The sequence below is a fragment of the Mauremys reevesii genome, linkage group 7, assembly GCF_016161935.1.
Source record: "Mauremys reevesii isolate NIE-2019 linkage group 7, ASM1616193v1, whole genome shotgun sequence".
Lineage (NCBI taxonomy): Eukaryota > Metazoa > Chordata > Testudines > Geoemydidae > Mauremys > Mauremys reevesii.
Window position 1 is genome coordinate 7525627 of NC_052629.1, and position 1024823 is coordinate 8550449.

A 1024823-nucleotide genomic window follows, 5' to 3' on the forward strand; every position below is an offset into this window, starting at 1 on the left:
TACTGTCAAGAGAAGTCTTAAATCCATTTGCTGGCTCCAAAGAGGTGCTAAATGGATTTGATCACTGCAAAACAGCCTGAGCCCACCCTCCTGCACAGCCCTGGTCTCAGGAACAGAGCAAACGAATTCCTGTTTGGTTGGTGACTCGCCAATTGCAGACTCATCACAAGGAAATGGTGGTTGTCTTTTCTGAATCACCTTCTCCTCATACATTCTGCTCCTGTAAATGAATTAATTGGCCTTTGCCCTCTCTGCCTGTGCAATAGCTGAAATGTACCCTGGGTTCCTTTTGTTGTTGTTCCGTCCATGTTTAGCCTGGTGAAGCCAGTGTATGTAGGTAGAGTGGAGGAGAGAACCACAGTGGAAAGACTGAAGGTTCAGCTAGATGCTTGTCCTCCTTAGGTTATGGCCCTATCCCTGAAAGTCTGAGATTTCTTCTCCATTAGCAAACAGGGGAGTGCTGTCGGTCAGCATGGCATCCAAGCATCTTGGAAGCAGGTCTGAGCAACCCGCAAGAAGAGAGCAAGTCAGTGTAGCCCAGAGCAACCTAGCCAGGTGGAATGGAGGATAAGGAAGCATTTCTTGTTAGCTCTGCAAGAGTATTTGTGGGTGATTTGAGGGGGTAGGGAAGTAGGATATAAACTCCCAAGGAATCAGGAGTCAGTAGAAGCTCAGAGGTGTGAGAGGGAGACAAATAGGTAACTAGAGTAAATAATGCAAAAGGCCAACACAAAGTCCACCCAACGATGTGACTTTAAGAAAGAGGTGAACAAATTGGAGAGATATTGCAGAGGAGATAAAATAAAAGGTTTAGAAAACATGATCTATGAGGAAAGTTTAAAAGAATTGGGCCTGTTTAGTCTAGAGGAGATGGCTGGGGGAGCATGTTAACAGTCTTCAAATATGTAAACTTGTTATAAAGAGGACAGTTATCAATTATTCTCCATGACTACTGAATAAGAAGTAACAGGTTTAATCTGCAGCAAGGGAGCTTTAGGTTAGATATTAGTAAAAAAAAATTCAAATCATAAGGATAGTTACATTCTGCAGTAGGTTACCAAGGAAGGTTGTGGAGTCCCCTGCATTGGAGGTTTTTAAGAACAGGTTAGACAAAGACCTGTCAGAGATGATCTGGGTATACATGGTTCAATCTCAGCGCAGGGGGCTGGATTACACGACTTCTTCCAGCCCTACATTTTTATGGTTTCTACGATAAGCGCAACAAAGGAAAATATGGAAGCCTCAGGTGTTTACCATCTTGTTGATATTACCCTGAACCCAGCTGGAAGATCTCCCATATTCTCACATGTGCTCCCTAAACTGACTTTTTTTTATGGGGCTATTTGAACTTATTAATTCTCACCAGTGAGAGTTAGACTCATATCAAAACTGTTTTTTAACACAAAGTTGTGTTTTTGATAAAATAAAGTTTGTCACAAAAAACGTCAGCTCTTTTTTTCATGGAAAAATCAGACACTACAAAATTCAGATGTTTCAATTTGGCTATCGTGCCTCATAGAAATTGTAGTTTCGTTGCCTTGTGTCCTCATTGTCTTCAATGGAGCAGCTCCTCAGCCAAACTTCATTTCCCATGATGCACTGTGGTCATGGACTCATGTATCAGCAGAGACGTAGTCTCACCCGGGAGCCCAGCCTACAGAGAGGACATGAAGCATGAGGCATCTGAACTAGAACTGCTATGAGACAATAGCATTTCCAAATGGAAACTTTTCCGTTTTAAGTCAAACAATTTTGATATTTGAATTTTGACTGAAAAATCTAAGTTTTCCTTGGAGAGTATCTCAGTATTCCAACAAGCTCTAGTTATAGTCCCCCTGTTGCCACTCAGGAGGCATAAAGGGCCCACAAACCCCAGATGTCGAGCACAGAATCCCCTGCTGAAGGGGAACCCTTGTTCATCTGAGCTGCAGCTGAGCCTTGAGCCTCCATTTCCCACCTCTCTTCCTTGCATAGGAGGCACGTAAGAGGTGGGGGCAAGGTATGATGGAGTCCCTCTCCGCTGCTCTAGGGTCCATTAAAAACCTGATGAGAGCTGTCTTGACAATCAGAGAGCCAGAGCGCTGTGGAGTGGCTGCCGTTGTTGCATAAGGATATGGCTGCAGAGACCACAGAAAACAGACCACAACAACCTGCATCCTGCAGCAGATTCTCGTTGCTGTGTCGTGTAACGTTTAAACCGAGAGACTCTGAGTTGCTAAGTACAAGCTATCTGCCCCCTTATAAGAACAGCACGTGGTACCAGGAGTGGATGGATTTAAGAGCAACCAGGAAGAATTTTCACAGCAATTTCACTTGCCTGCATTCTGATCACCCTCACCCCTGTTAAGTGTACTGTATGATCAATATGCTGGCAGTGTCCCTTTAAAACTTGTTGATCCCACTTCACAGCTGTTTGATAAGGCTGTTCAGTTGCAAAATAGTATTCTCTATCCACCAGGATTTTCAGGTTAGAAAATACACTGGAAGAAAAAAAAATAACTCCTGGTGTTGGATTGTACCTTTAATGAGGTTTACAAACCCCATGTTGAGCAGAGGCTGACAGGAGAGGAGAGGAGAGTCTTCCCTGCTTACAAGCAATCAGGGTGATTACACCACCTGCCAGAATGGCTGGTGCAGTGCAGCCATGCATCCACAGCTGTGCGCAATGAAGAGAACAAGCCCAGCTATAAAGGACAGAGAAGAGAGTGGGAAAGGAAGGCAGAAATATGTGGGAAGTAGAGGGGGTAGCAGCACAATGCCAGTCTTCGTCTGAGAAACCAGCAAGGAGACTACAAGCCCTAGAGGCTAAGGGCTGATAGACTCAATATAAGTCAAGGGTTTATGGGCTGGTCTAATGGCAGATGAATTGAAGGGGAGTATTTAGGAAAAAGCTGGGACCCATAGAGGGACTGCACCAAGAGTAAGTGACTGTACCTATTAATGTTTGCATTCCTTCAGTCACTCTGGGACCAGCAAACCTGATGTGCCATTTCTTATAAGCATATACGAGATAGATGTAGTCAGTATGCATGGTGTCTGAAACAGCCATAAATGGGCCTGCTGGGGGGGAGTATGATCTTAATGATATGTGATGAGATTTGTGTTACAAAACAACTTCACTTACCTCATGTGTTAAAGCACCTTGCTGCTGCTCTGGAAAGTTGCAGGTAGATTTAAAGTGAAAACAGACGGGGGTTTATTTTTGAGATGAGGTCTGACTAATCTTAATCCTAAAGGCCCTGACTTCAGCTGGAAATCCTACAGAATTCCAGTAGGTCACAGGGTGTAGAAAGGTTAAGTATTATTGCTACTTGGTGTAACTTAAACTGAAGATGGGGGATTCTAAGAGTGAGAGTTGCTACAGTAGATCAGTGGTTCTCAACCCCTGGGCTGCTTGTGGCCCAATCAGCACACAGCTGTGGCCCATGTGACATCTTGCTTTTTTTAAAAAAAAAAAAAAATGTGATTGCTGCACAGATTGCCTCACTCCTAGGTCCGGGCAGGGCTGTGGCTGGCTGAGGGGTAGGCAGTGCCATGGAGCCTTGCTCGGGCGCTCCCTGCCCTGCCTGGGGGGATGAACAGGCTGCAGTGCCCCCTGTATCTGCCCTGGCTGGCCATGTCCGGGCCCAGCGCTCACAGCCAGAGCAGGAGGCTGCTCTGTAAATCCCGTCTCTGGGGGAAGAGCTAGTGCAGCATGGAAATTTGTCCTCTGGTTCCCCAGCAAGGGTCCCCCACAGTTCAGTGGGTGGGATATGAGTATAACGGGGCAGCCACAGAAGGCAGGGTGAGGAGGAGCCCTCCCCCATCCCATGCGATCTCTGCTCCAGGGCTCTGGTGCCCCCCGCCTGAATTATGCCCCAGAGTTGAGCCCCACGTGGGGCTGAGTGCATGCTTCTGGTGCCCACTGCACTGAATGGGGCTCAGAGCAGCCCCCTCAATCCCAGCTGCCCCCCCCCCCCGGAGTCTCTACAGCAGCTGGAGGTCAGTGCCTGCTCACCCACGCATAGAGACAGCAGCTGGCCAGCCTGCTGCAGGCTCTGCCCCCACCTCCGATGAGCTCAAGGGGAGAGGTGCCCAGAACTGCCGTGTGCCACATGCCATGCAAGCTGACCCCTGAACTGCAGCCCGGAGGGGGGGACACTGCTGACACCGCAGCTGTTTGTGGGCCCAGCTCAGGCCAAGCTTAAAGCAGGCAGAGTCACAAGCAGCCTCAGTCCCAGGTCACTGAGGGATGCACTTTAAGCACTGCCCTACCAAGTGCATGAACGTTTATTTCGGGTGGGATTATCATAGACACCCGCCCCGCTCACTCACACACGCTTTTTCCTGGCCACTTTCAGCACTGAGCTCAGGGATTCACAATTATCTCGCAGGATCAACACCCCAGAATAATGCTGACTATTGTACAGAATCCGGTTGATTCACAAACACCCTGCCCCAAGTATTGTATATCAGGGACACTGGTCTTGTCTGTTTCCCATGACTCTCACACTACCTCTCACACACCCACGTTTGCCTCACCCAACTTTCACCTACATACACTCATTCATTCCCACTGCTGTCAGATAACAAATACTAAACCATATTTATTTATTTATTTTTGTAGATGTACATGTAGTATATATATTTTATGGATGCGGCTCACATAACACACAGGGTTGCATATATGACCCACAATAGTAAATAGGTTGAGCACCAATGCAGTAGAGAAAAGGAGACAAGGTGAGTGAGGCAATAGTTTAAGAGCTCTGTGTAGCTCGAAATCCTGTCTCTTGCACCAGCAGAAACTGGGCCAGTAAAAGATGTTACCTCACCCACCTCCTCCCTCTAATAGCGTGGAACCAGCATGACTACCACAACACTGCAACTGCTAGTGAATAGTCTCCCAAGGAAAGCGGTAGAAACACGGCTTTTAACTATAAAATTAATCTCAAAATCATTACATGTCCTTGAGCTGTTTTGCTTTCAGAAGTTTAAATGTTTAATAACCTTTGATATATAGCCCCCTGGTTAGTCAGCTGTTTTAAGTAGTTGTAAATTTTTAGTTTATAAGTTGGCTAAAGGTATTTTTTCAGAGATTTCTCATGCAGACTTAAGATGAGCCCTGGGAGTTGTCTTATTAGTGATGACGCATCATCTCACTGTAGGTCATATAAGCAAAAAGCAAGATCAAGGCTTAACTGTTATGGTTCAGATTAGTTTAAGGAATAAATAGTAAATTTTCAGAATGGAGAGGGGTAACTAGTGGTGTTCCCCAAGAGTCAGTCCTAGGACCAATTGTATTCAACTTATTCATAAATGATCTGGAGAAAGGGGTAAAAAGTGAGGTGGCAAAGTTTGCAGATGATACTAAACTGCTCAAGATAGTTAAGATCAAAGCAGACTGTGAAGAATTTCAAAAAGATCTCACAAAACTAAGTGATTGGGCAACAAAATGGCAAATGAAATTTAATGTGGATAAATGTAAAGTAATGCACACTGGAAAAAATAACCCCAATTATACATACAATATGATGGGGGGCTAATTTGGCTTCAGCTAATCAGGAAAAAGATCTTTGAGTCATTGTGGATAGTTCTCTGAAGACGTCCACGCAGTGTGCAGCAGCAGTAAAAAAAGCAAACAGGATGTTAAGAATCGTTCAAAAAGAGAGAGAGAATAAGATGGAGAATGTCTTGCCCTTATATAAATCCATGGTACGCCAACATCTTGAATACTGCATACAGATGTGGTCTCCTCAGCTCAAAAAAGATATACTGGCACTAGAAAAGATTCAGAGAAGGGCAATTAAAATGATTAAGGGTTTGGAATGGGTCCCATATGAGGAGAGATTAAAGAGGCTAGGATTCTTCAGCTTGGAAAAGAGGAGACTAAGGGGGGATATGATAGAGGTATATAAAATCATGAGTGATGTGGAGGAAGTGAATAAGGAAAAGTTATTTACTTGTTCCCATAATATAAGAACTAGGGGCCACCAAATGAAATTAATAGTCAGCAGGTTTAAAACAAATAAGGAAGTTCTTCTTCACGCAGCGCACAGTCAACTTGTGGAACTCCTTGCCTGAGGAGGTTGTGAAGGCTAGGACTATAACAGGGTTTAAAAGAGAACAGGATAAATTCATGAAGGTTAAGTCCATTAATGGCTATTAGCCAGGATGGGTAAGGAATGGTGTCCCTAGCCTCTCTTTGTCAGAGGGTAGAGATGGATGGCAGGAGAGAGATCACTTGATCATTACCTGTTAGGTTCACTCCCTCTGGGGCACCTGGCATTGGCCGCTGTCGGTAGACAGGATACTGGGCTGGATGGACCTTTGGTCTGACACAGTACGGCCGTTCTTATGTTCTTAACATAAGGATCACATGAAATAGGAAACAACAGTAGGAAATTTTATTGTAGGGAATAATCTTGCACTGACATAGGAATACACTAGGTCAGTAGTTCTCAACCTTATCCATGCCAGGGCCCAGTTAGCGCTGCGGGAAAGGAGGAGTAGTCATGACCTATGGACATCTGTTATTGATTTTCCTGGAGGACATGATCCTGGGTTTGAGAACTCATAAACCGGTTTATAGTCATAGGCCTTTGCCATTTGTAACTTCTGATTCTGTATCTGCTGAAGTACGTTTCATGTACCCCATAGAGACCAGAGGCTTTTATTTACCTTCAGTGTCTCTTCTCCCATCACCATTCTATTTAATCCTGCCTCAGTTTGGGGGATGGACCTCTGAAGGTCCCTTCCAGCCCTACAGCTCTGTGATGAGGCATGTAGACCGCATCTGTTACACAGTTCATATGGCACAAGAAACCTCCAGGATACGGGATCATGCAAAGACAGCAGACACATGTGTAATAGGTTTGTCTGTCCACAGAATTTCTCACCAGCTCCCTCCCTGCAACACCCCGTTCCCCAACCTCTTATTTTACAGCAGTTGTAGGAATAGTGCAAGTTTTAATAAAATATCAGTTTAATATTCAGACAAAAAATGATGAGATCCTAGTGAGGCCCTGAGCATATGTGAGCATTTAAAAAAAAAATCCATTGCACTTTTCCTAAGAGTAGGGATGTTAACCCGGGTGTGTAATTATATTGTCTCCTCCTGAATTTCCCCTTCTCTTTCAGTTGAGTGCTCAGTAGGCAGTAGGGCTGCTAATGCTGAACGGTTGGCATGTTCCTCTCCAGAGGTTGCTGTATTACAATGTTGAGTGAATGATTCCTGTGCGCATACGGCCAGATCAGCTCACTCAAGGAAAATACTTAGACTAAACACTCTTTGGGGCGGGCATTGTCTCTTTGTTCTATTTGTACAGCGCCTAGCACAATGGGGTCCTGCTCCATGCCTAGGGCCCTGGGCCCTACAGTAATGCCAATAGTAAATAAGGGTGGGTGTATAGGTGACTCTCCTCAGCCTTTCTGCTGCTTGACCCTGGGGGTTGTTTTCAGAGATTTCAAGGCCAGAAAGAACCATTGGCTCATCTAATCTGACCTGTATAACGCAGGCTGGAGAATTTCACCCAGCTGTTCCTGTGTGAAGCTCACAACTTCTGGCCAAGCTAGAGCATCTCTCTTTGAAAAATACCCAGTCTTGTCTTGAAGATGTCAAGTGACTTATTGTTCTCCTGGTCCAGGATTTCTGGAGCCCAGTGCACTCCAGCCAGACACCCCTGAACCAAGCCGGAGCTCAGAGCAGATGGCATAGAACCAGTTTTGTCTGTTTTCTGTTACCTGGCGATTACCCTAAGCTAGTGCGACCCTGCAGCTGGTTCTGCAAGCCACTCCTCCATACCCTGCCAGGACAGCCCATGGGGGACAGAGGACAAACCAGCTCAGGCTCAGTCAGCCACCGACTAACTCTTTGGCAGCCCGCTTCTACAGTGGCAAAAAACTGGGAACACGGTGTTCTGCTGATGTTCTTAATTCTGCCACTTTTGCTGCCTGAATAGCAGCTGCTGCTCTCGCATCCTTGGCTGTTGGTGCCACCCCTAACCCCATCAGAGACCTTGCTAGGAGGAAGCCTGCAAGGTGACACTGGGATTGCTGATCCTCCTTAGTAATGACGGGCTGCAGAGTAGTGCTGAAAGAGCAGTCCAGGGAAGATGTAGGAGTATATTTTGGGTATAAGGAGGCTGGTGAATTGTATCATTATCAGCCCATGATTGCTAGAGTGCTATCTCCACTTAATTAAAAGTAGCACTCCAAAGGGCTCTGGTTTCCAGTGGACTGAAGCTGAGCTGTTCTGATTTTACTTAATGTGTTAATGAAATCATCAAACTATGGAGGCATTGCTCCCCCCAGTGGCCTGCAAACAGGAGAGCCGTGAGAGCACAGCTTAAGTAGATGCATGTCTGCATTTGCACCTCAGCGTCTCCTCACTGGTTCAAATCCTACCTAGGAGAGGATTCTTTACAGACTGAAAAGATGCTTACTAGAGCACAGGGTTATTCTTAGGTTGACCACCAGATTGCTGGTGTGCTGCAGAAAGTCTCCCTAGGAATTCCTTGCTGGTGCTCCACCAGCAATGGGTTTCTTTGGGACACTGACTTGTGCTGCTGCATTAACATGAGCAGAACTGGCTCTGCTTCAGTTGTTTATACAGGAGCTGATTAAAGGCCAAATGGGGGCAGGACCCATTTTGGAGTGGGAACAGGAGGGGGTGCACAGCCCTGGGAACCCATAAAGAAAATCCGACGTGGTGGGAAAACAGCACTACCACCTTTTCAAGTCCATGCTGTCTCCTGCAACACGTCGACTCTGCTGGCCAAAGCAGGGGGGGAAAGCTGTGTGAGACCATAACCCTATATTCTCTCACCTGTCCCTGCTTTGAGGATGCTGGTGGTGCTAGATCGGACAGTGCTGCTGCTCTCCAACTGCATTGTGACTGCCCCCAGCACAGGAGTATACGGGAGAATGGGAGAAAGGATCACTGCACCATCTGCCTGTATAATTGTGCAGGGCAAGCTACAGTGTGGCCGAAGTGGTGTTCTCTTGTGAGCACTGTGGCCTGACCCAACTGGGATGGAAAACTCATGGGAACAGGCTGTTTGGTAGCATTCATGGGTTCCTGGTCTCTGAATTAAAATGTAAAATATAGAGATTTTAAGGCCAAATGGGGCTATTCTGGTCATGTAGCGTAATTTCCTGCCTAACGCAGCCCAGAAAACTTCACTAGTAATTCTTCCACTGAGCTGAATAACTTTTGGTTGAGCCAGAACATCTCTTCTAGAAAGACATCAAGTCTCGATTTAAAGACTCCAAAGGATGGAGAATCCACCACAACCTTTAAGATGCTCTTTCCATTAGAATTTCCATGCCCATTTTTCAGAGGGAAAAACTGAGGCACAGGGAAGATTGAGTGACTTGCCCATGGTGACATGGAGTCTATGGCAGAGCTAGGAGTTGAACCTAGATTTCTGGATTGTATAAAACAATCCTGGGATATGAAGAAGTGTTTTCTAAATTTATCTGGGGTTAGTTTGAGAGTGAGGCAAAAATTCAGGTATCAACGGCTTTTCTGTGTCAGCTGATTCTTCCATCATTAGTAGTGTAACATGCAGAATGTCCCTTTTCTCACAATATCTAGAAACCTTATCCAGCAAAGTTTAGTCTGTGCATTTGTAGGACTCCTTTAAGTTTTCCCCAATCCCTTTGGCTCAGCCGGAGCTGAAGGAGCGGATAGCTCCTGCCAAGCATCAGAGACACAGAAGTTAGTCACCCAATGTCATTTTAAATAAATCAAGAGAAGCCTTGAAAAGGTGGCAGGTGAAGTTGGGCTTCCTTTCAGGCCAAAGTAAAGTGTAATTTGGGAGAGAAACCACTAAAATGAATAGTTCGTGTTCTGGAGATAACATGTATTTACAGAAAATGAAATCTCCGTTGAAACACTTTTGAATCATGTCGAAGTATTCATTGTAAACTCGAAAGGTCCTTCTTGATTTACTCGGCTCAATTTCTGGGCTTTATTTTTTTTTTTGTGCTAATGGCAAGCCATAAATCACCGGGGCGGTAATCAGATTTTGCAGACAGCCATGGGCATCATTTTCAAGCACTTAAACTTTGCCAGTATACCTCCATTTCTTATGAATCATGGAGATTAATGCCAAAGGATATTTTTCTCCTTTAAATTTTTTTTTGCAAATGTTGATTGCTACTTTCTTCTTCTTGCACCCGACCCTCTCACTAACTTTTATCCACTAGTTTGAGTAACCATTTTTGCTACCTTGCAGGTGCAATTATACCACATCATCCATGAGGAACAGTAGCACTGTTGTATCAATTTAGATGCAATGTATGGGATGGAGGGTTAACGTAACCCAGTCACTATGCAATATTAAACAGGGTTAAACACGGTTCGAGTTTGGTACTAAGCAGGCTGAAGTCTCTGTTTACCATGGAGCAAACACCATTAAAAATCCTTCTATTAAAGATATAGGAAGAAGGGGGAAAAACAATTAAACATTTTGAAATATTAAGTATTGATATGAATATCCCATTTCCCCTTTAGAGAGTGCTAGAAGAAAGAGCCCCCTTGTTAGACAGTCTTTTAGATTATATGAAATATGGTAATAACTGCTCTTTTGGGGGAAAGAGGAGAAATTAGTTGAGATGGGCTGGAGATGATGTTAGTCCAACCCCATTTCAACCTAGGTGGTGTCTGGGATTCAGCTGGAGCCAGCAGAGGTAGCAGTGTCATCTGGATCCTTCTCTCTGGCCTGAGCTGTTCACGACACCTCTCAGGGTTAAGACAAAGAAGGTCTGGGGGCCCAGGAGGTGGGGTGGGGGTGGTAGCCATGATGGGGAAGCTCTCTCCAGTAGCCAATTTTTCTCCCCAAGTCTTTCTTTATGGACCCTGTGGCACAGAGGCCCATTTGTGGTTCACTACTCCGGGCTTGTCACCGTAGCATTTCCACTGTAGACACAGCTGCAGCGCTTCAATGGAGACTCTACCAATGCTGCGGGGGGAGTTCTCCCATCAGCATAGGTAAGTCAACTTCCCGAGACGCAGTAGCTAGGTCAATGGAAAGATTCTTCCATCAATTCAGCCCAGTCTCTGCTGGGGGTCGGGTCAGCTTAACTATGTCACTCAGGGGGGTAGATTTTTCACACCCCTGAACAATGTAGCTGGGTTGAACTAACTTTTTAGGATAGGCCAGGCCTCTGTGTCAGCAAGTCTTCTGAGTCCTGACATACTCACTGCACCTAACACACTGTTGTCCTAACCAGTATTGGAAAGATGGCATGTAAGTTAACACTGGAAGGCATCAATAATATTCGGGTGGGTGATGTGTGCACAGGGTGTGTACAATGAGTTATGAATATGTGCTAGAATTTTGTTCTTAAAATGTGTTGTGCAAGCCATCCATAAGCCCAGTCTGCCCTAAGCAAAGGCATGTGTAGTTGTTGGTCAGCCAGAGACAATGAAGGCCCATTTACGTATAAAGTAAACAAAGCTACCCCGCCAGGGAGTAGACAGCATGGTGTCTACACCCCAGCAGGAGAGAGAAACTTTATCTGGGCTGTAAAGTCGGGGTCTGAACCTCAAATAGGTCACATTGAATCAACTGATTTTATACTTTTATAATGCAATAATATTGTATATCAAGTGAGGTCTTGCCTGAAAGCTAGTGACACGCTGGTGAATAATATCATTGTGAAATGTGTGTTATTTACGCTATATAAGGAAATGTGGATACTTAGTGCTATTATGCTTTAAACTCTGCAGCCAAAGGGGGGGAAAACAGGTTCTCTACCAGACAGGAGAGAAGGCAGCTATTTACCTGTCTCTGATTAAATTAAACCAGGTCTGACTAAAACCAATGGAATCCTCGTTTACACATGAATCAGCATGGGGATGGGAAGTCCACAGGAAGGGGAGAACAGCATGAGGTCATCCTGGGTCTGGGGACAAAACTGAGTTTGGGAAGTTATAAGGAGACAGAAGATGCGATCTTGGCACCTGTCACTGGGCAGACAGAAGGGGATGGAGCTCTTGCAAGCATCAGAGGGGTAACCGTGTTTGTCGCTTTTTACAGATCGAGACTGAGTCCTGTGGCACCTTATAGACTAACAGACTTATTGGAGCATAAGCTTTCGTGGGTGAATACCCATGTCATCAGATGCTCTTGCAAGCAGACATGCCAAACCCATGAGAAAAAATGCAGAAATTGGGCTTGTTTTTGGCTCAATAGGCTTGTGAGTTGCTTTTTGGCTAGTTTGTGGCTTGTAGCTTGTTGCTGCTGATTTTTGATCAGCTCGAGGCAAGGGGGGTCAAGCAGGGGCAAAGCGGGGAGAGAGTGTCAGGGTTCACAGTGGATCCACCACAGTCCCAGACTGCTCGCAGGGGGGATCTAGTCACATAGAGTATTGGGGTTCTTAGGAATTGGCTTGTTTTGGCCTTGTTTTGAAATGGGATTCATTTGATTTTTGGCTTATTGTGAAAGCCGGGGTGCTTATTTACCACGTGAAAGTTGGCAACTGTGCCTGGAAGCTGAAAGAGATGAGTACTGTATCCAAGGGGGCTAAAGACTCTGGGAATGGTAGATTGGTAAGGAAACTACCTTACATAGACTGCAGCTTAAGTTAGGTCTTAGTCATGAGAGAGCATAGCTTTACTTTTGTTTGTAACTCTTTCTAACTTTATTCCTTCTACTTGGTATCACTTAATTTATGTCCTTATGGCCAACACTGTGGCCAAAAGGGCTACATGTATTTTTTGAATATATAAACAGGAGAACCTTGGGTAAGAGTATAAAGGTTATTTAACTTCTGTATTTGGCAGTGGTGTGAGCACTGCTGGAATAGTGTCCAGTTCTGATCATAATCATTCAAGAAGGATGTTGATGATGAATTGGGGGAGGGTTCAGAGATGAGCCAGGAGAATGATTAAAGGATTAGAAAACCTATAGTGAGAGCCTCACAAAGCTCATTTATCTATCTTAGCAAAGAAGGTTGAGGGGTGACTTGAGCACAGTCCATATGTATTTACATAAGGAACAGCTATTTGATGATGGACTCTTCAGCCTAGCAGAGAAATATAACACAATCCAATGGCTGGAAGTTGAAGCTAGAAAAATTCAGACTGGGAGAAAGGTGTAAATTTTTAACTGGGCAGGTAATTTAACCATTAGAACAATTGACTAACGGTTGTGGTGGATTCTCCCTCACTGGCTGTTTTAAAATCAAGATAGCATGGCTTTCGAAACGAGCTGCTCTAGGAATTATTCTGGGGGAGTTCTGTGGCCTGTGTTATCCAGGAGGTCAGACTAGATGAACACAACAGTCTCTTCTGGCCTTGGAACCCATCAAAGCATTGTGCATTACTTTTTCTTTCTACCTTTTGCACCTGCAACTAGCTCCAACACAAGTCAGATGGTTGAAATAGCCCCCATCTAATGAAGCCATCAGTCAGCCTCCGTCTGGGATAGCAGCAATTATTCATGGTGTAGCTGATGACCTTTCTCCTAGCCTGTCTTAGTGAATGATCTATTCCTACTGAGTCTCTTTCCCCACTGGGAGAAGCATGTGAGCAATATTTAATAACTGCTAAATGGTAATGATCCCGGTGCATCACTATTTCCTTTTATTTTCACTGCCCTTTAGATTCAGGTGCCACTGTGGATGAAAGGCCTCCTGGCAACAATGTGCGCTGGAGCAGGCACAGGGCCAAGGGACTGGCATTGGATGTGACTAGCTAGTGCACCGGGGCTTGAGCATGTCACTTGCCGTAAAGAACCTTCCATTGCCAAACAAATTTGCAGAACACTGCTGAGCACCTTAGTCTAAGTCCTACTGGAATGTTGCCAGCTCTCTGGATGCATTATCGTGCGTGGTATTTCCTCCCTGGCGTTTGTCCTGTCTCTCAAATGTCCCCCCCCCCTTTTTTTTTCTTTACTGGGAGACACTCTGGATACTTACATCATTTGAAGCAAGACCCTGCCTATGCCCTGAACCTATTCTGTGTGCCTGCTTGTATTCAGCAACATTGTAAAGTGATATTAGCATGCTGAAAGTTTCTGGGCAGATAACCTGGTGGAATTTAATCTTCCATTTATTCAGAGAACAAGCAGGGGAAGGTGGCACTATATTTGCACTGCTAAAGCATTTCCACCCTGCTACTGGAGGGACTACTTGTGGGGCTAATAGTAATTCAGTCTCTCTGGCCCATACCATCCTTGGCTTCTCAGATGAAACTGTCAAAGCAGTGTTCATTAGTACCAGCTGTGATGGATATTTTTTTAAGGACGTCTCAATTAAGGACACTGTACTGTCTTGGCAAAAGCCAGCAGAACTAGTCAATTGCAAGGAACTTAAGACAATGAAATTAAAATGCCTCTTTTCAGGGTGGCTGACTTAAGAGCAGTCAAGTTAAAAATCCCATAACAATTAGCGAAGAAACAGATTTTTTTTTTCCCACCATGCAGTCCAGCATGTGATCTCTGATTGTAAATGATGCTTCACAGGAAGACCAAGTGTCTTCAGAAGGCAGCTCACTGAATTTCCAGTCCTGCCATCTGATCCATCAAGGTGGACTCTTATATCTGTGTGAAGCCCCATTGATTTCAGTAGGACTCTCTGTGAGGGGCTGTACACACGCATATGACTGTAGAACGGAGGCTCATCTGTGCACTGTTCTACCAGGGGAGATAGGCAAATTCCTTTCTAAAATTCCACTTCAGTGAGGTATTCAAGAATATGTGTAATTTTAAGTACATGCCTAAACTCTATAAACATCACTGAGACTTAAGCATGTGCTCTGCTGAACCGAGAGAGACTGCTGAACTGGGGCCTAAACTCCTGTTCTGCTGCAGATGATCTACTATGCCTTGATGCATAAGCTTTTATTTCTCTTCTGTCTGGTTGCTTCAGGGTTTTTTTCCAATATTAATTAAGATGGACTTCCATACTCAAATAATCTGAAACATTTGTACTAGACCTAAACTCCCAGACCTTGTAGTCTGTGTAGTCACATTCCATGTGTGGTGGTTTTTCAGAGTGATGCTATCAATGCAGTCTAGAAATGAAAGACACCATTAAAAAGAAGCAGCTGATGTATTAAAGGATATGTAGTAGATGGCCTTAGCAACAGTTGAAAAATAGAAATGGGACATCTGGGACATGTATAGTTTTTTTTGTTGTGGTGGTGGTGTTTTTTGCTACCTGTAGAATTATAATGGCACAGGTAGACTATCAAGTGTATGTTTCAGAGTGACCAGTCGCAGAGTCATTCATTACCATAACTGCATTAGAGGAAAATAAGTCAAAATGATTTTGGCTTTCAACAGCATAGCGGGCTGAGCTCTATTCATAACCAATCAGTTCATGCTTCGAATGGACAACAAATCAGACGGGAAGCATTATTCATAGGCTTGTCCTTTGCATCCATTCACGGAAAACCTAGTTTGAATTCTCGTGGTTTTCCCTCTCCCCCTTTTGCTGTTAGGCTAACAAAGCCAGTGTGGGGAGGAAAGGCCGAAGGAATCTCTGTTAGAAGGATGGCTTGTAGCTTTCCCATAAGCTGACATTTGTGTTTTGCTTATCAGGCCAAGCAAGCTTTGGAACATAATAGATTATGCTGTTCAGGTTTTATTACATTCATTGTGATTTAATTGTAAATCCCTGATTTCCATAATTGGAAACACATAATTACTGTCCTTGTTACATTGTCTATATTATGGTGGTGCCTACAGCTACCAACCAGGATCAGGGCCCCATTGTGCTAAGGGCTGTACAATACGTAGTAAACAAACTTGCAAAACAAATATTTATTCAGAGTGCCAGCTGGAGCTAGAAGTGCCCATCCTGTGCTCTGGGTGGATATGCCCTGAATTAAAAGACTAGCCAGATATACACACCCTCACTCCTCAGCTTTAGGTAACCACAGAAAAGAAGTATTAATATCCCCATCTTACAGTGCTGAGAGAGAGAGTGACATCTGTGCTGTGCTTCTAAGATAGGGGCCATTTTAAGCCATTTTGGCACCCTCCTGATCCTCAGCTGCTCCAGGGACAAGAGGCCCTGGCATACCTTCAACAGCTCTGGGCACCTGTCTAAGTTACAGCAGCCTCCCAGGCTATAGACTGCCTGGCATTGTTAGTGTTGGGTGCTGCAGCCAGTGCACCTCCCCAACCCCCCATCATGCCTCCTGCCCCAGGGATTCTGAAACAACCTGACAGCTGCCTTCTGCAACGTCTGCAGCAAAAAATCTCCCTCCTTAGAGTCTCTCTACAGCGCTCACCCAGGGGAGGTTAAGTCACTTCCCCAAGATCCTCTGGAGAGTCTGTGGCAGAGCTGGGAATTGTGTACCAGCCCTGAGTTGCAGTCCAGTGCATCAACCACCAGGCTATCCTTCCTTTCACATCAAGTAGCCCCAGCAGGGAAGATCATTACAATCTGGGTTAATGATTGCATCTGAAGAAGTGGGGTTTTTATGCATGAAAGCTTATGCCCAAATAAGTCTTTAAGGTGCCACCGGACTCCTTGTTGTTTTTGTGGGTTAATGATGTGATGCAACAAGTGGATGAAACCAATAAATCAATTGGCTTGGACAAAGAAGGTCTGAGGATCTGGTTCATAAAGCTAGATGCCATCTGCAGAGTGAGTGCCTTTACAGCCCTATCGTCTCACTAATTCTCCTACACATTGAATATGATGGCTGAAAGAGCAGAGACACTGGTGTCTTCTTCTGTCTCCATCACTATTGCCTACCCTTACCCTCTGTGAAAAGAATGGTGCCGTTAAATATCAATTCTTTTTGCTCCTGCTGGGGCCACAGGTATGTTGACAGCCCCTCATGCTCCATAGTGTCGACTGTGGCCGATGGCTCTAATAATAATGTTGTGGTTAGATCCATCTGTTTGTTCTGTGTTGGGACAGCATCTAGTCCAGGGGATCTCAAACTGGGGGTCGGGACCCCTCAGGGGGTCACAGGGTTATTACATGGGGAGTCACAAGCTGTCAACCTCCACTCCAAACCCCGCTTTGCTTCCAGCATTTATAATGGTGTTAAATATATAAACATGTTTTTAATTTATAAGGAGGGGTCACACTCAGAGGCTTGCTGTGTGAAAGGGGTCACCAGTACAAAAGTCTGAGAACCCCTGATCTAGTCCAGTGGGATCCTGGCCTGTGACTAGATTTCTGAGGCACTGCAGCAATACAAACAATAATAATATCAGCGTGGGCATGTGGTCTTTGTCTACAGCCAGGCAACGATCATCATCCAACACAGCTTCTATTTGGTTCCCAGATTGGAGCCGATGGAAGTGGGGAAAAGGGGACATCAAGAACCCAAATTAAAACTCCAATGAGGCAATGTGCCACAGTAGAATAATGCAGTTCAATGTCGAACTCACTCAAAACAAAACACTCTGGGCCAGTTCAACAAACCAAATTGGAAAAAAAAATTGTATCCAGAATATCAGAATGTTTTGATCAAAAGTGAAATGTTTCATTGTTTCTGATTCAAAAAAACTTTTGTTGTATGTATTGTATGAAAAACTTTAGTATTTCAGGTTTCAGAGTGATAGCCGTGTTAGTCTGTATCAGCAAAAACAAAAAGGAGTCCCTGTGGCACCTTAGAGACTAACAAAAGTGGGTTTTAGCCCACAAAAGCTTATGCCCAAATAAATGTGTTAGTCCTTAAGGTGCCACAAGGACTCCTCATTGTTTTAATATTTCAACTTTTCATCCTGTTTCAAGATGGAAACAATGTCGAAATACTGGAATTTTCCTGGGGATGCAAATTCCAATTTTCACTCAGCTCTTGCCTAAAGCGTGCTTCGATTGCCCCCTGCTCTCCGCAAAGGAAGTGTTGGCGGTGTATGTGTACGTCTCCACAAGGGCACCAATGATACTGCTAAGAATAACCTTGAGTGGATCACTGCAGACTACGGGGCTCTGGGAAGAAAGATAAAGGAATTTGAGGCACAAGTGGTGTTCTCATCCATCCTCCCTGTGGAAGGAAAAGGCCCAGGTAGAGACTGTCAAATCGTGGAAGTCAACGAATGGCTTCACAGATGGGGTCAGAGAGAAGGCTTTGGACTTTGACCATGGGATGGTATTCCAAGAAGGAGGAGTGCTAGGCAGAGACAGGCTCCACCTAACGAAGAGAGGAAGAGCATCTTTGCAAGCAGGCTGGCTAACCTAGTGAGGAGGGCTTTAAACTAGGTTCACCAGGGGAAGGAGACCAAAGCCCTGAGGTAAGTGGGATACCGGGAGGAAGCACGAGCAGGAGAGTGCAAGAAGGGGGGATACCTGCCTCATACTGAGAAAGCAGGACAATCAGCGAATTATCTTAAGTGCCTGTACACAAATGAAACAAGCAGGGAGAACTGGAAGTCCTGGCACAGTCAAGGAATTATGATGTGATTGGAATAACAGAGACTTGGTGGGATAACTCACATGACTAGAGTACTGTCATGGATGGATATAAACTAGTCAGGAAGGACAGGCAGGGCAGAAAAGGTGGGGGAGTTGCATTGTATGTAAGAGAACAGTATGACCGCTCAGAGCTCCAGAATGAAACTGCAGAAAAACCTGAGAGTCTCTGGGTTAAGTTTAGAAGAGTGAGCAACAAGGGTGATGTCATGGTGGGAGTCTGCTATAGACCACCAGACCAGGGGGATGAGGTGAACAAGGCTTTCTTCCAGGAACTAACAGAAGTTACTAGATCACAGGCCCTGGTTCTCATGGGGGACTTCAATCACCCTGATATCTGCTGGGAGAGCAATACAGCGGTGCACAGACAATCCAGGAAGTTTTTGGAAAGTGTAGGGGACAATTTCCTGGTGCAAGTGCTGGAGGAACCAACTAGGGGCAGAGCTCTTCTTGACCTCCTGTTCACAAACAGGGAAGAATTAGTAGGGGAAGCAAAAGTGGATGGGAACCTGGGAGGCAGTGACCATGAGATGGTCGAGTTCAGGATCCTGACACAAGGAAGAAAGGAGAGCGGCAGAATATGGACCCTGTACTTCAGAAAAGCAGACTTTGACTCCCTCAGGGAACTGATGGGAAGGAACCCCTGGGAGAATAACATGGGGGGGAAAGGACTCCAGGAGAGCTGGCTGTATTTTAAAGAATCCTTATTGAGGTTGCAGGAACAAACCATCCTAATGTGTAGAAAGAATAGTAAATATAGCAGGCAACCAGCTTGGCTTAACAGTAAAATGGTTGTTGATCTTAAACACAAAAAAGAAGTTTACAAGAAGTGAAAGATTGGACAAATGACCACAGAGGAGTAAAAAAAAAATATTGCTCAGGCATGCAGGAGTGAAATCAGGAAGGCCAAATCACACTTGGAGTTGCAGCTAGCAAGGGATGTTAAGAATAACAAGAGTTTTTTCAGGTATTTTAGCAACAAGGAGAAAGTCAAGGAAAGTGTGGGCCCCTTACTGAATGAGGGAGGCAACCTAGTGACAGAGGATGTGGAAAAAGCTAATATACTCAATGCGTTTTGTTTTTTGGGTTTTTTTTTGTTTGTTTGTTCTCCTCTGTCTTCATGAACAAGGTCAGCTCCCAGACTACTACACTGGGCAGCACAGCATAGGGAGGAGGTGACCAGCCCTCTGTGGAGAAAGAAGTGGTTCAGGACAAATTAGAAAAGCTGGATGAGCACAAGTCCATGGGGCCGGATGCACTGCATCCAAGGGCACTAAAGGAGTTGGTGGATGTGATTTCAGAGCCACTGGCCGTTATCTCTGAAAACCCATAGCGATCGGGGGAGGTCCTGGGTGACTGGAAAAAGGCTAATGTAGTGCCCATCTTTTAAAAAGGGAAGGAGGAGGATCTGGGAAACTACAGACCAGTCAGCCTTGCCTCAGTCCCTGGAAAAATCATGGAGCAGGTCCTCAAGGAATCAATTCTGAAGGGTTTAGAGGAGAGGAAAGTGATCAGGAACAGTCAGAATGGATTCACCAAGGGCAAGTCATGCCTGACTAACCTAATTGCCTTCTATGATGAGATAACTGGCTCTGTGCATGAGGGGAAAGCAGTGGACGTGTTATTCCTTAACATTAGCAAAGCTTTTGATATGGTCTCCCACAGTATTCTTGCCAGCGAGTTAAAGAAGTATGGGCTGGATGAATGGACTATAAGGTGGATAGAAAGCTGGCGAGATCGTCAGGCTCAACGGGTAGTGATCAATGGCTCCATGTCTAGTTGGCAGCCGGTATCAAGCGGAGTGCCCCAAGGGTCGGTCCTGGGGTCAGTTTTGTTCAATATCTTTAATTATCTGGAGGATGGCATGGACTGCACCCTCAGGAAGTTTTCAGATGACACTAAACTGGTAGGAGTGGTAGATACGCTGGAGGGTAGGGATAGGATACAGAGGGACCTAGACAAATTAGAGGATTGGGCCAAAAGATATCTGATGAGGTTCAACGAGGACAAGTGCAGAGTCCTGCACTTAAGAGGGGGATGGAGCACATGACTTATGAGGAGAGTCTGACGGAACTGGGATTGTTTAGACTGCAAAAGAGAAGAATAAGGGGGGATTTAATAGCTACTTTTAACTACCTGAAGGGGGTTCCAAAGAGGATGGATCTAGACTGTTCTCAGTGGTACCAGATGACAGATCAAGGAGCAATGGTCTCAAGTTGCAGTGGGAGAGCTTTAGTTTGGATATTAGGAAACACTGTTTCACTTGGAGGGTGGTGAAGCACTGGAATGGGTTACCTAGGGAGGTGGTGGAATCTCCTTCCTTAGAGGTTTTTACGGTCAGGTTTGACAAAGCCCTGGCTGGGATGATTTAGTTGGGGATTGGTCCTGCTTTGAGCAGGGGTTTGGACTGGATGACCCAAGGTCCCTTCCAACCCAGAGATTCTATGATTCTAACTGAGGGCCTCATATTTCCCAGTTGGCCTTCCCCAGCCAGGAAGGACCAGGGTGCAAAGCTCAAGTTGTGATTCGATGTTTTCCCAACATATTCAGATACTTTGTGACCAGCACTGTCCAAAACCCAAATGAACTGGAAGATAATTTTGCTGCAACGGAGAGCCTCTGATGCAAATAAACTAGTAGGGAACCCCTCATCATGTGACACAAGTGCTCAGATACCATGGTGAGATATGTGATAGAAATACCTAGCTAGATAAATTAGATTGACGGAGGCAGAATTGTTTCTCAGTTGAATATTTCTCTTATTTCTACAAAGCATCAGCGTCTTAGAATAAACTTCAAAGTATATTGAAGGGAAACCGATCTCTCTCCATTCTAGCAGAACAGACCTGCTTTCTGTTCGTGCCAGAATGAGTTAAACATCTTTTAGAGGAAGGAGATGGAGCTAAGAGTAACTTGAAAGGATTGTGTCATCTATAGTAGTAATGCAGACTATCTCTATGGTGCCTAATTGAATTCTGCATGAAGCAGGTTGTAACCTTTCTTCCAGCAGCTGATTGGAAATATATTGTATCATTGTCCTACCTTCAAGATCAAGACTCTTTCCTTCAGCTCTCATGACAGAACAGTGAGTAACAAGGGGAATGAATTATCAAGTCACAGAAGCCTAGCCTGGGTAATGAATTCTATTGTTGCCATTCAAAGTGCTTCTTGGGGAATGTAGAATGGGGGTGGAGGGGAATACTTTTGTGGATGAGAAATGAAGATTGTCTCATCTCCCATGTGACAGTCACTTATGAGCAATGCTGTATGGAGTAATATAGTCCTAGTTTGTAGCTGAACAAAGGAAAATATGAGAGGATTTTATTTATTAAGCTCCACTATAATAAGACTGTAGTGGAAAAATGGGAAACGAATGATATTCACCCATACTACTAGGAATGAGAGATGTATTTGTAGCCAGTGAAATTCTGGTTGTAAAGGTCATTCAGCTGTGTAACATTTTTAGACAGGTGTACGCAGCTAGTTACTCAGTAGAATGACTTTTCTTCCCCAGTGCTAGAGGGTGCTGCTGTGTGATACTAAAAGCACAGAGCACCATTGTTCCATGCATGGATGGGACAGCCTATGAGTAGATCTGGTCCTGAGCACATGGAAGAGGAAGTCAGCCACACCTGAGACACTAAACCCTCTCTTCCCCAGATCCTGAGGGTGGCTCTTTATGTGGTTCCCACCCCTGTTCGAGGCCTCAGTGGAAAGTTCTGCCCAGGGTGCGATAGCCACATATGAAGAAAAGGCTGTTCCTACCTCCACGGTAACCCACTCAGGAAGTTGGAGCTTAACCTTGTATTAACTCCTGAACAGAGGCATTCCATGCAGTGGAAACCCCTTAAAGAAGGCTCCCGGGGTCACTCCATTGGAGGGAAAGCACTGATCTGCCAGAGCAGGAGAGATCTGTGAGTGTCTGATAATCAATATAGGGCATCTGTGAAGCATGGTCCTGAGGGCATTGCACTGCAGCTCAAGAGACCTAGGTTCTATCCTCAGGTCTGCTGTGGGACTATGGCTGTCTCATTCACCTTTCTGTTCCCCTCCCATTCTTTGCCTGAAAAAGGAGATGTAACCAGAAGTAACAGAATAAACTAATTACAAGGAAATCGTGGTTGGAAATCAGGAAGCATTTCCTATGGCCAGATAGATGGATTGCTCTGACTGCTAATTATGAATGCTTCATGGTTACCTCTTCCTCCTTCTACAATTTATTTTGTTTATCCACCAGTCGTGCCTTGCCATATGCCAAGATCTTTGGTGGGCAGGGCTCATCTTTTTTTTTTAAGTTGTTATTATATGAGGTGTACCATGTGTCATGGTGTGGGCCTGATCCCTAATTGGGAGGACTAGGTACTAAGGCAACTTAATTCAGCTGGAGGTCTACTGTGCCATAAAATAGTTTATCTGGAAAGACGGTGGAAGCCTCATTACTTGGATTACTTAAAACTAGACTGGAGAAGGCACTAGAGAATACCTTGTAAATAGAGCTGAGCACATTTTTTGGGGAGGTTCAGTGGCTGGCAAAAAAAAAAAAAAAAAATATTTTCTTTTGCAGAAAAATTCTTTGGGTCACCCAACATGTTATGACTATTGATTCAAAATGATATGCAGTGTCCATTTGGAAACCACACTTTCTAAATGTAAATTAGAATCAAAGTTTTTTGTTTTGAAAATGTCTTTTCAAAACAAAATGTTTAGAAGGTTCATTTTGAAAATGTTGAAATGCAGCATTACATTTTCATTTTTTGGCCGTGACTGTTCGTTGAGAACTTGAACCAAACCTGCAAATAGCTTTCGGTGCCTGCCAAAAGAGCATTTTTGGTGAATTTACTAGATTCATCTGGGATAGGGTGTTCACCCCACACCAGCCCTGAAAGGAGTTAAGAAGTTAGGCCTCACATGGGGGGATGGGGATTAGGCTGAAGAAGCAACCCCTGATTGGAGGATGAAGCTCAGTTGAACAGTTGTGGACTGGGCTAGTATAAAGCCAGGAGTCTGGCAACAGAAATGGCTACCGTGTGCAAATTTGCAGCCACCCTCTGTGCATTAAAGAGGGAAGGAGGGAGCCTGTACCCAGAAGAGAAGAGTACACTTTAAAGACTGCCTGAGGTGGTTTGTGTAGAGAGACTCATAACCCAGAAGGGGGAAAACAACAGTGACCTGGACTAAGGGCCAAGCCACAGAAGAAGCGTTGCAACTTGTGGAGCATGAGAGAGGCCACCGAGAGAGAGACATCACAAGAGGAGCTGTCAAAGCAGTGGTGAGCTAGTTCCCAGGTGAACCAGGAGGAGGTGCCTCTCCACAATGAGTGAGTACCCTGTGGCCTGGCCAAAAGAATTCACACAACTGTCGCCGTAAGTCAAGGGACAATTCTGAAGTTAGCAGGTGGTGGAGGAGCACCTGACGGTGTCTCTTCTAGCTCTAATCTCAGAGGAGCCAGATTCTGAAGATGTTTGAGTGCAAGCGCCCATTAAAGCCAATGGCAGTTTTACCCAAGGTTAGACTGGGTGAAAACTGACTCAGGACTTCAAGTTTCTGCCCAGTGATTTTGCATGTCATAGATGTCTAGCTTTGGGGTGCTCAAAGGGTTCCTTTGTCCAATATGTACATAGCGTGGAAGTTACAAAATCATCCGAGCATACCGGCTTCCTTTAATGTTTCCTCCAAAGGCCATTTCACACTTTTGTTTATAAGATGAACAAATACTTTCTTGTGGCTTTACCTGAAGGTAGATATCTGCAGCAGCTGCTCTTTTGATTCCAGGTATAATGTGGAGCAGGTGGGAAAATCATCCACCTATGTGAATATAGATCTCTTCACCGGAAAAGCCTTTCTTCTATCTGTGCAGGACTGTAGAGAACGTAGGGGTTATCAGCTAGAATTAAAAAGTGATGGTTAATGTATTCTGCTCACTGGGAGAGCGAGAGCATTTGAAAGAGCACTTCATAACTATCACTGGGGAAATGGCAATTCATGTCTGCTGTGATCGCCTGGCTAAATGACATCCAGGTAGTTAGGATGATGGAGCTGATCCTATTTTATTAGGTAGGATAACCATTGGGGACCAAAGGACTGGCAGAATTCCCCAGTGTGTTTGCTGTGGATAGAGGTTGACGTGACTTTAAATAAAGCTGCCCTGCTTTGTACGTACTTTGCCCTCTGTGTGACTCGGGACTCAGTTATGATGAATATAAAGGGAATCCTTTATTGAGGTCTCTGGATACAGACCAACCATATAGCTCTCCCTGGCTTTCTAGCTCCCAGAGTAATCTGAATAGCCTTTGTTGCCTACAGGGGCGGATCTATGAATTCCGCCGCCCCAAGCAGGGTGGCGCGCTGCACTGCTCGCGCTGCTGGGCGCCGGTCCTGCGCCTCCGCGGGACCTCCCGCAGACGTGCCGCTGGTCCCGCACCAACGGTGGAGCTTCCGCAGGCACTCCTGCAGGAGGTCCACACGAGCCACGGGACCAGCGCACCCGCTGCAGTCATGACTGCGGAAGGTCCCCCGGACCCTCCTGCCGCCCTCCCGTTAAAATGCCGCCCCACGCGCGCGCTTGGCGCGCTGGGGTCTGGAGCCGGCCCTGGTTGCCTAAATCCTAACCTGGACTGAGTGGACTTGGAAGAAACTCCTGAGTCCACTGCACTACTGAGGAATATGTGGGTCAGGTGTTTGATAGCCAGGGGTGGCTCCAGGCACCAGCGCAGCAAGCGGGTGAGCTGCCACTCCTGCGGCTTCGGCAGCAATTTGGTGGCAGGGACCACCAGATCACCCGCAGAAACGCTGCTGAATCCGCGTGACCAGCGGACCATCCACAGGCATGCTGTCGAAGGCCGCCTGACTGCTGTGCTTGGGGTGGCAAAAAACATAGAGCCGCCCCTGTTGATAGCAAAGCTTAACAGGTGGTTGGGCTTCTTTAGGGCTTCCTTTCCTGTAATACATAGTATAGGAAAAAATACATGGTCATCTTCATTAAAGGGCAGATCCTGCTAGGATGAGGGCACTCAATACTCTGCAGGAGGTGGTGAATACCATGCAAGTCCAGTCCTATGATTCCACATTGCAGTCAATTCTCCAAGTGTCACTAGACACAAAACCAACATGTCTCCAGATATTAAATCGGTGGGCCTGATTCATGGCTGCATTACTCCATTTTCCCTGCCAGCACAACTCTGCTGGCAGTAATGGAATGATTAATCAGTCCCTGTGTGCTGAGAAGATGCTATTAGAGCTCTTCCACAACAGAAAAGGTTACTATAGTGACTAACAATCAGTTAGTATCCATGATACATATGTACTGATATATTAAGAAACCCAGGTTCTGCACCACAAAGAGCATTTGTAACTCATACAAAGAATCGTAGGAATGGAAGGCACCTCGAGGTCATCTAGTCCAGTCCCCTGCAGTCATGGCAGGACTAAGTATTATGTAGACATCCCTGACAGGTCTAACCTGCTCTTAAAAATCTCCAGTGGGTAATTTATTCCAGTGCTCACCTACCCTAACAGTTAAGAAGCTTTTCTTTAATGTCCAACCTAAACCGCCCTTGCTGCAATTTAAGCCCATTGCTTCTTGTCCTATTCTCAGAGGTTAAGGACAATAATTTTTCTCCCTCCTCTTTGTAACAATCTTTTATGAAGGAGAGATGGTTGTCCGGCTTCTCCATAAGGACTGAGCTAAGGTCACTTGGATGCCTTGTTTGAGAAGTGCAGCCTTAACTCTATCTCCTGGATATTTTAGATTTCTCTACATTCAAATACTCTTGAACAGTGCTATGCACTCCATTCGCTGATGTGCATCTCAACCTTCACTTCATCTTAACCATATGGCTTGCATGGTAAATACCTAGGATCATTGGATGATCCCCTCCTTGCATCCTCAAAATCCCAACGAAGGCAGTAGGGTGATTAGACCTAAGTAGATCAGAGCAGAAGTAATGCATTGTTTGCCCACACCTCCCGACCAGCATGTGCTCACTCTTCAATACCACTCCAATCCGGGCCCTTCTGTGGTGATGTGGATTTACAGTTGTGGTGGGTGTTTTTAGAAAAACTCCTGTCTGCTAGGATATGGTCTGAAACCCCCAATGTGTGGGGTACCAAACAGCCATCAGATGGAGTTATGGGGGGGGAATGAGCCCTTTAAGAGGGAACTGCTCCAGCCCACCTGTGCCTGCCTCACTAGCAGCCTTGTTGTAGCCTGATAGAGGACAGGTGTCCCTTAGAAAAAGCCACAGGGGATCTGGGAGGAGGAAGCTGCAGCAGAAGCGAACAGATGGTTCCTGCAGGGGACTCTGTCTAGGAGAAGGATTGGAACCTGGAAGCCAGAGCAAGAAGGCTGGGCTCCAGCCAGGAAGGGCTGGGAGTGGTGGCTTCAGGAAGAGAGGACTGAGAGAGAAGAACTGCAGGTAGGGTAAGAGACACCAGAGCTGAGTGTGAACTTTCAAACTGTGGAGACAGACTTTGTGGGGCCCTTGAGGACTGCTTTGAACTTTATTAAATAAACCCCAGGCATGGGGTGTGGTAGCCATGTGAGTTCTCAAGGGGCCCTGAAGAGGTGAAACAGAGGCAGGGTGCCACAGTCACCCCTGGCTGCAGGGCAGGCAAGGGGCACTCAGGAGGCAGCTGAGCCTCCAACATACAGTAATGAGTTTTTCCTATTTAATAAGCTGCGATTTTTATGCTGACCTACTTGCAAAAGGCTCTGTACACGATTACAACTTCCCTGAGCTATGCAGGTCCCCGCTCTGTCTCTCTCTCTTTCTGAGAGTGCACAGTAGTGACACTTAGAACATGTCTTCTCTTTGGAGAGAGAGAGGTTACTGGTTCCAGAGAGATCCCCCATTTTAAATATAGGGAATCCTCTCATGACCGTTTACCCAGTATATTTCAACAAAAGCAACGTATTGTCATGCGTATAGCTTGAGAAGTGTTGCTGTGAGGAGCAATATTGTACCAGTGATATGTAGCAAATTGAGAGATAACAGGTGACCTTGTGAAGATGGGAGAGCAGATTTGTTGTTTCATTCTGTAACTATTTTGTTTGTTCAGTGTCAGATTCCTCATGCAGTATCGGACCATCAGGTCCCTGAATTGCTTGCATCAGCTTATCAAATGACAGCGTCTTTCCTCCCAAATCCTCTCTAATCCCCCAAATCCTCTGGCAATTGTCCTCTTCCCTGCTTTCTCATATGTTTTCCCTACTGCAGAAGGCTAGGCAATAAGTAACAGCGGCTTTTCTGCTTGTTGCTACCTGCCACAAGGTAAAAGGCTCAAGGCTGCAGGATTTCCCTGTGCCCTGACCTTGTTTCAGAGGAGAGTGGGGTGTTTTTTTGTTGTTGTGGTGGTGGTCACGATGTTAGCTTCTCTGATGCAGTAGTGGTGTGTTTTTAAACCAGTCTCAAGCGGAACAAGTCCCCCAATTTAAAACAATGACTCAGACCCTCAGCTGATGGGAACTGACCACTACACTACACCAATTTACACCAGCTGAGAATCTGTCTGAAAGTTCACTCCCAGCCCCTAGCCAGTGGAGAATTGTTCCTTATGGTACATTTTTTTTCCAGTGTTCTAACTGGGTCTCATCTTCAGTGCGGCTTTGTTAAAGGGTCAGTTCTTTCCCCTGCCCCCCCCCCAGCATGCTGTGATCAGACAAAAGATTGCATTCAATTAACCCTTTACTTTCCATAGGAATGCAGTAGTGTTCTTAATCTTTCCCAGTGTGGGGCTAAATGGGGTGATTTACACACAGCCCCATGTACGGCATAGTGAGGGGCTGCACTCAGCCAGGGGGGAGTCCCAGAACATACAGGAGGTAATACATACTCTGAGCCATCCATTGGTGCAGAGTGGGGAGGGGATAGTGGCCCTGTGTCTCTATTGAAACCCCCCTCAGATGACTTGTTCCTGGGGAAAAGGAGATAGCGAGGACTCGCTACCCACAGGGTCTGCTGTGTCAATGACCATGCAAAGCCAGGGGCTAACGTAAAGGAAAAGTGAGAACATAACACACCCTCCTCTTCTTGGCCTGGCTGAACAATATCTATGTACGACCCTGCTGGCAATACCCAGAGCAGAGCTCTGCTAGAGATTAGACTGTGTGTCAGCTCCCTGCTACACCAGCCTGTCTCTCCCAGCCCAAACACTGCGTAGCAGGTAACAATCAGGGAACTCTAGCTCCCCAGAGATGTGGTTTTGCCTTGCCCAGACCCTACCTATGTGCATACACAAAAGAGATTGTTTGCTGCTCTGTTTAAAGAGTCAGTACCTTGCAGTTTATCAATGTAACTGGGGTAAATACACCCTACCCTTCAAATCCAGCACCAAATTGGCTTATAGTAAAAAAAAAAAAGAGCACATTTATTAACAAAAGGGTTATGTGATCCTAAGTAAAAGGGATATGGGCAGAGATGGTTACAAGCAAATAAAAGTGAAATCACACATCTAAAACTTATTCTAGCAAGATACAGTCTTGGTTCAAGATGGTTTCTCTCACCCTCAGTCTCCTTTCCAGCTTCTGTCTGGCCAGGACCCATCACAGAGATCAGATCAGATCTTGATTTCTGTGTCTCCTTAATGTAAAGAATAACGGTGGAGTCTCTCTCTCTGGCCATGGCTACACTTGCAAATTTGCAGCGCTGCAGCAGGGTGTGAAAACACACCCTCTCCAGCGCTGCAAATTGCGGCGCTGCAAAGCGCCAGTGTGGTCAAAGCCCCAGCGCTGGGAGCGCGGCTCCCAGCGCTGTACGTTATTCCCCACAGGGAGGTGGAGTACGGACAGCGCTGGGAGAGATCTCTCCCAGTGCTGGCGCTTTGACTACACTTAGCGCTTCAAAGCAAGTGTAGCCATATACTCTCAAAGGGATGTCTTTGTCTGACAAGTCAAGAAGGCCTCCTGGGGATTCAGTCCCCTGTGTCTCTCCGGGGAGACATGTTAATTCTCCTGTCTCTTGAGTTCAGGATTAGGCTTAGCTTGATAGCCTTGTTTACTGCTAATATGTAAGCAGAGATTAAACCCCCATTCCTTTGTCTAGGGCTGACTGTTAGCCAGGCAGTCTGGTCTTAAACATCTTCTGGTAACATCACAAGATATTCATGATGTCACAGATAAGGTTAATGAGAGTATTTAACAATACTGTTGATAACCAGTGTGGTGTTAGCTTTCACATGATGCCTCGCAGGGCATATTTTGTACAAATATTATTTCAGTAGTGGGCCAGGTGTGAATACAGGGTGTCACTTCCCCAAAAGCTTCCCTACCACCTTAATAAGTGCAGTGCAAATTGGCGCCTCCACTCCACCCCACCATTTTCCACCCCCCCCCCCAGTCTTCTTTAACCACTGGCAAGGGCTGATTGATGAGCTGGTCCTTTCATAGCACTTCATCACCCAGACACTTGTTTGTAATGGCAGGTTCCCTTGCAATTGAACTGAGAGCCCGGAGCCATCGAGAGCAGTTGACATGGGGTCCTGAAAAAACAGAAATGACCCAGGAGGGATAGCTCAGTGGTTTGAGCATTGGCCTGCTAAACCCAGGGTTGTGAGTTCAATCCTTGAGGAGGCCACTTAGGGATCTGGGGCAAAAATTGGTCCTGCTAGTGAAGGCAGGGGGCTGGACTCGATGACCTTTCAAGGTCCCTTCCAGTTCTAGGAGATGGATATATCTCCAATTATTACCTATTACCTTAACACAGATACCAAGAGAACCTGATTTGCCTGCAGCTCTGTGGAGGACTACTGGTGGTACTTAGTAATTCAAACACCAGCTTGCATACCTCAGGCCAAATCTATCAGTTTTACAGCTGAAAACTGCTGTTTGCTTGTGTGGGTCCCTCTCTCCCTCCCCCCAATGATCCTGGCATTCATTCAGTTTGGAGCACAGGGCTGGAATAGCTCTTATTCTAATGCACCACTTATTCCAGTAGCGTCTGTATGTGAACCTCAGAGGTTTCTTATCTGGGTTTTTATTTTGGGTCTTGACGTTTTTCTTCATTAAAAGCCACATTGATCTTCTGAATGTAATTAACTCTGCCTTCCTGTAATTATTAATTTCTTAATAGCTTTATAGAGGGCTTCTTACTCCATCTCAAGTGCAATTTTGATGCCCTTTTTCCTTGTGCATTGAGTCAATGAGTAATAAGGGCTTGCATTTTTATAGAGCCCATGATCCCAAAGGTTCCCGAAGTGCTTTACAAACATTACATACTGTGATCACTTAATTCACCAGCGACATGCAGCCACCCCTGGAGTGGAATGCAGCTGCTACTTTAAGAGGTTCCCAGCAATACTACATGATACGTTTGGTCCTGTTATGACAAGAAGATTATTGCATACAAGGGAAACTGCAGGGGGAGTTTAGAAAGAAAGAATGTAGCTAGCCACCTGAGCAGTGATTGAGCAAGATTGTTGACTCCTGCCCCCCAAGCCCATTCAGGGAAGTAAGAGGTGCCCCTTAACTCCCCTGCACCAGCAATCCATATTGTGAGTCGCAGTGTGGAGGTGCAGAGGGAAGAGCAGTTTATGTAGGGCCACTCTTCCTCTGATGCATGGGTGGGGGGAGGAAATGGGTGGGGGCAGGGGCCAGAGCAGAGGGGGAAGCAATCTGTGCTAGGGTTAGTGCTGACACAGATTGTTTTCCTTCTTGATCAAACAATATGGCCCCTGGCTTGTTCCGGGGGCAGTGCAGGGATCTGCTACCCCTTGCCTGGGGCTTGTGGTGGCCGCAACTGAAGCTATAAAGGGGAGCTGAGATTGAGCATTGTGAACCCCTAACTTTGTTGGACCTTCTCGAAGACACGCTTGAGGAAAATAGATGCAGGACTCCAGATAACCATGAATCATTCCAACTGCTCTGTTACTTTATTCACTTGGCAAACCCAGACTGGTGCAGAAAAATAAGAACCTGCTTACCCTTCAAACAAAAATAAATAAGGGACAATGTAAACTAAATAGTGGGCAAAACATCACAACTTTTGTAAGCTCTCCAGGGCCAGGCTTGCCACATGTTTTATTCCAGTTCCAAGGTTGTTCTGTAGCCAAGTCACTCTACCGGCTGGATCTCTGTGTGTGGCTTATCCAAGGACAGCCGTGGAAGGGTGTGACTCCTCCCAGATGGAAAGGACCCCTGTCCAGGGTATTAACTGGGACAGAAAGCTGTAGAGCATTTTCTGCCTCCGCCAGGAGAAGGAAACTGTACCGGAAGCTGGAGGGAGCTGCCTTGGTGTCCTCTTCCACTAATAAGCTCAGTTTAATCACCTCTGTTTATGTCATTGTCCCTACTCCTGGGACTCAGCATGGCTATGCTAACCTACGCATCAGGAGGCCACATAGCAGTTCTTTAGGGTGCCCACGGTGTTGGTGAAAAGGTCAAACATTTTTTGACAGAAAAACATTTAGTTTTGTGTAACAATTTAACAGGTCTCTTGATCTTCCATTTGCATCTTTGAGTGCCCCTCTCTTTCTCACGCCTCCAAATGCTCCATACCAGTTTTCACTCTGACTGCTGCCTCCCAAGAGATGAAAGCAGCTAAAAAATCTTGTGGAGTTTTCTCCCCCATCTTCCTTAGATACAAGTCTCCAATCACCAAGAAGGCTCCAGTTGTGGCTGTTTCTGTTCTCCTGGGATAAAACATCTCCTCCCCCACATCAGCAAAGAAAACAATTATAGTCACTGGCAGGCACAGCTACGAGTGGCAAATTCACTGTGGTACATCCCCAAAAATCTTCCCTCGGGTAGCAGAGAAGACAGGAACCTCACACCCTGTCAGCAGTCTGGCTGAGTGGTTTAATCAAACTGACAGTTTCTCCAGTACTGCCCTCCCTTTGCAGAACATTGTCCCTTATCACCAGGAGATCATTTCATATGGGCTTGTATCATAGAATCTCAGGGATGGAAGGGACCTCAGGAGGTCATCTAGTCCAACCCCCTGCTCAAAGCAGGACCAATCCCCAACTAGATGATCCTAGCCAGGGCTTTGTCAAGCCTGACCTTAAAAACTTCTAAGGAAGGAGATTCCACCACCTCCTTAGGTAACCCATTCCAGTGCTTCACCCTCCTAGTGAAATAGCGTTTCCTAATATCCAACCTAAACCTCCCCCACTGCAACTTGAGACCATTATTCCTTGTTCTGTCATCTGGTACCACTGAGAACAGTCTAGATCCATCCTCTTTGAAACCCCCTCAGGTAGTTAAAAGCAGCTATCAAATCCCCCCTCATTCTTCTCTTCTGCAGACTAAACAATCCCAGTTCCCTCAGCCTCTCCTCATAAGTCATGTGCTCCAGCTGCCTAATCATTTTTGTTGCCCTCTGCTGGACTCTTTCCAATTTGTCCACATCTTGTAGTGTGGGGCCCAAAACTGGACACAGTACTCCAGATGAGGCCTCACCAATGCCGAATAGAGGGGAATGATCATGTCCCTCGATCTGCTGGCAATGCTCCTACTTATATAGTGCAAAATGTCGTTAGCCTTCTTGGCAACAAGGGTACACTGTTGACTCATACTCATATAACAGCCATCCAGAGACCATGACACAGAAGGAAGCGGCTGGAAAGCAGAAAGCAGGAATTGGACATTGGGACTGATACAAAGGTTGTTTAGATAGGAGCCCCAGTCATGGACTGGAACCCCATTGTCCTAGGTGCTGTACCAACACAGAACAAAGAGACAGACCCTGCCCTGAAGTTCTTCTGTAACTTGCTGTCTTTAAATCAAGACCTGTGGACTTCAGTAACTCAGCCAGAGGTTACTGGTTTAGTCCAGGAGTGGGTGGGCGAGGTTTTGTGGCCTACAATGTGCAGGTCAAGCTATATGATCACGATGGTCCCTTCTGACCTTCAAGTCTGAGTCTATAATCTTCATTTACTGCTTTTTCTCAAGTGAGGACAGGTGAGTGAGTTATAGCCAATTCGTTTGAATGTTGCTTCCTTTTCTGCTCCCAAATTGTCCACTGAGTGCAAAAGTTTCACCTTTATGCATGATCGACTAATTGCTTCCTCATGGTTTGCAGATAATTAACAAATCGATGATTGTGAATATTTTAAACTTGAAATTCAGGCACTCTGTTGATGAGTTACGTACACCATGCTACATTATTTCTGTTCCCTTGCTGGATGATGTATGCAAATCATAAACAAGCAAGTTTCACATGGCATTTGGAAGAGAAGAACTCTAAACTATTGTTGTTGTGCAACTCACAGTTCACTTTTGGGAAATAGTCCACACTAAAATTTTCTTTTTCATAGATTTTTATCGGGTATTTTCCTCCCCTGTTCAGAAGGAACCATTATTAATTATCACCTAAGCTGACCTCCCTGCATAATGCAGGCCACCAGATTTTAACCAGTAATTCCAACATCAGTCAAGCCAATAATTCGTTTGACCTAGGGAATGCTTTTTTGGACAAATGGCTCCTTTAAAACTTGTTCACTAGAATATTGTCTCATTCTTTCTTTGTGCTCTCCCATCTCTGTACTGACCTGTTGTCTCTCATCTTGTACTTAGATTGTAAAACTTTGGGGGCAGGGACTGTTTTTCTTCCTGCTCCCCTTCTGCATTTGTACAGCACCTGGCACAATGGGGCACAGATCCATGATTAGTAATTCTCCCAGGGGCTACTGCAGTAGTCCTAATAAATTGTCACAGAAGACAAATACTGTACTAAAAGGAGCACAAAGTGAGGACTGGTCTTCACTATGGGGAGATAATCAATGCAGCAGGGGGCGATTTAGTGGGTCTAGTGAAGACCTACTAAATTGACCACAGAGTGCACTCCAGCTCCCTGAAAAGATTAAGGTAAGTCGATGGGAGTGCATCTCCCATTGACGCAGTGCACAGAAGACACCGACGTAAGTCGACCAAAGCTATGTTGATTCCAGCTATGTGAATAACGTAGCTGAACTTAGGTCGACTTACCCCTGTAGTGAAGACAAGCCCTGAAAGTGATTTAAGAAAAATGCAAATGGATATTGGAGGACAATTTTTTACACTAATCCCCCCACCTCTATTGTAGGATAATAATTATTTTGGGTAGGTGGTGGTTGTTTTGGCCGCTCAGATTGCAGCATTTTATTTTAGCAGAGAGGCACTCAACATTAATCAGACAAGGCTTAATTTACAACCACTTCAGAAGCTTGCATATACTCTCACTGGTGTGGTGTTGCTTCATTGACCCAGTGGAGTTACTCCTGATTTATGCCAGTGTCTGACAAGAATCATACAGTGTTGCCAACACCTGGAATTTTGAGTTTAGCAATACCATCCCCCCCTCCCCTTTTTTAAAGGAGCTCTAACTCCTGGAGTCAAGTGATTAAAGGAAATTCTCCTTTTAACCTTTAAAAATTAAAATTCTAACACTCATGTTTGTGGAGAAACTTGAAAATGTGAAATCCCGAGGGCTCAAAAACCAATAAATTCAAAATGTATTTTTATTCTTAGAATTTTTAAGCTGATCTCTTTATTTCAGTGTGCTTGAATCATGATCTTTGAATGCTGTGGCTGTCAATACTAAATCAAGTCCTATATTTATAAAGCAGAGAAGATTACAGCCATTCCCTTCAGTAATATGTCGGAGCAGTTTGGTGAATTGAAAAGCCCTGGAATTCAATGAACTGAGAGACCAATCTCTTCAATTAAGTTGGAGCATTGCATACTGGGACTTGTAGTCTCCATGGGTCATACCTTTGCATTATAGACAATTGAGGTCACAGACTGTTATAGAATCCCACAGATTGCACTTACCTCATGGGTTCTATTTTGGTCTGGATGCTGCCTGCTTAGTAGAACAGAGAGGTGTTTGAGAGCTCATGTATGTAGATGTTTATAAAAACTTTTTTGGTTCAATTTTGTATTCCCCGTCTCAGAGGTAATGAAGTGCAAAGTGCAGTTTCCTACCAATATATTTCTCATTATCTCTAGAATGATGTTGATGAGGACAACAAGAGTAATAAATAAATAAAAACATGGCAAGAAAATAATTAAGCGGACAAAAGTTTGGGTTTTTTCATTGAAATTCTTTGCTGTCGTCTTCTAGCTTCTATCAAAGGACGTTCTAAAGATAAAACTGCATTACATTCCTGGGAGATAGGTATATGGTGATCTAGAGAGTCTATGTACAACTTACCATTTCATAACATCAACTGGAATTCATATCATGGAATGCCTCTCTGTAGATGTGAGATCCACCATTTGCTGAGAGGGACTGTGGCACGTCTCTGTCAGACTAGAAACAACGGTTGTTTTTTTTTTACTTTAAATGGTCACCTTTTCAGGTAGAAACACCTTGAGATAAAAGGCTGGCTTCTACCCAGGAGAACTGGTTAACCAGGGGAGAGGTCACCTAGCAACCAAGCCACTTGGTAAGAGTCTGTGCTCACCTGTTGAGGCAGCTGACACAGGGGGCTGGAGAACATAAAAGAGAGGGTTTCTTGTCTGCTATTCTGGAGAGAGAGAGAACGAATGAATGAACAAAAGCAGAGATTCCACATTCTGGTTGAGAAGCTATATATGGTAGGGAAGAGCAAAGAAGACCTATGCCCATGGAGCTCTCCAGATTAGTGAGGAAGCTGGGGTAGGGAACTGTGTGTAGGAGGACATATTATTTTGTCTAGATCAGTGTATTTCTCATGCTCTCAGTAAAAAACAATGTTGTCTTTTAGAATCCTGTGCAAATTGCATGTCTGGTTTTCATTATCACATGCCTCTGAGAGAAATTGTAACCCAGAAGACTTACACCTTTGGTGGGATTCTGGGGAACATGCAGGTGCTGCTGGGGAGGCTTGGATAAGATGGCAGCTGTTTCAGGGCCTTGGTAATTGGACCACGATGTGCATGCCAGGAGGGGAGTCAAACATGACATCTGCACCTGTAGTGTGTGCCTAGATGTTCAAAGCCAGTGGCAGTGTCTAAACTCTACCCAGCCCCAGCAAAAGACAAAATAAGACACTTACCTGGGAGATAGGAGATCTAGGTTCAAATCTCTCCTCTGAATCGGGTAGAGAGTTTATTTGAATCCCCATTTCCTGTATCCCAAGTGAGTGACTCTATACTGTGGTTACTGAGGTAGTCTCTGTCTTTGGCCTAGTGAATATTCAAGAATTTATACAAAGTGGAGCAGTTTCACCAGGAGAGACTGAGAGTAACTCACACCAGAATTCAGAGTAGCAGCCGTGTTAGTCTGTATCCGCAAAAAGAACAGGAGTACTTGTGGCACCTTAAAGACTAACAAATTTATTGTAGCATGAGCTTTCGTGAGCTACAGCTCACTTCTTCGGATAGCATCCAGCCTGGGGGTTAGGCTGCTCGCCTACGGGGAAGAGCTGAGTTCACTTCCCCGCTCCAGAATGGAGATTCAAACCTGAGTCTCCTACAACCCAGGCAAGTGCTTTCACCACAGGGGGTTAAAACACTTAGTTTGTTGGCCCCAAAATGAACTTATCAATTTGCTGACCAATTCCAAATGTTTATCAAACCAAATATCTCCCCTGACTTTTCAGTCATGTCTGAATAAGAATATTCATACCGGCAGTACTCCTACAGATCTTTGGAGAAGCTCTTAATTATCCACAGGCTGGTATTCATTGAACTATTCCAAATGCTCACAAACAATTTGCAGACAGAAAAAAGGAATCCTCCTCTTTACCAGCTTTATCCTTTGGATAAACTAATCATTAGTATCACCTCTCCAAAGCAAGCATGGCTTGAAGCAGCCTGGCTAGTGGATAGATCCTGGAATGGGAGTCAGGAGATCCAGATTAAATTCCTAGATCGACCACTGACCTGCTGTGTGAATTTGGGCAAGTCATTTCACCTCTGTATCCCCATCTGTCTTGTTTTAATTCTCCAAGAGAGGGACTGTCTCTCCTATTAGAACTGTGTGGAGAATGGAAATTCCATTTTGTGGAGGATTTCAAGACTTCACATTTTTGTCCCAATTAGCACCAAAATCAAAAAACTTCAAAATTCTCAGCAAAAGTGAAATTTTGGGGGTTGAAAAAGGGAATAGTTTGGGATCAATCAACATATTTCATTTTGACAATCTTTATAATATTGGTTTGATTGTTTTACTTGATTTTTGGTCTAATATATATGAGGCAAAAGTTTAAAAGACGTCTTTTTGAAACAGAACTCAATGTTTCATTCCAGAAGTGTTGAAATGTGTCAGCCTGTTGCTCTTTTTTTTATTTTCCACAATGAAAATTTGGCAAAACAGACAAGATTTTGCAAAGCATTCTGATGGAACTACATGTCCCTGTTCCGTCAAAGCTTTTCTGATCAGCTCTGTTTCTGCACAGCATCTAGCACAACGGAGTCTGTAAACATTTCTGTAATCGAAATATAAATAATAGTGCAAGCAAGTGTCTGTGCTTGTTTATCCTCATGACTCTTTCAATGCACTTGAATTCTACCACTGCTGTTCCAGTCCTGAACAGTGTTTGTTAGAAATCAGTAACCCGAACAAAGCACTTCTTTCCTTTCCCATCCCAAAAATAAACTTCACTAAATGAGACAATAATTCTCGAATTACTAGCAGAAAGCATTCTTTGCAGCTCTGTAATTATTTCAGTATGATGCTTTTCATATTTTCTACTAATATTAAGTAGATTTATTTTCTGGCGATTACTGTTCATATTCCAACTTTTCTTTTCTTTTGGCATGCTTTTCTTGGGAATATAATCCATGAGTGTGTGTGCAGGTTTTTACAAATGTAATTTATTTTTAATTGGTTTATCAAAAACAAATGCCATCGACCTGGATTAAACAGACTCATTGTGAAATTAAAACTTTTAGCTGCTTCATAACACATCTTGTATTGTTTCCAATTAACTCTTTTCATTTTCTTCCAAGTCAAATTCTTTGGTTTGTAATGTAACAAATTATGCGCACAGACAAAGGAAATGAGACAAGATGTTCTTTTCCCCAGAGTAAATTAAATTTTCTGTGTGCTCTCCCCTGTCTGTTCTCACATTGATGTATTGTGGTGATAAGAGGAAAATGTATGTGATGGACCTATTGAAAGGACTAATGGAAGTTAGATACATTTCCCTATCTTCCTGGGTGCTGAGGGGAACGAAGTGCAAAAGCTGAAAAGCACAACCTGCTAGAGCGAGTGGGCATATTGTTGGCAAATTCCCAAGTATTTCCAACCAAAGGGTCATCTACTCACTGGTGGAAGTTCCACTGATTTTAATGAATGGCTTAAACCAGCTGCTTCAATCACTGTTCGTAAGTGAGTCACACACAGGATGTACCCAAAATTTGGATAAGAGGGAGTTTGGGATCATTATGAAAAGAATTCCCATGGCTAGAAATTAACCAGTGTGCTTAGCCCATCTCTTTCTCTCTCTCATTTATATACCCTGCATGATAGTATCTGAGAATTTTTGTAAGAGTTACTGACCTCTCTTTATTCTGCTAAATTGCTTCAGTGCACAGATAAACCTTGAGAAAACAATGGAGCATATCAGGGAGGTGTAATGCTGCAGAGCTTTGCTAAAATGGCTCATGTTTCTCCTCCTAAAAGTTTGTACATCCTTTCATTTAAAAAAAGAAAAAAGTCAACTCTATCCTATCTTCCCAATCTAAGTGAGATTCAGCATTTACTGGTGCGGTTATGGCTCCTATCACTCTTTGACTATTAACGTGTTTCAGACCAGTAATCTGAAAAGCAATTTCACCTTGGCTATCTTTATAGACCAACAGTCCAGACTGCTGTCTACACAGATGATGACAGTCGGGGATGAGTTTGAAAACTAAGAAGTGGAAGGGTTTTTTTTATGGCTGGTTCAGAAGCATGGGGAAAATAATGATGATTTAGATCTGTAGCAAAACTGCAGCAACCAGACATGAGACCTTGTCTGGGGCCCAGAGCCTAATGCCGAGACCCACTGCCCAGGACCAAAGCTGAAGACTGAGCCCCACTGCTCAGGACTGAGGTCTTTCAGCCCTGGGTGGCAAAGCTCAGGTTACATGCCCCCCACCTGGGACTGAAGGCCTTGGGCTTCAGCTTTGGCTCCCCTGCCTGCAGTGGTGGGGCTCAGGCTTTGGTCTCCCCTCCTGGGGTTATGTAGTGATTTTTGTTATCAGAAGGGGGTCGCAGTGCAATGAAGTTCGGGAACCCCTGAGCTAGACTGATCTACACCCATTGAATATTGGGGCCTTGGAGTTTCTGGATTTATAGATATTTTATTTTAGAGTCAATGGGGACTATTAAATCATCTAGTCTGACCTCCTATATAACACAGGCCATAGAATTTAACCCGGTTACTCCTGCATCAAGTGCAAAAGCTTGCGTTGGCTAAAGCATACCTTCCAGAAAGGCATCTGGTCTTGACTTGAAGTCACCAAAAGATGATGAATTCACCACTTCCCTTGGTAGTTTGTTCCAGTGGTCAGTGCAGTGAAACTTTTTTTGTTACTTGCACAGTCAAATAACAAAACAACCTTGAAATATGCAGCTGTTTAACAAAAGATGAGCGATCTGGTTCAGATAAAATAAGAATTATCTTGGTCCTTCACCTAAACCTCAAACGAAATACATTTTCAGGTTCAAAAAAGTGCTTGCAGAGCTTTATTTCCCATTATCTTTCAGGTGTGTGCTCTTCTGCTCCGTGCCAGAAATGCCAGAACACCGCTATTTTTAAAATGTTTGTGGCCTGATCAGAAAAAAAGAAATCCCAAGAGAACAATTCTTGGAAGGTTTCCACCATAGCTTTTCCAGAACCAAGAGTGTGTGCAGTTCAGATCTGAACTTTTGGGTGGTTGCCTGAACCTGCCATTCCTTTGAGGTTCATCTACAAAGCCAGGTTCACAACCATCCACCCCGCACCCCGATTTCTGCTTGGCCTGCCTGGGGGGAGGAGAGGAGCTCTGTCTTTTTCCCACTGTGCCTTCCCCCCGGCATGGTTGGCCCCTGTCCCTGGCAGCCAGGGCTGGGTGGGGAGCGGAAGGGGCAGGACCAGCCACTTCTCACTCCAGCCGCTCAGGCTCGCTGCTCTGTGCAGTATGGCGGCTGGCTGCGAGAGCCTGGCTAGGGAGGCAGCAGGCCACCCTCTGCCCAGGCCAAGCTGCTGGGCACAGTGGCCAACCATGCTGGGGGGGGAAGGCCAAGCAAGCCAGAGTCCCCTCCCCTACCCATCACATTTCTGATTCACTCAGCAACTGTCCCTGGCAGCTGGGCCCGGGCAGGGAGAGGGGCACTGCTGTCAGCTCTCCAGCCACGTGCTCTCTCAGGCAGCTGCTGCGCCGCACAGAGCAGCAACCCAGAGTGGCCAGTTTCAGCCATGTGAGAAGCGGCTCCGTCCCACTCCCCGCCTGGGCCCAGTTGCCAGGGAAAGCAGCCGAATGTGCCAGGGAAGAAGCACAGTGGAAGAAGGGCAGATTCCCCGCTGTCCCCGCAGCTAACTCTGTTGTGACAGGGAGAGCGTGATGGTCCCGGGCTAGGAGGAGTCGTCACCAGGCAGAGGAGACACGGGGGGCTGTCATGTGTCCCTTCACTTTAAATTGTCCCCTCCCCCAAGTATGAAGAGGCACAAGTCGTCTATGGGGACTTGAATTCTGTTGCCTGTTCTGCCACTGACTTCTTGTGTGACCTTCGGTAAGTCGCTTAGGGGCAGATTTTCAAAGATGCAGCTAGGTACTTAGTGGGATTTCCAAAAGCACCTATCTGCATCTTTAGACACTTAAAGACCTATGAAAATCTGGCCCTAGCCTCTCTGTACTTCAGTTCTCCTTCCATATAAAAATGGGGATAAGAGCACTTCCCTGCCTCACGGTGTTGTGAGGATAAATACATTAAAGACTGCAAGGTACTAGATTCAAGGTACAGACACGGTTCCCGTTACTGTTGTAAGACTGTAATTAGCAGAACCTTAACTCCATTCCTGCTCTGCAGATCAGTTAAGTATGTGCTTAACTTTAAAGTGCCTTGCTGGCCAAGGATGAATTTAAGTGTGTTCTTAAAATTAAGCACATGCTTAAGTGATTTATTTCAGATAGGATCCCTTTTAATTACAGGCCCTGATTCAGCAGACTATGCTTCCGAATTTTTATTCTCCTTCATTTCTCCCTGCTCTGAGTTACATGCACTTTAATTGTACAAAAACTATTGAGTGTTGTCATTTAGCTCACTGTAGGGTTGCTAATTTGGGTTGGATGTGTTCTTGGAGGCGTCATCAAATGACATAATCTTTAATTAGAGAAACATCTTTAATTCCTGGAGACTCCAGGACAATCCTGGAGGGTTGGCAACCCTAGCTCACTGATGCACAATAGGTGAGATTTCACAGCCCTGTTGAGGGCTGCCCACTTCCAATTAGCAAGGCAGCTTGGAACGAGCCCACCTGTAAGTCTAAATAGAGAATCCATGGCTAATTGTGTGCTCAGAAGTGGAGAAAGGGGTTCCAAACAGATAGTTGGCAACCCACACGTAGCTGCAATATCAGTGTCCCAATTTTTCAAACCAGGGGCCTGAAGATAGGCCCCCTACCCCTCTGTTTAGGCACTTGCATAAAAGTGGTGTGATGCTCAGAAGTGCTGAGTGAACTATCTCCCAAATCCTACTAGAGCGAATGGGAAAAGCAGGGGCAGAAAATTAGACCGGTTTTTATTTAGGGGCCTGAATCTGGGGTTGGGTGCCTACCGTAAGGAATTGTTGGCCTATGTTAATAGGATGTTAACATTATGAAGGTAAGAACAATAAGGAATAAATAGGGCCCTAGGTTCATTCTTACCCATATGTAGGAGGTTTGATTACTTGTTAGAAAGCTCAATGTATTCTGGGAATTGGATCCTCAGCTGGATTAGGTTTTCCTATTGGTGCTGCTGTGGCAGGGAGGCAAAGATGTCTTTAAGCCACAGGCTACTCTAACTGAAGCTGGTGGTGGGAAAGATCCCCTAGTTAAGTACAAGCAGGATCAGGTAGGAATGAGACATGCCAGATTGGTGTAGGGCACAGCAGAGTCAGGGAGGAGGAAGACCAGGTGACAGTAACAAAAATACAAGTTTGCATGTTAGTTCCAGCTGAGATGTTTTAAAGCTTACAAGTGCATTTAGATACCTGATTCTCATTCATTTTACTGGGAACTGCACTTCCAAATCTCCTAAGCAACTTTGGAAATCTCAGGCCACACAATTCAGAGGCTTCCTAAATTCTGGGTCTCAGACTTACTCTAGGAACATCTCTAATTCCCTTAGAATGTGCAGTTTGATTCAACTTCCTTCGAGGAAAAAGGATATTATTAAACTGCTTTGAAACTGAAGTTATATTGCAGGGACTCTTGGGAGGTCAACCAAGCTGTGTGTACAACGCCTAACACAAGGAGGCCACACATAGAAATTGACAGTCCCAGCCCTCAAAGAACTTGAGATCAAACAGAACTACTTCACTAGAGATTTCAGTCATAGGGCTAGAAGGGACCTCGAGAGGTCATCTAGTCCTGTTCCCTGAACTCATGGCAGGACTAAGTATTATCTAGACCACCCTTGAAGAGCTGTTTGTCTAACTTGGTCTTAAAAGTCCAATATTAAACATTCCAAAGAACAGACAGATATTGTTTTACCTTCAGGCTAACTAGAAGGTGCTGGATGCACGACAAAGGCCTTTTGAAAATGAGGTTTAGAAGCTGCAGTTTTATCCTAACCTAACGATGGCTGTTGAAGAATGCAAATTGGCTTCCCCTGATAAGCTAAATCAAGTTTTGATGAAACACACACAACTGCTGATTTGTATATTTAAGATTTCCCAAGTAAGCAATGTCAGACAAGACAATGCATCCAAGCATATTGCTCTCTTCGTCATGAGACACTAATCCATTTAAAATGAACCTAGTTAGGGGTATGCATTATGTGAGAATTGACAATTTTGAGGTAGGTTCATCATTCATTTCACCACAAAGAAAAACATAGGGGTAATGTGATTAAAATGGTAACTACAGACACTCAAGACATGTTTAACGCACATGATTACTGTTTTTCTTCAGTCTTGTAATATAAAGTGAATGATGCTTTACATCTGGGTAGCGGCACCTTACCTAGATTACAGTAGCACACAAATGCTTTAAAAAGGCGGTAGGTGGGGGGGGGTTCCCTCTTACTCTGTGGATTCAGTATGTTTTGATATGCCGCAATATACTTAAAAGGTGTGTAGGTTCTTTCTTTAAGATGAAATATACTGAGATGGGGTACAGACTCCACTTTGGCACTAGAAGGATAAATATGGGCCTGGGAGCCAAAGAATGCTACCTTGCTGCAGCTGGAGGATGGGCCAGGCTTAATTAAAGATGAAGCCCATGTGGGGAAGGAGCTGGGTGATTAGTGAGGGAAGCACATATTAGGAGGAGGACTCAGAGAGAGAGGAAGAAAGGTGGGGGGGGACACACTCTGCAATCCCTCCTTGAGTAGATTAGTCTAGGAAAGAAACCCTTGACAGAGGAGGTAGGGAGTTCCTTCTCTCAGGGAAGAGCCTGTAGAAGACAGGCTGAAGAAGACCACAGAGATGGACTTAATCCCTGTGTGGGTCCTGGGAAAGGGTTGGGCACAAGGAGGTAGGCCTGAGGGATCCGTGCTCCAGCACAGAAAGGAGGAGCTAGGAGGACCTAGGGAGAAATCAGAGGCCTCGGAACCAGAGAAGAAGCTGCATGATCAGTGGTATGAAGTGGCCCAGTGAAATGCAGCCCTAGCTATTTTGGTTTGGGAACTTCTAGTTGTACTTTGGTACCCTGGAAGGGGAGAGGCTTTAAAGTGACCTGGGCAGAGCGACGAGTCACAAGATGAGGAAGGCCCCCAGTGAGTCAGAGCAGCCATCAGCACAGGGCGCTAGATGAGGAGTATGTGTTATGCCCCATCCAGCCACGAGGAAGCCTTGCAGGGGTGAGTTCACCCTTCTATGTATGCGCACATGACCCCACAGTCTGGTGTGTGTGTGTGTCTCTCCCTCACACACACACACACAGCTCAGATGCCCACATGCCTCTCCACAGACAAACACGCTATTCCAATCTCAGTGGTTTTGCACTCTGCCCTTTTTGGTCCTGATCCAAAGTCCATTGATGTTCGTGGAAAGACTCCCGTTGACCTTAATGGGCTGTGGGACAGGCCCTTTGTTCTGAGGCACCACTGCTCTATGGCACAAGATCAAATGGCTATAAACTGGCCGTGAACATAATCAGGCAGGAAACTAGAAGGCTTCTAACCATCAGAGGAGTGAGGTTCTGGAAGGCCTCCCAGTAGGAGTTGTGGTGGGAGGGAGGCAAACACTTTCATTAGTATTAAGAGAACTGGACAAATTTAAGTGCAAATGATGGGGTTGATTGTGATGGTAGGGGACAGGGCTCCGCAGTCCTGGGGCTCACTTCCAGTTTCTTATGTTTGTGCTTCAGGGTTTTAGCTGGGCACCTGCAGGTGTCAGGAAGGGCTATCTTCCCGCCACCCCATGTATTCTGAGATTGAGGGTTTGCTGTGGTTTCTACACCACCTTTTTTGTCTCCTATCAGTCACTAGCTCTAGGTAGCCTGTGGATCTGAGTCCATCTGAGTCCAAAAGATGGATGTAATCTGTTTTTGCATCCATAAGGGAAACTCAGATAAATAAGTGAAAGGAAGTGATGGCATGAGAAATAATTTATTTGCATAACAATAATGAGTGGTCGATGAGGTGTGAGTTACTATCAACTCTTGTCTGTTCTCTTGTATTTAAGACTTTGCAGTTTTCTGTGATGACCCTCTGTCTTCTGGCACCAGTGTTTGTTTAGGTCTGTTCTAACTGGTTACATCAGACTCCTCTGGGACAAGGTGTTTCAGCATTTGATAGCATCTGGAGTTTCTGAGCAAGTTTCTCAGGCTGCAAAGTGACTAAGATGAATTAAATATAACCAGACAACACTTGTGTTCCTGCTTCACCTATGTTGCCTTCACGCAATGAAGGGTTTATTTTTGGTTTTGTTTTTTTCCCTAAATTGGTCATTATTTTCATTGCCAATGTTGTTGTGGGGGTCTGAAGTGTTTCAGAAAACATGTTAACTCCTGTCCAGATCCACCAGACCCTCCAAAATTTACCTCTCTGCTCTAATTGAGATGCTGGGTTAATCTCTCGGGAGGATGTGCATGTAACATAGTCATTAGGCTGGTGTTACACTGGACTTCTTCCTATTCTATTGCTGGGCAACAGTCCTGGTGTGTGTTGTGGATTGCCTTTCTTTTGTGCCACTTCCAACGAATTTTACATCTCAGAGATGACATTGCAGCAAGGAGAAAAAGAAGCTTGTGATGGCGATGGGATTTCTATGGAGAGAGCGTATTTTTTTACCACTTAATGAAATCCCAGCTGAAATGATATACTGGTGTAAAGTGAACCCTTTGGTCACTCCGGATTTGTGAGCTGGGAATCTGCCCCATTGCAACTTCGGCTTTAATAGTGAGTTGAATAACTGAAATGTGAATGCAGCAGCAGCAAGTAGGGCCGGTCTTCCTTTCCAGTCTGGAACTGCCAGTTTCTCTGAACTATTTTCTATGGGTATGGGAGTTTTTGGCTTTTAACTGATGGCTTGAGATAAGTCTAGATTTAATTCCAAGACACTTCCTGATTTATTTCATGTGCTTTTGTACTATAGCCCTCAATCCCTTAATTGAAAGGAGACATCTGAACTAATGGGGGACTCTCTTCTGGCTCCTTCATCAAGGACACAATGGAGACGTTATTTTGTCTATTAATTTTTTTCCTCCTGGACTTCTCCATTTATCTCCACCCTCTCCGTGCCAACAGTGAGATTTGAGAGATTCCTTCAATACAAGTCCTGCTGTCAGAGTCAGCAAGGAAATGACAAGTCTTTGCATGATCTCCAGCCCACGTGTCAGCTCGATAACATGTGTGGACCCTAAGTAGTTCTGGAAACACAGGAGGTCCAGTGTTCTGTCTCTGACAAGTAGCAATGGTGCCATGTGGGTGGTGACAGTTCCGTTAAAACCCAGTAATGTATATGGGTAACTCAATTTCTTCCTCACAATGGCCATTACCTTTCCATTGTCCACGTTGCCCAATAGTTTAGGTGTCAGGAGCTTGTGAAGTTCCATATAATTCTGTCCAGTCCTGCCCAACCTCAATAATTTGGTGTTATCTACAAATGTTGCCACCTCACAGTTTTACTTCTGCGTAGAGAATCATAGATTTTTATGGCCAGGTGGGATCATTATGATGATCTTGTCTGCATAACACAGGGAATGGAATTTTGCCTAGTGCTCCTTGCATAAAGCCCAATTAACCTTGAGCTTGAAGTAGAGCAACATCCACAGGTACCAACTTTCCAAAGTGCCTGGAGGTGCCCTGGCACTGTTCCAGACTCCGCCCACACTCCACCCCTTCCCCCTATGCCCCCGCTCCGCCTCTTTCTGCCCAGTTCTGTCTCCTCCCCCAAGAGCACCATGTCCTTGCTCTGACCCCCAACCTCCCAGCCTCCTGCACGCTGTGAAATACCTGTTTGCAGTGGGCGGGATGCACAGGGAAGAGGGGGAGGTGCTGATCTGCGGGGCCTGCTGGCGGGTGGGATGCACTGCGGGGGAGCTGATAGTGGGGGCTGCTGGTGGGTGCTCCGCATCCACCATTTTTCCCTGTGGTTGTTCCAGCCACAAAGCGCCCATGGAGCCGGGGCCTATGGCAACATAATTTAGGACATCTAATCTTGATTTACAGATTTCCACCACAACCATTGATAAGCTGTGTGGATGGCTAATATATTTACTGTTCAGAATTTGCACCTTAAATATATTTATCCTTCTATTAACTTCCTTCCATGTTGAAAATGTTATTCCTACTCTTTATTTTCTACCTTCCGTTTGTATTCCAAGATCTCGCATCTTGTTACTACAGAGTTTCCTTAACAGCCTTTTGTCAGGGGCTTTATCCAAGGCTTTATGGAAGTCTAAATCAAGCTTAACGACTTTCTCCTCTATTCTGTTGAGTGCCTCACGAAGTCTTTAGCTTTCATCTTTCCTGACTGTCACAACTTGTGTCCTGTCTCAGAGCTTGAGAGAGGATCAGCTTCTCAGCACCTCTGGATTATTTCTCTCAGCCATGTTTGTTTAGTGCCTGCTGCACTGTGCATCCAGACTCTATACTACAATGTTGAAGGCTGTTTTTTAGTGAAAATCAAGTTGATGGATTAATAGATCTCAAGTCCAGAAGGGACCATATGAGTTTCTAGTCTACTGTCTGGCATAATACAGACCACAGAATTTACCTCAATATTTCCTGAATCAAGCCTGTAACTTCTGACTGAGTTGGTTGGTGATAGGTGTCAGGATTACAGCCTTAAGAAACAAAATCATGGTGTATCCATACTATAGAGAGGAACACTAGCGGCACAAGCTTTCCCACCCTACTTGGTTTAATAAAGTATTTTTATCATTGTTCATAGGGCTTCTAACCTATCATGTCTGCTAGAGGGTGGCACAGTTACACATATGGAGCAGTATTGTGAGAATAGGCTTTCTGGAAAGATTTCAGATTTTTTCCAGCCAGGTTGGCAACCTTAAAAGAACAGACAGATTTATGGGATTTGGGGAACCTCTTCTTTCACTCCCATAGAGGACTCAGAAGGCTCTGGATTATGATGAGGAAGGGTTTTAAAAAAATAAGCTGACTAGTATGCAAATTTATAGACTTAGTTTGGCTTTTGGACAAATGATCTGAGCTGGAGGCTTGGGGTTTGTCTCTTTATGTGAACGTGTTCACCCTTGTCAGTTGATGATCACACTTCTCTGCCTCTCGAGAGAGAAAACCACTCTGTTGAATGGTGTGCTTGGATGAACATCTTAGATGCTTTACAATAAACAATTACGAGAGAGTCAATAGGAACTAAAGCAGGTAACAGACCGTTTCCTAGCATTGTTAGCAAACAGTGGATTCTTGCTTTGCACAAGCTATACTTGTGCTGTTCCTCTGGACAGGAATCCAAAGCAACCAGGCTTTCCTCTCTGAATTCCTCCCTGGGTTATAATGATGCATGCTCCCAACCTGTACACAACACATTTAAGACTCTGTTTTTAATCTTGTTGTCACTAGAATGTTTCAACCTGCCCAAGCTTCGTCCTCATGGGTTTTAGCCTGTCAAAAAAAATACTTGTTGTTCAGAACTGAAAATTCTAGCTCTGTATCATGTAGACAGGTGCCTATTATGCTCCTCTGGTTGATACAAATGGGAAAAACTACATGAACAGGCACTTTGTTGTTGTTTGTTTTTTATAACTTGGCTAAAGGTCTCACTGGAGCCATGTTTATGCAGGGTGGGGAAGTCTCCCTTCATGGTGAGAGAGACAATTGCATCATGGGAGTCCCTGGCTGTGGTGCATTTGGGGGGTTGTAGTCCTGCTGGGGAACTCTACCCATAGAGGAGACTGGGGAGATGAGGAAACTGAACTACAGCTCCCATGAGGCACTGCAGCGGGATATCCGAATATAAGGTGCTTGTGTATGGGTGAGGAGTATGTCACAGGCCCCTTTTGATGTGGTGTGACATTTCTTGAGCGCTTTCCTCAAAATCAAAGATTTGAGTAGCTCTCCTCAAAATCTTTGGGAACTTGGCAGCATCTAGGAGTAGACCCTTAGGCAGAGTACGGGTCAATGACCTACTGGATTGAGAGAGGCACTGGACTGATCTGACCATATGCACAGGGGCTTCATCCATCAGCGATGATGCACTGGATGAGTGCTCTCTGTTTTTGCTTTTCTCCTCTGACAGATGAAGATTAGTTCCTGCTGTAGAACCAAGGATCATAATGTGAGGGACATAAATTAGCATTTCCTAACCAGGGTCGGCTCCAGGGTTTTTGCTACCCCAAGCGGCGAGGGGGGAAAAAAATCGCGATCAGCGGCAGCTCCACCGCGCCACTTTCTTCTTCGGCGGCAATTTGGCGGCAGGTCCTTCCCTCCGAGAGGGATCGAGGGACCCGCCACCAAAGAGCCCGATGTGCCGCCCCTTCCCCTTGGCCACTCCGAGCACCTGCTTGCTCAGCTGGTGCCTGGAGCGGCCCTGTTCCTAATGTGTGCCTGCCACCTCCCACCTCATGAAATCTCCATTTATTCATTGTGTTCACCCCCCTCCCCCCCTTTTTGGTGGCACTCTTCCATCTAACAGCTGCAGTATTTTCCATTGCAATATTGCATCTTATTCCCTAAAGCGTTTATTGTGTGTGTCACAGGTTTAATAGATTGGGAGTGCAATTATTCTTATCCTATTAAAACTTTGAGTGACAGCCTTGGCTGTGAGGTTTTTTTTTAAATGGTGAATTGCAAGAACACCTCTGAAATCTTTGAAAACTTGACAGGCTGGACTCCTCCTGTCAGACTCCACTGAAGTTTCCCTTGAGATTCTGGCTGATAGAAAGATGCCTGGAAGGAGATTGGAATGATCAAGGCAGAGAGAGGCTAACTTCCTGCTGAGCCGTGTCATCTGGTTTTGGTGTTAATCTAATGCTGTGTAATCTTACCATCGGGGTGCATGTGTAACAGGGGAAAAGCACTGAGCACTGGGAAAAGCTTCCTGCTATACTTTAAACAAAGACGGGACTAATGTAAGCACTCCTAAACTTTGGTTTTAATTTTTGTAAGGCAAGCCAAGCCCTTCTGACCTTTCCTATTTTGCTGCAGGGACCGTGACTGTGAATGTGGGGGAATGCATTACACAAGCCAAGAGGCATTAATTCTGATGGGTTGGTTTAATGACGCAAAGTATATTAATGAGCTCAAAGAGACAAGAAGGAAAAGAATGAGGAATTGGAAGAAAGAAGCTCCCTCCACCCACCTACCTAGCCGCAGCATGTTTTCCTGGTATGGCTTTCTCATTTCACTTTCCCGATTTATTTGTTTAGGAATGAACCTAGGTCTTTAGCACAAGGTTACGCTGTAGTGAGTTTCTTTTGTGTCTCTTAATGTTTTTAAAGTACTTTTATTCTTCCTCAGCAATCTACAAGCAGCGAGGGCCTGTAAGGGGATTTGAACTACTGTGAACCTCGCAATAAACTTCCCCGCCCAGAGGGAGTGTATAGCCCATGCTTGTGAGTGTGTAGGTCTTTGTATCCCCTCTAGTGGCTGGACAATGTAAGATGTTTGTCTGTTGCTGCCGTCCATTTAGTGGAGTTGATCTTTTGTTTCAAACAGATGACACTCATGCTTTTTAGATCCAGAGGTCCTGGGTCTAATTCTATTGGATGACTCAATCGTGGGGAGTTACTAGTATCCTACAAAAGGAGAATAAAGTCCTATTCAGTGCTGCTGGACTGTACCAGAGGAACAATTCTGCACAAACATGGTGCTCTCTTTCGCCACAGCATCAGCAGAGCACTGGCCACAGCATTACAAGTAGTGCTGGTAGGAAAATGGGCTTGCTCCCCAGGGAAAACCTAGACAAAAACATATTTTGTTTTTTGGAAAAATCCAACTTTGCATTGAAAAATCAAATACTGGAATATATCTATCCAGAAATGCTGTTACGGTGCCTTAGGGGAGTTGTAGTTTGCTTCCTTCTCCCAGATTCTGTTTCTATCTTATTGAAACATTTCATTTTGATAAGATCAAAATGTTTTGTTTCAACTGTCATTTTTACTCTCTTTTTGTGGCGAACTGCGGGAATCTGTCTGCATACAATTTACAAAGTCTGTTTTGACGCTATGAACTGTTTGTATCTTTATAAAGCTGCAAACTCCATTTTGATGGTAAGGTTGATTTTTTGCCTTCTCAGTTGTCCATTCATCTCCATGTTGGACTGAAGTCTCAAGTGGTGGTGACCTAGGTGAGCAGAGCCAATATGTCTTTCTTTGAAATAGACAGTCATTATGGCCTATTGCTAGTCTAGAATAGAACAAGAACATTAGAATGATGCATCAAATTATCTTCTTTGCAGGGGGTTGGGGTTTGAAGAATGCAAAATCCCCAGCAGTAGAACACAGGAACTGGATTTTGGGTGGGGGGGACATGTAAACGCAAGGGACCCACAAAGCAAGCAACAGGAAGCTTTAAGAAGGAGAGAGTATCAGAGGGACATGCTTTCATAGGAGAGGGTTTTGTACCTGCAGTCCTGTGAGGAAGACTCAGGAATCTCGATAACAGCAAAGTTAAGAAACTCTTCACAGAGCTCACACTTTCTTTTTTTTTCCTTCTCTTCTTTCCTCTTCCTTTTTTCCCCCACCTTCCCTGTGTATGGGGAGACTTTGGCAAACCAGTAAAGTGCCTAAAACCACTATGGCTTATTGTTAAAAGCAAGCTATTAAACAGTCTCAGCTTGACCAAGGCAGGAGGGGGACGGGGAATTTTGGGTGTCACAAAAAGGGCAGCTTGACCCCGTGTCCTTCCTGATAAGAATTGTGTTGAAGTTGCTGATACATGCATTTTAAAAGAGCAGGATATGCCCCAGGAATGTCTATTGGGGTCTCAAGGCTGCAAATTCTGGAAAAACCCACACCTGGTTAATCAATAATCAGAAGGAACCTCTTGCTTGATCATTGAAACTGTTTACTTAACAAGGTTTCTTTAAGGGACATGTCATTCTATTACTAACGTATAAATAAGGGGAAAAAGCTTGAGATAGTTGGACTTGTCTGGGGACTCTTCTGGACTCTTTTTGGACTCTCCCTCTGGATACATCTTGCGGTCCCCACTGGCAGACGGAAGATTTGGCCACCAGAAGCCTGACACTGTGTCATTCGAAAGCCACGCTCAGCTTTGGTAATTATCAAAGGTTGGGAGTGTTTTTACTAATCTTGTTGCGGACGTGTGTAAGTGCTTGAGACTAATAAAGTTTAGCTTTAAGTGAATGCACTCTAGTGTTGTCCTGTTTGTGCCGGCCGTCTATCAGTCGGACGGCCGTGTCTCCCCTGATTTATTTCCTGACACCACCTCACACAGAGTAAAAGTTACCAAGAGCTTTGGGTTGAAAGAACCCCAGGTAACACCTGTGGTGCATCCTGGGAATTGTAGTTCCTGAACCCAAGGTTACAGGAACCAAATTACAAACCCAAACTAGTGTAGTAACAAAATTACAAACCAAAACTAGTGTAGCTATCTGCATCTAACTAGATGCAATGCACCCTTCACCTGTAGGATAACTGTTGTACAACTTTAAACAGTCACTTTCAAACTGTCGCTGGCATCTGGTAACAAAGTTCTCCCATCTCTTAAGCAGTTTCCCTTATCTCACACTTCTCCTAACACCTGGAGAGGCACGAATGAAACTTCTCTGTGGAGCCTTTCCCCCTACCATAGATTGTTCATCATCACTATCAAAGTAATCCTTCTCTGGTCCATGCTGGAAATCAGCATTCGCTTCTTCAGCTGCTGGCTGATGAGCTGCGGACAATCTTGAAATGATCAGTTTCTTTCCATGTCTCAATACAGCAGAATCTCCTTGGATTTCTGTTCTCTGTAAAGGACATGAATATCTTGAACCATCCATTTTCGACTCTGTATAGCAACTTCAAATGAACAAAATCTCCAGTTTGGATCTTGAGGTTTACTACCTTTTCTTACGATCTACATGCTGTCCGGGTTTCCCCTGTTTGTTCTTAACACCTTCTTCAATAGTTTCATCAGAAGTTTTGGTTGAAAAAGGGAAAAATGTAAGCGGGGGGCCCAAGGGGCCATGGCCCTCCTCTGTGTCTCTCTCCCCTACCTCCCCACCCCCGACTCCACCCCCTGATCAGGTCGGAAGCAGGAGCCCAGCCCGGGGAGCCTGAGCAGCTGTGGGATCTGCGGACACTCCACCTGCTTGGGGGTGGAGGGGCTGGGGCCTGAGTGCAGCCCCAGCCCATGACCTCACCCCCCAGGACTCCCACCCAGGGTAGGTGGAGTGTCTGTAGCTCCCCACAGCTGCCTGGGCTGCTCTTATCATGGCCCAGCTGCATCTCTTTGAACCTGTCCCCAGGCCAGGTCAGAAGCCAGAACCAAGTCAGGGTAAGAGTGGCACCGGCAGCTAGCTGAGGACCCTCCACCTGCCCTGGGCAGGGGGGCCTGAGAGCAGGTCCCAGCCTGGTTCTGGCTAGGGAGGAAGAGAAGGGGCAGGGCCTTGTGCCCCCCCACTTTTAGGCAGACTCTGTCTCCCCGATGTAAGACCTTGACAGGTAGTAAGTCATATATTGGCTGTGTGCATCTTAACGATTCAAAGGATGATACTCCTGTTGGGTGTAGTGTGTAGTGTAGGCAAACAGTGTTTCATATAATGCTACTTTCCATGGTCTCGCTTGCAAACTGGTCAGCTGCAAACTTTCTTTTCATCAGTCTGTTCGTTCTCCCGACTAAAGCATTAGCTCTCTGTATGAAGAAACCATTTTGTGATTTCTTACAACTGAAGTATTGCTGCATTTCAGTGGAGATCAATTTTATTCCAGTGACAGTTACCTGTTCCCAGGGAAATCCTTCTGTGGTGAAGACTGATGACATGAATTTAATCATTATTTCAGAGGTAACCTTTCCACTGAAGGTAATTTCTGACTACTTTGAATGATAGTCTGCCATTACTATGGCAAATCTTTGTTTAACAGGATGAATCTCAAATGGTCCCATTCTGTCAAGAGCCTGTTTCTCCCATGGTCAGCTGGGATAGTCAAATGGAGTGAGAGGGATACTGAAGGTTTTCTGTGATTTATTACTACTAGCATAAGCCATGAAATTCTTGATTACTTCCTGAACTTGCTTGTCCATTCCTGGCCACCAGAAGTCTTGTCACAATCGTATTTCCGTTAGACACATCCCCAGATGTTCTTCATGTGCCAAGTGACTCAATTGTTCTCTCAAAGGTAAGCACAACAAGACCATCAGTTCTCACAAGCCTTTCCTTTTCACGGGACAGATCATGTGACACACGTCTATACTGTTACAAGTGTCCTCATGTCATTGTCTTGTAAGGCCACCTATTGACTATGTCAGACTTTGGGTCCTGAAGTACTATGTATTCTCTTCTAGCTGTTTCCCACTCTGAGACTGTGATCACTCCTTGAGTTGTAGCAGTGATTTGTGCAATGATAATATCTTCTTCATCTTTCTCTATTGCATCCTCATGATGAGGTATGGTCAGGTGAGAGGGACACATCTCCACTGGTGTTTTTGGCAGCTGGAAAAGACATTGTCTGGAAATCCTTAGGGCCTTGTGTTGTACAGGACCCACCTCGTGGGTCGAGAGAAAATTCTGTAGGCCAATGAACCGCTCTTTGCTGTGATTACCAGTAAGTAGGCCAGTTATGATGCACATACCATTTGAACACAAACTGAATTTAAACCATTTCATATGGGTCTCTGGACATAGCAGTGATCATGGCAACCTGGGCCAGATATAATCTGATAACCCATTGACGCAAATATTATAGCTTGTATCTCCCAAGAACCATCCAACCTTCTATGACCGCATAGTCTCTTGTAATCTATCCCAGGTGCTTTCTGCTACATTAAGAAATTTCTAGTTGAATGTTAGTGTCGGGCTGTCTGGAGTAGCTCATGAGCCCAAGTTCCAACCTCAGGGTAGACTGTCCAGAAGCAGCACATAAACCCCAAACTGGTTGTGTGCTCTATACTTGGGTTTCACCAACCAAGTAACAAGTGTGAACTCCTCAGATGCACTATAACAACCTAACCGTGGAGTCAGACAGTCCACTTGGGTACTGCGGTCTATCTTGCCACCAAAGCAAACTTGCCTTGGGGATAGATGGTCCCTTACACCAACAAAATCGGAACCATATTCAGGTTACTCCCAGTCCCAAAGGACCAGTCACTTACACCAAGTCAATTGCACCTTAGACCTCCCATCAAAGACGACACTTATAGCCAGTCCCTATAATGAACTAACTAAACATTTATTAACTAAAAGAAGAAATGAGAGTTGTTTACAAGGTTAAAGCAGCTAAACAAACACATGCAAATGAGTTACCTTTAGGTTCCAAAAGGTAACAAACAGCTGCAATATACAAGTTTTCTGTGTCCTTTAGAGGATCTTTAGAGGACACAGAAAGCTAAGCAGCTTGGGGATCCCTTGCTTATGCTTAGAAATATTGCCCTCTCCAAATTCCAAGCAGCATAGAGGAGTTACAGTTCCTTCTGGTCAGCGATTGTTGTTCCCTTCCACCAGAGTTCAAACTGATGGGACAAGTAACTGCTCCCACCTTCTATTCTGGGGGCTGAGGGCAATCAACAGTCTTTTTGTCCTTTGTTTCACAGTGGCTCATTTGGGTTCAGTGGGCCTTCTTGTGTGCAGAACCAGCACTTTACATTACTTAATGCTTTTTTCCTGTTTGGTGAGTTGCACAGCTGCAGAGGTTTACAATGCAGACACAAAGTATGACTTTAGTCCACAGATTACAGATGTTATAAGTCAGAGCAGTACATGCAGCATCCCTCAAGCGTTTCATCAAGTCTATATACATTTTTATAAACCTAATACCTATTTTAATAATAACAACACATAGGTTAGCCAGACTGGTCTCCAGCTTTGTGTTTGTCCGCGTTCAGTGAGGCCTAGGGGCTTTGGTATGAGCTGGTACCTGGTCTGGCAGTATCAGTTATACTCTTTCCTAATAAATGATAAAAATTATACATTATGCTTTAATTTACCTGTTATTGGATGATGCATGAATCTGTCTCTCTAAATCAATTTTAACAAGCCGCTTCTTAAATTGAAAAGTAGCAATTAACACCATGAAGTCACTCCTTTTCCAGTAAGAACAAGGTGGAGTCTTAGTCTTTTCTCATAGGTTTTAATCTTTTAGTATTGTCATCATTATTGATACAGTTATTCCTCAAGGGGTATAAAATTTAGTTGGCAAAAAATCCATCAGGTAGCTCCGTAAGAATAGTGCAGTTGTAATGAAGTACTCTGTGTGTGTGCACGCGCACACCCATTGTCTTCTAATGGATAGAATATATCAGACAATTAGCTCTGGCTGAACGTCGCCAGGGCAGCCTACAGAACCAGTTTGACCAGGGAGGGCCACCGACACTTCAAGACAACTCCTGGAGAGTACAGAACCCTGGTATGATTAAAAGAATGTTCTAGGGAATTCAGGAGAGAGAAACCAATCAGAGACACACTTGGAGAACAGAACCCATTGCCAGTGTCTGAAGAGGACAGTCCTTCCTAGGCTGTTGTAATGGGATGGTACTGTAGGTAAGACAGAAATGCATACAGGTTATTTCAAAATCGTGTTCGAATTGCCAAATATAACTATTTTGTTTTAAAGAGGCTGTTGGTCAATATATCAGTGGTTACAGGTTCCCAAAGGGGAAAAAAACAGTCAGATCTGCAGGGTGCTAAGCAGCCGGCATGTTGAGTAACATGCTTGGGTCCCAATCTAGGAGTGGAAGACTCAAGATTCTATCCCGAGGGGTAAAGGCAAGAGGCCCCAAACCTGAGGTGAGCCCTCTCAGAGAGCACAACAAGGACCGAGGGGCAGCGAGCCCCATAACCATGATAGTTAGTTATTAAAATGTCAAATCGTCTAAAGAGGTTGTTGCAGAGGAGACCCAAGGCACCAATAGTGCCGGGAGGGGACAGAGTGAAGGCAGCTGGCTTCAGCAATGTTACTGAGCATGCTCAGTCCACATGAGCATGATCCGTACAAGCCAAGCAGAAAACGGGGGGGAGGGGTGATTCCACATGCACACACACACTGTCTCTTGGATAATTTTCAAATGACTTGAAATATTCTTCCTACCCCCCTCCCCACAAAAAAGAGCCAGATTTTCAGACATGTTAGGACAGGAGGGGTTGGGACCCCTCAGGGGGTTGTGAGGTTATTACATGGGGGTTCGCGAGCTGTCAGCCTCCACCCCAAACCCCGCTTTGCCTCAAGCATTTATAATGGTGATAAATATCTAAAAGAGTGGTTTTAATTTATAAGGGGGGGTCGCACTCAGAGGCTTGGTATGTGAAAGGGGTCACCAGTACAAAAGTTTGAGAACCACTGTGTTAGGGGCAGTCATGTTTACAATTATGCATCTAATTGGTGTGCTTAGTCGACACCACATTGTGCAAATGGAGCTCTGCTTCAGAGGGAGCAAGATCAGGCTCTAGGCCCTTTGGGCATGATTTTCGGATGTGCCCAGCACCTGGAGTTCCCCTGAGAGTCAGTGGGCCATTAGCCTTTGTGTGATCTGCTCCTGTTTTTGGCAATTGCTCTAAAATATGGCAGCCTTTTGTCTATGGGATTGATGTCCGCTATACCTTTGTGTCTCTGAAAGATTTTCCTACATTGCAGTGTTTTGCCATCCTGGCCTTTTTACCGCATTGTCTCATCAATTAGCACTTGTCCTCTATCTTCTGATACTTTGATTCCTGTCTCATTACAATAGGCTGATCTGCATCTTGCTGAATCTACCACCTTTTAGACCACCTGCTGAAAGAATCAAAATCCCTCTGTATCCCAAAAGCCTTTTGCCTTTCCATTTCTGTTTTAGTATTTGTGTGTGCGCGTGCACGGGGACGTGTGGTTCCCAGATTAGAAGGGGTTGAAATTTCAAGGTCTGTGCCACCCAGTAGTCAGACGACGGGTAATATTATACCTCTGAACAGAACTGCATAAAATTACCGAGTACTTGTGCATGAAAACTGCTTTTTAATGAAGTATTTGTGAATACGATCCAGAGTGAACATTTGTGCCAATTTGGGCAAAATCTTGTGGAAATGGTTAAAGTTGACTGTGAGCAAAATCAAAAGTTTTCATGGACTTGGGTGAAAATTCAGCATAGTCCGTGAAATAAATATCAAGCTTTAATAAAAAGCTTAAATAAACACCTCCTTAAAGGACTCCAATATTGTCACTCTGCCACTTGCATATTTTTATTAGTAGACATTATTAATTGTAACAATAGTAGGAACGTTTGCAGTAGCATACGGCCAGACACCATGTGTTGGGCATTCTTCAGATGTGCAAGAAGAAAGAATCCTGGCCCTTAGGAGCTCACGGTCAAAGGACAGACAGACTAGTAAAGAGAGGTCAGGGAAGGGGAAAAATAAAGGAAATTTTCTGTGCAAAGCATTAAGATTCAGTATAGGCAGCCCAGCAGAATAAAGAGGCTTTGTACAAAGGGTCTTCTAAGGGCTGCATTGGAAGGGATCCCGTATCACTCTCCCATCAAAACAGGTGGGCAGTATGAAAAGCAGCTGTGCTGCCAATACTTCAGCTCCTCAACTGTAGCAGTGGGTGGGGCTCCTGCACCGCTCTCATTGCTGCCCCCGGCCCGCTCTCAAAACTATTGCAGGAAGCGGGTCAGTATTCCTGCTGTCCCTCCAGCTGTTCCCGAGTTCTGGGCATCTTCCTGTGACGGGGCAGGCAGCATGCTGCCCAATAAGTGCAGGCACTGTTGTTCACTCAGTGCCCCATTGCCCGTTCACTGCCTCTCTAGGGTTAGAGCCAAGTTGCAAGGAACGAATGTCCCAGTGTGGGCTTCTAAACCTGATGTAACTGCTCGACTGCTGCCAAGACTACAGGCTGAAGCCATGTTGTTGGGCTGCTCAGTGTATCAAGTGCAGCCTGGAGTTGTATTGATTTCCACGGAATGTCAGTCAAATGCCACGGCACAGCAGGTGGGGCCAGCAGCACAGATTTGGCCACAGGTGAGCATAAATTGCCTGGTGTCATTGTGGTTCCTTTTTGCTGTGCACTGCAGAACAATGTAATGTTTCACCACAATTCATCAGTCCTCCTCAGTCTCTACTCATGAGGGGCTCGGAGCAGCAACAGCCGGGGGTACTCCGCTCAGAAGATTTTAACCTGGGCAGAAGTAGGTGAGGTTCATGGGGTGGAACTTGAGTGCCTCAAATCAGCAGTCAGACAGTAGAGCAGGCTAGGAATCTGATTTCTGGTTTCACAGGAAATTCCAGGATTAATATTTGTTTCTGTTCCTGAAGGGAGGGGGAATGAAAATTTCCCATGAAATTCCATAAAAAGTTGTTGTTTTGGGTCAGTCAGAGCATTTGGTTTCCACAAAATCAAAACATTTTGATCTGATTCAATCTTTTTGAACATCTTCCTTTTAATTTTTTTTATTTTAAAATGAATATCCTTTCAAACAATTTAAAAAAATAGTTGCAGAATAAACAAAAAATATCAAAATGTTCCATTATGAAAATATCAAAACAGGACATTTTGACATTCTCAAAATGCTTTGTTTCATTTCTTTCAAAATGAAATATCATGAAAATCACATTTTTCAAATGTTGATTTAGATGAAAACAGCATTTTTCATCAAAACCAAAAAGGTATCAGTGAAAAAGTCTGACCTGATTTAATGGACAGAACTGTTGGTAGCCTTGGCTGGAACACCAGGCAGTGTTGCAGCTCAAAATTGGGGTGGACGGGGAAGCTTGCTTAGACTCTGATTGTGCAATACCTCAAAACATCACTCTTGACCTCAGTGGCACTGAAGTTGTGACTACTAAGTCCACTGTTATGACTAAGTTATGCATGTGCACTGGTCTCCACTGTTACTTCATTGTCTTCCTTTTTCTGTCCCCATTTGTCTGGTATTCTTCTGGTGTGTTTTGTCAAAATCTTAAATTGTGAGCTGGCTGAATCAGTGACTTTCTGGGTGTTACTTTAGAGCTGGTTGGGAATTTTCTGTTGATGATTTTTCAGTGGAAAATGCAGTCTCTAAAGAATCAAAAGTCTCAGAGGGGAAATTTTGATTTTTGGTGAAATTTGTCAGTGTTAGGATAACAAATAAATGAATAAAAATCCCTACAATTTCATTTTAGGTCAGTTCAATATTCAACTGCAACTACTTTGGTGCCACAAGGGAGCTGTATAGGGTGACCAGATGTCCCAATTGTATAGGGACAGTGCCGATTTTTGGGTCTTTCTTTTTCTGATATATGCTCCTATTAGTCCCCACCCCAGTCCCGATTTTTCACGTTCGTTGCCTCGTCACCCTAGAGCTGTAGAATGCCCTCTATTTTCCCCTAACAGGCCATACTCCTATGGACTACATCTCCCATGATGCACCACAATTTCCACTTTGACTAAGTATGTAGTGCATCATGGGAGTCGCATGATTGCATGGGCATGATGGGAAATGTAGTCCAGCTGGGAAGCTTGGCTTGTATGAGAGAATGGGGGCAAAATGTGTTCAAACTACAATTCTCATGAGGCACCCCACCATCATCAAATGCCACTTAGCACTGAACTGGCTCACAACAAAATGTTTCAGCTCAGAAATAGCAAAACATTGTGTATGGACATTTTTAATTAAAAAATTTCAGATCTTTTCTATGGAAAAATTTGGGCAATTCAGCTTTTTAGATGAAAACAAATGATGAAATATCAGAATTTCCTGCAGGATGGAAACTAATTTTCACTCAACTCTAGTTCTGTGCGTACTGCTCCCAGAAAAATGTGGGCTGGAATTCCTGATTGTTGTCCTTAGACATAAAAGTAATTGCAGTGTCTGATCGGTTTGGTGGGCAGCTTGAAAACATGTTACAAAGATTTATAAGCAAGGCCTCATTCCCATCTATCTTTTTTTCCACTTATGCCTAGTAACAACTTGAATGAAGAAAGATAGATATTCTTTAAACATATAGTGAGTCTGGCAGCGTCTAGAGAATCAATAATCTGCCTTAACTAAAGTTTTGAAGCTTAAAGAGAGTTAAAGACTTTCATTGGGGAAGCATCTCTGTTGTTCAAAAGTACAAAGCTGCTATCCTGATTTAAAAAAAAAAGTTTGTTTTACTTAATGCTCCTCTGAGCTGAAAAGGCATCCTGAAGGTGCCTTTCCCCCCTATTTTTCTTATTTCATGGTTGATGTGTTCCCTTTCTATTATTATTATTTTAAAGGAATGGTCATGAGTCATTTGAAAAAGTAGAAACATTCAGCTGTGAACTATGTGGGGATAGTAGAAGGCAGGGGAATGAGCCAACCCTTCCCATCCCCTTCTGTCCCCCTACCCTCCATATATATGCTGCCCTGAGGGCCTATTGCCCTGATCACAAAAAGTAGATGTGAGAGCTAGGTGCCAAACAGCTGTCCCTGGTGTCACTACACTGCTGAGAATCAGAGTGCCCTGGACACACCCATCAGGCTTGGGAGTCTACCCTTCAACCCACCATTATCGAGCCAGTTCTAATTGCCCCGTCCTTGAGCCAGATAGTCATGCATTTCTGAAGATGATTGAGTCCATACTATGTTGTGATGGATCTGCTGAGCAGCAAATTCATTATTCTTTTCCTTTGATCTTTGGAGGGTCACTGGTTACCAGGAGCTGGGAAAACAGACCCGTTCTGTTCTCCTGGCCAAGGAGGGCAAGGGGGTGGAAACACTTTTTAAAAGGGGTGCTGATTCTGAAACGTAATGATGACTGTTTAAATTCCAACATTGTTAAATGTAATTTTGTTTGTGTGCCAGGTTGTAAATACTGTTTGCAACAGCTCTAAACATAATAATTTACTCCAAACATTAAAGTTCAGGAAAGGCACAGACTATTACTGATGATATTCTTAGCTTCCAGAAAGAAACTATCCCAGCCAACAACAAGCATTTCTCCAAGATCCACCTTCCTATACATTCAGTTAAAGTAAACTCGAAAGATGTATAATGGCACTGTCTGGCGACACTCAGTAATGTTACCTTAACTACTTTGCTATTTATCACTTCAGCAAAAACATCAAGCCACTCTGGAATGTTGAGCAGACTTTTAGATTGGAACAGAGTTTGAGTCGAAAAACACTACTTTTTCTTTCCTCCATGTTTAACTCCTGCCTTGGATACTGGTACCAAGTTCATGAAATCATAGAATATCAGAGTTGGAAGGGACCTCAGAGGTCATCTAGTCCAACCCCCTGCTCAAAGCAGGACCAATCCCCAACTAAATCATACCAGCCAGGGCTTTGTGAAGGCTGACCTTAAAAACCTCTAAGGAAGGAGATTCCACCATCTCCCTAGGTAACCCATTCCAGTGTTTCACTGGAATGGGTTACCTAGTTCAGTTAAGAGGCAAAACTTTAATACCGACAGTCTCTGTGATGCGTTCCTAACTCGCAGTTTTGATCACTGAGCATTGTCATTTGTTTACCATTACCTTGAATCTTGGCTTACTCCTTGGCTTTGTTTTAATCAAATGGTTAATCTCAGGGCTCTTGCAATACAGAGCAGCAGAAATGCACAGCAAAGACAGGGCTGAGGACGGGTCACCATTTCCTGCTCTCCTCCAACCTGCCTATGAAATCTACTTGTCATATATATAAAAATAAAAGATCTGGGCAGGTTTTTCGACCAAAACATTTTTTCAGCAAAAAATGCAGATTTGGTGACACATTTAATACATTTGTGTCAATTCCAGTCAATTGTTTTGGCCAAAATAATAAAGTAAATTAAACCCATAAATGTTGAATTTTCAAAATGATTTTTTTATTTGATTTGAAATGAATTTTTATTGTGAAAATTCTTTTTTGAAAAGTTTAAATATTTTGTTTTCATTATGATCATTTTTGTTTGATCCAAAACACTTTTTTCAGTTTTAATTTCCCAAGTTTTTTTAACTTTTTTCAAATTTTGTGAAATTATCAGCAAACTAAAAATCCATTATTTGTACACCTCTCTCTATTTGTAATCCCTGAGGCAAATTTTCAAAGAAGTCTCAATTTTGTGTGCCCAGTGTTGCATACACAATGCTGTGTGCATACAGTTCACCGGGTACCATCACTAGAATTACAAGCACAACCACCAAGAGGCCACATCTTGAAAGCTTCTCTTTTCATGCCCCAAAATAAGGGAATGTGCCACTTTTCATTGTGAGCACTTTCAGACTCTCCCATTGGTCTCTTTCACGTATTGCACTTATTTGGTAGCAGATGGTACAGAACCACTTAGCTGTGTATGTTTTAGCCCTGCTATGTTTCCTGTTTTGAAGCTATTTTGCCTAGTGGTCAGAGAAGGAGACATGGAGCCAGAACGCCTGGGTTCTATTCCTGGCATTTACACTGAGATGCTGTGTGATCTTTAGCAAATCACTTAACTCCTCTGTGCCTCAGTTTACCCAACTGTAAATTGATAAAACAATGTTCCTGCCACCTTGGGTTAGGTAGATATTAATCAGTTAAAACTTGTAAAGTGCCTTGAGATGCTCATGTATTATTTCTGTTATCCCAAGGAACGCAGGGAAAAAATCAAGCTTGCGGCAATGTGATTATTTTGTGCTGAGATGCTGTAAACACTTACCTCAATCCAATGCCATGGGAACTGAATGAGTCATCCCTTTGAAATCACAGGTTAGGACTCTAAACCAGGATTATTTATCTTCCCTTTTATTAAAAGAGAGATGCTTTTGTAGCCCCACATCTAACCTGATACTGAGCTGTGCAGAGTTCCCAGATCCCTATGAATGTCAACAGGAATTGGGGGGGGACGGACACTCAGCACTTCTCAGGATTGGGCCTTGTATCAAGGCATGAATCAACTTTCTCCCCTCTTTACCACATTATTGCCAAATTGTCTTCAAAATGACTCATGCTTCAGAAAGAGACCCCATAATACCTGGTGGTGAAGTTGTCAACAAATGTCTCTTCAAAGTTGCTGCAAAATTTCTCTTACAATGGGCAATTTCTGTCTCTGGGAATGATACAGTCGAGAGGGGAAGAGGAAATCCAAATGAACTCTGAGCCAGCTCAACGCCTGCTAAACAAAACTGCATTTTAGTCTAGGGAATCAGACAAAGGAAGTTAATTATAAAATCATTTCTGCCCTGATTATCAGCTCTGCTTGCCTAAAAACACAGCACACTTGCATTGAAGCAAGCGGAATGTAACTTTAGTACACTTGTGTTGTCAATTACCTACCTAATAGGCTTATAATTGAAATTATTATCATGTAGTTTTCATAATAAGCAATAAACACTGTACAGTAACTTACGGAGCTGCTGTGAGTCTACAGAGACAATTTCTAAATCATGTAATCAAATAGAGTCTACTTTGTGAATCCTGAAAACCTGTTATTTCTAACAATGGGCCCCATGGAACCCTGCATATAAGCATCCCCCAAAATCAGGGAAGTTTGGATGAGAATCTGGTTAAAATAATGGAATTAGCTTTGGTGTTTTAGGGAGTGATCCCAAGGTCCTATGGGGAGAGGGATAGCTCAGTGGTTTGAGCACTGGCCTGCTAAACCCAGGGTTGTGAGTTGAATCCTTGAGGGGACCATTTAGGGAACTGGTGTAAAAATCTGTCTGAGGATTGGTTCTGCTTCAAGCAGAGGGTTGGACTAGATATCTCCCGAGGTCCCTTCCAACCCTGATATTCTATGATTCTAAGTCAATGAAAAGGCTGTATTGGTTTCACTGAGCTTTGGATCAGGGCCCTTAAAGAACATAACATAAGAACGTACCGGGTCAGACCAAAGGTCCATCTAGCCCAGTATCTGTCTACTGACAGTGGCCAATGCCAGGTGCCCCAGAGGGAGTGAACCTAACAGGCAATGATCAAGTGATCTCTCTCCTGCCATCCATTTCCATCCTCTGACAAACAGAGGCTAGGGACACCATTCCTTACCCATCCTGGCTAATAGCCATTTATGGACTTAACCACTATGAATTTATCCAGTCCCCTTTTAAACATTGTTATTGTCCTAGCCTTCAAGAAGACAGCATGCCTAGTTGTTGCCCAGCGTTTATCATCCCTAGATCTCAAAGCATTTTACAAAGGAGCTAAGGGTCACCATCCCCATATTTCAGAGGGCAAAAATTAGGCAAAATAACTTGCCGAAGGTCACCCATTAGGTCAGTGGCAGAGCTGAGAATAAATACAGGTCTCTGAAGTCCCAGTGCGGCGGGGGGGTGGGTGCAGCTTTGATGGGCTTTGGCCGGGAAATGATGTAATTCCTCCTCCAGGAGCCATGTGGGCCACCGCCTAGCCCTGGGCACTGGCCCTGTTGCTGCTCCCCCGACCCCTGGCCCTGGGGCTCCTGCTGCTGCCTGGTGGGGCCCCGGCAGCTCTGCTGGGCCTGGGCTGCGTCCTGCTGCTTGGGCTGCTCCGAGCTGCTCTCCCAGTGAGTACCTGCCACCCTGCTTGCAGCCAGCTTCACCTGCTTCAATGAGGGGGGCAGGGAGCAGCTGGGACCCACACATGTGCACACCCTAGGGTGACCAGACAGCAAGTGTGAAAAATCGGGACAGGGGGTGGAGGGTAATAGGAGCCTATATAAGAAAAAGACCCAGAAATTGGGACTATCCAGTGATGAGCTGCCAAAATATTAACAACCGATTCCCTCCTCCTCACCCCATGAGGGGGTCATGCCCCCCTCGGGGACTCCTGCCCCATCCAACCCCCCCATGTTCCTTGACAGCCACCCCCCTTCCCTGTCCCCTGACTGCCCCTTGCCGCCCCATCCAACCCCTTCTCTCATTCCTGATGGCACCCCGGGACCCCTACCCCATCTAACCACCCCTTCTCTCTGTCCCCTGACTGTCCCTGGAATCCCTACCCCTAACTGCCCCCCACCGCCCCATCCAACCCCTGCTCCTTTCTGACTGCCCCCCCAGGACCCTTGCCCCCGTTCAATCCCCCTGTTCCCTGTCCTCTGACCGCTCCAACACTAATCCACCCCCCCAACTCCCCTGCCCTCTATCCAACATGCCCTCATAGAATCATAGAATCTCAGGGTTGGAAGGGACCTCAGGAGGTCATCTAGTCCAGCCCCCAACCCTCCCTGCTCCCTTACCGTGCTGCCTGGAGGTGGGGGCCCAGCTGGGCTGGGGCTGGCACTGGAGCCACCCGGCCGACGTCGGGGCCGGACCCGGGGGCCGGGCAGGAGCCGCGCCGCCCGGCCGAAGTCGCGGCCGGACCCGGGGGCTGGGCAGGAGCCGCGCCGCCCGGCCGAGGTCGCGGCCGGACTCAGGGGCCGTGCAGGAGCCGCGCCGCCCGGCCGGACCTGGGGGCCGGACCCGGAGGCTGGGCAGGAGCCGCGCCGCCTGGCCGGACCCGGGGGCCGGGCAGGAGCTTCCCAGGAAGCTGGGAAGGGGGAGGAGAAGCCGGAGGAGCTTCAGAAGAGGAGGCAGAGGCAGAGTGAGGTGAGCTGGGGCCGGGGGAAGGGTAGGGAGCTGCTAGAGCTTTTGTTAAATTTAAAAGCCCTTTTGGAACTAGTTGTCCCTCCAGGAACAACCGGTTCTAAACGGGCTTCTAAATTTAACAACTGGTTCTCGCGAACCGGTGCGAACCGGCTGCAGCTCACCACTGCGACTATCCCTATAAAATCGGGACATCTGGTCACCCTAGCACACCCCCAGGGGAAACGGAGCTAATTTCTAGCTCAGGCCCATCTTTTTAAAAAGGAACTTTAGGTGGGGTTCCCATACTTCCGTATTTCCCTGGACATGTCAGGATTTTGGTTCTTAAATTGCGGACATATGGTAACCCTATTGGTACAAAAAATACATACTGTGGCACATCCCTTAAATCAGAACTTTTTATAGGGAACTGGTTGTTAAGATTTTGGCAGCTCATCACTGCTCCCGCTGCATGTTGGAGGTGAGAAAACTACCCTCAAGGAGGGAGCAGGAAAATGGGGGAGCTTCTGAGGGACATGGACTCCTTGTCAGACACGCTTCTAACTAAGGACTGGGCCACACTCACAGTGATGTCTATGGGAGTTTGGCTGCTGATTGCAATCAGAGCAGGAAGTCCCCTGTGGGAAATAATATTGCAAATGCCTCGTTCTCAGGCTTGAGTTAGTCTGGGTGGTAACGGCTTCCATTCAGGGATTTTCCCTGATCACGCTAGCTGCGCTTCCAGACTAGGATTCAAAGTGGGGGCTGTGCATCAGCCCTTGTTTCCAAAAGACCTATCATGGAGGAGGCTTATGGGGCACCTAAGCAGGTTGTGGATCACTATTCTCTGGCCCTGGCCTGATAGTTTTTAGCAATTTGCCCCAGGTAACTGCTCCGCTACACCAATCAGCCTTTAACTTAGTCACACACGACCATCCAGTTTTGCTTTGTCAATTTACCCGCTGGAGCTATTTGGGTCCTATCATCCTCCTTTACTTTTCCTCACTATTACCTATCCCATCTCACTACCCTACCCTTAGCCCTTCCTACTAGTGGAGTCTTTTCTTCTAGTTTAAAAAAAAATCAAGGCTTTTTTTGTTTTTATCAGTAGACACTAGGGTTGCCAATTTTGGTTGGATGTATTCCTGGAGGTTTCATCGCATGACAATCTTTAATTAAAAAGATTCATCTTTAATTCCTGGAGACTCCAGGACAATCCTGGAGACTCGGCAAACCTAGTACCAGATGCATTCTCTGCTTCCTGAGCAGAGCGTTGCCGGCGTAATGGGAGTTCTCTCTAATGTGGACCAGTGGGTGCGAGCAGCGCTCATTGGAACTATTGCCACTATCTTTAAAAACCTACTGAAATAATACTTTTCGGGAGCAGGGGGAAAGAAACATTCCGACCAGTCAGGCAGCTGAGTGTTGCTAAGAAATCGAGCCCTTGATGTTTTAGATAAGGTAGGAAAAGGAGCTGATTACTCATTTCATCTTCCACATGGGGAAACTTGACTAGTTAAGAGCCCTTGATAATTCTGATTCTAAAGTGCATTTGTTTAGAGGCAAACTCTCTTCAGAAATAGGCTTGGTAAACCATTGTGCCCTCTCTCTTTCTTTCTCTGTTCTGTTTTAGGGCATTCATTTCAGAGCTGAGCTTTGGCTTCATACAATATTCTTTCTTGCTTAAAAAGCCTGGGCAAAAAAAAAATCCATATGATTAAACAGAATATATTATTCTGCCTTGGTCTAATTTGGATAATAAATCAGAAATCTCACTGTAGGTTCTCGAATGCCAGTTGAGCCATCTAACAAGTTTCTCCTTTCGTTGCTCTATTAATTCTTTTCTTCAAAGAACTCCTGGTTGTCTACTAGACTTTGATTTATGGAAAACTGCAATAATGAATGAATATGTTCATAAATTAAGGTTTGTTTTCAGATGACCTGGCCTTCTGCGTAGTTTGTTTTTCTTTTAAGTTCGAACAGAAGCGTGTTCATTAAACACACCATTATATCATCATTGTAGCTCTGTAAACAGAGTTAATAGATGGGAATTAGAGTAGGAAGAATTTTTTTTGTGACAACCTCTTTCTTGTGACAGTGGCCTTACTTCTATCACAGAAGTCCATAGGCATTAAAGACAGACAAGAACAATTACATCATCCATAGTATCTGCTGAACACGATGTGCATTATTTGGATAGGATGGATGGTCTTGTGGTTAGGGCAATAGAGTGGGACAAATGAGAGCTGGGTATAATTCCTGGCTCTTCCACTGCCGTTCTACATGACCTTGGGCAAAATCTCTCTGTGCCTCTATCTCCAAAACAGAGAGAATGATGTTTCCTTTCTCCTGTCCTATGTCTTTTTGTATAGTCCCTACCTTGAAGAGAGTACAATCTCAGCACAGCACCTAGCACACTGGGGTTTGGATTTCAGTTGGGTCTCCTGGGCCTGCCATAATTCAAATGATAACAATAATTAATTCCAGGCCATTTTTTAAATTCTGATTTAAAAGAGAGATGTCTTGGCTTCGGTGTAAAGTAGCTAATACTACACAGAAGGCAGGTATCCTGAGGTGACAGATGCCATAAGCATGTTGCAGTATCACAGAAGGAGCCTTAAAGTTTCCCAAGTGTACTCTGCTGATGCAGACTGGTCATTTGGGAATAGCCACACACAGTGATGTGAATCGCCACAGTTCCATTGACTTCCTTTGCCATTCGTATTTGTAAATGTCACAATGACCCCTTTGTCGTCGTGATCAAACCAAGCTGAGGGCTCCTTTGTGCTGGCTTACTCTCTTGCATGGGGCTTGCCCAGCTCCAGGAGATACTGCTCCGCTTCTCTGGCACGTGGGTGGGGAAGGGAATGAGCCTTGGTTCTGCCACTCTTTCACAACACCAAGCCGGCACAGCTGATCTGGTGCACCAGGGGATGTAACCTGTGCATCCCCTCTCCCCCCACACAAGCTGTGTGTTTTGGGTGTGGGAACCAGGTACAATATGTGGATTAGAAACAATTTTCCATTGGGTAAATGTCATTTTGACATTTATTCATTTATTTATGCATGCATGCAAAATCTTCTAATTTTAGTCCCATCTCTATGAACCTCCCTAATGCATAGGTTGGTTGTGCACATGATACGGGATTTGTCCCCAAGACACACCCAGATGTATGCCTTCTTCACCCTCTCCGTTCCCCCCCCCCCCCCCCGCCAAACACTCATGCAACTGTGACAGCTGTCCTGCGACAGCATTCTTTTAGAAATTTCTGTGGTGCTTTTCCCCTTCCAGGAGAAATCCATGAGGTGATTCATGTTGACCTTTGTGATGTGGTTTGTTTTTTTTCCCCCATCATTACCATGATGAAACTGGCAGCAGAGGCAAAATTGTAGCTGTTGTGAAGATGTTCTGTTCGGTCCCATTTCTGCACCTGTTAATACGCTATTACAGTAACTGCCAGAGCCTTGTCATTTGCAATAGAAAATTGTCTCGTCCAGGATAATCGTTCTGTGGTTTTCTAGCTAATGTCAAATCCAACCAGCTTGTCAAAAGGGTTCAAAGATGTCCCACTCTGATTAAATGCATAAAAAACCAACCAAACCTATTGTTTTATTGCAAAGAAATTATAAGACAGTGTTTTTATATGACTGACACATAACTAAATGCTTGCATTGTTTTTGCAAATGGGTGTTAACAATCTGAGTCAATGGGCTTGTCTACTGAGCATCGCAGTGCACACCAGTGGGGTGAGCATTCGAATACACATCATGCTAGGCACTAACTAGCCCCTGTAAATCCTGCTGGCACACACTAAAGGTTTCCTAGTGCATGTTGGCATAAAGGATTTCAAATGGTATTCATGTGCACTAAGTAACTACAAGAATTAGTTAGTGCACAACACATTGGTGTTCATTAGAATTCACATGGCTGTGCTGTACAATGATGCATTGTGTAGCCAATCCCCATGAATTTGGGGTACAAAGAAGGCACATTGGGCCTCTAGTTAGAATCTACATTCAAATACAGCAGGGAAAAACATAAGAATGGCCATACTGGGTCAGACCAATGCTCCATCTAGCCAAGTATCCTGTCTTCCACCAGTGGCAGATAGTTCACAGGGAATTAACAGAATAGGGCAATTATCAAGTGATCCATCCCCCGTTCTCCAGTCCCAGCATCTGGCAGTCAGAGGTTTAGGGACACTCAGAGCATGGGGTTGCATCACTGACCATTTTGTCTAATAGCTGTTGATGGACCTGTCCTCCATGAACTTATTTAATTATTTTTGAACCCAGTTATACTTTGTCTTCACAACATGCCATGGCAGCAAGTTCCACAGGTTTCATTGTGGAAGTACAACCTTGTGTTTGTTTCAAACCTGCTGCATTTCAGTTTCGTTGGGGTGACCCCTGGTTCCTCTGTTATGTGAAGGAGTAAATAACACTTTCTTTTTCACCACCTCCGCACCATTCATCACTTTATAAACCTCTGTCATATCTCCCCTTGGTTGTCTCTCTTCCAAGCTGAACAGTCCCAGTCCCTTTAATATGTCCTCTTATGGACCTCGCCCCATACCCCTAATCATTTTTGTTGCCATTCTCCATATCTTTTCTACTTCTAATGTATCTTTTGACTAGATCTGCACACAGTGTTCAAAGTGTGGGTGTGCCATGGTATTAGATAGAGGCAATATATTTTCTGTCTTATTATCTCTCCCTTTCTTAATGATTCCTAATACCGTTCGCTTTTTTGACTGCTGCTGCACATTGAGCAGATAGTTGTCTGAAAACATCCACAATGATTTCAAGGTCTTTCTTGAGTGATAACAGCTAATTTAGACTCCATCATTTTGTATGGCAAAAAATAATCTCAAATATACAATATGCATTACTTTGCAATTATCAACATTAAATTTAATCTGCCATTTTGTGCCCAGTCATCCAGTTTTGTGAGATCCTTTTGTAACGCTTCACAGTCAGTGTCTTGATTAATTTTCATATAATTTATAAACTTTGCCACCTTACTGTTTACCCCTTTTCCGGACTGTTTATGAATATGTCGAACAGCACTGGTTCCAGTACAGATTTTTGGGGGACCCCATTGTTTACAATATTCCAATGTGAAAAGTTGACCATTTATTCTTAAACTTTGTTTCCTATCTTTTAACCAGTTACTGATCCTTGAAAGGACCTTCCCTCTTATCCCATGACTGCTTGCTTTGCTTAAGAGCTTTGGGTTTGGGATCGTGTCAAAGATTTTCTGAAAGTCCAAGCATACTATATCAACTGGATCACCCTTGTCCACATGCTGGTTGACCCCCTCAAAGGATTCTAATAGACTGGTGAGGCACGATTTCCCTTTGCAACAGCTGTATTGACTCTTCCCGAATCTATCGTGCTCATCTATGCATCTGATAATTCTGTTTGTTAATATAGTTTCAACCAGTTTGCCTGGGACCTTAGACTTATTAGCCTGTAATTGATTTCACCCAGTTGATTTCGCATTGATTTCACCCTGGCTTTCACTTTGCTCAGGGTCACCAGCACTTCCAGTACAGTGCATCCGACGAAGTGGGTATTCACCCACGAAAGCTCATGCTGCAATACATCTGTTAGCCTATAAGGTGCCACAGGATTCTTTGCTGCCCTTCCAGTCCTGAATCCGTGCAAAACCATCTCTTTTGCAGTGCTCAGCCCCTCTCACTGTAGCACTCACAAGGCCTTATCAAGTTCACTGCTCCTTTAAAGAATCCATACACAGCACCAGCCTATTAGTTCAGCTGACGGTTTTACTCTGCAGTTTGAAACACCACACTGAGATGGTTGTGTAATAAAGCAAGGATTAAGTTTGTTGGATATGTCAGTGATAACAAGTAGACATAATCGGGACAGAAATGGTTACAACCAAACAAAAGTAAAAATACATTTCTAAGAGTAAAACTAACATAAGAAACCAGAGTCTTTTCTTCACAGTAGACTTCTTACTATACTCATTCTTCCAGCATGGCTGGCCAGGAATCTATTAGCCAGGTTCCAACACAGAGCCCAAAGCCCTTGGTTTCTTTGTCTCCTCTGGTGAAGGATGACTAAAATATCTCTGCTCCCCTTATAGTACCCCAAAGTTCATTGTCTTTGCCTCAAGAGTGAGGAGATGAATGCCTGCTGTTCAGACTCTTCCTGTTTTTCCCATCCCCCGTTGACTTGTACGGAAATGGGGCTTCCATTGTTTTGGTGCCACAATGTTTAATTTACATTGGAGACAGGTAGACAGCTACCTTCCTTCCTGTCTACGGGAGAGCTTGTTTCTCCCTTTGTTTGGTGACAGACTTTAAAACGTAATATCAGTGAGTATCCATAATTCCTCATATAATGTTGATATATACAATTCATGACTATATTAATCACCGGTGTCACCTGCTTTCATAAAAGACCTTACTCAATACACTTCTATAGTACGCTAATATTATATGCAACCAGTTGATTCAACTGCTTGTTCTTTGGGGTTCACCACCTCCCCCGGGCTGGCTGAAGGCTAATCGTCACAACCTAGGCATAGGTGATTTTGTTCAAAGCATTTTATCAATGAAAAAATGACCTTTTCATCAAAATAGAAATTTCCATGGGAAATGTCAGATTTCAACAATTTTTTTTTTCAGTTTTTCTTTGAAAATCTGGCCAAAATGTTCACATTTCATGTTTTTTTGAGGCAAACTAGAAAAATTCTGAAGAACAATTTCAAGTGTGTGTGTTAAAAAAAAATTCTTACAGGAACAAAAAACATCTCCGATTCACCTCTGATAATCATGAAACGTAGGATTCCCCCAAAATTCCACATCTGGATTTTCACTCCATGCAATCTAAGTGACTACTTAAGAGAATAACAATGAGGAGTCCTTGTGGCACCTTAGAGACTAACAAATTTATTTGGGCATAAACTTTCGTGGGCTAAAACCCACTTCATCAGATGCATGAAGTGAAAAATACAGGAGCAGGTATAAATACATGAAAGGATGGGGGTTGCTTTACCAAGTGTGAGGTCAGTTTAACGAGAACTCAATTAACAGCAGGATACCAAGAGAGGAAAAATCTCTTTTTAAAGTAGTAAGAGAGTTGCCCTTTATAGACAGTTGACAAGAAGGTGTGATTAACAGTAGGGAGAAATTAGTATTGGGGAAATTAAGTTTAGGTTTTGAAATTACATAATCTGCTCAAGAAACTCCCTAAAGAAGCACAGGAACAAATATACACTGACACACCCCTAGAGCGCTGACCAGGGGTATTCTACATGCTACCCCAAATCCATAAACCTGGGAATCCTGGATGCCCCATCATCTCAGGCATTGGCACCCTGATAGCAGGATTATCTGGCTGTGTAGACTCTCTCCTCAGGCCCTACGCTATCAGCATTCCCAGCTATCTCTGAGACACAACTGACTTCCTGAGGAAACTACAATCCTTTGGTGATCTTCCAGAAAACACCATCCTAGCCACTGTGGATGCAGAAGCCCTCTACACCAACATTTCACACAAAGATGGACTACAAGCCATCAGGAATAGCATCCCTGATACCATCATGGCAAACCTGGTGGCTGAACTTTGTGACTTTGTCCTCACCCACAACTATTTCAGATTTGGGGACAATTTATACCTTCAAGTCAGCAGGACAGCTATGGGTACCCACATGGCCCCTCAGTATGCCAGCATTTTTATGGCTGACTTAGAACAACGCTTCCTCAGCTCTCGTCCCCTTATGCCCCTACTGTACTTCTTCATCTGGACCCATGGGAAGGAGGCCCTTGAGTAATTCCACCAAGATTTCAACGATTTCCACCCTACCATCAACCTCAGCCTAGACCAGTCCACACAAGAGGTCCACTTCCTAGATACTACAGCGCTAATAAGCGATGGTCACGTAAACACAATCCTATATCAGAAACCTACTGACCGCTATACTTACCTACACACCTCCAGCTTTCTAACCAGACCACATCACACGATCCATTGTCTACAGCCAATGTCTAAGATACAACATCATTTGCTCTGATCCCTCAGACAGAGACAAACACCTACAGAATCTCTAACAAGCATTCTTAAAACTGCAATACCCACCTGGTGAAGTGAAGAAACAGATTGACAGAGCCAGAAGGGTACTGAGAAGTCACCTACTACAAGACAGGCCCAACAAAGAAAGTAACAGAACGCCACAAGCCGTCCCTATAGCCCCCAACTAAAACCTCTCCAGCGCATCATCAAGGATATACAACCTATCCTGAAGGACGATCCCTCACTCTCACAGACCTTGGGAGACAGGCCAGTCCTCACCTGAAGCAAATACTTACCAGCAACTACACACCACACAACAAAAACACCAACCCAGGAACCAAACCCTGCTACAAACCCCGTTGCCAACTCTGTCCACATGTCTATTCAAGGGACACCATCATAGGACCTAACCACGTCAGCCACACCATCTGGGGCTTGTTCACCTGCACATCTACCAATGTGATATATGCCATCATGTGCTAGCAATGCCCCTCTGCCATGTACACTATATGGGTATCATCAGATAGGGCTTGAACCAGAGTCTTTCCACTGACTCAGCACGAGCTTTGAATCTGGCCCAAATCCATCAGTAGAGCTGGGAATAGAAACCAGACCTAATGCCCAACCCCAGTTTGTAACCATGGTATTAAATTCCCTATAAAACTGGGTTAGGGATATAACATGATAGAGGTTGATTCTATAGGCCCTTAGTAACTTCAATATACCCCTGAAGTAATCATGGACCAGAAAAGTGTTATGAGTTCTCATAAATGACTTTTTCCTCTGATAAAAATTCTTCTGATACTTTATGGAAGGTGCCAAAGCACTTGTACCTGAGATCAAATACAGCACAGTGCTGCACCTTTTTCTCCAAGCGCTTCAGATCTGTGCTAAATAATGGATCTGAAGAATCCAAAATGTCTCATGCAAGGCTGTTGAAATTAGACTTGGTCCCTTATGGTTCATGTTCAAAGAAAGCTTAATGGAAGCATAAAGGAAATATTGAAATAAGCCTAAATGAGACTATTTTAATCTATATATTTATATCTGCTAGGTTGGTTTCCTGAACAGCAATAGGAACCTGCCTCGATGCTAATGCCTTTCTCACTTTTCTAGTCTTTCTATCCAAATGTCAATATGCAATGTTGCAAGATGGATATTTATAATTATGCTGGATTTCATTAGCTTAAAAAGCCAGAATTAGATGGTAAAAATTAGATTTTAATGAACAATTCAACAGGAGGAAGTTATGAATCCGTGTCTTGAGGATATCATCATGACTTAGAAATGAGGCAAATTAGATGAGTCCAGGAGAGGGGAAGCGGGGGAGGGAAAGGATGGTGTGTAGATTAAAATAACTTCAAAAGCAGGAGAAATGAGGGGGAGAGAATTTGGAATTAGTCTTAAAATCTTAATACACATGTTAATATTGCAGAATAATTCCCAATGCCATTGTCAGCCATTGTGATGCAAGGTGCCAAGGCAAGCACTTCAGTAGCTGTCACACACAGGGTCATGATGACAGGGGAATAAAGGCATCCAGCAGAGAGACACATCCATTACTGCACCCTTCAGTGATTTGAAGACAGTGGAGCTGTGTGGATACAAGTGAGAGCAGATTTTGAACCTCCCCATACCTCAGCCATCGATTCGTCCGGGTGTACTCCTTACTAGCTTGTCATTTCAGCCTGTAAATTTGTTAGCTCTCATAAGCTAGGCAGACTTGTGCCTGGCCAGTATCTGGATTGGAGGCCCTCTACCAAGGAAAATAGTAAATAGAACAGGAACCAGTGCCTCCACATCCAGAGCTGAAAAGCTGCTATTTATATTCTCGTGTCTCCTACTGGCTCCAACTCGGATCATGGGCCCATCGTGCTGGGTGAGGTACATGCCCATACTAAGGGTCTGTCTACGCTGGAACTGGAGGTGTGACTTCCAGCCTGGCAGACACCCCCCTGCTAAATACCCCAAATACAGTCCTAGCCGAAACCCTCAGTACGTACTCTGGGTGGCCAGTCTGTCCTGCTGCCCGTGCAGACATGACTATACTGCTATGTGTAGTGTACTGGCTTGATCAAAGCTAGTGGGAGTGTGTCTCCCCGAGCTGGAAATTACACTCCCAGCTCCAATGTAGATATACCTTAAGAGACAGCCATTGCCCTGAAGATCTTACAATCTAAGTTGACATGACAGATGAAGGACAAGAAGGAAAACAGGCACACAGGGGTGAATTTACTTGCTGAAGGTCAGCCAGCCAATCAGCAGGGGATAGAGGCCAGGTGTCCTGGTTCCCCATCTACTCCCTAACCACTACACCATTCAGTGTATCTAAGACTATTGCTCTGAATAACGAATCATACCATGCAGCCTGGCTGTTGTGAGAGGACAGCTATTTTGACATCTGCCTGTCTCCGCTTGTTATATATAGCCACACAAGCCATGCAGCTCATGGCTGCTGATACCTTCTCTCCAACTCAACTATTAACTAAACTCAGCAATGAGTTACCTTAAAAATATCTCTAGCAATGTTGTGCTGATCATTCAACCAAAATATTTCACCCTGGAGTCTTGTGCTAGTAAGGAGCCTTGAAATTACTTAGATCAATTAACTGCATTATCCTTTATATAGATTATAGAAATGCTTCTGTTGCTACTGTAGGGAAATATAAATAATGAAAACAAGGCAGCTCTCCAGCAAACCCCTCTCCTCTTGCTGTGTTTCCTCTTTTGATTGCTTTTCCCTTGGCTGGAATTGCTTTATCTTTCCTTGGTCATGCTCTGGTACGCCTCCAGCAACTGAGAATCTGTTCTGATCTAAAAGTAGATCAGAAACTTTAAAAGCCTGAGTCCCCCACTTCTCTTGCAGCCTTCTTGTTCTTTCATGCACCTCTCTGGAGCTACAGAAGGGGAAAGCCCTGAGAGGCTACATTTTTGGCTTATTATAATATTACTTCTTGGAGAATAAGGATGTTCTTGAGGTTGCGGCACATCACTACAGCTCCTCTTACACTTTCTTGTCAACAGAAAACACATCCTAAGACAAGACTTTTCAAGCTTGCATTTTTTGGAGTCATCAGTTCTCAGTTGGAAAAAGGAAAAAAAAAGCCACGTATTAAGGAGATACCTTAATATGAACAAAATATAGACACGTGCTAATGAGGGGGAGAGGTTATAAACCGTTGTCATTATTTATATTCCAACTGTTGTTGATGAGAAATCCCAGGACCCAATTTGTATTAGGCACTGCAGAGCCACAGAACAAGAAGGACCCTGCCCTGACTAGCTTACAATCTAAATAGAGAAGACAGACAAAGAATGGGAGGGAAAGTAGGCACCAAGAAGTGAAGTGACTTCCCCAAGGTCACCCAGCAGGTTAGTAGCAGAGTCGGGAATAGAGCCCAGGATTCCATAGTGCTAGGCCGATACCCTGTCCGCTGGACAGCATTAAAAAAAGAAACAACCTTTTGAATTAAGAATTAGCACGTTAGGAAGATAAGTTTAGCTCAGGCTACAAGGAGCCAGATGTTTTCTCAGTGGCTCTTAATGAGGAAGTAATTACATTGATTGATCATGAATTATTGATTGGTATACTAATATATTCATTTTATTTTTATTTATAAACTGTGTTTACAATGCCAACAATATTACTCTGTACTGCTGCTAGTTACCAGTTTGGGAGAGTGTTCGCAGCCACCGCTGTTATCTTGGGACCTGACCTGGCGAGCAAGGTCATTGGTCATTAGTTGCTGGTGACAATTAGTATCCAACTAGGATGTTTAGTAGGCCAAACAGAATGTGAGGCCAGCTGCAGAGAAAACATTATGCTCTGAAAAGAAGTGGGGCTAAAAGGTAGTTTTCTAGCTTAGGAGAAAGCCGACTGAGAGCCCATGTAATTAAATTCATTGTGGGCTGCGTCCATGCCGCAGAACATAATAGGACTAAACCAGAAATTGGAAGTGATGGCTCGGCTTTCCATTGCCATGTTAATTGTCATGCCGCTGTGCTACCCAGCCACCAAATTATATTTATGCGGGATTAATTAGTACAATTCTCCATAAAACTAATATTCAAAGTAAATGAAGCAGATTAGCATGGCATTATATGGTGGCTTATGAGAAAGGCAACACATTTTTAAAGAGGATCTGTTATAGAGTATGAATTAAGAACCTGGGGATTGAAATGCAAATGTCAATCGCTCGCTGCAGTGGTGACCGGGTTTCTGCTGCGATGGTGCTGAACTGTGTTTGCAGAGATAGGGCCCTGCTCCTGTATGTCCTGCTGAGCATCCTCTTGTCCTGCTGGAGTTCATCTCACTTAGTTCTGTTTGACTTACAGCTACATTAGCTGCAACTGCACTGATTTCATTAGGAGCGGAAGGCACTTACAACCATGCAGGATCAGCTCCATAAACTGAAAGGGCTTGATTCTGACACAGGCTGTGCATCTGCATGGGGCGGGGTGTCAGAAAACCCGAATGTGGGCTACCTTGGGCAGGCACACATGACTAAGCCCAGCTGATCACCTGCTTAATCCTCTCCAGAGCAGATGGCTGGGGAGTGTCACAATGTTACTCCTAGGGCACTCCTAGAGTTCCCCCCTGCCCACCTTTCTAAAGCTGTGCCTAGGGTCACAATCGAGTCCTGTATAACTCACTGCCTTGTTGAAGAATACACACGTGTGTGTACCCAGCAGGCTCTATAGCTGGTGGCTGGAAGAGACTTATTCTCTGGATCTGGAATATGAGGGGGACATAATCTCTACCAACCAGGGAGTTAACACATATAAGCACATGTATGCCCGTTAAACCCAGTTCACTTTAGAGTCTGGAGGATACATTTTCCCTTCTGTGTAGTATTTGCTTCAGGTTGTAGATCTACAACCTATCCTGAAGGATGATCCCTCACTTTCTCAGATCTTGGGAGACAGGCCTGTCCTTGCTTACAGACAGCCTCCCAACCTGAAGCAAATACTCACCAGCAACCGCACACGACACAACAAAAACACTAGCCCAGGAACCTATCCTTGCAACAAAGCCAATTGCCAACTCTGTCCACATATCTATTCAAGGGACACCATAATAGGACCTAATCACATCAGCCACACCATCAGGGGCTCGTTCACCTGCACATCTACCAATGTGATATATGCCATCGTGTGCCAGCAATGCCCCTCTGCCCGGTACATTGGCCAAACTGGACAGTCTCTACGCAAAAGAATAAATGGACACAAATCAGACGTCAAGAATTATAACATTCAAAAACCAGTCAGAGAACACTTCAACCACCCTGATCACTCGATTACAGACCTAAGAGTCTCAATACTCCAACAAAAAAACTTCAAAAACAGACTCCAGTGAGAAACTGCAGAATTGGAATTAATTTGCAAACTTGACACCTTTAAATTAGGCTTGAATAAAGACTGGGAGTGGATGGATCATTACACAACGTAAAACCTATTTCCCCATGGTAATTTTTCCCTACTGTTACTCACACCTTCTTGTCAACTGTTGGAAATGAGCCATCCTGATTATCACAACAAAGGTGGGTTTTTCCCCCCTCCTTCTGATAATAGCCCACCTTAACTGATTACCCTCATTATAGTTAGTATGGCAATACCCATTTTTTGGTGTCCTCTGCATATATATATATATATCTTCCTACTGTATTTTCCACTGCATGCATCCGATGAAGTGGGTTTTAGCCCACAAAAGCTTATGCTCAAAGAAATTTGTCTCTAAGGTTCCACAAGTACTCCTCGTTCTTTTTACCAAATAAGAAATTATCAAGTTAAGCTATTTTTCTAATAGATGTAATTGCTGTTGTATTTCTTAATATAGTTAGGATATATATTAAATGTTTTATGAATATAAAATTTTACCCTCCCAGGGCATGTCTGCAAATGGATGTGGTTTGGGATTTAATGCAACTTATCAATCATTTGTTCATGAGCAAATGGTTTTCATATTAAAAGGAAAGAAACATTCTAATGTATTCATGCTATTATTGTTCCTTGGAAAAGCTCCAGAACTGCAATAAACCAGTGATTGGAAATGCACAAAGTATTTTAATATCCTAATTATTGTGGTTTAACTTCCTCTAATAGTTTAAGCCGATACTGAATTTATTTAGAAGCCATTAAAGAAGTGTGTTTGTGGGGTCAGGGGGGAGAGTTGTTGGTTTGGGGTCCCCCCCCAAACAGATCATAAACACAGAGTGAACTTAATCTCTTAAGTATTCATGTTCCACATGCCAGTGAATGTTTTAGGAGGGAAATAAACAGAAAACAAATCATCACTCACAGTCAGTGCTCATTTTAATTTCAGCCCCATTTTCGGAAACTCATTAGGATGTCGATTCTTCTGTCTTTCACAGATGATGATCAGACACCCGCAAGCATCCTACACTTCTGGCATGAAAGCAGGTTTGTCAAAGTGTAAGGATCTATTCAAAATCCCCCCCATACACCCCCACGCTTATATCGCCTCCTCTTCCCTTGGTTCGACTGAGAGTGTTAGTGTTGTTTCTTTGTTCTTCTCGGTTATTATAACCGCACTTGTGCGTCTTTAGCATCTTTCATCAAGGGATCTGTAGATTCTTCCAGGCCTTTGTTTATTATTGGCATTACGCGTAGGTTCAGATCCTGACTGGTATTTAGGTACCTCACTCCCACTGAAATCAGTTGAAGTGAAGCGCCTAAATACCTTTCAGGATCTGGGCCTCTGAGACTCCAGATGAGACTGGGATCCATTGTGCCAAGTTGCATAGAAACACATAGGAAGACCTTGTCCCTGCCTTGAAGATCGTACCGTCCAAGGGCATAGTCGTGACCCTGCCTACAAGCCAATGCAGAGGACCACAGGTGTATAAACATCCCCTTCGTGGGCTACCTGTATTGCTAGTAGCAGTGCAGAGGAGTGAAGGGGAGACTACCCTCTGTGGTGGTGCTAGTCTCTCCAGCCGCACTATGCAGGTGGGCGAGGAGTGGGGTCGTTAGGGGCAGGAAGTGGGTGCAGCCAAGTCTTCTCCCAACAACATTCTGGCTAGCACCCTTGAGCTGGCATAAATGATTGGCCATGCATCAGGCTGATGCAGATTCTTTTTTCTGCTGGAGCAAGGGAGGGCGTCACAAGGGAATGTTTTAGGAAGGAAATAAAGGTGTCACAAATAGAGCTGGGCAACATTATTTTTTCACACACCCCTCCCCCCGCCAAAAAAAAATTTTTAAAAAAAAGTTTGGGATCAAATTCAGCAAATAGTTTCTACCCGGGGAGGAAAAAGAGAGACAGAAAAATGAGAAAAAGTCCAAACATTCCATTTTGACATTTTCCAAGTGAAACAATTCAGCATTTTATCTTGAAAGGTTTAGTCTAGAAATTTAGCTAGATTTATTAAATAAAGACAAACACCTGAAAACTAAACATAATAATGTTTTGGGTGGAATGAAATGTTTTGTTCAACCTTGAATGGAAGGGTTTTGCATTTTTTTGTTTGTTTTTTTGGAAAGGAAAAAACAAAACAAACTCATTTTGGTTCAACTCAAAGCGAATATATTATATCTATATTGTTCAATTTGGCCACTGAACCAAAAAAAAAATCCATTATTGGCTCTGATCTTGTCCTAATCTTCTCCCCATCTGCTCCTGTCATAACCCCGCTACCCAGCCCCTCACTTAGGGCTGTGACAATGTCACAGTTAAGCCCATAGTGGCTGACATAGATCGAGGACGGGAGAAAAGAACCCATTTAAGAGCTCGCTTTGAGGCACAGAGAGATTGAGCCTATCTACACCACCCCGCAGTTTGGACTAGGGGTGTGTGAATATTCGTGCATTTCAAAGTGCTGCACTGTAACTCCCCAGTGTGGACACTTGTGGTGAGAACTACAAAATTTCAAGTTCGTATTAATGTAGTCCTCTGAAACAGGACTATATCAATGCGATGCAGCAACCTTTTAGCTTGCACCTGTAGCAGCCACAGGGAGGAGTTACTGACCACACAGTACTTCAGTGCACACTGCTGTTCACACCCCTGTAATCCAAACTATGGGACAGTGTATACAAGCCCCAAGTGACTTGCCCAAGATCACACAGGAAGTTAGGGAGGTGGTGGAATCTCCATCCTTAGAGGTTTTTAAGGCCCTGCTTGACAAAGTCCTGGCTGGGATGATATAGTGGATGTTAGTCCTGCTTTGAGCGAGGGATTAGACTAGATGACCTTCTGAGATCTCTTCCAACCCTAATATTCTATGATTCTAAGCTTGTGTCAGATTTCATAATTAAAGCCAGATCGCCCAAGTCCCAGTCCAACCCCTGAACCACAAGACCAGCCTCTCACAAAAGGTCTATTATGAGGTCTGGTTTGTGTTGTGTTAGCCAAGCTATTAATTTATTTATTTGTACTGTGGTAGCAGCTGGGAGCCTGAGTCCTGGACCAGAACCTCACTGCGCTAGGCTCTGCACAAACGAGATTTAAAAGCCAATCCCTTCCTCAAAGAGCTTACAGTCTAATTTAGTTTTCTTACCCCTTGTAGTTGTAGAGAACATTCCCTCATGGAGCCTGATTCACCACACTCTTACTCCAGTTTTACACTGGTTCAACTCCAGCAAAATCATTGGACTGAAACTGGCATAAAACTGCACTAACAGAAAATCGAATAGCATCCCACATGAGTAGAGTATCAGGAATTAATGGAGAATTTCTGTCCTAGAGTCATTTCCCAAATACTACGGCTTGAAAAACATCTGCCTTTCGGACATGAGCACCCACAAACACTGTGTTACATTATCATTTTCTGATTAGGTTTCCAAGCAGCTTGGCAGAACCCTGCTCATAAAATTAATTTTGAAGTGCTAATTTGGCACCATTTTGTATGCATAACGTTAATTCATTACATTAATTTTGACATGTCCATTATTTTTTAAGATTTCCTACTAGCATTGTAAAGTGACTTTGAGAAATAGACTGGACAGATAAATATAATTAGAATCCCGAGGTTTTGCTTAGTTGTGACTGAAGGAGGCAAGCATTTCGAGTCATGCTGGGGGTGAAGCACTTTCTTAAAGCCATTGAACCAGGCAGACCATGTTTCAACGTTCTGGCATCTGATTTTTTATTGTCTCCTTGTGTAACCATTTACACCACACTAAAATGAGTGCAAGTATGTAAGATGCTACTGGCACTGGGAAATACTTTTTGTGTCAATGGTTGTGACACTGTGAGGGAATGGAGTCTAGTGGTTGCAGTTAGAGCCAGCTGACCAATGAAACTTTCCTCTCATGGACAATTCTGATTTTTGGAAAATAATGAATCCCGAATCAGGATGCAATGTCAAAAACTATTTTTTTTTCTGGAAGAAAATTCCAATATGGGAGAACTGGAACAGAATTTTTCACCTTACTCCCAGCTGTTCAACTCTTCAGGGAGATGCTTTCCTGGGTGCTGGACTCCACAGGAAGTGGGCAGCCCCTGGAAACCTCTACCCAGTAAGGCAGGGTGCCCAGGCTGGCAGGAAACCACCAGGCAGAGAGGCTGGCCAGTTTTGATGGAATGGATTTGTTACTGCAGAACATTTCAATTCCATGTAATCACTATTTTCTGAAACTTTATTTACCTGAAAACGTTCAACTGGTCTAATTACAACACAAGCTTGAGAATCAGGATTCCTTATCTATCTACTCTCAGCTAAAGAGATATAACATTATCTATAATTATTGACACAGTCTCTGATCTAAAGTGTTCCATCTGTCTAATCATCTTCTCTGTTCTTGACAGAGACAAGGTGGGTGAGATGATATATTTTATTGGACCTATAGGGCTACAAGAACACTGGAAACATTCTCTGATCTAAAGTCATCTAACATTATCTAGCTGTCTCTGGTCTTTATAAAGCTCCAAACAACTTGGTAACCAAGCAGGAAATTTCCAGTTGGGCCAATGATCAGAGAAGTCAGTTCATGTCCTATGCGTCTGTTTACTCAGCTGGAGCGTTTCCTTCCAATTACCAGCTCTCACAGCCCTAAACAATGCCATTTCAGCAAACCACTGGCACAAGTGATGGCATCTCTCTCTCACCTGTCTCCTTTGGCTCTTTTGCATACTCAGCTGGATTTCAAGACCCACCTAAATCATCCATGGAGGGAGCATAACAAACACTAAGTGTGGTGCTTGAGATCATGGCGAGTTACTGATAAGATTGTTACAGGAACCGGGCCCCATTGACGTTAAAGGGAGTTTTGCCATTGACTTCAATAGAGCAACAATTTCCCCTTTCTTTCCCAGTCTTGTAAAAGAATCCAAGAACTCACCCTCACTGAACTAAATGTCACTCTCTATCTTGTCCTTTTTGCACTAATGATGAAACCAATCTGCCTCACAAACTAAACAGAGTTTAATTTTCCTGCCCCTGGTAACAAAGAAATAATGTTACAAACTGCATAAAGCAAACGAATGGTGCATGAACTGCTGCCCTCTTTTGGTTCTATTCATCAGCTATTTTAGGATATATTCATATAAATTAGGAATATTCATGAGTTTTCTAGTGGTCTTTTCCCATTCAGCTCACATCTAAACTTACAAACTCTAAGCAAAAGGCTATTTTAGATTCATTTTTGCTGGCACTGCTGAAGTTGTCAGTTAGTCCCATAAATGTATTATTTAAAGGACTGTTTCTCTTAGACTAGATTTGTTTGTTTGATTTTTTTTCTCTTTACCATTTTTTAAACTCTTATGCACACTCAAACAGTATGTTCCATTGTAATTTTGCAAAGAGTGTGAACTTTATCATCTTGACATTTCGATAGCAAAGCAAAAATAAATCAAGGCGGGAAACATATTCTGCATAAATGAAATAGAAAATAATTATGCCAGAATCTCTAGTGTTCCAAAGAATAACCAGTAACTAACCCTACTAGTCTTTAATTGGACACGAGGCCTGATTTACAGCTTATTGAAATTAATGGAAAGACTCACATTGACTTCAATAGGCTTCAGATCAGAGCCATAGGGCCAGATCCTCAGTTGGAATAAATTTGCAGATCTCCAATGAAGTTTGCAGTCACATATATCAATGGAGTTATGCTGATTTGCATCAGCGGAGATCTGGCCCGTAGTGCATAGAACCCTTAACGTATGTATGCACAGCTCCTGCTATGTCATTGAGAACTGTGCACATCAATTGGAGGGTGGCCATGGCTCTCAGAGCACATTCTCTGGTCACCTTTGACTGACGTTTTTTAGAGAGACTCTCTGGCAAAGGTCTGTCAGTGCAGCTCCCTCATGACATTCCCGAAGAACAGTCCATCCAATGTGCTAATTGCATAAGATTAGCTCTAAAGACACAGGATAAAACAGTGAGCAGAGAAAAGGGATTAATCCTAATTTTCAAATTAAGGAGGCAGCAGCGACACGGACTGTTTTTGCAAGATGCATTATTTTTCTGACCCCTCTTACTTTGTTTTCGTTTTGGAGCCTGAGTCTTATCAGGGTCTGAAAGTTCTGGTCTGAATGTTCATCAAACACGGTGATTCATGATGATAAGAAAAAGAAATGGAAGGAAAGAAAAGGAAGGAGGGCGGGTGGTTAGGCCACTGGCTTGGGAAAACCAGGGTTCAATTCTGTCCTCTGCCATAGATATCTTTATAAACGACAGTGTGGGCTAGTTTTCCAGCCTAGGAATGGGTGTCAAGGTGACTGGATTCCATCTTTTGGGAAATGCTCATATAAAATGCTTTTGTAAAGATCAAGTTGACTTGAGAGAGAGAGAGAGAGAGAGAGAGAGTGTGTGTGTGTGTGTGTGGTGGAGGTTGAGGGGGGGAGCTGAGAGATTGTGTCCTCATGATATTTGGTTGTAGGCCTGAATGTCTCAGAATTCAAGAGAGGGTTCAGTCTGCCTGGAGTCTTACAGCCAAATTCCACCTTGAGGAGCACCTGGCTGGTTATTTATATTAATGAGAGCGTGGCATGTGCATCCGGCTGGAGTTTCAGCTTTTGTAAGCTGATTGTCTTGGCCCCCGTGTGTCTTAAGCAGGGTGCAGGTCTCCCGCCCTATGTTGAGCCCGACTTGACAGCTCTTACATCCAGGAGTGCGAGAGGAGAGTCAGTGGGGCTGGGCAGAGTTGTGTGGTCTGGATGCATTTAATTGAGATGTGCAGCTGCTACAGTGCTACAAACCTCACTCCGCAGTGTAGGGGAGTGCTCAGCAGCAAGCCTTAGGCATTCTGAAAAGCACAGTGCAAAACCTAGCACAGTTTGCCTGGAGAGCTTTGGCCCTGGCCTGAGAATTGTTTCTGCAGCTTACTAAATGTGCATCTTTTTGGCAGTCTCGCTGTTTGTTTGCAGTATGTTGGCTTGGTGCAGGTGATCATATCTCCCTCTGGTGTCTGCTCCCAGAGAGCCTGCTGACAGCTAATGGAATTACTCTTATCTCAGGGGGTAAAGACCTGGTATAAAATCCTAGCCCAGGGGTAGGCAACCTATGGCACATGTGCCGAAGGCGGCACGCGAGCTGATTTTCAGTGGCACTCACACTGCCCGGGTCCTGGCCACCGGTCTGGTGGGCTCTGCATTTTAATTTAATTTTAAATGAAGCTTCTTAAACATTTTAAAAGCCTTATTTACTTTACATACAACAATAGGTTCGTTATATATTATAGACTTACAGAAAGAGACCTTGTTAAAATGTATGACTGGCCCGCGAAACCTTAAATTAGAGTGAATAAATGAAGACTCGGCACAGCACTTCTGAAAGGTTGCCGACCCCTGTCCTAACCCATCTGAAGTCAGTGAGAAAACTCCCATTGACTTTGGCAGGGTCTGGATTTCACCATTGTATTTTTGGTGTTCGGTCGCTGCTGATGACACGGTCCATGGATTTGTTCCACATAACTGTCGTCTAAAACGCAACATGGCTTTCTTTATACATACCTCACTGGGAATGCAGAGATACTGCAGAAGCATCTCACTTCAAACACGGAAGCCATAAGGATTGGCTGTTTGTGCAGAGCAAGTCCCGCCTAAGCATGCATAGGGCATGGAGGGTAAACTAATAAAGGACCCTCTGAGTTAGACTGATGGCCACTTTAGCAGCCCTACTATAATTTAGCAGAACCTCATGGTTTGCCGAGCAAGAAGGATTATCCATCTTGCTGAAGCAGGAGCAAGCAGGGACCATCCTGAATATGATTGGCAGCTTCTATACCCAAGCCTTCTCTGTATCCCTGCAGGGCTGAATCCTTCCAGGGAGATTTCTTTATATAATTTCTAACCTTTCATGTTGACTTGCTGCAGATCACTCAATATATTATAACATATGAAAATCTCCCTTCTTCTTTCCCATGGGGCAATGCATGATTCAACACGCCTGGGCCAGTGACTCATTTACTTCCCATTTAGTTGTCGTGACTGAGTAGCCTAATTAGATGCAAACTTTGAAAAACTAGGCGTTAGATTAGAAAAGTTCTTGCATAAAGGAGCAGTATCTTCCCCTGTACTAAGTTTTGCTTCACTGGTTTTTACTCTTGAGCTGCTGATATGACAACTTACTGCAGCATGATTTTCTTACTCAGTGAAGTGATTAAAGCAATATCACTCTGGAGACTTACTGTTTGTCTGCACACATCACCATGACCGTCATGACTGCCCCCAAAGCAAGTACAGAACTCTGGTGCATAGCAAAATCAACAGGGAGAGATTTATTCCTCTTTGGATGCAGGAGACTTGTCTTCTCTCTCAGGCACACTGAGTTTTCTTTCTGCAAGATGCTGACTTGTGCCATAGGCAAAGGATAAAGGAAGTGAATTATGGTCTAGAAGCTTACCATTCACTCACCACCCAAAATAATGAAGCGCAAGCAATGCAGGATTCTATTTGAAGGGTGTAGGTATGGTCTAAGGAACTGGTTCTCAGATGTAATATTCAGTTATCCCAGAGGAAGGAAGAAAGAGAAATGTGCAAACTGTGTTAATTTTAGGAAAAGCCTCAAAAACAACAAACTGCATTTCATGAATCATTGATGACCCATCCACTGATGGTCCATGGGAGAGTTGCAGATGACCAAAACACTGTTCAAGGCACGTCTATGGTTTCCCAAAGGCTTTCATGATCAGTCAACCTAAGATAAAGCTGCTGTCCTCTCTGCACCCTGCCTGGCTGCTCCCTGTCGGGTGTCTCCCGATCATAAGTTCAACTCTGATCAGGTGACACCAACATTCGACAATGGTAGCAAACACACAGGAGGACAGAACAAGAATTGTCAAGAGAAGTGAAAGCTGTGGTGGCTGCAGGCATCCAGGAGACCGTATGACCTAGCTCTATAGCCAGATTCTCAGCTAATGTAAATTGATATAGCCCTTTTGAAGTCAGTGTAGTTCTGCCAATTTACACCAGCTGAAGATTTGGCTTGTAGAATTCTATAGACACCAAATAAGGGAGATGGAACTAAGTAGCCACATACATCACAATAAAATGAGTTTATGGTCATCTTGCCTCCCTTAATAGTGCCCTGATTGTTCCTTTTTCATACACTGCCATATATTACAGTCATAGCAAGAGAGCAGATGGGGAAGATGGAAGAGGTCCACAACCACATTGCTGTCTTTGAACGTATGGAGCCCCACTCCACATGGCAGGCATGTGAAACAGCCAGCTCTGCTTCCCACAAGCACTGATTGATTAGGGGGCAGAGAGGAGGAGCTGGCTTCTCCATCCCTACAGCCTTGGCAGGCCAGGAATATGGCAGGAAATCCCACACCTCTCCCCCAGCTGCCCACCCATCTCCCACTGGAGGATGTAGTGCAGCACCGGAGGCAGAGCTCAGCCTGGTTTCACTTGATATTTGGACCTAGTAGAAAGCAAGTGGGTTCTCCACACTGAGGCATGTGGGTAGGAATTTGAGGATAGCTCCATATACATTGTCCACAACATGAGAAAATTTGGAGAGCCGCTGGTCTGGGGGTCTAATCGAGAGCCTTGGATTCTAATTCCATCTCTGACACTTATTTCCACTGTGACATTGGGCACTTTCCCTCTCAGTGCCTCACAGTTTCGCCATCTTTACACCTTTTGGAGGAGGAAGATGCTATGTACACTCAGTACTTGGTAACCATGTGGCAAATAGAGGGGAGCCTACATCCGTACCTTGGTTCAAACACCCCCAAGGCTGGGGTAGTTTAGCTCTAGATCTATATCTCAACTTTCGTGGTCTGGGGTCTCTACAATGGGCTGACCCTGAACTTCAGATCTGAACGCTCCAAAACAGTGTGAGAGATTTGCTCCAGGAGCTGAGCTCTTGTGGTGAACTGCTCTCTGGGGCTGATCAGGACTGGGATCACTTATGATAGCAGTATAACTTCATTGGCGTGGGTTGAGGGACTTACTGGCCGCCGCTTCCAGCAGCCCCCAGTGGCCTGCAGTGGCGAACCGTGGCCAGTGGGAGCCGCGATCAGCCAGACCTGCAGACGGGGCAGGTAAACAAACCGGCCCGGCCCGCCAGGGGCTTTCCCTACACAAGCGGTGACCCCAGTTTGAGAAACACTGGACTAGATGATCATAACGGGCCCTTCTGCCTTGAAAAGCTATGAATCTATAATAGGCTATAGAAAATTCCCGCTCTAGGTCATCATTTTGAAGATGGATTCTAGCTGCTAGTGCACCATATGAACTGCTTGGCTGATCTTTGCAAAATAAGTGGTCTCAAAATAGTTTCAGCCAGTTTCCTGTTGACCTCTGTGTGGATTCCCAGATCACCATTGGCTTCCATGAATGATGTCACTGCAGGAAGTGAGCGACTGAATGAACCATGGACTCTGACCTTCCAAGGCAGGGTCCAGGTATATTGCTTTGATGATGTGGAATAAAGTGGCACTGCTTGGGTTTCTATCGTGCAGATAAATGGAGGATGCCATGTTCCAAGACTTTCAAGCCAGCAACTTTCCCTTAAAGGAATGTTACTTTGCCAGCCGGGAGGGTCAGAAACATTTCCCCAGAGGATACTGTAATACCATTCAATTACGACTCCCTCGGGAGGAAGAATGCTTTCAAATCCTGAATAAGATATTTAATTTAAAATTAGTTGAGTGGTTATTTGGCTGAAAGGGATTTGACAAACAAGATCTACATCTGAGTCTTCAGGTGAAGGAAATATTCAGTCAAATTTAATTAGCAAGGGAATTTTACACTGGCTTCCATCCAGTGCTAACCTGCAGGTATCTCAAATGCTAATTAAAATGTCTGCACATTAATAATGATCCTCCTCATAAAGTTTGTAAAAATTCACATTTCTAAACAAAAGTGTTTCATGCTCAATATTCCCAGAGCTCTTTTTTAGAGACTCCCAGCAACACGGTGCGTGTACTCATGCACTTTAGTACTCGTGCTAGTCTTGACCAGTTTGTTTTAAAATCGAAATATGTTCATGCACTGTGGTTTTATAGTTAGTAAAATGGTGGACCAGAAGAGAACTGGCCTGGAAAAGATTTTTTTCCTGTAAAATCACCACGATCAGTCGGTCCATCAGCCCTCACAGAGAGAGAGCACCGATTGCAAAACGTCATTTCTGTCGTTCTAGCCACTCCTTCAGCCACCCGCTGGCCTGGTCAGTGGCACCAGACACCCGATTGGCAAAGTGCACTGCAGCTCAGAACCCCTTAGTGATCCGCCACCCTCACCCTCAGCCTCCCAAGTATCTGGGATTCTAGGTGCATGCCACCGCGCTCAACTTCTGTAAAATATTTGCGTGAAAAGGATTTTTTTTTTCATTTTCCGGGAAGATTTTCATGAAATAGTTCAGGATTTTATAAAAGCAAAAAACAAAAGAAATTCAATTGCCAAAAAGAAACAAAACAAATGGTTCATATATATATATATATATGAACCATTTGTTTTTCAACAAAAAAAGTTGTCTGGCATTAATCCGGAACAAATTCAATTATTCCATATGAGCATGAATGGCTATGTACAATGTAGGTGAAAGAGATTTCACAGCTGTGAGACATACTTCACAATAGCACCCTTCTTATGTCATCTGCAAAAGGGTATTGGAGATGGGAGAGGTAATATATTTTATTGGACAAAGTTCTGTTGGTGAAAGAGACAAGGTTTCAATCTTACACAGCTCTTCTTCAGGTCTACAAGGTATGGTATGTCACATCTCAAAGGCTAAACATGGTGTGGCCTGGTAAGTTTGTAGAGGGAAGACCTCCCAGGGTAGCCTGCACATGGGTCAGCTCTTTAACTGAGGCTCCACTGAGGTATTAGAGGGACTCTTGCTAAATGTTTTGGATAGTTTGGAGTTATTAAAGATTCCCATTGCACTTTTGTCATGAGTGGCATGTAAACTGCAGTGTCCTGCTCAAATTATATGCTGCCTGGGTGCCACTGAGTATTATTATTTAGTATTGTTCCATTTTTACTACATTGTCCATTGGCTACGGCATTCTTCTTTGTACATGGTAAAGACTCAGCTGGTGCATTGGTTTCACTATATTATTCCAGCCAAGACTCTGGACTAAGCACCTGGCCTGTGGAATTTGTAATCTATACTGCGTAGGACAAAAACATCCGGCCGGTGGAAATACCACCTGGCAAGTCAGAGGAAGGAGGGGTTGCTACATTTGTGGGGTTGCTGGTGGAAAGGTGGATTCCGGGAAAGTGCCTTTAACTGTAGCCTCTCCATGCAACTTCTCATTCAACATGATCCAAACAGCAGAGACCCAAAGTTTCAATTACTGAGTGCAGAGACCCAAAGCCTGGTTGTAGCTAATGGAATTGCTCAGGTCTGACAAGTGAGAACAGAATCTGGCACACGATCACTGTTATTGGGTAAACGGGCCTCATCTTTCAGTTCTGCTGCTGAGTTCAATAAGACAACATTTCCCTACAACTTCACTGGATTATTTCTGCAGTCCATTGGTGCCCATCTTCGCCCATCTTTTTAGATCCATGTGCCCTGGGAGAATGGAACCTTTCCATGTCTTTGTAGGGATGATGCAAAGCCTCACAATTCTCTCCAGGGCACCTTGTACTAGTCTAAAACTCTTCTTTTAACCATGCAGTTTTCTGTCCAGCATGAAAGTACAAAAACATTCAAAGTCGAAGGCTAGTTAAGAGTCTTGTTAATCCCACTGGCAGGTGTCTGGAGATAGCTGGAGAGGTTCTTATAATAGGCTTGATGGTAATGCTATTTCATGCATTATCTGATAGAATAAGAGGTTTTTTCTAGTGCTCAAGTGCTAACTTCTCTGTCACCTCAACTTGTGCATGATTTTCAGGAGCATTGGGGGGAAAACAGTAAAATCTTAAAGGGGAATTTAGTTTCAGAGCCAGAAATATTCACTGTTTGACTTCTTCTGTTCTGTATTCGCTTATCAGAAGCAGAGCCTTTCTCTTTATTTTGTAAAGGCCTGGAAGAATCTGCCCTGGTACCTTGGCATGCACAATGTGGAAATGGGAATTTGAAAGGTGAGCCAATATGACTGTGTCTAATTTAGGAACCCGGCACACTGTCAAGCGAGTCAACAAAATAAGACTTGTTTTCCTTTCCACAGCCAACCCAATTAAAAATAAGAATGACTAGTGGGGGGATAAATGATACAGACAGATGTACAGCTGCATGTAGAATAACCGAGTCTAAAGACCCCAAAATCCTTCAAATTTTGTGAAGCTTGAAATAGTGCAGTAATTAAGAAAAAAAAAAGTTATAGGCTTGTTTATTTAATTAACTGCAGTGGGATAGTACCAATGCAAAACTGGTGTCAACAAGATGAGAATCTGGTTTAAAATACAGACAAGCCCCTGCATGGCCCTAAAACACAAGGAGCGCACCCCGCACCTCACCCCTATTCCTTCTTCTCAGCGCACAAACCGAGGGGCTGCGAATCAGGCTCACTACCCTGCCAGGCAGGTGTGCAGACAGCTGGAGAGTTGCCAGGGCATGACATTGAAACGCTTGTCTGCATCCCCTGATTCAGGGCCGGCTCCAGGCACCAGCCGACCAAGCACGTCCTTGGGGTGGGGCGGGGCGGCGCTCGGGTTTTTTTTGTTTTGTTTTTTTGGTTCGGCCAGGCAGCACTGGAGGGGGTTTTTTTGGTTTGTTTGTTTTTGTTTTGGTCGGGCAGCGCTTGGAGGGGGAGCGGGGGGCTTGGGCGGCGCGGTGCTCGGGTGGCACGGGGGGGCTTTGGCAGCATGGCGCTCGGGGGGGCAGGGACTTGGGCGGCACGGCACTTGGGGGTGCGGGGCTTGGCGGCGCTCGGGAGGGGCAGGGACTTGGGCAGTGTGGCACTTGGGGGGGCAGGGGCTTGGGCAGCGTGGCACAGTGCTCGGGGGTGGGGGCTTCAGCGGTGTGGCTATCGGGGCGGGGTCTTGGACGGTGCTGGGGAGGGCTTGGGTGGTGCGGCACAGCACTCGGGGCGGGGGCTTCAGCGGTGTGGCTATTGGGGCGGGGCTTGGGCGGTGCGGTGCTGGGGGGGGCAGGGGCTGTGGTGGCACAGCGTTCGCGGGAGGGGGGGTGTTACGGCAGGGCAGCGCTCTTTTTTTTTTTTTTGCTTGGGGCAGCAAAAAAGTTAGAGCCGGCCCTTCCCTGCTTGTGTCCACAAGCTCCGCGGGCTGAATTCACTGAATCCGGGCTCTGCCAATCACAGGCACCTCCACCCTGTGAAGGGCCAGTCGGGAGGTGAGAATGGAGGAGGGCTAGATCTGGGCTGGAGACGCAGGTGCTGGCGTTTCTGCCCTTTGAAACCTTTCCTAAAATCTAACATAGGGACAAGGAATTATTGTGCATTAGGTTGGCCCTTAAATGGCAGTAGCTGCATTTCCCGCTTCCCTCCATTCTGGGAAGCAAAGGGAGGCAGAGTGGTGAAGTGGCTAAAGGCCTGGACTAGGACTCAAACAGACCTGGCCTCAAGGCTTAGTTCACCCAGAGATCTTGGGTTGACTCCCTTAATGTAATCTAGGCCTTAGTTCCTATCCATGAAGTAGGACTAATCCTCCCCTCCCTGTGAGCAAAAGCCTTGTAGGAATAAAACTCCCTTAATGAATAAAGGTGATGACGGCTAACAAAGTGCCTAGGGCGAGTCTGCGCTACCTTGGCGCAGTTGCGCTGATGTGGCACGTCTGGTGAAGACGCACGATGGTGATGGGGGAGCGTCGCCTGTTGAGATCGCGCCAGTGCGGACAGCACAAATCTTGTATCGTTCAGGGGTGTGTGTGTGTGTGTGGGCAGGGGGTCCACACCCCTGAGCTACATAAGTTAGATCAACATAAGCAGTAGCGTAGATCTGCCCCTAGATAGCGCATCGGGGAGTAATCAGAATCTTTCCAAAGCAGAGGGGTTGGAGTCCACTGAGCTGCACTAAAGCTGGGGCAGTTCCGGTTCCTCTGCCCTGCACATTGCTTTCCTATTAATAAATAGTGCTTTGTTACAAATATGTTCCTAGTGCCGTGCATCAAAGAAGCATCCTACAGCTCTTTACAAATGTGAGTGCTCCCTCACCTGGAGCATTAACAGTCTACCCATCCCGCAAGAAGGGCGGATGTCACTGTCGTTCAGTGCAGTGCCTTCTGAAAGGAAGGGAGTGCCCTGGACCCCTTTCCCCGCTGATACACAAACGCAAATCCATTGATGCGAAGAGCTCAGCGGTTCAGGAGCCCAATTAGCGCTCAACGTTACCCAACAGAGCCACAGTCGTACGAAAGCATTGTCTCAGTTACTATAGTGCTAGCTACTTTATATATATTCTTCTCACAGCAAATAAGTTAATGACTCGGTGCAGGGCGATGAATTAATTGATTAATAACATCATAAAAGCAGCCTGATGGGTTAATAACAGATTGGTTAATAATCAAATCTCATGGGGTTTTAAGAGCACGTGCTGCAAAGAGCCACAGGTGACACAGTAAAGAGCTACTTGTGGCTCGCAAGCCTCTGAGTATCACTGCTCTCCTCCATTTGTTTGGGTCGGGGTAGGCAACCTATGCGCACGTGAGCTGATTTTCAGTGGCACTCACACTGCCCGGGTCCTGGCCACCGGTCCGGGGGACTCTGCATTTTAATTTAATTTTAAATGAAGCTTCTTAAACATTTTAAAAACCTTATTTACTTTACATACAACAATAGTTTAGTTCTATATTAGAGACTTATAGAAAGAGACCATCTAAAAACGTTTAAATGTATGACTGGCCCGCAAAACCTTAAATTAGAGTGAATGAATGAAGACCCCGGCACACCACTTCCGAACGGTGGCCAGCCCCTGGTTTAGGTATTGGCAAAACATCTTACACTGGTATATGTGTGGCAAGCTAGAACTCCCTTTGCCACTGCTGAAATGCAGCAACGTCTGGGCTGGAACACACGCATTCTGTAACAACCATGGGCCGGCGCCCCAGCTGAACTGCACTTCTTCCAGGCAGACGCCTTTGCAGAGTGTCTGTTTCCTAGGAAGTTGCTTTCGTGCCAAGGCATTGATAAAGGCACACCAATTGCCAGCAGCCTGTGTGCTGTCAGTAAAAATAAAATAAACTATATAGAGCTATACCGGACCCCAAAAGGTCCTCAACTTCAGCCCCCTGCCTTCACTAGCAGGACCAAGTGCTGATTTTGCCCCAGATCCCTAAGTGTCCCCCTCAAGGATTGAACTCACAGGCCTGGATTTACTAGGTCAGTGCTCAAACCACTGAGCTCTCCCTCTGAAACAATAAAGTAATTATTGCCTATGAGAGGAGGCGCTGGGATGGGCCGGTCACCACCAAGATCGCTGGCCCAAGCCATGTGGCAAGTGTGTGGCTGCACACAAGGTCTCAGAAAACTTAGAGGCTCACAGGAGAAATAAAGCCCAGGGTGGCCAGATAGAAGCAGCGTCCAGTGCTCTGGTTGGAGCCTTAGGGCCTGTGCTCAGCAATGCAGCTGTACGTTGCCCCTTCCTGAAGACTAGGGCTCTTGAGTTACTCGGCACTCAGATCAATGCCTAGTATCGCTGGCCGGGCTTTCCCTGCCTAAGAGCAGAAAGGGATGAGGCAGCACAACTGCTACTGCTGCATAAAGAACTGCTGGTGTCCGTTAGCTAGTGGGACCACCCCAAAGCTCGGTGAGAGCTCACATCCAGGGCTCCTTTTCATTCCAGTGGGGTCAGAGTCAGCACTCACCCCTGCCTGTGGCTCAGCACGTTGGGCGCTGGGGTTTTGGTTCAGCACCATTTCAAACATTAGGATCAAAAAGCGCTAAGCCTCAGGCAGGAAGGATGGCTTAGCTTGTGGCTAAGGCACTGGTTGCAATGCAGAAAATCTGTGTTGAATTCCTGACTCTGTCACCACCATCCTGGTTGTCCTTTGGCAGGGCTGGCTCTAGGCACCAGGGCTCCAAGCATGTGCTTTGGGCAGTACTTGCTAAGGGGTGGTCCTCCAGCTAAATTTTTTTTCGCTTGGGGCAGAAAAAGCTGGGAGCCAGCCCTGAGCAGAGCTGAGCTGCAGCAGAGTGTGTGTGTGGTGGGGGGCACGGAGAGGGCTGCAGGAAGTAACCCGGGGAAGGGGGGGGGCAGAGGACTCACCCTCACCCCAGTTCATGTCCACTCCACTGCCGCCTGCCCCCCCCCCCCGAGCGCACCACCCGCTCCGCTTCTCCTCCCTCCCAGGCTTGCTGTGTGAATCAGATGTTTTGTGGCAATCCTGGGAGGGAGGGAGGGGGGGAGAAGCGGAGCGGAGCCAGTTCGCTCAGGGGAGGGAGGCGGAGCGGAGGTGAGCTGCGGCGGTGGGGAGTGCCGCAGGAAGTAACACTGGAGGGAGGGGCAGAGAAACCGCTTCCCCTCACACCAGCTCACCTCCGTCTCCTCCCCCGAGCGCGCCGCCGCTCCCCTTCTCCCGCCTCCCTCCCAGACAAGCCTGGGGGAATGTGGCAAGGCTGGTGATAGGGGGCAGGGGGAGGAAGGGGGCCGGGAGGGGGCAACGTTGGGGCAGGGGCGGGGGCATGGGGAAATTTTTTGCTTGTGGCCGGGGAGGGCAAAAACTTGGAGCTGGCCCCGTCCTTCGGCATGTCACTTCTTAGGCCCAGCTGCTCAACGTTACTTACTGCTGAAGCTGCAGTGTCTAGGTACCTAAGTTTCAGAACCACTTTGATTTAGGATTCCAGGCCTCTAAAGCGAGTTAGGAACTAAGACTTTTTTTGACTTTGAGCCTCAGGGCCTGATTTTATTTCATTTTTTTAAGGTGGCTAGGGCTCTAAAGATGCAGCTAGCTGCCAGTGGGCTTGTCAATGGCACCTATGTAGCTAGCTGTCTGCATACTTAGGTGCCAAGATACCTTTACTAATTTGGCCTTTAGGCATCTAAATCACATAGTTGGGTTGTAAGACTGAGGAGTACTTGGCACGTTAGAGACTAACAAATGTATTTGGGCATAAGCTTTCGTGGGCTAAAACCTACTTTATTGGCTGCATGTTACCCGTAATCTTGCTGTACCGGCATGCCCAGAGTGGAAAATGGAGCTAAGAAGTGCTCTCATCCACTGGTTGGTTGTTTTTGCCTAGTTAGCCTGCATGCTCATTGGGCCAGAGCCTGGGGCGTGCCTAGCACAGTGGTGCCCAGCTCGCTGGTGGGGCCTATAGCCTGCACCACAATACAGCTAAAGGTTTGAATTCTAGCAATGCAAACACATGGCTCAAATCATTCCGCTAGGTCTTGCTGACAGGCACTGGATACCTGCGTTGTCCCAACAGAAAAGGAAACACTCGCGTGAGAGCGGCCCGTGAAATATGTGGCGACGGTTGTGGGCTTGGGGTGTGAGAACACTTTGATCTTACCAAGCAGAAAACAATTTGCCGGACGTCTTTTCTTATGGGTCTCAGGGCAGGATTTGGCCCAGCACTGGAATCTCAAGGGATCTATGAAGTGTTATTCATTCAGATGCTTTGTTAGTCCGTTTCACGAGGCAAAGCAGCACCAGCGTCTCATTAGCTGAAGAAAGGGAACCCATTCTTTGTGTGTGTGTGTTTTACACCATGTGGCTTGTAACCGTGGGCAATGTTCTAAACACCAAATGGCATGAGAGCTACTCATAATGAAGGGATGATATTCCACCCATTCACTTAGTGACAGCAGCACGCTGATTAAAATGCTAATCGCTAATTATGATCGGTGGGGAGCAGCCTGACTGCAACGCTCAGCAATTCTCGGCATGTGAACTGAGAGGTTTGTTTGCGGGGTCATTGGATGGTCTTGTCACACATCCCCAAAGCACTTAAGCAAGTACTTAAGACCATTCCTGTCCACCAAAGCATTTAAGTCAATCAGATGTAGGCATAGCCAAAGTTAAGCAAGTGTGAAATTCCCAGATCCTCCAAGGTGCCTAACTCCCATAGATTTAATTAATTTCAGTAGGCGCCTAAGTATCTATGAGGATCTGGGCCCAAGTGCATTATTGACTAGGGATGGAGAGGCTGAATTAAGGGCAACTCCACAGTCATTGTATCCATCCCCATAGGACTCTGGGTGTGGGAGTTTGGAAGGCTCAAGACCATCCTTAGAAAATATTTTCTCCTACGGTTTAAGTGCATCTTTCCCTCCCTGCTTTTTTTGACCTACGAATGTTTACTTCCCTCATTCCCACAAGATGCAATAATATCCTCATACGGTCAAAGAATTCGCACTGATGATTGTTTGTACTGACGCAGCCTCTAGGAGCTCCATTGCTGGACTGGGACCTCTTTGTGCTGGGCCCGGGGCAAACACCGAAGAGTTTACATCAGAGAGCTCTGAAGTGGATCTTAAGAGACTTTCCATGCCCCGGGCTTGATCCTGCTGCCCCTATTCAGCTAAAACATCTGTCCAGTTCAGTAGGTGTCAGATCACACTTGAGCTAGGCCAGGGGTGGGCAAACCCTTTGGCCTGAGGGCCACATTGGGGTTCTGAAACTGTACGAAGAGCTGGGTAGGGAAAGCTGTGGCCCCCCATTAGCCGGGCCCCCACCCCCATCCACCTGCTCCCACTTCCTGCCACCTGACTACCCGTCTCAGAACCGCCGACCCATCCAACCCCCCCTGCTCCTTGTCCCCTGGCTGCCCCCAAGCCCCCCTTTAACTGCCCCCCCAGACTTCACCACCCCTATCAAACCGCCCTGCTCCCTGTCTCCTGACTGCTCTGACCCCTATCCACACCCCCACCCCCGGCAGGCCCCCTGGGACTCCCACGCCTATCCGACCACCCCAATCCCTATCCACACCCCCATCCCCAGGAGGCCCCCCAGAGACTCCCACACCTTTGCAACCCTCCCCATCCCCTGACCACCACCCCCAAACCTCCACCCCCTGTCCCCTGACTGCCCCTCGGAATCCCTTGCCCCTTATCCAACCCCCCGCCCCCCACTCCCCGCCCATGCTGCTCAGAGCAGCAGGACTGGCAGCCGCCCGGCTGGAGCCAGCCATGCCGCCAGACTGCCTGGCAGGACCTTGCAGCCCTGCTGCCCAGAGCGCTGGTGGCACGGCGCGCTGAGGCTGCGGGGAGGGGGGACAGCAGGGGAGGGGCCAGGGGCTAGCCTCCCCAGCTGGGAGCTCAAGGGCTGAGCAGGAAGGTCCCATGGGCTGGATGTGGACCACGGGCCATAGTTTGCTCACCTCTGATCTAGGCACACAAGAATCACATTGCCCGGTGCTGTGTCGGTGGGGGAGTACAGCAGCTGTTTAACAGCTCGGCAACATTCCACACAAGTTCAGTAGCGGAAGGACACTGTGGCCAATTGAAGCTGGATTTTCGGTAGGCAGAATGTAATTAGCCAAATTGCAATTTGTCCAGGAAGTTAAAGTTAAAACACCCCTCTACAAAGGACATGAATATCAAACTGTTGTTAATGTAACAGTGTGCCCCCTGGGTGGGTTATTGGCAGTGGGGATGAAACCTGGGCCATTTGGGATGTAAAATCTAATCCACTGATGCCTGAGCTAAAAGGCCCACCTTTCGTAGCACAAAGGCTGTACATATTCCCGTAGTTCTGCGGCCCAGCCACTAGAAGGAGACAGCTAGCCAGACAAAGCATGAGCTACTAGAGGACGGATGGTCTAGTGGTTACATCATAGCGTGGCAATTAACTTCTTGTACCTCAGGCAGGATTCTGTGCCCAATGTAGCGACAGACTTCCTTGATGATCTGGCAGTCATCTCAACCTCAGCGCCTCTGTTTTTTCATATTTAAAATGGGGACAATCACAATTCACTTACCTTTCAGGCATATTGCCAGTCTTAATAGATTATTTTTTTGTAAACTGCTTTGAGATCCTCCCCATATAAGATGCTGCGATTGTAAGCAGCGTCCAATAGCAGAAGCCAGCGTGGTTGCGGAGAGGGCATTGGGCTGGGACTCAAGAGACCTATTCACAGCTCTGCCACTGGCCTACTTGGAGACCTTGGGCAGATTACTTCACCTCTGTGTGCCTCAGTGTCTCTGCCAAATGAGGATAGTTGTGCTTGTCTCACTTGTAAAGTGCTTTGCCATCTATGGCTGACAAGAGCTAGGAAGAAGTGGTGTCACGTCGGGGACAGGTTTTCCAACAAAATTCAGCCCTCCCTTGAGATAGGGCCTGTGAGTTAAATGAGCAACAAACACACACAGGCATTCCCTTAGAGACAATCTGTTTAATAAATATGACTGTAAAAGCAATAAACAATAGCAATTGTACAGAACACTACATTATCTTTAACCAAGAAAAAAAATACATCAAAAAAGTCATTTTAAAATCAGCAGTAGTTCCAAGACTATAAGAAAACTTTTTAAGTGGCTTACTATAAAAATAAGTTGGCTAATGCCAGACTTCAAGGGCCAGTTAGAATCCTGGGGGCTATTATACAGTGGCTGCAAAAACAAAACAAAACAAAACACCTTTCCCATCTTGCTTAAAGCGGTAGTTGCAAATATAATAGTGAGTGATGTCAATGCCTGTGGCTAATGGAATTATGTACCTCCACAGAAAGGATAACTAGGCAGAGAGGGTGCCCAGTGGGTGAGGGTGGGACTGACCTTTTCCCTGTTGGCATCACCTTTTTTTCAGAGCCATGATCTGTACCCGACTTTTACTCTCTGGTGTCTGCTGTATCTGCATGCCCTTCCCGCCCCCTGCTCTTCTGAGGGCTGTGCTTAAAAGCAGCACTGTTCCTTCGGATCATTTGCATTTCAGCAGACTTTGAACCCAGCTCCCTATGGGTCTGAGACTGCACTGGTCTCTCATAGGGATCACCAGGGGCCCAGGCCTGAAATCTTTCCTCAGGCTGAGCAGATATGGCAGGTTTTACAAACGTCCCTGCTGGAAGTGGTGAGCAGACTTACTGTGTCCAGCCAATTACCATACGGAGGGCCAAGAGCCAGGCTAATGGACATATATGGCCAAGCCCTTAACACCCCAGTTAAATATTTGGAATGTGCTTGGTCTAGCTACATGCCGCGGAGTGAGGAATTGCCGCCATGGCACTGGGAGTACTGCATACGGAGAGGAAGTGGGGGTAGGCCACTCACCCAGACGTACTGCAGCGATGCACCTGAGGAAGGAGAGGGCCCTGACAGGTTGCCTGAGGCTGGGGTGGAGGATGGGCTATGGGCTAGAGCCAAGCCCTTGACCCAGAAGCAGGAAATTCACGCCGGTGAGCGGCAGGGAGTAGGGGTGGGGGTCTGATCCACTGGTGCTGGGTGCCATCTTGTGCAGTGATTTAGACCATCCAAAGTGGGCATGAAACCATTATCAGGGTGAGCTGGCAGCATTCCCCCCCCCTTTGCACGGGTCTAAATGACTGCACACACGATGGAGAATGAAGTCCAGAAGGGGTAGTGGGAGGCAGCTGGGGTCATGATATTTGCAGGGCAGGACTACGGGCCGTAGAAGCTCATCCCGGATCGTGCCATGCTGTGAGATCGGGTGGCCTGCATGGGGGCTGCCTCTGGATCATGCCACTTGGGCAGGTGCCTCAGTGTGACCGGGCGAAGAAAGCATCTGGCTTTGCAGCTTAAGGGCTGGTTTCCTGGCTTCGCTGCAGGGAGCTACGAGCACTCTCAGGCGGCAGAACAAAGGACGGAGAAAGTGAAGGTCCAAACGAAGACAAAACCCAAACTGGCCCAGAAACGGTGCAGTGTCGACTCCTGTGTATTTCTGTGTGGCTCGTGAAAGTTGGCTGGGGGTAGCTACCCCACCCACAGCCTGCAGTGCTAAAAAAGCAGTTAACTCTAAAGCCAAATACCCTTATTCCCCCACCCCCAACCCTTCAAAAAGACCCCATGCACATTGCTGGCCACTATCATTATGAACGTTCTACAAATAAGAGATTGATCAGAAAAGAGAGGAAAGTGAGCTGTAGGGGAGGGGAAGGGCTATGGAGGCATTTCCTTTCCCCCTATTAAAATAGAGCACCTGTACACTGCAATTCCAACCACGGTCTGGGTATAATGTCCACATGCACAGGATTAAAGCTAGAAACCTTTTGTCGTCTGAAGAATTAAAAAGTCCGAATGCCGTGAGTTTTTCTTTTTTATATATATATATCTATATCTATATACAGATGTACGGGTGTCCTTGGTTCAAACATTTACATAGGTAGGGATTTCTTTTGTGCTTTGAGTCTCAGCAGCTATGGAAATACTTCCTGTGGCAAAGAAAAAAACAACAAAACAAAAGCAAGAGTTAGCTGAATAATACAAGTGTTTCCGGAGAATGAAAGATTTTAAGGTGTCTCGCCCTTTGGTGTGAGGATTTCATTGGCCGAGCCTGACACATTCTTCCCAGGAATGTTCTCATGCCACTTAGAAGGTTGAATGGAACGTCTTGTTCTTCTTTCTGATGAAGATGATTCACTCATGTCGAAGAAAAGAGATAGCGGGAAGGGAGGATGGGGGAAAACTGTTTCTACGAGATAATGTATAACACTGACTCATGTACTGGCATCTGCTGTGAAAAGGTGTCAGAGACTTGACAACCCACTGTCTGATTTGCCTTTGCAAAAGAAGGGTTTTCTGCGACAAGGAGCTACTGTGCGTTGGGCTGTGGAGGCGTGAGTGGGACCCAATGCCCCCAGCCTTTGGATTTCCAAAATATACAAGGCATGAATGTTAGTCTCTGTTTACAGAGGGGAAAAAAACTGCTCCGAAACAAACCCCACACTGATGCAAAACATCCCATTATGTCTATTGCTTTGGTTCCCCAAAAGAAAATGCCCTGAAAAAAAATGCTGATCTCCAGAAGGACCTAAGGTTATCACACAGGACTAGTATGGGTGAAAATGAGATTCGCCACCCAAGCTCCCTATATGCTCAGGGAGACAGGTGCCCAAGAACGGGATTCACAAAAGCCAGCGCCCACTGAGCCTCCCAAGCTAGCCAATAGGAAATGCTGAGGAGAGGGATGTGATCTAAACCTGCGCATCTAATTCAAGGCCGGAGGCAGGCACCAGTCTCAGCCATGAACCCTCTCCTGGAGTTAGGCGCCTATGGCAGATTAGTCCTTTTTTCAAGGAAACCCAAGGAGGCGGTGCCCCCATAGGCGCTCTAGCCCGTTGATTACAGCATCCCCCCAGGATGTGGGAGAGCCAGGTTCAGTTCCCCCCCTCTGCCTGGTGTGGAACACGGGTCTCCCACCTTCCTGGAGAGCACCCTAACTTTCCGGCAATGAGGTATTCTGGGGCAAGGTGCTCTCAGTCTCCCCTGTCGGAGCTGTCTGGGGCCAGGGCATTGTGGTGGAAGACCCAAGTTCAAAACCCTGCTACACATCTGGCCCAGGGGATGGGGGACGGGAGGAATTGAACCTGGGTCACTCATGTGAGGGCTGCTCTAACCACTAGGCTAAACGTTATGGGGGAAGGGGTGCAACACCACCTCCTCCAGCCATTTTGTGTAGGTTTAGGTGTGCTCAGAGCACATCTACTGGACTGGGCCTCAAAGGCAAGATAGGTGGGGGAACGCCGTGTCTGTGAATCCTGCTGGGGCTGAGGAGTGTTAGGCTCTGAGCTGCTGGACAGTTGTCAGGACTGTGTGCACGCCTGGCCACTGAGAATTAGGTGCCCGAGAGACTTTTAATGGCAGAAACCGAGGTGCTTAAGGATTTTAGGAGCCCACAGTTGGGCGTAGTGGTTTTGTGAATGCCAGTGGCAGCTAAAGTGGCACTCGTGTGGCCACTGTTGCCTTCCCAGAATACCAGACATTCCACTACTTCACAACGTGCGCTCTTCAAAATGGCAGCCCCCGTCTGATACCGGCCAAAACCACGTCCGGTTTTATCTCCATACCGGGGGGAACAAACCAAGAAGAGGACAGTCTGGTTTAAAACCGGACAAAGTGCCTGCCTATACCTAAGTCTCCCTTGTGAATCCCACCCTATGAATCTTTGTGCTTTCTGGTCCCCTCGCACGCAACTCCAGGCCTATTCCTGTCACCAGCGAGCGCCCCTCTGGCTTGCTTGCTCTTCTTGCTGACAGGATTTTAGGGTATGTCTCCACTGCAGCTGGGAGGTGAGAGTCCCAGCTGGGCAGACAGCCTTGCTTTTGTTCTGCTCCAGCTAGCACACTACAAATAGCCGCGCAGCTACTGTGCCGCTGGAAATGGCTCAGGCTAGCTGCTCGCATCCAAGCCCACCTGATCCCTTGGGTTTGAGCTCGAGCTGCTGCCTGGATCACAGTGACCACACGGCTGTTTGTTAGCATGTTAGCTCGAGCGGTTTGTCTACCTGGGCTGGGAGGCACAGCTCCTGATTGGGAGCGTAGACATATCTAGAGGGGCTTATTGGGTCATTTCTTTATGATAATGCATTAATCCTTCCCCTTCTGCAACCCCATTGACCTCCACAGGGTTCCACAAAGTCTCAGTCAGGGCAATATTTAAAATGCATCTGTGGTGCATTAGTTACACAGCAGCCAACAGCACACGATGGACCTGGGAAATACCACGGCAAAATTCTGACTCACGTAAGAGACACAAGCTGCTCTAGCTAGACCTAGTAACGCTGGATGGTTACATCCCCAGCTGCTCCCCAGCACACCTGTAGAGGAAACGCATAGGTGGCCTGTTGCTGCCTGTCCTCCTCCTTGATCCTGGGGGGTCAAACTGGCCCCCAGCACAAGACAGAGCAGCCTAGGTGCTGCCCTGAATTGAGTCAGCTCCCAGGTCACTCCACTGGCCAGAATCACATTCCCTCTCCCCTTAATCGCTGTGGGGTGCCCCCTATGTGAGGCCGCTTCCAAATAAAGGTTCCCATTCACTAGGGGAAGCCTCAGTTGGTGCCTCAAATCAGTTTTAAATTCCCTTTTGCCCACAGGTCCGTGCTCTGTTAAAACATAACTCGTCTGTGCTCAAGGCCAGGCAGCTACAAATGGATGCTCCTCTAAAACTGGGGCCCATTCTCTAGCCCTTAGTCACAAGAGTCATTCTTAGTCACGCAAGGCCTCTCAGGGACCTCTGGATCCACTCTTAAGGCCAAGGATTGCAGGAGTGTCGCTTTACAAGCCACAGACAACAATGCTCAGAATATCTGGAGACACCTGCTTTAGCAGAAACTGTCAACCTCACCCGATCAGCTAAGGGAAGAGTTCAATTTAAATTCTTCCCACATTCATCTAGGCCCCCAGTTCAGCAAAGTACTTAAGCATGGCCCGATGTCCTTTTGGCCTCAGTGAGACTTACGCATGTAAGCTAAGCACTTGCACAAGTACTTTGCTGAACGGGAATGGATTTGAGCACATCCTGAGTCACGGCCATAAATCTTTCCCTTAATGTTGTGGAACACAGGGGGTATTTTCTATAGGTGCCGATTTCGAGTCTTATTCTTATATCCCATTACACCGGTGCTACTGCATTGAAGTTAATAGGGATTGCACCAGAGTAACTGAGAGATGGATAGTCCTCCTGTGTTTATTATGGTTCTAACTAAAGCCTGTTTGTACATTCCCAACATCACCAGTCAACAATCACTGCTGTTTATTCCCTCTCTGAGAGAAGTCTGCTTGACGGCGAACCCTGCTGTCCAATACTGAGATCCATATTTTGCTCTGCTCCCCAAGATGCCGGCTGTGGTGATTTCATGGTTTGCCCGCCGTTAGGAGTAGCTCATGTGCCATGGCACCAGACATGTCATTTCAGGTTGAGCTTTTAAGCTGTACTTACCGAGTCGCTCTTCTGCCCCCATGTACCGGAAAAAGGGGACCTCCTTTTATGTGTTCAATCTAGTGCTTACCCCAAAATTACATAGGTGCCAGAAACGCGATGACATTTCTCTGACAGCACATGTTAGTGATGACATGATTACAGAGTTTTTCGGGAGGACAGAGGACTACACAGAACACTACATGGCCAAAGACTCAGGTTGTTAAATTTCTTTTTCATCATAGGGAGGTGGAGGGGAGGAGGAGTTAGCTTGGTGGCTTTGAGAGATGTTAACACAGCAGTAGAGGGGAAGGGTGGTGGGAAGGTTCAGAATAAGTCTAGCCAATTAGAACTCAGAATCTAACCAGCGGTTGGCTGCTGGAAGTTATTTACCTATGGGCCGGGTATCCAACTTCTCATCTACTAGTTGCTCAGGGCTCATCAGTTCACTTTGAGGGACATTAGGCATGCTTTCCCTTTGACTGACTGGACTGACCATCTCTTGATCTTTCTCATTCTGCATCTGTGCATAAACATTAATGCCCGGAATCTTCCTAAAACATTAACAGAAACCATCATTGCTGTGTACGCTATGGATCACGTCATGTCATATTTGTTAGACCTGAGTCTGTAGACAACGGGGGGCGGGGTGGGGGAGGTCGTACCTTTTGAACTTGTAAATTACAAAAACGGCTAATCCCACAAACACCACAGATAGCAGCATCAGCATGGCCGAACCACTGTGACTAGGCGTGAGGTCCACCAGGGGAACTACAAGAGAGGAGATCTTTAGAATAGCCACACAGCATGGACTGGAAATAACGCTTTAAACAGATACTGTGCGTCCACCACCCCTAGCCATGTACCTTTGTAGTGATATCTGTCTACCCACCGCTCCATGGTCTCTCCAGGGCATATCCCCACCAGGTGTAAGGATCACCTTCTAGAGGCAATCGGTTGTTGGTTGTGTAGCTATTCCTATGGCTTCCTACAGAGCAGTGGCTCAAACTGTTTTCACTGGTGACCCCTTTCACATAGCAAGTCTCTGAGTGCAACTCCCCTTATAAATTAAAAACACTTTTTAATATATTTAACACCATTATAAATGCTGGAGGCAAAACGGGGTTTGGGGTGGAGGTTGACAGCTTGCGACCCCCCGACGTAATAACCTTGCGACCCCCTGAGGGGTTCCAACCCCCAGTTTGAGAACCCCTGCTATAGAGTTCTGGTCAGCCGTGACATACAGATCCACACGAATAGGCTGCTGATTTGTATTGGACACCAGAGTGATTGAAGAGGGAAGTGCCAGCTGTATTCTATAGGAGTAAAAAATATCTGCAGCCAAAATAATGTGTTGATCTGGTGCTATGTGCTCAGTTGTGTTCATTATTTGGATGGATCCTGGCTTTCCCACTCTGATGGAGCCTTGGCATCTCTGCTCTTTGATGGTGGTCATTCCTTCCACACCCTATGCTCTAAGAAGGGCGGTGGGAGTGATGTAGGACACCTTTCCCCATTCCTAACCTCTGCCTTCCTCCCTTTCCCCCTTTGTACACTCTCCTCTCCATTCTCTCTCTCCCCACTGTCTAACATCCCCCATCCGGTGAGTTTTCCATGGGATGGAAGCATATAGGTACAAGAAAATAAAGGCACGTACTCTCAGTGCTTCTCCCTCAAGCCTCAGGCAACTCTTGATAACACCCCTGACATGATGTGGGTGTAAGACAACACACAGCATCCTGACACTGATGTGATGGCTACCCCGAGAATAAATGACAAATTACACCAAATCAGAGCGACGGACACACACAGTCACTCATACATGCACACACGTGCATGGGCGGGCACGCACGCACGCACAGACACAGAGTCGTGCAGACACGCAATCACATGCACACTGTTACATAAATAAAGCAGTCACACTGTAGTCAGACCAGACACACAACATACACAAATGATTACATACAACAGCTACAGAAAGTCGTGTGCTCATTTGCATCCAGCAGACACATACACAATAAACAGAGGCGACAAACACATGTGCGGCAGTTGCTTAAATACACACAACTATGCTAGCACATGCTTATGCACATACTCTGAAACACAACTTGTGCGCACACACGCACACACAGACACAGAGCAGTCACACACAGCCAGATAAAAGACAGAGAAATCTCTGTTTCGGCTGCTATCTAAATAAGGCTAAGTGAAACATTCCGCTTTGATGTTCTGGCTTCAGGAAAATCACTCTCATGAAGGATAAGCATCATTATTAAATAATACTTAATTATAAACACATTTTGTCTTCTGAGCTTGTCTCATTCCTTTGTGGATCTGCAGCTCTGGGTGATGACAAAGTGGCTCTCTGACTAGTTAAGTTCAGTGTCGCTCAACGTTCTTGTTAGAATGCTGGGATTAGAGCCGGGTTACCAACAGCCCTTCTACTGCTGGGCACAGAATATTGGTATATTTTAGTTTGCCTCACGTGTGGGTTGTTTTGTTTTGTTTTTGGCTGAGACGTAGGAATGAATGTGATGAATGGGTTGCAGCCTGTTGTCCAGAATCACCACAAATTAATCCTTCTCCTGGTTAGGCCTAAGCAACAGAGCCACAGGTGCAAAAATGCTGAGACCTCCAGTGGTCATTATTCATCTGCATGAGGAGCAATGTGTGGGCAAGGCAGAGCTGAACATTCAGGCCCAGTGAGTGTTGACAATACCACTGAGGCTCTGATACAAGCACGAAGGAGCCGCTGTGTGGGCGTACACGTACGCCACCAATCCAAAGCATCGTTACAGATGATTTACAGTACTGCAGATGGGTGACTGGTATTACAGAGGACTAGCTGGTGCAGTTGCGGGAGCACCCTGAGGCTTTCACTTGTGGCTATCAGCCTTCAGACCTGGCTCAGGTCACAAGTGTGAATGATTTTGGTGGTACTGTCCTCATCTCAGGGTCATCCAGCCAAGGGACAAAAGCCCACCAGAATTGCTAGAGTGCTATTGCTACAGGGCTGTATGTATATATGCCCAGCGCCCTATCGATAGATCACAGTCCTACTCTAGGTGGCTTTTAAAGGTCTAAAATAAAATTCAAAATAGCAAGAATAGTGCACATTTGGATGAACGTCTATTGGGAAAGCTGTGTGGAGAGGATAGGTTTCCAGGGGCCTACCAGCATGACACCTCCCTGGATCTCTTCAGTTTGAGGTTTTGACTCTGGTGCTAGATTCCCTGAATCAATTCCAGACTTCCCACCCTTCTCTAACTCTGGCTTTTTCTGATCAACATCTCATCTGGCCACCAGAATTATTTCCCTGCTTCCTTTTCAACCCAGTCAGCACTGTCCATTTGCTGGTCCTGTTCATGTTCTGGATCAGAAAGAAGGCCCTGAGTCAGTTTAAACACAGCCTTTGTTGGTCTTCGGGAAATCCAGTTTCAGCCAGCATATGCAAGTCTCCCCAGTGGATGGTACCTCTCTGGAAGTGTTTATAAGTGGAGTGATTCTCCTGAATCACCCCCAAGGTGTTCTTAGTTCCTGGCCGAACTGTGGCAACCTTCATCCGCCCCAGAGTTGCACACAGTCCCTGGCATACAGTGATGCATCAATCATTCATACACTTAATACAACACGGTCCACAGAGATATTGCATGCAGTTGCACTAGCTGTCACTAATCACTAATAAAACTTGGGGGTATGATGAATAAATGTAGGCTTGTGTGGCACTGTAATGTATGCGCCTTCACCGGAGTTATGAATGCTCACTACAAATATAAAGTATTTCAAGTACGATGGCTGGTAGATCCCACTGTGCTGCTACCAAGGAACTTACAGTAGATTTTGCTACTCAACAATGGGCAAGACTTTGAGGGGGTGAACACTGACCTGCTGATAAATGGGCTGCATGGACCAGGACTCGAACCCCAGGCTTCAACTCAAACTGTACCAAGTTTTGGTTCAGTTTGTGGATCAATACTTCTGAAATCTGGAAGAAACAGGGGAAAAAAAGTTAGTCAATTGTATGTGGTCATGGCTATAGAGAAATCATAGCCATCTACAAAGCAGCAATTTTACAGAGAAAAAGAATGTTCAATGTGTGAGTCAACAGAGATTCACTGTACCTTCTAAAGAAAAAAGGAACAGCAGATGGGTACAGCTGTCAGTACAGTACAGATATTTATGTGCTACTAGTAGCTGCTGATACCAACTAGTTACATGAGTATCCTTACTCATAGAGGTAATCCCATTGACATCAAAGAGACTGCTCACATGAGTAATAGTACTCATGTACTTAAGTGTTTGCAGTACCAACCCAAGAATAGCAAATGAATGCCCTGCAGTATCCGCACATGCAAAGCTAAAAAAAAAAGGAAAAGATAAAAATCAGTGGGTCAAATGTAATGGTCTATGCAGGAGGTCAGACTAGAGCTTCATGATAGTCCCTTTTAACTTCAGCAGTTATGAATCAACCTGGAGATCCACCAGATACGGGTTCCTCGCACTTCAGGAACAAGGCAGAGAACAGATGCTACTTCAGGATTTGAGCACCACTCTGCTGGCATGGAGCCCATCCAGGATCAATGCCTGTACAGCAGGGGAATCAGGCTTTGGCGTGAACTCTATTTGAAGATTGCTTTCCTGAACCACAGCGAGGCAGGTTTTCCTTTTCATGATGCTCTTGATGATGTACACAGTAACTCTTTTCCTAGAATATATTATTACTGTTTGTATTCCAGTAGTTCCTAGAACATAACACAAGAACATAAGAAAGGCCGTACCGGGTCAGACCAAAGGTCCATCTAGCCCAGTATCTGTCTACGGACAGTGGCCAATGTCAGGTGCCCCTGAGGGACTGAACCTAACAGGCAATGATCAAGTGATCTTTCTCCTGCCATCCATCTCCATCCTCTGACGAACAGAGGCTAGGGACACCATTCTTACCCATCCTGGCTAATAGCCATTTATGGACTTAGCCACCATGAATTTGTCAGTCCTTTCCTTTTAATTATTTTATAGTCCTAGCCTTCACAACCTCCTCAGGTAAGGAGTTCCACAAGTTGACTGTGCGCTGCGTGAAGAAGAACTTCCTTTTATTTGTTTTAAACCTGCTGCCTATTCCTGAAGGCTCTCAACTGAGATCAGGGCCACATCTTGTTAGGCGCTAACCCATAATAAGTGATTAGACACTGCCACAAAGAGTTTACTGTCTAAACAAACAGGGCAGAGAGGATGAAAGTGTCAAACATGTAAATCAGGGTTAGGCAAATGCATGCCAAAGGCGGCACGTGAGCTGATTTTCAGTGGTACTCACACTGCCCGTGTCCTGGCCACCGGTCCAGGGGGCTCTGCATTTTAATTTAATTTTAAATGAAGCTTCTTAAACATTTTAAAAAACTTATTTACTTTACATACAACAATAGTTTAGTTATATATTATAGACTTATAGAAAGAGACCTTCTAAAAACATTAAAATGTATGACTGGCACACAAAACCTTAAATTAGAGTGAATAAATGAAGACTCGGCACACCACTTCTGAAAGGTTGCTGACCCCTGATGTAAATGATGTATAGACTTTTGCAGCATGTTCTGTTTGGATACTTACAGCCTCAGTTTCTCCAGTTATTTCATCCATCCTATCAGTTCTCAGGGTAATGAACAATTTTCCACTTTATTAACATGCACAAGATTAGTGGAGGATGGGGTGTTTTGGGGGAGAGGTGGTTGGAAAACTTGAAAATAACCCAACAGGACAGTGTTGGGTTTTTACAGCCAAGTGAAATTCGGGAAGGGCTATACACTTGTGCCCACTATTTAATCTAATTTGGTTTAAATAAATCTTTATTCCTTTTCAAAGACTAACAAAAAATTGTCAGGGAAACATACATGCCCATCATTTTTAGACCATCTTTGTGGCGTTCCTGATTTTTCTCAAGTTAGGCTATTTCAGTAAAGCTACGGAGATGCGGTTAGGTGTTCTTTGACTATCACTCATCATGGTCAGAGATTGATCAGTTTTGGGTTTTTTTTTAACATTCTTCATGATTTTTGTCAATACCATTGGATCCTTCATTTCATTTTGGCCACTGCTCACTTGAATCGGTGCCCTTGATCCAATATATATTTGGCAACAACTGACGATGGGCCTTTTATTTTTAAAAATCTATCTCATTTATGCTTTTTAAATCTTGTTAGTGGTACCAGAACGTGTCGTAAATATATTTCTCTCGAGAGGAAGAATAAATAACATTAGCTTGTCAAGATTCAGCTGCCGATGCTGTGGATGTGATTGAATTGCTTAGCTCTGAACAGCGTGGTTAGAGAGGAGATGCACCCCGGTACACGAATGGAGCACAAGCTACACCGGTCTTTAAGCACTCAAGCAGGCCTAGCACTCAGAGCCTGGCAGCTACAAGGGACACCACATCCCCCAGGGACAGATATTGATGGAAATGATCTAAAATCATGGGCCTTAATGGCTTGTGGCAGTAACAGACATAGCATCAGCCAAGCTCCAACTAGCCCCAGGTGTGACCTAGTAGCCCTCTTCATATCCTTGTAAGGGTATTCTTTGTCCTTTGCAATTTGAGCCCAGGCCCTAGGCAGAGATTGACTATGGTGTCGTTTTCATGCAAGCCGCAGCAAATAGCATAACAAGCCTGTTACGTTATTTCTGGTGCAGCGCACCCAGCAGCGCTGAGTGGGAAGGGAAGTGGTGGAGGTGGGAATTGTGCAAGTCTCAATCCAGCTAAAGACACATGTAATGTGCAACCACTATGGCTGATCAGCACGGATCAGCTCAGGTATGAGAATGCCCCAGATATGAGAGTGCCCCAGAGTGTTTGCCCGGCACAAGCACAGTCCAGAAGCATTAAAATCCCATTTGTCCTGCTGCGCACACTGGATAACACTGAATTCCTGTATAAAAGCAGCCCTCTTCCTGCAGAACAAGCAAAGCATTATGAGTCCAGGGCTGTTGTGAAAGCCTCACGGCACACAAGGGATGTGAGTAGTCAAGCACAACCTCTTTTCCTGGACTTACAACCACAGTGATGATAATTGCTTCCATGGGCATCCAGAGGTCACCGGAACAGAGGCTTTCTTAGCCAGACTTTTGATTTGTGGATCCTGCAGGTGTTGGCTTTGATTCCTCAACTATTGCTGCCTGCCCTGGTTTTTGTTCTTGCCCATCCCGCAGTGCAGATCGGAGCTGGAGGCTGCTAGAGCATTGCCTAGGGCAGTGTGATCTTACGGAACATCTTTGTTGTCCACCTTCCAAACACAGAGGGGGAAGGGGAGCACGGAGACCCGGCATCTGTCCCAAGAACATCCCTCTTTTTTGAAGCAGGCACGGCTCTGTTTTTGGTTTCAGTGCATAACAAGTCCACTGTACTCACTGAGGCAGCTTGAAAGCACCCGGGGTCTGAATTCAGGTGGTTAGCCTGAGCCTCTTCCCGTGCTACAACATCCGCATTGGTATTGTTAGTGCACTAGCTTGAATCTGTGTGTCCGTGCTGGGAACCACGCCTCCCAGATGCAGTGCAGACACACTCAGAGACATACTCAGAAGACAATCCCTATCCACCGCGCTGCTTTCTTCTTCGGCGCAATTTGGCGGCAGGTCCTTCCCTCCAAGAGGGACCGAGGGACCCGCCGCCGAATTGCCGCTGAAGAGCCCAACATGCCGCCCCTTCCCCTTGGCTGCCCCAAGCACCTGTTTGCTGAGCTGGTGCCTGGAGCCGGCCCTGGAGATAGGATGGACAGGGATGGCAGGAATGAGGGAGTTAGCAGGAGTAAAGAGGAGAGGAAGGGAGGAGAAAAGGGACAGTCACAGCTCATCACCCCCCTTAGCCCTCAACAGCAGGCTGGGCTTTGTAGGCATTGCAGCAAAGGTGAGTCTTAAGAAATCATCTATGTTCCAGGAATGCTGGGTAAATGAGAGATGTCCATATGTAAACAGTTAGTTAATAGGGAAAATGCCAGTTGGTGGCACTGAAGAATATGTAACCCAGCTCCTGGGTTTTGCAGGACCAATAAAACTTGCTTTTATGCTCTGCAAAAGGTTTCCTGTTCGTAGCTCTTTCCAGGGAGCGCTGAACAATCTGGAGAAGGATAAGGAGATCTGATACACTCCGAGGAATTCAAAGCCATCTGAGCAATATGGAGGCTCGGTTCTCATCGGCATTAGACATCCGAGTCCATTACCCAGCTTGCTCATAATTGAGGATGAGGGGAACTCATTTAGAAATATTTTAGAAAGTTTTTGGTTTTTTTATTGCCACAGTTTTTCATGTATGTAAAACCAGGCTCCCTAAGTAATTCCACCTGCACAGGGGTCAGAGGAAGGGAGAAATGATACCCAATACATTTTAGAAGCTTCTACAAATGACTAAAATAATTAAGGTAATGGAAATATCCAGATTTTAAGAGCCAGTATTTGGGGCCTAATGCAAGGCTAGAAGCAAGAGATTCATAAAGTAAGAAAGAACATAAGGTCAGACAGCAATACCCAAGCCAGCCCGCTGCCAGTCTCCAGGGAGGAAGTGAAAGTGCCCCACATGCCCTGAGGGTTCTCCTGCCATCACTCATCCTCTCTGATCCTCAGAGGCTACTCCTGCCATCCATCTCCATCCTGGCTACCAGCCATTCCTGGACACTGCCACCACCAATTTATTATTCCCTTTTATCAATACTTTTTTCCTATTTATTTACACACTCCTCAGGTGGGGTGTTCACCAGGACCTCCACACAGCCACCAAGAAAACTTGACCCTTTTGTGCTTAAATTCTTTTTTTTTTATTTATTTTTTTTACCTATGCCTATTATTTTCATGTGGTTAATATAACTTCTTTCTCTATGTAACTTATTAATTAACTTTTTTTTATTATATACCTTCTTTATCATTCCTCCTTTTTCTCCCTCTTCCATGTCCCCCTCTGTCTTTCCTCTTTAATCTTTCCTCAACTGGTCCTCTCTCTTTCCTTTCCTCTTTTTCTCTTGGGACCCTCTCTAATTCTTGCCTAGTTTTTCTGTGATCCTTTCTGTGCTAGAATATCTTTTTGAGGTGATGACACAGTATTCGAGATGATTTGCGCGAGATGGATTTATTATATATAATTCTTTATATATATATATTATATTATTCCTCTAATTATTTTTTTATTTTTCCTAACATTCTGTTTGCTTCTGCACACTCTCGCTGCAACAGCATCTTGACATCTCAGAGAACTATCTCTCACTCTCCTATCTTTTTCATTAGCCATTTAGTAGCCCCATCACATTGTATTGTATGTATAGTTTTTTTTTTTTTTGCATTATTACACATTTTATTTATTATCCATTCATTTTATTTTTCATTTGCCCAATCACTTAGTTTTTTGAAGATCTTCTTTTCTTCTTGACAATCTGCTTTTCTATTTTAGTCTTAGTAGTCTTAGTATCATCTGTAAACTACCACCTCACTGTTTACTTCTCTCCAGATCATTTATGAATATAAATAAAATAGGATTGAATGTGGACTGTCCTAGGGAACACACCACTGAACCCCCCTTCATCCTGAGAAATTTACCATTAATTCTACCCTTTGTTCCCTGTCCTTTAACCAGTTCTCAATCCATGAAAGGACCTTCTCTACCCATGACAGCTTAATTTACACAGAGAGCTTTTGGTGAGGACTTTGTCAAGGCTTTCTGGAAAATCTCTTCACTATGTCTACCTATCCCCTGTGTCCACACCCTTGTTGACCTCTTCAAAGAACTCTAATAGATTAGTTAGTAACGATTTCCCTTTCAAACTACCACCATTAGATATGTGTTAAGAGTTTTTTTTTTTTTTATGTTTCACAATTTTCTATTAATTTTATTCTTTTCATTGTTTTTGCAGTACCGATGTTAGACTCTACCGGTCTGTAATTGCTAGATCCACTTTAAATATTTTTTAAATATTGGCGTTACATTAGTTCTAACTTCCAGTCATTCATTTATTTAAAGGAAGGACAACCTTGGTTAACATTAGTTTAATAGTTCCTTTCACATTTGAGTTCTTTCAGAACTCTTGGGTGAATGCCATCTGGTCCTGGTGACTTGTTAATGTTGAGTTTATCAATCATAGCATGAAGCAACAGCAATAACCTCAATTAAAACTGGGCACCTCTTCATAGATTCTGGAAGCCCTACTCAGAGGGCTCCGAGTAGTACTTTACTCCTTGTATAGACTCAGTGGGACTTCTGGAGTACACTATTGCTCTGTGGGAGCAAAGGTATCCAAAGCTGGCCCTGGGTTTGGCAAATGGGGGTTTCTTGCTTTTGTACAGAATAAAGCACTAACATCTTGTCCTGATGGGTCAGATGGGCGTAGCTAAACTGGGCGTAGCTCCAGACTCAAGCAGTGGTTGACCTGGATTGCAACCCATTGTGGTTTCAAGGAAATTCCACATTTGAGGTTTAAGCCAATTCCCAATGAAGTCAATGGCAAGACTCTTTTGATTTCAGTGGGAATCACATCGGGGGTCTTGTGTCCTCCTTTGTATCTCCTGGGTGGAACAGTGCTAGGGATGTGTTTTGCTGGAAAGGTAGGTGAGGCAACTTCAAAGCGACTGTGCTAGTTCAGAGAGGCCTACTCTTTTCTGACCAGTTTAACATACATATCCTTATTAGGGGAAATGATAGGCCTAAAAAAAATCCTTCTACATCCGTTGCCCTTAGGATACACAGCAAACTAAACTGAAGGTGAAGCGTCTCAAAATAACGAACTTCTAATTCATCTTCAGGAATCTCCCCTCCGAAAATAATTAGCATTCAGAATTCATTTGGGTTCTTAACTGAGCCTCACTGACTTTATCTGCTTCATTTGCAGAATTAAGCATGATGGGCAAAGATAATTCCGTAAAAGAAATCATTCTTTCATCAAAGACCATAAAATGAATAATAATAAAAAGGCAGGTGGTGAAAAAAGAGATTCCAATTTAGTCACAGAAAAAAAAAATAATAATTTGGCTTCTCTTGGACTTTCCTAGAGTGAGGCCTGGGTGAGAACTCTGTGCAGCAGCAAACTGCACCACGAGACTCTAAAAGGGCATGTTTCTACACATAGATCATAGAATCTGTAGTTACATCCTCAACTGGTGTAAACTGGCACAGCCCCTTTAATGTCAGTGGAGCTTACACCAATTTACATGAGCCGAGGAGCTGAACGTTTACATAGATTTTGTGCAGGATTTGCAACTAGTACATAGCATGTGACTTGTTCCCACTTTTCCAGTTCAATGGATGAATCAGTAAACAACTAAAGAAAGAATTAAATATAAACGTTGGTGGGAAGGGATTTGGTTTAGTGCTTAGTAGAGTGGTGTGGGAGTTAAGACAACAGGGATCTGCTTTCAGCTCTGCTACAGACTTTCTGCAACTTGGGCTGGGTCGCGTTGTGTTTCTGGATCTCACTTTCCCCATCACTGACATGAGAGTAATCATACGGGGCTAATTTACGTGGGGTGTTATGAGGCTTTGAAAATTGCTTTGAGATTCCTTAATGAAAGATGTGATGTAAGTGCCAGGTATTATTAATATCAATTGCTGTCTTGACAACACAACAGAGATGATCCCAAGAGATACTGTACTGTTGCACTGGGACAACGCAGGCCATCAGTGGTCCTAGGTGAACGTGAGTGGTCCTGAACACTAATACAACAGCTGAACCTCGGATGGAAAAATACACTAGGACAAGAGGCGAACTTGAGAATCATAGGATGTTCTTGACACAGGGGCAAAAGATGAGCCTGGGAAAAAGAGAGAGGCTGGTGTTCACAGGGGCAGTAGGTGATCTTGAGAGATGTCTGGGCATTATGGCAAGAGGGTAAAGTTGAGATTCATCTCTAGGGCACACAAGTCTCCTTTCACCCAGGCTGAAAAACAACTTGTCATCATTTTGCACAGACAAGTGACCCTGAAGAGAAGAGAAAAAAAACCCACCTCTCTGCAACAGTAGCTGCTCAAGGAGCATGGAAGGATAAAGTCATTTTAAAGGCACTTCTGGTGCATTGCATGGCCATATATTTCAAAAAGTGAGTGCAAACATCTCTGAGTGTCCTCAGGGCTGCCAGCACAGATGTGTGTGCAAGCGAGTCCCTGACAAGCATCTGTGTAGACTGCAGTTAATGTGGATCTTTAGTTCTGTGTGTGGGGACTGATTTTGATTTGCCAATGATCAGCGCCTCTGAAAATCAAGCCCTTGCTGCCTGGACACTTTCAGGATGGGCACGTTTGGAATATGATTAATGTGTAAGCAGGCACATATTGCAAATAGCACCTGATATTGTGCTGAGAAATCTATTAGGAGGAGATGGAAAATTAGGAGGCAGATAAAGAATAGTCACAGATGGAAAAGGGCCCTCTGCCATGGAGATGAGGTAGAACTGGAAATGGATTAGCGGGAAGGAGCACAGGAAACACAGACATGGTAAGAGCTGGCTGTCGGCACCCCCCTCACTCTCCTTTGTTTCCCAGGTGGAGCGTGCAGCATTGGCCAATTCATTATTGCACATTGGCTATTCTGTCATCCATCCCATCTTCCATCTCTTTAGCTGTATGAGACCAGACACAGCTGCAACATGTTGATCCGGCTTGGCTGCAGATTGTACGCTGGCATTGTCATTGTCAGGGAGAAGCACCTTTCCCCCAGCCCCAGAGATGCCGTGGCTGGCGAGACGCGCCTCTCCCCTGGCTCCGGAGCTGCTGCGGCCGGCGAGAAGTGCTTCTCCCCCGGCTCCGGAGCTGCTGCGGCCAGGGAGAGGTGCCTCTCCCCCAGACCCAACTCCAAAGCTACTGCAGCTGGCGAGAAGGGCCTCCCCCCCGGCCCCAACTCCAGAGCTGCCGTGGCTGGTGAAATGTGCCTCTCCCCCGGCTCCGGAGCTGCTGCAGCTTGGGTGAGGCGCCTCTCCCCTCAGACTCGGCTCCAGAGCTGCTGCGGCTGGCGAGAAGGGCCTCTCCCCGGCCCCAGCCCCACAGCTGCCATGGCCAGTGAGAGGCGCCTCTCCCCCAGCCCTGGGCTGCTGCGGCGAGAGAAGAATGGGGGGAATCCTCTCTCCCCGCTGCAGCCCTGGGGCAGACTGCACCCCAACACTCTCATCCCCAGCCCTACCCCAGAGCCCGCATCCCCAGCCAGTGCCCTCACCCTCCCACCCCTCTATCCCAGCCCTGAGCCCCCTCCCACACTCCGAACCCCTCAGCCTCACCCCCACCACACGTCACCTCCATAACAAAATTCATTCTGCACCTGGATGTAAAAAATTAGGGGGAACATTGGTGGTGACTGGTGCTCATGTCATGGAATATCTGTACCCAGCTCACGACAAGGGCTCATTTTAGATTCTGATTTTGTACCATAATTTGACGAGCTCTGCAGCCCAAATGCAAGTGGAGAAACAAAAGAGGTTGTGGCAAATACTAAAACCCTTGCTAGGTATGCAAACATCTCTCCAGCGCTGCCCAGTGCCCCTAAAACGTCTGCCCCCAATTCACTTGACTAAGTACCAGGAATCATTCCTGTGTTTGACTCCAAGTTCCATGATAACACAATGTGAAGATAACCAAAACTGCAAAAAACCTTACCCATTTAGAGACCATCTACTGTAATAGGCCATATGCTGTGTCTGTCACTACCCTCTGCTAAACCGAATCAGAACTGCTCACCAGTGTCTTACTTTCAATGGGACTTGTGCTCCTAAATTACTCTGCCCGTCTGAAACAGTTAATTAGTGATTCTCCCTCAGCGCAAGTGCTTTTGAAGCAGGTGGGTCTGAATTTTACACCCGCCGCCTCTATGACATATGTCCACGGTATGTGACATAATGACACGCACGGCATGCTAAGAGTCCCAGGGCATTTTTTTCCTTTTGTTGTGATTTGCAGAAACAGTAGAGCCTTACTAGTGGTGGCCTGAAAAATTGTAAATCACACAGCAACGCTCCGGGAGTGTAAATTATTCCTGGTAGTTCATACTGGGTAGGCTGTCACCCAACACAATTATAGAAGTCAGCCGAGTGTCCACGGAGGAGCAGCTGCATTTCAGTGGTGAATGATGTGACCACATGTAAAGTGCTTTGGGGATCCTGTGGGATGAAAAGGTGTCAATTCTCAGAATTATTATGCTGAAGGACACAATCCTGTACTGATTAGTGTTAGGATATAGATATTCAGACCTGTCTGCAAAGGCCTATACTTAAAGAATTTAGGTGTATTCTTATCACTTAGCTAGTAATAGAGGTATAAAAGAAAGAATCAAAATCACTGTCTGCCAGTGTAAGGGCCTTCTCTTACTGTGACAGTCTGAGGCCTGGTTCTTAGGCTAAGGCCTTCTGCTAAGCAGCAAAGGCAGCCATAAGCTGGGAAGTGTATGGTCACATCCTCACATTCCAAACTAGTCACATTGAAATAAGGTGCTATTGGGCTGTTAGGAATACAATCCTGTCCTGATATTTCTGTCACCTCCAGAGAAAGAGAAGAGCCTAGAAGATGTAAAAGGAAACTTAGTTTGATAGCATCCTGTCTGGCAAGAACTCACTTATCAATAGCTGGGATGTGAAATCCTCATTTCTGTATTGTTCTATCCCTGTAGTCTCCACTTCCCTATTGTTTGTCTGTATAATCTCTGTCTGGTTCTGTGATTGTTTCTGTCTGCTGTATAATTAATTTTGTTGGGTGTAAACCAATTAAGGTGGTGGGATATAATTGGTTAAATAATCATGTTACAATATGTTAGGATTGGTTAGTTACATTTCAGTAAAATGATTGGCTACGGTATAGCTAAGCAGAACTCAAGTTTTACTATATAGTCTGCAGTCAATCAGGAAGAAAGGAGGGAATGGGAACAGGGACTGGGGATGGGGGAATTGGAATCATGTTTTGCTAAGGGAGGGGAATGGGAACAGGAACAGGCAGGGAGGGGGATAGGAAGAAGGAAACTGGAATCATGCTTTGCTGGAAGTTCACCCCAATAAACATTGAATTGTTTGCACCTTTGGACTGCCCCTAACAATTAGAGCTAGCAGAAATGGCCTAAATAACTTGAGATCCTTGAAAGCATCATTCATTGACTATTAAGATTTTAATCTAGAGAACTACATATTGAGAAACAGCCCCTAGCCCCTTTTTTTAGCTGTCATGAGCAATCAGACTGATTTAAAGAGAAATTCTCCTCCTCAGGGAATATAATGAATGCAGTTCATGTCAATAAATGCTGGATGTTGGGGGGGGGGATCAGGGCCTGAGGCTTGACAGGTGTGAATGTATGCTGTTTGCTTGTTGCATTTCATTCTCACTGTCCTGTACAGCACCTAACACAATGGGACCCTGATCTTGACTGGAGCCTCTGGGTGCTAACATAACAACAAAATAGTTAATAAATGAATGCATTTAAATCCTCCCTTTAGAAACTTTTTTTATTAAATTATTTTGTTTTAAATATTATTTATTTGATTGATTATACATTAGTTCAGAGAGAGCTCCTTTGAAGAAACAAATAGAAAGTGCTGTCTCTCTCTCTCTCTCTCTCTCTCACACACACACACACACACACACACCCAGGCTTTACAAGATTCACAGAATCGTAGATAGGTAGGACTGGAAAGGACCTGCTCATTCAGTCCAGTGCCTGATGAGAATGCCACGGCTTCCCTTGAAAGCCTATTCCAGTGCTTAATCCTCGGTCTTCTTTTCTCCAGAAGATGCCCAGTTTTATTAACCTTTCCACAGAGGATTATTCCTTGTGAGCTGATGATTATAAACATATTATGTCATATATAATCACTGTATGCTAAATAGAGTTTAAATTGTAGGATTATAGAAGTATAAGATTGATCAGTAGTTACCAGGGATAATTAGGTATTAGGTATCTAAGTAAGTAGGGATGACATGCAAAGCCTCCAGGCTGAGGCCTGTAAGATTTTAGCTTAGCCATACTAGAACATAGACTTAATGCTTGACATAAGTGAACAAAGAATGACCCTATGCCACAAGATTACGGGAAAAGATGTACCATTGGGGGATACTGCTAATTTTTCACAGTAAGAGTAATTTTCTGCTTACAAGATACCCAGTACAGGTTTTCTAAACCTTTCATAAATTTTGTTGCTCTCCTCTGGACTCGCTCCAATTTCTCCACATCTTTCTTAAAGGCTGGCACCCAGAACTGGACACAGTACTCCAGCTGAGGCCTCCGCCTCATATTCAATTTTTATCCACTATAAACCCCAGATCCTTTCCAGCAGTACTGCTTCTGGGGCAGGTTCCCCCGGCAGCCAAGCTTCCTCCCCCCTCTCTTCCCCAGCGCGGCGGCGTGCCTGCCTCTCTCCTCCCTCGCCTGCGATGGCCCTTGCGAGGATGGGCCTCGCTGCTCAGACCGGGAAGGAGGTGGAGAAGAGGCAGGAGTGGGGCCTAGGGGAAGGGGGGTGAAATCAGGGCATATCCCTCCAGCCCCCTGCCGTGAGCTGCTCAGGGCAGGGGGCTGGGAGAACCCCCCGATCCCAGCCCACCCCCCAGCCCTCTGCCCTGACCCCTGCACCCCCCTCACACCCCAGCCCCCTGCACCTCCCATGACCCCAGTCCTGACTATGGCACCTCCTACATATACCCAGCCCCCCCCAATACCCTGACTCCTGCACCCTCTTCACACACACGCTGCCCTGACTCCTGCACTCCTCACACATACCCAGCCCCCCCCCACCCTGCCCTGACTCCTGCACTCCCCACACATAACCAGCCCCCTCACACGCCCTGCCCTGACCCCTCCACTCCCCCCACACACCCCGCCCCCTCCACGCCCCGCCCTGACTCCTGTACGCCCCACACATACCCCGCCCCCCCACACGCCCTGCCCTGCCTCCTGCACTCCCCACACATACCCAGCCCCTGACACCCCTGCCCTGACTCCTGCACTCCCCACCTACCCACCCCCCTACACGCCCTGCCCTGACTCCTGCACTCCGCACACATACCCAGCCCCCACCCCCTGCCCTGACTCCTGCACTCCCCACACATACCCAGCCCCCCCACACGCCCTGCCCTGACTCCTGCACTCCCCACACATACCCAGCCACCCCACACGCCCTGCCCTGACTCCTGCACTCCTCACACATACCCAGCCCCCCCACGCCCTGCCCTGACTCCTGCACTCCTCACACATACCCAGCCCCCCCACACACCCTGCCCTGACTCCTGCACTCCCCACACCCTGCCCTGACTCCTGCACTCCCCACACATACCCAGCCCCCCCACCGGACGGAACCCCAGAGCAGCAGCGGGCTCAGCCCGCTGCTGGTCTCCGGTCCCAGCTGCTGGCTCCACTCAGCCCGCTGCTGGTCTGGGGTCCCAGCCCCCTGCCCCACTCAGCCCGCTGCCAGTCTGAGGTTCTGGCTGCCGGCCCCTTGCCAGCTGGGGTCCCGGCCGCTGGCCCGCTCAGCCCGCTGCCAACCTGGGGTTCTGGCTGCAGGCCCCTTGCCAGCCGGAGTCCTGGCCACCGGCCCCGCTCAGCCCGCTGCCGGCCTAGGTGAACAGAACCCCAGGCTGGCAGCAGGCTGAGCAGGCCGGCAGTGTAAGATCAGCATTTTAATTTAATTTTAAATGAAACTTCTTAAACATTTTGAAAACCTTGTTTACTTTACATACAACAGTCATTTAGTTATATAATATATAGACTTATAGAGAGAGACCTTCTAAAAAACGTTAAAATGTATTACCGGCACGCGAACCTTAAATTCGAGTGAATCAATGAAGACTTGGCACCCCACTTATGAAAGGCTGCCAACCCCTGGCCTAGCCAGTTATCCCCCGTTTTGTAGCAGTGCATTTGAGTTTTAAGTTCATAAGCCTCCTGTAAATGAAAAGCAGAAGACCTGTAGTAGAAAGAGAACGAAGCATATAAAGTACTAAGGGAGTAAATTAGGCCGTCATCAGTAAACATCAGCATAAAATGTTCAGAAATGAACTCAGGGACAATCCAAATGCTACTGCAGGGGTTTAGCTGCAGGTTGACCTAGTGCCGGCCCTCATAACAACCAGGGGCAGTGGAGGACCTGTGATTCTGTACAGTATTAGAGCAAGTCTCAGGAGCTCTGAATGCCGAGTGAGCCATACTAAGCCTGCGTCAAACATTTCCCACTGCAAACAATACCAGTTGTATGACCAACTAGGGAAGGGGAGTTGTAGCTCCCCCCTGCAAAACAAAATACACGTTTTATCATCCAGGTGGGAAGCAGCGAAGATGCAGCTCCACAGGAAATGGTTGGCTATGAATTGGCAATAATTTCTATAACAGGAAAGGTTACAATTTGACCCCCACAGGATGAATAGCAGAGATGCTGCTGGAGTCCCACTGAAAGCAGTAGCTCTCCTCTCCCCTGAAAAGGCTTATGACAGCATGCCAATGTTTCCTTTCTTTATGACCATGGAGATTTTGGCATTACCAGGGAAAAATATAGATATAGAGATAGATATACAATAATTTGCAGAATACAATAAGCAGCAGAGTGACAGAGGGGAGCTGGGTCAGCGGTAAATTAGATAGTCTATACACTGCCTTCCTTTCCAACTTAGAGTGGAAAAGGGGAGGGTGGGGGTTGCAGGGTAGTAAATCTCCTTCCCGGGTGTTTATTACTTGCACAGGGAGAAAATTACAGATATGAGTAGTTTGTTAAGGAAGATGGAGGCTGAGCAAGGGTAAGCATGAGAATGGAGGTGACCAGATAGTTCTGAGCCTGGGTAACAGGGTGTAGTTAACAGAGGTTTTTCAAAGCATTGCAAGAGACTGACACTGGTGGGAATAAGTTCCAGGCCACACTGGGTAAAGACCTCAAATTAACAGAAAGGGAGGAGGGAAATAAGGTTGATTTAGCTGCCAGGAGAAGAATTAGTTTATTCATTCCCTGGAGCAGTCAGCAAATCCTGAGGGGTGCTGGGCCCCGTTTGCCATCCAGGAGCTCAACAATGCCGGGGACTTGACCCTAAAGCAGGGGATGAGGCACTTTCACGTCCTGTTCAGGCCAGACTTGGCACCCACTCCTGCGCACACAGACACGGCGATGACACCTCGCAGGCCAGCCACATGTCACATTTTAAATGAAAATCCATAGCAAGTTATGCCTCCGATTGGTTTTAACCTATTCTAGCCCCACAGAGACGGAATGTTCCACACGATCGAATTCTCTGGCCTCTGTTACGCAATACATGATCTGATGGTCCCTTCCAACCTTAAAAATCGATGCACCTATGAACTATCAAGTTCCACCAGCTGCTTCTGTTTTCCACTGCCTGGCCGGGCTCTCTCCAGGCCTCACCAACTGTGCTCCTCCCAGGGCTGCTCTAAGTCATGTCAGCAGGAACAGTTCTCTAGGGATCCCAGTCATGCCTGCTCCCATCCCCACCCACCTTGGAATGCCATCTAGGAGGTGATGTGGATTTATGCCAACTTTACATCACTGGGGGATTTCCTGCTGCATGGGAGTCCCAAGCTGCACCATTAGGGCAGCTTCATCTCCCCTTTAGGGCAAAGCAACAAGCACTTGGCCTGGACCAAGACGATGGCTTTGATCCCAATGGACCGAAGGTAACGGCACCTTAGTTATTTTTTCAGGCCTGCGTTGGAAATCTTTTCCCTGCTGCCCTTCCCACCGCCGACATGCACACTTCTGCAAAGAACAGAAACAATACCTGGTCTAGGTCTTCTGCTGGTCTTTTGTTTTCTCCCGTGGCCTCTTGATACGGTAAAATGAAGAGCTCAGCGGATGTGGGCAAACCAGGCAGGACTGCGACCAGGACATGTTTGCTTGAAATACTTGTTGCCTGGTTATGTAGACAAACAGCGACAGGTGAATTGTAGTGATAGCCTGGAATGCTGAAGATTTCTGTGTTAAAGCACCGCAGTACGTACATTCAGGTATCTGCTGGTGATGGTGAAAGTCAGCGGGGCCTATTGGCATTCTATTGTATTCTTGTTCTGTCTGAGCTTTCAGACCATGCTCTTCAATATGGTACACGAGCCCCCAAAGGCACTGATTATAACCACACGTACTAAAGGCAGGTGCTGAGTAACTTTGCACACACTCTGCAGTTCTGACCCAGAGCATCTCCTAATGTGCCTGTCCTGGGTCAGTCCAGTGCAGCATGTTCCAGAGATGCTGAAATAATTGGAGCTTTGGTAATGAGGCAGAGTGCAAACAAACTCAGTTTTCCTTATTGTTCCCTCTGGCAGGTTGACTGTCTAGGTCTCCCGACGTGGGCGGGTGAGAAACATAATTGTGCATTTATTATTGCAATTCCATTGGACACCATTATTTTCTCTCTCAACCAATCAGAGGTGTAAGGAAAAGCTCTAGTGTCTCATTTGGATCTCACACTGGTGTGAATCAGCAGCAACTCCACTAATGCCAGTGGATCAAAACCAGGTCCTTTAACTTGAGTCAGCAAATTGAATTACCTGCCCAGAGTAATTCATTATCCTCTGGATTTGTGGCTATACCTTGCCAAACAAGATCAACCAAAGTGTAACGAAACAGCAGGGATCCATGTACAGTGACGGTCTTGATATTTAATCAATATTGGCAATTCGATAAACACAAGTTGCTTTGGGAAGTAAGCCAGAGACCTTGCTTTGACACTGTGGGGTACATTTTCAGAAGGACAATCTCCCTTCCTCTGACGCACGCTGTGCTCAAAAGTTAGTGCCTGCACTTTGATGCATGCAGTTGTCAGGGTAAGCCTGAGTATCTGCACCCCTATCTAGCTGATCGCGGTGGGTGTGCCTCAGGCAGTCACAGACACAAATACCCAGTTTGGCGGTCCCTTTCATGCTATGGGTACGATTTATGGGGGCAAAAAGGGGAAGGACGTAGGGTTTGCCATGCCAGATCAGACAATTGGGCTATGACGTCTGGTTTCCTGCTTCTGGCAGTATCAACAACTGATGCTTCAAAGGAAGGTGAAAATAACCTATAGCGTACCTTCTTAGTTGCTCAGTAATGCACAGTGAGGGATTGAGGGATGGAGGGATGAAGAGAATTCCCTCCCAGCACTCAGAGGTGATATGTGCACATGGGACTACCCTTCCTCTAAGCACAATTATTACCTTCAAATATTGCCCTTAACTTTATTGTTGAGTGCCTGTAAAATACAGCTGTGTGTTTACTCTGTCCTGACGGAATGTAGTGTTGGCTGGGGGGAGGGAGTCTTGGGGGGGGGCATCACCTTGGAAAGTGGAGCTGGCCCAGGAGTGGGTGCATAATCACCTAAGAGGCTTAGACAAGGACTATCAGTGCTCATGCTCCAGGGTATAAAGTGATCACCTGCAGTGAACAGGAAGGAATTTCCCCCATGTAACCTATCAGATAATTAGCTAGATGCATTTTCACCTTCCTCTGCAGCATCAGGTACTAGACATTGCTAGAAGGGATGGGACTAATGGTCGAGGGACTAATGGTGTGAATAATCATGATAAAGTTATATTGGGATAATCCCAAATTAGGAACATCATAATCCAACATAGAGAAAAGACCGGGAGCACGTAGTAGAGAATCAAAACATTTCTACAGAATATTTACACTAGCATATGGAACTCTATAGTAAGGATATAATCATCTATTGACATTTCTAGATTGGTATAAATATGTAAAACAAGGAAATCATTTTCTATTGAACTAGTTTGGTTTTTAGAGTAATTGTGTAGAACCCTATTCAATTTCTATAGCCCACTCTTGGTTTTATCCCTAAATTCTATAGGACTTTTCCATCAAGGTTTTTTAAAGTGTGTCATACAGCCATGTGATCAGCTGTCAAAGCGTTCCTTCTTTTCAAGTCAACACTGATACAAACAAAAACCCTAGCGGTATTGTATCACTCTGGTTGTGATAAGTAGCCTTGACATCCCAGGTTTATAATCTATTTTTAGTGAATTGATTTTGTTTTATTGCATTGTTGATGTTGTGAAAAGCAATTTAGAAGCTGAATGGGCCATCAGATACTTGATATAGACACACAAAGGTCTAAAGGTTACAAACCAAAGCCCATAGGAAGATTATTCTTCCTCCTCCTCCTCCATGTTTTGATGAGGTTAGAAAAAGAAATTGCATTGCGTGTTGTTCATTGAAAATAACTTTAAAGATAAAAACAAGACGGGGACAGATTTTTAGAAATACAGCCCCTAGAATGGACTTTCACAATTGGTGTGTGCCTTCAGCATGACAGTCCAATCGTTTGTGGCACCAGCTGTGCAAATGGCTGGTGTGGCAGTCAGAGATTTGTGTATGCAGTTACTATAATCACACACAGGAACACAATATCTGTGGGTACACATTCCATGCATGTACTCTCTCTCTCTCTCTCTCACACACACACACCTACAAATCAGTTGCACAGACCCTTTTCCGTTGCTTCAATCTGTTTCACAGTGTAACATCGACACACCCTAGTCGTCAGCAGGCAGGATTGAATCTACGATCTCTGGAGCTTAGTGCACGAGCCTCTACTGCGTGAGTTAAAAGCCATATGACTGTTAGCTAAGGCTGTAGAGCAGATTCATTCATTTCTAAGTGATCTCGGTGCCACCAGATGGGACACCCCACCACACCCAGGAGGTGTGTGTGGGTTACAACAGCAGCACTTGCAATCTCCACTAACTGGTGTAACATTTGTCAGCCTTTTATAAACCCCAATCTCCAGCCCCAAATACTATTTCTTTAGGCCACAGCTCTTGACAGTTTCTAGTACACCAAGTATGTAGAGGAAAATGCATCTCCAGCACTGGCCCATGTCTCCAGAATGATGTATGTGGAGTAAAATGCACTTGCACGGCTGGACCATGTAGCTAAGGTTATATGTTGGACACAAAGCACTTACAATCCTGCCTTTTGTATATGAAGAAACACACTTTCGCTGCTGCTCCATAAATCTGGAACATCCTTTTTGTGCGTTCACGTGGGGCAGCTCTGCATTCTGCTGCTGTATACAGACAGCAGCCAAGGGCAGTAATCATTATTACGCAGTGTTAAAACTGCTCTCATTGTTATTGCGTAGGGGCAACTTGGGTCTTATATAAACTTTTTTCTGAAGTATTCTGCTTTGGCCCCTATAATAAAAAAGTAGTGATACTTCCCAGAGGCAAGACCTATGCTCATTAGGCCCACCCACATTACGCTCAACCACACAAAAAACGGGGCTTGTAGAGCATAGTATTTCAACAGAGCTCATCATATGTCTCCCTCCCTCTCTCTCTCTCTCTCTCTCCAAGATCTGTTGGCTCCTTGAAGACTTTGGGCAGATCAATCTGCTCCTCAAATCAAGGCCAGGATAGACACAATGATGATGGAGGAATAAAAAAAACGTATCCCATTGCTTACCTCCACTAGAGCTCTCTTGATCACTCTACTGACGTCCCGTCTCCATTCAGGGATATCTGGGTTGTACTCATCCAGGTTTGGCGAGAACGACAAGCGGAGAGATTGAAATCGCTCTGGGGATACAATGGCACACTTGCTGTGAATAAACTCATTGACAGACCGTGGAGTTTCAGCGTCGGGTTGTCAATCAAATACAATACTGCAGTGGATTTTAGCCATTGTAACTAGATAACACAGTTATCTCAACTGAGTGAGAATCAGATGCGAGGAAGAGCCTCAGCTGGTGTACATTGACATATCTTCAGGGAAGCCACTGGAGGAGCTATGCTGATCGCTGTCGAATATGCCTACAGTTGAAGGATCCACCCAAAGGCTATGGGCACCTGGGCATCACATACAAAAGTGTACAAGGCAGGAAAATGTCCTCGTCATCCTCTCCCCATATCATTCTCTAACCAAACTCCAATATTGATTTGTTTACATTTGTACTACTCTGCCGTAAAAGGGCACTCGTCCAAAGGCTTGACCACTTTTCACAAAGATACTAATACACGAACTGGCCTGTCAATTACCCTCAAAAAAGGACCCCAGCAACTTCTTAGACACAACAAAATGTAACTAGCTCCCCTTGCCCACAGCATCCCCATCAGGTACTACGCACTCTGCTATCCCATCTCCTTGCGCAGGAGGGATAGATGGGCATTGTCATGGACCTGCTGGTTAACAAATTTGGGCTGCTACAGACCAAGGGAGGGGGAAGTGAGTTCCAAAACCATGTCTCAAACTCCACTCCATGACATTCCCAACGTTTCCATTGAATTGCTGTTCCCCTCCCGCCACAGTATTGTGAGAGTACATCATTCTAACACCAGTGCAGTTGGCCGGGATCCACCCTTGTTTAGCAAAGCACTTAAGCACATGCTTAAATGCACATCCTCCTTCCATATTTTTACCTATTATGCTTAAGGTCATTTACATTGAGTAGTGCCTTTCAACTTCTGCACTTTATAACCAGTCCTATATTCAGGGCCGGCTCCAGACCCCAGCGCGCCAAGTGCGCGCTTGGGGCGGCATTTTCCCGGGAGGGCGGCAGGCAGCTCCGGCGGACCTCCCGCAGGCATGACTGCGGAGGGTCCGCCGGTCCCGCGGCTCCGGTGGAGCATCCGCAGGCGTGCCTGCGGGAGGTCTACCAGAGCCGCGGGACCAGCGGACCCTCCGCAGGCACGTCTGCTGGACGTCCCCCGGAGCCGGGGGACCGGTGACCGCCAGAGCGCCCCCTGCGGCGTGCCGCCCTGCTTGGGGTGGCGGAATTCCTAGAGCCGCCCCTGCCTATATTGATAGACTGGGCACATGTGGCTCTAAAACTTTCAGGGTCAGATCCTCAGCTGCTGTACACTGAGGTAGCTCCATTGAAGCCACAGGCTCTATGTCCATTTACAAGGATCTGGTCGTTGTTTCATGCAATTTGTGTGTGTGAACTTTGCATTGGAGAAAGAATCGCATCGAGTGGACCAGAGATGGAAGTTCATGGTTCATCTAAGAATAGGCACAGCACAGGTGGTAGCAATGCAAGTGTCTTCACGTTGCCTTGACGATGGACCTGAAGCCTGACTTGTAGTAACCATTTCCAGGGATGCTAGGGTAACTCAGACTGGCCTATTCAGTCCTTGGAATTTCAGCTGAAATTTCCCAGAAGGATGTCAATACTGATTATTTTCTTTTTGCCATGTGGATACTTGTCCACTGGGACTTGGACTGAAACCTACAAAGCAATTTAAAATTTGTGCTATTCACAGACTGACTATTATATATGCCACTGGTCACTTCCACTAATTTCAGCATGTCATTCCCAACAAAGACTAATGAATGATCAACTCATCAAAGGTTTATCAAAATGGAACAGCGCACAGAGCCGGGAAGACCCTCACGTAGCTTGCTGTGTTGTTTTTTTCCTTTCCTTTCCAAAATGCAGGTGACTTATCTAGCAATTAGGATGTTTACCTTATGAAAGAATGCAAATGAAACACTCAAAAGCATCAATTGAAAGAAGTGAGGCAGTGTCATCATTACTTTACCCTATTGAGCAGCAGGGGGCTGGAACGGGGAATTTAACTAAAATGTTACACTAAAACTTGACTCCTGAAATATGGCAGAAGGCTGCTGCATGGTATTTGGATGGGATTTTAACAGATGCTCTGATAGAGAGACGCTGCACATTTATATTTGCAACTTGAGAGAGAAGCTTCTGTGCTAAAACCACTTTGGAATAATAAATAAAAAAGAACTTGGATATCTTCCACCCCCCAGCCCAGCCTGTGGGTCTAGATAGGTCACTTCATGGAAAGAGGCACCGCCAATATTTTAAAGAAGAGTTGCCCCAAATCATTTCCCCTTTAATCTGTGATGAATCCCATTTCCCAGGGCTGGAGCTAAGGGTTGGGGAATCTCTCATGAGCAAAGTGGGAGGCAGTTAGCCAACCAACTGATAGTATATGCACTTCACTGGACCCATACGTACCTTGCACTAGAAAACGACACTGTGCCAGCATCTCAGCCGCAATGCAACCTCTTTGCCATGCTCAAGCAGCATGAAGGGGTTATAACGCTGACTTAACTAGTTTCCTGGGAATTTCCCCAGCATAGAGATATTCTACCCACACAGCCGGCTCCTTCCAATTCCCAGGGCAGGGACTGTCAGAATTACCACCTATTCCCAACCTCCAGCAGACACGTGGTGGGGGGTTGATGCCGTCACCACCACCTCACCTTATGGCCCTCAGAGAAAAGTTGTGTTGAGGATGGGGCAGGGAAAGGGGGTGTGATCACAGCACTGACTTGGCTGCTGGAATAACCCCGGGGGGGGCAGGGGGAAGGAGGTGCTGCCATCAGGTGCAACTGAAAGCAGCTCTAAGGCTGCCCTAAGTTTACACAAGGGCCCAAGCTGAGAATCCAGCCCATGCAGAGTGTTGGTAACACAGCCCGGTTCTTAACAGACATAATCGTCTGAATGGAGAGTGAGTGTGGAAATGTCTGGGAAAATACCAGACACATGGCATAATCTGCTCCACTCCACAGGGGAAACAAAACATTTAGTTTCAGGAGTATTTTCGTGAGGCCCAGGAATAAAAGCCTGATTGAATGGTACACCCCTACCCCGATATAACGCGACCCGATATAACACAAATTCGGATATAATGCGGTAAAGCAGCACTCCGGGGGGGTGGGGCTGCGCATTCCGGCGGATCAAAGCAAGTTCACTATAACACGGTTTCACCTATAACGTGGTAAGATTTTTTGGCTCCCGAGGACAGCGTTATATCAGGGTAGAGGTGTATCTAGAGAGGGGGTAATTCCATTGGAGGCATGAAATAGCCCAAACCTGGGAGATCCTCCCGCATATCACTGCGATCTATGCTTGCAATACAGGGGAAAAGACAAGAGTCAATTGTGCACCACTAAGATGTATGTTTTAATGGACACAGATCCATGCAGGTTTTGCACATACTGGGACAAAACATCTGCTCATCAATGGAGTTAAGCCAGTCAGTAACATAACCCACTTTTCCAATGGCCACGTTTGAAAATATTACAGAAAAACTTCAGAGTTAGGAACACCTCAGGAATGGAGGTTGTTCGTATCTCTGAAATGTTCTTAACTCTGAACAAAATGTTGTGGTTGTTCTTGCAAAAGTTTACAACTGAACATTGCTTAATACAGCTTTGAAACTTCAGTATGCAGAAGAAAAATGCTGTATTCCTTTTATTTTTTTAGTAGTTTACATTTAACATAGTACTGTATTGTATTTGCTTTTCATTTTTTTGGTCGCTGCTGCTACCTGATTGCATATTTCTGGTTCCAAAGGAGGTGTGTGGTTGACTGGGTCAGTTCATAACTCTGATGTTCACTAATCTGAGGTTCTACTGTGCAATAATCATCTAGAAGTGGCTCTACTGTAAGATTCTAACTTCTTGAGACCGGTGTAAATCTGGATTAACTCCAATTGCCTTCAGAGAAATTACTCTGGATTTACATCAGTGTAATTGAGAGCAGAATCTGCCCTAATGCATTTTGGAGCAATACTGCTAGGCTTCTCGTTTTAATAAGAGTTGGGTCCAGAATGTTGCTGTAGGAACTACTGATGTGTCACAAACACAGCACACTGCAGCTATATTCTCATCCTGTGCTGAGCGACGCCACCACTGCTTTGCTGGAGGGAATCAACAAAGGGGTAAGGGCTCACCATACACTGCAATAGTCTTTGTGTCCTGCAGAATGGTGTTCCCTGCCGAGACCTGTACCGTGATCGTGTTCATCCCTTCCACAGAGAACGTGAATGTGATGCTCCCCTCCAGGGTGACCAGGGGCTGCAAACACAGGAGAAAAGGGGGAATTAGGCTCCCATCTGATCTTCCTGATTCCAGAAGTCCTACCTCTGCTACTCCAAACAGGAGGGAGGTTAGGCATATGGTGTATTGGATCTACAGGGGAGGATGACTGAGAGACTCTTTACTCCTTGACTGGTTTCTCCATCCTAGGTTTATAACCAGAGATCTTAACGGGTTTTTTTGGATGGAAATAAAAAAAATCCGTCATTTAGAACTCTCTTCTATTAGTTGTATTACGGTAGCACCAAGAGGCTACAAACAAGACCAGGGCCCAACTGCGGTAGGTGCTGTGTAAAAATAAGGTGCCATCAAAGGGCTTACAGTCTGAACAAGCCAATGGGAAGGAAAGATCATTATCCCCATTGTACAGCTGAGGAGCCATCACAGAGAAGAACAAAACGGCCCGCCCCAGATCACACAGAGTCAGTACCAGAGGTGGGGACAGACCCAGATTTCTCCCTCAATAGCCTAAGGTGTCCTCCAAGACACCATTGTTACTAGAATGAAGGGTTTAGGGCAGATATGGGCCTCCGACACAGTTGCCATTTCTTTGAAGGGGATGCTCATGGTTACACAAAGTCTCCATTCCAGGAACCCTAGGCTGCCATTTATGTTTGTTAAGACACTACACTAGTGCTTGCAGTACTGGCCTTTCTGACCTCGTCCAGCAGCTGCTGCCATAACCTCCCATATTCCTCTACTAGTCTGGATTTTCAAAAGCACCCATAGTTAGTCGAACTCTGCGCCCACTGCGGTCAACGGTAAAACTCCTCTTCAATGGGAGCCGTTCGGCCAGCACTAGTCACTAATGAGCTTAATTTCTCAGACAGGAGAGTAAGAGGTGACAATCACGGTCTGTAAATATCTACAGGGGAAGAAGATTTGATACTACAGGGTTCTTCAGTCTAGCAGACAAAGGCATGGCAAGAGCCAATGGCTGGAAGCTGAAGCTAGATAAATCCAAGCTAGAAATAAGATGCAATTTTAAACAGGGTAATTAACCATTGGAACAACTTGCCTAAGGATGTTGTAGATTCTCCATCACTTGATGAGTTGGAAGGAATTCCTGTTAAAGACATGAGGCTCCCTTTGAAATGAATGGTTCCATTCGTGTGTATGGGAGTTCTGCATTAGATTTTCAACACCCATCCCAGTTTATAGGCATGCATACTAAGGCTCTGACTTCATAAGGAATCTCTTTCCTTAGAGATTTTTAAGGTCAGGTTTGATAAAGCCCTGGCTGAGATGATTTAGCTGGGGATTGGTCCTGCCTTGAGCAGGGGGTTGGACTAGATGACCTCTTGAGGTCCCTTCCAACCTTGATATTCTATGGTTCTATGGTTCTGTGTTTTTAAATCAAGATCGGATGGCTACCTAAAGCTATGCTCCAGCTCAGTCACAAGACACAGGCTAATGTAGGGATTACAGAGTAAAATTATATGGCTTTGCTATGCAGGAGGTCACACGAGATAAACTAATGGTCCCTTCTGACCTTACCATCTACAGATCTATGAATCTAATTGGGGCCTTTGGGTACTTCTGTAATACAGATAAATAACAGTTACAAAGCACCTGGTAAGATTTGCAAGCATCCTAACTAAAGAGACAGAAGAACATTGTACGTGCTCTATTTCTGGTAAGTAGCGTCCGTAGGCAGATAGATGTACTGTGTATCATTTTGCATCCCCCAGAGTGTGGTAATGAAGAATTCTTGCATACATAGTTTAACAGACAAAATGAGAACTTTGCATTGGTTTAGAGGGTAAGCGTTGGAGTTATTAATAAAAAGTTTTCTTTCTTGTTAGTCACGCACTACACATAGACTAGGGAACAGGGTTTAAGTCTTGGGGCTACACAGAGGCAGCTCCAGATGAACAGAAAACTTCAGCGCAGATAGTTAGTTTTGTAAAAATTGTCAAATTTGTATTTTAGTTAAAGAAAGAAAAGAACAAAAACTTTTTAGCCTACTTTGCAATCAGATCCCCATAGCATTATTCAATGGGGGGTTAGGAATTTGCATAAAATTCAAACAATCCTTACACAGAGATAGTTAAGTAGTTAAAAAAAATGCTGATTTGCATAGATAGGGGAGGGGAGTTTATCCCACATCTCCCTACTGTGGGGTAGTTTACACCTTCCTCTGAAGCACCTGGTGCTGGCCACCGTCAGAGACAAGGCACTGGACTAGATGGAGCTGATCCAGACTGGCAACGCCAAAGTTCCTATTGTTTTAGAGCAACGTGCCGAATCCTGACGGCTCTGCTTTGTAATGGGTTCATTCAATATTCAAGAGTATTCACAGGCCCCGCCCACTCCCGGACACATCATTCCCCCTGGGATGGTTTGCTATGGTTCTGTCGGGGCATACAAACCTCGGTGTTGTTCCCGAACCACCAAATGTAAGTCAGCGTGCCCACATGGCTGGGCCACAGTACCGCCGTAGCATTGACCTCTTTGTTCTTGGTAGTAACGAACGGGAGAGACAAATGAACATGTTCCAGGGGGCCTGCGGAGATAGAAGCAGCGGCAACTGGGGTGAGCGCCCTCTCTTAGGCATCGAAATGTGGGTCTGACACTGGATCCTCCAGCTTTTCAAATGAGACAATAAAGAGGCCAGTCCTGGGGGGCACCACATGTAAAAGCGTTCTGTCTTCGTACGGTTGCTGGGGAAAGACATCTGGGACCCATGCATCTAAAACCAGGAATTGCTATTACCTGAACTAAAGAACTCCACCTCTACAGCTCAAAGGCTGGAGCAAACTCATACATCTATATACATGGACTACCCACTAGAGGGAGACAGAGTCACACTGGGTGGGCTACCCTGGGAAGACACTAGTATTTTCACGAGTAAGCACTAACAGAAGTATAATAATATTACAAATACTTGGATCCATTCCTAAAGAGCCAGATATCAGGTGCTGTAAATTGATATCACTTTGTGACCTTCAATGGAGCTACATGGATTTATACCAGTTTAGGGCCTCCACCAAAGCGTCTATCCCATGTATCCCTTCTTTTTAACTCTCACTTTTCCTTTCCCCTGTGGTCCTTTTCTCTCATCTACACTGTGCCTTTTATTTCGTTAACGTAGCCAAGTTTTGTAGTTTAATGGACAAATAACATTTACTTTGAAACACACCCTGGCTGTTCCTTTCTCTCACTTGGGATGGGGAACTGGGGAGGCGTGGGTCTCTAATCACAACTTGTTTTATGGCTTGTTTTCTGTGTGTGTCACCATCGTTCTTCTGGAGAACAGAAGTGTGGTCCTTAAAGAGATGGAGCCAGAGACAGAACAACAGAACCACAAGATAATTTGGGGGCACAGTTCTCCAATACAGGCTCAGTTCAAATTCCGTACCCAGGGGCGCCAAACACTGAAATGGGCACTTCTGGACTGATTTCAATATCCACGCATGATCTGGCTGCTCTACTAAAGGAGTCGATATCTGACACCAGGACTTCCCAAATGACTTCACACATATATATAGCATATTTTATAGAGCGTTATTCACCCACAAGGATCACCAGAGGATTCCCCACTTTTTACACCTGTGCAGAGAGGGTGTAAGAAGCTACCAGCTCAGAAGGTGTCAATGACTGTGCATAAGGTGGAGCATGTGGCTCCGTAACACACCCCTGAAATGCAGTCTTCTCTGGGGTAGAAACACGGCAACTATTTAACACCACACACCACTACCGTACGATCCAGGGGCATTCAGGGTCAGACTACCACCGGCTTCTTGTAGGCCAGGATTATGGGTAATCTTTATTCTGATGGCTGCTGATGAACCCCCTGCCACACCTCCAGGAGTGGCTAAATGCTCCTGTTCTTCTCACGCTTCGGAAGTGCTGCAGGATTTTGTCCTACACCTCTGTATATTGTCAAAAGTATTCCCCTCCCAGAATCCACAGCCACAGGGGAAATCACTGATTATGTCTAGTCTCAGGTAGGGGGTGAGAACTGAAGTTAATCATTATCCAGCCCTATGTGCATTTCAAATGAGGTGGCCTTGTTCTGTACTCACTAAGTGTCCAGGGGCAGCAGAAGGAGCAAAGGAGGCAGAATGTCAAGCATCCAAAGTGGCAGTGGTAGAGACAGGAGCAGGACCATGCACTGTGTCAGCTCCAACACCTAGTTCACACCGATGCCAGCTTATCTCGTGCACTGTTGGATGTAGTAGTGCTGAGAAGGCCTCTCAAAGGACCCGGCACTGCATCGAGTCTTTAATGCCCTTTCAGGCCTTCACTGCTTCCTTGTTATGATAGAAAAAGAAAGGCTCATCCACACGAGCCCATATTACTTTTAAAATCTGCATTCCAATATGCAACGGGAGAAAAGGGACGTGCTGTTTGGAGTGCATTGGTTGATCAGCAGGTGGTGCTGTATCACTCCATATAGGTGTATGGGATAGGAAGAGAACTCTTGTCCAATTACAAGAGAATTGCACTGCCAAGTTTTACATGCGGTCTATGAGCCATTTCATTACTACAACTCTGCATCTTGCCCCAAAACACCATCTGTGCCCCTAGAAGCCTCTTTGGGTGCACAGAATTGGTACTGAGAACATAACCTGTGCAGGGCTGGCCTGTACTTAAAGAATCGCTTTAACCAGCTACATCGTTTTAAAGAGTTAAAGCAACAGGCAGGGAGACTGAATAAGTTTGCTGCTGACCTTAAATGCCTGCTGAGATGACTCGGAGATGGCCTTGATGCTAGAGAAATGGCTTACAATCAGAGCCTGCTGTATGAGCATGCCCCTACAGGCATCAGGCTCACCTTTGCTCTCTCTCCTGATCCTTGGTTTCTCACTGCTGGTGTAATCTGGGCCTCAGGCCAGTTTAAACAGCCCATAGGTCTCACTCTGGTGCAAAAGTGATGCTCTAGTGGTGCAGAGTAGGTGGAAGGATTCTTATGCCATGCCAATTCCCTGCAGCTGGCATAGCAGGGAACTGGGGCCTATAGGAAAATGTGTGGCGAAAATGTCCCCCCCCCACCCTTGAATGATCTTTGTTTCCAGCCCTCTGTGGCTCTCTGCAGCTGGTAATAGCTAGAGAAAATTAATGCTATTCCACCTTGGCCCAAGGGGACCAGGTCTGCACAGAGACTGCTGCAGGGTCAGGGAACTGCCAAGGGTAATGGGTGGTGAGTGAAATAGATTAGATATAACATGTATATTATACTGGTGAATTTAATGTGGTGTGGGCACGCTACAATGAATGGCCCATCAGAAAACCCTTATTGCATGGAGACTTTTAACGACATTTCAGAATATCTAAGTGATTCTGGTGAATGTCGGGCTTATTTCTATCACAAAATAATATTTTTTTGCTAAATTGCTTACATGACTTAGGCCCCTAAATCACTTAGGCCATTTTGAAAATTGTATCTAGTCTCACAGAAAAGATACAAAGGCCACCTTTTAAAGTATCATTTTCTAGTGTCCAAAGACTACAGGCTCCTTAGATCAGCTGGCCAGACAGCTAATTAGTGCAGGTGGCTGAGTTAGACATCTGCTTTCTCTTTTCCACTTGTGGCCTGCATAAGAAAAGAGCTATTGTATCATGTGGCCTCATTAGTTTGCAAACAACAAGAGCACAATGATGATCATCCCTTTGAAAACTCCTCTTGTTAAGCTGCAGCTGATTACAAAGCCTGTGTGCGGGAAGCTGTCAGAACCTCCCTGGAAATATTACCACCGAAAATTCTCCATGTGTTTCCAGGGATCTCCACAAGCTATTAGAAATAACCCCTGCCTTGCAATCCGCTGAGCTATCCATAAACAGGAGCAGGCAGGGGAGGCTCAGAGGGAGCAAAGCACGGCTTTTCCTCAGAGAACAAGGTGTAGCCAGCTGTTTGTCCTGAGAGCCAAACCCACACCACGACTGATCAGTCAATGCTGCATAGGAGGGTTAAGCAAAACTCGAACACAGCATCTTTTGCCTTCACAGAGGCCTCCGTCTGTCCAATTGCAATAGGGGTCATTGGCTCTACGCCAGGGCAAATATTCTGCCAGCTAAGGAAAAAAAACCTCAGCATTGTCCCCAAGACTGAGAAATTCCCTCAAACTGCCAAGGCCTCAGCATAAAGAACCACATGGCTTAAGTCCCAAAATGTGAACCCCAAGTTATAGAGTAGTTTAAGAGGAAAAGAGTTTCATTCCTCTAAGGCATTATTTTTGGATTCAATGTCCCAGGATGATGCTAGGAAGCGCTGTGCTGCAGAGGCATAAAACTGGGTTCCTGACCACCTGTGATCATTAAGAGGGGAGGTCTTCCAAAGACCTTCAGTGAGACTTAGATTCCTAAGTCCCTCAGGTGGCTTTTGAAAAAGCTCACCTGAAATCTACCATGGCACCTTTCACAAGCGAAAAGCTGTAAGCCCCAGTGTTCCAGCTAAGTTCCCCCTGCAGTTTTCTGTGACGATAGGATTGTACTTCACTCTGCCCTGTTTGGAGTGTTGCTGGGCACTGTTAAACAGCTGCTGGCTTGCACCCCAGGGACAGCTGCATTCCTGGTGAATAAAGTAACCTCAAAGTTGCAATCTGTGTATAGGACTTCTTGAATGCTTTGGGATCCTCCGGAGGAAGTAGGCTATAGAAGTGTCAGGTATTAATTCAAGAACAATTACTGTAGCCATATTTCCAGGGTTTAACACTTCCTTTCTAAATAACATGCATGTACAATAAAAAAAAACAACCACAACTCCTTTCCCCCCCACCTCCCCACTGAATTCTGGAGCTAAACCTTCGGGAAAACTCTGAGAAAGTTCAGTCATGAGTCAGAACTTTGTGGCTTGGACAATTCTTAACCAGAATAAAAGGGAAATAAACTCTATCTAGGGGCAGAGGAAAATGTGGGTTTTAAATTGGCAGATATAAGGTGGTTAGAAAAAAAAAGCGGTGGAAGATATTATTTTTCTCGTAACTTTCTCCACATTTGGGAATTTGGTTTCCATCATGATAGAAAGGGTGATTTCCACCCCAGAAGTGGCAGCATTTCAGCAGTGGGCATGTGATCCCTATGTATCCATACAGACCAAACTTTTTAGAAGTGGCCAGCGATTCTGGATGCCTCCATTTTCGGCTGCCCGATTTGAGACATCTTAAAGGAGCCTAATTTTCAGAAAGCACTGAGCACCCACCCTTTGCAAATCAGATCCCTTTCTTTAAGGCATCTCAAGCTGGGGACCTGAAATTTGAGGCACTAAAAATTAGGAGTCTTTTTTTTTTTTTTTTAATCTTGGCCATTATCTGTGAATAGTTTTTGGATTCTCTGGCTCTCCGTTTGGGGAAGGACAAAAGTTCATTCTCTCTGACTCTGCACATGTTTCAGAAGGTCTCCTCTCAGACAGGGAGCCTCCTGAATCGTCTCTAAAGAATGTAATGTTTCTTTAAGATATTTTGTAAACCAAACACAGTAATAACATACAAGTTACATGTAAGTACAGGACAGCGCTGTCCAATCCCAGGCTGTTTTCCACCTGCACGGTCACTCGGAATATGCCCACGTTCTGGTAGACGTGTTTGATCCCATCCTCCATCGAGCTGAGATTGGCGTAGGACACGGCGATGCCGTCTCCAAAATCCACCTGAATGATCATCCTTTGGACGTCGCCCTATGACAATAGGGAAGGAGTCAATAAGGAAAAACTACTCTTCTCTGACTGGACCTCACTAGTGGCCTGAACCTACTCCCACGGACTTTAGAGCGGGGTGAAGATTACCCTGTACAGCTACAGGAAGTGATTTCAGAGAGCAGCTCAGGATGGTTCAGAGGTTTTGCAACAGCCTGTGATCCCTTTCACTTGTCGGGCTGGAGGAACCCAGCCCTGGCTCGTAATGACTCTTACTTGGCTGAGAGCTGTTCAGTGGCCTGTTTGAAATGAGCTGCAAGCTCTCTACTACACAGGAGTCCACCTCATAAAAACCACCATCAGTAATTGGTCCCCGAGTTGGCTGGGTCAGCAGGGGCAGGCTGAGGACTGAACAGGCATGGTGACTAATCTCCCCTCCTCCTGCCTAGAGACGATCCCAGCAGTGCAGGTGTAGGGTATGCCTTGTGCAGCTGTTCTGTGGGTAAAGCTGAGGATATTCATCCCCTGGGCTGCCTAGCTGGCACTTTTGGTGATCATTAAAAATAAAAAAGGAAGCACAGCAGCAAAAAACACAGCAAGGAGCTCCATGTTCCATGCAAGAGCGGAGACCCTGGAGAACGCCTGTTATGGGGGTTGATATTCCACACTAATGAATGAACTTGCTCTTTGTGTAAGAACATGCAGAGGAAATGAACAAACCTAAAACCCAAAGGACCCACACCGATGTGTGTCTTCACACACGGCTTTACCAACCCAATAGCATTTTTGATAAGCCGGTGCTCTCTGAAAAGGACAGGGGCAGAAACGTGACACAAACACATGCTTGCGGGGAGACCCTGGTTCTCGTGCTCTGGAAACATGAATGGAATTCTCTCATCTTACTGCTATGGTGTTGTATCCAGTATGGTCCATTTTCAACAGGCTGACAATACATACAGAAACAGTTAGTGGCTGTTGTAGGCCAGCCTTCATAAGAATATAAGAATGGCCATACTGGGTCAGACCAAAGGTCCATCAATCCTGCCCTCTGTCCTACACCATCTCATACTCAAAGGTGAACTGTCAGGCTGGAGGGAGGTTACTAGTGGAGTTCCTCAGGGATCAGTCTTGGGACCAATCTTATTTAACATTTTATTACTGACCTTGGTACAAAAAGTGAGTGTGCGCTACTAAAATTTGCAGATGACACAAAGTTGGGAGGTACTGGCAATATGGAGGAGGACCAGAATATCATACAAGAAGATCTAGATGACCTTGTGAACTGGAGTTCTAAAAATGGGATGAAATTTAATAGTGCAAAGTGAAAGGTCAGACATTTAGGGACTAACAACAAGAATTTTTGCTATAAGATGGGGATTTATCAGTTGGAAGTGACAGAGAAGGAGAGAGATCTGGGTGTATTGGTTGATCACAGGAGGACTATTAGCCATCAATGTGATGCGGCCATGAAAAAGGCTAATGTAATCCTAGGATGCATCAGGCGAGGTATTTCCAGTAGAGACATGGAAGTGTTAGTACCATTATACAAGGCACTGGTGAGACCTCATCTGGAATATTGTGTGCAATTCTGGTCTTCCATATTTAAGAAAGATGAATTCAAACTGGAACAGGTGCAGAGAAGGGCTACTAGGACGATCTGAGGAGAATCAAAGAGCTTGGCTCGGTTTAGCCTAACCAAAAGAAGGCTGAGTGGAGATTTGATTGCTCTCTATAAATACATCAGAGGGATAAATACAAGGGACATAGAGGATTATTTAAGGTAAGCACCAATGGGGACACAAGAACAAATGGCTTTAACCTGGTCATCGACAGGTTTAGACTCAAAATTAGGCAAAGGTTTCTAGCCATCCGAGGAGTGAAGTTCTGGAAGGGAAGCAGTCAGGGCAAAAACTTAACTAGCTTCGACTGAGCTTGATAAGTTTATGGAAGGTATGGTATGATAAGATTGCCTAAGATGCCATCTGACCCATTGGTGATTGCCAGTAGCAAAAATCCCCAACTGCTGGAGACAGGACACTAGACAGGAGGGCTCTGAGTTACTACAGAGAATTCTTTCCCAGGTGTCTGCCTGGCAGGTCTTGCCCACATGCTCAGGATCTAACTGAATGCCTTATTTGGGGTCGGAAAGGAAGTCCCCCCACTCCAGCTCAGACTGGCAGAGACCCTGGGGCTTTTTTGAATTCCTCTGCAACATTCGGCATGGGTCATTTGCAGTTTAAACTAGTGTAAATGGTGGATTCTCTGTAACTTGAAGTCTTTAAACCATGATTTGAGGACCTCAGTAACTCAGATAGAGGTTAAGGGTCTATTTCAGGAGCAGGTGAGGTTCTGTGGCCTGTGATGTGCAGGAGGTCAGACAAGATGATCACGATGGTCCCTTCTGACCTTAAAGTCTATGAGTTCCTCCTAGATGTAGGAATTACTGGGTGAGATACAGGAATTAGGTGCGGTTCTCTGGCCTGTGTTATGCAGGATGATCACAATGGTCCCAACTGACTTTCAAAATCTATGAAGATCCATTAATACCAATGTGACTTAAGCAGATGTTTGAAGTTAATCACTTGTGTAAGGTCTTTGTTGAACTGAGGACAGGGGAGACCTACAGCAAATCCATACTGCTGTGTACAAACAGCTCTCAAGAGTAGTTTGCAAACGGTGGTATTATCAAGAGAGATTTTTGCAACAATATGACATTTCTTTATGTCAGTGACTGGGATGTGTGTGGTCAGGCCTACTGGCTAGAGCAAACATCATGTCTAGAGATTAGAGCAGGCATCAGTAGCCAGGAATCAGAGCCCAAGATGAGAGACTGAGTCAGAGGCCAGATGCCAGAGCCAATGGTCAGAGATAAAGTAAAAAAATCAGAGCCAAGGGTCAGAGCTGAAGTCAGAAATCAGAGCCCAGAGTCAGAACCTGGCTAAGTGGAATGAAGCAGGGCATGGACAAGGCTGGAACAAGGCAGGCTGCTGAACAGTTGCTGCTGCTGGGTTTAAAAGCCAGTCTGCTGACTCTTCCAACCAATCAGGCGGACCGCGGTGTAATAAATCAGGCAGTCTAAGAGCCAGCGGTGCTTATTAGGTTGCCCAGAACGTGGCTCTGCTGCAAGATCTCATCCCTGACACTTGGCACCAAAAATAAAACACCCAACTCCCCCAACCCTTCTTGCTATCGCCTTGCCTGCTGCCTTTCCAGAGTGTACTCGGCATGTTGACAAGCGTAGTGGTAGATTATATGGATCCACAGAACCCAGGTAAAGCAGACAGTAAGCCCAGTACATTTCTCCTGTGGCTTCGCAAATGGGCATCAACGCAATGAGCATTAACCCAAGTCCAACTTCTTGAATGAGCAGCATCTTCCAACGCCATCTCTAGAGATCTGTAATGCAAACTCTCTTAGGAAGTATGGCCACAATTTGCAAAGGTGGTCGGCTAAGGTTGGGTCCCCTAAATTCAGTCCCTGTATATTAGTCACGCTGGGGTAGGCAGCCACCTGTTATGATAGCCAGGGAAAGAGCAATCCTTTGGGTTGGCACTGCTAACCTTATTTAATGAATGTATTACCTACAAGGTGTGGTTTAACCTTCAGATGGTACATTGCAATCCTAATATAGACTGTGATCTAGCAAAGCCCTTAAGCACCTGCTTAGCTTTAAGCACATGAGTAGATCTATTGATCTCAATGAAACCTGTGGCAGAGCTAACAGTTGAATCCAGATTTTCCAAGGCCAAGACCCATGTCTTGAGAACCAGACCATTAAAAAAACAAAAGCACTTTGACATAATAATTAAGTTTTCAAAGACATTCTATTGACTAACAAAAACCGACCTTTTGGGATTTAAACACACATATAATAGCACCTTTTATATCCACACCAAACTTACCTATTTCTTGCAGAAAATCTAGAACAAACACAGGACCTAAATGCTTTCAGCAAGCTCTCTGAATCTTTTCACTTCAGTGTTTGTTAACAACATGCCGTTTGCAAAATATGATTACATTTTGATTACTTTTATACTGCCATTAGAATTTTGGTATATGGGAGATTATGGCCCATCCCAATCAATCTAATAAGGATGAAGCCTTCCATTTTTCCATTTACATTTCACCCAGAAGGTTGTAATCATGAATTTTCCGTATTAAGTGCTAGTCTTTGTATGTAAATTGAAGTATTAAAACAATGAGATACAGCTCAAAGTTTTTAATTTTAGTCCCATGCCTCAGATTTAATTTAAAAGTCTTCAATTATGCATTGGTTTGCATCTCTTTTTCCTTAAAGATGTTTAAAACGGATTTAATTATCCACTGCAACAGGCAGACACTGCTTCTGTCAGGATGTCTTCCTGAATGAATGTTTTTAAAAATGTGCTTTACACAGTCTTTATGCAGATTCACCCATTTTCCCCCATGGCACTTTTCCACTTGCATCCAAAAATGTGTCCTTGAAGACATTTCTTTATGGAAGATGTTCCACTGAATTCCTGTGCATGTCTGTCTGTAGAATGCTCCTTAATAAGACTCGCAGTTCAGCAAATCATTAAGCATATGCTTAACTTTAAACAAGTTAAGTCCGTCCTGATTCAGCAAAGCACATGCTTATCTTTAAGTGCATGCTTAAGCACTTTGCTGAATTAGGGCCTAAGGCCAGCAATTAATAATGATGCTTATTGATGGCTTCTTGCCGTTTTTCTCCAAGAAGAATATTTGGATGACTACATGTAAAGTCAAATAAACTCAACCATAATCAAGTTCAAGGATGCTGGTTTCAAGTTGATTTTATTAACATTTATTAACAAGTTGTACACAAGTTGATTCTTGGAATATTTCAAAGTAGCAAGTAACAAGTAACAGGAGAACTGGTGTTTAGGTATGCGTGGAAACATTTACATTTGTTTTAGAAAGCACAGGTCAGTTGAGACCAGTCATTAAAATATGTGTACACGAAAAATGTGGCCACCTCAGAGTCACCTCCAGGAAAATGGCATTGTGACTGGGTTGCCTCTGCAGCACCCCTTAGTGGCCCATCAGGGCCTGACTCCCCCCAGGTCTCCACTGGTAGGCTGCTATGAGGTCCAAGGTAGAGTGCTTTGGCCCTCCAGTCAAGGCAAACTTCAGTCCTACCCCATCTGGGGTGATAAGGACCAAAGGAAATGAGGAACAACCCCCCCCCCAACTCATAATGGAATCATCCAGCGAACCTTCAATGGGGCCCCGCCTCTCTATTCAGGGCTTGTCTCCAAACAGTCTGCTTCTGCTGATCCCCTAGGGTCTGGTTGTCTATTCTAGCAGGGACTCATCCAGCCAGCAGGCTAGTTCAGTCTCTCACACCAGGAGAAGCAGAATCCCGCCCTTGGCAGCCCTTTACTGAGCTAGGTCTCCTCCTTTTAACTCTCCTCTTGATGCCTGACATTTGCTGCAGGAGTGATGGGGCCAACTGGATCCAGAGACCCTTATTAACCTTCTTGTTGCCAGTGTGGTGCCATCTGCCCCATCACAGGCACACGAGTTTCAGTGTAAAAAACAAATGGGGCCAGATTCTTGCCTAGTGGAAATCAGCATTGCTCTAATGACATCAATAGAGCTACAACGATTTATATCAGCTGATGGACTAGAAGCACTTGCTCCCAGATCTTGGGAAGAAGAGGCAGACCTTTTGGGGTTCTCCTACCTCTTCACTAGCTTAGTGCTTAACCAGAGATTCACCAATATCCCTCTCTCCGAGCCCCATATGATCGCAGGCTGCTTTTGAATCGTTTTTCCTTGTTCCTCCCAGTGACATTGTTACAGCATCAGAAAGTCATATTCCACTTTGCTGAGTTTGATCATCTCTGTGAGGATAACAAGACCCAGCGCTATGAGACCTTTTCCGGATTCTCATCATGTGCTTCTGTGGAGACATCATACACTTCACTGATAGCATTTGCTCTTTCCTTCCTCTTGTTCTGCTGCTGTGTTGACCTATGAGACTAACTGATTTTTCAGGGATAACCATGAGTTCTCCTCTCTTCTACTCAGTCTCAGCTTGTTCCTTAGAGAGGGCAACTAGACTTAGAAAGTTAACAGCTGTGCAGGTGTCAGCATATCTTTTCTTTGCTCATCAACTTCATAGCTTTCTTGTCCTCACTATTAGCCCTCTTGTGTCAAGTGGAACTGGAGTATGGACACAGAGTTGGAAAGCTACAGGATGTAGGGTAACTATCTGCATCTCAGAGGTGGGGAAGCGCTAAAGCAGCGGTGTTCTGAAGGGCCGAAGCCATGAGAAAATGTCTCTGTCTGTGTTTTACCTCACAAGAGTTGAAAATGTGGCACATGTGAAGAAACTGGTCCATCTTGGATAGCTTAGTCATTAAAATCATTGGCCATCACTTCCAGAACTGAGGGACTGGCCTGTCTTTGTCTCTGGGTGCACTAATTCACATGTCCTCAAGCAAAATCACACATGCACGTCCATATTATCCAGCCCATTTTGACGTGCCTGATGTCCTCCTCTGACGTGAAGCGTTAACCAGAGAACACTCTTGTTTTTGATACCTACCTCTCATCTGCATTGGAAGGAAATGCCTCTGGACAGCTTTAGTAACCTATTTAACTATTTGCATTAGGGATGTGACTTTTACAGAAATAGTTAAATGGGTACAATCCCTACTATACCTATGCTGCCTTATAGGTGCCATATAGCAGTATACTCGATTCACCTAAACGAAGGATATAAGCTATACCAGTATAAAAACCTTTATACCAGCATAACTGCATCCACACTAGGAAGGTTGTACTGAGTCCATTATCCCAATATACTTACAGCTGTACAATGTGCATGTCTAGACAAGGCCTAAGATTAAAAGGCTCCTCTCACACAAGGCCAGACCTACTGAAAGCAGCTTGACTTTTCAGGATGCTTTCAAGTAACTCTCTTATCCCCTTTTGATAGCTCCACCATGTGCATCAGTGGTGAGCAACTGAAAACAGGTTCACAGGTGACAGGAGCTCCCATGTCCCAGCGCAAGAAGCATTTCATTGTTTCTTTCTGCATCAGTAAAACCAAAGTGGCTGTAGCTGGCCAGTTTTTTCCTACCACTTTGGCGGCCAAACAATTAAGGCTCGTTGTGCAGCTCGTGTGTCTAGCATTTTTAGAGAGAACATCAGTGGTAGCTAGCACTGGCTGAAATTTTCCACACAATTTTTTTTGACCAAAATGCCAGTTTTTTAAAAAAAAAAGTGTTTTTTTTTAATTTCCCATATTTCAATGAATAAAACTGAAAACTGTGAATGTTTTGGTTTTGGTTGTTTAGTTAATGTTTTTGCCTACTTTCTCTCCTTTCTTTTACTTTAATTCTCCTTATCAGTGGCAAAATGGACAAAAAGGAGGGGGAGTGAGTTTTTGTTGTTTTATCAAAGTTTTGAATAGTTTTGTAATTTTTTTTTCAGAGAATGAACATTTAGATGCACCAAAGCACATCAGATTGTTATATGCTGCTTCCTTTGCAAATCACCAATGCCAACAGTATTGGATTTTCCTCATTATATCTGCTAGGATTTCGCTATACAAAAATCAGAAACCACCACCATGGAGATCCAAGTTAGTCCCTGTAAGCCGCCATGCATTTTGTGTTTTCATGCAAACACATATCAGTGTTTAGGATTTACTTGCCAAACCACAAAGGAAACCAAATGAGGCAAGGGAAGGGGGAGGACAAGGCAATCTGGACAGTGAGAAAATCTTACTTAGGAGCAGAGAAAACAGGGTGGGAGATTTCATGAATTCTCTCCAATGACTTAATAAACTACTTTAGATACAAGAGGAGCCAGGCTGGGAGGAAATGTACTTGCAGATTAGAAATGTGCTGAGGATACAGGTGGGTTTTTTTTTATGAGGATACAGATGTTTGTTTTTTTAATCACCTTTCATCCATGGGTCTCAGAGCTTTTCAAACCCATTAATTAAACTTTGGATCACTACAATGAGGTATGCTTGGTATAATTAGACCTATTTTACATATAGGTAAGCTATCTTATCAAGAAGTCACAGAGTGAGTCAGTGGCAGAGCCAGGATTAGAATCCAAGAGCCCAGATTCATAGTTCTCTGTTCTACCACTAGGCCACTTTGTAAAGTTCTAGAATCTGAGCTATAACTGCACACAGCTCAGGAGGAGGAGGAGGGGTGTGTGTGAGTGTGGGTGTGATTTTAAGACCACCCTTGTTCTGGTGGAAGCTGAATGAGTCTAAGGTTCATATTCACCATTGGATTCCATCGTGATGAAATCTTGAGATCTTTTCTTGAGAGATTTTAGCCCTAAACACCTAAATGGTGGGAAAACTCAGCCATCTCAAAGCGGGGAAATCTCATAAGATCAGACCTGTATGTGAGATTTCCACCATCTTTGGCTGAACTGCAGCAACATCTAATTGGAACCATTTACATCTAAATGGAGTCCATTTTGCACTTTCAGATCCTGTTGGGAATCCAAACCAAAGGAGACAGGCTGGTGTCGAGATTCTAACCTGCACCATCTTTGAAATTTGAAGTGGTTTGGATGTGAAATTCTGGTTCTGATCCGTGGTTGATGCCTGGAAACAAACTTTGTGTCCCATCATCACCTTATATCACTTATTGCCTTACATGCACATTCAGACTGAGATGCATTGTTAAATGGATTTCATCCCCTACTCCAGTGTCTCAACTCGTAATGTCTTTGCAAGCTTGCATGATTCAGATTAACGTTTGCCCAAGGGGCCCCATAAAAATAGACCGTACCTCCTCCAGCTGCACCATGAGAGTAACGTTGTGCCCTTGTTCTGCGGTCAGTTTCCCATCCGAGGTGATAATACGCAGTCCGCGGGGGGCCTTGCCAGGACACCGCTGGGGTTTAGCTGTGTACTGTTCTCTCACGCCATCGGTGCAGTTATTAGACACAACCTTTCTGTACCTGCAAAGAGAGAGATCGCTGTGTAAGGAGGGGATGCAGGGAATCACAAGTTCAAACCAGGCATGGGAAGTTTTCAAATTTGCTTCAGGTTGGTGAGGCTGGGAGCAAACTGGCTTCTAAGTACTTTGTAGCTAAGTGGTCCAGTCACACTTTCCACAGGTCTCTACCGTGCACAAGCAGCCCATAATGTTGCATTTTCAACTGGATACAATATTCTCATACATTGCTCCCCTAAAGAGTTGCATAGTTTTGCTGGACACTATTAAACCGCTGCCGTCCTGCACTGCAGAGCTTTCTGCTTCTCAGTGGGGGCATGAGCCAATTCTCCCTAACAATCCAACCTTGCACTTTTTTAACCACCTTTCACCCGAGGATCCCAGAGCTTTTGAAACACATGAATTAAGCTTAGGATCACTGCAGTGAGCTACGTTCAATATTATTAGACCCATTTTACAGAGAGGCGAGCTAGATCATCAAGAAGTCACAGAGTGAGTCAGTGACAGAGCCAGGATTAGAATCCAAGAGCCCAGACTCCTAGTTCTACCACTAGGCCACTTTGCAAATGTCATGGCCTTGAACCTGAGCTAGAGCGGAACACAGCTCAGGAGAGTGTGTGCGCAGATGACTTTAAGACCATGTATTTTATTACAGCAATTTGGGGCCCATCAGGGTTACAGTTTGGACCAAGACCCAAGATAGAGCAGCCTGAAGGTTGCTCTGTCGTGCACTGGCTGCTGAGACTATGGCAGCTGGAGATCAGCAGAATTTAGAAGTTGTGTAAAGGTGCTAGAGGGCAGGATCTGTCCCCATGCATTTGAAAAGTGCTTTGGGATTTTTTTGGACACAGACAGCTATAGAAAGATATCAGTTATATTTATATTCTAATGTTAATCTGTTGAGTGCAGCACAGTTGTGTTTATCTAATGCATAATACACTGTAAACCTCTTGAGAAAATTTTCCTCCTTTCCCTTGTAAGATGCCACTGTGAACCCCCACGTGCCTTTATTTCATTTTTCTCTTTCAAGTGGATTTTTGGTATTGCCACCGCATTCCAGGGAGAGACATTGCTCTTCTAAGGCAGATTGTGTTTATGGAGTCACAAACGTGGCTACACTATATTGATCAGTACTGAAGGTAATGGGCTAGATCCTTGGACTCAGGTGTGCAGCTTGTGAGCTTATAAGAAGTTGAGGTATAGTTGTCAGCTCTTTGTGCATGTTTTATGCACCTTATATTTAGCAAATGCACTTAGAACTTGACACCTTCAACTCCTGTTGACCTCACCTGCAACTGCCACTGATTTTAATGGGGCTGTGGAGCGTCATGGAGTACTCAGAACTTCTCAAGTGTCATCTAGTTATTATTCCCTTTCTTCAAATTTAAACCCAATTCTTATTGCCTTCCTCTAGCATGTATCCCACTCTCAGCTTTGATCACTTGGATTTTCTTCATGATTTAGGGCATGATCCAAAGTCTACTGAAGGCAACGGCCGTCTTTGCACTGACTTCAATGGATGTTGGATAAGCCCATAGATCACATTTGTCCCTTACTCTGCAGTTTGCTTGTAGCATCATTTTTCCGGAGCAGGTTTAAATAAGAAAATAAAACCAAAACCAAAAAATAGAGAATTATGGGCCTGATCCAAAGCCCATCGAAGAAGTCAATGGAAAAACTCCTATAGACTGATCAGTTTTGAATTGGACCCTGTGTCTCAGGAAATATAGGCTTTAAATAACTCTGGGATGACAGCTTGCAGATGCCATGTGGCTGAAGGCTGCAGGGTTGGATTTGCTAAAATCATCTTCTGTAAATCCACTTACCCGGTGCTGTTGAGATAACTCTGTCCAAAGCTACAGTCTTTTGACAAGGATGACGGGTTATACCAAAACGCCGGCAGACACTGGCCATTGGTGTGACGCTCATATCCATAATCACTGATTTACCATAAAAAGAAAGAAAATGCATTGACAAGGACATCAGACGTTAACTCGTCCTCACTAATATGAATGCAATGACTCTGGCTCCCTTTCCTGCATTTTCAGCTTGAAATGATAGACTAAATACAGCACCTGGGCCTGATTCTGCTTTTGATTTCACTGGCGTTAACCTAGATTTAGGACAGCGTACGCAAGAGCAGAACAAGCCCTTTTGTTTCTAGTCCTGGTGGTTTATGAAATCATCGATTGTAAAATGTCAGGTCTAGACTGGTTTCTTGGTCTGGCATTGCTTCTTGGCTACAGACAGATCCAGAGGCAAATGTAGCAAATCCCAGAACTCACAGCCATTCTCAATTGCTGCTGACTCAGTGAAGCTTTAGAAACTGAATAGTTTAATTCAAACTGACGTTATTTGGACATAACGTCACCTGAGGCCTAAAGCAAATCGAGAAAGCTTTCAGGAGGGACAAACGCCCATGCAGGATTTTTGGTATGGAACAGAAAAGGCTGTTGTGTTTTTTTTTTTTTTAATTTCTGTATTAGTTTGGAAAAGGAGAAGTTATCAATGTCAAAAGGAGGAAGAGGATTGAGCTGGTGGAAAATGGTAATTATTTCTTTCTTTTAATTTTCCCCTTGGAACGTAACTGGAATGCTGTTGAGACACTGGCTCTGTGCACTGTCCTGTACATATGCATCCAGTTAGATCATGGCTTTACAATGGGGAATATTAATTACACAATGCTCTTGTTTGCCTTTTAAAAAAAATTGGAATATGGTCTTCTTAGCAGATTTCCTGTTCTAAAATGCCACTCTCCTTTGTAGAAAGTGACCTGATAATTACAACCGCAAGGAGCAGAAACTGATTGGAGGAGGCTTGGATGGGAGTTAAGACCTCGAAGCACTGGAGACAAAGGAAGTGGAAGGAGCCAGGCTGCCGGGATTGTATATAGAGAGAGCCAGGTTGTTCTTCCTGTAGCTGGAGCAGAGATGGTGTTCCAGGAAAGTGACTGCTTTGTTTTGAATTCCAATGAAGAGATGGTCAAACAAGAGTAAAAATTGTGAAAACGTTTTCCCTGCTTTGATGTCAAAATGCTGACTTTCAAAGTTTGAACTATAAGCAACATTGCAAAGGAAAATGTCATGAACAATTTACAATATTTTTTGTTGGAATTCCAGCAAGATTTGACATCAAAATTTAAAAACTTGAAACGTTTCAACCAGCTCTATTCCTGAAGGCCTAGAAAAGAAATGGTGCAAGGTGGTCTAAAAGGATACAACTGAGAGTAAAGGAATGAAATTGGCCAAAAGAAAACTTAGGCTGAATATAAAAAATGGCATCTTAGTGAGGTCTAGTTGACTAAATGACCTAAAATGGACTAAATGACCTAAAATGATTTTAGTTTTTATGATGCAATTTTCAGGAGCCTAGTTCCTACCACACCAGTGACTGACCATTGCTCAATGGCTTTAAAAGTTCAAGACAGGCTTGCCAGGTGCTCCTATAATCATCCTTATCAGAAGGAGGACACCAGGGCTATGGAAATATTCTATAATGAGAAGTAAAACCATTTTCATTTGCCTAGAGAGAACAAATATTTATGTACAAACAGGACCTCATTCCTTTGTAATTCAATTGTCGCCATGTTGAAATGCTATATTCCTGAGTTATCATGTATCAATATAATTAAAAAGCTGTAACACTCTACACATAGCATGTTCCTAATCAGTTTTGTTTTTCACCTAACAGTGAAATCTGCCCAGAGGGGATCAGCATCCAAAGTCCAATTTAATCCAACAATATTGGTCTGTAACTTCATATTTTACATACACACACACACGCATGCTATAAGTTTGATTACATTGAAATCATTTGGGTACTGTATTCAGGCTTCTGGATAGACCAGATCTGAATTAACTAGGGTTGGCTGTGTTTGGATCATATTCCTCAAAGTCGCAGAATGAAATTATATGTTCCAGAGCAGAAATAGTTTTCCTAAGTATAGAAGTTCTCCTGTGACCTTTTTAGCTTTGCAAGTCTGTGCTGCTTTGATACGGACATACAGAAATATCATACTAGTAAATGACATAAACTGCTCTTCCATATCTCTCTAGGGATGCACCAGCACCTCTTTCCCCTCTGCAGACTCGGAAACTAATGAGTTTCTTGGCTACTGTCTGGTGCACACAGAGCACTGGGGATGGCAACAAATTGCTGCCTACGGTTTGGCACAACAGGAGTTGTTGCAATTGACAAGCAATAGCATCAGTTGGATCACCGTAGCATAATCTAGACTGCTGAAATCTGAATGCATCAGGGATGGACCGCAATCAACTCGCCGCCTCATTGCCAGACATCTGGTGTTCAGACTAGCTACATTTTGTGCCAGACTCAGAACAGCATAGGCAAGAGAGCTCGTCAATGACAGGGCAGCATATATTAAAAGGGATTATTTTAATGAATATTAGAGATCTGATTCTGCTCTCAATTATACTGGTTTTACAGTGCTCGCCTCCACAAGCTTAACTCGAACCACACCTAATTGGCAGTGTAAATAGAAGCAGAATTATAGATCACCACAATCAAGATTTTATGTATTTATGGTCAAAGACTAGTAGTAAACCTAAAAATATTGTAGATTCCCCCCACAAAGAAACAACTTTGCAAATTGGTGTTAAGATTATAAATACCATTTAAGGGAAAAGAAAATCTTAGAAGAACTTCTTAGTTTACACTGTCCTATCTCAGCATAGAAGGATGGACTAGATAATCTCTTGAGATCCCTTCCAGCCAACTTCTGTGATTCTCCCTCTCTTGCTATATATATATATGGGGTCGGGAAGGAATTTTCCTCCAGGGTAGATTGGCAGTGGCCCTGGAGGTTTTTCGCCTTCCTCCGCAGCATGGGGCAGGGGTCGCTTGCTGGAGGATTATCTGCTACTTGAAGTCTTTAAATCAGGATTTGGGGACTTCAACATCTGAGTCAAGGGAGAGAATTATTTCAGGAGTGGGTGGGTCAGCTTTTGTGGCCTGCATCTTGCAGGGGGTCAGACTAGATGATCATAATGGTCCCTTCTGATCTTAAGTTCTATGATTCTATGAGATATATATATATATATATATATATATACACACACACACATCCCACACACATGCACACGTACACAAAAGGAAAGTTTTAAGTTAAAGTTAAACTATTAAAAGTCAGATCTGAAAAAAGGAAGATTTGATTTGCAGGGCACATTTTAAGAGGTTCAGTGGGTGATGCAGGTTCATGGGCACTGGAAGGCAAAGTTGGTGGCAGAAGAACACGATGAAGAAAAAGAAAACCTTGGGTCAATGATGTGATATTCTGGTGGTTCAAAAGGACTATTCATCCACAGAGATTAGTGGAGGATCATACAGAATGGGATACCATAGTTGCAAACCTCCAGTAACGTAGATGCCACATAAGAAGAAACTATTAACAAATCCATCACTGCAAAGGATAGAAATGTCCAACTAGGGTCTCACTCAGACAACAATAACCCTGTCCACGGACCACTCTGCTCACCTCATCCAAAATCAGGAGACATCTTAATGCCTGAACCCAAGATCTCCTCTATACTAACCAGCTCATCTTAACAATACAGGTCAGTGCTGTCAGAAATGGAAAATGCCACCTGCCTTTTGACCTTACATCCATTAAGTGACACAGGTCAAGGTACCTGAGGATACTGGCATCTTTAAGGTAATAATTGGAGATATACCACTCTCCTAGAGCTGGAAGGGACCTTGAAAGGTCATTGAGTCCAGCCCCCTGCCTTCACTAGCAGAACCAATTTTTGCCCTAGATCCCTAAGTGGCCTCCTCAAGGATTGAACTCACAACCCTTGGCTTAGCAGGCCAATGCTCAAACCACTAAGCTATCCCTCCCCCATACCGGCTAGCCCTTCCCTGCTCCCTTTAATTCCATATGGCCATGTGGCTCACCTAGCTAAACCCCTTGTGGAAAAGGCCTACAGACTTTAATAGAAATTGGTAACCTTTCGATAGAATTTTTAAAGCAGCCTTTAGAATAGGGATCTAACTCTATGTTAAGAGTTTTATACTGCTACTCCTCACTCTAGCATCCAAGAGGCAGATCTTTAAAGGCATTTAGGCACCTTTTGAAAATCCCACCAGGTGTCTATCTGTATCTTTCAGGGTCCCTTCCAGTCCTATGAGATAGGTATATCTCCATATATTATTATATTTATGTAACATTAGGCAACAAAACACCTTTCAAAATCTGTCCCCAAGTGCCTAAATAATATATCTGCTAATAAACCATTATTTAATGGTTGAAAAATTCTACAAAAAAGAGATCGTTCTCTATTTAGTTCTACAGATGTTCAGAGTAATTTCTATACATACACACTCTTTAACATCTATAGAGTCCTATCAGTTTCATACCTATCAGTTAATTAGGACTTATTTGGTTCCTCTAAATGTGGTGCACCTCACCTCAGATACTAGAGTTGCTGCCACACGGACAAGCCTTCTTAAAGGCCCCAGGCAAACTCCAGAAATATACGTGTTTTAAAGTAACTAGAGACAGTTTAACCCCCTCAGTGTGAATGAGAATCAGGCCCAATGGGAGTACTGATGGAATGAGGCTCTAGAAAATGGCCCCAAGTTAGCTGACCAAAGAATTGACCCAAACAAGGATTTCTTTCTGTGGCTACAGGTGTTGCTACAGGAGAGATACTGCTATGAGAGCATTCAGGCTGTAGAAAGGAGTAAAATGTCAGGAACACTGGTAAGTTAGTGCTTTAATAACATGCGAGTAGCCGTGTAATCCATTTACCCAAATGAATAAGTACAATCTGGTTTCTAGGCAGTTGCTAGGAAGGATTTGCCTTAGGAAGGAAGCTAAGCTGAGGCTTACTTCATTTTTGAAGCACCGCTGCCCTCTGGCTGTGAGCCACAGACCATGCAAGTACCTGCAGCTTTTCCTTTCTCCCCTGATGTTTTCTACTTTAGCTAATTACAGGTGAGGTTCCCTAGCAGGGGAGCGCACAAAAGCTGGAAGTTACTCCCAAGGTTCTTCAGCTGAGGGGGAAACAACCAACCCAGCCCCACCCAGTAGTTCTGTGTTCTTGGTTATATAAAGATTGTAAATGTCCCCCAAATTCTATGAGATTCCTAGGAGAGAAGCTTTACAAAATCTTTATTTATTTTATGAGGGCATATTTGTTGCTCTGGTTGGGGGAGACACACACACAACACACACACAATTTTAGATCCTAAGTCAATATTGACCTGTGTTAGCATAACAAAAAAGAGTCACAACATCAATGGAACCATAGAATATAAGGGTTGGAAGAGACCTCAGGAGCTCATAAAGGTAATAATTGGAGATATACCAATCTCCTAGAACTGGAAGGGACCTTGAAAGGTCATCAAGTCCAGCCCCCTGCCTTCACTAGCAGGATCAATTTTTGCCCCAGATCCCTAGGTGGCCCCCTCAGGGTTTGAACTCACAACCCTGGATTTAGCAGGCCAATGCTCAGACCACTGAGCTAGCCCTCCCCCCATCTCATCCAGTCCAACCCCCTTCTCAAAGCAGGACCAAATCCAACTAAATCATCCCAGCCAGGGCTTTGTCAAGCTGGGTCTTAAAAACCTCTAAGGAAGGAGATTCCACCACCTCCCTAGGTAACCCATTCCAGTGCTTCACCACCCTCCCAGGGAAATAAAAACCAGCAGAATTGCTGTCCTGATGCCACCTCCTTCCTCCAAATCAAGCCTTGCCTTTAGTCACTAAACTCATTTCTTTCTGTTTGGCTTCCCAAGCTTCTCTGGGAAATCTAGGTAAAACTAAGTGACTTTTTATATTAAAAGGAAAGCAAATCAAGTGGCCTATTTTAGTTATTGCTGCTGAGCTGGGCTTTTCCCCAGGACAATACAGTGGGCTGTGTGAACAAAATCAAAATCCAATTCCAGAAAGTGAATGACTCAAAAAAGGAGAGAGAAAGAAAAAGAGGAGAAGAGGAGGTATTTGCCCCAGCGACAGTACATTTGTATCATCTGTGCTACAACAAAATCATAGTCAGAAGAGTGAGGGAAGTCTCACAGTTGAGCTAGACCTATCGCCAGTCAGCACAGCATTGTTTTAATAGTGTTTTCTCCAGCCTACTTTTAAATGTCTACCGGGATCCTGGCCTGATTTTCAAATGGTACCGAGCATCATTGATGCCCACTGATTTCAGTGGGATTTGGGGGTGCTGATCAACTCGGAAAACAAAGCTGCAGGTTCCAATGCTGCAACATTTCCTTGGGAGACTACACCAAATCTAGCAGATCTCTCTCTCTCTCTCTTCCCAGGAAGTTTTCTCAGTATTTTTTTTAAGTAAATATAGAAGAAATGAGATTTTTTTTCCTCTTGTAAATTTCTTCACAGTGCTCCTAGTCCTACAATGCAGTGCCGTGCCTGGAGCCCCCGATTTTCAGTTTAAGTGAAAGACAACTAATAAAACCCACGGATTCAGTTTTAAGGAAATAAACAACTAAAAGAGAAAACACCAGGGGAGGGGGGTGGATTTTCAACAGAACTGACTCCATGTGACCACAGTAAATTACAGCTTGTAAACCCCAGGGGCAGTTCTGACTTAAACCTTGGCTGTTATGGTCCCCACAGACATTCAGCAATCCAGAGTAGCTGGAGACCTGACCACACCTCAGTCATCCCCTAAACTGTTCCTGGCCCATTCCTATGATAGAAAGGGGGCAGGTTATGATAAGGCCATTCCACTGGTCCTACCCCACCCAGGCAATGCCCCTTAGACCCATGATATTCCCCAGTGGGAAGATCTGGCTGGTTCCTGTCTTCTTTACACTGTCAGGGTGATGTAAAGGGGCTGGGATGCTGCTAGAATCAGGACCATTATATGCATGAAATGCCAAGCGATGCAAGGAACCATATGATGCGGAAATATACTTAACATCAGCTGACACTCAGTGGGATGTGAGGGAGTCACAATCCCAATCCTTGGGAAGACACATCCAGACAAGAATAGCTAACGACAGTGCCCAGCTGCACTGAATGCATCTTTTCGTGTTTACACAGGGAGCCCCTCCCCCCATTCTATCACACTGCCCTGTATTCCAGAATCCCGGCACTCCTGCCACAAGTCGATTTGGGGGGACAATGCTCTTTGAGGATGAGATCATTAAAGCAGCTTATCAGGGTTTGAGTTACACTGGTGGAGCTAATTTATGGCACCAGTTGTTTTTTATGCATGTTCGGCTTGGCTTTTACTGATTGTTTTATACCGAAAACCCCTCTAATAAAAATACCATTGTAAGAGAGAACAAAAACAAGTGAAAATCATCATATCCTTGGAGCAACATATCCAACAAGGCTGCAAATAGCAAATGAGCTGAACCTCTTAGGATCCATGTTGCAGCTTATGGGTTGAATTCACAACACACCACAGATCCTGGCGGAGGGCCTCTGGCAATGGAAAGGGCACTTGGAGGTGAGCTGGGGGCAGCACAAACTAACCACAATGCCTCTCCGCTCAGGAGTTCACACCTAGACAATTCAGCCCCCAAAGTGTGCAGACTGCACAGGATAGGGACAGGAGCTAGACAGCGGGTGGATATGTCAATTCAGGCTGTTGGAGCCTTTGCAAATGGTGATCCTGACAATTTCTTAGGGGAGGTTAATGCTGCCTGTTCCAGCAGATCTCTCTGAGTCACTCTTTTCCTGAGTTGTTGCTTTATCCCTGCACCAGCAGGGGGTGATCGATCTACATATCGGCCCAAACATGCTCCTCTAGATATCTGCCAGCCTAACCCTTTGTATGCAGATCAAGTGAGTATCATGTTGGCATGGGCAGACGCACATCTCTCAGGTGTATCCCATCCCCATTTCTCACCAATCAAAGTCTGCCTCTGTGCAAACACATGGTTCTGATGCCATGGCCCCAGCGTATTTTCCCTGCATGCACTTCTTCTCCGATTTGCGTTTCCTGTAGATCCGTTTTGCTCCCATAATGCACGCTTCTCCCTGAAAACAAAACCAGAACAGTCTATTCTTACACCATCGTTATTATTTTTAGCACCCCCAATTTGGTACGTTTTTAGCAGTTGTTGTAACTGCATTATGGGATGATTTTTTGGGCCAAATTCTCTGTTGGTGCAGTGGAGCAGCAACCACAGCTGAAGCCAAAGGGGCTGCATAATGTATACTGGCAGACAATCTGGCCCTATCGGCTAATATGTGTATCCAGATGTGGACCAGACTTTCCCCAAAGTTCAGGGGTATTTGAATCCAGAGTTTTGATTCGAGGGTCACATCTGATTTATACCTTAGGTACCGTAACAACTGACAGCACAGACTGATCCCTCTGATCTCTGAGATACTGAAGAGACAGAGCTAGTCCATTCTTTTAGTCGTATTTTTTAGCTAACCAGCTCTACTGAATTCTGTCATTTGTTTGTACATAAAGCTACTCCATACATTTTGAGTACAGGATGAGCATATTGTCTGTTACGCACTGAACTCAAACACTTGTTATATAACTGACTAAAGAACCCTGCAAAATATTTTTTCTCTAGGGAAATCAGAGAAGAGAAGGCTCAGATTTCCACTCTCTACAGGAACCGAATCTAGAGGCAAGAATATGGGGCAGTCTTCCATGAATAGTTTCCCATGCTCAGAAGCAGACGTTATCGAAGATGGACTGTGCAGTCCTTGGCTTTTTAGCTTATGCAAAACAAAACACAAAATACATTTGGCTGGCTGATAGTGTACTCCTGTTTGAACTGCTGGATGAAAATGGAGCTTTTTCACAGCTTTGCCTGGCTCATGTAAACAAAGGGCAGAACAGTGGCCAGTGTAAAATAGTGTTGCTGCACTGACTTCAAAGGAGATGTACATCAGCTGACAATCTGACCCATAGCTGGGACTTCAGTGTTGCGTTTGTGTCTCACTGGAACAGTCAATCTAAGCCCAGTCCACTTTAATTTTCTATTACCTCTCAAACCCTTTCCCAAGAAGTTACAACTGGAGACGCCCTATTCTCTGACAGCGTAAATGAGTTCAGCTCTATTGACTTCAATAAACCACTAGACCATTTGGCCATAATTTATTCTAACCCTACAGAATATAAAACATCAGGTAGAAAGTGTTATGAGCTAGGAATTATATTCTAGGGCCCAGATTCCCAAAGGTATTTAGGTGCCTAACTCCCATTGACTGTATTGGCACTTAGATGCCTATGCACTTTTGAGGATCTGGGCCTATATGACTATCTGAACCACGATTGCGGGTGTCCAGGTAAAACTTGGAACACCTGCTTCTTTCTAAGCCCTGTCTTGTATCCATTAGAGACGGAAGCAGCCCGTAGGCTGCAGCTTGAAGCCAGTGTATAATTGAAATGAAATATTACGGGCCAGTAATAGTTTCATCCGGTGACTCTGAGCCACCAAGTTAGCAGGAAAGGACCTTGGTCTTCACCAGTGTTCAGCTGCAGAACCATCAAGACCTCAACTCATATCCAGCTTTCATGCTTCATACCTGGCTATGGAGCTGCCATGGCCGGTAGTCCTCTTCTGCACATCTCCTGTCGAAAATTGACTTGTAGTCCACTTTCACCAGCTGCCATTCCGAGCGATGGCTGAAGTGTCCGAACACTCTACAGAGCACAGCAAGGAAGGGTTTATACATTCAAAGGCATCGCCAATGCAGCCTCCTAGGTATGGAATTTACCCAGGGTCAAATTTTCAGAAGCGTCAGAGGGTATATCCACACTGTAGCTGGGAGAAGTGACTTCCCAGTTCTGGGACACACACACACACACACACACACACACTGGGAATTACACCTTCCAGCTGCAGTGCAGAAATAACCTAAGTGACTTAGGATCCTAAATTCCACTGATTTCAATGAGATTGTGGGTAACATTTTCAAAAGTCCTTAGGCGACATAGAAGCCTAAGTCTAAATGAAAGCCAATGGGACACTGGCTTCTAAATACCTAAGTCACTTTTGCAAATGTCACCCCTAAACTATTAAGACTGTTTATTTCAGGACAAGGCTACAGTTGTTGAGCTATGACTGACACTAACAAGGGTCTTTTGGGGGCAACATAATACAAAAAATGAAGAATGATCTTCTAAATATCTACTAGAGATGGGACAAATCTAGGCCTTAGGAATCGGAATCACTGGATATTTTATGGAGTGGGGATGCATGAGGTGGGGAGTGGCCCCTATCTGAATGAACTTGCCTGTAGGATTCTGGTCCTAGAGCGGATCCAAAACAAGAAGGAAAATTTGGTTTTCAATTCTGGGTTGGCTTTGGCTGAAACCTGATCAGGAGAAGAAATCTTAGAGGCCCAGCTGTTGGCTTGCCAAAGGTTTGCCATTTGAGGCTGATATTGTCCAAGAACAACCCACAGGATTTTAGTATCACTGAATCCAAACTGAAATCCTATCCCTGGTTCTACCACAAATCTGAGCCCTGGGCTCCAGTTTAATCAAAATCCAGAATCAGATCAGGATCTGAATGGCACCTTCTTAGTGCACCTTTATTTTCAGCAGCTGATTTCTAAACCGCAAGTTCTGTCGATTACAGCGTGATTCGTTTTCACAAGCAGAAACTGAAATTCTCTCACGTTTTTGCAAATTTGAGCCCAAGCAAAATGTCAGGGTGAGTACAGATCTCTGTGCTACGCAGAACTCAGAATCCCACACGGAAACTAAATCACAATTCCCAGGCCACATTTTGTCATTCACGCTTACCATTTTGCAGCATCCCAGTTAAAAATACAAAAGCATGGCTTAAAAAAACCCAACCCCCCACCCGTTTTTTTTCATTCCAACATTCACCTGCAACGAGTAGCTCTGCTTAAAGTCTCACACAGCTTGAAGAGCCAAATATTCACATTGATGAGCCACATGGCCACATTTTTGAAGCTTAGGTGGATCCCACCGTATGACCCTCCATATTCCATGCAAATGTTGCTGACTTTTGGCATCACAAGCATGACTGCATAATCCCATCCCCTGCCTCCCCCATACCCCAGGTTCAGTCTCCACACACAGCCTGGCCAGAGGTGTCTTTACACGAGGATCTGGCCCAAGTACGTGTTTATGGTGCAGTTCTCATCAGAGTTAACTTGATGTTGGCTGTTTTCCCTTTCCACGCTCACTTACGTCATGATCAGAGTCTCCTCCCCAGGCTCACCCAATACCCCGTCCACAAAGAGTGGGGTGGACGTGAAGCTGTACTTGCTCCAGGATCTCCCTTCGTCGAAACTCAACCTAGTGGGAAAAGCAGAAGCGTCACCATCTCTCAGACACAGCTGCAGGAAACGGAGCTGCTCGACATAAAGAGACAAAAGGTAGGAACTGCCTCAACAGCTAGGCAGGCCACGTTTAAAAAAAATATGACTAAGGATTTGGGGTGCCTACTCCGAGTTGCTTTAAAGGTGCTAGACTTGCAGCACATTCTGAGCACCCACCCTCTGAAAATCAGCCCCTTTTAAGGTGTCACAAGGTGAGCGTCATAATGCTGAGGCTTCCAAAACCAGTAGTCAGCTTTTGATAATCTTGGTTTTAATGCCCCACACAAAGGTTTCTTCTGGTTTGGCTAAAAGGTCTCCATCCCACTACTGCTGAATCCTTTTAGCCTGCCAGGGCAAACAAACAGCTGTCTCTGCTCTTGGGCCACTGCAGTCTAAGTCCTAGAAAGAACGACTTGTTTTGGGCATCATAAATCAGAGCATTGATCAAGCTACTCTGGCACGATACTGCTAATCAGCGGGCAGTACTTAAGGGGTGGTAGGTAACTCATCAAGTCTTGTGTGAGACTGTAATTTTAAGGGCAAGCTGGACTCGGCAGCCAAGATTTTTAAAAAGTGACTCATGATCTTTCAGCTGGAGATACCTTAAAAGGAGCTATTTTCAGAGTGCAGGAGCTCGGCACTTTCTGAAAACCGGGTCCCTTTAAGGTGTCTCAAGATGAAAACCCAGAACCACTCGTTGCTTTCTAAAATCTTGATCTGTGTGTGTTAGATATTGGCAAGATGCTGACTGTAGCGCTGGCTACATAAGGTTAAACAGCACAAAGCGATGCTCTGTCCAGGCAGCTCAACAGCGGCTCCTAGTGGTGACAATGCTGCTTTCTTTGGTGGGTAGCCCTGATGCTATCTAATAAAGTTGTGGCGTAACTGCTGCCCTGCACCTAGGAGATAATTTCATCCACGGTTTTGCAAATAAAGCACATTTGGAACTCATTAGGAGACTGATCCTACTCCAAACTCCAACTTAATGGGCAGGCTCTAGGGGCCAAACCTTCACCTGGGATAGATCAGCGTAGTTCCAGAGATTTTAATGGAATGACACTCATTTACCATCGCGGAGGGTCTGGCGCCAGAACTGTAACCTGTTTCCCCACTTGCACTGATGTGTGAAATCGCCGGCACTGCTTTAGCCTTATCAGAGTGAATGCACGTAAATTTCTTAATTGACATATTCCGGCTTTTAGCTAAAAGAAATTAGTCACAGCTTAACTGCCAGCAGCACGTAATCTGGAATGAAGGATTCCCTGACAAATGAGATCAGCACAGTCACAGGCATTACCATAGATGTCTGATAGGCAAAGATGTGTGTTTCATGGCAACCAGGACTCCACCTTGATCCAGGTATAAAACGCTGTGCTCCTCTTCAAAGATCTGCAAAACATACATATACCCAGATCCGTTTTCCTTAGCCTGGATAACAGGCCACACACTTATTCCGGGAGAGGCACTGGATGGGGATATGTTTACCAAACTACGGAACAAGGAGAAGACACGTTATTACCCAGACAGTTGCAATTTTTTTATGTTGCTATCTTGCTGCCCCCTTGTCAAATGAATTTCATCCTGCCAGCTGGCAGGGAGAATCTATGTGAAATGTGATACTTTTAGATCACTCATCCCCACCCTGCAGATCAGGGAGCTCTGTTTGAGGTGCAGGAAGCTTCACTTTGCAGGTAACTTACGAAGACCATATGGGAGGGTTTTGAGAGAACAAAGAGAGCTGGGCAAACAATGCAAAAATTAATTTCTCTCAGTATTTGTTCACATATTAAAACAGGTTTCCTTTGGTCGGGTCCCTTTTATATTCTCCTGCAAACACCCATGCAGTCCAGTTCGGTAGTAGTCCTTGGATAGCACATTTTAATATCACTGCTTGGCTAATTTAGGAATTCAGATCTTAGGGGTCTAATCTCATGTCCATTGAACTTGACGGAAAAGCTTCCATCCACGTCAGTGACACAAGACCAGGTTCTAAATGTACACACCTAATGATAAGAGTTACACTCCTCCAATCAGAGAGAAGATAGGCTACTCTGTGACCGATCACAACAGAGCTCGAATTTCAGATTTCGAATAGCGAGCCACGGGACGAAAAGAGTTTGTGTAAAATGTTCTCGAATAGCAAATAAACCATGGAGAGCCAGGATCTGTTTGCAGCCATTTCCCCAACCAAAAGGTGAGACGATCCATCGAACAAATTATTCATTTTATTAACTAGTCACTCAGCTCCAGCAACAATAAAGGCACATTTCAGGTAGAGAGGAAAGTCAGTCCAGTGGTTCATGCTTGCCTGGACTTGAGAGACCGAGGGTCATTTCCCTAGTCTGCCCTAGACTCCCTGTGTGACCTTGGACAAGTCAGAGTCTCTCTGTGACTCAGTTCCCCATCAGTTCCTGTAGAATGGAAATAACAGCACTGCCCTACCTCGCAGGGTGTGGTGAGGATGAACACACTAACAAACTGAGCGCTCAGATACTACAGAGATGGGGGCCAGGTAAGTACCACAGAGAAATAGTTTTGTGAGCGTCCCTGGAAATCCCTGCCATTCCCTCCCTTTATTCACCTCCGGAACGCCTCTGCACCACTCCCAGCGGCTTGACTCATCCATCCAGACTCCATAAATGCTGCTCCGTGGGGGCAGGGGACGCTGTATAGCAACATGAAGGACTCTGCTCTCCACTTCCCCACTGCTTCCCGCCCATGCTAACACTGGAACGCTGGAATGTCCAGACTGAGTCAGACCAGTGTCCCGTGAATCCAACACCCTCTAATCATCAGTGGCCAGTATCAGACACTTCAGAGTCAGGCCCCAAGCAATGACGCTCCCCACCCCCAAACTCATCTCTCCTGCAAGGCAGAGCAACCGCCGATCCAAGACTGACTATTTGCATTGTTAAAAGCACTTAACTATACACTTAATTTCAATGTTTGAGAATTATTGCATGTTAAATAAATGGCAGCTAATTATTAAAACATATTTAATGATGCTCAGCAGCCATGCATTAGATTATCCAGCCTTCTACCTGATTGCTAAGGCTCATTAGTTATGTGCTCTCAAAGCAAGGGATATTTAATTAACATGCAGAACAGTGGGGAGGGAAGGGGGCAAACACATTTGTTTCGGTAATCACAGTGTCTCACTCGTGTGGCATGAGGCTTCGCTTTCCGTGCGTGAGATTTATAATCTGAGCAGAACAGGAGATATTTTTCATTCTCCATCCATCTTCTTTCAGGTTAAGTCCTTGGCTTGATGTGCTCCATCAAGAGGAAAATATGCTCATGATTCTGCTGTGCTGTCCTTGTAAGAGAGGACCTTGTATTTTGGAGACTAAGTTTGTATTTGCAGTGGTTGTGCCGGTGACCAAGGACTGGATGGGGGATCCTTGATAATTGTATTGAGGGTGTAATCATCAGAAGGGAGAGGAACTGTTGAGGTTCACACAAGGGGTATAACTAAGAGTAATATGAAAGGTATAAGAAACAGCACTTCCCCTCTCTCACAATAAATGAAAAAAGGTGACTGCCAATGAAATCATAAGGCAGAAAACTTAATAATAAAAAGGAAGGTGTTTTGTTTTGTTTTTTTAACTAAACACACGTTAACCTGTAGAGCTCAGTGCCATAGGATATTACTGAGGGCAAAAACATAATCATATTGGGAAAAAAATTAGACATTTATATGGATACTAAGAATATACACAGTTATGTTAGACAGGATACAAAACGTAAGCGCCCCAAACATTCATGCGTAGGAACACAGGAATGAAAACAACAGCATATTGGATCAAGTCGTGTAGTTCAATATCCTGTCTCAGACAGTGGCCAGCACCAGATGCTTCAGAGAAGAAACGCTGGAGCCGGCAGTTATGGGATAATGTGTCCACAGGGAAAGTTTCCTCCTAACCAAGTTTATTAGAAGTGGGCTATTGTAAGTGTCTCGACTCACTGCCGCGGCGCCTCCTGCTGGTGACTTCTGGGAATTAGCTCGTTCCAGCTCCGGAGCGCCCTCTGCAGGCTGGTGATCCACCTTACCTGTGGCCCCGTGTCCCGCCCAGGACCCCGGTGCCCTGGCAGTAACCCCTCACAGCCTCAGGTTCTCCCCCTCCCAGGGGAACCCCCACCCACTATCCCCACTTCGCCTCAGTGTTTGGCTACTGCCAGTCCCCATCTAGCCCCCCCGCTTGCTGGGGCGGGCTGCAGTGTAAGCCACTCATCATAGGCAAAGGGGGGTCAGACCTGCTGCCTCTGCCTACCCATGGGCTGCCCCCTGCAACCCAGTACCTAATGGGCCTTACCAGGCCTTCAGCCTGGGGCTTTCCTAGGCCGGAGCTCCCCAGCTCCCTAGGCCTTTCCCCAGCCCTGCTCCATTCTAGGTTCCCTCCTTGGCACCTTGCAGCCAGGCCCTTCTCCCTCTACAGGCAGAGGGAGACTGTCTGGGCCGCTGGCTCACAGCCTTTTATAGGGGCCAGCGGGGCCTGATTGGGGCATGGTCCCAGCTGAGCCTACTTTCCTCCAATCAGCCCAGGCTTCTTGCCCCAGCCATAGCCCTCTCCTGGGCTGTTTCAAGCCCCGCAGGGCAGGAGTGGGTAATCACTCTGCTACAGCTAGTAATCTAAGGCCCTGATCCAAAGCCAATAAAAAAGTCAATGGAAAGGCTCCCATTGATTTCAACAGGCTTTGGATCAGGTCCTAAAGCATGAGGGTTTATATCCCCTTCATGGAACAAGCCAACTACTGACAGGGGCTTTGTAGAAATTTCCCCTTTTGGATGCATCCATGGACACGTGTCCATTTCCAAGGTTAACTCCTTCCTTAGAAGCAGTTGGTCCAACAAGGACACTGGCCTGATCCACTGTGGTAATTTCTAGGTCCTTAATGAGATTAATTAAACAAAGGGTAACATGGGCAGAATATCAGGGGAAACTGTCCAACAGTGAGATCAGTAAGAGGGTGGAATAACCTCCCAGGGAAGAGGAGAAAGTGACACCCCTTGAGCAATGGAAAGCTACGGTAGATTGATTTAAGTGACTCTTCTGTGCTGACGCTCTGGTCCACCAGGGAATAGACTAGAAGACGGTGACGCTACCTCAGGGAGCACAGGACAGTGAATTACCTTGTTCCCTCCGCCTCCGGTGAGAGAAAGTCAGCTCCCTAACACTGACAACCCTGCAGCCACTCAAGTACTCCTCAGAGCTCTGCCAGCCCTTCTTTGCCTTGCAGGATCAAAAGGTATACCCTCGCCCCCAGGTCCCTCTACATGTGTCACCTGAAGTCATGCACGGTTCATAGGGTGACCAGAAGTCCTGATTTTATAGGGACAGTCCCGATTTTTGGGTCTTTTTCTTATACAGGCTTCTATTACCCCTCACACCCCCATCCCGATTTTTCACATTTGCTGTCTGGTCACCCTAACTGTTCAGCCCATCACTGGACACGCAGAAATTACCAAGTTCGCTGTTCCCAAAGGGAACAAGACATACTTCAGCTTGTTTGATTCAGCTGAGTCACAATTTGCTTAATACCACAGCACTGAGAGGTACAGTACACTCTCCATCAGGGGCACCGGAACAGGGGGGCCTGGGTGAGTGACAGGGGAGAGGAGGTGGATAGGAGCGAGTTGGGGTGGGCCCTGCTCACTCACTCCCGTCACAGTGGGGCAGCAGGTGGCTTCCCCTGTGGCCAGGGGTCTCTGCTCTATTCTCCAAAGCTCTGCACCATTTGAATCCCTTGGGACAGGGAAGGGATTCAGATAACACAAAGTTTTGGATAATAGGGTTTTGGGAAATCAGGAGTATGCTGTCTACTGTAAAAGGAGAATAAGTTTGTTCACAAAGAACAGAGATCTAAATTAGAACTGAGTGAGACTACTGGACACAGAATGGTTACGCAAAAAATGAACCATAAACCGAAATCCTAGGTCCACCCTTCTCAATGGTTTACCTGTCCTATTTAATAAAATAGATTTTCTTCCAAGGATTCAGTCTTTGACAGAAGTGCTGGTTTTCAGTCAAAGCCAGGATCCAAGTCTTCATGAATACCCAGACCTTTCCAGGGGTGTTCCACAGTATTGGATCCCCAAATGGCTCTCTCAAAACTCATTGTGTTGTCCCCATAGTCAGGAGGACCCCTGCTGTTCTTCTCTGCCTGTCAAGGGATAGCTCAGTGGTTTGAGCATTGGCCTGCTAAACCCAGGGTTGTGAGTTAAATTCTTGAGGGGGCTATTTAGGGAACTGGGGTAAAAATCCGTCTGGGGATTGGTCCTGCTTTGAGCAGGGGGTTGGACTAGATGACCTTCTGAGGTCCCTTCCAACCCTGATATTCTATGATGACTCCCCATCCCCCAGTCAACTCCTATTTCAATGGGGCTTCCATTGCTTTGGTTTACAATGCTTAATCTACATATGAACCTATGTAATATATGTGAATATGCTTCCCTTTGTCTGGCAAAACCAGTTTTTCACCTCTGCTAGGGATTAATACCTCAATAAAAACTATAAGGACATATTTTCCGTATATACACCTACTTTTTAAATATAATCAGTACATACACATTGATACCTTACAAAACACTGTTTATGGATGGCTACTACAAAAGCAGTGTGTTAGTTGCAGTGAGTTTGCCAGGCTTGATAGGAATTGCTGTTATAGGACAACGAACCGTTTCCCAGTTGGCAATAACGGCTCCCTAGGGTCATAGTGACCTAAGAAGGCGTTCCCATTTCTGATTTCTTTGATTCTCTGTCAAGACAGTATTTGCTTCATCAAACTGGGCAGTATTTTACTTGTAAGAAAGGACATGTGCAACCCATCTAAGCAGCTCTCAAGCAGTAGTTGCCAAGCTGAGGGTTGGTGAGGAGCCAGTCACAAGTGTGGCGGTATCTTTTTGTTAGAGCTGGGCTCAAACTAAAAGTTTTATCTATTGCTGGTGCTTACTGGCCTCTGTTGCCATAGTACCTCACAATGTTTAATTTATCTTCACACCACCTCCCTGAGGCTGGGCAGTTCTATTATCCCCATTTTACAGATGGGAAACCGAGGCACAGAGAAACTAAGTAATTTGCACACACTCACACAGGAAGCGTATGGCAAGGATTGAACCTGGCTCTCCCAAATCCTATGCAAGTGCCCTACCACTGGGCCTTCCTTCTCTAGCCACCCAAAACTCTAGTGCAGCTAAACTCCCATGGAAATCAACAACCAAACTCCCTTAAGCTGTATTTGAAAATACCAGCCTTGGTGACTTGGGCACATTTCCACTTTTTAACAGGAAATAGTGTAAGGAAAAACCAGTAGGGATTACCCTTCGCTTGGGTTAGTATAAATTATTTTGCCACCAAAAAGAAAAAAAAAAGAAAGAAAAACAGATCACCTTTTTAAAGCAACTCACCTTCCCTTCATTTGACACTCAAGGCTGTGATTCATGTTATTTACCTGTCTCCATGTGTTCCCAGCGTCCGATGAAACAAACATGCTGATGTCGTTGTCTGACAATTCGGTACCTATGTTACCTATAAGGAGAACATTATTCAGTGCAACAATATTTTAAGACATAGGAAAGTGAGCTGCCTCAGTGGTGTAAATGATTTTTACCTTTTCCTAAGCAAAGGATTTCAGCGTTGGGGAGGGGGAAGAATTGTCATTTTAGTTTGGCAGGGAAACGTCATTACAAGATCAAAGTCCAAATACTTCTATTTCCATGCACAGAGGAAATGCAATAGGCGGAATCTGATGTATACAACACTTTATGTACAATAGATAGTAACTGAATGTTTCATACCAGAAGCCACGATGATGCTAGGGGCAGTATCTCGGCTGGCGATGTTTCCTGAAGTGTACGGGTTCTCGGAAACCTTTAGGTGAAGGTGCAGCGAGCAATAGGGCTGGAGAGAAAGGGGGCGGGGAGGAAAAGAGAAGTCATAAAGGGCATCCCATTCAGTCTCCCTTCCCAACGGGCATTCGTACATCAGAGTGATGGCCATGGAACATCACAACAGAGGACTGGAAGGGGTCCCCTGCTATTGTGGACAATCCGTGAGAACCCAGCTTTCCTTACTCCATTCCTGAAGGCTCCAAAAAAGCTCATTGCAAAATAGAAAAAAAACACACCAAAAGCTGGAAGCAAATGGAACACCAGCCCGAGGGAAATGTGCCAGCCAGTCTGTGAACAACAGTGCAACAAGGTCTGCTGATACCATTAGCACAGCTCTGTGAGCGAAGCACTGCAAGCTGCTACGTACTGACACGGGCGGTCTAATGAAAAGACAAACCCCGAACTGTCTCTCAAACCCTGGCAGTGACAAGCTGGCTCTCTCTCCCACTCTTTTGATTCCTTTTATTTAAAGAGATCTGTTCCATGCCACAGTAACACGGCAAAATTGTAAGGTTAATAACAAAGAAGAGAATATTAGATGCCTCAGCTGCATAGTGCATGCATCTGCTGGTATTATTCATTATTATTATTATTATTTAAAAAAGCACAGAACATATATCCTGAGCCAAGGAGATTGCAGTCTCAGGGTCCGATCTTGCAAACAGATCCACACTCAAGATCCCTCACTCCCATGAAGTTTCCAGTTGGAGACAATGAGCCTCTGTGAGCATGGATCTCTTTGGAGGATTTTACACAGGATGCAAAAAGCCAGAGCACCAAACCCAGAGGGGATGAGAGTGCTGAATAGGGAAAGGGCAGAGGAGGGGTAGAACAGCAAGACTGCGAATCTGGGTGGTTTGGATGAGGGGAGAGAGAGTGTTTGGTGGACTGGAACTAGGGGAGAGCTCCATGCACATGGAAGAAGGCACGAAGATCTGAGGCTGGGAGAAGGACGTAGGGGGCAGGGGCTGGATCTTCTGTGTTTGCAGAGTGCCTGGCACACAGACAAACTAGAGAGGTGAGAGCGCATGAAGCCTCCACTGAAATGAACAGGAGCTGGAGTTGCTCAGCTCTTTTCTCAGGATTTGGTCCAATGATAACACAACACTACCACAGAGTGCATGTAAGTACGATCTCTACCACGTGCATCTGCAAAGACTGGAGGAACCACCCAGAGCATAAGTGGGAAACAAGGGTACACCCACCTCCCTCCAACACCCTTCAAGGAGTGGGAGGAAGATCGTGATTAACCAGAGAATGGGCACCATGCCCCAAAACGATTCATAGAAGTTAGATATGGATGAGACCAACAGTGAACACTAGAAAGGTTGTGATTTACTGAGTGAAAGGAAATATCTTCAGTGCTGTACAGTAGCAAGCTATTGTCAAATGCCAACCTGTTAATGGTAAGCACTGTTTTAGGCCTTCCTTTGGCTAGTTCAGGATGGTCACTTGGAGCATAATATTGTCCCTGTCGTGGACACAGTTGTGCCTCTCAGAGTTTGAAATGTGAGTCCCTCAATGCGGACGTCAACCACCAAAGTCAGCAAGTACCACTCCCGCAAAGGCGAGCCCAGTGGCCGAGTGGGGAGGAGGGAGGTGAACTCTTCCTGATGTGACACAAAGGAAAAGGCCAGGGTGGCATAGGTGGGAGCATCGCTAGACAAGCAGAATATGCCAAACACCATAACCACAGCTGACAGTCTTGTAGGGTCAGACTCCACAGCAATCCAGAGGAGGGTTCTGGGGAGAGAACCCAGTTCGGCTAAGCAGAAAGGCAGAAAGAGATTCCTCCTTTTACATTTCTATCCGTTCTGAAGGGCTAAAGGGGGAACATGTTTTTCAAACCAAAATAATTAATGTCGCCCTCTGGCATTTTGCAGACAGGAGCTAATGGAAGTAATTCACCCAATCCCCCACTCCAACAGAGATTAGCTCGCGTCTCAGACTTCAATCCTTTTAGATTGTGCTGCTTGAGGTTCCTTTTATCTTGTATCTGTATCACTGCATAGATACATATTGTATAGGTGTAAGCTCTACTGATGGAAAGTGATATATAAAAGCCAGCTATTATTACCATCATTATTACATAGATACAGGGTACATACAACAAGACCCAGTGCAAGAGCTGACATGCTGCCTATCAAGTGCATAACCACAGGGCCGGCTCCAGACCCCAGCGCGCCAAGCGCGCGTGTGGGGCGGCATTTTGCCTGCAGGGCGGCCGGCGGGTCCGGCGGACCTTCCGCAGTCATGACTGCGGAGGGCGCGCTCGTCCCGCGGCTCGGGTAGACCTCCCGCAGGCATGACTGCGGACGGTTCGCTGGTCCCGCGGCTCGGGTGGACCGGAGCCGCGGGACCAGCGAACCCTCCGCAGCTGCGGGAGGGTTCGCTGGAGCCGTGGGATGAGCGCACCCTCCGCAGTCATGCCTGCGGGAGGTCTACCCGAGCCGCGGGACCAGCACCTCCCGCAGGCATGACTGCTTGGAGCGGCCAAATTCCTAGAGCCGCCCCTGCATAACCATTTATTCATCATAATGCAGTAATGCCTAGAGGCCCCAACTGAGACCAGAGCACCACCTAAACTCTGACCTTTCCTCTCCACCCACACAGCTAAAACTATTGCTCAGCTTCTCATCATCTTGCCTACTGTAACCTTCTCCTCTTCGGCTTTGACAAATGCATTCTTGTCCCATGTACATCCATGCAAAGGTGTCCTGGCTTGTCACTTTAACTCCCTCTTTGCTTCCCTCCACTGGCTCCCCCTTCCCCACCGCATTAAACACCAGCTTCTTGTCTCTGCATTTAGCCTATCCCTGCACAGCCAATCATCTCTCCTATGATCCTGAGACATCCTGCTCTTGTTTCCTTCAGTCTGCCAGCCCTTCCTATAGCTCTCCGATTCCTCCATTACTTTGAAGACGCTGGTGCAGGACTGCTGCTCATTTCAAATTTGGCTCTCTGGGGAGAGGGAGGCAAGGAGCGTAGGTGGAATGGGGAAACGTGGGGCTCTGTCCACTAGCTTCCCACCTCTTATGTGCCACAATTAGGGGCTGGCTACATGCTGTGGATAAAATAAGAACCTGCCTCGTTCTGTGCTCCGAACTCAAATATCAACTTTTCTGAAGGTCTATAAAATCCACTTATTTTTCCTTATGTTTCATTTCCACTCCCCACCCCGCCCCGCATACAGTTCTTGCCAGTTTTGCAGAAACAGAAGTACTAAAACACAATAATAATAATAATTACCACCTAACTCTAATACAGCACTTTTCATCAGTAGATCTCAAAGCGGTTTGCAAAGGATGGCAGTAGCATGATCCCCATTCATAGATGGGGAAACTGAGGCACCAAGAGGGGAAAGTGACTTGTCCAGTAAGAGCTTTGGGTTGCTGTATATATTTTTTAAAATATTTTTTGCCTTGACTAGAAGTAGCAAGCCCTGAAAATCTTGCAGGAGAAATTGTTCTCATGAGATGCCCTGCTCAGTTCTGCACACCCAAGAGGCTCAGATAACCGTTGGCGAAGTATCTGCATTTTGTTGTGCTGATCTAATTTGCCCCTTGAGGGACGTCCTGCCGCCCTAGTAACCTTCTCTTAACATCTCAGTCATTTCTGTGCAAAAGTCCCACCGTCCTGTAAATAGGCTAGTAAACTCCTAGGTACCCTGTTGAGAAAGTACATAACCCGCCCCCCACCACCACCACCACTGCAAATGAGCTGGGCTACTTCAGCTGGGGTACATAAAAAAAAAATGAGGAGCATCATTACCACATGGGACTTGTGTTACAGGAGATGGGCCCAAACCAAAGCCCTGACCCATTATATTCATAACAGGCTGAGCCAGAACCCTTGGCTCTAAATGCACTTGGATCTGACAGTGAGCACTTCCAGACAGACACAATGCACCTATCACAGGTATTTATTATATACTGTTGCCGTAGCACTTTGGGGCCCTGGTCAGGGATCGGGGCCCCACTGTGCTACAGGCTGGACACACACACGGAGAAGATGGTCCCTGCCCCAAAGGGTTTACCATCAAAGCTGATGATGAGAGACAGCAGGTGGCTACAGCAAAGAGACAAGAACAGCGAGACCGTTATGGAAAGTGCTTCCTGATCCTGACTGGCCCCCCAACAATCAGAGCTGTGGGGGTGTCCAGATTACTATCCCAATGTCTGCATGGGCATGCCGATGGAGGTGAGACTATGTGACGTTACTGATATAATCTGGGACCATATAGAACACAGTGGCACCAAATCTTGTGTAAAGGGGGTCATATAAGGTGTCTAAGACCAGGTTATGGGTTGCTGGTTATAAATATGCTATCTATATGTATGTATCATTTTGTAGTTGAAGTTATGAGTATTGGCTCTATACTGTCTGTATTTTAAACTTATGTTGTGCTTCTGGGAAACATCCCAGACAAGTTGGTGTTAGCTCTGACTAGCCTGCTTGATGGCCCATTAAGGACCATCAGCTACACAATTGACCCAGGGAGAGAAGGCGATACGCCTTGTAACTCAGCAAAGTGCAGGGACTTGTCCCTGTGACTCCAGACTCCATTTTACTGTAATTTTCCACAGTAAGAACAAAGAGGTTCTTACACCTGGAAAAGAGACTATAAAAGGCTGATGCTGCATCTCCATCTTGTCTTCAGTCCTGCTTCTTACCTCTGGAGGGACTTTGCTACAAACTGAAGCTCTGAACAAAGGACTGACTGACCCATCCCAGTGGGGGATGTCCCAGAGACTTGATTTGGACCTGCAGTCGCAGGCAGGAGGGAGGGCCACAGGGGGCAGGCCCCCGGGGCCCCCCCCCAGCCCCAGGCCAGGGGCCCCGGGGGGCCTGGGGTTTGGGGGCCGGGCCAGGGGCCCAGGGGACTCGGGGCCTCCGCCCCCCCCGCTTCTGGCCCTTGGCTTCTTTCGCTCTGGGAGGTCCTTCCTCTCTGGGGACAGAGGATCCCAGGGACAGCCACACGCCAGCAGGACCACGCCCCCAGCAGCACCACCCAGCCGGTAATTCGCGGGCGGGCGCAGCGGGGCGGCAGTCCAGGACCCACCCACCCCCGCCCCCGCCGCCCCCGGGCGGCGGGGGGGGGCGCGGCGGGCGCGTCCGCGGCGGGCGGCGGAGGGGTCCCCGCCGTGGGTCTTGGGGGCACTTTCGGCGCGGGTCCAGACGGGGAGGACCCCCACTGCTGACTACCGCCGAAGACCTGCCCGGAGTCCTCTTACTCCATCACTGCTACAAGCCTGAACCAAGAACTTTGCCATTACTGTATGTAATTGATTCCATTTAACCAATTCTAGCTCTCATCTCTATCTTTTTCCTTTTATGAATAAACCTTTAGATTTTAGATTCTAAAGGATTGGCAACAGCATGATTTGTGGGTAAGATCTGATTTGTATATTGACCTGGGTTTGGGGCTTGATTCTTTGGGATCGAGAGAACCGTTTTCTTTTATTGGGGTGTTGGTTTTCATAACCATTCATCCCCAGGAGGAGTGGCACTGGTGGGGATGCTGGGAGACTGGAGTGTCTAAGAAATTTGCTTGTGTGACTTGTGGTTAGCCAGTGGGGTGAAACCAAAGTCCTCTTTGTCAGGCTGGTTTGGTTTGCCTTAGAGGTGGAAAAACCCCAGCCTGGGGCTGTAACTGCCCTGTTTGAAGCGATTTGTCCTGAATTGGCACTCTCAGTTGGGTCCCGCCAGAACCGCATCGTCACAGACTATGACATTTATTTTGAAACAGTTGCAAAATTCCATAGAAACCCCTCTGAGTTCTGTTTTGCTAAGTTATAGGGGAAGGTGTATATATATATACACACACACACACAGATTTTTGTAATGTGTTGACTGCCCTAGTCTCTGGCTACGTAACATAAATGAAAAACAAGCAACCTATAATAATAAATTACCTACAACGGACACTACAAAGCCCCCGTCCCCCTTTTAATTCTGCAGCCTGTGCCCATCTCCAGCGACTGGACTGCCCAGTCTCCAGAAGACCCTTCCTGAAAACTCCACTGGTCCCCTGCTGGCATCTACAAATAGTTCGCTCACCCCACCTAGTGTGCAGAATTTCAACTGCACTGTGACAGAGTCCGTATCTTCACCTGCTGCCTAAGAGGAGATCATCAGCTCTGCAGAAAGAAGCCTCATTAAACAATGTTTCCTTCCTTAAAGATACATAAATAAATAAATAAGTAAAATAGCCAGCTCTTCCTATAATGTCTGGCTGCTCAAGCCTAGCATCACTGTGCCCTTGTAATGAAGATTCCTGTCCATGCCATTACAGCATAGCCATGAAGACCAGTCCTGTTTTTTTTTAAAGCCAGTATCATCTTTGTGTTGTTACCTGAGGGAATGTTGTTGTTGTTTTTTAAAGCAGCACTTACTAGGAGGCAACGAACAGGGTTTCCTCTCAGATCAGTGTCTGGAGCCTGTAGCAAGCGCCAGTCTCTTCCTTTGTTGTAGGTGATGAAAGTTTTCACTTGGTTGTCAATCTTCTTGTTAGCCAAGAACATTCCCTTTATCCCTGCTACCTAGGAAAAATTGACATGGCTGAAAAAAATACATCAATTGGACTCTGACCTTTGGTGTGCACCTGTCAAATCCAGCAGGGACTCAGTCACAGCATCCGTGTGATGGAGTCAAGGGGGAGAATTGCCAATGGGTATTAAAAGGAGGAAAGGTATGGGCTTTGTTAGAATAACACAGAGAAGCGCTGCAGATGGGAGAGAAAGCTTGTGCTTTCGAAGGAGCGTGGAAACCTGAAATGATGTAGGTAACACTCAGTACAAGGTGACAACCCCTCTCTTTGGTCAGAGGAAATACACAAGGAACAGTCACTCATTTCTCTCTGCTGAGTCAACCAGAGCAACTGCTCCCTTGCAAACAAAATGATAATAATTAATACCTCGCATTTCTACAGTGCCCTACACCCAAGGATCTTAAAGTGCTTCATTAATCACTGGCATATTAACCTTACAATCCCCTGAGTGTATTTTTATCCCAATTTTGCATGTGGGGGAAACTGAGGCACAAAGCAGTTATAGTGACTTGCCCAAGGTTGTGCTAGAGTCAGAAATAAGAACCAGATCTTCTGACTCCCTGTCCAATATTTTATCCACAAGGCCATGCTGCCATACCCCAAATCCCGTGGGGGTTGTGAAAAGATGCTACGTGCTTTGTTAAAAGGTGGATTACATATAGAGTCCTGTGAGAATCAAGCAGGAAAATATCTTCGTTTTGCTCAACGCACCTTGCAAAACATTCCCAGGTTGTTCAACACGCTGAAAATCAATAGTGCAATATCCACTGTAGCTTGAGAGCGAGTCTGTTAGGCTGTTGCTTTATAAACAATGAGAACTATGATGGGATTGGAGAGGAGAGGGAACCTTTTATCTGCCATCGGGATGGTTCAAGTATCCCCTTCACCCCTGCTCTGATGGCAGGGAAGTGAAGGAATCGATACATAGTGTCAGCTGTCAGGCCATTTTATTCACAGCAGTTATTACTTAATTGGCACCAAACTGCAAACGCCTGCAGCAGAATCAAGGGCTGTTTTGGCCTCAACTTACTTCACGACGAGCTTGGAGGAGAAGTTCCACACAGGGAGGCTGGCTCTTTTCATAGCAGTGGAGAGTAGCAAGACACGCAGGAGAAGTTATGCGGTACCTGACAGTGAGGGGACTGGCTTCCCTCCATGCCTCTCCTAGAGGCCCCATCCTTTCCAGAGAAGCCACCTCCCGCGCTCTCTGCATAAGATTTACCTGCCATATATGCTGATCTTCCCCATGCCAATTCCATTAATCTCCACCATGCATTCCCCCCTTCCCTCTGTGATACACAAACTGGTTGCCCTGCTGCAGACAACCTCCAAGCATGTGCTCCCAGCTTACTTTTGAGACACGTGGTCCCACATTTAGGCTTCCCCTGCCATGATGGAGCTTGCCCCTTCCAGTCCCACAATAATATTGCATCATGTGACTCCTCCACCATTCCTGAGGCACCTACTTTTCCCTTAGGCTCTCCTGCTCTGGGACATCCCAGCTTCACATGGACCTTTCCCTGTCCTGGGAGACAGAGGGGTAGCCCCTCCACAGAGGATCAAAGGTGGAGGTGACCTATCATGGTCTCATCCCTCCCAAGATGTATGAGAACTGTGGTCCTCAATCAGACCCCGGTCTTCAGTCCTTCTCCCACCTCATGAAGAAGAGAGATGAGTCGATGGGGTGGTGGCCTTTCCTGGGCTCACCTTGACCCCAACACCTGCGCTGAGAAGATCGGCACCTTCCCCTGCCCAATGACTTGCTGAGAGGGGAGGGCCCTGCTTCCTTTCTGACTTCTCCCCAAAGAAAGGAACCTTCCACACTCAGTTCTCCTTCCAGTGGAGCAGGGGCCTAGCACCAGGGGAGAACTCACTGGGCCCAGTCCTCCTCCCCACTCATAGAGAAGGGAGAACTGGCAAGCTCTTGTTTCTCTCTGCTCAGAGACAGCATTATGATTTGTGACACCTCAAGCAAAAACTGGGCCTCAAAGTAGGGTTGCCAGCCCTCCAGGATTGTCCTGGAGTCTCCAGGAATCAAAGAGTATGTTTTCATTAAAGATGATGTCATGTGATGAAACCTCCAGGAATACATCCAAGCAAAATTGGCAACCCTACCTTGAAGTGTTGGTAGATGGGAAATCGGTCCTTGGGTTACCTCCTCCCAGTCTTGTTGCTGAAGGAAGGAGTGGGGTGGAAAGGGACCTAGAGTTTGCAGTGGAGTGCAAGGCATCCAAAATATCAGGGCCGCTAGCACCCTTTTCTGTTTGTGCATAAGACCAGCCTCCCCTCTGCTGCAAGAAATGGAACTATTCCCTTTGGAACAGGGTCTAGCCCCTTTACTCACATCCAGCAATGTCTTATGCCACAAACCGTCCCATCCGTTTCAGGGGCACTACTCATGGAGTGAGGTACTACTCAGCGTGAGTAAAGGAGGCAGCGTCTCGCCCTTTGTGACACGTGAGCCTCACACAGGGCCAGACTCTGTTGCACTTGCTGACAATGACTCACACTGAACAACACTGTACTCCTCAGGTGGTGCCACTGAATTCAGTTGGGGGTTGAGGCCTAACGCGTCAACGGTATTTCGTCACCTAGCTCCCATTGATTTCAAGGGGGATTAGATGCCTAAATATCTTTGAGGACCTGAGCCTAAGGTCCTGCTCACCAGGAACATGGAGATCAAAATATCGTCCTTATAATGGAGCCAAACTAACTAGAAAATTAATATTTGCTATAAATACAGCCGGGATAATACATTTTTAAAAATGTAATCCTTACATCTGATGTGGGTTTTTCCCCCAGGTTATTTCTGGTTTCTTTGAAGAAATGGAAAGATACCAAAACAGAAAAGGAGTCTACCTGTGTCACTGTGTAAATAGCGATGACTGAGACTGTAACAATAGCTTTGCCTCTGCTATCACAGCCAGGGCCAATAACTCCATTTGTATTTTCCTTTGTTGTTCTCTCAAAATGGTTGTACTATAGTCCCTGTGAGATGTTGGCCATGAATGATTAAGGAGCATTTTATATATATCAGGGTGATAAATGTGTTCTGAAGTCCTATGAATTTTTCTTTTATGATTCCAGTCTTGGGCTGGGACTCTGAGTCTTTTCCAAAGCAAGCAAAGCATAAATTGTATTGTCATTTTCAGATGGGTTTATCTTGGGAAAGACCTCACTGAGTATATATGCACCCACAGCAGGGAGACACACACATTGTGTACATGTACAACACTGTATATACCCCCACTGCATACACCCCCACAGCAAAGACAGATACACACAAGACTGCATGAAAGAGACACACTGCTTACATGCCCACACCAGATGCATCGCCACTTGAAAGACACAAACACACACTATACCAAATAGACAAACTCTGTGCACAATGCAGACTGATATACACTGTGCGCACAACACACACAGTCCACATATTCAGGCATGCCAAAAAGATATCTGCACTACACATACCATTTACACACTGCTTACACACTCACATCAGGCAGACACACACTCTGTGCACATCTCAAACTGACAGGCACAAACATATTTCACATACCCTACCCGATCACAAATACTGCATACGATTCACACACACAAGGCAAATACAACACCCACCCACTTCCGCAAGCTATGCACATACTACACACTATGTGTGCTTCTACATGCTGCATATTAGACAACGTACGTCACACTAGAGACACACTACAGGCATCCCCCACCACGCAAATACTGCAGATGGACACACACGCTGCACTGGGCACCATTAAAAACCAACACAGTATTTGGCTTTAAGGTTTTCATTATTATTTTTTTAACCAGTAGGTCACTTATTATGACTTTGAGCAGCTATTTACAAAGGGGCGGATTGTAACCCTACTACCCAGCCTGAGTTGGGACAGTGTGTAGCTGCAGTGTTCCAGAAACAGTGGATCTTCACTGGTCCCTGTCTCTCCCTTGCTCTAGGAGGAAAATAACCCCTGCTATCCCTTTGCTGGTGCAGACTACTTCCCTCGCTGCGCTGAACCCAATATCCTCACTGGGTGCACTGGGGCTGGAGCAAGGTTCCATCCACTCTCCTCCCAGCACATCCCCACTCCACATGTGCAGGAGAGGGAGTAGCAGCAGACAGACAGATGCTGTCTTTGGCTCCAGTGATGCAGGTAGCCCATGCATGGAAATATGTCCCCATACTTTCCAGTGTGGGTGTAATGCAGGGTTCATAACGGACTCATATACTCTTCAGGCCTGATCCATATCCGACTGAACTGGAGAGATTCCTGCTGATTTCAATGGGAGCTGAATTAGAGCCACAATGGGGAATAGGGCCACAACCAGTAATGTCTCACCTGCCTACATCAAAAGGTAACTGCACATGTTATTCACAACACACACTGTCCAAGCATCAGTACAGACTGGCAGGGAAAAGATATGGAGGGGGAAAAAGCACTATAAGGGAAAATAAATCTATTAATAAAGACAGAAGGGGGTGAAATGAATGATGACGACTCAGAAACAGCTGGTACACCAAATATTTTTCTATAAATCAGTCTTTAGCAGAAAAAATACAACTCTAGACCATTAGGAAATTAAAAAAAAAAACGTAGATGTGCTTTTTTGCAACTTCCTTGCATTTCTCCAGAAAGGGGGGATAGTTCAGTGGTTTGAGCATTGGCCTGTTATACCCAGGCTTGTGAGTTCAATCCCTGAGGGGACCATTTAGGAATCTAGGGCAAAAATCTGTCAGGGGAGGGAGGTGGATTAGATGACCTCCTGAGGTGTCTTCCAACCCTCATATTCTATAATTCTAGTCAAGTCCAATAGAGAGGTAGCTGGGTGAAATGTAAGGGCTCGTGTTAGGCAGGAGATCAGACCAGATGCTCTAATTGTCCCTTCTGGCCTCAGACTCTGTGAATCTATGCTGTATTAAGAAAGCTCTGAAAAGCAATTCCTTTGACAATATGAATATATACTGGTGGAACTGACCAAACATATCCTAGCTGCATGATTTTGATGAAATGTTTTGTCAACATTTTAAATTTTGACTAAAAAACCAAAGAGATGAAATTTTAAGTGAAAATTACATCGTGTTTTCCGCATGGCTCTATATACTAGTGAGCTAGCCTGGATGATATGGATCCTTGGGCATTTAAGGGAATGAGCAAAACAAGCTCACTGTTTCACTAAGAGCAAATAAAAAAAAAGTGTCCCAAAATTGGTTCTCTTTTGTTGGGAAATTTTGAAATTTGAACATTTCCCGTCATCTCTACAATAGTAGTACTCATCGGGCTCAGTCCAACTCCCGTTTGAGTAATGCAAAGCAGACGTACCCAGGCGGAGGATCTCGCCTAATTATTCTATACACACTGCCACCCTCACACACTCCACTGAAGCCAGACAATCTTACACATGACAAACACCCCCGCCCCAAACACACCAACTTGACCCCATCCCAGCACCAGTACATATGCTGCAAACACACCGCAGACACTCTTTTCTAGATGCAGCTGTCCTCACACCAGCACAGAGTTTACAGGATTTCTACTTGTTTTTAATTTGCCTTTGGAGTTTCTTTCTTTCTGTTCTTCATCTCCATTTACCCCCAAACACTTATCGTTTGCAGCAGTTCTACTAGGAGATTCACGCTGGATGGGTTCCAGCTCTCCTCCAGCCAGAACATCAGATTTCAAGGGAGGTTTGTGCCAGGCTCAGTGTCAGCCAATATTCTTTCTATCTAGGTAATCAGCAGACCCAACGCTATCAGTCTGATCACATTAATTTCAATCCCAGTTCCTATCATCTGTCAGCCTAATAAAACAAAGACTTTTCTTTCCCCCCTGGGATGTAGGACACCTTTATGTAATGCAGTGAAACCACTCCTTGAACTGACAGTAATAAGAGGCAACAGCCGTTTCCACGGGCTGCCAAAGTTGCAAATAGATTAATAGTGAAGACCTCACAAGGATGAGGAAATGGCCTGCCTGTTCCCCTGCAATTCGTCTACATTTATTCGTCAGCACCCGTTCAGGCTTTCTACATGGACATCTCAAGGTGGTTTCCAGTTAAAGGATATTCAAAGTCAGTCCAGCTCCTGGAGTTAATACTCAGGTAAAAGTGCCTTCCCTTTCACAGGGACTCAATATTATTCAATGGATTTCCTCCTGCAGGGTGAGAAACCACCTGTAGGACACCTAGGGTGAGAACCTCGCCCTGCTCCGGCCCCTTTGTGCCATGCAACTGAGCCAGAGTGCCACAAAGGGGCCTTAAAAGCCCAGGTTCCATCCAGGGGAGGATTCCCACCCTGCAGGCACTGCAGAAGACAGCTACTAATCTGCCTTCCAAAGACACCTTTGCAAGGTCTGGCATAGGGAACTGCTAGGGGAGGGGAGGGGTGGGGCTTCAGCACACAGCTCTGTGGAGATTCTGGGCCGCTCAGGGAGGTAGTCATAACCTAGATAGATGCTCAGGGGAGTCTAAGTAACACCAGGGGCCATTCCAGTCCCCAGAGCATCCCAGGGTCAGGAGGGTGCTACAGGTGGCTTAAAGCTGCCTCCCTCACCCCTTGACTGTGCGTTCTGGGCTGTGACTCTTAGAGGTGCAGCACAAAACCCCTCAGCCTTGGGACTCTGTGGCCCTGGGACTGCACCTAGGCAGGATGTTGTGTGTTCTATGGGATCACTAGATTATGGCTTTTACAGTTCCCACTGCAGGAATTCTGGCTGAGCCAGCTAAAATTTCTCCTGAGGGTTCCCAGGTCGTGAATGTTGTAGCAACTGCAAGTTGCCATAGAGCTGCTGAGTTTGGCATGGGCTCCCCTGAGTGTATGGTAATGTTGAGGCCAGATCTTACATGGAGGTACCTCCTTCACCCTTGAACCTACTTGTACCTTCACTTTATGCCTACCTTGTGCAACACTACAAAATCCGGGCTCTTTGAGGTCCTTGGATAAAAGGCATTGCACCCGTCCAAAGTTATTTGATGGTGTTCAGCCACATGGCGTCTCCACTAATCACATTTAGGGTACAAGGATGTGTGCGTTCATCACAAAAACAATGTTACTGGAACAGTGCAAACTCCCAGGATGGGATTGCGTCATTAGCACTTGTGACATACCTCATAGAGGTCGATCATCACATTACCCTCCAGCCCTCGGCTACTTTTGACATTCTCCAAAGCAAGCGTGAAGTAGACTCCTCTGGTGTCAGATATATAAAGGTTGTAAGTATCATTCTGGTTCCACTCCTGAACGGCTGCAAACACCTGATTCTCATCCGTGCTGATAACGTGCATATCCTGGGGAAAGGACAGAGAGGCATGTTATTGTAGGACAACTCAGTTGTATCAATTCCAAGGTCAACACAGGTTAAATCCTGGAAGATCAAGGGCTGTATTCATTCTAGAATCTAATCAAAAATTGTAGACAACATTCTTGCAAGTAGCATATTCCCTCGTCTGCATATTTTGCATGTTCTCTCTTCTGCCTGTATGCAAAGTAGTAATTAACCACAGAGGTATTAACTGAACATTCACATGGGCAACACTTTTAAGCACATTATTGTACAGTCGCAGTTTGTGAGGAGGGGTGGTGTATAATATCAGGTGGGTTTTTTCCCCCTTGCTACATCTTAAACATGAAATGTGATTGAAAAGGAAATCACTGTACATTACTGAGCTAAGATGAGACAACAGCCACGTCTTATGCATTTTGTGGGAGTTAGCGTCCCTCAAAAATGTACAGATGCCAGAATTGCTAGTAAAATTCTGTGGCCTCTGATGTTACTGATTAATTAATTATATTGCCATAGCACCTAGGAATCCCAGTCAAGGATCAGACCCCAGGGTGCCACATACTGTGCAAACGTATAACACACAGATGACCTCTGCCCCCCAGATGGAATCGATCAGGGGCTCTCAAACTTCATTGCACCGCGACCCCCTTGTGACACCAAAAATTACTACACGACCCCAGGAGGGTGGAACCAAGGCCTGAGCCCACCCACGGGCTTCAGCCCCAGGCAGGGGGCCTGTAACCTGAGCCCCACTGTCCAGGGCTGAAGCCCTCCGGCTTTGGTTTTGGCCCTAGGCCGTGGGGCTCAGGCTTCGGCTTCTACCCCAGGCCCCAGCAAGTCTAAGCCAGCCCTGGTGACCCCATTAAAACAGGGTTGGGACCCACTTTGGGGTCCCAACCCACAGTTTGAGAACCGCTGGAATAGATAATCAAAAGGCTCCCTTCTGGCCTTAAAAATCTATGGAGAAAAAAAAATCTAGGTTTTCTTGGCACTGGCTAACCCTCAAAAGGTGGGGACGTTCCCTTTTGCTCTGGACCGACATCCCAAAGGTTGGTTGCTTATTTGAAACTCAGCCAAACTTTTTGGTCTGCAAAACTGGGAACTTTATCAGAGATGGATTTCTTTGGCTATGTATTTCCTCTTGCTTTGGCTAATGCTATTAACAGCACACAAATAAAATGTCCTGATGGGTTTTCACACTTCTTGCTGCAACATGGAAGTGTGAAAAACAATCGGGAGAAAAATTCCAGTTAAAACCATTTTTTTAGTATATTCACAGCAAATGTCAAGTAAAGGTTAAGCTCAGTTCAGCTCAGCTGGGTCCTTCACCCCTAGATTTTATATCTGAGGGATGAATATCAACTTTGACTTGCTTAATTACATCGCAGTAATGAACATCTCAAAATAATCTGGTATTTCAGGCAAACAGACTAGGTTACATTCTGAGATGATGTAGAAGATTGGATAAATCACACTGGCGTGCAACGATTTAGGGTGTATCTCTTCGGCAAAAAAGGTGTGTTTGTAACTGGGGTTAGCTAACTTGGGTTAAAACAGCAGTGAAGATGCAGCAGCTCAGTTTTTAACTCGGGTTAGCAACTCAAATTTTAACTTCGAACCTGGAGTTAAACTCTAGCTGCTCACCCAAAGTTATAAACCATGTCCTCACTGCTATTTTAATCTGAGTTAACTATTGTGGGGTAGCTAACCCAAGTTTTTCCCCAGTGTAGACATATACTAAGAGTCCCTTATGTGTATACACACAGACACTCGCACTAGGAGTCTCTCAGCCGAATTCAGAGATAATGTATTACTGAGGTTGTGAGTAGAGCTGCTCAAATACTATTTGGCAAATATACTCTTTCAGAAATGTCACCATTTTTGATTAAATAGTTTATTCACCCAATACTGATTTTTTCCCCTTTATCTGGCCAACTTTAGGGAATGCTGAAGGCCATTTCATGAATGCCAGTGAAATAATCAGGTTACTTATTCGCTAAAAATTTTTCTTTCTAAACTGGTGTGAGTCTAGGTAAGTAAGAAAATCCAATGAAGGCTACGGGAATCTAAGGATATGTCTAGTCTGCAAGCACAGGGTGCGATTGCATTTTTAGTAGACACACGTGAGCTAGGTTTAATCTAGCTGTAGACAAGCTGTGGCAGCTCATGCATTAGTCGGGGCTGTCCAAGCCTGCCCAGAACACCGGGTAAGTACTTGTGGTGCTAACCCGCTCCGAAGCTTCACCACTCTGGTGCCCAAGCAAGATAGATTAAATCTAGCTTGGGTATTTCTGCTAAAGCTGCATCACACCCGGTGATTACAGTCCAGATGTTCCAATAGTCCAAAGGAGTGTAAATAAAGTGAGTCTAAATTGGTATAACATACACATTACAGAGGCTAGAAGGAGGTATACACTATGTCAGGTTACATTTGCCTCTGCTTGTGTCTGTTGTCCTATATATGCCTGCACAGTGTAAGCACATGATGGACAGGGGCTGACATACATATATCAACTTTGTGCTGCGTTATGCCAAACCCTTCTTGGGACTCAGTCAGAGAGTTTCCCTAGAGGCAGCACAGCATGGTGGATTGGACATTAACATGCCGTTCCAGTGCCCACCCTTCTTGTCTTTTCAAAGACAAGAGAAAGAACAATGATTGGGTGTCTAGGAAAGGCTAAAAGCCAAAGCTTTGTGAACTGTTAACACAACGTGACTGCCCTTTTTCGCTTGGTCGGGGATCTTTGCCTCTTGGCAAGTTCAGTAGCAGGAACGCAATACCTGATTTATCCAGTCAATTGTGGCCACTGTCAGCTGTTTTTAATGTTCTGTATTTTCGGATTTTTGTGGCTATTGCTTCCTCCACAGGGCTACAGAGACTCAGCACTGATATAAAATGGATGAACAGCACTGATCCTTTCCGTCATTATTAAACTTGGAATGATATACACAACTTGACTTTATGACAATCACATTGCTTTCTCTGCCTTCATGTTTACAGCTGGTGAGTAAGCTACTCCAGATCCAGCACAAGCTGGTGGCTGGAGATTTAGGTATGTCTAGAAATGGGGTGAGTTTAAGCGGACTGCACCAATGAAATGTTGTTAGGTGTACCTGTGCTATTCTGTGATGAACTCTGATAGAGAGATCATGAGCCACCTATTACAGGCCATGATGCCATAGTACAGAATGGGAAGGGCAACCCAAGGTTTCCTCTCACTGTACCAATTAATGTGCCTTAACCCAGTCCCAGAGGTACCATCTCCAAGAGTAAGACAAACGTATTAGGTAAGAGCCAAGTAAGAATTGACAGCCTATTCAGCCCTTTGCTCAGACAGGTAACCAAAGCGTTAATTATTGGCAGCAGTGATTGTGGGTTTTATGGCATAAACTCTGCCCACAGGAGCTGGACTGCAACCCGTCAACTCATGTCATCAAAGCCACCAGCCGTCAGGTGGCAACTTTCTTCCCAGGCCCAAATTCGAAAGAGGTGACAGATGCAGAGGTGAAAAAGTCTGTATTCCATTCCTCAATCCCACGAGCCATTTGAGAGCCTGGCATTGGCAGCACTGTTTACCACGTTGGGCCCAATTTCTCAGTTGAGAGAGATTAAAGAGAATCTAGGCACAGAAGGAGCTGTTTGTTTCAATTCCTTTAGCTAGCACAGCGCTTTGTACATTTTTAATAAAGGCAGCTCTCCTGCTTTGATAGCAGCATCGCAAATATATGCATTTTTTTCCATTAGCTCCTCCACACCAAGTGTAGCTCTTCATCTTTTGAAGATGTTATGAGATTCTAAGGAAGCACTTTTTCTCCTTAAATATCACACTCGCACTTGGATGAAACAACAGCATTTACTGTTCCAATTCCTATTTCATTTACAATAGGCTAAAATTAATTATAACTTACTTTCTCCAGCTTTCCGTAGATCTCAGAGAAGACAGACAGATGGAGAACTAAACATGTAGTGGGAACACGACTCAAACCAAATATCTCATCACAGATGGTCTCAGCTAGTTGCAAGTGGGAATTCTAAGGGTCATTTTGCATGGGCATTACAATCACTTGTCTGAAAAGATTCCAATTATTTTTTTAAACATCTGTTTCAAATAAGCACTTATTTCATAGAATCATAGAATATCAGGGTTGGAAGAGACCTCAGGAGGTCATCTAGTCCAACCCCCTGTTCAAAGCAGGACCAATCCCCAACTAAATCATCAATGATTTAGTCAACATCTGCTCTGCCTTGATAGGATAATTCCTCCTGGTTCTTTAGAATGCCTGGAGTTTCATTCTATGTAAGAATACTTGGGCCAAGATTTGCAAAAGCGACTAGAGATTTTGGGTGCAGCACAGGCTTAGGGAAAAAGGACTTACTGTGGGATGGGAAGAGACATTGCTGGGGATGTCATCCCCCAATCCACACACCCAAATCTGCAAGTCCTTTGTGGGTAAATTAATGCTGACCAGGTAAGTTGTAACTAACATCGATCCGCTTACACATGTTGGGATCTCCCTGTTTTGGGGCAGTTCAGGAGGATTCCATGGCATGGCAGCCCTTGAGGTCACCACAGCAGACAGCCTTGTACCTTCATGGATCCCTTTAAAGACCCACCCACATCTCAGGGGGAATCTACAGGTTGAGGAGATGGGATCCAGAGAGAACGCCAAACACCACCCAACCACAATGGAAGAGTTCCAGGAAGCTTGTGAATTTAGATTGTCACTGCCCCATGTAGCAGTAACCCACATCTGGCCCTAAACATCTGATTCCAGATATAACTTGGAACGCCATACTCATTGATAGCCACTTAGCAGGCCACGCAATTGAATGCTAGTAAGGCAGATGACATTGTTCTGAGAAAGAAATAAAACTCTTAAGAATGAGGTTCCCTTTTGTTTAAGAAGATGTTTGAAGTCCGGCTGCAAAGCACTGACCTCTTCTGAATGGAACTTTTTCCCCCCCCAGACTGACACTTTTTAGATAGGACTCTCAAAAACCCAGCTCCATAAGGCAATCATATCCTTTCAGACTCCATTGCTAATTTGCCATTGTTCTTAATTAGGTAAGATACGGAGCAGAGACAAAAAACATCTCTTTGCTTGCCTCCCATTAAATCTGCTAACAAGGCAAAGCATAAAAAGTGACCCACACAGGGGCGGGGGGGAGGGGGAGAGATTTTAAGGCAAACTACCCCCAATGGTGTTAATTGATTAAAATTAAATAGCAATTTACGCAGACCTGAGCACAAATCTACATTTCATACTGATGTCCTTGACTGACTGAAATGCTGACACAGCCATAGGCTCTTTTCCGCTTTCAAATATTCTTTAAAAGCAAGTTTTGTTAATTAAAGCTCATTCTGAAGTTACCGCTTGGCAGCAGTCACCTCTGAACTGATTGGGATCTGTGTGTGTGAGTGTGAATATATCAGCAATAATAACATACCTTGGGCAAAGAATACTTTGGCAGCTTCATCTGTGCAAACGCGCTTCTCCTATAGGACACGTAATAGTGCGGCCGTCCTCCCGATGTTAACTGCAATATAAAAGGGAATTTTATAACCAGGGTTACCATCATCATCCTTCATTTTTCTTTGGGGTGGGAGGAAAATATTAGGCAGGTTGCAAAGGTGAATGAAACTGTGATAGCGAGGGTTTAACAGGAGGTGACAAAATATCTGTCAATCAAACTGTCAATGACTGAAATTGACAGTCAGTGCCACAACCTGTCCCTCTTGTTTGTAAGTAAAGTCAGAGGGTGAAATTCTGAGTGAAATCCTGGCTAGAGGAAAACTTCCATTGATTTCAATGGGGGCATGATTTCACCCTCTGATTTTATATCCATATTGCAGATTACTATGGCACATTCAGGTCCTCGCTACCTGCGGAGGTATCAGGTGGTCACGTGGTTAGATCAGCAGATTGCAAGGTAGGACCTGCTGGTTCCATTTCTAGCTCTGGCACTGACTTCCTGTATGACTTTGCACGTCACCATACTTCTGCATCTAAATAAGTGGCCTGACATTCAGACTAGCAAAGCACCCACAGATCCCAAAGTCAATCGGACTTTGAAAATCAGGCCATTTACATAGGTCCTGAGCATGGATTGAGGTGCCTGACTTTTGCAACCCAGCTTTGAAAATGCTGGAGTTCAACTGCATGTGTTCCATTTTTCCCCACCCGTAAAAAGAATCTGGTGATGTTACCTGACTCACAGGGATGTCATGAGGATTAATCAGTCTTCAAAAAAGACTTTGAAATCCTTGGATGGAAGGTCAAAGAACCAGTATGTTCAGAACTCCTCAGAGCAGAACTTAATGTTAAGGATGGTCTTACAAAGACTTTTTGCAATCAGGGGTGTTTTAAAAGGCATTATCGCTAGTGATTCAAAAAGAGAGGTCATGATTCACAACAGATAAAAGAAATGAAATGATGACTATCTTTCATAATATCCATCTCGAATTCATTGATTGACAGCGAGTATTGACAGCAAAAATTGTCCACAAGCACATGGTTTTGGTTTGTTTGTTTTTTTCCTTTCTGCAAATGTAAGTTATCAAGGATGGGGAATTTTTTCTTCAGTTTTTTAGGCAGCTGGAAAAGTCAACCATTTACTGATTAAAATGAAATCCTTTAAAAACTAAATATAACATACTTCTTTTCTGTCTTTCCCCAACTGATCTCACAGCACAGTACAAACAGCAACAAATTAATCTTCACAATACCCCTGGCTGCTGTGGGTTTTTATAGGTTGTGTCTTCACACAATCATTGAAATGCCGCCAGCTCTAGGGTGGAATGCAGCATATATTAAAAGCACAGAGTAACGCCGCACAACTGCTGAAAACAGGAAATTGAAATCCACTGTATCCTACTTAAAGAGAAGGATGATTTGAGAAGGTAGAATGTAACTAGCCAGCATGGAATTAACACGCCTATTGTCACCCTGTGCACCCTGGGATCTGGCAAGAAGCCACCTCCAGCAGCACAGCACCAATACAATGATACCAGAGCAATGATTCAGTTATGACACTGAAGAAAGATTCCCACCGACTGAGCCGCCCCTGCCACTAGCACCAGTACCTGATTTGCAATCAAAGGGTATGTCTACACTACACTTTGTGGACCTGCTTTAATTTGCATTACCTAACACATAAATGCTAGTATAGACACCTCCCCTGTGTTAGTTAAATCCTAGTGTAAACCACAAATGCTTGTATTCTGGACCAGACCATCTAAACAAGCATTTATGGCTGTGTTAGTTACCTTGAGTCAACTAGCAATCAATTAACTCAAGTTAAAACAGCAGCACAGACTCCAGTCCAGACCAACCCCAAAAGGATCAGGTATCCACTCCAACAAGTCAGAACTATTGAAGGTCTCAGAAGGCATTCTGAGACCAGATTATTTCCAGTTCACGTACACTGTCCCTGCACCTTTTTTTGCCAACTCTCTTGTTAAATAGACAGAGGCAGCAGGATAATGAAACCCATGGCTGTTCAGATGCATTCTCCGGCTCTCACCTACAACAGAGATTGGCTGAATACATCTCATCTCCATCCTTGTCTCAATAATCATAGTCCATGCATGACAATAATGGCTGATTAGTCTCCCCAGTCCTTCCTCCTATCACCTCCTCCCCTCTTCTATTCCTTTCTCTCACTTAATAAAAGCCTTGATTGGTCTACTGCACTTGTGATATCAAGTGACTGGCACACCAACTTAAAGCCGAGTGGTACAGGGTCTACTCCTGGAATGCATAATGAGGCTGGTTGATTGGCAATGAGGATTATTCCAGTACGCATCCTGAACGCTCCAGGCAGCACCTCCATGACCTCATGTTGATAAGATACTTGAAACAGAGTCAGAAGGAACCAATTAGCATTCTGATGGGCTGATGCACTCTGTGAAGCTCCCTTATGAGGCACTCCGGGCTGGTCGCTTGGTTGTGTGTGCGCGTGCGTATGTGCAGGGAGGAGAATTACTTAGAATCAATCAGAGAACGCATGTTCCACACCTGAACAAACACATAGTCGTCCTGCACAATCAGGGAGTCAGGGTCAATGTAGCCTGGAAACGGTTTGCTCCGGGTGGCTTCGGTGCAGTTCTGCATCCTGCAGGTGATGTACTGAGCATCTGAAATCGTAAGGACAAAACAAAATAATGGTCAGTTATAGGGCACAGACCTCTCCCAATGCTGCAGTATCAGTGGCAGGCTCTTGCTTTCCTCTCCATTCACCTGGCCTGTTCCTTCATTACTGATGCTGCTTTATTTTAAAATATGCCCCTGCAGAGCTCTGGGTGCTGTACATTATTTATTTATAATGTGGTAGCGCCTAGGAACCCTAATCATGGACCAGGACCCCACAGTGCTAGGTGCTGTACAAACGCAGAACAAAAAAAGGCCCTGCCCCAAAAAGCTTATACTCTAATTAAATCAAATCTAATGTCAACTAATGAATCAAACATAGACCTGAGGTGCAGACAGGGCCAGATCCTCAGCAGTGCATGAGGAGCACACAGTGCATCTGAGCTCTATGCGCATCAAGATGGCTACAAGTAATCCCCATGCCCCCAAACTACCCTCCTGGGGACATCTCTGTGCCAGTGCCAGAGCTGTGCATTTACCCTCTGGCTGCCTACAGGCCACAAGGTGCTACTCCAGTCTTCTAGCACTGCTCATAGACTCAGACTTTAAGGTCAGAAGGGACCATTATGATCTTCTAGTCTGACCTCCTGCACAAACCAGGCCACAGAATCTCACCAACCCACTCCTGTAACAACCCCCCTCTCCTGTGTCTGAGCTACTGAAGTCCTCAACTTGTGGTTTAAAGAATTCAAGGTGCAGAGAATCCTCCAGCAAGTGACCCGTGCCCCACGCTGCAGAGGAAGGCAAAAAACCCCCAGGGCCTCTGCCATTCTACCCTGGAGGAAAATTCCTTCCCAACCCTAAATATGGTGATCAGCTAAACCCTGAGCATGTGGGCAAGACTCACCAGCCAGCACCCAGGAAAGAATTCTCTGTAGTAACTCAGATCCCATCTGTGATGTTATTGACATAAACTGGGACCATATAGAACATGGTTTGCAACCAAGGTCCTGTAGTGGCACCAAATCTGATGTAAAGGGGGTCATATAAGGTGTCTAAGACCAGGTTATGGGTTGCTGGTTATGATTATGCTGTCTGTATGTCTGTGTATCATTTTGTAGTTAAAATTATAAGTATTGGCTCTGTATTGTCTGTATTTTGTATTGTGCTCTGCTTCTGGGTGACACCGCAGACAAGTTGGTGTTAGCCCTGCCTAGCCTGCTTGATGGCCCATTAAGGACCATCAGCTACACAACTGACCCATGGAGAGAAGGCAGACATGCCTTGTGACTCAGCAAAGTATGCAGGGACTGGCCCATGTGACTCCAGACTCCATTTTGCTGTAATTTTCCACAGTAAGGACAAAGAGGTTCTTACACCTGGAAAAGCCTATATAAGGCTGATGCCTCATCTCCATCTTGTCTTCAATCCTGCTTCTGACCTCTGGAGGGACTTTGCTACAAACTGAAGCTTTACACAAGGGACTGAACGACCCATCCCAGTGGGGGATGTATTCCAGAGACTCAATTTGAACCTGCAGTTTACTCCATCACTGCTGCAAGCCTGAACTAAGAACTTTGCCATTACTGTATGTAATTGATTCCATTTAACCAATTCTACCTCTCTTCTCTACCTTTTTCCCTTTGTAAATAAACCTTTAGATTTTAGATTCTAAAGGATTGGCAACAGCGTGATTTGTGGGTAAGATCTGATGTGTATATTGACCTGGGTCTGGGGCTTGGTCCTTTGGGATCGAGGGAACCTTTTTCTTTTATTGGGGTGTTGGTTTTCATAACCATTCATCCCCAGGACGAGTGCACTGGTGGTGATGCTGGGAGACTGGAGTGTCTAAGGAAATTGCTTGTGTGACTTGTGGTTAGCCAGTGGGGTGAGACCAAAGTCCTTTTTGTCTGGCTGGTTCGGTTTGCCTTAGAGGTGGAAAAACCCCAGCCTAGGGCTGTGACTGCCCTGTTTGAGCAATTGGTCCTGATTTGGCACTCTCAGTTGGGTCCCGCCAGAATCGCTCCGTCACACCATCTCATCCAACATCCCATCACAGGCCATTGGGCATATTTACCACTAATAGTCAAAGATCAATTAATTGCCAAAATTAGGCTATCCCATCATACCATCCCCTCCATAAACTTATCAAGCTTAATCTTGAAGCCAGATATATCTTTTGCCCCCACTGCTCCCCTTGGAAGGCTATTCCAGAACTTCACTCCTCTGATGGTTAGAAACCGTCTAATTTCAAGTCTAAACTTCCTGATGGCCAGTTTATATCCATTTGTTCTTGTGTCCACATTGGTACTAAGCTTAAATAATTCCTCTCCCTCCCTGGTATTTATTCCTCTGATATATTTATAGAGCACAATCATATCTCCCCTCAGCCTTCTTTTGGTTAGGCTAAACAAGCCAAGCTCTATGAGTCTTCTTTCATAAGACAGGTTTTCCATTCCTCGGATCATCCTAGTAGCCCTTCTCTGTACCTTTTCCAGTTTGAATTCATCCTTCTTAAACATGGGCGACCAGAACGGCGCACAGTATTTCAGATGAGGTCTCACTAGTGCCTTGTATAATGGTACTAAGACCTCCTTATCTCTACTGGAAATACCTCGCCTGAGGCATCCCAAGACCATATTAGCTTTTTTCACAGCCATATCACAATGCCCCCTCTTTCCTGGGCATAACAGCTATTGTATTCCCCCTATGTCTCTGGCATGGTGGCTCTAGGGTGGGTAAACTGGCTTTGGCTAGTCTAAACATGGACTGTAAAGTGCAAAGCCCTGACATTAACTTCCACCCCTCTACTCCTCGGTTCCTTATCCCCAGCTTGTGGCAGCATTGCTCAGCATTATAGCTCATTTGCCTTCAGGGCCGGCTGTCAAAGCGATCTTGATCTCACTTCATAACACTCATCCATTCTAAGGTGTTTAGGATGGAGGCCGCCTCTGAGGACAGTGGTGTATAATGCCTACAGCCCTGACCGTGTAAGCTTAGCCCCATGCTTAACTTTAAGCCCATGCCTAGATCTGCAGAGTTCTAGAGGACTACCCACATACACCTACGCACTATAACGCAGTCGTGGGGAGCCAAAAATCCCTACCGCGTTATAGCTGAAACCCTGTTATATCAGTGTAGGGGCAGCAAGGCTCCGGCAGTGATTTAAAGAGCTCCAGGCTCCAGCCGCTGCGGGGAGCCCCAGGCCCTTTAAATCGCCGGCAAGCCCCACTGCTGCAGCCCCGGGGTAGCGGAGGCAGGGATCCAGCGGTGATTTAAAGGGCCCTGGGCTCCCCACAGCAGCTGGAGCCCTGGACCCTTTAAAGCACCGCCGGAGCCCCGCTGCTACCGCGCTATAAGCAAACCCGTGTTATATCGGGTCGCGTTATAGCGGGGTAGAGGTGTATTTGAAATTAAGCACATGCCTGAGTCTTTTTAAGAATCAGGAGCCTTTTGCAATAGAGAAGAGTCAGGACTCAGTTGTAATGACTAATAGGCAGCAGGTTTAAAACAAACATATAGAAGTACTTCTTCACACAACACACAGTCAACCTGTGGAACTCATTGCCAGGAGATATTGTGAAGGCCAAAATTATAACTGCATTTAAAAAATAATTAGTTACATTCATGGAGGATAGGTCCATTAATAGGTATTCGCCAAGATAGTCAGGGATGCAACCCCATGCTCTGGGTGTTACTAAAAACCTCCAACTGCCAGATGCTGAGACTGGACAACAGGCAATTGATCACTCAAAACTGCCCTGTTCTGGTCATTCCTTCTGAAGCATCAGGCACTGGCCACTGTAAGAAGACAGGAGACTGGGCTTGATGGACCATTGGTTTGACCCAGTATGGCCGTTCTTATGACTACAGAGGGGATTCTTTATTGAGGCTGCTGGAGAAGAGAAACCCTGTGGTTCTTCTGGACGCTCTAGCTCCCAGACTGACTAACCCAGCCTGTGCCATGTAGTGTCACACAGTCTCACAAATTCATGAGAACTTCTGGCCACATCTCAGGAGGCTTGCCAGCTATACATTGTGTCAAGTAAAGTACCAGGTAGGAGTCCCCTAAATTAAAAGCTTTAACCAGAGTGGAGAATCAGGGCCTCAGTCATACATTTCGGCTTTTCCAGCTCAATTAAGCAGTTGCAGTTTGTATGAGGACAAAGCTCATTTACAGAAAGAAGGATTTTAGCATTAGCACTGGCTTGACAAACTCTAAATGGCATTTAATCTTGAAAGTACTTCTAATCATCTTCTTCTTTGGAGAGTATAGTCCCTAGCTTGGTATAATTACGTCCCTCTGAACAGAGAAACAACATTTTTTCCATTGAAATTGAAACCGCCAGCTTTTCATCATTTTCTATTTAATCATTAAAAAAAAAATCCATCATTTAAAAGTTTTTTTTTCTTATTTCTAAGGATGTTGTCTTCTGTTTAAAACAGACACACAGAGTACAAATCCATGGGCTTTAGTAAAGTTAGATTGTGGATGATTTGGGGTCTATGTTTGCAGAGCACATTGGATATTTAAAGAGCTAAATATTATTAGTCCATACAGTATAGAATTCTTTGCATTTTCAAAGTTCATTACAAAAGACTAATTGATATAATCCAGATATCATGATCAGAATACCTTTCCATTCTCTGCAATATGATTTTCTTTAGACCAGCCACTTGGGGGCAATAGTAGATATGCACACTAGCCAGCATGTCAAATGAAATCAAGAAATCTCCCTTTTCAGGGTCATTTCTCCATTGTCCCTGTTAGCAGGAAACCACAGAAGGAAGAGAAAAAGAATGGGAGGCGACAGAAGGTTGAGGTCTTTCCTCCTTACAATTACTGAGCATGTGAAATAAATCCACCTGATCATAAAAGATGGCCTCAACTGAAAGCCCCAGAGGAAGACAACACATCAAAAGGGCAACATGCCCCGGGGAAAATTCTTTCCCAATCCTAAATTTAGCCATTGGCTTAGCCCTACCCATGTGATCAAGGATCATGCTACCCAGAACTGCTGATCCTACGAATGCTTACTCCTTTGAGTAGCCCTTTTCTCTCCCACTCTCCTTCTGCCATGGTCTGGATGACTTTCTGGAGTGAGGACAACTTATTTTCCAGACCCACTCCTTCCCTTCTACTTCTGCTTTGCTCCCAGAGTCACAAGCTCTCTCACGTGCAGGGGGAGACCATTCTTAAGTGTTCTTAGCTCCAGCTGAACGGGCTCTCTGCTGCAGCATGTGCACGTATTGACCACTGTTCTAAGACAATCCAGTCTGTAGCTGGCTTGGCTATAGGCACATATATCAGATCTGACAGGGAAGGACTGCAGGCTATCATTGCAAAATGCTCCTAACTACTAATAATCAGCTAATCCCCTGAAGTCATCATTCAGACTAAATAACTCTGGCGGTCAATGGACCAAAGCATGAGATGCATATTCTTTTACTCCAGCCAAACTTGCTTTGTCTTGGAGCCCAGAAATAGAGGGAACCAGACTTCACAATAAAGGGTCAATCATTCTTGTTTACATTGTGTCAACATTAAACACAATCTCTTTTGGCATTCTGTTCATGGGGACTTTTTATGCAATTCCATAGGAAGCGCCTTGTAATTTAGCATTAATTAATGCCATTTAATGTATTCAGTTGCTAAGCTCTGGAATTAATTTAATTACTTTTCCTGCACAGATGTTTTCCCTGCCATAGGTAATTAGGACATTATGCTTCTCATTTCCAGCATCCTCACCTCTAACAACAGCTGCTGCTTTTAATATACATCCACCACAACAAAGCCATACTGTGCCTAGAGAGAAGAACACAGCAATTGCCATCTTTGATCAGAGCAGAACCCAGAGTACTGTGAATTAGACCATGATCCTTGGTATTGGCCAATACTAGATACTTCTAACTAAGGTGCAAAAAACCTTGTGAAAAACAATGAGAAAATAGGCTTCCCGTTTCCATAGGAGAAACACCAGGAACTAAATCTGCTCTTGTCAAGGAGTAGCATGAAACACAACTGGAGTTTGACAGCTGTGAAGGCAGCATACTGAGATGTCTCAATCCCTTCTGGCTCGATGAAAAAGCTGAACTGATAAGCTCTTCAGGGAGCTTGTGTCCAGCCCTTCTTGATGATGTGGGTGTGTCATTGGCAAACCCCGTGCCAGCTCTCGCCAAGTCTGTAGCTATCAGCTGATAAATTCATAGCTGGAAACCAGACCAGCTCACCTGTATGTTAATATTGTTCAAGGTAGGTGTTAGACTTGTAAGAATGTGTTTAGACTCTATAAAATGCTTGCAAGTTGCTACATGCATTAATCTTCCTTGTAATGTCTGGATCTCACGCAATAACGTAATATGTAAGTTTTGCTTTATAATGGTAAAAATGCCTGCTATGAACTTGTGAACCTAGACAGGAAGAGTAGCTCCCCTGCCCATGAAGAAGACCCATCAAGACTAAATGGGCCGTTGTAGGACAAAGACTTTGTTGATTGCTCCATCCACCCATGAAGAAGTTACAGGAGCTCTCATCCCGTGGGCTTGAACTCTAGGGGAAGGCCACGTAAAGATGCTCACAAAAAGAAATGGTTTGTTGTTTGGATTCTTTGAAGGGCTGGAGCTAAGAAACAAAAAGCAGAGATTCCCCAGAGGCAGCCTGAGTTAGCCAGCCTGAAAAGACATTCAGTGGACAAATTACTACATCTCCGTCACCTTTTGGAACCAGAGACTGTGCTTATATGTTGCCTGCTTTAACCGGTAATAACTCTCTCATTTATTTTTCCTAATGAATAAATACTTAATTAGTTTATTATAGGATTGACTACCAGCGTTGTCTTTGGTGTGACATCTATAGTACAAACTGATGTGGGATAAGCGACTGGTCTCTAGGAACTGGGAGCAAGCTGAATATTTTGCGATTTTAGGTGTAAGTGACTATGACTAAGGCTAAGATTTTGTCATGATGATTTTTAGTAAAAGTCACGGACATGTCACGGTCAATAAACAAAAATTCACAGAAGCCATGACCCGTCTGTGACTTTTGCTGCAGCAGCTCTGTAGTTTCCCCTGCCACCATGGTGGCTGGGAGCTGTGGGGTTCCCCCTCTGCTCACAGCAGCTGGGAGCTGCAGGGTGACCATATTTCCTCTCCTTTCTCCTTCTCTGTGCGAGGCTGTCACCGGTTGCTGGATTCCTGAGGAGGGCCCCCACAGGAGTCTGTCGCCTGTCACTGGAACCGTGCCGGGGCCCTGTTGGCTGCCAGCTCCAGAGTCCCACAGCCCCTGGGACTGAGGCAGAGAATATCATGGAGGTCTCTGGAAGTCACAGATTCTGTGACTTCCATGACCTCCATGACATAAACGTAGCCTTCACTATGGCTAATTCTGGCTTGTCTGGGTGGCAAGATAGAAAGGTGTGCCCACAGGGACTGTCTGTAACTCCATGGTAAGATTGTTACTGTCATCTAGGAGTTCACACTTGTTACTGGCTTGGTGAAATCTAGTTATAGAACATAGAGCCAGTTTGGGGTGTCTGGCCTGCTTTATGACAGTCTGAGGTCATGAACCCTCCAGACACTGTGACAGTGGACATGGGTTAATAGAGGGTGGAGGGGGAGTTTTGGGGGCTTTGAAGGACCCCTGCCGACATGAAGGGTCAAATCCCTTTTATAAAATGGATTCAGAAGCCCTGTGGGACACCCTGCTACAAGGTATTATTTGGGCTAATAACTCCAGGTTCTGCCCCACCACTGAAGACAACAGAAAGGCTTCCATGGATTTCATTGGTGGTTGGATCCGGTGGCTGGATAGTAAAGTGAGATGGACAATTTATTTGTAACAAATAATATTCATTGTGAATTTATCCCATTTGTTTCTGCTTGTAATTCGTTCAGGAATCAGTTCTGATTTCTGCAATTATATCTAGTAACCGTAAGGATTAGCCAAACAGTTTGGACAACCAGTGTCCAGCAAACAAGTTGTCTATAAACTGTTCATTTTGTCTATTTGCTATGCATTGTTCAGGAGTGTGATTGGCCATCTAAGTCATAAGGCATTGTTTCTGCTCCTGGACTGGAATATTGAAACTTTTAAAATAAGAGAATAGTAAATAATGAATAACTCACTTCCTAGTGCGAAGGTTCAGATGAATAATTATTCATGGAACATTCAGGATTCACAAGCATTTTCACAAGCAGCCAGCAGCATACTCACAGATAACAAATGTTAAAGAACATTGAAATGAAGCCAGTTCATTTCTGAGGGATATACTAACAAATCTGGTTTCATTCCTATTATTCCACCTGCTGCACTACACATCAAAACCAGGATTTAATATTTAAATGAATGAGGGCGCCATCTGCATTTCCAATAGCTAGGCTACAATTAGAAGAACTAACAATCCTCATTTTTAGGGCATATTCTGATAATCAGCTATGGTTGGGAAGAAATTACTTATCCCCAGGACACATTTTTGCCCAGTCATAGGGCATTCTGGGGATTCTTTGAAAGAAATGGCCATTGTCAGAGGCAGAATATCAGATTAGATGGAATATTTATCTGCTCCAGGGTTGTAATTCTTATGTTTTTCTTTGCAATACCTACACAGGAAGAAGAAAGGAACACAGTCTTGTAGTTCAGAACTATGGGTCAGATTCTTGGCTGCTGAAAATCACCATAGCATGTTGATTAACACCAGCTGAGGATCTGGCCCTACCTGTGATTACAAAACAGCACAAGTCAAATTTAAATTAAAAATCAGCAAACAGATCAATGTAGCAGAAAAACAGTAAAATAGACAGAGATACTTATTAAACATCAACAAAACCCAGAATTTCTCCTACCACTTCATACTACTTCTTTGCTTTTTTTCATCCCTTCCTTTAAAATAATAAATCTGTGATATCCAGTTTATCAACATCTATCCAAATAAATGCAAGTCCCTCTCACATACTCATTTAAGGACCTGATCCTCCAACCTGTATTTTTAAAAAGTAGTTATTGTACTATTGTGAGTAAGATTGCAGCAGCAGCAGAACTGTTCAGGAATTAATCAATTAATTTTTTTGTTGGAAAATACTGATTTGTCTAGATCAAATTTTTCCAGGAAACATAACAAAAGAACAGCCATACTGGGTCAAATCAATGGTCCATCTAGCCCAGTATTCTGTCTTCCAACAGTGGCCAGTGTCAGATACTTCAAAGGGAATGAACAGAACAGAGCAATTATCAAGTGATCCATCCCATTGTCCACTCCCAGCTTCTGGCAGTGGAAAGTTTAGGGACACCTAGAGCATGGGGTTGCATCCCTGATGATCTTGGGTAATAGCCATTGATGGACCAAGCCTCCATGAACTTATCTCACTCTTTTTTGAACCCTGTTATTCTTTTGGCCTTCACAACATCTCCTAGCAATGAATTCCACAGGTTGACTATGAGTTGTATGAAGTAGTACTTCCTTATGTTAGTTTTAAACCTGTTGGATGACCCCTAGTTATGTGACATGGTAAGTAACATTTCCCTATTCACTTTCTCCACGCTATTCATTGATTTTATAGACCTCTATCATATACCCTCTTACTCATCTCTTCCAAGCTGAACAGTCCCAGTCTTTTTTCTCTCTCATAAAATGGAAGTTGTTCCATACACCTAATCATTTTTGTTGCCCTGCTCTGTATCTAATATATCTTTTTTAAGATGGGGCAAGCAGAATGGCTTGCAGTATACAAGGGGGGGCGTACCCTGGGTTTATATAATGGCATTATGATATTTTCTGTCTTATTATCTATCTCTTTTCTAATGGTTCCCAACATTCTGTTAGATTTTCTGACTGTTGCTGCACATTGAGCAGATGTTTTCAGGAAATCAACCACAATGACTCCAAGATCTCTTTCTTGACTGGTAACAGCTAATTTAGACCCCATCATTTTATATGTATAATTGGGATTATGTTTCCCAATGTGCATTACTTTGCATTTATCAACATTGAATTTCATCTGCCATTTTGTTGCTCAGTCACACAGTTTTGTGAGATCCCTTTGTAACTTTTCAAAGTCAATTTTGGACTTAACTATCTTGAGTCATTATGTATCATCTGCAAATTTTACCACCTCACTGTTTACCTCCTTGTCCAGATCAAATTTATCAATTTGTTCTAAAACCTCCTCTATTGACACTTTAATCTGGGACATTTTCCTCAGATTTGGCACCTAAAAAGAAGGGCTCAGGTTTGGGAAACTCTCTCACATCCTCTGGAGTGAAGACTGATTCAAAGAATTCATTTAGCTTCTCTGCAAGGGCCTTGTCTTCCCTTAATGCTCCTTTAGCAACTTGATCGTCTAGTGTCCCCACTTATTGCTTGGCAGGCGTTCTGCTTCTGATGTAGTTAAAACAATTTTTGCTATTAGTTTTTGTGTCTTTTGCTATTCAAATTCCCCTTTGGCCTACTTAATTGTACTTTTACACTTGACTTACCTGAGTTTATGCTCCTTTTTTATTTTACTCAGTAGCATTTGACTTCCAATTTTTAAAGGGCACCTTTTAGCCTCCAATCACCTCTTTTACTCTGTTCTTTAGCCAGGGTGGCTTATTTTTGGTCCTCTCACTGGTTGTTTTGTTTTTTGGGGGGGGGAGAGGTGAGAGAGGAATACATTTAATTTGAGCCTTATTATGATGTTTGTAAATAGTTTCCAGGAAAGAGTGGGTTTTGACAATTATTTTTTTTTGACTCAAACATTTTTTTGGAAAAAAGTTTCAAAACTGTTGAAACTTGTTGACATTTAAGATAAATAATAAAATCGAAATCAACATTTCAGATTTGTTGGCTTGTTTGCTTGCTTGCCTCCATAAAAAAATTAAAGATTTCAACTTTTCATCCCAGTTCAGGACGGGACTTTTCTTTAAATCTGGTGAATGTGTGTGTGATGGGAAATCCATTTCCTGCCCAGCTCTGAGCAGAAGACTCATATTCTAGATGTCCCATTTATTCAATTGCCTGCAGGTGCTGGGGTAGTTTCCAAATGTAATGTGGGCATTCATCTTTTGAACTACCTACCAGTCGACAATATGTTGTTACAGGAGTTACGCTATCTGAATTAACTAGAGTTGAGACTGCAGGAGTTCAGCATCTTTCATTTGCTTTTGTGTGGGTGCCTAGCCACACACCCATGATTGAAAATGTTGCCCTCACTGACTTGCCCAAGTTCAGGCAGCAAATCGGTGTAGGATCAGGAGATAGAAACCAGGTCTCCTGACTCACAGCTATTTAGCTCTCATCAAAAGCAAAACAAACAAATAGTATGTATCAAGATGTTTATATTAAAAGCCCTGGAGGGATTAAAACTGCAGATTTTGGGTGTGAATCCCGATCTGAACTGTGCAGCGTGTTTACATGCAAACATTAGATTTGGCCCCAGCCTCCAATGAACCATTCTTAACTTAAAGAACCCTCAAAACTTTATTTTGTTCATAAACTTTTCTTTTCATAAATGTAATGCCCAGCGAAGTTTCTCAAAAATGTACAGAACTGTCAAGGGGATTTTGGTTAAGTTTCAATCTAATTTGGCTCTAGCTTCTAACAGGATACTCTCTGCCCTCTGGCTACAGAAAATAACTTATGGTGTTGTTCAGATCTACATGAAATTAACTGTTTCTCAACAGCATTGACCTGAAACCAGGCAAAAAATCTGTAGCTTCTGCTGACCTTTTTTTGTCAATGAGTTTCAGATTTTATTCCAAACTCAAAGTGGAACCCTAGGGACACAAAGTCATATGAATGGAAATGTAAGATAAGGCTCAGATGAATTTCTTCCAACTGAAAACATGACAATTGCCATTTGGCGCTTACTTAGAATCTGGCCCAGATTGGACTTTAAGAGAAACCACTAAATATAAACATCACTTTCTATGTACTTGGATTTTATACTGGAGATCAAAATCCACTACACTTGGCACTCTAACAGAAATTAACCAAGAATATTAAAAACTTAAATCACATCAATTAACACTGTATAATAATCAAAGTGCCATATAACTCCCATACCAAATTAATCACATACCCAGCCACTTTTTGGGGACGCCAGTTCAAGCACTAGCATTGATCGTAAAATTTAACGTAAGACCAGATCCTCAGCTGGTGTAATTGTGAATAGCTCCACTGAAATCAGTGAAGTTATATAGATTTATACTAGCTGAGGGACTGTTCTTTTTTCCTTGTAAATTTTTTAACATTATGTATAGAAATACAATAAATAAATATATGAAGGCAGACCATGATCAGGGATCAGAAGGCACAGACACAGTCAGGAAAAAGTTATTAGTATTCTGGCTGGGAATGCCCAGGACTAAGTCAGATGATGATAAATGCTCTCACAACCCTACCAGCCAGATTTTCTAATACCTTACTGCGGTGACATCTCTATCCTCTCTCATCTGAAGCCATGGTTAATGTACTGCTGAGGTCTGCTGGGAAAGATACAAGGCGCAAAAATAAAAGTATCTTGTTATTTGCATTGAGGTCAGGCGCTTTTGCTTAGATCCTGAGTTTCAATTGCTGGGTGATTTTTTTTCTACTTTGTTTCGATAGGGATACCTTTTCAAATTAAATCCCTTTATTGAATTTTCACCCTTGGTTAGCTCCCAAACATGTGGCCCTTGCCAAAGATTAGAGAAATAGTTCACAAATTGTAGCTCTGAGCCTGAAAAAAAGCATCTTATTAACAACCCTTTCCCTGCTCCAGTTACATGCTACTCTCCTCCATTGCAGAAAGGTTTGCTCATTAATCAGAGGGGTGGAAATTATCTTCAGGGAAGGCAAGTTTGTCTAGTGGCTAAAATCGGACAGCTGAGCAACCTGGGTTCTATTCTCAACTATGGTAATGACTCACCATGTGACTTTGAGCAAGTCACTTTACCTACCTGTACCCCAGTTTCCCCATCTGTAAAATGGAAATAATAATGTTTATTACTTTTGTCTCTACATTCATATAGGCCTTTTCTTCTAAAGTCTTCTTCTTCTTATGGCACAAGAACTAGAATTGGACCAGAAGAGAGAAGAGGAGAAAAGAGGAATTGGAGTTTTGAGCATGGAGCATACCATGAAGTCAATAAACCTTCGAGTGTCACTACAAGAGAATAGCCCTTAATAAACACTCACTACAGTAACTGTTCAAAACACAGTTCAACAGTGTAACTACTCCATTAGAGGGTGTCATAGTAGAATATTTTATTACTATTTAGTACTTCCATAGGAGCAGAAAGGACAGATCAGCCTCCTTTCTGTGTCCGGGGAATGTGAAAGTTAAAAAAAAGGAAAGAAAAGACACAAATGGTAAAAAGCACTGAGATATTTAAAATTCTTTCAGTTTTAATAATCTAATGTGTTATTAAAAGGAAAGGACATTAAAAATAAATACAATTTCTATTCCAATGGTGTCTTTTAAAATTCATCCTCTGAAGAATAATTTCTTATCCATAACGCTAGGCAAGTTAAAAAAAAAATTGTCTTGAGACAGTTCTCTCCCTGACAGCTTCTGGGCTAAATCCTGCCATCATAAATCTGGAGGAACACCACTGACTTTGCTGTGTAATTGAGAACAGAGTTTGATCCACTGGGATTTTTCAGAAGTTAATATACTATGTCATAAAAACAAAAAAATAAAAAATCCTGCAAATGGTGCAAATCTATTATTTACATTACAGCAAAGCTGACATTTGCAGGAGAACCATCATGGAATTAAAAATGAGAACATCCAGGACAGTCGGGTGGCTTTTGTGAGGTACACAACCGCCTGAGGCAATTGAAAGCTGCAGGAAAAAAGCCACAGGGAAAGACCTGCAGAAGCGGGAAAGCAGAAAGATTAAACAGCAGGCAACAGGGGAGTGGCAAAAAGACCAGCAGAGGTATCAGCGGACCTGAGAAAACTTCTGTCCAACAAGGAAAGCCTGAGAAAGGAGTTTGGAGTTGTAAGCAGAAGGAATATTGGCCACAAGAGCAAAGAAAGGTTGAAGGGGTAAACACAATGGAGGAGCAGGTAGCGATAAACTGGAGAATAGAGTCTCCTTTTACCAACTGCCTTAAAAGGCTGCATATCCCATGGGAATCCTCCATCCTGCAGGTAAGCTCCTTCCACAGCCTGTTAATACCACCCTTTCAGCCAGCTGGAGGAGCTGCTGCTCTGCCTTGAACTGAGGGAGCTGCTCTAAGGCCCTGCCCGTGAGAGACTGAACAGAGAAGAAAAGTAAGATCTCCTCTACTTTAGCGTGTTGTCGTCAGAATGGCAGGCCAACCCAGAGCACAACAGAGCTGGTAACGACAATACAGTCTGGAAACTAATGTACTTACGGCCATCCACTGTCTTCGCCTCCAGGTGCACAAGGTCTGGCTCTTTACTGGAACCCATCACAGACCTGCAAAGGACAGACTGAAGTTAAAGCATTAAAATGAACAAAGTCCAGGCAGATGCTGTCCACTGCATTTATTCCACAGTAGAAGACCTCATTTAGGTGGAATTAAATTTGTATCAGTAACTAAAAGCTAAAGAACTTTGAAAGACCATACTAAAATAACAAGCCTTGGAAATTCTAGCCATGCTGACCTTCTATAAAACCAGAGTTAAAATCCCTCCAACAGCCTTAACTCTGCCTCACACTGCATCCCCACCACCTTCAGAGTGGGGAATGTTGGTGTGTCCTTTGCTTTGATTCCTGGGGTGTGTTTCAGTGTGTGGCATACTCTGATTGGTGGGGTATGCCTTGATGTTCAATGCTAAAATCAAGCTTCTCTATTATGAGATGTGTTATGAGATTGGTAAAACAATCAATTTGTAAGCACCTGGAGGATACTGGAGTTATAAGAAATAGCCAGCATGGATTTGTCAAGAACAAATCAAGCCAAACCAATGTAATTTTCTTCTTTGATGGGGTTATTGGCCTAGGGAATAGGGGGGAAGCAGTAGATATGGTATATCTTGATTTTAGTAAGGCTTTTGACACAATCCCACATGACGTTCTCATGAGCAAACTGGGGAAATGTGCACTAGATGAAATTATTATAAGGTGGATGCACAATTGGCTGTAAGACTATATTCAGAAAGCAGTTACCAATAGTTTGTTTTTCAACTTGGACAGCATATCTAGGAAGGTCTTGCAGGCATCATTCCTGGGTCTGCTACTATTCAATATTTTCATTTATGATTTGGATAATGGAGTGGAGAGTATGCTTATAGAATTTAAAGATGACACCATGCTGGGACACCATGATATCATTGGTCTGAATTCAGCAATATGAAATTCAGTAAAGACCAGTGCAAAGTATTTCACTTAGGAAGGAAAATCAAATGCACACCTACAGAACGGAGAATAATTGGCTAGGTGGTAGTGATGCTGAAAAGGATCTCGTGGCTATAGTGGATCACAAATTGAATATAACTCAACAATGTGATTCAGCTGCAAAAAAGGTTAATATTCTGGGGTGTGCTAACAGGAGTCTCATAGATAAGACATAAGAGATAAGTATCCCACTCTCCTCAGCGCTGGTAAGCACAGCTGGAGCACTGTGTCCAATCGCCTAGGGCACTAACATTTGCGGGGCGGCGACCGCAGTGGCCGGATCTTCAGCCGCCCCGGTTGTCGGCGGTATTTCGGGGGCAGGACCTTCCGCCGCCTAGGGTGCCAAAACAGCTGGCGGCGCTCCTGTCCAGGTGCCACACATTAGGGAAACTGTGGACAAATTAGAGAGTCCAGAGAAGAGCAACAAAAATGATAAAAAGTTGAGAAAATCTGACTTATGAAGAAAGGTTAAAATAACTGGACCTGTTTAATTTTGAGTAAAGAAGACTGAGAGGGAACCCGATAACAGACTTCAAATATATTAAGATCTATTACAAAGAGGGTGGTGACTAGTTGTTCTCCGTATCCACTGAAGGTAGGACAAGAAGTAAAGGGCTTAATTTGTAACAAGGGAGATTTAGGTTAGATAGTAGGAAAAACTTTCTAACTATAAGGTTAGTTAATATCTGGAACAGGCTTCCAAGAGAGGTTGTGGAATCGCCATCACTGGAGATCTTTAAAAAGAGGTAGGACCTGTTAGGGATAGTCTAGGTCTACTTTGTCCTGCCACAGAGCAGAGGCTGCACTTGATGACTCGAGGTCCCTTCCAGCATTAGATTTCTCTGATTCTATGTAGAATCCTAGTCATTCCTCTATATCAGACTCTGCATGCACATTAGTTTAATTCACATCCATAATGACCAATATTCTCTCATTAATTAACAAACATAAAAAGAAAATTCCCTGTCCTGTCAGACATTTCATTGGCTCAAATCTAATTAAAACTGTGTTAAGTTAATAAACCAGATGGCAGTCTGGCTAAGAAAATGCTTGTTTGTTCACTGGATAAGAAATATCAGTGTAAGGCACTGCATGCGGCACGTAAGGGATTATGGAGTAAAGTACACCTTTGGTAAAAAGTCCCTTTTAATTGTTAACATCTATTTGGAGAACACCCTGGAACAGACCAAAGGGCCATTAGTTTGATGTCCTCTCTGAATTATAGCACTGCTAAATCAGCATAAATTCTGAGGGCACAGTCCTGTTATTGGTTTTGAACTTATCACCTCTTTCCCGGAGGCAAGAGTGAGAGCAGATGGGACATCCTCATGTGTCTCCATTAAGGATTTGCCTGCCTCAAGGTGGACCATTTTCTTGACAGTAGCCTGAACTATGGGTTAATACTCTATTAAAGCAAGAACATTCATTTCCAGTGATGGACAAGTCAGATGCTATTCTGTCCAATGCCTCATTATTTTCAGGCAATCAAAACTGAGGTTGTAATTCAACTCCCACTTGTACTGCAATCCGAGTTCGATCCAGCCCTTAATCAACACTAGTATTAACTACGTAACTAGCAGTAACCATTTTAAAGATGTTATCAAAAATGGGACTATTTGTTTTGATTATCTCTAGCTTCACTTAAAGAATCCTATTGCAATTCATCAGCTAAAGAAGCTTCTTTTTCTTTGCCGGACAGTGTGAAACATTTCCAGAGAGGCTCAAAACCTCTTTCCTGACTCAGAGCTAGTTTGCTTGTTCTGCACCAGCACATTTGGTGTCTATTTTTTAGCAACGGTCAAGCTACACTGATAGAAGCAATGGTTTAAGTGCTAGTGCAGAAAGAGGTCTGTAATGAGCCAGGTTAAATTTTTCAGGTGAACAGTTTATTCACCAAAACACAGTTTTGGATGGACAAACACTTTGTGAATTCAGTGAATAGTTGCAGCCAAAACCCTCATTTTTGGGTTTGTTTTTTTAATAAGATGAAACATTTTGTTTCAATATTTCAGAAGCAAAATGTGTCGATATCTCTTGTTCTGAAATTAATAAACTTTGTTTCAAAATTTAGCTAGATTTTATTTTTTTAAAGGTAAAAACCACCCCAAACCAAAATGAAACAAACATTCAACCCAAAACAGGATTATTTCAAGATTTTTTGAATATTCATAATTTTCAATATTTGGCTTCATTTTATTTTTTTTTTAATCAAAAACATTAAAAAAATGGTCAACGTCAAAACAAGGTGTTTTGCCTCAATAAAATGTTTCATTTAAGCCAAAATGATCACTTTTTCAATTTTTTGATTCAGCAAAAAAATGGAAAACATTCATTTGTGGTCCAACAGGAAGCAAATTCCCCCTTCCACCTCCAAATTTTCAAAATTGCCAATGTACCAAAACAATTCCAATATTTACTCAGCTCTACTTGCATCATCATCATCATTTATTAATCATTTTTAAGGGTACTTCTAACAAAGTGTGACCCAAATTAATAAAGAATGATTAATTCTTATAACGGTAGAAAGGGATTACCAATCCTTACTGGAAACCTGTAGAATTATATGGATCAGAGCAGCAGAATATATGTTGGACTGCCTTTAAACCAAATTACTTTTGAGAGAGACAAAGTGGGGAATATCTTTTATTGGCCCAACATCTGCTGGTGAGAGAAACAAGCTTTTGAGCTTACAAAGAACTCATCTTCAGAGTCTACAGACTCAGGGGGCTACAGAAGCACTTTTCACTTTTGAAAGATCTTACTCTAGGGTTTATTTGCATCCTGTCCCCACATTATAATTTGGTTACACGTTTCTTTCCTAGAGCTATTAATAATGAAACTTTTAAAAGAAGTTTTATGGTGAGATGTTTTGCTCAAAGAATAAATGACCCCGGGCCTCCAACACCCATTTTTAATAAATTCTTCATCTGGATTACCCAGATTATAGAAAAGAGTGCAGCCATTTTTAATGGCACTTTCTTCCAGTTACCATCCATCGGAGAAAAGGGATTTAGGGCTTATTTTGCCAAGGATAAATCAGTTAACCTCTGCCTCCCATGTTCAACTACCTTGCAACTTTCAGATGTTGTCAATGGGAATTTGACAATTCCGTTCAACAAGAACAAGATTTAGCTCTTAATGACAAAGGACATGAAAACCAGAGTCCATTCACTAAACAGACCAAAAATGTATTCTGGGATATCATTCCTTTGCTGTTATTTATTACACCGACTTCAAGTGTATATGGAAGTGGGTGGTTTCATCATAGTGCTACTATATACATCCATGGCATGATCACACCCTGAATACTGTGTAAAGTTCTTATTGCCCCATCTCAAAAATTATAGATTAGAATTGAGAAAAGCACAGAGAAAGGCAACAAAAATTATTAGGGGTATGGAACAGCTTCTATATGAGGACAGATAAGAACGAATAGGCCTATTCAGTTTAGAAAAGAGACGACTAAGGGGTGAAACGATAGAAGGCTATAAAATCTGAATGGTGTGGAGAAAGTGAATAAGGAAGTGTTATTTACCACTCCACATAACACAGGAACCAGGGATTAACCGGTGTAATAAATAGGCAGCTTTAAAACAAAGAAAAGGAAGTACTTTTTCACACAACACACAGTCAACCTGGAACTCATTGCCAGCGGATGTTGTGAAAGCCAAAAGTATAACTGGATTCAAAAAAGAATTAGATAAGTTCACGGAGGATAGGTCCATCAATGGCTTTTAGCCAAGATGTTCAGGGATGCAACCCCATGCTCTGAGCTGAGTGATCCTAAACCTCCAATTGCCAGACTAGGACTAGACAACAGGGAATGGATCACCTGATAATTGCCCAGTTCTGTTCATTCCCTCTGAAGCATCTGAACAAAGATAGATAATCTAGATTGAGTGGACAACAAGCAACTGATTGATACGATAATCATTTTTATTTATAATCTAATTAAGCCAAGATTTGCACCTAAGCCTTGAGTGTCTTGAGACCAGTGTATCAATACGCTGCTTCACCAAGCCCCTAAAATTTAAAGGCCATCTTCCATGATAACTGACACACACTGCAACTTCATGGGTGTGACTCAGGGCAGAATTTGACTTATGATTTGTCCCAAATATAGACAGAGCAGAGCTACGTAGGCATAGATTGGAATTGCCTTTGTAAAATCCTTTGCCACTTGAGGCGTTAATTATATCCACTGACTAGGGGATCTGAAGACAAGGGGCTTAGCATCGTGCAGTTTATAAACTGAAAGCCATGAAGCTAGATAGGAATGGCTGAACTCCAGAGCAGTATCCAGCCTCCTGCCACCTTTGTCCCTACGGAGTGGGAATGTAGGAAACTGTTCTCTAAAACAAATGTCAGTCAAATACTTCTAACTCCCCATTATCAGCTGTGTTAGACAGCGATGGCTGTCATCAATCTATTTTGCCCACTAGGCTCATGTTGCCTTATCTTCCAGTTTCCCTCTGTTCCCTCTGTTCTCAAAGCCTGAGTGCTGATACTTCCATTGGCCTTGTATTGCCCGCAGCTGACTTTCTCTCTGCCTTGGCTTATCATTTTAACTTCCTGGTGAAAACCCACCCTGCTGATTGTGATTCATCCTTTTAATCACAGGCCTTCTGGAATACACAAATTCCCCCTGGACTTCAATCCCCCTGGTATTGATAAGCATACATATCAAACTGCACCTATGATATTTTTCCAAAGAGCTTTTTATGTTTAATTGGTGTAATTGTCCTGATGCATTTTAAAGCAAAAGCACAAAATATAAAACTTACAAACTTTTGGGGTAAGCTAAAGTGGAAATGCCAATGGGACCACAATCTAATGTTCCCTGCTGCCTTTACAAAAAATGGTTGTGTTATGAAATATGTAAGACCACGAACCTACCGTCTCAAAGCGGCTTCCTAAAATATTCATCAACTCCAAGCCTGCTGTGTAGTCATCTGGGCTTGACAGCTTAAAAAACCTAGACTGAGAGCCGTGGAATTACAGCCCAACAATGGTTTTGGCTGCAGACTATATATGTAGGAAGCAGGATCAGAAACTGACTAAAAGCGACCCCCTTTTCAGAAAGAGGCAATGGCAAACAAAAGAATTGGACACGCTACATTGAACAACAAAGGTTATCTGACCAAGTGTTTCTGCAGTCCCCGCCCCGCCTGTGCCATCACTCTGACTGCTGGGTTTCTAAAAACCTGTCTCCCCGTGCACTTCCAGGAAATCCAGTAAAGACCATGTCATGCAGGGTCTTTCACCAGCGTGAAAAAGCCTAAAATTCACAGCTGCTGGGAGTAAATGAGATGAATGACTGAGTCTGGCTTCTCAGCTGCACAGAGACCCCATCACTAGGGTAATACAAAACCTCCACACTTGATATTTCATAATTTCAAACACAGTGTTTTTAAGCAAAGGTCATTATGAGCCGCAAGTGCTGATCAATAATTTCAAATATGGGTAGCTGGGCTAACATTTTCAAATGTACATATGGATTAAGGCCAACATTTTCAAAGGAAGTTTCTGGTCTTGGATGCCTTCATGATCAGTTCCCCAGTTTGACGCACCTTGGATCTCATTTTCAGAGTCAACTGGAGTTTTCAGTAGGCAGCACTTTCTGGAAGTCAGGCTCCTTTCAGGACCCTCCAGGTGGGCATCAAGAAATTGAGGCGCCCCCCCCCCAAAATCAGAGGCTGCTTATGAAATTGTTGCCCTTAATGCCCAAGCTGAGGCAACCAAGTTTGAAAATGTCACCATTTATGCTTTCCACTGAGCGTGCCCAGAAGGCTGTGGGCTCCTAGATGCGTGTATGTTGGTTAACACCTGATTTTTTCCCATTCTGAATACCAAATAAATCAGACAAACTATCAGATAAAGCATAAAAGTGAGGTTCTGACCATGTTTGGTCATTAGTACCTTGGGAACTGGTTAGTTCACAGGGTGTTTTCTCAGGGATGCCATGCATAGCAGGAAAGGAAGCAAAATTTCTGTTAACTGACAGGTAAGTCTGGATCAAGACTTTGGTTCTAACAGGCTCTACATTGACTCTGTCACAAACCCCTTCCTGCCCTGGCATGGCCTCTTCATATGACCTGCCTCCCAAATGCCAGTTCTCTAGGCTCCATTTAGGCTCAGAACCAACAGTAGGGGCTGCATTGAGAAGTGAGCACTGGGGCGGGGAATATGCAGTACAGAGCCAGTAACTCATTGGTCAGGGAGATGTGGCTGAAAACAGGAGAAAAGGATGGAGGAACTCGAGTCTTTCTCTCCACTTGGAAAAGACATGTTCTGGTGCTTTTGTGTGTCACAAGGGGTTTAGATGGGAGGAAAAGCTATTACTCTTCTGAGGGGGGGAGAGTAAGGCATAGGAAGAGAAGAACTGGCAAGTGGAAACTAGTTTCCTTTCATTAATTTTTTTTAAATAAATGCTTCTTTTTTCTTCTTCATTAAACCAACTTTGTAACCAGTTGAAAGAAAGGAATACTTCCCCCCTCTTCAAAAAAAATCATTCACATTTTAATTTAAAAAAACTAAACTTGAAATTTTGCAAATTTCACCAACTCTTCCCTACATTTGCACCAAAACACAGGCAGTTGATAGAAAATTTGCAAGTAAATGATTAACTATTACTTGTGTGTTCCAATAGTCTCTAGAAGCCCTCGCCAAGATCAAGGCAGTGTGGTACTAGACATGATGTACCTAGTAAGAGACAGTGAGTGCCTTGGAAAGCTTACAATCTCAATAGGCAAGAGAGACAAAGGAATTACTGTTATCCCCATTTTACAGGTGGGGAACTGAGGCACAGATGGTGAAATCCTTGCCCCACTGAAACCACTGGGAGTTTTGCCATTGACTTTAGTGGGACCTAGATTTCATCTAGAGAGATTAAGTGACTTTCCCAAGGATAGACAGTGTCGGAGCCAGGGGGGAGACGGTTGGGAGGGAGGGGGGAGGGAGAGGGTTGGGAGGACAAAGGAGAGAGTTGGGAGGATGAGGGGGGATGGGAGAACAGAGGGGACAGGAAGAGAGAGGCAACATGGGAGGGGGGGGGAAACTAGGGAAACAAGTGGATACAGAAGTAGAGTGTAAGGGAGGAGTTGGGTAGGAAAGAGGGGTGGAAGAGGACAGAGAAGAAAAGGAAAAAAGAAGGAAAAATGGAGATGGAGAGGAACCAGAAAACAAAGTGGAGAGAAAAAAGGGGAAAGGGAGAGAAGTGCCGAGATGTGGAGTGGAAATAGGAACATAATAACCGCCAGTAGCATGGACTGGTATAGAAGTGAGGAAGAGTATGTGCAAAGGGGGGGGTAATGAGGTAGGTGTGTAATGAAATAAGGAGTTGAATAATAAATAAAATAATAAAATAATGAAATGTAAAGCAAATGCATGGCAAAATAAAATGGTATAATGGTCTGTCACATTGGGGAAATGTAGAGAAGGGGGAAATGGATAATAATGGAGGGTGTCTGGCTAAGTGCCACATAGAGAGATCTAGTATTGGATAATTTTAGAGGAGCTCTATAGTTTTTCTTTAACTTTTATGTTATATAGGAAACTTCTTGGAATGGGGGATAAAAACAAATGATAATAATAATATATAAATAGCTAATAATAATAATCAGCTTTTCCTAAACTAAATAGCTAATAAAAGGAATTCATCAATTGCTTGACCCGAGGGGTAATGGATTTTGAGATGATTTGTTTTTGTTGTAGATGATTGTTTGTTGATTGTTTTTTTTGATTGACAACCTGTGCTCAGTGATGTTGAAAAAATGAAGTAAAATAAAAAAGTGGGAATAAAAAAAAATGCATCGATTCTGAAGGTTCACGGTTTTAAAAGGGCTAAATTTAACAAACTAGGCAAACTTGGAGGAAGTGGACTGGACTAACATATTTAGGGATCTAAAGGCAGAGGGCGCCTGAGGTTACTTCAGAGGGTTCAGAGAGTTGTCAGAGGAGGCAAGTATCCAGTGAAAGAATGGTATAGGAAGCAGTTTTTTATTAGAAGCAGTGGGAGGAAAGAGTTAAGAGCAGAAGAAAAGAAAGAGAAAAAAGAACAGGAAAAAATGGAAGGAGAGAGAAAAAAAGGGGGATCAGAAAGAGAGGAGAGAGGTGAGGGAAGCAAGGAGGAAGCAAAGAGAAAGGCAAAAGATGGAAGCAGAGGGCAAATTAAAACTAATAAAAAAAAAAACCAAGAAGAAAGAGAAGAATACAAATATAAGAAAAAAAAGAAAGAAAAAGTTTTAAGAGGAGTGGATTTTGGGAATAATTGGAGATTATCAACATCTGGGATGAAAATTTAATCTGGCTTGATTTAAATAAGAAGGCTAATAATGGCTGTAAATGAGGGCTAAGGAATGATGGGGGAAAAATATGGGGTAGACATTATAGGCTAAAAGGGTAAAAGAACGGTAGAGCTTTAATGATGTGAATAAAAATGGGTAAATATAATCTCGATAAATATATATTTAAGGGAATGATAAGAATACCCGTTAAGAATTGCAATAAATTAAATTTTAAAAATAAGCGATAAATTATTGTGGGTTGATTTAGAGATTTGTAGTTCCTATATTCAAGAAGGGGAAGAAAAAAAAAAAGAAAAAGGGAAAAAACAAAGAAGTTGTAGTAAACAAAGTAAAAATAAAAAGTCAAAAAAGAGAAAAAAAAAAAGTGGTTGAGGCATGAGCAGTGGGGATGGGGATGGATTGAGATTATGGATTGACGAAGGATAGATTAACCAACCAACTCTTGACTTTGAACTTTCTTTTAGTAGACAAGATTTTGGAGTGATGGATCTAATATATCTGGATTTCAGTTTGGCGTGTAAAGTACCGTTGAACGAGATTACTGGTTTAATTTGAAAAGATGAAGGAAAAGAAAAAAAAGAGAAGGATAAGGAGCTGGTTAAGGGGGAGACTGAGAGAGGTTGTATTGAAGGGAAGGGTGTCAGGTGGAGGGGTTACAGGTGGAGGGAGTCAAGGTTTTGGTTTGGTTTTTTTATTTTATTTATATTTATCTATTTATTGCTGACCTGACCACCAAGGGAGGAGTGAGCTGAGTAATGATATGAGGATGGATGACAGGAGGTATTGGAAATCGAAAAGGGATCAAGGATGAAAGGATCGGGATATCCCCCAGGGGACCTTTAGTAATATAAAGTGTGAAGTATAAAATGAGTGTGAGAAGTGTATTAAGTTAGGTTATGCATTTAGGATGACTATATAGAATGGGTGCTGGGCTGGGAAGTAAGTAGGAGGAGGGGGGGAGGAGGAGGGAGGAGAGAGGAGTCCTGGGATGGATAGGATGTGATATGATGTAAAAGATGTATGCTAAAAAAAAATGTCTGCGGTCTTGGGATGCATTAGTAGAGTAGGGATAAGGAGGGTAGTAGTAGGTTATATAAGGGTACTGTAAAGACCTCATTTGAGTATTGTTCTCAGTTTTGGTTTCCTTAAGAAGGATGAAATGAAACTGAAAACAAAAAGGGGTACAAAGAATCCGAGAAGAGAAGGGGAATGGAGGAATGGAAAGGAAGGGAAGGAGAGGGGTTTGTTTTCCTTAACCAAAAGGAAAAGAAGAGAAAAGAAAGATAGGATAAGATATTTTAAATATTATAAAATAAAAATAGGATAGGAGGAATAGGGAGGAGGAAGGGCAGGAATTAAGCTGAGTGGACATGGGGATACGGGAATAAAAAATCGGTCAAAAAAATTGAAAAATAATTTCTAGAAATTAACCATCAGTTTCTAACAGAGTGGGGGGAATAACAATAGGGGAAACAGGGGAGAGGGAAGAAGTAAGATTAATAATTTTAAGAGATTTAAGAGAGGAGAGGGTATGAGGATGAGATGATATGATCAATAGGCTTATTCAAGGTCAATTAAATGAAGCACTGAGTACAGTAGGTACAGTAGGTATATAATGATAGATAATTTTTCTGGAGAGAGAGCTTGGAGTCTTGCCCGTGATGCTCGGGTTCAGCTGGACCGCCATATTTGGGGGTCGGGGAGGAATTTCAGAAGGATGATTGGCCCTGAGGTGGAGGTTTTTCGCCTCTCCATGGGGGGGGGGGGGGCTGGCTAAAGGAGGGGGGGTGGCTTCTCTGTGGCCTGCATCTAGCAGGAGGTCAGACTAGATGATCATAATGGTCCCTTCTGATCTTGAATTCTATGATTCTATGATTCTATGATTCTAATTGAGCCCAACTCTCCTGAATCCAGCACTTTAAGCCCAAGACCATCCTCTCTTTAAAAATGCTCAGGCAACAAAGGCCTGATCCAAAGTCCATTGAAGTCAATGGGTAAAATCTTGGGCCATTTGAAATCAATGGGAGTTGTGCCATTTCAGGCCAAGATTTCAGCCACTGAGAAGACTCACATAGACGCCAATTGGGCTTTGGATCAGGCCCCATGTGGGTGAAGAGCTACAGCTAGCAGTAAAAATGCAGCTGAAGATGCAAATGGACAGCTTGGAAAAGTCAGATCCAAATTTGATGCTTGAAAACAACATCTGCATACCTGCCCCATCCCCGTTTCCAGGCATGAGACTCCAGCAGCTGTCAGTATGTATCCCTTGGCTGGCTCTGTGCTTAGTAATATTTATTTTGGTTCAGTGCAACATTCCTTCAGTTCCTCATTTTCCATTTCTAATGCTTCTCCGTCTCCTCATTCCTTGCATTACCCAGAAAGACTAATTAGCCATAACAGACAGGTGGAAAAGCATGCTTGGTTTTTTGAGAGCCTTACGCTGAAATCATCCTATGAGCATAAATATTCTAACAAGCTTTATCCTGTCACAACAGAGTCATAAAGTTGCTCTGTTCAGCACACGATAATGGCTTTGTAATTCAATTATTGGGAGTATTTGTCTATGGGGATTTATCTTCTTTTAGCCTCAGCACTTGTGTGAATCCCTTATCATAAATCTCACAAACGCTAAGTCAGCTCCCCCACTCCTCCGGGGCATGTCTTGTCACTTCTCGTTAAAAAAGTTGACAGCTTCTTCCAAATTACTCAATGGCAGGAGCTTGTTTTTGTTTTAAAGGCCAGAAGCACAACAAACAAGAGATGACGAAGGTAGATCCCTAGACGCGACCATTTCCCCCCCGCTGATGGTCTTGCAGTGCCTTAAATCCTATCTCTGAATAAGAATTGTAATGCTTTGCACTTATTACAGTCCCTTTTGTGCCAGGTTCTCAAAGCATCTTGTAAACAACAGATAAGTAAGTTTCCCAACACTGCATTGAGGGATCTAGGTATTACTGCACAATGCCTGTTTTACAAATTGGGAAAATGAGTTGGAGAGAGCAGTTAAGGGCCAAATTATGCTCTCAGCTGTACAGTTGTAAATCCAGAGTGACTCCACTGATTACACAAGAGTAAATGGCTCTAATTGACTTGGCCAAGGTCACACCGTAATTAGGTGGCAAAGCCAGAAATAGAGTCCAAGAATCCTGGCAGCTAGCCCTGAAGCCACTAAACCAAACCCCTTTGCAAGGATGGTGGGTACCGTTAGAAATAATGCTGTAGAGTGCAACTTCGTGAAGATGCAGAAAATGGTCATTAACAATAAAATACATGGGCCAGATTCTCTGCTATGATCACTTCCCACCCCCCATCAGCCTCCAGCAACCACCCCCATTCATTAAAAGACTTCCTGATTTCTCTATCTGCCCCTAACTCTAGGCACAGATTCAAACAGTCTGGGGGCAGCTGGAACATGCCACCTGGCAAGAATCACTCAGATGACCATCCAGCCAACTGGGGATTCTAGAAGGGAATGGTAGTCCACCCATATCCCTGCCCTGCCATGCCCCTTGTCTCAGGGTTGTGGGGAAGGTAACATAAACTGCCCTCCAGATTATACAGATAGCTCCATAAGGCTATGTCTACATTAGAGCTGGGGTGTTAATCCCGTCCATCTACACATACTCACTCTAGCTCAATGAGAGTATTGGCAGTATAGCCAAGTGACATCAAAGGCCCAGTTTCCCCATGCTGAGTACATACTCACCAGTTTCAGGCAGGTTTGTACTTGGCTCAGCTGAGTCACACCTCTGCTGCTGCTACCGCGGCGACGCTGCTATTTGTACTCACAGCAACTCGATCAGAGCTGGCGCGATTACGCGTACGCAAGCAGTGGAATCACGCCTTTGGCTCATAGCATGGACATAGTCACGGTCAAGGTTAGGCTATCTCCAGTGATGGGGCTCCCCCAATTCCTCCCTTGGCAGCTTGCGCTACTTACTAATTCTTCTTAGCAGCAGAAGGCCACCTCCTCAGCTGGTGTAAGCTACCCCCATTTACACTAGCTGTGAATCCGGCCAAAAAAAGTTTCCCCTAACAATCATCCCCATAGATTTTCTCTACTACAGCCTTGAGTTGTGCTTCCTGCTCGGCCCTCACTCACTAACGGGAATGATTTGTTCCCTGTCTTCTTTATCTATAAGATTTCCTGGTTGTATTCACTCACTCACTGCATCCCTTTTTCGCGTGTTACAAGTAGAACCCAGGAGCCTCAGGCATCTTCTATTGAGAGCTATTTAAAAGGGGGGAAAGTCCTCTGGGTTTAATGCTTCTGAACGTAGTGCAGTAATACAATGAATTGACTTATGTTACAAGGACTGAGCCTACCTTTTGGCTTCAAGGTTCAATCCTTCTGACAACTAAGGGAAGCAGTCCAGCCAGTGCTTTCCACCCCAACAATCTTAGCTGGTCTGGGTTCCTCTAACTTTACACTCTCGCCACAGGCTGCCTGGGGACAGTATGGAAGTGCCATGAAACTTATATAGCTTATTAGAACATTTTCAAATATAGGGATATATTTTACATGAAACTATTGATCAAAAATTGTCCTTTTTATAGCCTGTTATAAGCATTCTTTTATTTGCTTTTGTTTGGGCAGGAATGGTAGCCCTAGCCTGTTTGCCAGAAGCTGGGAATGGGTGACAGGATGGATCACTTGACGATTACCCGCTCTGTTCATTCCCTCTGGGGCACCTGACACTGGCCACTGTCGGAAGACAGGATACTGGGCTAGATGGACCCTTCGTCTGACCCAGTAGGGCCATTCTTATGTTCTTATGCTTCTCTTCTTTTTCTATTATTTTTTCTCTCAAACAAATTCTCCTTTGGGTCAAATATAATGTGTCCACAGAGGTATGTAAAATAACTGAGAAAATCCCTTGAGCTCTCTTGGCCTAAACTACGCCTTCCATATTTGCACTCCCAACCATTCAGCTAGATCTGCTTTTTCACAATTACACTCATGTGACTCAGATCACTTCAGGAAGGCATTAATTGGCACTGACGTAAATGAGATCAGAATCAGATGGCTGTATGCAGACACTGGCTAGGAACTCAGGATATCTTAGGCTCTGACCTAAGCACTTTGTGCAAGACAAAAAAGGCCATATTTTTAGTGCTGAGCACCCACAACCTGGGCCAGATTTTCAGAAGTGTGCAGCTACCATGGTCACACCCATGTCTAGATTTTCAAGATTCTGGCACCTCACATGCTGAGGTCTTTTGAAAATCTCACCACTGCTTTTAGCTCTTAAGTGACTCCTTTGAATGTATGTCCCCAGTTGTCAGTGCCGAGTTCTTTTGCAAATCTAGTTCTCGGTCTCTCTAGCTCAGCTCCCCCTGTGAAAAACAGAGATACCCACCTTTCCTTTGTCTGTCTTGTCCATTGAAACTGTAAGCTCTTGTGGGGGAGGGACGGTCCCTCACTATGGGTTTGTATAGTGCCTAGCACAAGGGGGCGATGTGTTGGGTTCTTTCTACTGGCCATCTTATCAGAGGAGAACAGTCTACTACTGCTGTCTTCTAATGAAGACAGCCCTGGAGCTCAAGTGACCGAGGTCTGTGCTGAAGGTCCCTATAGCGGGGTGGTCACCCGCTCCACCCCTGAGAGGTTTAAAGACTGCCCTGGGAGAGGGCTAGAGGGCTGTGGCAGGGGAAAAGCTACTAGGCTGATTGGGAGGCAACCTCAGCTGTGGCCACGCCCTAATTGGCCTCAGCTGGCCCTATAAAAAAACTTTGAGGCAGGAGCACAGACAGACTCCCTCTAGCTTCTGAGAGGGAGGGACCTGAGTGGAGCAGGGCTGGGGAAAGACAAAGAAGCTGGGGAGGCTCCAGCCTGGAAAGCCCCAGGCTGCGGCCTAGCACAAGGCCAACGGGTACTGGGGGTTGCAGAGGGCAGCCCAGGGGTAGGCCAAGGCAGCAGGTCCAAACCCAACCTTGCCAGTGATGAGTAGGCTGATACTGCAGTCTGCCCCAGGGCGCAGGGGCTAGACGATGACTGGCAGTAGCCCTATACTGAGGCGAGGTGGGGATAGTGGGTGGGGGCTCCTCGGAGAGAGAAGACCCTGAGACAAAGGGGTTACTGCCAAGGGGTAGCACCCCAGATAATGGGGCACTGGGTCCAGGAGGGACACGGGGGCCAAGCGGCAGCGGGACACCAGCCTGCAGAGGGTGCTCCAGAGGCTGGAAAAGAGCTAATTCCCTGGACAGCCAGCAGGAGGTGCTGCAGGGGTGAGTCCCACACCCCTACAGACCCATGCGAGAGTTTACTCTGCAGCACCCTGCCTCTGTTTTCCCCTTTTGCAGAGCGATCTCAGCACAATCCAAAGGGAATTAAAACATTTCCCACCTGAGGTCCAATTCATTTCAGTCCTCAAGGACACAGTGGCATTCCAGGTCCCAGCCCACACCTCTTAATTGGGGGATTTCCAGCCCTCTTTTTCAGAGCCGGGTCGCCATTCACTGTTCAAAGTCACTGCATGGGCCTAACTTACAGCTGCTTCTTCAAGCCGGCTACATCTCCTCAGGCTTCTTGAGCACCTGCTGCTGTCAGCTACTTTCACACAGGTATTCCTTCTTTAGTTATCAGGGTTGGCTAGCCCCAGGCCCTCCAGCCATTAAGGGGCAAGCCACCCTGTTACACCAGGAATAACAGATGGGTGGAGAAGACAACTTATTTTCTGAGACCTTTATGATTACATTGACTATGATACATGATCACATACTGAGCTAGATCCTCTGGCCAGGAAGCTGGTGCAAACATCCAGAGGGAACTACAAATTGTGGAGGGTGATTCCAGAGGAAAAAGGTGCATGGCTGGGATGTCTCTGAACCATCTTGATCCTTCCCCTTTGGGGACATTTGCATCTGGCGTAAGTGAAAGCAACCCCCGGGCTGCTCTAATCTAGCACCAGAGGCTCAAGCCTGGACAAGGGCTGGGTGTATCCAGACAGTTAAGTTCACAGCCAAGTTAGCTGTGTAGCTAATGGCCCCATTTAATGAAATACAGCTATGGAGGTTTACCCCATGCATGTGTGTGAAGGCAAATTAGCTTCTTACTCAAATACCTGTAGAAGATAAGCACATTCTTGGGCCCTGGCTAGCAACACCCTGCTCTTCTGCTGAATCGCCTTAACATCAAGCTCTTGTATCCTACCTAAAGATGTACGCATATTTCTGTTGATGTGTGAATCCCATTAGCTCCAGTCCAGGATATAGGCATGAATTGGAACGAATAGGATTCTGCCCTCATTTAGCCAGTATCACTGCAAGCCTTCCCTTGAGATGAATCCGCTGGCATGGGTAGAGTAAAGTACCCTCTACACCAGGTACAAGGATTACCCACAAATAGAGTATGACTCTCCTCCCCGTCCCTCACCTCACCACTCCGGTCCGACTCCGAGAAGGGTCAGTTACATGAATAAGAAGAACACGTGCAATGACCCAGCTGAGGATACCATTCCAAGCATTATTACTTCAGGGCCAACCCAGTCATCAGCTGGGCTCCCGAAGTTCCCTGCCCATGTTAGAATACAGCAAAAGTAGGGGCAACACTAGGTGACTGATGCCCTGAAGCATCTTGACTTAGCTCCTGCCAAAGACAGGCTTCCTGCATACACAGCTATTGGGGATTCAGTGGGATCCAGTGATTAGTGCACTGGACCCAGTCAGGAAACCTGGGTTCATGTCCTGAGTCTGTCAGACCTAGGACCTGGAGACAGGGCCTGCCTAAAACTATCAGCAGTGGGACAACAGCTTCTGTCTCAGGGCTCTGACCTTTCAAATGATTTTCTTCCAAATCCAAGATCCACTTGGGAACAAACACGTGTCGGTCGCCTTAGAAAACCACTAGCCGTTACCTACCAGCCAGTGATTTCATTCAGTGCCCCACGAGCCTTCATCTGGCATGTGCATGTTTGCTTTATGTCTGAGTTATTAAATGTGTCTCTTTTTAATTAAATTTTCTGTACAGCTCAGCTCATCTGCTGTGGCTTTTAAGTCACATCAAGCAGATGATTTTCTGGACACACTGTTGTGCTGCACTTTGATTGGCATCCTCTGCATCAGCCTCCAGCAGTCGCCCCACAGTGACTGAAAGGTTTTGTCTGGCGATGCCCAGCCGCTTTTGGAAATAACCCAGACATGACGCTATTCAAACCGGCTCAGCCCACCTGATTTCAGCCAGGCAAAAAGCTGACAGGAGCCATTGGCACGGTTTGCCAGACGAGCTCCGACCGCTTGGGTACAATAGAATTTTTAAAAGCTGTTAGCAGGCTTTTGATGCTGCTTTTCAGCTCCTCCAGAGGCTTCTTTAGTGAACAGAATCCTGGCTTTTTAAATAATTTGCAGTTTCTTTCCTTCTGAAATAACTCACGCAAGAAATGTACTTTTAAAGATGATCTCCATTTGCTTTTTCCCCAGAAGAGGTAAGTTTTCCATCATCTCAAACACACTCCATCTTCCTTCCACCCACCCACTCACCTCTCAGTCTGTCTCTCTCTCCCTCTCCCTATTCATACATCCATATAAACAGAACTCTCTCACCCTCTGTCTATCTACTGGTCTCTCTTTTTCATAATCTGGGTAAAGTTGCAGCTATATGCAGCAGTCAAATTGGAGTCAAACCAATGTCCATTTCCAAACTGATCGATACATAGGATTCTCCTCCAGATGACAGGGAGTTCATCAAATTATGGCCATACTATTCCCTCGCTGCAAAAAGCAGGACCATATCAATCCACCATCACCTGCTTTGGCTTCTAATCCATCTCCGAATCCAGTTTAAAAAGTCCTTTTATTGTCAAAAGTCTCCACGGACTCCCCCACCTATGTCCGCTTGTTTTTCTGTTGACTTCTCCTCTTGCAGTCTCCTTCTACTCCACTCAGCCCCTCACAGGGGCTCTCCTTATTAGGGATGGGGGTGGGGGGGTTCTATCACTCTGGTGCTGTATTACCTATATGAAACTATCTGCCACCTCTGCACCATCCAATTGAATGAGTCACTTTCCCTGTTACAGAACCCCGACTTGTGATTACTTTCCTCTCCCCCTCACCCATGACTGACTCTTTCTGTGAAACATTTGATGACAATATGTCTTAACTAGAGATGAGCTCGAGCTGCAATTTTAAAAAATGGATCTGGATTTCAAACACCCAGAATTCAAGTAAACTCTGGATCTATTCTAAAGATAGGGGATATTTGTGAAATTTCGAATATGGATCTGGAGTCAGATTTGGAACCCCTCCTCCAAAGTCTAAGGGTGTCTTCATCTAGCTCCTTCCCATAGTGCTAAGGATGTTGTATAAAAATGAACAGGATTGTATTGTAGGACAATGTTAGAAGACGTGTATAACTTACCAAAAAGGGGATATTCAATCTGCTTGGAGATACAACAGTCATGTCCATCCAGCAGATTAATTGTTTGAATTTATTTTCTCTCTAATTAAGTCTAATCTCCTTGAAGCAGTGACGGTTTCCTTCTCTGTGTTGCACCCTGCCATGGTTTCAAGACTTCTTTCCCCTTGATACCACGTCAGTAAATATTGCAGCTCTCTCCAGAAAACTGCCAATGCAGCATTGCTCTGATGAACTAGTCCTGAACCTGATGGCTTTTCAGCAAAATGTTGAAAATGGAAATACTTCATCCAAAACCTGCAATATTTTGAATCAAAATGGCGCTGCGGTGCCTCCTGGTAGTTGTACTTGGGTGTGTTATGCTCCCATTCAATGGGCTGGGCTCTCCGATGCACTACTTTCTCCCCTCTTGTTGAGGGACTTCATCAGACTGTGGTGATCATGGGAGATGTCAGTTCTTAGCACATCACCAAAGTTAGAGCACATCACACGTATTAATGAAGTTTTCCTCAAAACACCCTTATGAGAGAGGGAAGTGTCAATCTCATCCCTCTTTTTTCCAGATGAGAAAGCCCCAGGCCTCTGTTTTTTGTAAAGGTTTGAGTTCATCTGCACACCCCACACCTGATATTTCCCACCCTGAGGTAGCATCATAATCCCTTCCACAGCAACCAGTCTGGATGTCAGAGAATGACTTTTAGCTGCAGGTGAAGGGATAAACAGGGGGGACGATAAGCCCTGAAGAATCAAAGATTCTGTTTTTATGGAAATCCCTCTTTCATTAGAAGGGAGTCAACACAGGAATACAACACAGGAATACAACCGTATCTGCTCTAACCCCGCAGACAGAGACCAACACCTAGAAAATCTCCACCAAGCATTCTCAAGACTACAGTACCCACACGAGGAAATAAGGAAACAGATTCAACAGAGCCAGATGTGTACCCAGAAACCTCCTTCTGCAAGACAAACCCAAGAAAGAAACCAACAGGACTCCACTGGCCATCACATACAGTCCCCAGCTCAAACCCCTCCAACGCATCATCAGGGATCTACAACCCATCCTGGACAATGATCCCACACTTTCACAGGCCTTGGGTGGCAGGCCAGTCCTCGCCCACAGACAACCTGCCAACCTGAAGCATATTCTCACCAACAACTGCACACCGCACCATAGTAACTCTAGCTCAGGAACCAACCCATGCAACAAACCTCGATGCCAACTCTGCCCACATATCTACACCAGCAACACCATCACAGGACCTAACCAGATCAGCCACACCATCACCGGTTCATTCACCTGCACGTCCACCAATGTAATATATGCCATCATATGCCAGCAATGCCCCTCTGCTATGTACATCGGCCAAACTGGACAGTCTCTAAGGAAAAGGATAAATGGACACAAATCAGACATTAGGAATGGCAATATACAAAAACCTGTAGGAGAACACTTCAACCTCCCTGGCCACACAATAGCAGATCTTAAGGTGGCCATCCTACAACAAAAAAACTTTAGGACCAGACTTCAAAGAGAAACTGCTGAGCTCCAGTTCATCTGCAAATTTAACACCATCAGCTTAGGACTAAACAAAGACTGTGAATGGCTTGCCAATTACAGAACCAGTTTCTCCTCCCTTGGCTTTCACACCTCAGCTGCTGGAACAGGGCCCCATCCTCCCTGATTGATCTAACCTCGTTATCTCTAGCTTGCTTCTTGCTTGCTTATATATACACACCTGTCCCTGGAAATTTCCACTGCTTGCATCCGAAGAAATGGGTATTCACCCACGAAAGCTCATGCTGCAAAACTTCTGTTAGTCTATAAGGTGCCACAGGATTCTTTGCTGCTTCTACAGAACCAGACTAACACGGCTACCCCTCTGATACTTAACACAGGAATACAGAGTTCATATGATCCACAAGCAGCTGAATTCTCTCTAAATAGAATGTTTTCTCAAAGTTTTGCAGGAGGTGTCAGCAGATTACTTTAATGTTGTTTTTCTGTGGTTTAAATTCCTCTGGGGACTTTCACGTAGCAGCCAAAAATAAGAAAAAGAAAATTATCTTGCAAACATATATAAAAAAGGCAGCGGGAAAGATGGCAGTGGTTTCTCTGGTAACATTTACAGTCAGATCTTTTTCTACGGGAGCATTAGCAGCCCCCGGTGAATTCATTCATAAGACTTAAAGTGCCCCAGGACTATTTATGTTGAGGGCCATAGCAGGGTCATATGGCAATTAAAATATAATAGTGAGCAATTAGGAATTTCAGCTTTGATCTGATTAGCAATAGAGTGTGTTTTAAAAGCCTGTTAAGCCTCCTGAAAATTTCTTTCCTGTCCAATAAAACATAAATGCATGGTGTATCTAAATGCAACCATGAGAGGGCCCAGGGTTAAACTCAATGCTTTGCCTCACAGCCCAGCCTGGTGGCTTTAAGCTGCTTTTGTGGCCTCCTGATCCTGGACCATTCCAAGGGCTGGAGAGATCCTGGAGTAATTTACCATCCCCAGGGACCAGTCTGAATTACACCATCTCCCCAGGATGCTCCACAATCTCTGTAGCACTGTGTGATGTGGCTCCACCCCTGATATGTTCCTCCCACTCCCAGCCCAGTCCCTGGCTCACCTCCTACCCCTGGGCTGCAATGGGATCCTCGGAACATAGGCTTACCACAGTCTTCTGTGGTTCCTGCTCAAAGGGAATCCTCCTTCAACCTGAACCAGTGCTTTTAAGGGTGCCTTGCATTTCTCGAGCCCTTTTGCTCAGTGTAAAGGGGCTAGAGCAGGGTGAGGATCTCACCCAATATTTTCTCTGTTGAAGAAACTCTGCAATGTTATCTCTCAAAGTGCACTTCTGCTTTGAAGAGCAATTGTAAAAGTAGCATCATGGGTTTTGAGCTGATCATGTCCCAGTGATTTCCAGGTCATATCTGCTCAGTTTAAAACAATTAAAAATTAAAGATAGGTTCTCACTAGCTGTCAGCCCCATAAACACAGACTGGGATCTGAGAGTCAAGCTGGATTCTTTCTGGTTTGCACGTCAGCACCAACAATAAAGATTCTGCAGAACTGGTTCTGCTCTGGGTTACACATGTGCAAAACCCCATGGGCTTGATTCTCTGTTGCCTTCCTCCTTGTGGAGTCATTTACACTAAACTGATTCAGCAGAGTTTTGCACTGGCAGAAATGATTGAATCAGAAAGCAGGCCAATGGAGAATCAGGTTCAGTGTTGTCATATACTGTCGTCTGTAATCCCAGTTTTTTTCTAGTGGGGATGCAGAACTCTGGGGGTAGACTTTGGCCATTCAATGGAAATTAGTGAGCAATTCTCGTTAGAATGCATGAGCCAGAATAAAATCTAACTCCCCTTTCTATAACCGTGTTAGTTTCTCAGAAAGCAGAATTGCAGTTTAACATGCATCGATGACCAAAATATATCAAAGTCATCCCGTTCTAGGTGAAACTAACTGCTTTTGGTTTCTTGTTTAGTTTGTGTTTGTGGGAAGACTGGCAGGTGATTGGAGCAGTTTTTAATCGTATTTGTTATTCTTTGCTTTGCAGTGCTTTTGAAATTCCTGGTTTTACTTCTCTTTTTGCTAGACCCTCAGAGGACTTCAAGGGTTTCTCTCTGTGGAAAGGAACATTAATCATTATCATCATTATTCTCATTGCTGGCGTCCATCAGTTCAATATATGATAAATCTCTCTTGTGCCTAATGACAGGCAGACTTCAAAACACTTGGGTTTTAGTATGGATAATAAACATTCAAGAGTGTGGATGCTCATTCAAGCAATATAGATGGACAGCTCAAAAAACATGCTTTCTTACAAGGTTCTCAGCTCTTTCTGCTTTTGTCAGGCCAGAAATACCATGGGAAACATGGGAAAAGATGTTCTTATGATATCGTGGAAGCTTCTGGTCCTGTCTGGAAGCCAGAAGGGCAGAGATGAGTGAACAATTTTTTTAAAAAATGGGGAAAAAATTTCCAGATTGCAAGAGTTTCAGCAAAGTCCAGGTTAAAGGGAAAGAGAAAGGTTTGGAACAGAGACAGGTTCAAACCAAAATCCTGCATCTAAACTTTGGGGAGGCGTTGAAAAAATTCAAATATGGATCTGGATCTAAATTTTGGCCCATGTCCTTTACTTCTACTGTGATTCGAACCAAAACAGTGGACCCAAACACCCTTGAAGTGTTCAAAATGGCATAGGATCATCTCTAATTTGGGGGTAAAAGAGGAGTCCTATTTTTGCTGACCCAATTCAGTTGCTATACTATTTATTAATGTATCTATCTGTAACAGGGTTCATGACCTGCCCCTTTTCCTGGGGCCCGCTTGGCCTCCCCAATAAGGCTCAGAGAGGCTTCAGGGTTGTGCAACACCCGTGTCTTTATTAACTTAACTTTGTCCCACCACAAGTGTCCATCTATATATAAGTTTTAAAGGATTACTCTCCTCCTTTCCAGGCAGAGCCAGCCTTCCGCTAGGAGACCTCCAGTTCCCTCACTGACTGACTGACTTCTCTCCCTGGCTGCCCCCTGCCTTCTGGCTTTCTCCCAGCCTTTATAACCCTTGGCTTGTCAGGCCAGCAGGTGTTGCCAATACTCAGGCAGGCATCAGGCCTTTTCCATCAGCCCCAATCTGCTTCCCCTGATTGGAGATGACTGGGCAGGGCTAATTAGGTGCTTTTGCACCAGCACCCTGCTACACTATCCCACAAAGAATCTTCTTCTAAGGGCCAGATTCAAAAGTGATATGTAAAGTGATGTAAACCAGACCCCAGAGATTCTGCTCTCAGTTAAACTACTACCTCCATCTGAAACGGATGGGAGTGACTCCAGTTGTATAGGAGTGTAATTGAGAGCAGGGTCCAGCCTCCATACAATAACTTAGACCTACCTCTGAATTTGGCTTTTAGTACCATCTGTGCTGAAAAATAGGCCAGCGCAACTTATTGTGCTCAGTCCAATGTGCTCATGCTTTCCTTTTCACGCGGGTTTGGGTTACACTAATTGCTTGTTGCCTGAAGGTGAGGAGATATTTAGTGACAAGCACTTTAGTGTCAGTGCAACAACAGTGCATTATTTTGGGTATGCACTGTAGAGAGACCTGCCTGCTGTCAAAATGATATTAAAATATTAGTGTATCAATACTGATGTATAAAGCAATGATGGATACAACTAAAAAGGCTCTGGTTTGAAACTGCAGCGAACAAAACAACGGGAGCTGAACAATCTCAAATGTTAGGCAAGTTTGGCCCCAGATCCAGATATGACCCTTGAGGATGGCTGCTGTCTCTGTAATAAGCTGATTCTAAAGCCTCAGCTGAAACATCCATTGAAGACATTCAGTACATGAAGACTGTGAGATGAACCGATACTATGGCAAGGAGGACCATACTAGTACCACAGAGAGGTAAGACCTGTTAAATTAGGGCAGGGGTGGCCAACCTGAGCCTGAGACGGAACCAGAATTTACCAATGTACATTGCCAAAGAGCCACAGTAATATGTCAGTAGCCTCCCATCAGATCCCCCACCCCACTCCCAGCACCTCCCGCCCACGGGCAGCCCTCCCAATCAGTGCCTCCCTCTCCCTCCCTGCACCTCCCGATCAGCTGTTTTGTGGTGTGCAGGAGGCTCTGGGGGGGAGAGGGAGGAGCAAGGGCACGGCAGGCTCAGGGGAGGGGGCAGGAAGGTGTGGAGTGGGGGCAGGGCCCGTGGCAGAGCCACGGGTTGAGCAGTGAGCACCCCCTGGCACTTTGGAAAGTTGGTGCCTGTAGCTCCAGCCCAGAGTAGCATATTAACTTGTGAAGAGCATCATGTGGCTCTGGAGCCACAGGTTGGCCACCCCTGAATTAAGGGATGGGTGGACCCAATTCTGAATTCAAACTCTGGGGCACAGGCACCTGCCTACTTCACAGTTTTGCAGTAGACTAGTATTCCGAGAAGTGGTGAAATGTTTATGCAGCATGACTGATCCCACATGTATGCATATATCTTTGGTCTTGAAATTGGACTAGAAATCTTGGAACACTTGTCACCTGTTTAGTAGAACATGGCAACAATGCACAATGATTTAAGATTGGAAGTGAAGAAAAATACTATATGGCATAGTGTAATGATGTCCAACATGATTGAACTAGTGATAACCTGAGCTAAAAGCATGAGCCTACACAGCTTGAGCTAAAGGACAATGAGTGAAAGCCTGGTTCCGCTTAAGTCAGTGGGAAAACTACCACTGACTTCAACAATCCCAGGATTTTCCAGCTGGGAGCTGAAGTACATTCATATTCTCTGTGGATTGGGTGCCGAGGGGAACGTATACATGAGTGACAATTGCACTGCACGTGTAAGTAATGCACATGTAATAGCACGGCAGAAAGCAATGGTCAGCACTAAGAAGATGACGGCAACTACTTCTCAAATTGTTGTTATTTGTGCTAGTGAGGTGACTAGGAGCCCTAATCATTCACCAGGACACCCTTGTGCAAGACCCTGTACAAGCACAGAACAAAAAGACAGTCTCCGCCCCAATGGCAGAAAATTAACCTCAACACTGAGATGGAAGAGCAAAAGGTCTGAGTGATGACAACGTTCGTCTCCTTCGGCAACGCCTCCTCAGCCTCAGAGCCTTCATTCTAAAGCACCACCACCTCCACATACACCTGGTGGAGCTGTGTTTGTGAAACAACAACCAAAAAATGCTTTGTTTCTTACCAGTAGAACCTGTTTGGTGCGACACCCTCCTGGAGAAGCTGCCATCTTCTGCCAAACTCAATTGAACTGTATAACTGGAGACAAAACAGAGTACAATCACTGTACCTTCCTTACCATTTTTTTTTAACTGCAAGAATCACATTAAAGTATGAGATAAACACAGTCAACAAAGGAACAGAACTGCAACCCGTACGGCTTTGGAAGTGTTCTCTGGCATCCATTGCTCCCGCGGCAGTGCCTCCAAAGTCAAAGGGCCAGGAGACTCTGACTATAATGGAAATGAACAGCACGCCCGATGGAAGAGAGCGTGACATTCCCCAGGCTCGTTCATGGCTTTGGAAAGGCTATGGGAAGTGAGGGGCTTTATGCGGCACTGGGGGCTGGGTAGTGGAGGGGATACACCCCGGATTATGAATTTATTCCTCTTGTGTGCTACAGATCCACGTTCTCCAGTGGCCCGCTCCACCAGAGAGCATAGGCAGGGGCTGTAAGAGTTCTGGGAAATGCCAGAGGTGGTTCCCAGGAGCTCTGTAAACTGTGAGCTTGCACTTGTCACAAACTCCTCATTAATGGGGTACAGCCTGTCGTGGCCACTACTACAGCCCAGGGGTTGCAGCTCAACTGCACAAGTGCCCTGCCTCCTGGATGGGGAGGAGAAACCTGACTTCTGTTTGCCCCCTGTGCAAATCCTATTTTACTTGCTCTTTGCACAGGGAAACTGAATTTTGCGCACGGGGGGAGCCATCTTTCTATAGACCTGTCCCATATTTCATGATACTTTATTTACTCTCATTTATCTTACAATGATGCTCTTGGGGATTTCAGGCACAGGTCATTCTCTGCATGCACTGTTGCCCACTACTGAATAGAGTATCTCTGAAATGCTGGAACTAAAAGATGCCCGTGTACCATTTGCTGTTCTGTTGCCCTTTGGTACCTGACTGAAAGGAAGCAGAAATAACCCTTGCTACCACTGACAGCTCCTGGAGATTCAACCAGAGTTCCAATAGCAGAGGCCAGTGGTATTCAGAGGGGAAAAAATACTGGCATGGACTGTTGCAAATGATGCATATGAGCAGTTAGCTGCTAAACATAGTGATTGTGTCTGCGTGCAGCTGCAAACAGTTATCTACAGTTGACTGAGACGTGTAACTCAGAGTCTAGCTCTTTTAGGTGCTATCAGATAATAAAGGTTTGGGGGTATTTGCATTTTTTACTTTCATCCTGAATTTATGCTTGCAAAGGATACTGAGCTTACAGCCAGGTGTAATGGAGAAATGAAAGTTACTTACCTGTAAGTGAGGTTCTTTGAGATGGACTCTGCATATTTCCACTCTTGGGAGAGTTTAGAAAATAGTATGCATATTGAGTTGGCGGGTGGGTAAGGAGCACTAGCTAAACAAGGACTGTAGCATCAATCTTCCAATCTGTGCCTCTGAGCTAGTTGCGATATCTAACAAATAATGGCTTGGAAACAAACGTGTGTATTGAATGCCATGTGGCTGCTCTAAAAATTTCTATTATTGGAACCTGTTTCAAACATGCCACCAAGGCTGCAATCTCGCTAGTGGAGTCTACAGTCAGATGTGGGGGAGGGGGAATTGTGAAGCATGCTTATAAATTTCTATTATAAACTGTCTCACCCATCTTGATAATGTTTGTATGGAAATAGGATTTCCTTTACAGTTACCAGCATATGAAACAAACAATTTAACTGAAAATCTAAAGTCTTTAGTCCTAACCAAATAGAAGGATAAAACTCTTTTTGTATCCAGATAATATAGCTCTGATTCGCCCCTTATTCGAATGAGGTCGGTGGGTGGGGGAGGGGAACACTGGCAATGTGATGGACTGATTGATAAAGAAATTTGAGGTGACTTTTGGTATGAATCTAGGATGTAGATGAAGAAATTCTTTGTCCTTATAAAATGAAGGGTCAACCATTAAAGCATGAAGTTCACTAATCCTCCTAGCTGATGTTATTGCTATAATAAAGGCAGTCTTAATTGATAGATGAAATAAGGAACAAGATGATAAGGACTCAAATGGTGGAGACATAAGCCGTGACAGTGCTAAATTTACGTGCCATGGTGCCACAGGATCTCTCATTGGGGTGGGGTGCAAATTTAGTAACTCTCTAAAAACTTAATAACCTCAAGCAAGAATACTGATTTACCATCTATTTGTATATGAGAAGCTGCTATTGCATGTAAGATGTTCCTTCAGCAAAGCAACATATAAACCTTGACGCTTTAAATATAACAAATACTCTAAAATAGATTGAATAGGGGCTGACACAGGATCTATCTTCTATCAGATAGCCATAGTGAAAATAATTTCCATTTTAATTCATAATATTTTCTAGTTGATTTTCTTCTGGCATTAAGAAGAACGTGTTGAATATCCATAGAGAAAGACCTCTCCAACTCTGTTAGAGACTGATTGCCCATGCTGTCAGATGCAATGATAATGGATCAGGATGGTAAACTGTCCCTTATTTTTGTGTCAGAAGGTCTGTTGACACTGGAAAGAATCTCTAGTTCCTTTTGGAAAGCAGGAGCAAACCCGTGAACTATTGCTGTCACAGCCATGCTGGGGCAATCGGTATCATTCTGGCCAAGACCAGTCCTATTTTTCTCACAACCTTCACATGAGAGGAAATGGTGAGAATGCATACATTAGTTCTGCATCCCATCCAAGGAGGAACACATCTGACAGAGTGTGACAGGGTTCACTCACCACTGCGGCACCTTCTGCTGGCTGTTCTGTGAATTAGCTCTCCTAGCCAGTGCACCCTCTTCTGGTGGCATCTCGCCGCCATCACTTCAGTTCCCGGACTCACGTCGCTTCAAGGAACGCAGTGTCCCCTTCATGATACAGCCCTCCGGCTATGCCACACACTGTGCTCCCCCCTTCCAGGGGACAGTATCGCCATTCCTCAGTCCAGCCACTTCCTCAGTGGCGAGTGGGGGAGGGAGGAATCCAGGCCTGCCCAATACTCTGGGTCCCAGCCCAGGGACCCTGTAGATGGCCACCACTTGCTGCTTCCCCTCTGACTCCTCAGTTCATTTCCCTGGTGCACTTCCCCACATCTCCATCACCTTCTTCGCTCTTACGTCAGGGCTTCAGCCTGCCAGTCTTAGTATCTAGCCAGGAGTCCTCTCTAGCTTCCCCGGTCCCTACTGGTACTCCTTCCTCCTGCTAGGAGCCTGATCCTTCCTCCTGCTAGGAGCCTGATATTCCCTCCTCAACCTCCAGGCAGCTACTGAACCTGCTCTCTCCTGCAGCTCTTCCTATATGGGCCTGCCTGGCCCTGATTGGCTGCTCCTCTCAGCCCTTCTCTGATTGGCTACCTCCTGTGCAGCCTCCCTAGGACTCTATTAACTCCTTAGAGCCCAGTGTGGGACAGGCGGCCCATTGCACAGAGATTGAGTATCCACTCCCACTCTGGAACAAAAATAACAGTATTTCCTGTTGAATCTTATTGCAGATAGATCTATCTTTGGCATACCCCAAAGAGCAAAGATGTCTCTGATTACAGAGTCTTTGAAAGACCATTTATGCATCTGTGTGGATTCCCTGCTTAGTTCTGGTTGAGGGATCCAGCCTGCTGTAAAGCTATCAGACTCATTGTTTGGGCCATACACCAGTCCCAAAGTTTCATTGCCTCCTTGCAAAGCTGTGGTGATCGGGCTTCCCCTTATCTGTTTACATAGTACATTGCTGTCATATTGTCTGTGGCCACTTGAACCACCGACCCTTGAATCTGGGGGAGAAAAGACCTGAGTGCCAAACAAACTGCTCTTGATTCCAGAATGCTGCTATGGAGACAACCTTCCTGTCAACCCCAGAGTCCCCTTGTTACAAACTTCTCGATATATGCACCCTAGCCTGCTTTTGCAGAGCCTGTTGTGATTATCATAGACAGGACTGGATAACACCCCTCTCAGAACATTTCCCCAATCCATCCACCACCAGATGGATCTTTGGATTTGCCTGGGAACTGTAATGATCATATCCCTACTGTGTACTGACAGTCTGATGTTTATGATAACCAGTGCTGGAGTGGTTTCATCCTAAACCTTGCATAAGCTGTGACGTATGTACCATCATACCCATTAGTGGTAGGAAAAAAAAAAACCAACCCGTTACCCTCTGACATGGATTCAGCAGCAAAGATTGAAAGGTACACTTTATCTTCAGGGAATCCTCCCTCAGAATGTATGCCTTTGCTCTTTGGGAATCGAGAAGAGCTCCTGTGAAATGGAATTTTCTGTGATGGGTCAGTAATTATTTCTTTCAATTTATTAAAGAAACCTACATTTCAGAATAGAAGGCATGCAAATTTTGTGATCTCTTCCAGCTCATCCTCTGAGGTTGCTATTGGGAGCCAGTCATCAAAATATGGAAAGACAGAAACCCCTCATCTCTTGAAGAACACTGCTACTCCAGATAGAGACTTTGTAAAGACTTTGGGTGCCATGGAGAGGACAAAGGGGAGGACTCTGTATTGGAAATGGTCCTGCCTTACAGCAAAAGGAAGGTACTTCCTGTATGATGGTCTTATTGAAATATGAAAGTTAGCTTCTTTGAGATCAAGAGTAAACCAGTCTAGAAAGGATAGGGAAGGAATAAAGGATCCTAGGGTTAATATTCCGAAATGCATCTTTCAGATGTACTTGTTTAGCTTCCTTAGATCTAAGGCTGGATGAAGATCTCCATCTTTCTTTGGAATTAGAAGATAGCAGGAGCAGAACTCTTGATTCCTGAGATTTATTAGAACCTTCTCTATTGCTCTCTCAATTAGCAGAGAGCTGATCTCTGATCTTAACAATGTCCCATGAGTGGGGTTCCTGAAAAGAGAGAAAGAGGAAGGTTGATTTGGAGGAAGTGTATCAGACTGGATGGTATAACCATTCTTTATAGTATCCAACACCTATCTGTCTGTGGCGATCTTTAGCCACTCACTCTAACATTGATTAAAAGGTCTCCAAATTTAAGGAAAACAGGATCCAACATTGCTTTGCTGCTCTCAAACACCACTGAAAACCTGCGGTCTCACTGAAAGCAAAGAAGCAGTGGTAGGCCAATTATTTTGCTTCATTTTGGGCTTGAATGACCATCTCTTGTATGACTGAGAAGCAAAAGATTGTTGTTGTTGGTATTGGTAGTGATGTCTTCTTCTGTTGAATGAAGAAGAATAAGGTGGGTTATACTGTCTTTGGAATCTGAAGAGATCTAGAAAATCTCCTTTTGAAAGTCTGCAAGAGACCCAGGGATCTAGGTGTAGATCTTGTCTCTTTCATTTTTTCCCAATAATTCATTGGTTTTTGAACTACACAGGAAATTGCCTCCAAATGGAAAGTCCTCAACTTTAGATTTTGTTTCCTGTGGAAGAGAAGAGGAACGTAGCCAGGCATCTCTTCTGAGAGTTCTTACTGTTGCCACTGGGCTTGAGGCAGCAAAGAACAGCGTTTATGCTTGCTTACCAATGTTTTGACCCTCCTTAAAGAGGGAATTAGTGACTCTGGGAAAGGAGAAGAGCATAGCACTGCTTCTGCCAGGGAAGAGAAGGGAGAATTTGAGAAGGACAGGAGATGAATTAGGGAAATATAACCTAGATGGAGCTACTATAAGGTGGATGAATAACTGGTTCTTATGTTCTTATGGTTGGAAAACAGTTCCCAGAGAGTAGTTATCAGTGGTTACAGTCAAGTTGGAAGGGCATATTGAGTGGAGTCCCACAGGGATCAGTTCTGGTCTGGTTCTGTTCAATATCTTCATCAATGATTTAGATAATGGCATAGAGAGTACACACTTATAATGTTCATGGACAATACTGAGCTGAGAAGGGTTGCAAGTGCTTTGGAGGATAGGATTAAAATTCAAAATGATCTAGACAAACTGGAGAAATGGTCTGAAGCAAATAGGATGAAATTCAATAAGGACAAATGCAAAGTACTCCACTTAGGAAGGAACAATCAGTTGCACACATACAAAATGGGAAATGACTGCTTAGGAAGGAGTACTGCGGAAAGGGATCTGGGGGTGATAGTGGACCACAAGTTAAATATGAGTCAACAGTGTTACATGGTTCCAAAAAAAGCAAACACTATTCTGGGATGTATTAGCAGGAGTGTTGTAAGCAAGACATGAGACGTAATTCTGTTCTATACCATGCTGATTAGGCTTCAACTGGAGTATTGTGTCCTCTTCTGGGTGCCACATTTCAGGAAAGATCTGGACAAATTGGAGAAAGTCCAGAACAGAGCAACAAAAATGATAAAGGTCTAGAAAACATGACCTACAAGGGAAGTCTGAAAAAAATGGGTGTGTTTAATCTGGAGAAGAGGAAACAGAGGGAACAAAACAGTTTTCACGTATGTAAAAGGTTGTTACAAGGAGGAGGGAGAAACATTACTGTCCTTAACCTCTGAGGATAGGGCAAGAAGCAATGGGCTTAAATTGCAGCAAGGGCAATTTAGGGTGGATATTAGGAAAAGCTTCCTAAATGTCAGGGTGGTTAAGCACTGGAATAAATTGCTTAGGGAGGCTGTGGAATCTCCATCACTGGAGATTTAAGAGCAGGTTAGACAAACACCTGTCAAGGATATTCTAGATAATACTTAGTCCTGCCATGAGAGCAGGGGACTGGGCTAGATGACCTCTCGAGATCCCTTACAGTCCTATGATTCTATCATTTTAAATCTTCCAGTTGAACAGAAGGAGTATTGTTACAGTATAGAACAGGGAATAAACAGACCTGGCTTCTATTTTCAGCTTGTATGACCTTGGGCAACTCATTTAATAGCTCTCTGCCTCAGTTTCCCCAGTTTACAGACAGGTATAATACCTAACAGGGATGTTTAGAAGATACCTACATTAACTAGAGCTGGTTCCAAAATGGTAAGTTCTTTTAAACATTTTGAAATATCAGTTGAAAATAGATAAAAGCCAAAAAAAAAGGCATTTCACCCCTTCTCTCCCTTTTTCCTTTCCCCTTCCTTTCTCAGTTGCAAAATAGAAAAAAGAGGGGAAAGAAAGGATGAAGAGAATGGGGAAATAAAAGAAAAATATTATGACAAGGGAAAGGAAGGAGGAAAACATTTTGGTTTTGATTTGAAAACTGAAATATTTTCAATTTTCCATTTTCAGGATTTTGTGTTTAAAAAGTGGAAAATTTTAGATGCATGTGAAAAAAAATCAGATAAGTTTCCTTTTTTTAAGAAGGAAATAATGGAGGCCCCTTAACCAACTTCTTTATTCAGTCACTAGTGAAAAAGGGGTGTAGGCTTTCCATGGATAAACAGATGGTTGTCTAATACAATTAAGAGAGCTGGAATCACCAAGTAAGACTTTTCTCCACTCTTGTCTGCGCCTCATTCTACAGCTTCTCTAGATTGTCACAATGAAACATTGAGCACTATTATTATTTTCACATCTCAGAAATCTCCAGTTGTGGTAACAGTGCACCAGCAACAGGGCATTTGAACTGAGAAGAATAAAAAGAAAAGCTTGATGGAATTGTTCTAAATGGAGGAAATACGCATCACTCTTCATTGGATCTGGTCTTTCACTAAATTCACATCACAACTTCTAGCTATACCTGCACAAAATGCAGGGAATGTTTTGTGTTCTTAGGGCCTGTTCTTGGTTCCCTGGAAGCCAATGGCAAAAGCTCCCATTGTGTTTGGTGGGATTGACTGGGATTAGGCCCACAGAGAGTTGCATCTACATAGGCATTGAGATCCTCCTTATTTGCCAGCACCTGAGCTTCTATAATATTCATTTATTCATCTTGGTTTCCAATGTGAAAAATGGTGACATGGTAACTGGAGAGTTATTACAGATTCTTCTGACATTGGTTGTGGAACATCTCACTAGTGTTCAAGGTAATTCCATTTCAGCCAATGGCACAAAATAAATGGTTTTACCATGAAGTAGCTTGAGATGTTGAGTTAAATGTGGTAGGACCTTGAGCAGCATTAATGACCTTCAGTGAACAGGCCAAAAAAAAATTAAACAAAATGTTTTCCCTGAAGGGTGCTTTGTCAAATGTATTCTACTGAGATGCCATTTTGGAGTGGAATGGTGGACCAAAAGGAAGAGAAGAATACCTGGGGGCTAGGCTTGATTTTTATCCAGACAGGACACAGGGCTATTTTTCCCCATTTATCATGTATGGTGCTTTCATGAAAAAAATTGCACAGCATCTTACTGCCATGTTGTAATATAAGCTTTTCCTCTCCCAGGGCTGTTATGACAGGCTCATCCATGTAGTCTCTTAGGAGATGACATTTTCTTTGGCAAGCATTTCAGTCCGATTACAGGCAATTTTCGTTATTAGATCGAAATGATATAATGTTCTTCAATTTTTCAAGCCACAAATAGAAAAAGAATCTTCAGTCAGTTTTGATCTAAATTTCCATCTAAGGGGCAGATGTTGATTTGTCACTGTTTTTATATTTTGCTCAGGAAAAATTTCTATTGAGTATAAACTGAATTAAAAAAAAAACCCTCTGAATTGTATTCTTTTTGATGAGGCAATAACCTCATTCTTACTTTTTCTCTACTGTTTCACATTCTTCTTTCATTTGTCTATCTAGGTACATCTATGGCCCTCAGTACTGTAATATTTGATAACCTCACAATCCATATATTTTTCCTTCACCTTTACCCTTATGAGGTAAAGAAAGGTTGAGGTGGCTTCTCCATCACTGACAAATTTTAAGTCAAGCCTGGATGTTTTTCTAAAAGATATGCTCTAGGAATTATTTTGGGGATGTTTTCTGGCCTGTGCTATCCCACCCACCTTGTCCCTCTTATATAAACAGTCTGACTAGAAGACCACAATGGTCCCCTCTGGCCTTGGAATCTATTACCTCCATTTTCTAGATAGGGAACTGAAGTGCTGGATAGGCTAAGACTCAAATTTTGGGACTCAGCGTTGCAACACCTAGCTGATTTAGGAGCCTTAGGATATGTTTACACTACACAGTTAAGTCGACTTAAGTTACAGCGACGATCATAAACCATTGTAATTACATCGCTTGTGCATCTTCACGCAACGCTCCCTGTGTCAGTGGAGCATGTCCACAGCTGGTACTCTAGCGCCAACAGAAAGAGCAGTGCACTGTGGGTAGCTATCTCACTGTGAAAATCACCACGTTCTCCTGCTAGCAGTTCTGGGAATGGATCACAGTGCATCATGGGGGCGGGGTCATCACCCCATGATGTGGCTTTCTCCATTCCATAATTCCAAAGGCTTCCAACTACATTTTGCACCATTTTCCAACTGCTCCAGTAAATTCTGCCTGAAAGCATGGATCTTGCCACTGCTCACCAGTCCTGTGATAAGCATTATGAGCACAATGCAGCTGATCCTGCAGTACTTCATGAGTTGCGAATCTGAACAGGAAGTCATGGTGACTGCCCTGCTGTGTGCACGGAAAGAAACAATTCAAGATTGATGTTGGCATTCATGGAGCAGCAGTACATGGTAGACTGCTGCTAATGGGCTTGGGAAACAAGCACTGAGTGGTGGGATCGCGTTGTGATGCAGGTATGGGATGATGAGGAGTGGCTGCAGAAATTCCTTGAACTCTGTGCGACCCTCACGTCTGCCCTGTGGCACCAGGACACCAAAATGAGAGCTGCCCTAACAGTGGGAAAGTGCGTGTTGATTGCTGTATGGAAGCTGGCAACTCCAGACTGTTACCGGTCAGTCATGTGCGGGTTGCAGTCATACAAGTGTGCAGGGCCATTTATCACCTCCTGCTACAAAAGACTGTGACTTTGCGCAATGTGCAGAAAATAGTGGATGGCTTTGTGGTAAAGGGATTCCCTAACTGTAGCAGGGTGATAGATGGCATGCATATCCCAATTTTGGCCCCAGACCCTCTTGCGATGGAGTACGTCAACAGAAAGGGCTACTTTCACTGACATCAGTGCAGGGTGCACATATCCTTAGGAACAGTGGCCTGCATAGAAAGCTACAAGCAGGGACTTTCTTTCCAGACCAGACGGTTTCAACAGGGGATGTGGAAATGCCATAGTGATCCTGGGAGACCCAGCATATCCCTTCTTTCCATGGCTCATAAAGCCATACACCAGAAACCTTGACTGCAGCAAGGAGCGCTTCAACAACAGGCTCAGCAGGTGCAGAATGACTACAGGATGTACATTTGGCAGATTAAAGGGTTGCTGGTGCTGCCTTTTTGGCAGGTTAAACCTCAATGAGGAAAATATTTCCATGGTCACAGCAGCTTGCAATGCTCTGCATAACATCTGTGAAGCCAAGGGGGAAAACTTTCCCCAGGGGTAGAGCACAGAGGTGGATCACCTGGCAGCTGATTTTGGAGCAGCCAGACACCAGGGCTATTAGAAGGGTTTAATGCGGGGGGGGGGGTGCTATTCAAATAAGGGAAGGTTTGAAACAGTATTTTGAGTATAAGCCCCACTAATGTGTTTTCTATAATGAATTGCACCAGGAATTGTTTACCTGCCATCATAAATGACCCCTGTAATGATTCCTGACTGAGCATTAATTGTAGTCTGCAAATGTGCCGATGGCCACTGTGTTTGAATTTCTGTTGCAACCCTCCAGTTGCAGGGCAGCGGAGTAGAAACTGCTCATCAGAGTGGTCATGATGGGCATTGTGGGACACCTCCTGGAGGGCGCTTAGAGGGACATAAGCAAGTGCAGTGTCTACACTGACACTGCGTCGCTCTAACGTTGTCACCAAAAGCTCAATGCTGCTCATTGATGTAGTTTTATTATGTTGGCGTGGCAGGAGAGTTAAAGTGGCAGGAGGAGTATTATGTGTAAACCTCCATTGTTTTGTCGATGAAAGCGGACTTTTATTGACAAAACCGTGTAGTGTAAACAAGGCCTAAATCTCATTTTCATAAGGGAGCTAGGCACCGAATCTAAATCCTATCAACTGTTGACATGAATAAATGGATTTTGCTTATTTTAAATCTAAGCCAATTTATACCTCCTGAGCCCATACCTTGCCACCATCTACAACTAGAGATGGTTGAAATGTTCCTTGACATTTGAATGTGATTTAATATATTATATGAAGACCTTAAATACCTCTTTCCACATGGATTCAATGAGAAAGATTCTCAAGTGGTGTAAATTGACATATCGTCATTGATTTCATTGGAGCTAAACCAAATTACACCATCTGAGGATCTGGGCCTATATTTAATTTATCTGTTATCTCATTTGGTTTTGTTTATTGGTCTGCGCGTTTTAAAATCTCAATAATAAATACTACCTAGAAGAGATTGAAGGGTTTAATGTTCTCTGAGCATCAGACAAGTTTAATGCCTGTAGTTGTAATCACCTGCAGTAAGAGATTATGCCCAATAGGTCACTGCCTTCCTATCCAGATTTGACTGAATTACAACATTGAAATCTCCCATCATTATCTTCTGTCCTCAGGTTAAATGAGATGAGCTCTGAGCAGTTTCATAAAGAATTCCACCTTAGGGAATTTGGGGTAGATACATTAATAAAATTGAACTGTGAGCCGCCCGTCTCCCGTAAGAACACTGAATTTACCCTGTGGTTCAGAAAGTTCAGCTCTCATAACAAAAGGCACAGATTAATGTCTTGGATAAATTACAGCTTTTGGATGTTGAATCTTGCAGTGCACCAAAGGCGAAGAAGCCTAGCTCACAATTTTGCTGATGAACACAAGGTATGTCTTAAAGAAACCAGTTGTCATCCATGACCTGTGTCACGCTGCCTGGAGTGGCTCACAACCGAGAGTGCTTTCCTCAGGGCAGACTGTCAAAAACAGGGCAGATATCTCAAACTAATGGTATGGTCTATAATTAGATTTTTGCCAAGCCAGTAACAAATGTGAAGTCCTGAATCACTACAACAGTCTTACCATGGAGTCACAGACAGTCCTGTTAAGACTCTCCAGTGTATCGTGCCACCCAGACAAACTGGACTTAGTGATAAATGGTCACTTACATGAAAAAAATCACACAATATGCAGGTTGCTTCCAGTCCCAAGAGACCAGTCACTTACCCCAGATCAATTGATACCCTAGATTTTAAACCAAGGACGAGGCCTGTAGCCAATCCTGTAATACACTATCTAAAGGTTTATTAACTAGGAAAGAGAAATGAGAGTTATTTACAGATTAAAGCAAACAGACATACGCACAAATGAGCTGCAATCTAAATCCTAAGAGTGGCACAGCTGTAATGATCGGTCAATTCAAAGTGTTTTCAGGGTGGACCCAGCAGGCAACCGTTGGGGATCCCTGGCTTCAGTTTGGTATCTCTAGCCCTGTGAGAGTTCAAACAGCAAAAGAGATGGAAAACGTTCTTGTGACTTTGTTTTAGTTCCTTCCTTCAGCTTCCAAATCCATAGGACGAGCTTCCTTGAACATAGCATGTCCAAGGTGCAATAGGGTCATTCACCCATCCTTTGTATTGCAATGTTCCTTGATGGCCCATCTGATTTGAAAGCTCTTCTTGATGGGTGGGGGGGGATGACATTCTTCCCATCTGGGTTCACATTTCATTCATTCACACCCCACCACCCCAACCGGGCCGCCAACAACAAATCTCTCTCTCTTCTATCCTGGGCCATTCGCTCTAGCTAGCTTGGGTCCAGGTATTTTTTTTTTTTTTATCAACCTGAAGGTCGCGTCGCCAGGTATTCTTTTGGGGCCTCTTTTCCGCTTGCCTTGGGGTTCCACTGCAGTGCCTGTCGTGTGTTGTTTGTGGCTGCTTGCGTGTGTGTATGGTCTCCAGCCCCCCCTTTCTCCTTTCTATTCTTTTCTCTCTGGGAGTTGATGGGTCCTCTCCAAGAGGTGGATGTTACTGATGGTTGGGTTCACAAGTTTAGAGCAAATATTTTCAAAGCAAAACTTGCATATTTTCTTATAGCATGGAATATAGACATTGCAAGTGAGATTAATGCAGGCAGCAATTTACAAGCATTTCACAGAGTCTAAACACTAACTACATTCTTATAAGACTAATTGCTATTTTGAGCAACACAGGTGAACTGGTCTGGTCTCCAGCTATGAGCTTGTCAGTTCTTCGCTAATGTCGGCAGTCTTGGCAACAGCGGGCACCTGGTTTGCCGACATCGCAACCTGATTCATACAAAATGTTTGACGTCCTCTGTGATCCTGAAAGCTGGCTGGGGAGTCTGTCAACTCCATATTCATCCAGCTTGTCCAAACAAGGTACTCAGCTCCTGATAGTCTAAGCACCATCCAGCAAGGTAGAGGGACAGCTGCAGTCTTTGCAGCTGTCCTCAGAAACAAGGGAGGTAACCCTGCCAAGTCCAAAGCATTTGAAAGGCCTGCTCAAACTGGGCAAAATGTGTTTACCTTTTTTTTCTCCCCCGGTAGAAAATGCACATTTGGGTTAATGGAAACATTTTGCAAATTCATGTCTAATTCACTGAATTGTTTCGGCTGGGAACAAGGTACAATCAAAAAAGTTTGGAAAAAGTCAAAATGTTTCTATTTGAAATGACTTTTTTTTCCTAAATTTCCTTCAATTTTATATTTAAAAAAAAACGGAAGGAAAAAAAGCTTGAAATTGAAACATGATTTTTGTTCAGCCCCAAATAACTTTTTTTTTCTCCCCAGAACTGTCACTGAACCCCAAAATTGGGTTTTTGCACAGCTCTGGTCCTGGGACTTCATCTTGGGGGATCACAGTCCTAGGCAGGCCTCCTAAAGGTAGCCTACCACTCCATCAGTCTTGAGAGGCTTCTTCTCCAAGAGCCCCTGTGATGTGGAAACCTGTCACTGTTCCTTTTTAATATCCACAGACAATCCTTAGGGATTACAATGAGATGACATGGGCTGCAAGGCCTCATGCTTCAGTATTTAAATCAATCAAATCAGTCTCTTGAGTATTAAGGATTAGATTGAGGACTCCATTGGGGGAAACTATCCCACATCCCACAAATTTTCCCACTGGTGTGGGGGGTTCTGACGCCTTCTGCTGAAGCATCTGGTGTTGACCCTGTCAGAGACAGGATACTGGATTAGATGAACCATGGATCTGATCCAGTCTGGAAGACTTTGTTTGCTAATGAGGACACACAGCTCTGTACATTGATTTCATCCTATGGATGTGGGAGATGGGAGTTTAGAGAAAGAAGAGCTGGCTTAAACTGAATCCAGGAAGTGACATGATACTAACTGGAAGAGATGAATATTTGGAGGAGCTGATAGGCACCACCATTTTGCCTCTACTGAGGACATTTCTCCTAAAAAAGTTATACCAATGCACAGTCTCAAGTTGAACTGACCTCGGAGAATCAAATAACTGCAGTCACACAAAGCAACTTCTCTCACCTCCAGCTTCCAGGAAGTCTCCTCTCATTCCTCTCAGATATAGGCCTGACCACAATAATCCAGACATTCATAATGTCATCCCGAATTTACCAATAAAAAAAAAAATCCCTCTATCTTGACCTAGCCAAAAATACCTTGCTCAGATCTGGATCAGAACTTCCCCAAAAGAACTGAGATATGTGGTCCCAGGGTTGGGTCAAACCCACCTCTAATTCCTTCATGGAAATCCTATAGAATGTTAATCTCCATGCCCATTTCTTCAGATTGCTCTAATTCTTTCTCCTTTGTGTGTGAGCTGCTTAAAGCTATTCGCGTTCCAAGTGCCTTCCCCACTCCCAAGAGAATCTATTCAGAAAACGGTCATTGCATTTATACCGCAGATTTCTCATTGTGTCTCTCTATGTGAGTCTATAAAGAGCTTTTACAGTTACTTTCCTCTCCATATGTGGCACAATGTTCCACAAGGCACCATACAGACACATGTAACAATCTCTGAAGCATTGTTAAGCTTAAAGTGTAAACATAACAAAGTCAAACTGAACACAGAAGCAGTTGCCTCAAGCTGGAACGGTATAATTCAAATAAAATCAGCCCATTCCTGCCACTAACCCCCATTCATTTATACTGAATAAGTTTATTACTGGTATATTGCACATTATGAGCACCACAGGTGTATTTGAAGGAATTCAGCTCCTTCCATTAATGTTTTAATCATTATTCTTAGTGTCCATCTGGGTACTATTCAAATATTGTTCATGCGTGAAGGAGTCTCCCTGGGAGTGATCCAATACCTCCAGGAAGGCAGAGGATAGCAGGACAGATTTCACATTTGTCTCTCTTGATCCGTTCCTCTCGTCTATGGTGCCGTCCTTCTATTCAAAGCTGCTGAAGAGCAATCAAGGGAAAACAAGGTTCTCCGCCCTGCAATCTGGATTTCTTTATCTTTCTATGCCTCTGGGAAAACAGGTCGCTGTTGACTTCCTGTTGTGTGAATGGGTCAAATTGAGGGCCACCTTGTGGCTCAGCTTGTACAGTGCGTGTGGGGACATGAAGCATTCCTTGATAATCTGGTGCTGGCAACATGTACTGCAGGTTGAAGCATGATGGGGAAACCAGGCTATGCAGAGAGGATATATGCCCCTTACACGGAGAAGGGGTGGGAGTGGGTGGAGTTTTGGAGCCACACCTCCTTCCAGCACACTAGCTAGTGTGGTTACACAAATGTGCCAAAGGAAATTAGCTGCACGTGGTATAGGCCTGGAAAAGGGTGTTCCTGCTGCAGAGCAGCTAGAGACGGGGAGCTAGACTGGGGCTTGTGGCAAAGCCAAGTCTCCACCCCAAGTGAGGGGATGTATGCAATCAGGTCAGTGTCTATTGCAAAATGAACACCATTAAATTAGACTTGAATAAAGACTGGGAGTGGATTGGTCATTATACAAAGTAAAACTATTTCCCCAGGTTTATTTCCCCCTACCCCGCTGTTCCTCACAACTTCTTGTCAATTGCTGCAAATGGACCATTTTGATTACCACTACAAAAAGTTTTTTTTTTCTCCTGCTGGTAATAGCTCACCTTAACTGATCACTCTCCTTAGAGTGTGTGTGGTAACACCCATTGTTTCATGTTCTCTGTGTATATATATATCTTCCTACTGCATTTTCCACTGCATGCATCCGATGAAGTGGGCTGTAGCCCACAAAAGTTTATGCTCAAATAAATGTGTTAGTCTCTAAGGTGCCACAAGTACTCCTGTTCTTTTTGCGGATACAGACTAATATGGCTACTACTCTGAAACCTGTCTGTTGTCTGGCTCCCAGCGTCCTGACAGGCTACCTGGGATGCAAGCAATTTTCTCTGAGAAGTTCCTCCCAGCAGGAGGTGCAAGATTCTGGAGTAGAGAAGAATCCTTTCAGGTTAACAAGATCATTCTTGGTCCACAATTGTTCAGCAGGGCATCACTTAGCAGTTGCATTGCTGGAGCCTGTGTGAAGTTTCCTCCCTGTACTGAATATAGTACAAAGGTACATCTGGAGCAAACAGTGAAACTGAAGCAGAATTTGGCACTTTCCTGCTTGCACAGCAAGGACTGAGGAGCCACTATAAAGGCACTGGCTTCTGGGCTGACATTTAATTCTTTCCCCCGTTGTTCACAATCTAATTGCCTGTGCCATACGTGGAGACGTAAATAATTTAAAGAGTCATGAGAGGAGAAACTAAATACAGCGTTGCAAAATATCAAGCATTTTGATCAAGCATCAGTTACACTGAACATAAGGCATCCATATATTTAGCAAATAGCTGGGTGTTTGTTTATTTAACGCCGATGGGAACAAGTGGAAGTGATAACGCCTTCAGGTATCTATCTTGCAGTCATTCCAAAAGCCACTGAGATTTGCATATCAGTTACTGACTTTCCTTTCCATTTCATTCCGTTTCTGATTCTTCCCCAGTATCATGAGGAACCTTGTCCTGGGAGAGTCTCATATTATTCAGGGCTAGGCGTGAAGAGATTCCCTTTGTGTTTGTGTGCTGGAGGTGGAGTGCTGGGGATAGTATGTACAGGCAGTTTTACTCTTTTTTTTCCCATCCTTCGTCCCTACTTCTTTCTGGTTCTCCCTTAGTATTCGCCACACGTTCTCCTAAGAGGCACATTGGCTGGTTTTCCAACTCCAGCCCAGTTTGAATGGAAGTCTATTAGAAAGATTTGACTCATGCTTGAAATCCAAAAGCAAATGACTTATAGTTACCACGTTTTTACCAGCACACCTTTAAAGCTTATCTGCATAACACACGCCGTACAATTTCAGATAACACTTCCTGCAGTGGGGGGAATTATTCTTCCCTATATGTAAAGGAACACTACTCAGCCCAGCAACCTGTAGCTGAAATAGATCGTATCTTTTGGAAAGACGTCCAATCTCAATTTTAAGGTTCCAAGTGATGACGAACTTAACACTCCTCTTGGTAAGCCATTCCAATGTGTTGTAAATTGTGTAGCTACTTGCTTAGCAGCCAGGAGAGCTATTTGAAAAAAATAAATTGCACTGCCAGCAAAAAAACAAAACAAAACCCTGCATTCCAGCCAGGGTGCTTTTGTTTTGGGTTATTTTATGAAAAATCAATTATTTTGGAGGTGGAAGGGAAAGTCTGTCTTTCAATTTTTGTATTTTCCCCCATAAAAATTACCATTTGCAGGACAAGAAAACGGCTAATTATCACACAATTCAGTGCAAAAGTTCACTAGTTTCACATACACCCAGTTTTTCATTTTAAAAAAACCCAATTATTATTTATCATTTGCATAATGGTAGTACTGGAGGCTCCAGCTGATCTCAGGGTTCCATTGTGACACTGTGTACATAGTAAGAAATAGATGCTCTGAAAAGCTTATAATATAATAGACAAGATACAAAAGAAAGTGGAGGGAAACAGAGGCACAGATAGTTGAAGTGACTTGCTCAAGGTCACACACAGGCGATCAGTGACAGAGCCGGGATTAAAACCCAGGTTAAAACCCACCCACGGGAGTACACTGCTTCTCAGATGGAAAATTAGTATGTTTTCATGGAAATGTGTGAAAATCTCTAGACATCCGTAGGACAGTAAAACTTTATGGGAGAAAGGCTATTCCCTCACTGGTTGCATCCAAGGATCTCAAAGCAGCGAACAAACAACTCCCTTATGCTCACACAAGCAGGCTTAAGGGCGACAAGCATTATTGTGTGTACAGACTGTACACTTGAGCAAAGTGAGGCATATAGATTTGCCTAAAGACATGCACATCAGTGGCAAAATCAGTGATGAATATTACTCAAGAGTCCTATCTTACAGCCCCTTGACCACACTCCTATGAAGCAGAGCACCTATGGGGACAGGTTGATAGAAGCGGATGTGTTTAGTCTACAGAAGAAAAGGCTCGTAGCCGGGGGAAAGGATAACAGGCATCAAATATTTAAATAGTTGTTTTAAAAAAAGATGACGATCAATTGCGCATGTCCATAGAGGGTAGGACAAGTAGCAATAGGCTTAGTTTGCAGCAAGGGAAATTTAGATTAGATATTAGGAAAACCTTTCTAACATTAAGGATAGTTAAGCAATGGAACAAGTTATGAAGGGAGGTTGTGGAATCCCGGGATATTTTTAAGATCAGGTTAGACCAACACCTGTCAGGGATGATCTAGCTGTATTTAATCCTGCCTCAGCACAGGGTGGATGAACTAGATCAGTGCTTTTCAATACCAGGGACTGGCTTACTGCCTTCCTAAACTGCGTCAGGGAGATCTCAGGGACTGGTGCCCAGTCCATGACTGGCCATTGAAAAACACTGAACTAGATGACCTCCTGAGGCCCCTTCCAGCCCTACATTGCTATGGTTCTATCTTCCTGTTTGGACAGACTGTGCCATCTGCCTGTTACTGGATCAGCTGTTGTTTTTTTTTCTTATGTTCATTGTTTATTCTTTTATTTCCATCCGCTGTTTATTTCCTTTATTTTAAGTTGTTTCCTAACACATTATGCTTAGTGAGGTGTGTAAGAGACTGATGGATGCTCTTGGAGGGCATGTTTTATCACAGTTTGTACACCAGTTTATAGCCAAATTAAAAGGAAAATACAATCTGACAGCTTTACCCCTGTTACTGAATTAATGCTGGGCCGCTGACTGTATAACCAAGAAAGAAAAGAAAACAAAGCAACTGCAAGATGAAGGATCTTCATAGCTTTCACCTGTTCATCCTCAGAACAGCATAAGGACTGGCTATCCAATTGCTGCTCAATTTGCCCCATAGATTTCAACCCACATTCGAAAAGAATTGTGTGCAAAGGTACGTTAGCCAAATGTCCGGTGCATGGATATAACTTAAGGATACATACACCTGCATCTTTTTTGCACACACACACACACACAGACACACACACACACACACACACACAGACACACACACACACACAGACACACACACCATGCATAAATACACACAGGCTTTTAAAAATATGGGTCTGAGTTCACATATTTTTTACAACCTTTCATTTAGCTGGAATAAATTCTTGTGGTCCTCCAAGAATTTCCAAGGCCTTCTGAAACATTCCACATATTTTGGTACCAGGGCAGAACTCCTTCTGCTTTGCAAATACACTATTACCTTTCATGTTTTGCCACCACAGAGATCATCAGAAATATGCAGGCCTAATGAATAATTTGTTTTGTTGATTGAGCTAGGGACTTCATTAAACGTTAGCACACAAGCTATATGTTATTTTGTCTTTTCACACCTAATATTGCCAGTGGATCCTCAAAACCCAATGAAACTTTATTCTATATAACTATGTATCTTAATCTTAACTGGAAAAAATATTGCATTATAACAGAGATGCAGGGCTTGATTCTGGTGTAAAGCAGGAGTAACTCCCTGCTGTCAATGGAATTAGAGCAGTGTTTAAGCAGCATAACTGAGAGCAAACTTAATCTCCTTGTTTTTGAATGAGACACTGAGCCCAATCACATCACAAGTCAGCCGCAAAAATTCAGTACATCTCATTTAAGACTGGATGCCTTTCAGAATGATGCGCCTTAGTCAAAACATAAGCTACTGGGCTAAATACAGGATTAACTGGGTGAAATTATATGGCTTGTGTTACACATAAAGTCAGATTAGATGATCCTTCTGACTTTAAAATCTATTAATCTCAAAGCTATTAAAAGAGCGTGATCAGGCTCACCGCTAGGTTTGATTTAAACACAGGGCCGGATTCTCCTTTTACTCCAGTTGTACACTAAGGCAATTCCATTCATTTCTTTCTGTTCCAGTCTGGTTCTTATACTGCCACAGTACATGAGGTCAGTGGAGTTGCTCTGGATTTACACTGGTGTGGCAGGAGAATCAGGCCCCAGAGAAGCCAGTAAAGCTCAGTTTAAAATAATAGGAGAACACAGATTATACCCTCTTTTCCTGACAATGGGGGACATCCCTTGTGCTGAGCATCATCACCAGACATGTGAGCCACTGATGTTCTATTAGGAGGTTATAGGAACTTAAGTGATGTCTGGGCCTTGTTCTGCCCCCACTCCTCACAGGGGTGAATTAGACCCAAAGAGACCACAATCCACTGTTTTCCTTAATACTTTAACAACTGGCCTGTTCTCTGTGCACACCCTTGCTTCTCTGACATATGTCAGTTTACACAGGCGAGCGATTCTTCTGTCACCCCTGACCATGAACTCCACTGTTCCCACTTGAATGCCTGATGGAGTCACATCGATAAATCCACTCTCCATTACTGTCAGTGGGTGCGACCTGAGCAAATCCCGCTTGCTCCTTGACCAAACGGCTTCCCTTCCTCATGGGCCCTGCAAGAGTTTACCAACCCTTATTTTGTGTTCTCTCTGCACTGTGGATTATTTTCCCCTTTGAATGAACAAATAAACACAAGTTTAACACATGGAAATGCAGCCTACGTAAAATGTGTCCCCTTCCAGCTCCTGATGGAAAGATGACTGGTGATTTCAGTGGGCTTCGGATCAGGACCTGGAGGACCTCAAAAAGTCCACTGTCACAATTGGTGCTAATTAGCAGTCTCACCTATACAGTGATAAGCCTCTCTGCTGACAAGACAGAGATACTGCTCATCTTTCAAAGCAAACCATTCAGGCAATGGGTTAAGGCACATGGCTGGGGCAATGTGTGGGAAGCTTGGTTCACATTGTTCTATAAATAGAGAGTTATATACTTAAACAGCACCCATCACCTTCCTATCGGAGCACTTCTTTCATTAAGGAATTTATCTTCAGCACCCTAGCAGGGAGGTAAGTGTTACTATCCCAGTTTTACACATAGGGAACAAAGGAAGAGAGAGAGATTAAGTGATTTGCCCAAGGTTACAGAGGAAGTTTGTTGTCCACTAGAAAGAGAACCCTGATCTCCTGAATCTAAGTCCAGTGCCTTTAAACATGACCAAATTTCCATCTCCAAGGCTCTCAATTTGGTTCTTTCCCCCAGGAACTAAACTCGTTTTTAAAAGAACAGACAGCTGAAATCAAATATTAAGGAAATTAAAAAAATGTATTTTCATTTAGAGATGCCTCGTTGGCAGAGACTGTCCCCTTTAACCTGGCTGTCTTGATTTCACGATCCCATTTAGAACATCAAAGGAACAAGAGGGAATCTAGGAGGACCATTTTAAAACAGCTTCTCCACCACTGCTGGTGTTGCTCAACACTTGAGTGCATTTAGACATTTCTTCTGAGCTGTGCAATTAGGATTCTACATTTCCCCCACATCACTTCCACCTTCCGTTCCCACCTGCATTTCATCACTCCAAAGTGCTCAGCAATTCAGGGATGAGTATTAGTCATAGTCTCTGTATGGCTGACCCATCTGAACAGGGGAAGGAGACTCTGCAGGAAGTGGAGGCTCTTATTTTCCAGCCCCTAATTACACCGCAAACCACTGTTTAAGACTATATAGCAAAAAGAAACAGGTAACGCCCACAAAACAGGCCCTTACCATATGAGCCAGCTGATTAAACCCACCACAATTAAAAGGTACAGGACCTCCAACAAGCTTGTGTGTCCTTAGCAATGTTTTACTGTGTCTGGAGTTTTCTTCTGATAGGTAACTTTTCTTATTCAGAAAACGAAGAATCACACACTGGATTGCGATTATGTGGTGGGGGTTCACCGCGGAGTGACAGTACTTTCAGCTGGAAAAATGAATGCAATCATAGAGCAGTTGGAGCAGGCAGCAGCTGGTTTTCTGATACTCTCTCTAAAATCTGTCAATTTAATTTAATGTGTGTAAAAGACACTGGATTGTCAGCTCTGGAAACTAAAGTCCTCTGCCTAGAGAAGAGTCACAGCATGAGCGGTGTAAGCTCCCCCACAGTGCCCAGGCAGTCTACCTAAGTCTTCAATGATTCAGTCTCCATGTTAATTCATCTCCTTTCCTATTCATTTTCCATGTTCCTTGAAGCCTTGGTCTCTCTTCTGCAGCCAGGGGGAAAATGAATGTGACTAGCGATGGGGTTTTATGATGCCGGGAACTTGCCTACTAGGAAACAAACTAGGACGGCAAATTCAGTTCAAGTTGGCCACCATGAAGCTGTCTACATCTTGGGTTGCTAGGGGAGCTCCTGGTCAATAATAACCCTATGCTGGATTACAACTAATGACTATTGGGTTCCCTCGTCATTACTACAGCCTTAGCACAAGGTCTCAAAAGAGCAAGTGATAGTCATGTGTTGTGAACTACTCCGTGACTTCCATAGTAACAAATATAAAAACCTGCAGGATCACCCAGTTACGCCAGGCCAAATTCTGCCTGGAGAAATGAAACCACCAGGGACCATTTCTGCTCAGCTACAGGGAGAACCTGACCATTACGTTTTATTTATTCCAAGTTGATTTATACTTTGTGCTTATCAGTTACCCTCAAAGGGGCTGATCCAAAGCCCACCGAGGTCAAGGAAAACACTCCAATAGGGTTAGGATCAGGACCCAAGGCCGTAGTTCACCTCTATGCAGGGCATAGGACACTGCTAAGTCCCACATAAGCTCCATTTCTGAGGGCTTTAAGTGGGACCTAAGTGGCTTTGTGCCAGCCCTCTGCATAGGGGCATAGCTCATCCTAAGTAACATAATATTCTAATCACCAGTAATGATCACATTTACTACTCTCTGAACTATTGTTTAGATACAGCTCCTTCAAGCACCCTCCCACATAAAACCCAGATAAACTTGGCCATCCTGACCAACTCCATCACCCCATTTAACCCCCCAGGGCCCTCCAAAAAGCCTGAGTTCATATTTGCAGGCAGTTTTGTGGCCCTGTGAAATAAAGCAACAGCAATTACTCACGTAATAACTGAGTAGAGATAATTTGCCTGCTGAAACCAGGAAATTATGTCTCCAGCTCTCTGGCTTTGTCCCCTTACGGGGCTGCGCACCATAAATCCAGTGAAACTTAGTTATACATTGTCTAACTTGGGATCTTCACTCACCTTGGCAGGCTGGCTAAAGCACCAACAGAAATGTATATTCCACCCGTCCCCTATTTCAAAATGGGAAATTTACTACTACAAGCAGCATTGACCTTCATCAATTACTAGTGTATTACAATGATGCAATTCCTTTCAGCTCAAAGGGCCCAAAATGCTTAACATGCTAGAGGCCAAATCCTGTCCTCATTTGCACCTGTGCAATGACTTCAGTGGTGTTTCTTTGCCATAAATATGGGTAGAATTTTGGCTCTTCCTATTTTACATATACAGTATCCAGGAAGCATTTCAGCTACCACTAGAATGAAACCTTGGATGGAACACGGCTACAGCACACACTATAACAACCGTTTAAGACAGGAGTCAAGTGGGGAACGCCGTATCTGATTGAGACTACAGAGGAAATGTAGGTAGGCAGAATAGATTTACTCAAATTTTAATTTTGTATGGACATTAGGCTACAACCTTGGAAGGACGTTGGTTTCCTGGTTAAGCCCAGATCTTAACTTCTATTCCCGATGTTTCCTTAAGCTTCGTTAGTGACCTTAGGCAAGTCATTTAGCAACCCTAAGGACTCGTCTACATGTGAAATGCTACAGCGGTAGGTAAGTAGACACTACCTACACTGATGGGAGGGGCTCTTCTGTCAGTGTAAGTAATCCACTTCCACCTTGACGCAGCTCTGTCTACACAGGGACTTAGGTCGGCTTCACTACATCGCTCAAGGAGATGGATTTTTCACACCCCTGAGCAATGTAGCTAGGTCCAGTGTAAACCAGCCCCAAGACACCATTTCCTCAAGCTCACAATAATAATATATACCTACATACATCATACAAGTATTGGGAGGATTAATTCTTTTATGTTTGTAAACCACATTGAAAAAGTCTTGAATGGAAGGTGCTTATGATGGGCTGTGTACCCCACACAATCCCTGAATGGGTTAATGTGGACTTGAGAAACCAGTTCTGTTCCCTGGGTGCATCTGGAGGGAAAGCCAGGCTTGACTGATCATGAAGCCCAAGTGAGCAGGAGCAGGCTGGTGGTTATAACGAGAGGAAGTTTGCAGCAGAAGGGGGCTGCAGGTCGGGAGTCTGCAGTCACTCCTTGGAAATGGAGAAGTGGTGAGGAGGAAATCCAGGGTGGAGAATAAGCGCTGGGATTCCAGCCCTGAAAGAAGGATCAACCCAGAGAAGTTGCATGGAAGAAAGCCTGAGAGAGGCTGGGTCGGAAGAAGCCCGGGGAAATAGCAGCAAGGGATGGGACACTGCAAACCTAGGCTGACAGTAAGGGTCCCTGGGCTGAACCCAGTGTAAGGAGGGCCTGGGTTCCCCTACCAGTCACTGGCAAAGTGGCATGAGCCCAGAGTCAGGGGCCAGAGACCTGACACAAGGTCTCGGAATTAACCGTTGGACTTTTGTTTGTTGAACTTTGTTACCCCCAAAGGGGCAGACATTAATATCATGACCGGGGTGGAGGCCCAAGGTACAGAGCAGAGACCACCACAGCGAAGTCGTGACTGTCAGCAGGGGGTTGCCAGAGTGAAAGTCAGCTGCTGTGCCACACCTGGCCACAAGGAGGTGCTCCTGTGGTGAGTGAACCCCCGTACAGGACTGAGATTTAGATTGGCACACCAAGCACTGTCTGTCAAGATGTCCAATTTTAAATATTTATCAGGCCCAAGATTAGCAATTATTGAAGCTTTTTTTTTCCAGAAATTACTGGGGGAATCAGGACCCTTTAAGGGGTCTCAAGTTGATCCAAAAATTGAGGTACCCAAAAGCACTAGATGCTTTTGAAATGCTAGGGCATGTTTCTGTAGCCATGACATGATCTGCACCAACAAAAGCAGACTCCAAAAGGAATTCAATTCACTTATTTTCTTCCTTGGACAATCAACATCTGGTTTATAATGTGCCAAGCAGGCAGGAGCAAGAAGAACTGTATGTTATTCTGAAGCAAGGAGGGTACCACCATTTGTTTTGAGTGTCAAGAAATACATCCATATTGTGTACCATTATCCAAGTACTTATACTGAACAGCTTCACACATTATTAAGGCTACAGTCCTGGCAACATTAGTTAAAAAGAAGAGAACACAATGAAGGGTCTAATCTGGAGCCAACCACTAAACCCACTTTCCTTGTTTGTGGGCACAACCCTGTTCCCCTCAAACAACTCCCCGCAATTAATGATCATTGAGGGTGCAAATGTTACCAATCTTGACATCTGCCGGTAAATATCTGATTTATAGTCACAGACCTTGCAGGTCTGTAAATGAAGTCGTAATTATGGTGCGTGCAGAAACAGAGGCCGTCTAGAAAAAGCAAGCACTAAATGTTTGTCTAGGCCCCTGGGAGGGAAAACGCCACATCATTGGTAAAGAAAGTCACAAAATCTTTTCTTACTTTCTGATCGAGACTGTATGCCAGAATCCAGTCCTCCTGTTTGGGGTGGAACAGCAGGCTCTGGATGTAGAAGTTCAGACGGTACTTTTGATACGTGGCCCCTTCGTCAGAGCTAATCAGTAAACTGCTCTCAATCTCTGGGTCAGTCAGCAACATAATCTGTATGGATGGAATAGTCACAGTTAGTTAGAGAGGAGTCAAACGGAAGGATGAGGAAACAGCCAGGACTTGTAGGTAAACACAGTGAAAACTGATGCATTTTAGTGACAGTATAAAAACCAGACTACACAAATCAAGTGTAGCAAATCTGTTAGAACAAACCAATGGTGACCAACCTTCTGGAAAGAAAAGCCATATATAATAACTGTGAACATGTATCTGAAGTATGTAGCAATCAAATAGACAGTGGGATCACTTAGAACAGGGGTGGCCAACCTGAGCCTGAGAAGGAGTCAGAATTGACCAATGTACATTGCCAAAGAGCCACAGTAATATGTCAGCAGCCTCCCATCAGCTCCCGGCCTCCCGCTCTCAGGGCCTCCCACCCACCAGCGGCCCTGCCAATCTGCGCCTCCCCCTCCCTCCCTAAACCTCCCAATCAGCTGTTTCATGGTGTGGAGGTGGCTCTGGGTGGGGAGGAGGTGTGAGGGCATGGCAGGCTCAGGGAGGGGACGGGAAGGGGTGGAGTGGGGGCAGGGCCAGTGGCAGAGCCAGGGGTTAAGCAGTGAGCACCCCCTGGCACATTGGAAAGTTGGCACCTATAGCTTCAGCCCCAGAGTTGGTGCCTATACAAGGAGCCGCATATTAACTTCCGAAGAGCCGCATGTGGCTCCGGAGCCACAGGTTGGTCACCCCTGACTTAGAATGAGCATAACTAATTACAAAAGGTTAAAAGTTAAGTCCAACAACCCCTTTGTGATCATCAACAAGATCTGAACCCGGGACAGCCAACCCCAAAGCTTTGCTAAGGTTAACAGCAACAGCTGGTTGTTATCCTTTTTGAGACCTAGTCATCAGAGGAGGCAGACAACACACGGTGTGCACGCATGTTGCAACAGCAAAGGAAAATGTAGACTGCAAAAAAAAAAAAAAAGGAAATTGAAAATAATTCCCAGCAGCGGAATCTGTTAGATTGCAGAATAGTCTGAAGATAGAAGGTGGCAGGAAGTTTCATTGCTTGAGATTTTAGAACCTGGCTGTCTGCAGGGAGTAATCTTGCTTTAGCTGGGGGATGTTTGGTAACCCACTGGGTTCTTTCCATCTCTAATTTCCAATATACTGTGAATTATGGCTTCAGTAAGATATGAGAAACAGTCTCTGCTCAGTGAAGTTGCTCCTTTAGCTTAGTCCAAGGGTGCTAGCTCTGGAAATACAATAGATATCTGGCTTGTAGTTCTACTAATGGCCACTCGCCACCAATTAACTTATTAATTGGTCTGTATTGCTGATGAATCAGAGAGAAGTGTGAGAATCTCTGCATGAAGGAAATAGGTTTGAGAACTACAAAGAGAATGACTTTCGTCTTCCCGCAAGAGAAAAAAGCGATGTCACAAAGGAATAGAGTAGGAGGCACCACAAATGGTGAACACACAAAGCTTTGAAAGCCGCTTGCCTGTAACGGGATTAAAGATCTGTATCATTAGTGCCATTTTTAAATACACAGTTTACTGTCTCTGAAAATGCCAGGCACGAATCAGCTCCTAGACAAGGCCAAACTGAAAGGAACAGCATCTAGCATTTCACAGTGGGAATTTTAATCTGTGTTCAGGCATATCAGAATTTCTCTCTCTTCCCCCACCCACCATTCAGTGATAAAAGGCAGGCAGAGTCACAAAGAAGGGGTGGGAGTGGGGGCCCCACGAGACATTGTGTAACACAAAGATCACTAACAATAAATTAGGAGACACCATAAAGATCTAGACGGATACGGCAGATATAGATATTTTAGTCCAGCTATGCATATCCGTGTGTATACGTATGTAATATACATAGACGATGTTCTGCATTTCTAGATGGATGACAGGTAATCCTCTAAATATGCAATACTGCATGGCAGTGTTGCTTAGCGGATAGCTCATTGGAGTGGGATTCTGCCATTGTCCCGCTTGTGACCTTGGACGAATGACATCAGCTCCCTGTTTCAGCGCCCCATTTGTAAAATGGGGGGAAATGATAGCTCCTTTTGTAACGTGCACTGAGATCTACTAATGAAAAGGACTAGATATGAACTAAGTTTTATTATATTTATTAGAAACAATCACGTTCATTATCCTAAGGTAGAGACTTCATAATGGCTGGCATACAAAAAGAATTACTATTAAAATGGAAATTCACAGATCATCCGCTATCTTTGTTTCTCAGACCAAACTACCCAGACTGTCTCCTTCATTCTCCCAACGTCATTTCTGTGATAATACAACTACGGTTAAGCGTATCAACAGGCACGATGGATTCTCTATTCTTGTGTGAGTTTATGCACTGAAAAAGAAACATTGTTTATGCTGGTATTTGGAAAGATCACACAGCAGAACACTAATTGTACTAGAGCAACTAGAGCATAAATAAATGCAAATCAGTGGCTTGATCCAAAGCTCATTGGAGTTAATGAGTTTTTCCATCAACTTCAATGGGCTTTGGATTGTGACTCTCAGGAACATTTGTTCGCCCCGTTCACTGGCCCCAGTATGAGGCTGTTCCACATAGGGGAAGCCTGCCTTGCAACTATTTACACAGCTTTGGGGAACTGGGCCTGAGGCTCCTTTGTGTGCTCTGCGTTGTGTGTTCACCTCAGACCAGACCCACTCAGACAAACCACCAGGAACAAGGCTTCATTCTGTAAAGAACATAGAACAGGATTACAGGCCAGCAGCCTCCTCTCTGCTTGCCCGCTACGTGCTCCCAGCTCAGCCAGTGCTGAGACCTCCTGCTGGCGGGGGGCAGAGGTTACATCCTGGCAGGAATCTGGAAGTTCTCCCAACATGCCCCATTTTGTAGTCCACAACTTGTAGTTCCCAGGGCCGCTTTTGAGGCACACTGGACCTTGGGCTACACATTGATAGCCAAGCTCAGTTCCAGTTTCACATTCTTCTATCTTAGATACTTATATGACCTCCATTCCCATAGTATCTGTGCACCTGACCTCACAATCTTTAATATATTTATCTTCAGAACACCTCCATGAGGCAGGGTATTGCTATTACCCCATTCTACAGATGGGAAACTGAGACACAGAGAAGCTAAGTAATTTAGCCAATGTCACACCGGGAAATCTCTGGTGGAGCAGAGAGTTGAACATAGCTTTCCCAAGGCTAGTGCTCTAACCACCAGATCATCTTTCCTTGATTTATATTGTTCTGTCCTTGCTTTCTACATCATCACCCCCTGTACAAGACCTCTGTGATGGGGTGCGTGCCCCACACTGGGCTATAAGGGGTTAATAGAGCCCTAGGGAGGCTGCGCAGGAGACAGCCAGTCAGAGAAGGGCTGAAGGGATCTGCAGGGCAGAGGAAGGCAGTTCTCTGCTGGGAGCTCAGGGAGAAAGAACTGTGTCTCTGGAGGCTGAGAGAACTGCCAGCACCCTGGACAGAGCACTGCTGCTAACAGGGACCGGGGGAGCGAGAGACAGCTCCTGGCTGGCTGCTGGGGTGTTGCAGGCGGAGACCCTGAGGCAAGGGCAAAGAGGATGCTGGAACCAGGAGGAAGTGGCCAGACAATTCGCTGCAATAGCCACTAAGGGAAGTGGCTGAACAGCGAACTCCAGGTCCCCCAGAAAGGGGGAGCACAGTGTGCGGCACAGCCGGAGGGCTGTGTCGCTGAAGAGGACGCTGCGATCCTTGGAGAGATATGCATCTTAGAGCAGGAGTGATGGCAGCAAGGCATCACCAGAGAAGGGTGCAGTGGTGAACAGAGCTAATCCCTAGGACAGTCAGCAGGAGGTGCCACAGTGGTGAGTGAACCCTGTTACAACCTCATTTTAAGAAGACAAAACAAATTAGAATCCCCTAAGGTGACATCTTCAACACAGTCACCATGCACAGTGGAATCAGAACCCCAAGCTGCTTACACAGAAATTTGAAAGCAAACTTGGTTACAACATTTTTGCATGTAAATAGTCAGAGCTAGGAGCCCAAAGACAGCAGCTAAAGCATGAGAACTAGAAAGTGAAACTGACTGGAAACCAGGAGGGGGGGGGGGGTTAGGAAGGCAGGGGTGGGACAGGGGAGAGACAGAGAGATTGGTCTAGTTTTATTTTCCAAAGTGACAGAAATGTGAATGGTTAACAAATGTAGGCAAGTACACTTGATTTTTAAAATTCTTGTCTGGATAATCTAAGGTGTTTTTAGTAACACAAATTGGACTTTTTTTTGACGTACAGAAGGCCAAATTCTGCTCTCAGGCACAGTATGACCCCACTCACCTGAGAATAGACATTATGAAGGCATCCACACTTTCATTGGGCAGCATTAAACACACACAAAACTGAAGAAAACCCACCAACGATAATAAAACAAGTCATAATTTGAATGGAGTGTAAAACCTAATGGTCCAGGGAGTAAAGCTAACCTCTCCCTGAGGAAGTGAGGAAGAAACTGCCTGTATGGCCATGTTATTTCATAACTGCCCCCTTCATGATTTCTTGTATCTTCTTTTGAAGCATTTGGAGAAAGGATCCTGGAGTGCTTAGATTGCAAAGTCCTCAGAGCAGGGACTACCTTTGGGTTATGTGTTTGCACAGCACCTTGTAGAGTGAGAATATGGTCTGTGATGGGGAGCCTCCATCCTTACCTCAAAGCAAGAACAATAATCAGAATGGAACACATGGTCACATCCAGTTGGCCAATTCTGATGTGATGACTTTGGCCATAGTTTTTAAATCTTCAAAATTTCCTTTTACATAATCGACTATCCCATCTTCCCATCTAGTTGAGCTACTAAAAATGATTACAAAAAAGTGAAAGCCATATCCAAAAATATTCCCATTTCCAGAGGGAGACCTTTGTTAAATGGGTCTTGGCATTGCTGTTTTTTCTATCTACGTCCATGTGGAACGAAGAGCCAGCATATGTGAGGACTCAGCTTCCCTAAGCAAAGGTAATTACTTTCTGCTCAGATCAGTGCCCAGAAGCACTCAGAACCCGTTTACTCATACCAGGCACAGTGAGCATAGGCAGCACTTGCTGATGCTTCAGATGAATTGTAGTTTTTTTCGCAGAAAGTCAATAGAGTCGACACAAGCTCCAACAACCAAACACAAGGCACCCATTTATCACCCCCTCCCTGAAAAGGCAGAAACTTTATTTGCTTTTCCTAAAGGTGACAAATGAACATGAAATGCAACTTATAGATTTTAAAACACTTCACACAAATCATTTTTTTTCTCTTCCTTCTTTGGTATTAGCTAGTGACACCAGACTGACTTCAAAAATTAAATGGACCCTTGCTCTCCCGCTGATGCAGCTTGGAATGCCCTGTAAGATGATTCTTTATCTACTTCCAGGGATGGTATTCTGATCCTTAGATGGCAAAAAATGGTCTGAATGATTGGAGATGTGAGGCTTCTGTGACTTTATCAAACCAAGGGCTGGTGTCTTCTGCCAACCCCTTCCAGTCAGATTCTTCTCCCACATTGCTAAAGACAAGAAGTCCATTGACATGAACAGAATGACCCCAGTGAAATATAGGTGTAAAGGAGAGAAGAAAGAGGTCCTTAGACACAACTGGACTCCCATTCACTTAGCAATGTGTAACATTCCCCCTACAGACCCCATTACTCAGCAGCTCTGAGTTAGGCCTACTGAACATAAGTGAGTCTAAGGGGATCTAAGTTGTTGTAAATCTCATAGGGTCAAATTCATCCCTGTGAAGAGGGCCAGCAGAAGTCCCATGTATCACTTCAATGCTCAAAATAAGGCTGTAGCATGGACTCAAGTGGTGCATAGCCCTTACGTTGGCAATCCACACAAGGATGAGTTTCAGCCATGGTGTGAGACTAGAAGAGAGGAACATAGCAAGAGAGGAAACTAATAGGAAGATGCAAGAATGAGTTTAGTTAAAGTAGGGTACTCCCTACTTCCGCTTATACAGCCTTGTGTTTTCTAATGGCTCCTCAGCATGTAAATTACATCAATTTAGAGTCTCTAACACTGCAACCGAGTCCAAGAGAACTGGAAGATAGAGGAGTCCCAGTGTAATTACACCTAACTGATGCCATTTTGAAACTTTGTCTCTGAATTTGGCCCACAGGTTTCCAAGAGCAGTATTGAATTCAGGGGTAACCGGGATCTGCTCATTCTGTAATTCACATGTGAATTTCAAAGTGATGCCTCTTGCCTTTAAATAGTCCAACTAACTCATTATTTGTGCCCTTTTGGGACCTTTAATGAAAAGGAGATGAAACAAATCAGGCACGTGTAACCCATTGGTGAATGTAAGTTATAGCCCCCCTGTCCATGATGATCCCTGGATATGAGTTGTTAGGAACAAAAAAATGTAGGCCATACTTGCAGGAGAGGGGGGGGATTCTACCTGGGAAGTAGTGACTCTGCAAAATATGTGGGGGTCGTGGTGGATAATCAGCTGAACATGAGTTCCCAATATGATGCTGTGACCAAAAGAGTTAATGCAATCCTGGGATGCATAAACAGAGGACTCTCGAGTAGGAATATAGAGGATATTTTTACCTCTGTTTTTGGCAGTGGTATGACTGGAATTCTGCATCCAGTTCTGGTGCCCACGACTCAAGAAGGATGCTGATAAATTGGAGAGGGGTCAGAGATGAACCATGAGACTGATTAAAGGATTAGAACACATGCCTGATAATGATAGACTCAAAGAGCTCAATCTGTTTAATTTAAAGAGAAAGTGAAGGGGAGATTTGATTACAGTCTATAAGGATCTACATGGGGAACTTCAATATAGCAGAGGCTGGTATAATACAATCCAGTGGCTGGAAGTTAAAGCTAGACAAATTCAGACTGGAAATAAGGGAAATTTTTAACAGTGAAATTAATTCATATTTGAACAACTTACCAAGGCTCGTGGTGGATTCTCCATGACTGACGATTTTTAAATCAAGACTGGATGTTTTTCTAAAAGATCTGCTCTAGGAATTATTTGTGGGGAGTTCCATGGCCTGTCAGAGGTCAGACTAGATGATCACAATGGCCCCTTCTGACCTTGGAATTTAAGAATCTTACAGCCCCAAGCTAACCCTCAGCTCAAATTGTAGCAGCTGATTCAGCTCTGGAGGTTCCCAGTTCAATCCCCAGTTTGACAGCACACAAGCAGATACTTTGGTGATGAAATCTAGACAGAAGTCCACCAGCACTGTTGTTTGGGTTAGACCAATAACACTTACCAACCAAGTTGTTGTTGAAGGCACTAAGTTGTGTCAATGGCAACCAAAAAAATCTCTTCCATCACCCTTAGCTACATCTTATATATAATATAATATAATATAATATAATATAATATAATATATGGAGATATACCTATCTCATAGAACTAGAAGGGACCCTGAAAGGTCATCGAGTCCAGCCCCCTGCCTTCACTAGCAGGGCCAACTACTGATTTTGCCCCAGATCCCTAAGTGGCCCCCTCAAGGATTGAACTCACAACCCTGGGTTTAGCAGGTCAATCTTAGAATTAGTCTGGAAACTATTTTACTTAGTTGATTTATTTGTACCCACTTGCCTAATTACAATGCAAGCTCTGTAAAAAGAATAATCTGTTCCAACCCTGTATTTACCAGAACAGAAGCATATTAAAAAAACACTAAAAAACAGTTCCCTTGACTTATGTGACATTCTTGTTTGTTTGTCTTCTATAAGAGCGTCTTATACCTTCCTTCTGCCTGGCCTCTCAGACAAAATGATTCATTCAACAATGCCCAGTCTTCCCGCCCCCACTTTTGCTTTCCATTCCTGGACTGGCACTAGCTATTCCATATGCTAAAACAGTGAAGAGATTGAAAACTCTAAACTTGAATAATGGGCTGTACCCTGGAGATTTAAGAGACAGAAAAGCCATCATAGTCCGTCAACACTGACTTGTGCATAAATCCAGGGAAGACAGAACCCTGCTTTGTCAAGCACTGAAAGAAATGGTACCCAGTATTCCTTCTGATAGTGGCTAACTGGATTTCATAACAACACTGTTCAATATCTTATTATTATGGGTATTATAGCAGCGTTAAGAGACACTGAGATCAGAGCCCCCTTGTGGTGAGCGCTGTGTAATGGCATCTTAAGAGACAGTCCCTAACCTGAAGAACTGAGACCGTGTCTACATTAGAGATCTTACAGTGGCACGGCTCTACCGATGCAGATGCGCCGCAGTAAGCTCTCCCATGCAGCCGTTCTATGCTGATGGGAGGGAGCTCTCCCGTCAACATCGTTAAATCATCTCAATGAGCGGCGGTAGCTCTGTTGGCAGGAGAGTGTCTCCTGCCAACATAGAGCTGTCCACACTGGTGCGTCTGTCAGTGTAACTTGTGTCAGCTGGGGGGGTGTTTTTTCACACCCCTGAGCGACATAACTTAGACTGACAAAAGTGCCAGTGTAGACACAGCCTTAGTCTAAATAGACAAGACAGGAGAAAGGAAGTCTTATATCCCCATTTTACAGATAGAAAAAGATCACAGATCACTTGTGAGGTTCTGAGAGATCAAGTGGGGGAGCTGAGCACTTTTGAAAATCTGGCCCTAAATGACTTCCCCAAGGCCCCCCAGGGAATCTGTGGCAGAGCAGGGAATTGACCCCCAGACCTCCTGAGTTGCCATCTAGTTACTTTAACAACAAGACCAGCCTTCTCTTCACTTTCAATCAGGAGCGCTGTTTAAAAACTGATGGCACAACGGGGCCCACATAACTAACATGACTACTCATGGAACAAGGAACTACTTACTCCATGTCAGTGAGGAAGGAAGACCATTGTGAAAGACCTTAATTAAGGATCATCTATGATGTTGGTAGGTATTTGTATTCCCATGTTACGGGTGGGTAAAACTGATGACACAGGCACATGTTAACACTGGGCAAAATTCAGCCCTACGCTTAGGGCCGGCACAAAGAACTTTACAGCGCTTAAGCCCCAGTGCAGGCGTTAGGGATATTTAGGTTGTGCTGAGATGTGGTACAAGCTTTAAGCACACAGCTGAATTCTATCCGCAATGATTCAGTGGCTGGGCTGGAAATAGAATTCAGCAGTCTTAGCCCTCCAATCACATGATGTAAACATTAGCTCCCGGATCAATCAGTTCCCAGCTAAGGAACAAGGAATGATAAAGCTTCCCACTTGTTGAAACTCTTGTAAATCAAATTCTAGATCCTTATCCCTTTATTCGACATACATTTAGCGTTCCATTCAGTAGCTCGGCAGTGAATCAAACGCTGCTACTGCTTTTTCCCATTATTACATACCAGCCTTTTTTCCTTATATACTCTGATAATAGACCCCATAACTTGAAACAGTTTAGAAAATGGTTGTGACAATTCAAGTGCAGTACCATACAACATTGCCAATTTGGACTAACTCAACCCTTTACAGACTATTATATGTTTTGAATAAGTAAATGAATAAACAATAAAAATACCAGGGAATCTATACCATATAACGTACTGTGCCATTTTGGAGAGTGTAGTTTAGTTTCAATTATGTATAATCTCTAGTGTACCAGCAAATGTACTGCACCATATTTAGTAAGAGTAATTAAATCTTCGATATCTGAGACCTCGCTAGAGTGCTCTGCTATGAATTCTTTGCTGAGACACTGGTTTAGCTTGGTTCTACCATTTGACCTTGTGTAAGTGAACAGTTCATGGGCAGTCTTGCCTAATGGTTGGAGCAAGAGTCCAGCCTACTAGTTAGAGCTAGATCCAGATGGGGTGGGTGCAGAAACAAAGCCAATGGTCAGAGTCAGGATTCAGGAGCCAACGCCTAACACGTCATGAGTGGCAGTGGACTTACTCCTTAAACTACACAGGCAAGAGGAGTTTGACATTGATCTCATAGAATCATAGAATATCATGGTTGGAAGGGGCCTCAGGAGGTATCTAGTCCAACCCCTGCTCAAAGCAGGACCAATTCCCAACTAAATCATCCCAGCCAGGGCTTTGTCGAGCCTGACCTCAAAAACCTCTAAGGATGGAGATTCCACCACCTCCCTAGGTAACCTATTCCAGTGCTTCACCACTCTCTGAGTGAAAAAGTTTTTCCTAATATCCAACCTAAACCTCCCCCACTGCAACTTGAGACCATTACTCCTTGTTCTGTCATCAGGTACCACTGAGAACAGTCTAGATCCATCCTCTTTGGAACCCCCTTTCAGGTAGTTGAAAGCAGCTATCAAATCCCCCCTCATTCTTCTCTTCTGCAGACTAAACAATCCCAGTTCCCTCGGCCTCTCCTCATAAGTCATGTGCACAGTACTAGCTATGACATGAGATTGCTTGTGGCATTCACGGAAGTGCTGACCACAGTGGAACACCGCTTTTGGACTCGGGAAACAAGCACTGAGTGGTGGGATCGCATCGTCATGCATGTCTGGGATGATGAGCGGTGGCTGCAGAACTTTCGGATGAGGAAAGCCACATTCATGGGACTGTGTGATGAACTCGCCCCAGCCCTGTGGCACAAGGACATGAGAATGAGAGCTACCCTGCCCCTGGAGAAGTGAGTGGCGACTGCACTGTGGAAGCTGTCTACTCCAGACTGCTACCAATCGGTCGCTAACCAGTTCAGAGTGGAAAAGTCAACCGTTGGACTCGTGTTGATGGAAGTGTGCAGGACCATTAATCACATCCTGCTCCAAAAGACCATGACTCTTGGCAATGTGCGTGACATTGTGCATGGCTTTGCACAAATAGGCTTCCCTAATTGCGGAGGGGGGAAAGATGGCATGCATATTCCAATTCTGGCACCAGACCACCTAGCCACAGAGTACATTAATCAGAAGGGATATTTCTCAATGGTTCTCCGGGTGCTTGTGGATCACTGTGGGCATTTCACAGACATTAATGCAGGATGGTCCGGAAAGGTGCATGATGAATGCATCTTTCGGAACACTGGCCTGTTCAGGAAGCTGCAAGCAGGGATTTTCTTCCCAGACAAGAAGATCACTGTAGTCAAAATGCCGATTGTAATCCTGGGAGACCCAACCTACCCTTTAATGACATGGCTTATGAAGCCATACACAGGGTAACTTGACAGCAGCAAGGAGTGGTTCAACAGGCTGAGCAAGTGCAGAATGACTGTTGAGTATGCTTTTGGCCGGTTAAAGGTCCACTGGCGCTGCCTATATGGGAAGCTGGACCTGGCCGATGACAATATTCATGTGCTGTATGCTCCATAATATTTGTGAAGGGAAGAGTGAAAGCTTCACTCAGGGCTGGACTGCTGAGGCTCAGCACCTGGGTGCTAAATTTGAACAGCCAGAGACCAGGGCTATTAGAGGGGCGCAGCGCAGGGCCATCAGGATCAGGGATGCCTTGAGGCAGCAATTTGAAGCTGAAAGCCACCAATATTTGTTGCTATGCTTGGGAGTGCAGTGCCTGTAATGCTAGGAGGTGATTGTGATTGGTGCACACGATGCAATACGAAAGTTTAAGATAATTGTCTGTTGCTTTGCGGGCCTCTGTTTGCTTTCAATTAATAGAATAAAGATTGCTTTCAAACCAATGCAATTATTTTATTAAAGATCAACAACCGGAGGAGAGAGTCAAACAAAAAAACACATCAGCACTCAGAGATGGTGGTGGAAGGGAAGGTCCCAGGAGGAGGCGGGGTCCCAGCACGGCTAAAAAATTGTGTATGTCCAGGGATCATATCCAACCTTCTCCTTTGGAGTACAGTGCAGTGGGTACTGTATTTCAGCGGGGCCAAACTGCAGAGGGATGGATGTTGAGTGCAGTGGGTAATTGGAGTCTGCAGTGCTAGACTGTGACGGGGCAGGAGTGGAATGCCGCAGGCACAGACTAGATCCAGGAGGTTGATAAGAGTGTGTTGGCGGTGTTTGGGGGGAGCATGGGAAAGAGTTTTGCAACAACAGCTGCAGGGAAGGTCGGGCACAGAGCTGCTCGGTTTGCAGTGCCAGTATCGGTTGCAGCATGTCCGCTTGGCGCTCCATAATGTTTAAGAGCCGCACCGTGGCTTCATTCTGGCGTGCCGCGTTCTCCTCTTGGTCCCTCTTCTCGCTGTCCCGCCACTCCTTCAATTCCTGTTTTTCAGCCGCGGAGTGCATCATAATGTCATACAGAAAGTCCTCCTTAATTCTTCATGGCCGCTTTCTAATTCTGAGCAGCCGTTCAGCTGGCAATAACAAAGAGGGAGGCTGGGCTCTCAGCGTTATCTCTGTGAAGCCAAAACGCAACATTTTACAGAAGCAGTGTTGTTTGCAACACACAGAACACTGATTCAGTGATTTAAAACACAGCCCGTATTCACACACCTGTCACTAACTGGCTGGCCCCCAGCAAGCACACATGAGCCACAAGCCTCCCAAAATGGTGAGTAGACACAGAGAAGTCAGTGTTCCTGGACCCCACTGTACACTAGTTTTGGTGATTTCCAGACTGTATTTAAGCTCCTGAAAGTGTTCCTGGCTTTATTGATTTTGTTCTGGGTGTCCTGGCTTGTTCCACTGTCCTGGCTGATGGTGCCGCCCAGGCATCTGAATGTTTCTACGTTGGTGAGAACATAATCCTCTATCCATACTGGTGATGGGGAGGCAATATTAAAGGTCATGATATTTGTCTTATTGTGGTTGATTTTCAGTCCATTTTGCTGGCTGAATACATTGAGTCAAGTTGTTTTTTCTTGTGTATGGTGTTGGGTATGTGCACCCTTATGGACTAGGATCATGTTTCAGGCAGCCTGCCTCAGTTTCCCCTCTTGGACTGTTCAAATACAACTTCCCTTCAGGCTTTTACATGGTCAGAAATACTCCTCATTGGCAACTACATTTATTAGTATAAAAGTCAATGCAAATAAAACTCAGCTACCCCAAACAATGTCCATTCCGAAGTCCACGGAATACAAGGTTTCTCTTCCTTTTCCCAGGCCTTTCTGCCTGGGGTCTTTGCAGTCTCTCCACAGCTTGGACACAGTCTCTCCCAGGCCTCCCTGTTCTTATGTTAAATGTCCGTAGAAATGGTAGTTGATAACGTTTGTCAGAGAAACTTTGACAGAACTATATTACATCTGAATATGAAATTGAAACGCTGCATGACATTGAGTAGATTTTGCTGGAATTTATTTTCAAAAGTTGAAAAAAGTTCCAACAATGGGGCACTGACCCTTTTCAACTTTGTTGGAATGACATTTCATTTTTTCATTTTGAAGTGACTTTTCATTTTGTTTTGTTTTTTTTTATTTGGTACGATATACTATCATATACATTTTTAAAAGTAAAAATTGAAACAATTCTGTCAAAATGAAACGTTTCCAATGACCCAAAACAATGTTTTGTTTTCAGAATTTTCATTCATGGAAAATTTGAAAATTGCTGGTTTCTGCTCTGATCCAGAATGAAGCCAAATTTAAAAAAAAAAATTAAAAACCTTCACAAACTGGAACTTCTCTCCTCTTTACGCTTTACTGGTTAGGCAGATTGCTAGCTCTTTTCATGCACATTTATCTGATTTGCTTCCCCTAGTGTTGCTGGTTGTGTGTGTGTGTGTGTGTGTGTGTGTATGTATGTGTGTGGGCATGCACAAAAATTTTATACTCCATCCACATTTGGTTCCTTTGATCACATTTGCATGCACAACTGGGAAATTAGCATCTGCTTGGGGCTTTTGATGCTGTTGCTGATGATGTAATCAGATTAAATACATTGAATGTGCCTAACCGGAGTCTTATAAACCCTAATAACAATAAAATGTCTCCTCCATTTCCATATTAATTTTGCACTAAGGAGATGCACTGCAGTCTCCAAAGCAAGAACAGAAAATGCTTCTTTGCTTTTTGACAAAAATGTGTGGGTGTTTCACTATCAAGGCAACTTTTGATGTAATAGTTCAACAGGCATGTCGACACTGTATGCAACATACACCTAATTTCATAAATGTATCTATTTAGAATGTGTCTAAAGTATTTCTACGACTCTTCTTACCATCCAGATATCATGGTGATAGGCACCATGTGAGACCATAGACAGACAGGCCATGGTATGTAAGCATCTTTAGTGTGAGGATTCATGCAGAGATCCTCAACGGAGCAATGTTCCATGGAATTTGGGGGTTGGACAAAGGTAGTTTTAAGATCTTGGGGCTATTAAGTCCAATCCCTAGTGTTAATTAGAGCAACCTGTAGGCAGTTATAATTCACAGCAGCTATCAACAGCCGCAGGAGCTCAAAGAGCAGAGAGGATAACATGTGCTTAAGGGAGCCCTGTGCCATGCCCTCTTCACCTGCCAGCAGATCCTATATGGTGAGTGGAAGGAGTGGTGATACAGGAGCCACTGCAGAAGCTATGAGTAGGGCCCTACCAAATTCACGGCCATGAAAAACGCATCACAGACTGTGAAGTCTGGCCTCCCCCACCCCCTGTGAAATCTGTAGAGTATTTCATGGGGGAGACCAGCATTTATCAAATTGGGGGTGCTGATCCAAAAGGGAGTTGCAGGGGGGTCACAAGGTTATTTTTAGGGGTCGCAGTATTGCCACCCTTACTTCTGCGCTGCTTTCAGAGCTGGGCGGCTGGAGGGCGACACTGGTTAGCTGGGCGCCTAGCTCTGAAGGCATCACCCCACCAGCAGCAGTGCAGAAGTAAGGGTAGCAGTACCATGCCCCCCCCCCCCACAATAACCTTGTGACCCTCCCCCAATTCCTTTTCGAGTCAGGACCGCTACAATTACAACACCGTGAAGTTCGGATTTAAATAGCTGAAATCATAAAATTTACTATTTTATAAATCCTATGACCCTGAAATTGACCAAAATGGACCGTGAATTTGGTAGGGCCCTAGCTATGAGCCATGTGAGCATCCTCTTATGCAGAGGGAAGTGTCCAAATGTTTATTGACTAACCTGGATGTATCCGAGCCTAAAGATGTGTGTCTACATGTTTGTGTGTTTGTACGCAGACAGTGACAGAGCCAAATCCTCTGGCAGATCCTCAGCTGGTGCAAATCGTGCTAACTCCACTGACCTCAATGGAGCGATGACAATTTGCACCAGCTGAGGATCTGCCTCTCAGACATTATTTCACCTTGCACAACCCCATCCACTTGAATAGGGTTGTGCAGGGTGTGAATCAGTGCAGAATTAGGCTCGTTTGTGTTAAGGATATCACTGATTCAGCAGACCCGCAGCTGCAAGTTTAGTGCAACAGTATAATTCAGTGCAATATATTTCTGTATAACAGCCTGAACAGGTACAAAAAACAAGAACAAAAACCAGCCCATCCGTCAGAACCTGTAATTAAAGTGTGTCAGTTTAAGGTGGCAATATGCTCCAGGGTACACGCAGCAGATGTGATAAGGCACTTGTGGAAATAGTACACTAAACACATTTCAGGGGGAGCGAATGGACACTGGAAAAGCAGAAAGTTGAGGGAACAGGACTTGATTGATTCATTACAGAGAGGGTTAGGTGAGTCATAGGCCAGAGGGAAGGGCTGGGTCTGAAAATGGGATTTGAATAAGAATCTGAGAGTCAATTATGCAGAGTTTATAAAGGCTGTATGGGGGAAGAAGTCCTTTTTCACGGGATGTGTGTGTGGTGGGGGAGAGAGTGGGACTGAAGACAAACAATACACTGCCATCCTCGCTATACTGGGCAGTTTGCTGTCAGATTCAACTTGGATCATAACAATCATGATCGTATTTTACACTGAGTATATAGACTGAAGAGCTCAAAGCGTTTTACAAAAATGCATTACTTAAGCCTCACACTACTTCTGCAGGTAAGTAGATAGGTTGTAGGTATGAGGCAAACTGGTGTTACTTCCCTGCTGCTGCCCCCATCTTACAAATGAGTAAACTGAGGTACAAAATTATGAAGTTACTGTCCAAAGGGGACACAGGCAGTAGTAAAGCGAGAACAGAAATCTAGAGTCTTGGCTCCTAGCATCCCACTCTGACCACTAGCCACTCTCCCACAAAAGCCGACTAAGCCCAGATGTTGTAGATTAATGGAATGCTAAAATCGTTTTTCTCTTCTCTCAGGGGAGCACAGTAAAATCCCATGCAGCGGAGTAAACCTGTGAAAGGAATACATTTGCTGTGAACAAAACCAAAAAGTCTGCACAGAAACACAGTCAGAACTGTTTAGATGAATATGATGCAGTGCTGGATTTTTATTTTTATTTCCCCATCTTTAGTAGCAGGAGAACACGTCTCCTGTGACAATGCTCTATCCTGCAGGAAAATAGGAACTACCATCTAGCAGAGAGCTACAGGCCACCTACTCTGATATACTGTGCAATTCTAGATGCCTTGCAGAGATGTGTCATCAAAACCCCCCTGTGCTCATAATAGAGTGAAGAAAGTTCTTCCTGACCCCAGCTAGTGATCCGTTTATGCCCTGAAACCTGACAATAAATCACCTTTGTAATTTTGCCTTAGCTAGTGCAAGTGCTGAAGATATTTTTTTCATATAACTGTTTAATCTTCTTACTGAGATATTTGTCATCCTCATCCACTGCACTGTCATCGTAATAATTAGAGCTAGCTAAATACTAATTGAGAAATTTGTCAATCAGCAAACGTTGCTGTTTTTTCACTGAATAATTTATGTGATGAGTATTTTCTTCCTAGCATTCAAACAGTTCTAATGATAATACAGTATTTGTGCCTAATTCATCAAAGTAATAACAGGGTTGTCTTTTCCATTTCCTCCAACTTTTTATAAATGTATGATGTTATCATTTGTTCAAATTTAAAAGCAGGAAAATGGTGAACAGTTTTACTGCTAATTAGCAAATATAATTAAAAAGAAACAGCATCACATTTTGGTGCTTACAGAAAAATTACAGAGATAATTATATCTGTCTGCCTATGTGTTTACACAGTATCCATTGCCATGGTATTTGATCACCTCACATTTATTAAATAGTGTAGTTTCAAAACACTGCTGTGAGTCAGGCAAGCATTGCTACTTCTATTTTGTGGATGGGGAGCTGAGTCACAAAAAGACTAAATGATTTCCCCAGCATCACACAGTGAGTCGGTGCAGAGCCAGGAATTGATCCCAGACCTTCCGAGTCCTACACTATTGTATTTGATACAAGACCGCTATGTTATATTCATATCCTTCTGTTTTATAGCCATGAACTGCATCTCTTCTTCTCAGGCTAAGGACAATTCATTGCTGATAAATAAGAATCTACCTTAGCCTCCATGCAGGATTCAAGTCCAACCCCAATCTCCGTGCAGCTATGAAAAGTTTTGATATGCATTTTTGTAACTTTCTTTTTAAATTCCACATCCTTGGCCACCTTGTTGGAGTAAGGACCAGAAGCAGTAATCACAGGCTTGTAGAAGTTAGAGCTGGAAAAATCATCTACTTTATAGTCCTGTCAATTTCCCAGTGGTTCGTCCAGTCAGGTTTTAATTGGCCCAAACAATAAGTGTGTCCATCACATCCCTCAAGAGACTTCCATAGCCAGAACATGACTTGCACAAAGCCTCTCTGAAATACTGCAGAAGAGCACATTTTGCAGTACTTCTAAACTTTCTCTGGGGCCTTCTCCAAAACCCAAAGTCAATGAAAGTCATTTTGATTACTTCACTGGATCTGGCTCAAGCACCCGGAGATGAAAGTAATCTGTTCATTCACAGAACAGGTACACTGCCACTGCATGCTGTCATCTCCACACCAACCCTACACATGTACCTCCCCCTGCATCGAAGCTGACCACTTCTGGGGAAAGAGGGAAATTACTATTCATCTCCATGGCTCATTCAGGCCTGAGCCTCTCTGCTTTGACCAGGGTGCCACTATTTAGTGCCAGTTGTGATGGTGCTTTTGAGGTGGACAACTGCCAAACAAGATCACCAACTAAATTCACATAAGCCACTCAGCTGACATCAGACAGTAACATTGTTCAGTCACTCTTGAGCCGGGCTGGCTTCCTACAGCAGCCTAGATGTGAAAGGCTGTGTATCCCATTTCAGGTTCTTCAAGCCAATCAGTCCCCCAATCAACTCTTTCTTTAGGGCCTGATTCAAAGCTCACTGAAACCGGCGAGAATCTTTCCATTCACTTGAAGGGGCTTCAGATCAGGCCCTCAGTAAACAGCTAGTATTTTGCTTCACATACCTCAACTGGTCTAGTAAGTCTAAGTGAAAGGTACATCTGAGAAATTTTATCAAGGGGGGGGAGAGGAGGTTAATCAATGAACTAGGTTTTAGACAAGAAGCCACTAAAGAGAATAACTTGACCCAGAGTACAATGTTTCGGCTTTGGTTTCTGGCTAGGTTTATGGGTCATCATGACTCTTGTAGCATTTGCAAATCTGTTCTGACAGGAATGTTAGGCTGCTATAGAGCTATAGCAGATAATTCTCCTTAGATTTTAAACTCCAGTGAACATTCAACATTTGCATGAGCCCTGGACGAGTTAGCTTTTATGTCGGCGCTTGGCTGATTCTGAAAGCTCAACCGGCTTCTCTCACCCATTAAAATTAATTTTAAAAGCCTTTTAAAAAGTTTTGCTCTGTGCTAACCAACTTTCTAGAAACTTTGCCATCTGATTTTTTATTAAATAAATGAGTTTATGTTATAAGCATCTATGTTTAACTAAGCAAAAATAAATTGCAAGCCTAGGTAAATAATACACAGCTGGGTGACAAACTCGGCTTTTCATCCTATTTCTGTCTTGGGATTCCATCTATGAGTCATGCCTAAATCTAAGGACAGCTTCCTTCTAATCAGCTCCCTTGCTGGAACGCTAGACCAAAGACCAATGAGCCATGCTAGGGACGGAACTACTGCTTTCTCAACCTTGGATGCAGTCCAGCCAAATGAAGGTTGAGGCGCATTTGTGAGGCACTGCTGCTACCTCTAAAAGCTAGAGGATTTCGCTTGTGAATAATGGATTTTTCTGTTCATTGGCAATTTTGAAAAAGAAAAAGATCAATCAATAAAATCATTTTAAGTTGGACTGAATCGAACATTTTCAAAAATGTTGGCTAATCGAAAGAAGTTTCATTTGACAAAATGAAAATGTTTTGTTTAAATTTTGAACATTTTTTAATATTTTTGAACTTTTAAAATAAAACTAAAGGAACAATTGAAATTAAAAGTTGTTTCAAACCAAAAAAAAAATGTTTCTGTTTGCCAGAAGCTGGGAATGGGTGATGGGGATGGATCACTTGATGATTCCCTGTTCTGTTCATTCCCTCTGGGGCACCTAGCATTGGCCACTGTCGGAAGACAGGATACTAGGCTAGATGGACCTTTGGTCCGACACAGTATGGCTGTTCTTACGTTCTTAGAAAATGTTAAAACAAAACATTTTTTTAAATGAACAACTCAGCAAAACTGACAGAAATTTACAAACCATTTCACTATTGCCAAATCTGCAGTTTTCAACAACAACAAAGTATTGATAGTCAAAAACTTTTGCATAGCTCTACGTTTCAGTTTTACCAATCTGGCATCTTTCCTGGCCTTAAGTTCAATCTGAAAAGCCTCAATATTCCTTCCTAATTTATCCTCATAATTACATTTTCCATTTAATGCCTTAGCAAACTCAATTCAAAGGATATTAGGGCAAAACATTTCTACTCTCTTCAGAACATAACACATATATAAAGAGAACATAAAACAAGCACAAGGTCATAAAGGTCCCCAGTATGTGCCCACCGTCAGTGGCCAGCTCCCAGTGCTACCAGGTGCCCAGCCAGCCAATGCCCAGTGCCCCATCTCTCAGCGATCATCTCTCCTGCCATCCATCTCCATCTCTCACACCTCCAGGCTACAGGACACCATCATACCATTCCTGGCTAAAAAGCCATTTAGAATTTTTTTTCCCATTTTTTTTCCCAGTTATTTTTTAAACATTGTTATAGTCCCCCTCCTAGCCTCCCCCACAACCTCAGGTAAAACAAGGAAGAAGCCATTGCTTTGAAGAAGAACCTCCTTTTATTTGTTTTTTTTTTGTTTTATACCCATTTTATATTAATTATTTGATTAAAGTATTTTTCTTATTTACTTTCTCCCTTATAACTTTTCTTTACATCTTTCAACATCATCTATATTTTTCCCCTATACCTCCATAACCTCTTCCTCCTTTCTCCTCTTTTCCAACCCTCTTTCCTCAATCCTTCCTCTCTCCCTCTCTAAAACCCTCTCTTTTTTTTTTTTTTTTTTTTTTTTTTTTTTTTATTTATATATTTTTGAGTTTTTTTTTGATCTAGGACACCTGTAGACACTGTAGATGTAGATGTGGATTTATATGGATTAATATATATATATTCTATATCTTATTCTCTATCCTTTATTCCCCTTTTAACATTTCTTTTTTTTTTTTTTTTTTTTTGCACGCACACTGGACATCTTCAGAGATCTTATCCAAACTAACTCCAAGATCTTTTTCCTGCTTCGTTGTAGCTAAATTAGCCCCCATCATGTTGTATGTATTTGTATGTTTTTTTTTCCAATGTGCATTACTTACATTTTATCACATTAAATTTCATTTTTTTTTTTTTTTGCAATCCTCACTTTTTTTTTTTTTTTTTTTTTTTTTTTCACAATCTGCTTTAGTCTTAACTATCTTGTAGTAGTTAGTATCATGCAAAACTTTGCCACCTCACTGTTTACCCTTGCTCCAGATCATTTATGAATAAATTTCCCAGGGGGACTGACTTGGGAACACCACTAGTTACCCTCTCCATTCTGAGATTTACCATAAAATCCTACCCCTTTGTTCCTGTCCTTTAACCACCTTTCTTTTATCCCCATGACAGCAATAATACGTAAGAGCTTTTGGTGAGGACCTTGTCAAAGGCTTTCTGGAAATCTACGCTTATTTTTGAGGTCAGAGGCAGCGGTTGTGATTCTCTCTCTGGTTCCAAGGTTTCTAGCTAAACATAACCCTGATAAATTTCCACATTGTAACTTTAGTGCCACATTTAACTCTCTTGTAGCCATAGATCTCAGCTAATTACACAATCTGTTGGATGAGTGGAGCAAAATGGGCATCAAATGACAAAATACTTCTGTGATTCAAATGCAGATTTGGCTCTGCTCATTGATACACTTTGATCTTCCTTCTCTGTATTCTCCAGCAATAGAGTAAATGGGACACGTTCAGATCCAACATAAGCAGGAGCAACTGCCAGTGAGGGTAATGGATGTCTAGCTACTTACATCAAAGCATTCAGAGAGCACTAGCAAGATCCAGGAGCCAAGTGCATGACAGAGCCAATTTCAACATTTGCATTTCCTCTGCTTCAAAGTTCTGGACCCTATTGAGGGTTACACTGACCTCTGTGAATTTGGTTTAATTTGTGGTTTTGCTAGGAACTCTTCTATCCACCATGTGCCTTCAGGAAGTCACGGGAATTGAAGTGACAAAGACTCATGCTCAGTGTATCTGATACGATCTGTATTCTTCTAGAGCCAGCTAAAAAGAATGGAGTCTGGAAGGAAAATGCAAAAGGTCTCTGATTGTGAGTAGAGCTGGATGGGAAATGAAACTTCAGAAATGCCAAAAACATTCCCATTCCACATGGGGACAAAACAGAGACCTTCTGAAGATTTTCAGTCAAAAACCAGAGAGAGACCTATCATGATAATTGGGGCCCGGTAGCCCCACCCCACGTGTGAACCTGACTGTGGGGAAAGTGGATACAAGTTTATAAAGTGTCACAAAAGTCCATATGTGATGTTAGCAGACCAGGTGCCTGCTCATGACAAGGCCCTTAGATCTCAACTGAACACTGAAACACACATCTGGAGACCAGGCTGGCTCACCTTTGTGTTAGCGTTGCTAAGGTAGGTATCAGAGTTATAAAAATGTGTTTAGACTTTCTGAAATGCTTGTAGTGCGCTGCGTGTATTAATCCCACGTATAACATCTGTACCCCATGCTATAAGGTGATATTAAGTGTTTCCATTATAATCCTCTGAAATTGTGTAAATCATCAATCAGGAAAGAAGTCTTAACTAATGTAAAATGCTGGCTTCCTACAGAAGGTTTCGGTCCTGCCCACCAAGAAGGCCCAGTAAAACCAAATAAGCCATTGTGACACATCAAAGAACAAAGACTTTGTCAACTGCACTCCTCCCACGCCTCTCACCCACTAATTGGAGACAGGCACGTGAACTTATCTCATCATCTTGATCTCTGAGGGGATGGGGAAAAAATCCCTAACAAGAAGAAACTAGAGCTCTATACTGGTTGGACTTTGGGAGGGCAAGATTTCTAAGCACAAGCAAGGGATCCCCAGCTGCTTAGCCCTAAAACACATATAGCGATTGCCTATTACAGCAGCTTCTGTCACTCTTTGAAACCTATGACTGTAACTCATTTGTGTGTTTATATTTATCTGCTCAAACCTTGTAAATAACTTGCATTTCTTTTTCTTAGTTAATAAATCTTTAGTTAGTTTATTATAGGATTGGTGTAGCGGGGAGGTCTCCTGCTCCTGCCCTGACGGTATAAAGACTCCCCTGGGAGAGGGCTGTTGCAGGGGAAAGCAGCTACTAGGCTGATTGGGGAAGCAGCCGCAGCTGGGCCATGTCCCAATCAGGCTACAGCTGGCCCTATATAAGAGGCTGGGAGTCAGGAGCTCAACAGTCTCTCTCTAGCTGTAACAAGAGATGGACCTGGCTGCAGGGACCTGAGTGGAGCAGGGCTGGGGAAAGGCAGAGGAGCTGGGGAGGCTCCAGCCTGGAAAGCCCCAGGCTGTGGCCTAGCAGAAGGCCAATGGGTACTGGGGGTTGCAGAGGGCAGCCCAGGGGTAGGTAAAGGCAGCAGGTCCAAACCCATGTCTGGTGACTGGTGATGAGTAGGCTGATACTGCAGTCTGCCCCAGGGTGTGGGGGCTAGACAATGACTGGCAGTAGGTGAGATAGGGATAGTGGGTGAGGTTCCCTGGGAGGGAGAGACCCACACTGGGGGGGTACTGTCAGGGGCAGCACCCAGTTAAAGGGGCACCGGGGTCCTGGGAGGGACATGGGGGGCCAGCAGCAGCGGGACACTGGCCTGCAGTGGGTGCTCTAGAGGCTGGATGAGCCAATTCCCCGAGACAGCCAGCAGGAGGCGCCGCAGGAGTGAGTCCCACATCACCACAATTGGCTACATGTATTGTCTTTGGTAAAAGATCTAAAGTGCCATTGATCTGGGATATGTGACCGGTCCTTTGGGATTAGGAGTAACCTGAATATTGTTGTGGGGGTTTCTTTTGATGTAAGGGATGATCTATCACAAAGGCAAGCTTGCTTGGGCAGTAAGATAGACCAGAGTACCCAAGGGGACTGTCTGTGGCTCCATAGTAGGCTGTTATAATGCCTGAGGAGTTTACACTAGATACATGGCAGCTGAAATCTAAGTATAGAACTCACAGCCCATTTGGGGTTTGTTCCCAGCTTCTTAACAGTCTGCCCTAAGGTCGGTACTCACGCTTTTGAGCCACTGCAGGACAGTTTGCCACTATAACCATAAATGTAGATGAGAAGAGGTACAAAAGAGAGAGAGACTGAGTTGGTCCAAACAAAGGCCTCCTGATATAACTTAAGGACCGGGTTAAGGTTGTGTCTCGTAAACAAGAGCAGGGTGGGATTGGAAATCAGTGACCCAAAATTGGCATGTCAGAAACTAGACTTGAGTGGTGGACAAAATTATGAGAGGATGAGCTATTCCACCCATCACTCTCTTTTGGGATCCTTAAAATAAAAGACTTTTTGATGGAAAATCAAGGACGGATGGATGTAAACACTGGCTGACCAAAAGATGAGAAGGGGAAAAAAGCAAGCTTCACCATCATGGCTGCCACCCCCACGGCCTCCTGAGATCCCGGCATGCAGCCCTGAAACCATTGTGCTTTCTTCATCCTAATTTTGAGAGAGGTCCTGACCAGACTGGGCCAGAAAGAAGAAACCAGATAATACCACTAGCTCCACCCACCCCAGCTAAATCCCAAATACCAACTGGGAGAGAGAATATCACACCTTGTGTGTTATTTTCCTTCCCCATTTTATCTCCTCTTTCCTGTCCCTCTTCTTCTCACTTCTGCTTAATAAGAGTCTTGCTCAGTTAGCCCAGACTGCATATTCTGCAATACTGTTGTAAGCCTGGGAACAGAAAAGTAGATAAAAGCAATGCCCTTTAAGATCCCGACGCTGCTGCAATTTTGCCAGGTCTTGGAATGGCTAGGGAGATTGTGTGCCTTGTCTGTCTTTTTCCACCACTGTGATTGGACATGAAAGCCAACACCAGAGACAAAAGCTATTGTTGCTGATCTCTTGTGTGTGTGTTGTCTTATTTTATCTTCTAGGCAATGGGATCAGACATTAACCACAACAGTAATAACAACTGCTGCCCATTTCAACTAACTTTTTCTCTTTTCCTCAGAAAGAACAGTGATCACCATCTTTAATGCTATCTAAAGCACTGTCAAATAAGAGTTACCCCTCTTCTAAAGATTCTCAACAGCTAGAGAAAAAGGGAACAAGAGAGGTTGTTAAAATGAAAGCCTTAATTAATACTTTGTTTCAAATGCTTTAACTCTTTTTCTCTCTTCCTTTTTCCTGTATCTCTAATAAAACATTAAAAAGGACTTTTTAATGGTGTGTTTGCCATAGTACTAACCAGGCTGAAATCTCTGTATACAAATCCCTGAACCTTGTTTAACACTGTTTAAAATTGGACAGTAACAGGGTCATGTTAATACCTTTGACTCTTTGGACCATTTATTCCATATAAATTAAATGCAACAGATCCCAGAATAGAATCATAGAAGATATGGGTTGGAGGAGACCTCAGGAGGTCATCTAGTCCGACCCCCTGCTCAAAGCAGGACTAGCCCCAACTAAAATCATCCCAGCCAGGAATTTGTCAAGCCAGGCCTTCAAAACCTCTAAGGAAGGAGATTCCACCAACTCCCTAGGTAACCCATTCCAGTTGCGTCACCATCCTCCTAGTGAAATAGTTTATTCCTAATATCTAACCTAGAACTCCTGCACTGCAACTTGAGACCATTGCTCCTTGTTCTGTCGTCTGCCACCACTGAGAACAGACAAGCTCCATTCTCTTTGGAACCCCCCTTCAGGAAAGCTGCTATGATGCAAATTGTCTGGTGATTAGGACATTCATCAGGAAGGTGAGAAACTCAGGTACATGACCCAAGAGCAGGGACTTGAATCTGTCTCCCCCACATCCTAGGAGTGAGCCCAAATCCCCAGGCTAAGGGGTCTCTCTGTGTCTCACACTCTGACCAGAAATTCCATCCTGGATCTGAGAAATCTTTCCCCAGAAAGTTTCATCTACACTTTTATGTTCCCATGAAAAGATTCAGTTTTGACAAATCGCCATTTTCTGGCACCAAAAAAAGTCAAACAACCATTTAGTTGAAAAATTCCTGACCAACTCCAATCATGAGCTTGGTTTGTTTAGGTTGTTTAGCTTCTGAGGGGAGACAATAGGACTATTGCATCCCTCACTTTGGAGAGCTAATTCTTGGTTATTTACCAAGCTGAGATAAATTTTATATGGAGGCCTGTCACCCTCTTGGCCTGTCACCATTGTCAATATCTGCTTAATCTAAAAACATGCCTTTTCAGTCACTGAAGAATCAGCGGCTAGTGGGATCTGAACTAAAATTCTTGGCTCCAACAACACTAGCTTTTTTATACCATGGACAAAACATTTAAGAGGTATACAGCTCAGGACTCGATACATTAAGCTCTGGATCAGAAAACAGAGCTACTCTGAGGAATAGGGATAGATTTAGTGTCTACTGTCTCTAGAAGTGCCATGTCTGGAAGTAATTGTTGTATACATATGGAACCTTTATTCCCGGCCTTTCAATTATATTATTATTTATACAGTTTCATAGGCACTCTCCCTACACATAAAATAATGGTTCCTTGTCCCAAAGAGTTTACACAGTGTAAATTAGACTCTACACTGAGGGACTGCAAAAAAGCAAAAGAACGGGGTGGTTATGGAAGGGACAGGATAACAGTTGTGAAAGATTGTTAGATATCCTTAAAGTTATGTTCATAACTTGTTAGTTGCTGTTTCTTATGCAACATTTGTTTCCATCCCTGGCATTGTAAGTTGTGAAATACAAGATCTTAAAAACGTGCCATCCTAAAGGGGAAAATCATGTTCCCATGGCATTAATTTTAACCTGATTTTAGGGGCCAATTGTCAAGAACAACTAGTGGTATACTAAAAACCAACGCTTCGTACATTTGAATCCCAGCCTTCATGATGGTTTAAAGCACCATGCTGTGATTCTGATCTCAGTTACACTGGTGTAAATTAGGAGAAATTCCTCTGGAGTCTCTGGAGCGTAAACCTTGTTTAAGAAAGATCAAAATCAGCAAGGATCTGACCCTTAGGGGCTGTAGTTCCATGGAAGTCAACTGATGTACGTCAGCTGAGGATCTGACCCTAAATCCCTATTTCTATTCATTTGCAGTGTTGCTGAAGCTGGTTATGAGAGAGACCAGGTGGATGAGGTAATATCTTTTATTGGACCAATTTCTGTTGGTGAAGGGAGAGGAGTTCAAGCTTGAAAGAGCCCTTCCTCAGGTCACCAACGAAAGCTCATGCTCCAAAACGTCTGTTAGTCTATAAGGTGCCACAAGACCCTTTGCTGCTTCCTCAGGTCTGGAGAAGATACAGAATGTCCAAACTAAAGAGAAGGTGGGACAGAGTGTTAAGCATAAATCACTTAAGCTGAAGTAGGCAATTACGTGTCAGATTGTTTAGTACAAGGAGTTGACACATGCTATAGAAGGCCATTTAAAATGAAGTTGGCAACTAAAATTTGGCGGGGAGTGGAGTGAGTTACAAATTGTTGTAATGAGCCATAAAACCAGCGTCCTCGTTGAGCCCATGGTTTTTGGTGTCAAGCAAAGCTACGAATTTAAAATCCCTGGCTCGCTGACCTTGCCTATTCTGGTCAGTGGTTTATGAGATTTTGTTGAGTAAAATCATGCCTCAGAATAAAGCTAGGACTAAGAAGCATGAAGGTAATTCAATGGATCTAATTTTCAAGCATTTTTTTCCTTTAAAAATTAAAAGTCAACAGCACAACAAATGACTAAAAACATCTTTGAATACACTGTAATATTTACATAACATTATTTTACAACCACCATCCTCCTTTTATAATGTGGAGCAGATCTGAAGGTGACATGCCAAGGCTAAGAATATTTGTCAGTCAAGTACAAACAGCCACAGGACCAGTAAATATTTTTCAGGAAGAAAAACGTACGGCCCTTGCACTTTAACTAAAAGAGACTCTCAAATTGCTGCCAGAACTCGCAGCACCAATCCATAGCTACTGGAACTAGGGACGGTAGGGGGGCTGCCACACCCCTTTTCTTGAAGTGGTTTCCATCACATAGAGGGTTCACAGTTTGGTTCAATGGCTCTCAGTACCCCCACACTGCAAATTGTTCCAGCATTCCTGTACCAATCCCTCCTTTCTAAGCATATAACCACTAAAATATGAGATCACCACAAGTCATGTGGTTGAGCAACCTTTAGAGACAAGAAATTTAATTCCACCGAGAAATCTTTCCAGCACTATTTAAAAATAAGTGACGACAGCACTTTAGAAATCCCAGGAATAGTCATGTGGCATTTTAGCAGCTTTTTTCCCTCCCTCACCACACCTTCATCATATTCCAGAGTCAGCCTTAACCATCCTCTACTGGTTTAGCAGCACATGCCCAGAAGTACTAATGAGGTAAGCGACAAGCTGTACTGCCCAGACCCTTTAATAGATTATTTAATAAACAGCAGACACAAGAATCCAAACTTTGTTCGAAACAGGGAGACCTCTGAATGCTTGGCTGCACCACAGAGAATTAAAACTGATTCAATACTGCAAAAAGTGTTTGTGAAATTCCTATGGAATCACAGGAGATGCTTGATCTGACAATGCCCATATCCCGTTTTATTGGGTGATCAGAGAATTTGAGTGAATGGGTTTTTGTTTGTATGAATGGCTGTTTCTTTACACAAATACCCATACTCGTGTGTAAAATAGATTGCACAGCTCCATAAAGAATCTGTCAGAACCATGAGTGTAAAATCTGTGGGTCTGGAAATTTTATGCACATGATTTAATACATGGATGTTCATAGACTCATAGAATATCAGGGTTGGAAGAGACCTCAGGAGGTCATCTAATCCAACCCCTGCTCAAAGCAGGACCAATCCCCAACTAAATCATACCAGCCAGGGCTTTGTCAAGCCTGACCTTAAAAACCTCTAAGGAAGGAGATTCCACCACCTCCCTAGGTAACGCATTCCAGTTCTTCACCACCCTCCTAATGAAAAAGATTTTCCTAATATCCAACCTAAACCTCTCCCACTGCAACTTGAGACCATCACTCCTTGTTCTGTCATCTGGTACCACTGAGAACAGTCTAGAACCATCCTCTTTGGAACCCCCTTTCAGGTAGTTGAAAGCAGCTATCAAATCCCCCCCTCATTCTTCTCTTCCGCAGACTAAACAATTCCAGTTCCCTCAGCCTCTTCTCATATATCATGTGCTCCAGCTCCCTAATCATTTTTGTTGCCCTCCGCTGGACTCTTTCCAATTTTTCCACATCCTTCTTGTAGTGTGGGACCCAAAACTGGACACAGTATTCCAGTATTATATTTGATAATTATGCATTAGCTCATTTGTATAAACCCCTAACAAAATCCATGACTCCCCCATGTAGCCTTTTAAAAAATAAATAAATAGAATTTAGTCATTTTGTATTTAAGCACCATGTGTGCAGCTCCTGTTGCTACAGTTTCAAGCTCCACAGAGAGAAAATCACCTCTGGTGCTTTTTTTCAAATTTGGAGACTTCAGGAACACACAAAGATCAAGGATAGTGACCACAACCATAATCACAGGTACAAAGTCTTACCTCTACTACAGGTTTTATTAAAGCAATAAATAAAGTTGCAGGATGCATGGGTAATTGCATGCATAAAGAAATCCTACAAATACCCATACAATGACTAATACTGTAGACATACTCACATCCCCGACAATATTCTAGGGTCTGAGGGGTCTCTCAACAGATGATCATTGCTAGAAAGGTGGTTCCTGATGAGGTTTCCTGTGGATCTTCCCTTGGGGGATTCCCACTTTTTCCCAACCAGAGAACCTTTCATATTGTTGTTCTGACCACACCTAACAACTTATGCTTGAGGGTTTCAACTCTATTGTCCTTATCTACTTTTCCACACTCTATGAATAGTCGGGTGCCTCATTTTTCATAGGTTGTTGTCTTAGTTCCCCTTATTCGTATTAGCATCTACATACAACATGTGTCCATGGTAACCTACAGAACAGAACCTTCCATGATGTTACAATCAGGTGTTTTGTGGTCTAGGACAGTACACTGCGGGCTATTTTTCCATAACGTCACCTATTGGCACATCCTTTCCAGTAATTTTGTAACCTTACTGGCATAGGGTTATTCCTAGGTCTCCCACTCACGCAAGGGTTCTAAAGCGTACGGCCTGGTATGGTTGAGCTAAAATCTTACAGGACTCAGCCTGCAGGCCTTGCATTACAACCATGCCTCACTTATCTACCTCATACACATTCACCAGTCTTAAACACTTGTCAATCTTATACTTCTATAATCTTACAACTGAAATCTATTTAGCATACAATGATTAGATATGAAATATCACATGATATGCCTGTAACACTAAATAACACAATGATAAATGGATGATAAAAGGAACGAATTGGCTACCAACCCCCTACTGTTCTATCAGTCAATTTCCCCCCACTGCTGCCCCTATACTTCCCTCTCTCTGGCTCTGTCCTTGGATTCACCCTGTCTTCCTTGTCTTCTCTCTCTCTGGTTCCCTCCTTTCCTTTAACTTTCACCTGTCCTCTCCCCCTCTGAGTCCCTCCTTCCTCCAGCTACCTCCACTTCCTTATTATCATTTGTATTGTGGCAGTGCCTAAGAGCCCTAGTCACAGACCAGGACCTCATTGTGCTAGGTGCTGTACAAGCACAGAACAAAAAGATGGCCCCTGCCCCAAAGAGCTTCCAATCTGAGTATAAGATGACAGAAAACAGACAGATACAGACAGATGGAAGAGTACAAGGCAACTATGAGACAATATTGACAGTGTATTGGCAGCCTCACCGCCATCAAGTTTATTGTAGGCCCCCCTGCAAAGGAGGGATTTGAAGGCGGATACTGAGGTAGTTTTGCGAGTGGTTATGGTACGGGGAGCTCCTCCCAGGCGTGAGGGGCAGCATGGAAGAATGCATGGTGGTGCTTGTATGAATATTTAACAAGTGGGTAGCGGGCTGATCAGAGGCAGGAGTCAACATTTCACTAGTGAATGACAGATGATAGGTAGCATGGGGATAGCCCACGGAGGGTCTTGAAAGGGGAGACAAGTAGCTTATGTTCGATGTGATAGCGAAGAGGCCAGAGGAGGGATGCAAAGAGAGGGGTCACATCAATGTGATGGATAAGAGAATGATCCCTGCAGCAACATTCTGCATGGATATGAGTGGGGCGAGGCCAGAGAAAAGGATGTTGCAGTAACTGAGATGCGAGACTATGAGATTTTGGAGGAGAGTTTTAGCAGGATGGACGGACGAGCCATAGCTTAGAGATGTTATGCGGAAATGTTTAGACAAAGCCGTGATGTGAGGCCCTTGCTCCCACCACAGCCTGATGTACAGGGCTCCATGCCTCCCACCTGCTCTGGGCTGAGCCTCTGCCTCCTCCACTCCCACGCTGGCAACTGTCTGGATTGTTGGCTGCCTATGCTACTCTGCAGGGGGAATGAGGTGGAGGTCCTTGCTAGAGGGCGAATTTCAGGCCCCCTCTCCAAGTCCTGAGTCTTTCAAACGTGAGCTTTGGACCAGGGCTGCCCAGAGTGGGGGGAAGAGGGGCAATTTGCCCTGGGCTCCGGGCCCCACAGGGGCCCCTGGAGTGGGGTCCTTCACTCTTGCAGGGAAAACTCTTACAGGGCCTGGGCCCCCAGAGTTTCTTCCGCTCTAGGTCATCATCGGCAATTCGGCGGCGGGGGTTCCTTCCACTCCGGGACCCACTGCCGAAGTGCCCCAAAGACGCACGGCGGGGGGTCCTTCTGCCCCGGGACCCGCCGCCGAAGTGCCAGGTCTTCGGCGGAAATTCGGCAGCGGGGGCCCCACCGCCACTGAAGACCCCAGACCCCTGAATCCTCTGGGCAGCCCTGCTTTGGACAGCCACTCAGGTGCTTACAAAAGGGCACCAAAAATTGGGAACCTCTGGAGAAACTTAACAGGTTTGGAGAATTGCGCAAACAAACAGGAAGGTCACCTGACACTGCTCCTTCCACTCCAGCACCCAACTAACATTAGCACCTCTCTAGCATAAAGTGGGTCCTTCTCAGCTCCTCGGCAGTTCCTTTTAACTAATGGTATTAGCAGCAACACCCTTTAAGTTTACACATGGGCTAGAAAAGACATTTTTCCAAAATGCTGCCAGTTCAAAAAAAAAAAAAAAAAAGCCCCAAATACACAAAAAAGGCCTGATTTTCTCCATTCCCTTGCACCTTGTGTGACTCACTCAGAGCTGGCCCAAGTGGGCGTGAAATGCGGCCAACTCAGAATAGGCATGTGTTTCACCAGCTTTGTAAGTGAAGATCCAGGGTTCATGGCAGCGGAGAGTCAGGCTCACTGAGTTCACCTAGGTATATATGAGAACTCTATTACAACTCATGTGTGCATCTATCTAAGGCCATGTCTACACTGCATAGCCCCCTAGCATGAGTAGAAGTCGCAGTTTAGATGGTGAGGCACTGCTTAGGCAAGTAGGGTAAAGACACGCCAGAATCTTAGGGCATGTACCCTGCACGGCTCTCTATGTGCCCAAGCAGTGCATCCCACGTCTACTCTGCTATTTTTTAGCAGTGTAGTGTCCCTCTGCTTCCCCACTGTTGGAGCCTTTCCCTGCAGCAAGGAGAGACTCTGGCAGCGGGGAGGAAAAGCTCCTGCAACTCCCCAGATACCTGTGGGTTCCTTTCCCCTCTGCCTCCCCCTGCCAGAACCTTTCACTGCCTCATGTAGCTAAACATCCCAGTGTGGACACAGACTGCTTTTAACTGCATCTCCATCACTACAGTATCAGAGGAGTAGCCGTGTTAGTCTGGATCTGTAGCAAAAAAAGAATCTTATCTATTATAGACTAACAAGCGTTTTGCAGCATGTGCTTCGTGAATTCGATGCAAGTCTCATGCAAAGAAGAAGTATTCACCCCACGAAGCTGCTCATGCAAAAAACGTCTGTTAGTCTATAAGGTGCCACAGGATTCTTTGTTGCTCCATCACTACAGTTAATCCACCTTCCCGAGAGGCAGTAGTTAGGTTGACGGAAGAATTATTCCATCAACCTAGCACTGTCTACAACAGAAGTTAGTTTGGATAACTACATCACTCAGGGGTGTGGATTTTTCACACCCAAGAGCGACGTAGCTGGGTTGACTGAACATTTTAGTGTAGCTATGACCTAAGAGATTTGCTCAAGGTTACAAAGGAAGTCTGTGGCAGAGTAGGGAACTAAATATGGGTCTTCTGAGTCCCAGCCTAGCACTGGAGCATTTTTCCATGCTGTATCTATGTACTGTACCTATTAGGTTTCTATTTATGTTTTAATAAATGGTTACCAGGTGTTTTATTAATGGTTAATCTATTGATAGTTTACAGTTAACTTATAACCATCTACAGCATCTTCTTCTATTGATTTGCTTATAACCATTTGTGACATGTATTACTTGTATCTGAAATATGCTTATAACATCCATTAATCGTTTATAAACAGAATCTTAATGCAAAGTGTAACCAGCATCAGTGTATACATGTATACCAGATTTGATATAGAATATATACTCCATCATGGTATAGCAGCCACTCTGGTGTCTCATTGCTAAAGGTGGATTAGGAGCAGAAAGCACATGGGATGCCTTGATCTGAACTGTAAGAGCTGTTTGTTTTGATGACTGTCCCCAAGGGAGATGATGAAAATAGTGACAAAACAGAGACATCCTGGAGTTGTCTGAGGCTGCCACATCAGGGCTTGGCATCAGACAGCAGCCAGACTGCAGAGCAAGCTTTGTTCTCTCGCTGCCAGCATATGTTGCTAAGGGGAAGTGATGCACAGCAGATACAACCAAGCAGCAGGGAGTGGAGGGAATAATATCCCATTATGGGGGTTTCTTCCCCCCCCATTCCACATGCTCAAGCTTTTGGAGACACTGGAGCTGTTGAGTGCAACTTGGCAAATTAAGAACTTTTATTTATTGTAATTTGTTGCTGTTGTTCTGAAAGTCCTATTTAGCAGTGACAGCTAGAGCTGGTCAGAAATTTTCCAGCAGTCCAGTTCTCTGTTGGAAAATGCCAGTCCGTCTAAATTGAAAAGTTCCAGGGGAACGTGTAGATTTTGATGCAGTTCCAACAGAAACCTGGCAGAAAATCCAGGTTTCCTGCCAGCTTGCCTGTCTGGCTGCTCAGCAATCCACCTGGCAGGCTGCCGAGAGCCTGGAAGCACAAATAACCCTGGCTCCCAGGCTTGTAGCTCCTCAGTAGTCTGGGCTCCAAGGATACCTGGCTCTGGGGCAGACTACCAGGTAAAGCCCTAGCCTACTAGGCAGCTTGCCTGCTGGGCTTCTGGGGAGACACAGCTCTCATGGTTTCCCGCAGAGGAGGGCAGCCATGTCCCCCCTACCCCCACGGCCCAGCTGCCTCCTTGGGCTGCCCTCTTGGTGGACAGCTGGATGGATGAGCTACCTGGCTCTCTCACTTCCGACTGCCCAGCTGTTCTATGACAATTTCTCAGATTGGCTTTTTTGTTTTGGTTTTAGTTGGTTTTGGTTTTTTTCATTTCACAAAGGAACTATTTCACAAAGGGTTACCTAGGGAGGTGGTGGAATCTCCTTCCTTAGAGGTTTTTAAGGTCAGGCTTGACAAAGCCCTGGCTGGGATGATTTAGTTGGGTTTGGTCCTGCTTTGAGCAGGGGGTTGGACTAGATGACCTCCTGAGGTCCCTTCCAACCCTGAGATTCTATGATTCTATGATTTTTTTCCCCAAAAAACTCAGAATTTTATCACTCACGTCTGATGCTAGCACCTTACGATTATAGGACCTTGCATCCCAAAAGATCCGAAAGCCTTTCCCTTCACTCACAACTTGAAATGTTGTTTAACGTTGGCCAGAATAACACAACTAACCTGTCTCTGTCCTTATGCAAAACGTAATGGGGTCTTTGGGGATAATAGATCAACATCTCCTTCAAAATATGTCACTTCTAGCAGTATATTGCCGGGGCACTGTTTCAGTACTGACTTGGAGGGAAAATTTGCTGCCATCTGGATTACCACCACCAATCTCTGCAGTACTTGGCAGTCAGGATCAGGGCTCCATCATGCTAGACACGATACAAACACAAAGGAAGATGCATTCCTTTCCCCAAAGAGCTTATAATCTAAATACAGACAAAAGGTGGTGGAAAGGGATACATACCGTACATACGCAGATTGATCAGAATGATGGACACATGGCTTGCTAGTTCCAATTTTTTGTTCAGCATTAGATGTTTTTGGGAGCCTACCTCCTGAGTACAGATCAGGCCCAAGCTTGCTGAAGTTGTTAGATAAGATTAGTACAAAACCTAAGATGGTTGGTATGACTGCATTCGTTTTTACAGGCCATAGGTGTTTGTTACACTGTGTTTTATGTGCACCCCTTTTTTTTTTCTGGTGGGGTAAATATTTTTCATTTTTTAAGAAGTGGCAACTTGGTGAAAAAGTTCAGTCCAAAAAAGGCTAAAGATGATGCAAAGAACTGTGAAGCAGTGCCCTGCCCTCCGATCCCTCCCTGCATGCCTCCTGCACCACAGGCAAAATCTCTGGGGAGGACAGAAACCAGCACAGTCTCTGTTCCAGTCAAGGCATCCCCTTCATCTGGGTGGACACTACTGCCAGACAGCCATATTGTGTGCAGTGAATTGCAGTTGATGATTGCGCAAGTCAATTCACCCTCCACAGCGGTGGGACCAAGATTTCATCCAATCCGTGTAGCAATATATGGCTCTGGTTTGTGGAGCCGATTTTGTTGAATTAAACTTCCTTTATCCTCCCTCTCCCCTATTCCAGCTTGAAAGGCCTGGTATGTTGGCTCACCTTCCTCTCGGCCATCTGGGCCACTCTTCTCTGCTCTGACCTGATCCTTTAGCTGGGAGTTGACACTGTTCCTATCCACAGGCTAATTTCCTTCAAAACCAGCTAGCCTGTTAGCCTCTCCTCTACAGATCCTTCCATGGAGGCTGCATCTCCTCTAGGCTTGGCCTACTGCCACAGACTGCTCTCCTTTAGGCCCATCTTACACCCGATTCCCAGCCTCAGCATTCTTTTACTGCCCATTCATCCCACTCTTTGTTTCACCTCTCACGGGACAATAGACACTTGACCTAATTTACAACTTTTTTCTAGGCAGGGAATTGCTTGCATGACTGATATTCAGGGGCAGTTAAGGAGCTACACTGGAGTTCATGTGAATAGCTAGTAGTAAAAATCTGCATCGTTCCTCCTTTTTTAACTGGTTGGATGATATTAACTAGTTATACGGTTCATAGGAAACAGGCATTTAGCTCCCCTTATAAATATATACCACAACATTTTGCAGCAGTAGCCCATAGCACTAACCGCTGTGTTGTCCGCTGTAGTTTTTCCCGTACTAGAATACAGCAGGGCTTTGTGAGAAGGGCAGTGATGTCCCCGAGGATATGTCTACATGGCAATAAAAAACGCACAGCACCAAGTTTCAGCGTCCAGGTCAGCTGACTCGGGCGCATGGGGCTCTGGCTGTGGGACTATAAAACTGCAGTGTAGACATTTGAGCTTCAGCTGGAGCCCAGGCTCCGAAACCCAATAAGGAGGGAGTATCTCAGAGCCCAAATATATACACAGCATTTTATAGCCCCACAGCCCAAGCCCGTGTCAGCTGAGCTAGGCTGGCCATGGCTGTGCTGTGGGTCTTTTATCACAGTGTAGCGGTACCCTCTGTGATTAAAACATGTGGTCTAAATGTCAGCATGGAGGCCTGGGGATGTGGGCTATTAGAGTATGTCTACACTGCACACTAAGCCCAGGCTCTGACTCAGGTTTGACTCCAAGCACCCACTTCTGTCGGACTTGGACTATCAAAATCAATCTGACTTGGTTCAGCCAGCACTCAGGACCTGAGTCCGAGGATCCTAATAGGGGGCTGGGTCAGAGCCCCAGTCCCACCGTGACTTGGCCCCAAGCCTTGTCATTTTGCAGTCTGGATGCAACTCAAGCTGTGGACCCAAGTCGGAAGGTCTGCATCGTATAGTATGGACGCGTTAGCATGGCTGTGGGCTCCGAGTCCAGCAAGTCCACAAGCCTGGGTCCCACCAGCCGAGGTTTGCAACACAGCGTAGACGTAGCCTTCGGGTCTATTCAAGGCTCTGCCATTTCCTTGGCATGCAATTGTGGGAAGGTCACCTAATCTCTTTGTGCCTCAGAGTCCCCATCTGAAAAAGGGGGGTGATGGTATCAGTCTGACACAAAAGTTCTGATCTTTCATCAGTCAATGCCTGAATAAAGCTTCAAGATCCTTGGATGAAACTGACAAAGTGCAAAGTATTCTGTGATTGTTTTTATCTAAGAATCCGGTTACCTTCCCAAGTAAAATGAATTTAGCAGCACTGGATTCAGTGCCTAATTAACTGTAGTTTTCACTAGAAACTTCACACTTATATTTTGGCATGAGCTCATGTCACTGGCAGTCTCTAGGGAGAGAAAGAACCAAAGCAGAGTGGGCCATTCCTGCTGCATAAGCTAGAGTAATACTTGCACTTCTTTGCTCTCACCATACTCTCCAGTATCAGGATGAAGTCATTAGCAAAGCAATGACTCAGGGCTCTTCCTTTGACCTGTGTAACCAGCAGACCAGAAAAAAGACCCAGGTTACAAGGCAACGCCAGTGACTGAAATGTCAAGACTAAGCATCCACTCGACTTTCTAAAAAAACCAAGAGCAAAGCCACAAAAGAAGCTGAAATGATTTCCCCTGGGATTCAGATGGTGATGAAATTCTCACCTCCTTAGGAGGATATGCATGATGGGAAGGGAGGAAGGAAGACGCTTCCTTAAGAGTGAGCCGCCTACTTGCAGGACTTTTCTTGCTAACAGTGGAATCGAGATCAGAGTCTGGCTCACAGTTTATGAAGCATTTTGATAACCTTTGCACAGAGAAGCAATCCATAAATGCTAAACATTTCAGATACGCAATTGTCTTCATTTCAGTTCAACTCACGTATTAGTTTTCTACAACATACCACGCACCCTTCATTTTAATTTACAAGGGGCCTTATTCTCATTTGCACTAAGGCAGTGTAAAGTGGGCCTGAATTGGTTGTTAAATGTGATCTAAGCAAGTGTAAATGACAATCAGGCGCGTGTTCTTTAAGAGAGTCCAGCTACAACCACAACAAATAAAAAGCAACAAACATGAATTATTCTGCTTATCTGCACCACTCAGTCTAATGAGGTTAAATTCTAATACTAAGCTTATATCACATAAATAGCTTTAAGTTTTCTTCATTCCTAGTTCCTTCTCCCCTCTTTCCTGTCCTTTTCTTCACTCCAGCCATGCTATCTAGCACGGTAATGGCATTTAATGATACAGCACAGAAAAGCTATAGAGTAGCACAACAAGCAGCTTTTAAAAAGGAAAACTCTTGATGTTGCTAGAAGCGATATAGCTGAGATGAGATGGTGGTAGGAAGGCTAAAATGTCTCTCCCTTTATGGTCCTGGATCGAAACCAAGCAATGGCATGTTAATCTACTGCGGTCTCACTCATATATGCAAAGTTCTGTTTAAATGACGCTTTTAAGACTTGATATAATAAATCGTTCAGTTGACTGAGCACAGAATTACAAACCAATGTGCCTCTGAGTGATTGGAAAATGTATTCATCCTCCATGGGTCTCCTAATCAGAGTTTGCATATTCATGAAATAAAATATCTTCTCGTGGCTAACACTTCTTACCCTATGGCTGGTTTCAACTACTTCTGTATCAAACATGAAGCCAAAACCTTGACCACTCATGGCTAGCACTGGGTGAAATTTTTAGAAGAGTTTATTCACTGAAAAATTCAAGATCAATTGATCCCAAAGTGCAATTATGACGCATAGTTTCAGCCAGTTGCCAAATGGCCATAAGGAGAAGCTGGTGATCATAAGCATGCCCCGCCCCCTCTTTAGCCCAGTGGTTAGGGCACTCAAATGATATGTAAATGACCAACTTCAAATCCCTTCTCTGGAACAAACCCACATTAGAATTTTTCAATTCACTAGAAATTCTGAAAAAATTCAGATTTGGTTCATCCTAAACCAAACCATTTTTTCAATGTTTTTGAACAGCCAGAGAACCAAAATACCAGTTATTCAATCAGTTCTATCTGTAACTCTTGAAGATCCCACAGCACTTTGCTCAAGGGTGGAACTGGCAACTCAATTACCCTACACATATTTGAACTTAGGTAACTGCATTCTCACCACCTACATCGCCCCAGATGCTTCAGCTGGATATGATTTTCTTCATTTCCTCCCATAAACAGTTGTGTAGTGTTGCTGCAGGCTGTGACTAGTCCCTTGTTACACTTCACCCCAGAGGTGGATGTATTTCAGGAATGAGTGAAGTCATTCTGGTATAGAGAGAGCTATTTTAGTTTGTAAAGTGCTTTACAATCTTTTGGGATGAAAAAAGTCTAAATAAATGTAATGTATTATGGGTAAATTTCCTTCCCTCCCAGTTATCCTTTTCCCTGGTGTCTTCCTTCTCTGTATCTCTACTTATACTGTATACAGAAAACACTATGACTCCAGTTTTTGACATCCATTTTCTATTATAGTAACTGTTGCCCAAGAGACAGACAGACAGACACCCCCATCATCAGCTGGTATAATTTTGCTTTGCTCCATTGACTTATTTTTATTTGTGGTAGTGGCCACTTATTTTTATTTGTGGTAGTGGCCACTATATGTTACTAACTTTCCAAACATGCAAGAAAGATGGTCCCTGCTGACTATCTAAGGAATGGAATTATGATGCCACTTTACACCAGCTGAGGATCTGGATTTTAGGGCTGAGATTTCCAAATCCACATAGGGTATTCAGATCATTAAAGTAACAGGAACCAAATATCAAACATAGCTTTGAAAACCACAGTTTAGATTTTTAGATCTATTTTTCTTCCATCCATAACTATGTTGTTAGTGTTGGGCTACACAAATCCATGTAAACCTACACACTCAGTGTTTTCACCAGCATACCTACCCCAGAGCACCTCCTCCCACTAGCCAGTAGATGTCTAGTTCCAAATCATGGAACAATTCACTTCTGTCTGACGTGAGATACCGAAAACTCAGCTTGCCTCTTGGGAGGCCAGCATGATCTGTTGCGTGCCAAGCTTGACAGCACCAAGCCCCATTTCAATGCACTTGTTGTTTGGGGATTTTAAAAGACAACAGTCAAAACGATTAAGCAGAGATGAGTGATAGCCAGCCCATTGACTGCTGGGTTTTTGGCAACACTTGGAAGACAGGAGCAATTAGACATTACGAATGAGACAAGTCAGTCAGCTGTACAAAACACCCCGCCATTCTTTGCTCCATTCCCTGAAGGATGCCAGCATCCCTCCTCGCTTACAAGGGAAAGGGCCCAAGACACCTCAGAGGGAACCAGGCAGGCGTGCAACTGGCTGGGCAGGCACTGTGGGACCAGTGCCTAGCTCTGACCGTCTGTGTGTGGAAAATAAAAGCTGCAGGGCTCTGTTTGCAAATGGGCTTAAGGAAGTCATGGAGCTAGAGGCAGAAGGAAGAGCTGGTGGGAAAGGGGCCTGCTGTTGCTGCTCCCAGTTTAGCCTTCTTCTGCTCACTGAAGCTCTTACCCATTTCACTAGGTCAATTTAAACCGAGCTAATTAAAAGCTTGAGGGGCTTTGATAATGCACTGGTTTCGTAAATTAGCTTTGGGAACAATGGAGCAGGATACACTTTTTTCAAGGAGCGTTGATCAGAGCCTCTGGAAAGGGAAGATGGATGTTTTGAGGTGAATGTGAAGATGGATGGCCCAGCCAATCGGTAAGGGAATATGGAGCTTCCAAGTTACATGTTTCCCAGATCGGTATTGACTGAAAACCACCATTTCCCATCACTGTTTGGTGGGCTAAGTCTAATAACTTGGTGAGTCTCCTTTCAACTCCCAATGCCCAGGTGTTTACATCACAAAACCCACCGCACTTGTCTTAACTGACCTCCTGGTTGACAAGTCTTAGCAGAGGGCTCAAGAACCAAATGGATCATGGAGATTGTACTACCCCACCTCCTTAAAGATGACACTTCCAGGACAGGGTTGGCAGAAGGAAGCTTACCCTGCTGCCTTCTCCCCGTATTGCTTCTGTAGATACAGCAGGATCCACAGCTGTCAGTTCAACACCCTTTCACCTGAACTAAACATACATAACTTCTGTGTAACGTCCAAGAATTAGGGTGGACTTCAACTTAAAGCCTCTTTCAGCTTGTCCAGACAAGTAGAAAGGAAAAATCCTATGAAATAGGTTTAAATATGAACAAAGATTCTTTTCTCTAATTAGGGTGGGTTAGGCTTTGTCCATGCATTGTTGTGCAGGCCCTCTGGGGAAGGCAAATGGCTCTTAACAATGGAAGACTAAACTTCTGCAAGGTTGGTAATGAATTTTGGACCAGAATCTGCAGAAGCTATTGCACACCTAACGTATGGGTCTCCAGAGTCTTCCTGCTTTCCTCCTTGTGACCAACGGAAACTACATATCTTCAAGGGATTTTGAGATCTGTGGGCAGGTCTCACAGGGAGCATGGTTACAAAGAGCAGATGCAAGAAGGAGGCAGTCTAGAAGCAGCTCAGCACAGTGCCCTTGACACAGATAACTTGATGTCTGTTCATTAACGGGTTACTCAAAGGATTCCCCAACTTCCTAAAAACTGGTCCCATTCTCAATGGGCCTGCACTGCCAAAACCAATGTGGGAGTCATAGTCATACACACAAACCACCCAGAAGAGGGGAGTCAGAGAGATGGAAGCTGCACTCATATTGGGTTACCTCTTCATGGCTATGGCACTGGTAACCCCATGGGGCTGGCCAATCTATAAGGGAGCTTTTTTTCAAGCTTCCTGCTAATGCCCCATTGCTGACACCTTCTCTATGTGGCCAGGCCTCCCTGTCCTGGGGGAAATCAGGACAACTTCAGAATAAGCAACCTAACATGGTGTCTGCCAAATTCAAACTATCAGAGTGAAATCTTGGTCCAAGTGGAGTCAATGAAAGTTTTCCCATTGAGTTCAATAAGGCCAAGATTTCACTCATAGAGTTGAGAGGCGTCCAGTCTTGAACACAAGTGATCTGCACCAGTTCCTGCTATTTCCCAGGCCAGGGTTGTGCTATTACTCCAGTGGCTGTGGCATGAGATATTCATGAGATCTGGATCAGGACAGAGAGATGTTTGTGTACATCTGGCTGGAAGAAAGTGTCATTCCATCCTAGTGTGATCCTTTGTGCTCCCTGCTCCTTGAACAGCCAGGATTCAGTACAGACATTCAAGAGACCTGAGCTCATTTGGTTTTGATTGGGAATGTTACAAACTTTCCAGAAGACAAAGTGGCCTCTCAGACCTGCTTATATCAAAGAGGGGAATAACTTCATTCTTGCCGCTTCCCATGGATCAATGTGTATGTGATAATTGACCTGGTTTTAGGCACAACATGGGAGAGATTTTCAAAGCCACAAATGAGATGTAGATATTCAACTCCCATTGATGGTCAATGGGGCTTACGGGCCTAAATGTCCTTTGTGCCTGTGAAAATCTCCCCCACTGTATTGGACTTTAAACACCATCATGACCTCCCCAGGAGAGCCCAAAGGAAAGATGCCCAACGAGAGGACAATCTGTGCACTGAAAATGTAGGGGGAGACCCTACATAGTGCAGAGCTGCCATCAGGATGGGATTCAGGCAAACTGAACCCCAAGGCAAAAACTGCCACATGGTCCTAAATGTTACAGCAGGAAGGACGCGTGGACTAATTTCACTTTGCATTAAACTCAACCTGGGTCCCAGCAGCCTGCAGTGTGAATTGTCCAATGGATTGCTGAGTGATAGTTTGGGATGGATTCATCAAAGGGATGAGGCACATTTTTTGTTTCAGCGTTTGCATTTTAAAGTGTGAATGGCTTTCCTGTTACTTAGAATTTGAAAGTAGCTAACCTAGAGAGATTTTTTTTTAAATATTCCTCCCCCACACCAAAAATAAAAGAATTATTTGCTCATTATCCTTTGGATGAATCTTCCGTATTTCCTCCTGTATTCATGCTGTGTCTTCCTTTAGGAAATGTCTTTAAACTATAATAAATGTTTTCCCATGTCAAGTACTAAAGGCACTATCTCTCCCACAGCAATAATGTACAAGACTATATACTGAATAGGAGCTACATTACAGATAATTCCAAATGGAATCTATATATGCAGCTTTACTACAGCTGTAATTTAGATATATTGCATAATATAACCATTTTTATAGTATGTACCTTTTTTATTATGCACATGAATTGACTATTAATACTAAAAATTGTTTGCACTTACATGGCACCTACTCTCTAGGGATATTAAAGCTCTTTACAAGCATAAATACATTAAGCCTCGCAAAACATTGGTGAGGTAGGGAAGCAGCTGTATAGGAGGGGAAACTGAGGCACAGAGCAGTTGAGTGACTTCCCCAAAGGCATGGTAGCACAATGAGTTGCAGAGCCAGGAAACTCTTGAATTTTAATCCAGAGTTTTACCCTCAAAGTCATTCTTATTAACCTTTCAGTGTCTTTAGATTAGGAACATAATCTAAAGAAAATGATGTGTATAGATATTATCTCCAGGAATTTTAAATGATCTCCTTTTTATATACATACACACACAAACTGAATAGGCATTTCATAGGGTTTAACATTATGGATACAGGAAATGACTGGTGAATAAGTACTGCTATTTGGAATGTGCACACACATTATTTATTTGTCTTCTTGGACAGATTTTGGGCACTTGTCTTATTAAAATCCTGTTAGTGCTGTGCAGTAAATTTTTTCAGACTCCATGCATAACATATGTATCCACTAGTCTCCCTCTGAGCAGCTGAAGGCATGATCCTAATTATGGGGCCAAGTAAACAGGCTGGTTGACACAGCTAATAAAACAATGATACATACAGCATTATTAGTTTATTGCCGCTGGGTCTGTAGGTCTCTGCTGTGACAAGGGGAGAACATGCTGCTAGCCTGTTACCACATAATGTTTGATAATAATTACCCATTAGGAAAGAAATAAATGCTTCTGTGCACCTTACTTTCCTGTTTATTAGCGGTTTGGACGGTAGAGTGCACAAGTACAGTGGGGAGGAAAGTTGCTATAGAAATTTACAATGATCATAGTTAGAGCTTTAACCTATGTGGCATTCTCCGAGATCTTCCATTTGCATTCTAACCTCTGCTCAAAGACACCTATTCCTATTCTGATGTTAGCGGGAAAGTTTATTATGATGTTTGATCTGCTCAACAGATATGAATACACACACCACCAGCTGGGGAAACCATGTTTTCAGTTGCAATGCCCTTCACACTAGCCCTGGCCACGTTAAGGGGCTGATGCTGCCCTAAGGAATTTCCTTGGCAAAGGGGGAGACCCTACATAGTGCAGAGCTGGCATTAGGACTGGATTCAGGCAAACCAAACCCCAAGGCCAAAACTGCCACAGGGTCTTTGTAGCAACTTTCCCGTATGGAAAGCCCACCCCCTATTAGAAGTGTTAGTGGCAACAGCCAGAGTTCTGCCCTCCAAGAGAGGCAGTAGCATGCAGCCCCTTTCGCTCCCTCTGGATTCTCCGTAGAGGCCCCTTTCTCCTCATAAGCAACAGGGATCCCCTCTCCCCTGGGGTGGTAGCAGGAGGGTCTTGCAGCACTTACTGCAACAGGCCTGGTGAGTCTGCCTGGTGGATAGGTCAGTTCCACGGCATTCTTTGGCTACGTATACGGGAGTGGCATTGACGAGGAACCCGCAGGAATGGGTTTCGAAGGTCACACCTTATTGAGTTGCATAGGGAAGTTTGCACCTCTCAGAGCTATTGTTTCAGACCATTTGCAGACTCAGGTGGACATCGCTGAATCTGTTTCAATCGGGTTTACATTCCCAAGCTTCTCTTTGCCACAATTTAAAAAAAAATGTGTATTTTTATTTTGATGCAACTCCAGGGCTCCTAAAGCAGGGTCCTCTGGCACCTATGTCTTAATCAAGCTCTGTCTAGCATAAACTCTCTTGACTCTCTATAGTCGTTCCTGGTGCAGGGGGCATCCTGAAATGAAAGTGATAGTTTCCAGAACACTTGTACTCTGGCTATTCCTGGCTGCTACTGCAGCCTCTTGGGGCCATAGATAACTGCTGCCTAACTTGCACTAGGCTGAGGCCAGAGACAAAACCAGCTCCTGGCTAGGCCCACACTAAATGAAGATACCCCTATCCTCCCATCTCAGGTCCTGTGCCAGACTCCAAGGTGAAATCAGGCCTTCTGAGCACATTCAGCTTCTGCTGAAGTCAGCAGGACTTAGCTCGTCACAGAACCAGACCTTTGGCCGATTTGGTTCAATTAATGTTAATTAGAAATGGGAGCCCACCACCATCTACAGAGCTTATTTAAACTACAAAGGGAATAGTTTAGCCTGTGAAGAGGAATAGCGGGGTTCTATTCCCTTCACTTGTAGGGAAGACCTCAACATTTCACATCTCCCCGTGGGGTCTGTGCCGAGTTAGGAGTTTTCTTCCACATGAAAGGAATTTTATAATCAACTGGTACTGCTTTGGATTTGTAATATCAAAGCACACAACTGCACTGATGATAAACCATCCCTCTTTATCATGCAAACTCAACTGGCTCCTGCTGGCATGCGATGGAAGAGTTGCATGGATCCCTGGAGGATGCCTTCTAACTTACAATCTTTTACCTCCCAGAAAAGGGGAAGTGTGTGGGGAGTTTAGTTGCCCTCCAGGGAAATTTCAAACCCTTCATTAAAATCTTTTTCTTCTCTTCCCCGGACATGTGAAATAGTGCCTAGCCGGGTTTGATAAATCCACTCACCAAATGGTAAGTAGGTGAATTTCTTTGCTTCTGGGGTGAGAAGAGAAGGGGCTATTCAGCCTCTGGCTCCTTCAGAAATTAGGTTTTATTACAAATAAAAATAACCAATAGAGAATCCAATTTTCGTTTTGCACCAAGGACTCTTAAAGTGGAAAAAAGGCCTTAAAGTGAGTGTAAATTACACCCATTTTCAGGTCTCTTTACACTGCCAGAGCTGTATAATGGGGCCTAAGCGAAATGAGACTCAGACCCAAAGTTTCTAAGCCTTAACCATTGCAAAGTAAGCCTCTGATCTGTGAACTGAACACAGCTGGTACCACATCGTTCTCCTGAGTCTGCAATCAGCTGGAAACAGCAGAGAGGTATGAACCCAGCACAGTGCCTGAGCAGCCACAAGATTATACGCCAGTGTTCATTCGATCCCGGACAACCAAGCTTTATCTTCCTCCACTCCCCAGCAATGGAGCCACTCCGTAGCCATGATTCCAACCAACTACATGGCTGGACTAGCATCGGCACTGCCTGTGCCCATTGCTTTAAAGGAGATCAGAACAGGAGGAAGTAGAGCAGGCCAGTTTTGTGGCAGGTCAGGCAATGTGATGCTTCATCAAACTGTAGTAACGGGGAGGAGAAAGTATGGACAAGAGAAGCAATATGTGCATGTTCCCATGCAGGCTCATAGCAGGGTGCTGTCTTTGAGTGTGTGCTTAATAACAGGGAACTCCTGGCCCTCCCTACTCTCATTTATATATATACACATGTAAGCAGAGTCAGGATGAGCCCCACCCTGACATCTGGTGGTAAATTATGGGGAGTGCGGAAAGAAGTTTCGGTTATTTGCATTGGCACTCCCACCCCACTTAGCATACCACAAAGCAGCATGGGATGATTATTTTCACAGCTGTGGGACCCCCAATTTCGTTGTTATTGGGGCAGGAGCAATGAAATGTTGTCACCCTGATTGGGTAAATGGGGAACTACAAAATTGTCTTGTGATGGGGGGTTTCATTGTCAGCAGGATAGCGCTTGCTAGACGGGGGACATGGGTTCCAAAACCCATTGGGGAGAGAGGCTGGGGACAGGTATCTGTACTTGGCGGTGCAGGCTCCTTGTGTGAGCCAGAAGCACCAGTTCCACCTATGCTTCTCTCCACTGTGGAATGTCAGAGTTAATTTTTGATTCCCTTAAGAATCTAGATGCAGGTTACTGAGCTGAATTCACTGGTACTGGGGCTCCCCTACTATGAGCTGAAATCACTGAAGAGCTGGACTTGCTGAGCTGGACTTGCTGAGCTGGACTTGCTGAGCTGAGAGCACTGTGCTAATGAGTGGGGGAGCCTGAAGCAATACTGGCAGAGTGGAGTGGAGCAGTTTGTGCAGCCACTGGGTGAGTGGAGCTGAGCAGCTCGTGAGGACGGCTGGAGCGGATCACAGGACAGCTGGTGGACCAGAGCAGCTGGCAGAATGGAGCAGCCCACAGAGTAAGCGGAGCTGAGCTGTTTGCGGGGACGACTAGTGGAAGCAGAACCCCACGAAGAGGCAGGGCAGTTGGCCCCGAACCACGTAAGGTGCCCCTTTCTACCTAGGCTGGGGAGGGGGACCTCTGCAAAGAGACTCTTGAACTCTGGGCTGCCTGACCCGGGACAGAGACTTTTGAATTGTGGGACTTTTGGGACTGTGGGTGATTTGGGGGGTTGCTGGACTCAAGGGCCCAGAGAGAAGGACACAGCCCAAGTTGCTGGGGTGGGTCTTTGCTCACGGTTAGACCTATGAACTCTAGCTGAGGTATTTTCCAAATTTCATGCTTGTTGTTTATCTTATGTAATTAAACCTTTTCCGCTACACCAAGAGTCTGTGCTTGCGAGAGGGGAAGTATTGCCTCCTTGAGGCGCCCAGGGGTGTGTGTAAGATTTTCCCAGGTCACTGGGTGGGGGCTCGAGCTGGTTTGCATTACGTTGTGGGGAAGGGACCCCTAGGTATTGACCCTGGCCCTTGCTGCTATCGTTTCAGCCTGGCAGAGGGGTTACATACACATCATTATTTAGACCTTTGTTGTTTGCAGCGTTCTAGCTGTGTTGGTCTCAGGATATGAGAGAGACAAGGTGGGTGAGGTAATGTCTTTTATTGGGCCAACTTCTGTTGGTGGGAGGGATAAGAATTCAAGCTTCAGAGTTGTTCCTGATGACTGGAGGAAGTAACTAGAGTGTCCAAGCTAAATACAAGCAGAAGGGTTCACACATGTTATAAGAGACCACTTAACATGGGCAATTCACACCTCTGCAGTCCTAGGACAGATGGAGGGTTAGTAGATAGCAGGGTGTTACAACAATTTGTAATGAGTCATAAAACCAGAGTCTCTGTTAAGTTGTCGGTTTTCAGTATCCAGCAGAGTTATGAATTCAAGTTCCCAGGCTGGTGTTTGAAGAGGTTGTACAGGTTTCCTTTGAGGATGAGGACTGAGAGGTCAGATATGAAGTGATCACTTTGTGAAGCAAGCTTCCCACAGACCAGAACACACCAACTCAAAGTGGTACCAGCCCGTGCTAGAACAACAGATGCAAAACCTGCAGACATATCTCCACTGCTATGATAATCAACAGCATCTACAACACAGTTTCAAGATCCCTGGGTCCCACACAGGCCTGTCACAACATGTCGTATACCTCATCCAGTGCATCAAATGCCCCAACAACTATGTGGGTGAAACCAGTCAATCACTAAACTCTCGAATGAACTCCCGCAGAAAAATGGTAAAACCCCAAAACATCCCATCAACAATGGGTGAACACTTTTCACAAAGTGAGCCTTCTATATCTGACCTCATACAATACGTGTGAAACCTTCTTGCTTAACAATCTGTTCCATCTTCTATTTAGCTTGGACACTGGTTACCTCCTCTGGACCTTAGGAAGAGCTCTGTGGAGCTCAAAAGCTTGTCCCTTCCACCAACAGAAGTTGGTTCAATAAGATATTGGCTCGCCCACCTTGACTGTCTCATTATTTAGACCTGACCAGAATATAGAATTGTTCTTACAACAGTTTAAAATGCAACATCCAGGAAGGGGTGAAGGAGGCAAACAGCAAAGGAAAATAAAAATGGCTGCCTAATTGCTAAATATATTCCCCAGGGGTCTGTTGGCCTGTGGCTCACTCAAAGAAAACTGCAGATAAACCAGACAGACACCATGGTCATTATCCAAATCAAAACCCTGTATTAACAGACTTGGATAAACTGATATATGGTAACATTTTGAAAAGAACCTAAATGACTAAGGAGTCAAGTCTCATTGGAATTTAAGTGGTTTTGAAAAAAATGCCCATATATTTTTACACTCTACATCCATATGGATAACCTAATACTTCCTTTAGCAATGACACAGAGATGGAGAGCTGGTCAGAAAACAGTGTTATGTGTAATGGAAATTGTCAATATAAATGAAAAAAAATATTTTTGTCAAAACCTTTTGGTAAAAAAATCAAAAACTTAATATCTTTGGCCAAAAATTGAAATATTTTGTGCAAAAACCAAAAAAAATTATTTGGAAATTATGCTGTAGTGCCTTATCAGATCTATAGTTTGGTTGCCTCATTTCCCTATTCTCCTCTGATGACTGGGCTTCCAAGACAGACTACATCTTCCATAGATATAGGTTTCCTCTCTTCCTATGACAATTTCAGTGCATTATGGGAGTCCATGGACATGGTGAAGCACGTGAAATGTAGTCTGCTGGGGACCCACACCCACAGAGAAGAATGGTGACAGGAGGCACATACGCCACAACTCTCATGAGCCACCACATCGGCATTTCTGTATGCAAATTTTCCAATTTTAAGCTGAAATTTTTTGATTTTCAGACAAAACCCCAAACTTTTCCATATCTGATTGTTTCATTTTAGGGCGACAACAAAAAACAACATTTTTCGCAGAAATCTGATGCATTTTATGAAAAATTAATTTAGTCAAGAACCTACTTTTCCCTCAAAAAAACTTTTGATGTCCCCAAAGGGGCATGCAGCTCTAATGTCAGTCAGAAGCCTTCCCAGCTTTTCACATGTTCGATTGACAGAGTGAGTGTAAATTGGTGTAAAGGATAAAAAAAATCTTAGACTAATTTTAGAGCCTTGTGTATAGCAAGGAATTTTACCAAAACATTCAGCACTGGAGTTACCAGCAATCAACTCCAGTATTATTAGCATCTAGAGGGGAGTCCAGTGGCATCCAACACGAGAGTAACTGATAGACAGATCTTCTGCCAGAGTTTGCAACCAGTCTGAGACAGTTGTGAAGCACCTCATTCAACTTTTTGGGATGTTAACTTGGATGGCAATGACGACACTTTAGGTGTCAACGTTGTTAACCGTTTCAAAGCTCAAAGCATGGAAAAATGAAGAAGGATCATATCACAAGGAAGGACGGTCCAGTGGTTAGGATGCTAGACTGGGGCTTGCGGAACCTACTCTACTGAGACCCTATGTACCAAGAGCAGGGTCATATTTTTGCATATTGAGTGGGTGGGGTTTATTTTGTGGCTGGAGCTTGGAAAAGCACCACTACCTTTTGTTCCACCCTCCTCCAATTAGATTCATCCATGGCCTCAGGGTCCTAGAAACCAGCCAGGTACATATCCCCATGCAACTGCCCCTCAGCTCTGGGATCTCATCACCTGAATCAGCCTGACAGTAAAGCAATCATTGCAAAGCCTGCAGTTCATTCTGTCCTGCAATTATCAAGCACATCCCTGTCACAGAATTGGGGCACTTTAGCAGGAAGAGAAAAACAAAGACAGATAAAAGGGAAGTAAGCCGCCTTGCCTGCAGAATGTAGCACATTATTTTCCTTCTTTTTTTTTCCCTAACCCTGCTGACAAGCAAAAAGATTTGTTTAATTAAAAATCTTTGTTAAAAATTATGTTCTCCCTTCCCCGCCCCCCGCAAAAAAAAAAGAATTGTAATTTACACTTTATTGTCTTTTCAGTAATAAAGAAAAGGAGGGGGGAACCCACAAGTTATACCTGGCAAGGATCCAAGATTCCAATTACAGCAAGCACTGTAGGAGTAAAAGCAATAGATTTTAATTGGTGCCCAAGGGTAAAGGTCAGCTCGCTCGGAACAATGGGTGTTTTTGGTGGTAATTGACTGAATCGTCTAGTGGGAGTTTGTAAATGTCAGTAACACACTTGAAATGGGAGCAAAGAGAAAGGTCTGGTACCAGGGAATGACAGAAGAGCTTTGCCAGTGGAAAAATTAGGAAGAGAGATTGGTTAAACAACACCTGAATGAGAAGCAAGATCTCGGACATAGCCCTCAACCCGCCGAGGTTCAAAATGTGGGAGGCAATGGGTGACAGAGACTCTAAAGGGAGGATTTTGAAAAGTTAATCATGCTGGAGACTTGAAATGCCACAGGATTCCTTCTTTTAGCAGAAATAAGAGGAGGCTATTTATCTGTAACTGGAGGTGCTTTGAGACGCGTGGTCCCTATTTATATTCCAAACATGGGTGCGCATGTGCGCCATGCACCGGAGCTGGAAGTTTTCAGCAGCAGTGTCCGTTGGCCCACATGGGCGTCTTACATTGCCATGTGCTCCAGGCGAGGTTATAAAAAGCCGTGTGGGGCAACGTGCCCTCAGTCACCCTCTTACCGCTCAATTGACAGTCTGCAGCAGAGGGGATGGCAGGCAGTATTGGAATATAAACAGGTACCACACATCTCAAGGAACCTCCAGTTACAGGTAAATAACTGCCTCTTCTTCTTCAACTGATGGTCCCTACATGTATTCCAAATGCGGGTGAGTACGGAGCCGTGATCATCTTGGAGGCAGGTGCAAGGGTGCGATAGGGACGACACGTCCCTTGATCACGTTTGTGGCTGCCCACTGGTCAATGGCATAGTGCACTGCGAGGGCGTGGAGAGAGCGCAAGTAGCCACAGAGCAGATCATCTTCCAGGGGAGATCCACTAGGGAGGCAGAGGGGTTGCATGCACCCTTGTGGAGTGGGCCGTGATCCTGCTGGACAGTGCGGCATTGGAGTGCACATAGCATTTGGCAAGGCCTGGTGAGGGCAGATAACACAAGATTAAGGTCCCTGGGGGTGGGGGCAGGGATAAAAACCAACAGGAAGCAGTAACTGGATAGTGATAGGGTGGGTAAATACAGATCGTCAATGCAGCAGGAGAGGAAGGCGCTGAGTGATGCGAGGTCGACACGAATTGAACCAAGTGCAAAGCATGAGTTCAAGCTCCTGGAGGTAGTCTAGGATGATGGGCACAGAGACTGCCAGAGGGGAAGGCGGTGGCGTTGCGCCCAGGAGGTGAAGCGCCTCCATTTTGTGGTACAGCACAGCCGTGTGGAGCCCCAACTGCTGTGCATAAGTATATGGCAGACAGGTGTCCAATAGGCATTGTCTATGTGGGAGCCCCATCCAAAAACCAGGCCATCAGCTCAAGCAGGCCTGAGTTGAGGTGTCAAACCCTGTTGGGTTCATGGGTGAGGAGGCCCGTCAGGGTGGGGAGGCTGGTCGGTGGGTGGGTGGACAGTCTGAGTAGATCAGTAAAACAAAACTGTCGGGGACAGCATGGGGCTACCAGGATGACTGTTGCCCGGTCTTGGCGGATTTTGCGCAGGACTTGGGGGAGGAGAGGAAATGGGGGGAAGGCATACCAGAGCCCATCATGCCAAGGAAGGAAAAGGGCATCGCCCTTGGAATCTCGACCCCTGACCGCCTGGAGCAGTAGACAGGAATTTGCAGTTCTTGTGAGGGACAAAGTGGTCCTGAGAAGGGGAGCCCCAGGCAGAGCAGATGGAGTGGAGTTGTTGAGGTGCTGAGTGTGTCCGCCGGGGAGTTCTATGTCCGCAGAAGGTACGCCTCATGGGGCATGATGTTGTGGTGGAGATACCAGTTCCAGAGGCAGATGGCCTCCGTGCAAAGCGTCTGGGACCTGGTGTTGCATTGTCTATGTACACCACTGCAGCGGTGTCATCCAAGAGTATCTGGATGTGCTGATCGTGGAGAAGAGGCAGAAAGGCGTGGCTAGCCAGGCAGACTGCGTGCAGCTCCGAGATGTTGCTGTGCATGCACGCTTCTCGAGAAGTCCACGTCCCTTGCGTGGCATGGCTGTCTAGGTGTGCACCCCAGTGCACTTGGGAGGCGTACATGGTAAGGGTGGCTGTAAGGACAGGGGTGGCTAATAGGGTGAGATTGGTCCACCAGGTGAGAGAGGCGTGGACGCAACTCAGGACTGTCAAGGTTGAATACAAGTGGGTGATGTGAGGCCTGCAGACTGAGAGGAGCCACAGTTGTACATAATGCATGTGTAGGTGAGCATGTGCTGTCACACGGGTGCAGGCCACCATGTGGCTTAGGAGGCAGAGACAGCGGCATACTGTCGTGTGCAAGTTGCGGTGCAGGGTTGCCATAAGAGCGGCAAAGCGGTTTGCTGGGAGGAGGGGTCACATTGCTACAGACTCCAGGCGCGTGCCGATGAAGTGGATCGTCTGCACTGGGAGAAGCACGGGTTCCTCCTCGTTGACACAGACACCCAGTGAAGCGAAAAGCGAGTGGTTGGTGCCACCAGCAGCCAGTTGTCCAGGTAAGGAAACACAGAGTGCCCCGTCTGGTGAAGGTGGGTCGCAACTACCGCAAAGGCCTTGGTGAAGACTCTGGGGGCTGTGGCAATGCCAAAGGGAAGGATTCTGAACTAGTAGCACTTGTCACCCATGCGGACGCGGAGTAATTTGCCATGGGCCAGGTGGATATTGATATGGAAGCAAATATCTTTCATGTTGAGGGCTGCGAACCACACCCCATGGGGGAGGGAGGGAATGCAAGCAACATGATATGGAACTTGGTCTTTCTGATGAGTGTTAAGTAAGTGGAGATTAAGAATAGGGCAGAGGACCCCAACCTTCTTGAGATAAGACAGTAGGGGGAGTACAAGCCACTGTCGACAAAGGTGGTGGGCACGGGTTCATTAGAAAGACAACCACCTCATGTTGGAGGAGGGTGTGGTGAGCGAGGATCCTTGGAGGCAACTGGGGGGCAGGGAGGCAGTGTGCAGGAATGGTGAGGAACTCTATAAAGTAGCCATGTCATGATCTCCAGGATCCAATGAGATCTAGTGATCTTGCCCCAGTGGTGGGCGAAAAGGGAAGGTGGCCCCTGGGAGCTGGGGAGGAGAGGGCAGAGGCAATGACACAGGGGGTTCGCAGTTCTCAACTGATGCATCAAAATTGGGCCTTCGTATGGTCCCGGGACACAGCAAAAAAGGTGGTGGTGGCCGACAGACATAGGTGCCGGGGAGTCATCAGGGTGGTTCCTGGTACCGGGTGTAGGTGGGCTGGTACGGGGGGGGTGGGGGCATAGGTGGAATGGCAGCTTTGGTTGCTGGCATGGCCTCTTATAACCTCACCTGGAGATCACGGCAACATAAGATGCCTGTGCTGGTCAATGGACACTTCTGCTGAAAATTTCTGGCTCCAGAGCATGGTGCGCAGGTGTAGCCACATTTGGAATACATATAGGGACCATCATTTGAAGAAAAACTCCTCTGTTTTATGATTATTTCTGATATAAATAGTTTTTCAGTAATAAAAGCGAGGGATGCCAAATTTGTGTGGAACGTATATAACTTTGGGATTCAACTGAGGGACATTTGAGAGGTATGATCTGGAAAGTGATAGTGGGGAAATGTACCACTGGGCTTTCCACCGGACCTCAGGCAACTATCTCCAAGGCTTTTCTTCACTAGACAGTTACATTGGCTAAGAATGTACCTTTGAGGAGTCACGTTCACTTACGCAGGGCTGACCACAACTTTGCAGTCAGAGTACACACGTCATGTTCAGGATCATGCCTGCTGGCCCTGGGTAAATCCTCCCGCCCTACACCAACTGCAAAGTCAAGGGCATGTTCTAACTTCAGAGAACTTTCTAGTTCAAGCAATCACTCAGGGTGAGAGGGGAGGCTAGTCTACATGCCCATTCCACCCTTGACATCTCTCCGACCACTGCCAACAAAACAAGATGCTAAACAGGACGACAGCGTATATCATCTTCTGTGCGGTTTGACCGGTGAGGGTATAGGTTCCATTTTCAGGCATCTGTCCCCATCCATAACCTAACAATTCCATGCACTCACTTGAATAAGCCACTCACTCCCCATACACTTAGTTTATGCAAGCCACTCAGAGTTTGACATAAACCCATTGTTCTGCAGCCCCCGATCACCAGCCAGCAGAAGAGGTGACACAGCCGGGAAGACTCACTTGATGACTTGTAAATATGGCAAGGTTACAGCTGTCATGTGTGCTTCTCCAGGAAGGATTCCTGCTTCTTTCTGGGGGCTCCCTGCTACAGCAGGGCCCTGTCTCATCCATTCAGTGGGGCTGTGACTTAAATTACTATCTAGCTCTATAGTTGGAGATAATTGCTCCTAAAAGTCCTTGCATTTTGTGGGGCTTTGGTACAGGTTTGCTGTTTTAATCTTTTTCTTTCTTTGCTTTTTTTTACACCAGAATTTCTCTCCTGGTCTCCAGGGCTGCCTTGTAATTTTGCTTCTCTTCACCACTTTGATAGAGAAACCAGGAGTTTGGTCCTAGAGACTTTGAAGGATTTTGTTCTCTTTTGATACCTGTGAATTCAGTGCCTTTTACTACATTTAAGATGCTCAGCTTGGATTTTCTGTCCCCCATTCAGCAAAGTACTTAAGCATGTGCTTTAAGCACTATTATTAAAGTCCTTTGACTCCACTGGGACTTAAACATGTGAAATATCACTTAGCAATTACTATTCTTTGGCAGATAATTTATTTGATTAACTCCCCCCCTCCCCCACACACACACACTATTCCACCAACTCTAGTTTTAATTGCACTCATGGTAAATAAAAAGCCACTAAAATATAAAGCTTAAGGTCTTGATTCAAAGTCTATTGGAGTCAATAGCAAGGACTTCATTGGGAATTGGGATCTGAGACTGAACTGGTTACCTAGTTAAAATGCAACCTCTCAACACAACGCACACTCTACCTCAAACTATTTCCACTCTCACTAGTACCTTTGGCCTTCACTCCCTAGGTGGCTCTTTCTCCACTCACGTAGTTTGCCTCGATGCAATATTACCTCTAAAAATTTTCTGCTGTGCTTTTTGATGGAATCAACGGGGACAAGTGCTAGGTCTGGATGAATGGAATGGTACACAGAGGAAATGCTGCACTTCTGGACCTAGTTCTTCTGTTAATCCACCTCTAAAAGTCAGGACTCTATTTTCCATCAAAGCGTGATATATCTCCCTAGGATTCAGCAACGCCTATGATCAACAAGCACAGTATTTTATGCAGAACCCATATTTAAATATATATGGTACATAGTTTTCCAGTTCTTCCCTAAGGCAAGCACAACATTCAGGACTAGCCTTACATGGAAGTAACACATGTCTGTGCCCAGTTTTGCAACTCACAAAGTGGCTTTGGGACCCAAAAGGCAAAATGCATGGCCCAAGCCCCCCACCCCTTCTCTAGCCTATGGTAGTATTAGCATGTCTCTCCTAACTCATTGGATTCCTTTTTTTGCCAAAGGTGGGGGAAGCAGTGGCAAGGAAGGGATCAAAAGATTTAGGAGAGACATAAACATGATTTGGAGCAAATGGAGAAAACGCTGGGGCATGGTCTGGTACCACTGCCTTATCATTCTCAATAGCTTCAATTCTTTTATCCCGTGTTCCATGTTCCGATGAACACTTTCAAGATCCCCACACACACCCCTCCCACAAAAATATATTTCTGCTGATGTAGCAGGAGCACCTGTTCCCCCTCACTTGTAAGCATTAAGGGGAAAGAGTTCATTTCCATTTCCTGCAGGGTCCATCACCTGGCACCAAATTCCCCCTGCTCTATTCAAGAGGCCTGGTTGTGTCTTGCAGTGGCCTCTTGCTGCTTATGCCGTATACATGAGTCATTCCTCATGGTCTCTAATTCTCATACTTAAGTTTCCAGTTCTAGCTTTTCTCAGCATTCAGACACATTTTCAAATCCCATCCATTAATCTTCACCGTCTTCCCTCTCCCCTTCAGCTTCCAGCCTTTAGAAAGTCAGATGGTGCTTTCCTGTTTTAGGATGTTTTTCCACACCTTTGTCCATCTGCTTTGCTCCTCCTTCCCCCCCCCCCACACCCCCGTATTCTGTATATTGCTAGACAGAAGGCATAACACTTGAATATACACCATTTAGGCATTCAGATCACATACTAATACACATTCACGCTAGTGAGTGTGTTACAGGGTTTCCTCTATGCTGATCTGCAGAAGATACGAGTCTGTTAGAAACCAATTTACTGAGATTTAGCTCAAGTTGTAGCAGATCATATTTTCAGCTCCTGAGGTCCCTGGGTCAATTCCCACTATGATGAATATCACACAGCATTGTTATCTCCCCCAGTTTTATTGCGAGTCTCATGATTATTTGGTATTTCTCTTAGAGCCCTCACTCCTGGAGTCATGAGATTATGTGAAAATCTCAGCTTTCATTTCCTTGTGATTTGTGGGTCTTTGACTCAGGATTGTGTTGAATGCTTGAAGTTGGTAATACCAGAGGAGGGAATTCACTACTGTGGAGCCTGTTCTTTGTACCAACATAAACTGTCTCTTTGCTGAGCTAACAATCTTTTTCAGGGGAATGAGTGCATTCAGGGCTTGGCCATGATATATACAACTTTTGTCTGTAGGGCCCATCTCCTATAGGTTCTGGACAGCAGGGCCATTGCAAGGATGTTTCGCACCCTAGGCGAAGCTTCCACCTTGCGCCCTCCCCGCCCCTGCCCTGAGGCACCCCCCCTTGCGGCAGCTCACCCCTGCTCCACGCACGAGCACAAGCACCCCGAGCACGCCGTCACTGCTTCACTTCTCCCGCCTCCCAAGCTTGTGGCACCTAAGCTGATTGGCGCCGCAAGCCTGGGAGGCAGGAGAAGTGAAGCAGCCACGGCGTGCTCGGGGAGGAGGCAGGGCAGGGGTGAGCTGGGGCGGGGAGTTCCCCTGCATGCCGCCCCCCCCTTACTTGCTGCAGGCGGCCCTCCCCGTGCTCCCCTGCCCAGCTCCCTCTGCCTAAATACCAGCGGCGACCGGGGCGGCCGAAGATCTGGCCGCCGCGGTCGCTGCCAAAGAAAATGGCGCCCCCCAAATGCCAGTGTGGTCACCTAAATGGTTGCACCAGCCCTGCTGGACAGACCCCAGCACCAGCACAGGGCCCCACTGACTTCAGTGGCGTGGCAGGTGAGCGCAGGGGGCCACTCTGATAGAGCAACATAGGGCCCAGGTTTCCAATTTCAATATGGCCCAGGTTGGTGAAGACCAAAAAGTCTTACAGAAAATGGGCTGGGACTGTATGAAACAAAGGGGCTGATCCTAGTCCAGTTTCTAGTGGAAAACCACCACCACATAGAAGAGATGGGCTATAAACCAACTTCTCATCCACCAGCAGGTCTCCATAGAATAGAGAAGTAGGCCATTGGTGAATGGCATCGCTTGCGCCAATGAGATCATGTTTTGGAGATGTGACTATAAGAATGCAGCGTTTGATGTTGTCAGACACCATTCATAAATCAAGAAATATGACCCCAAAGGGTCGCTGGCAGACTGCCAACACTTTTTAGAAGGTGGATCAAGTTGCTTGGGGTGCGTACACGAATTCTTGGTTTTCCACAGATGCAATAAAAATGACTGGAGAGATAGGGCCAGACCTTCAGCCAGGGTAAATTAGCTAAGCTTGATTGATTTCAGTGAAGCTGCACTGATTTACATTAGCTGAGGATGGGGCCCAAGATGTGATACAGCATTCCAAAATTCAAAAATATTGAAAACTCAATGCTGCCTTCATTTTCATGAACACTTTCACGTCGGTGGGTACAGTTGCATCTGTCAGATATCTTAAAGGTTTGAAGAAGTCTATCAAAAAGCAACCACACAATCTATGTAGTGGAAAAGAAAGACAGACCTAACTTCTGAAATGTAAATAAAGTCCATTCTCTGTCTGTAAGGGGTACTCGATGCATGGCTGGAAACATTGGGTTTGAACTTACTGCAGTCAAAGGCAAAAGTAAGAATCTCAGATTCAGTCAATGTAATATCTGTTGAAAAATATGTCCAGTGATTACAAATTAATATGGGATCTTAGAATCATAGACTATCAGGGTTGGAAGGGACCTCAGGAGGTATCTAGTCCAACCCCCTGCTCAAAGCAGGACCAATCCCCAATTTTTGCCCTAGATCCCTAAATGGCCCCTCAGGGATTGTTATCTTTAACTAAATTAGATCCTCAGCTGATGTCAATGGCATAGCCCCGAAGGCCACAGAGATACAGTGATTTACACCGGCTGTGTACCTAGCCCATCATCTTCATCTAATTCCCCAAACTGCTGAAAATTGCATTGTCCCTGAGACAGTTTTGGGGGCCGAGAACATCTGCTGTTCTGGAGAGACAGCCTGTCCCACGGAGTTGCCTGCTATGGCCCCGATTCTGTTTTGGGATCTGTTCACACAGAACCCTGTATCCAGGTGGCATCCCCTTGACTGTAGTGGGCACAAGGTTCCATGCTAGCCAATTCTGATACAGAATCGAGGCCTGTATCATTAGCAGGGAGTGAAGGAAGCAGCAGAGGCTGCCTGGATAGGAAAGCTTCAGGCTCCTGTACCCTCAGGGCTCATCTACATGGTGCCAAGAAAGTGCACCAGAGGGGTGTGATTTGTAAAGTGGTCTGATGTGTTGTGTTCTAGCTGCTCTAGGTAGACCCTTTCTGGTGTTCTCTAAAAGGTACCTTGTTTGTGTGAACTAGGCACCATTTAGAGCACACCAGAAGGGTGTTAGAGCACAGCACATTAGCGCACTTTACAAACCACACCCCTCTGGCATGCCATACCATGCCATGCCGACAAGCCCTCAGAAATTGTACAAGAGGCATCAACCCCCTACCCCGACTGCCAACATGGGAAACAATTCTCAGTGCAGTGTGGGTTTCAACTTGGAGAGGAAGAGGTTGACACCCCTGGAAGATCACCCAAAATCTCCTTGGGGTTTGAGTGTCAACAAAAATACACACATCCATGGGGCAGTGCTATCTCCTGGCCCTAAACAGCCTCCTGAACTAGCGCCCCGCCCAGAGTCCACTACCAGCTGGGCCTTGCCCTGCGTCTCCCACGAGAGAAAGCAACAGCAACGGGGCAGGGTATTTTGTCAGAGACGAGACATAAGTAGATTGCATGAGAATCCTGGGCTTTTTGGTGTAACCACTGCTGAGTGCGTATTACAGAGCCTCATCTGTGACCAATCCCCGGGAGAGATGAGTCTGCTAAAGCATCACTCACGTTTAGCTCAAGATGTATCAGCGCCTGCTTTTAGCTATGGAGATCTCTGGTTCAATTCCTTAGACAGACACAGGAAGAAAAAACCTGTGGCTGGATTGCGGAAAAGCCATTCGTGCAGAGGGAAAAAGTAACTGTCATTTACCCATACATTGGTATGTGATGCACACCTCCACTTCATTAACTACAACCCTTTGGTTTCTTCCAAAGGAGAGAAATAGCTTCTCCCGGTGATTTATTTCTGTTTGTTCTGGATATTTGATAAGATCCAAATTAACATTAGAGCAGGGCAAAGCAGGCCCAGGGTATCAGAGTGAAACAGCTTCTCCCTAGAAAGACAGAAAACTTGACTGAAGTGGTTTCCTATCAGCTATACCAGAGTTCACTGGACTTAATGATGGATGGCCAGCATGAAGCGTTCTCTAGAAACAAATCAGGCAGGGAAATCTGCAGCTAAGATGACACAAAAACATCGGAGAGGCTCCAAGATGATACAGCTCAGACTCTGGCATCTGGATAGCACTGCAATGACCTCAGGTCTCATTTCTGTGACCAGCGTCAGGACTGGGAGAAACCAATTTCTGAAGTACTGGGAATAGGGTCTGGAAACAGTCACCTCTAGGTAAGTGGTTGCCACAAGGATGAGATTCAGAGGGTCAGAACAAGGCATTACGCCCTTAGGGTACATCTGCACTGCGGCTGGAGATGCAATTCCCAGCTTGAGTTACCCACGCCAGCTTTGCTCAAACTAGTGTGCTAAATAATGACAGTGCAACCACAGCAGAGCAGGAGGCACATGGGTTACCTCGTGCCTCCGACGAGATAGTACTCGGACAGCTAGCCTAAGCTGCCATCCACCCCACCGCAGCTACACTGCTATTTTTAGCATGGTAGCTCAATCGAAGCTAATATGGGTATGTCTACCCATGCTGGAAATTACACATCTATAATGCAGTGTAGACATACCCACAGCCCTCATGCTGGGCCTCTGCACTGGTGAGCAGTTCACCTTCAGGAGAAAATCAGACACACACTGTGCAAACTATTAACTCTTCCCTCACCAGTGCAGCATGGAAATGGCACTTCCACTCACCAATGAGGATTAATCTCAGTCTGCCTTGATTAAAGGATAGAAACATTAATGTTCATGCTAGAAAGAAGAAAAAGCCAGGCCACATTATTCTATTTCGCTTTCATGTTTAAAATGCATCTAGTTAATAGAAATAAATGTGAAGGAATGATGTATCTTGCCAGCCTCGAAACCGATGCAATTATAGTCACAATAAACACTCCTTATCTTGAAAATGCACACACAACAGGACAGCACATAACATGCCAGGATAAAGGTGTTAATCATGCCCGCTAAATATAAAGGGGCAAAAAAAGGCAGCTGTAATCCATTTATCTCTAAGGAGGGAAAGGCATTTTATAGTGCAGCAATTAAAATCCAAACTGTTTGGAGGGGGGAGGGGGAAGCAAAGTTTAATGCAGACATGCAAAAAAGAGAGGGGAAAAAACCCAAACTCAAACCCACAGGAAATAATCAATATCTGATGAGATGCCGCAGCACTATTAATAGCATGAAAGTGCTGGCAGACACTATCAACCCGAGTTTTATTAATTAACGGGAGATACACAGATACAAGGATTTCTGAAAGTACAAAGAACAAATGTGGTGCAGAGCTGGCTCCTCCCGAAGAACACAGTGTGCAATTTACAAGGATACAGGGTCTAAATTAGCCAGCAGCGCTTTGACTCAAAGAAATAGGCTCTCAAACCAATTGTAAATCCCCCCTTCCCCCTTTCGTTTCCATATCTCTATGATTTTCCATGCAATGCTGAAAGGTAACCTACTTGGAGCCTTTTTGAGCTAAAGCCCATAGAACTTATTTTCTGTGATGCTGAATGTAAATTGCCTCCAGAAGGGATTTGGAGATCTCAATCTAGGGTTGTTTTTTTTTTAAACCCACCATTGTATTATTCCCAAACACTCCCACTCCTCAGATGCCTGCTAAATCACTTTATTTTCCTCACAACAGACTGTACGCATGTAACAAATAAACCACTGTTTTCACAAACAAGGCCAGGGATTGATTGCACATCAGGGATTCTCTCTTCTGCAGACTTGTTGACAAATAACGAACCAGGCTTGATTTGTTTGGCAGGATCCATGTGTTCAGATTCCCTCCCCTCCCCCAACCCCGGCCTGTGTCATCAATCACAGGACCAGGTGGTATGGTGTTTCAGTGAGATGAGAGATATTCCCCAGGAGCAGGTTTTTCACAGCTCTTCTATACCCAAAAAGTTTACACACACCTGTTATTGGATTATAGTTTTTTTTTATTACAGATTGATCCTAAGGAAGATGCTGTCGTTTATAGTAGCAAAACCCAATGGCGACTGATCAACAGTGTAAATGGTAAATAATGGCTGGCTTTGTTCTCATCTTTATTTCCAATAAAACCCCTCATAAAGTGACATTGTCTGGAACCTCTTGTTACAAGAATTTGTTTTGTTGAATAAAATGAGATACAAGCACTGGAATATAAACCCTTTAAGGAGAAAATTGGCATTCATAGACAGTAGGGAGCTCGGCAAATCTTGGAGTGTCTGTTTATAGCTATATAAATATATATATGCTAGATAGAGCTGACAACATAAATTGTAACAAAGCATCTGCTTGATGCATTTTACTCTTCAGTAGAATGTTTGTGAACCTATGATGATTTTCACAAATGTATTCATTATCTGAACAAATCCAATGACATGTCTTCTACAGTTTATGATTCAAACCATGTTGCTTAGTTGTGAGTGGCCAGATCTTTCACTTTTTACAATGAGAACATGAGCTCCAATTTTGTGTTTCATCTACATCAGCTACTGATGGGGGCACCACATGAAGGTAGGAGACTTGCTCAGCTGCCTTGTGTTCAGCTGGATTCAGGAGAATATAAGAATAACCATACTGGGTCAGACTAATGGTTTATCTAGCCCAGTATCCTGTCTTCTGACGTTGCCCGCTCCCAAATGCTTCACATTGAATGAACAGAACAGTGCACTTCTCAAGTGATCCATCCTCTATCATCCACTCCCAGTGTCTGGCAGTCAGAAGTTTATGGATGGGGTTGCATCCCTGACTATCTTGGCTATAACCATTGATGGACCTATCGTCCATGAACATTTCTAATTCTTTTTTGAACCCCATCATAGTTTTGGTCTTCACAACATCCCCTTGCAATGAGTTCTACAAGTTGACTGTGTGTTGTGTGGAAAAAAGTACTTCCTTTTGTTTGTTTTAAACCTGCTGCCTATTAATTTCATTGGGCAACCCCTGGTTCGTGTGTTATAAGAAGGGGTAATTAACCCTTCATTATTCACTTTCTCCACACCATTCATGATTGTATTGACCTCTATCATAGCCTCCTTTAGTTGCCTCTTTTCCAAACTGAACAGTCCCAGTCTTTTTAATCTTTCCTCCTTTGGAAGCTGTTCCATGGTCTTTGATCATTTTTGTTGCCCTTTTCTGTTTCTTTTCTAATAGATTTTTTGACGTGGGGTGACCAGAACTGCACACAGTTTTCAAGGTATAGGCATACCATGGATTGAAATAGAGGTGTTATGATATTTCTGTTTTGTAATATAGCCTTTTCCTAATGTTTCTGAACATACTGTTAGCTTTTTTGACTGCCGCTGCACATCAAGTGGACGTTTTCAGAGAACTATCCACAATGACTCCAAGATCTCTTTCTTGAGTAGTAACAGCTAATTTAGATCCCATCATTTCATATGTACAGTTGGAATTATGTTTTCCAGTATGCATTAGTTTGCATTTATCAGCCTTGAGTTCCATCTGCCATTTTGTTACCCAGTCACCCAGTTTTGTGAGATCCCTTTGTAACTCTTCACAGTCTGCTTTGGACTTGGCTATTTTGAGTACTTTTGTACTGTCTGCAAGCTGTGCCACCTCACGGTTTACTCTTTTTTCTAAACGATTTATGAGTATGTTGAACAGCACTGGTCCCAGTACAGATCTCTGGGCGACACCATTATTTACCTCTCCCCAGTCTGAAAACTGACCACTTATTCCTACCCTTTGTTTCCTATCCTTTAACCAGTTACTGATCCAGGAGAGGACTTTCCCTTTTATCCCGTGACTGTTTACTTTAGAGTCTCTGGAGTCTAGAAACTTTATCTCTGCATCCTGTTCTGAGGTGACATGTATCCAGTCAATATAGGGATAGTTGAAATCCCGCATTATTACCTGGTTTTCTATTTTTGCAACCTCTCTAATCTCCCTGAGAATTTCACAATCACCATCACTGTCCTGGTCAGGTGGTCTGTAGTATATTCCTACTGCTATACTCTTATTATTCAAGCATGGAATTTCTACCCATGGAGATTCTATGGCAGTGGTTCTCAAACTGTGGGTCGTGACTCCAAAGTGGGTCATAACCCCGTTTTAATGGGGTCACCAGGGCTGGCTTAGACTTGCTGGGGCCAAAGCCCAAGCCCGAGGGTTTCAGCCCTGGGCAGCAGGGCTCAGGTTACAGGCCCCCTGCCTGTGGTTGAAGCCCTTGGGTTTCAGCTTCGGCCCCCTGGCCTGGGGAGGTGGGGTTTGGCTTTGACCCTCTTCCCCCCATCCACCCAGCTGGTGGGGTGTGGCTGGGCTCAGGCTTCGGTCCCCCTCCTGGGGGTCCTGTAGTAATTTTTGCTGTCAGAAGGAGGCTGCAGTGCAATGAAGTTTGGAAAGCCCTGTTCTGTGGTACAGTTTGATTCATTTAACATTGTTAGTATACTTGACTCTGTTTTCTTTCACATATAGAGCCACTCTCCCACTAGCATGACCCATTCTGTCATTCCTATATATTTTGTACCCTGGTACTACCGCGTCCCATTGATTGTCATCATTTCACTAGTTTCTGTGATGCCTGTTCTATCAATATCCCCATTTAATACCAGGCACTGAAGTTCTCCCAGCTTAGTATGTAGACGGGAATGATGACCCAAGATCAGGTACTTTGTCTGACTCATGACATAAAAAGCCCATTTGAGTCTGGAAAGAAAGTTGGTGCAGTCCTTACAGATTTGATGGCAACCTACAATACTGTGGTAAGCCAGGCTGACTGCCAAGATGCTAAAAGTTATTCTTTGTAGGCTGATGGTGAGGTGTATCCAGGAAATGATTAAGAACTACAGCATCCTCCTTCAACTCTGGGAGAAAATTAGTTGCCTTAAATATCTCCACAATGGCCTTCCACAAAGGTCAGTTTTGGTCCCTCGTTTGTTCAATATATATATATACAATCTTTCTGAAATGCAGGCTGAGAAGTATGTATATGCTGATGACATCTGTATTGCTGGCACTGGAAACAACGTTCATATTTTTTAAGGGAATCTCAGCCAAGAAATAAGTATTTTGATAACTTACTTCCAGCAGTGCAGACTAATTCTTAGTGAAAGCAAGACAGTGGCAACTACTTTCATTTAAAACAATTTCCTGCCAATTGGCCCATCCATGAACAAGGATGGTTCCTGCCATTCTGACCAGTTGTCACATATTTGGAAGTAAAATTTGACCATTCCTTTACACACCAGCTTCACCTGGAACATCTGAAAATGAAGATATCTTCCTGTACCGCCTTGATACAAAAACTATTGAGATCCTCCTCAGGAGCAGATCCTTTGTTCATCTGACCTGCCCTCATGTTTGCTCCAGCTGAATCCTGCACTGCAATCTGGGGGCTCAGCCACCTCGCTCAGCTTTGTCAACATGGAGCTGAATCTGGCCACTCATATTATTAGTGGCTGCTTGAATTATACACCAACCTCCAGTCTGTATGTGCTAGTGACATAGCTCCATTAGATTTTTGATGAGATGCCATTATTGTTAAGACTGCCTGGAGAGTTTCGACAGACCAAACTAACCTATTACATCTCTGGTGAGCTAATGCTCCATTTTCAGACAGGAAACAACATGCAGCACCAACTCAAAGGTCTCATAATATTCAGGGGAGGAATCCCTCTTCTGGGGACCAGGGTGTGACACTAAAGCTGATCTCTTGATACCTTTTTTGCAATGGTAGCTCACATACTCCTGGAAAAAGAGTGCTACTGGCCTTTCACAATGCACCGATGATCAGTGCTTCCAGGGAGCAGAAACCTATGCTCTCACAGAGTGGACGCATCAGTGGGAAAGAGTCTAATACAGTGAGTAAATTCAGGACTCCAGCACTCCGCCTGCCTCCTAAGTCTATTTGATTGTAGAGCTTGGTCTAGGCTTACCCGGAGTTGCCACAACTGTGCACTGCTGTGATTGTGGGGCAACATTCCAGACAATAACTCAAGTGGTGGAAGAGGGCCCAACTTGACACCTGTATTATCTGGTTACAGAGCCTGGACATTGCACTCTGATGCTGTATACGAGAAGAAGTGGCCAGATTAAGTACAGGTTATATGTTCATTTTCCTGATTGGATGATAGCAACAGCAATAGGCCCTGTTATCAGCAAAGCACCTGCTTAACTTCAGCTTTAAGGAGACTACTCATGTAGTTAAACTTAAGGAAGTGCTTAAGTGATTATTTAATAGGGATAGGCTTAAGCATGGGTTTACAGTTAAACCCGTGCTTGATTGCTTTGCTGAATCATTGCCTTAACCAGGTTTCTTATGCAAATACTCACAGGAAAAAATATAATTTGCTTTCCATGATTAGGCAAGAGTACAAGCTTAAAATTTATTTTCCATTAAACCGTACTAGAGAAATGTTTGTGGAACAGAGAACATTAAAGGTTGAGAGTGCAACCAAAGAGAATTCATTTGAAATGTCAAGCAAATATTCATGGGGAAATATTTGCAGTATTTACCTAGTAATAATAGACAGACAATCTACTCACCCTCCATCTGGTGTGTGTGTGTGTATAAAATATATCTTTAGAGAAGTTGAGATTTCTAGTGAAAAACTAAGGCCCTCTGGCTTAAAAAGGTGACTAACAATCTTTCAGGTCAGGGTGTTATTTCTAAAGTAAACAGGACTTCTCTCAACATTTCATCATTTTGGGGGAGAATTTCTGCCACCTTAATCAAAGAGTTTTCAGTGGAAACATTCTTGAGTGAAAAATTCACAAATATTCCCCGCCCTTTCACAAAATTAAGGCAATTTCCATTCCACATGGAAATGCAAAACCTGTCCAGTTTCAAGGGTTTGTGCATTTCACTACAACTTTCACATAGCTTTAAACTATTGCTCTCTTTCTCTTGCTCTCTTAGTCAATGAGACTACTCCATATGCTTAACTTGACACATATGATTAAGTCGTTTGCTGGATCAGGGCTTTATAGTATAAGGATACAGCTTTTGATAAGTCAACCCTATCCTTTAAAAATGCCCTTTTGCCCTAACATGCTGCATCTTCCGTTACTCTCTGCTGATGCTTCCCTATAAACTAGTAATTCAGAGGTCATGCAATCCTGTCACCCAATAGCCAAGCTTTAGCAAAGGAATAACAATGGGAAATAAATGTATGTCCAGCACATATCAGATACAATTACTACATAAATCTCCTCCATGGGAGCTGGGACCAGAACTCTAGTCTTTCCACCATAAAATGAGAAGGCCCTTGTTACTTGATGTGAAGGAGAACTTCTCCACCTTCTAACAGAAGCTACCATATCTTCTCTGTGGGCCAGCCAGAATGACACATCACTCGTTCATTCACACACAGATGTGAAAAGTTATTAATATGCCACCAGTTAACTTTTGCTTCCAGTGGCACCCAAAATCCAAGCAGTACTGAGGCTCTTGAGAACTTTAAAAAGAAAACAAAAATTGTCAGGCTCAGTTTGAATTTTGGAGAAGAACGTGGTGGTCAATTTGGTATTTGATCTGAATTGATCTGAACCAGTTCACCAGTCCTTAGTATTGACTAACAAGTAGGACAACTAATTTAGATCACACAAACTTGCAACAAACCATCAGCCTGTGTTTGGTATTCCTGGGATGCTGTGGATCTACACAGCCTGGTCCAAATCTTGTAAGCTTTGCACACATGTTACAAAGCAATGGGAATTTTGGATGCTTAAGAGCTGCAGGAATGGGCCAACCCACACCCCACTAGCTTGTGAAGGAATCAAGAGCAACTGATGCCACTCCTGACAAAAACAGCCAACATATTGTCCACAGAAGGAATCTTCCTTTCCTCCTTCAAACAAACAATAGTCCAACCAACACTGAAAAAAACCCCTACCCCGATACATCAGTTCTAGCCAACTACTGCCCAGTGTCAAATATCCCATTCCTGAGCAATCTCTCCGAGAGGTTAGTCCAAGCGCAACTACAAATACATCAAGATTTTCAGACGTGACTAGTGATTGTAGGTGCCTCCATCCTGAGATGTTTTAGAGGGGCCCTGTCAGTGCTTAATTTGTGCCAGGGCTTTGCAGTTCACAGCCCCAGCACTTCTAAGCTTGGCAATTCATAGCCCCAGCACCTCTGGACTTGGCAGTTCATAGCCCCGGCACCTCGGGGATTGTCACATCAATTATGAAAATTTAAAAAAAAAATTGCTAGAGCCCCGGCAACTATCTGCTTGAGCCCCTGCACCTCTTTCATGACAACTTAAGCACTGGCTCCTGTAGGAATAAAGGAAAGTAGATGTGTTTTGTAGTTTAAGTAAAATAAAGAGGTTTTTGTCAGCCATGGAAAGGCTTTGAATATAAAGGGCGGAAATGTAACAAGGCCTTGAAAATGATTGCTTCTAATTTTTGAATCTATGTGGCATCTGGCAAGATTAGTTTTAGATGCTGAGCTCAAAGTTTGGTTGATAAGAAAAGAGAAGCCTCTCATTATCAGGAATAGTTCTAACTAGTTTAACAATAAAGAAGAGCTGATCTGTGATGAACTGGTAGTAACCTTTGACATACCAATGTTGTCAAAGAAGGAGCCCATTCATAAAATCATGTCTACTCAAGGCCAGGAAAGGCGTCAACCCCAAGCTGCCCCAAACTGGTTCTTAACTAAAGCTAGCCATTGGCAATGACATCACTTGTTTGTTAAAGAGTATCAAAAGATAACCTCTTAAAAGTATTCATTACTGGTTCCTGCCTATCCAGTTGGAGCTAGTCAGCAACCCTGGGTCTAGGCCTTTTGTATTTTAATCAAGTGCTTATGAATTTGTTACTGCATGGGTAATAACTGCTTATTATTTAGGCTTTTTAGACATGTTTAGAATAAATTGTATAACTATAATTTGGCCTTTGGATTTAAGAAAGGAATTTATGGCTGATTTGGTGTCATGGTGGCACCCTGTGTTAATAAGTCAATAATAATTCCAATGGGCCCTGATTTTCAGAATTCATCTTAAGCACCTACCTTCTGAAAAGCAGGTCCTTTTAAAGGCATCTCAAGTTGAACGTACCAAAGTAGAGATGCCCAAAATCTCTAGAAACTTTTGAAAATCTTGGCTTAAGTTTCCAAGGGAGAATCAGCAACAGACCCACTTTGAGACCACCAGGGGACTTTCATGATACCAGTGCAAAGTATTAGTATTTTATTATTCAATGGGATTTTTATTTCTCAGCGATAACTGATTTGGGGAAAAATATATCACAAAAGAACTTTTCAATGGGCCTAGATCCAGGTTTTATTCAAGCACATCCCTTTCTACATATATCAAATGCCTATTTCATTGGAAAATATCACGATGCAAGGAAAGAAATTGTACACAAATATACTGCTGTGTCAACGTTATTGATTTTCTCACCATTTGTAAAGACCTTCATTGTCCTACCATGTTTCTTAAATCTATCAGCATTTCAAAAGGCGACCCTGAGAGCCCCATTTATCTACAGCTGAACATTCTTTTCATTTCCATTTAACAATCAAAATCGTGATTTAAATGGCTAGGACCCCCCTCTCTGCTTCCATTACGTTAAATGTCTGAGAACAGTCAGTCATCATCCTCTCTCCAAGTACTGCACTCAGTTTCAATAATTTGTGTTGAACTCCTTTGATAGACTAGGAAAGCTACAAGCCTGTGCTTTTTTTTTTAAATCAAGATCTCATTATCCAGCCTGATTTTTTGAAATCTTAGCAATTTAGTTAAGTATGCTACATTAATCAGGTAGCTCTGCAGCAGCCAGGGTAGACCAGTCTTCTTTTTGGGTCTTCCAGCAATCACTCAAACAATGCAAAAACTCAATCCATTGGAGTGGGGAAGGAGAGATGCTCTACATCCTAAATGCCCTGTTGTGCATCCATGCACAGCTCAAAGGTCAGCATCCAAGTAGCAATTTTGCTTTCATACAATTTGCAAGAGAGAGACCACCCGCAGCACTAACAGAACAGCTGTCAAAATCCCAAGCTCCATGCATCTCTCCTCCCCAAAGCCGCCTTGTCCTTCCCCATTCTTCTTAAAGCAACCATGTCCCAATGTCAAAATGGACAGAATCATAGACTCATAAGAAAACAGGGCTGGATGGGACTGCAAAAGGTCACCTAGTCCACCCACCTCCCATCCATGCTAAGGCAGGACCAGGTATACTTAGACCACCTCAACAGGTGTTTGTCTAGCCTGTTCCTAAAAACCTCCAGTGGCAGGGATTCCACAGCCTCCCTAGGTAACCTGTTCCAGTGATTACCTAGCCTGAGAGTTAGAAAGTTTTCCCTAATATCTAACTCAAACGTCTCTTGCTGCAAACATACAGAACAAAGGCTAGGCCTACATTTGGAGTTGGGGATGTGATTCCCCACTCACGTAGCCATACTTGTGCTAACTCTCATTGAGTTAGCATGCTAAAAATAGTAGGGTAGCCATGGTAGCGTAGAATCATAGAACTGGAAGGGACCTTGAGAGGTCATCTAGTCCAGTCCCCTGCACTCAGGGCAGGACTAAGTATTATCTAGACCATCCCTGACAGGTGTTTGTCTAACCTGCTCTTAAAAATCCCCAATGGTAGAGATTCCACAAACTCCCTAGGCAATTTATTCCAGTGCTTAACCACTCTGACAGTTAGGAAGTTTTTCCTAATGTCCAACCTAAACCGCCCTTGCTGCAATTTAAGCCCATTGCTTCTTGTCCTATTCTCGGAGGTTAAGAAGAACAAATTTTCTCCCTCCTCCTTGTAACAACCTTTTATGTACTTGAAAACTGCATGTCCCCTCTCAGTCTTCTCTTCTCCAGACTAAACAAACCCAGTTTATTCACTCTTCCCTCATAGGTCATGTTTTCTAGACCTTTAATCATTTTTCTTGCTCTTCTCTGGACTTTCTCCAATTTGTTCACATCTTTCCTGAAATGTGGCACCCAGAACTGGACACAATACTCCAGTTGAGGCCTAATCAGCGTGGAGTAGAGCGGAAGAATTACTTCTCGTGTCTTGCTTACAATACTCCTGCTAATACATCCCAGAATGAGGTTTGCTTTTTTTGCAATAGTGTTACACTGTTGACTCATATTTAGCTTGTAATCCACTATGACCCCCAGATCCCTTTCCGCAGTACTCCTTCCTAGGCAGTCATTTCCCATTTTGTATGTGAACAGTGAGGTGAGTGGCAGCCTGGGCTAGCCACCCCAAGTACAAACCTGCCTGGATCCCAGGGGTATGTACTCAGGGAGGGTAGCCCGTTAGGGTTGCCAACTTTCTAATTGCAGCAAATCAAACACCCTTGCCTCATCCCTTCCCTGAGGACTCGCCCCCCGCCCACTCACTCCATCCCCCCTCCTGTCACTTGCTTTCCCCCACCCTCGCTCATTTTCACCAGGCTGGGGAAGGGGGTTGGGGTATAGGAGCAGGTACAGGCTCTGGGGCTGGCAGTGCGGGCTCTGGGGTAGGGCAGAGTTGTGGGATAGGGTTCAGGATGTGGGCGCCAGGTGGCGCTGACATCTGGTTGCTCCCAGGAAGCGCCGACATGTCCCTCCAGCTCCTAGGCAGAAGCACAACCAGGGAAGCTCTGTGTGCTGTGTGTGCTGTGGTTCTCAGCCAATGGGAGCTACGGAGCCAGCGTCAGGGGTGGCACCTGTGGACGGGGGCAGTGCATGAACCCTCCCTGGTTACCCCTCTGCCTAAAAGCTGGACAAGCCGGCTATTTCCTAGGAGCCATGAAGATGTGGGCAGGGAGCCTGCTTTCCTGTCTGCATCACCAGTCAGACTTTTAATAGCCCAGTCAGCAGTGCTGACCAGAACCACCAGGGTCCCTTTTTCATTGGGTGTTCCAGTCGAAAACCAAACACCTGGCAACTGTGTAGCCCAAGTCACTGCTCACATCTGCCCATGCTTCCAAAGCTATACGACTATTTTGAGCATGCCAGCTCAAAGACAGCTAGAGTGATTATGTCTGCTTGAGCTGGGAATCACACCGCCACCTTCATGTGTAGATGTAGTCTAAAAGTACTGCTAATGGTACACTTGTCAAGCTTGTCCATGAGGCATAGAAACTAGGATCATTTAAACTAAAATAACCTGAAATAGGCCCCAGTTCTGCAAACATGTCTTCACATGAGTAATTTTACTTGCATGTGTAATCTCGTTAAAATCCATGGGGTGACACAGTGCATAAAGTTACTCATGTATGGACGTGTTTGCAGGATTGAGACCTTAATTTGCAAATTCCATTTTAGTTGGGGGATGAAAAGTTACCTGAGTAAGAGCTACCAGAGTATCAATGGCACATTGTACAAAAACTGGTGTCTATGGAGGTTCTATTCAGACTACATGGACATCCGGGGTAAGTATGGGTTTCAAGTCAACTAAATGACTTCATATCCATCATTCTTTTCTGTTTATTTGGAAGTGGTGTTTACCCCCTGTGCTCAAGTCACAGACGGACAATTCAATGTATAATGTGAAAAACCAGAATGTGGTTAATGAATGCAAAACATGGATGAGTCAGACCTCAAACGAGCACGCTAGAGCTATTCATAGACTTAAAACTCTGAATATTTTCAAAAGACGGAAACGTATGCTGCCTCAAGGGAACTTAGCTGGTGCCAATGGTAACTTCTCTATGGCACATAATAGGTCACAGAAGTCATTTGTGGGAAAGGCAGTTATATAAAATGCAGGGAATCAAACCAGATCACCCAAGTGATCATTTCTGCCACTACTACATACAACCTTTCAGTCCCTCATTACAGCACAAGTACGTAATAAAGGGGAAATTTGCTACTTTGCAAAGGGCCAGCAAGAAGCCTATGCAATATTTAAATCCCAGTTAAGCCCTACAGACAGGATCCCACCCTAATTTATCACCCATGCTGTGGGAGGAAGAAGTCCTAAGGGATTAAATAGTTCTTGGTACCTAGCCTTGTACTGGCATTCTGCACAAGGGGCAAAATTTCACTCCAAATGAACAATCCCTGAACAACTGTTTCCAGACTTTAAGATCGAGAATGCTGGTGTTCCTGGTCTTTTTTCTTATGCAGGCATATATCCTGTGTATACTGCATGGAAATTCCCAATCCATATGCATTGTCTCAGTTTCATGCCTTTCAAGTACAGAGGAAAATGAAGTCCTTGACTCAAAAAGCAAGAAGTCTAAAAGGTCACATGCAACAGGCTGAGACGGGGCAGCAGGGTCTGCAGAGAGGGGATGAACGGTACCACGGAGACAGCTGAAACCTTTCTTAATATAGAATTTGAGGGAGACTCTGCCTGGGGGGTCCCCTTTAATCAGGGGTCTGTGTGGGACAATCCAGAACATTATTCCCAATAATCACCCTACTTCTTCATATCCTGTGCCCTGTACTTCCATACAGCAAGAGACCATGTCAGAAATGTACAGAAGAGAAGGTAGCCTCTGCCTTTTACAAGCATGCCGGCATTACAAACTCTCACTAAATTGTAACTCAGGGGGATGCTTGCCTAATTAAAACCTTTTGGGCTTTGGGAGCATTTTCTCTTCAGGATTTTGTCAGATCCTGTTCAGCTGGCTAGTGGGAGAACTTTCAAGGCAAATAACCTTACATGCAATCTGGCGTCCGGAGATCCTAACATCTTAACAAGTCTCTCCCCTTCTAAACAATGAAATCATCCCCAGCCAGAAGGTATAAATATGATTGGATGCTCGATACCTTTTATGCCCAGCCATGTCTTGTAGACAATCACAGCCCCAGATCCTAAGCTGTTGTAAACCGGCATTTACTTCAATAGAGCTACGCCAATTTACACAAACACAGGCTCAGGTCCATAGTACTTACATTAGCAGTAATGAATATTTAGGGAATGGATGAAGATTAATCAGCCAAGGCAGAAGTCATATCATAAACTAACAAGACGCCAAACGTATTCTCACTTACCTTGCGCTTGTTGGTTGGGCAGACGTACAGGTAGCTCAAAATAGTCTTCAGGCCAACCTTCTCGTTCAGTTTCTCATATGTTGTCCCGTAATCTGTTGACCTATAAATCAAAGGAGAGCTTTAATAAGTACAAATACTTAATCAAAAAAGGCACAAGCCACTTGGCTGCTTTTCAGTGTGAAGCCTATGTTTTACATGGTGGAATGGCTCTCTGGAGCTTTTTGAATGATTCATGTAGTATATAATGATGCTTAATTATGTACACACAGCATCATGTGAGTGGTTAACATTTGCATTTAAATTGGATTAGGAAACATTAAAACAGCATCTTCCCACTGCACTTTAAAATAAACATGTTCAATAAGAAACATTAATTCTCGATAGAAGAGGAGATGATGATAATTATTGTAAATGCCAAATAACTGAGAGCGAGGGGCTAAGTTATCACTTCAGTAAATTATAAGCTCACTCAAGTTCTTTTTTTTTACATAAGATACAGCATCCTTTCCAGGCGCGGCCAAGTGCTGTTGCTTAGTAAAAACAATGTGTTCTCAGAGTGAAAGCCACTGATTTCCTTTATGAAAGCCCAACAACATGAGTATTACAGTTCTTGTTGGGCTTGTTGTGTTAAAAGAAAAAGACAGAGGATGGTTAAAAAAAAAGCTTAACAACCCTACAAATTGATGTGCTTCTTTTGAAAGTATCTCTGGTAGCAATGTTGCCAACAGAGACATCAGCTATCTGTTCTTAAAGAGGACAAATAAAGAAAACATTTAAGGCTGTTTAATGTAGCCAAGAACTCTATTCTGACGCTTGACTGGAACAGAGATCAATTATTAGCAAAAGATTCAATTCATTATGTGGATCCTGTTTAAAAGAATTATCTTCTAGTATCTAGAAGAATGTGGTAGCTGATGGAACAACACTGAGTACTGGCTGGGACTATATACCACAGAAGAATGCAACGTGTTTCTGGACAAGCATAAGTATTTTAAAAGAAGAGCGTGCGCCTTTAAAACAAACACACTACTGTCACAAATGTTGTCATTGTAAGGCATGGATGTATCACTAAAAACTTCTACTTCCATTTGCAGAGGGCCAGAAGATCGCTTCCCATCATTCCGATGCCTGGCTACCAACATCCATGATCTCCAGGTTTGGCTATTACATCTCATTATATCTAGGAATTAAACCTAGGGCTGACCAGAAGATGGCAATTCCATTTCATAGCAACCTTCAAGGTTTCAAAATTTGTTTTAATTCCACATTTTAATGAAAACAAAACCTTTCAAATATTTTTTTTTGCAAAAAACGGAATTGTATCAAAGTGTCTGTTTGGGGATCAAAACACAAGCTTTTTAATTAGGCAATTATATTTTTATGGTTAGAACACTGTCCTGGGATGTGGAAGAACCAGGTTCCAAGTCTTTGCTCTGCCTGATTCATAGCAGAGTTTTTCATCCTAATTAGTGTCCTAACCCCCAGGCTACATAGCAAGTAGGCATAAGTGTTTTCTCTCTCTCTCTCTCTGTTTTTGTCAAAATTGATACCGCTCTGAAAAACATTTCAGTTCAGTATATTTTGGCAAAACTGTTCCCACCAGCTCCAACTAAACAACACACCCAGAAAAAAGCTCCAACTGGTACAAAATGCAGCCTCTTCACTGCTTAGCAACCCAGGTCAAGATAAGCATGTTACCCTAGTGCTCCACTCTCTACACTGGTCCCCCACAGAATCCAGATGAAGCTTGCTGGATTCAAACCCTTTCACGGGATTGGCCAAAGACTCCCCCATCCTCCGTCACTGTGCGCTCCCAAGACAGCAACATTCCACCAGAACAATGACGCCATCGGCAAGTCGGAGGTGGCTTGTGACAACAGGAGATAACTGGGCCTAAACTAGCACTCCCACAAAGAGATAAGCATGACCATGACCTCGTGTTAGTGACTAAACTTATATATCTATGATCTTCTCTCACACATGCACACCCCCACACAAACGATTTCGCCTATGGGCTGAGAAGGAAGAAAGAGGGGTATCATTACTGTTCGTTCTACTTCTGAACGTATGGGAGATGCTGTAATGCTATGGTGCTGGGAGCCATACACAGTAGGTAGAATACAACAGAATCCTGAACTCCTGGCTTCCATCTGTTACACTAGCCATTTCTTAACACTGCGTCCCTGTGGCCAAGATTTGCATATGCTCTTTATTGCTATTTCTGTCGCACTGTGTGTGGCACCACATTCTGCCTCTATTTAAACTGAGATTATCAGTAAAGATGAAAGAGTATAAGTTACCAAAGGGCAGAATTTGGCTCAGAGTGTTAGGAATCTGTATATTGATTAATGGGTTAATGTCTCCCTTTAATTGCACTAATGTAATCTCATTTATTTTGATAAAGTGGCACCAGGAAAATTGCCAGGAGAATTCACCGCATACATTTTATTATGAAAATATTAAAAACAAAAAGCCACACAGCAAAACAAGACAAAACAAAAAAACAACCATGAAACAGATGTTTCAAGTCTATTGTAAGTAATAATCTTATATTCAGAATTACTAGCCATTTTTTCTGACTCTCCAGGCAATTATTTTGCGTTCATGGCTTTATTTATAAGGTAACATTATCTACAGATGGAAGAGAGTGCTTCTGTCAACATCTATAACAGCACTAGAAATAGTAGAAAGCTTGGGGAAAAAAACAAGATGTTTTGCAGATGAACAAATACGCAAGTGATCAAAGGAGCTAGCATCTGATTTCAATCTTATCCATAATCCACGCTTTTCGTGATTCTGCCCTAAGTGACTAATAATCACACACTCCAAAAAACATAACTAGATGTATCTTATTTGCATCTCTTTTTTCCTGTTCCTCTCATGCCATTTGAATGCTGCCCTTCTTTTTTATACATGTACTAAATAGTACACCTCTACCTTGATATAACACTGTCCTCAGGAGCTGAAAAATCTTACCGTGTTATAGGTGAAACCGCATTATATCAAACATGATTTGAGCCGCTGGAGTGCGCAGCCCCGCCCCCACCCACAGAGCACTGCTTTACCGCATTATATCCAAATTCGTGTTATATCGAGTTGCGTTATATCGGGGTAGAGGTGTATATACAGAGCTGGTCAGAACCTAGAATTCTGTTTTGCTGGAAATCCTGATTTTTTTCTTCATTCCCAAGTCAACATGAAATTTCATGTGGAACAAAAATTGTATATCAGAAAAACTGAAACTTTTTTTGACTTTGTTTAAATGTTTCTTGTTTATATGGACAGAACTTTTCCTGTTGACTGTATTGTTTCCCCTTGTTACATTATAACAGAAGCAAAATGATAAAGTCAAAACAAGATGCTTCAACCTTATCAAAATAAATTTTTTCAATAATTTTCTATAAAAAATTTCAACAACATCGATATATCCCCATGGGATGTTTTGATTTAGTTGAATCAGCATTTTCTGATCAAAAACTGTTCTGATGGAAAAAATGGACCAACTGCAATTATAGAGAATTAGCCATGGGCAGAAAACAAGGCTTGCTTTCTTTACTGCAATATTTAAATTATATACCAACCACGGTTCCAAGTGAACATTGTATTTAAACACATGTATAAATTTAAGCGCAACAGTAGACTCACTGACTAAAGCTGGTCAGAAAAAAATATGATTTTCTGCAAAAAGCTTAGAAGAAAACATGTTTTCTGCAAGAGTTTTCAAGTTTTCAGTGGAAAACAAAAAGGGTTTTGTTTGGGGCGTTTGTGGTTGAAATTATGCCAAATTTTGACAAAAAAACATTAATTGTCACAAAACTTTCTGTTTCGTTAAAAAGCCATTTTGTTGACTGGGAGGAAAATGGTAAATAATATTTGATTAACTCTATCTGGACAACTCATATGCTTAACAGGCCACATGCGTAAATAACAGACTGAACTGGAGCATATTTTGACCTCTGCAGCAGTGAATGGAGGTCAAGACTGCCACCTGCATCCCGGGAAGGCAGTGCTTTATTCCATGTGTGAAGTGTTAAGCGGGCCTGGATAAACTCTTGGGATGCGGCTGCTCTATCCCTGCCCAGAGGAGGCCACTATTGTCAAGGCTCCATATTCCCCTTACAATGTAGGTGGGCAGGAGAGCTGGACTGGTAGCCATGGAGAATAAAATCTTCCGTTTGCTTACCGGACAGATAGAATGGAGGCACTGCAAGCAGTTCAAGACTCCCACAGACTTCTACAGAAGGGGCATTGTGGTTTTTGAGGGGGTCAGCAGGATTAGGGTTGCCGATTTGCTACTCACACAAAACCAAACACCCTTGCCCCACCCCCAGTCCCGCTCCTCCTCCAAGGCCTCCCTGCTCACTCCGTCCCCCCCTCTGTAACTCATACTCCTCACCCTCACTCAATTGTTCACTTTCACTGGGCTAGCTCAGGGGGGTTGGGGTGCGGGAGGGGGTGAGGGCTCTGGCTGGGGGTGCAGGCTCCTGGCTGGGGTCAGAAATGAGGAGTTCAGGGTACAGGAGGGGGCTTGGGCCTGAGGCAGTGGGTTGGGGTGTGAGGGCTCCGGCAGGGGTGCAGGCTCTGGGGTGGTGCTGGGGCTGAGCAGTTTGGGGTGCAGGAGGGGGCTCTGGGCTGGGAGTGAGGGGTTCAGGGGGTGGGAGGGGGATCAGGGCTGGGGCAGGAGGTCGGAGTGTGGGAGGGGGTCAGGGGTGCAGGCTCAGGGCAGCCCTTACCTCAGGCGACTCCCGGAAGCAGCGGCACGTCCTCCCTCTGGCTTCTATGCAGAGGCACGGCCAGGTGGCTCTGCGCGCTGCCCCATCCACAAGCACCACCCCCACAGCTCCCATTGGCCACACTTCCCGGCCAATAGGAGCTGTGTGGGTGGTGCTTGGGATGGAGCAGCACATAGAGCCCCCTGCCTGCCCCTACGCCTGGGAGCTGGAGGGGGCACAAGCCGCTGCTTCCGGGAGCTGCACAGAGCCATGACAGGCAGGGAGCCTGCCTTAGCCCTGCTGTGCCGCTGACTGAACTTTTAACGGCCCGGTCAGCGGTGCTGGCCAGAGCTGCCAGGGTCCCTTTTCGACCAGGCAACCGTAGGCTGGATGGAGACTTAGCCCATTAAGTAAAGCAGTGCAACTTTCCCATGCAGACAAGCCCTTACTGCAGATTACACTAACACATAGTAGGTGCAACTGGAATTCAGATACTCAATAGTAAAAGTTTAATATTCAGAGACAGAGTCTTTGGCTTGTTCCTGATCTGACAGACACCCATTTTGCACCATACTAATTTCATTAGCTTCAGGGGAGTCAATCCTGATTTGTACCAATGTATATTTAGAATGAGACTCTAATGTTTATCTGAAATCAAACTTATTTTTTGCATGTGGCCAGCAAGACAAACACTTTTAATTTTTACCCAGCCAAATGACCCGACAATAATTAAATAGCACCAAACATCCGAAGGGGTCTGAATCTGACTTCTGTGTAAATTAAGACCAAACTAGCTAAAAACATCTAGAATAATTTATATTTTGTAAAATGTTTGTGAGAAAGTTGGCATTTAAATAACTTCATTATTATTCATTGACAGCTTCCCCCCCCGTCCCTTCCTACTCCCATCAGGGCAAGTGACATTTCTATTACAGTATTATAACAAACTCCTGCACATTTTAAATAGTCACAGAATTCCATTAGTCCACCTACTGTCATGAATATCTCAATCCATTCCTCGCACTATTTCAGAATAGGCAATCAGCATCAGCCGGTGACATGAACCCTAAGGAAATTATCTGCTGCTGCCTTAAATATTGTGCATTGAAATCCAGAAGCCTGTCATTGTAAAAGTATAGTTTAAATATATTGCTTGATAAGTTGTTATTTACTTGCCTCTGTAGGGGCTGCCTGTATTTCTCTATTTTGCCTTAGTTGCTGCAGACTTGAAAGTTAGCCAATCATAACACAGCCATGCAGGGAGGTCTGTCTGGGGCACTTGAACAAGAGAAATAAACTGTACTTGATTCTGGCCCATATAAATATTGTCAATTTCTCCTCTGACAGCCTAGCAGTTTGTCCAGAGTCCTGAAAATGGACACCATCAGAATAGAATAAAATGAAGCTCATATTAAGACACACAAAAGTCCTTGCTAACAACTCAAAGTATCGAATAAAAAGATTTTTTTTAAACATTTAATGTACTTGGTACCATTTATGCTGGGGGGTTTCCCCCGCTTCACTTCACTTGAGTGATGAAACAGATTTAATTTTCTGGTTCTTGTGCATTAATACAATGCTGTTTTATTTTCCTGCTTGATTTCTTTTTAAAATCATGAAACGATTCATATTTCTATTTGGTTTTGTAATTTATTTATTGTTCTAGTTGCTGCTTTGACTCCTTTCAAAGTTGTGCTCACGGCAGGCTACATTCATAGATTTTAAGCAGGGGCATCATTTCAGAAAAAGTCTTGGGAGGGAGTCTCCTTGCATCAGCATCATAGTATCTGCCTCCCCACCCATGACTGTTCATGGGTGGGATTAGCAGGCCAGTCCCATCCCAAAGTGGGGGAGGGGGGCGTGTGCCAGTCCTAACCTAGGGAGTATGGGGGGGTGGGGCAGCCTAGGACAGGGATCAGGGCCCGGTTTGCTCCAGGCTAAGCTGCACCATTGCTGCCTGTCCAGCTGCTGAGGAAAGGGGGCAGCGCTGACAATACAGTGATTTGGGGCCACACAGTGACCCCCTCAAGCCCAGGGTAGACACCACAGCAAGAGCTGACAAGGAGCTAGGGAAAGTCAGAAGAGGGGGCCAACTGCTCCCTTTGTCCCATAACAAATCATGCTCCTGATTTTAAGGCCTAAAGAGACTATTAGATCATCTGGTTTGACCTCCTGTATGACACAGGCCATAGCATTTCACCCGGTTACTATGGAGCTTACACAGATTTACACCAGCTCAGGAGCGAATCTAAAACCCTTTTCAGCAGCAATGTGGCTGGCATTGGGAAGACAGGGCACTTCTCTGCCGGGGCAGAACAGGGTGTGGCAGGCACAGCAGGCTCTCATAGCTATGTTTGTAATGGCTGAATAAAGGAATCGTGACATTGTTATGAACCAGCTGTCGGTGCCTTGTGACAAAGAACACTGGAGCTGGCAGAGGAGACGGCCCGGATTTTAAGAGCCCCCCCTCCTCCTTGTGCAGTCTCAGACCCCAGGCTCTGGCCCAAGCCTGAACATCTACAGTGCAGTTTCATAACCCTGCAGTTCAAGCCCAAGTCGGCTGACCTGGGCCAGCCACAAGTCTTTCATCACAGTGTAGACATGCCCTGAGGGATCCTTTTAGGTACAGTACTGGTCCCCCATCCCTTCGGCTGAATCGGTCTTTCCTGTATTGTTTATAGCCCGGTATCCCAGTATCCCACTGATTTATTTTGTCATTCAACCCATTTCACAAAAGCTTATCATCTCAAGGTCCTCTTCCACTGCTAGGCATTTTCGTTCACCGCGTTTTGCTATTAAGCGTCTCACACTGCTGTCTGACCATTTACAGCTTTTCTTTTTGGCCTTGTGCCTACTTCGATTTAACTCCTTCGTCCGTAACCCTGTTACTTGTCCAGGATCTCAGCCTCTTCTGATCTTAATTTCCTCCTCAGACTTCAACTGCAATTTCTCGCCTATCCTTTATTAGCTACTTTTGCCTGACTGACACCCCCAGCACATGGTCTTGTCTAACCTCAATGCTCCTCTGCACCCAAGCTTTTCCCAAGCTTCTTTAAATAAAATCCCCTGTCCTGGCATGCTTTCAGAGACAATGGCTTCAATTTGATTTAGATGGAGTCAAGTCTTTCTGTATAACCACTCTCCCCTACCTGCTTCTTTACACCATCGTCCAACTATTCAAACCCTTAAATTCGCCCCGGCCCTGCTCATGGAGACAAAAGCATCTCCAGAAAAGCTTCCATAGGCCCTAGATCCCATCCCCTCTCCTAGCAATCAGTTTAGCTTCCAGGAAATCTCTGATGTAGTCCTGTGGGTTTGATCCTGCAAAAGACTAAGCACTCTAGTCCATGAGATGTCCCATGGAAGTCAATGGGCGCGCACATACACCACTTGGCTGGAAGTCAACTCCCATTGGGAAGCACCGTGCTCTGGTGGAGAAAGCACTCATCTGTGCTTCGGGCTCTATTCGTGGGTCCGCCACTGGCCTGCTGGGTGACCCTGGGCAAGCTACTTGGCCTCTCTCTGGCTCGGTGTCCTCATCTATGACATGGAGAGAATGATACCGACCTCCTTTGTACAGAGCGTTGAGATTTAAGAGCTGGGAATTATTACTGATGGCAGTGGGAGCTGAATTAGGCCAGGGTTGAGCACTTTGGGAATTTTACCCCATTGTCTTTAAGACAGAAGCTAAGTCGTTTTACTTTTGTTTATATGAATAACTGATATTTGTTTTATTCCACTGAACATCCTGGCCCCCTCAGTACTGAACTCATTCTGTCAGTGCCTTCTTCACTCTGCCCTAAGCCTCTCCGTTTGGGATTAGCCTGGCTTTGTGTTTATGTCTTCATGGCTCACAGCACAGGCCCTTTGCCCTTCCCACACACTCCAGCACCGTCTCTCGGCTGGCTTTCTCCGTGGTCATTCATTCAAACATGGGCTAACTTGCAGGCTACAGAGAAACCAGTTCAAAGTTTTATCACCTTCAAAGAGACTCGCTCAAGAGGGCGGTTTTATTATCCGCCCTGACAGCTCTAACAATTAGATAGCACCATTTAAATGTCTATTTTTGAACGGCATGGCTTAAATTCCACCATTAAAACATCGCAAATTTAGTCTGAAAGGTTGAAATTAACTTTTAACAGGCTCGAGTTAAAGGGGGGAGGCGGGCAGGGGCAGAGACTTGCTCACTAGGACCTGAGCACCTCACACTCTTGAATGCATTTATCTTCCCAACACATGCCCGTGAGGCAGGCCAGTGCTATTATTCCCATTTTACAGATGAGGAACTGAGGCACAGAGAAGCTAAGTGATTGGTCACAGAAGGTCTGTCTACACTGCAGCTGGCAGCAAGCTTCCCAGCCTGCATAGACTGGCACTGGATCGGCTTGAGCTACTGCACCACAGATAGTGATGCGGATGCTGCAGCACTGGCGGCGGCTCAGGCTGGCCACCCAAGCTTGGATCCACACTGGGTCCAAGCCACCATCAGTGCCGCAGTGTCCACGCTGCTATTGTTAATGAGCTAGTTTGAGCACTTCTACCCAGGCTAGGCAGCGAACTCCCAGCTGCAGTGTTGACAGGGACAATGGCAGAGCAGTAAACTGATCGTGTCTCCCCAGTCCCTAGCTAGTACCCCTAAGCTATCCTTGCTCTCCTTAGCTGTGTGCATGAATACAGGCTCTTACAAACCACGTTTAAGCAACTACTTTTGACATTCTTGATCCCAGGTTCCAATTCCATTTCCAGTTGATAGCAGCTTTCTTTCAGTTAAAGTGCTGAAATGACAACTCCAGGCAAAGTTGTGAATTTACTTGTTTTTCCCCTTAGGAAAACTGCCTTTTCTCCAGCATAAAATAAAGCTTCCCCACCTACAAAAACTTCCTTGAATGCTTTATAGCGGGGGGGGGGGGAGAGAGACAATGTAAAATGTTTGGCTTTTTCCATAAAACTGTAGAAACTAGCCATTGTTAGGGCTGAGAATAACTTTTCCCCACACTGATTTCCTCTTTTTATTATTTTTTTAAATCAACTTTTATTTGAAGCAGTTTCAAGGAATAAAAATGCTGCCGCCCACCTCTCTCAAAATCCTTCTCCATTTTTGGTTTAAGCAGGCAGCAGGTGGGAAAAAGGATACATTATAGCAGAATACTCCTGCCCAAGGGCTGGGCTGTAGGTTATCTCGACTGGCAGATTTTGGGAGCAGGGACCATATTTTTGTTGTGTGCTTGTACAGCACCTAGCACAATGGGGTCCTGGTCTGCGATTGGTGCTTCTGCAATAGCAATTAATAATAAGAGGACGTGGAGTTTCCCTGCCTGCAGTGTGAGGAAAAGAAATCCTCCCAGTCAGGCTGCACTTGGCTCTGCTGATCCACCCGTGTCATGAGAAGCCACAGAGCAGTTCACTCTTCAGCCCTCACCCTGACCCTTCTCCAGCCCGGCCTTCTTGCAGCTGCTCTGTGGTGGCTTGAACAGAGCCGAGCACCATGTGGGATATACACGCCCCAAACGCTGTCTGTCCCCCGCATGGGTAACAGAACTGCACCAGTTTCACTGCCAGTTTGTGACTGCAGAAGTGGCAGGGTTGCCAACGCCGACTGAAGCTATTCCGGGAGATTTTTTTTTTCCAACATGACCTAAGGTCATTAATTGTACTGTACATGTTAAAATCTCCCGGATTGCTTGCAATAGTTACTGGTGATTGATGCCGTTTCCGGTAGACTCCTGGCCAATCTAGGGGGGCTGGCAACCCTAAAAAATGGTGGCTATCTGAGACTGAGTCATTCGTGCGTAAGTATCTCTTTATCTTCCAGCCATGCCAAGGAGCCTGGATGGGGTTTGCTGAGTTGCCTGCGTATCTCTGTTCATACGGCACCGAGATGTGCTGAAGTATCACCATTGCACTGATGTCCTCTTGGGAAAATGAAACATGCAAAATAAATGCACATCTCTGTGCGCAACCAGGGCGATAAAACCTCAGAACTATCTTACTTATCGCTCTGAATCACATGCTTCAGAGGATGCTGCCAGGAAAGCATGTGGGGTTTAGTGGCATGTACGTAGCCCTTCTCATGATGGGGCCTTGGCAATGCTCTTTTCTCCTCATGCAAACACAGCCCCAATAGGCTTCTGAGACAGTATTACCTGAGCACGCAGTAAGAAATGCTGAATAGAACCTTATGGATTCATCTGGGTGCGACAGCCAACGCCCTGTATCGAGGGTAAATTCAGGGGGAGATTATAGAAACACAAGCCGTGCTAGAGTTCCCAAGTACACAGAGCTAGTGCACATGCTGACCCATCCCTTCCAAAGGTGCAGCATGCTCCTAGCTCTGCCGGCCAGTGTGGGTGCATTGCCCTGGCTAGACTTAAGCCCCAGGGCTTTTGCTCGGAGTAATCCCTGCGGTTGAGAAAAGTGTAGGGATTGATACTTTAACAACGACAGTGGTGGTGGTGGGGTGGGGGGTGCGATAGGTTATACCTGTCTGGTGCCCCCTTGGGGCAAGGCTGGGTACCTCTCTTATCCTGGACATCCTTCCCTGGTTGACAGGGTTACCGTAGATTGGTTCAACCCCACCAGCACGGCCGTTCCAGAAGTGCGGTCCAGCCCTTCTTCCCAGAAGGCTTCCAGGAGTCCAAAAAAAAAAAACAAATGCAAAGAGGCAGAGGCCAGTCAGCCCAGTCCCCAGTCAGTCCCAGGGTCCCCAGGGTCCCCAGTAGGCACCCCCAGGGCTGGGCACCCACCATGTATTCAAACCAACAGGGTTGAGTCCTAGGGCTCTCAAAAGATAAAAAAAAAGAAAAGAAAAAAAAAGACCTTTGTCTGCTTGCTCAGCTTAGGGAGGTCAGAGAGGCTCTCATGGTTCCCCCAAAAAACCCCCCTGGGCTGGGGGGGGAGACAGAGCAGCTCGCTGCGCTCTGCTGGCTTGCTCCCCCTAAGCTGCTATCTTCCCTTTTTTTCATCTCCCCTCCCCAAGCTTGACAACCCCCACAGTTGCACCGTGACCAGAGGAGCTCTTTAACCCCTTCCTAGTTTTTTGCACACCCCACCTCCTCCACCCACCACCACACCCTATGCAGAGGCTGGGCACCATCTGGTCCAACCATCGTGGAGGAGAAACTCGACCGATGAAGCCTGAGAGTAGCGTGGGTGAAAAGAACCCACATGGGAACGGCCTATTGTCAGCTAAGAACAGAGAGCAAAAAATCTTAGCCACATTGGGGGTGGGCAAATGAAACTGAGTCAGCCACAAAGAGGGCTAGAGTGGTCCCACCACAGAAAACCAGGGTAGCTCGGGGACAGGAGGGTTAATACATGGAGGAGCGCACCGCACGGATATCCCACAAAGAAGCAGACTGCTGCACCGGCCCCTAATCAAAGCTGCTAGCCACAACACATGCAGTAAAAGCACCAGGGGTCTGACCACACTCACAAGCCAATACCCTGGTGGCAACCCTGGGCAGTAGGTCTCCACCTACTACTCTGCTGAATGCTAGAGTCACAGCCCTGCCTTATAGAGAGGGGAAGAGGTTCTCCGCTCTGCAATCTCGTCCCCGTGCCAGAGCAGGATAGAGAGGTGGAAGCACTGTCTTCAGTTACTCAGGCAGTGCTGGTAGCTTTGATGAAACATGTGCATCCCTCTATCAGGTCACTTCAAGTCCCCCTCGCATCTCATCAAATTGGCCACAAGGCAGCAGAGCTCATTTAAAGCCTCCGTGTTTAACAATCCGTCCGTCTATTGTACGAGCCTCGCAAGCCGTGATTTAATGGGCTCTTACACCTGGCTCTGATGTCCTTGTCTTTTTCAATAGAAATAACATTTCATCACATTGCAAAGACAGGCTTTCTTCTCGCCTGGCTCCAAGGATTTGCAAATTAAAAGTTGGGAAAAAATGGAAAATTTCGCACAGAAAATGTCAAACCTAGATTTGGTGGGAGTGAATCACTTTTCATTCCCTTTAATTCTGCTGAATATCTGTCCTGTGTCATTGAACAAAGATTTTCCTTCATCCGTTGTACAATGACTTATCTTGCCTGTAGGCTAGAGCTGGTGAACACAAGACACCAGTAGTTCATAAAATTGGTATTCAAATACCGTACCCCCAACTCCCCTTGTGATCTGGGGTCAGATTCTGATCTCACGTCCGCTGGTGTAAATCTGGAGTATCTCCAATTAATTCAGTGGTGTTACGCCCGTGTGAAAATGGAGTGAGACAAAACGACTAGGTGACATAGCTCAGAGCTTTCTCTGACTCTCAAGCAGCTGCTTCCACAAAGATCCCTGCTGTCAGTGTGCAAGACTCAGGGTAGCTGTTCTTTTAGACATACCTTGCTCACCTTCTGAATGAGAAGTTCTACCCCTATTCTAATCACTCAGTCACAAAAGAGGCTACACACCACTCTTTGTAATTCCATTTCAAATTCCATTCTGGGGTACGTTTCCACCTTGCTAAATCCCTCTTTTTCAGGAGGAAAATTATCCTTCACTTTCTGTTTTAACGTTCTGCTGTGCACTGGGAGGGCTGGTTCAGCCAGTACTTCCAAGTGTGTAGCTAAAGGCCTGCGCCAACCCACCCCGCTATGAACAGGCTGAAATGCTAATGTGTTTGTTTCTGCATCTTCTGCAACCAGGCTGACAGAGCTCAGCAGCACTGCATCAAGTCCCCCGAGGGATCAGCGTGCCTCCTCGTTCGCATGAGGCTGGAAACATGATCCTCAAAACTAAAGAAAATGCAGCTACAAAATGCTTGGAAATTATGTTAAAAATGGAAAGGAAAAAAAAGTTGTGAATTTTATTAAACTGGCTCTAACCATTTTCTCCATCCCATGGGTTCTTCCTATTCGCTGTCAAGGTCTAGTGGATTTCCTTACCCATCTTCCTGGCTTTGTTTCTGTCCACTTGTGCATGAGGGCAACTACCACTTGTGTATTCTAACTATACATTGGTACAATCCCCTTCCGAGCACATCCGGTGCTGTTCTTTAATCACATGCATGGATGGCTACCGAATGATATAACCTTATAATGCATTCCTTCAAGGAAAGGAAGCCAATGCCATGTAGGTCCTTGCCACTCCTGCTGGGATCTATGGAGCCAATTCTCCACCATCCATCCGTCACCATTCTAGCACACTGTCATTGTAGGATTTGTGTTACCATTGCAACATCGAAAGATAACACAGCTTCTGGGCCAGCCGATTCTATCTTTCTATGGAGGTCAACACAAAGACTCCCACTGACTTCAATGGACTTTGGATCAGGTCCCTTATTCCTCTTCTTTAAAATTGCATTTAAACAGGCTTCAGGAGCCCAGTAGGCTACATGCTTCCAAGAAAACACAGATTAATGATTTCACATGACCATATTGTTCACCCTGGGAATGTCTATATCATTGCAGTCAGGTTGCTAAGCACTTGCGCATTAAAGGAGTTCCTTTTCGCGTTTTGCCTCCCCACTTCAACCCAGTCCAGCTATAAATCACATTAATAGCTAGGTTTGGGGGACAATAATAACCAAAGTATTTGCTTTCTAATTGATGGCAATGGCCAGAATAATTTCAAGCAACCCTTGTGGCCGGTTAATGGGTTTTGCAGCGTGGGGGCAGAACAGCACATCCATCAATGAGCTGTGACATAGTTTGATATCCCCATTTACCCACAAAGATTGTAACCTTGTGTCAGAGCAGTCCCATTGAGAAGGTGAGAAATGGAAGGTCAAAAACCACACTGCAGTTGGCTCAATGAAAATGGGTGCTGTGCCCACCTGGTGGAATTCTATTTCCACCTGTATTAGTGCTACAAACCAGAGCAACTGCTTTAGCAGTCAGGGGCAGGAAGGAATTTTGTTGCATGGCAAAGAGCTGTAACTATGCTACCATAGGGTGACCAGACAGCAAATGTAAAAAATTGGGAAAGGGAGTGGGGGGTAAGAGGAGGCTATATAAAGGCCCAAAAAATCGGGACTGTTCCTATAAAATCGGGACATCTGGTCACCCTATGCTACCACTTTTAGCAGCACGCCTGCAAGAGAAGCTTGTTCGATATTTTTATGTCCAGATATTTGCATCACGACTTTGTTATGCTAGGCTGAAATAATTTCATGATGTTTTAAGGGTCCTGAAAGCTGCAGAAAAGTCCTTTCAAAGCCATGGGCCAGATCCTCAGCTGGTGTAAATCGAACACAGGAATGCCATTTTATAACTAGTTAAGGATGAGTCTACTATACAAAATTGGGAGTGATAGAAAGCTGGTAGAGCTGGTGAGTAAACAACATCCACCCCACTGTAAATTTTAACATTTTGAAATTGTTTTCATCGCAAATTGGTAATTCAAAGATTTTGGGGTAATACAAAATTCCCCCCCCAAAATCTATTCAGAAACATCAAAACCTTATTGACTCATTTCATTTTAGTAATTTCAAAACATAAATTGCAAAATACCAAATTATAATTTTAATATATGGGAAATTTGGAATGAAATACTCCATTTCGATTTTCAGTCATTTCAAAAATTTCCCATTGGAAATGTCATCAGAATTGACACATTCCCATGAAATATTTCAATTCTGGAAAGCCATTCAGCTGAAAATGTTTGAACCAGCTCTTGAAGCTATAGTTGGAGATAGGACAGGATATTAGATAGAGCATTCATCGCTTTAACTGAAAATAGCAGTAGATATAAACCTAAAAAAATAAAATGTATAGTAGCTCAAATCTGTATTCCTTGTGAACTCAGGACTCTTGGGGTATGTCTACATAGCATTTTGGAGTGAGCTCCCAGCCCGGGTCCACGGACTCGGGCTAGAAGAGCTCATGCTAGTGCTTTAAAAATATCTGTACAGACACTGCTTAGAAGCAAGCCCACCTCAGTCTCTAGATTTCAGAGACCGAGCTCCAGCCTGAGCCACGATGCCAGAGCAGTGTCTACACAGCTATTTTTAAGAGCATTAGCGGAAGCCCTATTACACTGAGTCTGTTGACTGGGACCAGGAAGCTCACAGCCACTCAGTCCAAAAGCCTGGGCAGACACACTCTTAATGACTTTCATATGCCAGAAATCAAAGATTTCACCCAAGAAGAAGGAGTTGTTGCTTTAATACCTACAAACGCACCCTGGTTGTTGTTTACTGAATGAATAACTCAGCCTATAATTTCTCTGCCTCTTTTAAATATTATGCATCAACTAGAGTTACAGAGAGGCAAGTCAGCTTGGTCTTTTTCTTTTCTTTCTCTTTTTTTTTTTTGGCAGAAGTATATTTATCACTATGTATCTGAAGGATCAACTGGGATATAAAGCATGCTATTTATAGCTACTCTTGGGATATGGAGCAAGAGCCAGTAATTTGTTCCCTTGACATCTAACCTTAGGTCAACTGCAGTAGCAGAAGATGGATTTTTACAGGAAATGAAATGAAAGCATAGAGCAGAAGATTAATACAGTTTTCCAAGCCCGAGAATAAAGCATGTTGCGAGCCACTCTGGAGAAAAATGGCCAGTGGCATACATCATGTTTTGAGAACACAACAAGAGGTGGTCAAGGTGAGGTGTTCAAGCAGTCTATTAGCGAATTGAGAGACTGGTGTTTCTGTGTCAGGCAATTATAGTCTAATATTCTAGAGATGAGCTTCACTCCTCCCGCGCCATGTTTCTGAAAATGATCTTTATAAGTCAATGCCTGCTACAGATAAAATGGTATCTTAGCCTTATGTCATTGGTAAATGATGGAGCACAGCTGAAGCCGCAGCATAGATCTTGTCTTCTACAATATCTAATAACCATTTTGCTCTAGGTTATGAGAGTATATGTTTTTAGTGCTGAAGGGAATTTTTTTTCGGGGGCGGGGGGAAGGGGAGGCAGCGTGCAGGAAAGCCTATGAATTGAAGCACTATAAATATTCCTCTTTACTAATATTCTCACTGATGGGCTGTATTCCTCTGTTACTTGTACCTTGTATCTCAAATTCTTTACTAACTTAATCAAAGAAATTGCATGGGGGGGTTTCAAAGCAATCTATTTTTATTTAGTTAGATTTAAAAGGATAAAGAGAAGCATATCCAAGGCTCCAGGTGTACCCAACACATTATACATACAATGAAATGCCATCAGCATTACAATAATGATTCCAAAGGCATCTCAGCCAGCCACAAGCCTTCTGAGATTCCTACCCACCCCTTCATCACTATAGGATGCAAAGCCTCAGCCCTGTCAAGCTAACCTCTTATGCAGCGTGCCTGGAAGGTCAGCAAATTCAGGATATTTTGGACCAACCGGAGGAGCAACTTCCAGAGTCTCATCCGAAGGGATCTGGATGTTCAAGTCTCACTAGTTAGTAAACAAAATTAATAATACTTGTAATGCCAAGGGGAAAATGGGCACCCAAATCACTTATGCAGGCTCAGCCGGAAACCCTATCTTTTAAAATTATACAACATGAGACCTTTTTGTAACATCCCTAATGGTCTTTTGGAAAGATCCAACAGGACACATTTTTATCTAATTAACATTGGTGTAAGCCTGGAGTAGCTTCACTAACCTCAGTGGAGTTGCACCAGACCGGAGGAAGACAATTCCATTTCACGGTAACTTTCAAGGTTTCTAAATTTGTTTTCCTTCCACATCGCAATGAAAACAAAACCTTTCAAACGTTTTTATGGAAACAGAATTTTGTTGAAATGCCTGTATTTGGACCAAAACCTGATAAATGGGTGGGGAGCCACTGGCTTTAGATGTGGGAGACCTAGATTAGGAGTCCTAGGTCTGCCTCATTCTGAATAGATCCCTCTGAATCAGACAGAACCAGGGCCCTCTATCCACCAGGTTAAAGAGAGTCACTCTGTCTCTCCAACCCTATCCTGCATGAAATCTTTGTCAAAAAGCATATTTCAGTGAAACTTCATGGCTGAAAATGGTCCAACCAGTTCTACTCCAGGTTCACATATGTGAGCTGAAATATGAACCTAGCACCATATCTATGCTATGCAAAGGGAAGAAATATTCCTTTCCCATATAACACTGAGGGAAATTGACTTATACTGTGCCTAGTGAGCAGATCACATCGATTTATCTACACAGTACCTTCCAATACAGCAGAGAGCTGCAATGTGCCCCAAACCAGATTGGCTAAAGACAAGCTAAGGTGAACTATCTAGAAGACAGCCCTGCTAACCTGAACTGTTAACAGTTGTAGATTCAAGATTACTTCATGAAGGACACACAGATACATGAAGATACTGTAAAAGAAAAGAACCTTCATAGCCTCCCAATGCTTTTTCAGGAGACATTTGCCAACTGCAGTTCGCCTGTTTGACGAAGTCACTGATAAATGTCAGTAAAGTGGAAGGCATTCAATTTAGACGTGATTTAATAAGACCTGCCTGGATCAGCTACATTAGTGACTGTCATCAGAATAACCAAGCATTGTAACTGCCACACTGGGATGCGGGGGCTGAAAGAAGTGTAGAGTATGACCCAGTTGGAGAATGCAGCTCTATTTCTGCATCCCCCCAGCAATTCCAGTCATTCCCCCGCCTCTCCCACATAGAGTTTCTCCATCTATTATACCTGCACGGTGTTTGCTCCCATCATCAATCAAAGGGGCTGTCAGAACTCTGAGATGAGGTCTGATCGTTCGCTTCTCACGAAGGTCCAGAAACAGGTGAGAAGATCAGGCAACTGTGACCAACCCTTTCAACCTGCCCTGCACCAAATCCTGTGGGGAAATTAACTGAATTCCCTTTCCTCAGTGGAGCACTGAGATAGGAAGGGGATCAGAGAATTAGGCCACGGTAAATATACAGAAGACAATCTATGCTATTTCATGGCTCTGGAATAATGTATCCAGTGCCGCATGCAGAATCTTTGGGTGTATAAGGCACCTTAACCTTCAGATCATGCTTTCCCCCCTTCCTTTAAAATTTATGGTTACCATTTAGGCTGATTTCAATTTCCATTAATAATACATGTAACTGATGTACATTTAAGTGATTTTAATCATGTCTTGGTGACAGGTTTAGCTTAAAGCGGGGCTCCACTTAGAACTATCAAGTAAATTTCCTTTGAAAAGGTCAGTTTAACATTTAACAGGATGGTCCATTCCAGACAAATTAGATTTCGCTCCGCTTGTCTGGAATGCACACACTTTTCACGTCGGAGCCAACAGAGGGCTGTCACTGAAGAGCAAAAAGCAACCAGTGCTTGTGGAGGAGGCTGGCTGCCAACTTCTTCCCATGAAGACTGGTCCTCTGCTACATAACGTGCTCACTATAGTTCTTCTGTTTATTGAAGAGCTCCACTGTAGAGCTAACACAAGCCCTGAGTAAGGAGTAACACAGAGTTATGTTACCCTGGGAGCAGGCCTGGGACTGAATTCATTCCTAGCTTCCCTCCATGATTCAGGAGACGTGAGAATACAGGTATCAAGCGTTTATCTTCTGCAACTGACTACCCTCCTTAAGCTGGACAGCATGTGTTGGGTGGAGTCAATCCACTAACTATCAGAACCAGAGGGGAGATGAGCAGCCTCCTCCCCCTGCACTGAAATCTGTGAGAGGTTACAGTTGCTTGGTGGTAGGGTGTTCATTGAGGGGAAGCACTGGTAATTCAGTATAAGGGACTGACCCAAGAAAACCCCTTGAATTACAGTGAGTTGTAGCACTGTAACCAATCTACATGCTCAAGACAAATGGTAGATAAAACGCATATCATGCCTGAGAAACTGGCTATTCCTTCACCTCCCAAGACAGGCCTCTATCATTGACGCTTGTGAAGAGCTTCCTTAGTCGTCATTGGAGATAGTACTAGTAGGTCACCTATAGGGTGACCAGATAGCAAGTGTGAAAAATCAGGACATGGGTGGGTGGAGGGGGGAAGGAGTTAATAGGTGCCTATATAAGACAAAGCCCCAAATATCTGGACTGCCCCTATAAAATCAGGACATCTGGTCACTCTAATCCCTTATCCCCTCTGATGCAACATTACCACACATTACAGCACCACCGCAAATGTAGACACTGGTGATTGAGACAGATTGTCAGTCTTTTGTGTTCTGAAGGCCCAGTCCTATGAGGTGCTGAACCGCACTTAGGAGAAGAAGTGGGGACAAAGCCAGCACCTCAACGTCTTACAGGAGGAGCTTGGAACTTCATGGGACCAGCAACTCAGAACAAAAGAACCTGAATTTAAGGCACCATTAATTACAGCCAGTCGAGTAGTGGTGATTCTGCTGCTGATGGAGAGGATCTAGAGTTGTGGTTGGAAGATTTCCTCCCAAGTTTCACCAGAAACCACCCCCATGAGGATCTGCCCAGCCCTTTTTCACTTTATATCTTGCTCGACATCATAGAAACAGAGAGACTAAAAGATGCTTCCTATTCCATCCCCTCCTTTGCTCCTCTTCCTTCTCGCAGACAGAAGCAAACCATTTCTACAGCTCATGCCATCCAGATGAAGCTACACTGCGACACCGAGTAGGGAGAACATGTTAGTCTCCCTTTAAAGTTCCATCCCCAACAGCTTCAGCCAAGAACCATTTGATGGAAATTGCTCCGTGCTGAGGAGAAGTGGTGGGGGTGACCATTTCTTGTCTCTGCATTGATCACCCAGGCATTCCCAGAGTAGCCTCTGTGACAAAGCTCTGTCCTTGTCTCCGTGGGTCCTGCGTTTCCTGACGGATTTCGCTAGCCTCAGAGGCTCACTGTGACCCTCCCTTTAACCCTTCTCTCGCTAGAGACAAGGGTCACAGTCTATTGAGCCATTTTCATCATAAGCCAGCGAGGGAGGAGGAGAAGCAACCCTCCCTCGCACAGTCTCTGTTGTCTCCCAGTCTCAGTGATTAATCAGGGGGCAAATGGGTGGGAGGGACCCCGGGCCCGCCCTCTACTCCGGGCTCCAGCCCAGGGACCCTAAGAGTATCAGCTATGGTAGCTGACCTTTTAGGAACAGGACACGTACAATTCCCTGGGCTACTTCCCCACAGCAGCCCTCACTTCCTCAAACTCCACTTCACCCTTACCTCAGGGCCTCCTTCCTTGTACCTAGTATGGTGTGTACAGCTCAGTCTCTCCAACAGCGCAATTTCTCACTGGTCCTGATATGCGCACCCACCTGACTAACTGGGAGGCTTTTTAACTAGTTTCAGCCAGCCCCTGATTGGCTTCAAGTGCCCCAATCAACCTAGCAATCTCCACTGCCTTCTGGAAAGATCTTAATTGGCCCCAGGTGTCTTAATTGACCTGGAGCAGCTGCCATTTACTTATCCCGGTACCAGGGATTTGTTTAACCTGGGGCTAATATATCTGTCTCCCACTACTTTTCTATAGCCATCTGGCCTTGCCCCGTCACACCTCCCACTGATTTTCTCTATGGAATATTGAAGGTGGTATTTAATATACAAGGTCTTAGTGATCTCTATATGGGTAGAGTAATAACAGGCCAGCAGACCTTTGGGGGTTTACCAGAAGCCACTTGTCTTTGCTTTTAAGGACCTTCATGGCTTGTCCTCACCCTACCCGTCTTCTCTTGTATGGCATGGAACTATCAACACCCACCTTCACTTCAGCCTTTACTGTCTGTTGGTCAAACTTCCCACAGGCCCCTTTGTGCCTTGGCTCATGCCACCTCTTATACCAGAATCAGCTGCCTGTAAGAAACTGAAAAGCCACTACATTATCCTCCTTCAAAACTTTCCTTAGAACTCGCCTCCACTATCATTCCTAGAACACACTTAACAATGGTGAGGCAGCTGATGTGCTGTGATCACTGCTCATTGCACTGATCTGAATCATCTCATTGTTACATTGCGCCCACCTGTCTGAGGTATCTGCCTGTTCTCCTATACACTTAAACGTGCACACACATAAAAAAGCCTAGCAAAACGAAACCCAGTCTCTGACTGGGGACTCTAGGTCCCGACAAACAAACAGCACAAGCTCAGTTTCTAAATCATACATGCTTATAAGAAAGAAACCACCACCACCACTCTGTTCTTTTGATAGGAAACTCCATATACGGCCTACTACAAAGCCTGTTGAATTTAATAGAAGTCTTTCGATTGAGGAATTCAGAGCAAACTCTAACGCTCATATAAAGTTAAATGAAATTCTGTCAGAGGCTTATGGGGTGAGGAAACAGATGCTGATGACCCCTCTGCATGCAGCACAGTCCTGTGCTAAGAACATGATCTCACATAAGAGTACATAAAATGTTTATGGGCTTTACAGAGCAAGAACAATGAAGACTCATCAAGTTTACAGGGGAGAGGCAGAAAGGGAGAAAACGGATAAGCAGAATGCTGGGAAGAGGAGGAGGACACCAGGCTTCGAAGGCGGATGAGTTGACAATGCAAAGCTATAGAGAATAGGTTTTTAGGCATGGACATGATCATTCTAAGTGTATATCAAATACATACATAAAGTAATACCTGGATTCCATTCTGGGATTCTGATTATCTCAACAAGCTACTCATGCATCATCATCTCCCTCCCTTCATGGAATGTGGGCTCATTCGGTGCAGTTGGAGGAAATTGAATCCTTATGTGCTAGACAGCAGTTGCCAAAGCAAATTTAATTATCCAGCCAGATTTTAGGTCAGGGACCTCGAACCTACCCATCCACACATCAGGCACTGTTGTGACTTTGTGTAAAACGTACAGAACTCCCAATGAAATATAAACTTCCTTTCTGAGCTACGGACACAGAACCTGATGGAGTGAGTCACTTACGCACGGTTTTATGGGGTTTGCTGGATTGGAGTCAGAGGTGTTATTTCACACCTGATGTACATTATAGCAAAACTGCACAATCCAGGCAAGATTAGTACATGTCCCTTTCCTTGCTTTTTCCTTCTTGCTGTTATGAAATGCTTTGCAAACCAGCAAGGTTGACCTCAGAAATTAAGGACCAAACCCAAAATCCACTTGAAACCAACAGGATTCTTTCCGTTGATTTCAATAAACTTTGGATTGACTCCAAAGTGCTACCAATGTGCCTGGAGCTGATCAAATCACAAAATGCAGACAGCCCCTACTCTGAATAGCTAGCATTGTAGACAAGACAGTGAAGACAGGACACAACTGCAGCAGCTTTAACTCTCTCTCCCATTCCCTTTCTGCCAAAGATTTACCCACATGTCCCATTTTTTTTCCACCATGAGACCTATATTGTTGCTCTATCCTGTTCCACAGCCAGGCAGCCACTGTCTGGTTCCCCAAGCATGACACGCAGCCCTTTTGGGTTCACAACAATGTCTTAACTCATGCTCTTTGTAAATGAAAGTGAGATTGGAGAAATGAGAGAGAGAGGGATGAAGTGTCCTCCCAACATAAAACTAATTTAAAATAGAAAGGAGGGGGGAAAAGCTAACAACTCCCCTGGATGTTAAAGCTGAGTAATGGCCCAACAAAGTCCCATTGCAAATTCAAGCACACCAAATTACATAATACACATGCTGCTTTGAATTGTGGGTCCCAAGGATCAGAGTCCTCCAAGCCAAGATCTCTGCCTTATGTATGCAGACAAACATATAGTGGACGGGGTTGGTGGGAGGATACAACAAACCAGTTTAGGACTAACGCAGTACTGCATACCATCCAAAACCATAGCGGCTTTAGTCTTCCATTCCCCATGGCATCTTCCAACCAGCAGCATAGTACTGAATTTTAGATCACAGCAACAGCCTTGCACTACAGCCCAGCAGCTTGTTAGTAAACAGGAAAATTGTCTTATCGATATTAATTGGGGCTTTCAAAATTCTATCTTTAATTTCTTTACTAACAGCAGCAATGGAAGGCTTAAAAGCAAATAATTCAGACATGAGGCAGCTCACCTCTCTGACTGACATATGGAACTGCCTGCCTTAAAGGCCATACACAAGTGTAACTTTCAGTAAATTAAAAACTTTTTAGCATCCTGAGGGCACCCAATCAGAAGTGGCATGTGGCACATGTATTTTCCCCACCAATAGAAAGAGATGCTCTCCCCACACATCAACCTTGAATTTATGGAAGAGGTTCAAGCATGTCAGTATGAGATATGACATCCTCCCTGCTGCTTCCCACAGATACCAGTGCCTGCCTTAGCAGCACAAATGAGCAACTGAAAAACAATTTCTACTACCATGTACTTTTCAAATGTCTTTTTGTTTTAATCCCTAGGTATGTACCTGTTGGGCAATTAGAAGGGCTAATTCATTCCTATGGACTCCAAATCAGAATTCAACATATATATTTTATACTAATATACATTTTATACACTGTTTGAAGTACTAATTGTATGTTACTTGTTAACCTGAAACCATGGGTGGAGACATTATGTAATCTTTCACTATTGGCTACTGTGCTTATCTTGTCTTGCTGCTAGACCGATCCAGGGGTTTGGGACTACCTACCCCGTCACTTTCCTCTACCCATGAAAAATCCATTTAATCTACTGTAATCAATTGACTGGCAGTGTCTCAGAGCCTAAAACAAGGTGACACTCCACCAGCGCTGTGCATAATAAACGCACCTGCTTGATTCTCCATGGTGTCCATTTTGTGTTCCTTCAGTTGTAAAACTAGCGCCTTTCACCAATGCTAAATTCACTTTTAAACAGGAGGAGGAAAGATGTAGCAGTGATTGAGGCAGAACGTGCTTTCTAGAGATAACTTCAAGACCTTCTAAGGTCTTGATCTTGCTGCTATTTAAGTCAAGGGTAAAACTCTCAATGACTACAATGGTGCAGAATCAGGCCCTTCTATTGCTGTGTATTACAAGTATAGGTCACTTTGCTGGCCTTCTATAAGATGGTTCCCATTTTGCGCTGCAGCCAGCTGCACATGGTGTAAGGCAGGTATTCCTCTATGCAGGATAAAGCTGTGTAAACACTGGAAGGTTGAGCTTTCTACACTTTGATAATATCATATTAGAGGTGGCAAGGCCTTGGTGTTTTTACTCAGGTAGAACTTCCAGCAAAGATACTGAGCCTTTTGCCTGAATAGGGGACTCAAGGATTTGGCCACGGTGCCTGACAAACTGGCCAGACACTTAGAGAGATATGGGCTGCATCATGTTTCATTTTTCTTGATTTTCCATTGAAAACAGAGAGTTTCTTTACCACCCACCCACAAGCAACATCCTACCGTGTGCTGGGTGAATTCAAAGAAAGTGAGATGAGCACAAACCCTTCTCCATAAACCACCCATCCAGTGCATTTAGTGGATACACTCAAAGCTCCTTGGAGCGCAGTATGGGAGGCCTTGTTAATGTGCCTACATGCTGGATTTCTACATCTCCAAGGGATACACAGGGAGGAGAAGTGACTTGTCATAGCTCACCCAGCTATTCAGTGGCAGAGCTGAGAATAGGAGCCGGGTCCCCGAGTCACAGTCCAGTACTCTCAATATTATTCAACAGCTCAGGTGAATTGGAATCAGATTTTCCATTTCAGGGGAAATTACAGCATTTCAAAATTTTTCCCATTCTGAAACAGAACAAAAACAAATATTCAAATTTTCTGTAAAATGGAACTTCAAAAAATGTGTTTCGGGCTGATCAAAACATTCTGTTCCAATTTTGACCTATAATTTTTTATTTTTGATACAGAAAATAATGAATTTCATTTTGAAAAGTCACTCAGAAACAAAAAGTCAAAACATTCCACTCCAGAAGTGTCCAGACAGGACATTTCAACATTATCAAAACGCTTCCTCTTGAAACTAAATTTCATCAAAATCCACCCACTGATTGATGGAAATTGATTTTTTTTAATCGAAAAACAGTTCTAAGAAAAATCTCCAGCCCACTCTATGCAGTATCATTCATTCACTCTGCAAGGTAGGCAATCTTCTAAAGGACAGGTGGAACCTTAAAGTCCCAGGGCCATCCTACAGCGATGGGCAGGCTATAAAAACCTTGATAAAGAGAGATGTGTCTGCCACTACACAGATTTGAATATTTTTTGAGAGCAGTCTTTATTTGAATCAACACAGGCTGGGCAATACATCTCGTGAGAACACACATCCCAGAGTAGGAACAAATGAATTGCATTGTGATTGCCAATTGCCTGTTGGCATCCCACAAGTTACTGTACACTGCGAAGACAATTAACACATACAGAGCTTAGCTATTATGTCTCTGCACAATTTCTTCTCTAAGCAATTTCCATAGAAATCTTGCAAATTAACAAGCATTGTTTTGGGGTTTTTTGCTTGACTCAGCAAGATTTTCTGAAATAACAAAAAGCTTTTGAACTTAAAAGATGGCAACTGCCCAACCCAATGACTGTTTAATTATTTTTAAATTACATTAATAGAGTGGCTGCAGGATGAAATTATATTTGTTTATAAAACTGAGCATTATTTTGTATTAGTGCACTTGGCTGAATGGACTTTATAAATTGACTATTATATATTCCTCCACCCGCTCTGTTTATTTTGCATTTTGGTGCATGGAATTGCTAAGCAGTAGTAGCCAGTAAAAAAACCCAACATAATTACTGAAAAAATCCATATCTACAGTGGGGCCATTGTGATCTTATGTCAATGGCCAGAATTTATTTTCAGATTAGGTCTCCACCTAGTGTAAGTGGTGTAGCTTCACTGGCTTTAGTCAAATCATGGCAGTGTGCACCAGCTGAGGATCTCTCCCTTCATTCATACTCTTATTCTGTTGTCTATCAAGTCCAAGCTTCTTTCCCTCAAAGGTCTATCATAAGGGACTCAATGATTTGCCCTTTTACACATTTCTGCTTGCTGCTTCTTGCTCTGTGCATTCTGCCCAAGTTTGTCATCTCACTGCCCCATTCGCCAAATCTCATCTCTCTGCCTTCCACATAGGCATGGAATGACATTCCCAGTAACCCAGACTCACTTCAGCTTCAAGAAGCTATTTGGGCACACCCCATTTAAAGAAGCGTTCAGGCTTTAATGATTAAGTCTCCCATAGTCTGTAATGGGGAAATGATTCTAAAGCCAGAGGGAGATCCTCTACGTCTGACCTCCTGTTTATCATAGGCCATTAAATTTAATCCAGTTACTCCTGTACTACGCTCAGTAGGTTGGGTTTGACTGAATCATTGTGTTTGGTTCAAGCAGATCTTTCAGAAAGGTGCCCAGTCTTGATCTGAAGACATCAAGAGACGGAGTATCCACCACTTCCCTTGGTAGTTTGTTCCAATGGTCAATCAGCCTCACTGCTAAAAATGTGATCCCAAGTTTCAGTTTGAATTTGTTTGGCGTCAGCTTCCTGTTATGCCTTTCTCCAGTATCTTCTCCCCATGAAGATACTAATACACCATAAAAAAGTCCCCTCTCGATCTTATTTTTGATAAGCTAAACAGGTCGAGCTCTTTAAGTTGCTCACTCTAAAGCATTTTCTTTAGCCCACAAATCATTTTTGTGGCTCTTTTCTGGACCCTCTCCAATTTTTGCAACATCCTTCTTAAAATGTCAACACCAGAGACATGCACAGCACTCTAGTATCAGTCTCACCAGTGCCATACAAAACACCCTAGTATCAGTCTTACCAGTGCAGTACAGAAAATTAAAATTCACCTCCCTTGTCCTACTCACTAGTGTTATTTATACTAGTGATCCAAGATCACCTGGGTCCTTTGTTGCCAGAGTATGGCACCGGGAGTTCATGTTGAGTTGCTTGTCCACTGTGACCCCTAAACCCTTTTAAGAAATCACTGCTTTCCATGATACAGTCCACAATTCTGTAGGTCTGTCCTGCATTGCTTGCTTGTAGGTGCATAATTCTGCATTTAGCCCAGTTTACCCACCTATCCAGATTGCTCTGTACAACTGCCCTGTCCTCACTGTTTACCATTCTGCTAAACTTTGATCATTCACAAGCTTTATAAGCAGGGATTTTATATTTACGGCCAGATCATTGAGGAAAATGTTGAATATCCTCAGGTCTCATACCGATTCCTGCAGAAGCATTCCCATTCAATGACAATGTCCCATTGAGGACTCCTTTTTGAGATCTCTCTCTTAGCCAGTTCTTAAATCAGCTATGCCAAACCGCAACCCCAATAATAGCCCTATCCACTAAACCATCCTAGAGCCAGGAACCGATCTCAGGTCTGCCGATTCCCAGCTCTGTAGTCATGTCCACTGGACCAACCAGCTATTGCAGCTATAACGTTCTCCTACACGATCATGTGAAAACTGGGCTGATTAACTCTCACAGATAACATCAAATAAAGGATGAGATCCCTGTTGTGCATTCAGGTCCACAAATTACTATGTTAGAAGAAAAACTCGGTGGAAGGATAATGAGTAGTCCAAGTGTCTCCCAAGTCTACTATTGGCTTCAAAACACTGTCATTGATCATCCTAATAAGCACTTAAGAAAGTAAATCAAAGGCTATTAAATCACATCTGACATCTAGCTCGCTTCCCCAAGTAACGCATAAATGTTGGAAATTTACAGTATGTGTGCACTGGGGGGAAAATGCTGGGTTTTAATACAAAATTTATCAGCTCGCTTTTTGTTTTCCTTGACCAGAGATGAAATGTGGTGTATTGTAATGTGCTTTTCACATACAAATAGCTAAGACCCATCACAGCATTAACCTATCATAGAGACTACAAAGAATAGGATTATTTAGCCTGGAAGAAACGAACATTTTAGAGGGGGGATTTACTGAAGTTCTTAAGATTCTGACAAGCACAATGAGAAATAATTGATCTCTCCATTTTATGCTGCCCCATAACAAAAGAACGTGTCATCACTCGAGGCAGCGGCAGAATATTTTCTTCATTGAATCTGGCCAGTTCGATGCAACAAGAGGTCAGAGACTTACATGCTGCAGATGGCTTTATAGGGAATTTTAGAACATGTACGCTAATCTGCTGAATGAGCAATTAAACCTTATGCTTAGGGAAGACATTGATTTCCCAGAGGTGTCAGGAAGAAATTGACCTAGTGACACCAGGTTAGTAATTGGGAGGGAAGTTTGATGCGACTTATGAATGTTAGTCACTCCTGGAGGCCGGAAAATAATAATAGCAGGCCAGATCTTGAGGCCTTTACTCGGTCAAGCCCACTTTGACTGAGAAAGCACCATGTAAAACCGTTATGCTTCCATCCACTTCCTTGCATGGAGGGGAGTCTGGCCCCAGGTTCACTGCTACTGGAGAGCTGGGGAATGATGCTGCCCCATAGCCCCCATCCTGCAGAAGTCCCTCTGTGAAACTGCCACAAATATAGAGGGTTTGTGGGGCAGGGCCAGCCCTCAGTCTTTTGCCACCCAGAACAGCATATGTCTTCAGCACCTCCCCGAGCTAAGCAAAACCAAGGCCAAGCAATGTGGGGCACCCCTTACCCCAGATGATGATTTGGCCCTCCCGAGAAGTTGGCACCCAGGGAGACTGGCCCCTAAGGCCAGCCCTATTGAGGGGATACTCTCTTGTTATGTTACTCCCCTCCGAGTCTGCAGGCTAAAGCAGAGTAGCTTCCTGAAAACAGGGACAGAAAAGATTTCTGTGGCTGCCGCCTGCATTCACAGGAGCCTTTTACCCTCTATCCCTCTCTGGGGGAGTGTTCCAGGAGCAGCCAGCCACTGGGGGAGACCCTGATATCACAGCTCTCTCTGAAGCCACGCTATCCATTTATACTCACTAGCGGGGTTTTAAGGGGAAGGTACTGTTTGTTTCTGGACCTCAACAAGCAAGACAATCTATACGCTGGAACTGTGCTGCTGGTGGCCATGCTCCTAAAGGAGCAGAACCAACTCAGTGGATCAAATTATGTGGTTATCACGTCTCTTTTGTTTACTTATCCCCCTCACCCGCCCCCAAATAAAAGATGCTTATGATTCCCTGTCCCCACAAGTGCTTGCAACTGGGGAAGCATCACCTACCATGGTGACTAGGGAGGTTGTGTTTTAATTTCCTAGGGCCAAAAGCTAGGAGCATGGCTGTGGGCTCGAGCCATAAATTTCTTTATTTTACAGAAGGACCCCTAGACAGATTGAATCCAACCCTTGTTGTTGCCATTTGCAATCTACTTACATTTGTCTCCATGACTCAAATAATTGTGTGTACTAAATGGAGACAAGTTGTATATCAGCATGTGCAGCACGTCTCAGAATTCCCATTGTGCAGAGGGGTGAAGGGATTAGCCTAAAGCTGCACAAGGCGGGGGCAGAGTAAGGATTAGAACCCATGACTTCTGGCTTTCAACCCCCAGCTCTAACAAATAGACATAGGACCTCCCATAAGCAGGAGTAAAAATAACCTGAGAAGAGCTGAAAGCAGGGGCGGCTCCAGGCACCAGCACGCCAAGCGCGTGCCTGGGGCGGCAAGCCAAGGGGGGCGCTCTGCCGGTTGCCGTGAGGGCGGCAGACAGGTTGCCTTTGGCGGCGTGCCTGCAGAGGGTCCGCTGGTCCCGCGACTTCGGTGGACCTCCCGCAGGCGTGCCGCCGAATCCGCGGTACCGGGGACCTCCCGCAGGCAAGCCACCGAAGGCAGCCTGCCTGCCATGCTTGGGGCGGCAGAATACCTAGAGCCGCCCCTGGCTGAATGTGTGTTTTTCAGCCTCATCATAGATCTCCTAGGTATTAAAATATCCTGGGAAAATGTACACATCCATACCTGGGCCATCAGTCTGAATACAGTGACTCATTGCCGAAACACACATACCCTTGGTTCCTCCAGCTGCTTTTTATTCTTCTGTCACACCGAAGGAGTTTTAACGCACAGCTCCCCGGAAAGTCTCCGGCATCCGTTTTTTATTTAAAAGCTAAGAGATGATTCGGGTCTGATTTCTATGGCTATGCCACTCAACAATTAATGGCTCTATCAAACTGGCAGTTGAGCATTATGCTCATTTTAAAGCCTGCAGCTTAACAAAAAACTCCCAGAAACACAGCTCTCTGCCAGCCACTGTGTGCTGGGGAAGCCTGATGGTTTGTAATTAATGACAAGAAGCCTACAATCTGATCAGACTATTAGCAACATCACTTTGTCCTTTCCATCATACTGTGTTTCACTTTGTAACATGAAGATGACTGGCAGGATAAATCACTAGCTACTTGTTTCATTCTTGATGTTCTGTTTTATTTCTGCCCCCTGCTATACCAGGCATTTGGGGCTAAAACCTGTCAGGGAAAACTTTGCAATAGTAACAAGAGGGCTGGCTGGAAAACAACAATTCTGTCTGGTGAAAGAGATCTGCTTGATTCAGAGGAGTGACCTGTCAGGTGAACACCTTAACCACCATGGCTATAGACTGTTCGTGTGTCTCTTTCTCTCTCTATCAGAAATTACATCCTAGACCAGAGAGCTCTTCCCTGCAAAATTGTTGTCAAATGTGTTACATTTCTGCAACACATTTTGGTTTCTTCAGAAAAAAAGTTTTGTAGAAACTTCTTTGACCCCTTTTAATTTACCAACCCCATGCATTCACCTATGATGGAGTAGAACCCTCCCACCCCTTCTGAAAAACAAATATCAAGAGATTTTTTTTTAAAACAAAGATATACATTTGGGGTTCTCTTTATTTGCCTGTTGGTTTGAGACTTTCAAGCTTTCCTCCTCCCCCCCCCCCCCACAAACCTTGAAGGCTATAAAGTTATTTTATTTGGGGAAAGAAAAAGTCAGATTCTGACGCAACCCTGACTCCAAGAGCTGCTACTTTAAGGGGAAACACACATCACACACACACAAAGTATCACAATACACAAAATAAAAAAAAAATCTCTAGATTGGCTCCACTGGCTTTGTCTATGTGAGGATTTTGCCTTTGATGACAAATGGAGGACATCTAAACCTCTCTGTACCTTTCCCCACAAAGTCATGTAAAACACAAGATGTGGGGGAAATGCTTCCTTGTGCATGTCTCATGTCGTACCACTAGTCAGAGTGCAAGATAATCAGAGCACTGATACAGTTTTCACACCTAGCTATACAGCACCGCACACACTGTTAGCAAAATACACAGAAAAGGCTTATAGAATAAACCCCTTGGGACAAGGAACACGGCTGACACCACATTCGTAAAGCACTGTATCAGTTCACAGTGCGATATAAGTGACTTTTATAATAAACTTACCACCCCTTAAATAAGTTCTCCCAGGTAAGCTGGGGAAATTACTCGGCAGAATAAAAAAAAAAAATGCAATCAGCCAGAGAGGCCGATTTCTCAAAGAAAGAAAGGAAATAAATTGCCAGAAGCAAAACTGCCTCCAATCTTGGGTGGAGTTCAGTTCAATCCTGTGGCACCTGGTGCCACATCTCCTCCTTCTACAACACAGCCAACCAATTTACAGCCCTAAACGCCTGTGCTGAACTGCCGTTAACCCCTTGCTCCCCAGGTATATCCTTTGACAATGCTTTAGCTCTTCTAGCTGGCCTGCATCTTGGCCCTCCAGACTTGCTGGCCAGTACGGGTGTGCCGCCAGCTGACTGGCACAAAGCATTAGAGATGTATTAAACCCAAGATAGCCTAATTGTGCTGGCTTCCTGCAAAGTGCAAAATTGACTTGAAATACTGCTGCTCATAAACAGATCTATTAGCTGCCACAGCCTGGAGCTCAGTTATTCCTGGGGCTTGCTGTCTGTCAGTGCCCCCAGGGTGTGCACTATGGGCCTTTTTGCTGAGCAATGGGTGGTCTTGCTTCCCCACACACACCCCTGCTAAGCTTCCGAGATGAGAAAAATTGCTGCCAAGAAACATTTTATGTTCTGAGCCTATAAGCTACCAGCAGCACAGCACTCAAACAACAGCGTTTCTGTTAACATGTCGAACGTTAGAACTTCTGACTCATGGGGTTTATTACTGTCCATTCAGTTTGTGTTTCTTTTCCACTAGCAGGGCAATCTGAGCTGATTCTACCTATAACTAACAGACAAGGTGATGGACCCCTGAGCCTGCACAAAGGACTCACTGATTTCCAGTTGGAAGACGGGGGCCATAATGATAACCACATTTGGCTAATATCAGCTAGAGAACCAGTTTAATATCGGATATGTTCTCTATCTGGAGAATCCATCCTGACTTTGCATGAGATGGACTTGATGTCCTCTCACCCACCTTGTCTCTTGCTGTCCTAATAGTTATTTTCCCATCCTCTGTGACTAGTTGTCCTCCATCAGTCACACTGAAAGCCATTTAAGATGACAAATGATCCTCAAGATAAAGGATGGCCTTGTGACTAGGGCACTGGTCTGGTACTCAGGAGAACGTGGGTCAACTCCAAGGAATTGAACAAGTCACTTCAGACCCCGTCCCTCCTCATGCCTCAGTTCCTCACTTGTAAGAGCTGGGATAACACTCCTGTCCCTCGCCTATTTAGACTGCAAACACTTCAAGGCAGGGAGTGCCTCTCACTGTGTTTTTGTACACCATTGTGTATTAGCAAAATGGGATCCTCAATGTTGATTGGAGCCTCTAGATACTACCACAATACAAATAGTAATAAATGCTTTTGCTGACACCTCCCCTCTTACTAGGATGCTGTTATGGAGGCAAGCCAAGAAGAAATGTGCTGAGCCCTATGCAGTTCAACTGGGCTGCTTATTTAAGGGATGAAGCAATGTTCTGCTTGCACAGAGCCACTTGCTCAGTAAGGACCCAATTTTTCATTTAACAAGGTTCATCAAAAGCAGTGATTTCATGCATACCAAACAGAGATCCAGACTACAGAAATTCCCTTAATACCAGGACTCCTGATCAATTAGTCTATGTGTTACTGGGTTTTTTTGTTTTGTTTTGTTTTAATTTTAATGTTTACCTTCTTGCATTTTTCTTCTTTGCCTTATTTTTTTCCAATACCATATTTACTGTTGTATGCGGATGTTATATTAGAAAAGATAATACTACATTAATGGTGACCAGTGGGCAAACAAGTTTGGATAAAGTAAAAAACAATCCACCATCCAAAACCTCATTCCCATTATTTTTCATTGGCATGGGCATCTCAGCATTTCCCAGGGCTGACTGGGATTGGAAGCAGCATATGACAAGTATGGGAAGCAAGTAATAATAAAATCTCCTATGGAAACATCTTCTCAAAAGATTTCCTGCCAGTTTCTACAAAGATAGAGCTGGTAGGCAAATGTGCTCTTTTTCCATAGTTTCAAAGAAAAATAAAGTGTCCATGGAAAATTTGACTTTTCAGTGAAGTCTTCTCTGTCCAGGCTCTTTACCAGAAAGACGCTCTTGTCCAACAGCCCACCACCTGAGTCGGGCCCCTTACCATCACCCAGGGAAGGATTCCCTCTCTGGAATCAGTATCCCTGTAACTGTCACATCCCTGCCGCTGACCTGTGGGGTGGCATGTTGTAACCTCTGCAATGCAGAATGTCCGCCACTGCCTTCTAAGTCCTTTCACTGGGATCAGATTCCCTAGGGGTTTGGCACTCATAGACTTTAAGGTCAGAAGGGACTATCATGATCATCTAGTCTGACCTCCTGCACATTGCAGGCCACAGACGCTCACCCACCTACTCCAGCAACAGACCCCCTAACCTTTGGCTGAGTTACTGACACCAGGCCAGCCAGCAGGCCAGCCGGCCGGGGCGGGGGGCATCCTGGGGCGCCATTTGCTCCGCTCCCCGTGAGCTCGGCCCGGCATGGGGGCGGGGACACCGGAGCGGACCGAGCGATCTGCCGTGCAGTGTCCCCCGCGCGGGTCCCGCCCCCGGCTCCCGGCGAGCTCCCGCAGGCAGGACTGCGGCGCAGGTCTCCGGTCGGCCCTGGACCTGCCTGCCGGCAGGGCGGCGAGCTCAGCCGACAAATACCCGCCTCCCCAGAGGATGCTGGAGCCGAAGAGAGGGGACCCCCGACGACTGGGGGCGGGCGCGCGCGCTCCGCGCTGCTTGGGGCAGCCTACTTTGTAGAGCCGCCCCTGGTTACTGAAGTCCTCAAATCATGGTTTAAAGACCTCAAGTTACAGAGCACTCAAAGCTCTCCCCTTTTGGAACCACTTCCCTCCAGGAGATATCTTTGCTGTTGAGTTCCCTAACCAGCTCCCCTCAGAAGTCCCTCTCAGAAGCTTTCTGTGTTCTGGGGCTTCCTAAGTGAGCCCTCAGAACCCTTGATTAGGCCCTGGGGTTTCTTAGCTAATTAACTGCACTCAGCCATCTAGGCACCTAACGCCTCACAGGTGGCCTGGGGTTGCCTCATTCTCCTCAGCAGATCCTGTCACAAGCAGGCTGAGTGAGTGCCTGACTCCTCAGGAGCCAGCTACTCTTTGACAGCAGCACCGTCCAGTTCTGCAGGAAGAATCTGATTTGGACTGACAAAGGCTTTCGTCTGTTGTTATTATTTAGCATTCATATTGTGGTAATACCTAATGGCCAATGGATTAGTATATGGTAAATGACTCTCCCTTGCCCCAAAGACCTTACAATCTAACAGGCCAGGTACAAACACGTAGAGGAGACAAGTGCAGCAGGGTGAGAAGGTGGGATAACAAACACAACAGGACGTGCACAATTCTTAGCCGGGCAGCAGTGGCAATCACAGCTCTCGAGCTGCCTAAAGTAGGTTGTACCTTACTCTACGAACAACAGGAGAGGTGTGGTTTGAGGAAGGACTTGAAGGAGACCAAGGTGGTGGCAATGGGTGGCATGTGAACCACCGTTCGGGGAGGCTAGCTCCTGTCCCCACTCCTTCTGCCCTCGTCTCCCCCTGCTGGAGTCCCAAGCCCCACACTGTGCCCACCAGACCCTCGTCACAGCCCTGGACCACCCCAGCCAGCCCACCAAAGCGCCCCCAGCCCCAGAGTGCCAGGCAGCGCAGCCCCAGTGCCGCCAGTCCCAGAATGCCAAGTGGCACAGCCCCAGCGCCTCCAGTCCTGGAGCACTGAGTGGCCCCCGCACTGGCCCCAGCTGCCCCAAATCCCAGGCCGCAGCCCAGCCTGCTCTAGCCTGCTTCAGGGAAGAGGAGCAGTCTGGGTTGGGGCCACTGGGGAAGAGCGGGAAGCAGGAGGGGGCCTCGGGGCAGAGCGTGGACAGGGACATGCCTGGCTGTTTGGAGCGTTTCAGCATCCCCTGGCCTGCCATACCTGCAGCCCAGGGGGGTGGCTTTATGGATTTGGACAAGGACCTTTTCCACCTGTAAGGGGCAGCAGGGGACAGAGTGTGAGAGTGCCTGTTGGTGAAATGGAGAATTGCATGTCCAAAGCTGCTCTCATAGGCAGAGAGACAGTGGAATTGGCAGAGACTCCACAACAACCGGTACTCTTGCCAGCACAGCCAGGATAGGCAAAGCGGTGATTTGAAATTTCCCTTCACTTGCAAACAGGGTAAGCTTGACCAATGCAAACCACAGCTTTGCTTGGGATTTGTTTGCATGGCTTGAATATACCAGTTGCTGGTCCAGTGATTCTTAATCTGGAACTATTCCCAAATACAAGCCAGCTGTGATAGGCTCCTATATAACATCTGGCATATTACCAATGAGGCACCAGTTTGGAGCAGTATATAGCATGACAACAGGGCCAGCTCTAGGCACCAGCATTCCAAGCATGTGCTTGGGGCAGCCCTTTGCAAGGGGCGGCATTCCGACCTTTTTTTTGGTTTTTGTTTTGGTTTTTTGAGCTTGGGGCGGCAAAAAAAACCTGGATGACAAGCGTGAAGAAAGCCAAATGGCATCCCTGATAGTCCATTAGCCACCACTTTCCTGGCAGAGCTTCAAATCCAGACAGCAAGTTTCCCATGCAAGCCCAGCACTCAGACAACGAGATGGCAGCAAGATGGATGTGAATAAATTGCATGTGGTCATTAAAATTCTTCAACTAATAATTTTGAGAGCGGGGAAGAAATGAGCCATTGCTGGAGAAAGACTTTGGGTGCTTTCAGGAAATTAATGAATAAAAGGGTTCAGACTGGATGGTTAGAAAATCATGAGAAAAAGGTCAGTTTGAACAGAGCTATTATGCTTTAGAGTAAACATTCATCAGCTTGCACTGCAAAATATGTGGCAGAGCCGCTGAATGTTTGAATACAGGTTATTTGCAGCACCCAATCTTCAGCTTTCTCTCCATCCCCTCCTCGAAGAGCACAGGAGCAGTGTACACATGTTCAGTTTTAATAATGGCTTTAGTAGCAGGCCTTTATAACTGAATACAAGTCACTCTGCAACAGGTCGTAGCATTCTGCCCATTCACATGCTGTCCCTACGTGCAGCTATCTCCCCACAAGTTCATTAGTGAGTGAGCAGAGTTGTGCAAAACCTCTCTGGTTTTATGTTTGCAATAAGGATTGGTGGCACATCCAACCGGCAGCTCCCAGGACAGATCCAGCACACGGGATGATTTTGTCCAGCCCCTGCACACATCTGCCCTCTCAGCCCAGTAGACCTGCTCTACAAAATGGCATCATCCATGTGGCGTGACTTCACACACACCATATGCGTGAGGTCACATTGTGTGGTGCATGCCATTTTATAGAGTAAAATGGTGTCCTCCGCACATGACCTTGCACACACTGTAGGTGTGAGGTCACACTGCATGGAGGATGCCATTTTGTATGGCATGTATTGCATCCGACGAAGTGGGTATTCACCCACAAAAGCTCATGCTCCAATACTTCTGCTAGTCTGTAAGGTGCCACAGGACTCTCTGCTGCTTTTACAGATCCAGACTGACATGGCTGCCCCTCTTATACTTGATGTATTTCTGCATGAGGGTGGTGGAGATGCTCCAATACTAACATCTGTACCACAGCAGTGAAAGGTTGGCGCACCCATCAGATGACAGGTCGGGAAGGAACTTTTACCAAGACCAGATTGAGGAACCAGGGTTATTTTTTTCCATCATCCCTTAGTCATGGATCTCCTAGTGGGACCATCTGGGCACATCTCACCTAACCAATTCCCTGCCATCACCTGGGTCTCGGGCATTGGTGGCACTCGAATTTCTCCATTCTCTGCCCATGGGACACAAGAGTTCAGTCTTCTGAGGAGTGAAGTATTTTAGTCCAGTTATAATCATTAGGTTCAACATAGGGGTATTTTGGTGAAATTTAGTGGCTTGAGTTATACAGGAGATCAGACTAGATAATCCAATGATCCTTTCTGGCCTTAAACTCTATGAAATTATGAAAGCTCCAAAATCTGGATCAAGATTTCAGGATCATTTTGAATCTGAGGTTTTGTCCCATTACAAAGACAGGAACCACGGGCAAACTTAAGATCCAGGATAATGCCTGTATTTCAAACACTCCCAAAGTGTTTTTCATTGTTATTTTGGGTGTTGGTGGGGGGAAAGTTAGATCCAAGACTTTGGTGTGGGCCTGTGTTTTATGTAGCTAAAAAAAAAATTTTGTTCTGTTTTATGTGTGCTATACCTTTAAATTTTAAGGAGTGTCCCTGCTAGCTGCAAGGACAGTTGCCATTTTGTGTTTGGTACTGAGGCTTGATCCTGTTTACAATTAAATCAACAGCAAGACTCCCATTAGCATAAATAGAACAGGATGAAAAATGTTAGAGTGACTGTCTCTCTTTCTGGGAGACTTTACAAGACAGATAAGAACATAACAATGGCCATACTGGGTCAGACCAAATGTCCATCCAGCCCAGTATCCTGTCTACCAACAGTGACCAATGCCAGGTGTCCCAGGGGGAGTGAAACTAACAGGTAATAATCAAGTGATCTCTCTCCTGCCATCCATCTCCACCCTCTGACAAACAGAGACTATGGACACCATTCCTTACCCATCCTGGCTAATAGCCATTTATGGACTTAACCTCCATGAATTTATCTAGTTCTCTTTTAAACATTGTTATAGTCCTAGCCTTCACAACCTCCTCAGGCAAGGAGTTCCACTGGTTGACTGTACACCTTGCGAAGAACTTCCTTTTATTTGTTTTAAACCTGCTGCCCATTAATTTCATTTGGTGGCCCCTAGTTCTTATATTATGGGAATACGTAAATAACTTTTCCTTATTCACTTTCTCCACACCACTTATGATTTTATATGCCTCTATCATATCCCCCCTTAGTCTCCTCTTTCCCAAGCTGAGAAGTCCTAGCTTCTTTAATCTCTCCTCATATGGGACCCTCTCCAAACCCCTAATCATTTTAGTTTCCCTTCTCTGAACCTTGTCTAATGCCAGTATATCTTTTTTGAGATGAGGAGACCACATCTGTACGCAGTATTCAAGATGTGGGTGTACCATGGATTGATATAAGGGCAATAAGATATTCTCCATCTTATTCTCTATCCCTTTTTGAATGATTCCTAACATCTTGTTTGCTTTTTTGACTGCCGCTGCATACTGCGTGGACGTCTTCAGAGAACTATCCACAATGACTCCAAGATCTCTTTCCTGATTAGTTGTAGCTAAATTAGCCCCCACCATATTCTATGCATAGTTGGGGTTATTTTTTCCTATGTGCATTACTTCACATTTATCCACATTAAATTTCATTTGCCATTTTGTTGCCCAATCACTTAGTTTTGTGAGATCTTTTTGAAGCTCTTCACAGTCTGCTTTGGTCTTAACTATCTTGAGCAGTTTAGTATTATCTGCAAACGTTGCCACCTCACTGTTCACCCCTTTCTCCAGATAATTTATGAACAAGTTGTATAGAATTGGTCCTAGGACTGACCCTTGGGAAACACCACTAGTTACCCTTCTCCATTCTGAAAATTTACCACTTATTCCTACCCTTTGTTCCCTGTTTTTTAACCAGTTCTCAATCCATGAAAGGATCTTCCCTCTTATCCCATGACAACTTAATTTACACAAGAGCTTTTGGGGACCTTGTCAAAGGCTTTTTGGAAATCTAAGTACACTATGTCCACTGGATCTCCCTTGTCCACGTTTGTTCACCCCTTCAAAGAACTCTAATAGATTAGTAAGACATGATTTCCCTTTACAGAAACCATGTTGACTTTTGCCCAACAATTTATGTTCTTCTATGTGTCTGACAATTTTATTGCTTACTATTGTTACCACTAATTTGCCCGGTACTGACGTTAGATTTACCGGTCTGTAATTGCTGGGATCACCTCTAGAGCCCTTTTTAAATATTGGCGTTACATTAGCTATCTTCCAGTCATTGGGTACAGAAGCTGATTCAAAGGACAGGTTACAAACCATAGTTAATATTCTGCAATTTCATACTTGAGTTCTTTCAGAACTCTTGGGTGAATGCCATCTGGTCCCGGTGACTTGTTACTATTAAGTTTAAATCAATTAATTCCAAAACCTCTTCTAGTGACACTTCAGTTTGTGACAATTCCTCAGATTTGTCACCTACAAAGAATGGCTCAGGTTTGGGAATCTCCCTAACATCCTCAGCCCTGAAGACTGAAGCAAAGAATCCATTTAGTTTCTCTGCAATGATTTTATTGTCTTTAAGTGCTCCTTTTGTATCTCGATCGCCAGGGGCCCCACTGGTTGTTTAGCAGGCTTCCTGCTTCTGATGTACTTAAAAAACATTTTGTTATTATCTTTTGAGTTTTTGGCTAGCCGTTCTTCAAACTCCTCTTTGGCTTTTCTTATTACATTTTTACACTTAATTAGGCAGTGTTTATGCTCCTTTCTATTTACTTCACTAGGATTTGACTTCCACTTTTTAAAAGTAGGAAAAGGAAAGAACACCTGCAGGGCTCGATCCTCAGCTGGCATAAATCAGGGCAGCTCCATTAACTTCAGTGGAGCGATGCCGATTTACACCGGCTGAGGATCCAGCCCTGTATGTGTTCTTTCCTTTTTTGGATCTGTGCAAAACAAGTACAAAAGGAGTGTAACACACACACACACACACACACACACACAAAGAAGGAGGATAGTAAAGTTTTACATCCCCTTTGCCTGGGTGTAAATGACATCGCAAGGTGCAAAGCAGTGGAGAACCAGGACCTCAGGGATAACAACCTGCATGGATCATGGAGGGAGCAGCTCAGGTTGCAGGATCCTTATGCACATGAACTGAGTCCCTGGTGCCTCCTATAAACTCTTCCCTCCCACAACCTGTGCCTCTCAGTCCATGTTCCATGCAGGTTGCTACACAAGGTGTACCTATGACAAGTATGGCCATTTCCTGCAATATACTGGACAAACTTTACTAAATTAAGTTAAACCTCATTAAATTAAATTTAAGAATCTTAAGAGCTCATTGTATTAAAATGCAAGTATGTGTGCGTTATTTTGGGATTTTAAGTAACTTGTCTAGGAAACATGACTAATGTAAACCTGGGGAACAGTTACGCACTTCAAAGGACTCTTTTTAACAATGGGCTAAGACAAGAATGAACTGTTAGTTGTGCGGGTTTCCTAGGAAATACTTGGGAGGAGGAGAATGCAAATACTCACCTCTGGGCCCAATAACTTTTGAAGCTTCACCTTGGGGAGGGGACCTTCGTCTGGAATTACCTAATCCCAGGATCAAAAGGGCCAAATGCCATTTGGGATTAACTCACAGATTCGTGGGTATTCCAGTTCTGAGCAAGAGGAGTCATGAACTTGTATCCACAGAAAAGCCTGTGGGTGGTGTTCACTGGCCAGAGCCCAGGTTGGAATCAGGGGGTGATCTCCAGTAAGCGTCTTAGCACGTATGTAGGTTCTTCTGTTGTTCTTAAAGTTTTCTCTGTAATGCTTTTAGGTTGAGAAGAAATGTCCTTGCTTAGAAAGTGCTGTGTGGGGTAACTTAGAACCGTGGGCAATTGCAACTGTTTATAGGCTTTGAAGACTAAGCAAAGCATAGACACAGGCCTCTCTAGGTGGTCTCTTTTGCTGGGGAATAACACAGTGTTGGCAGGGAACTGAATGAAACCTGGAAAAACCCCAGAAAGCAGGGCATGAGACGTGAAGGCTGGGGAGCCGGAAGCCTGAGAGTGGGGGCCCTCACTGAACTGTTGCCCTGAACTGTGGCAGTACATTACTCCAACTTTAGGCTCCCTGAGAACCACTAACCATTGTGCACCTTATACCTTATGCATCATCTCTGAATCTGGCCCAGTGTGTGAATGTGTCTAAAATAATACTGACGTCAACTGAGTTATGCCAAGGAACATTTTGCCCAATTGGGCCTGTACTATGTGCCTCCACAACGCCATGGCATGCAGTTGAACAGGACCCCAGCATTGATTGGATACCACATGGCCAGATTCCTCCTTTTATTAGCCCTTTTATAAAGCAGAACAACCACTGACAAACCCCATTTAAAGTATTATAGATATTTGCGAAGCAGCATGAACATCGTACATCTGTTATTTACAGTATATTGATAATATATGTCTACATTAATATTCATAATCATGATTTACATATTGGCTTTCACACTGCAATGGGATCAGGGGGGTTTTGATTTACATGGTTGCACTACCACATTTCATGACTGGATGCAACAGAGAACGCACTTTTAATGTGCATAATAAATTTGCATCTTCATTAATGCTGAATATTTTATCCATGCAAACCAGGCGATGCAGAAGGCGCTAGATGAAATTCTAAACCAAGTCACACCTCAAAGGTTGCGGGCTCGATTCTCCTCTGACTCACCCCATGGTGTAAATCCATTGGTTTAAATGTAAGTGAGGTCAGAATCAGGACCAGAGAATTCAGTTGTGGAAGAGGCCTGTGTTTATATGGCCCTGATTCAGCAAAGTGCTTAAGCAGTGAAGTCATTGAGACTTCAACACATGCTTTCATAGGCTGTGATTCAGCAAAGCACTTAAGCATCTGCTGGAAGTTATAGGTGGGCTTGGCAGAATTCAATTTTTATTGTTTTGTAATTCCAATGGCTAATATCAATATTTATTATATTGTGGTCAGACAGTAATTATTATTAGATATCCTTAAATCAAACTCTAATACATTCTTAAGCAGCATTTTTCTTATTTTGACTATCTGTAAATTTCAGTTATTATTGATGGAAATATGCTTTTCATCATTTTGAGTGTGTATGGTGACATTGACATTTACTGACATTTACCAATACAAATCTAGTCCTTCCAAGCCTAGTTACATACCAATGTCCATAAGACTTTGCTAACATCATTGGAATTCACATTGGTAGCATGCAAAGTACCCCAGGAAGCCCCTTACTAATATCAGCTAGCGTTGGGAGAAACTGACTAGGTTTCTATTGCAAGGTTTTATTCTGCTGCCCATCACCCTGGTATCTGATCACCTTCCATGTAAAATCCCTAGTGGACTTGGGTGCTGAACACAAAGCATCCAATCCTGAGATGGGTGGAGGGCACTCAGCTCCCACTGAAGTCAGGAAACCAAATCCTGAGGTCCTTATTGAGGCCCCACTCAGGCAAGGAACCCACTAGGATCAAATTGTAAAATATACCGCTTCCTGTGTGCAAAACTGAGCATGTGAACTCAAACCCCAGGACCCTTAGGCATTCATGAGAGCGACAGCCAAGGGTTTGAATGTTCACAGGAGGGAAAAACAAAATGGAGGCACATGCAAAATTCATTTTTAAATTCAAGTGAATTCCCACAGGATAATGGTTTTCAGACCACTGGGGTCCACAGATTATGTCTCAGATTTCCAAGAGGTCCGCACCTTCCATTTGAAATCTTTTAGGGAAAAATGTTGAAAACCACTAGGAGATATGTGTCAGCATTTCCCCGGCTCTGATATTCAGGTAAGGAAACTAACTTAGTCACACAGTGTAATTGAAGTACTGAATTTAGTGATAAAAAATATTTCAAATAGCTCTTTCAAGTCCCTTTTCCCCAAAACTGCCAGTTAGAATGTATTCAATAAAAGGTCTTTCTCTGTCACTTTTCTGAATTGATTTGTTTCTCCTGCTTTCTCCAGCTAAGACACCCTAATCCTCTGCAGCTGCAACTTGTGGCATGTCTCTAAACCATAGGTTATGACCTTATTAATGCAGCTCAGCAGGTGGAAAATAAAAGTGCATTGAACCAGCCTGAGAAACACAGGAGATTGATTTATGGAATAATGGGGTATCTGGGAAGTTTCATTCAAAACAGGCAAGTGTATATCACAAAGCTTTAAAGTGCTCTGATATAACATAATTCTCATTTGTAGCAAGTATACTCCATACAGCCAAACACAGGTAGAGGATATTTAACATAACCTATAACTGGACAACATCATGTGATTCAAAAGGGGGAAGGGAAGGTGAAATTGATCATGGTCAATTTTGGTCCTTCCTCTCTCTGCTGACTCACAAAAGCAAACTGAGGAGAGAGCAAAGGGGTGATGCTGGGGTGATGGTGATGACCATACACATGCCTCTACAAACACAACACCCTGGATGAGCTGAGCTGTAAACTGCTTTCCACTTCTACTACCTTTTATCCACGGAACACAGGGTGCTTTGCAAACATGAATTCATTGAGACTTCTAACAAACTCCATGAGGAAGGTAAATATTGTTTTTTTTCTGTTTCACAGCTGAGTAAACTGACAGAGAGGTTAAGAGACTCTTGCTCAAGATCACACAAGAAGTTCATGACAAAGCTGGAAACAGAAGCGGGGAATTCTGAAACTCTCTCTATTGCTTTCACCGCTGTAACAATTCTAGTTATTCTGTACATATTATTTTAGATTTTCAAACCATAGCAAACATGAATCATCTCGCCCTCAAAACATGCCTAGGAAATATGGTGATTAATATCCCCATTTTACATTTGCCTGAAGCGACACAGCAAGGCAGAGGCAGAGGCAGAGCTGGGATTTCAATAAAGGAGTTCCCAAGTTCAATGCATCTGGCCATGCTGCTTGCATCCCTTCCAAGTTAGAAGCTCAAGAGCCTGGTTTCATTTGCACCCATTTTACACAGGTGTAGCCCTAAGTACTTCAATGACTTGTACTCTTTGTTGACCAAACATTGGTGTAGGTAAGAGCTGAGATATTGAGACTTTTGCAGCCCTTGTTTTGCAGGACTAATCGATTTTTGGGGGATAAGGCAGGTGAAGACGGGGGTACTATCTTGGGGACAATTTAAAGCAGAAAATTTAATTTGTTGGAGAAGTGAGTGGGATAAATTGGATGCCTGCCATGTATGACAGCATGCCTTAATCTTGCAACCGTTTATACGTGTGCTTAAACAGAGGCAGCACGGGTTAGCGGACAGAGCACTGACTAGGATTCAGGATACCTGAGTTCTGATCCTACCTGTGTCACTGGTCCCCTGGATGACCTTGGGCAAGTCACTTTCCCGCTCTGTGCTGTCTGTAAAATGGGGATAATGGCACTGAGCTCCTTTGTCAAGCCCTTTGAGTTCTACTGATGAAAGGCACTATACAAAAGCTAGGGCTTCTTATCAGAAGTCGTCCCACTGATTTCAATGGGACGGCTCAAGGGAATAAAGTAAAGCACATGCCTAAATGTCTGCAGGGCTGAGGCTAACAGCATGCAATGAGCTGCTTTTCCTCTTCAGGCCCTGAATGAAGAGTTCAGTGCAGGGCTCCCCAGAACTCTGATCACATCAAAAAAAAGAAAAGGGAGAAGATTATTTCCCCCACTCCCCACAGACTCTATATCTGTTATTCTGACATTTTATTTATCTCAGACCTAAGCTTATCTTGCTCCTGTAGTGAAAACCACCATCTTCTCCCAAGTCTCAAAGTGTAATCCTCTTTGTGATCCAAGAGATAACTGGGAGAGGAAGAAAAATAAAACCTCGAATAATTGCTCGGTGTGAGATAATCTTTGCTTTGCCCTCTTTTCTCTTTCTTGACTGAATTAAATAAATAAATAAAACCCAAGGATGGGGGGGGGGAAATGTATCAAGAGGATTATGGTGTAATTAATGCCAGGTCCAGCCAACAAGAAATCTCATTCGCTCGCTTCAGAGGCAGCATCTCACTCGCCACCAAGAGTCTATTGATCACTAAGAGTATGTCTTCACTACAGCCGCTAGAATGGCACAGCTATGGCACTGAAGCTGTATTGTAGACACTTCCTACACTGACAGAGGGGATTTGCCATCAATGTAGCCAATCCATGTCTTTGAGAGGTTGAAAGAAAGAATTCTTCCATCAATCTAGCTGCATCTACAACCAGGCTTTAGGCTGACTTTACTACTGCACTCAGGAAGCAGCATTTATCACAGCCCTGAGCGACATAGCCTAGGTAGATCTAATTATTACGTGTAGATCAGGCCTGAAGCTCAACTTTCAAGAAGATCGTCACCCTCTTTCCTTGCTTCTCCCTTTTGCTGTTTTTATCACATACACAAGTCAGCTGCCAATAGCCTTTTTACTCACTGGATTTGTGGCGAGCTCCATACATCATCACTGCAGGAGGACAGGACAGAAGTTAAATCGGCTGAGGAATTCAAAAGAAATGTCATCCTGGCAAATATTAGTATATTTATAAAAAAATAAATCCGCATGCTATGGTCAGTAGGCGGTGTGTGTTATAGATAGCTATAGAGCCCAACTGGTCAACAGACTGCTTATGACCATCAATAACTCCTTCGACTATCGAGTTTATAACTAGAACTGGGCAAATTTTTTCAGCCAAAGCTTTTTTTAACATAAAAACACATTTTGAAAATTCATGTCCATTTCTCTGAATTGTTTTGGTTGAAAAAAATACTTTAAAAATCTGAAAAAAAAACCCTAATGTTTTGTTTTGACATTTTTTACGTTTCAGTTTTTTTAATTCAAAATTACTTTTGTTTTGAAATTTCTTTGCATCTTATTAATGAAAATCTTTCACTTTGTTTGACCCATAATAATCTTTTGACTTTTTATGTAAGTGAATATCCCCCAAAAAAATGGTTTCAGGTCAAGCCAACCCAATTTTTATTCAGTTTTTCAGAACTGTGAGTGAACCAAAAAATCAGTAATCCACATAGCTCTACTTTTAACCACGTATAACACAAACTACTCTACTTATAAACAATTGCTAATCATTTTCCAGCCCTTTATTAATGTACCCTTCATAGGATCTCAGGGTTGGAAGGGAACTCAGGAGATCATCTAGTCCAACCCCCTGCTCAAAGCAGGACCAATCCCCAGACAGATTTTTGCCCCAGATCCCTAAATGGCCCCCTCAAGGATTAAACTCACAACGCTGGGTTTAGCAGGCCAATGCTCAAACCACTGAGCTATCCCTCTCCCCTTAATATGAAGTGTGTTATATGTATACCACGTATCACAGACAAGACACTTTTCCTAGGTTGTGTGTAGATACAGAAAGACGTGCTTTTCTCTTCTATCTTTTGGACAGAGTCACCGATGTGCAAGAGCAAAGTAAACCAGGGATAGTGTGTTCTTTCACTGGCCAACATCATCTCTCAAGAAATAAAACAAAATCAGAGAAATGAAGGATATTTTTTCCGCCCTCTTATTTCTATTTTCCTTGATTTTTTTATATACAAGTGTATCAGGTGCTTTAAATAATAAGTGCCCTTCCATCATTTTCTCCCGCTACACCAAAAACGGGAACCCTCCAATGGGACCGTCACAAGGATCCTCACTCACGGCCCCTGGTGAAGCTAAAAAAAACGAACAGATTTCGCCAGGAAAGCAGGGGGAAGAAAATAGCAACAAAACATACTTAACACTCACATGAACATTCTTCCTCTGAGGCTCTCGAAGCAATTGACAAACTCAAGGTTCAAGCCGAAGCCCACGGAAGTCAATGTGAAGTGGTGATCAGTCACCCATCCTAACAACAATGGATGTGGGCCAGGAAACCCTTACTATTCACTTGAACAGTCCTCAAACACACAAGCACCCCTACAGGCACTACACGAGTTATAATAGAACCTCAGAGTTATGAACACCAGAGTTATGAATTGACCAGTCAACCACACACCTCATTTGGAACCAGAAGTATGCAATCAGGCAGCAGCAGCAGCCGCAGCAGCAGTGCACACACACACACACACACACAAAGCAAATACCTTACAGTACTGTGTTAAACGTAAACGACTAAAAAAATAAAGGGAAAGTTTAAAAAAAGATTTGACAAAGTAAGGAAACTGTTTCTGTGCTTGTTTCATTTAAATTAAGACGGTTAAAAGCAGCATTTTTCTATGCATAGTAAGGTTTCAAAGCTGTATTAAGTCAATGTTCAGTTGTAAACTTTTGAAAGAACCACCGTAGCATTTTGTTCAGCATTACGAACATTTCAGAGTGACAAACAACCTCCGTTCCCGAGGCGTCCATAACTGTGGTTCTACTCTAGGATCACTGGGGCAGCTTTGTGGGATGGAGCTCTTGTCATTGCAAACTGAAATAAAGTGTTACAGATCAAAACAGGGGGGTTGTTGGTGGGGTTTCGATCAATTGGTTTATTAATTCTGAACAGGATTGTGTGTAAAACAAAAAAAACAAAAAAAACCCAACCACACCTAAGTGACAGTTACATGAAATGCATTATCTAGCTAGCTGAACAAGACAATCAGACCTCAGTCCCATCATCCCCAAGAATGAGAGAACAAAGGACTAAAAGAGAGAGAGAGAGAGCGCTTATCCGTGAACCTTCCAGCATGTAAAAAATCCAATTAAATTCAATAAAAGAACTGTACCAGACTGTTCATGTTTAAGTAAGACGGTAATTATTAGCTCAATTTATCTACGTACCTCCAAAGCGAGCTCTCGGTGATGCTCCCCAGGTTGTAGTCATACAGCTTTGTCAAAATTAGAATCACCTGGAGGCAAAAGAAGAAATCATGGTTAGTCAGAAACAATTACAATCTCCTAGAACTGAAATGACCCAAGGGAGGGTTTAGGATTCCTTTAATGGGTGCTTAACATAATTGAATGAATTGTTAAAGCATTTGCCTAAATTGACATGGGAAGTGCTTGCAGATGCTGTATGTTGAACTGAGCGGACCTTTCCCTGTTCAATGCCACTGTACCATTATACGGTGCGTTCTTCCCCCAGGAGGCAAAGCGGGTGACAAAATACGCCAGGCAAAATACTTGCGGATACAGGAGGATATCTGCAGTATGTGGCAGAAAGAGTGATTGCCTTCCACTGGGATTCCTGAGCATGAGAACCACCAGCCTGTAATGGAGCAGAGGTCCTTCTGGGCCAGAATCTTGTCTGTCATGGTGGTCAGTACCAGAAGATGTAAGAACCCTGAAGAAGGCCACTGTGGGCTAATCTGTCCCCCATGAAGGCCTCATTCTAACCCCTAAAAAGTAGAGAGAGGCTTAAATTCCAAAGCATGAGGTTTTGGATCCCTTCCAACATTTTTCTTAGGGATCCAAAACCTCTGTCAGGCAACCTAATCAGACCATATGGTTCCTTTAACTATGCTGGGTTTTGCTTTAAATTAAGGATTTCTGGGCCAGATCCTTCACCTCTTACTGACACGAGTGCAAATTGGGCATTCATACAAGACTTCCTCCTGGTTTGGCCAATTGTTCCATCCTGTGCTCCAGCTTTTGGCCTTTCCTGAAACTAGGAAGTGCTAGTACATCTGCATGGATCCATTGCAGGGGAAGAATAGTTGTGATTGAAAGCTAGAGTAGCCAATGGGCTGCAGCAGCAGCTGCACCATGGTCATAGGAGAGGATTGCAAACCAAACAAACATTTCCTTGGGCTATGCACAGGGACCAAGATTTAGCCTTGCATCACTGCTCTGCGGGGTAGATATTGTTATAACCACATCACAGACATACAAGCTGAGCCATAGGGAAGTTAAGACCAGAATTTTTTAAAATGGGTGCCCAGAGTTAGGAATCTAAAGCTGAATTTAGACATCTAAATACGTCATTGGATTCTCAAACTCCTATAAGACTGTCAATATTACTTGTGTGTATGTATTTGCTGGTCTTAGTTACTTTTGTGAGCCTTTCACACAGCAAGAGTGGAAAGAAAAGACACTTAACAATATGTAAACATGATTGTAAAGGCGCAAAAAACTGGTGGAGGACTTTGGGGCAACGGCCAGGCCTGAGACGATGTCTAGCTAAAGCTGATCAGGAAATGGGCTTTGCTCCTGCAAAACGTTTTGATTAAACATGAATAAAAGGTTTTGTTTTCATCAACATTTTTTCTTCACAAGTTTTCGTGTTTTTGTCAATCCCCCCACCCTGCCCCCAAAACAAAGCAAAACCCCCACTGATTTGGGTGGGGAGGGGTCTGGATTAAGAGTTGCGGGTTTCAGTTGCTGAAAACTGAAAAGGTCAGAGTTTGGCTTGGTCTACACTACCAACTTATGGCGATATCACGACATCGCTCAGGGGTGTGGAAAATCCACACCTGAGAAACGAAGTTATACTGACCTAACCCCCACTGTTAACAGTATCGACGGGAGCGCTTGTCCTGTTGAAAAGGCTAGCGCCTCTCAGAGAGGTGAAGTACCCATGCTGACGGGAGAAGCACTCCTGTTGGCGTAGGCAGCCTCTTCATTAAGCGCTACAGCGGCACAGCTGCAAGTGTAGACAATCACTTAATGAAAAGTGTTCACCCACAGGTGATATGGTGTTTTTGTCTTTTTCATCTTTGTCCTGTGAGAGTCCATTTCGAGTGACTTTCTAGTTTCACCCATTTAGTTAATATTGGGGCATTTAGTGCATTGAAGAGGTACGCCACATGTAGGACCCATGGATCTAGAAAGCTGTGTTGCGGGCGGTGTTGATCATTGTTACAGTGGAGACATGTGTGCCAGATTTTGCATTTGTTGATCTGGCAGTGTCCGGTGCCTCTTTGAGTTGATGTCCTGGTCCGTGTGGAGCTTGCTTCTGATGATGAGCTTGGAGAGACAGCGGGGAGGGTTGTTTGAAGGCTAGAAGAAGGGTTTCAGGAATGATTTCTTTCAGAATCAAGTCTCCATTGAGTATGGGTTGTAGTTGTTTGATGTTACCCCCCATGGGTTCCAGTGTGGAGTGGCAGGTGAGAACTAGGGGTGTGTGGTTGGAGGTCATTTTATTTCTATAGTGAAGCAAGTTTTCTTGGGATATTTGGGGTGGCCTGTTCCATGATACAATCTGTTTGTCTGGTGGAGTGTCCTTGTTTGGTGAAGGCTGTTTTGAGTGTGTAAAGGTGTATATCTTGGACTTTCTCTTCAGAGCATATTCTGTGGTATCTGTGTGCCTATCTGTAGATAACTGATTTCTTGGTGTGTTTGGGGTGGTTACTGGATCTATGAAGGTAAATGATCAGTGGGTTTCTTGTACATAGTTGTCTGTAGGGTTCCATTGTAGAAACTGATCGTGGTGTCCAGGAAACTGATGCTAGTGTGGGAGTGTTCTAGAGAGAGTCTGATGGATGGATGATGGCTGTTGAAGTTGTGGTGGAAATCTATGAGGGAGGTTAAGTCATCTGTTCAGAGGATCAAAATATCATCAATGTATCTCAGGTATTCCACTGGCTTCATGGTGCATTTATCCAGAAATTCTTCTTTAAGATGGCCCATGAAGAGGATGGCATATTGGGAAGCCATCCCAGGCTGTTCCCATCGTTTGGACAAAGTATGTGTCATTGAATGTAAAATTGTTATGGGTGAGGATGAAATGGATGAGTTTGGCAATGGGTTTGGGGTGGATATCTGAGGGCCATCCATTGTCATGTAAATATTTGTGGCAGGCAGCTATGCCGTCATTTTGAGGGATGTACTGTATAGGAAAGTGACATACATGGTGGCAAGGATGGTGTTTTAAGGTTGAGAAGTTTGTGGAGGAAGTCAGTTATGTCCTGGGGGAAGCTGGCCCTCAGTGTGGCAAATGATTGAGGATGGTTTCTATGAGTCCCAATATTCCTTCAGTAGGAGTGCTGTGGCCCACAGCACACCTCTCAAGATCACAGCACGTGGTGTACCTCATCCAGTGCACTAAATGCCCTAACAACAACTATGTGGGTGAAACCAGACCATCACCACACTCTCAAATGAACTCACAGGAAAATGATCAAAGACAAAAACACTATTGCCTGTGGGTGAACACTTTTCACAAAGCAATCACTCTATATCTAACCTATCAGTCCTCATCCTCAAAGGAAACCTACATAACACTTTAAAAAGACGAGCCTGGGAGCTTAAATTCATATCTTTGCTAGATATGACATCAGGAAGTTTCTGCTTTGCTGTAACCTTTGTTCCCTCCAAAACAAAATTTCAGCAACACTGACAACATTTCACAAAGTATTTCGGTTTCAACAGAACTGCATTTGCTGATGACAAACTATTGTGTCAAAATTTTTCAAACCTGTTCTAGGAATTGCTCTGCATTCTACAATTCTGATGCAAAGCTCAAGGGAGTACAATCCCATTTAGGGAAGTGCTTCTTTGCTCCTTAATAATATTGTGCTGGCACACGATGGCTCCCAGTGGTGGATGGTAATCTCAATACAAATTGTATAAATTCTCTTTGTCCTACTCCCACCTATGGCAATCGGAATGTATCCACTGATTCCAATGACAACAGGATCTGTTAGTTGCAGGCTTGGCAGAATTATTTTTTTCCCTTCTTTTTTCTAATAATTTCAACAGCTAATATTGATGTTTATTTTGAAACTTTTTTCAATTTTTAGCAATGTAAGTGTTCACAACTGTTTAAAACCCATGATTGCATGCATTTTTTTTTTACATTTTCATCTGTTTAAATTTTCAAAGTCACAGGAAATTGGGAGAGTCAGACAATTATTTAATTATAGTAGACATTGAGATTCAAAAAGTTAAAGCTTTACAATAATTGAAACACAAATTGTCTGCAGCACATGTCAAAATATACAAAGTAAATATCCTTAAATCAAACTCTAATGAGTTCTCAAGCAGAATTTTTCTGACTTTGCCTGTACGTAAATTTCTAATGTTATATATGGATTTTTTTTTTTTCAGTTTGTGGGTGTACGGTGAAATCAACCTTTACCGACTTTTACCAATAAAAGTCTAATCCCTCCCAAGCCTAGTTATCTGTGAAACACTTTCACATCTGGATCATTATGAGGAGAGCACTTTCAAATCCTTCTTGGGAAGGGACACCATATAAATAGAAGGCATTTTTGTTATTTCATTACTTGATGTCTATCTAGGTTCTTAGTCTATGCCCATCACTGTGGTATCTGGTCACGTTATAATAGTCAAGCACATCTTATTCTAGAATCATATAGACAACCCCCTCCCATCATAGTAGATGAGAGATTAAAGGATTTATCCAAGGTCACAGTGAATCTGTAGCAGAGCCAAGAAGTGAGGTCAGCGTTCCAAATTCCCAGTCCAGAGCCTTGACCACAAAACTACTTTTCTGCCATCTCTCTGTGTAGGGATTCTGACTTCAACACACTTCTGCACAGGATGCTGCACATATAACATATACCTTAGGTTTCATCAGAGAACATTTCCACAATAGTCTCTCTCTTCCATTCATTTTACCTCAAGAAGCAGCAATACGGTTACTCCAAACCAAGACACGCAGGCAACGTGAACAAATCACGGCTGGACAGCAAAATTGCTTATTTCTGCCAAATTCCCATATGCACTTTTTGTTAAACTGTTATTTCACTAACCTGTGCAAGACCATCTTTTTTTTTTTTAAAGTATTATTTCTCCTTTTCATTTCATGATTTCTCCTTTCTCCTGTTTTCATTTCTTTGTTATTCAGACTGCAAAAGGTTAGTTTGTGTTTAATATCGTGGTGGGGTTTGTTGTTGTAGTGGTTGGTCTTTTGCTTTGTTTTCCCAGGCTGTCGCCAGATAGCTTAGAGGAACTAATGATCAAAGACATGCATATTATGTTGTTCTAAATGTCAAAATATAGGCTGTAATGGAACGCTGTAATGAAATGAAACAGGATGTCTCACCCTTCACATGTGTTTGGTTTTTTTCCCTTTCCTGCTCCCCACATTTACCAATCAACACAAACTAACAAGGGCAAGAAGAAAAGAACAGCCAAAATAGTGGTGTGTGCAACATACACACACAGGAGCTGAAAATCTGATTTTATGCCTGTGAGCTCTTTTAAAAACTGAGATAAAAAGAGAAACGTTCTTTTCAGGGATATAAACTCTGCTATTACAGCCAAAGATACAGCTTTGCTTTCATGCCCCTGAAGTAAAGTGGTTTCGAAATGGGTCCCTCACCTTTCCCTGTTTAAGGGAAGTGGCACAGGATGGGATGGCCCTTTGGAAGAGGGGGGCTTCGCTCCACCCATGACTAATTAGCTGCACACCAGCTGATGTTTTTGAGGCCCAAACACAGGTGATGGCCTGCAGCTCATCTGGTCCTCAAATGACAGGACAGCAAGCAACTCAGTTAGAAAACTTCCATTTTGCCTGAAAAGCCATTGTGCCTCACAACCCAAAGTGTTTTCATGAACAACATTTCAACCAACTCTACATTTTTCAAACTTGGGAGCCTACAGTGAATTGCCAACACTTTCTAAAGAACCTAGTTGAGTTGGACACCTTGGATTTTGGGTCCTCAACCAGACATACACCTTAAAAGGGCCTGATTTTCAAAGGCTGAGCGCTCAGCACTTTCTGAAAATCAGGCCTTTAAAATGTCCCCAGTTTGGGAGCACAAAATCACTAATAACTTTGGAAAATCTTGGCCTAAATCTACTCACCCAAATAACAGTGGCTGGCAGTGGTGGCTAATGACTTTTTTGAGAGGTGACGGACCTAGCACAAAGTCTCATAAATTCCGTATATGCCCATCTCCTTGCAGTCTTGGCCAGGGGAGGCGTGTGTGGGGAGGGACTCTGCTTTGCCCTGCCAGGGCCCCAGCTTCCCCTTGCACCTTGTGACTGCAGGGATCCAGCATCACTGGCCCTGCAGCAGTGCAAGCTTCCCTGTGCAGCTTAGCCGTCATGGCCTCCCTCACCAGTCAGGAGTGTAGGAAGCATCCCTGTGCCAGAAATGTTCAGCCATGGACAGGGGTGAAAGTAAGTTAAAGGACTTACCAGTATGCCAGGTCCTGAGCAGGGGCGTGGCCTCAACCAGAAGAAGCGGGGCCTTTAAATCAAGATGTAAAAGGTCCTGGAGCTCCAGCTGTGGCTTTAAATCACCCCCGGAGCTACCAGCTGCAGAGGCGGCTGGGAGCCCCGGGGCTCAGGGGCTATTTAAAGGGCCCGGGGCTCTGGCCGCCGCTACTGCAGCGGAGCTCCAGGCCCTTTAAATCGCCAATGGGTTCCAGCAGCCGGGCGCAGATGGCGATTTAAAGGGCCCAGGGTAGCGGTGGCAGGGCTCCTGTGAGGATTTAAAGGGCCAGAGCTCCCCGCAGCAGCAGGAGCCCCCGGCCCTTTAAAGCACCGCCCGAGGCCCACTGCTGGAGCCCCGCTACCCCAGAGGAGCCCCATGCCCTTTAAAGTGCTGCCCGAGCCCTCCTGCCAGAGCCCCAGGGTAGTGGCAGCCGGGCTCCAGCGGTGGTTTAAAGGGCCCGGGGCTCCCCACAGCGGCTGGAGCCCCAGGCCCTTTAAATCACTGCCCGAGCCCTGCCGCTGCTACCCCAGGGCTCCAGCAGCGGGACTCAGAAGGCAATTTAAAGGGCCCTGGGGTCTGGCCGCTGCAGGGAACCCCAGGCCCTTTAAATCGCCAGCCTGGGGAAGCTAGTCCAGTCCGGCATGCCGGACCGGACCGGACCAGCTCACTTTCCCCTCTGGCCGCCGGGCGGCCTATCCCGCGGCCGGGGGCTTGTCCTTCTCCTTGCAGTCTTGGCCAGGGGTCTCAGTTCCACTGGGCCAGGAAGACTGCAGGCTCCCCCCATGCCTTGAATTCTGGTGTCTTTGGCCCCTGGGATGTGCAGGGAGCCCCTTCCAGTCCCACTCTGTCAGTGCTGAGAAGGAGCCCCCTCCAGGCCTGCTGTCAGAACCGGCCATAGCTATTTCAACACTGCCGCAGCCTCACCAAGCCATGTCTACCACGGCAACACCCTCATACAGTGACTCCTGGGCATGGGAGATTGCCATGGTAACAAGACAGCATCCCAAGGCACTATGACCTGTACTGGGATTTGAGCCTCATCCGCAGCAGTACACTTTCTGGCTCTGCATTGCACTATGGAGATGGGAGAGAGAGGTAGTAACATGACAGATTTAAAATTTGTGTGGGCTTGTGTTGCTTATTGAATAGGTGCCCGCTTAACTGTATCTCTATTTTACTCACCTAAGCAGTGCCTCACAGTCTACACGGATATTTATACATGTGGTGGCTGGGTATGCAGTGTCTGTACTGTAAACCTACTCTATATCACCACCACTAAGGACCCACTGTGCAAAAAAGCCCCTTCATCCTCACACTTAACCTTATTTAGAAAAAAAAGTTCCCTCCGGCTGGAGACATTTGATCATCTATATTCTCACAAATCCCTCAGTTCCTGACTGCAAATGTCTTCCACTTATACAGCACAACAGGGTTTCATAGCAACTTTTATAGCTCTGTGGTGGGAAGGCTTCTTCAAACAGAAGAAACCAATCAAACAAAGTCTGTTATAACTTCCAGGGGATTGGTTGTTACAAGCTATTGTAACTAGACTGACCTAAAACTGTGAATCAGGAAGAGGCACCCTACAGGATCCAAATGCTGACTCCAAAAGGCACAACAGGCCCCCTATTTGGGGAGGTATAAACAGAAACTTTTCCTTAAACTTATCAGCCTTCTATACACTAATACAGGGGTCAGCAACCTTTCAGAAGTGATAACGAGGTGAAGCTCACCATAACAACTCTTCGGAACCAATCCATGCAACAAACCTCGATGCCAACTCTGCCCACATATCTACACCAGCGACACCATCACAGGACCTAACCAGATCAGCTACAACATCACTGGTTCATTCACCTGCATGTCCACCAATGTTATATACGCCATCATGTGTCAGCAATGCCCCTCTGCTATGTACATCGGCCAAACTGGACAGTCCCCACATAAAAGGATTAACGGACACAAGTCAGATATTAGGAATGGCAATACACAAAAACCCGTAGGAGAACACTTCAACCTCCCTAGCCACACAATAGCAGATGTAAAGGTAGCCATCTTACAGCAAAAAAACTTCAGGACCAGACTTCAAAGAGAAACTGCTGAGCTTCAGTTCATTTGCAAATTTGACACCATCAGCTCAGGATTAAACAAAGACTGTGAATGGCTAGCCAACTACAAAAGCAGTTTCTCCTCCCTTGGTGTTCACACCTCAACTGCTAGAAGAGGGCCTCATTCTCCCTGATTGAACTAACCTCATTATCTCCAGACTGATTCTTGCCTGCATATTTATACCTGCCTCTGGACATTTCCATTACAGGCGTCTGACAAAAAAAGCTTATGCGCCAATACATCTGTTAGTCTTTAAGGTGCCACAGGACTCTTTAATTCAACCAAGAATTTCATATTCTGCTCATCAATAGCAAAAAAAGACATAACCCAAAGAACTCAGCATTTGGGAAAAATAATTGGTGCAAACCTTGTCCAACACAATATTCTTATTTAATATTTTTAGAACAGTCAGAAAGTCAGGATCAGGAACCCACGGTGGTAGATGCTGTACAAACACCTAAAAAGACCACAGTGCCTGCTTTAAAGATCCTTCCATCTGATTTTTTCCCCCACATTTATAACTGCTCAGCAGGCCTTCTATCCCTTAACAGACAAACATCACCCACCAGGAGAAGAGAGAGAAAGAACAGCAGTCAATGCTGCGCTTTAACCACAAGAGCATCCTTCTTCTCTTTGGGTATGTCTACACTTCAAGCTGGGTATGTAATTCTCAGATCAAAGACACTTAGTCCTGGTCTACACTGGGGGGGGGGGGCCGGATCGATCTAAGTTACGCAACTTCAGCTATGTGAATAATGTAGCTGAAGTCGACGTCCTTAGATCTACTCACCATGGTGTCTTCACTACAGTGAGTCAACTGCTGCCACTACCCTGTTGACTCTGCCTGCGCCTCTCGCGGCACTGGAGTACAGGAGTCGACGGGAGAGGGCTCGGGGGTTGATTTATCGTGTCTAAACTAGACGCGATGAATCGATCCCCACTGGATCAATTGCTTGCCGCCGATCCGGCGGGTAGTGTAGACATACCCTTATTTGCACTTGTTGTGATAGAGCTTGTATACTGAAAATAGAATGTAGCCACTGCAAGCGGTGGGAGGAGCTAGCTCCTGGAGTATATTCCCAGCATCTCAGAAAGGTATGTATTTGGAGTGGCTAGCTCCTCCCACTGCAGCTCCCCTGCTGTTTTTAGCATGCTAGCTTGATTGTAGATAGAGCACGTAATATCTCCTCAAGATGGGAATTACATACCCAACTCAAAGTGTACACATACCCAAAGAGAAGGAGGATGGCCGTTTAGTTAAAGCACTGGACTGACTCGGAAAAACTGAGTTTAATTCTTGGTTCTGCTACAGCCTTCTTTGGGTGAGTATCTTCATCTCTCTGCTTCTGAGTTCCATATAACAATACTTCTATTAATGGATGTATATACAATGCTTAGCACAAAGGGATCCCAAGCTTGGGTGGGGCTTCTATGTACAACTGAGTGGGAAAAATTTCACAGGACAAGAAAGCTGTTTGAGATTCCACATATTTTTCCTTTCCGTTCTGCAGCAGGACAAATCAGAGAGCTTTTCAAGTTTTTAAATGGGAAATAAACAAAAACAAACAAACAGAGAAGCTGACACTAGAATAGCCAATAACTGAGTTGCTCGGGCCCTCACTTAAGATGTAGGAGACCCAGTTTCAAGTCCCTGGTTTGAATTAGGCAGAACAGAGATTTGAATTTAGGTCATCCACATTCCCCACTGAGTGTCCGAACCACCAGATTATTTATGTCATGCTCTCTCTCTCTCTCTCTCTGGTTCTGACCAGACATTCCATCTTGGACCTGGAAAACCTCGACTAAACTTTTGGTGAATTTGGTACATGCCAGCAAAAAGTTTCAGTTTCGATGAATCAGCATTTTCCAACAAAAAACAGTTTTGTTGAAAAACTCCCAACCAGCACTAGTTCTGTGTGCTTCCATACTACAAATAATTAAGATCATCATGAGTATGAGGAAAGAAGTTAAAAGGAAGGAGCCAGAAAATTAGTTGCCATGAGGGCCAGAAGCAGAGACCCTCGGATTCCCAAAGTAAAGGTACAATAGCTTTCGTTTCACTGGCAGAATATCACATCTGGGATGATGGAGACAGAAATTGTAGATGCCTGTCTGTCTTCTTGAAGCATATTAACGCAATAGAATGCACTGAAGAATGTAGCAGGCTGCTTTTCAAAGACAAAGTCTCAATGGGTAGAATCTATCACAAACTGTCTATGATTTTCTTGATGCTTAATGTCTGTTAGCATAAGAGTTAAATGTATGCATCAAGAGGAGAATATACCCTTCTGTTTATTCATTTCATTGTATATCAACATGGGACTTTGGGGGATTATTTCCAAATTAAAATCAGAGCAGGCTGAACCCAGAAAGAATTTTGAACAAAATTTCGGTGTCAATCAACAACTTTAACTTAACGTACAATTACTGGGGGTGCTTTAGTGTGGATACACAGCAAGGGTGAAAGGTTCAATTAGAGAAAAACACCAGGCTGATATGTCCCCTAACTGCTCTGTAATGCAACTGGAGCCTTGACAGCAATTCAGTGAACTTTGTGCTTTGCTGGGGAGTGACCATTTTATACGCTGAGTAGAAAATTTTGAAGTGAAATTGGAAGGTCTGCATTCTCATGTGAAAATACACCTACGAGGAGCAATTCAAGCACCATATTATGAGCAAACCAGACTGGCCCTCTAGCCACCAGCAGCTAAAAGAAAACAGCACACAAATCTCCAAAGAAAATGTAATAAAGAGACATTTTGAAAATGTACATGCTGTTTGTGAGCATCATACTTTGCAGGGTGTATTAGTAGTTGTGCCTCGCAGTGAGACCCAGAGTATTTATTGAAGGGGTTAGTAACACCCATAAACTCCAAACACACAGCATCTCCCCTGCCGGCAATCAAACCCCCAACCACGAGTGCCAGACATAATTCACCCTATCCTTTCTGCAGAAGAAAATATCGCAAAGCCAGTTGCATGGATAAAGGTTGAAGCGAAAGACCTTCCTTGGGAAAGGGACGAGCAGTGAAAAATCACCCCGGATTAATGTGAGATATATAATGCCTCACAGACTGCTTATTCTGAAACTTACTACAGCACATAAAAGTGAAAAATTAGCATGCAATGAATAATTTATTTAGCGCTTTACTGTTGTTTAAACAAATCGCTTTCATGAAAGCGATGTGTACTCAAGCAATACATCACTGTTTAGCACTCTGTCACAAGGCAAAGATACCACTTGACAGAATTACTGAATAGCATTGCATCGCCATGAGGCAAGTACAACCAAGATAAGGGTGATGTCCTTGAGTAATAGACTTTGCGGGGGGGGGAGAGTATGGGGGAAGGGAATTGCATCCTTGAAGTGAGACTTTCATACTGGGACAGCCGGAGAGAGTGGTACTTATGAATGTAAGTGCCTTTCATCCGCATAGCCCAAAAGAACAGTAAAAACAGTAACTGATCAAGCTTAAGAACAGCTCTGTGAGGTAGGTATTATTATATATATGGTAGAGAAGAGGTACAGAGAGTTTATGGGACTTTGTTGTGCACACAGAGCCAGGAATGAAAATCAGGATTCTGACTGATTTCTGAGTGTTAACCCCTAGATCTCATGCTCCTCCTCCTCTCACATAGGGGCAGATGAACTGCAGAAGGTTCAGGTCTGTTGGTGATTGAAAGTCAGAATTCACCCTCTTTAGCAATAAAGGGACCAGGTCAAAATCCATCTTCCCACAGTGCAATTCTATTGCATATCCCGCCTTGATTGCATGAGTGACTTCAGTGGAAGTGCCGTGCATGAAACCTGCCGCAAGGGAGTCGTGGTGCAGGTAAGAGGACAGAATTTTGCCCGCAGTCCTCAACAGTCTGTTTTCCCCAGCAAACTAAAGAACTCTAAGGCATGTCCCAGTATGCATGAAAAAGTATAATATTATTCCTCACAATGGTGTGTTCCACTGTGTAGGGATAAACGTGGTCTTCTGACTAAAAATAGGTCCCTGTAACAATCCCCGTTTACTACACTAACACTCAACAATATAATGTACCGCATTATAGATAAATGAATATATTGGACCAGGCCCACCTATAGTGTAACTCCATTAACATCAATGGAGTTAAATCAAGTATGAACTTGGCTCAGTCATATGATCAGGAAAGTTTTTTGTGAGCTGTATGGATGCCAGAACTACTCTGTCTATTATTGCCCCTACAGTAGTTGAGAGACAATGAGCCAAGCTGAGCCTTCGTGTACTCAGGTGCAAAAGCATTCAAGTCAATGGCATTCTACCAGGGTTGAATCTGGCTCCATATTCTTATTCTGTCTCATAAGGCATGACCTAGTATAGCACATGAATAATAATAGGACTGGAATTTAGGTCATTCATTTTTCCATAAACACCCATGACTAAAGGAGCCAATCAGTCTCCCTTGCTGATCTCTGCAAGGTTGTAAGAGGAACTGGAGTAACTTTCCGCTCTTCTGCTTTTTCTACATGCAGTGTTTCTGCCTGCTTTAAACAAAAAACAAACAAACAAACACATGCTAAATCAACTAAGTCCAGCTAATTGAGTGCAAATCAATTACAACCCAAAACTTCTACCAGTTTCACCTCATCTCAACAGTAGCTGCACCACCCACAATCCATTAGATCTCCTAGATCTTGCAGAGATTTGCCTGAATATATAATGAAGTTCTTCAGTTATTCACATTCATTCAATCAGCAACAAAATACGCCAGTTGCAGCTGTTATTACAAGCTACAAGGCATCTCGAGACCAATTGTAATGCAAAGGTCGTATTTTCCGAGCTGTTTATAGATTGTAACCCTAAGGTTGTAATGTCACATGTGGTCAATAATTCAAGGTGGGAAATTGCAACTGTTAATAACTCATCAATTCTTCATTCTTCCTCCTTAACTTATCCCCCAAGTGTTGTCATTTAAGGTTTTTCCTTGAACCTTGGATGCAAAGGTTTTATTTGTTTATGGAAAAAGATTTAGGATGGTAATCCCTTAACAAGTACCCAGGAATAACCACCAATATACAGTGCACATTTCAGACTTGGGATATAAATTCCTGTTAAAGGTCTGTTCTCACTGGGCCCACATATTACACAGAATGTGTTGATGCTGTCAATACAAAAACTATTTCATTTCAGGGAAGAGAGGCGGGCTCGGATGAAAATCCCTAGCAGTTGCTAAAAACACATCTGATTGTTAAAGGAAGAGGGAAATAATCTCATTGTTATTAGGACAAAAGTGAGATTCCCCCCTCCTTTAGAAAAAAGTTAATATCTCAGTCAAACACAAATTATTTTACTAAAGCTCTTGTCACCAGGTAGCCGAAAATCAGTTCCACTTGTTCACAGCAAGTTTGTACAGGTCAAAGGGATCTTACAGTAATGAGCACTGAAGTACAAGGGTCAGTTGGGTTACAACAATGCATTACAGTAATTCCTACAAAAGCTGTCCCTTTCATTTGAAAATATACTTAGACTGTGTCTATAGAGTTCACTTTTGGAGTCCATGAATCTCCAAGGCTTATTTCAGACTTGTACCAAAATCAATAGTTTTTTGGTTTTTTTTGGACTGGCAGCCTCCCTGAAATAAAACAAGAAACATCCAAAGCCAAAGAGCAGTTGAAAATTCATGGAGACGTTTCTTAGGGTATATGTCTCAACCTACACACTGCATGATAGGACAGCATTGGAATTTTCCTTTAACGCTTCACCCTGCCTGTGCTTTGCCTGCTTTGGAGCACGGGATTTAAAAGAATGAGCAGAAAAGACTCAAGGATTCTGGCTCTTTGACATTAAACTCTGTCCACCCTTCTTGGGGGCAGGTAAATGCCACCCAACAGGTAGAAAAGCATCCAGCTACCATTACCAAGCCTCGGTACAAATCCTGTAACGGAAGGAATCATTCCAACCCTGGAGTGGAAGTGTTTTAGTAGTTCCCATAAATGTCAGCCTTTGAGACGCACTGTAGGCCTTGGCTTTAAACTTACTGAAAGTAACGATGTGGCAATGCGGACAGAACCCTTAAAACCAAAACAACTCTCAGCTATTTTACTGCCTTGGGGGGGAATATCCATGTTTAATGCACCTAGTCATCCCTGGCAGGGCCCAGATATAAAATAGGAGGTGAGATAGGGTGTAGAGAAATTACATTATCCTCAGGGAACACGGGATTAACCCCCCCCTGCCCCCCGGTTCTTCTACTGATGCTGAAGGGAAAGACAATAAAGGTTCCACTTGGGAAGCACTGAGAATGCCTAATAGTGCCCCACACCCAGGAACATAAGCTAGGGCCAAATCCAAAGCTGAGTAGCTTTCATCTTCCCCAACAGCTGTTGTTACTCATCAGATGGGGAAATCGAGGCACGGAGAAGTAAAGTGACTTGCCCAAGGTCACCCAGTAGGCCAGTATCAAAGCCAGGGACAGAACCCAGGTCTCCTGAGACGCAGCTCTTTCCACTAGCCACTTGCAGAGGGGCTGGATGTAATCAATCCTGTAGTCAAAACAGGAGGTGGCAAGAGATTAATACAGTAATAAAAACAATGGGCAGCGCTAGGAAGGGAAAAAGCCAGGATTTGCAATAACCGAGCTGGTTCTAAATGGAAGCTCTATATGGTGAATAGGGGTTGAACATAACCCCCCCTACTCTTCTTTTATTTATTTCCTTTTATAAATAATCCACACCTGTAACCACTCCGTGTGGATCATCCCTTAAAATTAAAGGGCAGGATGGTGACAAGAACTGCACGTCAATTACATCTTCTGTTTCCCCGAGTGCACTTTTCACCACCAAACCGCCTGACTCAAAGGGATCTACATGTCAAAGTATGTTATAATGAAAGGCACAATGATTCCTATCTTCTCAGCCCGCTAAGATGTGTGAATAAGATCCCATTATCTGAAGGATAACAGATCAAGGCTGTCTTCTGTCTATGCCTTCGAGGTTTCGGCTGAAAGCACAGCACAGAGGCTATCATCCCATCTGGTTGGTGATCTTACCATGCAAATGAAATCAGCTTTTGTCCTCTTGCTTCTGCTTTAAGGTCACATGACGTGTGTTGCTGGGGGCATGTTTTGGGGTCCTTTTCTATCAGGAGGGCCAAGCTCCTATTGCCTGCCATGTCCTCTCCCACAGCTGGGAGAGCAGAAGAAAGAGACATGCTCCTGAAGATTCCTGGAAAGCATCAGTTGTGATATAGGGACCTCCCTGATGTAAAGAGGTCACCACCCTCATTTTACTGTTACAACATCTTCAGCTAACTCTAGGGACAGATCATCAGCCTCAGCCAAAATACATCAAATCAGCAGGTGGGGTGCAAAGGGCAATGGACGCTCTCCTTTGCACTGCTCTGATCCTGGAGCTCCATGTGCCGTGTTACAGGAGGCTGCAATGGCCACAGGAGGCTAAAAACACTGGAAGGGTTGGCATCCTGTCCATGCCCCCTTTCTCTAACCACACCCACTCTCCCATGCTATGTTGGCAGCAGGTTGGTTGTATTTCATTAGCAGTAAAGGATGTGGCTGGCAGAGTTGTCGGAAAGGTCTTGATCAAGGATGCTGATGTTCCAGTGTTACATGCTGAGGTTCCACCCGCTTAAATCCCAGAGCCCCTGGTGCTACTCCAAACTATGTCCCTGTATAACAGAACAGAACCTTCCTGAATTATTTCTAAAGGAGACTTGCAGTCTTGTCACCAGTTCAGTGCCCCGTGTACTACAATCATTTGATTTATACATATGGTCAGCCGTTTGTCAAGCTGCAGGTAGGAAACGGAGCTTTATATTCCATTCCCTTTGACTTATGTTTTACTTTTGACATGTGCGCCTCCAGGGAAACACATAGCATACATCCGTCCCCCCTCGCATACCTGTTCAGCACCTGTTGCAGGAGAGAATGGTGTTATTTCTGTTTTCATGGCTTCAGGCTATTGGCAACAAAAAGCCCATAATGTCAATCACCATCATCGTCCGCAGCTTCTTGCAGAATGAAACTCAATTTGAAAAGTACTAAGAGACTACATGCAAATAAAGACATTATATTCCCTAAAGTGATTAGAGTCTGAGGTCCTTTCTGTCCTGCTCAAAGGTGTGACTGCAGCGTGTGTAGACATACCTAAGCTGGTTTTGATCTAGACCAGGGATCTCAAACTCAAATCACCACGGGGGACATGAGGACTGGTACATTGGCCCAAGGGCCGCATCACTGACACTTTGTCATACAAAGATACAAAAGCCTCCTCCTCTGCCCCCGGCCCCACGCCCACTCCACCCCTTCCAGGAGGCCCCGCCCTTGCCCCACCTCTTCCCTGCCCCCATTCCAACCCCTTCCCCAAAGTCCCTGCCCCAACTTTGCCCCTATTCCAACCCCTTCCCCAAATCCCCACCCTGGCCCCGCCTCTTCGCCGCATCCTCCTCTGAGCACACTGCGTCCCTGTTCCTCCCCCTCCCTCCTGGAAAGTCCTAAGCACCACCAAACAGCTGTTTGGCATCGGGAAGCGCTGGGAGGTAGGCGGAGGAGCGGGGACACAGCATGCTCAGGAGGGCGGAGGCGGGGGGTGAGGGGAGCTATGGCGGGCTGCAGGAAATAACTCTGCAGGCCACATGTTTGAAACCCCTGATCTAGACAGTGTGAATATCAGGAGTCATGAAATCATGGCTGCAGGAGCTAGCCTCTTGAGTACAAACCCAGGGTCCCAACTGAGGGCATACTAGGAAATTCTCAGAAGCACAGGTGTAGTGGAGCCAGAGCTGGGCACTTTTGCAAGGTCAGGCTGTGCAGAGGATGCCATTGTGCTCTTCAAAATGGCGTAATCTGTGTGAGGTCACAAAACGAGGTCCTCTGCACAGCATGATTTTATGCACACCATGCATGCAAGGTCACAACAAAGGGAACACAGTCACACCATTCCGGTGGTACCAGTGCTTACACATTCCCTTTATTGGCAGGAGTGTTGTAAGCAAAACACGAGAAGTAATTCTTTCGCTCTACTCCATACTGATTAGGCCTCAGCTGGAGTATTGTGTCCAGTTCTGGGTGCCACATTTCAGGAAAGATGTGGACAAATTGGAGAGAGTCCAGAGAAGAGCAATAAAAATGATTAAAGGTCTAGGAAACATGATGTATGAGGGAAGATTGAAAAAATTGGGTTTGTTTAGTGTGGAAAAGTGAAGACTAAAAGGGGACATGATAACAGTTTTCAAGTACATGATAACAGTTTTCAAGTACATGACCAGGGAGGAGTATAAAAATATTGCTCAGGCATGCAGGAGTGAAATCAGGAAGGCCAAATCACACTTGGAGTTGCAGCTAGCAAGAGATGTTAAGAGTAACAAGAAGGGTTTCTTCAGGTATGTTAGCAACAAGAAGAAAGTCAAGGAAAGTGTGGGCCCCTTACTGAATGAGGGAGGTAACGTAGTGATAGAGGATGTGGAAAAAGCTAATGTACTCAATGATATTTTTGCCTCTGTCTTCACAAACAAGGTCAGCTCCCAGACTCCTGCACTGGGCAGTACAGTAGGGGGAGAAGGTGACCAGCCCTCTGTGGAGAGAGGAAAGTGATTTGGGACTATTTAGAAAAACTGAACGAGCACAAGTCTATGGGGCCGGATGCGCTGCATCCGAGGGTGCTAAAGGAGTTGGCGGATGTGATTGAAGAGCCATTGGCCATTATCTTTGAAAACTCATGGTGAACGGGGGAGGTCCCGGATGACTGGGAAAAAGCTACTGTAGGGCCCATCTTTAAAAAAGGGAAGAAGGAGGATCCGGGGAACTACAGGCCAGTCAGCCTCACCTCAGTCTCTGGAAAAATCATGGAGCAGGTCCTAATCAATTAGCTGAAGCAAGGAGTCTAGCTAATAATTAGTCCTGCTTGAGTGATCTGTCAGGAGTGGTTTTTAAGGACAGGTTTTCCAAGCTAGATTCTGAGAACCTTTAAACTGACACTTCTCTGAAAGCAGGGGATGTGTTAGATGACTTCCTGAGATCAGATTTTCAGATGGTAAATATCATCATGGACCTGGAGCATGGTAAGCCAAAGTTACACCAGTTGTTGTTTTGGCCTGAAAGAAGAAAGAAGGCTACCAGAAAATCCTCAGAGGAGAGAACTTGGATTTTTTGTAGCCCAGATTTGCATTTGGTGGAAGTCAGCATAACTCCATTGACTTGAGGTGTGTAATTGTGTATCTTATATCGATTTTCCCCCGTAGTGTAGACCTGCCCATAGTCCAACTAGGGAACCGGCACATAGAGCAAAATGGAATTGCAATTCTCATAAGGCATCACAGCAGCATTTCCAAATCAAACTATTCTGGGTTTTGGCCATAATATTTTGGTTTTCAATTTTTTGCTGAGAAGTGGAAATTTTCTCAGGGTGGTGTGTGGGGGAGAAAATATTTTCTGAGGTGCTCTTGAATTAGGCATTAATTTATTTCAATTTTATAAACTAGAGTGTTATTAGTAACCAAGGTAAAGAAAGAAAACCTGATTCTATAGAACTTAGATACAGTACAAGTCCTTTGAAATGGAAATAGAATAAAAATTGCAAACTGCAAAGAAAATTCTGCTTACAGCAACATCCAACTTATAGTGAAACTGTTCCTTGAAAAATAGCACTTGTTCCACTACATAAAACTTCAGTGTATTGCTTGCTCTTGCAATTTTATTGCCAGTCTTGCAATATTTGGTGTTCTTCTTAAAGCCCCAGCTTCTGGAGTTCTGTGATTTCATGAAAAAAATCAACTCATTTTAAAAAAGTTTCTGACCTGCTAGTTGCTGAGAAAAGCAGGAAAACATGACTCCTGAAAGCTCCCAGAAGAAAAACAGACCCAACCTTTATTAGTTAAACATCTTTTATGATTTTGAAGCTTCATGATTTGTGAGTATCTGGAATTGGCAAGATTGACTTTCATCTTGGCAGTGCCCCACTCCCTTTAACATTCTCAGTGAAAGCCAATTTCTGTACTGGAGACTTTACGTGGAACAACCCAAAATAAAATTTAGCTCTGAATGATATCAGCGTGATATTCTTCAGAAGGGATTGCCCTGCATAAACTGCAGTTTATGATTAAAGACCTCTCAGCTGTTACGGCGACTGACATGTTAAACCAATAAATGGTTCCACTGAAAGATTCCTAGCCTTTCTTTTTTGAAACTAGCCTATTTTTTTTGAAGGGCCTCGAATTTTAAACAAATGATTAAAGCAATTTCAGGTAGAAAAAAAAAAGTCATGTATTTACCCCTAAGAAGGAACACAGACCCTTTGCTTTAATTCGCTTTTTGTAAGGAAACATATTATTTAGTGTTCATGCCATGTTAAAATTCCAAGCAGAACTTTGCAAAGGCAAAGAAAATATCACTATGAAATGAACCAGAACATTTTGCTGGAGAAGAACTAGATGAAGAGGCAATAACTCTGGCTCCTTGATCGCAATCTCACTAAGAAGAGACAAACACACTGGAGTCAAACACAGAGCTGGGGATTTTTTTTCTCTATTCTTTTTCTCTTTCTTTCTCCCTCTGTGCATAAAAAGTAAAGCAATTGCTCACGTCAAACCGGCAAGTGACAGGGGATTCCATACCTGACAGAGAGAAAGGCACAAATTAAAGAGGATGTTTGTCAGTGGCCACATATGTCGTTAGCTCAACCGATTGCAGCAACGTGTGAAACACCGGATGGCAAGAAAGTTGCATTGGCATTGATCATATTAGCAATAAAACTCGGGGCCTGTCAATCAGTTCAGTCCCAGTGCATCAGGAGGCCTTCTGCATCATTTAAGCCAGGGGCGGGCAAACTTTTTGGCCTGAGGGCCACATCGGATTTCGGAAATTGTATGGAGGGCCGGTTAGGGGAGGCTGTGCCTCCCTAAACAGCCAGGTGTGGCGTGGTACAGCCCCGCCCCCTATCTGAACCCCCTGCTTCTTGCCCCTTGACGCCCCCCCCAGACTTCTGCCGCATCCAACCCCCCCTATTCCCTGACAGCCCCCCCCGGGACCTCTGCCCCATCCCCTGCTCCCTGTCCTGACCACACCTGACTGCCCCCCGCTGTCCCATCCAACCCCTCCTCTCATTCCTGACTCCCCCTCCAGGGACCCCTGCCCCATCCAACCACCCCTTCTCCCTATCCCCTGACTGCCCCCAGAACCCCTGCCCCTGACTGCTTCCCACCCCCCTCTCCTTCCTGACTGCCCCCTCGGGACCCCTGCCCACATGCAACCCATTCCCCACCCCCTATCCACAGGTCAGGCTGGGCTCTGCAGCTGCGCTGCCCCAGAAGCTTGCAGCCCGCTGCCCAGAGCATTGCGCCAGCGGCACAGTGAGCTGAGGCTGCAGGGGAGGGGGAACAGGGGCGAGCCTCGCGGGCCAGGAGCTCAGGGGCCTGGCAGGAGGGGCCTGTGGGACATAGTTTGCCCACCTCTGATTTAAGCCCACAGGACAGGACAGATGGATTGGAGGGGGATCTGATCTGATCTGGCCCAGGAAGAGGGGAAACTTTGGGTACAGGCCAGTACCTCCATCTCTGGACCTGCAGATACATGTGGAGCTGAGCAAATAGTAATTGACTTTTGGGTTCAGAGGCTGAATCAACTAATCCCAAAAAAGTCAGATTGGTTCAATTCCAACTGAAACTGATTTTTTTTTCCTCGCCAAAACACCCCCCACCCGCTGCCAAAGCTAAAAGCGAAGACCTTTTGTTCTGAAATGGTCAAAACTAACTGTTTTGACTTCTTTGACCCCCTCCCCATGTTTTCAGTCAAAACTATTCACCGAATTCAACCTGATATAAGTCAACAGTTTCAGTGTCCTGAAATGTGCATGTGTCAGTGAATATTTTATTAGTTCAGCTCCTCTCACTGTCCCCTAAAAAATCAACCAGCTCCGCTGACATGGGTCTGGTACTTAGAAAACCTGCGTGGCAGATTCTTGGCCATATTCTGTGAGTTGACTGGTGTGTGGATTCAATCCCTCTACATAACCTGTGCAAAGTCTGGTGAACCGGGGAGCACTGATCCGGCAAACCCCCACACGATGCAGAGCAGGGAGAACAGTGCTGTTGTGCTTCATGACAAGTATGAGCAGCATCTAAGTACAGGGGCACTGGAACAATTTTTACAGTGGGGGTGCTGAAAGGGAGTGCACTAGGTCACATCATCAATCAAATTTGGCCCATCCGCTGATCTATCTTCATCTACAGGGTGACAGATAGGCCAAACCTTAGCAGCACTGCATACCTGTGTACCAGGTCGCAACACATGAAGCGGGGAGCCAGGCAGGTGCACAGCACCCCTGTACTTTAAACCAGATACATACTGCAGCACTCCTTCTTCCTGAGCCTTTGCCTACACATCAATAGTCTCAAACCCTGTGCAGCCCATTCTGTCAAGCTCAACTACTACTAATCGAAAGCTGGATTATTTCCTCTGGCAGAAAATTCCAATATTTTGACATTTGTTCTGGTCTCCAATCAACACACACACACACACAAATCAACATCATTCACAGAGTGAAAAGTCGAAATGGGGGAAAATTTTGACAAAGCTTTTGTTGTTGTTGGAAAATGCCAAGTCATCAAAACCAAAACTTTTCACAAGAAAAAGTCAGTTTTAACAAATTTCAACTTGAAAAATTTGTTTGAAAAAAATTAAAATTGCCAAATTGTTTCATTTTGATATTTTGAAAGGAAAAAAACATTTTTTTTCTGGTTCAGAATGACTCTTTTGCTTTGAAATTTAAGAAAGTTATAAGCAAGAACATAATTTCTGAAAAAAATAAAAATGGTCAACATCAAAATGAAGTGTTTCAAAATTATCAAATGTTTTCATTGACCGGAGATTTATTAAAAAAAAAATGAGATTTTTGACTTTTCAGGACAAGAAAAGTTTTCAAGATCGCTTAAATTTTTACCCAGGAAAACTGTTTTCCATCCAGCACTAATTTAAAGTTCAAAGAAATTGATTCAGAAACATCAAAACATTTCATTTCAGTTCAGTGTTAAACTCAGTCTTCCTCAGCTACCAGAGTGCCTCATGGGAGTTGTAGTTTGGGTGCCTCATGCCAGCTTATTTCTCCTTACTGCCCAGGCTCCCCAGCTGAACTACATCTTCCATGATATACCAAACGTATGGTATTATTCCCAAAAGGCACCACAGTAGCTTAAGCAGACAGGGGCAGCTCCAGACCCCAGCACGCCAAACGCTGTGCTGGTCGCCGGGAGGGCGGCAGGCAGGCAGCCTTCAGCGGCATGCCTGTGGAGCGTCCGCTGGTCCGGCACGCCTGCGGAGGGTCCACCGGATCCGCGGGACTGGTGACCGGCAGAGTGCCCCCCGTGGCATGCCGCCATGCTTGGGGCGGCGAAATGTCTAGAGCCGCCCCTGCAAGCAGACACAGATTAATGTCGACTCAACATGAAACAAAACATTTAATTTAGATTTTCCTTGATGGAGAATTTTAAACATTTCAACTGTATCAACATTTTCCTATGAAAACTGGCAATTTTGTGAAAACCACACTTTCCATTAAAAAAACATTTTGATAGAAGATTCCTCACGAGCTCTACTCTCATGGGACAAGGTGAATAAGGTACATTGTGTAGGCAAGGGCTGGAAGTGCATGAGGATATGTAGGCTTGAGTATCCTCCTCATATTATCGAGGTACTTAGCTATGCTTCTAGAGTGAGTAATTTGGCTGCCATTCAACCACACTCCCATTAATGCAAGTTCACTTTCCCCTGCACATCACTTTTTACTGTGCACTTATCCAAACAATATCACACTTGCTGTGGACAACATTAAGCTTCAGATGTCTGTCGTCAACTTTCTCCAATGCAGAAAAGTTAATCAGGGAGGACAATGCTGCTGTGCTTTATTTCCGATTTTTTAATCTGGTCCCAAAGTTCCAGTGTTTCAGATTGGCAGAGAAGACAGTGTCCTCTAATGATTAGAGCACTGGACTGGGAGAATCGGGAGATGTGAGTTCCATTCTCAGCTCTGCCATTGTCTTTTGGGTAACCTTGGGCAAGTCACTTGCCTTCCTATGCCTCAGTTTCCCCATCTGTAACATGGGGGTAATGATACTGAGCTCCTTTGTTAAGTGCTTTGAGAGCTAGTGATGAAAAGTGGTCTAAAGAGCTAGTTATTATTATTACCTGAAACTCTCCATTGTGAGCCTGATCCTGTGATTAATGGGAGCTTTGTGTGAGTACAGAGTGTGGGATAGGACCCTATGTCCAGTCTTGGGTAGACAGTGGAGCTGATAAAAAAAACTAAATTCTTTCTCGCTAAGTAAACAAAATGAAATGTTTGTTATCAAATTTCTACTGAAAATTTTTGATTTTTCAACAAAGCCATCGGAAGCAAAACATTTTTCATCTTATTTCAAATTGCAATTTTTTTAATGGGAAAAAATCAAAAGTCTTGATTATCAGGATTATTTTCCTTCTCTTTTTCTCCCCTTTTAAATTCCGACACATGCCCATTTCCCAGAGGAGTTTTTGCAAATCTTTTCAAATTCTGATGAATTGAAAATTGATTGAAATTGATCAATGGGAAAAAAAATTTCAGTCAAAACATTTCTCTACAAGCTAGCAACAAGTGCTGCTTCTTTTCTTCTCCAACTTGGCTACACTGAAGTTGTATTAATGTCCCATTGATATTCTAGATTTTTAAAAGGTTTGCTTTGCAATTAGGCAAAATGTTCTGTTCTATTTAATTAATAGAACATATTTCAGTTTTTTTATCTCTCCTTTTTTTTTAAAGGAAGCACTCTGTACTATGATTGCAGGTTTTAAAACTGCATTTAAATGCTGATGACTTGACCTAGAATAAAAATAAGCAGCATAAACTGCCTTCAAACTATCCTTAGCTGTTAAAGCTAAACTGCAGATCTCTCTTTTACAGTAAGAAAAAAGCTCAATGCCATTCTCTTTCATTTCTATAGTAAATCAAATTGAATTATTCATCAGCACTAAATGTCTCCCAAGCTGCTTTTTTCTCCCATTACTTTTTAAATTTTCTTTACAAACCCCTACGCTTCCCACCCAAAAATATAAACAGACAAACAAACCCAAACCCATCAGTTTCAGATGCAATTCGCATATAAACTATGATTCTTGGCACTTCAAAAGTTATGACTTCCATCTCAGCCTACAAAACAGACAAAGGGCTTATAATAGCCCTGAAATCAGATATCATCAAAATAACATCTTGTATTGTTCCTGTGGTCTAATCTTGCTGAGATTGAAGCTATGTGGCTGTCAACAGTAAGCGCAAAGCCCCCTAGCTTTTAGTTTTAAAAAAGCAAGGTTTTGCAGAAACCAAGCCATCTTCAGACCTACAGGATCCTTCACCAGGCTCCTGGGGCTGCACAGCAATGCAATATGAAAACACTAGTCATCTCCCCTTCCCTTTGCCTATTTAAAGTATTTAAATAAAAGCCATCGGTCCAAGATCAACGGTCAAAGAGTCATAGAACCATAGAGTTTAAGGCCAGAAGGGACCACCAGATTTGTTAGTCTGACCACCTGAAAATCCCAGACCACCAATGCCACCTAGCACCTGCACACAAAACCCAACGACAAAATTTGACCAAAGCATTAGAGCCCACAGGAGACTAAATTATTCTGTGCCACAGGTAGAGATTAGCAGGGACCGAGGTGCACCAGGACCCGAGAGCCCTGCACTGGCAAGCAAATGATTAAGTAAGCTACACCCAGAAAATCCAGGGAAGAGACCCACATCCACACACTGCGGAGGAAGGCAAAAACCTCCCAAGTTCACTGCCAATCTCACCGGGGGGAAATGCCTTCCCGACTCCACATGGTGATCAGTTAGATCCTCAGCATGTGAGCAAAAACCATCCAGCAAAGCACCTGAGAGAGAGAATACTCAGTGCCACCTCGGCACACTGGCCCACCCCTTCCAATGTCCCAGCTCCAGCCATGGCCATCCCTGATGCTTCAGATGACAGATTTTTTTAAAAAAATCCCAGAGTACATTGTCCACGAACTTTTATGAGTGTACTCTCTATGCCGTTATCTGAATCACTGTTGGGAGGGGAAGCGATGTGTCCTAGAATAGGTAGGGAAACCCTGCACCGAAATTTGAGAGTCTGATGAGTCCTCTTCCACATACTCCAAGGGGGGAAGATAGCTGTTTGGCTTGCAGAGTAGATGCGGGTGAGTGTGATACTCTAGGTGATAAAGGGGTCAGCGAGCGACAGAGTCTTGACAAACTCCCAGCACTCGTTAACAGAGGAGACTCTGGCTCTGAAGATATCATCAGATCCTTAGGGCATCTAAACTCCAGTGGTACTGACAGTATCAAAGACTGGGCCGAGTGTGAACCTGTGGAGAATGGCTCTAGTACAGAGATTCAGCTGTTACCATGCGCTTGGTTTGGAATTCCCGCAGTACCGTAGGTAAGGGAGTTGTCTTTGGTACCACTGATTTTCTTGCTCTTGGTACCGAGTGTTGTTTAGAGATGGGCTTGTTCTTTTTAACCCCGTCTCTGCCACTTTGGGTACAGGTATCCAAACTTTGGGTACAGGGTCTGTCTTAGATGACAGACTTCCCTTCACCTTTGCACTATTGCCCTCACTCAGAAACTGCATGGAACTCCCCTTGGGACCTGAGGTCTCGGTAGCCTTCTTGTGAGATGGTGACCAACAGCTTCTCAGAGATTTACTCCTTACTGCCTTTTGCTTAGAACAGATGTAGATGAGGACTTCAGCACCACAGAGGTACCCGGTGCTGCAGTACCGCCTACCACTCTACCAGTCTCCTGTGACCAAGATCTCAGTGTGGATGGGGCATTAGATGTACTGGGAGGTTTATGCGCAGGAGGGTCTTCCACCCTGGGTCAGACGCTGAACATAAATTCAATTTAAACTCCAAATGATGCAATAAGTTTTATCTATTGTTTTGGGATCTACCCTTGAAGGAAGTGCGGATTTTGCACTTCTTGGGGGTATCACCCAGACAGTGGAAGTCCTGGGAGTGCCCATCACTTTTTGGAACAGCCTCATGACAGGAGAGGCACCATTTGAACCTCGGGGAGCCCAGAATTCCCAAGATAAGCTAATGAAAATGTAGCCCCTAGAAGGGGAAGTCTCCTGAAAATATAACTACCTCTATAAACAAACAAGTGGGCTTTTTAGAGAAAGAAAAGAAAAAACAGAGGGAACAATTGTTTCAACTATAACACTATAAGGTAAGTAACTGCATGAGAAAAAGCTAAATATAGGAGAACAGGCACACATTGCAGACTCCGTCTCGGGGTAAAGGAGATTGAGAAAGAATTGAGCATGGTTCACCTGCACAGCCCCATATAGCCTCGAAATGGGGCACAAGGATGAATGGGCCACATGCGCAAACCCAACGGGCACTGCCAGGGGCGGCTCCAGGCACCAGCGCTCCAAGCGCATGCCTGGGGTGGCAAGCCGCGGGGGGAGCTCTGCTGGTCACTGCGAGGGCGGCAGGCAAGGTGCCTTTGGCGGCTTGCCTGTGGAGGGTCCGCTGGTCCCGGGGCTTCGGTGGACCCTCCTTGCTTGGGGCGGCAAAATGTCTAGAGCCGCCCCTGGGCACTGCTACCACAAATCTTTGATCAAAGGCACAGGCATACCTGAAGTTGAGTCATGTCCCTGTGGGTGCTCCAAGAATGCTTTTCCTTGCATTTGAGTCATTGATTTTTTGTCAAATGATGGGAGAAGTCAGTCAACTGTTATTCAGCAACTTAAACTGATACTTTAAACAAAAGTTGTTTTGATTTTGGAACTTAAATAATCCCCAATGAATGAGCACAAATCCATCTGGAAACTCAGACGAAAGAAGCAACCGTGTATGGAGCAACCAAGCCCTGACCATAATTTTAGGAAACCACAGAAAGAACCGATTTCCAATGCATACAAGCAGGCAGGCTACAAATTTGGAAACAAAGAGACACTACATCATAATAAAATAAAAATAAAATAATAATTGGAGATATACCAATCTCCTCGAACTGGAAGGGACCTTGAAAGGTCATCAAGTCCAGCCCCCTGCCTTCACTAGCAGGACCAATTTTTGCCCCAGATCCCTAAGTGGCCCCCTCAAGGATTGAACTCACAATGCTGGGTTTAGCAGGCCAATGCTCAAACCACTGAGCTATCCCTCCCCTGCATCAGTGTGGGAGATCACACTAGCCCAACAAACATCCAGGTGAAGGTCAGATATGTCAAACATAGAAAAGGAATTCACTAAGCAGAGATGAGCAAATCCAGAAGAATACACTGGGTGGGCCATCAGCTACAGATAATATTTTAATGAAAGGAGCCAACCACACAAGGACAAAAGTAACAATTATATCAGCTACACCAGCCCAGCCAGACAAAGCATTCATAAAGGACACCACTTGGGGAAAATGTTCCCAGATCTCAGCTCAACTGATTTCTGGTGCACACGTCAATGCAATACCCAGAAAACCATATGAACTGCTGAAGTTCTCAGATCTCATTATATCCATCATCCAGAAATTATTTGGTTATGGAGATCAGCAGCTGGATGTGAAAGGTACCTGTATTGCAACATATAAGCACACAGAGAACAAATCGTCTACATGGGTACACCGCAAACCCAGAGGCACTACCAATGTTTGATCTCAGAGCATGTCTGCACCTTAATTTGATCGAGTTGGCAATGGCAGTAGGAGACGTTCCATTTCAGTGCCACTGGCATCTGTCAAGCCAGATATTCTAATGAAAGAATACACAGATGTTATTTCATGGAGAGGAGCGGACAGTTTCTGAGGAGCCCAAGATTAAAATGGAAAGCATTATTGAGCTTATGGTACACACTGCATACAAATAATCCCAGTTGTATTATAAGGCTGATGGCCTAAAGAGATTGGAAAATTTAAGGATAATTGTTAAGGTGGATGATCCAACAGTGCTGATAAACACATTCAGGGTACAACAAAACCACATACAGAAGAGCTGCCATTGTGTCTTGATCCATTATGAGACCCGAACAAGGCATTGACATTAGTAGGAGCTGCTGGGTGCCAAGCAATTTGGAAAATCAGGCCCCTCACTTCAGTGGCTATGGGACAGATTCCAACTTCCTTAATCATCTTGACTAGAACCTCATTCCACAAGTGGTTCTACTGAAGTCCATGGAAGCTTCCTTGGAGTAAAGGGCTACTGTACAGGAGTTAAGGGATCCGAAGCTGGCCCTACATATGGATTTAGGAGCCAAACTTCATGCACTCAAGTTTGAAAATCTTGTTTGTAAAGCAGTTCAGGACCCTCTGGGAAGAAAGGTGCTGTATAAGTGGAGAGTTGTTGATTTATTTAACAATGACTCAATTGCAACCATACAGGCTGCTAGATAAAATGTTACACGGGGCACATTTTACGCTGGAGTTAGTACCTCTGACTTCTGTGTAGTTTGACTTTAGGGCGTGTTGGAGGCAAACTGACTGAGACAAAGAGAGGGAACTTGGCAACTTCCCTCAGCTCTGACACGGACAGGCCTGGCTTGCTGCAATTTTAGCAAGAAGGTCACATAATCAAAAGTAAATGGCATGTAAAGGTATTTGATCATCTCAGAAATACAATAAAGACATCACACTAATGGAGCACTGCTCTGCCAAAAGTAATTAGTGCTGTGTGTGTATCTGGAAGATGTATATTTACCAGCAGCAGATCTATGATTACTTTAGCTAGACTAATGAAAGACCAGTGCTTATCCATACTGCAGTTCATTTCCATTCTCCCCCATCCTGCCTTATCAGCTTTGGGATTAACATCTATAATAGGGCTGTGTGCATATTTACACATTGTAATTAAGTGTTGGGTGAAGAATAAAGAGAGCTCTTTACGAATATTTATTGGAAAGGAGAAACACTTCTATGCAGGGACTAAATTCAGGCTGCAGTTATTAAAAAACAAAAATCCACGTGACGATTAGAACACCACTAGGAATTCCCTGGTGGCCTTCCTTGTTCAAACGACTTCCAGCAATATTCACTCTCTGAGCCCCGGGGGATCCCAGAGAAAAGGCTGGACTGGTCACACTGCTGTTTTTAAGAAGTCTATTGGAAATAGAATTTGCACAAGAAATTGTCAGATGCACTAATCCATACTGTGGACTAGATGATCCTCAGATGTTGTAAATCACCGTAACTTCAACTGAGCTATGCTGATTTACACCAGCTGAGGATGTGGCCCAGGGTAACCCTGATTTAGCAAAACACTTAAGAGCATGCTTAAGTTCATCCTTATTAGCACAGCACTTGAGCATACGCTTAACTTTAAGCACATTTAACTCTCATTGATATCAATGGGAGTTAAGCTGTTATGTAACTTTAAGCACCAGTTAGATGCACTGATATACTCAGTATATTTGTTGATAGGTGTCTCTTACCACCTTTTCCCTGACTTTTTTTTGACATTGTAAAAGCAGGTAAAATTCATATGTACTGTATATTTTGGGATTCCTTCAGTCTTTAGCACAAATTAAATTTCAAGCTAACATGCCCAAGGCTGAGTTTTATTAGGTTCCCCTGAATTCAGATAATTGCTAAAAAAAATGGTTTGGCACCGAATGCACAAATCCAGCTAAAAATACTTCTATAGCCATTAGAGTCTGTTTTACACTATGATTTGTGTTAATTATTTATTCCTTATTAATTGAACTGATTTGTAAGAAATCCATCATTGTAGCAGCTACTGTAGTGTAAACACACATTCTGGGCTCAACTTGGATTTCAATTACTTCCATGGAGTTGCTCCAGATATGCATCACTGTAACGAAGACCACGTTCGCTCATTTCTCTGTGTGTGTGCACATGCATATGTATGAAACTCTATCGCTCTATTTTTTTCCTGTGAGAGCCATATACTATCCTTCCCCTATTACATACTTATTGGTAGCTCTAAGTATCAGCATAAAAAAATCTTTTTAGTCAAAATGATAAAAACCTGTTTTTAGGAAGCAATCACTGAAATAGGACACAAATAAATTGTTTCAATTTTTAAGGCAATAAAAAGGAGCCAACTAAATAGATTTCTGATTCGCCAGACGCAACTAACGCACCTTTAATGCTGTTTTATTCTCAATTACCTCATCCCTCCCCCCATTGTAAAGGAACATAAGATAATAAACCAAACTCATTCTGTGGCCAAATTCTTATCTGAGTCTTATGGGAGTGAATCTGGAGTAACAAAGACAGATAAACAGACTTTAAAGACCAAGATCCTAAAGATCCCATGGAACTTTCTGTATGGGTTTGTTTTTTCCCCTACCATCACACAGTACTGGGCACTCTGCTGTCAACTTCTTTGGCTCATTACCCTCAGCCTAACCATGGCTGCATTTCACTGTCAAAGTGATTCCTGGATGAGCTTGTGCTTTGGGATCTTTTGTGAAAAATCCCATTTATATAACTAGATTTAATCTGCCATACACAGTTTTTATTCTTCAGATTGCGTGTTCCTTCCATTTCCATTGGAGCTAACTTTTCATGCCCTGGATAAACTACAATACTTAGTACTTCTGCAGCTTTGTCTGGGGATCTCAATATAATATACACGTTAATTAATTTTGGCTACACCTCTGTGGAGTTGGTAATTAATATCTCCACTTAGCAAATGAGGAAAAACTAAAGGGGATTTATGCAGTGTTGTGGTAGCCCTGATGGTCCCAGGATATTAGAGGGACAAGGTAGGTGAGGTAGTATCTTTTATTGGACGAACTTCTGTTGGGGAGAGAGACCAGCTTTCAAGCTCAGTATAAGCTCCAAAGCTCGTCTTTCTCCCCTACAGAAGCTGGTCCAATAAAAGACATTACCTCCGCCATCTTGTCTCTCTGAAGAGAATTTTGTGATTTGCCCAAGGTCACACAGACAGTATAAAACAAAACCAAGCTCTAGTCTACAAAAGCACCTTACTTTTCATGGACAGGACAATGTACCTACTTCAGTACAGTATCAGAGGGGGAGCCGTGTTAGTCTGGATCTGTAAAAGCGGCAGAGTCCTGTGGCACCTTATAGACTAACAGATGTATTGAAGCATGAGCTTTCGGGGGTGAATACCCACTTCATCGGATGCATGTAGTGGAAATTTCCAGAGGCAGGTATAAATATGCAAGCAAGAATCAGGCTAGGGATAATGAGGTTAGTTCAATCAGGGAGGATGAGGCCCTCCTCTAGCAGTTGAGGGTGAACACCAAGGGAGGAGAAACTGCTTTTGCAGTTGTATTTGCATACTGTGCTACTTCAATACAGTATGCAAATAGCAGGGCAGCATCCAATGGGATGAAAGGCAGGGGATGATTTCTTCCTCAAACATAAATAACTGATCCCAGTTTTTGTTCAGATACTTTTAACACTCACATGTGCATTCAGATCAGAGTCCAGCTCCTACCATGCTCTGCAAACAAAAGTAAATAAAATCCAGTGACCTACCGCAGCCCTTATTCACTTTTATGTGATTACCTGCATGTGTAAGTACATTTGCATATATATTTGGATGGGTTTTAAAAATTAAAAAGAACTCCACCTTCCTGGATCAAGGGAGAGAAACGGTTAGTTGATTTCATCATCAATGAAACCCTGCAGCTGATCAGTTCTCTCTTCATCCTATGGTTACAGGAACTAATTACGGCTGATGGGTTGATTCAATACAAGGATAATGTGATCTTAAATAACGTATAAACAAACATCACCCAGGCATCCACAGAAGCATTAGAGAGGAACAGCAGAGTTAGGCTCCGCTGGAACCAGTCTCTGTAGGCTCTGTACATCTGTATCAAAGATGAGAGCATAATAGGCTACAGGGTGGAAGGGAGTTAGAGGATCTTGGTTCTATTCCCAGGTCTGCCACTGACTCACTATCTTAATGAAGTCACCTCACCATTCTGTGCCTCAGTTTCCTCATCTGTAAAACTGGAGATGACGATTCGTACCCACCTTTGTTAACACTTTGGTCATTGATGGATGAAAAGAACTGCATGTGGTTTTAATTATAATTATCATTGGGATACAGGAGACCCGAGTTCTACTTCTGGCTCTGCCACTGATTTCCTGTGTGACCCTGAGCAAGTTGCTTCATCTCTCTGTGCCTCCTTTTGCTCTCCCATTTTTGGTCTACTTAGATCACAACCCGCTCAGGACAGAAACTCTCTCTTACTATGGGTTTGTACAGCACCTTGCACGAGGGGGCCTTTTCCTCACGTGAAACCTGTCAGCGATACCATAATAAATATGAATAATTTGTATTGCAGATATAAAGATGATGGCCAATAGCTGCATTTGAGGAGGTCTTTCGACCCTGGGGGCTGCATTTGGGGAGTGACCCAATTTACAAAACACCTCGTCATAATAGTGCTTTCAATACATTGGCAGACTCCACCTCAGACTGGGCAAACACCAAGGTCTAGCTACACATGTGCACTTCCCACTGAAACCAACGGTGTCAACTACTGACTTAGCCCGATCTCTAAACCAATGGAACAGACACAGCGATCTAACTCAAGGGGATTTCCAGGCATCTCGGTGGATGAGTGCAGTGGTGTATATTACAGCAACGGTACTGTCAGCGACTGATTGAGGACCTTGGCTGTGTGATCCTGCTCTTCAGGTCCCTGCTAATGTCTTCATCTCTACAGCCATTTTTTATTTACAGTATCCTTGATCCCACTTCTATTTACATTGAAGCAGAATTAACCAGCCAGGAGTTTGCAGCGGCAATCCATGTAACTCAGCGTGGCAGCATGACATTATCACTAGCAAAGCAATATTAGTTTTGTATGATTATCATCTCCAGGGAGCTTGCAGTGTGATAGGACTTCAGGTGATGGAGTCATAAACCATTATATTCATTCCTAAGCATCTGTATGACAGCCGCGCTCAAGGACGGCACCAGAAACTAGAACAGTGGCTCCAACCTGATTTATTAGCAGGAACATCTAGGGCGTGAGAGTTTTTAAATCACAATCTCATCCTCCTGAAGGAAACCTTGTCCCAGGTTAACCCTTTTGTTAGACAGTTCAGTGCTTTCATTAGGAGACTCAGTTGCATCTATGAGTCACGCTCATTAGTGCTTCACAGCTACATCTGTTACATGCCCGAGGTCAGACGCGGTATAAGGGACATTGCTAAGGTATTTTTCATAGTTGTTTATATTTTTTTCTTTGCAAATGCAAAGGAAATATCACTTTGTTTTCTGATACTTTCTGTCCTTCCATATTATGCCCACGCTAGCTTGTTGTTGTGAGGCCAAGCGTTGAGCTGCATACATGGTGTTATGGTCGGGTTGTTTGTGAGTGAGGGGCAGTGGATACTAGTTTGTAATTGCAGTGTGGCTTGCAAGCCAGTTTGTCACTGCACAGCTGCCAATGACCCAGGTGAGCCGGGGCAGTCTTGGATTTTGGACACCAGCCCTGGAACTTTCCAGCGCTGACCTGCATTCTGGACCCCTCAATCTCTGCCAACGTTGGCCGGGAATTTTTTGACATCACGTTGGAAAAATGCCATTTGACAAAATCAAAACTTTTCACAGTTTTTTCTTTTCTTTTTTTTAATTTAAATTGTTTCTTGGGGGGGGGAATGGAAATTTCAAAAAACATTTCAATTCCATACTTTTAAATAAAAAATAGAGCAGGAAACAACAGCCCAGTGACCATATTCCTGGCCTAGCCATAGGCTGCTGTCCTGCAACAGTAACTCCCCCAGCCCTTGCCACTTGCTTCCCAGCAGTGAAGGGAGTGTGGGCACAATCTCTGCTTGCGAGAGAGCAGCTCATCATCTCGCTGGAACCTGAAGACTCCTCCCCTTTCCTACCAGACCCGTCTCCAACGCCCAACCCAGATATTCCCCAGCTGTCTCCCCAACCCAGTCAGCCCCATTCCTTTCATCAACCCAAATGCCCTCTCTACCCAGTCCCCAAACTACCCCAGAACCACTGAGCCCCCTACCCCATCCTCTCTACTAACTGAGAGCCACCTGCCGCCCCATGACTCCAGCCACCTGTTCCCAAACTTTGTCTGGCTCCAAGGGCCCAGGCTTCCCTCCCAAAGACCTCATTATCTTAAGGTCCCTGTCACCCTAGCATCAACCCCACCATCAGCTGCATCCCCACTTCAGTTCTCAACCCCACACTCCACCAAGCTCCCCAGCCCTAACAGTCCTTGTCTGTGGCTGTCACCACCCCTTCTCCCCAATTCCCAGCTTCCCTCCCAAATCTAAGAGTCCAGATCCCCCAAACCCACTCCCAGATACCACCCCATCCGCTCCCTCAATCATTCCCATATGTCTCGACTCGGCCTCAGCTGTCTCATTTCATCTTGGAATCTTCAAAGGGTGTGGGACAATGACCTTTCCCCCTGCTGTCACTCATCGTCGGGGGATCACCAACTAGTCCAACCCCCTCATTTTCCCTATGAGGTGCTAGTGCCCATCCTTAATGGAAGGACATAGGCGCCAGTCTCTTCAGAAGAAGGGCCTACAGCTTTTCCATCACCTCACTTGACTGCAATCCAACTGGCATGCTCATCTGGCTATTCCCCGACTCCTCTCCCTAGGTTCAGTAGCAACCTCCCTAACTGATCCCAAGAAATTAAATGTTGGCAAGTTAGTTATTACAGGGTTGTTCAAAAATGCTGGGTCACTGATGCTGCAGTTCTGTTTTGGGTGAGGGGAGGAAGTGCCAAAGAAAGAAAAATCCAAAGAATGACATTCACTTTGCTAAAAAGACACTAACCGAAAGATGGTGGATAGAAAGCTGGCTAGATCATCGGGCTCAACGGGTAATGATCAATGGCTCCATGTCTAGCTGGCAGCCAGTATCAAGTGGAGTGCCCCAAGGGTCGGCCCTGGGGCTGGTTTTGTTCAATATCTTCATTAATGATTTGGAGGATGGCGTGGACTGCACCCTCAGCAAGTTTGCAGATGACACTAAACTATGAGGAGTGGTAGATATGCTGGAGGGTAGGGATAGGATACAGAGGGACCTAGACAAATTAGAGGATTGTGCCAAAAGAAATCTGAAGAGGTTCAACAAGGACAAGTGCAGAGTCCTGCGCTTACGACGGAAGAATCCCATGCACTGCTACAGACTAGGGACCAAGCAGCTAGGCAGCAGTTTTGCAGAAAAGGACCTAGGGGTTACAGTTGACAAGAAGCTGGATATGAGTCAACAGTGTGCCCTTGTTGCCAAGAAGGCTAACCGCATTTTGGGCTGTATAAGTAGGAGAATTGCCAGCAGATCAAGAAATGTGATCATTCCTCTCTATTCAGCATTGGTGAGGCCTCATCTGGAGTACTGTGTCCAGTTTTGGGCCCCACACTACAAGAAGGATGTGGAAAAATTGGAAAGAGTCCAGTGGCAGGCAACAAAAATGATTAGGGGGCTGGAGCACATGACTTATGGGAGAAGCTGAGGGAACTGGGATTATTTAGCCTGCAGAAGAGAAGAATGAGGGGGGATTTGATAGCTGCTTTCAACTACCTGAAAGGGGGTTCCAAAGAGAATGGATCTAGACTGTTCTCAGTGGTACCTGATGACAGAACAAGGAGCAATGGTCTCAAGTTGCAGTGGGGGTGGTTTAGGTTGGATATTAGGAAAAACTTTTTCACTAAGAGGGTGGCGAAGCACTGGAATGGGTTACCTAGGGAGATGGTGGAATCTCCTTCCTTAGAGGTTTTTAAGGTCAAGCTTGACAAAGCCCTGGCTGGGATGATTTAGTTGAGAATTGGTCCTGCTTTGAGCAGGTGGTTGGACTAGATACCTCCTGAGGTCCCTTCCAACCCTGATATTCTATGATTCTATGCAGGGCACATTTAGGGCCAACTAACCTTGACAATGCCTTCTTCACTGTATTCTTTCCTCTGCCTACGGAGCTGATTTGTACTTACCTTGGAAAGCTATCAAGAGCACAGCAAGTGGAACATTGCACAGAGCTAGGAAGGATGCATGGTTCTGATCTAGACCAAGTCATTGGATCTTTGGGGTACAAAACATTACACAAGGGATGAATTTGGTCCACCTTGTCACATCCAACAGCAAATCACACCACTTTTGTTACAGACGGTGACACTTTTTAAAGTCACATGGTGTTTATTCACCAAGATAATAGGCATCTTCCAATTAATAGTGATAGATACACAGATAAGAGTCACATGGAAGTTTGGTGCTATAGTCAAAGCCCTGTGGAACACTGGACAAAAGAGGCAGGATGCTCTAATGAGAGCAACCGGATAACCAGATGTTCTGAACATCCTGGGTAGCTAGCACAATACTACACCACCTCTCTCCAAAGCAAGTCCAAGAGCTTGTGGTGCAGGGGAATGTTAGTACCCGCTCCAGCAAGCAACCCAAGAGAGATGTTTAAGGTGGCATCAAAATCCCCAGGGCACTGCTGACTACAGGTTGTACATTATAAACTAGGACAAGCTGCTTGTCTCAGCAATTGGGAGGCTGCTTTAAGGTGTGTTTCTGCCCGACTGGAGAAATGTCCCTGTCACACAGTAAATAGAGCCAGACTCAGACACCCAAAGCCATTAGGCTGCAGCTTACTGACAGCTTTTCCCCTGAAGCTAAAAGGCAGCCTTGGCTTTGTTTATGTTATGTGCAGTCTAGGTAGACTCAACTGGAAAGAGACAACGTGCAAGGAAAATATTCATTTCTTAGTGCTAATTTCAGTGTTTTCAGAAATAACAGCACAGCCCATCTATCTCTGGGAAACTCTTTGTGATGGATGTGCAAGACCCCTGATCTGTAGAACCACTAGATTCTCTGGACACAGGTCATAGTTACCAGGCCTGATTCTGAGCTTATTTACACTGGTGTAAATCAGGCATCATTCCTGTCAAATCAATTGAAGTCAAACCAGCCCAAAACCAGGGTAGCAAAAAAACAGGATCCGGCCTCTGGCCTGCTCAAGATGATGCCTGCTCACACAAGGGAATCAGATCCAGCCACATTCTTGGGACTTCTCATCACATCAGGAGGCACGTAAATGCATGGGAGTTATCCCAGGGTCCCCCTTGTAAGGACAGGATGCTGGATTCAGATCACTACAGATGCCCTGTATCTGCTTTTGGATTTCAGACTATTCAGCATTTGCTCTAGGTTTCAAATGGGAATGGGATTTGTTTTCTTTTCTGTACTCCTCCTCCTGATACAAGCTTGTGTATGAGGTGTCTGTATCTTTGCTAAGCCAGTGATGTGATCTAATCTAAGACAGGTTGCCTTAGAGCCTTTAGAAGTTTCAGCTGGCGCCAAAGATCGGCTCTCTCAGTGAGGTTGGCTGATATGGTAATAGAACACTATGTTCCATGTCCTATGCTGGTGGGAGTAATCTTTAAAATGTGTTATTGTCTAGGACACAGCACCACAGCCGCCCACTGGTTTCCAGCCTCAATCATGGGTGGAAGCTTTGACCAGGAGAACTACTGGCCTGTGCATTTTAGGTGAATCTCTGTAACAACTTTCCATCTCTGCCCCAAACCACATCTCACAGCAGTCTGCACAGAGCTGGCTTGAGGATTCTGGGGGAAGGTCAGTAAACTTTTCGGGGGGGGGTACACCCCAAACTTAAATTGATTTATTGTAGGTAAGAGGAGAGGTGTGCATGGACGTTTAGGCCCCCTGAGCCTCCTGCTGCAGATGTGGAACCTGGCAGCTTGGCCCTTTCCGTGCAATCTTTCAATTGTCACCAGTTTGTGTTTTCAAGGCTCTATGCAAAGCAGAGAGCTGGAAACATACCTTTTAAAAAATGCAAATGAAAGATTCCCCTAAAAGCTGCTCTATTGGCAAGTGATTCATGCCAGCCCCCTCCAGCACAGCACTGGCTTGGAGGTCCTATCTTTCGCTGGCTTTGCGTTATGCATCTGCAACATTTCTGAGTGGAACACACAGGGAGGAAAGCATTTCTCTTCCTCGCTCAGACATAAAAAAAAAAAAATTGTGCTAGTGATTGCATGTTGGAACTCAGCCTAAACTAGAGCAGTCACTGACACGCCCACTGTGAGATCAGTGTCTTTTGCTCGGCAGCTATTTGGGGCATAAACTGTCATTTACTATATGCTTGTACGGAGCCTAGCCCAGAGGAGCTCCAAACTACTTGAAACCTCTACATGCTACAGCCGCTGCATCGCGCTGCCCTGCGCGGCGCGCGTGTGCGCGTCCTGCGCGGTTCCCTCTCCCGCGCCCTCTTCCTGAGCTTCGGCATGCAGGTCGTGCCGAGAGCGGGGACGCCGGACGCGGCCCGCGAAACTGCGCGGCGCGTGGGTCCCGCCGCCCCCTTGACCTCGCGCCGCAGTCATGCCCTGCCGTCGTCCAGCAGCCGCCCGAGGCCGCCGCCAGCCCCCCGCCCCGCCAGGTCCAGGTCGCCCCGCCCCGTCTCCCGCCGACCTCCCCTCCCCTCCCCGGCTACAGGAGACGCCCCCTACATTTTGCCGCCCTAGGCACCAGCTTGTTTTGCTGGTGCCTAGAGCCGCCCCTGGCTACAGCAATACCAATGATAATAATATAGTGTCATGAAAATTTTGTCTTGGCAAGTGGATAACTTTATTGAGGTATTTCCCTTAACTAGAAGAATCAAGGCCTTTTATCTCATTGTTCCTTCCAGATCATATTCATGTGGATTTGACTGGAATACATTGTCTTATATTTTGAGTTATCTATGAAGAGATGTTATTGGCTCCTTTTACTTGAAGATTATCTGCCTAGATTTGCCATGTTCCTTTCCGCTAGCCCAGAGCCCACTGACAATGAGCAGTGACTGAGTCAGCGGTGGGTGGGTGTGCATACTAAGATAATGATTTACAGAGCAAAGCATGCAAACCAAACATTGGGCATAAATCACTCTGCTTGTCTCGGGGAACAGGAGGCACAATTATAAAGCAGTTAACCTTCTCTCCTTTTGCTGTGGGGGAGGGAAAAAAAAATAAACCCAGTCAGCGTTACCACTGGACAGATTTCCAAAGAGCGCTTGGGGAAAACTGAAATGTACGGCTCAAACAGGGACATCTTTTAGTCCCACCTACTGGAAGTGCCACTGAAAATTTTTAACTGATGCCTATCATAACGGATGGTCTTTTAAAACAAAAGAAAAACACCCTTAAATTTGAGCTGTGTTAATGCTTAATGGAATTTCAGTCACAGACTCAGAAATACAGGGCTGGAAGGGCCTGGCTTGACCTCAAGAGGTCACCTAGTCCACGCCCCGCAAACTGAGGAAGGATTAAAACTCTCCTTAGAGTTGAAAGCTTTTCCTAATATCTAATATATACCAAAAGGTAGTAAATGTGGTTCTGCCTCCGTCTCCAGTGTAAGCAAGGTGTGACTAAAGACAAAGAAAAGCACATTTACACGCAAGGTAAAGAAAGCCATAAGGGGAGCAAGTGAGGAAACATGACTACTTAACCAGCTCAAAGGGGGGATGCAGACTGCACCCACAGGAAGCCTTCTGCCTCTTAAAGCAAGGTTAAAGAACTTTGGGAAGATATAAGGACAGAGAAAAAGCATCCATCATGTGGTGGACTAAAGGGGCCAGAGCTCTTGAAATCACAGAAAAATGGATCCTTTATCCAAGAGGGTTGAAGTCTCTGGGAACCTGGTTAGGCAAAGATTGTAATTTACTGAAATTAAGTTTTAGTCTTAGAAGTGTATTTGTACCTTGTAACTGTGTTTGCTTGTAGCCTTCTCTGTCTTTATTCTTGATACTTGGCATCACTTAAATCTATGCCTTTTTGATTAATAAACTTGTTTCACTTTTACTATAAACCAATTCAGTGCTTTGATTAAAATAGAGCAGGAATCAGCAACCTTTGGCACGTGGCTCTCCAGGGTAAGCCCCCTGGCGGGCCGGGCCAGTTTACCTGCCACATCCACATGTTTGGCCAATCGTGGCTCCCACTGGCCGCGGTTCGCCGCTCTGGGCCAATGGGGGCTGCAGGAAGTAGTGGCCAATACTTCCCTTGCCCACACCGCTTCCCGCAGGCCCCATTGGCCCGGAGCAGCAAACCACGGCCAGTGGGAGCCGTGATTGGCCGAACCTGCGGACGCGGCAGGTAAACAAACTGGCCCGGCCCGCCAGGGGGCTTACCCTGGACAGCCGCATGCCAAAGGTTGCCGATCCCTGAAACAGAGTGTTTGTTAACCCCAGTTAAGCTAATGGGCTGCTAGGTGCTGTCTCTTTAAGGGAGCAGCAAACTTATCGTAATAACTTCTGTAAGTGTTCAGTGAGGGGTTGGACACTAGAGGGCAGATGGTGTCAGGGAAATTTAGGACTGGGGGATGTTAGGGTTGCCCTGCAAAAAGTAGCTGGGCAGTGGAAGCCAGCACATGACCCACATGCTTGTGTAGGCTGACTGTTGGTGTCAGAACTGTGATTGGAAGAGGGGTGGGATCTGAGTTACTACAGAGAATTCTTTCCTGGGTGCTGGCTGGTGAGTCTTGCCCACATGCTCAGGGTTTAACTGATCACCATATTTGGGGTCAGGAAGGAATTTTCCTCCAGGGCAGATTGGCAGAGGCCCTGGAGGTTTTTCGCCTTCCTCTGCAGCATGGGGCCCGGGTCACTTGCTGGAGGATTCTCTGCACCTTGAGGTCTTTAAACCACAATTTGAGGACTTCAGTAATTCAGACATAGGTTAGGGGTTTGTTACAGCAGTGGGTGGGTGAGATTCTGTGGCCTGCATTGTGCAGGAGGTCAGACTAGATGATCACAACAGTCCCTTCTGACCTTAAAGTCTATGAGTCTATGAGGATGGAGAAAGTCATTCACGTTTATCATTAACACTGGGGGGGGAGGGGAATCATCAGTGGATAGCATCCTTAGCAACATGTTTCATCAGCTCTGTCTCCATTTCAAATAAGATTAGTACAGCTGAGGCAGGATTTATTGCTGGCTGATTGAAAGCATCACCTGGATTTCGAGCTCCTCCGCCCCGCCCCAAAAGAAAAGGCTCAATGCTCATTAGGTATTTATTGCACAGACCAGCTTTTCAGGGCGTTGAAGTGTTGCAGAGCAGGCTAATCATGGTGCTACATTTATATTCAGGCTTAGAGAGCTTGCAAATGAATTGATCCAGTCGAGGTGCTTTGCAGTACCATGCCCAGAGAAGTTTCAGCTCTCCTATGCTTTACCTACTTATGTATATTAAATGGGAACTTCCCCAAGATGAGAATAAGCTGTTCACAATTGTCCTTGACAGATGAAAGAAAGGATAATGAGTTCACTGAGATTCTCACAGTGGGCCTGGATCCTCATCCCTGCACCGCTCCCACACATTCTCAGCCTCAACACATTTTACACCTAGATTGCAGGGTAATGAAAACTCAGTCCCAGGAAGTACGATACCGGCAGCCGTACTTTGGCTGTGAACGCATCAGAGCTCAGAAGCAATACAGGGTTGAGTATTGCTAGTACTTGGTTGACAGTCCTAGGAAGTCTTCCCAAACAGCTGGCAGTGATTTTAGAGATAGAATAGGCAGCACTCTTCCTTCTAAATGAATACTGAACCAATGCCCCATCATGCTGTTAGGGAACACTGCACTGCTGGAGTTATCTTTTAGGTGAGATATAAAGCCAGCGTCCTGACCACAGAGAGTCATTAAAGATCAATCCCACAGCACTTTTTGCAAGGGAAGGGTTATGCTAAGCTCAGCATCTCCTGGCCACATTCCAACTCAGGTAATTACATTCTGCCTTTGAAAAATCCCCCTTAAGTCACAAAAGGACCCAATTCATCCTCATGTAACTCCACTGAAGCTTGGGGGTTACCGTGGCGATGACTCTGGCCCAATATTCTTCTTTGTTTCCCATCCTAAACTGTTAGGGGGTGTAGCTGTGGAGTATTTAACAGCTACCAAAGTCCACTCCAGAGGTGGCCGCATTTCAACAGTGGGTGGTGAAGTGATTCATGTACATATACTATGCAATATACAGCTTAAAAAAGCCTTTTGTGTTCACTTGGAATGAATATTTCCCATATAAGTGGCAGGACAGAAAATTCCCTAAGCGAAGCCCCAATATCTGAAGTTATTCAATATCCTTCTCCAATTCAGAAAACGGATGTGATACTGTAGCTTCATTATAGAGCAGAGAAAGATTGAAAAGTCCTGCTGGACTCAGCAAATAAGTCAGGGATATAATTTTTTTTTTCCCCCATTGAATCATTCTGTTTCAAAAGTCAAAATATTCCTCAGGTCCAAGATGGAATTTCTGCTCAGAGAGAGAGAGAGAAAGACTCTGCCTGAGTTGGAGAAGTTGCACCTGGTTCTCCTACATCCCAAGTAGGTGCCCTAGTCACTGGGTTAATCTCTCTCATAAAACATTTTGAAGGGCCTCATTTTCTTTCCGCATCAGAACAAAAATAAACGTAAACCTCACATTTTTTCGTGAAAACTAACTGTTGTTTTCCAGCGAGCCCTGCAGCTGACTATTGTATTGCACTGCATCGATCCCCTTCCAGGAATTATAATCCTTGCCCGACTCCTACAGTTTTCAAAGATCTAGGCAAAGTGTGACACTTACAATCCTGTTAAGAGTTGCCTGAATCCAGAAAAAAAAAAGGGGGGGGGGGAGAATTGTGAAAATGTGAAAAGTCATTCACATTTTGCCCAGGCTCATGTTCCTTGTTTGTTCATTATTAGTGAATATTCATGAAAACTGGATTTAGGGTGCATAGATAGTTGGAGAATGGTTGCTCCTTGTACCAATATCCATATGTGCTTTCACACAAGAGGTATGTGTGTGAGAATAAGGGCATTTGCTATTAATTTTTCACTATTAATTCTCACTGTTCATTCTCATGTTTAAAAAGTTTCTGTCCTCCAACCAGGCAGTAGAAACAAACAAACAAAAAACACCACACACTATGACTAGGGTGACCAGATGTCCCGATTTTATAGGGACAATCCTGATATTTGGGGCTGTTTCTTATATAGACTTATATTGTCCCCTACCCCGTCCCAATTTTTCACACTTGCTGTCTGGTCACCCTAACCATGACTTAGATGACCAATCACTTACCAGGGATAACAAACAGAAAATGAATAGTTAAAGTGAGGAACTTACAAATATTCCATAAGCTGAAAATTGTTCATGCAAACTATTTGGCAAATACCTGAAAATAGCAAATCCAGATGCAGAAATCAGAATCAGTTCATGATTCACAGGGCAGGTCTACTCTACGGAATTAAGTCAACCTAAGTTACACAACTCCAGCTACGTGAATAACATAGCTGGAGTCAACGTAGCTTAGGGTGACTTATGGCGGTGTCTACATCGCACTGGGTTGATGGGAGAAACTCTCCCGTTGATTTATCTTATGCTTCTCGTTCCGGTGGAGTACCGGAGTTGACGGGAGAGCGAGTCTCCACTAGAACCACTAAATCGAGCCCTGGTGGATTGATCGCCACATGTCGATCCCCCAGTAAGGGGAGACAGGCCCACAGACAGAAAAAAAGAAAAAACAAACAAACAAACAAAAACCACACACATGCTAAATTCATTGGATTTGATTTGCAAAGAATAACTTGACCAGAACATTTTCCAGTTTCCATTGTCACGTGTGTTCCCCACAGCAAAACTGGGAAGGTTCAGACAAAATGAAAAATTTCTGCCAACAATTTCCTTTGGAAAAAAAGGCCATTTTTCATGGGTGGGGTGGAAATGGCTTCAGCTGTATATTTTCAACCAACTCTGGGTGGTGGCCTCTGCAAGTTTAGATGAGCTTAGAATAAACCTCCAAACAACTGAAGTCTTGAGTTAACTGGGCCTTTAGAGGCTTAGCGATTTGCCCGCTGCTGCTGCATAAGATACTGTTGGTTGTGCTTTCTATTGTGCCAAAAAGGACTGGAAAAGCAGAGTCAACTGTCCATTTGGTAGGTTTATTGGTAGCTGACAGATAAGGGCAAGAGGCCACACACCTGCTGGGGTGCTCTGAGAGGGACCAGAAAGGGGGCAGAGTTGAAGCTAGCCTGGGAGTAACCTTGTCTACCGTAAATTCAGAAGTGTGGAGGGGAACAGAGTTACTTCGCTTTTTTTATTTCTGCTTCAAATTGGGGATGGGGAGGGGAGAATTATGGATCAAGCCCTTTAAGGGGTAAATTAAGAGGTACTGGAGAATTCATACATGGCCCTTCTACAGCAGAACAAATTTCTTCACTGTGCTTCACGCAACACTGACGGCATATCCCCCAAAGGAAATAAATGACCATGCTGACTTCTAACTGGCAGGGTTTCTCAGTAAGCCGTTTTCAAACTATCCACCAGGCAACAGGACACAAAATCCTCCTCAAAAGCCAGACGGGTTAGAGAATTGCCAACCATCTAGTGAGTGGCCTATGATTTGAAGGATGGTCCAAAGGTTAGTGGGTTGTGGACACAGGGGACCAATGTTCAGTTCCCTGCTCTGCCACAAGCTTCCCATTTGGCAAGCCACTTAGCCTCTTTGTGCCTCAGTTTCCCATCTGTACAATGGGGACAATAGCACTGCTCTGCCGCAGAGCAATGTTGGGAGAATGATCACATCAAAGATTGTGAGGTGTTTGGATATTACGGTTATGGAGGCCACATAGAACCCAAACTGGTAAAGACCATTTGATGGTGGTTGATTCATATCCCAGGCTGACCAGTGTCTATAAAACCACTATCATAGTCAGCAGCTGGTTTTAACAGAGAAGCCAAAAAGATGAAATGCAGGTGAACTGCCCTCTGGTCTGCCGAAAGTGGTGGGAAATCCTTGCCCACCACCCACATTGTACCTGCTCTAGAAGGGTCAGATTCTGATCCCTTTACTCACCAGGGAGCCACGAGTGGAGGAGGCTGCTATTATTCAACATCAGGTATCAGAATCTGGCTCTACATGAAAAGATCACTCCGCTGTCAATCCAGCACTTCCCAGGAGCACTGCAGAAATGTTAAGATTATTTAAAGAAGCCCTAAGTGCTCATCGCCAGCTGCAGGGAGTTCGTTGCATTGAGCAATATTCGCTCAGCTCAGAAATGCAACATTACTGGAGCGAACAAATCAGATGTGGGCTTTTTTTTTTTTAATTACTGAAATGATCCCTCTCCGTTTTCCAAGCTCTCTCTTGCCATATTAATTTTCTCCAACTGCTTGTGCTTGGTCAGTCAGGACCTCAGTAGCAATTTGTTTTTATTGACTTTTTGTTTTACTCAACATTTAATTATGCCAGATGACAACTGTGGAAATACTATATGGAATCCCAAAGTCCTAAGCGGAGAGTAGGGGGAAAAAACCTGCATGCACTGACCAGCTAATAGGCTCTTGGGTAATTTTCAGGCCCCACATACAAATACACAGAGGTTGTGCTCTTTTCCACTGGAAGCTGGAATGGTCTAAGAAACCTACATTTTCACTTCCTGTTCACCGGACTGGAAGTGCCAAAAGCTTTTCAGTTTCTGGGCCAATGGCAGTGCTGTTTTGGTTTAAATATGGAGATAAACTTATCTCATAGAATTGGAAAGGACCTTGAAAGGTCATCGAGTCCAGCCCCCTGCCTTCACTAGCAGGACCAAGTACTGATTTTGCCCCAGATCCCTAAGTGGCCCCCTGAAGGGCTGAACTCACAACCCTGGGTTTAGCAGGCCAATGCTCAAACCACTGAGCTATCCCTCCTTCCACACACAGTGTACATGAATTGCTTAATGCAAAACATAACATGCTCTTTCCACAACCTCATGTGTCAATGAAAGAATGACCACAAAGTAAACAGGGTTACCCTCTAAAGAGATGCATTGCTCACTGTTTTCTTTCCCCTCGTACCCAGCGAGATTCTGGCACCGTTGATGAATCACTGGGGCTTTCCTTTGCTCAGTCATGATTAAAATCTCTGCTCGGGTTCCCAATTGTAATTTGGGAACAAAGACAAAAAACAAAAGAAAACAAACCACCCACAACCCTTCAAGCCACTTGATTTCGCCTTTTCGTCTCCAGACAACAGCACACAAACACAAAAGAAAACGCTGTTCACCCATTAGTCTGAAACGGGCCAAGTGTGTAACTGCCAGATGCCCAATATTAAAAATGTAACAACCAAAATGAGAGATTAACAAGAGAGCAAAGGACTTGTGCATTGTACAACAGGGGTACCCAACCCTTGCCATAACATCACAGGGATGGCAGCATTTCTGCTTATTACCTGCTAGGTGGGGCGTGTTGCGGTGTCGTCGTTTTGAAGGGTTCGCATCTGACCATTAACATTCCCTCTCAGCTAAAACACAACAGTCGTATTTCCTACAGAATGCATGAGCACGTCCAAGCCACTCAACGTACATCGTATCTTTCGCTCTGGAGGATCCCAAAGCACCTTACAGACTGGATAGTGCAGAGATCAGCCAGGAACTCGTCTATACAGAGACGTAGTGCCCGGGAAGCTGGGCCGGGTCTCTACAGTGTGTTAGTGTGCCACACGTTAACTGGCTGCATGGACCCTGCTCCTGCCTACTATGAGTTCTGTAGTGAGCTCAAAGCAGAGTCCACTTGGCCAGCCAGCTTGCAGCAAGCTAGTGAACTGAGCTTCACACCCCAGCTTGTCACACACTGGCGTGCAGACCCGCCCTCGGTTACCAGAGAAATTCAGACTCATCTCGAGTGGACGGTGGCAGACAGAACTTTGGGAAGACAATGGGAATAATTTCTCTAATGGGAGTCATACAGTGAATCCCCAGCCCATGGTGTTTGAAACTCATGAATAATCAGAGACAAACACAATGAGCCAGAACATTTGAAAATTCACTCTTGTGCGTCGGCCGATTCCCAAGCAGGGTCCCATTGACGTCAGTGGGCTTACAGTACACATCAGGAGCACGGGCTTGAGGGAGTAAATGCGTGCAGGATTGGTCGCAGAGCGTTGCATGTGTCCAAAAGCAGGTTTAATGTCAACCTCAGAAGAGAATGTGCAGGGAGTCAGTAGAGATCAGGAGTAATAGGTTGGCACAAGCCTCTAAACTTCAGGGATGTGTAAAAACCCAGGACCTGATTCTCTTCTCACATACACTGGTTTTACAAACTGTGTAGATCCACTCTCTCCCATGAACTTAAATCCACTTTATCCTGGTGTAAGTGGGGTCAGAATCCTGCCCCCATGGTTCCTGGTTTTCCGTGTTTTATTGTTCCTTTCTAAACTGAAAATTTAAAAAAAAAAAAAAGTGGGGGGGGAGAGACACTCTTCCCAGCCACCCACTCATTCACGCTGACCCTCGATTCAGTCTCCCATCATGGGAGAAAATTGAGCAAGGGGAAATTTACGTTAAATATCAAGTGAGATTCCCTCACCATGAAGTCCCAAGGTGATGGAAGCTCCACCATTTAGGTCATTTAAAATTGAAGGGACAAAGTGACCTTAAAAGACTTTTCCAGCCTCTGTTGGATTGCCTGAAAACGTGACTTCTTGGACTCATGACTAAGTACCAAGTAGTGGAGACCCGAGGTCTGCATGCTTCAAGTTTTATCCCACAAGGAGTTACCTGAATGTTCACAGGGAAGACGCTGCAAAATAATTGTGGGTTGAGCACAGATGGCTAATTGGATTTTTTTGGGCTAATGTTAGCAAAATTACAGCACCTGGAACTTTTCTTATTTTCCCCTTTAGTTCAGAAGCCAACAGCAGGGCTGCTTTAGTGATTCTGCTGCCCCAGGCATTCCAGCACGTCTGCCCCTTCCCAACCCAGAGCCACCCAAAAAACCAGTGTCGTTGATGATGTACTTTTTTGCTGCTTTTAGCACTTTTCTGTCCTAGAGGATCCACTTATTTGATGGTAAAGTCAACCCCATTCTTTTCCTGCTTTACCCCATTATGTCCCTTGCTTCCCTGGATAGCGAGGTGAGCTAAGAAAAGAAAAAGGCCCACACGAAGCTTTCCAACTAGAGATGCAGCATGGGCCAGTGGATAGGGCCTTGGGCTTCAACTCAGGAAAGCTGAGTTCTAGTCTCAGCTCCATGATTGCTTTTCTGTATGACCTTGGGGAAGCCACCTCCCAGCTCTGTGCCTCAGTTTCCCTCCCAAACCTTGCATATTTAATGAGTAAGCGCTTCTATGCAGGGACTCTCTTTTATAATGCATCTGTACCACGTGGCCACACTACAAATGATAATGAAGCTCCCTTTGAAGCCTGTAAGAAGTTTGCTTCCATCGTCACTAGAGTTAAATTTAGCAGAGGAGGCAAAGCCTATTTTCCTCTCTCATAGAAGGTTCTAGAGTCTCTCTCTTCTGCTTGTAATACCTTGTCAGAAACCTGACTCTGATAAAAACAACAAGGACTCCTTGTGGCACTTTAGAGACTAACAAATTTATTTGGGACTAAGGTGCCACAAGAACTCATTGTTTTTGCTGCTACAGACTAACATGGCCACCACTCCAAAACCTGACTCTTTAATGGCTCTGCTTAGCTGGTTTCTAGTTATCAGTGTACAGTCCTCTTTATGGCCACATTACATCTTAACAAATCAAGACCAGTACATCAAGGAAATGTCTCAGCATGGCAGCCATTTGTATTTTAGGCACTATGCCCCCCCCCCCCCCACACACACGCTTGGAAGGACAAGATGCTTTATCAGTAAACGTCAATTTCACCATACACACACAAACCAACAGAAATATTTCCTTTAATAATCAACATTTACAGATAGACACAGTAAGAAAAATGCTGCTTGAGAACATCCTAGGGTTTGATTTGAGGACATTTTACTTTATATATTTTGACAATATATGTGTTTTAATGGTTATAAAGCTTTAACTTTTAAAATCTCAATGTCTAGTGTTATTAATTAATTATTTCCTGGCTCTCTCCCTTCCCTCATTATTTCCTGCAACTGTGAACACTTAAATAGGTCAAAATGGGGGAAAAAAGTGCTTAAAACCCATAATTTTTCCACAACTGTGAATATTTAAAATAGATTTAAAAATTTTTAAAGCTTGAAAAAACATCAATATTATCTGTCAAAATTACACACACACAAAAAGTCAAATTCTGCCAAGCCTATATATATTTAATATTATGAGAAGCCACCATCCCGAACCAGATAAATTCTTTGAAAGAAAATGATGCATGTTCTCTATCTGTGGGAGGAAGTCAGGAGCGCTGTCCTGTCTGGTGTACAGCAGTGGAGATAAGGCTGTAATATGCTCTGTATGCATGTGGTTACTTGAACCAGGATTACATTGTAACTGACAAGCCTGCAGTGAGGACCTCCAGCTGCCCAGGTTTACTAAACTGCAAAAGGTCAGAGAAATAAAACTGACCTTTTCCCACTGGCCTGCTCTGCAAACATGAGATGCTGCTAGGTTTGAAAATGGAGATTCAAAAAAAGAAAAAGCCGTTGCAAAAGCCTCAACTGGACTGCTCTGGCAATAGCACCATAGAGGAACCTGGTTAGATCTCACCAGGCAGCCCTGTTCGTGCAGGCTCGACCTGCTGGCTTTCAATACAGAGCCTTTTCAATGAGTGCACAGACATTGCAAATGATATCAAGGTAGGAGCTACTGTACTGTACTGGTATTTCTATAATGCCCTCATCGTCCATGGTGTGAGACATCTATGGAGTGAGGGCACTCAGGACCCTGCAAGATTGGGGATCTGGATCATAGAATATCAGGGTTGGAAGGGACCTCAGGAGGCTCATCTAGTCCAACCCCCTGCTCAAAGCAGGACCAATCCCCAACTAAATCATCCCAGCCAGGGCTTTGTCAAGCCGGGCCTTAAAGACCTCTAAAGAAGGAGATTCCACCACCTCCCTAGGTAACCCCATTCCAGTGTTTCACTACCCTCTCAGTGAAAAAGTTTTTCTTAATATCCAACCTAAACCTCCCCCACTGCAACTTGAGACCATTACTCCATATTCTGTTAAATGGATAAATGGACAAGTGGGATCCCAGCACCTTACAACCTCTGCAAAGGGGCTCCCACACCCAGCTGGTCATAGTGACCAGAATTTTCAAGAGTTCAGCTCTCATCTGGGCACTAAGGATGGTATTGCAGCTTTTTCTCCTTACATACAAAAACCAGATGATGACACCACATCAGCACAGTTGGATCCCAAATAACCATATTTACTAAATATACACAAACATGTGAGGCCTGTCTCCATAATTACTGCTGCTCTGAGTGGTGAACACAATAAGTGGGACGTGGGGTCCCGGGAGGGGGTGGTCAGGGGGAGAAGGAGCAGGGGGAATTGGGTGGGTCGGGTGTTCTGAGGGGGGCAGTCGGGGGAAGGAGGCCAGGCTGTTTGGGGAGGCACAGCCTTCCCTACCAGGCCTTCCATATGGTTTCACACCCCGATGTGGCCCTCGGGCCAACACATTTGCCCACCCCTGCCCTAGAGGGACCACACACTATTTAAAGGGATACAGCCCTACACTACAAATGGGACTTTCAGCAGCACTCACTGTTACCATAACTTCTGCCGTTGAATTCAATGGGAATTTTGCCACTGAATTCAATGAGAGCCACCAAAGTGACCAGATTTTAAAGAGTCAGCACCCAATGTGATGAGTTCTTTTGAAAAATCTGTGTGTGTGTATATAACAGGAGCTGCTGACTGATGTACACTTCGGGAAATCCCAACCTTAATTTGGTGCTCAAATGATAGCGCCTAAAATCTGGCCACCCTCTGGCGGAAACGAGGAGTCCTTGGGGCACCTTAGAGATTAACAAATTTATTTGGGCATAAGCTTTCGTGGGCTACACACCTGAAGATACAGCGCCAAAGTCTTTTGAAAACCCTGGCTTATTGTGTGAGAATTTCCTGTTTTTTCTGGTCTCCAAAGAACAGAGAAACATGTACAGTAGCTACCTCAGGTTGTATTTTACAACCATTTATTATTTTCTTAATAGACCTATTTGTTGACTCAAAGGTTTATTACTCACCACTGTGTCAGCCTCTCGCTTTGTTGTATTAAAGGATCACAACCCTCAGTGACTTAAGCAGCCTGCTGCTGTGGAAATGACTATCACCAAACCTAATGCACAGGAACCTCTTTGTGCAAACAAACGGCAAGAGAGAGATGGGGATGCAAAGAACTTCTTTACCTTTACAACTCTCTAACCACTTGGGGACCACGTCCTTTCAGTGATAAGAGCAACATTCCCCTTTTGTTTTGCACCGAGCATTCTAGTTTATCTTTAATGTATTATTCAAGCACAAATAATGATTAATTAATCAGAATTCAGTTGTATTGGGAGAGCAGAACTGGGCTCAGTGCAACCCCCATCCAGATGCTCCAAGTTAAAGAGAGTCATAAGGGAGAATGTGTCAGCAAGAGTTGTTAATTATGCAATAACAATTACGGGATTCCAGAGGCAGCTTTCATATTGTTGTGGCAGATCCTTTCATTGTTTTTCTTTGCTGTATATAGGTTATATATCTCCTCTCACGTCCTGTCTGTTGGAATTATTGCAGTCAGAGAAGAGATTACTCTCAAAACTCATTCCAACAGGCTTGGATAGCAGCATGGACACATGGACTGAAAGGCCTATTAAAAATAAAATAAAGGGGTTGTGATAAATGGCTGAGGCCCCCGCTATACCAGTATTGTATCTATTAAGGAGGCGGAGTTGTCTAGTGGATCAGGCCCTAGACTGAGAGTCAGGAGACCTGAACTCTATTTTTGACTCTGCCAACTTTTGGGGCCTCTGTCCCCTCCCACCCATTGTCTGTTTAGATTGCAAGCTCTTTGGGGCAGGGACGGTCTCTCACAATGTGTTTGTCCGTGGTCATGTTAGGTCAATGGAAGTCTGGCCACACACACACACACACACACACTAACTAGCTGCAAAGGGTCCAGCCCTATACATTGTTGAGGGTCCATTTATTAGACCACTGCATTTGTGCAATGGGGACCCAACATTGGTTGGCACCTGTAGCACTGTTATAATACAAATATTATCCCCATTTTACTGATGGGTAAGCTGAGGCACAGAAGGCTTATAAGACCAGACTCCCATTAACTTAATTGGCCTTTGTATCAGGTGCTAAGTAACTTGCCCCGTCAGATGCAGGACTGTGAATGGACCTCGGGAATCCTTATTCTCAACACAAGCCCCTGTTTAAATACTCATTCACTGACATCTCAGGGGAGGACTCGGAGGAGAATTTGATCTGTTAAGAGCCATGTCCATTCACCAGAAGGATAAAAGAACACAAATCCAGCTGAATTTCTTTCCAGTGCAAGAGGGGAAGTGTAGAGGCTTCGGAAGTTGTAATCTTTCCAAAACATTCTACATGCTTTGCAATCTCCATTCATGGCAGCATCTATACTCTGGCATGGATAAAAAGTCAAGAAACAAGACTGAAAAGCAAACATGTGTTTCCATCAATTTAGGAACCTCTCACTGCCCAAGAGATTATTTTTCTTCTATTACACCTCTACCTCGATATAACGCTGTCCTCGGGAGCCAAAAAAAAAAATCTTACCCTGTTATAGGTAAAACCATGTTATATCAAACTGGCTTTGATCCATCGGAGTGCGCAGCCCCCCTTCCCCCCGGAGCACTGCTTTACCATGTTGTATCCAAATTTGTGTTATATCAGGGTAGAGATGTATTTCAATGTACAGGTAATTTGAATAGACTCAAACCTTTTCATTTCAAATCAAGTATTTGTGTCAGTAAAAATACCAAAGAAACCAAAAGCTAGTAGCAGCAAAGCAACTGCCAAATAGTCCTTGAATTCTAGAATTAAGGACTATCAATCAGTTCTGAATGTCATGCTCTTAGTTACGCCCATAACCTTTATTTGCAGCAACAACAACAAAAAAAAAACACACAACCCACACGCCAACCTCCCCCGCGTTAAAAGGGCCCAACCATCCTACTTCTAACTTGCGTTAAGACACAGTCAAACTCTGGGAAAGAAAAATCTTTTCTACATTTTATATTTTATTAAAATCCTATTAAACTCCCACCACATTCTGCTGATTGCGAGTTCACTGTGCTGTCAGGGTGATGATGGCCTGTGATGTCAGAAAGATTGGCTTGTCATGTCAAATTGCTAGAACTCAGTAAAATCAACGAAGAGGCTGGTTAGCAAAGGGAGTTTCTGTGCATCAGAAACAGGCAGCCATAAGAACAGCGGAGGAAGAATGCAAGAGTTTAATACGATGCCAGCAAAATATTTGGCAAGAGCAATATACAAGAGAAAAGGAACCAGAGGGAAACCAAAAAGGCTTATATATCCAAAATAAAATAATGGACTAGAGAATACACTGTTCCATAAAGACCTCAGCGTCCTCTCCCCATGAACTGAGGTTCAGAGTGCTGAGCACTCAGATATGATGGCGGTAGCAGACCAGAAGTCTCCACCTACACATTCACACTGTACTGGCTGTTTTCTGAGATTATCTCCTGTCTCATTCTGTAGTCCCTCTCTTTCCTTAAAGTTTTTTGTTTTTAAATCCTCCTGAGATGGAGCTAATGAGACCCACACCTGGTCTGTTTGCCAAGACGGGTCAGCAGAATAGCCCTTCATCTCCATTCAGGGTCCTAGAATCTGACTATTCTCCCTGTAGTATATTTGGTGATTATATGGAAAAAGTAAAAATACCCTTTTTAAATTTGTCTCAACATTGCACCTGTTGAATAGCACTGCATCTACCTACGGCTGCAGGAGGGGATAACATGGCGCCCACAGTGGTATCATTTTTAGTTCTCTGTACTATTATCTATAGAGAAACGGGATTGTACTCTTACTTTTGCTATGAGGTCAGACAAAGGCAGAAGCCATTCTATATTTTAAAGCATTTTATTGCCTTTCCATCACCAGAGGAGTATGCATGGAATTAAATGCATGCTGCTTTAACCCCCCCAAATTATCCACCCCTGTGAAACTTAATGGCAACATTTTATGCATGGCCTGTTACGGCACATGGGCATGTTCTGGCCATACACTATCCAACTAGAAGCAGGCAGAGAAAACTGGAGGCGTGGAAGCAATGTTGCTGGAGTTTCCTAGTACCTTTCACTAGCTCAATGGTGCATAAAGATATTGAGGAGCCTCACGGAGCTGAAGAACAGCTTTGACTGCCAGAAGCAGCACCCCGAAGAAGCGTTTATCAAACCACCCTCATTTTGTTATTTACCCTTTTGCCCTCACTTCCAGCGTATCCTACTGCAGCATCCTTTCAGCGCTTAATTATCCCATTCCCCCACCCCCGCTGAAGGGCTGAGCCTTGACCTCGGACCTCTCTCCTGCTCCATCGCAGCTCATTTAAAACATGGTGTGAACCAAGTGTCAGGGGCAGGAGGAGGAAGACAAAAATTGCCACCTAGGGCTGAACAAAAGATCAAGATGAGGTGAAAATGAAAGCCCAAGTCATGAATGCCGTTTTGGACGCCAGTCCTTACGTGCGCACAGAGAGACAGCGGTGTTTATTTCTAACTAACCTTTCTGGCCCTTCTTTTTCTCCACTAGCTTGAGAACGTGAACTCCTGAACTACGTCCAAGGAAATAACAGTATTCTACAAGTGTAGGGCATTTCATAGGAGCTCTCTGCCTACCTGGCTGCAAGAGATAGCAAAGGTTTAAAGTCCCCAGAAAAGGCAGAAGTTGGGAGCATTTTTGAAAACTCATCTAAAGCACCCTTCTTATTTAGAGTTCCCTTCATCTTTTTTCATGCCTCTTCCAAAATGGCAGCAGGGAAGGTCATTCACAGATGCCCCTAAAAGAACCTACAAATGTACATCCATACAATATAGCTTAGGGGAGCATAGACTCATCTTTCACCCCAAAACAGGGGCACACGAATAGGGATGGGATGAGCTCAAGCGGTTTGGATCACTAAGGCTCAGATCCTGAAAGGTATTTAGGCTCCTAACTTACATTGATTTCAAGCAATTACTCAGAGTACTTTGTGCCTAAAAGTTTTTGGCTGGGAGTTTCAAAACAAACTGAAGGGAGTTAGATGCCCAAATCCCATTTAAACTTAACTCACTTAGGACATTTGAAAAAATTCACAGCCTAATTGCACATCTGAACCTTAGTGATCTGAAGAATTGGGTTGGCTGGCTTGGGAAGTTTCTGGTACTTCTTGATTCCACTGAAGTATCTTGAGTTGTGTGCCCAAAATCACGAGTTATTTTGGAAAATATTGGCCATAGTTCTTTTTGCAAGACAGAAAACAGGCAGCATCCTCCTCCTTCTGCCCTGGTGGGTGGGTGGGTCGGTCTGGAAAACCAGCCCACCCTGGAATCATCCCGCAGTGGCGGCTCTCTCCAGCACCCTGCTCTGGGCATTGTGAGCTGGCATGCAGGGTCACAGCATTGCTCAGGTTTCCCCCATCCCTACCCTCCGCCCCTCCCACCCCGTCATGACAAAAGGATCAGGTGGGTCAAACCTGAACAGTGCTGCAACCTGCTCCAGAAGGTTGCGAAGATCAGAGCAGGGAGCTGGGCCCCGCCCTGTGGGACAGGAGCTGTCACTGCGGGGAGAGTCATGAGCACAGAAAAAAAAAGTCACGGACAAATAGGAAAAATCACAGAATTATAGGGACCACAAGCGTCATCTACGTTAACCCTTGATTTGTTGTGCAGGATTTGGTGTGTTTAAACCATCCAAGGCAGACAGCTATCCAGCCTCTTCTCGATACCCATCTGATTTTTCCCCCCCTCCATCATAACAAACCTGCCGCCCCTACCCTTAATGCAGATTTCCGATGCAAAAGCTGTGGCTCTGTGTTGCAGAAAGAATAATGTAACTACAGGCATTTTAATTTACAGCAACTCTTTCACATCTGTTGGTCCCAGAGGACGGACGCAAACGCTTCAGATTTTTATTGATTAGAGCCCAGGCTTTTTACACTCACTGTATGCAATGAAATACTTCTCACATAGTCCAAGTCATCTCTAACCTAGCAGATAAAACTTTTGTTTCCTCTCTGCCTGTCAGCTTACTGTCACATCACCAAACAGGGCTTTGGAGGGGAGCTCTGGGTTTGGAGCAGTGGCTTTGTACAAGTCTCTGCTAAAATGAGGTTGAAAACAAATCCCATTAGCAAATTATAAAGAAGCCCTTTCAGCCACAAATGACAAAGATGGGTTTCTGTTTTCAATGACACCATGAAAGAAGACAGCTACAATTTCCCAGCACAAAGCCCCGTTTTTCAAAACATTTTCCATGCATTCAAGAGAGCCTCCTAACAAAAGTAATTACTCGGGGTACTTTGTACATTGCTTAATGGTATTAGCCATGGTCAGAGGGAGGTTGGCATGGAAGCCAGCAGCAGTTCAAGTGAGAGAAAAAGGCATTGATGAGTGCAATGAAAAGAGGACTGGGTTCGGCGTAATAATTTATTTGAATGCTGGTGGGGGAGGGGAGGGGATGCCACTTATCACATGTGTTAGAAACAATTAATCTCATCACAGGTGAAGTAAAGATTAAAAGGGAATTCTGCAGAAGGACAGACAAGCCATGAGGATGAACCTGTATGATTCAGTGGGTAATCCAATCAGTTTTGAGGACAAAGGTTACATTAAGAGGTTGGGAGTGAGAATCACAAGATGGTCCAATGGGTTCTTTCTTAAACATCTAATATTAAAGTAGAATTTGTATAGAAGATTATTTTTTTTGCAATTAAAAAAAGCAAATACATCCTGTGGATGTAGCATATGACTTCACCAGTGATGAACTTCATTTGCTATTAAAGCGGAGTGTGTTTGGAATATTCACAGTAAGTTACATCTGGCATTTTGGGCCAAAGGTACCATGCTGCTCATGAACGGTTCTCTTCTGCAGCTGTCAAGCACTCCTGTATAGTGCTAATGCACATGAGCTCTGGAGAGAAGTGCCTCGCACAGTGCTGGAGTAGTAAGCACCTTGTGGGACTGAATCCAGAATACCCACTAGAGTTAACACGTTTTAGATAAATCATTTGTAACAAACTCACTGAATGGCTTTCACCCACTGTTCTGTACACACTTCGGCCATGAGCAGATTACAGTTCTCATGTATAACTGTTCTTCAGAATTATTCAATGATTAGTGAATGGTTCTGGTCTATAACTTGTTAGCATGTGATTCATTCAAAATATTCAAATTATTTTGATTGGGCAGATATATCACATGCACAGTCTCTATGAGTTTGGATAAGCATAACTCTTTTTGCCTAGTCTATGCACAATTTATATACTGCTATAACTGTATTGATTTAGAAGTCAATATAGTTAAAGTATACAACTCCGAAGTGCGGATGTAGTTATACCTGTATAAAGGTATGTGCCACTATAGCTGATCACTGTACATTGATGAAAATAAGCTATGCCCTGGTCTATACTGGGGCAAGGGGGAGGGGTGAGAGAATCGATCTAAGTTATGCAACTTCAACTACATCAATAACGTAGCTGAAGTCGACGTACTTAGATCGACTTAGACACCGCGGTAAGCCAACTGCTGCCGCTCCCCCGTCGACTTTGCCTGTGCCTCTCACTGAGCTGGAGTACAGGAGTCGACGGGAGAGGGCTCGGGGGGGAAGGGAGTCGATTTATTGCATCTAGACTAGACGCGATAAATTGATCCCCGCTGGATCGATTGCTGCCCGCCAATCCGGCGGGTAGTGTAGACATACCTTATGTCACCACCTTTTCACTGCTATAACCACAATGAAAAGACTTTACATTCTGAATATGCAGAATGAATCACATCCCCAACAATTTACAGACCAAGAACTAACTAATCCTGAACAGCCATGACACATTTAAGGAAACTCATCTGCTCATGAACAAAATGTAGTGGTATAAAACTTGGGTGGATAAATTCTTAGAATCAGGTTTCTAGTCTGAATACTCATGACTACAAAATTGAGATTTGATCCAGCAAACACTTCTGCTCCTGACTGGAGATGCTTACAAAATGGGGGGGAGGAGGGTTTGCAGGAAATTTTGAAATTTCTCATCTGTTTCCACATCACAGGGTTCAAAATGGACTCACTTTTTGAAAATTTCCAGGACATTTCTATCAATATTTTCTAAATTGAAATTACTACATACATAGTCTTCAAAAAATCATTGAGCATTTTCCATCTACCAATAAAGAAGCAAGTAAAACATGTTTTCTGGGAAGAATGATTTAAAACACAATTTTGATTAATAAAAAAAAATTTAAAATTACAACAATGCAAAAAAGAGGAAAATTTTGAAGGTGGTGACAATTCTTCATGAAAAGTTCCATTTTCTAAAAAGTGTCATTTTTTGATCAGCTCTAATCGGGAGTAACTTTACGTATATGAGTAGTCCCATCAGCTCAGTGCATATAAATGTTGGCTGGACTGGAGCTGTAAAATTCACTTTGTGAATATTTTGTCATCTTACTGGGACCGTTCCAGCCCCAAAACTTATTGGCTACAATATTTGCAGACACAAAAGGGAATGAACCCATTGAAAGTGAAATTCATTTGAAAAAGTCTGAACGTATACTCATGGATAATTCTTCGCAGTTTGCCCGTCATTTTAGAATTCACTGTGTCTAAATGCAACATATTTTAAAAATAAACAAAAGCAAGCACATGGCTGTGTAAAAACCACTTGCAACAGACTAACTGCTGTCATTGACGTTCCATTTTCCTAGGGGACACTGCAAAAGAAAAACAGATGATAGGATGCCAAAGGAAATACTGCAAACATACCCAGGATCAGTCGGACATAGAGGTCAACCACTGACTAGATGGTGGGACATTGTACACAGACATATGAATGGGCATAAAAGAGGAACAAGCCCAAGGATAGGAACGTATGGTCATTCTGTACCGCTCCTTGTGTCTGCAAAAATACTCTGGAAGGAGACAGATCTTCACTGGAATTCACACAGTTTCCCTTTGAAAATTAAAAAGCACATTTTGTTTAAAATATAAACAGACCAAAACAAAAGAAAAGTCTCACTTCAGTAGCCTTTATTTCTGCTACTAGTGCCAGTTCAGCTTGTTTACAGAGCTTATCTACTGTACCTACTTTAGGGACAAGGTGGGTGAGGCAATCTCTTTTACTGAATCAACTTCTGTTAAAGAGACAGGGTTTTGCACTCCTACTATACTCTCACAGAAGCTAAGCAGGTTCAAGTTTAGTCAAAATTTGGAGGGGAGACCTCAAAAGGAAGTCTTGGTAACCTCTGGAAGTGCGGTTGGTAATTCAGGAGGCAAAACCATTTACAATAAAATGTCATTTTGATTCACAGAGAAGACTCCAGCCATTAAAAACAAAACAAAAAAAACAAAAAAAAAAGAAGAGTATTGCTTCAAGATGTTCACACTGTTTGCTGCGGATAGTCCTTAAAACTTCTGGTTTTGCAACCAAGTTCCCTTAAAACACTAAGATTAGCATCACATTTCAGATTACCCGCTGTTCGCTTTTATTGAGCGGGCATATCTAAAACTGAGGAAAAGGGGTATTTATGCAGCCGAGCTATGCTTTTCTAAGTATTTGACACTTTGACAAGCTCTGTGACAGCCTCCGTTTCTAAACTGCAAGTCTTTTCTATTCAGTACACAGGTCAGCTCAGGCACAGATTTACAATTAAAAAATGAACAGCGCTGCTTATTCAGGACCAGTGGTGACACATATTTCAAATATGCCAAATGTTTGCTGTTACATGACAGCGTTCTGTTACACGGACGAGAATCCCAGTCTGTTGCCAGTCTGCAGCCGAGCAACTTCATCTACTGAATCGCCGAGCCCTGCAAAACTAACTGGGAATAGAGAAGACCAGTAGCTGGATGGGAGACCTCCCAGAACAGCTAGTGGCTGCAGGAAGTGATGGCTGTCCTTCTGGTTAAGTAATAAGTGAATGCCCTTCCCGGAGGTGCTGATTATCCTCAAGTTGCCATTGAGGTTAATGAGGGAGCTTGGATGTTTGCATGATTATTGCATACGTATAACTGCTGGGGTAAAATCATTTCAATAATCCAACCCAGTGATTGTTAAAGACACCCATACATATACAGTTTGTCAAGCACTTAGGGACCTATGGATATAGGCAGTAAATTTATCACTCATAGGCAGTAAATGTAATTTGTTAATTGACGTTATCATTTAGTATATTGGTATTAATAATGAATTGGAAAGCATTTTAAAAAATGTAAGTGGTTTAAGATCTCAGATCAGTTATAAGTATTTATATGCAGCAGTCACACTTCAAAAGGTTTCCAGCTCTTTGAGAGAGATTACTGGTTGTACCAGTATTCCCCATTTCAAGGGAATCTTGCTCAAAACCAACAGGACCTGCCAAAATGGAGCTTCAACGAATTTTTAAATAAGCCTTGCAAACATGCCGTGAAGATAGACAAACTCGGGCTCAGTCAGACACACATGGAATGTGGGCTTAGCATGTGATTGGGACATAGGCTCTCGAAATTCAAATTCCAGATTGGGGAGGGATAGCTCAGTGGTTTGAGCACTGGCCTGCTAAACCCAGGTGAGTTCAATCCTTGAGGGGGCCATTTAGGGATCTGGGGCAAAAATCTGTCAGGGACAGTAGTTGGTCCAGCTGTGAAGGCAGGGGACTGGACTCAATGACCTTTCAAGGTCCATTCTGGTTCTAGGAGATAGGTATATCTCCATATTAGATCTCAGCCTAACTTTCTGCATGGCCTTGGACGAGTCACTGAGGTCAATATTCTTAAAATGTGGAAGCCTGAAGTTAAGCTCCTAAATAAGAAGCCTAATTCCCACGGAAGTCAAGAAGTGCTCAGCACCTCTGAAAACAGGTTACTTTTATTTTGGTTCCTAACTATGCATTGAGGTGCCCGTCTTTAGGCACCCAAGATTGGATGTTTTGACCTTCACTTAGGCCACTCTACACTACAAATGTACATTGGTATAATTACATCGCTCAGGAGCGTGAAAAATCCACACCCCTGAGCGATGCAGTTACACCAACCTAACCCTGGTGTAGACAGCACTACGCTGACAGGAGGGCTTTTCCCCTCGACATAGCTACCACCTCTTGCGAAGGCAGGTTAACTATGCCAATGGGAGAAGCGCTTCTGTCAGCATAGTAGCATCTTCACTGAAGTGCCACAGTGGTGCAGTGTTTTAAGTGTAGATCTGCCCTGAGCAGGGGCGGCTCTAGGTATTTTACCGCCCCAAGCACGGCAGGCAGGCTGCCTTCGGCGGCTTGCCTGCGGGAGGTCCCCGGTCCTGCAGATTCAGCGGCATGCCTGCGGGAGGTCCGCCAAAGCCACGGGACCAGTGGAGCCCCCGCAGGCATGCTGCCAAAGAGGGGCAGAGGGATAGCTCAGTGGTTTGAGCAGTGGCATGCTAAACTCAGGGTTGAGAGTTCAATCCTTGAGGGGGCCACTTAGGGATCTGGGGCAAAAATTGGTCCTTCTAGTGAAGGCAGGGGGCTAGACTCGATGACCTTTCAAGGTCCCTTCCAGTTCTAGGAGATATACCAATCTCCTATTATTATTATTTATGCCTGCCGCCCTCGCAGCAACCAGCAGAGCACCCCAGGCACACGCTTGGCATGCTGGTGCCTGGAGCCACCCCGGCCCTGAGACTCAAACCCTTTAAAGCAAAATGGGACCACCATGTTCAATCGAGGCTAGTCTCTCACACATTGCAGGCCACAGAACATCACCTGCTCGCTACTGTGTTAGATCCATAGCCTCTGACTGAGGCCATGTCTATACTACAAAATTAAGCCAACCTAACTTATGTTGGCATACAGCCGCCCCAGTAATTAAATCACTTGTGTGGGTCTACACTTTGCTCTTCATGCCAGTGGTGCACGTCCTCACCCAGGAGTGCTTGTATCGATTGTACTGTCAGTGTCACACATTGGGGGAAGGCTCCTGAAAGCCACTAACAGTCGACATAAGCAACATAGTGTCTACGCTGACACTACATTGACCTCACTACACTAAACCTGACTCTACGCTGCTCTTGGAGGTGGAGTTATTAAGTCAGCTAGTGGGGCAGTTACGTTGACAGTAGCAAAAATTTAAATGTAGACACTTCCATAGTTAGATGTAAGCTGCCTTGCATTGACCTATCTAACTGTGTAGTGTAGACCAGGTAGGAGTTACTGAAATCCTTGAATGTCTCTCTCAGTTTCTCTATCTTTTTAATAGAGTAAACATACTGAAAAGGGTGTTGTGAGGATTAGTTAGTTATTATTAACAATATACTTTGAAGATTGAAATGACTACATAACTGCCAAGTAGCATCATCATCCTAAGTCTGGGGAGGGCCAGTAACTGATCAGACTTGACGTTTAAAAAAAAAAAAAACAAGCCCCCATTGAGATGTGAATAATTAAAGCAGGGTGCAATGTATGCAGACTTTTTCAGAGGAGATATTCAAAAGATGAGAACACAGAGGTCCATGGAGAGAAGAAATCTGGTCTTGTTAAGTCAGGGACTTTGGAGATCTTGGTTCATTTCCCAGCTCTGCCCCAGAGTTATTTTTCTGACCTTGGCCAAGTCATTTAATTGCCTTGTGCCTCAGTCGTCCCATCTGCAAAATGGAGAGATGACAATACTGTCTTTGCCTGTTTAGAATGCAACGTCATTGGGGCAGAGACTGGGTCTGGGCTGTACAGAACCTAGCACAATGTAGCCTCAGTTTCGTTTGGGACCTCTATCTATGACCATAATTCAAGTTCTTTGTGTAGCAGGATTTGCAAAGTTCCTTTACATCCCCATCAATATTTCATTTGAATAATCCTATTTAGTCTTGCAGTAGCTGAATGTGTAGTAAATTTAATACTTAAAAAAAAAGTCTAAAATGTTTTTATATTTAAAATCACAAAATTAAATTTCTCCCTTTGCCACCATCAGTATTGCTGCATATCAGCCCAAATCCTCTAGGACTGTTTCTCGTGAAATGTATTAATGTCTCTAAAGTAATTTCTTAGGGGAATAATTATTAAGGAAGTGCTATCACCTATATTTAATTAAAGATGGAGATCTGGCTGTAATTAAAGATAACTGAGACCTCACAGCAAAAAGGAACTGAACACATGTTTGGCAAGGATAAGTTACAGAAAGCAACACAATGCTACCTCATCAAATATGACCTTGGCTAATGTGAGAGGGTAGGAAACTGGCCTCAGTGTGTCAAAAGCTAAACTTCGATTGAGAAACTCTTACCTTAAAGGCCTCATCCAATTTTCATTTGGAGTCCATGGGATTTCTTTCCGTTAACTTCAGTGGGCTTTGGATCAGGCTCTTAGACGAGGAACTACAAGGAGTGAAATCTTGGAGCCATTGAAGTCAATGGCAAGAATCTCATTCATTTCAGGGAGGCCAAATTTTCCCTAAGGATGTTTGTTCTCACTCAGAATTAGGGGTAACTTCTATGGAGAGTAGAATCTTGCTAACACACACACTGCACTGTGATCCCTCCATCCTGTAATTGGCACAAACATGGGCTCGTACGCCTGGCCTACAAAACACACGTCATTGGAAGGCTTCTTATGTCAGGGTCTACTCCTGTCAATGTAAATGCCTTACTACAATGACATCATAACCTCACCTCCGCGAGAGGAGTAAGGTTTATGTCGGTGTAGTTAGGGCGACAGTGTCTGTCTGTGTAGACACTGCGTTCCTTACATTGGCTGTTGGCCATCTTGTCAATTTCACGGCTCTCGCCCCCTTCTGGAGAGTTGGGTGGCTGGATTCCTCTCCAGGCTGGGAGCCAGGGTGAGGCTGGACTGTGAAATTGACAAGGCTAGAAGCAGGCAGTGGGGGCAGAGAAGCCCCAGGCAGCTTCCCCTCCACGCTTCTGGCAGAGAATAGGGAGGTGAGAAGCCCTGAGTGGCTTCCTCCCGCTCCCGGCAGGGAACAGGGAGTAGAGGGGAGCGGCAGCCCACTAGGAGCCTGGGAATTGGTGGGCCAGCCGGGGTCCCAGCAGGGAGCTGCCAGCGGGAGTGTCTCATAGCCCCCCACATTGCCCCTTTTAGGGTGGTGGTGGAAGAGCTCCTAGTGAGGACGCGCACCAACGATCCAATGAGGTAGTGCGGACATGCGCCATCGCAGAAATCACTGCCGTGGCTGTCAGTCGACCTAATATAGGCCCTTACTGAAGGCAGCACAGTGGAGTAGACAGACCGACCACTGGTCTGACCCAGTATGATAATTTCTGCATTCTTATTGTGACAATGTAAAGGGTTAAACTGTCCCTGGGGCGAAGCGGAAGGTATATAAAAGGCAGGCAAAGCAGAACGAAGAAGCATCCCAGCTGGCTGGTACAGAGAGAGAGAGAGCGCGCGCGCGAGCACACCTGGCCTGTGGGAATCATTATCCTGTTTGGTGACTGCAGATAACAGAACAAGGCCTGAGGAAAGAGCTTTAAAAGGAATGATGCTTGGAGCTTTCTTTCGCTGTCCTGGCTGGTGAAGCAACCCACCAGTTTACGCCTTTGTTTGCTGCATGTGGGTCATCACCAATGAGGGGATTACTCACATGTTTAAGCTGGGCAAGTGCTCCTCAAGTAACTTGCTGAATCAGCGTCTAGAGCAGTGGTTCTCAAAGTCGGGCCGCCGCTTGTGCAGGGAAAGCCCCTGGCGGGCCGGGCTGGTTTGTTTACCTGCTGCGTCTGCAGGTTCAGCCGATCGCGGCTCCCACTGGCTGCGCTTCGCCGCTCCAGGCCAACGGGGGCTGCGGGAAGCGGCGCGGGCTGAGGGATGTGCTGGAAGAAGTGGGAAGTGTCACAGCCCAGATACACAAATCTTGAGCCTCCTCTAAGCATCTTCTGTTAGTTTGTTTTTCATACACCCTCACTGCACTGAAGATGTTACAGCTGCAGCATTAAACTAGTGTTTACAGGGCACATGGGGTTCCTTTTTATTTCTTTGAGTGACTGGCAGGGGAAGAGCCTCTGTGGAAGAAAATGATTAACTTGCAATGACTAGACCTCCCCCCGGAACAAACGAACGCACACATGCACACACACGAAAAATGGAGAAGGTGGGAGAGGGAACAGGAGAACAAGTGTCATTCTTCGGTTTCCTCCTCCCTTTCTTCTCTGCCTCCGACACCCCAGCAGAGCATGTGGTAGCACCTGATGGTTGTTCAAGGATAACAAGCTGCTCCTGCTGCATGATTATTAAACTACAGTACTCATTTAGCACAGGTGGTGGTGGACTGTGCCATAGTGAGGAAAATTCAGGATTCAAATTCCACTGATGACCCATGAAGGGAATTGCTTCCTTTTCCTGTTGCCTTCTGTTTTCCATTTCCCCTTACCTGCTCTCTCATCCTTTGTCTTTCTCCTTGCTTCCTTCCCCCCCTTTCTTCCACAGAAGTCTTTCCCTTCTATTCTCCATTCACCTTTCTGCCCCCTCTTTCCTCCCCTCTTACACCGCCAGCCCCTTCTTTTCCTTCTCCTTCCCATATCTCCAGTCTTCTCCTCTTTAGCTCTCACTCCCCTACTGTGCCTACCTTCTCCCTCGCTGCCAGCTCACTGTGAACTGTGCCAAATTGCCCCTAAGGAACAGCGACTCTTCTTGGTGGGTCCATGTAGGCAAAGGAGGTGGCATTTATAACCAGCATGCTGAGAGCCCGTCAGAGCCTGCCCACGAGGATCTGGACTTGCTTGTGCTAAGTAGCTTGGTCATATTTTATTGCCAACCCTAGCTTCCTTTTAAACGGCTCCAGCAGATAACCAAGGCAAGCGAAAATGCCATCTCAGATAAGAGCAGCACATGTGCTGCAGACAGTATCTCAAGGCTTTTGTCATGTTCAATATGTGATATTTAGAGGCTAATTTTCTGTGTACTTGTTTTGTTGGTAACATTTTGTGAAGCAGGTTGTACTTGTTGGATTAAAAAAAAGTCACTGATGTAGCTCAGCGTGTTCTTCGGATTCAGGATGCAAAAGTTGGTTTAAATATGAACTTCAGCTCTGACCCCATTTCACCGATTCCTGCTATAAAGGATCGGTTCTCTGCACACGCTCTCACGGGGAGCTGACATCAAGCCCCCTTGCACTGGAACGCAAAAGCTTCGTTGCACTGGTGCAGTTTGCACCAACTGAGGGTTTGGCCCTTGGTATTTCTGGTTTTCATTTGGCAGAATTAACATGTCTGAGCAAATTAGTGCTGACAAAAGGAGCCAAGGGACCATCAGCCCCAGGAGACTTGTGTCATAGATCCAAAGGACAGATACAGTGCAAGTGGGTGTACACCACGCCCCTCAAGCCTGCCCTGGAAAGACCACCTCCATGGGTGAAAGTCTTCCTGGGCCATTGATTCCTTAGACTAGGCGTCTGATCACACATGTGCTGGTATAAGGCCACAGGAACACTCATTCAGGCCAATGAGAATCTAACCTTGGGTCTCCTTGCTGGGACTGTCAATTGCGATGGCGGTTTGCGTGTAAAAATACCCTGTTTGAGCCCACAGATCAATATACAGTATATTTTGAAGTTCACATGTTGTAGAAGAAAGCACTTGAAAAGGATGTCATCCTTTGCTCACACACAGAATGTGAGTTCAGAAGCCTGAGGCTTCTTTGATGGGGTTTGAACTCTGATTCAATTCGAGGTCCGAAACTGCATAGTAGGAGCATTATCAGCAGATCGAGGGAAGTGATTATTCCCCTCTATTTGGCACTGGTGAGGCCACACCCGGAGTACTGTGTCCAGCTTTGGGCCCCCTGCTACAGGAAGGACATGGACAAATTGGAGAGAGTCCAGCAGAGGGCAATGAAAGTGATTAGAAGTCTGGGGCACATGACTTATGAGGAGAGGCTGAGGGAACTGGGGTTATTTAGCCTGCAGAAGAGAAGAGTGAAGGGGGATTTGACAGCAGCCTTCAACTAACAGAAGGGGGGTTCCAAAGAGGATGGAGCTTGGCTGTTCTCAGTGGTGGCAGATGACAGAACAAGGAGCAATGGTCTGAAGTTGCAGTGGGGGAGGTCTAGGTTGGATATTAGGGAAAACTATTTCACTAGGAGGGTGGTGAAGCACTGGAATGGATTACCTAGGATGGTGGCGGAATATCCATCCTTAGAAGTTTTTAAAGCCCGGCTTGATGTAGTTGAGGTTGGCCCTGCTTTGAGCAGGGGGCTGGACTAGATGACCTCCTGAGGTCTCGTCCAACCCGAATCTTCTATGATTTTTCTATGATTCACAATCCCATCTCTCGGAGTGAACAAAAGTCATTACCATTTGAAAGCTGCTACATGAAATGAGATTGGTGGGTCTCAGTCTAGCTCCCATTGGACAGGTGTCCCCGTCACAGAAACCATAAGTGGCATTATTTCTCCCAATGGAAAAAGCCCACAGAGAATGGGAACCTTTTAATTTCATTATAAAACCAACATAAAGAATTCTATAGCCAGAATATATTTCCCTGTTAAATTCTATAAGATGTTTCAGTTATATCCCTATGTAATTTACTGTTCTTAAAGTAATTTCTATAGTCTCATTATATTTCTTCCATTGGATTCATCCCTTTTAAATTCGATAGGACATTTTCATAATAAATATTAGTAGTATCTAGCTTTTTATATAGCACTTTTCATGAGTAGGTTTCCAATAACTTTACCAAGAAGGTCAGCAGCATCATTCCAATTTTACATATGGGGAAACTGAGGCACAGGGAGGTGACGTGACTTGCTCAAGGTCACCCAGGAGGCCAGTGGCATAGCTGGAAATAGCCAAGTCCCAATCCTAAACGCCATCCTCTAGGGAGCACTTCCTGGGAGAACAGTCTTGATCTGGTACCAACTGGCTTCATTTTTCCATCAGTACATGGGTGAATAATCAGTGGGGTCTTTTTTTAATCTAACTAACTGGTTGGGTTTTTAATTATCCTATTCTTCATGCCTAGAATCGCCCTGTTTGTCCAAAGCGTTGTTCTCCCTCAATTTGTCAGGAAGACGCATCATTTCAACAATGAAACAGAATGTTTCACTCCTCTATCTCCCAAAAGAGAAAGATCAGGGTAACTCTCTGCTCCTCTCTCCCGCCTCCCCCATCCTCTGCATCTAGAGTAACAAAGGACAGGAACTAAATGAAAATTAAGCAGATTAATGCCCTTTAATAAGTTATGCTGGATACATATTGCTGGTGATTGTGCTTCTGACAATACCAAGACATGCAGCTTACTTCATCCTGTGCCATCAGCCTTCCTCAGAAGGAGGATGAGGTCCGCTAGTGGCATCAAACAAAATAAACCAATGGTACGAATGGTCAGTTAGGGTTTGTCTTCACTAGAGAGCTACTGAGAATGATCTATACTTGAATCAAGTCCCCTTGAGCTACACTAGCATGAATGAGAGCAGCTGCACTATGAAATAAACACTTGAGCTACATATAAGCCTTGTCATCACAGTGTTGTTGTTTTTCTACTTCTGGTTAACTAACACGCGTGAGTTTATCCCCACATATCATGAGACCTGCCATAAAATCATGAGGATCCACAATGCTAAGAGTGTAAATACAAATCAACAGAGCTCTGGAGAGAGACATTTTTATAAAATGAAAGAAATAGAGAGGAGGAAAATACAAGGTGAGGCCAAAGCTAAAATCACATGGCTTTGTACAGCCACCTCCCTGCCCTCTCCCAAACTCTTCTTCCTCCGTCAATGAAGATATGCCTACACTCAGGTCTCATGAGTCTATCCGTCTATTTGGGATTAGTGACGTAGGTTTATATGCAATTTAAGTGCAATCTAGGTGTTCTTAGCATGCTGCCAACTTGGCCCTTGGTGTTGCGAATTCTGAGTGCTCCTGCTTTAATCTGAGAGTAGGGAAACCGTGCTCACGGGTTCTGCTAACGCAATCAGTCAGCCAAGGCTCTGATCCAAAGTCCATCCAAGTCAGCAGAGAGATTCCCATTGATTTCACTGGGCTTGGCATCAGGCAACCCAATGACAATGCAAACAGCATTAACTCCCACTAACTCAAAGGAGTGGAGGGGAAAGGGTTTCTGCCAACATATTACGTGTTTGGCTTCACAAGCAAAACCCTTTTTTCCCCCCTATTAGGGTGTGCAATTTGGCACTATGTGGCACAGCTGTTGGGTCCACTCAGCAGTGAGATGACAAATGGATTTAATCACTACAAGGAGGCTCTTTTTTCAAATAAGAGCTTGCCCCTTAGATAGCTTGAGACTTTTTCCTGTGCTGCTCCAATCCAGGAAATTATTCAAAAACTACAGACAAAAAGCGATTCAGTTTCCAAATGGTAATACAAATTTACATAGGCAATCCAAATAATTCTTGCTACTTTAATTCCTTGGAGATGCAACTGCATATATTACAAAAGGCTTGGATATTAAAAGTTCAGGTTTCCAAGCAATGAAATTGCTGCTGTAAACATCCCAGGTTCTTTTCCATTTTTAGATCTATTCCAAACAGCCCGCCTCCGCCTCACTGTTTCGGCTGCCTTCAAGTATTTGAGAGCTCCTCAGTGCTTTATCCAGCTCTCCACTGATCCTGCTTAGCTTACCAGTGGGAAGGAAACAACAGCTCAGCAGACCTGGGTTGTATTCCCACCTCTGCCACGGACCTGCTTTGTGACCTTGAACAAGTCACTTCAACTCTCGGTACCTTTGATAGTCTGGTCTATTTAAAATTGTACGCTTTTCCAAGCAGGGACTGTTACTATATGTATGCACCATACTTCGCGTAACGGGGCCCTGTTTTCAGCTGCAGCATATCAGCACTACAGCAATATAAATCATAACACACACAAAAATCTACCGACTGTTCCTATGGCATTTCTGAAGTGTCAGTCACCATCATCTCTCGCCACTAAGCTGTCAATAGGAAGCAGTCCTAGCCCTTTTCCACATGTTCCTTGTCCCACCCAGAAAAAGGGTGGTGAACCTCACTAAAATAAAACTCTCTCCTGGACACATCTTCTCTGACAGACTGATTCAGATATTAGAGTCAAATCAGTACAAATTCTATCAGAATGATTTTCCACTGGAAAATGCCCTTTTTTGGGGAGGAAAAAAAATCTAAGTTTTCCAGGGAAAAATGTCAACTTTGTCCCAACAATTCAATTTTATGTCTGGGGGGTGGGAGAAGAAAAATACCATCAGCTCCCCACCTAGAAGGCTTTTGTCAATTTCACTTTCTGCCTGAGAGAAACTCAAAATGTGTCATTTTGGTTCTCCTGGAATGCAAAAAACAAAATCTCTGTTTTTGACTTTGTCCTGATCTGGGATGACATTTATTTTTAAAAATGTGAATTTTTACATAGGAAAGAATTTCCATTTTCCATCCCGCTCTACTAATTATATGAACCCAAATACTTCCTCTGTTTGAAATGATTATGAGACTTTCAGCACTGTGAGCACACACTAACAGAGCTATCTGCTTGGTAATCATATTACAACATTTGTTTATATAGAGCTTTTGATGTCATAGGTTGTCAGCAATCCTATAAGCAAAATATTAAAGTTTTATTACATTGTCTTCTATTATCTCACCTGCGGGAGGCAATTTCCCCATCTCAATGAAACACTTTCCTGTGTCTATAGTTTGAGAAAGGACAATAGTAACCAGGAGGGTAATTAAGCTCTGGAACAACGTACTGACAGTCATAGTGGATTCTCCATCACTGACAATTTTAAAAATCAAGATTGGAAGTTTGTCTAGAAGATCTGTGCTAGGAATTATTGTGGGGAAGTTCCACGGCTTATTTTATAGGGGAGGTCAGAGTAGATGATCACAATGATCCCTTCTGGCCTTGGAATTTATGATTAAAAAAATAGAATGTAACCCAACCAAAGTGCTTACTATCATTAACAGGATCAGACATTCATACTGTGCATTTTAACCCTGATCCAGCATGCGTGCAGCTTTAATTACGTGAGTGGCTCCATTCCTGCCAAGGGCACTACACACGTGTAAGTGCTTTACTGGATCAGGGCCTTTATTCCAAAATATTCAGAAAGGGGAGGAGGAATAGCTCAGTGGTTTGAGCATTGGCCCACTAAACCCATGGTTGTGAGCTCAATCCTCAAGGGGGCCATTTAGGGATGGGGGGAAATAGTTGGAGATTGGCCCTGCTTTGAGAGGGGGGTTGGAGTAGATGAACTCCTGAGGTCCCTTCCAACTCTAATATTCTATGAAAAAGAGTTTTACAAATGACTCTTGCCCAACCTTGCAAACCCTCCTTCATGTGAGTATCCCTCCTCGCTTCATCCTTCTCGGGAGTAACGGCCATTTGGTGAGGAAGAGTTTTTGCAGAACCATACTCTGTATATGCAGGAATCAGTTCGCTCCACCACTGAATTCTGATATGGCAGCAGTATAATAGCAACACCACAAAACAAGCTTAGGAACGGAGACATACGAACCAGCGTTCCCTCCTCATTCAGGAATGAAACATAGGCCGGTAGAACAGAAGCTTCGGCTGAGGCCGATGAAATCCAGCTCGAAGGAGTTTCTCTCTCACTGCTTCACCAGAAATGGTGACTGTAACAGAGCGAGAAACCCTGAATCGACCAGATATCAAGCTTAACTACACTGGAAGTGCTGCCCAGAGGGTGAGGACGTAGTGATGTGTGAAGACCATTTGACTGAACTTCAAGAATGAGAGGAGCATATTTGGTGGCCTCTGAGAACAAGAAGTTCCGAGCGCTCTCCTCAGTTGCCCCTCTGCGAAGTAAACGCGTCCCACAGATCTGACGCCAGGGCCATGACTAATTTACAGGGGTTATGCCAAGGTACAGCTGCCACCCTGCATTATCCCCCATCTGTTCTGTTCCTAGGAGTCCCAGAGGCTCGCAAAAGCTTGGACTGCTGAAAATCCTGCTGAGCCCTTAACAGTACACAGGTGTGCTGTCAGCAGTCGGAAATTACAGCCAGGTGAGCCTCAGCAGAGCCATCCATGCAAGGGACCTGGAATGCAGATAAGTGATTCTGACAGGCGCCTCTTGACTTTAAACATTTACCGAGGGACGTGTGTAGAGTGCTGCGTGTCCTCTAGTTGCATCTGAGGTTGAAGGAAGACATTAAATAAAGAGACATCTGACAGCACCAGGAGTGTTTCATGCTGAACAGCTGCACGCAAAAAGCTCTGGGGCCAAGTTTTCAAGCACACCTACTTGGCAACTGTAATCCCATTGACTTTCAGTGAGATTTAGGCTCCTAAATCCCTTCTGAAAATGGGACAGGCACATTTGAAAGTCACACACACCCCTTTCCCTCCCCCTCCCCCATGCTGCTTTGCATTTTTCTAAAGCACTTTTCACCTGAAGAGCTCAGATATTTTATTGAGAAATAGCCCTTGGAAGAGGGCAAGTATCAGGATGCATGTGTTACGGATGCTTACGCAGAAGCAATGAATGGTTATGAGGTTTACTCAAGGCTGCAGCCAGGAATGGGAGCCAGGAGTCCTGACTTCTTTCTCCAACATAGCAACACTGAACCGGATTTATTGTAAAGCCCTGTGAAGCCACTCTTGCAGCATAAAAAGCTGGAAAGGGGCACTTGAGAATACTCTGCGCACAGGGCCCTCCTGGCCAGTGCCAAGCTCTGTACTGGCTTTGCTCCCAGCTTCTGGAATAGGGGATAGATCTGGGCCGTGCTGGGAACATGCTCCGAGTGCACAGCATTATGGCTATTCTCTAATTCGCACTGCTCACACAGGGCCAAGGGAAACACAGCATAAGGTAGAGCAGTCCAAAGGCTGCTCTGATTATACCAGGAGCCAATTAGACACTGATCTTTCCCTATTCTGAGGTCATACAAACGATTGCTTAAGTATAACGTCTGGCCCAGCCCCAAGCACTGGGACATAGTAATAAGTAGGCGGCCCCCTGTCTCCTTTTCCCTCCAGCCTTGCTTGAATGAGTCTTTGAACTGATAAGGCAGCGTTAAACTAAATTGAATTAGTCTCATTCATTGCCATGGGGGGTGGGTAAATTTCTGTTACATCCACTTTCTTCCTTAGCTCCAAGCAAAGATATACCTAGAGTTACAGCATTGTTCTCCAGCTACTGGAAATAGGGGTTTATCACCTTTGAGGCCACCAGTACAAATATAAAATAAATACAAAAATAAAATAGATCCTACAATTCCTAAGCTTACATCTCTCAGTGATAGAACAGACATTAAATGCTAGTTACAATCTGCCTCTCCCAGCAGCTAGAAAGTTTGATTGTGTATAATTAAATAAGATGTTGAATCTGCCCTGCATGGAATAATTTCATTCTGGAAGATCGGAGTTATAAAAAAATGCACCCTACCCATGAATCTTACCATTCATTAAAATGTCATTTATTATAATGATGTTATGACTAAATAACTGTGGGGAGGGGACAGACTAGCTTACAAATATCCAGGGGATGCAAACACAAGTGAGAGAGAAAGGAATTTCTGTCTGGTGGCCCAAAGCGGTGTAACAAATGATGAAGATAAACTGAGGAACAGAACACTTAAGCAGAGTGTCTTGGAATGCCTCCTATGGTTTCTCCAAGGAAGAGGTGGAAATCCCAGTTTGTGTCATTTAAAATCTGGAGAGGGTAAAGTAGGGGAGAGCTCACAGGCCTTGGTTGAGCTAAGCGTTCGTTATTTGCAATGATGCATCTAGCTGCATCCATCCATGGGACTTGAACCCCATGCCTCTGGATCTGAAAGCACGAGCCACCGCTTGAGCTAATGGGACAACTCTAGCAACCGGGAGGTGGTAGCAGACTTGTAGACTTCAGTACATGGTTCGACCACTGGAGGGGGACAAAGAGCAATATCAATTACTAATATTATTTTCCATGGGATGCAGATGTTGCTAGGGTGCCTTTTTCATAACTATTCACTATGTGCCATGGATAATAAGACAGAATTCTCCATGGCTTTCAGTGGGCTTATTTGTGGCAAAATATAGCCACCGTGAAGCTCTGAAATTTAGTATGCCGGCAGCACTAGTTGCTGCTGAGGGCAGAAGTGCAGTAATTCTGTCTCAGGTGGACAACTAGCTGGAAGGCAACCACAGGACAGCAGAGTAAGGTAAGACCGGGTGATTAGCTCACTCTTACAGCTCATTTTGTGGCCTGTTGCCCACTTGGTTGCTCCGCTGAACAAGTGGGCAGAGGTTGGCATGTGGGGAACACATTGTAGGATGTGAAAACTAACTTGACGACTGTAAATATTTTACTGAGGAAACTTCTGGCACAGACCAAAAACTGCACAATCAAAAATTCCAATGGTTTTGCTTAGAGCACAGAACTTCCATTCTGCCCTGAGCTGGACAGTCCCCTTTGGCTATTGAGGTCCCTACATCTCAGGGATGGGAGGTTCCTAAAACTTTCTGTTCTAACATGACATCACAATACGGAAAGGGGAGGGAGGGATAAATTATGATTCCTAGTTGTGACAAAGAGTGGCCCTAAATTCTCTCCGCTCAAGCCACCAGGTGCAAGTGGGTGCACGACTAGGAGCATGGGCAGTCAGGTCTAGTGGAGTCAAGCAGAGGGTCCAAGCTGGAGTCAGGGGCAAGCAGGGCTGGGGTGGACCCGAACAGGACAGGAGTAAGGCAGGAATGAGGATGGGGCAAGGGAGACACCAGGAATGATTGCAACTCCAGGCACATGTGTTGAGCAACCAGCAACCGGCTGCTGCTGAGCTTAAAAGCAAGCCTGCTGGTTCCCTTCAGCCAATTAGGCAGTCCTACCGCAATCCAGCTGGGTCCATTAATGTGCCTGGAGTCTGGGCTGACTAGTCCTCAGGCTCAGCTGAAGGAGCTCCCTCCCACCAGCCTGGCCGTATGCCACCCCCATTTGCAGCCCTGAACATTGCCAACAGCAAGAGACAGCTCTCCATGCACAGAGAGGGCACAAGCAGAAGCAGTTTTGATGTCTATTTTTCGATGTTCTCTGATGCTCTTGCAAACAGACAACCACAAACTGGCCCTAAATATCAACTCTGTGCTCAGGTTTATGCTCTTATTAAAATACGAATAAGTAATTACAGAAAAATAAAACCTTAATTGGACATTGCACCCATGGAGCTGTAACACTACTAGAGTGAAATTTGCTCAATTGTCGTTTCAATGAAACTTAAGGAAGCTGGCTTCTCTTTAGCTCATACTTGTCCAGTTCAGTCGAACAAGGGATACTTTAGGGAAATGATTGTTTCTTACCCCAGAATCTAGGATTGAGTTTGAAGAGTCTTTGAGAAAGCTGAAGAAACCAAAATAATGCCACTTTCAAACAGCATCTGGGTGAGATGTTGGATACAAAAGGAGCCCCTCATATTGTATTGGGTCAATTCTATTACATCCATGGAGTAGTAGTTGAATATCTATCCAATTATCAAATGTGTCTGCTCTGTTCAAGAGGAATCATAGAATATCAGGGTTGGAAGGGACCTCAGGAGGTCATCTAATCCAACCCCCTGCTCAAAGCAGGACCAATTCTGAACTAAATGATCCCAGCCAGGGCTTTGTCAAGCCTGACCTTAAAAACCTCTAAGGAAGGAGATTCCACCACCTCCATAGGTAGCCCATTCCAGTGCTTCATCACCCTCCTAGTGAAATAGTGTTTCCTAATATCCAACCTAAACCTCCCCCACTGCAACTTGAGACCATTACTCCTTGTTCTGTCATCTGGTACCACTGAGAACAGTCTAGAACCATCCTCTTTGGAACCCCCTTTCAGGTAGTTGAAAGCAGCTATCAAATCCCCCCTCATTCTTCTCTTCTGCAGACTAAACAATCCCAGTTCCCTCAGCCTCTCTTCATAAGTCATGTGCTCTGGCCCCCTAATCAGGGCTGGCTCCAGGCACCAGTGCAGCAAGCAGGTGCTTGGGGTGGCCAACGGAAAGGGGAGGCATGTGCGGCTCTTCGGCGGCAGGTCCCCCAGTCCCTCTCAGAAGGAGAGGCCTGCGGCTGAACTGCCGCCAAAGAATGAAGCGGCCGCTGATCATGGCTTCCCCCGCCCCGCCACCCCTTGGGGCAGCAAAAACGCTGGAGCCAGCCCTGCCCCTAATCGTTTTTGTTGCCCTCCGCTGGACTCCTTCCAATTTTTCCACATCCTTCTTGTAGCGTGGGGCCCAAAATGGGACACAGTACTCCAGATGAGGCCTCACCAATGCTGAATAGAGGGGAATGATCATGTCCCTCGATCTGCTGGCAATGCCCCTACTTATACAGGAGAAAGACGTTGCATACTAGACCGGGTATAACTGAATATAGAACATTTCCAGCGCAAAGATTATTTCCCCACCCCACCCCTTCCACACACACTTGTTTTCACACAGCATCAAGTTGCTGAGTTGGAGAAGAGCTGACTAATCTGCTGTAAGCACAGCAGCTAGAGGGCCCATTGCTTTCTAGAGACATATAATCATTTAGTGGTTCAGCAGACCACACAGCATTCACAATCCATCTCATATTACATGAATGCCAACAGAGACCACAAACCGGGATAAGTTATGTATGCAGTGCAGGAACGCTATAGCGCAGGAGGAAACCTGGAGCAATCAGATATTCCCCGAGGCCAAGTTCAGACGTGGTGCAGATGAGCACAATTCCATTGTGCATACCTGCATTGCACCTGCTTACAGAAGGTCCCCTCATAAGACCCAGGTCCACTAACAGAATTGTTTCCCTCGAATTTATTTTCCAGTGCATCTCAGAATTCTGATTGATCGTAAATCAAAACTTCATCATCAGACGTGCACCCAAACTGGAACCTAAAATCTAAAACCTTTGATCCCAACCCAATCCTATGATTTCAGTTCCACACTGGGTCTGAAGCTAGAAGGGTTCTGATTATCCAGTTCTGGTTCAGACGAAGCAGAAATCTTAGATAATTTCAGCCTAAGAGGACAGATATCTTGAGATCTTTCAGCCATTGTATGTTGAAATCTCATGACCTCATTACATTTTTTGTACACCTTCATGTCTGACTTCATACCTTAGGCCAGCCTACCTCTCTTTTGCTGGAACACATTTTGAAATGAAAATGAAACATGGAAAACTTCCAGAGATGATTTTGGAAAACAACCAGATTCACAAAAGGGAAGTTAAGATTTAAAATGTAAAGGACTGACCAGCCTGTGGAATTTTCAACTATCTCATATTTACCAATTTTGCTGAGAGACAATGATACTTCTTAGCACTTCTGTTACACCATTCACCTTAGGATGAAACTACAACTCTACAAACAGTAGCTAGTTATGCTGTCAATATTAATTCTCAGCGCATAACGAGTATTAAATGCTGTACAAATGTTAATCCTCTCAGTTTCCCCGGAAGGTAGGTAACAATTTATCATACCTTCATTTCTGTGTGATTGGAAGGGGGCCTGAGGCTCAAACCTGAGTTAGAGGCCACGTTTATAATGCAATGTAGACAGCGCCTGCATGGCCAGAATGTAATTATCCATACTGAAGTTTGGTCAGAATATGATGGTTAGCATCCCTATTCAGATGAGCAGTATTAATAACCACAAATTGTCAGAGGCTTGGTGTTCATGTCTCACCAGAATGACAGCAGCACCGTGTCCAATGGCACATGAAAGAATGTCGTCTACTAAAACACCACTTTCTTCAGCCTCAAACTCAAGAACTGACCCACTCAACCCTACCGAGCTTACGGAAGTGCTTTCAGACTCTGAATGTTAACAAGATAGACTGAAAGCCTGCAGACGAGTCACACTGGATACTGTTAATCTGAATTTATTTCATTTCAAAATGGGACCTGCAGTGTAAAAGTTGGTCAATCAAATGCAGGTGAAGGAAGCAAGGCTGGTTAAAATGGATCAGGAGGTCTATCATCTCTGGAGGGGGGCATACAAGTAACCACCTCCTGTGGTTTCCCAATGCTGCTCTTAACAGCTCTTTAGAGGAAGTTCAAGAGTATTTGAAGGGGCATTGATAACTTCAGGTCTACCTCCTCCTTCACCACCTCCCATCTCATCATTGGGAGGTTCCTTCTGTTCCACTCCTACACAAGGTTCCTGCCCCTCTCGTGTCTTCCACCTTTTTGTTATAAAGAGAAGAGTCTACTGTGCTTTATTGCTGCTGATTCTGGCTCCAGTATTTCAGCTCTTGAAGGGACACCACAGTGTATGGAAGGAACACATGCAGCCATCTTGTTGTTGTTCTGCTACTAGACTAGGCTGTTTCCAGAGGCAGTAGTCTACCTCTGCACCTCCCTGCAGAATCACGTTATCTCCTGGAGATGGGGATCAAACCAAGAGCATCCTTCTGAGATTCTGCTGTCTCAGATGCGCTGGCCTCCCAGGAAGAGCTCAGCTGCTCCAGAGACTGGCAGCACATACCATTTTATGATTATCTTGTTTTGACAGAGTTAGCCTCCCCAGAGTTTTGCAAACATTTTTATGCACCAAGGGTTGGTCATTCCAACTACCTCCAATAAATCTTACCTGCCCTCCACAGTCTGAGTAGTACCAAGATGAATGATATGCTAAGAGCTGGTATAAACCTGGAGAGAAATATCTGCCATTCCTTTTAATTCCACCCCCTTTTTTAAAAAAATGGCATCACCATTCTAAACGGGGCAACTCCTTGTTTCATTTTTTAATGCAGCTGTTACAAAATGGCCTGAGGAATAGCTACAGCTAAGATGGAGCGTTAATCTTCACTTGTCGGGGGACAAATTTGGACAACTCACTCCAACCCAGGCCTCCTTCTCTTTAAGATGTTGCCCCCTACAGATCAAGGATGGAATGCCATTTTTACAGCTATATGGTTGGTACCATAAAAGTAGCACCTACAGGCTCCCACTAAAAGAGGGGCTGAACTTTTTTGGCAAAGAACAAATTCATAGTACAAGTCCCTGCCTCTTACAAAATAGACAGACAAGAAGCAACTGCCCAAGGTCACAAAGCAGGTCAGTGGCCAACCCAGTAATAGAATCCAGGTCTTCTGATGCCCAGTCTGCTGTCCTATTCATTCGGCCACGCTGCCTCCTCTTGGCGCAGGTAACCAGCAAAGACCTACATTTGCCTTCAGTAGCTGAGCTCTTCCCTGGAGTTGCTTGTCAGGCTCCAATTTCAGACCCCAACATACTTTTCAGCTCTTTATCTAATGGTAGCACAGAAACCCTTACAGCCTAAAATGAAAAGCTTAGCTCTGATATTTTACTACCCAGAGTTCATTTTAAGAACTACCTATAAATACACAAGGTAATTTCTGGCATCCTTTCCCAGGGTTGATTGTGTATTTTGTTCCGCTCTGTGCATCTTGGCAGCAGAAAGATGTTGATAAATTGGAGGGAATTCAGGGGGGAAAAAAAAAAAAGGCACGTTAAGGGGCCATAAGGACTGGCTTATGAAGAGAGATCAAAGAGCTAAATATTAATATTTGGCAAGCTGACTGAAGTGCAACCTTTCTAGCAGCTCTTCAGTAGCAGCTAGAGACCCCAACCAAAATCAGACCCCATTGTGCTCAGCACCAGATTTACAGTAAGAAACCATCCCTGCCAAAAAGATTGGCTTATCCAAGTTCACCTGGGAAGGGCTGGACAGAGCAGGAACAGAAGAGATGTCTCCTGTGTGCCACTCCAGTATCTGAATCACAAGATCATCCTTCCTCTCAAAAAAAGCTAACAAGCAACAGAGAATGGAAATTAAATGTGGTGGTTAAATTGCTTCCTGCGTTGACAGCGTACTTTGTTATTAGTAATTACAGGTAGCAACAAGGGGACAGTGCCCATGCTAGAGCCAAAAAAAGTAGAGTCTTGTACTCATTAGGATGATGATTTATATTGTGCTATGAAGATAAGCAACAAGATTAAAATTGTGTGTGTCCCCTAAAGACAGATCTGTTTACTACGCTAACAAAAATACCTTTTACTTCTTTTATCACTGAAGTGCTATGAGTTCTTTCCTGCTTCATTTACTGCTAGTAAAATGGGTTCAGAATCTTTAGCATTAATGATGCAAGAGGCAACAGAAGGAACACACCTTGTTTTCTTACCTATCAGTCAGATTTGTGAAACACCACTTATCTAAGTACCTAGGTGTTAATAATGAGAGCTGATTTGTTTGAAATTTCTCATTGGAAAAAAAAAATTAAACATGGCTTTTTAACCAAAATGTCACACCCTCCCTGCCTCTCCAGTTTTGTTTTTTGTATTTTTCAGTGAAAACTTGGAAATCAAAATACTCGAAAATTTGGGAGCGTACAAATTTGGCATTCAGTAAATATGTCCTGTTTTTGAACGAACATACACAAACAAATGTTTTTCAAAAGACCTTTTTTTCCCAGTTTGGGGATTTTGTTGGAAAACTGAAATAAGAACAGCCATGCTTGGTCAGATCAAAGGTCCATCTAGCCCAGTATACTGTCTTCTGACAGTGGCCAATGCCAGGTGCTTCAAAGGGAATTAACACAACAGGTAATTGTTAAGTGATCCATCCCCTGTCGCCCATTCCCAGCTTCTGGCAAACAGATGCTAGAGATACCATCCCTGCCCATCCTTGATAATAGCCATTGATGAACATGGGAAGTGAAAATAAAATTGAAAATAGGCATTTTGCCAAACAGCTCTATTACTGATTTCTGTAGTGACTTCCAGCCAACATTCTCAAAAAGGCTTTACAAATGTTAGCCTGCTTTAGGCTGACTAAAGTCATTGGGCTCAGAGGGACATCTATCTGGGTGAAATTTCCTAGCCTCTGCCACACAGGAAGTCAGATTAAATGATCTAATGGTCCCCTCTGACCTTAAACTCTATGAAACCTAACAAAGATGAAGCTTTATAAACTGACTATGAAATATTATATTAATAAGTATTACAATGAACTGACTAGTGTGTATGTGTACTGCTGCCCTCTACTAGACGGACTAAGAAGTGTTATAGATCCTCTCCTGTAAATAGTGATCCTACTGCAGTTAGGTTGGCCAGGGGATGTAGTTCTGAATTCCAAGCCTCCTGAACCAAACCACCTTTTTCCACTGTTAAGATCCAAATGGCCGTGTGTATAGCAAATTCAGTGACTGGGAAGTTCTAAATGGCCAGAGATTTGTATTATCCCCAGGGGTAGAGATGAGAATGAAACCTAGATAAGCACTCTCAGACTGTGGTGATGAGCTCAGTGTTATAATAATTTATCTGTCTACCTTTTTTATCTGCTGACTCCCATTATTGTGCCTTGTCCGCGAGACCATCCCAGGTTCACTGTATAGCCCTGGCAAACAGTGAAATCATCTTTTGGCTTGTGAATTGAGCACACTGAGCCTCAGTGAGCAAACATGCCGCCTCCTAATGCCACTGAGGAAAAATACTTAAATGCCACACTCGGTACCTAGTATAAATTCCTGGGTAGAGAGCAACTTCTTTATATTGTGTTCTGTGGATGAAGCAGTTTCAACACACAGGTGCCTGGCCTTATTGCTACCTGGTCAGCTCAGCTGGTGGAAGGGAAAAGTGAACTAGTGTGTGATGTTGAGAGAGAGAGAGAGAGAATGTAAATTAGTGTTTTGGTAATAATCCTCCAGAACATGTGTAATCAGACACCAAAGCCACTGATCGCACAATCCTACTCTGTGTGGGTCGAATCCAGAGCGACGCTGAGTACGTACAGCTCCCATCCACTTCAGTGGATGCTTGGATTTGGGCCAGTCCTTGGAAGGGTCTTGGGAGCAGTAAAACCAGCAACCGTTTGTTTTATTATTCTTGGCTCCACGTCATCTCTAAATTAAACTAATGATCACATGGAGGGAGGCGTACAAGTGCACAACAATCCCTTGTTGCTCAACAAACATCTGAACATTCGCGTGGTGCGGCTCAGCAATCCCATTAGGAGATGTGCGATTAGGGGGGTTGAAATGGCACAATCCTGCAAACACAGGAGGAAGGATCTTCAAAAAGGTCAAGTGATTGCCTAGGGTTACACTGAAAGTGAGTTGCACAGCTGGGAATAAAACCCAAGTCGTTCCACTCTGGCTATTTTGTGCCATTTGGGGTCATAGAGTCTGTATCAGTGCAGGAGGGGTTGGGCCTGAGACACGGTGAAGTTCACCAGCATGCCACCAGTTCCCTACCGGGGTCTGGTCACAGAGACCACAGCCAGCTGTTGTAAATTGGAGGACACTAACGGAGCTCCTCTAACTTCAGCCAGGCCCAGGACAGTCAGTCTATCAGGGAGGTGAACTGGCCCCCTAGTGCCTGCTTCCTGTGCTGAGTGTATCTCGGTGGGATACTGAATCTGGTCCCAATTGTCTGAGCTCATGATAGAGCCCAAGTGTCCCAGTTCCCAGTTCCATGCTCTTAATATTACTGCCAATCACAAGGTGCAAGCACCGTGAGGCCAGTGATGGAATCCCAGGAGGTTTAATCAACCTCTCACTGAATGAGCGGTGACTATTGGCTAGGCGAGATAAAACCCCAACCGTCAGAGTGGAACAAAAAGATTTTTTTTTTTTTTTAAAGGGCAGCATAAAAGATTCAGAACCTCAGTCTTTCCTGTCCATGGCCAGCTCCATAACAGTGAGGAGAAAGCACTTAAACTGTCACCTCTGATGTGACACATTAGGCACCCCCTCCACACACACACACACACATAGATGTGCACACATTAGGAGCAATGGATGAGCTAAAAGAGATTGTGCCTTGTGAAGACCCTGGCGGCTCGGAGGTCATTTCATCAAAGGTGCTGTAGGTTTGCTTTGGTAGCAAAAATAGAGAACTTGCAAAAAACACACCCTCGCTAAAAATAATCATCCACTATTATACCCCAAAGTTAAATAGTTTACTAGTGCAGTTTAACATAGGGTTTTAATCTATTAGCAGAAAGCTAGATGCTTTCTTAGATTATAAAAAAATTACACACACGTGCGCACATATATTATATATATATAAAATAAAAGTGTTCCATTTTATGAGTGGTACAGCAGTTCTGTGGTCTAGCAGCCTGTATTATTTTATTAACTTTAAGCTTGTCCACCTGGGAATCTATACAAATCACTGTAATTTTACCTTGCTAATGCTGGTTATCAATCTTCTCTCCTCAAGGAAATGGCGGCAAAATATTGCCTAAGTCTCTTTCACCGAATGTATTATTTTTTCCTCTCTCCCCCATCTGGGCTTCTGTCCAAAGTCAGAACAAGCTGAGAAGGGGATGTTCAGAAAGTATTTTTTAATTCTTTAATCACCATGACTTGACACAATTTAGTAATTTATGCTGGGGCATCCGGATTTAAACAGATCACGAGCAGAGACAGAATCAGGTCTGCAGTGCAATTAATCATTTCTATATTACATTTTCTACCAAACAATACCAGAAACAAAAGAACAGAAAGAGCAGGGGGTCATCATAACTTAGCCTTGATGGGCAAATAATTGCTTGGCTTTGCTTCTGCAGTCACCACGGAGAAGCACACAACTCAAGTTTATTAATACACTCACATCGCTGGCCTCTGATCTGTGGGTAGCTCACCCTGAGCCCACTACAATTCCTACAGCTGCAGCAATTTTCAGAGTTTATTATTTCTCTTCCCCACAGCTGGCTTTGCATAGACAGGGGCTTTGAGTCCTAAAATACAGAGTCTGATCCTTACACTTTTCAAATACGGTGTGTTGCCTTGTACTTTTCAAGCTGTAGTTTTGTGCTGGTAGCTCAATATGCTCAGCGGGAGAAATAATTTGTTGTAGGAGAGTTTGCTATTCTGGCAGAAGAGAGATATCTTTCCCCACCCTCCACCCTGACACACACAGATCTGTTATTTAAGAGGAGAACTGCAGCACCAATTTTATTTTTTTAAATAATAATAAAAAAAACCCTCCATAATTTTGTTTATCTGCATTGCTAAGACTGGACTGAATGGGGATCTCTTATACAGCAGGTAGTTCAGAACAGCTTGTAAAAATTCTTCAATTAAATCTCACAAAAAAAAAACAAAAAAAAAAAACCACCTCTCTGGAAAGTAGGTAGGTATCATGACAGCCATGTTAGGATGAGTAAAGGGAGGCATACAGAAGTTATGATTTGCAAGAGATCACACATTTCAGAGGTGGAAAATGAATCCAGGCATCAATGCTCAATCCCCTGCTCTAACCAGCAGACGACACTGTCTCCCCAATAACAGTCACTTCTTGTAGATGCTCCATAACACTCTTGCAATCTGATGGAGCACCACTCCCCATTTTCCACCACCGACAGTCCCCCGCATCTGGCATCCTTCCAGACCGCCAGAGCCACGTAGCCCAGGGATTTCAAAAGCAACCTCTGGTTTTGGCTGCTCGGCTTGACACCCATTTCCACTGATTTTCAGGGGTTCCGAGCACCCACAGTTCCCATTAGGCTAACAAATCAAGTCCAAGATACACACCTAAGAGCTGAGGTACTCCAGCTGAAAAAGTCCATTTTTAAAGTATCATTCCTCCTGGTGCCACACAGGAGCTACAGCCAGGGTTCCTTTCCCCGCTCTCTCTTATAGCCGCAGCCAGATGCAGGGATTCGAGCCAGAGACCAAGAAACCAGCTTGCATCTCTGGAGAAAGATGTCGGTGATATTACTCAGCTGGCACCAAGACAAGCAAGTTAATACAATATTTCTCAGGCGAGTTAACAGCCAGCCATGTAAAGCTACCGTGAGGCAGGAATGGCTTATGCAGATTCAAGGGGGTATAACTAGGAGTGATGGGATGAAATTAAGCAAAGGAAAATTTTGGCTGAATAGCAAGGAGAATTTGCTTTGCTAATGAGGAGATCAGTTAGACTGTGCGCTAGTCTCCCAGGGGAAGTGTTGTCACTAGGATCATTTAAAACTGGACTGGGCAAAGCACTGGAGAATGTAATTTTGTGAACAATTCTGCGTGTGCATTCCTGGAGTCTTACAATTCCACGTGGCCTACAGTAATTCGATGGCAATTAGCCCACAGAGCTGTCAGACATCCACCCACAGGGGTCTGGGTATTTGCACTGAGGCCCTGTACCAATCCCTATTCTCCATGGCAGCATGGCTCCTGCGGTCTCCCTTTATAACACCTAGCCCAGGACATCAAATCCGGTCTCCTGGTGGTGACCGGCCCCCACACACTGCAGGAGGTCAGACTAAATGGTCCCTTCTGACCTTAAAGTCTAAGAGACTACGACAGCGTGATGCTTCCCTAAAGCTTAAAGCTCTCCTCTAGATCAAGAAACGTGTGTGTTTGCTGCTGGAAAACCCATGTTCAATCCCTGCTCACAACCATGGTGTTACTCCATTCACCGCCATGGAGTGTCTTGTATGGCAAATGGTCAAGCCGTTACTCACAGCAGGAAGGGAAAAGCAAAGGGGAAAGCAGACGACACTGTCTCCCCAATAACTAAGGAACAATGGGGGGGGGAGAAGATGAGTAAGAGAGACAGGGAGGATCTGATAATATTACAGAGCAGATGATAACTAGTTAAGGGTTAATTTTACACAAGAGACCTTCACACCCATTGTACAGACCATGAATTTATCTAAGGCAGACTTGCCTCAAGACAGCTCCTGCCTAGTCCCACTTCTTTCAGGACATTTAATTGTCATGCCATTTCACTATGGCCATTCTTACCCTGTCACCGTGTTACATGAGAGAACCCACTATGGTTCCAGAGTAACTGACTGACTTTTGAATCACCCCATCTTCTTGCACACTTTAAGTTATGGTGATTATTATTCACCTCATTAATTCAATTTGATTTGGAAAGAAGATAAATCCCCCAAAATACAAACTCCCGGGAACAGCCAAAAAAAAGGAACTGATATAGGAACATTTTAATGAAAAGTTATACTAATTACACTTTAAAAAACAACACCCAACAATATGTTGCATATGCAAGTTAATAATATTCAATTTCTCTTTTTTCCCCTGTAGGTGGTGCTGATATCTTCATCCCTATAAGGGTTTTTTTTTCCTCCAGTAATGCTGCAGTGTGGGACTGAGCTGTGAAATGGAACATAGCTGGGAAAGCACAGAGACTACTAGGATACAGGATAGCCCTGAGCTGGGGAGCAGACTCTCCGGAAGAGAGATGTGCCCTACATATCCTCAAACTTCCTTTCAGTCACATTTTGTTTCCTTGAAACTTTTTTCAACCTTTGCTGCATTTTCTCCTTTGAGTGACACAGTACAATGCTTTTTGTTCTTTGGGGTTCCCCTTTTCACACCCTGAAGGGGGAAAAAAAAAGTGTGGAACTCACACTGATAAGCAGGATCGATAGCTCCCATCTCCTATTACTCTCCTTGAGCCAAGTTACTGGTGGCAACTGAGTAGAACCAAAACTTAAGATTTTTTTTTTTTTTAAATCTTGACAGGTTCTCAATTACATTTATCCCAGCAAACTGCCTCCCATCCTTGGCTCAAATTATCATCCAGATACTGCTGGATGATCTGTCCTGACTTCCCTTCCCAACAGGCTGCTTTAATACCCTCTTAGTTTCCTGCTGTACTTTCTGACACTGAAGGAGTATTCAGTTGTTTCAGATACTGTAAGCAGAGAATGAAGCAAACATGTTAAGAGTGTGATAGGGTCAAGTCATTCTTAGGCACAGTATAGTTTACTCCACTGCTCTTGTTTATTCATTAGGACTAGGAAACTAATGGGAAACCCAGGCTGCCACACAGACCAGGTTTTTGCAACAGAATTGCTAAGTCCGAACAGAACGCTTTCTTTTGAGAAGATGCTAGCATGAGTCAGACAGAACACACTCCTAAGAAGAGCAAAGCAAAATGGAGATTGCATTATTGACCGTTCCATTTCTCAGAAGTGGATCGGTGCTGATGGAGGGTACCAAGGTGATAACTCTGGAGACCAAGAATGGTTAGGGTGTGGATAGCCGTGAGAGCTACCACAAGCCATTCCCCCACTGGGCCTCAATCCTGCTCAGGAGAGATAGGTGGCCATTGGCAGTTCAAGTCTTCAGGAGCAGCAGTCTCTCTGCAGAGGCTGTCCTCTGTCTGCTTGTTGGTGGACAGTTGATTGCCAACTCATTTCATGTGGGCCTAGAGTGACCATACGGCCCGTTTCGTCCGGGACAATCCCTTTTTTTAAGCCCTGCCCCAGACATCCCGACTTTTTTTGGCAAAACTGGGCATTTGTCCCCTCAGCTCTTGACAACTTGACAGGATGGGGAGGGACATTTGGGGGGGAGGCGCAAGTGGCAATGCCAGCCTTGTATGGCAGGGCTTAGGCGAGCAGAAACCCCAGGGAGCTTTGGGTGGGGGGGTCCTCAGGCGAGTAGCTCAGCTAGGGCTAGCCCCAGGCAGGTTTGGGTGAGCAGCTCAGGCCTTCCCTGCATAGAGTGGGGCTCGACAATGCCAGCCCCACATGGCGGGTGAGGGGGCTTGGGCAAGCAGCAATACCAGCCCCACAAAGCATTTCATTCTAGAGTTTGTGTACTGGACACTGAATCAAATTTGCACTGTGACGCAGTCAGCACAGCTGGCATAGACCAGACAGTTTAATTCGGCACATGACGGCATGCTAGCGAGACGTGAACCTCAAAAGGGGGAAGAGGCTTGGTTTCATTGATGGATTCTCATGCAACTCCCACTGAAACAACTGAAACATCCCCATTTACTTCTAATGGAGTTGGATCAGGGACCTAGATCTGGGCCCTGAAGCACATTCAGCCTATAGAGTCGTAGAATTTAAGGTCAGAAGGGACCACCAGATCAATCCAGTGTGTGACCTCCTACCTATCACAGGCACCACCACCACCCTCACACTGAACCCAACAATAGAAATTAGACCAAAGTATCACAGCTCACAGGAGACTAGACTGTTACGTGCCACAGGCAGAGAGTGGGAGGGACCGAGGTGCACCAGTGCCCGAGGCCCCTGCATTGGCAGGCAAATGATTAGTGATAATCCTGGCATGTGACCCACACACTACAGAGGAAGGCAACCTCCACCCCCACCCCGGTCACTGCCACTCTGACCTGAGGAAAAATTCCTTCCCAACCCCACATATGACGACAGGTTAGGCCCTTAGCACGTGAGAAAGAACCAGCCAGCCAAGCACCTGGGATAGAGACTGCTCAGTGCCACCTCAGAGCACTGATCCTCCCAGTCCAGTGTCCCATCTCTGGCCAAGGCCATCCCTGATGTGTCAAAGGTAGGACAACTGGGCTGAGCAGCTTGTGACTTCAGATCTTCTTGTTAGATTTGCCCTTCTTCCTGCATGTGCCCCACCTATCAGATACCACAGATACCATGATGTGCTGGGCACTTCCTGAACATGCAAGAAGCAAAGACTCTGCTCTGAAGAGCTCACAGTCTTAGGACACAGGTAGGCAGAGGAACAGCAGCAGGCAAATTATTCACAAGTCAGCTCAGTTCACTGGGACCACCGCAGTGGAAGCAGGTCTTTAAGAGGGACATAGATATGGGCAGGGCCAGGGCATTGCAGGTGGGCTCAGAAAGGTCTCACCATCTATCTTAGGTCCTCAAATGGCTCCCATTAGCATTGCATCTGGGCCCCTCAAAATCTTTACCATCTTTATCACCACAGCCCTCTCTCCCCAGTGCTGCTATCCTCATTTTACAGGTGGAGAAAAAAGAAAAAGTGAGTTGCCCAAAGTTGGACAAGTCTGTGGCAGAGTAGAGAATTGAACCTAACTCTCCTACATACCAAGAAAGTCTCCTAGCCAGCATACCGTCCTTCCTCTCTTCTGCCCAGATGTAAGGGCCACATGGAAGAGGTTACAGAGGTGATAGCACATATGCCTGGGGATAAATTACCACCCTAAGCCTGTGTTTTACATAAAAGACGAACAGGCCCTGTGAATTCAGCATGGGGGAAAAAAAGCATTAAGTGCAGTTGAGCTTGAACTGGATACAAAGCAGGCTAATGTGCAGCAGACATTGCTGATTTTCACATGCCCGCATCCAAGCTGTGATCCAAAGTGAAAATGGCTCTAAAATATTAACAGTAGCCATTACGGGAGGCTCACTTTTGGCAGAATGTCTTATGGTTCATTTACCAAGAGAAAATGGAAGCAACGTTAGCCAGTGTTAAAATTAATCTGCCTTTATCAGGGAAAGAAAATGAATCCCCCTCCCAAACCCCCCGCTCCTCTGCTGGTGTTTCAATGGAGCCTCGCACAGATTTGGTGGTTTTAAATAACAGCTTTGCAGGGAATTTCAGTTTTCACAGTCTAATAAGCGAGAAATGGAAAAGCCCCTCTGATTTCTTGTCCAGATTCCTACTGAGGCAGGTGTACTCCCTACAGGGCACTAGCGTTTTGCCCAGTCTCATTTCAAGCATGCCAAGCAATGGGGCTTTCAGCTCTCCCCTTTGAGATTGTTCCCCAGCCTAATCCATCCCACTCCTCTGAAATCCCTCTGCCACGCCCAGTATCCTTAATTCCACTCCATTATCCATCCATCCCCTTGTGCTACCGTACATAATTCTTCTGGGTGGGGCACTTATGCACAGCCACAAAGCCTCTGTGGGCCCTGCAGCGCAGCTTGCGCCTGCAGATCAAGCCCCGCCTTGCAGGACTCTCTGGAGCATGCCTCCTTGCAGAGCAAGGCAGCCTGCACCCTTCCCTGCAGCCTGCCACTGCCGCAGGCTGGTGTGACATGGGGGGAGCGGATATGGTTGCCTTCCTCCTCTCCCCCAGTGGGGCAGTTTGCAGCCCTAGCAGCGAATAGAGGACATGCTCCTTGCTCTCTCCCCCAAGCTCAGGAATGGAGAATGGCTCTGGCCCTCGTATGGAGCATGCAGTGGGTCTGTCTCTGCCGCCCGCACGGAGCTAGGAATAACCTGGTCCTTCTTGGGGCTTATACCTTTTGGATACCTAGAGATGGCTCTCGCCGTGGCCCACCACCTCTTTAGCCAAGCAACCTATTAGCAACTCCATGGCCCACACTCAGGGCCAAATTCCCTCCTGCTAGCAGTAGGACTCTGGCAGGGGACTGCTGGAAGTGGAACCTTTTCTCTGCCAGGGTGGTGGGGGGGCGGGGAATCTGCAACCATCTCAGTGGCTGAGGACAAAGCATGGGTGTGAATGGCCAGGACGTGCCCTGAATCAGTGCAGCCCCAAGGCATGTGCTGCCATGTTGCTTACTGTCCCCTGGGAGGCAGCAGCCCAGGTTGGTGAAGGGAGGTTAAATTTGCCCTCCTGGCACCCAGCAACAGGGATTTTGCCCCAGCAAAGGAAAAAAGGTGGCAAAGGGGTGGGGGGGCAGAATAAGGCAATCCAGGGATATAGGCATTCCATGCCATGTGCCCCCCCGTAGCTCCATCCCTCACTTGGTATGGCAGTAACACCCCCTATGCCAGACAGATAGGAACAGAGACATTATTTATCTCTATTCTGGTGGCATCCCACCATGGGCTAGGCACTGTCTGCACACACCCCTCCACCCAAAAGGCACAGGTCCTGTTCTAAAGAGTTTGCAATTTAAGGAGCAAAATCTTAGACCTAGTAAGAGTTTGCTGGTTAAATTTCCTCTCCTTCTAAAGCTGTCACTGTTACTAATCTAGGCCTCAGTCCTGGAGCTGGAGCCACAAAGCTAGATCCCAGCACGAGGAGGGGCCCCAGCTAGATGGAAACGAGGAGAGTCCATTCGAGCACACAGATTTATGCTAGCACGTCAGTGCCCTCAACACCTAGGGCCATATCCTCAGCTTGTGTAAGTCAATGGAACGACACCAGTTTATGCCAACAGAGGATGTGGTCCTTAATGACTGAATGGATCCCTGTAGTCCCTTCTTCACACTCTCATACATTTTCTGCGTAGCCTCTTTTTGCATCTTGAAGTGTAGAGAACTCCCCGCCCCCCTACTCTGTTGCAATGTCGCCCTTTGCTCATGCTTTAAAAGAAAAATCTAATTCTCCACAAGTTGCTAAGGTGCAAACACAGGTAAATCATGGTCAGGATGAAATATTTTGCTAATTAAAAAAGTTACACAATCTCCAGCCACTTTTCCCTAATTAACAATGCAATTGAATCATCATTAGAGCTGGAATGGAACCTTTTGATAACAATGGAATGATTTGTATTGAATTCAACTACATTTTGTTATTCCACTGAGACCCATCATTTTGTTTCTCGTTCTTGGACTCCATCAGCAGCTTGTCCTCAGCCCCACCCTATCTGCTTGATTTATTTCACACTCCACACACAGTTCCTAGACTGTAGTTATATTTGTTTCTAACCTGACAGAGATTCTCTTTCATTTAAAGATGCCAGGCACTTCTTATGATTCCATTCATCGGCTTGTATCTAGTTACTGTACCTAGAGAGCTATCATCATGTATGCAGTTCTGGAAAATACTACTACTAAATCTGTCCAAGAGTCTTCTGTCAGTAGCCACAGTCAATAGAGAACCGAGGCAGGGAAAGCTACTGATGACATCTTTAGCAGTGTTGCCAACTCCCATGATTTTACCAAAAGTCTTGGGACATTTGGTGGTTTTCATAATGCCTGGAGTCAGATGGTTACAAGATTCATTCACAAATTACAAAACCACAATCGACCAGTGCGATAATCTAATCTGACCTAAAAATATGGTCCAGAATCTCATCTTTTCTTTAAAAAGTTTTAGCCCTCATGGTTGCAGAGATAAACTTGAAAATGTGAATCCCAGAATCTCAGATACCAGGAGGCAAATAAAAGAGATCCCAGAGTGGATTACTTTTTATAATCATGATTGTTTGTAGGCAACCTGACTCTCGTTTAAGCGTTGGGGTTGGCAAACCCAAGGCATTGACTTCCATCCGAATGACACTGGGGTAAGACGTGAGAGGTCAGATGATTGTGATGAGATCACCTGTCTACTAATAATTGGAGTGAGATTGCCTCCTCCATCACCGCAACACACACACACACACACACACACACACGTCAACACCTTGCAAATAGGCAGAGAACCAGATTAGACTAAAAAGCACGATGAACCAAATTCATCCCTGGTTAAAGTTATCCCACTAAAGTCAATGGGATATCAATTTCTTTTTGTGGGACACACACACACACACACACACACACACACACACACGGTCCCATATGGCCTTAAAATCTCTAGATGAAAATCCGCAACATGGAAGTAGCCAGTGATGATACTGTCCCACCTGACTACCCAACTCTCTTGCAGGGGATAAGCAGTATGAAAATGATGGATTTTCTTCCATGAATCTTGGCCAGGATGGTGTTTGTGGCTTATGAAACACAGGGGATAAGGTTTCCCTCAGAGCATCTTTGGAATGAAGAGGCTGGGCTTCTGGATGGCTGAAGACAATCTGATAGTGTCAGAAAGTCGGTGACACATTCTCAGGAAGACAATGGGACGAGCCATTTGAGAGGTGTCATCGGGCTGTGCTCTTGGAAAAATGATCTTCACTAAGATCCACCAGGACTCCAAGAGCAATGAAGTTACTCAATATTGCTCCATGTAACCTCTGATGCCCCTGAGCCTCTGGGCTGCTATCTGCCTACATGTCTCCTTTCTTACTGCTTTACTCATATGAGCAAAGGAACAAAATCTCTTTGTGTTCTCTTCAATCCCAGACAGCAGTCTCGGGTGTAGAGTGCTGGGGCTCTTCTATAACAGAAAGCCATGCCCTGCCAAATTCAAGAAGGTAAACAAAATACATCTCCTCTGGCAACGTTTCTCCAATATAATTTGCTTAATTACCTAGCTCCCTTATGATGTGCTTGTTTACAGATTAAAGCTATGAGTCTAAGCACGGAAATGCAGTTAAAGCAGATGAATCAGATGGACACATCAGATGTGCTGGCTGGCTTTAGAAGCTCCATTGGTGCTGGCTAGGTGACAAGATGTCTGATTCTTTTCCATTTTGAGATCAAGTATGCATAACAGGGTGTATGTCGGGGGAAATCATAGCATGAAGAATTCAGTTCAGAGCTGCTCTTCTCTTAATGCCCTGCCCTGAGACACTTATCTGCCCTCATGGTATCTCCCAGCTGATGATGCACAAATCTCCCTCTGTCAATCCTGCAACTCTGCCACTCTCTGACATCTCTTCCTGGATGTCTCACCAATAACCCAAGATTAACATGGCTAAACCAGAGCTCCTCAGTTTTCCATCCAAATTTTCCCCTCTTTGTTTCTGCTAACAGCAGTATCTTCCCTGTTCCCCAGGATCAAAACAATGGAAGTCATGTTGACTGTTACCTCTTGTTCTCTCCTCATATCCAGTGTTTTTCCCTCTGAACATTTACAAGATCGAAGCTGTCTCCTCAATCTCAAGAACTAAAAACTTGTCACCTTCCATCTCAATTCATGCAACAGCTTTTCGCTCTGGTCTTGCCTGTCGCCACATCACCCCTCTACAGTCCATTCCAGATGTGGCTGCTAAAACCACCACCCTACCCACCCAATGGGCCTCTCCACTGCCTCCTCCTCCTCCACCACAACAGATTTAAACTTTTCATCCTCACTTTCAAAGTCACATACTGTAATATGCCCCCACATACTCGTCCCTGATCACACTGTCCCCATTGCTCCCTGTTTCACCAGTAACACCAGCTTTGGTACCCCATTCACCCACATCCCCCATAAGCATGATTGCACTTTCTTTCACGGTGCTGCCCTACAAGCAGGGCTCTTTCCTAGCTCTGGTTTGCCAGGCCACCAGCTTCTCCCCATGGAAAACTCTCAGTAGCAGGGACTTACCTTGTCTGGGTTTAGGCCCATGCACACCAAAGCTTTGCCGGAGAGTACTGCCTCAGTTTCCCCCCCCCCCCGTCAGATGGTCAACCACCAGCTTCCAGTGCTTTTCAGTTACAAAAGTCCACCCCTTCCAGAGTTAATCAGAGTCCAGTAGAAGCCATAAATATCAATCTCCTCCCTTCCCCCAGATTGCCAGGCACAGCTCTTCCTCCACGGGCTATGCTGTTCCCAAGCAGGTTTAAGCCTCTGTTGTTCCAATGTCCAGCCCTCCCATCAGACCCTTCTTCCCCTTGCTGACAGTAAGAGGCTATATCCCCTCTTAGGGGGAACCCACACCCACGCTCTGCTATGGACCTCCAGCCTTACCACATTTGGGTTTGTCTGCTCTGTCACTTTCCTTCCCAAGATCTCTCCCTACACACTGAGCATAGGCCCTTCCTGGCTGCTCTCCCACGCTTTAACGGCACATTGTGAAGGGGAGCCCTCACCGGCAGTGCTGCCTACTGGTCAGGTCTGGGTATGGTAAGTTGTCTTCCCCCACACAGCTGATCAATAGTGAGAAAAGAGAACGCCTGTGAGAGTCTGTCCTGTTAGCGAGTCAGCCCTCCGTCCTGCTCACACATTTCAAGGTTGCCCCTTTTGAAGGTACGCATAAAGAGATGCGGAAATCTTCAGAAGCCAGCAAGGACTTCAGGGCTTCCCCCTTGGGTTGAAGTCCTAGGACCTGGACCCTTGCACTTCCAGGATTTTCCACAACTAGGTTCCCTGCGGAGGGACCGACTTCTCTCATTGTCCCTTCTTTAGGGGCCAGTGGGGGAGCCCGGGCCCACCCTCTCCACTGGGTTCTGACAGGTAGGCAGCTAAGACCTGCACCTTGGGGTTCTATAGGGTCACCTCTCTGTATCACTGGCTACCAGTGCCTTTCTTCCCACCTCTCACCCCCATACTGGTACATCTCTTCTCCCTAGACCCTCTCCTCTGCCACTCTATAGGTTGCCTTCATCTCCCCCAGCAGGCCTCATTCTTAGTCTCAAGCTGCCCTTGCCATGCTCTACATTCATTCCCTTCACCTGGCACAGATGAGGCTAAGCCCCAACCCCCTTAAGGGCATGTCTACACAACGAGTGGCAGCCCATGGCAGTCAGGCTCTTAGCCTGGGTCGACAGACTCGGGCTTGCGCCATCACGCCACACACAGCTGTTGCGGCTCGGGCTGCTCTGAAGCCTAGGAAGCGGGTGGGCTTCAGAGCCCACACTCCATCCCAAGCTGAAATGTCTACGCAGCTATTTTTAGCATGGCAGAGAAAGGCCCACAAGCCGGAGTATGTTCACCCTGGCTCAGAGGGTTGCGGGCTGTATATACTTCTGTGACGCCTACAACAAGGGACTACGTAGTGTTCTCCATCTCATCTCTTCATTGTCTTTTTTTTTTTTTTTTGAAAACACCACACACCATTAACTAAACCACTAAAATGTTTACATGGTAACCACAGGATCATAGTGATATAAGCCTCACTCATCCACTCTTTACTGCCTGTAGCAGATTCCTGAATATGCCGAAAGGGAGTCCCTCTGTCACCATCTAGTCTGACTTCCTTCTCATGGTCCTTTCCAGCCCTACATTTCTATGAGAACGCTGGCCATAGAATTTCTCCCAGGAGTTCCTGCAGTGGCTGGAATTACCACTACTTGTTACCTCCTGTCTAAACATAGGTCTGCCAACTGTTTGAGATGGATTGTGTGGGGAGCTGGGCAGGAAATGTTTGACGGAATTTTTTTGTTGAAAAATGCAAATTTGCCAAGACTGAATCTTTCTGCAGGAAGGGATCACTTCTGATGAATTTCTCAGCTTGACAACTTTTCAAAAAAAAAAAAAAAGTTTCAAGTTGTCAAAACTTTGAATTGTGATATTTTGTAAGCAAAAAAAAAAAAAAAGATGGTTTTCCAGTTCAAAACAATTTTTCCTTTAGGAGGTGAAGCCCATTTTAGTATACTTTTTCAAATATGGTCAGGCTGTAAACAGCGTTTCCATTGACTGGAATTCATTTTTCTCATATTCTGTTGTGAAAATTTTCAAACTTTTGTTTTAAATTTGGAATGGGAACATTTTTCAAAATCTCAAAATTTTTCATGAGATGGGAAGACTGTTTCCCACCATGCTCTAAGCGAGTGTTTCTTTGACTTCTGAGAAATGCCTGGTATACTTTTCAGTGCGTCAAAATACTAAAGAATACTACTTTGGAGGAGTGAATAACATTGTTAAAGTTGTTTGGGGATTTGTAGTTGTAAGGGGATTAAATCCATTTATTACGTATGGAAAAATACTGAACATCAGTAATAACGTACAATACTTATTCTCAAGGAAGAGATTTACATTCAACTTTCCAGAATATACAATCTGCTCAGTAGTTCAGGGTTAGAAGCAGTGAATAATACCTCCCTTTTGAAAGTTAGCCTTGCAATCTAGCATTCTTCTGTGCTCTCTCTAGCATTAAATGGCTGAATTGCAACAATTCTAACCTTCCATGTAGCGCTTGACTAAAACTCAGATAGTTTTAGAAAAGAAAAAGAACGTTGTTTCTCAGCTCATTATCAGAATTGCTAGGGAGCCAGCAAAGAAGTGCATCTTTGTAAACCAGCCATCTTAAAAATTGCCTAAAGGAGTTTTGGATTTTCAAATAAGCCTGTTTGCACACTTGTTAGAGCTGGCCAGAAACCACAGTTTTGGTTCCCTGAGAAAGTACAGCAACATTTTGAAAACAAAAAGCAGAAAAAGAGTCAGTTTCTCACAAAATAAAAATTCTGACTTTTTTTATTCTGAACTATTGAAATATTTAATTTTGTTTTGACATTTGAACCTAGCAATAATTAAATTATGCTAAACAAATTGCATCAATATTTTCATGTAATATAAAAGTTAAAACTAAATCATAGAGTAAAATAAAACATGTCCTCATTTTGTTTTGATAACAACAACAAAATGATTTTTCAACTTTTCTCCTTCAAATACAGACACAGTCCTGCAAAACCTTTCAATTCCAGCTTACCTGCATTTTCCAATGGAAAACTCTTCCGACAAATTTTCTTCAACCAGCTAAAATGCCTATGTTTGAATATTCAAATATGCTTCCTAGGAGAGTTTTGGCTTTAATGACAGTGCATGTTCTTTGTCTGTAAACACAACACATGGGAGGCAAATATCTGAAAACATTTGTCACTCGTTGTGTCCTTATGTGATGGATTAATTTTTCCATTACAGCTGTTTCCTACACCCTATTACAGCATGTTTTTTTTTTCCCTCCTATTAGGAAATGTTTTCATCTTCCAGCAGTAAGCAAATAAAATCCAAATCGGCTAACTATACATGGACCATATTTTTGATCAGCTGAGTCACTTATAGTTAAGTCTAACAAAATTACGAATGGGTCATCGTCTAATTCACATCTCATTAGCAAGTTTCACTAATGTCAGTGAGAGGAGGCTCAGCCCTCTCACCTGTCATAGTATCATAGAAATATAGGGCTGGAGGAGACCTCAGGTCATCATCTAGTCCATTCCCCTGTGCTGAGGCTGGACCAAGAAACCATCCCTGGCCTGTTTGTCTAACCTGTTCTTAAAACCCTCCAATGATGGGAATTCCACAACCTCCCTTAGAAGCCTATTCCAGGCATATGCTTGGGCCGCTTGAAATTATACGCTGGCCCTTGACCTCTTAGCTTTTCAGCTCAGCTCCCAGGGTCCTCAACTCCTCGTCACGTCCCTCATAGGCTTGGCAGATGCAGGACTCCAGGGAGTCCAGTCTTTCTCCTGGAGAATAAGTGAAGGGAACTTTACTTAGGCTGGTAGGGTCTCCCCCGGGAGTCTGACCCTAATCCTCAGGGGATCTCTCCTGCTCCTTGAGCAGCTTCCAGCCATCTGCAACTCACTCTACATAGTCCTCAGCCTCTCTGGCAGCCACTCCCTTCTGCTTCTTATCCCATCTCCTGTTGGTCAAGCAATTAGCAGCTACTCTGACACTTAACCCCTTCATTGCCAGAGTAGAAGGGGATGCATACACCCCCCATCATAAACAAACCGGTCTATATATTTGACCATGACCACCAAATATGGAGATTTTGTCCTCTTTCCAAATTCCCTCCAACACAGCCAATCATCTGTTTAATCATTTCTTTAGCCTTCCTGGAGTCAAGTACTATTTACACAAGAGCTTAAAATAAATTTCCTTTGTAACATTTCATATGGCGCTGGCAAGTCCTTTGGGCCACATTGTTTGCTGCTCGTTTATGGAAATTTCTCAATTTATGTCTCTTGCCAAGTTTCTCATAAAGGGGCATTTCTTACTGAGATCTGCCATTGTCAGAATCTCATCTATTTCAGAAAGGATTCCTTTTCTGCCTGGTCTTTCAATAGCTAAGAGTCAGAAGAAAATAAAGAGATTGAGTTGCACTGAATTACTCCTGATTTACACCAGTAAAAGGAGTGGAGAATCAGGCCCAAAATTCTCATTCTGATTGGAGCACTGGTTAATTTTAAGCCATATATATGAGAGAGAGAGATACACACACAGGTCTGATTGATCAGAACTTTTCAAAAAGTTATTTTCCTCTGTAAAAACTCATCACTGAGACACCATGGTGATGGGCATGTCATAAGAACCTGAACAGTAGTGACAAAAAATTCACTGATGCTACATTAGGCATGGGTCTTGGCAACTGTTTTAAACACCCCTTAGGAGAGGCCAAGCACATCCAGGTTGTACTGGGCTATCACATTTCCTAGAAGTCCTGACTACAGTTGACATTGCTGAAAAGGTCAAAGAACCCTGAGCAAAATGTCTCTTGTTAACTCTCAGTTTCAAATGATGGGTGAAATTTACCTGTGCATCATATAGACCCCTGCAGCAAATCCTTGTCATGGATGGACACAGTGGACCTGCTATGTCAGGGTCCCTCTGCAACCCCCAAATTACAGGAAGGGAGCTCAGAGAGACCAATACACAGAGGAGAGCTGAGCACATGATGGGGCAGGTGAGAGGAAGCAGTCTCATATCATTCATTCGCCACAGGGAGGAGATTTTTCAAAAGCACCTTGAACTGAGTAGCCGGAGTCCCATTGTTTTGTACCCCCTAAATCTCCACACAGAGGGTGCAGAATGCTTTGCGCATGGGGGAGGAATCCCACACTGCAGAAAGGGCCTGCAATGATGCTGTTTATTGATCGGGAGAGCCCATCTGGCTCTCTTGTGCATTTACTGCCATTTACAGGAAAAATAAGATAAACCAAACCAACAATTTCTTGTAAGTGACAGCATTCAAGTCCCTTGGAGCCTACCTGATGTTATAGGTCCTGCATGAAACGAGCTGTTGTGAGTCTTGGCTTGGCTTAATCATGAATATAGACAGTGCTAACTTTGTGACAAGGACTTTGGGGACCTCCCAGCTTAATGGCCTCCTGGTAATGGAACTGTCCTCTAGGCTCTCATTTAGCGGCAGCGGGTCAAGAAAATACTCTGAAACCATCACTAGGCAGAACAGTTTGAATCCAACATGGACCACATGCAAATATCTTTGGGAAAACAGCAGCACAAAGCGAAAAGGACACAGGATTTCCCCTCCTCACGGCTTTATAGAAAATTCCTTGAAAGTTCCAACCTGAAATATATTTCTTAGCAGATTTTTTCCCTCCTTTGCTCACATACTGGTTTGTTATTGTAGGGCCACTCATGAATGTTGGGGTTCCCCTGAGACTGCTTCCATGGGGCTCCCCAAAAATTCAGTTTGACTTTAGTCTCATCCTCAGGTTCCTTTATTTGATATGCAGCAAAGCTATGCTGAGTTGATTAGAGTCAAACAAAGGTTTGGACGGCTGGTAAACCTTATACCCAAGTTCCACAGCAAACCTCTTCTTTTATATACATTACATCACACGTTTTGGGTTTGGCTTGGTCACTTTGCGGGAACCAATCCCTGTAGACTACGCACTGTCCATGCACGACTTACTCTTTAGCTATGTTCCAGGCTTCTCTTTATTCACTGTTATCTTCTCCATTGTAAATGGCTCTTGAGCGTTCCCCCTTATCTTAGCTAGCACAGACATTCTGTTCCCAGCCTGCTCATCTATTTACCTCCCTAATCTTATCTCCCAAGAGATGAGGCCTCACCCACATCCAATTACTCATGTCAAGCCAGGCCTACAGTGAGCACACACTGGTTTGCGCCTCGGCGCTGGGCTTGTTATTGCAAGATTGCGCATGAACACCGGTGGCTTGTCAGCAATAGGTTTTTTTTAATTAGGGTTGTTCATAGGTAGTAGGCAACGCATGCCTTACTGCTGTAGGGCTGTTCGTGGCCACTGAGCAATGCATTCTGGTTTGCCATTGCAGGATTTCTCATGGGAGCTTGTGAATATTTCAGTGTTATTGTAGGATTCTCCAGAAGAACACGCTGAGTAATTATTTTAGTGTTACCAGTGTGTGTGGAGCAGGGACCTCAATCCCAGTCTTCTGTATCCCACCAGAGTGCCCTGATCACCAGACTTATTCAAATCTCTCATTTGGCATGAAATTTTTCAAGAGGTCTCAGTTTTGTCCTGATGTGGAATGGGAAGTTTTAGTTAATCTTGGAAATGTTCACAGGATGAGCATTGCCTAGTCCTTACTACAGAGTTGATTGTGAGCAGTGGGCACTGCAGAGTTACTTATGCCTCCCTTTATATGAGAAATCAAAGGCCTGGTCTACACTGGGTGGTGGTGGATGGGGGAGGAAATTGATTTAAGATACGCAACTTCAGCTACGAGAATAGCATAGCTGAAGTTGATGTATCTTAGATCGACTTACTTCGCGTCCTCACGGCACGGGATCGATGGCCGCCGCTCCCCCGTCGACTCCGCTTCTGCCTCTCGCCCTGGTGGAGTTCCAGAGTCAACGGGGAGCGTGTTCGGGGATTGATGTATCGCATCTCGTCTAGACACGATACATCGATCCGCGATAGATCACTACCCACCGATCCGGTGAGTAGTGTAGACATACCCAAAGCAAGATCTCTTGCCTCGTTCTGGCACTTGTTAAAATAGACATTGAATAACCCATTTGACTTTTCAAAAGAAGCAGGTAATCCTCGTATCATGAATAACCTTCTCTCTCTCTCAATAAAATGATTTCTAAAGTCAAGATTGGGTCATCTCTTGCTGAGTCAAAGCAAGCTTGTATATCAATGGCTATTAGCCAGGATGGTGTCCCTAGCCTCTGTGTGCCAGAAACTGGGAAATGGGTGACAGGGGATGGATCACTTGATAATTACCTGTTCCATTCATTCCCTCTGAAGCACCTGGCATTGGCCATTATCAGAAGACAGTAGGGTGACCAGACAGCAAGTGTGAAAAATCAGGACGGGGTGGGGGGCAATAGAAGCCTACATAAGAAAAAGCCCCAAATATCGGGACTGTCCCTATACAAATCGGGACATCTGGTCACCCTATAAGTCAGGATACTGGGCTAGATGGACATTTGGTCTGACTCATTATGGCCCTTCTTATGTTCATCTGCTTATTCCGGTAGGTCAGATTCTCAGCTGGTATAAGTCAGTGTACCACCATTGATTTTGATGGAGCCAGACTGATTTACACCAGCTAAGCATCGGCACATAATTGTCAACATTTTGTTCAATTTTCTGCTTTAGTTGGGTTTTTTCCTATTAAACAAAACCAAGCAAATGCACACACACAAAAAGGGTGGGGGTAGATTCGGAAAGCAGGATTCAAAAAGGGATTGGCAGATTATATGGATAACAATATCATCCAGAGTTATCATTAACAACAAAAATTTTGGAAGGGATACTAAACCTCATGCTTCAGGGAGCTAATCTCTAATGATCAGAGATCAGCATGAGACCGCTGTCTGATTGTCCCACAGATGCCTGCTGTAGGGTTCTTACACATTCCTCAGAACCATCTGGTTTTTGCAGCATCAACCACCTCATGCTATCAAATAAAATAAAATAAATAAGGCTTAAAAATCAGGAGTCATGCCCCTCAAAAATAATGAAATTGGCTTAAAACTATGATTTTTAAAAAATAATAAATGTGGGATTCATTTTATTTGTCTTCTGGTTTAAGAGTCTTCAGTGTGTGCTCAGATCATGTTTTCAAGACTCTTTTCTTTTCCCTTTTCCTTAAGAAGAGAAGCTGAGATTCTCAGGCAGGCACCCGACTCCTGAAGGTGGGGTTTGAAAGACAAAACATTAAATATCACAAGACTGGTGATAAAATCGTGCAAGTTTGCCACACTGGGCTTGCTCATTATAATGCTAGGCCACATCTGTCGCAGCTTCAGATTTCCAATCCACCATTTGGCAGTACTTGGATCTGAGGTTTTGGTTCAGACCCCTCTCCACTCACATTTGTTTTACTATAGCACCGAGGAGCCGTAGTCATGGACCAGGACCCCATTGTGCTAGGTGCCGTACAAACACAAAACAAAAAAAAGACCCTTCTTTCCCAATCTCTGTACAGCCAGCTTGATCTTAGATTTGAATGCTTTTCACCCACACGAGTCCCAAGCAACTCACAGATTGTACAGACTGTATATATAAGAATCACTTCACCAGCCAGAGAAAGACAACCACCTCTGGGATGTAACATGGCAGCTCATTAACAGAACACAGCAATGCTAAGGAATAGCTTAGGACAGAAAATGAAAAGCAACTTGGCTCAAATTCACACCTGATGTATTCTCACTGACATCAGGGATAAATTTGGCCTTCACTTTTTGGTGCAATGCAAACAATGAATAATTTAACTGAAAATGACAAGGGGATTTTCAGGTAAGCAGAATGGAACCACTATATTCAAATTTGGACTTGCATTCACTGTTCTTGCAAAAACTGCCGTGGGAATTTTCCTACTCACAATTGTCTAGCACTTCATTCTACAACATCTCATTTGAAAGGCAGCAACACCAGTAGCACAATGCCATTGCTCAGAATTAATTCAGAGTGAAGAGTGCCATCTGCTGAATAACCAGCACCACTTACTCCATCCAGCAACTGGAGCTCCCCCTAGCCAATTGCTGACATGGCTCAGCTCAGGCAAATTACAGGATCACAATCCAAGGTACATTATTGGATTGTTTTTTCAGTATGATAATTACTCAGCTGGTTGTGGATGGAGACATTGTCTCACCCATTAGTAGTAACATGTGCCTTCTACATCCCAGAGGTGTAGCGGGAACATGACAACTTTTACACCTACCCTTACAGGTATACAGCATTATTTAATGAGTCAAGCCCTAACTTGCTGTCTTAGCTGTTGCCGCTTGTCACATTATGGTGATGATCTCAGCTTTAAGATGACAATTCAGATTGTGTAACTCATCATTTCTATTGCAGTCTGTCCATTGCCCAGTAGCATCCAGGTAACAGTGTCAACATTTCATGGCTGTGGGTGGCACAAGGAGAGGTGATCAGAAGAGCAATGAACAGAAACAGAATATTTCGTATCAAGGGCACAGAGAAGGAAAAAAAGTAATATTCCACCGGGGGAAAGAAATATAGAACTGCCAAGTCCATCAGATGAAATTGCTGTCTTTAGCATGAAGAAAATGACTAAGGCATTTCAATGCTCTCCGAATGAAACTCTGGAGGAAGGAAAGAAAAGATAAGCACTCGCCGGAGATTCTAAAGATCTTTTTGAATGATAAATAGCACAAAAGTCTCCCCAGATTTTTCCGTGGTCTAAATTCAATGTCTGTCACTATTTAAAGTGACACCGTCAATCTAAACAAGCGATTAAACATGTAACCAGGGATATTTGGAGCCGGGTAGATATTTTCCCAGGGAAAAAAAAAATGATAAATAAAAAAAACTAAGCTAAAATGAAAAATTTGGGGTGAGGAGTTAAATTTTTTTTTGTCCCCAAAAATCTAAGAAAGGCCTAAAACTTCAGTTATTATAAACCAAAAATCATCATAAAAACAAACATTTTTCAACATTCTCTCTCAGGTTTGGGGTTTTTCCATCAAAGAAACAAAATCTGGAAAAATTAACTTTGTTAATTGTTAAAAAAAGGCCATTTTTCATTCAACACACAAAACCAAAACAAAGCCAACTCTCTCTACCTGCAACAAGGACCCAGAACTGCTAGCCTCTCAGGCCACTCTTTTGGCTTGCGGGCTGAAATAGCAGCCCCTCAATGCCTCCTCTGCAGGGCTTTTAGGCCATTGGGTCAAAGTTAAGCACAGATCCTGTGTTTCCTACCCTAGCCCAGCTCCCCCTCCACTTCAGTGTCTTCTGAGCCAGTGTAGAGATCCCCTTTGCCACATATGGGAGTCAGACAAGGCTCAGACCACCACCACACCACCACTCTGCTCACCATATTCAAAATGAATGTTGCATGCTCTTTGGCCATGCGTGTCTCCAGGATGGATAAAGACACCCCAGCACACCATGTTCTCAAACAATACATCAACTCTCAGGGGCGCACCTGGCACAATTTGGATTTTTTCCAAAAAAAATTTGAAAAAAATATTTTTCCTATAACCCCAGTAAATCAGCAAAATCAAATTTCCAGGTCAAATCCCTATGCAAACATCACATGATCTTGACAATAATCATCACTTCTAGCATTAAATACCTCTGTTTAAATGAGAACTGGATTTTTTTTTAAATGTCCCATGAATGTTCACTTGAGCATAGAACAACATTAGTTTCACTCATGTTCATGCCTCTTTTTTGTTTGTTTTCTGAGAAAACTCTGGCAAAGGAATTTACTGGCAAGATTATTGGTGGAGACAAGGACCTTAATCCAGTGTTAGAGAATTACACTGATCCAATCAGGAAACTGAAAACTGATCTATTCACCCAATTAAAATACAGCTCTGATGACAAAAGTCTACAGAGCAAAAATTATTCATAGTGATTAGCTGGGGTATTCCAAAGCCCATTGAAGTCATTGGGAAACTTTCCACTGACTTCAGATGGGTTTTGGATCAGGAACTTTGTGATTAATTATGAACAAAAACATCTGAGAAAGCCATGGGATGATCATGGACAATTTGTCAACAGAAAAGGAGGCTAAGTTTGTTGAATAAATTATTTCCTTTGAATTATTCACTCAGTTCTAGTTTAAATGCACTTCAGGAAATACAATTTGGAAAAAGACAAGAGATTCCTTTCTTGCTCACCCTTGAAACTTACAATTTTCTGAAATGCCTACTGCCTAATGCCAAAGCATCTCAAAATTACAGGCAACACTGATTGCATTGATGGTTATAAGTTATCACTGGCCAAAATGACATTGAATTTTTATGCCTACATCACATCTACATTAAGTTCAATCAGGATCGTATCTTGTAAGGTGCTAAGAGCCTCGTGAGTGTTGCTAAATGCCCTCCACCCCCTATTGCTGCATCAGACCCATAGCTTGCTGGAAGAGGTCTGCATCCAAAATAACGACTGAGAATTATCTTCCAACCACCGACCACTTCCCATCCCCTTCTTTCTTGCTCTTGATTAGGTTGATCTGTGCATAGCAGGAAAATGCCTGCACATGTGCTCTTAGGTTATAAGGAACAACAGAAAGTGATCAGTCAGACACTAGCTGATAAGCAATGAACTGCCTACCCCTGACGGCAATCGGCAAATCTCCTTGATGAATGAGCTTCAGCCACACTCTTTAAACACCAGCAGTATATTTTCAGTATTAGGTGCGCTGTGGTACTTATGCCAGCCCAGCCAGTCCAATGGTTTCTGCTGTACCCAGCTGCTTCACTATTAAAGAATGTAATGCTACAGAAAGCACCTGGCTGTAGGAACGTATCCTGTGGTTTTGGTTATCCTGCACCTCACTTTGTCATGCATTCTCTAATGTCTCCTAATCTTGTGAAGTCCCGCAGCTCTGCTGGGAGGAAGAAAAGGTGGCAGTTCAGTTCACCTCCTCTGAAATAGCAGCAAGACACACAGCCCTGTAGCAGCTTTCAGTCCCACCCAGACATTCTGTTCCCACAGAGAGAGACATAAGCCTTTGTATAACTTACATATTCATCAGCCAGAGTCAGAGCAAAGTAATAGCGGCGTGAAGAATTTAGAGGACAGGGAGAAGCAGTCAGTTTGGGATTGTTTCGCATACCTAGGGCCTTTCCCGAGCTTGTCTCTCTGGGGATTCCCCTCCTCTATTTAGCTCCCTTTCCTTCCAGAGAACCACTCCCATCTCCCTTATATTTCAAGCAGAGATAACAAGCACACTTGCCACAAAGTCAGCAAAACTTCAGCAAGGTTCTAACGCCTTCTGACAGGGGAATCAACAGAAATGCTCTGGTTCCTTATTATAGGGGAAATGTACCTCAAAGGGTTGATGGGAGGTTTAATTGCTTCTAAAGTGCTTGGAGATCGTCAGAGGAAAGGAAGTGTAGTACCAACAAACATGTTACAGACCCTGAGCATTATGGATTAAAGGATCTTATTCCAACTGTGGTTTGATTTCAGAAGAGAGACTGCAAAATATGCAGATTGGATGAAAGTCATTTTACAATTTCAGGATTTATATATGCAATTAAAGATCCCAAATAGTTAAAGTCTAACACCCAGAACTCCCACTGGGAACTGGAATCTAGGCCCATTTTCATTTAACAACATAGAAATGTAGATCCCTATTGCATGGCTACTCAACTTGAGGGTCATGACCAATCTAGCCTCCAGGATGGCAGTAGGGGTGGCAAAATTCTTTTCTTTGGGAATGTAGAACACAGTATGGAAAACTGGAAGCCACTGGCCATGTCTAGCTGATCTGGATGGGAGCTCCTCAGTTTGTCAAGACCTCCCACAGACTTCCTCGGAGACTAGATATTCTCTAAGCCAATCCTTTCTTCCAATCACATAAATCTTCTTTGCTGCTTTACTTTCTGTCATCACATGGCCACTCTTGAAAAATATTCTGTGTGTGTTTTATAGGTGCTGTGTATCGAAAGCTTTTGTTTTATCCCACAAGGAAAATATAGCTATAGGTGGATCACAGTAAAGACAGAAAAAAAATGTTCTAGCTATTTGATTTGTTTGGAAAGATGAAAAAAGTGTGCATTTATTGGGGAAATAATTTCCTAATTGAAGGTTTGATTGGAGATGTTGATGTTTTCCGTGGGAGAAAACTTGATATATAGGATATTGTTTGGTTCTATAGTGCAAATAAAAGGATTTTATGAAGCATAAAGAGTAGCAGGTCTGAGCCAACAGAACAGAAGATGAAACAGGGATTTTATATCTGTTTTGCGTGTGGCATTAATGTTGTTGAGCTAAACTCCCCGTTTTCACTCAGTCTTTATACAGACATTCCCACTGACATCAATGAGAACTTTGCCTGAGTAAATAACTTCAGGATCTGGCTCATCATTACTACTGTCTGTTAGCGAACATTACATTTCAGTGTATTTTAATGCCGACATCCTGCTTAGATGAATTCACCTCTAGCTTCAGCTCTATTTCCTGTATTCCAACCACTATAGAAAAGACAACAGGACCTGACCCAATTACAGAACCAGTTTCTCCTCCCTTGGTTTTCACACCTCAGCTGCTGGAACAGGGCCCCATCCTCCCTGATTGATCTAACCTCGTTATCTCTAGCTTGCTTCTTGCTTGCTTATATATACACACCTGCCCCTGGAAATTTCCACTGCTTGCATCCGAAGAAGTGGGTGTTCACCCACGAAAGCTCATGCTACAAAACATCTGTTAGTCTATAAGGTGCCACAGGATTCTTTGCTGCTTCTACAGTTAGGTAGGCGCTTCCAGAGACAGAGGTATCCATATAAACCCAGACACAGCTGCTGTCTTGAAACCATAACTTGCTGTGGGTTCCATGGCTATCATCAGGTTCACCTCAGTGAAATTTCCATTCTGGGAATAAAGCCCCTGAGTGAAAGGAGAGTGATGGGTAATCAGCAAGTCATCAGAAGAAATATGGCAGTCAGCCGCCATTCAGTGTGCCCAAAGACAGGATGTTTTTTGAGGAATACCCACCAAGAGCGGGCACTTTCATGTTGAATCATCTAGTTGTGTCACAATTATGATCCTCTTTCATTTGTTTTCTGAGCATTTGATTCTTCCGGTGGCCCATTTGTCCATGAAATGTGATGGAATGACACTTTGTCAACATTTCTCGGTTTCTCTTCTGAAGAGGCTCATCGGCAATTTAAGGTGATTTTACCATGTGACTGATGCATTATATTCTTTTATATTCATTTGTATGTAAAATGGAATACATTACAATACCCAGAGTGTTCCAAGTCAAAGGCAAAGCTGTATTCCAGTTCAAGCTATTGGCAATCTGAATCCCAAGAATTCAAGGTTCTACTTATACTTGAGAATGTATGAAATTGGCTTTAGCACACATGTTAAATTCCAAGGATAGTTAATGCAGAAGTTCTCTACCCAGGTCACTTATACAATAAAAATCACACTATTGTTCTACCTCTCAGTTGGAAAGGCCAAGCTGAACATCAAATAAAGTCTGCTGTGGAGTCTCACAACAATCTCACTACACACTCGCCTATAAAAAGAGACCTTGCTTTTCTCCTCCTACCTAATTTTTTTTCACCTGACCACAGAGATGACAATCCTCACAGGCTGCATCCACTGCAGATTCCACCTGCATCATGGATTTTATCCAACAGATGGAATCAAAAAGCAGCCCAGTCAGACTACTTTGTGTTTGACCTAGAATCCATGTCCAGCAGTCTCGGGATGACTGTTCTCAATGATGACCTCAGAGAAATTCACCTCTGCCTTTCCAGTATTTCTGAAGAGAAGCAGTATGGCCCAGTGGATGGACTACTGTAATGGGACCCACACTCTATAGGTTCTGTTCCCATCTCTGGTGCTGGTTGGTTGACTATGAACAAGTCAATTTCTCATCTGTAAAACGGGGACCAAATTTATTTTCTTTGAGGTTTATCACTAAGTACTGGGTATCATCATCAACTCTTCACCTGTTCCAGCTGCAGGAAAGCAGTGGCAGATCCTCTCCAGTTCAGGACCACTTACTACTGCATTACTAGGGACATGCGCTGCATTCCTTTACAGGAGGATCCTCTAGCATGATATTAAGCCTTTTCTTCCCATGGACCTCCACTTTATCTCCTCAGCTCTTCCTGTGCTTTGCTCTCTGGCTGTCTTTCCAGCAAGCAATAGATTCACAAGACTCACTCACAGCAAATCTAGGGCAGAGGCAGATTTGAGGCTTTAGAAACTCTATGCAATCTCCTGCAGACCAGGTGGTTGGAACCACCCATAACCTAACACTCCTGAACCCCACAGTAGAACTATCCTTGAGGTTCTCCTCTGCAAGGTGACACCCTATCCTGTGATAATAACCACCTGCAGCCTACTGTAGCTCCACCGTCAAACTCTACCCGTCTTCTACAGCTGTGTGACAGCAGCCTGAGAAGAGGCTGAAGGGAGCTGTGGGGACACCAAATCTACACTGACTTGATACCCCAAATCTGGAAGATAATTGCAAAATAATACAAGAGGTCACACTCGGTAGCAGGTTCCAAACGGGTGATGAAAATCCCCTGTGGGGCAGAGGACAGCACAAAGCCTTCAGCCCCACTTATGGAATCTGTGTGTATATGGTGATTTGGTGTGGAGGGGGGAGAACACTGATGACATGGTCATACTGAAATGCATGCACAGCCCCTACCATGCTATGGAAAGAGTGTCGGTGCCAACCATTCATTGGTTGATTGCAGATGGCTTCAGTAGGGATGGGCCACGTTTCGGAATGGTTGTCAAACAATGGTCCTGCATGCCAGACCCAGGATAGGGGCATGGATTTCAGCTCCTCAACCTCTCTGCACTCCGCCTGCATCAAGCATGAATTCTCCTGTGTTTTATCAATATGCAGTTACTAAAGAGGAGTCTCTTTATTCTTAAAGAACATTTGTTCCCATTGGGAGCATTAAAGTTTGCTATATTTCCAGGAATCCTAGATTTCCATGTGCCTGGTTCAAAATCACCTCTGACAGCAAGACAATCCCCATCTATATTGGAGTTTGACTGAAAGCTTTTGGAGGAAGGCTTTGCAGAGAAATCTCATCTCACCAGGGCCCAATCCTCCAGTCCCAACTGAGGCCAATGGAAAGACACCCATTGACTTCAATTGGAGACATGGATCAGGTCCTTAGAGGACACAGTGAACAGTACAACTACAGGTCAATACCGTGCCAGATTAGCCCCTGATGTAAAACTACTGACTTCAATGGAGTTACACCATGGATTAATTTGGTCACTATTATTTATTTATTTGTACTGTGTTAGTCCCTAAGAAGAGCCCTGGTCCTGGTCCATTACTAGGTACTGGACACAAGAAAAAAAGGCAGCCTCTATCCTAAAGGACTTACCATCTTGTGCCTTTATTCCCTTCAAATAAACAGGCCCATCAGTCCTTGAAATCAAAGCTATATACGTGGGTCCCTTCTCCTGCCTCAGACTGAATAAAGTATTTGTTTTGTACATATTATACCTTGAGGTAATAGTGTCCTAAGTAAAAAAGCCAACTCCTGAAACTTACTCCAAAACACTGAATCAGTCTGGGGTCAGTAGTAATAGGTGTTATTTACTATAGCAGCTTTACAGCAACAGGGTTACATTTATTAGAATATCTTTCATCTAAACGGATCCCATGGTGCTTTCCCAATATACGAATGACACACACTCCAACCAGCACTGAGGTGTAGCCATGTCTGGGTGAAGCGTGAAGGCTCTGTAACAGCGGCACTTACACAACTGTTCAGGACAAAACATGAGGAATTATATTGCATCCCACTAAAAGTGCAGTAGGAAAAATAATTACCCAAATTGGAATTTGGCCAGGACAATAGGGGTTAACAGCCACTTTTGCAAAAAAAAAAAAAAAAAATTGGAGATGGGAGGTGATCATAGCACCAGATGGGTTGGCATCTTCCTGTACAACAGAAGAAAGGTGTCTGCATGACCCTGTCTGACAGACAATTATTTGGGAAGAATGTAACTAATTAGCCAAAGCACTTCCCCACTCCATCCCAAAACACACCCTTCGGTTATAAAGCCGGAAGGGACGCTTGTAGTCATCTAGTCTCACCTCCTGTAAACCAAAACTATCATACAGTAAATTGTTTCGTGTTGTTTTACAATTCACGCTGGAGTAATGGACCAAAATCTTTTTTCTTTAAATGTAAAAAGACTAAATATCTAATTCCATGTACCACAAGGCTAGAATGCTTGATGGCTTTTTAGACTCACAAGCCCTTGCTCCACAAATGAATCCCTTTAAAAAGGTGACAAACTCAATCAGTTTTAGAAGACTGGAGCTCAAACTAGAGGATTAATCTTAGTAGTACCTGTGACAGATCTAATAGTTAAGCAGGGTGGAAAAGTCCTGAAAACCTGGATGGTGAGAATTTCTGCTTCAATGGTTTGATTAAAAAGTTCCTGGTAAGACTATAAAAATACAGGTCCAGTCAATGAAGGCTGAATCACATACATGTGCTTTGACATCTACATTAATACTAAATGGGCTCATGATGATTTACCTTAATACCAAAAGGAATTCATAGTGATCAAGCCATTATTTTAAAATGATACCAGAAGCTGAAGATAAGCACATACATATTCATGAACCATAGCCAGAAACTGTATTCCAGAGTAGCACAAGAACTGAAAACACCTTGGAACCTATCAGCCTGAGTCACTGATCTCCATAAATAAGAAAAACATGTCCCTGCTATTACTGCATCTCATCTTCACTCTTATTAACATTCTCTCTGCTTCTTTTAAGTGAAGAACCACAGAACTTCGAACATTTAATCACCCAGATATGTCCACGCTTCTGCCTTAGCAGGACTAGATTTAAAAACACAAGAAAGCAAGCCAAGGAGCTTTTCTCACTGGTATAAGATCCCAGACCGGTTCACATTTAGACAAGGCTCAGAGGGAGCAGAGCTCAAGTTAACTTGATAAAAAAAACCTTCCGCACCGTGTGGCATGAATGTTCCTTTACTCTTTGTTGTTGCTATTCACAAGGTAGCGATCTGGGTTACTTGTAGATACAGGAACAGGGACAAATTAAACAACCGCTGCTTTGTTCCTCTGTTGGAACCCTGGTTCTGCTGCGCACACAGCTTCACATTTGGGTTTGATTTATTTCCCTGGGCCCCTGTCCGCCCCTAGGGAGCGGGTGGCACAGACTGGACTGCAGACCTGCCCTAGTGTAGGGAAGGGGGAGGGATGGACCGAAGGCAGCTCCGACTCTGCAATGTAACTTGCATCTTCGCTCTCCCGCCGTTGCTCGCGACCCGAGAGTATGCGCCGCATGCAAGCTGGGGAGAGTTTGGAGATCTGAAGACTACCACGGATCGCTCCACGTACCCACGATGCTACGGCTCTCTCCTCTCCTGTCCCACCCCTGCCCTCTCCCCAAACCTCCCGGTGGCCTCACCCACTGAAGAGCAACGAGAGTGCAATGCGGGTGGCTGGTGGGGGAGGAGAAAACTTTTGCCGCCGCAGAAAGGCACTTTTGCCCGGCTGCAAACTGCCGAGTGACACCCGCTGCGAAGGGCCAGAGCCCGGCCAGATCCAGCGGCCCGGCCCCGCTTTCTGCACCTTGCCCAAGACCCTTGCATCGCCCCCGCCCCGGTCTGCATCCCGCCCCCCACCGCGGCGCTGGGGCTACTCACGCTGCTGTTGTGGCCCGACCAGTGCACCATGGCTTGGTTGTGGGCCGAGTCCCCGGTCAGGGCGCAGGTGCTGCTGCTCAGCTTCAGCTCCTCCAGCCGGAAGCGGGTGGCTTTGCCCTGCGGCGGCTCGGGGGGTGCCCCGGCCGCCTCCCTGCCCTGCTGGCCCCGCTCCGCCGGGACCCCCCTGGCTCGCCTCCGCTCCGCCGGGCTCCGGCTCAGCCGGCCGCCGCGGGGCGCAGCCCCCCGCGGGGGAGCTCGGGGCAGGCCGGGGCCAGCGGAGCGCGCCGGGGATGCGCTGCGGTCGGGCTGGCCGGTCGGTGTCTCCTGGCTGGGAGCAGCCGGGGAGGTCCCTTCCCCCCCGGCCGCCGGGAACCGCCTCGCCTCTTCCCCGCGGCCCGGCCCCCCGGGCACGAAGAATAATCCCCGCTGCGGCCGAGGCGGCTTCCCCGGGGCCAGGCAGCCGCGGCACGTTATCTCGGCCCCGCTGGTGCCGAAGGTGCAGAGGAGCTGGACAAGCCAGGTCCCGGCGAGCAGAGCCACGCGCCGGCCCGCCGGGGACCGGCCCGCAACTTTTCCCATGGCTGCGGCTGCGGGCGAGAGGCTGGGAGAGAGACACCAGATTCACCCGGAGCAGAGGGAGGAGGGCACCAACTCCATGCAAGTTTCAGGCAGGGCTGGATACGCTGCAGGCAGGGGAAAGGGAAGGAGAAAAACGGTGTCTTCTCTCTCTCTTTCCTTATCCCCCCGGGGCTGGCTGGGCTGGGCTGATCAGGCTTTTGGATGGAAGGAAAAGCCACAACCACCCGGGGGGAGGAGCTGGATTGAAGTCAGAGCGAGAGCACCCCGGCTGGTGATTGCCTCTGCTTGTGCAGTCAGTCACCGATCGCCTCTCTCGGCTCGCGTTCGCCTCAGCAGGTTTACAGCGGTGGATCAGGGCCGGCTTTATGACAGTTGGGTGAGGGCTGAACAGTTTTGTCAAAAAAAAAAAAAAAAAAAAAAAAAAAAAAAACTAAAAACATGCAGGGGGTGGGCAGTGTGGAGTCTCTTGGCGGCGCAGGCAGTGGGTCTTTCAGGTCTTCAGGTCTTCAGCCAGCCACAAGGACCCACCTCCAAAGTGCGCAAGACCCAGAGTGAGAGAAGAGGAACCACTGTTGAAGCCCATGAACCGAGCCAGGTGAGAGTAAAAAGTGAAGCGCCTAGCGCCAGGGGAGGATTCTCACTGGCGCGGCCCTCTCCTCTTGGGGGGGGGCCGGGGGGGGGTGGTGGAATAGGCCTAAAGCCGGCCCTGCGGTGGATGATCTGTTACTCTCCAGCGCACGCAGCACTAGGCACTCGCCTTAACTTTTATAGCCTCCCCCCCCCACACACACACGATCTCTGCCTCTGCTCCCGCCCCCACGCCTGGCTTTCCCATGATCATATGCCACCTCCCCAGACCTGCGTCCTGTTCAAAGTTCCGATCTCCCCCGCAACTCCTCTGAAAATACAGAGCCGCAAACATGTCCCCCGGGAATGAAGGAACAAACGCCCCCAGCCGCTTCAGTAGCCTCCTGCTCCTTTCCCCCCCCCCTAAAAAGGATTGGGCGTCTAATTTGCAACACCTGCCTCTTCTCCCAGGCTGATGCGGGGGTAACTTCAGGAGAGTTAGATACTCCTGAGTCACAGCAGGGTAAGTCGAGAAGCAGCCCCACCGCCTTTAAAGGACACAGGGTGCATCTGCATAGAGGGAAGTCATGGGTCCCCTCCGTCTCTGTTAGATACAGTAACTGCCGCTGTGTATTGAGATCAATCACTCAGGCATTGCAAAGATTTGCTCAGATTAATACTGTCAGGAAAAGGAACATGATTTTGGAAATGAAATGACAACGGAGGGGAGGAGGAGGTTCCCACCAGTGATTTAATAGAAACCAGAGCTAGTAGCCCTGCCTCTAAGCGAGCTGTCCCTGAGTTCTAAATAATCAAGTTCTCAGGGAGGGGACTGTTCCTTTCCCCTCCTCTCTCTATTTTTTTTCTGCATTTTTCATTATCACTTACCAGAACATTACTTACTGAGGTTATTTTTACCTTCTCTTTTAACAATTCCATGTTAACATTTATTCCCTACTTCAGACGTGTATTAGTAAATACAACTTAGATAATGTTTTCACCCCATTACACACCCACATTATCCATTTAGCTATGGGTCTAGGCACAGGTGCAGATAGAGGGATTCTCTAAGCTTGTTGAGAAGTGCGTAAATTAAGTCTACTCCAGTAAACAATTCCTATCTGTTTATTCTCCCTTTTCCCAGTTTCATTTTAAAGGGAATTTGTTTATTTTTAAGTATCTCGTTCTCGTGGAGGAGGAGTGTTGCAGTGTATTTCAATAAGACATTTACAGTTACCTGCATTTATTTCAGAAATCTAACTCAACTGTTTGCTGCTTGGAAGCCTTGGGAATTTTGCAAGTGGTCGCACTAAAGTAAAACTTGGATTAATAGAGGTTTGGCATGACTCTCTGTGATACTTATACAATGATGAATTGTCTGTAATCTAACCAGCAGACCCCAGCTAAATCTACTGTTAATCAATTAACTTTATACCGGCTTGCATTTCTCCCAAATAAATGGTTACTATTAAGCAGATATGCTGGCAGTAATAATTAATACAGTGCATTTATACTATACAGCTCCTTCCAGCTGTTGATCTCAAAACACTTAAAAGTTGGCTATTTCCCCTGTTGTACACATAGAGAAACTGAGGCACAGAAGGCTAAATCATTTGCCCAGGGTCACACAGCAGGCCCGAATCCAGGCTATTCAGTCTTTCAGATCCCAGCTGTCCTGATGGTTCCTTGGTTGTGTAACAAGATCCAAGGGGGAAAGTCTCCTAAGTAGTGGTGGGAGGGCTTAGTAGTTGTACACAGAGCTGTGCAGAGATAGGTATTTCCTCTGGTAATTAGGACAGTTCAAGAGGGATTTCTCCAAAGATGACTCTAGCCTGCAATGGAAATGTCAATGCAACCCCCATGAGGAGGATTAGTTTATGCTAAACAGGAAAAAAAAGAGAGAGAGAGGCAATAAATAAGCTCCCTGTAGTTAGATATTTACCTTATGACTGTTGGTGAATAGTACTTGTGCAATTTATGGAAACAATTTATGTTTATGCAAACAGTTTATGAGAAAAGACTGAAAAAAAACCAGGCTTTGTTTAGGCTGGAGAAGAGAAGACTGAGAGGGGACATGATAACAGTTTTCAAGTACATAAAAGGTTGTTACAAGGAGGAGAATGAAAAATTGTTCTTTACCTCTGAGGATAGGACAAGAAGCAATGGGCTTAAATTGCAGCCAGGGAGATTTAAGGTGGACATTAGGAAAAACTTCCCAACTGTCAGTGTAGTTAAGCACTGGAATAAATTGCCAAGAGAGTTGTGGAATCGCCATCATTGGAGGTTTTTTTAAGAACAGGTTAGACAGTCCAATTATCACCTAGTCCCTTTAACACAGAGCTTGTATGATGATCCTCTGCCTGGGCCATCAGTGGGCTTTGGACCCAGACTCTTCAGCATAAAAAGAACCTTCTACTGCATGAGCTAAGGAGTAGCTCTCCAAGTTGGTAGCTATAGTAGGCTCTTATCCTGTTAGGCAGACCAGTCACTATAGGGGGATAAAGATGTGCACTCAGCCCAGGTGGCTTACACTTAGGAGCACCTGAGTAGTGATTGTGTAGAGAAAGGATTCTCAGGCGTGCTGCTCTCCAAAAGCCATGCTTTAAAAAGGGAAGTAGCAGCACTCAAGAAAACTATCATTTTCCCATGGGTTCCCAAATACTACCTGGTTTGACAACACACAGAGTGTACCATGGGAGCGGAGTAGATTGTATCACTTATCCAACTCCACCCCTGCAGGATATAACTGGGTCAATAGTTTGCTCTTTCATTTCACACAACTGTGGCTAACATTCGCAGGACTCATGGAGCTGGGCTGATCCCTTAGCTGTGACAGGCGGCATCGGAGCTGAAGGTGGTGATTCGCACCACAAAGCATTTTACTACAAGAGTGAAAACAAAACAAGTCCCCCATTGCCCCCTTGTCTCTGCTTCTGGCTAAGCACACTCAGGCAGACCTGGACAAGGAGATCTCCTTCTAGTGCTGTACTGCCAGAGAGGAATTGGTGGTAGCAGGGGCAACCTACAGGGTGGGGTATTCACTCAGGCTGCCTGCAGCGTTCCTGGGTTCAGAAGTCCCCCCTACTCCACAACACCTCGAGCTCAGAGGCTCATTGTGAAAATGTGGGCCTAAAATGCTTGTGATGTTTGGATTATCACAATCCAGCCTGCTAGGGTCCCAGTCTAAACTGAATTGCATGAGCAGAGCCCTACTTTATTTAAGTGCTGGGGTCCAACTGCAGGGTTCTCAGCACGGGACCAGGGTGTAGGATAGCTAACTAACCTGACCATGCCCAGAGTTTTTATCCTGAGATGCAGCAAGTTCCCTTTTCAGACTTGTCAGATAACTCTTCCACAGACGATCTAAGTCATAATTTTAATATTTGCAAGTCACAATTTAGGAAATAGTGGTTTGGGGGAGGGGGGGATTGATTTGGCTTCTTTTAGTGTAAAAAAAGTTTTTAATCCTAGTTATGAACAGATCTTTCCATTCTCTAAATAAAACAGGCAATAATTATTATACATCAAAACAACCATTTTCAGGCGCTTCTTATTCTATTAAGCTAATGGAAATGTACCCACCCCAATTGTTTTTCCAGAGGATTAATATGTACACAAGTATTATCCAGATCAGGTCCCATGACTTCAGATAGGATTAATACATCTGGTACACAAGAATGTTAAATTCCCAGGACTTGTTTCAAATCAATCTACAGTTGGTATCTCCTTGCCACTGGATTTAATTTACCTACTTCCAAAAAGGTGATTGCAGTTTTTAAACTATTAACTTTAATAACTCATCCAAAATTAATTTACATGAAAACTCCCTTGCTATTCCAAATAATCAAATCTAACGTCAGTGCCTTTCCAAAAATAATCTGCACTGGTTTTAACAGTGGCTTCCTCTAGCCTGAAAGTGTATGAAGTAGCTTTAGTTCCTATAAATATCAACAGCAAGGGCTTTCTGTTCTTTTACCCCCATCCCCTCCACCGTCTGTTGGAAAGGCTGGGGTTTAAGATAATCTCAACATAGCGTGGAAGTGTTAATTTGTAATTCAACTAGACATTTTACTTTGCTAAGACCTCAAATACAGAGAGGTGCAATTTAGCATCAGATGGCAGGTAAAGCCCGAGGTTTGGGTGTTAGGTGCATTAAATAAAAGTCCTTGCTTATAGGGCCAGATAAGCACCCCACACCCACAATTGGTGCTCGGTGTTTAAGAGCACCCAGCTTCCATTTAGGCACTTAATAGTGCCCGCCATCCAGTAGGACTCTCTGAGAACTATGGGAGGTGCCTAAAAGGGAACTGTTGGGTGTTGGGCTCTATTGAAATTCTAGTCGGTGCTATTTCTGCTGATTCACCTTCACATCTGAATTCAAAGTGCTTTTTCTCACCTAAAGGCTCACATTTATTTCCTCTTTGATCCCAGTCTCTCCTCTCACCCTCACAACTGCTGAGTCTTCATCATGCCTACATTAAAGGTCCTAGGATTCTGCCTTTACTCACACTGCCCCTTTACCGGTCACTTCTGCCTATCCATTCCACCTTGGCACATCACTTGTCCATAGAATTTCACTCCTGATCTCCTCCCATGACTGTTTAGAGTCCGGTTGACTTGAGAGTCTCCCAGCTGAAATTCATGGTTAACAATTTCCCTTTCTAGTTGTTGGCAGTCTAGGAAACTTTGAAAACCACCTTGAAAATGTGGTATTTGTGTTGCAGCAGTGTTTGGAGCACATTGTGCCAGGCGTTCCAAATACTCCTAGCAAGACAATCCCTGACACATGCCACTTACAATCTAAACAAAGAAGACAGATAAAAGGTAGGAGGAAACAGAGGCACAGACTGAAGAACAGATTTGCCTATGGTCATATAGCAGGCCAGTGGCAGATGTGACACAGCACTGGCCCTGGACTATCTACTATACCATGGTATCTCCTAGTATTGGCCTTCCTTTGCAGGTGTCCCTGTTTTTCTTCCATGCTTTCTCCAAAGGTTTATTCATTGTTATGGAGTTTGCCTGCTGTAAAGCCAACTTCCCACATAGCTCGTCTCTCTGCTGCATGGCCCATGCACAAACTCATTCTTAGTTTTGTTTACGTGGATAAGAACTATTATTTTCAGCCAACTCAATTCCTTCAGCAGTTGCTTGGTGTTCTCCAGTGAGGTTTTGTCACCGCATTGTGTTTCTTTCCATTCTGGACCCACTGCCTTTCCCATCTCTTAAAAGGGCAACGGGGACTGTACCCTTATTGCCTTCAACAGGCAGCATCAAGTTCTTCTTTCCATTACAACCTTGCAAATCTGCATTTTGAAACATGCAAGTCAAAAGTAGGCGATAGCTTTCTGTGAATACTAAATATCATTCAAGCCACTTTCAGTAGTCAGACTACTCGAGTAACGTAAATCTTCCAAAGAGCCTAAGATGCATACATTTATTTCTGTTTTATTTTAATCCCCCTGCCTTTTTTTTTCCCCAGAGATCACTGAATTTTAGTCATCCTTGAAAAAGTAGCCTGACTTATCAGCTCTGGGTTTATTTGTATTGACAAGACAATAAAAATTCTTGTCTATCACTGTCACCTTTAGCTCTTCACTTGACGCTGGAAGAATTTAATAGAGGCCCGAGAATAATGATGAAGAAAAAAGATTAAAAATTTAATGGTCTGTGAATGCTATTTGCAGTTTGTCATCGTTACAGAGGCTATTTTTTTCTCCCCTGTGTTTTCCATTGAAATTCTCACTGCCAGGAATGGGCATCAACTAAAGGTTCTAGGTGCAAGATGAAGTTTCAGCTAAAGAGAAAGAGCAAAAACTTTTCATTCTCATTTGATTGAGAGCGAGGGGAGGGGAGAGGGGAAGATAAGAGAGACACGCACCTGAGGCTGATTGAAGACATGAGCCTGCTTTTGCTGAGTGTTCTTTATTCTTGGACCAGACTAATAGATGGACAAACATTTTGCACAGTGAGAAAGATTAATCCTAAAATAACCCTGTTTTACTCTGCTGTGGTATCCTATGTAGCAAGAGAGATAGCAGGATGAAAGGGGCGGGGAGGAAGGCTGCTTCTGAGCCCACTCCTCCAAGCAATACTGGCATGATAGCTTTATTTTACTCCCAGTAATATTTCTGGTCCCCTTGTATTCATGATGAGATGGAAAGTTTGGGGCCATCTTCACATTCTCCACGAATCCATTTTTTAAGAAACCCACCCACTTATGTCACCCCAAAGTCTTCATTTAATGCATGAGACCTATTAAGTGAAACTGACTGGAAACTGGTAAGCTAGGCAGGCAAAATGCAAACAAATAGCACAGAGTGTGAAAGGAACTCAGAACTAATGCAGTTATCCCAAATGCAAACCTTTATATCACCCCAACCTACCATCCTCTCCCCACACACTGTAGAGATAGGGTGAAATCTTGGCCCCATTGAAGTCAGTGGAAAAACTCCAATTGATTTCATTGGGGTCAGGATTTCACCAATAATCTCCTTTTAAATTTATACATACTACACAGTATAATTCCAGTTACCCAAATTACCTTTATCCAAACAGCCTAATTATCCAAATCCATAGTGCCCCCCCCAACCCCAGCATGTGAAATTGCAGCTCAAAATAGCACTCCATATAGCTGGTTATCCAAAACTTTTGGATGTCCCATCCCCCATCCCGGCCATTCACGTGAACAGAATGTACTGTAAATATGCCAGATGACACTTGCAGTCCCTTTTAAACCTATGATTCTAATATATAAACGTAGGAGATCATTTGGATACAAAAAAAACAGGAGTACTTGTGGCACCTTAGAGACTAACAAATTTATTTCAGCATGAGCTTTCGTGAGCTAAAGCTCACTTCTTCGGATGCATAGAATGGAACACACAGACAGGCAGTTTCATTAAATTTAAAATAATTCGGTTTGTGCTTTTCTTTTACCCAGATTTCACTCCCCAAATTTTGTCAATATTCAAACTAACTTTCTTTAGTGCTCTCCTAAAAGTTGTACAGCTACTAGACGAGTAACATTTTATCGCCTGAATTTGTAAATGCTTATTCAAGTCCAAATCCAAGTGTAGGCTTTCTCTACAGGATGAAATTTAATAGTGAAAAATGCAAAGTCCTGCATTTAGGGATTAACAAGAAGAATTCTGGTTATAAACTGGGGACGCATCAGTTGGAAGTAACAGAGGAGGAGAAGAACCTTAGAGTATTGGTTGATCACAGGATGACTATGAGCCGCCAATGTGATGTGGCTGTGAAAAAAGCTAATGCGGTCTTGGGATGCAGGCAAGGTATTTCCAGTAGAGATAAGGAGGTGTTAGTACCATTATACAAGGCACTGGTGAGACCTCATCTGGAATGCTGTGTGCAGTTCTGGTCTCCCATGTTTAAGAAGGATGAATTCTAACTGGAACAGGTACAGAGACGGGTTACTAGGATGATCCGAGGAATGGAAAACCTGTCTTATGAAAGGAGACTCAAAGAGCTTGGCTTGTTTAGCCTAACCAATAGAAGGCTGAGGGGAGATATGATTGCTCTCTATGAATACATCAGAGGGATAAATACCAGGGAGGGAGAGGAATGATTTAAGCTCAGTACCAATGTGGACACAAGAACAAATGGATATAAACTGGCCATCAGGAAGTTTAGACTTGAACTTAGACAAAGGTTTCTAATCATCAGAGGAGTGAAGTTCTGGAACACCCTTCCAAGGGGAGCAGTGGAGGCAAAAGACATATCTGGCTTCAAGACTAAGCTTGATAAGTTTATGGAGGGGATGGTATGATGGGATAGCCTAATTTTGGCAATTAACTGGTCTTTGACTATTAGCAGTAAATATGCCCAATGGCCTGTGATGGGATGTTAGATGGGGTGAGATCTGAGTTACTACAGAAAATCCTTTCCTGGGTGTCTGGCTGGTGAGACTTGTCCACATGCTCAGGGTTTAGCTGATCGCCATAATTTGGGTTGGGAAGGAATCTTCCTCCAGGGCAGATTGGCAGAGGACCTGGGGGGGGTTTCGCCTTCCTCTGCAGCGTGGGGCACGGGTCACTTGCTGGAAGATTCTCCGCACCTTGAAGTCTTTAAACCATGATCTGAGGACTTCAGTGGCTCAGACATAAGTTTGATATAGGAGTGGGTAGGTGAGATTCTGTGGCCTGTGTTGTACAGAAGGTCAGACTAGATGATCATAATGGTCCCTTCTGACCTTAAAGTCCATGATTCTATGATACACTTTAAAATTGAATTCTATTCAAACGTGTGTTAACTCGCAGGATGTTAAACAAGATTTGCACTTGGGTGCACTTAGTTCAAAGTCATTTTAAACTCCTGAGAGTTAACACAACTCCTAACGGTCATGTTTCAAGATTACCTAATTTTCCCAGTTTGGACAAAAGCTAGAATTTCAGCTCATTTATGGCCTATTGACTTCAACAGGCTTTGGATCAGGTCCTTCCAAAACATAATGCAGCATAACCAGCCATGAACCCCACCACTTTCCCCAACATTGACAGTGTTATCTTGAGCTACAGAAGTTCCCCACATCTACATACAGAAAAGAACACAGAATCTCATATACCACCAGTAGGTAACTCACAGCAAATGCTGATTTCTTTATAGCAACCACTGCATTATAACTTATTTCCGGTGTGTCTCCCTTCATCATAGGAAGAGCTGCAGTCCAGATTCAAACTCTGAGCAGTCAGTCAGTTAGCGCATGTCAATTGATATGGCTCCTTTCTCTCCAGGAAGATTTCCTTATCAGGATTTCAAATCCTCACCAGTTATTTTTCAGAAAAATATTGACAGGCACAGGACATTCTGCCTCCCCTTAACATCTGTGCGACTGAACTCTTAGCACGAACAAGCTATCATACTTTCTTATCTAATTTGTTCCTTTGCAGCTTCCAAGAGGAAGCGAAAAAATAAAATGGAGTGGAGAGATCATACCTTTTTACCAGGTAGGTGATATCTCTGCACAACTTTTTTTGCCCTTTATTACAGTACACTCTTTACAATGGAGCAACCAACACAATTATTATGGTTGGTGGGTGGTCAACAAACTTAATTAGGTCTGGTGGGGATTTGGACAGGACTGTGAGATACTATGTTACTAGAATTATTGCCTGTTTGCCATGGAGTCCTCTCTAAAAATATGACGCCATTTGCCTGTATTCTCAATTTTTGTACCATCTTTCCTTTCCTTTCCTCCCTCATCTGGCTTCTTTGGGCCAGGGAGTCTGCAGTGACACCTGCTTATGGAGGCATCATTGCAAAGCTGTCACTGTTGCTATGAGCCTGGCAATATAGCGCCAAACTGGACTATTGATCCACCAGCCTGTGCCAATTCAAAAGCATGCAATGAGGTTTATTCCTTTTCCTTTATGGGGCAGCGGCTCTGGAAGCCGCTGCTGGTCTGGAGCACTCAGCAAATGTGGAAGGGGGAAGGAATGCAGCTTTGTCACCTCGCCTACTGATTCTGAGGTTTTAAGTGGGAAGGTGGAGCTGTCAAGAGCCACATTCATTCACGTGTCCAAAAACACCCTCATAATGGATTCCCCCTGAAAAAGGTGGGGAGGGAGGAAGGCATACTGATTTTCTAAAAGGATGGAATGCTGTTATTTTCCAATTAATGCTCCACATTAGAGAGCAATCCAGCTGGAAAGCTAAGCAGGCTGAAAAGCTGCTTTCTGCACTTTTCCTGACAGTGATTTGCTTTCCCTCAACTTCTTTCAAAAACCCACCACAACTACTCAGGCCAGATCCTCAGCTGGCATAAATTGCTCTGGCATTAGCATCAATAGGGCTATGCAGGCTTGTACCAGCTAGGGATCTGGCCTATCAGGCTTAAGCAAAAAGTGCAGTCTAGTGAGGACTGGTTTATTGTCAGACCAATTATGATAATACCATCTAGCTCTTACATGCACTTTTCATTAGAAGCTCTCAGTGCATATTATGATGGAGGTTAGGATAATGATCTGCATTTTTACAGATAGGGAAATAGGCATAGAGAGAAGAGGAGACTTGGCCAAGGTCACCCTGCAGGCTAGTGGCATAGCTTGGAATTAATCCCACGGCTCCTGAGTTCGAGTTCTAGCTCTGTGTGCTATCCACTAGGCTATCCTAGCACACAGATAATTATTGGCATTTATATGCTGCCTTTTATCCCAGCTCTCAGAGCACTTTAGAAGGGCGGGTAAGCATTATTAACCTGCGAAGGAAACTGAGTCACAGCGGTGGTGAAGGGACTTGCTGTCTAAGGTCAGCAGCAGAGTCAAACAAAACTGCCAGTACTTTGGGGCGATATGAGCAGCGAGGGTTTGGGGCCTGATGAATCCGCATCTTTGGATCTGTAGGGAGCAGCCACCCACCACATGGTATGTGAGGGGAGTCAAAGGAAGACATCAGCCATGGAGGATACAGCAGCTCTGACAGGCTGTGGGGTAGTGTGTGGCAGAGAGATCCTTCTCCGCTGAATTCTGCAGAACACATCTGGGCACACACAATTTACTCCAGCTCTGGGTAGGTTCCAGGAGCTGCACCACTCTTGGATAAATCTTCATTTCTCCCTAAAACATTCCATCTTTGGGGGCTCAGGCAGGACACCCCCTCTTGTGAAAACACAGCCCAAAGGGGTGTGTTGCAGTGCAAGGTACCACCCGCAAGTCCTGCTCCATGGTGAGACCCAACGTGGAGAGCAGCCAGAAGATTAACTGATTCCAGCCATGGCCTGGGCTCAGGGGCCTCGGCTGCTCTTCCTTGGAGGATGATGGTGGAGAGCAATAATCTACGCATAGCCTCGCCTCCTGCAGTGAAGAATCTTCCTTTGGGCACAGCAATCTTCTCCTTGATGCAACTTGCATGAACAGCTGGAGGGGGTGGGGAAATCAAGCCTTTGATCTTTAAAGCAGCTAACAAAATAAGAGTGACAAGATTGTCTACTCAGCCTCTGCATATGGGAATAACAGACAAGGGCAAACAGTTCATGTAAGGGAGCAAGGTTACAGAGCGTGGTGGTGAAGACGGATCATATTTGTTGCACTGGCCACAACATACCACTATGTAACAGAATAATACATCCAGAGTTTGGTTTCCGCACTCCTAAAATCCTGTAGTATCTTTCCCAGGCTCTCTTTCTTCCACATCTGCCACTGCAGCATCACCCTTTGGTGTTCCTGACAGCAATACAATACATCACCGGTTCAGCACGTACAGCTGAGGATTCTAGAACAGGACTGCAAGAGGGGAGAACAAGGAAATAATGTACTGTAGGACCCAACTCTGTAAAGAGAGGGGCAGACAAATGAAAGCTATGGGAGGGATATCTAGCTTTTTGGTTCCATATATAGCATGAGGAAGGCATCCCACCAGCCGCCCCATAGTATGTTTCTAATGAACTTTAGTGGTGGGGCAAAGGAGTGGATTGTCAGCCCTAGACACTGAACTCATCTATTCCTTGAACAAGTAAAGTTCTACAAGCTACATTACCCCACCAACAGACCTCAGTCCTGACCTGAAGGAACCACTTCTAGGGATCATGAGAGCTATTCAGTCTCTATTCCCAGTAAGCCTTAGCCTTTCAGCGGAGGCTGCCATCAGTGCTAAGTTGCAGCGAGGGGGGCATTTCTTCTCTATGCACGAGACAATGTTGTGTGGGGGACACAGCACTGGACTGGGATTCTGGAGATCTGCCATGACCTGCAGTGTGACCTCGGGTAGGTCCCAGTCCCTCTGCTTCCTTCCCACCCATTGTCTGCCTCCTCTATTTTATAATATAATATAATATATGGAGATATACCTATCTCACAGAGCGGGAAGGGGCCTTGGAAGGTCATCAAGTCCAGCCCCCTGCCTTCACTAGCAGGACCAAGTACCATCCCTGACAGATTTTTGCCCCAGATCCCTAAATGCCCCCTTAAGGGCTGAACTCACAACCCTGGGTTTAGCAGGCCAGTGATCAAACCACTGAGCTATCCCTCCCCCATCTATTAAGACTGTAATGTCTTTGGGGAAGGGGCTGTCTCTTACTGGGTGCAGCCATGAACTGGACTGGGTCCTCTAAGCTATTCTGCAATATAAATATATAAATATTGCATCTCAGATCACATAACTCTTGTCAAGACTCATGGGAGGTGGTTGTCACATTCTGCTCAGCACTGATGAGGCACCAGGTGGAACACTGTGTCCAGTTTTGCATGCCACACTTTAGGAAAGTTGTGGACAAATTGGAGAGAGCGTTCAGAGACCAACAAAAATGATGAAAGGTTTAGAAAACCTGACCAAGGAGGAAAGACTGGGCATGTTTAGTCTTGAGAAAAGACAGACGGGGGGACCCAATAACAGTCTTCAAATATGTTTAGGGCTGTTATAAAGATGGGGCTCAATTGTTCTCCACGTCCACTGAAGGTTGGTCAAGAAATAATGGTCTTAAATCTGCAGCAAGAGAGATTTAGGTTCAATAGTAGGAAAAGCTTTCTAACTATAAGGAGAGTTAAGCACTGAACAGGCTTACAAGGGAGGTTGTGGAAACCCTACGGTTGGAGGTTTTGAAGAAAAATGTAGACAAAACACCTTTTGAGAATGGGTTAGGTTTCTTGGTCCAGCCTCGGTGCAGGGTCATGGATGAGATGACCTCTCAACATCTCTTCCAGCCCTACATTTCTACGACACTATGTATGTGTGACTTGATATACAGCTATAATAGGTGATCAGAGATCTGGGCTGGATTAGAACAGGAGATCTGTGACCATGCACTGCACACTTACAAATTGACCACCTTATGTGCCTGTGATGAGCTCTACTGTGCAAACCACTAGCAGAGCTTATTTTTCTGCCTGGGATGCTGTTTTCATGTTTCTCAGAGAAGTCTGACTGAGGAAATTCCACTTTGGTATCTTCCATGTGCATTAATTTCGGGAAGTGAAGAGCACATCACTCACAGGATCAGGCTCTGATCAATTTATGGCCTTTGTATCAGAGACAGAGAATAGTGAATTGCCCCTCTGACAGACAAACCATGGCAAAGATATGATTGGTTGTCAAATTACTTAATCAGTGGCAATACCAGGATCAAAGGCCAAGAGTCATTGTACTCTGACCAGATAGTTGCCTAATGGAAATACATTTTAATTTTATGCAATCCATTATAAGATTTAAGTGTAGCATTCAATCTTAACTTCCACATTGCCTGACTTTTGAGTCAAGTCCTGCAGCATTAATGTTACAATAACTAATCTAGCTGAGTTAGGTATGTAGATAGCCCCTTCTGCCATAGTGTTTGAGGAGCTTCACTTGGGGCTGGTCTATACTGGGGGGGTGGATCGATCTAAGATATGCAACTTCAGCTATGGTATTCACGTAGCTGAAGTCAAAGTATCTTAGTTCGACTTACCTTGCTGTCCTCACAGCAGCAAGTCGACCGCCACAGCTCCCCCGTCGATTCCGCTTACTCCTCCTGCCGAGGTGGAGTATGGGCATCAATTCGGGGATCAATTTATCGCATCTAGACGAGACGCGATAAATTGATCCCCGATAGATCGATTACTACCCGCAGATCAGGCAGGTAGTATAGATGTGGCCTAAGTCTTTAATGTACAACATTCCTGTGAGGAAGAGAAGTGCTGCTAACCCTATTTCACAGATGGGATTATGAGCCATAGAGAGATTAAGGCCCAATCGGAGTTATGTACCTCATACCTTCAAAGACCTGTGCCTAAGTGATTTGTGCCACATCACATAGCACATCTGTGGCAGAGCTAGGAATTGAAGCTGGGTTTCCCTCATCTGTGGTTACTACTCTAACCACTGGACCAACCTTCCCCAACAGACTGTTCTTCGTTTAATAGTCTGAGATTAGTTAAATGAATCTGAACCCTAAAATAAAACAAACAATTAGGCAGAGGTGAAGAAAAGATACCAGCACCCTTTAGAGTTATGCAATTACTGAAACTGAGCCAGCTGTCTCTAAATGCTGTTTTCCATTTATTTCAATATATATGTTCTTATTTAGCAAATGTTTATTTAGCTATCGCTGCAGTTTTCCTTTAGGGGCTATACCAAGGGCCTGGGGAGAATGGCAGAAACATGAGTTTCTGCTGAGAAATGATATGCCCTGAAGTCATTCAGCAGATTTGGAGTCTGGAGACAAATTTTAGGACCTGGGTTTATTTATGGGACCTAATAGATGCCTTGATAATTATGTGCATGGGAAGGGAAAACAAATTTTTTAGATTAAAAGCATAAAGAAGACTTGTTTGGATTAACATGATCTGAAAGCATCAATTTGATTCTTACTATATCTATAATTTACTGAACTGCAGAATAAACATACTGTACCATTCTGCTGCTGAGGGCTCCAGGCAGTAAATATTTCATTACTTTAAAGAAGCATTGCTATTAGGTATGTGTTTTAGTATTCAGCAGAATAAAGTTTAAAGTAGTAAAATAAAATTGTTTTCTCCTCTAGGACCACATTATTACAATTGAGTGAAAAAAATATGCTGCCACCTATTGGACACTAGTGAACTGTATCAGGAACAAGTGATTTTTGCCCCATTAGCAAGGGGAAAATCATCCCCAACATCCATGAACTCTTAGCCAAATTCATACACGTTGCATGCATCTTTTCCCCCACGCATGTGCAATTAGACTGTGGAACTCATTGCCACAGGAGGTTGGTGAGGCCAAGGATCAAAAAGGGATCAGGTATTTCTATGGACAAAATAAAGAATATCTGGAGTTATAATGGTTATTGCCAACACAAATTTTGGCAGGGATATTAGATTTCATGCCTCGTCCAATCTCTAATGATTAGATATCCACATGAGGATTAACATAGGGGGCAGATTATCCCACATCTGCTTACTGAAGAGGAGAAGAGCTCTTACACCTTCCTCTGAGGCATCTGCTGCTGGCCACTCTTAGAGCCAGGACACTGATCCACTCTGGCAGTTCCTGTTTGTGCTGATACACAGCTGCCTCCATGGCACTGACCAGCCTGACCCCCAGGCTCTATGGGTCTGAGGAGCTGTATGGTGGGGAGGGAGTGAAGACTAGGTGGCCGCTGAAAGGAGTGGCTGGGCTGGGATTGAGGTTAGCAAGATGAACCTTATCCCCCTCTGCCAGCTACCTGGCAAAGTAACAGTCTAGAGAGGCAGGTATTTCAGGGCACTATACATCTGTGAGAATACATAGATGGCTAATATACAGAACACCATCTACGGGCACATAATATAATATTGTTCAATTTGTAAGACTAATACAGTTAGTGTCCCCTTCAAATGACTTCTGGATAACACCGCTCTTAATAGGGGTTGGGGTCTGAGAGCAGCAAGGGAGGGTTGGTGCCTTCCCGCAGCTCCCTCAAGATTTGTGAGGCTGTGGGTGGGTTCACTGCTGAGCAAACTGGACCCAGCCTGACAGATCTCCTCAGCCAGCTCCTTGAGTATTCTAGGTTGCATTTCATGAGGCCCTGGTGATTTGAAGACATCTAACTTGTCTAAGTACTTTTTGACTTGTTCTTTCCCTATTTTAGACTCTGATCCTACGTCATTCTCACTGGCATTCACTATGTTAAACATCCAATCGCCACCAACCTTCTTGGTGAAAACTGAATCTGCCATTTCCACATTTTCTGTTATTGTCTTTCCCCCCTCATTGAGTAACAGGCCTAATCTGTCCTTGGTCTTCCTCTTGCTTCTAATGTATTTGTAGAATGTTTTCTTGTTCTCTTTTTATGTCCCTAGCTAGTTTGATCTTGTTTTGTGCCTTGGCCTTTCTAACTTTGGCCCTACATACTTGTGTTATTTGTTTATATTCATCCTTTGCAATTTGACCGAGTTTCCACTTTTTGTAGGACTCTTTTTTGAGTTTTAGATCATTTATGATCCCCTGGTTAAGCCAGGGTGGTCTCTTGTCAGCAGGGGTGGCTCTAGGCACCAGCAAAACAAGCTGGTGCCTAGGGCAGCAAAATCTAGGGGGCGGCAAAAGGCTGGGGCCCCAGCTCATCCTGCCGCTGCGAGCCCGGGGTGGGGGGGGCGGCAGGGTGGGCCAGCGGACCTGCCGCAGTCATGCCTGCGGGAGGTCCACCGGAGCCCCGGGACAACCGGACCTGCCGCAGGCATGACTGCGGAGGGGGCGCTCGTCCCGCGGCTCGCCTGGACCTCCCGCAGGCATGACTGCGGTAGCTCAAGCGGAGCCGCCGGAGCCGCGAACCGTCCGCAGCCACGGGGGTCCAGCCGAGCCACGCGGGACCAGCGGTCCCTCTGCAGTCATGCCCGCGGGAGGTCCGCTGCTCCCGTGGCTCTGGGGCGCCTCCCCCGCATGACTGCTTGGGGCGGCCAAAAACGTAGAGCCGCCCCTGCTTGTCAGACTTCCTATCTTTCCTACGCAGTGGGATAATTTGCTCTTGTGCCCTTAATAATGTCTCTTTGAAAAACTGCCAACACCTTCAATTGTTTTTCCCCTTAGACTTCCTTCCCATGGGATTTTACCTACCAACTCCCTGAGTTTGCTAAAGTCTGCCTGCTTGAAATCCAGTGTATTTATTGTGCTGTCCTCACTCCTACCCTTCCTTAGAATCATGAACTCTACCGTTTCATGATCACTTTCACCCAAACTGTCTTCCACATTCAAATTCTCAACCAGTTCCTCCCTAGTTGTCAAAATCAAACCTAGAACAGCCTCCCCCCAGTAACTTTCTGCACCTTCTGAAATAAAACATTATCTCCAATACATTCCAAGAACTTGTTGGATAATCTGTGCCCTGCTGTGGTATTTTCCTAACAGATGTCTGAGTAGTTGAAGTCCCCCATCATAACCAAGTCCTGTGCTTTGGATGATTTTGTTAGTTGTTTAAAAATTCAACTCAAACTGTGGGCCACGGAGCATTTACTGACTGGTCTTACAGGGCTGGCTGGCCTCTGTTTCCAGCCAGCCCCCCTGTATACAATAGAGGGGCAGGTAAAATACGCAAGCTGATCCTTGAAATAATCCTGTCAGGTGCCCTCAGCACTGGCTCCTGGACCTTCAACTCAGCTACTGCTACTAAGATCCCAACACAGCTCCGCAGCCTGGATTTGACCAGTAGCAATCATGTGCAATGCTTAGAAAGCAATAATCGATTGCACAAATATGAAATGGCTGCCTAAGAAGGAGTATTGCATGAAATGGCTGCCTAAGAAGGAGTATTGCAGAAAACTGAATATTTATAGTTTATAGTGGATCACAAACTACATACAAGTCAATGTAACTGTTGCAAAAACAAAACCCCAAACATCATTCTGGTATGTATTAGCAGAAGTGTTTAAGCAAGATACAAAATGTAATTCTTCTGCTCTACTCAGCACTGATCAGGCCTCAACTGGAGTACTATGTCCAGTTCTGGGCACCGTGTTTCAGGAAAGTTGTGGATAAATTGGAGAAAGTCCAAAGGAGAACAACCAAAATGATCAGAAGTCTAGAAAATGTGACCAATGAAAGATTGAAAAAACTGGGTTTGTTTAGACTGGAGAAGGCTGGGGGTGACATGATACTTAGTCCTGCTTTGAGTGCACTGGTCTGGACCAGATGACCTCTTGTTCCCTCTAATTTTTTACATCCATGTGTGGAATGAATTTTGTTATGTGCACCAATATGGAGGTGATATGTGACACATCACCTTCATATTGGTGCACATAACAAAATTCAGGGGGTGGAGGTGGGACTGAGGGGTTCTGAGTGTGGGAGGGGGCTCAGGGCTGGGGCAGAGGTGCAGGCTCTGGGATGGGTCTGGGGATGAGGGGTTTGGGGGTGCAGGCTGCCCCAGGGCTGTAGTGGGGAAAGAGGACTCCCCCCAGCCCTCTCTCACCACAGCAGCTCAGGGCAGGGGGGAGTGGCACCTTTTCCCAACTGCGGCAGCTCCGGTGGGCCTGGGCCAGGCTGAGGGAGGGGCTCCTCTCCCCTGGCCTCGGCAAGTCCAGGGCAGGTCTGTGTTGGGGCGCCTCCCCTCAGGCTGCAGCAGGTCCACACTGGGGCCAGAGGAGAGACGTCTCTCCCGCTGCGATAGGTCCGCTTTGGGGAACAGGCATCTCTCCCTGCTAGCCCTGAGCCCCTGCATGGGGCTTAATAGGCAGCTGCATGGCTGTGCAGCTTAGAGGGAACTTGGCTCTTGGGGTCCCTTCCAGTCCTACAATTTGATGATTCTATAACAGTCTTCAAGTACGTAAAAGGTTGTTATACAGAGGAGGATGATCAATTGTTCACCAAGGATAGGACAAGACGTCACGGGCTTAAACTGCAGCAAGGGAGATTTAGGTTAGGAAGTTTTTCCTAATGTCTAACTGTCAGGGTAGTTAAGCACTGGAACAAGTTATCTAGGGAGGTGGTGGAATCTTCATCATTGGTGGTTTTTAAGAGCAGGTTAGACAGACAACTATCAGGGAGATAATATTTAGTCCAATCCCCTGCACTCAGGCAGGACTAACCCTACTAAGGTCCCTTCCAGTCCTGAATTTCTATGATTCTATGTTAATGCTCTGCCCTATGGAAGAATGTCCCTAAATTTAGTGGGGGGAGGGGGGAGATACAACTAGGTAGAGACACATCCCTGTGTAACGAGGCATACAAATGCTTTATTAAAGTATTTGGGTATGTGAGAAGCATGGGGCAAATCCTTCCCTGGAGCAACAGATCATACCACCACCTACATCTCAACCACCAGCCTAAGCTCCCTGCTTCAAATAGCCCCCAAGCTTTGCTGGCAGTGCAAGCACCAGTTCTTTCGGTTTAATGCCTCAGCTGCTCAGATTACCTTGGCAACCATCCCTCTCCATTTCAGCCCCAGTCTCCTCTGTGGCTTACAGCTGCATCATCTCCTCTCTCAGTCATGGCACTGAGTCACTCCACACACTGGCATGGGTTCAAGCTTCTGAAGGAGGGACTCTGCGAGGACGCTGTCTGACAGACAGACTCTCTTGGAATAACGAATTAGCCACTACAGTGACTTGATTTATGATCAAGACATTAGAGAGAACAGCTTCATGAGGGGAGGAGAAGCAACAGTTTAAGGAAAGGAACAATGGAACCCAAACACCTCTGCTAATTATATACCCAAGAACATTAACAAAGGGCTGAATAGTCAGACAATCGCTAATGGCCAAGTTCAGGGCCCTTGGCTAGGAGGCCACATAAGAAGACAGACAAATCTAGGTATCGTACTTACGTGGCCCAGCCATTTAATATTATCTGACATCTTCACACTCTTGAATGTATCATTAGCGCTGGTTGGAGGACAACAGTTATTCATGACTTATTTCTAAATTTGGCTTCATTTTTGATCGGCATGAACCCCCAAAATGAAGTTCTCTGTGAAGGATTTTTTTTTATTTCCATTTTGGATCAACTGAGACATTTTCAACAACAAAAAGAGCCAAAACATTGTTTCAATTTTCTCATTTTTCATATTCTAGGAAATTTAAAAAACACAAAGTGAGAAGTCATTTCAAAATGAAAAACCCAACAATATTGAAAAAATGAGCTCAGACAAACAAGTTTGGTTACAATTTGCAGGAGATAATGCTGCCCACATCTTGTTTACAATGTCACTTGAAAGTGAGAACAGGCATTCGCATGGCACTGTTGTAGCCAGTGTCACAAGATATTTATGTGCCAGATGGGCTAAAGATTCATATGTCCTTTCATGGTTCAACCACCATTCCAGAAGACATGCATCCATGCTGATGATGGGTTATGCTCGATAACGATCCAAAGCAGAGGGGACTGATGCAAGTTCATTTTCATCATCTGAGTCAGATGCCACCAGCAGAAGGTTGATTTTCTTTTTTGATAGTTCAGGTTCTGTAGTTTCTGCATCGGAGTGTTGCTCTTTTAAGATATCTGAAAGCAGGCTCCACACCTTCTCCCTCTGATTTTGGAAGGCACTTCAGATTCTTAAACCTTGGATCGAGTGCTGTATCTATCCTTAGAAATCTCACATTGGTACCTTCTTTACGTTTTGTCAAATCTGCTGTGAAAATGTTCTTAAAACGAACAACATGTGCTGGGTCATCATCCAAGACTGCTGTAACATGAAATATATGGCAGAAAGCTGGTAAAACAGAACAGGAGACGTACAATTCTCCCCCAAGGAGTTCAGTCACAAATTTAATTAACACTTTTTTTTTAAATGAGCATCAGGAGCATGGAAGCATGTCCTCTGGAATGGTGGCCAAAGCATGAAGGGGCACATGAATGTTTAGTGTATCTGGCACGTAAATACCTTGCAACGCTGGCTACAAAAGTGCCATGCGAACACCTGTTCTCACTTTCAGGTGACATTGTAAATAAGAAGCAGGCAGCAGTATCTCCCGTAAATGTAAACAAACTTGTTTGTCTTAGCGACTGGCTGAACAAGAAGTAGGACTGAGTGAACTTGTAGGCTCTAAAGTTTTATATTGTTTTGTTTTTGAATGCAGTTTTTTTGTACATAATTCTACATTTTTAAGTTCAACTTTCATTATAAAGAGGTTGCACTATAGTACTTGTATTAGGTGAATTGAAATATACTATTTCTTTTAAAAATCAACAAAGAGTCCTGTGGCACCTCATAGACTAACAGATGTATTGGAGCATAAGCTTTTGTGGGTGAATACCCACTTCATCAGATGCATATTCACCCACGAAAGCTTATGCTCCAATACATCTATTAGTCTATAAGGTGCCACAGGACTCCTTGTTGCTTTCTACAGATCCAGACTAACACGGCTACCCCTCTGATACTATTTCTTTTGTTTTTTACAGTGCAAATATTTGTAATAAAAATAAATATAAAGTGAGCACTGTACACTTTGTATTTTGTGTTGTAGTTAAAATCAGTATATACAAAAATGTAGAAAACATCCACAAATATTTAAATAAATGGTATTCTATTATTGTTTAACAGTGCGATTAATCGCACAATTAATTTTTTTAAATTGCTTGACAGCCCTAATATGTACAGAAAATTTGTCAGGTCAGATCACAAATATATATTTTCCAAGTGCCCAAAAGTTTACACTGAAAAGTGTGTGTCAGATTAGATAAAATATTTGGAGCCCATATATTTTCAAAGTGATGCATATTAAAAGTGAGCTAGCACAGACTTTGCAGATTGTCCAATTATCACCTCACTTTCTTGATTACTTTATCAAGCAGTTAGTGACCCTGGTGCCATCTTACAAATAAGGCCTGAAAATTAAGCAACCACTATTAGCCTCAGGTCCCTGATCAAATACCAGTTTGGGTACTCACACTCTGCTGCCCCTCCCTCAGTTTCACTTTGGATGCAATGTTCATTACTTCCTGTCTTCATTTGACTAGATAAAGTGTTCCAAAAGTCTCTACCACTTGTTGCAATGTTTGATGATGCAGACTGGATGAAGAAAGCACTTCAACAGCACAAGCACTCAATTAACCACACTGCTATATCCACATTATATTTACATATATACACACACACATACACACACTATAATCTATGAATCCATCTGGAAAATATGAGGTCCTTCTAGTGAAAGGCAATATGGGTAGATCTTCAGCTCATGTAAATCAGGGTCAATGGAGCTACCCTGATTTAAAGAGCCAGATCCTGAGCTGGTGTAAATGTGTCACTACCATTATTATGGCCTCATTCAGTTTAGCACTTAAGCAAGTTTTATTTTAAGCATGTGGGCAGATCCAATGGGACTATTTACTTGCTTAAAGTGAAGCACCTGCATAAGTGCTTTGCTAGAATAGAGCCCTCCTACTGTGCAAATGTGACAAGTATTTATGCAAAGTATTTGCAGTTTCCTTCTGGGCCATTTCAGGAGCCAGCATTTCACATATTTTAGTGTAAAAACCAGTCCTCTTGGAATGACATTTAATGAAAATGGATGGATTTTTACTTCAAAAACACCAATTTTGAATGCTTTTTATGTCCTGAATGTATATACATGACATTGTTTCATCAGTTTGCACACAAGCCTTCAGGTCTCTAACTGAATAAGCCAAAACCCTATCCTCACCTGAATCAGACTATTTATTTTCTTCAGTGCTAAAGCTTAAAATTGATTTATTGCCCCCAAACCCTCTTCAGATGCTATGCTGTTTCACGGCCCTTTTAAACTCTTCTGAGGAGAGTTTAAAACAGTGCTCCTATAGAAGCACTGTTCAGGCCCTGATGTCTAGCAGCATTTGATTCCTCCCCTTATTTGTATTCTCGTCAGTGTCACATTTAATGCCACAGAGCGCACTCTTAAGGTAATAACAGGCCTGAAGTTTATGAAATAAAAGATTGATATCAGCTTCATAAAACTCCGGGGAAGCAATATCTTTCCTACATCTTGCCATTCCTTTAACTGCAGGCACCTTCATACACTGTGGATGGAGAGAAGTATTTAAAAAAAAAAAGGAGATATCTCCAGACAGCCATGGGATTTTAGAACCTAGTGTGGCATTAATTTCTTTATCGCTTTAACAGCAAGGAAGTTACAGTTACTGCTTTCTGTATTTCACAGGTGGATTTCTTTCAAAAGCCGGAGAATACTTTATTTAAATGCCACTAGATTCTTAAATGTTCATGCTGTGCAACCAGTGGTTCACTGTCATCACCTCTTAAGAGGCCAGGCCATGAAGTCATCATCCATCACTGCAGACGATGAAAGAGGAGGCTGCACAAGACAACGGGCAGCCCTATATGTCTGAGTTTTCATGGGCATGCCCATCACAATGGCATCTGAACACCTTTTGCAAAATATAAGTGATGAGAACTTTCTAGACACGGGTCAGAGTTGATCAATATGGAACCAGGTCCAGATATTCAGGCACAGGCACAGGCACAGGGGGTGTTTTGACGCATTAATAGACCTAGATCTATCTCTAGATTTCACAACCAACTCTGAGGGCCGATCCCAAATCTCCCCCAGGATGGAGGGAGATGTTTAGATCTAGGATTTTGGGTGGGGTCCACCATTAGTCTATTCTAGTTCTACTAGGCCATAGAAATTCACCCACTAAGATTCGCAGCTGCATCCAAACTCCCCTGGGTGTGGCTGTGGAGTGTGGGAGGATACAGGCATTGCTTTCCTAACCCACTTTTCTGCCCCCGAATGCTGTACAGGCCAGGGTCTCCTTCTCACTCCTGCCAGCTGTAACAGCTCCCTAGGGAATGTTACCAACCAAGAACTGGAACAGCGCTGAATATTCGTGTGTGTGTGTGTGTGTGTAAAACTTTACAGAAATTATGTCACCTGAGGAGTCTCCCACCTCAGAGAAGTCTCCAGGTGCCTTATTAGGGCATCTTTAGAGTCCCTTTGCACCACCACAGCAGTGCAATAAGGACTATGCTGAGGCCAAGGATCTGTCCCTAAAGATTCTTATTGTAGCTGGGCCATTTCGTCCTTCATCATCTGTCACCACACCATCATTTTAGAAAGCTAGAGGACTGACATAGGCACATTAAATCTGAGGGAAATCTTTTTCATAAACATGGTTAGTGTGTGCCTTACCTTTGGTAAGATCTTAAATTGGAAAAAAAAAAAGCTATTGTATTTCAGCCCTCTGATTCGCTGTCTGAAAATAGTGGGAGTTTCCTTATTTTTTTAAATGCTGGCAATTTTGATAAAGTTGCTGAAATGAACAGATGGAGTGAGGGGAGGATCCTGGGGATGGATTTTACAGCACCAGAACATACAGGTAATTCCACCAATTTGTCAGTGTTTCACAAAATCAACTTGGAAGTAACAGACATTTCATAAAGGACTGGTTGACAATAAAAAGGCCCTAATCTCTCTGCCCATATTTTCAAAACAAGGTGTAGTCAACTTTTGTGAGCACATCATGCCCAGTACAGGCCAAAGCCATAGGCTAATGAGGTCAAAGGGAGTTTCTCCATAGACTTCATAGGGCTGTGGATCAGAAATGTTCACTTAACGTTGAGTTTCTACACAGGCATATTCAGAGTAGAGCCCACCAGCAATTTCTTTACAAAATGTTTCTGTATTTAAAAATGCCAATCTGTTGAAGTTGAAACTTCTTGCAGGAAAGGGGTGGTGCTGATGAGTTTTTCAACTAAACAAAGTTTTGAAGTTGTTGAAATGGAACATTTCAGATACACCAACTTTTTGAGGGGAGAGGGGTTGGTTCACCAAAATTTGGTATTTCAACTTTTCATCTCCTTTGTGATGGGAAAGTTTGTTGATATCTCAAAAATGTTCATGGGATAGGAAAAACAGTTCCCACCCATCTCTAATTCAGATACTGGCACACAAATATTACAGTGGCGGGTGACAGTACAACAGCAACCTAAGATGGTGCAGAAATGTATGTCTTGCACATCAAGTGTTGTATATGCACAGTGCAATGAGTGCAAATGAACATGCTTTTGTGCTTTTTGAATTCTGGAATTCACATACGACAGTGGGAGATTTACCAAAGTAAAAGTTCATACCTTCACAGATATTAGAGCACAGTAATCTAGTCTGAACTCTTGGCCATAGAATTGCACCCATTAATTCCCATACTGAACCCACTAACCTGCAATATTTGCTACAGATACCAAGGAACAATGAACTAATGAGAATTACTAACAAGCAGTGTATGAAAGCCTTTCATCCCAAAGGATCCCATAGCACTTTGCAAAGAAGAATCACCACATCCACCACTGACCTCTATCCATCTGTGGGGTGTCATGATGTGGTTTATGGACCCCTGCCTAAGGCTGAAGGAGTAATGAAGCAGCATTGGGCCAAGAAGGCCCCGCCCGCTAGCAGCTGCAGAGTATATTGCAAACCAAGGGCCTGCTTAAAAAGGAGACTGACAGGCAAGCAGGGGGAGAGTGATGGTGAAACTAGCTGCAGGGAGCAGCTTCTAGTACAGAAGGATCTACAGGGAGAGGGTCTGGCCTAGGGAGGGGGACCCAGCTGGGAGGCCAAGGGCCAGACCTCCTTTTCTCTCCCCAACAAGGGGGGAAAACAAGTGGACACTGGAAAGTGAGGGAAGACCCAAGGGAATGTTTGAATTCTTGAGACTGTGGGAGCAACACTCTGCTGAGAGAAAAGCTGAGCACACAGACAACACCCCAAACTGGGGACAGAACAGTGGGAGGAAGCCAGGCTGTTGTACCAGCTAGAGGGGTCTCCTCGTCCCTGGCTAAGACCTAGTGGATAGGGAGGGCCCATCTCCCTCTACAGCAGATGGGGAGAACCCAGGGAACAGTGGAGTGTAACTCAGCCACCAGGCCTTCTGGCAGCCTGGCAAGGCCATCCCAAGACTCTCAGACTATTGAGCCACAGCCTGCTGGCCCCCCATGAACCCCACTACAGGTGTTAAGGAGAAGTTCTTTAGCAGCAGCAGAGGTTTTAGGACTTGGAGTGTACAATGGGGTGCTCCTGTCACCCCTGGACTGGTATCTCCGCCTAGTCACTCTGGGGATTAGCTCTTGAAGTAGGCACCTCCTTCCATAGGTGCTACATTTCTAATCTACCAGGGGGTGCTCCCCCACAGCCCCATCTCTTCCCCCAAGGCCCCACCCGCATCCTGCTTCTTTCCACCCCAACCCTGCTTCTTCCCAACACTCCCGCTGCACCTTCCGTGGATTACTTTCTGCACCCTGGCTCCCTTTCTTTCTCTCAGTGCATGCGTGCAACTGCTGTCTAGCTTCCTGCTACCCTTCTCCACAGCTCAGTTTGCAGCCCACTACCTGACTTTATAGGCCCTGCCTGTTCCTGCACAGGTGAGCCTCTCTCTAATTAGCTGCCTCCAGCCTAAGGTTCCCCTGTTTGCAGCCTCATTAGCTGATTGGGCCCAGCTGGCCCAACTCAGCTCTTGTGGTGCTAGTGTGAGGAGCTCACTCCATCACAGAGTGAAAAAAAATTCCTTACCGAAATTAAACTGCCGGTGAAATTTTGTCAGACAGAATTAAGTGACCAAACGTTATGCTTTAAATGTGACTTGTTTGCAAAATCTTCCAAGACGAAAGGTACTTATTCTGCACTCAATAAACAGGACCTTGCGAGTGTATCCAAGAGCATAGTTTGGCCCTATGGAAATAAATCTGCTGTGTGATAATAACGGGCACGTTACAAAAAATTAGAGACCAGTGCAAACCAAAACCCAGTTCCAAACTTTGGGAAACTTCATACCTAGATCTGGATCCAAGTTGTCTCCTGGATACATAACTCCATAAGGGCTTGTATGAGTGAATAATAGCGCCCAGCTCACATAAGAGATGTGTGACTTTTTACTATTCCCTTTTTAAGGACTTACCATATAGCTCAGGTTACAAAGCCCTGTGTTTTGAACCTGAAGAATGAGAGTTCTTACCCCCCGCCATCTCCCTGTCTTTGTATCATTTATTTAGTAATTGTGTTTGGGGTCTAGAGAATACAGGCTCCAGACCCAAACTTTGCATCAGCAGCCAATGCAGGATATGTACCTGTAAATGGGCCAGTGAACTCACACACAGAGGAAAGGGCTAGAATCTGGTGCTCCCCTGTCAGCGCTTTGTTACTGGTTGGTCTTCATTCTGCCAGGCTTGCCTCACTTTATTTTGCATGGTGTGAGAAGCAAACACTACGCACTAAGGAGAATAGTGAAGCGTAAAGGGATATTACACATTTTATTGCATAATGATGCCAAAATTTAATCCTCTGGAGGCTTGTGCTTTAATCAGCCAGTGGACTGGCAAAAACAAGCAGCAGCACTTCACCTGCTCTGCGCTCATTACAGATGTGAATGAGGACATTCGGGAAGTACAAATATAATGTCCAGGGAGAGGAAGCAAACCAGTATTGAAATCCTTATTTAGCTGTGTACTTCTAGATACATTTCTGTCCTCATCCTGAATCACCTTCCTTCATCTGATAGCTAGGGTGATGGAAAACCATCAGCGTACCAGATGTTTGATAGATCACTAGTTCTCAATCTCAGGTTTGTGACAAGATGTCAGGGGACTGGAATCCTCCTGCCTTTCCCATATTGGTAAATGAGAGGTGGGTCCCTGCTATATGGGAGAAGGTTCCAGGGCAAGGCCTGGCATTCATAGATTATAACATTAGAAGGGGACCACTATGATCATCTAGTCTGACCACTGGAATATCACAGGCCACAGAATCTCGCCCACTCACTACTGTAATAATGACCATAACCTTTAACTGAGTTACTGAAGTCCTCAAATCTTGACCTAAAGATTTCAACTTACACCATTTACTTTAGTTCAAACCAACAAGGGTCCTGTGCCCCGTGCTGCACAGGAAGGCAAAAAAAAAAACCCCATTCCTTCCCAACCCCAAATATCATGCTCAGTGAGACTCTGAGCGTGTGGGGGAAACCCACCGCCAAGACACCTGGGAAAGAATTCTCTGTAATAACAGAGAGCTCAGCCCATCTAGTGTCCCATCTCTGGCCACTGGAGATATTTGCTAACAGCCGTTTGGCCCTTAACAAAAATAACTCCTCTCTCTCCCCGATGTTTATCCCTCAGATGTATTTATAGAGAGCAATTGTACCTCCCTTCATTTTGTTAGGCTAAACAAGGCCAGCTCCTTAAGTCTCCTCTCATAAAGTAGGTTTGCCAATCCTCTGATCACCCTAATAGCCCTTCTCTGTACCTGTTCCTGTTTGATTTCATCTTTCGTAAACATGGGAGACTTGAACTGCACACAGTATTCCAGATGAGGTCTCACCAGTGCCTCTCTCTACTGGAAATACCTCATTTAATGCATGCTACAATTTCATTAGCTTTTTTCATGACCTCATCACATTGGTGGTCATAGTCATCCTGTGATCGACCAATCCAGGTCTTCCTCCTCCTCTGTAGCTGCCAACTGAAACATCTCCCTTGTTGTTAGTCTCTAAGTGCATGACCGTGCACTATTACATTTCATCCCATTTCTACTGCTCCAGTTTTCAAGGTCCTCCTGCAGATCTTCTTATATGATATTATGGTCCCCCTGCGTATTGGCAATACTTCCCAATTTTGTGTCATCCAAATTTTATTAGCATAACCTTTGTGCTAGGTGTTCTTTCTCCTAAAGAGAATAATTCCAGGGAGACCATGACTATCCTAAACTGATACAAACTGGTACATCTAAATCCAACCCAATATTTCTACCAAAGGAACCCAAATCCTGTGGAAATCATAGACCCAAACAAGGTGCTTGTATGAACTGGCAAATAATAGTGAGTTGAGAGAGAGTATACAGGAACAAGTCTGGGGTGCATCTGTCTTAGTGGTCTTCAGTGAAGAACTTTCCCAGAAATTGCAGGTAGGATGGAGCTTGACTTTGGAGACAGCTATGCAGGCAGGTTCTAATGCTGCCCTTAACTGACTGGCCTTGTCTATGGTTTTATTCCCAACACACTGAAGATTTTTGGACTTTTTAAAATGTTTACAAGGAAGCTTGACAAACTGAATGATTTTTCTACGCTGGGCTCAGTGAGGAGGTTTCAGACTGAAATCAGAGAATGACTATCTGTGTGTCAAGAAACAGGCCATCCATAATGGCATTTCAAAATAATCTTCTGTTGCCTTGTGCTCTCTCATCATCTGGATCCTCCCAATCCAGATGCTTCAACTCTCATCCAAGACATAATTCTTAGCAAATATTTCTCGTCTCTCTTTTATTTTGGTTGGAACATCCACATTTTTCAGATTTCACTTCTCACTCAACTCATGTTTGAGATGTGTTGTGAGAATTTTTTGAAGTGTTTCTGGTTTTTCCCCATGCAGAGAGAACAAATACTTCAGCAGAAAACAAATTGTGAATGAATTCTTTGGCTTCATGTCCTTCCATCGTACAATACAGGTACCAACACCAGTTCTCCTAAGAACAACAGTAGAGAGCTGTTGGAAGTAGCTAGATTTGCCACTCTTCCTTTTGACATTTTGGGGGTTAATTAAGTGATGAAGTAACTCACACTCTGAGCATGTGGATCTTTGTTGGTCACTGGTGGTCAGGCTCTATAAGAGGTGTGCGTTTGCCACAACTTCCATTTTAACCGCTGTCAATCTTTAGCTCATGTGATACGAGCTCATGTTTTTAGAGATAAAGGTCCTGAGTTCCAATCTCACAGATGACCCAAAAAGGGAAGATTACAATCAGTTAGGAGTGATAATTGTGTGCATTTCTCCATCCTTCATAATGCTATCTAGCTTTTATATAGCATGTTTCAGCGGTAGATCTCAAAGCACTTTACAAAGATCAGGCCCATTATCCCCAATTTACACATAGGTAAACTGAGGCCTAGAGATGACGTGACTTGCCCAAGATCACCCAGCAGGCCAGGAATAGAATCCAGGGCTTCTGAATCCCATTCCAGAGCTCTGTCTCCTAGGTGGCACTGTTACTTGTCACCATGGGAAAGAGAAGAGGGACAATAGTAGAAACATGGTGTGAGAGTTTACTGATTTATTTTTTGACCCTGCCCAGAGCATATCTAGAAGACACAATGGTTAAAATATTGGTTACCTGTCCATGTTAACAATCCCACAATTATCAGAGGGGTAGCCGTGTTAGTCTGGATCTGTAAAAGCAGCAAAGAGTCTTGTGGTACTTTATAGGCTAACAGTCTGTTAATCTATAAGGTGCCACAGGGCTCTTTGCTGCTATCCCACAATTGTTACTCTGGTGGTAGTGTAATAGCATGCAGTTTTCCCAGAAATACCAGTGCAGACAAGGGACACACTACTTGTATTATCTTGGACTAAGGTGGTCATCTTTAGTTTAAGGCCAGCTTTATGGATATGAAGAACCAGGATTTTAGTTCTGACCCTGTAGATGTGTGTGATTAATAACAATGATCATATTGGTTCCTTTTGGCCTGGAATCTATGAATCTACAATTGACTTAGTGATTGCATCAGCAAGCTGATTCATTGCCAAATGATGGCACAGCTGGTTGGCGAAGGTGTTTTAAGTGAGGTGCCACATGGCAGCGAGGAGACGTCCATGAAAATGCTGGAAACTGGTACCCATATGTAACTGGAGACTGGTCAGTAAACAAAGACAACTTCACTTCATGCTGATGGTCTACTTTTATTCTACCACTAAAAAAAAAGACAAAAGTTGTCTAAATCCATCGTGCTGTTGAGTTATTGATATTTATTTATTGCTGGAGGATGGCTGAAAAGACACCAGTATTGTGAGAGGATAGGAAATTGTCTCTTGGTAAAGATTAGAACTGTGATTTGGGATATTGCATCTGTTCCTGGAACTGGTCTAATTAAAAAAATTCAATTAAAGATCTACAAAAAAGATCTATGTGTCTAGTCATCAGTCATACATTATTAAAATAGTTCAATAGGCTGTTTGCAATACTTCTGTCCTTGTGCTGATTACTTTAAAGAGGACAAAGTCAAGGACCTTAGGCATTTTGTAAAGGAAAGTTTGTCAAACCTAATATTGACAGATTTGTTTTCATGGCAATTTCTGTTGTTCATTAACATTTTTTTAAAAAATTGTCGTAACTAGCAAACGAACCAAACCCCTGAATTTGAACTCCTTGAATTTCAAAATTTCTGGATCCTAAAGTTTAGATTCTGTATTGCATCAAGAATTGAAAGGAGCCTAATTTTTCAGGTTCATATGTGGCAAAATCTCACTGAAGCACCACCTTTCACTAGATTTTGACTCAATGTGGCAGAAGTCACATGAGATCAAGTTGCTCCTACAAATATCTGCCATACAACATTTCCAGGCAAGATTTCCACTATGGGTGGGGGAGAGGAGTTTGCATCCTGAAACCTAATCTTGATTTGGCCCCAATCCCGAACCTTCTAGCCAGCCAGCACCAAATCTGGTTCTGATGCATCTTCCTCAGTTCACTTTTAGTTTAAATATTTCATGCACTGTGTCTAACCAAAATGTAAAAGGTCAAATACTATGGCGATGAGCACCATAGAAATGCATACATATAAAATAATTCCTTAAGCAACAGTCCTATAGAATGTATTCAAAAGTGATTTAAAAAAAAAGGAGAAAAGTTCAGATCATCCTATGGGATTTAATGACTATTTATGTCTCAGCCACAGAATTTTCTATCGGATAGTATGGAAGCATTAACATGTTCTATTACATTCTTTAGGTTTTAAAAGTAACTTCTACAGAATGCCATTTGTTTCATCGCTATTAAGTTCTATAAGATTTTTCCATAAAGATAAAAAAAAATCACATGTGCTAGAGCCAGAAAGTGAAAGTAATTAAAAAGGCCAAGATGATTGACATTCAAAAAGTAAAGCTGCAGCACAAATGCTGAAGTGTAAGTTGGATTTTAAAGATCCTTCCAGCTTTGCTAATCTACAGAATTATATGGAACATGACAGAATGTTTCTTTAAAAAAAAAAATTTTTAATCTGCCAGTTCCTTTTTCTCTGATCCCACTCTCTGATCCCATCTGTTGCCTGTTTTAGGGAACCTGAAGCCCTTTAAAATGATCTTCTCTGAGATTCTGAATTCTGAAAGCATCTGTTGAGTAGGGGAAGTAAGCAGGGCCAGTTGCAAAATGCTAACTTTTCATGGGAAAATAGTTTTAAAAAGAAATGTCCTGTGAACATTTTTCAGTTTTTCAATGAAAATAAAAATAAAATAATAATAATTTAAAAAAAAATGAAGCCAAAAGCCAAAAACAAAATCAGTTTTTGAAAACCATTTTTGCCAAAGCTTTTCAGGTATTGGTTTCTGGGAACTGGAAACTTTCAACTAAAATTAATATTTATGTTCTGGTAAACTAAAAAAGCTGTTTTTCATAGAAAAAATATTTTGACCAAAAAATTCAGACAACTGCAGACTGAAGTACATTAGAGCTGTTTGTCTCTGAACTAGAGAAATGTTTATGGACTGTCCTGATTATTTATTTAGGGTTATATTATTATATTTGCACCAAAGGCCTCAGTCAGGAACAGGTTCCTTTGTGCTAGGTGCTGTACATTGGGTAAGTCGCAGCCTTGCTGTTTGTGGTGAGCACATCACTCTTCACATTAACGCTGGGAGAGCTTGTGTGAAACAAGTACCGGTAGTTTCTCTTGTTTTTATCTTTACATCCACTTCACAGCACGCACGCTGGAGCCTGCTCTAAGTTGCAGCAGCATCTCTCTGCTCCGATCAGGATTCATAACCCGGCTCTGCTGTGTGAGGAGTGACTCTTTCAACTCTCCAGCCACCTCCCACATCTTAACATAAACAACAACCATCAGGAGAAACATGTGGATCCTAGCACACTACAGCCAGACACTGGGGATCTGGAGAACTGGAACAGCTACACCTTCAAAGGGTTTGCAGTTACCCTATATCCTCCCCAGTCCTGATTTTCACTGGGTTGAGGAAGTAGACCACCATGCATTAGGACAGATCCAAAAGCCAGGCACCTGAAGCCAGTGAGTTCACACTTAAGGACACAAGCCCTTGCAAGATCAAAGCTGAATGGCTGCTCCATCTAGCCCATAGAGACCATCTTTGCTCTGAAACGCTTGCACTCTAGGTACAGGATGGAATGAGTTTGGGAGAGGAAGAGAGACGAGGATGGCAGGCTCATTTCCGGATTTTGCTTCCATTATTTACACTGTGGTGTATAAAGAAGATAACTCGAGCAAATCTGAGATCTCCTTTGGACCATAGAAACTGGAGGTATGGTGAGGAGAGGGGAGAAAGATCTGAGCTGTGGACTGTAATACCATGCTTTGCTCTATTAAAAAAAATTATAGATTAAAACAAGGATTATTTTTTTTGTAGCAGTAAAGAGACTCACCGTCTATTACTGTCATCTTGTAGAAGCCAGAAGCCATCATGCCAGATGTCTTTTCTTTTACAGTATTTAGATAAATTAAACTGTCAGTCTTCATTTCACCTGATGACTCCACCATGTATCATGCTGCGCTTAACAGAGTTTGAATTCAAAGTAATTCTCTTGGCATTGCAGTCTCATTTTGGATTGGAATCTTTTGATGAAACCTAGGATACCGCATGTGAAACATCAGGGCAAATGAAGGCTGGCAAGTGACACGGGGCTATTTTTTGGCCAAGAAATACTCCCATTAGAAAGATGGAAAATCATCCAGCCCCTAAAGTTCTGCTTTCTCATTATAGAAGAGAGAGAGCCAGACTACTCAAAGATTAAGCCTCAGCCAAAAAGGAGAGACAACTTTACATTGGGGCAAATTCATCCCTGGTGTCTCTCCATAAAACTCAGCAGAGTAATGCCCATGATAACTTTGGTCCGTTGTGTCTTCTTAAAAAAGGCAACAGAAAATAAGAGTTTAGATTGTCAGAGCGTATAAACTCCCTTCCCTAAATCCACTAGACATTTAGCTACACTGATGCAGTAGGGTAATAGTGATGCAAAATGTTACTTAATTCTCTGATCCAGGAACAGGATGACTCAAGCGACTGGTAACTGGATATGGATCTTACTGTCTGGAGATAGGATTTAGACAAGTGTATCCCCACAGTCCAAGTTAGGGAGATCTTTAATTGGGATGGTTTGCAATTTACTCAGGAAGAAATAAAACACTTAAACCAAACATTGTGGGGAAAAAGGTATTCTGTGTTCAACTCCCAGTCGGTATAGAACTCATCACACTAAAACAGACACTATTACTCTTAGCTCAGGATTGGCCATAGCTTCCATTGCTACACTCCACGTTCCACGCACCTTATGAAAGCCCCTTTGAAGGGCATTAAGATTGGTAGGTTGGTGGTTCAAATCCTATACAGGTAAATACTGACTATTAATCATTACTGTCTAATGGCTTCTTGGCAAATCACAAAATGTATTAGTCAAAAATTCATTCCACATCATTCCAAGGGTAGAACAGTGGACTCACCACTGGAGTGTCCCCTTGTGGCAGTGCATGGCACAGCTGGCTCTCCTCCTCCAGCACAGCTTGCCAGGGGTTTCCCTGGTCCTGCCTCTTCTCATTATTTCACCCTCCAGCCGGGTCACTGACAGTCCCCCCCACCACACCCTTCTGGGGTAACAAAGTCCAACAAATAACTGTCCAATATCCGCACAAAAGATCTTCAGCCCCATGGTCTTCACACCCTTCTCTGAGTCATCCTTATCCCCTTCTCATGAGCTTCACCCTAGAGCCCTCCAGCGGGTCTGGGATCCTGTGGGTCCTGCAGGACCTGCTGCCATAATAGCGACAACAGGTAAAATCTTTGTTGCGGGTGGCCAAAAAAACCAGGCTGTGATCATTTGTGGAAAAACACTAAATCTCTTGTCAATTTGTCATAAATAGAATTCCAGCAATGTAAAGCAAGCTTTTCTTCTTTTTTAAATAAAGGTTTTAATACTTAAATTTAAGTGAGGGATAGAAAGAGATTTGATGTCTATTATAACAGGAGTTAAAAAAAGTTCATGGTTTAAGCAAGATTTGTTTTATTCTCTTAGTGGTAAAAATGGAGTCAGAATTTCATATATATATTTTAACTGGCTTTTTTTTCAGTAGCTTGGGAGAATCTGTTTCTCTTGCAGGTTTTCCAGGATCGACAGTTTTTGCAGGTCGGAGTGGGACAAAAATGCAAGAAAGAATGCGGGAGCGGGTGGGAGTGGATTTTGCGGGGCAGGATGGAAGCGGGGCTAAAACAATAGTCCCACACAGGGCTCCACTTCACACCACCTTACCAGAGCCTAGTAAAGGAACCCAGGGCTGTCATCGACAGTGGATTTCAGCCCAGGGACTTTAGGACAGGCCGTCAGTGTTCACTCCGCCAGACTCCTTGCTGCTGCCGCCCTAGACCTGTTCCTGTCAGCATGCCTCAGGGCCAGGACTCACAGGGCTCCTCCCAATAAGTCCCAAACCAAAATCAGGCTTCACTTTTCATCCCTTCTCCACTTCAGGGGTCTCTCCCTGAAAGTCCAGATCCTGCCCTATAACCAGGTCTTTTGCATCTCTGACTTCTACAGTCTCTTATGTTTATTGGTTCACTTTCCTGACTGCACAGTAATACTTAACGCTGACATGGCCCCTTTCATCCACAGATTTCAAAGCACTTCACAAAGGAAGATAAATAGCATCATCCTCGTATAGATGGGAAAATGGAGGCACAGACATGGGACACACAAAGGTCACACAAAAGACGCAGGAGAGTGAGGAAGAAAAGCCAGATCATGTGACTTCCCATCCACTGTCCACCACGTTGCCTTCCCACGCTGGTTGCTTAATACTGCCTTTAACATTGACCCTCACTATCTTTTCCTCTTGTATATCGATGGCACAGTGTTATTTGCTGCATCCCATTCACATTAATGGAAGTTACACTCGCCTCAGGAGAAAACATCTAAATCTAAACAATGTTGGTGGCACCAGATTTGTTTGTATGGCTGGGAGTTCATATAAATGAGTGTTGTGACAGGGAGAAGGGAGTTAGCAGATGAGCCTGCACTCTGATCACTCAGACACCATTAGTTCCCCTGGAGAACGTTGATTGGGGTCACTTAAGTTAATTAGCTAATCAGGATACAAGGATATTGACCTTTCACTCATGACCTGAGCTCGGGTAAATAATCATGTATATCTTAGAAAGAGTTAAAGTACTTGCTAAATTAGTGCAAATGAACTTAAAAGCTATAATGCAAGTAGGAATAAGCAAAGAAACTTAAAGATTGTTTTAAAATGAGCTTTTCAGTGAGCCTGTAGCCTAGTATTTGGCTTGAGGCCTGGTGTTAGCGAGCATAAGGCCACAATAAGCATAATAAAACTTAGCATTGGTAAGTAATCTTGCCTCAGAAGATTCACTGCATATATCTTGTGCTAAACTGTCTAGATTGGAAAAGCTTTATTAGGCCAGACCCCTTTACTGCATTGTATGGAGAATCTTCTATCTGTGCCAATGGGTAGCAGGAATGGCCGATATGAACAAGAGGCCGAGACTTAAACAAACAGAGTCTCAGAAATAGGTGGCTGTAAGTAATACAAGCATAAAAGGCAATCAAACCTGACCCGCTGCGGGATCTCCAGATCCTTAACACTTAATCACACCTTAAGCATGAGCATATAGGATGCAGATTCTGCTGTTATTCTTACCTTGTTTTTTTCTAGTTCTGTGACTTTTGCTTATATGGAGTGTGGTATTAATAAAACTCTGTGTGTGTGTGTGTCTCATTAATCATCTTAATTAATCTCTAAGTAGCTAGAACGAACCTGTTATTAGTGATAAGCGCATTTTGCACCCCAAATTAATCTTAAAGCTACAAGGAGCTGGAATATTCATGCAAAGCCACCAGTATCCATCTACCTCACGAGGTGCTTCTTTGCCTCTCTTTGCCGTAAGGGACATAGACACAGTCAAAACCAATTAGTATAAATATGCCAGTGAATGTGTGCAATTTGCTTTCTGCAGTGTTCTAGCCAGGAGGCACCTCAGTGCATCTAACAGGAAAGCTTCTACTGCTGTTGTCTGTGGGGTCTGATTGCCACACAGCCCTGCCTCAGCCTTTTAGTCCCCTGCTGATCCCTGTTTAGATTGGGTGCGTCTACACAGCAATTAAACACCCACAGCTGGCCCATGTCAGCTGACTCGGACCTGCAGGGCTGTAAAATTGCTGTGTAGACACTCAGGCTGGAGCCTGGGCTCTGGGACCCTCCCTCCCACCCAACAGATCCCAGAGCCCAGGCACCAGCCCAAGCCCGGACTTGTACATAGCAACAGGGCCGCCCAGAGGATTCAGGGGCCTGGGGCAAAGCAATTTTGGGGGGCCCTTTCATAAAAAAAAGTTGCAAAACTATAGAATATTATATTTTCGTGGGGGCCCCTGCAGGCGGCCCTGCATAGCAGATTGTAGCCCCATGACCCCGAGTTAGCTGATGCAGGCCAGCCGCGCCGTGGGTCTTTCATTCCATTGTAGACATACCCATTATGACTTCCGCCCAATAGGGTTGGGAGAGAGGGCCTGGTACACCCCTCTGTTGGCAAGTGGGAGGCAGTGCTTAAAGCATGTATGTGCGGGAGGAGATCCAGACCCAGCTAAATCAATAAAAATCAAGCCAGGTCACTGAGAGGTGCACTTAAACTCTCTTTTACCAGCACTGTTACTCCCAGATTACGCCAGACAGCCTTACTATTTTCAGACCCGGGGTGGGAGGGGAAGGAAGATGGTGGTGAGGAGTGGGAAGTGTTATGACTCCACCACCTACCTTACTCTGACTTACTGTCTCGAGGAGGTTGCCATAATAAAGGGGGAAGTAATTTACTCCCCACCAGAGCAATGGGGGAATAGGGAATTGTGACTCTGAATCATGGCTAATTGTCTAGTGCTGGTACAGTGTAGCTACACACCACACCTTACTCAGCGCAGGCAGCAATTCTACAGTTGGCCCTGTATGAAGAGCAGTGCCTCTTCTGCGTATCAACAAACACGGCAGACAACTGCAGTTTGCCATGTTGTTAATCCAGCAATATTCAGAATTAAATTGACTTTTGGTGGGGAAAAAAAACCCAGAAAGCGTTGTTAGAAAACAGGTCACCAAAAAAAAGAGGAGCCCATCCTCCAATTTATCATTTCAGATCCATCCAGTACCCGAGACTGTAAGGCGCTGGGTGCTCCCAAGAGACCTAGATTTTGCTATTGGATATCCCCATTTTTGGTGCCCAATTTGAGACACTTTAAAGGGGGCTGATGGCCAGAGGTTAGGTGTTCAGCCCTTTCTGAAAATAATGCTGCCTTAAGGTGTCTTTCTTTGGGCACCCAAAAATGGAGACAATGCGTCACTTTAAAAAATCTGGTCCGATGGGAGTTAAAGACGCCCAGGACGTTTCAGAAGCATTGAACAGGGCATAAGATGAGGCAATGGTGAAGCGATCTGGTCAAAAACCACCGTTGCCTCTTTGGCCCAACCACTATTTGGGACCTTGAAGTGTTGTTTTCACTGAGATAAGAAATTAATGATATAAGTCAGATATATTCTTGGTGTCATTTTGTTTGACTTACAAAAAATGCCCACAAAGTCCTGCTTCCCTGAACATAGTAGTAACAAGCAACAGCTGGTATGCTTCTTCAGAAATCCCCAACTCTGCCACTCCAGCAAGCTCTGTGCCCAAGAAGCTATGGCCCTCTGTTTCCTCCTCTTAAGGTCACGCTCAACAGATCCTTCTCCTGGCTTTCCCACAAAGCCTGCAGCCACTGTCTCTGCAACCAGGGAAAGCCTTCACAGAATATCAGGATTGGAAAGGACCTCAGGAGGTCATCCAGTAGGGAGGTTGTGGAATCTCCATCTCTGGAGATATTTAAGAGTAGGTTAGATAAATGTCTATCAGGGATGGGCTAGACAGTATTTAGTCCTGCCATGAGGGCAGGGGACTGGACTCAATGACCTTGCAAGGTCCCTTCCAGTCCTAGAGTCTATGAATAAACCCCTTACTCAAAACAGGATCAATCCCCAAATGCATTTTTGTCCCAGATGCCTAAATGGCCCCCAGAAGGGCTGAACTCACAGCCCTGGATTTAGCAGAGCAATGCTCAAACCACTGAGCTATCCCTCCACATGCCTCAGCTCTGACTTCCCATGCAACCAAGTAGCCCGCACTGTCCACAGTGTCTGTATTACATAGAGGGACTTAATTGCTCCTGCTGTTGAGCGCGAAAAGGAGTGCATGGCACCTCCACTGGTTTAACAATTCTGGCACCTCCAACCTTTATTTATCCAATTAACACTGCACTGACACTGACTTCTCACCGTTACAAGGAGCGGCCTGTTTTATGCAGACTTGCTCCCCGTTCTTGTGAGTGAGAGAGTGACATTAAGAGTGAGGGAGAGAGAAATTTGTCCAGAGAGAGAAATGAATTGGCGGTCGTGGAGAGGAGTGTTGGCATTAAAAGGGCAGGTAGCACTGCAGCTGTTTACCAAATAAATAATAAGTAATAAACAAGTGACTGGGGAGTTAAAAGAGGTTTCGGTCTGAACGAATTGCCACACTAAAATCGTTATTTATGAATTAATTTTAACTAACCCGATCTGCTGTGGCATATGTGTTTATAAATGACTCTTGGCTCGTTTTCCAAGCCACAGCACAAACATTTTCACATGCTCCAATTAAGCATCTGCATTCATTTGTATTTTTTTCCCCAGGAACAAAAAGTGGGGAGATGAAACACAATTCCTCAGCTCAGTCAATCAGTGCTGACAGTCAACAATAAAAAAAAAAAGACACCGTCTCGAAGTTTGGATTGAATTAGTACCTATCAATGAAAGGCATTCGATTAGCTGTGAGCCATTGTTAATATCACCATTATCATACCACTGTAGCAGCTTACTGTTGCACAAGAAGTTTCCTTCTGTTCACCCTAAATTGTCCTATTTGCCTTCATTCTGTTGGCCAAGAGTTTTAAAAGTCACTTTAAGCCGCCCTGGGTACGTGTCAGCACTTTCCAAAAATCTGGCCCCTTTAAGACATCTCAAGTGTGGCACCCCAAATCACAAATTGTTGACCAGTACTTTCAGTTACATTCCTTGACATAACACAAAAAGCAGGGGTCACCCAACGGAATTAATAGGCAGCAGGTTTAAAACAGCCATAAGGAAGTACTTCACACAGGGCATACTTCGGCAAAATGGTCAACAACCCCATGCTCTAGGTGTCCCTAAATCTCTGACTGCCAGAAGCTGGGACTGGATGACAGGGGATGGATCACTCAATAATTGCCCTGTTCTGTTCATTCCCTCTGAAGCATCTGGCACTGGCCAGTGTCAGAGACAGGAAACTGGGCTAGATAGACCATTCGTCTGACCCAGTATGATTGTTCTTATGTTCCATACCACATTCCAAACTCTTCTTGCCCCTTCTGCACCCTTTAGCTGCTGGTGACTGCATTCAGACATAGCCTATTGCTCCATGGCCAAACATCTGATTTACTTATACACGGACCATCTCTATTCAGGCATGTATTTCCTGTTGAAATGTAAACGTAAGCATTAAGACTCTTACCCCTAATGAATTACAGTAACTGGCTTTTCTCCATGGGGCTGTACATACAGAACAGTCTCTTGTGATCTGACTGCTCTTTGAGTAGAAAGTTAAGCTAGTGGCAGATTTAGATTTGCTTCCGGCCTGAGGCCCTGATTCAGAAAAGCAGCTAGATTCAGGCAAACAGAAGCACATGTGTAAGTCCCATTGATTATGAATGGGCTAAAGCATAAATGCTTGTCTGCATCTGTAGAGGTAAAAATCCTAAGGCCATCTTGGATCCTCTAAAGGACAACTAGGCGTCCATGTTTTTGAGCCTTCTTGTTCCCTCCCCATTCCAGTTTGGCGCCTTTTCCTGTTTAGGCGGGAAAGACAGTGGCTGTCAAACATCTAATCTGCCTAGTAACCAGAAGTCTATATAAGGCAGTGTTCAGATCAGATCAGAGCTGCCCCTCTGAGTGGCAGAGTGCAGAACAGACAATTAAGGGTTGGCCATTCACCCCACACGGGCTACTTTAAGTAGGGGATTACTCACTTACACACATTTAATCCATTGTCTATAAGATTCGCTCACTGTACACATGATGACGCAGGTAGAAGGAGGGGGAGTTCAACAACTTACCTGAAAGAAGCTCATCCAGCCCTGCTTTAAGATCCTGGGTCCCATCCAGGGGATCCAGTGGTCCTGGCGCGCCGTACCAACCTAAGGAGAAAAGGACATCAGTACTTCAAGCTGCTGAAGATGGTATTGTAATCATTGCGTGTTTGGCCCTACAGTTCCCTATTGTTACAGCCTGCCTCGTTTTGTTATCTGCTCGTTGTCATCTTGCTTATTTTGGGGGTCCTTGCCATTACCTCCCTTTAACAAACTCTGTTGTACCTTTATTTCATAAAGTCTTCTGTAAAAATACAAACCGCCGGTGATAGATACGAGTAGGGGATGAACCTAAGACCAAAAAATCTGGGCCGCTTTAATCTTAGCCTCTGTTTCGGTCAACACATCAGGGTTTAAGCCCTAATGGTACCTCTGTATGAAGGGTTTGATCCTGCAAGCCACCGAAGTTGATGGCAATTTTGCCATCAACTTCAGTGGCAGCAGATTCCATTCCCAACTGTACACTCCATACCATACCCCTCAAGTCCTTCCTGTTTTGTGATGGGCAGCGCCAGCCCTTTAACAGATGCTGAAAATGATAGGGGCAAAGGCTCTGCAAACTTACACGGATGAACTCCCCTAGTATATTTCTCGTATTGTTTGAAACATCTGTGCTCGCAGTAATTATTGCTTGACACCTTGCACGTACACTCAGACACCCCAATAAACTAGTTGTTTCTAAAATGATAAACAGATGAATAAACTGCAGAGAGAATATTTGCTGTTAATTATTTACTTTTGGGGGGTGTTTTTTTAGTAATTTGTCTTCTGATTGCTAATGCAATAGCAGCAAGCAATCACATACTCCAGACAAGCCTTAAGCACGGCTCGATGCAAGTTTGTAATTAGCAAAGGCCATATGTGCCCCAGATTATGCAGCTATATAATGGCATGTCTTGCCTTTTTGGTTGTTTTTTTTTAAGATGCACTTTGAGATTCTGTGCTAATCCTTTCCAGTCAGTGCTCCCGAACTCAGAACTTCCTTTAGTGAAAGGGGCAGGGAAGATGTTCATCTTGACCGCAGTATTTGAAAGAGTCCATTTGGGATGACAGCTAAAGAAATGATAGAGGTTGTTAAATCAGACTGCAGGCTTTCCCCCTCGAATAGAAAAAGACATAGCAACAATCCCAGGAAGGTAGTATTATTAAGGACACAGGTACAAGTTTGAATGACCATTTCAAGGTTGTGCCGCTCCAGCTTCTCTTGCGACATGGGCATGCCTCAGAAAGGAAGATATAGGAGCTCCCATTCTACCCAGGGCACATTCTGATTTCCTGTGAATTCACATTTTTAGAAGCTTCTGGCTGAGTTTTAATGATTTCTTAAATGGGTGGAGTTTATAACCACAGGGACAAAAAAATGTCCATATTTGATCAGAGGCATTTGTCATGAATGAAAACAACAGCCTATGTAATCACAGCACTTATTGGTGTCCCGATATTTAAACCACAGGGCATGACTTCTGGTTGTTGTTAAACAGAGGGTGAAATTCATAGCTATACCAAAGGGCCAGCACTAGATCTATTCATTACTTAACTCCATTTCAGACCTGTTTTGAGAACTGGAGTGAGACCCGTCTGCACAGGCCTTGTTCTGGCCCTCTACACAGGGTGCTTTCCACCTAGAGTGAATTAAACCCAGTCAAGGCAAAGACAGACTGAGCTGCCTTCAGCTCCCTGGGAAGAGTTTTTGCAGGCTGTCAAGGAAGGCAAAGATTGCTCTGCTGCTGCCCATGTGTTCTGTGGATTAACAGAGGTACTCCGGTCTTCAGCGCTGTCAGTCCAACTAGTTCACTAAATCTAAGGACCGCCTCGGGAATCTCCTCCTAGCATTAGCCAAAGTGGACTTTGATTAGCCTGGAGGAGGAAGAGGCTCTCTGTGACTGTAGGGAAAATCTTGCTAGACCTCAAACATGCACACATCCTGCCTGAGTTTCACTGGGTAGCATCCACCCTCTCCCTTGCCCCTTTTTTTGGCGTGTGAGGGGGAACTGTGGAAGGTTCTCTGCTGGGTGTCTCCCTTTGCCATGCTGCTGTTATATCTCATCCCCTCCATTCCTGCTTTCTTCAGTTGCCTTCCATAATCAGGGGACTCCTGTTTTCTTTGGGGTCGTTCACGCTCCCCAGAAGGAGACCATTGTTGCTCTGTGTTATGACCCATTCGGGGGTCCTACCTCTTTCAACTAGTGGTCAAAAAGATCTGAGGCTGCACTAGTTGCAGAGATCTTCTTGGGAACCTCCAAAATGGCCTTTTGTAAATCCAGGAGGAGGAAGCTCAGTCCTGGGGAGGCTGTCTGTGACTGTGGGGCCATTTTCCTTGAACTCATCTGAGCAGAATGCCATTAGGACTGACTCCCTTGATTGCTTCTCAGAGCAGTGGCCACCCATGATCCAGGGCTCTCTGGTCAGCATCCCTCTCTAGAACCCTAGTAGTGACCATTTGATCTCACTATTTTCTCTGCATTTTTTGATTTTTAAGTTAAACTCAGTTACTTTTAGGCCTCTCCTCCGTCCTGGGTGCGAGCCAATGTCATCCTTTGGGTGGTCCCCTCACCAATGACTGGTGGTCAAGTAGGCCAATCGCTTCCATGAGCACTACCTAGCCATTTAAATATAACACACATACATGCATACATTACATACAGAGAGCGTACCATTCTATATTTATGACACCCAAATGATAAAGCAATAGGTGCATTAGATATAGTTCATGATAAATATCATGACAATTTTATCGTTCAGAATCTTCCAAAAGTTTCACCCATGCTCCTACTGCCACATGTTTTTAGTAGATTTAGGAAAACTTATCACAAGTCTATGGGAAAAAAATCTGTTAATGCCCCAAGGCCTTTTCCCAAATATCCAGTGTAGCATGACATTAATACATCCTCTATTGGGAGAATACATCTTTTCCTTGTCAGGGGATTAACTCAATGATCTAATAGTTCTGGTCAATCACAACATTATTTGTATTACAGTTGTGCATAGAGTTCCGGACTCAATTTCAGTCCCCACTGTGGTAGGTGCTGTACAAACACAATGAGAAACAGCCCCTGCCCAAAACGCCTTGTAAACTAAACTGACGAAACAGACAAAGAACAGGAAGGGAAACAGTTGTGCGGAGACTTGCCGAAGGCCACATTGGGTATGGCTACACTTGCAGCTGTACAGCGCTCCCGCGGCAGCGCTTTGAAGTGCAAGTGTGGTCGCGGTGCCAGCGCTGGGAGAGAGCTCTCTCAGCGCTGCAGGTACTCCACCTCCCCATGGGGATTAGCTTACAGCGCTGGAAGCGCAGCTGTTTTCACATCCCTGGGCGAGAAAGTTGCAGCGCTGTAAAGCGCCAGTGTAGCCAAGCCCACAGAGAACAGATCAGTGGAGGAGCTAGGAACAGAACACTGGTTTCCTGACTATCCGGTCAATGCTGACAATGCTGCCTCTCCATCTGTAAGCATCTGCAACTGCTACTAGGATCCCTGACTACTCGCACTGTGTCATTTGTTGTAGGTGCACTCCTCACATGCTTGAGTTCTGATTTCCCTCCACTTACACCAATGTAAGTCTAGTGACTTCAGTTGAATTATTCCTATTTTACACGAGTGTGAGAGCCGAATCAGATCCTTGGTGTGTCTGCTCTCTACGGCAGGGGACGTGCTCACACATTATGCATCCTGAGCCCCGAGTTTGTCTAACAAGGATTTTCTCCTCCTGAATGGAAATAATTTTAATGTCATCTTGGAAAATGATCCTTTTTACAGCCTGCTGGCACATTCTTGTGAAGAGAAATGTATCCCCAGCTTCATGAAAGTATAAATTAGGGACATTAACTCCCTGCCTTATGAGCCAGCCCTGCATCTAGGCAGCAAAGCATGTCAGTGCTATAAAATACCAATGGAGAGAACAAGTCCTGCCTTAAAATAACAGCCAGGATCTGACTTAGACTGAGAGGAGGAAATTTCATGTCTAGGCAGGGCACTGTCCTGAATTCACACCCCTGCATTGTGACAGCTGGGGTCTCAGAGCAGTGTGTGGTCTTAACTATACTACGCTGCCATGGTTAAAAAAAAATAGGGCAAGTTAGTCAGTCTGCAGCAGGGAAGCTCTTCTAGGGGCCAGACCTCCTCTTGTGCAAAGCCTAAATCAGGGTTTTTCAAACAGGGGTCACCGCTTGTTGGGGAAAGCCCCTGGCGGGCCAGGCCAGTGTGTTTACCTGCCCCATCCACAGATGCGGCTGATTGCGGCTCCCCCTGGCTGCGGATCACTGCTCTGGGCCAATGGGGGCTGCTGGAAGTGGCGACCAGTAAGTCCCTCGGCCCATGCCGCTTCCAGCGGCTCCCATTGGCCCGGTGCCCCGTTTACCCGGTGCTGCCCCCTGGCAGTAACCCCTCACAGCCTCAGGGTCTCCCCTCCCAGGGGAACCCCCTCCCACTATCTCCACTTCACCTCAGTGTTCGGCTACTGCCAGTCCCCATCTAGCCCCGCCGCTCGCTGGGGCGGACTGCAGTGTAAGCCACTCATCATAGGCAAAGGGGGTTCGGACCTGCTGCCTCTGCCTACCCATGGGCTGCCCCCTGCAACCCAGTACCTAATGGGTCTTACCAGGCCTTCAGCCTGGGACTTTCCTAGGCCGGAGCTCCCCGGCTCCCTAGGCCTTTCCCCAGCCCTGCTCCACTCTAGGTTCCCTTCTTGGCACCTTGCAGCCAGGCCCTTCTCCCTCTACAGGCAGAGGGAGACTGCCTGGGCCGCTGGCTCACAGACTTTTATAGGGGCCAGTGTGGGGCCTGATTGGGGCATAGTCCCAGCTAAGCCTACCTTCCCCAATCAGCCCAGGCTTCTTGCCCCAGCCACAGCTCTCTCCTGGGCTGTTTCAAGCCCCACAGGGCAGGAGCGGGTAATCACTCCGTTACAGGGTGTTTGAAATCTAAATCAAGATTCAGATTGATTTATTTTTCTCTTGGCCATGGAATGGACTGAGATATGGCAAAGCATTTCATCTCAGGAGATGTCTGGCAGGGAGGTGACAACACAAGAGAAAAGAGGTCAACCTTAAAAGGCCTAGGTTTCAATCAGCAATCAAGTTTGCCATATCTTCTAGAATGTTAGGGGCATGCCTCAAGAAGCACATGCATTACGTTAACTCCATAGCATTTGGAAAAGTAAAAGAACTCTGCTGCAATTTTAAAAGCTCTCTCTCTCTCTGCGGTAACAGTACCTATATGCTCTATGGAAATTCTAGATGCAGGTGTTTTCCTGTTCACCACCTTATCCAGGGTGTGGAATAGACATTTTACAAAAGAATCCCGGTACCTAAACGCTGGAGAGCCAATACAAAAGTTTCGTAAGGCTTAATATGAGTTTGTTTTTCAAACAGGAAATGTAGGTTAGTGGTTAGAGCGGGGGCAGGAGGCCAGGACTCCTGGATTTTCTCAGGGCTCTTCTATTGACTCACTGTTACATCACTTAACCTCCATGTGCCTGTTTACTCCTCTGTTAAATGGATATAATAACCACAACCTTCACAGAGACGGAGGGTGGGGAAGAAATCAGAGATAGGCTATGTCTACACTACAGCTTATATCGGCATAACTTGTGTCCCACAAGGGTGTGAATAAACCACCCCCTCGAGCAACATAAGCACAGCAGTATGTCAGACCCTCTCCCGCCGACACAGCTTCTGCCGTTTGCAGAGGTAGTTTTCGCTGCATTGGTACAGCTGCCACTGCAGCACTGTATGTGTAGACATGCCCTGAAAAATTAATGCTTGAAAACTGCAACGAGGCCCGGAGGCTTGTCTACATTTACAGTGCTTAGTGAAGAATCTACCGAAGCCAACAAGAGAGCTTCTCCCATCAGTGTAGGTAATCCAGCTCCCGAGAGATGGTAGCTATCTCAACAGGAGAAGCCCTCCCGTTGGCATAGTGCTGTCTAGATCTGGGGTTAAGTCAGTATAACTACATCGCTTGGGGGGTGTAGTTATGCCACATAAGTTGGTAGTGTAGACCAAGCCTTAGTTGTATCATGCTACAGAAGAAACTAAATTATGAATGGCTTAACCACCATTTAGCCAGCAGACATGGGAGTCCTCTCAGATGTAGGGTACTAACTAAAACAACGCCTATTTTAATGATGCCTACAGGCGCATTTAAAGAAAAAGGGGAACTGCAGGAATCAAAATTCTGCACTATGTCTCTTTGTGAGGCTGAAACTTTTATCAACACAAACCTAGAATCAGAAAGGCGGCACAGATCCCTGGCTGAAGAAATGTACGTAAGCACATCAAAGATACGGAAGCTACCTATACACAGTGACTTTGGAAGATTACAAAGAGACAGAGACCTGCCTGCTGCAGAGACACCGGGGGTGAATGTAGAGCATTTTGCCCTTAGAAGGCAATTGACTAAGGAATTTGTTAAGATCCTTGATGAGAGCAAAAGGGGAAAAAATTAAGCACATTTTCCTCTTGAGATATGTTCAGTATTGGTCTGTTTTGTTTGTTCATTTGTAAAGGCCGTGTTTTCTGGCTTGAGATTGAACCCCAGCTGGCATCAGAATGCAGTGCAGTCAACTGTGGCATCTACTGTGCTTACGCATAAAACACTATGATAACGCATGCATGCTCTATGCTTTCAATTATACCTAATCAACAGCAAGTTACTGTTGTAGCCGCAGCCAATTATCCACAGAACTAAATACACCACAGAGCACATGCCAACACAGAGCTCAGCAAGGGCCAGAGACTGAGAATATCTGCTACCTATGCAATATCAAGGCTTGACACATGGGAGGTGGCAAAATAATAATAATGAAAATATTAGTTGGCAATTCTTTAGTACTTTACATCCAAACATCTCAAACACTGGGCAAAATCCTGAAGCCCTTACTCCTGCAAATTTCCCATTGACTTTAATGGGAGCTATAGACACTCAGCACTTCTAAAATTCAATCTATTTATTTATGTGTGTAAACATGCATTTATGTGGCTAGTAGATCTGATTGACTATTTTCCATCAAGCCTTTTTTTTCAGTGAAAAATGGCCTTTTCTTCAAAAGAAAAATTTTGGACAGAAGCATTCCTGTTTTTCAAGAAAAGGACCTAAAAAAATATTTTGGGGTTTTGAAAACTAATTTTTTTTTTGGTTTTAAAAAATGAAAAAAATTGCATTAAAATAATATCTGCCATTTTCCAACCACTTCTAGACACCTAGGTTTGGAATTTTTTGCCGGTAGGTACATGGCAACTCTAGGAGAGCCGTAAGTAGAACTTATGTCATCTGGCTCTTTGTCCTGTGCAAAAGATTGTTACGCTGCTCCTGGACAATTATGAGCATGCATGACTCCCAGTAGTGTCCTTAGATGTTATGAACAAATATGGGGGAGAAGTGCTTATATACCACAGTGATGATGAGAGCAGCAATTGCCCAGACAAAGAAATATGACAGACAGCAGTAGACCGATAGATACTATTATATAAGTAGAAGAGTGCCTTTAGTGCCAACAGTTATATTGAACCTGAGAAATGTGTATCTACATCTCTGTTTCACCTTCCTGGGAGATACATCTCTGCACCACCGAGCCATGACACATGATTAGATGTGATCCTAAGTCTGACAAGGTTTGGGGTTAAACCAAAGGCACTGCATTGTCTAGTTTTTTTCTACACTGTGGAATAGTTTGTTGCACAGGCAGGCGTAGAGTCATAGAAATCAGAGGAGAAGATTCTTTACCTCATCTCTCTCATCCCAGTGCTGGGCTATTCCTTCCAGTATATTTTCCGGAATACTATTAAATGAGTCAGCAGGGCTCCCACCACTTCTGCTCTTGGGAGATCACTGTACAGAATAATGGATGTCATTGCTGGAAGGTTTTGCTTGATATTCAGTTCAATTTCTTTTGGCTCAATTTCATCCCACTAAGGAGTCAACAAGAAAAAGAAAAGAAAAGAAAAGAGTGGGTGTGGGGAGGAAGAGACATTGTACAAAAAGGAGAGCAGTGTGAGGTTATCACAAGTCTTTGAGCAATAATGGGACTGCCTCAGTGACAGTCCAGGATCAATAGCAAATTTCCCTCTTAATTCTGAGTGCTATCGGTAGTGAAATGTGTCTTTCGATGCGTGTTTCATTAATCTCTATGGATTTGATCAATTCTTAGGTTGTTAATTTCAAACTGATATTTAATCCATTTTAAAATCCATTTCTACCCATGTTAACTTACTTGGCAATGCTTCAGTTTCAAACAGGCTCTACTAAAGAAAGAAAGAGACCCAAACACACACACAAAATACTAATGATGCCTTCTACCAAAGCCACATCCTTTCTCTTGCTGTTGTTGTTTTTGGATACTCCAACTTTACTGTGTTTTCTGGTGTTGCTTCCTCTAGAGATCTGAGATTGTTGGACAGAATTTTTAAAACCACCAGTGGGTAAGTAATAGTGAGTGGTGTGAAGATTTTTTTTCCAGTGAATACATTAGCAATTAGAATATTTATATATGTATGTATTTCTACATGTATATATGTGTGTGTGCACCCACATGCACATGTATATGCATAGATACATGACTGTATTCTGTGTATATAGAAATATATGCATGTTTGAATAAATGCATATACAGATAGAGCTGTGTGATGGGTACCATCTTAGCCAAGACTGGAGAGTGAATGATTAGGTTCTTTCTGGGGGTGCCTGGCTTTGGTTGGGAAATGGTGGGTGATAAGAGTTTTATGTTGATAGAGGATGGTGATTTTTAAAGGTCCATCATGCTTTTGGTTCACATCACTTTTGCTGCTTCAGTCGCTTACTTTTTAACTTTAACTCTTTTCCATTGTCTGTCCCACTTACTATATATTGACAAGAACATAAGAACATAAGAACGGCCGTACCGGGTCAGACCAAAGGTCCATCTAGCCCAGTATCTGTCTATCGACAGTGGCCAAAATCAGGATTCCACACAAGGGTCCTAATTCAGCAAACTACTTAAGCACATGCTTAAGCCCATTCCTATTCAGCAAAGAAATCAAGCATGTGCTTAACTTTAAGTGTATGCTTAAGTCCCAGTTAAGGACATATCTAACAGTAAGCACTTACTTACGTATTTTACAGAATCAGGGCCTAAGGTCAGTCGTGTTGACTGGGAAATTGACCAAAGATCTCCACAGGAAAAGATTGTAAACCAGCAGAAAACCCAGACAAATTTACCGTTCCTATGAAAATTATTGGATCATTTTGATAGTGCTTTAGACCCTTGGAAATCAGTGGAAAGATTCACATTGCTACTGCTTCAGTGGATTCTGGATTGAGTCCTTTAAATGTAAAAGGAAAGAAATAGGTTTAAAAAAAGCAACCGCTAAGTCTCTGGAGAATAGGTCAGGTGAAGACAGATGAGGAGCAATGAAAGATTGCCCACACTGCTCAACGTCTCCTTGGATGGCTTCCCCATGCATATGTCCTCTTTTCTGACTTACTCTTTCAGTCTTGATCTTTCTGCTGAGACTACCACCAAAGCTGTTAATTAGTGCCGTCTGTGTTTGCGGAGATGTGGGCCTTTTTGACACTGGGATCTGACAGAGACTCGCCAACTCATTTCACAAAGGTGAGACAAAGGAGGGAATGACTCCTGGTTACTACAGACACATGTATTACTTGCTCTCTGGGGCTGCAAGGCGGGGCGCTCTGGGAATCTTGGCTTTATTCTTTTCATGTTGTCTGAGATGCTTAGTGTTCCATCCATGCTGTTGTTGTTGGCTGAGTGTGCTTGGTTATAATGGAACATGCAGGATCTTCCTTTTGGATGTTATTAGAAAGTACAAAAGGCCACAGTGCATAGAGGTAAGTGTGTTTCTCCAAAAGACACAAGAATACATACTACAACACTGAACATGCATGCACCAGATTACTTGATAGTTACCACTTACTATCACTCACTTTTATGATCAAATCCTTGCCTCCCACATGGCCTTAAGAGAAATCAGTGAAGTCATTTCCTGCACATGGACCGGAGATAGATCTGAGATGCAAAATCCAAATCAGGGTGTCTTCAACATTTGGGAAGTTTATGGATCTGAAGGTTTGGCTTCAGTCCCATTATAAAGACATGGCCTGTCTATGACATTCAGATCCAAATTCTAATTTTTGCATTACAGTAGAAGCTAGAGGCCCATTAACACGCATAAACACAGTATGTAGAAGACAGTCCCATCCCCAGAGAGCTTACAGCCTAACAAAGGCAGACAAAGAAGCCCCATTTTACAAAGTGGAAACTGAGGCATATAGGTTAAACGATTTGCACAAGGAGTCTGTGGCAGAGCTAGGAATTGAATCCAGATCTCCCAGGTGCCTTAACCAGAAATTTGTATTTCCTCATATTGAGAGGGGAGACTGAACTCCCCAAGCTCAGACTCCTACTAACTCTTCAGGCCTGTTCGGTCCCCCAGGGTCTCTTTTAACCCTTTGTTAGCCCAGTCTCTTTATCCCTTTGCTAGCTTTTGTTTACGTTTCAGAAAAGAAGACTGTCAGCGTCTGTTCAACTGCTGGTATATTTCTGCAGGTGCTTGGAATTTTAGATGAGAATTTAGGCTTTTAACCCAAAGTCAGAACCAGATGAAATTTCAAGAAGGTATCACCAACAAAACAGATGTTATCAAGAGAAAGAGAAGGGATTGCTCTAAGGGTCGATTGCCTCTTAGCGTGGGAAGTCTGTCTTTAGGGATTGCTATTATGCCACATGCAGCATATCAGTAGCAGGGTGGTTTGAGCAGTAGTGGGTGAGCAGAAAGGTCAGCAGTACCAATATGCTTCCATGGAATAATGAGATAATGTTGAAGCAGCATTGCAACCCTCTGGGCGGGGATGGGAAGAAGGCATGCTAAGAGACAGGCAGAGGAGCTACAGAATTATTTACTGTCCAGGGAATAAGAAGCCTTTTCTTAAACAGGCAGTGGAGCAGAACAAGCGGACTAAATTACAACCTTAGCCCCCAGCTGCAATCAAAGAACAAAAGAGGAAAAAAGGAAATGGAAAAAAATAGAGAGAGAAATTTATGAAAAGCAGCTAACAACATGGGAAAGACAGCCAGGAACTCAAGAAGAGAAAATCGGAAGACAAACAAATTTAAAGGGAACCGAGAACAAGATAAAAAAGGACAAGCCCTGCATACATACAAATGAAGGGTCTTTTTATAAAAATCATGAGACTGTTCTTAAAGTGTAAAATATGGGGCCTGTGTAGCTGGAGGAAATGGAATTATGGAGGAAAATTCCCACCGATAGCTTTTGATTTAAATTCAGCTTGTATTCAAACAAAAGCATCTTCAAACCCTTCTGACCTCAGGGGACATGCCAATGCATTCCAGATCTAGGATCTGGCTGGGGATTTGCGTTGTGGTGGCTAAAAAAGAAAAACAGCATATGGAGAAGTGCATACAACAGGGATAAGACCAGTACAAAGTTCCTTTCTTAACTAACTTCAATGTTTCCATAAAAGTTTGCTTCAACATTTAGTTAAAGTGCATCTCTATTAGGTGGCCATGTGTCATTGATATATGGTCTCTTAAGAAATCTTTGGATCTAATCCAAATCTTGAGCTCCTTACTCAGTTTTTATCCAACCCTGGGTTGCTATTGTAATTATATTACTACAGCTGCTTCTAATAACATCTAATAATCAGCAGCTGTCCCAAATCTTTCTAAAAGAGATGCTATAACTCAAACAGAAATTATGGGTTTGAGGTACGAATTACTGGATACAATTGTTTGTCATGCAGGAGATGAGTCTGGATGATCAGATGGTCCCTTCTGGCCTTAGAAATCTATGAGAATTCTTTCAATGTGTAGATGCACTTGACCTTCTATTGAACAGGCTTCGGAAGTCTAGGGGAGTGTGGCTGGATGGCTCTGGACACTTTGATTCTACTGTCATTACTTAGTTTCATCCCCAGCACTGAATCTGTTGAGACCTGATGTCTATAGTTAGTGGCTCCAGGGGAAAAAAGGTACCAAAAATGACAGTAAACACAGAGGGCCGTAAAATTGTCACCACCACCTAAGAGAATTTCCAAATACTGCTAGATTCATGGTCAACTCAGTTCCCTTCTACCCATCAACCATCTTTGTAAGAAAGAGGAAGCAACTAGATGTTACCATATTTTGTCCCGTTGGATGCCAGTCCCCAATGAGAAGCCTTGAAAAGGCTCCAAGCCACTTCCAATAAAGAAAATCCTTTGAATATTTCCCATATCTTTATTTCTGTGTATTTAGATTTAGCAGAAATTGGGAATGAAAAGCACACCAGCAAAAACTAACAGAATGTATTCCCTACAGTTGTTAGCATCCGCTCAGTTTGAAGAAGAAAGATCCCTCTGCTTTCCAGACCAGAACTTTGGAACAATCAATCTCTGAAGAATCCATACCGATTTTTACATGCAATGCCATTCACACTGGGACTGAACACTCAGTTGGGGGTTGTTCATGTTGTTTTATTTATTCTTCACATGATTAAAAATACATTCCAGCACAGCCCCACTCTGGGCACGTGTACAAAAATGATAAAACATGAATTAACAAGGCACAACATTGACTAAGAATCAATTCAAATAAATTCCTTCACATCTGCAAATGAAACTCAACCTTCTCAAGTGACCAGCATCCAGCAAAAGCCTGAGTGAACAGATAAGGTTTGCAACATGCCCTGAAAGTTAAAAAAACGAACAAACAAATGAGCTTTGTCAGACAGAGAGAGAAAACTCCATCACGGAAGGCCCTCTGATTGGAAGGATTAGCGTAATGAACTGAACCATTAAAGAGGAAAGATGGCCTTGTGGTTCTATTCCATCCTATATATGCTCTTATGAGAGGAGACCATGCATCATGCCAGTCATATGACTAGGGTGCATGTTGGGAGCTGAAGTCAGCTGGGGAGCACAGCCTAAAGAACTGTATCTCATTTGTCATTTAAGATTGTAAGCTTTTCAGGGCAGGGTCTGTCTCTCCCTCGGTCTGCGTACAGCACCCTGACCAATATTGATCAGGGCCTCTAGGAGCTACAGTCATATCAGTACTAACAGACAATCTATCACATACAAATGAATTTGAACCAGCTTTGTATGCACTCTTCCTCATAACTTTAGCCATAAATCACACAACCACGTCAGGACATTAGTATTTCCAAGTAACCTCTGAAGCTGCTAACCCAAACCCCAATGTCAGGTTACCTTTCCTAAGACTCTTCAGGTCTGGGCAAAGGCCCAGTGGCTTACTTTAACATGTGGGATGCATTTCCTAGTGATTGATTGCTTCCTCAATAAATTAGGAAAATGCTTCTCCACTGGAACCAATGACTTAGTGAGAAGCCCCCGAAGCAGTAAATCCACTCCTCTGTCGTTTTCTGGACAGTAATGGTATTGCTGCAGTCATGAAGATATATGGGGCTGCTTTTTGCATAGGTGACATCCTCCTTTAACGCAGAAGTTGCAATTGCTAAAGCAGCAGTTTGTGATGTGATGGGGAAAGAGTTTCTCATTCATGATTATCCATGATTACACCCGTCTGGGACTCGAGCGCTGCCAGCATTCCAGAGCTTGGGAAACTACAGAGGTAACGCTGCCTGGGTTGCACCGAGATTCATTAGGAGATTCACAACCCCTTTCAGCTTTTTTGGAAATCTGAGGTGCTAGTAGCAAGTGTTTCTGAAACCCTCTGTTCTTCCCATGCTAAGATCACTAGAAACAAATGTGGTTAGGATGATGCAGCTACTATTGTATGTGGAGAGCAAGGTACCACTTAGATTGGAGCAGGAATTTTCTTTTTGTTCTATTTGCACAGCATCTGGAACAACAGGGTCCTGGTACCTGACTAGGGCTCAGGCACGACAGTCAAACCATTCATAAATAATAATGTAGGGCAGTGGTCCCCAACCTTTTTCATCTGGTGGGCGCCAGACGACGAGTCACAGAGGACCGTGGTGGCAGACGAGCATCTGCCGAAATTCCGCCAAGCGGCAACGTCAATAGGCATCGCCACCGAAATGCCGCTGACAAGTAGCGTCATCCAGAGGTGTCGCCGCAGAAATACCACCGAAAATCGGCAGCATTTCGGCGGATGCTCGTCCACCGGGCAGTACGTGGGCGCACTTAGATGCTCCGGTGGGTGCCATGGCACCCGTGGGCACCACGTTGGGGACCCCGATGTAGGGCATCAGATGGATACCAAATGCAGGGTTTGAGGACACCTAAAAAATTATCACCCTATCAGCAAAAGGGATGGGAAAAAAACCCAACCCAACACATTGGCAACAAAATTGGAAAGCAGAAAAAAAAAAACCCAACCACCATGAATTTTGTAGAATTTTGGGTGTCTCGTGAGTAGATCTATAATGAATAAATCCTCAGTCATACACTAGTATCATGCACTAATGTGTCTTGTGCTGCTTTTGTGACCAGTGTAATAAAGGAAACAAAATACTCTGATACTGCATGTAGAGTGATGTCACTCATAGATCTCATGCCAGGGGTTTTGTTTTGTTTGATCCTTTGAACCCATTATGTTATTTTCTGCCAGCCCCTTTTTCTTTTGCCTAAGTGAATAGCCCAAATCAATACCTAGGTCTGAATCCCCCACGAAATTTAAAGGATTTCTGATCCAAACTTCAATAGGACCTAAATCTCAGATTTCATTTTTATTTTATTTTTAAAGTAAGTTCCTTGTCCCTCGTGGTTGCAGGGAAGAGTTTGAAAATGTGAACTCTAACGGTTCATGAGGCAGAAGGCAAATAAAAATAACTCTAAATAAACTTTTTTAACATTTCAGATTTTTAAGCCAGTCTCGTTATTTTGGGGGGCCAGACATCTTATTTTTGAACAGTTGGCGTTGGCAATACTGAAAACTGTGGTTCCAAACACCCATAAACTTCGGGGAAGTTTCACCAGCTCTAGTCTGTAGCAATATGTTTATGAAAGATTGTGATTTGGAGACACTCGCTCATAAGTAGGGTGACCAGATGTCCCGATTTTATAGGGACAGTCCCAATATTATGGCTTTGTCTTTTATAGGGGTCTGTTACCTCCCATCCCGTCCCAATTTTTCACACTTGCTATCTGGTCACCCTGCTCATAAGGGACAGAGTTGTGAGTGTGGGAATTTGGAGAGGTGCCCTGGAGGCAGGAGTTGGGAACACACATCGCTATGTGCAGCAGCTCACTACAGAAGCTCTCCAGTTGGTTTTATTAAAGTTTTATGCCTTTCTCATTCACTGGTTTGTTATTTGAGGAACCGCAAGATTGTTACATGGGTCAGGCATTTGTACCTTGGGTTCATCTCTTTAATGGGCTGAGCAAAAATGTTGGATGCTAATCAGGAGTGGCGGAAGCGCCCTAAAAGTAGGGAGGCCCCAGGCTCCTGAACCGTTCTCCCACCCCCTGAGGCCCCGGCCCTCACGCTGCCCATTCACCACCGAGGCCCTGCCCTTGCCCCGCCCCTTCCACTGAGGCACCGCCCCCATGCCACCCTTCCCTCCCAAAACCTGCCCCCCTGTTCACTTCTCTTCACCCCTCCCCCCTGTCACTCGCCAGTAAAAAGTGTTCCCCCTCCCCCGTTCCGACGCCCCTGATGCAAAGGATCCAGCTCCTCAGACTTTGGTCAGCTCCCACCTCCAATCAGCCCATGCTGCCAGTCTCCATTGCCCACTTGTTCCATTTTCAAACAAGCTTCTCCATGCTTCCTCCCATGCCCCTCTTTATGCTTGGGAGGAGCTCCCTGTAAACACCTGCAAAGTCATCTCATGGTCCATCTTCAAATCCCTCCTTAAAACTCTCCTGTGCCATAACGCCTAAGAAAACTTGATGATGGCGAGGCTGCTGGTGTCCTGAGACCCCGCTGACCAATACTGTCTCATTGTGTCCTTGTGCTCCCCCATCTGGCTGTATCCATCTGTTATCTCTTGTCTTATACTTAGAGTGCAAGCTTTTGGGGGCAGGGACTGTCTTTTTATTCTGTATTTGAACAACACCTAGCACAACGGAGCCCAGGTCCATGACTGGGGCTCCTAGGCACTACAGTAATATCAATAAACAGTGATTATTTTTATTATTTATGCCTACAATCTTTGTTGTGGAGAAGCAAAAAGATGCATGTGGAACTGACCCTAAGAAGAAACAATGGAAACACCTTTGTTTCTGTATTGATGTGTCAATTTAACTTAGAGTTTACCTGGAAGCAGATATATTAAAAAAAAGAGAAAGAGAGAGAAATCTGTCCACAGTTGCCAAAGGGAACCCAGGAAAACATCAGCTCAACCAGAAGTCCAACCAAGTGTGTCCCAGTGTGATGGATTATAATGCAAGTCTATCCTGCAGAGCAAATTCATTTGCCCATTGATTGCTTTTCACTCCCTTCTGCACACATTCTGCTTCCCCCCCGGAACAATCACTAACAATAATAACGTGCAGCAACAGAAGCAAATACACTCACCCCCCAGTAATATGTGAGTTATAAGTGCAGTTGGGATTCCTTATGTATCCATCATACACCAATATCACCACCAGGCTCCTCCAGCTGCAAACAGACTGGTGCACTAGCATCTGTTCATGTTACAGTCAGTGTGATCTGTAGTCAGTTTCATCATTGCTAAGGCTGATTTGTTTTTCCTCTAGCATAAAATCAAACACCCTTTCCCTATAAACTCTTGGAGAATCTTTGGTCTCATTCAGAATGATAATTCCTGTATAACTCACTGTCTACAATTCAGTGTAGTACAGATGAGATACCAGTGGTAAAGAGATCCACAAGGCCCTAGAACTCTGTCTGATGGCACTTGGATACCACCCAATGCACACTAGAGCTGGTTGAAACTCAAACTTTCCATTCTGGGGAAAATTCAAAAATTTTGTTCTGCTTTGGGATGAAAGAAAATTTTGAGAAACTGAAATTTTGAAATTTCCCAGAAAACAAAAATTGTAGGGGAAAAATATGAAATTTCAAAATGCCCTTGTCAAAGAACTTCACTTTGATAAGGCTAAAATGTGTCATTTTATAGTACCCTGCAATGCTATAGATACAGTGACGGCGTTGAAATGAAGCAGTCTGATAACTTTTCATCAAAAATGTTGCTGATCAATATGTTCTTGTGAACCATTTCCATTTAGTTGGAACAGCATTTTCCAATGGTAAATGGTTCCACTGGAAAATCTTCAGCCAGCTGTCACACATACACACGTGTAGGCCTCCAAGAATTGAATGTAGTTCTGACGACGGACAGGTCACATACCTGGCCCAACTTCAGAGCTAGAGCCATAGTGGGAAGGAACAGGAGACATATTTTTGTTCTGTCTTGGTGCTTGCAGTGGAAGTCCAAAGTAGGGCAAATGTCTCAGATAAGTAACTGTTTCAGGCCTTAAGAGAGTCAAGAGCTGAAATGGAAGAGGAATGCCTGGCCAGACACACACGCTTTTTAGGGATTGATCTTGTGTTGTACACTGCTCCAGAAAAAAAAACAGGAAGCCTAACAAACATTGCCTTCATCCCAGCGTTGGCTTTCGCACTTAGAAGCCTTCATGGGTAGCAACTTGGTAAGCCTATGGTAGAAGGCTTAACTCATCACTGATGTGCCCCCTCGTGGCTGGGCATGGAATAGCAGGCTCTTCCTGCTGATAGTTGCTCTGGTCCCTACTGTTGTTTGCTTCTCCTCATGACTCAGCCCTCTGGCCTGGTCACTTATAGTCTTCCTCCACCTTCCTGGGGTAACATAAAGCCCAACAAATAACTGTCCAATGTCCTCAGAAAAGGTCTTCAGCCCCAACACTGTGCCCCATGGTCCACACCCTTCTCTCAGGGCTTTCAATCATAGATTCATAGATTACAAGGCCAGAAGGGACCATTGTGATCATCTAGTCTGATGTCCTGTATAACACATAGAACTTCCCCCAACATAATTCCTAGAGCAGATCATTTAGAAAAAACATTCAATCTTGATTGAAAAATTGTCAGTGATGGAGAATCCACCACAACCCTTGGTAATTTGTTCCAATGGTTTATTACTTTTGCTTTAAAAAATTTATAGCTTATTTCCACTCTGAATTTATCTAGCTTCAGCCCATCAGATCATGTTACATCTTTTTCTGTTAGTTTGAAGAGCCAATTATTAAATATTTGTTCCGTATGTAGATACTTACAGGCCCCTTAACCTTCTCTTTGTTAAGGTAAATAGATTGAGCTGTTTGAGTCTATCATTATCAGGTATGTTTTCTAATTCTTTAATCATTCTCATGGCTCTTCTGTGAACCCCCTCCGATTTATCAACAACTTTCTTGAATTGTGAGCACCAGAACTGGACACAGTATTCCAGCAGCAGTCGCACCAGTGCCAAATACAGAGGTAAAATAACTTCTTTAATCCTACTTGAGATTATCCTGTTCTTGCAACCCAGGATCACATTAACTCTTTTGGCCACAGTGTCACACCAGAAGCTCATAGTAAGCTGATTATCCACACAATCCCCAAATCTTTTTTAGCATCACTGCTTCCTGGGATAGAGTCCCCAATCCTATAATTATGGCCTACTTTCTTTGTTTCTGATGTTTACATTTACATTTAGCTATATTAAAACATCTATTGTTTGATTGCACCCAGTCTACCAAGTATTCCAGATCGCTCTGAATCAGTGTCCTAGCCTCTTCATTATTTAACACTTCCTGAATTTTTGGGTCATCTGCATACTTTATCAGTGATGATTCAATGTTTTCTTCCAGGTCACTGATAAAAATTTTAAATAGCATAGGGCCAAGAACTAACCCCCACGGGACCCCACTGGAAATACACCCACTCAATGATGGTACCCCATTTACAATTACATTTTGAGACCTATCAGTTAGCCAGTTTTTAATCCATTTTATGTGTCCCATGTTAACTTTAAGTAATTCTAGCTTTTTAATCAAAATCCTGTGTGGTACCAAGTCAAATGCCTTAGAGAAGTCTAAATATATTATGTCAACACTTTAACCTTTATTAACCAAAGTTGTATTCTCATCAAAAAAAGATATTGTTACTTTGGCAGAATCTATTTTCCATAAACCTATGTTGATTTGCATTAATTATATTACCCTCCTTTAATTCATTATTGAGTCCCGTATCAGCTTCTCCATTATCTTGCCCTGGACCAAGGCCAGGCTGACAGACCTATAATTACCTCGGTCATCCTGTTTACCATTTTTTAAAATTGGCACATTAGCTTTCTTACAAACTTCGGGAACTTCCTCACTGCTCCAAGGCTTATTGAAAATCAAGATTCATGGTCCAGTGAGCTCCTCAGTTAGTTCTTTCAAAGCTCTTGGATGCAAATTATGTGGACCTGCTGATTTAAAAATGCCCAACTTCAGTAGCTTCTGTTTAACATTCTCCAGAGACACTAGTGCCCTTCTCGACCCCTTATCCACTTCTCAGGGGCTTGATAGGGGACACCAGGCCCACCCTCTACCCTGGGTGCAGTTTAGTGACCCTGTAACCATCAGCCAAGGTCTGCTCTGTCAGACTTCTTGCTGTTACCTCCCTGGACTTCTTCCTGCCAAGCGTGTCAGCTGACCTCTCTCACAAATCTCTCTTGGTTCAACCTTCTCTCAGAGCCTGGGTTCCCCATGGAATACCCCAATAAATCCCAACTCAAAGGTATAAACTTAAATCCTCTCCTGTGTTCCACAGGTTTGACCTTTCATCCCTCTTACGTTTCCCTTATTCAGTTTCTCAACTGAACAGCTCCCAGGGCTCTCTGCCTGGAAGTCCCAATCCTGCCCTTTTATCAGGGCTTCTTACTGGGCTTTGCTCCACCCCACTGTGTCACCTGGCCTCCTGACAGACTTTGCAACTCAGGAGAAAATCTCAGAGCTCGCTCTCCTTGTGGACTTCCTCCTGATCTCTCTCATCCCAAAGAGTGACTGCAAAATTTCTCCCTGCCACCACCTTTTGCTCCAGATTTCCTGCCTTTCTAGCAGCCACCCAGCTCCTTTCCCAGCTAGGACTCATCTTTAATTGGGGCTGGCTCACATTAACCCTTTAAAAGCCAGGATGGGGTATATTCCCCCTCACACCTATACATCTCATAGGGAACTAGCTGCATGTAAGGGCTTGCAGGCAGAAATGGGGGGCTGACAAGGCAGGTTGAGGGTACTAGCTGGGGAAGGGAGAGGAGCACCCTAGATTCCGGTGGTACTCGGAATGGGGAGAAACTTCATATGAATTTTGAGCTGTCCTGGACTTTCTAAATTCATCACTATGTGTGCGCACATCACAGAAAGATATAGTAAAAAAAACCTGTGACCTACTAGGAACGTCATGTGTGTGAATGTGCTGCACACCATGGCTTGCAGGAACGTCATGATGTCAGCAAGGATAGAAGTCAGATCCTCAGACCCCAAACACTTGTGTTAAAAGGAGAATCTCCTCCAGTGCTGCCACAACAAAGGGCCAATGACATAAAGCTGAGCATTTTTTACTTCATCCACAAAAGGTAAGTAATTCTCTCTCACACACACACACACAAAATGGCCTTGAACCATGGTTGGGTGCTGTGTCCACACTGCCACCTCTGGCAAAGTGGAGAACAGCAGCCTATGAGTCCTGTGGGTTCAAGCACCACTGGATGTCCCACCCACAACGGTCTTGACCGGTGGAGCCTACTATGTTCCCTGATTGGCCCAGGCACACTATTTAAGGGCTAGGCAAAACGTCTGGAGGCTGCCTGTGCAGCTAGGGGGATCCCTGGTTGGCTGCTGCAAACAGATTTTGCTATGCACTCCTGATCCCTTGCTTTTCTCCTGCCCCAAGCCCTACTTCTGATATCTAGCTTCACTTCTCATTCCTGGCTCGTGGACCCCTGCTCTGCTTCTGACTCCTGGCCCTGCCTCAGTTCCTGGTCCCCTGCTCCACACCGGACTCCTCGCTTTGCTCCTGTTCCACGTCAGCTGACTTGGTTTCAACCCAGTGCAGCTCATCAACCTTGACTCCAACCTGACAGTGTGATATTAGTACAGGCTGCTGCTTCCAGCCTCAACCCTATTGACTGAACTCAGACCACATCCCCCTCCAATCCTGGCTGGATCCGTGCCCTGTACCTGGCATCTTGACACACACTACAATATATTCTCTTATTATCTGCATATTTTCTCCTGTACATAGTGAGGCCAGGCAGTGGCTTGATATATATCAGAGAACATGACACCATTCCCAAGAAGGATTACGCTGAAGTGCAGCGATCACTCACATTCCGTGTTCACTTATCACACATTTCCATGGGTAATGCCAAATCAGTCAATATACATCTTGCACCCTCGCAAACACATAGATCACCCCGCACTCTAGAGAGCACACATGGAGGTTACTTTTCCTATGAAAATGCGGATCATGTGAGCCCGTCTGTTTATTGATAGCACACCCAGTGCCCCGTGTGACTGAGCAATAATAAAGTGTTATTTAAAAGCGAAGTGCAAACTTTGTAATGAATTATAATGTTTTTAAAGCATGTATAACAAAAATGATAAACGGACACTACCACATTGATCTCAGGGGCAGGCTGTATGCAGCTCAGAGCATAAGTAAGAAACACCCAGCAGCCAGGAACACTTTACAAGTCTTTTTTTTTTTTTGACTGCTATTTGATGTGTGCATCAACTTCACCAGGGCAAGGTTACATTTCCTTATAAGTTCACGCTCCATTCCATTCCTAAGGGTAGGTCTATTTTTCTCAAGGGCTAGTGTGTTAGCCGCAAAGTCTTAGCCAACTTCTAATTTATTATAATTCGCCCATCTAATTTTTCCCTGTGTGGCTATGGTATTCATTGACTCTTCTCCTAAACTGGTATACAGCATAACTACTGATTAGCTGTGCTCCTGCCCAGTAGTGTCTGCATTTTAGAGATGGGTGAAGTGGTAGGTGACTTGTGTGTATAGTTTTGCCTAATACTTTGGGATCCTTCTTCATGAAAATTATGGGTCCAGTTGTCGTCACTCCAATTATAGTCACTAGAAAAAGCCTTTTATAAATAAATTCAATATAGTATTGTGAACCACAGGTACTTGCCTACAGTCAATACAAGAACACAGGACTTCTGGTTTCCAGTTCCCAGCTCCAACCACTAGACCATGCTGCTTTGACAGGAAAATCCCTTTACATATTTTGCATGGAAACAATGTACTACACTTTTTATATGTAAACTGCAGAGAGGATGGGCATAAATGATGCAGAAAATGTTCATTAATCAGGCCCCAAGTGCCTATTCTTCAAAGAGCTTGCAGACAATGTTCTCTGAATAGACAATCTTCCCCAAAGTCTCTACTAAGGATCTTGAAAAATGTTTCTCTTATGGACATTTTCCCTGTAGATTTTCCTATTATTGTTGTTTTTTACATGCACTGGTATCAGTTTCTCTAACCTGTGAGCAGGCTAAAGCATAATAATCAGACAGATAAGTTAGATTCTCAGGGAACCAGAATACGTGCGATTCTTTATCCGCTGATAACATATTGTTCTTGCAATTTTGTTTCTCTTTTTCTGGTTATTGAAAAGTTTCATCTGCTTGCTTTTCAAATGCCGCTTATTGAAATGTCTATTTGTCACGTGTGCCATCCCCTAGTGATTTCCCTATAGACTCTTCTATATTTCTCTTATTGCACACAAAAAGCGACAATAAAAGAACATTAAGATTACTAAGTCATGCACTAAAAATATATTAGGAAATGCCAGAACTCAGGTTGCCCGTGCAACCTTAATTCAGCGCCCTGGCGTGTATATATTATGCTACAGTCTTTAACTACATGATCACATACAATTTTTTCCACAGGACCTCTCCCCAATCAGGCGACAGAGCAATCACAACATTATTGGGCACTTAAATATATGTAGGCTTGGGAAGGATTAGATTTAATTGTTAAATGTTGGTAAACGTTGATTTCACCACACACACACACACACACACAAATAATGAAAAAATGTTTCCATTGACAATAATCAAAATGTACAGACAGGCAAAGTACGAAAAAAAAGATGCTTGAGAACGTACTTTGATTTAAGGCTGTTTACTTTGTATATTTTGTTATGTGAGGGTTTCTCAAACAGGGGTCGCCGCTTGTGTAGGGAAAGCCCCTGGCAGCCCGGGCTGGTGTGTTTACCTGTCCTGTCCGCAGGTCCGGCCGATCGTGGGAGCCGCGATCAGCCGGACCTGCGGACGGGGCAGGTAAACACACCGGCCTACCCTGCCAGGGGCTTTTCCTACACAAGCGGCGACCCCTGTTTGAGAAACCCTGTGTTATGTGATATTGACAAATTGTATATTAATGGTTGTAAAGCTTTAACTTTTTGAATATCAATGTCTGTCATTAAATAATTATTTTTTGACCTCCTCCCTTGTCAGACCCCTATAACTTCCCACAACTGTGGACATTTAAATTGATTTAAAAAAAAATTTAAAATGCTGAAACCCCATAATTTCACAGAACTGAAAACTGAAATGGATAAAAATTGAAAAGAGCTTAAAAATAAACATTGATAATCTCCATCAAAATGATTAAAAAACAAAAATTGAATTCTGACATTCAATAAGCTGCATTTAAAACGCACTGCTTCCCTCCCCCACTCCCAGACTTAGTCTCCTTGCGCAGTCAGTTCTAGCCCCAGTCTCTACCCCCCAGACTCCTTGTCCTAGTCTGCTCCCCCAGATGCTCCTGCAATGCCCTAGGTCTGGTTCTTTCCCCTCCTGATTCCGCCTCCATGCTGGTTAGGTGCCTGCAGGAGGAATGTCACTGAGAGTACAGAAGAGACAGGCTCCCTGCTCTTGGACCCAGGCCCTGGCCCCACCATAGGCTGGAGCAACAATACCAGGGAACATTCAGCTTTGCCACACAGCCCAATGCTGGGAGAGCACACGCAGTCACTCTGGGAATGGTGCATGCACAGTCCAGTCACATGTAGGAGCTGTGTGGATGGAGCACGTGCAGCCGGGTCAGAGGCTCAAGGATGCTCAGAGAGGATGGAATCTTCTGAGGTTTTATCTGTTGGACTCTAGCAAATCTCTACTGAGTATGTGTAAACTGAGATTTTTTTCAAAAGCTTGTAACTTGGCCCAGTTGGGGGCAGATTTCCTCGAGGAAGGCAAAAGGACCATGCATGATACAAAGGCCACATTATTCCTTATTTCAAAGCGTGGAGGCGCTAGAGCTTTCCAAAGAAAAAGTCACTGAAATTTTTTTAACAACGAAAAAACATTTTCCCCTGGCCTCATTCTCAGAAACAGTCGCACCGTTTTAGGTGAAATTTTCCAAAACAATTCAGCCTGAGGCAGACACATGGCACAGAAAATATCAGCCCAAATGGTTTGTCTGGTAAAGTTAAAAGCAACTGAAAACAGACTCTTATAACAGGAAGTGTTGGGCAGCCTTAACAGGCCATGCTATCCAGCCCCTACTGTCACAATTATTAATCATGTTTAGTTCAGTAGTGTCTAAGCCCCAACCAAGAATGGGACCCCATTGTACTAGGGATGCATGAACACAGAGTATTAGACCACCTCTGTCTCAAACAACATAAAGTGTAGACAAGAGAGATGCATGGTGGGGGAAGGAGTAGAACACATAAGAAGAAGGGAGCAATGTGATCATATTTCCATGATTTGAGGGGTGACTTTGGAGGGGATCAGCTAAATGGAAAGAAAAGGGAAGGGAAAGGCGGTGAGAGGCAGGGCCGGGGATGAACTGGGATGAAGACAATGAGAGGAAAGGGAAGGGAGAGAGTTAGAGCAAACAGCCCATCGGCTCAGGGTGAGAAAGTCTAGTCACAGCTGTAGAAGTTCTTTGACTATCTGACGATCCTTGCTTTAGCTGCTTCTGCTCCTATCGGCTGGAGTCTCTGGCTGGCTCTTCCCTGAAGTTTTTTCCCCTCAAAGGCAACATGGCACAGGAATGAGGAAGCACCACATGGGATGCAGAGACCCCAGAGTGGTCCCCCAGTGGGTTGGTGGAGAGGAGGTGCCCCCAGCTGGGCTCCATTTTATCCCTGAATCCCAGTGCCACAATATCTGATTTGGCTGCTTCTACTGCTGCAATTCTCCAAGGTTGCAGATAATAACTAAAGATTGGCTCACCTAAAATTGATACCGAGGTAGGACAACAGCAATTAATGCGTATTATTGCAGTTTTACTGAAAGTGCCCACTAGAGGGAGGTGTTGTAACATGATGGCTTAGTCCATGTGATCCTGTCTCCCTCTAGTGGCTGACCCCATCAGCTGTAACAGTCTGCTACTTACTGCCAGCTGATAGAGTTACTCCTTTAGCTCAGTTGGTAGGAGCTTGTGATTTTGTCAATGAAGGGTCTGGTCTCCATATCATAGGTATGTCTGGGGCCACAACCTCATTACCGTCACACTTAGAAAAGGTTTCAGATATGTTACTTCATTGCCAGTGGAGGAAGTCAGAAAGACGGGGATTTCCACAGGGTTTCTGCTTTCTAAAGTACAAGCTTTCACGCTTGTGGCTGTAAGTTATGTTGATGCCTTCTTTAAGCAGAGAAGGATTCAAGTCACAAAGTTCAGCTCTGGCTCACTATACAAATCCAAGGGGTTGGGAGAGTCCATTAGAGCTGGCCCCTCCTGCTTTAAAGATCCATAACCCAACTTTTCCATGGTTCAGGGTTGTTGAGATCCAGGATTTTGGTTAAGTGCCGTCCCTCGTTTGAAGCAAACTTTGGTGTTATTGAGGAGAACCGACTCTGTGTACACTTCCACTGTTTTAATGCTCAGGGATCAGGCGTTGTATACATACAGAGGTCTAGAATCATTTGGTCAATATTTCCTTGATTAATGTCAACAATTGCTGCAATCCAGGTAATCAGCTTGCTCTATGCTTAACAACTCTGCTACATCCTCTAATTCTGCTCAGGATTTAACTAGGGGGAAATGTTACTGGCACTCTTCCAAGCTCCACCCACAAAGTAAGCTCCACCCACTCAAGGAACTATACACAATAGATTACAGACACGTTCAAAATATGATCAGATGTGCTCTGCTGGGTTGCGCTGGAGCATATTACATGCTACCTCAGTCTTCATGGCAAGGACCATGCATTTCTATTTGTTTCTGTAAAGCACCAAGCACACATTGCTGTAAAGATAATAAAGGACAAGAAAAGGCCTCTTGTAGATAAGTCAGTCACACTTTATGTATCTGTCGCCCAGATTCACCATATTAGTGTTTCTGCTCTACCAAAGGGCTTTGGTACCCAAAACTTTTCAGCTCTCCAGTAGCACACTACAGTGTTTTATCTACAGGCTGTTAGCGCCTGAGAGAACACAACCAACTCTTGACAGCTGTACCACTCATAGATTATCAAGGTTGGAAGGGACCTCAGGAGGTCATCTAGTCTAACCCCCTGCTCAAAGCAGGACCAATCCCCAGACAGATTTTTACCCCAGTTCCCTAAATGGTCCCCTCACGGATTGAACTCACAACCCTGGGTTAGCAAGCCAATGCTCAAACCACTGAGCTATCCCTCCCCCCAAATCATAGGCTGTCAGGGACCTCAGCTAGTCCAACCCCCTGCTCAACGCAGGATCGATCCCCAACTAAATCCCCAAATGACCCCCTCAAGGGTTGAGCTTACAATCCTGGGTTTAACAGGCCCATGCTCAAGCCACTGAGCTATCACTCATTTAATGACAAATGCAATAATGAGGTTTCTGAAGAAGTGGCTTCTTGCTAAGTGGACGTACTTCACACCATGTTGTATCATTCCAATTAGTTCAATTTGTAATGGAAGTTCTAACGTTCTGTTCTAATACAAAGAAAGAATCTGAGCCTGAAATCTTGGAAGTCTCTCTGCTTACATAATTCAGTACAGGCTGTCATGAGGAATTTGCCAGACACAGAGGCAAGCACATGCAGTCAAGCTACAATGGGAATGCCCAGATACCATGGTGATGGGTACTTAGCTAGTTAGATCCCTCTTTAAAACCTCCCTTTGCCATGATGCCTACAAACACAACCATATGAGATTTGTTAAATTGGTGGCAACTACTATTCTTGAGATCACTGTGATTACTAATTTATGCATATGCACCTGTCTTCATTTTTATCCCCACCACACACACACACACACCCCTTTGTCTGTGTATTTACCTATTGCGTATTGTCAAAATCCTAGACTGAAAACTTTCCAAGGCAGGGACTGTCTTTGTGTTACTTGTTTGCATAGTGTCTAGCACCATGGTGCCCAAATCCCATGGTCCTTGGGTCTTTCGCTGCAATAGTAATACCCCACTCTTTCAAAGGGGAAACTGAGATTAAGCGCCTTGTGCAAGATCACAGAGAAAGTCTGGGTCAGAGCTGGGAACAGAAGCAAGATCCCCTTATGCCCCATTCTGTGCGTTCAGACACAGGTGAGTTGGATAGTGACAAAGCTGGAAATAAATCCCAACTAGCCCTCTAAGGTACTATATGACGATAGTTTCTGAGCACCCTAAGTTTTATGTATGTATCTTCACTACACCCCTGTGAGGTAGTGCAGTGCTATCATCCCTGTTTTACAGATGGGGAACTTGAACACAGAGATGCTGCGTGAGTCACCCAACATTGTACAGGAAGTCTATGATAGAGCAAGGACTATGAACCAGGATCTAAGCGAGTGCCCTAAATACTAGAACATCCTTCCCCTCTAACTGCCACTTCCTTGTTCTAATCACTAGACCCTACTCCTTTATATTTACCATGGTGACCTTATTTAGGCACTCCCTAAGTGAGTAGAGGTTTCCATAAGAACAAGAGTTTTAATTTGATCTCCACGTAGATATTTCCACAAGCTCCCGTATCTCTTATGTTCTAATGTTCTTATCTCATGCTCACAATTTCCAGTCTGCAGTATTCTTCTTCTGGCTTAATTTCCTCTCTGAGTTCCCCTTAGCCCTGGAGATTTCTGACTGAATGAGATCTCCTCAGTTTTAAGATTACCTGTCAGTGTTTTATCAACAGAGACCTTTCAATTTCTAGCACTTTGTTATTTCATGGATTTTCCCCTTAGATACGATAAGATTCAGGTTGGAATTTTCCAAAGCCACAGCTACCAGAGAGGACCAGAATGTATTGTAGCAGGGAGCTTAATAAATGTAGGAACTTCCTAGTTAGAAAGTTCTCTAGTCACTGCTTAAAGCATGGCTCTGTGTTTATGTCCTCATGCTACCTGGTGTCACAAGTGAGTGAATCCCTCTCTCTCAAAAGGAGTAAAGGAAAGTTAAGAGACCCCCCCACCCAACTGCCAGAGAGGTGAGTGAGCAGCAAAAGTGAAAAGTCAGGGAGGAGACCTCTGAAAGCTACAGCAGAAGGTGGTTGAACCCTGGCTCAGTGCAGAAATGGAGACTATACCACAAATAGCTTTGTTAGAGAAGTTTGATTTTGGCAACGCAGGTAGCAAGCCTTGCTGGATCCAGGAAATTGAGTGATTCCAGATGGCTTCTGGTTTAACAGAAAAAGAATAAGAACACCAGGTAAATGCATTAATATTTACCATGGGTGATGCTGATGAGGATATCATATGTGCCCTGCTCCTCACTAATAAAGAAAAGAAAGCAAATTCCAAAGCAAAAGAGACTTTTCATGCCTATTTTGTAATCAGACAGAATATTATATGTGACATTTAATAGGAGGGGCCAGGAACAAGGGAAACGGCTGATTTTTATTACTGCAATTCATAGTCTTGCTGAATATTGCAAATATTGAAGAAGAACTAGTAAGAGACAGGATAGTTGTTGGTATAAGTCACACCAAATTTATCAGCACAACTTCAGTTAGGCCTAGCTCTCACATTAGCAAAAGCTATAGCAAAAGTGAGAATGAGAGAAACACCAAAAGAACTGCCATGCTAGAAGCATATGGGAGACTGCTTCAGACAATATTTACATGGTAAAAAGAAAAGACCCAATACGACCATATTTACAACATAACAGTGCACAACTAGAGAGTGGGAGACCAAAGAACCTTAATAGAAGGAAAGATGTGGATGATGTGGCAAGGTACCAGCCAACAGCTGGCAACAATGTCCAGCTAAGGAATGTAGGAGGAGATCACAAAAATGGCACATTTTGCAATAGCAGGCATGTCACCAAGAGTGATGGAAACAATCCAAGAGGGAGTGTTATCAGATGAGTCCATGCGTCTAGGGACAGTACCCTCAGTAGAACAGACAACACCTTGATCCACAAGCCTGAATCTAAAAACAGTCACAATCTTAAATTTAAAATTGATACGGGGGCAGCAGTCATGCATTTGCAAGAAAAGATTCTAATTAATCCCAGGATGAAGATCTGCAAAATAAGATTCTTCATGGGGCTAATAACAATATATTGGATATTTGTGGCCACTTCCTTAGAAATCGGAGGAAGGATGGAATGCTCTCCAAGAAATAATATATGTAAGATATGGACTGACAATTCCTCTCCTAGGGTTGCCAGCAATACAAGGATTATACCTAGCAGCAAAACTGCAATGCAGTAGCAGCAAAAAGTAAACTATACAGGAGAGGTTTCCACACATCTTCACAGGGCTACGAAACCTGTCAAGGCAGTACAAAATCAAACTGATGCCATCAGTGACTCCCTTTGCTCTCAGAGCTCCTCAACACACCTGTATTCCCTTGCTAGGGAAAGTCAACGATTAATTAAAGAGAATGGAAGATTTGAGGGTTATTTTCCAGATAGAAGAACCCACTGGGTGGGTGTATAGGTATGGTTGCAATTCCAAAGCCCAATGGTAAAAATCTGGATTTCTGCTGACTTTACACACCTTAATAAAAGCATGTGCAGAGAAAGACACATGCTTCCTGCAATTGACTAGATGTTAGCGCAGTTATCAGACAGCTAAGTCTTCTCAAAGTTAGATTCTACTGCAGGCCTCTGGCAAATCCTTCTTGCTAAAGACTCCACACCAATGCCTATATTTATCACCCCATTTGGAAGGTACTGTTTCAATCATCTTTCATTTGGCATATCTTCAGCATGAGAACATTTCCAAAATAGAACCTCCCAGAGCGTGTCAGTTTGCCTGGCATCCTTTGCCATGCAGATGATGAGTAGGTATATGGCAGAGATAAAAAATGAACATGATAAGTGACTACATGCCGTTTTGAGATGCTTCCAACAAGCCGACTTTACTCCGAATGAGAAATGTGAATTTGGAAAAGAGCAGATTAAATTTGTAGGACACATTATTAGCAAGCAGGGAATTCAGCCAGACTCAGATGAACTGAAGGCATGCTTGCCTTACCTGAACCCAGAGATGTTTCTGCTGTAAGAAGATTAATGAGCATGACAAATCATTTGGGGAAATTCTTATCAAATTTGACAAATCCTTTAAGAGATCTCCTGAATGGTCACAATATATGGATCAATGGGAGCACACAAAACACACCACATTTAAGAAACTATAAAAACTAGTGACATCCCCACCTGTTTGGGTGAACGATCCAACAACAGGAGTGATGCATCTTCATATGGTTTTGGAGAAGTACTTACACAAAAGCAGCCAGAAGGAGACCAGAGACCTGTTGCGGTTATATCAAAAAGACCTAGAGTATGTTCACATGAAAAAGGAAGTTCCAGCAGTCATTTGGGGCTCTGAATGGCTCAATACATACCTGTTTGGCTTGAATTTTAACTCAGAAACAGACCACAAGCCCTTACTGGGTTCAAAACCACTAAACCAGAGGTGGTCCATGAACCTATTCAGTTGGGTCCACAGATAGTTCCCTCTAAGGTGCGCACCTGGGTGGCCGCACACAAGACAATGAAGGGTAGAGTGACCAGATGTCTGGATTTTATAGGGACAGTCCCGATTTTTGGGTCTTTTTCTTATATAGGCTCCTATTACCCCCCCACCCCGTCCCAATTTTTCACATTTGCTGTCTGGTCACCCTAATGAAGGGCCACTCACCTAATTAGTGGAGCCACGCAATTGTGGCTTCACTAAATAGGTGCCTGGACCCTGGAGAAGATGCACATGTAAGGTAAAGTGGTGGCCTTGTGGGGAATAAGGAGTAGGTGGGTGGGGGCATTGGGGTGAGAAGAGAGGGTGGGGGGAATTTGGGATGCGCAGGGCTGCAGCAGCCAGAGAAAGAGGCAACTTTCCCCAGCTCCAAGGCTATGGCTGCCGGGGAGAGATGGCCTTCTTTCACAGGGCTGCTGTGGTGGGGGAGAGAGAGAGAGAGACCTCCCCTCCTTCCTAGCCCCAGCTCGGGGGGCTGCCATGGCAGGGGAGAGAGGGCACATCCATTGCAGTAGAAAGATAGGACTACTGATATTAAAATATGAGTTGTGTGGTTTTATTTGTAGAACAAATAAGTTAATTATTAAGTTTTTTTTAAATATAACATTTTTATCCAAAGCACTTTACAATAATTAGCTAACTGTACAAACAACATTTGGAAAGATCATTAAGTGGTCCACCGAGAGCCTCAGCAATTTTCAAGGGGTCCATGAAAAATAAAGTTTGAGAACCACTGCAGTAGGTGACCCTCTACCTAGGATTCTAAGTTTCTGACTACAGCTGATGCAATTTCTTTCAACATTGTACACGTACCAGGGAAAGCACTCACAGCAGCAGATATTCTACTTCAGGGATCGGTAACCTTTGGCACGTGGCCCGCCAGGGTAAGCCCCCGACGGGCCGGGCTGGTTTGTTTACCTGTCGCGTCCACAGGTTCAGCTGATCACAGCTCCCCCTGGCCGTGGTTCGCCGCTCCAGGCCAATGGGGGCTGCCGGAAGCGGTGGCCAGTACATCCCTTGGCCCGAGCCGCTTCCCAAAGCCCCCTTTGGCTTGGAGCGGCAAACCGCGGCCAGTGGGAGCTGTGATCGGCCGAACCTGTGGACGCGGCAGGTAAACAAACCGGCCCGGCCCGCAAGGGGTTTACCCTGATGGGCCGCGTGCCAAAGGCTGCCAATCCCTGTTCTACTTAGATCCCCAACTGAGCAGCCACCAGCGAAATAAAAAAGGCTTTAGAGAAAAAGATGTCAGAGTCCATATTGATCTTGTTCTGGCAGCAATTCCAGCATCTGCCACCAGACTTCAACAAATTAGAGTTGAATGAGACTTGCCAGAAACTGACTCAACTCTGACAAAGAGGGTGAGGTCAAAAGAGCCAACTTCCAACAAATGTACTACCACATTGGCAGGACTGAAAACCTTCACATGGCTGATTGCCGGCTTTTGAAAGGACAGCACATTCTTGTCCCTATAATGCTTCAGAAAGAGATACTTCTCCAAAATCCATAAAGGACACCAAGGTATAAACAAGTGCAGGGCATGAGCCCAACAATCCATATGGCGGCCCAGTCTCAGTGGGCAAATTTAGACCTTAGTAGGGTGCCGCAAGGTATGTAGTTTGGGCAAAATTAAATTTCTTTAAAAATTATTTTGACAGATAATATTGATATTTAAGCATTTTTTTCTATTTTTATCAATTTACATTTTCAGTTGTGGGATTTTAGGAGGCAGACAATAATTAGTTAAGGACGGGCATTGAGATTCAAAATGTAAACGTTTTAAAACCATTAAATATACAAAATAAGTATCTTTAAGTCAACCTCTAATAAGTTCTCAAGCAGATTTTTCTTACTTTGCCTATCTAAATTTTGATTGTTATCCATGGAAATATTTTGTCATCAGTTTGTGTGTGTACAGTGAAATTGATGTTTACTGACAGGTATCAATTAAAAATCTAATCCTTCCAAGCCTAAAAATATGTAACAAGGGGTTGTGGGGAAGTCACCAGAAACATTACTCTCTACAAAGCCACCTGACAGACGCTGGCAGCACGTAACCACAGATTTGTTTTTTTGGAAAGGACACACATACATTATTGTAGCTGATTACTTCTCTAACCAACTAATGACTTGGTTATACTTACACAGATTTCATTGGAATGGGTCATCCAGAAACTAAAGTCAATATTTGCAGTAATGGAGTTCCTGAAGTCATTATATCTGATAATGAACCTCAATTTACTGCTGAAACATTCCTAGCATTTGCACAGGACTTTGATTTTGAACACTGGACTAGTAGTCCACTTTACCCCCAGCACAACAGGAAGATGGAGCAAGCAGTGCAGACTTTTTAAAAAAATTCTGCAAAAAAATCAGTCAATTCCTGGCATATCAGTCAACACCACTTGCATCTGGACTGTCTCCAACAGACCTTCAGATGGGAAGACAACTAAGGATGCCTTTACCTGTGGCACCAATGGAGTTTAAACTTAAGTGGCCTGATTTGAAGGAATTTTGAAAACAGGACACCAAAATAAGAATTCAGCAGCAACAAAATGTCAATGTTCAGCATAGGACAAGAGCACTCCCTGAACTGAGACTAGGGAACAATGTTTGGCTCAAAAGCATGTAGACATTTGGAACTGTTCGAAAGGCAGCAGAAACTCTCACACCCTAGCGAGTGGAGACTCCAGAAGGACTCCACTGGAGGAATCGGGTTCATCTTCAATATTTCCAACACAAAGAAGAGAAGATCTGGGATCTGCAAGTATTTGGTCAGGAAGCGAGCCCCCTTCACACGGAATTCCATGCACAAATTCCACAGAAGTGAGAACACAGCCCGGAAGATTGATCAGACCCCCTCGAAGATTTGGTCTTTCGAATACTGCTCAGGACTATTTAAATGCAGTTGATAAGGAGACTGTGATGGGGTATACAAACACCACACTGGAAAAGAAGGGGTTAAGGAGCCACTCAGGGCCCAGCAGCCCCATCCTGTCACACCTGCAAAAACTGCACAATGCGGAGGTGGAGCTTAAAAAGGGAAGCACACAGTGGAAGGGAGCAGACCTTTGCTCTGAGCTCTCTTGAAGGAGCACCCCAGGAACTCTTGTTGCCGGAGGCCTGGCAATGTTGACCTGACCGATCATGCAAAGGAGGGACTGGTGATTGTTTCTGAACGTTAAAAAGCTTATTTTGTGCTCAGTTTTTTAATTTACCCTGTGGGGAGAAGGAGACTGCTCACACTGTCTGGAGTGGTTCACGACTGTGAGTGCCCATCTCAGGGCAAACTGTTAGAAAACAGGACACCCGTCTCTCACAAGCACCCCTTCTGGTTGCATGTGTCTTCGGTCTTTAAACAGTCCCAGCACTGGTATCAGGCCTTACCCCCAGGGCTTCCCCCCTGGAGGCAATGGTTTTGCCCTCTTGTTCTGTTCTGGTTCCAGCTCTCCAGCTGGGCCTCTTAACAGTTCTGGGGGGTTATCACTGTCCAATTCTAGGCCATTTCCCCAGTGGACTAAGGGGGGACCCAGGCCCTCCCACTACTCCAGGTCCCAACCCACGGACCCTAAGAATAGCAGCCATGCGCTGCCATCAGGGCTGGCTCCAGGGTTTTTGCTGCCCCAAGCAGTGGGGGGAAAAAAAAAAAAGCCGCGATCGCAATCGGCAGCAGCTCCACTGCACCGCTTTCTTCTTCAGCGGCAATTCGGCGGCAGGTCCTTCCCTCCGAGAGGGACCGAGGGACCCGCCGCCGACTTGCCGCCAAAAAGCCTGACTTGCCTCCCCTTCCCCTTGGCCACCCCAAGCACCTGCTTGTTGAGCTGGTGCCTGGAGCCGTCCCTGGCTTCCATGTCCCTTTAGCAAAACTGCTTTCAGTTCCCTGGGCCACTTCCCCACGGCCCCGGCCTTCACCGATGCTTTACCCTTAGCTCAGGGCCTTTCCGTGTTCAGGCCCAGCAGCCATCCAGGATCTCTTTCCTGCTCTCCCAGTGCCTGCCGGCACTGAGATGTCCGCACTGCTGCAGTTCCCTTTGGCCAGCCAGGGGCACCATCTGCACTCCTCTGACTCCAGCAAGGAACTGTCTCTGGCTCTGTAGTTCCTTTTCATATGGTCCTCCTGGGCTCCGATTGGCTGCTCCCTGAAGCCTCTCTGATTAGCTAGCCTTCCGCAGTCTCTCTAGGCCACTGGAAGGATTTAGCAGGTCCCTGAGGCATCCAGCAAGGGGCCTCTGAGCTTAGTCCACCCCGTCACACACCCCAGACTGGTGGTGTATTCTGTAATTAGATTTCACCAACCCAGTAACAACTGTGAACTCCTAGATCACTCTCCCATTCTTACCATGGAGTCACAGACGGTCCCCTTAGACTCTCCAGTCTATCTTGCCACCCAGACAAATTGGAGTTTGTGATGAAAGGTCACTTAAACCAAAAATCACACCACATCAGGTTGCTCCCAGTCCCAAGAGACCAGTCACTTGCCTCAGATCAATTGGTACCCTAAATCTCACACCAGAGACAATGCTGGCAGCTAATTCTAAAGTAAACTAACTGAGGGTTTATTAGCTAAGAAAGGAAAGTCAGAGTTATTGAGAGGTTAAAACAGGTAAAATATATGCACAGGTGAGTCGCAGTTAATCATTCTAAATGGTGGCGGTGATGCAATAAACTGCCAGTTCCAAGGTACCCAGATTGTCCTTGGGGATCTCCACTTTGCATCTGGTACACTTCCCTGTAAGAGTCCAAACAGTCCAGAGAGGCAGGATCTTTCCTTGAAACCGTACTTATAGCTTCTTCTCACAGAAAACAAGCTGAGAGTGTCACTACCCACGCGGGCTTTTCCTCTGATGACGGTGAGTAAGGAATGCATTTTGAGTCTTTGACCTCTGGTCATCACACACAATGACCATTCGCTTTGAAATTAGCACTTTTCTGTTCAGTTGCATTCCACAAGGCTTCTTTCTCATTTGATGGGTTCTTTAGTTACAGGGGTACACACAGTGTAAATGTTCGCTACTACATTATAACGGGATACAGATAAATGAAAACAATGCAGGCTAGAGCCCATTAGTTTTCATGAAGTTTAAACACCAAATACACTCTTAAGCATTCAACAATCACTTTGATCTATACTAACACACAAGTGAATTGGCCTGGGACTTTGGCCTGAGCTGGCACCTGGTCTGCCAGTGTCACAGGGACTCTGGTACCAAGTGATCCAGGGAGGCAGTTGCTTTGCACCCCAAGGTGCAGAATTTAGTTGCCCAGCACTGAGCCCTAGATCAGAGCCTGGTGGAGATGGAGGGCCCAGGCTCCCCTACCAAACCCTAAAGAAGGGACAATGATAGAAGCCTGTCAGTGGGGAACTGAATAGGGAAAGGCCCTGAACGCACAAGGGTCCAGACTGTAAGTCCCTGACCTAAGGAGAAAGACCCTGAACCCCTTGAGGCATCTGAAGATTTCCTCATTATTGGACTTGATCTGACTGGAAGGCTGAGTCACATAAAAGGGACAGACCACCACAGGGTGGATCTATAGAGAAAAATGGAGATGTCCAAGAGAGAGAAAGACAACCTGCAGCACCTCTGCCTGACCACTAGATGACACTGGCAATGAGGGCTTCTCTTCATAGGGCCATAATAGTGCAAACAGTTTTAAGGAATTAGACATTTATTTTAACGGTTTTGTGTATATACATTGGTTTATAATTTAAGTTTTAATATTTGATGATAAGGAAAGGAGATCTGGAGTGGTTATAGAGTTTCTGGTCCTCAGTTACAACAGAGGACGAGGATCTGTTGCAGTGGGGAGTTTAATAAACGTAGGAACTTTTTGGTTGGAGAGTTCTCTAGTTGCTGTTCATTGTGTTTATGTCCTCACAATACACCATTTACTGCACCAAGGACAAACGAGGCCAATAGCTAAGGTATCTGCTTTTGCAGGTTGGATGTCTAATCAGCAGAGAGTAGCTACAGTCAGAACAATACCTGCTAGCCAGCTCGCAGAGAGGTGGCTCTGCCCACATTCTCACCCATGGATCTGGTTACCAATAAAGAGGAATATATTGCTTGAAATCCCAATTTGAGAAATATGGAAAGAGTTAGGCACCTTTTCAAATATGTTTTTCCAACTAATACTCGTGCGTGGCTTAAAATTATCCTGGCAGAAAAACAATTGCAGCTGCTTTTAAACTAATGATACAATCCCATGGATAATTTCCCCTAAATAGCTCAGAGATGTGACTGAATGAATCATATATCATTGCAGGAAGCAATTTCCTTCAATGAGTTCTACCTGCTGGATATCACAATGTATTACAGAGTGAGTAAAAGCTTTCATTTGAAATGAGACTCTGAAACTGGCTTTGGAGCAAAACCTAAACCCTGAGGGTGAGACAGCTATGAATATATTTAGAACCTTCCCATGGCATTTGTGTTCCAAATGTCTCTCCCCGTGCCAGGCAACTTACTTTGAGAAGTAATCCTGTGACATAAGTGACTTTCAACAATTCTTCCCAGGTACTGTGCCCCTTAATGTGGGTTTTGCTCTCACTGATGCATTGCCTAGCATCTTACAAATGCCTTAACAACCTTCCCCAAAGCTGTGGTTCTTTTTAGCTCTTCAATATGCTACAGCCTTAGTGAACTTCTGTAAAGGAAAAAAAAAAGCAGAACCTATTTATAAGCCAAATCCTAACTATCAAGGAGTTGCAATGAACTAGAAAACACACAGTCCAGCTGTGTGCAAGTTTCCTATGCTTCGAAGAACACGAATGCACTGCAGCTCGTGCACAATGCTGCAGCCTGGATAAGATTAACACACACTATGGTTATGGCCACTTTAGGGAGTCTGATCTAAAGCTCCTTACAGTCAGTGGAATGGCTCCCATTGACTTCAATGGGCTTTGGATCAGGCCGTAGAAGAGCAATAAATACAACACGATTGCTGGAGAACGTATCCCCACAAGAGTTGCTGACACCCACTCACCACGATTTACGGTCTTCTGGTACTTCCAGCATGTATTTTTCTAGGTTTCACTTTAAAATGAGGTTTCAAATAGTATTGGACCAATCTACCTTAGGGACCATCCATTGACCAACTTCCTGTTGCATCACTGGGTTTGGAACTGACAACCTTTGCAGTATTGAGAGGCTGGGAGGCAAAGCATTTGACTTTAGAATGTTCTCCCCATTCACGCAAGACAAAGTCCATCAATGGCATTTTATTGTGCTTCTGGCTGATGAGAGCTTCGTAAATCAAGGCTCTGAGACTCCAGAGCAAGGGGCAAAGCTGGACCTTTTTTTTTTTTATCCTGTCTGCTTTGCATCAGCATTGACTGAGCTCCCAAATGCCTCTCACATAATGCCCTGGGCTTCAGGCAAATCCTGGGCTGAATTTTTTGGTGGAAAACTCTTCTTTGGTTGTTCCAAAATCTTGCTCGGCAGTATGGAGGGGATATCCCATGACACCAGCCTTTCAGGAGAGGAATGTGTGTTTCTTTCCTCGGGGTGTGTGTGGGGGTGGGGGACTGTGAGAGATATTTAGGTAATAGGGTTTGTTGCTCCCAGATTAAAACATTTAACAATAAAATGTGCCTCTAGGCCTTCCCTTTGGGGGACAGCACTGGGGACTGAAGTCCTTTGACCATACACAGAATAGAGACAAGAAGGGCAGTCCAGAGTCCACAACACAGCCCTGCCAATATGATTCAGACTTGCCCCAGACTGACTAATCCCCTCCAAAGATGAGAAGGCCACTGGATCTCCTCTCCATTCAGTCCGTCTCCTTTCTGACACTATGAAGCTGATACGCCTCCTCTTAGGGAATGGTTTCAGCGGTGTGGTCTGGCAGACAGGGCATTGGATTAAGAGTGAGAAGATCTGGGTACTAGCCTCAGCTTAGTGCCTGTCTCGCTGTGTGACCTTGGGCACGTCACCAATCTGTGCGTCAGTTTCCCCATTCTGTAATAAGGGGATAATAATAATTTGTAAAGTGCTGTATCACCTACAGACGGAAACCACTTCCTACTGTAGATGCCACTTAGTATTAATGGATGGATGGAGATCACCAAGCCCATTTGACCTGGGCACCAGCACAGTCCTCAGATGGAAAATACTCCTGTATCTAAACCTGCAACCCAGAGCTACAAGGCTCGTTGCTGCCCATCACCAACCAGATTTGTTCTCCTTGCAACAACGTTACAATGGTACCGCAAACTGAGAAGCAAAGAAGAGCTGAAATATTAAGTGAGATGGCCATTTAGAACGCAAATAAACAAGGCACTCCCATTTGTGTTTCCATCTGCTGAGGCTCAAGCAAAGCTCACAAGGACAATAAATAGAAATAGATAGAACCACTTTCAGGTCCCAAGAGAGATAGATGTCTTGAGACAGCTAAGGCCTTAGGTTCTGTAAATGTACCTTTTATCCTGCACATTTCACTGGCTCTGGCGAAAAAAAAATGTACCCAGAGCAAGTCTGGGAATTCTCTGCCATGCTAGCTTCCCTTCTGGCCTTTCTGTTTGAGTCACAAATAACCAGTCACTGATGTTGTGGTATCCAGCTCCAGCAAGAAGAAACATAACCATTGCCCGTCATTTTGTCTGTATAGATAAGATTAGCATTTATTTTAAATGACAATTTTTTTTTGCCTGATGGGATATTTTTCCTGCGCTTTTTATGAAACTGACGGGTGATATTGCTTTTGATTAGGCACTGCATTGCTGACCTCAGATTTCTCATTTCAGATCCAAAGTGTCAGTCAATGGGACTTGGATTCGTTTTCTCTTTTACTTACTTAGAGGCAGATCGAGGTTCCAGTGTGGGGTGAGCAGGAGAGGAAGAAACACCTGGGCTGATGGTGGGGTTAACTTGGAGTTGGCAAGTGGAATAATGTCATGTTGGGGGGGGGCTTTCGGGGATGGTTCTGTGGGGTCCATCTAATGGTCTTCAAACCATTCCCCCAAATAAACCCGTGAAATCTACTTTGCAATCCCCTTTGTGTGGCTCTTTTGCTATTAGGTGGGGATCACGAGGCCTGGGGTCAAGTGGAGATTACACAAGGCCTGGTGTGTTCTAATGGCTTCTTTGGTTCTGCTGTCTTCACATGTGATTTCCTGCCACCAGAACTCCCATTAGACTGGAACAGACTGGAAACTTCACTGTCAGAAAAACAGGAGCTTGAGTCAAATGCTGAAACTGTAGCTAAAAGTAAAGGGAGTTCTGAGCTATGGGGTGATAAAGTAGCATCTGTGATGACACCCAGCCAAAGCCTGGAAATGGATGATTCAAGCTAAAATAATATTAGAGCTTTCTTCTTCCTCTCTCCAACCTTCAGAAAAATATACCAGACCTGACTGTTTCCCTGTATGGCGTATGATTTAACTGGGCTAAGACTGTTTTTTCTCAGCTATTTGATTTTCATATTTCCTGCTCGCTCTTGACATTGTTTACGATGGTTGGTATGAATAGCACTTGCAGAAAACACTTTTGTGGTTCTAAATTTTAACAGAGAGCTGGGAATGAGCCATATGGAAATGTTTCAGTACAATGTGTATGGTTCCCAGTGAAGCCGGCATGACTGCCCAGCTCCTTTAGTCACACAGCTGATTTAACAAGAAGAAGGATTACACCTACTGGAGACTTCATTCAACCCACAAATTAAAACATTCAGACTCCTTCCCTATCCAAAAACACTCCCCCTAAAGCAGGGGTCGGCAACCTTTCAGAAGTGTTGTGCCGAGTCTTTATTTATTCACTCTAATTTAAGGTTTTGCGTGCCAGTAATACATTTTAACATTTTTAGAAGGTCTCTTTCTATAAGTCTATAATATATAACTAAACTATTGTTGTATGTAAAGTAAATAAGGCTTTTAAAATGTTTAAGAAGCTTCATTCAAAATTAAATTAAAATGCAGAGCCCCCCGGACTGGTGGCCAGGATCTGGCAATGTGAGTGCCGCTGAGAATCAGCTCGCATGTCGCCTTTGCACCTGTGCCATAGGTTGCCTACCCCTGCTAAAGCAAACTCAGGTCAGAATGGGCTTGATCCCGCCAATAGGAGTTTTGCCATTGATTTCCAAGGCAGCAGAATCTGACCCATAAAGCAGAGCCATGAGCCCAATATACCGTGGGCTAGTGCCAGACAATTATATTTCTTATAATATATATCAATGAGCCTGATTCTTTCCTTACTTAAGTCTGTTTTTACATAGGTGTAACTCTGTGGACTTCAGTGAAGTTACATCCATCTAAAGGAGGGCAGAATCAAGCTCAGGATCTGTACATCACAACACACATGAGCACACATGTACCTCAGTGCTGATAAGCCATTGCTCTGGCTCTCCAGATGTCCCACAGATATTTAACTCCATGGTGATATTATTGCAGCCATTATCCATTGCTGGGCTTTTCTGTACACTGTTTAATGATGGACATTTTTAGACTTGTGAAGCAAATGAATATGTGAAATTGTGTGCACTCTGTTTATTTTAACTGGAAAGCACATTTCTGTGTTTAACATTAAGACATTTAGCATCTGTTTTTTCCCCCTTAAATAAAAAGGCTGCACATTATTCACTCTTCGTGCAGCAAAACAATGTTTTGACCCAAAAGACCCCTGTTTGCTATTTATTTATGATCTGAAGATATGATGAAGAGAGAGACAGCAAGTCCTCATGAGCGGTGAATGCGGATTGGAATCATTTTAATGAAGATTGCTTGACTTTGGACAGGATCATAGTAGCGGGAGAGAATCTTATTATTCTAATGCTGAGTGGGATTTGGTGCTGCTAGGGCATGTCATTCCAAAACAGCATTTAGAAGTGTTTAATTGCAATGGGCCCAGATACTCAAAGGCATTTAGGAGCCTAGCTCCCATATGAATGGTGATGAAAATTAGAGGAATATAGAAAGACATATTGAGAGAGACACTTTGGCTTTTAAAATATTTTTTATAAAATCAGTACATAAAACTTATTAAAAACAAGAAAAAACATCTACATTCAAAAACAAATTGCCCATCCCTAGCAGTACAAAGTGATTTCCAATAGCCAACCTGTGATGGGGCAGCTGCAGGAGGCAGCCAATCAGAGAGGGGCCGTGAGGAGCAGCCAATCAGGGCCAGGGCCGGCTCCAGACCCCGGCGCGCCAAGCGCGCGCTTGGGGCGGCATTTTGCCAGCAGGGTGGCAGGCATGACTGCGGACAGTTCGCTGGTCACGCGGCTCGGATAGACCTCCCGCAGGCATGACTGCGGAAGCTCCACCGGAGCCGCGGGACCAGCGAACCCTCCGCAGCTGCGGGAGGTCCACTGGAGCCGTGGGACCAGCGGATCCTCCGCAGTCATGCCTGCGGGAGGTCCGCTGGTCCCGCGGCTCCGGTGCACCTCCCGGAGGCATGACTGCTTGGGGCGGCCAAATTCCTAGACCCGCCCCTGATCAGGGCCCATATAAGACAGAACAGAGCTGGTTCAGATACCCTCTGAAACTCAAGGAGAGAGGACTGGCTGACTTGCAACCAGTACGAAGCTAGCAGCCTGGACAGAGCAGGGCTGGCCAGGAACAGAGGAGCGAGAGAAGGCTTCTGGCCGACCACTAAGGCCAGCATGCTGAGGCTTTGAGGCAAGGGCAAAGAGAGTGCTCGGGCTGCGGGGAAGTAGCCCAGGGAGATACAGAGGAGTTAGAGGGGATGCAGCAAGTGGCAGCCATCTACAGGGTCCCTGAGTAGTGGGTGGGCCAGAGTCCTCCCACCTTCCTTGCCACTGAGGAAGTAGCCAGACAATTGGCTGCAGTTGCCACTGAAGGAAGTGACTGGACAGTGGACTGCAGGTCCCCAGGAAGGTGCGGGAACAGAGTGTGGCACAGTTGGTGGGCTGTGTCCTGAAGAGGATGCTGCACTCCTTGGAGTGACGTGAGTCCTGCAGCAGAGGTGACAGCGGGCGAGACACGACCAGAAGAGGGCACAGAGCTAATTCCCGAGACAACCAGCAGGAGGTGCTGCAGTGTTGAGTCACACCCCATCACACCGCCACTGAATAGATTGATCCAAATTATGTATGAATATGTTATCCAAACTCCAAATGAAGGCATAACACCATTAAAAAATGAAGAACATCAGCAATCCCAACAACAAATAATGTACACTGTCTACTTTTCAAAATGGCCATCTTTGCTTGACCAAACTAAATTTCGCACATACCACATTTGTGAACCTCTACTTAACTATGAAAATGAATATAGTATGAGAAAAATCTAGGGACAATAACTAAAAAAAATATTCTTAAGTAAAACAAATAATGGCTGGAACCTGGAACAAGTAAGAAACTAGTGAAAAACAGTTTCCTCTGCATCACAAAAAAGGGCATGACATGCCACAGACACCTTTAGCATCAAACAATGCACAAACAAATTCATGGCAATTTTCCATTGGTGATCACCCATCCCCTTTGCAATCAGAGATTTGTATATAGTTCACCAGCTGGGTGGATGGAGACCACCAACAGAAGCTGTCTTCTCTACACTGAATCAGGACAATCAACAGGCATCCAAAAATGATGACTATTTACAAGCATGTACAATGACTTATGTCATAAGCCATTAAAAGTACATTCGTAAGAGCCACTGAAGGTAACCAAACTGCCAGGCCTATCATAATCTTAATCTGTGGCAGAAGCAACAGGCAAAGAAACAGAAACATTAGTATAACCAGGGAGGAATAGCTCAAGGAGGCAACTATCCAGACTGGCAATACTGCCTCTAGGGGGACTGATTTCAATTTGGATAAAAACCAAGAATCCCAGCAAATGGAATAAAAACCAAGCTTGGCACCTGCTGGAATAAGGGAAGATACTAGACTTGAAGAAACAAGGTTAGGAATCCTCACAGCAGGGTTAAAAAGCAGGAGTCCAGCAAGCAGCCTTCTGAACTATAGGCACCTAGCCTGCAGCCTCAGCTTAAAATTTTTTTCCAAGCATTTAAAAGACTTTGATATAAAAAAAAAACAGGTAACACCTCAAAATTGAGGCATCCAGGATCCAGCAAACAAAGTTCCTGATCAAAACCCAAGCCCCGTACCTGGTGAAGAAAAGCAAAGGCCAGTTTCCTCTCAGGAACAGGCTTATCCATAGAAAACCACTGCTGTAGAACCTGTAATTGAAAAGTAGTGATTCTGCTCAAAAGATCAACGAGACCTTGACCCCATTCCACAACAGACAAATACAAAATATTCTGCCTCAGCCAATGATGGCCATCCCGTAAAAAGTCCAAAAATAACCTTCTGAATTATTTCTAAAAAGAGTGAAGCATATTCCAAAACCATCCACTTATGCCACAACACAGAGGTAATTAAATTATTAATGACTATCACCACTCTTGGAAAGAGTCACAGCGAATACCACTTCTGCCTCTGCAACCTCCTCTCCAGCTCTTCCATAACTCCCTCCCAATTTTGACCCAAAATATCATCCAGTCCCAGTGCCTTGAAGGCAGTTCAACTCTACAATAGCCCCCTTGGCAAAGTCGGGGGGGATTGAGGGCAGAAAGTCACCCAAGTCCCTAGCAGGAGTGTGTAATTCTTCCAATAAATGCAAGCTAAGGAAGCCTGCTCAAAAGGGTGCTGACATTCAAGGTACTTCTCCACTTACGTCAGTGTGTAAAGTGCAAACACTGCACGTCCAGTTAGCGTAGGCATAAATAGCAGTGTAGATGGTGAGACACAGCTTCGGCGAGTAGAGTGGAGTGCCCCGCACACCTGAATCCCAAAGGTGTTTACCCTACATGGGCTCTCTACACACCCAAGTAGACAGGTATAGGTACTCAAAAAGACCCATATTTTTAACATCCTTACACACATTCCCATTCAGACAACCACATGCAAAATTACTCATCAGAAAATATAAGAAGATGGAAATAAAACAAAACAAAAAACCTCAAACAAAAACACCAAAATGTCCTATATCCATTAATGCCCACCATTACCACTGGTCAGAGACAACCCTTTGGTCATCAATCTTTTCAATCCATCCTACTTCTGTTTGTCAAACTCAGACACAGAGACACAACTCATAGTGTATTGAACAGACAGAAAAAGCAGACTAAGGTCAGGAATCCAGTCTGCTGCCTCTCCCCAACATTTCCCTTTAGTCTCTTCCAGAAAGCTACCAACAGTGTCCAAGGTGTATCCCCCTCAGGGAGTTCAGGATACGGGGGGTTGGACTAGATGACCTCCTGAGGTCCCTTCCAACCCTGAGATTCTATGACCCAAAGAATCTGTGAGTTCCTCGTCCCCCACACAGCATCAGTCACTACCAGCCTTGGAGAGGGGGAAAGGAACTTCACAGAGACAGGAGGGAGAGGGCTGCTGGAACTTAGGGGGCAAAACTAATACCTGAGAAGTCCCCATACCTCCAACCAAAGAACCACCACTCCAGCACCCTCAACCATGTGCTCTGACTGTGCTGGCCGAACTAATCCACTTTGCGGCACCCTCAGAAAGTGGAGCTCCCTCCGCCAGACACTGCTGTTTTTTACTCTGGGGCTTTGTTAGGGCAGGTCTACACTAAGGGCGGGGGTCGAACTAGGGTACGCAAGTTCAGCTACGTGAATAGCGTAGCTGAATTCAAAGTACCCTAGTTCGAACTACTCACCCGTCCAGACGCCGCGGAATCGAAGTCCACGGCTCCAAGGTCGACTCCGCCACCGCCGTTTGCAGTGGTGGAGTACCGGAGTCGACCGCGGCGCTTCCGGAGTTCGAACTATCGCGTCCAGATTAGACGCGATAGTTCGAACTCCGAGAAGTCGAACTCACCGCGTCGACCCGGCTGGTAAGTGTAGACTAGCCCTTAGCAAGCCAGAATCCACAGCCAAAGCCATGGAATCCATAGCAACTGGTTCAGTCTCCATTTCGCCATCAGACTCAGGCCAAGAGTCCACTGATTCAAGAACCACAGAACCATCTCCCCCAACTTGTAAATGGACCCCATCCTGTGTTCCACTCACAGAACCACCCACCTTCCCAGGCACAGGGTCACCACGCTGAGGGGTAGCCTGCCTCCTCTCAGGGCACTGAGTGACCCAATGTGTCAGACTCCCACCATGAAAACAGGCCAAGTCACAAGACACACTAGTCACACTCACCAAACCTATACTGAGGGGAATCTTTCAGAACCTTGAAAGCATTGTTTGATGTCAGAAAAACCTGCCTGCGAAAGGACAGGACATGCCAAACCTCAGGGATGTTACAGACCAACTAAATCCTCCGAGGAGGGCTAATGATCTAACCATAACTCGCCAGGTCTCTAGCCAACTTGCTCATTTCCTAAAAAAAGGAGGGACATTAGAGAGAGTGACTTTAACAGAAGCAAAGCCACCCTGCTCAATGACCCCCTGCACAACCACCTGATCCATAAGGCTCGGTGTGACAACAAACACAAGACCCTTGCTCAGGAGGGAGGCATACTGCACAGTCACCTTCCCTACAGCTAGACCACACACACCCCTCCACAGAGTCTGGAGGCAATATCTGTAACCCATGGCCACAGGTTAAACCACCAAATCTGCAACAAACTGGGCCCTTAGTCTTCCCAGACTGGCCACCCCAGCCTAGGGGTGCAGACAAAAGCCTGCCCAAAGAACCCAACCATCATAAAAGCCCTGCCCAAAAAAACGGTATAGAAACCCTGAAACTAAATTCATAGCAACCACAAACTGAAACAAACCCCCCAAACCTCTTTCCCCAAAACAGAAAGAAACACCAAGAGAACAGCAAAGCACGCCCACTCTCCACCTCTCTCTCAAACACTCCCACAATCCTTAACAAGAGAAAGAGAGAGAGACAGAATGGAAAAAAAAATCCACTATAGCAAAAGCTGACTCCATGGAAACCCTGGGAAATGAAGGACAAGGGTGAAATAAACACACACAACATTAAATATTTAAAATAGCAAAGCAAAAACCAGTTCATCTAATTTGTAACCCTGAATGATCCCATGAAAAATAAACGAGCGAGGTGCAGAGAGGATCTCAGCCGAGTATCGAGTGGGTTCCAAATTAAGCTCAGGAGATACCTCTCTTCCATGAACCTCTTTGAAGAATTTTCTTCTGTTGGATCTTGAAAAGTGCTCAGAAACTGAAATGAAAAGCAGAAGGGAGGGGCGGGGACCAGCAAAGAGTGTGGTGTAGATACATGTAGGTGGGGATTTCCCAAAGCACTCAGTATATAGGCCCAACTCTGTTCTCATTGAAGTCATTTTGAATATCCCATCTGCTGTATACACTACATGGTGATGAAGCTCACACAAGTGATTTTCCCCATTAACTAACCCCAGTGCTGCTGGCTGAGCAGGATGGGGGGGGACAAATCCTGTAGGGACTGGACTCTGATGAAGAAACTGGGAATGCTTTGCAAGAGGTTTGAACTGGAGATGTAAACTCCAGTAATAAAGCAGGCAAAATAGTGCTACTGAGGAACATTCTCCTCCATCCAAAGAGGTCAAGGTGCTTTCAAAAGGTGTGGCTCACTACCCTTAGTTGACAGATGGAGAAAGTGAGGTGCAGAGAAGCTAAGCAACTTGCACACGGTCACAGCACAACTCAGTAGCAGAGCCGCCTATCCCTTGGACTGCACTTTCTTAGCTGGAATGTAGAGGTTATTTAGCCTACTATCACTGCAAGAATGTCAGCAGATGTTCCTCTATGCGTTTGTTTGAGGTATTATTTCTAGGTCCCAAATGTTATTCTTATTTACGTTAGCTGGAGAGGCACTAAGGCCACTCTCAGAATACAAAACCACACATTCCAGTTCTGCCCTTTTATTTTCTCCACTCCGCTGCTGCTTCCTTGACCTCTCACCTCCAATCTTTACGGAGCCCCACTGGACACTATCATCCACAATAACATATGGGCTACATTCCCCAAGCAATAAACTCTCTGTACCGTTTCCTTACAATACCCATTCATCTGAAACCTGAGTTTCTCCATAATTGAGTGTTGGCTGTAATGGCAAAGAACAGGCTGTGGTTCTCAACATGGTCTCCTTGTTAACAAGGCCGATTGTTATCCAGTTCAGAGACTCCTTGTGCTTCCTGTATCCTCACATCTTTAATATCCTGTTACATTGTGCCAAGGGATAATAGCTGCACATGTTAACAATATTCCTGTTGTGAGTATGGAGGATTTGGTAACAATGGGTTTCGACTTGCTCTTTTCTAGCTGTGATATATTAATACCGAAGCCACACCTGTTATTGTAACATACGGTGTCATTTTTAATGCAGTGAATGCCCATCACACATCGTTTTACAACGATTAACTTTTAAAGTAACTTAGATTGTACCCTTAGTGGAGAAAGGCATAATCAAGGAGATGCAGTTTGGTGCGCGGAACCCATCCTTGTGGCTACGCCGCTGGAGAGGTCCAAAGGAAATAGCAGCTAGATCCTAAATTGGTGTCATTCCACTGGCATCAATGGAGCTATGCTGATTTACACCATATGAGGATCTGGCCCTGTTATCATTCACTGATGCAAACAGCCCCCTTCCTTCCCATGGTTCCCAAAGCACTTCACTAGCTATGTACACTGTACGACGCCATTGAAATGCAGCCATGCCTGGGGTGGAGAGGAGGATTCAGCCATTGCACAGCAAGGCGGGGGAAGGGGAAGCTTTAGCCTCTATTCATATACAAAAGTGACATGGGATTCAAAGGGTCAGCTTGTCACTGGCTCTTGTGTGAATGCCCCAAAGGGCAGGTGGGCAAGGGTGCTGGCCTCAGCTGTGGTCCCTGCCCTCTCCAGAGCATTCTCAAAGCAGAGCCCAGATCATGGCCTCACCTTCTTGCTTACGGGTGGTGCAGCTGGCAGGCTCTCGCCTCGTGGCACAGCATCTCCTGGTGCTCCTGTGGGGTGGCCCAGCTCCACTCCCATTACCTACCACAATCTGGCCTGCAGCAGTCACAGCATATTTTGTTTATTAAAGGAGTTACCTATAAGAACCACCCCTACCCATGTCCATGTCCACTAAACTCATCTCCTCCACAGATATGAAAGGCTGAGCTAAGCTTGTGTAGATTTGAACCTGGCACACCAGCAAGCCTGGATACAGCAAACCCAGTAACTAGACACAGGGAGCCCACTGAGGGAGTTGGACAACTGCACCTAGCTTAGAGTCGCCCTGAGGGCGAAAGCCACAAAATTGACACAAAAGCTCCTTCACCCCACGCCAAGCACAGCACCTGTCTCCAGCTATATTTTTCGTACCACAGCTATCGATGATCCATTGTGCAAAGCGCTGCACAAACACTGAATTTGAGACAGCCCCTACACTCAAAGACCTGACAGTCAGAAGAGATCAGACAGATGAAGGGTGGGAGGAGAAACAGATGGACAGAGACTTGTCGAAGGTCCCCGGCAGGTCAGCGACAGAGCTAGCAACACAACCCAGGTCTCCGGGCTCCTAAGCGGCCCATTAGGCCATACTACCTCCCTGCACTAAACAGATCGTCTTTCAAATGAGGAAATAGAAGCAACTCATCTGAGCGAGCAAAGGCACTTTCACATTTCAGCACCAGCCGACAAGCAAAGGATCCAGGTTTAACAAACCAGCCTCACTGTGGTGGGATTTTTTCCCCCTCCCTTCTTTCTCTTTTGCCTACCGGGAAGAAAGGGAAATAACATTCATGCTATTGTGAGCAGGAAGTAAATTTATAATGTTAGTCAACGGGGTGAGAGAGTGTTCTCTCTTGCTGTGACGAGTGAGCCCATCTGCAGTGCGGACGCAGCTCAAATAGACAGTTGTTCTGGGTTTCTACACCCACTTAAATGGATTTCTGTTTCCCTCTCTTGATGAAACTGATAGCTATAACCCACAAGCTACTACTATATTCTCATGCAAGCCTATCAGCCTACAGGCTGCCCCTGAGACACTAACAAGGGTGTCTTTTCTGCAAGCAGAGATATCCCGTTGATTTTCAATATGAAAACCCGAACCAAGATGCAGGGGTTTTTTTGTTACACAGCTTCTCTCTCCCTTGTTCATATCTAAATTGTGTCTGCTAGTTTTGCTATAGGCAGGTAATCAAGAAGTAAGATATGCTACTGAGATACAACCCCCAGAAAATCATTAGCGATCAGGGTAACGTTGAGAAAACTTACTCTGCTGGAGAGCAAATGTTCATTACCCACCTGTGAGAGTCCTACTGGGATTTCAGGACAGTTTGCAGTCAAAGAGGAAGGCACAGGCTAATGTGTGGAAGCACTTTTGATAGCCACAGACATATCAGAAATATTCATCCAGCTCCATGCTATCGTAACAAGCAACTATGAATTTCTAACTTGCAGCAAATATTACAAACATCCAACATTCCTCTTACACTTGCAGAACAAAATCCGGCCTCCCTTAAGAAAGAAATGTTAAGTGATTATTTCTATCAAGGTACTTACCTGGCACTCATCACTGTAGGTTCTCAGCACTTTGCAACCACCAATGGATTTTATCTGCTGAACACCCCTCTGAGATAGGGAAGTTCTCTCTGCATTTTACGGTTATGGGACAGAGGCAGAGGGTAAATTAAGTGACTTGACCAAGGACACACAGGATGTTTGCAGCTGAGATGGGAATTGAAGCAGGTCTCTTGATGTCCAGTCCAGTGCTTTAAACCATTCTTCCTAGGATTCTCTTAAGGACCTACTGTTCTCATGCTGATTTCACACTGTTGTAACTCCATTGACATAAGTGGAGTCTCTTCTGATTTACACTAGTGAGAAGAGAATCAGACCCAAAGAACCCAATTCTCCACTGCCTTGTTCCTCATGTTTTCATTTACATCTGCGCAATGGCCAGATGCTGCCATTTGCCCAGATCCCCGGTTTGGTGTAAACGGGCATGGGACTGTGAAGTAAGTGATACTAAATGATTTTACACCATCTAAGGACCCATCCCTCCATCTGGCAACATATGTAAAGGGCTGCGTAAGGTGCCAGGCAATGGTGCATCAGGCTCTTTGTGCTCATGAGAGGTGGTGCTGGTTTGACGGTTCTATATGCAGTCAAATCCAACAGACCTATTACCGACTGAGCAAGCTTCCTGCCCTGCCCAAGTGCCTCAGTAGTGAGCAGGAGAGAAATCATGTCTACAGCTGATAGGGTGGTGTGAACTCCTAACCCACTTGGTCTTTGGCTTCCCTAATAAGATGGCCAGCAAGAGAGCAATTCTTGTCCGCTTGGAACAGGAGTGGGAACCAGTAGCTCATTGTGCAGATGCTGCAAAACAGCTTGGAGGTGTTTTTCCTGTACATGTCTTAATTTTTTAAAAAGTGCCTGTCCTGGAATTACTCATCATTGCACACTGCCCGTGGTCTCACCCTGCATGTGTTATGTAGCAGTGTGGCTATTTATTGCCTCTCAAGCACCCCCTTGTGGACAGAAGTAGCACAAGACACTCTGCCTCTGTGGCCGGCTTGTCTCTTCAGGGACCCTTTCAGAACACCAGTTCACCCAGTTATTCCAACAATCCTCAAGAGTGATCCCATTTATTTAGTCGTCAAGTCCAGGCCCCAACCCTAGCTCAGAGTCTCTATCCCAGTAATCCAATACAAAATCTTTCAAAACAAAACAGAAATGTATACAGTCTTTCTCCCAGTTTCCCCTGGGCACAGACTTCTCCTCCCTGAGGGTCTGCTGTCAGTCTCTCCCAGGCCTCACTGCCTGGAGAGTTTTCTCCTGCTTCTTGCAGTCTTAATCTTTTAATGTGCCTTCCTCCCTGCAGCTTCCTGCTGCCTTTTAACCAGCAATCACTTGATTCCCCATAGGTGGGGCTCATCAAGGCTAATTTAGCCCCAGGTTTTCCAGCCCTAGGGTAAGCCACCCTTCTACAGCTCACATTTAACAGCTGCTTCGCTAGAGGATAAAAGCCTACTTCAGCTGCCAGCTAATGGAGTTAGGTTGGGATTTTCAAAAGTCTCTAAGAAGATTAAGCCCCCAACTCCCATTCAAAGTAAATGGAAATTAGGCCCCTAACTCCCCTAGGTGCTTTTGAAAATCCCATTCATAATCTTTTAGCTCAAATGGTAAGAGGTCTGTGCTATGGGTTTGAAGGTTGTAGGTCCAAAGCCAGCTGATGACCCATGTAGAGGGAAATTGCACAACTCCTCCAGGTCTGGAATTCCCCTGGAAAGCAAAGGAAACTCCATATGTAATGAGTTGGCAGGAGGCTGGTCCTGGTACAAATCCCATTGAAGTCAATGAAAAAATTCCCATTGGGAGTCAGTGGGTTCTAGATCAGGACCTTGGTGCATCATGAGATGACATTAGTAAGAGAAAATTACTGGATATCCTTCAGCAGATTCTTGACGGAAGTAAATAATTGCTTGAGACAGAATTATGTATGAAGTGAAATAATTCTTTAGTAGACATATTTCACTCCAGATATGAAGTAATAATTTTTTATTGCTGCTACACAGAAAATAATTGTGGAATTAGGAATACATTTGTCACTCTTGGAAGTAACTGTTCTACTTAAAAAACTAAAACAAATGACTGTTTTAAAGAGTGCATATAGAAACTTTATTAAGACTTTTACTGGGCCAAATGCAGGTTTTCACTTTTATGGAAGAGAAATAAAGGGGATTTAACTGAAAATATCGATATGCAAATATAAACCTGCCAAAATGAGTAGTTTTTTACCAGCTCTGGGAAAAAATAAGAAGTGGCCCTAAATGTTAAATTGAAACACAAAATGAGCTCATCCTTCTTTAAGGTTCAAATTGGTTTGAATAATTTGGCTCATCTTCTCTACCCTTTATAGGCCTGCTGCTAAAATCTGCCCTGAGATCTTAGCAGCTCTGGTCATCTCTGTTGGGGTAGGTGGTAGCCTCGGTTTATTATACATGTCTATAGCTGCCCCAAGGGTATTGGAGCAGAATCTTCTAGTGAAAGGTTTGACCCAGACTGATCCTAGGATCAACAAGTCAACATCAACCACTTGCAGCACAGTAGAAAGAGCATCAAACCTGAGCTCCTATGAGAGCAATGGCACCAAAGTGGGGGAAACAAAAAAAAGGCCCTGTAGAGATTAAGAGGAAAGTGTCAACAGTGAATGGGCCCCAGGAGCACATGTCTCTTATTCGTTGGCCAGATCTTTCCTGACTCTCACACTCCAAGGATGGCCATCTGTGGAGGGAGCTCATGTGACTACCACTCCTATTTCATGCTGCAGTTGAGGGTCTACTCCATTCAAAGCTGCAGCCTTCAGGCTGGGTTGAGCAGGCCCTGAACAAGGTGCATTCAGCAAACTTGAGGTTTCTTCCAAACTCTTCACCCAGCCCTGATCTCCACTTAATGGCTAAGTACCTTCTGTGTCTGCCTTAAGACAATGTTTGCACCTGCACATACTGACTTGCAGAATGGAATTAAAGGGGGCAGTTCATTACTATATTAACAGGAGGGTGAGCATCTCTGCTTGTAAAAATAACCTCCTACCAAAACTCAAACAAAGCTACAATATTTTTGAGGTCCAAAAAGCTGAGCTGGCCCCACAATTCCGGTGTGTCTCTGTCTGCAACCAACACTATATACCCTAGTGTTTGCTCACTCCATTAGGTGACAAATTTTGTCCGGATCAGAGATCTGAGTGGGACTCAACAGCAGACGACTCTTTATCTGGAGAGAGGAGGATAGGAGAGGAGCACTGATTGTGGAATGTTCTGTATGTGAGGAACTCTCATTGATAGAGAATAAGAGCACTGAAATCAATAGGCATTGAGCACCTAACCACCTTTTAGCTAACTACCTAAATACCTGAAACAAAGACCATTGTAGTCAATGGAATTCCTTCCACTGACTTCAATGGCTTTTGGATCATGCCCTTAGACTCAGTAGTGAGGTACATAACTGTGAGGTTTATTGGTCATCTCTGTACTTCATGAATAATTGCACATCACTCCCAGCATGCACTGAGCTCAGTGTAAAATCTGCTCATTTGAAGGTGTTCCAAAGCCTTGGTCAATTTCCGCCTTACAGTTACCTGAGTCGCACCCTTGCATAGCTGCTATCCAGGATATCATAAAATTATCCAGTCCATTCTAAAATCTCCAGCCTAAGCACTCAGTACAGCTCCTGATAGAGCTGCCACACTGATAACAGAATCACAGTCACTCAAAACAGCTTGATACCTATGTTCATCTCTCTGAGATTTGTCTTGTTCTCCCCATTTGGATAGATATTTCCTTTGTGGTTCCTAAGGAGTGCTGTTTGCCATGCACCAAAGACAGCCATGTTTAGGCAAGTGCAGACTGGTGCCTGGCAAGCATATAGGAACTACGTATGTCTCCCATTAACAGATAGAACTTTCTCTGAGAAATACTACTTAGACATGCGGCCCCCTTTGAGAACAGCAACAACAATGGCAAAGGAACAACTTTCACTTCCCTGTTCCTCCACGCCCTCAGAACTACTTTTAAGCTTCATCTTCCCTTCACTTCCCCTCCCCACTCATTCTTAAACAGGGAAGCCCAAGGCAACAGTGATAAAACAGTCTGTTAGGAATGGTCATTAGCACACATGGAAAATGTGCACTTATTAGAGCACAGCTCTGAGCAATTATTTATTGAGTTCTCTCCCATGAAGTTTTCAGGATAGAGCATATCCTGATCTTCACTGTACAGAATATAAGATCCAGCAAATCTTTACACAGAAGTGAGTTGGGATAAAAGAAAAAGCCTTGCATATGAAGACCTCCACATTTAGGGGGAGTTCAGATTTGAAGCCAAGTACAAACGTTACATCTGGTCGCTGTTTCTGCAGGTGGTTGAGCCATTCCCTCTTGGGGAAAGTTTCAATCCAAAGCTAGATGCTAGTCTAAAGTTCATAGCACAGGAGCAAACTCTTGTTAGAGTCATCCCACTTCCTGGGTTTAAATTTGCCAAGAAAAAAATGTCTAAAGGAGAAATAAAACCATAAATGAAACTCAGTTGTATTGGTGATTCATTACATATTAGAAATTCATTAAACTGTTGACCTGGACTCTCTTTTGAGAAAACCTAGGCTTGGTTTAAATTGATAAATTAAACAGGAATAAGTCACCAAGACCAGCTGGTATTCACCCAAGAGTTCCGAAGGAAATCACGTATGAATTTGCAGAACTACTAACTGTGTAATGTAACCTATCACTTAAATCAGCCTCTGTACCCGATGACTGGAGCGCAGCTCACGTAACGCTGTTTTTTTTAAAAAGGGTCCAGAGGTGCTCTTCGCAATTACGGGCTGCCTAACTGCTGTATCAGGCAAATTGGTTGAAACTATAGCCGAGAAGAGAATTACCAGACACAGAGATGAACACAATATGTTGGGAAAGAGACAACACAGCTTTTGTAAAAGGAAATCATGCCTCACCATTCTAATAGAATTCTTTGAGGGTGTCAACAAACAAGTGGACAAGGGTGATCCAGTGGATATAGTGTACTTGGGCTTTCAGAAAGCCTTTGACAAGGTCCCTCACCAAAGGCTCTCAAGCAAAGTAAGCAGTCACTTGTAGCAGGGTGAACCTCTGCTCGTGCCCTTTTCTCCTTAGGGGTTTAAAAGCAGCCTGGCAGGGCCTGAGAGCGGCTGCTCTCAAGGCTGGGCTGATTGAGGGAGTGGCTGCAGGTGAGGCCACGCCCCAAAACTGAGCCACAGCTGGCCCCTATAAAAGGCCAGAGGCCGAGACAGTCTCTCTCTGCCTTCAGAGAGAGAAGGGCCTAGCTGCAGGGAGCTTGAGACTGGATACCTGAGTGAAGCAGGGCTGGGGAAAGGCTGAGGAGATGGGGAGCTCCAGCCTGGAAAGCCCCAGGCTGAGGCCTAGCATTGGGCTAACGGGTACTGGGGGTTGCAGAGGGCAGCCCAGGGGTAGGCTAAGGCAGCAGGTCCATACCCCTTTGCCTGTGATGAGTAGGCTGATACTGCAGTCTGCCCCAGAGTGTGGGGCTAGACAATGACTGGCCATAGCCAATACTGAGGCAAGGTGGGGCTAGAGGGTGGGGGTTCCCGAAGGAGGGGAGACCCAGAGAGAAAGGGGTTACTGCCAGGGGGCAGCACCCCATGTAAAAGGGCACCGGGGTCCAGGGAGGGACTCGGGCCTGAGGACAGGTGGATCACCAGTCTGCAGAGGGCGCTCCGAACACTGGACTGAGCTAATTCCCAGAGTCACCAGCAGGAGGCGCCGCAGGGGTGAGTCCGACCCGTCTACACACTACATAAGAAGGAAGGTCACCTCATGGAGCAGTAACAGGTTAAAACAGAGATCTGCAACCTTTGGCACGCAGCTCATTAGGGAAATCCACTGGCAGGCCGGACTGGTTTGTTTACCTGCAGCGTCCGCAGGTTTGGCCGATTGCAGTTCCCACTGGCTGCAGTTCTCTCTGCCAGGCCAATGGAAGCATTAAGAAAGGGATAGATAAGACAGAAAATATGCCACTATATAAATCCATAGTATGCCCATACCTTGGATACTGTGTACAGTTCAGGTTGCTCCATCTCAAAAAAAGAAATATTATAGTTGGAAAAAGTATAAAGAAGGGCAACAAAAGCTATTAGGGATATGGAACAGCTTCCATAGGAGGAGAGATTTTAAAAAAACTGGGACTATGCAGCTTGAAAAAGAGATGACTAAAGGGGGATCTTATAGAGGTCTATAAAATCATGAACGGTGTGGAGAAAGTGAATAAGGAGGTGTAATTTACCCCTTCATATAACACAAGAACCAGGGGTCACCTGATGAAATTAATAGGCAGCAGATTCAAAACAAATATATGAAAATATTTCTTCATACAATGCACAGCCAACCTGTGGAACTTGTTGTGAAGCTCAAAAGTATAATTGGATTAAAAAAATAATTGGATAAGTTCATGGAGGATAGGTCCATCAATGGCTATTAGCCAAGATGGTCAGAGACGCAACCCCATGCTCTGGGTATCCCTAAACCTCTGACTGCCAGAGCTGGGACTGGACAACAGGAGATGGATCATTTGATAAATTGCCCTATGATGTTCATTCCCTGTGAGGCATCTGGCACTGGCCACTGTCAGAAGACAGGATACTGGGCTAGATGGACCATTGGTTGACCCAGTATGGCCATTCTTATGTCCTTATAAAGCTGGGCTGATTTGTGGGTTGATATTGAAACTAGAGGTGTGCCTAAAGTGGTGGTTTCTGGGTCAGGAGAATTATACTCTGAGGTTCTGACTTAAAACTTGTTAAAGACCTGTTCAGATTCAACTGCCAAATCAAAATGGCCAAAATCCCTCTCCTCCTTTCTACTCCAGACACTCACCAATGGAAGGCTCCTATTGTTATTACTATTTATGTATATTGTGGTAGCACTGTCGGAGAAAAAACTCAGTTCTCACTTTTTCATTTGGGTGCAGCAATATCAAATACTTTATTATTTCTCCAGTAATTACAATGGAGGGAGAGAGTGCCATAGGACACAGGGTCGCCCCAGTCCCGGACAGGTCTCTCAACTGGTAAACAATTACAGCAAGCCTTTATACTTTTGTTACAGACAATAACTAGCAATAATACAGACAATAAAGAGCAACAACTACATTTTGTTTATACATAAGCCATTCTGCTATCTTGTTTTCTCACTCCCAGAAGAAACCAGGCTGCATATTTGGTTATCAGTTACAAGGTCGTAATAACTTTTTACACAGTTCTTTCCCTCTGCCTCACACTATCCTTGCTTCTAGAAGTCTCACGTCATTAGGGTTACAGCTGGGCTAACTCTTGCTAACTGACTGACATGCATTAAGATCCCCTTCAAATCCTTATTAATTCTTTCCCTGCTTCCACAGCACCCAAAAGCTCCAGTCAGTGTTAAGGATCTATTGTTCTGTGTTCTGTACAAACACTGAACCACAGCCCACCATCCTCTCCTTTCTGAGTTCTTGAAATCTCCCTCCTTCCCACAACACATACAGTAATACAAATGCAAACCTTTTTTCCTCCAACCAGATAAAATGTTCTCACAGACCCCTGTAAAAGAAAGGAGACAGTTTTCCTTCCAACTCAGTTGCTATAGATCACATGCTTTACATTAAAGCAGTGTACATACTGTATACGCTTACTCGCGTATCTGCTATGTACCTGTTCCTTTAACAGTGTAGCCAGGAGGATGTTAAATAAAGTGCACCACTATCTGGTAGTTGCTTCTGAGGAAAATACTGTGGACAAACCTCCTTCAGATAAACTAAGAATCCAAACCTTTTGCTCCTGTTCTCCCAAAGTGAACCATATTTAGGTTTTAAAATGTCTGCATTTGTGGTTGTTTACCTTGATGTGCCTCCTCGTTTGTAGGGAAAGGAAATATTAAAATGAAGCAAGAAGGACTGTTTTTGTCATATTCCCGACCCTGCAATCACTAGAAAGTCTGCCATCATGAGAAGTTAAGCTTGATTCCCAGACTAAAGTAATTGGAAATAGGGGGACAAATTCAGACCTGGCATGAGCAGCTGATTACTTCGTTTGTAAGCTCTTTGGGGCAGGGGCCAACATTTTGTTCTTTTTGTATAATGCCTAGCATAGAGGTTCTCAAACTGTGGTCCATGGGCCACCAGTGGTCCATGAGCTCCATTCAGGTGGTCTGCGGATAGTTCTCTCTAAGGTACACGCCTGGGCGGCTGCACACAAGAATGTGAAGGGCCACCCACCTAATTAGTGGATCCGTGCAGTTGTGGCTCCACTAATTAGGTGCCTGGACCTTGGAGAAGATGCACATATAAGGTGAGATGGTGGACTTGCGGTGGAATAGGTGGGAGGGGACAGGGGGGTGAGAAGAGGGGATGGGGGGAATTGGGATGTGCCGGGCTGTGGCGGCCAGAGAAAGAGGCAACTTTCCCCAGCTCCAGGGCTGTAGCTGCTGGGGAGAGATGGCCCTACTTCCCAGTCCCAGCTCTGTGGCTGCTGTGATGGGGGAGAGAGCGCACATCCATTGCACTAGAAAGGTAAGATTACTGATATTAAAATATGAGTTGTGCACTTTTATTTGTAGAACAAAAAATATTAATTATTATTAAGGTTTTTTTATATAGTACTTTTATCCAAAGCGCTTTATAATAGTTAGCTAACAGTACAAATAACATTTGGAAAGGTCATTAAGTGGTCTGCTGAGACCCTCAGCAATTTTCAAGTGGTCCACGAAAAAAAAAAGTATGAGACCCACTGGCCTAGCACAATGAGGTTCTAGTCTATGATTACGGCTTCTAAGCACTACTGCAATACAAACAACAGATGAAAACCTATTGACATTAGTGGAGTTAGGCCCATTTACATCTGATCTGAATTTGGCTCCATCCCAACATCCACAGGTTGAAAGAAGTCATCCAGTACTGAACCAATAGGACTAATGTAATTCAGGAGTAGACTGATGTCTGTAAGAAAGCACACACAGCTGAGACTTCCATTGTCTCAAACTTTAGCCAGAGTTGTCTCACTTTCATTAGCAGTAAGTATCATCCCAAAAGATAAAGAAAGGTTTGTCTTTTAGGCTCTTGAATTCTGTATATCTCTTTTCCCCTATGGCCTTTCCAGTCATGGACTCGTATTGTGACTTTGCTACTTTTATTCTGAAATACTTTTGCTTGAAATTTCCTTTATCTGTACATCTGGCCAAATACTCCAGCTTCCAGGTTATTTAAATAGTATAATTGGATCACATTTTCTCAGTCTTCTCTAGTGATGTTATCAGATTCATGTAGGTTTCCATGGAGCTCTCTCTTATCTTTTCCAGTGAGAAAAAAGCCTGACTTTTTTCCCCTCTTTCTTCTTCATTTAAATCTCTGAAATCTGGTCTAATCTGGGGTTGCTCGGCACTGCTTTCCCTTCAACAGCAATTATATCTTTTCTCAAGTCTAGTGACCAATACTGAGCACAGCACTCTCAACGAGATCTTCATTCCCACAGCCTTCAAGCAATAACACTATCTCCTTTGATTTATGTTACATTCCTCTTGCAATACAGCTTAAAATCCTGATGGCGTTCCACAGTACATCAGCCTTCTTTTTTCCCCTCCCTTCAGTGAAACTCCAAAATCTCTTCCCTTGTCAGTATGCCACTTTCAACATCTTCCCTTTTAGCAGCTATTTGCTCTTTGCTGGGTCTTTTTATTCAGCTTTTATCTGCATTGAACTGCTTTCCAAACTATTAACTGAGAGGGCCAAACAAACTCTTTAATTTTCCTCTATCTATTTCTAATTTTTAATTGTCTCTCTTTCTCAGCATCATCCGTGACTCGAGCATTTTCCTTTCAGCTGCTGGCATTCAAGTCATTTAGGTTATAAAAAAAGCTGGGGATCTATGTGTAACGCCAATGGACGCTGGTCGTCGGCGGGCGGGATCAAACCTGAGACCTCTGAGCCTCCACTGCATGAGGTAAAATAAATACATGAGCCTCCACTGCATGTGGTAAAAGTCATATGTCTGTTAGCTAAGACACACACACACCTCATCAGCATTGCACATTTTCTTTTGGTGTGGTGGGTTCCCTATTTCAGTCAAGTCCCATTGTCCCCAAATGGTGTCAAGTATGAGGGGGTAGCCGTGTTAGTCTGTATCCACAATAACAACAAGGAATCCAGTGGCACCTTAAAGACTAACAGATTTATTTGGGCATAAGCTTTCGTGGATAAAAAAACCCACTTCGTCAGATGCATGGAGTGAAAATTACAGATGCAGGCATTATATAATGGCATATGAAGAGAAGGGAGTTACCTCGCAAGTGGAGAACCAGTGTTGACAGGGCTAATTCGATCAGGGTGGATGTAGTCCACTCCTAATAATAGATGAGGAGGTGTCAATTCCACGAGAGGCAAAGCTGCTTTTATAGTGAGCCAGTCACTCCCAGTCCCTATTCAAGCCCAACAGGAAAATAACAGAACACCACTGGCCATCACACACAGCCCCCAGCTAAAACCTCTCCAGCACATCATCAACCACCTACAACCTATCCTGGAAAACAATTCCTCACTCTCACAGACCTTGGGAGGTGGGCCAGTCCTTGCTTACAGACAGCCCTCGACCTGAAGCAAACACTCACCAGCAACTACACATCACAGAAACACCAACCCAGGAACCAATCCCCGTAACAAACCTCATTGCCTACTCTGTGCCCATATCTACTCTGGTGACACCATCAGAGGACCCAAACACATCAGCCACACCATCAAAGGCTAATTTACCTGCACATTTACTAATGTGATATATGCCATCATGTGCCAGCAATGCCCCTCTGCCAGGTACATTGGCCAAGCCGGACAGTCGCTACGTAAAAGAATAATTGGACACAAATCGAACATCAGGAATGGTAACATACAAAAGCCAGTAGGTGAACACTTCAATCTCCCTGGACATTCTATAACAGATTTAAAATTAGCTATACTTGAACAAAAATCCTTCAGAAACAGTCTTCAAAGAGAAACTGCTGAACTAAAATTCATTTGCAAATTTAACACCATTAATTTGGGCTTGAATAGGGACTGGGAGTGGCTGGCTCATTACAGAAGCAGCTTTGCCTCTCCTGGAATTGACACCTCCTCATCTATTATTGGGAGTGGACTACATCCACCCTGATCGAATTGGCCCTGACAACACTGGTTCTCCACTTGTGAGGTAACTCTCTTCCCTTCATGTGTCAGTATAACAATGCCTGCATCTGTAATTTTCACTCCATGCATCTGAAGAAGAAGTTGGTTTTTTTATCCATGAAGGCTTATGCCCAAATAAATCTGTTAGTCTTTAAGGTGCCACCGGATTCCTTGTTATTGTCCCCAAACTGACTCTCAAGAGCTACTAGTCTGGTCCTAACCAGAGAGGGGGAAAAATGAAAAGAAAAAAGAAAACTAATGGCTACGGTCACTTGCTTAGTGATTCTACAGATCCCTCTGGTTCCACAAACACAACTGGGTTAAACTGGCATCCCATGTGGACTCCTCTCTTTGTTGTTGTTGCGTACGTCATTATCACTGTGCACTGCAAGAGCAATTGTTTTACTCCCACACATGGGAGCTGTCAACATTTGGGCTTTTTATTAAAACTTTTGCCGTAATCCGAAAGAAACGAGCACAGCGTGTGCAAAGCCTGCTCCTGGAGACGCTTCCAAATCACAATAGAATACCGTACACACCACGGTGCACTTTCGCCACTGACAGAACCTCTCACAGTTGACCCTCGTCAGTGGTTAAAGGGAGCACAGCTTAGCTGAAAACCCATTTTTGTTCCAGATGTCAAACTTCCCTATAACAATACGAATTTTGTATGTGGGCTTGTCATTGTGTCTGGGACTGAGGATTAAACAAAAGAATCTTAACCATTGTTACTTGTACATGAGCAATTAGTAATTTACTTTTCATCCCAATGTGATTTGAAGAGAAAACATGCAAAAAAAATGAGACTGTTAAAAGAGCTCTTAGATTTTCAGCAACAAGAATAAACAATACCCCTCGCTGATCAAAGTTGTGCATGCTGCTATCAGGCTCATTCAGCTCTGAGCTGCATCCCCTAACAGTTTTTGTATTGCACTCATCCATCATCCTCTCCATGAAGGAGAAGACACAGACTGAAGCGCGTCTCAGGAATGGATTTTTAAAGATACTATGCGTAGCTCCGAATTCTGCTTGATGTGCTGCAATCAGTGCTTAATTTGTGCCAGGGCTGGCCCTCGGCACCTCTAGGCTTGGCAGTTCATAGCCCTGGCACCTCTGAGCTTGCTGCCTAAATTATGAATGCAAAAAATGTGCTTGAACCCCGGCACCTCTTTCATTACAAATTAAGCACTGGCTGCAACATGGCTGCTAGAGTCTTCCATAGATTAAGGAAAAAAAGACTAGAGTTATAGAGCTTTTTCCTTGAGAACCAAACAGGCTAACTTGGCAATCAAGTTCCTGAGGGAGTGAAATTAATTCTGGAATTTAACTAGGTGCTAGACACCTGCAACATCTGAAATATTCAAACTCCCATGGAAGGCGTTTCTGAACTGACCCTTTATTCATTTAGTGATTTCCCACTGACTTCCCACAGGATTTGGCCCTAGGTAACGTGCAAACATTGCATGTTGGATATTCATTCTCCAATATTCTGATCTCAGCACTAATCTTTCACTTCAACTTGTTCTGACCAAGGACACTTAGGAAGGAAAAGAAGCCTCCGTTTAGTGAAATATCTATATTTATGTCTCCTTGCAGCTTGTAAGGATCTCTTACTCAGGCTCCAGTCCTGTAAACACTTATGCACCCACTTAACCTTAAAGTCGTAAAGTTAAGCTCATGCATAAGAGTTTGTAGAGTCAAGGCTATAAACGTTGTAGGTCAGAACAGGGACCAAATTTCTTGCAGAATTTATTAATTTCATTGGAGGGTTGTTTTTGTTTTTGTTTTCAAAGAAAATTTTAAAACACAATGCATTTTTTATTGTGTGACACCTGAATCAGTGTACAACTTTAAAATCAGAGCATGGATGGAGGGACAGACAGAATCTGCTTCTTCCTAATGAGATCATTCATTCATTCATTCATTCATGCCCGTCACCCCAACCGGGGTATGGGCCGCCAACCACAGATCTCCAGAGTCTTCTATCCTGGAGATACTATAATTGGGGCAGGGGTGTGGAAAGATAATGGGAAGACACTTACCATAAACCCTGGGATAAGCACAATACCACAGCACACCATCTTTCCTTCCCAACACAGGCAAACTTCTGTTTGAAACCCATGTTCTTCAGGCTTTGAAGACAATCACATAAACAACAGACTCATTCCAAAGCTTTAGAGGAAAGTTTTACTTCCCTCCATAATGAATGCAATATCTGGAGCTGGTATCGCGTGCATCTGTGAATTAGCCATTTTTTAATAAAAAAGTTGCTAAATTATTAACTTTTTCCAAAGTGATATTTGATGAGAAAAAGTAATATCCGTATGAAGTATTAAGTGTTTCTTATGAAAAAGCTATATAAATCTGACAGAGCATAACAATTATGCTGTCAAAAATACAAGATTTCATTTTCCTGGAGCCATCCAGATCACTGGGTTTCACTTTCACAGGCTGTCATTGGGATGGGGGAGATTTATTTTGTCTCTGATTGCTCTGCAAAAGGTGTTGTTACTGAAAACACACATCAAGGGTTAATTTTTTTCACAACAATCCCAAATCTCTTGCGGTGTTCAATGAGGACTGTGGGCTAGATTAGCCCTTCTCCTTGAAAACCCCCCGAAGGGAGAAATCTTATCTGGTGCTTGTATAACTCTTGTAACATCATCTTGACAGTGCAAAAGGCTGCAGAAGAGACAATAGCAATGGGTATTCCATAAAACAAGGCCCAGATATTGAAAGGTATTTAGGCAACAAACTCCCATCAATTTATATGGGAGATAGGTGCCTAAGTATCTTTGTGGATACAGGTACGTTTCTATTTCTAGCATGCCTTCTTTTCTTTGGTTCTAAGCATCTGCTCCAAAGCCTGTGAGTCAACGGGGGTCTTTCCTTTAGGCTGACCAGATATCCCGATTTTAGAGGGACAGTCCTGATTTGGGGGGCTTTTTCTTATATAGGCACCTATTACTCCCCACCCCCGTCCTGATTTTTTTACACTTGCTATCTGATCACCCTAAAGGAAAGACCCCCGTTGACTCATGGGCTTTGGAGCAGATCCTTAGAACCAAAGAAAAGAAGGCCCCTGTTGACTACTTTCCTTTGACATTAATAGGCTTTATGCAATAACAATAGAACGTACATTTCACCTCTTCTGTGGCATTTAGATAGGACCACAATCACTAAGGTTCCTTTATAAGAGCATAGCCAACTAAGGTCTCGATTCAGCAAACTTTAACTTTACTCATGAGCAGACCCCCTGGCATCAGTGGGTCCAACTCATATGCTTAAAGTTAAGCACACGTTAAAATGCTTTGCTTAATCATAGGCAAAACACTTGGGCAAATGAGTTACAGTGGCCATAAGAAACATAATTTTAAACTATCTTGATCTTCTGCATATTACATTATAGAAAGGTTTTGAATTAAACATTTGAATAAGTTACGGACATTATTAATGCCTTCATTCATGCCATTTATGTTGACATTTATATCCTTTTCCTAGAAGACTTTTGTAAACGTCTTTAATTTGTAAAAAGAACAGGAGTACTTGTAGCACCTTAGATTTTTGCGGATACAGATAACACGGCTGCTACTCTGAAACCTTTAATTTGTAAATGTCTCAGAAACAACTGATTAGTGACTTGCAGTTTCTTGTAAACCCAAAGTAATGGGACGGAAGCATACATGTCAGTGCTGTATTGGAATAAGGAAGAAGTCTCTTCATTCTGAAATGAATATGTGGCATCAGTCTGAGTCAGATGGAGCTGAAATAAGGAATAGCTTTGCCAGCATACCTGTGACTCTGATTCTTGAAATTCAAAGCCCAGAGTTACTTGTATCTGCATATATAAGGATGCAGGATATGGCAAACTATGTAATTAACACTGATCTGAGATACCTTCAGGCTTATGAAAAGATAAGGCATTTTTGTAAATACCATATGCCTGATTTTTATCCCACATACAATGGTGCAAATCAGGTGTAATTCCATTGAAGTCAATAGAGTTATGCCTGTTAGTGTAAGTGACAGCAAAATCAGGCTCCAGTAGTAGGGTCTATTTTATTTATAGAAGAGGAAATCTATCACAGTATCTGAGTTATCACATCTACATTATAATCATCTTTTTTGTAATCACAAGGGCTAACAAGTGGTGGAATATCTAAGCCATCCACTGCATCCTCATCCTTTTGCCTTCCTTCATTTTAACCAACTTTCATTGACGTACAAAATATACAATTCTCAGAGCCTCCACAAAATTATACGTACATGAAATAAAAATACATCAATCAAAATTTAATTGCATGTTAAGATAAACTTAATAAGCCATCTCCCTGAAGTCTACCATTTGTGGGACTAAAAAGAGTTTGAATTAATCCATTTCCTGTGGAGTAAAACCACTTAAGTATACATCACGACAGCATTTATAAAAAAAAGTGACAAATCGATCCTGTTGAACAGCTGTGACTCAGTTCCACCAATAACTTGACTACACAATTCATCTTTCTGGAACTTGATGATATTATTCTTGATAGCTCAGATCCTGAAATTTCACATATTTGAATTTAAAATGGCAAGATAAAGGTCTAACCCAACCTCCAGACATATTTAAAATAAAGTTCCCATCATGTTACAGGTTTCTAAATGATTACAGTAATGGCTAATCACTTATTTCTTAGTAATTCTTGTTGAAATTATCATTGCACAGTCCTCTGTTTCTATTAATAACAACAAACGCTCCAGGCAATTTTTGTCCCCTGTTTTATATGCCAACAGCAAGATCACCAGGAAAACATGCCAGGACATTTGGGGATCCAGACATACTTTACTGTTAAGCCCCATCTAGTCAGAAGGTCAAAAAGTTGCAGTGATGAAAATGTGAGACGTGGAAAAACAAACAGAAGAGTAAATGTCCACTGATATAGGAGAGCTAGCATCCTGGTGCTAGGTAACAGCATCTACATGGCAATTATTCTCCCTTCTTAAAGAATCAGGGCTGTGTGTTGCTTTTATTTAATAACATGAAAGAAGTTATTTAGGAGGGGGAAATAAAAATAAGCCATCATACGAGTAGGAATATTAGATAGGAAGTTTGTACTCATTACCGCCTTAGCTAGAATTTGGCTAGGATATTGTGGTAAACCCTCCAATCAGTGTGGGAAGTTCCATCGAGTCTTCAGTGATCACCAGTATTAGGATCTCTGTTTTAAAGGTAACATTTAAGTTCATTGTCTACAGCTTTACCACCTACTGATGTGTGGATGTCAACTGTACAAATTAAGGATGAGATCCTCCTTAGATTGGAGATTGCCAAGAAGCAGCTAAATGCTACAAGAATTAATGTTAGTGATTTTGACTTCTGGGTGTGCATTGTAGCTCTGTTAGCCCAGCATGGTGTTATGGGGCAGAGCGCTGTTGGATATACTGTACGTAGGGTGACCAGATGTCCTGATATTATCAGGACTGTCCTGATATTAGGGGCTTTGCAACTATACCCCGCTGCCCCGAAAAGAAAAGTGTCCTAATTTTTCACACTTGCTGCCTCATCACTCTATATATGTTGTCTTTAGGAAAAGATGTAAAATGGAGGTCCTAACCACTCATGATTAGGACCCTACCAAATTCACAGTCCATTATGGTCAATTTCATGGTCATAGGATTTGAAAATGGTAAATTTAAAGTTTTCAGATGTTTAAATCTGAAATTTCACGCTGTCCTAACCACGGGAGTCCCGACCCAAAAGGGGATTGGGGGCGGTCGCAAGCCTGTTGTAAGAGGATCATGGGATTGCCACCATCACTTCTGTGCTGCCTTCAGAGCTGGACTCTGAAAGCAGCAACCACAGAGCTTCCTGCAGCTGCACAAGGTTCCCAGAGGTGGGTCTGAGCTCCCCCTAAGAGTGTCTGTGCAGGGGATGGACAAGTCCTATCTCTCTCCAGCCCAGCCGCAGCTAGGAGCCCCCTTGGCTGGGCACTCCGAGCAGCAGGGCGAGATTGGACCCACCTCCACAAAACTCCCCCAGTTGCAGGAACCCCTGGGGCTGCTGCCCAGTCCCAGAGCATCCTGCAGCAGGGGGAGGCACCCAAAGATGGGTCTGATCTCCCTCGAAGGTGGCTGTGCAGGAGACGGACAAATCCTGTCCCTCCCCAGCCCAGCCAGATCTAGGATCCCCCTGGCTGGGGCGCTCCTAGCAGCAAGGGGAGATCGGATTTCACAGGGAAGGGTTTATTTCACAGTCCATGATGTGTTTTTCACTGCCGTGAAATTGGCAGGGCCCTACTCATGATCATGAATGATCCCATAGTGCTTTTCACCAGCCTATATGGGTACTAACCTCAGTGCTCTGGCCCAATTCCAACTTGAGCTATTATTAGACCTGCTCTAGAAATGGTGCATGTTTTGAAATGTGTATGACAAATGAGAACTGCATTGTAGATTAGCTGCACAAAGCACAGCTAGACCTTCTCCCCAGCTCTCTCAGTTCGTGCTGAAGTAACTATTGGGAATGAATTGCACCAACGCTGGTCCAGCAGCAGTGTCCAAGCAGGTCTCAGTTGCATGTGCAAAGTTGGGGGCTTCATCCCGGATCAGATCATAAGCCACAGGAGCTTTATGCACTACTGACTTTGCATTTAACAGCACAAAGCAAAGATGAGGTCAATAGTCTGAGCAAGCTGAATGATCCATGTATGCCCCTCCATGCTAGATAGCTAGTCAACACAGTCCTCCTCCTCCTCAGCATCTTCTTCCATGAACCCAATTCTGAACAGTCCACTCACACCACTAACTGTCATTATGCTGTTTAAAACAGCAATAATAACAATACAACTATAGGCACAACGTAAAACATAATAGCAAAAGATGAGGCCAGAATGACCATTTTTGAAAGGGAACTGTAAATGAAACAAGTGAAGCGGACAACAATAACCCCTAGCTCGCTTCTGGACCAGGAAAGTTCTAAAGTTCACATCAAAGCAATTTTTTTGTGGCTAAGTTACACACCCCTCAAAGAAGGTTACCATTACAAACACAGACACACATACACACACACACTCTAGGGCTGATTCACATTTTTTAAATTTTCAAAATGTCAATGAATTTTATTTTAAAAACAGTTAAAAATTATTCTCTCTATTCATTTATGACTATTTTACTCAGGGTTTTTTTTTAAATCAAAAGGTTAAATAATTGGATTCATGAATATTTTTGTAAACAAAAGCAACACAGAGTTCAGCTTGCTGCAATACATCAGGTCGCATTTATTGCTTACAACCATTATTCAGATGACAGCTGTCTTTTGGAAAATCTCCATGGAGACCAAAAGTTTCACGACTGGTAGGCTCAATGGCTTATTCAGCTGAAAGTTTGTTATTTGTTACTTTGATTGTTTCCACTCATCTTGTTAAGAAGCAGAAACAATAGCATGTGACTTGAGGGACCAATCACACAACATCTAAAGCTAATAATTTAAGAATATCCCATAGGCTGAGGATTTTGTCTCAACTCTTCAGCAAATACCTAGGAGCAACGAATACATTTGCAGATACGAGGATCAGTTCATGAGCGAGTCGCTAACCATATGTGGGGCTAGATTTGGGTTTTAGCCTAGATTAAGGGTCTGAACATCTCTCGTTTCTATAATGGTAACAGCCAATGAAGATTCTTTCTTAACAACAGTGGCATGAACAGTCCACTGTAATAAGAGATTTTAATGAGAAACCACACAGTGACTGAAAGGGTTTTTTTACATCTGCCAATCAGCAGGAGAAACTTGAATTGAAGAAGTTGTCACCATTCAGTCCTGTCTGCCCCTCCTCATTCCCAATCAAAGTAATCAAGCCCTATACTTTGAGGAGGCTGGCTGATCAAGAGAAGCTTTGATGATAGGCTTCCTTTCTGCATTACTGTCACCGGTGACAAGGCAATTTTACTGTTAACGTAAAAAATGCATTTTGTTGCTAGAATGAGAGAGAGAGATTAAAAGTTAAAGAACTGCCGCTGGCTGGCTGGAAACCTTGAAAAACATTCAGTTTAGTGACACTTCTGCTAAAATACCATATTTCCAGGGGGCCTCTTCCTTGGGTTTCTTTTAATTCTTATTTCTAGTGACTCGGGAATGAAAACAAGATCTTTGTTGCTCAAAAGTTCCTCTATGCCTGCTGTACATTACCTACCTGAAGTCAATCATCTTTGATACCATATTCATCTCCCATGAAACTAATTGTGACAACATCATAGGAGGATGTATAGTGCGTTCATTACAGTATGATGCTGGGAATCCGGATTTCTGGGTTCCTGGGGTGGTTTTACCAGGTTCACGGTGTGACTGCGTGCTGTGAAAATTTTTGCCAGCTTTGAAAAAGTATTGGTTCTGTTGACATTTTTCTTTGGAAATGTTTAGATTTTCATTGAAAAACCGAAACCCCCAAACCCAGATATTTTTGGACCAGATTCACACCCATGTGACTCTATTGCCTTCAATGAAGTACAAAAGAATAGTGTAGCAGTGTGAAGGATCGGGGGCAATTGTCTAGTTATTCTTATTTATGATATTTTTATATAATATAGAGCTCCAAAGAGTTTAGAGTCTACCATTGTGACAACAGGTGGGTGACACAGAGCAGAGGAAAGTAAACTGCTAAGTAATAAAGATCCTTGTAAAGAATTGGGGCCTTCCTTACATCTCATATGAATTGGGGTCTCCTACAGGACCAGGTTTTGCTCTTGAGGAACCAGCTCACACCCTGGGGGTAATTCTGTCTGAGCTCTCTGACACGATCCAGGGAAACAGTTTCCAGCAGGGTTAGTTTTTATTTCAAGCCTTCTTAACAAAACAAAACCTCTCAGGCTCTTCCCTCAAAGTTTGTGCAGACTGAGTAGCCCTTTCCCCAAGTTTGTCCCTCACACCAGTAAGTTCAGCAACATTTTCTGGCTCTTAGCTCAGAAATAAAAGGACTCACACAGTCTCCCTTCTGTCCAGGTGGTTTCTGGAGCAATTCCTCTCTGAAGTTGCTCCAGTAGCAGTCCACTGAGAGCACGGCTCCTGGCCCCTCAGCTTTCTTACCATCTCCCATTTACACGTCTGGGGTGTTGAGATGTTGCTTGTGATTATTAGAACTGGGAGCACCAGCTGTTGGGAGTCTGAAAGGACAGGAAACAGGAAGGAGGGGGGAGGAGTTGAAGAGGCAGAGTGAAGTTACAGAGGTTTGCAGCAGCAGCTTGGTAAAGAGGTTTCCACTTTAAAAATAAAGCCCTGTTGAAGTTTGTTAGTACCTTGCCTGGTTGCTACAACAATTTCCTGCTGCCTTTTTAAATAAGGATCGACCAGTTTAGTTCCAGCTTTTTTCCCAGGTGCAGCAGGAGGGGCTAATCAGCCAGCCAGCCACAGGCCTCTGACCCCAGGCAAATGATATCCCCCATATCATCACAGTCTTGTTTCTGTGCAAACTACCTAGTCATAATTGCTCAGCAGGAGAGGAAAAATATGGAGAAAAAAATTAAGATCCACTGTATGTAAGCACAGCTCTGTCTGCAGCCTGGTCTGCACTTGCAGTGGTGCGTAGGCTATGTGTAACTGCACACCGCAGTGAAAGGTGGGCTGCTACACATGGCAGTGAAAGGCTCTGGCAGAGGTGAGCTGCTGGAGCCTTTCCCTATTGCCTGTTTCCTGCCAGTGCCTCTCCCCACTACTAGAGCATTTTTCACTGCGGCAGGAAAGGCTCTGGCAGCAGGATGCTAAATATAGCTGTACAGACACAGGAAGCACTGTTTGGGCATTTAGAGAGCCATGTAGGACATATAGCCTAGGGTTCTGGCATTTCTTTCTATTCTACTTGCCTAAGCTGTGTCCCACTGTCTACACTGCTATTAATACCCATGCTGAAGGGGCATGCAATGTCTGTACTCTACAGCCAGTAAGTGTAGACTTACCCTCAATGGGGAATGTTTTCAAAGTTCTCCAATGAGGCTAAAGTGAATCTTTGAAGTTATGTGCCGCTGTTTGGGAGGATAATGGGACTAACTGCCTTTCAGTTACTGATAAGGAATATGTGTTTTAAATTTACTCTAGGGAAATTTCCAGGTGGCCAATTACTGCAAGCCCAGATCTTCTGTAGAAAATGAAATTCCGCTAGGGTCAACTGGGTACTAAATGTGTGTTTCACAAAAGGAGGAAAGTGCATAATTATTGAGAAGGACTTTTGGACCTCACTTGCGGTTAGCGTTCCTAAAATAGATACTTTTGGATAGTGCATAAACACAAACAGATGGGCTGACTTCTAAGATCTAATTATCAGAAGAGGTTCTAGTGCTTGTTATCTTTGCAGTTGACAAAAACTGAGCGTATTTATAGCTCTCTACCGTCGGCAGCATGGAGGTGCGTGGGAGGAAGGGGCCTGGAGAAGGAAAGTGTGATATTTGGAGACCCTCCTCTCTATAACACCAAGTTGTTTGACGTACCTGTAAAATATTTAACCGCTTGTCTTCTTGCAATAGCCCTAAGTACTCAGAGTATTATATTTCACATAGATCTAGGCACAAGCCACCAAATTCAGATATCAAAGCCTACAAGGTAGTATACGTGTTAGGGGTGTGGCCAGAGTAATACAGAACTTCTGCAACCCCTCGGTGACATAAGAGCTCCTTCAGGGCTGTTTCCAGCAGCTTAACTCAAGCCTGAGGCTGCTATAAGTTGCCCCAGGGCTGAATTGGTCCTTGCCCAATCCCAGAATCACCTTTGTGCCCCATCCTTGCTCTTGTGCCAAACACAGCTCTGCCAGATCATTGCTAACCTTCACGTGTAATCAGTTATTATCCTCTTGTGGGGTGTAGGCTCACCTGCTTGTAGCAAGGTCCTGAAATGTAACTAATGATTGAGAGGTTAATATGAGCTTGTAAAGTCCTGGGTTTGTACTATGGCAGGCATCACACCAGTGCTGTTCCCTGTGAGCAGAGAGAGGAAAGGGAATTGCAAAGTGTGCCTTCATCTGAGCAAACCCTGTCATCCCTGCAAGAACAGTTGTAGCTGCTCATTTATCCAGCATATAGGGGTGACCAAGGTTTTTTTGGAAGTGAAGTCATTATCCTCCTCTGTCCGTTAGAAGTGTCTCTCCTGTTCCTAAGCCAGTATGAATGGCTTGATACACTGCAGCTACTATGCCCCTTGCCAGCTGGCTTTTGGAGAGGCACTGAACATACCCTGGGGGCCAGTAAGGGTGTCCTTATTGCCCTCCAGGGAAATAGCTGTCAGGAAGCTCAGACAAGCCTACTGCACACAGGGAGCCTGTACCTCCCAAGGGAATACTTTGGGACTAGAACTGCTCCAATATATTCCATCAAAATGTTTTTTCCAACAGAAAATTGAATTTTCAACTAAACATTTTTCCACAGAAAGTATCTGCTTTCTTAGAAAAATGTCCGTTTTTGTTGGAAAACCGAAAACCCAGAACCTGAACATTTTCAGATGAAAACAACACTAGGGTAGAGGGGGTGAAATTAGTTCTTGGCGGAATTTAAAAAGTTTTTGTTTGGTCAGCACTGAAATATTTATATTTTCAGTTTTTCTATGAAAAGTCAAAATTTTCCACTGAAAAAAGTTTGGGGAAAAAAGTAATTTTCATACTCTCCTCAACGTTTTGCATGAAAACAAAACATTTTCTGACTATCTCTATTTAGGACAAATAATATGTTTTAGCACATTGACATATTTAAAATTTCTCTGTACAAGGCACTAGAGAGTACCCTGTAGGTATTGGCAGGGAGACTGGCTTGTAACCTGATCGGTCTTCTCTACCTTTAGCTCATAGGATTCTATCATCCCCTGCTCTAATATCTGATGCGTCAGCCCAAAGGACAGTGAGTATACATTAAAAGTAAGAAGTGTTACCAACCAGGTAGCGATGAAACTCCCCTGCTCTTTATCGCTCTTCAAAGCTTTCTGACTGCTGGATCATCAAGTGGGTGTGGGACATTAATGTTCACCATCCAGTTCATGGAGAGACAACGGAGGTGCATTGAAGAGACAAGCTCGACCCTTTAAAAGTCCTCTTTCTCTGCAGGTAAGACTTTTTAAACAGGAATTCAATGTTGTTCAATGGAATTAACTCTGCAGGGCTGGAATTGAGGAGGAATTTAGACGAGCCAGGACTATACATTTACAGTGCTCTCTGCACTGAAAGGATCCTAACACCTGCCCCAGTCAGTTGGATTATATGGCATCAGTGAATGATGGAAGGGGCAGGGGCGCATTACTTTCTTGTATGCTGGAATGAGACTCCAAAAAAAAGCACGCACTTCCAGCCAGATTGCCAGTTCCTTACTCCTATTGGTCAGCACCTTGGTCCACAAATAGTTCCACTGACATCATTGGGAATATGAGTGGGTCAAGATGCTATTCAGTACAAATAAGGGGGATCAGAATCCAGGCCTTTCTGGGTAGAAAGTGGGGATGTAGTAACATAGGAAAGAAATCTGCAGAATAGGACAGAGATTTATCACTCACTGTATCCTCTTCAGCAAGATACCAAACCCAAGCCAGAGCCTAGCAATGCTTTAAAAATTGTATTAGTCAGAATTTCAGTATTTTGTTCTCCTAATCTCCTATAAATGGCAGAAAACATTAACTTGCTCCTGTTGAGAGTTTCTGATGGCAATTGCACTAAGCACTGCTTTAGTGAATTGTCTGTCAGCTTCTCTATCATCGTCTCACTTTATTTCTCAGCTGTAAAAATTGGCTCCAGGCTAAAACTTATCTTCCACGGTCTAAGCCCAGACGTACTTTTATTTTTGCAGTTTAATAATAATAGAAAAATGCTTTAATGAGGGGGGAAATCAGATATTTTGGAGACTGCATTTGCTACAGTCAAATTAGCACTGGTGAAAGATACCAGACAGACGGCTCCACCAACTGAGATTCATTTGCTCCAGGTGGCAGCAGGAAAGTCTGACCCGCACACGCCAACCTTCTTGCCTCATTGCTGGAGGAAACAGTTCTAAGAATGAAAGTGGGTTCAAGTCTCCATGGCCCATTCAATCCTTTCAGCTAAGCTCACCAACAGTAGGACCTTGTAGTGGCCATGGAGGAATTTCTTACGGGCACAAATGGCAGCTAAGCGTCTAACTTTCATTGAAAGTCCATGGGAGGAAGGCTCCTACATGCCTGCTTATGCATTTGGAAATCTCTCCCTATTGAAATTGTGTGTTTTATTTTGTTCAGATTGAGTATCTATAAAGTTTTTGAAGCCCTGATTCTGATTCCACTGTAGCCAATGGCAAAATTCCTACTGCATTCATTTACATGGGAACAGGCCCATATGCACATAGAATGCAGTGTAGTAAAACACACGCATTGGGTATTAAAATCCCTCCAGTCTGCAGAACAATAGAACCTTATTTTACAGAAACTCTGAATGACTCGATCGAATTCACCCTGCAGTTCAAGAAATGCCCAGCAGGACAAGAAAAAATTTAGAGGGGGACGGCTATACATATTATTGCCAGCTTGTTGTTATGCATTTTGGTCCAGTTCTTAGTAAGATAAATATCTTATGCGTAAGTCATTTAAAACAAATGAAAAACATAAATCTAACACATAGGTGAGATCTCCCCAAACAGCGTAAAAAAAATGCACAGAAGCAGCAAATGTGCAAAACCTAAGCAGGAAATGGGATGTGCCACATGTAAGAGATCAGAGGAAGAGTAAATCCCACTTTGTGCAGCCAAAGCAGGGCGGAGCCAATATGTGCATGGCCCTGCCCATATTAGGGGTATAATACCCATGACAGAACTGTTTGCAAAAGCAACAGAAAGCACAGTCTTGAGGAGCGACTTGGCACAACTAGTAAAGGCAACTACAGATAAACAGCTCTCTCAGGCAGGCTTCTAAGGATGGATAATAGTGGAGTGGCTAGGGCACTAGCTTAGGACTTGGGATACCCAGGTTCACTTCCCTGATCTGCAACAGACTTCCTGTGTGACCTTTGGCCAGTTACTTAGCCTTTCTGTCCCTCAGTTTTCCCATCTGTAAACTGGGGTTAATAACACTGCACTATTTCACAGGATGTTATGAAGTTAAAGACTGTGAGATGCTAAGATACAATAGTGAGGGGGGCTGTAGAACTATCAAAGCTAGAGATGACATCTCTCCCCAATTCTGGGCAGGACAGCAAGAATAGGGATGGGCAAGTAATGCCTTTGTCCTGGATGGCTGCAGGTAGGGGATAAGGTTGGGGGCAGAATGCACAAGCAACAGCAAATCTACAGTTCCTGGCCCTGACCACCCATCTCTTTGGTGGCTCTGGTAGGAATTTATATGTCCAACTTCAGTTCCCTTTTTCAGATTTACTTGTATTTTTGTGCCAGGCACTCAGAGCTCAGGATAAAGCAAGCAGAGCATGGAGAGCCAGCCAAGACCCTGAACATATTTCCTTTTGCACGTTCAAGTGGCGTTTTATGACAGTTGACTACCTCTTTGGTTTTGTTGCCTAATAGAGTTGAGTTACATGATTATGCAAGAGCTCAGGGGAAAACTTAAGCCATTCCTCACACTGTGAGGCCAGATCCTGAGCTGCTAAAAATTCTTATAACTCTTTTGCAAAGGGGACCTCTCAGTGCAACACAAATAAATCTACTCACAGGATTCCAGGCTGGGAACTCACTGTTTTATTTAACTGTATCACAACTGAATGGGGATGGGGGTCTCCTACGAACTAATCAGGAAGTAAGTGAGAGGAAGTGGGTCCAGCTCATAATACTCTGAGTAACCCAGTTATGGCCACATAATTAAAATAACTTCATTGGCTTCATGGAGGAGGAAGAAATATGGAGAGATGGGAACACTGCTGTCCATTGGCTTCAATGGAGTGACATCAATTTATACCCACTGAGGATCAGGCCCGGAATCTCTATGTGAACTTTCTTAGTTTGATGGAAAATGACTGTCTCTGTCTCTGCCTCCTCCAACTCCTTTCTCTGTCTTCCGTGCTGAAGCCACAATCGGTGTTATTTCTGAAATTACAGGTCTACTGGAAAGCCTGTGCTGATAGCTGTCTTTCGAGCTAGGCTATGCTGATCAATTCTGCACTGTGAAAAGAAGGAAGCTATTTACACACAAAAGTGATGCCTGGGGCCATAATGGGTGCAAAGACACAGGGGAAATTGAGATCAATTTGCCCAGGGGTCTGTTTATTGGCACTCACACAGGTTCCAACTTTCCAGCACCGCCTGGGCATCGATTTTGTGCTGTAATATAGTGATCTCCCTTGCTGTCGTGGTGGGGGTTTCGTTCTCGCATCGAGCATCTGCCAAGCATGGGTGGGATAATCACATCCATGGCTTAACACAAAGATCTACAATCAAAACCTTGCTTCTTTTTCCTCTGGCAAGAAATTAACAGAAAAAGTTAACTTATGTTCTTATGGCTTCTCCTGGTCCCCTATCTCTGCCCTTCTGTGGTTCATAGATCCGTGCATTCCCTTCCTTGGCACCAGCACTCAAGACACCATTGCCAATGCACAGTGGATGTAACATGCATGTCGATGGGTTTGACCGGGGTGAACTCTACTTTTTAGTCCCATCTTTATTTCAGAGTTAAGGGCAGGAATTAAAATCACAACCAGTGCTACTAAGCAGAAGCTTTGGGGAAGTGAATTCTGTGCTGGTGAGGAATGTAGAGACAGAACAGGTCAACAGATGTGCAGCCTCTCCCCCTATTGCATCTAATGAGCGGTAGTCCAGATACCATCTCTAGGTTTGAGCGTGACATTCCGTCTCCCCATTGCTTTTAAAGGTTTTCATTAAAGGACACCAGTTGGTGGAGGATCCACCCCACCCCTTGGGAATTGGTTCCAATGGTTAATTTAGTCTATCTGTTAAAAATATTCACCTTTATGTCCAGTTTGAATTTGCCAAACTTTAGCTTCCAGTCATTGGAATCTGGTAGCTGAAAGAGCCTTCTGCTATCAGATATCTCCTTCTTATAAAACAGAAGCACGCAGTCACTGTTAGGTCGTCGAGGTTTTTTTCTAAACAAGCTTACAAAAATGGAAACAAATTCCATGCAGACCTTAAAACACAATGACTTGATCTCCAGCAAAAGCTCCAGATGTGTTATCATTCAGTGTGGGAGGCCTCAGAGTCCCATTCTCTTGCTAGAACATCCTTTCTGATTTGACCTAGTCATTTCAAGGCAATCCCTGAATGTTAGAGAAGCCGCATGGTTCAGCGGATAAAGCATGAACTGGGAGTCAAGAGACAGAGTTAATTCCCAGTTCTTCCACTGACCTTGCTACGTGCTTTGCCTCAGTTACCTCTCCAAGCCTTTCTCTACTTAGATTGTAAGTAGGGTGACCAGATAGCAAGTGTGAAAAATCAAGACACCTTTTTTTCCCGGGGTGGGGCAGGGGTATAGTTGCATATATAAGACAAAGCCCCTGATGTTGCGACAGTCCTGATAATATCGGGACATCTGATCACCCTAATTGTAAGCTGTTCAGGACACCCACTCTCTCCTATTATGTGTTTTTATAGGGATCCAGATCTTGGTTTTGGCCTTTAAGGGCTGCTGAAATAGAAGTAATAATCATACCCCTAGTTCAGGGTTCCCAAACTTGGGACGCCGCTTGTGTAGGGAAAGCCCCTGGCGGGACGGGCCAGTTTGTGTACTTGCCACGTCCGCAGGTTTGGCCGATTGCGGCTCCCAGTGGCCGCGGTTCACTGCTCCAGGCCAATGGGAGCTGCTGGAAGGGGCGGCCAGTATGTCCCTCGGCCCGCACCACTCCCAGCAGCTCCCATTGACCTGGAGCAGCGAACCGTGGCCACTGGGAGCCGTGATCGGCTGAACCTGCGGACGTGGCAGGAACACAAACCTGCCTGGCCTGCCAGGGGCTTTCCCTGCACAAGCGGCGGAGCAAGTTTGGGAACCACTGCCCTAGATAATAAGTTTCTGGAGCTAAATGTTCCCCAATCACAAGAAAAAAAAATAAAATGGGGAAACTGCTACAAAAAAACCCTCCCTCTTTGCAGAGTTGCTGCTGCCTTTTCTCCTTGGAGAGGGAGGTTTGTGGCCTCGTGGAGCGGGCAAGATGTGCAGCTTTTAAACTGTGCATAGACTGAGGATCCTTGGAAATCAGGGTTCAGTTCTACGGATTCACGATGATGGGCTCCTTGGCAGATGTTTGGCCAATGGAAGGATTTGAGCGAGGTGGACGTGGTGTCTGGTGACACACGGAGAGGCAGGGAGTCCAAGTATAAAGGGCCATTATGGAGGAGTTCCGCAGGAGGATTTGAAAGAGGTACGGGGTGGAACACAGGCAGTGGGTGATGTGGGGACAGATGCTGTATAGCTAACTCCAACCATCAAAAATCACAAGGTTTAAAAAAAATCATTTCACGTTCTTTTGACACCTTCTGGTTTCGGAGCCTTTACGGTGCACTTGCTTCACCTTTTCAAACCTTTTCTCCTGTGGCCAGGGCTACCCTCCCAGGGAGTTTGGAACTAACTCCCATCCCTGGCCTTGGGGTGGAGGCCCCTCCAACGGCCGTAGGGGATGCAGGCACTCACCCAGAGGTCACCCCAACACCTTCATCAGTAACCAAACAAAAATTAACATTGTCAGCAACATTCACCTTGGTCAGCAAGCACACAGCCCCACTGCTCCCCACCTCCTAGCATCAGCCTCTCAGTCACTGATCGGGGCACCTCCTTTCCTTTGGACTCCAGCTGATACTTGCATGCGCTGCAAGGTCATCGTGGCTACATAGACAGACAATTCCCAGGCCTGTCTCCAGCCCTAAGCTCAAACTCGCCACCTGCTGTGTCTCTACAACAGCAACCACTGTGCCACCCAGTTTCTCCTTGAATGGAAATCCCAGCCTCCAGTCAGAGAAGAGCTGGCAGCAGGAAGTAGGGGTGGGATTTCCCAGCTATCTAGGAAACAGTGCATGGAGAGGCCAGATTCTTCTACTTGCCCATCCCCAGTCAATCAGGACTCCAGGGGCAAAGCAGGCTGGTCTTCGCAGCACTGCAGCTGATCCGTGGCTTGGGGTGTTCCATGTTCCCTCCCATGAGGGCAATGGAAAGCTGAGGGTCTCCTGATTGCAGCAGATGGGGCTTTAGGAACAAACACCAAATATTGTGAGACTTGCAACACCACTAAGGATGACAGGGAGAGCGGAGATGTAGGCCAGGAATGAACTGTGCAGACCCAGGTAGGGAAGGCAAGAAGCTTGAACTTCCTGTGGAAAGTGAGGGAGGAAGAAAACGTTAGCAGTTGTATAGACTGGGGGGAAGGGGAAACAAGCTGGGGAAAGGAATTCCCTTTCCAGATGTTGCCCATTGTGCAGTGGGACATGCTTCTTTTCATACTCAACCTCCTTTTGGTCTTCACCGTGCCCTATGTGGAGGAGAAGGAGGAGAATTTTCTCTGCTAGGTTACACCCACTAAAGTCGTGTCCAAGGAATCCAATGTGGAGTACAGCAGCTCTGACTTCACCACAGTTGGGCTCTTGAATTTTGCTCAGCAGATAGTAAGTTACTGCCCAAGAGAAGTGACAATTTGCTACCTTTCAGCACTCTTAATTCTCCCTCAATAAACACAAACAAACAATGGGGCTTGGTGGGGGTCCTTATAAGAAAACATGTCTGCCCTCACTACTTTGTTAAATATAAAGTGGCAGGATTATGTGGGTTCATGTGTAAGAAATAGAGATCCTCAGCTAATGAGATAGAGCACTTGGGGAAATGGAACTGTCACCAATAGATGGAAAGCATTGAATGGGAACTTTGCTTCCAACTGCCAGTTACAATGCGTAAACACAACTCAGGGCAAATCTGACTGTCAGCTACACCAGATCTACCTGTCTGAACTCAACAGGAGGTAAAAGAGAGTAGAATTAGGCACCATGTCTTCGCACTGTTATATGATCAGTCTGCTGATAAACAGAAAGCCCATTTAGTATCCATCACAGGCTCACTCCTGTTCCAATTGCCACTGGCAAAATTCCCAAACAAAATTGGACTGTATTTTTCTCCTTCATTTCAGTTCCATAATAAGTGGCAGCTCAACAGCTGTGTGTTAAATGTTTAATATAAGCTGGAATGTTTATGCATGGTCTGCTGCATCCAGCCCAGGTCTGTTATGTTTAAAAATTGAAGGATCTTCCTTCAAAAGGGAGTAGGTACAAACATAAGAACGGCTATACTGGGTCAGACCAAAGGTCCTTCTAGCCCAGTATCCTGTCCTCTGACACTAGCCAATGCCAGATGATATAGAACAGTGAATCATCAAGTGATCCATCCCCTGTTGCCCATTCCTAGCTTCTGGCAAAAAGAGGCTAGGGACACCATTGACGCTAAAAGCCATTGATGGACCTATCCTCCATGAATTCCATGAGCAGGTTAAGGTGGGATTGAGTGACAGAGAACTGCCAAGGTTCTCCATCAACCGAGGTTTGGATTGTACTGAAAAGCTCCATTTTCATTTATACTTCCCATTTTTTCCCATGAAACAACAAAGCTGAAAAATGTTCCTGTGGGAAAAGGGGAGGGTCAGAGGAGATGAGAGAATGGAGGACAATATAAAATTGAAAATGTCTCCTTTTTTTGTGTCATTGACAAACCAAAAGGTTCCATAGAGAATGTCAACAAAAATGAGAATTTTTCATTCTGTTCAAATTTTTTTGGCCCAGCTCTAGGGCAGAGTTTTCAAAAAAAGCTCTGTGTTGATGAGCCCACTGATTGTCTGTGTTATGCATCCCCCCTGCCTGCAATCCACAAAGGGGGAGAATCAGTTACAGTCCTCCCTGCAGAGCCTGACTCTTGGGTTCAAGCTGTGGAGACTTGTGAATCAAGCTAGTCAAAAAAATTGACAACCCCCTCCCCCATCAAAATATGCTGTTTTATCAAAACCAAAGCATTTAATGAAAACATATTGATTTCAGTGACAATTTTGTGGGAAAGTTTCTCAGGTGCAGGATGGAATTTAGTGGTGAATGAGAGAGACTGACTCAATAGCCCGGTGGTTATAGCACTCACATGGGATGTGGGAGATTCAGGTCTAAGTTCTATCATGTTGTTGCTCATACAGTGGTAGGTGTCTCAGATTTTTCATGAACAATTTCAAGAGGTCATGTTTTATTCTTCACTGAAATGAAAAAAAATTCCAAAACCTCAAAATTTGGGTTTGTTTGTTTGTTTTTAAGGAATTGTTGTTTTCCAGTCTGCCCAACTCATGTCTTTAGCTCTGGAGATCCCTGCATTAATCCCCACTATTGGCCACAATCAGGATCAGATTTTCAAGAGCTCAGCACTTTGGTTGTACAGTGGGTAGCTCTTTTGAAAATCTGGCCCTGATTGTGGGTGCTGAGCATGGAACTATCTGGCTCTGAGCTCTTTGGAAAATCTGTCCCATAAAACACAAGGCTAGAATAAGATAAAGCTGTTTACCAGCTACATCCTTCCAGTCTAGAGGTGGTTGTACTTCACCAACACCTAAATTGCTGGAAAGTAGAAAAAGACAGATAAAGGGATCTATTCAAGCTAGGTATTGATGACATCAGGAGGAGTCCCAGGTGGCTGGTCCAGGACCTCACTCTTCTTCTCTTGAGTTGTCTTCAGATTTTGGGAAGAGATATACTGAAAGAGATAGGACATTTTATCCTACTTCAGTTGGGTAATCCACATTGGTTGCCCTCTTCTTGGAGTCTTCCAAAGATTTAAAAACGTCAAAGCAAAATTAGAGTTGTCTTCTTTCACCATCCAATCAGGGAATAAGACATCATCTTTTGAATCCTTGCAACTAGGACTGGAATTTTCCAATTTTTTTGTGCAATTAATCTTGTCACACCAGCTTGTGTAAGATAAGTTAGTCTGTAAATAGTGGTACAACCATCTCCAGACATACCCTGAATGGCAGCTGGTTTGCTCCTGTCAGCAACTAAGCTCCTAAAGTTGCTTTCCATGGGTTCCTTTGTGGTGCATCCCTTGGCCAATTTCACAGTTATGTTTGCTCAAGTTGCAGATTCTCCATCAACACTCTGCTAGCTGCTGAAATGTTAGTTTTAAAGTTCATATAATTTATACAAAGTCACTTCATATTATTAGATGCTCTTTAAACTTGTTTTTACTGTTCATTATACAATGCAATGTCACTTCAAGAACTGTTGTTCTCTTGCAGGCCAGAATAGCTGTATAGATCTTCCATTTCTGTTCACCTTGATTGAATTGGCCCTGTCAACATGGGTTCTCCACTTCTCTTCATGTGTCAGTATATTTATGTCTGCATCTGTAATTTTCACTCCATGCATCTGAAGAAGTGGGTTTTTTACTCACGAAAGCTTATGCCGTGTAGTGAGGCGGCCTGGCTCCTGGCCGCACCTGAGAGGGAGGAGCCAGAACAGCCGCCACAGTGGGCGGAGCCACTGCCGCCTGTCCCCGCCCCCTGGAAGTCAATGGGCGGGACAGGAAGTATAAAGGCCCAGGCCCAGCGCTCAGTTGCAGCCCGGCGGCCGGAGAGGACAGACGCTCCTGACCGAGCTCCTGCTGGACCGAGCCTTCCCCGAGCCCGGTATCCTGAGGAGGACTGGCCGAGCCTTCCTCGAGCCCGGTACCCCAAGGAGCTGCCCGAGCGTCCCCTTGCCCAGAGTCCTGAGAAGCCGCCCGACCGATCCAGCGCTCAACACCCCGAGCCCATGGTGTGGGACCCGGCGGAGGACGCTACAGATGAACAGGTACCCATGGAAGGGGAGATTGGAAGTAGCCCGGGGGTAGCCGATCCCAGTCTGGCTACAGCAGACTGTGAGCCAATGTTGGTGTGTTGCGGTCAGGACCCCACCAACACAGCAGCAGACTAACTGCCGCTGTTAGGGCCCCGGGCTGGGACACAGTGGAGTGGGTGGGCCTGTGTACCCCCTGCCATCCTACTCACGGGTGGCAGTCTCCCCCCTCACACCGCTGCTCCGACATAGGAGTCGGGACTTACCTGCTGTGTTTTGGCTCAGCCCCTGCCTGAGGGTCTGAGCCCCTGAACTGCTGTGTTTTTGCTCAGCCCTGCCTGAAGGTCTGAGCCCTTGGACTATTGCTTGCTGCCCCGCCCTGACCTAGGGCTTGGGCTTCACTGACTGGTTGTTTGCGCAGTCCCTGCCTAAGGGTCTGAGCCTGTGAACTACTATCTGTTGCCCCACCCTGACTAAGGGCTTGGGGCTTAAATTACTGTTTGTTTTGCTCAGCCCCTGCCGGAGGGTCTGAGCCCAGAACTGCTGTCTGTTGCCCCGCCCTGACTGAGGGCTTGTGCTTAAATTACTGCTGGTTTTGCTCAGCCCCTGCCTGAGGGTCTGAGCCCTTAGACTATTGTTCGCTGCCCCGCCCTGACCTAGGGCTTGGACCTTTGGAGACTGAACTGCTGATTTAGGCCGTGTAGTGAGGAGGCCTGACTCCCGGCCGCACCTGAGAGGGGGCCGAGCCCCGCACCGGATGTCTACATGCCCAAATAAATCTGTTAGTCTTTAAGGTGCCACTGGACTCCTCATTGTTTCTGTGGATACGGATTAGCACGGCTACCCCTCTGTAATTTGGTTTCAGTTCCTTTTATTAATTGCCTCTTTCACCACAAGTGTATTTCCCTAACTTGATAGCATCAGGATGTCTGATTGCCAACATTAGCCTTACTTCTTCACTTAGTCACTTAAACTAAAATAAATCAATAAGAATGCAACAGGATTCTTTCGTTCCTAACAGGATTGGCCCAGATTTAACCCCTATCATTAAAGTTGACAATATTTTGCCTAAAGCTGTTTGCCTAAAGCCCTATCACTTATAGTTAACTTCCCTTTTGTATCCATTCTAATTACAATATTAGAGTCCATCAGGTTCCCTATTTTACTACTCTATGTGGCACTTCATATATTATCAAAGTTTGATATTAATTTAATATGATTTTCAATACATTTACTGGGTTTCCTCAGACTACTGAAGAAATCTAGTCATTAGACCTTCGTTTTTTATTTTTGTAGCTCTCTGTTCTCTCTTTCCTAAAAGGGTTTGATGCCTGCCTGGGCAATACTTAAATAGTAATAACTCATAATGTGGGGGCTTTACTTACTACGTTAGCTGAAAAACAGCCTGTCCTGCCCTCTTATCACCATGCTGGTAGACTGGTTCAGAAACAACTCAGACATCAAAATGCCACCTATTAAATCACCATCAAAACCAGCAAGGAGTGATTTAAGATGTGGCTAGGTCCTTTGCTGGTGTACATTGTAATAGCTTCATTGTGTTCAAAGAAGCAACACCGGATTATGCCAGTGGAGGTTCTGGACTTTTTTTTTTCCCCTGTGTTTCATTGTCTGTTACGTTCTCCCTTTTTCAGTTCAGGTCTGTTTGGTGTTGCATCTCCTATTAGTTTTCCTGTAAGGACTTGGGTAATAATACCGATAACTGTTTTAATATTGTCCCATAGAGAGGGCAATGCTTCTTCAGGACCTACTCATCTGTATTTGGTCATCCATAATACTGTATATTCAGGCCGTGTAGCATCAAGTTATCTACCCTCCAAATACTTAGTTTAGAAAAAAATATACACCCAGATATTAAGGTCCATGTCTCCTAGTGCAGCACAGTCAAAGCAGGAAATACGGTCTTCCTCTCAAGAATAGTGCAGCAACTAGTAAATCCTTAGCAATGAAGAAACCATACATGCTGGGGCTAGGGATACTGGGGGTGCTGGCTTGAAGTGGTTTCCATTATATACAGGATTTACAGTTTGGTTTAATGGCTCTCAGCATCCCCACAATGAAAATTGTTCCAGCCCCTCTGGAAGAAACCATAAATTCCTGTCTCTATACATACAAGACAGGAAAGTTAAATCACTGCTGTCTTGCTTGGTGGCAGGATCCCCATACATCTGGATCGTGCTTTTCCATGACTGTTCACCCCAGTTTCAGGAACACCTGGAAGGTCTATCTTTAAATCCATTGTTTAGCAGCCACCTCCCAAACTCAAATCATTGGATCATCTTTATCATTAGTAAATGTCAGTGTATATGGAACCATAATCCCATTGTCTCAAAAACATCTGGTGTGCACAACAATTAGCTACTCAAACCCATCCTACTCTTCCCAAGTTCCCAGTATGCCCGGATGTATCTGACCTCGCTGTTCCAGGAATCTTCTTGTGACTAAAGACACAAACTCTGCTCTGGCACTTGTTGAAAAATGGAGAAGAAAAAAAAAGTGTGTGTGTGTCTGATCCCACCTCTTCAGTTTTATGTGCTGTTGAGCATTGTGATAAATGGGTTTCTTGGGGGCAGGCGCTGTGGATTTGATTTTGCCAAGATGTCATTTGCAATTTGTGTGCTCTACAAATGATTTCCTCTGCAAATTTCCCAAGAACATAGGCCTTGTCTACACTACAAAGTTTTGTCGACAAAAGTCTGCTTTCATCGACAAAACAGTGGATTTTACACACTGAAATTCTCCTCCCTCCAATGTCACTCCCCTGCTAAACCCACCTCAATGAGAGGCACAGAGCTTTTTGTGATGTAGTTAAAACAACGCAGTGTCAGTGTAGACACTGTGCTTGCTTATGTTGCCCTAACTCCAGGAGGTGTCCAATCATGTCCATCATGACCGCTCCAGTCAGCAGTTTGAACTCCGCTGCCCTGCAGGCAGAGCCGTCCTTGGGGTATGGCGAATCGGGGCGACCGCCCCATGCCCTGCGCTTTGCAGGGCTCCGTGCTTCAATAAAATGGTGAGGAGGCGGGCGGGGAGGTGAGGCGGGAGGCAAGGTGGGCAAGCAAGCGGGGTGAGGAGGCGAACAGGGTGGCAAGTGGCAGGTGGGAGGGGAGCCGAGGAGGAGCCCCCCTAACAAAACCTCCCCTTCCCCCCAGCACCTCCTGCCCACCGGCCCCTCCAATCAGCACCTCCCCATCCCTCTCAGCACCTAGCCCCTGCTGCAGATCAAATGTTTCGCGGTATTAGGAGGTGCTGCGGGGAGGGAAGAGGAGCAAAGGCACAGCGCATTCGGGGGAGGGGGCGGAATTAGGCGGAGAAGAGGTGATGTAGGGTGGGGTCTTGGGGTAAGAGGTGGAGTGGAGGCGTGGCCTGGGCAGATTAGAAACTGGGAATCCTCCATAGAGATCTCTAGGAATCTTTTGTGTAGGTACTCTGCAATCCTCTGCCCCAGGTTCCTGGGCAGAGCTGCCCTGTTTCTCCCCCCACTACAGGAAACTTTGCCATGCCAAACAGAAATTATTTCTGCAGGGATCAAAGCAGCACACAGCATACGGACCTGGTCTGAAGCCGCACACATATAGCGTATGTACCCATGGATCCCAAGTTACCCTCAGGAGTAAGATAGCAGGTTTGATTACCCCAGCGTGTGGAAAAGGTTGCCAATATTCAGAATAGTCTCCTAGGCCTATGTAGTGACCCTTTTTGCAAACCACCCAGACCCTTTGTCCCTTCTAGCCCAGTCCCCCTGCCCAATCTCCCCATCCCCCGTGCCGAACTCACTATATTTGGGACTCTCCCCGAGCGGTGTGCTAGCCAAGGGATGGTGAGAAGGAGGTATACGTAACTTTTACAATTCATGCCCGAGAGTGCACTCACAATACTGTCACTGTTTCTTTGGCTTCTGCCAAAGTGTCCTTGAGGACCCATTCCTCCACACCAGCAGAGTGCCTCCGTCAGATAAGGCGGCAAACCAGGGGGAGTAAGGAGGATATGTCTCACGAAGTGCTGCAGGCAACAGATACAGCAGATAGCGGAACAAGAGCGTGGAGGGAGAGAGTTAATGAAAAACTCAGGATGGATAGCCTGGAAAGGAGACAGGGACAGGAGTAGATGATAGATGGACTGGAACAGATGATAAAGCTACTGGAGGGCCAGACAGAGATGCTCCAGTCCCTCATAATGCTGCAGTCTGAGCAAATCCATGCATGACTCTCACAGGCTTTGAGGAGAGCTGTGTTTGCTTAGCCTCTCCCAAAGATACATAGCACCTCAAAAGCTGGGACTTCTATTGACTTCATTGGGCATTTGGTCAGCCCCATGCAGAGCTACTTTCCCTAATTACTTATCCTTAATTACTTATGCAAGCCTACCTCCCTTACCATAAGGTACCTGATAACAAATTATCCTCTTGCTCTCCTTAGTTTAGAAATGCAATGTACAAATTTGATCTATATTTGTACATTTGTTTGCAGCATTTTGTCACCAAGCTGCCAGTTATATTCACAGCATACAGAGAAGTTTTAAATAAAACCCATAAAATACGTTTAAGATTGCAATGTAACACTGCTTTAGCTCTTCAATCCAGAACTTTAACACACAAGAAACAAAAATCAGAGAGAGACAAAGCAGGCTGCTCCCCAAGGCAGAAAGGTGCAATTCGCCCCACCTCATTCTAGGCTGGTTCTTTCCATGTTGACTGCTGACTTCACTACAGAGCCCTTTAGCCTGCAAGCAGGAGCAGGAACCTCCTGCCATGCACACTCTTAATAGCTTGCAAATCCAACACAGACCTCGATACACCACCCTTCTTCCCTTTATATTCCTTACTTAACAAAACACAATATCAATTTTTTAAAAAGCTCTGGTTTAGCATTATGGGAGATTCTGCAATTTCATGGTGGCTGGTGGTACCTGCCACGGAGAGAAAGTGACAGTCTTTCTCCAGCTCCGTATTAGATCACCCCACCAGGAGCACTCTTGCTTTCCCTCTCTCTGCCTCCATTTTCTGGTGCCACCTCCTCCTCCTCTGTCCAAAGGGATACCCATCTTTACTAACTTTAGGGGCCATGTCCTGTAACTGAACTGAGCTTTGATTACCTGTTGCCAGATAAATGTACCTCTTCATTATCTCCCCTGTTACCTCTACCGAATATGTCCCTGGTCCCAGTATCTACTTTATCACATCTTTTCCCCACTTCATGTCTCTCGTGTAAGTTTGTACCAACAATGGCTGCCTTAGGCAGAAACATCTGGGAGGTTTACGTTGTGGGATTTCCACTATTTGCTTTTCCACAGAGTCTCACAGGGCACATGGCACAGACAGCCTTGCCTTCAGGAATGGCCTTGTCAGACACAACCAACCTCGCTGGTGTGCCTTTTACCAAACCCATGTCTGTACTAGATACACCTTTGTATTTCTCTTTTAATTCCACCACTCTGGCTGGCATATGGTGTACCTCGCTCCAATCCAACTTAAGCTTGTATAGCCATTTTCTGCCCATTAGTGTGTGTGTGGGGGGGGGGATTTCCCTCAGTTACAAGTAACTAACCCAGGGGTAAGCAACTTATGGCACGCGTGCTGAAGGCGGCACGCGAGCTGATTTTCAGTGGCACTCACACTGCCTGGGTCCTGGCCACTGGTCTGGGGGGGCTCTGCATTTAATTTAATTTTAAATGAAGCTTCTTAAACATTTTAAAAACCTTATTTACTTTACATACAACAATAGTTTAGTTATATATTATAGACTTATAGAAAGAGACCTTCTAAGAACGTTAAAATGTATTACTGGCACATAAAACCTTAAATTAGAGTGAATGAATGAAGACTCGGCACAGCACTTCTGAAAGGCTGCCGACCCCTGCTCTAACCTTTAGAAGTTACAGTGGAAGGGAGACAACCTAATACTCTATCTGCCTGTGTCAGGGCCCACCTCCGTGGTGCACCCTTGTGGCCCACCAGGGCACTATTCACCCAGTGACAGGGCCTCCAATGGTCAGTTGCTGCCTCTCGTGGGTTTCATGCTATAGCCGTCCAGCTAAGGTACACTTCAGTCCCACTCCTTCCAGGGTGTTAAAGTGCAAAAATAAAGGAATATTACAAACTCACAACCACGTAGTCTTTGGCAGGACCCTGCCCTTCAACTCAGAACTTGTCTTCATAAAGCCTCCCTGGTCGGTCTCCAAAACCAGGCTTTTCTCACCAACAGATAAATAGAGTTCTGTTTTCCTTCCTGGTCAGCCCCAAACTGAGTGGGCCTTCGCCTTTTAACACCCCTCTCCACACCTGAGCTCTCCTGCAGGTGTAGTGGGGCAGGGCCAATTGCATCCATATGCCCTCATTAACCCCTCCTTGCCAGGGTGGGCCCAGTAGGCCCCATCATTGTAATTCTGTAAAGGCATATTAGCTTCTTTTAATCTGACCCCAGGACAGCATTTTTGGTATATCCCTGGTGAGGAGGTGCTCGACTCACCGCTGGAGGGCGCCGCCTCCTGGCAGTTCAGGGGATTAGCTCAGCCAGGCCGATGCCCCTTCCGGTGGTTGCACTCCGTCACTCTGTCTCTTTCTTTCTCTGTGGCCAGGCCTGCTGACAGCAATTCCGGCCCCCAGGGCAGAACAGTCAATGGGCCCCCAGCCCACGCGGACACGCTCCGCCTGACATTTGGGCCTGCGCTGGCTGCGGCCTGGCAAGCTGCTGCTGGTTGTGCTGCTGGGCGCGCTCTTTCAGCCCGGCCAGGGCTTCCACGTGCCTGCCCAGCAGCCTTTGCCTCTGCCAGTACCACCCCTCACGCGCCTAGGAGCCCTGCCATAGGCGACTAGTGGGAAGGGCACAAAGGGGGGCACCAGCTAAGGGGGGGGGACACGTGACACCCCCCACGTGACCCTTCCCCCGTAACCTCCCACATGACTCCTCCCTGCTCCGCCCCTGCGCTTTCCCCATCCCCTCCTCCCCATCCCACATTACTGGGGGGGGGGCTCTGTCCTCCTGCTGCACCAGCCTGGCTCCCCCTGGCTGTTCGGCTGCTCTTCTTGCAGCCAAGCTCCGGAGTCACTCCCGGATGCTTCCCAGTGCAGCACAGCAGCTGCCTGGGGGAGCGCCTGGCTGCAGCAGGGTCAAGCCGCCTCCCCAGGCTCAGCTTCTGGTGATAATGGCCAAGAGAGCTGGAACCCCACCCCCATCCCGCCCCGCCCTCCCTGGCATGTTCAGAGGCAGCTCCTGTCCCCAGAAGCTGAGCCTGGGCAGAGAGAGGGCTGCCACTGTCGCTGCTCCCCAGGGTGACCAGATGTCCCGATCTTATAGGGACAGTCTCAACATTTGGTGCTTTGTCTTATATAGGTGCCTATTACCCCCCAGCCCCTGTCCCAATTTTTCACATTTGCTGTCTGGTCACCCTACCGCTCCCTGCTGTGCCCAGGCTCAGATTCTGGGGACAGGAGCTGATTCTGAGCATGCCGGGAGGGCTCCAGCTCGCTTGGCCACTGTCCCTAGAGAAGCTGAGCCCCAGGGCAGCTGCTGCGCTGCACCGGGCAGTGTGGCCAGAAGAGGAGAGGCCTTGGCCCTGCCCCTGCCACTTTCCTTCCGGCTCTGTCCCCACCCCTTCTTCTCCCCAGCCGGGGCTGGCTGCTGGGTTGAGTGCCCTGAGCAGAAGTCTGGCCTGCCAACCCTTCCTGCCCCCCAACATTGCCTCTGAGCCCTGCAGCCCATCCGGGTGATTTAAAAGGACCACCACTGCTATAGCGGCCGGGAGCCCTCGGGCCCTTTTCAATCACCCTGGCACCTGGGCAATTGCCCCTTTTCCTCCCTCCCCGCGTCGGCAGGCCTGTCTGCTGCCCCTCTCTCATTTCAGGAACTGCAGCCTCCTCTTTGCGACTCAGCCCTCCGGCCAGGTCACTATGTGGTTTCCCTTTCTGGGGGCGTATCAAAAAGTCTTTTCTCACCAGCCACCACAGGAAGTCTTCCCATTCACTGCCCCAGGTACCACTCCCTCAGTGGCTGGTAGGGGAACCCAGGCCCACCCACTACTCTGTGTTCTGGTTCAGGGACCTTCCAATCAGTAGCCATGCTCTGTCCCTTCCTGAGGGATAGCTCAGTGGTTTGAGTATTAGCCTGCTAAACCCAAGGTTATAAGTTCAATCCTTGAGAGGGCCACTTAGGTATCTGGGGCAAAAATTAATACTTGGTCCTGCTAGTGAAGGCAGGGGGCTGGACTCAATGACCTTTCAGGGTCCCTTCCAGCTCTATGAGATAGATATATCTCCATATTATAACCTTGCTGCCGCTTCTGGCTTTCCCTACTCCTTAGGGTTTGCCAGCCCAAACTCTCTCCTGTCAAGGAGTAAGCAGAGGCTACCTTCCTCTATAACCACAAACACACCTCCCTTCTCCCAGGGAGCAACTGAACACTGCAGCCCCACTGTTGCCAGGCTCCTGGCTTTGCAGAAGGCCCACCTGTCCCTCACAGGTGAGCTTCTCTCTATGTAGCTCCTTCCAGCCTAAATCTCTCCCCATGGCAGGCTGAGTGGGCCCACTTGGCCTAATTCAGCTCTTGCATGGCCAGTGTGGGGAGTCCACCCAGTCACACCCTCTCAGAAATAGCAGACATTGCCGTGCTGGTGTTGATTTCCATTTTCAACATTTACCTCTACATTAGCATCATTTGGGGACTATGCATCTGTTCATTTTCCACCACATACAGGTTTTTTCAGGTTTCCCAAAAATTCAGAGGTACTTTCTCATTCTAGCTGGTTTCTTAAATGAAACATATCATTCTGTTTTAAAAAATCATGGTAGGCACTTCAGCCTAGTCTATACTTAGAAGTCAGGTTAATTTAGCTACAGTGCTCAGGGGTATGAAAAATCCACACCCCTAAGTATTGTAGCAATGTTGAACTAACCCCCAGTGTAGACGCATCTCTCAGGGAGTTGGTTTTCCTGCAGCAACTGAAAACCCCCTTCTGTCACTGTAGGATGCATCTATACTATCAGGTTATGCCTGACATAGTTATGGTGCCATAGCTATGCTGCTGTAGTCCCCATGATGTAGACAAACCCATAATTGTTTCTTTAGAACTCTACTATGTCCATTTACTCCAGCTCACCAGGTTATTGTGGAAAACATAAGCTTTTAAGCACAGTAAATGTTTTTCCCACCAATTTTAGGAAAACAGACTTTTATCGGTATCTTCTATAACATTTCATAAAAATACTGCTCAAGTTTCTGAATATATATTGCAAAATCTTCCTCTCTCTCATTAAACTGGAAATTCATCCCGATAGCCTATGCAGATGTTTTATCTTTATTTTCTCGCTTTTTTGTATAATCCCATCCTCACTGCCACTATGCAAATAGAGAATTTTAATAAAAAACATGATACAAAACTCTGTTAAGGGGTTTGCCATGCACTGCTACTTTGTTTCTTAGAATCCAGAACTATTGGAACAATTTACTAAGGGTCGTGGTGGATTCTCCATCACTCAAAATTTTTAAATCAAAATTGGATGTTTTCTAAAAGATCTGCTCTAGGAATTATTCTGGGGAAGTTCTCTGGCCTGTGTTATACAGGAGGTCACACTGGATGATCACAATATTCCCTTCTAGCCTTGAAATCTATGAACCTGAAACATACAAGAGCTGAAAAACGGAGAGACACAAAACAGACCACTCCTAAAACAGAGAAGCACAACTCACCCCACCTGGTTCTAGGCTAGTTCTTTCCAGACTGCTGCTACATCAAACACTTCACTACAGATACCTGGATCTTTAAATCTACTGACCAGGCTGTGACGTTGCACTCCATATGCTTTATGAAAATATGCTTATGAATGTGAATATGATGTAACTGGAATATGCTTTATGCAAAAGGTCTCTTGTAAGGTATCATTACAAAGCTTATAATCTACCAAGTGTGTTCATCCTATTTGTTTGCATGTATTATTTCTATGTCTGGAGTTAGGAGAATAAGATATAAACTTGTATTACTGATGTAAACATATTAAGTGGAAGCCATTAAGGGTGCTTCATAATCAATGAACTGTAAATGGCTCTGTTTACTTGCAAACCTTCCTGTGTATGTGTGGGCCAGCCTGGGAAGAATGGAGGCTGGGGTCTCACAGGACATGTGACCATGTCACAGGATACTGGAATCCATCTTAAATCTCGTACTTTTCCATTTAGAATTTGGGGTGGGGACCCAGGGAGACAAAAGATTCCCTACTGGTGCCAAAGCTATAAAAGAGGGTGGAACAGGACTAAAGGGGGCCAATCATAAGAAAACCCTGACTGAAATGTCTGCTGGAACTAACAAGGACTGTACCAGGGGAAATGATTGGACCCAGACTAGGGAGGAGTCTAGTCTGTGAAAGAAGCTTATTGGAACATCTCTGAGGGTGAGATATTTATTACCTGTAATCAATTTCTTAATGTATTAGGCTTAGACTTACGTGGTTTTGCTTTATTTTGCTTGGTGACTTACTTTGTTCTGTCTGTTATTACTTGAAACCATTTCAATCCTACTTTTTGTACTTAATAAAATCACTTGTTTATTAATTAACCCAGAGTAAGTGATTAATACGCGAGGGAGCAAACAGCTGTGTATATCTCGCTGTCACTGTTATAGAGGGTGGACAATTTATGAATTTACCCTGTATACGCTTTATACAGAGTAAAACAAATTTATTTGGGGTTTGGATCCCATTGGGAACTGAGTGTCTGGGTGCTGGAGAGGTAACCTGCTGAGCTGTTTTTGGTTAAAGTCTGCAGCTTTGGGGGATGGACCAGACCCTGAGTCTGTGTTGCAGGAGGCTATCGTGTCTGTCTCAACAAGGCAGGGTTCTGGAGTCCCAAGCTGGCAGGGACAATGGGCTCAGAGGTAATTTCAGCACATCAGGTGATAGTCCCAAGGGGATCCCTGTGACCGAACCCGTCACACAGGCCCTCAGCTATTATAACTCAGCCTCCATTGAAACCAAAAGGGCTACATCAGTTTACTCTGGCTCAATCCGATCCCTGAATTCTTACAGTATCTTGGAGTAAACTTCACTTGGATGGTATGTGGAAGCTTTGTGTAGTACTTGACTCATAATTATATCAAGAGGCTGGTAATCATCAAGCCATACCTAATTTTGATTGCTGTGTTTAATTAATTTTTAGCAGCAGAAGTGACATGGGTGATTGAACTGATTTGTACACTTCTGAGACCTTCTGACAAGAAAATGTGACATTTCAGGAGGTGTGTTCTGGTGTGAGATGGGCCTGACTCATGAAGTTCAGATCTGCAGTTAGATCCAAAACCAACTACCTCCAAATCTATAGGTGTTCAGATTTTGGGCTCTGGTTAAGGCCAGATATAGGATGCATGGAACCATCCTGAATCTCAACATTATCAAAATTTGGCAGTAGGAGATGGTTGGATGCTTTGTTAATCCTGGTGGATGAAATTTGATTGAATGAACCATCCTGAGAAGAACAGTGATAAAACTTTGAAAGGAGATTGTGACACTCTGTTCCTCAAAGTGACACTCTGTACCCCATATTCACGATGGTGATACAATTATTATATATTTTGAACAAAGTATGCCTTGTGAGGTATCATTTTAAAAGACAATCTGTTGAACATTAATATCCTGTTAAGTTGTATGTGCTATCATTGTATATGAAGTTATGAAGTTTTGCTATGTATGTGCCACTGAAACATGTTGTGAGGTTGGAAACACCCCCAAGCAGCCTTTCAGGTACAACAATCAAAATGTCAAATAAAGTTGATGGCTCATTGAGGTGAATACAAACACTCACAAGGATTACCCCAGGAACTGTGTACAATGGAAACCTGTCTGAGATAGCATGGACCCAGTGGAGACTGTTTGACTCATGTCATAGCAAAAGATCATTCCAGCAAGCTGGAAGAAGATATAAAGGGAGAAGTGACATCATCACTTGGCCTCACTCCCCTACAACACAGCACCTGGAAACACCTGAGGAACAAAGACTGAACTGGGGAAAAGGGGGTCCCAGGTGGGAAAGAAGGAAGCCTGCCTGTGTATGGAAGCTGAGTGGACTGTTTGTACTATCTAACAGGGTGAGACACTGCTTGATTCAAATCCTATCCAGTTTAGAGAATTTAGATTGTGTTTTTGTTCATTTCTTATGGTAATCTACTTTGATCTGTATGCAATTACTTATAATCACTTAAAATCTATCTTTCTGTAGTTAATAAATTGGGTTTCTATTTTTACCTAAAACAGTGTGTTTTGCTTGAAGTGCTTGGGGAAGCTACTCAGGAACAAAAACTGGTGCATTGTCTTCTCCACATTGAGGGAGGGGTGGACAGGAAAATAAACTTACTGGTCAGACTTTTGACCAGGGCAAGATGGTACAGCTCTGGGGTCCTAGGTTATGGAGCTGGGGTGTGAGCTGGCTAAAATCTCTCTATTGTTAATTCATGAGTGACTCAGGGGAAGCCTTCATATAACTGCAGCTGGGTATGTCCCTGGCTGTGTAAAGGTTTGTGTAAGTGTGGGACCAGCAGCACAGTGAGTAAGGGATCCCAGGCTGGTATGCCAGAGGGTTCAGCAGTACCCCAGTTCCAGGTTGCATCCCGGGGGGGGGCCCATCACAGAGACATTTTTCAAGTGCATTTAAGTGCTGGTGAACAGTGCCAGTTTGAAAGTGTTGGAGACTTCTGGGGCATGATCCTCAGATCTAAATCACCATAGTCCAAGGGCTTCAGTGGAGCTACACATTTACAACCACTGAAAATTTGACCCAGGTACTCTATGTACACAGTAAATCCAGCATGAGCAGTGGCCACACAAGCTTCCCCACACCTGCCCAGTCAATGTGCCTCAACCCTGTCTTGGATGGATCCCTCTCTGGAGCGGCTCAGTCTTCATGACCCATTTAGTTCTTGGCCTCTGTGCTGGGACTATGAATATGGGTGCCAATTAGTATCAACTGTGTTGGAGGAAAGAGGACAATTAATGACCCTTTTCAAGCTTTTATTAAACTAAATACTTCCCCGTTCGGGACATTTACTCTACACCATAGTTTTTCCTTCTCCTTGAGTTAATTAGTAAATACAGGACTATAAGAGTTGCTTTCCCAGACCACTGGCCCATTGGGTCTGATATTCTACTTGTAGCAGTGGCCTCTACCACATGGTTTGCAGGAAAATGAAAAATCTTGGGCTGCAGAAGGAAGGGATTATACTGGGGATTTCCATCCTTTCTAAACAAAGGCAAATAGTCAATAAGGATTCTACTCCCATCTTGTTATATTTCTGTTCCCTGACATAAGGGTAGTTCTCTGATACTGGAGGAAACCCAGAGTGAGCAAATACAGATTCAGTGCCTATGGTTGTAACCACTATTTATAAACTCTCTCAGCTCTGCATTGAACTATATAACTATCTCCTCTGTGAGCATTTGAGTTGATTGAACAGCCACACCTCTCCTGCCCTTGGGTTACCAAATTCTACCTACAAGATATGCAAGCAGATTATATTCTTTCTTTGGGCAGGGTCTACACTACGGGATTAAGTTGACCTAAGTTATGCAACTCCAATAATGTAGCTGGAGTCAACGTAGTTTAGGTTAATTTATTGCGGTGTCTACACTGCGCTGGGTCAATGGGAGAAACTCTCCCGTCGACTTACCTTATGTTTCTAATTCCGGTGGATTACTGGAGTCAATGGGAGAGTTATCAGTGGTTGATTTAGTGGGTCTTCACTAGACCAGCTAAATTGACCCCTGGTGAATCGATCCCTGCAGCATCGATCCATGGTAAGTAGACAAGCACTTTCTGTCCTTTGCTTGTAACAAAACCAGTCTTCTTTAACCCTAATCTTAATTTCTCTGTCCTTCCATTTCTCTGTCACAGCAATCATCCAGTTCCAGCTCCTTGTCTTTGGCCTCATCATGAGTACATTGCTCATTTAGAGGCAGAAAAACTATAAGATGTCTCAGGTGGTAAGATAAAAGCAATTTGGAATTCCATCTGGTTTCTAGTTGCTATCATCCTCTTTCCTGTCTGATATGTCAAACGTGCCACCAAAGGACCATCTCTGGATCAGTGCCATGTTTAGTAAGAATGGACCCTGAGTCAGATTCACAGCTGGTATAACTCCATGAACTTCAATGGTGCTACACCTAGGGTGACTAGGTAGCAAGTATGAAAAATCGGGACATTTTTTTTTCCGGGTCAAGGGGATATGGTTGTGTATAAGACAAAGCTTCTACTATTCTAACTACACGTATTTATACCAGCTGAAAATCTGACTCCTCATTTTTAACATCCCTCTTTTGTGTTCTTTTAAACCAACCCCATGACGACTCTGTGACTTTGTATGCCTTGATTCTATGCCCTACGGTTTATACAGCTTCATGCCACACACTTCTTTTTCCCCTAGAGGGGGGAGAAAAACTCAGTATTTATGCAGCGTATATAACCCTTGCTCTTTTGTTTCACATTAAAATTCATGAAGAGACAAGAAAGAAGTTTCCAAAACAATGTGTTCCCTTATTTACAGTGAAGACATTAACTGAACAGGATGTCTTATTACCTTTTGATGTCAGCTCAGTTAGGCAGACATTTGTTGATGTATAAATGATTACCCCATTTATAAAAGGAGTTCTATGGTAATTTCAGTAACTTCCCATTACATCTGTTTTATGTGTGAGGATTATGGTTGATACCTTTCCACGTAATGACCTGGTGTGTTGCACTGCACTATAGTTACTCAGTAAAAAAATATTTTTAAAAGTAAGACATGGGGGTGATTTACAGCAAATCTCCGTGTCAGTCCATCAGATGATAACGCTGCCTAAAAAAACAAAACAAAACTGCCAAACTGTTTCTGAACTGGATTGTTGGGAGAGAAGGTAATGGACTAGTGCCTCAGGAGCAGCACCGATTTACAGCAGCTGAGGATCTAACACTTTGTATGTGAGATTCACACAAATCAGGCGATCAAACAAAACAAGACTACTCTGTATCCTGAAAGTCTATGGAGTCTACCAGGGACTTTGCTGGAGCTCAGATGCTGTGATGATGGGCGGCAGTATAAAACCCTACAATAGACAGACAGGGTGTATCTTTTGCCCACATGGCACAATCTAAACATCGCTGGGCCCTTGAAATGCAATGTTGCTTGGCAGATTGTTGGCAACAGGCAGTGAACAGGAGATCTCTGGATCTTAAAACATGAGTCTCTATTGCCTGAGCTAAAAGGCAAGGCTGTAGCAAGCTCTACGTGACCTGCCACCACTAGATGACGACAGAGCACCACACCGTGTGGGTGTCAAGTTGCGCATAACATAACCTCACCAGGCTGATCCTCAGTCCTGTGGTATGAATTGGACCAAGCATCCACTTGTGGGATAGGCAGACAGAATCTCAGTGCAGAGGGAAACAAGATCTACTCAAAGATTGTTTTACAAGTCTTCAGCAGTTAGGTTCTCAGACACTGGGGCGAGGCAGGTGTAAGTTACACTTTCCTGTCCCCTACACCTCATGGGGTATGCGTAGGAAAGTATTTATCACTGTCTTCCCTCATTGGGGTTTTCTGCCATGGGCGGAGAATCTTTGTCATAGGAGGGGACTCCATCAAAGGAAGCTGATCAGAAATGTGCTGAATCAGCATATTGCCCTACAACCCACTTTCAGAACTATGCAGGACTCCCACGAGAGAGGAGGTTATGCCCACTCTCCACCGTTGTGGTCTCTCATGGACTTGGACTTCCCACCCTTCAGGACCTTCTGGCAAAAAGCTGGTGTTGAGTCAGGGCTGGTTCTAGCACCATATAACCTTTGTGGGAATGCAATGAATAGTTCAAGAGGACAGCCTGCCAACCAACAGCATTCCCCCCATGGAACATTACACCAATTGTTAACACGTCTGATATTATCCCATAAAGCCTCAGCACTACTAGAGCAGGGAGTTTGAAGAGTCTCCAGGCCAAATTCTGCTCTCACTGGCACCAGAGTTACCCCCATTATCTTCAGGGGGTTCCTCTGAGTTTACACCAGTGTCACTGACTTTACCCACTAGTATTTACAAATAAAGATCAAAAGCTCAGATGACTGGTTAGTGTAGGATTTCTTTGCCCTTCTTAGGAGGTTTGTCCTTAGCAGCAGTGCCCTCCTGTTGCTTCACCTCAAGCACAGCTGGGGAGGGGAGTACATGGCATTTTGTTAGATGCCTTGCTAAGTTCTGAGTGAGTTTAGTTCTCATGGAAGGGGTCAGACTCACTGGCCTGGAAAAAAAGAGATTTCTCTATTTACCTTCAGATTCCCATGCACAAAACAGGCAGTGGCAGCACAAGCTTCCCTCACAGCACCCTGCTCCTCAGTGCCTGCCTTGAGGCTCCACCTCGAGGACTGCAGCGACCATGACAGCATGGAATCCTTGGCCTCCCTGCTGAGATTCTCAGTTAGCACCGACTGGTCGGGTGGTTAATGTGGGGGGGAGATACTTGTCTGTTAGGACCAAGAGTAAGATCACAGCCCCTTTCACGCAGGCAGGCAAACAGCTGTTATATGATAATGTCAGATGACCATTACCAATCTCCAGCTGGATTTGAACTAACAGTGAAAAGATCTGTATCCCTGCAGACAGCCAATCCCAGGGAGGGGTAGGCTTTTAAAAAGCAGAATTTGACATACTACAGCCTGACATTCTTCCACCTCATATGACTGGATTATGAGGGACATGCTATAATCATCCAGGAAGGGAACGAGTCCCACAATTCATCAGTCTTAGCAAGGGATCAACATCTGGTACATCTGAGCCTGATAATTCAAATACTAACTGGGCTACACTTTTACAGTTACTTTACTGTCCTGACAGAAATCAAAGACAAATATCCCCCTACATTCAATGATCGTGTGAGGATTTAAATGCTAATGGTTACACAAGAGCATACCTACTCCAGGTTAGCAGCATTTGTCTCCTGGAGACAGCAGTTACACAGCAGCGTGTATTTTTTAGTGATCGGCTGGCATGTTTCATGTACAGTAACAGGCCTATTAAACTGAAAGTAACTTTGCAGTTCAACAGGCAGCACTTAAGATTTATTTTATTCCACTTAGGAAATCAAGTTAAGGTCCAAACCCACAATCTCTTGGCAACACTCCCTTCTGAAGCCAAGAAAATAGAGCACAAGCACCCAACACATTTTTAGATGCAATACAAATAAATCCTCACTATCATTAAGGGGCAGGCCCAAAATGTAACCTCCCTTGAAGGTGATCTGCAAAGGGAATAAAAAATGATCCACGAATAAATGCCTGTGCAGAATGCCCCCAGTAAACAAGATTTGTGGAGGTCATTTGGCAGCTAGATAAGTATAAATTAACCTTTAAACAACTGTTTATAGTCCTTGCAAAGTCTGCTGGATAGTTCTTGATTTACTACTTTCACTCAGGGATGCACCAGAGCAGCCAAGGGGAGTTATGTTTTATTCCAAAGTGGGGAGGTTTTCAAAGTTTCTGATTTAAAAGAAAATTTTGAAAATGATGCCATACTACTAACCCGTGACCCTGTGCTCTGAATCCTTGTTACAGGGGAATTTCCCAGTTCTCGCTGTATTATTCGTTCGTTTGTGTGGGAGAGGGGGTTATACTCAGATTGTAAGCTGTCTGGGACTGGGATAACTCTTTTGTTATATGTGTGTGTAATGCTTAAAGCAATGGGCCTGAGGTCCCTGTCTACAGATTCTAGGCACTCCCTCAATTAAAAGGACTAATAATAACCATATTGAACATGGGTAGTCTGAGTGGAATATATGCCATGCCATTATAAGACTGACTGTAGATATCAAACTTCTATAATATAAGATTCAGAAATTCCAGGGCTAGAACAGACCATTGTGATCATCTCGTCTGACCTCCACTAGAATGCAGGCCACAGAATTTCCCTGAAATAATTCCTGTTTGAACAGGAGCATAGAAAAACATCCAACCTTGATTTAGAAGGAAATAACATCATTGGTACAGGATCCAAATTTAAATAAAATAACACAGGTTGAGTTTACAAATCATAAGGTGAGCAGAAATGATTTTTTTAAAATTATTTGATTATTCCACCCAAGTACAGAAATCTGGAACTCCTGAGCACCGGAACTGGAAAAGCCAGAAAGAGGGATCCCATGAGAAGATGAAACATAATAAAAATAAAGTGATGCTGGTCAGCTTGTGATAGACAAAAGGAAATGGTGGGAACTGAATTCATTTTTTTAAAAGTTCCTCCTGGTTTGATCATCTAAAGCGTTATTGTTACTATAGGATTGAATCTTGCCCTTATACAATCCACACTCCCACTGGGCCTCATTGGGAGTTTTGCCTGAGTAAGGATGGCAGGTCTGGAACCACTAATAATTGTAACCCTGTCAGTGATCCCTGTGCAATGCCAAGTCCTTTTCATTTTCTCTAGTTTGGAGAATTTAATGCCCTGAAAATCAAAACAAAAAAAGGCTCCATTCCAATTCAAACAGGTACTTTTGAAAGAGAAAAAAGTGCTTGAGAAATCCTGTGCACCTGAAGCTCCCATGGTCCACTGTGGAATAAATATCCTATAATTAGCAAGACAACCAACAACATCTATTATTGATTATTACTATCACAGCACACAGGCACCCCAGTCATGGACCATTTTGTTAGGTTTCGTACAAGCACAGAACCAAAAGATTGTCCCTGCCCCATGGGGCTTACAATCTAAGTAAATGCTAAGATACCAGGCTGATGGCTACTTTAAAAGTATTTAGAAAGATAGGCTGACAGATTGATAGATGGATAGACTATATATAAAGTAGGGTCATATTTGTCCCTTAGAGTGGTTTGCAGCTGGCTAGTCTAGTCAGTTACCTAAAAGAAATGTATTATTTCATAATATGATTGTCCCCTCATTCAGTCCAGGGAGATCATTATGTCTAGAGTTAATAATACAAAAATTAACCCAGTGGAATGTATTTAGAGTTTCTATTAAACAACAATATTGAATTAAGCAATAACCAGCTCTCGTCTCAGCTATTTATGGTTCCTTAGCATATTATATGCATCACTGGCTTCCTCATATGGCATCTGTAAACTGTTCTGACAGGCTAAATGCTCCAGCATTGATACTGGAAGTAACAGTTGCTAGCTGTTGATTTGATACTAATGAAGAAAACAGAGCTAGGATCTAAGTGACCTTCTTTTATCCACAAGGCATTCTAATTTCTTTAAAATAAGGTTTGTTTGGGGGAGAAAAAACACAGTTGATTCATTGTGCCTCTCTAAAAGGAAGGGGGAGGAGGAAAAAGATAAACAGATAATCACTGTCTATATTCAATTTGCAGGAGACCTCTCTTTGTAGCTATGTCCACAAAAACATGGAGAACTGAAATTTACACTACAGAGCAGCAGTGACCCTTCATCCTGAATCAGGTACTGTGTGAGTGTGTGTGTGTATTATTAGATTCTCTCTATATAAACATTATGTTTGCAGGCCAAATGGTCTTGGTTTTTAAACCCTTCGAAGAATTGCATTAAAAATATGCCAGATGCGGAGCGCTCTAATCAGATAAATACCACCCAGTAAGGAAGATGGTGCTTTCATCTATTCTGCTTCCTTTCTCCCCTTTGTACTAGTTACCTTTAGAAAGAGCCACAAGAAACAGCATCTATGTGCTTGCAGTAGTATTCACTGGGAATCTGTCAGCACCGGACAGCTCCACAGTGCAAGCTGTTTGTTAATGCAATCAATGTATATTTTTCCCCATTGAAGGCAGGTGTCTTTCATGGAAACTGGAGAATGAAAATCTTAAAGCATGTGGTTTCATTTCCAAAACTTCAGGTTTTCATTTAAACAAACTAAACACACAAACAAAGCACATTAGTCCATATGTGATCATTAAAGCCGTATATATTCCATCCATTACCTTTTCAGCTGAGGCATTGACCACTTGTGAGCATTCTGGAGCACGTTCAGGATAGGACATGACCTTATTGCCTGGCTGGCCAATTTTGAGTTCTGTCTACTTATTTTCCCTATGCGGCTTCAACTGGATTCCATAGTCTTCCACCCTCCCTGTCCTGAACCATTGTGTAGTACTGGTGGTGCTAAGTGGGTATAATATTCCACTCCAGAGATAACGGCAGTGAAGTTGGGGTGATTCCTGGACATAGTGCTTTTTAATCAAAAGGTACCATGCATAAAAGTAAGTTATTTGTTATTATGTATGTGAATGAAAAAAGATGTCAGAGGCATCTATGAATAAGGACAGAATCAGCCAAATTGTAGGAACTGCGGGTATTTGTCTAGTTCTTCCCCTTTCCCCGCTATGCCAGAAGTGAACCCAAGTGCCACGCACAATGCAATATAGTTTTAAGTATTTGATGCTTCAATGCATTAAGTTAAGCAGACGGGCCTTCCTCTGGAACATCTACTGCTGCAGGCAGGATAGCAGACATGGCCAATGGTTTGTCAAGTCCCATGTTCCTGCTGTGACAAGGCGAAGAGGCAACCAGGATGCACGGAGGCAACCCCATTGTGCAAATTAGTCTATTACTGATGCAACAGAAGAGCGGATCTCTTGTTTTCTTTAGTCTCTATCTAACTGCTTGTTGCCACCCAGCCAACCAGTTGCATCGACTGTCCTTTGCAACACAGAGACAAACCTCTTTCCAAAGTCAGTCACTAACTGAAAAAAAGCACTGCTTCTGTGGGTGCATAATTTAGACATGCACTGGGCAAGTGCCAGCAAGATGAGCCAACAATGCTAAGAAAAGGGGTAATTGAACAAAAAATGTGTGTGTTAATTTAGTGCTGGTGGGAGGCCTGAAAGCCTGGGAGATTGGTGTTTTCTTTCTCCACAGAGAAGGCAGAGCAGAGGCATTGTATTGCCTAGTGAGAGTAACTCAGGAGACACATAGGTATGAGTTAGTTCTCTTTTAGTCCAAGTAATATCATAGCACCTGGGAGCCATGGACCAAGGCCCCGTTGTTGTAAAACACAGAACAAAAAGCCAGTCCCTGCCCCAAAGAGCTTACAATCTAAATATCAGGCAAGAGACAACAGATAGATACAGCCAGATGGGGGAGTACAAACAAGCAATGAGACTGTGTTGGTCAGCATGACAGGCCGTGATCTCAATACACCAGCTACTTAACTATTGTGGAGATTTTTTAAAGGTGTCGTGGCAAAGGAGGGTTTTGAAGTCTGCTGTACGTGCCAGGAATCACTGTGCTGGTGGGGATGGTGGCTTCAGTTATAATTAAGACTGGTTCAAGACACAAACAAACAATGACATTGATTTTTTATTTCTATTTATTTATTTATTTATTTATTGGGGAAACATGTTGAAATTTTTTGGAGAAAACAGTTATTCAAAATGCCATAAAATTTCAAGCAGCTGCAGTTACACTAAGGTGGCCTTAAAAGGATACATTAATCATACATTCATAGATTTCAAGGCCAAAAGGGACACTTTGTGATCCTATAGTCCGATCTCCTGAATAACACAGGCCATAGATTTTCACCCAATAATTCCAACGTCGAGCCCAGTAATTTGTGATGTAGCTAAAGCATATCTCTTAGAAAGACATCTGATCTTGATTTACAGACTTCAAATGAGGGAGAAAATCAGCCTCTTGCTTTGGGAATCTGTTCTAGTTGCTAATTAGCTTCACTGTTAAAAATGTACACCTTATTTCCAGTTTGAATCTATCTAGTGCTTGTTGTGCCTCTGACTGCGAGATTTAGGATTCCCTTAGTGTCACATATGTTCTCCCTGAGGAGATATTCATCGCATAGGAACAAACCACCTCTCGACCTTCATTTCTACACTGCCCCCCATTCACCTCAACCCTGACCTGGAGCAAAGGCTTCCTCAGACGTGAGAGCAATTAATTCTCCAGGCCCATTCAGGCCGCAGCCTCTCCTTGGCGAGTCTGCAATTAATGTGCCTAATATGATGGTGAGTTGGTGAGATAGGCAGACCCATGTATTTGGAAGAGCTCTGAAAACACACAGTTTGTTTTTATGTAGCTCAGCAGCCATCCCATGGAGACATCTTTTCCATCACTAACGTCCCAGGTTGGAACAGAACCCTCAGCCTGTGAAAAAAAGACCTCACTCTTAGTTCCCTCAGATAGATAGATAAATAGATAGACAGCCATTCCCTGGGGCCACAGGCCCTTGTAAAGCAAGCAAAAAAAACCAAACTTAGAAAGAATGAGAGAGTGTGGAGAGGCGGCAAGACAAGGAGGTTCACCTGCCTCCTCTTATCTTTACAAACCTGACCCCTGGGCTTTCTTCCCCTGCTTTCAGAACCCAAGTGACACCTCAGCCAAGATCCCACATGTGTGCAGGGTCAACTTGCAAAGCTTATCCACATAAAATATTGTTACAGAAATGGAAACTGGCAGCCTCATTCATTTTAAATAAGTCTAAAACAGAGAATCACGTTCTTTGTCTGCCTTCCAGATTCCATTTAATAATTCTTACACTAAAGCCTCTATCGGTAGGAAAAACCAGCTAAGATTACATGTATATTTTTTACATTTTCCCCTCTAATAAGCAGCAATAAAGTTTTCACTCTGATTGTTTTTTTCCAATCAGGCGAGTGTTATTCCATTTGCATTGTGGTTGAGTTTCACGAAGGGCTCACAAGATACAGATGGAAAGAGACGTTGAAAGGGTCTTGGGGGAATGCGTCTCTAAGGCATTGTTTGCTTTTCCATTTGGATTTTTTTTAAGCGCTATCCAAATGCTGTGTGCACACAAAATATTTTTCAGTCACTGTTCAGCAGCGCAATATGTATGGCTATCTGATTATCATTATTTTTTCCAAAAAGAAACTTAAAACCAAAGGGGGAGATTTAAATAGATTCTAAAATCAGAAGGGCCCACTGTGTTCATCTCCTGTATGACACAGGGCAAAAACATTTCTAGAAATAATTCCTGTTTGAACTAGAGCAGACTGGGGACAAAACACCCAATCTTGATTTTAAAATTGCCAGTGATGGAGAGTCCACTTTGGTAAATTATCCCAGTGGTTAATTACCCTCACTTTCAAAGGCATAAATGGGAGCTATGTGCCGCTCACCGGTCAGTCAATGGGAGATGAGCACTTAACTGCCTTTTGTGCATTTCAGAACATCTGCCAAATTCTCCGCTGTTATGAAGGAGCAAAACTCCGCTGAAGTTGCATCCCCCTTACACCAGCAGAGAATTTGGCCCTTATCCCGAAGCATGTTTCTGAACAAGTGGTCACTTGACACCATGTGCGTATGCTGATTGGTGCACACCTCAAAGCAATTTACAGACTTGAAGTCTGTGGTCCCAGTCGTGTGACTGACTTCAGTAGGGGTCTGTGAGTGCAAGAGTCTGCCCACCTGTCACTGATTGCTAGATCAGTAGCTTATAAGGATCAATTCTCACATGTCTGTAATGCAGCCACCTCTAGAGTAGAACACACCAGCATTCTAGAAGTACAAGAATAACCATCCAGCAGTTTAGGACAGGAAGTGAAGATTACTGGATCCTTTTGAAATTGCGGTGGAATTCAGATATTAAGAATTCAATTACCCAAACTGGAGTCTGGCCAGGACACCACGACTAACACCCCTAACTCTTGTAAGAAGTGCCAGGGGATCTTTAACGCCTACACGTGCACAGGGCTGCAGGTTTTACTTCTCACCCCAATCCCAAAAAGCAGCACTCGCAGCAGCATAGTAAGTTATAACACCACGCTGAAGCACTGGGCTGATAATGCTTCAGAGGGAAGAGTGCCACTTGGTGAATCGCCAGCACCAATAACAGCAAAAGAAAAAAAAATTGACAAATGAGCTTTTTCCCCAGATCGTGGGCATTGACTCATTGTATCTGCTCCAAGGGTCGTCTCAAGTTGCCACTATTTAAATGTTAATAAAATATAGAAATAAGGAGGAATCTGCATTTTTTTCAGCTCATATTCTGTGACTCATGCCGAGAGTCTGCTAGCACTGCAGAGACACACTGTTTCCTTTCCATTTTAGTTAAAAAGCTGCTTGCATATGTATTTCCCAGCTTATTAATAAAATCCTTATTGAACATCCTGGGTGGGAAGCCCTTAATCATTGCTCTGATCTTAATTGGGATTGATTTCTTCTCCAGCTGATAGCTCTACCCCTTCCACGGGAGATACCTTTTTTCGGAAGAGTGGGAATGACATAAACCTAAAAAGAAAAGAAGGCTAAAATTAGGTTTTTGTTGTGCTTACTTCTGGAGGATTGGAGCATTTATTGCGGGGGAGCAGTAGTCATAATTAAAGACTCTAAGCCTAGACGCCAGTTTCCTGGGAAGGATCACTCAGTGGTTTGAGCATTGGCCTGCTAAACCTAGCATTGTGAGTTCAATCCTTGAGGGGGCCATTTAGGGATCTGGGGCAAAAATCTGTCTGGGGATTGGTCTTACTTTGAGCAGGGGGTTGGAGTAGATGACTTCCTGAGGTCCCTTTTACCCCTGATATTCTATGATTCCTAGGAGCCATTAATCTCAAAAAATGGAGAAAGAGTAAATGGATCTTCCTAAATAGGTTCTCAGCAAAGGGGTCACTGCTCAGATATATTGTTGTCATATGCAACCCTACTGGGCACCTTCCTTTGGCAGACTGCAGCACAACAGGTATGTCTGCCTCAGTTTCCCCATCTTACACCCATGAAAGCAACATATTCTTTCAGTATCTGACACAAAGGCTGCCTCACTACATAGTTTATTTGTATATGCCAGTGCAGTAATTCCCCAAAAACCTTCATAGGAAAAAAAAATCTCTAATTCCCATAGTAAAAAAAAAAAAGATACTATGGGTTTTCCATTCCCCCTCTCCAGGGACATCACTTCCCAGTCACCCAACCAAGAGTCAATAGCAGCACTGTGTTCCCAGAGAGCTCCCCACAGTTTTCCACTCCCCAGGCCTCTGTCCCTGTTAGTCTTACTCCTTCTCAGGGCACATCCCTCCTGAGTCCAGTCTCTTGTTTCCAGGCTCTGCTTCCCCCGACCAAGCCAGATCTTCCCCTTTTGCTTAGGGGCTATAGCCTGGGCCTTCCATTCATCAGACACCCCTGCTTTGGTCAGCTTTCACCAACAGTTCCATTCCTGCTGTCCTCAGAACTCCTGTCGCTCTCTCCCAAGCTGCTCTTGCCAGCTCTCTCCTGCTGCTTCCGGTCTGACTCCTTCCAGGCACCTCTCACCAACCAATCTCCTCAACCTAGGGCTCAGCTGCTCTCTCAAGCTTAACTGAGGGTCAACTGACCAATCACAGGGCCCCTGGCCTCCTCCATCTTAAAAAGCCAGTGTCATCCTATGACATTTATCTGCTTGGAAAGGCAATCTGTGTCCCCAGTCCTTCAAATGCCTGTGTGGGCTGGTTAAGAGCAGCTAGAGGGATCTTCTTCTGGGCAGCTGATCTCATTTTCCATTTGAAGGTGACTAAATAACCATAGGAGGCCAGGAAGCATTGGCAGACATCACCATGCAGATACAGAGAGAGCGCTATCTTTAAAGCAGGCGCAATGGGTCCTGGATACTGACCTCACAGCCAGCACTAGAGGGGAGACTTCATGATGCTAACCAGAGGCCCTGGCCTCTCTTAAAATTCTTAACATTCAAGGCCTGATCCAAAGCCTGCTGAAGCCAATGCAGAGACTCCTGTTGAGTTCAGCACACTTTGGATGAAGCCCCCAAAGCACACCACTGTTACACTATGCATTCATTTAATGCCTCCATAATGATGCTGGACCTAATCCAAACCTCACTGAAATCCATGGAAAAACTGCTATTGGCTTCAGGGTTCTTTGAATCAGGCCCACTGTGATTGGAAAGGCTGGAAAAAACACTGCTCTTGCCCAAGTATTGGGCTGATGTTTTGTTTGCTGCTCGCACTCCGTTGTCTCAGTGAATTAGCCAATGAAATGATCTGGAAATCACAAAGAGATTAGCAGTCTCCAGACTCCTGTACTTGGACCCAGGGCCGCCCAGAGAGGGGGGCAAGAGGGGCAATTTGCCCCAGGCCCCGGGCCAAGCAGGGGCCCCAACGAGAGTTTTTCAGGGCCCCTGGAGCAGGGTCCTTCACGGGGCCCAGGCCCCCGGAGCTTCTTCGCTCCTGGTCTTCGCTGGCGGGGGGTCCTTCCTCTCTGGGACAGAAGGACCCCCCCGCCGCCGAATTACTGCCGAAGCGGGTCCTGCCGCTGGAGTGCAGCCGGGTCTTCAGCAGTAATTCGGCGGGGGGGGGGGGGAGGTCCTTCCGTTCCGGGACCCGCCGCCGAAGTGCCCCGAAGACCCACGGCAGGGGCTGCACTTCGGCGGGTCCCGCTTCGGCGGTAATTCGGTGGCAGGGGGTCCCCGCCGTGGGTCTTTGGGGCACTTTGGCAGCCAGTCCCGGAACAGAAGGACCCCGCCACCGACTTACCGCCGAAGTGGGGAGCCCCCCGCCGCTGAAGACCCCGGGCCCCCGGAATCCTCTGGGCGGCCCTGCATGGACCGTGATTCGATGTGTGGAAGAACGGAGCATATTTCAGTACGTGGGAGTCTATAATCTTCACAAACACTCATTAAAAGAAAAACTATATAATCCAGTGGGAGATCGTCACATGCTTCCGGACAGGAGGCCAATTAATGTAGGCCTATTCAATTGCTCTATCTACTGTCCATTGTAATAATTCTCTGCTTTATGGCAAACAGCATTACTGGAGCTTGACCTCCAGTTAGTTATTTTATTTAGAACCGTCCCTTTTAACTTATCAGGAAATATTTAGAAAGCTTTTTGGGTTCCTCAGGGTAAGAAGAAAGCCAATGAACACTGAACTTTGCATACACGCTGCCTAAAGATTCCCCTCTGGCTAGAAAACACGTCTGAATTTTCAGGAGACCCCCCACCCCACCAGCTCTTTTGGAGGGAGTCAAAATCAGGCTTATAATAGGCTTTTAATATACATAGGGCCTGAACTTGCTGAGCACTCGTGACTCCTATTGTGACAGGGCCTGATCCAGAGCCCACTGAGGTCTATTGGTTTTAATGAGCTTCGGAACAGGCCCATAATGCTCAGCACTTCTCAGGATCAAGCCTTTATCCATGGAATTGTGCTAGGAGATAAGGAAGTTTTATATGTTCTGTCCTTGGTTACAAACATGATCTAGGAGCCCCTGGTTACCTCCTTGATCTGCTCTCTTACTATTCCCGCCCCCCTAACCCTGCATCTGCAAGCAGCTTTGGAGCACGTGGACACACACGACACACAAATCTCTGGTAACGTTTAGTCTCGGTGCTAACACAGTCCACCCTTCAGCTGTATTGCTAATCCGTGATGCCTGATTGCATCTGACATCTAGGCTACGTCTACACGATGAGCGAGGGGTGCGATTCTCGGCTTGCAGATACACACTCACGCTAGCCTTCATCAAGCTCGTGTGAGTATAAATAGCAGTGCAGCCATGGTGAGTACAATCCTGCCTGAACCCCATGTCTCCAGCCCATGCTACCACGACTTCACTACTATTTATGCTTGGGCTGGTGCTCATTGACCTAGCGTGAACATGCATGCACCACCTGGGAATCACACCCCTCGCCTGTAGCGGAGATGTAGCTGGAATGAGAGGAGGAGGGAATGCATAGGAGAGACACTAGGGCTTGAACTATAGCTCACTGTAGTCAACTGGGAATCTATCCGTTAATTTCAATGGGATTTGGATCAGACCCATGCTGCCCACTATGCACTAGATTGCAATCAAGAGCTATAACAAATCTTAAGTGCTTACGGTGGCAAAGGGGATATTAGGGGGAAATGGAAAAATCTGTTAACATTTAAATCCCCCCAGATCATTTGCTTCTTTCTTGGATCTCCTGTTGAATAATTTTAAAATCCCAGAGCTGATAGCGTATGATTTGTGGGTTCACAATTGTCTGGCTTAATGGGAGGAATAATTTTAACTTTCCGCATTAAATATTTATTTACATTCTGTAATAACTTTTCTTTTCTTTTTTTTCAGTCCATGAGTCATCCCAGCCCAAGGAGCTGCAATTACCATTTCCATATAGATAACGATATTTATCATAGGTGCTAGTTTCTTTGCAGTGTTCCTATTGCCCTTCTGAGAACATGCGTGAGGTCCAGCTCTGAAGCAGGCTCCTGGTGTTTACATGATGATGTGGCACAGGAAGAGGATTTAAGGAAAGAACAACTGGATAGTTAAGGTCTGATAGCATGTTTGATTCAGACTGGGGGCAAATCCTAACCCCATCAATAGAAGAGCTACACAGAGATCAAAGGGAGTATATTCCCATTGTATCTGTAAGGCTGAACAGTATCAAATCAGAACACCGTGAGGAGGGAAAATTAATTTCTCTAATTGAGAGTCACCTGTTTTGAACCCGTATCTCGATAGTAGAGAGCAGAGATGTTTGCACTGTAAGATGCAGCATGGAATTTGCATGTCCGCAGCTCACAATACACACTGACACAAAATAATCTTGTTGGTGTAGTGTGGTACTTCAGCTGATGTAAAACATTGCCTTTAAATTGACTTCAATGGAGCTACACTGATCTACTTGAGTTGAGGATCTTCCCCAGCAATTTTTATTATAAATAGGCTCTAACTGGAAACCCTTAATCTGAACACTCCTAGATCTCGGGAGTGAGATAAATCCAGGCCCACCATCTCGGATTTTCATTGCATTTTAGTGGCAGACCAACAGTACTAAGGGCTGAAGACCACTATCAATCCACAAAAGTGCATCTTATCAACCTGTACCTCCATGGGCCATTCAGTCCTGAGGCTCTCTGCTGAGACTGCTGAAAGAGCAGCAATTTGTGTCCATTGTGGTGGGTTTTGTTGTGATGTGATGTGGTAGAAATGGACTGAGACCACCGATGCATTTTGCTTAGATAAATGAACAGCTATGGTGACAGCTTTTGGTCAATGCCAACAAGGCTGGATCTGAATTGATAAACCAACTTTAAGAGGTGAAAGGCTTCATTCTCTAAACCTGAGCCATTCCAACTTTATTATACTTGCTATAAAAGCCACAGGACCTTCAATGAGTGGTCAGTCATAATTTCAGGTTTACATCCCTTTAGAACAACAGCAGCTGTGTAGCAAGTACCGCCTAATGCCATTTTTAAATCATTCATTCAGTATTAAACAAGATACATGCTACTTATTGACCCCTCACCCCCCAACCTTTCCTCCTGATGCCTCTTGGATTTTCTTTGGAGGTTTCCCATCCAAGTACTCATGAGGCTCAACTTTGTTTAGTTTATGAGATATGACAAAAATCACAGGCTAAGCTGATCTGGCTAGTTGAGCAAACTTGACAATCATCAACTGGTTGTTTTATAAACATAAAGGTAGTTTCCTCATTTTCAATTATACATTGAAAACACCTGGGTAAATTCTATGTCAGAAAGAATTCTTTATGTTGTCTCTCTCACCACGAGAAGTTGGCCTAAAAAAAGATATTACTTCACCCACCTTGTCTGTCAAAAAGAATTCTGTGTTGAGGAAACTCACTGCAATAGACCAGTCAAAGCTAAAACAGAGTAATTCTATTACAGTTTCATAATAACAATTTGCTCCTTTATAGCACCCTTTACCCAGGGATCTCGGTATTCTTTACCAACATTAATTCATTCTCATATCACAACAGGAATTTCCACTAAAGATGTCATTTCAGGAAATTCATTGGGTAAGACATACCTGTTTTCCTCCAGGGAGAACCAGGCAAGGATCAATCATTGATATAGAACGGGGTAGTCAACTTATGGCATGTGTGCCAAAGGCGGCACGCAAGCTGATTTTCAGTGGCACTCACACTGCCCAGGTCCTGCCCACTGGTCTGGGGGAGCTCTGTATTTTAATTTAATTTTAAAAGTAGCTTCTTAAACATTTTTAAAATCTTATCTATTTTACATACAACAATAGTTTAGTTATATATTCTAGACTTCTAGAAAGAGACCTTCTAAAAATTTTAAAATGTATGACTGGCACACGAAACCTTAAACTAGAGTGAATAAATGAAGACTCGGCACACTACTTCTGAAAGGTTGCTGACCCCTGATATAGATAAAGCTTTCCAGCTTCTCAAGATCCTTTCCAATATGCCATGGGAGAAATTCCATCCCCATGTCTGCTGTATCTGGTAATCAGCTCAGAACAAGGCATAACAAGATCCAGTGGTTGGAAGTTAAAGCTTGACAAATTCAGACTCAAAATAGGGTGTATATTTTTAACAATGAGGGTTACTAGTGACTGGAACAATTTACCAAAGATTGTGGTGCACTGCTGGCAATTTTTATATGACATCGGGATTTTGTTGTTTTTGTTGTTAACACATGCTCTAGTAGTTCAAACAGGAATTATTTTATGGACGTTGTATGGCCTCTGTCATACACGAGATTAGACTAGATGATTACAAGGGTCCCTTCTGGCCTTGGGATCTATGAATCTATGAAACCTGGTGTGATTAAGAACAATCATGATGAAGCATCTTATCCCCATTTATACAGTAAGGAGTACACCAGCCTTCCAAATGTTGCAAGGAAGGCTGGGCAATTAAGGTTATAAATTCTTCAGGACTGAGAAGGTCTCATCCCATGTATTAGCTGCGAGCTCAATGGGGCCCTGCTTGAGGGCTCTGGGTGCTACTGTAATAGAAACAAGTAAATAATCATCATCATCAACATGAAGGAGGTATAATACCTGGAGCTCTTGCTTTTCTTCCCATGTCCGCCATGTACTTCCCATTTGACTGTTGCTGTGTGCCTCAGTTTTCCCATTTGTAAAATGGGGATAATAATACTTAAGGACCTAACAGAGCTGTTGCAAGGGTTAATTCAGCAATGTGCTTTGAGATCCTCAGATGAAAGGCATGGGCAAAAGTCAAAGTGTTACACAGAAAGCTTGTGCCTGACTGATTGGAGCATTTCATATTTTTAGTGCTGCCTTTTTCTCTTGCAACTTTTCCATTCTTTCCCTGTTGCTGCTTGGTTCAAATAGATCTACCCCCAGATCACTGAGAGGCCCGTTGAGGGATCTGGAGCCTGCATGAAGATTGATCCCCAGCACTCTGCACTTCACAGCTCTCTCTTTTCCGGTGTCATTGAAAATTCACGTTTTATGGTGCCCACGGCATGTGCAAACAGAGATCCTTCTGCTAAGGAAGGGGCAATGGAGGGAGCAGCAGGAGAAATCCAGTGTATTGTGCGGACCAAAGGAAGCTTCAGTTTCTGTGATTTCCTGTTTTTCCTTTACAACGAGCCCACGCATTTTTAATGGGCCGCTGATCCTTTGTGTGCCACTTGAGAACTTTGCACAGACACCAGTTAGGAATGGCTGCAGTGACATGGGCGAGCTGTACCTCAGCCTTTAATTATATAACTGCAATTTCATGTGCACAGAGAGTGTCTGATTGGATCATCATCAGAAGGGCAATTTGTTTCTTTTTTTTTCCTCTGCAAAACTGTCTGCCTCCTATTCACCTTTCAGAAGTGCAGCATCCCCAACTTACAATTTGTTGAGACTCTGCAGTAGGTATTGCCAAAGACATCCGCCCAGCTGGCTGCTACCATCAGACCCTTCCGCCAAGGTCACTACCAGTCTGACCCGGGGGAAAGTTCTTTCCCGATCCCACGTATGGCGATGAGTTATACCCTGAGCATGTGAGCAAAACCAGCCAGCAAGCACATGAGACAGCATACTCCTTGTCACTGGAGAGCCCTGTCCCTCTCCAGCTGTAGCCATCCCTAATGCTTCAGAGAAAGAAGCTCAAAAGGGCGTTATCAAGTCCCAGTTCCACCATGAATATCAGCTTGTGTCCAGTTCAAATACACATTTTCATCCAAAAGTATATTGCACTGTCCTTACCTCCCAGTCTATTTTCAATAGGACAGATGGTCTCCACTTCCTGTCCTAAACTGTGTAGTGCTGCTATGCACTCTTAAACTGCCATCATGTTCCACACCAGAAGTGGCTGCATTTCCCTGGGAAGGTGAAGTGATTCTTGTTCATGTAGTAAAAAAAGCCTGATCCTTCAACCCTTACTCACATGAGTAGTCCTTACTCATACTAGCTCAGTGGAACCTCTCCTTTGAGTAACTGATCCTTTGTGTAGAAGTGGTCGTATGGGGCTATTGGGCCTATCTGGGGATCCTTCAGAATGAAAGGTACTATAAGAAATGCAAAATCACAGGGTTGAGACGTTGTGCCCATCAGAAGACAAAATGACGAAGGAGATTTTAAATGTCTCATTGACACACTCATCCAAATCCTTCATCAAAAGAGGCAGAAGCTTAAAAAAGAATGAATCCAAAGTGACGGAGTAAATAAGTGAGCCAGGGACGGTGGGATCTTTTATGACTTATGACTAGTGTCTTCTTTTACGTGCTACATACTTGCTTTTTACTACGTACATTTTATAGTTTGTATACTTGAGAAGACCAATAAAAGGGAAAGGGCAGAATTCTGACACAGCTCTGGGTATAAAAATTACTTTTTCTTACAAACCTCTCTGAGATGAAAGGAAAACAGGATACAGACACACACACACATACATATGTATGTAAAACAGAATTTTAATCTACCTATCTCAATATAGGCATACAAAATACCAGGTAATGCAATTTGGTTTTATAGCTTAAATTGGACTAGGTCTGAAGGCTAGCAATAGCAGTAAGCTATTTCTCAAAGGACTTAGCTTTATTACTAAGATGGTCTGTACTAATAATGCTTGAATCCTTAGGTTTGTTTTCATGGTCTGTTGCCTGCTTGCATGAACTATTGACCATCTGTGTGTGAGTTTCAAACATGTGATGATCCCACACTGGCAATAATAAAAAAAAGGTTCGTGCCCCCCCCATCAAAGGCTTACTAAAAGTAACTCAACTTGAACTAGATGCTGTTTCCAGTAGCTACTGAGTGACAGAGCACACAGGGAAAGATTAATAAATTCACAGATTTTTACTGAGGATATTTTTTATTTATAAAAATACACAAAAATTGCAGAAGAGAGAAGAACAAAATAAGAACAGAATCACAGGTAGAGATGATTCATGTAAACAATAAAGTCATAATAGCCAAGGACCTGCCTGGTTTGCAGAAATAGCCCCCATTTTATGGCCACTCTTCAGTGTTGGTGCAATTTTGCAAATGCAAATATTTGTGGCTGTGTTTCATTAAGTACCTGACTGAGCCCACAAACCAGGCACTTAGGCCTGGTCTACACACAAACAAGCACCAGTTTAACTAAACCATTTTAGATAAACTGGTTTAGTTAAATTAGTGCACATACCTTTGGCCTTGTGTAAATGAGAAAATTGCACCAATTAAACCAAAATTTAACTTATTCATAGTTTTTTAAGACCAGAAGGGACCACTGTGACCATCTAATCTGACCTCCTGCACAGCACAGGCCAAAGAACTTTCCCAAAACGATTCCTGTTTAAACTAGGCCAGATCTTTCATTTAAAAAAACAGCTGATTTAGATTTTAAAATTGCCACTGATGAAGAATGCACCACAATCCTAGGTAAGTTGTTCTCATGGTTAATTACTCTCACTGTTAAAAAGGTACCCTTTATTTCCATCTGGAATTTGTCTGGCATCCACTTCCAGCTTCAATTTAAATCAGTTTTGATCCGATTTAGTAACACCAATGTTTTGAGAGTAGTCATATTTCAGTTTAAGAATAAGCCTGATTTAAACCAAAAACAGTGTCTACACAGTATTTGGAACTGGTTTAACTAAAATGGTTTAAAATCACACCTTAATTACACTCCTGCAGCTTTGCATCTTGGCAAGTCCTTAGTCAGCTAAACACTATGGCCCTCTGTGATAAATGAGAGAGGGGGTAGCTCCCTTCTGTGGACACCCAACTAGCCAGTTGGCGATGGAATCCTTTTGGTGGTTGTTTTCTACTTGCTTTACCTGTAAAGGGTTAACAAGCCCACAGGTAAAAGGAAAGGAGTGGGCACCTGACCAAAAGAGCCAATGGGAAGGCTAGAACTTTTTTAAAATTGGGAAAAAACTTCCTTTTGACTGTGTGTCCTGGTTCTCCGGGAAAGAGGGGAACAGGGAGTAGTTATGCTGTGAGAAGCTGAAAGCCAGGTATGAAAAACCAACAGATCATACCTAGAGATTGTTTATCTGAAACCCCAGATATGTAAGTAAATTAGGGAATGTCTAGGAAGATGTGATTAGGTTTATTTCTGTTTATTTCTTCTTGGCTTGTGGACTCCTCTGTGCTAACCCCAAATATTTTTGTTTTGCTTGTAACCTTTAAGCTGGACCTCAAGAAGGTTATTGATGTTTAATTTTTGTAAGTGCAAAAGTCTAAGTTCCAGATGTATTTTCTTCCTTTTTGTTTTTAATAAAATTTACCTTTTTTTAAGAACAGAATTGGATTTTTGGTGTCCTAAGAGGTCTGTGCACATGTTGTTTAATTAGCTGGTGGCAACAGCTGATTTCCTTTGTTTTTCTTTCTCCGCTCTTCCCCTGGGGGTGGGGGGTGTGTGTGTGTGTGAAAGGGCTTGAGGGTACCCTACAGGAAGGAATTCCCAAGTGTACCTTTCTGGTTTATAAGGCTTTTTTTGCACTTGGGTGGTGGCAGAATCTACCCATCTAAAGTCAGAGAGAAGCTGTAACTTTGAGAGTTTAATACAAGCCTGGAGTGGCCAGTGTTTAATTTTTAAAATCCTTGCAGATCACAGCTTTATTCAGCAAGACACTTAAGCACATGTTTAGGCACTTGCTTAAAACTATGATCCATTGACGTCAATCCATTGAAATGGATCTTAAACACATGCTCAGCTTTAAATATGTGCATAAGTGCTTGCTGAATATACATATGATTGCTCACATGCCTTCAATACCACTGAAGTGGATTGGAATCAATGGGATTTAGGTATGGTATTAAAGTTAACCAGGTGCCTAAGTGTTTTGCTAAATATGTATGGGATTACTCATGTGCTTGAAATTAAGTGAATGTTTATGTTCCTTGCTGAATTGGAGCCTAAAAAAATGTGCCCACAAAATTGTCCTAACTGGATTTTCCAAAGCACTCAACTCCCATATACTCACTTCCCATGAAATGCTTACATTTTCATAAGTGCTCAGAACACAGCAGGGCTTGGGGATGGAGGGAGGAGTATTTTGGGCCCTGGGGGAAACAAATGGCCTGATGGATACTTGACACTTATACTGAATTGGGTGGTATTTGTGGATCCTTCTGGAAGAATAGTACTAAGTGAGGGTTAAATCCTGTCCCCAGCTACACTGTTATAATTCCAGAGTAGCTCCATTGACTTTAGTGGAGATACACCATTGTTCAGGAAAACTTTGGCCCTAAATGAAAAAGAGAGGGACTAATCTTCTGAGGGGTTGAGCACGTCCAGCTTTATTGAGGGCAGGTAGAATTTTGGATGCTTAGCACCTCTGAAAGCCAGACCCAGAATTATTAATAGTAAAATGGGATGGAACTTAATGTGGCTATGTTAATACTGTTTGTTTAAATGTATGCCCAAAAGCGTGTATGTGTTTGTGTGTTTCCAGCTCTTCCTAGGGTATGCTAGGTTCTGACATGAACTGATTCAGTTTTAAAGGCCAAGCAATTGAGGTCCTTCTAATTTTTCATGATGCTGCTAAGGATCTTTGCCTCCAGTTATCTACTATATTTAAGATGCAATTGTGCCAGCTCTCAGAGGCACCCCCAGGACTGAGGATCCCCCTTGTTACTTGTGCCAGCTGGATGTTCGTTCCCTAACGCCACCAGCCATTTGACCACTCTCCTCTGGGCTATGCCAGCTCTAACTCTGTCTTGCCGGTTAACACTGTGTGCCCCAATCCTCGAGTCCCTTTATGCCACCCTAACCCCTGGTGTAGACAGAGCTGTGTCGACAAGAAGGATTCTTCCATTAACATCACTACTGCCTCTCAAGGAGGTGGAGTACTTATGCTGATGGGAGAAGCTCTCCTCTCAGTGTAGGTAGCATTTTCACTAAGTGTTAGAGAGGCACAGCTGACCCAGTGTAGACAAGCCCTAAGATATGGAGAAGTGTACACCAATTTGAGGAAGCAGATAAGGACTAGAATGATACACGATAAGCATAAACAGGGTATCATTGCCCCTAAATCACAAGGGATGTAAGACCATGGGCAGACTGGACACAGGCTGCCAGAAACTACTGGGAAAGTCTTCCACACCTATTGGTAAGCTCCTGTGTGTATGGTCTTTAGTATTTTGATTGATTAATCCAACCACAGTGGGAGAGAACATGACTCACTAAACATATTCCAGTTAAAATTCCTACTAAATTATTGGCTAATGATTAACTGGTTATCAATTATTGACAAACTATTGACTGGTGGTGATCAAAAGCCCTGAAACACAAGGATTAGTTTTCAGAGTAGCAGCCATGTTAGTCTGTATCCACAAAAAGAACAGGAGTACTTGTGGCACCTTAGAGACTAACAAATTTATTTGAGCATAAGCTTTCGTGGGCTACAAGGGTTAGTATAGCTACAGAAATGTTCATTACTGTTAATGATGATGATTCTGGATATTGTGGCAGTGAATCCACAGTCTAATTGCACATTGGTGAAAAACAGAATTTCCTTGTATCTGCTTTGAATTTCATTGAATGTCCCCTTGTTCTCGTGTTATGAGCTAGGGAGAATAGAAGCTCCTGAACTACTTTCTCTTGGACCATTCATTATTCTATAGACATTTATCATGGCCCCTCTTATCTCCTTTCTAAGGTAAACAATCCCAGTCTTTTTAATCTCTGTTCATATGAGAATTTTTCCAGGCCCTTGATAATTCTCAAGTTGAGGCCACACCACTGATTTATATAATGGCATTGTAATATAATAATAGAAGAGAAGGTAGTCTTTCAAGAACGTAAAATTAGCTCATTTGAGACTTTTTCATCACAACTCTCCCTGTAATCTAATATTCCTGTGCATACAGCTCCAACTGTAAAAATTACAGTAGAATTTATCCATTTCATTGTGGGAAGAAGGAGAGGGTAACAGCAGCAGCTGGCAACCTTCCACAAAGTTAGAAGGGGGGGGAAAATGTATTTTCTCTTTTGTTACCAAGATCTAGTTATGATCCACAGATTCCAAAATTAAAAATATTGTGGAAAGAGTCAAACCTTGGTGATGTGGTGATCATACAAATAATTATTCTAGTATAAATATACATATCTAGTGATCACAAAAATAACTTATAATGAATAAAATCAAGATTGCTATTATTATTGTAGTATCACCTAGATGCCCAACCTAGATCAGAGCCCCACTGAGCTATGTACATATAATAAGAAACTGCCTTGAAGAGCTTTATTGTCTATGTACAGGACAGACAAGCGGTAGGTGGGACAGAGACACAGAGAAGGAGTGTGATTTGTTCAAGGTCACATAGCAGGTTGGTTGGGTCCACAATGTATTTTATTCACGGAGAGCGGCTCATTCCCACAATGGTCCCTTCCCACTCCTGAGACACCATCTATGCCTAGAGCTGCGAGTCAGTGGTATGGGAACCAGCAATGAAGCTGGAGAAACATGGAGGCACTGGGACAAAGAGAGCAAAGCAGGGCCTAAGATCAAGCCCTGGATTTACAGTAGTGCAAGAAGAGAATCAATCCAAGCTGGCTGTAAAGCAGAGTACATCGTAGCCAGTGAGGTGACGAGAAGGAGAACCCAGGCTCTGGGGTAGGATCTGGTAGGATCAAAAGGCAGCAGAGGAGAGAGTACTGGGGTGACACTGTACTTCTAGCTTGTATGCTACAATTATCCAAATACCTAAAATGCCAGTGTCCCTAGATACCTGCATGGCAGCTTCAGGGAGAGTTTGAAGTCAAGGAAACAGATTCTTTTTTGTTGACATCCTCTAGAACACACCTGCCTGTGATTACTTTAATCAACTCGAGCGTTGAGTGCTGCAAGTGTTCTTTAGACAGCAAGTCAGCTGGAAGAGTTTGCAGGCACACTTCCTCCTGGCTAATTGAGCTTCTTGATCTTGCCGGAGCTAGGAAAATCAGAAGGAGTAGGGTGCAGGGGAGGGAACTTGGAACAAGCAGCATCTGATTCTGTGTCCTCAAGAGTTTCTATGGATCGATTCTAGGGGGACAGCAATCCTGCATGCAATGTATACAAATCCCTGGTATCCAAGCAATAAGCCATGTTAATAACCCATTTCTCAGCTTGAGGTATGGCCCCAACAAATAGGCATTTAAAAATCATAGTGGTGAAGTAAATTAGAAACAGCCACAAAATTCAGATTTCCATCCTCAACTGGCATAGTTATTGAAGTCAGTTGAGCTACACCAATTTACACCAGCAGAGGGTCTGGCTCTCAGATTTCTAAATCCACAATGTTCCTTAGTGTTCAGCTCCAGGGTGCATCGCTACAGTCCATGCCAAGAACAGATGGATCTGAACTAATTATTTCGAGGGGTGTAGCTGATTTTGTAATCTCACAAAGGAGCTGGAAGGGCAATTATTTTGTGTGAACAGGATGCCTGGGTTCAGTTTCCAATTCTGCAAGTCTGCTGGAAGTCTTAGGCAAGAACCGTGATCCTTCTATGCTTTAGCCTCCCTATCTGTAAAATGGGGATAATTATCAACCTCACAGGGCTGCTGTGAAGATTGATTCATGTTTGTCAAGTCCTTTGAGATCCCCAAATTAAAAATGCACAGTTCTGGACAACTCATTTTCTGTGGGCTTTGTGCAGTTTCTCTCCCCACCCCCACACTTAACACCATGTTCTGGCTAGTGATTTAAAAAAAAATTGCCCTGTAGATCTTGCTGCTCCCATTTCAAGGTGATTGAAGCAGTAATAACTCCATTTAATCAGAGGGTTGAGAAGTTGTCTCAGTTCACGGCACACAGCCTACAAGTACTTATCAGAACTTCAGCTCCAACCACCGAAATGCTGCTGAGCATCTCATGAGAGCTGCACCAATTTCCCCTGCCATTTCAACAGGAGATCACACTGAGCTCAACCCGTGTGACCCTGTTCCTTCTCAGCAGTCAGGTCAGTCGTGTATGTGACCACCTCAGCACAGCCTTTGTAACTTTCCATAGAAGTGTTCTTCAGTGCACCACATTAAATATCCTTCTGCCTTTTTGCACAGGAGTGCGTTGTAAGTATGGCTTTTTCCTGTTGGTCCAGCAATGGAAGAGGAGAGATGTAGCACACACTGTGCATGGCGCATTGGCCAAAAGGTCATAATTCTGTCCTCAGAGCTTACATACTACTCTCCCTGCGGGGCGGGGGCTCTCACAACAACAGTGGGACAATTTGTGACGTTATCTGATTAAAATATGACCATGTAAGTCGTTGCTACCACTTTGCACAAGATTTGTTGCATTTATATGTCAAGTGAAGTGTCTATGGAAAGGTGGTGAAATTGCTGCATAGGATTATGCTATTTCTATGTATGTATCATTTTTGTTATGAGTATTGGCTCTCTACCTGTATTTCAAATCTTTGCTCATGTGGTAACACCAACAAAGTATTTAGCCTGCACATGTTGAAGGGACTATTCAAGGAACACTTAACTCCCAATGGACCATGGAAGACGCCTATCTACACTTAATGGACTTTCCTGTGATGGCCTCTGCTATGACTAAGCGAAATCATGCATGGACATGTGACTTGCCCATGTGACTCCAAACACCATCTTGTTATGGTTCTCTTTAACTTTCCACAGGGGAAACAATGGGTTTCCCTTCAATTGGCAGAAGCTATAAAAGGCCCTGGAAACACCTCCATTTTGCCTCTTTCCTGCTCAAACCTCTGGACTATGAACTTATACTAAAGGGAGCGTTCTAACCAAAGGACTGAGGTCCCTCCAGTGATTTGGAAGCAACCAGAGACTTATCAAGCCAGCAGTTTATTGCATCACTGCTACAAGCCTGAACCAAGAACTTTGCGATTATTGTATGTATTTGATTCCTTTAGCCAATTTTAATTATCTATCTTTTTCTTTTTATAAATAAACCTTTAGTTTTTGGATACTAAAAGATTGGCAACAGCATGATTATTGGGTAAGATCTGAGTTATATATTGACCTGGGTATGTGGCTGGTCCTTTGGGATCAGAAGAACCCTTTTGTTTTGATGAAATTGGTTTTAAATAACCACTCATCTTTAAGTCTAGTGTCTGGGTGTTGAATCCAGAACTGGAATGCCCAAGGAAACTGCTTTTCTGACTTCTTGTTAGCCAGGGTGGTGAAACAGAAGTTTACTTTTGTTGCTGGTTTGGTATACCTATGGGAGAATAATCACCAGTTTTGGGGTGTGTCTGCCCTATTCCTCAGCAGTTTGTCCTGAAATTGGCATTCTCAGTTGTGACCCACGGAGGCATGGTGATACTGTAATAAGTAATAATAAAGTGTTTTCCACTTACATAGCACCTTCCATGCAAAGATCTCCAAGGGCTTGATCCAAAGTCCACTGAAGTCAATGGAATGACTCCCATTGACTTAGATGGGCTTTGGATCAGGTCCCAAATATTTTACAAACTTTAATGCATCTTCCAAATAAAATTCGGGGAAACTAATGTATTAGGGAAATCAGACTTTCAGAGCTGAAATATGCTATGTGAGTCGAAGAGCCAAAATGTGCACTCGGGAGCCCAATTAAGCAAAGCACATGCTTAAGTTTAAACACTGCTATACGTGCTCTAAAATCACATGGATCTAAAGCCAAGCTATTTATTTATTTTTAAAGATACTAGTAATTTTTGGCACCTGAGTTTCTGACTGCCTAACATGAGACACCTTAAAGAGACCTGATTTCCAGAAGTTGTTGAGCACCCACCCTCTGAAAACAAGGTCCCTGCAGTTGGGAAAACAAAAATGGAGGTCCACAAAATCACTAGATGCTTTTGAAAACCTTAGCCCTAGTTACTGAGAGCAGAGCCCATGACATGACCCTGTAGTCACGGCTGCAACTGTTGCACAAACAGACTTTTAAAAAATTGTATCCCTTCAGTCCCATAATGTGCTGCAGAACCTCTGCAATCTCCGGAAGAGCTTGCTGCCAGCCAGCAGATCTTAATTCTGCCCCTGCAAAGCAATTACTGTGGCCTCAATTAAAAACATGTCAGAGCAGCTTGCATCTCCGCACGGTGCCTGACTTTACTGTTATCAGTTCGGTGGTCCAGCTGACAGTGAGCACCACAATGTGTCACACCAATCAATCTTTCAACCAGCACTAGAAGGTTGAGATGTGGGTTTGGAGTAGGAGTTTCAATCAGGAATGATTGCTGTTTCATTATGAGACTGATGGTAGGTCTCTGTAGTGGGGCAGTTACCCCGCTCCTAGGGAAAGGTTAAAGGCTGATTGGGGAGGCAGCCACAGCTGTGGCCATGCCAAATCAAGCTAAACCTGGCCATGACATAAGGGCTAAGAGGAGCTAGGTCACAGAGACTCACTCCAGACTTGGAATGAGAAGGGCCTAGCTGGCTGAGTGCACAGGGTACCTCAAGCAGAGCAGTGCTGGGGAAGGGCAAGAGGAGCTGGGGAGCTCCAGACTAGCAGCTCCCTAGGCTGAGGCCTTGGTAAAGGCCTAGAGAGGTACTGGGGCTGCAGGGAAAGGCAGCTGGTCCAGCCCCTTGCCAGTGATGAGTGCCCATTACAGACTGCCGTTTGCCCCAGAGAAAGGGGGCTAGATAACAGCTGGCAGTAGCCACTGAGGCAAGGTGGGTATAGAGGGTTCGGGGGGTTCTCCTGGGAAGGGAGACCCAGAGTGTGGGGACTGCCATGGGGCAGAACCCCAAGGTAAGGGGCACCGGGGTCCAGGAGGGCCTGAGGCAGGAGAGATACTGGCCAGCAAGGGGCGCTCTGTGCTGGAATTGAGTTAATTCCTGGACAACCAGCAGGAGGCGCTGTGCTACTGAGTGCTCGATCCGCTATGCATGGTGGAGAATGCGGGCATAAACGGTCACCCCGATACAAGGGGAAGGAGAAGGACTGGGGATAATTGCCTGGAGGGAACTAAAGAGAGGGACAATAGATCCTGGTTAGTCAGAGGTGTTCTTTGCAGAAGGTTCCTGTGCCATTCCAGGCTGGGCTCCAGGGTCAGGTCCCCTGAGGAAAGGGGCAGTCTGACAGCTTGAGAGACTTGTACAGGAGGTCGGGGAGACCCAGAAGAGGCAGTGTGTGGTGCAGTGGGGAACAGTTGGGGTGGCTGGCAGAGGAACAGCAGACCCTGGTGAAACTCCTCAGAAGGGAGTTTCAGAGGAGCCATGGAGAATGGTGTGAGAAGCCAAATGCCAGGGCCAGGAGGCATGTGGCAGAGCGCAGGGCTTGCTATGCCTGTGGGTGATGTGGACATTTAAAAGGGGATTGTCCCTACGGGGATGGGGACAGCGTGCCTTGCTCAGAGAAGGGAAAGGGCCAAGTGCTTAAGACAGCCCACCTGGTGAGGGAACCCAGGGGGCCATGGACTTGTTGGGCCTGTGGATGTCATGGGCATGTACAGTGGGCGTGACCAGGGCCGAGGTGGAGGGTCCAGGTCAGCCCCGGTGAGAGATCTGGACCCAAAAGGGACCACAAAAAGCCTGAGGACGTGGGGAGCCTGCTGGGGCTACCACAAACTGGGCCCCATTAAGGGGCACTGACCCCTCAAGGGAAGTGAGGGTCTGCAGAAGGAGGTGCCTGGAGGCCCAGGAGGGTCAAAAATAGACAGGGTCAATGCCACAGGAATAATGGCTGACTGGCCGAAGGGTCACCAATGGGCTGATGGGCCGAAGGGCCACCTGTGGCAGTAGCCACTGAGGCAAGGGAGGTATGGAGGGTTGGGGATTCCCCTGGGAAGGGAGACCCAGTGTGTGCAGAACCCCAAGGTAAGGGGCGCTGGGGTCTGGGAGGGACATGGTGGGCCTAAGGCAGGAGAGACACCAGCCAGCAGGGGGTGCTCTATCCTGGAATTGAGCTAATTCCCTGACGACCAGCAGGAGGCACCACACCGGTGAGTACTCAATCCGGTACAGTCTCAGACACATTTCCATATGCCAAACTTCTTTATAAAAAGCACTTACAAGCCAAGAAAGGTAGTGAGTAACCTCAACTTCCAGTAAGACTTAGGGCAGGTCTTCACTACCCACCAGATCGGCGGGTAGGGATCGATCTATCGTGTCTCGTCTAGACACGGATAAATCAGTCCCCGAATGTGCTCCCCGTCAACTCCAGAACTCCAGTTTGCAAGAGGTGGAAGTGGAGTCGACGGGGGAGCGGCAGCGGTTGACTTGCCGCCATCCACACGGCCAGAGAGGTCAACCTAAGATATGCCAACTTCAGCTACGCTATTCACGTAGCTGAAGTCGGCGTATCTTAGGTCGATGCCCCCACCCACTGTAGACCAGGGCATAATATCTAGCAAGAGGTGTTCAGCACCCTTATCCAGAGGAACCTAAAATCCTGCAAGGTGCCATCTCAAACTGTGCTCCCAAACCCCAGATTTAGTGACAGAGGAACTTTTATTTTTAACTGATGCCCACCTTTTGCAGTATCCGCATCTCCAGGACACATACTGTGATTTCATTCTCCAGGGTTAAAAAAACAAAATAGCTTCACTTCACGCTGTATTAAATGCATTCAAATAATTAGCAGCAGCTACCACCATCTCTATCTCAAATCTGCAAAGGCATCTCCAGCCTGGAATACTGGAGTATACAGTACAATTTATGGTATCAAACCGTTGGTCCATTTATTCTGCCATCCTGCCTATGGCAATGAACAAGGCCTGATGCTTCTAAGAAAATCCCAGTAAATCACCTGGCTATTTCAGCAAGGATCTACATGGTGGTATCAACCAGCCTATGAGCTGAGACAGGGTGTTTGATTATCCAGCTCTTTATTATATTCACCCATATTAGTTGGCTCTAAGGTTTCTGTATGAATTTTAGTGGGATTATAGAGTCATAGATTTTAAAGTCAGAAGGGACCACTAGGCTCATCTAGACTGACATCTTGCATGTCACAGGCCTTAGAATTTCACCCAGTAGCTGCTGCATCATGAAGTGTAAGGTGTGTCTTAGAGTAAAGCTGAAGGAAATGGGCTCAGAATGAATGAAGGCTAGCAACAAGCCTCGTGTGCTTGAAGGGTTTTGGAAAGCACCGAGTGGATCTGTGCTGCTGTTAGGTCCAATACTCTTTATGAACATTTAGAAGTCAGTTGGGACTCTAACTTAAGGTATCTGCCTGAGGGTTTCCTATGCGTTCCAGCACAACCCAGAATCCCTGTAGTGCTGAGCACTAGAAGCCCACCCCCTGCTTCCTTCAGTCTGCCCCCTCCTTTCTCCTCTGCACTTGGGGCTTGTAAAGTGGACAGCATAGGACCATTTCTGCTGGTCTTCCTGATTGCTGCCGTCTTTGGGACTGCAGCCAGGGACCTCCAGAGCTAAAAGCGTGAGCTGCTACAGCTGAAGTTAAAGTTCTCCAGCTGGGGCTATACCAGACTCATATCCTCAGTGAGAGGGACACAGAGAGGGACCTGTGAGATACACCTGCAGAGTTCTTTCTCTTTGCTAATTCTCCCCTGACAGGTTGTGCCACCAATACAGCCCCTTTTCACCATGAGGCTGGCATACGGGGGCCAGAGCAGGAGGGTAGAATCTCTCCCAAAGTCTGTCAAAAAGACTTCTTCCTCCACTCTGTATGCTCAGAGGTGAGTCTTCTTTACATTAGAGATTCCAAGTCATCCCTCTTAGAGCACTAATTGTGCAAGGCTGATGAGTCAACTGAAATCACTGGGGGAATAATGTATCGAAAAAGAAAAAGCCCAGCAGAACTCCAGAGTGAATATCAATATTGAGAACTTTGGCAATCACTTCCTGGGAGTAATTACATACATCCGCGTGGGTGACTAAGTGACCTGTCAAAGTGTCAAAGAAACCGGTGAGGTAACAAAATCCCTTGCTCCTCCAACAAGCCATGTCAGCCCCTGCATTTCCACTGTTTTATCTGTGTGATGCAGAAGCTGGCAGGCTAGCGACTCAGTGGGTCTGTTGCATGCAGCCCTGTGCTTGGGAACACAGCACTAGGCTTATGTGTGTATGAAACCTTATTTTGAGGATTTAAGTGGGACTAAAGAGATTTTCATAGGCCTTTTACGGGCCCTCTGGACAGGGATGAGTTTTACCTACAGTGCCCATACAAGCAGAAGGCATGCTGACATGCTAGAGCAAGGTGAAAGGAACAAATGATTTACATTAGGGCAAAGCCATGATTATTATGCTGGCAGCAATAATTTTTCTGCGCAGGGCGACTCATAATGGTCAAGGGCTATAAACTGCAAATTAACTTAATTTCACAAGTTAACCTCAATAAATGAAGAAGCATGTCTTCTACCTCATGACACTAGTGTATGTCTCCCAAACTAATTACCACGGACCTATGACAGTCATCGGTGAATCCCAGACTGGAATTTTTTCACTTCCCCAATAGGAACCCTAGTAATAAAGGGCCATTAGGAAGACAGAACAGAAATAACATTGGATTGCTAAATTCTAGGCTGTAATAACCCTGAGAACTAGAAGTGGGCTTGAACCAAACCCTTCTGATCCAAGTACCCCTAAATTGCAGTGAAGTTTGGCCCTCAGTTCTGATTCAAGCTACACAGCAGGCATTTGTCTCAGTTTCAGATCCTGACATGCAATGTGCTCTTCGTACCATCTCTAATAAGAGATGAGGCCTTGATCCGCCAGCAGAATGAGAGACGTTCAGCACCTTCGACTCCTGTTGACTTCCATGGGAGGGCATTCAGAGCCTAAAATGTTGTCTATTGACTGTGGACCTGATTCAAAGTCTATTCAGTTCAGTGAGAGTCTTTCCATTGACTTAAATGGGTTTTGGATCAGGCCTAATATGACGTTGTATACATGGGCCATGGACACTACAGAGCCCATCATGCCATGGCTTCCCTTATGTTATGCGGACCATGCTTCTATTCTTCAGTCAGATTAAGATGGAGCACTGCACTCTGGGAGTGGTAGTCCCTGTGGGGTACCTTCCACCTTCAAAAATGAGACTGGCTTTTACCTGCTCTCACTTATCCATACTATGTGCAGCCTCCAGGCACCTGGCAACTTGTCAACATGTCCCTCAGTTGAGCCAAATGCGGATGTCACTGTCGCAGAATAAGTTTACTCAGAAGAAACTGGCTTAGCCTTATAAACTATTTTATCTTGGTCATAGAGTAGCACATATAAAAGGTCCATTATCAGTCCCAAGCAAATTACAGCCAGATTACATAGATATACTGCAGGCTCTATTCTGGCAGAGAAGAGGTGCTGCTATAAACTCACGACAGATTACTGTAGTCCAAAGTGGAGAGCTAAGGAAAAAATTACTGACCAATGTACAGTAAAGCGCATCTACATAAAGTACGGCTGAATAGGAATGAACACATGGAGTTATATAATGGGCCATAAAATTTGTTGCTGCATGAGTAAGGAGACTACCGATTCCTGTCTGACTTGGATAAGCTGTCAAGTAATGTTGCGAGGTCTGGAACAGGACTGTCTGCCCCTCCCAGGAGAGCACGGATTGTTGTGACACTTAAAATGTTTCCCCACCCCTCCCCACTGTAATATCTGTGTGGAGTAAGTTTCTTCTACTCCAAGGAACCTGGCCTTACATGAAATAATGTACCTTATTCCATTATTCCCTGCTTCGACTGCATTAGTAATATGCTAAAATAATGTGAAGCGAGAGTGCTGCCTGACTCAGAATAAGGTGTCTGAACACAGGTTTTAAACATTATGTGCTTTGATCAAGTCCTTGTGTGACTGTTTTTACCCTAATGTTGGGAGCAGTTCCTTTCACCACAGTCTGGCAACTTTTATTCTGGTCTGCCCCAGACAATCATAAATACATTATATCTACCCAGCTTGCAGAGGGAGAAAAAGTTCTCCTATATCAGGCTTTGTTCAGGATGCTATTTAGGGACTTATATGGAAGGAATTCATACCCTATCCCAGGGGTCCCCAATGCGGTGCCCGCGGGCGCCATGGTGCCCACAGGGGCATCTAAATGCGCCCGCGTCCTGGGCGGTGGTGGAGCATCCGCTGAAATGCCGCCGAATTTCTGTGGCATTTCGGCGACAACGCCTCTCAATGACATCACTTGTCGGCGGCAAGTGATGTCATCGAGAGGCGTCACCACCGAAACGCCGCAGAAATTCGGCGGCAATGCCTCTCGATGACGCCACTTGCTGCCTACAAGCGACGTCATCGAGAGGTGTCGCCGCCGAAACGCTGCAGAAATTCGGCGGCATTTCGGTGGATGCTCCACCGCTGCCATGGTCGTTCGTCTGGTGCCCTCCAGACGAAAAGGTTGGGGACCACTGCCCTATCCTCTCGGTAGGAATCAAGGTTTCAGCATAGCTCTCCATGGCTGGTACTCCAGCACATAAGAACATAAGAACGGCCATACTGGGTCAGACCAAAGTTCCATTTGTCCTCTGTTTTTCCACAAATCAAAAGCAAACAATTTTCACCAATAAAAATATTTCAGTTTTTGGCCAAAATATTTTAGTTTTTTTTCAGTTCAGTTTATCTCAAAATTTTCCATGGAAAAAAACTATTTTTCAACCATCTCTAGTCACAGATACCATCCTCCCTTAACCATACACCCTGACCCGGTCCCAGGCTGGTGCACAGATGTCTGCATACAGCCGACGCATTTGCCACCCACCTCTCTGCAATGCTACATAGTCTGGATGACCTGACTCAGTGGTAAACTCAGACTGATGCAGTTGTCCAAATACTACTCCCACTAAGTTAATCATGTACGTCCATCTCTGTCATATATCATTTATAAATATTTAAAAATTACCCCCCAAAATCGCTTTTAAACAGTTAAAAAGTATCTTTTTTTAATTCGAAACTACAGCACAAGCAACAATTGGACCGGTAGGAAAATGGTGTTTCATATCAATTGCTGACTGGCCTTTATTATGCATTCCATCAACTCCATTGTGATTTTTTAGAAAGGGATTTGTCTCTGAAATGATGGAGGTAGATGTACCAGGGTGAGCAGGGATGGAGCCAGAGTCTGTTCACCCTGTGATACACAAGCCAGCCCTAGCTTCTCTGTTGGTCTGTCTACTATTAAGATTGCACAGCACATCATATAATACCACAGGGGGATTTTGCTGACCTCAGTAGGTCTGCCTTTGTGCTTCAGCACTCATATGGTGCTAAGAGACATTAATGAGGTAAATGCCTACCCAAAAGCAGCTGCCATAGGGGAGCACTCAGTATATCCATGTGGAGCATTATGAAGTGTCAACAGAGCTTGGCAAAGACCTTCACATGTATTGGAGCAGTGATGGGAACATCATAAGTAACAAGTTTTTGTAAAAAAATGTTGCCTGGCGAGTGCTGGGTGGAGAATGAGATTGTATGCCGGTTAATAGACAGTGTTTGCCATTACTGCTGAGCTGACATCTGAACTATTGATTAGAGCTGGGGGAACGGTCTGAAGAGAATATGAATCAGTTCAAACCCGCTGTGTTTGAGTTTGCTCAACTAAAATGCAAATATGCTGGGTTTCATGGACCTGAATGTCACAATTTCATCATATACTGTTGCTAGGCGCGGACACCTCATTGTCAGGATGATTTTGGGTTGCTACATCATGACAACTGATGGAATCAAGCTGCAAAGTCAGTTTCAAGAGCCAAATGTTAGGAAAGTCTGGGGGATGGAGGTTGGTTTAGGTTCACCTCTAGACAGGAGAGCAGTCCAGAAAATCTCTGCACCCTGGAGACTATTTCTGGCATTTGAGTGACAAGAGATGGTGAATTGCATGGTGAAACAGGTGGTCAATAGCACTACTGGGAGGGGAAGGCTGCCTGCCTACCTCCCACCCAGTACACAGGACTGAATAGAGAGGTGAAAACAAAAGTATATGGAGGGGAAGTTAATCAAACTTGTTTTGTGAGCAGACCATTGCTTGTGTATGGCAGAGCTCTCTAGGTCAAGAGAAACATTTAACCATCAGGGGTCAAATGAAGAGCTCTTGGATAAATAGCACCAACTATTCCTTTTACCAAGGTCTTCTTGTGTGGAAAAAAATCCAGGATCTGATTTTACTTGAACTTTACGATGCAGACCTCTACCAGACACTCATATGCACAAAGAAACGCTCTCACACAAGAATACATACAACTATGCACAAATACTCAAACCTTCACCACGCAAAGAAACACCCCATCACATGGACAGACACACTCATGCACAAATGCACACAAATTAATCTACAAATACACAGACATGGACATATTCATGCACAAACAAACCCTCGCACACACACGCACACACCCCTTCACGCACAGATAAGCACACCCTCACATGGACATGGACACACCCTCACGTGAAAGCATATACTCATTCACAAATAAATACAAGCTATACCAACCACACCCTCCTATGAACACACATACACAAACACATCCATGCATGCACAAACACAGCTCGACACTCACACAAACCATCCCCATATCACTCTATCTTGCACCTAACTCTAGCCAAGTTATTCCAGCTCCGGCTTCAATCTCGGAATGTAGTAAATAATGCTTTTTTGAGTCTGGGAGACACAAGCAATAAAGACAACAATGTAAGTGACATAAAATTAACAGTGTAAAATGCTTATAAAATAGGAAAATCCTAGCACGCCCCATAAAAGCATATTAGCCTGACCCATATTTACTCTTCTTTTCTGGAGAAATTAGTGCATTTCTCAAAGCTCATGGGAAACACTAACCGAAATGAACCAGAAAAAATGATGAATGTTTGAAAAAATTAAGGTTATCCATAACTGGTTATAAACTTGCCCCTCTTTGTTGCCCATTCACTTTTGATGAGCTTGCAAAGTTTTAAATCTCTGTAATTTAAGACGGCGAGGTTTTATTTCTTTCAAGCTACAGTGGAAATAATTTAGAATGGTTTAATACTTTCATTAATCCACACATCATAAAGCAGAAAGTGATTTTTATACCTATTCCAATCACTCATTGTGCCTGCCTGCAAATGGAAAACGGCTGTTTTTTGCTGATTCCGAAGTTAAATTTAAGGCCAGTATCTTTACAAGTCAGAGTAATTATGAAGGCAAAGATTTAAAGGCAGATAGAGCAGATGCTGTCTCTCCCTGCCATTACTGGGCTTATTGCTGGTATTTGCCATCTAATCAGGGAAATTTGACCCCCATAGAAGGAAGTAGCTCCCTGATCCGTTTGATGGGATGTAGAGCAGTCATTGTAGGCTTTGGCCAGGGTAAGAACGGCTTGATTAGCCACAGGTTCATTAATCAGCCATGCAGAGTCTGCTGCTTTCCCCTTTCCCCCTCTTCACCTCTAAGGGGCCCCCTCTTGCTGATTCACTCAAGTCTGCCATGTCATTTCCCACACTAATTGGCAGCACCGGGATTCGGCTAACAGGGCCAACTGGAGGCCATCAGCTGCCTCATGCTCTGGAGAAGGTTGTCTGTACAGGCTTTACTAATATGCAGTGTTGGTGTAGCCGTGTTGGTCTCAGGATATTAGAGAGACAGGGTGGGTGAGGCAATATCTTTTACTGGACCAGCTTCTGTTGGGGAGAGAGAGACAAGCTTTCGAGTTTACATCGTTTGAACCATGTGGGTGAAACCAGATAATCACCACGCTCTCGAATGAACTCACACAGGAAAATGATAAAAGGCAAACTTACCACATCACCCGTGGGTGACCGCTTTTCCCAAAGGATCACTCCAAATCTGGCCTATGAGCCCTCATCCTCAAATGAAACCTGCACAACACTTCCAAAAGATGAGCCTGAGAACTTAAATTCATAACTTTACTAGAAACTAAAAAATCATGGACTGAAGAGAGACACTGGATTTATGGCTTATTACAACAATCTATAACACACTGTCAACTGCTCCCCCAGCTGCTTCCCCCATCCCCTGTCCATCTTTTCCTCCCTATGACTAGAGGGGTGTTAACAAGGCCACTTCATCTTGAATGGTTCCTTGAAATACGTGTTAACAACTTATGCTAAACAATCTGCTCCATCTTGTATTTAGCAGTGACACTCTGAGGGCAAGTCTACACTGCAAAATTAAGTCAACCATTAAGTCGCCGTACTGCCACCGTGGTAATTAAATCGCTTATGCGTGTCCACACTACGCTCCTTGTGTCGGTAGTGTGCGTCCTCATCAGGAGGGCTTGCACCGATTCTACTGTCAGTGTGGGGCATTGTAGGACAGCTTCTGAAAGGCAGCAACAGTCGATTTAAGCAACACTGTGTCTACCTAAGTACACCGACCTCAGTGCTATGCCTCTCATGGAGGTGGAGTTATTAAGCTGGTGGGAGCTACGTTTTAGTGTAGATGCTTACAGAGTTAGGTCAACGTAAGCTGCCTTAAGTCGACCAAACTCTGTAGTGTAGACCAGGCCTGAGTAAGTTTCCCAGACCTGAAGAAGAGCTCTCTCAAAAGCTTGTCTCTCTCACCAACAGAAGTTGGTCCAAATAAGAGATATTACCTCACCCACCTTGCTTCCGACTTCAGTAACATGCCAGTTGTCCTCAGGCTAGTTAATAATAATAATAATAATTAGTAATGTTTCTATCTGAGATTTGATGGTTTCGCCCATGACGGTGTTTTTGGCCGTTCTCGGGTTTTTCGTTTTTTTAGTATCCAATCTTCACATGAATCTTCAGGCGAAAGGGGCATTGCAGATTTTAGTCAAACTGTTTCCTCAGCTGCTTGTCCTTAATCCAGGCAAATCTTTGTTTCCCAAGTCGGCACCATTAAGCCTGTCAGTCAGCACAAAAGGGCCTAATGTTTTCATCTGAGATTCTTAAGAGACATCGAGCTCCTTGACTTAGACTCCTTTGGCTTTTGCATTTGTCAGACAGTAATTTGCCCATTCCAAGGGCTTCGACAGTCGCTGAGGTCAATAATGATTTCAGAGGCAGAGTCTTATGATTAACGTCTCAGAGTTACATCAATTTAAGCCACGTATATATGTATATGTGTGTATATGTGATTCTCTTCACACTTACATCACTGCAAATTAGACACTCACTCCACTGAAGTCAATGGGGTTGCAATAGCGTATGAGGAGTGCAAGAGGATAATCAGGTTTATAGGCTCACATCCTCAAAGGTACTTAAGCACCTAATTCCCATTGATTTCCACAGGAGCTAGGCACCGAAATACCTTTGAGGATCTGGGCCATAGTTCTTACTATTAAAGCATTGTGCACTATATTTTGTTTGATTTTTCCAAATTCTGAGGTCCTGACTGAGTTTTCACTCAGTCAAAACTCCTGCTGTATTAATGGGAGCATTGCCTAAGTAAAGATGTTAGTATCTGGGCTCAATATTACTAGAACTGGAACTGGAGCACGACTTCTGTATGATTAGAGCTTCGTTGCTAGGAAATGACTGGAATGGAAGTAGTACATAGAGAAACAGAATAATAAACCAGAGCGGCTAATTACCATGAAGCTGGGAAAGAGTTTAATAGCCATAAATATGCATTATTAATAATAATATTTGGCACCCTCTGATAATCTCAGTGCATTTTACATGCATTAATTAGGCATCCCAGCTCTCCATGGTGGAGCTGAATATTATTGCGCTCAATGTACAGCTGACTAAATTGAGGCACAGAGAGGTCAGAGAGGTGACTCCTCCCCACAACCATTCATCACTGTGCCTGGGCACTGTTTTGAAGGAACCACAGTTAGGGGATGAGAGGACAAGTCAGTCTATTTGGCATCTCATCAAGGGAATACTCAGATACCATAGTGATTGCCTCACCTGCCAGGAGAGTCTCTGGTCCTGGAGCTTGAAAATTCCCTCAGGAAGAAATTGTCTTTGTTACGGGAACAAAATGTTATTTAGTGTGCTGGTGGCTTCTGTGCTGGGGACACCTGTTCACCGGAGACTGGAATGAGATCCAGTAACTCATTTCTGTTCCTTTTAGGTGGTTTTTTTAAAAAATATCAATATTTTGTGTATTATATATCGACTAAGGGTCAAATTCTCAGACAGAGGGAGAGAGAGAGAATGAGAGAGAACTCCGCAAACATATGAAAAAAGAGATGAAGGCTGGCACAGTGGTTAGAGCACTAACCTAGAACTTGGGTTCAATTGCTCACTCTGCTACAGACTCCTTGTGTAACCTGGGGCAAGTCATTTAACCTCTCTATTCCTCCATTAACACTAGAAATTAGGGTGATTGTGAGACCAATGTGAAGGGCAAATTACTGCTCATCTGCCTACTGTGGGGTTCTTAGGAATGAATGGTGAATAATGGACTAGATGGACCTTGGGTCTGATCCAGTCTGGGAATTCCTAGGTTCCTCACTTCCGCATCTGTATAATGGAATAATAATAATACTTAGTTTGCCATATGAGCCGATCCCATATAGATGGGACTAGGGCTAGAAGAAGTTTGTGTTATGAAGATGAGTACAATAACGGGCCTGAGACGCTCAGATATTAATGGAGTGATATAAGTACCTTAGGTAAAGATTTTATGTGGATCTGACAGGATTATTTTTTTCTTCCATTTTGATATTTTCAAAATGATAACAATTGGAGATGAGCCAAGGAGACTATGGAAGGAACTTGGGTTTGAGGTCAAATCAGGATTAGGATTCAGGGTCAAATTAGATGGTGCCAAAAGTCTCATGAGCCATTCTTGCAAAATCTCACTAAATGGCAGAAATCCTGTGGGATCTCAACTATCTTGGAGTAATATCTTCTGAAAATAGCTGAGATTTCTACTGATTCGGAACCAGGACCTGCTAAGTTTTGGATCTACCCCCAGAACCAAAACGGTAAAGATCAGTGTCCTGTGTTGTCTTAGGGGATTTCCCAGACAAGTACTGAGCAGGTCTCATTCTGTTCACTTTCAGAAATTTAATGAGATCTCAAGCCAAGGTAGTTCATGTAATTTTAATATGAAGCTAGAACGTTATTCAGTCCATTCCCCATTTCTCTTATAAATAACAAGCTAGACGCTCTTATCAGTGGGTACAATAGTTATTCTAAAGTTATTCCATTTACAAAACCCCAAGTCTGTCTTTTGGCTGGATAATTAGTAAGCCAAGTCTGACACGCTGTTCAGACACATGTTATTATTACCCCAAGGTAGGTCTCTCATTTCGTATACCAATATATATATTTCTCCCCCCACCCTTTTTTTTTGAACTAGCAAAGGTCTCATTCACTTTCAATGAATAATGGGCTTTTTTGTAAAGCTCAGCCATGCTACAGTAATATGGAGAAGAGTTTTGAAATGAAAAATTATTTCTTTCCTACGAAGTACTGGAGGGAATAACTACCATTACAAATTGTTCATGAAAAATTAGCTTTTCTATCTCCCATACTAATATGTAGGCTACCTCAGTTAAAGTCATAAACATAAGAGGTAATTTTTTTGCACTTTACCTTGTGTTGAAATGCTGCAGGCAACAAAAATAGAAGCCACATCCATTTTAGGAAGCATGTTGCCAATTTAGTGCTTCTGTATAATTTGCTCACCTAATTGTTCAGTCTCCGTGTCAAGGACTTTTCTCTCCCAGTCATCTCAACCTTTCAGTGAGTTCGCCCTAATGACCTTGAAAACAGCAATGGGCAGTTACCACACAAAGGTTATGCCACAGGGAAAACTCCTTGGCTTGTCAAACTTGAAGCAAGAGGATCTCTTAGGTGCTGGGTCCGCAGTTCAAACACTTTCCAGTTTGTCCCAGCTAAGGAGAGCCAAACAGATCAACGTGTAACAAGCAGCCTTGCTTTGGTCAAACTTTTTGGCCACCCCCGGAAAGACTTCCTGTAAAAACGCAATCAAAGAAGATTGTAACTATATCCTCGCTTTACACTACTCTACTGTCTGTAGAAAGCCAAACAGCACAGAGCACGTATGAAAATCAAACGCATTATATAGAAAAATCCATTGCTGAAAACTAGTGAAAAGGCTTTGGTAATATGTAGGGCAGTTCAGAGGGGACAATTGCACTTCATAGCAACTTTTGAGGTTTCAAAACCAAAACCAAAACTTGTGGAATGTTTTTTGTGAAGCAGAGTTGTGTTAAAGCATTCATTTTTGGATCAAAATCTGTGATTTTCCATTCTCTCTCTCTCTCTCATCAAAACTGATCAGAGAGCCCTTGACCCAAAAACCCTTCCTGCCAAAAAAAATTATATGAAACATATGTCTCCATGAAACATTTCAACTTCAACAAAATGGCATATTTCAATAATTCATCTTGTCAAAAATGTTCTGACCACGGAAGAAAGCTTAGTTACAGAAGGAAAGTTACAGATACTTATTAACACTCAGAATCCCTTCTCTTGGAGATCTCAACTAGTTCTCTGTGTCTAGAATTTGCTCATGTCTCAGGTTTATGTCCAGACAGATGACCAGAGCCAGTCGTCCAGCTGAGCTGCATTCAACACAGAAAATGAGATTAGCTGGGAGGAAAAATATCACTCACCTTTCTGCTGCACAGATTCTAGGCCAGACATGGGCCAAACCATTCCCTGGTGTAACTAAAGGCTGGTCTAAAGTGTCCCAGCAAAACAGCCTCTAAAGACTACTCTGCTGGCTGCAGAGTCAATGGGGCAAAGTGCCACAGCCACTTTTATGCCTGGGGAGAGAGGTAGTGTTAGGCCTGCTTGACGCCACCCATGAATTCCTTCCAGGAGGGGAAACCCCAGCTGCAGCACTCCATCCCCTCTGTGCCACCAAAGCAATTCAAAATGGATGAAGCCAGGAGCTAGGTTGGAGACCATTTGAAAAGGATGTTCTGGCTAGAGACATTTCATCCTCGGAAGGATGATTGTACTTGGCCACCATGGCAAACCCAAAAGAATGGTCATGCCTGGAGACTTTTCAGCTTGATCCAAAGCCCAGTGAAGTCAACAAAAAGTCTCCCATTGACACCCAAGAGCTTTGACTCAATTACTTTTCCATCTCCAGCCATGTGCCATGACTAGAAACCTGCCTGGTTTGCTTTCTTTTGGTTTACATTTCATTTCAGTCTATAATTTAAAAAAATCAACTCTACCACAGAAGCTTCTTGGGACCTTGAGTGTGTAACACACCGGTCAGTGTGTTATGAGTCCCAAAACTGTGTCTCAGGGCTGGTCTACACTAACGCTGTAAGTCGATCTAAGTTACACTAGTTCAGTTATGTAAGTTACGTAACTGAAGTCAAGATAACGTAGGTTGACTTACAGCGGTATCTACACCCGCTATGTCGATGGGAGACACTCTCATATTGACATAGCTTCTGCCTTTCGGGGTGGTGGAGTACAGACGTCAATGAGAGAGCACTCTCCCATCAAATTACTATGTCTTCACCAGACTTGCTAAATCAACACCGCTGCATTGATCGCAGCACTGCCAATTTAGCCGGTAGTGTAAACATGGCCGGATTCACAAGGGTTATAAGCCCATTGCAGCTCCCAGCTGGAGGATTTACTCACTGTAGTATCTGAGCGCCTCACAATCTTTGATGTATTTAGCCTCACAACACACTTGTGAAGTAGGGCAATGCTATTATACCTGTTCTACAGATGGGGGGACTGATGGATGGAAAAACTAAGTGACTTGCCCAATGGGTCACACAGGAAGCTTGTAGTGGAGCAGGGAATCGAACCTGAACCCTAGAGCACTAACTAATTCCTCCCCATTTACATTTTTGCTCGAGCTGTGTAACCTCATGCTTTCAATCCTGAAAGTCCCAGGTTCAATCCCTGGTGATGCTCAAGGTGATGATCGCTATCTGAGCTCATTACTGTTCTGTTTAGATTCACATCTTGCTCACCCTTGCACCTTCCTGTAGTCTGTGCTCATCTCATTGCAAAAGCTGGGTTGACAACTGCATTTTGCTTAGCAACTGTGATGGATTTTCCCAACTCTTACATTTTAAAACATTAATGATTCAAATCTATTTAGAATGTAAAACACAGTCAATAATAATTTTTATTTGGCCTCAGCACCCAAGAGCATGTAATTATTTAATGTGCATTTAGACATGGTTTATGGCCTCGTGCGATGTCCTTCCAACATGATAAAGTTGCAACACAACAATCGTGTTGAGGCAGGAGAAGAGACTGGGCTGCACTTAGATTTAAGAGTATTTTAATTGATCCACAGGCTCATCAGAGGGCATTTACTAATGAGCAAGGTTCTATTCTGTCTTTTCAAATAACTTTTGCTCATGAATCACTTTTGCTCCAATATATCTTTGCTTCAGCAGGGTGGGTGTACTGGACGCACTGCATTTTATCCAAAGAATATCCAAAATATAGACCCAGGGACTAGCAACTAACCAGAAGTCTGCTGAAGATCTGTCACAATACAAATTTTAAATCCAGACATAATATTTTATTATTGATAGTAGCGGATATTTTAGCACACCCAACAGTATGCTAGGAGAACTCACAGTGCAAATAAGAAGATACTGCTGAGATTTTCAAAAGCATCTAATGATTCTGGGTGACACAATCTTTGGGTATCTAGCTCATAGGACCCTGCTTTTCAGAGGGCATTTCCTGATAATCAGGCCTATTTAAGATAACTTAGGCCATGTCTACACTACCAGCTAAATTGGCAGTGCTGCGATCAATGCAGCGGTGTCGGTTTAGTGGGTCTGGTGAAGACATGCTAAATCAATGGAAGAGTGCTCTCCCATCACCATCTGTACTACACCTCCCTGAGAGGCGGAAGCTATGCCAACAGGAAAGCATCTCCCATTGACATAGTGTGGTGCAGACATCACTATAAGTCAACCTAGGTTACGTTGACTTCAGTTACGTAACTTGCCTAACTGAAGTAGCGTAACTTCGATTGACTTACAGTGTCAGTGTCAACCAGCCCTTAAATTGGGCAGCAAATGATTAAGACACCCAAAAATCACTAGTCACATCTGAAAATCTTAGTGAAACTCCTCATCTCAGAGAGCTTAAAACCCAGGCCCTGCTCCGGCAATCAGCACTACATGAGTGCAGCGCCAATGACTTTAATACGGCTGAAGAAAGACTACTGTTTAAGTGGCTTTGTTGACTTGCCTCTGATATGCTTTGTGGCAGAAATAGATCTTGAGGAGGGATATAAATGAGGAGAAGGTAGCGGCCTGAAGTGCTATCTTTGGGAGAGCGTTTCATGCACAGGGCAATAGGAGAAGATTCTGAGAAGTGGACAAATGGGGCATTGAGGCAGACATCGCTGAAAGAGTAAAGGGGGACATGGAACAGTCAGAAAAGAGTTAAGGGCACCTAAGTGGTGGTGGAGACAGCTGGCAGTTGTGTGTAGGCAAGGTCAAAAAGCATGAGTCCTCTGTGATGGCAGCCAGTGGAGGGATTGAAAGAGGAAGGTGAGGTGGTCAGAGCAATGGGTTAAGAAGAAAAGAAGTTCCATATTTGGGAGCAAGGGACCTCAGAGGAAGTACTCTTAGCCCTTATATCCCTCACTCATCGGTTTAAATGCCCCTGCCCGAGCGTAAGAGCTAATAATCGGTATTATGACAATATCGGAATAGGAGGGTGGATATAATAATCGATGGTATTCACCTCGGGCCTGCTATCATAGTGCACGCACTCGATGACAGACACAGGTGCATTCTCGCGGATGCACTGGACTGTAGAGGAAAAAAGCCGCTGCCCTTTGAAATTCATTCATCGTCACAGGAGGTCATCACACAGTCATCACACTGGAAGTCACCCAGCTCAAAGCACAGTTCATCATCACGCAGAACAGAATCGATCAGCTCATCAGAGCGACTGCCGCTGGGAGAGTCTGAGGATCTGAAAAGAGCCCAGAAAGGATGGAGCTAAAGAAACAGATCTCGAAAAACAAAAAAAAATTTGAATTAGTTCCAGAAAGAATGCGTTCCAAACTAAAAAGTGCAGCAGGTGACAGCAGTGGTGAAACAACAAAGTGAAAAGGCTAAAAAAAGCCACAGAAAAGAAAAGAAACAAGCGAAAAGGTAAGGGCAGGTGAAAAGAAAAAAGCTTCTGCTGGGTGCGGGCAGAAATTCCCACCCTGACGGCTGCAATGATGACCAGGACCCTGACTTCAGGTGTGGGGTAGTAATCTCAGATGGGTCTGAGGGGAGGGGGGGGAGAAGAAGAAGAAGAAGAAGGAGAGTGAGGGAAAGACAAGAAGAAGACACACAGAAGCAGAAGCAGAGAGCCAGGAGGAAGAACAACCCTGAGGCCATTACCTGCAGCCAGCCCATCACCCCACTCCTCCCACCCCCAGCAGCCCTGAGCCCTTTAGGTGAGTAGTGAATGCTTTAAGCAAGCCTTTTTTTAAAGAGTGCAAGCCTTTGAAAATTTGAGACCCCTTTACCTGAGGATGTTTGAGCACTTGTTGTGAGTTGGCTTGAGGTTTTGTTGTTTTTCATTCGGGGGGGGAGAGGAAATCCTCCCAGGACATCTCGATTGAGGAGAAATTTTGCAGAAGGAAGCCCAGAAGGAAAGGAAATGGGCAAGGCATCCTTGAAGCGCCCATTCCATGGCAACCAGCAACCTTTGCAGAAGGTGCCTGGGCAGTAGCAAGTAATTGGTGTGCATGTGCGTGGCACGTGGCAGTCCAAGCATCGTGGCAAATAATCAGCATTAGAAGCCCGGTGACTGCTGGCATCCATAACCTGGTTAATCGTGGCATTCAAGAATAATAAAAATAAAATCTTTATTTGTTATAAGTAATTTCATTTGGGTTCGTGAATTTAAAAAGCTTAAGGCCATTTGCACGTGCCGAGCAAGGGGAGTGGGGGTTAAATGATCGATGATCTTTTCTGTGCTTTCACCGGCGTCACAAGCTACCGGAGCTTGACGGGGTGGTGGATGGGGGGAGGAAGGGGGTTGGGGCAGGGCTGCCGGCAAGCTAGCAGTGCGTTGGGGAGGGAAGCCACTGAGAGGGGATGGGGACAGTGGCTTACCAGTGGCTTTACTGGGAGATCTGATGCGCTGACAAGTGTGATCCTGATGCCTGGACCTGCAGAGATGCAAGCATAACCCCTTAATGACCTTGTGTCACACTATTATGATGAAAAATGTAAAGAGTTAGTGCTTGTAATGCTGTAAAAGATATAACCATTGTTCACTGTAAAGTTCTAAATATTTTTCTTATCTCCCTCATCTTTCTAAAAATTTATCTTTGTCCTATCCTCCTCATCCCCAAAGGTCCCTCCAGCAGGCGGAAAAAAGCAAAGAGATGAGATCGAGAAGAATAGAGATAGGATGGAAGTTACAATGAGAGAGCTCATCTGAAGATGGAAGAAGGAAGGGACATCATGAAAATGAGTGGAATCAAGAGACAGGAGGACAGGATGGATGAGTGAGGACAGAGGAGGACAGGAGGACAGGAGAGAGTGAGGACAGAAGGCAGGGAGCAGGGAGGAGGTGGGGAGAGGAGGGGGCAGGAGAGCGGTGGTGGTGGGGGCAGCGGTGGCAGCAGGAAGATGTCAGCGTGATGGATGGTGCTCTGCGTCTGCTGGGTGATCAGCAACGGGAGCACAGAGTGCCGCTGCAGCCCTGCAACCCCCCAGCAACCCCACAGCCTGCCTCACCCCCCCCGTGCAAGCTGCAGCCCCTGTATCCTCCGTGCACCACCCCACCCACCCTCGCCCCCAGCCCAGCCCAACCAATGGGGTTACTCTCCCTTCCTTTTATTCTCCTCTCTCTCTTTTTTTCTCTTCCCCCTCCATCCCCTTTTTCTCTCTCTTCTCTTTATAATACTTCCTTTTCCTTTTTTTAAATGAGAATAACTGAATTACTTTTTTTAAAAGGTAGTGAGGGCAAGGGAGGGGAGGGCTGAGGACTGAGAGAATCATGTAACAGGACTGTGTCATTCAGCAACACAGCAGTCACACACAAACAGCATTGATGACAGTTACCCTGGAAGTTTTGATCTCTTCTTCGCAACTCCTTCTGATCTCTCATCTTCTGTGCTCTTGCTCTATCTCGCTGGTGTCTGGCTGCTGATCACTCTCCCCACAGCCCCACCCCGCCATGTCTCACTCCCCACCCTCAGAGATAGAGAGATTGTGGAGACCACCCACAGCAGCAAGTACAGGGGACATTGGTTTGGCTGAGAGCTTTGGCTGAGTAATGCGTAGGCCACAGCACTTCATGAGCAAAACCAAATGCACCCAAATGCACCTGCACAGCACTCAGCCTTGACCAACCTCCATGAGCCTGTGAGGCTGCCTGTGTGCTGGCCCTGAGCCATGGGCATCCTGGGTAAGCTGTCCATCCCCCAGTAACTGGAGGCCCCAGGACATCATTTCCTATTTTCTGGTCTGTTCTGTAAGTCCTAAGCTGCAGCCGTTAAACAGAGTAGTTAATTCTTATGATTGCGTCACAGATCCCTCTCCCTCGTGGCCAGCGGATATTGTTGCAGAAGGCGTCTTGTGATCCACCAGTGCTTGCAGCACCATTGTACCCCTTCCCGAAAGTTTTGGTGCCCTGGTGCGGTGCTTGCCAAGATAGGGATATGGCCTCCCATCCCAGGTTCCATGCCCCCAATCCCATTGCAGCAAAGCCATCCACTATGGCCTGCATTCCTCGTGCCACGTTTCCAAGTCGTAACAGCAGCTTAGTGCATTGCTTTGGCTACTTGCTACTTGCACCCCAGCAGCCATTTTCCAGATCCAAATTGATTTTTCGATGACCGGTGTAGATGTCTGGCTCTGCAAGTTCCCACAGGGCTAGGCTACTTCCTTCCTTCTCTGCTGCTGGCTCATCTCTGTATATTATGCTGAGGGGGCAGGGGGCAAGGCAAGCAAGTCACAAAGAAAGTGAAAAGCCCAAGACGCAAGAAAGTTCGCGCAGCCACTGGAATCGTCCCACATGCCAAACACAAGTCACGGTCCCACAGTCAGTGCTTGTTTTCACCCAAAAAAATTTTTCAAGGGAATCTGCCCCCCCCCATACAATCTCCCCTCTCGCGGCCCGGCCAAGCGCGGAGAGAATTCTGGAATTCTGTGTCTCATCCTCTCTCCGCCCCGTCGCTGTATCTGCCTCTTACCGCCTCGCCTTCGGCCTCGGTGGTGGGTCAGCATATACTGTGACGAGAGTGTGAAAAAACAAAACATCCGGTATGTAGGTAGGAGAGGGTCCATGCTTGCTGTGCTATGTGCTTGCTCTGGTTCACCAAGCAAAAAAGGCAGGGCAAAGCGGGTGCTGTCGCTGTCAGAGGAGGAGGGAGGGAGGAGGAGAGACAGACTGACCCTGATTTTTTTTTTTTTTGGAATGGGATTTCAGCCCGAAATGCCATGGGGAGGGGGCGGGGAGGAGGGGGAACTATGAACTATGGGATAGCTACTAGCTACCGTGCAACGCTCAGAAACGCTAGCCTCTCCTCGGACCATGGGCACCACCACGATTTAATGTGTTTATGTGGTGCCGCGCTTTTGCTTTTTTTAAAAAATCTGTACAAAAAGGTTTTTATGCAAATTCGGAATAGTCCCGTAGTGTAGACGTACCCTAAGTGAGCAATGTGGATGCACTGTGCACCTACATGGAGAGGATTCCAAATCTCTCAGGAGGGGCAAATAAAATCTTTTAACCACTTTTTTTTTAAAAAAAAAGAGCCAGAAGCAATAGACCCCTTAAGCAAAACCAGTGGCTATACGTATTTCTGATGTGCTGAGTTTCATGCCGAGTAAGAGGATTGAATTACTTGATGGGATCTCCATTAATGTTCCAGTAATGCAGTAATTATGAAGTGATTATAATTAAATTCCCACAATGAACATGGACAGAAGGAAAAAACTGAGACCAAAAAAAAAATAGAAGTTGCATAATTCAGGAGTGAAACATTTTGACAGTGTTAAAATTAATTGAAAAAAAATGACAAATGGATGGTTTTAGTAAATCTTCAAGCAACGGCCTTTCAGCAGAGTGAAAGATCAAAGAGACGGCACTCTATTCTGCTGTCACTTTGGCAAGGTGATTTCACACGTGGTTTCAAACGGTACATGGGCCCTTTATGAAAGTTAAACAAAAGTGCCAGTCAAAAGTCATGCACGTGAGGAAGCTTGACATGAGTGGGAGTTGTCGGGGATGTCTGAAAAAGAACATCAGTGGCATGAAAAGGGCTGGGGGGTGTTGCAAATGAGGCAACATAGTTATGGGGCCAGAACCACTGCTGGTGTAAATGGGCATCACTCCGTTGACTTCAATGAAGCTAAGCTGATTTACACTTGCTGGGGATACATTATAGTCCATACTGTCATTTCAACCAAATGAATTGCCGGAGAGACAGATAGCCCTGGGGAGTTGTACTTTATGTGTGTTTGTCCGATGCCTTATGGACTAGATTATTACTAGCCCCGGGCAGGTACCCCAAGGCTGTGAGAGATCACAAGAAACCTTGATCCCATAGGTACTTGCACGGGGGCTAGTTATATTCACAATCATAGTCCTTGCAGTGGTGGGAGGTTCGAGCTACCGAAGGGGCAGGGATGGGATGTGAAGGTGGGACTGTAACCCCCCCTTGCCCTGGCGGTTGGTATTCAGCTGGTGCTAGTGGGTGCATATGTCTTTATAGCCACAAGCTAGTCCTATGATACCAGAGGAAATTCCTTGTTATATCAATCAACCCCTCTTGACTTTCCACCTCTCTGAATGGGTTCTGGCCACAACCACAGTAAAATTCACTCACCACAATACATGTTCGCACCCCCCGCTTCCACCTAAAAGCACAGGTAAAAGACAGGCACTACCACTATATTAATTTTGTTTTGGCATTGCAGTCTCAGGCACGGGCTAATGCCCTACATTTATTTTCCTTGACAATAAGCAAATTATGAGATGAATAAATAGTAAGAAACCTCTTTCTTTGAGGTTATGAAGTTAATTGTGGTGACGAAAGATTCCGAATCCACAGCTCTGTAGAGAGACCTACTCTGTCCACAGCGCAATTATAGAATAGGCAGTCAAAGTACAACCTTTCCAGTGCCCCATTGCCTCAGCATGCCTCAGACATTCCTTGGCATCACTACCTTTCAGGGTGAAAGGGTAATTCAGTCTCCTCATCCATTTGATCTCCATCCTCTTCGCCGAGGGTGTCAACAGGGGTTAGCCCCAGCTATGATGTGGCGTTTCATGAGATGGATATTAAGAATGACACTCGTCTCCCAGAGGCTCCTCAAAGGCCAACAGGAAGTAAAGACTTTTTCCCTAGCAACTTGAGCCAGGTTCAATACTCATGACCTAAAGTTGAAAGTTTCAAGTTTCATTGCTAATCTCTAGAGCTATTCTGTCTCTCAAATAGAGAAAATATTGAATGGTAGAAAAGGAAAACTCTTCATCAGTATCTGTGAGGGATGAACACTAGTCAACTGAGTTCACTGTAGCAGCCAGAATTATAGAAATGCTAGTCATGCTTCCATAATTAAAATTGAACTGAGTTTTGCACTTAAAGCAGGGATTCAATACCTTTGTTGCATATGAAAAATACAGTGTATCCTCCCTGAAAATTACAGCACTTCTTCTTTAAGTAGAGAATGAACTTTCTAAGATTTTACAAGTAATTTTGTTCCTTTGTTTAGAGGTTAAAGTTCATATTACAATGAGTCGTTGGAGAAATTTGGCACTCTATGTTAGACTCTGTTTTTTCTCCTAAATAATCTAAACAGTGAAACACAGACTTTTCAAACATCCCATAGTGTTAAGATTAACTGAAATCTCATGTATTGGCTACATTTGAGGACTTTTTTAGGTTTAATGATTAAACTTAAAAGAAATCCAAACATCTTAAGATGTGAAAATTCAACCTTAACTCAGCCCTGCTGTAACATTGAGAGAATAAAAAATGGGGAAAAAATTGAACGTGTCTTTAAAAATCAATCCTTTTCATTTAATTTGGGACTACAAACACTATTATGCATTAATCATACTTGTGATGTTATTGCATGGCATGACTACAGAACAGAGTTAAAATTATTGTCTTAACTGCATATTTCCACACCTTAACAGGTTTGAACTTCAAGTCTAACCTGAACTCTGAATTTCCTAGGCTGGAATGCTTGTTTTTGGGGTAATTGCAATAATTCCTGTAATGTTTTTACCCTTAAATTACTAATATGTACCCAACCTTAACTCCAGTTTAATGATGTTTTTGCCTGGGAATCCATACAAGATTTTTGCAAGTAATTTCACATTTGTTGTGACACTGATGAATTTTGGCTTCCACATGAGAAATGGACATGCTAACCTTTGCTGGGGTGCTGATGCTATCTGAGATATTTTGCTTACCTTCATGAGGGGTCACTGGTGAAAGCAGGGCCCCCTTTGTCCCCTTGCTGCTTCACCAGGTTGGCAACCTTATCTATGGCCTAGGATCTGGTATCCTTACATGCTCCCTGGGTCACTTCCTACCCTTCTCCCAGTCCCTCCATTGTCACCATCGGCTGAGCTTGGGATCTCTCCTGTGCCCCTCTCTGGTCCATCACCAGAGTCTCTTCCAGTGGTGATAGGACAGTCACCCTCGGTGCCCACAGTCAACAGAGTTCCGGCAGCTTGGCTGAGTGGTCTGGGCCCAGTTGTACCAAGTCCCTATGACTTCTCCACAGGAGGCTGCTGCACACAACTGTTCTCCTCCTTGGTCAACCCAGCCTGAGCTGAGCCTCTCCCTTTTAAATGCTCCCTCCACTGAAAGCATGCCCAACAGAGGCAAGGGGGCGTGGCCTCCTGTGCCAAGAGCAGTTCCTTAACCCTCACCTCCCCAGTGCAGCGTTGATACACCCTGTCACACTGTTCTTTCTTTATTATGAAAGAAGCTCGGTCAGTCCTCAAGCACTTCTAGAGGACATGGTGCATGCTGCTTACACTACAGCTTTTCATGGCTACTAACAATGGAGTTTGGGTGAATTACACATCCAGTTTTCAGATGGCCATACAGTGAGGTGTTGTGCACACCTGTTCACTCTATCATCAATACCAGAAAAGCAGAGTCTACAGGCTGCAGAAGGAGGAATCAGGAGGGACTGAGGACACCATGAAGCAGATCCTCAGCTTCTGTAAAATGTCCTAGCTCTACTGAAGCCAATTTACCATTAGAGGATCTGCTCTCATATAAGGGCCAAGAGTGACTGCATAAGGGAGATGTTTTGGGAACATTTATAGCAATCTACTGTCAGTGTTGCAAAACCGTAGAACCACTTCAGAGATGGCTGATACTTTGAATCCATGTGCCAACCTATATCTTATCCAAGAATGCTTATACAGGAATGCTTATACCACTAGGAAGCAATTCCTGGATGCCCAGTTCTTGGCCCTGTATTAAGGCATCAGTCTCCAAATTTATCTGAGGAACATGTGCACATGGCATTCTTTCGTGGCACCCCAATGCAGGGTTCAGCAGGTGTTACTATGTACCAGTCTGAGGGAAGTAATCAGTTACAACACTTACTGTGGTCAATGAACAGAAGTTAGCACTGATAAGCCATTAAGAGGTCTAACTCAACATACATTAAAATGCAGCACCTGCCATCATCTGCTTCCTGAAAAGACCATGGGACTTGAATGATCTCATAGTCACCTCCATGCTGGTTCTGAACTAACCATATTCATCATCAGTCAGCATGTACTCACGAGTCCTCAGTGACAACAGCCCCATCTTCTTATACTTACCTAGGATGGTAATTTAAGTGATGAGCTGGCAGCCATGTAAGCCATGAGGCTGCTAGGAGAAATCCCTGGCAGTATAATTCAGCTGTCAAAGGTTATGTCAGGGTCACCCCATTGGGGTCAAGTAGCCACCTCGTACGCCATTTTCTGGAAAACAACCGTCCTGTGGTCCAGGCCTGGGGAATGGGGTGTAGCCGTCCAGCTGTACCTCATAACAAGTTCACTCTCTTCCGGGGGAAGATCTAAAACAGCCCCCACCAAAAAAGAAAAAGGCTTCCACAGCCAGCAAGGGGCTGGGCTCCCTCCCTCCCACATGGCAAGGAAGCAGTTTTTCAGCCTCCACAACATCTCAGCTGCTGTACAGCTAAATGCCAAGACTTAGTCCTCAGTGTTTTGACCGAAGAAACAAACTGGTCCATCTATGTCTCTCAAAGGGCTCGGTCTGGCAGAACTCTCAAGCTGTTCTTCACCAAGTCTCTGAGCTCTAGTTCCGTGTGTTTCATGGTGTCACCCTACACGGGGCTGAATTCCCCCCTTTAAGGGGTCTGCTCCCAGGCCTGACAGCCCCACAGGTGCAGCGGGGTGGTGCTGACTGTGACCACAGGCGTTCTTTAATTCCTTCTTGACTGGGCAAGGGAGGAGGGCCAGCAACATGGTAAGTGGTAGAGAATGAATGTCCTGCAGGCAGCAGGCACAATTATAGACAGACCCACAGACACTGAAAGGGAACTGGGATTACAACCCTGGTCCTTCATTTCTAAAAACAGGCCTCTCATCCCTGAACGGATCCTCTTTAGCTGGTATCAGTAGCAAATCTTTTATCCTCTCTTTTGGGCAGGCCACTGGAGGCCAGCATCCATTGCTCACCCTTACACATATACAAAGCCAATATTTTACATAGGCCAACATTCAGGCTCCTGCTTAACAGTACAGCAGGGAGAACAACTTTCACCTGCCCCAGAAGACTCAAGCAACATTGATTTCACAGGCCAGCAAGCAGTGCACTGCCTGGGAGATGGCTCACACCACCCTGCACATTTGAATATTTGTATATACCCCACCCTACATTTTACAATGCTCTTTCTCTGAGCGCAACGGTCAGCCTTGGCACCTTCTTATGCACATGCTACCCCTGTTCATTTTTTCACGTATCTTAAGCTACTTTCCAACAGGAATTGCAAGCGTTTGTATCCTTCCACCCCAGCTCACTTTGCGCAGCATTTGGGAGAAGAAGGACCCGAGAGAGCAGAATCCTAACCTAGTTCTTGAGCCACTGTAGGAATCTGCAGCCCATGTTTGTCCCATCCCAGAGAGATATACACCTGTTTGCTGGGAGGGGCGGGGGGGGGCGTCCATTCTCTTCTTGTCGCAGGCTGTAACTCCTGTTGACTTTAATGGACTAGACCCCAGTCTCTTTCTAATCAACTGGAAAGAAAACTGATGGTTTTGGATGGTGCCAGACAAAGAAGATTATGACATATTTCATACTACAGGCTCAGGCTGGAAATGAGAAATAAATTTTATTTTTTCAACATAAACAGCCTACTAATAAAAACCACATTTGTTCCAAGGCTAGATGATTTCCTACCAAGAGTAGGCTGCTAACTAGAAACCTCATTCTTTGATCTTTTTCTTTTATGCTACAGACATTAAGAAATATTGTAAAAAAAAAAGATTAATAATTTATCTGAGATGAGCTGAATATTTTCCCCCTTCCTTTGTATATAAGCAGCTTGGCAACAATGCTTCAGAATCAATCTTAACCTTATTTTCTATTATGTATTTCCTGTTGTTCCAAAACAAGATTAATTTTATTTTATGCAAGTCACTGAGCCGTCTCTACTAAACTAAGATTGATTTTGAATTTCTTTTCTCTCTCTCTTTCTGTTTTTTATTTTATTTTATCAGTGTTAATAAAACCACAGTGACTTGTAAAATTCAATTTTGGATTATTTTCCACCTGGGGAGGTTTAGACACTTTCCTTTAACTGCAGAATCATTCCTGGTACATGAGGGGTAAGAAGTAGATCCTTTAAACAACAATTTTGTAAAATAAATATTCTGAAAGGATCCAAGGAAAGAGAAGCACCATGCTATTCTGACATAAATCCTCTTGGTGCAACAAACAGTAATTGGTATGGTTGAATTGGTCTCCTTTTTTTTCATTCATGAACTTAATTCAAAACGAACAAGACATCATGAGCAATTTCTGGAATATTTAGGGACACCATTCCTTACCCATCCTGGCTAATAGCCATTAATGGACATTAATGGGTGCATCTCAAAAAGATCGATCTGTCTGTCTGTCTATCTATATAGCCATTTGGACCATATTTATCACCACAGTATTGGCATTCCTCGGGCTATTGATAGAGCCAATCATGGCATATTGGGGAACCCTCCTAATATCCGTGGCTGTTCCTGTGGTATGGACGAAGTATTTGTTGCTGAATGTAAATCTTTACTGTTAGCCACATCAAAGTTTACTGTAAGGAGGTTTCGCTGTGTCTAGAATAGAGAGTCATGCTGAGTACAGATCACATGCTGGTTCCCTCTTACCTTTGCTTTATAGACAATGTATTTTCTTTGTTAAAGTGAGGAAATAACCTATTTTTTCCACTTCACTGGAGGAAATTGCCTTTTTATTTCCAAAAATCTCTGGATCTAGAAAAATCCTATAAGCCGGTAGAGTGGTCAGCCCCACGTGGTTTTGAGTAAGGAAAGAAAGGCTATTTATGCACATGTGAGGCTGAGAGAAATCTCTTTTATCAAGGTAAAACATGCAAATTAAATATCCTTACAGTATGGCAAGTGGGTTCAAACAAAAAGGGCTGATGCACAAGGAATCGGCATCCTGGGGCTTGGTGCAGGATGAGATGGCAAGCTGGTGACTCAGGATTAGACACAGGGCTGCCTGCTTCCAAAGTGGTTTTGCTCTCAGTTCATAGTAGTGCCTCAAAGAGGAGGAAGGATGGTCTTGTAATTAACACAGAGGACTAGTAGGAGCATTGCCAGCAGATCGAGGGAAGTGACTATTCCCCTCTATTCAGCACTGGTGAGGCCACTTCTGGAGTACTGTGTCCAGTTTTGGGCCCCCCACTACAGAAAGAAAAAATTGGAGAGAGTCCAGCGGAGGGCAGCGAAAATGATCAGGGGGCTGGGGCACATGACTTAAGAGGAGAGGTTGAGGGAACTGGGTTTGTTTAGTCTGCAGAAAAGAAGACTGAGAGGGGATTTGATAGCAGCCTTCAACTACCTGAAGGGGGGGTTCCAAAGAGGATGGAGCTCGGCTGTTCTCAGTGGTGGCAGATGACAGAACAAGGAGCAATGGTCTCAAGTTGCAGTGGAGGAGGTCTAGGTTGGATATTAGGAAAAATATTTTCACTAGGAGGGTGGTGAAACACTGGAATGGGTTACCTAGGGAGGTGGTGGAATCTCCTTCCTTAGAGGTTTTTAAGGTCAGGCTTGACAAAGCCCTGGCTGGGATGATTTAGTTGGGGTTGGTCCTGCTTTGAGCGGGGGTTGGACTAGATGACCTCCTGAGGTCTCGTCCAACCCTAATCTTCTGTAAGTCTATGATTCTATTACTAGGGCTCAGGAGATTGGTTCAACTAATATTTGTTTTGTGGTAATGCCTAGGAGCCTCAGTCCTGGACCAGGATCCCATTGTGCTAGGTGCTGTACCAACACAGAACAAAAAGTCTGTCTCTGCCCCCAAAGAGTTTTCAATCTAAGTAATGCAAGCTCTATGCTCTGCACCTTTGCAATATCCCTGTGCCTCAGTTCCATCTGTAAGATAGCGATGAGTACATCCTTTGTCTGTCTTGACTATGTAGATTGTAAACTCTTACATTGTACCTAGCCCTCACACCCCTTTTCATCAGTAGACCTCCAAGGCTTTCTATAGGAGGTCAGTATCATTATCCCTTTTTACAGATGGAGAAACCAAGGCACAGAGAGGCAAAGTGACTTGTCCAAGGTTACCCAGCAGGCCCATGTCAGAGCTGGGAATAGAACCCAGGACTATTCTTGTTGGCCATGATGGACCTCCTTTGGGTACAGTTAGCACAATGGGGCTGGGATCTCAGCTGGGGGCCTCTTGTCGTCACTGTAACACCAATTGACAACAATAGTAAAGAATGGCCTACACACGGAATGAGTCAGATTCTAAAATGAATTATTGAGCATTGTGAATTAACCTTGGAAACCAAGAATTTGCAAAGCAGATTTACCTTCCTTTCATGTATGGCAGCACAAATTCATAGAATAAATACTTTGTTATGATGATAATATCAGCATGAAACAGGCCAAGGATGTATGCACATTGTGTACCAGGGGTAGGCAACCTATGGCACGCGTGCCGAAGGCGGCATGTGAGCTGATTTTCAGTGGCACTCACACTGCTAGGGTCCTGGCCACTGGTCTGGGGGGCTCTGCATTTTAATTTAATTTTAAATGAAGCTTCTTAAACATTTTAAAAACTTTATTTACTTTACATACAACAATAGTTTAGTTATATATTATAGACTTATAGAAAGAGCCCTTCTAAAAACGTTAAAATGTGTTACTGGCACGCGAAACCTTAAATTAGAGTGAATAAATGAAGACTCGGCACAGCACTTCTGAAAGGTTGCCGACCCCTGTTGTGTACTTTGGTTACTGGAGTCCCAATCTGTGCTCAGGTGAATGAGATGATTGTGAAAACCACTCCCACCGTTAGGGACCAGTGCAACCTCCAGAGTCCAACCCTTCAGTAATATGAGCTTTAGACACCAGCACAGAATTAGAAAAAGAAAGAAAACTATGCCCTAGGACACATCTGAGTTTGGAAACAATGACAAGATCATATGTCATGAATGCCTTCCTTTATTGTGTTGCATTCTGGTTTCATATGGGGAAAACTGACAATGCCGTTGCAGTTCTGTATTCACTGGAGATAGTCTAGATCCTAGAGGTTTAATTAAGAGGGCTAGCCAAGAATTTCAGAAATGCCTAATGGTTTTGGGTGCCTAAACTAAGACGCCTTAAGTGGACCTGATGATCAGAAAGTATTAAGCCCACACGTCTGAAAATGTGGCCCCTTTTGGGTGTCTCAGATTGGGCACCCAACATTATTTGTCTCTATGGAAAGCATCGGGCTTGCCACATAAACTGAGTTTATAGACCCAGTACTAGGAAAGACCCAGCTTCTATTACTGCATAATTAACAGTTACATAAGGCTTCCCAACCCAGACTGATTCTCATTGCACTGCAGCTATAAGTTACATTTGTCAGTCTCATCCCACATACTTCCTAAGTGGCTGCTGGACTCTGCTTGTGATGTGACAAAAATATCTTTAAATAAGCCTTTTGCTATGTTTCCTGGTACGTGACCACAGCGTGATTCCCTTTCTTCTCTTTCCTCAGAGATCCAGACTACATTCACCCTTGATTTTATTCCTCTGATATGTTGGGTGCCTTATACTTTCATCATGTATCTTTGACTAAAGTGAGCATGGCCAAATGAGCTCAGGCCCTTCTCCTGCTGAGCAAAGGAGTCAAAATAAAAATCTGGTTGACTTCATGGAGAGTCCCATGTAAGATGGAGCCTTGTATTTCAAACACAAAATAGTGGTTTACATGAGAGAGGAGCAAATCAGCTAACAGGTAGAAAAAGAAACAGGAAACTCAAAAGTTGATGTTTCAAACAACACCAGTAACATACGATAGGGTTTGGTTCCATTCCATTCCAACCCAACCTTCCCCCATTCTTACTCTCCATTTTTCCTCTGCCTGTCAAGCTGCCAATTTATAGACCTTCGCCTGGGCAAGGTGGCGATGTAGCTGAGCTAATGTTAACCCCTTGCTTACTGGGACCCAGATAGCTGCTCTGCATCATGTCATGATGTGTTGCTGTATTTCTGGACTCCAGCACTTCTCATGGCATTTCTTGCAGGAAATTCCAGGAACCTTTTCATGGCTTTATAAGACCCCCCAAATCTCAGATGGTTCAGAAAAGCATGCAAAGGTTTAGCCATTAGCTTGAGCAGAGGTAGCTTGTGTATATCTACCTGAGGTGAGAATCACAACTCCCAGCTGCTGTATACACATAGGACAGTCTTCCTTTATCTCACCCATCTTTTACTGCCTTGTCTATGTCTCTATGAGCTAAGATGTGAAAAAATTATCTAAGTTATATGTTTGTACAGAGCCTAGCCTAATGGTGTCTCTGTCTTAATTGAGGCCTTTATGCACTACTGTAATAAAAATATATTGATATAGCTGTAGAAGACACAACCTGATTCACCAGAGTGAAAGAACTAAGCCATATAATAATATGGAGATGTACCTACCTCATAGAGCTAGAAGGGACCCTGAAAAGTCATTAAGTCCAGCCCCCTGCCTTCACTAGGCAGGACTAAGTACTGATTTTGCCCCAGATCCCTAAATGCTCCCCTCAGAGATTGAACTCAACCCTGGGTTTAGCAGGCCAATGCACAAACCACTGAGCTATCCCTCCCTCTTAAGTGACCTATCTGTTTGAGGTGCTTATATGGCTTCCATTACTATAGTACTTGAGCACCTCACAAACGTTAATGTAGTTATTCCACCAGCACCTTTGTGAAGTAGGGAAGCGCGGTTCTCCCTGTTTTATCGGTGGAGAACTGAGCCGCAGAGGGACTGATGTTCATAGGCACCTAAAGATGCACCTAGGTACCTACTGGGATTTTCCAAAGTGTTTAGGCCTTGAAATCTATACGAATTAGACACCTAGTTGCTTTTGAAAATCCCACTGGGTGACTAACTGCACCATCAGTGCCAAAAGACCCTTAAAAATCTGGTCCTAAGCGACTTGCTTGAGCTCACACAGGAAGTCTATGGAAGAGCAGTGAATTGAATCACATCTCCCAAGTCCCAGGCTAACTATGCCATTAATACATAGGCCAGAATGCACTGAGTTAGACAGAGCATCTAGCTCACTGCTGTGAGGTCTCCTTTCTATACCCACCTTTTGAAAAGTCCACAGCCCTTTGCTATTTTGATTCCTATAACACAATTGCCTTGAAGGAGGCTTTCAAAGGTACAAAGAGCAAATCGTCTCCCAGCTCCCACTGAAAGGCAATGGGAATGGGTGCCTAAATCCTATTTGTGCCTCTGAGCACCTCCCCCATTCTATGTATAGTGCTGGACCTTATAGAACTGTCTAGCCAGACATTTGCATGCAAATTGCTCACTGGTGCTGCCACAACCATGTTGAATTAGACTTTATTTTTTTTCTAAGGGTATTAAAAATAAAATGGGGTCAAATTCAGGGCCCAGTAATCAGGATTGGAGAATGATTTGGGTTTGTATTTTTAATGAAAACACAAACATCTCCACAATGATTCCCTTTTCCAGGCAGCGCTTGGCAAATCTAATCTCCTAAACCTTCCCCTCCAGCTCAAAATTTGCACACTTCTTTTTAATTTGACCACTGTGACATTTTGCAATTTCATTTACAAAATGCATCATCTGTTTTTTTAGTTGTAAATTACCTTAGGACTTGTATTTTCCTTTGCAAAGAAAAGAAAAGAAATGACAACAAAAGAAACGTAAAGAAAAGATGATTTTCACCTCCGGGAGGATTATTGCCCTTGGCAAACATCATCATCATCATCACCATCAGTGCTGAAGAAGAACAAATATTTGCTTTAAAGAGCTGCCACTGCTTGGTGGAAAACTTTAAATAAATAAAAAAAATCTGTTCCAAAACTAGTTGGAAAATACTGCAGAAGGTTTTCCATTTTCCTGCCCTCAATCCTTATTGCAATTGATATTTGTTTCTTAGAGAGCTACTGGTGCTTCATGGAAATACTTGAACAACCTGCTGTTCAGAGACAGTTCTGCTGATCTGGCATATAGATATATTTTCCCTTCCCCCCCACACACACTTTTTTTTAATAAGTGAAGATATTTCATTCAAACAGGATTGCTATTGCCTGGGAGTTCATCGGCTCCTGCTGTTTATTCTTCACCTGAAGTCATAACAATCTTCCCTTTTTTTTTTAATTTGGCAGTTCATCTTTTGTTTTTAATAAAAGCAGAGTAATGCACAGCACATGCGGCGCCAGCATCTCAACTAATGCAATAAGCAATTACTAAACCTACTGTGGCTTGACGCTCAGACTTTACATATTCAGCAAGTTGAAATCCCTGCTTTGCATATGGAGTTTTGAACCTGAACTGAAAATACTGCTGGCTGAGAACACTTGCTAAAATGCTCTCCCTGTACGCACAAATGGCATGTCACCGATTATGCTAACACAACAAAGAGAACACGTGGGGACTTTGAGGGCCCAGTCCCAGGCACACCATGAAACAAAAGCCACGCATTGTATACTTCACATCAAGACCTGGAGGTGTTTCATTAAACTATTTGAAGCAAGGGAGGGATGGCTCAGTGGTTTGAGCATTAGCCTACTAAACCCAGGCTTGTAAGTTCAATCCCTGAGGGGGCTGTATAGGGATCTGAGGCTAAGTAAATAAATTTAAAAAAATGGGGATTGGTCCTGCCTTGAGTAGGGGGTTAGACTAGATGACATCCTGAGGTCCCATCCAACCCTGCTAGTCCATGATTTTAGCATATTTCATTGTAAATTGCCAATCTGCCTTTTAGGAACATCAAAACTTTACAACCCTGTTGCTAATGCCTGGACTGCTTAACTTAACAAAACGAACCAAAGTTTTTAGAGGATGTAAAAGGATCTTGTCATTTCAAGACTGGATTGGGACTCAGGAAATTTGGGTTCAGTTTCTGACTCTGCCATAGTCTTCCTGGGTATCACTAGGCCCAGGCCCTAGACAGCTAACTCCCATTGAAATCAATAGAAGTGAGGGACCTAAACACCTCTGAGGATCTGGACCTTAAACCCTGAGCCGGCAGTGGGCTCTATTTGGGCATCAGGGGTCCACTGCTAGTCATCAATTAGCAAGGGACCAACGTAGTGCTTTCTGCATCAAAAGTCAGGTGCTAGCCAAAAAAAAAAAGGAAAACAGCAGGACTCTGATAGGATCTAGATATGTATATTTCATTCACTTGGCAGGGAGAGGGTTAATGCTTCCACTGAGTGGAGGAGTTACCTCAGGTGTCTATGCTTACTCTAGAGACTGCCAGAGAGCAATCTTGGTTCAGCTGAAGTGAGTTCATGTAGATCAGACTATAAATAAGAGAGAGCGTTGGGATAATTTTCTCTCTTGAATGGATTGCTGTAAGGGAAGGCTTGTCATAGAGTTAGGGATGAGTCTGACTCAGAAGTCCTTGTGCTTTAATTGAGGGAAAAGCATGACCTTAAAAAAAATCCTTGTGACTTCTGGGAAAGAAAGTGGTGTTGTGAAAAATACTAGGGGGGTTATTCATTTGAGCCTCAGATGTAGGGGCTTTTTCCTTGTCCTTGTGATACAAAATGTAGACCTGGATCAGGATTTTGAATGCTCCAGGGCCATAGGCTATGCAGATTATATTCTCGTTCTGAGCCTTGCGCAAACTTTGGATCTAGGTTCATATTCTGAATGCCTTGCAAAAGTTTGGATTTGGGTTCAGGCCCTTCTTCTTTTTTTTATTCTTCCCCCCCCACCCTCAGGTTACCTGTTGTAACACAGGGACTCTTACAATCCAGGCCAAAATGCAAACAATAGAAAGCAACTCCTTAGTGTGGTTTTCTGAGGGAGGGGAAGGGAGAAAAATTCCTCCTCTCCGAAAAGCACTTTGTCCAAAATCTCAGTTTAGGCTTTTTTTTAAATATTGAATAGGGTAGACCGCTCTGTTAAGCATAATGCTTGGTGTGACAAAAGTTAATTGCGTCTTCTGGTAGTGTGTCCAAAACACTGCATCTCAGATTTTAATTATACTTCAGAGAATAGGGGTTGTACAGTATCAGTCTTAAAATGCTGTTATCTGAAAAGGCTTCTGAGACAGCAAAGCATTTTTTCTTTTCAAACTTTTATTTTTTTGTGTGAAATAGGGAAAAGATGATTCCCCTATGAAAACAGCAATGTTTTGACTGCAGAGAGCAAGATACTGCCCATTTCACCATTAGCACAACAAGAAAACTTCCCTTAATTCCTGGTGGGCAACATTAGGGTATTTTCTGCATTAACAGAGGGGTGAACACTAGTGGAAAATGGCAACATTTCACCCCAAATTAATGAATAAGACAAACAAGATAGCAGTTATAGAGTGCCCTTCACAAGGAATTGCAGGGCATTTTTCAGTAAAAGGTTTAAAACAATCAAAATATTAGAGGTGATAGCAATCAAATATTTTAGCTGGAAATGCAAAGGCAGGCTAGCAGCTGCAAGCAGATGTAGGAATTGAGTTATCCTACAATTAAAGGATTAAAAACCATGCCTTATAGCAATAGATTGAGCACTTTAAGTCTATTTAGCTTAACGAAGGAAAAGTGTAATCAAGTCAGCCCTTAAATCTACAAGTATCTGTATGGGTAACTAATATTTAGTAATGGATTCTTCAGTCTAGCACAGAAAGGTCTAACATGATCTAATGTCTAGAAGTTGAAGTTAATCATCCAGACTGGAAATAAGGTGTAAATTTTGGACATTGAGGGTAATTAACCTTTGGAACAATTTACCAAGGGTCTTGGTGGATTCTCCATCCTTGACAACCTTTAAATTAAGATTGGATGTTCTTCTAAAACAGTTCTAGGAATTATTTTGAGGAAGTCCCATGGCCTGAGCTATACAGGAGGTCAGACTAGATTATCACAGTGGTCTCTTCTGGCCTTGGAATCTATGAACAATCAAAGTTCCATTAAGTGCAGTAGAAAAGGCGCATGGTCATTAACTGGTTTGCAAATGAAATTTGTGAAGTTAGAGTAGAAGTATTTTAGGAACCAACAAGGGGATTTCAAACTAGGGCAATGTATAAAGACAGTGTCTGGTGAGCACTCATGAAAAAGAACTGGTACTGCCTGAAAGGCAATAATGCTAACTAAGACAATCCCATCAAAAGATACCAGTACACCTGACTCTGTGTATGAAGGGGAGGAGGAAACCTTAGAGATCTATTAGACTAATTTAGTGCATGTGATTGAAAACAAATATGCAGCACAAATATTACATGTGGCTAAAGCAATCTGGAATGAAGCAATGTAGAAAATGCCTTCTAGAAACTAAATCTATGGTGGGTAACGTCACTTTAAGAAAGAGAGAACTGAGATTGAAATAGTCCAGAAAAGGACAACAAAGGTGATCAGAGGTTGCAACAGGACTTCTTTTCACTAGAGTTCTCTAGCCTAGAAAGTGTTATGATTGTCAGCCTACATTCTTCCCTGCTCATATCATGGAGAACAAGAGAACTTTCAGTTAACATGAAGGGTAGCAAATTCAAAGCTGATGAAAAGAAACTTTATTTCCACCCAAAGCACAATTCACCTGTGAAACTCCATTGCCACAAAATACCATTAAGGCCAAGAGCTTGGCAGAAAAGGATAAGACATTTCTATGGATAATGAGACTATCCAGAGTTGTTATAATAAACATTTAAACCAAAAAAGAATAGCTTCAGGGTATGTCAACAATGAACTAATGGGTGATGAGGAAAGCTTCCCTGAAAATAGGTTATCCTTTCATTACATAATGTTGGGTTTCTTGTACCTCCTTTGGAAGCAGTTGGTGCTGGCCATGATTGGAGTATGTCTACACTGCACAGTTAACCTGGGTTATTGGCACCTGGGTTAGCCTAGCTCAGGTGTGAGTGTGCCCACAGCAAAGCCCTATCTGTATAACAGTGTCCTCACTGTTTCTGCACTCACCCATGGGTGTGTGGGGGCATATCCCATGGTTCTTTGTGCTGAGATGCTCTAGAATTCTTTTCCTGGTCATTGTGGAAGAACTTGTTGGTTCTTCAGGGGGCATTGTGGGAACATGTTTGGAGGACTGTCTGCACTCGAGTGACCTAGCCTGTGTCTGACTGCAAAGTACGTGGATTCTAGCCTGAGTGAAAGCAACAGCCAGGCTCTAACCTGTACCACCAGTGGTTCTCAAACTGTGGGTCAGGACCCCAAAGTGGGTTGTGACTCTGTTTTAATGGGGTCACCGGGGCTGGCTTAGGCTTGCTGGGGCCCAGGGCCAAAGCTGAAGCCCGAGCCCCATCATCCAAGGCTGAAGCATGAGGGCTTCAGCCCTGGGTGGCAGGGCTCCGGTTACAGGCGCCCTGCATGGGGCTGAAGCCATTGGGCCCACCTCCTGGGGTGGTTTGGCTTTGGGTCCCCCACCTGGGGTGGAGTCGTGCTTTGATCCCCCCTCTTGGGTCCTGTGCTAATTTTTGTCAGAAGGGGGTCATAGTGCAAGGAAGTTTGAGAACCCCTGCGGTAAGCTAGACCAGGCTCAAAGCACCTCCAAATCCGAGTTAGAGCTTTCTGTGTATGGTTTGTATCAGAGTTTAGGCTGGGGTAGGCAACCTATGGCACATGTGCCAAAGGCGGTACACAAGCTGATTTTCAGTGGCACTCACACTGCCTGGGTCCTGACTGGTCTGGGGGGCTCTGCATTTTAATTTAAATGAAGCTTCTTAAACATTTAATAAACCTTATTTACTTTACATACAACAATAGTTTAGTTATATATTATAGACTTTTAGAAAGAGACCTTCTAAAAACATTAAAATGTATGACTGGCACGTGAAACCTTAAATTAGAGTAAATAAATGAAGACTCGGCACAGCACTTCTGAAAGGTTGCCGACCCCTGGTTTAGGCTAAGATCCTGGGTTAAGTGTGCAGTAAAGACAAGGTACTGACTTAGGAGGACCTTTAGATTTTCTCAGTGTATCCCATCTCTCTTTTAGAATATAAACTCTTCCAGAAACCGACTGCCTGTTTTGTATGTATCAGCAGTGTTGGTTCCGAATAAATATGTGGTCATTCACTCCTGGTAATTAATATTAGAACAGATAACAGGAAGTAGTTCTTCACATGTCTGGTCATGCGTGGAATTCTCTCCTGCAGGAGGTTAGCAAGTCCAATGCAATGGCTGGATTTTAAGCAAGTTTGATTATTTTATGACCAGCAAATGACATTTGTATCTGCGCAAGATAAGATAGTGAAAGGGTAATTTCTCATGATGCAAACTAGTTCCCAATGGGCTCAGGAGGGCACGAGCATCAGAAGGTGGTAAGCCTGGGAAAACAAGTATCCAAAAGTGTAGTTCTAGGCAGTCTGGCGTGTGGGCAAAGCACTGTATTGCATCTCAGGGGTCAAGTCTCAGTTGTAGCACAGACTTCCCACGTGACCCATAGCCAAGCCACTTAATCAACCTGTGCTTCTGATCTGTAAAATGGAGATAACACTTTCCTGCCTCGCCCTGATGTTTGTTTGTGTTTTAAGGCACTCGGCTACTGTGGTGATGGAAGCCACGTACATACCGAGATAGAAAATTCAGGAAGTGGAGAGTTAAAGATGCACATAGCTGAAAATGTATTCAAGGGCCTGATTCTTCTCACTGATGTGATTTCGCTGAGTTCTTCTGTATACATGCTGGGGTGAATGAGAGCTTGAACAGGTCCACCGTCTTCGCTTATAATGTTTTATTTGTCAAATAATGGAAAACATAATAGACACACTTTTTTCCCCAGCACCCTGACCTCCCGACTGCAATTTGCAATCTGCCTGACTGTAACTGACGAAAATCTCATGCTCTGAAGAGTCTTGTGGTAGCACAGAATTCTCATCAATTTTAATCCCCTAAAGGTTGGCAGCAACTGAGCCTGCCAACAAACGGAGAGACTAGCGTGTGCAACTCCACTAAGTCGGTGGAGCTGCACCCTCTTTATACTAAGAACAAAGCATGTTTCTCGGCCATAGGTGGCTTTTCTTATTGCATCTAGGAAAAAAACAGAGAGGGAAAAACACATATAAAGTCTCCATCACAGAGCTTCGTTGTGTGAGAGTAGGCATCAGAAATGAAATTCAAAATGGGAGCAGGGAAGGTGCAGCGTGATAGAAACCAGATTGACAGCACCTTTCTCTTCCCTAGCTATTTACACTGCAGTGTCAGCTCTGAATCTAGTCCTCCCTTTGGACAATGATGAGTAGCCCACACACGGTGATTTTCTTTTTACCAATCTAACATTGTCATATTCATGTTGATGGTGTGGGTAACAACACTATTCACGGATATTTTAGGACAACACAGATAACTGCTGCAGCGTGTCATTCTCAAAATGCAGCTGATGAGAGGGAATGAGTTGAAATTGATGATAACCAGGCTGGCACTTTCACAATAAGCCAAGCTTCACTAGCTATATTATAACCACCTAGTTAACACGATGAAGAGGCTAGGCTATGCCTTTGGAAATCTTCTGCAGCTCCTTTCTAAGATGAAATTGGTTGTCTTGGAAGAAAGAATCGGCAGCACTTTGCAAATGGCAGATCCCAGAACCCCTCCAGACATTGGTGTCAGTTGGTATGTCCCTCACCCTTTTGTCACACGTTAGCAAATTTCGAGTTCATGCTCTAAAGTGTTAAATTTTCCCCTGTAAAGCCTCTTCATTGCAGTCACATGCAACTATCGATGAGCCCAAAATGCAAATTCTTCATCCGGTTTTAGGAAACACATATTTTAGTGGAATTGATTTTAATACTGGTTCTTGTACCACGCCCATCACCAGGGTACCACTTTGGATCCAGGAATTCAGCAGGACATCTGTAAGAGACAAAGGAGTCATCTATGAAATTTGGTTCAGATTCTTTCAAAGCTCATAAGTGGTTTAGAACACCAGCCAGGGCCGCCCAGAGGGGGGGGCAAGAGGGGCAATTTGCCCCAGGTTCTGAGCCCCACAGGGCCCCCCACCAGAGTTTTTCGGGGCCCCTGGAGCGGGATCCTTCACTCTTGCGGGGCCGGGCACAGGAGCTGGAATGGAAGGGCCCCCCCACTGCCGAAGACCCCGGGCCCCCGGAATCCTCTGGGCGGCCCTGACACCAGCTACTAAAGACAATGGTGACTGATCCCTATCATGTGCCAGCGGTATGTGCCTTTGGAACTCTGACCTAAGGTCATGTGACTAAAGTGAGGCCGTGGTCTCATGTTGCCCCAGCTCGCCTGTGCGTCAGCCCATTTTTACGGAGGCTCGGGTCTGAGAGTAGGTGTGGGCCCATCCCTGCACAGAGCATAACCAGTGGCTGTTAGCAGCAATAACCCTAATGCATGTTCTTGATGGCTGGAGTATTCTACTGTAGATGTAGAGCAGAGCTGCCTTTTTTTGCTTGTCTGTACCTTGCTGACCCTGTCCTCTCTCTGAGCAGGAAAATAAACATCTGAACTGCAACAACAGCCCACTGTTGCCTCCCCGCACATCAGTGGAGACATCAGCATTGTCCTGAGCCTGCAATTCTCTAAAAGCCTGTGGAAGCAGATAAACATATTGATTTAAAGAACCACCAAATCCTCACCCACATCCTGGCAAGTAAATAGGGGGAGGCATGTTGCTATAATTGGCTACTTTTATAGCGCAGAAGCTCAGTGCCAGCAGCAACCAGTAAAAATAAGGGGCAGGGGGAAGAGCTAGGTGGAGAAATGCTATGCACTGATTTGCAACAAAATCAATCGTGATGAATTAAAGGCTATGCACAGACTAATACCCAGGAAGTAGGATTTAGGGGTCCAGTACGTTTAGGCACCACACTTTGATGCTGTGGTGTGGGTTCATGGCTGGCTTTGGTCACATATGACATGCCCTTGTTCTCCACCCATCCGCTGCCATATTTATGTTATGCCATCTGATGAGCAGCATGCAATCAGAACAAGCTCAGAGTGGGAATAGCAGGAGTGTTCGATTTGTACTTGCAGGTCCGGATGGAGCTGTACCCTCTCTGGGGAGAATCTAGCTTTGTGGTTGCCACCCTAGGCAAGATTCTGGTCTTTAGTCATTCAGAATAACTGGCCTAAATTTGACCTGTGTCCTCTTCTTCCTCACCCAGTTCCACGTGCCTGGAGACCTTGCTGGTTGCAGGGGAGGAAGGGGGCAAAGGGATGACCTGGCCCGTGTCTTTGCAGAGTTCATTTCTTTCCCCTCCTTCCCCCACTGCTCCCCTATGGTTAAAAGCATCTTGTCCCATCCTGTCCACACAGTGTTAAAAGGCAGCCGACATCACCAGGCTGCTGCTGGCCGCTGACATAACCCGGCCGCAGACGTAACCCAGCCGCCTCTGGCTACAGTGTGGGCAGGACGGGGTTAAGCCGTAAGGGTGTGTTGTGCACCAGGGCCCAGGGAACCTGACTGCAGGGGCTTCAGCGAACCCGGGCAGAGAGATGTCTCAGCAGTGGAGGCTGCCTAGGGGATGGAGCAGCCCCACGCTCCCTGGGGACAGGACCCAGGGTGGGATGGGGGTGAGGCAAAAGGGTGCGAAGTCCCTGCCCCGGGGGCTGCTGTGGAGCCTGCAGGTTTGGGGCATGAACAGGCTGGAAATTGCTCCTCCTCTCCAGCCACTCCAGAGCTTAGCTGAGGGGCAGAGGGGCTGCCCTGGGGCAGTGCTGTGCGGGGCTTTGGCACTCGCAGGGCTCGGCTCCTCCTGCCCAGAGCCCCAGGCTAGAGGGTCTTGGGTTTTCCTGGGGCGACGGCCCAGCCGGGAGCAGTGGGGGAAGGAAGGAGCCTGCCAGCCAGGCCGTTGCTGAGCTGAGCACTCCGACCAGGGGCTGGTTCTCGGCACAGCGCTGGGAGTGGGACGCGTCCCGCCGGGGGGGGATATGGAGGAGCTGCGGGGGAGAAGGGGCAAAAGCAGGGAGAGGACAGCGAGAGGGGGAGCACGTAAAGGGCCAGTGGGTGGGCAGCACAGGTGACACGTAACTGGCCGCTGCCTGGCACCTGTCCGTGCACTCTAGCCTCCATAGCTCACACCAGGGGGAGTGGCTGGCCCCATGCGCTGCATCTTTGTCCCATCACCAGCCTTGCACACCCACTCCTGTCATCGGCCATTGAACCCCCTCCCTCACTGCTGGTGGGCGGGCAGCTGGCAAGCAGGGATCTGGTTGGCAGCGGGAGCTGCCAGTATTACTGATTGGGGGGGAACAGAAAATATGGGACAATTTGCCCATTTTTTTAAGAAAAAGTCAGGACATCTGCAGGAGGGCTTAAATACGGGACTGTCCCTTTAAAATCGGGACGTCTGGTCACCCTACAGATCACCTCAGTTTCAGTTCCTCTGTGCAAGTGGCTCAGAGCTGCTTTTCTCAAGTCCCCAAACTGGCAAGGGAGCTACTATCATAATAATCATGTAATAATAGTCATACCTCAAGGGCTTCAAAGCACAGAATTTTCATCCGTTTCATTTCAAAATCATGGGACAATTATTGTGTGTGAGTTGGTATTACATGGTGTAATATCAGCCCAAATAACATTATGTATAAATGAAAACTGTAAAGCGTAGTCATGGAAGGTGCAGAGTTCAACCTTCATTCGCTGCTTCTAGTCTTTCAAGTAGTTTCTTTCTCAGTTTTAACACCGAATTTCCACTCGTGGTTTTTTTTTCCCCCAAATGGAAAAAAATGCTTGTAGAACAACTGTTTGCAACCAGTGAGTGTTTAGTGTAGGAAAATCCATGTGATTTGAGCATCTTCCTGTGCACTTAAGTTTAAACAGAAAGGCAGAGTGCAATCAGTTAGCATGGGACAAAGGGGATGGTCAGCTGAGGCAAACAGAGGAAAGGAACATTTAGGTTGAATGTCAGAATCACTTTTCTAGCAGCAAGACTCTATAGTAAGAGACTGAAATAACTTCCTGGAGAAAGTGGTGGAAGCTCCAACACTTCAGGGGTTTTTGTTTTTTCCAAACTGAACTGGACGAAACACTGGAGAATGTGCTACGACAAAGAAGCTAGCATTGACACTGGGGCATGAAACAACCTGCCACCACCTTGTTCCCCCCATAACTTAAGTTTGACCCATTTGGGATGCCAGTGGGTTGCCTGGATTGTCAAAATATGGTTGGTGGGTTTGGATCAGCAGTGTGAGCATTGGGCATTTTTAGTTGGACTCACTGGGGTTCATTTTCTCTGAATTGGAGCAGGTCAGTTCACACTCCTGAGCCCTACTGGTTCAGGCTCAGGCAGATGTCTCTGCAGTACTTTATCCTATGGTCACAGTTTGAAGGTTTTCTTTGCAATCCCATAGATTGGGGGGCTAGATCTTGAGTTAGTGCAAATCAGCATACCTCCATCTATCTAGACTACATTTTTGGAGTGTAAGAAAAAAGCCACCAAGGAAAAGTAACCATTCAGTGAGGCTGGACCAATCTCCTGTCATTGGGTTCTCATCCCAGCTCTAATTATGTGATTCCGTACCACAACCTAGTATAGGGAAGGAGCAGATTGTTTAAAGGAGAATGCAACAAATCTACCTGTCCATGCATGTAAATATAACTTTTGAACTGAAGTACAGTATTATTGGTTGTCATAGAATCATAGAACAGAAGGGACCTAGAGAGGTCATCTAGTCCAGTCCCCTGCACTCTAGGCAGGACTAAGTATTATCTAGAACACTGCTGACAGGTGTTTGTCCAACCTGCTATTAAAAATCCCCAATGATGGAGATTTTACCACCTCCCTGGGCAATTTATACCAGTGCTTAACTATTCTGACAGCAATGAAGTTTTTCCTAATGTCCAACCTAAACTGCCCTTGCTGCAATTTAAGCCCATTGCTTCTTGTCCTATCCTCGGAGGCTAAGAAGAGCAATTTTCTCTCTCTTCCTTGAAACAACCTTTTATGTACTTAAAAAGTGTTACCATGTCCCTCCTCAGTCTTCTCTTCTCCAGACTAAACAAACCCATTTTTTTTTTCAATCTTCCCTCATAGGTCATGTTTTCTAGACTTTTAATAATTTTTGTTGATCTTCTCTGGACTTTCTCCAATTTGTCCACATCCTTCCTGAAACGTGGCACCCAGAACTGGACACAATACTCTAGTTGAGGCCTAATCTGCACGGAGTAGAGCAGAAGAATTACTTCTTGCGTCTTGCTTACGATACTCTTGCTAATACATCCCAGAATGATGTTTGCTTTTTTTGCAATAGCGTTACACTGTTGACTCATATTTAGCTTGTGGTCCACTGTGACCCCCAGATCCCTTTCCGCAGTTCTCCTTCCTAGGCAGTCATTTCCCATTTTGTATGTGTGCGACTGATTTTTCCTTCCTAAGTGGAGTACTTTGCATTTATCCTTGTTGAATTTCATCCTATTTACTTCCAACCATTTCTCCAGTTTGTCCAGATAATTGTCACCTCCCCCCATCAAATCTCTAACTTATGGTACTTAAAACACGATGAACTTTACTGCCTGAGCTGTATCCCCTGATGTGTGTTTGTAATATATATTTATTGCAGAGAGAAAAAGTCATGTTTTCCCAGGGATACTGTAGAACTGGAGGCTACAAAACAATAGGCCTGCAAGTTACCCTGGCTGGAAAATAACCCCACTGGGACTGCATATTGTCATACCTACTGGATATCTCCAGGCTTTTCTATGCCAAACAGATCTACCTTGTCCTCAGTGAGCATTAAAAAAAATGCTCCCTTTGTTGTCACATGCAGTGGTGGTGGCGGGAAGGTTACTTACAAGGCTTTTGCAATACCAGCCTAATGAGATAATGTATTTATTTATTATCATAATAAACACAGCTGTAAAACGGACCATGAAAAATAATAGATGACTTGCAGATTTCCATACCCAATGTGTCAGCTGTAATTGGCAAATAAATTAAATGATCCATATGCTTGCCATCATCTACTCTACTTTCCTTAGTACCCTCACTATTTAAATACAGTCAGCGTTATTTATTCTAATTACTCACTAACAAAAAAAAAAAAAAAACCTCGGCACCGAAATTGATTGGCCTTGTAATATAATTTCCCCAACTGCAGCAACACATACTGTGCTCTTTCTCATGCACTTGAATGTAACAAGTATGATAGTCTCACTTTTCTTATTAATAGTTTTCACTTTATCATGCCGATACTATTGAGTTTTCTCTTTATTAGTGTCTTGGAGGCATTGCTTGCAATGATATATAATAGGTTGAGGGAGAGAGTCCAATCCATTAAGCTAGTGGTGATTCCCTAGTGGGGGGAAGAATGATTCCTCTCCTTCCCAGCAGTCCTAGTCTCGAGTGTACAGAATCTGTTGTTGCATATTAGGGTATGTCTACACTGCAAAGAAAAACTCATGGTGCTGAGTCTCGGAGCCTGGATCAGTTGGCTTGGGCTCATGGGGTGCTAAAAATAGCTCGGGCTTGGGCTGGAGCCTGGGCTCCAAAACCCAGAGTGGGAGGAAGAGTCTTTACCCTTTTTATTTTTAGTCCCGCAGGCCAAGCCTGAATCAACTGTCCTGTATTCTGAGGGTATGTCTACAGTGCAGTTAAAAACCCACGGCTGGCCTGGGCCAGCCTCATGGGGCTGTTTGATTGCAGTGTAGATGCTTGGGCTGGAGCCCGGTCTCGAGGACCCTACAATCTGGGAGGGTCCCAGAGCTCAGGCTGCCGCCCAAGCTCAAATGTCTACTCCCCAATTAAATAGCCCCTTAGCCAGAGCCCCACAAGCCAGCCACGGGTTTTTAATTGCAGTGTAGATATAGCCGAAGAGTCACATTGCCCAGACATGTCTCTTATTTACATAGGAAACATAGCATCTGAAGCTGCACCATGGAAGTGAATTGTGTTTTTGAATTGACTGTGGGGACCCAAGTCGTCTTATTACTCTTATTATTGGTGGTAGCATCTAAGAACCCCAGTCATGACCCCAGGACTCCATTGAGCTAGGCTCTGCACAAATAAACAACCCAAAGGCAGTCCCTGCCCCAAAGAGTTTACAAATGAAGTAATCTTTAAACGTAGTCTTTTCCCCCATTCATCTTAATAATATTCAACAGCCTTAACACTGAAGGTCTAAAGAAGTTTGATTTGCTTAGTCTAGCAAAACAAGGGCTAAGAGGGGATAGTATTGTTCTCTATAAATACATCTGTGAGTTAAACACCAGGGAGGGAGAAGAGCTGTTTAGCCAAAGGACAATGTTGGCACAAGAACAAATGGATACAAGTTGGACATGAGTACATCTAGGATTTAGACATTAGGAAACATAAGGACAAACAGGAATGAGGAGGGGTAGGAGGACAAGGTGATAGCAAAGGCAAAGGTCATTCTTATCTGGCCTACTTACAACGAGTTGTTTACCTAAATCTACATCATAAAAATCACCATGGTTTTTCAGGGTTTTCAGATTTCTATTGCATTAATAGTCCAAAGTCATTTAAAAACTAGCCCCAAAGTACCCCAAAGATTTTTTTTATTAACACATTGGTCTATACATCAGATAACAAAAGAGAACTTTCATTAGATACCTAATACAGATTTCATTTTTAAAAAAAGCTACAAGTCCAGTCTGGAGTTTGTCACATTAGCAACGAAGCTATGAGATGGCAATCAAATGCAAAATCAAACCCCCAGTGCTGGTACTTGTGTCCCAATCGAGGGTTGGCAGATGTTTCAAACAAAAAATGGTGAATGATGGCATTAAAAATAGCCCCAAAATAACCCAAAACATATGTAGTACAAACCCAACAATAACATTATATTATTTATTTATTATTGCGTTCCATGATAGTAGTCAATGTCCATATTTTGTGTTGAATTTGCTTGTTACTGTTAGTCTCTAAAAGGCAACATTTCATCCTCACAGTCTTCATCGGAAGTAAAATATTTCTGCAGCTGGCCATACAAATCATCAGTGACCAGTGCAATCCTTTCTTTCGTTGGCGCAAGCTGTTCACAACAGTTTTTGTGTCGTTGCATTTACACCCAAACCCAAAGATTGTTTTCTATAAGTTCCTCTTGCAGCTTGTTGAGCAAGTTTGTTTTTATCAAGTTCATCTGAGACGACAATCTTGCAACTGAAGCGTTGCTAAAAGGTAGCGATAGCAATGAAAGAGCAAACAAACCAAGTTCACTAAAGTCTTTGTCCCCAGCAATATCCTTGTGTTTGAGAACTTCAACCCAAAACTGCGCTACTTAATTGTCCTGAGTATGATGCCAGTGAACCATAGGCAAAACTCTCCACTGCTGCTCCAACTGCCCAAGGTCTTCACAAAACAATGGCGAAAATGAGATCTCAATCAATCTAGGCCGTGCAGGGCTGAGCACGAGTACTTAGTACTGCAAGTGATTCAATCACCTGGACACTTTGTGGCAATCTCTGTTTCACAAACTCCAACACAAAATCTCTATACCTACTTTAGACATCTTCGACAACAGGGACAGTTAGTGTGCATTTTGAAAGGTCCAACTGAAAAGCGACTCCAAAATTGGCTGTGCAAAGCGGTAAGTAATTTGACTCAAAGGTGATGTCTTAGTTTAACACAGCAGTCCAGCTCTCAAAAACATAAGGTTTCACAACTCTCACCAACAGGCTCTGGTAGAATGTCATCAATTTCTGCAGCAGCTTTCTTATATTAGCACTTTCCAGCTGAAACATTTGATTTATCCTCCAGACTTCCTGAAGGATTGGACGTAGAAAAATCAGGTACATTTTGTTCACTTGATCACTGTACCTATGATAAAGAAGTTTGGCATCGTAGTTTCTTTGTCTTTGGCTATCTGAAAGTTTAGCTTCAGTTTGTCAAGCTGATCAGGAACTCTGTTCACACAGAGATTAATGTCAGAAAGTTGCAGTATTTTCAGTGGTGTTTCCATGTTAATAGTAGCGTAGAGTTCACAGTACGATTTCAGATGCAGAGTGCTGTGAGAAAACCAATTGCATGTTTGTGAAATCATAAAATCAATATTTCGAGGAAGCAATGTAATTGCTTTTGATCAACAAAGTTGCAAAGATGACACACACTTGATAAACATCATGTTTGGATGAAGATCATGAAGCTTGGATACCAGAGTTATTTTTGCCACACATTGTGTTGCAGCCGTCAGTAGCTAGATCAATACAATTACAAATCAGTTATTGTTCTCTTTAAGAAATGTTAGCAAACATTGTGTGATGCATTCCGCATCTCCACCCAGCAAAGTGATCATGAACCAAATGTTGACAAAATTCACTTCTGTCTTACTATAATACCTCAGCTACTATAGGTCCAAGATGGTCAAAGTTGAGAATACTTGAGTGACGAGTAATGTAAGCAGCTAGTTTAAGCTTGCCAATTTTCACTGAATACTCAACATGTATTGGCTTGATTCTGGAGCCAAACAACGTTCTTGAATTTGAAAACAGAGTAGTTTTTTTTTTTAATGTGCTTATCCGTTCTCTGTGCACAGCAAGATCTCTATGATGTGCTTGTAATTCCCATATGCAGTACTTGCACATGGCTTTTGATTCATCCATGGGTGGTACACTCCTTATCCATTATTAAGAGGTTATCTCATTCCCAATCTTTGTGGTATTTCTTTCCATAATTTGTCTACTTGCCATGATGCATGACTGACTAAGTGGATAATAATAATAATAATAATAATACTTATACTGTCACCATTTTCACATGCCCACCTAAAACACTCCTTAGGATGTTAGCCAGTGTAATGCTTCATACAAATCTCATGGGGAGTTAACAGAAAAAAGTGACACTACATTTTGGGATGTAGTGCATTTTGAATTCACCCATTGTCTGGCGTCTCCCCCAAGGCCTTCATGTATGTGGGCCCAGTTTTTTGAATTACAACTATTTTTATTTATTTTTTCATCCAATTAAATGTAATCATCCCTATGTGTAGCGGACTATAAGCCAACTAACCCAAAATACCATAACCCACGATTGCTCAAAGAATACCCAAACTGGTGTTCACCAGTAGTCCAATTCCATTGAGAAATCGTGGACTTGGCAACACTGATGGTTAGTGAGAATAGCTTCCCCACTGTGGGCAGACTAAGCAGAGAGACTAAGGACTGAGTGGGGTTATTGGGTCTGACCTCCCCTTTCACATCTGCAGATGGTCCTTCAAGAACAAGGTTGAGGCACATTGATGGTATTGGCACTGTCTGTGGCTGGAGGATTTCAATCTTTAGTGCTGACCATCCAACACCTCTTACTGCCATTGGGAAGAAGAAACTATCTTTTGGTTCACATCAGAGGGTTTTTTTAATCATTTATTTCTTGCCCTATAAACATAAGAACATAAGTAGGGCCGTACCGGGTCAGACCAAAGGTCCATCTAGCCCAGTATCTGTCTACCGACAGTGGCCAATGCCAGGTGCCCCAAAGGGAGTGAACCTAACAGGCAATGATCAAGTGATCTCTCTCCTGCCATCTATCTCCATCCTCTGACTAACAGAGGCTAGGGACACCATTCCTTACCCATCCTGGCTAATAGCCATTTATGGACTTAACCACCATGAATTTATCCAGTTCTCTTTTAAACGCTGTTATAGTCCTAGCCTTCACAACCTCCTCAGGTAAGGAGTTGCACAAGCTGACTGTGTGCTCAGTGAAGAAGAACTTCCTTTGATTTGTTTTAAACCTGCTGCCCATTAATTTCATTTGGTGACCCCTAGTTCTTGTATTATGGGAATAAGTAAATAACTTTTCCTTATCCACTTTCTCCACATCACTCATGATTTTATATACCTCTATCATATCCCCCCTTAGTCTCCTCTTTTCCAAGCTGAAGAGTCCTAGCCTCTTTAATCTTTCCTCATATGGGACCCTCTCCAAACCCCTAATCATTTTAGTTGCCCTTATACTGGCACTAGAAAAAGTTCAGAAATCTTTTTGAGGTGAGGAGACCACATCTGTACACAGTATTCGAGATGTGGGCGTACCATCAATTTATATAAGGGCAATAATATATTCTCAGTCTTATTCTCTATCCCCTTTTAATGATTCCTAACATCCTATTTGCTTTTTTGAGTGCCTCTGCACACTGCGTGGACATCTTCAGAGAACTATCCACGATGACTCCAAGATCTTTTTCCTGACTCATTGTAGCTAAATTACCCTCCATCATATTGTAAGTGGAACCTTAGGGCAGTAGCGGCTAAAGTTAACATCAGACAGGAAGTCACTTCAACCTCTCTCTACAAGAAGCCAAAATGACATTTTTGTTCCAATTCTCTTACCTCTTAAAACTTACATTTGAGAAAATTCTCTTCTTTTGGGAGGGGAGGAGAGAAAATGACCCACTGAACCAAACGTGTCTGCTTCTTTCTGGTGTTTATTTTGTAGACACGATTCTCTAAGTTTGGCTTCAGCATTTTCTATTGTTTTAAAATCTCTTTAAACTAAAAGCTGGATCACCTGTTGTGGCCATGCCAAGTGGACATTCAGAAAGGGCCAAACGCTAGCATGCAGCATTTCCTCCATAGCCTATCAGCACCTCATCTCAGTTTGGGTGCTCAGATAGGATGGTGTAAAAATTCAAAACAAATGGAGGCATTCAGCCCAAAGAGCCCTTCTTTGGGAATGGACAATGGACAAAACCTTTTCAGAAGCTCGAAGTAGGCCTATCCCTGGCCACTTATTTATTCAAAGCCTCAGAGTTCAGTTCTGGCTAATGATTTAAGCGTCCCCATCAGCACGACCATAGCATCCAGAGTTTGGGATGTTCTGATCCAGGATCTGCACTGCAGGGGGACCCTCTATGCAAAGGTATCCTCCCTCCCATGCAAGGCTTCTACTGAATTGGTCCTTACTTTCCCAGATAATCCTCCCTGGCTCTGGGATGTGCCTATGTGGGATGGGTGGGCTAGGAGCTGGGTTAGGGAGGATTTGCCTCTCCCAGCACCTGCATTAGTTAGCCTGAAAATGTCTATACCGTTGTCCCTCCATGTTGGGGCCCTTTCCTCACGGGGAAATGTGGTTCCATCACATCCAAGCCCCCAGACAGATGAAGGGGAGTAGGGGGGCAAAAGGAACAAACAGCCTTTGTGTAGGTGGCTCTGTGCGTCCCTCAGAGCCCCTGAAATCTGCAGTTTGAGATGTGCATGGCTCCTCGCTGCAGGAGGCCAGAGTGGCAAAATCTGCTGCACATTGACAGAATGACCTGGGGGAAAACTTCATGACATTCACCTCTCTGGATTTTCCTCCCCACAAAGTGCCTCCCACACAGGGCTCCCTACAATAATTCATACTAATAAATGCTAAGCAATTACAATAATTTGCATTCCAGGAGATTAAATTTATTTATATATATATATATATATATATATATGAGTTGAATTGCAGCCTGCTAACTTGAATAAACTGCATCTGCTTACAGGGATGCTATCATTATCCACTGAGAAGAGAGGCCCAATTGGCCCACTTAAAAGAAAACTGCAGAGATCTGCTACACGCCTTGAGAATAAATTTTGATTAGGCCCCAGACTGTGATCAGTTTTCTCTCACCAAGTAGGACCTTATTCCATTAATGCTTCTTATTGTTTTCAGTGAGTCCACTCCAGGAATAAAGTATTACACCGGGTGAGTAAGGGTGGCAGAGTCTATCCCTAGATAATCATGTGTGTGCATAGCTATTGCCATAGCTATAGCTTGCCAGAAGCTGGGAATGGGTGACAGGGCATGGATCAGTTGATGATGACCTGTTCTGTTCATTCCCTCTGGGGCACGTGGCATTGGCCACTGTCGGAAGACAGGATACTGGCCTAGATGAACCTTTGGTCTGACCTGGTACGGCCATTCTTATCTTCTTATATAACTAGATAGCTTCCAAACCATTTCAGTGCTAATTCTCAGTGTTTCGGTACCAGTATCTCCATAACTGTTGGCAAGGTGGCTGTTTCTCTCCAGAGACAGCTGTTCTATTGACATTTCCCAGCACAAGATCCAACTTGACACGATGGATGAGAACCCCTAGAGAGCACGGCTGCTGCCTTTTTCTTGAGCTGAGCTGGGCCTACTAATCTGCATCATCAGAGGGGCAAGAGAGAGGAAGGTGCATCCTATTTGATATTTATTCTTTCTGTATTGTTATCTAAGGCAGTTAAAAAATTATGATTGTCTCCACTGCAGTTAGGTTAAGAATCCCTTCCTATTAAAGTGCAGTTTTCACTTTAATGACCTACTAAACAAGAGAGAGCTCGGTAAGCTGTGGGATCTGTTAACATGAGGACAGCCTGCCTTGTACAGCATTAATAAATCTTTCATCAGTACATTTCAGATGCATTGCAGTTATGCGGGAACTTGTTTGAACTCATGTTTCTTCATCTGCGGTATCTCTACGGTTGTTCATAGCCGTGTTGGGCGAGAAGCGGGACACTAGTTATAAAACTCTTGAAGGATCCAGATCCAAACCCAAGCTCCACATTGTTTGAATCTTTGAGGAGGTTTGTAGCAGATTTGGGCTGGACGTGGAATGCCTTTCCTAATGCCACTGCCAAGAGCTCAGATCCAAACCCAAACTCTCTTCATCCTAATCTCCCTCATGGACTAAACAGAGGCCTAAGGTGACAACATGCCCAGACTTTGGGAAGTTTAGAGAGGGAGTCAAATCCAGATGTGAACATCACAGCTTAGGCCAATGGGAGTTGGAACCTTGATGTCAATACCTTGATGGAGGTATGGGATATGCCTTGCCTCTTCCTGTGATCATCCCGATGGCCATACGACTGCCCTTTCTAGAGATGGAACTGATAGCTGAGTAACCTACATTTTGAAGAAAGAAATAATGTTATGTTTGCTCTCTGATACTGGATTTAATGGGTGAATATCTCACTATGAGCCTAATCCAAAACCCACTGAATTCAGTGGAAAGACTCTCCAGTTGACTTCAGTGAACTGCAGATCAGACCCTTTGTAATTCACATGTAATTAAAGAGTTAACAATTATGAGAAATCAAATACTTCGGTAGCCATGCATAGGCACCTACCAGTGTACCTACCCTGGCGGCAGCAATGCATGCCTTTCTGTGCTAGATCCTTGGTCCTGAACACTACGCAAAGACTCTTCCCCACTAGAATAATAATTTGTTGTATGGAATTCTACTATCACCACAGATTTCAGAGTAGCAGCCAATCCTATCCAGGCCACAATATCGGCGGGTATTTGTTTCCTGTTGTTAGTTAGTGATAGTTGAGGGGGGGAACCAGTGGGATGAAGGTACAAATCACAGCTTCATCTTTATTCTAGCCAGAGGGTCTCTCTGCAAGACAGATCACTCATCATCCGCACCAATGATCCTGTTTGTTAGAAGTGACTTCACCTTTTGTTTCAGATGCAGACAACCTTAGCCTATATTTGGACTGAGACTGTGGGGTTCCTATTAAATGCATCTTTTACTGTATGCCTACCTCTCTTTCTCTCTCTGTGGATATATGTGTGTATGTACACTGTGGTCTATCATTTTCTTGGGTTTTGTCAATTATTTATTGAGACATCACTCTCTGATTTCATTCCTGCACCATAATTAACTCAGGGTCCAGATCCTTGTGTAAAATATCGCTCCATCAAAGTCAATGGAACTATTGCTGGTTTATGCCAGCCGAGGATCTGGCTATCTGTGTCCATCATTTCTTCAGATTTGAAGCACCAAAACTGGCTTCTATTATTTCATTGTGAGCTATATCATGTCTTCAAACAATTTAGCCAGTTAAAAAGCATCCTTAGACGGGACTAGCACTGTGTCATGTCAACCTGCACCTTATTCCTCTCAGAAGCACTTGGCAAAAGGGTTACATTATCTTTGTTTAATTAAAAAGAGTCTTGTTGGGTTTCTCTTCAATGATCTGTGGTGGTTCCTAGAATTTAAATGTAGCGCGTAGTCAATCATTAGAGCTTCTAAAATTTTGAGATCATTTTCTAACTGAAAAGGTATTGAACCCAGCAAGATGTAATTATTTTGGACCTCATTATGAGGGATAAAGATGAATTCAGCACTGAATTGGAAATGGGTGGTGTTGCCTATGGACCAGTGATCAGGACCCGATTACATTTAGTGTGGGCAGAGGATGATCCCAACCAGTCATGTATATACTTGGGGCTTTGAAAGGGCTAATTTTCCAAAGCTGAGGAAAATTATAAGTGAAATTGATTGGGATGAAAAATTTAGACAGAGAGATGTGAATGAAAATTGGGAATTATTTAACAAGTTTATTAGATGGCCAAAAAGCTGTGATTCTACAATCAAGAGAGAACAACTGACTAAAAGCCTCTCCTGGTTCAGTGGCAAAGTGAAGGCAGCAGTTAGAAATAAAAAAGCAATATATAACATACGGAAAAGGGGGCAAATATATAGCAGTCCTTATAAATTTGAAGTTCTGAAGTGCAGAAAATTGATAAAGAATTCTAAAAACATTAAGGGAAAATCCCTGGGAACAAAGTTGGGGCAGCTCGGATCACTTTTTATGTCTCCTGAACTGAAGACAGTTTTCCTTTTCCTTGCGAATGGACCCTTTTGGCCTTAACATTTATGAATGTGGATATGTAGCCATAGAAATCTGCTGCAGGAGGCATAACTCCTCCATACGGTGCAAAAAATACTCAAAGATGCTGTTAAAAACAAACCTTGTACAACACATTTTGGGAGCATCGAGAACTGTGTACTGGCCCTCCACTCTTCACTACGCACAGGAACTTTAAATTAACCTCGTTAACCAGTGTCTATTACCCTTTCCATCCATTCAGTGCAACCAGAAACATTTTTGCAGCCAAATCTACATTTTTAAGGCTAAAATGAATTGATAGAGCATCTTTAATAGAATGTGGTGATATCAAATACAGACATTATTGCTGTTTGTTATTACTTGAGCTTCACTGGGTTTCTCTATTTAGTTTTCAGTAAAATTTCCATTGCGACCTTTAGTTAAAAATCATCTTTACTATGTGATTAAATTTTGCAAATCTCTTCCCTTGGGACATATGAGAGATTTCACTATTTAGTCAGTGGGCCAGATTCTGATCCTAGATTCTGATCTGGAATATCTCCTTTGAAGTCAACTGACTTGCACCAGGTTGATCAGAATTCATGCAGATGGCTTTACTTGGGAAGTTTTTGATGTATCTATTGACCTATTTGCAGATTTGTTGGTATTCTGTACTCACTGCTTCCTGAAATTGGTTATTTCTGTGTTTTTCTAAAAATCCAATCAGACTTTTTAAATTAAAAAAATAAATGAAAAAAGAGTAAATATTGCATTTCCACATCGCAATGTGTGGGTGAAATTTAAATGAACAGCAGATGGTTGCAAAACATCAAACACAATAAACAATTATTTCAGCCCAGAAGAAGAACATTCCAAATATGCTCCTTGAAAAGAGTTGGGTCTAGACTCATCTCTCCTGTGACTCTGTTGAATGAATAGAGGCATGTTGGGACCTCATATTATTTTGGGGAGCAGATGAACATAAAATTCCAGATGCTTGGGTGCGGCTGATCTCCATGCAACATAGGCCAAGGGGGTCTACAGAAAAATGGTTTAAAGCTGCTCTTGCAATCCCCCAATCCTGATGGTGCATCTGTGCAATCCCTTTGCCCTGTACTTATCCTAGAGCAGCCTGAGGTATGCTCTAATTTTATGCCAGCTACAAACAGCCTTAATAGTTCAGGACTATAGCCAAGCATTGACATGGCACAAGGCATCCTGGCTGGGTACCCTTTCCCTACTATGTTAGCAGTTGGGAAGGGAATTGGCCATAACAGGCACTATATATCACCTACAGTCTGTGTCAGGATTCCACCCTTACACTAAGATGACCTTCCCTGGGCAGACTATATGTGTTTTATTGCCAGGCACCACTAGTGGTATGTTGCAAACACAAACAAAGAGGCTTCTACACAGCTTGAGTTCAAGCTTTGTCTCCCTTGTTTACCAGGGACCACACACAACCATCCAAAGCTATGTGAGAGTCTTAATCACAAGACTCAGCTTTTCAAAGAAAACATTGTTTACTCTGCTTTAGGTGCTTCTTGCAGACAAAGACCTCCTCAGTGCCCAGCTACAGGCCAGCCTCCTCTTCCAGCAGCAGCAGCGCACACAACACGCTAGTCCCTGCAGTAGCTCGTTCAGTGTTCGCCAGCCTATTCTTAATGGGGCAACTCCCATTTCTCTTACTATATAGTTTATATCACCATTAACAACATTATATAGAATAATAAATATTCAAAATTATTACTAAATATAAACAATGCACATATTTCTAAAAGATCTGTTCTAGTGACCTCTGTCAGGCACTGCCTCCAATAATGAGGCTGAGAGGTTGAAGCATGGGTCACAGCTAGATATAGGATTGGGCCTGTGTCAGGGTTCCCTCCCCACTCTGAACTCTAGGGTACAGATGTGGGGACCCACATGAAAAAACCCCTAAACTTATCTCTACCAGCTTAGGTTAAAAACTCCCCCAAGGCACAAATTCTTCCTTGTCCTTGGAACAGTATCACTGCCACCACCAAGTGAGTTAGACAAAGATTCAAGAAAAAGAAACACTTGGAGTTCCTGTTCCCCCAAAATCCCCCAAGCCCCTTCACCCCCTTTCCTGGGAAGGCCTGAGAATAATATGCCAACCAAATAGGTTAACAAAGTGAGCACAGACCAGCCCTTGGGTTTTTAGGACACTAAAAACCAATCTGGTTCTTAAAAGCAGAACTTTATTATAAAGAAAAAGTAAAAAGCACCTCTGTAAAATCAGGATGGAAAGTAATTTTACAGGGTAATCAGATTCAAAACACAGACAATTCCCCTCTAGGTAAAACTTTAAAGTTACAAAAAAAAAAACCAAAAACCCAGGAATAAACCTCCCTCTTAAACTTGGGAAAATTCACAAGCTAAAACAAAAGATAATCTAACACATTTCCTTCCTATTAGTTACAGTATGTAATCTTAAATGCTTTAGGAGATGCATTTTCCCTGCCCTGGTTCCTCTCTGACCCGAGACAAAGCGAAACAAAACAAAAACCTTCTCCCACAGATCTGAAAGTATCTTCTCCCCGCATTGGCCCTTTTGGTCAGGTGCCAACCAGGTTATTTCTTAACCCTTGACAGGTAAAGGAGGGATTTTATGCTACCCTTAACTGTATGTTTATGGCAGCCTGTGACAAGGTTGGTCCTGGAATGAAGATCCAGGGGGCAGGCCAGAGTCAAAACCGAGAGAAGAGTCCATAGACAAACCAGGTTCAGAACCATAGTCAGAATCCAGGTGGAGACCAGAGATCGAAGCCAGATGGTGAGAGTCCAAAGACAAGCCAAGTCCAAAGCTGGAGTCCAGATATGCACTGAAGGTCGAAACCAGATAGTCGAGTCCGATGGTCTGGGGGTATCAGAAGGGGGAGGCAAAGCTGGAGTGGATCAGTGACCAAGGCTGGAGTGAAATTATTGCATGGCAAGGCCAGGGCTCAGGCAAGGCAGAGGGAGGGGCAGACTGGGAGTTGCTGGAGTCTGGCGTGCTGCAAGGCAGCAGATGGGTTCCTGGCTGGATAGCGCTGTTGCTTAGACTGATCTGCAGCTCTGCTGGTTTGTGGAAATACCTGAGTCTGGGTCCATCTGACCCAGGCTCTGCTTGGTGATACGTTGCTGCTTTAGTCTCTGAGTGCTCACTCGCTGCAGCAGCTGAGCATGCAGCCCTGGTTTGACTGTGAGTTTGCCTCACAACTTCATTCTCCTCTGGTTAAATAAATGTTGTCCCAACATTCAACAACTACAATAGTACACACATTTCTATTTTTTTCTCTAAAATTAATCTTAGCCTGGTAGCTGACCATGGGCACCAAACTGTAGACTGGTGGAAGTTGGCTGTCCCAAATGATCATATGTCAGCATCTCCTTTGGCCATTTTATTCTATCTGATTGTCTTTGAGGGTGTCCTACAGACAGAGGTACAGCCTCATGAATCAATTGTTCTGTAACTCTTTGGTGTAGTTCTGTCTATACCACTGGTTGGTTGACAGGTAGCTGTCCAGCTCTCTCACATTTTTTGTCTTTTTCTGTTTGAAGCCAGTGTCTTTGGGATTGGAAAGGAGATCGGATGGAGGTTTTGCAACCCTCAAAGTACTTTATAAATCCCCTGTCAGGATTCCAAACCTTTTTTTTTTTTAACTTCTCTCACTGTGAAAGGAGTCCTGTCTTTCAAAGCCTGTACAGCAGCTATGTCTTTCAGGTCCATTTTGTATCCCCCAGTTAAAACCATGCTTCCATAGTAGCACACCTCCTTCTTGAATAAATCACATTTACTTGTTCACAGTTTGAAATCACTTTTCTGCTGATTTCTGAGAACTTTCCTAACATCTTCCACATGGTCCCTGAAATCTTTGCTGTAAATGATCCCAGCAGCAATGTAGGGGATATATATTTCACCTCTCAAATCTTCCAGGTATTCTTCCATACCATGCTGGAATGCTGCGGGGGCATTTGTGAGTCCAAAAGGAATGCAAACCCATATAATCTCCAGGGTTTCATTAATGTGGTCAGGTGTGCACTTCCCTCACTTATAAAGCTCTGATAAGGTTTACCATAATCAAGGACAGAGAACAATGGATTTCCACCTAAGCTATCAAGGATCAGTTTAGTATGTCTATCTGGAACAGTTGTTTTTGTTTTGTTTTTGGTTTCATGCAACATAACTCTGACCACTTCCTCCTGTTCTGTCTCTGTGAGGGATTATAAACTGACAGGAGGATCCTATGTTTTACTAAGGGTTTGCGACATATCTTTATGCTCAGCTAGCACTGTTGACTGATTATTTCAATGCTTGTTTCCTTTCAATGGGGGCCTACTTTCTGGCTTCTGTGGTAATTGCATAGAATAGGTAGCATCAACTAGCTGTACCTGTCGTATTGTGGTTCTCCCGTGTAAGGTAATATGTTTAGTGACATTCCTGACTTTACTCCAGGGATTTGTAAGCCAGGCCTTCAGGCCATTGGTGGTCTTTCATTTGGAATAAATAGTACCATGGTGTCGCTCAATGTGCAATTGGCTCTTGCTATTCACTTCACTTCAACAGCCTGTCCTCTCAGAACAGCGATATCCTTTGTTCCTTTCTTGACTGTGCGTGTCTCCTCTGCCCTTTTGCCCTTCTGTTCTACTAAAATAACTAGTTTTTTTGCTTGGTTTACCTTTCTATGAAGTTAAGGTTAAGAGTTGCACACATTGTCAGAAATGAACATCAGCCTTTCCTGGAGTCACCCTCATCTTGTCAAGGACACTGAGGCCAATTACAGGTTGTTCCTTCTCTCAACTCACCAGCACAAGGACATATATCTTAGCAGTATGACTGGGAGTAGGTGGTGATAAGCAGAATTTTATTTCAACGCAACCTTCAAAAGGATCTTAGAATCATAGAACTGGAAGGGACCTTGAAAGGTCATTAAGTGCAGTCCCCTGCCTTCACAGCAGGACCAAGTACCATCCCTCACAGATTATTTTGCCACAGGTCCCTAAAAGGCCCCCTCAAGAACCGAGCTCACAACCCTGGGTTTAGCAGGCCAATGCTCAAACCACTGAGTTATCCCTCCTGTAATAGGTTGGGGACTCACCACCTGGCATCTCCTGCTGGTGACTCTGGGAATTAGCTCTGTCCAGTGGAGCGCCCCCTCCTGGTGGTGTCCCAGCCATCATCCTGCCCTCAGTTGGCGTCTCTGGACCCGCGTTGCTCCCTGCTCGGCGGTGTCCTCTTCGAGGCCACTGCCCTCCAGCAGTGCCCCTTTGTCCATCCACACACCCTTTTGGGAAGGGTGTAACAGGAGTCTCTGCACCAGCCTCAGCAGCCTGCCACAACCCCCAAGTCTAGCCCCTCTTACGTCAGGGGGCAGGTTGCAGCCTGACTCAGCCCCTGCTCCACGGCCCAGTGCAGCCCACGCTCTCAGGGAGTGGGGCAGCCACCCCACTACTCCTCCCCTCAGTGCTATTTGCTGCTTCTATCCAGCTCTGGGAGATGTTCTTCTTCCATTTTTTTCAGTCAACCAGTGATACCTGGGCACCTGTGTCCCATAGTGTTGTTACTTTCCTATTATGGAAATAACACCACACTAAACACTTTTTTTTTAAATAGCTTGGCAACTTTTCATAACTGGGTAATAGGTGGCCAGACCTAATAGTCAAAGCCAGACTCTGTAGTCACAAGATGGGAGTCAGCTGGGTCAGGATACCAGGAGGTCAGAAACAGGAGACAAACTGGAGATCAGAACCACAAATCAGATGTATTGGCGGGTCAGGATGACAGGAAATCAAGTGAGAGGAGCAGGGGGCGCACGGTCCAGAACAAGGTGGAGCCCAGTTGTTCAGAGAGCTGCCTGTGCCTGCTACTGGCTTAAGCAGGGCCAGAGGGCAATTAGATGCTCCAGGACTTTACCAATAGGACTGCAGGAGCAGAGCCTCAAACTGGAGCTGGGCTTCATGAGTCGCCAGCAGAAACATCAGCATGCTGCCAGAAGGGGGGTGGAGCATGGCTGCTCCTCTGAACCCTGCAGACACAGATTCAAGACCCAGGGACATGGCGACACAATTTTTCCTTGCTGTTTAGGTTTGGGTAAATTATTACTGTTCTCCATGGAGCCTTGCTGGCTTTGGCAGATCATTTTGTGTTCTCCAGTGCTGCATTTGACAGTCCCTTGAACAGTACATTTCCTGAAGACACCTTGAACGCTGCATAAACTGTTGTTCATTTCCTTTTTGTTGGCAAAAGGAGCAAGTATACTTGAACTTCGGCTGCGGATTGATCACTCCCTGTCCCACTAGTTGTGACCCTCTCATTTTCCAATTGCTGGTACTGACCTCAAACCCAACATCCTCTTGCGCAGTTTGCCTGGCTACCACACACCTAGCAGAGATCGCATCCGTCAGCTGAATTTCCCCCACTGACAGTTTTGACAGCGTTTCTGGTAACTTTGGTATTTGTCCTTTCTGGTTTGCATAATGTGGGGAATTGCTATAGGTCTTCCCTGAACTCATGCCCTTTTGAGAGCCGTCATTTCAATTGCCAGTAAGCAGATTGCTTCATTGTTCTGTTCCACATGAGTGGAGATTGCAGTTTGTTCTTTGACAGTAGTGAGATCATTAGTTTCTCCTTCTTTCAAAACTGATTGCATAGCATTTATGTGTAATGGCTTCAGTTGCCCTGATGCTCTTAATTATTGCGGGTGTTCCATTTCAATGCTATAGGCACTGCTCAATTTTTTCCAACTAAGTTCATCAGCTAAGTACGGTTGTAGGTTAGTTCTATTATTCTCTTTGAGCTACCCAGTCAAAATAGGCTGTAGAAACTGACATTGGACCAAGTCAGGCTGATATTAGTTGGTGTTGGTCCTGCTTTGGTCAGGGGATTGGACTAGATGACCTCCTGAGGTCTCTCCCAACCCTCTTCCAACCCTGCTTGGTCCTGACCGAGTCAGGCTGATTTAGTTGATGTCAGTCCTGCTTTGAGCAGGAGATTGGGCTAGATGACCTCCTGAGGTCTCTTCCAACCCTAATATTCTATATTTTAGTATCAGCGCTATGTTCTCTGATGCAAAGATAATTGTTTGATGAAAATCCATTGCACACAACAGGAAATCCAATGGAGTCTCTTTGTGTTCTTGAGCAGCCTTAATTTCTGATAGAAATTTGTGGCATTTTCTTTGGAATAATATGTGTGTAAGATTTGCCTTAGTTTGGGCAAGATAAGATCACTCTTACCAGATAACTTTGTAGTTTTAATCCAGGGCTGGCTGCATACGTGGCACCGTATATAATTTCTGACTCTGAATAGCCGTTTTTTAATCCATTTTCAGTTGATAGTCCAGACTAGTAAAACGTAATTTATCCTTTTTGTGTGAAATCACCAATTTGCCCTGTAATTCCTGAAATCTTTCCTAAATATTAAAGGCAGTTTTGATGGATCTGAGGCCGTGTTCCCATATTACTTCCATTTTCAATAGGCTGCACTGATTCAGTACTCATCACCTTAGCTCTAAATTGCTCCCCTGTCTTTTGTTGCTGCAGCACTACCTGGTCCATCTTCTGACAAACTGGCAAAGCTTGTGTCCGTTCCTGAGTGGGGTTTTCCTGGTTGGCCTCTTCGGGATCTCATCTGCCCTTCCTTGTTGAATCAGATCCTGAATATGATCAGTCATATGGAGTAATAGGGTCATACCCTCATCCTCCATGGTGCTGCCTGAACAGTGAACACTACACTATGCTAGTCCCCTCTTGAAAGCACAGAGTCCAAGTGTAGAAAGGAAAATTTTAAGAAAGGGAGGGAAGTCACCTGGCATTAATTTGGGAAATGCCGAAGCAGGATTCATAAACATAAAACTGTGAGCAAAAGACTCACCCCAGAGCACATCGAGGAGCATCCTTTTGCCTCAGATTCTTAAGTCCAGCAACCAAAAGTTCCTTTAAAGTGCCCATCCCTTCTGCACCTCCCCCTCACAGGTGTTGTTCTTGGTCAGTGCAGACCCAGAGTTCAGAGGTGCATCTGCACAGCTTATCTCCGACCCTGGTGAGGGGGATACATGAAGGCATCTTGCTCACTCCTCTGTCTGGGGCTCGCTTGCCTCTCTGCCCTCCGCCCTGCCGGACGCTCTCTGCTCTGCGATGTCTTGAGGTCCCACCACTTAATGCTGTTCTCAGTGATTTCAGCTCTGTGATTTCAGCACTCTGTAATTTCAGCTGTTAGTGGCGGAATCTCACTGCTAATGCGCACAGGACAGTCTCTTGCATCAGAGACGCTGTCCCAAAGCATGAACTTATCTAGTTCTTTTTTGAACCCTATTATAGTTTTGGCCTTCACAACATCCCGTAGTAATGAGCTCCACAGGTTGACTCCGCATTGTGTGAAGTACTTCCTTTTCTTTGTTTTAAACCTGCTGCCTATTAATTTCATTGGGTAACTCCTAATTCTTGTGTTATGTGAAGGAGTAAATAACATTTACTTATTCACTTTCTCCAGACTTTTCATAATTTTGTAGACCTCTATCATATCTCCCCCACCCCTCAGTCCTCTCTTTTCCAAGCTGAACCTTTTCAGCTTGGAATATATCTTTTTTGAGATGGGTTGGCCAGATCTGTATCCAGTATTCAAGATGTGGGCGTACCATGGATTTATATAGAGGCAATATGATATTTTCTATCTTATTATCTATTCCTTTCCTAAAGGTTTCTAACATTCTGTTAGCTTTTTTGACTGCCACTGCACATTGAGCAGTACAATACTCATGTGAGTAAGTAGTCCCAATAACCTTGACTCTGAACTCACTTGCACTGGTTTTACCCCAATGTAACTCCAGTGACTTCAGTGTGAGTGAGGTTAGCATCAGGCCTATTGACTTCGAAAGGCTTATTCATAAGAGTAAAATTAAGCAAGATTTGCCCTTTCTCTGCCTTCCCTGTGCTTGTCCTTGCTCGCCCTTCCAGGTCCATGGGTAGGACTTAAGAGTTTGAATGAGGTGCTTTTAAGTCTTCCAAATTTCAGGGGCTTATCGCAGTCTTTCAGAAGCTTTTGAAGTTTGTCCGTCACTGATTTTCATATCAAGAGGCCTGTTCATGCAAATTCAGCTGAAATCAAATCATTTAAATATAGGAAAAGTTTTTAATAAAATAAAAAAGCAAGTTGCAAAGTAAAATTCAACCCCAAACTGCAGATGTTTAAGAGGAATGGATCAGATCAGGCAAATTAAACAACTTCAAATTAAATGGGATAGCTGAGTGGTTTGAGCATTGGCCTGCTAAACCCAGGGTTGTGAGTTCAATCCTTGAGGGGGGCCACTTAGGGATCTGGGGCAAAAATTGGTCCTGCTAGTGAAGGCAGGGGGCTGGACTTGATGACCTTTCAAGGTCCCTTCCAGTTCTAGGAGATTGGTATATCTCCAATTATTTCCTTTATATGAATTGGATTTTTTTAAAGAAATAATGTAGCAATATTTTACAGTTTTCCTCCCTTCGATTCCCTGAATGTGAAATAAATTTGAAGTTTAAACAGGCAATGGAAGGGGGGGATATTTTATAAAGGTTTATATGAATCAAATAGGTTGGAAAGGCAGTTCTCTGCTTTATTCTTTTTCTTTTCTAACTCTTCCCAATCATTTACTTTTAATAATACTCTTCATAACCTTGAACTTATTCCATAAGAAATGGGAAAGCTAGAAAATTACCTAAACAAATTAAATGCAACCTATTCTTTGACATACAAAATGGATTTTAGTTTTGCCCTACTGAGGTGTTATGTTTCATTATTATTAAAAATGTCAGTAATATTTTGCCTGCTGGGAGCATAACTTTTCCTCCTCTTCTTCAATTTTACTCAAAGCCCTTTATTACATAGTTTACAATTCACATCAGCAGAGACTAATAGTTGTTGGCTTATTTTAAAAAAAATCTCAAGCTCACGGTGGCATTTTGCAAAATGGTTTTGTACCTGTTAAAATTGCAGAGCACTTGTAAAGACATGAAGTGATACATTACATGAAATGGTCTTTGCTTTAGTCCCTTTGTGTGACCTTCACATCAGAGGGAGGAAGCCCAAATGATCCTATCAGGTGAACTGCTTCAACTTCTCCCAATGGCACACTTGAAAAATATACAGTTTAGTGGTGAGAAAGTCCTTGGTTAAGATCCCAGAAACATTTTAAGATTACAATTAATTCAGCATTGTTGAGCAATGCTCAGATTGAGGAACTACCAGGGTTTCCCTTATGGCCCTGATTCAGCAAAGTTCTTAGCATGTATCCAAGGCTCAGTGACCTGACGTATTGATGTGCTTTAAGTTAGGCTGTTGCTTAAGTACTTTATCCAACCAGAGCTTCTGGCATGGAGTGTGTCAGACTCCTGGATTCGATTCCCACTTCTTCCACTGACGAATTGTCTGACCTGGGCAAGTCACTTCATCTCTTTGTACCTCATCTTATCCATCTATAAAGTGGGATATTAATTCTTAATTCACAGTTTGTTGCAAGGCTACATTAATCAATAATAGAATAATGTTACAAGATAATCAGAAGAAAAGGTTCTATCAATGTGCACATTATTATAAAATATTATCATAACCTAATCCAGAATTAATGAGTGAGAAATGTGAATATGTCTAAGGTCCATTAACTAGGGTAATTTTGAGTAAAAGGATTATCTTTTAAACCTGGTCCACTTATAAGTGGTACTGGAGAATTTATGTGTAATGATTGCTTAACATGCACTGTGATTCAGTGTAGATATGAATGGCCACACTGGGTCAGACCAACAATCTATCCCATCCAGTATCCTGTCTCCAGCAGTGGCTGGTGCCAGATGCTTCAGAGGGAATGAACAGAACAGGGCAATCATCGAGTAATCCATCCCCGATCATCCAATCCCAGCTTCTGGCAGTCAGAGGTTTAGGGACTCCTAGACCATAGAGTTGCGTCCCTGATCATCTTGGCTAATAGCCATTGAAGGATCTATACTCCGTGAATTCTTTTTTAACCCAATTATACTTTTGACTTTCACAACTTCCCCTGGCAACAAGTTCCACATGTTGACTATGCATTGTGTTAAGAAGTACTTCCTTATGTTTGTTTTAAACCCGCTGCCTACTAATTTCATTGAGTAACCCCTAGTTCTTGTGTTATGTGAAGAGGTAAATAACACTTCCTTGTTCATTTTCTCCATTCCATTCATGATTTTATAGGGCTCTATCATATCTCCCCCTTAGTCGTCTCTTTCTAATAGGAACAATCCCAGTCTGTTTAGTCTCTCCTTATATGGAAGCTGTTCCATACCCCTAACCATTTTTGTTGCCCCTTTCTGCATTTTTTTCCAATTCTAATATATCTTTTTGAGATGGGGTGACCAGAACTACACACCCAGTATTCAAGGTGTGGGCATACCATGGATTTATATAATATATGGTATTATGATATTTTCTGTCTTATTATCTATCCCTTTCCTAATCAGGGGCGGCTCCAGGCCCCAGCACGCCAAGCGCGTGCTTGGGGCGGCAAGCCACTGGGGGCGCTCTGCCGATTGCCACAAGGGTGGCAGGCAGGCAGCCTTCGGCGTCTTGCCTGCGGAGGGTCCGCTGGTCCTGCGCTTTGGTGGACCTCCCACAGGCATGCCTGCGGAGGGTCCGCTGGTCCGCCGAAGCCGCGGGACCAGCAGACCCGCCGCAGACAAGCCGCCGAAGGCTGCCTGCCTGCCGTGCTTGGGGCGGCAAAATGCCTAGAGCCGCCCCTGTTCCTAATGTTCCTAACATTCTGTTCGCTTTTTTGACTGTTGCTGCACATTGAGTGGATGTTTTCAGAGAACTTTCCACAATGACTCCAAGATCTCTTTCTTGAGTTGTAACAATAATTTAGATGTATGTATAGTTGGGATTATGTTTTCCAATGTGTGTTATTTTCAATTTATCACTATTGAATTTCATGTGCCATTCTGTTGCCCAATCACCTAGTTTTGTGAGATCCCTTTGTAACTCTTCACAGTGAATTTTGGACTAACGTATCTCAGGTAATTTTATATCATCTGCAAATTTTGCCACTTCACTATTTTCCCCTTTTTCCAGATAATTTACAAATATGTTGAACATCATAGGTCACAGTCCAGATCCTGGGGGGATCCCACTATTTACCTCTTTCCATTGTGAAAACCGACCATTTATTCCTATCCTTTGTTTCCTATCTTTTAACCAGTTATTGATCAATGAGGGAATGTTCCCTCTTACCCCATGACTGCTTACTTTGCTGAAGAGCCTTTGGTGAGGGACATTGTCAAAGGTTTACTGAAAATCCAGGTACACTATATCAGCTGGATCATTCTTGTCCACATGCTTATTGACACCTTCAAAGAAGTCTACTAGATTTGTGAGGCATGATTTCCCTTTACAAAAGCCGTGTTGACTCTTCAGCATATCATGTTCATCGATGTGTGTGATAATTTTGTTCTTTACTATAGTTTCAACCAATTTGCCTGCTACAGAAGTTAGGTTTAACAGCCTGTAACTGCCGGGATCGCCCCTGAAGGCTTTTATTCAAAAATAGATTACATTAGTAACCTTCCAGTCACCTGGTACATAGGCTGATTTAAGTGATAAGTTACATATCACACAATTGAGTGTAAACAGGATACTGTATTACATTGAGCAATATGAGTTTTTGAGCACCTTATCTCTAGCCACATTGATTTCTTTTGAAAAATGATCTAATAAAAGATAGAGTAGTTATAACATAATATAACCCCCAAAAATCTATATCCTGCTAGTTCTGAAAAGACTCAATCCCAACCCCCTTTGAAATCAGTTGGACTTTCTCCATTGAGTTAAACAAAAGTTGGATCAGGGCCTAATTCTAATTCACCAAATTAATCCAGACAAGCATGCCGATAGTATATTTGTTGGTGATCCTCATATAAAGTTTTGTGTGCTATAGAGCTGTGTGAATAACAGATTTTTCATTTTGCTGGCAATTCAGAAAAATTGAGGGCAAATTCTTTTTGATCATACAAAAACCCAGTATTTTTTAAAAAATCAACAAATTGAAGAGTAAAAAAATTGTTTCTGGTTAAACGAAATATTTTGTCCAACCCTCAGTGAAAAGATTGGGTTTGATTTTGGGCATTTAAAAAAGATTAAGGAAAATCAAAGGAAACTTCACAATGAAAAAGTTATTTTGAACTGTTTCTAAATAAACAATTTGTCAAAACAGACACAAATTCATGAAATGTTTCAGTGTCCCCAGATCTGTTTCTTTTCTCCAAAAAAAGGTTTTGGTCAAAAAATTTCACTTAGTACAGGGAAAGGCAAATTAATCCAAAACTTGAACTGAACCCCAAACAGACCTTGTTTTAAAAATTCTGATAAGCTTGATTAATTTTCTTAACGTTCTTTTTAAAAATTTTGCTACTGCTTCAAGACAGAAGGTAATGCTTTAACATCAAGAATAGCTATGTTTGTGGAATTTCTGACTGGAACAGTAGCAGAGAAGCCTGTCCCGTCATGTGATTTCCAGTGCAATGTGATTCCTTCAGAAAATTTTGCGTAAGCAACATAATTTTTGAGGGCTTAATCAAACCTCAGAATTATTTCAGTTCACTACAGCTGAATGAATAACATGTAGAAAATCCTATTTTTGATTATTTTAGTCTGTTTCTCTGTTTGCAACTAATTCACAAGCAGCCAGCAGTTTTCTTAACTGTTTTTATTTTCTTCCAAAATATGTACTAAATAATTTTCCTAAATAATTCTTGGTCTACAGAATGTTCAGGAGTTTGAAAACTTGAGCTATGCTAATTCGTTTTGATTGGATACAAAGCTCACATAGGACTGTTACTGTTCCCTGACCCGGATAAAATTACTTTGACTCAGGCTTCTTGTGCTTACAAATTCAAAGTTTGCATTCTATGTATATTCTTTAATTTATGCTTAAAATTATTCAATTCTGCAAATGTCCCTGCCTGTATAATTGGCCAATAGAAAGTTCATGGAAAGCAAATACAACTGAGTGTAAACCAGGTAAAATTTTTCATTCAAGCGAACGTTTGCAGCAAAATGTTTGAGATAGTTACATATGTCAAAGATTTACCCATTACTAGCCAGAAATCTGCTATTTTAGAGTTGGGGGAATATCTATCATAATCAAAATGACCTTTGGCTGTCTCATAGGGTTAAGTTTTCTGATCCGGTCCCCTATTGTACCACCTGCAAACCTAAAACATCACATACAAATACTTACATTGCCACTGAGGGGCTCCTGTTATTACATTAACTTGGGTACTGTTCATTATAATGCAATGGATCTCCAGAGTTAGAATGTGATGTAGTCCATTGCCTCAAGGTATCGTAGTATACATATCCCTGGAGTCCTTGCATTGCAAACTCCAGAAGGCAGTGTGTGTGTGCGTGTGTGTTGTGGAGCTGTTGCAGTGAATACATAAATGGAATCCAACAACATTAGCAGTGCTGAAAGCACTATAAACCATTGAGGACCTGTTTAGCCAGTCACAGCCCTTCATTGGCCAAATATTCTTGAACATCCCATTTTCAATAGGAAATGCACTTTGCTGTTGAAGTAGTTTTGTTTAAGATGCTTGCCGCCCAGTTGCTTCTCCAGGAACGTGGGAGGAAGGTACTAGACCATGACTCAGAAAAGCTGGGTTCTGTTCCTGGCTCTTCCACAGACTCCCTGTGTGACCTTGGCCTCTTGGTGCCTCATCTGTAAAATGGGGATAATGCTACCCTACCTCCCAAAGAGGAATGTTGAGAGGAGGGAATCATTGTGAGGTGCTCAGATATTACAGTGGGGAAGGCTGCATAATAAACGAATAAGCTGTGAGCCAGATTCATCCCTATGGGTGAAAGAGGGGGTGTTAGTACCACCGGCCTTTGTGTGCAGCTGTGCCCGAGGGGCATGCAGCTCTGGGAGGAAGCATGGCTGCTGCAGGACTTCTTTAGGCATTGGGTATGGGAAGGGCCAGTTTAAATTCAGTCATGGGATCCAGAGGAATCTCATGGGCGGGTGATGCTGAGGAGAGGCATTTAGTCCATACAGCTCCCAGGCTGGCATGGCCCTGCCAACTTTAGGGACTGTGCTTGCTGATGGTGTCACCCTGCAGAGCATGTATAGTGGGCAAATTTTACTGCTGTCCTCTGCTGCAGACAGATTTACCGGACCCTGGCCTATGATGCTGGTACAATCCAGGGAGTGAACGAAGCCCAGAGAAATGTAACAAGCTTTTTAAAATTCCTTTAGTGCTTGTAGAAGGTTTCTAGAGTGGAAACCTCAAGGAAATGAAATCCAGTTTATCTGTGGAGTTGGTACAGCATAGATAATGACAATACAAGCTTCTCCCAACCCACCCACCGATGTACCTCTACCTAATTCTGGACAGGGTTACCTCTAAGCTGCAAGGACAGCCAAAAAGGGGAGCAAATGTGGTGTGGTGTCATGATATAGGGGCTGGTCCAAAGCACCTTTAAGCCAATGGAAAGTCTCCCATTGGAACAGGCACATAGAAACAGGTCCGTTGGCAACTGAGATGTTCAAACTCATTTCACGTCAGCCACCAATCAGCTGAAAAGTGGGAGTTCTTAGAGTTCAGTTCAAATAAGGGTGTTTTTTGGAGCTGTGCGCTCACTTCATTGGTGAATTTGCTTGCATAACACAGCAGCTCTGGGCTTCCCCTGCACTGAAGTTAGAGGGTGCCCCATTCAATCACAGTCAAAACACTGGGTCAGAATTATTCATCTTCACTTAACAGTCCCTGTGTCAGAATTGCTTCTCAGCCTCTCTCCGGTGCTAGCACAGGAACGCTCAGAGGCCCTGATAAACGTACTGAACTGACTAGAGGCCCCTGTGACAATGGGCTCAATACTTTTTCTTTCCATCTCCATCTGTTTCCCACCTTAATTATGTTCCCTATGAATTCCCTTGGATCTTGCTACTAGGTCTGAGTTTCAGCAAAGTTCACATTCATGCAGAGCAAACCAGGGACGGGTTGGTTTTGTTTTTCTGTTTGCCATGTCTATAGAAATAACAGAAGCTCCTTTGTGCCATGAGGAACTTGGAGTCGCATTAGGGATAAAATGTGAACTCCAGTAGTTGTGGGTTGAATGCAGCACTGTGCAGGGAGAAATCTTTCTCATGAAGGGCCGCTGTGACTCAGGGTTAGGAATTTGCTTTATCTGAGAAACGCCTTTGGAAATGGTACGCTTTCGCTGCACGCACTCAGCACAGGATGGATGGTTAGTCACATACATTCCAGTGTACAAAGCCACACTTGCACATATCCTACCCCTTAGTTTATCATCATCCAAAAGTGGGACATAATGATAAGGAACTAAAAAACCCAAAAGGAGAGAGACAAAAGAACCCATTTATGCAATAAACTGAAACTGCTGCGGGAATTCTTTCACGGTGTGAAAATAACACTTTCTATAACCTCAGGGTCATGATTCAACATATCTGATGGTCATTTTTCAACAGTAAATGTGAAATCAAATTTGTGTGGCATGCAGGCAGTTTTGGAGGTAAGAGGCCGTGTAGTCTAGTTGGTAGGCCACTGGCTGGGTACTCCCCCACCATCTCTCTGTCTTGTCTATTTAGATTGTAAGGTCTTTAGTGCAGGGACTTACTATATGTTTATACAGCCCCTAGCACAATGTGTTCTTAGTCTTCGTTGGACCTTGTGGTGCTATTGTATAATAAGTAATTATAATGATGAGTGACACTGGATACGTCTTCCCAGTCTGACAGTGAACCACTGATAACTAGTCTTTGACAGTGACCCATTGATAACTAAATTTCAGCAGGGGGGTTGTTTCAGATTGATCAAAAAGTTTTGTTTGGATAAATTCAAGCCGTTCATTCTGATTTCAAGCTTTCAAGACTTATTTTTGAAAAGTTGCATTAAAAAACAATGTTTTGAAAAGTTGTTTTGAAATGAAAAAAAAAGAAAAGAAATGCTCCATTGCAGAGTATATGGAAATAGGATGTCTGGACATGATTGATGTCAAAATGCTTCACTTTGTTTTTACAAAACAAACTTTTGTCAAAATCAAAACATTTTTGTTGTATATAAAAACAGCATTTTTCTATTTTGAAGAAAAAATTCCAGCCAGTTCTAATCCTGGCCATTTGAGCTCTTTAAACAAATCCAGGCCACTTTTCCTACATTAGTCTGGCAGTCTGACCAAATTCCAGTTGGGAGGACTTATGCCACCCACCGAAATTCCTTCAATGTTTTTATTTGGCTGTGATATTCTTCTTTCACATCCTATTAGTAGTGTGGCTGAGCACTGTCTCATTTTATCTCAATAGCGAGTGAAGAGAGAGACCAGAATTGTAGGTATAGAGTTTGGAGGTTGGGGTGTTCACCTGAAGATCCTTCAGTAACAGATGATATTATATGTTCTCTTCTCCCATGTGCTAGAGAAGGTCTACACTACAGCTTAAGTCGATCTAACTTGTGTCACTCAGGGGTGTGAAAAAGCTCTCCTACCGAGGTAGCTTCTGCCTCTCGCGGAGGTGGAGTAACTATGCCGATGGGATTGCATAATGAAACTGTACAAAGAATGAATGACTCTAGAGCTGGGTGGGCATAGGGAGACCTTTCTATTGTTTCACTGCTGATCAAACCCTGCCACTGGAAGGTGAAGCTGCGCCGATGTAGCACTTCTAGCGTAGACCTGCCCTTAGTCTTCCCTGCTGATGTCCACCTTAAGGTGTGCTTCTTCTCTGAAAGAGACTCTGAGAAAACCAAATCTATCCCATGTGCATTCAGAGCTGGAGCTGCTGACTTCGGAGGCAAAAAGGGTTTTTTTTATTAGACCTTTTTCTTCCTATTGGCCTGCAAAGCCCACATCGCTAAGATGGAGTGAGCTCTACATTCTGCACTGCTTCATGCGTCAGCCACACAATTGTTTACCTCATTTAAATCGGTTGCATCTGAGCAAACCCACTGAAGGCAAAGGAGTCACCCTGGGATCTCCGAGAGCGGTATGAGGTTGCACAGGTGTCGTCGAGGGCTCTGTTTGGCCTGCAGACCCCTCGTTATGGTTAATGATACATTAGATAGAAAGACATCAGGTCTCTCTGCCCAGGCTGATTTTACAGGGCTGGTGATGAGAAGAAACAGCTTTCTACTTGTAGCACATTTAATTTAGACTGTCTCTGACAGTCCATAAACATGGAATTCCACTCTGGCATTTTTAGTGTGCGGAATGGAGCCGTACATTTAAAGTCTCTAAATGTATACAACAACTGAAGCATCATTTCTTTGTAGCTTGGAGGCTGATAGTATTGCACTGCACAGCATGTTCTGCCCATTATTTTGTGCCCCGGGTAGCCTGTATCTCTACACCTGAGGTGTGTGATCATTAAAGACAACTATGACTGGACCTTAGGTTCTTGTTCCTGTAGTTTAACTCACTAAGTGCAATGCACTACAGTTCAGTAGCTTTAATAGTCACTGCCATACTGCATACGGATTTGAACCCCACCAGATGTTCATTATGTTACCTTGATAGATAATATATCAGATGAGGTTCGTTTAGGATGGGTTTATTGTGAGACCAGTCAGTCCCAAAGTACGACAGCTCTAACAAAGGAAATTAAGGTCCTCCTACAATCTTGGTCGCTCATATCATTGTTAAAACGGGAGGATGGATTGCAAGAACTCAACAGAGATTTCTGTCAGAACTTAAACATTGGTACTTGTCAACATGGCGATATGGGGGATAAAAGATGGGCATCGCTGTAGGAAAAATATGGTTGGAAGGAGAGAAAAATAGCAGATATACAGGAGTGATTTGTTGGATGCAAAAATCAAAATGACTTTTTCAAGGAATTTATGCCTACTCAAACAAGAAGCTAGTAAGAGATTGGAATTGCATAATGAAACTGTGCAAAGAATGAATGACTCTAGAGCTGGGTGGGCATAGGGTGGCCTTTCTATTGTTTCACTGCTGATCAAACCTTGCTGCTGGCCCAGCACACAAATTCAATAACCGAACAAAACCCCATAGGGTTTGCAGAGTGTCAGTAACCTCTGGAAAGCCCAGCGTTGTGCATTGTACATTTCAAGAGCCTGATCCAACATTCCCTATTCACACTGAATTTCCCCTGACGTGATTAGGATTGGTGGGTACTCTTTTTAAAACAAGGGCTATTTAAAATGATAGATTTACATATCACCTCTCTCCAAAGGGATAACGATGTCCCATTTATAGTGTTGTCTTCCATCCTGATGCACTTGAAAAGCTTAGCACACTAATATGCTACAGACTACCGGCTCAATCTTGTGAGGTGCTGACTGAGCATCTCCTGGAAGATAGAGTACCCTCAACTCCTCTTAGAGTGTCTCTATACTACAAGCACTCCAGCACACACCTGCTACAGTGACAGGAGGGGTTTTTCCATCGCTGTAGAAAATCAATCTCCTCCAGAGGCAGTAGCTAGGCCAAGGGAAGAATTCTTAGGTCAGCTTAAGTACATGTCTCAGGGGCATGTGAATTTTTCACACCCCTGAGTGACACAGCTAGGTCCACCTATATTTTAGATGTAGAACAGGCCTCAGAGTTAATAGGGGTTAAGGATGCTGAAAGTCTCCCTGTGCCCTGCAGACCTGAGTCCTTCTGAAGTACCTGGCTTTGGCCACTGTCAGAAGACAGGATACTGGCCTAGTTGGATCATTGGTTTGATCCAGCATGGCCGTTCTTATGTCCCTTGTGACTAACCCTGAGACACAGTGGACAGCTGCTTCTCCCACTGAAGAAGATGAGTTGTGAGTGCTCAGCACATCACTGCAGCTGAATTGTTAACATCAGTGGAGGTTGGTGACTAAGCACTGCTTTGGATCAGGTCCTGTCCCAGAATCACTCTGTCTGTCACTGAAAGAGGGGCATGGATCGGAGGACATGTGGCGAACGCTTAGCAGCAGCCAGCAGCAACTCATAATGATCGAGGAGAGGACTTGAAGAACAACTGTCTCCAGCTAACACTTCAGGGGGATTTAGGTAGGTAGGACGCAATTGTTCAAGAAGGAATATAGCCAGGTCTTTAGGGTGGCCCCTCTTATTCCTTGAGGTCCTATCTTGACGGGTTCCCCACTAGGCTACAACACAGCCAGCTAACACAGAATCAAAGGAAGCAACAAAGAATCCTGTGGCACCTTATAGACTATCAGACATATTGGAGCATAAGCTTTCGTGGGTGAATATCCACTTCGTCAGATCACCCACGAAAGCTTATGCTCCAATCTGTCTGTTAGTCTGTAAGGAGCCACAGGACTCTGTCGCTTTTTACAGATTCAGACTAACACAGCTACCCCTCTGATACTTAGCATCAAATGAGTTAGCCTGCATCTAAATGGGGCTTTTCAATCATGTGAGGCTAATTCAATTGTGCTGCCATGATTGATAAACACAACTTTTCTATGAGTCAAGACATATCCTCGGGGTCATGGGAGGGTCAAAACTTCGGCTGGTGTAAACTGACCAGGCTCCACTGAAGTCAAAGAGAGGCGCTGAGAACCTGGCCAAAACCCTTGAATGGCCCTGGGTATTATGTGCCCTCCAAAAGCTGTGATTCAGACTGTGTCCTAGGTGTGAGCCACATGCTGCTCTTTTACAGTTAAATTGGAGCTCGCAGAGCCCCCATACTCTCCCCCCCCCACCCCATTCTCCAGCTACCAGATGGGAGGGAGGTGGGAACTTGGGGCTTCTGCCAGAGATGACTGGTGCATGCTAAATGTTCAGCCTCCCCCAATAGGTTGAGTCATGCCCCCCTTACCCTCCGTGGCCCCTCCCCGCAGCTCCCAGGTGTTAGCTCCTTGTGGAGAGTCAGCAGCAAATAGCTGGGAGCTGCAGGGAGGGGCTGCTGCTTTAGCTCCTGGAAGAGAGGCAGCAGCAAAAGCAGTGGCTCTCCTTGCCGCTCCCAGCTGTTTGCCGCTGCCTCTCCCCAGGGCTGCAGCTCCCAGGTTGCTTGCTCCGGCAGTAGCCATACAGGGAGAAGGCCTGGCGGCACCATGTGACCCAGCAGGGCCAGCAAACCCTGGCAAAAATTCGGCATGTGACCCCACTTCCCCCCAAGTGATGCCTCCAGCTTCTGCCCAGCAGGGAAGGGGGTCTTGGGGCATGACCCTGTAGGGCGTGGTTACCGGGGCTCCATCAGGAGTAGGGCTTCAGCCTCGAGCCAGGGAAGGCACCTTCCAGGGGACTGAAGCCCCAAGCCCCAGCAGGAGCACCCCGGCTCTCGAACTTCTGAAGATTGTCATATGCAGCTCGGGGGGGGGGGGGCGGGGTGGTCAGTAAGTTTGACCACCCTTGGTCTAGTGAAACAAATACAAACTAAAAGGGTCTGGTTTTTTTTAGAACATGCAGGGTTAAAATGTCTCTCTCTCTCACTCTCTTTTTTTTTTTTTTTTTTTTAAATGGACCCAACATTTTCAGAGCACAGACAGGTTCTGTTTTTGGTTCAGGTTTGGGGTGAAGTTTCACAGGAAAAGAGGCGTTGCCAGACAAGATCAGACCTGGCGTCCATCTACTCTAGGATCCTGTCTCTGACAGTGGCCAATATCAGATGCCTCAGAGGAGGGTGCAAGAAACAGCAGAGGAAGCAGAATGGAATAATCTGCCCCCTCTGTAGATCTTTCTCATTCTAACCATCAATGGTTAGAGATTGTTTTAAAATCTGAAGCACAACGTTTTATCACCATTCCAACCCCCTTCTAAGCATTAGGATGCCTCTGGATGTCTTTATTATCCATACAAATGTCCAATCGCTCTTTGAATCTTGCTTCAAAAGTATCCTGTGCAATCCAGGTTGGTTCTGTTATCACAACCAATTTATTCTTTATCCAAAGATAACTAACCACGTAATGGACGAGATTCTCAGATGGTGTAAATCAGGATAGCTTCACTTATGTCAGTGGGCCTGCACCTTGTGTAATCATTTACACCATGTAAAATGCTATCATATCAGAATGGATGCAAATCAGGCTTCTGTCACTCTGCTATTTCTCTCACATTATCTCCCAATAATTGGTAGACTAGCCTGGTAAGAGTGCTCAGAATTAGGCAGAGCCAAAGGATTTGTTTTCTGCTGGTTTTTAATTGAATGAAGTGTGTTTCTTCCAAATATTTTGCAGTATGTTGTTATGGGGGGGGTTGTTTTGTTTCGTTTAGTTTAGTTTGGGAATTGAAAGGACAGCTTGAATGATTCATGAGGGGACAAATAAGGCATTTTTGTTGCTGGAGGCTTAGCAATAGAAATAACAAAGAATGTGCAATGATTTTTCTTACTGGATATTTCCTGTCAAAACCGAATGCATTTCTAGAGAGAAATGCAATCATGTCATTTTACAAATCAGGCTCATTGAAGTACAGAGCTAGAGTGCTGACACCGTGAATGGTATAAAGGACAGTGATGGGTGGATGTCAAAAGGCAGCGGAGTCTAGCCAGAATAAGCACACAGAAGCTTGTATCATTATTCAAAGCAGCATCCAAACTCTCTTAAGCTCTTGGGTCAGTACACTTGGGCTGAAAATCTTATTAATAGAACAGGCTCTCTTCCAAAATTTTTAGCAGAGCTGGGGTGGGTGGGTTTTTTATTATTTTCTATGAAAAATTTAGAAGAAAATACAAATATTATATTTTCATCAAAATGGTTTTGGGTTTTATCAAAAAACTGAAAACTCAGAACCTGAAAATTAAAACTTTTTATTTCCAGAGTTTGAGCGTTTCAACCAAAACCCCTAAAATGTCAACAAAAACAAGTCTTCTCATAACAATGTCCAGGTAATCACAAAGGCATTTTTGGGTTAAAAAATAATTTCCCAACAGTTTTAATCTTTAGTATTTTCCACTTCTAGACACAATAAAAAACAAGCGAGAGGGGCTGCTCCAGTGGTTAGGGTGCTAGTTTGGAAGTCAGGAGACCCAGGTTTAACGCTCTCTTCCATCACAGACTTCTTGTGTCACCTCTGGCAAGTCAATTAGCCACTCCGTGCCTCCATTTTCCAACTGTAAAATGGGATAATAACCTACCTCACAGGGGTTTTGTGAAGATAAATATATTAGAAGCTCAGATACTACAGCGACTTGGGCCATACAAGTACCTGAGATGAGATAGATTTTTAGCATAATCTTCTCCTTACCAGAAGCATGTAATGAAAATGAAAAACAACAGAGAAAAACTGATTTGAACCCAGAGGCAGCCTTGGGACCTGCAAAACATATGATGTGAGGCCTCTGATTTCAAGGGAACTAGAAATGTAAAAGGGAATCACAGTTTTCATTAAAAAAAAAATGCAAGTTCCTAGCCTGTTTTATTAGCTTGGTCACGGCACTACTTCTTTAGTTACATTTTAGGTAATTTCCCAAATTACCCTCTCCCATAGCCATAGAGCACCCAGCAAAATATCTGGTTTGTAAGCTCAACCAAAAATGCTAAGCCTAGATCTGAATGAAGGGTAAAAATGATTTCATGTGGGTTCAGTCAGAGGAAGATTTTGGAGAAGGTTCAAGTCTATTTATTTTAAACAGACCAATATATTCCTCCCTCACACAGCACTAAATCTGATCCCTTCAAAGCATGAGCATTAAGAAATATGGTTGTTTATATCAAAGGATGGTGGATCCTACTTAAAAGAGTGTATCTTAAGGGACAAGACCTGTCTAAAATAATAATTTTTCCATGCACCAACCCAAAGCAAATGCAGTGACAGACATTTGAATAGCCTAATCGGAGTGTGTTTGTTAAAATAATAATTCTCCAGTGCACTAAAGGGTAAAAGGCAATGGTGAACTGAGCTGAGAAATACAGAAATGATATTTTCAATTAATTCCAGAATACATTATTTTTTCTTTTGTTTTACAGATATACTAGATAAAATATTGCTCAACAAGGCAGTGGCCTTACAAACAATCTTCCCATCAGACTGCGTGTTAACTGCAATGTATCTCTTGCTTTATCCACAATAAACAGCTGTTCTTCAGTTGCAATTACATTGATCGTGGGAGAGTTGGCAGAAAAATGTGGAGAAAATTTTCAAAAAAAATCTTGCAAATAATTTTTCCTATTTTTCTTCACAATTCAAAATCTCATTTGAAAAACTTCATGCTAAAATCAAAATTCCAAGAATTTTGGCCAGTCCGTTTGATTGATAAAGAGGAAAACACGTCTATTACAGAAGTGGCTGAGTCTATCAGTTTGCAGCATGCAGAAATGGATAAAGGATTCAGGTTGAAATCCTCAGCCCTGCCTGACCGTGTCAAACCAAACTCAAGGAATATAAAGTTGGTTGGACACACTTAGCAGCATGACATAAAGGGCTACAAGTCATGCTGCAATGTCCATCATCATCACATCCTATCACCCTGGCAAATGTCATCCCAGATGATACTGGAGTGCAGATGGCTGGGGAGTGGAGGGGAGATGGAAGGAGTGGCCAGTTTAGAAGACTCTGGGGTGTATGGGAAGGAAGAGGAGGAAGATAGCTGCTTCCTCATAGCCAGTCCAGAGCATAACTTTGCTCCATGATAAGACTGATATTGGACCAGACTTAATGATCTTGTGTCAGTTGAGGTCTATCTGGGAAGAAATAGCAAATTTTCTTTAGAGACATAGACTGAATCAACCCCATACAGAAGGTCGTCTTGATATTTTATGTTAAGGATCTATGTGCAAAAGAAGATTCTTACAGGGACCTTATTCATGATTGTGTAATGGCACCTTTCATTGTTCAGAATCCTAAGGAAACAATTGACTCACCAAGCATTGGAAGGCTACAAGCTAGACTTGGTTAATTGGTGAAGAATAATGCCATACCCACAAGAAACTGCAAAGGGGATTTTTGCATGGTTGGATGCATTCATCCATGTGTGTGAGGATGCTGGTAATGTATCTATGGAAAAGCAATGCAGTTCGGCATGTCCATCATCAGAAATCTTCAACAACCCTGCATTGACTTTGTTAGAAATTCCATTGTTTTTTCACAGACGCATTACCAGCATCTCACACATGGGTATTATATATATAATCTCCCATCCAATGCCCTAAGCACCTGGCACAAGTTACTAGAAAAAAAAAACTAAATAGCAGCTATTATACTTTACCCCTTACAAAATACACATACACAGGAACTTTATTATAGAGAGTTTCTTTTTTACCCCTCAAAGACCAACTTCACTCAAAGTAGAGGTTCGTTATGACCCATCAACGACAAACTCCCATTGGCTTATAGTTCGATTGGCAGATTTGGTCCTGTAAGTGGAATTATGGTGAACTGAAGAAAATGAGAACTTTCATTCTGCTTCACGAGAAAGTGGAGTTGCACCGTATATCAGTGGGAAGTTCTCTTGAGAGACACGTAGAAGCCCTGAAAACTCAGCAGGACAATTTACCAGCCAAGGCACAAAATCTACTCACCAAGGGCCAGATTCTTACATCCTTTCCTATGCGGACTCCTAAGAAGTCCCAGTAATTTCAAGTTTGAGGTACAAGTTTCTAGCCTTTGTTATTAACATATATATAGCACTCAAAGACTTTTCTGAGCATTCATTTGGCTGACTGCACGGAGAATCCCATTCTTAAGGATTAATGAAACACATTTCATTTGAACAACTTACTTGTAGTAGGAATAAGAACTCCTACTCCGGCTCTTTTTAATTGTTAAAGTGTCCACAAAGTGCATTTCCACCCCTACAGAATCATAGGCTGACTTACCTCCTTTGGCCTTCACCCCCATCTCTCTCATCTTTCTGGAATATTACACCTGTTGTCATGTATCTCCATTTTTAATGTGAGAGCCACAGACTTCAGATCGCGACATTACTTTCACTGCAGGTTCTGTTGCATTTTGGCAGCTTGCTGGCATTCTTTCAAACTGCTTAGCATGGAAAAAATCCCCAGAGTGGGGAAGTGCAGTGAGTGATGGTCAATAATTGCTCCATAATTGTCACCCATGTTCTCCCCCCATTCAGCGCTACCACTGACAAGCATCGACACAAATCAATGTCTAGGCCATTAGTGGTGCGTGATGTACAGCGGTGACATTCTGGGCTGCATTATCTCCTCTCTTAAACACAAACGCTAAATCACTCACTGGGCTCCCAGGTCTCAGTCCACCCAGTTGTTGAAGGCACAGAACCTCTGGATTAAATCCTCTTAATAAAAAATATTAAAATATCCATTCACACACAGTACTTGATTGATTGTCTGACTTATAAAACACTCTCCTCCAGTGTACATGGACCAAATGTTAACCTTGCCCAACACTTTCTGATAATGAGAGACTAGGATCAACATTTTCAAACCTTGATACCTAATGTTAGGCTCCCAAATCAGTATTTAGGATCATTAATAGAAATGGCCTGATTTTTAGAAGCACCGAGCATCCAAAATCCCACTGAAGTTAATGGGAGCTGCAAGAGCTCTGCCTTAAGCCAATAAATATATTTAATACAGAGTCTCCAAAGTATTATACTAGTCATTTTTATTGTATTATGCCACAAAGCATCCGTCTATCTTTGTCCCCAGCCATGGAACATTACAAGACTAGCTTTCCTGCCTGACCCTATATTTATGGAAGGGTGGAGCCATTTCTAGTGGCGTGAATGTATTTAGAGTGGGTCGGAGAAAAATCCTACAATGGCAGATATCAGTGTGGGGGGGCGGGGAGTTGAAGGCAGTCAACATTGGAGTGTTTAAGGAGTTAATTGTTCTTAATCTTCTACAGGTAGGATGCTACTGTCATCTAGTGACTATTGATCTGTTATTTGATGGAGATAGCAGAGAAGAGCCCAAAGCAGGATAAGGAAAGAGGAGACAATAAAGAGAAATCTGTGACTCTCTGGAGAATATAGATCCTCCCCTTACAAAAACAAACTAAGGGGGGGTTACATTTTGTTTAAGCATAGGGCAAATTGCCCAAAGCAGAACAGCAGCTTGAGTTTTCTCATATGTCTTCATAAGTGTGTTGCTTGACTGGCCTTTTTGACAAGTAACATCCAACAGAATTTTTATGTGTCCTCTCTCTCTTTATGAGTATAATATCCAAAGGGATTAGTCACTGGAGTTTCCATATGGTTTCATCAGTGCATTGTCTCTTTTGGAGTCAGCCTCTTTTGTCATTTCTCTCTATGGCTGTTGTTTTAAACTTTTTTGTGTAGGCTTCTTTGATGTCTCAGTAAGCAAAGGGGCCAATCAGTGTTCATCTGCTTTCTTTGTACTCCTTCATCCGGTGTCTCAGATCCACCTCTTGTTCATTGGCATTGTCTGCGTATTCTCATCGAGCAGGATGTTTTATCAGCCTTCATTATCATATCACAGAGGCAGAACTGCTGAGGGAAACTGGAGAAGAATTTAATTCCCTCCTTCACACACACAGGCTATGTCTACACTGGCAATTGAGCGACAAAACTTTCATGGTTCAGAGGTGCTGAATCCTCCCCCCTTTTCCCAGAAATACAAAAGTTTTGCCACAGCAAGTGTCAGTGTGAACACCATGTTGTGGGCAGGAGAGCTCTCCTGTTGTCCAAAAGCGCCGACAAATGGTTGCTACACTGCCTGACTTTTAGCGACATGGCTGTGTCAACACGACTGTGTCACTAAAAGCTGTGTAGTGTAGATATAACCACAGTCTCTCTCTCTCACACACAGCCATCATTAGGTGGCAGGCTGATGATTTGGGCTTGCATGTGGTACTTGCCTCTAGCACACTGTGTCACCAAATACAGCTTTCTAGAACGGGAAAAGAGCTCAAGCTCTTTGGAAAACCTGACCCCATAAGGTCAAAGAACTTAGGGCTTGAATTTCAAGGGATCTGAACCCACAACGGGGGCAGCTTTGCAAACAAGCTCAGCTCCCAGCAGCTTGCCATAGTGACACACTGATGGCCCGATTTGTCAAAAGAGCCTAGTGAAAATCTGGCTCTGCTTTTGGTGCCTAAAGGGGAGCTTCGTTCTGAAGACGAGGCCACTGAGACCAAGGAAACTATTTCCAAACTCCAGGGAGAGAGCGCGAAGCTAGAGGAAGCGCGGAGGGTGAATCCAATCAGAGATGCTCCTCGCAGCAGTACATAACTCCACTTTCTCGCATTTGAACTTTATGAATGCAAATCATGTTGCTTTTTTAAAAAAAGGAAACAGCATGTAAAACTGCCCTTGTTCTTTCTCCTCCTTTCCCTTCACTTTATCCTGTCAGCACTGCATATATCAAACTAGAGCTCTGAGTTTTAACTAGGCTTTACTGTTTCATTCTGCTTCATGAATTTTTCAGTGTTTACACTTATGCTTAATATAATAAGATTGATAGTGCAGCTGCCTGATAGATTCTCATCCAGGCTCCTCAGCTACAGAGATGTTTGTTCTTTCTCCCTAATTTTCTGTGATATCCAAAAGTTCATTTTTACTTTTTGCATACTTTACGCCGGTCTCATCTTTCAAATATCCATCTTCTGAGATAATATAGCCACGGTAACAACATTTACCCACTGGATTTTTTTGATTAGGGCTCAGCATGATGTCTAAACTATTGCACCCTCTTAGCTTTATTTCTGGATACCAGCTATGTGAATCAAGTTGACTTGGCTAGCCAGAAGCTGTGGCTTGGGAGAGCCCTGAAAATCAGTGGTACCAATGAGGTGTGAGTACCACATTCCTTCAATGGGGGAGATCCATATTCCCCATGTCATCCATATTATCAAAGTCCTGCTAACTTTTCACTCTCTAGCGCAGAGGTGGGCAATCCTACAGCCCGTGGGCCACATCCAGCCCACAGGACCGTCCTGCCCAGCCCTTGAGCTCCTGGCCTGGGACGCTCTCCCCCAGTCCCTCCCCTACTGTTCCCCCTTGTCCACAGCCTCAGCTCGCTCACTCCGTGGCCGGCGCAATGCTCTGGGCGGTGGGGCTGTGAGCTCCTGGGGCAGCGCAGCTGGAGAGCCCGGCCTGACCCGGTGCTCTGTGCTGCATGGTGGTGTGGCTGGCTCCAGCCGGGCAGTGTGACTGTAGCGCCGCCAGCCACCGGTGCTCCAGGCAGCACGGTAAGGGGGCAGAGAGCAGGGGCCTGGATAGATGGCAGGGGAGTTCAGGGTGGTGGTCAGGGGGCGGGGGTGTGGATAGGGGTCGGGGGGGGATATGGGGGTTGAATGGGGGCAGGGGTCCCGGGGAGGCAGTCAGGAAGAAGTGGGGGTTGAATGAGGTGATAGGGTCCAGGGGTGGTCAGGGGACATGAAGCGGGGGGATGTGGATGGGGCAGGAGTCCCGGGGGGGCAGATAGGAGGTGGGGGCCAGGCCACAACCCCCTCCGCTAACCAGCCCTCCATACAATTTATGAAACCCAATACGGCCCTCAGGCCAAAAAGTTTGCCCGCCCCTGCTCTAGAGCAACAGTAATTAAGAGGAGGTAGAAAAGAGGTGTGCCAAACAAATGATTTATTACCCAACAGATTGGATGCTCCTCTGCAACCAGCCCCGCCATGCCAGAGCAAGGGTCAATGAAACTGAACAGCAGATACATTAAAATAATAGATAAAAGAGAATAACTCTTTTATGCAGCCTGTGTTGACTTTGCTGCCATGGGAAATCAATGAGACAAATAGCTGAGTGGGATTAAAGGGAGAAGCAGGATGTTCGCATAATCAAAATCCAGAATATGCAGCAGGCAGGATGTTAGGAGCGGAGTTTCAGGGAATAGTGGCCCGCAAGCTTTGGGGATCATTGTATAGGTTGTAATTAAAAAGGCAGTGGGATGAAACTGAGCAAAAGTAAATAGAGGCTGAGCATCAATTAGATTTGTTAGAATATGGATTATCTCAGGTGGAAATGCTATAAGCCTCATTGCCTGAATTATTTAAAACCAGATAAAACGCTGGACGAAATATCATTGGGTACAATCTTGCATTGTGATGGAAGTGGGTCTTCTACAATCTGATGCAGTGAGATCTCTTCCCTCTCTCACTTCTCTGATCTCAAGCCAATCAGAAATTTTGACGCTCAGTATTCCCACTGTAATGACAACAAAATCAACACACATCGTAACCACCACTGAAACATCCATGAGGACCCAGCCCTGGAGTCAGCAAGGTTACTTAAGGATGTACCTAACTCTAAGGATGTTGGCAATCTCATTTACATCAATGGGACTACCCGTTTTGCTTAACATGAAGCACGTCCTTAAATACAATGTAGAATTGGGGTACTGCTTGCAAGTTTTGGGTGGCTACTTTTTGAAAGAAGCTCACAATTTTTGCATGGTCGGTCTCTACTGCGAGTTATATTAAAGAGGCACAGATGCAGTCTTTGGGCTTGGGAGCTATTCAGTCATTTGTGCATCAAACGAAACTCACCTTCTTGCCAACAACACACCTGCTCCACTCTATCTATCTGTTTCTTGGACTCTGTAGTATTAATTTTGCTGCTATTTGCCTCATCTAGCAGTTTTGCTCAACTATTTTATCCATCCTCTGGTTTAAATGAAATAACAGCATTTTACTTATCAAAAAAAAACCCACCCTAATTTAGTAGTTTTGTTTGTTTTAATGCCATAGGAGCCTCAAAAACCTTCCAAAGGACGAAGGGTGGAGGTGTGGGTTTCACTGCTTGAACGAGAGCAAAGAGCAACTGGAAAATCCAGGCTAAATACACAGGATCATTGTTTGCTCACCAGAGCAGACATTTGCACATGCAAATAGGATCAGATGCAAATAGCTGTGCAAGTAATTTTTGAAGCTGCAGAATCAGGGCTAGACTGTCACTGGTCCATTTATAGGTGTGATGAAGGAGTGCAACGAGTCTTCCTCTTGCATGTCCCCACATAATCGGGGCCCCTGCAGTTAAGTGACCTTGCTCACAGTCACCCAGCAGGTCTCCTGGATAGTCTGATGCCCAATCCATTAGAGAATACTGCCTCTCCGGTGCATACCTCACACAGGTACTGTCAGGGGACATAACGAATGAAAGCAAAGTGCATTGCAATCTTCTGATAAATGTCATCAAGCACTTGCACCTTTTATGAATATGCAGTTTTAAAAAATAAACTACCTGACTGAAACAGCAGAAAGGGTTTAATTGCATTTTGGGGCAATGTAAAAGCAGCGAAGATGTTACTTCTTAAAGGCTGTATCTGAGTGATATTTTCTAGTATGTCTGAGGATAACTGAGTCTGTCACCTGTTATTAATCAGACCACTGGGTAAATATTTTGACAACGTGTCATGCAGGAGCAATTGAAAAAATAAAAGATTGCTACCCTGACTCCTCCTTGTTACCACTGTTAATGATGGCATCCTAGGGCCTCATCTGTAATTTAGATCTCCAAATATTTACTTTTTTCGCTGGAGACTCTGTGGCAGAAGAAGGCTCAGATATAACAATGGAAGGCGGGCGGAAGAGAAATGCTGGAAAGAAGCTGAGCGGAAGTTTTCAAACTGTTATTTTAGAAGACCTGCACTAACCTGAGCCTTTTAATTTTTCCTGTCTGACAGGGTGAATTCAATTGAATAACAGAGGGATCTTGTGAGAGAAAAAAGGGGACTCCTATCCTGAAGCACAGATGGAATTGGAAGGTGTTTGTTAGGCCCCCACCCTGCTATGCCAGGCAGGGACCGTGTTTACCTGTACATAAAGCTGAAAGGGAAAGGATTTTCCTGTTCTGGGGAAAACTTCAAGATTCAGGGGGTGGGGGGAATCCCCTTCCAAACTGAGCTAAAAAGTTGAAGTTGGGACTATTTGCAAATCAATAATCCAGAAAAAAACAATTTGGGCCGATCCATATTTTAATTCCTATAGCTATCGTAAATTTTAATCCAAAAGTCATCTCAAACATACTGAACTTTTCATGTTGACAATTTGGAAAACATGTTGCAGAAAAGTTTCCAAAGGACAAATCCATCAAAACTGACTCTTTCCTGCAAACAGTTTTGGTTTCACTGAATCAGCATTTTCCAAGGGCAAAAAGGTTTTCTTGAAAAATTCCTGATCTGCTCTCTCTGTATGTTTGTGCAATGCTTAACACAATGGAGTCCTGATCAGAGTCTCTGAGCGACAGTCTAAGATAAATATGAAATAATGATGATAACCAGTCCTTGTGGTACCATCTGCCAAGCGTTTCCATTGGCTAGTAGGACATTATAGCGTATCAAGTTCAAATATACAGCAGGGGTTGGTGTTGCACTTTAATCGCCACTCACTGCAGCCTGTTAAAGTGCAGCTTCATCCCTGCTGCTGTTAGATCACATCTCAGCTCGGAACATCTTTGTCAGCCCACTACACAGCAAACTCTAGTGCATCACAGCTGAGCAAACAGTAATGTAACACTGCCGCACCTGAGTGAACAGATTATATCCCGCTAATGTTCTAGCTAATTCCTCAAATCTCCAATTACAAACAGTCACAAACCCCTTCCCTCCTGTACCCAGAGAGAGAGGATGGGAACAAAACACTGACGTATGGACATATGGTACCAATGGGAGGGAGGTTCCTGCTATTTTCTGTAAGAGCCCGTCCCATGCCCCATATCTTGCACCATATCTCATTAGAGTTGCTACCATGTTTTTTTCCTTTCTATTTTCTCACTTCTCTTCCCCACTCAGCAGAAGGCTCTGTGCCTCTTGGGATGGGACTGTCCACTGGCTACTCCAAGAAGTCACATGCATATGCTCTTCCTGCCTAGCAGAGTAACAAAGCAAAGCCGCCTGGATCTGTGGACCGTTAACCTGAACCTGCAACCTTGTATATGCAAGGTCCTCCTGCAGCTGGCTGCATTAGGGGAGCAGAGACGGAAGAGGAATCAGCTTGCTAAGTGCCACCCACTGTTTTCCCCAAAGTGCCATGGGCATGTTTGTATTGTGAAGGGGCAGTCGTGCAGCTTCCTCCACCCTCACACTTCTCCTCTGCTCTGCAACCCCAGCCTGGACTCGTCTCAGACCCTATTTGAAACCAAATTAAGCTAAATCAATATAAGAGGCACTCTTAACCCTACTGATTGAGCCAAGGTCAAAGTCTGGGTCCTTATCTTCAAGGCATGCAATGCCCGGGACCAGCATGATTAAAAGTTGGCCTAAAGCTCCAGGATGAGGATCGTGATCAACAATTCTGTTGCTCAGGCACAATGGAACTCCCCACCACGAGGGAGATGGAGCTTTCTCAGGGGCTGGTCTGAGACTGTGGAATGAGCTCCTAGAGGAACTAAGACCCATCAGAAACCTCACCACCTTCTTGTCCACAGAGCAGTGGGTATATTAAAAAACCCTACCAAACCTAAACACTACATTAGACATGCAGTTCTCTGTCTAGGGCAAGGATGAGAGGAAGAACAGAGGTTAGTCACATCACAGACTACACTGGAATATGCTCAGATACTAGGGTGATGCGGGCAGTATAAGAACCTGTACAGAGTAGAACTGATTTAACAAAATCAGTTTAGAAACCAATTTAGTTAAATCAGCACAATTTCTCGGGATGGACCACTCCTTGCCCGTCCACGTCTCAGAGTTGGTGATTCCACAGTCTCCTTTGTCAGGTTTTTCCGATGTTGTTCTTTTAGCTAGAAAGTCTTTTCTCCCCAATCCCTCCTACATAACACTCTGTTTATTGAATACAGCATGTGAGAATCCAGACGTTCCACTGGAAATGCGCTTTTCCTCACTAGGAAAAGGTTTGGTAGGTTCCCAAGCCAACTTCCCTCTGTCAGCCAGGGCCACCCAGAGGATTCAGGGGGCCTGGGGCAAAGCAATTTCGGGGGGCCTTCCATAAAAAAAGGTTGCAAAACTATAGAATATTATATTCTCGTGGGGGCCCCTGTGGGGCCCAGGGCCAGGGGCAAATTGCCACATTTGCCCCCCACTCCCCCCTCCCGGGGCGGCCCTGCTGTCAGCTCTGCTTTTTGAGCTTTCATCTTCATTTGCAAAAGAGGAAGGAGCAGGGTGTTTTCTTTGTTGCAAATTGTGATTAAAAGTTATAACTGCTGTTTAGTCTTTCCCAGAGAAAGTCTCAACCGTCCTCTGGGTTTGTTTCTTTTTCAGTGATGCGTATGCATTACTTGTAGCATGATCAGACCTGCCCAAGCGTAACTTCCCCTGCTGTTAGCATTCTGTTTGTATTATGACTTAATTTACTTCTGGAATACAATGTGTGTATATCCGTTTGTGATTTCACTGGGAATATTAGCAGATGCCAGAATGCCAGTATTACTGTAAAAAGCACTAACAACTCAGAACTCTCTCCAAACTCCTTTTCTTCTCCTAATCAATAACGTCCTCTCCCAGCATCCTCCTGGTCCCAAATCACATTGGGCCTCATCCTAAATCCACTAATGCTCTCCCATTTACTTCAGTGGCTTTTGAGTCAGGCCCATTATTTCTCATCCACACCATGCCGAGTATATATTATTACTTTTATTATGGTGAAGGCTACACATCCCCCATCGGGATCGGGGCCCCGTGGTGCTAGGGCTGCATAGCAACAAGACGGAAAGACTTGTCCTAAAGCAGGGGCGGCTCTACACATTTCGCCGCCCCAAGCAGGGCGGCATGCCGTGGGAGGTGCTCTGCAGATTGCCGGTCCCGCGGCTCCGGTGGACCTCCCACAGGCGTGCCTGCAGAGGGTCTGCTGGTCCAGCGGCTCCACCGAAGCCACGCAGCTCCAGCGGACCCTCCACAGGCATGCCTGCGGGAGGTCCACCGGAGCCGCCTGCCGCCCTCCTGGCGACTGCCCCAAGCACGCGCTTGGTGTGCTGGGGTCTGGAGCTGCCCCTGTCCTAAAGAGTTCACCGTCTCATTAAGACAAGCCATAACAAGTGGGTGGAACAACCAACCAGCAGGAGCTAGGATGAGGAAAACAGTAACCGTCCTTGTTGCTACATTGCCACACTAGCAGGGAGATAATGAGGGAGTGTCGGGCAAGTGTCAGTTAACGCAATCCCTAACTATTAGAGACCTATGTGAGGGGGCAGATTATTCCACATATTGTTGGGGTTCTGACACCTTCCTCGGAGGCACCTGGCACTGGCCACTGTCAGAGACAGGTTCCTGGACTAGAGGGACAACGGGTCTCACCTAGTCTGGCAGGCCCCTATGTTTCTATGACACTAAGCTTGTGGCATACAAAGGGCGAGTCAAGGAACTGACAATCAGATTTGAGGCCTCTCAGCTCTCCATCATTGGGTCCCAACGGGGCTAGAGACAAGATGGTATTTTGAGGGCTTTTTGGTAATGTCAGAGAAGTGAGCACACCAGCATGCTGGCCGGTTCCCCAGGGATAAGCATCCCTGCATCACAAAAACCACCCGTCACCGGTATCAGCTCAGAAACTGCGGTTGGGGGGTGAAATGAATATGGATCCTCCCCTCAATCTAGGGGAGATCTCTACAACTAGAACTGGAAGCTCAAGACCCAGGGGCACAGTGGAGAAACTTGCATGACCATTGCTTATGCGGAAACAATTCTGTGGCTAAGCAAAGGACTTGAATCTCTGGGGGAGTTGGACTGCACTAAAACAGATCTGCTGAGTCCTGTGTCTCAGAAACTGGGAGTTCTGGCAAAGAGAATCACTGATTTTCAGTTCTGTTCAAAGGCTTGGAATCTTTTCACTTTGTGGCCCATGAACTGCCAATTCTTTTTTCCCTCCGTTTAAAGACATTAATGATGTTTTCTGTCCCATCTATCTAGAGAGAACAGATAATTGGAACAGAATTGATCTTTTGAAGTAACACCACCTGGGTGGCCGCCTCCTCCTTTCCCCTCTCCAACTCCTACTCTGGCAGAAGGAAGGTTTATGAAGGAAATTAGAATCACCGTTTGCATACACCAATACATTTAGCTGGTGGCTATATGGGTCTAATTAACTCAACTAACAATATGGGTGATATGAGGTTATCGGATTATACTTGTAGCCAGTTAGAGTTGCCATGGTTGAATTACTCTCTTTTTTTAACCTTATTTAAAGTTAAGAAAACATGTGGCTGGTAAAGCTAGAGGCTTTCACTCTCCACACCCCAGGAATAAAATGTTTCCACTGTTTTCTACAAAAAGGACGGGGATAAGAGGGAGGGAGAGAGAGAGAGTGTGCACGCACATGGGCATTTGGCAAGATCTGGTGTTCTTTCTCCAGCAGGAAGCAAGGGGATCTTGCAAAATGCTCTTGTCCCCTGCAATGTGACTTTCCTAGTGACACTTTACATGTCAGGAGCTTTATGAATTATAACTAAATGTGTGAAGTCCTGGGCAAGCCCCCTCCAGATTCTTGACCAGTGTTAGGATCACAGCATACAAGCAAAGAAGTTAAATCAAAACAGAAAATGCTCTTCCTGGAAGTTTGCAAGGTAACACTGTTTTAGTTCTTAAAATCCAGAACTGTAACACACAAGAACCAGATACAGAGAGAGGCAAAGCAGGCTGCTCCCTATGGCAGAGAGGCATGACTCACCCCACCTGGCTTCAAGCTGGCTAGTCTTTGCAGACTGCCTGCTGCTATACCCAGATTGTATGCTTCCTTACAGAGCCCCCTAGCCTGCAATCAGGACCAGAAAAAAAACTCAGAAAATTTAAAGTGATAGCTTACAATTTTAACAGTTTTCAATATATCACAGTCAGGACTTTGAAGCCATCAAAAAGAAGCTCATCCACAAAGAATTCATGCTAGGCTTTTCACTGAGCCACGGGCCAGCTGGGAAAATACTTTGGAGCCAGTTGGTGGCAGGTGCACAAGAAGATCAGCAGCCTGCACAAGAGCTGGTGACAAGCAGAGAAGGTGACTGTTTACCATCTGCTAATAGCCTCTCCCTACCAGCCCAAGATGCAGGAGGTACACACACCCCATGCACATGTGGAAAGCATTGTGCCTCTCAGTGCTGTTCTGTGGGTGGTGTGGCCCTGCACTGCACCCAGTGCAGGGCTACTCCTAACAGATGAATGAACCCTCAGAGAGTGCTGTGTAGATACTTGTAGTGCCGACATGATCCCTGAAGCTCACAGTCAGCTACCTTGCTCTTGAGTCTCAGTGCCTTTATTTAAGGAGCGCCTAGTATCCTGGAACGCCTGCAAAATAGTTGAGAATCATTGTCCCCATTTCACAGATGAGGAAACTGAGGCACGGGCAAGTTACGTGTCTTGTCCAAGGTCACATTTAAAGTGGCCGAACCAGGAAGGCAACCCAGAAGTCCTGGCTCCAGTCCTGCATTCTTAACTACCAGGCACAGTTTTACCCCTAACCATCTCAGAGGACAGAAGGCTTTTGGAATTCAGCCTGAGGATAGAATTCATCTTGTTTATTACCTGAGTGTCTTATAGACAAATGTTTCCTCTTCTGCAGTCCCACAGGGGGCAAATGTTGGGAAGACTCTCAGTAAACCAAGGTCAGTTATATACTTGAGAACCTCTATCAGCAACGCTAAAGCTGCAACAAATCACAGCATGCGCCCGTCTTTGTGGACGGGGAAGAGCCAGTTCTGCATTAATTGGGCCATTCAGCAGCTGTCTGATGCTTGGAATGCCATTCCTCCCCGTGATGGACGGGGGCACCGCCAAGGCCATGCTCTCCCCCTTGCATCCACGCACTGTCATTGTTCCTCGCAGATGCTAATGGACTGGGACGTTTCCTGCGCTACAAGCCCACTCATTGTTCCAGGGAAGCAGCCAGCTTGTCTTTCAGCTGGAGCTGACAACACGGCATTCATTTCCCCAGCACAATGCCGCCCTTTGTGGCCGTTCCCGACACTGTTTGGAAAATGATGTCACTGGGACTGGCCCTTAGCTAGAAAGGAGACAATCCGTAGCCAAGTGCCCGGCTTTCTGAGGGGACGAGGGCTCAGAAGGCCTAAGACATTAGCCAACCGCATTGATCTTTCCTATCAGAGGGGTAGCCGTGTTAGTCTGGATCTGTAAAAGCAACAAAGAATCCTGTGGCACCTTATAGACTAACAGACGTTTTGCAGCATGAGCTTTCGTGGGTGAATACCCACTTCTTCGGATGCCATCACCCACGAAAGCTCATGCTGCAAAACGTCTGTTAGTCTATAAGGTGCCACAGGATTCTTTGTTGATCTTTCCTAGTGTCCTTGTGCTTGACTGTTAGATGGAGTCTCTCCTCCCGCACCCCATACACACAACCTGAGAAGCTGGCTTGGTGCAGGTAGGATCCATGCTGCTGGGGGATCAGGGAGATAAGGGAATCTCCCCACCCCGGGTAACATGGCTACTACCACCCCTAAGGATGCAGCAGTCTCTATGCGTGACGGAAGCACGTAGCAGCTGATCTGGCCCCTGCCTCTCCAGCAGTTTGCTCCCATGGTACATGCAATCGCCACAGTGGATCCACGCCCGTTCTGCTGTATCTGGGGCCCTCCATGGGGGAGAAAGGGGTCAGGATTTGACCCAATGTCATTTGATAGGCAGCAAATCCACTTTCATTATAGGAAATGCCTCCAACCAAGAAAGGCAGCACTCACACCGGGAGGGCAGAGGGTAATAAGCCATAGTGCCTTCTACTAGTGAAACTGACACGTAATATATTAGCTGGCTAAACCCTAGCCACACATTCCAAAATGCTACATGAGGGAAATGGCATATTCAAGGTCACCAAAGAGCTGTCTGTAGTAGTAAAGTTCATTAATCAGTCACTGCAATAGCTGTCATATGGGGATAATGCACTGGGAAATCATCTGACTTGTCCTAAAACGCCACTAACATCCTAATAATTATATGTACTTGACCTGGAGCCAGCCTGGTGTGATGGCATTGGCACAACTATGCATCCAAGTTCAGGTAGATTTCACAATGGGGATCTGTTATAAAGACTTGCAGTATGGATCCTCATATGTCAGAGCGTAAGCTGATCACAAGGCACGGTGAGAAATGAATTTCTCCCTCTAGGATAGCAATGTGTGCATGAGTAAGGATTGTGTCTAATAGAGTACCAGACTATCAACTTCTCTGTCACTACCCTTTTCTGGTGCATTGAAAATAGAGTTAAAATTACAAGCTCTCTCTTTAAGGGATTGTCTGGTCCTGCTTGCATGCCAGGGGCTCTATAGGAAAGTGTGTGAGCTGGGTCTTGGGCAGTCAGTCTGGAAGGATCCAGCCTACAGCAATGTGGATTGAGTTTTGGCTCGCTGCCTTGGGAAGCAGCCTGCTTTGTCTCCCTCTGATTTTGGTTCTTCTGTGTTAGAATCCAGAATCCTAAGAAATAAAGAAGTGTTATGTTGCAGCCTTCTAGAAAGAGATAAAAGCAGGAAATACTCTAACTCCTCTGTTTGTATGCTGAGAACACAACACCTAGGAGATCAAATACTCTTGTTAAAGAGGCAATGTGATTTAGTGGATAGAGTACTGGACTGGGTGTTAGGAGACCTGGATTCTATTACTAGAATAATCCCAGACCTCTTTTGTGATCTTGGGTATGTCATTTAACTTCTCAGGGCCTGCTTCCCCTCTCACCCTTTGGCTCAGGAGAGGTGGTCAGAAAACAAACTTTTCCAGCAAGAAGTTTCACATGACAAATCTTCATTTGAGAATTTTCGGTGGAAAAAAAAAGTGGCCCTTCTCAAAGAAAATTTCAAAATGATTTGAAAAATTCTTTTCATTTTGACTTAAAGTATCATTTTGTTTCAGATTTTTTTTAGTTATAGACTCATAGACCTGAAGGTCAGGAGGGACCATCATGATCATCTAGTCTGACCTCTTTCACATTGCAGCCCACAGAACCTCACACACCCACTCCTGTAATAGATCCCCAACCTCTGGCTGAGTTACTAAAGTCCTCAAATAATGATTGAAAGACTTCACGTTACAGAGAATCCACCATTTACACTAGTTTAAGCCTGCATGTGGCCCATGCCCCATCCTGCAGAGGAAAGCTAAAAAAAAAAAAACCCACCACCACCAGGGTCTCTGCCAATCTGACCTGAGGGAAAATTCCTTCCCAAACCCAAATAGGCGATAGACATGTCATCTGCAAATTTTATTAGCACACTCCCACTTTTTGTGCCAAGATCAGCAATAAAAATTTTAAATAAGATTGGTGCCAAGGCCGATCCCTGAGGAACTCCACTAGTAACCTCCCTCCAGCCTGACAGTTCACCTTTCAGTACGACCCGTTGTAGTCGCCCCTTTAATCAGTTCCTTATCCACTTTCAATTCTCATATTAATCTCCATTTTCTTCACTTTGACTAATAATTTCCCATGTGGAACTGTATCAAATGCCTTACTGCAGTCCAGGTAGATTAGATCTACTGCATTTCCTTTGACTTAAAAAATCAGTTATCTTCTCAGAGAAGGAGATCAGGTTGGTTTGGCACAATGTCCCTTTTGTAAAACTATGTTGTATTTTATCCCAGTTACTGTTCACCTCTATATCCTTAACTACATTCTCTTCCAAAATTTGTTCCAAGTCCTTGCATACAACTGAGGTCAAACTAACAGACCTGTAATTTTCTGAATCACTGCTTTCCCCTTCCTTAAAAATAGGGCCTATATTACCAATTCTCCAGTCATAGGGTACAACCCCCAAGTTTACAGATTAATTACAAATTCTTGTTACCGGGCTTGCAATTTCATGTGCTTTACTATTTTTTGATCGATTTCATCCGAGACCCCCAAGGTAGTCCCATTAAGCTGTTTGAGTTTGATTTCAACCTCAGATGTCTACCTCCATATCCTCTCCCCCATTATCCATCCTGCCATTACCTCTAAACTCCTCATTACCCTTATTAAAAACCAAGGCAAAGTATTTGTTTAGGTGTTGGTACCTAGATTATCTTTAATCTCTACCCAATCCTCAGTGGTTAGCAGTCCCACTTCTTCTTTTCTTGTCTTCTTTTTATTTATATGGCTATAGAACCTTTTACTATTGATCCATCAGTTTAAGAACCCATCTTAAAATATCATTTTTTTAAAAAAATTTCAGTTAAAAACGTGCAACACAAGTCAAAATACAATTTTGTTTCATTTTGCAATAGCAATTTGAAATGAATTTTTTTTTAATTTCCCATAGAGAAAAAACAAAAATAGAAAGGGTAAGATCTTAAATGAGTTTTACAGCAATGTAACTTCACTGACGCAGTGGGTTTTCTCCTGGGTTACACTGGTAAGTAAGTAAGTAAATAAGATGAAAATCAGGGATCAGTTCAAAGTTGCTGGTTCAACAGGCCAAATTCCATCAGTGTAAATCTGTGTTAATTTCAGTGTAAATATGATAATGCATAGCCTCCAGACTTACACTGGTCTGACTAGAGCAGGATTTGACCTCAGATGAGACTAGTGTTTGGGAGTACAGCTGGATGGGAACTGGATTTTCCATTTTATGGGAAATTTGGTGAGTTAATTTTTTTTTGCCATTCCAGGGAAAACCAAAAAATTTTAAATTTCCCCAAAATGAAATTCCAGAAACAGGTAATCATAGAATCATAGAACTTAAGATCAGAAGGGACCATTATGATCATCTAGTCTGACCTCCCGCAAAATGCAGGCCACAAAAGCTGACCCACCCACTCCTGAAATAATTCTCTCCCTTGACTCAGCTGTTGAAGTCCCCAAATCCTGATTTAAAGACCTCAAGTAGCAGATAATCCTCCAGCAAGCGACCCCTGCCCCATGCTGCGGAGGAAGGCGAAAAACCTCCAGGACCACTGCCAATCTACCCCGGAGGAAAATTCCTTCCCGACCCCAAATATGGCAATCAGCTAAACCCCGAGCATGTGGGCAAGACTCTCCAGCCAGACACTCGGGAAAAAGACTTTCAATAGTCTGGAGTACACTTAAACATTTCATTTCAATAAAATCAAAATGTTTTCTTTTGATTTTGATATTTGTAATATAAGATAAAAGAACTTTCTAAACAAAGTGATTTTGAAATGAAAAATCGAAATGTTCCATTCCAAAAAACGTTGAAATAGAATGTTACAACATCATCAAAACGCTTCATCCTTTTTCCTAAATTTCAGCAAACTTGACCTGTTTCCATTAAATATCCCATTTCTGATGAATCTGTATTTTCTGACAGAAAAATGTTCCATCAGAAAATTCCCAACCAGCTCCAATTGTCAGGGTTTTTCATTTAACAATCATTTGATGGCCTATATAAAATGACTTGTGTCCCAGCTCAGTTACCACTGGACAGTTATCCAGTTAAAACCATACCTACCCCTCAACAGAGTTGGCATCAAGAGCAGGTCTGAGGTAGATTGTTGGGATGGGGTGGAGGGGCTCGAACAGCTGTTCTCTGTGCTGCATGAGTTTTTTTGTGATCCTAAGTTCATCCCGTCTCCAAGGCTGTCAACCTGGCACCTTTCCCCAGCACTGAAAGCACAGGAAATTTCCTTTCCCATTTGTGATGGCCAAAAACCAGCACAGCAAACTTCCAGTTGCGCGCTCTCTCGCTCGCTCTCTCTCTCTCTTTTTAAGTTGTTCCTTAAATCTGAATCTTAGCTCTTCCCTTTCCTGCCAGCACAGACACCTCTGAATGACTGATTGCGCTGGGAGACCCTACCCAGGCATGCTGCATGACGAGGTGATTTGATATGGCTTTTAATGCTCTCCCCACTGTGAACCGTGTTGCCGGTATTAACATCTCCCCACTAGGCCTGAGCAGTTCTCACAGGCAGTTACTTTCCTAACTCCACGCCTGTCAGTTTAGCATTGATCTGTTTACTTAATGCCAAGTTAACCTAGTGCCACGTCCTTCTGTACTACAAATCCCACAGCCCCCTTGGTTTTCCTTTAAGTAGCTTAGCTTAATGAGCCAAGTGGCCTAATCCTCCTGATAAGGAAGATTTCGATGACGTCCAGGGACACCAAAATATGAATGTTAGAAAAACACCAACCTAATGGTTTGTTTTTCCTGTTCAAGTATAAAGTGATCTGTCAGGAGGGCAAGTCTCCACTATTCAACAGAGACATTAAAACCCTCTAAATAATTGTCCAACACTAGGGAAGGGTCCTCACAATGCCACTTGAATATGTACGGTACAAATACATAGTCTTTTGTACGCCCCAGCAGCAGCTTTTCATCTGCGGTTTTGAAGCCTGCAGCTATTAAGATTTTTTTTTTATACTGTAGAACTGTGGAGGAGGTAAAGGGGATTTGAGTCTTCTCCTTTGGCCATGCCCATCCATTCAAGCACTTGGGAAGAAGTTAGAAGCAGGCACCATGTGCTACTGAGTAGTTAGGTTGTTCCAAATGACTTGAGGGTTTTTCTTTAACAAAGCTTGGAGGGCATCTGCTTCCTTAATGCCCTGCAGAAACTATGCCTGTTCAGAGCATTTCTCATTGCAAAGAGGGAAATCAGCATCTGCTTTAAGTATTGCTGAGGGGCGCACACCATTATGAGTGCACTGGCAGATTTAGAGAGGATCTCCAACTGACTGCAGGATAACAGAGTGCGTGGGAGGGTGTTTGTGCGGGGATTTGACTGATGTCTGTCAGAAGTTGATACAAGCAGGATCTACACTGCCTCTGAGTGCATCTAACACACATGAATGTGCTTCCATTTAAAATAGTGCACACATCCACTGGCTAGGTAAGAGTGTCTTGGAATCGAAAGGTATCGCTGTGTTCACGTCCCCTTGTTTTGTCACTAGCTTAAAAAATAACTGGCATGAACACGAGGAGGGATGAATATCCCTAGCCAGAGCTGGGCATGATGAAGCTGTGCTAGTTTTCCTATACATCACCCTCTGTTAGAAAGCCCCGATCTTGTCCTGAGCAGTGACAGACTCATGTGCTAAACTATGCAATGATTGTATCATGCGGGCTAATGGGAAGTGAGGCCATCAAAATGAATGTGCATTTGCAACCTAAAAAGGGATCTGTTTATTGTCTGTCCTGGTTTATGACACTATCACGTGTGTCTGCCAGCTCTTGGACACGTTACAGGTAAAAACATAGTCACTCTTACTAATAACGTACGGTTCATATGCAAAGCACTAAAACGGCAGAAAATTAAGGTCAGCATTCAGATCAATTTCCAAGTATGGCATGTATGTATGTCTGGATATTACTCTGGGTACATCATTAGCGGGGGGAAAAAGACAAATTCAAGGAAACGATGATACTAAGAGAAGAGTCACAAAATAATTAAGGGCACATCTACAGAACAAAACAATAAAAAATCCCACGGCAGCGAGGCTCAGAGCCCGGGTCAGCTGCCTCAGGCTCATGGGGTACATGCTGTGGGGCTAAAAAGAGCAGAGTAGACACATGAGCTCAGGCTGGAGCCTGGGCTCGGGAACCTGGCATGTGGGGAGGACCCCAGATCCTGAGTGTCTACACTGCTATTTTTAGCCCTGCAGTGCTAGGCCATGTCAGTTTACCTAAATTCTGAGACTCGCTGATGTGGGCCTTTTTTTGCTGTGTAGATGTACCCTCCAGGGGCTGGAATGATTGACATGTGAAGACAGATTAGAAGAACTTAAGTGAACATCAGCTGAGGGGTATATGATAATCACATACAAGTATTTTAATGGTATAAATACCAAGGGTGGACAGGGATTGTTCAGGGTGATGTAAGTGGGAATCGCTAGGAGAAAACTGGATGAAAATCTAGGCTGAATATCAGGGGATGTTTCCCAGGCAGCATGGTGTACTAGGCTGTGCGGGTTTCCACAGCAATGTGATTGGGAGGACCAATGTATGAGTAATTTAGAAATGCATTGAGCTAAGAACCAGAGGATATACGGGTGAGGGAACAATCTTGCATTGACGCAGGATGGATATGCCAGAGTCTGCAGCCGTCCTTTACTCCATGGATAGTCCGTGTCGTTTCAATGGGACAATCTACAGAATAAAGTGCTAATCGTGAGTAAGGGTGTCAGAATCTGGCCCTGTTGTTCTAAGCTTGAATATATTAACGCTGCACTGGAATATGAGAGAGTTGGAACTAGACTCATAAGGGTCCGCTCTGAGAATTCCCTTGCAGCTTGTATGCAGCATCCAGCTGGAGATGAGATTGAAGTTCACAATACTAGGGCATGGAAAGTAAATGCCCTGAAATTGTCTGTTGATAAATGATTGTGCTTCCAAAATGTTAATACAAATGCACTGAATCGTGAAATATGGCTAATATAATTAATCTTGAAATATTGTAAATCTGCTGCAGACAGATAATGTGAGAATTTAGCTCTACAGTTTTGCATTAAAGAAAAAGCCAATAAAGTGGTGTTTAGAAGGAAGCTCGGAGCTTAAATATCTGCAAGTGACTTAGGTGATTATTTTTTAAAAATCTGTTTTATTACCTTCCACAAAAAGTATACATAATATATTTACATCAGAGTGGTCAGACATAGGAAAACTGATTCAGACATTACCTGCAGGATAAAGATATACACATATATCCTCAGGGCCACACAAACAAACAAAGAGATTAAAACAAACTCGTAGACATGTTACCTGGCTTTTAATCAGAGCTGTCACAAGATTCCTACGAGCCACCGTTCTCCAGTTATGGGCCTACCATTCCATGGCTCACAGGCATTGACTTCTGTTTTTGCTGGTGGGTGCTTTTGAAGAGGTGTGTGTGTTGGGGGGTAGGGCTATTTTCATCATATTTATACACGTCTTTCATATTCTAGTTATTGGATATGTGCCTATCATTGGTATCTTAACAATTTATAATCATTATTAAAATAGTAATGAACTACATCATTACATGATCATGAATTATAGTATATTAATATCATTGCACTCACCTACAAGCTGTCTTCACTAGCGTCCCAGTTTAAAGACATTACGTCTCACTGTAGCTTCCTGGATGAAACTGTTATTTAGCCATCTTTCAGCCTGGCCCTACTCACATCCGTTACCTACCTGTGAATCGCGGCATACTAGTCTAATAATGCCGATTTAACAGTGTGCCATGTATATGCTCCTGCCCCCTACTGGTGCCGTTGTAAAATATCGGTTTAAGGCAAAGTAACTTCCAACAAACATCTTTAATACCATTTATTACATTAAAACAACCTACTGTGTCTCATGGGCGCTGAGCACCACCTATTTTTTACGTGGGTGCTTGAGCACGGCAGCACCCCCCGAGTCAGCGCCTATGTCATGGCTGACCGTTGTCTGAACTGACTTGATGATATCTCCATCCATTTCATAGGCGACAGATATCAACAGCACAATCAGCACTAACTGGTACCTTTGTTGGCATTTTTTAGACCCCCTTGCTGACAGGCAGTCTGAGTGTATCTTTACGGGATGGGCATGGAGAGTGGGCACCCTCTCTCAGCCTTCATTGTGGTTCACCCATCTTGGAGACAGGGCAGTATGGCGGAAGCTGGCATTGGCACTGTGCTGTGGTAGAAGTTCTTGAGATAAATAAGAGGTCCTCAGTTAATGGTGCTTCTCACAGCTAACATTCACTAAATAAAGTGCTAAAATAGAAATCAGGAGGTATGGTACCATATTAAGAAAGGCAGAATGTTGTCAATTTGAAATTTCTGGATTTGTTTTATAAGGAGTCAATCTGTAAATCCACCCATAAAAACCCACTGGATACAACTGTGATAACGGCTTGTGCACAGTTAGATGCATAACTGGTAATTTGCATATGCAATTGTGATTGTGTGCAAACTTAGTAATGCCATGGGCAAATTAGACATGGATTTGAGCACCTGAACATTTAGGCTGCAGATTGCAGAAAAGGAGAGGGAGCACCAGAGATTAGTGCAACGGAAAGAACTGGAGATAAAGGAAAAAGAGAGAGCGAGAGAAGAAACAGATTAACAGCCAGAGTGGCAAAGCTGAAGTTCTCTCTGGTTTCCACATCTTTCTCATACAAAAAGAGAGCTAAGAAGATAGGCCACCATAACTGTATAGAAAACCAGCGGCTGAAATAACTGTTGGGTTCAATTTTTATTTACAAATGTTCTTACTTGAAAAGCAGGTCAATTTTTCTAATCAAGAACCATTTGCATAACCTGGCACAAAATGAGAGAGATTTAAGACCACCACAATAATTGGACTGAGGAGACAATAACATTAGTGATAGAGATCCAGAGCATCCAGAGGTCATAGACAGCAGTTTGGTGGCCTATGTAAAATGGGTTGGTAGGCCCAGTCCAATTGCCATTGCTCCCAAAATATCCTTGTTTTGGACAGTCTTTCTAAGCAAAGGGTGATAGGTAGTTTGAGACACTCCTTGAACTGTTAAGAGCCCAACCTATTTCCAGCCTCAAAACAAGGCAAGGCTGATTTGGCCAGCATGGTTTATATTTTGTAGAGCTTAGGTGCTCATTATCATCATTATTATCAAAGCAAGGATGCAAAAAGGATTGCCATGCCACCAGCTTTTTTGCATGTGATGATCTCCGGGTGTAGCAGCATTCCTTAATAAATGAGGTTCTTCTTATTAATGAAAAGGTCAAGGAAGAGCAACCAGTGAGCCTCTGTTGTTGTTATTCTTACAACAGGGCTCAGTGGAGATTTGGGGCACAACTGTGCTAAGCATCACAATTACACACAGAAAGAGACAAACGCGTCCCTGAAGAGATTATTATCTAAATAGACACGTCAGGCAAAGAGTGGGAGAAAGGAAATATTTTACCTTTGCGGATGGGAAACAGATACTTTGGTATCCAAATAGTAGCCTCAAACAAGGCAAGGCTGATTTGCCAGCATGGTTTAAATTTTGTAGTGTTATGAGATTTGAGATTTGGGCACACAAGTGCCACACACATCACAATTACACACAGAACAAGACAAGCCCTGAAGAGATTATTGTGTCTAAATAGACACGTCACAAAAGAGGGGAGAAAAGGAAATATTTAGGCTTGGATGGGGGACAGATACTTTGGTATCCAAATAGTAGCTGAATTCATCCCTTAATTTCTCTCTGGTTTAAATTAGTGTAAATGGGGGATTCTCTGGAACCTGAAGTTTTTAAACCATGATTTGAGGGCTCAGCCCTGTCACCTCTAGGCTTGTCAGTTCATAGCCCCAGCACCTCAGGGGTTGTCAGTTCATAGCCCCGCCACCTGTTGCATTACAAATTAAGCACTGGCAGGAGGTCAAACTAGATAATCATGAACATAGAATCATAGAATCTCAGGGTTGGAAGGGACCTCAGGAGGTCATCTAGTCCAACCCCCTGCTCAAAGCAGGACCAACCCCAACTAAATCATCCCAGCGAGGGCTTTGTCAAGCCTGACCTTAAAAACCTCTAAGGAAGGAGATTCCACCACCTCCCTAGGTAACCCATTCCAGTGCTTCACCACCCTCCCAGTGAAATAGTGTTTCCTAATATCCAACCTAGACCTCCCCCACTGCAACTTGAGACCATTACTCCTTGTTTGGTCATCTGCCACCACTGAGAACAGCTGAACTCCATCCTCTTTGGAACCCCCTTTCAGGTAGTTGAAGGCTGCTATCAAATCCCCTCTCAGTCTTCTTTTCTGCAGACTAAACAATCCCAGTTCCCTCAGCCTCTCCTCATAAGTCATGTGCCCCAAACCCCTAATCATTTTCATTGCCCTCCACTGGACTCTTTCCAATTTGTCCACATCCTTTCTGTAGTGGGGGGCCCAAAACTGGATGCAATACTCCAGATGTGGCCTCACCAATGCCGAATAGAGGGGAATAGTCACTTTCTTTGATCTGCTGGTAATGCTTCTACTAATACAGCCCAATATGCCATTAGCCTTCTTGGCAACCAGGGCACACTGCTGACTCATATCCAGCATCTCATCCACTGTAATCCTCAGGTCCTTTTCTGCAAAACTGCCACTTAGTCAGTCGGTCCCCAGCCTGTAGCAGTGCAGGGGATTCTTCCATCCTAAGTGCAGGACTGTGCACTTGTCTTTGTTGAACCTCCAATTTGTCTAGGTCACTCTGGACCCTACCCCTACCCTCCAGTGTATCTACCTCTCCCCCCAATTTAGCATCATTTGCAAACTTGCTGAGAGTGCAATCCAGCCCATCATCCAGATCATTAATGAAGATGCTGAACAAAACCGGCCGTAGGACAGACCCCTGGGGCACTCCGCTTGATACCGGCTGCCAACTAGACATCGAGCCATTGATTACTACCCATTAAGCCCGATGATCTAGCCAGATTTCTAGTCACCTTATAATCCATTCATCCAATCCGTACTTTTTTAACTTGCTGGCAAGAATATTTTGGGGGAGACCATATCAAAAGCTTTGCTAAAGTCAAGATATGTCATGTCCACTGCTTTCCCCATCTCCACAGACCCAGTTATCTCATCATAGAAGGCAACCAGGTTGGTCAGGCATGACTTGCCCTTGGTGAATCCATGTTGACTGTTCCTAATCACCTTCCTCCCCTCCAAGTGTTTCAAAATGGGTTCCTTGAGGACTTGGTCCATGATTTCACCATGAGGTGAAGCTGGGCGGACTGTAGTTCCCCAGATTCTCCTTCCCTTTTTTAAAGATGGGCACTACATTTGCCTTTTTACAATCATCCGGGACCTCTCCCAATCACCAAGAGTTTTCAAAGATAATGGCCAATGGCTTTGCAACCACATCAGCCAACTCCCTCAGCACCCTTGGATGCATTAGATCTGGACCCATGGACTTGTGCATGTCCAGCTTTTCTAAATAGTCCTGAACCTGTTCTTTCACCACTGAAGGCTGCTCCCTTCCTCCCCATACTGTGCTGCCCAGTGCAGCAGTCTGGGAGCTGACTGAGGCAAAAAAAACATTGAGTACTTCAGCTTTTTCCACATCCTCTGTCACTAGGTTGCCTCCCTCATTCAGTAAGGATCCCACACTTTCCTTGACTTTCTTTTTGTTGCTAACATACCTGTAGAAACCCTGCTTGTTACTCTTCATATTCCTTCCTAGCTGCAACTCCAATTGTTCTTTGGCCTTCCTAATTATACCCCTGCATGTGCAAGTAATATTTTTATACTCCTCCCTAGTCATCTGTCCAAGTTTCTGCTTCTTGTAAGCTTCCTTTTTGTGTTTAAGCTCACCGAATATTTCTCTGTTAAGCCAAGCTTGTTGCCTGCCATATTTGCTAGTCTTTTCTGCACCTCGGGATGGTTTGTTCCTGTGCCCTCAATAAGGTCTCTTCTGACCTTAAAGTCTGTGAGTCTCTGTAAGTGGCTGAATTAATCAGCACCGTCTGAAATGAGTTCTTTTGAAAATGTCCTGTAACTGGTTGCCTAGATGAGAGGTGAGTACTTTTGAAAATGTGACCCCAATTTTGTGGGCTGTGTTCTTGGAAATCGAGCTCCAGGGGACTCGTCTTAGATCACACAGGGACATCTGCAGTAGAGCCAGGAATTGAACCCACATCCCCTGCTGTGGAGGCCTTATATAACTAGACCAGTTTGTATGCCCACGAATGGAATGGCAGTAGGTTTTTCCTTTCTGAGATTACCTTTTATTCCAGCCCCATCCTGGGTTTTGTGTCTGAGTGTGACGGTCAGTCAGCAATGACATTATCTATGTTGTTAGGCCCAGCAATAATGATAGAACTATAACGGGTTTTATTGTACCTCTTGCTTGCATGACATGCAAAGCACACTCCTTGTTACCATCTTTCTTCCCTTTCAAGCTGATATCTGTGGGAACAGAAATGAAGTTTGAAAAGTGACAATTCCAGGGACGAACATTGTGTTGAACAGCTGCATTTTGCGCTAAGCTTCAGATTCTTAAGGATTAGGGGGTAGCCATGTTAGTCTGTATCCACAAAAACAACAAGAAGCCCGGTGGCACCTTAAAGACTAACAGATTTATTTGGGCATAAACTTTCATGGGTAAAAAAAACCTTACTTCTTCAAATGCATGGAGGGAAAGTTACAGATGCAGGCATTATATAATGACACATGAAGAGAAGGGAGTTACCTCACAAGTGGAGAATCAGTGTTGACAGGGCCAATTCAATCAGGGTGGATGTGGTCCACTCCCAATAATAGATGAGGAGGTGTCAATTCCAGGAAAGGCAAAGCTGCTTTTGTAATGAACCAGCCACTCCCAGTCCCTATTCAAGCCCAAATTAATGGTGTTAAATTTGCAAATGAATTTTAGTTCAGCAGGTTCTCTTTGAAGTCTGTTTCTGAAGGTTTTTTTGATTCAAGAATAGTGACTTTTAAATCTGTTCTAGAATGTCCAGGGAGATTGAAGTGTTCACCTGCTGGCTTTTGTATGTTACCATTCCTGATATCCGATTTGTGTCCAATTATTCTTTTACATAGGGACTGTCCAGTTTGGCCAATGTACATGGCAGAGGGGCATTGCCGGCACATAATGGCATATATAACATTAAACAGACTTCAAAGGGAAACAGCAGAACTAAAATTCATTTCTTAACATGACAGCAGTGTAGAGTCTTTGAAGAAGAGCTGTATTGTTTTGTGAGACAGTTGCTTTGGGGGGATGCTGTTGCAAACAGCAAGAGAGTTTCCTCTCTTCCTTCATCTAACTAGAGGTGATTCTTGGGGCACAGTTGTTTTCTGGAAACCAGACACTGGTGTTTGAACTAAGATTTCTGAAAGAGGGTTTTGCCTTGATGCCATCTGTGACCACCTCTGTTCAGGGTCTGTTGTATATGTATAAATAAACAGATTACGTGAAGAAAACACCCACGTTACAAGGCATTTAAATAGCCTCCAATGGGAAGCCAACCTGCCAGACCCTGATATCTCCTACTGCTTAGCACCGGGATAGCTATTTTTACAGGGAAAAGGCTAACTCATTTAAGTGCTGGGAACAATGTCCCTTACTTCCTCCTTTCATTAGGGATGTTGACAATCAAATTATTTCAGTTGGTAAATTAGTTAAATCTGATTTCTTCAAAATGTGGCCATTCACCTAAGAGAAATAGATGGGGTCTTTGGGAAGCCTGTAGCAGATGCAAGGACCCTGCTTCACAGCTACATTGTCAGGTAATGGCAGCAGGAATTGTTTCATAGGGGAGCTCATCTAGGAATGGGAAGTAAGAGCAATCACGCTGAAAGCCAAAGCTGCAGTTTAATGTACGCAAAAGATGGGTTTTGTTATTCACGCCGAAAAGGAAATGGAATGCTAATGCAGGTGTATTAAAAAAAGAAGTAAAAGGGGTAGAAAAGCACCCTTTAACACTCTGCTTATCATGTAGGACATGCTCTCATCTCCATTTAAATCCCCCCTAAGGAAGCCTGCAGTTCGTAGAATCATAGAATCGTAGAATCATAGAATATCAGGGTTGGAAGAGACCTCAGGAAGTCATCTAGTCCATCCCCCTGCTCAAAGCAGGACCAATCCCCAACCAAATCATCCCAGCCAAGGCTTTGTCAAGCCGGGCTGTCCCCACATTCTCCACTCTGACCTGCAAGCACTTCAGGATGGCATGTTCTCTGGAGCTACAAAGGACATGAAACATGGCTAATCCAGGTAGAGGTTCCTCTTTTCGCCCTTGCTGCTTTTAAAGCAGCTTCCCAAGAAACATAATGGGGGTGATGTTTTGTAGTCGCTTTGTCCTATCTTCTCTGGAACATTATTGGGAAACGGGCTTCGTAGTGACCTGAACAAGTTATAATTGTATTATGAAATTGGCTGCCCTATTAGAAACCCTTGAAGAAATAAAGAGATCTCATATTATCAAATATCAGGGGGTAGCTGTGTTAGTCTGTTTCCACAAAAACAACCAGGAGTCCGGTGGCACCTTAAATCCTAACAGATTTATTTGGGCATGAGCTTTCGTGGGTAAAAAAACGCTTCTTCAGTTGCTTTCAAATCTATTATAAATTGTTGGAATGATGTATTATTACTAATTGAGGAACAGTGCTACAGGGGTTGGAGCGCTAGCCTGGCAGTAAGGAGACCAGGGGTCTGCCACAGCCTTCCAGTGTGACCCTGGGCAATTCACTTAGACTCTCTGTGCCTCAGTTCCCCCTTAGTAAAATGGAGATAATAATCCCTAACTCATCAGGATGTTGTGAGGATAAATACATTGAGAGAGTGAGGCGCTCGGATACTATGGGATGTGGGCCAGATAAATATCTGAAATAAATAGATTAGTTATCGTTCTCTATTATCAACGGAGGCCAGGGAAGTATTGAGCTTGGTGGTGTACCCTGAACCCAGCTCTCTGGAATCCCATACCCTTACTCACAATACCCTCCTTTCTCCCACTGTGGATTTTAATTGTTAAAAAAAATCCATTCCCTAGGACTGCCTTATACTCCTACTCCTGCTGGGAAGCGAGAATGGTGGTTTGAAGTGTGGGGAGGAGGGGAGCTTGTGCACAATTTTGGCTACTTTCTGGTGCTTTTGCAGTTCTCATCCATGTTCCTTACTTTTTTCTCACAAAATGAGAGCATGGTCTTCCACTCCAAGAGTATTTAGCTTTGAACTGTATCATAAGGGCCATATATTTCTGCCACTACAAAGTGCAATGTAGCAAAATAATTCAAAAGTTCCTAGGTGCATATGCAGTCCATAAATAGAAAGAAGAATGGGAAGGCATGTCTGATACGGGGGTGGGAGAAAGACTGCTGCCACCAAAATATCCCTTGGAATTAATTGTCTGATGGTAAGTGCTTTAAGGCAATCTTCAAAATTGCCATCATGGTATTGAACAAAGAGAACACGGGAGCAGAAAAAGAAATGTCTAGGGGGAAAGAAATAGATTTGCATCACTTTGCTTCTGTACTTACAGCTGGACTTATTAATGTTTCACACATCTTTTAAGCAATCTTCATGCTCAAAAGCCAGAGGAATTTGCTTACTGTGACAAAAATGTATCCAGGAAACACTACAGAGCCACAATGTTCACTAGAGTTGTGACCACCAGCACTGACTGAACAAAAAAGACCTTCCAGAGTTCTTCAGCTCAGATGACTTTCCTTTGGTCAGTCATGCTTGGGGCACAACTATCAAACTATGCAAAATGTAGATTCCTAACCACGATGCCTAGTTTTAAGAGGTGCCGAGCAACTACAGCTTCCCTTGATCCCAATAGCCACTGTGGGTGCTCATCACTTTGCAAAATCAGGCTGGTTCTGGTGTCCAAATGTGGATTTAGTGATTCAGATTAGGTAAATGAGTTTGATAATGCTGGTCTTTTAGTCTCTTCCTGAATGAGCCCATTGGGAATTTGATGAAGCTGTACCTAACCTACTGTGATAACCCAGCAAGAAATGATTCCTAGCACAGAGAGAGACAACTCCACTGTGTAAACTGAGCGAAATGTTCAGAATAAAATCTCACCATTATAATCTTCCCATCAGTTAGGATTTGCATGAGCGTCCATGAAGGCCCAAGATAAAGATTTTATTCTGTGCCCTGCGGCCCAACACTTCTGACTAGACCAGTTTTGTCTTTGGGTCACGTGATTGCATCACCTCCATCATCTGATGTCGTATCGTCACATTATTACCTCCATGGCTTGATTTCACTGTCTGGTCCATGTGGGCTTGGGGCTCTGCCCACATAAATCACACTGCAGGATCAGTGATGTCACTTCAGTGACATCATGTCCCATCCCTATAATATCACATTGTGGTAACTGAAAAAAATGTGGGCCTTCTTAATTATCCTGTGTAAAGCAAGAGAATGAGCTATTGCCGGACTGGGTTTGATGGGAAAAAGGGACATGCAAACACATTATTATTATTTGTTATTAGTTAATTTACTTATAGTGTGGTAGCACCTATATAACCCAGCCCCATTTTGCTAGGCACAAATATATAACATAATGAGCTTGCAAACTCCCCAAAGAGCTGATTGGTCACATATTGTTTTCTTATAAAAGTAGGATTTATCTGGAAATTTCAACTGGCCCCAAGAGACCTTAACAAGTTAGCAAGTGCCTTTGATTTCACCAGTCAATTCTGTGCCAATATACTTCTATACATATAGAAAAGCAATAATTAATTATTGAAACTTCTTCCTTATTTATAAAAAGAAAAAGGCTTACAACCCTAAAAGAGACACGATCCAGAGAAAAAGCACCTTAAAAGAAGTCTTTGTATATGTTAAAAAAACTGTAACTACACTTTTCTTTCCACTGCACATGCTATTTGTTTACATAATCAGCTGAGATTTATTGCATTTCTTTACTCATCTTTATCCGTTTTCTTTTTGGTTTTATAGTCCTCTTTGCAAAGATTTGCATTTGTAACACATTAGCAAACTGGACATCACATCATCCTCTAGTGGCTGGTTCACTGCAGGATAACACCCTAATCATTGCTACCAGCTAAGGGAGATGCTCCTCTACCTCAATGGGTAAAGGGTTTTATTGCCGTGCTGAAAGTATCAAGTTCAAACCCTGATAATGACCCATGCTTGTGGAGGAGCCATTACACATTTATGTCCTGATTCAACTAAGCACATGAATAGTCTCAGTCCTGGTCAGCACAACATTTAGACACCTGAATAGTCAAACTGAAGTCAGTAGGACTTAAACACATGTTCACGTACCTCTCAGCCTGCAAATTTCACCTGTGGGATGCAATGTGTGACAAAGATTCAAAATAAGGATGCACATGAAAAAAAGTTATTCATGCAAGAAACTTTAAATGGTGTGGGATTTCTCCCTTAAGTTAAAAGGCTCTTTTCACAATGTCTGTGTCATGATTCTTGATTTCTGATTGAAACCATAGTCACCAATAAAAAATGAGAGGTCGTCAGTTCTATGTGGAACATAGGGAGTTTCAAGACTGAAATAAATGACAGCCCTTGAAATGAGCGATCATTGTGAGGCGTGCCTGGTGAAGTGTTTTCCTGAATAGAGATGGAACCATTAAGTGCTTTGCTGAATCAGAGCCCTACAGCTGTTTTGAGTTGGGGGTTCTGAACACTGTAGTGAAATGTTTAAACTGCACCAAAAATAAAATAAAAACACAATTGTCTTTTCAATGTAAAGAGCAATGAGGTCATTAAGAGCAGGCATGAGCATTTAGCTTCTCTTTCCAAGGCCATCTCATGATTCTTTAAAGGCAAGGTTGAAAGCTGTTCTCAAAATGTGCAAGAAAGGATCATTTTTTTTAAAAAATCGTCCTTGAGACAAGGTTTTCTATGCAAACAACACGGTTGTGGTGCTGAGTCTTAGCAATCAGCGTAATCCAATGTAATGTTTTGCGGCATGTGTGTACAAGATAATCTTTTGTAACGAATGTGCTCATCTGTTTTCCCAAATTCTTTGGATCAGGGGTGAAATATGGGGAGACTTTTGTTTAAAAGAAGAACTGGGTAAGTGACCAAAATGAGAGACTTGGAAGTTGAGTTGTTTATGGAATGAAGTGATTCTGATTACACACAGACTGGCTTTGCAAGCTGTGAAGTGCTGCTTTTGCTGGATCAATAGCATCAGAGTAGAAAATGTACTTCAAGTTGAACCACAAGCAGGAAAGCAATCCTCAGCTTTCACATATGTAATATGATCAGAAGAAATAACAGAGTCTGAAAACACAAATGGGCAATATATTATTTATTGTTATTGTTATTCATTATGTTCTCCCTCTCTAAACTCCTATATTTCACCCATCACTGTGATGTCTGATTACCAAATAATAATGATCATCATAATTATTTGTGTGTGTTCATATGATGCTATAGAGATTAGTGTTATGCTGTTAATAAAATGCTGGTATATGTATTTGTAAATTACAGTCCAGTCACTCCATCCTGGCAATATATATATATATCCATTAAGGGCTAGATAGCATGAGCCCATACAGGGGCATGGATTATTGGAAGCCTCCTTTTTGCACGTGTGAGCTACACAGTGGTATCTACCTGCCACTCCCTCTCCCCCAGAACAAGCTGGTGGGATGGGGCAAAAGAACGGCCATTGGGAAACATTTTCTGATTGCAAATTATTTAAATGTTCCTTTTTGTAGTATAATTCCATTGCTGCGAGTTATATTGACGCCTGCATCTCACCGCAAAGAATCACGCTCGCTTCTTGGTGCTTATACTTTTCAGAGACAGGTAGCCAATCATCAAAACACTCGTAGATGTAGATTAAGGACCAATTCAGAAGGGAGATCCTATGGATGGTCTTTGCCCTCTTTGTTTCCACACCCCCTCCTAGGTGACATTTTACCAATCTATGAGTATTTAATTTTCATCTTCCCTCATCAGTCTGTCCTGTCAGTCACTTTCATCATATGGGGTGAAACTCACTTCTGTGCTAAGGGCCAGCATGAGGGCCATGCATCCTTTCAGTCCTACTCAAGGGCCAGTCTATGAGTGACCATAGCCTTTCTCCTGGTGAATTTCAACCCTGGTGCATTGCAGGATGCTGCACAATGTCCTTTCTAGTCACCGATAAACATTCTTCCAACATTTCTGATCACTGTAATTATCTTCTAAATTAAGAGTTGCTGACTCTTGTCATTTGATCATGAGTTCTCACAGTACTTGGTATTTTATTTAAAGCATGAGTTCCTGGAGTCATATGATTATCTAAAAGTCTCAGCTTTCTTTTAGGTGCGGGGAAAAAAGAAGTTTCTAACCTTACAGTTGTGAAGAAAAGGTTATAAACATGACCCAATGGTAACCCTAAAGGCTTCAAAATCAGAAGCCAATCAAAAGAAGCAAAAATTCACTACTTGTTTTTTTGTTTTTTTTTTAAAACCCTCATGATTTTTAAGCCAGTTGCATGGTTTTGCAGACTCGTATTTTTTGAACATTTGGAGTTAGCAATACCAGACATTTCCTTGTGGCTTTCACAATAGGAGTATGGCCTCAGACCATCAAAGAAATCAGTGGCCATTAAGTGCCTAACTACCTTTGAGGATCTGGGCCATAGAAACTATTGAAAATGTAAGTACAGACCATGTCTAAAATTTCACTGATAAATATATCTGGTCTCAGCAGTCCTGGCCAGTTCATATCTGCAACATAGAAGAGAAATGAGATAGCAGATAAATTACCCCAAAAGCACTTTAAGACATCAGCACTGCCCAATGAAGAAAATTAGTGCAATCTAATCGCATGATCTGAAGTAGCACTGTGGGTTAATAATACCACTTAATGGGGCACACATTACCAGGGTTGGAGTAAATGGATTATAGAATATTACTGCATATACTGGCATCTTATAAATAAATTATTATAACACTAATTGGGCCTAAATTGCCTTGTTTTAATGTCATCTGGTAATTAAACCTTTTAGTGGCTCACTGCCTAGTTCTTTCCTGCTGTGGAAAAAATATTTTCCCTGATTATAGCAGTTGCAAAACAATACTGACGTGACATCTGCCTGTCTATTTTGATCCCAAAAATAAATAAACCCATTACCTGGATTGTCTTCTGATGTGAACCTATGGATGGCGCATTAAAGAAAGGATGTCAATATCAGCCCTGTATGTCGTTGCATGGAAAGGTTAGTAACTTTAATTTAATACAGTGGTGAGTTCTGTAGGATAAAGTTACTGTGGCCCTCTTGACCCATCATCACCGTGTTCTATGTGAAAACTTTCCCCAGTAATGCTCCTGGAGTTGGAAGCATCTGGCATGATGTGGATAAACATGATGTAAGATTCCCAAAGGGAACTCTGCCGGGGCATCTCTCAGTCCTGCAATCCCTCTGCTACTCACAGCTTTATTTTTCACACACTGCCTACCCATCAGGCTTTTAAAGTCATCTCTTAGGTGCGCCATAGAGTCAGCTTTGCTCCCTCCTTAGCTCAGAAGGTTGCCGGGCAACCCTGCATTTATACATCCAGCTTCCCTTATTCCAGTGTGAATCCAAATAAATCTGGATCTGGTTCTGCACTTCCCCAACATCCCTGTGGTCCAGGATTTTGATTTGCACCAGCACAGACATAATCAAGGACCAGTTGTAAAGTTCAGATTTAAAATTCCCTGGAGTCCTGTTTAGATCACTCAGGAGGCCTGGGCCAGTGCCCTCGTCTGCACTTAGAGAAAGAGGCTGCTGTAGCAAGAAACACAATGGGGATGAAGTTGCTTTCCAGTTGCCCAGCCAGTGCTTAATTTTCGCCATATCAGGTCAGCTGGAGAGGGAGGCAGCTGCTTCTGCAGAGTAAGTCAGTCTGGCTTCCCTCTCCAACTGACCTGGTATGGCAAGGAAGTCGGGAGGGGTTTCCTAAATTGCTGGGCTGCTTAAACTGCAGTGATAGGAGCATGGGAGATTTTGCTGCCTGTCTTGATCCATCACCTTCCCTTTCTCTGTACGGGTTGGGGGAGAGGCAATATAGGCCCTGGAAGGCAGGCAAGCAGCCTCATAGGCTATGAACTGCAGACAGCTGCTTCCCTGTCTTTGAGATTCTATGTTTAGAGCCCTGCACGGATACAAAATTTGTATCTGCCTCCAATCCGCCATCCGTAAAACTGGTCCGTGGCTATCCACAGGTTGGCAGATATGAGCAGCCTCTGCCGCCCGCTTTTCTTCCACTTGTAACAGAAATGCTTTACCGTGCTCTTCATCCGTAATATGGGAAAGGAAGGAGATGGATGAGTCAAATTCTGTTCCTGTTGAGTCAGTAGCAAAGCTCCACTGATGCCACTGGAAACCGGATTGCCGGTTTAGCCCTAAAACACCCATGCTCATGTTAAATGGAACATAGACTAATTACCCTTATTTATAGAGATGTGCCTGGTGCTTCACTGGAAACCCCCAGGTCCCCGCGTTAAGCATCTAAAAGCCTGTTCTTGCAGGGAGCTGAATTCCATTGCTCATTTCCATGGATTTTAACAGCAGCGGAGAGTGCAGTGTTGGGCCTAAATTTTGCAAAGCAAAGGGTGCTGATTAACAAAGGGAGAGTTGATTGGAGTGTGGGAGGCTGAGGGTTACAAGAAGATGAAATATAAAAACCCCCTTGCGAATATATTTAATGTATTAAAATATGGAGGGAGTCTGGAAAATAAGGGGGCTGGGGAGGGAAGGGAACTGAGAAGGGGAAAGAAACTAAGCAGGAGGAGAAACAATGGAAGAATTGGCCTTTACTCCAGTATCCCATCTTTCATTCCGTCCTGCTGTATGGCCCTTTATTCCCACCCAGGGTTGGCAGCTTAGTGTTACAGCCTCTGTAAACCGGTACACAGTGCCAGTGTGTTCCATACAGGGACTCTCAGGCTTGTTGTAGAGTTAAATACCATGAGAGTGAAGATAGCGCGTTGTATAAATGATAGAAAACAAGGGTCTGAGGCAGTTCTGTGGTGAATAAATTCAAGCATCCAGCCATAAGGCCACTCGCAGCAAGAGAGTGAGAGATAAGGGAGGATGGAGATTTGAAAAGAGATGGACAGCCAATGAGGCAGGGAGATTCAAGAAAGGAGAGAGAGAGAAAAGAGTATTAATCGTCTCTCCAAAGGCAACTGACAACACTTGGAAATGGGTCTCTGAAGGCAAATATCCTCTAAGCTGGCTAAATCCCCAATTCAGGTGTCAGAGAGAATTCCACGGTGCATGCAATATGCACGGCGAGGTTGCTAATGTCATTGTTTTGGGGTAAGCTTCATTTCCATGCATTTAGAGGCCTGCTCCAGCTTCACTGAATCTAATGGGAGTCCTTCAGTGGGGATTGGATCCAGCCCTAGAGTGAGGTTCATGGTGAAATACTCTTGTGGGTATCAAGCTGAACTAACCCATGAGCTGCCTGCTGTGTTTCCTTTCTCTCTAAGAGGAAGGCTAAATCTCAGCCTCTGTATAGGATGTGAAATGACTTGAATGAATCATACATGAGCTGAAAGTCGCTCTAAAGGCATTGGGAGTTTGTTGGGGATCAGCTGGTAAGATCTTCAGCAAAATCTTTGGCAAAAATGAGTTTGATTAATAAGGTATGTATCTTTCACAGCTTCTGCAGCAATAAAAGATACAGTATGAAAGGCTCTGCACTGCACTCCATTGTAATAAGAGTTCTGTCTGGGCCGAATCTGAGGTACTGTTTAAAGGTGTATGTTAAACATTGGCAAATGAGATTAATTCCAAGTAATTTGCTCCTAAATTTAGTTTTAGGAGATAGTCAGTTCCCAGCTGTCTTAGTCTAACCTGTCTCAGTTTACAAAGCTATCAAAGAAGACATAGGTTATTTATTATCATTTGTATTAATAGGGTCTAGAGACCCGAACTGAGAATGGGGCCTCATTGTGCTGTACAAACACATAGTAAGAGAGAAGTTCCTGTGCTGAGTAGCTTACGATATAACACCTGTCAGGGGTGGTCTAGTTATTACGTAGTCCTGCCCTGAGTGTGGGGCACTGGACTAGATTACCTGTTGAGGTCCCTTCCAGCTCTATACTTCTATACGACAGACAAAGGAAGTATGATTATCCCCATTTAACAGATGAGAAAGTTAGGCATGGTGAGATTAGTCCAAGGTCGCAAAGGAAGTCTGTAGGAGTGGCAAGAATTGAACCCACATGTCTTGAGACTTAACCCAGTTCCTTAATGACAAGGCCAGCCTTCCTCTGAGCTACACTAAATCCCTCTAAATGTAGTTAGAGTTTATTGGTGTTTCCTTGATCCCCTCTGAATTTGGCCCTGTTGATCAATTTTTTTTAAAGCTTGAGTTCTTTCTTGTTGCTGGGATTCCCTTAGGAATAGTTATTTTTACTCCAACAATAGTGCTGACATGCTGAAGTTCATGTCATGTGTATGCCTTGATTTGCAATTAGGTTCAATGGCCAGCAGATCAGCCAGTAATGGATGGGCAAATAGGAACATATCACCCATCAAACAAAAGATGAAGGCATTGTTGGTCCTTGGCTCTGCAGCCTAAATGACCTAACACTAGACTTAAACAAGCCTTTTCTTCTTGATTCATTGCCGTGCATTCTCAACCCCGAAACAGTCATGTGGAGGCCTCAAATCTAGAAGTTTTTTTAGCAACTCAGGAAAGCATACAACACCTTAAACTTTTTTGCCAAGTGTTTTCAATGTCTGATGACTAGCTACGTGCAAACCTCAGAAGCATCAGAGGTTTCATTTGGGAAAAGCAGTCAGAAGTTTGGAGCCTTATCTGAACTTCTTGAGTATGCAAAATTGGATTAGAAGTCTCATGACAATAATCTCTTGTGAGATTTCATAATCCTTTGGTTGACAACCCCATCCGGAACATAGCAGTGCAAATGAAAACAGAGTGGAAAAAAAAATTCTCCAAACCTGATTAAGTTTTGAGTGAAAGTTTTAATGGGTCTTATTTAATCCCAACTCATTTGGCTGCCTGTCTCTGTTTATAACTTCCAACTGTGGTCATTAAAGATTCCTTAGCACTGATGGCAAGAATATGGCTATCAGGAAAACTATTCCTTCTGCCACATCTGTTGGCTATGGAATTCAATTTCACTTTCCTGTTCTAAACACTGTGTAGCACTGAGCAACTACTGTCTTCCACCAGAGGTGGTTTCATAGATTCTAGGACTGGAAGGGACCTCGAGAGGTCATTGAGTCCAGTCCCCTGCCCTCATGGCAGGACCAAATACTGTCTAGACCATCCCTGATGGACATTTATCTAACCTACTCTTAAATATCTCCACAGATAAATGGTTGCATTTTGCTTGTGATTCAAATCACTCTTACATAACTCAAGTATCAGAGGGGTAGCCGTGTTAGTCTGGATCTGTAAAAGCAGCAAAGAGTCCTGTGGTACCTTATAGACTAACAGACTTATTAGAACATGAGCTTTCGTGGGTGAATACCCACTTCATCGGATGCTCCAATATGTCTGTTAGTCTATAAGGTACCACAGGACTCTTTGCTGCTCTTACATAACTGTAAGTGTTCTGAGATCCTTCGGCATGAGAGGTACCTATAATATCTATTTATTAGTAGTTGAAATTATTTGGTAGTGGGTAGTTGAAAAAAAATCTTCTCCAATTGCAGGGATCTAATGTGACTCTTTCCAAGTAATTAGCCAATGGAACCTCTACAAAGAGCTGTAATTGCAATAAGATAGGCATGCTTTTCTCCTCCAACAGTCCGCTGCTAGCTTTGTCTTTAATTTGTAGGTGTGTACATATCACTGCCTTGGACATTTTGAGTAGTTGACCACACTGTGCACAGAGAAAGCAGGGAGATGTTTTGCATGTTCATCTTAATTTTTGTCTGTCGAGTTCCTTGTTCAGGGGAAATTGCCTGGTCCCTGGACGAAAAGCCTGCAAATCAATAACCATCTCAGAGACTGTTGTTTTAGTTAACAAGGTATTTTATTAAATTAGAGAGGCTAGCTTTCTTTGTTTTATAAATCATGGAAGTGTTTTGTTTTTTAATTTAAAATGGAGAGCTGCCTTTCTCCCCAGAGACAAAATACAACCTTTCACACTGTTGCTTCTGCCTCTGTTGAGCATTTCTGATGTCTCAGCAGACAAGAGCATCAGAGCGCTGTTAAAACAACAAGGAGTCGTTGTGTCACCTTAGAGACTAACAAATTTATTTGAGCATAAGCTTTCTTGGGCTAAAACCCACTTCATCAGATGCATGGAGTGAAAAATACAGGAGCAGGTATAAATACATGAAAGGACGGGGGTTGCTTTACCAAGTGTGAGGTCAGTCTAACAAGATAAATCAATTAACAGCAGGATACCAAGGGAGGAAAAATAACTTTTGAGGTGGTAAGAGAATGGCCCATTACAGACAGTTGACAAGAAGGTGTGAATAACAGAAGGGAGAAATTAGTATTGGGGCAATTAGGTTTAGGTTTTGTAATGACCCAACCACTCCCAGTCTTTATTCAGGCCTAATCTGATGGTATCCAGAATGATGGTATATTGAATTTTATGATTCCTGATGTCAGATTTGTGTCCATTTATTCTTTTGCGTAGATACTGTCCAGTTTGGCCAATGTACATGGCAGAGGGGCACTGCTGGCACATGATGACATAACATTCAAAAACCAGTAAGAGAATACTTCAGTCTCTCTGGTCACTCAATAACAGACCTAAAAGTGGCAATTCTTCAACAAAAAAACTGCAAAAACAGAGTCCAACATGAAGCTGCAGAACTGGAATTAATTTGCAAACTGGATACCATCAGATTAGGCCTTTGAGTCTAGATAATACTGTGTCATTCTTCAGTGCAGGGCACTGGACTATATGACCTATCAAGGTCCTTTCCAGTCCTAAGTCTCTTTCTTGATTAAATGTGCTCCACACACTGAACACTTTTGAAAACCCCTGTAATTATTTGGGCCAAGAGAATCCTAAAGCTCTAGGCACCTTCTGCTTACTGGCTGTGTTAATCCTGTGGCTCTGGCCTTACTGGGCAGCATGTACCTGATCTCAGAAATTTTAAATAGAGCGGGATGGTCATATTTGAGCAGCAGACTGTGGGAGGTTTAGGAACAAACTGGAAGTTTCAGGGGGAAAAAAAAACATTTTTCTCTCTACACTGGAGTCAGGTATCCATAAATGTGTAGACATTTTTCTCCAATCAACCGTGGTTGTTTCTCTGTATCTTTTCCCACCAGAACCCTATGCATGGACTTCCTCCCAATTCTAATCCACCACGTCATCCGTATCTTCTAAATCCCACCTAGACCCTCACTTCTTCTGTACTGCCTCTAAGAAGTGAGTCAATAATTTCAATAGCTGTATCAAAAATATAATTGGTGGGTTCCCGTCCTGGGTTTCCTATAATAGGCTCTTTACCCAGTGTCAATCTTGTTTAGATTGTGTGACCTGTGAGGTCAGGAAATGTCTATATTTTGTGTCTTGTTCAGCACTGGACATATTATTGATGCTTAGCAATAAGCCCAGTGATAATAATAAGGCAGTGTAGGGCACTGTCTGGGAACTCAAGAGATCTGGGTTCTAGTCCCAACTCTGTCCCTGGCCTTCTGTGTAATTTTGCGGAATTAATTTAATCTACCCGTGTGCCTCTGTTTTTCCCTTCCTATCTTTGACCTGTCCAGATTGTACACTCTGTGTGAGAGTGTAGCTCTTTTACTATGCAATCGTATAGTGCCTAGCAAAATGGGGCCCTGATCTCATTTCCAATGTTTAGGTGTTGCTGTAATAAATGTAATAATAATACTGATCAGAAAAAAAGGTTGAGATGTTACTCTGTCAACCAGTTATATCACCTGCTCTTTCCTGTCATCAGAAAGGGTAGAGTAGTTAAGTTCCTCTGGGGCGTTCAAGAAATTTTATACGCACACTTCAGAACTACCATCCACAAACCATGGTCATCCTTAACCATTTTATATCATTTTTAAGCTTATTTATTGCAATTCCTTTCTCTGAAAGAAGGTTTCTCTGTCATTGTATCCTTGTTGTGTATCTTTGGGAGTGAAGCATTTTGAAATGTCTAATGCCAGTAAAATTCTCTCTTTAAAAAAAGAAAGAAAAAGGAAGCCATTGTACTATTGAACTCTAGCTTCTAGGGTGACCAGATGTCCCGATTTTATAGGGACAGTCCCGATTTTTGGGTCTTTTTCTTATACGGTCTCATATTATCCCCCAACCCCGTCCCAATTTTTCACACTTGCTCTCTGGCCACCCTACTAGCTTCCATAATGGACCGACAGGGCATTTGCAGCAAAAGGCTATTATTTTACATGGTTAGAGAATCAAAGTATAGTAGCCGGATGTTTATTCTGAGCTCACTTCAGTCATAACTGGGGGAAAAGATACCCTGACCATCTGCCAAAGTGGCAGCTCCACAAATAGAATATATATATAATTGGAGATATACCAATCTCCTAGAACTGGAAGGGACCTCAGAAGGTCATCAAGTCCAGCCCCCTGCCGTCACTAGCAGGACCAAGTACTGATTTTGCCCCAGATCCCTAAGGGCCCCCTCAAGGATTGAGCTCACAACTCTGGGTTTATCAGGCCAATGCTCAAACCACTGAGCTATCCCTCCCCCATAACAATAATCAGAATCAAACTGAGTATAGTCTGCGCTGCTTAGACAGAGTTATGGGTCATAGCATGGACCCTCATTTGATAGGTTCTCCTCATCAGATTTAAAGTTCTAGTGAATCTTAAGAAAAGATCATCCAAGGGACCTATAGAAGATTAACTGATTGCCTGGCACCAAAAGATGGCACATGAAAGATTGAACGAAAGAGATTCCCGGGAGGCTGTGATGTATCAATCTGTCAAAAAACACAGATTCATATCTACCTAAAATTAGGCTGGTTTAAAGAAATAGAGTTTCTTAGAATTATGCCCTAAATATCATGGCTAATATCTCCTGTAATGCAGCTGGGATAATGCATTTTGTCCATGACAGTATCCATTCATTTATCAACTCCCTTGTGAATCAGGGCCTGATAACATATGACAAATCATCAGATGGAAATTATTGGTAATAGATAACTGTCACTCACTTTCCATTATGCCCAGTGAGATGTGAGTGGATCTCTCTCTATTTTTTTTTAAGAGCAGGTTTTCCTGTCATTTCAAAACCGCTGTTGGACATTTCTTTTGAGCTGGTCATCTGCATTGCTATAAGGAAACATGTTTATTTCTAATTGGTTTAAAGGTTATTTATTTGCTTCTCCCACTAATCTTAAACACATTTGCAAAGGGCACCAATTTGTTATGTAAGGGTTAAGTAAAGTACCAGAGGAAGAACTGTAGTGGTGACACAGATTCCAGCTTCAGTTTAGTTTAGAAACAACTTAGGGTAAAGTCATGACTTTCGATTAACTCTGGAACTCTCTTCCATGAGAGCTAGGAATATCTATTAACCTGATTGCAGTGCAGTGATGGAGTGAAGCTCTTGTAGAGCCAGAAGTGAGGAAAAGATAACTGATTGGCTGGATGGGCTGGCAATCACCCAGCGAGACAGAGGCGGGACTTCCCTTCCCTGCAAACGGTTCTGGGTAGGAAGCAGTCTATAAAACTCTCTGGTTCCAGCTGAGAGCCAGAGTTGCAGAAGGAAAGGTCATCTGGAGGAACTGGAAAAACTTGGGCTTGTTGGAGATGTTATGGAAGATAATCTTTAGGTGGGTGAAAGAGAGAGAGCTTTAAAATAAATCTGGGTATCTTTTTAACTCCCTCTGAATTGGGTCTTGCTGTTCAGTTAAACAGCCTTGCCACTGCCTTCTGCCACAAAGGCAAAGCACTATGTGGAATTATTCTGCCTGGTTTTGGAATGTGGCAGGAGAAGGGAGTAAAATAAGAGAAGGACAAGAATTGTGAAGTGAGGCTTTTGACAACCCTGCCTAATCCTGGAAAGAAGGAGATGAATGAAACCTCGGTCTATAAGTGACCACTCCAAGATTTGAGTCGTTTTATATGGAGCTCAGATACCAGGATGGTGGGTATTAGATAGATAGATAAAGTGCTGTCATTATTATTTGTAATTACAGTAGAGTCTGGGCTCCATTGTGCTAGGCAGAGCACATGTATATGCACAGTGGAAGAGACCACCCGTGTCTTGAACATTTTACAATGTAAATAGACAAGAGAGAAAAATGGTGGCACAGAGAGATGGTCCAGGTCACACGGCAGGTCAGTAGGAGAGCTGGCGACAAAAACCCAGGTCTCCTGAGTCCTGGTCCAGGGTCCTACCCACTGGAGCACTGCCTCTCCTGGAGTCGCAAAGAGTTTCTGCTGCTGGAAGAAGGTCTTCTGCCTCACAATGCCTTGAAAAGTGTATAAATCCTCCCAAATGCAGATCCCCAAGAATGTTCTCATATAACAAATGCTTTATAGGCATACTGGGTCAGACCATTCCTAGATAGGGTGAAATCCTGGCCCCATTGAAGTCAATGGCAATACTCCCAATGTATGTCATTAATAGGGCCAGGATTTCACCAGCAGACCAGTATCACACTTCCAACACCAAATGCTGCTGGTGAGTAGGAGGGAAGAGATCATCCTTTAATGTACTTTGCTATAAAGGAAAAATTCCTTCATAACCTCAGCTGTGATCAGCAAGAGATTTGACTACCATCCTTTCAGTATATATAATTGCAAGTGTTATTAATAGGCATAATATTATCTCTTGCCCTTTTAAAGTCTAGACACAGTATTTGACTTCATGACCCTCCTAGAGATGGAAATTCCACAGCCTGACTACCTTTATTTCTTCTAAACGTGCAAGCCATTAATTTAATTGAACGAACCATTATTCTCAGGTTATGGGTCATTGTGAAAAGACAAGTGTCAAGCTGTCCTGCGCTGACTCAAGAGCATGAGTAGCAACCTCAGGGCAGACTGTTAAGAACCAAGGCACAACCCCCAAATTGGCTGGGAGTTCTATACTTAGATTTCACCAACCAGTTATCAAGTGTAAATTCCTCAGGCATTATAACAGCCTAAACATGGAGTCAGAGACAGTCGCCTTGGGTACTCCTCTGTCTTGCCACCCAGGTAAGCCTACCTTTGTGGTAGATGGTCCTTACACCAAATATCATAGCAATATTCATGTTACTGCCAGTCCCAAAGGACTACTCATGTACCCCAGCTAATTGCACCTTAGATCTCACACCAAAGATAATGCTTGTAGACAATCCTATAATAAACTATCTAAAGATTTGTTATATAGGAAAAGGAAATAAGAGAATTATTCACAAGGTTAAAGCAGGTAAACATATATAAACACAAATGAGTTACCATCTTAAGTTTAAAAAAATAATAGTAACTTCTATGATAAGCAAGTCCTTTAAGGATAACCCAGACCAAGCACTGGGGATCTTTTGCTTATGCTTAGTAATCCTTGCCCCTCAGAGTCCAAGCAGCATAAAGATACAGTTCCTCCTTCTTAAGTATGTTTATCCCTTCCCCATTCAAACTGAAAATTCAGCTGGTGGGAGGAATTCACTTTCATGCCTCCTCTTCATTGCAGGGGTAGAGCAATCAAAAAAGTCTTTTGTCCTCTTTGATGTTCCACAGTAATTCATCTGGGGTTGATGGGCCTTCCTTGTGGGGCAGGGCATAACACCTTCTGTTGGAGGCCAGCATGTCACACACATTAATCTCTCTTTTTTGTCTGGTGATTTACACAGCTACAGAGGCTTACAATGCAACTGTTCAAATATGACCTTACAATACGGCATACGGATGTTATAAATCGGATTAATGCATTCAGCGACTCACAAGAATTCAATATAGTCTAAACACTAGGCGCATTTTTATAACTCTAATACCTATTTTCACAATACTAATGCAGAGATGCACCAGACTGATATGTATTTGTCAGTATTCAAGTGAGGCATGGGAATCTTGGCATGAGCTGGCATCTGGTTTGCCAGTGTCACAGAAGGGCCAATCCGTTTTCACCATGTCCCTCAATCTTGCACTGGAATGTACTGTAGGACTTCAATGGGTGGTAGCTATGTCATTTGGAACATTTAAAATGAGGCTGGGCAAAGCACCAGAAAATGTATTGTAGGCAGTGATCCTACAGTGGCTGAGGGGACAGAGCAGAAAGGATTGAAATCACCGAGAGCAAGACCAGGCCTTTGACTTAATGAGACTTTTCCTTCCCTGATTTGTACTATGCTCTTTTATTTTCTTAATTAAATAAAGGCTCTGTTCTTAAGGGAAATCTACCAAGCAAAAGGCATTACTTCCAAAATGGTAATGTCGAACCAAAGTCTGAAAAGCATCTAAACAACAAAATAATGGGATGACAGGAGAGGACAATTTTTTTAAAGAAGATCGTCTATATGAGGCAGTGAAATAAAATGGTGGCGCACGTGAAGGTAGTAAACATACAGTGTAATGCTATCTGTACTTTTCTAGTGCCATTCGTACACTGTATCTCTACTGTCATGAGTACATACCAGACCTCCTGCTGTAAACAGTGGATAAGGATACAGAGATGATTACACATTAATAATGCAGAAAAAATTATATTGGATGCCATATATTGCAGCAGCTCAACTTCAAATGTGCAACTGCAGGAGGTCAGCATTGCACCATATTCCTCTTATTGGCTTGCTTCCATGTGGGCTGTCAGCACTGAAAATGGATGTGCATTCTCTGAGCCAGCTGATATTTCCTGTAGGGTCTGAGTCACATGATACTGTTGCTTGAGGGAACGGTGGAATCTGTAATGAATTCTCCTGTGTGGTGGGGCATCACAGAAAACAAACATCAGTTTATCAGGTTTCTCCCAGTGTTTATGGTGACTGAACCCCACAGGGTTATGGATCCATTGTGGTCAGGGCCGCCCAGAGGATTCCGGGGGTCTGGGGTCTTCGGCGGCGTGGGGCCCTCACTTCGGCGGCAATTCGGCGGCAGGGGCTCCTTCCACTCCGGGACCCGCCGCCAAAGTGCCCCGAAGACCCGCGGTGGGGGCCCCCCGCCGCCGAATTACTGCCGAAGTGGGACCTGCCACCGAAGTGCAGCCCAGTCTTCAGCGGCAATTCGGCGGCAGGGGGTCCTTCTGCCCTGGAGCAGAAGGACCCCCTGCGGCCAAAGACCCGGAGCGGAAGAAGCTCCGGGGCCCCGGGCCCCGTGAGAGTTTTATGGGGCCCCCGGAGCAAGTGAAGGACCCTGCTCCAGGGGCCCCGAAAAACTCTCCTGGGGGCCCCTGCGGGGCCTGAGGCAAATTGCCCCACTTGCCCCCCCCCCCCGGGCGGCCCTGATTGTGGTTATTCTGTGTCTGCTTGTCTTGATTTCCGAAGGTTGTGTCAGGATACTAAGCCTGATCCTGCACATGCAGCTTACTACCAGTATTTGGAGGTCCATTCGTGGCACCTCTTTGCTCCACAGCAGACTAGCTACAAGAGGCGGTAAACAACCCTTCCGAACAAAGAGCTCCAGATCCAGCCAGCATCACAGATACATATTCAAGACCTAGAAGTTAGGAATTAATGTTTGCAGCCTGAGTTCTCAGAAGGCCTGTAAAGAAAATAAGGAATTATTTAAAAAATTGAAATACTCCTTTCCACTCCAATAAGTGTATTTTCCAGCAGTACAAATCCTAGAGATGCTGCAGGAAGGAAGATTGTGATGGAAGAAAATTGGAAATGAAGTTACTGGGGAGGACAGTAAAGCAGTTGAAGTATTAAGTGGAGGTTTCATTAATGTCCTTGCCAGGGGAGGCACTGAAAATATAGCGTCTGCGTTAATGTTGGCTGAGCCTCTGCTAACCTAAATAAATCTAGGACCTGTACGGCAGGTACTTACATTAGAAAGCAACTCCAAAAAAAGTCTCTAGGAAGAGATGGGGATTATATAAAAGCTTTAAAGAAAACTAGTAGGGAAAAATATGGTCAGGTAGGTATCATCATCCTCAGAGTAAATGGGGTCAACTAGAAGTGTTCAAAAGACTGGTTTCTGTTCTTGGTTATATGACCATTGGGTCAATGTTCTCTGATCATGATTGAGTTTCATGAGAAATGAATATTATGGTCATATGGTCTCATCCGTCTCGACCTGCCAAGACCCAAACATGAAGCGCGATGTATGACAAAGACTTAAATCAATTCATGAAGCAAACTGAAATGCAGTGGGATTAGTTCCTTCACTGTCTACCTCTTTCTTTAGTCTTCTTTTCTTGGCTCTTCATTTCTAATGCCGTTTTCAACAACAACAACAAAAGTGGGGCCACACCAAATTTGTATGAAACGTAGGTATCTTGGGGACTAAAATGAGTGGTGGTCCTTGAAATGCAGTACACTTGAGAGGCATGCAAGCAGAATGGGACACTGCTTGACATAGAAAAGGGCAGGTTTCCCTACACTCTTTTTTTAAAAGTTGCCTAGTTTGCCCATGCAAAAAAATGCAACTGTGGGTCTGAAATATGTAGTTGCATGCACATTTGGCTATTGTTTAAATTGAACTTCCGTGCTCAATTAATTACCTGCTATGCCTGTTCAACTGGATATTTTGCATGCACAAATCATAGAATCATAGACTTTAAGGTCAGAAGGGACCAGTATGATGACTAGTCTGACCTCCTGCACAACGCAGGCCACAGACCCATACCTGTATCAAACCCCTAACCTATGTCTGAGCTACTGAAGTCCTCAAATCATGGTTTAAAGACTTCAAGGTGCAGAGAATCCGCCAGCAAGTGACCCATGCCCCACACTGCAGAGGAAGGCAAAAAACCACCAGGGCTTCTGCCAATATGCCCTGGAGGAAAATTCCTTCCTGACCCCAAATATGGCGGTCAGCTAAACCCTGAGCATGTGGGCAAGACTCACCAGCCAGCACCCAGGAAAGAATTCTCTGTAGTAACTCAGATCCCACCCCATCCAACATCCCATCACAGGCTATTGGGCATATTTACTGCTAATAGTCAAAGACCAATTAATTGCCAAAATTAGGCTATCCCATCATACCATCCCCCCAATAAACTTATCAAGCTTAATCTTGAAGCCAGATATGTCTTTTGCCCCCACTGCTCCACTTGGAAGGCTATTCCAGAACTTCACTCCTCTGATGGTTAGAAACCTTCGTCTAATTTCAAGTCTAAACTTCCTGATGGCCAGTTTATATCCATTTGTTCTTGTGTCCACATTGGTACTGAGCTTAAATCATTCCTCTCCCTCCCTGGTATTTATCCCTCTGATATATTTATAGAGCACAATCATATCTCCCCTCAGCCTTCTTTTGGTTAGGCTAAACAAGCCAAGCTCTTTGAGTCTCCTTTCATAAGACAGGCTTTTCATTCCTTGGATCATCCTGGTAGCCCTTCTCTGTACCTGTTCCAGTTTGAATTCATCCTTCTTAAACATGGGAGACCAGAACTGCACGCAGTATTCCAGATGAGGTCTCACCAGTGCCTTGTATAATGGTACTAACACCTCCTTATCTCTACTGGAAATACCTCGCCTGATGCATCCCAAGACCAAATTCGCGTTTTTCATGGCCGTATCACATTGGCAGCTCATAGTTATCCTGAGATCAACCAATACTCCAATGTCCTTCTCTTCCTCTGTTACTTCCAACTGATGCATCCCCAGCTTATAACAAAAATTCTTATTATTAATCCCTAAATGCAGGACCTTGCACTTTTCACTATTAAATTCCGTCCTATTACTATTACTCCAGTTTACAAGGTCATCCAAATCTTCCTGTATGATATCCCAGTCCTTCTCTGTATTGGCAATACCTCCCAGCTTTGTGTCATCCGCAAACTTTATTAGCACAGTCCCACTTTTTGTGCCAAAGTCAGTAACAAAAAGATTAAATAAGATTGGTCCCAAAACTGATCCCTGAGGAACTCCACTAGTAACCTCCCTCCAGCTTGACAGTTCACCTTTCAGTATGACCCGTTGTCGTCTCCCCTTTAACCAGTTCCTTATCCACCTTTCAATTTTCATATTGATCCCCATCTTTTCCAATTTAGCTAATAATTCCCCCATGTGAAACCGTATCAAATGTATTACTGAAATTGAGGTAAATTAGATCGACTGCGTTTCCTTTGTCTAAAAAATGTTACGTTCTCAAAGAAGGAGATCACATTGATTTGGCATGATCTACCATTTGTAAAACCATGTTGTATTTTGTCCCAATTACCATTGACCTCAATGTCCTTAACTACTTTCTCACTTCAAATGAAATAACATGTGCAGAAGTATTTGGAAGGTTATTGTGTGCTACTTGTCTCAAAAGATCAAGCAGATATTTGCAATGCTTTGCTGAGTTTGTGACATATCTCTTTAATAGATTTGGAAAGAGCACTCAGACCTGCTTTTAGGCGACACTGTGACAATACATAACAGATGCACAAGTGCACCTTGGGATGACAGCCTCTGTCATTACACCCTTCACAATTCACCTGCTCATGTGATGGAGTATATTGGCTTATTGGCAGCATACTTGATGGCAAACTGGAAAGCACCCAGCTTCACAAACAGACCCATGAAGGAACAAAGATGCAAATCTAGATGAACCTGGGAGCTTTCCAAATATATTATGGAGGCATCAGTACTGACTGCAGAACTAAAGCTGCATTGAGATTGGCACTTAAAGCAGGACTAAAATCCCTCTGTTTCACGCTTTAATTATTACATTTAGTTTCCAAATGTAGCACAAGTCTTCATGGGACAATGGAATAACTTTTTCTGTAACTTTTTACCAACTTTTGCAGAGAGAGCATGGAAAAAATAATTTTTTTGAAATTTTTCCAAGAATCTGACTTTGGAGGTCAAAATAGCTAAACAGCCACAGACTCTGCAAACGCCATACGAACGTACGTACTCTGTAGCACGACAGACACATGCCACTTTTCAAATTTTTCACTTATTCTCATCATCCTCATTTAGCTTCCTAAAGAAAAGCCAACTGCTACTTCAATTCTCTGATGTGGGCCCCCTGACTCAGGACTCCCATGACCCTCCACCTAGTAACTACCTATAATCTTACCAGAATCCCACCATTCCCAACTTGGTCTGGATGTTAATGGTGATTTAAATGGGTATTGCCTGGATTTTAGTGAATGAATTGGTAGGAAATGCACTTAAGTGACCTTGGGTGGGGGTTTTAAAAGCACTTAACATTGGCCTACCTCTAGGGTGACCAGATGTCCCAATTTTATAGGGACAGTCCCGATATTTGGGGCTTTGTCTTATATAGGTGCCAATTACCCCCACCCCCATCCCAATTTTTCACCATGGCTATCTGGTCACCCTACCTGCCTCTGCTTCTACTGAAGTCAGTGGGAGCAGAGTTAGACCAGCGCTGAGTCCTTTTGAAAATCTCACTTTTTCAGTCTGAGTGAGTGAAGTTCACTATGTGGGATCCATACACGTTTAGATTGCCAATCACCTGCAGTGGCTTCTTTCAACCTAACAATCTTAGCACTACTGTCCTCCCAGCTGGATCACAGCTTATGCTGAGGGATCGATAGAGAAGGCATTACAAGAAAGCAAAACGACAATAGGCCGTCTCAAACTCTAGGATAGCTGAAATGAAGCGGCAGCAACATGAAGTCTGATTGGTCACAGCCTGTGGTGAAAATGACACAGGCCATCTGCTGGACGGTATGGTATCCTACCTCCCAGGTGATGAGACAAACATACAGACTGAGTCACTGACTCTCCGGTGAAGGGACAAGGACAGAAGCTGCAAGAAACCTGCCCCATTGGAGCTCCCCTGCAAGAGAACAGTCAGCAAGTCAAGTTGCATATGCCCAGAGAAGCTTTGGTGTCTGCCACCCTCAGAATAAAATCTGCCCTCCAAAGATGGAGTCCCTGTCATACATCAGCATAATAGCAGCAAGCAGGACCACGTGATCAGGTTCCTTGGAGGAGAACTGAGTCTGGGAAAAGAAAAGGTGATTGCTTCAAAGCTATAGAAGGAAAATAGTCATCAACCAGTGTAGGAAAGGGGAGATGGAGAAGAGCCAGAGAGAATAATGATGAGAAGATGCAGTTGAGCCACACAAAGGAAGAACCACTGGGGGCTCTGAAGGCAAGCAATCTATTTGCAGGATACCTCACTTCAGGTGGATGATGGGGGTTTGTTTCCATGGTGATTATTTTCCACTCCCTTGCCAAATAGGGATGGTTGTGTGTATCTCTATGAGGGAAAGAGATCCCTTGTTAAGAAACTACTTTTGTACCAGAGGTTGGTCTTGGCTCACCTCCAATCCACTGCCTGGAGATGAGATGCCCCTCCCTCCACAAGTGGAGATATTTCCTATTCATAGAATCTCAGGGTTGAGAAGGGACCTCAGGAGGTCATCTAGTCCAACCACCTGCTCAAAGTAGGACCAATCCCCAGACAGATTTTTGCCTGAGATCCCTAAATGGCCCCCTCAAGGATTGAACTCAGAACCCTGGGTTTGGTAGGCCAATGCTCAAACCACTGAGCTATCCCTCCTCCTGTTCATCTGGTATGATATTCTATTGCTTGGGGGCTGTGGGTGGTCAGTCAATATGTTAATCAACCCACTTGGGACATAATACCCCTCCCTCCATGTCTCTACTCCTCTGTGATGAGGCCATATGGCTATGGCAAACCTGTGGGGACCCAGAGAGACCCAGAAGAGAACCGCTTAAAGCTGGATAAAAAAAACAAAGCACTTCCATTTTGCTACAAGTGTTTATTAATGTGGGAGGATCTTTTTATAGCCATGAGGATATGTTCTTTCCGTCTACTGGCTTGATGATAGCTTGTATGTCCCATGGGTCACACAGACTATTCACTCCACCTGGCAAAGTCTCCAGCAATGGAGAAACAAGCAGCAGTCAAAACAATTCCCCTTCTCATTTTGACCTTTTAATTCCAGCCCAGAAAGGCCTTGCATTAGACTGCCTCACCTGTCAAGGCAAGGAGGGCTAGCCACGAGGCCAAATTTTCTGCTGGTGTAAAGTGGCAGCGTGCCACTGGAGTGAAAGAAGCTGAGCCAGTCACACAGCAGAGAACGTGGCCCGTGAACTCTGGACGTGGCCGTGGGTTGGTGAGAGACAGATGTTGCTTGAGCAAGACTCTCATCATCCTCTCCCCTTCTAAAGGTAGGTTGGCATAGCTCACACAGAAGGGGCAGAAGGGAAAGTAGACTAAGGAAAGCAACTCAGAGGCGGGGAAAAGTTAAAGTAGGGTGAGGTTCACACCTGCCGATTGAGCCTGTCTGATCATTAAGCGGATTTAAGTCTAAGGGTTTCGAATGGAGTACACTGGACTCTAACCTACACCACTCTACAGATCACTTCTGAAGTGGACCTAACACTTTGCAAGTCAACCTACGTTAATAACACTTTATTTCCTGGCACTTGTCAATTCATGTCACAATCTTAGTGCTCTTTAAAGAGAGTTTAGGTACCCACTATCCTTGTTTTGTTTGGTTAAAGACATAAATTCCCTCTTATAGGAGGGCAGAAAATACTATAATCCATTATTTAGGGTATAATGGGTATAAAGATTAGCCTTTGGAAACAGCCCAATGTCTACGGGAATTATAGAATGAGGCAGGGTCTGTTTGGCCTATTAATTACCTCATCCTCAGCATCCAGAACCTCCTATGAAATAATAATGTGTTGCCCAGGCACAGCTGACATGATTTAACAGTGAATCTCCCAGCTGGCTTGCATACTGCTGCTTCTCAATATGCCTATAAGCGCTGTGGTACCACAAGCGCTGATTTAGCAATGCCGTTTTATTTTTAAATCCCGTATTGTTTTGAATTACTTTGAACCGACAAAAAGCATCTCAAACTGGAAGCCTCTTGGCCTGCTTTATTTGTAACCAGCAGAAAAACAATTCCAATCATATTTGATTTAGAAATAGGTACCGGGGGGGAACATCCCTCGAGAGGGTTGAGACCTCATCTGCTTACTTTCAGCAGATATTTGATGGCTGATAAACCCCAGAAAAATGGGAGTTGACAATGAGAAAGAGCTAACACAGCTTGTTAAGCAGCAGCACAAATGGCCCTGCTGTAATTTGCCAGCCTCTATTTAAAGTCAGAGTTACGTGTTCTTTCTACAGCAGAGAGGATGTGTCATCATTGGATTTCGCTGATTTTCTTTCTAGAAATGTGTTCTATAGACTTTGAGGTAGAATTACATTAATGGAGTTTAATACACATGTTCCAAAAAACCCTAGAAGATAAAGGTTAGGGTTGTAAATATACAGTGAAAAAGATCATCCTTTAAACAATGTACTTTAAAAGAAAGAAAAGGACATAAGAATATTGGGAAATTCAGAGCTGATGTTCCTTAGCTAACCTTGGTTCTGTCCTTATAACCACACCACACTGCTCTCTAGCCACGTGATAGAAACAGAGGTTTGCAATGTGTTACAGCTGTTTTTCACATCTTTGAAATTAACATTGAACAAATGATAGGGCCTGATTCTGTTCTTATTGATGTTGATGGCAAACACTTCCATTCACTTGAATGGGAGGAGAATCAGCCCCATCCACTGTGTGCGTGCAGTATTGTCCAACTTCCTTTGTCTTCTGTATGGAATGAGAAAAGTCAGTCTGCTCTAGCATAGAAGGTACTCTGACATCCACTGTCCTTGGAGCCAGTTCTCTACTGTCATAAGCCTTGGGTGAGATCTGTGCTGCTCTTCTAAGAGGCACAGCCTGGATCTTGCGGCTCAGGAGAAGCTGGGGCTAAGGTGACTTTATACTTCCTTTGTGCTGTACTGATGTAACCTTCTTTTCTTTTTGTTTCTTTTCTTTTCTTTTCTTGCATTCAGCCAAAAACTGTATTGCTATAATTACATCTGCTGTTTCTGCTTGCTCAGAGTTGATACGGAAACATTCCCAGACAAGATGGCAGTAAGAGGCTTGATTGATGGCAAACCAGTAGTTGCTATTGCAACACACTAGAGAGAGAGAGAGAGAGAGAGCAGGAAGCTGTTGACTGTGCTCAGTAGCTGTTTTGGAGACAGTGTGGAAGTTTTCATTAAGGGCAGACATTCCTGCGTGTGCATACACACACTATGAGGGGAGGTTTACACTTTAAAAGCTGCGCTGGTACAGGTGCATCACTGTAACGCTTTAGTGAAGACACTACTATGCCAACAGGAGAGCTGCTTCCGGTGGCATGAGAGGTGCTAGATATGTTGATGGGAGAAGCCCTCCTGTCGGCGGAGCGCTGTCTACACCAGGGGTTAGGGCAGTATAACTGTGTTGCTCAGGGGTGTGGATTTTTCACACCCCTGAGCGATGTAGTTATACCGAGGTAAGTTTGTAGTGTAGACCTGGCCTTAGTCAGAAGCTGGAAGCTCCTGACAAATTAGTAATAAACTCTAGCAGGAGTACAAACCTGGCAGCCATTCTGTGCGCCAGTCAGATTGCTCAATCCAGCCCTGCATAGAGAAGCTAGAGCTGCCAAGGGTAACCCAGACTAAACCTGGGGGTTGGATCTCAGTACGGTTTCCTATAATTTTACAATCTGCGGGACCGAGGCTGGGAAAACACCGTAAAGGAGGAATCACAGACTGGAGGCCAAGTGTCCGCACAAACTCTATTACCTCATTGAACCAAAGACACCGTGTGGGTCTAACAGCTAAAGTAATTGTCAGCTTCTCTTATTTAACGTTGTGTAAGTGCTCAGTGTGGTGGATGCTGAAATAGTTGGTGATATAGCACAACACCATGTTTTACCTGATTGCCAATATAATACCCATGGGGAGCTTCCGTGAAAGTAGAGCTCCAGTTGTCAGAAGTCCCAGCCCCTGTACTTATTTGGTGAGGTTTGATATATATTTATTAGGGTTTAGGCCCTGTGTGATCTTTTTTTATTTTAAAGGAAAATAACAAACTTCTCGTTAGCAATGAGATGAGCTGTAACTGCTGTAATGTAGCAGTTCATCTTTGGAGGGTCATTCAGTGAAAAGAAATTCAAAACTGCTAATTGTGTGTGTGTGTGTGTGATTGTCTTATGGTAAAGACTGGAACTGGATTCCTAGAAGAAGAAAGAGAAAGAAAGTGAATCCTATTACAATGGCCACTTTTAGTACTTAGTGTGTTCCTTTTGAAAATCCAGCTGTAATCTCTTGCAAGGACATGAATTCATTGTCCGTGCAGATACTTTAAATCAGAGGAATTCTATAGGAGAGAATTGGTAAGTAAATCAACTTAGTCCTCTCTATGCAGGTGACACTAGGGCCCCTGGTATAAATTAGTCAGCTCTTAAGGCCTCTCTAAGTTAACAGCAGCCTCCCATAGCTGCCCGAGGAGCCACAGCGTGCTGCCAAGTATCTGAGCATGCCCTGACATCCTCTTCAACTCCACTCACACCCCCTATGCCAGGACTTGCAGAGAGCACCAACTCAGGGGAAGCCTTCCTGCAGCAAGGATCAGAGCTTTTAGGGGTGCCTCTATGCCATTCCAATTCCTTTACAGGGGGTCAGAGCAGGGGTGAGAATCTTCTGCTTTGTGTATTCCCTTGTACCTGTGCAAAGTGAGTACCAGCATGTCAGAACAGTAGCATCTGACATCCCCTGGACTCTCTCTCTGGATGATATGAGATTAAAGGCAGTGGCGAAGCAGGCCTAATATTTGCTTCTGCTTTGTTTCACCAGATTCACAAAGAGCAGAACTTAGACTTGTGTACGGGGTGGCAGTACAGTCAGGTTAAAGAAAGCCTCAAACAATAAACCAATACAAATCTCCATTCGTGAGAGAGAGTGCAGTCACTCGCATTCACTTTCTACCCCTGGAAGGAACCTGAGCATGGGAGCTGTTCCACAGCTCCTGCGTGCCAGCTGCTCAGAGGAGCGCAGCATCCATCCACAAAGCGAGAGATCCTGTGTGTTTTATGTGTGTCGCGGTTGGCTTGATCTTGATTTTAAACGAAACACACGTACACGGGCAGTGAGAGAAAAACAAAGCTGTTTTGGCCTTGAATTCCTGAAGCCATGTATCCCTGAAAAGACACTCCAAATGAGTCTATTAATACCTCCCTCCGTCTCCCATAAGGCTCACGCAGTAATTTATGCTAATCTTAGAGATGTCTTAAAATGCACTAATATGCCAGAGATTCAAAAGCGATGCTTTTAATCTTCCATATTAACAAGTAATTTTTGGCCTCACTCTGCAGGTATTTATTTTACAGACAAGGAGCTTACCAAAGATAAGAGTCAACCTGTGCTCCACTCCCCAACCTGCTCGGAGGGGGAGGGGCTGCTCACTAAATTCATTAGCGGGCAGCACAGCCGGCTACCAGTTCTTAGAGATTTTTAACTTCTGCTCCTACGGGCAGCTGACAGCACTGGGGGCACCTTGCAGATCTTGTAATTGGTGCAGAGGATCCGGAGGTGGATCCTGGAGCGGAGCCATGCTCTCTCTGCAGAGCAAAGTTGCCCCGTGGAGTGGACTAAAGTGCCGTGAAGGTGGTGCTCTGGGCTCTCTATGTGCCCCAGGAGATACTGCCACATACAAGATAGGCCAGGAGGTAGCAACAGGGGGAGAGGGTATCGCTGAGTCTGCATGTACACCCATCAGGTGGCCAGGACGCTCCCCTCGCCTAGAAGGGCACCTATTGTTGTTCCGCTCAATAGGCTGGAATAGCAGCCTTCTGCCTTCAAGCCCTGCACCCTTCACACTGCACCCCATCACCGCTAGTCCCCTCTGCCTGTTTGCTCTGGCTTTGTGCCAGGTGGGGCAAAACACGGCCAAAGCAGATTAGCAATCACACCTGTCAAGGGGTTAAAATAATGAGCAATGGAAGAGAAGAGGCTCCCCCCAATTGTCAAGTGGGGATAATGGTATTCCTCTCCCCCGTCCTTTGTGTCTGCTCTAGCTATACTCTCCGCTGTTTGGGTCAGGGACTGTCTCTTACTATAGGCCTGAGCTCAGCTGGTATAAATCAATTTAGCTCCATTAAGCCAATGCAGCCACATTACTCTACACCATTCATTATTATATATAATGTTGTAGCACCTGGCAGTCGCGTTGTGCTAGGCCCTGTACAAACACAGAATAAAAAGACAATCTCTGCCCTCAAAGAGTTTGCAGTCTAAGTACACACCAGCTGCGGTGCTGGGCCAGGGCAATGGGGCCCAGCTCTGTGTTGGGGCCTTTAGGTGCTACATCAGGGGTAGGCAACCTACGGCACGTGTGCCAAAGGCGGCACGCGAGCTGATTTTCAGTGGCACTCACACTGCCCAGGTCCTGGCCACCGTCCGGGGGGGCTCTGCATTTTAATTTAATTTTAAATGAAGCTTCTTAAACATTTTGAAACCTTATTTACTTTACATACAACAATAGTTTAGTTATATATTATAGACTTCTAGAGAGAGACCTTCTAAAAACGTTAAAATGTATGACTGGCCCGCGAAACCTTAAATTAGAGTGAATAAATGAAGACTCGGCACAGCACTTCTGAAAGGTTGCTGACCCCTGACCTAGACAGATAGAAAAATACCTTACCAGCCTCATCTTATATGTTTATAATGTGACTTTGCTATATAAATAAAATCTCTCCCTTTCCACAAAAGCCTCATAAGAAAAATCAAGTGGGAGCAGATCAAATGTCCTGTCCTGCTCGCAGGAAACAAACTGCACAATAATATTAAAACAATGATTACGAAATTAAACGGTCTCTTGTTAATTATTTTGGCTTGCTTAAAATGACTGCATGTTTTTTTGGAACCCAGAGTGCATGTTCATTTTTATTAATTAGCACAATAAAGAATTCCCTCATATCCTGTTAATCCAAGCCGTGGTTAAGTGAGCTGTAGATCATCTGAAAGACAGTTAAATATCCCTTCAAATTAATACGTCATGCATTTATCTGAAATCCCGTTTTTCTAAAGGCCTCGATTCTTCAAATAAGTGGCATAAATTAGGCTCTGATCCTGCAAACATGTGCTCAGCTTTACGCGCGTGAGTAATCCCATAGAATTCAATGGGACCACCCATAAGTTTAAAGTGAATCACATGCGTCACTGTAGCACCAGAGCCACAGATGATAAGCTCCTTGGGGCAGTGACCATGCCTTATTGTATGTTTGTACAACAGCTAGCACAATGCAGGCCTGGTCCTGTTTGGAGCCCCTGGGTCTAACCACCATACAAATAACTCTTCATCATCCCGCGTCCTTTGTAAGTAAAAAGAAAACCCATAAATGCAATAAATCAGTTACTCAGGGAAGTGTCCAGTCCTGCAAAGTATGCTGCATGCCATTATATCCCACGTGAGTTCACTTGAAAGCAGAAGTTGCTCGCAAGATTGAATTCTAAATAAATTATTTTATTAGTATTTACTAGAAATAAATAATACATAGTAGCTGTGTAGTGCTTTTCATTGACACAGGACTTTACAAACATTAACTAGTTAATTCCCCCCACACCCTTCTGAAGCACAAAAGCATTATCTCCATTTTACAGATGGAAAAACTGAGGCCAAAAAGTGTGTTGCCCAGAGCCCCAGAAGGAGTCAGGGATGGGATCAGAACTTGGGAATTCTTTCCTCCAAGATCACATCTCTCCGTAATTGCTAAACTTCACTATAAATGACATATAGAATGGATGCCATTCTCAAACTCCCATTAACAATTGCCATGACTGATTTCAAGTCATCACAAGTGAATTCCCCCCTCTCCGATTCATTATCCTTCCGGGTAGAAGAAATTCCCTTTCCTCTCTTTGTATCATAAATACTCCACATTGGTTCCGGCGGATGCCTTTCGACCTTGAACATGCAGCTTCCTGAGTTCCTGATGAGCAAAGCAATGCAAATCGTTACCGACACGCAGCCTTCAAAATAAAAGGCTCTTATTGTTATCTGCAGGTGGCCAAAGAAAAATGAGGGAGGGAGAGTGTTTCCTTCCCACAGCGCCTCACCCCACCTTCCTCTGCATCTTACTTCATTCCCCGATGGCTTAATTTTGTTGTACTTACTTTCTCAATAGATTTCCCGCTCCTCTTTTCCCCCAGTGCACCACAATAAATCAATGCCAACCATGCCAAATTGCTTGCCATGATATACTACACCTGATATACCCCTTCTGCGCACCATATACTTTATGCCTTTTATTTTACTTTTGCAAATAGCACGGCTTGTACATCGGTTCAAGACCATTAATAGAACAATGATCAAATAAAAAGACCCCAGGCATAAACACGACACGAGCAAGAAAATAGATGGCTGCTCATACTCATTTCTAATATCATATTATTCCAGTGGTACTGTAAGTTTTTTGACCTTAAGCAAAGGAAGGTTGATGACTTTAATAGAATTTCTCCATAAACCTTTGTCTATCCTTTTCCTCTAAAAAAACCCAACAACAACAAACCCTACTGGGGTTTTCTCTCTGGTTTTTTTTTTAATGCAAGATATTCTTGTTTCATACATCTGAGTTATCAAATCTTTGATTCACTTCACTGACTCCAAGGTACCAGCCTAGCCACTAGACAGCACTTAAAGGAAATTAATCTGAATTGTGCTTCATATAGAGGGTAAATTTATGCTTTGTTTTTTAATTTAAAGGAGGAGAAGCACAGGGATGAAAACAGCTGGTAAAAGAAGAGGAATAAAATGCAGTATGATTCGGCCGGGATGTGATCGCTTCATGTTGCAAATGCTTCAGAGCTCAAGTTTTGCATTTGTTTTGTTTTGTGTTCACGGTGAATAATCTGGCAAGCAATAAGAAATTCATAAATCCTGCTGAGGGTTTTCTTTTATATTAATAGAGACAGGGTTTGCTTCACATCTCTCTGTACGTGCACATTGTATTTGATATTAGAAGTTGGATATTTAAATTAGGTTTGGACTATACTATTTATTTGTGTTAGGGTAGCGCCTAGAGATTGAGAGTCTCTGGCCTGTGTTATATGAGAAGTCAGACTAGTTGGTCTGATTGTCCGTTCTGGCCTTAGATCTGTAAAAAAAAATCTCTGACTCTAGAAGTTGCAATCAGGATCAGGGTTCCATCATACCAGATACTGACCAAACATGTCATTATTATTTGTATTGCAGTAGCACTTAGAGATTATATTGTGCCAGGTGCTGTACAAACATATAGCAAAGAGACAGTCTCTGCCTCAAAGAGCTTACAAACTAAGAGTCTAGACAACAAAGAGATCCAACAAATGGACAGGGAGAGTGCAAGAAAACACTGAGATGATACTGGTCAGGATGGTAAGCAGTGGCCACGGCTTATCCTAACAGTTGTTTCTCTGACGAGCTAACCAGTTCCAGGCAGTACCCACTACTATATTGATAGGATTGGGCAAACTGGTTTGGATAAAAACAAGACCCTCTTCTCCCCAGAGACTTGGTGTCAGATTTAATTTGAGGTTTACGAGATTTGGTTAGCGATGTTTTTATTTCTTCTTGTGTTTAGTTCGGTGCACTGAGGCAACAGAAGAAATGTGTCCCGGAGACAGGCACTCATCCAGATATGGGTTATATCTGTATTTGCACTGGTTGCAAGCTATCATGAGTGAAAACTGCACATTGACACAGGTTCTTCAGGCAGCTGTGACGGCTAGAACCAGACTTCTCGGAACAAGTGAGGGATAAGCTTTAAGCAACAGCTCTCTCCCTGAACCTTAAATAATGCGGCTCAGACAGTGCAGTACCCTTTATGTAGCTCTTTGCTGCACGTTATCCTTTGTTTTACAATAAACTTGCTCTGTTGTTGAATGATTGATTGTTTTCTGTGGGTCTCCTAGGAGCCTGTTCAGTACAGTGAAGAGCTGGAGTCAAAACCGCAGATCCAAACACTGCCCAATTTTGATGGGTTTGGAAGTGGGATCCAGATTCGTATTTTGTAGCTGTTCTCCCATTTCGGCACAGAACTGGGGGTCAGGAGCCCAGTTTCTGTTCTTAGCTCCATCACTGACTTTCACCAAGCTCTTTAACCTGGGTGCATTTCAGCTTCCACATCTGTGAAAACATATTGCCAAGCTCAGACCCCATTGTGGTAGGTGCTGCACCTACACAAAGTAAGAGACTTGTGTATGTAGAGCTGCCCGGAAGAGCTAAACAGACAGGATAAACAAAGGGTGGGAGAAAAAATACATTATCCCCATCTCTGCATCTGACTTCTTTGGTTTAGATCCATTCTCTTTGGATTAATTATGTGGCTCTTTAAGGATGAACGCCTCTATTCTAGTTCTTCCTCTGTTGCTGCTCACCAAGCTGTACCTTAAAAGATTTCAAGCAGCATTGAGTCCAGAACTTCCTGTCTCTAGCTGAATGCAAGCTAATTTTTTTGAATTTTTTTTTTGCAATTATACTCCCCATAGAAAAGTCCTAGTGTTTTATGTTGACAAAAACATCCTGAAAATTTAATAGTGGGGAATTCAGACTCTAAATAGTACTGTGCATTCATTTCCTCTTTGTATGTTCATAAATTCTTACAATAATGAAAGCTTCTAAGTTAAATATCTTTAAATCACCTTCCTCCCCACTCTTAATTTATTTATTTTGCTGTGAGCCTAGAAGTGTCCCTTTTTTTTTTTAATGCTCTTCATCTGTATATTACTTTATGTGGCAGGACAGGGCAAAATATGCAATGCTATTCCCTTCCCTGTTCTCATTTGTGTAAAACCAGGAGGGTGCTACATTATCCAAAAGGCAGACAAGACTTATCTGTCACTTGCAGAGCTTGGCTAATGTATGTCGCAGTCCTCTAAGGAATGGTGTTTCAGTGATATAAATGTAATGGAAGTAATATGAATGTGTGGGCATTAAATTAAATGTCAACTCTGACCTTTAGAGGTCAAAGCATCAAAAGCTGATGTGACAGATGCTCTTTCTAAATCTCCCTTAGTGATGCCATATATTTGAAATGTACAGCAGGGTAACAACCTGAGCCCAGATATTCTGTCTGGCTCTGTGCAACTAATCCATTGTTGCATGCTGAAGAAAAGCAACTGAGTCAGAATGTACAACAGACCCTAGATCTTCCTGATGGCACAAGGTCTGTCACCCACAATGGGAGAGCTGGCTGGCATCAAGCAGTGGATGTGCCTGGGAAACAGTGAGAGGAGAAAAGTTCTCGTGGCAGTTCGTTGATGTTGTAAGGGGTGGGGGGAGTCCATTTGCCATGTTTCTGTGATACAAGACTATTAATCATACTCGGCACTAGCTGTACATAGTGCTTTTCATCGGCGGGTCTCAGGGTGCTTTGCAAATATTAATTAAGCTTCACAGAACGCCTATGAGATAGATAGATATTATGGGGAACTGATGTACAAAGGAGAAAAGTGGTTTGCCCAGAGTGAGCCAAGAACAGAAACTCAGGACCTTGGAGTCCCAGTCTCCTGCTCTGACCACATTGCCTCCTAAACAGATATTCTGCATGGGAGGCAGGTGGTTAGAGGAGTAAATCTTAAAGGATATTAATATACCAAGGAGAGATAAGAGGATGTACAGTAGAGGGGAGGAACAAGGACATGCAACAGACAAGAAAGACCAGCAGAAAAAGGGAGCATGGGAAGTAGATAATAGTGTAAATAATAATAACCAAAGGTCCTATGGCTGCACGTGTATAGATACCACAAATCATCAACTCTCTGCATGTACAGGTCACCAGGATAGAACTTCCAACTTGCATCTCCAAAAAGAGAGGCCTCTCCCCAGGAACACAAAGAGAAGATCTATAGGCCTAGTCAGTAGATGGAAGCTCTAACCACTAATTCAGGAAGGATCAATTTACTTGGAGAAAGCCTTTCATCTCTGAGGATCTCGAAGTGACACGTGAACCTGTCAAAGCATCGCTTCATCCAGTCCTGTCCAGCCACCTCTGGAGCAGCGCACTGCAATAGTTTAGCAGCACAAAGCAACGCTACAAGAGATTTGGGGGCAAGATGTGCAGAAACAGCTTATCCGATGTGAATAACAGGGAAGTGTAGAGCCTGTAGGCAGGATGCCTTTTGGCCAGTGCATCAACAATACGAACATTTAAACTCTTTGCAAACACACCGGGCGATCTTTGAGCCCCACAAGCGGTGAGGGCCTTAGTTTTATGTCTTATCCACATCCTCTAGCCCAGGGGTTGGCAACCTTTCAAAAGTGGTGTGCCGAGTCTTCATTGATTCACTCTGATTTAAGGTTTCGTGTGCCAATAATACATTTTAACATTTTTAGAAGGTCTCTTTCTATAAGTCTATAATATATAACTAAACAATTGTTGTATGTAAAGTAAATAAGGTTTTTAAAATGTTTAAGAAGCTTCATTTAAAATTAAAATGCAGAGCCCCCCAGACCGGTGGCCAGGACCTGGGCAATGCGAGTGCCATTGAAAACCAGCTCGTGTGCCGCCTTCGGCACCCATGCCATAGGTTGCCTACCCCTGCTCTAGCAGCAAATGGCCCATGAACACCAGGCCTCCATCTTCATCCTACAGTGCCATCTAGCACCACTGCTCAGTGCTGAGTCAGAGGAATGCATGCCACCTGCTCAGAGGAAGGATAGGCCAGTGGTCAGGGTGGTAGCCTGGAAGTTGGAAGACCCAAGTTCAGGTCCCTGTACTGCTGTAGGCTTCGCAGGAGTCACTTAGCTTCTCTGTGCTTTAGTTTGGTGCTCAGACAGCCTGGTAATTAGGAGCTGTGTATGTATCTTCTATCCAAGTGCAATGTTAGTTAAGCTTGACCCTGGTTAATTTGACAGAGCTAACAAGATCGCAGCTACGGCTGCCATGGCATCAGGCTGACTAGCAAATCGGTCAAATATAAGATGTTGCAGAGATGACAAGGGCTAATACGCTGTTTGATCACGATAGCTCCTTTCCAACATGAACTAATTAGAATAATGGCAGTTTCAACCTTAGTTTTTTCAAATATACCTTTGTTCAAAGGGCATATTTTTTACTTTGAATCTTGTTGTGTACATTTTAATTACGCAACCCGTTACGCCAAGAAGCTAATTAGGAAATATAGCTGGGCTTGGAAAGAAACTGCATCAATACATTTTCACAAAATGGTTTTCATCTTTTGGAGACAAAGATCGTTTCCAGCTGTAATTAGGGCTGATAAACTGGTAAGTAGGAAATTAACAAAAATCTGTGCATGCTGAGCAGCTAAGCGGGATTATGAAAATCTATGTTGTTTTGAAATGTTAAAAAAAAAATCCACAAGTGAAAAGTCATGACTTTTCATGACATTTTTTAATTGTACCAAAGGAGTCATGGATTTCTGATCAAACCAAACACTTCCACCTGCTTTCTACAGGTGGCTGTTATATAGTGGAATTCTCTCTTGCAATACAATGAAGAACAATACACATTCAGAGCAACAGTGATTAGCAATGAGTTCTTATAAAACAGTTATACAAATTATTTCCTTAATCAAGACAGCAGCTTATCACAGGTTAATTTATGATTACTTCTTAATATTATGTGTTTGCATATTGCATGGGTTAAAGGCAAATGCACCTAGAGGTTATAATATGAGAGTAGAAGTCATGACTCTGGGATGCTATCCCAAGCTCTGCCCTTGATTTGTTGTTAGACCTTGGGCAAATCACTTACCCTCTTTAAACCTAAGTGTGTCTCTCTGTAAAAGGCATATATGAATTCTTCTAAAGCCTGGGGTAACAATGATCTATGAGCATGGTTAATGTTTTTAAAGTTTTTTGAGAGCCCTGGATGAAAGGTGCGATATAAGTAAAATTATTAGTATTGTTGTTGAAATATTGTGGTCTGGTTGGTTTATTAACATACCTTAAAGTTTTACCCTATTCTTTAGGTTTGGATCAGAATTCCTAAGGGACAGTACTTGGGCTCCAAAGGAAAGATAGTTCATAGATCTTATGAGGTTCCCATGAGAAACTGCCGATTTGGAATCCCTAAATACTACTGTATGGAAGGACCTTGTACAATATTCCATAGTTTAGAGATGTGTGTAGAACCAGGAATAGACCATAGCACCTGAGGATATTGTGGGCAGAATTAAAAAACTGTCTATCTTCTTCTTGGAGCCCCCATTTCAGGTTGAAATGAAAGTTTCACTTGAAACTAGAACAACGAGCCTGAAAAGAACTCAGAGCTGATGGCACAGCCCAAGGGTTCTATCTACCTCAGTACAATGTGAGGAGATGTTCCGTTCAAGCTAATGACAGGGTGAGATTCTATTCCCCCATGAGCCGTTTTCATCTCTGAGACAGCCTCTGACTAGGAAGCCACCTAAGACTCTGTAAAACAATAATGCAAAAACGCAGATTGAATTTAAAATGTTACCATTGTCGCAGTCTATTCCTATCAATGCTGTCAGTGCATCTGGAGTGGCACCTTGGGCTTGAACAAAAAGCTGGAAAGAAGCCAGGCGAATGTTAAAGAGTCATGGTCAAGCCAAGTAGGCTTGACAAATGACTTGCCTTAAGAGTTGTTAATCATGACAAGTGTCATTTGTATAGCACATTCCATCCAGACTCCAATGGGGTTCAAGAGACTTTACACCTTGGACCACAAACTAGATACATATGCAGGGATTGCTTCACCCATCACTGAGATGCAATCACCCATGGAGTGGAAGCCCGAAGCCTTTAGGCATAGCACAGTAATGCTACACAGCAATGTAGGATGGTTTCTTCTTGTTGATCATTGCAGTTGCATGTTCCACTTGGACAGCCAGAGAAGAAAGGAATAGATCCTTTCACCCAGGAGATTTAACCACTCCCTTCATTCTGCCTGTTCCTGGTGGTGGCCCACATGAAGGAAGATTCCAGCTCTGCAGACTCTCCTGACCAATGTTTCCTATATCAGTTACAAGTGGGTCTGGTGACCAAGGCTCCTGTGATCCGGTGCCAAGTGTAGCATGGCTACTCCATTGCAGTTTGTCACCATTATTCAACTCAGTACTGTCTAGGGGCTTCCAGCTAGTTTGGAGATGAATGGTGCAATCTAAAATCATTCCTTGCTATGCACAGAGGAGGTGGGGTGTGCACTAAGTCAGGAGTTTGCTTCATTTTGTTTTCTTTTAAGAAAATTAAGAAATACCGAGCCTATTCATCTTTATGTTATGCCCTCATTATGCCAGTGAGACTGGCAAAAAGGAGCCACAGGGCAGAGAAGGATGCCCGAGGAACTCTCAAGGTGTGGGACCATGCGCCACATCTTCAGGAATCCCAGGCACATGGACTTTTTGAGGTGGGTTGAATGAGGATGGGGCAAGGTTGGGACATTCTTATGTCCTGGTTATTCTGTATCCATACAAAGCCCCATCTGGGGTGCTGAATCAGGGGTCTCAGGGCTGTCCTAGCCTGCACCAGAGGCTCCTGAATAGGAAAGATACAGACTGTCTCCCTATCTATCCTAGCACTCTGCTATTCTCCTGGGATATTGAATGATGACAAAGTCACGCTGCCCCAGGAGCAGCCAGTTGTGACTTGGAGTTACAATCAGCCTCCAGGTACCCTGCACCAGCCCTATAACACTGATTGGTGGAGCATACGTGTGTCGGCTCAGAGCAATGGTTCTCAACCTGTTTACCATCGTGGGCTACATATGTAGAGCCCTGTGCGGATACCAATTTATATCCACAGATAGAGATCAGTATCCGCTGAACCGCAGAGCTCTCCTGGAAACCACAGCGGTGAAAGGAGCAGAACATGGGGCTGCCGCTCCCAGGAGCCAGCGCCCCGCTCCGGCAGCTCCCCCGTGCGGCTGTACCGCCCCCAGCCCTGCTCCGTCCCTTCCCCACAGCTGTCTGCGTGACTGCATCCCCTGTCCGGAGTCTGTACAGCCGCGCTGGAGGACAGGGCCAGGGCGGGGCTGGGGTGATACAGCCACGCCGGAGGAGCCGCCGGTGTGGGGTGCAGCCACACATTATATACACTACCTGAGGATGTCACATGGGCCGCAGCTGTGCACTGACTGGGCCACAAGCAGCCCCCGGATCGAGAACCACTGCCTCAGAACAAGGCGCCCGCTTGCTCTCCATCCACCAGGGTGAGTGGAACAGTAGTGGCTCTGCAGCGGCTGCTTCCCCCACCCAGGCAAGTGGGTAGCCAGCACAGCTGTGTCTTATTTCCTCACTCGGCCCCATGGCAGAGGCAGTGCTCTGGACTTAGATGATTTGCCCCAATGCTGCGTGAAATTCCCAGGGCAGAACTGGAACTTTTGTAGGTTCATATACAAGACAGAGGGGCCTAATCTGAAAAGTCGGGGGCTCAGGAGGACAAAGAAATGAAAGTGTTTTCCATCCTGAACAGAACGGAGGCGTAGCTATTAGGGCTGGTGTATAAATGACCAGATGTATAAATGCACCAGAGAATGCAAGACTGCCAGTCTATACATAAAGAGTCTATCTACGTTGTCAGTCTTTAGAGGGCCTAGCCACCACTAGGTGGGAACAGAATCCCACTCTGAGCAAGCAGCGGGTTACCCATAAAATCTGGCATTAACATGGCATTACGGTGGCTGACCATCATTTTGTAACACTGAGAGACCCCAGCTAAGACCAGAGCTCCATTGTACCAGTACTGTACAAACACCTGGTAAGAGACGATCCCGGCCCTCTAGATAAGACAGACAAAGGCTTGGAGAAATGAAGTATCATTATTATTTTATAGACACTTTTAACTAATGGGAAATTGAGGCAGGGAGAGATGAAGTGACTTGCCCAAACTCACAGAGGGAGGCTGTGGCAGAGCTACAAATTGAACCCCACGCTCCTAACCACCAATCCAGTGCCATAATCACAAGACCATCCTCTCTCTGTTATGCAAGCACTGGAAATGAAGGAAATCCTGGGTTAAGATCTCAGCCGTCTCACATAGGTGGAGCTGTTTGGGCCCAATTCTACAGTTAGCACTTATAGATGAATGTAGGAATTGTCCAACCAGATCAGACTAATGGGCCATGTAGTGTAGGATCCTGACTCCAACAATGGCTGGCACCAGATGCTCCAGAGAAAGGTGCAAGAAGTTTTGTAAGTGGGCAATTCTATAATACGCTGTCTATATGGGAAGTTTCTTCATGGTCTGTATCAGTTAGAGGTTGGCTTGTACACTGATCCATGAGGCAGTGTTTCCTAGTGGATAGAGCAATGCCCTGGGACTCCTTGCTGGGGGACCTTGGACAAGTGACGTCCCCTCTCTGGCCCTCAGTTTCCCCATCTGTAAAATGGGGTAATGATACTGACCGCATTTGTTAAAGTGCTGTGAGATTGCTTAATGATGGTATGGAGCTAGTTATTATTAAAAATATGTATTTTAAAACATTTTCTATCATTCAATCTCAGTGCCTATTAGAAAGGTGTCTCTGTAGTATTATTCCTGTTCTACAGATGGGGAAATCTTTCCCAAACTCATGCCAAAAGGTCATTGACAAATCTAAGAACAAAGTCCTGGTGTCCTGTTCCCTTCATGTCACACATTAAATGCTTCAACCAGCTATAAAAGAGATAGGACTGGTTGCTGAGTTGAGTGGGTGTTTGGATCCTGGATTTTCGGTCAGGACTATCTTTATTAATAGAGCTGATTTGCTTCTTCTGTAATGAGGCAGTCTTAAATTTTAGCAGTAGATCAGCGCTGACCTTCCTATGCAAACATACTCTGGAAAATAAACATGCTATAAACAAACTCCGGTTTGGTATCATTTATACTGAAGATATGCATTCTGTTAGGCTGATACACAGACTGTAAACAAGCACAAAATTTACTGCTTGTCCTGGGATGTGTACTGCCATCTTTCTTAATTATTCCTGAAGTTTCAAACATCATCCTTTGAATTTCCCCAGAGTATAGAAACAAGAAGCAAATCTACTTTACAAAAGAAGAAAAGGATGAGTTCTTCCTGGCCTTTCATCTGCCTGTACTATCAGCATCTCTGCGAGATGATTCCTTCTAACCATGATATCCTCTAGGGATGCTAGTGTCATGGCACAGACATGAATATATTAACAGGACAAATGCAGTGTTTGTTTGGAAACAACACAATTCCCTTGAAAACGGCCCATGCTTTTAGACAGAGATATGCAGGTACCAAAATATTTTCCATTGTGTTTACCCAGAAGTATCATCTCCCCTAGCATCTGACCACACTATAGGTGGGAACAATGGTCCAGGATGGAGTAGGCATATTTAATTCAGCCTCAGCATGAGGAGCTAGACTACATGACCTCTTGAGGTCCCTTTTGGCCCTACATTTCTATGGTTTTCTGTTGCATTTCTAGCTGGGCCCTTTCTGCTTTCTCCCATGTTGCCCCTCATGCGTGCGAAGAGCTCCCCGTAAACATCTGCAAAGCTACCTCGTTAGCCTCCTTACAACTCTCCTTTGCTGCAATGCCTATAAAAAACTTAACAGCAGCTAGACCACTGGTTTGCTGAGACCACAGTCTATCATGCTGACCAATATTATCTCATTGTTTCCTGGTCCACTTCCATCTGACTGTATCCATCTATTATCTCTTTTCTTATAGTTAGATTGTAAGCTTTTGGGGGCAGGAACCATCTTTTTGTTCTGTGTTTGTACAGCACCTAGCACAATGGGCTCCTGGTCCACAACTAGGGCTCATAGGGGTTATCACAATACAAATAATGAATGATAATGATAATACAAGTGCAGTTCCAAAGACATCATGTTAATCTTGTGACCGTTCAATCACCTCTGCCTTCAAGCACATCCAGTGCCCTGTTGGTTCTCTGCCATACCTTTGCTTACCTACAAAGGGTGATATTGTAGCTCTCCGTACAGTACCAGACATACAGTGTCATCCTGAGAAGGGATGTTTCATCATGAGAGAATCAGCATTTCTGGGACTGAAATGGGATTTGTGAAAGTCCCACTTTAGGGATACAGGAATTAGCATGCTGGAAAAGGCCAACAGACCATGTAGCCCGGAGTCCTGTCTACATCGCTGGATGCCATCAAGCAAGATATATGAACTTCCAGCATGTTCCTTGGTATGCAGGGCTGTAACATGGGGGATTTTCCCTGATCCCTATGAAGGATTCCTCCCTGAACTCATTTGGTCATCAGTTAAAATCCTGATGCATAAGAATTGATTGCTCCTGTAATTTTATACCTCACTGATGAAGCTACAGATGCTCCTTCTTATTTATATACAGTAGAACATCACTAAATTTGTGTTAATCGCCTTGGAGACTCCATTGCAAATTACTGGATTAACAGCAAAGTGAGCAAATGCATTTGTTTTAAAAAGCAAGGTTCATGCAGCATATGATTTGCTTTGTTCATTTCTTTGCCACATATAGTTTATTTTTAATTATTCATAATACTGCACATTGCACTAATAAATTCTCTTGAGTACATTTAGTGTTAAGTAATGAAATCTTAGTATTATAAGACTTTGCCACAAGCTGCTAATGTTAAACACTTGTTGACAAATGGGGAGAGACCATTAGGGTTTTTTTGCATACAAATAATAGGTTATGAAAATTAGCAACATAGAAATTAGGAAGGGTCTAATGTAATGGTCTAATCTTCTTTAATTTTACTACATTAATGTCCTGAAGCAGGGAGTTCCACGAGTTAATTACAGTTGCTTAAAAAATGTTTTTCCACCATCAGCTCTGAACTCACTGTCTTTTAATTTTACCAGTTATTGTCTTGTACTTATATCTTCTTTGACAGCATAGTACTTTGTACGTGAAAAGCAGTTTTCACCCCTGATCAGAGGGGGTGCCTAGCTAGCGCCACCCCCGCAGTTCCCATTGGCTGTGGTTCATGGCCAATGGCAGCTGCGGAGCCTGCACATGGGGCAGGGGCAGCACATAGAGCCCCCTGGCTGCCCCTACACCTAGGAGCTGCAGGGACATGCCAGCCACTTTCAGGAATCGCGCGGAGCCAGATAGGGAGCCTGCCAACTGAACTTTTAACATCCCGGTCAATGGTGCTGACAGGAGCTGCCACACTCCCTTTTCAACCGGGTGTTCCTCACCCCCTCCCATGCCCCAACCCACTGTCCCAGCCCAGAGCTCCCTCCTGCACCCTGAGCCCCTCATTTCTGGCCCCACCCTGGAGCCCTCACCCACCTTCACACCCCAACCCCCTGCCCCAGCCCAGTGAAAACAAGCAAGTGAGTGAGGGTGGGGGACAGCAAGTGACAGAAGGAGGGGGGATGGAGTGAGCAGGGGGCGGGGCCTTGGGGAAGGGGTAGGGCAAGGCAGGGCAGGAGCAGGGGTATTCAGTTTTGTGCGATTAGAAAGTTGGCAACCCTACATTCAACACACAGCTGTCCACCTCCCTAACTAGCCTCAGGCAGGCAGGGAGCACATCTGTGGTGTTCGTTAACTCCCGCAGGGCCAGTCCTGCCAGGGGAGCCTCTGAGTCCGCCATTTGGATGCAGAATCACGGCCCCCTGATGTTTGGCATTTGTTTAAACAACCTCAGTTCCTGCTGAGTATAAACAGCATCCACTGTTAATTGCGGTTCATAACAGATGCAGGGAGAAAGCTATCACTGAGACATAAACTCCAAGGGGAGGCCTCTCCATGTTTCACAGCTTTCAAAGTGGGAAAAAAAGGCATGTTTAAAAAAAAGTCCTAACGACAGGATGGTTGAGAGGAATTATATTAGAAAATCATTTTCCATGGCTGGCAGCCGCCACTTTTCTACCAATCCGAAGGTAGGAAGTGCAGAATTAGCTCCATAATGTCTGCTATTAAATTATTTCAGTCCAATATTTCTCACACCAACAGGGAAGGCTGCTCCTTCTGCAATTTATTTCGCTGAGACACTGACCTGACTAATGTCTCTAGCATGTATTATGGAATAAAATAGATTGCAGTTTGGGGAGGGGTGTGGGGACGGGGACGGAGCGGGAAGTGGGGAAGAAGAGAAGGGAGGTGATTCTTGCCTTTGGCTTTAGAGCGAAGATAAAGGTCTGCAGCTGGCAAATTACGTATCGCACTTGGTTGTGCAAGATTCCATATCTAATTCCAACTTTTAATGTGATTTACATGACCCACAACACGTTTATAGGAGACAGCAGGCTTTTTCATGCCTTTGATTTCGGGGTAATTATTTTTAGAGCTGAAAGATTTTTACTGTCCTTTATATAACTTTGGACAATAAACACATCACATTTGAAAGAAAAGCCTACAAGAAAGATGAGAAAAAGAGTTCAATAAGGAGCAGGTGAAACCGCTGTTGCCTAGTTAAATTGACAGGTGGCCAGACGCAGCAGTGACATGTAAGTGAGCTTAAGGGCCAGATCCCTAGTAAGTCCTGTTTGTGCCCTGCATCAGTGCAAAGGGGTCTACAAGTCACCTTAGGGCAGCAGGGGATGATTCCCCAGTCATGGAAGGCAACCTACAACGGCCCCACTCTTCCCCGAGAGGGAGCGTGTCAGGAAGAAGTGGGGCTGGAATGGACATGGGGCTGCTCAATGCTGGAGGGCGATAAGGGGATTAAATACAGCACTGTGCATTGAGGATGCTCCCAACCAGAATGGGTCATTACTTGGGTGGCAGAACATCTTGACAGTGCAGGGGATTCATTAAGGAGCCCTCTCCCATCTATTTAAAGTATTTATATGGCCGCCATTCGCACAGTGTTTCAGCAGCTCACATTCTGAGCAGGAGTCGGGTCTAGTGGGCAAAGCAGGCTTCGAGGTTGAGGAACGAAGCCAAGGGTCAGCACCAGAATCAACTGCCAATTACCAGAGCCCAGGGTCGAGCCGGAGTCAGAACCAGGAATTGAAGCTGAGGTCAGAGACCAAATGCCAGAGCCAAGAAGGGTCAAGCCGGAGTCAAGGTGAGAAGTTGGAGGCCAGGGTTAAAGCCCGGAATGGTCACTGAGGGTTGGAGGTGAGGCATAAGGGCAGGAGGAGAGGCAACGGTCAAGCACAGAGCAGGGGAAAAGTGGGAACAGGCGTAAAGGCAGAAGTAAGGCAGGAACAGAGAAGGAACCGGGCTGGGTGCAGGAGGCAGGCACAAGCCAATGCTGCCATAACAGGAAACCACCTTGTTGCTCAGACGAATTTCCTGTTCCTCCTCCTGGATTAAATGGCATAGTTAGACCAATCAATGGAGCTTGGCAATCCTCCAATCAGAGCTCCCGTGAATGGTGTCTTGGCTGGGGCAAGAGCCTTAGCAGCTTCCCAGCCTACCTGGTTTCAGTAGCCTTTGGGTGGAGCCCAGGACGAAGCCCCAGTCTGAGGACTCCCAGGCCTGGGTTCAGGATGTCATAAGAGGGGAGGGTTCCTTCTATACCCCTTACCTTGCTCATCAGGGTAGATATGGGTCCAAGCTGTAATTGTGCTGGTTGAGTAAGATTCACTAACTCATTTATCCTTTGAAATTTGGAGAAGAGAGGTTAGATGGTTCACCATGGGTGGTGATGCCACCAATACAACCACAAACTGTGTATTCTACACACTTTGATGAGTCTCTTTATTCAAAAACATCACAAATACATTTTTAATATTAATCACCCAGCTCTAGTTCACTTCCAGATGCTCATCGGAACTTGCACAATGTGAGACTTTTCAGAGCTGGGGCTTTGGTTCAGCGAAGGGCCAGTAGAGCTAAGAGAGAGATCACACACAGGCCTCTGTGGTTAAGGTTTGTAAACCACAGAGAGAGCCTCAGGTGAGTGCTGTAGCAGGGTAGAAGATTATTATTAGACAGGTACAGTTCCTACTGGCTATTTGATTCATGAAAACCTGAGCACCTTCTTTGTCACAAGCACAGGCTACTAGGTACCCATTTTTCAACCAAAGTCAAACAGCCAATGCCAACACAAGTTACTTGTCAGACATATCAGACTTATTGAGCAATTGCATCATTCTTAGCTCTATCATAAATGAGTTGTGCAGTCACCTACAATTGTCCTAGTATTACATTTATACCTGGCAGGTAATTTCCTTATTCCTCACTCTGGGAACAAAAGAAAACCAGGTCTGAGCAATCCTGACATTCCATGGTATTAGAAACGTGCTGTGGATTCATGAGTCGAGGTACCCTTGATAAGAGGCTTCCAAAGATGTCTGATTTCCCTCACCTTTGAGCAACAAGTCAGGTAGTATGTATAACTTTCTACGTACACTTGTAAACATATTTCATCTGATGAGGGGATCGTTGGGTAAGTAGTATGAATTTGAATGGTTCTGACAATGGATGTGAGAATGACACGCCATCAGATAAGAGGTTCTCAGGCCAAACCTGCTATTTATAAAGCTGTTGTAAATCAGATTCAGCTAGTGGAATATGCAGGCTCTGTGCAAATAGATTATGCCACTTTTCACAGCATGAGTTGACAGCTGCATTCTGGAAAGGGAATGAGTCTCATGGTCACAGCAGGGGAATTGAGAGTCAGGACTCCTGGGTTCTATTCTCATAGACTTCAAGGTCAGAAGGGACCATTATGATCTTCTAGTCTGACCTTTTCTGAGGGAGAGTGCACCTAGTGATTAGTGAATTGAACTATGTAGATCTCAGGATTCCAACTTTCTATCCCTTCCACTGCCTCTGACTCATTTTACCCACCTGCAAAATGGACAGTGATGTTTCCCTACCTCGAAAAGATGTTATCACTTAATGAACACATGCGTGTGAGGCACTTGGAAATCCTTGAACTAAAGGCTCTCTGCAAGACTAAGCCTTAATGCATGTTACTGGTGCGCAATAAGGTGACCATGTCATTCAATCAGAGCGTTCACTACAGGCAAGCTGGTCATGGTGAGATGCTTTGTAGAGCCTCAGCTGGTCATAGAGATGGGCCTGGACTTTGCAGTGTTTAACTCCAGATCCACAGATGCTGCTGGACACGAGGTTTGCATCAACAGGATGTGTCAGTGAAAAGAGAGATGTATCATACAGGTCTGATTTTAACGAGGCGGCTGGTTTTGCCCTCACAAATAATGCAGGTGCAATTCAGAGTCCCTGATTTGTGGGCACAGTCAGGTGCTTAGATATCAAAATCGCTTAACTGGAATCAAATGGGTAAATTCCCTCAGTGCAAAATGTAGCTTGTTATGCTTTGTTAAGAGTCAATACGATTGGAGGCTGGACACAAAATTCCAGCTTCCCTGGTTGTCAGGATAACTCTGTCATTGTCACTGCTTAAATCTTAGCCTTGCCACTCACATTCACCAGCACTGGGGTCATTTTCTTTCTCTTTATTCCACGCACGAAACACCTTTAGTGTTTATTACATCTTCCAAATGAGTGGCATGTACAGTTCTAGACCCTGAAAATCCCGCTGATCCTGCAGGATCTAAATGGGTTTTCTACAGGAACTCAGTGGTATTCAACCAGCAGTGCAGATGGAAATTAAAGGCCCCAGAACTGTATGTAACAATACCACTTTGCACATCTAAAGTACTCTCCGTCCAAGGAACAATTATTGATCATTGATCATAGATTATTATTGTTTATTGAACAGTTCTTGATTAACATACAGTCCTCAACCCACCTGCTATGTGAGGCAGTTAAGTAGAATGATTTCCATTGTACAAATGTGGAAACTGAGGCATAGAAACTGACGTACCCAGGAAGTCTGTGGCAGAAGTTCAAATTAAACCTAGATCATCTGACTCCGAGCCCTGTGCTTCAACACAAGAACCAAATGTTTTTAAGGATGAAATAGTGCAAGAAATGGAGGCTGCCAGTATATGGCTGAATAAAGCAGCCGTGTAAAGATAATGATGTTGATGTGAAATGTATTAAAGCCTTGGTCACAAGGCGGATAGTAAAAAGCAAGGGAGAAAAGGAGATTTTTTCACTGAGGTTGAAAATAATCTGGAGAATCAATGAGACAGAGATTCAAGGACAATGCTCCATGAGGGATCTGCACTTGCCCCAACTGTCAGATTATATGAGGTGAGAGATAGGGCAGAGTTAGCTGAACCATGAGGAGAATTGGAGAACAGAGCCCATGAATGAGGCTGAAGCAAGGTCTCAGGGAGTGTTAGTCTTTCCCGCAGTGGATGGAGGTGTACACCAACCTTCACCACCAGGAACGCTGCTCTTGGTTGATCTCATCCATGACACTGGGGCAGCTGTTTCAATGCCAGCTTTGGATGATGGGGAGTAAAGGGCTGCACTCAGCAGGGTTTCCATGTAGATGCAAACTATTAACAACACACTGCATTTCTCTAGCACCTACCGTCTGAGAATCACAGAACATTCTCATGTGATTGGCCTCCCAACACTCCTGTGAGGTGAGCCTGTCACTGGCTCCCATTTTACAGACTTGGAAACTGGAGGCAGAGAAAGGTTAAATGACTTGGCTAGGGTCAAACTGCAAATCTGTGGTGCAGCCTAGACACTCCTGCCTCCTAATCCTTTGTTTCAGCCACAAGATCAACCTTCCCTTCCTCGTTTCCCCTGAGCCCTAACTTCAAAGTATTGGCTTCCAGAAATGATGACTAGTTTATCCACCCACATAGCATCTCCTTCCCCTCTGCCCTACCCACAGCTTTATATGATCATCCAGCTTACCTTGCTCCTGAATAACTCCAAACCCAAAAAGAGGGGGACACAGCAAGAACCATGCCACCACTGGAAGAAGGAGGAGTGGTTCTGCAAGCAGATGGTGCAGTACAGAATTAATGAGCAATGTAGGACTGCCCAGAGCTCCAGCCAACTGGCTGCACAATCGATTACTCCCTCCAGGATGAGAGCTCTGGAGGAGATTGGAGCTTGGGAGCGCATCGAGATGGGCCTGGGTCTTGGCTGAATGCTTTAGAGATGTAGTGATACTAGACTCTGATCTGCTATCATGGCATGGCAAGGTCTCCAGATGTTGAAATGAAGCCTGCAGCCTATTTGTCTCCTCTTTCTTTCTGTGCACAGAGCACTTTCTTCTCACAGCACCAGCCTCACACCCAGTGAGCGCCTCAGTGAGCACCTGCAGTGCCTCGAACCTCTGTCGTTTTTATCTTCCTTGCAGCTTAACAATTGCCATTGCAGAGTGAGGGGGAGGGGCTCCTCAAATGTTCTGCAGTATGTACCAACTTCCGCAGGTTTTGATAGCGATCTCTCTTGTTCCGGTGTCAGTTTTTATGTTGCACCCAAAGTTTGCCTAAGCAATTCAACCTGCCACTGGAATCATTTCACCAACCACCAAAATGCAGCCACCTCTGTGGTGGGAGGCAGCAGTGGCCCATTTGTTCTCTCCCATCAGGCTGTTTGTGGTGGGGGGGAGAAGCATGTGATTGGAGGAGGTGGGAGAGTTCTGGGTAAGCTGGGACCTGCTGGATGCACTAGATGCCAAATTGTAGGCATCAGGATGCTGTGTGGTCTAGCAGATAAGGCACAGCACTGATACGCAGAAGATCTTGATTCTATTCCTGATCTGCTGTAGTGTTTAGGGCAAGTCATTTCACCTCTCTGTGCAGCTTTTCCCACCCACCCTTTGTCTGCCTTGTCTCCTTCGATTCTCTTACTATGTGTATGTACAGCACCTTGCATAATACGCTGCGATCTTGGTTAGGGCCTTTACGCACTAGCATCATACCAATAATAATAATGTTCCATTAGCGAATGTGCAGCAGTGCCTTATAAAGAGTGGCTAATGATCATTTACATATAAATGACTGCACCATCATACGACAGATTATCGTAGGAAGTGGAGATGGTGATTCTAAAAGGGACCAGTCGTGGTCTCTAGATACCATGACAGGACAAGACAGATTACTAGAAGTCGCCCAGTGTTTTTGGTAGGTTGCTAGGAGAGATTAGTGATGATGTGTTTTGACACTAGGGGAAGCCAGTATAAAAGGGGATTTCAAGGTGGTCTTTCTAACTGGACTCTAAGAACTGGATTCTGGACATCTCAGATGTTACTTGGTCTTAAGTCTCCTACTTCAAGGGGTAAATCAAGACAGAGGGTTTCACCATGAAATAACCAGCTATGAAAACAGACATAGAAACGAGAGAGAGAAGATGGAGAAGACCAAAGCCCATAGCTGTCTGTCAGCTGAAGTCTTGGGAAATGATCATATGTGGGAATATGCACCTATGGTCAGGCACACTGGTGACCACACACACATGATCCTGCTAACAGCTGATGTCTGCTGAGTGCTCCAGAGATCAGCAGATAACCTTGATGTTCATCAGAAGAGCTGGGTCTATGATATTTTTTGTGCTTGTACTGGTCATAAATTGCTTCTTAGAAAGGAATGTCTTGGTTAGACACATATTTGTTGCACTATGGCAAATCCATATGAAAAAGACAGTAGAACAGAAAACGCCATGCTGATGCTCTAAGTCCCTGTTCATTGCCAGATTGAAGTCAAAGTCCTCCTAGTCCCACACTACAAGTGCCTTGATGGGGTAGAAGTTGACTAATTTGTTCACCTCTCCATCTGTGTCCCATCAAGACAACTGCTCTCCAGGCAGTTGCTACACCTACCAGAGGATGCTTTTTGAGCTTCAAGGGCAGAGTCCTTCAGCTGTGAAGCCCAAGCCCGAGAGTGACTTTGTTTGGATCAAAATGTAGGACCTATATTTTCCCATTGTCATGGCTTAGTTCTCATGGTCAGCTTTTGAAGGGGAAAAGGAGAATGAGGCTAAGAAAGAGAAGTATAGATGTGGAAAAGAAAGGAAAGGAGAACAATATTTAATAAAGTTGAATTGACGGGAAGTTGAGCTCTCCTTGGACACTTAATGCTACCTAACACTATAGGATCAATGGAAATATAATAGAGTAAAACAGTGATTCTCAAACTGTTTTTTTCGCAGACTACTTGAAAATTGCAGAGAGTCTTGGCGGACCACTTAATGATCTTTCCAAATGTTGTTTGTGCCGTTAGCTAACTATTGTAAAGCGCTTTGGATAAAAGCACTATATAAAAAAAAACCTTATTAATAATTAACATTTTTGTTCTACAAATAAAAGCACACAACTCATATTTTAATATCAGTAGTCTTACCTTTCTAATGCGATGGATGTGCCCTCTCCCCCCCCCACCCCCCACCGCAGCAGCCCCTGACCTGGGGCTGGGAAAGAAGGGGATCATTCCCCCACCACAGCAGCTACAGAGCTAGGGCTGGGGAGGATGGTCGTCTCTCCCCGGCAGCTGCAGCCCTGGAGCTGGGGAAAGTCGCCTCTGTCTCTTTCTCTGCACATTCCCCCCACCCCCTTTTCTCACCCCACTGCCCCCTCCCACCTACTCCCTATTCCCCCCCTGGCTACCACCTCACCTTACATGTGCATCTTCTCCAGGGTCCAGGCACCTAATAAGTGGAGCCACACCTGCGTGAATCCACTAATTAGGTGGGTGGCCCTTCATTCTCTCATGTGCGGCTGCCCAGAGGCGCACCTCAGAGGGAACTATCCGTGGACCACTTGAACGGAGCTCGTGGGCCACTGGTAGTCCACAGACCACAGTTTGAGAACCTCTAGAGTAAAGCATGATACTACAGCTATTCACCTGGAAGATAAAGCAGTGACCCAGATTCTCAGCTGGTGTCAATCTGTTGAGCTCAATGCAGCTATGTTGATTTATACCAGCCGATAGCGTGGCCACTCAGTATCACTAAATAACAAAGAGTTAAAGACAATCCTTTGGAACGCAAAGTGGGCATGTCTCCTCAATATTAAAAGACTTCCTGTCATAGCCACATTACCAGGACAGCTAACCCACGAGTCTATTACAACAGGGCTTGAATAATGTATTAAGGAATGAAATATTCAGAAGAATATGGGTTAATAACACGGATACAAATGGGGACGGACAGCATTGCATTCATCATCCACTAATGTGCAGCCTGGAGCCAAACCAGAGTCAGACACAACAAGATAAATGACAAAGCCCTGGACAGGTTCATAGTTAAAAACATAACTTACCGTGCAGTTCCATTGGCACTGCGCTGAGCAGGGGAGAGGATTTATAGACTTTATCTTGGTTTATTTTTGTTTAAAAGCTTGGCGATGAAAAGTGAAATGATGTTGCCATAGACAATGCAGGACACTGGTAAGGCATTTGACATGTCCTTCCTTAAAAGCGACGCAGCAAACACCTTCATCCAAGGTTGTTCACAGGTGTGTGTGCAGGTGTTCACACCTTTTGTTCACAGGTGTGTGTGCAGGACAGGGTGCAGCTGGAGGGGCAGGGGTGCAAAATATGCTTTTATTGATGCTCATGCCTGAATGGAATATTTAAAGAAATATAGGGCACTGGTAAAATGTGCCAGATTGCTGGCATTGCAATGGGAAGTTCCCTGTGTATTCCTGAGGCATGGATCACATGGGCACTAGTAGTGCAATCTTCCCACAGTGCCCCACCAATGTGCTCAGCTTTGACCTGGCGAGGCCGCGAAGTGGTATCCATGACCCATCCAGTCTTTTGGCATAGAAACATAAGAATTCCGTATTGCAGCAGACCCGACAGAGATGGGGCTGGGCCTAGTGCTTAGGTCCCTGGGTCACAACTCTCCCCCATAGCTAGTGTCCCCTGCCATTGGTTGCTCCAGTACAGCAGTGGTCTCTCATCTGGTAGCCAGCAATTCAGCCATCTGGCCAGGTGACCAATGAAGTCCACTCGTTTCCAGGGTAACAGAGTCTCATGGTGCTAATGCAGCACTCAGGGAAGACAAGGCCATTGTGGAGAAGCTAAATCAATTATTTGCATTGGTCTTTACTGCAGAGGATGTGAGGTAGATTCCCATATCTGAAACATTCTTTTTAGGTGACAAATCTGAGAACTGTTGCAGACTGAGGTGTCAATGTTTGGGAACAAAGTGATAAATTAAACAGTAATAAGTAATCGGGACCAGATGGTATTCACCCAAGTTCTGAAGGTACTCAGATATAAAATTGAAGAACTACTATCTGCAGTATGTAACCTATCGCTTAAATCAGCCTCTATACCATGTCCGGCAGCGGCTCCTGGGGGAGAGGGGGAAGGGGCAGGGGGTCTCTACACGCTGCCTTCGCCTGCAGGTACTGCCCCCACAGCTCCCATAGGCTGGGAATGGGGAACCGCAGCCAATGGGAACTGCGAGTGCCTGTGGACAGAGGCAGCACATGGAGCCACCTGCCCCTCCCCACACAGGAGCCACTGCTGAACATGCTGGTGATGCCGGCCACTTCTGGGAGCCACGTGGAGCCAGGGAGCCTGCCTTAGCCCTGCTGCACCACCCTCCTGGAGCCCCCTGAGGTAAGTGGCACCTGGCCGGAGCCCCTCCTGCACCCCAACCCCCTGCCCCAGCCCTGAGCCCCCTCCCACATCCCGTACCCCATCCTGCACCCCAGCCTCCTCCCAGAGCCTGCACCCACTCCTGTACCCCAACACAGTGCCCCAGGCTCAGCCCAGAGCCCCTCTCACACTCCAAACCCCTCAGCCCCAGCACAGAGCCCACACCCCAACCCCCTATTCCAGCCCAGTGAAAGTGAGTGAGGATGGGGGAGAGAGAGTGACAGAGGAATGGGGGAAGGATTCGGAGAAGTAGTGGGGCAGGGGTGTGGCCCCTGGGAAGGGGTGGGGTGGGGCGGGGAAGCAAGGGTGTTTGGGTTTGTGGGATTATTATTATTTCTTTGAGGTAATCCTGGGTTGCACTTAAATTCAAAAACTGATCTTGTGCTTTAAAAGGTTTTCACTGCTCTATACCAAATAACTGGCGGATAGTATATGTAATGTTGAATTTTAAGAGAGGTTCAAGAGGTGATCCTGGCAATTACAGACCAATAAGATTAACTTCAGTACCAGGCAAATTGTTACCAAGTATCAGAACGGTAGCCGTTAGTCTTTAAGGTGCCACCGGACTCCTCATTGTTTTTGTGGATACAGACTAACAGATTTATTTGGGCATAAGCTTTCGTGGGTAAAAAACCCCACTTCTTCAGATGCATGGAGTGAAAATTACAGATACAGGCATAAATATTTATTGGCACATGAAGAGAAGGGAGTTACTATTGTTTCAACAATTTGTAAGGTAAAGAACAAAATGATCAGACCCATAGATGAACACGATATGTTGAGGAAGTGTCAACGTAGCTTTTGTAGAGGGAAATCATGCCTCACCAATCTATTAGAATTCTTTGAGGAAGTCAACAAACATGTGGACATGGTGGTTCAGTGGATATAGTGTACTTGGACTTTGTAAGGATTCTTAAGCAAAGCAGTCACGGAATAAAAGGGATCCTCTCATGGATCAGTAACTGCTCAGAAAATAGAAAACAAAGGGAAGACATAAATGGTCAGTTTTCCCAGTAGAGAGAGCTAAATAGCAGGGTCCCCCAGAATCTGTACTGGGAACAGTGCTGTTCAACATATTCATAAATGATCTGGGAAAAGGGGTAAATAGTGGGCTGGCAAAGTTTTCAGCCTATACAAAATTACTCAAGATAGTTAAGTGCAAAGCTGGCTGCAAAGAGTTACAAAGGGATCTGACAAAACTGGATGACTGGCCAACAAAATGGCAGATGAAAATCAATGTTGATAAAAAACAAAGTAATGTGCATTTGAAAACATAATCCCAAATATAAATACAAAATGATAGGGTCTAAATTAGCTGCTAACTCAAGAAAAAAGATCTTGGCATCATCATGGATAATTGTCTGAAAACATCTGCTCAAAGTGCAGTGGCAGTCAAAAAACTAACAGAATGTTAGGCACCAGTAGGAAACGGATAGATAATAAGTCAGAAAATATAATAATGCCTCTATATAAATCCCTGGTACACCCACACCTTGAATACCATGTTCAGTTCTGGTTACCCTGGCTCAAAAAAGGAAATATATTAGAACTGGAAAAGGTACAGAAAAGGTCAACAAAAATTATTAGAGGTATGGAACAGCTTCCATTTGGAGAGAGATTAAAAAGGCTGGGACTGCACAGTTTAGAAAAAAGACCACTTGGGATAATATGATAGAGGTCTATAAAATCATGAATGTTGTGGATAAAGTGAACACAGAAGTGTTATTTATCCCTTCACATAACACAAGAACCAGGGGACACTCAACACTAATAATCGGTAGGTTTAAAACAAACATAAGGAAGTACTTCTTCACACAATGCAGTCAACCTGTGGAACTCCTTGCCAGGGGATGTTGTGAAGGCTAAAAGTATAACTGGGTTTAAAAAAGAACTAGATAAGTTCATGGAAGATAGGTCCATCAAAGGGTATTAACCAAGATGAGCAGGGATGCAACCCTATGCTCTGGGTGTCCCTAAACCTCTGTCTGGCAGAAGATAGGACTAGATATGCATCACTCAATAATTGCTCTGATCTATTCACTCACAGATGTGTAGGACTGGAAGGGACCTTGAAAGATCATTCAGTCCAGTCCCCTGCCTTTACAGCAGGACCAAGTACTGTCCCTGACAGATTTTTGCCACAGATCCCTAAATGGCCCCTTCAAGGACTGACCTCATAACCCTTGACTTAGCAGGCCAGTGCTCAAACCACTGAGCTATCCCTCCCCTCATTTCCTCTGAGGAACCTGGTATCAACCACTAGCAGAAAACAAGATACTGGGCTAGATGGACAATTGGTCTGACACATTATGGCTGTTCTTATGTTCTTAATAGAGTATGGAAGGCTAACATCCCCTAAAAAGGAGTTTACAGCCCAGTGCCAGGTCCCTGAAGGCCTCACACCCTTACTTCAGGGCTTACAATGTCTTTATCCTCTTTATCTCAAGGGGGTTGGGTTTTTGCCGGGCTGGAAGGAGAGCCCAGCCCCTCCTTGTCTACCAGATTCTGACGCATGGCCCTACCAATGGCTGGAATATCAAGCACCCAGGACAGCTTTGAGGCTGCCTCCATAGACCACTGCCTGCCATTTACTTTCCCAGTCCAGGGCATGGTCACCAGCTCACAAACAATGCAAGAAAAGACAAAGTGAAGAGTTCCTGAATCCTTAAAGACAAGTTAGTCTCACCTCCAGGACCTGGGACAGCTCAAGCTTGCAGACCCCCCGCCCCACCCCCCGTGCCCCTCCTCCCCCACTTCCTTGCAGCAACCTGCTGTTCCCTTACTCAGGGGCTCTCAGAGTAGGTCTGTCCCTCTATCCTATCTGCTCTTCTCACCACTTCTGAGCTTTGTGTCTCTGTTTTAAACACCTCCTCCAGCTGCAGCAGCAACTGTGGATACGACGGGGCAGGGCTACTTCAGTCCAGAATTGCTCTTTAAGCCCTTCTATTCTAGCATGGGGTTTGTATACCCCATCTCACCTAGGTCCTTCTAGTCCAGTATTCTGTGTCTGACAGTGGCCAGCACCAGATACTTCAGAATAGATCATCTGCAGCCACATATAGGTCTCATCATAGTCTCTTACAGTTAGAAATTGGCATCAGCCCTGAAGCACAAGCTTTAGTATCCCTTCCACACGTTTTGTTATCATTACTTATAACTCTGGATAGTCTCGTTTGCAGTGTAGTTGTAGCTCTGTCAGTCCCAGGATCTCAGAGAGACAAGGTGAGTGAGGTAGTATCTTATACTGGACCTGCTGCTGCTGGTGAAAGAGATGAGCTTTGGAGCTTACACCTGACCTGAAGAAGAGCTCGGTGTAAGCTTGAAAGCTTGCCTCTCTCACTTACAGAAGGTGGTCTAATAAAGATATTACCTCACTCACTTTTTCCCTCTGGATATTCTTGATATTCAAATAAATATTCAGAGCCAACTGTCAGGATGAGTTTTGTGTCCAATAGGAAGTGGATCGAACCATTAACTCATTTTTGATAGGTTACAGACTGGGCATAGCAGGATACCAAAGTATGCTCATCATCAGGCAAGCTGGACCTGACCTATCGGTGGAAGGCTCCACACCCTCATTCTACCCACCCTGAGCCAACCAGTACCCACTTGATTTTATTAAACAATGACTAATAGATGCTTAAGGTCACATAGTCCCTTCTAACCAGGAATCTCAAAGCACGTTACAAATATTAATAAATTAAGCCTCTCAACCCCCACTGCGAAGCAGGGATGTATAATTAGCCCCATTTACAGGGGATGGAACTGAAGCACAACCAAGTTCAGTGATTTGCCCAGGGTCACACTGCAAAGCTATAGCAGAGATAGGGAGAAATTCCCCTCTCTTGGCCTTAACCACATTCCTTTGTGTTGGGGTCACAATGCAGGAAGCGAGGGCATGGAATCCGAACGGCTCCATGGTGTAGTGGGGGAAAGATGATGACATTTTTCTTAAAGCCACAACCCAAGCTGATATGAAGTGTCACAAAAACACCTTTTCTACAGTTGAAGCCCTGGGCTGTTTGTTTGTTTTTGTTTTGTTTTTTCCCCAGAAAAAAATATCTGAGAGTTAAGGCTCCTCAATTTATCTTGTTCTGTTCAAATACTGCAAGGCCTGATATAAATTCCTTATTTTCTCTAGTGCTTTCACCTGGCTTTGTTCTTTATTAAATATTAATACATTTGTCTAGAGGAAAAAATTAAATTCCTTCCTTGGCAAATCCTCCGGAAGTGGAAAGTTAAACTGCAGGAATTAGGGCTGGTATTGTCTTCTGGGGAATCTCATCAGTGTTAATCCTTTTCCTAGGCCAAATTTCATTACAGAAAATCTTTGCTGGGCCTTCCAGAGCCACCACAGGGAACATAGACAGCAAATATAGTGAGAGTGAGCATTGCCTGAGTAATGGATCAGCTGGCTAGTCCTTGTCTATATTGGGGTTTGGGGGATGTAAGCTGGAAGACGTTTTAGTCAGTCGTCTTGTGTTTTAATTTTCGAGTTCTCCTGGAACTTTTGCTTTGAGTGCTGTGAAAAATGTGGAATCCTAGGTTTATTGCTAGCATAGTTTGTATTTTCTTCACAAAGTCTCAACATCTCAAGATTAACGGCAGTCAGAGGGTAGGCAGCCCAATCTGAATTGTTTCCTTGGGATTCCCCTCTCTGTCTGCAGCCACCTCTTGTCCCCGGTCTCATACTTAGACTGTAAGCTTTTGGGGGCAGGCACCCACTTTTGTTGTGTGTATTATCAAAGGTCGTTTTCAATCTTCGATGCCCTCTTGTGGTAAAACCAGGTGACACAGCAAGGCTGCCTCAGTTTCCCTCCTTCTTTGATGGACCAATCACCATCTAGCCTGCTTGTTGGTTCTTTCTTTGACCTTGGCCCTCAACCCCAGACACTGGGAGTCCTTCTTCTCTCAGGATGGTAGGGGAGCCAATACATCAGGATGCCAGACACCCTAGATGAAAGGTGTTCAATACCTGGCCTCTTTGAGTATCACTCATTTGTTCAAGGCCTTAATAACCCCCTTGGCTTGGTTTGGTAGAGGAACTCAGGCCCACCCTCTTCTCGGGGCTCCAGGCCAGGGACCCCACAGGAAGTGGTCAGCACCAATCTCTTCCAACCCCTTTCTGTTTCCCTGGCTTGCTTCCTACCATGCCTTTCTTTCAGGCTCTTCCTCAGAGTCAGTCACACATTGTGGTCTGGCATTCTGGGTGGCTTCTCACCAGCCTGTGGCTGAAGGATCCTGCTCTCAGTCGCTCCTCAGGCTGTCTGGCAGTCGCCCTTACCTTCCAACTGGCAGCTTTTGTGAGACCACTGATGAGCCGCAGCTCAGAAGGCAGTTACTGTCCCTATGAACCCTTTCACAGCTGGAATAGCATGGGGTCTGCACACCCCATGACAGTGTATATGTCACTTAGCACAATGGGGCTTCAATCCTGATTGGGACCTCTAGACACACCCATCATACAAGTAACATTCAAAGACTGTTGCTCTTTGTTCTATGTAGAGCTGAGTGAACAACTAATTATTCATTTTGGTGGCTGAACTGAAAAATGGGGAGGGAGAATTCATTGTGTTTGACCTGAAATGATTTTTTTTAAAATTTGTGTTTCATTTTCAGATTGTTGTTTTTTAACCCGATTTAAATTCCTAAAGAAAGAAATGTTGCAAAACAAAATGTCAAAACAGTTTGTTTCAAAAATGTTAAAATGAAACATTGACATTTTTTGAACAAAAAATATCCATTCTTTTTCAGCCGAAACAATTGGCCACATTTAGCCCAAATTCACAGATCGTTTTGGTCGATGTGAAACTGCATTTTCTGGCAAATAAACTATTTGAAAATTTCATCTAGACTTTCCTGGGGCGTTGTGGTCATGAGCTGCTGGGATGAGGGCCGGAAAGGGGATTTGGAAGGGAATGGGTACATTGCAAGGATAAAGGGGGATACTGGATCCTCCTCTGAAGTGCTTTTTATGACCTGGTATTGTCCCTCTAGCTCTCGGCACCTGTTACAGAGAGCACTGAACCAGTGGAGCCAGGGCTGGGCTGAGACCAGCATGAAGATCAGCCGACACAGGGATTATGTTACTGGAGTAAACGGTGGGCACTGAGGCCTGGTCCGAACTGGGGCTCTCAGTCAATGGTGCCTCAGTTTCCTTGGCCCCAACGGAACCTCCCCCACATTCCCACTTCGGCTATACCCACTAAGCCAGTACCCCTCACTTGCACAGCTTGTTCCCCGCTGGTCTTGATACCCTACATACCTCCTACCCCTAGATAAGCCACTTCTCTTGGCTGTGCGGCACCACCACTAGCAATCGATCTGAGGACTGCTGGCCGGGACTGCAGTCTTCCTGCCCCCACTCTCCATCTTGTCCCCTGCACAGTACCACTCTGGCTATAATCCCCCATTTCTGGCTCCCACACACACTCTTTAAGTGACACCCCCGTTCTCCCCCACCCCAGCTCCAGCTCTGCTAGATGACCAGGGCTATGTCCCTCTTTCTGTGGTTCATCAGGGTGCCTGGGGCTTCAGCAGCAGCAGCCGTGTGGCTGGGAGCTGCACCCTTCTCATCCCGTCATACACCGATGCCCTACCTGCTACAAACCCCTCCACTGCTCTCTTCTAATTTAGGACTTACCTAGCACTGAGAAGCCTCAGGGCCAAGGGAGGGCAGCTTAAAAGCCATGTTTACACATACAAAGAGGATCTGGCCCAAAGTTTCCATTCCGCATCGGACCGAACTTCTCCAAAATGAGTAGATGAAAGGAGGTTTTTTTCCTTGGAAAAACGGGGTTTCCTCAAAAAAGAGTTCAAAACCAAAATGTTGCAGTTGTTCTTCACCAAAAGCTTGATGTTTTGCATGGAAATTTTTTGCAAAAATGAAATTATTGTTGTTTTGTTGAATTTTTTTGGCAAGAAAAAATAAACGATTTCCCAAACAGCTCCAGCATGTGGATTGAACCACTAAACTGAAGCCGTCCCATAGTTCTTTTGAAGCAGGCAGGTAATTTCCTGTATATTTAAACGCTTCATATATAGAAAAATACCATCTCCCTTCAGCTACATAGTTCTCTATGCCATACCATTTTTTCTTACCCTCCCTAACCTTCTGCTCATACTCAAACATTGTTATCTCATTATAGTGCCATTTTCTTTCCTTTTTTGTCAAGTTCTTTCTGTTTCTTCCACCCTCCTCTTTTCATCCCCTCTTGCACACTATTGGACCCATGATTAATTTCTGTGTCAATCTGATATGGGTGATTTTCCAATTCTTCTTAGTTACGCATCTCTACAAAGGTGCCTCCCTCACCAAAATAATCTCCACATCTCATGCCTGACCTTTCTCTTTGTTATATGTAGCGGGGGAGGGAATCAAAGGGCAATAAAGGATATGTATACACTCTCCTATCTACCATTGGGTGTCTTCATTTCTATTCTTGAATCCTTCCTGCATTAGAAATTCTTTATTGCGGTGACCTACAACCAAAGATCCATTTTCAGCTGCTGTGATATGGCTCTATTTCAGTCTCTCTTCCTTTTCAGCTGACATAATTTGTTCCCATTTCTCACACCCCTTTTGCAACAAAGGGAACTTTCTGCATTATATCAAAGCCACGTCTTCCCAGGGAGCAATTCATTTGGCTTCTTTAAAACTTGCCATTGTGAGTTGGTTTATCTAAATATACTGGAGCTCTGATCTTTCAAAGAGTTCCCGGTTCCATTCACTCACACTGGTGCCTGCCAGCTAAACCCAGCTATTAAAGAACTTTAATATCTTCTCTTTGCAAGGGCTACCTGCATTAAAAAAGAGCAGCTTAATAGGGTTTAGGATTTAGGAATGTATAGCTTAAGGAGGCAAAGAGATGGTGCCAAACCAAAATGCTGGATCCAAATATTGCCAATATTTGGGGAAGTTTGCACCAAGAGCTAGCTGTAGTGGGTATCAAATTTTGCAGCCATAGCAAGGAAATACATTTTGCAGCTGCATTTATAAGTAATCGACAGGGGGATCTTTCTTTGTTTCGTTTTGATAAGTAGTTCCCCCAGCACCATAATAAAACGCTTGACCACGAGAAAATGCGGTTCACAAGAATTAAGAGAAATGGGGAAATATTTAACTGTCTATGGCCCTGATCATGCAAGCTGATCCATTTAGATGGACCCACTGTCTTCAGGAGAGGCCAGTGATCCTGGTTTTTGTCAGAAAAACAGTTGACTCAAAGATATACACAGGGAGCAATCATGTTGACTAAGATATTGCCATTGCACATAGACATTTTTCTGAATATCAGCACATTTGGGTGGGATAGAGGCTTTTGAATATGGCTGCTTCTCAGATGGAACTTAGAAGTTGCTGAATTCAGTTTTTTTATGTAAAAAGAAATAAAACTAATGATGTGAAATGAATATGAGAATTTGCCACAGAATAATTTGATTGTTCTGGGAAAACACATCTTCCCCTTTTTTTTAATCACAGTTATTAATTTCAAAGATGAAGAGGATTCAGAGACTAAAGTAAAGCATTAAGCACCGAGGAAGGATATGCTTTCCCCTGAGTGTTGGGGGTTTGGTGCGGGGGGGGGGGAGGAGAGAGTTTCATATTAATTTTAAAAGCGCACATGCTGAAGATATAAAATAATACTTAATCTTTACATACTGTAGTGCTTTAAATCTTCAAAGCACTTTGCAATCATAAACTTAGATACAGAAGACTTGTAAATGATTTAGTTTTTCTTTGTACAAAAAAAAATATTTACTTTTGGGTTCAAGTTACTCCTGAACAGAAAGGCAGAAACAGGTACAGTTCAAGGAGAGTTACAGTATAAAAAGAAATGTCAACGTATGGAAAGGACATGTACGGGAAAGGAGATAAATATGCTGTTGAGAAAGGGTGGCATTCACCCCCCTGTGCTCAAGAATTTAAGTGGGATGGAACTGAGTGTAGAGTTTGGCCTTCCGCACAGAATGAATTTCATCTAGTGTCTCTTAAATAAATGTGTGTGTCAAATATAACAAGGTTCATTACAAAATTAAACCTTGATTCCTCCTGATATAGCCTAACCCAGTCACAAGTCAATATACCTTAAATCCTTACACCTCCTACCCTACATTGTGTATATAGGCTACAAACCCACTACTCTTGCATCATGCAGACTTCCACAGCCCAAGCTGTAGACGGGCCTCCAATGTACCCACCCAGTATTTGCTAAGAACAATGGGCCTGATTCACCATTGTGTTACACTAGTGTAATAGCACTGTGTTACACGGATGCATGGAGAGTCATACCCCTCCCACTTTAACTTGCACATTCTTTCAGTTCTTTGGTGTCTAAGTTACAGCAGCTTAGACTCCTTTCTACATCAATAGAATAGGTGTAGGTAGGTTGAAAAGAACTGATTGAAATGGAGCTTTCATTGATTATCCAAGTTAACGTCACCTTATGTATCATCTCTGAATTTGGTCAATGGGCTGCAGACCTCGGCATGCCCTATTAATCAAAGCAGACTAATACATAGGATTGAGTATCAGAGGGGTAGCCGTGTTAGTCTGGATCTGTAAAAGCAGTAAAGAATCCTGTGGCACCTTATAGACTAACTGACGTTTTGCAGCATGAGTATTCACCCACGAAAGCTCATGCTGCAAAACGTCAGTTAGTCTATAAGGTGCCACAGGATTCTTTGCTGCTTTTACATAGGATTGAGTGTCCTTCCATGAAGCCAGTCATTTTATCCTCTCTTGTTCTGTTCACCTTGTGGAAATAATTGCCATTCAGCTCGAAATAATATGTTTACTCCTTGTGAATGGAGAAATATTACAAGGAACACCACTTCCTGTCATGACAAGGTGTCCTTTGGCGTACTGCCATCCATGCACTGCCCAGGCCTGACCTTGCTTAGCTACTGAGATCTGTCAGAATATCACAACTCAAGGTGCCACAGGTAGGACTGCACTCAGTTTTTACAATAGTTTTCAGTTTGCAAAGAAAGCCTTGCAAAAACCATTGTGAAAAGGCCAGTTCGTAAATCTTACAATCCAGTAGCTTAAATAAAAGAGTGACTGGATCTTTCACACATGTACCTTACATCCCACTTGTTTCATCGCTTACAACTCAAGAAAAAGGTTGCTCTGAGCTGCTTAGTTGTGCATCTAACTACATTTCGACTCACCCCATATATTAGTCTGTACTTTGTAAGTCTTTCCTTATGAAGAACTCTAGCAAAATTAGCACTGGACAGCTCTTTCTGTGTTTAATGTGAAGAAGGGCTCATCAAGAAACTATTTCAGCAATGAAGCAATTCTTTAGCAAGATTATTTTGCTTTGATCATTACAATAAGCCTTGACCATTAGGAAGAAACTGTTTGTCTAGATGGTAGGAAAAGTTAATAGCCAATAGATGGATGAAAACAGACCAAAGTTGTCCCCTCCCCTGACTCAAAGTGTTGCATCCAACATGAGGACATTCTAAATTACACGTCATCTTGACAGATAAGGAAGAATTGATCACAGAACTAAAAATTAGTGATTGCTTAGGTGCAAGTGATCATGACTTGATTACATTTGTTATGTGTAACAGAATAATGCAGAATAAAATACAAACCAGTAAAATCATTACTAATAAACTGCAGTCAATACATAGATTGGGAAGTGGTAAACAGTAAAGAGGATGCGTCAGTGATACAAAGCAATCTGTAAGCTAGGCACAAGCAAACAATATGTTTCATTATGGCCAATCATAAAGTCATACATGCAGGAACAAATAATACAGGCTATATTTACAGGATGGGGGACTCTAAATTGGGGACTTTATCCTGAAAGACTCAGGAGTCATAGTGGATAATCAATTGAATGTTAGCTCCCAGCAAAACCGGCTAATGAGATCCTATATTTACAGGATGGGGGACTCTAAATTGGGGACTTTATCCTGAAAGACTCAGGAGTCATAGTGGATAATCAATTGAACGTTAGCTCCCGTAGCAAAACCGGCTAATGAGATCCTTGGATGTATGAACAGGGGAGTCTCAAGTAACAGTACAGAGATTATATTACCTCTGTACTGGGCACTGGTACGACCACTGCTGGACTACTGTGTCCAGTTCTGGTATCCACAATTCCAGAAGGATGTTGGAAAAACTGTAAAAGGTTTCACAGAAGAGGCATGAGAATGCTTAAAGGATTGGAAAACATACTGTACAGTGACAGACGCAATGCGTGCAACGTATTTGATTATCAAAAAGAAGATTAAGGGTTGAGTTGATCATAGTCTTCAAACAGGGTTTCTAAACCCTTAGGCTGCAACCCAAAATTGATGACCAGAACATTTCAAAGGACTGAATGGCAGCTCCTGTGGCTTTGGTCCCATATGGTGGCTGGGCTTGGCTCCCACTCCAGGCACTGTGACCTCCAGATCACAGTGCTGTTCGGGTTTGGTCCAAACACCCCTCAGTCATGGTGATGAAGGAGGGGGCTGGCCAGGCCAAATTTCAGTCATGTGCTGAGTCACAAAGCCACTCACACAAATTTGGCCCAGTCAGCCCCCCGTCAGGGGACCGTGGCCAAATCTGAGTGGCACTGCAACCCCGGAGGTCACCACACCCAGAAGGGGAAGCCGAACCCAGCCAGCTCCGGAGGACCAGAGCCACAGAAGCTGCTGCTGCAGGGTGAGTGCAGGGCAGGCCCTAGCCCATTGTCAGTGGCCAGTGCAGGGTTGTTTTCTCCAGCAATCTTCCAGTACGTAGCTTGAAATGTCTCAAGCAATGAGGCTTTCACCACTTCATTTGATAGACTATGGGATTTGCCCCACTCATGAAAAATTGTCTGATTTCATTCATTTAACCATAACCCTACCATGTTGATTTCAGTGTGACTGCTCACATGAGGAAGGCAGACTGAGGCAAGTGACAGCTGCTCAAAATCAAAGCCTTATAGGCTAACTAAAAAAAATTCCCCTGAAGTTCAGCCAACATTTTCTAATTGCTTGAATCCCAGCAGCTAAGAATTCCTTTCTCTCACAGTAATTACACCATTTAAATTTTAGCACACGCAAAAAAAGACAAAATAAATTTGTGATAGTGATATTGCAAATTGAATTATTGGAAGGGAGAAAGCATCACTGGTAATAATACTGAGTACGGTTTGTCGAAAAATTTCAAACGAAACATTTTCACATCAGAAAACTGAGTTTAATTTGAAATTTTCTGCAGAAAAAGGATAGCTCTTGATGGAAATCAAAGCAAAAAACATTCTGTTTGGGGCCATGTCAACATTAATCTCTGCATCTGTCTCATGGGAGTCCAGGGTCTTTCATGCCCTGTTCTCCTCTATAGGTTATTCTCCCCAGCCAGACCGCAATTCCCTTAATGCAGTGCACTCTGTGGCTGAGCTGCTGTGGTATATCACAGGTTTCATGAACTACTGTGGTGACTCAAATGGACACAAATATAAATTTTGACCTGACCCAAAAGGAAATGCTTCAGGTCAACAAACTGAAACGGATTTGAGAATGTCAAAATATTCTGTTACAATAGCAAATGTTGCAGCAATGCATTTCAACATTTCCAAATCGATATTTTCTGTCCTACAAAAAAGTTACAGTACTTTGAATTTTCATCCCAATCCATAGTACATTTCTCATGGGGTGGAAATTCAATTTTTCTATCGTCTCTAACACTAAAGTCAAATTCTGCTTTCTTAGATCAATGAAAGTTGCATTAATATAAATGAGAGCAGAATTTGGTTCCCAATACTTAGTCCTGTAGGTCTGGAGACTTCACTACAGTCATTGATGATTTCTTGGTTCTTAAACCTATTGCTGGCTAACAAAATCCTCTTTAACTCAAACCGTCGGCTGTAGCTTGAACCCAATCATAGTTAAAAATTGATCTAAAAGGCAGGAGAAGCACAAGTCAAGAGAAGCTTCTAAACTCTTGAATTCTTATCTATTCCAGATCCAAACCCTGAATCGAGGATCATCTGACTTGGAGAGGGTTTTTCACATCCACAGTTCAGTCTATATGGTCCCCAAAAGATCCAGCTACCAACAGAATCAGTTATTTTTCTCTGTCACCAGCCAGAGTGAGACCTTGTTTCTTAATCAGACTCCATGTGTTAGAGGAAGTCCTTGTATTTTAAAATTAGATTAGTTCTGCTTTATTGAACAACCAAAGCTTATGATATTTTGTTTAATGTTCTGAAATCTTTATTACCTTAAACCATCTTACTATACAAACCTGAGGTTTCAGCAAAACTGAGGAGAATCACTGTTTATTCTGATAAATGCTTGAGTTGGCTATCCAATAAACTCTCTAATAAGTTTCAAGTTTAAGTCATCATTGGACTTTAACTCAACCAATAATATAATTTAGCCTGATGTACACCTCAGCTCTTAATCACAGCATAACAACTCCATGAAGTGCAACCATGTAAACCATGACTTTAACCATTCAGAGGACTGCAATGTGTGCTGTGTTCAAACCCTCAAAGGCTTGATCCTTGAAAGTCCTGAGCATCATCAGGTCCTGTTATTTCAAGGGCCAGTGACCACCAGTGCGATCTTAATTATTATTGTTATTTCTATTTCAGTAGCACCTAGAGCCCAGAGCCCCATTGTACTAGACACTGTGCAGAACAGAGCAAGAAACCGTTCCTTCCCCTAAGAGCTTATAACATAAATAAATAAGACAAACAGAGGATGTGAGGGGAAACAGCAGCACAGAGAGGTGATGTGACTTGTCCAGGGTCACCCATCAGGTTCGTGAGAGAGCAAGGAATAAAGCTCAGGTTTTTTGGCTCAGAGCAGTGCTCAACACTAGACCAGTGACTCCTTTCTGCTGCATAGGCAGGCTCTTCCCTGGGAAATATGGAGTGAATGCTGTGATTCATTTTTCTCGATTTTATGGAGCTATAGACCAAAGCACTTGTAATGCAGAGACGTGCATTTCATCCATATTCATCATCATCAGTCATAAAGGATAAAGTGACATAATTTAAATGGTGGTTTTACTGGCTGGCATGTTGTAACTTTCAACCAGCTCATGTTAATGCACTGAGAAGATCAGAGAATTCAACTGTATCGTTTTGCTTTTTCTTTCTAAGGCAGAACCACAATGGCCTTGATGGGAAAATAAGGTTAGAATCAGTACGATGATAAGGAGAATGATTAGTCCCATGGCAATTTATCAGTGCCAGGTAATAGAAGTAAACAGGTTAATTGCTTTTTAATCTCTAAAACCATGCTGAAATAGTTTTGGGGGTAACATATGTGTGGCATAAGTAGAATGAATGTGAGTGTAAGGTAATAGAAAGGTTTCATCAAGGATTATTTGGTATCGCCTGCAAAACCAGCCAAAAGCTTTACCACTCGTATGTAATGCAGCCATCCCAAGCTCATGCCTATGAAACCCGAATACCATTATGTACATCTGTATATGTGTATTTATAATGGGCCTGTTCCTCCGCTTGTTTACACCAGTTTTAATTCTATTGACTTCAATGAAGTCACTGCTGTTTACACCTGTGTCAGTGAGTAGAGAATCAGACCCTATAGACATAAATACAAATGCTGGGTTTTCATTTGGGTTCATTTTTAGTGTGAAAATGACAGTGGGGGAGTGGGTCAATCCTACAGGTAAAGCTCCCCATGGAAAATCCTTCTGCATGAGGACTAAACGGTAAGGCCTAGCTCTCCTTGTTTGTTAGGGAAAAGCAAGCCTGCAAATATTCTACATTGTTCCTGATCTGTATTTCAGCTAATACAATAAGTCTTGCCACTAATGCTGTGAAAAACCTTTTCATAATCACACCAGCTGCTTCTTTCTTCCATTAGAACAGCAAAAACATTTCATTTATAAGGCTGGGGGAATTCCTGGGTCAATCTAAAATATCCTTTAAAGCTCTAACAGCTACATTCCTTCCTAGTGGGAACCACATATTTCTTGGTCGCTTGCAAAACAAAAGAATTCTGCATTTGTATAACGCCTTTCATCCAACAAGCTTATTAAGGCTTTGAGATCGTTAACTAGTTACGGCTTGCAACATCCTCAGGCAAGTGATTGTGGTAGGTTTTCTATGTTATTAAAGGCAGGCCAACAAGGAAGAAAAGTCCTTGCAAAAGCTGATGAAGCACCAGATGTGTTGAACGTGACCCCATGCCTCAAATTCTAAGCAGCCACTTTTCTGAAAAGAGTGGGTGGCTTCCCTTTAACATTATTAAATGTGTCCTGCGTCGCCCGCTGCATGACACATTGCATTATATTGCATGCTCTAATGTACAGTGACACAACTGCTCAGCAGTAACGGAGATTGCCCCACTTCAGGTCACAGACAGCAGCTAGCAATTTATCCACTAGGCATAAATTGCATTTAATGGCACTTGTCGTGACTCTCACTGAATTTGACATACTGCATAACCATTACTTTATTTTCTATAAGGTCTTTTATACAAACTGTAAAATACTTCCTGGGGATGACTACAACTACAAAATTAAAATAAAAAGAGAGGGAGTAAGAACTGAAGTGGCCCAGGCAAGGAGAAAAGGTGTTTCCAGGTGAGACTTGAAAACAGGTAGGGAATCAATGAAGCAGAGAGATACAGGATACTGATGCAGAAATTTGTTCCACATGTCTCTTTTTGTTTATCCAAAAAGGCCGTGTCCAGACCATTTGCTCAAGGGCCTTATTGACTCAGATTCTCTCCTCTTGGTCTGGCCACTTTGTGTCACTCGGGTATCGCCAAGTGATAGAATCTGGCCCTAAGTTGCCAGATGGAAATTCTTCCAGTGTAGGAAGCTCTCAGCTAGCAAAAAGTGGCGCAGCTAGCTCCTACATCAACTACTCCTCCAAACTTTGGTGTTAAATATAGGAGAGGGGCATGCTCGGGGAGAAGGGAGCCTGTATGCTTTACACCAATTTACAACTGGCATACGGTCCCATAGGGACCATGGCCAGTTAGTGTAATTTAGAGCACCTCCTGAGATGCTCCAATTTATGCCATTGAGCCAGGGCTGGCACTGATCCACCATGAGACTCTAAAAAGCAGAACTTGGCCTCTGATGTTTCCCCCCTACACCATGCTTATCTTGGCAGAGGACTGCATCTGGGGCATCAGCTTGTCTCCTCCACCTTGACTAGCTTCCTATCCATCTTTAAATTCAATTCAAAAGCATTCCCACTTGGCTTTAGCATGATTTATGGACTTGATCCACGTTCTCTCTCCAACATCACATCCATCTTTTCATTTGCCTGCTCTCACCACTCTGTCAGTCTTGACTTCTACTGTCTTTTCCACACCCAAAGCATACAACACGTACATTCAGCATCCAGTGGGTTTTCCCTTAGAGGAACACAGGAACATGAAAGAACAAAAATCAAGTCTCCATGAGAGAGCACGGTGTGTGTCGTCTGCTACAGGCTGTAGCCACCCTGAGAACAGTGTGTCTGCTGAACTCTGCCCCCCACAGGCTGAACTCCTAGAAATATAATGGTGCAGTACACAGGAGACAGAGCACCCCAGATTCACACAGCACAGCCTCTTCTCTGCTCCGTTCCGGCGACATGCCAAGCAGAGAGTCACACTGTTTTACAAGTGGTGTCCCATTTATGTGGAATCCTTATTCCTCCCAGAGTAAGCTTTCTACCATTCAGGCCTAATGTTGGCAGCATGGCATGATGACATCACTTGAAAAGGGCCTAAGCGTGCTGAATCTGCCAGTTTCAAATGTCATACGGTGATGTTTCATTATTCCTGAGAATCATTTTGGGACCCGAGAACAGCGCCTCAGAACTCCTTGCCTTTTGTGAAATCATCCCTTTAAAATCTGAACAACCCAGGAAACACTGGGTCAGAAGACCACTCCATCCAAGCTCTTGTGTCCCTTCCCCTCTTTAAATGTTGCCTAACAACCTTCCTTTCCATTTTGCTTAGGAAGAATGCTAGGTAAAAATGAATTGCTTTAGACATTAGTGAGCTTTTCATCTTCTTGATGATGATGATGATTTCCTGTAGCTATTGAATGCTCCTGGAATGTGATTGAAGGCTATCATTAAAATGAAACACTAGATAACTCAGACAATCACATAGGTATAAGCTCACAGACATGTTTGGCTATAAGTGAAATGATTGAGTTTTAAGTTATCATAATGAATATTCGACCCCATGGGGATCTTTCCTGGTGAATTATGGGACACTGTCAACCTATTAATTACCATTGCTGTTTGTACTGTAATGGTGCTCAGAGGCCCCGGTCAGGGAATCGGGCCTTACTGTGCTTGGCCCTGTATTAGCACGTAGCAGAAAGATGGCCCATGCCCCAAAGACTTTGTCTTCTGAGTTGAAGGTCAAAATTTAAATTTTGTAAAAATAATAATAATAATAAGTTGGAGTTATTAAACTTCCCATGAATTGAAATAGGTTTTGTGAGTGAGTTTATTTCTGGATGAGGGATAGAAAGTGGGGTGCAAACATTCTGCTGCATTCTCGGAACCCACACACTCACCAGCACTGCAGCTGCATGGCAGGCAGGAAGTGACACTGACTATTAACAATTACCACACAGGTGGGGGAAAACAAACAAAATAAACACAAATAAAAAAGAAAAAACAAAGAAAAACAAAATTCAATAGAAAGGGTGGTAAAGGTAAAGTAAGGGTGAGGGGGTTTAGGGGTCTTTGGGGTGGGTTAGTTTTGGGGTGAGTAAGTGAGGTACAACACATAAAATAACAAACAGTTAACACTGTAATAACAATGTATAAATGTAACAGGTAGCTAGCAACTAACAGGTATGGAAGGAAATGTGCAGCAACTAACAGTTATGGATAAAATGATATAAATAACAAACAATAAATAACAGAAAAGTGTCACAGTGGTGTAAGTGGTGTAATGTAGTGGTGTGGAGAGGAAAAGTAACCAAGAAAAAACTGTAATGGGGACCTCAGAGAGACAATTCAGGTGACACAGAGAACACACACAGAGACACACAGACAACAACACACACACACAGGAACAAGCAGCAGAGGAACAAGAGGGGAGTAAGTAAAGCGCAAGGACTTCACAGGAGGACTTCAGGGTGATGCAGACGTGGGGAAAAGGCAGCAAACTTATATAAAAAACCTTAACTTAAAAATCTAGCAATAAAATGAACAACAACATATAGGCAGAAAACAAAGGCAGAAGACAAGCACAACAGAACTAACTTACAAACTACAACTTTTACAACTAAATCAAACAAAAACTAAAGAAACAAAATCTGTGGTGCACCTTATGCTATGGGAGATGCTACAGCCCAGGACAGAGCTCCAGAGGCAGAGGCCCCAAGGCAGCAGCCCAGGGAGGCCAGAGCCAGCCAGGCAGCAGCTGCAGTGAGTGAAACAGTGAGTCACAGGAGCCCACAGCAGCAGCAGGCAGCAGCAGCAGCAGCACAGCAGCACAGAGTGTGTTTTTGAGACAGAGAGAGAGAGAGAGGTTTTTTAGGTTTAGCCAAAGTCTGTGCTTGAGGTTTAGCCAGGAGACAGCCCAGTGGGCAGAGGAGGGGGGGGAGGGTTTAAAGTTTTAGACAGAGGTTTAGCTTGAGTCTGTGTGCTGGGCCAGCAGAGACAATAAAAGAAAAAATATAAAAAAAAATAAAATAAAAGTTTCAAATTTTCCAAGGCAGCAACAGAGGCAGCAGCACAGAGCAAAGAAGGCAGAGAAGCAAGCAGACAGATAATCAGTCTTGATAATCAGCAATCTCTCAGGGCAGCCTTTTCTTTCGGGGGGGTCAAGGGGAAAAAAAAAAAAAAAAAAAAAAGAAAGCGGAGAGAGACCCCCCAGACCCAGACCAGGCACAGACCCAGGCAGCAATGCAGAACCTTTCTGAAATCTTGTTTTTAAAGTCTGTTCAAAAAGGCAACCCTGGCAGCTAACTCTGATAACTCCCCCCTCTCCCAGGGGAGAGGAGAGCAAGCAGAAAAAAAAGGCAGGCAGCCAAGCAGATGTTATAGGACTAGGCATGCCCAGAGATGCCCACATGCCCAGGAAAAACACAATAGTCTTGCAGCTCTGGATAGAGAGAGCCCTACACCTACCCAGCCCAGTTTACAGGTAGTAACAAACAGGTAACTAACTTGAACAGGCAGGGCAGTGTAGGTCATATAGCATAAGTGGCCATTGAGAGAGAAAGGCTTTTGTTTTGTTAGACAGGGGCCCTCCCTTTGGAAACAAAAAAACAGCCAGGAGGGCGGCCACAGAGGAGAACAAGAACAAAATGGAGTAAGGGGACAGCTTTAAGAAACAAAATGGAGCTGTAACAGACAACTATAAACAGGAAGTGAGAGACCAGTCAAGTCTAGTTTCACTGTCCATACGGAGAGTACACAAACAGCGTACATTGTCAGACAGCCAGAAAGATTTTTATATTCTTTTAGCAACTCTGGTAGCAAAACACCTAGGAGCAATTCAGTCTCTGTGCTCACCCAGTCCTTGGACTGTCTGCTAAGCCTGCCACTCCGGGTGCCAGTTGCGTTGGTGGCTCTGTATTGTGTCCACCCTGGTAGCTGGACTGTAACCGCGAATGTGTTTCCCTGCCAGTAGATAATGACTTTTTCAATCACTCACTGCCCGTCTAGGCTGGCTGGACAGCATTGAACCAGATGTGAAATGCTCTATATTTCATTACCACTCCTAAGCCATCCACACTTGACTGTTTGCCAATTTTCCTCTTCATAGAAAACCTCTTTCCTCCTGTTTGTGCAGAAATCGTTTCTAGAGAACAATGTTTTTTACAGTGAGCTCTGGCTACTAGCTGTGACCAAAAATAGTGCCTAACAACAGGAGGTAGAAAGCTGCCACTAATGTCTCTGTGAAAAGTGCTACACCAAATGCCAGCCCTACAACCAGTGCTTCTTTCTGCCTCCTGTAAGATTTATAGACAGCATCGTCATTTAGAGTTTCATTAGGGTGGACTTTCATTCTTTATGGCCAGTGCATTAATAGCTTCTAACTACTGAAGTTTCTAATCATCCATATTGCAAAAGAAATTTATTACCATCAGATCTGAGCCGTTTTAATGTTCTATAGGCATATTATTTGCACATTTGAATGTAAGCCATCAATAAGTCCTTTCTGGGGAGATTTCTTAAGTGAGGCTAAATAATATAATGGTTCTGTGCAATGCGAGTGAAATTGGCTCCTGCGCAGAGGTCCAGCACAAGTCCTATGCACAGATTTACACCCTGAGGGAAGGAGCTGGTGTGTACATGATGGCTCCCATCTTAGGTGACGCTAGGGACCTCAAGCACTGAAAGCAGGAGCTGCTGCAGCTTGAGCGAAAGTACCATGGCTCCTTAGGTGTGGTTGTAACGGAAACGTATCCTCTGAGTTAGGTCAGTTCAGAATCATCTGTGCACCTGTGGATGGATCAAGTGTCATCTAGCTATTGGGTTTATACCTCCACCCAAGACATCCCATGAACTGACTAGTACCCAGAAGACGCACTACCTCTTCTCTCCTGTGGCTTCTATCTGACCAGTGTATAAAATAATAACTCATGCCACTCAGTCTCCAGCAAGCCAATACATATTTTGAGGCCAGTTAATCAGCAAGTGAGAGAAACAATAGTGAACGTGAAATATAGCTCAGCTCAAGGCCCAGGGTTAAGTTGTTACTCAGGCAAAACTCTCTTACGAGCAAAGCACCACGATGTTATAATGTGATGTGAGCCTGGAAGAGGCTCCCTGGCAGACCCATGTTCTCAATGTTCGGATTCAGTTCAACAACAATTTAAATGAGGCCAGTTTGGCTAGGTTTGCAAATCAGTCCGCTCCGATGTAGAGGGCTGCTGGGGGGGCAGTGGCCCTGTTGGGAGCCCCATGTTACAATCCTCCCACCAGACAGAAAGCAGAGCAGTAGCGGATTAGCTACTGGGCCTACTGGGCCAACTGGGCCAACGGGGCCCGTGCCCAGGGGCCCTGACCAATTAGGGGGGCCCAGGAAAATGGGCACCCCTGCACCTCACTCTGCCCACCTGGCACTCCTGGCAGGGAGCTTCCCCCACTCCCCAGCAGGAGCACCAGGCAGGCAGAGAGGGGCAAGCCCCCGCATCTCGACCCTGCTCCCTGGCAGGAGCACCCATTTCCCCAGCAGGAACACGGGGGGAGGGGGCGGGGGAGAGGCAAGGAGGACTGCAGGCAGAAGGGGTTGGAAGGGGCCCCTACTTGTTCTGGCCAAGGGCCCCACAAGAGCTTAATCTGCCTTTGAGGCAGAGTTGGGGTTTTCTGCCTGAATCTAATGGCAGCCACTCCCTCTGGATACAGCTCAATCATTCCTGCAAGAAATGCACTTATAATGGGGCTCATCAAAGTATTCCACCTTGGGAATGGACTAGATTGTCCCAAATAGCTATATTGAATTTAAATAAATCCTGTAGAAGGATTAACTACCCAGATTCCAGTGGCTTCAGTCATCTCCTTTCCATGATACAAGTTGAATAATATTAATACACCTTGCATATTTTCCAGGAAAAAAAGAGTACCAGTACTACCAAAAGATACATTTAGGGCAAGATTCTAGACTTATCCAGAACTCCATTTTTTGTAACCACAAATTTGTAAGTGGAGTCAGGTACTTAGACATCTAAACAGCCCAAAAGTTATAGGCACCAATGTTTGTTTGAAAATCTGACCCCTAACACAAGTTCATTTAGTTCATCATTGGTTATAACTATACACCAACATTTTGATTTGAGAAGACAAATAGGTTCACCCCTCCACAACCTCCTCAGTGAGCACACACACCAAAGCACACTGGAGCTCATTGCAGGCTGAGGGGGCCATTTAGGGGGGGTGGGGGGAAGACTTCTTTGTTAAAACATTGGCAGCATGTCACCTGGTCTGTTATACTGTGAGGGAGGGACCGGCAGCCTCATAACATTAGCCTTGTAAATATCAATGGATGAAAAACCTTAATATCCTTAATGCTGTTGTCCCGTTATTTCCATCAAATAAATACAACCCTACTCTGTAAAGATGTGATAAAGCGGTTTGTGTCAGTGATAAGAGATTTCCAGATGAAACATCTGTGTCAGCCACAATGTGGCACCTCAGCAGTGCTGGGATCTAATTATATCGCTGGATACTTTTATCTGATACTCGTGCGTGGCACCGTTTGAGACATCTTTGTCACTTCATACCCTTTTCAACGTTTCGCTGACACCCAGATAATTTTTGTAAATCTCTCTGACAGAATCAGAGCCTGGCAGCATGAACAGAAGTGCCAATCAGTGAGCGTGCACCCTTCAGGTTTGAAGTGCAGTTTGTTTAGCCGACTTGGCAAGTCATCTATGCGGTGGAATTTTCCAAAACACCATCTCTTCTCCCCCCACCCCGCCATATCAGCATGAGTGAGCGTGAGTCGTTCATCCTCAGCTTTCCCTTCCCTATTTCTTCCCAGCTCCATGGCTGGCTGCGAGCAAGGCTACTGCCTCTGCGTAAAGTTCTCCTAAGTCAGCATACACTAGGTTTGCACTCACAGGAATTTCCCTTCCCCCTGATTAGTGCTTTCCAATTTCATGTGCCTTCAACCATTGCAGATACATATTGTACTGTTCTGCTGCTCAGATCACCAGGGCTTTCGGTAATTGAATCTCTCTCTTATTTCTCTTTTGATTATCTCTCTGAAAAGAAAACTCCGCAGCTAAGCATTACTTTTGTTTTGTTCTGCTATTGCTGTTAGGTCAGGCCAGGTATTAATTTTGGAGATATTACCCCACAGAAATCTTCTTATTTACTTCTTTGGAGGCCTAATCCCAGAACCCCAACTCAAGCAAAACAAACAATGAAACCAACGAGATTGAGTGAAGGATTTTGACATCTGACTTTTTATTAGTTAAGGAATTAATTTTATTGCTGTTCCAGCCTGTGACAGGGTCAAGATTCTCCACCGCTGGCACCTCCCACTGGTTGCTCCAGGAATTAGCTCTGTCCAGTCATGGAGCATCCTCTGCACATGGTGTCTTTCCCATCATCTGCTCTGCTCCCTTGGGACCAGCATTGCTCCCTGCTCAGTGGCATCCTCTTCAGGACACTGACCTCCAGCAGTGCCCACTACTCCAGTCTCACCCCATTTGGGGGAGGGGGGAAGGTGGAAGTGGAAGGGGGGCTAACAGCAGTCTCTGGGACTTGCACCTGCCTCAGTGGCCAACCACAACCCAAAGTCTAGCCCCTTAGTTCAGGGGCATGTTGCAGTCTGTATTAGCCACAGTCCTTTGTGGCCAGGTGCAGTATAAAGGGGGGAAGGAGGGGACCCAGGCCCACCCACTACTCTGGGTCCCAACCCAGGGACCCTCTGTCAGCAGCCTCTTTATCCCCTTCTTCGTTCCCCTCTTGTCCACCTTTCTTCCCTGGGCCACTTCCTCTTTGGTCCTGTGCACCTTCTCAGCCCTTTGGAGCAGGGGCCGCAGCCTGGCAGGTAATGGGGCTGGAACTCTCTCCTGCTCCCACACAAGCCTGCCCAGCACTGCTCTGTCCAAGGTGCTGGCTCCTTACCTCAGGAGCCAGTCCTTCCCCCTTGCTAGTCAGGAAGAGACTGACTTCGCCTCTGCTAGGCAGCCTTTATAGGGCCTCACCTGGCCCTGATTGGCTACCTCTTCTCTGCCCTGATTGGCTCCCCACAGGCCTTTGTTGATTGGCTGCCAGTCTGCACAGCCTCAAACGCCTGTTCCAGCCCTTTTCTCAGGGGGTGGGGCGACCGTCCATAACATAACTCATGTTGGTGCAAAAGGGCACGTATCATGTTCCCTGCTAGTTTTAGCCACCATAGGAAAACAGTCTACTAGTGCTATCTGCCACGAGAGATATTCCTTTATCTCAAGCAGTAGATATCTGTGCTATAGGGCTCAATGTCACAGTTCAATCCCCACTGATGACCCAAGCAGGGAATCATTACACATGGACACATACATCACAAGTGTTAACATTTGGGCCTTCATGGTCTTGATTATTTTAAACCCAAATGTTCTCCTTTCCCATCGCCTAAGCACTGTTTTTTGTGGTACACAAACAGGTAACAACACATGGGGAATGAAGTAAACAGAAAAAGAGATGTTTAAATAGAAGTTGCAATTCAGCACATTGTCGGCCTCTCGGCAGGCAACTTACAGCAAAATGTGACTATTTCTGGAAGTTTGTAATTACTGCTTACCATAGTAACTACTACCAAACTAGTAGCCCACTAGGGTGGGTCTTGAAAAGAGGCACAGTCATCAATATAAAATGAGACCTTTTTTCTTCTGCAGCATTTTCAAGAGAGTGAGTTTCCCAATAAACAGACATTGATTCCTTCGTCTTCTCCTGGTGAACAAGCAAATGCCCTTTGGTTCTACAAAACCCACTTTATTCTTTCTTGCCTGCATACATGTTCTTTATTTTTTCTTCTTCTTGTATGTTTCTGTTTTTCTTAATTGAATTACATGCCAGCCAAAGGGGCTGGATGGACAGCCTTGAGGAATGAAATCCTCTTTTTTTAATCCAGGGTTAACTTCACTGATGTGCAGAGGTTAAATGCTGGCACTGAAGAGGCTTAACTGGTGTGGGGGCTCTATGCTGGCTCACTGCACATTGGTGAATTTCACTCCCAAAGAATATTTATAATTAGGTCAATGGCAGTGCAAGTTTCTCCGCATGCTGTGCCTCTAAGAAGTAATTAAAGGCCACTTTGGTTTCTGTGCCTATGCAGTGTTTGTCCTCTCTGGAGAGATGGTCAGAAGAGTCACCCACTAATGGCAGTGGAGTATAAACTGGAGATCACCAGCAGCTTCAGAAAAAAAAATCCATCCAGCATCCATTGGATGTAACAATCATGGGTCAATTGCACTCCACGCTGAATATCTTACCCATTGCGGCTCCAGTCCTAGTTATGTTCATTTCAAAATCTTTGCCTTGTGAACATTTCAGATGAGTGCATTGAGACATCTTGATGGTGCGATTCCTACATGTTGCAGCTTGGGGAATGCAACAAAACATGCCAATGTTTTTTAGCCACTTATTGTCTACTTATTAAGTACATCATTACCACATAATGTCAGCTTACTCAAAGAGCTGGAAAGGAGTTTTCCACCAAAAAAACCTTTGTTTTTGTTGTTGGAAAATGCCAATTCATTGAAACCAAAGTCATTTGCAGAAAAGCGTTGGTTACAACAGAGCTGCTGAGTGATAAATTTTTTGCAAAAAAATAAAGTTTTAAAATTGTCAAAGCATCTCATTTCAACATTTGCTAAATGAAAAAAATGCATTTTTTGGTTCAAAACAACTTTTCAGTTCAAAATTTTAGTTCATTATACTAAAAAAAGTTAAACAAACAGAAAAAAGGTAAAATTGAAATTAAATGTTTTGAAATGATCTAAAGATTTTGACCGATCTGATCCAAAATCAGTTTGCAAAAGAATTCAAAATTTCAATCTGGGATGTAAATTTTTTTCAAACTCTCCAAAACTTTCATGGGCAGGAAACATTTACTCTACTTACTAAGCCAGTCAGGTTCATTCCACCATTCAGCTTGTCCTCCCATTCATTTATTTATTTCATCCATCTGTTGTTCTATATAACTTGTAAGCTCTTTGAGGTGGGAATTCTCTTATTATTGTATGTATGTGTAGAATCTAGACCAACGGGGACATGATTCCCAATCAACATCTCCTGCTGATACTATATTAGAAATAATAAATAATGATATCACTGTGCACCAAGAATAGCAGGTGCCATATTCCGATGGGAGATCAAAGGTGGATGCTATGCCCATATTCGATACCCATCTCCAGCAGTGTCTGTCCACATACTGAAGCAGCATCCTCATTTTTTCAATTGAGCTGCATGTTCGCCAAAGGTTGCAGTCTATTAAAAAAACACAAACTAACATCATGCCTGCCAATATTTTTTTTATGATTCAACCTTTAGTTAGAAGTTCACAGTATGTGTAATTTCTAAACTCCATTAGCATCTCCCCTGTAAACACAGCTAGTTCTGCATCTAAATGCCATAGAAAGCTGCTTTTTATCATGTATTCAGACAACTTCTTGAGGACACGGAAAGATTACCAGCAACATGTCATTTTGGGACATTCCCCCTCACAACGCTGAATAGATTCATATAATTGCAAAATTAGTCAAGTGTAAACAGGTGCTACTGGGGGAATGATACAATAGATAAAGCTCTCTTATCTCGGTGTTTGCAAACCTAACACAGCTCTCGGTAAAAGAGTTACTAGTCTCAGAGGGAAAGAAAAAATAGCTCTGAAACAAAGACAGTAGCAATGATACAGAGACCCTGGAGTGTTTCTGGCAACAGCCAGGGCTGAATCCAACAAATGTATGCACTATATAATACCGCAGGGTAATGCCGTGTAATGTTCTATTACTTTGTTGGCCTCCAGAAGACAACTACCCAATAAGAGCATTGATGGGAAAAAATTAGTTTGCCACTAACTGTTACACTAATCAATAATCTATTAACTCTAACCTTGCTAGCGCTGGACTTTATTACAATTTATGGCCAGTCGTTTGAGCTTTTGTTTCCCCAAAACTATGACTGTGATAAAAAGAAAGATTAGCAGTAGGCAAAAATTAAGCATTTAACCTTTGTGGGAAAGGTTAATATTAAACTTTATCCAATGCATTTGTCCTTTTCTTCCAGTATTGCAGGCTAATAATGTTATTTTCAAAGATTATTCAGACATATTTCATTTTGTTCAGTATTGATTGGGGGGGCAGTTTATTGGCAGAAAACAATGCCCAAGGGAGAGAAAACATTGCTGAATTTTCTTATAGTAAAGGAAAAACCTTTTTTTATGGTCCATTTCCGGCATTCATAGCCCTTGACTATTTCAGAATAGTTAATACAGTACAATCCCCCAGGGTTGGGCACAATTATACAAATATGATGATGCTTTATAGCAGTATAGCTTATTTCCATATGGGAAGGAGTATCCTATTATACTGGAATAACTGTATCCACACTAGGGGTTGAATTGGTATAACTATATCAATGAAAATAAGCACACTCTTAATCACCCTAGTTATGCCTGTACAAAAACTGTGCACAGAACAGGCCTTAGTTACCCCAGGTATCTTATTATGGGACTGCTCAGAACAGGAGTCTTGGAGTCACAATACATTCCCTGAGAATCACACTTTGTTCCCTGGGCTCCAGGAAGGAAGTGATCTGCCTCCAGTCTAGACTCCACACTAATAGCCGACTATTTTGCCCTCTACCCACTGGCTCAGCTCAGCCATCCAGTACATGTGGAGGGACGAGTAACAGCAACTGTACATTTTCCACTGCCCTCCCACCCCACCTGCACAGCAGTGGCCCTGCAAAGACTGAATTCCCACACACACATGCAATCCATGGTGGGGACCCTGTGCAGGGGAGCCAGCAATGCAGTCACACCCCTGAGCTAAGCAATAGCCCTTCAGAATCAGCAGGACTTACTCCTGCAGAAAGGTACTGCTCCGTGTGAATAAGGCTAGCAAAATTGAGCCCCATATTATGAGGTGTTCTAGGAAACATCTGACCCCGATATTTAAATTGCTAGCCCCCCTGTCACAGGGTGACCTGGCCTCTGTAAATAGAGCTGGGCCCACTGCCCTTGTGTCAGAACAGGTGAACCCAATCTAGTCAATTATAGGGGGCTGGGCTGCACCTGAGTGAACAATGGGCAGGAAATGAGAGGAAGAGGAGGGGCTGATTGAGACAGGCTGTGGCAGGGGAAGGGAAGCCAAACCTCAGTGGAGTGGAGCTAACTCTGGTAGGAGGTCTCTGAAGAGCAAGGAGCCAGGTACTGCAGGGAAGCAGCCCCAGGGCTGCTGCTTTAGGAAGGGAGCAGAACTAACTAGATCTGGGAAGAGCCAGGGGTGGCTCTGAAGTCTGAGGAAAGGAGGGAGTTAAAAGACTGCTTTTTTGTTTGTTTGTTTACTTGCTTGTTTATAAGAAAATAAACCTCTGTAAAGGAGATGAGGCATGGTAGTGTGTGTTTGGAACTGGGGAGGAGCCCTACCCTGGGACACCCCTAGTTTCCTTGGCCTTGGACTCAGTAGGGTCAGCAAACCTTTGACAAGTGCTCAAAAGGTGCAATACTGTGAGCCGGGCATTGACTCATTAAACAAAAGGTTCCTGGCTATAACTCTCTTTCATGCAAGATTAGAGAGAACTTATCTGGCCCTCCAGAGAGAGTAGGAGGGAGGCAGGTTACAAAGCAAAGTTGATTGGTCCCCTCCTCTTCCCCATTTCTTTGTTATTCAGTCCACTGTGTTGTGAGGTTTTCCACAAGAGACTGGGGCACGCATAGGAGCTAGCAGGCTGTGTCCTTGGTAAAAAGGAGACCATGTGTGTATATGACTCACTCCTCTGGTTAGACAGAAGCTGAAGAGCTTCTGATAACTGGCGGATTTCTTTGCTCTGTAAAGCAGCCCCCTTACCGAGGGACTCCTGATAAATCCCACATTCAGTGATCTCACACCATGAGCTAGCAACCCTGCAAAAGTGGAGCCAGGCCTGTCGTGCTGGGAGTATGTGCACAGGAGAGGAAATACCTCCTCTTGTCCTTGAGAGCAGGATGTATAGGGCAGGATGCACCCTGCCCCAAGAAAGGTAACAGGTAAACTGACTGCAAACTGTCCCCTGGTTGCAGTTGAACTGCATTAATTCTGGTGTGATTTATAACTGATTAAAACCGCAGAGGCTGGCACACTTTGAGGATGAGCAGGTGCTGCAGGTCAGGAGCACAATAAAAGAGAGATGACTGGATAGGAAGGTTGGCCCAGAGATTAGGGCACTAACTTGGGAGACGTGGGTTCATGCCTTTACTCTGCCACAGAGTCCCTGTGTGACCAGGGTCAAGTCACTTAATCTTTCTGTGCCTCAGCTCCCCATCTATGCAAGGGGGATAATAGGACTGTCCTACCTCACCAGGGTATTGCCCCGATTACTGGCATATCCTAGTACCTCATACCCTCAAACAAATTTGTCCTCCCAACACCCTGGTGAGGTAGGGCAGTCTTATTATCCCCCTTGTATAGATGGGGAACTGAGGCACAGAAAGATTAAGTGACTTGACCCTGCTTGTGATCACAAGCTCAGGTTTGACTGCAAAATCTCCCTCTCTGTGTAGGGCTCTACTGTCCAAACAGGCTTTCTTTCCATGCAGTTTTGACAGCAGTAAACTCAAAAATGCAACCTTAAAAGTGCAAACCATGCAGGGTAGCTTCTGTGTCTTGGCAGAGCTATCTGCTGTGGCCTGTGGTCAGCAAAACTTCCTCTTCTCTCCCTGGTGAAGGCATAACACCTTTTTAAAGGTATTGAACCTAATTAAGATGAACTACACTTACTTAGCCTCCAAGTGTCTCAGAAGGACCAAAGCTGATTATTGGATTTGGGACAGATGCCTTCCTAAGGGTCACCAATTTGTCTACCTTCAGCATTGCTTGTACATCCTGCTCTTCTGTTTCGTGTGTTTTCTCAGGGACTTGCATCTTTAGTGCCTGTGTTTCACTCCTGCCTCCATCCAAACCTGATGAGCCAGGAGGCGCCTTCCTCAAAGGAAGCACATCTCCTGAAAACAGATCTGGGCTAGTTTCTGTGGGCAGGACACTACCTCCATGTATGTAAGGCGCGCTCTCTCTCTTGGCTTTGTTGGCTCCACAGCTAGTTGTTTTAAGCCCACCGGCCTGTCCTTAGGGTGTTGCTTTTCCTTTGTCTCATTGGAACATGGAATCCAACAGCCTCCTCTGCCATTTGCTGGAACTTCCTTTCCTTATAGTGCCTCGCCTGGGTGTGTTGGCCCTACCATAGGTTAACATAACATAAGAATATAAGAACGGCCATACTGGGTCAGACCAAAGGTCCATACAGCCCAGTATCCTGTCTGCCGACAGTGGCCAATGCCAGGTGCCCCAGAGGGAGTGAACCTAACAGGCAATGATCAAGTGATCTCTCTCCTGCCATCCATCTCCATCCTCTGACAAACAGAGGCTAGGGACACCATTCCCTACCCATCCTGGCTAATAGCCATTAATGGACTTAACCTCCATGAATTTATCTAGTTCTCTTTTAAACCCTGTTATAGTCCTAGCCTTCACAACCTCCTCAGGCAAGGAGTTCCACACATTGACTGTGCGCTGTGTGAAGAACAACTTCCTTTTATTTGTTTTAAACCTGCTGACCATTAATTTCATTTGGTGGCCCCTAGTTCTTATATTAGGGGAACAAGTAAATAACTTTTCCTTATTCACTTTCTCCACACCACTCATGATTTTATAGGTTCTGATTTTGAGAATATATCAGTTTATGTTTTGGCCTCATCATGCTGGGTGCTGTACAAACATATGGTAAAAGACATTCCCGGCAACAAGGGTTTACCATCTAAATAAGGACAAACAACACTTGGCTGTGGAACACAAGAAGAGGTGAAACACAAGAGGATAGCAAAAGGAGCACTAGGTTGCTCAGATTAGTAGCTACAATGTACAAGCCAACTTCTGGGATTCAACTGTTTTTATTCTTCCTTGGGCAGACGTAGCATCACTTTCTACAACCCCTGAGTCACAAATCACCCTCACGCCTTTGCCCAGCAGGCACTGAAAACTATAATTTAGCCCTTAATTTTATTTTATGCATTTATTAAGGGTCTGATTCTGGTATGCTTATGCTGAACAGAAATTTACTCCACAAATAGTCCTACTGGAGTCAATGGGACCCCTTGTGGAATAAGGAGCTACTCAATTTGAGTTCAGTATATCAGACTCTGTCCCTTGTTCATTTACTTTTATTCCTACCAAATTCTGTTGACAGATATTTGCTGGTAGTTCCACTTGGACCTCAGTGTGGAAGCTTCAGCCAGTCAATGTAGGGGTCAGAAACAAATTCTTTCCCCCCAATGTATTCTGAGGTGGTTGTGGGGGGAGGGGAGGGGGTTGCTCATTCATCTGAAGCATCAGAGAGATTGAAATGGGACCCAGGCTGGCATGGGGTGGTGCTCTCAGGTGGTACTAAGTATTAGGAATATGTATTGTGCCTTTAAGAGCAGAGCACGTGTTAGAGGGAACTGGATTGCGGGCTAGGGAGAACCAGTTGGAAGCTGTCCTAGTGGTGGCTTCACCAGCTACATGGTTAGGAGCACAAGGCTCTTCTTTCTCTGATGTAACTCTCTATTTTAGTTCTAATCACTCTTTACTTCTAAAAGTCCAGACTGTGCCTCCTTCTAATGGATCCATGAAAAAACACACTAAGAATTCTTTCTCGTGTGCTTGGCTGACTGGTTCTTGCTCACATGCGCAAGATCTTACTCATTGCCATGTGTGGCGTCAGGAAGGAATTTTCCCCCTCGTCAGACTGGCAGTGAACTTGGGTTATATTTTGTTTTGCCATCCTCTGTAGTGTGGGGCGCGGGTCGCTTGTGGGATCATTTGGGTATATGGTGCACCTCAGTCCCTTCTCTTCTGTGCCTGTGACAGATAAGAGTTTAGTCTCCTGAGGGCTGTAGTACTTTGGTCTGATTCTGATTGGTGGCTTGATGCGGGGGTGGCTGGGTGGCGTTTAGTGGCCTGTGGTATCCAGGAGGTCCGATGACCTGGTGGTCCCTTCGGGCCTCAAACTAAACTGTTTGAACAACCCTCTCATCAGTGCAAAAGGCTGCAAACAGCAGCAAAATACAGTGACATGGGCAACACGGAACTGTCACGCTGAGACAGGGGATGAACACGGCAGTGGAACGTTTGCTCCGTGCACGAGGTAAAAGCAAGCAACTTCCAAACGTTTCTGTAAGTGCTTAAACCCGTCTTGCCCTTACACCTCTCAGAGATTAATTATAAAGCATTGGTGGGCAGCACATCAGAGGAGAGGGAGAAAACGAGCGTGGGGTAAATCCAAGCACAGCTATTGCCTCGTTCAGTGTCAGAACTAGCCTCTGCTCACCACATGCCACTCATAAAGCAGGAGGTTTCCTAACACCGCTGTGTAGCCACAATTACCAAGCTGAAAGGCAATAGCCCATTATGTTGTTTTCAGCACCACGGCGGTACACTCTCATCCAGCAGCATTTGGCAAAGGCCTGTTTAGAGCCATGTATGTCTTTCTCTGCCAACGCCGGGAATCCATTTAGAACAAGCCGTTGAGCTTTATTTTTATTTTACTTTTTTTTTTTTCCAAATGCTTTAAGATAAATACCTGTATTAACAGCCGCCAGAGCACACAGAAAATGCTCATTTGTGTTTATTGCAGGCAGTTAGAATCCAGCCGTGCTGAACTCTCGCAGAGGAAATTTCTGCTGTGATGAATTAGTCTTTACGGGCCAGTTCTCTTTCCTTTCATTTCTTCATGACTAGCATACTTTCCAAAAAATTTTGCAGTATGAATTATATTCCATACTAGGGACTAGCTATCTTATGGGCTAGATCCTGAGCTGGTGTAAAAAACAGTAGCTCCACTGAAAACTATGGGAAGCTGAGTCTTTACACCAGTTGCGTATCTAAATATTTCCAGAAAATTTCCAGAAGACCCTCAAGGGTAAAAAAAATATATTTAATGTAGGGTGACCAGATGTCCCGACTTTATAGGAACAGTTCTAATATTTGGGGCTTTGTCTTATATAGGTGCCTATTACCCCCTCTCCCCCATCCCAATTTTCAGGCTTACTATCTGGTCACTCTAATTTAATGGCCTGGTAGAATTACAACCAACTGCATTCTGAAATTAATGATAGCTCCGAATTCCCTTATTTGTTCTTAGGGAGTGGGAAACCACTCAGCAAAACTGAGCTGGTCAGCTACTATGAGGATATTAAAGGTGATACTTGGAGCAAGCAAGAAGAGGTGCAGCCATTGATTTTGCTTCCAATATTTGGTGTCTGTTCATATTAGATATGCTTGTACACTTCAAAACTAGCATGCACCCAACAGCCATCCAATTTCCAGCTGTGTATTGGATTCAAACGTGTTTGAATCCCTCTTGTTTTTGCTATTTGTCAGCATCTGTAGAGACTCTAGTCCCCAAAACATTCATTTAAAAATGCCCTTGTGTTCATTTCCCAATAGCTGCTCCATACCTGAGATCAGGTGTGTAGGACTGAGGCCAGTGTCACTTAGGCTGCCTACACTGCAAGCTAGGGGTGTGACTCCCTTGCTTGTGTCTACATGTTCGCACTAGCTTGATGAGAGCTAGTGTGAAGTATGTGTACTCTCATGACGTAGAATAGCCTTAGTTGAGCTGGAGTGAGGCGACCAGGGTTCTGCTGTTGATCTGCAGGGTGATGCTGGCCAAGCACTTCACAGAACTGTACCTCTTACCCCTCCTGCCTCTTGTCTGTCTGGTCTGTTTAGACTGTAAGCTACACTGAGGCAGGGAATGCCTCTCACTAGGTGCGTGTGTACCGTGCCTAGCATAATGGAGCCCTGGTTTCATCTGGTGCTACTAGAAAGGTGCCACCACAATACTACCACTAATAGACCCTACTTCATATTTCCTGCTGGCTCAGTGGAAGCGTTATGCTGTTCTGCTGCTTCTCCATGTGCATGTAACTCCCCTGTGCCCTTAGGCACACACAACCCACTAACTTCCTGCCTCTTGAGTCAACTATTGCCACTTCAGTTACAAACCCCTAGAAACGGAGCTCTGTAGCTTTAAGACAATTCCCTACCGCACCTAATGGGAACTGGACTGAGACCACTACTCATTTCACATGGACCACCCAACAGCTGTCAGTGATGGTATTCAATCAGCACATTTGATTCTCAGACATGCTTTTGTGACTACCATATTCTGATGCCCATCTGTGAGGATGGCACTCTGCCCACCACCGAGGTGGTATGCCGCTTGCGCTAAAGCGTAGGTGCCAAGAAAAGAGAGGTTCGGAGGAACAGACCAACATAATGCTGTAAACACAATTGCACAGCGTGCTATCATATTGACGGCCCTGGCGCAGTGGTGCTATATACCCTTTTACCCTCCTTCACAGCTGTTGACACTTAGGTGCCAAAAACAAAATCATAAGCTGGGACAGAACATGGGCATTGTGTTGATGCCAAAGAAAAACAGGTTGTGGTAGCGCGACCACCTGGCTAAGCTATTAATATCACAAGGGATGTCACAGTATATTAAAGGTGGGAGCTGGATGTCTCTTGGGCCTGCCCACGAGCTGTTGAACTTCTGTCCCCTAGGTAGTTGGTTAGAATACAGACCAAGTCATCAGTAAAAACGAAAAGCGACAGAGTCCTGTGGCACCTTGTAGACTAACAGATGTATTGGAGCATGAGCTTTCGTGGGTGAATACCCACTTCGTCAGACACAATACAAAGTGGGTATTCACCCACGAAAGCTCATGCTCCAATATGTCTGTTAGGCGATAAGGTGCCACAGGACTCTTTGTCGCTTTTTACAGATCCAGACTCACACGGCTACCCCTCTGATAGTAAAAATGAAAGGATTTTAACTACTCTAAAGCTCATGGTTGAAAGGCCTGTTTAGAGCATGGCTTTGGGTGGGGCCAATTAATTGGCATTATTTAAAGAATGCCTTGCGGAGAAACTTGTTTTGGAGAAACTGACTCAATTTTGAGTTAAATAATGCACAGAAGTGAAGGGAGGTGAGAGAAGGAAATCCCCTTGGGAACCATAATCGTTGTACGCTTAGGTTTGATAGCATAATAGAAGGTTGCTCCCCTCAGAGTAGTGCAGTGAGGGTGAACTTTAAAAGGGCAGATTTTAAAACTAAGTGGGAAATGATTAACAGCAGGCTGAAGGGCAAAGTGAAACGCTTTAAGAACATGGGGCCAAATCCATCCCTAGAGTAATTCTGTTGTACATACAGAGTTACACCAGGGGTGAATTGGGCTAATGTAATCAGTCTGGAGGCTATTTAAGAACATCATATTAGAGGCACAGATGGTGGTTGTACCTGCAAGCAGAAGGTAAGAAAGGGAAGGGTAAAATCTCTGCAGCTAAGTGGAGAATTTGCATGAGATTGTTTAAATAAAAAAAAAAATCCCTAGCCAAACAGCACAAACCACATTACAGCAGGATGGTGCAACCTGGAAATGAGTAGGACCAAGGGGCAATGGGAGGAATAGAGAGCCAAAGACATCAAGATAAATAACAGCAAAATATTTCATAAACAGTAGCAGCAAAGAGCTTCCATGTGGACTCAGTATAAAGCCTTAGCAATGCATGACACCAACAACTTTATGCCAGAAGATGATACTTTTTCACATTGACTAACTTATCTACATGTATAGAACCCATGTCACATGCTGGACTGCCTGGGGGGGAGGGAGCAGGGGAAAGCAATTTAAAAGGATGATGAAGTAGCATCAAAGTTATTTATGCATGAGTCTTTACTGTGGAGGTAGATGGAGAGAGAACCTATTCTAAGACACTGCTTATGGGAAATAGAGAGTGACTGTGAGAGAGATTCATATCAAACCCATTACCTTCTATAGGAGCAAGTTTTATCCCTAGGAAGTTATGGAGCAGCTAGAAGAACTCAAGTGCTATGAATCACCAGGAGTAGCTAGTGACATCCCTGGGTTCTGGAGAAAATGAACAGCAAAACTGTTGTAAGGCTATTCGATATCCATGCAATCCTGCTCACTTGACTGTGTAAAACTTCCCGTGAAGACTGCTGGAATGCACTACTTGGCTAATATTCCTCATAATAGCAGCAGTTGCTGGTGCATATAAAGTCACAAATGTGGTGCCACTGCAGACTGGTTGAGCCTCCCCTTGATTCAAGTGAAACTCAGAGAATCAAATGAAGGACAGAATAACACATCTCTTAATAAAGTGCAGTATAACCAGGTAGCAGTGAGAGGCAATGTGGTCTCGTGCAGTGGTTCTCAATGCTGGTCCACAGCTTGTTCAGGGAAAGCCCCTGGCGGGCCGGGCCAGTTTGTTTACCTGCCGCGTCCACAGGTCTGGCCGATTGCAGATCCCACTGGCCGCGGTTCGCCGCTGCAGGCCAATGGGGGCTGCGGGAAGGGCGGCCAGCCCATCCCTCAGCCCATGCCACTTCCCACAGCCCCCATTGGCCTGGAGCGGCCAACCGTGGCCAGTGGGATCCGCGATCGACCGAACCTGCGGACGTGGCAGGTAAACAAACTGACCTGGCCCACCAGGGGCTTTCCCTGAACAAGTGGCGGACCGGCTTTGAGAACCACTGGTCTAGTGGATAGAACACTGGACTGGGAGTCAGGAGACATTGGTTGTCCCTTCTTAGCTGAGCCTCTGACCTACCTGGTGACTCTAGAGCAAGTCTTGCCTCCTCTCATTGCCTCTCTTTCCCTTCCCACACATTGTCTATCCTGTGCATTTAGACTGTAAGCTTTCAAAGGCGTGACTTGTCTCTTCCTTTGCGTACGTACAGCACCTAGCACAGTGGGACCTTGATCTTGTTTGGGTCCTCTAGATGCTATGATAATACCATCAATAAATGACAATAGCATAAAGTGACCAGCACACTTTCCATTTGTGAAAAGCATTCGCCTTAATCAGTTAGTTATCTGAAAAGATAATAAAATAGTGTATAACGGTGACCTGGCAGGTATATAATTTATTTGCGTTTTCAGAATGCTTTTAGTAAGGTCCCTCGAAAGAATGAGAATGAGCTTACTTTTATGGAATTGCCTTCCATCCAGATGAATCCCAAAATGCTTTACAAAGTTTTTACTACCTGATTGTACAAATTATATACCATGTATATTCCTGGCATGCTGCTAAATCTGGGGTGAAACATGATAGCTGTTTAACAGCTCATCATGATAGTGCTCCGTAACGCAGAGCGGAGAGTGAAGGCAAATGCTGTTTCTATTAGAAACTAGAGGAGGAATTCAGGCAGAATGTTGGAATTTGGCCAGAACACTGGGGTGAACCTCTCTGCCTACCAAAAACGTCACAGGACCTTTAATGATTGCAAGGGGTCAGGAGACAAATTGATGTCTTATCTGACAAAAGGCAACCCTTCCAAAGCACAATGCCCCTGACCTCATGCTCTGTATTGCAGGGCTTCTCAAACTTCACTGCACCGCGATACCCTTCTGACAACAAAAATCACACAACCCCAGGAGCGGGGATTGAAGCCTAAGCTCACCTGTGCCCCACCACCCCAGGCAGGGGGACCAAAGCCGAAACTCAAGAGCTCCAGCCCCAGGTGAGGGGCCTGTAACCTGATCCCCATTACCTAGGGCTGAAGCCCATGGCCTTTGGCCCCGGGTTCCAGCAAGTCTAATGCCAGCCCTGGCAACCCCATTAAAATGAGGTCCCGGCCCACGTTGGGCTCCCGACCCACAGTTAGAGAACCGCTGCTGTATTGGGACCACATCCTGGTCTCACTGAAATCAATGGCAAAAATCTCCCTGCCTTCAGTTGGGACAAGGATATGATTCTAGAAAACAATCTGTTTTGTGTGGCTGTTGAATCACAGTCAGAGATTCACAGAGTTTAAGGCCAGATGGGACAATTAGATCATCTAGTCTGACCTCCTATATAACACAAGCCATTATATTATACCCAGTTTACCCCTGTTTTGAGCCAAGTAACTTGGGTTTGACTCAACCACATCTTCTAGAAAGGTGTCCAGTCTTGATTTTTTACCTCTTCCCTTGGTGGTTTGTTCCAAAGGCTAATCACCCTCGCTGTTAAAAATTTGTGCTTAATTTCTAATTTGAATTTGTCTGGTTTCAACTTCCAGCCTTGGTTCTTGTTCTGCCTTTTTCTGCTAGGTTAAAGAGCCCTTTAGGAGCCAGTATTTCCTCCCTCTGAAGGTATTTATATACCGTAATCAACTCATCTCTCAATCTTCTCTTTGTAAAAGTAAACTGATTGAGCTCTTTAAGTCTCTCTCCCTCTATGATGCATTTTCTCCAGCTCTCCCGAAACATTGTTGTGGCTCTTTTCAGTATCCTCTCTGATTTTTCAACAGCCTTTTTTAAAAAGACATGACAAACAAAGCAACTTGGCCAAAGCCCCACAGCAGGTAAATAGCAAAGCCAGGAAAAGCACCCACCTCTCCTGAGTCCCAGGACAATGCCCTAACCATTAAGCTATACTACCTCCATAGATAATTTTCACTCCCCAGAGAGAATTGCCATGGGATTTGAACCCCTGATGCCATCAGAGAAAACTAGCCTCTAGGCCAGCAGGTCATATTGTAGCCTTTTTATAACGTTCTCTCACCCTTCCATCATTCCTGATGGATTCCAACTCAGGGTATCTGGCACTGTAAGTAAAAAGTCATTCCTCTAACCCATCAGGCCACTTCTGTTTGTAATAATCTGTTGGCAAGTTTTTTAATATACACTAATTCCCTCCAATCTAGATTAAATGTTGCATTTGAGGGATGTAGTTGAAAGCATTACTTATTTGGATCATTACAAAGTCACAGAGATAACTCCAGCCATAAGATTAGGATTTTATTCTATTTAGAGGATATAAGAACATGCAATTTAATGAAGGAAAATGTTTTGTTTAATTGCTTGAAATCAAAGGTTTAATATTTTAATTAAGCTTTAAGAGGAGCCATTTAATTGCTCTTTGATTTTTTGCTTTCAGATATGAAGGCCATTAAAGAGTATCTTTACTGATTAAGCAATAGCAATGGTAATTTAGCAGTAAGTCTCCAGCCGCAGGTCTTTTATAATGGGTGCTGTATCACTGCCTGGGTACAATGCACTGACAATGAGCTAAATGCAAATGGATCCCGTTTATCCTACCTAGTTCAATTCAAAGTGCTGTATGCAGCGCTTGTAGATTTTGTGCATTATATTTCTCATTCATTGCAGGTAACTATGACTTAGAAAGAGGGAGTGGGACAGATATGAGATCCATTCCTTATATTAGGATCACTTCATTACTAGCATGGATTGGCAACTTTCACTTTATCTTGCCCGCATCTATTTAAAATCAGATTCTCCTTTATCAATGTAGAATCAAAGCAACAAACACAGAGACAAACAGAAAAGTAGCAGAGACAGTGTAGTGGAAAACACTGGACATCATTGGAGCTGAATAGTGTTCTTGCACAACCTAGGACAAGTGCAGAGTTCTGCACTTAGGACGAAAGAATCCCATGCACTGCTACAGGCTGGGGACTGAATGGCTCAGCGGCAGTTCTGCAGAAAAGGACCTGGGGATTACAGTGGATGAGAAGCTGGATGAGAGTCAACAGTGTGCCCTTGTTGCCAAGAAGGTTAACAGCATATTGGGCTTTGTTAGCAGAAGCATTGCCATCAGATTGAGGGAAGTGATTATTCCCCTCTATTCAGCACTGGTGAGGCCACACCTGGAGTATTGTGTCCAGTTTTGGTCCCCCCCACACCACTACAGAAGGGATGTGGACAAATTGGAGAGAATCCAGTGGAGGGCAATGAAAATGATTAGGGGTTTGGGGCACATGACTTTTGAGGAGAGGCTGAGGGAACTGGGCTTATTTAGTCTGAAGAAGAGAAGAGTGAGGTGGGATTTGATAGCAGCCTTCAACTACCTGAAGGGGGGTCCCAAAGAGGATGGAGCTCAGCTGTTCTCAGTGGTACCAGATGACAGAACAAGGAGCAATGGTCTCAAATTGTAGTGGGGGAGGTCTAGGCTGGATATTAGGAAACACTATTTCACTAGGAGGGTGGTGAAGCACTGGAATGGGTTCCCTAGGGAGGTGGTGGAATCTCCATCCTGAGAGGTTTTTAAGGACTGACTTGACAAAACCCTGGCTGGGATGATTTAGTTGGGGTTGGTCCTGCTTTGAGCAGAGGGTTGGACTAGATGACCTCCTGAGGTCTCTTCTAACCCTAATCTTCTATGATTCTATTCTATGATTCTGTGACCATACGGGGCCTTTGCAGCCTCTGGTGTGAGTTAAGGCAGCTTCAATCCTGCTCTGTCTTACACTCAGCTTCCCACAGCCTTACATGGTCTCAAGGAGGCAGAAAATAGCCATAGGATACTGCCCTCCAGCTAAGCCCTTGGTCTACCCCCACCCCAGGGGCTGACAGCAGAGCCAGTGTAGAGATTTACACCAACTCCATGCAAGCTGGGGAGGCCTCCAGGGCAGAGTGCATAAAGGAGCTTTAAGGCATGGCTACGCTGCAGTCAGGAGGTGTGATTGCAGCATGTGTAGATGCACCTGAGTCAGCTTTGATCTAGCTAGTTCCATTAACAGTGAAACAAGGCAGCATGGGTAGCAGCAGCTTGAGTATGCACCCAGGGTCTTGGCTGAGCATGGCTAGCCCATACAGCAGCCCATGCTACTTCTGCTTCGCTGCTATTGTTACTCAAGTTAGCTTTGATCCAGTTAGATCAAATCTAGCTCAAGTATGTCTACACGTGCTGTGATCACACTTCCCTATTGCAGTGAAGATGTACCTTAGTGTGATGGTGAACCAAGCATCTATATATAGGGCTCTTGGACACAAAATGTACTAGTTTAAACTCCTGTATAAAACGTTTTCGTCTTATGCTTCCTACGTGTCCTTTTTATTTCAAATTGCCTGCAGTGTACACCTGCTCTTTCTCTTCTGATCAGCACCGATTGCATTGCTTCTGCTACAATGGATTTTAGCCCCCTTTGTAAAGATGCTCCTGATGTAATTATGCTGCAATAGGCCCACAGACACAATATAAACCGGGTTGGGCAAAGTTCCAAAAGGAGGCAGCGAAAACTAGCCACGCCGGGCACATTTCCCACACTCGGTTTGTGCTTCCCCTGCCAACAAGACATAAGTGCACGCTGGCTGAGAAAGCAATAACAGGATTTGAAGGGATGGTGTAATGGACCTGAATCCCTATTACACTGAGATAAGATACATTTATATAGCAGGCGTATAGGTACATTTCTGGTATAAGAGATTTCACCTGCCTATTTGTGCTGAGGGCACCTCAGCCACTAGGGGATCCCCTCTTCCTTTTCTGAGTATAAAATATAGTAGCTCGAAACATTCCTGGGCAGGTGTTCATTGCTACCAGCACTTCTCTTTCAGCAGCTGTAGCACCAATTTTCTTGAGCAGTGTACAAAGAGTCTTGCATTAAGCTGGTTTATGATGTACCACAGTATCCTGACCGTGATGTATGTATGGTCATGTCAGTAGTTATTGGGCAAGTGAGTGTAGGGCAGTTTATGGCCCTTCATATTGTCCTTGCATATCATAACATGATATAATGATTCTTCCTGTCCATTGCCTGCCTGTCTTCATGGCTTCCTTCAGCTGAAAGTCTCCAGGACCTCCAAGTCTTGGGCAATGTTGCCTGATTTATGGATTGTGTATTAATTGTAGTGATTACTTAAGAATTCCCAATTATCACTTTGAGGTTTGATAGGTTCTTATTCCAAAATCAGGCCTAATATTATTAAAATTACTGTTCAGTTGGGCATGGTTTCAACACTCACATTTAGGAAGATCCTTCTGTATTTGTAGTATTTTATTAGTACAGTTAACAAAATCAACAACACTCTGAGCAAAGTCGATAGAGATAATACAGAATGTACATTTCACCATCCAAATACTCTCACCATCCCTTGCAGAACAACCAGAAACATAGCTATTATCTTTCTCATCACCTTCCCCATCATCCTGGCACCCCCCAAGGGCTACATCTCTCCCTTCCCCAAACACATGGGCTGGGATACAACTTTTTATAATGTGCCATGCTGACACTATTATGTCTAATGCATATTTAGTAGGGATTTCATCCCCTTTCCTTATTTGTATTTCCTCTCCCTACTAATGTTGGGGATATATCTCTAGGCTACAACAAGAGGAACATTCTCAAACACAACTTCTCCTCTGACTCCATTCTTGACTCACACCTCCTATTTGTGTCCAGAGATTTGGCATCCTCTTTAAACCTGAACTTTCCTTCTTCTCTCACATCTCCTACAGATCTGCTCATACTCAGTTTGGCAATCTTGTCTTATGTGGCATTGCTTGTCCTCTCCAAATGTCTTCAGCTCTGTCTTAAACTCTTCTTCTTGCTTTCCTCTGCTCTCCACAAGTCCCTGTCCTCCACCATGTGCTGACTGTGGCTTCTCACGTGTACCAACAAACACACCTGTATCGCACCCAGCCTCAGAAATCTCCACTGGCTCAACATTCACTTCAGGGAACGTGAAAGAAACAAAGTTTCAGGTCTTCAGCTGGTGTAAATCCACCGAAGTCAGTGGAGCTAGACCTATTCACACCAGCTGAGGATCTGGCCCAAAATAAATTGCCCACCTTGTAGTGTGACACTTGTCATTTTGGAGCAAAATGGCAAAATCTCTCTATTCAAAAGGTCAACTTTCACCAGAAGCAAATTCATGATTTTGCCCAGAAGCAAAACAATTTCACAACTTTTGTTATGGAAAAAAAATCTGCAAAATGTAGCCTTGAGCTATAGTTAGGAGTATTCACTGATCATTTTAATCTATGCAGTAAGAAAAAGTGACTAGATATAATCATGTTACTTCTTTGCTATGCCAGAGAACATTTCATCCAGTGATCCAAAGCAATTAAGCCTCATTGATCCCATATATAACAGTCACCATTTTAAAAAAATCACCATTTTCCAGGAGTTTGTATGTGAGGTAACAAAGTTTTCCATTATAAGTAGAATAGGGAATAATGAGGGGATCACAAAGTGCTGTCTGGCCCTATAATATTATCTTATCTCCATTTTACTGATGGGCAAATTGAGGCATGAAGAGATTATGGGCAGACTTTCAAAAGAACTGAGCACATTAGGGTGAGAATGTTAAGAAGGCTCTGTGGGGAGATTACCAGAGGGACTGCCTTTGAATGTCACCCCAAGCATCCATAATTGGAGCCAGATTTTTCCAAAGACCCCAGATCTCATTTAGGCACCAAAGTAAGGGGCTTAGATTCTTAAAAATCTGGCCATATGTGTCCCAGTAGGAGCTGAGCTCTCATGAAAATCTGCCCCGACTGTAAATGCTGAGCACTTGAAAACATGGCCCTGAGGGTCTTTGCAGAATCCGGCCATATGTGATTTGTTTAAGCTCCCATGGGGCTTAATTCTACAACCATGCTCATGCTGTGTGGTGCTTACTCATATGACTAATTCTGTTGATTCAATGGGACTAGTTGCATGAATGAGTACTACATACCATCAGGGAGGGTTGCCAAGTTAGACTCACTGTGAGGCAATGGTAAAATAGACCCGGAATACAAACCAGGATTGCTCACTCCCAATCTCCTCCCCAATCACTAGTTACTTTCACACACATTTGCAACGAAACACCCCCTGGAACTTTTAGGGTGCTGCTAGGCATTGTAGGTGGTAAAGTAACTGTTGTATCCGCAGATTACTGGGCTAACCAAACTAATACGTGTTTGTTCTATGAAGAACTGCCCTCATCAGTACAGTTTGACCTCTGCCAACTTCTGGAGGAGAATCTGATTGGTGGAAAGAGAATCAATAGAAGGCAGCTCTCCCTTGGGAATCAAAGCAGATTTTCTCTCGACTCTGTAATATTCTGCTGGACTTTCCTATCATTAATTTGGGTTAATTTAATTTCTTTTTTAGGACGTGCTTTTGTATGTTGTTCAGTTTCAAGGTCCTAGAAGGACCTCCTGTGGTTTTGAAAAGGCAGTTCAGATGAGGTACAGTACAGCCTCTCTGATTTCTATGACTTGCTTAATTAAAATGATGAGCAGCAGCTGCACAGCATCGCAGTTGTATTAGACAAATATGGCCTGCCTTCTCTAATACAAAACCAATAACTCCAGGAACCAAATGAGCTTGGGTGTAAGCTTTATAACCTCACTGATCCTCCTCTACCAGCACAGCCACCCAGCACTAAGAATTGTATATCCTGATTTATAATAAAGCCAAGGGAAATGTTTCTTTTTAAAAGGCTCCTCTCGGACCTATTGAGCTGGTCATTGTTCATTCAAGAAGAGTTAATGTAACAAAAATATATAGTAGCAGTCTCTCGAGTGCTTGAAAATGACTGTTTAATCAATCTAATTGGTACCTTATTATTGGTACCCCTAATTCCACAGCCATAATTTTTCTTGGGACAAAGGTAGTGAGTTTCCGTAGATACAGTATGTGGTTCAATGCTATACATTTAACTTCCTGCATCATGGAAGGGAGTATTATTTAATTTGCATTTCCATGATCTCCTAATATAGTAGGAGAAATAAAGCTTTCAAAGTTTTCAAAGCTTAGCATTTAACTAGTGCATGATCAAATTCTCTTTTGGGCTCTGTATCCATCACCTAGGTGCACAAATTCCCAAGTACAGGACTGCGAACATCTTACCCAGAACCCTGTGTTTGTTAATTTAGATCATTGACCAAATTCAGAGTTGATGTAAAGAAACCTCATCACAAATCAGTGGAGCCACATCTGGATTTACCTGGCCCAAAGTGTTAATTTGGTCTACTGCTTTTTTGGGCTTTCTCTAACTTGTGAGAGTCTTGTCTCCTCCTGCAGGTAGCCCTTGAGCTAAAGACCTAATGGGAATGTCCCAGTTTCATAGTGTTGGGAAATTCCAACACTTCCAATCTATTATTTCTAAATGATCAGCCATTGTTTGATGCAGGGATGGTGCTCAGAGCATAGATGAGGGAGGCAGTAGAGGACATAGGTTGAGCAAAGTTGGGCATAGGACAATCATTTCTGATTGGAGGTGACCTGATCCTAGGATCCTTGGTCCTAGGGGCTGTTCAGCAATATTTGGGCTCAGATACATTTTCAGCATTTCCAGAATTTGCAGGTGTTTGGAACCAGGCTTGTGAGTCAAGGGCAGGACCATCTCCACAACAAAAGACATTTTATTTGAAAAATGATATACTTCTTAACAAGGCCTCGCCTAACACTGGAAGAGGACGCCTCGGTTAACAACTTAATAGCAGCCGCTTCCCCACAGTCCTCATCCCTCACAAGCATTGTGGCTTACTGAAGAATATGCTTATTCGTAATTACATCAGTCAGGAGAAGGAGAAATACAAATCCATGTATTAAAAAGTGTCTGCTGAAAAACAATAGGCCACTGATTAGAGCATTTAGATACGACCCTCTCGATTCCTGGAAGGAATAGCAAGCAGTTGATCTTCGTTTTTAAAGCTTGTACCAAATACATTGCATTGATATCAATGGATGAATGAAAATCAGACCAAGCTGTGTCAGGTTGAGTCCCCTCAAAAAAAAAAAAAAAAGGCTCCCAGAATTGGGGACAGAGAATTTTTACCTAAATTTCTCTGACAGAACTATGGATAATAAACAGCCTATACATGTGTTATCTTCATGGCAGTGAAGGCAATAGTCTGGGCATGCTAGTATGTTGCACTGTGTGTATGCAGTGTAATATGTATGTCTACAGTCTACTGAAGTGACAGCTGCCAGCTTGGTTGACAACAGGGATTGAACCAGGGACTTTCACAATTAAAAGCATGAGCTAAAAGATCCACAGTCTCAGGGTGAGAGCTATAAGATGCTGGAGGACACGTAACCGGGGCTGGCTCCAGCTTTTTTGCTGCCCCAAGCAGCGGAGCGGCAAAGGGGGAGGGGGAAAAAAGCCCCAATCTGCGGAACTTCAGCGGCAGCTCAGCCACGCTACTTCATTCTTCGGTGGCCATTCGGCAGTGGGTCCTTCGCTCCGAGAGGGGCTGAGGGACCCACCGCCAAAGACCTGGACACGCCGCCCCTTCCATGGGCCGCCCCAAGCACCTGCTTCCTTTGCTGGTGCCTGGAGCCATCCCTGCACATAACGCACATCCATCACTGGGTTCTACTTACACATCTATTTGCATATGCTGTCATGTGAGGGGTCGGAATTTTCATAACCTTGATAAATTATTTAAGGCATGAAATATATGCCCATTATCTATCTCCTTCGCTCTCTCTTGATAAAGATAATTAATTGCTATATAACAATAGTCTGGTATACCAAGGCATCCACTTTTTTTTTTCCTCTTTTTCATTAATTTCCATGTCACAGTGGCCCTGCTCTCCAGCAGTTGATCAGACACAAGTCTTTCCAAATCCTGTCAACACCTTACACGCCCCTGAGGGCTTTCTGATGTAACCAGCACCAGCGTACCTGTTGGGATGTGAAAGAGCCCTCAGGGCCTAGATTCTGAGGCAGCAAGGACCATTTTCTTGTTCCTCCCAGAAAGTTACCTTTGCTTTGCTCCCTGAAAGGACAAATAGATCCTCTCCAGGAGGGAGAGAAGAGGCTGCTGAATTCTGTGTTCCCTTGAATCAAAGTGGGCCCCAATCCAGGCCCAAACGTTCTCAAAGTTCACACTTGGGCTTACGGTTTGGCATTGCCAACATGAAATTCAGACTTGAGTGCTGTCTTCTTTGAAGTTTCGGGGTTTCTTGGACCCAGAACTTCCATCTAGCCCCAACTCTAGAATTAACCATATCCCATGCAAGAATTTAAAATCTACTGCTAATGGGGGAGTTAAGTCAAATAATTTATTATTTAAATGGCACTCAACACTTCCTAGGTGCTAATGAGGACACCAGGTCCCTGCCCTAAGGATTTTACAATCTAAGTGCAGTGATCTAAGTAGTTCTTATAGAAGCTGTAAGGCAGTGGTCCCCAAACTGTGGGCCGTGCCCAGCTAGGAGGACGCAGAGGCAGGGCTGGCTCTATGACCCATGGGCCCGACTGGAATATGGGGTGGCGGTCCGGGGCTTCAGCAGCACTTTGGCGGCAGGGGGTCCACTACGGGTTTTCTGTGGCACTGAAGGACCCCCCGCTGCCGAAATGCCGCTGAAGACTCCTGGAGCGGGGCCCCCTTAGGTGCGGGGCCCTCTTCAGCACGGGGCCCAATTCTGGGAATCGGGTGAATCGGCTTAAAGCCGGCCCTGTGCAGAGGAACGTTTGGGGGGGGTGCAGCAGGGCCTAGGCTAGCCCCCACGGAGGGCAGGAAGGGAGCACCACCCAGCCCTGTTCTGGCCCCAGCCCCAGCCCCAGCTCCACTCCTGGCCCCATTCCTGCCTCCAGCTGTGGCCCAAGCTGCAGCTCTGCTCCTGGCCCCAGCCTCAGCCCCAGTCCTGCCCCCGGCTGCGGCTCTGCTCCTGGCCCCAGACCCGCCCACAGCCATGGCCTTGGCCCCTGGTTCCTAGCCCATCCGTGGCTCCAGCCCTGACTGTGGGCCCACTGCCAGTCCTGGCTCCTGGCCACAGCTCCTAGGGGGCAAGGAATCTATGGATGAAAAGTGCTAGATAAGCAGTAGGTGTCATTGTAGTGATAAGGTTTACATTAGCAAGGTACACCATCCCCAGTACCCACAATGCAGGGGTAGTAGGTTCAGTGTTGAGTATCAAACACTTGTTGGCATGGAAAGCAAGAGCTCATAAAACCATAGAGTTTTAAGGCCAAACGGGACCACCAGATCATCTAGTCTGACCTCCTGTATGTCCTAGGCCGCCAGCGCCACCCAGCACCTATACAGTAAATCCAACAGCCAAAATGAATCCATAATATTAAAACGCTCACCGGAGACTAGACTATTATGTGCTACAAGCAAAAAATAGGAGGAACCAATGTGAACCAGTGCCTGAGGCCCTGGCAATGGCAGGGAAATTATTAACTGAGATATTACACAGATAATCCTGGCACTCACGTGCTCTAGAGAAATGGCGGGGTGGGGAACCAAGGTCACTGCCAATCTGACCTGGGGGGACATTCCTTCCCATCCCTGCATATGGTAATTGGTTAGACCCTGAGCATGTAAGTAAGAACCAGCCAGCTGAGGGAGAGAGTGCTTGGTGCCACCTCAGAGTACTAGCCCTTGCCATCCCATATCCAGCCATGGTCGTCATCTCTCATGCTTCAGAGGAAGAAGATTAAAAAATACTTCCCAGGATACCCTGTGGGGGAAAACTGCTGAACTTGAATTAATAAGCAAACTAGACACCATCAACTTAGGGTTAAATAGAGACTGGGAATGGCTGAGCCATTACACACATTGAATCTATTTCGCCATGTTTAAATATCCTCACACCTTGTTGTCAAAGTGTCTGAAATGGGCTATCTTGATTATCACTACAAAAGTTTTTTTTTCTCCTGCTGATTATAGCTCATCTTAATTAATTAGTCTCTTAGAGTGGGTAGGGCAACCCCCACCTTTTCATGTTCTCTGTATCTATATATATCTCCTTACTATATGTTCCATTCTATGCGTCCAGTGAAGTGGGCTGTAGCCCACAAAAGCTTAAGCTCAAATAAATTTGTTAGTCTCTAAGGTGTCACAAGTACGCCTGTTCTTTTTGCGGATACAGACTAACACGGCTACTACTCTGAAACCTGGGGGGGAAGATCCCTTCCTGACCCCTGCAGGTAGCCAGCTGAACCCTTGAATCATGTGCTTTAAGAACATAAGACATAAACCAGAAGTGAGCCCAGGGATGCAGATCCTGCCCCCTACCATCATACAATTGCAACCCCATCATACAATTGCACTCATAAATTTGTCCAGCCATTGAGTATCCAAGATCAGACTTCATCATGCTGGTTTATATTAAGCTGAGAGAAAAGTTCTTCAAATTAAACTTCCACAACTTGCCAGACTCAAAGGTGAGCGTCAATGGTGACCTCTGTTACATTCAGCCCCCACAACATGCATTTAATTGGTTGTCAATATTTCAGCTATACCGCGGGTGCTTCTGACAGATCGCGTTAGGAAGATTCCTCATCCAGAGACAGTGATGGGCAAAAATCACTGCTGCCATGCTGGAAAAATGCTAAATAATCAATTTTCAATAAGATCTAAACTAGAAGTTGAATACAGAACAGCAGATCAAAATGTCAGCCCCGTTCAAGTGTATGAAAGATTCATCAGCCTGGAAGACTGTTGATGGAACAATTCAGAAGAGCTATGGACACACAGCCCCTGGGTTCTGCTGAGAACTGGAAAGCATTAAAACCACAGGGCAAAAGCCTAGTTGGGCAAACCACACTTCTGGCTTTATTGAAGGTATTGCTGGAACAGTGTCTCTTTACTGTATCGTTCCCTGTCTTCTTTGTTCCATGGTTTGCTTTAGATCAAAACAAATAACTGGAGAATAAAGGTATTTGGGGTATATCTTGAGCCCCTTTGTCTAGGCTGAGATGTATGTCAAGCCGTAATCATAATGAAACGCTTTGCAAATCAACAACAGTGTCTTGATTTCTTTTTGCCTTTCCCAAGTCAGAAAGTAAAAATAGTGTGTAGTGGGGAGGGGAAGGGGCTATGGACAGTAGCACACACAATGTGTTACTACAAGCACAGCTTGGTACAACAGAGAGGTCTATTTATAAAGTATAAGGAGAGAGACATCACAACAGATGTCAGCTCGGTAATGGTGCTGCAAAGTGGCAGCCAGAGAATGATGATGATAAAGAGAGAGAAAAGATGGCAATTGCTCAGAGATAGGAATTGCCCTAAAATGGGGAATACTTTATATCAGAGGATGTGTTTTTATTAGTATTATTATTTCCCAACATCCCAGGGTCTTACTATGCATATCCTTTTATAAAGTGAATCAAATTACTTACTTTCCAGCATTCCAGCAATATTTTGTCATTGTGTCTATATCCCCTCAATGCTGCTGCAGTTAAAGAGGCACTGGTTGTTTCTTTTATAACTCTGTTTTTTCCCAGGGACGATGGGGTGGTCTTGTGTTTAAGGCCCAGATTTGCGACTCAGGCAATCTGGATTGAAGTCCTGGATGCGATACAGACCCTCTGTGTAACCTGCTGGAACATGATGGTATATATCACGTTGGTAGATGTGCGGGTAAATGAGCCCTTGATGGTGTGGCTGATGTGGTTGGGTCCTATGATGGTGTCCCTTGAATAGATATGCAGACAGAGTTGGCAACGGGGTTTGTTGCAGGGGTTGGTTCCTGGGTTAGTGTTTCTGTTGTGTGGTGTGTAGTTGCTGGTGAGTATTTGCTTCAGGTTGGGGGACTGTCTGTAAGCGAGGACTGGCCTGTTTCCCATGCACTGTGAGAGTGAGGGATCGTATGACATCAGTTATTAGCTCTCCTTCCCTGCTAAGTAGAGGATCTACACTTTCCCTTGTCTTTCTCTTGCTCCAAATGTATTTAAAGAACCTCTTCTTATTGCCTTTTACATCCCTTGCTAGATGTAACACATTTTGCAATTTTCTTACTTCCAGTTAAATCCTTAAGGCTTGATTTCTCTTTTCAATTGACTGCAAAGAACTGATGCCACCATTTTATAGGGGGAATTATTTGCAGGCAAAAATGAGAGCACAGATATGTGTCTGTTTAGCAACACGTATCCACCCATTTGCAGGCACAATCAATTGTCCAACAACTGATGTATGGGTGCAGTTTTAGCTTGACATTATTTACGTGTGTTCATTTGCATCTCCTAAATAAGATGCCTGGAAACTCACCACAGCAGTTACTTATGGATGCAAACAGGGAGGTTTAAAAATCAGGCCTTCTAAGGTCAACATCATTTGTAAACTGCTGCACCAATAAATACAACAGAGATGTGTTCCCACCCTGGCGCTGAGCTGCAGATATTTTAATTATATATTAGCATGATATTAAGCTGGTTTTATTTGCTGAATATTGTGTCAATTACTGTTACTTGAGAAGCATGATTACTCCCAGGTTGATCATACATTTAAATAAGCAATCAATGCCATTAATCACCCAGCATTTTCAGCCAAGGATATTAACATAGAAACTCATCCGGAAGGGCACATAAATGGGTAATGATGTTCTTCAAACATAGATATAGCTCTGCAATTCAAGGGAGGATTTTTGAAGACTTTCTTTTTTTTTTTCAAATGGCAAAAGTGGAATAATTGCCCTCAATGAAATCACCATGATTTCAGATGATTAGTAAATATGTGATCATCTAATTAGCAGATGAATAGAGGGCAGAAGATCTGTCACTGTGTCAAAGAGGGGAAAGCTGGTAAGGTTTGAGACACCAGGAATAAAATCATTATTGCAGGAAATAAATACATCAGGATGCAGCAGGAAGGTTTGGCTAATGGGACTGAAAACCAGCATTCTATGGTTCTCTTCCTCGCTCTGCCCCTGATTCCCTGGGTGATGTTGATTCCAATGGAAGTTAGGCACTTGAATATCTTTTGAGGATCTGGACACTAATCTCTTTCTGTCCCTGGTTTCCCTCTCTGTAAAATGAGTTTACTACTACTTATCACAAGGTTGAAGTGAGGCTTAATTCATGTCTTTAAAGTGCTTTGAGATCCTTGGAAGAAGGAACAAATTGATAGAATTCATGGTTTGTTCTCAACCAACTTAAGATCAGAAAAAAGGACTAAATTGATAAACTATGGCTACAAATGTTTTGCCCAACTCTGCTCACGAGTTTTGCTCCCTCCCACTGTCTTTTAAAAGAAAAAGGCTTCATGATCTAATAGATAAAGCAGTAGCCTAGAGCTGAGGAAATCTGGGTTGTATGCCTAGCTCTGCTGCTGGGTGACCTGGGGCAAGTCCCTTCCTCTCCCTGTGCCTCTGTTTTCCCATCTGTAAAATGGGGGATAAGGCTATTGATCTCCCTTTTAAAGTACTTTAAGACTTACTGATGAAAAGTGCTACATAAGAGCTAGATATTATCAAATTATAGAAAGAGGCTGAGGTAACAAACAGCTGCTTACATCAGCTATGGCTGTGCCAGTGTAACTCTTCGAGTAGTCATTTGGTGGTGCAATTTTTCCCATATTTTGTCTAAGTTTACTCTTTACCTTGTACCACCAGGTTATTTCAGAATTCCAGCGGAGACAGAGCCTGCAGGGTTTTGCAGTAAATGCTGTGCCCTGGAGACTTTATCTCCATGAAAATAGCTTCAATGTGAACTGAATTTGGTTTCATGCTCTCTTGTTTGCAGTGATGTTAATTGTCGTCATTATTATCTCAGGCATACAAATTGCTTTCTTTTTAGGGCAGGGAGTGGTTGCTTGAAGGTGGAGCAGGCAAGACCATGTTTATTTCTCTGAAGTCTGGAGTGTCTTTAGTGTCCAGGAAAGTGAAGGACTAATAGCAGCAACTACAGCCAGAGGTAGTGTGGACAAGCACTATACAAGCTTACTCTGCATAACTTACTAGTGCACTTCAATCCTTATTTGCACTATCCATTGTTCTATCTTGGAACCTTGCTATCTGAAAACAAGGGTCAGTTGTGCCACACTGATGTCGTGGTTTTGCAACATGCACAAATGGAAGGGCTAGGGTTATTTATGTCCAAAATCTGATCCCCAGATCTTTGAAAATATAGCAAGACTGTCACTGTGCCCTATACTCACCCTTTAGAGTCTAATGCTCCACATATAACTTTTGCATTCCAGAGTGCATTTGGTTGACATTCAGAATATATTTATTTTACCACAGTGAATAATCAACTGAAAAGCTCACTTTCATTAGCTTCGTCTGTCCATTGTTGGCTTATTTCCTGAAGTTTCCATACAACATCTGCAAAAGTAATAAACTAATTATGGAAGCCATCTGGAACAAGAACAGAGAGGAATAGTTGTTTTTTTTTTTAAAAAGCCTTCTCTGAATAACTGGTGCCATAATAGATGGGATGTCAGGAGAACAAAGATGATAACAAACCCAGGATCGTTAAGGAGGGATACAAGGAGATTTACATCAAGAAAAATCATGAATGCTCATTAGCAGAGGTGTGGTGGAGAGGCATTATGATCCATTTTTGGAACAGTCTAGGCACTGAAGTGGAAATTCTACCTGAGATGGAAAGCTGCTACTCTTCCATCACATATAGCCCAGCAGGCAAAATAGACTGGGAGCAAATGTTGCTTCATCCGGCTTCCCAGAATTCACTACATCACTGTGCACATGGACTAGATGGGAATGGGCATCATGGGCTAGGATGGATGGTCAGATCAACAACAGTCTCTTCCTGATCCCCCTACACTTGCGTAGCTATTGTGTATTATGGTTGCAGCTGCAGGCCCCAAAAGAGATCAGGACACCATTGTGGTAGATGCTGTACCCTAACATAGTAAGAGACAGTTCCTACCCCTCAAAGCTAAACACTAGAGCTGGTTGGGAATCTTCTGTAGGAATGATTTTTCCAATCGAAAAAGCAGTTCCTACAACATCAGCATTTTTCCTGGGAAAACCTTGATTTTGCTGAAATTTTATGATTTTTTTCTATCAGAAAAATCAAAATGACATTTCACTTTGGTTTAGTTTCAAATCAGTTCAGCAAAACATTAATTGCATTTTCCTAGCATGGCACATTGCCTTATGGGAGTTGTAGTTCTGGCCCATGTTCTCTCTAGTGCTCAGGCTTCCTAGTGCAGTGATTCTCAAAGCTGGTCCGCCACTTGTTCAGGGAAAGCCCCTGGCAGACCGAGCTGGTTTGTGTACCTGCCACGTCCGCAGATTCAGCCGATCGCGGCTCCCACTGGCCACGGTTGGCCGTTCCAGGCCAATGGGGGCTGCGGGAAGGACGGCCAGCACATCCCTCAGCTCACGCCGCTTCCCACAGCCCCCATTGGCCTGGAGCGGCGATCGGCCGAACCTGCAGACACGGCAGGTAAACAAACCGGCCTGGCTCGCCAGGGGCTTTCCCTGAACAAGCAACGGACCGGCTTTGAGAACCACTGACCTAGATGAGTACATATCTGATAAGGCAATGCACTGATTTCATTCTGATTGAGCTTTATGGTGCATCATGGGAGTCACATGACTCTGGGTGTATTATGAGAGATGTATTCCAGCCAGGGAGCCTGGCCACTAGCGCAGAATGGGATCTTCTGGCTCCCAAACTACAAATGCCATGAGGCAATGTGCCCTCATAAGGAAATTCAATTTAAAGTTGAAGTGACAAACAAACCATCTTGGGTTATTTCAACAAGGATGTCGAAATGTTTTGTTTGAATTGAAAATGTCTACGTGAAATGTTCTGATATGGCCGAATGAAATTTTTTCAAAATATCCATTAAATGGAAAATTTCAAATTCCTGTCTGGGAACAAAAACAAATGTTGACAAATCAGAATTTTCTGCAGGATGGAAATTCTGACTTTCACTCAGCTGTAATAAATACTGTGATGATAGGCACCTTAAAAGTATGATACATAGATTGATTGCAAGCATTACATATTTCACCACCATCCACATACACTTGGATACCTTAGAAGTATGACAGACTGAAAGATTGCCAGTGATCTCTCCCTGATCACATTATACTGTCCTTAGCATTCTAAATGCTCTGGGACTTGCTATTTAAGAGACAATCAACAAAGGTGATGTAACTGAAGCCCCTTAGTATAAAGAGGAGGCTGCCGTTGGCAGCACATTTTCTTGAAGGACCCGTGATTCTGGGATTCTGCCAAAGACCATAACTCCTAACCTTCAGGACATGACACAAGCCTTAGATATCCCCCACACTTTCTGATAAGTGTTGGGTTGGAGACTGATAGTGCTTGAAGGAGGTTATAGTTATTTCTGCTATTATTTATTATTCTGGGGTGGTTATTTTGATGGCAAGATTCCTGGCTGGTTTATTTGCTTGGCGTGTGGTTGGTTTGTAATGGTGTCTAGAAGATTGCTCCCATTTCATTTTTGAACAGCAGCTTGAGAATGCATTTGTGTGCATAAATCTTTAGTGTAATAGTGCACAGAGTCTGGCCCTAAATATTATCACCACACTGGATTTTTTTTTCCAATGGTCCAATGTCGTACTCATGTATCCATTGGAGCACCTGCAACATGGATCTATCAACACATGGAGGTCTTTCCACAATGTGACTCAGGGAATTGCACATACATCTAGGGAAATCTGAGCCGTAAATAAGAACGGTGATACTAGGTCAGACCAATGGTCCTGGCTCAGCACTCTGTCTTCTGACAGTGTCTGTGCCACATGCTTCGGAGGGAATGAACAGAACAGGGCAATTATCAAGTGATCCATCCACTGTTGTTCAGTCCCAGCCTCTGGCAGTCAGAGGCTTAGACTGGAGCATGGGGTTGCACCCCTGACCATCTTGGCTACAGCCACTGATGGACCAATCCTCTATTAACTTATCTCACTCTTTTTCGAACCCAGTTATACTTTCGGCCCTCACAACATCCCCTGGCAATGAGTTCCGCACATTGACTAGGTGTTGTGTGAAGAAGTACTTCCTTATGTTTTTTTTAAACCTGCTGCCTCTTAATTTCATTGGTTACCTCTCGGTTCTTGTATTATGTGAAGGGATAAATAATACTTCCTTATTCACTGTCTCCACACCATTCACGATTTTATAGCCCTATGTCATATACCCCCTTAGTTGTCTCTTTTCTAAACTGAAAAATCCCAGTCATTTTAAGCTGTCCTCATCTCCCTGGCTGGGAAGATTTAGTTGGGGTTGGTCCTGCTTTGAGCAGGGAGTTGGACTAGATGACCTCCTGAGGTCTCTTCTAACCCTAATCTTCTATGATTCTATATGGAAGCTGTTCCATACCCCTAATCATTTTGTTACCCTACTCTGTACTTAGTTATTAGTGTCAGCCAGATGTCAAAGCCATGACTTCTCACTGCTATTTGATTACCCTCTATTCTTAACATATATCATAATACAGAGTATCACTCAACTGTGGTTCTCCCTCTTATTAGACCTGTTTTAGTATCACTGCTAGTAGAAGTCAGCTACACTTTCAGCCTTACCTGACAATCTCCCTTGGAATCACCATGAAGGTAGATGTAAGGAAGTTCATACCTTTATTGACTTAAAGCATCCTTGGAATTCTCTACATCAAGTTCAGGATACTTCATGCTCATGCACAATACACTGCTTCACCTTGGTAGGATCCTGAAGTTACCCCATATCATAGTTCTCTGAACTACCTCAGATTTACCACCTCTGCTGGAAAATCTTGCATTAAAATGCCTTAAGAAAGGGTGTCCCACCAAACTTGGAGGCTTTTATTTAGCCACCAAAATCAGTGGCCAGATTTTTTTTTCAGGGGTGGTGGTGAGTTCTGGGGGGCATCTGGCTGGGCAGGGACTAAGAAGATCTGGATTCTAATCCCAGCTCTGCCACTAATCAGATGTGCGAGTTTGGGCAAATCCCTGTGCTTCCCTGTTTCCCTTCCTACTATTTGTTTGCCTTGTCTACTTAGACTGTATGCTTTTCAGGGTGCAGGCTGTCCCTCATATGTGTTTGTACAGTTATGTGCATAGGATTTGTAGGTGCTCAGCATCTCTGCCAATCACACCACTGATTGAGGTGGGCTAAATACAGATTTGGGTACCTCAGGCTTGAAAACTTTGGCCCCTAATCACCATCTAAAGAGGTGAATGAGCAAGCTGGCCACGATGTCATACATGTGAAGGGATAAGCCAAGGTGAGGATGAAATTATAAGGTAGAAATATTTGTGGGTAATAAATCAGGGTGTAGAAGGAAAGTCAGTCCTGCGCTAAAGTAGGGGACTGGGTGTGAGGGTCTGTTCTCAGCTCTGTCACTGATTCGCTAGATGACCTTGGGCAAACCAGTCCATCTATCTAGACCTCAGTTTCCCCACCTATAAACTGGGGAATAATAGCACCAATCTCACGGGGGAAGGAGGTGAGAATGAATGAACTAATGTTTGTGAAATGACTTGAAAGCCAGGCACTGTAGGAACGCAGCATATTTGCTGTTATCGTAGCATGATAGCCAAGCAACCTCCCATTGCCTCATTGCTGATGCTCTTGGCTAGCCCCCGAAACTCTTCTGCAACTTGACTAGGAAGATCAATATTTCAAAAGCTTCTAATTGAACAGGGAAACAAATATGCCAGCCATTGTTTGTCATAAGACTCACTTCAGAAGCGCAAATGATAGATGCAGCCTGGAAGGCATTATCATAATCATCCCTCCAAACAAATTTTTCAGACAATGAAGTTCATGCCGATGAGCTTTCAGTGAGATGCGGAAAACACATTCAGTGCTGAGCTACTTGCTAACCACATTAATATGTATTATCCCTATTGCAATGGACTGATATACTTTAGACGAAAAAGACCATGACCGGGTGAAGGAGGTATGGAGCTAGCTGAAGCACAAGGAAAATATGGAATTAGCAATTATATTTGCTCTGTGCACCAAGCACATAGTTCCACAATAAACATCTAGGTGAGCCCGTACAGCCAGCAGCTCCCACAGCAAGTTTCAGCAGATGAAGTAAGCGATTGGCCCGGTTATCAATGAACAGCAGATGTTTGTTGGTGTATCGGACAGGTAGTTTTTAATTCCCAGAGCAAAATGATCCAGTGGAGCTGAAAAGAGCAGCAAGTGATCAGCTGCCTTTGTTAAGTCATTCTGAAACAGGGTTGTAACACTGTATTAAAGCAGATTCCTCCTTGGTGCTGCAGCTCCAGGCCTGTAATTCAGTTAGGCTATATCTACACTACAGAGCTTACAGCTGTACCACTGCACCTGCACCGCTGTGAGGTCTCCCGTGTAGCTACTCTATGCTGGCAGAAGAGAGAACCCCCAATGAGCGGCATAGCTATTTCGGCAGGAGAGCATCTCCCGCCAACATAACGCTGGTCACACCAGCACTGACTGAAACGTGTCACACCCCTGACCGACAAAAGTTTTATCGACAAACGTGCTAGTGTAGACAAAGCCTTAGTGCTTGGGGAGGAGTCTTCATAGAATGGAATTTTTATTTTTGTAATGGTAAAATTGGTTTGCTAGAGATGATCCAATGTGTAACTTTCCCACTGTTTGGGAGTTGTGATCTCTGGTATGGGATCAGATCATTATAGTGGCAGCTGTGAAGCAGGATCTAAATCCTGATGTGATTTTTTCCCCACTGCTTGTGGGGTTGTTGGCTCTGGGGTTTTGCTTTGGTACCATATGCAGTTTTGGTATTACATTACTTATTGCAGGAGATCATTCTCTCAGCCAACTTTAGTCTGAGGCAGGGGTAGTAATGACCACTAATTTTTTTTTTCAGAAATTGCTTTTTCTACCCCAAAAAAAAAGCTGAAAAAATGGAAAATAACTTTTTTTCCTTGAAAATTTATATTAAAAAGGCTATTTTTTTATCAAGAAATGGATGGAAAATATTCCCCCAACCTTATTCATGAGTCCTCCAGACTAAGCAACCCCATTGCTGATCCCCTTTGCATTGGCTTTCAGTGTAGATTTATTTCAAGAAAAGTGTGTTGAATAAATTACTAGTTACTGATTATTCACTCTACAAATATATGCACAAACGTCTAGTTTTATAGACACATATTAGGGCTTCCAATATATTTATTATATCACCATTTTATTTAAGCATAACCCATCTAGTGATGTTTTGCCACCTGCCATAAAATATCCAAGTGTGTTGCCATTTTCCTTAGTTACACGGTGATTTTTTTCTTCATCACGCATATAAAACCTGGTGTGATCGAAAGGAGGATTGTGAGATGTAACGTAAAAGCAAAGGCCTATAAACTCTTCTATACCATAAAAGTTGTATTTATCTCAAATAGAAAAATAATGTCACCCACTTCTCTGCATTTTACTGTTTGTATATAGCCCTTCCAATGCGGTAATCTATCATCAGTGGTGAGATTCTGATGTTAATTCCCATGGTTGCTCAATACTCATTTTTGAATAAATCTTCCATCGCCTTTTTATCACTTAAACAGCAAAGGTGAAACAGGGAATACTACAAGCTAAATAAACATAGAAGAGGACATCAGATAACCCTGAAGAGAACTGGCCAAATGTGTTTTCCTGTAAATAGTTGTGGTTTGTTTGTTTATTTGTTTGTCTGAAGACTGGGTTCTTCTTTTTTCTCTTTTATCTCAGAAAAATATATACCATTTTATGCTGCCAGCAGCCAGTCCCAAAGCAAAACTGAAAATTAAAAACAAGGACACAACTGCTGAGAAGCTCATTGTTTGGAGCCTTCAAAGGTCCTATTAAATTGTTTGACATTCCCCTTCTGCCTTACAGCAGGAAGTGAGAATTAAGTATCTCCCCCAGCCCAATGAAAGCATTGTAAGTTGTCCCTGCTGTCCTGAAAATAGGATGGCATGATTATCATTATCAAGGAGGAAATTAAGAATTAATCTTCTAGCAGTTCCAGGTTCTTCTGCACTGCATGGTTCTTGCTGTCCTACCCCCAATAACCTTCTGGCTTTGTAGAACAGAATGGCTCTCCTGGTGTACATTCTTCCCACTTGATAACCAATCTGTACTGCGTTTTGGCCCCAGATTCCAAGTTCAGTCAAGATGCACTTGGTGCAATTCTGGCAAGGGGAGTGAGTACAGGTGGGTCTGAGTTATTTTTATGGTCCCTTAATCCTGAATCTTCTCCATAAGTGTTGGGGGGTGCCTGTGTGCCCCAGGCTGGCAGTACCACCTAGTGGCAAGTGTCCAGGGCTGCTCTGCCTAGCGGCTATAGTCTGCAGTAGCATCGCCCAATGGTGAGTGTCCAGGGCTGCTCTACCTAGCGACTATAGTCTATGGTAGCTTTGCCTAGAGGCGAGTGTCTGTGGTTGCTTTGCCTACTGGCTATAGTCCACAATAGCATGGCCCAATGGTGAGAGTCAAGAGCCGCTCTACCTAGCAGAATCTCCAAGAGGGTGGGGGAACCCAGGTCCACCCTACTCCACGGGGTTCCAACACAGGGCCCTTCAAAGCAGTAGGCCATATACATGACCTAGGGCCTGGTACTCATATTTACGCTCCCTGGGTCACTTTCTATTCATTTTGTGTACCTCCATCCGTGTCACTGCTCAGTCTTGGGATCCCCCCGGCTTCCTCCTAGTTTCGTCTCTGGAGCCCCTTGGCTCCCACAGTCAACGGGCTTCCAGGGGCATGGCTAGGAGGTTCAGTGCTGGTGGGTTGGAGTTCTGGCAGCTTCTCAGCAGGAGGCTGCTGCACCCAACTGCTCTCCTCCTCAGTCAGCCCTGACCGAGTTGAGCTGCACCCATTTGAATACTCCTGCTACCGGAACCATGCCCAGCAGAGGTGAGGGGGCATGGCTCCCTGGGTCCAGAGCAGCTCCTTAACCCCTGCCTCACCAGTGTGGGGTTGATACACCCTGTCACATACCCTCCCCCTCAGGTTAGGACCTGGCAGTGGTCCATCCTCTGGTTCTCTCCCCTCCCGCTCATGATAAGAAATTGGCATTGATGTGTACCTTCCCTCGGCACTGAAGTACTTGAAAAGCATATGGTTGCAGGGAGAGTGATTCCAGCCCTCAAAGAGGCAGCAAGGATTCTGGAACAAATTTTATAGTGAGGGCACAGAGACATTGAACCAAACTGTAAACCCTGTATATAACGGAAACCACTTCAAGTCAGAGGGTGCTGCACCCCCTCCTCCCCCGCACTCCTAGTTCCAGCACCTATGGGAGGCAGGAGTGACAGCAAACCCAGCCTGCTTTGGTTTCTGGGGGATGGTTGCTGCTCTTGGACTTCAGGATCTCCCCAAACCACCTCCAATCCTGCCCCAGGATTACAGAGTAGGCTATGGTGGTCACCAGGCACGTGGGATGTTTTTGCATGGTCCTCCACTTTGAGCTGTATCTTGGCTGCCAGGTAAGGCCATACAGCCCTATGGATACATTGAAGGTAGATGGGGGGCCCCCACCATATTCAGGGACTCTACCAGATTTGTCGAGGCAATGGTCTGGCTGCACCTGGAGTCCACTAGGCCCATTACCTGGGTGCTCTTGACCCACACTGGGAGCAGTAGCTTGGCCAGGCCCCGTTTCTGAGTTTAGGGGCCTGCAGTCCATGGCTACAATCCATAAGGGACACTCCTACCTGAAATGCCCCTCCTGTCCATGCTCGAAGCATTGGCCCATAAGAGTCCTGTCAGCAGACTCTTTCCTGGGATGGTGGGACGTCCAGTGGTATGTATTAGTCTCCTCAGGGTTCTTGTTCTTCCCTTCATATCGTGTCAGTACTCAGGTTCTTCCCGTTGGCTGGGAATACTTCCCACAGAGTTGGTCAGATCAGCGGTCCCCCGTTCTTCTTTCCTCACCCAGCCTCAGCTGCAATTCTGGATCTTACTTCTGGAGCTTCCTGGTCTCAGTGCCTGAGGAGCCGGGTCCTCGCCGGCCATGTAATCCTGCATGAGTGACACCACCTCTGACAGGTTCAACAGCCACTGGCGCTTCACCCACTCTCTTCCCCAGGCTGGGAGAATCTGGGTGAATTGTTCTAGCATAATCATCTCTGCTACCTGTACCCCAGTCGTTTCTCATGGTTTAGCCAGCGCCAGCAGTCAGGGTTGGCTCCAGGTGCCAGCTGAGCAAGCTCATGCTTGGGGCGGCAGATTCTAAGGGACAGCATTCTGTCCAATCCTAAGGTGGCATTTTTTTTTTTTGGTTTGCCGCTCCAGCCTCCCTGCACCTTGGTTGTTTTTGTTTGTTTTTGTGCTTGGGGCGGCAAAAGCCAGAGCCAGCCCTGCCAGCAGTGGTTCCACAGACATTGGGTTATCACTCAAGATTGGACTCCTCCTGTGGATACTCCTCCTGCTGAAACCTCTGTCAGAACATGTCGGGGCTGATTGCCAGGTGGTCAGGGATGGCCATAGCCATACATTTTTGGTGTGGGTCTATCTCCTTTTCTTCTAAAAGCAAACCTTGTCTTGAACAACCATTTGAACTATGAAAATCAGAAAACAAATGCTCCTGAAATCTCTCTCTCATCCCCAGAAATGACCCCACCAATACAAGCTAGACTATGGGGATCAGTGGTTTAGTGGTTTAAGCATTGGCCTGGGGGTTGTGAGTTGTTCAATGAGGGGGGGGCTTAGGGATCTGGGGCAAAAATTGGTCCTGCTAGTGAAGGCAGGTGGCTGGACTCAATGACCTTTTAAGGTCCCTTCCAGTTCTAGGAGACTGGTATATCTCCAATTATTACCTTATGCAGCAAATGAACTTGAATACTATTGCCTATTTGATATATTAGTTATCTCTGTTTAAGAGAGAGAAACCTGTGCCTTGCCAGCTACTAAGTTAGCTAATGCCACTCTAACATAGCATGGCTAAACTTCCTCTTAAGCATTTTTGCTATGTGTTAATGCGTGCAGATTCAGCAATTTGTCTAAGTAGTTTCTCGCTGTTGTATTTAGCACTGCAGATTTCCCCCTGGGCTGCTGGTCTTGTCTGACTAATTGACTTTGGCTAATGGTCCACTGGCTCAGCCTTTGACTTCTGCATCATAAGTGGGGCAATCAGTAAGTTGGAGAGCAACAAGTCAGCTTCCGTGGCAGAACCAAATAAAGCTGCCAAAGCAATTCGTACTGAGCTGACTGAGAAGAATTGTTAATTTCCATAACGCAAGAGACTTCAGCCAGACCAGGGACTCCCCCACCCCCTGACAAATACTCTTAACGTGATAGGCTGCAATTCCAACACTCCACACATACCATGATGCACTGTCACCTTGCCCCTTCCATTTACAGTGGCAACCTCCCTCCCCGTGACTCACCTACCAGACAAGCAGCAGCAGTGGTCCCCTTCTCCCCGAATGGTGACAGCAGAGTCCACTTCCTCTCAGGAGCAGCAAGTGGTCTCCTCTCTCAACCAGAAATACTAGGTGGCAGCAACCCCACTCCCTTCTTCACCCCAGTAGCTGTGGTGCAATTGGTTGGCTTAGGGGTGGGGGTTGGGCCTGCTGCATTGTTCTCAACCTGCCACACACATAACGCTGTGCTTGCAGGGATCCCCAGAGCATTGGTCTTGGCATTAACACCCATGAAGATTCATGGAGCAGTCCACCCCTCTCAGAGATATTGTATCAGGCTGTCTTCAGACTCAGGCAAATATTGCTGCTTTGGATGCATTCAGGTCACGCTTTCAAGACTGGAATTAATTTGCAAACTTGACACCATCAAATTACACCTGAATACTGTAAAGCCTGGGAGTGGCTGGGTCACTAGAAAAAGTAATTTTCCCTCTGCTACTCACACCTTCTTGTCAACTGTTGGGAATGGGCCACATCCACCCTGATTGAATTGGCCTCGTTAGCACTGACCACACACACACACACACTTGGTATATTCATGTGCTGTATATTTATACCTGCCTACTTTATTTTTCACTGCATGCATCTGATGAAGTAGGTTATAGCCCCCGAAAGCTTATGCCCAAATAAATTTGTTAGTCTAAGGTGCCACAAGGACTCCTAGTCTGTATCAGCAAAACCAACAAACACAGCTACCCCTCTGAAACTTTCAGGACTGTCTTCATGCCCATGCAGTTGACTCAATGAAAGTCACTCTTTTCTGTAGGAGCTTTTCTACTTTGTATAAATAATTAGTCATTGAGCCAAAGAGAAACTCTTCTGGGATGTAGGAAATCCCCTGATTTGAAGCAGGGATTTGAACCTGTGTCTCCCATATCCCAGGGTAGTGTCCTAATCTATCATGGACCTGAGAAACCTTCCTGATGAAACCAATACATTTCCATGAAAAGTTTTGGTGTCGATGAATCAGAACATTTTGTCAGAAAACTCCCATTCAGTGGTCTCATTTAGTGCATCACAGATGAGAAAATAATCAGTATAGTTTGTGTAGTATAGACTAAAAATTTCATCAGAGAGTGACCTAATAGGTGAATGTGTGTTCTGAGCATTATGCCCTGTTCATGGTGGTCCTACACAAGTTCTTTCACGCAGCATCAACAGCCATGTCAGTACAGTGATAAGCTAAGTCCTAGATTTAATGGGTAATGGGACATGGGATCTTTTAATAGTGAACTGGCTGAAATCTAGCCATGTATGCAGAGATTGGTGTTCAGTGAATTATGTGAGGTGCGATGATGGTTTCAAACTAGTTTGTAGTAGACAGATGTCCATGTTTTAAAAAAACTAAATGTGTGTGTGTCTGGGGAGGGTGTTGAAAGTGACAGAAAACAGATGTTTGAAAAGAGAACATTTTTACATCCCAGAGTTAGACTCCATTTCCTTCCATGAAAGTGTGGTGGTTAAAACCAAGCATCAAGTGATCCATCCCCTGTCATCCAGTCCCAGCTTCTGGCTGTCAGAGGTTTAGGGACACCCAAAGCATGGCATTACATCCCTCACCATCTTGAGTAATAGCCATCAATGGACCTATCCTCCATGAACTTATCTAATTCTTTTCTGAACCCAGTTATACTTTTTGGCCTTCACAATATCCCTTGCTTAGAGAAGAAACACAATGAAGAGATGAGCAAAGAGAGGGCTAACTTCCCAGCAGTCTCTGCACACTTCCTAACTCAACTTTCAATTACAGCAAAAGAAAAAAAAAACACTTTGACTTTTTGTAGTCTAAGCACTGAAGTTAAAGAAGCAGGGCCAGAACCTCAACTGGTGTAAATCCGTGTGGCTTGATTGAAATCATTGGGGATATACTGATTTACACCAGCCAATGATTCGACCTTCAGGGTATCAAAAGGAACCATAATAGATAGAGTTTTCTTCCGTGTTACTCCGCCCCCCCCCCCCGCCGCCCCTTAATGATCCCTCACAAGAAAAGCAGAAGCTGCACTGAGCCCTGAGGAACATTTGAGACTGGGCCTTTCATCTCTCCCAAACTGAAAAGTTTTTAGCACTTTACTGTATGAAGCTGTAAATTAAGCTGTGCAAAAATTCTCCTACTAGAAGTAAAAAAAGATATACCTGCTACAAGGCTTGGGATTCTCTCTTTTGCCCCCTCCGGCTGAAAGGAACATGCTACAGCTCATCCATCTGTTGCTTTTGAACTCAAAACCAGAATCTCTGTGTGAAAATCTTTCCCCATTAGATGAAGTGTTTAACGCTCAAGCAGGAGCAAGCATTGTTTGGCAGGAATTTTGAAAGCTTGAATTTTACAGGTCTACTGATTCCTAGGGTGCTCACTAGGGGAAATCTCTATCAGAACAAAATCTTTTCCCAGGGTAACTACAAAAAGCTATTTTTTTCCTTTGCATAACACAAAGATTTTTCTGCCTGTAATAGTGCAGGACTCACCCCTGCAGCACCTCCTGCTATTCATTCAGGGAATTAGTGTCTCCAGCCTCCAGAGCACCCTCTTCAGGCCAGTGTCCCGCTGCCGCTGTTCCCCATGTCCCTCCCAGGACTCCAGTGCCCTTTTATCTGGGGTGCTGCCCCCTGGCAATACCCCCACACTCTGCCTCTGGGCCTTCCCTCTCTGGGGAACCCCCAGCCCAGGCTACTGCCAGTCCTCACCAAGCCCCCACTCCCTGGGGCAGACTGCAGTGCAAAGGCCAATCATCACCAGCAAGGTTGGGTTTGGACCTGCTGCCTTTGCCTATCCCTGGGCTGCCCTCTGCAACCCCCAGTATCCATTGGTCTTCTGCTAGGCCACAGCCTGGGGCTTTCCAGGCTGGAGCCTCCCCAGCTCCTCTGCCTTTCCCCAGCCCTGCTCCACTCAGGTACTCTGCTCAGGTCCCTGAAGCCAAGGCCATCTCCCTCTACAGCTAGAGAGAGACTGCTGAGCTCCTGGCTCTCAGCCTCTTATATAGGGCCAGCTGAGGCCTGACTGGGGCATGGCCCAGCTGCAGCTGCTTCCCCAATCAGCCTAGTAGCTGCTTTCCCTGCCACAACCCTCTCCCAGGGCTGTTTTAAGCCCTTCAGGGCAGGAGCAGGTGACCTCCCCGCTACACTGCCCATGCCAAATAGATGTTTACAGTACATGAAGCACACTCCACGGCACTGAAAGGTCACTGGCAACATACTATGTGCTAATGTCACCACGGCTCAGCTCTTCGGTGTGGCCGGTGAGAAATGGGGGAGTTGGTTGGTTGTCAAGACCATTCCCTAGTAATGATGAGACTCCTGATCTCGGCAGAAATTCTGATTGATTCCAGACTTTGCAGTTGGACCTGTCTGGGTGGGGTGTCCACATCCCAAAATGTGTCTCTCCTTTGGGATCCTTATAGACATTCTCAGCTGACAAATCAAGGACTAAGGAGATCATGGATACTGAATCCCTTCTTAGACAAGTTAAAAGAAGATTATTCTTTTCTATCAGGTTTACTTAGCACCGCTGGCTACCTTGGGCAAACCCAGTGAACCAGTGTTTTGACCTCCAGGACTGATCTTCAACCCTAGAATGCATGTGTCGGAGTCTCAGCGAGCATAAAGTGGGAGTAGTTTCAGTGAAGCCAATGGAACTATGTGGGCGTATTCCAGCTTAGGATCTGGCCTCATTTTTATCAGAGCCCAGTTTGACCCAGAGGATGTGGCAACATGCTGTCATAGGGTGGCTGGCCCCTGTAAATAAAGTAGGTCCAGCGCCCCTGTGCCAGAGCAGGGGCTCCCATTTGGCCAGTTAAGAGGGTGGGGCAGCACCTGAGGCTATAAGGGACCAGGAAGCCCTGGTGACAGTTAATCAGAAAAAGTCAGGAGACTGAAGGAAGTCTCCGGGGAAAGCTGCAGAAAGCTTGCTGGAGGTCCTCCTGGGAAATGGGGAGGAGATAGTGGAGAGGCTAGCTTGCCACCCTGTAAAATCCAGAGCTAGTGCTAGGAGGCTGAACAGGACAGAGGGCTAGTAAGCCATTGGATGGGGCTACCTGGGGCCTACTGAGGAATGCTGAGGCTATGCTGGAGAGCCAGGGTGTGGTGAGAGTTGTCAGAGCTGCATTGCCTGGATTACGGTGTCTGGGATTTGTTAGGTGCACAGGGTTTTCTTCTATAATAAATTAATTCCACATTGGCTATTTGCACTAAGATAGATGACTGGGACTGTTTGGGGGAACTTTGAAAGGCGAAACTGAGGCAAATGTGACTGTCATTCGGCAGCCTGCCTCAGGAGTGTGCTCCAGGCAGCAGCCACCCTATGAGAGTGCCATTCCTGGCTGTTAAGTGCACTGACTGGTGCTCAGCTTGCTGAGGGAAAGTCTGATTGGCTCTCTGCTTGCTGATCCTGAAGGCAACACCAGAGGTCTGATTTTTAAAGCAGTTTGGAAGGGATCGAAACCTCCCTGCCTCAGGGTACAAGCCAATCTCTAACTGGGGTTAGGGAGAAATGTTCTAGAGGGGGAGGTCCTCCCTTAATTGCTCACTTCAGGGTTTCTGGCACCTTTCTCTGATGCAGCTGGTACTCATCATCACTGGTGTGGTCCAGTATGGCAGTGCCACAACCTGTCTCACCAATAACCAAGAGGGGAGAGAAGTGAAGTAACCTCCTTCACCCAGCCGTCAAGGGGGAATAATTAAGTAGCCGAGTTCTGGGATTCGGGAAGAGGCTATGCTGTAACAAAAGGGATGTGGCTTTGTGGGAAGAGCCAGCAGCAGTGTTTAGTTTTCTTTTCGGCCTGCTTGAAGTTGGCAACCCTAGGAACCAATCTAAAAATGTTGCCTTCATTCATTGGGAGTTTTCCAGAATAAGGACTTCAGAATAAGGGCACTAAAGGTTCTACAGGCAGAGGGTCACCTCCAGAACACACGATGGCGTAGTGAAGTCAAAAGGTTTCCTCGGCACTTGTTTGGAATGGCCTATGTAGTTCAGTAGTGTCTCGTGACCGGTCCCAAACTCATGGTGATAGAGGCTGGGATTTCCAAAGGAAACCTAAGGGACGTAGGCAGTGGATTCCCATGAACTTTCAATGAGAATGGGATATCTAGCTCCTTTTAAAGTCTCATCCAAAATGGCTATGCCACACCACAATGTCAGGCACTCTACAACGGGACAGGTGGTTTAAGCAGCTACACAGTATAGCCTGACCCCCCACTAGATTTCCACAAACCTGATTCCCTATATCCCCATCACATTCAGCAGGAAGTTGCGATGTAGCCAGAAGCCTTTCACATTGCAGTGTTTCATGTCACCTGCACCACGCTACTGACCCATTCCCAGCTGGCCAAACCGCCTTAAGCAAGGGGAGAAGAGAGAGAAAGGGAAATTGTTTCACTGCCTGAGTGAAAAACCAACATGAGCTTTTCTTACCCGAGGCATCTAAAGGCTGTTAAACAAGGCAGCATGTGTGGGGACCAAATGGACCCTGATGGGCTCATATCAGGAAGGCATGGAGCGTAGCCCATGGAAAGATTTTGCTGTTACTTACCACAGTTGAAAATGGAGATGGTGAAGTCATGGATGATAGAACTCACCACACCGCTGGATTGTGGATGAGTGATCCAGACCTGAGAGGGATGTGTGTGTGAATTAGAGACCCTGTAAGAGCCATTTATTCTTCACTCAGCTTTCTGCCCACCCACTGAAAAAAAAAAAAAAAGGAAAATTCATGTCTCGATAAGATCTCCTTAAACAGCCTAGGTAATTACCTGAGTGCATGCATTATAGACAGAGCTGCTCTGCCCATAGCTAAGCACAATCATCGAAATATAATTAACTTTAAAAAAATGTTTAACTAATTTTAATGCAGAGACACACACCAGAAATCTCCACTGGCAATCTTTTTATTTAAATTGCGAGGTAAGAGACCAGAGGCAGAGCTTCGTCCTGAGCTTTTGAATTTCCTGGCTTTCCAGCCACCTGTGTCAAAATTTCTTTCCATTGTATTAAACTAGTCTGTTAGGGAGAGCTACTCATCTTATAACTGAGCACTACCAGGAGAGTGCAGCCATCAACTAAATGGACTGAATGAGATGGTGTGGGCAGTGGGATTTTAACTGAATTGTAGTGCTCAGAAAAAGAGTCATATTAACGGCCCCAAAGACTCAAGGCCCCTGTTGATTCACCAAAGAAGGAGCTGTGCTGTGCAAGCTTCTTGAGGTTGCTCTAAGCACTGGGGCCAATGTAGCACCAGGATTGCAGGGACTAAAATCCCCTCTTTCCTTCCTCCAAGTCTTCCTCTGAGTCCACCTGAAGTAAACCTGAGGATTTGATCCTGAGCGTCTCCGTACGCTTTGTATGGAGTAGTGGACAGATGAAGTGGCACCAGCACATCCCCTCGTTCTCCCCAGAGTAAGGAACGAAAATCCTGCACCCTACACAAAATGAAAATACTAACAACTGGGTTAGCAGACTGCACATAACTGCCTACCCCTTTCTTCTGCCCCGGTCAGTAGGAGAGCATCAATAATGCATCCACTTCTCCTTTTATTTAATGGGGTTCCAGCCCTGGCCAAGCCATAAGCATCACTACCAGGTTAGGTCCAGTGCTTCCTTTGCACACGGCCACTTCAGGATCCCAGGCTGCTACTTTGGTGGTGAGGTGGGCACGGAGCATTGGCACGCTACCTCCATTTCTTCCCAGTTATCTCACACCCCAAATGCATTTGCCAGCCAGGGCCAACATAGCTTTCAAGAGCTGCTATCAGTGCAGCTAAGTCCCAGTGGTACCCATGGTATTCTTATTTGTGCTAAAGGGGTGGCCCATCAATTTTCCCCCTTTGAAGTCTCTGCTGGGTTTGCTCTTTAACTGCTTCAGGAGGACAAATTCACATGCTTAGCGAAGGGAGCCTCATTCTGCTTCATAGTGTGGACCATATCCTGATAGCCAAGGACTCCATCCCCTTTTTGATCACATAGATCAGCTCCCCTCCCATTTGCAACTGCTTCACGGCCTCCCAGCAACAGCAGCAATTGTTTACATGGAGCTGTTGTAACAGGAAAGTGTTTCAGGTATATGCTGCCTTTGGATACAATGCAGCAGCTGGAAATGTGGAGATGGGGAGCCAGCTTCCTGGCACCTGCCATCTCTCCACAGATCACCAGCATGTGCTCCATGGCCCACTGTTTAAGAACCACAGACCTACAGAGGAAATACAGCCAGAAAGAGAGAAAAGATGTTACAGGAGTGCTGTGCAAAAAGAGATGTATGAGTTTTTATGTGTGTATGTAGATAGTTAGTAGGGTACATCTACTGGTGCATAAGAACATGTAGCATTGTTCTTAAGTTAATAGGCTCTTTGCAGTTGTTGCTGTTTACACATGTGAATGGTTTCCTGAGTCTAGCTCTTAGAAAGGGAACAGATTCTTACTGTCATCATTCATTTGATTGGGGTCATATCCATGCATTCACAGAGGGATGGTTGCCCTGGACTGCTCACTGATCAAAGGTTTTGGCACCATTTACACCTATTTAAAAATACACCTATATATGAAACGTGCTCCCTATCAGGAACAGCTGCTGTTGGATGGCAATCCACTTGGTCAGTCGTGACGGTTGCAGCACTGGCTCTCCCAGTAGACAACCAAACAATAGCAGCAAAGCTAAGTGACCTAGATGTTCCTTGTTCCACCTCAAAAAGTTAGCTGCTCATCAGAGCCTCTGAAGATGAAATCTCACTGCTCCAGTAAACCCAGAAACTTGAATAATTATCAGCACTGCCAGTGTCAGGAACTTTTCACAAAACTAAAGAAGACAGAAAAGAAAGCATCGGCAGATTGGGGCTTGATTCTTATTTACACCAGTGTAAACCTGATGTAACCCCATTGAGTTCAGCAGGGTTACTCCTGACGTTCTCCTCTCCCACCCCGATGGAGAAGTTGCATGTATATTTATTATAATCTCACAAAGGGGAATAAACGAGGCAGACAATAAAGCAGCCCTTTTTTTTCCCCAGCCAGAAAGTATTGATGACATACATCTATAGAAGCCTCCAGGGGCCCAAATTACCTTCATGCCTTCTGCAGCTGACTTTCCCCATTGATCAAGCTTGTCTGGTTCCATTTATACTAGCTGACCTACTTTTCAGTTCCCTTCCCAAAAGGGATACAAAATCCTTTGGAAAACCCAACCCAACCAAAGCCTAACTATACTCAGGACAGCTCTATACAGAATAAATCATTTCTGAACTCTCCATAACTCCATTAAGGGGAAGCCCCGAGGACAGAACTGTCTCTGTTTCCCCATTGTAAAATGAGGGGCTATAATACTTATCTATCTCTCAGGATGTGGAGGGAAGGAAGGGGTTCTTAGGCAAGATCAGTGATGTTTGTTGGTAAAGCCCTTTGAAATCCTTGGCTGAAAGGCACTGTCAAGAGTTCTGGGAGGGATTTTCAGTGATGCTGACTTCGGTGGGAGCAGAGTTAGGCCAAGACTTGGTGCTTCTGGAAATCTCACCCTATAATGTGTAGTGGAACATTTGCTCTATGTGCACACTCAAACCCCCATGGCATGCGTGAGCATGATGGGTTAACTTTTAGAGGAGGGTTGGAGGGACTACATAGAAGGGACCTGCGATGGAGAGCAACATGTCCACTACCTGGTACAAACCTCTCCTGTCTAAACCCAAACTAAATTCATTCAGATCCAGATTATGCTACCCTTACTCATGTTTAGGAGTACCATGCTCCATGAATAGACCTACTGAATTTCCTTTGTCTAAAATATCCGTTATCTTCTCAAGGAAGGAGATCAGGTTGGACTGGCATGATCTATCTTTCGTAAAACCATATTGTTTATCCCAACTACCATTTACTTCTATCTCTTAACTTCTCTTTCAAAATGTTTACTCTTTTTTCCCTTTGAAATGTGGAGGACATCACATATTGCATCTTAACAAAACACATCTTGATGTCCTATTTTTCTTTTTTCTTTTTAAGTAGAGCTTTAGAGTACTTTAATGTCCCCATTTACTGCACTTTTTATTGAATGCAGAAATCTATAGTACACCACTGATCAATAAAGAGCTGTTTATGGAAAGCAAAAGCTTCTCACAGGTGCTACAAAGAAAAAAATGGGAATAATTAATACATGGTGAACAATAGCCACTGGGCTATAACTAATAAGGAGAATGTATCATCTGCTTGAAGAAAGGTTTTATTTCACACCTGCCTTGAGGACCTGGTGATATTTCTTCTGCCATCGGCAAATACTGGGCATATTTATACATTATGAAATGGCTGTTTTATCAAAGCGTGGAAACTTCCTTTGGCCTCTTTTGAAAGTTAATTAATGCTTGCATAGTGCATCTGTGCCAGTATCACTTGAGCACCAACATTATCTTCTTTCTGCTGCCCATAGGTTCTATGGGGTTCGGTTTTCTCACTTAAATTACCTTCCTCCCCCTATGTCTAACATTTATTTGTATATTTTGTAACAGATTTATGGCCACTTAAGACTCCATGGTCACTTTCTGGCCAGTCAAGACTTAGATTTTTCTGCTTTATAAAACACAGGCCTTCTCCTACTTAAATTAAGGGACAATCTTCACAGCAGCTTCTGGCACACAGCTGAGCAGTTCTGGTTCCATTCAATAGAGGGCAGTTGTGTACATCAACACGGGCTGGTATGTTCCGTGTGGAATTTTCAAACTCTCTCAGCACTGCTCTAACTCTGCTTCCATTGGAATCAGTGGTAAAATCCCATCCTATAATGTCCAGTTCTGCCGCCATTACAGAAGTGGATGCTAAAACCTGTGGAAATCAAGGGAAAGGGTGATTGGGCTAAGGAGCTACGCTCCGGCTCCTGCTCTCTCCTTATGTCGGCCCCGCTCTGACTGACCCAGGCAATTCCAGCTCACACGGAGGATGGGACCCCCCGGCCTCCTGACTCCCTGATTATCCTGCCTGACCTGTCAGTCAGGCTGACCCGAGCACTGGCCTCTCCCCATTGTTCCTGGGACTGTCAGTCTTGGGGTTCTGATTTCCCATCGACCCTTCCCCTTTCTTTTGGTATTGGGAGCTAGCCAACCAAAAAATCCCCACCAAGTTTTAGTAAGGACCCAACAGTCCCCTTACATAAAAGCAAAGCTCTAGATAACCCAGTGTTGGTACAAACTTGCCACGTCTCGGCATGGCTGACGTGCCTGTGCCTGTGTTTTCCCAGCAGCGAGGCTGCAAATGAGAGTCAACGCCAAAGACAGAAGCTGCATTTTTCTCTGTTGTACTTGTCTCTCCCTTCGTGTGTGTGTGTGTGTCTTGTTTTGATCAAGGGATGTTGTTAAAATAATACCTTTATTTAATGCTTTACACTTCAAATGCTTTAACTGGTTTTCCTTCTTTTCTGCATCTTTAATAAAAAGTTTAAAGGATTTTTAATGGTGTGTTTGCAAAGGTATTAAGCAGGTTGTCTCATATACCAAACCAAACAGTATTTAAAACTGTTTAATGGCGGACAGTGACAGGGGCATGGTAACACCTTGGACTCTTTGGGTCAGTGACAGCTCACTATCTCTAACACCTTTGTCACTGAGGTTGTTGCAGCACTGGGAAGACCTCAGGCTTTATTGAAGTAAATTAAATAGCTTCTGTGGGGGATTCTGACACTGGGGTGGTAATTGCAGGGCTAATTAGGCAATTGGCTCAGTAATTGGGAGGATATATTTGGCAGGAACTGAGAAGTGAGGGAGTGAGGGGGAGGAAAGAAAGCTGTGTGGAAGTCTCCACCTGCTATTCACCTATGGTTTCACCTGTTATGCTTTGAAGATTAAATGCACACATGGCGAAAAGGAAAGGGCCTGCGTGTGTTTGTGGCAAGGGGACCACAAGAACAGACTAGGCAGCAGTGCCCACAGGGTAGGTGAAGGACCCCTATTCCATCAAAATTAATACAATAGGCCCCAATCAGGGTTGGAGCCCCATTGTGCTAGGAACTGGACAAACACGTAGAAAGTTAGCATCTACCCCAAAGAGTTTACAAGCTGATTTTTTTTTAAATCAGATGGAGGAAAGACAAGCAAACACACAGGGATTGGAGCCAAGGCTCTGAGTTTAGAAGGCTGGCTTCAAATTCTTTGCCTTGATGATCATATTCTAAGGATAAGGTCTGAATGTGAGATTTTGCTTGCTGGGATATGTGAATCCCTATGAAATTACCCCCAAAGTAACTATAATAGGCTATTGAACATTTCAAGGTTAATTATGAAAGCTCCTTGGGGGAATGATAGTCAAAATGTATGCTGAACAAAACTTCAAAAGAGTAAAGAAGAAAACAAGCAATGGACAAAACATTTTGACATAAATGGGGGTGGGGGTGCCCACACGGGTGTGATAACACCCCTCTAAGAAGGATTATCTCATCCAAGCAAAGAGAGGTGGCCATGTTTATAAAGCTGAGTGTGATCAGAGAAGTGAGATGTCAAACTCAGCTCAATAATTAAATCTGTGGTCAGTGACATCTCTTTTGAAGGACTACGGCTCATTAGACTTTTTTAGATCGCGTGTATTAACATCAAAGTCCGAACGATTCACACCCATCCCCTGCTTTCCTTTGCCTTGTTAGTTTTTATTTTAACCCCAGTATTGTAGCAGGTTAGCTAGAAGCAGACAAAGGGATGTTCAATCCTCAAACCCATTCCTTAAAATTGAATTGACATGAAGAAAAACATCAGTATGTAAACCAACTGACACTTCATCTGTGTTGGGTTTAATCTATACATACGCTTCACTGACATGCTTAAATGAAAAATAATTCACGGCAATTTACATTTACAACTTTTTCTGAGATTTCTTTGTTTTTTAACTAATGCTCTTGGACAGCAGCATTGTTGAATTTCATAAAGCAGGGCTGATAGATTGTCTGAGCAGCTAAAGAATTGAGGGCTTCCTGCTGTACGAAATGAGACCTGGGAGATTTTGTTAGGTGAGCAATAGACTGTGGGAAATGCTGATAGCAACACTACTAACTTTAAGGCTTAGTCTACACTTAAAATGTAGATTAACGTAGCTACATTGCTGAGGGGTACGAAATAGTCGCACCCCAAGCACCGAAGCTAACCTGACCTAAGGTCTGGCATAGATGCAGATAGGTCAACAGAAGAATGCTCAGAAATCATTCCTGATGCTTCCTTTTCAGTTTGTGCAGTTGCTTTCTGCTTCATTTGAAGCAAAGTCAATTGGCTTCTTTTCTGGACATACTGTGAGAGATAACTCATCCTACCCCAAACAGCGAGGCTTCATGCAGGCAAATCAAGATCAAAATGGGTTAATGCCTCCGAGGCTACATTAAGTAACAAGTCTGTATCCTTTTGAAAAGCTTTGTCATATCGATCTGTCTAAATCCAGGTTTTTCCTTGTCCTACATTATGAAGTAGATTCAGTCCTGTAGCCAGATGAGGAACAAAGGATTCAGAGTGGTTCTGTAATCCCAGGAAAGCATGGAACTGACTTAGTTTTTCTGGGAGGCACTGGAATGTCCACTGGGCCTTGACCTGTACTGGTGCCTTATGAAGAACTTTGATGTTAATTACATGGTCCATGTACCCTAAGGACTACTTGGAGAGTGGGGGGGAAAGCACATCACAACAAGAAATATAGGACAGAGTGAAAGAGCATGATCCACAGAAAAGACGTGAATAAGGGACAAGAGGTGCTTTTAAGTGTCTAAAAGCAATAGAGAATTTGCAGCAAGGAGGACAACAAAGCATCTGAAAGTTGGGAGTGGAAATCTGTATCAGTTCTGTGAGCCATCAAGAGCCAGGGCTGGCCTTACCATGAGGCGAACTGAGGCGGCCACCGCAGGTGCCAGACTGTGGGGGGCGCCACTAGGACCACGAGTGTAGAAAATTGTGTTTGCTGCTGGCACATATGTATTCTCTCTGCTCTAGATGCACAGAGCTGGTGGAGTGCTGTGCTGGAGGAAGGACGGCACAAGAGACATAACAGGCAGGCAGGAGAAAAGGTGAGAGGGAATAACAGAAAGCAGCAGAAGCCTCAGGGAGAGAAAGGAGGAGGAGCCTTGTATGTACCTCTCTAGCACCCCCAGGAGTATGGACTGATTAACACCAGCTTCTCAGGGAGCTTCCTGTTTTCTGCTGCTTCCCCGCAGGGCCGGCTCCAGGGTTTTTGCCACCCCAAGCAGCAAAAAAATAAAAAGCCGCGATCGCGATCAGCTCTGCCGCCGCTGCTTCAGTCTTCGACGGCAATTCGACGGCAGGTCCTTTCCTCTGACAGGGAGTGAGGGACCCGCCGCCGAAGAGCCAGACATGCCGCCCCTCTCCACTGGCCGCCCCAAGCACCTGCTTGCTAGGCTGGTGCCTGGAGCCGGCCCTGCTTCCCCGAACCCACTTGAGGAGAACAGGCAGTCAACTGAAGTAGGAGGAGCCAGTTAGGCCCTTAAGACGCTGATATCTTCCCTCACTCAGGCCCTGCTACCAGCCTGATTATTTGTCCCCTTCAACTGAGTGTTGAGAGCCACTATAGCTGGAACAGGACAGCAGTCATGAGTGAAAGAAGAAAACGCCCCTCTGGAGCAGCATTCAGAAAAAGAAAGAAAGCAAAGGAAGCTTTTCTATCTAAGCAGGAAGAAGCTCTACTTAGATGATACATAGACACAAATGTTCATGGTGAGCCTTCTGGTCCCAGTGAGGATGTGAGTGGTGAGGAGATGCCTGATCTTCCACTTAGTCAGAGTGCAGGTGACCTGGCAGCTACCACAGCATCCGTATCTCCATCTCAAATGGATGTATCCATGCACGTTCCTGAAGAAAAGTGTAGATCAGAGAAGAGTGTGGTGGAGGCGCAAGAAACAGCTGCTGCTGAGTTTAGTTCCTTAAGTCTAGATGATCCACGACTGTGGACCCACTTGAGCAGTAGCCTGAGGGACTTCCTTGTACTGCATGGGCCACAGTAAGTGAAAAACTTCATGTTCTCCAAAGACAATGAAAATAGAAGTTTCCATCCAACACATTACTGGTGTGAAATCCCCAATGGTGACAAAGTGGAGAGGCCATGGCTTATGTACTCAAAAACCCAGAATGCTGCATACTGTTATTGTTGCAAACTCTTCCAGTCTAATGTTCCAGCCACATTGGGTACTACAGGAACAAAGGACTGGAAAAATCTGGCTAGAAATCTGGCATGCCATGAGAAGGCAGCAAACCACCAGAGAGCATTCCATAGGTGGAAGGTTAAAGGCCACCATAGATGATCAGCATCAAGAGAAGATTGCATCAGAGTCTTTTTACTGGCAAAATGTTCTAAAAGGCTCATTGCCATTGTTAGAATGTTTGCTACCCAAAACCTAGCACTGAGTGGCACTTCAGATCAGCTGTATGTGCCAACGATGGAAACTTCCTTAAAATTGTGGAGCTGATGGCTGAGTTTGATGCTGCACTCCAGGAGCATCTAAGAAGAGTCACCACCCAAGAAATGTACACGTACCACTACCTTGGAAAAACAATTCAAAATGAGATCATACAGTTACTGGCAACAAAAGACAAACAGAAGATTGACAAAGAGTCCTGTGGCACTTTATAGACTAACAGAAGTATTGGAGCATAAGCTTTCGTCGGACACATTCGTCTGACGAAGTGGGTATTCACCCATGAAAGTTCATGCTCCAATACTTCTGTTAGTCTATAAGGTGCCACAGGACTCTTTTGTCGCTTTTTACAGATCCAGACTAACATAGCTACCCCTCTGATACTAAACAGAAGATTGTGGCAGATCTGAAGTCAGCAAGATATTACTCTGTTATTCTGGACTGCACACCTGACATCAGCCATACGGAACAAATGACTTTAATGGTGCGTTTTGTAACAACAGAACCTAGGGAAAATGTCCCTGCAATGGTGACTGTCAGAGAGCATTTTCTAGAGTTTATTGATATTGATGATACTACAGGAGCTGGTATGACAAATGTGCTTCTTAAAAAGCTAGAAGATACAGGAATTGCGATAGCTGACAGGAGAGGTCAGGGCTACGATAATGGTGCCAACATGAGAGGAAAGAACAGAGGAGTGAAGACATGGATCCAAGAGTTAAACCCTCAAGCTTTTTTTGTCCCATGTAGTTCTCATTCACTGAACTTGGTGGTCAGTGATGCAGTGTCAGCTTCTAGTGAGGCTGCTGAATTTTTTAATGTAATTCAAAGCATCTATGTATTTTTCTCTGCATCAACTCATTGATGGCAAATTTGGAAGCAACATCTGGGAACATCCTCTCTGACGCTGAAACCACTGAGTGCCACCAAATTGGGAAGATAGAGGATGCCATAGTTGCCATTATGGAGGATAATGCTATGACAGGAACTGTTTGTGGGAGAACAGTGGCAGAGGGAAATGGAATCACCAGAAACATACATAACTTCACATTTCTGTGTGGCTTAGTGGTGTGGCATGACATACTGTTTGAAATAAATGTTGTAAGCAAGAGACTCCAAGGTGTTGACCTTGATATATATGGAGCAATGGAACAACTGAACAAAGCAAAGTCATACCTACAGTCTTACTGGTCAAATGAGGGATTTCAAAACGTTCTGAAGAGTGAACAGAAGTTGGCAGAGGAACTTCACACTGAAGCTACTTTCCCACCCATTCAAGTCACTGAAGAAGAAGACATTTTGATTACGAGGCACGGGATAATCCCATAAGAGACCCCAAACAACAATTCAAAGTTGAATTCTTTAACCAGGTGCTAGATTGTGCAATACAGTCAGTTGAAGAATGTTTCATGCAGCTCAAGGAACACAGCAGTATATTTGGGATGTTGTATGATATTCCAAAACTCCTCACGATACCGGAAGAAGACCTACACCAACAATGCAAGGCACTAGAGACAGTGTTGACACATGATGCCATGCACAATATTGATGCAAGTGATTTAGGTGATGAACTGAAAGCCCTTTCAAGATACATTTCAGCAGGATCAACTCCAAAGGCTGTTCTGGAATATATGTGCACAAATAAGATGACCACCCTCTTTCCAAATGCTTTTGTTGCTCTGAGCATACTTCTAACACTTCCTGTAACAGTTGCCAGTGGAGAACACAGATTCTCCAAGCTGAAGTTAATAAAAACACATCTACGCTCCACAATAACACAACTCAATAGAGCATGAGCTGGCCCCAACTGTGGTCCTTCAGGAAGCAGTTCAAATCTTTGCTACCAAGGAGGCACAGAAAGCGCCACTTTGATTATTCAAACAGATAAAAATGCCGGTGTTTACTATGCAGACAAGAAAAGTTACATTTGCTGTTCAGGCATTTGAAAGTTAAGTGTTACTTAAAATTTTTGAACAAGGCATTTTAAGTTGTTAGTTCTCCTTTATTGGGGTAGGTAGCAGAGCAGTACCATGAGAGGAGTAAAACAGGAAGAAGGCAGAATTGAGACCTTTCAAAGTTTTGGCCCAAGCGAGGGGGCATAGGGGTGTCATTTAAGCTCCCCACCTCAGGTGCCAAAATGTTGTGAGCCGGCCCTGTCAAGAGCCCAGCTTATACTGGGCCCAATCCTCCAAGATGCAGAGCGTTCCTAGGGAGATGGTTAATACCCTCAGTGGGAAGCGAGAGTTCTGAGTATCAGGCAAGACTGATTTTCTATCACATATTCATAAAACTTTAAGGCCAGAAGGGACCATTATGATCATCTAGTCTGACCCCCTGCATAGCATAGGCCAGAGAACTTAACTCAGTGATTTCTGCCTGGGTAAACTGGAGCATACTTTTAAGAAAGGCACCCGGTCTGGATTTAAAAACTCAGCATGATGGAAATTTATCTTGCTATTAACTTGCACAGTTTCTCATTTCCATGGCAGCTAAATGTTTGTTTCCATGCAAACTGAAAAGCAGGCCTCTTGAAATGGAAAGATGCATATATATATAAAAAGCATAAATCACAACAGCTCATATTTAATATCCTTTTGAATCTCTTACATTAATCTATATGGGGTGTAACCATTTTAGATCATTATCTAGCTGAGAGATGTTCTTTTTAATCTTAACAATCATATATATGAAACTCATGAACATATAGTTGTGCATAGCTGAATCAATCATGTTAGGTGGTCTAATGGCCATGTTAGCATGAGACATGGTTGTCTGCTGTATCTAGGCTATAATTTCCAAACTACTATTTTATTCTGACTATATTTATAGGAAGGCTAAAAACAATGAACTCTAGCCCGTTTTTGATGAGCTTATCTTTAAAAAAAGTAGGAATGCTTTAAATGTGCTTTTGATTCAAAAAATCACTAGGAACACCTGATTGGTAATATTCTAAATATAATTCCTAGACCAAAAATATTAAGATAAAGAGTACATATAAATAACTTCAGAGTAATACCATTAGAAGAACAAACAATATAAATACCCATTAAAATGCAGGAAATTCAAAGTGAAAGTTAAACTTTAAAAAATCTCAAACACATGAAGGGATGACAATGCACAGTGAAGGCTTCTAAACAACCTTAATTCTGATGCCATGGCAACACCAGCTACTGATCTTTCCTTCTTTGTTCCTTTCAGACCCACCTTGCAGATAAGAGAGTACATTATTATACATAGGTTGCAGCGTTGTTCTAAATTACTGTAAAAGAAGCATTGAGGAGCCTTAATGGAAATGTATCAGGGCCTGTGGATGTGGTAAGAGAAGATGCATCTTCCAGCCAAGAAGAATGGAAAAACATGATGGGTTTGAAATGATGAGCTAGATGCATGCAGGTCAAAGTGGTCGTCTCCCACTCCTCTGCCATGGTGACAGAGTAATACATGGAAAGATGAATGCATAGCGCTGGGATTCAGGAACTCCTGAGTCCTAACCACAGCTGTGCCCTGAGTAGCTGTCTGTTAACTTTCTGCCTCAGTTTCCACATCTGTAAGAGAACGATAATAATACTTTGAAGGGTTGTGGTGAGCAGTATGGGTCTCTCACTCATGTCATGGAGACTTCTCCTAAAGCTCAGGTGTGTTGAGCTCTTGGGGGGACATCTTTTAGCAATCTTTAGCATACTACCCAGCCTTTTGCTGGCTGCCACCCACATAGAATTACTGCAAAGGGATCTCAGATTGGCTTTGTTTGAGATATATTTGCTAACTATTTTTCTGCACACCTTCAAAATTCATGGTGAATTTGCAGTGTGTCAAGCTGTCATGAAACGACCATTTGGAAGAAGCTGCAAATTTATGCGCCAAATGAAAAGTTGTTGATTTCCACTGATCATTTGAGCAGGGTTGTGGAGGTTTAAAGACACATGGGGGGCTCACTGGGGGAACTCAGCACTGAGACTGAATCCCCATCACAGGAACAGAGTTGTTAAAAAAGTGCATTCTCCTTGCACCGCACCATAAAACCCGCTAAAGGGATGGGGGAGAAGGTGTTAAGACTTCTAACGCACCAAGATAAAGTGTAAAATGCAATTGAGAATCCCATTTGGAAAAGAATAGATCTATTCAATGAAGACATTTTGTCGCACTCTATCAAAATGCCTTTCATGAGACAGCAGGGCCCTGGGAAATGGAGACCCTTAAAAGGGATATAGACCATTTAGCAGAATAAAATGTTGGTGTAATAGGATTATTCATTTAACAGGATTTCACTACACAGAGAAAGCAATATGCATTTACAAAACTAGAGGGTGTCTAAGCAACTGATCCAAAGCCCATTGAAGTCAATGGAAAGACTCCTACTGATTTTACTGGGTTTGGGACTGGGCCCTAAGAAAGTAGTAATAATTACTGACATTTATGCAGCGCCATTCCATTCCTAAATTATAGGGCTGATGTGGCCAGATTGAATTCAATGGGCCCCTACATACATGTTTCAAGTCACTCATCTCTGCAATGCAGCCTCGTCTGTGCTGCAAGGTAGCTTCCTTTGAACAGCATAGTTGCAGTGGTGCAAAACTGTTCAGGGCAGTAAGTACCATCAAACACTTGATTGCAGAGACAGAAAATCATCTTACCCCGTTGGAATCTAGCCAGGATATTTACATCCCTTGCAAAAAGAGACATGGGATTTTTAATGATCTCAAGTGTTAGAACAAATGCAAATATAAGGTGGTGTCTCCCTCGCATGCCCTCCCCGCTGGGACATTGAATACTGATTCACAGGGAAGCATACGACTCATTCAATCACCGGCCCCGCTGCCTACAGCACCCGAGTGCTTCTTGGAAGTCTCCCAGGCTGAGCTGGTTCAATCCTGTTTAGTTTGTGAAATCTGATGGGATCGCAGCCCAAGGTCTTACAGCTGCATATAAGAAGCAGAACTTCTGAAGACATTGATCCCTGGAACAGACGGCGCCCGCTATATCATGTCATTCCACAGAACTGTCTAAATAGATGACTTCAAAGGATCAATACTGGTAACAGATACAGAGCTGGGGGGAAAGGACGGTTTAGAAGCAACAAGCTTATTCTGCCTCAAGGCTCTGATTTGTGCTGTTGTTGTCCTTGCTGCTTTCATTAGACATAAGTACGGCAGATATTTTACCTGAATAGGAAATTTAGGTCAACCTAAATGATATGAATAGATTTCAACAGCAATTCTAATCTCCATCTCTATTTAATTAAGCATTATCTGTCTCTGGTGGTTGTAATAATTTCCTGCACTGCTTCATCAACACAGTCTTGAACCCAAGACATTCAACTCCAATGCACAACAAGCCTTTACAACTTGAGCTAACAGAGTAGCTCTGATAGCAGTTAGTATTAGTAGGCTTTTATCCTCTAGGTGGACCACACTGGAAAGGGATACAACACACTTTGCCAGTGTTACCTACTTCTAGAACACCACCATCTAAGCCCTGAGGGCCTTGATTTCAATGGCTTGAAATCAGACTGTAGATGCAGTAATTTAGACGTACCAGAAGACATCATAGAAGACGGCTGTACTCTTCTCCTCTCCCATGAAGAAGACCCTCCTCCTGCCTTGTAAAATCTATATGCTGCTGATAATTTAATCATTAAGAAAGACCATCCAGCTACTGAGTCTGTGTTGGAAAGCACTGGGAGACACCAACCTGACAGTAACTGCTGATTCACTTAAGTGCTGCAATGACCTGTCTGTTACCTTCTTCTATGAAAAATTCTGGTATGCAAAGCAGGGAAACGTTCTAGAAGGAAAGGACAGGACAGGACACTGAGGACAGGACAAGAAGTAATAAGCTTAAATTACAGAAAGGGAGATTTAGGTTAGACTTCCTAACCCTCAGGGTAGCTAAGCACCAAAACAAATGACCTAGGGGGGGGTTGTAGAATCTCCATCATTGGAGGTATTTAAGAGCAGGTTGGACAAACACCTGTCAGGAATGGTCTAGCTAATACTTAGTCCTACCTCAGTGCAGGGGACTGTACTAGATACCTGTCAAGATCTCTTCCAGTCCTAGATTTCAATAAAACAAACATCCTTGAGCCTAATAATCACCTCCCCAGCTGCACCGGCAGGGCAACATAATTAAAGCCATAAAATATTCAAAACTGATTTCTGTGTTTGCAAGCTACGCTAGGAACATAATTGATGCTGGTTGCCATCTGTGTGCACAGGAAGGGAATTCGCTCTGTAAAAGCTATCCTCGTGGTGATGGCTATTGAACTCCTCCTCTCCGACCCCGGGTGCACTGAATGTGAATTCTCCAATACAGTTGCCCAAGAGCGGCGCTGTATGATGGTCTAACCCAGGGGTGGCCAGACTACAACCTGGGGGCCATATCCAGCCCTTCAGATGTTTTAATCCGGCCCTTGAGCTCCCACTGGGGAGCAGGGTCCGGGACTTGCCCCACTCCAGCGCTCTATCCGGGGGCTTGCCTGCTCTGCATATGCTGTGGCTCCGCGTGGCTCCTGGAAGCAGTGGCATGTCCTCCCTCTGACTCCTATGCATAGGGGCAGCCAGGGAGCTCCGCACACTGTCCCCGCAGCTCCCATTGGCTGGGAACTATGGCCAATGGGAGCTGCAGGGGTGGTGCCTGCAGATGGAGTAGCCCGTCAAGCCACCTGGCTGTGCCTCCGCGTAGGAGCCAGAGCGGGGACATGCCACTGCTTCCGGGAGCTGCTTGACGTAAGCGCTGCCTGGAGCCTGTACCCCTAAGCCCCTCCCGCACCCCAACCCGCTGCCCAGATCCCCCTCCCGCCCTCCGAACCCCTTGGTCCTAGCCCGGAGCACCCTCCTCCACCCCCAACCCCTCATCCCCAGCCCCCCTCCAGAGCCGGTACCCCCAGCCGGAGCCCTCATCCCCCTGCACCCTCAACTCCCTGCCCCAGCCCCCTCCTGCACCCCAAACTCCTCATTTCTGGCCCCACCCCAGAGCCCGCACCCCCTCCCACACCCCAACCCCCAATTTCATGAGCATTCATGGCCCGCCATACAATTTCCATAACCAGGTGTGGCCCTCGGGCCAAAAAGTTTGCCCACCCCTGGTCTAACTGGTCCCAGCATCCACGGTAGTCAGTGAAACTGTAACTGCTCAGCACCTCCAGGGATCAGTCCCTTTAATCAGTATCACTTTCCCCTTTAACGTTTGAATGGAGCGGTTCCCCTGCAAGCTCTGGGATCTCCTTTTGTCCTCCCTTTCAACCGCTTTATTCAGCACATTGATACATCCTGTCTTTCAAAGCCCTCTCTAGCTTAGATCACGTTTGCTTGCAGGCAGAGTGGACTGAGACAGCAGGAGCTGGGATCCCTTGATAGAAAAAGGATCAAATAAAAAGTTTCTGTTGCTCACAGGCAAAGAATCGTTTTCTAACACTGAGCATCAGAAAACGGGGAAAGCAAGGACTTAAATTGGGTGATCACAGTGGCTTTCTGCTGTGCTTTACCTGGGTTTTTTTATTTTTCAATCCTGTGCCCCCACCCCACCACCAGTGCTTTTTGTAGTACTAAAGGGAAATAATTAGAAGAGACAGAGTCCCTGGGACAGGCTAAATGTGGTGACTGGGGTCATTCAAACACCCTCTGTAGCTCTATACTACAGCAAACTCGCAAAGGGGCCAAAAGTTGGAAACTGGTTGCAAAAGGACCCATTAAACCCCAAATCTTGTTCCCCTTAGGAGAGCCCTAGTAGCTGAGTCCACACTAGAACGCTCCAACCTGCCCCCACCCCCAGCACCCCACACATGTACTTCCATAAGGGGCAATGGGTGGGGTCCGCTGTAATAATATAGGGGGCTTTAAGTGGTAGGATTGTTCTTCTTTTAATACAAGTTCCAAAGAGGCATTTAAGAGAACATGTCAGGATGTCGCTGTAACAGGGCGGTACTCACCCCTGCCACGCCTCCTGCTGGTCAGTCCCGGAATGTCCCTCGGTCCCACCCTGGAGCGCCCTCGGCAGGCTGGTGACCCTGTTTCTCTGGCCCCCCGCCCCCTCCCTGACCCGGTGCCGCTATCTATATAATTGGGTCCCCTCCCAGGGAACCCCACGCTACTATCCGCCTTGCCTCAGTAGTGGCTACTGTCAGTCATGGTCTAGCCCACACCCTGGGGCAGACTGCAGTATCAGCCCACTCATCACAGGCAGGGGGGTTTGACTGCTGCTTCGTCCTACCCCTAGGTTGCCCTCTGCAACCCCTCAATACCTGTTGGCCCACTGCCGCGCAGCCTGGGGCTTTTTAGGCTGGGGCTCCCGGCTCCTCAGCCTATTCCCCAGCACTGCTTCCTCAGGTACCTTGTCTTAAGCCAAAGCAGAGAGAGACTTTTTTCTGCTCTCTTCCTGCCTCTTATAATCCCCAGGCTTTCAGTTGGGGCGTGGCCTCCAGCTGCAGCCACTTTCCTAGTCAGCTCAGCCTCCCAGGCCACATTTTAAACTTAAAAAAACCCGCAGGGTCCACCACCTGCGCAGTCGCCTACGGCTGCTCTCAGGTTTTCCGGGCTGGAGAAAGCAGAACTTGCCTGCATATGCAAGAATAAAACGACAGGCTTCTTCCTCAGCTGGTGTCAACGGCTGTAGCTCCATTGAAGCCAATGGGGTTATGCCGGTTCGCAGTAGCACCAAGAACTACTAACTATGATCAGCTGGGTGGTTTGCATCAGTTGAAATCTTTACCAATGCAGGTGACAATGCAACACAGGTTGCCTAATTTGGATCGCTGGCCAATCTCGAATGCAATTGTACTTAGAAGTTAATCCAAGGCTGACAAGCTGTTCACAAGTTCCCAGCACCTCCCTTCGTGCTGCAAAGTTTGCGCAACCTCAGGTTGGAGGGGAGTGGGTATTGTGGTCTTCCTACAGGGGGCACTGTGTTGAACCCACTGGCACTGACGTCCTTCACACACGCAGCCATCCTGGGCCGAGGATTGTGGCTTAATGTCGTTGTTTCCACTCATTCCAAGCGTGAGTCATCTCGAATTCATCATGTTCCTGTTAAGAGCAACACTGGCGTCCTGATAAATACATGGCACGGCAAGAGGTATAGGGACCCCAGTGAAAAAGCCATTAGGCTGCATTCGTTTGAATAGTGCTATAACCTGTTCAGTAAATGGAGAGCATCCTGTGCTCACAGATCAGCCTTGAGAAGAGACAAACATTTAGACTTTTTAGAGCTCCGATTTTTCTTTCTCCCCCACCACCCCGTCTCTCCCTCCTCCCCACCCCCTTCCTGCCTCTGCAGTGACAGCTCTGCAAGGACTCACTTTGTCTTATTTCAGGTAATGTTTTCATAACTGGCATTTTCCTTGCCAATTCCAAGCAGGCACTTTCTCATGTGCACTGGTCTGTTAAAAAACGGGTTGGGGGGGCAGGAGAGGAGCTGTTCTAAGGCTCCGTGCTACAACACCAATAAAAAAATAGCACCCCCCAAGGTCTTGCTATCAAAGTTCTTTGTCAGGAGATATCCAGCTCGGTGCCTTCTTATAACCCCACCATGCACCTCAGGAAGGGGGGGGGGGGGTTGGTGTAAAGTTCAGACGTGAGTGAAAGCTGGAGTAATCTGATTTCCTCTGTGGAGTCTCCAGTTTTGCTATGCTGAAGCTTCCCACACCCAGGAAAGTAATTCCAGGCTGGTGGGGCCACCTGCTAACATCCTGGCATCAGAGCCAGGGGCTGCAAGTCTTCATGTGTAGAAGAATGGAAGAACCATCCATTCCACTGCAGGAAGTGCTGGCTGAAATTCCACAACACGTGTTCTGCAGGTTGTCAGGCTGGCTGATTATAGTGAACTTTTGCGAATCAATGAGCCATCATCACACCCCATAACTGGGAACATCTTCTCCTCCCACCACTCGTGTCAGGATCGATGGGTCTCAATGCCATTCTTCCCCAGTGTCAGGGCTGCAACTACATCTCAGCCCCTGTTTCACGCTAGTGGTAGAATGTGTCTGACAGCTTCTGTCTCTGCCCACCAGGGACCTGGCATGAATATCAATGATCTGGAAGAGAATATAAAATCACTGCTGGTAAATTTTGCAGGGGACACTAACATTGGTGGAGTCTGTAGGCAAGACAAGGACAGGTCAGTTCTATAGATCAATCAGGATTGCATGGTAAGCGGTGTTCGAATACAGTGAAATGCAAGGTCATACATATGCTAGTCATACACTGGAGAATAGGGATAGGGTCCAGAGTGACCTAGACAAATTGGAGGATTGGGCCAAAAGAAATCTGATGAGGTTCAACAAGGACAAGTGCAGAGACCTGCACTTAGGATGGAAGAATCCCATGCACCTCTACAGGCTGGGGACTAACTGGCTAAGCAGCAGTTCTGCAGAAAAGGACCTGGGGATTAAAGTGGAAGAGAATCTGGATATGAGTCAACAGTGTGCCCTTGTTGCCAAGAAGGATATTGGGCTACGTTAGTAGGAGCATTGCCAGCAGATCAAGGGAAGTGATTATTCCTCTCTATTCAGCACTGGTGAGGCCACATCTGGAGTACTGTGTCCAGTTTTGGGCCCCTTCACTACAGAAAGGATGTGGACAAATTGGAGAGAGTCCAGCGGAGGGCAATAAAAATGATCAAGGGTCTGGGGCACATGACTTACGGGGAGAGGCTGAGGGAACGGGGCTTGTTTAGTCTGCAGAAGAGAAGAGTGAGAGGGGATTTGATAGCAGCCTTCAACTACCTGAAGGGGGGTTCCAAAGAGGATGGAGCTTGGCTGTTCTCAGTGGTGGCATATGACAGAACAAGGAGAACGATCTCAAGTTGCAGTGTGGGAGGTCTAGGTTGGATATTAAGAAAAACTATTTCACTAGGAGGGTGGTGAAGAACTGGAATGGGTTACCTAGGGAGGTGGTGGAATCTCCATCCTTAGAGGTTTTTAAGGCCCAGCTTGACAAAGCCCTGGCTGGGATGATTTAGTTGGTGTTGGTCCTGCTTTGAGCAGGGAGTTGAACTAGATGACCTCCTGAGGTCTCTTCCAACCCTGATATTCTATGATTCTGTGATCTAGGACCCAAAAATGTAGGCCACATCTGCAGGATGGGGAACAGTATTTTGGAAAACTGTGACTTAGGAGTCTGAAGAGTAAACAAATGGACTGTGATGCAGTGGAAAAGAGAGCAAAGGTGAGCCTTGTACAGTCTAGAGTCACTCAGGTGGCCTATCTGCTAGACCATGCTGCCTCTCACTAGAGCTTTCCAACTGGTCAAGCTACATTTAGCTTTCTGGCCCTTCGCACGATTCCTTTAACACTTCTTTGCCCAGCACATCAGATGAGCCCCCTTGCTTTGAAGCCATGATCTGAATGAGAGAAACAAAATCCACCCAGCAAACATCTTGCTTTTGAAAGCCAAAAGCTGTTCTGAATAAAAAATTCATTAATCAACATTCCCGTCACCTTATAAATCCACCACCAATTAGGCATGTAAATTAATTTACCTTAAAGGACAAGCCAGATCAAAGATATGATGGACCCAGCCTCGGCTGTTCACCTGTGAAATATGAAATCAGCTTAACTTTTATATGGCAATAATTATGCGACTCATTTTCAGGTATAAATAATTCAACAGGGATGAGATGCAAAACACAGCAGTGCGAACCATCCCTCGTTTTAACTAATGATAAGGTATGATTCGACTCTTCCTTTGAAGACCAGTAGCACCCAAATTAACCTTTTAAGACAACTTTAGAAGAAGATCTCTTCACAGCAAATCCCCATTTCCAGCTGACATTTGTTTCTTTTTATCTATACATTTGTCTGATTAAGAAGATATACTGCCAGTTTAATTTTCACATAAACTCTTAACATCAATGGGGATGCATTCAGCAAACCAAATGAGGATTTATTAAGATAATAATGCAGGCACTTCATAAAAATTTAAATGCCTGCTTCAGAGCATGCCTGACATAGAAATAAGAAGCCAGGGAAATCTCGTAAGCTGGGGAGAGCTGCAAGATTCTAACAGCCTTTGCAAGCCCTTTGCCTGAGCGTAGGGGCAGGTGTCTGTGTAAGTACATGTGTGTGTTTCCCCCACATCCGATTGTGTTCCCCATCCTGAGGCCTCAGCAGGATTCAAGAGATGTGCTGGCTTTGCACCTTTTCAAGCACCAGGATGGACTGGTTCAAATTAATTGACTCATTTACAAGGGCTTCGGCAAGGGGAGAAAGCAGATTAGATTCCCTCACTTGTGCTGCATTGCCTGTTTATAACCACATAGTTAATCAAAACAAGAGGAGCAGAAGAGCTTTTTTTGCCGGGGTGGCAGGAAAGAGAGAGATGCCTTAATTGACCCCTTGGGAGACAGAGTGAAAAGATTTCAGAAGGAGCTGAATTTTTAACATGGGAGCACATTTTTCTTTTTAAATTCCAGGTTAGAGATCAAAGGAAGCATTCTGGTACCTGGCTACCAGCTGTCACAGGTGCAGTTGGTACGCTGCCTCCTTTCCTGAATCATTTAAGAAGCACAATGTGGATATTAATACATTAGAGTAATGATGGGAATAATCCCTTAAAGCCCCATGATCCAAAAAAAGTTTCACTGCCAGTTAAAGATTTTGAGTTTAGGGTGTAATGTGCTAAACTGCGCATAAGATGAAAGAGAAGTCTGAGCTTCTCTACAGCTAAGCCTCATTTGGTTACAGCACCTTCAGAAAGGATGCCTGGCAGAATTCAGATATTCCCAGGTCAGCCATGATAACACTACAGCAGCTTTTGTGGTCTAGTGGCTAGAACTCAGGAGCGGATTCTTATAAGGCCTTCGCACATGAGCCTGGCAGGTACTGACTGCACAGGACTCCATCCATCTTATTCCCCTTGGGCTAGGAGACAGGTGGGTGGTTGCATTAAATAAAACACTTGATAAGTAAAATAACCTCGCTACAGGAGCATGGTTAAAAACTGCTTGAGACTTTTGGAAAAGGGGTAAAAGGGAAAGATTGTCTATGGGTATTTGACAGCGTTGTCCCAAACACATATTCGGGTGCCAGAGACTTGGGCTGTGATAGGCACAGGGCTGGTCAAAATGTGGCTGGATTTTGCAATCTCAATGAAATTCCAAAATGAGAAGGAAAAAAACAGGAGGAAAGTTGGAAAACAATTTACAAATATTTTGTCCATGGTTGTCGACCAACCAGAAAGCTGTTCAGAATCCTGCAAATTAAAAAAAATGCAGGGAGGTGTGTGTGTGTGAAGAATTGCAAAATAATTTCACTCAAAAATGATTTTACTTTTTATTCAACCCGCTATAAACACAACCAGTGGGGGAGAAAATGAGAGGGACACAGTCCCCGCAAGTTCTTGCTAGCCATTTGGTGGCCCCTGTAACAGAGTGGTCTGCCCCCTGAAGGTCATGCTGTCCTCTCAGCCCCAGCTGGGAATGGGTCAGGTGATGCCTATAAGGAGCTGAGAGAGCTCAGTCGGAGGAGAGTTGCAGGGACCAGCATGGCTGCCATGACAGGCTGTGGAGGGATGGGAAAGGCCCTGGCAAAAGCCATCACCCCTGTAGTGTGCTTAGGTCCAGGAAATAGCTTTGTTTTGATGTTACCGTGTAAAGGAAGGGCCAGAACAGACTCTGGGTTTGGTGTTGAATCCTCCCTGGGCTAGGGTAATAATTGGAGATATACCAATCTGCAAGAACAGGAAGGGACCTTGAAAGGTCATCAAGTCCAGCCCCCTGCCTTCATTAGTAGGACCAATTTTTGCCCTAGATCCCTAACTGGCCTCCTCAAGGATAGAACTCACAACCCTAGGTTTAGCAGGCCAATGCTCAAACCACTGAGCTATCCCTCCCCCCAGCACCTGATGGCCTCCTCAGCACACATGCAGGATTCATCCATTTTTCCACTCTTGATCCACTTCCCTTTTCCAGTTTTTTAATGTATTTGCTTTGCTAACCTGCTACACTATGGGAAACCTTCCCCATTAGGGCGTAGCCCTGCAGACTTTAATAGCAAGTCATTATTCAACAGGATTTTTCAGCGAACCTGTACAATTGTATAACAGGCCTATAATTCCCTGTTAAACTCTATAGTCTAGCTTAAAGGACTGTGGAAAGGAGATGTTTCTTTCACATCCTACAGAGGGGGTTTGTTTGTTGGTTGAGTAATTCCTACAACACATTTATATTCAATATTTAATATTCAATTTAATATTCAGGTCTACAGTCCTTTTCTATAAGAGATGTTCCTGAGTTTTGATAAGTCTTCATTAAGAGCATACAAAGGCCATGTTCCCTTATATGGTCACAATTTCTCATAAAAGTTGGAAGACATATTACTGCACATTACTTTTTTGGTAAAAATCGCAGAATGAGCCCTTTAAAGTTAAGGTTTTTTTTTTTTTAAATCAGAACCTCATTAGAAGTTCTAATAGAGAACTGCTGAATCGATCCTGCTATCTATTAGATTCAATAGTCTTTTATCTGACAGACAGTTCTAGTTATCTCTAACAAACCACATTTCCCCCCCTACTTATCTCAGCCTGCATGTCCCTGCCTTCAATCAGCAAAAGGCTGTAACGAAGCTATTAGAAATCAGTTCTAAATGGTGCTACCACTGCAGCCACAGTTCCGGGAGATGAAGGAGGAACAAATGCCAACAGTTGACGGCTGTAGGTTTGCTCAGATGTAATAATCATAAGCATTTGAGAGACATCAAAAGGAAAGCAAGCCTGAGACTAACTGATGCTGCGCAGCTGGACCCAGAATGGTGACAGGTCCGTTGACATTTGATGCCTGCTACTGATCAGCGTGAAACGTGGTCTCAGCTGATAGAGGGGCCTGCATCAGTGGAAACTTCCAAGAGAGAGTGTTTGCGTTGAAATGTATTTCACTGGCAATGGTAGGAGACGTTGTCTTAACGGCCCTGGAGATTGAAGTCCTCTGTTTATGCACAGGACAGTCCCAGCACAGGTTGGAAAAGGGGAAGCTACCCATATACTCACCCCCTTTCCTCAGGACCTAACCGGGAGGAAGAGTGCACTGGAGGTTGCTCAGCTTCAGGCTGGAGGTTGGTGGCATCCAAAGCTAGGCAAGCAGGACTGATATGTCAGAGGTAGTTGACAGCAGCAAGAGAAGGCGGCCACTGTGTCTGACTCACTACAAATTAGCACTAAGCAATGATTGCCCTGACTAACTTGCACTGTTCACCCCTGCCTTTATATTAAGAGGCAGCATGTTCTAGTGATTAGGGTGAGGACTGGGAGTCAGGAGACCTGGACCCTAGTCCCAGCTGTGCTTGTGACCTTGAGCAAGTCCCCTCATCTCTCTCTCCCTCTTTCCATTTGTCTGCCTTGCCTGTTTGGACTGGAAGTTCTTCAGGGTAGTAGCTGTCTATTACTATGTGACTATGACCTCTGTTCCCATACTACATTGACACAGTGCCTAGTCCAGTGGTGTCCTGACCTAGTGGGGATAACAGCTGGAAGTTGAAGCTAGACAAATTCAGACTGGAAATAAGATGTAAAATTTTAACAGTCAGGGTAATTAACCATTAGAACTACTTACCAACAGTCGTGGTGGATTCTCCATCTCATCATCATCATGTCCCTATTACGACTCCGGCGTTTAGGGCAGTGATGAAGCTCCTCCACTCCTGTCTGTTTCTGGCAAGTCTTTCAATGGTTTCCCAGCTGTGCCCCAGGTTTTTCAGCTTGTCTTCCACAGCTCTTCGCCATGTTGTTTTCAGGCAGCCTCATTTTCGCTTGCCTTCAGCTGTCCATATTATTGCAACTCTGGTGATGGAATCAGTTTCCATCTGAAGCACCTGACCAATCCATCTCCAACGTCTCCTGGTAATGATGGCGCTCAGATCCTCTTAGCTGCACTGTGTCAATAGATCTTGGTTTGAGATTGTTCTGAGCCAAAAGATACAGAGGATTTTTCTGAGGCAGGTTGAATGGAATGAAGACAGCTTGGACACGTCATACTTCCTCATTCCCCAGCATTCTGCACTACAAAGTAGTGTTGAAAGTACACAGTTCTGATAAATCTTGATAAATCTCCATCTCAGGCCATTTTTAAATCAAGACTGGATGTATTTTCTAAAAGATCTGCTCTAATTCAAACAGGAATTATTTCAGGGAAGTTCTATGGCCAGTGACATACAGGAGGTCAGGCTAGATGAGCACAGTGGTCCCTTCTGCCCTTAGAATCTATTAATCTATCACTATAATAAAGATAATAATAGTTCTGTAGGAAAAGAAGGAGAAACTGCAATGGGAGTTGTAACTGAGGCAAGGAGGCAGGCACTAGAACAGGGGGAGGCAACCTATGGCACGGGTGCCGAAGACGGCACACGAGCTGATTTTCAGCGGCACTCACACTGCCTGGGTCCTGGCCACCGGTCTGGGGGGCTCTGCGTTTTATTTAATTTTAAATGAAGCTTCTTAAACATTTTTAAAACCTTATTTACTTTACATACAACAATAGTTTAGTTATATATTATCGACTTATAGAAAGAGACCTTCTGAGAACGTTAAAATATATTATCGGCACGCAAAACCTTAAATTACAGCGAATGAATGAAGACTCGGCACAGCACTTCTGAAAGGTTGCCGACCCTTGCACTAGAACAAGCCCTAAAGTTCCCTCTCTTCCTTAAAATACACGCACACCCAATTACGATGCATGCATAGCTAAGTCAGGGTGGAGTGGGGCAGCTGCCCCACTCCTGAAGAACAAGGGTTAAAAGCAGCCCTGGAGAGGGCTGTGGCTGTGAAAGGCTAGGGTCATTGGGGAAGCAGCCACAGATGGGGCCACACCCCAATCAGGCCACAGCTGGCCCTATAAAAGGGCTGTGAGGCAGGGCCACCCAGAGGATTCAGGGAGCCTGGGGTAAAGCGGGGGAGTGGACATAAAAAAGGTGCCACCCGCTGCGGCGCTTGTACTCACTGGGCGGCGCTCCGAGTCTGCGGCGGCGGCGGGTCCTTCACTCGCTCCGCATCTTCGGATAAACCCCAAACCCTATTGTACACCTAGTACAAGTCATTGTCATGTCACTTCTCTTACACTGACTTTTCTCATCCATTCGCCACCCCTTCTCAGGGGTCCAAGTGCAGTGACAGAAATAAAGCTCCAAAACAAAATGCAGAGTCTCAAAACACAGACCATCAGTTTTATCCTCTTGTTGGTCACTCACAGACTTTTCCTCCTTGGGCTGCCTGTAGGGAAATCCCTCCTCCCAGGTTTTTCTGTTGGAGCCTGCTGGAATTCACCCTACCCCCAGGCCTTCTTGCCTGAGAGTTTTCCTGCTTTGGCAGGCAACTCCCAGGCCCTGCTTGGCTGGAGTCTCCGTTTTTTGGCTCTGGCCTCCAAAGTACCCTCTCATATCAAGCTCTTCCCTGTAGGAGCCTTTCTTATTACCTGAAGTTTCATCCGTCTGTCTGTCAGTTCAGTCCCACCTTACTGCAGCCACCTGCTCCCCTTCAGAAGGAATTTTCCTGACTCAGGTGGGACTTATCCTGTAATCACGGTTGGCTTAGCCCGAGGCTCCACATCCCTGGGGCAAGCCAACCTGTTAGAGCCATCTTTTCATTACATGTGTTTACAGTGCCTCGCACAATAGGGTTGGGTCCCTAACTGAGGTTTCTAGCCATTACTGCAATGCAAATCATTATAATAAACATCCCTGGGTACACTCTCTGCTGGAGGGATGGAGATATGACAATTCACACCAGCTGAGGATCTCTGCTCCAGCTTCCCAGGTCTGCCACTCACATCCTACAGGGTGGAGAGGTGGCATGCAGTGGCCAGCCAGGGGGCAACAGAACACCTCCAAGAGTGCTTGAAGGGCCCTGGTGGAGAGCACTGAATAGTGCATAGGCACCTACTCTGTGGGTGCTCTGGGGCTGGAGCACCCACAGGGAAAAAATGGTGGGTGCTGAGCACCCATCGGCAGCCCCCCATCAGCCACTCCTTCATCCCCCAGCACCTCTTGTCCACTGGCGACCCCACAGATCAGTGCCTCTCCCTCCCTCCCTGTACATCCCATCATGATCAGCTGTTTCGCGGTATGCAGAGGAGGGTCTGAGGAGGAGGAGCGAGGACAGGGTGCACTTGGGGAGGGGGTGGAATGGAGCAGGAAGAGGTGGGGTAGAGGTGGGCCCTTGGGGAAAGTGTTGGAGTGGGGGCGGAGCCTGGGGCAGAGCCGAGAGTACATTGGAAAGTCGGCACCTGTGTAAGTGGCAACTCTCCTTCTACCCCCCAACCAACCTTCCCATGCCAATAAGAGGGATATTACCATGCCCTCAACCTGTCTGATTTTGCCCAGCTTGACTTCTTTACATGGGAAGGAAAACTAACCCAGCCTTCCTTTAGTTTTGGAGAAATCATTCAGCTCCTAGTAGGAAGGATTTCCTCCCAAACTGACTGCTTCAATTTGTCACCTCAGCTATTTCACATCTCTAAGCTTAAATGCAAATGCAAGGTATTATCATTGCTATAGGTAGCATGTGCACAGCGGGCTACCAAATAGCTTTTATATTTTTAAACTATCACTTTAAAGGATGCAATGACCTCAGGGTCGTCCCAAAGGAGCCATCATAGCCTCCATTGCCATTGGATGAACAGAGCGTCTAGCTCGTGATCAGCATACATATTCATGGCCAACATGAAGCATTCTCCTGACGAAGCTTGAACTTGTCACAAGGCAAAATTTAGGTTATTCTTGCATCAGTTGTGCCTCTTAAGCAGATCCACAAAGTGTCATAGCAACCGATTCTGTGACAGGCGGAATTTTTACTGAGGTACAATTCTGATGGAAGTTTCAAGCCGTGCTGATGAATCAAACTTTACCTTGTTCTGTAGCCCAGGAAAACAGCCCAGAGTCTGGTCTAGGCTACAGCTTGTGGGCAGCCGCCTCTTCAATCTAGCAGAGAGTTTCTGGAGCAAAGGCATCAAAATCAGTGTGAAACCAGAGTGAGATCAAAATCAGGCCCAAAACGGGGGTGAGGGGGTGGAGTGAACCAAATGGGATGAAATGACAGATACATTTGAGTTGCAGTGTTTGGGTCTAGATCCCGATTCAGATGTAAACCACGCCAAAGTTCAGGGCTGGTTAGAACTGAGGTTGTGTTTGGCTTGAGCCCTGAGTTGGGATCTTTGGGTTGGATCTGGACCAGGATCTGAACCTCCCCAAATTGCCATTCTCCAAAGTACCCGGCACGCACTGGGAGTATCTGAGGAGGAGCAGTTTGCAGCTGTGATCCTGGCATCGTTTCAGCCAATAGTGTACTATAGCCCAATCTCAGGGTTGCTCTAAACAACTCCAGGCTGGGTATAGCTCCTAAGAAGCCGGTGCACCTACTGCAGATTGCCAAAGTGCAGTTGGCTCTGGAAGCAACCTTCCTACCCATGCCTTGCCCCCTGCCCAGGGGCCATGAGGGGACAGGTAGAAGCTGGCTATGGCTACTCTGTGCCCCTGTAACGGGGTCTCACCATGCCCTGCTGGGTTCAGCCTCCTAGCCCGGCTCCCCAATGAGTCAGGACCACTTCAAGTTGGTGCAACACCCATACTCTTTATTCCTGTGTCTGGTCCCCATCACCAAGCTCCAACTATTTTCAGATTATTTACAAGTTTGGCCTAGCACAGGCCTCAGTGGCAATAGGATAGTAGGCTCCTGGCCAGCCTATTCTTCCCCCCTGGTTTCGTCTCCACCCCACCCTCCCTCTGGACTCACTTCCTCCCAAGCTTTTAGCCCCTGTTAACAAGGCTGGTAGGTGTCGCCAGTTTCCAGGCCCATCCTAGCTAGTGGCCCAGCTCCCACCCATTTCCCCTGGTTGGGGCTGGAATAGCAGGAGCTGATTAGGGCTTTCCCTGCAGCACCTTACCACAGCCCCCCAGGGATTTGCTTACACCAGGGATAACCCCACCTGGAGAGATCTACCAGCTTTCTGACCCATTTGTCCTAGCACAGTGGTGCAAAGGGCTTGGAGAGGGAACTGAGCCCTCAATGTTTGGCTCCACTGTTCCAGTTTGGGCCCATTTGTAGAAAAAATTGTTTGAAAACTCAGCAACCTGCAGCAGAATCTTGGCCCCAGACTCAAACCGAGTCAAGGGTCGAACCCTTGCTGAGATTCAGAACACATGGGGCTCATCTGTCACCTCTCCTATGGCTCTGCACGTTTGGGTCCCAGCCAGCATCATAAGCAAAAGTATTTCCAGCCTGATTGGAAGCAGCAAGTTCAGGAAACTCATCAGAAGGCTTATCTATGTAAAGCCTGTTTCAGGCATATCATGGCACGGCACTACAGCCCCCGCCATGCCTTGGAATGGGGTTAGCGTGCCTCATTGCCTTCAAAGGGGACAGACCAGTTTATCACACAACCTTTGAGGTTGTGTCCTCTTAAAATATACTGCTATGGACCAACTAGTAACATGCAAAGAGGTGAAATTCACCAAATAAATTAGCACTTATGAGTTAGTCACACTGCCCAAGACATAAGACTGGTTTCACTGGCGGAATTAACGAGTAAATTATGAATAGTCTTGTGACATAATCCCCAGCTGTTGTCTGTACAACACCTTGCACAAAGAGGCCCTGATGTGCAGCTGGAGACTCGGTGCAGGGAGGCTGATTGTGCGGAATCAGGTGGGGGGGAATGGATTATTTCCCTTTGTGTTAAGATCCAAGGAAGTTGGGATCTGTGTTCCGCAGGGAAAGTTTTGGGGGAACAGGGAGTGTGCTAGACACTGGAATTTCTAGCTGGTGGCAGTGTACCAGATCTGAACTAGGATTTAAGTTTAGAGGAGCCCATCTTGTGAACGCTAAAATTCAAAGTGGGGAATAAACCTATGACACTTGTACTGAGTAGTCCAGTCATAGCGCCCTTTATGCTTGTCCAGTGGCCACCACATGTTGCAGAAGGAATTGGAAACACATTTGCTTCATTGTAGAGTTTTAAATTGTAACATTGGTATCTGCACTATGAGCTTATGATGCAATACCCCTACGGACCAGGTGGGGCAAAGTAGCAAAGAAACCACATAATATTCCACTACAGACCATGTCTGCAATGGAATATTTTGGTTAGAGAACCAATATTTTGGAAGTGAATGTTCTTACTCAAGTCCAGGGGCTAAGCATGTGGTAAGAAAGTCTGCAGTCTCTGGAAGGGCCTGATCCAAAGCCCATTGAAGTCAATGGAAAAACTCCAGCTGATTTCAATAGGCTTTGGATTCAGCCCCAGCTCTCTCTGATACATTAATAATTGCAACTTTTAGACTACTAGAGCCTGGCTGTGCCCATGGATGTAACAAACACTGTTTAGTTGAACTGCTTCCTTCCTTTTGCTTTTCCCACCTTTTCCTGTGCTGTAATATATATACTACTTACTGTATTTTTCACTCCAGGCAACTGATGAAGTGAGTTTTAGCCCACAAAAGCTTATGCCCAAATAAATGTGTTAGTCTCTAAGGTGCCACAAGGACTCCTCGTTGTTTTTCCTGATACAGACTAACACAGCTACCCCCTGAAACCTGTAAAAGGGGAACTATGTCTTCTTTCAAGATTAACCAGTCCATCCCACAGCTGGTGGGAGCACTTGACGAAAAACTACCTGCTGAGCAAGTGGGAGGTTTTTTTTAAATACGTTTGCCAGGATCACATGCAAAGCGCTGGGTAAAAGTTTTGAATGTATAGTAAAGCCAGGCCATGAATGTTGGATTTTACTTCCCAAAAACCACCACCCCTTTTTTGCCTCGAGGAAGTTGCCTCCTTGGGAAAATGGGGCCTTCCTTAGCATGAAGCTGAGCCTGGCAAATTGATTGAGTGGAACTGACAAATAAGTGAGCTAAGTGAAAGGGCATCCTTCGAAAAATTAACCTGATAGAACAGATGCCACAAGCCAGTGGGCATCTGGAGGGCTTTGAAGGGTATGCAGGAGTCCTGATGTATCCCACCAAATTCTCCACCCATCCACTGATTTGTGGCTTCTGTTCCATCCGTTTTTTTGGGTGCCCATGCACAATAGCCAGAACATTCTAGTATAAACTTTGTACTTCCTCGTGTTCATTTCTATTGTGTATCAGCAGAACCTCTTAAAGTGGAAAATGATAAACATGGATGTGTCCAGCCCAGTGTAACCTTTCCACCCCTCTGAACAATAATGGAAAAGTTGTCCTCAGGTTAGACTCTTGCATTATCCTTCTGTCAAAAACTGTGTTTGATTATTTTTTTAACCCCATGGGACGGGGTATATAAACCCTGTTCTAGTCTGGAAGGGGTTAACTTGCAGCCAGCACCTCCCTGGGTGCACTAGCTGTTAGGCCTCAGTGCAGGATTTTAAAAAGAGGAAGCCCAGCAGGAGGAAGGGGAGAAGAGTAGACGAGCTTCTCCAGAGATGAGCTGGAAGCCTGACTAGAGACTCTTCCCCTGAGTTAGGGGAAGAGTGTGGCAGCCCCTGGGCTGTGGGCTAGATTGAAGCACAGAAGCCTGTGGTTAGGTAGGAGGACAGTCTATAGCAGCAGAGGCATAACTGGGACAAGGTAGTGGCCAGCTGAGCCCAGCCAGGCAGCCAGTTTGACTGTGTAGAATACATTTCTATTGGACTTTGGCAAAGGACTCCGGCATCAAAAGAAGTTGAACTCTGCAAAGGGGTCTGACTGGAGGGCCAGGTCACGTCTATGCCGGAGTAGGACACGGGTCAGTGGGGGAAACTGAGGCAGAGTTGCTCCATCATTACATCTGGCCCACTAGAGCAGAACAGAAACGAGCTCTGCTAACTGAGAGCAGAAGTCCAGTCAAACACTTATTTCAAGAAGGGAAGTGTAAACTTTCCAACAGCAAAAGGGCAATGGAGGGATACAGCTAGCAACCTAGTGGCTGAGTTCAGATCTCTCACTCCCTAGCTGAGCAGTTTATTTAGAGGACCAGTGACAGATCAGGGCCTCCTGAGAGGATCTTGTTCTATTGTTGGAGTTGGGAGTCCCAGTTTATGGTGGGATTATGTTATAATCACTTCAAAAGTATTTACAAACACAGCTTTTAAAATGTGCTTGTTGAACGTTAGGCTCCTAAATCCATAGTTAGGCTCCTAATGAAGTGATCTAATTTTTAGAACTGCTGACACCCTAAACGCTAGTTGAAATCAGGGAGGAGCTTCAGGTTCTTCACAGGTTCTCCACAGCCCTGGAGATCAGGCCACTTACTTAAGTCTTTTAAATAGCAATTTAAGGCCATGGTCAAGGGGTCTGATTTTCAGGGAGCAGAAAATCGGCCCCTTCCAGGGATCGCAATGTACGTGCCCAAAAATTGAGGCATCAAATCACTGGTCACTTCTGAGAATCTTGGCTGTCAGGAGCTTTCATGTCCCGGGTTTGGAACTGTTGTCCTTTAGCATTGAGGCAGCATTGTGTATATTTAGAAGCACAGATTCCCCCAAGAAAAGGGACCAAACTTCCCTGCCCCTCCCCAATTCAGTTTTACAGTCACTTGCATCTGAGAGGTTAAACCGAACCCCAGATTCAGTGTGTGGCTTCAGCAGGTCGCTCCACCCCTCAGGGCCTTGGTGTGAGCTGAGTAAAGGAATACCGAGCTAGCACCCAAAGAGACTGGGAAGTGGAATGAATTCATGTTTGTAGGACTCCTTGGGACTGCTGGATAGAAGGGGTGACTGCAATATCACCTAGGGTTTTCTTTTCCTGCATCCTCTACCCTTTGTGACTTCAAATACCAGCCAGCAACACACAGGGTCAAGCGAACCACAGGAGTCCAGAATTACATGATTATTCCTTCCCCGCCCCTCGGCTTTGGGGCTTGTTCGGGCTAGCCGGGCACAGAGACAGTGGGTGAGTAACAGCAGATCACAGTGACACTCTCGGGCTATTTGGGCGGCGTGTAGAGTACCGACACTGCACCTCCAGCTAGCACGGCCATAAATAGCACCGCTTAGGTAAACAGAGTACCTTATGTGAGGTCTCTCCATGCCCAAGCAGTGCCATCCCCATCTACATGCTATTTTTAGCAGTGTCGTGTCCGGCTGGCTCCCCACTGTGCAACCTTTCATTGTGCCGATAGCTGCACACCGCAGTGACAAATGTAGTGGCCTTTCACTGCACCGTGTAGCAACACATGCAGCGTCTGTACCCTGCACGCCGCCGTACGTGTAGACACAGCCATGGGCACAATGCACCTCTGAATAATCAGAAGCAAATTTTAGTCACTGCCACACATCCGCTTTGGATCAAGCGACCGGAGAAGGAAGCAGCCACGCTGCTCAATCGACATCTTCCTGCCCGGCTGGGGTCTTCCGTCTTCTCACATGTTGCTGTCCTGATTCTTTTTCAACCCGAGGTGGGATTTTCCAAGGAGCATAACAAAGGATTTGCACTCGGATTCATAAAGACCCCTCAGTCTTAACCACATCCCGTGTATAATCAGGAGTACAGTGCATGTGTTACCATTGCAGGGCTGCAGGTGGAATGTTGATGTGAGGGAAGGAGCAGATGGCTGGTGTACGGAGGTCCCCTTGTGGTCATAAGTAAAATACATAAATCCGAGAAATGCTAGAAAGTGTTTGCGGTGTCTCCCCTTGCAGCAGGAGAAAATTCAACTCCTCGCAATATATACGGTGGAGTTTAGAGAGGCTTCCCACCCTGTTATTAACTGTTTGAGTACTGCCCAGGTGGCCCAGATACAGTCAGGGTTTTCTCACTTTGCCACTGAGCACATCAAAGTGATGGCTTCTAGCAGAGGTGAAAAATACATTGCACCACTCAGTGACGAAGGCTGGAGCATGGCCGGTGTCATGCCCGAGGAGGAAGAGATTCTTCAAGTTACAGCAGCTGTAGCAGCTTAAGGAGCAGAACAGAATCTGATATGGATAATATAACCCTTCATTTTCTCCTGGACACTTAGATTCACTGCTGTGGGGATGAGCATATAAGAAACTGACTGATTCGATTAGGTGGGTAGAAACCAAATCATCAGCTCTGGAAAGCCCTGATCTGGATTCACATCTAGCCTTTGCAGTTCCCAGTACTTCTGCCCTAGAAACAGCTCCATGGATTTAGCATGGCAGGGCCACATGGTCATTCACCAAGAAAATGGCGGGGGGCTCGTTCCTGAGCCCTGGCTCTAGGGCAGCCAGAGAGCTACCCCGAAAGGGCAACGGAGGATCCCCCCTATTGCCAAGAATCCTGAGATGGCACATAGACAGCTCTGGGCCTCCAGAGGCTGGGATGTGTGGGTGTGCGAACATGTGATACTCTAGGGCAGGGGTGGGCAAACTACGGCCTGCAGGCCAGATCCGGCCCGCAAGCCGTTTCAAGCTGGACTGTGAGCTCCAGCCAGAGTGCCGGGTTGGGGGCCACACCATGCAGCTCCTGGAAGCCACAGCATGGCCCCGCTCTGAGGGTCAGGTACCGCTCCACGCCTAGGAGCCGGAGAAGGGACATGCCACTGCTTCCGAAAGCCGCTTGAGGTAAGCGCCGCTCTGAGCCTGCACCCCTGAGCCTCTGCCCATGCCCCAGCTCTGTGATCCCTTACCGCTCTCCAAACCCCTTGATCCCAGCCCGGAGGACCCTCCTGCACCCCAAACCTCTTATTGCCAGCCCCACCCCAGAGCCCGCATCCCCAGCCAGAGCCCTCACCCCCTCCCACACCCCAACCCCAATTTTGTGAGCATTCATTGCCCGCCACACAATTTCTATTCCCCGATGTGGCCCTCAGGCCAAAATGTTTGCCCACCCCTGCTCTAGGATGAGGTTCGTATAGGTAGTGGCAACGTAGGAATCTGTACTTGCTGACTGTCAGCCCACGTATACATCGAATGCCCTAGCTCCAGTAGGGCTAGTCTCTGATCCTTGACTGGGAGAGGGGAAAGAAGTGAACAAAAATAATGTGGCTACTTAGTTTTACTGTGATGGAAAGTGAGAGAAAGCGAAATTATTTCCCGGCCAGTGTAGCATCTCAGTTAGAGTGACCAGATCTCCCGATTTTATAGGAACAGTCCCGATGTTTGGGTCTTTTTCTTATATAGGCTCCTATTACCCCCAACCCCCGTCCTGATTTTTCACATTTGCTGTCTGGTCACCCTAACCATCACTTAATGCCTACACATGAGGTTACATCCTCCTTAGTGCAGCATCCTAGCCGGCATAGCGACACATGTTAGAACAGGTTTCAGCAACCTTTCAGAAGTGCTGTGCCGAGTCTTCATTTATTCATTCTAATTTAAGGTTTTGCGTGCCAGTAATGCATTTTAATGTTTTTAGAAGGTCTCTTTCTATAAGTCTATAATATATAACTAAACTATTGTTGTATGTAAAGTAAATACGGATTTAAAAACGTTTAAGAAGCTTCATTTCAAATTAAATTAAAATGCAGAGCCCCTCAGACCGGTGGCCAGGACCCGGGCAGTGTGAGTGCCACTGAAAATCAGCTTGTGTGCCACCTTCGGCACGCGTGCCATAGGTTGCCTACCCCTGTGTTAGAAAATATACTTCATCACCCCTTTGAAAATAAAATCCAGCCACAGGATTGGCTTCCATCATCACCAGAATGTTAGACTGAGGGTACGTCTACACTACCCACCGGATTGGCGGGTAGTGATCGATCTATCGGGGATCGATTTATCGTGTCTAGTATAGACGCGATAAAATTGATCCCCGATCGCTCTGCCGTTGACTCCAGAACTCCACCTTGGCGAGAGGCGGAAGCGGAGTCGATGGGGGAGCGGCAGCGGTCAACTCGCCGCCGTCCTCATGGCCAGGTAAATCAACCTAAGATACGCCGACTTCAGCTACCCTATTCGCGTAGCTGAAGTTGTGCATCTTAGGTCGACCCCCCCACACTCCCAGTGTAGACCTAGCCTGGGATTATGTGTTTCACTTCATTTAACAAACTGTCCTACAGTTCAGTGTGGATGGAGCTGGCTAGGTATGGCTTCCTCCTTGAGATCAAGCCTTTCTACAGCCCCCATGTGGCAGAAATAGCACACGGCAACTCAACTGCATGAGACAAAAATGCAATGCAAACAAAATTCGGCCTGATTTTCCACTCCCACTGATGTAAATCACGAGTGATTCCATTGAGCCCAGTGGCATTATATGTGGTACACTTCATGTAGCTTAGACGGGGGGCCTAGCCTGCTTTTCTTTCTAAAAATGAGCTGAGGAGACTGAAAGAGATGTGCCATGACGAGCCAGGAAAATGATCTTTGCTTGCATGTGAGGGCAAGACTGCATTTGTCAAGGCTGGAGAGGAGGTGGCTGCAGGAGTCAAGATGAGAGAGGATGAGGGCCTGGATGAGAGATTTGGCTGCGGGGATGGCGAGGAAAGGTCAAATCTTAGCGATGACTCACAGGAAGAAGAAGAGGAGGATTGAGACCCAGCCTGGATGTGAGGACCCAGGAAGAGGGGGGGAGGAAGGGATAGCTCAGTGGTTTGAGCATTGGCCTGCTAAACCCAGGGTTGTGAGTTCAATCCTTGAGGGGGCCATTTAGGGATCTGGGGCAAAATTTGGTCCTGCTAGCGAAGGCAGGGGGCTGGACTCAATGACCTTTTAAGGTCCCTTCCAGTTCTAGGAGATTGGTATATCTCCAATTATTACCTTTATTAGGGCAGAGTCCAAAATGATGTCCAGATTACAGGTCTGAGTGACAGGCAGGATGGTGGTGGTATCACAGAGGGTGGAGGGCTCATGTGGTGGGGTGCGGGAGATTCAGAACTGTGTTTTGGTCATGTTGAGTTTAAACTGATGGCTGGACATCCAGAAGGAGATGTCAGAGAAACTGCTTGAGATTCTAGTCTGAACAGAAGGAGACAAGTCTGGAGTAGCGAGGTAGAACGGGGCATCTTCGGCAAAGAGGTGATAGCTGAACTCGTATTTGCAAATGAGATCAGCCAACAGCGAGGTTTTAAAGGCAGTCCATGTCTGCAGGCCCTCAGGCAACAAACGTTTCAGACACATTAAAATCTCACATATGCTTTCTCGTCTGTCTGTTCTTGTTGTTGCTGTTTGGGGGCATGGTGCTGGCAATCTGTGTTAGTCACCGTCAAAACATCATCTTTACCCCAGAAGCAGACGGGGCTTTTTGTCCCCAGTTCTCCGTGCACATAGAGGAAAACCTGTGTTCCAAGTCAGCCCAAATGAAGCTCCCCCCACCCTGTGTGTCTGTTCTCTGTTTGGCTGCACGCCCTGTAGGAAAGGGACCTTGGTGTCACTCATTTGAAAAGTGCCTTGTGCGCTCTGCGTACAAATGACACATTAATAATAATAAATCACAGGATCCACCCTGAAAACTACTTTTCTCTCTATTATTTATTGTAAGAAGGGGTCGCTCGTAGTTACATAAACAGAAAGATGGTTGAGATGGTGAACTGGGCACCTGCTCATTTCTGCTCCCCCTGCCCCCTCTCTCAGGCTGAAAAAAGAAACATTAAAAGGCAATTAGGCTGCCATTTGTTCCCGTTTCCCTTTACTTCCTTTACATTAAGGTATCTGCCTTCTGCTGTCCGGCGAGCTCCACACTATCAGAATTCTGCTTGCCAACTTGATCATTGCCAAGTAATAATCAGGTTTTGCCCATGCACAGCTCCCTGGTCCTAAGGCCTGGTGCTTCCTACACAAATCTAAACCCCATTGAAGTCAAGGAAAAAACTTCATTAGTGTAGACTCAGACCCTACTGAGAACAGATCCGGTCTCTGTGATCCTAGTTCGTGGGCCTAAGGAACGGAAAGGAGAAGCTTCCATTAAAAACCCAAACAAGCGTCAAGTCCTTTTCCTTGCAAGGAGCCTTGAAGATGTAACCAGTGCAAACCTAGCACTAGGGCCAGTCACTGATTTTTTTTTCTTAGTGATCCCAGGTTCTTCACAGTCCCTTCACAGCCCAGCTGGGCCATACGGAACCAGAACTGCTTGGCTGCGAGTCATAGGCCCTATACTGTCAATGCTCAAGTGGCAGGGACCTGTGCTTTTGGAGCTGGAGGATCTGAGCTGGATCCCTGCTACCAGCTGTCATGGAGTCCCCGGGTGATGCTTTGGAACTGCTCCCCACAAAGCCAGTCAGGACTTTAGGAAGCCTCCTCTCCCTTGAAGCAGACTGTCTTCAGGGCAAGAAGCTCACACGGCTTCACCTTCCTGGGTCTCTCCTTGGAGCATTCAGCATATGACCCTCTGTGCACTTCCCACAGCGAGTCCACCCAGATGGAGTCCGGGGGAAGCCAGAGGGTCCTGCACGCACCCCCACTTCGCTTCGCAGTCCGACGTGACTCTTAGCCAGCCAGTAAAACAGAGGTTTATTAGATGACAGGAACATGGTCTAAAACAGAGCTTGTAGGTACAGAGAACCGGACCCCTCAGCCGGGTCCATTCTGGGGCCCAGCGAGGCAGCCAACCCTGTCTGCCCTCACTTCCCATCCCCAGCCAGCTCCAAATTGAAACCCCCTCCAGCCCCTCCTTTCTGGCCTTTGTCTCTTTCCCTGGCCAGGAGGTCACCTGATCTCTTTGTTCACTTTTAGCTATTCCCTTGCAGGGGTGGAAGGGCCCCAGCCATTTGTTGCCAGGATACAGAGTGTCAGCCATTTATGCACACTGGAGACTTAAGAAATGCATAGGGGAAACTGAGGCACCCACACAGTATTCAGAGGAAACATTAAGAACAGTCCCACTTTGTCACACCAGCAAGAAACCTCAAGTGGTCGTGGCATGCAGAGTCCCTTTACATTCCTGATTTGGACCCTGGCTCGGGAAAGTATCCCCACTCAGCACTTAAGTCAAGAGGCAGTGGGACTTCAGCCCTGGACTTTGGAACAACCAAATCATAGAATCTGATCCGAAACTCATTGAAGACCCACGGAAATGCTCCCATTCACTAGGAACAAGCCTATAGCCACTCCCCACAGCATCCATTCCAGGTTTCCTACAAGACACCCCACATAAGGGGATGGGATATTTGTTCCTAGTCTGAAGAAGTTGCAGAGAGGAGAAATGCTGCAGATATGTAAGCCGAGAATAGACGCTTGATGAGACAAACACCACCGACGAGCCCTTGAGGGACAACGCAATGTCCCCTGAACGGCTCACAAATCGAAGAGGGCGTTAAAACTGTAAAAGTGTGTCCAGACCAAACTACAGTACATGAAAAACGCTCCATCTCCATCCTTCAGGGGCTAATGGAGCTTTTATTGCAGGCAACGCCGAACACAAAGGAAATGTGATACTCAAAAAGCCTTCCTGTCAATTGTATTTCGCCAATTACTTCTGAATACAATCATAACCACTCTGCTGTAACACGGCTGCCAGGCTGCATGAAATACTCATTCATGTCAACAGGAGAGAGGCACTTAAAAGCAAGAATCGGAGATGCCAATTCTTCCTCCCCTCGACTGAAGGAGCAATTCAATAAGGCTTGTCAGGAAGGAACATCCTCCCACAATGTGACAGAGGAGGCCTCACAGCCTGGTCAGAGACGTACTAGGGTTTCTCTTGGTGCAAAGCGGGTAAGGGAGGAAATGGAAGATTAAAAGTCATGATTTCTTGGGTGAGCAAGAAGGTTTATGAGGCGTGGGAAGAGCCATGAAGCTCCGCTGTTAACTCTTTCATGTCAGTGGACATGGACGTTAGTTGTCTCTCATGGTAGGATAATGAGCAATTTGGAGCAGGGACCATTTCTGCTTTATATGTGTGTACAGCACCTCACACAATGAGGCCCAGTCCCCTACCTATGGCCTCTAGTCTTTACTGTGATACAAATAATATAATCATTCTCTTAATGTGCATGCAATGTGCCTCAGGTGCACATGACCAGGATTCATCACTGAATTTGGTCCGCTGGTTGGATCATTAGCGTCCTTGGCTCGGGCTGGGTACTGATAGGGAGTGCAATATGAACACTGATCCATGCCCCCCAGTAATATAATAATAATAAATAATGATTAGTCAGGGGTGTGGCCTTCTTAAAGGGTAGATCTAGATGGCACTTGATCTGCAAGGAGGCCATGTCCTTTTGGGATTTCCCATCATGACGATAAGGGGTCTGTTAGAATACACACCACTGAGAGTTATAAATGCCTTGAATGGTTAGTTGGATGGATGGATGGCTCCAGCTATTCATTCACCCCACCATCCATTACAATCCCCAGATTGGCATGCGTCATTTCCCTTGTAGGGCCAAATTTTCAAAAGAGCTCAGCTCCCATTGAGGCACCTAGGTGAGGGCCAGATCCTCAAATGTGGTGACACTGATGACCAGATTTTCAAAGAAGCTCCGAAATTATGACCTAAATCAATGATGTGCAGTGCTGAAGGCTGATCCCCAAATCTCCCCGCACCTCAGGACATCAGCAAGTTCCCCACACAGACCCCATTCCATATTGTGCCATCTTTGATGCCACACTCCAGAGTCAGGGTCGGTGCTGCTAAGTGCCAAATTTGACCTGGAGATTCTCAATGGTAAAATAATAATCATTCCAAACACAACAAATATGCTAAGGGCACATCGAGACTGCACAGTTTAAACACCCCAAAATCAGACAAAATCAAGGTTGGAGGCACAACCTTAACTCTGACCCCTTGTGCATGTGTCCCTTGATGCAGTCTTTAACTAAATTAGCAAACTATTTCTCAAATAATGTAATTGAATATGGGGGCATCTACAACTTTAGATAAAGCTGGGTAGTGTCTTCTGGTATTTTTTTTCTTTCCCTTATACTCCCACAGTTTTGATTGTCTTAATGGGCTAGATTATCTTTATCAGATGGGAGCTTTTATATAATAAGTTATCTTCTCTCTACTTTAAAAACTTTTCCTGCCGCTATGCACTGGGAACTGACAATAAGGAAGAGAAAGCTCTCCAGGTGGGGCGGCCTGGGGGAGACCCTGCCCCAAGAAGGAGGGGAAAGTGTGACAGACGGACGCTCAGGAGGAGAGGTCTGTGCCTGGCTGAAACTGGGATAAAGACTGTCTGAGATGTATTCTCTGTTCTAAGATCTAGTGTTATGTTGGACCATTGGCTGAGAGACAGAACTGGGGTCGGGGCCTGGAGGGCCAGTGTATACCCAGAAGACTAAAGAAGGGGGATCCTTTGTGGGGGTTGTTTTGAACTTCTTTTGAATTGGCCGAATTGGCCCTAAAGGGCTCCAAAGAGGGGGAAACAGAGGCTTGGTTCTGCAGCATGACCTCTGTCCACAAGGGGGTCTCAGGAGGCAGCTCCCCCTGTGACAAGGCTGTTAATACATCCCTCCCACGGTGCTGTTTGACTGTCTGGTATGGTTTAGGCTGTAGAGGAGAAGTGCCAAGCAGGATTCTAGGAGCAGTTATTTTTGTGCTTGGGGAATAAACAATAACCTCACCTTAAGCAGACACTAAGTTGGAGAGGAGCTGTGATTTCAGCAATGGCCCTGCTACCAATACCTGTCAGTTCAGCTCTGTAACAGAACAGGGGGTAATTCAGTTCAGATAACTAGCAAGAGCGCACACCTCACCTGGAAAAACACCTCTACCACATCACGTGGACTGTAAGGCAGTCAGGTGCAATTATCCGTGGCCTTAAAGTACAGGGGACGTAAAGCTTCAAAGCCAGGGGTTGTTTGTATTATCAAGCGGAAAGTCGCTCTCCTTATCTCTCAAGATCAACCGAAGATGGTAACATCCCCAGACAGTTCCAACCCAGGTGACAAACCCCATTGCACTGCATTGCCATAATCCCAATGAGAGGTGAGAAAAGCACGCATTGTCAGAGCTAGGTCAGCATTAGCAAGGATGGGATGCAGCCTCCCAGCCAATCAGAGATGCTGGATGATGGTTCTCATGGATGCCATTGTGGATCTGAGCATTGGCAAGGAGTCCTAAATGGCAGACTGCAGTCGTGTGTCTTTGTCCAAGAATTGTTCCACTGGATTAGACCATTGGCAAACCTAGGCTGGATCCAGAAATATCCAACACCTACTTATCCAGAGGGAAATGGAGCCAAGTGTTTCAACTGGTGACTGGATACCTGAGTACTGTGTGTAGTTAGACTCAGTGAGTCTGGACACAAGGGAACATTGGCTAAAGCTAACTGGGGATTTATCTATCACTACCGTGTGGTTGCAACACAGGCCTGGGACATAGAAGAGTTGGGTTCAATTCCCCGCTCTGTGCTAGACTTTCCTGTGTGACCTTGGGCAAGTCCCTTAGGGAAAGTCTAGGCTAAAAAATTAAGTCAACCTAACCTACGTCGGCATACAGCTACTGCAGTAATTACATTGCTTGTGCGTGTCTACACTATGCTCCATTCATCAGCCGTGTGCATCCTCACCAAGAGCGCTTGCACCGATTGAACTGTCAGTGTGAGGCACTGTGGGACGGCTTCTGAAAGCCAGCAACAGTCCATGTAAGCAACGCGGTGTCTACACTGACACTGCGTCTACCTCACTACATCAACATATACTCTAGGCCATTCATGGAGGTGGAGTTATTAAGTCGGTGTAGCAAGCGAGTTACGTCAGCAGGTGCGAAATGTTAGTGTAGAAACTTACGGAGTTAGGTAAACATAAGCTGTCTTGGGTTGACCTAACTCTGTAGCATAGACCAGGGCTTAATCTCTCCCTGTGCCTCAATTCCTACCCATTTAATGGAGATAATAATACTTCCCAATCTCACGGAGTGTTAGGAGCTGCTCAGTGATGGATGCTGCATGGATTCCTAGATAGATATTTTGCTCTATACACGTGAGGTCAAGCCTCATTGCTAGTGAAGACACCATTTACTGCTAGACATAACTAGAAAGATAAATAAAGGTGACAACCTCCAATGGCTCATCTAGCTAACTAGAAAATATTGAGGCAAAGAGGAAAGGATCCCTTCCTGACCCTGCATGATCAGTGTATGCCCTGAAGCATGACATTGGAACACCCTTATTTTAGCAAAGCTCCTGTACAAATGTCAAAGAATACAAGCTTCCCAGAAGATCTTGATTGGCTCCTATTTTGACTGGCCTAAAATCAAGCCATGTGCCAGAGCCTCAGCGGGAATGAAGGGGTGAAGTCAATGGAGCTGATCCAGTGCTTTTGCTATGATGATGCCCTTTGGCCTGCAAACCTGGAGCACAGCAGAGCAGGACGAGTAAGCCCACCAGGCAATTTGCTAAGCAATAAATAAATGCCAAATTAAAAATCCTAGCTGTGTGTCCCAGCCTGTAGGCCATCTGATTAACACCCAGCCTGCCTCCTATTTGCATAGGAATGGATATGGAATACAAAACAGGGATGCTGGGGAATGGAGCAAGAGGCCTGTGGAGCGAGTCAAGCCTGCAGAGTCCCGCTGCACTGATCTCTTGCTTTCTGAAGGCTAAAAGAAAAGGAATAATGCATATTCCACATGCCCCCACCCCAAAAAAAAACCCTCTCATGTTTTCAATTTGCATAATATCAGCAAAAGCAACAGTGTTCTCTCTTCCCAGGGGGGCTTTCGCGAAGCCACAGTCACAGAACTGTTACCATGCAGCCGCTCCTCCATGGGAGCACATCAGCAGAAAGGATGGCTTGTTGGGATGCACACATCAAAGACACCATGCAGCGCTATTAGCCGACGCGAGAAAAGAGAAAAAAAGCCAAGCCCGTGTTCTTAAAAAAACAGATCTTTTGTTCCTCGTGATCTGTTTGCTCAGTCTTCTGTGAGCTGGACCACCTGGAGCTGGGATTTCATCCGACTGGTATCGGCTAAGCAGAGCTCCCCTGGGCACTGTAACAGGATGGAAGACCGCCAGCGAGCAGCAAGTTAAAGCAGTCGGTGGTGCTCTTCCCTCTGATCCAGCCAGTGCCCCAGTGCGGTGCTAGGGGGCGCTGTACAGCTCTGGGTTCAGCCGAAGTACCCTCCTCTTGGGGGCATATAACAACCCATCTTGGGCCAACGGTGGGATTCGAACCTGGCCCTTCAGCGCTAAAAGCACACGCCTGTATCACTCAAGCTAACAGACAAAATTTCCTGGGGGCTGGCTGAAGTATGCTTACCAACCTCCCCCTGGCCCAGCTGCCGAGGGAAGCAAAGGCCTGCACTTTCCTAGAAGTGGGTTGGAGGGTATGGCCCTCTGTTAATTAATGAGGGAGAAGGACTAATGCATCTCTAGCGGCTGGGGGTCTGCAGTGCTGGCACCCAGGAGCACAGAGTTCAGTCAGTTTATTCCCTGCTTCCAGGAAAATTCTCCTGGTCATGTACCTGGCATAACAGGAGCCATCGGAAGGGAAACAAGAGATAGAGCCAAAGCAGAAAGCAGCACATCCTGTTCCCATTTCAAACCGGATTGTTTTCAAATTTATCTTCTGGCTTCTGCAAAGGAAAAACTGGGCATCAGAGAGCGTGGAACCAGGAAGCTCCAGTCCCCCTCATTGAAATCAGTTAGGTCATGAGCAAAGGGAACAGGATGAGGTTACACTCTGAACTGCCTTCAGCAAAGTGTGACAGGGAATCCACCTTCCTAGCTGAGCTCCAGATGAAAGGAAGTTGTTGGAAGGTGGCTGGGATATCTCGCCAGAGCCAGATGTGGCGTTAGGAGAGAGCTAAGGTCTCTTCCTGGCTCTGATATGCTGGGTGACCTTTTACAAGTCAATTTGCCTCTGTTTCCCTTCCTATATCTCATCCGTTCAAGGGCCTAGAGCGGTTTCTCACTATGGCTCTGTACAGTACCTAGTGTGATAGGACCTTGGTCTCGGTTGGGGCAGCTGCAATAGAAAAACTAATAATAATGCTTGATCAAAGGTGTCCAGTTTTCATATTAGAAAAATCTATACTTAGAACGACCTAAGGCTGATCTTCAGAAGAAGAAGTGTGCATCTAATCAGAGTGCAAATTACCCCAATTGTGTGGTTGCCACCTCAGGAGTTGTGCATGCACACAACTAATTTGTTGCACAGCTGGTCTTTTGCATGTAGGGTTGTTCTGATGGCCTGAGTAATTATAATGGACACATACTTGTGCACTTAACCTTCTAAAAATCAGCCCCTCTGTGCCCCTCATATGGAACGGGTTACAGCAGTGACACAAGGGAAATGGAAGGAGTCTAAATTCGCTTCTCGTCTCGCTCAGCAAGGCTGTCTTTTATTCCTGCTCCTTTCAAGGTGATGGAGGGTCACTGGGTTTTGTTAGCATGGAAACTTATGCACCTTCCAGTGCGTAAACAACACACTTCACCTCCCACCAGACATCTTGGAATAACTGTTTTCTGAAGTGCTCTCTTAAGAACATGCACTTGGATTGCAAGTGTCCTCTGACTGGCCAGCTCTTCCTTTGTGTGGAAAGGCTGTATTATCCTCGCTTCCAGCCAAAACAAACTCAAGCTTATTTTTCTGCCGCTGGAGATTTAGTTACAGTCTTTTGGAAGAATAAATTAAAAAGGGGTGGGGAGGAGATCCGTTAGTCTTGGAAACTCTCACTAGCTGCGTGAGAGGGAAAGTCCTGCCTGCCTGTTACCACGGCAATGAGGAGTGTGTCAGGGTTTCCAGTATAAACATCGTTTTCCCAAGATTGTAACACTGACTGCTGGCCCCCAAAGGGTTGAGGTTCAGTGTGAACAAGTCCCAGTATGTCCGGAGAGCTTCCAAGCATCCATCCTCCCTCCAGTTCTCCGCTTCCTTTCCTCTTCCCAAACCAATGTCATCTGTCTTCATTACTGACTACCCTAGACCTCAGTTCCATCTGTTCCTCTCTAGCCCTCAGCCCTCCTCTACAACCAGCCCCACCCACTCCTTAGGGATATTTCCCCAGGAAACTCTTCCAATGTCAGACACTCTTCTCTGAGCTCCATTTGTCCCATGTTTTCTGAGGTTAATCCTCTCAGAATACGTAGGCGTTGGAACTTGGCAGAGATGAAAAGAGCAGGGAGCTCCCACAGAGATGGCCAGAACAGCTGATATGGATTTACAGACAGAGCAGATGATGGGGAAGGGGCTAGACTGAGGATTAGGAGAAGTGGGGATATTTTATTGTTTTAATTATATTGGTGGTTTGTATTATGCTAACACTGAGATCAGGATCCCAATTTGCTAGACAATGTGTAGATCATGGGGGGTCACTCCCTGCCCTGAAAGTTCTCAATTTAAGACAGGGAGATTTCTATTTCTATTTCGGCTCTTATACCATGTTCAGTCATCACTGTAATACTGAGCACTTTCTATTGGTGCATTGAAACTGTGATTAAGTAACTCGCTTAAGAGAATCGGTGGCGGAGCCCACAGAACCCAGGTCTCCTGTGGCCTCATCCGGTGCTTTAACCACAAGATCCCCATCCTGCCTCCCAAATCTTAAAAAGAGGTTCAAGATTTGGACTTGTGCCTTTATTTCATACAATAAAGATCGAATAAATGAGCCACTTCAGTGTTCCCAAACATGAGCGTGATGTTCCATCCGTTCATTTCCCACATTTTTTTAAGAGAGTGGTACAAGAACCAATGACATTTGGAAGCCACTGATCTAGCCTATCTCCCTCAACCAGGATAGGATCAATCCCTAGTTTACGTTTACTGGTGTTTTATCCAGACCAATTTTAAATGAGCTAAGCAGTGGGGCTGCCACTACTTTCCTATCCCGATCCTCAGCTCCCTAGTTTATAGCTTGCCTGTAAAAGTGCACTCAGAGCTGAAACTTGGCAGATGCAGGGGAAAGTTCTTATCTCAGTGCCTGGGGAAGTTACACAAGTCAATCCTGTGGCACTCAGATGAGAAAAGCACACCCTAGAGAAATGAATAATTGAAGGCAGACCCTAAATATGAATAAGATACAAGGAGAAGTAGAGACTTTCTTTAGCTCTGCACTTAACCAAGCTGACTGTCTGGATTGTGAGGGAGACACTCACACCCGCTGGATGAGCTCTTTAAACCTGTCCTGAAAAATGTGTGTGCTCTCAGCAAACACTGCTTCACTCATTTTCTAGTCAAACCTCAACAGCAACGCTGACACTTGGCAGTGAGACGTGATCTCAGGATGCTTTCTGCGTCCCCTGCCACATACAAAACACAGACCAATCAGTGTTGGTGAAAGAAAACCAGAAACTTCAGCAGAGAGTCTGGGATGTGGCAGCCACAGTGCGAGACGCAGTGAAATTCAGCCACTTGCCATCTGCAGCAAAGCTGTTTATCGTGGCATCCTTATGAAAAACCCACGGAGTTAATTTGAATAACCAAAGAGATGTGGGCTGCACAGAGTCTGCTGCTGGGGGTAATTAAGAGGGAGCCGAGGGGATGCTGTGTTCTATTAGCAAGTGCCCACAATTTAACTCCTCCAGTCTCCATCTCTAGAGAGTGTGAAGACAAAATTAATCCAATGAGCCATCTCACAGCATCAGTTTTTAAGCAGGCTTCTCTTTGCAATGGATTGCATGGTAGGGCCCAAAGTATGTGAGTAACCCAGAACTGGGAGAATGAAGATCTTTCCCCACCCACCCCCCCAGTGGCTGGTCCACCTAAGTGGTCTAGGTCTCTGCTTCAGGTTCTAGTTTAGGGCACTTCTTGTTTTAGCTCAAAGAGGAGCAGTACGTGCTTTTGGTTCTGAAAGCGCAGGGTTCAGATGCCACTGTCAGCCAAATCTGGGCTGGTTCCATTTGCAATGAGCCTGCTGATTGTTAAAACAGTATTTCAAGCTCCCTGCAAAGTAAACCAGCCTGAGCCCACTCAAGCTAGTCTGCACAGTAAACAGGGACACTGTCAAAAGAAAAATCACATGTTGAAACAAAGAATTCCTCCTCTGCATTTTAACAGCACTTTAGGCTGTTAACATGAAATAAATCGTTTTATAAAAGCACATTTTCTATATAATCCCTTTATTCGTTTGTTTACTATTTGCATTTCACCCTTTTGGTACCACAACACCAGAAGAGTCAATTTCATCTCTCTCTACATTCAGGCTGACTTCCTATTTAACATCTATTAGCATCTAACATCTATTAGGTCCAACAGACAGAGCACTGAGCTGGGAGTGAGGACATCTGAAGTCTAATCTTGACTCCGCTACTAACCTGCTGTGTGACCCTGTGTAAGTCACTTCACTTCTCTTTGCCTCTGTTTCCTCTTCCACCATGTCTCTGTCTTTAGATTGTCAGATCTTCAGGACAGGGACATGTGTGTTTATACGGCACTTGTAAGACAGTGCTGATCTCAGCTGAAGTTTCTATGTATGTTTGTAATGCTAATAAGAATTGGAATATGGTGTGCTTGGGGGGCGGGTTCCCAGCTTTAGAGGGGAATCTTTACTCAGATAATATAAGAAAGTTTGCCACTGTTATTTTTATTAATATATCTTGTAGTGGACCCTCACCCTCCCGCTCGGAGGGCGGCCACTCGGCCTCACTACTCACCTCTATTCACATCTGCATAAGGAGCTTCCATGAACGGGGGTTACACCTGGAATCTCCATCTCCAAACCACAAACTTTCACCACTTGAACCAAGGGATCAATTCTATTAGCTGGTAGCAGTAGTAGTTTCTTATCATCTATATTGACCGAGAACTAGCTGGGGCTTCAACACACTTGGCCAGCATGTTACATTTATTTTTGTACCATCCTGATTCAGGAAGAAAAGAAAAACGATGTTTGTGGCCTAAGCAATGTTGAGTATCACTTTAATAAGTAACTCCCTTCAAATTCTCAGCAATGGCTGACAACCTGTAGAGCAGAAAATGTTAGACCAAGCTGAACCGGGCAGATTCTGCCTCTGCAGAGTCTGACATTTCTGTACACTGATGCGGGCTATTGAACTAAAACTGGACGTGACCCACAGCCTAATGTTTTGCAGAAGGTTGAGCTTTTTCTTATTAAATTCATACGTTGGGTGTGGAGAGATCAGCAAGTTTTGCATTGGCTGCCGCCTCGCAATGTGATTAATCGGAAAGGCCTCACTCCAGGGGGATTGGTGCAGCAGGATTCCAGCTGGAAGAACTGCCGGCAGTTTGCACAAATCACACTAACCCGAGATCCGTCTGCTTACAGCTGCTCCCTCTGCCATTCAGAGCAGTCAGCGCTACGGGGCTCCTATAACGACAGCGTAGGAAGGATGGCAGGTAGAGTGGGAACAGGCCATGATGGGCCTGTCCATTACCTTACTGTCCCTTACTAGGATCTGCCCATCTCCCTACTCATTCACCCCCATTTCCCATAATCCCACAGTCAGTTCCAATCCCACAAGACCTCTGGCAGAGTCCAAAATGACTGACAACATTGTGGCTTCTGAGGCAGTCAGCATACTGCTCTTGGTGCTGGTGAGAAGGGAGGGAGTGTGCTGGGGCTATGTGATCTCCACGTCCTTGTTTGTTGAACAGCAGGATTGGGGAGAAACTGGTTACTGCCCTGCCTGCCCCCCGTGCTCCTGGCAGTGGCTCCTACTGAGTCTCTTCTGCATGCTGGGACCATCCCTCCTGGAAGGATTCCAGAGAGAGATTCCGACCAGATAGTGCTCCTGGGAAGGGAACAGCTATTGGTGCATGTGCCCTCAAAGTCCTAGCTCCATAGGTTGATGCGCTCAGTTAACCCACCACTCCTCCTAGCAGCTACTACTGCTGAGTCTTGCCTTCCTGGAGGACACCGGGTTGTAACTGATTAGCTAGGTTCATCCAAATCAAACACACAACACCCACCTGTTCAATAACAGTTGAACATACCTATAGACCTGTGTTATATTTCTTCTACCAAGAAGCTAATTCAAGGCTCAAAGCTGCATCTCATCTGTAATTACAACTTGGTTGGTGAACTGCATATTCATAAGCAATACTGCCAACACTCAAAAATCACAAATCAGTCCCCCCCGCAATCATGAGATTGCTTTAACAATCATGAGATTATTTTAAAAATAATAATTATTGGACTCTTTTTCTTTGCCTTCCAGTTTCTGAGCCTTTAGGATGCACTTGCTTCAAGTTTTCAAGTTTTTCTCCGCAACTAGGGTTAGAAACTCAGTTTCTCTGTTTGTTTGATAAAAGCTGAGATTATTTTCACACAAGTTCTTGATTTCTGCACCCGCAACTTTAAGGAAAACTAAATATCACAAGTCCTGTGATAAAATCAGGAGAGCTGGTAACTTCAGAAGGCAAGACGTTGGTAGGAGCTCACATTGGTTTTCCAACAGACACACAGCCCAGTTACTTTTCCCATGTACAGTTAGGTTACAGACTTGTAGATCATTAGTTTTACAGCCATGTGCTATACATTTTCTATAAGGCTTTCATTCAGCTAACCTCTTCTGCTCCATAAAGAGGAACAATGGCAGATCTTAGATACTTGGGTGGATAGATAGCTATGTACAGGTTTCACTTCATTCAGCACTGAAAAGCAGCCATCTATGTGGTGGAACATAACAGCTATTTATTGGTAGCAGCACAACAATACACAGTGACCACAAGGGAGCACTTTTCTTAGGCAACAGACTGTCTTGAGACCACCTTAAAATATCCCCACCCATACTTTGTTCTGATCTGCTCCCTTGCTATTAAAAGACCGTTCCTATTGAGCAATCAATTTTGCTGGGCCCTTGCCAGGCCTAGGATCACCTTCTACCTTGTATCTTGTCCAAGCTTGGATGAGCCATTTCCAGTATCCTGCAGAGAACACTTGTGAAACATTAAAGTATCCCACGATTAACAGCAGCACTGGTGCAACGTCATTGTGTTAGGCCTTTCGTATCCTGACCGTCAGAGAGAGGACTGGTCAGTTCCCTTTAAGAGGGAATGGTCCAGCCCACCTGTGCCTCATTAATTGCCTTGTGATGGGGCCTGATAGAGGCCTGATGATCTCTATAAAGAGCCAGAGAGGAAGCTGTGGCAGAGTGAGCTATAGAAAGCAGAAGGCTGCAGGAGAGTTTGAGGCTTCATAAACCAAAAGACTCCAGCCAGGCAGGGCAGGGAGTGGCTGGCCAAAAGCAGGGAATCCCCAGGGCACCTTTCGGTTTGAAGTCTATAAATACATTTAACACAGAAGGGAAATGTTTTAAGGGCTCTGGACTGATGGAATTTATTGAATGAATCCTGAATAGGCACAACTGAGGCAGGGAGCTCCCTAGCCACTGTTACCATGTTATAACAATGGTCCAAGGTCCTGGAGTGAAACCGCATTGTGGTGTGAGAGTAGGTTAGAACATCATGGTCCAGATATACGATGTGGGGCCCAGTCCCACAAACCCCCGCTACCCTGCACAGTGCTCGCTACCAGGAGACTTCAGTGGTATGGTGAAAAGCAGGACATGTCTGTAGGACTGGGCAGCTGGGCCCATAGAGAGGCAGCACGCCTAAGAGTTCACTTGGTACTAATGACTGCCAGCAAATCCCCTGAAAGCCGTGTGATCCGTGCACTAGGATTTAAGGTAGTAAAGCACATTTCAACAGCTGACCCACTTTCTTATCAAAGCCCATCTCCGGTTAACATTGAAACAAAGAGTGCCATCTGCTGACTAAATTACTTCATTATCTAGTGCAGACCTCGGTGAGAGTTCTGGCTATTTATAAAGCGTGATTCAGAAATCATCATGCTCTAATGTCACATTTTTTTTAAAAAATCCATTTGCTAGTTTCATTTCTGGAGTAATTCAAACATCAGAAGGATCTTGGGCTATAGAATATTTAGGGAGTTACGGTGTTAGATGCTTTGCTGTTTTAAGCAATAAGGAAGGCATGGCTCACAGATGAGTGAATTGAGACAGCAGATATTTTTCTCTCCTTGGGCTGAGGATGATTGTATGGCTTCATTTTAAACAGATCACCTGACGGAAATTCCTGTTGTTTAATTTATTGCAAAGACCAACCTTAACTCAGAAAATCAAATCAGCGCATAGGTTCTTCAAAAACCAAATAGTTATTTTTGTTCTTCTTCTGTAACATGAGTGAGGTGAGTGTTGTCATAAAGTTACAGGTCCTTATATTCTGGGGGAGGCGGGTTGCATATACATGGTTGTAAGTAACACTAGAAAATGGTTTACAAACTCAAGCCTTGTCTATACTGGGGTTTAGCCCTGATTTCAGCCACCGTTGATCAGCTACTTGCGTAATTGCTTCAGTTGAGACCCCTAATGTAAGGATAAGCCTCTGCCAGAGCCCAGGGGAAGCTCCATCACTGCACATCAGAGTGTTCCTTGTCTACACTTGGGTTGTGCCCCAGCTGCCAAAATCTGAGCTAATCTACACCACAGACAAGGCCAAAAGCCACACTTCTGATTCCGTCAGGTGGGTGAGGAAGCCTGGGACTGTCTTTCAAAAGTTATTCTATCAGCACCTTGCCACCACAGTGCCTGGCTAGACACAGACAGCATCCCCACAGACATTACTGATGTCTCAATGCAGTCACACAGTATGTCCTTACTGATCCATAGCCTTGTACGTAAGCTCGTTGGTGAACTGCATACATGTAACATTATAACACTTAGATAGTAAGCTCCTTGTGTTTGTACAGCACCTAGCACCACGGGGTTCTGGTCCATGGTAAATAAATAAAAATAGTAAGGATCAAAATTGACCTTTGGCTCCAAAAAAAACCCCATAGTCCTGTAACTAAATGAGATACGGTTGCAGCTCTACCCCACTTTTAATGGGGACGCTGACAGCCTGAAGACGAGCTCTGTGTAAGTTTGAAAACTTGTCTCACTCACCAACAGAAGTTGGCCCACAAACATATATTACCTCCCCCCAACTTGTCTCTCTAATCTCCGGGGACAGGCACAGCTACAACTACCCTGCATGGCCACACTTTTGACATTCCATTCAACAGAGGGAATGGTGCACATGACCACACACACACACACACCCTCCAGTTCATTGCAATGTCCTAGATATCACCATATCCCAACAGTCAATGAAAGTCTTAATTCTTCATTAACATGCATGTGACGTGACCTCGATTTTTCCCATCTACAATGTTGTTGTTGTTTCAAAATCCTTAACAATTTTCCCTACAGTTTTTCACTGTGCATCTTACAGTCCTGGCCCTTTAAAATTCCTTCCATCTTGCAGGGTGAATTCCACTGAATATCACTGAGTTCCTGTGAAAACAGGAGGAATTTTAAAGAGCCAGGACTCTATTAAAATCTTCCTTCCTGGACTACTATAAAATGAGTCCTTGTTTTTTCTGCCAAAAGAGAGAAATGTCTTGGCTGTTTTTTAGTCTGTGTGCATCTGCTGCATGCCAAATTTAGAATAATTTTAACAACCTGGATAGAAGAAAACAAATGGCTCTTGATCTGAGCAGCCTGCTGTTCTTGCGGGCATCCCCAGAGAAGACGGAAAGCCGAGAAGATAGCTCCTTATTTTAATTGTTGCATTAAAATCCTTCCAGGCCAATACACAACTGTTAATAGGCAACTTAATTAAACATCAACCCAGTTCATTTTTATGCTCTCTAGAGGCTCTTGTTTCATTTTTCTCTTATTACTACAGTAACTTCTATTAAAACCAAAGCCATGGGGAGTTTTGTCCATATCATGTAAAACACGTTTTGGAGCTACCAATGGGCATCTTCATTTAACTACCTCAGCAGATTCCCCAGCCTCTTCCTGCCCTGAGAGCAAGGCAGTGTGCCTGATCTCATACACAGCACTACACTGTCTTGCCTTTAGACCCTCCAGAAGCCAATTACACCCCTTTGTTGCCATCTGCATAGAAGGGCATTAGAGGAGATTACATTGGAGGAGGAAGGAGGAGCTCGTGGGAAAAGCCCTGATCTAGGCTTCCAGAGAGATGGGTTCAATTCCTGGCTCAGCCACAGACTCACTGTATGACCCTGGTCAAGTCATCCTGTGCTTCAGTTCCCTGTTTGTAAGATGGAGGTAATACTCTTGGCGGGGCAATTGTGAGGATAAAAATCCACTGATGATTATGAGGTGCTCATGTACTATGGTGAATGGGGCCATGTAAGCACCAAGCTAGAATGTGCCACTGCTCGTTATACTGAGTTCATTAGTGTATTTAAATAAAAAAACTGAAACCACGCCACTCAAATCTACAGCGCTCCTGTTATACACTGGTGCCCCGCTCTCCCAGTTCCATGGAAACCCTGTGCATCAGCACCTCCTCATTCAACCCCCTGCTAACAACCAGCAAGAAGTGAGATGCTTCAGAAACAGTCCCTGTGGTATGCCCTGTATATGGGAAGCCCCTGGCAGCTCTATGTAATTTAGAGAGGGAATTTGCCCCATATGAAGGCAACAACTTATGATCACCTTTGGGCCAGTCCCTAGGAGAGGTTCACTAGTCAGTAAAATGGTCAGGCAGAGCAGCTATTGTATATAAAGTGGGGAAGCCAGGTTCTCCATCTTCCCTCAGTTCTCTGGAATGATGCCATTTTGTAGCCTGGCTCTCTAACTGTATAGGGTGTCCTCAGCTAATTTATCTTTTTCAGCCTAAATGCCAAACTTGCTTAGGTGGATTTGCCAAGGATCTCCTAAATCCCACCGTTCTTGGACGCATTTGGCTTTTTGAGGCCTGGTCTGACTAGGGCCAACTGCTGCCTTGGGAAGTGACAGATTTAATAGTCGCGTGAGCAAATATTGGAGTTCCCATTGCAGGTGAGTTATGAGCTATTTAAGCTCCAAAACAACTGAATTTCACCACTGCCAGGGACACTTAAGAGAAGAGTGAGCAGAGGGCAGGATTTCATAGGAGACAGCTACTCAAACACTTACAGGCTGTCGGAGCTCTCTGTCTGTGATAAATGAACATGAAGCTTCCGACTCAAGGAGAAATGGTCTATTTGTCTGAAAAACCTTGGCTAGCAACGGGCATGCTGCCACTACTCAGTGCCCAAGCTCCGGTCATGGTTTTTGATTGCGCAGACACACCTCTGGGGATTTTCCTACGTGAAAAATAAGCACCGGCTCCTCTCATAAGATTTTCACTGGAAGGGCAACGAAAAACTTTATGGCCCCCGAATGCAGTTGGAGAATGCCTCCAGCTTGCTAATATTCTTACTACTCCAGTAGCACTACTTTACACACAGGGTGCCAATGCCTCAGCTGATGTAAATTGGGATTGCGCCATTGAGATGGTGTAGCCTCAGTTTACACCAGCTGAGGAGCTGGCCCCAAAAGCTTGAGTCATATGGTGCTATCGGTGGCTAAGCAAAATTACCCATTGACTTCAATGGGTATGACACTGAGATGCCTTCAATGCCAAATGGTAGAAGGCTCCCTCCCCACAATACTGTAACTCACATCAGACCCAACACACTTATAGGGCTTGTCTACATTACCCGCGACAGGCAGGGATCGATCCAGCGGGGGTCGATTTATCGCATCTAGTCTAGACGTGCTAAATCGACCACCAAGCGCTATCCCGTAGACTCCGGTACTCCACCAGGGTGAGAGGCGCAAGCAGAGTCGATGGGGGAGCGTCAGCCATCGACTCACCGTAGCGAAGACACCACAGTAAGTAGATCTGAGTACATCGACCAGCTACGTTATTCACGTAGCTGAAGTTGCATAACTTTGATTGATTCCCACCTTCCCACCTCCCACCCAGTGTAGACCAGGCCATAGCCCCAACACATTGCCATAATATGTAGCTCCAAGGTGTCATGTAAGGTAACGTGTAAACTGGGGACACACTGGTCCCAGAAGTCATTGTGTGCTGTATGTACTTGTTGTGTACAAAGAGCTACAGATGTGTGCTGGAAATATGATTCAAAAAGGTGTTTGGGCAGCAGTGCATAAAGCCAGCCGACCCTATACAAAGGAATGTGTATTTACCTGTCTGACCAACTTGATTTCTGGCAGAGGACAATGAAAGTGCATTTACCTAAAGCCATCAAGCTAAACACACGGGGAAGATGCTGGCTAATATACTGATTGTGTATTAGTTATAGTGATGAATCAGAAAAGCAAATTAACACTTCATAGTTTGGCAGGGTTCTGCCTCGTGATCAGACCCAACAGTACTCGAGTTATGACAAGGACCCTGTGTGCACAGGAGAGACAATCACACTTAGGAAATCGGTTCCGGTCTTGTAATAGTTTTATTAGCACGGGTAGCAAAAGCACAAACATACCAACCCAGAAAAGTAGACAGAGATAATACAGAATGGTCAAAATGTCCCGCCTCTGAGCATCCATGTTCTCACACCAGCCCTTGTGGAAAAACCTGATGTTAGTCATCATTCTCAGCACCCACCAGTGGGTGGCATCCTGGCGTCTCCCCAGGCACGCTGGTTAGGACACAGCTTTTATAATGTGTTACACTGACCCCTACTATGCCAAATGCATAGTCAATAGGGGGTTCAGTCCCTTTGCCTTCTCTGCATTTCATCACCCGACTAGTGTTGGGGTGACCTTGTACCATAGGTAAGGATACGATTCTGTCATGGAGGTCATGGATTCCATGCCTTTCCAGGCTCTCCATGATGGCTTCTGGAGCAGGGCGGGAGCAGCTGTCAGCCCTGGGCCGCCAGAGCACTGGCCCCAGGGCTGAAGCAGGAGCTGGGGGTGGGTCAGCACTCCTGGGGCTGGAGCAGCTGCAAGCCCCAGGCAGGGCTCTATTTGCACCTCCCCCCCCCCGCCTTCCCAAGATATTTTTAGTAAAAATCGGGGACAGATTATGGGCTTCTGTGAATTTTTGTTTATTGCCCACGACCTGTCCCTGACTTTTACTAAAAATACCCAGGACAGGATCTTAACCGTACCCAGAGGTTACTGGGCCTTTCACCTCAAGTTTATTAGCATAAGTTACTATGTCATGCTTGATGTTCCTAACTTAACACAGCTAACGCTGATACCAAATGACAACTTGTGGTTACTGGTCAGCAGTTTAGCAACACTTACTTATAATCTCATGCTGTGCTATAGAGTCAAATATGAGTTACTCATGTCAAGTCATTAGGCCTTTGTCCTTAGTTAGTTTGGCTAAGCTATTGTCTTTACAGGCTTGGGACCTATAGGCTTTTTGCATTACTGCCTTAATCTGTACCTATATCTTACCTATTTACACCTAGGTTTAAGTGAGTTTAACACTCACTCTAGGGGACAGAATCTGCACCCTAGGAAGCCTTCCTGACTCTTGCAGCAGAGACATTGGATTTTGGGTAAATATAAGGGGAGCAAAAGGACCTTTTAGTTATAAAGCACTGAGGGGACACAGTCTATGAAAGTTGGGTCTGGCAGGCTAGGGCTACTGGTAACTTGATGTCAGTAAGAAAACTGCTTAGGCAAAGTTTGTAACTTGCTAAGATAAAATGTTAATCACTAGAGCGTGCGCTTTCGTTGATTGTTAACCATACCTGTCTTTCATTCTTGCTTAGTATCACTTAAATCTCTGTTCTTTGTTAACAAACTGATTCTTATTTTATTACAAAACCATCTCAGCGTTGTGCATTATAACATGTGAGTCTTCAGCTAACCTTATAGGCTGACGAGTGCTCTGTCTCTTTGGATGTAGCAAACAATCATTTCTGTGCACGTCCAGTGAGATGGACTGGACGCTGCAGGGAGACGTCTCTGGGGAACTCTGGCTCACTGATTATTACCGGCAAGGCCAGGTTTAGACTGACACAGTCTCAAAGAGTTTGCTGGCAAGGCAGACAGGCTGGTGTGTCAGGGAGCTGACACAGAGCTTAGCAGCAACAAAGTGCTCCCTTGAGATGGCAGAGGGGTAACATAGTGGCTCACAGTTCTGGGTGTCCTGAGCATGACATCACAGCAGGGAGTCAATATAATGGTATCAACAGAACAGCAGGTTTCTTCCTGCCATACACTTGCAGTAACATGCTGGACTATAACAGAAGTTGGCCTTGTGGCACCATCGTAAATGATCATACGCCCAATGTGTAGAAAATGCATTCAGAAATAGAGCTGGTAGAAAAAATTGGTGGCAAATTTTCAACCAAAATTAGCCTTTTTCCCACCTCCCCATGGAAAATTTTCCAATGAAATAAAAATTTCCATGTGAAATTTTCATTTGGGGGGAGGTTTTTTGATAGACAAACAAAAAACTGTTTTTAATTGTTTTTCAGAGTTTGGGGGAAGGTTCCTGCCTTTTCTCTTCTTTCCCTCTGTTTCCCACTCCCTGCTCTTCCTTTTTTCTACCTTTTACATTGTGACACTGGAAAAGGGAGGAGAGGCAGAAACTGAAAAGCAAAAACCAGAAAAATTTTCACTTTTGAGTTTTCTGTGAAAAGTTGGGGGAAAATTGTGGGAACTTAAAGGAAAAAAAAACAAAATGTTTAAAAAATGTCTCCATGAAAAGCCAATTGGCATTTTTCTGCCAGCTCCAGCTAGAAGACTTCACTTCTCCCTGCTGTCACCTACTTTTGGTATCTAACAGAGACCCATGTGGGTCACGCAAGAGGGACAATTTCCCATCAATGCAGGACAGGGATCATGCCTCACTCTTGGCTAGTATATTTAACCTTTGGTAGTTTGCTATCAGTGTGAAGGCTCCTATGTCTGTCTTTCTACTCATGGAGCAGAAGAGACAAAGTAAAGAAGAAGAGTGTAATCAACTGAAGCCAAGGAGTTGGGAGGAAGTAGCTAATGCAGATTGGAATCTGAGCAGGACTCCACGGCCTTGAAAAGCCTTATTTTTGGGAGGTTTAGCAATTACAAGTACCTAGGATCTTCATTTTACATCTCAGTCTTTAGTCCTTCAGCAGCAGCAGCCTGTCTCCATACTGGCTCAGTGCATGATACCTAATTCAGCTATCAAGGTCATTGCTTTCCACAGCTAGGATTTCCCTAAAAGTGTCTATTGACCCTGCTTAGTTTCTGGGATCAGACAAGATCACAACCTGAGGCAGTACGGCTGCAGGCATGGAACTAGTCCCTCTCTGAGCATTCATTCCCAGCTGTCCACAAGTTAATTTGGATGGCAATTAACACAGATTCGTCTCCATGGGATGATTTGTTGAGAAAGCACTTGTACGAACATTGAGCATGTCCTATCACATGTCAGGTATTTGGCAAAGAAGCATCCAATAAAGGGAATCAAGACATTTCTCACCCAGGCTTATAACAGCACTAAAACTGCGCACAAGAAAAAAATAACACTGATTTGCACTGAAATAGTATCACAACTTTACAGGGACACAATCAAGATAAAAGAAATACTTAAAAAAAACCCACTCATCTGAGTTTTTATGCCTTGGATAAAGTGAATTTAAAAATCTGAGTGGCCGGCTTTTTCGATGTTTGTTTTTCACTTTTGTTTTTTTCCTCGGCTTGGATTGTGTAATGATGAGACTGGTTGGTTTCATTGCCTATTTCTAGTCAGTGTCACTTGCAGGTTCTCAGGCACCTGCACCACATTTGGTTTTCCAGCACTGCTGAGGAATATTTAAAACAATATTTTTCAGGAAGGGATCTACAAGTGGGTTGTGGAGGATGGAATTTTTTCTCCATCATGGAGGCAGGGTGCAGGGCACTTGTGCATAATTATGTTTATTTGCAGTCTATTGTTTAGCCACTAGATGTGTTGTGTTGTACGGAGATCCAGACAGAGTAAGTCCCTGGTAAACAAAGGCAGATTGAGCTGGAACTCGAGCTACAAACACAACGTAGTGTGAAAGCCTGTTTGGTTTGTTTCAGAGTAGCAGCCGTGTTAGTCTGTATCCGCAAAAAAAACAGGAGTACTTGTGGCACCTTAAAGACTAACAAATTTATTTAAGCATGAGCTTTCGTGAGCTACAGAAGAAGTGAGCTGTAGCTCACGAAAGCTCATGCTTTAAATAAATTTGTTAGTCTTTAAGGTGCCACAAGTACTCCTGTTTTTGTTTGGTTTGTGTCCACCTTAGCTGTTTGCTTTAAACACCTACCACAGGAAGCGCTACGATTCCATGACACTGTACTCTCATATACTGTATTGATCGGCACCATGGAAGTAGACAGACCAGTGCTATAGCCTATGGGCAGGCGATTCAGCCATGGCCCTAGGGTTTTGTCTGCAATGCTGTGCAGAGATCTGCCACAGAGTACTCCTATGATGTTTCTTAACACCTGCCCCAACTCCGAGTACAGGGAAAGGCGTGTCTATTTATTTCAAGCCCATGGCGGGTGAGGACTGGGCTTGGCTCTGAGTTTAAAGGCCAATTAAATCAGTTACACCACTGACAGAGACCAGAGAGACTGAAGGCAACAGAGCAAATCAGGGCTCTGAAGCTTTTATTAGCTGATCAGAAACATAGGCTCATCAGCGTAACAGTTAACGTCAGCAGTGTATTGGCAACTGGAACCCAAGAATGTAAAACCACTGGGTTTTCACAGTGATAAACCAAAATGTATAAAACACTCCAGTTATTGTCTCCTCGAATGATTGTTTCAGCAAGGCCCGGAGTGCAAAAGCAAAAGACTTCACTTTTGAGATTTGCTCATTATCAGAAAAATTGTTCACAGACGGAGTGCTCCTGTCCCCCCCACAAAGGAAAACAAAAGCTAAATAAAAAGCCCCCTTCCCTCCCCTATTTCCAAATGGTTATCAAAGGCTCTTCCTCAATCCACGTTCATTTTTCAAAACAAGGGGCGGGGAATTGGAGGATTTTAAGGTTGAATGATTCTAACTGTCACCATGTAAAAAGTTATTATTTTAAAAAAAAGTTGGTCTTAATGCATTTTGGTGATGGGCTCCGTCTCCCTGATGAGCCACTGGAGAGCCTCGTGTCGTCCTTGGCTCTTCAGTTCTGCCCCGATCACCTCCCTGCATTTCCGGTGGTAATCGTTCACCCAGTCGCACTAGAGAAAGGGACAGGAGCAACGTTTAATACAAATCAAGAAGCGGGGGATGATCTGTTCAGCCTGCACTTTGCCTGGGCAACATCGCCAGTTCTCGGTGGGGAATTGACCGGACATTAGAGCAGAAGGCAAAAGGGCCAGGAATATTCAGGAATGGCTTGTAATTGTGGGTGTCAAAACTGAGGCACCTAGGACCTGATTCTCAGAGGTGCTGAGGCTCCTCCCTTTGCCTTCAGTTGGATCCGTGGCTACTTTAGCATCTCTAAAAATGAGTGTCTCCAACAAAGTCAGTGGCCACTTTTTAATACTTGGGCCTGAGAGCCCTGCAGTCATTACATACACTGCCTTGAACGGGACTATACACCTAGGTATGGGCTACCATTCTGGGCCCGAAGGCCAATGAAGATACTGCACAGAACACGCAGGCAGAAGAGGGAATGTGGGTGGGGCTACTGGTCAGGAGAAGGTAGGAAGGAAGAGTGGAGAGGGCGTGTACTGGAAAAGAGAGGGGGGCTATTCTAGGTGTGGGGGGGGCAACATGATAGAAGGTCTGAAGCAAAGGAAACAAAGTGGTGGTAGCAACATAGAATAGAATATTAGGGTTGGAAGGGACCTCAGAAGGTCATCTAGTCCAACCCCCTGCTCAAAGCAGGACCAATCCCCAGATTTTTACCCCCGTTCCCCCCTCAAGGATTGAACTCACAACCCTGGGTTTAGCAGGCCAATGCTCAAACCACTGAGCTATCCCTCCCCCCCATGATAGGGCTGCAGGTAGCATAGGGAGTAAGAGGCGAGTCAAGCAGAGATTAGTTTAGGTGAGCTGCCAAAGTCACATCGCCGTCAGAAGGAAGGCAGCCCTACGAGACCAGGGTCCTTCGGCCCTTTAGAATGAGTCTGCTCCCCTCCATCTACTACCTCCCTTACCTCTTTCTGTGTCAGTAAAGGGATACTGATCATTTTAGTCTGGATCGGAACCAGGGTTAGTGGCTCGAAAGTCAGGCTCCCTCGGTTACTGAAGTTGTACTGCAGAGGAACGAGGAAAGACACCCTTAGTCACTGGAAACTGCTCCAGCGGGATAGGAGTGTTCTGTACAACCCCGGTGCGTGGCGTGGCTTACGCATGGTTCAGAAGGGAAAACGTTTAGCTGGCGTTCCACATGTGGCAAGGCCTGACGTAAAGCCCACTGAAGTCAATGGAAGTCTCCATTTGGGCTTCAGATCAGACCCCTCAAGCCCAAAACTGAGATCGTCTTGTAGAGGGGCAGCTACCTGGAATTGCTCATTTTGGCATTTCTAGTGACATTTCACCCTAAGAAATTTAGCAGACAGTTAAATGTTCCTTTTTTAAATCACCTGGGTTTAATGAAAGCATAATCCCCCCAACCAGGCAGGTTTTGGTGTTGAAGCAGACTATGTTGGCTCTACCCCAGCTGGAGACTCTGCCATGCCTAGGAATCTCCAGCTGGGGGGGACCCATTAGCTTTACAACCCCACAGTGACACAAAGAGGCTGGAATGCAGAGACTCTAGCCCTGGCTCTCCGGAGCAGAGGACGGACATTTAGAGGGAGTGCTGTGCAGATTTTAATCTTGCCTGACCTTTTCTAGTGAGCGGTGCAGATCACAGCAGCACCAGCATTGTCCTCATTATATCTGTTTCCAGCAAGAGACCAGGACGCAGCCTTTATTACAGAGAAAAGTCCTCATATGTTTTCCCCGAGTGAAACTCTTGCAAGTGCAGTAACCCAGCCCCGTGGGGAAACTGGACCTGCGGGTACAACTGCCTGCAATATTGACCTGCTTCCAGTTCCAGGCTTTTCATTCAAAATCCATGAGACATTTGTGTTTTTACAACCACCAACTCACGGAGAAGTGATAAGGTGCTTCTTGAGCATGCTCAGAAGTCACTCACCTTGGTTTTGGCAGGGATCACGAGTACCACATTTTCTATGCGGATCCCAAAAGATTCATCTTCATAATACCCAGGCTCTGCAGAGACAGACAATAATCAGCCAATCCCTGCCGTGTAGCACAGCCACTTATCACAACAGGTGAATTTCCTCCTGGGGCTTTAGTTCATGTGCATAGCTAAATAGTCTGGACATCTGGCACCCACGGAGGGGAACAAATTTCCCATTCCGTCTAATCTGCATGCACAGCCCAAGCAAGGTGACAGGCTGAGTTCTCTCAGAGAGACAGACTGCCCCAGTTTAGGGAGTCACCTTCCAACCTCAAGAAGAGAATACAAAGTGTGTGTCACGTCTGTTTGAATCACCGGAATTCTGCAAACACTACTAATCCAGTTACCACGGGCCAAAACATCCCACTCTGTTTTAAGGGGTGCCCATTACACAGTGCCCTCCACGTAAGGATCTCAACTGAACAAACTTGAATGAATTTAGCCTCACAAACCCTCTCACCCCCGCGGGCAGGGTAGCTAAGTATTATCCTCCTCATATTTTACCACTGGGGAAACTGAGGCATAGAAAGGTTAAACAACTGCCCCAAGGTCATACAGACAGTCAACGGATTAGGTCCTACAAGTCCTGCTGCCCATTCCTAATGTGGTCACCATAAGACCATCCTTCCCCTGAAGAATGGGAAAATCTGTCTGAGGCTCTGGTTTGCCTCTCAAACTGGTTTGCCAGCAATAGCTCCATTGACTTTAACAGTTATATTGGTGTACACCAGCAGGAAGTGAGGGCAGAATCAGGCCTGTAGTATCACAATAGAAAGACAGGGTCTTAAGACACCTGATCCCAGGTATAACCGGATGTGGTCTCTCTCTAGATATCTTAAACAAGGAATTACCTGGCAAATGGAAAGGCAGGAAACGGCCCTCCACCCCCATTGCTTTTCAGATTTGTTCCCTAAGCAGCCTGTTAACACAGCGGTCCTCATCTGACTACAAAATATAGTCAAGGGCACTAAATACCATCAGAAACTATCATGCCAGCTTCCAGGGGTTCATCTGCAAAGGTTTTGTAGCTGATGCCACATGGACCCTCGTGCACATTAAGGAAACACCCAACTCCGTGTCCTGTGCCATGCAGATAATCCAAACCACAGTCCCACAATGCAGAGCGGGCAAAAGAATCCAGAAGGTGACCTGCAAACCGGTGAAAGAGAGAAACATTTAGAGAGGGCTCCAACCAGCTGCGCACAGTCAGTCTTTGACGATCGCACCTGCAGATCTTACCACGGGACACCGGAGCATAAATGAGAGAGAGAACCAAGTCACCGGCTTGGTACAACTTATGAAAGAGACCTGTAATGGGGTATAGTGGCTCTTTAAGGAAAGGAGGAATGGGGGATTGGGTCCAGGCTAGTCCATTCCAAATACAGTAGTCTCAACCACCCAAAGACCCTGTGAGACAGCAAAGGCCAATGTGAGGAGAGAGGAAATGCTCCTGGAGGAAGACTGAGTCTTGGGGAGAAGAGATGACTATTTATTTAAGAGCCCAAGGTGAGCTTTTACTGGCAGGGTGAAGTAAGGCTCCTCTCTCTCCCAGTCAATCAGTCACCCAACCAATCAAGACAAAAACCCTGGAGAGGGGACAAAATGCTCCCTGTTCTCATTATGAGGAGAAAAGGCATGTCTGCCAGTCTGCCAATAGACCTTCAGTCCTGGGAGGAAAAGGGGTGACCTGGAGTGCCCTTCCCAGGCTGGGGAAGATAGCTAGAAACCACCCCCTTGCCTCCAGAAGAACACTGGGAGGAAGGAGTTTTGCAATCAAGGTTTTTTTGCATTTGAGGTAATTTCATTGTGAAAGATCTTTGCGGCCAGCCTAGGGGAAGCTGCACCAGGTAAATATAAAGGGCTTACTGTGAACTAGGAGAGAGTGTCTCAGGGCAGTGAGGCCACCATCAAGGGTAGCAAGCCAAGTCTCTTCCCAACTACAGAATTCCAGGGTTGACATCCCCTGGCCTTTCAGAATAGTCTGTCTCATAAAAACAACCCGCACCAGCCCCCAGCTCTCTCAGTAGAGCATCCAGAGGCTGAATGCCCCTGCAGAATGCTCATCCTCAGAGGTGGTCGCTCTAGGTATACTGGAGGCAGAAGAATTGGGGATGGGATTAAGAGGACAAAATGGCCTTCCATCACCCTGGTACACACACGCCTAATAGTTCCCTAGAATCTGGGGTTTGACTGCCCAATGACAGCATCCAGGTGCAAAAATCTGGCCTGTATTTGCATCAGAAATGCAAACTGAGCCCAACTGAAAAAGAGACATCTTTGTTGAGTATCTTATGTGGGACAGAATAACACTGCAAGGAACTGGCTGCTGTGTGTGTGTGCGACTGCCCTCTACTGGATGGAATCAGAATAACTTATTTGTGTGTCATAGGCCCTATACTGCTAACACCTAAAAGAGATTCTCCTTTAGCTTGAGATGAACACCTCTGCCTTTGATGCAGGCAATCTGAGATCTCTGCTTGCTAAGGCTGTGGCCACATTAGACAGTACCCAGACAACTGTAAAGTTCCAGGTGGCCAGTGATTTGTTCCTCTGTAACTCAGCAATAAAAATATTACATCTGTGGAACTAGAGAGAGAAAGAAATTCCCTTCACTCCAGCCCAAGAGTTTCATTGCCAAACAGTGTTAAAGGAGCTAGATCAATAAATACGATGCAATGTAAAGATTATACAAGGAGATACAACTAAAGACAAAACTTCTGTGTCTGCCAACTTCATTTGTATCTGTCAAGCATAATATTCTTGTAAATGGTCACATGATTCTCCAAACACATCAGTCGTCCGGGCTCCCATCTGCTCAGAACAATCTGCAGCTACAGAACCAAGTGAGACAAAGCAAGCGACCAACCTTTGGTTCCATTAGGGAAGACGGCTGCACTCACAGCTATATGACCCTTCAGGACGTAGGTGAAGCACTCCTGCCAACGAAAAGCACCCGCTGAGTAATGTGAAGATAAAAAGCAACCTCCCTCTTCGCTTTGAAAACAGGATTGCATGTTCTAGGTCAGCAGAGCGTTACAGAGACTCAGCTAAGACCCATAAAATAGGTGATGCTATAGCAAAGCATGAGAACAAAGATACCAACTAAGAGAATCAATAATGACTAAGGCCCTACCAAATTCATGGTCCGTTTTTGTAAATTGCACGGACATCGCATTTGAAAAAACTTGAATTTCACGGTTCCAGATATTTAAATCTTAAATTTCACGCTGTTGTAACAAAACGTGGCAAAATATAAACATAGAAAGTCCTTAAGACTCAGCGTTTCTCAAACTGAGGGTCCCAACCCAAAAAGAGGGTTGCAAGGCTATTGTGGTGGGGTCACAGTATTGCCGACCTTACTTCTGCGCTGTCCTCAGAGCTGGGGGGCTGGAGAACCGTGGCGGCTGGATCGGTGCCCAGCTCTGAAGGCAGCACCGTCACCACCAGCAGCACAAAAGTACGGGTGGTAATACTGTGACCGGCCCCCCTCCACAATAGCCTTGTGATCCCCTTTTGGGTCAAGACCCCCAGTTTCAGAAATACCCTGTACTTTTGTGTGCTTTTACCCTATGCAAAAGACCAGATTTCACAGGATAAATCAGATTTCACAGTCTGATGCATTTTTCACAACCATGAATTCGGTAGGGCCCTAATAATGACCGGACTGAAGCCTTCCAAACCGAGTGCCAGGTGGACAACAGTCTTATGAACCACCAGTTATATAAACCATTTTTCCCCAACAGCAGGCAAAAAAAAAAAAAAATCTCATAACAGAAAATGATGTCAAAGAACAAGTCAACATCCCCTGACAGTCCTATGCCTTCAGCGTGTTGGAAATAGCTTTCCAGTGGTTTGAAAGACAAGAAGTGATGCATTGCACCCATATGGCAATTTATGCACCCTGCCCACTGTAATTTTAAGATGTTCTATTTTATGAACTTTTTGATTATATGAACGCCTGAATAGTTCATAAAACAGGAGCTCTACTGTAAGTACCCAGACAAACAGGCCTGGTATAAATGCAAAGTTGCATTCATTTTAACTAACGATGGGATTTTAAACAGATTTAGTGGCATCGCTGAAATCCCAGTGTGAATTCTCTGATATCGGTTTAAAACTGGCTTATAACAGCGTACGCCAGTTTTAAACTGATATAAGAGCCTCTGCAATGGGGGAATCAAGCCTCAATGGATGGCAGGACGGGGTTAATGGGTTCCAGAAAACATAGTCAGCCCACATGGAGACACCTGGGGCAGGAGTCAGGCTTCCAGGGAGGAGTTTAGAGCCAGGCTCAGCTGGGGAAGGAACAGGCAGAGAGAGAGAGCAGATGTGGACAGAGGGCTGGCTAAGGCCAGGGACTTGTACCTAGAGCCGTCTCCACGGGGACTTGGGTCGGCTTACCGACACCGCTCAGGGGAGTGGATTTTTCACACCTCTGAGCGGTGTCGTTAAATTGACCTAATTTTCTCATGTAGACCAGGCCTAAATCTCTGTTGGAGGCTGGGCGGAGCAGGGGAAGACCAGCTGGGAACCTGAGGCTGCATGGATAGTGTGCCGCATGGTGCTGACAGGGGGTGCTCTGCTGAGGATGTGCTGTAACAGCATGCGCGCAGAGAGCTGATTTTTAAATCAATTTAAGTGAAACCAGTGCGACTCCTTTGTTAGACAAGCCCTTGATGCCACACCTCACCATTTGAGCTTTGTTTCTGTAGGGTCAGTTACCCAGCAAGGTGGTTTGGGCTTTCGGCACATTGCCACTGAACTTTTCGGGGGGAAGCCAGATTGTTTTCCAGATGGAAAGTGTGGATTCTGAGAGGGGAAGGTGCTATTCTTTATATTTTCTTAGGTTACATTTTGGCGCTCTGAATCCTGACAGCTTCCTTTTTAACCAGGAATTGTTTCCAGGGAGTCCTATGGCCTATACACGAGGTCAGATGAAATGATCACAATGGTCCTTTCTGGCCTTGGAATCTAAGAATCCTCATCAATTTTATTAGCAAATGGATGGTACAAAATGAGTCACTTTGACTCCACAGTTACTACTTTCATATCATTTTTACCATTTTTTCCTTAAAAAGTAACGATCATTTAAATATCTCTAATACCGTGAGCCTGCTCTCCAAACACAAGATGTCCAATTACCTTTTCGTAAGCCGATGGGGTGCCGAAATGCATTGTCCGAGTCACATCCGTCGTGCCATCCCTTTGAAACAAGAGCAAATGAAGTCACAGAAAGCAAGCTCAAACGGAGAGAGTACATCTTACCCCAATAATAAAGCTGAAATGCTAGTCACTTCCAGTAACTGAATCAAAGCGTTCAACACCCCGATTTACGCAGGAGGTCACACTAGAGGATCATAGAGGTCCTTACCTATGAGTCCCTGAACACACTGATGCCCTGTATGGAACAGTTCTGACTGACGTTCAAATGTCATCTTTCATCCCAGAGCATTTCTCAAATTATACATCTGGAGTGCCACGAAAATGCAACTAATTCTAGAGTGGACAGCTCATGCACAGCATGCTGCTCAGAAGTGCTGAGAAGGGACCCTTACACGTCATTTGTATCAAGGGTGGTTTTGAAGCAGACTAAATCCACAGCTGCATTCTTTAAGAAAAACAGATGCATACATGATAGCTAATGGACACCTAAATCCCCTTTGACCACGGGATAAATACTTAGAAGTGAGTAATGATTGGGGCTGCCCAGTTTGAGACCCTCAAACGACCCTGATTTTCCAGAAAGCGCTGAAGTCCTGCTCTCTGAAAATGAGACCCCATAAGGTATCTCAAGTTTGGCATTCAACCCCAAATCACTAGTTATTTCTGAAATGTCAATCCGGACGCATACATTTGATCCTGGCCCACACAGGTCGTACTCCTAAAGCATTCAGGATTTAACTTCTCAGCAGCGGCAAACTCAGCATCTCTGATGGTATTTAGCACAGTGTTGGGGCAATGTCTAACTCATATTTTATTCAAGGGGTTGCTTTTCACTGTGACACTAAAGGAATCATTAATTAGTCTGCCGCGGGAGGAAAAGAACTCATAAAAATGATATCAAAGTATGTTCAAGCGCTTCCTTTTCAAAGCCCTTTATAAATGACTGCTAACCATAGCCAAAGCGCCAAAGAGACAATTCCTCTCAAAGGAGAGATCAGGTCCACCTCGCTCCCCTGCTGAACAAAAGGCCTTTAATCTATTTAGTTAGTGCTTGTGAAAGGTCCCGGTGTAACAGCCGTAGGCCACCAATTTGATCCATCAAACAAGTACAGCATGCGCTAAGCCTCCCCAGCAGTATGGCTCGTACCTGAGCTACCTCTAGGGATCAGACAGGAATTCAGTCTCCATGACTCCATGGGGCATCAAGAGGCAAACATTAGGTTTCAGAGTGAATGCACAATAGTACTGCCCTTGTCCTGGACACGGCCCTCTGTTGGCATCATCTTAACAGTGGGCAGCAGGGTTACTTGTCCAACATGCCCTTACTCTGCTGCACGGGATGCCGGCTTTGCTAGTTGAAATGTAGGGGCAGGTCGGCGGGGCTGTAACTCCACCCCCCCCAGGTATGTGAGTAGGGAACGGACAGGGATTTGATTCTGCCCCCAGGGCACCAGCTAGCAGAGCTGAGACAGCTTGGTGGGAGAAGTAACCTGCTGCGGGCCAAGAGCATTAGCAGATGACATCCTCGCTGGGCCTATGGGGGAATCAAAGATCAATTGTAACTATGAGTCACATCTCCTTCCCTGGTCTGCTCCTGAGCTGGCACAGCCAGACTATACAGGCAGCACCCTGCCTTTCTACTGCAAGATCTTCTGGGCAGGGAATCCCTCTTTGTCCATTCTTGTGATCCCACATGGGCTGGGGAGGGTTAACAAGCTGTGGCAAGCACAATCAGCCCAACCTGGACTGCAGGAAGGGGCTGGAAAGGGGAGAGCTCTCTCGGTTGCTGCTGGCTAGGAAAGAGGGCAGATCTCACCTGGGGAGAGGAGTCTAGCTGAAGCCAATAACTGAGTGGGACTGCAGCCAATCAGAGTCTCCCTGGAGAGAAGGCAGGCCAGACGTCGCACTGTTTGGGTTCATCAGGGACTTGCCGATGGTTGTTAAGCTAGGCCAGGGCAGGGGTGCCCCATCTGAGGGGAAGGGAGGGGCCTGAAAGCTGAGCCCAGAGGTCAGGTGGATGGATAACCTCAGGGGGGCTCCCAGCTGGGATTCTAACTCCTTTTGGGAAGGTGACTTTAGACTCTGCTATCCAAGAAGGGGGAGGAGGGCTGAACTTTCACAGTGACCCAGCCAGAGGGCTGAGCCATAAGCCACCAGAGCATCAGGGACACAGAGGCAGAGCGACAGCAGCACCGCGCTCTGCCGAGAGGCAGTGCCCAGGAGGCAGCGACCTGAACGCAGTTCTGTGAACGTCATACCAGCGAGCCCTAATAACGATAATGGCCCATTGAATCCTTTGCCCCTTTACGAATGCCAGCAAGGCCACCTATTCCTTTCACAGCCCAGTGACCCCAGCTAGAGTCACCGTGGTGGCCTAGAAACTACTTTCTTTTTAAACATTATGGTGCAATTTCCCACCACACTCGGGACACAGAGACAAGACCTGCATTGCAGCTGTTCTTTAAAAATAACAGCTCATCAAGTTGTTTAGTCAGCACCAAATCTAGCCCTTTGCAACCTTCACCAAAGCAATGGAGATTCCCGCCCTGCAGATTGCGCACTAAACGTTTCTTGATTCTAACTTGAAACAAGAGTTACAGCGACCCTCCTCCACTTACTTGTACTGAGCGCCAGAATCCAGGAGGTAGATCTCATTCCCAGACAAAGCCCTGTTGGTCTCAGGAACCGGCCTATTGAATTAAATGAAAAATTGTTTGTTCCGTCATTTCAACATTTCCGGCCCAAGGCGGCTGTTGAACGACAATGTCAGGGGCAAGTTCAGATCGGTCGGCTCCAACTTCTTCTCTGAATGCTGGAATTTGCACAGCGTCTGAGCTGTGGGATGTGGATGAGTGTATTCCACTGAGTGAATGGCACATGCTCCTCTCTGCCCATTCTTCAACATGGGCCCCCGGCCCCATTTCAGCACAGTTCCCCGGCCTCCCCCACTCCTTCCCCTCTTCAGAAGGAGCAAGTTCCTAGACACTGCAGGTAACCCATCTCCGTGCACTCCTGAGCAGTCAGAATGAACCCCACACGCACACGCACACACACCCCTTCTTCCCTGTCTGTCGTCAGGAGCCATCCTGCTCTGCAAAATAACTCACAATTTCCTCACAACACAAGGAATCCAAATCATCCACCAGGAGGAGGCAGCCAGGATTGGCCAACCCACCCTCCCCTCAGAAAAAACTCTGCAGACCAAGGTTTGGCAGATGCTATGGTGGAAGCAGAAAACCTCTTCATTGCCCCAGCACAGCCATGATGACTGATCCATTCCATGGGTTACATTATCTATGGCCTCCACCTCCAATTCCAACTCAAACACTGGAGTGGAGCCAGCTGGATAGGCTGAGCCAGCCACCACCTGGGATGGTCCTCTGCTGGCCATGAAGTCCTGGCACCACGTTGGCATCAAAGCACCAGCATCCCAAGTGGTGCGCTGGGATCCGTATCTCCTGGGGAAGGAAGCTGGGCCAATATAAAGCAAAAAAGGTGAGCGACAGGGATATATTTTTCCTTGTCTGAACCAAATAATCTCACTCTTCTGTCCTCGGCTGTAGCTCCGTGGGGAAGCAATGCAGGCTATTGGAAGTGCGTTTGCTGAAGGGCACAGGGGCTGCGCTTCTCTTACTTGTAGTGAATGATGGCGCCGTTCGGACCCGTGCTCGAAATTGTAGCAAAGCTCAAGTCGACAAAACCGTTCTGTTGGCTGAAAGGAAACACAGTGAACACGCACATGTGAGTGAGAGACACGCACCAGAGCAGGTGGGTGTCCACAGCACAGCTCAGTTAATAAAACAGTCTCTAGCTAGCCAGCCAGCCTCCTCCTCTGCTCCATTTCACCTCACCCCAAACCCTTCCCTCCATAGAAAGATCACGTCAGTCCCGCAGCCATCAGGACAAGCTTTGAGGTGGCTCTACTGTGAGACAGGAGTCAAGTAAGTTCAGCCCCTAGCCTCCCATCTAGCTGGAGTCCTGCCTTCTCCCAAATCGCCTGGCCTCCGCACCTCCTAGGGAGCCAACATCCTCCCCAGCTCCAAATCTCGGCCTTCAGACACCACGCCTGCTTCTTACTCATTATTTATTTTCAGACATTTTTATAGCACCATCCCTGCAGTATCCAAGCACCTGGCAGACATTAATGGCCCCGATTCTCCACTATGTGCATGTTGCTTATGAGGCACAACTTGGCCTTAGGAGCCTGGAGAATCCAGCCCTAATGAATTTCCCTTCACGACTCCTCTGTGAATTGGGGAAGTATTATCATCTCCATCTTGCAAGTTCACAAGAGCCTCCTGCCTCCCCATGCAAATGTCATGACCCGGCCCGCCTAAGGGAGAAGCCAGTAACCAGCAGCAGAGGAAGGCAGGGAAAGGTGGCGAATGGGATCCAGCAAGGCAGGAGTTGCTCCTCCCAAGAGATGCTAACCCAGCAGCTACAAACCCTCTTTTTCTAGTGCCCAAATAAAACCCTAGGAAAGCGACTTGTCCTCCGATAACATGCATCAGGGAAAGGATAAATTAACACAGAATAAGAATCAACAAGCCACCCAGAAAACATCCTGATTGAGGTTTTGTTTTTGTTTTTTTACCTGCGAAACTCCTCTGCTTTGTCCGCAGCTGATATTTCAGTAACAGATCCCTTTGGAACCTAATGGACAAGATCTGGGCTAAGTTATCAGGCCAACCATAGGCCCCGACTCTGTGGGTGTCCTGGGGCTGGAGCACCTACAGAAAAAAAAGTGGGTGCTCAGCACCCATCGAAGCCCTGCAGATCAGCTCCTCCTGCTTGCCAGCAGCCACATCAATCAGCTCATCCCCATCCCTCCCAGCGCTTCTTGCCTGCCACGATCAGCTGTTCAGTGGCATGCAGGAGGCACTGGGGGCAGGAGGGGGAAGGGGCAGAGCAGGGATCAAGCACCTCCCAGGCACTGGGGAAGTCGGCGCCTCGGAAGCCAACTAGGAAAGGAAACCAGGAAACTATGAAAGAGGCTCTATCTTTAGCCTTTACACAACCTAATCTTACAGGGACATTCACATTTTGGTGTTTTATTTCACTGCCCCCCTGCAGTGATAAAAACCCAAACTCAGCAGCATTGCGCTAAGAGTGCCAGAGCCAGGAAGTGAAACTGACCAGTGCAGAATCAGAGAGTTTTAGGCCCCAGTTTGCAAATAGCTACTACAGCATGTCTTGACTTCAATGAGACTATGCATAGGAATAATGTCACACATGGCAGCAGCTGTTTCTGGGATTGGACACTACACTGAAATGTACAAATTCAGAACAAATAATGGTGAAAATCAAACTAGATTTAACCAGTGCTTTCCATAATCTGTGGTTTTTAGCACTAATACTTATTTGCATCTAAGATGCTAATAATACACTTATGGAAATATTATAAAAACATACAATACTTATATATAAAAGCTGGCCATGCTCAGATAGTGCCTTTCGCCACAGATCTCAAAGCACTTCACAAAATATATGGTCACTTTTATTTTAACCATTTTGGTGCGGGGGAAATGGAGACACTGATGCAGTGATTTGCCAAAGGTCACACAGTGGGCGAATGGCAGAGCAGGAGACCACTCACATGACCTAGGGCCAGGTTTACAAAGGTCCTTAGGCATCTACAGTTGCAGAGAGACACCTAGTGGGATTCACAAAAGCACGGAAACAGGTTAAGTCCGTGGGACTTAGACACCTAAACTGCCCTAGCCACTGGGCAATACAGATTATTTTGAGACTGTCCCTGTAACACTGCATTGTAACTATTCTACGATCTACTACACCAGGTCAGCAGGCAGACAGTATCTCCGCTATTAGACCTCACCCACTTAGGCGAGTTTGCCTAATCTGCCTTTTGATCGCATTTAATAAATGTGAGCACGAATCAAAAAGCTCATCCCACCTTTGATGGAAACCAGAATCAAATCCACAGCCTGAAAATCAGAGAAAAACAGGCGCTTTTTCTTCCTCTCCTAGCAGAACTACTCAAAAGAACATTCATAGTATTGAAAAGCTTATACTAATGCAAAATGTTATTATGTAATAAAATCCCTACATTAAAACATGAGAAATCAATACTATACCTCTTTCTCTAGCCAATTAAAGAGCTCACACAGAGCGACAGCATCTTTAATCTATATTAAAATGGGTAAAAAAGAAAAAGTAATTGAGTGCACATAAGATTTATAAAGCTGCAATGGAAACAGTCTTTTTTATGCAAAGACAATTAGATATTAACACTGGGTACACTGACAGGGAGATGAGGTAAGTGATCTCTAGACAGTCTGTCTAGCCTCTAACTTCCCTAATTAATGCAAACACCAGAAATTCAGACATAGATTCCGAGTCCAGAAGAGACCACTGTGATCATCTAGTCTGACCTCCTGTATAACACAGGCCATAAAACTTCCCCAAAAATTATTCCTAGAGCAGATCTTTTAGAAAACCATCCAATCTTGATTGAATATTGTCAGCAATGGAGAATCCACCATGATCCTTGGTAAATTGTTCCAATGGTTAATTACTCTCACTGTTAAAAATATACACCTTATTTCCAGTCTGAATTTTAAAGCCATTGGATCATGTTATACCTTCCTCTGTCAGACTGAAGAGCCATTATGTTGTTGTTAAGCTAAACAGACAGAGCTTCTTGAGTCTATTGCAATAAAGCATATTTTCTAATCCCCTAATCAGTCTCATGGCTCTTCTCTGAACCCTCTCCAATTTCTCAACATCCTTCTTGAACTGTGGATACAGTATTACAGCAGCGGTCACACCAATGCCAAATGCAGAGGGGAAAATAACCTCTCTACACCCAATCGAGATTCCCCTGTTTATGTATCCCAGGATCACATTACCCTTTTTGGCCACAGTGTTGCATTGGGTGCTTATGTTCAGCTGATGTCTCACCATAACCTCCAAATCTTTGTCAGAGTCATTTGTTCCTAGGATAGAGTTCCCCGTCCTGTAAATACGGCTTACATTCTTTGATCCTAGATGTATACATTTCCATTCAGCCATATTACAGTGCATACTGTTTGCTTGTGTCCAGTTTCCCAAGTGATACAGATCACTCTGTATCAGTGACCTGTCCTCTTCATTATTTACCATGCCCCCAATTTTTGGGTCATCTGCAAATTTTATCAGTGATGATTTTATGTTTTCTTCCAAGTCATTAAAAAAAAAATTAAATGGCAGAGAGCCAAGAACTGATCCCTACAGGACCCCACTAGAAACACACCCCTTTGTCAATGGTCTCCCATTGACAATCACATTTTGAGACTTATCAGTTAGCCAGCTTTTAATCCTTTTAATAAGTGCCATATTAATGGTATATTATTCTAGTTTTTTAATCAAAATATCATGTGGTTCCAAGTTAAATGCCTTACAAGTGCCTAAGTACATTATATCTACTCTATTATTTTTATCAACCAAAATTGTAATCTCATTAAAAAAAGATAAGTTACTATAGAACATTTCTTAAATATAGAACAGAAATACTTATTGAACACATCTGACTTTTCTGCATTATTATTAATAATTCTACCATTTCCTCCAGTATTGGACCAATACAATTGATAGGATTATTTTTGTTTCTAATGTAATTAAACTCATTATTATTGTCTTAACTCTGTTGGCTATTGATGTCTCTATTGTATCCCTTTGTTTCCCTTATCAATTTTCTACAATTCCTAGCTTCTGATTTATAATCATTACTATCAACTTCCCCTTTCTTCCATTTGTTACATATTATTTTTTTTGTATACCTGCCTTCATCTCCTCTCTAAACCAGGTCAATTTTTTAACCAATACAACCTTCTTCCTCAATTGTGGCTTTTTGGGCATCTAGCAAAGTGGTTCTCAAACAATTCACAATTATAATTCACATTTTTCTATTACATTCTTTGATTAAATGTGCCAGATCAGTAAAATAAATATTAATAAAGCTTTGCAGGTGGGTAGGGTCTCATTGCCAAGGATTTGTGAAGCCTTTGGCAAACACTACCTATGCTTTGCAACATGCGTGCTGTGAAGTATGGGCCTGAGTATATTTATCCCCATTAGCTGATAGGTAAACTGAGGCACAGCTAGATGAAGTGATACATCCAAGACTAGCAAGAGGAGTCAGCAGCAACAATGTGACTAGAACACAGATTTTCTTAGTCTCGTGCCCCTGCTGTAGCTGCTTCTTTATTGTTCTGTTTTGATATTCGGGTATATGTAGGGTGACCAGATGTCCCGTTTTTAAAGGGATAGTCCCATTTTTGGGGACTTTTTCTTATACAGGCACCTATTACTCCCCACCTCCTGTCCTGTTTGTTCACAGTTGCTATATGGTCACCCTAGGTATATGTCACCCCACTCCTGCTCTTCCCATTCAAGTGACTGCATTTCAAGTACCTTTGCAACCACCCTGGATGGGTTATCAGTAGCAAGGATTTAACAGAGGACCTCTGGACCTAAAATGGTCCTCTGTTGCCTGAGCAAAAGGAGTCACATACTGTAGCTCAAATGCAGTAGCGGATTCATAAACCTCCATAGATGGATTAGCCACTTGAGGGGGATCGAGAGCCACTCTATGTTAGCAGGTTCCACCTGCTTACATGGCCTGCTCCTGTCAGGTGCTGAGCACCCCTTCTGAGCTGGGAGATGAGGGTTCCACGCCTCTCAGGAAGATATTAGCACCTTGAGAGACTGAACCCAGGAAGAGTTTCATTGGAATACTATCCCCTGTTTGCAAATGTGAAATAGACATGAAGGCCCATGGGACTGCCTGGCAGTGCGTACAGCAAGCATAGCTACGTCTGGAGAGCGCCTAGCACATTGTGGACACTGCTGGAACTAAGACTAATAAAACGGGCATGGATGCTCCACGTCCATCCTGGATGGCATTACAGCCTGGGGGTTCCGGAGCCCAAAGCGGCATAAAATAAAGTAGATTGATGCCCAGTGCCTGACGGTTATAGATGAGAAGGCAAACTGGAGAAACAAGAGCCCATGATTTTCCAAAGCAGCTCCAGCGATTTTAAGGGCCCAGCATGAGACACCTTAAAGGGGGCCTCGTTTTTGCGAAGGCGGGAAACTCGGCACTTTCAGACAATCAGCCCCGTTTCAGGTGCGTCAACTTGGCCACCCAAAAATGGAGGCATCCAAAATGATTAGCCCCTTGTAATGGTCTGAGCCAGAGTATTCAGCACTATGGTTTAGAGAGTATACTTTTGGTTCCTTGTTTCTACCCCACGATAACGTTAGCCTGCTAAACCCAGGGTTGTGAGTTCAATCCTTGAGGGGGCCATTTAGGGATCTGGGGCAAAAATCTGTCTGGGGATTGGTCCTGCTTTGAGCAGGGGGTTGGACTAGATGACCTCCTGAGGTCCCTTCCAACCCTGATATTCTATGATTCTATGATATTAGTAGTTCATGGTTGTACAGCAGTAATGCTTTAAGAGCCCAGTACAGATCAAAGCCTCATTGCACTGGGCATTGTACAGACACAGCAAAGGGACAATCCATGCTTTGCAGGGCTCACCTGCTAAATATGGGTCTTGAATGCTGTATAGTCCCCACTGAAAACACGTATGGTGACTAGCACTGCTATACATGTTGTTCATACCTTTAAAGCCGTCACTGGGGCTTTAAACGTAGCGGGAAGGCTTGTGTGTTCCAACGACCCTGAGAGCTCTGCCGGTGGGGATTTCAATACCTGGTAGGGTCCCCCAGGACAAAGGGAAGGGACCAGACAAAAAGCAGTGCACTGCTCTTCCGGGCTAGGGGTTGGGCGATCAGCCAATGCCCAGTCCTTGTAAAAAGTTAGGGTGTAGAAATGCACCAAGGCTGCCATTGCAGCAAAGAGTCTTGTTTGTGTCCCAAGCAATGTCTGAGAGCACAAGAAGGATTCAGATTCAGAAAGCTTTAAAGGGAGCACCAAATAGTTAGGCAGAAGAAGCAGCGGGTGTATGGCAGAAGGTTAGGAAAGAAAACATCCAAAGTATTATTTGCTTCTTAATCCGACACGAGTCCAACTGAAACACTCCCCCAACCCTGAAAGGGAAACATAATCCCCGGCTCTGGGAGATGATCTGAAATGCACTCAGTGCTTCACTTACGTGTGCTCTTCTCATGCCTTCTGTTTCGGCTGCGTTCTTCACGGCTTTCGCAATGCATATGGGGGTATACGGGGTGAGGTAGCGGTGAGCCTAGAGCACAAAGGCAGGGATTACATCCTGATTATTCAAACTGCACGATCTTGCATGTTGAATATCTTGGACTTTTGCATCACTGCAGTTTGTACTTCTACAATAGCCTTCAAAGAACGGTCTTGTTCTGTGCCGATGGCTGCTGGTTAGCTAAACGCTGGCCAGAACACGGCGAGGGATGGTCCCTGTTCTGAGGAGTTTACCGCCTTCATTATAACTTAAAGAAATAACTAAAAGCCATGACAGCCACATGCAGTATGTCAGAACTGTTAGCTTTGAGCTCCACATGGGAAAACTAAAGCACAAAGAGGCTTAGGCCCAAATTTTCAACGATCGCCTGTAATCTTGGGTGCGCCTGTTGAGACACATAGGACCTAATTTTCAGAGGGCTGAGCACTGGCTGCTCTAACGGAAATCTGTGGTGAGTTGCATTCCAAAAATCAGGCCCTAACAGTTCGACTCTCCAGTCTTGTGCCATAAAGTGGCCTTAAAGCAGACAGAGGTGGCCAGTGGAGAATCTCCCGTTGGGCAGAACTTTCCGCTGGCATAGAACTGATGGAGATGACTCCATCACCTCCTAGCCCAGCTGCCACCCATCCTCAGAGAAGGGGAAAGGAGGAGGCATGGTGAGGGAGCCTAGAAGACGGAGGGGGTTAGGGTTGCCAATTTTGGCTGGACGTATTCCTGGAGGTTTCATCACATGACATCATTTTTAATTAAAGATTAATCTTTGATTCCTGCAGACGCTAGAACAATCCTGGAGGGTTGGCAACCCCAGAGAAGGTGTGGCAGAGGAGAGCTCTATTTTGATCAATCCTCCCACTGGCACAACGTCCCCAAGGGACTTTACACCAATGCCAAGTAAAGACTGCCCCTCTGCAGATCTCACTTGTGCCAGGGCCGGATGACTCTGAATCAGGGATCCACAACCAGTTCCCTCCCACTGCCAGTCTCCACTGCGTCTGATCTATGCTTGGACATAGTAGAAAATCAGAGTCTAGATGGGCACCTGGGATTAATGGAGCCTTTAAAAAATTCTGTCAGAAATGACTGGCCTGAAGTCTCCCAGCAAGTCAGTGGCAGAGCTAAGAATAAAACCCAGGTCTCCTGACTCCCAGTCCTCTGCTCTGACCACTAGATGATTTACCATTTCCAAACATTTTACAGGAGCGGGAGAACAACTGCTACATTCTGAAGAAATAAAGTGCCGAATGCTCCTATGAAATTACATTTATCAGTCAGGATAGTCTCCAATCTATGCAGTACATCGGTTGACATTTTTAGATATGTCGTCGGGGTATATTTATCTTCCGATAAAAGTATATTTATGCACCTTTGCGAGCAAATCTATACAGGGTTGCAAGGTCTGTGTTATATACGATGTTGGACTCCTGCCTGCACCAGCAATATGTGGCTTTGACAGAGGAGCGAGGTAAATCTACAGTGCGTCGGTGAGCTTTAACAGTACCCTTGCTTGGACATTCAGCTGATATAAGTCGCACAGGACTGGGACTCGGGACTCTGGTTCCTATGGCCAGTTCTGCCAGGCACCTGAAGACTGACCTTGAGCAAGTCACTTAACTCTTTTTCCCCTTCCCACCCTTTGCCTGTCTTGTCTGTATGCTCTTCAGGGCAGAGGCACTATATGTTTGCACTGTGCCTCCCACAACGGGGCCCTGATCTCAGCTGAGGCCTCTAGGCACTAAGATATGTAAGTTAATCAATAATCATCATCCTAAATTACGTATTACGGGCCAGATCCTCAGCTGTATAAACTACCATAACTGCACTGCCGTGGCAACAGGGGGGCTGTCCCCTTTAAGTATAGTACAAATTAGGGTTCAACCAACCCCTGTTCCAAGGCATGTCCCTCTAAGGTTCCTGGGATTTTGGAGTGGACAAAGGCCTATGGAAGGGCAGAGGCAGGTACTGGGAGAGAGGTGGTTTGTTCTAGGGGAACAGCTAATGCTAGGGGGAAACCCAGGGTACTGTTTCTTTAAAAGACCAGGACCCTTGTAGTGCAAGGTGGGGCAAGGGTCCCCTCTCTCCCAGCCAACCAGGACAAGCCCTGGGAAGGATAATAGGGGAGACACGGGCATGGGAATGAGTGCTGCCCACTGACTGCTCCCAGCCTGGTTTAAGGCTGCAGCTGACTGAAATGAGCACAGCCTTGAGAAGGGACGCTGGGGGACGGCTCAGCCCAGGAGGAGAAGCCTGCCTGAACAATCAGCCAGACCCCAGCAGGACGGCTGAGGGACTCCTGATCAAAGGAGAAGAGGGATGGGACTAAAAGGGTTAACGTCTCTGTATTTGGAAGAGAAGGACCGAAGGCTCCACAAAAAGGCCTGCGTCCTCTGGTCTGAGTCTCAATCATTGCAAAGAACTAAAGGGGGAAACTGAAGGCAAGCTGCCTGCAGGGCCATGCCAGGCCATGGGGAGAGAGGTGCTCTGGGATGGCCCCCTGCTACAGATTTCAACTGGGCTATTTCAATTTATCCAAGCTGAGGTTCTGCTCCACTATTTGGCAGAAGATATTTTCACCGAAGTCAACAGAGCTACACTGGTTTGCACCAGATGAAGAACTGACCCCTTGCTTCTAATGCCCAAAATTAATGAACCCAAATATTCTAAGAAGTGTTGGAGTGAGTTTTAGTACTTCGCAGCAGTTTTTCATGGCAGCAGCAATAGGCACAGAGCAATGTATCTGATGCTGTCGGGAGGCCAGGTTTGACTAAGGAAAGAGGCAGAGAGATTTATCTGGGTTACACATGTTCTACATCCCGATGATTTGTTTTTGTATCAGGCAAAGCACACATGTTTCATAAGAGTTGGCAGAAAGATACAAAGAGCTCTTTCCTATATCGAAGCGATTTGTTGCTGTGTAAATGATAAAGCTTTAGAATCTCCCCATCTGTACTAACACACAAAGAGCAGAGATGCAGCCAACATACATAATCAGATGTCATTGTCAGAGAAACAATAATACACAATACCTGTTCTCTTGGCCGCGGTAACTGACACATTGAGCAGGGCAGATATTAGCTTGTCTATATAACTAAATAGACAAGAGGCAGATATATAAACAGCCTTTACAGCTGGAGAGGTTTCTTTCAGAAGACAACCTAGGCTGTTCTTAAAAATCCCACGGCACTTTTTGCAGGAAAAGAGCCATCAACCCTGGTGTCTCAGCCAAACTGCAACTTTAAGCCCTACCATGCAAATGCTCACTACATGGTGTAGTCCCTTTAGAGTCACTGGGAACGACCCACAGCAGAGAGTGGCTGCAGGACAAGAATTAAAAATGACACCCACCCAGAATGGTGGTTGTTGAGCACAACGGCTCAGCAACACAGAGGTCAATGTAGAGCCGCCTTGTAGATTATCCCGTGGGATTAGTTACAGGAAGGGGATGGCTGGGACCTAGACGACTACGCGATTCTTTTTTAAAATCAAGTGATGATGTTGGTGAACGATGCCCACTGCAGTGATTCTGAGCATCTCTCTAGCCACACAACAGTGACAGCTTCCCTGACCACTCTGCTGCTATGTCCCAAGCCTGTTCTGAAGTGCTGGGAAACGATTGATTTCAACGGGAGCAGAGATAGGCCAGCACTGAGCACTTCCGAAAATCCCACCCAAGGTTTCACCCAGGCCCTCCACAAGGGGCCCTTCCACCCAGCTGATTATTCCAATGCCTCTTAATCTGACGTGGACAGGGCCACAGCCTGTCCACGTGACAGCCTTAATAAGGGAGAGCATGAGCACAGTCGTTTTAAAGGAACACAAAGGCTGGGACGGGGCGGCAAGGGAGATTTTTCCATTCTTGGTCACTAGCACAAATCCATGATGGCTCCTCACTGTTGCCATCAGTGGCTGTTTGGTGGTCTACGTGCAGTGAGCGGAGGGTGTCTTCTCGTACTGATGGGCAAGAGCCTACATGGCAAATCGCCCTCCCCATAGGCACCCTTGTTTGCATACTCAGGAAAGGGGACCAAGGATTTTGTGGGCCTGTAGAGGACTGAAGTACCCTCTGACAGGTTTAAAGCACCTCCGAAAGGTGGAGTTGAGAAAGCTGCCCTAGCTCTATGGATATGTAGGTGCTCCACCTCTCTGAAGATCCAGGTCCTAGATGTCCTATATTGGTATCTGTTACCATCATGAAAATTACTCTTCTTTAAATCTTCACCCAGTAGTTTAGGCCCTAAAGGTCCCTTACTGTAATTAATCCAACTGGATACATCTACAAAAGAGCTTTACACGTCCCATTCTATCTCTGATTCTTGTATTCTCCTGAGCTTTTTACACCCACTCTTTGTACTGGTTGGTTATGACACCTGTGACATCTTCAGCTAAGGCCCAGCTGAACTGGAGCAGAGTGCAACCACTTCTCCTCTGTGAACAAAAAGCCAGAACCATTGTGACTGCATTAATATATCTGGTCCTCTTAACACCATCCCATGTGGCACATTCATATTTGAAAATTGCTCAAAAGTCCTTGCTCTCAGCAACAGTGCTGAGTGTAATGTTTACTTGCAGTGTATTATTTAGCCATTAGATGTCTCCCTATGCTGTATGGAGTTCCAGAGAGTGTGTAGTCTCTGGTAAACAAGGGGGAGACAGCTGGAACTCAAGATGTGTGGAAGCCTGTTGATTTGTCTGTAGTTATAGTTTTTCTTCATAGATTCCAAGGCCAGAAGGAACCATTGTGATCATCTAGTCTGACCTCCTGGATAACACAGGCCACAGAACTTCCCCAAAATAATTCCTAGAGCATATTTTAGGTATGTTTCCTTTGAATAAGTGTCTCCTGTTTAGAAAGGACTGTTATATTCTGTATCAGAACAGTGAGCAGTGTGGGATAGGGCCTTCTTCAGGAGTCCCAGAATACACATTTACATGCACAATACTGAGGTGTATCAAGTACAAAGGAAACAAAACAATTCTGATTATCAACAGTGTCCCTGTGCAGTCATGCTAACCCATCACAAGGACAAGCAGCCATTTCATGCAATCTGTGTCCTCATAACATTCCTCACCAAGTGGACACAAACCTGGTCTACCTTGGCTCTTGCATCTCCTAACTATCTGCTTTTTGCCCCTCTACCACAAGCCACTGAAATAAATAAGGGGAGCCATCTTCAGATCCTCCCACCAAGCACAGCCCTCCCCACCCCACAGGTTTTATCTACAGCTGAACAATTGGGTATATTCAATCTATGCCATGCATGGGACATTCTCAAGATCCATGGGCAGTTACCCTAGTTTACTCAGATCTCCCCAATCCTCTGCCTACACTGTTCTTGTCTTACCCTGAATCTGAGAATTCTTACGGTACATCGGCTTAACAATCTGGAATGCTTGCCCTGGAGACAGCCACCCCCACATTAAACAACCCTCTGATAGTCTGAAGCCACCCTTCAGCAGAGAACGAGACCTGCAGCACCCAGCACTGATGGTAAGCTGAGAGCTGGTGCCCTACATAAAAACACTCATCACAGGACTGGGTTTGAAGGAGGAGTCCTTTTCCCTGCAAAGACACACCCACCTTGGGGATAGCCTCGGTCAGGGCATAGCTGGCTTTGTCACTGAGCCACACTTTCTCCTTGGGGGAGAGACCCACACAGATGGCCTGCAGCTCCGTCAGGACAGATTCATACGGCACCACCTGGATTTTAAACTCAGCCTCTAGGGAAGAATCAAGCAGCAGATGTTCCCTCGTGGACGGGTCTGCCAGGCGGTCGCCACTGATAAACAGCCTGCAGAAATGTACAAGCAGAGAGCACGTGGGTGTGACTTGTGCTTCAGCCTGAGGGAAGTGGGGGGGGAGCGGGAAATCACACTGTTCTAATCATATTTAACAGAGAAGGGCTATTATTAAGAATAATATTGTGCACTGATCCAGACCATTTTATCCAAAGATCTTCATGCACTTTGCACCCTGCACTGAAATTCGGTCTCACAATCACCCTGGGAGGTAGTTATCTTCAGTTATACAGAGGGGGCATGTCATCACCAAGGCTACAATTTAGTCATGGAGGTCGCAGAAGTCATGGAATCAGTGACTCCAGCCTGTGGCTCTTGGGAGCTGTGGGGTCCCCTGCCGCCTCTGGTACCCTGCAGTTTCCATCCCCCACAGGTGTCAGGGGACCCCCAAAGATGCAGGCAGCAGGGGTACCCTGCAATCCCCCAGCTGCTACGGGCAGTGGGTGGCCCCACAGCTCCCAGCCGTGGCTGGCGGGGGACCCTGGAGCTTCAACACCCAACCCACAGTGGGGCCTCTGGAACTCCTAGCCACCGCACAGCTGCCCCACTGCAGGTGGGGTGGGGACCCGCAGATCCCCATTTTGTCATAAATATTTTTAGTAAAAGTCAGGGACAGGTCATGGCTTCCGTGAATTTTTCTTTATTGCCCGTGACCTGTCCGTGACTTTTACTAAAAATATCCGTGACAAAATCTTAGCCTTAGTCATCACACAGCTGAGAACAGAACCCCCAGGCCTGTGTTCTACCCACTAGATTACACGCGTTTGGCTAGTACCTTCATGTGCCTCGATTCTTGTATCCTACCGAAGCTTGTTGCACTGAACAAAAAGAGAAGGATCTTTGGCACCCAAAGCCCCCAAATCCCAGAGCACAGCAGCAACTGTTACTTGTGGTTTTGAAGGGAATCTTCAGCTAAGTTAACCCCTCGAAAACCCCACAATGGATAAAGTTCTCCCGCACCTGCCCCACTGCTGATGCCAAGTCATCAGCAGCTCCTTATAGGACCTTTGGCACAAAGATCTCAAAGCATTTAACATGATCCCAATTTTACAGAGGGGCAAATTGAAGCACAGAGAAGGTGAAAGGACTTGTCACACGGTAGCAGACCTGGGAACAGAAGCAAAAGCTCTTGACTCCACCATCACAATGATGAGAGGGGAGCAGGGGGAGATAAATAGATTATCCTGGAATACAAAAATGCTAGGAAGGGACATTAATATGGCCGAGGCACACGCAGTTTAAAAGGACACACACAACGCGAGAGCCAGTCTCTCGGAGGAAACACGCCTGGAATGTCAGTGCAACACTTGGTAACGATAAAGAAGGGGCAAGGTAAGGACCTGATTGTATTGGTTCCTATGACAGCATAAGCAAAAAATACTGGATTGTATTCAACGTCTGAGCCTCGGAGGTTAAACAGCCCTAGGAAAGAAAAGAGAGCCCAGAATCACAGTCTTGTTTCATCATTTAAATTCAACAGTATTAGAGAAGAAAAACAAAACCAAATTCAGTTGGCTCGAAAGCAGGTTCACACAAGGGCTTGAAGCCAGAGTCCAGCTGTTGCAACTCCCCAGAGCTTTACTGGCAGTAATTTGCTTTCTCCACTAGGTGGCACCAAAACTGTGAGTACTAAATGATGCCGGAAAAATCTCTTCAGGCTCTGGCTCAGTAGCTAGACTACAATGGAGATACCAAATGGCAAGGAAGTGACTTTCCCCGTCTCTGCCGGGACAGCAGGTCACCCCTCACTCTCCAGAGAGTGCTCAAGTTTTAGTACTTTGCTCTCACAGAGCCCTGTCAGCCACGGGACCCATGGGGGAAGGGAGGCACAGAGAAGTTAAGGCCAAAACATGACAAAACGGCCTTTGATTGTGGCTGCTCGGCTTCGGACGGCTCAGCCTTGCTTGTCAAACGCGCACGTCGCTCACAACTCAGGGGGATGCCAAGCGGCGCGGCGGGCGCTCGGCCTCTCTGAGCGTCGGGTTTCAGGAGTCAAGCTGAGCCCTCCGAAACCCAGGGACTCGCTCCTGGAAACGTTTGCGTGAAAGCGCGGCTCCCGGTGACGCGGCGAGCCAGCCGGCGGAGGTGGAAGTGTCTGGGGCTGGGTCCACTGGGCCATGCAACATCAGGTAGGACACTCGTGGGTATGTGCATGCTTCCTGGGAAAGCCCCTGCTTCTCCCAAGTTACAAAGACCCATACGGGGCTTCCAGGAAGGGGCTGTAGAAATCTGCCAGCTGAGCAAAATTAGGGTCTCCATGCCGTGGAATGGTGCTGTCCTCCTCTTCAACCCTCCTCCCCAGATGCCCTTTCAGATTTTAATAGAGCAACATCTAGTGGCCAAACATAAGATGAATGGGTTTTTCCATCTATAGTAAAGGAAAGGGGCACCAGATGTACTCCTAGCAATAAACATCTCTCACGATCTCTCACTGTCCTCACCCCTTTGTTCATGGATCACCCCTTGCACTGGTAGGTGTACTTAGACTGTAACCACCTGGGAGCAGGGATCAAGCACTGTTTTACTTGTCTGTAAAGTGGCGCGCACGCCGTGGGGTCTGTACAGATAAGGGCAGAGGGCAGCCATCTCTGCTAACGCAGGTCTCGCCAGAGAAGAGTCCCCTTTGCTGCTATTGGATGCATTGATTTCCTGAAACAGGAAGCTCTGTGCTTCGTTTCACGATTGTAGGAGCGAATACCGAGGACCCTGACTATGCCACGTTGCTGGTGCCAAGTTACTGATTTCCAAACTGAAGCTGGGAATTTGTCAAGATCATTTACGCTCTGGAGCAGGTGATGCAGATTCTACAGCATATGCTAATCATACCCCCAAGCCTGGCCTGCACTCAGATTTCCTGGGACATCTCCTACACAGGCGCAGCCCCACTGGTGCAGCAGCAGGAGTGCTAGTGCACACAGGCCTCTGGTGCGGTCAACAATGGGTCACCTGGACCTACTCTAAGGTTTAGAGCAACCCAGATCATATCTACCTTGAGCCAGAGCAACAGTGCCCTGGGGCCATTCCATGGCCTGACCTCCACCCACCCTGGGAATGCCTACTATGCTGGGGCGGGAGGCCAGAATCACAGGCTTAGAGCTGGCTACATTGGTTTTGCTACTTGGAGACTCTTCTGTGGGTTGTTTAAGCTCCCTTGGCTGCCAGTCCAGTGCAAAGGGGAACGGGTGGGGACTAGGATGAAGTCCATTGCAGTCTCGTGTTGCTACGGGAGTTTGCAGACTGTAGGGGAAAGGAGATCGGGGGACTCCTTTTAATAAGTATGAAAACTAGAACTAGGCTTGCGGAAATCACAAGCACATACACACACATGCTCAGAAATCACAAATGTTGCATCTGAAATGGTGGCGTGTCTATCTGTGTACCCAGAGCCACACACAGTACTGCTTCAGTGATGGGAAGGCTTCACAGCTTAAAACAGCCTCCAGCTTCCCAGTGGGGGTGGGAGGCTGTAAGGGTATTTTTTGCTAGAACATTTTGTCTGTCGGTTCTTTCCTCAAGCTGCCTCGGTTTTATACATCCCCTTCCTTTGCCTTCTCTTTGCCTCTTTCTCAAGTGTGGTGATTTGTTGTATACACTGAGCCTAAATCTGCTCTAGTGCTCTGGATTTACACAGGTGTAAATGAGAGCAAAATCTGGCTCATAGCAAAGAATGGAGACTGCCCCTGACTCTGTCCCAGGTTAATCGACTTATAACAAACCCCTCTGGTGTACCACGTGCCTCTTGGCACTGGGTAGATTTCCCATTTCCCAGCCGTGAGAGAACGTTCCGTCATACTGACAGGCAGATCCGATAACCCACCCAGCCAGGATACTTACAAGATACTTCATCCAGGGCTGTAAGCACAAGCCAAAGGACTTTTCTCTCAACCATTTTCGCACGCAGAGCTGCAATCTTCTCTTTCCAGCCTATCCCTGTGAAATACAATACATTTGCTGACTGTGGATGGGTTTGGTTCTTTAGCTGCAAATGTTATCACCACCTAATTTATTGACTAACAGCAGGGACATAAAGCCATGAAGCCCTAATGCGATGAGACTAGAATTTCCTAGAAGCCAAACACGCAATTTCTGGCTTGTCTTCCTTACTGCTCCTTTATGACATACACCACCAGCTTCAAGCTTTTCCTCCTTTTTCCAGAAACATACATCTGTGTATTTATTATAAACCCATCGCTGCAGTATCTAGGCACAATCAATGCTTATGTCTGGTTTCCAAAACAAAAAGATCATTGAAGAGAATAAACAGAGTCTAATTAGGATCCTTAATTTAATCAAACAGCACATCATGTTGGGCTGCAGTTATTTCTCCTGCCACTTTATAAAGGGAAAGGAAGAGAGAAGAGAGGAGTGAAAATGAATCCACTCAATTCAGGGCCGGATCCCACTAACCTGTGTAACTCAGGTCCAGGGTCATCAGAGGTTTGCAGGGTCGCTGCGGGCGATCCATCCAGATTGCATCGATCAGGTTCTCTTTGACCGGCACGAGAACATGGCCGGCACTTTTCAGTGCTTTAGACATCCTCTTCCACTGATCTGCCAAAGGGGAGAGAGCTAAGAGCACTGGCCACAAATGTCAGAAACACAGGAATTCCCTCTGTGCTAGGGGATGCTGGAAAAGTCTAAGCTTTCTTCTCCACCCCTGCCCCTTCCACTTGGTCTCAAAGATGGGAAGGAGGAGGAGGAGGAGAAGAAGCAGCAGCAGCAGCAACATCCAGATGTAACAAGCCATAGTGACATACCGACAGAGGTATCACAGTCACCAGTGGGAAATGAACCAGAGATCTACAGCACCAAAAGCACAGGCCTCTAATGCTTGAGCTAAAGAAGAACTCTCTTAGCTGTGCAGCAGTAGTAGGCTGTAACATGGAAAGCGAAGGCAGCTCCTCTGCCCATTTGAAACAGCGCGGGGAATTTGGGTAGGCAGAATCTCATCGCCCAACCTGGGAAGCATAAAATAAACTAACCAGCTGGAATAATGAAAGGGTCCACTCCAACTTTCGAGCCCTCTGGGAGCACACTCACTAGCCAGTCCTCCTGAGTCGGCGTATCCTTCAGACCTGGATGTGGAAAAGGGGGAAAAACGTAGTTCCAAGAGCAAAGAAAAAACCATGCAGAAGAGGTTTCACACAGACCCTTAAATTACAGCACCAGCTAACATATAAGTCAAACTCAAATAAATGCAAGTGCCCTGACATATCTTAAAGCAGCAGCCTCTTGTGCAGATGCCGATCCTCCTATTCCTTTTTGATTTTCCTTTTGAAAGGCACTATCCTGATCTTAAATATCAGGGGGGTAGCCATGTTAGTCTGGATCTGAAAAAGCAGCAAAGAATCCTGTGGCATCTTATAGACTAACAAACGTATTGGAGCATGAGCTTTCGTGTTGAATACATGCATCCGACGAAGTGGGTATTCACCCATGAAAGCTCATGCTCCAATACGTTTGTTAGTCTATAAGGTGACACAGAACTCTTTGCCCCTATCCTGATCTTAGTTCATTCACATGCCCTGGCAATCAACTAACCTGAGTGCATAGAGCATCCCCATACCCTGCTATTTAGTTCTCTGTATATTAGTGGAGCAATATTTTGGACGGCCACCCACCCATCTTCATGAGCGTCCAGTTGCTATCCATTTGCTGTGCTGCCTGCAGGAAGTAGCGTCCGTCCGTCCACATGGCTGCTTTTTGCTCGGTTATAATGGCAGTACCTGGCCAGGAAGCAAAAGGGAGAAGTCAGTTTGTGGTTCATCGGAACACAGAGGGGCAGATACAGAGGTATCGGATGCATCACAGTTACATGGACTGCACGAGGTTTGGTTGAAATGTACACAGATGCCGACAGTCCGTATGAAAGCTCAGGTCACAGTTCTAACATCACTTGGGTATTAATGGAGATGCTAATTGTTCCCCACAACTAAGAGGCAAATTCTGGCCAGGCCATTCTAGACCAGGAACTGGGTTTGCTGAACTTGCTTTTAAATCTCCTTAGACTAACTCAGTTTAAACACAGCTCAGACAGTCAGCATGGAGGAGCTACTCATTAGCTTCTCATTACTAGAGAAACAGCCAGAAGCCCCAACTGACACCAGGGCCCCATTGCACCGGGAACTGCACAACAGAGAGTCAGTCCCTGCCCCAAAGAGTTTACAGTCTAAACAAAAAAGACCGAGTGAGAGAAGGGAAGCATTATTATCCCCATTTTACAGTGGGAAACTGAGGCACGCCGGCCCTGGTTCAGCCAGGTGCATAAGCAATGGGAACACACATCAATGGGACTACTCACATGGTTAAGTTAGGCATGTGCTAACCTAACTTGCTGACTCAAGGCTAAAGGGATCTAGTGATTTGCTCAAGGCCACCCAGGGTGTCTGTGGCAGAGCCAAGAATTGAACCCAGATCTCCTGAGCCCCAATCCAGCATCATACCACATGACCTATTTTCTCTCTTACAATGACTGAGGTCTATCTTACTGCAGCACAGCTTGCAAACTCCGGTTCAGCCTCATCTCCCCCGGCCAAACACACGCTGACGCTGTTGGAGCCAGAACCCATTTAAAAACGGAGTTTTCATTCAGCAAACACTGCTTGAGCCCAAGCCTGGGCAAATCCTGCCACGGTCTGACGGTGGAACCACCACCCTTCTGACCGCAGGGTGAGGCGCCAGGCTGAAGAAAGGAAGGCTGGGATGCCGGACTCGTGTTCTAGAACATCGCTGCTCTGCATTTCTGTATAGAGTGTTTGCCACAGGAGGCTCTCAAAGCACTTTACGGAAGTTGACCCACAAAGCCTCACAGCATCCTGTGTGGAAGTCAGTATTTGTTATTAACCCCGATTTCCAGCTGGGAGATGGGAGGCATAGGAAGGCTGAGTGACTCGTCCGCAATTTCACAGCAAGTACACTGCAGAGCCTGGGATAGAAGTCTGCCTTCCCAACTTCCAGTCCTATGCTTCAGCCAAAAGAACATCCCGTGCCTCTGTGAGATAAGCAAACTTTTCCATAAACTCAGCTTCACAGTTCAGTATTTTTTGGCACTAGCTTCATTCTAAAATGATTGAAAGTGGCTGACAAACATTGTTTACCATTAATCCCAGCTCTGTTGGGCAACGTGCAATCTGTTCATAGTGGCCGCACGTTAGACAACATAAAAGCAGGCTGAGAGCACTGCATTAAACAGTTAACAGGATTTTGCTTTATGGGAGGCTTGTTCAGGGGTCAATCTTTTGTGAAAGCCCATTACTGCATCAGTCTTACATAATTTTCAGCTGGCAGCCAACATGTAATTTTGCAGATGCTGATGTGGGAAGGGAACAGTCCAAACATTTTGGTTAGGTTTTCGTCATCCAGCATACATGTTGTGAATCAGACCACTCCTTTTCAGGGGAAATATGGGTTCAGACAACAAAAGAGATTCTGGTAATGTACCTGCAGAGCCATCAAATCCGGAGATGAATGCCCGTCTGCAATCACAGGGCGCGATGTACTCACTCTGGAATACAGAAGACGCAGCTAATTATTTACATCAGCAACAACAAAAGCAGCTGATGATAAGTACATTGAAAAGCTCCATTTCTCTTGAAAGACACTGTCAAGAGAAACAAACAAGTTACCAGATTGGGCTCTGCTCCTCTGGAAGTCCTAACAAGTGTTTAAAAATTGTTCCTTTGGGACATTTAAGTATCTGTGATTACTTTGTAGCTATATCTGCCTGTTTTTTTAAACCTCCGGAACTTTTCTCCCACCAACTTCTGTAAACAGTGAAGTGTTGCAGTTTGCTGATATTTATTTCACACTCAACCTCCCATTTGGCAACAAACAGATCCTGCCTTTGAAGCTGCAAAGTGAGAAGAAGAGAACACACAAGCATTCCTTGATCTTGGAAACTAAAGTATACGGGCCATTAAATCTTTAAATGCCACTATATTTATTTATGTCCTCCAACTGGAGTTTACAAGAAGCCCTTTTAGAATTTTTCCTCTACAACAAAGCCATTAAAAAGGAGAAAGTCAAGGTTGTTAGGCCATAAAACTTTTAAGCCTTTAGGAGATTTGTAATTAGGTACCAAGTCTTTTACTTCTACTTTACCTGTTCAAATCCAGCCCAGGTGAGAAGTAACCAGAAGTTATTGGTTACCATTGGATGAGTGCTTACTGCCCTATGTGAAACAAGTGGGAGGGGGAAGGAAGAGAGATGGGTAACTTCTGTCAAGATCAAAGTGTCCACATCATAAAACCATCTTAATTGGCACCTTTGTTGTCAGTCTCAGCAAAAACCCTAAATAACTAAATAGGCTGGGGACACAAACTCCCAACATCCACAATCTGTTGCCAAAATGGAAGAAGAAAAATTGTTAGCCAAGGTGTTCCTGTGTTTTGAAATGGCCAACACACCCTGTTCTGGGATCTTGTTCAACCACGATCGGAGGTCAGGATTGCTAAACTTGCCTCTAATTATCAGCACAATTCAGCAAATCAACTGAATCCTGGCCAGCCTTAAAAGCCTTGGTTCAACAGAGTACCAGGCAAATGATCCAAGACAAAAGTCTGCAAATCAGCATGGGATTATTCCCTGCCTCCTTGATGCTGCTGCAGCACCGAATAGCCATGAACAAATCAGAAACACTGAAGGGTCACAGCCAAATTAAATCTCATGGGCCCGATCCTCTATTGTGTCTAGCTTCCAGAGCGTGCAGCAGAATGGACGGCGATCACTGAGCTGCTTGGCGCTCCTTTAATCTCTGCTTGGAATCTGTTTCAAACATTAGTTATTAAATATAAAAGATTTTTTTTAAATCTGGATCTATTCATATGAGCAGCTCCAAAACCACCTACGTGATTTGGGAGCATAAGTCCCATTGACTTGCAATGCTCTTAAGTCACGGACACTTCTGAAGATCCCACCCATAGTTTATTTACTTTTCTCTTCCCGCTGTCTCAGCTGAGGAAAGAGGTCAGTCTGTTTCACTTACATGGGCAGGTATTATCTTGTTAATTTCACTTTCTGGGTCTTACGCACTAACATAATACTGAAATGTCTGGGTGACAAACACAAAAAAAAATTATTTTATTTTATTTTTTTAACAGGGGGAGATTTAATGGCTTTATAAAAAATAACAGTGATTTTTCTAACACTCCTCCTCTCATGGGAATATTTCTATTGGTCTTAGCTTTGGTAAAACCGTATTAAAAAAAAATAAGAACCTTAATTTGAGGAAAAAATCTTCCCTGACAGTGTCCCATACAGGGAAACATGCAGGAAACATTTAAAGGGGGAGAGAGGGGTGGGTTGAAACTAAGCAAAGGGATAGACGGGCTTTAAAGTACAATTAGTGGCTTGGAGCTGCATGGAAAGGAAGACGACTTAAGCAAAAGTCCTTTGTAGCTATCTATCTATATAGGTTCTTACAGAGCCGCATCACCACCGTATCTGAGCAGCAGTTCATCTCCTGTTCCATACAGCAATCCCTACTGTGCTAAGATTACCCAGTGTTTTGTGATAATCATACCTGTGCTAAAATTAGCACTGTGCACCTATGAATGCTGCACAGAGCGTGAGCCACTGCACGGTCACAACAACCCATCTAATTGGAGCTTCTCTTGCAACTGGACTGGATTTCATCCCAGCTCAGACCCTAACGCGGCTCCCCACCACACCTGCTGGGCTGCGGTCCAAACCTGTGGAATTTTAGGGCCCCATCCTGCAAGCCCTCCGTCACGTGAGCCTTCTTTGCTTAACTTCTTTGACGTTAATGGTGTTACTCATCTGAGTAAACGTTTGCAAGGTCGGGCCCTTAAACACTCAAATCTATTGTGTTGAGTGCATTCGGCAGCACTGCAGGTACATTCCAGCCGTAACGTACAGCAGCAATTAGGTAGGTAGCCCATTGATTTTACAGGGGTGACCTTGATCCTCTGAGCATTTCAAACAAACCCTGCCACTGACTTGGCAGGTGCATCAAGAGCCCCAGCAGTAATAATACCTGCACTGGTCAGAGCTGGAACAGGTCAGGTGGATGCTGTGTAAAATTCCTCTCCTCCATTGCTCCACAATTCTGCCCATTCATCAGTCCTAGACAACCACACCTCATGCTGTTCCAGTCTGGAGCAGAGAGTGGTGATCCAGCCAATCCAAATGTGAGGGTATGAGCTGGGCAGATATTTACTAGCTGTGAGAGACCCGTCTGAAGCGATCACACCTCACTGCACTACCTTGTTCACAAGAGGCCCTTCCATTCCCACTGACCTCCTACCACTGGTTTAGAGATACAAGTCAGGCTCAGTGTATAATACACTGTAGGAAATCAATGTACGTAGTGCAGCCAGTATTCAGCACCGGCTAAAGCAGACATCAATCCAGGGTATTGGCAGTCTCTGGAAAGGATATAAATTGGATTCCGAGATTCTAGGAAAAGATGGTTCTGTTTAAGAGCTCTGCAATGTGATGCTTTTGTGAAACAGGCAAATCTCATTCTGGGATGTATTAACAGGAGTATCGTATGTAAAACACAGGAGGTAACTGTGCTCTATTCGGCTCTGGTGAGGCCTCGGCTGGAGTACTGTGTCCAGTTTTGGGCACCACACTTTAAGAAAGAGGTGAGCAAACTGGAGACAGTCCAAAAGAGCAATAAATGTTAAAACAGGTTTGGAAAACATGACTTAAAAGGAAAGAACTGAAAGAGCTGGGCAAGTTTAGTCTAGAGAAGAGAAAGCTGAAGGGAGATCGGATAACAGTCTTCAAATACGTAGAAGATTCTTATAAAGAGGACGGTGATCAGTTGTTCACCAAGTCCACAGCAGGCAGGACAAGAAATAATCAGTTTAGTTTGCTGCAAAGGAGATTTAGGTTCAATATTAGAAAAATCCTTCCTAACTGTAAGAATAGTTAAGCGCTGGAACAGGTACCTAGGGAGGTTGTGGGATCCCTGGAGTTGGAAGATTTTAAGAACAGGTTAGACAAACACGTGTCAGAGGTGGTCTAGGGGGACCAGTGCAGGTGGATGGACTAGATGACCTCTTGAGGTTCCTTCCAGCCCTCTGTTTATATGCTTCTGTGCTTTTATGTCTATGGAACTGAAAGGACAAGTAAACCTGGAGAGCTAGGGGATCTGATTAGGTCTATAATACAGTGGGGAAAAAAATATTTTAGCCTTAGTACGGAACCTGACATTAAAAGCACTGCAGGGATCTTAGAGCTTACATAGACAAGTTGCTGCAACCTACTGAGAGCCCTCAATTCACACCACAGCCCAGGAGAGGTAGGGCACTCAGCATGTCACAGCATCAGGGCCCTAAAATGTCAGCAAAATGCAGGTACTTTGAGCAACCAAGAAATGGAATAAAATCCCCCCGTCTCAGGCCTTGTCCGCATTACTGATTTGCTTCTATTTCAGTCGCTGGTGGTGCTGCGCAAGTGCGAGTCCCGAATGTAGAAAAGCAAAGCTAGTATTTGCATGGATGCTGTGAACCCCTGCTTGACTCAGGCTGTTGGAAACTGCAGCTTCGGGTGGTTTACCTGGTCTGCACTGCGGGTTTGTACTGGTGAAGCTCACCAATGGCTGAAATTGAGGCAATTCCCCACTGCAGACAAGACCTTGCAGAGGCAACCCACCATGACACATGCGAGTCATGAAGCTGTATAATTAGCTGTTTTCATTAATCAATTCCATTCAGACTGTTTAGTTCTGTGTAGAAACCTGATGAACTTGCCCAGCAGGAAGCAGGGATGCAGGGTTGTTTGCATTACTGCATTCACTGTAGCAAAGACCAAAAGAGAAGAAAAAAAAAATCAGGAATCCTGCAGGTCACATTCCTTAACTCACGTGACCACAGTTCCAGAGTAGCAAAATGTAACTGGAGTTACAGAGAGAGAGGTAGCTTCAGGCACAAAAGGCGAGAACTGTAGCAGCTGCAGGGGAGCCCCTCACCCATTGCACAGAACTGAGGAGCTGATCTATTTAAAGGGAAACGTATGACACACGTATTCCCGGGGCACAGCCATGTTCACCACTGCCTTGCACCTTGTGTCATCACGTGCGCCTGTGCAAAAAGGGTGTGAAACACTGATGCGGCAGCATTTCACACCCACTTTGCACAGGGGTAAATTCTAACCCCAGGTGTGGGAAGGTGAGAGAGGTCTACCTCTGAAAATGGCTGAGGGAAGAAGATCCCCTCCGCCCCCAAGGAACTCTGATGTTCTCTAAACAGAGCTTGGATGAAGACTGAGGACACCGCATGTACACATTTATACAGGCAAGAGGGGGTTCAACATTTTAAAGTTGCCCTGGGCTAAACAACTACAGCAGATCAAGACAATCTTAATATTCTGGAGAGAGCCAAGTATCCCCACAACCATGACAATTAAACACCCAAGCAGCGGGCCCCACGGTCACCGTCTCTGGCTGACGCAGAGAGGAGTAACTCTGGGCACACAGGGACCCCAGGTCTGCAGATGGGAGGGGACCTGGGCCTCTGCAGCCTCTACTGCCCCAGAAGCCCCTCCATGTGAGAGCTGCAGGTTAGGGCTTCTAGCTCTAGAAAACATACTACAAGGGCCAGGATGGGAGCAGCCATTTCTTTGGTACGCTCCCCTCTGTAGGCCATGGGCTTCCCTGGAGAAAGCAGACCCAGCAAAGTTGACTTCCTACAGAAAAATAAACACTGACCATCAGAAAAAAGACTCTAGAAACTCCATCTACAGCTCCCCTTTGCATCATTCCCCGGCTCACCAAAGCTTTTATATTGGAATTATTGAAACAAGCCAACCAAAAAGTAACCGTGGCCATCTACGGACTTTTAGTTTTCCTCTAGAAGGAAACATCCTTAATACTGAAATCTCTACCTGGTGTGCATCTCCGGATGGCACGATATAGGCTTGGATGGGCTCTGCGACGTACCTGGAGCTCTTCATCACCTGTCGCAGCTGCCTGAGCAGCTCTGTAGTAATCTTGGGACTCATATTCCTACCTGTAATACAAATTAAGCACACTGTCTTAGTACTTCTGCACCAGCCCCTGTGGATTGTAAGGGCCGGATCCATTTCCCATTGAACTCAGTGGCAAAACTTTGGTGTCAACAGGGCAAGGATCAGGCCCCATAATTCCGGTTTCCAGCTTCTTGTTTTCCTTGTTGTCTCCCATTTTGGTTCTTTGGCCAATGTTAAGGCTGAGAGATGAGGCTTAATCCTTTAGGGTCAGATCTTGAAAACACTTGTGCAAATGTTTTCTCACATCACTAAGTTACTCGTGTGTAATTGTGTGATACACTAGCCTAGCATGTATAAGCTGCACTCCTAGGAGCTGGCACCAGCCTCTGTATACCTTCTCCTTTAGCTCTGGTGGTAGAGTTCGGCAGTTCTGATGTCAAAGTTTCCAGGTTCAATTCCCATCGTGGGTCGTGGTGTCTGCATGCAGCCATGGCTTGTTCCATATGCAGGAATGAGCCCTTAGTTCTTACCTCACCCTGCTGTGCACAGACATTGTAGTTTATATTCTGCAGGAGCACTGACTGCCCTGAGTTGCTCTGTCCATTTGCTGCACCCATATGAATCACTTAAGGGTGCAGTTTTCTGGCTTGAGTTGCAGCGCAGTGGTGATAGTCACTGCTTGTATGGCATTGGACCGTGAAGGAAATCCTGTCTAGTCTTTCCTTAACCAGAGCATAGTGGCTGCTATACAGGGTCTCAAATGGGGATAGCAGGACAAGAGAGGGGCAAAGGGGGAGGTGGGATGGAGACAATATCTTGACAGTCCCAGCCAGAAAGTAGATGAGGGTACAGACCATTAAATATAAAAAGGTTATCCACCAAGGCACTCGCGCTGGTGCGTTATTTACCCTCACATTCTAGTTCGTGCTGCCCTAGTAAAGGACATTTTAAAAAGATTTATCATCCAAAAAACTAATAGCTCAGGACTTTTTATACCGGGGCACCCATCCTTTCTGGCACAGACGACCCCATTGCCAACTCGTCATGAGCGTTTGTCATGCAGTGAATCCCCCCGTTTTATTGTGTTAGCAAAAATAAACACAGCTCAGGCAGAAGTTACAGGCTTGAGGCAGAAATTAGTGGGTGAGGTTCTCTGGCCTGTGTTAGGCAAAAGGTGAGACCAGATGATCATAAGGGTCCTTTCTGGCCTTGAAATCTGTGGGCAGGTCTACACTACAGACGTGCATCGGTGCCGCTGTAGCGCTTCTGGTGAAGAGCTCTCCCGTCAGCTTAATAAGTCCACCTCCGCGAGAGGCGGTAGTTATGTGGGCAGGAGGTAGGGTCGCCAACTTTCTAATCACAGAAAACTAAACACCCTTGCCCTGCCCCACCTCTGCCTCAAGGCCTCGCTCCCCGCTCACTCCACCCCACCCCCCGTTGCTCGCTCTCCCGCACTCTCACTCACTCGCTCATTTTCACCAGGCTGGGGCAGGGGGCTGGGGTATAATCGGGGGTGTGGGCTCTGGGGTGGGACCAAGGATGAGGAGTTTGGGGTGTGGGAGGGGGCTCCGGGGTGCGGCAGGGGGTTGGGCGAGGGCTCCGGCTGGGAGTGCAGGCTCTGGGGTGGGGCCAGGGATGAGGGTTTTGGAGTGTGTGGTGGGGAATGGGCTCCGGCTGGGGATACGGGCTCTGGGGTGGGGCCAAGGATGAGGGGTTTGGGGTGTGGGAGGGGGCTCCGGGGTGGGGCAGGGGGTTGGGAGAGGGAGAGGGCTCCGTCTGGGAATGCAGACTGTGGGGTGGGGGCAGGGATGAGGGGTTTGGGGTGTGGGAGGGGACTCAGGGCTGGGGTAGGAGGTTGGGGCGCAGTGGCGGGAGGGGTGTGGGCTCCGGGAGGGAGTTTGGGTACAGGAGAGGCCTCAGGGCTGGGGCAGGGGGTTCGGAGGGGGTGAGACCAGCACTTACCTCAGGTGGCTCCTGGGATGCAGCGATATGTCCCTCTGGCTCAGGGGCGGCCAGGTGGCTCTGCATGCTGCCCCCGCCCACAGGCACCACCTCCTCAATTCCCATTGGCCATGGTTCCCAACCAATGGGAGCTGCAGAGCCAGCGCTCGGGCAGGGGCAGCGCGCTGAACCCCCATGACCGTCCCCGAACCGAAGGGATATGTTACTGCTTCCCAGGAGCTGCACGGAGCCAGGTAGGGACTCCCCTACCATCCCAGCTGCACTGCCAACCAGAATTTTAACGGGCTAATCAGCAGCACTGACCAGAGCCGCTAGGGTACCTTTTCGACCGGGTGTTCGTGTCGAAAACCAGACAACGGCAACCCTAGTGGAAGAAGCTCTCCCAACGACATAACTCTGTCTACACGGGGCAGGGGGGTTAAGGTTGGTATAACTACATGGCTTTGGGATGTGGATTTTTCACTGAGCGACGTAGTTATACCGAAGTAAGTGGGTAGTGTAGATGTGAGCTATGAAACGGACACAGCCATAGAATTCTGCATAAGTCATTTCTGTCTCTAACTTCAGTTAGTTCATACATTGCATCTCCCTAGGGCCAGTGCAGGTAGTGTCATGCAGTGAAACCCTGCTTGAAAATAATGGCACACGAGAGATGGGTCTTAGTTAGTCACATTTTTGTCTCCCCAATCTATTTTTAAAAGTCCCAAACACTTATTATTTTAATGTACAATTTCTACTGCAGTAGCATTTAGAAACCCCAGCTGAGTTCAGGGCCCCAGGCTTGTCACTGCACAAACACATAAGAGGGGACAGTTCCTGCTCTGAAGAGCTTACAAGCTACATAGAAAGACAGGGGAAAAAAGGGTGAGAGAAATGAAATAGTAGGGTCTCCATTTTACAGAGAGAACTGAGATTAAGCGATTTGCCAAAGGTCACACAGGAAGTCTGTGGCTGAGTCAGGACTTGACCCACGATCTTCTGAGCACACTCCAACACCTTAATCACATGATCATCCTTCCTCTCCTAACCAATGGGAACAAGCCACACGTGGTGCTTATGAGCTGTTCTTCTGCCTGTCTGCAGCAGGGCACAGTATTTTTATTCTACAAATATATTTTGGAAGGAAAAAAGAGAAAACAAATCCCAAATGCTAATACATACCCTGGGTGAAATCCTGGCCCCAACAAAGCCAATGGCAAAAATCCTATTGACTGTCAATGGGGCCAGGATTTCACCCTCTAGCTATTTCCACAGCAAGCTTCCAAGGCTATATACTGTTTGTACACGATGGTGTACAGTGTCTTATTCTGATCACTCTTTTCTGTCCCATGTAATGAGCTGATCGTTTCCCTTCACTGATGATAGATGCCCACAAGAAGACAGAAACAATCTGATGGTCGGTTAGAAAAAGAAAGGAAACCCTTCCCTTAACTCTTAAAGACACAGTTCCCTTTCTAGGCATGTGCTTTGTCCCCACAAGCCTGAAATAGAAACTGATGTGATACACTGATTACAGAAGCAAAGAACGAGGGTTTGATTAACTGCTAATGAATCCTGCAAGTGACAAGCAAAAGATTCTGAAGAAGGCAGGAAAGACTGTCCCCAAGCACAACCCTAATAAAAAGTCTGCAGGGCAATATTAGAAACTCAGCTCTATTAGCAGTGAAACCCATATGAAGGATGCCATCAGTAACTCCTGCTTTCTAAGTAACCATGTTAAAGTATCCCCAAGGTTTCCAGTAGAATTCTTTTCATTGTTTCCTTGGAGGGTCATTTAACCTGGTCACTCTGTATTTTTAAGAGCATAGCTGACCTTTCCCCTCAGCAGTAAATATAATCATGTGTTAAGTTAAAATCACTTCTCTGTAATTATTTACTCACTCAGTGATTAAAACCAAGAGGCACTGAAATTAAAGTAATTGTCCCACTAGTGAAAGATGCAACCAAATCCTCTACACCTTGACGTTTCAAAGCCGTCAAATAACCATAGCCACATTACCTGCTCTCTGTAGCTTTCCCCTCCAGTCCTGATTCCTCTAGCCTTTGATGGAACAAATACCAGCTGGCCCTTTGCTCTCCCGTAACAAGCTCAGCTGTGCCTGAGAAAGCAAAGGGCAAATATTAATGGTCTACCAGACTTTGGCCACAATAAACTTTCTTATCCCACAATGCACAGCTTTGAAAGCACGAATGTTACAGTACAGGAAACTTCCACCTAAGATTCTAGACCAGAGATGCTCAGACTGTGGTTCATGCACACTGGTGGTCTGCTTAGCACTTGATGGTGGTCCATGGACAGATGGAAGCTGAGAAGATGCATCCTCTTTAGATCCATCTTCTATTATACTGCAAGAAAAACAGCTAAAAATACATTAAGACTGGGATTTTCAAAGGAGTTTAGTGAAACAAAGACACCTAACACCCACTGAATTTCAGTCTCAGCTTCAACACTTTTTTCATACTCCTTTCCCATGTAAGTAACTGCTGCAGTTATTACTTAGATGTTATGTGATTGTGAGGAAGGAAGGAAGTTCACATCCGTGAGACATGAGCTCTATTAAGATGGTCTCGACCCTATGAAAAGTATGACATACCCTGTGCTAGCTATCTCTCTTATACTTCTCTTGTGTTAATCTGTTGATGGATACACTGTATACTGCTGGTGCAGCATGTAATGTCAGTGACCCCACAGATAATGTATTCAGTCATCAAGCTATAATAATTTAATCCTCTGCATTCATATATAGCTTTACACATTCAAAGCATTGTATAGACATTAAGCTTCACAGCAAGGCCATGAGGTAGATTAGTGTTCCCTTCCCCATTTTGCAGTGGAGAAACTGAGGCAGAGTTGCAGTAACATCAGTAGGGCCAGCCAGCGAGTCAGTTGCAGTCAGGACTAGCTCTCAGGACTTCCTAGTGCCCAATACACTGTGCATTCTTCTAATTTAAATCATCAAATAGACTCACATCTCTTTTATCAAAATGCTAAGCCTATATCTCTAATCCATGTTCAGCAGTAGATTTCTGCTTTATTAAGCCTGCTCTTGTTTAGAATGTGTGTGTAAACATGCACTGACGGCTTAAACATCAAAGCAAGTTTCTGTGCAGAAAAATGGCAGATCAGGTGCTTGTCTTCTATGGAAGGTTATATCATACAGCTTTATTTTGGAAATAACTCATTTTGGATGAAAAGAACAAAGAAAAATGGGACAAATCGTATTTTCCTGTCATAAAAGATTTTAGTCTATCATCATCCTTGGTCAAGTCATCTATAGACTTTTCCTATCTTGACAGAATGGGCTTAACTGACAGCACCAGGAAACCATTCATAAAATGAAAGACAGTACCCAATGGCTCTACTGTGCAGAGATAATTTATCCTACCACATTAAGCAGGTAATGTTTGGATTGCAATCTTGCATGTCTAGCCCCAATATGTGGGTCATGTAATAAATCTAATATTATTGAAGATTTGTTTTTAATTTCTATTCAGCAACTCTGATTTATCAAGTATTTTCTGTGTGCAAGACAAAATGTAACAGTATCTGTTTGCACAAATGCACATGATACAGCTGGAAGGTCTGTTGCTATGACTCCGATCCTGTAGACATTTTGTGGAAGCTCAACTTTAAACATGCAAGTAATTTAATTGAAGTCAATGACTTCTCACAGGCTTAACGTTGAGCCCATTAGTAAAGGTTTGTAGAAGCAGAAGATAAGTTCTCATGTGACTACAGGATAGCACATAGGTTAGAGGTGGGTCTAAATTTTCAAAATTGATGTGATTTTGGGATGCCTTACAGGGGCCAGATATTGAGAAAGTACTGACCACCAACCCTCTGAAAATCAGGCTTCTTTAAACCATCTCAAGCACGGGCACTGAAACTTGGGGTGCATCACTTCCCTCCACCCAGACTTGAAATAATAATAACAACCAAATGCCAGGCTTTCAAGCACCCCCTCTATAAAAATTGTTCCAGACCCCCCCACCCCCCGATTTCAAGTTGTGCACCCAAAGATTTAGGCACCCCAAAAATCACTTTGAAAAATCACTTTCAAAAATCATTTTGAAAATGTACACCACACGACTCACCTTTTATAGGCCAATGCATCTGAAATTAAAAACAAATGACAGACCGCTCTTACCAGTTTAAAAACCATGTATGTTTTTTTTTTCTGAGTAGCCATATTATGTTAATGAATAGCTGTGAGTAGCTGGGACATGGAAGAGGGTTGATTATACCATGTTGATAAATCATGGTATAATCTGTGTGTTATGAAAAAAATGAAATGCACACAAAATATTGACATTCAGATTCCAAGGCAGACGCTGGCTAAAAATAGTAATTCTGGGACTATTACCATTGTCACTTCAAATGGTGTATTTATTCCATGCCCTAGATATTCTGTCTTTTTGTTCTGTGTACAGCCCTGCTCCATGACTGGGGCTTCTAGGCATTATGCCAATACAAATATTAATTATTATTACTATTATTATTTATTTATTTACTAATTCACACCACATTCATCTCCATGATAGCTGAGCCTCCGGGATAGTGTTTGTCATAATCTAAATGAAAGGCTTCTACTCTTCCACGGGGCAGGACATACATGGGATCTGCATTGACTATAGCCCTTTAGAGAAAATCGATATCTAGCACTAAGCTTACAAAATATATGCATCAGTGATGTGTGATTATTGGGGCCAGATTGCCCGACTATGCCTAACATTTGCTTTCATACCGATATGCACATGTGATGTCTATAACTTTGGTATTAAAAGGGGCTATATATTAATAAAATGTAGCAATCTCTTTTAGAAGACAAAAATCTAATATCCCTTCTCTGTTCTATAGAACGTTGCTAAACCCAAAAAAAGAGCTAGATCTGAAACTAACAAAGTTATCAGTAACCTGTTACAACACCTCCCCCACACACAAACCCTATACACGGAGACATATTCCAGACTTCCCAATGCACAGCATCTGCTTTCTTAAGCCATACAGGATCCCATACATAAAGACTTCATGCTTCAGCTCCTCTTTCCTGTTACTCAGTGTCTGGGCAAATGAGCCTGAAATGCTGCAGTCTGAAGTAGGCTCGGTTTGGGTACGACACACAGAAGCTGGATTTATCTAGCCAGCTGTGCAAACATGAAAAGCCGAACGCACCCCACAGGGCAGCACCCCTGGGGCTTTTTGCACACATCTCCCTGCACTGGATCTTTCTTTGTCCCCCTGTTTAGCACCATCAGGTTCTCCCCCCTCCCCCCTGCAGCCCCATTAGTGACGGAGCTCCCCCTCTTGTGCACCTGGCGAAGGGCTTCGAAAGAGGCCCTGTCTCCTGCGTGCAAAGGATGCCGCTGGGCTCTGCACCCCTCAATTGCCTCACCTGGGATTGTCACTGCTTCCTGGAGGCTGCCATGCAAAATTGACGTCCCAGGCCACGTGGGCAGCCCAGGCTGAAGCAAGGGGTGGAGCTAGCGTCTTCCATGACATCACCAGAGCCTCTGCAGCTTCTTCCAGCTGCTGACATCAGTAGCAGGCAGGCTCCCATTCATTTCCTCCATTAAAGATTCAGGCAGGAGCCAGGCAGAGGGGCTGGGATAGTTGCAGCTCTCTGTCTCTTTCCAGCAGCAGTATTTTGAAATCCTCTGCAAATTGTGTCTCCTCAAAGGGTGGGACTGTTAATAAAGCAGGAGAAAAGGAGGGAGCTGTTACATTTTTCACTTGTGCCTTTAAAAAAAAAAAAAAGTATAGCTTTGGGGGCTGAGATTTATTTGTGCCGCTATGCAACTGGGAGAGGGAAAACCCAGGCGGAGATAAAAAAGCAGCAGGGCTGTTCCAAAGAGACCTGTTGATGATTTAGTGCCAGCAGCCATCCATATTGTCACTTTAAATTATTTTCATGCTTGCAGCTAGTCCTGGATGGAGAGAAATAGTGGCTGTGAGTTAATCTGGGGTCCCAGCCCCGACCCCCCCCCCCCCGCTCAAATCCAAGAATACCATGAAAATTAATGTTTAGTGAAGATGCCCAGTTCTGCCAAACGTAGTGTTACAGCAATCCACAGGAAAATTGCTATTAGCAATGGTTGCAGGGGTGGATTAAGGTCAAAGCAGTCACCGTCATTTGGGGGCTATTAGAAAGACTGGCCGCCCATCCTCCCTGGAAACCCTTCTTTCTACCCCTTGTCTCCTGCTATCTCTTCAGCTTCCTTCCCCCACGCAGCTTCTATCCTCCCTGTGCCTTGAATTTCTCTTGTGCCCTTGTGCCTACATACTGTGGATTCTTGGAGCCTGAATGCCCTGTGCTCACTGAACTGCAGTGTTCTGGATGAAGGATTGGGAACTGGGTTTCTAATTGATTTGTTGCTGAATTTCGGTCCCTATACGGACCATACCTCATGTCCAGGTCCCAAAGTTCCTACCTTAGGCCCTTTGTACTCAACGGGACTATTTACTTGCTTAACGACATACGCTTGAGTGCTTTGCTGGATCAGGACCAGAATGCCCTCACCAGCTTGCAGGAAAGAGCAAGGGACAACTCCCCTGAAGTCAGTGTGGGTCAAGAACTCAGCACCTTTCTAGACTGAGCCCTAAATCAATCGTAGCCATCCATCTCGGAGTTTCCAGGGCCAGCTGGATTTTAACAGAGCAATCTAATGCTTGGATCTTCATCTCACTTAGGGGACCTCTGAAGCACCGTCCTCCCACTCTGTGTTGAGCATAGAGCACATTATGATACCATGGCTGGGTTTTGTCTCATTAGAGAGGGGGAACGCTAAGGCAAGTGCTGGCTGGAAAGTAAGCGAAGAGTACACATTCTGGCCTGGATCCTAGGCAGTGGATAAGATCAGTAGGGGCTGACTGGATCTAGAACAGGGGTAGGCAACCTACGGCATGTGTGCCGAAGGCGGCATGTGAGCTGATTTTCAGTGGTACTCACACTGCCCGGGTCCTGGCCACCAGTCTGGGGGACTCTGCATTTTATTTAATTTTAAATGAATCTTCTTAAACATTTTAAAAACCTTATTTACCTTACATACAACAATAGTTTAGTTATGTATTATAGACTTATAGAAAGAGACCTTTTAAATGTATTACTGGCACACAAAACCTTAAATTAGAGTGAATGAATGAAGACTCGGCACACCACTTCTGAAAGGCTGCCGACCCCTGATCTAGACCCTAAGGTTCTAATCTAGGGTTAGCCGAATTCTCCCTCCCCTCAGCCTGATCTCCCTATTGAGTGCCTCATGGGGATGAGAATGGCTGGGGAACACACTGCAGCTGTTGTTAACAAAGGCCCCAGCAAACAGACAATGGTTCAGCTTCTCTTTATTCCCTTTCACTTGAGTTCAACACTTACAACCTGTCTTCTTACCAGAAGCACCTCATCCCCGTCCTCTGTGCTTCCCTTTAGTTGCACACAGTTCGCCTGTTTTTAACCAGACACCTGCAAGCATCTCTGTGCTACAAGGGAGGGTTTAACCCCTTGTTTACATACTGCTAAATAAACTACATCATTGCAGCAGCAGCCTGGTGGAATGAGCAGGCACACTCAGGATGCAGAGTGGCCCCTGATTGTGGTGGTGTTTACTGCACACGTACCCTGGAGAGCCAGGGGAATGCTAAGACACAGGCTGCATGGGCCCATAACAGCCACCACTGACTTCGTCATTTCTTGTCTGTGGCATCTTTTTGGCAGCCAGATAACAATCGCTTGCTCTCACACAGCACTTTCATCAGTAGCTCTCAAAGCACTTTAAACATGCAAGTAATTCCATTGAAGTCAATACCAATAAGTCTCAAGCCCCACCGATTTCATGGGAGGTGTCCCCAGTGCTTTCTGAATAGGCGCTTGATCCTGCCAGTTGCTGAGATCATTCGGGTCCTGATCCAGCAAAGCACCTAGCTTTAACCAATAAAGGGTCAGTATCATTCTCCCCATTTTACAATCAGGGAAGCTAAGGTACAGAGAGGCAAGTGACTTGCCCAGGGTCACCCAATAGGCTAGTGGCAGAACCAGGACTAGAACCCAGGTCACCAGAAACCCCATCAAGCACTCTACCCACTAGGCCATGGTGCCTCTACTGCGCTGACATGCTGGGGCCGTTGGCAGTGGCCATGCAGCTCGTTAGGTGGGCAGAAAGAAGGGATGAGGGAGAATGAAGAGCCATGGGGAGGGGCGATGAGTAGCAAGAACCTCCTAGTGAGGGGGAAGCAGAGGAGGTAGATTGATGAGATTGGGCCCACATGGCTGTTCACCCCTCTCTTCTAAAACTCTGTCAGCCCATGACAGGCTACTGTGTCCACTCTCTGCCTTTCCTCTCATCTCCTCCCCCCTCTATAAACAGGGTAAGACTCACAGGTTAACGAGTTAGGCCAAGGCTTTCTGTTCCAGTCCCCTCACTTAATGAGAGCCTTTAAGGGACTTTAACTCAAGGGTACTACCACTGAGTCCCCAGCTATTTTGCCTACTGGGCCTGTGAACAGCACAATGACGGCATTCATGACAAATCGGTTATTTATCCCTCTGGTCTTTTGCTACATTCTCTCCTTCCTCCCATCCACCCTCCTCCTCTTCCTCCCGTCCACCCTTCTTCTCTTGTCTTCGCTCATATGCAGAATTGCATTTTGAGTGGCTCAAACTAGAGCTGGTCAGAAGATTTCCAGCTGAATAGTTTTCTGTCGGAAAATGCCAGTTCAACAGAGACACGCAGATTCCCCAGGCAGGGAACCTGGAAGCTCTGAGAGTCCAGCTCTGGAAGCCCTGGGAGTCCCAGCTCAAATCAGGGCTCTCAGGGTTTCAGTGACAGCCAGTCCCCTGGCAAAAGGAACAGGAGTACTTGTGGCACCTTGGAGACTAACAAATTTATTTCAGCATAAGCTTTCGTGGGTTACAGCTCACTTCTTTGAATGCACAGAAAAGCAGGGCTGTTGGATCTCCAGGTGGACTGATGAGTGTCATCTGTCTGGGATGTTTTCCTAAATGTGGTTTTGGAACTCCCATTCTGTGTGGCATTTTGAAGTCTTGAGTTTTCGTTTAAACACAGAATGAAATTTTTTTGACATTTCAGCATTTCCAGCAGAACAGGAATTTCAGGTACTGACCAGCCCTAGTTCAAACATCTGAACACTCAAAAATATGTTTTACTTCACAAACACAGCTAGCGTGTAACGATTATACCTGTATTTTCTATGTTCCGCGTCCTGGAATCTCTAAGGAATGTTGCCGTTTGCAGTGTCAGGTACCTGTTTTTATGTTCAGCTCAGGGCAAAGGAGACACATGCTGTGTGCTCTTGTAACCATCCTCCTTAGCTGGAGGGCACAGAAATACCTGCATCCACTTTCACCACCCTACAGGATCATACCACTGGGCCACACATTAGCGGAGTAGCCAGACAAGCCCAGCCTATGTTCTGGAAACACTGCTAGTATGATGTTGATTTCCTTGACCATTGGCTGCTTGTCAGAGATCGGGGACTGTAGGCGAGTCAGTCTCCAGGCAACCCAACAAGTGCAGGTAGGGAAGGAAGGGAGTGAGACCAGTAGAATAAGGACAATGGACTTCAAAAAAGCAGACTTTGGCAAACTCAGAGAAATGGTAAGTAAGGTACCATGGGAAGACAATCTAAGGGAAAAAGGAGTTCAGGAGAGCTGTTTCACAAGGAGCCAATGTTCAAGGCACACCTGCATGCTGTCCTGGTGCAAAGGAAAGAGGAGAAGAACCGTAAGAGGCCAATATGGCTCCATCAGGAGCTCTTTAATGACCAGAAAATCAAAAAGGAATCCTACAAAAAACCGAAACATGGCCAAGTTGCTAAGGAGAAGTACAGAAGAATAGCACGGCATGTAAGACAAAATCAGAAAGATTAAGGCATAAAATGAGTTACACCTAGCAAGGGATATAACAATTAGAAGTTTTTAAATACATTAGAAGCAAGAGAAGGATGAGGGAAAGTGTAGGTCCTCTATTCAGGAAGCAAAGAGAACTACTAGCTGATGATATCAAGGAGGCTGAGATGTTTAATGCCTGTTTGGCATCAGTCTTCACTAAAAAGATTAATGGCAAACAGATACTCAACACAATTAATATTAACAATAAGGGGTAAGGTACTCAAACCAGAATAGGGAAAGAACAAGTTAAAGAATATATATATAAGTTGGATGTATTCACGTGGGCACAGCCTGATGAAATTCATCCTAGGGTACTTACGGAACTAGCTGAAACAATCTCCAAACCATTAGCAATTATCTTTTGAGAACTCCTGGAGGATGAGTGAGGTCTCAGAGAGCTAAAGAAAGACAAACAAAATACTTATCTTTAAAAAGCGGAACAAAGATGACCCAAGGAATTATAGATCAGTCAGTAACTTCGATACCAGGAAAGATACTAGAACAAATTATTAATCAGTTAATTTGTAAGCACCTAGAGGATAATAGGGTTGTAAGGAATAGCCAGCCTCATTACTATGAGGTGGTGCACAACTGGTTGAAAGACCATGCTCAAAGAGTAGTTATCAATGGTTCACTGTCAATCTGGAAGAGCGTATCTAGTGGGATCCCACCAGGGCCAGTCCCGGGCCCAGTCCTGTTCAACACTTTCATTAATCATTTGGATAATGGAATGGAGAGTATGCTTGTAAAATTTGCAGATGATACCAAGCAGGGAAGGGTTGCAAAACTTTGGAGGACAGGATTAGAATTCAAAACAATCTTGATCAATTGGAGAATTCAGCTGAAATCAACAAGATGAAATTCAATGAAGACAAGTGCAAAGTACTACACTTTGGAAGGAAAAAATCATATGCACAGCTACAAAATGGTGAATAACTGGCACTGTGGTAGTACTGAAAAGGAATTGGGGGTTATAGCGGATCACATATAGTGGAATATGAGTCAACAGTGTGATGCAGTTGTGAAAAAGGACTGAAACTATCTGGGTGTAGTAACAGGAAAGTCATATGTAATTGTCCCTCTCTACTCAGCACTGGCGAGACCTCAGCCGAAGTACTGTGTCCAATCTGGGTGCCAGACTTTAGAAAAGATGTGGATTAACTGAAGAGAGAGTCCAGGGGAGAGCAACAAAAATGATAAAAGGTTTAGAAAACTGACCTACAAGGAAAGGTTAAAAAAAAGAGGCATGTTTAGCCTTGAGAAAAGAAGACTAAGGGGGGACCTGATAAGTCTTCAAATATGTTAACGGCTGTTATAAAGAGGATGGGGATCAATTGTTCTCTGTGCCCACTGAACGTAGAACAAGAAGCAACAGACCTAACCTGCAGCAAGAGACATCTAGTTTAGATATTAGAAAAAAACTTTCTAACTGCACGGGTAGTTAAGCTCTGCAATAGATTTCCTAGGGACATTGTGGAATCCCCACTGTTGGAGGATTTTAAGAACCGGCTGGACACACCCCTGCCAGGGATGGTCTAGGTTGATTTGGTACTGCCTCAGCACAGGGGGCTGGACTTGATGACCTGTGGAGGTCCCTCTTCCTGCCCCACATTTCTATGAGTCTATAACAACATGCCCTTCAGGAATGATTTATCTAGTTGTTGCTAAGCAAATTAAAAATGTGCCGTGACATTTAAACGACACAGCAATGTCGCAACTTCTCTGGTCCCCACATTGACGCGGTCTTATTCCTATTGCCTGATTACCCCAACTGCCATGGGGCCTTTGGGAAAACCCTCAGAGGATCAATTTCACAGGCTTCTAACTGGAGCTGTGTGAACATTAGGCTGCCTGCCTTTAATGGTTACTAACTTTTAGCCCCACCTCAAAATGCTCTGTATTACTCTTACTCCCCTCTAACCTTGGCCAAGACTGTTACTTCTAAATAATCCTCATTTTCCTACCTAAACTGGGATCCCAACTTCAGTGGAGAAGGGGAGAGAGGAAAAAAATGTAAAAGATAAAACTGCAGTATAACATTTGAAATCATAGTTACATATAGATGGGTGCATTCAGTTTAGTTGGGGGGAGCTTTACTTTTGTTCTTTCTTTCTAAAATAAGGGTCACTGTCTGAAAGTATCTGTTTGCAACTTGAAGCTGTTTGCAAACTATAGTCTGGGTCCAGATATTGCTAACTACCCACACCTTTGAAAACCCCCTTCCTTGCTTGCCCAAGCTGGATCACAGTGGTAGAAGTAGCATAGTGTGCCGTGTTAGGATGAAAACAGACACCTGAAGACAGATAATAGGCAGCAGGTCTAAAACAATTAAAAGGAAGTTCTTCTTCACGCAGCGCACAGTCAACTTGTGGAACTCCTTGCCTGAGGAGGTTGTGAAGGCTAGGACTATAACAGCGTTTAAAAGACAACTGGATAAATTCATGGTGGTGAAGTCCATAAATGGCTATTAGCCAGGATGGGTAAGGAATGGTGTCCCTAGCCTCTGTTTGTCAGAGGATGGACATGGATGGCAAGAGAGTGATCACTTGATCATTGTCTGTTAGGTTCACTCCCTCTGGGGCACCTGGCATTGGCCACTGTTGGTAGACAGATACTGGGCTAGATGGACCTTTGGTCTGACCCAGTATGGCCATTCTTATGTTCTTAGATAGACAGAGTTTTCATGGGATTAAACATTGATGTTACTTTTTACATCACCATTTTGTGGCCAGATTCTGGCACAACCCAGGGAGCACAAAGGTGGCTCTAAGCCACTTGTATATTGCCCTGATCCCATGGTAATTGGACACTAGGATGGTCTCAGGCACAAGACAGAGCAAGCTCACTACTATTTTGTCCTGCTGCCTATCATCCATTTGGGCCATTCCAGTAGCTGAGGACTGGCCAGAAGTTCTGATTCCTTCACCTTGGCCCCTTTTCCCTAACCATGCTGCCTATACTGACCCTCAGCAACCTGGGAATTCATATGCTGGGTAACACCTCCACGTAGCCAGTTGTGCCTGCTTTGTACGGCCTGAGCAGTGCAAAGCTACCTCAGCTGGAGCCAGCATCAGGCCCTTCATAGCATATGACTATTATATGAATTAGAGCCAAATATCCATCAATAGTTAATAATTATAAATGCAGCCATTAGCCACATGGAGTGATGCAGAACATTCTAAAATGTTAGTGTTTGCATCTGACTTAATAGGGAAGAGACGCTTATCAGAGCAGGAAAAGAGCTGGGAGTGGGGATGAACAGTTTGTAGACTGAAGAGTAAACAGCTCAACCTGGAGGGAAATTGATGGTGGGACTAAGTATGTTTCTAGCAGATATGAAAACATGCAGTTGCACTATGCAGAGGCAAATGCAGTGTTTGATTATTACATGAAAAAAGTATTAAGGAGACAAGGTGAAAATAAACTCACTTACATGCAACAGGAGTGATTGAATCCCACTTCCCTCCTCTGCCATTTTGTATCTATCCTGTATCCTTCCTCTCAGTCTTCGCATTCATTAGGACTGAGTATCTCTTCGTTACCTGCCATTTTCTTTGTTCTTATGTCTCTAGGAGTCCAGGTCACCTTGCAATTTGGTCCTGTCCCCCTGTATGTTTCTAACTCCTCTAGTGATGATGTCACCTGAAAATTTGAGCATGGCTGAAATGACACAAAAGGACCATCTCGTGAAGATATGAAAGGACTCTGCAATGTGTCTTTCATTTCAGATGGTCCAAAAAGCCTCTGGTGAACCTAGAAGATCCCTGTGTATGTTACAACTAGCAGGAAACATAATTCCTTGAAGGATGATGTATGCTTGCCCAAGGTGACAGGCAGTTCTGAAGGTCACCTGGCGCTGCTTTGCAGACCACACCCTGAGGACGTCTGCTTCAGCTTCTATCCCTGGTTCCTTTGGTTCACGTCACTGGGAGCATTCTGAAGCTCTTGATGAGGATCCACAGCAGCCTGTCAAACTGTAACAACTGGGCCTGAGCCTCCCTTCATTTGCTCTGGTTTTATCCTAGCATAGCTCATTTGACTTCAGCGGCGTTGCTCCCAATTCAAACCAGTGTCAAGTAAGAGGAGAATGAAGCTCCATGTTGTCTCTGTGGATGGCAGATGTTTTCGTAGGTTCTGGTGACTTAAATTGATTCCCTCTGTAATGTGGGTCCCTTATGGAGTTTAGCTGCAGCATAACCTCATTCTTGGACTCTAACTCAGCACAGCTACTGAAATATGTCACCTTCCATTGCTTCACTTAGTGCCTCATCAGAAATGTCACGGTCCACGTTTCTGGATAAATTATCAATTTTCAGTTTCAATTTTTTTCTGGATTTGTGTAGCATAAAAAGGACAGGATCAATTATTATGAAATCTGATCCCTTTCCCCCGATCGCTCCTGAGTGGAAATGCTGTCTGCCAAGTTACTTTGCCAATAGCAAATTTTTACAGGTGCATTATAACTTAAACCCCAATGAAAATATAGGAGCTTGCTATAGAAATGCTGTGCTGACTGCTGCTATAGAATTGTGAAGAACAAGGCTACAATTTAAGGCAAAAGTTTTGGTTTTCAGTTGCTTCCAGTCTGTAGTAAGTTTGCTATAGACTGGGTCTCTCCAGGGGACTCCCCAAAGTGGCTCACACAGGGTAATATAATAAAGTGGCGTGTGGCACTTTAACTATCAGGGAACGACACAGTAGATCTGCATGTTTTCATTGAGAATGACCTCAGCCTATGAGTAATTTCTGTTCATCCACCCTGGAAGATACAAATACGAGTGAATATTATGGTTATGCGAACAGAGGGCCTGATCCCAAGCCTCTGAAGTCAGTGGGAGAAGAGGAGTCTTTCTACTGACTGCTCTGGGCTTTGGGTCAAACCTTTAAATTGTATTAAAGAAATTATATACATTTGCCTACAAACGGGGTGCCACCCTCAGGCTTTTGGAATGTTGCTCATGAGGTCTTCCTTGTTGCAGAATCTAGGCAACTCTGAGGTATTCTTATCTAAAGGCAAATAAGGTTCAATTGATTATATTACATTATAAAACTGTAACGGGCAAGGACCATGTAAAGGACCATGCACACTGAATCTTTACCACTGTGAAGATATCTGATCAATACAACTAAGCCAGCAGTGGCCATCCTGCGGCCTACAGGCCGCATGCAGCACATCAGGGTAATCCACTTGCGGGCCGCGAGACAGTTTGTTTACACTGACTGTCTGCAGGCACGGCCGTGCGCAGCTCCTGCGCCGCTTCCTGCAGCTCCCATTGGCCAGGAACGGCAAACTGCAGCCACCGCCTGCGGGCAGCCATGCCTGCGGACATTCAATGTAAACAAAGTGTCTCACAGCCCACCAGCAGATTACCCTTCTGGGCCGTGTGTGGCCCTCCGGCCGCAGATTGCCCTCCACTGACCTAAGCTAATAAATATACTTACTGAGCAGCATTATTGTTTACAGATTTCACAAGGGCAGACTGAAGTATGGAGAGGTGGCATGTCGGGCCCAGCGTCACACGGGAAGTTGCTGGAGGAGCCAGGAATACAACCCAAAACTCTTGAGTGGCAGTGGTATGCTCTAAGAGACACCACTTCCTTCTTAAGTATTGTAATGAATAAAGTGTTACACAAACTAACCAGTTATGAGGCTATACTTTAGGGCAGCACCGTGATTCTAATGACTTTGGGTTTTTAAAACGTATTTCCTGGAGTTATCCTGCATCTCTAGAAAATTCTTTTGATGCGGGTTCTTTTGCATGAACCCGATGGGGGCGGGGCAGATGCAGCCAGCTATTTACAGCAATGAGATATACCAATTTCCTAGAACTGGAAGGGACCTTGAAAGTTCAGTGAGTCCAGCCCCCTGCCTTCACTAGCAAGACCAATTTTTGCCCCAGATCCTTAAGTGGCCTCCTCAAGGATTGAACTCACAACCCTGGGTTTAGCAGGCCAGTGCTCAAACCACAATGAACTGGCAATGCTGATCTGCGCCAGCAACTTCAGAGTTCACACTTGCTAATTATCCTTTCCTCTTTTGGAGCAGCCATTCCACATCCTGACTGCAGGCAGATTTGTACCGCATTCCACCAAACCCTGCCATGGGAAAGTGCAGCTCCTCTGTAGCCTCATAAATTAAAGGTGAGGAAGAGAGAAAAGAGTGAGATGCTTGATACCAGCCGCATTGCAAGACTAAGATCGTTCTTCTCTCATTGATCTCCCTGGCTGAAGCTAATTGCTTTCCCCCAGTTATTCTCTCCACAGTTTCCTGTTTTTGCCCGGAAGGAATACGTGTAATTGTAGTGCTCAGAGCTGAACAAGACCTCTTAGATCATCAGGTCTATGTCTCTGCCAGGGTAGTATATAGCTTAATGTATGTGTTCGTATAACAGAGTGTATTACACTCACCATGCAAACTATTTGCTGAGAAGGCTAATTTATTGAAAACATGACAAAACTGAGTGACAAGGGTGCCATTTTTAAAGCACATGGTATGACATTTTAAATTCACTGGAATATTCACTTAACAGCCCCGGAGATAATTTGCTGATGTTGAACTGTGGAACAGAATCCCATCAGTAGCTGAAAGCATCAGCTGATCTGCATTGTAAAATGGCCTCTTTCATCTTCCTCTCACTCATAATAATGCAGGGTTAGATTTGGCATTTAGCCACAGCTCACAGTAAAAGGCTGTTCAGAGTTGCACCTTCCGGAGCTCTGTCGTTGCACTGTGGGGAAGCATATGTACAGTCAGAAATGCTTCTCTAAGGGGCCCACGTGGCTGTCCAGCTCAGCAAATTGACAAGTCCAGCAGGGACCAGAGCCTTGACTCTGCCTTCTCTCTATCTGCTTTCAGGTGAGTTGTTCCCAGGAAGGGGTATTTTGGTAGCAGTCTCTGTGCCGTGATTCTGACTGACCATTATTCAGACTACATAAGGTGGAGTGAGGCTGCTTATTCCCTCCCCCAGGCATACCATGGCCCCATATCTAGCCCACATTATGTAAAACATACTGGGCATAAAAATATTGTTCTGGTGGGAGTCACTGGATGACTCTGTTAAACATGGTTATACGAGTTCTTTTTTCGAGCATTTGACCTGTGTCCAGTCTTTGAAGAAACGCTGAATTGGTGTTAGTTTTGTAATTCAAATTATTTTACGGGGAGCTGTTGCAAACATCCATAATAACACCTTATTCATCAATTCACGGGGCATAGGTGCTTCTTGGGATGCAGGTATTGGTGTTTGAGCAGAGATTTCTGAAAGAGGGGTTTGCCTGCATGCTGTTTGTGACCATGTCTGTTCAGGGACTGGTATATATAGTGTAAATAAACAAGGTGCACCAATACAATAACTGGGCCCTGCAGTGCTCAGCTGTCCTCCTACAAAAAGTGACTTGCAAAGCCCTGACATCATTGCTTGGCAGAGGGGAGACAATAAAAATGTTCTATTGTTCTAAGAGCATGTAGAATGCTAATGATATATGGTGATTGTTCAAAGCAATGACAGCAACAGAATATTAATATATTTGCTGTGTATCCGACATGGAAATTTAATGAAATGTATAAATATACTATATAATATGGATCCCACTACCACTGTTAATTAGCTATTCTTGGGTAACTGGTGAACAGTGACAGCACATAGGATCAAAATTAAAAATGCTTAAAAAAAACAAATGCGGAAAAAAAGAAAATTTATTTTCCATCTGGAATAGCAGATAGGGGAGCAGCCATAGAATTAAGTAGCCAGATTGCTCACTGAGCTAAGGGTACTGGGCTATGCAGAAATACTGAGAATTGATGGGCAGCTGAAAATCCTGGAGCTCTGTACCACTGCTTTTATCTCCAGTTCTGCAACTATAAGGGTTAGGATCATGTATTGTATATTATAAATGGAAGTTTAGTTTCTGGAGCACAATTCTGAGGCATGGGGTAGATTCTGCATCAAGTTCTGGGATAGACAGGGCCCCGGTTATCAAATTAATCAACTTAGTTCTATGTTTCCTCTGATATCACATACAAGACAATGAAATAATGAATCTGAGGTACATGTTCTTATGGATGTGGATGTAATGAAGGGGAAGAGAGCAAATACCTGATAAACCAGGGGTCAGCAACCTTTCAGAAGTGGTGTGCCGAGTCTTCATTTAGTCACTCTAATTTAAGGTTTCACGAGCCAGTAATACATTTTAACGTTTTTAGAGTTTCTTTCTATAAGTCTATAACATATAACTAAACTATAGTTGTATGTAAAGTAAATAAGGTTTTTAAAATGTTTAAGAAGCTTCATTTAAAATTAAATTTAAATGCAGAGCCCCCCAGACCAGTGGCCAGGACCCGGGTAGTGTGAGTGCCACTGATAATCAGATCACGCGCCGCCTTTGGCACACGTGCCATAGGTTGCCTACCCCTGTGATAAACTATAAATAACATGGAAGCAGGCAGAAATCAAACCTAATGATACCTCATTAAATCTTCCGAGTTTGCAAACACGTAGACCTGCATCCACAAAAGGACTTAAGCACCTAAGTCCAGGAAACAGGCGGGGCTTAGGGCATACCCTCCTCACAAGCATCTCTCATTGGCTGGCTTAGGTGACTCCCCCCCAGCACGCTGGCTTTTTTGGATCCCATACTTAGGTGCATATCTCTCCCCACTCATTGTACAGAGAACCTGGGTGCCGACGCTTTGTAGATTTTTCCAGTCGCCTAAAAATTAGGCACCATGACACTCAGCTTCACAACTCCTAAGACCCTTTATGGATCCAGTCCTTAATACCAGGCCCGTCACTAAGAAGTATAAGAAGCTATTACTAAAATGGGGAGGAAACATTTTGAGGGTGTAAACACAGCATTTCATAAGATCAGAAGAAATCAAGATCAAGATAGACCAAGAAGATCATCTAGTCTGACCAGAGATGCCTGCCTGCCAGATAACCGCCAAGATGCCCGCCCACCACCTCCCCCATGCCCCCTGCTTCATGAGCCTGCCCCTCCATTCCACGGAAAGGCCTTCAGGAATCTTCCGATCTTCCCTGAAATTTCCTCTCTCCAACCCCCAGACCGCGGCGGAGCTGAACCTCAGGGCAACAAGACCCAGCAAAAACCTCTGGAAAAGGTTACATCATACAAGCACAATATGATACTCATTGACTATACCATCGCCTCCATATCCTTATCCACCATATCTTAAAGTCTCTTAGTTAAAGTCCTGGAGGTCTCCTCCCACTGTTTCCTCTTCTGTCTGTTGTCCATGTGCACTCCAGAATGGTTAGAAACCTTTTTGAATTTCTCTGCCTGAACTCTGACTGATAGCCGTTATATCCGTTAGTCCGTGTCAGTATACTAGCACTGAGCTGATCTGATTCTTCTTCTCTTTCCCTTCTCCTCTATCCTATAATATATTTATTGATATTAATCTCTCATCCTTCCTTCTCTCAAGTAAAAAAAAAAAAAAACTCCTCCTCCCTCCTCTCCTCTTCCTTCCATTGAATTTCCATTCATTCTATCATTTCTTTCTACCCTTTCTAGTTTATTGTTATTCTTTGACTTCACTTCCTTCTTAAACAAACAATACTCCAACACAATACTCCAAAAACCTCCTCCTTAGCGCTATATGATATTCACTCCCACCCCTACCTCCCCTACTAGACCAACTTTACCTAATGCACAGCAGCATTTTTTTTTTCACTTCCACACATTGCACTCATAGTCATTCACATCAAATCCCAGGACTGACTCCTCCCTTCCTCCTCCTCCCTCCTTCACTTCCAACCGTCCCCACCTTATAACTAAAGTTCTTGTTAGACATCCCTAAATGCATAACACACTTCTCACAATGAATTTCATTTCATCCTGTTATACTCAGTTTACAAGGTCCTCCAAATCCAAATCTCCTGATCCCCGATCCTCTCCTCTCTTCAAAACTTCCCCAACTTGGTGTCATCATATCGCATCAGCCCTCTCCTACTCTTGGTTCCCCAGGTCAGCAATAAATAAATAAAATAAAAATAAAAAAAAACCCCAAAACGAAGAACTCCACTGGTAACCCCCTCAACAGTTCCAGTCCCCCCTTCAATACCCTCCCTCTTCCTCCCCACCACCTCCTCTCCTCCACTTCTTTTTTTTTCCTCTCCCATCTTTCTTCCAATTTTTAGTAATTAATCATGTTCAAATCGTATCAAATCAACGCCTTATAAAAATCCATATATAGATCCATCACAACATCCCTTGTAAAAAAAAAAAATCTACTCTCAAGAAAAGAGAAGTGTTGGTTGCACGATCTCTACCTACCTATCCAAATCCATGCTGTAATGCATCCCCATCGCCATCATCCCTCAACCTTCTCTCTTTTATTTTTTTTTTTTTTGACTTGCATACTACAGATTAGAGACTAACAGGCCTATAATTCCCCCCACTTTTTTTTTCCCTTCTTGAATATAAAGGACATTACTAAGCTAATCTCCAGTCAGTCGGTACAATCCCCGAATTTAGGGATTTATTAAAGATTGCCATTTAAGTTGGTCTTGTCTGGATGATATTGCTGTTTATACAACCTGCAGATCCTGTGGAGCAAAACTATAAGTAATATCAGATTTTAATTAACTAACTTGCTCTATGTTGATTTTTGCTGAGTAAATCCTAATTAATGAGCCTCACAGCAGATATAATATCATCATTTTATTGATATCTCTGTAATTTAAGATGAAAGAAACTAAGCCACCACGGAAAACATCTTAATGTTTGGTGACCAATATGTGCTCACATTATTCTTGTGTCTTCCTGTTTAAGGCCTTAATATAATAAAAGAAAAAATGTCTGGACTTTTATGCCCCATGAAGCAGCTCGAGGAAGCAGAAGATATAAAAAATCAATGTTCGTCAAAGTTTCTAAATCCATTCAGGGCTGCATCCACCATTAGGTCCATTATGTCCCAGCTTATGGTCCTAAAATACTACCATGCCTTGTGCAGGCTTCCATGTCTAAAAGTGAGTTTTAAGTGTTTCTGATGCACTGAGTGGTAATGAGGCCAATTTCCTTCCCTGCTCAGTGAAATTAATCATTATAAATTGATGTGGTTCTTTGGTTAGCATCTTGTATGTCATTTCCAGGGGACTCAACTACAGCAAACTGTATTTCATAAGAACATGTATATAAGAATCTGAAAATATTTTGCAAATATTAATAGATTAAGCCTAAAATCATCCATCTGAAGTAGGTAATATTATGCCCTTTTTACAGATTGAGAAACAGAAGAACAATGTGGAGTAATGTGTTTTGCCCAAGACCAAACAGGCAACATAACCTAAATCCAGCAGGCCCTGATCCCTAATCCCCTATTCCAGCCACCAGAAGACACTGGATGGAGTCATCATTTTTGCCATGCAGAAAACACTTATGCATGTGCTTAAACTTTAAGCAAAGTGACCAATCCCACTGCCATCAATGGATCTACTCACATGGATCAAGCTAACCATGTGCATAAGTGTTTGCAGAATCAGAGGTTCACTTAGAGCTTACACATAAGCATCAGGCAAAGGGAGATAGGTAGTTGTACAATGATGAACGAGACCAGGGAGGAGAGTTGGTAGGAGCTTGCTCAAATGAACACTCTGGCAGGTGGCATTGCTATTTATTTTATTTGAATAATACATGGATAAATTAAATAACAGAAAGTGGGATTAGACTTCCAATTAAATTCAAAATGTTTGATATGTGCATTTAGAACCTTTGCTCATCCTTGAACTGGCCTAATGGACTATCCAGTGTGTATAATGTAAAATAATCATTAATTTATCAAACAGCACTTTATATGATATTTAATCTTAAATTATTAAAAATATGAAACTGTACTTTTAAGCAATTATTTGATCTTGACTAAAGTGGCTGGGGGAAAGTACCATTGAAAGGGATATTTCATGAATGTAATCCAAAGTGTGTTGCTTTTTAAGTTTGAGCTGTATTCGTTTGAATTGTCTTTTTTAATTCCTCTTATAAGCGTATCTGATTTTTGTTTTAAAGGAGGGGAAGATGTAACAGAAGTCACTGTAATCAGCAGAAACTAATCCCTGTCATGTGACGGGGTTATAAACCTTTAATTAATCCTCACCCATATCAGATGTTCAGGGCTTGGGAATAAAAACCAGCCTATTATCAACACACCTGCATGTCACACCTTTATTATCACTGTAACTCCCATTTCCCTCACCCTCACTAGTCATGTCATCACATCTAACATGTAGACCTTGATCCCGCAATCTAATCCTCATGGGTGACCTCTGCACCCATGCAGAACTCCATTGACTTCTAATGAGATTCCATTCAGACATAAGTTTCTGCATGCCTGGTTCAGATTGCAGGGTCAGGGCCTTAGACTCTCTGCTCTTTCACGAAAGTGTTTAATTCTGAATGAGTGTGTCCACATGGGAGTTTAATGCAGTTTAACTAATCCACTTTAAATTCACACCTTTAGCTAATTCAGGCCTTGTCTACACTACAAGACTATTTCGAATCTACTTAAGTCGAATTTGTGGATTCGACCTTATGAAGTCGAATTTGTGTATCCACACTAAATACACTAATTCGAACTTCTGAGTCCACATTAACGGGCGCGGTGCACTGTGGGAAGCTATCCCACAGTTCCCGCAGTCCCCGCTGCCCATTGGAATGCTGGGTAGAGCTCGCAATGCCTGCTGGGTGAAAAAATGTGTCGAGGGTGGTTTTGGGTTACTGTCGTCATTGAACCGTCAATCACGCCCTCCCTCCCTGAAAGCGCCGGCGGGAAATCTGTTCGCGCCCTTGTCTGGTCGGTTACAGCGCGGACGCCACAGCACTGCGAGCATGGAGCCCGCTGCGATCATCGCTGCACTTATGGCCGTTGTCAACTCCTCGCACCTTATCGTCCACCTCTTCCACAGTCAGCTGCTGAGAAACCGGGCGAGGAGGCTCCGGCAGCGCGGTGAGGAGAGTGGCGCAGACCTCTCAGAAAGCAGGAGTGGAGATCATGGTGGCAATGGGTCACGTTCATGGTGTGGGCGATTCTGGGCCGGGAAACAAGCACAGACTGGTGGGACCGCATAGTGCTGCAGGTCTGGGATGACACAGAGTGGCTGCGAAACTTCAGGATGCGTAAGGGCACTTTCCTTGAACTGTGTGACTTGCTGTCCCCTGCCCTGAAGCGCCAGGACACACGCATGCGAGCAGCCCTGAGTGTGCATAAGCGAGTGGCCATAGCTCTCTGGAAACTAGCAACGCCAGACAGCTACCGGTCAGTAGCGAACCACTTTGGCGTGGGCAAATCTACCGTGGGGGTTGCTGTCATTCAAGTAGCCCACGCAATCGTTGAGCAACTGCTCTCAAAGGTAGTGACTCGAAATGTCCAGGTCATCATAGATGGCGCGATGGGATTCCCAAACTGCGGTGGGGCTATAGATGGGACTCACATCCCTATCCTGGCACCAGCCCACCAGGCCAGCGAGTACATTAACCGAAAGGGCTACTTTTCAATGGTGCTGCAAGCTCTGGTGGACCATAGGGGACGTTTTACCGACATCTTCGTCGGGTGGGCGGGCAAGGTTCATGACGCGCGTGTGTTCAGGAACTCTGGTCTGTTCAAACGCCTCCAGGCATGTACTTTCTTCCCGGACCACAAAATAACGGTTGGGGATGTGCAGATGCCTACAGTGATCCTCGGGGACCCGGCCTACCCGCTAATGCCCTGGCTCATGAAGCCCTATACAGGCACCTTGGACAGTGAGAAGGAACTCTTCAACTACCGGCTGAGCAAGTGCAGAATGGTGGTGGAGTGTGCTTTCGGACATCTCAAGGGGAGATGGCGGAGCTTACTGACTCGCTCGGACATCAGCAAAAAGAATATCCCCATAGTTATTGCTGCTTGCTGTGTGCTCCACAATCTCTGTGAGAGCAAGGGCGACACCTTTTTGGCCGCTTGGGAGGTTGAGGCAAATCGCCTGGCTGCTGTTTACGATCAGCCAGACACCCGTGCCGAGAGAATATCCCAGCGGGAAGCGATGTGCATCCAGGAGGCTTTGAAAGCTAGTTTCCTCACAGAGCAGGGTAACCTGTGACTGTCCACTTGATTTTAAGAGAGCCTGATCATGGGCCTGTGTCTGTATGTGTCGAGTTAGATATGAGCTCACAAACCCGGTTCTCCAAGTTTCCCCCACTTCCAAAGCACGTTTTAAAACTAATGAAATGTAACAGTAATTAATAATAAATCTTTCGTTGACTTTTCATGTCTGTTTATTGGTTGAAACATGGAATCATAATGTGCTGCGATATTTGTGCTCTGATGTACAGACTGCTTGTCCAAAACAGGACGGACAGCCTCCTGCTCCTACATAGATCTGTGGGGTGGGGACGGTTTACGGTGGTTGTGCATGTAGGGGTTTGCAGGAATGGGTGGGTTTGCAGGAAGGCGAGGGTGCCGTCTTTGGATAGGGTTTTGCATGACGGCTGTGGGCTGTGGGTTTGGGCGTTGGAAGGGTGAGGGGTGTGGGGAAGGGTGAGTATCTGTCCCTGGATGAGGGCTCTTTTTGGGGCTCAGGGCAGCGGGGAGGATCGTGGCTACGGTTGAAGTGCATGTTAAGGGAAGCCTGCCTTTACATTCGGGGATGGCAGGCACCAGGACCCTGGACAAGCATACACATCAACGAAAGACCTGGGGCAGCATACACCACACAGACTGTCCCTGGTGCCTAGTGACTGCAGTCTGTGTGTGCCCTGCAGTTGACCCTGCCCCCAAGTCTGTACCATGGTACTGTGGGCTATGCACTGCAATTACAATTCCCCCCCCCCACACACACACAGAAAGTCTTCTGACACGAGAAACGTGACAGAAACAGTGAGTAACAGCAAACCGCTTTTAATAATGTACTACACAGTGGGGGGTTGAAACTTGGAGTTGGGACTGGGTGATGCTGTAAGGAAAGAACTTGTACAAATTTACAGCGCGAGAGGTGTCTTGAACATTAGCGCTCTGCTGCGGTGCAGTGACAGTTCTCACGGCCCCTACCGCCCCTCCTTCTTGTAACTTTGGGTGAGGGGGGGGACAGGACTTCTTGGCGTTGGAGGGCGGTTGCAGATGCAGTGCAGGGGGGCTCTCTCCTCCTGCCTGCGGTCCTGCAGAACATCTACAAGGCGCCGGAGCGTGTCCGTTTGCTCCCTCATTAGACCAAGCAGCATTTGAGTCGCCTGCTGGTCTTCCTGCCGCCACCTATCCTCCCGTTCGATGTGTGTGCGATGCTGCTGACACAGGGTCTCCCTCTACTGTCTCTGCTCTGCCGCCTCCGCTCTGGAGCAGGCCATCAGTTCCTGGAACATGTCGTCCCTAGTCTTTTTCTTTCGCCGTCTAATCTGAGCCAGCCTCTGCAGGGGATGCCGGGGCAGTCCGGGAAAGAGCCGAAGCTGTGTGATGCGAAAAAGTAGGTGATTTCCTCGAACACATACATGTTTGCCAACAGTGAACACAGTCTAGTCAGTTTCAGTGAACAAGACCATACAGGGCACCAAGTCTCAGGAGATCTCAAAACTAGTCCGAGATTTCGGAATACGCTCTCATTGGCGGCGCCATTGCACTGGAGAGCGCACAAGCGAGGAAAGACAGCTGCATCCCTCTTGCACAAAGTCCTGGTAAGCCTTACAGTACATACTGCTTATCAGTTAGTGGATAGCTGTGCTCTCCTGCTAAAGGCAATGTGCAAAGCAGAAAGGATGAGCCTTTTGCAGCCCCTCCCGCCAGTGCACGGGAACGATCAATGGATGCTTGTTCTCTGTGGCCTCTAGCACGTGGCTGTTAGGTGAGGGTCATTGTTATGCAACCTAATTTTAAACCATTAACAATAGTAACACTACACTAATTGCCCTACTTAGATGCAGTATTTGCAGAACGAGATCACCCTGAGGCGGGTCACTCGTGCCCAGAAAGACAGGATGTTACGGGACGCACTGCACAGACCAGGACCATATGCAGCAATGCTAGTAGAGGCGATGATTCCTCTGTATATTCGGATGTCCTGGCGTGGAAGAGTCTGCTTCCACGGAGCGCCCAACAAGGCACCTCTTCCAACCTCCTGCGGAGGCTTTGCGAGGAACTGAATGACACCTTCGTGGAATTGTCGATAGAGGATTATTATTCTATCCCCATTTGTGTGGACCTTCTTTTCATATAGTTTAATATTTAGAATTTTGTAAATACTGTTTCTATTTTTTCTATAACAATGTTATAAAAAATAAATGTTTATACGTGTGTAGCACTTACCGCCTGATCCTTCCCCTGATTCCGAGTCCGGGTTAACGGCAGGGATCTCTGTGAGGGTGATGAAGAGATCCTGGCTGTCAGGGAAAGCGGAGTGTGTTCGCTGTCGCCTGCGCCGTCCTCAAAAGACCCTTCCTCATCTTCCCCATCGGCGAACATCGAGGAGGAACTGTCTACACTATTCCGTCCTCGGAGTCCACCGTCACTGGTGGGGCAGTTGTGGCAGACCCACCTAGAATGGCATGCAGTGCCTCGTAGAAGCGGCATGTCTGGGGCTGTGCCCGAGCGTCCGCTTGCCGCTCTGACTTTTTGATACCCTTGTCTTAGGTCCTGACTTTCACGCGCACTGCATCGCATCCCGGCTGTATCCTTTGTCTTTCATGGCTTTAGAGACCTTCTCGAAGGTCGCTTGCTGGAGCGCAGCTCGAGAGCACAGACTCCTCGCCCCACACAGCGATCAGATCCATGACTTCCCGGTCAGTCCATGCTGGGGACCTCTTTCTATTCTGGGATTGCCCGGACTCCTCTGCTGGAGAGCTCTGCATCGTTGCAGGTGCTTCGGAGCTCGCCCCGATGTGCAACCAGGACGTCAGATTCAAAGTGCCCAGACAGGAAAATGAATTCAAATTTTCGCGGGTCATTTCCTGTGTGGCTGGCCAGAGAATCCAAGCTCGGACTGCTGTCCAGAGCGTCAACAGAGTGGTGCAGTGTGGGATAGCTCCCGGAGCTACTAAGTTCGATTAGCATCCACACCAAGCCTAATTCGAGCTAGCCATGTCGAATTTAGCATTACTCCACCTGCCGGGGTGGAGTACCAAATTCGAACTAAAGAGCCCTCTAGTTCGAATTAAATGGCTTCCTGGTGTGGACGGTTGAGCGGTTAGTTCGAATTAACGCTGCTAAATTCGAATTAAAGTCCTAGTGTAGACCAGGCCTCAGATTCATTTTCCCGAGTGTCCCTGTGTAGACTAGCCCATAGTTTCAAGTTGTTCAACGCTGAGTGGAACAGAAACTTTAAAAACTTATTTTAAAATTGTAATTTTTTGAGTGATTAATAATAATCTTATGTTTGAAGATAGATATATATATATATATATAATCACTGCACGTTTTGAGAGGAGTGGGGGGAGTACCAGGCTAAGGAAGAACAAATGTATCTAAAGATCTTGCCGCCAGAGTTTTTCTTGAGAGTACAGTCTATTCTGTCCAGCTCTGGAAACTGAAACTAAGCTTTTGTGTGATTCCCACTGCCTGTATTTGTATATTTAGGGGACTGTTTCTAGATGATTTTTTATTAGGAGTAGGTTCTTTTCAACTGACTACCGGATGTGGGGATTTAGCTCCTAAAAAGATAATGGCAATGATTAAAATGAGACGTTTACTGAATGCTCTGCCCAGCTCTGATTTCATATAGAACAATGACAATGCACCTCTGCTCACCTGTGTTTTGCAACTGAAATGTGAGCAGGGTGGTAATTTCCAGGACTCTTTTAGCTTTCACAGGTCTGCCAGATGGGATGCAAGGATAGGAAAATCCCAGATATAATATAAATACAATGTTTTTAAAAAGAGAACAGGGTTGTCACTGCTTCTATAATGAGCCTCTGTAGGGGATAATTTGTTCAATTATCATAAAAGTTTAGAACTGCTAGGGACATAGATTCTTATGGATTAGATATATTGTGTCTTTAGAATTTAAATACTAAGTTATGCTTATTATATAACAAAACCTTCCATTCAGTCCAACCACGCCACCTTTCCTTAAGTGTTTGTTAGCAGAAATATAAATAGCCTTCATTGACATGCATGCCTGTGTTTTGTCCTGCACACCTGGAAAGCATTCTTATTGCATGAGGTTTCCTTACCTATTGTGGATGTCATACATAATCGGAACAGACAGGAGAATAACAAAGTGGAGGTAGACGCAGTGTAATGGCCCAAACAGGCTCCTACAAACACTTAGGCACATGAGTAGCTTTTCACACATGAGTAATCCCCCAAAAAACTGTGCACATGTATAAGAGCGGGCAAGATCAGGAACTTAACTGCATCCTATCCATGGCCCCACTAAGTCGCGGGACCTCCTGGTCAACCTCCTCGTTGCCCTGGCTAAAATGGCCATCTACGCGACCAGGGAGAGGAGGTTGGCCAATGGAGACTCCTGTGACTGTGGGGCTTGTTTCCGGTCCTTAGTCTGTTCACGTATCTGGGCGGAGTTCCTCTGGGCGGCGTCCGCTGCCTCCCTTGATGCCTTCGAGGAGCAGTGGGCGCTGTCCGGGGTCCTCTGCTCGGTGTCCCCGTCAGGGTCCCTTCTTATGACCCTTTGACCGCACTCCTGTCCCTGTTCTTTTATTAGTTGTCCCCCGAAATCAGTGGGTTTCTGAGGTCCTGTAGATCCTCCCCTTAGGCTGGGGGGGTGGATCCTTTAGCATTGGGTGGGCTTCCACCCGCCCGGTTCCCGGAAACCCAATAGATACAATCAGAGAGAACCATCAGTCCCAGATTTTGTTTGAAGTTATTATTAATCCTTGTATTTCAATAGCAACTAGAGCAGGGGTTCTCAAACTGGGGTTCAGGACCCCTCAGGGGGGTCACAAGATTCTTACATGGGAGGTCACGAGCTGTCATCCTCCACCCCAAATCCCGCTTTGCCTCCAGCATTTATAATGGTGTTAAATACATAAAAAGTGTTTTTAATTTATAAGGAGGGGGTCACACTCAGAGGCTTTCTATGTGAAAGGGGTCACCAGTACAAAGGTTTGAGAACCCCTGAACTAGATGTTCCTACTAAGGTCAGGGTCCCAGGCTCAAATACTACAGTGAGGAGCACTATAAAAACCTACATAGAATAGTGCACAGACATTGCATGCACACATAGTAAGAGATAGTCCCTGTCCCCAGGAGTTTACAATCTAAGGCTGTGTCTACACTATGAGCTAAGAGTATAATGCCCAATTCACACACACACACTCTCACTAGCTCAGTGAGCGCTAGCGCAAGCATAAAGAGCTGCATAGCCACAGTAGCACAGGTGGCAGCAGCAGCATAGCCCTGCCATGTACAAACTCACTTGAACCCAGTGCGTATGTACTTGGCACGGTTCAGCCATGCGGCCGCTGCTGCCCATGCTACTATGGTGACACTAGTATTTATACTCACAGGCGCTCTCATCAAGCTAGTGCGAGTACATGTATGGGAGCCGGGAATCACAGCCCTAGCTCATAGTATAGATGTAGTTTAAGGGCCTGATCCAAAACCCACTGAAGTCAACGGGAAGTCTTTCCGTTGACTTCTCTGGCCTTTGGATTAGGCCCTAAGTAGACAAGACCAGAAAAGTCATGGGAAAGGAAACAGTCACACAGAGGTGGAGTGACTTGCCCAAGGTCACACGCATTCAGTGGCAGAGATGAGAATAAAAGCAGACCTCCTGAGTGCCAGTCCAGTGTCCTATCCACTGGGCCATGCCTCCTTTCTGGGAGGGGGGATAGCTTGGTGGTTTGAGCATTGGCCTGCTAAACCCAGAGTTGTGAATTCAGTCCTTGAGGGGGCCACTTAAGGATCTGGGGCAAAAATTGGTCCTGCTAGTGAAGGCAGGGGGCTGGACTCAATGACCTTTCAAGGTCCCTTCCAGTTCTAGGAGATTGGTGATATCTCCTTTCACACTCCCAATCATTTGATTTAACTTCAGGAACTAAGGACAGAGTCTGAAAACCCTTGCTCACGTGTGTAGTCCTTTGTCCCATGTGTAATCCCATTGAAGTCACAGGCCTACATGTGCAAATAAGGACTGTTCACCCCAGTAAAGATGGCACAGACCTAAATTTGTCAAAATAACTTACTTTGGTATAGAATTTTGAATGAACCCCATTATTTTAAACAGAGGTTTATTGTAATACACACACTATATATACATACACACACACACAAGTATATTATTCATATGAGAGAAGGCTCATGGGAAAACTCTAGCCCTTTGACCATCTTGTCTTTGATTCATATTCCCAGCTAGGGCCCCATTGTGCAAAATAAGCTGTAAGGAGAGCCAGGTGGCAATGTGCAGGTTCGGTGAAGTCTCAGACTGGAGGAGATGGCCAAGGAAAACAAATAACCTTAGGACTGGGAAATGAATGGATAAATATTAGAACCAAAGTCAACAGTACAGGATAATAGAAATCTAAGCCCCTATTTCTCAACAGTTGCAACATGTGTGAATTGAGCTTTGAAACTATTAAACTTCTTTTTTAAGACACAGTCACAGTGTTGCAGACCATCAGGAAAAAATTCCAAGTGAACATAGAAAAATAGGAGTTGGGCAAGAGTATTCAGTACAGAATAGACCCATATGTGACTACAAAATTTGGTCCCCATCCCGTACTTGTATCTACATAGGCAGACTCTTGCAGCCCCAAAGCTACTTAGATTATGCAAATCATAATCATCTCACTATTACCTTGTTCTCTGCTGTCCGTTGCTGAATCCACCTGTCGTCTCCTGTCATATACTTAGATTACAATCTCTCTGGGGCAGGGACCATCTCTTTATTAGATGTGTGTAGAGTGCCTGGCACAATAGGGCCCTGATCCTACATTGGGGTCTTGGGTGCCACAATCATAAGAATACATTCTGATTACAGGATTGGGGCCTAAAATAAGCTCTTTTTTTCCCCTTAAAGCAAAAAGGAATTTTTGAAAAATGTGGCAACCAAAGAGCTAGACCAGGGGTAGGCAACCTATGGCACGCGTGCCAAAGGCGGCACGTGAGCTGATTTTCAGTGGCACTCACGCTGCCCGGGTCCTGGCCACTGGTCTGGGAGACTCTGGATTTTAATTTAATTTTAAATAAAGCTTCTTGAACATTTTAAAAACCTTATTTACTTTCCATACATCAATAGTTTAGTTATATATTGCAGACTTATAGAAAGAGACCTTCTAAAAACGTTAAATCGTATTACTGGCACCTTAAATTAGAGTGAATAACTGAAGACTCTGAAAGGTTGCCGACCCCTGATCTAGACTAAAACAAAATTTTATTGATTTTCTTTTCTAGAAGGAAACCTATCCCCAGCCCTAAGATTTTATGATGTCTGTCTAAGAAATGTTTTGGCACCGGTGTTTCATCGGCTGTAGTTCAGTCAGATGAGTGTTTACTCCGGACTATGTGAAAGGGAAAGTGACCACTTCAAATTGTACTGCAATAGCCCCAGCAAATGTGGTATGTTGTTAGTGCTGCTCCTTGGCTTCAGCTGCATCCATGGGGCTCATTCTTTTCCTGTTGTGTGGTTGCTCTATTGGGACAGTAATGAAAAATCATTTTACATCATTTATTTGGGGTCATTTTTAAAACAGAATTTAGCAGCCTCGAATGCTGGCAGATTAAGCACCGGATCCAAAGCCCATTCAAGCCAATAACAGTCTTTCCCTTGACTCAAAAGGACTTGGATCAGGCCCTAACACCGGGCCAGTGATGGATTATGAACGTCATATGAGAGCGAAAATAATTCAGTGAGATGTTTCAAACCGTGGCTTAAGGCAAATACTTAGACTGTAAACTCTTTGTGGCCAAGACTGTCTTTTTGTTAGGTGTGTATAATGCCTCGCACAATGGGGCCCTGATCCCTGACAGGAGTCCTTTGGCATTTCCAAAATACAAATAATAAAAAAAAAATAACTAAATATGATAACTAATTAGACAAAGAAGTAGTAAGGAACCACGGGGGAAGTCAAGAACTCCTAACTCCTAGTCCTGATTCTGACATTGATTCCCACTCCAGCCTGGGTTAAGAGCAGTAGCCTCCTCATCAAATAGGGATGGGAATACATAATGGCTGGATTCACAGGGGCTCTGTGCGGGTTAAATAATAATAATAGTGTGCGTAGTGGATGAAGCACTGGACTGGGAGTCAGGAGAACTGGGGTCTAGACCTAACTCTGAGACTGACCTGCTGTCTGACTCTAGGTAACTCCGTTTGCCTCTTTTTACCTCAGTTTCCTCCCCTACCTTTTGCCTGTATAGACTGTAAACTCATCTAGCCAAGGAGTGTCTCTAACTATGTATGTGCACCGTGCCTAGCACAAATGGGTCCCATTCTCACATGGGTCCTCTTGGTTCTACTGTAGTATAAATAATTAATCAATAATAATTGTAAAGCAGTGTAAAGATTAAAAGATCCCCCGCTAAGTATTGTCACATTTGAAAACTGTAAAGATTAATCTCATCCATGGCTCTCTTCCTTGGTTGAGAAATTATTTTAGAAAACCAGTAAGCTCCATATGATGTATGAATTCGGGCTATCAAGCAATTAAAAAATGTAATTGCGTGATTAAAAAAATTTAATCACACTGTTAAACAACAATAGGATACCATTTATTTAAATATTCTTGGATGTTTTCTACATTTTCAAATATACTGATTTTGTTTACAACACAGAATACAAAGTGTACAGTGTTCACTTTATATTTATTTTTTATTACAGGTATTTACACTGTAAAAAAAAAACAGAAATAGTATTTTTAAATTCACCTAATACAAGTACTGTCGTGCAATCTCTTTATCATGAAAGTTGAACTTACAAATGTAGAATTATGTACCAAAAACCTGCATTCATAAATAAAACAATGTAAAATTTTAGACCCTACAAGTCCACTTAGCTTTATTTCAGCCAATCACTCAGACAATCAAGTTTGGTTACAATTTGCAGGAGAAAATGCTGCCTGCTTCTTATTTACAGTGTCACCTGAAAATGAGAACAAGCATTCACATGGCACTGTTGTAAACATGTCACAAGATATTTATGTGCCAGATGCACTAAAGATTCATATGTCCCTTCATGCTTCAACCACCATTCCAGAGGACGTGTCCATGCTGATGACGGGTTTTGCTCGATAATGATCCAAAACAGAGAGGACTGACGTATGTTCATTTTCATTATCTGAGTCAGATGCCACCAACAGGTTGATTTTCTTCCTTTTTTTGGTGGTTCAGGTTCTGTAGTTTCTGTAGTTTCCACATCGGAGTGTTGCTCTTTTAAGACTTCTGAAAGCATACTCCACACCTCGTCCCTCTCAGATTTTGAAAGGCACTTCAGATTCTTAAACCTTGGGTCGAGTGCTGTAGCTATTTTTAGAAATCTCACATTGGTACCTTCTTTGCGTTTTGTCAAATCTGCTGTGAAAGTGTTCTTAAAACGAACAACATGTGCTGGGTCATCATCCAAGACTGCTATAACGTAAAATATATGGCAGAATGTGGGTAAAACAGAGCAGGGGACATACAATTCTCCCCCAAGGCGTTCAATCACAAATGTAATTAACGTCCTATTTTTTTAACAAGCATCATCAGCATGGAAGCATGTCCTCTGGAATGATGGCCGAAGCATAAAGGGGCATACGAATGTTTAGCATATCTGGCATGTAAATACCTTGCAATGCCAGCTACAAAAGTGCCATACAAATGCCCGTTCCCACTTTCAGGTGACATTGTAAATAAGAAGTAGGCAGCAGTAACTCCCGTAAATGTAAACAAACTTGTTTGTCTTAGCGATTGGCTGAACAAGAAGTAGGACTGAGTGGACTTGTAGGCTCTGAAGTTTTACATTGTTTTGTTTTTGCGTGCAGTTATGTAACAAAAAAAATCTACATTTGTAAGTTGCATTTTCACAACAAAGAGATTGCACTATGGTACTTGTATGAGGTGAATTGAAAAATATTACGTCTTTTCTTTATCATTTTTACAGTGCAAATATTTGTACTCAAATATAATACACACTGATTTCAAATACAACACAGAATACAATATATATGCAAATGTAGAAAAACATCAAAAATATTTAATCAATTTCAATTGTTTAACAGTGTGATTAAAACTGAGATTAATCATGATTAATTTTTTTAATCATGATTAATTTTTTGAGTTAATCGCATGAGTTAACTGCGATTAATCAACAGCCCTAGTATGAATTAAAATCAGTTTAAACTGATAGACCTCCACTTGTGTGTAGTGTTTGTCTGCATGAATATGCTTTCTTACAAATATTCATTAATTATCCTCTTGTCAGCAGTGTCCCCTGATGTGGGAAGCTGAGAGCTTGACTCAGAGAAAAGGAAAAACTGCTGCTTCTTTCCTGTTCCTGTTTGCATATGGGAGCTACACTTGAAATATGCCATATCCTGTTTTACGTCTGGCTGTTTATTTTTAAACAAAAATTTCCATTGTTTGACTCTTCAGTTGTGAATGATGCTCCTTTGAAGAAATGTGGCCATTGTTTTGGAAAAATGCGAGTGGCACGGAGATTGCATTGGGTAGCCGTTGTGAAAGGCAGTAAAAGGATGAGTGCTTTATAACATCAGAGTGAATGAAACTACAGGCAGGCTGTATAATGGACAGAAGATACAAATTTCTGGGAATCCCTCCCAATTTCTAATGTAGTACAAATGTAATGTACACTCCATTACCAAAGATACCCTACAGTACTTTAGTATCCATAAAGCCTTACTTGCTAAAATGCCTATGTTGCAAATTATAAAGCTGCTCATCTAAACAATGAATGAACTTCTTGAAACATCTTGGCTTCAGTTCTGAACTGTGTCACAGCAATACTTGGGATAACTTGGGGCTGGAGGCTAAAGGTGGCTTTATATCCCCATGATTCTAGGGACTGTGCCTGTCCCAATGTAAGTTTGAGCAACTTTAGAGCTGCTCTAACTTACATCCATTGCCCCAAGGAGCCACCCCAGCAGCTAAGAGTAGATGACTAGCCCAGGGGTTCTCAAACTGGGGGTCGGGACACCTCAGGGGGTCGTGAGGTTATTACATGAGGGGTTGCGAGCTGTCAGCCTTCACCCCAAACCCCGCTTTGCCTCCAGCATTTATAATGGTGTTAAATATATTAAAAAGTGTTTTTAATTTATAAGGGGGGAGGATTGCTATGTGAAAGGGGTCACCAGTACAAAAGTTTGAGAATCACTGAATTAGCCACACCCCATTTTACCTCACGTCTCCTACACAGGGCACAGAGGGGAGTGGCATAGGAGCTGCTACAGTGGTTTTATGCCACCTGGGAATGCCTCAACACGGCAGCAATCCTCCACCTGCCAGTTAATTCAGTGTTATGTGGCTGCCTTGTGCCGCTTGTGCAGCACAAAGCAACGAGAGCTGAGGCCAAGGATATTGCTGCTTGGCTAAATCTACATGTGAAGGGCCAAATTTCATCTTTCTGTCTTCATCCTCGCCAGGGATGTTTTCAGACTCGGAATTTTAAGTCATTATTGCAGAACATTAATGGAAAGCCATTTTCAAATTTGTAATCACAACTGTTAGCACCAGAAACCTGCTTTCTTTAAACATTACGTTCTTCCAGACAAGGAACAAAAACATTGTGACGTTCATGTCTGGTCAAAATGGTATGCATTTCAAAATGCAAATGCCGAATCGTTGGAGCAACATTAACAGAGAACAATTTGTGAGTGGCCAATGGCTCAAATGTGTTGAGGAATTTTGGACAAGGAAGGAAATCATGAGCTCTCTGCGGTCAAACAAACAAACAGAAAAAGGGCTTACCGCGATTAATAAATTGGTTGGTGCAAATAGTTCACCCAGACCTACTTTTAATTGACTTTTGGTTGTTTCAATTCCTTTATTAAAGACAGTCATGACTTCTAAAAGGAATCTAGTGGACTTCTATGGCTCAGATCATGTGACCGCTTTCAAACGTCTTTACATTAGCATTTTTTCTTAATATTTGTTACTAGTAGATTAGCCCCTGTCATAGGGCCTGGCCCCTCTCCTGCCTCTTGTCTGCAAATACTGCACAAACTCCATTTGGTTGTGCTTTCACCGCATCTATTTATTTTGTGTTCCCCCCACTAATTTAATAACAGGCCTTGTGAAACCGCCTATTTAGAATATTCAGCTCACTTTTGGCCCTCTCGCCAGGGGTAAAGGGTAACAGAGCCTCTGTCTGGCTAGGCTCAGCTAGCCGTGTTCCTCCCTTTCTCTTCCCCTCTGCACTTCCTTCCTGTGCTGCCTGTTAGATACAGTAATTGGCTCTGCCAGGCAGCCTGATTCAGCGATTACCCCCATCAGCTTCCTAGTGGGGTACTAATTAACATTGAATTGATCAAAAGGCAGGGTCACCTGTTTGCACCCTGTACTCTGTCCCACTGGCATTAGCAATGGTGGCAGAACTAGGGTAGAGAAGGCGATGGGGACCACTGACATCTGTGTCATGCAGACCTGCTTTGAACAGGGTTACACCACACAGGGCTTAAAGCACCAACAGCCACCAGGATCTCTGTCCACACTAGAGCTCCCACCATTGCTACCTCTGGGGGAGCTGCATGAGCACTAGTGACAGGGGGAAATTTCACAGAAAAGAGGCTAGCAGAGACACCGTGTAACATTACCCAGGGTACAACCTGGACCATGAACAGCTGTGTCCCTCAGTTCTCCAACATGGGTGCTACCACTACTGGTCTGCTCACACACAGCCTCCAGCATGTAAATTACTCCCAGTTATCCTGCAAGAGTGTTCTGGCCGGCCACCCTTGAATTACACTACAGAGCAACACCAGCAAGTTCCCAGTCCCAGACTTTCCCCCGGAAATGTGTGTCTTACACTGCCCAGCCCTCTCCTGGACATATGAACACCATCATTTTATTACTAGTAAATGATATGCACAAACCCTGTTATCCGAAATGGAGTTTCCCATACACTTCAGTCCAAGCACACTGGTTCTTTAACTACAGGAAAATAGATTTTAAGTGACAACAAATAATGAGACATAAGAGCCAGAATTGGTTACAAGTAAATAAAAAGTATAATGCAATTAATACCTCATTTAAACTAAGGGCATGTCTACACTTGCAGAGTTTTTGCGCTGTACGTTTCACCAGTGATAGGGAACCGGTGAAAGGAAAGTGCTGGTTTGTGTACTCAATTCCTCAGGCATCAGAGAGTGTTTACGTTACCAGCACTTCCATCGCTGACGAGAGCAGAGTTCTAGGGCAGCTATCCCACAGTGCACCTCTCTTCATTTTGACAATAGGTCTTGTGGGAAGGGGGCGGGTGATTGCGGGGCATCCTGGGTCCATGCACAGGCTTCTCTCCCCAAGCGCAGATCAGCTCCAGTAGCTCAGCGTTGCTTCAAGCAGGGGATAGTTTGCTTTGTGTAGCCGGCATTGTCACCTGGCCAGATGATAAGTGAGCACTTCCCAAGCAAACAGGAAGGGGAGTTTCAAAGTTCTGGGGCTTTACAGGGAGGGGGTGGATGTCTGTTTACCTGGCATCAGAGCCTGGCCGGAATGGTTACCTAGGCACTGTGGGATATCCTCAGGAGGTTAAAAGCTGTGTAAACAGGAAGAACATGTCTTCACTTGCACATTACTGCAAAAGCATCACTGATAAGATCTGTACGCCCCTCGTGGAGGTGGTTTTCTTTTTGCGGTGAAACTTCTGAGTTTCACCGCAAAAAGTCATTGGCAAGTGTAGACGCTCCCATGGTATTTGCGCAAAAAAAGGGACTTTTTCCACTTTAAATGGCAAGTGTAGACATGACCTAAGTGAATTCAAAGCAAAGGTCTCTCTCACCACATGTTATAGCAGTCTTTCTGGCTGAATTCCTTTCAGCCAGGATCCCTCCTTGTCCAAAGCTATATCCTTTGTTCTTCAGGTGTTGTGGATGCCTTGGGTAGAGAGAAAGGAGGAATAACTTGGGGCATCTGATACTTTTTCCTCTTCTTTGTCTCCTCAACCCCAGCTGAAGATGATTCTCAAAGTCTGTGGGGATGGGAACCTCCAGCTGTTTCTTTGCCAAGATGTCAATTTCTTCCTCACACCCTTTTTTCTGCCAAAGAATAGCCACTAACTAGGTGATGGTCCATTTGATTTTGTTGACACCTGGCTGAGTCAGTTTGCCTTTTGTCTCTAAGGAACTGGTTTGTGGCTGCTTTTCTATAATTGGAATATGTCTCAGTAATATCATACAGTAGAATTTTATAATTTTACATACAATGTTGCCATACATATTTTACTAGGACAATAATGATCAGTGAATTATGAGTTTTCAAATGCATACTTTGTACAAGAGTTATCATAGTCCCATAACAGGGGTGAACATAGCTGGACAGACTGCTACACACAGCCATAAATTGCCTCTTTTGTTCTCCTTCACAGGGCACTCATAGTACTGATTGATC

General features: G+C 44.6%; 2 protein-coding genes and 2 long non-coding RNA genes across 15 annotated transcripts; all 4 read right to left on the bottom strand.

Annotated features, from left to right (window-relative positions):
• Positions 1-101087: 101087 nt before the first annotated feature.
• On the bottom strand, positions 101088-494999 carry SORCS1 (sortilin related VPS10 domain containing receptor 1). Of its 6 annotated transcripts, none has more exons than XM_039481791.1 (28): positions 494075-494999; positions 381489-381556; positions 333312-333411; positions 259297-259455; positions 233547-233620; positions 208180-208244; positions 193769-193887; positions 191199-191288; positions 189659-189781; positions 185574-185753; positions 178306-178452; positions 171818-171920; positions 171472-171548; positions 165320-165411; positions 163892-163999; positions 162253-162370; positions 160610-160740; positions 152591-152704; positions 150597-150768; positions 141681-141867; positions 136622-136755; positions 134105-134228; positions 129864-129976; positions 126184-126315; positions 110373-110472; positions 107153-107258; positions 106881-107041; positions 101088-103003 (listed from the first exon to the last, which is right to left on the bottom strand). In XM_039481791.1, the coding sequence occupies exons 1-28, from the start codon at positions 494651-494653 to the stop codon at positions 102939-102941; spliced, it is 3741 nt and encodes a 1246-aa protein (XP_039337725.1). In that variant the 5' UTR covers positions 494654-494999; the 3' UTR covers positions 101088-102938. The 6 variants fall into 6 exon arrangements, with proteins under 6 accessions (XP_039337725.1, XP_039337730.1, XP_039337726.1 ...); XM_039481796.1 differs by lacking the exon at positions 494075-494999 and adding an exon at positions 386363-386557; XM_039481792.1 differs by lacking the exon at positions 189659-189781.
• An 11035-nt stretch (positions 495000-506034) lies between these two features.
• On the bottom strand, positions 506035-625074 carry LOC120369203. Of its 2 annotated transcripts, none has more exons than XR_005582996.1 (4): positions 624959-625074; positions 606090-606270; positions 535741-535821; positions 506035-506460 (listed from the first exon to the last, which is right to left on the bottom strand). It is a non-coding gene; the product is annotated as an uncharacterized LOC120369203 (long non-coding RNA). The 2 variants fall into 2 exon arrangements; XR_005582995.1 differs by lacking the exon at positions 506035-506460 and adding an exon at positions 529292-529340.
• A 266621-nt stretch (positions 625075-891695) lies between these two features.
• LOC120369040 lies at positions 891696-915505 on the bottom strand. Of its 3 annotated transcripts, none has more exons than XR_005582909.1 (4): positions 913761-915505; positions 912375-912724; positions 908310-908362; positions 891696-892270 (listed from the first exon to the last, which is right to left on the bottom strand). It is a non-coding gene; the product is annotated as an uncharacterized LOC120369040 (long non-coding RNA). The 3 variants fall into 3 exon arrangements; XR_005582908.1 differs by lacking the exon at positions 891696-892270 and adding an exon at positions 902578-902621; XR_005582907.1 differs by lacking the exon at positions 891696-892270 and adding an exon at positions 905355-906005.
• Positions 915506-947856: 32351 nt separating this feature from the next.
• XPNPEP1 (X-prolyl aminopeptidase 1) lies at positions 947857-991917 on the bottom strand. 4 transcript variants are annotated; one of them, XM_039481974.1, is made up of 21 exons: positions 991847-991917; positions 988453-988552; positions 984408-984532; positions 978996-979059; positions 977177-977281; positions 976538-976630; positions 975963-976106; positions 975390-975485; positions 972896-972977; positions 971338-971548; positions 965703-965792; positions 961680-961730; positions 960179-960237; positions 959219-959296; positions 958203-958274; positions 955564-955624; positions 953288-953357; positions 951397-951570; positions 950374-950450; positions 949388-949486; positions 947857-948463 (listed from the first exon to the last, which is right to left on the bottom strand). In XM_039481974.1, exons 3-21 carry the CDS (start codon positions 984522-984524, stop codon positions 948335-948337), a joined length of 1872 nt encoding a protein of 623 aa, XP_039337908.1. In that variant the 5' UTR covers positions 984525-984532; positions 988453-988552; positions 991847-991917; the 3' UTR covers positions 947857-948334. The 4 variants fall into 4 exon arrangements, with proteins under 4 accessions (XP_039337908.1, XP_039337909.1, XP_039337910.1 ...); XM_039481975.1 differs by lacking the exon at positions 991847-991917 and adding an exon at positions 991767-991842; XM_039481976.1 differs by lacking the exon at positions 951397-951570.
• Between the last annotated feature and the right edge of the window lie 32906 nt (positions 991918-1024823).

Bases quoted from the DNA above. Each gene is read 5' to 3' on its own strand.
- SORCS1 (XM_039481791.1), bottom strand. From the start codon at position 494,653: ATGGGAAAAGTTGCGGGCCGGTCCCCGGCGGGCCGGCGCGTGGCTCTG. The intron at 233,621-259,296 runs GTAAGAAAAGAT...TTTTGTCTCCAG, and splicing joins CATACAGTCTCGATCAGAAA to TTATACAGTTCAATTGAGTT. The intron at 129,977-134,104 runs GTGAGCCCTTAC...TTGTATCCCCAG, and splicing joins AAAGACTATTGCAGTGTATG to AGCGATTTCAATCTCTCCGC.
- XPNPEP1 (XM_039481974.1), bottom strand. From the start codon at position 984,524: ATGAGTCCCAAGATTACTACAGAGCTGCTCAGGCAGCTGCGACAGGTG. The intron at 960,238-961,679 runs GTATAGTATTGA...CTTGTCCATTAG, and splicing joins TTAATTGGCTAGAGAAAGAG to GTTCCAAAGGGATCTGTTAC. The intron at 948,464-949,387 runs GTAAGGGAGGTA...CCCTTTCTCTAG, and splicing joins CTTTACTGACACAGAAAGAG to TGCGACTGGGTGAACGATTA.